The following is a 1,153,433-nucleotide window of genomic DNA, read 5'->3' as shown; positions in this document are numbered from 1 at the left end:
CAATACTACTCCCCTCATCATCCTCCCCGGGGCCCGCTCTACCTGTGGAGAGAAATATCACCCTTGGCTGCTACTACCATCTGCCCCGGAGGATAGAGACAGCAGCGGCGGACCATTCCCTGGCTGCATACCACAGGTGGCGTCACGACAATCACCTCACAACTACCCCCATCATCCTTCCCCAGCAATCTTCTGTATGCTTCGGGGCAACAGAGCCGTGTTAGACCGCCTGTCACAACGACAGTCGACAGCCCACTGATGAGTAGGTTAAACGTACCTGCCCCATTGAGCGCTACACATGCGCTAAAGAGGCTGCAATGCGCAGTACAAACAGGACTGTGTTGGAAGACAAAGGATGTCACTGTGAGGAGAGAGGACCCTGCAATCTCCACTGAGCGCCAGAACACCATCTGAACCTTGTGTCTTCAGCGTTGGAGCCATTCGCGGCTCGTGAATGTCATTTATTTGTGTCTGTCTGTTGGCTCATACACAGCACCATACTGTATATACAGGAGCACACTATAGTCTGTATTATGTCTGTGTATACGATATGTGTATAGTGTGTATGTGTATGTACAGTATAGTGCTGTGTATACCCCTATATTATAAACAGTGGGTACGGGAAGTATTCCGACACCTTTAAATTTCTCACTCTGTTTCATTGCAGCCATTTAGTAAATTCAAAAAAGGTCATTTTTTTCTCATTAATGTACACACTGCACCCCATCTTGATAGAAAAAAAACAGAAATGTAGACATTTTTGCAAATGTATTAAACAAGAATACTTTCCGTACTCACTTTATATGCAGCCAGCAGCCTCTATATTGATGTATATATAGATATATATTATATATAATGTATATGTATGTATATATGCTGCCTCTATATCGTATATACTGTCAGGGCAGGGAGGACTGGTAAGCCCAGGAGGTGGATCCACTGGACCGAGTATCCCACCGGAGGGCAGGGTACACGGCAGCCGGAGCACTGGCGTGGCCGGGACAGGTATAACCAGGTCAGCAGAGTCACAAAGTTCTTCAGGACGGTAAGGAAGACAGGCACAGGTACCAGGGAGCAAAGACAAGAAGTCTACAGGACACGGCACCAGGGGGCCTGAGCACCTAGCACAAAAGACAAAGCTTCTAGACACGTTGATCAGGCAACGCCCCTATGGAAAGGCCAGTCTTATATATCCAGCACAGCCGTATGTCACATCCTGCTTCAGGTGTGCTGGGTCCATAAAACCAGGAGAGTGGGCGCGGCCTGGTCCTATACAGAGGCATGAGGCTAATACTCAGAGTCAGACTCATGAGACCAGGAGCAGGACACAGGAGAGCACGAGCGGCAGCCATGACCGGTGGACACGTGGAGTGGATCAGTGGGTAAGGAGCAGTGCAATGACGGTGAGGCCGGATCGGTGGGTACGGAGCGGTGGTGCGATGCAGGAGCGACTGGATCAGTGGGTACAGAGCGGTGGTGCAATGCAGGTACGACTGGATCAGTGGGTATGGAGCGGTGGTGCGATGCAGGTGCGACTGGATCAGTGGGTACAGAGCGGTGGTGCAATGCAGGTACGACTGGATCAGTGGGTACAGAGCGGTGGTGCAATGCAGGTACGACTGGATCAGTGGGTATGGAGCGGTGGTGCGATGCAGGAACCGGCTCAGTGGGTAAGGAGGGCTGCTGGGACACCGGGAGCGTGACATATACACACAGCCACCAGCCTGCATCCTCAATGTATTAATTATTTTATATATATATATATATACTAGAAGGTGGCCCGATTCTACGCATCGGGTATTCTAGAATTTACGTATTGTGTAGTTCATGTATGATTTTTGTTATATATATATATATATAGAGAGAGATGTTGTTGTCTGTAGTTACCAAGTGTTTGTGTAGGCGCTGTACATGTTCTGGGTGTTGTCTGGGTGTGACGGGGGGTGAGAGCGGTGTTGTATGTGTGTTGCGTGTGTTGCGTTGTTTGTGGAGCGCTGTGTGTCTGTAGCGTTGTGTGTGTGTTGCGCGGTTTGTGTGTGTGTGGTGTGTTTTGGGGGGAGGTATGTTTTGAGCAATGTGTGTGTTGTGCGGTATGTGCGTATATTTGTGTGTGCCGCGGTGTTTGTGTGTGCAGCGTTGTCTGTGTGTGCAGCGTTGTCTGTATGTGTGGGTGTCTGTGTAGGGCAGTTGTTTGTGGTTCCCAGTGTGTGTGTGTGTGTGTGGTGTGTTGTGCAGTGCGCGCGTGTGTGTGTGTGTGTGTGTGTGTGTGTGTGTGTGTGTGCATCAGCCTCTCTTCTCTCAGCCTACCTCTCCCAGCCTCTCTCCTCCCAGCCTCCCTCAGCATCAGCCTCCCTCTCCCAGCCTCCCCAGCATCAGCCTCCGCCAGCATCAGCCTCTCTCCTTCCAGCCTCCTCCAGCATCAGCCTCCCTCTCCCAGCCTTCCAAGGATCAGCCTCTCTCCTCCCAGCCTCCGTCCTCCCAGCCTTCCCCAGCATCAGCTTTCCTCTCCCAGCCTCCCTCAGCATCAGCCTTCCCCAGCATCAGCCTCTCTCCTCCCAGCCTCAGCCTCTCTCCTTCCAGCCTCCCCCAGCATCAGCCTCTCTCCTTCCAGCTTCCCTCAGCATCAGCCTCCCCTTCCCAGCCTTCCCCAGGATCAGCCTCTCTCCTCCCAGCCTCCTTCCTCCCAGCCTCCGTCTCCCAGCCTCCCTCAGCATCAGCCTTCCGCTCCCAGTCTCCCTCAGCATCAGCCTCCCCAAGCATCAGCCTCCACCAGCATCAGCCTCTCTCCTTCCAGCCTCCCCCAGCATCAGCCTCTCTCCTTCCAGCCTCCCTCAGCATCAGCCTCCCGTTCCCAGCCTTCCCCAGGATCAGCCTCTCTCCTCCCAGCCTCCTTCCTCCCAGCCTCCCTCTCCCAGCCTCCCTCAGCATCAGCCTTCCGCTCCCAGTCTCCCCCAGCATCAGCCTCCCCAAGCATCAGCCTCCACCAGCATCAGCCTCTCTCCTTCCAGCCTCCCCCAGCATCAGCCTCTCTCCTTCCAGCCTCCCTCAGCATCAGCCTCCCGTTCCCAGTCTTCCCCAGGATCAGCCTCTCTCCTCCCAGCCTCCTTCCTCCCAGCCTCCCTCAGCATCAGCCTTCCCCTCCCAGTCTCCCCCAGCATCAGCCTCCCCAAGCATCAGCCTCCACCAGCATTAGCCTCTCTCCTTCCAGCCTCCCCCAGCATCAGCCTCCCCATGCATCAGCCTCTCTCCTTCCAGCCTCTCTCCTTCCAGCCTCCCCCAGCATCAGCCTCCCCTTCCCAGCCTTCCCCAGGATCAGCCTCTCTCCTCCCAGCCTCCTTCCTCCCAGCCTCCCTCTCCCAGCCTCCCTCAGCATCAGCCTTCCGCTCCCAGCCTCCCCAAGCATCAGCCTCCACCAGCATCAGCCTCCCTCGTCCCAGCCTCCCCCACCATCAGCCTCTCTCCTCCCAGCCTTCCCCATGATCAGCCTCTCTGCTCCCAGCCTCCTCCAGCACGCCGTGCTCCTCTGCCGACACTCACACACCCGATCGCATCCACTCACACACACCCGATCGCATCCACTCACACACACCCGATCGCATCCACTCACACACACCCGATCGCATCCACTCACACACACCCGATCGCATCCACTCACACACACAGACACTGACGATATCGCACATACGCGCTTATACTCACAACATCCGGGGATATCACATGCTTCTGGCCATGTGATCTTCCGGCAGGTCCTGGAAGATCACAACAGCACAGTATCGAGGCCGAGAAGCAAGCGATATCCCAGGATGTTGTGAGTATGTGGATGCGATGTGATGTGTGTGTGTGTGAGTGTGATCTGATTTGTGTGTGTGTATGTGTGTGCTGTTATGTGTGTGTGCTGTTATGTGTCTGTATTTTCCGGCGCTGCAGGACCTTGATGTGTGGATGCGATGTGATGTGTGTGTGATGTGTGTGTGAGGTGTGTGTGAGAGTGAGTGTGAGCCGCTGTACACTGTTAACTATGATACACATCGGGTAACTAAGGGACCTTAGTTACCCGATGTGTATAATGGTTACCAGCTTTCACGGCCTCCGTGAAGATCCCAGCATCGCAAGGTTATGTCTGGCGCTGCTGGGATCCTGACGGAGCCGGTGTAGAAGCAAGCGATATCCCAGCATGTTGTGATGTGTGAGGTGTGTGTGAGAGTGAGTGTGATCTGATGTGTGTGTGTGTACTCACCTGGGAATCGGGGCTCCGTGTCAGTTGGGCCAGAGCGAGCGTGGATTGCGTGAGGGGGGCGGGGCCTGCAGAGAGCCGGGGCGAGAGGCCAATCCGTGTGGGGGGGCGGGGCCATGGCGAGCCCAGCGGCCAATCAGCTTTGTGTCACCGTAAGGACACAATTTCGGAGCATGACAGACAGACAGATAGACAGACAGACAGACAGAATAAGGCAATTATATATATAGATATATATATACTAGCTGTACTACCCGGCTTCGCTCGGGTTAATAACCGCTGTTAACAAAATACAATGTATTAACAAAAATGTATTCTGCACACAAAACCACAAAACAAAAAGATAGAAATGTAATTATTAAATTGTTGCCTATATTAACCAATCAGAGCTCAGATTAATTAACTGTAGCAAAATAGAAGCTAAGCTGTTATTGGTTGCTATTGGCAGCCTGATAAATCTCCAGGCAACAGAAAGCCCTCCCCCCTGACAGTATATATTAGCTCACACATACACATAATGGACAGGTCATGTGACTGACAGCTGCCGTATTTCCTATGTGGTACATTTGTTGTTCTTGTAGTTTGGCTGCTTATTAATCGGATTTTTATTTTTGAAGGATAATACCAGACTTGTGTGTGTTTTAGGGCGATTATGTGGCGAGGTTGGTGTATGTGTGGTGAGATGTGTGCTGAGGGTGGTATATATGTTAAAGCACGTGGTAGTGTGTGGCGCATTTTGTGTGTGTGTGTGTTACGGGGGGCTGTCTGATAATAAAACCTAAAGGAATGTAAGACAGTCAGGGTCCACCGTGCAAAGACTCTGCTGCAGACTATGGCAGAGGATAAGGGGTATATAAGTGTACCACTGTAAAAAATAATAGCACAAGTGCAGAGTGCAATACCTCTGTTAAACTCACAGAGGAATATAATTAGAAAATAAAGCAATTCCTCCCTTACTTGGAGGGCGTCTGGAATGGTCTCTGTTAAAGATCACAGAGACAAAAGCAGTGAGTGTGAAATGGCACCTACCTAGGTCCGTTCCTCTAGTGGTGCCAGGAGACGGACAGCAGCGTAAGCTGCACAAAGCTCCTACCTGCGTTCGCTCCACTAGTGTGCGAGGACACGAACCACTAGATATGGCACCTGCCTAGGTCCGCTCTTCTACTGGTGCAAAAGAGACGGACAGCAGCGTAAGCCGCACAAAGCTCCTACCTGCGTTCGCTCCACTAGTGTGCGAGGACACGAACCACTAGATATGGCACCTGCCTAGGTCCGCTCTTCTAGTGGTGCAAAAGAGACAGACAACAGCATAAGCCGCACAAAGCTCCTACCTCTGTTCGCTCCCCTAGTGTACGAAGATACGAACAACTGCCAGACGCAGTATAAGGAACGTTACCCTAGCGGCAACGTCCACCTACGAGTAGAATCACAAGGCCCAGCCGGACCATGTGCCTCAGGCACCTGCCTATGTCCGCTCCACTAAAAGGTAAGGATACGGACTGCAGTCGAAGCTATAAGGTATAAGAATGCTACCCTGCCGGTAGCGCTCACCTAACATAGACAGAGAGATGCCTAGAGGGACGTGCACAGGGCGTCTACCCTCATGCATGAACCAAGAGGACTGAGCGCCGGGCGGCGTGCGTCAGGGTCTTATATAGACTCTGTGCCTCATCCAAGATGGAGGACAACAGAGCCAATCTGCTGCCAGAATGACAGCAATGACGTCACACTGGCCTATCACCGAGCAAAGCGTCACAAGCACATGACCAGCGACCAATCGGCATAGAAGGTGTCAGAGACATGTGACCACGTGTCACAAGCACATGACCAGTGGCCAATCAGCTTAGAAGGTGTCAGAGACATGTGACCTCGTGTCAGCGATGATGTCACCCGCACATGTGCAATGGCTCCAAGATAGGACTTAGTCTCCAGCGCTTGCACATGTGCAGTAGCAAGAAATCCGGACATAGTCTCCAGAGCCACAGCAACCATAACAGTACATCCCCCTCAAGGGCCCCCCTCCCGGCGACGCAGGTAATCGGCAACTAAGTCGGGAGCATGGACAGCCTTCTCAGGCTCCCAAGAGCGATGTTCCGGGCCATAGCCCTCCCAATCTATCAAGAAGAACCTGTGCCCTCTAACCATCTTAGAACCAACTATGGCTCGTACCTCATAGCTAGAGTGAGAGGAATCAGAGGCAGGAGAGTGCACTTCACGAGCGTGAGGTAAAATAGCCGGCTTTAGCAGTGAAACATGGAATTTGTCATGGATCCTAAGATGGACGGGTAACTTCAATTGGTAGACTACAGGATTTACCTGTCGAAGAACCTCATAAGGACCCAGGAAGCGAGGAGCAAATTTGACAGAGCTCACTCTAAGTTTCACATGTTTTGCAGAGAGCCACACAAAATCCCCTGGAGAAAAGACAGGAGCCGGGCGGCGAAACCGATCGGACACCGTCTTCATACGGTCCTTAGCTGCTTGGATCGACTCTTGAGTCCGATCCCAAACCTCTATGGCATTAGTTGCCCAGTCGGCCACAAGAGGAGAAGGTGCAGCAGTGGGAAACGGTACCGGTACCCTAGGGTGTTGCCCATTATTGAGTACGAATGGTGTCTGCCCAGTGGCCTCAGCCAGCGAATTGTTAAGGGCAAATTCTGCCCAGGGTAGGAGGGAGGACCAGTTATCGTGGTTCTCAGCAACAAAGTGTCGAAGGTATATAATCATGGATTGATTGGTACACTCAACCAAACCATTGGTCTCCGGATGGTATGCCGAAGAGAGATTCAACTCAATTTGCAGAAGGCTACAAAGATCTCGCCAGAAACGGGAAGCAAATTGCGGGCCTCTATCACAAATGATACGATCTGGCATCCCATGAAGCCTAAAGACATGCTTGAGGAATAGTTTGGCTAGTACCCTGAAAGACGGGATTCTCGATAACGGTACGAGATGAACCATCCGGGAGAAATGGTCCGTAATGACCCACACAAATCTATGTCCCTGTGAACACGGAAGATCACCCACAAAGTCCATGACTACCACCTCCCATGGTCTATCTTGCACTGGTAATCCCGCAAGAGCCCAGCCGGTCTCTGCCGTAATGGACGGTTGCGAGCACACGAGCAGGAACCGACATATCTCTTGACGTGGCTGGCTAAGTGTGGCCACCAATACCACCTCTCCAGTAACTCTCGTGTCCGCCTAATACCAAAATGCCCACCCACCTTTGAGGTGTGGGCCCACGACAGTATATCATTCTGTCGATCAGGTGGCACAAAGGTCTTGCCCGGTGGGATTTGGTCTAACGTCACAGGGGAGAACGTATGAAAAAAACTGGAGGGAAGGATAAGACGAGGTTCGTCAATCTCTTCCTGGGTAGAAACCATAGAGCGAGACAGAGCGTCTGCCTTGTTATTCTTACTCCCAGACAGATTGTTGATGGAGAAGTGAAAGCAGGAGAAAAACAAGGACCAGCGGGCTTGGCAAGGATTCAGACGCTGAGCTGTAAGTACGTCTGATTCTTATGGTCTGTATAGACCTGGAAAGGATGTTTTGCTCCTTCCAGCAAGTGACGCCACTCCTCCAAGGCTAATCTCAGGGCGAGCAGTTCCTTATCCCCAATGGTATAGTTTCTCTCTGCCGGTGAAAAGGTTTTAGCAAAGAAGAAACACGGCCTTTTTCTACCTGCACCGTTCTTTTGATACAAGACCGCACCAGCACCCACTGAAGAGGCATCAACCTCCAAGAGAAAGGGCTTATTCTCATCGGGTCTTTGGAGAACGGGAGCAGTGGAAAAGTGTCTTTTTACTGCCTCAAAAGCCTGGGATGTCTCAGTAGACCAGACTTTTGGATTAGCACCTTTCTTAGTCAAGGCCACCAAAGGGGCCACCAAAGTAGAGAAATGGGGTATGAAATGACGGTAATAATTTATGAATCCTAAGAAGCGTTGCACCGCCTTCAAGGAATGAGGTTCGGACCATTCCAGGACAGCAGAGAGCTTCGCAGGATCCATAGCCAGACCCTCTTGTGAGATAATGTAGCCCAAAAAAGGCAAGGATGACTGCTCGAATACACATTTTTCGAGTTTAGCAAACAAAGAGTGCTCCCTTAAACGGGAAAGGACACGAACGACATCCTGACGATGAGTCTCCAGATCAGGAGAAAAAATCAGGATGTCGTCCAGATACACCACGACGGAGGAGTTGCTAGAGAAGGTCATGACCTTTCTATTCTCTATTCAACGGAACTGTTCTGATTCTATTCTGGTTTTCCACACAGATAAGATGTCCTAAACGTCTTTGATACCCCATTTATGCAATCTTTCCATTACCGTATAGCCACAGGTAACTATCTTCTATCTCTTCTGTTATTTACATATCCTCTTTTAACTACTCCTTACTATCTATACTTATATATCTCTCTAGCAACTCCTCTTGGAACTCAGAACTGTAGATGACAGGTAGTATACTTAATTTACTCCAACACCTTACCCCATACAGCTGAATCACCCTTTATACTTAAATCTCTTTTCCTTACTGTTATGCTGATACCAGTGTTTGTACCCCCCTACTTCCACTCTCCATTTCCTTTGTTCCTTCCCCTTTTCAGTATACTTATCGATTCGCCTTAAGCGGTTATTACTGCTGCATATTGGTTTGTTAACTCTAGACGTGTTCTACTCTTGTATACATTTCTCATATATAAAATGTATCTCTGATATATATGATCTCTTTGTTCACTCTTGTTTGCCAAAAAATTCTCTTTTTGTCACAACTATTGTAAAAAGCTGGAAAAAAGCTGTTTGTTTGAACAATTTATGTAAACATTGTTTTTTTCTTTTTGTTTGTACCCCATTTTACAGCATACTCTGTGAACAAGGCTGGTGGCCGAAACGTCAGAGTATTTTTTTGTCTCTAAGTTCATTTTTCCTTTGCATGGCTTTTTTGAATTCTTAATGATTCTTTAAATAAATCTATATAGCATATATAACTGAGTGTGCAGTGTATCTCTATGGTCTAACATGATAGAGGGAATATTGTGTCTTTTTACAAATCCTGAGGATTCCGTCAGCTCCGGAATCCACAAAAGCCATAATAGGCCATGTATTCTCAGAGAATGAGAGCTGACCTGGGATACTACAATTAGAGGGTGCAGAAGACGTCTCTAGTAACCCCCCTCTAATGGTTACTAGGCCTGGGAGTTTCCCTGATGACTAGAACACTTGCTGGCATAGTGCCCAGCCTGACGACATACGTAACATATAGGAGGACCAGACTTGCGTAGTCTGGAGGATGTATGACCTAACTCCATAGGAGTGGGAGATGTTTCAGATGCTGAGGAAGATGGTAGTGAACTCTCAACAACTGGAATAGCCCGATGCTTAGGGCGTGAGGAAGAGACCTCGAGTCTACGTTCCCTATGGCGTACGTCGATCCTCGTTGCTACTGTGATCAAGTCCTCCAGAGAAGCAGGAACCTCACAAGTAGAAAGGGCATCCTTGACATAGCCTGCCAACCCTCTCCAGAAGATAGGAATCAACACCTTCTCTGGCCAATCTAGTTCTGCCACCAGAGTTCTAAAAACAATGGCATAAAAACTAGTGGATAATGAACCCTGAGATAGATCTAAGAGTCTCAGGGCCGCATCATGGGTAACCTGAGGACCCATGAATACCGCTTTAAGAGCATCAAGAAAGTCTTGATGTCTCAGAGTAACCACATCAGAGCGCTCCCATAAGGGAGTCGCCCATTCTAAGGCTTTGTCCTGAAGTAAGGAGATGATAAAGCCTACTCTGGACCTCTCCGTAGAGAAGCGAGAAGAGTTGACCTCTAGGTGTATATGAAACTGACTAATGAAACCACGACATGATCTGGCATCGCCAGAATATCTGTTTGGCAGAGCAATTCGAGGATCATGTGCAGATGTCACCATAGTCTGAGGTTTATCCTCTATACTCTTGAGCCGCGACTCAAGGACTTGTATGTAATGGTGTAACTGCTGATATTCTGCCATAACTGCCAGACCCTTGGCACAGTCCTAATGTTACGAGGGGCTGTCTGATAATAAAACCTAAAGGAATGTCAGACAGTCAGGGTCCACCGTGCAAAGACTCTGCTGCAGACTATGGCAGAGGATAAGGGGTATATAAGTGTACCACTGTAAAAAATAATAGCACAAGTGCAGAGTGCAATACCTCTGTTAAACTCACAGAGGAATATAATTAGAAAATAAAGCAGTTCCTCCCTTACTTGGAGGGCGTGTGGAATGGTCTCTGTTAAAGATCACAGAGACAAAAGCAGTGAGTGTACCTCTCCTAGGTCCGTTCCTCTAGTGGTGCCAGGAGACGAACAGCAGCGTAAGCTGCACAAAGCTCCTACCTGCGTTCGCTCCACTAGTGTGCGAGGGCACGAACCACTAGATATGGCACCTGCCTAGGTCCGCTCTTCTAGTGGTGCAAATGAGACGGACAGCAGCGTAAGCCGCACAAAGCTCCTACCTGCGTTCGCTCCACTAGTGTGCGAGGACACGAACCACTAGATATGGCACCTGCCTAGGTCCGCTCTTCTAGTGGTGCAAAAGAGACAGACAACAGCATAAGCCGCACAAAGCTCCTACCTCTGTTCGCTCCCCTAGTGTGCGAAGATACGAACAACTGCCAGACGCAGTATAAGGAACGTTACCCTAGCGGCAACGTCCACCTACGAGTAGAATCACAAGGCCCAGCCGGACCATGTGCCTCAGGCACCTGCCTATGTCCGCTCCACTAAAAGGTAAGGATACGGACTGCAGCCGAAGCTATAAGGTATAAGAACGCTACCCTGCTGGTAGCGCTCACCTAACATAGACAGAGAGATGCCTAGAGGGACGTGCACAGGGCGTCTACCCTCATGCATGAACTAAGAGGACTGAGCGCCAGGCGGCGTGCGTCAAGGTCTTATATAGACTCTGTGCCTCATCCAAGATGGAGGACACCAGAGCCAATCCGCTGCCAGAATGACAGCAATGACGTCACGCTGGCCTATCACCGAGCAAAGCGTCACAAGCACATGACCAGTGACCAATCGGCATAGAAGGTGTCAGAGACATGTGACCACGTGTCACAAGCACATGACCAGTGGCCAATCAGCTTAGAAGGTGTCAGAGACATGTGACCTCGTGTCAGCGATGATGTCACCCGCACATGTGCAATGGCCCCAAGATAGGACTTAGTCTCCAGCGCTTGCACATGTGCAGTAGCAAGAAATCCGGACATAGTCTCCAGAGCCACAGCAACCGTAACAGTGTGTTCATATCCCAGAGTGTGGTGAGTATCCCATGTCGGGGCCCCACCTTAGCAACTGTACGGTATATACTCTTTGGTGCCATCACTCTTATTCTTTAAGTGCCCCTTGTTCACATCTGGCAGCTGTCAATTTGCCCCCAACACTTTTCGTTTCACTTGTTCCCCATTATGTAGATAGGGGCAAAATTGATTGGTAAATTGGAACGCGCGGGATTAAAATTTCGCCTCACAACATAGCACCCGGCGCTGCCCGGGATAGTAACTGTCTTTCTGTTTCTCTCTCATTCTCTCTCTCCCCCTCTGTATATATCTCTCTGTCTCTCTCTATCTCTTTGTCTGTCTGTCTCTTTCCCTGTGTCTCTTTCCCTGTCCATCTCTTTCTCCATCTGTTTCAATCTCTTTCTCATTCTGTCTCAATCTCTTTCCCTGTCTGTCACTTTCCCTGTCTGTCACTTTCCATGTCTGTCACTTTCCCTGTCTGTCACTTTCCCTCTCTTTCCCTGTCTATCTCTTTCCCTCTTTTTCCCTGTCTGTCTCTTTCCCTGTCAGTCTGTCTCTTTGTGTCTATCTCTTACCCTGTCTATGTCTGTTTCTTACCCTGGCTGCATTGTGACATGCCAACATTCCATATAAGGGCGTGGCTGCACATTCTTCTGAAGTTCTGGCTGCACTGTGGCTCCCAGCTCCATTCGCTTTAATGGAGGCAGGTTTTTTGGTGAATAACTGTAAAGCACGGGGTTAAAATTTCCCCTCGAAACATAGCCTATGATGCTCTCGAGGGTCCATACGTGTGAGTGTGCAAAATTTTGTGGCTGTAGCTGCGACGGTGCGGATGCCAATCCCGGACATACACACACACACACATACACACACACACATACACACACACATTCAGCTTTATATATTAGAAATATATATATATATATATATATATATATATATATATTATATATATATATATATATATATATAATATATATATATATACGAGGGGCGATCCAAAAGTAATGATAATCAATAATAAACACAATGAATATACAAAAAACAAAATTTTTCTACATAGTCTCCTAACAAGTCTATATATTTAGTCCATCTCTTTTCTAAGCTTAGAATTCCCTTCGAAAAAAATTCTTGATCTTGACCCTCAAAAAAATCCCCAACAGCGGTTATCACGTCGCTATTGTCGTCAAATTTCTTGCCCCGGAGGTGTTCCTTGAGGCGAGGAAAGAGAAAGAAGTTACTGGGGGCTAGATCTGGCGAATAGGGGGGTGTTCCACCAGTTCAAAGCCCGCTTCTTGAATGGTTGCCATGGCAACTGCAGCTTTGTGAGCCAGCGCGTTATCTTGGTGAAACAGCACTCCAGCCCGCTGTTTGCCATGCCTTTTTTCCTTGATAGCCTCCCACAATCTTCTTATTTGTTCATATATATATATACATATATATGCAAAACAAGAATGCCGCAGAGACACCATCACATGTTTCTCAACGCTGGCAGGAAACTAGCCAGGTCTTTCACCGGGAAAGAACAACCACAGGAAGGGCTGTCTCTAGTCAAGGAAAGCGCCTATACCAAAACATGGTATCCATCCACAGACAGCTGTTTCGGGGTATTTGCCCCTCATCAGTGTGGAGTAGGAAACTGGCTAGTGGGAGCAATGCCTAGTAAAAGACTACATAGGTAAGGATGGTTGACCTCGGGGAGATCAACATCCAACACCGTGGAGACACCATCACGTGTTTCTCAATGCAGTGACACTAGAACAAGGCCCCCTGGGAAAATATGCAAAACAAGAATGCCGCGGAGACACCATCACATGTTTCTAAATGCTGGCAGGAAAATAGCCAGGTCTTTCATCGGGAAGGAACAACCACGGGAAGGGCAGTCTCCAGTCAAGGAAACCGCCTATACCAAAACATGGTATCCATCCACAGACAGCTGTTTCAGGATATTTGCCCCTCATCAGTGTGGAGTAGACTGTGTGCAGAATTATTAGGAAAATGAGTATTTTGATCACAGCATAATTTTTATGCATGTTGTCCCACTCCAAGCTGTATAGGCTTGAGAGCCAACTACCAATTAAGTAAATCAGGTGATGTGCATCTCTGTCATGAGGAGGGGTGTGGTCTAATGACCTCAACACCCTATATAAGGTGTGCTTAATTATTAGGCAACTTCCTTTCCCTTTGCAGCAGATGAGGGAGACCTTGGTCAAATTTCGGTTGAACGAGGTTGGGAGGAGATGTCAGAGGAAGGAAGCATGGTTATCACCTTGCTGCCACAAACACAGAAAGGACTTGGTCCGCATGGATGCGCAAGACACATGAACGCCATCTTGCTGTACTACCTACAACATGACCCTCGGATTGTCCGAATTAGAAGTAATGATGACTACTGGGTTGCCGCACTATTAGATCCCCAGTACAAGTCCAAATTTGGCGAAACAAATCCTGCCATAGAAAGGGACGCACGTATGCAGGAGTATCAGCAGAAGCTGTTACTCAATCTTAGCTCGGCTTTTCACCGCGGGCAGAATTATTAGGCAAGTTGTATTTTAGTGGATTTTTTTTATTATTGATCAACAACTATGTTCTCAATCAACCCAAAAGACTCATAAATATCAAAACTTAATATTTTTGGAAATTGGAGTGTTTTTTTTTGCAAACTCATACACAAATTCAACTATGAGCTCTTTACCTGCACAGCTATACTGTACGCAACAGAAGCTGAAAATTAGGCTCTGTAGGTGGAACTTGAAAAACAGTCTCTCTCTGTGCCTTTTTTTAAAAAATGTTGTCCTGTGAGGGTACCCTTCCAATCTTGCCTGTGATGGTGTAATGTGAAAACAGGGTTGTCAGGATGAAATGTAATGTGGGCTGCGTCTTAGGCAGATACCATTTTAGCCAATATCCTAACACCCCGGGGATTGTTTCCCATTTCTCTGTCCATGTTTCCTACTACTGATCCGCTGCACACCTGAGAGTCAGCTGTTTTAGGTTGAAATTCCCCATCGAGCTGTAGCTGTGTAAGGAGTCCATATGGGTCTTTTTAATATTGTTGATCTGTGTGGCAACTGGGCCTATCTTGACAGTGTGGGTGAACCAGGAATACAGACTACATAGGGGAAATTTGTTAAACTTGTTGCTCTGTGGGGGGAGTCTGGCAATCTTGACTGTGTGGGTAGAAATACAGGCTCTGTAAGAGCCCTTTACTATACTGTTGGACTTTGGGGTCGCTGATAAAATTTTTGGTTTCTTCATTTACTTCCTATTTAACCATAATTGCTATGATGACAAAAACACTTTAAGTCATTTACCTATCCACGTTTGTTTGCAGGGCAATTGTCCTGCTCTTAGCCCCTTTATGTTCCTTTTGCAGCCCCCTAGCCCTTACTACAACCATTTTACAGCCCCAAACTTGGGCTCCTCATTGACTTGTATGGGGTTCATAGTTTGACCTCCAAATCTGATATTTTTTTTGTGCTTGCTGGTTCGATGAACCCAAGTATCCATGGGTTCGCTCATCACTAATTGTAATACTTTAGGTTGTATTAGAGTTATACATATGCTGCAGAAAGGATTTTTGAGTTCCATGTAAAAAAAATCCTGTCTGCAACCTCATAAAAGTTTTTTAATAGCATTTTTCTGTGCAGACATTCAAGTAAAATATGAGTTATACTTAGTTTCTGAAGAGGAGAAATAGGTTGCTTATTGATGCATTCAGACAGATATTCGTTAAGTGCAATGCAACAATCTAAAGATTTTTATAGTGTGGTGCATACTGTATAATGCAGAAGATACATTGTTATTTCCAGGTGAATTGCTCAGTCACAAATCATTGTAAGTAAATCCTTTATTGCAGAGGTGTCTTCAGGTCAGCCTATGGAGATCTCATTCATTGAGGATATGCTGCTGCCATCACACAACAGAGCCTTGAATTCATGATTATTTCATAACCATGAACCTCAAAAGCTGCTGTCCTTTCATAGAGTTTAACTCATGTCTTTTATTAATGTTTTACTGTTTGAAATGAGACATTTTAGTTTGACTATTGCTTTTGTTTCTTTATTACTGTTTTTCAAAATGTTTCTGTGGTTTCAGGAGCCCTACGGGCCTCATTCTATCCTACGTGACTGATGTCTCATCAATAACATTAAGCAGCATTATGGACCACATTGGTGTAGACCAGAATCAATACAACCAAGTAAAAAGTCTAATAGGTTGACATAGCCATACCCTAGAGAGCTCACATTACAAGAAATTAGGAATTTGTTTTTTTCTCAGAAGGAATGGGGACGTCAGGACTGCTTAGCTTCTCCATGCTGTGATTGTTTGACTAAGATTTATGGCCTCTTATTTTGTTAGCAGGGTCGTACAAAATAGTAAGAGTGCAAAGAAAGACAGAGAATGTAAATACTTGCTAATTGTTGGAAAACTACAGATTTAGTACTTTCATACAGCAAAAGTATTGGGATGAAATCCTTTTTTCTTGTTCTACAGGTTGTATTCTTAGGAAAAATTATATCTAATGACTGAAGTAAAGGCTGGTGGGAGGTTAGTACTCAACGTACTTCTCAGCAGGCTGTAGGAATATATTGTATGGTGCCTTAAGTCTAAGAACTTCACATCTTATTACATTTTCTATTTATTATCCATACCTTCTTCCACAAGCCATATAGGGGTCAAAGCCAACATATGGAAGACGGTGTTCTGGTCAGATAAGACCAAAGTAGAACTTTTGGACTTCATGCAAAATGCTATGTGGCAGAAAATTAACACTGCACATAACCCTGAAAACGCCATCCCCACTTTCAGATATGTTGGAAGCAGCATCATGCTGTGTGTTGGCTTTTCTTCAGCAGGGACAGGGAAGCTTCAGAGTAGATGGGAAGATGGATGGAGCTACATACAGGGCAATGCTGGAAGAAAACCTGTTAGAGGCTGCAAAAGACTTGACAGTGAAGCATATGTTCACCTTCCAGCAGGAGAACAACCCTAAACATACTGCCAGAGATATAATGGAATAGTTTAGATGGAAGCATATTCATGAGTGTGAATGGCCAGTCAAACTACAGCCCTAAATCTCATTGAGAATCTGTGGCAAGACTTGAAAATTGCGGTTCACAGACACCGCCATTCAATCTCACCGATCTAACGTTACTTTGTAAAGAAGAATGGGAAAAAAAATTAGCCTCTAGATGTGTAAATCTAGTACAGATGTAGCACTCCACGGGACCTGCAGGGCTTACTCGACACTGGGCCAGTGGGTTCGTGGGGTTGCTGTGAATGGCCTGACCTGGCTCCATGGCCCCGTCGGCTACAGACCATGAGAGTCTAAGGGGGATGGGGCTTTGCTTTGCAGTGCCACGCGTGGTGCGCGGCCAGGGATTAGCTGCCGATGCGAGATGTCGCTCTCCTCCAGGGCTGATGTTACCGCAGCTCAGATAGTCCAGCTCCCCACAGGTGGAGTGAGCCCCAGGGAGGATAGTGGCAACAGGGGAAGGGCCGTTGGCGCCGAAGCGCGGGGCAGCGGCGCCGGCAAATCAAAGTCTCACACAGGGGCTGCAGTTCCAGATGTTTTACTCACAGTTCATATGCTGCGCCCTCAGAGTACCTGTCATCACCGTGATGGGCTCCAGCCGATCCCGGTGAATCAGAGGTCACCACTGGTGTTGTGAAGCATGTGAGACCTTCCTCCTTGCGCATTGTAGTGTGGATCCCTGTGGCGTGAAGCTACTTGGGGACCCCAGTGTCCTTGGGTTTAGTTGTCGTCCCATGTGCAGGCAGTGCAAAACTTGTTATGGACCCAACCGTGGCTGTGGCATCTGTTTCTTTATGCTGCTGTGCCCCAGGTTTTCTGTGGTGGGCAATGGGACGTGAAATCCCCCTTCCCTGCAGATTCTGATAGTCCATCGTAGAGTATTTTCTACCATAGGGCTTCAGCACCCTGTGAGGCGTTGGTCCCAAAGGGAGTGTTGGAGCTAACCCTCTGGCTACCGTATGAAATCCTCTGTCTCACAGCTCCACCCGGTAGTCTCCTGCTTCTCTCTCAGTCTGTCGGCCCCTCTGGGGGGAGCTGTTCATGTTCAGCTTCCCCGCAGAGGCCTTGCTCTTCTCTGCCTCAAGCTGTTCTCTCACCTGCGTTCAAAATTTTCTCCGGTAAAACTCATTCTGAAGTGAAACTGTGTGTGCTCGCTCACTTTCCAGGCAGCCCCCACCTTTTTGATGACTCACCAGTGCTGGTGAAATACCCGTTGCTATGGTGCCCACCTGTGTTGTGTAACTGCTGGCTGGCTGGAAGCTACCAAAGTGTACTGTGTAAGTGAAAACCAGTGGTTAGCCTCTTCCTTACCCAGGATGAGCATTGCATCTTAAGTCAGATACAATACTCTGTGGCGACTGAAGCCTCTGGGGTGCCACAGAGACATAGCCTAAAAGATATATAGCAGTAATTGCAGAGAAAGGTATTGATATAAGGGGATGAATACAAATGCATTTCACAATTTTCAGATTTATATTTTTTAAATAGTTAAGAAACCATATATCATTTCCTTTACACTTCACAAATACTTGCTACTTAGTTTTGGTATGTCACAGAACATCTTAATAAAAGACACTTAAGCTTTTGTGTGTAATATGGAAACGTTCTCGGGGTATGAATACTTTTCCAAGGCACTGTATTCCCTTCCCATGTCCTTCTAATTAATGGGGTCCTGTGACAATCCAAAATCATTAACAAAATACTCTGCATTGAGGTGCTCAGCAGGTAGATACAGTGAGCTACTGCATGAGTGCACATACAGAGTTGTAAATAGACACCCTACAAGGTCTTTCTATGAGACTAAGGCCTCTTTCACACGTCCATGCAAAACACACATTTGCACTGTCCATGGAGTAGGTGCGTATGTGTGTGCGTGTGTTCAGTGCGTGTTGTCAGTGTGCTACCTATGTGACAGCATGAACTTCTATACTTACCTGTCCATGGTGCTGCTGTTGCCGGCACTGCTGCTTCCGGCTCCTCGGTGCAGTGAATATGCAATGAGCATAATGATCGGGGGTCAGAAGCAAGTGACAACAGTGCTGGAGACATCAGCGGTGGAGACAGGTGAGTTTAGAAAAGCATTTTATTTCAAAGACACATGTTTTCTCCGGTATGTGTCACACTGATGTCACACGAATTACATCAGTCTGCGGTCCGTGTGACACCCGTGCTACCGAAGAAAAACAGACATGTCTACGTGTGGACCACACGGATACACATATGCTCCACACTGACACACGATCCATGTGAAAACACTCACATATGCGCAGACCCATTGATTTTAAGGCTATGTGCGCACTAGAAAAGTGATTTATCTCAAGAAAATTTCTTGAGAAACTTCTGGGAGTTGAAGATTTCCGCACCTGCTGAAAAATCCGCGGGAAAAATGCATGCGGATTTGCCGCGGATTTACCGCAGGTTGGTCCCTGCGGTTTTGCAATAAATAATATAGATAATCGATAGACAGATAATGGATAGAGTGAAAGATGGATAGATAAATAGATAGATAGATAGATAGATAGATGAGAAAGACCTATATAATGTCCCACCTCCCTGCATTTTCTAAGCTGGCACCCTTTAGTGACTTTCATGTGGCACTAAAGGGTGCTTAGCCATGTATTTAGCCATAAAATAAATAAATAATTAAAAAAAAACCGACGTGAGGTCCCCCCATCTTTTGTAGCCAGCTAGGGTAAAGCAGATGGCTGCAGCCTGCAAACCACAGCTGGCAGCTTCACCTTGGCTGGTAATCCAAAACAGAGGGCACCCCACGCTGTTATTTTACATTAAATAAATAATTTAAAACAAAAAACGTGGGGTCTTCCCCAAATTGAATCACCAGCCAAGGTAAAGCGGACAGCTGTGGTCTGGTATTCTCAGACTAGGGAGGTCCACTGTTATTGGACACTCCCCAGCCTAAAAATAGCAGGCCGCAGCCGCCCCAGAAGTGGCGCATCCATTAGACGTGCCAATCCTGGCGCTTCGCCCCAACTCATCCCGTTGCCCTGGTGCGTTGGCAAACGAGGTAATATATGGGGTTGATGCCAGATGTGTAATGTCACCTGGCATCAAGCCCTGGGGTTGGTGAGGTCAGGCGTCTATCAGATACCCGACATCACAAACCCAGTCAGTAAGAAATAAAAAATAGACAACAAAAAAAGTTTTATTTGAAAAAACACTACCCAAAACATTTCCTCTTTCACCAATTTATTGAAAAGAACAATCAATTCCACGTCCGGCGTAATCCAATAAGGGGGGGGCACGGCGATCCATACCATAGTCGCTGTCCCAGTCAATGAAGAACAGAATGTTCCCCATTGGCTGGGAGAGCAATGCAGTGACCTGAGCTAACATCAATAGCCCAGGTCACTGCAGGGGATGCCGAGCGCTGCCATCAGGAGCATAGATGAGATCATTACCTGCTGTGATCATCTCCTGTACTGCTGACGTCAGCGCTGTCACTGACTTCTATGCCCGCCGTGTTGTCAGAAGTATCGCGAGATCCCGTGACGTCACCGCTAGTGACAGTCTCGGGCCGCCCACGAGACGGGCATAGACAGCAGTGACCGCGGCGACATTAGGAGGCAGGAGATCGTCACAGCAGGTAATGATCTCACCTCCTGACAGCAGCGATCGTCATCCCCACGGCTGCCAGCACTGCAGGGTGTCAATGTCTGCCTGCGCTGGCGCGTGACAAGCTGCTCATGCAGCGGACAGACACTGATACCCTGCAGTGCAGTGTCAGTGTCTGCCTGTGTCAGTGTCTGCCTGCGCTGCAGCGTGACAAGCTGCCGATACTGCGGGCACACACTGACACTGCAGGGTGACAAGCTGCTGACACTGCGGGCAGACACACAGCAGTGCAGGCAGTCACGAGGCTGGAGCGGGACACAGACTGCACGGGCACCTGGAGATCGCACGGAAGTGCTTCTGTGCGACGTCCAGGGAGTGTGACGTCTGTGTTTACTCTGCTCCACTTCCTCTTCCTGGCATAATGACATCGCTTCCTGCAAAACCGCAGGCAGCGATGACCATTACCGCAGGTAAATCGCGGCTATACCGGGGGTATACCGCACATCATTTGCTACCTACGGTATACCCCCGGAATTTCGCGATTACATTTCAGTGAATGGAGTGAAATTCCGGGGGTATTCCGCAGGTACCTGCGGAAAATAATGGACATGCTCATTTTCTCAAGAAAGTTTCTCGAGAAAATTTTCTCAACGAAATTTCTTGAGAAAAAGCCGCAGTGTGCGCACAGCTATTTTTTTTTCTCATAGGATTTGCTGGGAAATGTCTTCACAAAGATTGCAGACATTTCTCAAGAAATTTCCGTAGCAAATCCGCGGGTAAATCCGCGGGTAAAACGGCCTAGTGCGCACAGAGCCTAATGAATCTACATGTGTCTGTGAAAACAAACGTCACACGTACCGGAAACACAAATGTGTGAAGGGAGCCTAAACTCATAGACTTCTATTGTACTGGTCATCTATAACAATTGTACATCCAGTAGAATAAAAACATATTATTTATCCATGAACATTAGAGTTGAGCGCGGTTCGCGGTTCGAGGTTCTCCAGTTCGCGGCTCGAGTGATTTTGGGGGCTGTTCTAGATCGAACTAGAACTCGAGCTTTTTTGCTAAAGCTCGATAGTTCTAGATACGTTCGAGAACGGTTCTAGCAGCAAAAAAAACAGCTAATTCCTAGCTGGCTTTCCGCTGTAATAGTGTAAGTCACTCTGTGACTCACACTATTATGACATTTCAGTGTAATCCCAGACACACACACAGCTAAGTGGACTTTTAGCCAGAGAAGCAACGGCATGTGTGATAGGATGTCCATGTCACATGTCCCTGCATTATAAAACCGGACATTTTCCTCCAGCACGCCATTATCTGCCTTCTGCGTCCTTGGTGTCAGACATCACTGGCGCAGCGCCTAGCTCCGATACTGCTGTGTACGCTCCATACACAGCGCTGGACAGCTTAGGGATAGCACTTTCTATCAGTCCTTTTAAGGGCTCATACCGGCAGGGTCAGAGCCATAGGTGACAGAGTTTAAAACAGAGTTTAACAGCTACACAAGATGACAGCGTCTGTGTAGCTAAGGTCAGGGATTTCCTCGCTGCATTTCCCCTTTAGGAGGGATAGAAAGGCAGGCTTCCTTTCCTCTACCCAGAGACCCACAACCCTGCCACTGTACCCTCCTGACCATTGCACACTTAAACTCATTGTTACTAAGCCATTATACTAGCAAACACTGAGTGAACTTAGTGGCATCCTAAACGTGGCTGTTGGACTTCTGTATCGTCCCACAAGTGCAAAGATATTTGCAGCACCTCTGCCTGCATTGCACACTCAAACTCATTGTTACTAAGCCATTATACTAGCAAACACTGAGTGAACTTAGTGGCATCCTAAACGTGGCTGTTGGACTTCTGTATCGTCCCACAAGTGCAAAGATATTTGCAGCACCTCTGCCTGCATTGCACACTCAAACTCATTGTTACTAAGCCATTATACTAGCAAACACTGAGTGAACTTAGTGGCATCCTAAACGTGGCTGTTGGACTTCTGTATCGTCCCACAAGTGCAAAGATATTTGCAGCACCTCTGCCTGCATTGCACACTCAAACTCATTGTTACTAAGCCATTATACTAGCAAACACTGAGTGAACTAAGTGGCATCCTAAACGTGGCTGTTGGACTTCTGTATCGTCCCACAAATGCAAAGATATTTGCAGCAACTCTGCCTGCATTGCACACTCAAACTCATTGTTACTAAGCCATTATACTAGCAAACACTGAGTGAACTTAGTGGCATCCTAAAAGAGGCTGTTGGACTTCTGTATCGTCCCTCAAGTGCAAAGATATCTGCAGCACCTCTGCCTGCATTGCACACTCAAACTCTATGTTACTAAGCCATTATACTAGCAAACACTGAGTGAACTTAGTGGCATCCTAAACGTGACTATTGGACTTCTGTATCGTCCCACAAGTGCAAAGATATTTGCAGCACCTATGCCTGAATTGCACACTCAAACTCATTGTTACTAAGCCATTATACTAGCAAACACTGAGTGAACTAAGTGGCATCCTAAACGTGGCTGTTGGACTTCTGTATCGTCCCACAAGTGCAAAGATATTTGCAGCACCTCTGCCTGCATTGCACACTCAAACTCATTGTTACTAAGCCATTATACTAGCAAATACTGAGTGAACTTAGTGGCATCCTAAACGTGGCTGTTGGACTTCTGTATCGTCCCACAAGTGCAAAGATATTTGCAGCACCTCTGCCTGCATTGCACACTCAAACTCATTGTTACTAAGCTATTATACTAGCAAACACTGAGTGAACTAAGTGGCATCCTAAACGTGGCTGTTGGACTTCTGTATCGTCCCACAAGTGCAAAGATATTTGCAGCACCTCTGCCTGCATTGCACACTCAAACTCATTGTTACTAAGCCATTATACTAGCAAACACTGAGTGAACTAAGTGGCATCCTAAACGTGGCTGTTGGACTTCTGTATCGTCCCACAAGTGCAAAGATATTTGCAGCACCTCTGCCTGCATTGCACACTCAAACTCACTGTTACTAAGCCATTATAATAGAAAACACTGAGTGAACTTAGTGGCATCCTAAACGTGGCTGTTGGACTTCTGTATCGTCCCACAAGTGCAAAGATATTTGCAGCATCTCTGCCTGCATTGCACACTCAAACTCATTGTTACTAAGCCATTATACTAGCAAACACTGAGTGAACTTAGTGGCATCCTAAACGTGGCTGTTGGACTTCTGTATCGTCCCACAAGTGCAAAGATATTTGCAGCACCTCTGCCTGCATTGCACAATCAAACTCATTGTTACTAAGCCATTATACTAGCTAACACTGAGTGAACTTAGTGGCATCCTAAACGTGGCTGTTGGACATATGTATCGCCCCACAAGTGCAAAGATATTTGCAGCACCTCTGCCTGCATTGCACACTCAAACTCATTGTTACTAAGCCATTATACTAGCAAACACTGAGTGAACTTAGTGGCATCCTAAACGTGGCTGTTGGACTTCTGTATTGTCCCACAAGTGCAAAGGTATTTGCAGCACCTCTGCCTGCATTGCACACTCAAACTCATTGTTACTAAGCCATTATACTAGCAAACACTGAGTGAACTTAGTGGCATCCTAAACGTGGCTGTTGGACTTCTGTATCGTCCCACAAGTGCAAAGATATTTGCAGCACCTCTGCCTGCATTGCACAATCAAACTCATTGTTACTAAGCCATTATACTAGCTAACACTGAGTGAACTTAGTGGCATCCTAAACGTGGCTGTTGGACATATGTATCGCCCCACAAGTGCAAAGATATTTGCAGCACCTCTGCCTGCATTGCACACTCAAACTCATTGTTACTAAGCCATTATACTAGCAAACACTGAGTGAACTTAGTGGCATCCTAAACGTGGCTGTTGGACTTCTGTATTGTCCCACAAGTGCAAAGGTATTTGCAGCACCTCTGCCTGCATTGCACACTCAAACTCATTGTTACTAAGCCATTATACTAGCAAACACTGAGTGAACTTAGTGGCATCCTAAACGTAGCTGTTGGACTTCTGTATCGTCCCACAAGTGCAAAGATATTTGCAGCACCTCTGCCTGCATTGCACACTCAAACTCATTGTTACTAAGCCATTATACTAGCAAACACTGAGTGAACTTAGTGGCATCCTAAACGTGGCTGTTGGACTTCTGTATCGTCCCACAAGTGCAAAGATATTTGCAGCACCTCTGCCTGCATTGCACACTCAAACTCATTGTTACTAAGCCATTATAATAGCAAACACTGAGTGAACTTAGTGGCATCCTAAACATGGCTGTTGGACTTCTGTATCGTCCCACAAGTGCAAAGATATTTGCAGCACCTCTGCCTGCATTGCACACTCAAACTCATTGTTACTAAGCCATTATACTAGCAAACACTGAGTGAACTTAGTGGCATCCTAAACGTGGCTGTTGGACTTCTGTATCGTCCCACAAGTGCAAAGATATTTGCAGCACCTCTGCCTGCATTGCACACTCAAACTCATTGTTACTAAGCCATTATACTAGCAAACACTGAGTGAACTTAGTGGCATCCTAAACGTAGCTGTTGGACTTCTGTATCGTCCCACAAGTGCAAAGATATTTGCAGCACCTCTGCCTGCATTGCACACTCAAACTTATTGTTACTAAGCCATTATACTAGCAAACACTGAGTGAACTAAGTGGTATCCTAAACGTGGCTGTTGGACTTCTGTATCGTCCCACAAGTGCAAAGTTATTTGCAACACCTCTGCCTGCATTGCACACTCAAACTCATTGTTATTAAGCCATTATACTAGCAAACACTGAGTGAACTTAGTGGCATCCTAAACGTGGCTGTTGGACTTCTGTATCGTCCCACAAGTGCAAAGATATTTGCAGCACCTCTGCCTGCATTGCACACTCAAACTCATTGTTACTAAGCCATTATACTAGCAAACACTGAGTGAACTTAGTGGCATCCTAAACGTGGCTGTTGGACTTCTGTATCGTCCCACAAGTGCAAAGATATTTGCAGCACCTCTGCCTGCATTGCACACTCAAACTTATTGTTACTAAGCCATTATACTAGCAAACACTGAGTGAACTAAGTGGCATCCTAAACGTGGCTGTTGGACTTCTGTATCGTCCCACAAGTGCAAAGATATTTGCAGCACCTCTGCCTGCATTGCACACTCAAACTCATTGTTACTAAGCCATTATACTAGCAAACACTGAGTGAACTTAGTGGCATCCTAAACGTGGCTGTTGGACTTCTGTATCGTCCCACAAGTGCAAATATATTTGCAGCACCTCTGCCTGCATTGCACACTCAAACTCATTGTTACTAAGCCATTATACTAGCAAACACTGAGTGAACTTAGTGGCATCCTAAACGTGGCTGTTGGACGTCTGTATCGTCCCACAAGTGCAAAGATATTTGCAGCACCTCTGCCTGCATTGCACACTCAAACTCATTGTTACTAAGCCATTATACTAGCAAAAACTGAGTGAACTTAGTGGCATCCTAAACGTGGCTGTTGGACTTCTGTATCGTCCCACAAGTGCAAAGATATTTGCAGCACCTCTGCCTGCATTGCACACTCAAACTCATTGTTATTAAGCCATTATACTAGCAAACACTGAGTGAACTTAGTGGCATCCTAAATGTAGCTGTTGGACTTCTGTATCGTCCCACAAGTGCAAAGATATTTGCAGCACCTCTGCCTGCATTGCACACTCAAACTCATTGTTACTAAGCCATTATACTAGCAAACACTGAGTGAACTTAGTGGCATCCTAAACGTGGCTGTTGGACTTCTGTATCGTCCCACAAGTGCAAAGATATTTGCAGCACCTCTGCCTGCATTGCACACTCAAACTCATTGTTACTAAGCCATTATACTAGCAAACACTGAGTGAACTTAGTGGCATCCTAAATGTAGCTGTTGGACTTCTGTATCGTCCCACAAGTGCAAAGATATTTGCAGCACCTCTGCCTGCATTGCACACTCAAACTCATTGTTACTAAGCCATTATACTAGCAAACACTGAGTGAACTTAGTGGCATCCTAAACGTGGCTGTTGGACTTCTGTATCGTCCCACAAGTGCAAAGATATTTGCAGCACCTCTGCCTGCATTGCACACTCAAACTCATTGTTACTAAGCCATTATACTAGCAAACACTGAGTGAACTTAGTGGCATCCTAAACGTGGCTGTTGGACTTCTGTATCGTCCAACAAGTGGTAAGATATTTGCAGCACCTCTGCCTGCATTGCACACTCAAACTTATTGTTACTAAGCCCTTATACTAGCAAACACTGAGTGAACTAAGTGGCATCCTAAACGTGGCTGTTGGACTTCTGTATCGTCCCACAAGTGCAAAGATATTTGCAGCACCTCTGCCTGCATTGCACACTCAAACTCATTGTTACTAAGCCATTATACTAGCAAACACTGAGTGAACTTAGTGGCATCCTAAACGTGGCTGTTGGACTTCTGTATCGTCCCACAAGTGCAAAGATATTTGCAGCACCTCTGCCTGCATTGCACACTCAAACTCATTGTTACTAAGCCATTATACTAGAAAACACTGAGTGAACTTAGTGGCATCCTAAACGTGGCTGTTGGACTTCTGTATCGTCCCACAAGTGCAAAGATATTTGCAGCACCTCTGCCTGCATTGCACACTCAAACTCATTGTTACTAAGCCATTATACTAGCAAACACTGAGTGAACTTAGTGGCATCCTAAACGTTGCTGTTGGACTTCTGTATCGTCCCACAAGTGCAAAGATATTTGCAGCACCTCTGCCTGCATTGCACACTCAAACTCATTGTTACTAAGCCATTATACTAGAAAACACTGAGTGAACTTAGTGGCATCCTAAACGTGGCTGTTGGACTTCTGTATCGTCCCACAAGTGCAAATATATTTGCAGCACCTCTGCCTGCATTGCACACTCAAACTCATTGTTACTAAGCCATTATACTAGCAAACACTGAGTGAACTTAGTGGCATCCTAAACGTGGCTGTTGGACGTCTGTATCGTCCCACAAGTGCAAAGATATTTGCAGCACCTCTGCCTGCATTGCACACTCAAACTCATTGTTACTAAGCCATTATACTAGCAAAAACTGAGTGAACTTAGTGGCATCCTAAACGTGGCTGTTGGACTTCTGTATCGTCCCACAAGTGCAAAGATATTTGCAGCACCTCTGCCTGCATTGCACACTCAAACTCATTGTTACTAAGCCATTATACTAGCAAACACTGAGTGAACTTAGTGGCATCCTAAATGTAGCTGTTGGACTTCTGTATCGTCCCACAAGTGCAAAGATATTTGCAGCACCTCTGCCTGCATTGCACACTCAAACTCATTGTTACTAAGCCATTATACTAGCAAACACTGAGTGAAATTAGTGGCATCCTAAACGTGGCAGTTGGACTTCTGTATCGTCCCACAAGTGCAAAGATATTTGCAGCACCTCTGCCTGCATTGCACACTCAAACTCATTGTTACTAAGCCATTATACTAGCAAACACTGAGTGAACTTAGTGGCATCCTAAACGTGGCTGTTGGACTTCTGTATCGTCCCACAAGTGCAAAGATATTTGCAGCACCTCTGCCTGCATTGCACACTCAAACTCATTGTTACTAAGCCATTATACTAGCAAACACTGAGTGAACTTAGTGGCATCCTAAACGTAGCTGTTGGACTTCTTTATCGTCCCACAAGTGCAAAGATATTTGCAGCACCTCTGCCTGCATTGCACACTCAAACTTATTGTTACTAAGCCATTATACTAGCAAACACTGAGTGAACTAAGTGGCATCCTAAACGTGGCTGTTGGACTTCTGTATCGTCCCACAAGTGCAAAGATATTTGCAGCACCTCTGCCTGCATTGCACACTCAAACTCATTGTTACTAAGCCATTATACTAGCAAACACTGAGTGAACTTAGTGGCATCCTAAACGTGGCTGTTGGACTTCTGTATCGTCCCACAAGTGCAAATATATTTGCAGCACCTCTGCCTGCATTGCACACTCAAACTCATTGTTACTAAGCCATTATACTAGCAAAAACTGAGTGAACTTAGTGGCATCCTAAACGTGGCTGTTGGACTTCTGTATCGTCCCACAAGTGCAAAGATATTTGCAGCACCTCTGCCTGCATTGCACACTCAAACTCATTGTTACTAAGCCATTATACTAGCAAACACTGAGTGAACTTAGTGGCATCCTAAATGTAGCTGTTGGACTTCTGTATCGTCCCACAAGTGCAAAGATATTTGCAGCACCTCTGCTTGCATTGCACACTCAAACTCATTGTTACTAAGCCATTATACTAGCAAACACTGAGTGAACTTAGTGGCATCCTAAACGTGGCTGTTGGACTTCTGTATCGTCCCACAAGTGCAAAGATATTTGCAGCACCTCTGCCTGCATTGCACACTCAAACTCATTGTTACTAAGCCATTATACTAGCAAACACTGAGTGAACTTAGTGGCATCCTAAACGTGGCTGTTGGACTTCTGTATCGTCCCACAAGTGCAAAGATATTTGCAGCACCTCTGCCTGCATTGCACACTCAAACTCATTGTTACTAAGCCATTATACTAGAAAACACTGAGTGAACTTAGTGGCATCCTAAACGTGGCTGTTGGACTTCTGTATCGTCCCACAAGTGCAAAGATATTTGCAGCACCTCTGCCTGCATTGCACACTCAAACTCATTGTTACTAAGCCATTATACTAGCAAACACTGAGTGAACTTAGTGGCATCCTAAACGTGGCTGTTGGACTTCTGTATCGTCCCACAAGTGCAAATATATTTGCAGCACCTCTGCCTGCATTGCACACTCAAACTCATTGTTACTAAGCCATTATACTAGCAAACACTGAGTGAACTTAGTGGCATCCTAAACGTGGCTGTTGGACGTCTGTATCGTCCCACAAGTGCAAAGATATTTGCAGCACCTCTGCCTGCATTGCACACTCAAACTCATTGTTACTAAGCCATTATACTAGCAAAAACTGAGTGAACTTAGTGGCATCCTAAACGTGGCTGTTGGACTTCTGTATCGTCCCACAAGTGCAAAGATATTTGCAGCACCTCTGCCTGCATTGCACACTCAAACTCATTGTTACTAAGCCATTATACTAGCAAACACTGAGTGAACTTAGTGGCATCCTAAATGTAGCTGTTGGACTTCTGTATCGTCCCACAAGTGCAAAGATATTTGCAGCACCTCTGCTTGCATTGCACACTCAAACTCATTGTTACTAAGCCATTATACTAGCAAACACTGAGTGAACTTAGTGGCATCCTAAACGTGGCTGTTGGACTTCTGTATCGTCCCACAAGTGCAAAGATATTTGCAGCACCTCTGCCTGTATTGCACACTCAAACTCATTGTTACTAAGCCATTATACTAGCAAACACTGAGTGAACTTAGTGGCATCCTAAACGTGGCTGTTGGACTTCTGTATCGTCCCACAAGTGCAAAGATATTTGCAGCACCTCTGCCTGCATTGCACACTCAAACTCATTGTTACTAAGCCATTATACTAGAAAACACTGAGTGAACTTAGTGGCATCCTAAACGTGGCTGTTGGACTTCTGTATCGTCCCACAAGTGCAAAGATATTTGCAGCACCTCTGCCTGCATTGCACACTCAAACTCATTGTTACTAAGCCATTATACTAGCAAACACTGAGTGAACTTAGTGGCATCCTAAACGTTGCTGTTGGACTTCTGTATCGTCCCACAAGTGCAAAGATATTTGCAGCACCTCTGCCTGCATTGCACACTCAAACTCATTGTTACTAAGCCATTATACTAGCAAACACTGAGTGAACTTAGTGGCATCCTAAACGTGGCTGTTGGACTTCTGTATCGTCCCACAAGTGCAAAGATATTTGCAGCACCTCTGCCTGCATTGCACACTCAAACTCATTGTTACTAAGCCATTATACTAGCAAACACTGAGTGAACTTAGTGGCATCCTAAATGTAGCTGTTGGACTTCTGTATCGTCCCACAAGTGCAAAGATATTTGCAGCACCTCTGCCTGCATTGCACACTCAAACTCATTGTTACTAAGCCATTATACTAGAAAACACTGAGTGAACTTAGTGGCATCCTAAACGTGGCTGTTGGACTTCTGTATCGTCCCACAAGTGCAAAGATATTTGCAGCACCTCTGCCTGCATTGCACACTCAAACTCATTGTTACTAAGCCATTATACTAGCAAACACTGAGTGAACTTAGTGGCATCCTAAACGTGGCTGTTGGACTTCTGTATCGTCCAACAAGTGCTAAGATATTTGCAGCACCTCTGCCTGCATTGCACACTCAAACTTATTGTTACTAAGCCCTTATACTAGCAAACACTGAGTGAACTAAGTGGCATCCTAAACGTGGCTGTTGGACTTCTGTATCGTCCCACAAGTGCAAAGATATTTGCAGCACCTCTGCCTGCATTGCACACTCAAACTCATTGTTACTAAGCCATTATACTAGCAAACACTGAGTGAACTTAGTGGCATCCTAAACGTGGCTGTTGGACTTCTGTATCGTCCCACAAGTGCAAAGATATTTGCAGCACCTCTGCCTGCATTGCACACTCAAACTCATTGTTACTAAGCCATTATACTAGAAAACACTGAGTGAACTTAGTGGCATCCTAAACGTGGCTGTTGGACTTCTGTATCGTCCCACAAGTGCAAAGATATTTGCAGCACCTCTGCCTGCATTGCACACTCAAACTCATTGTTACTAAGCCATTATACTAGCAAACACTGAGTGAACTTAGTGGCATCCTAAACGTTGCTGTTGGACTTCTGTATCGTCCCACAAGTGCAAAGATATTTGCAGCACCTCTGCCTGCATTGCACACTCAAACTCATTGTTACTAAGCCATTATACTAGAAAACACTGAGTGAACTTAGTGGCATCCTAAACGTGGCTGTTGGACTTCTGTATCGTCCCACAAGTGCAAATATATTTGCAGCACCTCTGCCTGCATTGCACACTCAAACTCATTGTTACTAAGCCATTATACTAGCAAACACTGAGTGAACTTAGTGGCATCCTAAACGTGGCTGTTGGACGTCTGTATCGTCCCACAAGTGCAAAGATATTTGCAGCACCTCTGCCTGCATTGCACACTCAAACTCATTGTTACTAAGCCATTATACTAGCAAAAACTGAGTGAACTTAGTGGCATCCTAAACGTGGCTGTTGGACTTCTGTATCGTCCCACAAGTGCAAAGATATTTGCAGCACCTCTGCCTGCATTGCACACTCAAACTCATTGTTACTAAGCCATTATACTAGCAAACACTGAGTGAACTTAGTGGCATCCTAAATGTAGCTGTTGGACTTCTGTATCGTCCCACAAGTGCAAAGATATTTGCAGCACCTCTGCCTGCATTGCACACTCAAACTCATTGTTACTAAGCCATAATACTAGCAAACACTGAGTGAAATTAGTGGCATCCTAGACGTGGCAGTTGGACTTCTGTATCGTCCCACAAGTGCAAAGATATTTGCAGCACCTCTGCCTGCATTGCACACTCAAACTCATTGTTACTAAGCCATTATACTAGCAAACACTGAGTGAACTTAGTGGCATCCTAAACGTGGCTGTTGGACTTCTGTATCGTCCCACAAGTGCAAAGATATTTGCAGCACCTCTGCCTGCATTGCACACTCAAACTCATTGTTACTAAGCCATTATACTAGCAAACACTGAGTGAACTTAGTGGCATCCTAAATGTAGCTGTTGGACTTCTGTATCGTCCCACAAGTGCAAAGATATTTGCAGCACCTCTGCTTGCATTGCACACTCAAACTCATTGTTACTAAGCCATTATACTAGCAAACACTGAGTGAACTTAGTGGCATCCTAAACGTGGCTGTTGGACTTCTGTATCGTCCCACAAGTGCAAAGATATTTGCAGCACCTCTGCCTGCATTGCACACTCAAACTCATTGTTACTAAGCCATTATACTAGCAAACACTGAGTGAACTTAGTGGCATCCTAAACGTGGCTGTTGGACTTCTGTATCGTCCCACAAGTGCAAAGATATTTGCAGCACCTCTGCCTGCATTGCACACTCAAACTCATTGTTACTAAGCCATTATACTAGAAAACACTGAGTGAACTTAGTGGCATCCTAAACGTGGCTGTTGGACTTCTGTATCGTCCCACAAGTGCAAAGATATTTGCAGCACCTCTGCCTGCATTGCACACTCAAACTCATTGTTACTAAGCCATTATACTAGCAAACACTGAGTGAACTTAGTGGCATCCTAAACGTGGCTGTTGGACTTCTGTATCGTCCCACAAGTGCAAATATATTTGCAGCACCTCTGCCTGCATTGCACACTCAAACTCATTGTTACTAAGCCATTATACTAGCAAACACTGAGTGAACTTAGTGGCATCCTAAACGTGGCTGTTGGACGTCTGTATCGTCCCACAAGTGCAAAGATATTTGCAGCACCTCTGCCTGCATTGCACACTCAAACTCATTGTTACTAAGCCATTATACTAGCAAAAACTGAGTGAACTTAGTGGCATCCTAAACGTGGCTGTTGGACTTCTGTATCGTCCCACAAGTGCAAAGATATTTGCAGCACCTCTGCCTGCATTGCACACTCAAACTCATTGTTACTAAGCCATTATACTAGCAAACACTGAGTGAACTTAGTGGCATCCTAAATGTAGCTGTTGGACTTCTGTATCGTCCCACAAGTGCAAAGATATTTGCAGCACCTCTGCTTGCATTGCACACTCAAACTCATTGTTACTAAGCCATTATACTAGCAAACACTGAGTGAACTTAGTGGCATCCTAAACGTGGCTGTTGGACTTCTGTATCGTCCCACAAGTGCAAAGATATTTGCAGCACCTCTGCCTGCATTGCACACTCAAACTCATTGTTACTAAGCCATTATACTAGCAAACACTGAGTGAACTTAGTGGCATCCTAAATGTAGCTGTTGGACTTCTGTATCGTCCCACAAGTGCAAAGATATTTGCAGCACCTCTGCCTGCATTGCACACTCAAACTCATTGTTACTAAGCCATAATACTAGCAAACACTGAGTGAAATTAGTGGCATCCTAAACGTGGCAGTTGGACTTCTGTATCGTCCCACAAGTGCAAAGATATTTGCAGCACCTCTGCCTGCATTGCACACTCAAACTCATTGTTACTAAGCCATTATACTAGCAAACACTGAGTGAACTTAGTGGCATCCTAAACGTGGCTGTTGGACTTCTGTATCGTCCCACAAGTGCAAAGATATTTGCAGCACCTCTGCCTGCATTGCACACTCAAACTCATTGTTACTAAGCCATTATACTAGCAAACACTGAGTGAACTTAGTGGCATCCTAAATGTAGCTGTTGGACTTCTGTATCGTCCCACAAGTGCAAAGATATTTGCAGCACCTCTGCTTGCATTGCACACTCAAACTCATTGTTACTAAGCCATTATACTAGCAAACACTGAGTGAACTTAGTGGCATCCTAAACGTGGCTGTTGGACTTCTGTATCGTCCCACAAGTGCAAAGATATTTGCAGCACCTCTGCCTGCATTGCACACTCAAACTCATTGTTACTAAGCCATTATACTAGCAAACACTGAGTGAACTTAGTGGCATCCTAAACGTGGCTGTTGGACTTCTGTATCGTCCCACAAGTGCAAAGATATTTGCAGCACCTCTGCCTGCATTGCACACTCAAACTCATTGTTACTAAGCCATTATACTAGAAAACACTGAGTGAACTTAGTGGCATCCTAAACGTGGCTGTTGGACTTCTGTATCGTCCCACAAGTGCAAAGATATTTGCAGCACCTCTGCCTGCATTGCACACTCAAACTCATTGTTACTAAGCCATTATACTAGCAAACACTGAGTGAACTTAGTGGCATCCTAAACGTGGCTGTTGGACTTCTGTATCGTCCCACAAGTGCAAATATATTTGCAGCACCTCTGCCTGCATTGCACACTCAAACTCATTGTTACTAAGCCATTATACTAGCAAACACTGAGTGAACTTAGTGGCATCCTAAACGTGGCTGTTGGACGTCTGTATCGTCCCACAAGTGCAAAGATATTTGCAGCACCTCTGCCTGCATTGCACACTCAAACTCATTGTTACTAAGCCATTATACTAGCAAAAACTGAGTGAACTTAGTGGCATCCTAAACGTGGCTGTTGGACTTCTGTATCGTCCCACAAGTGCAAAGATATTTGCAGCACCTCTGCCTGCATTGCACACTCAAACTCATTGTTACTAAGCCATTATACTAGCAAACACTGAGTGAACTTAGTGGCATCCTAAATGTAGCTGTTGGACTTCTGTATCGTCCCACAAGTGCAAAGATATTTGCAGCACCTCTGCTTGCATTGCACACTCAAACTCATTGTTACTAAGCCATTATACTAGCAAACACTGAGTGAACTTAGTGGCATCCTAAACGTGGCTGTTGGACTTCTGTATCGTCCCACAAGTGCAAAGATATTTGCAGCACCTCTGCCTGTATTGCACACTCAAACTCATTGTTACTAAGCCATTATACTAGCAAACACTGAGTGAACTTAGTGGCATCCTAAACGTGGCTGTTGGACTTCTGTATCGTCCCACAAGTGCAAAGATATTTGCAGCACCTCTGCCTGCATTGCACACTCAAACTCATTGTTACTAAGCCATTATACTAGAAAACACTGAGTGAACTTAGTGGCATCCTAAACGTGGCTGTTGGACTTCTGTATCGTCCCACAAGTGCAAAGATATTTGCAGCACCTCTGCCTGCATTGCACACTCAAACTCATTGTTACTAAGCCATTATACTAGCAAACACTGAGTGAACTTAGTGGCATCCTAAACGTTGCTGTTGGACTTCTGTATCGTCCCACAAGTGCAAAGATATTTGCAGCACCTCTGCCTGCATTGCACACTCAAACTCATTGTTACTAAGCCATTATACTAGCAAACACTGAGTGAACTTAGTGGCATCCTAAACGTGGCTGTTGGACTTCTGTATCGTCCCACAAGTGCAAAGATATTTGCAGCACCTCTGCCTGCATTGCACACTCAAACTCATTGTTACTAAGCCATTATACTAGCAAACACTGAGTGAACTTAGTGGCATCCTAAATGTAGCTGTTGGACTTCTGTATCGTCCCACAAGTGCAAAGATATTTGCAGCACCTCTGCCTGCATTGCACACTCAAACTCATTGTTACTAAGCCATTATACTAGAAAACACTGAGTGAACTTAGTGGCATCCTAAACGTGGCTGTTGGACTTCTGTATCGTCCCACAAGTGCAAAGATATTTGCAGCACCTCTGCCTGCATTGCACACTCAAACTCATTGTTACTAAGCCATTATACTAGCAAACACTGAGTGAACTTAGTGGCATCCTAAACGTGGCTGTTGGACTTCTGTATCGTCCAACAAGTGCTAAGATATTTGCAGCACCTCTGCCTGCATTGCACACTCAAACTTATTGTTACTAAGCCCTTATACTAGCAAACACTGAGTGAACTAAGTGGCATCCTAAACGTGGCTGTTGGACTTCTGTATCGTCCCACAAGTGCAAAGATATTTGCAGCACCTCTGCCTGCATTGCACACTCAAACTCATTGTTACTAAGCCATTATACTAGCAAACACTGAGTGAACTTAGTGGCATCCTAAACGTGGCTGTTGGACTTCTGTATCGTCCCACAAGTGCAAAGATATTTGCAGCACCTCTGCCTGCATTGCACACTCAAACTCATTGTTACTAAGCCATTATACTAGAAAACACTGAGTGAACTTAGTGGCATCCTAAACGTGGCTGTTGGACTTCTGTATCGTCCCACAAGTGCAAAGATATTTGCAGCACCTCTGCCTGCATTGCACACTCAAACTCATTGTTACTAAGCCATTATACTAGCAAACACTGAGTGAACTTAGTGGCATCCTAAACGTTGCTGTTGGACTTCTGTATCGTCCCACAAGTGCAAAGATATTTGCAGCACCTCTGCCTGCATTGCACACTCAAACTCATTGTTACTAAGCCATTATACTAGAAAACACTGAGTGAACTTAGTGGCATCCTAAACGTGGCTGTTGGACTTCTGTATCGTCCCACAAGTGCAAATATATTTGCAGCACCTCTGCCTGCATTGCACACTCAAACTCATTGTTACTAAGCCATTATACTAGCAAACACTGAGTGAACTTAGTGGCATCCTAAACGTGGCTGTTGGACGTCTGTATCGTCCCACAAGTGCAAAGATATTTGCAGCACCTCTGCCTGCATTGCACACTCAAACTCATTGTTACTAAGCCATTATACTAGCAAAAACTGAGTGAACTTAGTGGCATCCTAAACGTGGCTGTTGGACTTCTGTATCGTCCCACAAGTGCAAAGATATTTGCAGCACCTCTGCCTGCATTGCACACTCAAACTCATTGTTACTAAGCCATTATACTAGCAAACACTGAGTGAACTTAGTGGCATCCTAAATGTAGCTGTTGGACTTCTGTATCGTCCCACAAGTGCAAAGATATTTGCAGCACCTCTGCCTGCATTGCACACTCAAACTCATTGTTACTAAGCCATAATACTAGCAAACACTGAGTGAAATTAGTGGCATCCTAAACGTGGCAGTTGGACTTCTGTATCGTCCCACAAGTGCAAAGATATTTGCAGCACCTCTGCCTGCATTGCACACTCAAACTCATTGTTACTAAGCCATTATACTAGCAAACACTGAGTGAACTTAGTGGCATCCTAAACGTGGCTGTTGGACTTCTGTATCGTCCCACAAGTGCAAAGATATTTGCAGCACCTCTGCCTGCATTGCACACTCAAACTCATTGTTACTAAGCCATTATACTAGCAAACACTGAGTGAACTTAGTGGCATCCTAAACGTAGCTGTTGGACTTCTTTATCGTCCCACAAGTGCAAAGATATTTGCAGCACCTCTGCCTGCATTGCACACTCAAACTTATTGTTACTAAGCCATTATACTAGCAAACACTGAGTGAACTAAGTGGCATCCTAAACGTGGCTGTTGGACTTCTGTATCGTCCCACAAGTGCAAAGATATTTGCAGCACCTCTGCCTGCATTGCACACTCAAACTCATTGTTACTAAGCCATTATACTAGCAAACACTGAGTGAACTTAGTGGCATCCTAAACGTGGCTGTTGGACTTCTGTATCGTCCCACAAGTGCAAATATATTTGCAGCACCTCTGCCTGCATTGCACACTCAAACTCATTGTTACTAAGCCATTATACTAGCAAACACTGAGTGAACTTAGTGGCATCCTAAACGTGGCTGTTGGACGTCTGTATCGTCCCACAAGTGCAAAGATATTTGCAGCACCTCTGCCTGCATTGCACACTCAAACTCATTGTTACTAAGCCATTATACTAGCAAAAACTGAGTGAACTTAGTGGCATCCTAAACGTGGCTGTTGGACTTCTGTATCGTCCCACAAGTGCAAAGATATTTGCAGCACCTCTGCCTGCATTGCACACTCAAACTCATTGTTACTAAGCCATTATACTAGCAAACACTGAGTGAACTTAGTGGCATCCTAAATGTAGCTGTTGGACTTCTGTATCGTCCCACAAGTGCAAAGATATTTGCAGCACCTCTGCTTGCATTGCACACTCAAACTCATTGTTACTAAGCCATTATACTAGCAAACACTGAGTGAACTTAGTGGCATCCTAAACGTGGCTGTTGGACTTCTGTATCGTCCCACAAGTGCAAAGATATTTGCAGCACCTCTGCCTGCATTGCACACTCAAACTCATTGTTACTAAGCCATTATACTAGCAAACACTGAGTGAACTTAGTGGCATCCTAAACGTGGCTGTTGGACTTCTGTATCGTCCCACAAGTGCAAAGATATTTGCAGCACCTCTGCCTGCATTGCACACTCAAACTCATTGTTACTAAGCCATTATACTAGAAAACACTGAGTGAACTTAGTGGCATCCTAAACGTGGCTGTTGGACTTCTGTATCGTCCCACAAGTGCAAAGATATTTGCAGCACCTCTGCCTGCATTGCACACTCAAACTCATTGTTACTAAGCCATTATACTAGCAAACACTGAGTGAACTTAGTGGCATCCTAAACGTGGCTGTTGGACTTCTGTATCGTCCCACAAGTGCAAATATATTTGCAGCACCTCTGCCTGCATTGCACACTCAAACTCATTGTTACTAAGCCATTATACTAGCAAACACTGAGTGAACTTAGTGGCATCCTAAACGTGGCTGTTGGACGTCTGTATCGTCCCACAAGTGCAAAGATATTTGCAGCACCTCTGCCTGCATTGCACACTCAAACTCATTGTTACTAAGCCATTATACTAGCAAAAACTGAGTGAACTTAGTGGCATCCTAAACGTGGCTGTTGGACTTCTGTATTGTCCCACAAGTGCAAAGATATTTGCAGCACCTCTGCCTGCATTGCACACTCAAACTCATTGTTACTAAGCCATTATACTAGCAAACACTGAGTGAACTTAGTGGCATCCTAAATGTAGCTGTTGGACTTCTGTATCGTCCCACAAGTGCAAAGATATTTGCAGCACCTCTGCTTGCATTGCACACTCAAACTCATTGTTACTAAGCCATTATACTAGCAAACACTGAGTGAACTTAGTGGCATCCTAAACGTGGCTGTTGGACTTCTGTATCGTCCCACAAGTGCAAAGATATTTGCAGCACCTCTGCCTGCATTGCACACTCAAACTCATTGTTACTAAGCCATTATACTAGCAAACACTGAGTGAACTTAGTGGCATCCTAAACGTGGCTGTTGGACTTCTGTATCGTCCCACAAGTGCAAAGATATTTGCAGCACCTCTGCCTGCATTGCACACTCAAACTCATTGTTACTAAGCCATTATACTAGAAAACACTGAGTGAACTTAGTGGCATCCTAAACGTGGCTGTTGGACTTCTGTATCGTCCCACAAGTGCAAAGATATTTGCAGCACCTCTGCCTGCATTGCACACTCAAACTCATTGTTACTAAGCCATTATACTAGCAAACACTGAGTGAACTTAGTGGCATCCTAAACGTTGCTGTTGGACTTCTGTATCGTCCCACAAGTGCAAAGATATTTGCAGCACCTCTGCCTGCATTGCACACTCAAACTCATTGTTACTAAGCCATTATACTAGCAAACACTGAGTGAACTAAGTAGCATCCTAAACGTGGCTGTTGGACTTCTGTATCGTCCCACAAGTGCAAATATATTTGCAGCACCTCTGCCTGCATTGCACACTCAAACTCATTGTTACTAAGCCATTATACTAGCAAACACTGAGTGAACTTAGTGGCATCCTAAACATGGCTGTTGGACTTCTGTATCGTCCCACAAGTGCAAAGATATTTGCAGCACCTCTTCCTGCATTGCACACTCAAACTCATTGTTACTAAGCCATTATACTAGCAAACACTGAGTGAACTTAGTGGCATCCTAAACGTGGCTGTTGGACTTCTGTATCGTCCCACAAGTGCAAAGATATTTGCAGCACCTCTGCCTGCATTGCACACTCAAACTCATTGTTACTAAGCCATTATACTAGCAAACACTGAGTGAACTTAGTGGCATCCTAAATGTGGCTGTTGGACTTCTGTATCGTCCCACAAGTGCAAAGATATTTGCAGCACCTCTGCCTGCATTGCACACTCAAACTCATTGTTACTAAGCCATTATACTCGCAAACACTGAGTGAAATTAGTGGCATCCTAAACGTGGCTGTTGGACTTCTGTATCGTCCCACAAGTGCAAAGATATTTGCAGCACCTCTGCCTGCATTGCACACTCAAACTCATTATTACTAAGCCATTATACTAGCAAACACTGAGTGAAATTAGTGGCATCCTAAACGTGGCTGTTGGACTTCTGTATCGTCCCACAAGTGCAAAGATATTTGCAGCACCTCTGCCTGCATTGCACACTCAAACTCATTGTTACTAAGCCATTATACTAGCAAACACTGAGTGAACTTAGTGGCATCCTAAACGTAGCTGTTGGACTTCTTTATCGTCCCACAAGTGCAAAGATATTTGCAGCACCTCTGCCTGCATTGCACACTCAAACTTATTGTTACTAAGCCATTATACTAGCAAACACTGAGTGAACTAAGTGGCATCCTAAACGTGGCTGTTGGACTTCTGTATCGTCCCACAAGTGCAAAGATATTTGCAGCACCTCTTCCTGCATTGCACACTCAAACTCATTGTTACTAAGCCATTATACTAGCAAACACTGAGTGAACTTAGTGGCATCCTAAACGTGGCTGTTGGACTTCTGTATCGTCCCACAAGTGCAAAGATATTTGCAGCACCTCTGCCTGCATTGCACACTCAAACTCATTGTTACTAAGCCATTATACTAGCAAACACTGAGTGAACTTAGTGGCATCCTAAACGTTGCTGTTGGACTTCTGTATCGTCCCACAAGTGCAAAGATATTTGCAGCACCTCTGCCTGCATTGCACACTCAAACTCATTGTTACTAAGCCATTATACTAGCAAACACTGAGTGAACTTAGTGGCATCCTAAACGTGGCTGTTGGACTTCTGTATCGTCCCACAAGTGCAAAGATATTTGCAGCACCTCTGCCTGCATTGCACACTCAAACTCATTATTACTAAGCCATTATACTAGCAAACACTGAGTGAACTTAGTGGCATCCTAAACGTAGCTGTTGGACTTCTGTATCGTCCCACAAGTGCAAAGATATTTGCAGCACCTCTGCCTGCATTGCACACTCAAACTTATTGTTACTAAGCCATTATACTAGCAAACACTGAGTGAACTAAGTGGCATCCTAAACGTGGCTGTTGGACTTCTGTATCGTCCCACAAGTGCAAAGATATTTGCAGCACCTCTGCCTGCATTGCACACTCAAACTCATTGTTACTAAGCCATTATACTAGCAAACACTGAGTGAACTTAGTGGCATGCTAAACGTGGCTGTTGGACTTCTGTATCGTCCCACAAGTGCAAATATATTTGCAGCACCTCTGCCTGCATTGCACACTCAAACTCATTGTTACTAAGCCATTATACTAGCAAACACTGAGTGAACTTAGTGGCATCCTAAACGTGGCTGTTGGACGTCTGTATCGTCCCACAAGTGCAAAGATATTTGCAGCACCTCTGCCTGCATTGCACACTCAAACTCATTGTTACTAAGCCATTATACTAGCAAAAACTGAGTGAACTTAGTGGCATCCTAAACGTGGCTGTTGGACTTCTGTATCGTCCCACAAGTGCAAAGATATTTGCAGCACCTCTGCCTGCATTGCACACTCAAACTCATTGTTACTAAGCCATTATACTAACAAACACTGAGTGAACTTAGTGGCATCCTAAATGTAGCTGTTGGACTTCTGTATCGTCCCACAAGTGCAAAGATATTTGCAGCACCTCTGCCTGCATTGCACACTCAAACTCATTGTTACTAAGCCATTATACTAGCAAACACTGAGTGAACTTAGTGGCATCCTAAACGTGGCTGTTGGACTTCTGTATCGTCCCACAAGTGCAAAGATATTTGCAGCACCTCTGCCTGCATTGCACACTCAAACTCATTGTTACTAAGCCATTATACTAGCAAACACTGAGTGAACTTAGTGGCATCCTAAATGTAGCTGTTGGACTTCTGTATCGTCCCACAAGTGCAAAGATATTTGCAGCACCTCTGCTTGCATTGCACACTCAAACTCATTGTTACTAAGCCATTATACTAGCAAACACTGAGTGAACTTAGTGGCATCCTAAACGTGGCTGTTGGACTTCTGTATCGTCCCACAAGTGCAAAGATATTTGCAGCACCTCTGCCTGCATTGCACACTCAAACTCATTGTTACTAAGCCATTATACTAGCAAACACTGAGTGAACTTAGTGGCATCCTAAACGTGGCTGTTGGACTTCTGTATCGTCCAACAAGTGCTAAGATATTTGCAGCACCTCTGCCTGCATTGCACACTCAAACTTATTGTTACTAAGCCCTTATACTAGCAAACACTGAGTGAACTAAGTGGCATCCTAAACGTGGCTGTTGGACTTCTGTATCGTCCCACAAGTGCAAAGATATTTGCAGCACCTCTGCCTGCATTGCACACTCAAACTCATTGTTACTAAGCCATTATACTAGCAAACACTGAGTGAACTTAGTGGCATCCTAAACGTGGCTGTTGGACATCTGTATCGTCCCACAAGTGCAAAGATATTTGCAGCACCTCTGCCTGCATTGCACACTCAAACTCATTGTTACTAAGCCATTATACTAGAAAACACTGAGTGAACTTAGTGGCATCCTAAACGTGGCTGTTGGACTTCTGTATCGTCCCACAAGTGCAAAGATATTTGCAGCACCTCTGCCTGCATTGCACACTCAAACTCATTGTTACTAAGCCATTATACTAGCAAACACTGAGTGAACTTAGTGGCATCCTAAACGTTGCTGTTGGACTTCTGTATCGTCCCACAAGTGCAAAGATATTTGCAGCACCTCTGCCTGCATTGCACACTCAAACTCATTGTTACTAAGCCATTATACTAGAAAACACTGAGTGAACTTAGTGGCATCCTAAATGTGGCTGTTGGACTTCTGTATCGTCCCACAAGTGCAAAGATATTTGCAGCACCTCTGCCTGCATTGCACACTCAAACTCATTGTTACTAAGCCATTATACTAGCAAACACTGAGTGAACTAAGTGGCATCCTAAACGTGGCTGTTGGACTTCTGTATCATCCCACAAGTGCAAAGATATTTGCAGCACCTCTGCCTGCATTGCACACTCAAACTCATTGTTACTAAGCCATTATACTAGCAAACACTGAGTGAACTTAGTGGCATCCTAAACGTGGCTGTTGGATTTCTGTATCATCCCACAAATGCAAAGATATTTGCAGCACCTCTGCCTGCATTGCACACTCAAACTCATTGTTACTAAGCCATTATACTAGCAAACACTGAGTGAACTAAGTAGCATCCTAAACGTGGCTGTTGGACTTCTGTATCGTCCCACAAGTGCAAAGATATTTGCAGCACCTCTGCCTACATTGCACACTCAAACTCATTGTTACTAAGCCATTATACTAGCAAACACTGAGTGAACTTAGTGGCATCCTAAACGTGGCTGTTGGACTTCTGTATCGTCCCACAAGTGCAAAGATATTTGCAGCACCTCTGCCTGCATTGCACACTCAAACTCATTGTTACTAAGCCATTATACTAGCAAACACTGAGTGAACTTAGTGGCATCCTAAACATGGCTGTTGGACTTCTGTATCATCCCACAAGTGCAAAGATATTTGCAGCACCTCTGCCTGCATTGCACACTCAAACTCATTGTTACTAAGCCATTATACTAGCAAACACTGAGTGAACTTAGTGGCATCCTAATCGTGGCTGTTGGACTTCTGTATCGTCCCACAAGTGCAAAGATATTTGCAGCACCTCTGCCTGCATTGCACACTCAAACTCATTGTTACTAAGCCATTATACTAGCAAACACTGAGTGAAATTAGTGGCATCCTAAACGTGGCTGTTGGACTTCTGTATCGTCCCACGAGTGCAAAGATATTTGCAGCACCTCTGCCTGCATTGCACACTCAAACTCATTGTTACTAAGCCATTATACTAGCAAACACTGAGTGAACTTAGTGGCATCCTAAACGTGGCTGTTGGATTTCTGTATTGTCCCACAAGTGCAACGATATTTGCAGCACCTCTGCCTGCATTGCACACTCAAACTCATTGTTACTAAGCCATTATACTAGCAAACACTGAGTGAACAAAGTGGCATCCTAAACGTGGCTGTTGGACTTCTGTATCGTCCCACAAGTGCAAAGATATTTGCAGCACCTCTGCCTGCATTGCACACTCAAACTCATTGTTACTAAGCCATTATACTAGCAAATACTGAGTGAACTTAGTGGCATCCTAAACGTGGCTGTTGGACTTCTGTATCGTCCCTCAAGTGCAAAGATATTTGCAGCACCTCTGCCTGCATTGCACACTCAAACTCTATGTTACTAAGCCATTATAGTAGCAAACACTGAGTGAACTTAGTGGCATCCTAAACGTGGCTGTTGGACTTCTGTATCGTCCCACAAGTGCAAAGATATTTGCAGCACCTCTGCCTGCATTGCACACTCAAACTCATTGTTACTAAGCCATTATACTAGCAAACACTGAGTGAACTAAGTGGCATCCTAAACGTGGCTGTTGGACTTCTGTATCGTCCCACAAGTGCAAAGATATTTGCAGCACCTCTGCCTGCATTGCACACTCAAACTCACTGCTACTAAGCCATTATAATAGAAAACACTGAGTGAACTTAGTGGCATCCTAAACGTGGCTGTTGGACTTCTGTATCGTCCCACAAGTGCAAAGATATTTGCAGCACCTCTGCCTGCATTGCACACTCAAACTCATTGTTACTAAGCCATTATACTAGCAAACACTGAGTGAACTTAGTGGCATCCTAAACGTGGCTGTTGGACTTCTGTATCGTCCCACAAGTGCAAAGATATTTGCAGCACCTCTGCCTGCATTGCACACTCAAACTCATTGTTACTAAGCCATTATACTAGCAAACACTGAGTGAACTTAGTGGCATCCTAAACGTGGCTGTTGGACTTCTGTATCGTCCCACAAGTGCAAAGATATTTGCAGCACCTCTGCCTGCATTGCACACTCAAACTCATTGTTACTAAGCCATTATACTAGCAAACACTGAGTGAACTAAGTGGCATCCTAAACGTGGCTGTTGGACTTCTGTATCGTCCCACAAGTGCAAAGATATTTGCAGCACCTCTTCCTGCATTGCACACTCAAACTCATTGTTACTAAGCCATTATACTAGCAAACACTGAGTGAACTTAGTGGCATCCTAAACGTGGCTGTTTGACTTCTGTATCGTCCCACAAGTGCAAAGATATTTGCAGCACCTCTTCCTGCATTGCACACTGAAACTCATTGTTACTAAGCCATTATACTAGCAAACACTGAGTGAACTTAGTGGCATCCTAAACGTGGCTGTTGGATTTCTGTATCATCCCACAAGTGCAAAGATATTTGCAGCACCTCTGCCTGCATTGCACACTCAAACTCATTGTTACTAAGCCATTATACTAGCAAACACTGAGTGAACTAAGTAGCATCCTAAACGTGGCTGTTGGACTTCTGTATCGTCCCACAAGTGCAAAGATATTTGCAGCACCTCTGCCTGCATTGCACACTCAAACTCATTGTTACTAAGCCATTATACTAGCAAACACTGAGTGAACTTAGTGGCATCCTAAACGTGGCTGTTGGACTTCTGTATCGTCCCACAAGTGCAAAGATATTTGCAGCACCTCTGCCTGCATTGCACACTCAAACTCATTGTTACTAAGCCATTATACTAGCAAACACTGAGTGAACTTAGTGGCATCCTAAACGTGGCTGTTGGACTTCTGTATCGTCCCACAAGTGCAAAGATATTTGCAGCACCTCTGCCTGCATTGCACACTCAAACTCATTGTTACTAAGCCATTATACTAGCAAACACTGAGTGAACTTAGTGGCATCCTAAACGTGGCTGTTGGACTTCTGTATCGTCCCACAAGTGCAAAGATATTTGCAGCACCTCTGCCTGCATTGCACACTTAAACTCATTGTTACTAAGCCATTATACTAGCAAACACTGAGTGAACTTAGTGGCATCCTAAACGTGGCTGTTGGACTTCTGTATCGTCCCACAAGTGCAAAGATATTTGCAGCACCTCTGCCTGCATTGCACACTCAAACTCATTGTTACTAAGCCATTATACTAGCAAACACTGAGTGAACTTAGTGGCATCCTAAACGTGGCTGTTGGACTTCTGTATCGTCCCACAAGTGCAAAGATATTTGCAGCACCTCTGCCTGCATTGCACACTCAAACTCATTGTTACTAAGCCATTATACTAGCAAACACTGAGTGAACTTAGTGGCATCCTAAACGTGGCTGTTGGACTTCTGTATCGTCCCACAAGTGCAACGATATTTGCAGCACCTCTGCCTGCATTGCACACTCAAACTCATTGTTACTAAGCCATTATACTAGCAAACACTGAGTGAACTTAGTGGCATCCTAAACGTGGCTGTTGGACTTCTGTATCGTCCCACAAGTGCAAAGATATTTCCAGCACCTCTGCCTGCATTGCACACTCAAACTCATTGTTACTAAGCCATTATACTAGCAAACACTGAGTGAACTAAGTGGCATCATAAACGTGGCTGTTGGACTTCTGTATCGTCCCACAAGTGCAAAGATATTTGCAGCACCTCTGCCTGCATTGCACACTCAAACTCATTGATACTAAGCCATTATACTAGCAAACACTGAGTGAACTAAGTGGCATCCTAAACGTGGCTGTTGGACTTCTGTATCGTCCCACAAATGCAAAGATATTTGCAGCAACTCTGCCTGCATTGCACACTCAAACTCATTGTTACAAAGCCATTATACTAGCAAACACTGAGTGAACCTAGTGGCATCCTAAAAGAGGCTTTTGGACTTCTGTATCGTCCCTCAAGTGCAAAGATATTTGCAGCACCTCTGCCTGCATTGCACACTCAAACTCATTGTTACTAAGCCATTATACTAGCAAACACTGAGTGAACTTAGTGGCATCCTAAAAGAGGCTTTTGGACTTCTGTATCGTCCCTCAAGTGCAAAGATATTTGCAGCACCTCTGCCTGCATTGCACACTCAAACTCATTGTTACTAAGCCATTATACTAGCAAACACTGAGTGAACTTAGTGGCATCCTAAAAGAGGCTTTTGGACTTCTGTATCGTCCCTCAAGTGCAAAGATATTTGCAGCACCTCTGCCTGCATTGCACACTCAAACTCATTGTTACTAAGCCATTATACTAGCAAACACTGAGTGAACTATATAGCATCCTAATCGTGGCTGTTGGACTTCTGTATCGTCCCACAAGTGCAAAGATATTTGCAGCACCTCTGCCTGCATTGCACACTCAAACTCATTGTTACTAAGCCATTATACTAGCAAACACTGAGTGAACTTAGTGGCATCCTAAACGTGGCTGTTGGACTTCTGTATCGTCCCACAAGTGCAAAGATATTTGCAGCACCTCTGCCTGCATTGCACACTAAAACTCATTGTTACTAAGCCATTATACTAGCAAACACTGAGTGAACTTAGTGGCATCCTAAATGTGGCTGTTGGACTTCTGTATCGTCCCACAAGTGCAAAGATATTTGCAGCACCTCTGCCTGCATTGCACACTCAAACTCATTGTTACTAAGCCATTATACTAGCAAACACTGAGTGAACTTAGTGGCATCCTAAACGTTGCTGTTGGACTTCTGTATCGTCCCACAAGTGCAAAGATATTTGCAGCACCTCTGCCTGCATTGCACACTCAAACTCATTGTTACTAAGCCATTATAGTAGCAAACACTGAGTGAACTTAGTGGCATCCTAAACGTGGCTGTTGGACTTCTGTATCGTCCCACAAGTGCAAAGATATTTGCAGCACCTCTGCCTGCATTGCACACTCAAACTAATTGTTACTAAGCCATTATACTAGCAAACACTGAGTGAACTTAGTGGCATCCTAAACGTGGCTGTTGGACTTCTGTATCATCCCACAAGTGCAAAGATATTTGCAGCACCTCTGCCTGCATTGCACACTTAAACTCATTGTTACTAAGCCATTATACTAGCAAACACTGAGTGAACTTAGTGGCATCCTAAACGTGGCTGTTGGACTTCTGTATCGTCCCACAAGTGCAAAGATATTTGCAGCACCTCTGCCTGCATTGCACACTCAAACTCATTGTTACTAAGCCATTATACTAGCAAACATGGCTGTTGGACTTCTGTATCATCCCACAAGTGCAAAGATATTTGCAGCACCTCTGCCTGCATTGCACACTCAAACTCATTGTTACTAAGCCATTATACTAGCAAAGACTGAGTGAACTTAGTAGCATCCTAAACATGGCTGTTGGACTTCTGTATCGTCCCACAAGTGCAAAGATATTTGCAGCACCTCTGCCTGCATTGCACACTCAAACTCATTGTTACTAAGCCATTATACTAGCAAACACTGAGTGAACTAAGTGGCTTCCTAATCGTGCTGTTGGACTTCTGTATTGTCCCACAAGTGCAAAGATGTTTGCAGCACCTCTGCCTGCATTGCACACTCAAACTCATTGTTACTAAGCCATTGTACTAGCAAAGACTGACTGAACTTAGTGGCATCCTAAACGTGGCTGTTGGACTTCTGTATCGTCCCACAAGTGCAAAGATATTTGCAGCACCTCTGCCTGCATTGCACACTCAAACTCATTGTTACTAAGCCATTATACTAGCAAACACTGAGTGAACTATGTGGCATCCTAAAAGTTGCTGTTGGACTTCTGTATTGTCCAAAAGTGCAAAGATATTTGCAGCACCTCTGCCTGCATTGCACACTTAAACTCATTGTTACTAAGCCATTATACTAGCAAACACTGAGTGAACTTAGTGGCATCCTAAACGTGGCTGTTGGACTTCTGTATCATCCCACAAGTGCAAAGATATTTGCAGCACCTCTGCCTGCATTGCACACTCAAACTCATTGTTACTAAGCCATTATACTAGCAAACACTGAGTGAACTAAGTGGCATCCTAAACGTGGCTGTTGGACTTCTGTATCGTCCCACAAGTGCAAAGATATTTGCAGCACCTCTGCCTGCATTGCACACTCAAACTCATTGTTACTAAGCCATTATACTAGCAAACACTGAGTGAACTTAGTGGCATCCTAAACGTGGCTGTTGGACTTCTGTATCGTCCCACAAGTGCAAAGATATTTGCAGCACCTCTGCCTGCATTGCACACTCAAACTCATTGTTACTAAGCCATAATACTAGCAAAGACTGAGTGAACTTAGTGGCATCCTAAACGTGGCTGTTGGACTTCTGTATCGTCCCACAAGTGCAAAGATATTTGCAGCACCTCTGCCTGCATTGCACACTCAAACTCATTGTTACTAAGCCATTATACTAGCAAACACTGAGTGAACTTAGTGGCATCCTAAACGTGGCTGTTGGACTTCTGTATCGTCCCACAAGTGCAAAGATATTTGCAGCACCTCTGCCTGCATTGCACACTCAAACTCATTGTTACTAAGCCATTATACTAGCAAACACTGAGTGAACTTAGTGGCATCCTAAACGTGGCTGTTGGACTTCTCTATCGTCCCACAAGTGCAAAGATATTTGCAGCACCTCTGCCTGCATTGCACACTCAAACTCATTGTTACTAAGCCATTATACTAGCAAATACTGAGTGAACTTAGTGGCATCCTAAACGTGGCTGTTGGACTTCTGTATTGTCCCACAAGTGCAAAGATATTTGCAGCACCTCTGCCTGCATTGCACACTCAAACTCATTGTTACTAAGCCATTATACTAGCAAACACTGAGTAAACTTAGTGGCATCCTAAACGTGGCTGTTGGACTTCTGTATCATCCCACAAGTGCAAAGATATTTGCAGCACCTCTGCCTGCATTGCACACTCAAACTCATTGTTACTAAGCCATTATACTAGCAAACACTGAGTGAACTTAGTGGCATCCTAAACGTGGCTGTTGGACTTCTGCATCGTCCCACAAGTGCAAAGATATTTGTGGCACCTCTGCCTGCATTGCACACTCAAACTCATTGTTACTAAGCCATTATACTAGCAAAGACTGAGTGAACTTAGTGGCATCCTAAACGTGGCTGTTGGACTTCTGTATCGTCCCACAAGTGCAAAGATATTTGCAGCACCTCTGCCTGCATTGCACACTCCAACTCATTGTTACTAAGCTATTATACTAGCAAACACTGAGTGAACTAAGTGGCTTCCTAATCGTGGCTGTTGGACTTCTGTATTGTCCCACAAGTGCAAAGATATTTGCAGCACCTCTGCCTGCATTGCACACTTAAACTCATTGTTACTAAGCCATTATACTAGCAAACACTGAGTGAATTAAGTGGCATCCTAAACGTGGCTGTTGATCTTCTGTATCGTCCCACAAGTGCAAAGATATTTGCAGCACCTCTGCCTGCATTGCACACTCAAAATCATTGTTACTAAGCCATTATTCTAGCAAACACTGAGTGAACTTAGTGGCATCCTAAACGTGGCTGTTGGACTTCTGTATCGTCCCACAAGTGCAAAGATATTTGCAGCACCTCTGCCTGCATTGCACACTCATACTTATTGATACTAAGCCATTATACTAGCAAACACTGAGTGAACTTAGTGGCATCCTAAACGTGGCTGTTGGACTTCTGTATCGTCCCACAAGTGCAAAGATATTTGCAGCACCTCTGCCTTCATTGCACACTCAAACTCATTGTTACTAAGCCATTATACTAGCAAACACTGAGTGAACTTAGTGGCATCCTAATCGTGGCTGTTGGACTTCTGTATTGTCCCACAAGTGCAAAGATATTTGCAGCACCTCTGCCTGCATTGCACACTCAAACTCATTGTTACTAAGCCATTATACTAGCAAAGACTGAGTGAACTTAGTGCCATCCTAAACGTGGCTGTTGGACTTCTGTATCGTCCCACAAGTGCAAAGATATTTGCAGCACCTCTGCCTGCATTGCACACTCAAACTCATTGTTACTAAGCCATTATACTAGCAAACACTGAGTGAACTTAGTGGCATCCTAAACGTGGCTGTTGGACTTCTGTATCGTCCCACAAGTGCAAAGATATTTTCAGCACCTCTGCCTGCATTGCACACTTAAGCTCATTGTTACTAAGCCATTATACTAGCAAACACTGAGTGAACTAAGTGGCATCCTAAATGTGGCTGTTGGACTTCTGTATCGTCCCACAAGTGCAAAGATATTTGCAGCACCTCTGCCTGCATTGCGCACTCAAACTCATTGTTACTAAGCCATTATACTAGCAAACACTGAGTGAACTTAGTGGCATCCTAAACGTGGCTGTTGGACTTCTGTATCGTCCCACAAGTGCAAAGATATTTGCAGGACCTCTGCCTGCATTGCACACTCAAACTCATTGTTACTAAGCCATTATACTAGCAAACACTGAGTGAACTTAGTGGCATCCTAAACGTGGCTGTTGGACTTCTGTATCGTCCCACAAGTGCAAAGATATTTGCAGCACCTCTACCTGCATTGCACACTCAAACTCATTGTTACTAAGCCATTATACTAGCAAACACTGAGTGAACTTAGTGGCATCCTAAACGTGGCTGTTGGACTTCTGTATCGTCCCACAAGTGCAAAGATATTTGCAGCACCTCTGCCTGCATTGCACACTCAAACTCATTGTTACTAAGCCATTATACTAGCAAACACTGAGTGAACTTAGTGGCATCCTAAACGTGGCTGTTGGACTTCTGTATCGTCCCACAAGTGCAAAGATATTTTCAGCACCTCTGCCTGCATAGCACACTCAAACTCATTGTTACTAAGCCATTATACTAGCAAACACTCTGTGAACTAAGTTGCATCCTAAACGTGGCTGTTGGACTTCTGTATCGTCCCACAAGTGCAAAGATATTTGCAGCACCTCTGCCTGCATTGCGCACTCAAACTCATTGTTACTAAGCCATTATACTAGCAAACACTGAGTGAACTTAGTGGTATCCTAAACGTGGCTGTTGGACTTCTGTATCGTCCCACAAGTGCAAAGATATTTGCAGCACCTCTGCCTGCATTGCACACTCAAACTCATTGTTACTTACTAAGACATTATAATACCAAAAATTGAGTAAACTTAGTGGCATACAAGAAGTGGCTGTTGTACTCCATTGGTGCCCCACTGGTGCAAATCTATGTGCAGCACCTCTGCAGGACACCCTCCTGCTCTGTTTTTAATAAGCTATAATGATAGCAAAAAATACTGCCATTTAGTGGCATCATAGAACTGGATGTTGTATTCCATTATTGTCCCACTGGTGACAAGCTATTTCTAGCACCTGTGCAGGACACCCTCCTGCTCTGTATTTAATAAGCTATAATGATAGCAAAAAATACTGCCATTTAGTGGCATCATAGAACTGGCTGTTGTATTTCATTAGTGCCCCACTGGTGCCAAGCTATTTCTAGCACCTGTGCAGGACACCCTCCTGCTCTGTTTTTAATAAGCTATAATGATAGCAAAAATACTGCCATTTAGTGGCATCATAGAACTGGCTGTTGTATTTCATTATTGTCCCACTGGTGCCAAGCTAATTCTAGCACCTGTGCAGGACATCCTCCTGCTCTGTTTTTAATAAGCTATAATGATAGCAAAAAATACTGCCATTTAGTGGCATCATAGAACTGGCTGTTGTATTTCATTATTGTCCCACTGGTGCCAAGCTATTTCTAGCACCTGTACAGGACACCCTCCTGCTCTGTTTTTAATAAGCTATAATGATAGCAAAAAATACTGCCATTTAGTGGCATCATAGAACTGGATGTTGTATTTCATTATTGTCCCACTGGTGCCAAGCTATTTCTAGCACCTCTGCATGACACCCTCATGCACATTTTGCTACGCTAATGTTATAGCAAACTCAGGGAATTCATTGCTGCATTTGATAATTCGGAGGGATAAAAAGTGAGGCTTCCTTTAGCTTTTCCTTCTGTTCATAGACAGCATCTCCAAGTCCACACCCGAAGAGCATTTTCTCCTCTATGTGTAAGTGTGGGGAGGCAGCTAGTGCGCATGCGTGTGTCGATTTTACCCCAGCTGCAGCCTAACTACAGTGTTTCGCCTAGTGAGTATGCTCAGCCTGACTGTGCCATTCCTGAGGCTAAGTCTTCATTTCGGGATACAGCGTATGCTCCCACACTTAGTGTGAAAAGCCTCTTTGCACAAGTACTTGCATTCCGTGCCGGGTTTAAGTCCTGTTTTGTGCCGAGACACCATGCTAAAGCTGATAGTCTTTTTTCAGAGACTCTATTTCATGCAACTGACTATGCTCAGGCACTTACTGCATCAGAAACTAGGTCCGGTAATGAACTCTTTGGCCCTGCCCCTGATGTGGGGGGGCCCATATAGACCACAGGGCATCAGGTGTCCTGACGATGTGGCCAGGCCACTCCCAAATGGCTTGCAGAGGCCCGCCCCTATGACTTGTCACCTCATTATTGATGGTCAGACGATGACTGGTGAGGTGTTTGTGTCGTGGCAGCCATGAGGTCATTATTGAAGTTGCGGTTCCAAATAGGACGCTAGTTATGCCACTCATGACGTGTCACTCTGCTTTTGTCTCCAGGAGGTGCATTGTGGTCCACCCTGGTTTGGGGCGGACCCAGGTTATAAAACGGGCTGGAGCCAACAAGGAGGTGTACAGTCTTCTATTATGCTCCAAAAGAGCACACCTCCATGTGTTGAAGCCATTGCGGCTTTAGGCCAGAGGTAGGCAGGGATAGGGCGTCGATGCAGGCCGCCACCACAGTTGGTAACGCAGAACGGTTAAGACCAGCTCCTGTCCTACAAGTCCTGCTTGTGCAGCCCAGTGGCATTAACACGCCTGCTGCTGCTGATGCGCCTGCTGTCCACAGGTGTGGCCCCAATGCACACGGTCAGCGTACTGAATGGCCAATGTGATGTTAACAGGGAGTTCCTGGGCTGGGTGGGCGTGTGGACCCTGTGACGCTAACATGGCTCCCAGTCTCAAGATCCGAGTGGCGTCTAACTCGGTTCAGGCAACTATTAGTTTCATAGCCACACAGATCTGTATCCTCCACCTAACCTTCCAGTTACCAACCTCTCCTTTTCCATCTGGAAGAACGGTGGACATTGACTGCTGATGGGGATATATACCTTTCTCTTTCTTTTCTTATTAATTTTCGTTATATAGCGGTAACATAGTATATACCACCTTATCCAAATCTGCCAGTCCCACCGCAACAGATGGTGTTTCTTCATCAAATGTTACTTTTGCTTAACCAACAAACCCACGGACAAAAACTTTTTCCCCTTTCCAACACACCTGTTCCCCTTTCCACCATCATTTTTCCTTTTTCAACTCATTTGGTATATGACCAAAAGTGCAACTCTGCAGGGACACCGTACTCAATGCCATCTCAGCACAGCAGCCAGCCCTCGGTCCCTCAGATGTGGACAAGTAAAAGCCCATTTCCTCCTATCCATGACAAAGCGTTGAGATTCACTCTGTGCAGCACTGGTGTTTACTGGAAAAGCAGATCTAAGAATCCGTACCACCTTCTGCAGATACTCCTGTATACGTGCGTCCCTTTCTATGGCAGGAATTATTTCGCCAAATTTTTTCTTGTACCGGAGATCTAACAGTGTGGCAACCCAGTAGTTAGCATTACTTCGAATTCGTACAATCCGAGGGTCATGTTGTAGGTAGTGCAGCAAGAAGGCGCTCATGTGTCTTGTGCATCCAGGAGGACCAAGTCCTTGGTGCGTTGGTGGCAGAGAGGTGAGAATCGTGCCTCCTTCCTCTGCCCTCTCCCCCCAACCTCGCACAACCGAAATGTGAGCAAGCTCTCACTCATCTGCTGAGTCTTCCATGCCCATCGCCAGTTCGTCCTCCATTTCTTCATGGGCTCCTACACCTTCCTCAACAATTTTTGCTGATACTATGTGCCCTTGTTAATCCCTCTCCCCCACCGTCCCTTGACTTCCGCCTTGGTGCCGCTCACCGTCTGGACCTTGTAGATCTTATTATCCCTTCTGCATATGACTCCTCCAGTACTTCCTCCCCTTCCTCTTGGACCAACACCTGACTCCGAATAATGCATACAGTGTGCTCCATCTTGTAGATGACCAGAATTGTCACGCTGAGAATGGCATCGCCAGTGCTAAAGATCTTCGTCGATATTTGTAAACTGTGTAGAAGGGTGCATAGGTCCTTGATCTGACACCACTCCAGCAGCGTGATCTGCACCACCTCTGGATCAAGTTAGCCCAGGATATACGTCATACCGTATTTCAGCAGGGCTCTGCGGTGCTGCCACAGACGCGGAAACATGTGCAGATTCAAATTCCTGCGTGTCGGAACATCGCATTTCAGGCGTTTAACCGCCAGACCCTAAGACTTCAGGAGCGATGAAAGTTGTTGAGCTGCTGGGTGCGAAGGATGAAAGTGAGCACATAGCAGCGTGCCCGCTGCACAAGGCCATGTAGGCCGGGATGGTATTTTAAAAATTGCTGGAGAATCAGATTCAACACGTGAGCCATACGAGGCACGTGTGTCACATTGCCCTGACGAAGGGCCGCAGACAGGTTTGCATCATTGCCGCACACGGCTGTTAAGTCACCAACGTAGTCCACTCAATCAATTTGTACTCCAGTCGCCAGGTGACAACGTGTTCCTTTCGTGCATAGTGCTGATGATGGGAAAGGAGTCGATTCCAGCGGCGCAGGTGGACGCAGGTTATGGTCACCCACTGGGTTGCGTTACCTTGACAGATACAGAACCACAGGCTGAATGTAGGTGGTGGGTATCTCACAGATGAAGTACCATCATTCAGCTACAACCAATGGGAAGACACCACACCCTTTTTTAGGCCCCTCCTGTCTGCAGACCACTGCCAGACAAAGCTATGAACCTCTTGTTACTGTTACCCCCAGTTCAGTTTTATGAGTTTGTGTGCTTGTTACCTGACTACTTTTCCTGCTTGCTGTTTATGTACCTCGTTGGCCGAACCGCATTTCACCTCTGCTTGTTTTCTGATTAAGTCCTGGCCATCCCATTCTGTTCCTCTTCCTCAATTAATGTTTTTGACCCTGCATGACTACTATTCTCTGGAACTGCAACCTTCCACAGGTATTGATCAACTTTGGCCCTGTGTAATTCCAAATCACTGTATAGGGGTTAAAGGGTTTCAGGGTTCTGGGTGTCCAGCTTGGTGAGTGGCTTGCCTCTAGCCTATCCTTTACAGCCCATCTGAGTGTGTCGATCGAGGCAGGCGTTACACCGTGCCCTCTGCAGAAGGCCATGTAGGCCGGGATAGTGTTTTAAAAATTGCTGGACAACCAGGTTCAACACGTGAGCCATACAAGGCACGTGTGTCACATTGCCCTGAAGAAGGGTCGCAGACTGGTTTGCATCATTGTCGCACCCGACGTTCCCTGACTGCTGGTTGAGTGTAGACAACCATTGATGAAACTCGGTCTCACTCTCCAGAGCTAACCGTCCACAATTCCTCAGCGGTGTCTCACATTTCCCCTACATTTCAAAGTAAACATTTGACCGCCTGATGGCCTTGAGCTCTGCTGCCAGCATAGTAAGGAGGTGTGTGGGATTCCTTGGGCGCAGTTACAAGGAAGGGTGGCCTGACCACACAGGGTTTGGGCCGAGGTGAAGGACCCACACGAGGTTAAGGAGGCAGAAGCAGTGGAGGAACTTGTACATACAGAGGAAGGATTGACACACAAGTTGTGGGGATGGCAAGACTTGTACAGCAAACCCTTCTCCATCTCTCACCATAGTTACCCAGTGCCCAGTCAGCAACATGTAACTCTCCTGTCCATCCCTACTGGTCCAAGTATCTGTGGTGAAATGCACCCTGTCACACACAGAGTTTCTCAAGGAATCGGTGAGGTTGTGTGCGACCTGCTGTGGTAGCGCGGGCACGCCTTTCTTGGAGAAGGAGTGATGACTGGCCATCGGCTCTTGGGGCACTGCAATGGGCATAAGGTCTCGAAAATCCTCGGTCTCAAAAGGGTGTAAAGGCAGCCTTTCTGTTGCCAACAAGTTGCAGATGATGAAACTCAACCTCTTAGGCATGTCATGCCCTTCCAAAATCATGTAAAACACAGCGAGGGGACTCCAACCACAGTCTCCCTCATTGCCACTAATTGGGCCACACACACCCCACTTGACTGGCATCAGTTGACCCCCCTTTTGAAAAAGATGCTTTGCATGAAGCACTCTCAAAAATACACGTGCCTTTCACCTCCCCTGGATGAGCCAGGGGAAGAAAAGTCCTCTGAGAGCCATGACTTGTTCATCTTGGTTCTTTCAGAAACACAGCGAGGGGACTCCAACCACAGTCTCCCTCGTTGCCACTAATTGGGCCACACACACCCCACTTGACTGGCATCAGTTGACCCCCCTTTTGAAAAAGATGCTTTGCATGAAGCACTCTCAAAAATACGCGTGTCTTTCCCATCCCCTGGATGACCCAGGGGAAGAAAAGTCCTCTGAGAGCCATGACTTGTTCATCTTGGTTCTTTTAAAAACACAGCGAGGGGACTCCAACCACAGTCTCCCTCATTGCCACTAATTGGGCCACACACACCCCACTTGACTGGCATCAGTTGACCCCCCTTTTGAAAAAGAAAAAGATGCTTTGCATGAAGCACTCTCAAAAATACGCGTGTCTTTCCCGTCCCCTGGATGACCCAGGGGAAGAAAAGTCCTCTGAGAGCCATGACTTGTTCATCTTGGTTCTTTTAGAAACACAGCGAGGGGACTCCAACCACAGTCTTCCTCGTTGCCACTAATTGGGCCACACACACCCCACTTGACTGGCATCACTTGACCCCCCTTTTCAAAATGAAAAAGATGCTTTGCATGAAGCACTCTCAAAAATACGCGTGCCTTTCCCGTCCCCTGGATGACCTAGGGGAAGAAAAGTCCTCTGAGAGCCATGACTTGTTCATCTTGGTTCTTTTACAAACACAGCGAGGGGACTCCAACCACAGTCTCCCTCGTTTCCACTAATTGGGCCACACACACCCCACTTGACTGGCATCACTTGATCCCCCTTTTGAAAATGAAACAGATGCTTTGCATGAAGCACTCTCAAAAATACGCGTGCCTTTCCCGTCCCCTGGATGACCCAGGGGAAGAAAAGTAATCTGAGAGCCATGACTTGTTCATCTTGGTTCTTTTTTCAAAAGCGAGGGGACTCCAACCACAGTTTCCCTCGTTTCCACTAATTTGGCCAAACATACCCCACTTGATTGGCATCAGTTGACCCCCCTTTTGAAAAAGAAAAAGATGCTTTGCATGAAGCACTCTCAAAAATACGCGTGCCTTTCCCGTCCCCTGGATGACCCAGGGGAAGAAAAGTCCTCTGAGAGCCATGACTTGTTCATCTTGGTTCTTTTAGAAACACAGCGAGGGGACTCCAACCACAGTCTTCCTCGTTGCCACTAATTGGGCCACACACACCCCACTTGACTGGCATCACTTGACCCCCCTTTTCAAAATGAAAAAGATGCTTTGCATGAAGCACTCTCAAAAATACGCGTGCCTTTCCCATCCCCTGGATGACCCAGGGGAAGAAAAGTCCTCTGAGAGCCATGACTTGTTCATCTTGGTTCTTTTACAAACACAGCGAGGGGACTCCAACCACAGTCTCCCTCGTTTCCACTAATTGGGCCACACACACCCCACTTGACTGGCATCACTTGATCCCCCTTTTCAAAATGAAACAGATGTTTTGCATGAAGCACTCTCAAAAATACGCGTGTCTTTCCCGTCCCCTGGATGACCCAGGGGAAGAAAAGTCCTCTGAGAGCCATGACTTGTTCATCTTGGTTCTTTTTTCAAAAGCGAGGGGACTCCAACCACAGTTTCCCTCGTTTCCACTAATTTGGCCAAACACACCCCACTTGATTGGCATCAGTTGACCCCCCTTTTGAAAAAGAAAAAGATGCTTTGCATGAAGCACTCTCAAAAATATGAGTGCCTTTCGCCTCCCCTGGCTGACGCAGGGGAAGAAAAGTCCTCTGAGAGCCATGACTTGTTCATCTTGGTTCTTTTTTCAAAAGCGAGGGGACTCCAACCACAGTCTCCCTCGTTTCCACTAATTGGGCCACACACACCCCACTTGACTGGCATCACTTGATCCCCCTTTTCAAAATGAAACAGATGCTTTGCATGAAGCACTCTCAAAAATATGCGTGCCTTTCCTGTCCCCTGGATGACCCAGGGGAAGAAAAGTCCTCTGAGAGCCATGACTTGTTCATCTTGGTTCTTTTAGAAACACAGCGAGGGGACTCCAACCACAGTCTTCCTCGTTGCCACTAATTGGGCCACACACACCCCCCTTGACTGGCATCACTTGACCCCCCTTTTCAAAATGAAAAAGATGCTTTGCATGAAGCACTCTCAAAAATACGCGTGACTTTCCCGTCCCCTGGATGACCCAGGGGAAGAAAAGTCCTCTGAGAGCCATGACTTGTTCATCTTGGTTCTTTTACAAACACAGCGAGGGGACTCCAACCACAGTCTCCCTCGTTTCCACTAATTGGGCCACACACACCCCACTTGACTGGCATCACTTGATCCCCCTTTTCAAAATGAAACAGATGCTTTGCATGAAGCACTCTCAAAAATACGCGTGCCTTTCCCGTCCCCTGGATGACCCAGGGGAAGAAAAGTCCTCTGAGAGCCATGACTTGTTCATCTTGGTTCTTTTTTCAAAAGCGAGGGGACTCCAACCACAGTTTCCCTCGTTTCCACTAATTTGGCCAAACACACCCCACTTGATTGGCATCAGTTGACCCCACTTTTGAAAAAGAAAAAGATGCTTTGCATGAAGCACTCTCAAAAATACGCGTGCCTTTCCCGTCCCCTGGATGACCCAGGGGAAGAAAAGTCCTCTGAGAGCCATGACTTGTTCATCTTGGTTCTTTTAGAAACACAGCGAGGGGACTCCAACCACAGTCTTCCTCGTTGCCACTAATTGGGCCACACACACCCCACTTGACTGGCATCACTTGACCCCCCTTTTCAAAATGAAAAAGATGCTTTGCATGAAGCACTCTCAAAAATACGCGTGCCTTTCCCGTCCCCTGGATGACCCAGGGGAAGAAAAGTCCTCTGAGAGCCATGACTTGTTCATCTTGGTTCTTTTACAAACACAGCGAGGGGACTCCAACCACAGTCTCCCTCATTTCCACTAATTGGGCCACACACACCCCACTTGACTGACATCACTTGATCCCCCTTTTCAAAATGAAACAGATGCTTTGCATGAAGCACTCTCAAAAATACGCGTGCCTTTCCCGTCCCCTGGATGACCCAGGGGAAGAAAAGTCCTCTGAGAGCCATGACTTGTTCATCTTGGTTCTTTTTTCAAAAGCGAGGGGACTCCAACCACAGTTTCCCTCGTTTCCACTAATTTGGCCAAACACACCCCACTTGACTGGCATCACTTGATCCCCCTTTTCAAAATGAAACAGATGCTTTGCATGAAGCACTCTCAAAAATACGCGTGTCTTTCCCGTCCCCTGGATGACCCAGGGGAAGAAAAGTCCTCTGAGAGCCATGACTTGTTCATCTTGGTTCTTTTTTCAAAAGCGAGGGGACTCCAACCACAGTCTCCCTCGTTTCCACTAATTGGGCCATACACACCCCACTTGACTGGCATCACTTGATCCCCCTTTTCAAAATGAAACAGATGCTTTGCATGAAGCACTCTCAAAAATACGCGTGCCTTTCCCGTCCCCTGGCTGACCCAGGGGAAGAAAAGTCCTCTGAGAGCCATGTCCACATTGTCAGTGGACAGACACGTGTGCTTATCTGCCAGCAGACCCCCAGCAGCACTGAAGACAGGTTCCGAGAGAACGCTGGCTGCAGGACACGACAAGATCCCCAAGGCGTACGTGGCAAGCTCAGGCAATTTATCCAGATTAGAAGCCTAAAATGAGCAGGGCTCAAGTTGCACAGTAATGGCATCGATGTTTCCTTGCATATACTCATATATCTGTGTCTCCTCCTCTTTTTCCTTGTCCAGCTCTTTTGTTTTCGCATGAGTATATGTCCTTGTCACTTTCCCATGTGTTTGTGTTGTGTTGTGAGTTGTTTATCACCTTTTGGATACCTTTGAGGGTGTTTTCTAGGTGTTTTTATGTGTTTGTGATTGCCTGCCATTGTTTCCTATGCAGTTCGAGTACGGTTCGTCGAACGTTCGACGAACCGAACTCGAATGGGACCTCCTCGAGCCGAACCGCGACCGGTTCGCTCATCTCTAATGAACATTACAAAAATAAATCTTATTAAAAAAATAACAAAAATGCTATTTTTGTTCATTTAAAATAATAAAAAATGCAAAAATACTAGATAATAATATTAATATTTTTTCTTGTTGAAAAATAATAATAATAATAATAATAATAATAATAATAAAACATTATGAATTGGGTATCTCTGTAAGTGTATTGACCCATACAGAAAAACAAGGCCAGATGTGCAGTTTCTTGTTCACTTCCTGCAAAAAACAAACATTGAATGAAAAGTAATTCACTTGGAGAAAAATAAAGCAAATTTCACTTATAATAAATAGAGAATGTATTAGTAGAATATTTAAAAGTGAATGATAGAATTGTTAAAAAAAACAATGAATGCTTTTTAGTCTATTTCATTCACTCAAAAATCATATGTACACTAAAATAGGACTAACGTAAACTACATCTTGTCATGCAAAAATTGATACCTCATAGCATTGATGTCTGATATGATGACACAAAAAAAAGTAATGTAAACATATCTTTTTGTTACTTCCCATAAAGAGTAAAATGAAACTTAGATATGAAGTTGTATTTATTCCAAAATGATACCACTGACACTGAGTTACTGACGTCACCACGAGTGAGAAAGCCTGTGTTTGGTCCTTCCCAGAAGAGACTAGAGATGAGCCACCCCCCTAGAGTTCAAGTTCGGTTCGGTTCGTCGAACGGAGGCTCCATTCTGGCGAACGTTCGTCGAACGTTCGACGAACCCCCTAGAACCCCATTGAAAACAATGGCAGGCAAACACAACCACATAAAAACACATTATACATGTACACATACAGCAACGGGGGCAGCGGTGACGTCACCGCTTACAGCCCGCAGCCTCTGCTCACTCTCACTGAGTGATTAGACTGCACGGGGAGCAGCAGCGTCTTCCTCCCATGCAGTGCTGTCTGATGTAGCAGAGCTGCATGGGTTGAAGGAGAAAGAAGACCAGGATCGTGGAGGGATGAGAGGGAATAAAAAACATGGAGTCTTTAAGTGTGTCTGTGTATTTATTTCTATTAAAGTATTTTTTCTCTGTGTGGTTTAATTTTTTTAACCCTTTATTGGAGATTCTTAATGGCCGGGTCAAACTTGCCTGACATTAAGAATCTCTGGCTTAATACTAGCTAGTAAAACAAAGCTACTATTAACCCATTATTACCCAGCGGCTTCAGGGCTGCTGGAAGAGTTGGATACAGCGCCAGATGATGGCGCATCTATGAAAGCGCCATTTTCTGGGGCGGCTGCAGACTGCAATTCGCAGCAGAGGGGCCCAGAAAGCTCGGGCCAACCTGTGCTGCAGGATTCCAATCCTCAGCTCCCTAGTTGTACTTGGCTGGACACACAAATGGGGTGAAGCCCATGTCGAAAAATTTTTTAAATATTGCATGAAATTCATGAAATAAAGAAAGGGCTTCCCTATTTTTTTAGTTCCCAGCTGGGTCCAAATAGGCAGCTGGGGGTTGGGGGCAGCCGTACCTGCCTGCAGTACCTGGCTAGCATACAAAAATTTGGCGAAGCCCACGTCATTTTTTTGGTGGGCAAAAAACTCCTGCATACAGTCCTGGATGAAGTATGCTGAGCTTTGTAGTTCTGCAGCTGCTCTCCTGCATACACTAGTGAATGGAGCATGCTGAGCTTTGTAGTTCTGCAGCTGCTTTCTGCTCTCCTGCAGACACTAGTGAATTTAGCATGCTGATCCTTGTAGTTCTGCAGCTGCTGTCTTCTCTCCTCCATACAGACAGACAGCAGACAGCAGCTGCAGAGCTACAAGGCTCAGCATACTCCATCCAGGACTGTATGCAGGAGATTTTTGCCCCCCCAAAAAATTACATTGGCTTTGCCATGTTTTTGTATGCTAGCCAGGTACAGCAGGCAGCTACGGGCTGCCCCCAACACCCAGCTGCCTATTTGTACCCGGCTGGGAACTAAAAATAAAGGGAAGCCCTTTTTTTTTAATTATTTCATGAATTTCATGAAATATTTTTAAAAAAAAATGACGTGGGCTGAGCCCAATTTTTGTGTCCAGCCAGGTACAACTAGGCAGCTGGGGATTGGAATCCGCAGCGCAGGGTGCCCAAGCTTTCTCGGCACCCCTGCTGCGAATTGCAGTCCGCAGCCGCCCCAGAAAATGGCGCTTTCATAGAAGCGCCGTCTTCTGACGCTGTACCCAACTCTTCCAGCTGCCCTGGTGACGAGTGGCTCGCTGGGTAATAATGGGGTTAGGGCTAGCTGTATATTATCAACTGGCCCTAAGCCCGAAATTCATGGTGTCACGCCAATATTAGACATGGCCACCATGAATTTCTAGTACAGATAAAAAAAACACTCAACACACAGAAAAATATTTTTATTAGAAATAAAACACAACACAATTAGTGACTCCATCCTTATTGAAATAAAGAACCCCCCTCTGCAGTAAACCTGGGTCAAGAAAGGGTCCCGCGCCGTCCAATCCAGATCCAATATCATCTGATCGGTTTTCTGGAAGGCAAAGCGATCAGATGATGTGTCAGGTTCAAGGGCCTGAATCACATGACACAGCAGCTGATTGTATAAACGGCTTTTATACAATCAGCTGATGCATCAGAGCAAAAAAAAAAAACTACACACTTCTGTGCAGACTCCTGTCCGACAGCAGCAGCTGATGGTTTAGCCGGCCGGGCGGTAAAAAGCCGACCTCACCGCTCGACTGTTAGTGTCAGCTGATTCCGTCAGGTGACCGCATCAGCTGATCAGAGGGAAGAGGGAAAAGATAGAGGAGAGAGAGAAGATGAGAGAGAGAAGATGAGAAAGAGAAGATGAGAGAGAGAGAAGAGGAGAGAGAAGAGGAGAGAGAGAGAAGAGGAGAGAGAGAAGAGAGAGAAGAAGAGAGAGAAGAAGAGAGAGAGAAAGAAGAGAGAGAGAGAAGAGAGAGAAGAGAGAGAAGAGAGAGAGAAGAGAGAGAGAAGAGAGAGAGAGAAGAGAGAGAGAGAGAAGAGAGAGAGAGAAGAGGAGAGAAGAGAAGAGGAGAGAAGAGGAGAGAAGAGGAGCGAGAAGAGAGAGAGGAGCAAGAAGAGAGAGGAAGAGAGAGAGAAGAGAGAGGAAGAGAGAGGAAGAGAGAGAAGAGAAAGGGAGAAAGAGAAAAAGAGAGAAAAAAAGAGAGAAAGAGAGAGTAAGAAAGAGAGAAAGAGAGAGAAAGAGAAAAAGAGAGAAAGAGAGTAAGAAAGAGAGAAAGAGAGAGAAAGAGAGAAAAAGAGAGAAAGAGAGTGAGAAAGAAAGAGAGAAAGAGAGAAAAAGAGAGAGTAAGTAAGAGAGAAAGAGCGAGAAAGAGAGAAAGATAGAGTAAGAAAGAAAGAGAGAGAGAACAAGAGAGAGACAGAGAGAGCGAGAACAAGAGAGAGAACAAGAGAGAGAGAAAAAGAGAGAGAAAGAGAGGAGAGAGAGAGAGAAGAGAGAGAGGAGAGAGCAATGCAGCCTCAATCCGTGAACTCCGATTTTAGAGGTGTGTCCCGCGGCTCACAGCTGATATCCGGTTCCTTCCCTCAGTGCATAATTAAATTAAATTAAATTATAAATAAATAATAATTATAATTTAAATTCTTTACCGGGGCAGCCGGGACATGAACTCGTGAGCTAATGCTTCTTAGGGAGTAGCTCTACCCATTGAGCCACTGCCTCTAATGAGAAACATAGGAAGATTTGGTTATCTTGACCTCAGCGTAGACTTCACTCTGCAATGCAGACAGTGCAGCTCACTTCAGGTGCTACGTAGAGAGGACACAGAGCGCTCGTGTTCTCTGGGGCTCCCTGTCATCTTCATGTAGCAGAGCTGACAGTGTCGTGTGGATTACTTTAAACCTGGATTGTTCTTTGGGGATTAATAAAGAGGTAAATGAGGTGTTTTTTTGTCTTTTATTCCAAATAAAGGATTTTTCGCTGTGTGTGTTTCTTTACTTTCACTTACAGGTTAATCATGGAAGGTGTCTCGGGGAGACGCTTGTCATGATTAACCCCGTTATTACCTCGATTGCCACCGCACCAGGGCAATTCGGGATGAGCTGATTAGAGTCCCGGGACTGCCGCATCTAATTAATGCGGCATTTCCAGGCGGCTGCCTGCTGATATTGTTAGGGTTGTGGGCTCCCCATAATGTGGCGCTCTCCATCCTGACAATACCAGCCTCCAGCCATGTGGCTTTATCCTGGCTGGTATCAAAATTTGGGGGAACCGCATTTTTTTTTTCTTTAATTATTTATTTATTTATTTTACTGCAAGATATAGACCTGCCCACCAGCGGCTGTGATTGGTTGCAGTGAGACAGCTGTCACTCATCGTGGGGGCGTGTCTGACTGCAACCAATCATGGGTGCCGGTGGGCGGGGAAGGCACGGAATACCTGATTGAATAATGAAGCGGCAGCCATTTTCAAAAGAGAAAAAGCCGCCGGAGATTTGTGACAGCCGTGCAGCGAGGTGCCCGTGATCAGTGAGTAGGAAAGAGAGAGGGATTGTGCTGGGGACGCAGGACGCATGCAGATACGCAACGTGCGCACATACTTACTGTGAAAAGCCACGCTTTTGGTGATCGAACTGTTCTCGAACGATAACTCGAACTGCCAAACTTTAAGCAAATCGTTCGAGTTCGTCGAACGACTCGAACACCCCCCAAAATCACTCAAACATGAAATTGGCAAACCATTCGTCTTGAATATCACTCAACTCTAGAAGTGACCTCTCGAGTCACTCCCGTTCAGCCCCAAACCCAGCGCCAAACCCGTCAGTAACTCACTGACGTCACTGCGAGTGAGACATTCCAGGTCTGGAGGTGACCTGGAGTGACTTAGGAGCCTCGATCTGAGAACAAGACTCCATAGGTTTTAGAGATTTGTATCTCAGGTGACCTCATTGAACTGAGCGACATCACCTCACTTAGTTCAATGAGATCAGCTGAGTACAGGTTACGTGAGAACAAAAGTGGAGAACCGTGGGAACCTCCAGCTGCAAGTGCAAATAACCTAAGTGACATCATCGCTCATCACTGTGGCTCACTCTCTGCCTGAAGTCACAGCAGGCGGTAATGTTCTATGCCCGTGCTCTGTCACTTGTGATGTAGCAGAACTGGAATCTCCATCGGACCTTGTGCCGATTATGTCGGAGATGTTTTTTTTTGAGGTTAATAAAGGGGTGAAAGAGGGTGTTTTTTATCTTATTCTATTTCAAATACAGGATTTTTTTGCTGTTTGTGTTTACTTCTTTTCCCTTACAGATTAGTAATTGGGAGGGGTTTCATAGACACTTCCTATTATTAATCTAGAGCTTAGTGGCCTCTATGAGCAGTTATTAACCCCTTAATGCCCTGATTGCCAACACACCAGGGCAATCGGCATGAGCTGGGTAAAGTTCCAGAATTGTAGCATCTAATTGATGCGATAATTCTGGGCGGCTGCAGGCTGCTATTTTTAGTCTGGGGGCCCAATAAGCTTTGACCTCTCCAGCCTGAGAATATCAGCTCCCAGCTGTCGGCTTTATGATGGTTGAGTATCAGAATTAAGGGGGCTACACACCATTTTTTTAAATTATTTAGTTAAATAATTAAAAAAAAGCCTCATGTGTTATGATCCGGAACCATGGAAGACCACCATAACTCATTGATAAAAGGTGACAAGAGCATTGGCAACTAATCTGGCCGCCATCCCCTTACTAACCATCAACACTAGAAGTAGCCGAGGGGTGAACTAACATCCTGTGCACCGCGAACCCAGCCGGAGAACTAGCTATCCTAAAGGAAGGAAAGGTGAATAACTCTCTGCCTCAGAAAATAGACAAAGAATAGCAAGCCCCCCACATTCAAAGACTGCGGTGATATAGGAAAACACAATACACAGATAGATGATAGGATTAGCAAAAGGTGAGGTCCCCACTGACTAAAATAGGAAAGGAAAGGGGCTGATGGTGGCCAGAGAAAAACCCTGCAAAATTCCAAATTCCTGATAGTACAAAAAGGCCCTCAACTCGCATGATCTGCACTCCGGCCTATACCAGGCGCTCTTGTCATACCAATGAACAGAAAACAAGACTTTTTACAAATTCAAAAAGCCACAAACACATGGACATATAGGAGCTATACTCCAAACAAAACTGCAGGGAGTTTCCCAGCTAAGCAACTGAGAGGGAAAATCCCTGCATGCAAATAAACCAAAAACAACCACAGCAAATGACAAACTCAGATAAGAGTAAAAGAACCAAACAACAAATAAAAAGCAAAGCACTTATCTGGGGTAGATGTGGTGTGGAGCAGAATGAAGCAGGCTGGTGAACAAAGAACAACTGACATTCAGGATAGCCTGCTATCAGACCAGGATTTAAATAAGCAGAGAGTTAGCAATGGAAACGCCCATTGCTCAACACACCTGGTCTTTGTCCAAACCATTCCTGGCCACAAGAGGGAGCCTCCCAGCAGCCAAAGCATAACTGACATTCACAACAGTACTCCCCCTTGAGGAGGGGTCACCGAACCCTCACCAATGCCACCGGGTCGCTCAGGATGAGCATGATGGAAGGCGCGAACCAACCTGTCTGCATGAATGTCAGAAGTCACAACCCAAGAGTTTTCCTCCTGCCCATAACCCTTCCATTTCACAAGGTACTGAAGCTGATCCCCTTGTACCAAACAGGGTCAGGAGGCGCTGCTGCAGGAACTGTTGGCTTCACATGTTTCTTCAACAAGGACTTATGGAAGACATTGTGAATCTTAAATGACACAGGCAGAGTCAAACGGAAAGATACAGGGTTGATAATCTCCGAAATCTTATAAGGTCCAATAAATCTGGGCTTAAATTTAGGAGATGGAACTCTCATAGGAATATTTTTAGAGGACAACCACACCATATCCCCCACTTTAAACCGGGGACCAACAGTTCGACGCCGGTTGGCAAACTGTTGGGCAGTTTCTTGGAACTGAAACAATTTATCCACTACCTGCCCCCAAATCTGCTGCATTCTGTTTACCACCGAATCCACCCCTGGATAGTCAGACGCCTCAAGCTGCCCCGAGAGGAACCTGGGGTAATACCCAAAATTGCAGAAAAAGGGGGACACCAATTTGGTAGAGCTAGCTCTATTGTTAAGGGCAAATTCAGCCAAAGGCAAAAACGAAACCCAGTCATCCTGATCTGCAGAAACAAAACACCGTAAATAGGTCTCCAGGGTCTGGTTAGCCCTTTCAGTCTGACCGTTGGTCTGAGGATGAAACGCCGAGGAGAAAGACAGCTGAACACCCAATTTGGAGCAAAAAATCCTCCAAAACCTGGATACAAACTGCACCCCTCTGTCAGAAACAATGTTTTCGGGAATACCATGCAAACAAACAACATGTTGGAAAAACAAAGGCACCAACTCTGATGAAGACGGCAACTTAGATAGGGGAACCAAGTGGACCATCTTGGAGAATCTATCACAGATCACCCAAATCACAGTCATTTTCTGAGAGACTGGAAGCTCTGAAATAAAATCCATAGAGATGTGCGTCCAAGGTTTCTTAGGGACCGGCAAAGGCAATAAAAGCCCACTAGAACGTGAACAACAGGGCTTGGACCTAGAACAAACTCCACACGACTGCACAAAACGAGGGACATCCCGGGACAGGGAAGGCCACCAAAAAGAGCGTCTCACAAGATCCCGAGTACCAAAAATGCCAGGATGACCTGCCAAAACAAAGCAATGAACCTCAGAGACAACTCGGTCTCTAAATTGGACCGGGACAAACAGTTTCCCTGTAGGACATCTATCAGGTTTATCCCCCTGAAATTCCGCCAGTGCAAACCGCAGATCAGGCGAAATGGCCGAGAAAACTATACCACCATTCAAGATAGTAGACGGCTCGAAAAGCGGAAAGGGCATCGGCCTTAACATTCTTGGTGCCCGGCAAAAAAGAGATCACAAAATTAAACCGGGTAAAAAACAAAGCCCACCTGGCCTGCCGAGGATTCAACCTCTTGGCCGATTCCAGATAGGTAAGATTCTTGTGGTCCGTAAGCACCACAACTTGATGTCTAGCCCCCTCCAACCAATGCCTCCACTCTTCAAATGCCCACTTCATAGCCAATAATTCCCGGTTCCCCACATCATAATTCCGTTCAGAAGGAGCAAACTTCCGAGAGAAAAAGGCACAGGGCTTAAGTTTACCCGAAGTAGCGTCTCGTTGAGACAGAACAGCTCCTGCTCCAATCTCTGAGGCATCGATCTCAACTTGAAATGGGTGAGACACATCAGGTTGCTGCAGGACTGGGGCAGAAGTGAATCGCCTTTTAAGCTCCTGGAAGGCCACAATCGCCTCTGGGGTCCAATGCTCAGCATCAGCTCCCTTCTTTGTCAAATCTGTCAGAGGTTTGACAATGGCAGAAAATTGGCTATAAATTTACGGTAAAAATTAGCAAACCCCAAAAACTGCTGCAGGGATTTTAGAGAAGTCGGTTGCACCCAGTCAAAAATAGCCTGAACCTTAACCCCTTCACGACCTTGGACGGATCTATCCATCAAGGATCGTGTCCCGTTAAGCCCCGCCCCCTGCCGCGGGCAGGCGGCGTGGATTGTCACACAACAGCTGACATGTGTGCCTGCTAGCCGTGGGTGGAATCGCTTCCACCCGCGGCCATTAACCCCTTAAATCTTGCTGCCAAAATCTGGCAGCAAGATTTAAATGCGCGCCGCCATGTTTCTTACTTACCGCCGCCCCCACCGGAAGTCACGTGTGTTATCACGTGACTATCGGTGGTTGCCAAAAAGGAATAACGTTGGGAACACCATTCTAAGTCCAAACTGGGTGCAAAAACCTAAAAAAAATCACTATGGGGAGATAAGGTATGCACACCAGTGACTATGTAAGGGGAATACATGAAATAGCAGAAACTGCTGTGTGAATACTGACTTGAAAAATCCAATAGCTATATGCAAGAGTGAATATGTGAAAAATGGAATCTGCATTACTGCCATGAACATATGAATCAAGAGAAATTTAGCTACTGAATTGATCAATGCAATAGAGCCCCAACACTACGCCAAAGTATTTCTCTACGTTGGGGTCCATAGCTTGTGTGTGTCCTCTCATGCAGTTAAAAAACCTACCGTGTATGGGAAGCTGAGACCCAGGCTATTTATGCGTATGATATGGATTGGCAATAGGTGTGGTTGGGGAGGGTTCACAAACGAAAAAATACTAACAAATAGGAATAACGTTTGGAACACCATTCTAAGTCCAAACTGGGTGCAAAAACCTAAAAAAAACATCACTATGGGGAGATAACGTATGCACACCAGTGACTATGTAAGGGGAATACATGAAATAGCAGAAACTGCTGTGTGAATACTGACTTGAAAAATCCAATAGCTATATGCAAGAGTGAATATGTGAAAAATGGAATCTGCATTACTGTCATGAACATATGAATCAAGAGAAATTTAGCTACTGAATTGATCAATGCAATAGAGCCCCAACACTACGCCAAAGTATTTCTCTACGTTGGGGTCCATAGCTTGTGTGTGTCCTCTCATGCAGTTAAAAAACCTACCGTGTATGGGAAGCTGAGACCCAGGCTATTTATGCGTATGATATGGATTGGCAATAGGTGTGGTTGGGGAGGGTTCACAAACGAAAAAATACTAACAAATAGGAATAACGTTTGGAACACCATTCTAAGTCCAAACTGGGTGCAAAAACCTAAAAAAACATCACTATGGGGAGACAAGGTATGCACACTAGAGTTGAGCGCGGTTCGCGGTTTGAGGTTCTCCAGTTCTAGGCTCGAGTGATTTTGGGGCCTGTTCTAGATCGAACTAGAACTCCAGCTTTTTGCAAAAGCTCGATAGTTCTAGAAACGTTCGAGAACGGTTCTAGCAGCAAAAAAACAGCTAATTCCTAGCTGGCTTTCCGCTGTAATAGTGTAAGTCACTCTGTGAATCACACTATTATGACATTTCAGTGTATAGTGTGCGGGAACAGCGCCTTCAGATCACTGCTGTTTCTATAATGGCGATCGCCATTTTTTTTTTTTTTCCTTGTCTTCCTTCCCTAAGCGCGCGCGTCTTGTGGGGCGGGCCAGCATGTCAGCCAATCCCAGACACACACACAGCTAAGTGGACTTTTAGCCAGAGAAGCAACGGCATGTGTGATAGGATGTCCATGTCACATGTCCCTGCATTATAAAACCGGACATTTTCCTCCAGGACGCCATTATCTCTTCTGCGTCTTTGGTGTCAGACATCACTGTCGCAGCTCCGTCCTTTGTCCTATCGCTGATACAGCTGTATGCGCTCCATACACAGCACTAGACAGCTTAGGGAGAGCACTTTCTATCAGTCCTTTTAAGGGCTCAAACCGGCAGGGTCAGAGCCATAGGTGACAGGTCCTGAAAACAGCGACAGCGTCTGTGTAGCAAAGGTCAGGGATTTCCTCCCTGCATTTCCCTATTAGGAGGGAATAGAAAGGCAGGCTTCCTTTCCTCTACCCAGAGCCCCACAATCCTGGCACTGTACCCTCCTGTCCTCTGCACACTCCAACTCATTATAACTAAGCCATTATACTAGCAAACACTCAGTGTACCTAGTGGCATCCTAAACGTGGCTATTGGACTTTGCTATAGTCCCACTAGTGCAAAGACATTTGCAGCATTAGGTGACCCCTACCCCTGCCAAAATTTATCCTGAAAACACCATTGATATGCTCGGCGCACTGGTCCCTTTCACCTTTCTTCCACCTGTGTAATTTGTGGCTAATATATGTGACTGCACTGACAGTTTTTTAGTAAGTTGACTGAATAAAGATTTGATATTTTAAATAGGGATTTTTCTTTTTGGTTTGGCATAATATTGGAATCCTTTTTCTACTGTTTGTGGTATATTCATTATAACTAAGCCATTATACTAGTAAACACTCAGTGTACCTAGTGGCATCCTAAACGTGGCTATTGGACTTTGCTATAGTCCCACTAGTGCAAAGACATTTGCAGCACCTCTGCCTGCATTGCACACGCCAACTCATTATAACTAAGCCATTATACTAGCAAACACTCAGTGTACCTAGTGGCATCCTAAACGTGGCTATTGGACTTTGCTATAGTCCCACTAGTGCAAAGACATTTGCAGCACCTCTGCCTGCAGTGCACACTCCAACTCATTATAACTAAGCCATTATACTAGCAAACACTCAGTGTACCTAGTGGCATCCTAAACGTGGCTATTGGACTTTGCTATAGTCCCACTAGTGCAAAGACATTTGCAGCACCTCTGCCTGCATTGCACACTCCAACTCATTATAACTAAGCCATTATACTAGCAAACACTCAGTGTACCTAGTGGCATCCTAAACGTGGCTATTGGACTTTGCTATAGTCCCACTAGTGCAAAGACATTTAGAGCACCTCTGCCTGCATTGCACACTCCAACTCATTATAACTAAGCCATTATACTAGCAAACACTCAGTGTACCTAGTGGCATCCTAAACGTGGCTATTGGACTTTGCTATAGTCCCACTAGTGCAAAGACATTTGCAGCACCTCTGCCTGCAGTGCACACTCCAACTCATTATAACTAAGCCATTATACTAGCAATTTTTGCCAGTTTAAGGGCCGTAGTTGCATTGTCAGGGATATTTATTCTTTATTATTCTGCTGTTAATAAAGCTAGACCACCACTGCAATCTACACCACCTCTCAATTTTTACTACCACATTTTCAGTCCACAATCTTGTCGCAATCAACATGAGTGGCAAAATGACAGATGCTGGTGGAAAGGGGAAGAGGTGTGGTGGAAAAGGCAAAAAAGGTTTTGTCCGTGGGGAAGGTGGCAAAGCTCCATTATCATCTGCTGAAGATAGACCATCTACCAGCAAAAGTAAGATGTCTACTACTTACCGTGGACAATCCGATGTGCTCCCTTTTTTACGGACACGAACAACAGGAACAAAAGTAGATGATGGCCAAAAAAGGAAAATGCTTGAATGGGTCTCAAGTGGTCCAACAAGTGCCCTCTCAGACACTTCAAGTACCGCATCCAAAAAACACCAGTCCTCTGAGTTGTCATCCCAATCAAACTTGATTTCTCCCAGCTCTGAAGTCTCCATCAGCCCTGCACAGTATGGTGGAACTGAGATGGCTGAGTCTGCAGAGCTGTTCAGTCACACTATAGCCTGGGAATCAGAGGTCTGCTCCCAAGCTACAGTGACTACATATGTTCATACCTTATCTCCCCATATCGGTGGTTGCCATCATAGCACAGGGTCATGTGATGACGCCTGCTGCTATGATCTTTCACTTTCGTTTTCCCTCGGGCCGAGAGCAGAGGGAAAAACAAAGTGAGTGAATCTGCTGTTTACAGCTGTATTGCTGTGATCAGCAGATAGACAAAATCGATCGGATTGCTGATCGCTATAGCCCCCTAGGGGGACTAGTAAAATAAAAAAAAAAAGTAAAAAATAAAGTTTTAAAAAATAAAAAAAATAAAAAAAACCCTAAAAGTTCAAATCACCCCCCTTTCCCCCCATTGAAAATTAAAGGGTTAAAAAATAAATAAATATACACATATTCCGCGTTCAGAAATGCCCGATCTATCAAAATATAAAATCAATTAATCTGATTGGTAAACGGCGTAGTGGCAAAAAAAATTCAAACGCCAAAATTACGTTTTTTGGTCGCTGCAAGTTTTACGCAAAATGCAATAACAGGCGATCAAAATGTAGCATCTGCGCAAAAATGGTACCATTATAAACGTCAGCTCGAGACGCAAAAAATAAGCCATCACTGAGCTATAGATCCCAAAAAATAAGAATGCTACGTGTTTCGGAAAATGGCGCAAAATGTGCGCCACTTTTATTGGACAAACATGTGAATTTTTTTATCCCCTTAGATACAAGTAAACCTATACATGTTTGGTGTCTACAAACTCGCACCAACCTGAGGCATCACATATATACATCAGTTTTATCATATAGTGAACACGGTGAATAAAACATGCCAAAAACTATTGTGTGATCACACTTTTTTTGCAGTTTTTCCACACTTGGAATTTTTTTGCTGTTTTCCAGTACAATATATGGTAAAACCTATGATTTCATTTAAAAGCACAAGTCGTCCCGCAAAAAACAAGCCCTCATTTGGCAAGATTGACGGAATAATAAAAAAGTTACGGCTCTCGGAAGAAAAGGAGCAAAAAACAAAAACGCAAAAACGGAAAGTGCCCGGGGGCTGAAGGGGTTAACCGGGTCCATTTCGATAGCGGAGGGAGACAAGATGAAGCCCAAAAAGGAAATCCTTTGCACCCCAAAGAGGCACTTTGACCCCTTAACGTACAGTGCTTGATCCTTAAGTATCTGAAAAACAGCCTGTACTTGCCCAACATGAGAGTCCCAATCATCAGAAAAAACTCAAGATGTCATCCAAATACACAATCAAAAATTTACCAATAAAGTCCCGAAAAATATCATTCATGAAGGCCTGGAAGATGGAGGGTGCATTAGTGAGCCCAAAAGTCAATAACTAGGTACTCAAAATGCCCCTCAGAAGTATTAAAAGCAGTCTTCCATTCATCACCCTCCTTAATATGGATGAGATTATACGCAACCTTGAGATCTAGTTTCGTAAACCATTCGGCGCCCTTCACTCTAGAGAAAAGATCAGACATCAGAGGCAAAGGGTACTGATATTTGACCGTAATATTATTAAGAAGACGGTAATCAATACAAAGCCTCAACGACCCACCAATCTGAATGGCCAAGGTCATAGAGGCATCAAGACCAGAAGGGACGGGAAATACTACCATTACATCTTGCACAGTATGAGCAATACCCTTCCGAAAAAGAGCTGCAAGCGCATCATCATTCCATTTGGTAAGAACTGCCCACTTTCGAAATTTCTGACAAAACGTTTCTGCAGAATCCAAACCCTGAATTAAGGACAAGACCTTTTCTGATTGGTCCACAATATTGGGTCCGTCATATAATAAACCCAAGGCCTGAAAAAAGGAGTCCACATCACTGAGAATCGGATCATCAGACTAGAGTTGAGCGCGGTTCGTGGTTCGTGGTTCTCCAGTTCGCGGCTCGAGTGATTTTGGGGGCTGTACTAGATCTAAATAGAACTCGAGCTTTTTTGCAAAAGCTCGATAGTTCTAGATACGTTTGAGAACGGTTCTAGCAGCAAAAAAAACAGCTAATTCCTAGCTGGCTTTCCGCTGTAATAGTGTGAGTCACTCTGTGACTCACACTATTATGACATTTCAGTGTATAGTGTGCGGGAACAGCGCATTCAGATCACTGCTGTATGGATAATGGCGATCGCCATTTTTTTTTTTTCCCTTGTCTTCCTTCCCTAAGCGCGCGCGTGTAGTGGGGAGGGCCAGCATGTTAGCCAATCCCAGACACACACACAGCTAAGTGGACTTTTAGCCAGAGAAGCAACGGCACGTTTGATAGGATGTCCATGTCACATGTCCCTGCATTATAAGGCTATGTGCGCACAGTGCGTTTTTCGCAGCATTTTTGCGCGTTTTTCGGGTGCGTTTTTGGCCTCAAAACTGCAGGACTTTGCTTCCCCAGCAAAGTCTATGAGTTTTCATTTTTGCTGTCCGCACACATCTGTTTTTTTTACCTGCGTTTTTGAGATAAAAAAAAAAAATGGACATGTCAGTTCTTTCCTGCGTTTTTCTGCGTTTTCCCCCCATGCAATGCATTGGAAAAACGCAGAAAAATGCAGAGATCAAAAACGCAGCATAACGCAGCCAAAAACGCACCAAATCGCGGCAAAAACGCATGCGTTTATTGATGCGTTTTTTCGACGCAGGTGCGTTTTTGTGCGTTTTTAGCGGCCAAAAACGCACAAAAACGCAGCGTCAAAAAGACGCAGTGTGCGAACCTAGCCTACAACCGGACATTTTCCTCCAGCACGCCATTATCTGCCTTCTGCGTCCTTGGTGTCAGACATCACTGGCGCAGCTCCTATCGCCGATACAGCTGTATTACGCTCCATACACAGCGCTGGACAGCTTAGGGATAGCACTTTCTATCAGTCCTTTTAAGGGCTCGTAACGGCAGGGTCAGAGCCATAGGTGACAGGTCCTGAAAACAGAGTTTAACAGCTACACAAGATGACAGCGTCTGTGTAGCTAAGGTCAGGGATTTCCTCGCTGTATTTCCCCATTAGGAGGGATAGAAAGGCAGGCTTCCTTTCCTCTACCCAGAGACCCACAACCCTGGCACTGTACCCTCCTGCCCTTTGCACACTCAAACTCATTGTTACTAAGCCATTATACTAGCAAACACTGAGTGAACCTAGTGGCATCCTAAACGTGGCTATTGGACTTCTGCATAGTCCCACTAGTGCAAAGATATTTGCAGCACGTCTGCCTGCATTGCACACTCAAACTCATTGTTACTAAGCCATTATACTAGCAAACACTGAGTGAACCTAGTGGCATCCTAAACGTGGCTATTGGACTTCTGTATAGTCGCACTAGTGCAAAGATATTTGCAGCACGTCTGCCTGCATTGCACACTCAAACTCATTATAACTAAGCCATTATACTAGCAAACACTGAGTGAACCTAGTGGCATCCTAAACGTGGCTATTGGACTTTTGTATAGTCCCACTAGTGCAAAGATATTTGCAGCACGTCTGCCTGCATTGCACACTCCAACTCATTATAACTAAGCCATTATACTAGCAAACACTGAGTGAACCTAGTGGCATCCTAAACGTGGCTATTGGACTTCTGTAAATGCCCACTAGTGCATAGATATTTGCAGCACGTCTGCCTGCATTGCACACTCAAACTCATTGTTACTAAGCCATTATACTAGCAAACACTGAGTGAACCTAGTGGCATCCTAAACGTGGCTGTTGGACTTCTGTATAGTCCCACTAGTGCAAAGATATTTGCAGCACCTCTGCCTGCATTGCACAGTCAAACTCATTGTTACTAAGCCATTATACTAGCAAACACTGAGTGAACCTAGTGGCATCCTAAACATGGCTATTGGACTTCTGTATAGTCCCACTAGTGCAAAGATATTTGCAGCACGTCTGCCTGCATTACACACTCAAACTCATTATAACTAAGCCATTATACTAGCAAACACTGAGTGAACCTGGTGGCATCCTAAACATGGCTATTGGACTTCTGTATAGTCCCACTAGTGCACAGATATTTGCAGCATGTCTGCCTGCATTGCACACTCAAACTCATTATAACTAAGCCATTATACTAGCAAACACTGAGTGAACCTAGTGGCATCCTAAACATGGCTATTGGACTTCTGTATAGTCCCACTAGTGCAAAGATATTTGCAGCACGTCTGCCTGCATTACACACTCAAACTCATTATAACTAAGCCATTATACTAGCAAACACTGAGTGAACCTGGTGGCATCCTAAACATGGCTATTGGACTTCTGTATAGTCCCACTAGTGCACAGATATTTGCAGCACGTCTGCCTGCATTGCACACTCAAACTCATTATAACTAAGCCATTATACTAGCAAACACTGAGTGAACCTAGTGGCATCCTAAACGTGGCTATTGGACTTCTGTATAGTCCCACTAGTGCACGGATATTTGCAGCACGTCTGCCTGCATTGCACACTCAAACTCATTGTTACTAAGCCATTATACTAGCAAACACTGAGTGAACTTAGTGGCATCCTAAACGTGGCTATTGGACTTCTGTATAGTCCCACTAGTGCACAGATATTTGCAGCACGTCTGCCTGCATTGCACACTCAAACTCATTATAACTAAGCCATTATACTAGCAAACACTGAGTGAACCTAGTGGCATCCTAAACGTGGCTATTGGACTTCTGTATAGTCCCACTAGTGCAAAGATATTTGCAGCACGTCTGCCTGCATTGCACACTCAAACTCATTGTTACTAAGCCATTATACTAGCAAACACTGAGTGAACCTAGTGGCATCCTAAACGTGGCTATTGGACTTCTGTATAGTCCCACTAGTGCAAAGATATTTGCAGCACGTCTGCCTGCATTGCACACTAAAACTCATTATAACTAAGCCATTATACTAGCAAACACTGAGTGAACCTAGTGGCATCCTAAACGTGGCTATTGGACTTCTGTATAGTCCCACTAGTGCACAGATATTTGCAGCACGTCTGCCTGCATTGCACACTCAAACTCATTATAACTAAGCCATTATACTAGCAAACACTGAGTGAACCTAGTGGCATCCTAAACGTGGCTATTGGACTTCTGTATAGTCCCACTAGTGCACAGATATTTGCAGCACGTCTGCCTGCATTGCACACTCAAACTCATTGTTACTAAGCCATTATACTAGCAATTTATGCTGCCAGTTTAAGGGCCGTAGTTGCATTGTCAGGGATATTTATTCTTTATTATTCTGCTGTTAATAAAGCTAGACCACCGCTGCAATCTACACCACCTCTCAATTTTTACTACCACATTTTCAGTGCACAATCTTGTCGCAATTAACATGAGTGACAAAATGACAGATGCTGGTGGAAAGGGGAAGAGGCGTTGTGGAAAAGGAAAAAAGGGTTTGTCCGTGGGGAAGGTGGCAAAGCTCCATTATCATCTGCTGAAGATAGACCATCTACCAGCAAAAGTAAGATGTCTACTACTTACCGTGGACAATCCGATGTGCTCCCTTTTTTACGGACACGAACAACAGGAACAAAGGTAGATGATGGCCAAAAAAGGAAAATGCTTGCATGGATCTCAAGTGGTCCAACAAGTGCCCTCTCAGACACTTCAAGTACCGCATCCAAAAAACACCAGTCCTCTGAGTTGTCATCCCAATCAAACTTGCTTTCTCCCAGCTCTGAAGTCTCCATCAGCCCTGCACAGTATGGTGGAACTGAGATGGCTGAGTCTGCAGAGCTGTTCAGTCACACTATAGCCTGGGAATCAGAGGTCTGCTCCCAAGCTACAGTGAGTACAGACCAGGAAATGGTCTGCAGTGATGCCCAGAACCTTTGTGACTCTGATTCAGGCTGTGAGGACAAGGTTTCTGAGCATAATGTTGACTCTTTGTCACAAACTGTAACATCTGTGGTTATAGACAATGAGGAACATACTGATGACGATGAGACGCAGATACCAGATTGGGATGACAACTTAAATATTCGGTCAGGGCAAGAAGAGGCTCGGTCTGAGGGGGAGGGGAGTGCAAACACAACAATTGATGATGAAGTTCTAGATCCCAACTACTGTCAACCCCCAGTCAGGCACTTGAGGAGGTCAACAGAGGCGGTGGAGGAGGATGCAACCGACGACGAAGTTACCTTGCGCCTTCCTGGACAGAGTCGGAGCACTGGTAGCACGTCTACAATTGCATCATCAGCCACCACTCTGCCTCTGAGCACTAGTCGGGGGGGCTCAGCAGGTCGCATTACCTCTAAGCCTTGCCTAGCCTGGTCCTTTTTTGACATAGAAAAAGATCGCCCAAATTATGTGATGTGTAAAATTTGTCGTGATTCTGTTAGTAGAGGTCAAAACCTCAGCAGTTTGACAACTTCTTCCATGAATCGTCACATGAATAAATATCATAGGTCCCGGTGGGAAGCTCACCGTGCTGCAATGCGGCCTAGCGGAGCGAACCATCCACGGCCTGCCCCTTCCAGTGCATCCGCGCGCTCTTCATCTTCTAGGACTGTGGGGACAGCGGTCACACCTGGTTTACCACGCACAATTTCCACCACTGTAACCGCAACAGGCAGTTTGCTTGGTAGGTCGTCAGTTGGTTTGGAAGGGGAAACAAGTGAGTGTGTACAGCTCTCTCAGACATCGATAGCACCAACGTTGGATGAAGGCAACATCATGTCTCCGCCTGCACTTTCCTCACAAACCTGCATTTTTCCAGGGACACCCTACTCAACACCGTCTACACACAGCAGCCAGATCTCTGTCCCTCAGATGTGGTAAAAAAAAAGGCTATTTCCTGTGACCCATGTCAAAGCTAAGAGGTTGACTCTATCCCTCTGTAAGCTCTTGGCTACCGAAATGCTGCCTTTCCGCCTAGTGGACACACAGGATTTTAGAGACCTTATGTCTGTCGCTGTGCCCCAGTACCAGATGCCTAGTCGCCACTACTTCTCTAAGAAAGGTGTGCCCGCGCTACACCAGCATGTCGCACACAACATCACCGCTTCCTTGAGAAACTCTGTGTGTGAACGGGTGCATTTCACCACCGATACTTGGACCAGTAAGCATGGACAGGGACGTTACATGTCGCTGACTGGCCACTGGGTAACTATGGTGATAGATGGTGAAGGGTCTGCTGCACAAGTCTTGCCATCCCCACGACTTGTGTGTCAATCCTCTGTCTGTCCAAGTTCCGCCACTGCTTCTGCCTCCTCCACCTCATCTGGGTCCTCCACCTCCGCCCCAAGCCTGCCTGGTCAGGCCACCAGCGTTCGCACTGCGCAGAAGGAATCACGCACCCCTCATTACTATGCTGGCAGCAGAGCGCAACGTCATCAGGCGGTCTTTAGCTTGACATGTCTTGGGAATAAGAGTCACACAGCTGAGGAGTTGTGGTCAGCTCTGCAGTCCGAGTTTAATAAATGGTTGTCTCCACTCAACCTGCAGCCTGGTAAGGCCGTGTGCGACAATGCTGCAAACCTGGGTGCGGCCCTTCGCCTGGGCAAGGTGACACACGTACCTTGTATGGCTCACGTGTTGAACCTTGTTGTCCAGCAATTTTTAACACACTATCCCAGCCTAGATGGCCTTCTGACCAGGGCACGAAAACTGTCTGCTCACTTCCGCCGTTCAAGCGCCACAGCTGAGCGACTTGCATCGCTCCAGAAGTCTTTCGGCCTGCCGGTTCATCGCCTGAAATGCGATGTGCCGACACGCTGGAATTCGACTCTCCACATGTTACAGCGACTGTGGCAGCACCGCCGAGCCCTGGTGCAATACGTCATGACGTATAGCCTGGGCCAACGAGATGCAGAGGTGGGGCAGATCACCCTGATGGAGTGGTCTCAGATCAAGGACCTATGCACCCTTCTGCACAGTTTCGACATGGCGACGAATATGTTTAGCGCTGACAATGCCATTATCAGCATGACAATTCCAGTCATTTACATGCTGGAGCACACGCTAAACACTATTCGGAGTCAGGGGGTGGGACAACAGGAAGGGGATGAACTACAGGAGGATTCATATGCGCAAGGGACAACAACATCACCAAGGTCCAGACGTTCATCATCACCAATGCAACAGGCATGAGACCATGGGGGACAGAGATCAACAAGGGCGCACAGTAGCAGGCGAAATGTTGAGGAAGGTGCAGGAGAACATGAAGAAATGGAGGACAAACTGTCCATGGACATGGAAGACTCAGCGGATGAGGGAGACCTTGGTCAAATTTCAGTTGAAAGAGGTTGGGGGGAGATGTCAGAGGAAGAAAGAACGGGTAGCACCTCTATGCCACAAACACAGCGTGGACTTGGTCCGCATGGCTGCGCAAGACACATGAGTGCCTTCTTGTTGCACTACCTCTAACATGACCCTCGTATTGTCAAAATTAGAAGTGATGATGACTACTGGATTGCCACACTATTAGATCCCCGGTACAAGTCCAAATTTTGTGACATAATTCCAGCCATAGAAAGGGACGCACGTATGCAGGAGTATCAGCAGAAGCTGTTACTCGATCTTAGCTCGGCTTTTCCACCAAACAATCGTGCAGGTGCAGGGAGTGAATCTCCCAGTTGTAACTTGACGAACATGGGACGGTCTCGTCATCTTCAACAGTCTACCCATACCAGTAGGACTGTATCTGGTGCTGGTAACAGCAATTTTATGGAATTTTTCATAATTTTTTTAGACCCTCCTTTGCAAGGCCACCAGAGACAACAAGTCTGACACATAGTCAACGGCTGGAGAGGATGATACAGGAGAATCTCCAAATGAACATCGATGCCATGACTTTGCAAATGGAGCCTTGCTCATTTTCGGCTTCAAATCTAGAAAAATGACCAGAGCTCTCCAGTTACGCCTTGGAGATTTTGTCGTGTCCAGAGGCCAGCGTTGTCTCTGAACGTGTCTTCAGTGCTGCTGGGTGTGTGCTGACAGATAGGCGCACGCGTCTGTGCAGTGACAATGTGGACAGACTAACGTTCATCAAAATGAACAAGTCATGGATCCACCAGGAATTTACTACCCCTGTGTCATCCTGGGGAGAGTAAATGCTTGTGGATTTGGAATGTGCTTGATGCAAATTTAGCTGTGAAGTGTACAATTAGGGCACAAGTGCTGCCACTGAATGGGTGGGTGTGTGTGGGGCCCAATTTTTGGAAAAAAGGGAGACTCCGCTTGGAGTAACCCTTGCTTACATTGTTTTTAAAAGAAGCCAAGATGAACAGAGCTGGGATCAGGAAAGACTTTGCTACCTACCCCGGTGTCATCCTGGGGACGGTTAAGAATAGCGTATTTTTGAATGTGCTTGATGCAAATCTAGCTCTGAAGTGTACAACTGGGGCACAACTGCTGCCACTGAAGGGGTGGGTGTGTGTGGGGCATAATTTTTGGAAAAAAGGGAGACTCCGCTTGGAGTAACCCTTGCTTACATTGTTTTTAAAAGAAGCCAAGATGAACAAGTCATGGTTCAGCAAAGACTTTGCTACCTACCCTGGTGTCATCCTGGGGACGGTTAAGAATAGCGTATTTTTTAATGTGCTTGATGCAAATCTAGCTGTGAAGTGTACAACTGGGGCACAACTGCTGCCACTGAAGGGGTGGGTGTGTGTGGGGCCCAATTTTTGGAAAAAGGGACACTCCGCTTGGAGTAACCCTTGCTTACATTGTTTTTAAAAGAAGCCAAGATGAACAGAGCTGGTATCAGGAAAGACTTTGCTACCTACCCCGGTGTCATCCTGGGGACGGTTAAGTATGGCGTATTTTTGAATGTGCTTGATGCAAATCTAGCTGTGAAGTGTACAACTAGGGCACAAGTGCTGCCACTGAATGGGTGGGTGTGTGTGGGGCCCAATTTTTGGAAAAAAGGGAGACTCCGCTTGGAGTAACCCTTGCTTACATTGTTTTTAAAAGAAGCCAAGATGAACAAGTCATGGTTCAGCAAAGACTTTGCTACCTACCCCGGTGTCATCCTGGGGACGGTTAAGAATAGCGTATTTTTTAATGTGCTTGATGCAAATCTAGCTGTGAAGTGTACAACTGGGGCACAACTGCTGCCACTGAAGGGGTGGGTGTGTGTGGGGCCCAATTTTTGGAAAAAGGGACACTCCGCTTGGAGTAACCCTTGCTTACATTGTTTTTAAAAGAAGCCAAGATGAACAGAGCTGGTATCAGGAAAGACTTTGCTACCTACCCCGGTGTCATCCTGGGGACGGTTAAGTATGGCGTATTTTTGAATGTGCTTGATGCAAATCTAGCTGTGAAGTGTACAACTAGGGCACAAGTGCTGCCACTGAATGGGTGGGTGTGTGTGGGGCCCAATTTTTGGAAAAAAGGGAGACTCTGCTTGGAGTAACCCTTGCTTACATTGTTTTTAAAAGAAGCCAAGATGAACAAGTCATGGTTCAGCAAAGACTTTGCTACCTACCCCGGTGTTATCCTGGGGACGGTTAAGAATAGCGTATTTTTTAATGTGCTTGATGCAAATCTAGCTGTGAAGTGTACAACTGGGGCACAACTGCTGCCACTGAAGGGGTGGGTGTGTGTGGGGCCCAATTTTTGGAAAAAGGGACACTCCGCTTGGAGTAACCCTTGCTTACATTGTTTTTAAAAGAAGCCAAGATGAACAGAGCTGGTATCAGGAAAGACTTTGCTACCTACCCCGGTGTCATCCTGGGGACGGTTAAGTATGGCGTATTTTTGAATGTGCTTGATGCAAATCTAGCTGTGAAGTGTACAACTGGGGCACAACTGCTGCCACTGAAGGGGTGGGTGTGTGTGGGGCCCAATTTTTGGAAAAAGGGACACTCCGCTTGGAGTAACCCTTGCTTACATTGTTTTTAAAAGAAGCCAAGATGAACAGAGCTGGGATCAGGAAAGACTTTGCTACCTACCCCGGTGTCATCCTGGGGACGGTTAAGTATGGCGTATTTTTGAATGTGCTTGATGCAAATCTAGCTGTGAAGTGTACAACTGGGGCACAAGTGCTGTGTTACGGTTGCTGCGAGCACTGGAGACTATGTCCAGATTTTTTGCTACTGCACATGTGCAATCGCTGGAGACTAAGTCCAGATTTCTTGCTACTGCACATGTGCGAGCGCTGGAGACTAAGTCCAGATTTCTAGCTACTGCACATGTGCGAGCGCCGGAGACTAAGTCCCATCTTGGAGCCATTGCACATGTGCGGGTGACATCATTGCTGACACGAGGTCACATGTCTCTGACACCTTCTATGCCGATTGGTCGCTGGTCATGTGCTTGTGATGCCTTGCTCGGTGATAGGCCAGCATGACGTCACTCCTGTCGTTCTGGCAGCGGATTGGCTCTGGTGTCCTCCATCTTGGATGAGGCACAGAGTCTATATAAGACCCTGACACACGCCGCATGGCGCTCAGTCCTCTTGGTTCATGCATAAGAGTAGACGCTCTGTGCGCGTTCCTCTAGGCATTCCTCTGTCTATGCTAGGTGAGCGCTACCGGCAGGGTAGCGTTCTTATACCTTACAGCTTCGGCTGCTGTCCGTATCCTTACCTCTTAGGGGAGCGGACATAGGCAGGTGCCTGAGGCACATGGCCTGGCTGGGCCTTGTGGTTCGACTCGTAGGTGGACGTTGCCGCTAGGGTAACGTTCCTTATACTGCGTCTGGCAGTTGTTCGTATCCTCGCACACTAGGGGAGCGAACAGAGGTAGGAGCTTTGTGCGGCTTACGCTGCTGTTCGTCTCTTTTGCACCACTAGAAGAGCGGACCTAGGCAGGTGCCATATCTAGTGGTTCGTGACCTCGCACACTAGTGGAGCGAACGCAGGTAGGAGCTTTGTGCGGCTTACGCTGCTGTTCGTCTCTTTTGCACCACTAGAAGAGCGGACCTAGGTAGGTGCCATTTCGCACACATTGCCTTTGTCTCTGTGATTATTAACAGAGATCATTCCACACACCCTCCAAGTAAGGGAGGAATTGCTTTACTTACTTATTATATCCTTCTGTGAGTTAACAGAGGTATTGCACTCTGCCATAGTCTGAAGCAGAGTCTTTGCACGGTGGACCCTGATACTCCTTTAAGTTATTATCAGACAGCCCCCGTAACATGCTGCCACTGAAGGGGTGTCTGTGTGGGCCAATTTTTGGAAAAAAGGGAGACTCCGCTTTGAGTCACCTTGCGGTGTTTTACATGATTTTAGAAGGGCATGCCATGCCTATATCTGTGTCTCGTCCTCTTTTTTCTCGTAACGCTGTTTTGTTTTCACATGAGAATTTGTCCTTGTCACTTTCCCATGTGTTTGTGTTGTGTTGTGAGTTGTTTATCACCTTTTGGACACCTTTGAGTGTGTTTTCTAGGTGTTTCTATGTGTTTGTGATTGCCTGCCATTGTTTCCTATGCAGTTCGAGTTTGGTTCGTCGAACGTTCGATGAACCGAACTCGAACGGGACCTCCGTTCGGCGAACCGACCTCGAGCCGAACCGCGACCGGTTCGCTCATCTCGACATCAGACGCTAAAGAGAAGGCCCAGTCCTGAGGGTCACCACGCAGTAAGGAGATGACAATCTTAACCTGCTGTACGGGATTCCCTGAGGACTTAGGGCGCAGGTCAAGAAATAATTTACAATTATTTTTGAAGCTCAAAAATCTCGACCTATCTCCCGAAAAAAATTCAGGAACGGGAATCTTATGCTCTGCAAGGGGAGTCTGTGCAACATAAGACTCTATACGACGAACCTTAGCATCAAGATGAGCCACACACTCACCCAAGTCATCCATGCTAGAAAAAAGAATCTTCCACGTAACCCAAAGAAGAAGAGGAAAAACACCAAAAAAAAATTTCAGCAGACCTTTTTTTTCTTTTTTTTTGTCTTTCTTAAGAGTACCCTTTAAATTTGTTGGCTGGATGTACTGTTATGATCCAGAACCATGGAAGTCCACCATAACTCATTGGTAAAAGGTGACAAGAGCATTGGCAACTAATCTGGCCGCCATCCCCTTACTAACCATCAGCACTAGAAGTAGCCGAGGGGTGAACTAACTTCCTGTGCACCGCGAACCCAGCCAGAGAACTAGCTATCCTAAAGGAAGGAAAGGTGAATAACTCTCTGCCTCAAAAAATAGACAAAGAATAGCAAGCCCCCCACATTCAAAGACTGCGGTGATATAGGAAAACACAATACACAGATAGATGATAGGATTAGCAAAAGGTGAGGCCCCCACTGACTAAAATAGGAAAGGACAGGAAAGGGGCTGATGGTGGCCAGAGAAAAACCCTGCAAAATTCCAAATTCCTGATAGTACAAAAAGGCCCTCAGATTGCACGATCTGCACTCCGTCCTATACCAGGCGCTCTTGTCATACCAATGAACAGAAAACAAGAATCATTATATATTCCAAAAGCCACAAACACATGGACATATAGGAGCTATACTCCAAACAAAACTGCAGGGAGTTTCCCAGCTAAGCAACTGAGAGGGAAAATCCCTGCATGCAAATAAATCGAAAACAACCACAGCAAATGACAAACTCAGATAAGAGTAAAAGAACCAAACAACAAATAAAGAGCAAAACACTTATCTGGGGTAGATGTGGTGTGGAGAAGAATGAAGCAGGCTGGTGAACAAAGAGCAACTGACATACGGCATAGCCTCCTATCAGACCAGGATTTAAATAAGCAGAGAGTTAGCAATGGAAACGCCCATTGCTCAACACACCTGGTCTTTGTCCAAACCATTTCTGGCCACAAGAGGGAGCTTCCCAGCAGCCAAAGCATAACTGACATTCACAACACTCATGTGGCTACTCTTATTTTGATACATAGCCAAGACAAGCGCATGGCTGGGGGCTGCAGACTGTAGCTGTATGATTTATCTGTGCTGAGTGTCATAATATGGGGGGACCCTAAGACAATTTTTTAATTTATTTATTTATTTTTACACCAATAGAGATGCACACACAGCACCTCTGATAGAAAGCAGTCAGACACGCTGTCTCAGATTGGGGGAATGTCAGATTGCAACCAATCAGAGACACGGGGATTGCAGGTGGGCAGGGAAGCCGTGAATATGTATGAGGTTAATGAGTGGCCCCAGAAGTAGCAAGAGTGGCCTGGAAGCAGTGTACAGCCACGCGAGAGACTCAGTAGGTATAACGCGCCTGATTTCCTTTTTTTATTTTTTTTATTTTTATTTTTTTTTTCAATTTCCTGAGTTGCCGGATTGGGATCGTTACCCAGAGTTCCGTGAGAACCTCGGGCCCAGGGTCGGTACATGGGCACTTTTGAACTCTTACAGTCTGGGACCGCCCATCACTAATCTTGACCTGTATCAGAAGATTACCCTATTCAAGATAGACATTCAGTACCTCCGTTCTGGAACATATGGTAATGGGTGAAAGTTCATTATAGGGTGGAAGAAGACTCTGACCAGAGCAAGATCGCCTGGTGACAAAGTTAATTTATCTAGGGAAGTGTACGGGTGATTGCTTGTTCCAGAGAAGCTTCAAAGAATACCTGGAGACAGACAGGCACTCGTGTAAAAATTATAAACATTGTGCTGTGCATAGCTCCCACAATTATGGCAGGCATATTTTTGGAATCGGAATAGCGAGATGCATGTAAAACACCTTTTGCTTTAATTGTGGGATGGGTGTATCAGCCCATAGTTAATACTTAGTAGCTGGAAGACAATAGACGCATCATGTTTCCTAGCAATGCATAGATCAAATCATAATAGGAAACATGATAGTAATATCCTCTGCGTGGGGCACTCAGAGGTGGAGATATGAAGAAAGCTGCCATTTCATAATTCTTTGTAACCTGAAGTCACATCTAGCCCTTTCATAAGTCGTCAGGGGGAAGGTCTGTGGGTTAATAAAAACTAAAGCGGATATTTTAGAAGTGTTCTTCTCAGGAGAGGTCATGTCCAGTAAACGTGCTGAAAGTACCAAAGAAACCATTGGCTCTACAGCGCCTCCCCTCTGCCAAGCTACCATCAAGGTCTAGCATCTAAGGGAACTGGTAACTGAACCATATGTATATCTGCTTGCACCTATATCTTACTTGCATCTGCATTTCTGACTGTAATCTCTGTAAATTTCTCATGTACATATTGATTTATCTAGGGTGCTCTTAAGGCGATTAAATATAAAATTTAATCTTGGGTTGCTCTGTTATCTCGATCCACAAAATCCCCACATCCATGATCTCGGTTCAATATTTCATGCTACCTGGGCTGGTTTCTGGCCCAATAGAATCCTGTTTAATGGACAAGGCTTATATCTAACGAGAAAAAAACCCAAAGATGAAAATAATACGAACAAATATTCTGCTGTAACCAAAATAAAAGCATAATGCATATAAATAAATATAGGGCACTTAGTAAACACTGTTTGTGAGCAAAATACGGTAAAGCCATCCCACCGTGATAAAGTGTACCCAATTGGGACAGTACCTACACTCTCTAATATTAAAACCTCACCATGTGTCAAGAGACATCGATCTGATTAAGGGCAGAGAGTGGCTCGGTCCCAACTGGACACACAGCCATGGTAAGCACTAGATGAAATGACCAGCTCACTAAGAAGGGGGCCACACACTATTTGTACCAAGTACAAGAGACTACAACAAAAACAATAAAAGTGAGCCGGAGTATGAGTTGGTGTACATGCAGCTTGTTAGCTCATGTTCACACTGGCCATAAGACATAAAAAACCAAAGATGAAAATAATACAAACAAATATTCTGCTGTAACTAAAATAAAAGCATAATGCATATACATAAACATAATGTTCTTGGTAAACACTGTTTTCAATCAAAAAAGCGTAAAGCCATCCCACTGCGATAAGGTGTACCCAACTGGGACAGTACCTACACTCTCTAATATTAAAACCTCACCTTGTGGTAAGAGACATCAGTCTGAATAAGGTTAGAGAGTGGCTGGGTCCCAACAGGACACACAGCCTTGGGAAGCACTAAATGAAATGACCAGATCACTAAGAAGGGGGCCACACCCTATTTGTAATATTAGAGAGTGTAGGTACTGTCCTGATTTGGAACACCTTGTCGTGGTGGGATGACTTTACGCTTTTTTGATCAAAAACAGTGTTTACTAAGTACCCTATGTTTATAAGCATTATGCTTTTATTTTAGTTACAGCAGGGTATTTGTTCATATTATTTTCATCTTTGTTTTTTTATGTCTTGTGGCCAGTGTGAACATGAGCTTACACGTTACATGTACACCAACTCATAGTGTTGATCACTTTTTTTGATTTTTATTTCTAACAAGAAAAAGGTAGCAGTACTATATGGCTGGCAGGGCTCTGTTTCACCGGGGTTAGTGAAAAAGGGTCTGTTTGCTTGTCAGGGTTGTGAGCTAGTGTGGTGCTACGCCGGAGGATGCATGGTTTACCCTCTCTATGCTGCCCTGTGTCCGTGTGGGTAGGGGGTGTTAGCGTCTGACTGCGCCAAGCTTACCTTAGGTACCCCTAGGGGTGGGGAACATCATGAGTTGGCGGAAGTGACGTGTGGCTCCTATGTACTAGAGACGTAAGGGTGGGACTGCGAGGTGTGGTTTCATCACACCCTGCTCCTGATTAATCCTGATCTGATTCCCCCTGCCCCAGTGAGTGTGATGATACCCATAAATAAAGACAGACAAGGGAAAAACAAAACTCTGTCACACAGCGTGCATACACAAAGGTAAAGACAATAACAGATTAATGAGGGAAAAAAGAGCAGGACGATGCTCAATTCTGCCTGTGTTGATCACACCAGAGAAATCATAGGGCAGAGTGTCAGAATCTGTAATCTGAACAGCACCAAATGCCACCATGACAGTCAGGGAACTCTGTGTTAGAGTATCTCTCACTCTAAAAGGAGCTTCTGGACCCTCAGGACCCTAACCAGGCACTCAGCATGGATATCTGAGCGCCAACAACACCACTCCAAAAGTAACGAAAAAAATAGACCAATTAAAAAATAATGACCATCGAGCTTGTCTCAGTGTTAGATACCTAGCCGACTCAAGGTAAAGAAGGCATTTATGGTCGATAATAACTTACATAGGATGTCTAGCGCCCTCCAGTAAGTATCGACATTCCTCAAATGCTAACTTGCTAACCAGTAATTCCCTATTACTAATATCATACCTGCGTTTGGCCGAAGATTATTTCCTAGAAAAGAAAGCCCATGTACATAGCATAACAAGAGATGGACCTCAAGACAAAACAGCTCCCACCCCAACTCCTGACGCACTAACCTCCGCCATAAAATATACATTAGGCTATATCAATACGGGTGCCGATGAGAAGCACTTCTTAAGACAGTTGAAAGCATACAAAGCACCATGAGTCAATTTAGAGAAGTCCATAATCTTCTTAGTCATGTCAGTAAGTGGTCCTGCTATAGGAGAGAAATTTTTAATAAACTTTCAGTAATAATTCGTAAAAGCTAAAAAAATGTTGCAAAGCTTTGAGGTTCTCAGGACAGCCCCATTTCAAAATAGCTTGTAATTTAGTGGGATCTATTCGAAAACTGAAATATTCTACTATTTATTATCCATAATGCAGAATAGTAGATTTACAAAATACTAACAAATTAGTAAAAATTTTAATTTAGATTTTTAGGAGCAAAACAGAAACAAAGCAGTGACATGACAAGAATCTGCATATGCTAAATAGTTTCAAGTCAAATATATGTATGAGATAGCCAAGAAGATTGTCTATAAAACTAAGGTAGTTTCACACTCACAGCTGTAGTGGATGGTGAGATATGGAGCCTGAAAAGGAAAAGTTAAAAATGTTGTTACCCTTTTGCTTGTAAGTGTATGGTTTTCTGTAAAGGCATTTAAGTGGACAGGATTTTAACTATGTATTCATGTATATAGTCATTACTTAACCCATAATCCCGTTAAGGCAGTAGAGTCTTCCGACTTGTTAGGCCACATCAGAATTGTTAGCCAGCTGCCACAGATTTCATGCATCAAGTTTACCCATTATAGAGACTATCTTCTTGCAGTGAAATGTTCTTGTGTAGGGACATCATTGCTGTAGGAGAAAGAAGGGACCATCAGGGGATCATTAAATGTCGGAATGGGAGTAGTGAGATATCGTCATTTTTTTGTAACCCATTTTGTAATTTTCAGAAAAAAAATTACTCACTAGACAACACCTTTAATAATTAAAGACTAGATTCTTCTAAACATTTTGACTTCTATAGACAGAGTTGCGGAGATATTCTCTACTTCGGTATAAGGTCTCAATATTAACCTGCAAGAATTACAACAGAATGTGTGAAGGAGAGATTCTGTTTCAGTTCATCTCTATTCACGGCATACCTTGACAAGTGAGACTGGATATAAAGCATTCCTCTTAATGATCCTGCTTCTGAGCTAGAAGAACTCAATGAAAATCCACAATAAAAATTGACAGTTCTTAGTGCACAGCACTAGAAAGACATTACATTCCCCATCCAACTATAAATAAAACACTAAATTAAATAAATCCTGCACAATTATGGATTACAACATGTTTAGTTTCAACGATCTGGCGCATCAGAGCTTCAGGTTAGGGAATTGTAAACCACTGCTGCAGCAGCAAGTGATAAAAGTTAAAGTGACAGTTTGGATGTAGATATTCCTCCACATATTCCAATCAATTTAAAGCCATCTGTTTTACAATATAAGGAAGATCTACAAAAATACAAAGTAGAATTAAAGAGAGAGAACTACACATACTGTACATATTTGTAACACAAATAGGAATGTGTTAATATAAATCATTGCTCTATTAAATATCTTCAATTTACATTTAATCATTTGGGTATCAAAAGTCTTAAATTCTTGTTGCTGTTTTATCTTTCTTAATATAGGGATGATAAAGTCTCCCTATAAAGTCTTACTCACTTTGACCATTTATTTGTACCTAAAAACTGCCAAATGTCAAAAATAAAGCAGGTGAATTTTAAGGTATACACATCTGGCCTCTAGGTGGAAATCAATAGTAAATTTATTTAAATTGATTTGCAACAAAAAGGGTAACTTACACCAATATCCTGGCACAATATGGATAGTAAATATACACCTCTGTTAACAATCTTGAGGACCAAAACTCTTAAAATTTGTATTTATTCTCACCAAATCCATACAAACTCTACAAATTCTTCAAACCAGAGTTCAAATGCTTATTAAAATAAAATAAAATTAATATCGGGTCAAAATGTTTCAGTAAATATCCTCAATCTGCAATTCTGACCCAGTGGAATTTTGTAAAATATATATGATTTTGTCTTCAAAAGTCATGAAAAGGTATACTGACAGTGAATGACTAAAGAAAAAATTCATATTGCTCACAATAATTATTAGGCATTTGTATAAATTTACACTGCTGATAAAGGGATTTGGAAATATGGAAGACTCCCCCTCAAAATGGGATTCAGATAAATCGCCAAAAGGACCATAGAATACAATGCCAGAAATGGAGTTAAAATGAATTCAATTTGTGTAGGGTTTTTCCTAGAACATTTGTTTAGATGGATACAGAAATAGGGTTTGTCTGTGCCCATCTAAAGAAATGGGCACATTCAGACAAAAGAAAACACAAATGGAATTTGTTTCATTGCAATGTATAGTCCTGTCTCGATTTTATCTGAATCTCTTTTTTAGGGCAATTCAGATGGAACCCTTGGATGCACTGCAGAAACAAAGCGTGAACAGAGCCTAGTAAAACATAAAAAAATGAAATTTTAATATCATAGAGATTGAAAGTGTAATAATGATATAATACACCATGATGAATAATATCCTTTGGCCTTTCAACCATGTACTAGTAATATACTGCCTATGTTTATGTACCTACGAGCATTCCTTTAATTATAAAGTTTTTTTTAGGCTATGTTCACGCTTCCATCGAGACACTCCATTTTTCTGTTCTATTTTGAAGAACAAACAGAATTAAGGTCCAAAATGAATCTGTTGCATAAGTGATGCAAATGCAAGCAGAGGAACCCCATTGATTATTATGAAGAAAGTATTGAATCCCTGCTAAGTGCAGATAAGCAAACCTTTGGAAGTTTGGTTCGCCAGGTACATTCGAACCTTAACCCCTTCAGCCCCCGAGTGTTTTGCGTTTTTCCGTTTTGTTTCTTTTTCCTCTCTTTCTTCCGAGAGCCGTAACGATTTTATTTCAACGTCAATCTTCCTATATATGGGCTCGTTTTTTGCGGGACGAGTTGTAGTTTTAAATTAAACCATAAGTTTTACCATATATTGCATTGTAAAACGGCAAAAAAATTACTAGTGTGGAAAAACTGCAAAAAAAGTGTGATCGCACAATAGTTTTTGGGATATGTTATTCACCATGTTCACTATATGGTAAAACTGCTGTGTCGCTGTGATGCCTGAGGTCGTTCTGAGTTTATAGACACCAACCATGAATAGGTTTATCTAAGGGGTTAAAAAAATTCCCAAATTTGTCCAAAAAAAGGGGCGCACGTTTTGCGCTATTTTCCGAAACCCATAGCATTTGTATTTTTCTGGAACTATGGCTCAATGACAACTTCTTTTTTGCATCTTGAGCTGACATTTTTAACCGTAACATTTTTGCGCAGATGCTACATTTTGATCGCCTGTTATTGCATTTTGAACAAAATTGGCAGTGACCAAAAAACGTAATTTTGGCATTTGGAATTTTTTTAGCCGCTACGCCATTTACCGATCAGATTAATTAATTTTATATTTTGATAGATCGGGCATTTCTGAACGCGGCGATATCAAATATATGTATATTTTTTATTTTTTTAACCCTCTAATTTTCAATAGGGCAAAAGGAGGGTGATTTGAACTTTTAGATTTTTTTTTTTTTTTTTTAATTTTTAAAACTTTTTTTAACTTTTTTTTTATTTTACTAGGTCCCTTAGGGGACTATATGGATCAGCAATCTGATCGCTCTGCCATATCTCCAGATCACAGCTACACAGCTGAGATCTGCAGATATGCTGCTTTACTTTCAATGTCGGCACTATTCCGGCATTGAGAGTAAGTGTCTCATGTTAGCTACAGGATATCATCACATGACCCTGTGCTATCATGGCAACCACAGGAAGTCACGTAATCACGTCACATGACTTCCGATGGGGGCGAGGTAAGTCATAATAATGGCTGTGCGCATATACATCTCGTTGCCAGATTTTGGCAGCGAGATGTAAGGGGTTAATAGTCGTGGGTGGAAGCGATTCCACTCGCGACTAGAAGGCACACATGTCAGCTATTGAAGTCAGCTAATATGTGTGCAGATCGTGGGCAGGCTGCGGGGATTAACCTCACATGATCCATAACGTACCCAGTACGTCATAGGTTGCTAAGGGGTTAAAAAAGTTTAGTTTTTGACCTGACTTGATCCGAACCTCAAAGGAAGTCAGTAATTGGGCATTTTTTTGGTCTACTCACATGGTGACAGCCTTAAACAGAACACTTCCGGGGGAGGATAAGCAGAGTTTTTCAATATTTTTTTGCTTGTTTGTTTGTTCACACGACATCTGATCACGCTGCTTCTACCCTCAGTGTGAGCCAATTAAACCTTGCACGTGGCTTGCGCAGGACTGAGCATCACTCATATCCAAGCACAGCACTGCTCGCTTGAGTGGTTTGCACTCGTAACTCATTCAAACTTTAAAGTTAGTTTTTTGGAAGTTGGTTGCCAAACCCCAACACACATCGAATTTTAGGCTAGCTCATCTCTACTAAGTTATTTTTTAGAATAGAGAAAATGCATCCTGTAAGATTTTTTTTGTGTTTCAAAATAATACAACCGTGGTGGACCCGGAATAATCACTGTGGTCCCTCCACTTCCATTTGCATCAGTTTAAGCAACATAATTTGATACATTAATTCAGTTTGTCTGTTCCATTTTGAGAAATGTTTAAACAGAAATGTAAAAGTAGCCCAAGGTAGTTGTAACAATAGAAAATAGAGGCAGGTCCATTATGCCAAACCTATACCAAGTTGTACCAGAGGAAGACAAAAACTTATGAGGTGGATGCTAATTGCTGTATCTCAGTATTCCTCCTTGACTCCAAACATCGCAATCAGAACAAATCTTTGGATCAATGACCCTTTGAGAAATCAGCACCCTTAACTTGTAATAATATGTATTTCAAGAAAGAAACTTGTTTAATGAATAATCATTATTTGTAATTCAACAATGGAAAATTACTGCAATTGAAACCTGTACATAAAGAAACCCTAGAAAGGTGGTAATGGTAGCAATAATTTCTTAAAAAACATAATGAGTTCAATAAATTAGCCCATCAGCAATTATCTATGTAACCTATTTTAGAAAATGACAACTTTGAGTAATAAACTGAAATTCAGTTCACAAGCAACAATCCCTGGACAGGACCTGTCACAAGAATATGGATTTACATAATGATGAATTGAACTTCGAAGTTTTTCTTTACTGGCTCCCAATGTCCAGCAGTGATTAACGATGCCCTCATTTATTCATTACAATTCTTAAGAGAATGGAGGTCTTTGTGGTTTTTATAACCATCCCTATATTAAAATACTTATACTTTAATAAGTTTGTACAGGATTATCAAAAAGCAAGTAGCTTGTCAAATGCTGAAACATAATTATAATGGCATGTGCCTACAGTGGGCTCCTGAGTAACTCAATGCCCAAATTATTAAAGTTCATTATCAGCAACAGACTGCAATGCATCTTATTCCCAGTATGACAAGTACTATTCCATGGAGTTACAAATAACCTACTGCTGTTTATGAGTGTCAGCAAAAGTAATCTAATGCTTGGTATCATAGTCTGCTTCAGTGCTGCCTCTCACTCATAGACAAAAGGAAATATTTGCAAAATAAAAAGCTTGCAGATATACAGTCATGGCCAAAGTGATGGTAGCCTTGAAAATGTTCCAGAAAATTATTGCAATTACACATTTTGTATACACGTTTATTTGTGTGTATTGGAAGAACACAAATAAAATAGAGAAAAAAGGCAAATTGGACATAATTTTCCCACAAAACCCCCAAATTCGGGCTAGACAAAATTGTTGGCACCTTTCCAAAATCATAGGGTAAACTACTTTGTTTCAAGCATGTGATGCTTGTTCAAACCCACCTATGACAACTAAAAGGTTTGAGCAATATAAAAATCACTCCTGAAACCAGATAAAAAGAGAAGAAGTTGACTCATTCTTTGCATTGTGTGTCTGTGTGTGCCACACTAAGCATGGAGAATAGAAACAGAAAATAAGAACTACCTGAGGACTTGAGACCCAAAGTGGTTGAAAAATATCAACAATCTAAAGGTTACAAATAGTGATGAGCGAGTACTAAAAAGCTCGGGTGCTCGAAGCTCGGGCCGAGCCTCCCAAGATACTCGTGTACTCGGGCCGAGCAACGAGCCCAATGTTATCCTATGGGAGACCCGAGTATTTTTGTGAAATGACCCCCCGGCAGCATGGAGAAACCCTAAAAATGTCACAAAAGTCTCAGAAGAGTGCTCAAATGACATGGCAACAGCATGGGGAAGACCCCTTGAAGCATTTATCACTCAAAAGTCACAGCTGTGAACAATTTTGTCCGCGTTTCACGCCATTTTTACGGACTCACCAGAAAACCTTCCAAAATGACCCCAAAATGATTTTTCATGGCAGAAATGTTAAGGGCACATACCAAATAGTGAGATAGAGCTGGTGTATGTTACTTTTTGAGATTAATACATGAAAGATTTTACGTGAAAACATTGTGTGGCACTCCGATGTCCCTGAGAAGAGACGTACATGAAGGCCTCTTGAGTCTAATGTGCCCATTTTGAGGAAGTGAGTCTTTGTAGTATTTTCCTTTGCCAGGGCAGTCCAAAATTGTGAGGTTCACCAATGCCCCTGCATACAGACGTGCATGAGGGCCTGTAAACCTGAAGTGCCCATTGTAAGGAAGTGGGTCTATTTCAGTATAGCCCTTTGCCAGGGCAGCCAAAAATTGGGAGGCTCCACATTGTCCCTGGATAGAGACGTGCATGATGGCCTGTAAACCTGAAGTGCCCATTGTAAGGAAGTGGGTCTATTTTAGTATAGCCCTTTGCCAGGGCAGCCAAAAATTGGGAGGCTCCACATTGTCCCTGGATAGAGACGTGCATGATGGCCTGTAAACCTGAAGTGCCCATTGTAAGGAAGTGGGTCTATTTTAGTATAGCCCTTTGCCAGGGCAGCCAAAAATTGGGAGGCTCCACATTGTCCCTGGATAGAGACGTGCATGATGGCCTGTAAACCTGAAGTGCCCATTGTAAGGAAGTGGGTCTATTTCAGTATAGCCCTTTGCCAGGGCAGCCAAAAAATTGGGAGGCTCCACATTGTCCCTGGATAGAGACGTGCATGATGGCCTGTAAACCTGAAGTGCCCATTGTAAGGAAGTGGGTCTATTTCAGTATAGCCCTTTGCCAGGGCAGCCAAAAATTGGGAGACTCCACATTGTCCCTGGATAGAGACGTGCATGATGGCCTGTAAACCTGAAGTGCCCATTGTAAGGAAGTGGGTCTATTTCAGTATAGCCCTTTGCCAGGGCAGCCAAAAATTGGGAGGCTCCACATTGTCCCTGGATAGAGACGTGCATGATGGCCTGTAAACCTGAAGTGCCCATTGTAAGGAAGTGGGTCTATTTTAGTATAGCCCTTTGCCAGGGCAGCCAAAAATTGGGAGGCTCCACGTTGTCCCTGGATAGAGACGTGCATGAGGGCCTCAAAACATTAAGTGTCCATTTTAAGGAAGTGGGTGTATTATAGTATAGCCCTTAGGCAGGGCAGCCAAAAATTGAGAGGCTCCACGTTGTCCCTGGGTAGAGACGTGCATGATGGCCTGTAAACCTGAAGTGCCCATTGTAAGGAAGTGGGTCTATTTCAGTATAGCCCTTTGCCAGGGCAGCCAAAAATTGGGAGGCTCCACATTGTCCCTGGATAGAGATGTGCATGATGGCCTGTAAACCTGAAGTGCCCATTGTAAGGAAGTGGGTCTATTTCAGTATAGCCCTTTGCCAGGGCAGCCAAAAATTGGGAGGCTCCACATTGTCCCTGGATAGAGACGTGCATGATGGCCTGTAAACCTGAAGTGCCCATTGTAAGGAAGTGGGTCTATTTCAGTATAGCCCTTTGCCAGGGCAGCCAAAAATTGGGAGGCTCCACATTGTCCCTGGATAGAGACGTGCATGATGGCCTGTAAACCTGAAGTGCCCATTGTAAGGAAGTGGGTCTATTTTAGTATAGCACTTTGCCAGGGCAGCCAAAAATTGGGAGGCTCCACGTTGTCCCTGGATAGAGACGTGCATGAGGGCCTCAAAACATTAAGTGTCCATTTTAAGGAAGTGGGTGTATTATAGTATAGCCCTTAGGCAGGGCAGCCAAAAATTGGGAGGCTCCACGTTGTCCCTGGGTAGAGACATGCATGAGGGCCTCAAAACATTAAGTGTCCATTTTAAGGAAGTGGGTGTATTATAGTATAGCCCTTAGGCAGGGCAGCCAAAAATTGGGAGGCTCCACGTTGTCCCTGGGTAGAGACGTGCATGAGGGCCTCAAAACATTAAGTGTCCATTTTAAGGAAGTGGGTGTATTATAGTATAGCCCTTAGGCAGGGCAGCCAAAAATTGGGAGGCTCCACGTTGTCCCTGGGTAGAGACGTGCATGAGGGCCTCAAAACATTAAGTGTCCATTTTAAGGAAGTGGGTGTATTATAGTATAGCCCTTAGGCAGGGCAGCCAAAAATTGGGAGGCTCCATGTTGTCCCTGGGTAGAGACGTGCATGAGGGCCTCAAAACATTGTTCCCATTGCAAAGGAGCGGGTCTCCTGTCGTTGTAATGTCCATTCTGCAAAGAATGGGCGAAAAAATTTACCACTGGGGGTATACCTGAAACAAAGGCCTAAGTATTGCAATTTGTAACGGTCATCATCATGGTGGCGCATGAGGAGAAGGAGGAGCAGTCCAGCGATTATCCAAAGTCCAGAAGTGTGTACCCATGGGTGAGTGGAGGTACATGGCAAACTTTAAATTCCGCTCTCATTTGCTGGTGGTGTGGTGAAGTCTGGCCCAATCCAACCCTTGTTCATCTTGATCAGAGTCAGCCTGTCAGCATTTTCAGTTGACAGGCGGGTGCGTTTATCTGTAATGATTCCACCTGCGGCACTAAAAACACGCTCTGACAAAACGCTAGCAGCAGGGCAGGCCAGGACTTCCAAGGCGTAGAGAGCCAATTCATGCCACGTGTCCAGCTTGGATACCCAATAATTGTAAGGCACAGAGGAATGTCGGAGTACAGTTGTTCGATCTGCAAGGTACTCCTTCAGCATCTGGGCAAACTTAGGATTTCTTGTGGCACTACCCCGCACCTCAGGGGCTGTGGTACGTGAGGGGCTGAGAAAACTGTCCCACATCTTAAAGACTGTTCCCCTACCTCTGGCGGATTGGACTTGTGCCTCTCTCGGCTGTACGCCTCGGTTGTCCACTGATTCCTGACCTATGCCGCTAGCGTTTTGTGAGGGGAATGCTTTGCCTACTTCCGTGAGTATGGCCTTCCGGAACTGCTGCATTTTGGTTGACCTCTCCTCCACGGGAATAAGAGACAAAAAGTTCTCCTTGTAGCGTGGGTCTAACAGTGTTACCAACCAGTAACGATTGTCGGCCAAGATGTTCTTAACGCGAGGGTCACGAGACAGGCAGCTTACCATAAAGTCAGCCATGTGCGCCAGACTCTTAACAGCCAGGACTTCAGTAGCCTGACCAACAAGATGACTGAACATGCTGTCCTCCTCCTCCTCCTCCTCCTCCTCCTCCTCATCTACCCTGTCCTCTGGCCAGCCACGCTGAACCGAGGATATGACTGGTGTGCATGTCATATCCTCAATTTGGCCGGAGAGTTGCTCCATGTCTTCATCCTCCTCCTCGTCATAGTCCTCCACTGCACGTTGTGATGAGACGAGGCTGGGCTGTGTGTTATCACCCACACCCACTACTGTTTCTTGCTGCAACTCATCGCGCTCCGCCTGCAATGCATCATGTTTGTTTTTCAGCAGAGACCGTTTTAGAAGGCAGAGAAGCGGTATGGTGACGCTAATAATGGCGTCATCACCACTCACCATCTTGGTGGAGTCCTCAAAGTTTTGGAGGATGGTACATAGGTCTGACATCCATCTCCACTCCTCAGGTGTTATGTGTGGAGTTTGACCCATTTCCCGACGGCTTAGGTGATGCAGGTACTCAACAACTGCCCTCTTCTGCTCACATATCCTGACCAACATGTGCAGAGTTGAATTCCAACACGTGGGGACATCACACACCAGTCTGTGAGCCGGAAGATGCAAACGGCGCTGAAAGCCGGCAAGGCCGGCTGAAGCAGTAGGTGACTTTCGAAAATGTGCAGACAGGCGGCGAACTTTTACCAGCAGATCAGACAGCTCTGGGTATGACTTTATAAACCGCTGAACCACGAGGTTGAGCACATGGGCCACGCATGGAACATGTGTCAGCTGGCCTCGCCTCAAAGCCGCCACCAGGTTCCGGCCATTGTCACACACGACCTTTCCTGGCTTTAGGTTCAGAGGTGTGAGCCAGTGATCTGCCTGCTGTTTCAGAGCTGTCCACAGCTCTTCTGCATTGTGGGGTTTGTCACCTATGCAGATTAGCTTCAGCACAGCCTGTTGCCGCTTCGCCGAGGCAGTGCTGCAGTGCTTCCAGCTTGTGACTGGTGTGGAGGGCACAGTGGATGAGGATGCGCAGGAGGAGGAGGAGGCTGAAGAGCATGACATTCCGGAGCTGTAGAGTGTGGGTGAAACACTGACTGAGGTAGGGCCTGCAAACCTTGGTGTGGGAAGGACGTGTTCCGTCCCTCGCTCAGACTGGGTCCCAGCTTCCACAATATTAACCCAGTGTGCCGTCAACGAGATGTAGCGGCCTTGCCCACAAGCACTTGTCCACGTGTCTGTGGTTAGGTGGACCTTGGGTGAAACAGCGTTGTTCAGGGCACGTGTGATGTTTTGTGACACGTGGTTATGCAACGCGGGGACGGCACACCGGGAGAAATAGTGGCGGCTGGGGACCGAGTAATGTGGGACAGCTGCCGCCATCAGGTCACGGAATGCTTCTGTCTCCACCAGCCTAAAAGGCAACATTTCCAGCGCAAGCAGTCGCGAAATGTTAGCATTTAGAACTGTGGCATGTGGGGTGTTGGCAGTGTATTTGCGCCTGCGTTCAAAGGTTTGCTGAATGGATAACTGAACGCTGCGCTGGGACAAGGACGTGCTTGATGATGGTGTTCTTTCTGCGTAGGCAACTGCAGGTGCAGGAGTGGAGGAGGCTTGTTCGCAGGCAGCATGGACAGAGGATTGGCTCGCATGCACAACCAGCGAAGACGTAGCAGTGACATCAGCAAGCACTGCTCCTCGACTCTGTTGTACTTCCCACAAAGTCGGGTGCTTGGCTGACATGTGCCTGATCATGCTGGTGGTGGTCAGGCTGCTAGTTTTGGTACCCCTGCTGATGCTGGCACGGCAGGTGTTGCAAATGGCCTTTTTTGAATCATCTGGATCCAACTTAAAAAACTGCCAGACTCGGGAAGACCTAACATTTGTACAGGCACCTTGTGTCGTCGTGTTGTTCCGGGGAACGGTTGCCTGACTTCTGCCTGGGGCCACCACCCTGCTTCTTACTGCCTGTTGTGATGCTACGCCTCCCTCCCTTACCTTTTTGCAAAAATGTATACACTAAGTACCCTGTTATTTAGCACTTGCAATTTATTTATTTATAGTCAGGGTATTTTTCATGCAATTTTCTCTTTGGTTTTTTTCTAGTCTTAAGGCTGCAATTCACATGCTTAATGTTGCATGTTTACTGAACATTGTTTCAGCTCAGTTTTTTTGTGTTTTTTGTATGTTATCTTGCTTTTTTGCAAGTTGGGGGCGCAGCCCTCCTAATACTGAGACTGAACAACTAATTGCGTCTCACTTCACTGTGTATTTAATCTGGGACACAGCTGACCACTTGCCACCATTCATATTGGAGTTTGACATGACACAAGTCAGGTATTGATAATGTTTTTAACTTCAGTAGGTTAGGGACTGTCTCAGATGGGTACACCTTGACGAGGTGAGACAGCTTTTTACCTTTTTGCAAAAATGTATACACTAAGTACCCTGTTATTTAGCACTTGCAATTTATTTATTTATAGTCAGGGTATTTTTCATGCAATTTTCTCTTTGGTTTTTTTCTAGTCTTAAGGCTGCAATTCACATGCTTAATGTTGCATGTTTACTGAACATTGTTTCAGCTCAGTTTTTTTGTGTTTTTTGTATGTTATCTTGCTTTTTTGCAAGTTGGGGGCGCAGCCCTCCTAATACTGAGACTGAACAACTAATTGCGTCTCACTTCACTGTGTATTTAATCTGGGACACAGCTGACCACTTGCCACCATTCATATTGGAGTTTGACATGACACAAGTCAGGTATTGATAATGTTTTTAACTTCAGTAGGTTAGGGACTGTCTCAGATGGGTACACCTTGACGAGGTGAGACAGCTTTTTACCTTTTTGCAAAAATGTATACACTAAGTACCCTGTTATTTAGCACTTGCAATTTATTTATTTATAGTCAGGGTATTTTTCATGCAATTTTCTCTTTGGTTTTTTTCTAGTCTTAAGGCTGCAATTCACATGCTTAATGTTGCATGTTTACTGAACATTGTTTCAGCTCAGTTTTTTTGTGTTTTTTGTATGTTATCTTGCTTTTTTGCAAGTTGGGGGCGCAGCCCTCCTAATACTGAGACTGAACAACTAATTGCGTCTCACTTCACTGTGTATTTAATCTGGGACACAGCTGACCACTTGCCACCATTCATATTGGAGTTTGACATGACACAAGTCAGGTATTGATAATGTTTTTAACTTCAGTAGGTTAGGGACTGTCTCAGATGGGTACACCTTGACGAGGTGAGACAGCTTTTTACCTTTTTGCAAAAATGTATACACTAAGTACCCTGTTATTTAGCACTTGCAATTTATTTATTTATAGTCAGGGTATTTTTCATGCAATTTTCTCTTTGTTTTTTTTCTAGTCTTAAGGCTGCAATTCACATGCTTAATGTTGCATGTTTACTGAACATTGTTTCAGCTCAGTTTTTTTGTGTTTTTTGTATGTTATCTTGCTTTTTTGCAAGTTGGGGGCGCAGCCCTCCTAATACTGAGACTGAAGAACTAATTGCGTCTCACTTCACTGTGTATTTAATCTAGGACACAGCTGACCACTTGCCACCATTCATATTGGAGTTTGACATGACACAAGTCAGGTATTGATAATGTTTTTAACTTCAGTAGGTTAGGGACTGTCTCAGATGGGTACACCTTGACGAGGTGAGACAGCTTTTTACCTTTTTGCAAAAATGTATACACTAAGTACCCTGTTATTTAGCACTTGCAATTTATTTATTTATAGTCAGGGTATTTTTCATGCAATTTTCTCTTTGGTTTTTTTCTAGTCTTAAGGCTGCAATTCACATGCTTAATGTTGCATGTTTACTGAACATTGTTTCAGCTCAGTTTTTTTGTGTTTTTTGTATGTTATCTTGCTTTTTTGCAAGTTGGGGGCGCAGCCCTCCTAATACTGAGACTGAACAACTAATTGCGTCTCACTTCACTGTGTATTTAATCTGGGACACAGCTGACCACTTGCCACCATTCATATTGGAGTTTGACATGACACAAGTCAGGTATTGATAATGTTTTTAACTTCAGTAGGTTAGGGACTGTCTCAGATGGGTACACCTTGACGAGGTGAGACAGCTTTTTACCTTTTTGCAAAAATGTATACACTAAGTACCCTGTTATTTAGCACTTGCAATTTATTTATTTATAGTCAGGGTATTTTTCATGCAATTTTCTCTTTGGTTTTTTTCTAGTCTTAAGGCTGCAATTCACATGCTTAATGTTGCATGTTTACTGAACATTGTTTCAGCTCAGTTTTTTTGTGTTTTTTGTATGTTATCTTGCTTTTTTGCAAGTTGGGGGCGCAGCCCTCCTAGTACTGAGACTGAACAACTAATTGCGTCTCACTTCACTGTGTATTTAATCTGGGACACAGCTGACCACTTGCCACCATTCATATTGGAGTTTGACATGACACAAGTCAGGTATTGATAATGTTTTTAACTTCAGTAGGTTAGGGACTGTCTCAGATGGGTACACCTTGACGAGGTGAGACAGCTTTTTACCTTTTTGCAAAAATGTATACACTAAGTACCCTGTTATTTAGCACTTGCAATTTATTTATTTATAGTCAGGGTATTTTTCATGCAATTTTCTCTTTGGTTTTTTTCTAGTCTTAAGGCTGCAATTCACATGCTTAATGTTGCATGTTTACTGAACATTGTTTCAGCTCAGTTTTTTTGTGTTTTTTGTATGTTATCTTGCTTTTTTGCAAGTTGGGGGCGCAGCCCTCCTAATACTGAGACTGAACAACTAATTGCGTCTCACTTCACTGTGTATTTAATCTGGGACACAGCTGACCACTTGCCACCATTCATATTGGAGTTTGACATGACACAAGTCAGGTATTGATAATGTTTTTAACTTCAGTAGGTTAGGGACTGTCTCAGATGGGTACACCTTGACGAGGTGAGACAGCTTTTTACCTTTTTGCAAAAATGTATACACTAAGTACCCTGTTATTTAGCACTTGCAATTTATTTATTTATAGTCAGGGTATTTTTCATGCAATTTTCTCTTTGTTTTTTTTCTAGTCTTAAGGCTGCAATTCACATGCTTAATGTTGCATGTTTACTGAACATTGTTTCAGCTCAGTTTTTTTGTGTTTTTTGTATGTTATCTTGCTTTTTTGCAAGTTGGGGGCGCAGCCCTCCTAATACTGAGACTGAACAACTAATTGCGTCTCACTTCACTGTGTATTTAATCTGGGACACAGCTGACCACTTGCCACCATTCATATTGGAGTTTGACATGACACAAGTCAGGTATTGATAATGTTTTTAACTTCAGTAGGTTAGGGACTGTCTCAGATGGGTACACCTTGACGAGGTGAGACAGCTTTTTACCTTTTTGCAAAAATGTATACACTAAGTACCCTGTTATTTAGCACTTGCAATTTATTTATTTATAGTCAGGGTATTTTTCATGCAATTTTCTCTTTGGTTTTTTTCTAGTCTTAAGGCTGCAATTCACATGCTTAATGTTGCATGTTTACTGAACATTGTTTCAGCTCAGTTTTTTTGTGTTTTTTGTATGTTATCTTGCTTTTTTGCAAGTTGGGGGCGCAGCCCTCCTAATACTGAGACTGAACAACTAATTGCGTCTCACTTCACTGTGTATTTAATCTGGGACACAGCTGACCACTTGCCACCATTCATATTGGAGTTTGACATGACACAAGTCAGGTATTGATAATGTTTTTAACTTCAGTAGGTTAGGGACTGTCTCAGATGGGTACACCTTGACGAGGTGAGACAGCTTTTTACCTTTTTGCAAAAATGTATACACTAAGTACCCTGTTATTTAGCACTTGCAATTTATTTATTTATAGTCAGGGTATTTTTCATGCAATTTTCTCTTTGGTTTTTTTCTTGCCTCCCTCCCCCTGTGCACTGCTGTCCTCGCTCTGCATATCCTCCTGCCAGGTTGGGTCAGTTACTGGATCATCCACCACGTCGTCTTCCTCTTCCGCACCCTGCTCCTCCTCCTGACTTCCTGACAATTGTGTCTCATCATCGTCCACCACTTGTTGAGACACGTTGCCAACTTCGTGAGAACGTGGCTGCTCAAATATTTGCCCATCTGTACAGACGATCTCCTCATGATCCACTTCAATATGAGCTGGCGAGAGGCCAGAATGTGTGAATGGAAACGTGAACAGCTCTTCCGAGTGTCCAAGTGTGGGATCATTAATGTCCGAGGAGGACGTGTACTCAGCCTGGTGGTAGGAAGGAGGATCAGGTTCAGAAATGTGCGGTGCAGTATCACGGCTACTGACACTTGACCGTGTGGAAGACAGAGTGTTTGTGGTGGTGCCAATCTGACTGGAAGCATTATCCGCTATCCAACTAACAACCTGTTGACACTGGTCTTGGTTCAAGAGCGGTGTACTGCTGCGGTCCCCAAGAATTTGGGACAGGACGTGCGAGCGACTAGATGTGGCCCTTTGTTGTGGCGAAATTAGAGCTTGCCCACGACCTCGGCCTCTGCCTGCACCACCATCACGTCCACTTCCTTGTTCCTTGCCAATGCCCTTGCGCATTTTGCAATGCTGTGCACTGCTGACGTGTATATTCACTACTTGTGCATTATATCAAAGTTTCTGGAAATTGCACACAAGTGCACCTGTACGCTGCCACCAACAGGCACACACGTGCGGTTTTAAAAACCAAGCACGGACGCAATAAGAACCTAACAAGTTTTTTTGGGGAGCGACAATTACAGACAAGTCAGACACTATCTGGACTGTTTTACACTGTGTACACCAGCCCCAGATATGATGAAGGCTGGTATACGGTCACCACTACCCTGCCTGCCTGCCTGCCTGTATACTGGTACAATAGTCCTGACAAGGACTCTTTTGGTCACTAGCCTGTATTCAGACCTGGCTATACCCTGCCTGTATATAGCAACAATAGTCCTGAGAAGGACTCTGCTACTGTACTCCGACCTGGCTATACCCTGCCTGCCTGTATACAACTAGAATAGTCCTGAGAAGGACTTTTGGTCACACTGTTTGCAGCCCTGCAACTGAAAAAGCTATAAAGGGCCGCAAAGCTTTCCCTGAATCAGCGACACTCTCCCTGCACTGACAGTCTGGATAGCTGTGAGCAGAGCACAGCGCGCCGGCCGATATAAAGGCTCGGTCACGCTGTGCAGGCCGGCCAATCACTGCAATTCCACAACTAACAGGGCTGTGGCATTGCAGTGGTCTGCCAGCCAATCCCTGCATGAGGGCTGGCTCTCAAAAGAGCGCCAACATGCAGAAATGAAGACCACGAGTACAGCACGAGTATCGCGAGATTACTCGGTCCCCGCCGAGCAGCCCGAGTACAGCGATACTCGTGCGAGTACCGAGTAGTTACAAGCATGCTCGCTCATCACTAGTTACAAATCCATTTTCATTTCCAGAGATCTTGATGTTCCTTTTTCCATGGTGGTCAACATAATCAAAAAGTTTACAACCCATGGCACTTTAGCTAATCTCCCTGTACAGTACAGAAAAATGTATGAAAGTTTGACAGCGGTATTTAAATGGTTATCAGCCATGGGCACATTTCCAATCAAACCGTGGCTGTTATAGGCACATGTTGCCTGATCAAATCTGCCGACATGTGCAAGGAAACATGCAGGCTCAGCACGCAGCCTGCATCAAAGGCAGGGAGACAACCTAGGACATACCAGTATTTCCTACGTCAGTAAGGGGTTAAATCAGAAACTAAAGACCGCTTTACACACGGCGATTTATCATGCAATCGCATGTGCAATCGCACCCGCCCCCATCATTTGTGCAACACGGGCAATTTGTTGCCTGTGTCGCACAAAGTCGTTTACCCCCATCACACGTATTTACCTTCCAAACGACCTCGCTGTGGGCGGCGAACGACCTCTTCCTGAAGGGGGAGGGATGTTCGGCGTCACAGCGATGTCACTAAGTGGCCGGCCAATAGAAGCGGAGGGGCAGAGATGAGCGGAATGTAACATCTCGCCCACCTCCTTCCTTCAACATTGCCAGCCGGACGCAGGTAAGCTGCAGTTCATCATTCCCGAGGTGTCACACGGAGCGATGTGTGCTGCCTTGGGAACGACGAACAACCGGCGCGGAGAAGGACGTTCGATTTTTTGAAAATGAGCGACGTGTCAACGAGCAACGATAAGGTGAGTATTTTTGCTCGATCACAGTCGCTCGTAGCTGTCACACCCTACGATATGTCAAACAATGACGAATGTGCGTCACTAATGACGTGACCCCGATGACATATCGTTTGATATATCGTAGCGTGTAACGGGCCCTTAAGGATATATGGAGGTTATTTCAGGTTCAGGATATCAACAATTTTACTATGAAGATGAAGAGATTGTGACATATTGCAAACATTGTAGTGAGTTACAGGTTGTATGGCAGCTAAGGGAAAAAGTAATTATTGAAATCATTTTCCATTGCAAGTGTGAATGAGCGGGCGATTGTGATTTGGATTAAGTGTGTGACTTGTAATTCCGTGACTTTGGATTCAGGGAGCTTATAAACGAGTAATTTGTACTGGTTTTCTGTGTGCATTTATTTGTTTAATTACTTAAAGAGGTTTTCCACTACTTTATCATTGATGACCTATCCTTAGGGTAGGTCACCAATGTCTGATTGGCTGGGATCCAGCACCCCAATCAATCATCTGCTTTTATTGCTGGTGGTGGCAGCAGGCAGCCAGAAATGCTAAGTTCCAGAGCTGCCTTATCAACGGATAGTGGACATGGCCAAATACTGCACATCCACCTATTGATTTGAATGGGAGGTTGATGTGCAGTACTCATCCACAATAACGAATAACGTTTGGAACACCATTCTAAGTCTGAACTGGGTGCAAAAAACCTAAAAAAACATCACTATGGGGAGATAAGGTATGCACACCAGTGACTATGTAAGGGGAATACATGGAATAGCAGAAACTGCTGTGTGAATACTGACTTGAAAAATCCAATAGCTATATGTAAGAGTGAAAATATGAAAAATGGAATCTGCATTACTGCCATGAACATATGAATCAAGAGAAATTTAGCTACTGAATTGATCAATGCAATAGAGCCCCAACACTACGCCAAAGTATTTCTCTACGTTGGGGTCCCTAGCTTGTGTGTGTCCTCTCATGCAGATTCCATTTTTCATATTTTCACTCTTACATAGAGCTATTGGATTTTTCAAGTCAGTATTCACACAGCAGTTTCTGCTATTCCATGTATTCCCCTTACATAGTCACTGGTGTGCATACCTTATCTCCCCATAGTGATGTTTTTTGCACCCAGTTCAGACTTAGAATGGTGTTCCAAACGTTATTCGTTATTGTTGGTAGTTTTTCGTTTGTGAACCCTCCCCACCACACCTATTGCCAATCCATATAATACGCATAAATAGCCTGGGTCTCAGCTTCCCATACACGGTAAGTTTTTTAACTGCATGAGAGGACACATGTAGTTTTTTTCTGAATGTGAACACAGCTCCGCCCCTTTCGGCCATGTTTTTTCCATCTCCTATATAAGAAAGTCCTTAGTTACCCCTCTCCACCCATAGCAGTTTTTAATTGCAATGAGATGACACACAGTTAGGGTCACAGAGCTAGGGACCCCAATATAGAGATATGCCTTGACGAGGCCTTGGGGCTCAGTTACATTGATCAATGCGATTGCTAAATATCTCCTTTTTCCTAATATTCATGGCAGGTATGCAATTCATTATTCACATGTTCAAATTAGCAAGTAGCATTTTTCATTGTATATTCCAATATTTTTCCATATGCTTGAGGCATTATACCATTATCTAAGTTTGATGTGCAGCCTTATTCTTATATATAGTATGTATTTTTGGCTTGCACTCATATATATATATTAGTGCTCACTTCAGTTATCCTATTCAGTTATATGTAGTTTTTTTTCTGAATGTGAACACAGCTCCGCCCCTTTCGGCCATGTTTTTTCCATCTCCTATATAAGAAAGTCCTTAGTTACCCCTCTCCACCCATAGCAGTTTTTAATTGCAATGAGATGACACACAGTTAGGGTCACAGAGCTAGGGACCCCAATATAGAGATATGCCTTGACGAGGCCTTGGGGCTCAGTTACATTGATCAATGCGATTGCTAAATATCTCCTTTTTCCTAATATTCATGGCAGGTATGCAATTCATTATTCACATGTTCAAATTAGCAAGTAGCATTTTTCATTGTATATTCCAATATTTTCCATATGCTTGAGGCATTATACCATTATCTAAGTTTGATGTGCAGCCTTATTCTTATATATAGTATGTATTTTTGGCTTGCACTCATATATATATATTAGTGCTCACTTCAGTTATCCTATTCAGTTATATGTAGTTTTTTTCTGAATGTGAACACAGCTCCGCCCCTTTCGGCCATGTTTTTTCCATCTCCTATATAAGAAAGTCCTTAGTTACCCCTCTCCACCCATAGCAGTTTTTAATTGCAATGAGATGACACACAGTTAGGGTCACAGAGCTAGGGACCCCAATATAGAGATATGCCTTGACGAGGCCTTGGGGCTCAGTTACATTGATCAATGCGATTTCTAAATATCTCCTTTTTCCTAATATTCATGGCAGGTATGCAATTCATTATTCACATGTTCAAATTAGCAAGTAGCATTTTTCATTGTATATTCCAATATTTTTCCATATGCTTGAGGCATTATACCATTATCTAAGTTTGATGTGCAGCCTTATTCTTATATATAGTATGTATTTTTGGCTTGCACTCATATATATATATTAGTGCTCACTTCAGTTATCCTATTCAGTTATATGTAGTTTTTTTCTGTATGTGAACACAGCTCCGCCCCTTTCGGCCATGTTTTTTCCATCTCCTATATAAGAAAGTCCTTAGTTACCCCTCTCCACCCATAGCAGTTTTTAATTGCAATGAGATGACACACAGTTAGGGTCACAGAGCTAGGGACCCCAATATAGAGATATGCCTTGACGAGGCCTTGGGGCTCAGTTACATTGATCAATGCGATTGCTAAATATCTCCTTTTTCCTAATATTCATGGCAGGTATGCAATTCATTATTCACATGTTCAAATTAGCAAGTAGCATTTTTCATTGTATATTCCAATATTTTTCCATATGCTTGAGGCATTATACCATTATCTAAGTTTGATGTGCAGCCTTATTCTTATATATTGCCTGGGATAGTAACTGTCGGCAGCTTAGGATGACATCATCCAGCTGAATGAGGGAAGCCCGGCCAAACATGTGGTGTGCACGCTGTGCTCCACGTGGTTTACCGCTCAGAAGGTATTAGTCATCAAGTGGTCAGAACTGGATAAACAAATTTACAAGTGCTGATACCATCATTGTATTGTAGTGCTCCACTGAGATGACAGTTTAGGATGACATCATCTAGCTTAATGAAGGAAGCCCGGCCAAATACTAGGCGTATGAGATACTGCCCACAATAGGAGGCGGGAATCCCTGAATCTGTAAGGATTCAGGATAGGCCATTTCTAAGGGGGCTGGGATTTTTAATCCCTTTAAAGATACTCAGGAAGCAGGTGCACCACGCTATTAAGTAGTCAGTACCACAGGGAAACGCTGCTATTCCAAGCACTCACTGTTTTCAGACCCTCCCTTATGATGCATTATTGATCTGGGAGGAGATTTTCACCATTACAATCAGCACGTGACGGGGTAATCCAGGACAGCAGCCGGACCCCCACAGGGTAACTTAAAACGACCTAATTATAGGAAGGACATATGGAAGCATGAGGTATGTGCAATTCAGGATGGATGGGTCATGGGATAATGAAATGTGATACATTTCCTAAAAAAATGATATTTGTGGCTGTGGCTAGCGCTTTGACAAGTCTTGACAAGTGGACTTGTCAAAGCACTAGCCACAGCACGAAACGGCTGTCGTCCATCTGCCGTCCCCGCACTCACCCTCCACTCCCCATTTATGTTGTCATCTGTAAATACAGATTAAAAGTTTGAAAACTACCATGTCGAGTTGCCGCTTCATTCTCCTTTTTGGACTACTTTGGATCTGACCATGCTGCCAGCAGAGCATCACCTGGAACGGTTATAGATAAAAGTCCTGGAACAGCTGACCGCTTGATTCCGTGAGTACAGCACCACCACACAGCATAGTGCAGCAGTGCCCAACCCTTCTTATATTGTTTTATCAAACTTGGGGTTATTCAGCTTGGAAAAACAAAGACTTAGAGGCGATCTTATTACAATGTACAAATATATGAGGTGACAGTATGGAGACTTTTTTAATGATTGATAAAATACAAATTAAAAAAAATGGTTATGCTTTAAGTCAAGCTTAAAACTATGACCTCTAAACTGTGAACCCCTTCATGACCAATGATATATATTTACGACATCGGCAGTGTCCCTGTCTTTGATGCGGTCTTACACTCTGAACACGCATTTTTTCCAGAACTTTATTGATGATTTAATCAGCCATGAAGTGCCCCTAACAACTGCTGCTAACCAGTTAAATGCTGCTGTCAATCACTAACAGTGGCATTTAACACGCGCTGACAGGAAGTGCGTCAATTATACTGCCCATCGATGCCCCTCATTCACGTGACAAGGGAGGAGTTTTCATTACAGCCAGGTGTCTGCTGATGACCTTTGTGTCTGTCATTACGATCCTCCTGTGAACGCCTGTGAGCCGGTATTCGTAGGAAATCAGGAAGTTTGCTATATAGAGGCTTGCTGATACATGGCTCTGTACAGCACAGGTGATTGGATAATTGTAGATTCAAGTAAACTAAGAGGACTAGTAAAGTACAGAAATAAAGTTTTAAAAAAGTAATTTAAAATGTAATAAAATATACACAAAAGTTCAAATCGCCCCTCTTTTGCCCCATTAAATATAAAACAATAACAAAAATTTTAATACACATATTTGTTATTGACGTATTCAGAAATATCCAATCTACAAAATATAAAATAAATTTATCTGATCGATCAACGACATAACGAAAAAATAAATCAAAATGCCAGAATTATGGTTTTTTGGTTGCCGAACATTGCAATAAAATGCAATGAAAGGGAATCAAAACATTGTGTTTACCCCAAATGTAAAACATCAGTAAAACATCAGCACAGGGTGCAAAATATATGCCTAAAATGGCGAAAGTAGTACAATTCTTTTTTTTTTTTTTTTTACAAATGTCTGAATTTTGTTTCACGAAATAAATTTAAAAAACTCTACGTTTGGAATCTATGAACTCATACTTACCTGGGAAATCATACTATCAGGTCAGTTTTACAATATAGTGAACATTGTAATGAAACAAAACAAAAAAACAATTGTGGAATTGCACTTTTTTTGCAATTTCCCCGCATTTGTAATTTGTTTCCCTTTTTCCAGCGCACTATGTGGCAGAATGAGTGGTGTCATTCAAAATTACGACTCGTCCTGCAAAAAATAGTTTGTATAGACAGAAAAATAAAAACTATATTGATCTTGGAAGAACGGAGGGAAAAAAAACAAAAAAGAAAAACGGAAAATCGCCCAGGGGTGAAGAGGTTAAATAATGATATTTAATTTGAAATAATTTTACATTAAGGAAACGCAGCGCTGTTTCTGGAGAGATGGCACAAGAGAGGTAAATGATCCTGGAAATGACTGAAGTTTGGTTAGCCAAAACTGTCTGAGAAAGCGGCATTGCCAAAATATATAACAGAGGGATCCTGTACGACAATATTCTCTCCAACACATTTTTAACTGTGATGTAAAAAGCTTAAGTTTGAGTGAAGTAAAATACCATGTGAAGGTGAATTTATAATTAACTAAGGAGCAGCACAAGGAGGTGGAGTATGCCCATTTATGCCCATTTAAATGCTGTAATCCATTTCTCAATGTTGAAAGAAGCTTCCAAATCACTCTCCAAGTTGGGTATGTTACCAGTGTTATCTTTAATATGGGGTTGATACAGGATTTTAGTTGTTCAAATGGAATTATATGGCATACTAGATAGGCTGTTAGTAACTATTTTATTTATGAAGATAGACCAAACTTTTTTGGGAGACAGAAAATTTCTGTTTTGTAATTATTTAAAGGTGTTTCCAGGAGAAACATGATATTAATTTATTAACGTTAGGAGAAGATTTAACCGTGATGATAGTTGGTCTGTGTGATCAAGCCCATCCCTGGACCATGCTGTTAGAAGATGCATGAAGACAGCAGAATGACTTATAAAGTCCCAATTTATAAAGCCAAAAGGGGTGTAAAATGTAGATAGATAGTAGCTGTGGTACAAAGGGAGAGTTCTGGGGTAATGTTGAGGTTTTCTAGCAAGAGAAGGCTATCTTGTTGAACTTTTCTGATATTTTGATTAAACGGTTAAGAAAATTAATTTGCTGTGTCTGTAGAGATCACAAATGTTGACTACAGTAAAGCCCATGTCACATTTAACGACTTACCAGCGATCCCGAAAACGATGCAACCCGATAAGGATTGCTGGTAAGTCGCTGGGAGGTGGCTGGTGAGATGTCACACAGTCAGACCTTACCAACGATGCAGTAATGATGAGCGACCTGTATAACAATGAGCGACCTGTATAGGTCATTGTTAGGTGTCAAACATAGCGATTTGTCCTGCCCAGCAGGACATCACGTTTAAAGAAAATGGTCCGGACCCTTTGGCAACGACTAGCGATCTCACAACAGGGGCCTGATCACTGGTAGGTGTCACACATAATGAGATCGCTAACTGGATCGTTACTGCATCACAGAAACGGTGACGCAGCAATGATCTCGTTAGCGATCTTGTTGTGTGTGACAGGACCTTAAGTGTAAAGTCAGTAATCAAACATACTAATATATGATATATCTTCCCATGTCATCTGAGATTTCAGTGATTAGCTAACATAGTGTCTGCAGACTTGTCATTTTAGATAACACACTTAAGTCTTTTACATTTAATGACTACTAATAATCTATGTGATACACTTTATGTTCTATGTGTGAGACAGGTGCTTCTTTTACCATTAAAGTCTGTGAAACCTTGTTCTGATTCTCTATAGGCTTACATTGTAATAATCCCTTCCAGGTTACGCAAAGACATCACTGAGAAGAATAGCAGAACGATGCTCGATACCAGCGAAGGAGACGGTAGGTGAGTATATTGACACATACATTGAACACTACTTACATATATACACAGATTTAGTACAAAAAATATTCATGGGAGGGCTTCCTTATGGACAGACGTCTGATCAGGTCTAGGAGATGTATTTATTGTTTATAGTTTGTGATGTGAAGTCTGGTAACGTATCAACGTTAAAGGCAATGGTTCATCTGTTATGAACAAGATTGTGGGTGGGAGCTTCTGCTGAAGTTCTTAAATAACCTCTCCCACAACATCAAATTACTTCTAATCCTAGTAGTTTACATGCAGTTGCCATGGTGGGCTTTTTTCCATTATCATAAAACTCTGAAATTGTAAAAAATAGGTCAAAGCCAAAATGAGTCAAAGAAACCCTACAACTATGTTGGCAGAAAAATAACAAAAAGTTATGGTGCTCAAGATATTAAGGTACAATAATAGATTTTCTCCATAAAATGTTTTTTACTATTCAAAAATGTAAAACAACAAACAAAAAACAATAAATATAATGATATCCCTCTATATAATATAATCTATCCCTCTCTTCCCCTCTCTCATACTCACCAATCCACGATCACCGGCGCGGCGCTGCACGGCGTTCACACTGTGGCGGCTTCTCCTCTTTTGAAAAAGCTGGCCGATCATTATTCCATCAAGTATTCACTGCTTTCCCCGCCCACCGGCGCCAATGATTGGCTGCAGTCAGACACGCTCCCACGATGAATGACAGCTGTCTCACTGCAACCAATAACAGCTGCCGGTGGGTGTGTCTATATCATGCAGTAAAATAAATAATTTAAAAAATGACGTGCGGTCCCCCTCAATTTTGATACCAGCTAGGGTAAAGCCATACGGCTGGAGGCTAGTATTGTCAGGATGGGGAGCCCCACGTTATTGGGAGCCCCCCACCCTAAAAATATCAGCCTGCAGCCACCCGGAATTGCCGCATCCATTAGATGCGACAGTCACGGGACTGTATCCGGCTCATCCCGAATTGCCCTGGTGCGGGGGCAATCGAGGTAATAAGGAGTTAATGGCAGCAGCCCATAGCTGCCACTAAGTCCTAGGTTAATCATGGCAGGCGTCTCCCCAAGATACCTTCCATGATTAACCTGTTAGTTAAAGAAAATAAATACATACATCCAAAAAATCCTTTATTTGTAATAAATGACAAAAAACAACAACCTCTTTCACCATTTTATTAAAGTCCCCAAATACCCCTCCAGGTCCAACGTAATCCACAGAGGTCCCACGACGCTTTCAGCTCTGCTACATCGGAAGCTGACAGAGAGTGGACACAGACCACAACCGCTCTCTGTGAGCTCCCCGCAGCAACTGAAGTGAGTCGCACTATCAGCGATGACATCTCTCAGGTTACCTGCGGCCACAGATCTCAGGTGGAGGACTTCTGCTGTGGCCGCGGGTAACCTCCATGACGGCACTGCTGATAGCACCGATCACTTAAGTCACTCAGGGGATTTGCGGTCACCAGTGAGACCTTCACCATTTACCGAAAATCAGGCCATGACACACAGATAGAGCCGCGGGATGACAATGAAGTCGGGTGAAGTTCATCCGACTTCATTCTGATTGTGCGGCTCTGTCTGTGTCTGCTGTCAGAGGCCATGTAGCAGATCTGAATGGCAGATGACATAGCTGCTAAGAATAAAAACGGATCCCATACGGATCACACACGGATTGCACATGGACTACAATCAATTGAAAAATCACAGAAACGCATTGCTGTTGCATTGCACACTGATCAACACTTGAACAGAGCTGATGCTACTTTCTAGCATGAGGCTCGGTCCGATTTTACACGCACAAGTGTGATTCCAGCCTAACAAGCAAGAAGACTATTCTTCTGATAACCTCCGCTTGAGAGCAGTTCACTATTAATACATACAATATTTTTAAAAAATATCAATCATGAAATACATGATTCTAATTATTGAAATATGTCAGTAAAATGTGAAAAAAGACACTATAGTAAAAACACCTTAGGTATTTTCTTGAAGTATATTTCGCAGGAAAAACTCAGCGGGTATACCAGTGTTTTAAAGACACTGTGTGCACAACCTCAATGAGTTGATCCTTCCAGCAGTTTTGGGAGCAGAAACTGCGCACAAACTCTCCAAATGCTGCAAAAACCTTTTTTTGCAGCATTTGGAGAGTATTACTAATCAAAAATTTAGAGATTCCGCTGATTGTTTCCTGCAAATTCTCAGCAAAAAGACTTAGTGCAGATATGACCTTTATTGGCTTTCTACCAAATGAATCTTTTAAGTAGGTTTGCAATAGTGAGTTTGGATTGTGAACTCCATTGGGGACATTGAATGAGAACAAACTGAGGAATATGTTAATGTAAATATATTTTCAATTACAACTCTTGTTTCTGCACACGAAAAACATCATATTTTATTTTTCTGTTTTATAAAGAAATGTTCAAGGAAGTATTGCTATATTTTTTGGAAGGGGAGGAAGTCAAAATGATCGGTAGTAACAGAAGCAACAAAAAATATGCTATGCATTTTACGTATAATTCACAGCTCAGTTACATTGAATAATCTATTTTGGTAGGTTTTAAAAGTGTTCCACATAATGTTTTAACAGTGAGATATTGTACGAGAAACAACCATGAGAAAATTGATATATTTAAGGCTTTGAACTTTACTACATTGTTAATGTTTTATTTTATGTGTTTTTCACTACTGTGCTACTTTAGGTATTACACTTACAAATTGAAAGTGCATCCAAGCAAGAGATCTCTTCATTTATGAGTATTTCAGGTGACGATTTGAGGGCGGATATAGCAAGCATTGTAGTTTCTTTGAAATACAGATCCAAGTCCCCCTTCAGTTTATTAGATTATGGTCATCCGTGTGACATTGATTAACCATAAGATGATATACACAAATACATTACACAAAACACAATATCCCTGTGTGTTTAAACTAATGTAAAACTGATCAGATTATTTATATCTACTTTGTGATTTAAAATATTACACTTTTCTGCTCCTTTCATGGCAAATATTGGCTGCCGCTATCCCTTTGCTTTACTCCAGTGAGCATTACCATGTTTTATCCATACTCATATCCTTTCAGGCTGACTTTGATTATATAATCATGGGATATCCTCTCTGCAGCATGAATTCTTCGGATAATGCACAGTAGTATCTTAGTATTTAAGTGACTGTCAAATCAGTTTCCTTTTCATAGTTCCAATGTGATTTATAAGCCAATGCACACTCCAAAGAGAAGAACACTGCATTATACAAAGCTACAGAAAGTAACCAAGGACAGAGTATGCTGGCAATTTTTGGTGGGAGATATAACACCCCACCATCTTCATTAAGCAGCATTTGAAGATCTACACATGAACAGTGGCCCATTGTCAATAGAGATGAGCAAACATTTGAAGACTCAATTCAGTTTGGATTCGCCAAATGACCCAGTGTTCATCGAACAGTTTGACGAAAATGCCGAACCCCATTGAATTCAATGGGAGGCAAAGCTTATGTGTTGCAGAAGAAAGAAAATAAAGGTTACCAGAGCTCACAGCCACCGGAAGCGGAACACCAGTGGAAAAGAGCCCTAACTCATCTTCTCTAGTAATAAGTCTGCACTCAGCTGATCAGGGCAATAAGCTGCTATTTCTGCTGCGTCTGGCACCAAAATGTGCCTGCCATGATTTGACACTATCTTTCGGTGGGCAGGCCCCACACTCCACCTTCACTGCTGGAGTAACCAAACATGGACTGCTATACACAGAGGATGAGCAGGGAAAGCATTGAATATTCATGAAGTTTACTAAGTAGGACCGGAAGTGAGTCTGACTGCAATGATTTCCCTGGCCAATCACAGCCATGTCAATACATATCATGTCTGTGATGGGAACGATAGTGGATGGATTCTGCAAACCGAACAGTTACCAAACAAAAACAAACATTACAGACTTTTGAGAGAAGTGCCCGGGTGTCAGAGCTTGAGCTGAGCTGGACAAGTCACGAACCGATTCAAAGCAGTCAGCCGGCAGATCAATGGTCCTCACTGTCGCAACACACCACGAGCCTGCAGTATTGCCGACCCTGCACCACCACTGCCGCCCTGGTAAGCCATATGCGGTTTGTAAGACGCACCCCCATTTTTCCCTCACTTTGGGGGCAAAAAAGTGTATCCTACAAATGGGAAAATGTGGTATTTTTTTATTAAAGATTTGTCTGCGAGCTAGATGCAGCCATCAAAAGAGCCACATATGGCTCACAAGCAATACGTTCCCGACTCCTGCTTTAGCATATCAAACTTAAGGCACACGTTTTCATCAAATGCATCTAACTGTATCAAAACAGGAGTGTTGTTCCAAAACACAAAGTGGGAAAATGGAAACCATACCATTAACATTGATAATATATTCATTATTGGTAGCTTCTTTGAAATATATCATTACTACAAAGGTTTTTTGAAGGGATTTTCCTGGATAGCGACAATAAATGTATGGCACTCTAATTAAAATATAGGGTGCTTAAGTAGGGGTCAAACCCTTATGCAGAGGAGAGGTCAAGAATTGGTCCCTCCACTGGGTATTATGAACATAAATCACTCACTCATACAGGTAAAGTGGAATATACAGCAGCACCCAACTGATCCCGATACAGACCAAAATACTGTAGGCATACAACTAAGACCACCACCTTGGACCGGGCTCCCTAAAAGGTTGTCGAGGGGTCACTTGTGGCTCCTGAAGGACCAGAAGAACGCGACCACTGACTCAGACATTCAACTGGTGTTTACTTCAAAGGTAAACTAAGGAAAGGTAAAGGTAAGTCCACAGAGATATAGCCAACAACAAATACCATAGGAACCAATAATATTATGATGGGAAAGAAAAGGCAATAGCGCAGCAGAAAGAGACACTAACCACGAAACCACAGATCAGCAGATCAAATCGCCAAACCAAGCCATGACAGTACCCACCTTTGTTGAGGGGCCAGTGGAACCTCAGAAGCCTCTGCTATCTGATGGGGCCCATCAGGGGATCCTCATGAAGCTCCTCCAACTCAACCCAGGAGTTATTTTCAGGCCCATAACTCTTCTATTTAAGTCGTTCTACCGCATACTCCCGATCCCCTCTAAAATCTACATCAATTAAGTCTTGACTCTTGAGGACTAAATATCCACTCTTTTTTTTTCTTTAAAAGGCAAGAGTGGAAAGAATTATTGATACTCCAGACAATTGGAAGTTGCACCTTAACCATCACAGTATTAAGTATTAAAATGCAAACTTTTTGGATATGATCTTTAAGCGTAGATTCATAATGGATAATCACACAAAATCCCCTACCTTAAAGATAGGAGCCTTCCTACATCTATGGTTAGCACCTTTTTTGGCCTTTTCACCAGCTGCATAAAGACCCTTTTTGACATATTTCAATAACCTAATCATTCAGGAAGAAAATATCTCCTCCTCTTGTACAGAGGAGTGTAATTTGAAAAGTTCCCAAAAACCAAATAAAAACCCCTGCATCAAAAAAGAGAGGTCCCAGTAGTAGTAGACATACGATTATTTAGAGCAAACTCAACAAGAGGCAGAAACTCCACCCAGATTAACCCAAAAATGTCCCAGAAAACACACAACAATAATTATATAAATAAAATCTTTATTGATAGCACCAGAATTCAATTAAAAACAATTACACAAAAGACATGTTAAAACCATAAAAACATATGGCAAAGGAACAGGTCACACTCATGACCCCAATAATTAACTTTAAGCAGTAGGGAGAGAATATATGATTAACATTGCTTAAATCTCCTTACCAAAAAAGCCACATACCGCCATCAGTCCAAAAATTACTGCGAATATTGCTGAACTATTAAGTAAAAAGGCAGGGGCTGTAAAAGGAGAATCCCTAGAGATTACCTGCTGTCATATTTTGAGCCAGAGTGTGATAATGTTCCCCCATCACACACTCCAACACGCGTTTCACTAACGCTTTCTCAGGGAGAAACTACACCCAGTGTTCCTGATTCAAGGAAACAAAACATCTCAAATACTGCTCTATGACTTGATTCATTCTGTTTGCCCACTAGTCTTGGGATAATAACCTGAGCAAAAGGACAGCTTGATACCCAATCTGAAGCAAAACCTACTCTAAAGCTGGTCAGAAAAGTAGCCCCTCTATCAGTGTCGAAACATAAACACGTGCACTAGTGGGATAAACGTGAAGCTGCTACTACTAGTAAGAATTGTCTCCTACAACATAACTAAAACAGAACAAAGGAGTAGGTTAGACAAGTGAGACAGCAACAAAAAATTACCAAGTTGGTCAAATCTGACAGGCAACATCTAAGGCAGTGGGTATGGAACTCCTAAGCAGGATCCACAGAGAAATATAGCCAGCAGAGAAGACCAGTATGAGGAATGTATACATAGCCACACCCAAAAGGTGATAGGACAGACCGAATGAACAAATGCAAACTCCTGCTGGCGAGTCGACAAACCAAAGGGATAAAAGCAAAGGTAATCAGCACTAGGACAGGTATTGACCTTGCTATGGCTCAACAAAGAAGAAAATTGACCATAAAGCACAAGGTCAGTGAATTGAGTCCTGAGGCATGACCTCTGCAACATCCCTGAAAAATCTTATGGATATTGGATTCAGCCACAGCGACTTTGTCAGGGTTGTCTTAGAAGAGGCCAAAAGCTGAGAAAAATGTTTCAACAGAGGACAACATAGGGGAATCCTCAAGCAAAGAAAATGTGCAAGTCTGTGGATTCCCAATAAGCAAACAAATGACAATGCCCACTCACTGGCTCTCAGATTCAGAGGAGCTAGGACGTAGGTAAAAATTAAATTTAAAAGAAAACTATAATGCACACCTGCACTTAGAAAACCAAATTAATAACCTTTGATGTCTGAATAAAACAATAATCTAGTAAACAAACACCAAATGGAGCAGCATGTAGAAGATATAATCCGCGTGAAATTATATCAAAGAGTGAAAAAATAAATAAAGGACATATGCTACAGTGCTCCATGGCACTTATCAAGTGCACTGTTATAGCCAGAAAAGGTACTCTCTGTACCGTAGGGACAGTAGTTAATAAAACAATATAAGTTGGTAAGGGAAACTAGAAAAGGGTTAAAAAGAAGTTAAAAAGGACTTGCCTGAGATAACGTCGGAGCTTGCCACATTGCTGGAGGATTCCCGGCGTGCGTGCTGGTTTAAATCCCAAGGTGCCTGCATTGATAGATGCTCCACTAACGGTGTGCGGTATGGACTCACATCAGCTGCATCTCCGAAATGCGTTGGAACTTTTTTGCCCCTACAGGCCCCCATAGCCAGCTCCCATTGCTGTGACATCACACACTCCCTGCACGCACACTGCCAGGTAGGTAACCAGGGAAGCTTCCGGACGGGGCTCATGGATACCTGTGTCAGTCCATACCGCACACCGTTCCATTTACATCCGCTGCTGGTGCAAATCTTCCGTCGTTTTGCCTGGCATCCGCGCTGTCCTACAGTTGCCACATACATAGTGGAGCATCTATCAACACAGGCACCTTGGGATTTAAACCAGCACGCATGCCGGGAATCCCCCAGCAATGTGGCAAGCTCCGACGTTTTCTCAGGCAAGTCCTTTTTAATTTCTTTTTAACCCTTTTCTAGTCCACCTTAGCAACTTATATTGTCTTATTAACTACTGTCCCTACGGTACAGGGAGTACCTTTTCTGGCTACAACAGTGCACTTGCTAAGTGCCACGGAGAGCTGTAGCATATGTCCTTTAAAAATTAAATTAAATTTAAATGAGTCAGAAAACATAGAAAACTAACTTCTGTAACCATCAAAGGAATCTGCCAACATTACTTGGTTTCAAGCACAATACCTTGTTGGCCTGAGACATTATACCCAACCAAACATGCAAGTTGCTGTTGTCGCTTGATATCTACAACCTCCATGGACATTTTCTGCAGTTGTGTGGCCAAAGCATTAATTGAATCCATGCTGGCATAATGAAAACATAATATGGACTAGCTATAATACTCTGAACATAAATCACTCTCGCATGAGTAATGAAAAAGAGAAGGAGTCACCCACACTCAAAGGGTCCCTGTACTGTCCTAAAGATCATAGCCACATAACTAACAGCATCATCTCGGACCTGGCTCCCTAAAAAGCCATCGTCGAGTGGTGTCTCATGCCCACAGACTGCATACAAGGGGAAAGGAAAGTGTGCATAAACAAATAGGACATAAACTGAAAAAAGTGAGTTAAACTGAAACAAGTTCAAATAAGATAAAAGGATAAGGGGTTGAGAAGGAAAACACACTGACGCACAGCAGACTCAACTAGTGTTTACTTCAGCTTCAAACGTGAACCCATAAGCTGAAGGACTGAAACGCTCAGAAACAAGTCCATAGGCTATGTTCACACACTGCATCTCTTCTTAACTACAAAAATGCAGCGTTTTTGGCTCCAAAAAATGCACCCGCGGCAAATCGCATTAAAAAAAAACACACATTTTTGCCGCATTTTATTGCATTTTTCCCAATGCGTTTTTATAGTCAAATCTGTTGACTGGATGGGCTCAAAAACGCTGAAAAAACACAAATAGAATTGACATGCTGCATCTTGACTGCGTCTTCAAAAACGCAGCCAAGATGCAGACAACAAAAGATGCCAGTGTGGACAGCAAAATAGAAATCTCATACACTTTGCTGAGGGAAGGAAATCCATGTATTTAGGTGAATCTTTGTGACCAAATGCACCAAAGATGCAGTAAAAGATGCACTGTGTGAACATAGTAATATAGAGAGATAGCCAGCAAGGAAGTGCAGTAAGAGGTGAACATATATAAACCCAACCTAGTATGTGATGGGGCACATAATAACAGTAAAATGAGGCACACATGAAGAGGAGCAAACTAAGAAAGGAAAACAAAGACCATAGGAAAAATCAGCATCAGAACAATGAATAAAAGGCAATAGCCCAGCAGGAAGAGGAAACGACCATGAAACCACAGGTAACCAGATCGAATCCCCAACCTGAGCAATGACGGTGAGGAATTAAATGTTTACTATTTTTATGCAATCCAATATAGAGTAGGATAATGTTTCAGTCCCCTTATTTGACCATCATCAGACCCAATTGGAGAGGTAAGGAAGAGACAGACTCATGAGTATGATGAGCAGCACCATGGTAGAAGCGACATCCGTCAGTGTGTGTGTGGCATCAGTGCCAGTATCCTGAGGATAGGCCACTAATATCTGATCGGTACCACCACTAACCAGCTGTTTTCACTCTTCTGGCAGCAGCTTGTATACAGTGAAAATAAATAGTGGCTAGTCTTAGGTACTGCATCTCACTTCTAATTGAAGCAGATAAGAACTGAACTACAGTACCCAGAAATGACCATTACAAATAGAATAGAGCTTTGATGTTCTGTTCTGTTCATTGTTTAAATAAGTCTGACATCGGATCTACAAAGAACTGAGTACCAGGATATGGACCCCCACTGATCTGATAATGTTAACACTAAAAGTCCCAGAGAGGGGTCATTTAACATTTCTACCTTTGGAACCCAGAGACAGGTCGAATGACCTGAAGGATTTTAGCTAACATCCTATAATCACCGTCTTTTGTTCTGTAATTAAGGCCATTACTGTCGCACCACAGCAGGTTGTTGTTTTTCATTGAGTTTAGCCATTTAGTTTCTAGTTAGTAAGGTAAGTTTGGACTAAAGGTACCATCCCACATAACGAGATCGCTAGCGAGATCGCTGCTGAGTAGCGATCCCGTTAGCGACCTTGTTATGTGTGACACTACCAGTGATCAGGCCCATGCTGTGAGATCTCTAGTCGTTGCCGAATGGTCCAGGCCATGTTCTTCAAAGGCGATGTCCTGCTGGGCAGGACACATCACTGTGTTTGACACTGTGTGACAGGGTCACAGTGACTGCTGAGATCGTTATACAGGTCGCTACTGCTGTATCGTTCCTGCATCGTTGGTAAGGTCTGACTGTGTGACATCTCACCAGTGACCTCCCAACGACTTACCAGCGATCCCTATCAGGTCGCATTGTTTTCGGGATCGCTGGTAAGTCGTTGTGTGTGACTGGGCCTTAAGGGTCATTTGACCTTCTTTCGGGACTTCAGGGGGGAGCTCGAAATTTCTGGGATTTCTAGTGTTAACCTACTTTCAGACATGTACAGTACAGATGCAGTTTCTCGGTCATTTATAGGTAAGAAATTAAATAGACATTAACTAGGTCATCAAATGCTGAAAGCCTAAGTTTAGTAGCAAAATTGAATGCTGTTGATAAATTTGTAGTAAGTGTCTCTAGGCACTTTACAAAGGGAAAATACCACTTAAATACAGCCTTCCTTACTGTATAGCACTGGCACACCCTCCTCCAAGACCGATGTTACTGTTTTGTTGCCTGATTGCAATATTTTCCTTCCTATTGTGTTTTTTTTACTGTTTTTCTATTTGCTAGAATTTTATTTTTATTAATGAAATTTATTAACATTACTGAACTTGCTATGATTTTATTGAAGTCCACTTTAACCCTCAACTGGTGAGGTGGGATTTTTGTCACGCAACTGGTGCTGTGAGGCTTCCTTTACCCCAGTGTTTAGAAATCTCTATTTTTTACAGAAAATGCAAAGATCATGTTTGTTTTAATCGGTTTCTTATTGGCGATTGATTACACATGAGTATACCAAATTTTTTACACCCACAAGTATCGGAAAATGTAATACATTGATGATTCATACCAGCATTTTCCAATGAATGCCAGCTGAACAAAATTTCTGGGGTGTGGCAAACCCCACCTCACCCGTTGAGATCTGAGAAATTACCTCTTGTTTATGAAAAATTTGAAGAATAAGAAATTATAAAAGAAAATGCATATTTTCACTCATAAAGCCCATAAGAGGACATGGATGGCTAATTAAGCACTTGTGCTTTCGCCATGTGCATGAAACATTCAACCGGTTAGCAAGAGGTTGTCATTTATTTGGGTGTTAATGAAACCTCATTGCAAGAAATTCACATGGCAGCAAATATCAAGTATTAATATACTGTTTATTGGTGTAATGTCCTGTTCATATGCACCGTACGCTCTACTCCGCCCTTTCATGGGAAACATTGCATTGCATGTGGACAGACCACAAAATAAATCGAGACATTCCAGCATAGTTTGACTATCAAGTAATCACATAATACTGACAGCAACATGCCATAAAAGACAATACAGACAATAACTACTAATAAAATATATAAAAGTGTACAAATTTATATTTCTATTTTCGAATATAAAAATTATTAAAAAAACTAACAGTAGCAAAGTCCTGTAACATATCTACAGCAGTGCTTTCCATTTAAATTACCAGGATTAGAGAATATGCTTTCTCTCCCTTTTAAAACAGAATTTTTAACAGAATAGGATTTTAATCAGTTGTATCCCTGAAATCTAGTGGACTTCAATACACAGTGTCCCTGAGGCTGATCATTTGTGTGCTCAGATTCTTGCACATGAACATGTTCATGAGATGAGTTTTATTAAATTAGTGGCACTTAATCCAGTGTTGTATTGTCAATTCTGAAAGAAGGAATAAGCAGGCGGCAAGCTTTAAAGTGTCTCTGTGGGTGTTTGGTTGGCCATTGCCCAGGCAGTTTTCTCACTCTTTGCCAAAAGCTGTCTGTATGGCTGCTTGAGTACATCCCTTTACTGGTTCTGAAAACCTGTGTGTGAAAAAAAATCTGTTTGAGGGAACTCATGCCAATTAGAGATGTGTTATGACACATGAAAAGATTATAATTATGCCTTGGCTTCCATGCAGAACTGCTCTGACACATCAATGGCACAGGAGAAAAACTGCACTAGAATGGTTTTCGGAGTCACTTAAAGCTTCTCTTTTTATCTTAGATTTCAGATTGTTCCATGACAGTGATCATATTTTCTATCATTTCGCTACAAGAGAATGTTTGACCTGGAACAAGGAGATGCTTATTTACTGCAAAATCAGATTAATGAGATGATGATTTGTTTAGAAAGCGCTACAAAAGATTACTGAGCATCTGCTGCTCAAATAAAAAGAAGGCTCATCGAATGCAGAGAATGAATATACACTAGGCAGGACTAAACACACAGAACTCTTACTTTATACAACTGCATACGTCTATAGCAAACACCAGGTAAAAAGGTAATTAAAGGGAATCTGTCAGGTCCAATATGCACCCAGAACTACGGGCAGTTCTGGGAGCATATTGCTAATCCCTGCCTAAACATCCCTGTATCTAGTAGCATAGATAAAGAGATCTTTAGAAATAGTATTTCTAAAGATCTTTTATCGTATGCTAATGAGTGCGGGAACTAGTCCCAAGGATGTTGCTTCCCTTGCTAGTCGGCCCCTTTAGCATGTTAGCACGACCCTGTGGGCCCCTGTGAGCGTGCTAACATGCTGATGAATGCGCAGCATCACAGGATGATCTCACTCACTTCTCCACTGCCAACGCAATTTTTTTCATAATTTTCTTTTACTTTGCTTTTATTCTTGTGAAGCACCTGAAGAGTTAACAAACTTCCTGACTGCAGTTTTGAATATGGTGAGGGGTGCAATTTTTACAAGGGTGTCTTGTTTGGAGGTTTTCTGACACTTAAGACTTTTAAAAGTCATTTCAATATGGAAGTGGTCACTAAAAAAAAATTTTGTAAATTTTGTTGGAAAAAAGCTTCCTAAAAAAATATGTTTGAAAAATAATGCTGACATAAAGTATATATTTATCTACTGGTATTTATTATTTTTTTTGTGCAGCATAACAATTTGTTTTGATGGCATAAATATTCAAAGTTTCAAAGGAGCAGATTTCCCATCTTTCTCATTCACAAATGTCCTGTTAACATCTTTTAAAAATGTACTGCTTTTGTCTCAGTAATTCATTGGTAAACCTGCCTGACAAGGGGGCCTTTGGGCTCTGAAAACATTCAAATAAAATGTTTCTGGTTAGACAATAAAGGTATCACTCCTAAAATACTTTTGTAATTTTTGGGACATAAGCACTTACATTGATTTTTCTGGCTAACACGGTACCACAATATAGTTATGTATTGTACATTCTCAAATTTTAATAAAAAGCACAAATCATATAGACGTAAATTTACTACTTTTATGAAACACAATGTGTCACAATGAAACAGTCCCAGAATCACTAAGATATGTTGTAGGATTCCAGAGTTATTACTAGAGATGAGCGATGTTCGAGGTTCGCCAATTTCATGTTCGAGTGATTTTGGGGGGTGCTCGAACTCGAACTCGAGCTTTCTGCTAAGATTGATCTTTTTAAGGCTATTAGAAAGATCCATCTGCACAAACATTTCCAAACGGCGCCTAATACAGCTCATACAGCGCCTGCTGGACATGTTCCGTGCAGTATAGCTGATTCTCGGACCGGTCTGATAGGGGCTTTTGATTCTGGGATCCTTCAAGACGCTGAGGTGTTGCTCAGCTTGAATGAGCCAAATGTTTCAACTGATATCGTGGGTTCCAGCAATAGTCCAGGTTTGGAAAGGTTTACTAAGGGGATAAAATCGGATTTTTGTCCCCCTACTGTACCTGGAAATTTGATTGATTTATATCAGGAAGCTGTCTTGAAGGATGTCGAGTCATTGGTGTACGCCAGGCCGATCCAGAATCTAAGTCAAAAAGAACAGGCCGCGATATGTATCATGCAGGGTTGGGAGGACACGGTGTTCCGCCAGGCCGATAAGGGGGGCAACGTTGTCCTCCTTCCTAAACATGATTACATCCAGGAATGCAATAGACAACTAATGGACAGATCTACCTATTGTCCTCTTTCTGCAAATCCTATTCAAGATTTTAAAAAATCTTTGGTGCGGTTGCTGGGCAAATACGTGGGGCTGAGTTTTCTGTCTCGCTCACAGGCTGAAAAACTAATTCCTCCTTTTCCTACAAAGCCCCACTGGTATTGCATACCAAAGATACATAAGAGCAGGGATAATCCACCTGGTCGCCCAATAGTGGCTGGCATCGGCTCTTTAACTGAGCCTTTGTCGCACTATTTGGACTGGCTGTTAAGACCAATTATGAGTCATATCCCCTCTTATGTCAAGGATAGCAGTGATTTTTTAACACTGCTAAAGGGTATGACATGGCAGGAGGGCTTTGCTTTAACCTCGATTGATGTGGAGAGTCTGTATACCCGCATTTCTCAGAATTTGGGTATACAGACTGTTAGGGATTTGGTGGCGCAGACTGGAAAAGATGCGTTGTTTTGCAGTTTCATTGAGGAAGCCCTTGATTTCGTTTTATCTAAAAACGCTTTCATGTTTTTGGACCGTTGGTACTTGCAGTGCAGGGGTACCGCTATGGGTACCCCTGTCTCTTATGCCATGGCCAATATTTTTTTGGGCTCCTTTGAAAGCAAATATGTTTTTTCTGACACCAACCCTTTTTTGAAATATATTCGCCATTTTTTGAGGTATGTGGACGACATATTCATAGTGTGGGCTGGCACTGAGGTCCTTTTTGCTGATTTCGTGTCCTATCTTAACACCTGTAACACCATGAATATGTCCTTTACTTCCTCATATGGTGGCGATACTCTCAATTTTTTAGATATTGAGGTTTCTATCAAGGAGGGCGATATTTGTACAAGGTTGTTCAGAAAGCCGACGGCATCAAACTCCCTTCTTCATTATCAAAGTGCCCACCCCCTCCACATTAAGACGGGTTTGCCCTACAGTCAATTCCTGAGAGTACGTAGAGCAAACAGTTCAGAGGAATCTTTTTTTCAACAATCTCAGGAGTTGAAGATTAGATTACATCAAAGAGGTTACCCAAAAAAACTGATTGATTCGGCCTGTGAGAGAGCTAGATCAGACGGCGCCACGTCTGTCCGTAAAAACCGCACCAGAAAATGTGTTGACAATTTGGGTAGGTTTGTCTTTAATTTTAAATTTGGACCTCTGGAGCATGCCATTAGAACTGCTCTTTGCAGAAATTGGCATATTTTGAAGAATGATCCGGCTTTATCTGACAGGACAATGTCCAACCCTTTGGTATCGTTCAGACGATGCGGCAATTTGCGGGACAAACTTGTGAGGAACAGACTTACCAATTCGACAACTTGGCTAGACAAATGCTGCCCACCAGGGAATTACCGGTGCGGTCAGTGTCGTTTTTGCAGCCAGCATTTAAAAGGTCGCTCCGTACAAGTCGGCCCGCACTTGCACACTGTCCATCAATTCATCTCATGTAAAACTAAGTTTGTGGTCTATGTGGTGCTCTGCCCTTGTGGCAGGTTCTACATAGGCAAGACTATAAGATGCTTATATGTGCGATTCAGGGAACATTATAGTTCAATAACATCAGGGAAAGGTTCTCCCAGATTAATTTCCCATATCCAGGATTGTCATGATGGTGACCCCGACGTTTTGCGTTTTGCCGGCCTCAAAAAGGTCTCCCTCCCTTTGAAGGGGGGCGACCTGCACAAATTGTTGCTACAAGAGGAGGCTAGGTTAATTATTAATTATGGGGCACAGGGCCCGCAAGGTTTAAACGATCGTGTGGATCTATCTGTGTTCCTATGATAGCTCTGCCTGTCTGTCACCCTTTGCTTCATTTTATTCAGGTGTGTTCTTTTACATGTTTGATATCCGTGTTCCTATGACAGTTCTGCCTGTCTATCACCCATTGCTTCATTTTATTCAAGTGTGTTCTTTTACATGTTTAAAATTTGTTGTAAATTCATGCATGGAAATGGATACATGTATTTTATATGCATACACAAATCTCCTATTTGTTTTTATGTGGTCTGGGGCAATCTGTGAGCACTCCTTTAAAAGGGGTGTAGCCGTGGCTCCACATGTGGACCTGTGGAAGCCCAATTTGGGCGAAACAGCTGTCGTCCATTCTTGAGGAGCCAGCTCACAGTGTGTCTCCAGCCCTCCACTCTGCACGTGTTTGAATAAAGAAATCCTTCACAGCGGATTGAGTGCGGTCTCTTTCTACTCTCACGCTTCATCAATGGACTTTGTCTTATGACCAGCACCCCGCTTTTGGATTGTCGGACCCTCCAGGCTCTCCACCCGAGCACAGGCACAGGCGGTACCGCAAGCGATATTGCAGGTAATCTGCGGTGGTGCAGGACTTTGCTTCTCTCCTGCTTTATCTCCCCGAGATACCTTTCATGATTAAACTGAAAGTCATAGTAAAGAAGCACACACCACGAAAAATGCTTTATTTAGAATAAAAGACAAAAAAACGCCCTGGTTCACTCCTTTTATTAATCCCAAAAATACCCCTCCAGGTCCGACGTAATCCACACGACACTGTCATCTCTGCTACAGAACAGGAGTGCTCTGTATGAACTCCACGTAGCAATCAAGTGAAGCGCTCACCTAAGAAGCATAAGGTTGCGAGTTCTAGACCAGGTAAAGATTTTTTTTTTTAATTTTAAATTATATTTATAATATAATTATAATTTAATTATGCACTGAGGGGAGGAGCCAGACATCAGCTGTGAGCTCTCTCTCCTTTCTCTCTCTCTCCTTTCTCTCTCTCCTTTCTCTCTCTCCTTTCTCTCTCTCTACTTTCTTCTCTCTTTTCTCTCTCTCCTTTCTCTCTCTCTCCTTTCTTTCTCTCTTTCTCTCCTTTCGCTCGTTTCCTTCTCTCCTTTCTCTCTCTCTCCTTTCTCTCTCTTTTCCTTCTCTCCCCTTTCTCTCCTTTCTTTCTCTTCTTTCTCTTCTCTCTCTTTCTCTCTCTCTCTTCTTTCTCCCTCTCCTTTCTCTCTCTCTCCTTTCTTTCTCTCTCCTTTCTCTCTCTCTCTCCTTTCTTTCTCTCTCCTTTCTCTCTCTCTCTCTCCTTTCTTTCTCTCTTTCTCTCTCTCTCCTTTCTCTCTCTCTCCTTTCTTTCTCTCCTTTCTTTCTCTACTTTCTCTTCTTTCTCCTCTTTCTCCTCTTTCTCCTCTCTCTTCTTACTCCTCTTTCTCTTCTTTCTCTCTTTCTCTCTTCTTTCTCTCTTTCTCTCTTCTTTCTCTCTCTCTTCCTTCTCTCTTTCTCTTCTTTCTCCTCTTTCGCTTCTTTCTCTCTTTCTCTTTCTCTCTCTTCTTTCTCTATCTCTCTTCTTTATCTCTTTCTCTCTCTTCTTTTTCTCTCTCTTCTTTCTCTCTCTCTCCTTTCTCTCTCTTTTCCTTCTCTCCCCTTTCTCTCCTTTCTTTCTCTTCTTTCTCTTCTCTCTCTTTCTCTCTCTCTCTCTTCTTTCTCCCTCTCCTTTCTCTCTCTCCTTTCTTTCTCTCTCCTTTCTCTCTCTCTCTCCTTTCTTTCTCTCTTTCTCTCTCTCTCCTTTCTCTCTCTCTCTCCTTTCTTTCTCTCCTTTCTTTCTCTACTTTCTCTTCTTTCTCCTCTTTCTCCTCTCTCTTCTTACTCCTCTTTCTCTTCTTTCTCTCTTTCTCTCTTCTTTCTCTCTCTCTTCCTTCTCTCTTTCTCTTCTTTCTCCTCTTTCGCTTCTTTCTCTCTTTCTCTTTCTCTCTCTTCTTTCTCTATCTCTCTTCTTTATCTCTTTCTCTCTCTTCTTTCTCTCTCTCTTCTTTCTCTCTCTCTCTTCTTTCTCTCTCTCTTCTTTCTCTCTCTCTTCCTTCTCTCTCTCTCTCTCTTCCTTCTCTCTCTCTTCCTTCTCTCTCTCTCTCTCTTCATTCTCTCTCTTTCTCAGACCTGGCGATGATCAGCTGATGCGGTCACCTGACGGAATCAGCTGACACTAAGTCGAGCGGTGAGGCCGGCTTTTTACCGCCCGGAAATTATCAGCTGATTCTGTCGGACAGGAGTCTGCACTGAAGTGTGTAGTTTGTTTTGTTTTTTTGTATCATCTATGAGCCGCTTCACGGAATGAGGCTGCATTCTCTCTCTCTCCCTCTCTCTCTCTCTTAGTTTTTTTTTTTTTGCACTAATGCATCAGCTGATTGTATAAAAGCCGTTTATATAATCAGCTGCTGTATCATGTGATTCAGGCCCTTGAACCTGACACATCATCTGATCGCTTTGCCTTCCAGCAAACCGATCAGATATGATATTGGATCCAGATTAGACGGCGCAGGACCCTTGACCCAGGATTACTGCTGAAGGGGTTTTTTTATTTCAATAAAGATGGAGTCACTAATTGTGTTGTGTTGTGCTGTGGCAGCCGGTGAATAACGTAATGGGGAAGCAGACTGGGAACCCGACCGTGTGCCAGAGCATGTCGCCGGTACACGGAGATACACAAACAATCACTACGTACTGGAGAGATGCACTGACAGGTCCTAGCATGACGTCTAAGCCATGCTATTTTGACGTCACGATAGGTCCTATCATTAGTGCTGGTTACCGGGAGGACACAGCGATCATCGGAAGGAGTAGCGGCAGGAGACAGAGTGCAGGACGCCTCGCGGGGACCGGTAAGTGTTATGGCAATGTTTATTAACTGTATGTGTACATTTATAATGTGTTTTTATGTGTTTCTGATTGCCTCACATTGTTTTCAATGGGGTTCGAGAGGTTCTTCCAACGGCTCGCCGAACCGAACTCAAACGTGGCGTCTATTCGACAAACCGAACCGAACCGAACTCGAGCCTCTAGAGGCTCGCTCATCTCTAGCTATTACCACTTAAAGTGACATTGGTCAAAATTAAAAAATGTGGCCTGGTCAGAAAGATGAAAACAGCCTTCAACAAGAAGGGCTTAAGTACCTGCAGACTAATGGAAGAGGATCATGCAATGGCAAGGTCTGGGCAACTTAATGTTCAGCAAGGTTGTGCAGCATAAGAATTCAAAAGCTGGCCTACTGGATAGTCAATGAGAAATCCTGCTACCGGGACTGAGTTTGTGACCCCAAGACAGTAAGTGCCTACATTAAATGAAGAATACACACTGTCCTCCATGGGGCAAGCTGAAGTCATTAAGCAGTAGATGAATGAGTGAATCAATGCATGGGTTGGCATACCATTGGTGCAACCCACAGGGAGCCAAGAAGTAAGATGGACCCTTTGTGAGTAACCACCACAAATATTGTTTTGAGAATAATTTAATCACTCCTTTGTGGTCCTTTGTGGTCATAAGACTAATTACAAACTATCAAGTTTATGTAGTCTCATAGTGAGAGACTGAAAATTTTCTGACCTGCAAGCACTATGATTTACTGACAGGGACTTTTTGGGGTGTTTAGACCAAGGAGACACAAAGTATCACAACCCCATGGTTGGCCATTGCTTTGATTCATTTTATTGTGTCTTTATTCATACTAGTCTCCCTTCTATTATTTCTATTCTCTTTATGGCTACTGGTTTAAGTATAATATGAGGCGTGTTATTTTATGGCTGTACTGGTAGCGGCTCAGAGTTTAGAACTCTATTTTAGTCGTGGTTCAGAGGGTTCAGTTGTGCACCAGCACAAGCCTGTTCTAATTTCAACCCTTGGTAGCTGGGCTGATGTTTTATCTTACAGAAGTTACTTGATTGGACAGTGCAAATCGGCGGGAACAAGTTTGCTGCTGAAGGGGTTTCTAAGGAAAGAAGAAGATCAGTGCCCATCCTCCATCTGCTAATTCTTTCTTATTTTTTGTCATAATGTTTGTTGAAGGGGGATTATGTCACCCAGTTATTCTAGGTGGATCTGGTGATTGTTTCATGGTTTGGTTATTTAAATATTTATTGATTAAAGTTTAATTGATATTTATTTGTTTCAGTTTTTTTATTGGGTAACCTCATCAATAAACATCGTGGCCTATTCAATCCACAATTCTGGTGTCTTTGTCATTTTTATTTTTTGAGGCTCTACTAGGTATTTGGCACTGGGGCTTGTGATACCATGTGCCTCAGTAGGCGTAACAACTAAAAGTTTTCTTCTGGGCTGCATTTGGACTCTGTGTCTACCTGCGATTATTTCGAACCATCCCTCTTTGGCACTTATACAGTATATTCTATGCAGGACCATACTGCAAGGGCTTCACCATAATGCCTTTCAGCTATCATATCACATGGTATAGCACTGGCAAACCGGAGAGTCTATAAGAACTTGTGTAAAAGCCAACGTATTGAAAGAAGCAGCCATTTTAGGGTAATTTTAGGATAATGAGAATTTGTCAGCAAAGTAGTAGCAAGACAGCAGAACAGTTTTTACAGGAAAAAAAATTGAAATCAGTGTATGTCAAACAGTGTGCTTGCTTGTCCCAAGAGACTACACTAAGTTTTTGTATTTCTTATGCAAACGTTTTTGTGAAAGGGGAATACTTGTTTTTTAAAACTGGATCTAAAATTCAGACCTTTAAAGCTGTGTGCGCACGCTGGGTTTTTTTTATGCATTATTTGGTACAGTTTTGGTGCAGCTTGTTGCCCAAATCCGCATGTCTATCCTTATGCAACGTCAATGAGAATTCTGAAGTGCTGTGCTCACATTACTTCTTTTTTCCTTGTAGTTTTGGGTGCAGAAAAATGAAGCAGCATGTCAATTGTTGGTGAATTTTTTTCCTGTGGTTTGTGCCATTGGCTTCACTAAAAAACTGCATGGCCCAAAAAAAGCACCAAAAAGTGTATCAAATACGCATCAAAAAGTTGTGCGTTTTTTGGTCCATTTCTCTAGTGCAGAAAATTTCTGCACCTAATCTGGAGTCTGCGCACATACCCAGAGGAGGAATCCAGGACTTAGAGGGTTTTTTCCTATTACCCTATGAACCTACAGGCAGGAATTCTCATAGACAGCTCCTGCCAGCAATCCTCCTGCTTCCTGTGACATCACATCGACACAGCAGCTTCTCTTCCTCTCTGCTCTCTTGATGGGACGTTTCTGCCAATGGCATGCTGATTAAAGTCAGCTACCTGATGCCTATATGCGAGGAGCTGACTTTTTTGCATATCTAATTTATTAGTTCAATTTTACATTCATACATGCCACACCAATGCAGCTGCTATTAAAAGGGACTGGCTTTGGGGCTCTGCACCTACCAAGTATTTCTTGTTTTGTTATTTTTGGGAAGGGATTTTATTTTGTAGAAAAAAATGGAAAGAAAAAAATACACCTGTTTTATTAGTCCAATTTGACAACCATACAAGCTACATTTATACTAGGGCCCGCTGCCAAATTTTGCTTTATCCTCATCTTCCTGCTTATGTAGCATCTCTTATTATACACGTTTTGACAAGGATTCAATGATTGCGATTGAAAAAAAAATTAAAAAGTTAATTATAGTGTTGTACAAAATGTATAGTAAAATAAAGTGACAATGGAAGGGGTAGTATAAAAGAAAAAAAATACCACTGTTAAGAATGTTGGAGACCATTTTTGGAGACAGACATAGCATGTTGGAATAATAAAATGTGGGATCACTATGCTTCTGTGCTTTAGTATCATATGATCACAATAAAATTGTAACTGGGGATTAACAGATTACAGCTATTAAACAATCACTGGCTCTTCTGTAGCTCTTCTGTTGGCATAATCAACATTTCTTTACTTAATAGTAGAGATGAGAGAAACCTGAAGTTCGGTGTTTAGTACAAACTCAGACTTTTCCAAGAAAACAAAGTTCAGGTTCGGAGTTCGAGTGCTGCAAACCACATGCACGAGCATCGGATTGCTGAGGTACGCTCGCCCAGTGCGAGACGTTTGCAGTGTTTGAATGAATCACACTGGGGGTAGCAACAGCATGATCAGATGTAGTGTGTGCCAAAAAAAAAATGGAAAAAACCTCACCCACCTTCTCTCAGAAGTGTTCTGTTTATGGCTAGCTGCATGTGGGCGGAGACCTAAACTGCCAATCATTGACTTCAAATGAAGTTCAGGTCAAGGCCGGGTCCAAAACCAAACTTTACAAAAGTTCAGCTGGACCAGCAGAACCCAAAACTCCACAGGTCCACCATCAAGGGCCGCCATCAAGGCATTACAACTTTCACTGCTGTGAGACCCTCCAGGGGCATCACATACAAATTAGCCATGCAGTGGCACTAGGGGCAGTGTGGCACAGTGGGGTGCACCATCCCTTGGACCAGCGTGCAGCAGTATGCTGGGGTCATCACGCTGCAACCTCATCACACTGCTCAGGGTAACATATGGAGGGGGACATATATAACAAGAAAGAGCCCAGGAGGGCAACATGTATACCAGGAGGGGATATAAACCAGAAACAGCCCAGGAAGGAGACATATACACCAGAAGAAGCCCAGGAGGGGGACATATATACCAGGAGGAACCAAGGAGTGGGACACACAGTTAGGTGCAGAAATATGTGGACAATGACGCAAATTTTGGCTTTTTACCTATTTACCAAAACATTTTCAATATACAGTTATGTAAGCAATATGTATTTTTAATTGCATACTCTCAGCTTTAATTTGAGGGTATTCACATCCTAATTGGATAAAGGGTTTAGCAATTACAGCTCTTTAACATGTAGCTGCCTCTTTTTAAAAGGATCAAAAGGAATTGGACAAATATCTCAAAAGCTTTTTAATGGTCTGTGTGGGCTATTTCCTCATTAAACCACCATCAAAAACCAGTCAAAAGGTCTGGATCTGATTTCAGATGTGGCATCTGCATTTGGAAGCTGTTGTTGTAAATCCACAACATGCAGTCAAAAGAGTTCTCAATGGAGAAGAAACAGAACATCATTTAGCTGAAAAAAAAAATCCATCAAAGAGATAGCAGAAATGTTAGGGGTGGCGAAATCAATAGTTTGGCATATTGTGGGGGGGGGGGGAAATGAGAACACTGGAGAGAATGGGAACTCAAAAAGGCCTGGATGTCCAATGAAGACAATAGTGGTGAATGGTCACAGAATCCTTTACTCAGAGAAAGAAAACCCCTTCACAATATCCACCCAAGTGAAAAACACTCTCAAGAAAGTAGGTGTTTCAGTATCTAAAGGTCCAGTCACACTAAACAACTTACCAGCGATCCCAACAACGATAGGGATCGCTGGTAAGTTGCTAGGAGGTTGCTGGTGAGATGTCACACTGCCACGCTCCAGCGATCCCACCAGCAACCTGACCTGGCAGGGATCGCTGGAGTGTCGCTACACAAGTTGCTGGTGAGCTCACCAGCAACCAGTGACCAGCCCCCAGCGCCGCGTGGAAGATGCTGCGCTTGGTAACTAAGGTAAATATCGGGTAACCAACCCGATATTTACCTTGGTTACCAGCGCACGCAGCTACACATGCAGGGAGCAGCGCACACCTCTTAGCGCTGGCTCCCTGCTCTCCTAGTTACAGCACACATCGGGTTAATTACCCGATGTGTGCTGCAGCTACATGTGCACAGAGCAGGGAGCAGTGCACACTGCTTAGCGCTGGCTCCCTGCTCTCCTAGTTACAGCACACATCGGGTTAATTACCCGATGTGTGCTGCAGCTACATGTGCACAGAGCAGGGAGCAGCGCACAGCGCTTCCCTGCTCTCCTACCTACAGTACACATCGGGTTAATTAACCCGATGTGTACTGCAGCTACATGTGCACAGAGCAGGAGCCGGCACTGGCAGTGAGAGCGGTGGAGGCTGGTAACGAAGGTAAATATCGGGTAACCAAGGACAGGGCTTCTTGGTTACCCGATGTTTACTGTGGTTACCAGCATCCGCAGAAGCCGGCTCCTGCTGCCTGCACATTTAGTTGTTGCTGTCACACACAGCGATGTGTGCTTCACAGCGGGACAGCAACAACTAAAAAATGGCCCAGGACATTCAGCAACAACCAACGACCTCACAGCAGGGGCCAGGTTGTTGCTGGATGTCACACACAGCAACATCACTAGCAACATCGCTGCTACATCACAAAAGTTGTTCGTTAGCAGCGATGTTGCTAGTAGAGATGAGCGAACCGGTCCCGGTTCGGCTCGAGGCCGGTTCGCCGAACGGGGGTCCCGTTCGAGTTCGGTTCGTCGAACGTTCGACGAACCGAACTCGAACGTATAGGCTATAATGGGAGGCAATCACAAACACATAAAAATGCATTATAAATGTACACAAACAGTTAATAAACATTGCCATAACACTTACCGGTCCTCGCGATCCCTTCTGCACTCTGTCTCCTGCCGCTATTCCATCCGATGATCGCTGAATCCTCCCGGTGACCTGCACTGCCAGCAGAGAAGCAGGACCTATCGTGACGTCAAAATAGCCATGTGACCAGTCACGTGGCTATTATCTCATTGGCTACAGACTGGTCACATGACTATGACACGTCATGTAGGACCTGCGAGTGCATCTCTCCGGTACACGGTGCACATATGTGTATCGCCGTGTACCGGCGACATGCTCTAGCACACGGTCGACTCCCCGTTCCGTTAGGGACCGGCTGACACAGCCGGTCATTAACGGAGATCACCGTTGCCATAGCAACGCAGTTAGCGGTGACGTCACCGCTAACCGCGGCTCCGGGAGCACCGTTGCTATGGTAACGCGTCTGTCAGCGTTACCGCTAGCAGCCAGCAGTGATCACTCACGGAGTGAAGGCTGCACGCTGCTTCCCGATTGTAGTGAGCATTGTAGTTAGGATGGAGGTTCCCCAGCCCCAAGTGATGCCCCTCACTACAATCGTCACTACTACTACACTAGAAAGAAAGAAGACAGAAGAGCAGGATCGTGGAGGGCTGACAGGGGTAATAAAGATGGAGTCTCTAATGTGTCTGTGTATTTATTTCTATTAAAGTATTTTTTCTCTGTGTGGTGTCTTTTTTTAACCCTTTATTGGAGATTCTTAATGGCCGGGTCAAACGTGCCTGACATTAAGAATCTCTGGCTTAATACTGGCTGGTAAAACAAAGCCAGTATTAACTCATGATTACCCAACAAGCCACCCGGCTCCAGGGCTGTTGGAAGAGTTGGATACAGCGCCAGATGATGGCGCTTCTATGAGAGCGCCATTTTCTGGGACGGCTGCGGACTGAAATCCGCAGCAGAGGCGCCCACAAACCTCGGGCTAACCTGTGCTGCGGATTCCAATCCCCAGCTGCCTAGTTGTACCCGGCTGGACACAAAAATAGGGCGAAGCCCACGTCATTTGTTTTTTAATTATTTCATGAAATAAGTGAAATAATTAAAAAAAACGGGCTTCCCTATATTTTTGGTTCCCAGCCGGGTACAAATAGGCAACTGGGGGTTGGAGGCAGCCCGTGGCTGCCAGCTGTACCTGGCTAGCATACAAAAATATGGCGAAGCCCATGTCATTTTTTTGGTGGGCAAAAAACTTCTGCATACAGTCCTGGATGGAGTATGCTGAGCCTTGTAGTTCTGCAGCTGCTGTCTGCTCTTCTCCATACAGACAGACAGCAGCTGCAGAACTACAAGGCTCAGCATACTCCATCCAGGACTGTATGCAGAAGTTTTTTGCCCCCTGAAAAAATTATGTGGCTTCGCCATATTTTTGTATGCTAGCCAGGTACAGCAGGCAGGTACGGCTGCCCCCAACCCCCAGTTGCCTATTTGTACCCGGCTGGGAACCAAAAATAAAGGGAAGCCCTTTTTTTATTATTTCATGAATTTCATGAAATAATTAGAAAACAAATGACGTAGGCTTTGCCCCATTTTTGTGTCCAGCCAGGTACAACTAGGCAGCTGGGATTGGAATCCGCACCACCGGTTGGCCTGAGCTTTCTGGGCCCCACTGCTGCGAATTGCAGTCTGCAGCCACCTCAGAAAATGGCATTTTCATAGAAGCGCCATCTTCTGGCGCTGTATCCAACTCTTCCAGCACCTGCCTGCTATACCTGGCTAGCATACAAAAATATGGCGAAGCTCACGTCCTTTTTTTGTAGCTTTTTGGCAAAAAAAAAAAAATGCTTCCCTGGATTTTCCATTGCCAGTGAAGGTAACACCAAGCAGTGGGGGTTAGCAGCCAGTAGCTGCTTGGATTACCCTTAGCTAGCAATACAAAAAATGCAGTGGGAGCTAACATATATTTTTTTTAATTATTTATTTAAATAACTAAAAATAAAATGGGCTTCCCTGTATTTTGATTGCTGGACATCACAGTGCTGTAAAAATAAATCTTTAAAAAAATGACGTAGCGCTCCGCGGTATTTTTGATTCTCAGCGCAGATAAAGCAGACAGCTATGGGTTGCCACCCCCATCTGCCTGCCGTTACCTTGGTTGGCAATCAAAATACAGGGAAGCCCATTAATTTTTTCTATTTAAAAAATAGTTAAAAAAAAAAAATTACGTTGGGTCCCCCCATTTTTGATAGCCAGCTAGGGTAAAGCAGACGGCTGTAGCCTGAAAACCACAGCTGGCAGCTTTACCGTGGTTGGGGATCCAATGTGGAGGTCCCCTCAGGCTCTTTTTTATAATTATTTTATAAATATTAATAATTACACAATAAAAGTAGGGGACCCCCCAAATTGGATCACCAGCCAAGGTAAAGCGGACAGCTGTGGTCTGGTATTCTCAGGGTGGGAAGGTCCATAGTTATTGGGCCTTCACAGCCTAAAAATAGCAGGCCGCAGGCACCCTAGACGTGGCGCATCCACTAGATGCGCCAATCCTGGCGCTTCACCCCAGCTCATCCCGTGCCCTGGTGCAGTGGCAAACGGGGTAATAAATCGGGTTGATACTAGCTGTAAAGTCACCTGAGATCAAGCCCAGCAGTTTGTGATGTCATGGCGTCTATTAGATACCCAACATCATAAACTGTCAGTACTAACAAAAACAAAAAATCGACAAAAGAAATTTATTTGAAAAAACAGTCCCCAAAACATTTCCTCTTTCACCAATTTATTGTAAGAAAAAAAATAAAGGGGTCCCACGACGACTCTGGACCGTCTAGAATATGGGGGGGAGACACTCAGGGAACGTATCCCCCATTTTCTAGGAGTGCGGACCCTTCATGTGAGGAGTGTGGGTGCAATGAATCTGCACTCACTCTCCCCGGGTCCACAGCAGCAGAGTCCATGTCGTAATGGTTGCTACCAAAGCTGCAATGCCCTGCTCATGAGGTAAGGGCATGCCTAATCAGGAGAACTACTGTAGAGGAAGCTCTGCTCACTGGTATATAGGTGCTCAGAGGTAATAATAGATAAAATTAGTGAGTAACCTCGGCACTCTATATCTCCCAGACTAAGTCAGTAAGTCACAACGGATAGTAATGCAAAATCACTCTTTATTGGTCCGTATTAAGAAAAATTTTTTTTCATAAGCATATATGTTTTTGTCCAAAACAAGTTACAAATGATGTTTCGGCCTGAGCCTTCGTCAGATTGGACTTATCTGCATGTAATCATGAAAAATGACAATAATCAGTATCACATAAGAGTGAGAGAACAATAACATAAACTCGAACAATGTAGAGGTACAATTGGGATGCAGCAAAAAAATTGCAACACAGCAAGAAATGAAACACATGATACAAATGTCATAATACAGTACAAGGACAATATAGTAATGACAAATATGGGGTCAGAGTAGACTTAGACAGCTCTGGTACGAAAGAGATGTCAATCATAAAGTAACATGTGCAGTAGGTGTAGAGCTACACTATGCATGGCAGAGCTAATGGGTAGACCGACCATAGAAAAAGTAGAGAAAAAGTGGAGAATAAGTGGAACATAAGAGGAGAAAAAGTGGAGAAAAAGTGGAGAAAAAAGTGGAGAAAAAGTGGAGAAAAAGTGGAGAAAAAGTGGAGAAAAAGTGGAGATTAAGAGGAGAAAAAGTGGAGAAAAAAGTGGAGAAAAAGTGGAGAAAAAGTGGAGCATAAGTGGAGAAAAAGTGGAGAAAAAGTGGAGAAAAAGTGGAGCATAAGAGGAGAAAAAGTGGAGAAAAAAGTGGAGAAAAAGTGGAGAAAAAGTGGAGCATAAGAGGAGAAAAAGTGGAGAAAAAGTGGAGAAAAAGTGGAGCATAAGAGGAGAAAAAGTGGAGAAAAAGTGGAGAAAAAGTGGAGCATAAGAGGAGAAAAAGTGGAGATTAAGAGGAGAAAAAGTGGAGAAAAAGTGGAGCATAAGAGGAGAAAAAGTGGAGAAAAAGTGGAGAAAAAGTGGAGAAAAAGTGGAGAAAAACTGGAGCATAAGAGGAGAAAAAGTGGAGATTAAGAGGAGAAAAAGTGGAGAATAAGAGGAGAAAAAGTGGAGAATAAGTGGAGAAAAAAATGGAGAAAAAGTGGAGAAAAAGTGGAGAAAAAGTGGAGCATAAGAGGAGAAAAAGTGGAGAAAAAGTGGAGAAAAAGTGGAGAAAAAGTGGAGCATAAGAGGAGAAAAAGTGGAGAAAAAAGTGGAGAAAAAGTGGAGAAAAAGTAGAGCATAAGAGGAGAAAAAGTGGAGAAAAAGTGGAGAAAACGTGGAGCATAAGAGGAGAAAAAGTGGAGAAAAAGTGGAGAAAAAGTGGAGCATAAGAGGAGAAAAAGTGGAGAAAAAGTGGAGAAAAAAGTGGAGAAAAAGTGGAGAAAAAGTGGAGCATAAGAGGAGAAAAAGTGGAGAAAAAAGTGGAGAAAACGTGGAGAAAACGTGGAGAAAAAGTGGAGAAAAAGTGGAGAAAAAGTGGAGAAAAAGTGGAGCATAAGAGGAGAAAAAGTGGAGAAAAAAGTGGAGAAAACGTGGAGAAAAAGTGGAGAAAAAGTGGAGAAAAAGTGGAGCATAAGAGGAGAAAAAGTGGAGATTAAGAGGAGAAAAAGTGGAGAAAAAGTGGAGAAAAAGTGGAGAAAAAGTGGAGAAAAAGTGGAGCATAAGAGGAGAAAAAGTGGAGAAAAAAGTGGAGAAAAAGTGGAGAAAAAGTGGAGAAAAAGTGGAGATTAAGAGGAGAAAAAGTGGAGCATAAGAGGAGAAAAAGTGGAGAAAAAAGTGGAGAAAAAGTGGAGAAAGTGGAGAAAAAAATGGAGAAAAAGTGGAGAAAAAGTGGAGAAAAAGTGGAGAATAAGAGGAGAAAAAGTGGAGAAAAAGTGGAGAAAAAGTGGAGAATAAGAGGAGAAAAAGTGGAGAATAAGTGGAGAAAAAAATGGAGAAAAAGTGGAGAAAAAGTGGAGAGAAAGTGGAGAAAAAAATGGAGAAAAAGTGGAACACCCTTTGGTACCTTTCATGTGGCACTAAGGGGTGCTTAGCTTTGTATTTAGCCAAAAAAATGAAAAAAAAATGACATAGGGTTCTTCCTAGTTTTGTAGCCAGCTAGGGTAAAGCAGACGGCTGCAGCCTGCAGACCACAGCTGGCAACCTCACCTTGGCTGGTAATCCAAAACTGAGGGCACCCCACGCTGTTATTTTAAATTAAATAAATAATTAAAAAAAAAACACGTAGGGGTCCCCCAAAATTGGATCACCAGCCAAGTTAAAGCAGACAGCTGGGGCCTGATATTCTCAGACTAGGGAGGTCCATGGTTATTGGAATCTCCCCAGCCTAAAAATAGCAGGCCGCAGCCGCCCCAGAAGTGGCGCATCCATTAGATGCGCCAATCCTGGTGCTTCGCCCCAGCTCATCCCGCGCCCTGGTGCGGTGGCAAACGGGGTAATATTTGGGGTTAATACCAGATGTGTAATGTCACCTGGCATCAAGCCCTGGGGTTGGTGAGGTCAGGCGTCTATCAGATACCCGACATCACCAACCCAGTCAGTAATAAAAAAAAAATAGACGACAAACACATTTTTATTTGAAAAAACACTCCCCAAAACATTCCCTCTTTAACCAATTTATTAGATTGAAAAACAAATCCAGGTCTGGTGTAATCCAAGGGGTTGCCATGACGATGCACACTGTCCCAGTCAATGAAGAGCAGGATGTTCCCCATTGGCTGGGAGAGCAGTGCAGTGACCTGAGCTAACATCAATGGGTCAGCCCAGGTCACTGCAGGGGGGTGACAAGTGCTGCTGTCAGTGAGGTACATTACCTGCGCTGATCTCCAGCACACTGACAGCCCCTGTCACTGAGGTCAATGACCGGCGCCTTCACATCAAGTATCGCGAGAGGTCCGTGACGTCACCGCCAGTGTCAGTCTCGGGTCGGAAGCGATAGGTGATGTGACAAGCGGCGGCCATGGAGGACAGTGACAGCGCTGAGGTCGGGATGGCGGGACTTCATCACCGCAGGTAAGCCGAGCGAGCGAGCGAGCGGGCGGGCGGGCGGGGGGGGGGGGGGGGTGGATGTGTGTGTGTGTGTGTGTTTGTGTATGTGTATGTATGTGTACATGCCGCGGGCAGGAGGGGGTGGAGCGAGCTGAGCGGGAAAGTGTGGGCTTCCTGCACGTAACTAAGATAAACATCGGGTTACTAACCAAAGCGCTTTGCTTGGATACCCGATGTTTATCTTGGTTACCAGCTTGTGGCAGGCTGCCAGCGATGGCTCCTGCTCACTGTAGCTGTAAAAAGCCCTGCTTTTTGCTGCTAGAACCGTTCTCGAACGTATCTAGAACTATCGAGCTTTTAGCAAAAAGCTCGAGTTCTAGTTCGATCTCGAACAGCTCAAAAATCACTCGAGCCTAGAACTGGAGAACCACGAACCACGAACCGCGCTCAACTCTAGTTGCTAGCGATGTTGCTTAGTGTGACGGGGCCTTAAGTCTACTACAAAGAGAAGTCTTCCAGAGTGTAAACACAGAGGGTTCACCACAAGGTGTAAACCATTAATCAGACTTGAAAATAGAAAGGCCAGTTTAGACTTTGTCAAAAAGCATCTAGAGAAGCTAGCCTGGTTCTGAAAAAGCATTGTATGGACAGATGAAACTAAGATCAACCTGTACCAGAATGATGGAAAGTATGCAGAAGGCTTGGAACAGCTCATGATCTAAAGCTTACCACATCCTCTGTAAAACATGATGGAGGCAGTGTAATGATATTGACATGCATGGCTTCCAATGGCACTAGGTTGTTGGTGTTTATTGATGATGATGTGACTGAAGACAGAAGCAGCCACATATATGCTGAAGTGTATAGGGCTATGCTTTCTGCTCAGATTCAACCAAATGCAGCACGGTTGATTAGATAGTACTTCACAGTGCAGAAGGACAATGACCCAAAATAAAGCAACCCAGAAATTTTTTAAGGCAAAGAAGTGGAATATTCTTAAATGGCCAAATCAATCACCAGATCTCAACCCCATTGAGCATGTATTTCACATACTTAACACAAAACATAATGCAGAAAGACCCGCAAAGAAGCAAAAACTGAAGTCAGCTGTAGTAAAGACCCGGCAAAGCATCACAAAGGAGAAAAAACAGCATTTGGTGACGTCCATGGCTTCCAGACTTCAGCCAGTCATTGCATGCAAAGGATTCTCTATGAAGAATTAAAAATGGACATTTTATTTATGGTAAAGTAAATTTGTCCAGTTACTTTTAAGTCTGAAAGGAGGAGGCTTTTGTAGAAAAATGATAAACATAGAACAGGTTTGAACAAAATTTGGTACGATAATAAATGTAGATGTAACCTACACCCCAAATACTAAAATATTATGAAACATGAGGACCAGGGGTTTAAAGTAGATATAGCTACAAACATAACTTATGAATGATTAATTCAAATCAGACCTTCTTGCAAAAATAGAAAAAAGTTTTATTAAAGACAATTATTTTTACAGCAAGAGGTAAATACAGTAAATAAGATATATTAAATAAAGATCAGCTGAACATAGGGAGTCCCTAGGAAAAACACCGAGGGTACAACATGACAAGTGTGAGCATAACTTCATTAATTATCAAACGTGGGAACATCATTTACTTAACACAATAGGATCAATAAGTCTCAGCACATCAGCCTAGATCCCATGTGTTTGATCCAAGGATCACAATCAAAAGAAGATTATATAACCACACATAGTGCGTAGATGCTATCCCACAGAAATAGAACAGTTAGTATGACACCTAGTTACCTTGTAACCATAAGTCCATTGGTCAATACAATCAGGAGGAGAAACCGCTAAACCACCAAGTGGCCATGCATTAGAACTCACCCATGTCAAGGCAGACGTCCAGTGTAACGTGCACCGACGAGCATGTTTCGTGTATCTTCCTCAGGGGGCCGTGATATCCTCATGTTTCTTAATATTTTGTAGAAAAATGGTTGCAATAGTGAAATGTTTCACAGGATATTTTTGTTCATCCTCTATAATTAAATCTGAAAGTCTATTCTTCAATTGTTTTTCAGTGGTTTCATTTTAACCCCTTCACCCTCGGCGATTTTCAGAATTTCATTTTAGTTTTTTGCTCCCCGTCCTCCTGGAGCCATAACTTTTCTATTTTGCTGTCAATAGGGCAATATTTTTTGAGGGGCAAATTGTACTTTTGAATTAAATCATTATGATTACCATATTGTGTACTGATCAACAGGAACAAATTCCAAGTGCGGTGAAATTGCAAAAAAATAGAAATTGCATGATTATTTTGGGTGTCTTTTATTCACCACATTCACTATATGGTGTCATGCCTCCATATGATGCCTTACGTCGGTACAAGTTCATAGATACCAAGCATATATACTTTTACTGTTATCTAAGTGGTGAAAAAAATTCAGAGGTTTGTCCAAAAAAAGAATAGTGCTTTTGTTCTCATTTTGAAGACCCGTAGCGCTCTCATTTTTTTGGATTTGGGGTTTAGTGATAGCTTATTTTTTCTGTCTTGAGCTGACGTTTTTAATTGTACTATTATTGTGTAGATGTGCCCTTTTGATCGCCCGTTATTACATTTAAAGAAATGCTGCAATGACCAAAAAACGTAATTTTTGCATTTTTCATTTTTTTCTCGAAATGCCATGTACCAATCAGATTAATTGATTGGGTATTTCTGAACATGTCAATACCAAATATGTGTATTTTTTTTTACATTTTTTAACTTTTAACAGTGTGTCAAATGTGGGCATTTTATTTTTTTTATTTCGTTATAGTTTTACATTTTTATTTTTTTTTTCATTTTTTGCTTATTTTACTAGTCCCCCTAGGGGACTTTATCATTGCACAGTCCGATTGCCTTTACAATGCTCATCTCCTGTGAGTACCGGCGCTCTGTCGGCTGGTACAGGAAGTGAGTTACGGCAGCATCAGGAGTTATCAGCTGACCCTGCTCTACCATGACAACAAATTGGTGCCCCGTGACTGTATCACGGGGCTTCTGATGGTGGCTGGGAACAGCATGATTTCCAATGCTGCCCTTTAAATCATGCTGTAAATGTTTAAAGGTGTTAACAGGCGGGGGAAGTCTGATTTACCTGCGCCTGACAGCCCCATGTCTGCTGATGAGATTAGCAGACATGTGGGGGAATATTGCGGGGTCGGCGCCAGAGAGCATGATAACTGGAGGGAGGTGACCAAGGATGTACTAGTACATTCTTGGTCATAAAGGGGTTAAACAAAAAATGGCAGCATGCAGAGGCCAAATATACAAAGATCCAGTCACTGTCCAATATTTCTGGACCTAACTGTATATACCAGAAAGAGCCTAGGAGGGGAACATACACCAGTAAGAGTGCAGGAGGGGAACATATATAGCAAGAATAGCCCAGGAGGTGGACATATATACCAGAAAGAGCACAGAAGAGGGACATATATAACAGGAAGAGCCCCGGAGATGGATATATATACCAAGAAGAGCCCAGGATGGGTACATATATACCAGGAGGGGGACATATATACCAGGAGGGGTCTAGGAGGGGGACATATATACCAATAGAGGCACACATATTCAATGAGGGACACATATACACCAACAGAGGGACATATATACCAGGAGTGGGACATATATAGCAGAGGTGGCCCAGGAGGAGGGGCATATATACCAGGGGACATATATACACCAGGAGGGGGACATAAATACCAGGTGGAGGACATATATACCAGGAAGGAGACCAATAAATTAGGATGGAGATATATATACCAGGAGGGGGACATATATATTTATATATAAACTTGGCTTTTATTGATACAAAACACATAATGCTGACAAAAACAAGAAGGTGAAACATGATTTACAAAAGAATAAGAATGGATGAAATCGGGGGATGGACATAATAATCCTGTACTTATCCCCAATGAAGTATCAGGGCACTGATAATAGAATGCACAATAAGTATATAAACAAGGCAGTGTCCGCATCCGCAGATAAATAATATAATTCCAAAAGACACAATACGTGGTTGTAGAGCCTCACCTTATGATAATGTGGCAGTGAGACAATAGACCATATAGAAAATGTCCTGCAGTTTATTGCATTATATCTTTTGCGTTGTTTGATCTCATTGCCTATATTATATTTACTCCTTAAGTCTTATTAGTCACTTTTTTATACCCTCTATTGACTTACTGTGACATTACTAGCGAGGTCAAGCAGAAAACGTCCATCTCCTTGTACTCCTCAATATATTTGCAGATGAAGATGTTCTTCTATCCGTGGGTGTGATTGCAGCAGCTATATACGCTATGGGCATATAATGATGTTATGACATGCACAACCTGGTAAGGTGAGGGACCCCTCTCACTAACGTCCACTAACGTATACTGTATCACCCTATGCATGCTTGTCCCTCTTTTTTCTCTTTTACCAGGTACAAAAAAAAGTTATATTTATCACAAGTGACAGATCCTCTTTAAGCATATGTCATTAAACTAACAAATTCATACTTGAACTATACTGAACAAATATATAAACACAACACTTTTGTATTTGCCCCCCTTTTTCTTGAGCTGATTCAAAGATCTAAGGCTTTTTCTATCTACACAAAAGGCCTTTTTCTCTTAAATGATCACAAATTTGCCTAAATCTGTGTTAGTGAGCACCTCTCCTTTGCAGAGATAATAATAATAAAGATAATCCCTCCACCACACAGGTGTGACATATCAAGATGCTGATTAGACACCATGATTATTGCACAGGTGTGCCTTAGGCTGGGCACAATAAAAGGCCACTCTAAAATGTACAGCACTATGTCCCAGATGTCGCAAGCTTTGAGGGAGCGTGCAATTGGCATGCTGACTGCAAGAATGTCCTCCAGAGCACCATGAATTTAATGTTCATTTCTCAGCCATAAGCCATCTCCAAAGGTGCTTCAGATAATTTGACACTACATCTAACCAGCATCACGACTGCAGACTACTTGTAACCGCACCAGCCCAAGACCTTCACATCCAGTATCTGCACCTCCAAGAAGCAGCCACCCAGACAGCTGCTGCAATAATTGGTTTGCATAACCAAAGAATTTCTGCAAAAATTGTCAGAACCATCTCAGGGAAGTTTATTTACATGCCCGTCATCCTCATCCAGGTGTCCGCCTGACTGCAGCTCATCAGCATAACTGATTTGATTGGGCAAATGCTCACATTTGATGGCATCTGGCAAATTGGAGGGGTGTTCTCTTCACGGATGAATCCCAGTTTTCACTGTACAGGGCAGATGGCAGACTGGCAAATGTTGCACACACCAGTTAGTGACTGGATTTCTAACTTCCGCAGAAACCATCTGCACAGTCCCTCAAAACGTGTGACATATGTGGCATTTTGTTGTGTGATAAATCTGCCATCCTAAGGCCTTATTGGCATTTTATTGTGGTCAGCCTCAGGCACACCTGTGTAATAATCTTGCTGTCTAATCAGTGAGGTCGAAGGATTACCTCAGCAAAGGAGAAATGCTCACTAGCACAAAATTGTGAGCATTTGAGAGAAAAAGGCCCTTTGTGTACCTAGAAAAAGTTTTAGATCTTTGAGTTCAGCTCGTGAAAATAGGAGCAAAAAAAAGTGTTGTGTTTATATTTTTGTTCAGTATAAATAAAATGAAACGGGTTATTACAATAGACACTTCAGGATATAAAATCAGTATCTGTTTTACAAATAATATTCAGTATTAATAGTGCAGGCTAAATAGTTTTTCCCTTATCTGGCATTGAGCAGGTTAACTGCGTGATGTCACTAATGGAAATAGCATGTCTGATATTCATGCAGTATTTATGGGTACAGCTATGAATGCCAAAGCAGTTCTATCAGTATGATGCTAAGCTTTCATTCCCTTGGCACTGATATGTTTGTATCACTGACTCTGCAGTGTACATCACAATGCATTCATGTTTCACTTTTCAGCTACACAAGACACATTATGACATAGGGGATTATAATTCAGCATGCTTCAGTGGATACAACATTGTTCTTCTTTCACATAGAGTTATTAGTAAAATTAGCTGTAATAATTACATCAAAAGTGACAGAACCAGATGCAGCAGCCGGCTTGGCTAATTTAGTTAGAGATTCAGGCTCACTTACCTAACTTCAGCTAATGCCTTGACTACCATGCTTTACTTACATTGGTAGGTGATATTTAATACTACTCTACACTGGATCAGTTTTTTTGTCATATAATCTGAGAGCAGCATAATGTAGTGGCAGAGACCCTGATTTCAGAGATGTATCACTTACTGGTCTGCTTATTGTAGTGTAGTTTTTACAAAAATTAATGTTTTATCAGCAGAAGGTTATCATTAGAGGACTGGTAAACCTGCTGCCATGTCCACCTTCATATTCATGATCTGTCAATAATCTGTCAATAACCACACCTCCACTACTGATTGGCATCTTTCAGCCTATGCACAGTGTATACTAAAACCTGCCAATAAGTGGTGTGCGTGGGGTTAAACAGTGCTCAGCATTCAGAGAACTGCTAGATCTGCACCAGAAAAACAGTGAGTTTATCAAAACTGCAGCAACCAGCAACACAAAAGATACATCACGGTAATCAGGGTCTCTACCTCAACATCATGCTACTCTCAGATAGCGAAAGCTTGATGATAAATAACCCTTAACTCCTTCACGACCTATGATGTATATGTATGTCACAAGTAGTCTCACTTACTTTATTTTGGGCTCGCACACCGAGCCTGCATTTATCTCTACAAGTGTTGGCTTATCCGATTAGCTGACTTGTGCCTCTGTGAGCCGCGGATGGATCGGAGATCCTCCCACAGCTGTTAACCAGTTAAATCCTGCTGTTGATCTTTTACAGGGGGATCTCACAGCGGAGGAGTGCATTCCCTCTCCCAATGGTAGCCCGATGGGTTGTAATGAGGAACTTCCTGTGAATGCCGTCTACGAGCCAGTGTTCATAGGAAGTCATGATATTTGCTGTACAGAGCAGTACTAATGTCTTGCTTTATACAGCAGAAGCATTCGGATGATCACAGGTTGAAGTCCCCTTAGGGGACCAGTAAATACAATAAAAAGTGAAAAAAAGTTTTAAAAAATATGAAACAAATTAAAGTTTAAATCACGCACTTTTTGCCCCATTGAAGATAAAACTATTAAGAAAATACATATCTTTGGTATAACTGCATCCATAAATGTGTGATGTATCAAAATGTAAAATTAATTAATCCTATTGGTAAACAGTAAAATACAAGAAAGAAATTCAAGACCCCAGAATTATGTTTTTTCGGCCACTGCAACATTGTAATAATATACATTAAGACTTGATCAAATCATCGCATCTACAGCAATGGTATCATTAAACACATCAGCTAAGGGCGTAAAAAATGAGCCATCACACAGCCAAACATGAGGAAAAATGAAAACGTTACAGGTCTCAGAAAATGACAACAAAAGCAAATATTTTTTTTACAAACGTCTGAATTTTATTCACTACTGAAATTGAAAGAAAACTATACGTTTGATATCTACGTACTCATACTCCCCAGAGGAATCATATTGCCAAATCAGTTTTACCATATAGATGTAGAAGGCAAATTTAAAAAAGCAAAAAAAAATCAAAAACACTATGGAATTCCTCCTGGGAAGGAGGCGGTCAGGCGGAGGCGTCCTTATCTTTATCCTATACAAACATTAACCCCTGATGATCCTGATACCATTGGGGGTGCTTCACACACAGCGAGATCGCTACTAAGATCGCTGCTGAGGCACGTTTTTGTGACGCAGCAGTGACCTCATTAGCGATCTCGCTGTGTGTGACACTGAGCAGCGATCTGGCCCCTGCTGCGAGATCGCTGCTCATTACACACAGCCCTGGTTCGTTTTTTTATTGTTGCTCTCCCGCTGATAAACACACATCGCTGTGTGTGACAGCGAGAGAGCAACAATCCTGAATGTGCAGGGAGCAGGAGCTGGCGTCTGACAGCCTGCGGTAAGCTGTAACCAAGGTAAACATCGGGTAACCAAGGTGGTTACCCGATATTTACATTCGTTACCAGCCTCCGCAGCTCTCACGCTGCTGGTGCCGGCTCCTGCTCCCTGCACACACAGCTAAGCGGTGTGCGCTGGTAACTAATGTAAACATCGGGTAACCATACCCGATGTTTACCTTAGTTACCAGTGTCCGCAGCTTCCAGACGCCGGCTCCGTGCAAGCGCAGCGTCGCTTGCACGTCGCTGCTGGCTGGGGGCTGGTCGCTGGTGAGATCTGCCTGTTTGACAGCTCACCAGCGACCATGTAGCAATGCAGCAGCGATACTGACCAGGTCAGATCGCTGGTCGGATCGCTGCTGCATCGCTAAAGTGTGAAGGCACCCTTAGACTAATAGTAAGCATACATGACAATGAATGGTTAAAAGACCATTATTTTGGGACTCTGCATATCACTTTGTCTCTGGATACTTCCTTCACCTCTCAATCTTCTCTTCTGCCATGAAGCGACTGTGTTTGACAAAGGCCCAATAAGGCCGAAACGTCCACTTCTATTTTGTCGCCAATAAAATTTGCACTTTTTTGCAAAGAAAAAGATATTTCTTATTTGTCTTATTCAACAAGAAAAAAAAGAGAGAGCAGTGTTCTTGCTTTGGATTTCTTTAGGATTAGTCATCAATATCTGACTGGCCTAGATCCAACATCCTGCACCCCAGATGATCAGCTGTTCTCGGTGTCGACTGTGACAGCAGGCAGTCGGAAATACTCAGTTCCGGAGTTGCCCTATTAACTGATAGCAGTCGTGGTTGGCTACTGCACATCCGAGTCCCATTCAAATGAATAGGATGCAGATGTGCAGTACTCAGCCTTGGCCGCTATCAGAAGACAGGGCAGCTGTGGAACTGAGCATTTCTAGCTGCCTGCTGCCACCGCTGGCATCGAGAACAACTGATCATGGGGAGGGGATTCTTGTTATCAATCACCAGCTGATCAGTGGTTGTCAGTCAGCAGCCGATCAGACATTGATGACCTATCCTCAAGATAGGCCACCAATGTAAAGGTAACGGACAACCTATTTTATCATTAGGCAAAATATTGGATTGGTCACTAAAAGGTTTACCAAACTGTTGATATTGTTTTTAGTTTTTTTTTCTTGTAAAAAGCTACCATATTCTACCACGCTTTACAAATATTGTAACCATTTATACAATATCTTTCTCTAATAATGCTCACAACTCTAATTTTCCTATCTCAATACACTATGGCAGATTTTGTGGTATGCTAATTAACCTATTAGTATGTTTCTGCAGTGTGGAAGGAAACCAGAAAACCCAGATAAATCCCACATAAACGGGAAGAACATACAAACTTCATGTAGATGTTGCATTTGGTCAAATATGAAACCTCAAGCCTAGTTATGCAAGACAGCAGCACTTTACAGCTGAGCCACAGTCCTGCTAAATGGTATGCGTATACCTACACTAAACTGGAAAACTAGATTAAAACTAGATTGGCCTCCCAGACTGCTAGTTGGTAAATCATGAATTATTCATCAGTTGAGGTTATGCATATTCACTGTATGAAAGGAGGTCTGCTTTTTTTCCATTTCAGCTGGTGTTTGGCATTGAGCTTGGAAATATTTAGGTTTCAATAGTATAAGTTAAAGTTCCTAGGCCCCAAGTCAAAAGCTAAAACAGGTCACTTGTACCAACATGGGCTATAAAGAGTAAGACATTTCTCCTGACCTATAATGGGAATATGCCAACAGATGTTTGCTACCCCATCTAAGAGCAACATGATTTCAAGGCAGATACTTTACATCATGCCAGAATGGGGCAAAATGAGAATTGGTGACATTGGTAACGTTACCGCTCAGAGTCGCTGAGTCATGCAGAGCGCAGCAAATCAGAAAAAAGACTGACTCGAACACCTATATGTGTGAATTAGCTGCTAGCTTAAAAATACCTTACTATAACAAAGATAATAAGCTGCACACTAACCCCTATAAAACATAAACATGAAAAATGGTAAAGCATTACTGCTATAGGGATACTATGAACAATGAAAAATACATTTAGCTATCTGGAAAAAATGAAATACATAAAAATGGCATAGCAAAACTGCTATGAATATTTAAAAATAGTAGAGATGTTTAGCAAATGTATTGATCAATGCAAATGAGCCCAAAAACCAACGACAAGGTAATCTCTTATTTTTTGGAACCTAACCTTAATGCCTCTCTATGGGCTATTATAAATCTGCAAGTATGGGCAGACAGGCTCCTGGCTATATAGGATCATGAACAGAGTCTAGTAAGAGGGCAGGGCTCTGGGTTCTCAGTCAGAAGAAACTGCACGCTACTCAGAAAAAAGACTGACTGGAACACCTATATGTGTGAATTAGGTGCTAGCTTAAAAATACAATACTATAATAAAGATAGTAAGATTCACACTAACCACTATTAAAATATAAACATGAAAAATCGTAAAGCATTACTGCTATAGGGATACTATGAACAAAGAAAAATACATTTAGCTATCTGGAAAAAATGAAATACATGAAAAATGCATTGCAAAACTGCTATGAATAATTGAAAGTAGTAGAGATGTTTAGCAAATGTATTTATCAATGCAAATGAGCCCTTTTATGCACAGCGCAGTGTGACCCATAATGACCTAGTGACCTGGCGACCCTGAACAGCGGTAATATTATTGTTGTCACAGCATGAACCGAAATTGCCTGTAAGCAAAATCTTTGGAGTGTCAGAACGATGCTCCATAGACTTTGTTGGTTGTAATCCCTGGACCACATCAGACCAGCTGGCAATTTTTTATCTTCTAAATAAAGTGGTGAATGTCATACAGTGTTTAGCTCTAAACCTGCGGAGTGCCATGGCGGTACCAGACACTGTTCAGACTACAGACTCTGACACTCCACACTATGCTTTCTCTGGTGCTTCTGAGTTGCACAGGCATATATGGTGGAAAACTACTGTTTGGGCACACGACAGGGCTCAGAAGGGAAGGAGCACCATTTGAATTTTGAAACACAGAATAGGCCGCAATATGTAGCAGACACCATGTTGTGTTTGCAAGGCCCCTGATGTGTCTAAACAGGGAAAACCCTCACAAGTGACTGCGTTGTGGAAATTACACCCCTCATGGAAGTTATCTAGACGTGTGGTAAGTAGGGCTGAGTGAACCCGAACTGTATATTTCGGGGTCTGTACTGAATACCTTGTGTTTGGTGCTGAACACACAGATTTTGACTATACGTCCAGTTCCTGTACGGTTTTGTCACCAAAAGAAAGCTTGTTGATAGGTTCCAGAGCAGCCAAACAGCAAACTTTTAGGCTGTGCGCACTTCTGGAGCCATCGCAGCCATGTGAAATCACTAAAAAAAAAAATGTAGTGAGCTATAAATGGAAGTTGAATAGTAGTAAGAGCAGGATAGTAATATATACCATGTTTCCCGGTGTTTCCCAGAGGATCAAGCTGCATTCAGTCTCTCTTCAGGGTCTGCTCAGGTTAATTAGGGTTCATGAATATTCACGGCTTCCCCTGCCCACAATCTGCGCCGGTGTCTGTGCTTGGTAGAGATGAGGGATGTTCGAGGTTCTAGGTTCGCCAATTTCATGTTCGAGTGATTTTGGGGGGTGTTTGAGTCGTTCGATGAACTCTAACAATTTGGTAAAAGTTCGATAGTTCGAGTTACGTTCGAGAATGGTTCGATCAACAAAAAGTGTAGCTAGTTACTAGCTGGCTTCTCACTGTAATAGTGTGAGTCACTGTGAATCATGATATTATCAAAACGCAGCGTATAGTGTACGGGGGGATGGGGTTTAGATCAGTGCTACTGCTGAGTGCTGAAAGAATGCCGATCGCCATTTTTTTTTTCTAACCGCGTGTACAGTGGGGCGGGCCAGGCTGTCAGCAAATCACAGACACACACACAGCAAAGTGGATTTTTGACAGAAGACAAACAAGGGCATGTGTCATAGGCTGTGCATGTCACATGTCTGTGCTCTATAAGATCCGGCCATTTTCCCAGTCGCCACCATTATCTCTCTGCTGTGGGTGGGTGACAGTCACTCATCAAGCTCCCGCTGCTGCTGCTGCTGTGTGCGCTCTAGACAGACAATGCAATCTACACAGTGCTTTAGGGATTAGGGACTTCTTGTAATTTTAGCCCTTTTCAGGGCTACATTACAGCCGTTCATAGGCATTGTTGCTAGGCAGGTCCGTGCCAACGCTGAGCTTTAGATAACAGCGTCTGGCTACATCAGCTCAGGCAATTCCTTGCTGCATTTTTTTCATTGGCAGGGATAGAAACTGAGGCTTCCTTTGCTGTCCTGCTACCTACAGCACCTCTGCATTCTACACACCTGTCCATTTTTGCTACGCAATTTTTATAGTAAACAGTGCAGACACTTAGTGGCATACTAAAAGTGTCTGGGTTACTAGCTTAGTGTTCCTCTGGTGCCACGCAAGGTACACCAACTCTGCATTCTACACACCTGCCCATTTTTGGTACGCAATTTTTATAGCAAACAGTGCTGACATTTAACTTAGTGGCATACTAAAAGTGTCTGGGATACTAATTAAGTGTTCCTCTGGTGCCATGCAAGGTACACCACACCTGGCCATTTTTGCTAGGAAATTTTTATAGCAAACAGTGCTGCCAGTTTTAGGGCCATAGTTGCATTGTCAGGGATTGTCAGTGTTGGTTCTTCAGCTGTCAATAAAGCTAGACCACCTCTGCATTGTACACCACCTCTCCATTTTTACTACGACATTTTAAGTGTCCAATCTGGTCACAAACAAAATGAGTGGCAAAAGGACAGATGCTGCTGGAAAGGGGAACAGGCGTGTTGGAAAGGGAAACAAAGTTTGTGTCCGTGGGGGAGGTGGTAAAGCTACAGTAACATCTCTTGAAGAAAGGCCATCTTCAAGCAAAAGTAAGATGTCTACTACTTTCCGTGGACAATCTGATGTGCTTTTTTACGGAACAGAACTACTGTAACAAAGGTAGATGATGAACAAAAAAAGAACATGCTTGAATGGATCGCAAGTGCTCCAACAAGAGGCCTCTCCTCCACCTCAACTTCAACATCCAAAAAACAACAGTCCTCTGAGTTGTCAGCCCAATCGCACTTGCTTTCTCCCAGCTCTCAAGTATCCACCCGCCCTGCAGAGTATGGTGTAACAGAGATGGGTGAGTCTGCAGAGCTGTTCAGTCATACTATAGGCTGGAAATCAGGTGTCTGCTCCCAAGCTACAGTGAGTACAGACCAGGAAATGTTCTGCAGTGATGCCCAGAAGCTTTGTGAGTCTGATTCAGGCCCTGATGACAAAGTTTCTGAGCATAATGTAGACCCTCATTCTCAAACTGTAACACCTCTTGGTGGAGACAATGAGGAACATACTGATGATGATGAGACTCAGATACCTGATTGGAATGACAACTTAACTATTCAGTCTGGGCAGGAAGAGGTTAGGTCTGAGGGTGAGGGGGCTACAAATACAACAGTTGATGATGAAGTTCTAGATCCCACTTACTGTCAACCCACAGTCATGCACTCGAGGAGGTCAGCAGAGGCGGTGGAGGAGGATGAGACTGATGACGAGATTAGCTTGTGCCTTCCTGGACAAAAACGGAGTACTGGAAGCACGTCAACAATTGCATCCTCAGCCCCAATTCTGCCTCTGAGCAGAAGTCGGGGTGGCTCTGCAGGTCGCATGGGCTCTAATAGTTGCATTGCATGGTCCTTTTTTGACATCACAAAGGATCACCCAACTCATGTGATCTGTAGGCTTTGTCACCAATCTGTAAGTAGAGGCCAAAAACTCACTAGTTTGACTACTTTGTCTATGAACCATCACATGAATAACAAGCATAAGTCCCAGTGGGAAGCTCACTGTGCTACAATGCGGCCTAGCGGAGCAGGCCAACCACCGTCTGCCCCTCCAACTGCATCCGCACGCTCTTCATCCTCTATGACTGTGGGGACAGCTGTCACACATGTTTTTCTACGCAGACCTTCCACCTCTTTAACCGCAACAGGCAGTTTGCTTGGCAGGTCATCATCAGTTGTTTTGGGAGGGGAAACAGGTGCTGTTGTAGAGCTCTCTCAGACATTGAGAGCACCAACATTGGATGAAGGCAATATCATGTCTCCGCCTGCACTTTCCTCACAGACCAGCAGTTTTCCAGGGACACTCTACTCCACACCATCTCCGTACAGCAGCCAGATCTCGGTCCCTCAGATGTGGACAATTAAAAGGCCATTTCCTCCGAGCCATGACAAAGCAAAGAGGTTGACTTTCACCCTATGCAAGCTGTTGGCTACAGAAATGCTGCCTTTCCACCTGGTGGACACAGAGGATTTTCGAGACCTTATGTCCATCGCAGTGCCCCAGTACCAGATGCCCAGTCGCCACTACTTCTCCAAGAAAGGTGTGCCTTCGCTACACCAGCATGTCGCACACAACATCACTGCTTCCTTGAGAAACCCTGTGTGTGACAGAGTGCATTTCACCACCAATACTTGGACCAGTAAGCACATGTCGCTGACTGGGCACTGGGTAACTATGGTGCGAGATGGAGAGTCTGCTTTACAAATCTTGCCGTCCCCACGACTTGTGCGTCAATCCTCTGTATGTGGAAGTTCCTCCACTGCTTCTGCCTCCTCAACCTCGTCTGGGTCCTCCACCTTCGCCCCAAGCCTGCCTGGTCAAGCCACCCACGTTTTAACTGCGCACAAGTTGAGATTATGAGATTTGAGATTATGCTATGTACTCGCTGGTGGTGTTACATACTATTGTGTTCAGGCCCTGATTTGGACCTTATCCTGTTGGTTAATTTTCATGTATAAGCACTCCATTACTCTACTATCTTAGGGGATATACCTATGTTTCTCTGGTTATTTATTTGGCCATCTGAGATATAATCTAACTATCCTGTTCCCTGCACAGAAATTAAGGGGTAGCCTATCTTCCTCCCTGTGACCGTCTTTTCTCTGTTTCATTTAATTGGATTTTAACTATGTATGTCTAATCACTAACTGCAATCACATGTGATTTCCAGTATTTTGTATTTTCTGTAATAATAAAAACTGTATACTTTTTTTCACAATTGTGGTGCAGTAATTCTTACTCCAAAAAAACCTGAAAAATACCCCCCCCCTCGTTCACAACTTTTTGACTGGGCACTGGGTAACTATGGTGTGAGATGGAGAAAGGTCTGCTTTACAAATCTTGCCGTCCCCACGACTTATGCGTCAATCCTCTGTATGTGGAAGTTCCTCCACAGCTTCTGCCTCCTCAACCTCGTCTGGGTCCTCCACCTCTGACCCAAGCCTGCCTGGTCAAGCCACCCACATTTTAATTGCGCACAAGGAATCCCACACACCTCCTTACTATGCTGGCAGCAGAGCTCAACGGCATCAGGTGGTCTTTACGTTGAAATGTCTGGGAAATAAGAGTCACACAGCTGAGGAGTTGTGGTCAGCTCTGGAGAGCAAGTTTAGTAAATGGTTGTCTCCACTCAACCTGCAGCCAGGGAAGGCCATGTGCGACAATGCTGCAAACCTGGGTGCAGCCCTACGATGGGGCAAGGTACACACGTGCCTTGAATGGCTCACGTGTTGAACCTTGTTGTCCAGCAATTTTTAACCCACTATCCCAGCCTAGATGGGCTTCTGCACAGGGCACGGTCACTCTCTGCTCACTTCTGCCATTCAACCGATGCAGCTGACCGACTTGCATCGTTCCAGAAGTCTTTCGGCCTGCCGGTTCATCGCCTGAAATGCGATGTATCGACACGCTGGAATTCGACTCTCCACATGTTGCAGCGACTGTGGCAGCACCGCAGAGCCCTGGTGCAATACGTTATGACGTATAGCCTGGGCCAACGAAATGCAGAGGTGGAGCATATCACGCTGATGGAGTGGTCTCAGATCAAGGACCTATGTACCCTTCTGCACAGTTTTGACATGGCGACGAATATGTTTAGCACTGACAATGCCATTATCAGCATGACAATTCCAGTCATTTACATGCTGGAGCACTCTAAACACTATTCGGAGTCAGGGGGTGGGACAAGAGGAAGGGGAGGAAGTACAGGAGGATTCATATGCGCAAGGGATACCAACATCTACAAGGTCCAGACGTTCAGCATCACCAAGGCGGCAGGCATGGGACGGTGGAGGGGGGGGATTAACAAGGGCGCATGGTAGCTGCCAAAATGTTGAGGAAGGCGCAGGAGACCAGGAAGAAATGGAGGACGAACTGTCGATGGGCATGGAAGACTCAGCAGATGAGGGAGACCTTGGTCAAATTTCGATTGAACAAGGTTGGGGGGAGATGTCAGAGGAAGGAAGCATGGTTATCACCTTGCCGCCACAAACACAGCAAGGACTTGGTCCGCATGGATGCGCAAGACACATGAGCGCCTTCTTGCTGCACTACCTACAACATGACCCTCGGATTGTCATAATTAGAAGTAATGATGACTACTGGGTTGCCACACTCTGAGATCCCCGGTACAAGTCCAAATTTGGCGAAATAATCCAGCCATAGAAAGGGACACACGTATGCAGGAGTATCAGCAGAAGCTGTTACTCAATGTTAGCTCGGCTTTTCCACAAAACACCAGTGGTGCACGGAGTGAATCTCCCAGTTGTAACTTCCCAAGCATGGGACTGTCTCGTCATTATCAGTCAAACCGTACCAGCAACACCATATCTGGTGCTGGTAACAGCAATTTTATGGAATCGTTTCATAATTTTTTTAGACCATTCAATGCAAGGCCACAAGAGACAAGAAGTCTGACACATAGTCAATGGCTGGAGAGGATGATACAGGAGTATCTCCACATGACTTTGCAACTGAAGCCTTGCTCATTTTAGGCTTCAAATCTTGAAAAATGGCCTGAGCTCGCCACTTACGCCTTGGAGATCTTGCTGTGTCCCGCTGCCAGCGTTGTCTCGGAACGTGTCTTCAGTGCTGCTGGGTGTGTGCTGACAAATAAGCGCACGCGTCTGTCCAGTGACAATGTGGACAGACTAACATTCATCAAGATGAACAAGTCATGGATCCGCAATAACTTTACTACCCCTGTGTCATCCTGGGGAGAGTAAAGGCTGGCGTATTTTTGAATGTGCTTGATGCAAATCAACCTGTCCAGTTTGCAACTGGGACACAAGTGATGCCACTGAAGTGATGTGTGGCCCAATTTTTGGAAAAAAGGGAGACTCTGCTTGGAGACCTCTTGCTGTGTTTTTAACAATGAGCCAAGATGAACAAGTCATGGTTCAGCAAGGACTTTGCTACCCCGGTGTCATCCTGGGGAGAGTAAATGCTTGTGGATTTGGATTGTGCTTCATGAAATCTACCTGTCAAGTTTGCAACTGGGGGACAAGTGATGCCACTTAAGTGGTGTCTGTGACCCAATTTTTGGGAAAAAGGGAGACTCTCGTTGGAGTCCACTTGCTGTGTTTTACATGATTTTAGAAGGGCATGACATGCCTATATCTGTGTCTCCTCCTCTTTTTTACTCATCCAGCTCTTTTGTTTTCACATGAGTATATGTCCTTGTCACTTTCTCATGTGTTTGTGGTGTCTTGGGAGTTGTTTGTCACCTTTTGGACACATTTGAAGGTGTTTTCTATGTGTTTTTATGTGTTTGTGTTTGACTGTCATTGTTTTCAATGGGGCTCGAGTGGTTCGTCGAATGGTTCGTTGAACCGAACCGAACTCGAACACCAGGGGGGTGGCTCATCTCTAGTGTTTGGTTGCAGATTGCTATACACACCCCTCAGCCTGTGTCGTCTGTGATTAGTTGCAGTTGGTTTGCTGTAAAGTAGTGTAAAAAGAAATAAATAATTTTTAAAAGATAAAGTAGACTCCTGTTAAATTTTGATAAAACTACAGTGGCAGGCTGCAGCCACCACCTTTGAGCTTTACTGTGGTTGAATATCATAACAGAGGGGGAAAAGGCGTAAGGTCCACTCCATTTTTGATATCCAGCGACCGTAAAGCAGACAGTTGGGGGCTGGTTTTATCAGAATTGGAGGCACCATGAATATTGGCACTTCAGCCTAAAAATACCAGCCCGCATCTGCCCAGAATTGTTGCATCCATTAGATGAGACAATTCTGAGATTTACCCAGCTCATACCAATTGACCTGGTGCAGTGTCAATCAGGGTAATAAAAGGGGTTAATGACAGCTCACTGCTGCCACTCAGCTCTAGATTAAGTAACGTCTTCAATCCGAAAAGGACAGGCATAATGCGTTCAGCATGGCCGTCAATGGCCATGCTGAACTCATTGTGCCTAAACTTTAGATTAGTAATGGGAGGCATCCATGAGACCCCACCCATTACTAACCCTGAAAGTAAAAAGAAATAAAACACAACTCTGAAAAAATCCTTTATTTGAAATAAAAGACACATACCCTCTTCTACTTTTTTATTAACCCTCACAACACCCTTCAAGATCTGATGTAATCCATATGAAGTCTCATGACGATCCTCAGCTCTGCTACATCCAGAGCTTGGAGAGAGGGGAAACAAGTCCACTCTCCACTGGCTCTGGGAAATACTGACAACAGTAGGGGAGCCCGTGTGTGACCTCTGCTGAACTGAATGATGTCACCAGCCAACGGGGAACATGGTTGTGAGCAGGTAAAATTACACAGTTTATCGGGAAACACGGTGTGTATAACTATCCTGCTCTTACTACGATTTAACTTCCACAACAGCCCCCTAGTGTTTACTATGGCCATTTTACAGCTCAGAACATCTAGTTCCCCCTGACTTGTTTATTGTTTGGGGTTACGTTCGGTATCAACTTTGCTCACCGATTCCGATTTTTTTTTTCTCGTGCTGGTTTGGTGAACCCGAATAGCGACAGGTTCACTTATCACTAGTAGTGAGCACCTTGAGTTCCCAGATGCTTCACAAAATTTTATAACGTTGAACTGTTTAAATAAAAAATCCCATTTTTCCTGCAAAATTTAGCTTTATCCCCAATTTTTTTTATTTTCACAAGGGTAGCAGGAGAAAATGCACTGTACAATTTGTTGTTCAACTATTCCTAAATTCACCAATACTATTTTGTGGATGAAAACTACTGTTACCCCATTTTAGAAACTACACCGATCAAGGAATTTATCTAGATGTTTGGTGAGCATCTTTAACTCACAGGCGCTTCATAGAATTTTATAACGCTGAGCCACAAAAATAAAAAACAACACATTTTCCTCACAAAAATGTTGCTTTAGCTCAAATTTTTTTTTTTATTTTCACAAGTGTAGCAGGAAAAAAATGGGCTGTAAATTGGTTGTGCAATTTCTCCTGAGTATACTGATATACTATATGGCATGGCAAGCTACTGATTGGGTGCATGGCAGAGCTCAGAAGAGGAGTGCTACTCAAGTGCAGGTTTAGCAGGAATAGACTACTACAGGTGCCATGTCGCATTTAAAGAGTTACTTTGGTGCAAAAACAGCAGAAACCCCCCACATGTGGCCTCATTTTGGATAGTACACCCCTTGAGGAATTTGTCTTGGGGTGTAGTGAGCATTTTAAACCCACAAATGATTCACAGAAACATGCAACATTAGACTGCAAAAATGAGAAATTAAAATGTTTCTATTAAAATATTTTAGCCACAAATTTAAAATTTTCAAAAGGGCTATTAGAAGGAAATGGACGACATCATTTGTTACACAATTTCTCTTCAGTTGGCCAATATCCTATGTGTGGTTGGAAACTACTGTTCAGTCATAGTCCAAAGCTGAGAAGGGAAGTATTGCCATTCATATTGAATGGCAGATTTTGCTGGAATGGTCATGTCACATTGGCAGAGCAACTTCAGTGCCAGAAAATTGACTTAATTTTACAAACTGTTCCCCTTAGTAAATACATCTAATGATGCAGTGATGATACTTACACCACAGATGTGTCACAGAATTTAATACCATTCTGTGGTGAAGAACTGATAACTCCATTTTAATCACTGCACTGTTACAACCCAAGATTTTTTTTCCACAAGGAGAAAGGGTTAAAAAAATCCTCATAACTTGTACTACAATTTTTGCTGAACATGCAAGGCTAAGGGCTTGTGCGCATGTTGCGTAATTGCATGCATTTACGCTGCATATTGCACTGCAGTGTAAATGCATGCGTCGTGTGTCCACTGCACAATCTATGTAGATTGTGCATGATACGTGCGCACGTTGCTTTTATGGACGCATCGATTTGGGTGCTAAACTTTTGACCCAAATCCGTGCGTTCATAAAATGAGCATGTCAATTATTCCGTGCGCTATGGATCCAGCTCCCACTCTGTCTATGGTGGGGGCAGCAGCCAGAGCGCATCAAATCAGCTTTTTTCTACAAAAAAACCTGCATCCATTATGCAATGTTTCTGCAGCGATTTGACGCGCACATGTGCTGCAGAATATTCAGCAGTTACATGCGCATGAGCTCTTAGAAGAGAAGGAGCACAATTTCACTTTTGCAGCACAGATTACTTGAAAATACTTTATGAACTCCATTTGTAGACCCCTGATGTGGAACCCTCCCCCCACAAGTGACCCCCTTAGTAGAATTTACACCCCTCTAATAATTCAGTTACAGTTATAATGACTATTATAGAGTAATAATAGTTAATATACCTGTAAATGAATTCTTAGAGGGGTGTAAATTCTGAATGATAGGAAAGACAGGGTCCACAGTGTCTCAACTGCATTATTACGGGGAATCTTTTGTCTGAGATTCTGTCTGAATCACATGTTTCAGAGATTTACCCTGAAATCCTGGTGTAAGTGTACAACGTACAGTAAACCGCCGGATAAATATGAGCGAAGCCTTACTGCCATCTTTGGAAGACAGAATAAACAAATTAACAGCAGGAACAAGAATTTGGTTTATATTTTTTTTTACGCCGTTCCTCATGCAGTTTAAGTGATTACATTACTTTATTCTTCATGTTGATGCAATTACAGTGATACCAGATTTTTTGTTTGATTGCTTTCACACACTATGAAAAGCTTTTTTTTACAGAAAAAAAGTTTTTGCATTGCCATATTTTGAGAGCTATACATTTTTTACATTTCTGTTGAAAGTGGCATAGAGTGAGGTGGAGGGGAAAAAAAGCGCACTCTGGGGTTTTATCTGAGAAAAGATGATTTAAAAAATTGGATATGCTCAGCTTGGCAGGTTGTGTGAGTCACAACCAACAGGAAATGACCAAAATGACGGCTGCAGTAGCCCCACGAATGTAACAGCAACCACTAGGAGAAGAGGAATGGGTATGATTGCCGCAATGTCGTAGTCAGATACATATCAAGGAGTAGGTCAAGAGTGATTTATTTCTACGCGATTCAGAGAGAACTTTTTCCTTACTCAGGAAAATCACATATACAAGGAGGTATACATACCTGGGTATATATAGGGACCAGGTATCTCAAAGCACCACCCCTTCAATTTTAAAATAATAAGGGCACACTGTGAGACAAAACAGTATTAGAGAACACAAAAACGTCACCATTTTATACACAGATGGTTGGTATGATACAAACAATAAATATGTAAAGCATGCAAATGAAAAATTGCATCTGTACAATTTTACTCATATGGAAACTGCTAGAAACAAACAACCCCCCCCAAAAAAAATGTTTAAAATGTATGTTTATGGTCTTGAACCCCATTATGATATGGAGGGGTTTATTTGTGTATCAATATGTTAGACAACTGAGCTACTTGGAAGTGGTATCTCTGTGAGAAAACAAAGAGATCTGCAACTTGCAGTGTGGAAATGAAATTCTAAAATGGGAAGAACAAGTATAGAACAAGAAAGGGGCTATACCTCATGATTTTCTGGATATTTTGGGAGAGATTCTGTATGTAACAGTTGAAGGGTACCCATGATAAAAATTACATACCTCTCCATTCTTTGTAGGTGGGAAATTCTGCAAAATCGGCACTGTATCAAATACCTAGTTTCCCCACTATTAATGTACAAGCTGATGAACTGGAGGAATCCTATACCACATATTTCTGAAATACTAAGGTTAATATGCTCTTAATCCAAGATCATATTTAGCCACAATGTAGCCTCAATGAACTGTCTACAAACCCAACATGGCATGGGAAAATAAATTATTTTGCCTATTTGAGAAGGCACTGCATGCCTACAGCTGGACAAACTGTATGATATATGACAGAGCAATCTTTTTATGCTGCAGTCACCATAACAAAAGGGCAATGATATGGCACAGCTGCCCTATACTTCTAACAGCACGTGGAAACCTATTGACTTTTTATTAGCTTTATGCATTTTATGACCTAGATACAAAGGGGCATGCCCTGTGAAATTTTCTCAAAGAATTCTATTCAACTGTTTTGCTTTTTATATTAGCTAGATATGCTTATATAGAAATTTATTCATGGTGGATCACATTGCATTTACGGTATTTTGTCTCATATTTTTCTGTTCCATTGTATACACTACAACATTCAAAAACATTGAGGGGGATTCATACATTATACATATCATTCACATGTTTAGTATGTGCTCGCTTAATGAAAAGGCCCCCCTTTAGAACGTTTAGTGTGGGGGGACTCATGGGTTCGCGTCACCTGGCACACTATATTTTTGCTTTAATGGTGTTATATTTCTTTAATTTATACATTGATTGTTGCTGGTAGGGTCTGTTCTCCTCTCTCCCCCCCTCTTTTTGTTATGATTTATGGTACTTACCTTCTACCGTGTTTTTCCAAAAATAAGACACTGTCTTATATTTTTTTTGCCCCCAAAAAAGCACTAAGGCTTATTTTTGGAGTAGGTCTTATTCTCGGAGAAACACGGTTGGGGGGTAAGTTTACCCCCCAAAAAAGCAGACCCCCCACTTCCCAGGAGACTCATACTTACCAGATCCGGACGTCTGCGTGGCTCCCAGGTCCTCCCTGTGATCTCCGGTGGGTGCTGCACGCTGTCCTCTCTTTCTGCTGGCTGACACGCTGACACACACACACAGCAGATAACAGAATGCACACACACACATCACATCCAGCGTTTATGGCCGCAGGCAATGATAGGAGGAAGTCACGTGTGTCCGCAGGTCCTGTTGCGGCAGGTCCTTGCGCTCCACTGCACAGCCTCTCAGGATTCTGCCGGCGAGAAGACATTGGTGTCGCTGGATGTGGTGAGTATGTGTGCGATCCGATGTGTGTGTGATTTGATGTTTATGTGTGTGATCTGATTATGTGTGTGATCTGATTGTGTGTGTGATCCGATGTTTGTGTGTGCGAGAGCGGATGTGTGCGGGGGTGCGATCACTGCAGGTCCTGCCACTCAGCATCTTGTGAGTTTGATTGCGGGGTGCCCGCTGTCTATAATGAAGTGTCCTACAATATCTGTAACTTTTTTAGCTGCACGGACAATTCATTATTGATCTGCGACTAGGGCTTATTTTCGGGGGAGGGCTTATAGTTAAGCCTTGCTCTGAAAATCCTGAATCCTTGCTAGGACGTATTTTTGGGGGAGAGCTTATTTTTGGAAAAACATGGTAGGTTCTTTAGCCAGTCAGCTGACTGGGCAGTAATTCCGTAGCCATCTTTGCTATTGGCATTACTGTGATTGGCAGGAGTAGTGAAAAAAAATTACTTGTGGTCCCCCAGCTATTTGTGATAACCAGCGCAAGGAAACTAGACAGCTTTGGGCTGCAGCCCTTAGCTGTGGGCTCTGTCTTGGCTGGTTATCAAAAATAGAAGCTATCCCACAATACTTTTTTAAATTATTTAAATAAATAGTAAAAAAAAAATGATGTGGGCTCGTGTGATATCTAGCGCAGATAAAGCAGACAGCCTGGGACTGGTATTCCCAGTCTGGGAAGGTCCCTGGCTACTAAGCCCTCCTTAGCCTAAAAATAGCAACCCACAGCCGACTCACAATTGGCTGATCCTTTAGATGCACCAATGGTGATGCTTTACCTGGCTCATCCCAATTATTCTGGTGCGGTGGCAATCGAGGTATTTTATGGGGTTGATATCAGCTGAGATTTGTAAAAAAATCACAGCTGACATCAAGCACTGGCTTGGCATTGGAGAGGAGTCTATGAGATCCCCTATTACCAACCCTGTAAGTAAAAAGGAAAAAAGGCAAACACACAAAATTCTTTTATTTTAAATAATAATAAATCACATCTTCTTTCACCAATTTATTAACTCTCAAAACACCCTCAGCTTCGAAGTAATCCATACGACGTCCCACAATAATCTCGCCTCTGCTACATCCAGAAGCTTCAATGATGTAAATAGCAACTGATCACTAATGTCAGTCAGGTCACCGTAGTTCTCAGCCGGGTTCCCACAGTACCAAGGGTGACCACTGGTGAACCCGCTGCTGGATTGCCAGACTGCCGGATTGGTGAACATGGTGGCATAGGAGTCCGACAATCTCACAGTGTGGTCATCGGAGTTCACACTGCCCTCAATGAACTCAGTTGAACCCACTGCTGGATTGCTGCACTGCTGTGCTGCCATGTCTCGCAATCCGACAGTCCGGCAATCCAGCAGCAGGTTCAGCTGACTACGTGATTGCTGGACTGTCGAATTGCAGGACAAGGCGGCACAGCAATACAAGAGTCCGGTAGCTGTGAGTCCTGGAAACCTTAAAGGAGCCATTAAGGTAAAAACTCTAGTAAGAGTTCACAACCTCCAGGTATCCCAGTAGCTGGGAACTCCAGGAACCTTAAAGGATTACTTAAAAGAGCCTTTAAGGGAGACTGTAAAATTCCTATAGTTCCCAGCTGCTGGAACACCTGTAAATGATGAATTCTGGTACAAGAGTTCACAGCCTCCATGTGTCCCATCAACTGTAAACTCTAGTAACCTTAAAAGTCTATATTAAAGGCTCCTTTAAGGTTTCCAAGCCTTGCAACCACTGGACTACTGGACTACGCTGCCACTATGTCACACAGTCTGATAGTCCAGCACTGAGTTCTCATGGTATCATCTGTGAGAGCCACCAGCTGTGACCTCAGGTGAACTCAGAGCTGGACTGTGCTACCGCCATGACACGCAGTCAAACATTCCACAACTGAGTTCACTTGAGGTCACTTCTTGTGGTTTTCATGCTACCCTCTGTGTGAGCCACCAGCAGTTACTTTAGGCAAACTCGTGACACACAGTCCAACAGTTCACCTGAGGTCACAGCTGGCGGCTTACACATAGGGTACCATGAGAACTGCAAGAAGAGACCTCAGGTGAACTCAGTGCCGGACTGGCAGATTGTGTTGCCACTGTGACACACAGTCAGACAGTCTGGCACTGAATTCACCTGAGGTCATGAGATTCGGGACTGTAGTGCTCTGAAGTGCTTTGATGCAGGGAAAAACAGTGTAGCATTGATTCAGGGCATGATTCTCAAGATTGGTGCCATACCATAGGTCACACTCCCATCAATTACTGTATGATATAATAGCATGTCCATATGCCATCACTTATTGAAGCAGAAAAATCTTTTTCATTCTTGAAGCCACAATGTCATGCATTGTAAGAGAAACTATGGAAGTCATTACAGTAAATGAGTATACTGAATAAATACATTAAGGTAATGGCACGCAAAGTGTCACAGCTATATCTCTGTATTGATTTCCATTGACAACAAAACAAATAGCACAAGAACCAATCTATAACTATTATCAGAATATAGTGACTTAAGTGTCCCAGTGGTAAAGCTACAGAAATATAAATGCTGATACATAATAATCATGGGATACGACATTTTCCTACAAATTACATGTAAACATACTGTATATCCTGCAAACATCAGGGAATATCACCATATAGCTTTAAACCTCTTTTGCTCTTCAATAGAGGTAAGCAAATTGATTTTAGGCAAATCAAATGTGCTTACAATTTTGCAACTTGTACTTGCCAAATTCTCCATGGGCAAGTCCAGCAAAAAAAAATGGCAGCCAACACACCACTGGCCACCATCTAGCTGAATGCCAGACAGGTTTAAAAATATAAAATATACTGAGATACTAACCTATCCCAGCACTACACACTGCTCTCTGCTTGGATCTCCGATCCTCTGTAAGATCCCTCTGTTCCTCTTCTACGTGCTTCCTGTCTGCCTCCATTTTCACAAACGTTTTCGGCAGTCACTCGACAACACTGAAGACTGGAGAGAAGAGGAGAGCGCATGGACTTGAGCAGAGAGATATGTGAGGACAGATTTGCTCTTCGATAGTATTCATGTTACTGTTCTAAAAATATTGGGCCCAATTCATCGAGACTTATGCTGTACACGCTAGTCTTAGTGAAAGCGCATGCAACAGTATGATTTGCCTAATTCATTAAGTGGTGCATGTCACTTAAAGAATTAAGTGCATCTTCTAAGTGCTGTGCGCCGTTGCCAGATATTTACCGTATTCAGGGATTGGGGCGCATTTCTGGTAAAATTTACTTCACTTTAACGGTGTAAATGTCATGTATTAGACAGGTGGGCTTAGACATGCCCCACCCAGGCCATGTAGTAAAGTTAGCCTGCACAGAGTGTGAAAACGACAAAAGTCACAACATTTTTTCACAGCTTCCAAGTTGTGCAACAATTTTCTGACTTTTTAAGCTGTTTTACACTAATTCTAGCATAAACACCTTAATGAATTGGCCTCAAAGTGATTTACTTCCATTTTCAGTAAATTACTGCATAGAATTAAGTATTGTAGTTAGAATAGATAAAAAAAATAGTTCTGTAAGCTGAAGGTAAATTAAATTTCAGTGCCACTGAACAGATGTAAAGCTGGCCACACGTAGGCAGCTGTAAGCCAAATGCTTGTTCTTCCAGTCAGCCTTCAAAGTTGCTTATTTTCTTAATCGGAGACTGAAAAAAGCCACTACCAGGCACCGATGGCTCATCTTTAGTGAGGGCAAAGGATGAAGAATCATAAGGCCGCTTTACACGCAACGACATCGCTAACGAGATAATTCATGACGCACATCCGGCTTCGTTAGCAACGTCGTTGCGTGTGACACCTATGAGTGACCGCTAACGATCCAAAAAATAGCAAAAATCGTTGATTGTTGACACTTTGTTCCTTTCCCAAATATCGTTGCTCATTTTGTACGCAGGTTGTTTGTCGTTCCTGAGGCAGCACACATCGCTACGTGTGACACCCTGGGAACAACGAACAACAGAATTCCTGCGTCCTCCGACAATGAGGTGGGAGTGACGTTAATGAGGCTGCTCTCCGCCCCTCTGCTTCTATTGGTGGCCCGCCGTGTGACGTCGCTGTGACGCCGCACAAACCTCCCCCTTAAAAAAGAGTTTGTTCGCCAGCCACAGCGATGTCATTAGGAAGGTATGTGCGTGTGATGCGTACTAGCGATATTGTTCGCCACGGGCAGCGATTTGCCCATGACGCACGCACGACGGGGGCGGGTGTGATCGCTAGCGACATCGCTAGTGATGTCGCAGCGTGTAAAGTGGCCTTTAGAATCAAACTGCCCAAACCTTCTTTTCCAGACCCCATACATATGATTAAGCCGTTCTTTATTATGATGCTGGGATCGAATGGGGTGTCAGTACTTTGTGTGATAGACTTTTTTTAAGCTATCAAAGTAGGTTTTGCTTTTTTTGAGCTGTAATTACTTTCTGTTTCCTGGATGTCTGGCAGTATTTGACAAACTTTCCCATGGAATTCAGCTCAGTTCAGTCCCAAAATATAAATGTTTTATGGTACAGGTATAAGTAACACAGCATATAACACATAATCCACTATTGATGTTAGGGGATGCCCCTATTTCCGGTAGAAAGTCAATGAGTTTAAGTATATTGCAGCCTGCAATATGTCCATCAGATGTATGTTAATTATGAAGTATGTGTCTAGAATTAGGTTTTAGCTGCGATTCTGAAAATTGCAAGAATTTCTTTTACTTTCATTTTTTTAATATAAATAAACAGTTGCTAAATTACAGTATAAGTTTAGATACTACTACGTGTAGATACATAGATAGATAGATAGATAGATAGATAGGAGATAGACAGAACTTTACAAACTGCTTTTCAAAATTATTAACCTGTTTCTAAAAATGTTGTTATTTATTAGGCAAGGTGTAGGTTTATTTTGGAAGTGTTCAATAGAGAATACATTACACTAATTGTCTGCATGTTTATACAATTAGTAGATTAGATTGTATTGGACAGAAGAATGATGAGGTTTGGCAGGGTACAGAGCAAATGTTCCGAAGAAGATGGATAAAGGTCCGCAGATGAAGAGACCAATTAGACATAAGCATACAATTTACAGTGAACAAAAATATAAACACAACACTTTTGTTTTTGCTCCCATTTTTCATGAACTGAACTCAAAGATCTAAGCCTTTTTCTATGTACACACAAGGCCTTTTCTCTCATATATTTTTTCACACATTTCTCTAAATCTGTGCTAGTGAGCACTTCTCCTTTGCCGAGATAATTCATCCACTTCACAGGTGTAGCATAAAAAGATGCTCATTAGACAACATGGTTATTGTACAGGTGTGCCTTTTTGTGCTCACAGGGCGAGTACGGGGTTATTGGGTCCACTGGACCAAAGGTAGCACTCACTGGCCTGGAAGAGTGAACTGGATCAGCCACTGAGTCTTCACTAAAGCCACCAGTGGTGGGGATTCGCATACAAGCCGGTAGGCAGCCAACAGAGGGCAGCCACAGGGGATCAACGGTACCTCAGCAGCTGGCACCCCCTGGATACAGTTTCTGGTTGTGGAAACAGCTGCAGCAGCCGGTGTCGTGGGTTCAGTTGGTTTGGATGGATGCAATAGCAGCAGCCTATGTGGATACTTACAGCAGCGGATATCAGGTAGGTGCACAGCGTGGATACTTGTGGCAGCGGATATCTTGGTAGGTGGCTGATGTAGATACTTGCAGCAGCAATAGACTTATGCACAGAAACACAAACACAAATCAGCAACAACATAAAGCACAATGACAGCAGCAGCACAATGGACCTGAGAAATAGCAACATCTAGAACTTGTTGCCCAGGCACCTCCTTTAAGGGTAAAGTGCCTTAAATACCTGATGCCTCTCAGCTGAGCTGAGATGCAATTCCAGGTCAGGGCCCTTTAATAAAAAGGGCGCGCCCATGCGGGCACCGTATTGGCATTCCTAGGATGCCTATGCAGTGTGTGCAAGCCCTGGGAGACAGTAGCATGGACTGGGGTGGTGGGAGTGTCGGCGTCCCTTCTAGGGGAGGTAGCAGGACAGCGCAGGGATGCTAGTGACATGCCCACGGGGTCCCAAAGGGTTATTCATCACGGGGCTGGTGTCGATTCGGGTTGTCACAGCAGCCAGGTCCGGGTCCATGATCCCGGCGGTGTCAATAAATGGGGATGATGAGATGGGGATTGTAGTTATTCATGATGCCACCTGTGGTGTACGGCCAAGTATTAGCCGCCGCTGCGGGAGGTCTTCTCTGGGGTGGATGATAACGCAGCTCGGATGGTACAGCTCTCCACAGGCAGAGCTCAGGCCCCAGGGAGAATGTTGGGCGTAGTAGTACACTCTATTATAGGAGCGCGGGGCGCGGGAAGGATTGGACGACACAGCGGTTGCAGTTAAAGTTCCCTACTTACTGATATGTCACTGCCTTTGGACTGCTGGTCCCCACTGTTATGGGCTCCAGCCGATCCCGGATAGTTCGGAGGTCAGAACCGGTGGGTTTCCTTCCTCCCTGCGCTGTGATGTGTGAGTCTCTGCTGTTTGAAGCTACGCTGAGACCTGAGTCTTTGGATTAGCTCCGTTCCTGTCCCGTATGGCAGGCAGTGCGAGTCCATTACTGGTGCCACTATTGTGTCACGGCTCCTGGCACTATGTGCTAATGTGGCCCAGGCACTTTGTGTGGGCCAGAAGACCTGGAATCCTCTGCCCGGCGAAATCTGCTGGCAGGACGTGCAGTGCCCACCAGACAAGGGGTCTGCACCCTGTTCTCTGTGCGCCCGGTCCTGAGGGAGCAATGGCTTAGCTCTCTCCTCAGCGACCATGTCTTTTTTGTCTCACTTGTTCCCTGTCCGTCATTGTCTGACTATGGACTCACTGAATGTTTGTGTGTGTGTCGCCTTATTCCCCGTGTGTAGCTTCACCCTCCAGGTTGCTAAGCTAGTGGGTGGGAGGTCCCTTACTTTGGGTTGACTGTCCAAATGACCCTACCCTAGCCCAGTCCCGATGAGAGGGCAACTAACTGTGTGTTTTGGTTGATTGTGGTGGCTTACCAGTGATGACCTCCTCCATATGTGAGATGAATACTGCACCCAGGTTGAGGTGCTGTACCCTATGGCACTTGAAGCCACAGTGGCGCCACACCAGCATGGGCATTACATGCCTTAGGCTGGTCACAATAAAAGGTCATTCTAAAATGTGTAGTTTTACAGGTTTGGAAGGTCTAGGGGGCATCAGAAAACTACTCAGTATCTGGTGTGACCACCATTTGCCTCACACAGTGCAACAGAACTCCTCAGCATACAGTTGATCAGGTTGCTGAATGTGGCCTGTGAAATGTTGGTTCACTCCCCTCCAATGGCTGTGCAAAGTTGTTAGAAATTGCCAGGAACTTGAACACGCTGTCATATACGCCTTTTCAGAGTATCCCAAACATGCTCAATGGGTGACATATCCAGTGAGTATGCTGGCTATGCAAGAACTTGAATGTTTTCATCTTCCAAGAATTGAGTACAGACCCTTGCAACAAAAGACCATGCAATATTATGCTTCAATATGAGGTGATAGTTGAGGATGAATGGCTCATCAATGAGCCTTAAGATCTCAACATGGTATCTCTGTGCATTCAAAATGACATCAATAAAATGCACCTGTGTTTGTTGTCCATAACATACACCTGCCCATACCATAACCTTACCATCACCATGGGACACTTAATTCACAATGTTGACATCAGAAAAACAATTCACTCACATGATGCCTTACATACAGTCTGAAATTTTTGCTGTACAGTGAAAACTGGGATTCATCCATGAAGACACTTTTCCAATGTGCCAGATGCCATCAAATGTGAGCATTTGCCCACTGAAATCGATTACAATGACGAACTGCAGTCAGGTGGAGACCCTGATATGGACAATGAGGGTTGATGCCTTGGGCTGTTGGGGTTTACTTTTATATAACTTTTTACGCCATTTTCCGCGACCCATGGGGTTCTTAATTTTCGAGCCATGGGGCTTAGTGATGGCTTATTTTTTGCGTCTCGAGCTGTCATTTCTAATGGTACTATTTTAGCGCAGATGCTACATTTTGATCACATATTATTGCATTTAGTGCAAAATTTGTGATGACCAAAATACGTAATTTTGGTGTTTGGAATTTTTTGCCGCCACGCCATTTACTGATCAGATTTATTGATTTTATATTTTGATAGATTGGACGTTTCTGAACGCAGTTATACCAAATGTGTGTATATTTTTTAATTTTTTAACCCTTTAATTTTCAATGAGGTGAATGAGGGGGTGACTTGAACTTTTAGGTTTTTTTAGTTTTTAAATTTTGGAAAACTTGTTTTTTACTTTTTTTATTTTACTAGTCCCCCTTTAAAGATCAGCAGTTTGATCGCTCATTCATTTCTCCTGATCAGAGCAGCATCGCTCTGATCAGGAGAAATTCTCCGTTTTTGGTACAGCAGGCTCTCTGTCAGCTGTAACAGGAAGTACGTCATGATAGAGACAGGAGTCATCACATGACCCTGTGCTACCATGACAAATGGTGTACATTTTGCTGAACTGTAGAGTGCCTGGTCAGCAAATAAAACAAAAATAATAATATTCACCTCACCAATCATTTGTCCCATCTTCACTGAAGCACATCATCCGGTTCTCCATACCTCTTCCCCCATCACGTGGTTTTTCTTTAACCCCTTTAGAGTCTTTTCAGGCCACAACTAGACTTTTGACATTGTTGGGCGATGCAGATCATAACATCATAACATTATGACATGCATTGCCCGATAAACAACACAATGTACAATGATGACTGGAGACAGGTTGTGCCAGAATCCTCGTCTGGAGTGAAGAGGCTGAAGAAAATCTATGCAATAGGGAAAAGGGAAAAGATGAAACAATAAGGAGTGGATGGCAGGCTGCAGGGATGCTGCGACAGGTGAGTATTATTTTTAAGAAATTTATATAATTCTCAGAAAATAATTGTGCTGCAAATTTAATTACTCTGTGAAATCTACGTGATTTTCTGAATTTGAATCTAAGTAGATCGGCTCATCTATACTTCAGATAATTCTTATACTAATAAGCTGATCACAAAATGTCCCAAAACTGAGAACTCAATCAATAGGTTGCAATCTTTGAGGAAACCTGACAGTAAAGGGTGCTTTACACGCTGCACCATCGCTAGCAATTGCTAGCGATGTCATGCGCGATAGCACCTGCCCCCGTCGTTGGTGCGATATGTGGTGATCGCTAACGTAGCGAACATTATCGCTACGGTAGCGTCACATGCACATACCTGTTCAGCGACGTCGCTGTGACCGCCGAACAATCCCTCCTGCAAGGGGGAGGTGCGTTCGCCGTCATAGCGACGTCACCACGACGTCACTAAGCGGCCGTCCAATAGAAGCAGAGGGGCTGAGATGAGCGGGACGTAACATCCCGCCCCCCTCCTTCCTTCCGCATTGCCGGTGGACGCAGGTAAGATGTTCCTCGTTCCTGCGGTGTCACACATAGCGATGTGTGGTGCTGCAGGAACGACAAACAACATCATACCTGTGGCAGCAGCAATATTAAGTAAAGGAGCAACGTGTCAACGATCGCCGTTTTTGGATGATTTTGCGATCGTTGATCGTTGCTCCTTGGTGTCACACGCTGCGATGTCGCTACCGGGGCCGGATGTGCATCACTTACGACGTGACCCTGACGATATATCGGTAGCGATGTCGCAGCATGTAAAGCACCCTTAAGTATTAAATTTCCTTGTACAACACCACCACAGGGAAAATTAAGCATTACCGAAAGTCCATTCAACTGAGAGATGTTCTTTCTAACAGTTCTGTGCCACTAAGATCTTGAATAGATAATCTCATCCCTCAATGAAATTAAATTACTTAATAGGGTGTACAAAAATGGTGTTTCTAAACGAAACAAAATCTCCCCATTAAAGAAAATTTTATCCAAAGATCATGATGTGGTGTGCATGCTATACTTATACTTTTCTGAATACCCAATTGGAAAATAATATTCTGGCTATTAGCAAAATAGGAGAGGCACAAAGTGTGACAATTAGTCAAGAAACAACTTATTGCTGTGTTTACCCCCAAAATAAGACAACAGCTTATGGTATTTTCTGCTTTGAAAAATGCGCTAGAACTTATCTTCAGGGGTGTCTTATATTTGCGTGCTGTATTAGTGCCTGATGAGTGATGATTGCCACAATCCTCATTATCTCTCCTGAGCTGACAATGTCAGTTGCACAGAAATACACTCTGTCACTGTCAGATCTGGAATGTCACCAAAGCTTTCGATGCAATCCTCAGGCTGGCAGCACCTGAAATACAGATGACAGAGTGTGGAGAGGAGGCTGAATATTCATTCAAATAATTAGCTATGCGCTTGCTCACTGTGATCATCGGTCGCACTCCTGATCTGAAAGTGAGAGCGTGTATGTCTATGCCGCTGTCACTTTCAGCTCAGGAGAGTCACCGCGGATTGCAATGCAATCCTCGTACAGTGATACAGTACAACAGGCATAGAGTGTGAGTAACAAAGAAGGAGATTGGATCCAGCATGAATTCCATATTAGATAAAAAGTTTCATTTTTCTTTATTGGTTCACTTTAAAACATGAAGACCGTAGATGGAAAATATCAACTCATAGGGTTTCTTTATGTGTTTCAGACTTCAAAATTAAAAACAAACAGAGTCCTTATTCATTCATTGTTGCTGTCCATTGTATGCTGGTCAGGACTAACCAGTGGATTTCGTGCACCCACAGGACCGAGCAGCTTGGGTGACAGGTGAGCTGAATTCTCCTTTTTCTACATAGAGTGTGAGTGCAGAGTTCAGAACGGTGGGCAAGATTCTGGGTGGGGAAGAGGGTGAATATTCACTCAATTAATTAGCCAGGGATTTGAGCAACACAATTAAAGGTATATATCCTGAAATAGGACTACAAACGCTGTATTTTAGGATAGTGTTAGTTTGAGTATGCAACGAGGGTTTATTTTTGGAGTAGGGCTTTTAATTCAAGCCTACTCCAAAAATGTAGAAAAATCTTGCTAGGGTTTATTTTTGGGGAAACATGTAGTGTTTAGAAATGTTCACTATAATCCCAGACATCACTCACACCTAATGAGCAAGAGCGTCCATCTAGCAAATGTAACCAGAGGTTCATAAACTAGAGGTTCAATGGTTAGGTTCCAAAACCATTTTAGTTGGTTTGTTCGTGTCCTTTAAAAATGACCCATAACATCAGATGGACAAATTCTTAAAGATGCTCAAATGAGGAACGAGGAACAATGAGTGGAAATGTTCTCAGAACAGCATTACATAATGTCAGCTTAACTATTTTTGCCACATTCATATTTTAAACCCTCACTTCCAGAAATAATTATATAAAAATAGGAACGTATAGTACAGATTTTTGATAGAAACTTAACTTAAGGCTACTTTACACACTGCGATATCGGTACCGATATTGCCAGCGTGGGTACCCACCCCCATCTGTTGTGCGACACGGGCAAATCGCTGCCCGTGTTGCACAACATCGCCCGGACCTGTCACATGGACTTACCTTCCCAGCGACATCGCTGTGACCGGCGAACCGCCTCCTTTCTAAGTGGGCGGTTTATTCAGCGTCACAGCGACATCACAGCAGCGTCACTGAACCGCCGCCCAATCAAAGCGGAGGGGCGGAGATGAGCGGGACGAACATCCCGCCCACCTCCTTCCTTCCGCATTGTGGCCAGGAGGCAGGTAAAGAGAGCTTCCTCGTTCCTGCGGTGTCACACGGAGCGATGTGTGCTGCCACAGGAACGAGGAACAACTTCGTTACTGCTGCAGTAACGATATTTGAGAATGGACCACCATGTCACCGATGAGCGATTTTGCACGTTTTTGCAACGATGCAAAATCGCTCATAGGTGATCACAACGACTTCGAATTAGCGATGTTGCAGCGTGTAAAGCCCCTTTTAGTCTTCTTCCTTATCTTGGGGTTTTTATACACGCTGTTGTAGTTACTTTAATAATGACTTTAAAGCTAAATGGGAGAATATTGATTGCAGAATAGGCTATTGGCTCATTATAATAAGCAGACATAACTTTTTAAATGAGTTTTCCACTTGCAAATGACTTTGGTTTCTTGGTTTGTATGTGCCATCCATATCTTTTAATCAATACATTGTTTACTCCCTTTAGCTTCCTAGTGTGACTTCAGCCACAAATTTGTATTAGCAGAGTTGTTTATTTTTGTAGCCCTGGGTTATGGCACAATTTTGTCAATTGCAGAATGAGTAGAAATTGCATTAAGAGTAGAGCAATCCAAGTTTAGACGTTAAAGTTGTTTGAACAGTGAATATACCTTTAGGGGCGTTTGTGCTACTCGAAATATATGCAAATAAACAGCTCTTCTGCATGACCTTATTTCTTTCAAGAATGTCATTTACATACCGGCTACTTCAGTGACTTCTTTATACGCTGAGTGGTATGTAGCATTTCGAAGATAAGCTACAGGAATATTTTATACAGATAGTTTCTTAATACTAAGAAGCAACATCTCAGGTTCTAATAAAAGCACACAGCATAATCTCAATTCACACTAGTGTTAGTGGGATCCTTTTGGTTTCGTATTGAAAATCATGAATACAGTGCATCTACGCACAAGCCAAAATCTTCCCAAACAGAAGTTCTCATTATCTAATAAGCTTGCATCTATAAGTGAACCTGTCACCTTTTCTTTGTTATCATGTCTACTTGGGAGCACATTGTATAAAAGTATTGGTCTAAAGTGTATTCTTTGTCATAGAATTTTTAGTTTTCAACTGAATCCTGCAAAGAATGTAATTTGAAATCTATAGTGCTCTATAAGATTAAGGGGTTGTATTAAGGCCACTTTACACGCTACGACATCGCTAAAGCGATCTCGTTGGGGTCACGGATTTTGTGACGCACATCCTGCTGCGTTAGCGAATTCGTTGCGTGTGACACCTTTTGGCGATTTTGAATCGTTGCAAAAACATTCAAAATCGCTAATCTCAATTATCGTTGCTGCTGCAGTAACGATGTAGTTCGTCGTTCCTGCGGCAGCACACATCGCTATGTGTGACACCGCAGGAACGAGGAACCTCTCCTTACCAGCGTCCCACCAGCAATGAGGAAGGAAGGAGGTGGGCGGGATGTTTGTCCGGCTCATCTCCGCCCCTCCGCTTTGATTGGGCAGCCGCTAGTGACGTCGCTGTGACGCTAAACGAACCGCCCCCTTAGAAAGGAGGCGGTTTGCCGGTCACAGCGACATCGCTATGCAGACAAGTATGTGTTCTGGGTCCGCGCGATGTTGTGCGCAACGGGCAGCGATTTGCCCGTGTCGCACAACCGATGGGGGTGGGTACGCACGCTAGCGATATCGGTAACGATATCGCAGCATGTAAAGAGGCCTTTAGAATGGTAAAAATGGCCCATGCTTTTTCTATAAACAGCAGATGGGACTGCACTGCAATACCAGACACAGCCTAAGGACAAAAATGGTAATGATTCAGAAACTGAAATAACTTTCTCTCATTTTTAATCTTTTACAGTTCCACTCAAACATATCTCCATTATCTATAACTTCATATTATGTTAGTATTTATTAATAAAAAGTTATTTTCCAAAAACTTTATCAGAAGTGTATTTTTTCGTAATAATTACTAACACTAACTACACAATGGCAACAATCTGTAGTAGACTGACCTAAGGGATATCTTCTAGGCCAGAGGTCCCCAACCTTTCTGACCTTGAGAGCCACATTCAGCTTTGAAAAAGGGTTTTGAGCCACACTGAGCTCTGAAAGAGGGTTGTGAGCCATACTCAGCTCTGACAGAGGGTCATGAGCCACATACAGCTTCCGCTATGCTCACCATAGTAACACTCAAAGCCCCATTACCGGTATAATAAAAAATCAAAGCACTTCCACAGAAATCCCACCAAGACAATATACCAAGATCCAGGGGTTCCTACTTTATCTCACTTAGAGCTATTGTTCTGTGTGGAGCTACTCACAAATGTTACCATCTGGAGACCTGCTCTTCATAGCTCTTTGCTAGCCCTGGTGGCCGACAGCCATGGGCCTATGATGTGTGGCTCCCGAGGCACAGGTTGGGGACCCCTGGTCTAGGCCATAGGTTCTTAATATGTGGCACATGTACCCCAACAAGTACACACCATTTTATTTAGATGTTCTACCACTGTCCTTATGGTAAGCTTTTAAGAGGCTGACCATAGTGTATGTGCTTTGATATAACTGATTTGACATGGACAATGAGCTTAATATCTTTAGAAGGACAATTAATATGATTATCCTCACTGTTTTTAGTCTGCAGTTTTATTTGCATGAATTTGAAATGTCTTTTACAAGTTTTGGAGAAATCAAAAGAGTAAATCTAGTGCTAATCAGTTCCATCTTCAGCTGATGGACTGACAAACTCCATCCCCTTGGCCAAAGGGATGGGGATCATTGGGCAAGTTTCTGCTGTAGCTAGTTGTCTTACAGCCAGATACAAGCCAGTTAGTAGGTGGCTGATCATCTAATCCATGCAGTATTTTTTTTTTGTGTTATATTACATAGTTACATAGGTTGAAAAAAGACCTAGGTCCATCTAGTTCAACCTTCCTCTATCAATTTTACATTTTGTCCCAAAGTCACTTATAACCTACAATATTGTATGTACTGAGGAAATCATCCAGCCCTTTTTTAAAAGCTGTCATAGTATCTGCAATTACTACTTCTTGTGGTAGTGTATTCCACAGTCTGACTGCCCTAAATGTAAAGAACTCTTTCCTATTTAGCTGCCGGAATCGCTTTTCTTCCACTAGCAGTGTACGCCTCCCGGTCCTCAGTATTGTCTTTGGAAGAAATAAGTCATGTGCCAGTCCTTTATATTGACCACACGTGTATTTATACATATAAATGAGATCTCCTCTGAGACGTCTTTTTTCTAAGCTAAACATATCTAACTTGTTCAACCTCTCATCATATATGGGAGGCCTTCCATCCCTTGTAGTAGTTTAGTTAGTTGCCTTCAAACTGACTCTAACTTCTGAATGTCCTTCTTAAAATGTGGAGCCCAAAACTCGATCCCATATTCCAGACGTGGCCTTACAAGTGATTTATAGAGGGGTAACAAACCTTTGGGATCACGGGATCTAATCTCTTTTTTACACCCTAAAATCTTGTTTGCTTTAGCAGCTGCTGCTTGACATTGAGTGCTGCTGCTCAGCTTATTTGTAATAAGAATACCCAAGTCCTTCTCCTGTTCTGTAGTCCAGAGTTTACTTACATTTAATGTATACGCAGCTTTAGGATTACTCCATCCTGGGTGCATTACTTTACATTTATCAACATTAAATCTCATTTGCCAAGTATCTGCCCATTTTGACAACTTATCCAGATCTTTTTGTAATATTGTACTATCAAGGTCAGTTTTTAATATCCTACATAGTTTGGTGTCATCAGCAAAGACTGACACTTTACTATCTATGCCATCCATAAAGCCATTAATGAAGAGATTAAAAAGAATCGGTCCTAGTTTTCCTTTAGGAAATACTGACTTAAGAGTGATTTATACACTACAACATTGCTAACAATATATCGTCGGGGTCACGTGTTTGTGACGCACATCCGGCGTCGTTAGCGACATCGCAGCATGTGAGAGCTAGGAGCGTCGATCAGTGATCGCAAAAACATCAAAAATCGTTGATCGTTGACACGTCGCTCCTAATCATAATGTCGTTGGTGTTTCATTCCGCAGGTTGTTCGTTGTTCCTGTGGCACCACACATCGCTGTGTGACACCGTAGGAACGACGAACATCATCCTACCTGCATCCACCGGAAAGGAGGAAGGAAGGAGGTAGGCGGCATGTTCCAGCTGCTCATCTCCTCCCCTCCTCTTCTATTGGGCGACCGTTATGTGACGCCGCTGTGACGTCGTTGTGACGCCGAATGCACCTCCCCCTTGAAGGAGGGATTGTTCGGCGGTCACAGCAACATCATTGTACAGGTATGTGCGTGTGACGCTGCCGTAGCGATATTGTTCACTACGGCAGTGATCACGACATGTCTCACGAATGACGGGGGCGGGTGCTATCGCTCGCGACATCGCTAGCAATCGCTAGCGATGTCGCTGCGTGTAAAGCACCCTTTAGACTTCTGTAATTGCTTTATATTTGGAATTTAGAAGTGTATCTCTAAATAGATAAAAGTGACTTTTAACCCATTACATATACAGTAGATTTATGTACTGCAAGCGGACTCAGAAGCTGGGTGCAGACAATACCTGAGTGTAATTGCTTCTTTCACAGTTACCTTTGTGACAGTGGTATCTAAAAGGTGGTAACTTGGCAAGCGTCTATTCTGCAGCGCCAATGAAGTGTGAACATGACTTGCATTTTCGTGGCAGCTGAAGGCCTATTGAGACATCTGAGGCTCCAAGTGTTTGCCGTATTAGTTCAGCTATGAAGTCCAACCAATAAAAAGCAAAATCTAAAAAAAAAATGTAAAGCTAATATTTGGTTTTACTACATGTGTAATAGTCTGAATTAAAAAAAAATATTTAAATATGTATGCAATATACTAACAGGAAAAAAAAATGAACTAGAGAAACACTGTTTTTTTTTGTTGCTTCATCTTCCCCATAAAATTGAATAAAAAAATGGATCAGAAAGTTTTATCGACTTTAAAATTGTCCCAATAAAAGCTATAAATCTTGCAAAAACCAAGCCTTCATACAACTTGACTGATAATTGAAAAAATAAGTGGTACTTAGAATATGGTGACCAAATTTTGGGTGGCAATTTTTTTTTATTAAAAAAAACCCCTAAATAAACAAACTATATAAACATGGAGTCACCATAATTGTTCTGACCCATAGAAGATACAAAGTTATTGTTTATATCACAGTAAGTAAATGATGTAGAACAAAACCCCATAAACAAATTAGATATTTACAGTATATCACAAAAGTGATTACAACCCTTCCATTTTGTAACTAGAAAGAGATGACACTTTGATACAATGTAATGTAGTCAGTGTATAGCTTGTATACCAGTGTGAATTTGGTGTGCCCTCTAGATAACTCAACACACAACTATTAATGTCAAAACAGCTGTCAAAAAAGTGTGTACTCCCCAAAATGAAAATGGCCAAATTGTGCCCCAAGCACTGTCTTAACTCTTTTAGGCATTGTGTTCACTAGAGCTTCACAGATTGCCACTGGAATCCTCTTCCATTCCTCCATGACAACAACACACAGTTGGTGGTTCTTAGAGACCTTGCACTCTTCTACCTTACATTTGATGATGGCCCACATATGCTCAATGGAGTTCATGTCTGGAGACATGCTTGGCCAATCCACCAACTTTACCCTCAGTTTCTTTATCAAGGCAGAACAATTTCTGAAAGGAAGGGACCTTGCTCTGCTTCAGTATGTCACAGCACATGTTGGCATTGGTGGTTCCCTCAATGAACTGTAGCTCCCCACAGCCGGCAGCAATTATGAAGCTCCGAATCATAACACTCCTACCACCATGCTTGACTGTAGGTAATGTTGAATATATTGATAAAATACGATATAAAGAATGATGGGAATGCTATGGCAGCTGTGCAGGAGCTGCAGTGGCTAGGCTGATGCTGCTGTGGCTGGTACGAGGTCTGTGGCGGCTGGTGCTGGGATGGCTGTGTGGTGTCAGCAGCTGCTGTGCGGGGTATCCGGTGGCTGCAGTGGCTCTGTGGAGTCTGTTTGTGGTCTCCAGTGGCTGGTGCTGCTGTGCAGGGTCTCTGGCAGCTTTACTGGTGCTACGGGTCGGGTGGTGAAGACTTCAAATAATGCCACCCAGAGTCGGCTCATGCACAGATGGAGCTCTCGGATCAAGCTCTTATCTGCGCAGGCACCACCTCCAGCCCATTAATCTCCCTCCAGCAGACTTCAGGAAATTGGCGCCCGGAAGTGGCACTTGCGCAGATGAGATCTCAGCTTGCCATTGAGTCTAGAGCTCAATCTGCGCTTTAAAGCCCTCACCGTCAGCAGCCGCCACAACCCGAGCCCATGATAGAAAGAAAGGCGTGCACACTAATAGGTGGATGAGGTGCTAGTGATGGGGAAGGTCCCACACAAGTACATATATAGTTACACTGCACACTCAAATGTCAATAAATGATGATTTTATTCAGAATAAAAAAAGCCAAGCAAAGGAATAGAACTTCTTTGGGGTAAACAAGTAATCTCTGACGTTTCGGCCTATGGCCTTATTCACAGAGTTAACTGTCCCCGATGGTTCATAGTTCCAAAGAAAATAGCTGTGGCTATAGGTTTGGGTGGAACAATTAGACAATAGGGTCCTGTATGCCAATGGCATGTAGTCAGAGCCTATGTGGATGCTGGCACTCCCGTGCCTTAGCTGTGGGTGAAGGCTCAACCCGAGCCCAAGCACAGCTGCCCCATCATGGCAGAACCAGCCTCAGCTGTAGCCCAAGCCCCAGCCTCTGCTGCAGTAGCAGCTGCTGCAGCCCAAGCCCAAGCACAGCTGCCCCAGCATGGCAGCACCAACTTCCACCGCAGCCCGAGCCCCAGTCTCTGCCGCAGCCCCAGTCTCCACCACAGCCCCAGCCTCCACCCCAGCACAGCCTCCTCCACCACCGCTACTACCCTCACCAGTAAGGCTATGTGTCCACGTTGCTTTTTACCTGCTTTTTTGCTGCTTTTTCAACTGCAGCGTTTAATGCCAAAATAGATGTGTTCTGCTTTTCAAGCAAAGTCTATGGGAATTTGGGTTTCTTGTCCGCACTATGCAGTTCAAACTGCAGCCTTTTTCTGGCAGAAATTTGGTCAAAAACTCTGCTTTGCAGTTCAAAACGCAAATGGCAAAAACAATTGACATGTCAATTGTTTTTGCCATTTGGGTTTTGCACTGCAAAGCTGAGTTTTTGTCCAAAGTTCTGCCACAAAAAGGCTGCAGTTTGAACTGCATAGTGCAGACAAGAAACCCAAATTCCCATAGACTTTGCTTGAAAAGCAGAACACATCTATTTTGGCATTAAACGCTGCAGTTGAAAAAGCAGCAAAAAAGCAGGTAAAAAGCAACGTGGACACATAGCCTAAGACACCACCGGATTACAAGACGGACCTCATTTTTTTTCACCTTTTCTTGCTCTGAATTTGGGTTGCGTCTTATAATCCAATGCATGTTATAAAACGGAAAATAGGTATATATCTTTATCGTATGTGCACATTTTGAAATGTAAAAAAAAAAAATTGTAGTTAATTTGAATGTTACAACAGCTCTAAGTATCACATGTTCTCCCAACTACTATAAGTTTACATTATTTCTTCAGTTTATGTCTAATATTAACATGTCTTGCAAATAAAGGATTGTGAAATATCTGCTCTCACACATACGTGACTACAGACCCTGATGTAAAGAGCATCTGCGGATCTTCTTACCTGAACTCAACAGCCTCATAGGAATATATGAGGACCTTCAGTTCAAGACTAGAGACTGTGGCCAGTATGTGTATCTCAAACCAAGAAACACGGATGTGCGACTTTTGATGTCACTGCAAAGGTTTCTTGGCACAACAATTTGCTTCTTTAGGGACACATTATATACTGTCCCAGAATTAGTATAGACTGATTTATTTTCTGAGTATTCATATCCTAACTTCACCATGAGTATAGGGCTCATCAAACAAAATATGACTGAAAAGAAAAATAATATACATTATAAAAAATTCCAAGTGATGAAAACATCCATCTTTTTGGTTTTTGACTGTGAGGCTAGGTCAAGAGCGTATAAAGTATTGGTCTGATTTTCATCCAGAAAAGTTGGACGATTTTTTTTCTAACATGTCATCTGTGTGCAGTCTGTGTGCAATCTGTTTTTTTACTCGGCAGTAATTAATAATTTAAAGGACCATTTAAAGTTTCCTATGCTACAGAATTATAATGTGTCTGTAAAAATCGAATGCTATACCCTGGCTTCGTATGGCATGAGATTTTTTTTTCTCACATCCATCTGATTTTGGATTTAAATTACAGCATGCTGGAATTTTTTATTTGACAGACGGATTTTGTCATTGAAAAAGATCAGTCATCACCACTGTCCCATTGAATAACATTGGTCTGAGTGCTAGTTGATAAAAAATTGGATAGCACTCATCCGATTTATACACTTGTGTGATCGATTCCTGAAAGCTACAAGTTAAAGCATTCTTTTTAAAAAGCCTTGGCAAAACAAGTAACAATAATTATGTCAAAAATTGTATTGTCTATATATGTCGCTGTGGCCTTTCATACTCTGTAGTTGTGCTTATTTATGTTATTTATTTTTTTTAGTTGGGGGTGGGTGGGGGAATAAAAGTTTGTGTTAAACTTCAGAAATATGATGCATAGATTGGGTATACTTGGGACTCTAAGTTACTTTCCAGCCGTGTATTAAATTTATTAATTTGAAATAATTAAAGTGCCATTTTCCAGAGTATGAAGTTCGGGGTTTTGCTGATTCTGCAGTTTTTCTGGAAGGGATTTCTAAGTAGAACTTAATTATATGGATCTAATTTTTACATCATCTTTTTTTTTCAGTCTATGTACAGTAAATCAGTAAATCAGATGTACAGTAGAAAAGAAAATCACAAACTTCTATTTTACATCTGAAAGGATGTTCTCCCCATGACTGCGTGGGTTTCTTCTGGGTACTCCGGTTTCCTCCCACAATCCAAAGAAATACTGTTAGGGTCCTTAGATTCTGAGCCCCAATGGCGACAGCAATGATAATGTATGTAAAGCGCTGCGAAATATGATAGTGCTATAAAAGCAATGCAAAATAAATAAATAAATGATTAAATAAATAAATATGGCACACTTGCCTTTTTACTATTCACCTGGTTGCCACCACACACGCTAGACCCCATCTGAACCAAATAAGTTTATTTCTATCTCATTAGAACACAAGACATGGTTTCTAATCCATGTTCTTAGTCTGCTTGTCTTTGATAAACTGTTAACGGGGCTTCTTGTGCATCATTTTTAGAAGAGGCTATCTTCCGAGATAGCAGCCATGCAGACCAATTTGATGCAGTGTGCGGCATATGGTCTGAACACTGACTGAATGACCCACGCACCCCTTTAATCTTTGCAGCAATGTTGGCAGCATTCATACATCTATTTTGAAAAGACAACTTCTGGATATGACACGGAGCATGCGCACTCAGCTTCATTGGTTGGTCTTGGCAAGGTCTGTGTCTGAATGGAACCTGTTTTGTTAAACCGCTGTATGTTCTAGGCCATCATGCTGCAAATCAGGTTCAGGGTGTTGTCAATCTTCTTATAGCAATGGCTATCTTTATTTGGAGTCACAATTTTTTTTTTCAGATCCCCAGAAAATTCTGTCATGAGGTGCTATTTTGAACTTCCAGTATGATGTTGTGTGCGTGATAACACCAAATAGCACACCTGCTCCCTATTCACACCTAAGACCTTGTAACACTAATGAGTCATATAATACCTGGGAGTAAAAATGGCTAATTGGGCACAATTGGTCATTTTCACTTAGGGGTGTATTCACTTTTGTTACCAGAGGTTTAGACATTAATGGGTGTGTTGAGTTATTTAGAGGACACACCAAATTTACACGGTTATGCAAACTGGGCATTGATTACATTGTATCAAAATGTGACATATCTTCAGTTTTGTCCCATAAAAAGATATAAAAAATTGTTACAAAAATGTGAGAGGTGTACTTACTTTTGTGATATACTGCAATTATTACTTTAACTCTAACTTTTTGAAGTTTTTTATATTATGTGGTAAATAGTGATAGGCGGACTCGCGGACACCTGGAATTGGTGGGTTCAACTAGGTTTTAAAAAAAATAAAAAAAAACGGTTTGGGCCTGGAATTGATCCCGGATATCTGGCCCTAACTCTATAAGGACCCAAACAGGAGCTTAAAAATGGTGGCAGAAGACATAGGGGGATTGGAGCAGGCACGTTATACTTATCGAGTATTCTGTGTGTGTTTAGATTGCTGTAAAAATAAATAAATAAATTTGCATATGGTGCCCCCATATTATGATACCTAGCACAGATAAAGCATACAGCTACAGGCTGAAGCCCCCCGCCGTCTGCTTATCTTGGCTGTGTATTAAAAAAAGAGGTACCGCATGCGGCATTTTCAAAAATTATTATTTCAATAAATAATGTTAAAAAATGGTGCGCATTCCAGCTCCCCCAATTTTGATATCCAGCCATGATAAAGCCCAACAGCTGGGGGCTGGCATTCTCAGGTTGGGGAAACCCATTCTTACTGGGCCCCCCAGCCTAAAAATAGCACCCTGCAGATGACCAGGATTGTCACATCCATTAAATGCAGCAATCCTGGAACTTTACCCAGCTGCCATTGTGCTATAATGAGGGCTGACAATAAGCCCTACATTAAGTAATGGGAGGTGTCTATGAGAACCACCAATTACTAATTTGTAAGTGAAAATAAATAAACACAAACACCAAAAAAATACTTTATTTCAAATAAAATAAAAAAACACCCTCTTTCTTCTCTTTATTAAACCCCAAAACACATCTCCTGATAGAAAACTGAGTTTATTTTGCCAAGAGATGCAGATTTGGTGCTGAAATGCCAGGAGGTGCATATTCCTGTACTTCCTGGCAAAATAAAACTGTATCAAAACACCATGTGCTTTTGATGCCATACTGATGCAATTTTATTTTTTTTTTTTGCCAGGAGGTGTAAATTTGGTGCAGGGATAAGGTGTAAATATTTCAGCAGCAAATCTGCATCTCTTGGCCAAATAATGCACGAAAACAATTTTGACGCTGTTTTGGTGCGTTTTCCTGTCTGGAGGTACAAATTTGGCACTGAAATCTGGTGCAGATATTTCAGCAGCAAATTTGAATTTCCTAGCAGAAAACCAGGAGGTGAACATTAGGTGCAGGAATATGATGTAGAAATTTCAGCACCAAATTTTGATCTCATGGCAAAAAAACACGGTTTCCTTCCAAGAGATTCAGGTATTTGAGCTCAGTAACCTCACCTGAACTGAGGACACTCAGTTCAATGAGGTCCCCTGAGGTCAGGTTACCTGCTGTCACAGGTGGAGGTTCATGTGAGCCTCCAGCTGTGATAGGAAAGAACCTGAGTGACGCTACCGCTCATTACACGGCTCAGTTATTCTCTGCCTGAAGCTCACAGCAAATGGTCACGTTGTGTGCCTGCGCGGTCATTTCAGATGTAACAGAGCTAGAATTGTCATGAGATCTCATGTGGATTATGTCGAACCTGGGGGTTAATAATAAAGGAGTGAAAGATGGTGTGTGTATTTTATTTCAAATAAAGGATTTTTTTGTTTTGTGATTATTTCTTTTTACTTACAGATTAGCAGATGACTCCCATTACTATTCTAGGGCTTAGTGGCAGCTGTGAGCTGTTACTAACCATATACAGTATATATACTGTATATACAGTATATATATATATATATATATGCATATACTGTATATATATATATATATATATATATACTGTATTTATATATATATATATATGTAGATTCACACAGCGCCTCTGAAAGCAGTCTGACACGCTGTCACACAGGGTGGGGGCGCATCTGACTACAACCAGAGATGCCAGGACTGCCAGTGGGCGGGGGAAGTAGTGCATATGTACGAGTTTAATGAGTGACCCCGGGAGTAGTATGAGAGGCCCCAAGAGCAGTGTACAGCCTCATGAGAGACTCGGTAAGTATAATGCTCCTGCATTCCCATTGTTTTCCTTATTTTTTCTAATTACCCAAGCTGCCAAACACAGATCACTATCCTATGTTCCCTGAGAACTCCAGGCCCGGGGTCAGTGCTCGGGTACTTTTGAACTTTTACAGTCTGGGTCCACCCATCACTAATTACAAAAATTAATACTGTAGTTAGAGGAGCATTGCAACTTTAAGCCTCCTCACTACCGGCATGCCGTATTGGTGTGTCAGTCTCCAGAAGGAGAAAAGCTTTCCCCTTAGACCCCCGTCTTAGCCTCTCAATCAGTCAGATCAGATCTCATACTTTGCACTAATGAGGGGCAATCACACCAAAACACTGTCTGCAAATTGGGGTTCTGATCTGGAATAAATCCTAAGTCATATGACAAGGCTCATTTAAGAGTAGTTTTTTACTTTTAGGATTGCTACTTCCAATAGGTGGCACTAGAGTTCGTCTACTTCCTCCCTGAAGAGACAATTTGTGTAATTAAAAACTACAACTCACCTGCAAAAAACAACCTCATATGGCTCATATAAAAAATAAATAACTTATCAATATTGAAAGGCAAGGGAAGAAAACGAAAAATAAAAAGAAAACAAAATTATGTCTCTTTCCCTGAGGGATTAAATAGACTTACTAATTTGCCTTCTGCCAGGATGCAATGCTTGGAGAAAAAAATTGTCAACATGTTGAGACCACATTGTTAAGTCATCATACCCAATCTGCTGGTGACAGCATCCTCATGCGAGAACACGTAAATATGATAATTACTTTATTATCTGCACCTTCTTTATTACCAATTAAAACTACTATCAATATTAACCCAAGCAAACATGTTAATACCCCTGAGGAAGTCACAGTTGTGGATATAAGACGTACTGTACTGTTCCTTATTATCATGCGTATCACTATAGGTCACATGCCTAAATGGGTCCATGGATCTTATTGGTATAATGTTTTGTTTTTTACTTCTAATTCTATTTTAATATTTATGTACATATATTTTCCATACTCTATTTATACATTTCGACTTGTCTCTGTGATCCTTGGCTACCTATTTGTGATTTATTCATTATATTTGGGCTATTTATAGGCTTATTGCCATATTTTTTTATTGACTCAAGTATTATATCTTGATAATTGGGTTATTCAGATGTTTTTATGTGAATATCTAGGTAGTGATATTGCACTTAGTTCCTTTCTTAATTGTTTTTAATGTGTTTTTCAATACTATTTATTTTATTACTTGGCTGTTTTATTTTTGCTAATAGGTGTTATTACTGCCTTTGCACATGCCATTTTGTTTCATTGCGCTTGTATTTTTGGGTTCATGCTATTTACTCTGGTAGTGCCTGGCAAATTTTACATTCTACTAATATAGTATGTGACTAAGGGCCTTCAATTAACGGGTAATTTTCATCTTCTTAGGCTACGTTCCCATGAATCCCGCGATGAGCTTATGGTGAATTTTTGATGTTGCAGAATTTCTGCATTATTTCTGCATCCATTATGTAAATTAGGATACCTGCAATTTTTTTATTGCGATTTTGTGTGCATGTTTTTAACATGCGTTTTTATTACGTTTTTGACGCTGCGTTTTTTTGTCCATTGTGGGTTTAAATAAAGCTGCTAAGTGTTTGAAACTTACTGGTTTTTACCATTGACAAAATTTTATTGACAATCTCAGGTGAAGATTATTAATGTTTTTACGTGTTTGTGCCACTGAAATGCCCTAAAAATGCATCTACATTTTTTAACTGCAGATTTTCCGCATATGATGCAAGTCTAAGGGAAAAATCTTCACAGAAAACTCAGAAAAAATTGACGTACCACGGATTTGAAAAACGCATTCGAGGTGATTTTACACACCATAGAAAAGAAGCACAAGGGGCATGAGATTTCTATTCGATCCACATTGCTTGACCTGTAAGATGCTGCATTTTAATGCAGCGAAAACACGCAGTCAAGAACTCCTCAAAAGCTCATTGTGGGAACATAGCCGTAGATGGGTAGAGTTTGTAAATACTTGTAAAATGATTAAACTTTGCACTATACTTATTATCAAGAATCTTCTTTCTCCAACTACAATTTTTTATATTTTATTATTTACTGTGCCTTCTTAATGGAATGACTATCAAGCAGCGGTGGCTCAATATGTGCAGTGCTTACAAACTCTTTGGTGCTGAAGTTGTAAACACTGCGCTGAGGCTGGCGAAGATCACTGGGGCAAACTGTTAGCTCCTGAACCTTGCCTCGCCCACTGCTTCAAATGGAAAGTGCCTCATACCGCAGAATAAGAGAGTACACATTTCCGGCTAGCACCTCAATGTTTCAGCTGCTCTGAACTGTCAATCAAGCAGGAGTGACTGCCCCCAGAAATAAGGACATCGGATTGTTTGGCAGCCATGCACTCCTGAACAGGCAACGTGGGACAAACCATATTTATAACTGAAGGTATATAAAATAAGTAATAGCACAACTAAGTTTTCACCATTTGCATAATCATGGCTTATATCTACTCTATCTGGCCAAATATCCTAATGGAATTGAAGAAATGATGTATTGGTATTTGCCAGTTTTCTCTTTTATTATTAAAACATGTTTGCATTGAACAGTAAAAATCTTTTAAATTGAAAAGGTTCATTATTTCTTGTAACAGTGACGTTCCCCTGTTTTAGATAAAAGGCAGTACAAGAGAATTTTAGCATGGACACACATACAAACTGAGTAAGAAGAGTACACTTTACTTAATCCGGTTGCAATTTAACAAACACATACAGTATACATGAACGGTATAAAAACTAAGCTGAATACTATTCAGTTTAACCGAGAGTAGTACTTAAAACTCAGTGACATTTCCCAAAAAATGGTCATCAAAAATTCCTCAGCTTTTCTCAGTAAACATTAGTGTTGGACAAATGTAAGTTTAAATTAAAAAAAAAAAAGTCTTTTACTGTTTACACAAGTATTTTCAGTCTTTTAATCACTTTTTGACCCAGGAAGAATCATAACCGGTTGTTCCTTTTTGGCCAACTTCTCCAACTGTTCTTTAAAAAGAAAATTTTCAGCAATCAGTGTCATTGTAAATACTGTCTGCTAGAAATGTGTTTGTAATCCATAGAGTGTCATGTACAATAAGACAACAACAAAAAAAAAAGAACGCATAGAATAAATTCCTTTGGCAAACATGAGACATTTGTTGCAAATATAAAAAAAAGGCGAGGATAATCATAAATAGCTGATGCTGTAACTTAAGGATATGATAATCAGAGCCTTGGAATTCTACATACAGAACGTACATTGATGCATCTCAGAGTTCATATTGTTGACAGAGGTATTAATTAGAAAACAGAAACAGAGGCTTTAATGCAGATAGAAATCTACAATTTTGGCAGAACGCTGAAGACAAGTAAATATCCTTCTCATAGAAGAGTTTGCAGCAGTGTAATGGTGCACTTGCTTGAGCAACATGCGTAAACACCGGAAACACATCAAAGTTTCAAGAAAAAAGTGCTCTGCGCTTTTTTTTTTTTCTATTTTTCATTTTAAATTACTTTCTACATTTTTTTTTCTCGTCTGCAAAAATCCCCTAAGGAAACATGAAACATTATCTCTCTTTTCATTGCTTCTTTTTTTTTCATTGAAAATATGTTCCATTTGAGGTCAAGCATGTGATTCTCAGTTTTACATTGTAAGTGCTTCAACTTTTGACCCAATGTGAGGAACCTGTGATAATTGTAGAGTCACAAGGCCTTTGTGACCACCCAAATGCTAAGAGAAGTATTTGTTGGTTTCCAACCTATATATCTTAATTCCCATGACAAAGCCAAAAAGCGCAAAAAACACTAATACTCATGCCTGTTTCTGGTGAAATAAATATCAAGGGATTGACTTTGGCTGAATCTTATATCAGGAGAGGTTAGGAGAATCATCTGGAACTATTTATTACATACAGGTCCAGCCTTGTAAAATTGGGATGCATTATTAAAATCTTTTACTGGAAGATGACTTGCGACATATGAATTACCTCAAGGGGGATGAACATCTTGAGTTTGGAAAACTATTTGCTAGGGAACAGTTTCTGTTACAATAAGCTACTTTTACTCTGATCACTGAGCACATTTGCAAAGTTTTTGTTGTAGTGAATTAACATTGAAATATCAGTTTCAACAAAACAACTACAATTTCGGGACAGTCTGAAATTTGATAAGGAGGATCAAAGTTGTACACGGGAAAAATACCTTCAATATCTGTAATACGAATGACTACTATTTCTCCTGGACACCCCCCTCACCCACCAAACCCCCCCTACCACCCCAAAAAACAAAACAAAACGCATGCCCAGTTTAGCGTGGGTGTTTGTGTATTTCCACAGTAAGGTGGGAGAAAGCCTCTGTGTAGCCATTTCTACAGAAATCTTTTCTTCCCTAAGAAAATAACGGATAGGTCTAAAATTTAGGGTATGTTCAAATCCGCTGAGGTTTTTCCTGAATTGTCTTCTTTGCATCTCTTCGACTTTTTGCTTCAAAGCCAACTGAAGAATGGTCAGGTCACTTCTTTTAACCCCTTTGTGGCTTTGGAGACTTGGAGCAATTAAAAGAAGCACAAAAATACAGAACAAATGTAAAGCAAATCATTTTTACATTGCAGAGCATAAGCTCAATTATTTGAGAATTTCTTTAGTGGTTTTTCATTTGGGTTATGTAGTGTACCTGCCTGAAATAAATGTTGTGTGCATAAACCCTAAAATTTCCAATCTGTCTTTTTTAAAACATGTCATTTCAAAGAATATATATTAACCTGCAGATATGGGGTTAATCTGTAAATTGCATTCTAAAGCTGCACTGAAAGTCTTTATTTCAACTGACACTGGGAAGAAGTGAGGAGTGGACCCAGCACAATAATCCAGTATATTAAAAATATCCAAAATGTATTAAGTATTTTAAAATCCAACGGATCGTAAACATGAGAACGCACGCATAAGGGCACCTTACGCGTTTCGGACAATAAATAAAAACAAGTCCTTAATCATAGGTCTCATTCTTACTGACAGCCTCTGGCTTTCAATAATTGAGATCACTGCTCATTACATAGTGAGCAGTGGCTGTAACTACACCCCAACACTCACTGACAGTGTACTCTGTACTGATACAGTACAGAGTCAATCAGTGCCAGGCTATGGTTACAGCTGCCTCTGTGTACTGAGATGTGACAGAATACATGCCTAAATCACTCAAAGCCAGAGGCTGCCAGGAGGAAGAAAGTTAATTTCCTCCTTGTAGCTTTCAGTGTAACACTCTGATCCTGCAGGTTAATAGCATTCTTTGACATGACAGACTTCCTTTAAGCTCCTTTTGCTGTCAAAAACTTTGCAATTCCCTAAAATACTGTTATGTGTTGCATCAAAATTAAAATATTCATTTGGGTAGAAACAAGCAAATACAATCTAATTAACCCACTTATCTACTACTGCAGCAAATATAAAATTAATTGTATATTATCCAATAAACTGACTGCTATTTTGACCCCCTTGTGTATGAATAATGTAACTGAATTTGCATGTCCTGGAAAAATATTGATTGTTCTATATGAGAATATACTATGTAGACAAGCAACTATACTGCTATGTAGGATCTCCATCTTAGGAACAGGAAGGGGCAGGACTGAAGTGCCAAAGTACATTTCCTCGTACTATCATAATGTAACTTCTCTGTAATATTACAACTTTTTTCAAGAGCTCCATTTTCTATGGCTTACATTTTAGTAGAATTTTACGCAGTTTAGTCATATGTGCAAAATCGGCAGTTGTAACATTTTGCAAAACTCTATTAATACTTTTCTATTTGGCAACCATGCCATTTAACTGATTAGCCCAATAAGGCCAACCCAAGATATTGATGTTATTTTACTCACTTCAGCACAAGAGGTGGTAGAGTTTTGCCAAGATCATACTTCTCTCAGCACTGAAGAGTTAAAATAAAAATATCATTAAACACCAAAGAAGTGTTTGGGTGTGGAAAGTGCATGACTGCTTTTATACAAATAGTACAAAAGACATAAAGGAAAAAAAAAAGAACAATGTATAGTGCTTTAAGCATGCAACTCGAGGATGATACTATATGTAGCAGGTAGTCCTAAAATGATCATGTTTCGATGTCTGTGTTGCAAATATGTGCATTAAAGCAAAAAAAAAGAACAAAAAGAGCTAGATAGCGGCTTGTTATCCTGTATACAGCTTGCTGTGACTTCAACAGGATACCAGGAGTACACAACCATCAATACAATACTGTCCATCTAATGGGACTCCATATTTACAGGTTTCTCTGCCATGCGTAGTCTCCTCCAAAATATACCTAGGCGACGGCGTGATTTGTAAATTGAAAAGAAAGAAATATTAATTATTTTTCTTTGCAAGCAATAGTCACTGAAATATTAAGACACTACCTTTGGAGATAACCAAGTACTTCATTCCGTAAACCAAAATTAAGAAACAAAAAATAGGAAAGGTATAAGTGACTGTGTGTTTTTAGTTTTGTCAGTTCGGTAGTCCTTTTCAGGGCAGTTTCACCAATTAGTGAAAATAAAAAAGCACCTAGTGTTTTGTAGTTTTCTTTTTCTCTGTTCGATAAAAAAGAATATATATCTAGATTTTTTTATATATATATTTATATATAGATATATAACATACATATACATTTTTATATATGTACGTATATATATAAATATGGAACAGTTCATCTGTGAAATCGGAAGTTTATTTGTCCATTTGGAAGCTATTCCAAAGCAGAAAAAGGAATGTTTTTATGGAGATTAGGGTTTTGACTGTGCCGATTTCGGCTGCGTACAGAGGAGAACATCATGTTACACCCAAAAACTTTGCATTTATGCATTTCCCGCAAATGCACTGTCTTGTAATGAACCCGCAAGGTTCCTTTGTTACTGTACATTTTGTGGCAAATGTTGCACATTATTCCACCATTGCTCATGACAAAGTTGTTGTATAAGGAAGATTCGATCACATCATTGCCTGGTCCCATGAGCGGCGCAGAGGCATTAGCCTTCTGAGAAGACTCCTCACTATCACTGGCACCATCAATGTCATCAAGGAGGATGCCCTCATCACTGCCTACATCAGACTCTCGGGAAGATTGGATACTGCTGCTAGACTGGACACTGGAGGTTGTACTCAAGTCTAAGACCATGTAGTCATCTGCCAGGCACCGCCCATATCCATTGATGTGGGAATCTTCTGTACCAACTGGCGAGGTGGTGTCTTCTCTAACATCCAGGCCCATGGAATGTTGACCGCCATAGATTTTTGCCAAGAACTCATCTCGGAGGTTAGGGTGAGAGGAGTCCAGCCCCATCTCATCCAGTTCTTTGGTCAACAGTTTGCGGTGAAGGTTAATGTTGGCACTGTGTCTGTAATTAAAAAAAAAATGACATTATAAAAATAAGAAAAACACCAATTAGTTTGTCAATGAAGCTAATAAAACACGTTCTATATCATCTATAACAATCTTCCAAAAACTTGTAATTAAATTTTAACTTATTTGGCGGTATTGATGAATTAATAGTCTGAAATGCAAACACATGCAGTAATGAACATATAAACAAACATGCCATGAAGAAAAGCAGCCTGGTGATTCATCAACTTGTGTTTTGCCTAGTTAGATAATCAGTGATAAATTAGTATTATTAAGGGGTCATTTGTCCAATTCTAAAAAAAATGGGTGATAAATATTTTAGTGAGATTTGGCTTACATTTTTTTTCTGATTAATTTTATACCTCAACAATTTGATAAATTTGACAGTATTGTAGCTAAAGTAGCATGCAGTGGCCTCACAGCTACCATGATGTCCTGAATTTATCAATTAGATAATGCTGTATTTACATAAAGTATCACCATCTGCGGTTATACCCTGTTTATACCCTGTTGTTAAGACAGTTCTTGCTATATCTGTATGCATAGTGATGCTCAAATTAGTGGATAGACACACACAGTCTCTTTTCTACATGATCTGCCAAACTTTTTATTTCCTATATTATAATGAACTACAGCCATAATATGCAATAATTAAGCTAAAAGTTGAATAAAATGCCTTCATGTATTAAGCTTTTAAAATATTTCATATAATCTACAGGATGTTGAAGTCAAAGATTTTGAGACATAACAAATGTAAACAGATTTAAAAATAGTTATTTGGTTGTTTCCTAATTTGAGACCCAATCTCATGGTACTTGCAAATCCATTTTCAGCTATTTTTCAACCCAGAAAAGAGCTTCCCCAGCCTTTCTGTATCATTTGCATGTATAAAGGGCTGGCTATTTGGCTCATTTCATTAGCTAAGCCAGCACCCTTCATTGTTGGTTCACAGAGAAAACTGCTGGTGTAGCTACTGAAATGAGACACCCCATCAACTCCTTTTATACATGCCATTGACACAAAGAAGGAAGAAGCTTTCAGTTTTGGATGTGCCAGAACTGTGAGATGAGGATCCATTAAGATCATTTTTAACTTTTATTCCCTGCACATTCTCTATAGACCTCGGTTCCACTTGCATTTTGCACGGATGATTGCAATCTGATAAAACATCAGTTGCACTCACTCTAGTGCGACACCATGGGGGCAGTGTCCATCTGTGATTGATTTTTCATGGCATAGTGGCATACGGAATGAATTGCAGGATGCTGCGTTTGGCAGCGATTCTCAACTCATGCACCCCCATACAAGTCTATGGGAGTTTGTGAAACATTGCACTGCACTCGCATTTCCTTCGACTGCAATGCGATATATGCAGAGACAGGCTGGTGAGGAGATGGGAAGAAAGTGCTCTCCCCTTCTCCACAGCGATGATACGATTGCAAGATCGCATCATAGTCGCATGACCCTCAGCTGACGCTCGCAACAGAGAATCATTAGCATATCGCTTCCGATGCTCTCACATCAAAAGCTAGTGGAACCATACCCTTACAGAGGTTATCACATCGGCATAAGAAACTTTATTGCAAAATATTCTACCTACAAATTCTGAAGTAGTAGTTCCGCCCTAATGTATTTACCAGAAATCAAAACAAGTATTACTTGCACTCAAGGACTCAGCACATTCATCCTTTTCCTGAGTCTTACTTTTAGGAATGCTCAAAAATGTTGTGCAAAACTGCCTTTACTTTAACAAGAAATATAAAAAAAGAACACATATTTTGTCCTCTCCATTTTTTCTGCAATCCATCTTAAGGGCTCGTACACACATTGCGTACTTACATGCATTTATGCAGTGTATTGCACTGCAGCGTAAATGCATGCGTCCTGCGTCCCCAGCACAGTCTATGAAGATTGTGCATGACACATGCGCACGATGCTTTTATGAACGCAATGATTTGGGTGCTAAAATTTTGACCCAAATCCGTGCGTTCATAAAATGAGCATGTCAATTATTTGTGTGCTTTGGATGCAGCTTCCACTCTGTCTATGGTGGGGGCAGCAGCCATAGCGCATGAAATCGGCTTTTTTTAACAAAAATACTGCATTCATTCTGCAGCGATTTGAAGCACACATGTGCTGTCAAATCGCTGCAGAATAATCAGCAGTTACGTGCGCATGAGCCTTAAATGTGTTTTCCAACACTTTAGAAAACTTGGCCAACCAAGGAAGGGTAAAGGGAAGGGGAAAAGATAAAAAAAATAAAAATGGAAACAATGCTTAGTCATGGAGTTGCCTCTTATTTCCATAGTAACTCTCAGTCCTGCAGCAAACAAGCGCAAAAATCATTCATTCAATTACTGGTTCCAATGGTGATATTTGTATGATGGTCCACCAGAGCAATGACAGCGGATGCAGGATGTATGGAATTTTTTTTTATTGTATAACTTTCCATACTTTTAGCGAAATTTTGTAAAGTCATGAAACTCCCCTTTATTATGTCTTTTCATGATCAACTCGATGAATATTTTATTTGCCTTCAATCTCATTGTGGTGTTTTTGAGAGCAGAAGATAAAAAATATATAGTTACAAATTAGATAGTAGGGTTGAAAAAAAACACAAGTCCATCAAGTTCAACTGAGGGATGAATATAGGTACAACTATAGTGAAACAGGAAGGTCCAGCTCAAATGAACAATTTCTTTTTTATTTCTTATTTCAAGTACATGGGACATCAAAACTTCCACAATGAAACAGCAATAATGGCATATGTATCAACGCGTTTCTGGTGTGTTTCCACCCTTAATCATGATCACCATAGTGATGCACCATACTGCATATGGTTTTGAAAAATGAAAGCTATTAATATATTGATATTTTTGCTAATATTATTATTATTTTTCTAATTCTTTGGAAATTAAATAAGGAGTTTTAAAAAAAATAGCTTTGGGAAAGCCAAAACAATAACACTTGCATATGTTCAGATGAACAAGGTCTTTTTTTTCCAAACATAGATTGTGAAAAGGCACAATCTGTAATTCCTTTATTAGGAAAAGAGTATCTCCTTCTTTCTGTTCACTTGCAGTAAAGTACTCGTAAAATAAAAAAATACCAATCTAATTGGAATGTGTAGACATCTTCAATTTCTGTAAGGCCAAACTAAATGCACAAATGTGCTGTAGATCTGTAGAGCTGTGTCCCTCTCCCTCTGTCAGCACTAACAACGAGTCTGTTAATATAATTACATTGACTTTTATTCAATTAAGTGCCATCTCTTGCTTAAAGGGAAGGAGAATAAGAAAAAAAGATGACTTTGTCAATTGATTCAGGTGTAACACAATAATAAAGATGAACTCATGGCAGTGCATTAGCTCTGCACCTCATAACTTTGTAACAAGAGTTCATTCATAGACGTCGATTTCCATTATGCCACCTCAGTTGAAAAAGAATTGATTCTTGCAGTTCTTGTCACTCTTTAATCTATTCCACTTTTGTTTAATAGCACTGTATGTGTAAAAAAAATGACCCGTGAAGCTTCCAACAAACCAGCTTGGCTCTCGCTATCTATCTATACAAGCTGTTTTCACAAAAGTTGGATTGCATTATGGTCATTTTACCCAATCACATGCTAAAATTCACTCAATGGCAAAAAGGATGTGATGTCATGGCGGAAAGTCAAACAAAATGTAAAAAGTTTAATGCATTTTAGAAGCACCGTTCACTCTTATGTGCATAGTTAGCAGATGCTGTGTATTGTCCACTTGCTAAAAGGCTGGTTTAGCCATTTCTCTGCCTGGTGCACAGTGACAACCACTAGTTCAAGAAAAATGTTTGTTTGTTTTCTCTTGACAAGTCTGTTTCTTTTAGCTATACAGGAGCAAGGTCCATTAAGACAGATTTCTGATCCAAGATGTAAGGTTAAAGGTAAAGACTATGCCTAAGGGTACAAATCCACTTGCGTATGACTCGTGTGAGTCTCGTATCGCTATCACCCGGCACGGCGCATACTCACCTGACAGGAGCAGGTTGGCTTCATGTAGTTCTATGCAGCTGAGGCGCTCCGGTCCGGAGAGCGTCACACTGTGCTGGGTGATACCGATGCGAGACTCGCACGAGTCATGCACAAGTGGAACCGTACCCTAAGGCCAATTTCTATACTTGCATGATGGCCTCTAAATCTAGCTTTGAGAGCATTATACAGCCTTATGATGCTGTTTGTTTGGAAGTTTGGACCCGTAGTCATGCAAAATATCCTGATAAACACCTATCCGAAGATGACCTAATTGAATTGTCATGTATTGGGTTGGGCTAAGATTATATAAGACAGTTATAGACAAAAAAATAAGTTTTATTTTACAATAAATCCAGACATTGGACACAACACGACCAAAAATGTGCTTCTTGTTAATTTTATTTTGCAAGGAAACAGTTTCACAAGCGAAACCGCATGACCAAATGTAATGGTTGCACTGGCCCCACACTTAGACAGTCAGGATATAAACTCCAAATGACTCCAAGTAAACTAAATGCCAACATCTCTGCTCCATCCTGCAGAATGTAGAAGTGTCCTGTTATGTACACAAAAGCATGTGACAAATAACCGCCACTCATGCTATAATCACTTAGCACTATTGCCATACTGAAATTAGCAGCGCATTTAATTGATGCTCTCTGAGGGTTTTGGTGGCTCCTTGAAGCTCGATATATTAGCACTTTATTTATCACCTGTGTGAACTGCTCCGAAAGTTATCAGCGCAGTAAGCCATTCTCTAATGCATAGCAACCTCTCGTCCCTACAGTGGTGACAGTGCTGTAATGAGGCAATTTATACTCAGTGAATTCCTAAATCACACAATACTAGAACTGCTGCTCTTAAACAAAGGAAAACACAGCAGATCAGCTCTAATGCAAACCAGGAGAGAAGCCCATTAAAAATCATTCTATCACTGCCAAACTATTTATCCCTACACATTTGATTATGCATTGCCAGTAGGAATGGCAAACAGATATGCATCAATTGTATAAATTAGTGCTAATTACTAATTAATATAATGCCCAATAATTAAAGCCACTTTAAAAAATATATTCTAAAGAATTGTTTACATGTCATGCATATTCATTAATTAAAGAGGTTGTCCAATACTTGGATGACCCCTTCACAAATCGAATGTCTCTCCTTTTTAAAATAATAAAACCTAAACTCACCTTCCTCGGTTCCATTCCAGCTATGTCGGCACTCGCTCTCCCAGAATCACATACTAATGTGACTTCACGCTATCCCTTTGGCAATTCAGCAGTATTTTCACTTTCTCTGCCTACAGACGTATCACATACATCCAGAGAAAAAGACAAAGCATCAGCGCTTACTTCCTCCAGATGTAAACAATTTGTCCAAAGGCAGGGAGAGTGATGATGCCGCTGACTGGCAGCAGGGATCATGTGACGTCACACTGGTACGTGATCCCAGGAAAGCAAGTGCCAACACCACTGGAACAGCGCCGACAATGGAAGTGAGTAAACGTTTTAACATTTTGACGACACCACTGGAACAACGCCACCACTGGAAGTGAGTAAAAGTTTTATTAATTTGCTGACACCATTGGAATAGCACCAGCACTGGAAGTGAGTAAAAGTTTTATTATTTTGCTGACACTATTGGAATAGCACCGACACTGGAAGTGAGTAAAAGTTTTATTATTTTGCTGACACTATTGTAATAGCACCAGCACTAGAAGTGAGTAAAAGTTTTATTATTTTGCTGGCACTATTGGAATAGCACCGGCACTGGAAGTGAGTAAAAGTTTTATTATTTTGCTGACACTATTGGAATAGCACCGGCACTGGAAGTGAGTAAAAGTTTTATTATTTTGCTGACACTATTGGAATAGCACCGGCACTGGAAGTGAGTAAAAGTTTTATTATTTTGCTGACACTATTGGAATAGCACCGGCACTGGAAGTGAGTACAAGTTTTATTATTTTGCTGACACTATTGGAATAGCACCAGCACTGGAAGTGAGTAAAAGTTTTATTATTTTGCTGACACTATTGGAATAGCACCGGCACTGGAAGTGAGTAAAAGTTTTATTATTTTGCTGACACCACTGGAACATCACAGACAATGGAAGTAAGTAAAAGTTTTATTATTTTGAAAATGGGAAACAAACAGATTGAGTTCAAATTGTCAGAGTAGTGGACAATCCCTCTAAGGCTAGCTCAGGATTGGAGTGAGAGTGAACTGTCCACCCAATCTGGAAATGTGATGATCTTCCAACCTCCTAAACAGTGTATAGTCATTAATAAAGACAAGCAACCCAATTCTGTGAAAATCAAATTTATGTTGAATTTTTTAAAAGTAGCAGGTCCAAAACAATAGCGAACAATTTGCGATAGAATAAAAAAAAAACTGTACTGCTATTTTACACATTGCAGAAAATTGCATCAGTCACAAGAGGCTGACACGGCCACATAATGACTTGCAGCTATTATATCAAATAGTACAGCCAATCAGTAGGGATTATCCTAGCCTATAAAAAAGTCAAGGCAGGGATTGTGCAGCCATTTTAAGGTGATTGATGTCGAGAGAGGATGTTGAAGCTCACAGCTCAACAATATAAATAGAGAAAAGTCCTAAAATATTGAACAAAGGCTCCAGATAGTAATATGTGGTACAACCACAGAAGTGATGAAGATGAATATAGTTACCTACAAATGGGATTTAATTTATATGGGTAGAGGGATGGCAGTGATGCCAATAGCAGTGCCAGACTCAGTGTGATTGATCAGTGATATAGTGTAGTTATCTGTCATTTGTCTTATTGCATTACAATTACAAATTACACATTTTTCCCCTCATTCTTAATGCACTATAAAGAACTAGCAAGACTGCACAATATTTTATAAAGTAAAAAAAAATCTGAAGTCAGTGTCCGTAACAGAAAGTGTGCTTGCTTGTCACAGCAAGCCGTAATGAGTTTTTGTATTTCTTGTGCAATCTTTTGTGAACGGGGAATAAATAATTTAAAAACACAAAAGAAGATTCCCAAAGACCCATAAACACATAAAGGATGTGTTTCACAAACAATCTTTTTTGCACATCTATGTTTCTAATTAAATTTTACATCTATATTTGCCACACTAGCACAATGATCTGTGGCAAATGCTGATCGTGTACCTTCGCAGCACCTATTATTACATGCTTTTTAGGAAAGAGGATTTTATTGTATACACAACAGACTCATACTTGGGAATGTTGCCAAAATTTTGCTTTCTGTATCTTTAACTACCTAGTGTTTTTTGGCAAACTGTTTATGGCAAAGGTTGAAAAGATCATCAAAAGTTAATTATGGTGTTCAGAAAATGTATGGTAAGAGAAGAAGTGGCAATGGCAATGGACATGGTGGAGAAAAAAAACAAACAAAATCAAAACACATACTAAGCCACTAACAGCAGTACCAGCATGACTACTGCTGCCGCCAGCTATCCATGCAGAAGTACTACTAAATGCAAGGCACAGTTGGCCTCCTTTAACTCCAGCAAGTTTAATATTCTGGAGGAAGAGGAGTGCGTTATAGAATATATGGCAGATCACTTGTCTCAGTCATATCAAGATTATGTTACCTCAGACATTGACATCAGTTAGTATTCTGAACAGAATAGTATGTCAGATCACAGATGAGTAAGGGGTACTTTGCATGTTGCGACATCACTACTGCGATATCGTCAGGGTCAAATCGAAAGTGACACACATCCGGCGCCGGTAACGACGTCCCAATGTGTAAAGCCTAAGAGAGAAGATGAACGAGCGTGAAACAGTCAAAATTCGGTGATCTGTGTCACGTCATTTATTTTCATAATGTTGGTGCGTCCGCAGGTACGATGTTGTTTGTTGTTCCTGCAGCTCCACACATCGCTGTGTGTGAAGCCGCAGGAGCGACAAACATCTCCTTACCTGCACCTGCCGTCCACCGGCAATGCGGAAGGGAGAAGGTGGGCGGGATGTTTACATCCCTCTCATCTCCGCCCCTCCGCTTTTATTGGCCGGCCGATTAGTGAGGTCGCGGTGACGTCGATGTGACGCCGAACGCACCGCCTCCTTGAAGGAGGGATTCTTCGGCAGTCACAGCGACGTCGCCGACCAGGTATGTGCATGTGAAGCTGCTGTAGCGATAATGTTTGCTACAGCAGCTCGCACTACATATCGCATGTGCCACGGGGGCGGGGGCTATCGCGCTAGGCATCAATAGCATTTGCTAGCGATGTCGCAATGTGCAAAGTACCCCTAAGGCTATGTGTGCATGTTGCGTAATTTCATGCGTTTACGCTGCATATTCAACTGCAATATAAACGCATGTGTTATGCGTCCCCAGCACAATCTATGAAGATTGTGCATAATCCATCCGCACGTTGCGTTTGAGAGCGTAGAGATTTGCATGCTGAAAGTTTGATCCAAATTGCTGCGCTCAAACTAGTAACAGGTCACTTATTTGGTGCACTTTGGATGCTGCTCCCACTCTGTCTATGGGAGAGGCAGCATCCAGAGCGCATGAAATCGGCATCTATTCTGCAGACACACTGCATGCAGTGTTTCTGCAGCACTTTGAAGCGCACATGCACTGCCAAATCGCTGCAGATTTTTCAGCATGGACACTATGCAGGGTGCGCACATAGCCTTAGAGGGATAATTTTTGGACTGCTTATTAATTAAAAAATACATGAAAGGTCTATCAGTGCACTATGTTATTAAATAGGCAGTTGGTTACTTCCGAGTAATCATCCATTTCTATGGTGAGATCTCTTGACATTATTATATTACTAAGGCACTATTTGTGCTAGAGGGCTTGTAAGGGGCTGAATACAGTCCTAACAGAGGTCAGAGTGTTAAATGCATCTTTTAAGAGCAATTGGAGGCTCAGCAGTATTGCAATTCACATCAAATCAACCTGTTCTAACAGAAATTTTTGAAAAATACATCAAACCTGGCAAATTTATATTTCAAAAGATTTTAGCAGGTCTAGTTATTGCACATTTTTTATTTAAAGGGATTGACCCATCTGGCATATCAAAGCATGCCCAGCCATTCTAACTATATCTCTATTTTCATGATGTCCTTGAGCTGAGAATACTAGAGGCATTCACTTGCCATTTCATGAATTGAAAATGTAATTATTACCATTTGTTTTATTGCTCATACTATTTCTAAACTCCCTAACGTGATGCTTTTACTGTAATTTTTTTTTAAAAAGGCAGCAGTTTTAAGATATTTTTGGACATTCTTGCCAAAAAATGCATCACAAATGTGAAAATACCCTAGGGTACTTCACACAAACATTTTTTATTGAAGTTTTTTGAGCATTTTAATAGAGATTTGATATAAATCTGATTGTGCTGCAAACTGTGAAATCAGGGGTGAAAATATCCAGCATAAATTGACATGGCATGGACTTAACATCCTCAACTCACTTTTCCTTTACATTTGGTAAAATCTCATGCACTACTGTGGTGTGTTATGGATTTTAACACACTCAGATTGAAAATCTACACCACAACTGCTACTTGTGACAATACCCTTACTTTGGTCTGCTGCAAAAACATTTTTATTAGTAAATACAAACTAAAATCAATTGATGATTAAAATAATAGAAGAAAAAAAAGATATCATGTTGGTGGAATGCGGTCCGACTGACTAACTAAGCCTCAGTGATAATGTTATATTCAAAACGGAAGAGTCTTTATATTTACCAAAGTATGAAAATACCCAAAAGACACCGTAGTACAAATGTATAAAACATTTTATTTATTATTAATGCATAGGGTATACATAACAATGATTTCAAGAAAAACCGGGGTGAGTAAGTGAAAGAGGGGAAAAACCCCACGTGACCCAGGAAGGAAATCAGATCTCACATAGGACCTGCAAAGATGTTTACAATATACTAATAGGTAGCCTCATGCAAGTGCAAAGAGATGCTAACACAATAAGAACCAAGGTCTACTGTCCAGCTAATCAATGAGGAGCTTACCTAACAAGCAGATCACCAATAAGTCCTGGTGTACACGTGGGGACCGGCGTCCCAACACGTGTTTCGTCTAGTGCTTCGTCGGGGGACAATGATTAAAAGTGCATGGTGTGGGGTTTAAAAAGGAGCCTAATTGTCATAGTCACGCCTCTACACCCATGCGTCCTGGCGTGACTCACCGCTACGGACCGCGCCGTGGCTCAGCATCTGGAGCGAAGAACCGGCGGAAGCAAGACTTCCGGTGACGTCACCAGCACTTCCGGTTCTCCGCCGCAGCGAGCGTTGCCACAGACGCGAACAAAGGGGCGGGTATCACACCAGGACCACGTCAAATGCACCTCCCATCCATAAGATGGTAAGTCCAGCTCCGTCAATCAAGTCAGACACAATGCGGCTTTAGAATATAAGTGTACCATAGACGCTTAAATGTAGTTTAAAACATTAGATGTCCGCTTATGGCAGCTTTATAAATATGGAGGATAGGAAGAAGTTTAGAATGAAAAAGACATTTAGAGGAAAGAGAAGCAGACGTCTGCAAGAATATATAATAGACATGTAGACATAGATATGCACATAATAATATCAGCATAGACACAACTATAAACAATCGATGTCTAATTCCTCCATAAATCCAAAGCCTCTGAAGCTCATTAATAAGACGTGTAGGTCTCCATTCCTTCCAGGCCAAGCTGAATCGGGAAACTGATGACAGAACCAGGGGGGGGGGAGGGGGGGAGGAGAGGTGGAGGGGGAATCAAGAGGGGTGTTTTCTGACAAGAAGAGGGTCCCTTTTAAACTAAACAAAATAGAAAACACACTGTTAAAAGAGTCATACTAGGGTAACCAAAGACATATAGCATGACCATACTGTTGTATACAAGAAACAGCGCAATATCTTTCATTTCTTTATTTAGTCTTCATAGTGGATCAGACCACCATAAAGACCTACCAATCATAGATGGACGTCCTTTGATGACAGCAAGTCTCAGGAGTCTCAGAGATGCATTGGTACACAGCCACTATGTCGTTAAGAGAACCCCCCTCTTTGGATGTGGTCCCCAACGCGTTGGTTGCTACCCATGTGGTAGCTGTCGTGGCTGCCAGAATATTATTCGGGCCACAACCTTTTGCTCTGCGGATGGAAAGAGGGAGTTTTCCATTCGTGAATATATCTCTTGCAGCACATCTGGCGTAATTTATTACGCCACGTGTGGCTGTAACAAGATATATGTCGGGCTGACCTCCCGTGAACTCAGAATCCGCACGAGGGAGCACGTGCGGGATATTTTGGCGGCCAAAGAGGTCACCAACCCCGAATCCCTAAAAACGATACCCAGACACTTCAGGGAGGTTCACAACTGTGACCCTATATCCTTGCAGGTCCGGGGTATCGATAGGGTACATCTTGGAATTCGGGGGGGTGACCTCAAAAAACGTTTGGCACAGGTGGAGTGCCGCTGGATTTTTGTTTTGGGCACTCAGGCACCACATGGGCTCAATGAACGGCTCTCTTTTGCTCCGTTTTTATAACTCTCCAATTCCCATTGTTTTAATTGTTTTAAAAAAATTTTTTGAAACATGTTGTGTCTTTTGTGAATTCAATTCGGAAAAAAACTTTTTCTGAATGGAGTCTAATCCATCTATGATTGGTAGGTCTTTATGGTGGTCTGATCCACTATGAAGACTAAATAAAGAAATGAAAGATATTGCGCTGTTTCTTGTATACAACAGTACCTATGTTCATGCTATATGTCTTTGGTTACCCTAGGATGACTCTTTTAACAGTGTGTTTTCTATTTTGTTTAGTTTAAAAGGGACCCTCTTCTTGTCAGAAAACACCCCTCTTGATTCCCCCTCCACCTCTCCTCCCCCCCCCCAAACCCCACCCACCCCCCTGGTTCTGTCATCAGTTTCCCGATTCAGCTTGGCCTGGAAGGAATGGAGACCTACACGTCTTATTAATGAGCTTCAGAGGCTTTGGATTTATGGAGGAATTAGACATCGATTGTTTATAGTTGTGTCTATGCTGATATTATTATGTGAATATCTATGTCTACATGTCTATTATATATTCTTGCAGACGTCTGCTTCTCTTTCCTCTAAATGTCTTTTTCATTCTAAACTTCTTCCTATCCTCCATATTTATAAAGCTGCCATAAGCGGACATCTAATGTTTTAAACTACATTTAAGTGTCTATGATACACTTATATTCTAAAGCCGCATTGTGTCTGACTTGATTGACGGAGCTGGACTTGCCATCTTATGGATGGGAGGTGCATTTGACGTGGTCCTAATGTGATACCCGCCCCTTTGTTCGCGTCTGTGGCAACGCTCGCTGCGGCGGAGAACTGGAAGTGCTGGTGACGTCACCGGAAGTCTTGCTTCCGCCGGTTCTTCGCTGCAGATGCTGAGCCACGGCGCGGTCCGTAGCGGTGAGTCACGCCAGGACGCATGGGTGTAGAGGCGTGACTATGACAATTAGGCTCCTTTTTAAACCCCACACCATGCACTTTTAATCATTGTCCCCCGACGAAGCACTAGACGAAACACGTGTTGGGACGCCGGTCCCCACGTGTACACCAGGACTTATTGGTGATCTGCTTGTTAGGTAAGCTCCTCATTGATTAGCTGGACAGTAGACCTTGGTTCTTATTGTGTTAGCATCTCTTTGCACTTGCATGAGGCTACCTATTAGTATATTGTAAACATCTTTGCAGGTCCTATGTGAGATCTGATTTCCTTCCTGGGTCACGTGGGGTTCTTCCCCTCTTTCACTTACTCACCCCGGTTTTTCTTGAAATCATTGTTATGTATACCCTATGCATTAATAATAAATAAAATGTTTTATACATTTGTACTACGGTGTCTTTTGGGTATTTTCATACTTTGGTAAATATAAAGACTCTTCCGTTTTGAATATATTATCCATTGAGTTGTTGCCTATAACCTTATCTGTGGCTCCTTATGCTATATATCAGTGATAATGTTTCAGCAATAGGCCCTCAATCTCAAGCCTCTATACTTATCTTCCAGTGACGGCTATCCTAATGAGTACTGCACTTGCATTCTTCTGTGCTCACCTAATGAAGCATTAACCTCTGATTAATCAGGTGGCTTTCATATTAATCCTGCTATTGTCACATACTCAATATCTATCTGTAAAAACAATTTAAAGGCAGACAACATGTCAAACAAGCAATCTGGAAGCCATTATTTTGCTGCGAGGCTTTAATATTATCCCTGCAGTAGAGATATGACTTAAATTTGATTTCTTCCCATTGACTTGCCCATTCAAGTTAAGGGGTCTGTAAAAATATATCTGTGTGTCATCCGAATGCAGGCTGTATTTTACTGTTTGATAGGCAAAGAGGGCTTTACACGCAGCGATATTGCTGGTAATATCGCTACCGAGCGTACCCGCCCCCGTCGTTTGTGCATCACGGGCAAATCGCTGCCCGTGGCACACAATATTGTTAGGAGCCGTTACACAAACTTACCTGCCTAACGACGTCGCTGTGGCCAGCGAATTTCCTCCTTTCTAAGGGGGTGGTACGTGCGGCGTCACAGCGGCATCACTAAGTGGCCGCCCAATAGAAGCGAAAGGGCGGAGATGAGCGACCGTAACATCCCGCCCACCTCCTTCCTTCCTCATTGCCGGCGGCCGCAGGTAAGCTGTACTTCGTCATTTCCAAGGTGTCACACATAGCGATGTGTGCTGCCTTGGGAACGACGAACAACCTGCGTCCTCAACAATTAACGATTTTTTGAAAATGAACGACGTGTCAACAATGGCCGATTTGGTGAGTATTTTCCATCGTTAACAGCCGCTCCTTGGTGTCACACGCAACGACATCGCTAACGATGCCAGATGTGCGTCACGGAATCCATGACCCCGGTGATATATCGTTATATCACCGGGGTCATGGATTCCATGACGCACATCTGGCATCGTTAGCGATGTCGTTGCGTGTAACGTGGCCTTTAGAGACGTTTGGAATTCCTTTGCATGCTAGAACGATAGCTGTCACACTGACTGTAAAAATGTACACACAAACTAAAAATGGATGAAAATTGAATACAGCAACACTGATGAAAAAGGGTCCATTTATTTTTCGCATGTGCAAAACAAAAACAGATGACAGATGTCTGAATAAGGCTTGAATTGATGTCACCAAAGTTTTGACACTCATATATGGGCAAGTTTGTATTACTTCAAGCTAAATTAAGCAAATAATAATAATAATATACTGAACAAACATATAAACACACTTGTTTTTGCCCTTATTTTTCATGAAATTCAAAGGCCTAAGACTTTTTAAATGTACTCAAAAGGCCTTTACTCACTCATATACTTTTCACAAGTTTGCCTATATCTGTGTTAGTGAGCACTTCTCCTTTACTAAGATAATCCATCCACCTCTCAGAGGGGGCATATCATGATGCTGATTAGATAGCATGATTATTACACAGGTGTGCCTTAGGCTGGTCACAATAAAAGACCGCTCAAAAATGTGCAGTTTTAGGCCTCCTTCACACGTCAGTGATTCTGGTACGTATGTTGCTGTTTTTACACGTACCGGAATCATGGACATACGCAAACCCATTAAAATCAATGGGTCTGGGCACACAATAGTTATTTCTCACTGACCGTGTTTCCCTGCGGTGCACACGTGTATCCGTGTATTCCACCTGGAGACAAATCCATTTTTCTATGGCATCAGTGATGTCACACGGACCACACAGTGGTGTGATCTGTGTGACACATACAAGAGAAAACATGTATCTTTGAAATAAAATGATTTTTATACTCACCTGTCTCCAGCGATGCTGTCTCCGCTCACTGCTATCTCCTGTTTCCAGGCCGGCTAATTATGCTCATGCATATTCACTGCACCGCGACCCAGAACAGCAGAGGTGAGACATCAGCGGCCAGATAAAGCAGAGACAGAGATATCAGCACCACAGACAGCAGTGCCAGGGACAGGTGAATATAGGTGTGCCTGATCTCCATGTGCTTTCACGGATAGCACACGAAGAACACACGTGTGTCAAAATCATGCTGGATGTTGTGGTTCTGGGCTGGGGTGATTACACGTGGTCTGCGGTTGTGAGTCCAGTTGACTATACTGCCAAATTCTCTGAAATGTCTTTAGAGACAGCTCATGGTAGAGAAATGAACATTCAATTCATGGACAATTGCTCTGGTGGACATCACTGCAGTCAGCATGCCAATTGCAGGTTCCCTCATAACTTGAGATGTAAGTGGCATTGTGCTATGTGATAAACTACTCATTTTAGAGTGGCCTTTATTTGTGGCCAGCCAAAGGCACACCTGTGCAAAAATCATGCTCTCTAATCACCATCTTGACATTCCTCACTAATAGTCTATCAACCATCATCATCACATTCTTGAATGGACTATGATCCATATATGGTGCATACATTTTGTGCCTCGTGTACCATAAGTAAGTATTACATTTCAATTAAAATAAGAACACAGAGCTCATAAGTACAAAATCCCTAAAAGACTCTACCCTCTTAGATTTTATCATTTGTGTAGGGCACATCATATCATTCATGGCGGATGAAAATATGTATCTATAGTGGATATGTTATGCATGTAGCTAGCTTAATTTTGAACTGGATTTTGACTGACACTAAAGCCTCACAATCACAGTAAAACAGATTTATTAATTTGATGAATCTTATCAATGCTCTGAAAAAAGGCTGTTTGATGATTCTTTGAGCTTCCTACCCATTTGTTTTAAAACTTGGAGATTTTTACTTGACCTTGTTATATTCATCTAACTATTCTATTTTTGTTCATGGCTTTATTTTTTTTATCTTACCTAAGCAAAAATATAAAAGTTTGAACATTCAGTAAATTAATCTTTTTTCCTGTTTATCAACGAGGTCCACATCAAAGTTTATGGATTTCTAATGGAGTCTATATTAGTTTACTAATTATGTTCCACTTGACTTTTACTGTGACTAGGGGTGGTGTAATTTCTCACTATAGTAAAATTCTATGTGTAACAAAACAATCCACCTCTTTTCACAATTCATTGTCACAGATGGCGATTCTTTACTGTACAAACAGTGAAACTAAGGAAATCTCTGCCACACAATGGGTTGACTCTACAAAAATTCAAGTACGGCCCTCATGCTTTTCTTGAAAATATAATATTATAGATAATGGGTAGTGGATTCTGTGCTGTCACGTTGATCCATGGACCTAGTCTGATTGTCGTATGTAGAGTCGGAACTCCCTAATAAAGGCCAATTAGCATCTGCCTCATGGGAGTTTTGTCTCTCGATCATGTTATGTTATAGGTTGAACTCAATGGACTTATGTCTGCTTTCAACATTTCAACTATGGCTCCGATCAATCAAAGCAATTTCATCATAATTATACTACAAATTGCTTTGAAGAGTCTCAAAATAACTGTGCAACTCAGAGTTGGATTTTCATGCCAGCTTCATTTTCACACCAGTTACTCCCAATTCTGCTAAAATGGGCAGAGATTGGGCAGGATGGGGACACCAAAGCTCATTTGACTATTGGTATTCTAGCTGGGTATTCCATATGCCAAAAATGTTACTTCAGTCAGTAACTGGAGTAAGATTTCTGGAGTGGCAAATAAGGCTTGTCAGATACTCCTGATTTATGTAGAAATTTGCGCTTCTTAATGAATCAGAAGCATCTGACTCCACCGTGTTCCCTCATTAAGATGATGAGAATCGGGTCCTATGAATTCAATAGTGGACAAATATTATAGGAATATGTGGAAATGGCTCTATAAAGTATTTAAGATGTAACTAAAAGCATTTTGTGTATGTTATCAAATGATCACATTGAATGGACAGTGCTTAAAATGGGAGTACTTTTATGGCACATCTATTATATGGTAAAGCAAACACTACATGTGACAAAAAGAAAAAAATAATTGATAAAGTTTCAAACAATAAACTTAGTAATCAATCTTATAAGAAATAATATTTACCCAGTTACATTTCTAATTTTCCCATTGCCCCAATTGCTCCTTCATCCTCTGGGTGCAATCCGGATGGTCTGCATTAAAAACAAACAGAAACAAACCACACCCATAACTCTGGAGACATATCCTTAATGTCTTATAAGAACTGACATTGGGGGCAGATTTTGAGGCCTAGTTGTATTGGAAGTGATTGAAGTTTCTATGCAAGAAACAAAAGGAGAGTGTTTTATGATATAGAATAAAATAATTGCTATACCAAAGTCTGGCACCAACTTATGGAGTAGTAGCTTTTGTCCAAATGTACACACTTCAATACAACTAAGCCATAGTTATACTAAGAAAAACATATGGTAAACTTTGTATAGTTATAATTATGTATACCTCATTACATATTAAAATCTGCCCCAATATAAACATTCACATGAATCACTTCATCCAATATGTGTCTATTGAAAGTTACAAAAAGAATCATACATAAATATTAGACTATTTACTGGTATAGTCAATGGCCATGTAAATGAGTACTGTAACATTGCCCATTTCAATTTTTTTTCCTTTCCCTTCTCAGACTGCAGGTCATGCTATATTGAACATTCTAATAGATTACTATGGGCTCAGTTTTTATGTGCAAATGTTACTAAATAAGCTTATGGGGATATATTTGGAGAAAAGGAAAAATGGAAATGTAGAGGTAAAAGCAAATTAGCAAAAACCATTTTCATGTATTCAATTTTACAGAAACCATATGCCATTTAAAACAATATAAAAATAATCAAACTGTTCTTGGTTTAGTAGTAGGTAGTTATGTGCTGTAGCAGCAAGGCTCTTAGTGTGACATTTCACTCAAAAATAGGCTTTAAGGGTTATTCCTAAACAATGAGCATTAGAACCCTAAAGGGCTATTTACATGCTGCGACATCGCTAACGATATATTGTCGGGGTCACGGTGTTTGTCACGCACATCCGGCGTCGTTAGCATCATCACAGCGTGTTGTGACAGGCAAGAGCGACCTTAAACGATCGCAAAAGAGACAAAAATCATTGGTATATGAGAGGTCGTTCATTTACCAAAAATCGTTGTCTCGTACGTAGCGAGGTTGTTCCTCGATCCTGTGGCATCACACATTGCTATGTGTGATACCGCAGGAACGACGATCATCTCCTTACCTCAGTCCACTGGAAATGGGGAAGGAAGGAGGTGGGCGGGATGTTACGTCCCGCTCATCTCCGCCCCTCCTCTGCTATTGGACGGCTGCCGTGTGACGTCGCTGTGATGCCGCACGAACCGCCCCCTTAGAAAGGAGGCGGTTCGCCGGCCAGAGAGACGTCGCAGGGAAGGTAAGTCTGTGTGATGGGTGTAAGCGATGTTGTGCACCACGGGCAGCGATTTGCCCATGTCGCACAACCAAGGGGGGCGGGTACGCTCGCTAGCTATATCGGTACCGATATTGCAGCATGTAAAGTACCCTTTAGATTGGGGCTTTACAGCCCCATCCTCAATGGCGTGAAGATGCACAGGATAGACCTCCAATCCATTCACTGTCAATGGGACTTCCAAAAACAAGCGAGCACTGCACTCAGCAGTCACAAAGACAATGAATAGTGGTGGCTGAGTATGCACATCTCTTCCTATCAGGACAGGGCTGCACAGCCCCATTTTTGTGGTGACAAATCTGCAATTTGGGATAGCTGTGGGTCCTCCAGTGATCAGCTAGTTAATCCCTATCCTGGTTGCAGGGAATAACTTTTTGTTTTAACTTAAATAACCCTTTGAAGTACATATTTAACATGGTGCACAAAATTATATTACCCATTGTGTCACAGAGATATGTCAAAATATATTGCCATACCTAAATGCTAAGTCCTCGATTGGTCTTTAGGAAAAAAAGAGTGTTGACCCTCTCTAAAGTGTCCATCTCCCCACTCTAACCTGACTTCACTAAGGAGAGTTGCTGCCATGCCACTTTTAGACTACTGAGGACGAAGAGACCAGAATTGGTGTCTCATCTCTTTTTGTTAGCTCTCACAATAGGATCACTATATATATATATATATATATATATATATATATATATATATATATATATAAAAAAAACACATCTTGTATAACAGTGTAAATTTGGTGTGCCCTCAAGATAAGTCAACACTCAGTCATTAATCTCTAAACCGATAATAACAAAGGTGAGTACACCTCTAAGTGAAAATGGGCAAAGTATGCCCAATTAGCCATTTTGGCTAACTGGCTACAAGTTCTTATGTGTGAATGGGGAGCAGGTGTGTTAAATTTGGTGTCATCGCTCACACACTCTCTCATACTGGTCACTGGAAGTTCAAAATGGCACCTCATAGTAAAGAATTCTCTGATGATCTGAAAAAAAATTGTTGCTCTTCATAAAGATGGCCTAGGCTATAAGAAGATTGCCAACACTCTGAAACTGAGCAGCAGCACAGTGGCCAAGAAAATACAGTGGTTTTACAAGACAGGTTCTAATCAGGACAAGCCTCACCGCGTTCGACCAAAGAAGTTGAGTGCATATGCTCAGAACCATATCTAGAAGTTGTATTTTCAAAAGGGATGTATTGGTGTTCCCATCATTGCTACATAGATGAAAGGGGTGGGGGGTCATCCTGTCAGTGCTCAGACCATATGCAACACACTGTATACAATTCTTTTGCATGGCGGTCATTCCAGAAGAAAGCCTCTTCTAATAAGAAGTGCACAAGAAAGCACGCAAACAGTTTGATGAAGACAAGCAGACTAAGGACATGGATTACTGGAACCATGCCCTGTGGTCTGATGAGACCAAGATAAACTTATTTGATGTACATGGTGTCAAGCGTGCGTGGAGGCTGTTAGGTGAGGAGTACAAAGGCAAGTGTGTTTTGACTATAGTCAAGCATGGTGTTGGGAGTATCAAGGTTTAGGGCTGTATGAGTGCTGCCGGCTGTGGGGAGCTACAGTTCATTGAGGTAAACATAAATGCCAACATGTACTGTGACATACTGAAGCAGAGCATGATTCCTTCCCTTCAGAAACTGGGCCATATTGCAGTATTCCAACATGATAATGACATCTGCTGCCTTGCTAAATAAACTGAGAGTAAAGCTACCAAGAATGTCTCCAGACCTAAACCCTAGTGAGCATCCTCAAACAGAAGGTAGAGGAGTGCAAGGTCTCTAACATCAACCAGCTACATATTCACTTAAGGGTGTATTCACTTTTGTTGCCAGCAGTTTAGACATTAATAGCTGTGTGAGTGTTGAGTTATTTAGAGGGCACACCAAATTTACACTGTTATACAAGCTGTACTCTGACTACATTACATTGTATCAAAGTGTCATCTCTTTAGTGTTGTCCCATGAAAAGATATAATAAAATATTTACAAAAAAAATCTGGTATTGCACTCGGCCCGATATAAGACAATGCTACAGCTCAGATCTGTGTTTTTCCTCAACCCTCAATGGACTGAGAATAAAATGGCAGCATGCTGCGATTGTCTGCGAGAGCCGTGTCACTCGCACCCATACAAGTCTATGGGTGCGAGAAAACCATCGGACTACACTCAGATGTCATTCATATGCAGTGCGATTTGTGCAGTGCACAATGCAGTGCAGGCTGTCAATGGAGGAGATGGGGGGATTAACCCCTCTCCTCTGCAGCGCAAGATCGGGTCACAGTCGTATGACACTTGGCTCACGCTCGCAGCAGAGCCTGGGCCGAGGGTCATTAGCATATTGCATCCGTTGCTCTCGCATCAAATTCGATACGCAAGTGTGACCTCAGCCTAAAGGTACATTCACACAACCATATTTTCAATTTGAGTGCTGCCTGTAAAAAACTTACCTCACACAGACAGCACTCAGATCAATGTTATTCATTTAGGCACTTTAAATGACATTTTTTTCACATGGCCCTAATGTCCAAGTGAAAAAAAAAATGCAGCATTCACCAGTCTCTTCCATATTTCAGATGGGACTTACCAATTCAAGCCTTTAGATGTACAAAAAATTGGATCACATGTGGATCATCCATATGGCATTTTTACAGAAACATATTGTTAACCCAGGAATATGTAATCTTGTAAATCTTATTAACTGCTTATGTATAAAAATGAATGGTAGATGATACTGTATGGATGAAAATACAGATGAAGAATCACTTATTTTGTTTAATGAAAATCAAACTCCTTTTTTTCATAGTCATGTGAACTTAAAGCGTAACCATCATTTTAATTTTTATTTCAGAAAAATATTTTTTGAAGCCTTCACTCTGGGTGATTTTCCATTTTTCCGGGGGTTTTTTGCTCCCCTTCTTCCGAGATTTGTAACTTTTTTATTTTTTGATCAATCTTCCCATATGAAGGCTTATTTTTTGCAAGACAAGTTGTACTTTTAAGTTAAACCATGAGTTTTACTATATAGTGTACTGGAAAACAGCAAAAACCTCCAAGTTTGGAATAATTGCAAAAAAAGTGTGATAGCACAATTGTTTTTAAGATATTTGATTCCCCGTGTTCACTATATGGTAAAACAGATATGTCAGTGTGATGCCTCAGGTTGGTATGAGTTTGTAGACACCAAACATGTATAGGTTTACTTTTATCTAAGGGGTTAAAAAATTTCACAATTTTGTTCAGAAAAAGTGGTGCACTTTTTGCACCATTTTTCGAAAACCGTAGCGTTTTCATTTTTCAAGGTTTTGGGGCTCAGTGACAGCTTATTTTTGCATCTCAAGCTAATGTTTTTTTACGGTACAATTTTTGCGCAGATGCTACATTTTGATCGCCTGTTATTGCATTTTGCGCAAAATTTGTGGCGACCAAAAATGTAATTTTGGCGTTTGGAAATTTTTGTGGCTACGCAGTTTACCGATCAGGTTAACTGATTTCATAATTTGATAGATTGGGCGTTTTTGAACATGGCGATACCAAATATGTGTATTTTTTCTATTTTTTTTAACCCTTTAATTTTCAATGGGGTGAATGGGGGGTAATTTCAACTTTTAGAATTTTTTTTTTTTAAATTTTTTAAAACTTCTTTTTAACTTTTTTTTTATTTTACTAGTCCCCCTAGTGGCCCATAAGGATCAGCAGCCTGATCGCTTGTGCATTTTTGTAGATCACAGCTACACAGCTAAGATCTGCTGAAATGCTGCTTTCCTCTCACACACGGTGCTCTACCGGCAGCAAGAGGAAGTGACTCATAATAGCTACAGGAGTCATCACATGACCCTGTGCTACCATGGCAACCATCGGCTCCATATGATCACGTCAAATGACTTCCGATGGCGGCTGGTGAGTATGCGCTTACCACGCCGGGCACGTACATTGGGCTGTCACAGTTTGACAGCTCGATGTAAGGGGATAACAGGTGCAGGTGGATCGTGGAACTGCTCATGCCTGGGAAGTATACGTCAGCTGTTCAAATCAGCTGTGTGGGGAATTCTGTCAGCGGCAGCTAGCGGGGATTACCTTGCCACGATCCATGACGTACCCAGTACGTCATGTGTCATGAAGAGGTTAATGTTATTTTCTGTTTCCTAAATGTAGCTTTGTGGGGATTTTACCTATTCATTACAATGGGAATCTTAAAGCACAACTATCGTTTTAATTTTTATTTCATAAATCAATAGTAGACATGAAAATAAACAACTTTGTAATAGATTTTATCAAATTTGCTTCTATTTCTGCTAGAACTGATCAGTCATTATCAAAATTCTCAATTCTGAGGTAAAATTTGTATTCAGTCAGGACTTTCCCATTACTGAGATAGGAGGATTTTTTCGGTGTTTGTGTTTATTTCTTTTCACTTACAGTATTAGTAATGACTCTCATAGACCCTGAGCATTACAAATCTAGGGCTTAGTGGCAGCTCGAGCTGTCATTAACCCCTTGCTACCCCGATTGCCACCCCCCAGGGCGATCAAGATGAGCCGGACAAAGTGCCAAGCTTCTCACATCTAAAGGATGAGACAATCCTGGGTGGCTGCAGGCTGCTATTTTTAGGCTGGAAAACCCCAATAAGCATGGGTCTCTCCAGCCTGAACATACTAGCCCACAGCTGTCGGCTTTATCATGGCTGTGTATCAAAATTGGGGGGGAACACACGCCTTTTTTAAAATTATTTATTTAAATAATTTTTTAAAAAGCTGCATGAAGTCCCTTTTATTTTGATACACAGACAAGATAAGCACATGGCTGCAGCCTGTAGCCATATGCTTTATGCTGGGTATCATAATATGGGGGGACCCTAAGCCAATTTTTTATTTATTTATTTATTTTTGTTTTTACATCAATAAAAATGCACACACAGCACCTCTGATTGAAAACAGTCAGACACGCTGTCATACAGGGTGGGGGCCCACCTTACTGCAACCAAAAACACCGCACTGCCAGTTAGTGGGGGAAGGAGTGCCTATGCATGAGGTTAATGAGCAGCCTCAGAAGTAGTGTTACAGCTAGCAGGGAGACTCAGTAAGTATAACGCGTATGCTCCACTGCCCGTATTCCTCCTACCACCATTTTAAAGTGCCAGATTCTGGTACTAATAGACTTATATGGGGATTGGCATCCGGCTAGATATCAAGGATCAATTCCGGGTTGGAACCCTTCTTTTTTAAACTCAACTCGATTAAAGCCGCTGATCCTGGGAATCTGCGAGTCCGCTCATCACTACTCATAATATGTTTCATTACACAGCACTCAACATTATCTTCTGCTCTAAGCAGCAGGATAACACAATATTTTGTAAAATCATTGGAGAAAGCTAACCTTTATAGGGTGTGGGGGGGGGGGAATATAGATCCACTATGGATGTTCGAAACTCCCTGCATAGCACACTGGTGGTGATATTGACCAGAAAGTTGGCAATTTGAATATCATGTGAGAACATTTGGAATGGTATTCAAATGCTTTTTATTAATTTGTCATTGGTAATATAACAAAATAAAAAAGACAGGTGATTTCTGGTCACAGGTACTGTTAAACACAATAGACCTTTCTGACCTTGAAAGCCACATTCAGCTCTAAGGTAGGGTCGCAAAACACATCCAGCTTTCACCCTTATTACTGGTATTATTATAGCCAAAGCTTTTCCACAGAAATCACACCAAGGCAGTATACCAAGATCTAGGGGTTCCTACCTTACCCCCATCTAAATCTGCTCTTCTGTGTGGAACTACTTACAAAAGTCCCTCTCTGGAGACCTGTTCTTCATAGCTGTTTGTTAGACTTGCGGCTAATGCACAACAATGGCAGACAGTAGCGAGCCACACACCTTAGGCCAGTGAGCCACATGTGGCTCCCAAGCCACGGGTTATGGACCCCTGCTTTAACACCATAAAAGCCAGTGAAATAGTAGAATTAGATGTGTTGAGTTACACCGTTCTGCATTGAAACTATGTAAATGTAAAAAATGCATAGTTCTTATACTAAATTCATAAATTAAAGAGTCTTTAAATTTACCAAGTATGAAAATACCCAAGAGACACCGTGATTAAAATGTATAAACATTTTATTTTTAATAAATGCATACGGTATAACATAAACAATAAACAAGGAAAGAACCAGAGTAGAGAAGTGATGAAGGGGAAGAAACCCCACGTGACCCAGGGAGGGATGTCAGATCTCGCAGAGGATCTGCACCAATGCTTGGATAAGCAAATAAATGCCCACATGCAAGTGCAAGGACTTGCTAGCAAAGAGAAAAACAAAGTCTCGATGCATAGCCTAACAAAGCAAGATAGCTTACCCAGCTGGCAGATCACCAATTTTACCCTGGTATACACGTGGGGACCATTTTAATCACGGTGTCTCTTGGGTATTTTCATATTTGGTAAATTTAAAGACTCTTTAATTTATGAATTTAGCATTTCTTGAGTTGTTGCCTATTATATGTTACCTACGGTTCCTTTATGTTTTATATTATAGTTCTTATACGTTGGACACTTTATTTAACACATGTTTTGGGAATATAATTTTGTGTTGCTTACAAATTTATAAGGATTACAGGTTCTCCACCTGTATTTCTTAGTGCCGCTTTTCTTAAGGATTGCACTGTAATGGTTGCTGATGGAAGAGCATATGATTAAAATGATTAGATCATTCCATCAGCCTCATTTCCCAAGGTGAAGATAGTTTTTAATTGAAGGAGTCTGGTGGACAGGTCTAGTCACTTCTCCATCAGCAGCAATTCTATGGACTGGAAAGCTGTCTAGTTTGTGCAGAAGACTGTACTAACAAGAGGAGGAAGAGAACCTGTAATGCTTCAATATTAGTAAGCACCACAAAATAATATACGGTAATTATTTATGTTCCTGAGGTAAAAAAAACAATTGATGCCACCATATGGTTGGATTACAACGGCATACATTCTGGGAACGCACTAAAAAAAGTGTAACCCATGGCATATGTTTTGGGGGATTTTTTTACTCCTTGTACAGGAAAGTGCATACTTTGGTCTAAGTGTACAAATTCAGTGCGTACCGAGCCTAAGACCGAGGTCCCATGACTGTAGATTCTCTCATTCGAGAGAATCAGACTGGTTAAGTAGATGAGACTCTGATCAAACTCTGATTTAAATGTCAGCTTACTGTGATCCGACACTTTAGAATGAGAGAAATGCAGCACACTGTGACAAAAACATGGCGAACAAAATATCTCCATCTTCTCCATTTTGTCAGTGTGCGGAAATCAGACTGCACTCAGATGTCCTCCGAGTGCAGTCTGATGAGTTCCACCCACCCATAGACTTGAATGTGTGAGTGACATTCAATTTCAGAGTGAAATCACAGAACACTGCAATTTTTTTACTGACAGATTCTGTCAGAGAAAAAGATTGGACATCAGCACTGCCCATCTGAATAACATTGGTCTGAGTGCTAACGGATTAAAAATCGGATAGCACTCTTCCTTTTTTTATGGTAGCGTGAGCAAGCCCTTAGAGTGCCCCCTTGGCAACTGTCTGGCAGTTATGCATTTCCATACCATTAATTTTGCTGCGTAAAAATAATACACAGCTGAACATACTTTCCTATACTGAAGGCAACTGCAAAGAAAAAAACTAAATGCTATGTGGTATTCTTTTTTTTTTTAAATGGTCCTTACCATGGATGGTTGCCCAGGCATCAATCCAGACTTTGGACACAGCTCATCCTTATTGTCACATAATCATCTATCTTCCAAGTGTGATGGCACTTATATTTTATGTAGAATACATACAGTATATCACAAAAGTGAGCACACCCTTCACATTTTTGTAAATATTTTATGACATCTTGATACAATGTAAAGTAGTGTAATGCTTTTTTAAAAGTGTAAATTTGGTGTGTCCTTTAAATAACTCACACACAGCCATTAATGTCTAATTCACAGGCAACAAAAGTGAGTAAAACTCCTAAGTGAAAATGGCCAAATTGTGCCCAACTAGAAATTTTCCTTTCCCAGTGTTTTGTGACTTATTAGTGTTACAAGGTTTCAGGTGTGAATGGGGAGTAGGTTGTTAAATTTGGTGTTATCTTTCACACACTCTCATACAAGGTCAAGGAACGTTCACCTCATGGCAAAGAATTCTCTGAGGATCTGAAGAAAAGAATTGTTGCTCTAAATAAAGATGGTTTAGGCTATAAGAAGATTGTCAACACCCTTAAAAACAACTACTGCATAGTGGCCAAGCACATACAGTGGTTTAACAAGACAGGTTCCACTCAGAATAGGCCTTGCCATGGTCGACTAAAGAAGTTGTGTGCACATGCCCAGGTTGTCATTTCAAATTAGATGTAAGAGTGCTGTCAGCATTGCTGCAGAGGATAAAGGGGGGTGGAGTTCAGCCTGTCAGTCCTCATGTATGGTGACCATACACCATACACTGCATCAAATTGGTTTGCCTGGCTGTCATTCCGAAAGGAAGTCTCTTCTAACAATGATGCACAAGCAGCTCCCTATACAGTTTGCTGAAGAGAAGCAGACTAAACACATGGAGTACTGGAACCATGTCTTGTGGTCTGATGAGACCAAGATAAACTTATTTGGTTCAGATGGTGTCAAGCCTGTGGCAGCAACCAAGTGAAGAGTACAAAGACAAGTGTGTCTTCTCTATAGTCAAGAATAATGGTGGGAGTGTCATGGTTTGGGGCTGCATGAGTGCTGCCGACTGTGGGAAGCTACAGTTCATTTAAATAACCATGAATGTCAACATGTACAATGAAATAGTGAAGCAGAGCATGATCCCCTTCCTTCAGAAACTGGGTCACAAGGCAATATTCCAACATGATAACGGCCTCAAACACACCTCTAAGACAACTACTGCTTTGCTAAAAAAAAAACTAAGGGTAAAGGTGATGGACTGGCCAAGCATATCTCCAAACCTAAATCTTATTGAGCACCTGTGGGGCATCCCCAAATGGAAAGTGGAGAAGCAAAAGGTCTATAACATCCATCACCTTCATGATGACGTCATGGAGGAGTGGACGAGGATTCCAGTTGCAATCTGTGAAAGTCTAGTGAACTCCATGCTCAAGATAGTCAAGGCAGTGATTGATAATAATGCTGGCCAAACAAAATATTTACAATTTGGGCACAATTTGGCCATTTTCACTTAGTGGTGTACTCAGTTTTGTTGCCAGCAGTTTTGACATTAATGGTTGTGTGTTGAAATATTTTGAGGGCACACTAAATTTACACTGTTATACAAGCTATACACTAACTACTTTAAATTGTTACATTGTACAAGAAGCAATCATTGGAACTTGCTGAATTCCTTAATCTCAAGCACATTGATGTTTATATTTATTTCCTTCTTAACAGTATAGTAGGTTTAAAGAACAATAAGACATCTGTAATATGAGCATAGGAGGAGGTGAAGGTGCTTGAAGACAGTTACTTAAATCTCTATCTGCATGAAACAAATCATTCAGTCTGGTCACGGAGGCAGCTCCCTCATCACTCAAATTATACACTTGAAGATAAGCTCCCACCAAGCCCTTTTGGGGTTTGACTAATTTACTGCACAGATACTGCATGTCTGTTGTAATAACAGGTAGGATGCATTGGGGTCGGCCATTTATCTGAATTAGTCTTCTTTGCTCAATTCACAATGAATTATGCTGCCTACTCTGCTACTCTTTTTTCATGAACCTTGTTCATCCCTCTTGGGAACACCTAATGTGGCAGGCAAACAAAATTGACAGCCTGGTCTAGTCAACAAGGGCGTATTCTCGGGAGAAGGCATTTAACTTTGTAGAGGTAGCACAGTATTAATGTGCCCGACCAAGGAATGGTAATTACCATCTTGCGCCCCATGCTGTCATGTGAACAAAACATCCCCAAAATATTAACTCTTGCATTCATTTGTAAATTAATTGTGCCAAGGGAAATCTACTTTGAGATATTGGGAAAGATTACACAAATATATACATTAAGCTCATGGATTTTTTTAATTTAAGGGTTTTTCATTGTACAAGATAATAACAAGCAGCAAGGATTAACTATGCACAAGTTTACCTTTTAACGTACTGCATATATAGCATTTCAAAGTAATTTCTCCAGTTTTTTACTTGGTGGTAACAAACATGTCTAAATTAGACCCAGCTAAGTTTGTTTAATTGACACATGAGAAGGTTACAAATTATGGAAAGTCAGACACTGATAATCAAGGCGCTTACAGTTAAATATAAAATATCAACAGGTAAAGCAGGAGATTAGATTAAGAATTTAAGTCTATGAGTTACTGAAACCTTAGAACAAGCCTTCTGCACATTTTTCTCAGAGGTGGAGTTCTGCAGGTCATCCTCACAGGGTCTTTTACACTAGTGGGTAACAGTGATTTTCTTTTCAGAAATAAATGACTAAAAGGCTATGACCTGACTCTTTTTTTTTTTACAACTGGGCACAACATATTCTACAAACTTTTGGTCTTCACTGCAGCTTCGGTTGGCTGAAGCAGTCATGATCAAGAAGAGGAAACAAGCAGACTGGCAGGAGACCCATGAAGTGATACAGAAGAGTAGGTACTTCAATATATATATAAATATATATATATATATAGTACAGACCAAAAGTTTGGACACACCTTCTCATTCAAAGAGTTTTCTTTATTTTCATGACTCTAAAAATTGTAGATTCACATTGAATGAAAATATGTGGAAAAAAATACTTAAAAAAGTGTGAAACAACTGAAAATATGTCTTATATTCTAGGTTCTTCAAAGTAGCCACCTTTTGCTTTGATTACTGCTTTGCACACTCTTGGCATTATCTTGATGAGCTTCAAGAGGTAGTCACCGGAAATGGTTTTCCAACAGTCTTGAAGGAGTTCCCAGAGATGCTTAGCACTTGTTGGCCCTTTTGCCTTCACTCTGCGGTCGAGCTCACCCCAAACCATCTCGATTGGGATCTGGTCTGGTGACTGTGGAGGCCAGGTCATCTGGCGTAGCACCCCATCACTCTCCTTCTTAGTCAAATAGCCCTTGCACAGCCTGGAGGTGTGTTTGGGGTCATTGTCCTGTTGAAAAATAAATGATGCTCCAACTAAACACAAACTGGATGGAATAGCACACCGCTGCAAGATGCTGTGGTAGCCATGCTGGTTTAGTATGCATTCAATTTTGAATAAATCCCCAACAGTGTCACCAGCAAAGCACCCCCACACTGTCACAACTCCTCCTCCATGCTTCACGGTGGGAACCAGGCATGTAGAGTCCATCTGTTCACCTTTTCTACAAAGACACGGTGGTTGGATCCAAAGATCTCAAATTTGGACTCATCAGACAAAAGCACAGATTTCCACTGGTCTAATGTCCATTCCTTGTGTTCTTTAGCCCAAACAAGTCTCTTCTGCTTGTTGACTGTCCTTAGCAGTGGTTTCCCAGCAGTTATTTTACCATGAAGGCCTGCTGCACAAAGTCTCCTCTTAATAGTTGTTCTAGAGATGAGAAGGTGTGTCCAAACTTTTGGTCTGTACTGTATATATATTTTAAATGCCCTATATTTTTAGACAACCTGACAAAGGAAATTTAAGAGACTCCATGAAAGATCTCATATCTCACATTTGTAAATCTTATTTCATAGTTAGGTTTACTGCAGTAACACATTTTAATTTTTAAGTTTTTAGCAAAAAGAAGCTTTAAGTGGGTGGTCCACCTCCTGGGATATTTTTTTTCTCAAATACACGTGTATGTATATGGGACGAAATTTTATTTTTGTAATTGGGTTTTATGAAAAAAATTCAATATTTACCTTTTACAGGCATTTTGCTTTCCTGCACACTCATCTTTCATGTGTTTAGCGGTCATAAAACAGCTGATAAGAGATCAGAAACAGAAGGATAAAAAAGTTCCAAGCAATTCCATCAGACCATAGAATGGCTTATTCAGCAGCCAAAAAATAGATGCTGCAGGAGAAAGGCATAGCATGCAAAAAAAGGTGCAAAAGTTTTATAAAACCCAAGTGCCAAAATAGGTTTTAGCCCAAATTACATGCATTTCAGGAAAAAAAAAAGATAATTTCCCAAAAAGTCTACCACCCCTTTAACCCCTTCACAACCTATGATATAAGGAAGGGGTCATGGCTGCGAAGGGGTTCCTGACCAATGATGTATGGATACGTCATGGCAGTCACACGGGGTACAGGAGCTGTGCCCAAGCAATTGCTGCAGGGAGCTCAGTTTGCACGACAGCCAAGACCCGGCTGTCACAGGCAGGAATAGTGTGTGTACCGCCTCGGTCTGTTTAACCCTCTAAATGCCATGATCAATATTGATCGCAACATTTAAGAGGCTTGGAGAGGGAGAGAGCTCCATATGCCATTCAATCAGTGCCCCCACAGCGTCCTCGCAAGAGACTGATTGTTGCTATGCAACCTGAGGTCATCATGATGACCTCCAGGTCACTCAGCTATGGCAAGCCTGTTAGACCATGCCAGGAGCTTGGTCTAAAAAGCTTATGTCACTGCATCACAGGACAGGTACAATGCATTGCCATGCTGTAGCATGTATAAGAGTATTGAAACCTAAAGCCTCACAAAGGGACTAAATAAGAAAGTAAAAGAAAGTTTAAAAAAAAAATTGTAAAAGTATTTTTTAAAAAGAGTCACAAAATAAGGAAAAAAATGAAAATAAATTATACCTTTAATTACGTTTATTTATGTAAAAATAAACAAAAAATTAAACATATTTGATATTTCCACATCCGGCACAATCTGATTTATGAAATGGCAACACTAATTAACCCCTTCAGTGAACACTATAAAAAAATTAAAACAGGGGCATAGAACTATGCTTTCTCATAAAACTGCCAAACATAATGTGGAAGAAAATGCTATCAAAAGACAAATGAAAATAAAAATATCACTAGAAACGTCATCTTGGTCTGCAAAAAACAAGCAACCAAACAGTTCCATCAGCAAAATAATAAAAAAAATTATAGCATCAGAATATAGTGATGCAAAAATAAATATTTTTCTATAAGATACTTTTTATTGTGCAAAACTAGCAAAACATAAAAAACAAGATAAATATGGTACAGTTGTAATACTGACTTAAATTATTATGCTGTCTTATTAATTTTACCCCACAGGCAAAACAGCAATGAAATTAAAAAAATCCCTTAAATGCTGGTTTTGTTCATTTTGCCTACTAAAAAAAAATAAATCAAAATTTGAAAATGATCAAATAATGGTGTGTGCCCGAAGATGGTATCAATAAAAACATTAACTGGTCCAGCAAGAACAAGCTGCAAAAATAAATAAAAAGATAAATAAATTAAAAATCGGCATAGGGTCCCTCATATTTTGATACCCAGCACAGTTAAAGCATGTGGCTACAGACTGCAGCCCCAAGCCATGTGCGTATCTTGGCTGTGTATCAAAATAATTAGGACCCCATTCAGCTTTTTTTAATTGTTTTAATTATTTAAGTAAATAATAAAAAAAAACGAAGTGCGGTACCTATTTTGATACCAAGCCATGATAAAGCTGACAGCTGGGGGCTGCTATTCTCAGGCTGAAGAGACCCATGGTTATTGGGCCCCCCAGCCTTAAAATAGCAGCCTGCAGCTGCACAGATTTGTCACATCCATTGGCTATGACAATCCCAGCACTTCACCTGGCTCATCTCATTTGCCCTGGTGTGCTGGCAATCAGGGAAATATAACTCCTTATATTACCCCTAGCCCTTTCTACCACCATTTTAAAACACAATATTTGGGTCCTCATGGACTTACATGGGGATTGGCGTCTGGGCAGATACCTGGGATTAAATCTAGTTCTGAACCGGGATTTTTTAAAAATCTGGTTGGACCCACCGATCCCAAATATCTTCGGGTTCACCATCACTAGTCTGGAGTAACTCCACCTGTCTCATTAGTGAATGGATCCCTTGAGGGGTTCAATCTGAATCACGAGTTTCAGATATTTAGAAACTGATCCAAAATGTTTTGCACCCCAAAATGCCATCAAGCTTCAATTCAACCCACAAAAATCAAGTCTCTACTTTGGTCCATTACTTGTTAACAAAAATATAGGGGTGTCCAAGTTATTTTTAGAACAAGGGTTCTGGAAAAGTGACAAGGCTCGAACCAAAAGATAGCTAGTTAAATCTGTTCTCCTAAATCCAAATGCCTCCCCTTCTTTCTGAGCCCCACAATATGCCTAAACTGCAGTTAACGTCCACGTTTGTCATTACGTAGTGATTCTACTTATTTTATGGGTGTGTGTTTCCAGAAGCACCAGCTGGGCACAATGTATTGGGCATTACAGTAATATCTTTGCAATTTTCACTCTGCAACTTCCATTGCGTGTTTGTTTTTGAAAAATGCCCATAGCAAAGAAATAGTCACTGCACAAATAGATCAACTCCCAGAGCGGCTCTTCTAGTGCAACATGGTGCCTGCAGTAGTTTATTTTTGCCAAATCTATGCTTGAATAGCACTTCTTCCCTTCTGAGCCCAGGTATACATACAAACATTATTTGTCCACCATATATGGGGTATTGTATTCTCAGGAGAAATTGCACAAAAAAATTTTTGGTCCATTTTCTCCTGTTACGTTCCTGATAATGAACTGGGGCTAAATGTGCTTGGGCATACTTGGTGCTCAGTCCAGTGTGAGCTGCATACAATATATGAACACCACGCACTGTGGTTAACAACAGTATGATCGAAAATACTGTGCACCAAAATAAAAAAAGAAAAACCTCAACCACCCACAGAAGTGATCTGTTTATGGTTGGTTGCATGTGGGTGGAGACCTGCGCAATTAGTGACTTCCATTGCGGTTCAGGTCAAGTTTGGGTCACAAATTGAACTTAATTTGAAGTTTGGCTGACACCGACAAACAAAACTTAAATGAGTCCTTTCATCCCTACTCACCACACATCTAAATAAATTCTTTGAGGGATATATTTTCCAAAATAGGGTCACTTGTGGTAGTTTCCACTGTTTAGGCACATCAGAGGCTCTGCAAATGCGACATGGCAAGCTCTATCTATTCCAGACAATTTTGCGCTCTTAAGCCCGCTTTATACGTTGCAATATATCTTACAATCCGTAGTTGGGGTCAAGTTGTAAGTGACGCACATCCGGCATCGTTCGTAACGTATTTGCATGTGACACCTACATGTGATCAAGATTGAATGCAAAAACGTTGATCGCAAACACATCGTATCTTTGTCTAGAATTGAATGTTTTGTTGTAGGATACTAGTCAATTGTAACGTGTGACATCAATCAAAAGATTTTACAAATACAACTTTTTACAGACACGGACATAAAGAACACACACACATCACACTCACACACAGACATAGAATACACGTACAAAACAAACGAACATATAGAAAAAAAAACACCTGTACTCCGCCGTATTTTTACCTTCCAGCCGAGGTAAGCACACAGCGGCGGGCCGGTATTCTCAGGCTGGGGCGGGTGAGGGACAGGGTTAATGACCCGGGACTGTCGCATGCATTATGCGACAGTACCGGGGTGTCCCCGGCTGTTCCAGATGCCGTGATGCAGGGGCTATCTAGGTAATATAAGGAGTTAATGACGGCGCATCGCCGCCACTAAGTCCAGGCTTGATCATGGCAGCGTCAATGTGACAGCTGACATGATCAACCCGTAAGTAAAGTGAATAAACACACACACCGAAAAATCCTTTATTTTAAATAAAAGACACACACCGAAAAATCCTTTATTTGAAATAATAAACAATAACAAAGACCCTCATTCACCAATTTATTATGCCCCAAATACCCATCCATGTCCGACGTAATCCAGGGAGGTCTCTCGTCACTTCCAGCTCTGCTACATGACAGTGACAGGAGCTGCAGAAGACACCGCCGCTCCTGTCACCTCCGCGCAGCAACTGAGGTGAGTAGCGCGATCAGCTGAGCTGTCACTGAGGTTACCCGCGGCCACCGCAGGATCCTCCAACTGTGACAGTGAGTTACCCGAGTGACAGCGATGAAGTCACAGGTGAGTTGCGGTCCCGGGGGGAGGATCCAACTAGCCGCGGGTAACCGGAGTGACGACAGCGCTAGTTGCGCTGCTCACTTCAGTCACTCAGGGGATTATAGGTCCCCGGTGAGACCTTCACGGGTGACCGCTAATCAGGACGCGACACCCAGACAGAGCCGCGGGATGAGGATGAAGTCGGGTGAAGTTCACCTGAGTTCATTCTGATCGTGCGGCTCTGTCTGTGGCTGCTGTCATCTGCCATTCAGCTCTGCTACATGGCGGTCTGTGTCTGCTGTCAGCGGCCATGTAGCAGAGCTGAATGGCAGATGACATAGTAAAAACTGATCCCCTATGCATTACACACGCTTGGCAAGTCATTAAATAAAAAAAAAAAAAAAAAGAGTGCCCAATACATACGTCAGAGAACATATGATGTAAAAGATCGCACACAATATTGATCAATTTAACATAGACTACTAACGCACGTGTGACAGCAAATAAATGACCTACATGCGATCTCATTAGATCCCATATGCGACCTGGGCGTGTCACATCGCAAATGCGATTGTACAACTAATTGCAACGTGTAAAGCAGGCTTTAAAGTCAAATGTTGCTCCTTCCCTTCTAAGCCCTGCCATGCGCCCAAACAGTAGTTTTCCACTAAATATGTGGTATCGGTATACTCAAGAGTAATTGCACAACAAATTGTATGGTATATTTTATTGTTACTCTTGTGAAAATAAGCAATTTGAGGCTAAAGCAGCTTGTTTGTGGGAATAATTTATTTTTCTCATTTCCACTACTCAAGTTATAATATTCTGTGAAGCACATGGTGGCTCAAGCTGCTCACCACAAATCTAGATAATTTCCTATAAGGGTCTAGGTAAAATATTTGCTATTTATAAATATGTAACGCTTCAGATTTTGTGTTAGGCCCCTTTCACACGTCAGTGATTCTGGGACGTTTGTGCTTTTTTTAAAACGTACCAGAATCACTGACATACGCAGACCCATTATAATGAATGGGTCTGCTCACACGTCAGTGATTTTTCACTGCACGTGTCTCCGTGCGGCGTACCCGCGTGTGCGTGATTGCCGCACGGGGACATGTCCATTTTTTTCTGGCATCACTGATGTTCCACGGACCACGCAGTGGTGTGATCCGTGAAACACGTGCCAGAAAAAAACGTGCTTCTAAAATAAAAATCATTTTTACTCACCCGGCGTCCAGCGATGTCCTCTGCAGCCCATGCAGCCTGCTGCTTCTGAGCCGGCTCATTATTGTCGCGCATATTCATTATGCGCGATACAGCCGACCCGGAAGCAGCTGCTGCGGGGGTCACCGCCGGCCGGATGTTGCACCGCGGGAGCGATCAGCACCATGGACAGCGGGAGCGCGAACAGGTGAGTTGTTTTCTAAGTGCAATCACGGGCCACGGAGAACAAAGCCCAGATTGCACTTAGACAACCCACGTGTGCCGTGAATTACGGCACACGCAGGGACATGTGCGTGTTTTACACGCCAGTGAAAAACGTCACTGTTTTTCACTGACGTGTGAAACGGGCCTTAAACTGAGCCTGATGAAGAGACCTGAGTAGTCCTGAAACCTTGCTATTATTACCATCTTTTTATTTAGCCATTAAAAGGTATATACCACTCAGGACTCTCAGTTCTTTTAAACAATTTTTTTGTAGAAGAGTCTACATTCCAAAATGAGGTCAGTTGTTGGGGTTTCCATTGTTTAGGCAGATCAGGCTCTCTTCAAACACAACATTGCATCCACTATCTATTTCAGCCAAAGATGCACTTCAAAAGTCAAATAATTCTGAGCCCTGTCGTCCACCCTAACAGTAGTTTTCCACCAGATATGAGGTATCAGTGTACTCAAGACAAATTGCACAACAAATTGTATGGTTAATTTTTTCTTATTACCCCTTGTGAAAATGCTTGGGACTAAAGTAAGATTTTTGTGGGAAAAGTAAAATTTCCATTTTTTCCTTCCGCATTGCTTTAATTCTTGTGAAGCACCAAAAGGGTTAATAAAATTCTTGAATGTGGTTTTCAGCAGTTTGAAAGGTGCAGTATTTTAAATAATGTCACTTTTGAGTATTTTCTGTCACATAGGCCACTCAAAGTCACTTCAAATGTGACGTGGTCTCTGAAAAACATGTCTTTGTAAATATTGTTGGAAAAATGAGAAATTGCTGATAAACTTTTACCCTTTTAACTCCCTAAAAAAATGATATTTCAAAAATTATGGTGATGTAAATTAATCATGTGGTAAATGTTATTCATTAACTATTTTGTGTAATATGACATTGGTTCAAGGGCATAAGCCTTAAAAGTTTGAAAATTACAATATTTTCAAAAATTTTCACCAAAAAGTCAGATATTTTCACAAATAAAATAAATAGAAATATCTGCCTAAATTTATCATTGTCTTAAAGTAAAATGTTTCACAAAAAAAACCATTATCAGAATCACTGGGATACATTGAAATGTTTAAGAGTCATTACCTCATAAAGTGACACTGGTCAGAAATGTAAAATTTGGCCAGGTAAGTCAGGTGAAAATATATAACAGTCCTCAACCAAAGAGTTTCCATTCTAATAATAAAATATCTTACATAATTTAATACCTGGTCTTCCAGTACTTCCATTGTTTTCCTGTGGTTTCATTTAAAAGGACTGTAAATGTGTGCTGTTATACTAACTTAAATTATAAATTCAGCAACTGTAAGGAAATGATTATCTAAAATGTACCTAACGCTGTCTTTCATGTGATGTCAATTCAATTTTTTTTAGGTCAAATTCTCCAATTAATATGAAAATGTTCCTGTAAGTATTTACAGATATATTCCTTTCTAAAATCAGTAAAAGTTATCTATTACTGAAAAAAAAATACAAAAATAATAATCAATTTTGCAATTTTTTTGTTTTATGTTAAGTATTTTGGCCTTTTTGGACCGGGGTAATGCTGACTATTGACTTAAAAATGTGGGTTCAGAAAGAGAACAAGATAAATCCAGAAGAACTAAAAAAAAATAGCAAGAATACTAAACAACCATCGCCAATTACTAAAGGTTGCCTAACAGATTATAGACCACAAGGCACCATTAAAGGGAATCTGTCACCAGGTCTTTGCTACCTAATCTGAGAGTAAAATAATGTAGGAAAAGAGACCCTGAATTCACCAATGTAGACTGGATGCAGCAGTTGTGACAACATTAGAGTTCTTAAATGTTGCATGTAGCAGAGCTCAAAAAGCTAACTCCACCCACACCACAGCTTTCTATATAATTTGAATAGTGACAGTGATGTGCTTATCAGAGGAGAGGCGTGGTCAGATGGCTTAGCACAATGATAATGTCCTAGTGATAACCTAGGAACCTTCTCTGTAAGTAAAAAACAGCACCAAAGGCCGCTTTACACGCTGCGTTATCGGTACCGATATCGCTAGCGTGCGTACCCGCCCCCATCAATTGTGCGTCATGGGCAAATCACTGCCCGTGGCGCATAAAATCACGCGGACCCATCACACATACTTACCTGCCTAGCGACGTCGCTGTGACCGGCGAACCGCCTCCTTTCTAAGGGGGCAGTTCATTTGGCGTCACAGCGACGTCACTAAGCGGCTGCCCAATCAAAGCGGAGGGGCGGAGATGAGCAGGACGAACATCCCGCCCATCCCCTTCCTTCCTCATTGCTGGCGGGACGCAGGTGAGGTGAGGTTCCTCGTTCTTGCGGTGTCACACATAGCGATGTGTGCTGCCGCAGGAACGACGAACAACATCGTACCTGCAGCAGCAACGATAATTGAGATTAGGGGGGGATGTCACCAATTAGCGATTTTGAACGTTTTTGCGATGATTCCAAATCGCTAATAGGTGTCACACGCAATGACATCCGGATGTGCGTCACAAATTCCGTGACCCCAACGACGTAGCATGTAAAGCGGCCTTAAGACTGATAAGTGACACATCATTGAAATCTGTGTTTCAGTCCCTATGACTTGCAGGTGTCACACTGTACTAAGGGAGACACTGAAGCTACAAGCAGTGAAGCTTCAGAGTGTAGTTAGCAGGCAAACCACAAGAGAGCACTAAAGTAGTCAGTAAACCACATCAGCAGCAAGAAGTCTCAACAATAGTACAGGGATAGTCAAATCATAGTCAGGTGATAGCCGAGGGACAGAAGTCAACGATATAGCAGAAGGGAGAGATGGAGACCAGAGTCAGTAACGTGGATACAGGTCAGATGCCAGTAAATCCAAGTACAAACAAGGGAGGGGGACAAACAGGTCAGGAATGGGATGACAGACAGGGAGGGGTACATAGTAGACAAGAGTGGGTAGTCAGGGACCGGGACGGACGGATGAACGGAGGAGGTTACAGGTCAAAACAAGTTATCTGGGAGCCAGGAAAGATCAGGCAACTCACCAGAGCCAGTAACACACGCTGTAGAGCATAAACTATCACTGGCGCTGAACCAGAGGTGCAGCGCCAGGATATAGTGTCCCAGGAACTGGAGCAAGGCAGGAAGGATTTAATCCCTGTCATGACCAAGCCGGAGCTGTGTGAAATAATCAAACCACAGTGGCCAATACAGGTCTGGATCATGACAGGAGGCTTCAGATTACATAGTAAAAACCTGCTGACAGGTTCCCTTTAAAGAGTTCACAGCCCAAACAGCTGAAAAAATACAGATTGAAAATTGGCAAATTGTCCAAGAACTGTGGCATACTAAGGAGCCTATTCATTAAGGCTCGCATTCTGCACACCAGTCTTAATAAATTAGGCACATATGCTGCCAGAAATCTATTGCTGTCATGGACTGGAGGACATGTATAGAGTAAGTTGTTCCACCAAAGTGGCATGACATTTCATGAATTTGACAGGCAGGCATAGTCACTCCCTGTTCCCTCATGCCCTGGCAATGCTATATGCCCATTGGTTTAGCCAGCTGAGGAAGGTGTGTTAACACTAAATTTCCCAATATTTTTGCTTGACTTAGGGCGGCGTCACACGCTACGATATATCGGGCGATATGTCGTCGGGGTCACGGATTCCATGACGCACATCCGGCATCGTTAGAGATATCGTAGCGTGTGACAGCTACGAACGACTGTGAACGAGCAAAAATACTCACCTTATCATTGCTCGTTGACACGTCATTCATTTTCATAATGTCGTTCCTCCTTCTGCACACCGGTTGTTCGTCGTCAACGAACACAGCTTACCTGCATCCCACCGGCAATGCGGAAGGAAGGAAGTGGGCCGGATGTTACGTCCCGCTCATCTCCGCCCCTCCGCTTCTATTGGGTGGCCACTGTGTGACGTCGCTGTGACGCCGAACGTCCCTCCCCCTTCAGGAAGAGGATGTTCACCGCCCAGTGACGTCGTTCGGGAGGTAAGTACGTGTGCCGGGATAAACGACTTTGTGCGCCATGGGCAACAAATTGCCCGTGACGCACAAACGGCGGGGGCGGGTGCGATCGCACAATATATCGTACCGTGTAACGCCACCCTAACGTATTGCACTTGTCCCTGTTAAGGTATTTTACGTCGAAATTCTGCTGCAAACACCATAATGAATTGGTCCCTAAGTATTCTGTGGCATTTTATAGAAGTCACTGTATTACTAATTGCCACAGAGTCCCATCAAGTGGAAAGGTTTTACAATTTGCTGATATGCTGATAACAATATGAACTAAAATATATTATTTCAGCTCATCGTGTTTTTTAGGAAGCCTTTTTTTTCCTATATCATTAGGACTGTCTATGATCCTTTGAATGAACTAAGCATATGTCTTCACCATAAAAAATTATGTACCTAGTAAAAGTTTAAATGCCACTGTCATTAGAAATTAAAGAGAATTAAACATTTTCCCATGAGGGATGGAGCTAATTGCTCAAGCTTAATTGGCATCAGGTCTCAAACTCAATATCAAATCTGTGATGGATGGTAAGACATGGTAGCAATCGTCTACTAGGGACCTAATAGTGGTCAAGGAGAAGCTGGATGAGAACAACTCTGGTCAAATATAAATGCTGGCGGCCCTTTCATTTTGGGAATTATGATTAATGGCTCTAATAATGCAGATGATTACTGATATGTGCATCTCCTGCAGTTTATCATATTGCACTACCTGCCTACATCCACAATAAACATGCTATCATTTACCTCTTTATTGAAGGCACTGTTCCTCCGAAAGAAACACTTTCTAATTACTTGGTAATGTTTTATGTCTTAAACATTTTGCAGCTCTGGACCTTGCCAACTGCTCAGTGTCTTTCTGTTGATTAATGGCATTGTGTTTAATCAAAATTTAGAACCAAGCTCCAGTGTCTCTCGTGTGCAGACTGCAAACTACCAAAGCACTTAGAGAAAGAAACGTGGCTGCAAACAATTGCAATGGCATATCTGATTCCAAAACCATGGGGTGCCATTAGCCCTTGTTTTGGCTGTAATACAGTGGCTATAATATAATATTAATTATATTTCTAAAGCAATAGTAATACTTATTTTACTTATATTGGCTGCAATAATAATGTATCATTTTAGCCAGTATTATTTACTAGGGATGATCGAATACTTTGATTATTCGGCTTCGCAAATATTTTCTGAATACCTCACCGCTATTCGACTATTTGATGCGCAATGTAAGTCTATGGGAAGCCGAATAGTACCAAATAGTTGTTATTTGGGTTTCCCATAGACTTACATTGCGCATCGAATATTCGCAAATAGTCGAATAGCGGTATTTGGAAAATATTCACGAAGCCATATAATCGAAGTAATCGATCATCCCTATTTACGTTTTGTAACAATATTTTCTTTTGATCATATTTGTATATAAATGAGTGAATACAAAACAATACAAAAAGAAGAAATGTAACCTTCCCATAATTAGTTGCTTCCTTTTAGGTCTACTCCTAGCTTTGGATGAAACTACCCTAACCTACTGTATCCTTGCCCATCCCTTGTTCTGTAGACTGTGAACCCTCACGGGCATGGACCTCTATCCTCCTGTACCTGTCTGTGTCTTGTATTGTTAATGATTATTGTACTTGTTCCTATTATGTACAACCCTTTCACATGTAAAGCGCCATGGATTGATGGAGCTATAATAATAAATAATAATAAACTGTTTTATAAATGTCATATATGAATCCAGTATAATAATTTCTAAAATAACAGTTTAAAAATTTGATACTTTTTAACATGTAAGAACAAGCAAATTTAGAGGTAAACTATTCAGGTACACTAAATCTGAATAATGTGTTTATTCACACTGCATATAAAATATATTTCATGTCTGGGTATTTTACGCTTGATCACTCATTCCATTTAATGTGTTTTCAAAATAGAAAATAAAAATTAAAAATAATTATTTTCCAGGACAAGTACACACATTTTTCTATGTGAATTTTTATAACCTTGTCATGCAAACCTTCACCATTGATGTTAAGTGATTTTTTAATACCATTACTAAACTACTGAAATGGATGCTAATATAGCTTAAAGTGCTAATGTCATTGCAATAAAAAGTCAGTCTGCTAAATCAAATAATGCCATGTAAAAAATAGGGCAAGAGTGTTTGATCCATGGTTCTTTTATGCCATTTTTTATTCTCTGACAGATTTGTGTGGATTTTTGGAGAAATAACCAGCTAGGTAAAACCAATTGAAAACATCATCATTTATAGAAGACATGAATTTATATCAAAATGTTCTAATTTATAGAATTGTAGAAAATGTAGAAAAAAAATGAAGTTGCACATATTATTATTATTATAATATATATAATATATATATATATATATATATATATATATCATATTATTCAAAACAAGGAGTCATAGATCTGTATAATGAAAAATGCATACAAAAGTGAGTACACCCCTCACATTTTTGTAAATATTTTATTATATTTTTTAATGGAACAACACTGAAGATGTGACACTTTCATACAATGTAGTCAGTGTATAGTTTGTATAACAGTGTAAATTTGGTGTGCCCTCTAAATAACTCAACACACAGTCAATAATGCCCAAACCGCTGGCAACAAAAGTGAGGACACCCCTAAATGAAAATAATCACAATGAGCAAAATTAGCCATTTCCCCCCCCTGGTATCATATGACTCAGTGTTACAAGGTCTCAGCTGTGAATGGGGAGCAGGTGTATTAAATTTGCTCTAAACCCTCACACACTCTCATACTGGTTGCTGAAAGTTCAACATAGCACCTCATGGCAAAGAATTCTCTGAGGATCTAAAAAAAGAATTGTTGCTCTGCATAAAGATGGCCTAGGGTATACGAAGATTACCTACTTCCCTGAAAGTGAGCTGCAGCACAGTAGAAAAGACCATACAGCAGTTTAACAAGACAGGTTCCATTCAGAACAGGCCTCATCATAGTCAATCACAGACGTTAGCGCACATGCTCAGTGTCATATCCAGAGGTTTTCTTTCCAAAATAGACATATAACTGCTGTCAACATTGCTGCAGGGGTTACAGTGGTGGGGGGAATCAGTCTATCATGGCTCAAACCATAAGCTGCTTACTGCATCAAATTGGTCAACATTGCTGTCATCACAGAAAGAATCTTCTTCTAAAGATGATGCAAAAAAAAAGCCTGCAAACAGTGTGGTGAAGACCATTTCTTATGGTCTGATGACACCAAGATAAATTTATCTTATCAGATGGTGTTAAGTATGTGAGGCAGCAACCAGATGAGGAGTAACAAGAAAAGTGCATCTTGCCGTCAGTCAAGCATGGTGGTGGGAGTGTCATGGTTTGGGGCTGCATGAGTGCTGCCGGAGCTACAGTTCATTGAGAGAACCATGAATGCCAACATGTACTTTGATATAATTAAGCAGAGCATGATCCCCTCTCTTTGGAAACTGGACAGGGCAGTATTCCAACATTATTACTCCAAACACATCTCCAAGATGACCACTGACTTGCTAAAGAAACTGAGGGTAAAGATGCTATACCTAAACACTACTGAGCATCTGTGGAGAATCCTTAAATGAAGGGTGGAAGCATGCAAGGTCTCTTACATCCATATGATCCATGATGTCGTGATGAAAGAGTAAAAGAGAAATTCCAGTGGCTCCTGTGAAGCTCTAATAAACTTCATACCCAACAGAATTAAGGTAGTGCTTGAAAATAATGGTGGCCACAAACAATATTGACACTTTGAGCAAAATTTGGCCATTTTTAATTTTAGGTGTACTTACTTTTATGCCAATGATTTTGCCATTGATGGCTGTGTATTCAGTTATTTAGAGGGCACACCAAATTTACACTGTTATACAATCTGTACACTCACTACTTTACATTGTTTCAAAGAGTAATCAGTGTTGTCCTATGAAAAGATATAATAAATTATTTACAAAAATATGAGGGTGTAATCACTTTTGTGATATAATGTATAAGCTAACTTACTTTAATAATAAATGAAAGCTACCCATTTAGGTTATGGCAATGCTATCTTTAGTAGACATTCAACTGTAAGGCCACGTGCACATGTTGAGTATTTGGTGAGTTTTTTTACCCCAGTATTTGTAAGACAAAACCAGGAGTGGGTAATAAATACAGAAGTGGTGCCCGTGTTTCTATTATACTTTATCTCTGATTCTTCCACTCCTGGTTTTGGCTTACAAATACTGAGGTAACAAAATGCACCAAATACTCCTAAAGGATCATGAGAAGTTTATCCAACTGATACTGAATGAAAAGTGGTGCCTAGTTAATTTCAGGTGGACAGTGTTGTACGAAATTTAACATCTAAATGCAAAAAATGTATAGAATTGAAAACAAAACTTAATGAGAACATATATACGAACACTGGTTTAAAACATAGCCATAGGATAGTTCAAATCATGTAACATCTACAGAATTAGTACTATACTTCCCTGTAATCTGTTTTAACTTTTTTTTTTTAAGAAATAAACTGCATTGTGATGTAATAATATGAATATTTGGGATTTAAAATTGATTAAATACCAAACAAGTTGATGAAGGTAGGTATTCTAGTGATATGTGTAGGCCTCAGCAATAAGACCACTCAACAATCAGAAACGTATTATCTATCATGTGGACCAGTGATATGTGGTGATATTGATACTTGTATTTTCCTTTGTGCAAAGTGTGGAAAACATGTAAAAAATTATTATTATTATTAGTATTATTATTATTATGATTATTATTATTGTTATTTTATGGTGATTAATATGTATAGTTAAAAAAAGGATTTTTCATATGTTCTATCTTCAGGAGCACAATGTTCATCAGTATCCTGGTTTCCTGCTCACTGGGGGGCACCGGATTAATGACAACTTGGACAGCCAGAATGGCTGTGCCCCTGGCCCAGTTTATATATTCTCTGCTTCTGTAAGAAAAGGCAGCTTGTTCTCTACAGCACTAACTTAGGAAAAACAGCACATAAAGGGATCCTGACAGCTGATACATGCTGCCTGATCCACAAGCAGCATGTATCAGACCGAGGCTGCGCGATTTTAACCTTATAGGTTTAACTCTGCAAATTGCAGCATTTCAAAGAAAAACATACTTAACTAGCCACTGTCAACCTAGACCCATGGGAGAATAGTCTCTCTACCTGCTCACCTGGAGTGACAGGTGTCAATACAGGATAGCGAGTGGGGAAAAGCTGTTGGGGATGCGCCTCTCCAATGATTCATCAAGTCTTTCATGTGGCTTGTTTCCCAGCAGCTACTAAGCTATATATTTTTTTTGCATACAAATCAGAGTGAAGAAGGGGTTAATGCCGCGCATCAGCCAAAATGAAGATGTAGCATGTTGATGTTATAAATGTATTCTTTTATTCCATCGGTCTACGCGTTTCGAGGATATACCTCTTCTTCAGGACCAGTGCATCAACATAGTATGCACTGGTCCTGAAGAAGAGGTATATCCTCGAAACGCGTAGACCGATGGAATAAAAGAATACGTTTATAACATCAACGTGCTACATCTTCATTTTGGCTGATGCGCGGCATCACTCTGATTTGTATGCACATCCACGTGGGGCTGCAGCAGATGCCAGCATCCTATGCTCTATCAGTGGTTGTGGCTAGCACAACCTTTTCAGGTGAGTGTATTTTTTCTGATCTACCTCACTGGTCTCTTGGTATTACACTATCAGCGCTCCTTATTTTTCAGTTTATATATTTTTTTTGAACACTGCAAGGTTTCAGAGTTAATCATATGTGGCTGAAATCACATATCCACAGTCTGATACATGATGCCTGTGGATCGGGAAGCATGTATCAGTCGTCAGTTTCCCTTTAAGATGTATCCAAAAACGTGGCCAGTTTCAAAGCAGTGCTTACAAGTTCTATAGAAAAGAGCTTGCATGTGCTGTGCTGCATGCCTAGCAGGCAAAAACCCTCCGATCTTAAAAGTATTTTTAAGAACAAGTAAATTGTAATGGTGCTTCTTGTACTTTCTAACTATACCAAGTTATAATGGTGAAAGAACCCCTTTAATCTCTATAATGGTCACATACAGATATTAAAAAGCTATACAAAACAAAAAACCCCAAAAAAACAGAAAAGCATAACAATAATTTTTTCAATTGAAGTTTTCATTTTAGTGTGTAAATATATAAAGGACAGGGATCATCTACAAGCCAGGGTTTTACTCCTACTTGCCCTATGCTGAAAAAGAGGGTATAATATGGTAGATATCAGTGTTATGAAATAGCTTAAGTATTGAATATAACGAAAGTTTATTGTCCAAATTCCACAAAAAAAATCACCTGAAAATAAAAAAAGGTCAAAAAGCATTTATATTAATTTAAAAAAGAAAAGCAGTGTTAATAATGAAATATTTCAATATTGTCTTTATACCATCTTTTAACCTTATGAACAACATTAAGAAATATAGTTAGAATAGGGCCTGGAGAAGGGTTTTTTTTTTTTGGTTACAGTGTTTGAAAATGATTGAAGTCTTTGTAAAAATTGTCATCTACTGCACATTTTTGAGTCTATAATCTATTATGGTAGAGAATCTGCAATCAAAAGGATCTGGATTGATGATGTTTCCCATAAAAAAAGCATTTGAGGCCAATGCCAAGATTTGCAATCACATAACAAAATCAGAGGCATATTTACACAAAGTTGAAAAGTTATTCCTGGGGAAGTAGTAAATTTGCGGTTATGGTTAACTCCAAAGGAAGTGGCTAAATTAGTGGTAACAATGAAATTATGTAATGTTTACTAGAATTTCTCAACTTGCATCCCAAAACAATTGCCACTGCCAATGTGATGTTTGAATGAAAAAAGAGTGGAATATATCTAATTAATATAATTCTATAATTTCGTCATAAAGTTATTCTTGCACGCGTATAGAAAAGAAATACCAATTGGCATATTTTTGGAATACACATATTGAGGAATACTTTAAGAAATAATATCCTGCGTGTATGAAATTGTATTTTTGAATATATGACTTGTTATCTAGGATTCAAACAATTTCTGTTAATTGTTTCTATAGGAATATAGAAAAGCTTTTACTTTATGAATAAATTGTGTTTGATAACTAATTAATCAAATGTTTGCAAAGTTATCTGAATCACTTCCAAAGCTAGAGAGGTAGGTAATGTTCTCTTCGCATCTTCACCTGTGCTGTTAATGTTATTCAGTGGCTCATCCAAGCTACCATGATAATTTATTCCAACACACTTGTTGTGTACAGGTAATCTGGCAGCAGATGGGTGTTGTGGATGCCTGTAATGCACCTTTAAGACCCCAGGAGCTATTCATAAGGTGGATGCAAATCCTAGGTGCAATCCGCTTGTCTTCCTTCCCAGTCTAAATTTGTTGTGCTAACAATCTCATGGCAGAAGCTCATTTGGCATTTGTTATGGACTTATAATTACTTAAGTTTCATTCCAAGAGTAACAAAAATCACTTTGCTAGTTGCATTATTTTTTTAGTGTATGCCAATAAAATACAAAAATCTACTTTTTTGCCATAGAATTGCAGACAAAGCTCAAAAAATAGAATATTCAAACTCAGAGAATGCAAATATACTAAATGTGTATTATATATTGAACTTCAATGCCTTATCTATCTATCTATCTTTCTATCTATCTATATGATATATATATATATATATATATATATATATATATCTGTATAATATCTATTCAATATCTATCTATATGATATCTATCTGTATAATATCTATCTATATCTATCTAGCTATATCTATCTATCTATCTATCTATCTAGCTATATGATATCTATCTGTATATCTATCTATACCTATCTAGTTATATCTATCTATCTATCTACTTATCATCTATCTATCTATCTATCGATCTATAACACTTACTCGGCTGATTATCCAATTGAATTATTTCACTACTTTACTTAATTGATGCCCAATATAATAGGTTTTTAAACAAGTGATCCAGGGATTCAGCGTCATTCTGCTCCTCATCTCAGTGACATTACCACGATTGCAACTAGCCTACTCACTCTGTGCAAGAGCCAGAAGTCTCTTTTATAATGTAAGCCTATTGAGCTTTGTTCTCACCCTCCATAGATTCACACTGGAAATGACCCTTCTGGGTCACGCAGAACTCAGTGTGAATAGGAGTCTGAAGAGCAGTGATGTCACTGTAAAGAGAAGGAGATCGGCACTGAATACCATAGTACATTAGTATTTTAATATACTCACACTACACTACATGCACATTTACACTGATTTAATGAAAAAAAAATAAATTAAAATATTAATGGGAGGGGAAAAAAAGGGCAAAAAAGCCGCAAAAACGCATACTTTTTTGTCACGTTTTCTGGCACAAGGTGCGTTTTTCTGCCAGAAGATACAGATTTGTTGGTAACAAATAAACTGCAGCATGCGGACATAGTCTTTATGTTACTAAGTCCAAACTACATATCTTTGAAACACTAAGGGGTACATTACACGCTGCGACATCGCTAGCCGATTGTAGCGATGCCGAGCGCGATAGTCCCCGCCCCCGTCACAGATGCGATCTCTTGTGATAGCTGCCGTAGCGAACATTATCGCTACAGCAGCTTCACACGCACTTACCTGCCCTGCGACGTCGCCCTGGCCGGCGACCCGCCTCCTTCCTAAGGGGGCAGGTCGTGCGGCGTCACAGCGACGTCATACGGCAGGCGGCCAATGGAAGCGGAGGGGCAGAGATGAACAGGACGTAAACATCCCGCCCACCTCCTTCCTTCCTCATTGCGGGCGGGACGCAGGTAAGGAGATGTTCCTCGCTCCAGCGGCTTCATACACAGCGATGTGTGCTGCCGCAGGAACGAGGAACAACATCGTACCTGTCACTGCAGCGAAATTATGGAAATGACCGACACTACACAGATCACCGATTTTCGTTTATCGGTGCTTCTAGGCTTTACATGTTGCGACGTCGTTACCGGCGCCGGATGTGCGTCACTTTCGATTTGACCCCGACGAGATCGCAGTAGCGATGTCGCAACGTGCAAAGTACCCCTTAGTGTGTTTAGATCGCAATACTCGGCCCAAATGACTAGTCTCCTAACTTGAGTTCACGGCTTCATATATGCTTATCGATGAGCTCAGGTAAGGACACAGGTTGGTCAGGCTAATTAATAGCAAACCAAGCACAGTGTGTTAAATAAACTAGTGAATTTGACTTAAGACCAAATACTTTACGTTATATCTTGCTTAATCTTTTTTGCCAATATTTGTAAGTGAAAGAACTGCAATAACTAAAAGGACATGCATGACTCATTCATAGGTAAGTGGCATTGGGTTCTATAGGTGTTGTAATAGTTTCTTATTAACATTATTAAAGACAGATATACTTTATACAAGGGCATCCATAAGAATGTAACAAGATGATAAAATATGGCGATTTGGAGCACCTAGCCTGGTACAGAAGTACTGCTCGCAAGACCTTTGGATGAAGCATTTTCCGGATAACTGTTTTCTGTCAACTATCATCCTCCAAATAGCTAATAGAATAGCCCCGTATAGGGTATTTTTTAAACAAAGAGGAGTTACCTCCAGGTGACCAAAATATACATGGGGATACTCAATTTTATTTTATGTTGAATTGTGTTCTATTGTGCAGTTTTCACTTTATTTGTTGTATTGATGGATGCAAAATGTTTACATACATTTGTATGTTTCATGTTAGCATGTAACCCTGATCTGCGTCTCTAAAATGAAAGCAATAAAATTAATTATCACTAAGACCGTTAGGCTATGTCCGCACGTTGCTTTTTACCTGCTTTTTACCTGCTTTTTTGCTGCTTTTTCAACTGCAGCGTTTAATGCCAAAATGGTTGTGTTCTGCTTTTCAAGCAAAGTCTATGGGAATTTGGGTTTCTTGTCCGCACTATGCAGTTCAAACTGCAGCCTTTTTGTTGCAGAACTTTGGTCAAAAACTCAGCTTTGTAGTGCAAAACCCAAATGGCAAAAACAATTGACACTGCTTAGTGTGGTTTTGATAAAATCACTGTTAATCCGCAGGAGATTATCATTATAGGACGGACTACCTGGCATGCAGCATATTCATGAACTCTGTATAACTGCTAGATCTGCAGCAGAGAAAACATTGATTTTATCAAAATGACAGCAAACTGCTCAGTAAGATATACATAGCTGGTCTCAGTCTCTATATAATGCTGCTCTAAGATGAGGGAGCAAAACTTGGTGACAGTTTCCCTTTAAATGCATGTATTTGGGGTTAAAAATTAATTTTGCAATTAATTTTCATTAAATATTTTTTCCTTGTACATTGAACTTTTATGTTGTTCATAGATGTAAATAAGCAGAAAATGCTTAGAAAAAGACAGATCAGAGTTACAAACTGCCCATCTGATTGTTATAGCTAACGGATTAGGCCCGTTTCACACATCCGGCCTTTCGCCGGATTGCCGGATCCAGCACACTCCAGTACAGTGTAATACAGTACAATGGTATCGCAGCAACCTCAGGCCACATGCTGTCATGTGAACAGAGCATGTGACCGGAGCTTGCCGCGATGCCATTGTACTGTATTACACTGTGCTGGAGTGTGCCGGATCTGGCAATCCGGCGAAATGCTGAATGTGTGAAACGGCCCTTAGCTAACTCATTCAGTTACCATTAGTAGCTAGTTACTAATGGTTACTGAATGCGTTAGCTAACCCATCAGTCAGCCCACTATGCTTCCATCTCACATGTAGCCAGTGTGGAGGTAGGGCAGTACAGCAAAGCTGACAGCTCTGTGAGAAGACAGCTACAAATGTTCTTGTTGTATTTGTAATGACACAAGGTTGAACTCTGCTGAGCTGTGTTAGTTATAATCACACACAGCTCAGCAGCAGAGTTTCCAGCACTTTGAGAGGACTACTGCTGCTGCAAATGTGCTTGTGATAAGACAAACCTCACTTCTGCTGTACTGTGTTAGATATGGTCTCACTTCAGGACTATGTGTGATTATGGGAAAAAAGTGTCAGTTATTACATATCTCACATTAGTAACACCCCCTTTCATAAAAAATAAGATCTGGAGGCAACTTCTCAGGGAGATCTACTTCTGGTCCATAGATCTTAACAGCTAATTTACAGATAAGAAAAATGGATTTTTCTGGAATAAGACATGGGATAATATATAATAAAGTATGATTTTATTTAACTTCCTGTTATCTATCTGCCCATGTACACAGTTTAGGAGGTTTGATACTACTGATATATTCCCTTTTATAACAGCCTATTTTGTTAATTGCAACAGATTCTCTTTAAAGTATGACCCATTCATGATCAAACGCCAAAGAGTGAAAAAGCTTATATTACTTTGTTTAAGGCTATAAGGAGTAGAAGAAAATAACGCTACTGTATATTAGTAGAAATAAGGTAAGATATATAACAATATGTAAAAATAATAAAGTTGTATATAGAAAGCTACAAAATGTTAATTATTTGCATGCTATGGGATTTGGGCAAAAGCAATGGAAAACACTCTGACCAGGTACGTCTACTGTTCAGTGACAGTTGAAGCATACCCCAGAGCTGACTCTACAATATCACCTATTCATCTTGCCATGATGATGTAGTAAATGTTTGCATACAGTAAGTGATATCAATGACACGTTAGGTGAGGTGACAGAATTTTTCTGCTGATGAACTTTCAGTGAGTCCACAGCAATTTAATCTTGTTGCAGTTGAACTTTGCGGAATATTGTGCTCCGTATTTACCACGGATAGGTATGAAATCTGCTGGTAAACTCCACAGCATTTCCCCAACATGTTAAGCATGCCGCAGACTTGAAAATACTTAGCATCCTCAATGTTCCATGCATAATAAGTGGAAATGCTGCTTTGGAGACTGTACCCAAATGTATTGTACTATCACTTATATAGTGATATATAACGGTGGCACAGTGGCTCAGTGGTTAGTACTGCAGTCTTGCAGCGTTTGTGTTTTGGGTTCAAATCCCACCAAGGACAATGTCTGTAAGGAGTTTGTATGTTCTTCCCGTGATTGCGTGGGTTTCCTCCCCCACTCAAAAAAGGGAATTTAAATTAAAATTGTGAACCACATGGGGACAGTGTTGCTAATGTATGTAGAGCGCTATGGAATTAATAGTGCTATATAAATAAATAAATATTATTAATATCACTTGTTGTGCATTTGCGAAGCAGAATTTGTACCACAAACATGGCCTTACACACAATCAGGCCAGTTTCAGACATCCGTGTATAAACAGGTACAAACCACACGCATGGGTATGGTCATGCGTGTGATATCTGCGTTTGCACATGGAGAAAACATGTGTCTTTGAAATACAAAGATTTTCTATATTCACCTGTATCCAGAGATGCTGTCTTCGGTTCTGCTGTCTCCTGCTTCTGACCCCCACTAATTATGCTGAATGAATATTCACTGCACCTTGGACCTGGCAGCAGGAGCATCGCCAGGGACAGCATTGCCAGGGATACCATCGCTGTTGACAGGTGAGTATCCAGCAAGCAGTGTGTGTGTGCAGTGATGTCCAGGAGGTCATCGGAGTTCCCAATGAACTCTGATGACCTCCTGATGACACCCCCGTGACACCCGCGCTACAGCGGGTGTCACGATGGTGACTTCACGGGTTCATCAGAGTTCATAAGGAATTCGGATCACGTCCTGGAGTCACTGCCCACATACTGATTGCTGGATACTCACCTGTCTCCGGCGATGCTGTCCCCAGTGATGCTATGCCCGGCGCTGTCCCCAATGCTGTCCCTGGCACTGTCCCAGTGATGCTGTCCCCAGCGATGCTGTCCCCAGCACTGTCCCAGTGATGCTGTCCTCGGCGATGCTCCTGCTTCCAGGTCTGAGGTGTAGTGAATATTCAATGAGCATAATTAGCTGGGGTCAGAAGCAGATGACAGCAGAGCCGGAGACAGCATCGCTGGATACAGGTGAATATAGAAAAAAAAATTATTTCAAAGACACGTGTTTTCTCCGGTATGTGTCACACTGATGTCACACAGATCACGTCAGTGTATGATCCATGTGACACACGTGATGCCGGAGAAAAAACAGACATGTCTCCGTGTGTACATGTGGGGCCACGCCAGGTTACACGGTCTATGTGAGAACACGGACGTGTGTGTAACTCTAGAGAATAACATGGGTATTTGTGGCATCTGTGTTAAAAATGAATATCACATGTAGCTGAAACACGGATGTCTGAAACCAGCCTCACTGTGAGTAAAGAGGTATTGATGTTGATAGCAGTCTAGCTAATAAAAAGTGGCCAAATCAAGATGGGACTCTCTGACCCATGTATGGGCTATAGCTAGAAATTATAACAAAATGCATATATTCTACAGTTGGAGCCAAGGTCTTTGAGATTTAAACAAATTTTGGTTCTTACAAAGTGTGCAGTTTAAATATTTTTACATCTTTTATACAGATATTTCTATAATTACTGAAGTACAATCATTCACAAATATATAAAGTATATGCAAAGACTCAATATTTACAGTGTTGACCCTTATTTTTCAAGACTTCTGCAATTCGCCCTGTCATGTTGGATATCAGCTTCTGGGCCAAGTCTTGACTGATGACAACCCATTTTTGTCTTATCAGTGCATAGAGTTTATCATAACTTCTGTTTTTATTTGTCCATCTGTTTGTTATGGATTGACCACAAGGTCAAATGGGACTGAGATCTGGAAAGTTTCCTGGCTACAGAGACAACTTTTTAATGTTTTGTTCATCGAGTCACTTAGTTATCACTTTTGCCTTGTGATATTTAAGTAATAACTTCATAATCCTGGAAAAAGCAGTGCTCGTCATCACTGAATTTATCCTAGATCGTTGGGACAAATTGGTTTTGAGGGCTTTGTAGAAACCATTCTTTATTCATCCTGTGACAAAGACAAAATTTTGAGTGAGCCCACTAGCCTAGGATAAAGAGCAACTGTGCACATGAATGGTCTCAAGATACTTTACTGTTGGCAGGACACAAGACTAAGGCGGGCTTTGCATGTTGCGACATCGCAGGCCGATGCTGCGATGTCGCATGCGATAGTGCCCGCCCCCGTCGCAGGTACGATATCGTGTGATAGCTGGCGTAATGAAACCTATCGCTACGCCGGCTTCACACGCACTCACCTGCCCTGCGACCGTCGCTCTGGCCGGCGACCCGCCTCCTTCCTAAGGGGGGGGGTCGTGCGGCGTCACAGCGACGTCACACGGCAGGCGGCCAATAGGAGCGGAGGGGCGGAGATGAGCAGGATGTAAACATCCTGTCCAGCTCCTTCCTTAAGCATATCCTATGGAAGCCGCAGTGACGCCGGTAGGAGATGATCCTCGCTCCTGCGGCTTCACACACAGCGATGTGTGCTGCCGCAGGAGCGAGGAACAACATCGGACCGTCGTGACGCCGATGCTGCAACGATGATACGATTACGACGATTTTGCGTTCGTTAATCGTATCATCAAGGCTTTACACACTACGATATCGCATGCGATGCCGGATGTGCGTCACTTTCAATTTGACCCCATCGACATCGCACCTGCGATGTCGTAGTGTGCAAAGCCGCCCTAATGGTAGCACTCATCTTTTCTTCAACAGATTCTAAATGTCCCAAACAGTCTGAAGGGGTTTCAGCAGAGAAAATAACTATACCCCAGTCTTCTGCTATCATACCCCTCTACTTCCTTGAAAATATTTTGAAGTCCATGGCCTGGCAACTCCGCAGGTCTCAATACCGTTAAAACCTGTGATCAATCCTCAAATAGTGGGAGGAAAAACAAAAACATAGCTATTGTGATAAACTCCAAGCACTGACTAGACCAAAATGGGCTGTCATCAGTCAGGATTTGGCCCAGAGGCTGATATCCAACATGAATAGGTGAATTGTAGAAGTCTTGAAAAACAAAACCCAACAAAATACTGTAATAATTGAGTCTTTGCATAAACTAGATGTATTTGTCAAAAAGTGTAAAATCTTATGAAATGCTTACTAAAAACACTGAAGCAGCAAATATTGTGAAAACTAAAATTTTTGTCAGTCTCAACTTTTAGCAATGAGAGTATGTCAAATGTGTTATATTGGTGTAATATTTTGCTCTGTTTAAGGTGATTAATATAGCAAAAGCAGCAACATTGTCAGTATACAGTGTATGGAGATACTGTTCAGCCTGACTCATTCCCCACCAGTTTCAGTAAGCCATGTCTACATTTACAATAAAGGAGTATTACAGTGGTTCTAATAGGGTGTGGTTTGTTAGTCTGTTTCTTCAAAAATACTGCAAAGAGGAATATGGTGAAATTGTGGTGCTTTTTGTTTCAATCTGTATAATATTGTACTAGATCAGTACAATCTTTTGAAATAAATATTGTCACAAGATATGGTAGATGTGGAGTAGAAATAGGTTGTCCAATTTATCACCATCTTCTTCAAACTGAATTCTGGGTGTCTGTAGCCACCACTTTGATTAAGGAATTTTTATTATATAGGTTGCCCAGTCATATACAAAGTTGTTTTAATGTGTTTAAAATACATATTGGTTAAAGTTACTAATATACAGTGGAACCTTGGTTTATGAGAACAATCCGTTCTGGGTGGTGCTTGTAAACCAAGTTATTGGTCTAGCAAAGCAAAATTTCCCATAGGAAATAATGGAAGCTCAGACAATTCGTTCCACAATTTGTGCAATGTCCCCTATTGTGCCATTCCACACACGCACAAACACACACAAACACACAGATACACACACATTATGCTCACCTTACCCTCCATTCCCTCGCCGGCCTCCTGGTTCTTGTAGTCCGCAGGTACAATATGTGTATTGGATAACCATCGCGACGATGCAGGATGATGTCAGCGTCCACGTCATATGCAGTAGCTGCTTGCCTCTGATTGGCCAGCGCGCTGCTTTTGAGAAGCGCTGACAGCGGAAGTTTCTCCATCATCGCGATGGTTACCCAATACACATACTGTACCTGTGGACTACAAGAACCAGGAGGCCGGCGAGGGAACGGAAGGCAAGGTGAGCATAATATGTGTGTGTGCATGTGTGTGTGCGTGTGTGTTTGTGTGTGTGTGTTTGTGAGTGTGTGTTTGTGCGTGTGTGTGCGTGTTTGTGCAGACTGCAAGAGCGGGTTCAGAGCGCTGTGAAAGTACGGAATCGGAAGTGTGTGCGGTGAGTATTTTCTCGTACAGCAAAGATTGCTTGTAAACTGAATTACAAATTTACAGCAAACTTTGCTCATATAATGAAATACTCGCACACCAAGTTACTCATAAACCGAAGTTCCACTGTAGTTTAATTTTGAAGGCTTCCAGTCTTCCAATGTCCCAATTCCAGCACCAGCCTGTCACAGAGAGGATGCTCTCCCAAGTGATTATCATGAAGGGCTTGACTGTCTCCTAATTAAAGTATATTAGTAAGCTTAATAAATTTGTTTTTGAAACTCATCAAAACAATGTTTCATGTGGGTAAAATCCAGGGCAACAAGAAAAAGCGTGCAGTAAGCGCCTACACTGCCTAATGAAGGTGACAGGAAGACTATAGGCTGTTAATACTGAAAGAGGTGGTTCACTAGTTATTTTTCCAAGTCCCAGCGATATTATGTTGCAAAATAAGGTTTCTCTCAAATACCTTGTGTTGCTAATAGTGCCTGTGAGCGGCGCTATTGTGCTCCATTTATCCCCTTCTCATGACCCCCGGGTTCCGTGACCTCTGATGTCCGGTGATGTCAAATCAATTTCCAGCTGACATGACCGCGGCCGGCCTCAGTCTTCCTGAGTGACTGGACTGTGCATGGCGTTTCACCGCTTGTCAAAGTCCAGCATCCCAGCCCAGCATCTCATTGCTCTCTCCTTCGCTGCAGAGCGCCACAAGCAGGAGTGATGCTGGGCTGTGACGAGTGGTGAAATGCCGCCCACAGCCCAGTCACTCACGGAAGCCTGGGACTGGGCCCGGTGATGTCAGGTCAACTGGAAGTTGACCTGACATCACTGGACAATATCGATGTGCCTTGGAAAAAATAGTGAACCACGTCTTTAAATATGTATTTCGATGTGTAAATTTGCCTGTCTGTAAGATATGCTAAGAAATTAATTAGTACTGAATTGCTCTATTTAGAGCACAAACTAAACATTCAGTTTGAGCAAGAAAACTAAATTCTTCTACATTGATATTTGTAGGATATGCTGAATAGCACTGTGGAGGGAATAAAAAATGTAATACATTTAAATAAGATAAAATCACTAACCTGTCTCTACTCCGGCGTGATGGGAAGGCAGCATTGCAACCAGCTACTGTGCAGACATGCATCTCTTTTAGGTGAACATTCCTGTAGTGCAGCTTTACACTATATGAGCTTTTGAAACTCTTTTTGCACACATAGCAAATTTTAGGGTCTGGGCTTGAGCACAGGTCCCCCTCTGGAGAGAATTTTTGAGGGCTTCCGTAACTCAAGGATGAAGCTAAGCTTTCATGAAGTGCAGCCATGCCAGCACTGCCCCCATTGTATAGTCCATAGTGGCTCATGTAAAACATGTCATATGTAGGGTCTGTAAACTCTTCTTTTACCTTTATGACAGCCTGCTGATGACTATCAATATGGTTTTCATAAGATTTATCATTTTCTGTCCTAAGACTACCATTTTTGTGAATTGGAATGTTATCATCCTCCATTGGTTCATCACAAAACTTTGGCTCAGAACATTCTGATTCATTTTCAAAATCTCTCTCGTGTTCCTGGTCTTCAGACGTCATACTGTTTGCTCTGGTGTCTGAACGCATGATACACCTGCTACTGCTTGTTTTTGAGTAACTGTTTATTGACAATCCTGGGCTCACTTCACCTTGAGAATCATGGCCAATGTCATTTATGGATTGGCCATGATCAATGTTTTCTTCTTCATCATCATCATCATCAAATTCATCAGCAGTATCAATGATTTCTTTCTCAATTTTAACCGGCATACTAGATTTTCTAGGTTTTTTCTTAGGAGCAAGATCTGTATTAGAATCATGTGTTGACATGTTAATCACAGTTGATTGCAGCTCTTGAGGCAGAGGAGGAAGAGGCTGTTCTACCCCTAAAGGTGCTGGCAATATTGGACTAGTAGGTAGTGATGTTGGAGGGCTAACTAGGTCTCCTGAATTTAGTAAACTTCTGTAAAAAGGAGGAACAGGTTGTACAGTTTTTAAAGCTGGAAACACTAGTTGACTGGATAGAGAATTTTGCAAAAGAGGATCCAAAGGTGGTGTCGAAAAACCCATTGGTGGACGCCCGGGGCTGGTTAACGATAAGCTTGATTTTGTACTTGCTATTACAGGTGTAGCAGCTCCAGAAGTTGCACGAATAAGATCTTTATCTCTATTGTTTCTAAGCATTGGCATATGAAGACGAGGATTGGGATTTGCACTATGCCGATTTCTACTTCTAAGAGAACTAAAAACCATGTTACAACCTTCAATAGTACATCTGTGTTTTATCTTAAGATGCACAGCATTGTAATGGATTTTAAGTGTTCCCTTATCATAAAAAGTTTTGCCACAAGCATTGCAAAATACCCTGCCCTTCCGTGATGAAGCTCCCATCCTCCTCATTCGATGAATCTTGAAAGAACTTTTGATATGCTCAGATTTATTTATGTCACTGACAGGGGTAGATGCTTGAGTTGGGGAGGAATTGTTTGGCTCTGTTTTTGGCTCTACATTTGTGATGCTACTCAAGGCGTTTCTATTGGATGTCTGTTCATTCCTATTATAAGGCATAGGGGAGACCTCAGACTCACTGGTCTCTTCACATTCATTCTGATTTGAATTGTTAGATTCATGCAACCTCAGGCCGGGGTGCTCTAACATGAGACCATTAGGAGGTAATCCAAGCATAGGAGCAGACACTGGGTTGATATACTGGAATGGAAGGAGAAATGCAAGGCTATTGGGCATGTTCTCAAAGTGGTGAATGCTAGATGGGTTACTGTTTTCTAATTGTGAGAGTACACTTGGGCTTCTGGTACGATTGTTGCTTTCAATAAAAGTTCTTATATCTGAATCGGCTTTTGAAGATGGCACAGCAACTGCCTGTCCTTCTTTTTCTTGAATAGCCATGAGCTCCACAATGGATTTGGTTTCTCCAAACCGTAGAAACTGCTGTAAAGTGATAATCTCCTCTTCCCGAGACATAATTGCCCAACGATCCAGGACCTTGCCAGCAGTATCCTAAAAGAAAAGTATATGCAATGGTAAAAAACATGATAAGATAGCAACATGTGCAATTTTAAAACTAGACATTTCAGCTCGAAAAGAAGAACCTAAGTAAAAGTTAGAATTTCCACAGTTTATCAAAATCCCCCCCAAAATTCTGACCAAATAGAATTAATAGAGAGAGAAGTAATTTGAAAATTCTGCCTACAGTCCCCAATGACCTAGACACATTCCCAATATCAGCATTTAAACTCAAATACTTTGCAGTGTATTAGTGGCACTATGGTTCAGAGCATAGTATGGTTACTTTGTAGTGATTTGGGTACTGAGTTCAAATCTTCACATTTGCATATAGGGCCCGATTCATCAAAGCTTTTACACCAAAAAACTGTGATGTGACAAAATGTTGTGAGTTTTGGCGTCTCCAAATCAGTTTCTCCCAGGTTCACCAAAAAAGACTTCTCGTCTAATTCATGTCGAGTTTCTGGCATTCACTACACCAGAAATCTCACTCCAGTCCCGACTGAGGTCAGATTTCTGGTGTAGCGCACAGACTACTCATCAGATAGTCCTTATTCTTGAACAGAAGTACAACTTTTCATGAATCAGGAGCATCTTACTCCACCACACCCCCTCATTAAGACTGGAAAGAAAATCACCGTTTTTGATTAATCGGGACTATTGCTTGTATGTTCTCTCTATTTTACCATGGGTCTCTTCTAGCTTCTTCCCACACTCTAAAGATATCTATGGAATGGACACTTGGCTGCCTATGCAGTTGACTCTAGCACGTGTCTCTCGAATTGCAAAAAATATATTTTGAGCCACATTGGAAACAGAGACTGATGGGAATGATGATAATATCTCCAGAATGTTAGTGTATCAAAAACAATGGAAAACATATATTATTTATGAAACACATTTTATTAATTTATTTATTATTAAAAATATTATGAACATTTTCAAGATTTTTTTTTAACTTACTATTTAGTGCATTTTATATTATGTATCCATTTTGTACTCCTGTATTGGCAAAGCAACTTGAGTCCAATCCTGTTTATGCATATTTACCAATATTTTAATTTTCAAGACTTTTAGGCCTTATCCCAGTGATTAACAAGAAAATGAATTGAAATACTCAAAAAACTTATTTTAAGGGCTTATGCAGACGCCCATGTCAAATAAATCAGATCTTCCATCTTCATATATTTCTGTTAGGCCACGCTCGGGTCAGGGGAGCCGTTGCCATTCCATGCATTGTGGTCCGAGATCAGACATCTGTATGAGCCCTTAGGTTTGATATACCCTCTATTCTTTTTCAGATTTTGGGATTGTGGCTCTCAGAATCATGACTGTTCATGACAGAATCATTATGGATCGCAGAATCATGACTATTTCCAAGTATGATTATAGTCAGGAAGAACTGCACACATACCTGGAGAGCTACTGCACTTCTTTGATCTATGGATGATCCTCACTGAGCTTCAGTGAGAGCTACAATTAGATATTTAATATGCCATGTACAGTATATAGTTGTATATACTTGTTCGTAATCCTCGTCATATGTTCTTGGTTAAAATTTACACACAATGTAAATCCCAGATGTAAATATACTGCTATTGATATTCACAGGAATCTAGTCTGATGCCACTGCAATTAATTTATATTGCCAAAACCTGACATGCAAGATTTTGAAACAGGCCTGTGCCAAACAATATCAATGCACTTTCACAAGCAGAAATCCAAAAGGTTACTAAGCAACAACACAGTCTGGATAAGAAATTAAAGACAAATAAAAAATGTAGTATTTTGGAAAGTAAGCCTGTGGTTATTGTAAAAATAAAGCGTGTTTCCAGACAGGAATTCTGCTTTAAACTCTTCCAACATTTTGGTAGTCTTTAAACTATTTTTACAGCTTTTAATAATGCTTCTATGAACATGGAACATAAATACAATGCTTTAATAGATAGTACCCTGCACTTCCAGCATTAGAGCTAAAATTCAATTTGCTACTCATTCGCACAACTACCGATACTTGGATAATTCCATTGGTTATTCCAAAACATAGGCTTATTCACTTTCATGTTGTAGATGCATAGTAGTGTGTTATTTCCTCCAAGATCTCTAAACTAAAAATTTCTAAAATGTTTCATGTATAACAGGGGACATGGATCATCCAATAAGTGGTAATACACCTTCTAGATAAATCCGAAAGTAGAAAACCGCCTTCCAAAGTATGATGTATATAGGTACCAATGTTGGGAAAACAAATAGTACATTTTCAGAATACAGTATGTGTTTGAATGATAGCATGTTCAAATCCCCTATGAGGATATATGCATATATGTATATATATATATATATATATATATATACAGTGCCTACAAGCAGTATTCAACCCCCTGCAGATTTAGCAGGTTTGATAAGATGCAAATAAGTTAGAGCCTGCAAACTTCAAACAAGAGCAGGATTTATTAACAGATGCATAAATCTTACAAACCAACAAGTTATGTTGCTCAGTTAAATTTTAATAAATTTTCAACATAAAAGTGTGGGTCAATTATTATTCAACCCCTAGGTTTAATATTTTGTGGAATAACCCTTGTTTGCAATTACAATAATCGTGTTTTATAAGACCTGATCAGGCCGGCACAGGTCTCTGGAGTTATCTTGGCCCACTCCTCCATGCAGATCTTCTCCAAGTTATCTAGGTTCTTTGGGTGTCTCATGTGGACTTTAATCTTGAGCTCCTTCCACAAGTTTTCAATTTTTCAATTGGGTTAAGGTCAGGAGACTGACTAGGCCACTGCAACACCTTGATTTTTTCCCTCTTGAACCAGGCCTTGGTTTTCTTGGCTGTGTGCTTTGGGTCGTTCTCTTGTTGGAAGATGAAATGACGACCCATCTTAAGATCCTTGATGGAGGAGCGGAGGTTCTTGGCCAAAATCTCCAGGTAGGCCGTGCTATCCATCTTCCCATGGATGCAGACCAGATGGCCAGGCCCCTTGGCTGAGAAACAGCCCCACAGCATGATGCTGCCACCACCATGCTTGACTGTAGGGATGGTATTCTTGGGGTCGTATGCAGTGCCATCCAGTCTCCAAACGTCACGTGTGTGGTTGGCACCAAAGATCTCGATCTTGGTCTCATCAGAGCAGAGAACCTTGAACCAGTCTGTCTCAAAGTCCTCCAAGTGATCATGAGCAAACTGTAGACGAGCCTTGACATGACGCTTTGAAAGTAAAGGTACCTTACAGGCTCGTCTGGAACGGAGACCATTGCGGTGGAGTACGTTACTTATGGTATTGACTGAAACCAATGTCCCCACTGCCATGAGATCTTCCTGGAGCTCCTTCCTTGTTGTCCTTGGGTTAGCCTTGACTCTTCGGACAAGCCTGGCCTCGGCATGGGAGGAAACTTTCAAAGGCTGTCCAGGCCGTGGAAGGCTAACAGTAGTTCCATAAGCCTTCCACTTCCGGATGATGTTCCCAACAGTGGAGACAGGTAGGCCCAACTCCTTGGAAAGGGTTTTTTACCCCTTGCCAGCCTTGTGACCCTCCACGATCTTGTCTCTGATGGCCTTGGAATGCTCCTTTGTCTTTCCCATGTTGACCATGTATGAGTGCTGTTCACAAGTTTGGGGAGGGTCTTAATTAGTCAGAAAAGGCTGGAAAAAGAGATAATTAATCCAAACATGTGAAGCTCATTGTTCTTTGTGCCTGAAATACTTCTTAATACTTTAGGGGAACCAAACAGAATTCTGGTGGTTTGAGGGGTTGAATAATAAATGACCCTCTGAATAAACTTTTCTCAATTTAAAAAAAAAAAAAATAAATAAATAAATAACATTCTTTTTTGCTGCAGTGCATTTCACACTTCCAGGCTGATCTACAGTCCAAATTTCACAGTGCCAAGTTAATTCCGAATGTGTAAACCTGCTAAATCTGCAGGGGGTTGAATACTACTTGTAGGCACTGTATATACGGTGAGGAAAATAAGTATTTGATACACTACATCTACATCTACAAAGAATGGAGAGGTCTGTAAATTTTATTGTAGATACACTTTAACTGTGTCCAACTGTGACAGACAGAATAAAAAAAATCCAGAAAAATCACTTTGTAAGATTTCTAAATAATGAATTGGCATTTTATTGCATGACATAAGTATTTGATACAATAGAAAAACAGAACTTCAGATTTGGAACCCGAAACCTTTGTTCACAATTACAGAGGCCAGACTTTCCTGTAGTTCATGACCAAGTTTGCACACGCTGCAGCAGGGATTCTGGACCACTCCTCTCCATACAGATTGTCTCTCTATTTAAGGTTTAGGGGTTGTTACTGGGCAGCATTGAGTTTTAGCTCCTTCCAAGGATTTTCTATTAGGTTCAGATCTGGAGACTGGCTAGGCCACTCCAGAATATTGAAATGCTTCTTATGGAGCCACTCCTTACTTGCCCTATCTGTGTGTTTTGGGTCATTGTCATGTTGGCAGACCCAGGCATGACCCATCTTCAAGGCTCTTACTGAGGGAAGGAGGTTGTTGGCTAAATTCTCGCAATACATGACCCAATCCATCCTCCCTTCAACACGGTACAGTCGTCCTGTCCCCTTTGCAGAAAAGCATCCCCAAAGTATGATGCTTCAACCCCATGCTTCATAGTTGGTATGGTTTTCTTTAGGTTGTACTCATCCTTCTCCTTCCTCCAAACATGGTGAGTGGAGTTGATAACAAAAAGTTATATTTTGGTCTTATCTGACCACATGACCTTCTCTCATGCCTCTTCTGGATCATCCAAATAAGTGTTTCTCAATTCCAGTTCTCAAGACTCACTAACAGATCATGTTTTTAGGTTTTCCTCAATCAGGTTTTCAGAATTTCCTTAATGTTGCCCAGGTGATGGAATTATTCCCTGTCTAATATTGAGGAAAACCTGAAAACATGATCTGTTGGTGGGTCTTGAGGACCGGAGTTGAGAAACTCTGATCCAGATGGTAATTGGAAAATTTAAAATAACAATAAAATGTAATAATTCTCAGAAATTTGCAGCACAACTATTTGCATTTTAAAAAAAGGTTCTGATTTTTTATCACAAAAATCCAAAAGAAGCATTATAAGTTTGCCCTTGCCAAAATTGTACTGACCTGGAGAAGCATGTTGCCATTTTTACCACAGAAAGCAAAACTCAATAGTGACTTGCCTCTTTTTCCATTTCACACCACTCAGAATTTTTTCCCCATTTTTCAGAACAATATATGGTAAATTAAATGGAATCATTTGACCTCTTTACAACTTTGGATGTACTTATTTGTCCAAGGTCTTATTTGTGCTTTAATGCGGGATTTCACCGAGAGCAATACCACAGAAGAAATGCTACCGCAGGCCTCCTGTATCCGTTGTTTCAGGTGACACATCCTGGATCTGCGGTATTGCTGTAGGTGTGTCAAGAGTAGGACAAGAGAATCGCGTTGACAATTCAACATAATGGGCAGCATTATGAGCACATCCTTTAGTGGGTTACTGTCATTGTTCCATGTCACAAACATGTCAATAACTCGATAATGAATAAAGCTATGTTATAAATGAGCACACCATTGTTTTTATTATGCAATTCTCTATCTGCTTGATGTCTCACAAGACCCCCTTCCCATTGAAAAAATTAATGTTGAATTCAAAATCAAAATGGCGGCTTTGCAGATGGCCAACATGGGCGTCACTCAGCCTCAAATGTTTGTCCCCTTCCATGTTCTAATATGCCACAAACAGTAAGGTGAAATCAGTGAGATAGATCAATACTATTAACAAAACTACAAGAAAATCCTTATGCCAGCAAAGTCAATGAGAATCCTGAAGTGTAGTGCACACGTTGAGTATTTTCTCCATGCAGATTTGATGCAGAAAATAATCTGCAGCGTGACAATTTTTTCAGCGTTCTGCCTGCATTTTCACCCATTGAATTCATGTTAAAAACGCATACAAAAATATGTGTTTTTGTGCTGCATTTTTCCTGCCAAGAGATGTAGAAATGTCTTCAATCAAATACTCAATGCATGCTCATACCCTTATAATAAAACACCACTCCAGCGTTTTTTTTTATTTCAGCGCTGGAGTGGTGTTTTAAATGTCAGTCCCCTGCCCTCTATTTTATACTCACCTGCTGCCACTTTCATGTGTTTCCAGCTGTGCTCCAGTTGGTCTACTGTGATTTGTGACCAGTATTTCATGGAGTGCACAAATCAATACAAGTCTATGACAGCCTCCTTCTGGTTCTCATAGAGTTGTATTAAGTGCCCGTGTTGAAACTTCTGACTTCCGCCTTGTCAGAAATATTGGGTACAAAAAAGATAACATCAGAGGGGAAGAGCATTTGTGTTTAAAGTGGCACTGAAATAAAATAAAATCTGTAGCGGTGCATTAACTATAGTAGATAAAAAGAGCAAAAACGACTTATTCATCATTAATAACAAAAAATGCACTGTCCGGTTCATTAACCCTTTAGCATAATGTGTGTGATCCAGAAGTGACACCTTAATAGTATGTTCCTCTATGAAATCATAGACTACATTACACCGCTAGTTTAATTTAGTTGTATTATTCATGTACGTTTGCAATCAATTAAAATGGAAGTACATTTTGTGGCTCTTCAACCCCACTGTGTTACTAAATCTTAAAAGCATCTGTTAGATGACCTCTAAACTGGACCTATCATCTTGCACAGTAAAGAGAAAAACATTATGGAGACTATACAATGTGCAGGACTCCCCTCCTATGAACTGATGATATGATTGCAGCTGACCTGCAGGCAAGGATAAAATGTGTGAGGATGTGACCCAGACATAAGGACATACTTTGTCCTGACATCTGAGTCACGTCTGTAGCAAGGGATGAGTGGAAGATGATTAGCTTTGAAGATGCAAGCTGTCAGCTTAATATCTTGCACAAGGAGTCAAACATTGAGTTCACTGAAGTACCGAAATGATGTAAAGACATTTTAAAGAAACATTCTACATTTCCTGGATTTAGTAAAAAAAAAAAATCATTGGTATCTGTTTCCTTTTTTCCCCCCAAGAAATACAGAAACGGATCATAGCAGTTTCAAAATGAAAGGTTTTCTTTGTCCTAAAACAACAGAAGGTACAGTTGAGCTCACAACTACCAACACATACTACCTTATGTTGCATTAACACTAGAAGTCCCAGAAATTTCGAGCTCCCCCCTGAAGTCCCGAAAGAGGGTCAAATGACATACAATAAACTGAATAGAACTAACTAAAAACTAAATGGCTAAGCTCAATGGAAAACAACAACCTCCTGTGGTGCGACAGTAATGGCCTTAATTACAGAACAAAAGACGGTGATTATAGGATGTTAGCTAAAATCCTTCAGGTCATTCGACCCGTCTCTGGGTTCCAAAGGTAGAGATGTTAAATGACCCCTCTCTGGGACTTCTAGTGTTAAGCAATAATACTGCACCATAGGCTTCTATGGGGTCCTACTGAATTTTCTAATGCCTCCAATTTACACAGACTTCTCCCTATCAATTGCCGAACGTACAATACTGCTGACCACTGATCCACCCTAGAAAGATTGACAACGTTGCCCTATCGTCCAGTTCAATACTACATTCAAATTCTTTTATATTCATGTATCAGGACCTGGAGTTGTCAAATAATTAAGATCTGAATTATTACGCAGTCATTATTTCATAAGTGCATAAGGTTTAACCCTAATGGCCCCAATACATTTTAGGTTAATGAAAAGACCAAACGCTCCAATTTCAATAGGATCAGCTGACTTACTGTTCCCCGAAAGATAATGTTGTGGGTGAGAAGAGTAAGGCACATTAAACTACTATGCCTGATCCTTTTATTTCCAGGATTTAGACCGCCATCTCACGTATCTGGCAACAGCTTATTCCTCTCCATGGCCATTCACGTATGGCCGAACAAAGTGTGTGTAAGGAGGTAGGATAAAAGTTCACCGTTCACCGTACACGTATGTGACTGACTTCAATCTCACATGTAACCTATATCTATCTTAAGCATGGTGAAGTTGCTTATCCAAACTCATTAGATGGCAATTATCTCCCCTCAGTCCTTCATTCTCATGAATGCTTGGCTCAGCCAAAGGTCCACATTTTCTCTAGGAGAGTGTCTTTGCACGATTTCTGTATGCAGATTTTTTTGCCTCTCACCAAAAGGATTAAAATCTTTATCCTGCCCTCTTCAGCATTATCTGTTGGGGGAGAGTTGGGAGGTGGCCATATGCATTAGAAGGTGGCTGTGCCTATCAAAATTGGCAGGTACGGTCGACTATTATGAAATTTGTAATGAAGGGCTTTCATACTGATAGGAGGCTCAATTATGCTTGAGAAAGCAGAACATACTTTTTAGTTCCATTCATTCTCCACAATAGAGGGAAGCAGTTCATTTTGATGATAGGTAAAAATAGTAATGCTGAATGATCACATTATATCAGTTATCAATGGAGCTTGTAGAATATGAAGATGAACTGTAACGGTAATGTTGTAAGAGAAATGATATCATAAATTGGCGCATTTACTGACATTTGTTTGAGGTAATCTAATTTGCGTACATACAATAGACTGGCATATTATAACAGAGGGTGTGTTATTGTGTATACTGAAAGCCAGCTGCAGTGCTCCATAGTGTATACTGTACCAAGCAGGGATTGTAAAACAGCTTATCAGATACATCACAAATGTTCTGTTTGGGGAAAGGAATCTGACAATTTTGCAATTTGACTCCATGGAATAGTTTAACTGTGAGTAAATCCACTGCAGTGATTTGAAGCTGTGAGGTGAAAGTCTGGGTCGCTGGGAAAGCACTTGAAGCCTCTCCAGCATATCACAGCTGTGTGACTGTATGACATCTACTGTATAGAATTACTCTTCATGGAGTTCATTGCATGGACGCCCAGGTCCACCAGAGTGGGAGCTGTTCTGGTACAGCGAGAGGGTCCCAACCAGGGAAGAAGCCTAAATGGCAGCCACATACCCAAATACAATAGAACATATGGACAAAGGTTGATGCCCTAAGACAAACTCTTTAAATAACGCAGAGTAGATTTGACTAGCATAGCACATCTGGTATAGATTTTGGTCAAGAGCCTCTTAACAAATTAGTATGAAGCAATGTCATTAATAAATTCCTCACCCCACCCCCAACAAAAAAAATGTTCAACTGATCAGCTACTTTTGATATCATTTTCTGTCTCAGGAAATGCATTAGTGATGCTAAGTCGTTATATACAATAGACAAAAGTCAGCTAATCGAGACAATTTCATCGTCCTGCCGACCATCAGATATGCATAGGGGCCTCCTGACTCTTCATCGACAGATGATGTTGGAATATCAACAGTCAATCCTTTTGTCTTCAGGCATGATCAGGCTTACAAGAACATGAGCTTTTGGCTGAGCTCAGCACTCATGTGTGTTGAGTGGGAGAGATAGCTGTCTACCGAACAAACCTTGGTCTGAAATTTTATTCAAGGGTATAGTCAGCAGTATTCAGGTTGACTACTCACAAAAAGTTGAATAAAAATGTCTGCCCCCATGATCATTACTTTTACTTATACTTATCTTCTATTCTGAATTCCAAACACATTATATTAAATTTTGGGGTCTTTTAACAATAAAACCAATAATTTGGTGCCAACAATTAGCTTCCAATACTTCAGCAATCATCAGCATCTGCTATCTTCATACACCTGAAACACATCAAGGATGAACGTTCGTCCATTTTTTCTGAGGATACATTACAAATGTTCAATAAATATTATAACGCTAATATTGCAGTCCTGCCGTGAACAATGTACAGTACTAATAACTATGTCTGTACATATTAATACGCTTCTCGTCCCAGCAGTCCTGACTTTCCGAGCAGCCCACTTCTCCACATTAACAGCAGTCATTTGGAGAGAAACAAACGTGCCATTAGAAGCACTTTTACAAGTGTATATTCATCCACCAATTAGCTTAATGTGGCCGCTTTCTGCATATTTTCAATACAGGCTTGCACAAATCTCATTAATATTTCCCCCTAGCGCTTTGACAGATTACCTTGTCATTATGCATCCTGGAGCCTTTGAAACAATATGGGTAAACTACTGTTTGCGAGGTTAATGACAATTATCCCCTAATTACTGCATAAGTCACTCAGTCCACTTTATCTCATAGGCAGGGTTCTGCTCAGTGTAACTGCCATTGTGTCACTGGAAATGAATTTAGTATGACTACAGTTATATCCACGGCCGTGCCTTGTAAATTATGCTGACAGGAAAATGAACAAATTAACATGTCATCACCTAAAACTCATCTTGATATCAAAGCATCTTCCCATAGTATTGCAGCAGTTCTGATATAGTAGAGAAAAACAAGCTGGGAGGTCAAATAAGGGCAAATATTTACATTAGGAAATACTTTATACTATAAGAAATCTACATTTTCAATGAATAAACATTTTGGTAATCCTCCTATGAAAGTAACTTTTATGGGAGATGAGACCCATACTGATCTCAAACTTGCTGAAAAATGGCTGATCTAAAGCACCTAGGCCCAAGTGCAAAATCTGTAACTGGGCCTTCAACTATATTGTCTCTTTTGTTTACTCTTTCTGGGCCCTCAGGATTTTGGACCCAGGTGAGACTGTAACCTTTGCATTTTATTGTTATTTCCCATGGAATTACAAAAATCGTAAACTCTCTAAATTATAATGCTATTCACTATAATGGTGGCCACCTCTATGCCAAAATTTCAACTTGGATTCCTTTATTATCGGCTTGTTACAAAAGTCTGTTTTTGCACCCAGGATTTCACTGTGTTGAGCGCCTTTGATGGCTGCCGGCAGTGTTTTCTCTGGCTGGTCGAGATCAGTGATTGTTTTGTCTTGCTAGTCTACTAGGCATTGCTCCCACCTAGCCAGAATCCTACTCCACACTGATGAGTGGCAACACCCCGAAACAGCTGTCTATGGATGGATACCTGGCCTTGGAGTTTCCCTTGTCATATCTTTAAACTTGTCAAAGAGTTTGATATTAACTAAAAGGGCCACTTAATATGGTGGTTATGGTGGTCTCCTAAAAAGAGCCACTCCTTGGCTAGGTCCTTCCCGGAGGGATATCTGGCTATTTTCTGTGTCGAGACTCCTAACAGAGGCTCCATGGACCTTTTTTTGATTTGCATACTTCCCAGGGGGCAATTGCACCTAGGATTTCACTGTGTTGAGTGCCTTTGTTGGCTGCCGGCAGTGTTTTCTCTGGCTGGTCTCCCCGAGATCAGTGATTGTTTTGTTTTTGGAAAGGGCATTTCTATCAAAACCCCAAACAATTGGTTAGGTTGGCATGAGGCTGGGACTACAAAGAGATTTTGTCACAAGGTGTTCAGCTCTAAACTCACCAGGTCTCATGGCGACTTCTGACCCTGTTCACACTGCAGAGTCTGACACAAAACCTGGTGCTTTTGAGTTGCTCAATCAGAATCAAATAAATTCCTCGCCCCCTGAACAAAAAAAATGTTCAACTGATCAGCTACTCTTTGATATAATTGTTTGTTGTTCACCAGTTGTGTACATACTAGTGATCATTCTAGCAGGAGCTCATTTCTGCTATCCTGTGGATTGCTGCTAGGGTCACATGTTACTGGAGGCCTATCAAAGTGCCTCAACCCCTTAAAATATGGTGAAGCCTGATCCCCCACCCAGATTATAGCTTAATTTGTGAATACCGGCCCTTGTGCTGTGATGAACCTGTTATGGTGATCTAATGTACGTTATTTGGTGTGTTATGGAATTATTCTCATTTTCATTTATTTCTTCCCTGGTTCTTTATTTCTCCTGAACAAATATTATCTTACCCCTGTGTGTGTGTGCAATGACTTTGAGTTTTGATTTTTCCATGTCAGTCTATTTGGGATAAACAACTCTTGTCACAGCCCTCGCTGGGGGTGGGTGAAAGGGGGTATAGACCAGGGCTATTCAAGAGACTAGGGTTAGGCTTGTCTAGACCACTTCACCATCAGAGGTACCTCTTGGATATGGGACAGTTAGGGCCCCCCTAGCCCTAGAGCCAGTGTGGGAGCCCCTATTCCAAGTTACCTTGTCACATCCCGTGACAGATTTTGGCCGCAAAACAGGTTGCACAGCCAAAGATTGCCTTATGCTACATAGCTGCATAATGCAAGTGAAGTGGTACTTCAATAACAAACAAGACAAACAAGTCACATAATGTCAGACCCAAGTAACAAATACTCAGACATTACTAAGCTGTGATGAAGCAGCCACATATGACAATCTTTTTCCATTGAATCTGTTTCATAGCCAAAGATGCCATGAAGACCCAGCTTAATATAAACTTTGTGGTAATATACACTTCAGGTCTTTAGTGGATAAATTAAACTCAATATTTAATCACATCTTCCCCTTGAAGGACAATTGTCTCGTAAAAACCTTGCTTTACAGTTTGTATCATATCGTACAGCAATAGAAAAAATCTCCCAGCAGGGGTAGACACTTTATTGGGGCAACTCATGCAGTGGTTGGGTCCAAGTCCACCTGCTTTAACCTACTTCCATTGCAGGTGAAATTGTGCATTATGATGAGATATTGGACAACAAAGGGCCCATATACTATTTTATCACATGGGGCCCTCTTCTGTCTGTGTCCACCCGGTGGCTAGCATTCCTTGCTTGCTTGTGTCTACTTACACAGAGCTTGTTCTGGAGATTTCCATTATTGGAGGTGCATTTTTTTAAACCAGGCGCAGTATAGCAATTGGATGTAGGAAAAACTAATTGTCCACTGGAATTATTAGAACTGAGAAAAGCTGTTGGGGTGTGATTGTGTGGCGCCCTGGACTAGCCAGGTCGTCACAGGTACTACAACACGACACCCCCACCCCGAGATAGGCATATCAGTCAGACACAAAATCCTTGTTGCCTACCTCCAGGGGCTGATGTCCCCACCAGGTGGGGTGGAGCCAGGCAGTTGGCCCCACCCACTGAGGAGTTCACAGTCCTGGAGGCGGGAAAAGGAAGTCAGTAACAGGGACAGTTGAGTTGTGAGAGTTGGAGGAGGAAAGTGAAGGAGTAGCGGAGGAGAAAACTGACAGTGTCCAGGTACGTGGCCCGTGCACTTAGAGCATTGTTGGCAGACGGTGGTGGCCGTCTGCAGGAGAGGCAGATCAACGCGGAACCGTAGGACCGGTGACGGGCGGTGGCTCGCCGGTACCGAACCGGGGAGTGAAGAGAAGCCAGCACAAACCGGCAAGGCCTGCGGACTCCGACCAGGCTTGGAGTCGCCATTAATAAGGTCAAATCCGTCAGTGACCGGAACCCCAGGGGTTTCCTAACAGCCAAGACCCGATTGAAGGCAACCGTCCAACCGACAAAAGGAAATACAGCTACCGCCACAGCTAGAGTTCCAAGGGCCAGAGCCTGCGGGCAAAAAGGGCTCCTCCGGCACATACACACGCTGGGGAGCGGGTTACTGGTGGGAATCCATCGGGACCGAACATACACACAGGTGCAGGGAAAGGCAGCCACCACCAACCATCCGGGAGAAGCCACAGCAGCCGGCTGCGGGACCCGTCCATCCAGCCATTTGGTTTACCAGTGACTTTGCGTACCTTTGTGGCTGAGTGAGTACAACCGTGCCTTCCGGCACCACGCTGCGCAGTCCCCGCAGCCCTGCACCTTGCCAGCCCTGCCTTCCCGTCACCTCACCGGGCCCCGGGACCACCAACCCCTACCCACGGAGGGGGAAAACAACATCCCAGCTGCTCCCTACCATCGCTCCCGGGATCCCTGTCAGTAGCAGCGGTGGTGCCCAACCTCACCACAACCCGTGGATGGCGTCACGGACCAAATCCCCAAATCAAACTGCCCCTTTCACTCACGGGCGAGGAGCGTCGCTCGAGTCCCCGGATCCGGCCCACCACTCGAGCCACTGAGCAGCAGCCGCAGCGCCGGACCCGAGCGTTAGCGAGCGCAGCGCCCTGCCGCCCGCGACAATTGTAAACTAGTTTGACAGTTTTCACTAACAATGGGCATAAGTGTGAATACAGCTCTGAACTATAAAAAGGCGTTACCTGCACAGAAGTGAAAATATGTCATGAAAACTGTTAGCAAAATAACACCACTTTTTCTTTAAATTATGATATATTGATATAATGCATAATTTGTAAAATTGTTACCAAAATGTGAAGATACCCTTTATAATATCTTCCATTATTCAATTAGCTCCCAATGGACTATAATGAGGAAATAACTGGAGCAGGAATATATTTATTTGCATTTTATGCTATTTTTGGTGAAGTCTGAATAGAATCTAAGTCACTTCAATATTTTTAGCATCGATTTCAATTCAACCTCTTTCTTCTCACTATGTATATATTCTATTTTTATAGAAAAAAAAATCAAATGAAAAAGGTTTTTAAGCCTCTGATCCCCTCTCCATGTTTCTCTTACATCAGTAAGCGGCAGCAAGGAAAGTTGTCCCCAGAGCCACAGCATGAGCATCTTTGTCTGAAATGGAGATTTTGGTGACACTTTCGATTCACAGGAGACTGCACGCTCTGATGAACCAACAAAGCTCCGAAAAGTGCAACAGCCCTTGATGTCAGCTACATGCGATTTGTGTACTGACTATGCCAGTGGCTCTGAGCCTCCCTGGGAATACATTGAGGTGCGAGACTGTAAGTGCTTTCAGGATATAACAATGTATTCAGTCTGCTACAGAGTTACTGGAACACAACTGTCTCACATGAGAGATTATAAATATGTACATACACTGGTGTGCAGAACCGTTCTGTTGCTACAATAGGAAGAAATTAGCTGCTTTGCAAGGCCTTTAAATATGCTCTGTCAATCAAGACAGGAAAAAAATAATGCTACTTGGCTGAATAAAAATCTAAAGGAGTATGTAGCAATGTAAGACTGTAGGAAAAAAATAATCTATTTACTAATAGAAACAATCAAACTAAATAACTCCATATGTCTAGTCATACATTAAATAACTACGGTTATGATATACTGCTAAGAAGCCCCATATCAAGCAAGGAAACAGCTTTTCCACTCTTCAATATGTAGTTATCACTGACAACTATAAAGCATTTTTCCATTGTTACAGAGTCATAATGAGGTACAATGGCGCCCCCTTGTATGTAAAATATTGTGCCATATGACAAACTCAGCTTTCATCTATATACAGTGGTAATATGTTTCCAGCTTTAGCAGTACAAACTTGGTCTGCCCTTATCTTTACTCAAATTTAGTTAACGACTCCAATTGAACATGAAAAAAAAATTAAAAACTATTGTGACGTTTTAGCAAAATCCTTGCCAGGATGTAATACTCATCACAACCACTAGGTGGTCCCACATAGAAACATATAGCATAGACATAAGGATGTGGCCTGTGATTAATGAGGAACGAGCACTACTATTAGAGTTGAGTGAGTACCTAACTATTTGTACTTGCTATACTCTTGAGTACTGTCTAATACTTGAGTTTGAATTTCGAACAGCGTGTGCAATGCAAGTCAGTGGGGGACAAACTCGCAAAGTAACGAGTAACCCGAATGCCGCACTATTCGCTACTCACACGAATAGTACAGCATTCGGGTTACTTGTTACATTGCGAGTTTTTCCCCACTGACTTGCATTGCACACGCTATTCGGAATGATTACACGAGTATTAGACAGTACTCGTTATGAGTATAGAGAGTACAAATAGCTAGGTACTTGCTCAAGATTAACTACTATGCTTGGGTACTCAATACTTGTAACGAGTAGTCAGACGCTTGGATGGGGTCCACTCGAGTAATGACTATAATGGAAGTCAATGGGGAACTTCCGGAAAAATCCTTGAGTTACCCATTGACTTCAATTATAGTCATTATTCAAGTCACGCCCATCCGAGCATCCAACTACTCTTTGGTAGCATGGTAGTGCTTGCTCATCACTACCTGTGATATGTTGAGTCAAGAGCATAGGTGAAGGAGACCAACTTTGTATGTTTTCCAATGTTCTTTTTAACTAAGTTACTGCCATAATTTTATTGTTATCAGCCAGGTTACATTTATAGTGGAGTTACAGTATAGTCACCACTTAGCCTCTCTACAAGTTTTATTATACCCCTGCTCTCCGACTTCCTCCCATTTCACTGTACAGGGCAAGAAAAAAAGACTGCATACTCACAGTGCTGGTGCTGCTGTGATCACAAGAGTGTATTAAGTTCACAGGACAAACAGATAACATATAATTTCTTATATTGATAAAAAATTCAGACTATTTAGTATTCTCTTTCTTAGCAAGAATAAAATTCTGGAGTTATTCAGTCTCCTTCAATACAGCTGTTTATTGCAATGAATGTAGTGTGTAGCTTCAAATGTATGAAACTAAAAACAAGATGTGTGATTTTCCTTTTAATTCAAGATTAGAATCGTGAACTATCATACCAAAGTGCAAATCCTGACAGATTTTTTCAAGTGAATTACTGGTGCACTAAAATATTAAAAGCACCTGATATCTCTGTTTTCAATGTTTTAAAGGGTATTCCCATCTCCAAGATCCTATCCCCATATGTAGTAGATGTAATAATAATAATATTAGCAAATACCTCCAGTTAGTTATCTATTATTGCTAGTGGTTGTAACCATGGATACCTACAGTATATCACAAAAAGTGAGTATGTAGCGCCCCACGGGGCAGGTGGTTAACCTACTCGTCGCCAGGCCATTTTGGGTCGGGTCAGGCGTTGTCACGGGGTGGCCTTGTTCCATTGCCCTGAGGCGTACAGTAAATGGTGGAGGAAACGGGGAATCGGGGAAAGTTTGTCGTGATGCCACCTGTGGTATGCGGCCAGGGAATAGCCGCCACTGCCGGGTTCCTCTCCGGGGCAGATATTAAGGCAGCCAGGATGGTGTTGCTCCCCACAGGCGGAGTGGGCCCCGGGTGGATGATGAGGGTAGTAATGGCTGTTGGCGCCTAAGCGCTCGGTGGCGGCGCTAGTAAGGACGAGTCAACAAAGTCTCTGCGGGTTCAGAGTGTAGTTTACTCACAACTTCAGCTGCCAGCCCAGTCACACTGGTCACTGCCGTGATGGGCTCAGGTCAATCCCGGATCCGAAGAGGTCAGAACTGGTCCGGTAGTCTGTGGGCCCTTTCTAACTGCACTTTTTAGTGTGGGTCCCTCTGGCTTGAAGCAGTTAGAGTCCCTTCCGTACTAGGTAGAGTACTGTTCCCTATTCCAGTAGTGGGGATCCCCTTGATTCTGATTGTGATATAGGCCCCGGGAGTCCTATATGCCACTTGGCTCTGGAAACATGGGTGGTCGAAGAAGCATGGAACTTCTCCATCCAGGAAAATCTGGTGAGGCAACGTGGAATTACACCACCCTAGGGTGCTGCACTTTGCACATCGGTGGTCCTGTGGCAACTGACATGGTATCCTCCTCAGCGCGACCGTTAAACTCCTATGTCCCACAGGAGCCACTGGGAAAGACGTCTCCTCACTGTCACTCCTGCTGGAGAACTCTCAAAAGTCTTGTAAACTATGTGTGTGACTCCTAACTCCCCCTGGTAGTCGCTCCTTCCCCTACCCAGGTCCTAAGCTAGTGGAATGGGGCCCCGCTTGTGATGGCATCTTGTAAATGCCACACACTGTTGGAAACCCCTTTTATACCCGACCCTAGCCCAGTCCCCAGTGGGAAAGGGGCAAACCATGTGTGTATGTGGTTGTGGATGATGAAACCGGTACCGACCTCCTTTTGAATCTATGATCAGCACCACACCCTAGGTGGGGTGCAGTACCCTGTGACGACCTGAGCCTCAGGGGTGCCACAAGTACACCCCTCACAATTTTGTAAATATTTTATTATATCTTTTTATGGGACAACACTAAAGATATGACACTTTGATACAATGTAAAGTAGTCAGTGTACAGCTTGTATGACATTGGAAACTTTGTGTGCTAAATAAGTTAACACACAGACATTAATGTCAAAACTGCTGGCAACAAGAGTGAGTACACCCCTAAGTGAAAATGGGAAAATTGTGCTCAAAAGTGTCAATATTTTGTGTGGCCACCAGTATTTTCATGCACTGTCTTAACTCTCTTGGGTATGAACTTCACTAGAGCTTCACAGAAGGCACTGTAATCCTCTTCCACTCCTCCATGATGACATAACTGAGCAGGTGGATGTTAGAGACCCTGTGCTCTTACACCTTCCAATAGAGAATGTTCCACAAATGCTCAATAGGGTTTAGGTCTGGAAACATGCTTGGCTAGTCCAGCACCTTTACCCTCAGTTCCTTTTAGCAAGGCAGTGGTCATCTAAGAAGTGTGTTTTCAGTCACTATCTTGTTGGAATACTGCCCTGCGGCCTGAAGAGAGGGGATCATGCTCTGCTTTAGTATGTCACAGTACTTGTTGGCATTCAAGGTCTCTAAATGAACTGTAGCTTCCCACAGACTGCAACACTTATGCATCCCCAAACCATGACACACCCACCACCATGCTTGACTGTAGGCAAGACACACTTGTCTCATTACTCTTTACATGGTTGACACCATCTGAACCAAATACGTTTATTTCAGTCTCAACAGACCACAGGATATTATTCCAGTAATCCATTTGCTCAGTCTGCCTGTCTTCAGCAAAATGTTTATGGCCTTTCTTGTGAAGCATCTTTCGAAGAGGCTTCTTTCTGGGATGCTACCCATGCAAACCAATTTGATGCAGTATGAAGCGTGTGGTCTGACCAGTCACAGGGTGACCTCCCACCCCTTTAACCTCTGCAGCAATGCTGAAAACACTCATATGTCTATTTTGAAAAGACAATCTCTAGATATGAAGCTGAGCACCTGCCTGTTCTGAGTGGAACCAGTCTTGTTAAACTGTTGTATGATCTTGGCAAACGTGCTGCAGCTCAATTTCAGGGTGTTGGCAAGCTTCTTATAGCCTAGGCTATCTTTCTGTAGCACAATAATTCTTTTTTTCAGATCTTAACATAATTCTTTACCATGAGGTGCCATATTGAACTTCCAGTCACCAGTATGAGAGAGTGTGTCAGCGATAAGACCAAATGTAACACACCTGCTCCCCATTCACACATGAGAACTTGTAACACAAATGAGTCACATGACACTGTGGACAATTTGACCATTTTCACTTACGGGTGTATTTACTTTTTTTTTTTCCTGTGGTTTAGACTTTAATATGTGCTAACTTATTTAGAGTGCACACCAAATTTCCACTTATACTTTACATTGTATCAATGTATCCCATGGAAAGATAAAAGAAAATATTTACAAATATGTGAGGGGTATATTTACTTCTGTAAGCTACTGTAATGCCCTGCACATGAGGTACGTGGCATAGCTAATCAGGAGAACTGTACTGTATTTTTAATTTGAGGTATTTCCTATTATTATTATTATTATTATTATTATTATTACTAAACCTCCTACATATTGAGATAGGATTTTGGAGATGGGAATACCCCTTCAATCACTTCCTTATTCTGTCTCCAGAATAAGGATGTGATATCCGAAACGCGTCCTCCTGCTCTATGTTTTGTGTACTTGACATGATGGAATTTTATCTACGATGAAATAAAGAAAAACATTTTTACTTTTAAATTTTGGACCTGTTTGCTGGACTATCCTACAAATGTATCTCCTTATCTGTTTGAAGTTGGCTTTCTCCCTCTAGTCCGTGCACGGTCAAAAATTGCTGGTCTCCAATGAATCACAACAGGTGAGCTGGACTTTTCCTTGTATTTGCCCCTTTAATCACTATAGTACCTATAATATTCATGATAACTATTTTAGCTTTCTTTTTATCTGCAGTAGTTTTTCTAATTTATTTGCATTAGATTAAGTCAAATACAATATAAAAAAAATACAAGCATTACATACAATAGGGAATCTTCCCACAGAGTTTTTTTTACTGGAATTTTTCAGGCTGAAAAATCCTCAATAAAAAATACTGTACTTAGAAAATTAAGATTATTTTTAAATCTTTTGTTTTATTAATTTTTACAGCTTTTGGATATTGGGGTGTTGAGATCTGCTTTGGAGAGATATTTCAAACAAACATTTCATGAATTGAAAAATTGACATAAGAAGTTTTCGCAAGCAGTTTTACAGATGGATTTTGGTGAAAAATCTCATTCAATATTCACATAAAAAAAACCTTCAGATGTCACTTTTTACAGGTATGTAAAAAGTACTAAAGTTTCATAGGTGTTTTTGAGTGGTCAGTGTGTTCACTTTTACCATCAGTGTTTTATCCATGATTTTTTTGCAGGAAAAAGAAACAAATAAATAAATAAATTCCAAAGGTTTTCCTATTCATTGCAATGTTAGAAACTGATAGCACATAGGGGTACTTTGCACACTACGACATCGCAAGCCGATGCTTGCGATGCCGAGCGCGATAGTACCCGCCACCGTCGCAGCAGCGATATCTTGTGATCGCTGCCGTAGCGAACATCATTGCTACGGCAGCTTCACATGCACTCACCTGCCCTGCGACGTCGCTCTGGCTGGTGACCCGCCTCCTTCCTAAGGGGGCGGATCATGCGGCATCACAGCGAGGGGGCGGAGATGAGCGGGACATAAACATCCTGCCCACCTCCGTCCTTCCGCATAGCCGACGTGAGCCGCGGTGACGCAGGTAAGCTGATGTTCCTCGCTCCTGCGGCTTCTCACACAGCGATGTGTGCTGCCGCAGGGGAACGAGGAACAACATCATACCGTCGCTGCCACGCAATTATGAAAATGTCGGACACTACACCGATGATACGATTACGACACTTTTGCGCTCGTTAATCGTATCAAAAACGCTTTACACATTACGATATCGACAGCGACACCGGATGTGCGTCACTTTAGATTTCACCCCACCAACATCGCAGCTGCGATGTCGTAGTGTGCAAAGTACCCCATAGATTGCACAGCGATTCCATCAGTGTGCTGTCCATGATTTTCCAGATTCATGGGTAATTTTGTTCTGTGACTAGGATCAAAAAACAGAGCACACATGCCTTTATGATCATTTTCAAAAAACAGGGACATACGAAAGAAATGTAAGTAAATAACATTGGTAAATACCTATACATGCATATAACATACTGAATTTTCCTTTTGCAGAGATTACATGTTATAGGGAGATTCTTGATGTAATATACGGCACTTTGGTCTGAACACATGCATCTCTCTATTACAGAATGTCCTTTTTATCGTTATCTGGTACACGAGGCCACACAGCAGGGCTCAGTATTGTCAGTATTGATCAGATCCAGTGTCTTTATATATATATATTATAGATGGCCATTTAGCCATTGCACTTTGCAGTCTTCTATATGGGACTGCATTTGGAAAGAAAAAAAACCACACAAGTCATTAAATAAAAGTTGTTTTCAGGGTGTAGAATGTGTTGCTATGGAGCATGGTACTGAAGAGAATACACTAATGGACTCTCTACCTAATGACATTAGAGCTATTATTGACATTATGCCAGGAAGACACAAAACCATTAGCATTACACTACAGCTCACTTCTGCATCTCCCCAGATTTACCATTTGATTCACAATTTTAATTTTATTCCCCTTCATTCGGGGCCGCATTACACAAAATGCATAATTAAAAGCTTCTACGGCTGTGTATACAGCTCAAATTAAAAAGATAGGAAACATTTGCAGATCTAATCCACTGGAAGTTAATAAATCAAAGCCCTTTTTTTTAATTATTTGGTTTCTTCCGTGTCTTTCATGCAGAAGGTTTGGGAGCATTTTACTTGTGGAAATAAAAGAGGATATTTATATAGTATTGTTCAATGCTCCTGGAATGCTCCTTCTTGACCTGAAATAAGGTGAAGAAACATGTTTTTCTCCTGTTACATTATTTTTACCCAGAATAAAATGATATTTGACATTTTAAAATTAGTAGAAAAATGACCCCTAAATATAACTGAGTGCAATTCAGGTTCATTACACTTTTAACCTGTTTAGATGGTGGTTCAAGATGCTCAGGTCATTTCTTGTAGGAGAGGGCCACATTATGAATTTGGCTTTCGAGGAATTAATGGTTAACCTATTATTGTGTCCACATTTAGAAAAAGTAAACATTGTATCAGCTCACCACCAAATCTAAAGGCATATCTGCTCACCAAGGAATGTCCATTATCAACAAATGCAGGTGCAGGGATCTTCATAGATGGTTTCTATGAGTTTCATAAGAAGCGAGTAGACAACGTTTGATCCAGCACCAGCATAATAAAAATTTTAATCTATATATGATCATTAAAATGAATCCATAGGAAAATAAAAATTCAATGGAGGTTAATGGAATGAGTACAGGGCAGGAAACTGACGCATTTTGAACTGGTTCATCATTAGTTATAAGTTAATATCTATGTTCACCCGAAATGCAATGCCTGCCCTGTACTCATTCCATGGACCTTCATTGAATTTTTAATTTCCTATGGATTCATTTTAATGTTCATAAATAAATTGAGATTTTAATTATGCTGGTGCTGGAGTAAACGTTTTCTATTTGCTTCACATTTAGAAAAGTGTATTGTTGTCCATGTAGAATAGTAGATAATAGTGCAGTTGAACATTGGTTAACAGGTCTGTGAACATTACTATCCAAATGTTCATCTTCTACATAGAAGTCTTAGAGCTAATTTGAACTCTAATATGGCACCAACAGGAGACTATTATGCTGTAATGTACACTAAATTGTGTTATGCTCATTCCATCACAAAGATATCCTATAGTGACTGTCATAAGAAACAGCTGTACAATTCAAAGCTGGATAAGCACTCTACTCCAAGGATGAAAACTACTATACCATACCTGTTCAGGATGGTCATTCAACTTATTAATGCATTAAAATCGGTGAAGTTAATGATTGACTAATCACATTACAACATTTATTTTCTCAAGGCAGATTGGAAATGAAAGCCTCCTAAGATTCAATGTTGAACACCAAATTTGTGCTAATTCTACAAAATCTCGAAAAAATATATTTATCTGTTTGAGATTTTATTGTTAATAAATTCTGATAAGTTCTAAGTGAAAATGATTCACCCAATGATCCTGAGAACAGGGCTCAGAAATTCCTCTTCAGAATGGAATGATGCCAATCCATAAGATTCAGCATTTTTAGTAGGGGTTTATAATCAATTTACAGTGTGTTGAACAGTTTTAAGAACCTTTTTCGGTGTTTCCTGGCAGATTAATGAAAAGAGCAGTCACCCTGTAAAATGAATGAGCTAATTAAGAATGGATGATAACGCTCCATTTTAAATTTGGCTCCATACAGCATTTCCTTTGTGACTTTCCCAAGGTATTATAGGAAACTTTATTGAAGAACCTCACTGTGCTCTAGGTGTGACAGTGAGAGGACTCACTTAGGTAGGAGTTCTACCAAAGGTACAGTACTTCTCATTTATTAGTACTTTATGTAATTTACAAATGGGGACCATTTAACAGGGGACACCAGTAGTTGGGAGATTTGAAGAAGTCACTAATCTTACAAAAAATAAATTGTGCACTGCTTCCCAATATGTTGAATATACACTCCATGTGAGAGTAGCACTATTAAACATGCCTCTATATGGCTACATTTACATGCCTTGTAGTCTTCAGTTAGAATGGATCCGTTAGATATCCGTTTGCAAGAAAGTTGTGCAAACACAACATTTTTGTCCGTTGTTAAATAACAGATGTTGGCTGGATCCGTTTTTTAACATGTGGAGTCTATGGACAACGGATTGCTATTTATTGTCCAATAGTAATGGATCTGTTAAGAAAACAATGGATCCTTTACAAATGCAAGTATAGTGGATAGCTAAATAGCAATCCGTTAACGGATCCGTTGTCCATAGATTCCTATGTTAAAAAAACGAATCTGGCAGAAGTCTGTGTCCCAACGGATCTGTTATATGGATGACTACAGGACATATGAATTTAGCCTAAAGGGGGCTTTACACGTAACGACATCGCTAACAAGATGTCGTTGGGGTCATGGAATTTGTGACACACATCCGGCTTTGTTAGCGACGTCGTTGCGTGTGAAACGTACGAACGACCGCTAACGATCAAAAATACTCACCATATTGTTGATCGTTGACACATCGTTCAAATCTCAAATATCGTTGCTGTTGCAGGACGCATGTTGTTCATCGTTCCTGCGGCAGCCCACATCGCTATGTGTGACACCGCAGGAATGAGGAACATCGTACCTGCAGCCGCTGGCATTGAGGAAGGAAGGAGGTGGGCGGGATATTCCGGCCGCTCATCTCCGCCCCTCCGCTTCTGTTGGATTGACACTTAGTGACGCCGCTGTGACGCCGAACGAACCTCCCCCTTAGAAAGGAGGCAGTTCGCTGGCCACAGCGACGTCGGTAGGCAGGTAAGTATGTGTGACGGGTCCTAGCGATGTTGTGCACCACAGGCAGCGATTTGCCCATGACGCACAACCAACGGGGGTGGGTGCTTTTACCAGCCACCTCGCTAGTGATGTCGCTGTGTGTAAAGTGGCCTTTAGGCAACCTAAATGCTTCTTTCTCCACAAAAGCACTTTTGGCATATCTGTTCTAAGATACATAGCACGTCTTTGACCATTCTGTGGAGCAGGACAATGGACTTATTTGTGGGCACTCGCTTGTAAGTTTCTGCTGAAGTCGGACTAGACCAGCATGGAAGCTGTAAGTTTGTTAAGTGGGTTAGCACTATTATAATGGTAGTGTGGATGACTCTCCTACAATAGTACTCTGAGTGGCTTTAAATAACTTCTGGGAAGTAAATAGGCAATATATAAGAATGAAAAAATTACATAAACATAATTAAAAATGACTTGATCAAAAAAAAAGGACATCATAGTCGGAGGAATAGAAGGAACAAGGTGAAGATGAAGACCAACAACCCAATGGCTTCATACTATCAAGATAACGGTGGAAAAGACCTTGGTGGACATGTCTAGGCTTCCATAAGATCAATCTTCATACAGAGAGTTCATCCATCAAGTCACCATGGCTCGAGATCGAGCTGAAGGTCAATAAAAAAAAAAGAATACTATAGAGAGTCGATATCATTATTAAAGGTGAGTGGATCAGGCATAATTCAAAATTGATGTACTTTCATGAGAAACTCGCCTGATGAAAAAGTTATTCCCCATGAATTTAATATCCCTTATTATGCTCTGAAGTCTCTATACACCATAGAACATAAATGTAGGATGTAAAATAAATAAATATTTATACTCGGCAGTCAAGCCCCTCTACTTCATGGTTATGACATGTGATGTCACTTTGCACACGTAAGCACAAAACAATCTTAGGCCTCATCAAAGCTGAAAGGTCCAGCTCACTGAGACAGGGGATATAAGCGCAAAAGGTGATTATGAGAAGATGCAACGAGGACCTTACAGGTGATGAGGAGGACCTGAGGAGCCAGAGAAGTATGCAGTAGGGTGAGTAAAAGGGTTTTTAAGATTTGTTAACCTTTGATGGCCTTTTAGGCATGAATCTCCATGAAAGGTGATTACAAAAAAAAACATTTGGGCGGATGAATATTTTTGTAACATTCAAGTGGAAGTCAATTCCATTTAAATTTATTCTCTCATCTCTAACCATGATGGATGAACTGATGGTAAGAACTGAATATGATAAATGAACTAAAGGCATTAAAAAGGAAGCACAGACCAGGGACCTCCTCTGGAGATTCGTGGCAGGTGGCAACCATCTTCACTCATGATGGAAATTATAGTACATCGATGTCTACTAAAAGTACACTGTCTAGAAGGTAGATAGAAAACACACAGGTTGTGGATATCAGACATAGTCAGCATCTATGTGACAGCTGTCAAATCAGTTCTGAAACCTGGAACAGTTGGGAATACTGTAAAACTATAATCTCACATCCTGAAAATGTTATTGTTACTAAGGTGACATTCTCAAGTAAATGTTAACTAAACACAGGGTGATAATCTGTGTATACCCCTAGCACAAGGGTGTGGATAGTATTTTCGAATGTTTCCATTACTATAAAAATCTAAAGAATTACACAGGTCAACCAAACAGCTACTTTTTACATAACAAAACAGTTACAATGTGGGACTTCTTCTAAAGCTATACTTTGCTTATTAACAGACCAAAAATCTCCCTTTATTTCATTCTCATGCTCTCTCACACACGAGAAGATTGCCATGGGGCCTGCCAGCACCACATTAAAATTTCAGACCCGGCACTCTCAAGATAAGCTTGTATGCTCCTGAGCCAGGAAGCACAAATAGAGTGATGGAGTCACTGAAGCACAGTGCTGGTTTTTAAGTGAAAAGTCATGCACAGGTACAGGGGCCCTCGGGTCTCTGGTGTAGCAGGTACATCTCTGCCTCGCCTATCAGCTCGTTCAAGTGGTATTAAAGATTGCCCTATATGTCTGAGCGGGACCATTTGCTCCTTGCAGGTACAAATGGCCATTTGCTGTACATTACGCAATTACACTCTCGCTTCCTCTGCCCCCGTGCTAACAGCATGTAAAACAAAAAAGTGCCATTTTGTATACACAAAGGCACTTACGCTGGACCCAAGGGCTCTGAATACAAAGCACTCTTAGTGGATTGATGGTGGTGTGGCTGGGACAGAGCAGGAAATGGACAATGCAGTGTTTCTTAGGTTAATGGCATAATGCTTCTGTTTTCCAAACAAAAGTATTGTAAAGCCTCCCTTTCAGTATGAAGTAGCAAGGTAAAACCACGGAGATACTAAAGACTATACAAGAAGGTGTACAATGATGTGCACATATTCCATTTTATTGATATACAAAAAATGCATTTAAATCAATAGTTAGCTATGAAAGATAGATAGGCAATAGACAATAGATAGATAGATAGATAGATGTACTGTAGATAGATAGATAGATAGATAGATGTACTGTAGATAGAATATAGATAGATAGAGGGATAGATAGATAGATGTACTGTAGATAGATAGATAGAGGGATAGATAGATAGAGGGATAGATAGATAGATAGATGTACTGTAGATAGATAGATAGATAGATAGATAATATAAGAATGGATAGCTAGATAGATAGATAGATAATATAAGAATGGATAGATAGATGGATAGATAATAGATAGACAGAAAGATAGATAGATAGATAGATAGATAGATAGATAGATAGATAGGAGATAGATAATAGATTGATAGAGAGAGAGAGATAGATAGATAATAGATAGATAGGTAATAGATAATAGATAGATAGATAAAAGAATGGATAGATAATAGATAGATAGATAAATAGATAGATACCACCTTCAGCTAAAACGTCATGCACTCTGCTCATGGAATGAACTTTTTTTTATCTATTTTTTGCTTTGTATAGAGTGCAACCTCTTTTTCTACTATATCATTATCCATTTTCTAGGGAATTTGAAGGAATGCACGCCATTTTTGAAGACTTAGGCTTATTTCACTTTCTTTAGATTGATAGATAGATAGATAGATAGATAGACATGGTCCAGATGAACCAGGACCCCTAGCACAGCTCTCCCAAACCCAACTGGACAAAATGACCAATCACAGCAGCCTGACAAAAGCCAGAATCATGAAAATGGTAAACGAGGGCCAGGAGAGGTATGTCAGTGACTGGAGGACCGATATCAACACCTCACAGAAACTGACCACATACCAGAGTCTACAGAGAGACTACAGACTGGCCCCATATCTAGAAAAACTCCCAGACTCCAGAGACCGCAGAACCCTGAGCCGATATAGACTCAGTGTCCACAATCTAGCCATCAAATCTGGCCGACACAAGCAGAGCTACAAGCCCACGGAGGACAGACTGTGATAACACTGTGACCTGGAGGCCCTGGAGGATTAAACTAACTTCCTGCTGCACTGCACCAACTACTCAGCAGTGAGGGACATTCACTTCAGGAGACTCTCTGATCTCTTCCCGGATTCCATCTCCATGAAGGAGGAAGAGAAAACATATCCTTCTGGGGGAAGAAGAGAACGCAGTGGAGATAGCAGCACAGTATGTGAGCGAATATCATAGACTTCAAGAAAGAGAACTATGATAAGTCATGGACTTCCATAGCCCCCATCCCAGATGTGACCTCACAATTCTCACCCTGGATGTGCCCCATCATAAGCCATGGACTTCCACAGCCCCCACCCTAGATGTGCTCCCACAGTCCCCACCCTGGAGGTGCCCCATCCATCCTTCCTACAGTCCCCACCCATCATCCCCACAGTCCCAGTCCCTAGTGTACACTTGCTTTAGCAAAACTAATTTGTATTTGGTCCTGCCAATAAAGCTTATTTGATTGATTTGATAGATATCGATACATAGATAGATATATCTATCTATGTATCGATATCTATCAAATCAAACAAGCTTTATTGGCAGGACCAAATTGATAGAGATTGATATATAGATAGATAATAGATAGATAGATAATAGATAGATAATTGATACATAGATAAGAGATATATAAGTAGATGGATAGATATTACATACCTATTATCCTTTTAAACATGATCTGCCTTTGTAATCTTTAAGTGAATTAACCTCTATGGTCAAGAAGTGTCTTGCCACCATGAAAGGTAACAGGGAAACAACGATTTTCAAGTTTTAATTTTCACCTGAGCAAAATCAATTGAGTCTATTACATGCATCTGATTGTGTGATTGATTTATTCTATCATCTATCTATCTATCTATCTACCTACAGTGCCTACAAGTAGTATTCAACCCCCTGCAGATTTAGCAGGTTTGATAAGATGCAAATAAGTTAGAGCCTGCAAACTTCAAACAAGAGTAGGATTTATTAACAGATGCATAAATCTTACAAACCAACAAGTTATGTTGCTCAGTTAAATTTTAATACATTTTCAACATAAAAGTGTGGGTCAATTATTATTCAACCCCTAGGTTTAATATTTTGTGGAATAACCCTTGTTTGCAATTACAGCTAATAATCGCCTTTTATAAGACCTGATCAGGCCGGCACAGGTCCCTGGAGTTATCTTGGCCCACTCCTCCATGCAGATCTTCTCCAAGTTATCTAGGTTCTTTGGGTGCCTCATGTGGACTTTAATCTTGAGCTCCTTCCACAAGTTTTCAATTGGGTTAAGGTCAGGAGACTGACTAGGCCACTGCAACACCTTGATTTTTTCCTTCTTGAACCAGGCCTTGGTTTTCTTGGCTGTGTGCTTTGGGTCGTTGTCTTGTTGGAAGATGATATGATGACCCATCTTAAGATCCTTGATGGAGGAGCGGAGGTTCTTGGCCAAAATCTCCAGGTAGGCCGTGCTATCCATCTTCCCATGGATGCGGACCAGATGGCCAGGCCCCTTGGCTGAGAAACAGCCCCACAGCATGATGTTGCCACCACCTTGCTTGACTGTAGGGATGGTATTCTTGGGGTCGTATGCAGTGCCATCCAGTCTCCAAACGTCACGTGTGTGGTTGGCACCAAAGATCTCGATCTTGGTCTCATCAGACCAAAGAACCTTGAACCAGTCTGTCTCAGAGTCCTCCAAGTGATCATGAGCAAACTGTAGATGAGCCTTGACATGACGCTTTGAAAGTAAAGGTACCTTACGGGCTCGTCTGGAACGGAGACCATTGCGGTGGAGTACGTTACTTATGGTATTGACTGAAACCAATGTCCCCACTGCCATGAGATCTTCCTGGAGCTCCTTCCTTGTTGTCCTTGGGTTAGCCTTGACTCTTCAGACAAGCCTGGCCTCGGCACGGGTGGAAACTTTCAAAGGCTGTCCAGGCCGTGGAAGGCTAACAGTAGTTCCATAAGCCTTCCACTTCCGGATGATGCTCCTAACAGTGGAGACAGGTAGGCCCAACTCCTTGGAAAGGGTTTTGTACCCCTTGCGAGCCTTGTGACCCTCCACGATCTTGTCTCTGATGGCCTTGGAATGCTCCTTTGTCTTTCCCATGTTGACCAAGTATGAGTGCTGTTCACAAGTTTGGGGAGGGTCTTAATTAGTCAGAAAAGGCTGGAAAAAGAGTTAATTAATCCAAACATGTGAAGCTCATTGTTCTTTGTGCCTGAAATACTTCTTAATACTTTAGGGGAACCAAACAGAATTCTGGTGGTTTGAGGGGTTGAATAATAAATGACCCTCTGAATAAACTTTTCACAATTTAAAAAAAAAAAATAAAACAAGAAATAACATTCTTTTTGCTGCAGTGCATTTCACACTTCCAGGCTGATCTACAGTCCAAATGTCACAATGCCAAGTTAATTCCGAATGTGTAAACATGCTAAATCTGCAGGGGGTTGAATACTACTTGTAGGCACTGTATCTATCTATATATCTATCTCATCAGATAGAGAGATAGATAAATAGATATCATATAGAGAGCTAGACATGAGATAGATAGATAGATAGATAGATAGATATGAGATAGATAGATAGATATCAGATAGATAGATAGATATGAGATAGATAGATAGATATCAGATAGATAGATAGATATGAGATAGATAGATAGATATAAGATAGATAGATAGATAGATAGATAAACAGATAGATATGAGATCGATAGATATCAGATATATAGATAGACGTGAGATAGATAGATAGATATAAGATAGATAGATAGATAAATAGATAGATAAATAGATAGATATATCTATCTATCTATCTCATATCTATCTATCTGTCTATCTATCTCATATCTATCTATCTATCTATCTCACGTCTATCTATCTGATATCTATCGATCTCATATCTATCTGTTTATCTATCTATCTATCTATCTATCTCATGTCTATCTCTCTATATGATATCTATCTATTTATCTCTATATCTGATATCTATCTATCTATCTATCTGTTTTTCTGTCTGCTTCTACCCATTTTTACCCAATTCATAGGTGCGTGCAGCTACATTTGTAACTGACCCTGCAGCTCTCGGGTCTGAGGCCTGGATAGATTTTGGTATCTGCGAGATGTGGGAGAGGTCTGTGGTCAAAATAAAAAAAAAATTAGGTCTGGTCTGGGGTTCAGAATAAATCTAGGGATCTGATGATTTTGTCTCAATGCGTATCTACTCGGTATGTGTCCTACTGTCTCTATTTGTTTAGGGGTCTGCTGACTTAATTAATTTTAGAGGGCATTCTGGGTTTTGGATTGATTTTTGGGCTTGGTCTTTGGTCTGGCTTTTTCAGGTCTGGCATCTGCATTAACGTTTAGGGTCTGGTCTGGGGTGTGGATTTAAGAAGAGGTCTTCAATACTAGAATATGGGAGGGTGAAATTTGATATGCCCTGGCTACTTTGCCTAGTGATTGCTGTAGCAAACATGTGTGCTATGGCGGAGAGATCATAACTGCAGCCTGTAAACAATCACTGGTCCCTCCACCCGATGGGCAGCTTGTAATTTTAAACAAGAGCAAGGTTTTAAAAATGGCAAACTAAAACCCCCTTTAATGTTTGCATTATCTTGCAGGCCGATACATGCTTGTAGTGTGCGATGCAAAGTATTGCAGTACTAGCTCATTTACTTCTCCCCATTTTACAGTTCAGATATAGATGTAATGTACATAAAATGCAACATTATAATGTCTGTTAGTTTTCCGAAATCAGATAATTGTATAACGTGTAGCGTAAAAAATTCCCAGCACTGTGCAGACACTGATATCACAAGGAATGCTGGGTGATCTCAGTACTGAATCCCACAGATCTGTTAATAAATCTCTGCATTATAATTCCGGCTGTAATTCAGAATCAGTACAATGTAATTAATAAATTGTATTTACAAAAGTTAAATATAGAAATTAATTTTATTTCTAAATGAAAACTGTTGGAGATTTGCTCTAATTAATTCATCTGTTCTTCTACAGAGAACAGATACCAGAATTTAGTAGCACCGTGGATTATACCTGTATTGGGAATAGTTCCATGAAGCATTGCAGCACGACTTCTCGTACGTTTGTATAGCACGACTTAACGTATGGTATATTCGGTTACCAAGCACTGAAAATGCTGGCGCCAACTTGTTGCTCCTATTCAATATTCCTCCGGAGCCTTCTGATCATGCTGTGCTGGTACTTTGACTCTGGCCTTGAGTTAAACATGGAAAAAGTCTCTGCTGTCTTTCGCCTCGGAGCGTAGAGAAGGCAAAGCAGCTTGTACACAGATGTGACAGAATGTTTTTACTCTAACTAAAAAGCTCCCTGCTTTTGACACGCTGGAAAATGTACAGCCTGAGAGTGCTCGAGGCAAAGATGCCACCCTAGCCTTACATCTGCCTTCTTTCATTTGTCTACAACTGTGCTTATAGATACAACAGGCCTCCAGATGTCATCGCAAGCAGTGTTCATATGCTGACTTCAGTCAGACGCTATTGTTCCCCGCCAGTGTGACAGAGTTGTTAGCGGTAAAATATTTAAAGCCTGTGTTTCCCAACACAACTCAGGTTGTCACAAAGCATCTCATTTTTTCTCTGTATTAATTACCATATGCTTCAGTGATATAATGTGAATGATGCAGGAGTCTCTACATCTATTGAGACAGACTTTTGAATCTTTAATCACCTTTTATACACTTAGGCTTACCTGGAGTAAAGCTCACTTCGTATCGTCAGTAATAATTCCATTTAGCTCATATAAGACAGTAGCTCTATTAATTTAAAAGGCAAAAATGTTGTTAATGGGTAAATTACATGACTCATACAAATCCCCCAAAATGGTCCCTGTAGTAAGTAACTTCTCCCAGAGAAATACTGATATACGGTGTGATGCCTACTGCTAGGACTTATACAGAAATAAACACCAAAGAGAATCCTTGTCATACATTGTATGCTCTTGTCCTATACTAGGGACAAAACTGTGTATCTGTTTCACCTGCAGGGCTCCAAAACATTAAAAAAAACATATTGTGCCGCTTATTCCCTTAATCTGATTTTTTTCTTTGATCCTATTTTGGCTCATATTAAAACTAAAAACTGAAACATTTTTAAATAAATCTTTTCTATGTGTCTCAAGAACGCAGCTATTGCCCGTTCCTGGGTCTTACTATTTTGTGCCTGACTGTAGGACAACTGGCTGCACCAGGGCAAAAGATAATTAGGCACTGCCTCTGAGGGGCTTCAGCTATCCACTAGAGAAACATACAATTGATCTGCAGGAAATTTAGCCCTTTGTTCTCTGCAAAAGTTGTTAAAGAATGTTTCCAGACAATACCAAAAAAGCTTCAAACTAACAGTGAGGACAAGAGGTCTATAGGTCTTGTTCAGTTTAAGCAATCATTTTTGGTTTAGTGCGCTTTTAAAATCAAGGTAATCTCCTGATTGTTTCAAATTAATGCTAGAGATAAATTGAACCACAATTTGAGCAAATTAAGTGAATTTTTAAAGGGCCTGAAGGCTCGATTGAATCCGAAAAACATCTGTTAACACCATCACTTGCCCACAATGATGAACATGAAAAAAACACAGGTGAACACATACTAAACAGACTTTAAAAAGGTGCAGATTAAAAGAGAAATAATGCATATATAAAAAACAGGGGAAAAAATAGGCAAAAAGGTGCAAATGAAAATATGAACTAGGTCCACTTGTCCCTATGCATCAAGAAAGGCAATTTTTTTGCCGCTTTTGATGAGGGGCATGGTGGAGTTAGACAGATGCTCCTGATTCATGATGAGATACATGTTTCTCCATGAATTAAGAGTGGTAACGAGTGCAATGTGCCTATGTACACCATGCCAGAAATCTTATACAACTCCCTGACTGGAGTAAGATTTCTGGAGTAAAAAACATCACAGTTTACCATGAATCAGGTGAGCCATGGCATCACACCCCCACAGTATCGCCATCATACCCTAGCTCCACTCAGCTCCTCTCATTTTGGCGTTAAAATGCCAAAAGTGGGAACATTTTTGTGCAACTATGAGTTGTGCCAAAATTTTGTTACTTGTTAAAGCTTTTATATCAGAATTCAGGCAAAATTGCTTTGATGAATTGGGACCCTTAATTTACATTTTGCAAAATGAATTGCCATATATTTCTGTAGAAATTAGCTGCAATACCAGATACAACCTATGTTCAAGAGTGGTGTGATTTCCTGGAAAAGGAAAAGTAGACTATTTTTGACTGGCGGACACAGACAGATGACGGCCCTTGTGCAAGAAGTGTGGTTAGTGTTAGTTAGTTAGTTAGTTAGTGGTTGTGGTTAGTGTTCCTATTTTTATGGCAGTGTTTCTTTTACCGCAGGAGTGATTTTATGACAGACAATATAAAAGTCGTATTTTTTTTAAGGCATTTTGTAAAACGTGCATTTTGTTTGCACTAAACATTGCAAAAATGGTAAAGGGCAAAAAAAATATAATGAATCTTGTGCGCCATTTTCACTAATTTGGCGCAAAAAATATCACTTAACATCACAAGTCAAAAAAAGGAAGTGAATTAAAACAAACATAGAAGATGAATCGGGCTCATACAGTTCAATTATATGCCGGATTAGAGAGCACATCTGTGACTAATGGAAAAGGCATTTCTCTGTAATCTTAATTGTCCAAAAACAACTAAATAACATCGTTTTTAAGTGTAAATCGGGCTCCATAATCCTAAGCTATGACAAAGCTTCAAGAAACATGGAAAGCACTGAATCAACTGGCACTCAATCATCTACTAGCGTAACACCTAACATCTGTCTGCAAACTCTATGCAATCCCCATGTCTAAACAGAACTCTTACACTCCCCCCTCCCAGATACAAATAGATGGCATTAAAAGGACTGTCTGTAATCCTAGGCCACTGAGTGTAATCTAAGGAACTGTCTGAGGAAGCTTAGAAGCCTTCAACTATATCAGACAAGTAACTGTACAAAAAAAGTGCATGCATAAGTCAAATTAGATTAACTTATTCAAAAAGCAATTCCCTTATATTCATGTTATATTAGAGTAGCAATGTGACAATGGATAATTGTTGCAGTTTGTTTCCAATCCTTGTCAATTCATCCACATAAAAAAATTAGCACAATCCTGCACAATTATGTAAAAAAAAAAAAACCTATAGGAGACTGATGGCTGACAGATGGCACCCATCGAGCATATACAGTACATTACTCACAAAAAGTTAAGGATATTTGTCTTTCAGGTAAAATGTATGGATAACATAAAAAGTTCTCTCTACAGTAATATTTTATCATGAAAGTAGGGTAGTTAAGTAGAAGCATGCAATGGTGAAGTCCTCAAACAATTTATTGGAAAAAAGTGAACAACACTGGTGGGTATAATCCCCCCAAAAATATTGATTTCTAAATAAGTTGTCATATGGCCTTGAACATCAATTACAGCTTGATAACGATATCTCATGTTTTTCACAAGTTGAGGTATTGTCTGCTGATACATGGCATGCCACTCTTCTTGAAGGGCAGCCCTCAGGTCATTGAGGTTCTAGAGCACAGAGTTATAAGCCTCTACATTGTGACTCAGCTGGTCCCATAGGTTTTCTATGAGATTCAGGTCTGAAGAAAATGCAGTTAAGGTACCCAAGTCTCCAGCATTTATTCCCTAATGATGGAACCTGAATGAGCTGGAGCATCGTCGTCCATGAAAATGATTAGGCATGTATTGGATAAATTATGTTATTCAAGTATTAGGAGCTTGTCACTGAATCATTCACAAAGTGTAGGGCAGTTTCTTATTGACTAGACGCACTTGGCAACACTGTAAGATGCCACCACCAAAGGCACGTCTGGTGACAGCAGTGGCTGATGCATATCACTCTACTTGACATCTCCAACATTGGCGGTGGCCATCATTTCTGCTCAGCGTGAATCGATTTTAATCAGTGTATAGCACTGAAGCCCACTGGATCCTCGTCCAGTAAGATGATGACTCCTGTGATTGGTGGTGTGGTCAGGTACCCTTGCAGGTCATCTAGCATGCAGACCACACTGGCGTAAACAGTTTCAAATGGTCTGATATAACACTTGAGTGCCTCTCATCTCCCTTAAATGTGCCTGGACATCCAAAGGACACCCACTTCTATGCCTTTTTGTGACTCTTCTTCTAGTCTTTTTGTATCTTTTTTGTAACCTGCTGATGACACTCTGTGACACTCTAAGCTCCGTCTAAGAAAATCCTGCTTGAAGCCTTGAAATGGCAAGCTTCTGTAGATCAATTGTTAGGTGTTGTTTTGGTCTCATGATGTCAAAACGTGAACAGTATGATGAGCAGGACTGTTTAAATATCAATTCTAATTGATCCCTGAAATTTATTGGGCAATTCATGGATCAAACACCTGTTGTGAAATTTGCCATTAAGTTTCTTGTTAGAGAACAGCAAGTTTTGCAGAAAGTACTGAAACATTGAACAGTTGGACATGTGCATTCAGAAGTTTAGAGAAGGTCACATTACGTTCACCTGAAAAGGTTAGAGTGCATTTTAGGATCATCCTAAAATTTCACCCGAAAGACAAATATCCCTAACTTTTTATGACTAGTGTTTTTATTTCATATTTCTTTACTAACCTGCCGCATACATCATGGGATTAGTCAGACTTAGAACCAAAGACAAATTTGTACATCAGCAGAATACAAACTCCACTTTTCAATAGTCCGTATTCTTCCCATGCTAACCTAGGCTAAGGCATTTTCTATCAATTCAGCTGTCCGCTTTTTATTTTGCACAAAAAAAGTTATTTGTAAAATAATGAATCATGTTAAATGCAATTAGTGTATAATTTAGCTTTATATTTTAACATGTGAAATGTCCTCCCTATAATAGCTTGACCACTTTTTTTGAAAAGCTAAACTGTAGCCTCTATAATCGTATCTACTGTATATAAGAGTACTTCATATAAGAATGGCTTGTTAAAAAGTTTGCATTCTAACTTCAAACAGTCAAAATCTTTTTCTACAGCCTTCCAGGATTATACGAGAAAATCCTTAAATGACGTGAACTGAAATCTCAACCTACATAATCCATTGTAAATCTAACAATGCATGTATATGTACATATTGTACAGTTCGCGTTTTTCCAGTTGAAGCTTTGCTTCCCACATTGTCAAGGACAAAGCCATACTTTGACAATGTTGTCTATGACTTATGTTTCCTAAGAATAAGTGCTAAATGCTTCAAAAGTTACAATTTTACAATCAGAGATTAAATAATTCTAACATATCAAGGAAGTTAAAGAGGGCTTCCTCTACGATAAAAGTTCATCTTTGGTGCCGTTTCTTGTACTCCTTACTGGTCTCTTGGCATCAACAAATGTTTTTTTTGTTTTGTTTGTTTTTTTTAAATAGCTAAATAACAACTAATAATTAATGCTTACCCTGACTCTGAGTCCCATGATCATTACCGTAAAGGCTAAATCTTCTATTTCTCCTTACCAGCCCAATCATGTGGAAGAGCAGTTTCTACAGTTTCTATGGAACAGCACTGGAGTTGCCCTGAAAGAAACAGTTGACAGCTCTCCTGGAAGGAAAACCATTTTACTTTTCAAAAGAAGCATTGAAGTTCAGCTGATTCCAGTAGCCATTGGTTCCACAGATGGAACAAAAAAAAATACATAATATGGAAATTGCCACATATAAGTAATGGGTATTGTCATAATGTCAAATAAGGTTTTAGGTGTTTCCTCGGCTTTCAGAACTTTAGATGATAATTGGGAACGAGTATTCATTAGAATTCTTGTTTGCTGATTAATGGCTTAGGGTACGGTTCCACTTGCGCACAGCTTCTTATGTGAGAGCATCAGAAGCAATATGATAATGACCCTCTGCTGCGAGCGTCAGCCGAGGGTCATGCGACTGTGATGCAATCTTGCGATCAGGTCACAGCTGCAGAGAAGAGGAGGGGAATCACTTTCTCCCTCTCATTCGTGACCTGTCTCTGCATACATTGCATTGCATTCGATGACATGCGAGTGCAAGGCAATGTTTCACACTCTTCCATAAACTTGTACGGAGGTGCATGAACCGAGACTTGCTGCCAAACACAGTATGCTGTGATTAATTCATATGGCACGAGAAATCAATCGCCGATGGACACTACCCCATAGTTTTGCACTGCTGTGAGTACAATATGATGTTTTATCGGATTTCACGCATCCATGCAAAACGCAAGTGAAACCAAGGCCTTACTTAAACATACTGGCAATTACCTGACGAACGAGCAAAACGTTTGTCGGACAGGTGTTTGGAGCATTCATGCCAGCATTAAAATCATTGTTATCAGCAGCACATCATCCCATGTAAACCATAGATGTGCTGCCGATAATTATGATATTCTATGAGCACAGATTAAATGTATTAACTCTGAGCACAGAATTCCAGATAGCTTGTTCATTAAACAACATGTATATAATGTATCATCCATTGTTTAATACCCACGGATGCCTCGTCTATATGGGAATTTGATTCTCTTCTTCAATCATTCAATTCTCTGCAAGAGGAATGATACAACATCCAGAAAGCAGCGTATCCTGATCGTGGGCACGGATGCTGCTTTCTACTGCACAGGACATAGCATCTCCACAACAGGTTTTACACTGCGTCCAGAACGCAGTGTCTCCTGCTCGTGGGCACCAATGCTGGGTTCTCATGCACAGGACACTAGCATCTCCACAACAGGTTTTATGCTGCATCCAGAACGCAGCACCTCCTGATCATGGGAACTGAAGCTGGGTTCTCCCGCACAGGGCACTAGCGTCTCGTCAAGAGGTTTTACACTGCATCCAGAATGCAGCGTCTCCTGATCTTCGGCACTGACACTGGGTTCTCCCGCACAGGACACTAGCGTCTCCTCCAGAGGTTTTACACTGCATCCAGAATGCAGCTTCTCCTGATCTTGGGCACTAATGCTGGGTTCTCCCACACAGGAAACTAGCGTCTCCTCCAGAGGTTTTACACTGCATCCAGAATGCAGCATCTCCTGATCGTGGGCATCAACAATGGGTTCTCCCACACAGGACACTAGCGTCTCCACAAGAGAAATCAGGTTGCATCAAAACAGCAGTGTTTCCTGTTCGTGGGCACGTACCCCAAGGGGTAATGCTGAACTGATAAGCAGTAATGGATTACTAATCTATACAGGGAGGAACAATGAAAAAAATAATGAACAGAATTCAGCTGAACTCGCAATATGAACCAGTTAGTAAACCATGTACTATATAGATCATTGAACCGATCTGTGAGTAAAAGGCGAAAATATGTCTTTCATTTCAATGAAAATCTGTTTAATGTTTCTGAAACCATATATATTAAAGTCACCTAAAATGATTTCCATTCAAGACATATATTCATGATACATGTGAAGATATTTACAACAGATTTCGAGAATTGGCAACATTTCATTTTCTATAAACATCTTTACAACTCAGCTCTAATCATAACAACCTTGGAAGAGCTGATGCATTCTTTCTGCGGTCAGGAAAAAGCTGTTGTGCTAGCAGTAAACGTCACATTGATCCATTTAACAGTTGGAAGAGACTCAATATATGGGCAATGCACCCCAATTTCATTTTATTAGTCATTTGTGTGGCAGCAAACACACAGTTAGCAGCCAATCAAATACAAAGGCCTAAAAAGTATAAAAAGAAGAATAGCAGCAACTTCACATATGTCCCTCAGATCTGCCTCTTGAACTCGCCGAGGTCCAGCTAAATAAACCGTTTTTGTTTAGCTTATAAATCACAATGATGTAGCTAGTGTTGCTATTTCTTAAAAGGGTGAGTTACAGAACCAAAAAAACACAGTAGTAATGGAGTATGAAAACAAACTGTCATCACCACCCATGCTTAGATTTATGATTGCTTTGTGCACATCTATATCACAACATTTTACCAAGTTTATTTTTTTCACCAAGAGGTTATATACTGTAGAACAGAAAAAAAGTCTACTTTGGTCTAGAAACAGCGCCAATAGTGTACACAGCTGGGTATCACAGCTTAACCACATTTACGCAACTCCAAAACTCAATGGGCCCGATTTATTATCGTACTTGCCATTTCTCTCTATTTTTTTGTCATTTTTTGCCTGTTTTTCATTCGTGCCCTATTCTTTATTTAAGCTGCGCCTTTGTGTTCATCTGCTTTTTTTAATATCTGTCATCCTGAGCTCATGTTTTGCAGAGGTCTTTGGTAAATTTAGCGACTTTTTAACCAACCCTTTACACTCAAAGACCCAAAAGAATAATAACAAAAAATAAGGAAGCCCATATCATCATTATTTTGGCTTTTTTAACACTTCTTTTTTTTGGTGTTGAAGTTTTTTGCACCAAAATTTTCAAATTAACACACATGGTTCATGAATTTTGACCAAAACAAAAATGATCTTTTTTTGCATTTAACAGTGACTTTTTAGAGCGAAACGTTTTCTATTAGCTTAAAAAGTTGCAAAAATTTGAAAAAATATTTCAGATTTAAATCATGTGGAAAAACTAAATCAGGTCCACAATTGAGAATAGCAAAAAAATCAGGTGGACAGATATAAAGTATAAGAATATACTTTAAAAAAAATAAAATATTAAAAGCATAAGGCACAGGAAATAAAATGTAAAAACTAGATAAAAAATAAAATAATGATTAGGTCCCAAAGAGCATTCGGCCACATGCACACATTGAGTATTTGGTGAGTTTTTATCTCAGTGTAAGCCAAAACTAGGGGTGGGTAATAAATACCCCTAAAGTGATACTTTTCCTCTGTTTCACTCCTGGTTTTCTCTTACAAGAATTGAGGTACAAAAACATCACCAAATACTCAATGTGTGCACGAGGTCTTGGGAAAATTTGGTTACTTGCAGGGATTTTTTACTTAATGATTTATGAGTGCTTTTTTACATGTTTCTTTATCGTGTTTTTGATGCTTCGGTTATTTTGTCTTGTTGATAAGTCATGTTTTAAATAAAGCTGCTTTGTTTTTGATACTTTCAGGTATTTGGCTATGACAGGCCTATATTGACACAGTCATGCATGGATTACATGCAGTATTATTTTTGCACAAAGGTCATAAAACACATGTGCCAATTTGAAGAATTTGGTGCAAGTATGTCAACACCACAGGACAAAAGATGTGGCTTAAAAAAAATGAAAATGACTAATCTGGCTCTAAGTTTTAACTATGATGAGCTTGCAGAATGCATTTATATAAAGGATATTTATTGGTAAAAAAAAACAAAAACAAAACAAAAAAAAATAAATTATATATATATATATATATATATATATATATATACAGTATATATGTGTGTGTGTATATATATATATATATATATATATATATATATATATATCTTGTCAACGTAATCTATGCCCAAAAAAGGCAGTAGATTTGCTTTGGAAGAAGAAAACTGATGGAGCTTTTCATCATAATGTTTATAGACTCCAACAAGCCATCCGCTCTGAGATAGGAGGCTGACTCTTCATGGTTACCTCACCCACAATGTCCAAAGTACATCTTCTTCAAATATCTAGGCTTAAATTCTCTATTTTTCACTAAATATTTTCACCATATTCTGCCATAGCCTGAGAAAGGGGGCATGCACCCTGATACATAGCTTTGGATGTGTTGGATTTGTGACATCAATCCAACTTGGTATCTACCATGATGGCTCTGTACGTGAAAAGTCCATGAATTACGAAAAGACTGATGTCAGATTTCACCATATGAAGAAATAATGGGGAACTTGACATGTAGATCCTGTACGTGAACGATTGTGTGTGGATTTACTGCAGCGGTTTAAGCACAACGACTACAACAGGTATAATACACATAAGACCAGGCACACCACTGTACCTCTGGACTATGTCATTTGGGAGAGTCTAGAGGAGATTCAGTTGGCCAAATGTGCAGTACAATATATCTCTATAAACTGATCATAAGTGCAATATAATATAGCGCTGTGGTGCATGGACTTGCTATATTAATTTTCCTATGGCCTATGTTATATTCGTTCCCTTATTGACAGATGTGCAATTAGTATATGGATGTCAGTTTGTTAAGATATCCAGGTCTGCTACAATAACTTTTATATTTGACATATGAAGAAGACCAAGTGAGTTTCTTAATTTGCCCTCACAAAGCTATATAGGTTTTTGGATTTACTACCTAAAATTTTAATCATATGAATTTATGGACTCTTAAGTGCCATCTATTTTTTGCTCCAAAGTACATCATGTTATCATCCAGTTGCTTTTATACCTTAAGGCCATGTGCCTACAGGAGTTCATACCTGCGGAATTTTTTGCAGGTATTTCTGCAGGTTCACGCAACAGTTCCCCGGAATTCGCAGCTATCCACTGCTGCGGATTTCATGCGGAATTGTTGCAGAAAACCTGTGGAAAACATGCTGAATTCGAGCGTTATTAATGTGGATTCCCCCCCCGTAGCTCCATAGTAGAAAGGCAGGAAATACTCAGGACAAGTCGCAGGAATAATTGACACGCAGTTCTTTGCGGTTGCGAGAAATCCGCAGCATTTTTCACAGGTGCAAAATCCGTAGCATTGAAACAGCAGTCCCCAAATCACATAGGATAACATTGGGAGTGTCTGTACTTGCGCAAACCTGCGGATTTATCTGGAAAATCTAGAAAATCCACAGGTTTTCCCGCAGCAAAATCCGCAGGTATTTTCTCCTGTGGGCACAGGGCCTAAAAGGGAATCCTGAGAAAGTTCCATAATTTGGAAAGAATGGGTCAAGCTGAGCTGAAACTACCTTCTTTACGCCTCATCGCAGCCCGAAAGCTTCATATACAGTATTTATAATTTTATTCTATTTGTTTTAACATATAGAAAGACACCAACTGTGCAGTATACTGAAAATGGGATTAGAATTTAACTTTTTTAAATAAAATATTTAAAATACTCTAAATACATAAAAAAAAATAATTCAAAAACTTTGTAGACCCTAAGAAAATGTACAGGTATCCTTAATTCACCTATATGTTTCCTTGCCTCATTAACCCATTAGCTGACTTATGAAACTAGCACAGATAGTGTAGATGTAAATCAAGATTCTCCTATTGCAGTCATACTTCTCTACTGTCTCCAGGAATAATTGAATCTTTCCTGAAGCTAATCCAGCTACAAATAAATCATTCCCACAAGCACTCAGCATTTCCCCACAGACTTTGACAAGCTTCCTTCTCAGCGCATTTTCACTCTCTTACTGTAAAAGCTAACACGCTTTAGGGGCGCTTATTATATTTCCTGATGCAAATGAGAAGCTACATTAACTGCTGCTCGGTTTGTACTATTTAGCGGTAGATAGCGTTACCAATGTCATATCAGACTTTCAGCTATTATTTTCCGGCAAGATCTTCTGAGGTTGGGTGAAGCTGGAATGGGACAAATCAGCATAACTTTTTCATGGTTAAAATGGTAAAATATTGAAAAATATTTTTAAACATTTAAAAAACCTATTTTTTTTAATTTAAAATACTAAGAATTTAAAACAGATCAAACTGTAACTAACAAGTGGCAAAGCGTAGAATTAAATGAAAAGGTTTGTCTGTTTGTAAACAACTAAAATATGGTGCTCAAACCATGAGCGTAACCCCTGTAGCTACACCGGGGTCCAAGTGTGACAGAGCCACCCCCACCTCCAAAGCAGCCCACAAAGGAATACATTATGAAGAACTATTGCACTGTAAAGGGCCCACAAACTGTTCTTGCCCTCTTTTGTCTTTCCCTGTCCAGGCTCCAAAACCTTTTGACAAATAGTTGAATTTTCAGCTGGCTGTTAGCTGACTATGGGGTAAAGGTTGAATTACATGGCAGCCATTTAAAGGAGTGGTTCCTGATGTAATAAATGGACCTATGATGTCCGGCAGAGTGACATCCACTGCTTATTTCATGTATCTGAAGTGGGGTAGTTACATCAGCAGGAAACACACAATCTGAGTCTAGGTTGGTTGTCTGGATGGATCAACTCTCAAAGGTGTTACAGTAATACTGAATATTATCATTGCATTGTATTTACACATTAAGATAGCAGGCTGCTATTTTTAGGATAGGAGGTCCAAAAAGCATGGGTCTCTCCAGCCTAAGAATACCAGCCACCAGCTGTCGGGCTTTATCAAAAATGGGGGGACCACACACTATTTTTATAAATTATTTATTTAAATAATTAAATAAAAAGCCGCATGCAGTTCCTCTTATTTTGATACACAGACAAGATAAACGCACAGCTGGGGCCGCAGCCTCTAGCCATATGCTTTATCTGTGCTGGGTGGGTATCATATTATAGGAAACCCTACACCAAGTGTTTATTTTTACAGCACAATACTGACTCACAGACAGCGTCAGTGATTGTTTGCAGTCAGACGCTGTAACACAGGCTAGGTGGCGCATCTGACTGCAACCAATCACAGACACCAGGATGGCCGGTGGGTGAGAAAAGCAGTGCATATGGATGAGCAATACTGAGCATCCCCAGAAGAATAATGAGAGGCCGCGGGAGAAGTTACAGCCGCACCAGACAATCGGTAAGTATGAAGCGCTTACTTCATTCTTATTTTTTTATTTTTCCTTTATTTTTTTTATTTCCCTGAGAATTCCTAATCTGGGCCTGGCACTGGGGTACATTTGAAATTGCGCAAATCCGGACTTTTACAGTCCAGGTCCGCCCATCGCTAATTGTTAACCTTTTGTTCATCAGTGTATGTTAGAAGAGCAGCATGGCAGACAGAGATGAGAAAAAAGGAGCGTTAGGGGTCGGAGAGGTATCGCTTTTTGGTTTTATGCAGCTCCATGTGTCTATTATTAAGAGAATGTACAGTAGTGGACAACCCCTTTAATAATTTTATTTTATTGCTCAAATCTAGTCATTTTTCTGTTATGTTTATCAGGAGATTTGTTGTTTGCCTCATAATGTTTTTTTTTTACCTTTTTCTGGATGAACACAGGTCTAAAGGCTGAGCAGAATCAAAACCCCAAACTGGAAATGCAGCTATAATGAATGACAGATGATGCCAGTCTCTAAGACCCTTTCAACTGATTTACTATTATAAGCTATTTTTGCAGGAAATCTTCTGTAACATTTTATAATTGGCCTTTGAGGTGGCACTAAAATACTGTAGACACAAAGAGAAAAGGTATTAACATATAAAAGTCAACCATAGCATGAATATAATGAATGTCTGCACAATTCTGGTTAAAATTATTCTAATAAATTAACCCTACTGCGATTGGATTACACCTGTGATAATGTCTTAGACATAAGGGGAAGAAAATCTTAAACAGAGCAATATTCTTTGGCCAAATCCTTCTAGTATGTTTGGTATCTGAAAGCCAATGTACTGAATCAATCATAGTATGTATAGTATGCATAGTATGTCGTGTATACAGCAGTTTGATGAAGTAGAGGATTATCCTCTCACTACAATAAAGATGTACAGCGGCTCTATATAAATGACTGCAGTCTGGGCTGAGATCAATAGAGGCTGCTATAGGATAAGCATGCAGCACCATGCAGGTGTCGATCAAGCCAATATTATAGCTTCTGATGATAGACAAAACTTTCCCCATGCAGCTGTAATGAGCAGTCAAGTGTCTCCCTTGATCTCAGTTAGTATAAAAGACACAGAAGAAATGATTAGCCATAGATTGGCTAAGACGCAACTTCAGTTAAGGGACTAACAGATATAGTAAGTGAAGAATTAGAAGATACATTTATATTATAAGGAACATAACATAAACACGGAATAACCTTCACATCTGTACCTAAGCATTTATAACCTGGATATAATAATTATATGTCCCTTGAAAAAGTATTCATACCCCCTGAACTTTTCCACATTTTTTCACATTACACCCACAAACGTAAATTTATTTTATTGGAATTTTATGTGATATACCAACACAAAGTAGCAAGTATTTGTGTTGTGTAAAAGGAAATGATCCATGGTGTTCTAATTACTTTCTAAATATAAATCTGAAAATTGGTAAATCTGATATTAGACTGGAATAGATGAGTCTCATCTGAAGACAGCAGTGCTTGGTGTCATTTCTTCCACACAGACATTTGCTCCTTTTGAAAGATGAATAACACTGTCTGTGTGAGGACAGTTTTTTCCACAGTTTACTTAGGACTGAAAATACGACAGTGTGAACGTAGCCATATCTGTATTTTAGGCTCTTCTCTGGTTAAAAACGTGTATCCTAATTAGAAGACCCCTCATTGTATCGCCATATGCCCATATAGTGTAATTCCAATAGTGTGAAAATTCATTTTTCGGCAGCTCCACACTTAGAAGAAAGCCTGACAAGGCTTTATTCCCAGTTGCTTCTCCCCCTTTTATGAGCTGAATCCCCCAGAGCTGCAATCAGCATGCATGCAAATAACTGGCCGGCTAGCGCTCACTGTACCGAAATCAATATGATATTTGTTTATTGAAGTACATGGAAGCAGGTGTATCACAGAACGGATCTCTGCCAGGGATTTAACTGGTATGTTTAAGCAGAACTTCATGAAGACTAACCTTTTCTTATCAAGTCACAAATTCCAGCATACGTTTTGATAAAAATGTATGAGGGACTTAAAAGCCAGAGAGAGTAGTAACTCAGGGCTGGCTCATTGGGTATCACTTTATGAGCAATTCACTGCGAGCATCATTCTCTAAGCTGAAAGTGGGACATTAAATCTTTATTGTAATCCGCTTAAGCGGAATGGTATTAATAGCTTAATATTATTGTGTGTGACTGATAAAAAATAGCATTTTAAATAAGCACTAAATCTCACCCAAGTATAGTATATGTATCAGAACAGAGGAAAAACCCATGAAGTACTGTGCAGAAATGATAGCTCCTCTTTAGAAATGCTAAACAGAGTGTGACTAATCTATATATTAGCCGAACTTCTGGATTATGGTATTTATGAGGAATCGCTAAGCACAGACCAGCCTCCCATCAAGGTAATGATCACTTCATTCTGTATTCTGGGACCTTATCAATAACTGGTAGATGTCACTTATGTTTTAAAATATTACCATTAAAAATCTAATTTTATATTTTATAGCATGTTTCCTACTATTATTGCCAAAGAATAGATATTTTACCTTCCTTGTAAAGATATGTTCAAACATGACGTTTTTGCAGCGTTTTTGTTCCTGACCAAAACCTGATCTTGTGATAAGATGTCTCCTGGAAGTCATCTGCAGTTTTGGTGCGGTTTTTGTGGCGTTTTTTGTGGCGTTTTTTTCTGTGATGTCAAGACCAGCAGGGGTTCAAAAGTATCCAAGTGCTGGGCGGGGCTGGGATTGACCTGGATCTGGCACTCGGGTTGAAAATTAAAAAAAGTAGAAAGAAAAAATAAAGTAAAGCAAGCGCGCTATACTTATCAGTCTCCAGTAGATGCTAGAGTGTATGGGCTCCATCCAGGTATGACATCATTAAACAGGCCCCTATCACATGGGGCAGGGGGGCGAAGCATGGTTGTAGTGGAAGAGTGGAAGGGAGAAAATATCGCCAAGCTCACTAACCAAGCAGTTCACGCCCACTAACCCAGCTAGTCACGCTCATTAACCTGGAAGGAGCCCATACATTGTAGTCTCAACTGTACCTGCTCCCGGGCCCCTCCTACTTCCGGTGCCGCTCATTAGCCTCATGCATATTCACTGCTTCCCCCCCACTGGAGTCTGTGGGTCTAGCATACAGTAAAAAATGAATAAATTAAAGAGATGACATAGGGTCCCCCCATATTACGATAGCCAGCACAGATAAAGCCTAGGGCTATAGACTGCAGCCCCCAGCTGTGTGCTTATCTTAGCTGTGTATCAAAATAAGAGGGACCTCATGCTGTTTATTAATTATTTAAATAAATAATTTAAAAAAACAGCGTGCGGTCCCTTCCAATTTTGATACCCAGCCAAGATAAGCACACAGCTTTGGGCTGGTATTCTCAGGCTGGAGAGACCCAGCCTAAAAATATCAGCCTCCAGCCGCACAGGATTGTCACATTCATTAGATACGACAATCCAAGCACTTTGCCTGGCTCTTCCCGAATTGCCCTGGTATGGTGGCAATCGGGGTAATATCAGGAGTTAATCACAGCTCATAGCTGCGACTAAGCCCTAGATTGGTGATGGAAGACGTCTATGAGACACCCCCATCACCAATCTGTAATAAGTGAAAAGAAATAAACACAAACACTGAAAAAATCCTGTATTTGAAATAAAATACAAAAAGCCCCCTCTTTCACCACTTTATTAACCACATAATCACCCCTGCAGGTCCAATGTAATCCACACGAGATCCCACGGCGATTCAGCTCTGCTACATCTGAAGATCACAGCGAACGCCATAGAACAGGACTACCCGCTGTGAGCTCCAGAGAATGAATGAGCCACGTGATCATCGATCACTTCACTCAGGTGATTTCCGGTCACAGTTGGCGATACTTGTGACCGTAAATAGCCTGAATGAGGTCACCACTGAATGCGGGGCTCATTCATTCTCTCTACACTAGACCCACAGACCAGGTCTGTGACTGGCTGCAGTCAGATGCTGGGGGTGCGTCTGACTGCAACCAATCACAGATGAATGTAGTGAATATGTAATTAGCGGGGAAGTGGAGAAGCAGCGGGAGCAAACAGCCGCATCGGTGATTTGGTAAACATAGCGCTCCTGCTCCAATCCCCATATCCCCACCACCATTTTTAAGTGCCGGCTGGATACCATAGATCAATTCCGGGCCTAACCGGGTTTTTTATTAACCTGGTTAGACCCCCCCGATCCATCTGATCTGCGAGTCCATCTTTCACTAGGCTGAAAAACTGTGGCAAAAGCGCTGAAAAGAATTGACATGTTCATTCCTTTCATAACGCAGTAAAACTAGAAGTATTTCCCAAAACCGTCAGGAAAAAATCCTGACGTGTTTGTGTGTGTGTGCATGAGATTTCAGAAATTGCTGGGACTGTAAAAAGGAGCGTTTAATTAACATGGATTTGCATAAAAAAAAGACAAATCTGTATCTAAAAAAGGCTGCAAAACTGCTGCAAAAATGCTCAATGTGAACATTCCTAATTTGTGTTATTATACGAGTATAATAGATACAGTACAGTATATATCCTGCAGCACTGTGCACAGAATGTAACACTGTTGTCCTTAATTAATCTATCCTACTGCATTGCATTGCAGTAAATGTTAGAAAATGTATGCAATTTACCCGTGATTTTACAAATTTCATGAAAAAAAAAGATAAGATCACAACATGTGAATATAAACTTCGAAACAAGCACACAAAGACCAATTTCATAGAATGCCAAGATAGATCTATTAGAGCTAATGAGGCTCTAGATACTATACTAAGCATTTTATGAGTCCAGCTCTAGATTGAGAGATATAACTTAGGATAACAACAATGTGTAAAAAAGCAGCAGTAAGTATATAATAAGTAACACATGTAATAACATAGGGACATTTATTTTTATCATAAAAACGTCAAAGCCATCCCACTGTGACAAGGTGAAGCCGATCAGGATGATCCCAAACTCTAGTGACTCACTTCACTATATTCCATCCAGAATTCAGAAAAGACTTTTCCCTCTCCTCTCCCTCTCCAATCCTTTCATCTCTGTGACCATCTCAGCTCTCCTCTCTCTCTTCTCCTTGACCGTTTCAGCTTTCCTTTCCCTTTCCTTTCCCTCTCCCTGACTATCTCAGTTCTCCTCTCCCTCTCCTCTCTTCTCACACCCCTTCTCTTCCTGACCGTCTCAGCTCTTACATAGTTACATAGTTACATAGTTACTTAGGTTGAAAAAAGACCTAGGTCCATCTAGTTCAACCTTCCTCCACCAGTTCTACATTTGGTCACTAAGTCATTTATAACCAACAATGTTTTGTGTACTCTCCTCTTCCTCTCCTCTCCTTTCCCTGACTGTCTCAGCTCTCCTCTCAATCTCCTCTCACTAAGCTCTCCTCTCCCTGAGCATCTCAGCTCCCCTCTCCTCTTATTCTCCTTCGCTTCTCCCTGCCCATCTCCGCTTTCCTCTCCCTCTCCTCTCCCGTTCCTCTCACTTTCATCTCCTCTCCGTGACCATCTCAGCTCTGCTATATCTCAGTGTGACGGTTAGATATAGTAGAGTAGAGGCAGTAGAGGCAGTAGAGTAGAGGCAGTCAGAAATACTGAATCAGTCTTTGCTCTGCATAACACAGGAGACGTGACGTCAGTAACTCAGTGATGTCACCACTCATGAGAAATTCAGGGCTGCCACTGACCGGAAGTGAGCTATGTAGCCTCATTTTGAGAGCGTTCTCAAAAGGCAACTCCATAGGAATTGATGGGCATCGTGGGACATTACTCCATTGGATTACGTTGGCACTTCAAGGATTTCTTTTTATTCAATAAATTGGTGAACGAGAGCGTATAAGAGAGTGTTTATTCAAATATTTTTTTGCTGTGTTTTTTAACTCTATGCTTGACAGGTTAGTAATGGGGGTGTCTGATGGATGCCTCTCCAGTACTAACCCCTTGATGCCAGCTGTCAGTAACAACTGACATCAACCCCAAAAGTATTACCCTAATTGCTCCTACACTAGCGCAATTGGAAAGAACCATACAAAGTGCCATAATTGGTGTATCTAATTGAAGCATCTCTTCTGGGGTGGCTGTGGGCTGCTATTTTTAGGCTGGGAGGGGCCAACTAAATATGGACCCTCCCAGCCTGATATTACCAGCCCTCAGATTTCAGCTTAACTTTGGCTGGTTATCAAAAATATGAAGAGCCTCCTCTATTTTGTATAAACAGCCTAGGTAAAGCTGACAGCTGAGGGTTACAGCCCGCAGCTGCTGCTTTAACTGCGCTGGTTATCAAAAATAGGCGGGAGGCCACGACATCTTTTTATTAATTTATTCACTATCCACATTTGTTTGCAGGGCAATTGACACTATTTGCTTCCTTTTGAAGCCCCCTAGCACTTACTGTGACCATTTTTGCAGCACAGAAGTTCGGATCTTCATTGACTTATATGGGGTTTGGTGTCCGGGGTCAAGTTTGGGTCCCAAATCAAACTTTTTTTTTTTTAAAGTCCAGCCAAACTCGGCCCGCTCATCACTACACAGCAGCAGTAGGAGGAAGGACATGGAGGAGCTGGCAATAAGCCTAAAAGAGCAAAAGTTGAGTTTGCACTTTCAAAAAACCATATACTGCCATTCTGACACGGAGTTATAGAGTGAGTACATCAGCTTCACCAGATCTAAGAGATCTATCTAATATTGCATTCAGTTTGTATTGTGAAATGCAGAGTCGCTCTACGTCAGAAATATTTGAAATGTATTTGTTTTGATTAATATGTATGGACTTTTCAATGTTTAAAGTAGCTTATATAGTACTTTAACAGTAAATAGTTACTAAGCAGTTTTACTTTGAATAGTTCAGTGAGTGATTGAGAAACGTACCAGAGCTACCACTGCTATCTATCAGCTTATATGAATTGTATAAACATATTACAGACACTGCAATCCCTAGTCTGATTATGGAGTGAACTACGAGGAAGTTCCTTCCCTAGATCTACTGCATTTTTTTTCTACTTCGTTACATACCCCTAGTGACATTATATTAAGGAACTAATAGTTAGCAACATGCTGAAAAAGTGCCCAGCAAGTGGAAATAAAAAGAAAATCTACAAATCCGAAATGTTGAGTAAATATGCCGACAGCACAAATTAGCACAATGCTGTTTATGCAATTGTAACTTACTGAAAAGAATAAGCATTTTTACAGGAACCTGATCTTAATGCCTCTTTCCTACCACACCGGGCCAGCAACCTCCTTTGCAAAGCACCATGTCTAAATTCAACATGTTTCCCTACTTATCTCAGTGCCACATGGACCACGTTGTTGAAATTTTCCCTCTAATCTTTTGTTTATTGCGAAAGTAAATTATCCAAACACAGCGTGTTCCAATAAGCAGCGCTGATGGCTATGCTATGAGTGAGAGCCTTGTACCAGCAGTAGAGCTGGCAGCCTATCAAGGAGAAACACATCACGCAGAACCAGGGTTGCTCTCACTTTTGTGCAAATGACTGAAAGCTGTAACCCCTTTTTTACTGCAAATCCACTCGTACCAATGTGTGGTTTTAAGAATACTTAGGATTTATTGTACTTGTCCTAGTCTTTGGATAGAAAGTGACCTCTACAGCTTTACAAGACTATATTTAACAGATACTTCATACATTTCAGCTCTTACCTTAAACAACTTTCGCTCAAGACTTTGTGCATTACTCAGACTTTCTATTCTTGTGTATAGCCGCATGGATCTGTACCTTTATTAAGTATACAGTTTTTCTTTTATACTATAATCTGTCTCCTAAATTATATAAGAAACTAATCAATAACAATAGGAATTACAATGAATCTTGCTTTCTGCAAAAGTAACTCTTTTCTACGTTGGCAGACTAAAGTTCTTAAAGGGGTTATTCAGGAATATAAAATTGCTTTTTTATGGGAAAAAAAGTGGAGAACCCTATTTAACAGATTGACTTATCAGAGTCAATATCTAACAAAATTGGGTAACGTTTCTAGCACTTCTGGAAGACAGTAGACCATGGCAAGCCAGATAGTACTATATGGTGTCCATTCTGATGGTTGAAATTCAAGGGTGGCTCAAGACAAGACGAAACAAATACAGTTTAACTCTCCATGATGGCCGATAGAGGGTAATTCTGAGTAGTTGGACCCCTCTAAGATGTCTATATACCAGCCATATATAAGGCTGCAATTATGACGTCACATCGACAAATCACATTCACCACTGCAGCCAATCACTGAGCTTAATGGAGATGACACGAAAAACCAAGCTCAATGATTGGCTGCAGTGGTGATCTACACTATTGACATTATGTCACTACTGCAGTCAAAAAAACTGACCTTTGAACAGCGACAGAGCACTGAACCGGGGGAGGGTAAATACCTTCCATGGATGTTATGTTATTGATATAAAAGTGTTTGGTATCAACTTTTCTTCAAGTGAACAACCCCTTTAAGGTTACTTGATTTCAAAACGGTTACTGAAAAATACCTGTATGTATGGGTGGATGGCAAACTCAACTTTACTGACCAATGTCAGACAGCAGATACTAAGGCAAATAAAATAATAGGATGCAATAACTAGGCATAGATGCCCATGACGAGAACATAGTTTTACCACTACACAAGTCACTAGTGTGGCCACACTTAGTATACTATGTCAAATTTTGGTCTCCAGTGTATAAGAAGGACATAGAGGAACTAGAGTGGGTATAGAGAAGAGCAAATGAGGTTAAGGGAATGGGTGGATGGCAATACCAAGACAGGGGTATTCTGTTTGCAAAAGCAAAGGCTTAAGGCCCCGTCACACTAAGCAACATCGCTAGCAACATCGCTGCTAACGAACAACTTTTGTGACGTAGCAGCGATGTTGCTAGTGATGTCGCTGTGTGTGACATCCAGCAACAACCTGGCCCCTGCTGTGAGGTCGTTGGTTGTTGCTGAATGTCCTGGGCCATTTTTTAGTTGTTGCTGTCCCGCTGTGAAGCGCACATCGCTGTGTGTGACAGCGAGACAGCAACAACTAAATGTGCAGGCAGCAGGAGCCGGCTTCTGCGGACACTGGTAACCACGGTAAACATCGGGTAACCAAGAAGCACTGTCCTTGGTTACCCGATATTTACCTTTGTTACCAGCCTCCGCCGCTCTCACTGTCAGTGCCGGCTCCTGCTCTGTGCACACGTAGCTGCAGGACACATCGGGTTAATTAACCCGATGTGTGCTGTAGCTAGGAGAGCAGGGAGCCAGCGCTAAGCATTGTGCTCTGCTCCCAGCTTTGTGCAGCTGCACCCTGTACTCTAAACCCTATATATGTACCTGTGTCGCCCTGGGCAAGCCAGGGGACACAGGTCAAACACCACCACACCCCACACTCCAGGTAGGCACATCACAGCTAACCACAAATCCTTGTTGCCTTCCTCCAGGAGTCTGATGATGCACACCAGGGGGTGGGCCAGGCGGTTGGCTCCGCCCACCAAGGAGCTCACAGCTCTGGAGGCAGGAAGTAACCAGACAGATTAGCCCAGGCAGGGCAAGAGTAAAGAGGAGAGTTCAGTGTATGAGTTGAGAAAGTGAAAGTGAAAGTAGGAAAGTGGAAAAGGAGGAAAAGCAAATGAAGTGACAGAGGAGAAAGAAGCCTGAAGGGTCCAGCTTTGTGAGGGCCAGAACAGCAAGGTCAGCAACGGCGGTGACTGTCTGGAGGGGGACCGTTTGGAAGTTCCTGGAAGGACCCCGTTGGCTGTGTGCCCGGTGGTCTGGAGCAGTGTTCCGAAGGACAGTCAGCACCAGGGCAGGGGCCTCTCGGACCCCGGCAAGGCTAGGAGTCGCCAGATTTGCCAAATCCGTCAGTGACGGGGACGCAGATCCCCCAACAACCAAGTCCCGATTGAAGGCAACAGCCCAACCCGTATTGGAGAGACACCGCCACCGCCACGGCACCAGTTTCTCAGGGCCAGCGCCTGCGGGCAAAGTGTAGAGCTCCTCCGGCCCAGATTGCAGTCGGGGAACGGGTAACCGGAGGGAATCCACCGCTACCATCAGTCAACACAGGTGCAAGGAAGAGAGACATCACCGTCACCTACCGGGAGTGCAGGTGCAGCCGTCTGTGGGACCGTCCTACCAGCCGTTGGTTTACCGTACAAACTGTGTCCGTGTGTCAGGCTGAGTGAGTACCACAGTGCCGCAAGGCACAGCGCTGCCCCCGCGTCCCTGCGCCCTCCAGGCCCTACACTTTACATCTCATCACCGGGCCCCGGGATCACCAACCCCTACCCACGGAGGGGCAACACAACACCTGGCTGCTCCGCATGACCATCCCCGGGACCCCCACACTGAGCAGCGGTGGTGCAATCACCACAACCGTGGGTGGCGTCACGAACTATAACAATCCCCACACCCAACAAACCCCCCTTTCACTCACGGGCGAGGAGTGTCGCTCGAGAAACCCCGGGATCCAGCCCACAGCTCGAGCCACCAGGAGCAGCTGCCGGACCCGAGCAGAAGGGGTGAGCGCGGTGTGCTGACACCCTCCTCCCCGCCCGCGACATACCCTGTGCAGCTGCACCCGGTGCGCGCTGCTCCCTGCTCTGTGCACATTTAGCTGCAGCACACATCGGGTAATTAACCCGATGTGTGCTGTAACTAGGAGAGCAGGGAGCCAGCGCTCAGTGTGCGCTGCTCCCTGCTCTCTGCACGTGTAGCTGCGTGCGCTGGTAACCAAGGTAAATATCGGATTGGTTACCCGATATTTACCTTAGTTACCAAGCGCAGCATCTTCCACGTGGCGCTGGGGGCTGGTCACTGGTTGCTGGTGAGCTCACCAGCAACTCGTGTAGCGACGCTCCAGCAATCCCTGCCAGGTCAGGTTGCTGGTGGGATCGCTGGAGCGTCGCTGTGTGACATCTCACCAGCAACCTCCTAGCAACTTACCAGCGATCCCTATCATTGTTGGGATCGCTGGTAAGTTGTTTAGTGTGACTGGACCTTTAGGGATGACCTCATTACAATGTACAAATATATGAGGAGACAGTACAGAAATCTCTCTAATGATCTTTTTACACCTAGGACTGTGATGGAGACAAGGGGGGCATCCTCTAATTCTAGAGGAAAGAAAGTTCAAACACAATCACAGACTGTGATTTTTTACTGCAAGAGCAGTGAGACTATTGAACTGATTGCCACATAATGTTGTAATGGTTGATTTACTACAAAAGTTTAAGGAAAGCCTGGAAGCCTTTCTTGATAAATAAAATATTACAGGTTATGGAAACTAGATTTTGTGATTGGGCGTTGACCAGTCTGATTGTCGTATGTGGAATTTATCCCCTAATATAGGCCAATTGGTATCTGCCCCATGGGTTTTTGGGATCACATTAGGTTATTCTGCAGGTTGAACTCGATTGACTTGAGTGCTATCTCCACTTCGTAGAGATATTACTAAATTCACTACAGCACACATTCCTAAGCTGGGAAAGAGCAATTGTGATATAAAAAGATATTACTAGCTGGGCAGTTCCCTAAGATAATTATGGAAAGAGACATCAAATCTGTTAATAAATAAAATATACTGCTGAATATTGATTATCAATCCAATATTACTTGGAAAACCAAGAAATAATATAACAATTAGAATAAATATTATTAGAATAAATATTATTTATTTTAAGTGTTAGGGTACGTGTCCATGATCAGGACTCACTGCGTCCTGACCTGCGGGTCCACGAGTCTCCTCTGCAGGGGAATGCAGGAGACCGCAGCTGCCTGTGCCCACAATCAGGGTTCAGTGTGCTGTGGTCTCTCGCTTGTGTTCTCCCTACGGAGGACGCATGTGACTGCAGCAAACAATTGACATGCTGCGGTCTGGAAAGATGCACTGCAGGTCAGTGTTTGCTGCAGAAATAAGCACAGTGGGCACGGGATTTCTAGAAATCCCATCCACTGTGCTTGTACTGTACAACGCTGTGTTTTGGACGCAGCTGAAGCATGCTGCGTCCAAAATGCTGCAAACACTGATCGTGGGCACATACCTTTATAGCATTTCTTGGTTTGCCAAGTAATATTGGATTGGTTATCGTAAGCAATAACACTATTTAATTGTTGTGAGATTTGGGACTGTGAATTTTGATAATATTTAAAAGCATAATTCACCTATCGAAGTCCCCCCTCCAGTATTATGGCTAGATGTGACAATCTTATCCTTGCATTGTCTAAGTACCTGATAGAGCTGTAAATCAATGCCAGAGGTATCCACCTCTCCAGTGTGACTGAGCAGCATTAGCCATTACAAATTACAGAGCTTCTCGAACATTTCATGGCACCTATTTATTGGGAAGTCAGAGGTCAATGTTTATAGTTAACTGTTGGACAGAAATTGGAAAACTGACCTCTCAGAATGGAGCTCCTGAAAGGGATGTCACCGAATTGATGAGAAGTGACACCCCTGTTTATGACTAATAACAGGAAGGGACAGGGTAAAAGATGGATGACCAGCACTGTAATTAGCAAGCCTCCACATTTCACAGTCAAAAGAGAATTCTCTTTCCAGTCAATTGGACAAATAAATCAGAACCCTGTGCAATGTTGCAAAACATCCATGTAATTCAATCAAGTCACTTCAGTCATTTTAGCAAGACACAGATATTTACATAGCTCTTTCACCTGCGGGGGTATTCCATAGAGGAGCAGCAGCTGAAAACATAAAGCTGGTGATATGGTTTAGAAGAAGCTAATCCAGGTAATGCCATTGTAATGTTATATTATCCTCCACTCAGATTAAGGTGTCATTTTATTTAACTCTATAATGCCAAAATGAAGGACTGATACTAAATATTGGTTGGGACTTATCAAGTCGTTTATTGCAATCCAGTCTGAGGAACATTTATCAAGTGCAACGGAAAAGTCGAGAAGCTGCCAATGACAATCATATTGCGGTCTCTAAACTAAATCTATACTGAGCAATTAAAAGGTTGTCTGAGATAGTATACAAATATAATAAAAGAAGGAAATGCTAAAATCACTTTTTGTCATGTGCTTTGGTGCACGTTACTTCTATAGCCAATCATTGACCTCAGGCATCTTGTGCCATACATGCATTATTGCTGAAGGTGATAATTGGCCGTGGCAGTCAATTTTTTTTGCACTTTACCACATACCTTGCTTTTAGAAATTTTTTAAGATCTTTCAGACTTCTGCATTAAATTTATAGTCATCTTATTTACTGTGCTTGTTTAAATAGTGGGTCAAAATGCACTTAAAGGAATTTGTCATCAGGTTTTTGCCATGTAATCTGAGCACAGTATGATGTAGAAACAGACACTCTGAGTCCAGCAAAGTATTACATTCTGGGCTGCTTGCTATAGAATTGATAAAAACCCACTGTTGTATTGCGCAGGAGACTATCACTAGTGGACTAATAAAGCTGCTGCCATGTAGTCCTCCATATTCATATGAAGTCTGTGTAAGCACACCCCCACTACTGATTGCCAGCTTTATGCCAGTGCACAGTAATCTGCCAATCAGATGTGTGGGTGGGGTTATAGAGAGCTTAGCATTGAGAGAAGTTGTAGATCTACAGCAGATAAAACAGATATTGTATCAAAACTACAGCAACCAGACCAGATTGTGATACATTGCTGGAATCTGGTTCCCTACCTCTACATCATGCTTCTCTCAGATGAGGCAGCAAAAACCTGGTGACAGATTCCCTTTAACGTCAGCTGCAGTTGATCATGTCCCAACCATGCAGATGTATGATTGGCTGCTATTCTTTTTGTCACATATCCTACCAGTTTAATGAGACCCAATTGATGTAGGAATGTGGCAATTTCAATGCTTACAACTGATCTGCAATGAAAAGTGATGCAATTGGGTTTTGTGTAAACATTTTTTGCCCAGGGTGGTATAACAAATATATAAACTTTTAGAATCTACAAATCAACTCCTAAAAAGTACAATAAATCAATAAACTAAAACTAGAGTCCTCAGAAGACAACCACGCAATCTCATGCAGAACATACACACTCCAATCAGAGGTTGTCCTAGGTGGGATTGGACCCCAGGACCCCAGAGCTGTACAGGAACTGTTGCCGCCATGCTACTTTTGTTAAAATTAAAAAATAGACATACCTTATTTCTTTTTGTTTTCTTTCGGATGCTTATAATAAAATTCAATGTTACACAGTAACTTGGTTGGCTTATTTCAGTTAGAATGTTACTGTCATTAAAGGGATTGTGAGGACGGAATTAAAAGTTAGCATATTTTCATATTTTGGGAGATAAGACATAGAATTTTTCTTCTAATGGGAAGAAAATTCTAAGTAGATCTAAAAGTCAAGTAGTTGTTCCACCTTATTACATTTTAGGAATTATTAGCCTAATCAATAGATTTTTCAAGAATAACTGGCACTGATGCTAATTATGGTAATTACATTTTGTAACAGAAAGCAAACATCTGGACACCTGCTTTCTGTAACTGGAAATTCGGAATGACAAGTGTGTGGTTGTTACACTTCTCCTTTTATTAGCATAATTATCTTCTCTTTTATTTCCTACTGCTGTCTCTACATGACTGAAGAAGTCAGAGGGAAAAACAGCTGAGGCAAAGAGTTTAAAGATGTTAATAAGAGGGTCATTAATTAGATGTCGCACGTACATTAATATATGGAAGCTTCACCCTGTCATATCCCTTGTATAATGTATGAATTTATATGTTTATTTACATAGCCCCAGACGAGTATGCAGCTGTTTTACTGAGATCTAAGGATACGGATCGCACAAGTAAGGTTGCATAAAGCTCATTCAGCGATATTTAAAGCCATGCAATAGACCTGCTTTTGCTTAATGCAAAAAGTAAACTAACTATCGTATTTTTCGGACTATAAGACGCACCGGACCATAAGACACACCCTGGTTTTAGAGCAGGAAAATAGGAAAATAAAATTTTAAGTAAAAAATGTGGTCATGACACACTGTTATGGGGCGAGGATCTGCTGCTGACACTGTATGGGGGTAATGTCCCCAAATTCTCTACTAAGGTACCCCATCCTGGTATATACCCCCATCCTGCTATATACTGCCATCCTGCTATATGGCCCCATGCTGCTATATACCCTCATCCTGGAATATGCCCTCATCCTGTCATATATCCCCATCCTGCTATATACTGCCATCCTGCTATATGGCCCCATGCTGCTATATACCCTCATCCTGGAATATGCCCTCATCCTGTCATATACCCCCATCCTGCTATATACTGCCATCCTGCCATCCTGCTATATGGCCCCATGCTGCTATATACCTTCATCCTGGAATATGCCCTCATCCTGTCATATACCCCCCCATCCTGCTATATACTGCTATCCTGCTATATGGCCTCATCCTGCAATATACCCTCATCCTGGAATATGCCCTCATCCTGTCATATACCCCCATCCTGCTATATACTGCTATCCTGCTATATGGCCCCCATCCTGCTATATGGCATGTATCCTGTATCACACAAAAAACGTTTATACTCACCTTTCCTCACTCCACGCAGCATCGCTCCTCCCCCTGTCTGTGGCGGCAGCAGCAGCGCCGCTGGAGTGTGGAGCTGTCCCCGTTCCCCTGCAGCTTCGTGATCTCCTCCAGTCTGCCGGTCAGCTGACCTGCGTGACTAGCGGCGCACACAGCGATGACGTCATCGCTGTGCTCACCGCTCTCTACACAGATCAGCTGACTGGCAGACTGGAGGAGATCGCGATGCTGCACGGAAGTGGCCGGTGAGTGTACCGTACTTATTCACTGCCCCCCGCGCTGATAATGATGCGCAGGGGGCAGTGAATACAGCCGCACATGATCACTCCAAGCTGTAGTTGCCAGGGGTGATCACAGCCGGCTTTTAATTATGCGCGCACCCCCCGCCCATCATCCCGCCCACCTATCAGCGCCGGCTTCAGCGCTGAGGGATGATGGGTGGGAGGATGGGCGTGCATATGAAATGAGCGGGCCATCATGGTCACGGCAGGCGTTGCTACAGTTTGCTCATGCCATGGATGACCCGCTCCACCGCAGAACCCTCATTCCCGGCCGCAGCCCTATATTCAGACCATAAGACGCACCCCCAACTTTCCTCCAACATTTGGGGGGAAAAAAGTGCATCTTATGGTCCGAAAAATACGGTATTTACATTACTCATTATTTACATCTGTCCCTATCCAATCATTTCCCTATTTCAGATACACATTATTTCATAGGAAATTAATTAACCCATCATATGAGAAATCTTAGCCCCTTTTAATGTTCTGTCTTATTTAACAAGTAAGGAAAATTTGTGCAGGGACCCCCTCCTCTTACCCTATGATATTGTAGTGGGTGGGCCTACCCCCTACTAGTTTAACATAGTTACCCGGCATTGTGATTATTAAAAGTGGTGAATTTTATGTTTTTATGTGATGTGTTAGGGCACCCCCTAGTGGCCGGGTGGGACGGCTGTTGCCACCGGGGAGGAGGAGTCGGCCGGATATCTAGGCTAGGTCTGAATGTGTGTGTGGGGAGAGAGATCCGGGTCAGCGGAGTGCGAGCATCTGCAGCGGCAAGTGCGATAGTGTGAGCGGAACATCAAGGGACACCAGAGGGGAGGAGGTGGACGTAACCTCAGAGCCTATTCTGCCGGTGTGGGTCCGGTGTATGCTTGGCTGAATAGTGGGTGCCCGAAGGAAGTAGAGTACGGAGGGCATATCCCCACCCGAGGTGACGTTTGGTCAGAGTGTCCCCAGCTCCACTAATATTGCCGTGATCCGCTGACCGGAGTGGTTTTTACCGGAGTGTCTGTCGAGCTGAGAGATCCGGGACAGCAGTGTGTGCACTTGGGCAGAGTGTGAGCGAAACAGCACGGGACACCGGAGATAAGGAGGTGGACGCAACCTCAGAGCCTATTCTGCCGGTGTGGGTCCGGTGTATGCTTGGCTGAATAGTGGGCGCCCGAAGGAAGTAGAGTACGGAGGGCATATCCCCACCCGAGGTGGCGTTTGGTCAGGGTGTCCCCAGCTCCACTGAAAGTCTACAACTGCCTGTTTCTTTGCTGTCTGCTGTTCGGACTATTGGACTGTGCTAAATAAATGTTCTCTTTTATTGCATTCAACTCCTGCCTGAAGTCTTTTTGTGTAATGGAGAACGAAGACACTGACACACATTGTTTTAACTCTAAAGAAGTGATGAAGCCAGGGATGTGCCTGCACCATAGTGCTGCCTCGACTACACAGCCAGAGGCCTCCCTGGCTGGTCATTTCATGTGGCGTAGTCGGCAGGATCCGAGTCCCTTGCCGGAGAACCAGGAGTCTGAAGACCAAGTAGTGCCTGAAGCACGGAATTCGGATTATGAAAGAAGATTCCCAGTCCCATGGTGGGAGGAAGAAGTGCCCAAGGCGTTGGACCGGGCACAAGATGGCGGCAAGATGGCCGTCGTCTGTGAAGAAACAGAAAGCGCGCGGAAAATTGGCGCCAAAAGAAGAGCCTGGGGCTGGCCGGCGCCGAAGAAAAAGGACAGAGTACTCCGCCCAAAGAGGGGAGGCGCCAGCTCCAGGGCATTGAAGACTAAGAAAAGGAAAAAGAAGTACCTCGGCGGAGGAGTCGAGATGATGCGTGAGGCTGGGGGTGGAGTCTGTTCAAGAGCGGGAAACGAAGACCCGCCTCCACTTCCTCCAGTCTCAGCGTCGACACCACCGCCATTACCAGTGATTCCGTTGAGAACCGAGATGGAGAACTTTGGGCAACCTGCGGAGTTGGCGACGACTATGGCCCTCATCAGCCTTGGCCGAGGCCGACCCCGGTTCGCCCCTGCTAACGAGGCCGCGATAGCGGATCTCCCCATTGGGCCGGGAGGCTCTACAAGACCGGACAAGGTCTCTTGGAAGACCTCATGGGACGCTCAAACCGGGAGCACCATTACGGAAGTGAAGGCGACCTATGCCACCCCGCCCATGCCAAGCCGTCCGGGGGTTGCTGTTTTCCCTTGGGACACCCCGCAGCTTAACGCCGCCGCCACACCGTTTGTCCCGGTGCCGGAGTCGGCCGAGGAGTTAGCCGGGCGTCTAGAGGAGGACCACCTGGGCTTCTTCTGGGACCCAGTCATCGCCCCGCCGGAGAGGGCGCGTCCCAGTGTTCCGCCCCCGAAGCCTGATCCCGTCCGGGAACGGCTCCTGGCTGAGACCATAGTCCGGGAAATGCTGTCCGGTCCCGGTGGAGAGGATCTGGCCCAGCAGTTCGTGACCGGGGTGGTTGTTAAATTCAACCAGCAGGAGGGGTATGGATTCATCCGTGAAGTAGAGACCGGGGATGACTACTTCTACAACCGAGTTCACCTGGATGTAGAAGGACTCCCCAAGCGACTCCATACCCTGTGGCCGGGCGAGAAAGTCAGCTTCTTGCCGGACAAAGGTAGCCGCGGTCTGTTTGCGGTGTGTGTTTCCCGCATGCCCACCACCCGGGAAGCGGAGCAGTGGCAGGAGGAGATTGCGTGGGAGGAGCAGCAAGAGCGACGACAGAGCCGTACCAGACCGGCCGCGCCTCCTCAACCCCGGCGCGTACCGACGGCTGCCCCGGAAGCAGAGGCAGAGCCAGCCCTCGATCCGGAGAGACTTCCAACCGTGGTGGCGGTGACGCAAAATGTCAACAACAGACCAGTTTTCATGCTGGACGCGTCGCCCGCCGCACCACCACCGTCTCGGGCAGAGACGCCATCACCACCAAGAGGTGCTGCAGCAGCTGTGCCGGAGGAGCCGTGCTACGCTCCGGTGTCTTTCAGGCGGATCCGCCGCCAGCCAGGACAATCTCTGGGGGCCTATATCCAGGCTCAAGCGGAAGAATGGAAGAGAGCCTGGCCCCCAGAGTAAGCTGTTCGCTCCAGCACCTGTGAAGACCGGAATTGTTGTAAACCGGCAGAAAGTTGCTTTTGTTGAAAAGTTTTACGGGCCTGTTGCCCTTCAGCTAAGACCGGGAGCGCTATTGAAGCCTCCGGGCACCTCCAGCAAAGACCGGGAGCGCTATTGAAGCCTCCGGGCGCACATCTAAGACCGGGAGCGCTGTTGAGCCTCCGGGCGCTATCCAGAGACCGGGAGCGCTGTTGCGCCATAAAGCGTCCCTAAAGACCGGGAGCGCCGCTGAACTGGTGCCGCTGTTGAGGACTGACCCAGAAGGTTTTTATGTGTTAATATGTTTAAAGTTTAGAGCCTTGCCGGGAGGCTCGGATTTTAAGAGGGGAGGCATGTAGTGGGTGGGCCTACCCCCTACTAGTTTAACATAGTTACCCGGCATTGTGATTATTAAAAGTGGTGAATTTTATGTTTTTATGTGATGTGTTAGGGCACCCCCTAGTGGCCGGGTGGGACGGCTGTTGCCACCGGGGAGGAGGAGTCGGCCGGATATCTAGGCTAGGTCTGAATGTGTGTGTGGGGAGAGAGATCCGGGTCAGCGGAGTGCGAGCATCTGCAGCGGCAAGTGCGATAGTGTGAGCGGAACATCAAGGGACACCAGAGGGGAGGAGGTGGACGTAACCTCAGAGCCTATTCTGCCGGTGTGGGTCCGGTGTATGCTTGGCTGAATAGTGGGTGCCCGAAGGAAGTAGAGTACGGAGGGCATATCCCCACCCGAGGTGACGTTTGGTCAGAGTGTCCCCAGCTCCACTAATATTGCCGTGATCCGCTGACCGGAGTGGTTTTTACCGGAGTGTCTGTCGAGCTGAGAGATCCGGGACAGCAGTGTGTGCACTTGGGCAGAGTGTGAGCGAAACAGCACGGGACACCGGAGATAAGGAGGTGGACGCAACCTCAGAGCCTATTCTGCCGGTGTGGGTCCGGTGTATGCTTGGCTGAATAGTGGGCGCCCGAAGGAAGTAGAGTACGGAGGGCATATCCCCACCCGAGGTGGCGTTTGGTCAGGGTGTCCCCAGCTCCACTGAAAGTCTACAACTGCCTGTTTCTTTGCTGTCTGCTGTTCGGACTATTGGACTGTGCTAAATAAATGTTCTCTTTTATTGCATTCAACTCCTGCCTGAAGTCTTTTTGTGTAATGGAGAACGAAGACACTGACACACATTGTTTTAACTCTAAAGAAGTGATGAAGCCAGGGATGTGCCTGCACCATAGTGCTGCCTCGACTACACAGCCAGAGGCCTCCCTGGCTGGTCATTTCAATATTAGTAATCAAGAGTGCGGAGAACCAACCCACAGATTGTGGGAAAGAAGCGGAAGCGGGGTAAAAGAAAGAGCAAGGAGTCACAGAGTATGAGGGTATCACACAGCACAAGAGGGGGAACCGCTTTAGTCCTTGTTTCTGGACCATCTTTTATTCTCGTCAGTCCCTTTAATTCACACCATATATCTAATATTTCAGTTGTAAACCAATGAGCTCCACCATTTAAACCCATTATGCAAAACCAGGTTAGAAAAAAAAACGACTAATAGGACAGTAACATGACTTTTCACAATAGCCTGCTGAAATTGAACCTGAACTAATCCGCTATGTAGAAAGAAAACATTCAATTCCTGGTTCCATTTGCTGCCCTTAATAATATTTTGGTAGCAGGATATCCTCTGCCTCTATCATCTGGGTTTTCCCTTGTTACATAAAGCCTATCTCAGGGACAAGTGCTTCATTATAGCCACAGTTAATTGCTAAAATTGGTTTTGCTCTTCTCTACTGAGCAGCAGAAGAGTGATGAAAGATGTCAACTGGTTTCACTTAAGTACTGCCTTTTACCTCTCCTAAATACTGCCAAAGGCATGTTCCAATCTGGTACGTATAAATGGAGCAGTGCATAAAATAGCTGCAATAGCAAGTACAGCTGGTACAATTAAGGACAAAGCAGAAAAACTTTGAAAAGTTCAGCAACATTCCAGTGATATAGAAAAATAGAGCTCAGGTAGATGGATAGATAGATAGATAGATAGATAGACAGACAGACAGACAGACAGATAAATGGATAGATAGATAATAAATAGAGAGATAATAAGTAGATCGATAGATGAGTTAGATGATAGTTAGAGATAGATAGATAGATAGATAGATAGATAGATGTGTGATAGATGGATAGATACATAGTTACATAGATATGAGATAGAAAGATACATGATAGATAGATAGAGGTGATAGATAATAATAAGATTGTTACGGGGGGCTGTCTGATAATAACCTAAAAGGAGTATCAGACAGTCAGGGTCCACCGTGCAAAGACTTTGCTGCAGACTATGGCAGAGTGCAATACCTCTGTTAACTCACAGAAGGATATAATAAGTAAGTAAAGCAATTCCTCCCTTACTTGGAGGGTGTGTAGAATGATCTCTGTTAATAATCACAGAGACAAAGGCAATGTGTGCGAAATGGCACCTACCTAGGTCTGCTCTTCTAGTGGTGCAAAAGAGACGAACAGCAGCGTAAGCCGCACAAAGCTCCTACCTGCGTTCGCTCCACTAGTGTGCGAGGATACGAACCACTAGATATGGCACCTACCTAGGTCCGCTCTTCTAGTGGTGCAAAAGAGACGAACAGCAGCGTAAGCCGCACAAAGCTCCTACCTCTGTTCGCTCCCCTAGTGTGCGAGGATACGAACAACTGCCAGACGCAGTATAAGGAACGTTACCCTAGCGGCAACGTCCACCTACGAGTCGAATCACAAGGCCCAGCCAGACCATGTGCCTCAGGCACCTGCCTATGTCCGCTCCCCTAAGAGGTAAGGATACGGACAGCAGCCGAAGCTGTAAGGTATAAGAACGCTACCCTGCCGGTAGCGCTCACCTAGCATAGACAAAGGAATGCCTAGAGGAACGCGCACAGAGCGTCTACTCTTATGCATGAACCAAGAGGACTGAGCACCATGCGGCGTGTGTCAGGGTCTTATATAGACTCTGTGCCTCATCCAAGATGGAGGACACCAGAGCCAATCCGCTGCCAGAACGACAGGAGTGACGTCATGCTGGCCTATCACCGAGCAAGGCGTCACAAGCACATGACCAGCAACCAATCGGCATAGAAGGTGTCAGAGACATGTGACCTCGTGTCAGCGATGATGTCACCCGCACATGTGCAATGGCTCCAAGATAGGACTTAGTCTCCGGCGCTCGCACATGTGCAGTAGCAAGAAATCTGGACTTAGTCTCCAGCGCTCGCACATGTGCAGTAGCAAGAAATCTGGACTTAGTCTCTAGCGCTCGCACATGTGCAGTAGCAAGAAATCTGGACATAGTCTCCAGTGCTCGCAGCAACCGTAACAGTACCTCCCCCTCAAGGGCCCCCCTCCCGGCGACGCAGGTAATCGGCAACTAAGTCGGGAGCATGGACAGCCTCCTCAGGCTCCCAAGAGCGATGTTCCGGGCCGTAGCCCTCCCAATCTATCAAGAAGAACCTGCGCCCTCTAACCATCTTAGAACCAACTATGGCTCGTACCTCATAGCTAGAGCGAGAGGAATCAGAGGCAGGAGAGTGCACTTCACGAGCGTGAGGTAAAATAGCCGGCTTTAGCAGTGAGACATGGAATTTGTCATGAATCCTAAGATGGACAGGTAACTTCAATTGGTAGACTACAGGATTTACCTGTCGAAGAACCTCATAAGGACCCAGGAAGCGAGGAGCAAATTTGACAGAGCTCACTCTAAGTCTCACGTGTTTTGCAGAGAGCCACACAAAGTCCCCTGGAGAAAAGACAGGAGCCGGGCGACGAAACCGATCGGACACCGTCTTCATACGGTCCTTAGCTGCTTGGATCGACTCTTGAGTCCGATCCCAAACCTCTCTGGCATTAGTTGCCCAGTCGGCCACAAGAGGAGGAGGTGCCGCAGCGGGAAACGGTACCGGTACCCTAGGGTGTTGCCCATTATTGAGTACGAACGGTGTCTGCCCAGTGGCCTCAGCCAGCGAATTGTTAAGGGCAAATTCTGCCCAGGGTAGGAGGGAGGACCAGTTATCGTGGTTCTCAGCAACAAAGTGTCGAAGGTATATAATCATAGATTGATTGGTACGCTCAACCAAACCATTGGTCTCCGGATGGTATGACGAAGAGAGATTCAACTCAATTTGCAGAAGGCTACAAAGATCTCGCCAGAAACGGGAAGCAAATTGCGGACCTCTATCACAAATGATACGATCTGGCATCCCGTGAAGCCTAAAGACATGCTTGAGGAATAGTTTGGCTAGTACCCTGGAAGATGGGATTCTTGATAACGGTACGAGATGAACCATCCGGGAGAAATGGTCCGTAATGACCCACACAAATCTATGTCCCTGAGAACATGGAAGATCACCCACAAAGTCCATGCCTACCACCTCCCATGGTCTATCTGGCACTGGTAAAGGATGCAAGAGCCCAGCCGGTCTCTGCCGTAATGGACGGTTGCGAGCACACGAGTAGCAGGAACCGACATATCTCTTGACGTGGCTGGCTAAGTGTGGCCACCAATACCACCTCTCCAGTAACTCTCGTGTCCGCCTAATACCAAAATGCCCACCCACCTTTGAGGTGTGGGCCCATGACAGTATATCATTCTGTCGATCAGGCGGAACAAAGGTCTTGCCCGGTGGGATTTGGTCTAACGTCACAGGGGAGAGCGTATGAAAAACCCTGGAGGGAAGGATAAGACGAGGTTCGTCAATCTCTTCCTGGGTAGAAAGCATAGAGCGAGACAGGGCGTCTGCCTTGTTATTCTTACTCCCAGACAGATAGTTGATGGAGAAGTGAAAGCGGGAGAAAAACAAGGACCAGCGGGCTTGGCGAGGGTTCAGACGCTGAGCGGTTTGTAAGTACGTCAGATTCTTATGGTCTGTATAGACCTGGAAAGGATGTTTCGCTCCTTCCAGCAAGTGACGCCACTCCTCCAAGGCTAATCTCAAGGCGAGCAGTTCCCTATCCCCAATGGTATAGTTTCTCTCTGCCGGTGAAAAGGTTTTAGCAAAGAAGAAACACGGCCTTTTTCTACCTGCACCGTTCTTTTGATACAAGACCGCACCAGCACCCACTGAAGAGGCATCAACCTCTAAGAGGAAGGGCTTACTCTCATCGGGTCTTTGAAGAACGGGAGCAGTTGAAAAGTGTCTTTTTACTGCCTCGAAAGCCTGAGATGTCTCAGTAGACCAGGCTTTGGGATTAGCACCTTTCTTAGTCAAGGCCACCAAAGGGGCCACCAGAGTAGAAAAATGGGGTATGAACTGCCTGTAATAATTTATGAATCCTAAAAAGCGTTGCACTGCCTTCAAGGAATGAGGTTCGGACCATTGCAGGACAGCAGAGAGCTTCGCAGGATCCATAGCCAGGCCCTCTTGTGAGATAATGTAACCCAAAAAAGGCAATGAGGACTGCTCGAATACACATTTCTCGAGTTTAGCAAACAATGAGTGCTCCCTTAAACGGGAAAGGACACGAACGACATCCTGACGATGAGTCTCCAGATCAGGAGAAAAAATCAGGATGTCGTCCAGATACACCACTACTGAGGATAACAGTAAATCCCTGAACACATCGTTTACGAAGTCCTGAAATACTGCGGGTGCATTACATAACCCAAAAGGCATGACGAGGTATTCATAGTGACCGTCTCGGGTGTTAAAAGCGGTCTTCCATTCGTCACCCTTTCGAATTCGTACCAAGTTATACGCACCCCGCAGATCCAACTTCGTAAAAACTTGAGCTCCTCTCAGTCTGTCAAAGAGCTCCGAAATTAAAGGTAATGGGTATTTGTTCTTTATTGTGATTGCGTTGAGACCCCTGTAATCTATGCAGGGACGCAAATCACCCTGTTTCTTCCGAACAAAGAAAAATCCAGCTCCCGCGGGAGAGACAGACTTACGAATGAACCCCTTCTCTAAACTCTCTCTTATATAGGTCGACATGGCCTCCGACTCAGGTATCGACAGGGGGTAAACTCTGCCTTTAGGTGGAACCGAACCTGGGATAAGGTCTATGGCACAGTCATACGGCCTATGGGGTGGAAGAACCTCAGCACCCTGTTTGGAGAACACGTCAGCGAAATCCAAATAGGGTGTAGGTATGGGAGAGAGATCAGTTGATGCAACCGCAACGACCTTAGGTGGTAAGGGAAGACATCGGGACTGACATTTCGAACCCCAACTAATAATGCTGTCAGACTCCCAGTCAATGTGAGGAGCATGAGTCCGAAGCCATGGAAGACCCAGAAGGACGTCGTCTATACCCTCAGGCAAAACAAGAAAAGAAATCTCCTCTATGTGACCCTGAGACAGGGAAAGGCGCAAGGGAACTGTCCTCAATGTAATGGAGTCAGACAACATAGTTCCATTAACAACACGGACAGGAATAGGCGCCTCTAACATGATAGAGGGAATATTGTGTCCCTTTACAAATCCTGAGGACACGAAAATCCCGTCAGCTCCGGAATCCACAAAAGCCATAATAGGCCATGTATTCTCAGATAACGAGAGCTGACCTGGGATACAACACTTAGAGGGTGCAGAAGACGTCTCTAGTAACCCCCCTCTAATGGTTACTAGGCCAGGGAGTTTCCCTGACGACTAGGACACTTGTTGGCATAGTGCCCAGCCTGACGACATACGTAACATATAGGAGGACCAGACTTGCGTAGTCTGGAGGACGTATGACCTAACTCCATAGGAGTGGGAGATGTTTCAGATGCTGAGGAACATGGTAGTGGACCCTCAACAACTGGAATAGCCCGATGCTTAGGGCGTGAGGAAGAGACCTCGAGTCTACGTTCCTTATGGCGTACATCGATCCTCGTTGCTACTGTGATCAAGTCCTCCAGAGAAGCAAGGACCTCACGAGTAGCAAGAGCATCCTTGACATAGCCTGCCAACCCTCTCCAGAAGATAGGAATCAACACCTTCTCTGGCCAATCTAGTTCTGCCACCATAGTTCTAAAAGCAATGGCATAAGAACTAGTGGATAACGAACCATGAGATAGATCTAACAGTGTCAGGGCCGCATCATGGGTAACCTGCGGCCCATGAATACCGCCTTAAGAGCATCAAGAAAGTCTTGATGTCTCAGAGTAACCACATCAGAGCGCTCCCATAGGGGAGTCGCCCATTCTAAGGCTTTGTCCTGAAGTAAGGAGATGATAAAGCCTACTCTGGACCTCTCCGTAGAGAAGCGAGAAGAGTTGACCTCTAGGTGTATCTGACACTGACTAATGAAATCACGACATGATCTGGCATCGCCAGAATATCTGTTTGGCAGAGCAAGTCGAGGATCATGTGCAGCTGTCACCATGGTCTGAGGTTTATCCTCTATACTCTTGAGCCGTGACTCAAGTACTTGTATGTAACGGTGTAACTGCTGATATTCTGCCATAACTGCCAGACCCTTGGCTCAGTCCTAATGTTACGGGGGGCTGTCTGATAATAACCTAAAAGGAGTATCAGACAGTCAGGGTCCACCGTGCAAAGACTTTGCTGCAGACTATGGCAGAGTGCAATACCTCTGTTAACTCACAGAAGGATATAATAAGTAAGTAAAGCAATTCCTCCCTTACTTGGAGGGTGTGTAGAATGATCTCTGTTAATAATCACAGAGACAAAGGCAATGTGTGCGAAATGGCACCTACCTAGGTCCGCTCTTCTAGTGGTGCAAAAGAGACGAACAGCAGCGTAAGCCGCACAAAGCTCCTACCTGCGTTCGCTCCACTAGTGTGCGAGGATACGAACCACTAGATATGGCACCTACCTAGGTCCGCTCTTCTAGTGGTGCAAAAGAGACGAACAGCAGCGTAAGCCGCACAAAGCTCCTACCTCTGTTCGCTCCCCTAGTGTGCGAGGATACGAACAACTGCCAGACGCAGTATAAGGAACGTTACCCTAGCGGCAACGTCCACCTACGAGTCGAATCACAAGGCCCAGCCAGACCATGTGCCTCAGGCACCTGCCTATGTCCGCTCCCCTAAGAGGTAAGGATACGGACAGCAGCCGAAGCTGTAAGGTATAAGAACGCTACCCTGCCGGTAGCGCTCACCTAGCATAGACAAAGGAATGCCTAGAGGAACGCGCACAGAGCGTCTACTCTTATGCATGAACCAAGAGGACTGAGCACCATGCGGCGTGTGTCAGGGTCTTATATAGACTCTGTGCCTCATCCAAGATGGAGGACACCAGAGCCAATCCGCTGCCAGAACGACAGGAGTGACGTCATGCTGGCCTATCACCGAGCAAGGCGTCACAAGCACATGACCAGCGACCAATCGGCATAGAAGGTGTCAGAGACATGTGACCTCGTGTCAGCGATGATGTCACCCGCACATGTGCAATGGCTCCAAGATAGGACTTAGTCTCCGGCGCTCGCACATGTGCAGTAGCAAGAAATCTGGACTTAGTCTCCAGCGCTCGCACATGTGCAGTAGCAAGAAATCTGGACTTAGTCTCCAGCGCTCGCACATGTGCAGTAGCAAGAAATCTGGACATAGTCTCCAGTGCTCGCAGCAACCGTAACAAAGATAGATATATATGAGATAGATAGATACATAGATAGATAATATCTAGATAGATATGTGATAGGCAGGTATATGATAGGATAGATGGATAGATAATAGATAGGTAATAATAAGTAGATAGATATGTATGAGATAGATGATAGATATATAGGAGATAGAAAGATAGAAAAATAGATAGATATACTGTGTGCAGAATTATTAAGCAAATGAGTATTATGATCACATGATACTTTTTATACATGTTATCCTACTCCATGCTGTATAAGCTTGAGAGCCAACTACCAATTAAGTAAATCTGGTGATGTGCATCTCTGTAATGAGGAGGGGTGTGGTGTAATGACATCAACACCCTATATATAAGGTGTGCTTAATTATTAAGCAACTTCCTTTCATTTGGCAAAATGGGTCAAAAGAGAGATTTGACAGGCTCCGAAAAGTCCAAAATTGTGAGATGTCTTGCAGAAGGATGCAGCAGTCTTGAAATTGCCAAACGTTTGAAGCGTGATCACCAAACAATCAAGAGTTTCATGGCAAATAGCCAACAGGGTCGGAAGAAGCATGTTGGACAAAAAAGGCACAAAATAACTGCCCATGAATTGAGGAAAATCAAACGTGAAGCTGCCAAGATGCTATTTGCCACCAGTTTGGCCATATTTCAGAGCTGCAACGTTACTGGAGTATCAAAAAGCCAGACTAGACCTACTGCAGGTTTTTGGAAGACAACTTCTTCAAGCAGTGGTACAGGAAGAAGTTGGTATCGTTCAAAAAGATTTTCATGCAGGACAATGCTCCATCACATGCATCCAACTACTCCACAGCGTGGCTGGCCAGTAAAGGTCTAAAAGATGAAAAAAGAAATGACATGGCCCCCTTGTTTACCTGATCTGAACCCCTTAGAGAACCCGTGGTCCCTCATGAAATGTAAGATCTACAAGGAGGGGAAACAGTACACCTCTCAGAACAGTTTCTGGGAGGCTGTGGTGCCTGCTGCATGCAATGTTGATCGTAAACTGATCAAGCAACTGGCAGAATCTATGGATGCTAGGCTGTTGAGTGTCGTCATAAAGAAAGGTGGCTATATTGGTCACTATTTTTTGGGGGGTTTTGTTTTGCATGTCAGAAATGTTTATTTCTAAATTGTGTGCAGTTATATTGGTTTACCTGGTGAAAATAAACAAGTGAGATTGAAATATATTTGGTTTTTATTAAGTTGCCTAATAATTCTGCACAGTAATAGTTATCTGCACAAACATTTATCCTCCTAAAGCCTGCTTTACACGTTGCAATTAGTTGTACAATCGCATTTGCGATGTGACACGCCCAGGTTGCATACGGGATCTTATGAGATTGCACGTAGGTCGTTCATTTGCTGTCACACGAGCGTTAGTAGTCTATGTTAAATTGATCAATTTTATGTGCGATCCTTTAGATCATGTGTTCTGTGACGTATGCATTGGGCACCTTTTTTTTTTTATTTATTGACTTGCCAAGCGTGTGTAATGTGTAGAGATGCGTTTTTACTATGTCATCTGCCATTCAGCTCTGCTACATGGCCGCTGACAACAGACACAGACAGCCATGTAGCAGCGGTGAATGGTAGTTAACAGCAGACACAGACAGAGCCGCACTGTCAGAATGAACTCGGGTGAACCTCACCCGACTTCATTGTCATGCTGCGGCTCTGTCTGTGTCGCGCCCTGATTAGCGGTCACCTGTGAAGGATTCACCGGTGACCGCTAAACTCCTGAGTAACTGAATTGAGCAGCCCTCTCTCATATACTCACCGATCCCCGATCCCCGGCGCTGCACGGCATTCACACTGCTCCGGCGGCTTTTACTGTTTTGAAAAAGCCGGCCGCTCATTAAACAATCTCGTATTCCCTGCTTTCCCCGCCCACCGGCGCCTATGATTGGTTACAGTGAGACACGCCCCCACGCTGAGTGACAGGTGTCTCACTGCACCCAATCACAGCAGCCGGTGGGTGTGTCTATACTGTGTAGTGAAATAAATAATTAAATAATTAAAAAAACGGCGTGCGGTCCCCCCCAATTTTAAAACCAGCCAGATAAAGCCATACGGCTGAAGGCTGGTATTCTCAGGATGGGGAGCTCCACGTTATGGGGAGCCCCCCAGCCTAACAACATCAGCCAACAGCCGCCCAGAATTGCCGCATACATTAGATGCGACAGTTCTGGGACTGTACCTGGCTCTTCCCGATTTGCCCTGGTGCGTTGGCAAATCGGGGTAATAAGGAGTTATTGGCAGCCCATAGCTGCCACTAAATCCTAGATTAATCATGTCAGGCGTCTATGAGACACCTTCCATGATTAATCTGTACATTACAGTAAATAAACACACACCCGAAAAAATCCTTTATTAGAAATAAAAAACACAAACATATACCCTGGTTAACCACTTTAATCAGCCCCAAAAAGCCCTCCATGTCCGGCGGAATCCAGGATGGTCCAGCGTCGCTTCCAGCGCTGCTGCATGGAGGTGCCCGGAGCTGCAGAATACACAGCCGCTCCGGTCACCTCCACACAGCAACTGAACACAGCCGCGCGATCAGCTGAGCTGTCACTGAGGTTACCCGCTGTCACTGGATCCAGCGGTGGATGCAGCGGTGGCCGCGGGTAACCTCAGTGACAGCTCAGCTGATCGCGCTACTCACTGCCGCTCCTCTCACCTCCACGCAGCAACTGAGGTGAGTAGCGTGATCAGCTGAGCTGTCACTGAGGTTACCCGCGGCCACCGCTGCATCCACCGCTGGATCCAGTGACAGCGGGTAACCTCAGTGACAGCTCAGCTGATCGCGCGGCTGTCTTCAGTTGCTGTGTGAAGCTGACTGGAGCGGCTGTGTATTCTGCAGCTCCTGTCACCTCCATGCAGCAGCGCTGGAAGCGACGCTGGAGCATCCTGGATTCCGCCGGACATGGAGGGCTTTTTGGGGCTGATTAAAGTGGTGAACCAGGGTATATGTTTGTGTTTTTTATTTCTAATAAATGATTTTTTCAGCTGTGTGTGTTTATTTACTGTAATTTACAGATTAATCATGGAGGGTGTCTCATAGACGCCTGACATGATTAATCTAGGACTTATTGGCAGCTATGGGCTGCCAATAACTCCTTATTACCCCGATTTGCCAACGCACCAGGGCAAATCGGGAAGAGCCGGGTACAGTCCCAGAACTGTCGCATCTAATGTATGCGGCAATTCTGGGCGGCTGTTGGCTGATATTGTTAGGCTGGGGGGCTCCCCATAACGTGGAGCTCCCCATCCTGAGAATACCAGCCTTCAGCCGTATGGCTTTATCTGGCTGGTTTTAAAATTGGGGGGGACCGCACGCCGTTTTTTTAAATTATTTAATTATTTATTTCACTACACAGTATAGACACGCCCACCGGCTGCTGTGATTGGGTGTGACTCACACCTGTCACTCAGCGTGGGGGCGTGTCTCACTGTAACCAATCATAGGCGCCGGTGGGCGGGGTAAGCAGGGAATACGAGATTGTTTAATGGGCGGCCGGCTTTTTCAAAACAGTAAAAGCCGCCGGAGCAGTGTGAATGCCGTGCAGCGCCGGGGATCGGGGATCGGTGAGTATATGAGAGAGGGGGATAGACTGACATGGACAGAGAGAGAGGGACAGAGATAGTGACCGACTGACAGAGATTAGTGAATGACAGACATTGTGAGGCGCTTCAGAACGCAGCTTTTCAGCTGCGCTCTGAAGCGGACCTTTTTTAAGCTGCGGTGCACAGCGCACACCTGCGCACATAGCATCAGACACCAAAATCGTATGAGGGATGTCACACGTTACAATTGACTAGGTTCGTGCAACAAAACGCTCAATTCTAGACAAAGATACGATGTGTTTGCGATCAACGGTTTTGCGTTCAATCCTGATCGCACGTAGATGTCACACGCAGATACCTCACAAACGATGCCGGATGTGCGTCACTTACAACATGACCCAAACGACGGATTGTGAGATATATTGAAGCGTGTGTAGCGGGCTTAAGATAGCCAAATCTAAAAAAAAACCACTCCAACTTCCAAAAATATTAAGCTTTGATTTGAGTCTTTTGGGTTGATTGAGAACATAGTTTGATTAATAATAAAAAAAAATCCTCTAAAATACAACTTGCCTAATAATTCTGCACACAGTGTAGATACATGATAGATAAATATTAGATAGGTAATATTAAGTAGATAGATATATTTAAGATAGATAAATAGATAGATATATAGATATGAGATATATAATAGATAGATAGATAATATCGTGATAGACAGGTATATGATAGAATAGATATATAATAGATAGATAGATAGATAATATGATACACAGGTGATAGACAGGTATATGATAAGATAGATATAGATAGATAGATAGATAGATAGATAGATAATATCGTGATAGACAGGTATATGATAGGATAGATATAGATAGATAGTTAGATAGATAGATAGGTAGACAGACAGATAGATAGATAGATACACAGATACATAGTTACATTAAAATCCAAAGATTTGCTAATCTACAAAAGGAGATTGCTTAATTAGGAACAAGAAAGAAAGAAAGAAAGAAAGAAAGAAAGAAATACATCTACACACCTAGATATTTTCACATGACGTTGATGGATAAATGAATATATAAGTGTACATGCAGCTTGATGCACTTTGTCCCACAGCCTTACAGGCTCTGTTACTAAAAATTGCAGTTATAGATCAAAATGTAAGATGCCGGATCAATACTCTGTGAGGCCGGTACTTGCGTTACTCTCCGGCTGGCCTTACTGCAGGGGCGAGCACATTAGAAATGGTGACTAATTACACGCCACTTGAAAAGCACAGCAGCATTTTGTTTGTCAATAAATCACATTTTCACCCAACAAGCCGGTAAAGATAATATCTCCATGCTTGGGTGATAACATTCTCCCAGCCCTGTTATCTATTGAAAGAATTTCATGTCAACAAGACCTGAGAACAAGTGCTAATGTTTCCAGTCAAGTCATGTCTTGGGGGAATTCTATGTCGTTAGCAAGGAATCCGATAGCAAGTAGAATATTTTTTTTTTTTTGGCCGGTTCTGTAGTATGGGGCTGTCAGCAGTGTCAAATGAAGCTGCTCAGGAACTGAATGGCCTGTGACTAGAAAGCTGCACATCTTTGCACTTTGTGAGAGTGGATCAATGACAGCTTATGCTGGGCTCTCAGATACTCCCTCCCAACTCTGCTAATGAAAGCTGTACTGAAACACATAAGACTACAAGGCCTCTGGGCAGCCTGAAGCCCAGCATTAGGAGAGCTTGCGCTAAGCTTGTCTGGAGTATTCAAGCAGCTCCTTTCATTTCTAGTGACACTTTTAGGAGAGGTCATAGAAGATCAATAGCCCTAGGCCTCATACACACTAAAGGCCTAAGTATGGTACATTATTATTTTCTTGGTAGTACTAGTTTGATGTCTAATCTACAACTAAACAGGGTCATGTGATTATGGATAAATCATATTGGGAATAATCATATGAAACTTACGTAAAATCGCTTAGTGTAGAGGCTCACAGTATCTAAATACAAAGCTTTACTACTCACGTGAGCAATTCTTACAAAACAATACATACATTGAAGTAATTTCAATAAAAGTAGACTTGTGTCAGTGAGAAATTACCATAATTAGTTACATAATTAAGTACAAAAAGAAGTTCTTTCAGATTATCCTCCAGATCATTGGTGTCTGAAATCATAGCTCCTTCCAATTGCATTGATCATAGGAAAAAATGTCGTCAGTTAGGCTCCAGTTCACAATTGTGGCTTTTTTTGCAGTAATATATAAATAAAAATATTTTAAAAATGAATAGAAAACTGATATTGGTTTGTATCATGTGTTGTTTTTTATTATTTTTGACCTTTGTGACCTCCATCTAAACTGATAGGATACAATAGTAGATATGTCAATATTGCAAAACACATTAAGGTAAACCACATTAAGAGATTTGCACCACCTTGATCCAGCAGCCATGTCGGTAATCTATAATAATCTGACCAGAGTCCACAGAACTCCCACTACCTGCAGCATCTCCGTTCCTCCTCTGATTACAGGCCCTTGTGACATCATCCGTGCATTGCTCCGCAATGTTATGCAGTCAAGGGGCCTAACAATCTAAAGACGCACTAGGGATGCCACTGGTGATGGGAGTCTGGCAAATCCTTTTCCTCAGCTATATAATCCACCTTTGAAGGGGTATCCACTACTCAGACAACCCCTTCTAAAACCGTATGACTATTCCCAGTAAATTAATAACAAGTATATTCACCGTTCCAGCGGTATCAGCGCTGGCACTCCTGGGGATTGGGTGACATTATATCAAGCGATCACTGTGGCCAATCAGCACAGGCTTTAATCCCAATCTTTGGACAAATTAGACATGTAGAGGAAGTGAGAGCTGCAGCGGCTCTCTCACTTCCTCAAATGTCTAATTAGTCCAAAGGAGGGTACAGTAAAGTGGCCACTCATTGGCCATAGGGATCATATGACATATCAATATAGAGTCAGTGTGGACACCGTAGGAATGGTGCTAACACTGGAGGTGACTATAGGAGTTATTACTTGAGAAGCAGTTGTGGGAGTAGTGGACAACCCTTTTATGCTGATTTTGATACAAAAAAACCAAACAAACGTTGATTTAACTAGTGGATGTGTAGCGCCCAGAGAAGAGGGTACTCGGTCCCGGGCGGTAACAAATGGGAATGTCACTCTGGTGGTCATTGCCCGGTCCCATGCTCTGGGCCCCTTTTGACCCACCTGCGGGTTGCGGTTAATTATGGAGAACCGCCGCTGCTCAATGTGGGTACTCCCAGGGGTGGTGGTAGTGGCAGCTGTTATGGTAGGCGCTCCGCAGGTAGGGGTGTGCCTGCGAGATGTAGAGGGGCAATAATGGAGAGAGACCACACCAGGTTGTCTTTAATAGTCTCTACTCACTTGGACCCAGGGGTTGCTGGTTCAGGTCCCAGGAGAACCAGTGCCAATGTAATGACCCAGGTTGCTCTGTCTCTGCCACTCTCTGTAGATTGAGTCCCCGTAGCGTGGAGCGTTTGGGGACCCCGACTGTCCCTTTTGGGGTACAGTCTCCTTCTCCGTACGGCGGGCAGTGCGGACTCTGTGGAGAGGGAAGTGTCCAAACCCCGATCCTAGTTTACTGCTGATGCCCCCGGATTATTTGGTTCGGTGAAGTCCGTGAAGGTGTCCTCACTAGGCAGGTATTTGCCAAACAGTCTAAAACTTGCGCTTGACCTGAGGCCCTGTGCCCCGTGCATTCTATGGTCCCAGCGGTATCTTGGTACGCGTCCTGACGACCTCTCTCCTGTGCCCCCGGGGTTACCGTTACACGGACCCAGCTCAGGCACGTCTGCACACCTCTTCTGTGTGCTCCCGACTCTCGACTACTCTCTGACTGACCCCTCCCACCAGGATGGCTATACCCAGGGACTCGTTCCCATGGCAACCATCCCCTTACGTGGTTAACCCTCTATGCCCAGTGTGGAGATGAGAACTACGATTTAGATTGTGTTTTGGTGGAAAAGGCACTGGTACTCCAGGTCCCAGCGGGTAGGTCCTGCATTCCCAAGAGGATGCAATTCCCTGTAGTGCCCTGAGGGTCTCAGGGGCACTACAGATGCTGCAGCAACCAGACATTTTCGCAGCAGCAGAAATGCAGTATTACCTGCTGGACATTATTCTAAATGGACAGCTGGAGTCTGCCAAAATTTGCAGAGCAACTTTACGTTCTGGCTGCTTCTGAGATGTGTACATATCTTTTTGACAAATATATACCATGATTAAGTATATGAAGAATGGTGCAAATACCCTCATGTTGGGCTCTTATATCACATTTTACTAATAAAATATAAAATTTCATTAACTAATTTGGAGAAACTCACAAGACAATTCCTTGATGTCACAGGCCTGTGCATTATTTATTCAGTACAAAAAGTAAAACAAAAATAGATATCAGATAAATGATAAGGAAAAATATGACTTCCAATGAGACAAAAAAATGTATTTGTTCATTACAGTCCACAACCAGCTGACTTTGGATTTTTGCTGGAACCATATAACCTCCTTTAGGCTGTCTGTTTATTGTCACTCTCCAGTGATTGATCCCTTTATAGATCTGCATCTCTGGGAGGACTCTGAGGTGTCTGGAAAGCACTGACTCTAATCATAAACACCACAGCTGGCAAAGATGTGACCAAAAAAAAAAATCACCTTGATCCAATGCACACATACTCTTTGATGTGTCTGCAGCAAACGTCTTGGCCAAAGAAAAAGGTGCAGCTTTCTCACAACAAAGAAAAAAATCAGTTCAGTCTGACAATTCCAAATCAAAACCATATGGCTGAACAAAAAAGAATAAAAAATAAAAATATAGAAATACCTAGTGTAACATTTTGAAGGAACATCGTAACACAAAGTAAGTTTATAATAAAAGAAATAATTATCTAATATGACATTCATATATATTTATATATACATCAATACAATTAAAACCACATGACTAATATCATTTAAATCCCCATCATGTCACAAAAATAGCGCTGGTCTAGACTTCACAAGAGCTGGCACCACGATATTAGCAGGAAATTCTTGTATCTCGGTGCCATATTAGGCCTCCGTCACACATCCGGGCCTCCGGTCCGTGTTTGCCATTTTTTGCACGAACCGGAGACACGTGCTCGTCAGTATTTTTGCACAGAGCGTGTGTACGTTTTGTGCATACGTGTGTCCGTTTTGAAAAAGCGCTAACATGTCCGTGTTGCTCCGTGATCACGTACTCATGGACCCATTACATCCTGTGGGTCCGTGTTGACACGTACGTGATATGGATGATGTCCGTGTGCTATCCGTGCGGTCCATGTCCGTGTGGCTCAAATCAAGTTCGTTACAAATTGAAATACTTGCAGGTGGCCAAGGTACCCTACAAAATCCAACATGAAAAAAACTAAGGCCTCCGTGGATAATGGTATGGTTGTAGTATATATCCAAACATATTGGATATCCAAGTAAAAAGACCAAAAGGTTAATTTATTTTGGATAATTATAAGAATGTGCTAATCAAATCCACCTATGTGTCATTATTCCCAACAAATAATCAGTAACTTAATTTGATGATGTGAAAAACGGACAAGATACGGAAAGCATACGGAACACACACTGACGTATTACACTCACAGAAAAACGCACACATGTACACACGTAAAACACACGTAATACACACGAACACTACACGGAAAGGAAAAACGGACTCCAAAAACGGAACACAGACTCCAAAAACAGACATCATCACACGTACATTTTTTTCACGTAAGTGTGGCAGAGGCCTTATTGATAGATGCACCCAGTCATCTATAAGGCCTCATTCACACATCAGTATTTTTCTGCCAAAACTAGCAGTGTCTCCAAAACACAGAACAAGCTGGCAATCACTCATCGAACAAGCAAAATACTTGTTTGCACGGAAATTATTTTTTAAGCTTGCTTAAAAATCATTGTTCTCGGCAGCACATCATCCTGTGTAAACAGGACTTATGCTGCCGAGAAGATGACGTCCTAGGTGTATAGAATGAAAATATTAACTAGCATTCTGTACAAATGGAAGCGCAGTTGGCCTGTATAAATGCGTTATTAAACGACTGCCAATTCGCCACATGTAAGTTTAATGGTCATGACCCGGCTGTCTATATACAGTCTAAGGGGCCCTTTGCACACTACGACATCGCAGGTGCGATGTCGGTTTGGTCAAATCGAAAGTGACGCACTTCCGGCGTTGCTCTCGACATCGTAGTGTGTAAATCGTTTTAACTACGATTACCGAGCGCAAAAGTGTCGGTATCGTATGATCGGTGTAGTGTCGGTCATTTTCATTATTTTGGCTGCAGCAACGGTACGATGTAGTTCCTCGTTCCTGCGGCAGCACACATCGCTGTGTGTGAAGTCGCAGGAGCGAGGAACATCTCCTTACCTGCATCCCGTCTGCAATGCGGAAGGAAAGAGTTGGCCGGGATGTTTACGTCCCGCTCATCTCCGCCCCTCCGCTTCTATTGGCCATCTGCCGTGTGACGTCGCTGTGACGCCACACGACCCGCCCCCTTAGGATGGAGGCGGGTCGCCGGCCAGAGCGACGTCGCAGGGCAGGTAAGTCCATGTGAAGCTGCCGTAGCGATAATATTCGCTACGGCAGCTATCACAAGATATCGCAGCTGCAACGGGGGTGGGGACTATCGCGCTCGGCATCGCAGCATCGGCTTGCAATGTCGTAGTGTGCAAAGGGCCCCTAAGTGTCATTTTACATGAACAGATTTTCTCACTTGTCGTTACTTTTTTCTCCGGAAGACATGTTTACAGGCACTAATGGTCAAGATAAGATTCTCAAATATTTCAGATTACTTCATGGTTATGGAAGGATACATGGCATTTAACTGTAACTATAAGGAGCCTCTGTTATCTTTAGTGATGGAACATAGTTTTCAATACCGCACTGTACACACACAGTGGATTAGGAGACTGTTTCTGGAGAAGTAAATGCTTGAATTGATATGTGGAGTAAGATTTGTGGCTAGGCACATGGAGGCACACGCCACTGTTAAGATGATAATTCATTAAATATGCCTGTTAATGAATCAGGAGCGTCTGACTCCAGCACGTCCCCTCATCAAGGCTGGCGTGAAGATTGCCAGTCTTGATGATTCAGGCAGTAGATCTATTATGCAAAGAGGATAACACATTTTTCTGTATATTGCTGTGTACATAGTTTTATATGAATGATAAATATAATCTTAAATTCCTTCTAGCCTTTTTCTTAGCAAGAACTTAGTTTTGCCTCTATAATACTAAACCTTATAATCCCTCCACCGAGTATAGGAATGTAACCCGTGGAGAGAAAAAGTGACCAAAAGAGACAAAAAGTAAAATATAAAATTATTTTATTAAATTAATGAGTTTTAAAAAACATGTAACAACAACACAATAGTAAAGAAAGGCAGGGAGATTCCCAGATTGTAGCAGTGGAAAACAAATCCGAAGTGACAGTGCATATACAGAACCTTTACATATTACCATTCAACATGCATATGTAGTGAAAGTGCAGAACGTGCTGTGCAAATATGCAAAAAATACAAAAAATGCATATTGATGGTTGAGGTATGAAAAAATAGTGAGCTACACCAAAATATAATACATAGTAAAATGCCCACAAGATGAGTATGTGAATAAAGGGAGTGGAATAGCCAAAAACATCACAAAAGAAAATGTCTGCTGGTAATGGCAGGCAAATCACGGGATGAATGTACCTCAATATGTAGGTCTGTAAGGTCCAAGTGGTCAGTGTGCCCGCTGCCGACCCCGACACGTGTTTCGTGACTTCCTCAGGGGGTGCTGGGTCCTGAGGAAGTCACGAAACACGTGTCGGGGTCGGCAGCAGGCACACCAACCACTTGGACCTTACAGACCTACATATTGAGGTACATCCATCCTGTGATTTGCCTGCCATTACCAGCAGACATTTCCTTTTGTGATTTTTTTGGCTATTCCACTCCCTTTATTCACATACTTATCTTGTGGGCATGTTACTATGTATTATATTTTGGTGTAGCTTACTATTTTTTCATACCTCAACCATCAATATGCATTTTTTGTATTTTTTGCACATTTGCACAGCACGTTCTGCACTTTCACTGCATGTTGTATGGTAATATGTAAAGGTTCTGTATATGCACTGTCACTTCGGATTTGTTTTCCACTGCTACAATCTGGGAATCTCCCTGCCTTTCATTACTATTGTGTTGTTGTTACATGTTTTTTAAAACTCATTAATTTATATTTTACTTTTTGTCTCTTTTGGTCACTTTTTCTCTCCATGGGTTACATTCCTATACTCGGTGGAGGGATTACAAGGTTTGGTATATATGATAGTGACTTAATGCGGAGTTTTTGATCACACTCTCTATAATACTGTCTACAATTTTGGTCTGTGGTGTATAAGAAGGACATAGCTGAACTAGTGTAGAACGGCTAGGGGAGACAGTGGAAGTCGTGTGTGCAGGGGATACTAGCTCGCAGTGCAGCCTCTCGGTAACCCCTTGCCTCCCAGTCGCTGCTCCACTGCAGGGATGCTTTTCCCACAGTCTATTCTTTCTGTGAGTCAATAAAGCAGACACCGGTATATTTTCTTCAAGCAGCTGAACTTTACTGATCTTCATTACAGGGACTTTTTCCACTCGCATAACACGGGCACCGCTTCTGGTCCCAATGGGATTCCCTCCAGACTTCACTCCAACAATTAATTTATTGGCTGACCACTTTCCTGGCACCTGAGATCTATCGGACACTACTAGGCCCCTCATTTTCCCGTCTGACGTCACGCTGCATGAACCAATTCAAATAGTCCTTAAGCCTATCCATTCCACCCTCAGGAATTAGCTTGCACTTTGGAAGGTCTCAGTGTGACAGCACTCCTCCATTTGTGCTTCTGGCTAGGACCTACCCTTCTCCTTTGAGGGCCCACTGACCTTCAGTCTTGCAGGGGATTTTGTTGGGTTTTCTATCCAGGAAAGAACGGACACTACCCAGACTGACTGGACACAACAACTCTTCTGGGGACGCAGTTACAACAGTCCTCTTAAGAGCAGGACCCTGTGTGTCTGGAATCAAAGGGTTGACCCTTAGGATCGTTAATCAAAGAATATATGTAGGCTTGTTATTGCTTTTTACTACTGGGGACTCTCCTGCCCTCCTTCTCCATCCTGTCCTATTTATACCCTAACCTTCTCCTTTCACTTAACCCTTGTGCTGCCTAACTAGGTGCTAGGGCAGCCATCACTAAATCACATTGTATCCTGGAGGCCATTTACAACATACACATTACAATTTATTACATCCGATAAACCTTTCTGTGTGCCGGCTACTTCTGCAGGGGGGTGGTGTAGCCTTGACCCCCTAAACTAGATTGGGTGCAGAGAAGAGCAACCAAGATTATGGGAATGGATAGACTGCAATACCAAGATATGTTATTAAACTTGGGGTTATTCTGTTTAGAAAAACAAAGTCTTAGGGGTGATCTTATTACAATGTTCTAAAATATGAGGTGACAGTACAGAGCTCTGTCTAATCATCTTTTTACATCTAGACCTGCAATAGGAACAAGGGGGCCTCCTCTATGTCCAGAGCAGTGTTTTGCAACCCCAGTAGTCAAGGCCCACCAATAGATTATGTTTTCAGGATTTTCACAGTATTGCACATGTTATAGGTTTTCAGGATTTCCTATATATTTCACAGGGAATAATTCCATCACCTGTGCAATACTAAGGAAATCCAGAAAACCTGATCTGCTGGTGGGCCGTGAGGACTGGAGTTGAGAAACACTGGTCTAGAGGAAAGGAGGTTTAATAATAATCACAGATGCAGATGATTTTTTACTGTAAGAACAGTGAGGCTATGGAACTCTCTGCCACATGATGTTGTAATGGGTGATTCACTACTAAAATTCTAGAAGGGTGTGGATGTCTTTCTTGCTCCCTAATATGCCGTTTACTGTCTGAACTATTGGGGTTTTGCCTTCTACTGGATCATGGTAGGTTATAAACTGAACTCTATAGACTTGTGTCTACTTTCCCCTTTAAAAACTATGAAACTATGGGAGCTATAAATGGGCTGGCTTAGGAACATCCTAAGCTGGTAGACAACATATAAGCTAGTAATGCAAGGAAAGAGAATATCTATGAGAAAAGTAAAAATAAATACATCCGTGTTGAGAAATGGTGGCAGTATAAAAAAGTTTGCAAAATAATTGCAAAGAATTGTGGGTATAGTTCAACTGCCAATATTTGCAAGAAGTGCTCATTTAACCTTTATTATCAAAGTACAAAGGAAAGCAGCCTGATATGTTCAGACAGTGCCGACAGAGTTATAGCTGGATTTATATGATTTGATATGTATACAGCACACCGGCTTGGATTTCACGTTCAAAGCATTGCTCCCTCGAACAAAACATGCTCAGGCACAGACATATGTTAGATATCTCATTTGGGAAAAAAAGGTACAACATATATTTTGAATTAATGTGGAACAATGCTCATCTCGCTCTGTTTCCTTCTTCCTCTCCTGATGTCTGGAAGCCACAAGGGAAGAGAAAATACTTAATTTGTATCTGAAGGACAGTACCTTTTGGAAGATCACTCCAGTCCAATAACGTACTTAACGCACTCTTTTGCCAGAGGCCTACATAAATCAGGCAAGGAAGGAGAGTCAGACTCAAAGTGACTGGTAATGCCTAGTGAATTCCTCAGTGCGGCTCAGTATGATTTGGTGCGCATTGCACGCAGATGTCAGGTATTTTAATAAAGAGCTTCATTGTACAAGGGTCCATTCCTGCTCCGTAGGCCCTTTTCAGAGAGGGTGGGAAGGAAAAAGGAGGGGGAGAGGACTGCTCCAGCTGGGTCTGGAAACTTTGTCTGAGTCAGGAAAACCGCAGCTCATAAGCAAAGAGGAAGCATAATGTTCTACAAGGACAAAACATTAGCAAAAATGTCACTCAGGCCTAGTTCCACATGTTGGCTGCTCTAGGCCTCTTCCTTCTAGCATGCCCGAGTGATATAAATTCCATCTGCTCGGCAGCCAAGTGACAGAGGAGAAATACCGGCATCTGGTCTCTATTGCTGTCGGCTTTTTTTTTCTTCTTCTTCTTTTCTGTGTTCCATGTCAGTCCTTAGCTAGAAACATATGAGGAGATGAAGGTGCTGGCAAGCAAGTAAAAAAGCTACACTGGCACAAACAAGGCTTTCTGCTGCTTTTCACACTTCACTATGGATTTTTACAGGGAGAGAGGCGGTGAGGAACTGATAAACTGGAGTCTTGGAGCCAAAGACCTGGAGGTCATTTTTGGCTTTAAACTTTTTCATCTGCAGACAGTGCAGTAAAGACATTTATCTATATTAAGACGTATGACACATTCTGACTGATCAACAAACTAGGTGACAGCTATGAATTGATTAACTGATAATGTAATATGTAGGCCAAACCTAAACTGTAGATTTTCTCCACTTTATGGATTTAGGCCTAAACTTCATCTTGAAAATTTTCTGCCAAAAACAACACCCTATAAGATTCAATTTCTCCTTAACCTCATTCTCTACACTCCATTCCCTATTTCATGCATGTCCACTCAATATACCTCCCATACAGAGCACCTCATTTCATAATTGCTGCTAAATGGAACCACCTAACCCTTGAATTTTTATCTGTAACCATAACAATTAGAGGGGTTGACCCCTTCCATTGAATGTTTGTCCCTGGTCGCAGTTTGGTCCAAACCTTGTTGTACTCGCCTTTACCGCGTCTACAGGTAAGTCTCCACCCTGCTTCCAGTATCTTGGTATTGGCTGCATTTAAAGCGCAAAAAACAATCAGTGAGCTTGGCGGGTCTGAGTGGGGTGCTCTGTCTACGCTGGCAGAGCCGCATAGCACAATGATTGGCTGCCATGCTAGTGACATGATGCCAGTGCTGCAGCTAATGCGAAACACTGAGCGCAGTTACAGAGACTCGAGGAGGTGAGTGTATGTACACCACACTTTCTTTATTCCAATGTGTGCCTGGGGACAAGTAGACAAAGTCAGCCGAACCAACTGTTTTTGAATGTACGTGACAAATATTTTATGTGTTTAAGGTCTCTGAATTGTCTCCTACCAGAATCCGTCAAAAGAAGCAAAAGTTACGTTGAATTTTAACCCCAAATCTTTTTTTCTTAGTGAGATAATCTTCAGTCAGAGGCGTCTGATAGTGATTACCTCCTCTACCTTTTTTGAAAACACATGTATGATCAATTGAGCAGAGAATGCTTGTGTATGGGTGAGTCAGGACGTAAAGTGTCAGTTTTTGATCACATTTAGGTTACTGGACTAACGAAAGACAGTAAGAGATAACCTGGAGGAGCAGGAAGCCATGTTCTATCTGATACGAAAGGAAGATTTTATTTTATGACTGAGCTTGGGCTCTAAATATAAGGATTATATTCAATTTATCCTTAGAACAATTTACAACACTAAAGGGCACTTTACACGCTGCGATATCGCTATCGATATCGCTAGCGAGCATAACCGTCCCCGTCGGATGTGCGTCACGGGCAAATCGCTGCCCGTGACACACAACATCGCTTACACCCGTCACATGGACTTACCTTCACTGCAACGTCGCTGTGGCCGGCGAACCACCTCATTTCTAAGGGGGAGGTTTGTGCAGCGTCACAGCGACGTCACACAGCAGCCGTCCAATAGAAGCGGAGGGGCGGAGATGAGCGGGCGGAATATCCCGCCCACCTCCTTCCGTCCTCATTGCCGGAGTACGCAGGTAAGGAGATGTTCGTCGTTCCTGCGGTGTCACACATAGCGATGTGTGATGCCGCAGGAACGATGAACAACCAGCAGCATGCACCACCAAAGATATTATGAAAAGGAGCGACGTGTCAACGATCAACGATTTTTCACGTTTTTGCAATTATTGATCGTCGCTCCTAGCTGTCACACGCTGCAATGTCGCTAACGACGCCGGATGTGCGTCACAAACACCGTGACCCCGACGATATATCATTAGCGATGTCGCAGCGTGTAAAGCACCCTTAAGAAAATCTCATCAAGAAACATTTAGCTGCAGTGAAGTGCAATTATGTGTTATACAAACTTGTATGTTCCTCACCCAATGGCCTCAAAGACTTCTCCCAAGTATGCCCCTTCCTCTGGGATTTCTGTGCCCCAACATGTCCACTTATCCAACACATCTGGAACTTTTAGGCTGAACTTGAAAACCCATTTCTTTAAGAAAGCTTACAACGTGCAATGACCTCACTGCCATTTCACCACCACCTGAACTACTTCAACTCCCCAACCTACTGACTCCATCCCTATTATAATGCAGATCAAGTTTCCCCAGCCAGTGGTTTGGGAGCCACATGTGGCTCATGGGCCCGTGATGTGTGGTTTTCAGCTGTCTTCCAGCTTGGCGAATATGAGCACGTCTAGCAAACTGCTATGAAAAGGAAGTCTCCAGATAGTGATTTTTGTGAGAAGAGCAACTCTGAATGGGAGTATGAACCCCTGGATATTGGTATACCGCCTTGGTGTGATTTAGGTGAAAAAAGTTTGGCTGTCATTGTACTGCTAATGTGGTCTCTGGGAATCACTACTGTGAGGGGGTGATAGTGGGATGTGGTTCGTGACCCTCTCTCAGAGCTGAATGTGGCTCTCATGGTCAGACTGTATGGGTATGTGCACACTTTGAGCATTTTCTCACATTGAGTAATTTCTGCACCATTTCTGCATTTTTTGTCAGGAAAAATGCAGAGCAAAACCACGAGTTTTTACATGGTTTTTGATGCATTTTGCCCTGTTTTTTCTGTTGAAACGTTGAAAGAATTGACATTCTACAGATTATTTTCTGCACCAAATTTTCAAGAAGAATACATTTTCAAAAAGAAAATACTCAACGTGTGCACTACACTTCAGGATTGTCATTGACTTTTCTGTCATCAAGATTTGCTTGCAGTTTTGTGACAAATCTGCACTCAAAAGTGCATCAAAAAACGCAATAAAAATGCACTGTATGCACACAGCTTGAGATCGCAAGGGCAAGACCCTTTCTCCTCCATACCAGTCTGTCATGGTAGTCTGTTCATTGTAATTTATATTTGTATTTTGCATGTAACCCCTTCTCATGTCCGGCACCATGGAATCAATGGTGCTGTAAAATAAATTTTAATAATAATACAATATTACTGGGGGTCACAAAATATGAAATAGTATTAAGGATTTCACATTTTGTTGCTTTATAAAGGCAGACATTTGCTAAAACATTCAGGTGATTACTTTTTAATAGCCGTGTCTGAAGTTTTTGTCAGCCAGGCCTCTTTGTCAAGACTTCTGAGCAGTTGGGTGACAGCAACCTTCTCCAAACATACAGAAAGACACTGAAAGAAAACAAGGTCTGTCATCTTTCCTGGATGTCTTGGAAAAAAAAAAATGAAATTATTTCTCCAGTTAATGTCGTGAGTGAATTGCTTCGGTTATATGCTTGAACTATACTAGTTGGCCTGTGCACCAGTCGGCTGTGAATGACATGCGATGGGCCAAATCACTTGGGAGCACGGACTGTGAGTTATTAATGGTGACAGGTATACTACCTGGGAGACAGGTTGTGAGGGGAGGGGGAGATTATTTATAAGCGAATGGTTAACAGCTGTAGATACTGCTAAGCATTACATGGATGCCACAAACTGTACAGATCAGAGCGCAAGTTATTCAAGCACGAACGACCTGCCTGTCACTGGAACGAGCCATGCGCTTGCAAATTGAAGTCAAGAGGGAGAGGGAATGAGGGGACTCTGAAACAATGCTCTTCTCTCAGGCGGCACTGTCATCACAAAGTGAGGGACGGTGATGTGAAAGAGATAGCCCTGTCATGAAATATGCTTCTCAAATTGCATGAGCATCAATGATGAAGTTAAGAGATTTGTTCGATTTCCTTCAGCTTCCCCCTCGCACCCTACACTCACTCTCCCCTCCTTGTCCTCCAGGCCTTTTAGCAGAACAGATGTAAAATGTGTCCAGCACAGATGCCAAGACACTGGGAAGAAAACACATTTTATATGGAATAAAATTTGTTATTTTATCTTGAAAGTTAAGCTCTCAGTGATTTGAGTGTTGTTACTGATGTGAGTGTTGCTCCTACTACAGTTACACGGACCACATTGAGAAAAATATCACAACTAGGCACTAAGGTGTATACATGAAAATCATGAAACGTTACATCTGTTCATGTATGAAGGAAGTCTAAGGACACCATCTTTAAAATATCAATTTTTACGGCACGGTGGCTCTGTGGTTAACACTGCAGTCTTGCAGCGCTGGGGTCCTGGGTTTGAATCCCACCAAGGTCAACATCTGCAAGGAGTTTGTATGTTCTCCCCGTGTTTGCATGGGTTTCCTCCCACACTCCAAAGACATGCAGACAGGGAATTTAGATTGTGAACCCCAATGGGGACAGTGTTCCTGGTATGTAAAGTGCTTCGGAATATGTTAGCACTATATGAAAATAAAAAGATTTATAGAAAAAAGATTTATAATGGGTTTCTTAATCTCTGGGGAATATTCAGCAAGTCTTGCAGCTTGTCGACTCATAGTGGGGTGTAACACACTCACTGTTAAGATTCATCTCCACTTACCAGTTCCAGCGGTAATCACATCATTGCAAGTATGCGCATCACATATGTTTGGACATGCTAAATAGAGTCTCAGCTGCGTCTTTTAATATTCCGTTGAGAAGATCTCAATGTTCTCTCTATTTTAAGGAGAGAAGCGGTTGAGATTGTAGTCAACAAGTGACTGCAAGTATTCAAAACACATACTTGCAGTCACGTGATGACAGCTGGAGTCTGCAAAATCCTAATAGTGTGTACATTACATTCTCCTTGGATTTAGTAGGTGTAGGTCTGGTCAAAAATGTAATCAGGGTTGGACAACTCACTTGAACAATAATTTTGTGATGGTCAGTTTCCAATTAGTGTTTAATAACGAGGCCGTACATTACTTTATCCATTCCACTCACTTCACTCCAGTAGCAGTAAATCTGAGCAACCACCTTGAAGTCTGTTACTTGGTTAACGGTGTGGGACGGTGTATTCATGGCCAGGGAATGTATCAGTTTTCACATTGACAGAGAGTCACCAACTGTATATTATAGGCAGTAATTAAAAAGTTTTTCAAAGGGTAAAAAGCTGAAATAAGAAACCAGACCACACAGATTCTGGCTCACCACAAAGCTGCTATAATCTAATACATCAGTTTACAATACAGTTATTAGTTATACAAAAAAGTATAAGTACTTTCTCCAAATATATCATTTGGTATAATAAACACATAGAGGTACTATGGACAATGCTAGCATTATGTAGGCAACAGGAAATAAATAACAGCTATTTGACAGCATACATTTTCAATCTCTTCGGCCATTACAATTATTAAACTAATTATTAATTATTAAGACAAACCGGCTGTATCCCTGCACAGATGTGATGGCATATATGAGTGCATTGATATAAACCTGCAATGAAGTGCTGTGAATTTTATAAAAGAAGATGGAATAAGGAATATAGATATTTTAAAGGAATCACAGGCGTTACTTTTTTTATTTACGGCAAATGTCTACTCATAGGAGCTAGCTAGTTGGCTGTGGATTCAAAGACATGCAACGGGCAGTGATCGTGGATCGGACTTGAGTAGATGAGCTCACAGTTCCAGGAATTATTAGCCTAATTTGAAGAATGTATGGTCACTTAGAAGACCACTAAAAAACTCTTACATTTGACTAATAGCTGCACCTTTAAATGCAACTTTAAGGGATATTTAAATTTTACACATTTACGACATGCCTATGCAGGTTGCATCTCTGAGACACCTTTTTTCCAGAATATGAGTCCACAGACATCCATCATAGCTGGTAAGGCAGACATATACTTCTATATTAATAGAAAGCCATAAATGACCAAGGCATGTTGAAAGCCAACATACCCGGTGTTCCTTCCAACATCTGGTGTGAGATGATTAAGGGGCACTTTGCACACTACGACATCGCAAGCTGATGCTGCGATGCCGTGCGCGATAGTCCCCGCCCCCGTCGCAGCTGCGATATCATGGTAATAGCTGCCGTAGCGAACATTATCGCTACGGCAGCTTCACATGCACTCACCTGCCCTGCGACGTCGCTCTGGCCGGCGAACTGCCTCCTTATTAAGGGGGCGTGTCGTGCGGCGTCATAGCGACGTCACACGGCAGGCGGCCAATAGAAGTGGAGGGGCGGAGATGAGCGGGACGTAAACATCCCGCCCACCTCCTTCCTTCCGCATAGCCAGCGTGAGACGCAGTGATGCAGGTAGGAGATGTTCCTCGCTCCTGCGGCTTCACACACAGCGATGTGTGCTGCCGCAGGAACGAGGAACAACATCGTAAGATCGGTATTTCCCAATTCATGGAAATGCCGAACCCTACACCGATTATACAATAACGACACTTTTGCGCTCGTTAATCGTATCAAAAAGGATTTACACACTACGATATCGACTGCGACGCCAGATGTGCGTCACTTTCGATTTGACCCCACCGACATCGCACCTGCGATGACGCAGTGTGCAAAGTGCCCCTAAGTCAGTTGAAGATGCAGGTTTGGTTGACTTTTATCTAATTGGTATGGCCAGCTTAAGACATCCAGATCTTATTAAGGACATTTGTCTACGCACGGTCAACCTACGTGATGGAAATATCTAAGGGTGCATTGCTAAAGAACTTTTGCCTTTTGAATACAAGCAAACGGCCTAGACATAGAATTTTGTAAAACGTCTTTAAACTATAACGTGCTGATTGCCTTTCAGACTTGCAGAGATGTGGCTTCACAGAGCCGTCAGAGGGATGTGTAACAGCACAGTAAACAAAAGCCACAGGATAATTATAAAGCATATGGTGCATAACCACCCGTCTGTTTATTTTATGAAAGTTAACATTATTTACAGTGTATTTGTGGTTAAAATTAATAAATATGTGTTGTCCAAAAAAAGAGTCCTTTTCTTTCTGTTTTGAACTATTTACACAAAGCCTTCCAACCCGCATCTGCAGCACGGCTCTCTCTGTAAAGTTCTATGATTGTTTTTGCATGTTCTTAACGATGTCTGAAAAAGATGTAATCCAAAAACAGAATGCTGCCAGAAACATCAACTGGAATGGTACAGTGTGAAAATAAGCAGTTTTCTCCCGTGCCAAGCTCGTAACAATAAGAATAATGTAAGAATAATGATAAGATGCACCTTTATTCATCAAATATTTTTTAAATTCTTATCAGTACAGTATACTTGGATAGGAAGCTTTTTTTTTGTAAAACAGTCTCTTCCAGTTATTTTTTTTAAATATGACTTGATCTTGTTATTAATATTTTTAAAAATGCTAATAATAATTTGTTAGATTATAGGGTAGATATTACATTTGCTCCCACAAAGATTGACCAAAAATAACTGTATTGTTTGATATAAAAGGTACATCTGATGTTACATCAGAAGTTCAAAATTACACATGGCAGCAGGTTTGAGTGTATAACAGAGAGATATGCATGTATACACGGTATTGATATACTCTTCCCACATTTTTTTTACTGCTGGAGTGATGCTCTAAATTTTAGTTCTATGCCCAAGATGTTATGCTCATCCTCCAGCATCTTTACTTTTTTTCAGCATCACTCCAGTCCCCCTGCACCATCTTGTGACTGTAACTTTTGACTACTGAAGATAGAAGTTACCTCACAAGCGCTCAGTGCAACTCTATGAGCGCCAGAACGAGGCTCTCATAGACTTACATTGAAGAGTGACTACTGGATCACTCCATGAAACACTAGAGCAGCCGACAGGTCATAAACTGCTGAAGACTGACCAGAACGATGCGGATAACAGATGAACACGCTGGAGGTGGAGTATGAAACTAAGGGTAGGAGAATTTGATTTAGCAGTAAAGTAAAAGAATATGGTGGAGTGGTGCTTTAAAGGGGTTGTCCAGGTTTGGCACAAAAGTCTGCAGTCACTCTGTGGGACTGCAGACTTGTGCATCCTCACAGCATGCACAATATAAGGATTCTCCAGTGCCAGAAGCAGGAGGTCATGTGACTGCAAGTATGCAATATGCACACTTCTGGTCAATTTCCAAACTGAGGGGTACGGCCTTGCTTAATACTAGTGAATTGAGCGAGGCCATGAAGTATGCATATCATATACTTGTAACCACAGGACTACAATCTCTTACCTCTGGCATCAGAGAATCCTGACAGTGTGCACTGCACTTTGAGACAATTGAGAATTTACTCTTTGATTACAGACTTTCATGTGAAACCTGGACAACTCCTTACAAGCCCTCCCATGATTTTTTTTTCATTAAACATTTATATGTGTGTGTAGTGTAGAGTGTGTTAATATACTCAACCTACCGATACCCTTCTCCAGTATCCAGTGCCTTTCTGCTCTGCTTCTCAGTGATGTGACTGCTCTGCAGACTATTCAAGTCACATTGCTCTCTGAGTGATTCGGAAGTGTCTTTTACAATGTAAGCCTATGGAGTGTCAGAGCGAGGCTATCCTAGTGACCGACCTCCAAGCTCATGGGTAAAGCATAAAGTGAGCTGGACAGTCTGAAGAACAGTGACATCATCCAGAAGAGTAGCAGAACCATGCAGGATACTAGAGAAGGTGGTGGTAAGTGAGTATATTAACACCCTCACTACATTACATAAACATATACACATGTTTAGTGGGAAAAAACTTACTATGAGTATTTCTTTAATGTTACTTTCCAACACAGATACATTTTTTTTTACATAAGTAAAGATGCATTTACACTGCACGATTATTGGAAATGTGTGCTTAATCCCGTTGGGCAGTTCAAACAGGCTGTGGATCATCTGATGAATGAGCAGAACACTTATTCATCAGGTAAAATGATACTTTAGTTTGCATAAAGCATCACCATTCTCAGCAGCACGTCATCCTGTATAAGCAGGACGTGTGCTACCGAGAACAATGGCTACTATGCGCACAGAACGACGTACCAGGCCATGTGCACACGTTGAGTATTTGGTGAGTTTTTTACCTCAGTATGTGTAAGCCAAAACCAGGAGAGGAACAATCAGAGGAAAAGTATAATAGAAACACGAGCATCACTTCTGTATTTACTACCCACTCCTGGTTTTGGCTTACAAATATTGGGTTAAAAACTCACCAAAGACTCAATGTGTGCACGTGGCCTAACTGATCATTCTATTCTCATAGAAATTGTGGTCTGCCAGTCTAATCAGGTTATCAAATGACCTCTTTTCAAACAAAAAGCTGACCTACAACTGTTTAGTGTTACAGTCAGGTGGTAGAAACCCACTCTAATGCATCTATATAAATGGAGCCCTTCATTTAATCTCGTCTGTTACCTTTTCCAAATGCTAGGGCAACTTTCTCTGTGTTCAAACTGTTCGTTGTAGTGACCCTTCGACCACAGTGTAAAGTCTGAACTATGCCTTCACCTGCTACTCCTCCATTCCCATCAACATCAGCTATGAAAACAGCACAAAAGCCATCAGCCCTGGTCCATCACACGACAGTGGCGGTGCGGGGAAGGCATAGTTTAGACTGTGCTTTCCCTGTTATTGTACTTAGAAATGGCAGCAGAGTGGATTAAAAGAAAGGGACCAGGTAAAGTGTCCGTACGTTAATAATGTAGAGGCAAAAACTGAAACAGTACTTGAGTGTGACTTCATTGTTTTGCATAACTGTCCATCATTATTCTATCGGATATAACTGTATTGATAGCTTCATTAACTTTTCTCTGCATTCACTTATTTTTTACTTTGTCTTCCCTGTGGGGTGTATTCCTTGGTACAAGGGTTTGTGACTACCTATCTACTTGATTATTTTTGTTTCAATTGCTTTTATTTTTGACTACCTTTTGATATCTTCAGCTCCTTATATTATATACCGCACTGTAGTTCATGTAGCGCCTGTATATTTTGTATGCAGTTTTTGTCCTCATTTTATATACTTGCTTCAATAATGGGGGTGCTACATACAAGTGTGTATATTTATTCACATTTTATTTATGATATGCATTGATAACTGTTATTGCACTTAAAGGGAACCTGTCAGGTGTAATATGGACAGAGAACCACGAGCAGTTCTGGGTGTATATTGTTAATCCCTGTATACACTAGCATAGATAAAGGGATCTTTAGAAAAAGTATTTCTAAAGAGCTTTAATCTTATGCTAATGAGTGCAGGGACTAGTCCCAAGGGCATTGTACTCCTCGACTAGTCCACCCTCTTAGCATGTTAGCACGCCCACAGGGGTGTACTAACAAGCTAATCAATGCAGCGTCACCAGCGGTGCCATGCGTATCTGTGTTCAAGGTGAACGCTGAGCTGAACTTCCGGTCATGCGCAGTATGAAGTCGGGTGTACGCATTCCGGCTTCAGTGAGGTCTACTGCGCATGACTGGTAGTGCTGGGCATTCAGAAGCGCGGTCACAGAGAACACAGGTACGCGTAGCACCGCTGGTGATGCTGAATTGAAAAGCATCTAAGAACGCCCCTGTGGTTGTGATAACTTGCTAAGAGGGTGGTCTAGTCGGGGGATTTAACGCCATTGGGACTAGTCCCCGCGTTCATTAGCACGAGAGAAAAGATCTTTACAAATACTTTTTCTAAAGATCCCTTTATCTATGCTAGTGTATACAGGGACGGTTAGGCAGGGATTAGCAATATACTCCCAGAACTGCTCATGGTTCTGGGTGCATATTCCACATGACAGATTCACTTTAAGTGATTTTACTATCTATGTTGCTCCATTGTATACTTCATACACCCTTTTTTTGCAATATAATTGGTGCCATCTAAGGCCTGATATTGTCATTGCAGTCATAATTAAAACAATAATATAATTATAATAAGCTCTGCGAATAGAAGCTACAGTTAAAAAAGTAGAAATAAGCAAAAAAATATATAAAAAAACTGAGCAAAAACAAAAATATAATGAACATATATTTAGAAAATATCTAAGAGTTTATATTGGTTGAATACATATGTAAAAGTTGGCGCATTGGAACAGTTAATTGCATTTTTATTCTTTTTTGTCCCATAAGTTAAACCTTTACCATCTGTAAAGAGCAATGGCATTAAAACATCAATGCAGTTATGAATAAAAAAACAAGAGTATATAAACACAAAAGATTAATGCAGAATAATAACACTGTAATAGGGCGTTAAAATGAAGCATCTTTTCTCATCCTCTTTCTTTTGTAATATGGCCAAAAGGTCTACCTTGGCAAGGTGCCTGCTTTTATTTCCTGATCATTGGCATGACTAAAGGTCCATGTAGGCTTAGAGCCCACTTTGATTTTCTAATATCTTTTTAGCCAGTCCAAGACTCAATATATTGAGACTATTTTTCCAATAAAATGTTTCTCAGCTGAGAAATGGAAGACCATTTATATTGGACATTCTTTGCATGAATTCCGAAAAGCATTTTCAGATGTTGGCTGTATAAGTGAATTCTGCGTGAAAGGTTGGCAGTGGTTTTCTGTCTGTAAACTCAGCAGTGTGAAATAGCAACAATCGGAGTCTCAATGGGACAACTCTAGCTGCAATACCAGTTTTTGACTTACCATAAAAGGATAAGGCAAAACATCCCAGTCTCTGAGAATTAAAGGGGATGTCTGTTTTATTTTGTCTTTTCAAATATATTATTTGATTTAAATAGAAGCTAAAAGAAATTTAGGACTAACCTCTTTTAGCTAAAGAAATTGACTAAAAAATGTCTCTTTCTCTGTAGGACTTAGCATGTCTGCATTAAATGGACAGTCCCTTCATTTTAAAAAGACTTATGTAGTGCTTCATATCTCCTGCAGTGCCACCATAGAGTAGAATAATTAACAGGGTTACCAGCATATGACAACTGAGGCTTAGGGGTACTTTGCAAGCTGTGACATCACTAGCCGATTGTCCCCACCCCCATCACAGATGCGATATCTTGTGATAGCTGCCGTAGCGAACATTATCGCTACGGCAGCTTCACACGCACTTACCTGCCCTGCGACGTCGCTCTGGCTGGCGACCCGCCTCCTTCCTAAGGGGGTGGGTCGTGCGGCATCACAGCGACGTCACACGGCAGGCGGCCAATAAAAGCCGAGGGGCGGAGATGAGCGGGACGTAAACATCCCGCCCACCTCCTTCCTTCCTCATTGCAGGCGGGACGCAGGTAAGAAGATGTTCCTTGCTCCTGCGGCTTCATACACAGCGATGTGTGCTGCCACAGAAACGAGGAACAACATCGTACTTGTAGCTGCAGCGAAATTATGGAAATGACCGACACTACACAGATCACCGATTTTCGACGCCTTTGCAATCATTTATCGGAGCTTCTAGGCTTTACATGTTGCGACGTCATTACCGGCGCCGGATGTGCATCACTTTCGATTTGACCATGATGATATCGCAGTAACGATGTCGCAACGTGCAAAGTACCCCTTAGCTTTAGAATTAGCTGTAATTAATTTATAGGGAGACAATCCTTCCATCAAAGTGGATTGGCAAAAGTGGACACAGGTTGACCAAGCTCGAAAATTAACAAACACAGATGAATATGTTGTACTTATATTATTGAACGCTAATTTTTAATTTCATACACATGTTTTGCTGATATTTCTAATATTAGGGCCAACTAAAATGTACATGTGTATATGTATGGTATGTTTCTAGAGAACATTCAAAGATACTCACTATACTGATAAAGCGAGTTGTCAGATAATATCGATTCAGTATTACTTTGTGATAGGTATGTGTATGTGTATATTTATAGAAATGATACTTTATGTTACTTGATAAAATATAATGTATTCACTGTAATAAACAAAAGAATAATATATGAAAAAGTCAATAAACTTTTAATTATTTGTATTGAACTTTGTCTCATTTTGCTTTAGAGGCTCTCACCTGAAGTATATATCCACGAACATAGTCCCGTAGCGTCCATCCTAGGCCATGCAGGATGTGTAAAACTTCTTCTTGTTTAAGCACACTGAAGAGACGGTCCAGCAGAATCTTGAGCCGCACAGGCACGGCCTGTGTACCATACAGCATCAGGCTGCTAATGTCGAACACTACGTTGGATTGTACGATCTCCACTTGTGTTGGGTGGTACAGATGCTGAGTGCTAAGCTTGTCCAAAGCTATATCAATGGGGAAAAAGTAAAAGAAAAAACAAATATGTGCATTAAAAGATCAGCCAATAATGGTGATGACTTGAGCGTGGATTTTACAAGCAACAATGACTAAGTCACTCTCAGTCTTCTTTTAACTCAATTAGGAATGTTCAGGCTGGAGGAATGGCAGTGTCAATAGCAAGAGGGATTTTATGTGAAAGCCAGCAGAGCTTAGAGAATATGCCTCTTAAGGATAATGTATTGCCTAGTAAAGAACTGTATGTGTACACAATAAGGGACTATGGAAATCTTGCAGCTTTATTTCTAGAGCATGAAGTCATGCAAAAACAAAAACACAAAGTTTATCCACGCGTACTTTTTCTGTACTCCTACAGATGGATATACATGTTGGTTGACACATACATAAAAAAACACATCTTGTATACTAATTATGAGGAGTATCAAGATAATACCACAGATTTTTGTTAATCAATTAAGAAATTACATAAAATGTATACATAGCATTTTATAGATAGTCATGGAGCCCAGTAAATGTCAAATGTACATTGTATGATCCAGTGATGTAGGTTAATGATTATTCAATGTGAGATAGCCTTGACACTATTCCACCATATCTTAGCAATATGCAATTACAGTGGGTGCCAAGAACGAATACTTAATACAGTTGCATTATCATAATATGATCCATTCAAGGTGTCGTTCAGACATCCATTTCTTGTATTCAAGAAAAAATGGCCGCTTTTTCATCAGTGTTACTGGACCCGATTCTCATACATTTTTAGTCTGTCTGTTTTTACCATATGTGTGGCATCTGATTTTCTCTTATGCAAAAAAAATTTCAAAGATTGTACTCCCCATTAAGCAGAAAAAACAGAAAGCATTTGTATGACACATGGATAACAAGGGTTTTTTTCATGGACCCATTGAATTTATGGGTGATTTTGATCTTGAAATCAAGTCAAAATTGGACACATTTGCATTTTTTTGTTTGTTTTTTTGTGACCTAACAGTCCATGGAAAACCAAGACATGTGAACATGTCTATATCCGTAGACTATAATCTCTGTTAAAGCAGAGATAAAACACATACATACAGGCTCGGACTGGCTTGTAAAGGGGTGAATCCCCCTGTAAGCCACTGCAAATGAGTGATAATGAGGAGTGCTAAAACATTTGATTCACAATTTACAGATAAGAGTGAGTTTTTATAAAAAGAGGTTTTTACAAACATTGCCGAGAAATTCTGTCATTCTGCCTGCTAAGGTCTCTGATGTCTGTGACCAGCGCAGGCAGATTCAGGCATCGACCCACAGACTTGTAGTTCATAGGCAGGCTAGCAAGAGTTAATCTCTGCTAGGCTGCTTATTAGTCTCCTTTGATCACAAGCTATGGGGGAGCCAGTCATATTCGCTCTCCTCCTATACATGCTAATTGATCACTTTATTTAATGCCAGTTATAGCTTCTCTATACTGGTCTGGAGAGGTGTTGTGATCCAGACTTACTGATGGTTGTTCTACTTTGTTGCTGTGAGCGGTTGTGGTGTTAACCCTTGTTGTCCTTTTGCTTTTCTTGTAAGTCTCTTAGAGATTGTTCTTGTCAGTTTGCAGTGTGTTAGTTTTATTATTTTTTTCCTCTCTGTTTTTATCTGTGTTACCATCACACTCCTGGCTCTTCCTTCCCTGAGAGGGGAACAGACTAGTTCTGGTCAGGAGAATAGTAAGGCACAGGACTCCAGCATCTTCACCATCATAGGTAATCTGGAGGTTAGGGATTGCCTAGGGTCCCCTAGTGTGATGGACAGAATAGGAGTCTCCTGTCCCTCGCTATCCTACAGTCAAATTTTGATACCATTTAATAATTTTTTCCAAAAACTATGCAGGTTAAGAGATTATAAAAGCATTAGTAGATGTGTGTAATAAGGTCAAGTTATATTTACATGTAGTTAAACAATCGGTCCCTAGATTCAATGTTACCAGTGGGGCCCAGCCACCCCAATCCAACACTGCATACATAAAACACAGATGTGTAAAGGAGCTATTTAAGAATAGTTACCCTAACTTACATATCTTGAAATCATCCCATTGTTTCATGACAATAGACTGTTGGTTGTACTCTACAAGTAATGCACCTCAAAAGAAAGTTTCATGATAGGGATGCATATTGCTTCCTAAATAAAATCTGTCACCAGGTTTTTGCTACCTAATCTATGAGCAGCATAATGTAGGGGCAGAAATCCTGATTCTAGCAATGTGTCTTTTAAAGTTCCCCTTGGTGATTTAATTGGCAGGAGATTTTTACTGTAGGACAATATAACCTGCTGGCGTTTTGTCCTCCACATTTATCAGTTCCTAAATATTTACCCCCACCACTGCCCACGCGCAGAGCACACTGAAAGCTGCCAATCAGTGATGTAAGCAGTGTTATACAGAGCTCATCATTCAGAATACTAGAAGATCTGCAGCAGAGGAAAGGGATTTTGGCAAAACTGTAGCAACAAGTCCAGTAACTGATACAACATCAGAATCAGGGTTTTCCTCTAAGATGGAGTAGCAAACAAATGGTGACTGGGTTAATGCAAACCTATCAGGAAAACAAAGTAGGATAAGTGAATATATAAAAGCAAGATCTAAACCAATCAGTGTTGAAGCACAGGCACAGTTCGGCAGCACTCTCTCCATATTGGCATTATAACACACACCACTGTGAATTAGGAGGTCTTCTATGGGTTTATTTACTTAACCAGTAATACCACAATCTTTATATCTGCCGAGCCATAAACTAGAGATGATTACAAGCTGTGTTACCGGTTAAAGTGAATGTTTATCTGATAAGCACTCCAGCTGTGAGCATCACTTTTACCAGCCAAAACTACACCAGTGCCCTGAGTTTGAATGTGTGCAGTCACTGAGCAAGGAGCAATTACATGTCGAGCGAGGGGGACTTAATGAATCTTAAAACCACATACTTTGCAGAGTAAAGAAGCTGACATTTTGGAGGAAATGGACTGAAAAGGGTCCTTGTGTTACACAAGAATGACATACACAGCTGCGGCAAATTCTAAATTTAAAGTGCTTATTTCGTAGTTTTTCAACTGGTGAGTTTGTAAGGTTTGTTTTGGTTGAACGTCAAGAACATATTGGCTTTCTAGTCAGACTGTGAACCAGAGGTTTTTCAATGGTATTTATGTACATACGGCTGCTTCTGGTTATTCTCTATGGAGACATAGTGTATTTAAAAGATGTTGGAAGGAAGGGCTAAGTCACCTCCTAAGGCTAGGTTGATGCTTATGTTTTGATTACACACACACATGCACACATACATACATACTTACATACATACATACACATATACATAATGCTACTTTTTTGTTCCAAAATGGAATTGGTTCACAGTGAAAAAAGTCAAAATGACACAGCCATATGGCCATCTATCATAAACCTACAGAAATCAAAGCATACCTGTCATTTCAGGTGACTTATCAGAATAGGCTGTGTGTGTACATGAGGAATAACACTAAGGTTCAGATTTATCAAGCTGGCATGAACAATGCTGGTCTTCATGATGGTGCATGTTGGAGTAAAAGGTTCCTGATTCATTAAGAGAAGTGTAGCGCCCCTGAGACCGTCAGGGTACTACAAGGTTCTGCATTCCAACAAGGATGCAGGGCCTACCCCTTAGGGACCCAGAACCCCAGTGCCGGTACCAACAAAAACCCAGGTAATCCCAGTTTTCCCCGACAATCCCACACACAATGGTACACAGGTAGGGTAGGACCAATGGATGGCCGCCTAGAGGTGGAGCCAATCCAGTCCACTAGTTGACCAGGTGGGAGGGGCAAACTGTGGACAGAGAGAACACAGGAAGTCAGTAGTCAGAGCAGCAGTGACTGTGGAGAGTAGAAGGAACAGTGGTGACTGTAGGAGTGTGAAGGTGGAAGCAAAGTGACAGACTGACTCAGGTTAACGGTGACTTAGTGCCCAGGAGAAGTGGTTGCCGGTGGAGTACTCCCGGAACTACGCACAGAAAGGGTACAGGACCCTAGGACAGGAAGAGCTTCAAACCGACCTGTTAACACCTGCACACCAAAGGGGACCAGCAAGGACCTTGTTGACCCTAAAGAATCCGAAGGCTCAGTAGCAAAGGGTGAACCAGAGACAGGACCAGAGACTCCAACCTCACAGGGTTCACAGTACTGTCAGGCGGACAGAAGTGGACAAACCAAAGAATGGGGACCCTCAATTGTTCTATACCATGGGGACCCACATACCAGAGACAGGTGCAGGGGAAGAAGGTACCAGAGAACCAGACTGGCACTAGGACAAAGGGGACCTGGAGGCGAAATCAGCCGGCCTCGTGCAACCGTTAACATCTGCAGAAAGTGAGTAAACCAGTTGCACTGACACCTGTGTGTACCACCTTCTTCCGACACGAACTGCACCATACACCCTCTGGGGCAAAACCCTACTTGTGGAGGGTCTACCATTTTAGCTGCCAATATTATCAGCCCCAGTAGAGACATTCTGCAGCGGCGGCTCCCTATACTTAGCCGCAACACCGCAAGTGGCGTCAAGTGGCGTGAACATTATTTTATTCTCCCCTGTAAATATCACCATTACAAAAAGGGCCCAGGGCACAGAACAAGGTAACAGCCACCACCGTGACATTCCCAATAGAGACTCTGCCCGGATCCGAGTACTCAATGTCTCTGGGTGCTACAGAAGCATTAAGAGGTATCACAGCTCCTATTTTTAGTTTTGCTTCAGTTCTTTTATATTGTACATTTGAGGTTGTGGCCACCTCCTTAGGCTAAGGACCTTATCTACTTCACTTTCCCCCATTAGTCACATGTCCTGCTCTGCACTCATCTATTTTGAGCCCTGGATGACACATAATGAGGTTAGAAATTAATGTTAGGGATCATCTTGTTGTTTTGGTGGGATGTCTTTTACGTTTTTTTCATTAAAAAAGGTCAACTACGTACCTTATATATTTTTTTACAAGTGTTACTAATTATTTACTTACTGCAGTGTTTCTACACTGTTTTTAGTCTAGGTTATGTGTTTCTGTTAATGGCCAAAGCACCTCCACCCACACACTATAATTCAAACAGGAGTGTTAGCCCTTGTTTTTAGTTTTTTCTTACTCTCTTGCCCTCAATACATTGGTGGTGTGGGCACTCCTTTGGGCTGTGCACATAATCTATTCAACATTCCTTGAATAGTGTTAAACACAGGTAAAGGTTTTAAACACAATGGCAGGGTAGTACGATGGTTGAGTAGTTAGCACTATTGCTTTGCAACTTTGGGGTTTTGTGTTATGCTCCTCCTGAGTTTGTTGGGGTTTCATCTGGATACTCCGATTTCCTACCACATTCCAAAAACAAAGAGATCGGGAAATTAGATTGTACGACCCCTTGGAGACAGTGATGGTAAAGTGCTGCAGAATATGCTGGCCCTATTTAAGCAATGTATAATAAATTAAATAATGGCCATAATACAAATGTGCACCCATACATTACACTTACTACATAATAACAGATGTGCCAGCCATTGTGTTTTTATTTATATAAGCCACTCTATGTACAGTATACCCTATAATTCTTTGTTGCCTTCAAACCTTGTAGACTAAGGTTTTGAGGCTAGTCCAAGATTTGATGGCCCACTATTATAAATAATAGCATGCTCCGAGGACAATCGAATAATAATGATGGAGAATAATAAAAAGAAGTATCCATTAGTCTACCATCTTCCCCTACATTGTACAAGCTAAAGGATATTTTTAGGACCATGTAAACTTCATCTAGGAAGTTAACTCGTTTCTGTCCAACATCTAAGTTTTCACATGTAACAGTATTTAGTTATGTTTGTTACAGACAAACTATTGTAAAGGCCTCTTTTAAATTTTGCCTCATTTAAAGCGATATTGTTTACATGACCAGTCTACAGCCGGCACCGCCTATGGCAAGCTTAAGCGTGACAGAAATGTCTTCTGAAAAACACTCTGTAAGTGTTTGAAATACATTTTTTACGTGTTTATTTTCTCTCAGACCGTCCAACTACAAAATTCTAAGGTTTCTAAGGACTTTGGAGTTAGGCTTGGGTTTTCGGGGCTGCCAATTTTTGTGGGAAAATAAACAGGTTAATTTTTGTAAAAGTTATGCTTTTCATAGATTGAGAAGAAGCATATAAAACCAGTTAGAGAAAAAGAAAAATGGATTGAGAAAAAGAAATTGAATTTAAATGACTGGCTTTATATGAACTCGTGTTCAGCTGAGCCGAGAACAGCAGGACTAAGTAAGGTTTGGTTAGAGGAGATGACAAGTGTTTCATTAGGGGCTCTTGTGATCTTGCTGCCTCGAGCATCGTGCAGAACTGAGGGGATTGTAGTTAACACAGTCTTGCATTACAAGACATCTTCAAATCAAGCAAAAGTGTGTTGAACAGATGGTACAGAACACAGACATGTCACAGGTCTTGAGATCAGGTAAAATGGAAGTGGAATACATTCTGAAAAGCACTGTGGGGCTTTGGAGAGAGGAATTTAATGAAAACATCCATGCCTGCTCTGAGGACAAGATAACGCTAACAGGCTTTCCATAAAGAGCCAAGGCCAGTTTTAGAGGGCCATTTGCTCTGGGCCTTAGCTTAATTCAGGGATGTCAAATGTAAGACACCAACAGTTAAAGAGAAGTGACTTTATGAAATTCAGTAAAAGACCCATTAGATTTAGGGTTACTCCTGCAAAATAAAAAATATTAATAGTAGTAATTTGCAAAAAGAAATCTGTCAGCATGATTTCAGGCTTCAAACATAAAGATAAAAATTGTAATATTATGGTGTAAAATCAACAAGTGGGACAGAAATGTGAAGTTGAACGAAATTTATTGCTTATTTTAAACTTTTTTTAAAAAATAAATAACTGAAAAGTGGGGCGTTCAATATTATTCGTCCCCTTTACTTTCAGTGCGGCAAACTCACTCCAGAAGTTCATTGAGGATCTTTGAATGATCCAATGTTATCCTAAATGACTGATGATGATAAATATAATCCACCTGTGTGTAATCTAATCTCCGTATAAATGCACCTGCTCTGTGATAGTCTCAGTGTTCTGTTTAAGGCTATGTGCGCACTAGAAATGAGAAGTTTCTCAAGAAAATTTCTTGAGAAACTTCTGGGAGTGAAAGATTTCCGGACCTCCGGAAAAAATCCGCACCAAATCCGCATGCGGATTTGACGCGGATTTGCCGCGGAATTGCCGCGATTTTCCCGCGGGTGGTTCCCTGCGGATTTTTGCAGGCTGTACTGCAGAAATCCGCAGGGTACCTGCGGAAATAATGGACATGTTCATTTTCTCAAGAAAGTTTCTCGAGAAATTCTTCTCGCGGAAATTTCTTGAGAAAAATCCGCACAAGTGCGCACAGCTTTTTTTTTTTTTCATAGAAATTGCTGGGAAATGTCTGCACAAAGATTGCAGACATTTCTCAAGAAATTTCCGCGGCAAATCCGCGGGTAAATCCGCGGGTAAAAAGCTCTAGTGCGCACATAGCCTAAAGCACAGATAGCATCATGAACTGTGCAAGCGATCATATTGAAATGGAATGAGTATCATACCACTGCAAATCTACCAAGATCCGGCCATCCCTCAAAACTTTCATCTCAAACAAGGAGAAGACTGACCAGAGATGCAGCCAAGGCCCATGATCACTCTGGATGAACTGCAGAGATCTACAGCTGAGGTGGGAGAGTCTATCCATAGAACAACAATCAGTCGTACACTGCACAAATCTGGCATTTATGGAAGAGTGGCAAAGAGAAAGAGATTTCTCAAAGATATCCATAAAAAGTGTTGTTTAAAGTTTGCCACAAGCCACCTGGGAGACACACCAAACATGTGGAAGAAGGTTCTCTGGTCAAATTAAACCAAAATTGAACTATTTGGGCACAATGCCAAACGATATGTTTGGCGTAAAAGCAACACAGCACATCACCCTCATCACAGCTCATCACACACCAACCCCACTGTCAAACATGGTGGTGGCAGCATCATGGTTTGGGCCTGCTTTTCTTCAGCAGGGACAGGGAAGATGGTTAAAATTGATGGGAAGATGGATGGAGCCAAATACAGGACCATTCTTGAAGAAAACCTATTGGAGTCTGCAAAAGACCTGAGACTGGGACGGAGATTTGTCTTCCAACAAGACAATGATCCCAAACATAAAGCAAAATATACAATGGAATGGTTCACAAATAAATGTATCAAGGTGTTAGAATGGCCAAGTCAAAGTCCAGACCTGAATCCAATCGAGAATCTGTGGAAAGAGCTGAAAACTGCTGTTCACAAATGCTCTCCATCCAACCTCACTCAGATTGAGCTATTTGCAAAGGAAGAATGGGCAAGAATTTCAGTCTCTCGATGTGCAAAACTGATAGACACATACCCCAAGTGACCTGCAGCTGTAATCGCAGCAAAAGGTGGCACTACAAAGTATTAACTTAAAAGGGCCAAATAATATTGCACGCCCAACTTTTCTGTTATTTTTTAAAAAGTTTAAAATAAGCAATACATTTCGTTCAACGTCACAATTGTGTCCCACTTGTTGATTCTTCACCATAATATTAAAATTTTTATCTTTATGTTTGAAGCCTAAAATGTAGGAAAAGGTTGAAAAATTCAAGGGAGCTGAATACTTTCACAAGGCACTGTATGACCTGAGGCAAGGAGGCATTAGTTAAGCAGGTGGAGGAGGCCTTGAGTGGAGTAATAGAGATGCTGTGACTGAGATTGTCAAGAAACTTCTTTTTATTTAGTGGGTTAGTAATGGGGGTATCTGACAGACACCTCTCCATTACTAACACCAGGGCTTGATGCCAGCTGACATTACACAGCTGACACTAACCCCAACTACCAATACCCCAATTGCCACCACACCAGGTCAGTCAGGAAGAGCCAAGGCAAAGCGCCACAATTGGCGCATCTAATATGATGCTCAGCTTTAGCTTGCTGCTACTGTTAGGCTGGGAAGGGCCCAAAAACCATGGCACTCCCCAACCTGATAATATCAGCTCATAACTGTCTGCCTTACCTTTGCTGATTAACAAAAAAAGGATAGTCCCCACATTGTTTTGTTTTTTATTTTTTTAAAAAAAGGAATTTATTTATTTACTAGGCTAAACAAGTCTAAACATCCTTTAGTGCCACATGAAAGACACTAAAGGGTGCAAGAAGTGTATATTATGTAGGGGCTTATGACATTCTATAACTGCAGGATATCTATCTCTCTACTCTATATAATATATTTATATAATCTATCAAGCTACAGTGGGAAAATAAGTATTTGATACACTGATTTTGCAAGTTTTCCCACCTACAAAAGAATGGAGAGTTCTGTAATTTTTATTGTTGGTACGGTATATTTCAACTGTAACAGACAAAATAAAAAAATATACAGAATATAATTTTGTATGAATTTTAAATAATTAATTTGTATTTTATTGCATGAAATAATTATTTGATCACCTACGAAGCAGAAAGAATTCTGGATCTCACAGACCTGTTATTTTTTCTTTTAAGAAGCTCTCGTACTCTGCACTCATTACCTCTGTTACTTGCACCTGATTAAACTCGTTAGCTGTATAAAAGATACCTGTCCACAAACTCAATCAATCCCACTCCAACCTCTCCACAATGGTCAAGACCAAAGAGCTGTGTAAGGTCACCGAGGACAAAATTGTAGACCTGCACAAGTCTGTGATGGGCTACTTGACAATAGGCAAGCAGCTTGATGGGAAGACAACAACTGTTGGTGCAATTAATAGAAAATGGAAGAAACACAAGATGACTGTCAATCGTACTCGGTCTGGGGCCACATGTAAGATCTCTCCTCGTGGGGTAAGGATAATTCTGGGAAAGGTCAGGAATCAGCCCAGAACTACACAGGAGGAGCTGATCAGTGACCTGAAAAGAGCTGAGACTACAGTATCAAAGATTACTGTTAGTAACACACTATGCCATCATGGATGTAAATCCTGCAGGTTACGCAAGGTCCCCCTGCTCACACCAGCACATGTTTAAGCCCGTTTAAAGGGCGCCACTGACCATCTGGATGATCCTTAGGACACACGGGAGAAGTTCATGTTGTCAGATAAGACCAAAATAAAACTTTTTGGAATAAACTTCACTTGCCATGTTTGGAGGAAGAAGAAGGATTAGTACAATTCCAAGAACACTGACTCAGTTGTGAAGCATAGAGGTGGAAACATCATACTTTGGGGTTGCTTTTCTACAAAGGTGACAGGATGGCTGCACCGTATTGAAGGGAGGATAGATGGGGTCATGTATTGCGAGCGTTTGACCAACAACCTCCTTCACTCCATAAGAGCATGGAAGATGGGTTGTGGCTGGGTCTTCCAAAATGACAATGACTCGAAACACACATCTAAGTCAACTAAGGAGTGGCTTAGTAAGAAGCATTTCAATGTCCTAAAGTGGCCTTGCCAGTCTCCAGACTTGAACCCAATAGAAATTCTTTGGAGGAAGCTGAAATTCAATGTTGCCAAGGGACAGCCCTGAAAGCTGAAAGTATGTATGGAGGAGTTGGCCAAAATCTCTGCAGCAGTGTGTGCAAAGTTGGTCATGAACTACAGGACACTTCTGATTACATAAGACCTAGGTGTTTGGGGTTAATAAATTGGTGAAAGAGGATTTTTTTGTATTTTATTTCAAATAAAAGATTTTTTTGAGTGTTTGTATTTATTTCTTTTCACTTACAGTATTAGTAATTGGGGGTCTCATAGACGCCTTCCATTTCTAATCTAGGGCTTAGTTGCAGATGTAAGCTGTCATTAATCCCTTATATTACCCTGATTGCCACCGCAGCAGGGCAATAGGGATGAGCCAGGTAAAGTAATGGGATTGTCACATCTAGTCAATGCAACAATTCTGGGTGACTGCAGGCTGCTATTTTTAGGCTGGGGGCGGCCCAATAACCATGGGCCTCCCCAGCCTGAGAATACCAGCCCCCGACTGTCAGCTTTATCATGGCTGGGTATCAAAATTGGGGGCATCCCATGCTAGTTCATAAAATTATTTATTTAAATAATTTTTAAAAAAGCCATATAAGGTCCCTCTTATTTTGATATACAGTCAAGATAAGCACATGGCTGGGGGCTGCAGCCTGTATACGTCTGCTTTATCTGCATTGGTTATCACAATATAGAGGTACCTTACTAAAATTTATTTATTTATTTGTTTTTAAACTAGAGGGAAGCAGACAGTGTGTGTGATTCCAAACAATCACAGACATTGTCGCACAGGATGGGGGCGCAATATGACTACAACCATCCACAGGCAGGGACTGATGGTGGGTGGGGAAGTAGTGAATTTATATGAGGGTTAATGAGCAGATCTGGAAGTAGTGTTTCAGCCGCATGAGAGACCACTGCTTTGGAGATCAGGAGAAGGTGGAGAGAAGTGATGGAGCGCTCTCTGTCCATGAATAGACCATTCTTCCTTAAGCATTTCTAGTAGCCAAACAATTATTTTTGACATTTTGGAAACTAGGAACACTGACTGGTAGTTGTATTATTCTGCATTTACATAATTCAGATCACCATTTGGTTAAAATCCTGCTCCGATAAAAATTGCACAAGACAAAATGAACCAGAATCCAGAAGCAAAGGAGGCAGACAGGAAAAAAGAAAGGAGTACTCCGAAGAAGTGAGTGGCATATCATTAAGTTGAATGGATATGTGCACTTATTTTACAAGGTTTTGATAAAATACCCATTTTAAAACACTAGTCTATGGCTCCTGGGCAGCATTATGGAGATACATTGAAATACCAAACACATTACACAGACAGGGATTGTGCTGTCATTGAAAATAAAGCACACCTATTTTTAAAATCTTATGTAGATATTATAGAATCTAAGGCTATGTGCCCACGGGACTCTGTACCCGTGGATTTTGCTGTGGAAAACCTGCGAATTTATCTTGATTTTCCAGATAAATCCGCAGGTTTTAGCAAGTACAGACACTCCCCATGTTATCATATGGGACATGGAGTGTGTCTGTGTCCATGCTGCGGTATGTGCAGCTACGGAATAAGCTGCGGATGTCCTACAACCGCACATAACTGCATGTCATTTATTCCTGTGGAATTACCTGCAGAAATCTCGGATCTCCACTATGGAAATAGAGGCCAGGACTTCCGCAGGTAAGTCGCATGAATGAAACCTGCAGAAATATCCGTGGGTACATAGTGCTGTGGGCACATAGCCTAAGAGTAAGGGCTCTTTTCCACTTGCGTACCGAGTCCGATGCGAGAGCATCGGAAGCGATATCCTAATGACCCTCTGCTCCGGGTGTCAGACAAGGGTCATGCGACTGTGATGTGATCTTGCGATCGTGCAATCACATCACAGGAGCGGAGAAGATGGAGGGAACACTTTCTCGTCATCTACTTCGCTGTCTGTCTCTCCGTGCACCGCACTGCAGTCACGTAACATGCGAGTGCAGTGCAATGTTTCACATGCTCCCATAGGCTTGCATGGGGGGTGCGTGAGCTGAGACTTGCTGCCAAACGCAGCATGCTGCGATTGCACCGAGAGCATGATTTCTGTCGAGAAATAACAGGAAAGAGGAAACTGCCTCATTAACACTGATGCGAGTGCAATCCGATTTTTTATCGGATCACGCTCGCACAGAGAAGTTGCATGTGGAAAAGAGCCCTACGACAGGAGTCACACTAGAGAGTGACTCATGTGTAACTCGCGAGAGTCTTGCTTCGCATCACCCAGCATGGCCTGCAGCTCTCCAGACAGAAGCGGGTCAGTGGCATACAAAATACATGGAGCTGACCCACTCACTAATATGAGTGAAATCTGCAGCAAAAACAATGAAAGAATTGATATGCTGCAGATTTAAATGTTCAGCAAAGCTGCAAGGAGAAAATAAGCAGCATTTGCATAAGGCTTCAGGATTCTCATTCACTTACTGGCATCAGGAAATTGTGACAAATCTGTCCAGAAATAAATGTGACAAATCTGCAATGTGTGCACAGTCCCTTAATTAGGCATTCATGCTTAGAGATGAGTGGACTCACAGATAACCGTGACTGGCGGGTCCCGGTTATCTTTTTTTAAAATCCGGTTCCGATCCAAAATACGATCCCCATATAAGTCTATGGGGATCAGAAACCGGAGATTAAAAATGTTGGTACAAGGGATAGTAGGATAGGAGTGCGTGCAATGTACTTACCGAGGCTCTGTCATAGCGACACTGCTTCCAGGTCACGCATTCAGTTTCGGAGCAGCTAATTAACTTTCATTAAATATGCACTACTTTCCCTGCCCACCAGTGCCTGTAATTAGTTGCATTCAGACGTGCCCCCACAGTGAGTGACAGTGTGTCAGCTGACTGCTTCCAATCACTATGCTCGTCTATATTGTAGGCTAGGGTCACACTGGCGTATGCAATATGCTAATGACCCCCGGCTCAGGTTCTGCTGTGAGTGTGAGCTGAGTGTCATGTGACTGTGATCCAATCCTGCGATCGGATCACAGCTGCTGAGGCGACGGAGGGATTAATCCCTCTATCTCCTCCATTGTCAGCCAGTGCGTAATGGATGTCATCCGAGTGCAGTCCAATGTTTCTCTCGCACCCATAGACTTGTATGGATGCGAGTGATAGGAGATTCGCAGATAACTGCAGTATGCTGCAATTTTATTCCTCAATCCGATTAGGGCTGAAGAAAAACTCACATATGCGAGTTGCAGTATTGCCTTACATGAGGCTAAGTGCAATGCGAGATTTCTTCGCATTGCACTTGTGCGAGTCATAAGTCAGTGTGACTCTACATGTACAGTAAAAATTAAATAAATTAAAAAATTGGCGTTGGATCCCTCCATATTATGATACCCAGCACAGATAAAGCCCACGGCTACAGGCTGCAGCCCCCAACCCTGAGCTTATCTTGGCTGTTTATCAAAATAAGAGAAACCGTATGCAGCTTTTTTTTTTTTAACCAGCGTGCGGTCTCCGCTAATTTTGATACCCAGCTAAGATAAAGCCCATCAGCTGGCGGCCGGTATTCTCAGACTGTGGAGGGCCATGGTTATTGGCCAACCTCCAGCCAAAAAATAACAGCCTGCAGTCACCCAGGATTGTTCCAGCCATTAGATGTAACAAGCTCGATGCTTTACCCGGCTCTTCCCGATTGGCCTGGTGCAGTGGCAATTGGGGTAATAAGAAGTTAATGGCAGCCAACAGCAGCCACTATGTCCTAGATTAGTAATGGCAGGCATCTATGAGACACCCTTATCACCAATCTGTAAGTAAAAGTAAATTAACACAGACACCAAAAAAATCATCTGGGGACAGCTGGAAACGTCCAGCTGTGACCATAAATCACTTGAGTGACATCATCACTCATTGCGGCTGTCATTGTCTGTCTGCACTCACAGTGGGCAGTCATGCTCTATGACCAAATACTGTGACTGAGATGTAGCATAGCTGAATCGCTGTGGGATGTCCTGTGGATTACGACGGACCTGCGGGGGTGTTTAGGGGGTTAATAAAGTGGTGAGAGGGTTTTTTTGTATTTTATTCCAATTGAAAGAATTTTCTCAGTGTTTGTGTTTATTTCTTTTTACTTATAGGATTCGTGATGGGAGGGTCTCATAGACCCCTACTCATCATTAATTTTGGGCTTGATGACAGTTGTGCGCTGTTATTAACCCCTCATTACCCTCGTTGCCACTAATGGGTGCAACAATCTCGGGCGTTTGCAGGTTGCTATTTTTAGGCTGGTGGGCGGCCTAATAACCATAGGCCTCCCCAGTCTGAGAATACCAGCCCCCAGCTGTCGGGCTTTATCGTGGCTGGGTATCAAAATTGGGGGGAAACTGCATGCCTGTTTTTTTAATTATTTATTTAATAATTTAAAAAAACAAAAACAAAACGCATGTGGATTATCTTATTTTGATACACAGCCGAGATAAGCACAGGGCTGAGGGCTGCAGCCTGTAGCTGTAGGCTTTATCTGTGCTGGGTATCATAATATGGGGGGACCCTACATCAATTGGCAATTGTTTTATTTAGACGCAGGAGGCAGAGGGGGAAAGCGCGGTCATGCGATTATGGGCGGTTACTTGGTAATAAAAATCAAAGCGCCGCCCATAATCTAAAGCCTGCGCACACGTCACCAGTGGTGACACTGGGCACAGTGCTCATCCACGAGAGATAGGCACTGGGCATGCGTGGGGACCTCTGGAGCACTGGGCGGCGTCCACAGCTATGGAAATGAGCGATGGGGGACGGCCTAAAGCGGCAGGAGGCAGAATAACGGACACTAGACAGCCCGCCCCCGTGTACCATTTACAGTATTTGAATACAAAAAGTTACCACTTTATAAAGTCTTTATTTTGGTCAGAAAGGGGGCACAAGAACAACAGGAACATTGCTAGAATGCAGCCCAGGAGCTGCAGAGGGGGAATCTTTTATGTTTAGTGCAAAATTTCTGCTGACAGGTTCCCTTTAATTTCATACCACGATATTGACCGTAGACAGCACCTGTGTCTGGTTGCAGTCAGACGCTGTCACACAGGCTGGGCCGCACCTGACTGCAATCAATCACAGATGCCAGGGCGTACGATGGGCGGGGCAAGCAGTGCATATGGATGAGCAATGATTAGCGGACCAGGAAGTGAAGGAGAGGCCACAGGAGCAGTATAGAGCTGCACAGGAGCAGAGTACAGCAGCGATGGACCCTTGGTGAGTATGAAGCACTCGCTTCATTCTTACTTCCTTTATTTTTCCTTAATTTTTATTTTTTTAATTTCTCGATTGCCAAATTTGGATCAAACACCTGGAATCCCGGGCTCAGGCCCGGCACCCTGGCACCTTTGAAACCGTGCGGATCCAGACTTTTTCAGTCCGGGTCCACCCATCACTATTCATGATATATCGTCCCAACAAAATATATTTTTGTCATTGCCATGGCTATACTAAATTTAAGAATAGAAGGATAGATATTCCTACTCTACCATGGCTGCCAGTGACAGATATTATATTCAAAAAGTTACGTGCTGGAGAAAATGACCGATACAGAAAGGGTAGCATTAACTCTTATATATACAATTTATGACTTGAAAATTAAAGAAAACTACTTTTAATTTGTCCAAAATATTTTCTAAGGTCCTGTGAAAAAAAATCTTCTAAAATTCATTCAAATTAAATGTAATTAAAATAAAGCGGAAAAAGGTCTCAATGACATCTTTCATTATTATTTTGGAGCTCTGTGATCTGTTTCCAAGCAGTACATTTTAGACGGCTACTCTGTTTATGTAGCCGACAGCAGAACCGCAGTTTGTTCATAGACATGGCTGTCTCATTTTTTTTTTCAGACAAAACTTTGAACCCTATCCAGCTTTGACACACTGCCTCTTCAGTTAATAACGATCGTGTTTCCCCCTTGTCTACTGTCTACTTTTCTTTGAGGCAACTGCGCACTCAGCACCTCAAGATAATAACGCAAAGCTGCAACATAAAAGTGACAGCATTAATATAATTGTCTGTCTTTCTCGCCTTCACCCTAATCTCTCTTTTTTTTTTTTTACTTTTTCGTTTTGACAGACTATGTGACACCTGTTCCTGTCTCCTCTGATCCTACCACAGCCTTTTTGTGCTGACATGGTTCTTGTCAGAAACGGAATCTGCCGGAGACCAAGGCAGTATATAGATGATGGTGTGCTTGATAGGCTTCCCTTGCAGCGATCATGCATGCGGAGTGTGAAGGGTTAATCTCACCAGCCTGGGGAATCCTTTTTCTTCTGAAGAAAAGCTCCTTCTGTACACATTAGGGATTTCACACAACCTCAATAGTCTCACAGGCGCTTGACTAATTAGTTTGTAGATTATTCAAAGCTGCTAAATGTTCAACATTAGACTTAGTTTTAGAAAGATGGGTCACAGATCTGGGGATGTGGTGAAATGGGAAACAAATTGATATTAAACATGGCTCACGTGTAAATGTAAAAATAGGCAAGCATTGTCTTCCATTCATTCTATCTAGAGAGATCTCATTCTAGATCTTCATGCCTAGTCCAGGTGATGTCCAGCCCAATGACAAGTCATATTATGGTGGGTCTAAGAAAATACACAAGCCCCGATTCATCAACACTGACCTTTTTGTACACCAGTCTCGATGAACAGTGTGCTGGAGTAAGATCGACTAAGTTCACATGAGGTTATAAAAAAAAGTCTGATTTTCATTAAAAAAAACAGACGTATTTTCATGCATGTGGCATTTGGTATTTTTATACTATTAGTAAATAAAATTTACAGGACCGAAAATTGTTTTCTCTGTTAATAACAGGAATGTACCATAAAAATCAGATGCAATAGGGATGATCCGTATGGGCCCCGATTTTTTTCTTTTTACACACGCATAGACTTAAATGGGCTAGTTTCATCCAAAATATGGACGAGAATAGTGCATACTGCAATTTCTTTTTCTTCTGTGAACACGCAATGTCATCTTAACAGCCCTATTGAATAACATTGGTCAAGTCCACATTTTCCACGGACAGTGCTTGGACCAATACTACAGTCATTTGAATGTAGCCTGTAAGGTATATGCCTGCTAATGAAATCAGCTGCCGTGTGCTACCGTAAGAAACGTACTATACTCAGTGACTCAAGCATATTACCGTCTTAATTTATTCCTTGCTTTAGGCAAAAAATGATGATGTAATTGTGTGACGCCCTGGTAAAACCAGGTAGTCACACAATAGGCCGTCGCACAACACCTTCCCTCACCTAGGTCACATACAGCCGACCTGAAATCCCAGTCACCCCCCTCAGGGCAGGACGGGCACACCAGTGGGCGGGACCAGGCGTTCTGGGAAAGCCCACCTAGGGGTCTAGACAGCCCGGGGCGGGAAAACAAACAGATGAAGTTGTAGTTCAAGTTGAGAGGAGTGTAGCTCCAGCAGAGGAGAAGTTCAAGTTGAACGGTGCCAGGGTCGGAGCCCTGGTACCTTGGCCAGGTGGCAGACGGTGGTCTCCATCAGCAGGAGACGGAAAGACGGCTCGGCAGATCCGAGGAGGACCGGAGCAGGGTTGGAGCCCACCGGTACCGACACCAGAGACCCGACCGGAAACCGTGCATAGAGGGGGTACTCGGACCCTGAAGCCAGGACCGGAACCAACGGCCTAGCTAATCAACCAATTGAGGGCAGGATTACAGGTCCTGTCCCAACCAAAGTCCCAAAAGCAGACAACCACCCACAGAGAGGGATAGGGCAACCGCCAGGGCCCATAGATCCCACGGGTCAGCGTCAGCGGGCACGGCTCCTCAGGCACACAGAAAGCCGGGAGCGGACTCCCGTGTTCCATACCGGGAAGTGCAAACACACAACCACAACCAGTGCAGAGGAAGAGACGGCGACCATCAGCCTAGGTGGGGGACCAGAGTACAACCGGCCGCGGCGGCCGGCCAACAGCACCTTGGATAACCAAAAGACTCGTGTGATTCATTTACTTGTGAGTAACCAAACATCCCCTGGATCGTCCGGGTGCGCAGGCCCTTGCCATCGCGATACTATGCACAGAGACACTGGGCCCCAGGGCAACCATCCCTAGCCACGGAGGGGTTAACATCCGGCTGCCATTACATCTCCCCCGGGTATCCCACAACAGCAGCGATGGTGTCCCACTTCACCACACACCGTGGGTGGCGTCACAAACTGAATATGGTCAAGGCCATACAACTACATGCCCCCCTTTTCATTCGGCGTGTCCGCGTGACCCCCAGGTCCAGAGGATCAGGAGGGCAGCACAATTGCGATATTGGTTAATCTCACTTTTTAAAAATCTATTGTAGTTGGTCGGAACTGGTGTAAAACCGCTAAAATGGAACAATTTTTGTGTATTGGTGACTTGCATACAAATTGGCACCATTTCAAGACATTTTATGTAGAAACTGCTGGATTAATTTCTTAAGATACAGAAGCCATGCACATATTAATATTAGCTATTGCTGGCATAGGAAGAACTTGGAACTTACAGCATGCGGTATATGATTTACCAAAGAAATTTTAGGAAATGACAATAACTGGGTATATTGTGAAGATTAATGAGTGAATATTTATTCAAAAAAATTGCACTTTTTTTTATAAAGTGTCTATGAAAGTAATCAGTACTAAAAGGGTATTCCCATCTCCAAAATCCTATCCCAATATGTAGTAGATGTAAAAAGAATATATTAGCAAATATCTCAAATTAGAAATGTAGTATAGTTCGCCTGATTCACATTGTCACTTACCTCACGTTCAGGGCATTGCAGAAGCTTAGGTATCCATGGTTACGACCACGCATATAGTCACAGTTAAGGCTCGGTTCCACTTCGGTTTTGCACGGACGAGTGCAATCCAATAAATCATAGCTCTGCACTCACACCAGTGCAAAACTATTTGGCAGTGTCCATTTCAGATTGATTTCACATGCCATATTGGCCTGAGAAATGAATTCCAGCATGTTGTGTTTGGCAGTGATTCTTGGCTCACACATCCCTATACAAGTGTATGGGAACATGTAAAACATCGCACTGCACTCGCATGTCATCCGACTGCAGTGCGATGTACGCAGAGACAGGCAGAGGAGATGGGGAGAAAGTTCTCCTTCCCTCTTTTACACAACCGTGATGCGATCGCAAGATCGCATCACAGTCGCATGACCTTCGGCTGACGCTCAAAGCAGAGGGTCACTAGCATATCACTTCTGATGGTCTTGCATCAGAAGCTATGTGCAAGTGGAGCCGTACCCTTAAGGCCGCTTTACACGCTATGACATCGCTCAAGCAATCTCGTTGGGGTCACGGAATTTGTGACGCACATCTGGCCGCTTTAGCGATGTCGTTGCGTGTGACACCTATGAGCGATTTTGCATCATCGCAAAAATGTGCAAAATCGCTAATCGGTGACATGCCCCCCTATTCCCAATTATTGTTGCTGCTGCGTGTACGATGTAGTTCATCGTTCCTGCGGCAGCACACATCGCTATGTGTGACACCATAGGAACGAGGAACCTCACCTTACCTGCGTCCACCGGCAATGCGGAAGGAATGAGGTGGGCGGGATGTTACGTCCCGCTCATCTCCGGCCCTCTGCTTCTATTGGGCGCCTGCTTAGTGACGTCGCTGTGACGCCGAACGAACCGCCCCCTTAGAAAGGAGGCGGTTTGCCGGTCACAGCGACGTCGCTAGGCAGGTAAGTAGTGTGACGGGTCTGAGCGATGTTGTGCGCCACGGGCAGCGATTTGCCCGTGTTGCACAACCGATGGGGGCGGGTAAGAACGCTAGCGATATCGGTAACGATATTGCAGTGTGTAAAGCGGCCTTTAGGGCTTGTTTGCACGTACATGCTGAAATGGATGCAGTGTTTCAGCAGAATAAATCCCGATTTTATGCGCTATGGATGCTGCCTCTCCCATAGACAGAGTGGGAGCTGCATCCAAAGCGCACGAAAGACGTGACATGCTGCATTTTTGAACGCACGGATTTGGGTCCAAATTTTAGCATCCAAATCGCTGCGTTCAAAAAAGCACCATGCGCAAGGATTATGCACAAGCTACATAGATTGTGCTGGGGACGCAGGACACAGTGCTAAACGCAGCGTAAATGCATGAAATTACGTAAAGTGCACACATGCCCTTAGTTAGTTAGTTGCTAGTGGTCATAACCTAAGGTTCTGCAATGCCCTTAATATGACATAAGAAACATAGTGAATCAGGAGAACTATACTACAATTATAATTGGAGGTATTTGTGAATATTACTGTTATCACATCTACTACATATTGGGATAGGATCTTGGAGATGGGAATAACCCTTTAAGCTTTGGTCAAAACTTGTAACACACCATGCTGAGGATGGTTTTTCATGAAATGACAGTAAACATCAGGCTGTATAAACTACCTGTATAAATATTCTCATTCCCCTTAATTCTTAGCGAAGGTATTTATCATAAATCTTCCCTTAGCAAAGTGACCAGGTGTGGTTATACTAATGTGGGTGAATTTCAGACTATAGAATTCTTGCAGAGACGAGATAATAAGACCACGTTGAGTATTTGGTGAGTTTTTTACCTCAGTGTAAGCCAAAAGTAGGAGTGGGTGAAAAATACAGAAGTGGTACTCATGTTTCTATTATACTTTTCCTCTGATTGTTCCTCTCCTGGTTTTGTCTTACAAATACTGAGGTAAAAAAACCTCACCAAATACTGAATGTTTACACATAGCCAATACAAATCAGTCTGCTCTCCGACTGCACTACACAGACTGGCCACAGGTCTCCTGACTGCACCATGAAAGCTTCATATATATCTATGGGACTGTGATGCTCAGGTTCGGGAAGCCAGTCCATGCAGTCCAAAATCAGACAGATTTGTACAGATATCTGTATGAATGCTAAGGCTGTGTGCCCATGATGAGTTTTTAATACAAAAAACATGACATCTTACAGCAAAGTAGATGGTATTCAGGGTATGTGCGCACTAGACGTTTTTTTCACGCTGCGTTTTTATGTGCGTTTTTGTCTAAAAAACGCACCCGCGGCTAAAAAACGCGGCAAAAACGCATGCGTTTTTGCCGCGATTTGGTGCGTTTTTTGCTGCGTTTTTACTCACTGCGTTTTTAATCAGTGCACAATGCCATTAAAGATATTGTTGATGAAAAAAAAAAAAAAAAGGTCTGATGTCATTTCCTTCTTCAAAATGTTCATTGTATGCAGGAGAGCAGACAGCTGCAGAACTAGTGTATGCAGGAGAGCAGACAGCAGCTGCAGAACTACAAGTCTCAGCATCCTCCATTTACTAGTGTATGCAGGAGAGCAGACAGCAGCTGCAGAACTACAAGTCTCAGCATCCTCCATTCACTAGTGTATGCAGGAGAGCAGACAGCAGCTGCAGAACTACAAGTCTCAGCATCCTCCATTCACTAGTGTATGCAGGAGAGCAGACAGCAGCTGCAGAACTACAAGTCTCAGCATCCTCCATTCACTAGTGTATGCAGGAGAGCAGACAGCAGCTGCAGAACTACAAGTCTCAGCATCCTCCATTCACTAGTGTATGCAGGAGAGCAGACAGCAGCTGCAGAACTACAAGTCTCAGCATCCTCCATTCACTAGTGTATGCAGGAGAGCAGACAGCAGCTGCAGAACTACAAGGCTCAGCATCCTCCATTCACTAGTGTATGCAGGAGAGCAGACAGCAGCTGCAGAACCACAAGTCTCAGCATCCTCCATCCAGGACTGTATGCAGTTTTTTGCCCAAAAAGAAAAAAAAAATGACATGGGCTTCGCCATATTTTTGTATGCTAGCCGGGTACAGAAGGCAGGTACGGGCTGCCCCCAACCCCCAGCTGCCTATTTGTACCCGGCTGGGAACCAAAAATATAGAGAAGCCCTTTTTTTTAATTATTTCATGAAATAATTAAAAAAAAAAATGACGTGGGCTTCGCCATATTTTTGTATGCTAGCCGGGTACAGCAGGCAGGTACGGGCTGCCCCCAACCCCCAGCTGCCTATTTGTACCCGGCTGGGAACCAAAAATATAGAGAAGCCCTTTTTTTTAATTATTTCATGAAATAATTAAAAAAAAATGACGTGGGCTTCGCCATATTTTTGTATGCTAGCCGAGTACAGCAGGCAGGTACGGGCTGCCCCCAACCCCCAGCTGCCTATTTGTACCCGGCTGGGAACCAAAAATATAGAGAAGCCCTTTTTTTTAATTATTTCATGAAATAATTAAAAAAAAAAAATGACGTGGGCTTCGCCTAATTTTTGAGTCCAGCCGGGTACAACTAGGCAGCTGGGGATTGGAATCCACAGTGCAGGGTGCCCATGCTTTCTGGGCACCCCCACTGCGAATTGCAGTCCGCAGCCACCCCAGAAAATGGCGCTTTCATAGAAGCGCCATCTTCTGGCGCTGTATCCAACTCTTCTAGCTGCCCTGATGCCGGGTGGCTAGCTAGGTAATAATGGAGTTAGGGCTAGCTGTATATTATCAGCTAGCCCTAAGCCCGAAATTCATGGTGTCACGCCAATATTAGACATGGCCACCATGAATTTCTAGTAATGATAAAAAAAAAACACAACACACAGAAAAATATTTTTATTAGAAATAAAACACAACACAATTAGTGACTCCATCTTTATTGATATAAACCCCCCTCCGCAGTAATCCTGGGTCAGGGTCCCACGCCGTCCAATCAGGATCCAATATCATCTGATCGGTTTGCTGGAAGGCAAAGCGATCAGATGATGTGTCAGGATCAAGTGCCTGAATCACATCACACATCAGCTGATTGTATAAAAGCCGATTATACAATCAGCTGATGCATCAGTAGAAAAAAAAAAAAAATACTCACTTATGTGCTGTGGTGATTACCGGCAGCTCCTGGAGCGATCGATTGGACAGGAGTATGATCCTGTCCCATCGCTGCAGGAGCGGCCGGTAATCAGCTGATGAAGTCCCCTGACAGCAGGATCAGCTGATAGCCGGCCGAAAAAGCCGGCGAGACTACAATCAGCTGATGCGTCAGGTGACTGCATCAGGTGATCAGCGCCAGGTCCTGCAAGCAAGGTCCTGCCCCGGGGAGACTGCACACAGCCAGAGCGGCGGTACCGGGAGGAGATGGGAGCGGGCATGGCACCGGGACCCTGCGGACAGGTGAGTATATATGACATTTTTTTTTTTCTACTGTTCACTTTGGTTTTCGCCGCTGCCTCCACCTCCCGCCCAGACATGGCGCCGCACGGAGCTGACATGCACAGGACGGGAGGTGGAAGCAGCGGTGACGGTACCGGGAGGATTCACGCTTCTGTGTTTACCAACAGAAGGAATCCTCTTCCTGTACACGTCACTGTAGTGCCCACCCCTTGCGTTTATAGCTGCGTTTTTAGTCATAGAAACGCGGCTATATGCGTTTTTCATTGCGTTTTTAACATCTCATTGAATTCAATGAGTGAAAAACGCAGTGGAAAACGCAGAAATAATTGACATGCTGCGTTTTTGTGGTCACCACAAAAACGCAGCTAAAAAAAAATGCTGTGTGAGGACAGCACTTCTGAAAACCCATTGACATTGCTGGGGAAGTAATGTCACTGCGTTTTCAGCACAAAAACGCGGTAAAAAACGCCGCTAAAAACGCGGCAAAAACGCCTAGTGCGCACAAGGCCTCATAGAAATCTCATGCCCATTGTGCTTTTTTTAAGCTGTGTAAACTTAAAAGTGGTGCAGGTCTGATATCCACAACAAGTCACTTTCTCTCTACTCTGAGATTTATATGCAAATTTTTCCCACAGACCTTAATAAGATAAAGAAGGTAAAAAGTGCATGTAATCTGCACATGCCTGTATCAATATAGTTTTGACAAAGTCAAACACTAGGTATTATTAAAGCAGTTTTATTTAAAGAAGGACATAAAAAACGGATAAAAACCGTAGCATGAAAAACATAATACAAAAAGTTAAAAAAAAGTGCTCAAAAGCACAATGAAAAAATGCAAATAACCTAATTTACAAAATAGGTACAGAATCAGTGCAGAAATTCTACAGCATCGAAAGGTCATCGTGGGAACGCAGCCATAAACTATATTTACTCATTCACAATTTGATCAGGATTTGGGTGTAAATTGTGTGGCCTGAATACTCAGCATATCCAAAGATATTATACATCTGATGCAAATAAATGTGTTGTTAAAGTGTATGGGCAATCTTATTAATACCCAATCCTTTATTTCTACAAAAGCTAAACTGCTACCAAAGGTGTATGAAAGAGAGCTGAACAAATCTATCCCATGAAGAGTATTTGGTGAGTTTTTGATGTTGCAGATTTTCTGTAGCATTTCTGCACCTATTAGGCCATGGGCACGCATTGAGTATTTGGTGAGTTTTTTACCACAGTACTTGTAAGTTAAAGGAGTGGGAGAAATACAGAAGTGATGCACATGTTTCTATTATACTTTTCCCCTGATTGTTCCTCTCTTGGTTTTGTCTTACAAATACTGAGGTAAAATAGTGATCAAATACTGAGGTAAAATACCAACCAAATACTGAGGTAAAATACTGGCCAAATACTGAGGTAAAATACCGACCAAATACCGAGGTAAAATACCAAAACAAATACTGAGGGAAAATACTGGTCAAATACTGAGGTAAAATACTGACCAAATTCTGAGGTAAAATACTGGCCAAATACCAAAGTAAAATACAGACGAAATACTAAGGTAAAATACCAAACAAATTCTGAGGAAAAATACCAAACAAATATTGAGGTAAAATACTGACTAAATTCTGAAGTAAAATATTGGCCAAATACTAAGGTAAAATACTGATCAAATAATGAGGCAAAATACCAACCAAATGCTGAGGTAAAATATCGGCCAAATACTGAGGTAAAATACTGGCAAAATACTGAGGTAAAATACCGGCCAAATAATGAGGTAAAATACCGACCAAATACTGAGGTAAAATACCGGCCAAATAATGTGGTAAAATACCGGCCAAATACTGAGGTAAAATACCGACCAAATACTGAGGTAAAATACCAAAACAAATACTGAGGGAAAATACTGGTCAAATACTGAGGTAAAATACTGACCAAATTCTGAGGTAAAATACCGGCCAAATAATGAAGTAAAATACCGACCAAATACTGAGGTAAAATACCGGCCAAATACTGAGGTAAAATAGCGGCCAAATACTCTTTTTTTAGGCTAGAGTCACACTTGCATATGACTCGCATGAGCACAATGCAAGAAAATCTCACATGGCACGCGGGTAATGTAAGACAATGCTGCAGCTCAGATCCGCGAGGTTTTTCCTCAGCCCTAATCGGACTGAAGATAAAATTGAAGCATCAAAAACATGATAACAACACATAAAAATGCACACAAAAATGCAATGAAAAAATGCAAATAACCTAATTTATATTATAGGTGCAGAAATTCTGCAACATCAAAATCTCACCTAAAACTTTTCGTGAGAACGTAGCCTAAATTCATGTTTATTAATGCTTCTCAAACAGTGGCTAAGTTGCTACATGTAGTTCTCAAGCCCCTTCTACGTTGCTCCTCAAGAAACCACAGATATCATAGTGTAAAAACTATAAAACTCGGTAACACCATATGATTTGATCAAGATTTGACTTTCTTTGTCGCTCCATTGGGAGACCCAGACAATTGGGTGTATAGCTACTGCCTCCGGAGGCCACACAAAGTATTACACTTAAAAGTGTAAACCCCTCCCCTCTGCTATACACCCTCCCGTGCATCACGGGCTCCTCAGTTTTTATGCTTTGTGCGAAGGAGGCTGACATCCACGCATAGCTCCACATCTTAGTCAGCAGCAGCTGCTGACTATGTCGGATGGAAGAAAAGAGGGCCCATAACAGGGCCCCCAGCATGCTCCCTTCTCACCCCACTCTGGTCGGCGGTGTTGTTAAGGTTGAGGTACCCATTGCGGGTACATAGGCAGGAGCCACATGCTGTTTTCCTTCCCCATCCCTTTAGGGCTCTGGGTGAAGTGGGATCCTAATCGGTCTCCAGGCACTGGGACCGTGCTCCCTCCGCAGCCCCTGGGGGAATCTGCTGGACAGGAACCGGGTATCGTCAGGGACAAGGCCCTGCTACTGTGAGGTACTCTGTGTCCCCGTGGGGACCGCGCATGGAGCGCTTGTGCCATACACACTGCAGCACTGCTGGGTGTGTTAGTGCGCCGGGGACTACCGCGCCGGCCGTGCTTATTTGCCGGCCGCGCTTATAACTTTAGTCCCCGGCTTTTGCGGCCTAGTTTCGCTTATTCCCGCCCACAGGCCTGCCAGTCAGGGGAAGGGCGGGACGCTGCACAGGACGGCAGCACTGAGGGCTGGAGCATACTCTGTATCCTCCTCCCCCCTCACTCAGCACAGTGGGGCACTAGATTCCCGCACTTTCTAGGGCACGCCCACGGCCCCCTCCTCCCCACAGAACGCCGGCAGCCATTCCTGTCAGCACTTCTGACGCTGGAGAGGAGAGACAACATTAGGGAGGCCCGGGCACGGATTCTGGTGATCACACAACCGCTGTGAGCGGTCGGTAAGCAGCACCTGAGGTGCTGGCCCCACTGAGTGCCGATGTGTATATATATATATATATATGCTTGTTTGTATGGTCGCACTGTTGATTTTTGGCTACTCCTGGAGAAGCCTTACAGTCCAGCCCCGGGCACTGTTCAATCATTATACCGCCCCCGGACCTGCCAGTCAGGGGGAAGGGCGGGACAGTCGGGCTGACGCCAACAGTGAGGGCCGGAGCACACTTCGCTGTCCTCCGCCCCCCTCACTAATCACGCTACGGAACTGACCCCCTCAGGGTACTCAGTGTCCCCTTGGGGACGGTGCAGAGAGCAGCTTCGCCTCAGACTTGGCGACTACCGCGCCGACCGCGCCTGCTTGCCGGCCGCGGTCTGTAACTTTAGCTCCCGGCTTTTGCGGCCTAGCGCCTTAAACTCCCGCCCCTGGCCCTATCTGGCAGCAAAAAATTCCAACATTTGTATATGCTACCAATGGGTATGTACAAATGCATCTCAATAAATTAGAATATCATCAAAAAGTTAATTTATTTCAGTAATTCAATACAAAAAGGGAAACACATCTATTATATAAAGACATTACACACAGAGCTTTCTATTTCAGGTGATTATTTCTGCTAATGTTGATGATTATGGCTTACAGCTAATGAAAACCCAAAAGTCATTATCTCAGAAAATTAGAATATTAGAGAAGACCAACTGAACAAATGATTTTAAACTCAGAAACATTGGCCTACTGAAAAGAATGTACAGTAAATACACTCAATACTTGGTCGGGGCTACTTTTGCATGAATTACTGCATCAATGCGGCGTGGCATGAAGGCGATCAGCCTGTTGCACTGCTGAGGTGTTATGGAAGCCCAGGTTGCTTTCAGCTCGTCTGCATTGTTGGGTCTGATGTTTCTCATCTTCCTCTTGACAATACCCCATTGATTCTCTATGCGGTTTAGGTCAGACGAGTTTGCTGGCCAGTCAAGCACAGTGATACTGTGGTTATTAAACCAGGTATTGTTTTTTTAAGCAGTGTGGACAGGTCCCATGTCCTGCTGGAAAATGAAATTTCCATCTTTAAAAAGCTTGTCAGCAGAGGAAAGCATGTAGTGCTCTAAAATTTCCTGGTAGATGGCTGCACTGACTTTGGTCTTGATAAAACACAGTGGACCTACACCAGCAGATGACATAGCTCCCCAAACCATCACTGTTTGTGCAAACTTCACACTAGTCCTCATGCAGCTTGGATTGTGGCCTCTAAACTCTTCCTCCAGATTCTGAGACCTTGATTTCCAAATGAAATGCAAAATTTACTTTAATCTGTAAACAACACCTTGGACCATTGAGCAACAGTTCAGACCTTTTTCTCCTTGGCCCAGGTAAGACTCTTCTCTATTGGTAATGAGTGGCTTGACACAAGCAATATGACTGTTGTAGCCCATATCCTGAATACATCTGTGTGTGGTGGCTTTTGAAGCAATGACTCCAGCAGCAGTCCACTACTTGTGAATCTTCCCAAAATGTTGAATGGCCTTTTCTTAACAATCCTATCAAGGCTGCAGTTATCCCAGTTGCTTGTGCACCTTTTACTACCACACTTTTTCCTTCCACTCAACCTTTCATTAATATGCTTGGATACAGCACTCTATTAACAGCCAGCTTCTATAGCAATGGCCTTTTGTGACTTACCCTCCTCGTGGACTGTGTCAATGACTGCCTTCTGGACATCTGTCAAGTCAGCAGTCTTCCCCATGATTGTGTAGCCTACTGAACCAGACTAAGGGACCATTTTAAATGCTTAGGAAGCCTTTGCAGTTGTTTTGTGGTAATTATTTCAATTTTCTGAGATAATGAATTTTGGGTTTTCATTGGCTGCATGCCATAATCATCAACATTAACAGAAATAAACACTTGAAATAGATCACTGTTTGTAATGACTCTATATAATATATCTGTTTCCCTTTTTGTACTGAATTACTGAAATAAATTAACATTTTGATGATAGTCTAATTTATTGAGATGCACCTGTATTCTACCTGGGGAATTCACATATGCGAAACACAGAGGTATGGAAGTGGTCTTGCACTTTATTTTCTTAATAGTAGCTCATCCCTACAAGAAATGTTTAATAGGCTTAGGCCCTACAAAAGGTTAGGGACAAACATGAATGTTTCTGCATAATTTAATTACTACTTTGGTTGTCAATGGAATTTCTTGAATAGTCATGTCTGTTTATTTATTTCTCTCTATGACAGCTCTTAACAAGATATGAGGATGTCAAATAACCTTAACTACACGTGAACACCTTTAATCCAATAAGTCAAGTGCATTTTCCATTTAAAAAAAAAAGAATGTCTTCTTTTATAAAGTAACTTTTCATCGATATGGTTTAAATGAAATTAATTAATGACAGGGCTAGGAAACAATGTAATTATTGCAGCAGGGACTTGTTATTTGTATTCAGAGAGTCATTTCAAACCGATCCCGCTGAATGAAAGAGGTGCGGAATAGTAATCTGATTCGACTGAATGCTTTTTAACATTCAGTTGCTATTGTGTTGTGATTTAATAAGCTGACTGTTTTTTTAAACTTCTTTTTAAAAGTATTTAATAAAAAACAAACGGAGGTCAGAGTCTCAAAGCAGGCATATCGTGGGTCCTTAGACACTCATTTAGAAGCCTATCAGTACTGCATGGCAGATGAAATGTTCCCTCGACCTGTCTCGCTGAGCCATCAAATGTAAGAATCTGACAGGTATCAGGATGCTGCTAGCAAGCTATGTGCAGCAAGTCATTAGGAAAAAAGCATTGTTTAGAAAATCTACATATGGGATGTGTGCATCCCATGTCTCTGTGAGTGACTATCAGAATTTTTAAGACCTTTACATACTTCAGGCGTTCTAATTAGAAAGTGGTTACAGATGCATTTCCTAGACCTGCTTGACTGTAGTGGTAATGTAATAATTTTACAATATTTCTTTTATCTATCTATCTATCTATCTATCTATCTATTTGTAAAAAATTGACAAAATGACACCATTTGCGTCCATTAAAGTCCAATAACCCATGTCTAATATTATGGGGTCAATGTGACACTATGCAGATTGCTTGAAAAGTTGGAAACACACATTGTTCCACACAATTATGACATCATATCCTTATGTATTTTCTTCTGAAGGTTCAACAGACATATTGACATGCTATATTCAGTTTTACTCCTTTTGGTTTATAGCTAAACAACTATAAAGAACTGTAGGGTCACAATGATACTGTTACTATGATATGATACTATGGTCACTATGGTACTGTTTGTGTATAATAAGGATTTTTTTTCTTCTGAATAGTCATTAGATCTTGCATTTCATACCGTGTATTTTGCATAAAGGGTTCATTTGACTCTATATACCTGTATTAAAAGTCTCACATTATTCCGGGTAGGGCTATATTTTATATATTATATTTTATATTGGTTCTCGTCCACCTAACCCTACTGGATCCACAGTGATCTATTCACTATTAACCTATTAAACTATTAACTATTCAATTTTAACCCTTTTTTAGGTGGTCTACACACAGGACCACTTGATTACCAGCGGCTCCATCAGCACTGTAGGGCCAGTGTTCAATGTACTCTCCCAATTTTTTCCCTATTTTAGGAGACAAATATGACCTATTATTGTACCTTTTGGGCTTATTGTTGTACCTACGGCTGACAGAAAGCTCCAAAGAATCAACTTCCTGTTTTTGGGCAATGGATGGGACTGGAAAACCGATATCGCAGGAATGAGCCAAAAACAATTTCTTGCTCTATTTACATTTTGACGATGCCACAACAAGGAAATATAGAAGGGCTTCAGAAAAGCTAGCTCTGATTTGCCAAGTCTATGAAAAATTTGTGCTTGCAATGCAAGTGTATCTATATGCCAGGCACCGAATGTACGGTGGATGAATCTGTCCTAGGGTATAGAGGAAGATGCAGTTTCAAGCAGTACATACCCAACGACGCCAGCAAATATATAGTGAAGAGGTGTATGTATTAGTTCACAGTTCATCACATTATTCAGTGAATTCCAAAGTATACATTGTAATACATCACAGTTAGAGTTAAGCGAGTACCTAACTAATGGAATACTGTTTAATACTCGCATCTTCATTCCGAATAGCATGTGCAATGCAAGTCAACGGGGAAAAACTCACAAAGTAACGAGTAACCCGAATGCCGTTCTATTTGTGTGAGTAGCGAAAAGTGCGGAATTCGGGTTACTCGTTACATTGTGAGTATTCCCGATTGACTTGCATTTCACATGCTATTCAGAACGAATACGCGAGTATTATACAGTACTTGTTATGAGTATAGCAAATACGAAAAGTTAGGTACTCGCTCAAATCTAATCACAGTATATATCAGTTCTTTGCGTTTATTAAAGCATCCTGACATTAAAAAAAGTTCAAAGGACCACTGAAGGGGTGTATTTCATTATGTAAATAGGTCATGAGCAAAATACATGTATAGAAATACAAAATTTGGTGGTAGGGTCATGTTGACCCCATGGTACCACTATTGTGTTTTTTTCATGGTACCAGACAAGTGTTATTGTTTTCATGTGCACATTGCGCTTATACCAAAAGGTGTGCCAATTCATTTTGGGGGTTTTACATTAATTCTTTGTACTTTGTACATGCGTGTTTTCCCCCTTTTCTTTTAGGCTGGGCTCTTGATTATTTGGAATTTCACAGGCAGGTGTAAGACTCTTAGGCCTGGATCCTGCGCTGTCCCCATCTATTTTGAGGCCCGTTGGCATGTTGCGAGGTGAACTACTAGATATAGGATTATCCTAATTCAGTACACCTTGTCACGATGTAATGGCTTTTACACTTTTATTTTCAGGGAATGTCTTATTAAGATTATGTCTTAATCAATATTTATTCAAACATAATCATGTTATCACATTCTAGAACATTATCATAACTCTCCAAATCTTGAATTCTATCATGAATTTCTTGAGATCCAATTTCCTTTTTCCATGTATAACAACAATCTACACTATCCAGTATTCAAGAGTAAAAAAAATGTCCAGATAGCTACCGGTATACATGTAAAAAAAAGGTAAAAAAAAGAAATATTCACAAATAATGTATAACTTCCATGAATACATTTTTTGTTGCATGTATCAAATATCACAACTCCTCTTGCTTTTAACCTTTTGTGATATTTTACACAAGTAATAAAAATATCCTTCTATAATTTATGCATGGCTATACATCATTTGTGAATAGGTCTTTTTTTAATGAGGAACTGGCCACTGACCTAAAGGTCCAGTCACACTAAGCAACTTACCAGCGATCCCAACAACGATAGGGATCGCTGGTAAGTTGCTAGGAGGTTGCTGGTGAGCTGTCACACTGCGACGCTCCAGCGATCCCACCAGCAACCTGACCTGGCAGGGATCGCTGGAGCGTGGCTACACGAGTTGCTGGTGAGCTCACCAGCAACCAGTGTCCAGCCACACGTGCAGAGAGCAGGGAGCAGCGCACACTGAGCGCTGGCTCCTTGCTCTCCTAGTTACAGCACACATCGAGTTAATTACCTGATGTGTGCTGCAGCTAATGTGCACAGAGCAGGGAGCAGCGCACACTGCTTAGCGCTGGCTCCTTGCTCTCCTAGCTACAGCACACATCGGGTTAATTAACCCGATGTGTCCTGCAGCTACATGTTTACAGAGCAGGAGCCGACACTGACAGTGAGAGCGGCTGAGGCTGGTATCAAAGGTAAATATCGGGTAACCAAGGACAGGGCTTCTTGGTTACCCGATGTTTACATTGGTTACCAGTCTCTGCAGAAGCCGGCTCCTGCTGCCTGCACATTTAGTTGTTGCTGTCTCGCTGTCACACACAGCGATCTGTGCTTCACAGCAGGACAGCAACAACTAAAAAATGGCCCAGGACATTCAGCAACAACCAGCGACCTCACAGCAGGGGCCAGGTTGTTGCTGGATGTCACACACAGCAACATCGCTAGCAACGTCACAAAAGTTGTTCGTTAGCAGCGATGTTGCTAGCGATGTTGCTTAGTGTGACGGGGCCTTAAGAGTGTCATACAGTGTCTTCAGCACACAGATTGCAACAGAGATACAGAGAGACTGGGTGAGTCACAAAAAGGCATATGTGTGAACGTCCTTTGGCCACTTCCCATACTGATGACCGATACATTGTGAACAACGTCCTTTGAAACGGATAATGAATGCCACAAAATTACAAGCACATTTAAGGGAGGTGTTGCTAGACGACAGACCTGTGGGTCTCACTGCTGTTCACTGATGAAAGTTGATTAACGTGAAGCAGAGATGCTGGCTGCTAACGATGTTGGAGATGTGAAGGAGAACGCTGTGCATCAGCCACTGTTGTCAACAGACGAGCATTTGGTGGGGCTGGTGTGGCCCGGTGTGTCAATACAGAACTGCCCTACACTTTGTGAATGGTACAGTAGCAAGCGCTAAAATGCTCAAGTTGCTATTAACTCGAATCAAGAAGGTCAGACTCTCAGATGGGCTCAACTTGAGAAACGAGTATAATGGAAGTCAATAGGAAACTCGAGCATTATTCTGGCAGACCCTACCAGAAGATCTGGAGGGGCAGTAAAGTCACTGAAATGGATGGAAACAGTGCTCACATGGAATAGTAACAGCATAGGGAAGATACCTGGACACATCTCTGACTTCCAGGTCACTGCTGAGAACAATGTTGTCAGAGTATTATGCCACTTTTACAGAGTGACAATAAAACATACAAAACTGAAGATTAAATGAATTTTACAAGAAAAAATGTTAGGAAACATTATTTCCAGTGCAATAACATGCATGTAAGGCAAATTAAAAAAGTGAAGAATAAAAAAACCTGCCTCCTACACCCCTTAGGCTATGTTTACACGTAGCATTTTTAATGCATTTTTGCACCTTCTCATTGCTTTAATTGTTGTAAAAAATCAGCAAAAATGTTAAAAGAATTAATATGCTGCTTCTTTAAAAAATGCAGCCGTTTTCCATTTCAGTCTGGAAAAAAAACAGTTGTGTGCATTAGATTTATGAAATCTCCTAGCTTTTGATGTACTGTAAAAATCAGCTTTTAATTAGCATAAAACTCATGAAAAAATGCTGAAAAGAACCACAACAATAATGCAACATGTGAACATAGCCTTGCTAGCCAAATTTTATTGTATGTATTTAAAGGAGGGATTACAATTCACCCTGGAAGACACGTAGAGGAGGGCCCCAGAATACATTTTTGGACAATTTTAAAATTAATGGGACTCCTACAGTGGTAAAGCCTATGCACTAAGTGCAAGGCTTAGCAAAAATTTAAAGGAGGGATTGCAATACACAATGGAAGACACTTATGCGGGCATCACACGAGACGATATATCGTGCGATATGTCGGCGGGGTCACGTCGTAAGTGACGCACATCCGGCATCATTTGATATATCGTAGCATGTGACAGCTACGAGCGACGGTGAATGAGCAAAAATACTCACCTTATTGTTGCTCATTGACACGTCGCTCATTTTCAAAAAGTCGTTTCCTCTTCTCTGCGCCAATTGTTCATCATACCCGGGGTAGCACACATAACTCCGTGTGACACCCCGGGAACAATGAACACAGCTTACTTGCGGCCGCTGGAAATGTGGAAGGAAGGAGGTGGGCGGGATGTTTACGCCCCGCTCATTTCCGCCCCTCCGCTTCAATTGGCCGGCCACTGTGTGACGTCGCTGTGACGCCGAACGTCCCACCCCCTTCAGGAAGTGGATGTTCGCCGCCCACAGCGACGTCGCTCAGCAGGTAAGTGCGTGTGACGGAGGTTCAACGACTTTGTGCGCCACGGGCAACTAATTGCACAAACGACGAGGGCGGGTACGATCGCTCGTGCGATCGCACGATAGATTGTATCGTGTGACGCCCACATTAGAGGAGTGGTTCAGAATACATTTTTGGACAATTTTAAAAAGGGTGGGACTCCTAAAGTGGTAAAGCTTATGCACTAAGGCTAAGTGTTTAGTGTTTGGGCCTTTGGGTGTGTGTGGCTGCGTATTTCCACCTGCATTCAAAGGCCTGGGGTAGGAACAGCTGCATACTATGCTAAAAAAAAAGAACCAAAGATGGTTGCTGATGGTCCTTGCAAATGTGAAATAACAGGCGAGGATGGGAGCCATCTGCGCCTGCGTCCTGGAGAGGGGATTTGCAAAAATGTAGCACAGGAAAAGAAGCAGTGGTGTCACCTGCAGATAATTATTGTAAACCCAGGGGTTCGGCCCACCTAGTCTAGTGCTTTAATGACATGTGTCTGAGCATACTGGTTGTGGTCAGGCTGGTAGTGGTCAGGCTCCTGCTGATCTTAGTACAGTAAATGTTGCAAATGACTATTGTTTTTATAATCTGCTCTTTCTTTAAAAAAGTGCCAGACCATGGAACACCTTTGGCCTGAAAACTTGCCAAGTGTGTGTTATGGGCAATAGTATAAGGCATACTCCCTCTGGGCATCCCAGTGCCTCTTCTTGCCTGTTTCAGTGCTGTGGATCCCTTTTCCTTGGTACTACTGTCCTCGCTCTGCATGCCAACTTCCCAGGTTGGGTCAGTGATTTAATCAACCACAATCTCTCTCCCATCTCCGCCTCTGGTCATCTTCCTGACTTGTTGACTTAACAACATGACTTGATGGCAACTGTCTAATCATCATCCACCTCTTGAGACAGTAATTGTCATTCCCCATCATCAGGCCCAGACTGACCATAGGGCAATTCTGGCAAATGCCAGATGGGCTGGTCCCTGTAGTGGGCCGGTGCCTGTATTGGACCGCTATATCTGCAGTCACCGCCGCGCTCGTCAGCAGTGTGTGCATGCCGGACACACTAGCTGCAGCAGGACCAGGATGCAGTGCGCTGCACTGTGCCGGCTCCGCTGTGTGATAGTGTGTCCGGCATGCACACACTGCTGAGGAGCACGGCGGTGGCGGTGCCGGTGACTGTAGCTTCCTCTTCCTATTCAAATGTATTTGCGTCTTTCAGACGTAAATACATTTGAACAGTGAGCCGGGACTGGGGCCTGGCCCCGACGTGCAGCAATGTGATGAGATCAGCACCTTGCTGACGTCATCACAGTGCTGCGGGAGACACACAGGATACATCAGTGGTAAGCGCTCCATGGAAGAGCCAAAGAGACATGTTTAATTAATGAAGATGAGTTTGAAAGGGCTGAGGACACTTAATGGGGAACATTTTTGAAGGAACACAGCTTTGTGACAAGCAGAGGGGGAGTACTGTATGCCGAGGGAGGGGGAGGCAGGAGTGTGCATTGATGGGGTAGTGTAATTTGTGTGTGTAGGGAGTGATGGGAGTGCATTGTATTATGTCTGGGGAGGGGGTAATGGAGGGTGAATTGTATTGTGTGTGTGGGGAGGGATAATGGGGGATGCATTGTATTGTGTGTGTGGGGAGGGGTAATGGAGGTGCATTGTATTTGTGTGTGTAGGGGGTGATGGGGGGTGCATTGTTTTGTGTGTGTGTGTTTGTGAGGGGAGGGGGTAAGGGAGGGGGCATTGTATTGTGTGTGTGTGTGTGTGTGTGTGTGAGTAGAGCAGTAAGGGGGGTGCATTGTATTGTGTGTGTGTGTGTGTGTGAGGGAGGGGTAATGGGGGTGTATTCTATTGTGTATGTGTGTGTGTGTGTGTGTAGGGGTAATGGGGGTGCATTGTATTGTGTGTGTGTGTGTGTGTGTGGGGGGGAGGGGTAATGGAGGGTGCTTGGTATTGTGTGTGTGTGTGTGGGGGGGGGGTAATGGGGGTGCATTGTATTGTGTGTGTGTGTGTGGGGGGGGAGAGGGGTAATGGAGGGTGCATTGTATTATGTGTGTATGTGGGGGGGTAATGGAAGTGCATTGTATTGTGTGTGTGGGGTGGGGGAGGGGTAATGGAGGGTGCATTGTATTGCATGTGTGGGGGGATTACAAAAGAGCAGTTTGGGGGAATATATAAATAATAATAATAATAATAATAATAATAATAAAGGGGCAATATGGGGGGATATTATGGAGAGATGCAGTGTGGGGGTATATTATAAAGAGAACAGTGTGGAGAAGCTGTGTATGGGGACATTATGGAAAGAGGCAGCGTGGAGCCATATTAAGGAGAGAGGCAGTTTAGGAGGTATTTTGGATAAGGGCAGTGTGGGGAGATATGTTATAAAGGAAGCACAGCAATGATTTATTCAGGGGCACAGCATGGGAGATATTTATATTTATGGGGCAGTATAATGATACATTTATTTTTAAAGGTGCTATGTGGGTAAGTGCTGCTGAAGAATAAAGAGGGAGGGCTTCAGAGACGAGCGGCGGGCACGAAACTTTATCATGGCGTCTGTACTGCGTGGAGACAAAAAGGGATGGGATCAACTCAGAAGATGTCACCTATAAAGGTACCTGGATGTAGATGATTATTTGTGATCTTGCCTGCGTCTTATCAGTATTGTGGTTCCTGTATGGTCCGGAGTCTGATAACAACAATCCCAGCATCTCCGTACCATTGTTCAGGACAAGCTGGGAGTTGTAGATTCCGGCATCTTCCGAGCCTTCCCATTGATCTGCATTGTAAAATACAGAACGTTTTCCGAGTGGAAAACACCAGAAGAATGGAGCGGTCACTTCTTTTAATCACTTGGTGGTTTTAGAAACCTGAAGTGGGTAACAGATGCTCAAAATCCTGAACCTGTGCACAGCAAGGAGATGCAGATGGTCATTCCAGTATTTTTCATAGTAGTTTCCTTGGTGGGATCTATCCCCAAAAAATGTCATTGCACATTCCCTAAGTGGTATGTGTCCAAAATTATCACCAGTGAAAACGACAGCTTCCCTGATCACCTATCTGTAGAATAGGTCATCAATATTATTAGTTCAGGGGATCTGATTTTGCATCCCTGCCCATCAGCTATATGACCGCAGCATTATGTGGAGAGCAGCATCCTCTTCATTATCTGCGAGACCCAGCTCTGTAGGAAAATAGCGGCTTCACCAAGTCCTGGAGCTAAGAGCAATAAATAGGACTGAGCTGTAATACTGGACGCAGCTGTGACTACATGTTATATGGTCGTGTTACACAATCTACAAGTGCACAAAGATATTACACATTCAACACGCGAAAAGTGGGCCTGTGAACCACCAAATGCCAGGGCTGAATTTTAGTCCCAGTCCGGCCCTACCCATCATCATCTCCTTCTGACCGTGGCTGCTCAAATATTTGACTTCATTGCACACAATCTCCTCATCTCCCTCTTGAAATATGCAAGGCAAGAGGTCAGAATCAATACATGTAAAGGCCCCGTCACACTAAGCAACATCGCTAGCAACATCGCTGCTAACGAACAACTTTTGTGACGTTGCTAGCGATGTTGCTGTGTGTGACATCCAGCAACAACCTGGCCCCTGCTGTGAGGTCGTTGGTTGTTGCTGAATGTCCTGGGCCATTTTTTAGTTGTTGCTCTCCCGCTGTGAAGCACAGATCGCTGTGTGTGACAGCGAGACAGCAACAACTGAATGTGCAGGCAGCAGGAGCCGGCTTCTGCGGAGGCTGGTAACCACAGTAAACATCGGGTAACCAAGAAGCCCTGTCCTTGGTTACCCGATATTTACCTTTGTTACCAGCCTCCGCCGCTCTCACTGTCAGTGCCGGCTCCTGCTCTGTGCACATGTAGCTGCAGGACACATCGGGTTAATTAACCCGATGTGTGCTGTAGCTAAGAGAGCAGGGAGCCAGCGCTAAGCGGTGTGCGCTGCTCCCTGCTCTGTGCACATGTAGCTGCAGCACACATCGGGTAATTAACCCGATGTGTGCTGTAACTAGGAGAGCAGGGAGCCAGCGCTCAGTGTGCGCTGCTCCCTGCTCTCTGCACGTGTAGCTCCGTGCGCTGGTAACCAAGGTAAATATCGGGTTGGTTACCCGATATTTACCTTAGTTACCAAGCGCAGCATCTTCCACGCGGCGCTGGGGGCTGGTCACTGGTTGCTGGTGAGCTCACCAGCAACTCGTGTAGCGACGCTCCAGCGATCCCTGCCAGGTCAGGTTGCTGGTGGGATCGCTGGAGCGTCGCAGTGTGACATCTCACCAGCAACCTCCTAGCAACTTACCAGCGATCCCTATCGTTGTTGGGATCGCTGGTAAGTTGCTTAGTGTGACTGGACCTTTACTGTAAAGACCTCTTCAGTCTCCCAGTGTGGGATCACTTGTCTCCTGGGACTCACCATGGTGGAAGATAAGAGGAACATGGTGAGGATTATGTGGTTCAGACTCTTGCCTAGTGAGACTGGACCATGTGGAAGACATGGTAGTGCTCGGAAAAAGACTGGAAGCATTATCTGACATGCAACCCACCACCTGTTCGCACTGTTCTGGCTTCAACAGTGGTGTCTTGCACTTCCCTGCAAAGTGGGACAAGAAGCTAGGTCTAGATGATGAGTGTGTTTGTTGTACTCCTCTGCATACACCACCATCAGCGGGACGTCCAATTCTTAGTCCCTTAACTCATACCTTGCGCAGTTTAAATTAGGTATGCAGCTAATAGCAGTATTATTAGGGACTAGAAAAGAATAGATATAGGCCTGAAAAGAACTTTTGGTTATACGTTGCAGCAGCAAGGACTGTAAGGGCTCATGCGCACGTAACTGCATAATATTCTGCAGCGATTTGACAGCACATGTGCGCTTCAAATCGCTGCAGAAACACTGCATAATGGATGCAGTATTTTTGTTAAAAAAAGCCGATTTCATGCGCTATGGCTGCTGCCCCCACCATAGACAGAGTGGGAGCTGAATCAAAAACGCACAATAATTGACATGCTGCTTTTATGAACGCACAGACTTGAGTCAAAATTTTAGCACCCAAATCGCTGCGTTCAAAAAAGCAACGTGCGCACGACTCATGCACAATCTACATAGATTGTGCAGGGGATGCAGGATGCATGCATTTCTGCTGCAGTGCAATACGCAGCATAATTGCATGTAAGTACGCAACGTGCGCACGAGCCCTAAGGCAATAACCGCTGCCTAGATGCTTCTAATGCTAAACTAGCCCTTTTCCAGCATCTCTGCCTACACTAAATGCAGGTTAGTTGCGGTCACAGCTGGAGTCCGCGAACTGTGACCGCAGGTAACATGACCTTAGAGGACCTTAGGTGACCTCATTAAACTCAATGAACTCACCTGTATCTCCTGGCAGAAAAACGCTTTTTTTGCCAAGAGATGCAGATTTGGTGCTAAAATTGTTACACCATACTGCTGCACCCATTCTACACCTCCTGTCAAAAAATTGCATCACTACCGTATCATACCGCATGCGGTTTTGATGCATCTTTTTGCCAGGAGATGTAGATATCTATAGATGTAAAGATATGTAGCAGAGCTGGAATTGTCATGGGACCTCTTGTAGGGATTACATCAGACCTAAAGAGATGTTTTGGGGTTAATAAAGTGGTGAAAATAGTGTTTCTTTGTATTTTATTTCAAATAAAGGATATTTTTGGTATTTGTGTTTATTTACTTTCACTTACAGATTAGTAATGGGGGGGTCTCATAGACCCTCCTCATTACTACTCTACGGTGTTAGTGATAGCTGTTGTCTGTCATTAACCCCTTATTACCCTGAATGCCACCGCTCCACCACCAATCGGGAAGAGCCGGGTAAAGTTTCAGGACTGTCGCATCTAATGGATGGGACAATTCAGGGTGGCTGCAGGCTGCTATTTTTAGGCTGGGGGCAGCTCAATAAGTATGGGTCTCCCTAGCCTGAGAATACCAGACCCCAGATATCGGGCTTTATCTTGGCTGGATATCAAAATTAGAGTGGTCCACATGCTGTTCCTTTAATTATTTATTTATTTTATTTTTTTTTTTTATAGTCGCATGTGGTTACTTTTTGATGCACAGAAAGATAAACGCACAACTGGGGGCTGCAGCTTTAGCCGTGTGCTTTATCTGTGCTGAGTATCATAATATGGGGGGACTGCAACCAATAACAGACACCAGAACGGCCGGTGGGCTGAGAATGCAGGGCATATCCAATTAACATAATGAGCTGCCCTGGAAGTGAATGGGTGGCGGCGGGAGCAGTGTACAGCTGTGATGGAGCCTTGGTAAGTATGAAGCGCTTGCTTTATTCTTATTTTCTTTATTTTTCCTTTATTTATTTTTTTTATTCCCCAAGTTGCTGGATCCAGATCAACACCTTGAATCCCAGGCCTGGCACATGGGTGAGTTTGAAACCGCACGGATCTGGACTTTTACAGTCCAGGTACACCCGTCACTAATCATCACTGATGTATTGGTGAGCAGAGACTGACACAGTACCCTAAAAACAGCGACATGTGACAGGTGGGAGACTGGTACAGACATAGTTAGCATTGTAAGCTTTTGAAAAAAAAAATGCTTAAAGCTAGCCTTAAAAATCAAACCTTTTAGGCTATATGCGCACGGTGCACTTTTCACTGCGTTTTTGCGCATTTTTTGGGTGCGTTTGTGGTCTTAAAACTGCATGACTTTCTTCCCCAGCAAAGTCTATGAGTTTTCATTTTTGCTGTCCGCACAGTGCAGTTTTGTTTTAGGTGCGTTTTTGTGGTGACCACAAAGATGCAACATGTCAATTATTTCTGCGTTTTTGCCAGCGTTTTTCACCCATGCAATGCATTGGAAAAAACGCAGCAACCAAAATGCGGCAAAAAAAGAGGTAAAACGCGCAAAAAACGCGTGCGTGGCCAAAAAGGCACAAAAACGCTGCACCTTTTTGGTCACAAAAAAAGGCAACGTGCGCACATAGCCTTATATAGCTTAACACAAATATACAGTGTATATATATCTTTCTTTGCGCTCACATGGCAATGCAGACCATATTTTTGTATTTTTAGAGGTCAATAGTTTTAAAGTGAAGACTTTTCCAAATGCAAGTCATCACAGCACTGGATCATGACACATGGAATAATCTTAGGGATATCTGTACTGTTTTCTGCAAAACCAATGTTAAATGCCATCTCATTGACTAATATCTATCTGACTCGGGTTACCTTCCTACCATTATCATGACCTTGAGAGTGTGATATTTTTATGGCAATTACTGCAAATAATGGATCAATGTTTTCAAAAGAGGCAGAACACTTCCCTTGTGTAATGAGATTCCCATTGGCACGTATTCGATGCGACTAGTGGTGAGGAGGTCATTTTTTTATATGGAAAGGGAGGATTGTACAGTCTCAATTTTAAGATAGATAGACTGACAGACAGAAGATATCTGATGATGATAGACAGATTAGATAGATAGATAGATAGATAGATAGATAGATAGATAGAGAGATGGATGGATGGATGGATGGATGGATAGATAGATAGATAGATAGATAGATAGATAAATAGATAGATGGATAGATAGCTTGATGGTAAGGACAGTAATATCTACTTTACATTTGTCTACAAGTCGAAATTGAATACTACATTTCTTACCATGTGCCACCCAGCCATGTTTACATTGGTCACAGGTTCTCAGATTAATCTTCCCGGGCTGGAAACATTCACATGTGCAATTTACAAGTGTACATCGGATGGCCTAAAGAGAAAAAAAAGAGGAAAGGAAAAGAGGTTCATCGATCGAGTTGTCCATTTCACTATTTATGCTCTTACAATATGCATGAGTTGTTGTGGCTTATGGAAAACACATTGCAACCACAGTGTTTCGAGGGACACAAAAGATGGAAAAAGTTCATTTCCGATGCAACTCTACTGTACTTTATGGCTTAAAAGAAACAGACACTTAGCTTCTAGTGTCTGTGATACCATTAGATGTGATAAACAGAAGGAAAAGGTCACCTAAGAATATCCCAGGAAACCATCCACTGATCATAGATGGCAGTACCAGTGCAGTACTTAGTCTCTCAGAGAATCCTACAGCACTAAGCCATATTTCATTTGTCAAAATCAAGTGCAATTATCTCTCATAGATTTCAGTGATTCCACTTACATGAAATCAAGTTGTCCAAGAATATTTCTTTAAAAGCAAATGGGCTAAATTATAGTGTATTTGACTAGGGGATCATCTAATAATGATACAGATAATATGGCTATTGCCTGCATCAATATTTCATAGACAGGCAATGCCCATATTGGCTGAATTTTAGACAGTCATTATATAAGCTATTTGTATGCCGGCTGTATGAGGTACACATATTTGCACAGAGCTGTATAGACTCCATGCATTTCCATATAGTGTCTCCGAGTGACATCATACTCTTCTTTAACAATATTGCTCCACAATATAAAATCAGACAAGACATGACAAGGTAACTGTCCATCCTTAGCCATTGCATGAGAACATATGGAGCTATATTAGAGTGCAAAAGACTTCTTTACGCACCATGCTTTGCCTGCAATGGTAAAGCATTGTCTCTGTGTAAGGCGTCCGACACACATCCGTGCCGCCGGTACGTGTTTTTGCACGTACCGGCGGCACGGAGACACGTTCAGCAACGTGTGTCCGTGTGCGTTTGTACGTGTGTGCGTTTTTCTACACGCTGACATGTCCACGTTTTCTCCGGCAGCACGAGTGTCACACGGCTCGCACCCGTACCACATGGATGTAGTGTGGATGCGGTCCCGTGTGACACGCGCCGGAGAAAATACACGTGTCAGTGAAAAAAAAACCATTTACTCACCTTCTCCAGCCCTCCTGTCTCTGCCGCTGCTGCCACTTGCTGCCGACCGCCGCTCATTATGCTCATTTAATATTCACTTCACTGCAGCCGGCAGCAGCAGCAGCGGGGAGACGGCAGGGCTGGAGACCGAAGATCAGCACCACGGACAGCGACGCCAGGGACAGGTGAGTATGCCAATTACCGGTTCTACGTGTGCTATCGCGGATAGCACACTTAGAACACACATGGACCGCACGTACCTGAGACACGTACTTACCACACGCAACACGCAGGGTAAATACGTGTCTCGCGGCACGTGCGTGTTTTTAACGGAAGTGTGTTTCAGGCCTCAGGAAAGGTTGTTTTTATTCTTGCAATAGAGGGAAAACTTATGCAAGTGCAATATTAGGCTAGAATTACATCCATTTTGTGACTTTTTTTTTTTGCAGTTATGCTACATTTTCAAAAGGAGCTTTTGGCGAGTTTTTGATGTTGCAAAATTTAAGCACCTATTATGTAAATTAGATTACTTGCACTTTTTCGTGCGTTTTTTTACGTGTTTTGTCGCATTTTTGATCTACTGTTGTAATGTCATATATTACATGAGGCTGCTTTATTTGTGCTACTTCCTAGTATTTTGCTTTGACTAAACTTTATTAATATAGTTATCTGCAGATTATATCCATTTTTGATGCATTTCCATAGCGGAAATGCACTAAAAAAAATGTGCCTTTTTTACCTGCATTTTTCTGCATCTAATTCAAGTCTGTGAGGAAAATCTGCACAAAAAACTCAGCATATCCGCAAGAGAAATTGACATACTGCGGATGTGAAATGCACTGTAGGTCAGTTTAAGGTCCATTCAAGCATAAGTATTTTTCCATTAGTGTTTGTATGATAAATCCAGGAGTAGAACTTACAGAGAAAAATTATAATTGAAAGATTGACCCCTGTTCTGTGTTTTGGAGACACTGCTGGTTTTGGCATAGAAATACTGATGGAATATTGATCAAAAATACTGAAGTGTGAATGCGGCCTTACGCTGAGTAAGGTTAGAGTCACACTTGCATATGACTCGCACGAGTGCAATATGAGAAAATCTTGTATTGCACTCGGCCCCATGTAAGACAGATCTGCGAGTTCTTCCTCAACTCTAAATGGACTGAGGAAAAAATCGCAGCATGCTATGATTGTTTGCAAGAGCCATGTCTGCGAGAGCCATTGCAGTCTGTGCTATTTAGGTGGTGTTTTGAGGATATAGTTTTTTCTGTAATTTTTTTTTTTAATAGGCTTAGGCTCTAAGGTCCATGAAATGCATATATACATACAGTGGGTACGGAAAGTATTCAGACCTATTTAAATTTTTCAGTCTGTTACATTGCAGCCATTTGGTAAATTCAAAATAGTTTATTTTTTTTCTCATGAATGTGCACTCTGCACCGCATCTTGACAGAAAAAAACAGAAAAGTAGAAAAAACTGAAATATCACATGGTCATAAGTATTTAGACCATTTGCTCCGTATTGAGTAGAAGCACCCTTTTGCGCTAGTACAACCATTACTCTTCTTGGGAATGATGCAACAAGTTTTTTACACCTGGATTTGGGGATCCTTTGCCATTCTTCCTTGCAGATCTTCTCCAGTTCCGTCAGATTGGATGGTGAACGTTGGTGGACAGCCATTTTCAGGTCTTTCCAGAGATGCTCAATTGGGTTTAGGTCAGGGCTCTTGCTGCGCCAGTCAAGAATGGTCACATAGGTGTTCTGAAGTCAATCCTTTGTTATTTTAGCTGTGTGCTTAGGGTTATTGTCTTGTTGGAAGGTGAACCTTCGGCCAAGTCTGAGGTCCAGAGCACTCTCAAAGAGGTTTTCTTCCTGGATATCTCTGTACTCGGCCGCATTCATCATTCCTTCAATTGCAACCAGTCGCCCTGCCCCTGCAGCTGAAAAACACCCCCGTAGCATGATGCTGCCACCACCATGTTTCACGGTTTTCACTTTCTCCCATCTCCCTACTGCATCTCTGGGGCTCAGCCACAGTGATCTTGGGGTTCTTCTTTATGTCTCTCACCAATTTTGTTCTCCCACGATTGCTCAGTTTGGCTGGACGGCCAGGTCTAGGAAGAGTTCTGTTGGTCCCAAACTTCTTCTATTTAAGGAATATGGAGGCCATTGTGCTCCTAGGAACCTTGAGTACTGCAGAAATTCTTTTGTAACCTTGGCCAGATCTGTGCCTTGCCATAATTCTGTCTCTGAGCTGCTTGGGTTTCTTTGACCTCATGATTCTCATTTGGTTTGACTTGCACTGTAAGCTGGGAGGTCTTAGACTAGTTTCACATATTCGGCTTTTCGACGGTTTGCCGGATTCGGCGCACGCCTGTACAGTGTATACAGTACAATGGCAGCGCGACAAGTGCCGGTCACATGCTGTCATGTGACCGGAGCATGTGACCCAGAAGTTGCGGCGCTGCCATTGTACTGTATACACTGTACTGGCGTGTGCCGAATCTGGCAAACCGTCGAAAAGCCGGAAGTGTGAAACCGGCCTTATATAGACAGGTGTGTGCTTTCCAAATCAAGTCCTATCATTTTAATTAAACACAGCTGGACTCCAATGAAGGAGCAGAACCATCTCAAACAGGATCACAAGGAAATAGACAGCATGGGACTTAAATATGAGTGTCTGACAATGGGTCTGAATACTTATGACCATGTGATATTTCAGTTTTTCTTGTTTAAAACATTTGCAAAAATTTCTACACTTCTGGGGTTTTTTTCTATCAAGATGGGGTGCAGAGTGTACAATAATGAGAAAAAAACTGAACTGCTTTGAATTTACCAAATGGCTGCAATGAAACAAAAAGTGAAAAATGTAAAGGGGTCTGAAAACTTTCTGTACACACTGTACACATACACGTACTATATATATATGTACATATATAAATATATGTATATTAATATATATGTAGACTTTTGCGTTTCCGGTTGTCTTCCAATTCTAGTATGTGGTTTATTTCACTATCAGCGTGGCAATAATTTTTCTTATAGGTAGAAAAAAATCGGATGTTCACCTATCCATTAAACATTAAAAAAAAGAGCACATAGGTGAAACTCTGATGGCATCTGGGTTTTTTCTCGGACCCATTGACTTGCATTGGTGAGTCTGATATGTACACAGTCCTAGTGTGAACAGCATCACATACTGTAATGCGTAAGGGTTCTATCTTTGAAAAACATGGACAGAACACATATATGAACATGATGCTTAATGAATTAATCACTGGCTATAGACTTTGCATGAGGCTGAGGCCACACGGGGTTATGTGCGAGTCCTCGCATGACACTCAACTCATGCTCACAGCACAGCGGGAGCCAAGAGTCATGTGAGGGTCATGCAACTGTGGTCCAATCGTGTAATCAGACCACAGCTGCAGAGGGAAGGGCCGGCACTGAGGAGGGGCGGGCTGTCACTGAGGAGGGTTGGGCCGGCACTGAGGAGGAGAGGGAGGAATTTATCTCACTCTCTCCTCCATTGCCGGCTATTGCGATTCTCGCACTGCACTTAACTACACCAGTGTAACGCAAGTGCAGTGCGATGTTTCTCTCGCCCCATAGACTTGAATGGGTGCGAGTGAAACAAGATCGCATTACAGTCGCAGCATGCTGTGACTGTTTTCTCGTTCCGATTAGTGATGAGAAAATAATCACTCATGGGAGCAGGCACATAGAGTAATATTGGTCCGAGTGGAATGCGATTTTTTTATCGCATTCCACTTGCACTGTTTTTCTCGCCGTTTGTCCTAGGCTTATAGCTGCCATAGTGTAGATAGAAAGAAACATGGAATGCTGGATATCCTTGTTTGTTTGCTGTCTTCATCAGCAGCACACTGATCTAACATAGCTGCACTAAATGAATCTCATTCTAGCCCTGGTTTATATATCCTGCGCAGTGCTACTGTTTAATAGCAGTCACTAGCATGGAATAAATGACAGCGTCATGCACAGACTTCCAGCAGCCCCCCTCCATCATGTAAACTGTTCGATCGTTCATTTTCCAAGCTATATAAGTATGTATTCCTGATTAACGGAAATAGTAATATGAAATATATTACCACCGACATCTGCTGATGAAGCAGGAATAATATATGTGTCTGTAGGTTAACAGTGAGGAAGAAAGGAGATCTTGCTGAAAGGTCCAGTTTCATGTTCAATAGTTTATTGACTTGATGATATATCATGTCTGCACTTGTCAGTAATGGTGTCTTTCTTTAATATGTTCACTAATTAATGAACTCTGTAATTAATTGTGCTGCTGCTGCACCATGGAACATTACAAAGCGACAGCCTGATTCTGCTTATTAACCCTGTGTTAGGTCACTCAGCGCCAGCATTTTGCTCCACTTTTTTTTTTTTTGCCAATTTAAAAAGAAAATAATTTACTGACTATTTTTCATCCTAATATTTCCTTGTGCTCCAGCCTCAGACTTGTCAGTTACCAGTGGGGTTATTTAATGTCACACACCTAATGGTTATATTAAATACCTAATGATTATATTTATATTTACACTTCAGTTTTGTGGATACAGTTTCTGTAATTGTTTCATTCAGAAAACCAACCGCATGTATGAACATACCGTAAGATGTGTTATCACATAAGGTTTTTGGCCTATGTTTTTCAAGTTGAAAATTCCTCATAGGAAAACAATAAAAAATAAATAAATAAAAAGTTGGTGCTAATTTTGACACATTTTTTGTTTATCGAGTTTTGCCACAACTCATCCTGGTGCTGTGGCAAACGGGGTAATATATGGGGTTGATGTCAGCTGTGTAATGTCACCTGGCATCAAGCCCTGTGGTTAGTGATGTCACGTGTCTATCAGATACCCGACATTACCAACCCAGTCAGTAATAAAAAATAAATAGACAACAAAAAATGTTTTATTTGAAAAAACACTCCCCAAAACATTCCCTCTTTCACCAATTTATTGAAAAGAACAATCAAATCCGGGTCCAGCGTAATCCAATAAGGGGGTCTCACACCGATCAATACCATAGTCACTGTCCCAGTCAATGAAGAACACAATGTTCCCATTGGCTGGGAGAGTAGTGCAGTGATTTGAGCTAACATAATGAGGTCAGCCCAGGTCACTGGAGGTTGGATGAGATCATTACCTGCTGTGACGATCTCCTGCACTCCTGAAGTCAGCGTTGTCATTGACTTCTATGCTCGCCGCGTTCACAGCAAAGAATCACGGGAGCCCGTGATGTCACCGCTAGTGACAGTCTCGGGCCGCCTGTGAGACGTGATGTGAGATTGCGGCGGGCATAGAAGGCAGTGACAGCGCTGACGTCAGTAGTGCAGGAGATTGTTGCAGCAGGTAATGATCTTATCTAACCTCCTGACAGCAGCGCTTGTCATCTCCGCGGCTATAGGTATAAATACCTATTTCTCTCTGTATATTGTCCTGATGAAGGGGACGGATATGTCCCTGAAACGCGTAGACCTGTGGAAATAAAAGGGATTTAATTTCACTCTCAGTAATCCTGTGGTTTTGGCGCGGTATTCAACCTGCTTTCTTCTACTTTGGTGTTATATGGCACAGTCAGACAGCCGTATAACTCGGACAATGATCATATTGCAGTGCTGGACTAGCTCGTGGCTCTCCTGACCTGAGCGTGATAGCTTTATAGAAATACTTGATGCTGACACGTTCCTGTCAGGAGAGCCACGAGTCGGTCCGGGCGCTGCAATGTGATGCAGCCATAGGGAACAGTCAAAAGGCTGTGTAACTTGGACGAGGATCACACCGCAGTGGCCGGACTGACCGGTGGTTCTCCTGATCCAAGCATGATAGCTACGTAAAGCTGTCATGTTCGGGTCAGGGGAGCCGCGGCCAGTCCGTGCATTACAATGAGATCCTCATCCAAGTTATGCGACGTCTGACTGCGCCCGTAGGCTGTATCTAGTACTTGGCTCAGCTGCATTCAATATGAAAGTGTATGAATTGCAATACCAGTCATGTCTTCACTAATATAAAACAACATCATTCACTTTTTAATACTATTGCTGTTATTTTCACTGGTTATAATCTCCTTAATTAGAACAATATTCTGGCAGATCAATTAGACTACAGACGTGCACTGAAATATCTTGCATATACCAAAATGGTTTGCATTATAACGTACGATTGAATATTGATTCTGTAATGCCCTACAGTCTGCATAATATATGCATAGCAAAATAGCAAAGCTACACATATTATGAATTATTTACCTCATAAATACATCAGCTCCATACATATTCATTTGTTGGGGCTGAAGGTCCTGTACAGAGCACAGAATAACATACTACGTGATGATATCCTGAGTCACAAAGGTCTGACGTCACCAATGTCAGTGTGACTGTGGATAGCAAAATGACATCTGCTGGATATGTGTTGCTTTACCACTACCAAATCCCAATATATTGTATTAGCAGCACAATTCCAGAATGCCATGGAGAAATGTAAGTATATTAGCAGCTTTTCAAATTGTATTAGTGAAGATGAATCCAGATATGAAAGACAGTGGTAATACAACAGGGTATTTCTAAGTATCTCGTTTGCTCAAGTGCACACATTTTTTGTATACTATTTTACTGTCACTTAAAGATTTGTATTTTATATCTTGTTTCTACTCTCAATTACATTGCACTGTATATTACACATTCAGTTTCTCAGAAATTATTAATAATAATAATAATAATAATAATAATAATAATAATAAAAAAACGATAATAATATTACTAAAAGCAACACAAATCATCTTAAAAAGAACAAAGCTAAATGGGAAAAAAGACAGCAAGTGGTCACCTTATTTAATAGCACCACTATGAGATGGAAATTGTAGATACAAAAAACATTGTTGATGGTAGATTGCCTTTCCTACATCCTTCCATATCCATTTTATAGTGACTTGTTTATTATGTCACTTCATCTAATTTATCGAATAAAACAATTTTGCTTGCAATATTTTTTGAGTTAGATCCATCTATGCAAGCCTATGGGTCAGTGGGTAAGGCCCCTTTCACACTGCGTTTTGCCTTACTTTTAGTGGTCCCGTCGGGGCATCCGTCCGAACTGCCCCTCCCCCACACGCAAACGTGTTTTGGATGCATGTGCCGACAGGGCCATTGACTGTAATGGAGCAGACTATGTTAGTGTGTGCTCTGTTTTGCACTATTTCCGGGCACATACATTTTCTGCAGGCGGACACAAAAACATAGTTGACGTAGTCGAGAAGTTTAAAGCCGGATTTGGTTACAAAAAGATTTCCAAAACTTTAAACATCCCAAGGAGCACTGTGCAAGCGATCATATTGAAATGGAAGGAGTATTATGCCACTGCAAATCTACCAAGACCCGGCTGTCCATCCAAATTTTCATCTCAAACAAGTAGAAGACTGATCAGAGACGAAGCCAAGAGGCCCATGATTACTCTGGATGAACTGCAGAGATGTACAGCTGAGGAGGGAGAGTCAGTCCATAGGACAACAATCAGTCGTACACTGCACAAATCTGGCCTTTATGGAAGAGTGGCAAGGAGAAAGCCATTTCTCAAAGATATCCATAAAAAGTGTCGTTTAAAGTTTGCCACAAGCCACCTGGGAGACACACCAAACATGTGGAAGAAGGTTCTCTGGTCAAATGAAACCAAAATCGAACTATTTGTGCGCAATGCCAAACGATATGTTTGGCGTAAAAGCAACACAGCTCATCAACTTGAACAGACCATCCCCACTGTCAAACATGGTGGTGGCAGCATCATGGTTTAGGCCTCCTTTTCTTCAGCAGGGACAGGGAAGATGGTTAAAATTGATGGGAAGATGGATGGAGCCAAATACAGGACCATTCTTGAAGAAAACCTGTTGGAGTCTGCAAAAGACCTGAGACTGAGACGAAGATTTGTCTTCCAACAAGACAATGATCCTAAACATAAAGCAGAATCTACAATGGAATGGTTCACAAATAAACGTATCCAGGTTTTAGAATGGCCAAGTCAAAGTCCAGACCTAGATCCAATTGAGAATCTGTGGAAAGAGCTGAAAACTGCTGTTCACAAACGCTCTCCATCCAACCTCACTCAGCTCGAGCTATTTGCAAAGGAAGAATAGGCAAGAATTTCAGTCTCTCGATGTGCAAAACTGATACACACATACCCCAAGCGACTTGCAGCTGTAATCGCAGAAAAAGGTGGCACTACAAAGTGTTAACTTAAAGGGGCCGAATAATATTGCATGCCCCACTTTTTAGTTATTTATATTTTTTAAAAAGTTTAAAATAAACAATACATTTCGTTCACCTTCACAATTGTGTCCACTTGTTGTTGATTTTTCACCATAAAATTAAAATTTTTATCTTCATGTTTGATGCTAGAAATGAAGGAAAAAGTTGAAAAATTCAAGGGGGCCGAATACTTTCGCAAGGCACTGTACTATGGAGGAGACACAGGAGACACAGGAGGACCCCACTGCTGAGAAAGAGACATAAAAAAAAATCTGACTGCAACTTAATTAACTGCAAATTAAAATGATTTCATATGTCCCTTTACACACACACATAGTCCGAAAATTAAATTATTAAAAAATTATAATTTAATGCAATTTTTGCAATAAATAGTATATTACCGCTATAATTTTAGTCTATACAGTGGAACCTTGCTTAACCCCTTAACAACCCATGACGTACTAGATACGTCATGGATCGTGTGCCGGTAAGCCCCGCCCCCTGCCGCCGGCAGGCGGCGGCGATCGGCGAACATATCAGCTGTTATCAACAGCTGATATGTGTGCCTGCTAGCCGCGGGTGGAATCGCTTCCACCCGCGGCCATTAACCCCTTACATTTCGCTGCCAAAGTCTTGGCAGCGATATGTATATGGGCGCCGCCATGACAGTGACTTACCCCGCCCCCACCGGAAGTCACGTGACATGATCACGTGACTTTCGGCGGTTGCCATTGTAGCACAGGGTCATGTGATGACGCCTGTAGCTAACATGAGTCACTTCCTCTCAATGCCGGAATACAGCCGGCATTGAAAGTGAAGCAGCAAATCTGCAGTTCTCAGCTCTGTAGCTGAGATCTGCAGATAGTGCAAAGCGATCGGATTGCTGATCGCAATAGCCCCCTAGGGGGACTAGTAAAATTAAAAAAAAAAGTAAAAAAAAAAGTTTTAAAAAATTAAAAAAAAATAAAAAAACCTAAAAGTTCAAATCACCCCCTTTCACCCCATTGAAAATTAAAGGGTTAAAAAAATAAAAAATACACACATATTTGGTATCGCCACGTTCAGAAATGCCCGATCTATCAAAATATAAAATCAATGAATCTGATCAGTAAACGGCGTAGCGGCAAAAAAATTCCAAACGCCAAAATTACGTTTTTTGGTCGCCGCAAATTTTGCGCAAAATGCAATAACAGGCGATCAAAACGTAGCATCTACGCAAAAATGGTACCGTTAAGAACGTCAGGTCGATATGCAAAAAAAATGCCATCACTGAGCCTCAGATCCTGAAAAATGAGAACGCTACGGGTTTTGGAAAATGGCGCAAAACGTGTGCCACGTTTTTTGGACAAGCTTGTGAATTTTTTTTAACCCCTTAGATACAAGTAAACCTATACATGTTTGGTGTCTACAAACTCGCACCGACCTGAGGCATCATACCCACACATCAGTTTTACCATATAGTGAACACGGTGAATAAAATATCCCAAAAACTATTGTACAATCCCACTTTTTTTGCAATTTTTCCGCACTTGGAATTTTTTTGCCGTTTTCCAGTACACTATATGGTAAAACTTATGGTTTCATTTAAAAGTACAACTCGTCCCGCAAAAAACAAGCCCTCATATGGCAAGATTGATGGAAAAATAAAAAAGTTACGCCTCTCGGAAGAAGGGGAGCAAAAAAACAAAAACGCAAAAACGGAAAGTGCCCGGGGGCTGAAGGGGTTAACGAGAACAATCCGTTCTGGGACTGTGCTTGTTAACCAAGTTACTCGTTCAGCAGAGCAAGATTTCCCATAGGAAATTATTGCAATACTGACAATTCGTCCCACAACTAGTTAAATGTCCCATCCTGGTCCCCTATTCTATCATTCCACACACGTAAAAACACACACACACACACACATACAAACACACACAAACACGTACAAACACACACAAACACGCACAAACACAAAAGCATGCACATAAACGCACATATTATGCTCACCTTACCTTCTGTTCCATCGCTGGTCTCCTGGGACTTGCTGTTCTCCGGTGCGGGCCGTGTATCGGGTTACCATAACGACGAGGGAGGAACTTCCTGCCACAGCGCTGATGTCAAAGGCAGAGCCGCTTGCCTCTGATTGGCTAGCGCACTGCCTTTCTTTTGCGGCGACAGGAACCAGGAAGTTCCTGCTTCGTCGCTATGGATACAAATGCCTGGAGTGGAGCGGAGCAGCGCGGCGCACTACAGGACCCAGGAGACTGGCGATGAAACGGAAGGTACACATATTATATGCTCACCTTACCTTCCGTTCCACCGCCGCCCTCATGGTACTTGTAGTTCGCTGTGATGTACCAGGGAACAACAAGATCCATGAGACCGGCGGTGGAACGGAAGGTGAGGTGAGCATAATACTGTATGTGTGTGCGTGCGGGTGTGTGTTTGTGCGTGCATGTATGTGTTTGGGTGGACTGCAAGTGCGGGTCAGAGCGCGGTGGATGAACGAAACCGGAAGTGTGTGAGGTGAGGATTTTGCTCGCACAGCAAAGCTTTCTCGTAAAGCGGGTTACAAATTTACAGAAAGCTTTGCTTGTTAAGCGAAATTCTCGTAAAGTGGGTTACTCGTTAAGCGAGGTTCCACTGTATTTCTGTTTTCTTTATTATTTTTCAAAATCTGTTCCTTTTTTTTCTCTTTTTTCATTGTGTTTGACAGATTAAACTTTATTTAGCAGTATCTTGATGTTCAAAACGCATCTGTCAAAACGCAGGTGAAAAGGCATGTAAAAAGCGCTGTAAACGCATCAAAAAAGCGGTAAATACGCATGCGTTTTCAGTGCTAAAGTTCTGAAAAAGGCAACTTAGGTCAAATCAGTTAAGCCAAAATCGTGCGTTTAGAACTGCAAGTAGGTGAACGCAAAGTGCGGTCTTAGCCTAAATCCTATTGAACACCTGTAGAGAGATCTTAAAATTGTTGTTGGAAGAAGACCAAAAGTTTGGACACACTTTTTTTTTTTTTTTCTTTATTTTCATGACTCTAAAAATTGTAGATTCACATTGAAGGCATCAAAACTATGAATTAAAACATGTGGAATGAAATACTTAAAACAGTGTGAAACAACTGAAAATATGTCTCATATTCTAGGTTCTTCAGAGTAGCCACCTTTTGCTTTGATTACTGCTTTGCACACTCTTGGCATTCTCTTGATGAGCTTCAAGAGGTAGTCGCCGGAAATGGTTTTCCAATAGTCTAGAAGGAGTTCCCAGAGATACCTAGCACTTATTGGCCCTTTTGCCTTCACTCTGCAGTCCAGCTCACCCCAAACCATCTCGATTGGGTTCAGGTCTGGTGACTGTGGAGGCCAGGTCATCTGGCGTAGCATCCCATCACTCTCCTTCTTAGTCAAATAGCCCTTACACAGCCTGAAGGTGTGTTTGGGGTCATTGTCCTGTTGAAAAATAAATTATGGTCCAACTAAACGCAAACCAGATGGATTAGCACACCGCTGCAAGATGCTGTGATAGGCATGCTGGTTCTGTATGCCTTCAATTTTTAATAAATCCCCAACAGTGTCAGCATCAAAGCACCCCCACACTATCACACCTCCTCCTCCATGCTTCACGGTGGGAACCAGGCATGTAGAGTCCATCCATTCACTTTTTCTACAAAGACATGGTAGTTGGATCCAAAGATCTCAAATTTGAACTCATCAGACCAAAGCACAGATTTCCACTGGTATAATGTCCATTCCTTGTTTTCTTTAGCCAAAACAAGTCTCTTCTGCTTGTTGCCTGTCCTTAGCAGTGGTTTCCTAGCAGCTATTTTATCATGAAGGCCTGCTGCACAAAGTCTCCTCTTAACAGTTGTTCTAGAGATGAGGTGTGTGCAAACTTTTGGTCTGTACTGTATATATACCAGGATGAGAAACATATACACCAGGATGATCCCAGGGAGAGGGACAAATAAAAAAGGATGGATGCCATATTTACCAGGATGGGCCCAGGGTGGGGAACATATATGTTACAATGGGCCACATATATAAAAGAAAGGGGCCTAGGATGTAGACGTATTTACTAGGATGGGCCTAGGATGGAGACATATATACCAGGATGGGGGACACATATACCAGAAAAGACTAAATATATCCTAGGATGGGCACAAAATGGGGGACATATATTCAAGGATTGGGAACATACATACCAGGATGGGGAACTTAAATTCCAGAATGGAGGATATATATACTGGAATGGGTCTAGGATGGGAGACATATAACAGGATTGGCATAGGATGGAGGAGATATATACTGTCACGCTCCCCGGGTCCCCTGTCCAGCTCCCCGGCTCCCCTGCCACGCTCCCCGGCTTCCCTGGCTCGCTCCCCGGCTCCTCTGTCCGGCGTCCCCCGCTCCACAGCCTCCAGGCCTCCTCACCTAGGATCCCCAGGCGTCCCGGTCCCCGCTCCCAGCGTCCGCTGTCAGCTTCGCTCCAGCCCGGCTCCCCTGCCTCCTGTTCGCCGCTCCCTGCCCTGGCATCTGGCACCCGGGCCTCGCGCATGCGCATTAGGGCGCGCGCGCGGTCATTGACCCTTTCTTAAAGGGCCAGCGTCCACAGACAGGATATTGAACACACAGGTACAGGGTATAAAGGGGTTTAATGTCCAAGTGGGCGGGGCCTGTTCTTCGTGTTTCCTAAGCTAGTAGTCAGGTCTCCTTGTCTCTGTGATATACTCACCTCTCTCTCTTCTAGAGCCGGTCCTGCCTCACCATCCGGTCCTGCCGATTCCCGAACCCCGAACGCTGGCTATCTGCCATCCCGTCAGTCCGTTCCATCTTTGATCCCTGTGGTGATCCATCCTCTCGCTCCATCAGTTCCGGACTCTGCCTGACAACATCTTGGCCTCCGAACCTGAGCTCCGTCACCCGGACTACCATCAGTGACTCCGTGGTCCCAGGGACTTCTACATTCCACTATTTTGCACGGACTATCCTGCTACCTGTAGTGCTCTGGCTACCGGACTCCTTGCCTTCAGGAAGGTGTTCGGCCCAGTGGATCCACCTCCTGGGTCTGCCCGTCCACCTGGCCCTAACATATACCAGGATGGGAGACATATGTACTAGCATGGGGAATATATATACCAGGATGAACCTGGGTTGAGAAACATATATACCAGGATTGGTTGATGGAACCTGGATAGGGGATATTACTACATAGTGGGGGAAGAGTTGCAACTCATATGTCCTGATAGGATTTAGTATGCTACAAGGGCCCACGCATCTCACTAAGATGCAGAGGGCCCAAGTCGTTCAAACTCTAGTAACGCTACAAAGTATTTAGAAGGATTTTATACAATGATATTATAGCCCTTGGATTACATTTTTTATTGTGTGTCTGTGTTCAGAATTTGCATAAGGGCTTTGGATTCTATGGCTATATCTTTGTCCTTGTCTGTTTTCTGAGGAATGTGTATTATCTAGGTTTCTGCTTGGAATGAAGGACAGCAGTTACCCTGTGACTCTGAAGGACAATTTACCACACAATCCACAGGCTGTTAAAGGGATTCTCCAATGAATACCTCTTAGATGTGCTCTGACTTTCTAATTTGATATTCAAAGGGCTTAAATGTCTGTCCCTGAGTGCTAATCTGAGTGAAAATGTCAACATGGATAGTCCGTGTTGTGTTGCCCACAGACATTGTGCAATAAGTTAGTAAAAAATCAGTAATGGTAGGTGATTTTAACAATCCCACCCTATCGTTAAAGGGAACCTGTCACCAGATTTGGTGACTATAAGCTGCAGCCATCACCAGTCAGCTCTTATATACAGCATTCGAAAATACTGTATATAAGAGCCCAGGCCGCTCTGTATAACGTAAAAATCACTTTTACAATACTCAGATAAGGGGCGGTCTGGTCCGAAGGGCATCGCTGCTGACTGGTCCGGTGCCTCCTCTCTGCGGCAATCGCCGTCCTCCTTCTTCTGAGGCCCGTGTGCATGACATATCCTTGTTATGCACACTAGCCAGTATTGAGGTCCTGTGGAAGTGCACTTTGATCTACCCTGCTCAAGGCAGATCAAAGTATTGTAGTGCGCATGTGCAGATAGTCTTTAACCTTTCCTCGTGCCTGTGCACTACAGTACTTTGATCTGCCCTCAGCAGGGCAGATCAAAGTGCGCCTGCGCAGGACTGGAGTGTCGGTCTGTGTGGATGACATGGACGCGTCAAACAAAATGAGCTGGGTAGAAGGAGGATAGAGATCGCAGCAGAGAGGAAGTGCCAGACCGGAGAAAGTGCCAGACCGGAGAGAGGAGGCGCCGGACTGGAGAGCCGCAACACCCATTTTACCAGACCGCCTTCACTAGATGAGTATTATAAAAGTGTTTTTTATGTTATACAGCGTGGCCTCGGCTCTTATATACATTATTCTGGCATGATGGATCAAAGAAGTCAGCGGTAGTTGAGTAAATAAACCCTAGTAATCAACAAGTGTGATTACTCCATTCAACATTAGGATGCTTGGGAGTACTTGAGTTGAAAGATGCTCGAGGTTCCAATTGACTTCCATTATAACCGGTATTTAAGTTGAGCCCGAGAACCTGAATACTCGATTGAGTAACAAGCAGTGGCGAGCATGCTCGCTTATAACTAATAAACACATACACATGACATTACATACACATATACAGATTTATTAAAAAATCTTTATGTGACTGCATCTTTAAAAATGAATGTTGCTGTACAAATCTGCATTTTGACAAATTTTATCAGATTTGCCATGAAGATGAGCTGCAGGATGCTATATTTGTCCCACTAACAAACAATCTTAATGATCAATGGGGATTATCCACATTTGGTGCCTGTTGTGACTCCCCAAGTTTGTTCTTAAGCAATGAAAAAGATGTGAACATTATAATGGCTATTAAATTTAAAAAAAAAGTAATGTTCTTCTAAAAAAATATATAATTTCAAGAATGCTGTTGAGCTTCTCTGCTGCTCTATACCACTGTGATTAAAAATCTGCTGTGTGAACAATAACTGCTCAAATATTATGATAAGGAAAGAACAGAAATGAGATTGAAATTTTAGCACCAAGAGATACAAGACTTGGAAGAGACTGAATAGTTATAACGGGTCCCTAAATTGGAACAGAAATATATTCTTCATTATGTTCTCTAAGGAATGACTCTTTTACACATAGATTTATCCTATAATCCTCTCCCTGATGGGCAGAATGCCGTGCTTTAAACACAAACACTAGGGCAATGGAAAAAACATTAACACGTTTACAGTGAGCAAAAACTCCCAGTTGTACAGTGAAATTTTAATATATTTCAACTTATCTCTTTTGCTAATAGGTAGAGAACAAACCCTGCAGGAATTCGTTCTGGAAATGGGTAATTACAGATGACTTTTTTTTTCTTTTATACATATATGCTTTTTTTTTCTTTACACAATACATATGTAAAAACAGAAAAGAGCAATTTCTGCTTCTTTTTCTCTGTCCTTTTGATGTTGGTGCAATATAAACGTTAAAGAAAAACATAATGAAAAGCCTACAATAAGACGTCCTTTTATGCAAAAGCATCTCTCAGCTATGTGCAAGAAGCTCAGCTTTATCAGCAAGCTCTTCTATTCTAAAGCCCTGAATTTGCCCAGCTCCAACACAAAACACAAGTTATGATAAGAAGCCATACTAATATATTTTCATGGTTCTTTCTTTCTCTAATGCAATATAGTACATAATCACAGATTTTTGTTTAAGCCTAGCTAAGTGATGAATATGCTTATTAGTATCAGGCATAGGAAGAAACTACCGCAACACAAAAAATAAAAAGATTTCTCTGATAAGGCCGCATTCAGACATCCATATTGCATGTATGTGTTATATTTGTCTTTTTCACAGATACAAAACGCATCCATTATAATTTATGCTGCTATTCACATTTGTATTTTTTTACGAAATGGATGTCTGTGCAAAACACACAGAGCATGTCTGTTTTCCTTCTGTATCACTGTATCATCATACCCACTGGCCACTTTCCCCTGTATTGAAGAGCTATCTTGAGAAACCAGATTTCCCATAGGTGTCTATCAGGGAATTTGGTTTGGTGTCCAGTTTGGTTATTTATTATTTTTGAAGTTTTCCTATTATATGTTTTTTTTTTAAAAAAAAGAGCATTTACAAACTATCTATAGAAACAGGACATGCTTGCAACATACAGTCTTTGTTCACACGTTCAATATTTGATTAGGATGTGCTCCTACCCCAAACTACTCATTAAATGTGCTAACAATATGCATATAAGTGGGTTTTTGGGTTTTTTGTAACCCCCATTCACGTGTACCAGACATAAAATCTGGATTATTGCCTAAATCTTAGATAATTTGCTAGAAAAAGTAGCATGCTACTTCTTCTAGTAGTTTCCACATAGAAAAGCCAACAGATGAGTCCCACATGGATATTAGGGTATTTAAATTTGTGTAATTACTGTACGGATCCAAAGAGGATCAAACTGGTTATATATGACAAAAATCTATTCTCTAGTAAATACTTGTCATAAAGTGTGAACATACCCTTAGGGTGGGATTCAGACGGGGACAGTTTTTTTGCACTTTGATAATAATGGGATATCCAAAAATCTATGTGTTTACCAGCCATAAAAACACCATTTAGATGAACTGCTCACAGTGGATGGACTATGCCATCAGTTATCCATTCTGTTGAATAACCATTAGTAATGAGCAAGCACAACCATGCTTGGGTGCTCAGTACTCGAAACAAGCAGGTTAGATGCCTGGATGGGATCAACTTGAGTACCAAACAGAATGGAAGTCAATGGGAAACTCAAGCATTTATCTGGAAGATCTGCTAGAGTTTCCCATTGACTTCCATTATAATCAGTACACAAGCTGATCCCATCTGAGAGGCCGAGCTGTTTGTTTCAAGTACCGAGCACCCAAGCATAGTGGTGTTTGCTCATCACTGATATGTCAATGTAGATTTAAAGCACAAAATGACTGATGTCACCAAGCACAAGTGTTCAGTGCACCCTGGCATGGTCAATCAGTTAAGGGCACCTTTCCTTTTTATTTTTTACATCTTCGTCCTTCATTGCTAGCTCTGGCTTTACAATATCCAGCATACAGTGGAGATAGATGGAAAACAAGCATGAGTAGGTGCACTCATCTGTTTGGCCACGACAAGGCATGTGCTTGGTTTGAACAGTCATTTTGTGCTGATAAACTCCCTTTAAACCTTTAATAAACTCAAAATAATACAATGTAAACAAGCAGTTAAACAAGAGGATACCAGGCGGTACTCTAAACTCATATCCTGTGTTAGATACTGCTCTTTAACCTTTGAGGTCGGCCTTTATTTGTGCCTTTTGCTCAGCATGTTGGTTTAATTAATATCCGCCACTTGAAGCCGTATCAAAGCTCTCGGCAGGACTCTGCTCGTTGTCGCTAACTGGAGACTTATCATTTACTAAACAGGTTGTGAAATATCCAGCAGAAAGAAGCTGTCAGGCTGACACTTCTATCTCACTTTACTTATTTTTAAACCCACACTTGTAATTATGGTATCCTGCTATTCATTCACCAAATGCTTGCAAGGAAAACACGTGTTGTTAACAGACTGAACTTTAGCAAGCTGTTAGCACACTCCACACACTTGCAGAGACATGATGAGAGCTGGTGTTTAATTATGAGGGAGCGCCAACTCATAGGGCTGACGTATTACAATTAAAGGGAACTGCGCAAAAATAATACAAATCTTGTGTTGGCTATTGCAGACTTGTCCACTATATTCCTGGAATCCATCTGACAACAATCATTTTTTCCAATATGGACAACAAAAGGGACCTCAAATGCCCTAACTGTAAGGTTACGTTGGAGCATACCTATCATAATCTACTGTAATAGCAAACATTGGGGAGGACTAAATCCCTGTCCATACGAAAACTCAGCGTACCGGCCAGATATATTGACATGTTGTGAATTTTTAAGCTTTTTTTTAAAAAAAGCACAGTAGTTAAATAACTTTTACCCCAACCAGGAGTGGGTAAAAAATACAGAAGTGGTACTCATATTTCTTTTATACTTTTCCTGAGGTAAAAAAAACCTCACCAAATACTCAATATGTGTACGTGGCCCAAATCTCATCTACTTTGCAAGAGCTGTAAGGCTACATTCACACATTGAGTATTTGGTGAGGTTTTTACCTCAGCATCTGTAAAACAAAATGAGATGTGGAAAAATCAGAGGAAATGTATATCAAAAACACAGGCACCGTCTTCTGTATTTTATACCCACTCCTAGTTTTAGTTTACAAAGTCTGAGGTATAAAACTCACCAAATACTCAAGATGTGGACCACGTGCACACAATCAGTACTTGGTGATTTTTTTACCTGAGTATTTGTAAGCCAAAACCAGGAGTGGGTATAAAATACAGAAGTGATGCTCGGGTTTCTATTATACTTTTCCCCTGATTGTTCCACTCCTGGTTTTCCCTTACAAATACTGAGGTAAAAACCTCACCAAATACTCAACGTGTGCACGTGGCTGAAATCTCATCTACTTTGCTGTAACTGTAAAGGCCACATTCACAATTTAACTGTTTAGTGAGGTTTTTACCTCAGTATTTGTAATACAAAACCAGGAATGGAACAATAAGAGGAAAACTTTAATAGAAACGTACACCACTTCTGGTATTACCCACTCCTGGTTTTGGCTTACAAATACTGAGGTAAAAAACTCATCAAATACTCAACGTGTGCACGTGGCCCAAATCTCATCGACTTTGCTGGAACTGTAAAGGCTCGTGCTCACGTAACTGCTGAATATTCTGCAGCGATTTGACAGCACATGTGCGCGTCAAATCGCTGCAGAAACACTGCATAATGGATGCAGTTTTTTTGTACAAAAAAAGCCGCTTTCATGCTCTATGGCTGCTACCCCCACCATAGACAGAGTGGGAGCTGCATCCATAGCGCACAAATTAATTGACATGCTCATTTTATGAACGCACGGATTTGGGTCAAAATTTTAGCACCCAAATCGCTGCGTTCATAAAAGCATCGTGCGCACGTGTCATGCACAATCTTCATAGATTGTGCAGGGGACGCAGGACACATGCATTTACACTGCAGTGCTATACGCAGCGTAAATGCATGCAATTACGCAACGTGCGCACGAGCCCTAAGACCATGTGCACACATTGAGAATGCCCTTAACATGTGCAGAGGGCCTAACATTCTGCGTTCTTGACACAGAGAAAATACATAGCATCAAAAACACAGCAGAAATACAGTCTCATGGTGACTTTTAGTGCACTTTTTTACCTTCACTTTCCTGAAGGGCACTCCCTTTTATAATTTGGCGTGCCTTAGAAGATCCTCACTATGAACCCTGCATTTGGATTTGTCTTAGAAGACAACTGTTTGCAATGAAGAACACAAATCTAGAGTTGTATTATGGTTATATATCAAATGAACGGGCAATGTCTGAGTATATAGTAATTACAGAATATGAGAGCTAGAGAATATGGAAATATTAGGTCACTGAATATTCAATATATTCTATGAAGCATATCTACTATACAACATAAGGAAGATCTTTGATACCACAACGCTTCCTCTAAAAACTACAATGCATCAAAAACAACAAATTAAGATAAGAATGAATGCTTCCCTTACTTGACTCCAGTCTTGACTGGTGACTGTAAGGTGAAAAGAGATGCTGATTCATACTTAATTCCACATTCCCTTCCTGCAGAGGACTAAACAGTCAATGAAGCTATTTTGAATAATCAAAGACCAGATTCACTTGTATTTACTATTTTACTCGCAGACTGCATAATTTAGCTTTGGATACAGATAAAATGTTGTTCTTGGCTTCCCACCACTCTGTGACCGGTTTACTAACTCTTCTCTAGTTTTCTTCAGTTCTATTTAATACAGCAATACTGGGAATGGCTGGCTACTCGCACAGTGTAAGAACAAGGGAGGCCATTACTTCACTCATTTCATTGAGGGAAAACTCCCTTTATTGTTCACTTACTGTATATTGTAACCTTTACATAGTTATGGTAACAGTATGGTTTCTACATTGTGCCAACCCACAGCTGACATATTTTTCCCACAGAAACCCAAAGACTGAGAAAAAGGAGAATAGAGAATTACTCAGATAAGCTTTGGCTTTTTTATTCTAGTTTAAAAAATTGTAATTAAATTTTCTATAAAAAAAAATTGTCTAATTTATGTAGCATCTGGATCCAATTTTATTTCCTGGTTGGCAACAATTTGTAATATTGGTGTATGGTTATAATATAGATAAGTTGGAAAATATATAAAGTACGTTACATTTTGAAAAACAAAATGTTAGATATGCCACAGCCACATTATTTATACAGATTGTTATAGTGCCATCATATTCTACAGCGCTTTACAGACATTATCACCACTGTCCCCACTGGGCCTCACAAATTAAATTCTCTATCTCCTTGTCTTCGGAGTGTGGGAGAAAACCAGAGTACCAGCAGGAGACTAATGCAAATACAAGACTAATAATAATTGTGGGACGAAACCAGATTAACCGCAGGAGACCAATGCAAAAATAGAACCAAAAATGTCCACCTTGATTTACAGACATTATCATCTCTTTCCCCAATGGGGCTCACAAACTAAACTTCAGTATGTCTTTGGAGTGTGGGAGTGTACCAAAAGGAGACCAATGCAAATACAGAAAGAACCAATAATTTCCACCTTCCTTTACATCATCACTGTCCCCATTGGGGCTTACATGCAAAATTCCCTATCACTATGTCTTTGGAGTATGAGAGGAAACCTGGGTAGCAAGAGGAGACCAATGCAAATACAGGATTAACCAATAATTTCCACCTTGCTTTACAGACATCATCACAGACCCATTGGGGCTCACAATCAACATTCCCTGTCAGTAGGTCTTTAGAGTTTGAGAGGAAATCAGAGTACCTGAAGGAAACCCACATAAACACAAACTCCTTACAGATGCTAAATACTGAGCCACCACGCTACTGAAAGTCTAGAACTACTTTTACTACAGATGCTAAAGGGGTAAAGGATGCAATTTTTTTAATGTTATAGGTTTTAGTGAGTTTATTTTGATAAAGAATAGCCACGATTGATTCACATACATCTATGTTGATTGTGAGAATTTTGCATATGTCAAATAATTGTACAATTTTAGGATATGGAACTCTGATGACAAAAAGTAGCCTCTGCTAAATACATATGAGGACAGATTTTAAGGTGCCTTTACCAAGTGTTAAGGGTGCTTTACACGCTGCGACATCGCTAACGATATATCGTCGGGGTCACGGTGTTTGTGACGCATATCCAGCGTCGTTAGCGACATCGCAGCATGTAACACCTCTGAGCGACCTAAAACAATTGCAAAAGAGGTAAAAATCGTTGGTATTGGAGAGGTCGCTCCAACACCAAAAATCATTGACAGGTGAGTAGCGAGGTTGTTTGTCATTCCTGCGGCAGCACACATCGGTACGTGTGACACTGCAGGAACAAGGAAGCTCACCGTAGCTGCATCCCGCCGGCAATGAGGAAGGAAGGAGGTGGGCGGGATGTTACGTCCCGCTCATCTCCACCCCTCCTTTGCTATTGGGCGGCCACTTAGTGACGTCGCTATGATGCCGAATGAACCGCCCCCTTAGAAAGGAGGCGGTTTGCCGGTCACAGCGATGTCGCTAGGCAGGTAAGTATGTGTGACGGGTGTTAGTGATGTTGTGTGACACGGGCAGCGATTTGCCCGTGTCACACAACCAACGGGGGCGGGTACGCTCGCTAGCGATATCGGTACCGATATCGCAGCGTGTAAAGTACCCTTTAGACTGGAATTCCAAGGGCTCTCCAATAACATTGAGTCTGGGTGTCCACTGTTCACGTATATCTAAATATTATATTACCCTTATTTACTAAGTTGTCACTGCTTCTATATAATTAAATGGGCAGTTTGTTAAATCATTGATGAGATGTTTTCTTGGTCTGTACATAGAGAATCAAGTGTATTATTATTATTATTATTATTATAATTTATTATAGTGCCATTTATTTCATGGCGCTTTACATGTGAAAAGGGGTATAAATAATAAAAAACAAGGACACTAATCATAAACAATACAAGTCATAGATTGGTACAGGATGAAAGAAGACAATACCCGCGAGGGCTCAGTCTACAGGATACAGTAGGTGATGGTAGAGCTGGTTGTACAGTGGTATAGAGTACGGAGGGTAATGCCGGTGTCACACGGGATAATCTATCGTGCGATCGCACGAGCGATCGTACCCGCCCCCGTCATTTGTGCGTTATGGGTAATTAGTTGCCCGTGGCGCACAAAATCGTGAACCCCCGTCACACGTACTTACCTCCCGGACGACCTCGCTGTGGGCGGCGAACATCCTCTTCCTGAAGGGGGAGGGACGTTCGGCGTCACAGTGACGTCACACTGCGGCCGGCCAATAGAAGTGGAGGAGCGGAGATGAGCGGGACGTAACATCCCGCCCACCTCCTTCCTTCCGCATTGCCGGCGGGATGCAGGTAAGCTGTGTTCGTCGTTCCCGTGGTGTCACATGGAGCGACGTGTGCTGCCACGGGACCGATGAACAACCGGAGCACAGAAGGAGGACCGACTTTTGAAAATGAACGACGTGTCAACGAGCAATGATAAGGTGAGTATTTTTGCTCGTTCACAGTTGTTCCTTGGTGTCACACGGTCTGATATGTCTTACGATGCCGGATGTGCGTCACTAACGACGTGACCCCGACGACATATCACCCGATATATCGTAATGTGTGACGCCGGCATTACTGTGGGCTGTAGGCTTGTCAGAAGATGTAGGTTTTCAGGTTCATTTTGAAACTAAAGTGTATGGTTTGAAGATTAAGTGTATGGTGAAAACTACTGGCCATACAGGGGGTGGGGACAAGCTCCTTCACAGGGGCCTACTGGGGATCACCCCTCCACTGCTTTTACACACTGTGAGGCTGTTAAACTAGGACCGATCAACTATAATCAAATCATTCTGTGCTCATTTACTAGATTGTCTATGCAATGACTGGGACAGATCAATCGCTAATATTATAATTCTGTCCCTACACAGTATCATGTTGTTGGCAGCACATTCCGTCTTCACATGGGTGATGCGTTTCCAATAAGAATGATTAATTTGACAGCAAAAACAATCAGATCAATCAACAAAATGAGAGGTCTGCTCATTCATCGGGTGATCACTGGTATGACGAGTATTACACACGCGAGAAGGGTTCCTACAAACACTCATTTGCCCATAATCTACTCATGTAATGCACCGGAGCTGAAGATTTGGATCAAGCTTTGGGACAGACTTCCCTGATCTCACAAGAAGGACCCGATTTCATCAATTTTCTGGGCATAGCCACCATATTTTCATATGTACAGATCAGGCAGCAGCAATGTTTGTCTTCTGAGGACGTTTGTGGGTGAATGTTCGCTATATATGGCCACAGTGGAGGGAGATCTCTGAAATCTGTTGTCTATCAGGCAGTTACACCTTTTTTACATCGATTTCGTGTATGTATAGAATGCCTATAATGTCTTGCCAGACTATTGTATAGATGAATTTTTGTGCCAAAGATTTTAGAATAGGCATGAGTTCATCTCATCCCAAACTGAACTCTCCTGTCAGATGCTGCACTGCTAAACATCAAATTAATCTCGCACTTCTCTAGAGACCTCTGTGGCTGTTATTGTACCAGCGTACGCCTGACACAATTTTCTACTTCTGCTAAAAACATTTTCCATAACTTATTACTCTTGATTAAACTGAGAGGTAACCACCTTGGATATAATCATGTTATTTATAAAATTGCCTCAGTCTGTTAAGCAGGCAGCAACAATTACCATTATGTTATTGGAAACAGAAAACACCTTTTTGACAAGACGTTTGATCAGCCTATAAAAGCTCATAGAGCTTGTCTGGACTCTCACTGTGAAACTCTGGTTAATGATGATATTAGCAAACTACATAACTGGCAATTCCTAATATAATATTTTTGGAATCGTTCCTTTTATGTGAAATGTAACCTAATAATAACATCCAGGACTGCAGTGAACTCATATTCCTTCTCAGTGCTCTGCAGATACCATCTGTAGAATATTATATATGTACAGATGTAGCAGAGCTGTTATTGTAGCAGCACAACTCATCATTATATCACACATCTGTTATCTATGAATAAGAGTTAGCATCCCCACAAGAATGTACTTTGGCATAAATTGGAGTCTTGTATAAATAAATTTGATCCATTGACTGTACTGTCATAAATCGACTCCTCGGAATAGGATATCAATGTTTGATCGATTGGGATCTGACCTCTGGAACTTCTACAAAGCTCAAAAGAACTGTATTGCACCTTCAACGTTTATCCAGACACAGTGGCTCATCCATATGTGTCGTCAATGGAAGGGGGCACTCGGTCCCGGGCGGCTGCAAATGGGAATGTCACTGTGGTGGCCGTTGCCCGGTCCCGTGCCCTGAGGCTTCTCTTGTAAAAGGGGAATTATTTTAAGTAGAGATGAAAGTTAGTGTACGTGACGCCACCTGCGGGTTGCGGTTAAGGGTGAAGAACCGCCGCCGCTGAATGTTGGTACTTCCAGGGCTGGTGGTGGTTGCAGCAATGATGTTGGACCCTCTGCAGGTAGAGCCTGGGAGTTGTGAAGGGCAATAACAGAGACCACACAAGGTTGTAATGAACAGTCTCTATTTACTCCGACCCGTGGATGACTGGTTCAAGTCCCATGGAGTATCAGTGCCAATGTAGTGACCCATGTTGCTCTGTCCCCGGCACTCTCTGTTGGTTGGGTACCCGTAGCATAGAACGTTTGGGGGCCCGACTGTCCCTTTTGGGGTATCAGTCTCCTTCTACGTACGGCGAGCAGTGTGGACAGTGTGGGGAGGTAAGTGTCCGAACCCCGATCCTAGTTTACTGCCGATGCCCCAGGATTATTTCGTTCGGTGAAGTTCCTGAAGGTGTCTACACCGTGCAGGTGATTATCAAACCATGTAGAACTGGCGCCTGATCTAGGGCCCTGTGCCCCGTGAGTGCTCTGGTCCCAGCGGTACTTCCCCGTACCCGCGCTGGCGACCTCTTTCCTGTGCCCCCGGGTCACCATTGCATGGACCCAGCTCAAGCACGTCTGCACACCTCTCTGTGTGCTACGGTTCTCTGTCCCCTCCCACCAGGCTGGCTAATCCCTGGACTCGTTCCTAACTCTAGGTGACCATCCCCTTACTTGATTAACCCTTTAGTCCCGGTGTGGAGTGAAGAACTAGGATTTTGGTTGTGCTTTGGTGGTATCGGCACTGGTACTCCAGGTCCCAGGGGGTAGGTCCTGCATCTTCAAGAGAATGCGGTTCCTTGTAGTGCCCTGAGTGACTCAAGGGCACTACACATACATGTGACTGGGCCAGGTATTGCAGCTAAGTCTCATTCACTGAACACAGCCTAAGAACAGGAACATTGTTCTCAGAGAATAATTAAAGCATGGCTTTTCTTGATCAGACAGTACGGGGCAGCCTCTATTCATTTCTATGATGTAAGGAGTAATCATATACATTTACTTAAAGGGAATCTGTCAGCAGGGTTTTGCGAGCAGCATGATGTAGGCAAAGGGATCCTGAATTCAATGATACATCACTTATCACTTAGAGTACTGGGTGCAGCCATTCTGACACAATCAGAATTTTTAGATTTAGTTATGCAGCTGAGCCCAGGGAGCTGTCCCCACCCACAGCCGTCTCTTTATAGAGATTGTACATTCACTGTGAGGTGTCAATCAGAGGAGGAGCATGTCGGACTGCCATGCATGTAAGATTGTAGTCAGAGCAATGATAAGTCCTGCTTCTGTACTAGGACATAAACAACAGATCGGACTTTAACAAGACAGGCATCCCTGAATTCTCTGTGTTAATCCTTGCAGCAGTCTGTCTTCAGCTTAGGCCTCCGACACACATCCGTTAAAACCACACATGTGTAATACGGGCCGTTTTTCAGGTCCGTGATCCGTTTTTTTTGTCCATTTTTATGGTCCGTTTGGCCTTTGTATGACCGGCGTATGCTAGCCGTGTGTGCGTGTGTAATGCCCGTGTGTGCGTGTGATTTGTAACTGACGTGTGAATGATTTTTTCCATGTGAAATGTTCCGTGTTTAATGTAAAATGTCATGTTTGATTACCCGCTGACAGCAGACAGAGTTGTGCGCTGAGAATGAACTCGGGTGAACTTCACCCGACTTCATCCTCATACCATGGCTCTGTCTGGGTGTCGCGTACTGATTAGCGGTCACCCGTGAAGGACTCACCGGTGACTGCTAATCTCCTGAGTGACTGATTTGAGCAGCGCGATTACCGCTGTCGTCACTCAGGTTACCCACAGCTAGCTTCATCCTCCCCCCGTGACCACAACTCACCTGTGACTTCATCGCTGTCACTTGGGCGACTTGCTGTCACAGTTGGAGGATCCAGCGGTGGCTGCGAGTGACCTCAGTGACAGCTCAGCTGATCGCGATACTCACCTCAGTTGCTGCGTGGAGCTGACAGGAGCGGCGGGGTTCTTCTGCAGCTCCTGTCACCTTCATGTAGCAGAGCTGGAAGCGACGTGGGACCTCCGTGGATTACGCCGGACATGGATGGGTATTTGGGGCATAATAAATTGGTGAACGAAGTTTTTTTTTAGTGTTTATTATTTCAAATAAAGGATTTTTCGTTGTGTGTGTTTATTTACTGAAACTTACAGATTAATCATGGATGGTATCTTGGGGAGACGCCTGCCATGATTAATCTAGGACTTATTGGAAGCTATGTGCTGCCAATAACTCCTTATTAACCCGATTGCCAACGCACCAGGGCAATTCGGGAAGAGCCAGGTAGAGTCCCAGAACTGTCGCATCTAATGGATGCGGCATTTATGGCGGCTGCTGGCTGATATTGTTAGGCTCGGGGGCTCCCCATAACGTGGAGCTCCCCATCCTGAGAATACCAGTCTTCAGCCGTGTGAGTTTACCCTGGCTGGTAACAAAATGGGGGGGAACCGCACGTCGTTTTTTTTAATTATTTATTTATTTATTTTACTGCACAGTAAAGACCCGCCCACCGGCAGCTGTGATTGGTTACAGTGAGATAGCTGTCACTCAGCGTGGGGGCGTGTCTCACTGCAACCAATCATAGGCGCTGGTGGGCGGGGAAAGCAGGGAATACAAGATTGATTAATGAGCGGCCGGCTTTTTCAAAATAGTAAAAGCCGCCGGAGCAGTGTGAACGCCGTGGAGCGCCGCGCCGGTGATCGGGGATCGGTAAGTATGAGAGAGGCGGAGACTGACCAACAGACAGAGAGAGGGACAGACAAGACAGAGAGAGACCGACCGACGGACTGAGGGAGATTGACCGACATAGACAGAAAAAGAAAGAATAGCCGACATCGCTACAAAAAAGCACAAAACGTACATGGAGCATACAGAGGTGCATCCGTGTCACGTACTTGTACGCACCAAACCATTGACTTTCATGGTGTCCGTGAGTGCGTGTTCCGTGCAGGAAACGAACATGCTGCGGGTACAAAGCGGAAACACATACGGATCACGGACACACGGACATGATGAAAAACGCAAGTTTGACCACAAACATAGATTAACATTGGGGCACGTTTGTCCGGGTCTCCAGTATATACGGAAACGGACAAAACACGCACGTTTTTAATGGATGTGTGTCGGAGGCCTTACATAGCAAAAACCTGCTTACAGATTTCCTTTAGAGGAATCTGTCACCAGGTTTTTTCTATTTAATATTAGAGCATCATCATGTAGGGGCAGGGACCCTGACTCCAGCAATTTGTCATTTACTGTTCTTCTTGCTTAAGTTTTGATAAAAATCAATATGTTATCAGAAGGAGATTACCACTAGGTGACTAGTAAACTTGCTACAATGCAATACAACAACCTATGACTGGCAGCTTGCTGCCTATGCAAAGTGTACACAGAAAGCTGCCAATCAGAGGTGTGGGCGGGGCTATAGAGAGCTGAGAATTGAGAGAATGGATAGAGCAGCTTGGAAAGTGACATGTTCCTGGAATCAGGGTCTCTGCCCCTACGTCATGCTACTTTCAGATGGGGAAGTAAAAATCTTGTAACAAATTACTCTTCAAAGAGTAATATACAGGTATTAGAGTAACAAATTAAAGTTAAAAAACTGCAATTCTTGGGAAAACCCATCCTTTGTAACAGCCTTGTGAGTCAGACCAGCCAAATTCTTAATGAAACACTTGGATGTTCTGTGGGATTTTACTACATCTGGAATCCTTGTGTCCCCTCAGCATTAATCAGGATATTCTTAATGTAATACACAACATTCAGAGGTTAACACTGGTTTATAGGAGTGGCAAATGGCTGATTTACTTTTTATAGCCTGAATGCTTTTGCAATCTGCCATACACATTGTACAGTATATAGTTATTGAAGAAAAAAATAAGCATTTCTATCACTATACAAAGTAAAACACTGAATTTTAAGATATGAAGATGAAATTAAAGTATATATTCATCTATAACAAAGTATTTACAAAAATATTTATTAACTTTTGGGAATTACAGACTTTTTTTACCTAGTCCCTATATTTCCACTGACTAATTGGAAAAAGTAACATAAATATAAATAAGTGTTGTTATTTTTTTAATTTTTAGTTGCAAAAACCGTGCAGTCAAGGCCTGACTATCTACAGTCGCATCATCATTAAAGGGGATGTCCCACAAACAAAGATCATTTTAATAAATAGATCTTGGAATAATAAGAATTGGATGTGATCAAAAATTTTTTCCTGTGCTGAGATAATCTTATATATGTGCCCCTGCTGTGTACTGTGTAATGGCCGTGTCTGATCATACCACATCTCCTGCTGTGTACTGTGTAATGGATGTGTTTAACTGTACAGGGACATGGTCTGACCATACCACATCTCATGTGTTGAGATAATATTATATATGTGCCCCTGCTATGTACTGTGTAATGGCCGTGTCTGACCGTACAGGGACATGGTCTCATCATACCACATCTCATGTGCTGAGATAATCTTACATACTGTATGTGCCCCTGCTATGTACTGTGTAATGGATGTGTTTAACTGTACAGGGACATGGTCTGACCATACCACATCTCATGTGTTGAGATAATATTATATATGTGCCCCTGCTATGTACTGTGTAATGGCCGTGTCTGACCGCACAGGGACACGGTCTGATCATACCACATCTCATGTGCTGAGATAATCTTATATATGTGTCCCTGTTATGTACTGTGTAATGGCCGTGTCTGACCGTACAGATCATACCACAGCTCCTGGGCAGGGGAGGAAGTAAAAAATATAAAGAAATTACAGCATGGGATCACAAATAATTATTTCTTTGAGATTGAACATTTTTTAAAAACTAGCAGAAAAATGATTTATGCCTTGCGAAAGTATTCAGCTCCCTTGAATTTTTCAACCTTTCCCCACATTTCAAGCTTGAAACATAAAGATAAAAAATGTAATGTTATGGTGAAGAATCAACAACAAGTGGGACACAATTGTGAAGTTGAACGAAATGTATTGCTTATTTTAAACTTTTTATAAAAATAAATAACAGAAAAGTGGGGCGTGCAATATTATTCGTCCCCTTTAAATTAATACTTTGTAGCGCCACCTTTTGCTGCGATTACAGCTGCAAGTCGCTTGGGGTATGTCTCTATCACTTCCTTTGCAAATAGCTCGAGCTGAGTTAGGTTGGATGGAGAGTGTTTGTGAACAGCAGTTTTAAGCTCTTTCCACAGATTCTCGATTAGATTCAGGTCTGGACTTTGACTTGGCCATTCTAACACCTGGATATGTTTATTTGTGAACCATTCCATTGTAGATTTTGCTTTATGTTTGTGATCACTGTCTTGTTGGAAGACAAATTTCCATCCCAAACGCAGGTCTTTTGCAGACTCCAACAGGTTTTCTTCAAGAATGGTCCTGTATTTGGCTCCATCTATCTTCCCATCAATTTTAACCATCTTCCCTGTCACTGCTGAAGAAAAGCAGGTCCAAACCATGATGCTGCTACCACCATGTTTGACAGTGGGGATGGTGTGTTCAGGTTGATGAGCTGTGTTGCTTTAACGCCAAACATATCATTTGGCATTGTGCCCAAATAGTTCGATTTTGGTTTCATCTGACCAGAGCACCTTCTTCCACATGTTTAGTGTGTCTCCTAGGTGGCTTTTGGCAAACTTTAAACAACACTTTTTATGGATATCTTTGAGAAATGGCTTTCTCCTTGCCACTCTTCCATAAAGGCCAGATTTGTGCAGTGTATGACTTAGGCGGGCTTTGCACACTGCGACATCGCAGGTGCGATGTCGGTGGGGTCAAATTGGAAATGACGCACATCCGGCATCGCAGGCGATATCGCAGTGTGTAAAGCCTAGATGATACGATTAACGAGCGCAAAAGCGTCGTAATCGTATCATCGGTGCAGCGTCGGCGTAATCCATAATTACGCCGACGCGACGGTCCGATGTTGCTCCTCGCTCCTGCGGCAGCACGCATCGCTGTGTGTGAAGCCGCAGGAGCGAGGAACATCTCCTACCGGCGTCACCGCGGCTTCCGTAGGATATGCGGAAGGAAGGAGGTGGGCAGGATGTTTACATCCTGCTCATCTCCGCCCCTCCGCTCCGATTGGCTGCCTGCCGTGTGACGTCACAGTGACGCCGCACGACCCGCCCCCTTAACAAGGAGGCGGGTCGCCGGCCACAGGGACGTCGCACGGCAGGTGAGTGTGTGTGTGAAGCTGGCGTAGCGATAATTTTCGCTACGCCAGCTATCACCACATATCGCCGCTGCGACGGGGGCGGGGACTATCGCGTGCGACATCGCAGCATCGGCTTGCGATGTCCCAACGTGCAAAGTGCCCCTTACTGTTGTCCTATGGACAGACTCTCCCACCTCAGCTGTAGATCTCTGCAGTTCATCCAGAGTGATCATGGGCCTCTTGGCTGCATCTCTGATCAGTCTTCTCCTTGTTTGAGATAAAATTCTTGAGGGGCGGCAGGGTCTTGCTAGATTTGCAGTGGTATGATACTCCTTCCATTTCAATATGATCACTTGCATGGCCGGCTTTAAACATCTCCACAACAGTATCACGGACCTGACGGTTGTATTCCTTGGTCTTCATGATGCTATCTGCACTTTTTACAGAGCACTGAGCCTATCACAGAGCAGGTGCATTTATACGGAGACTATATTACACACAGGTGGCTTATGTTTATCATCATCATCAGTCATTTCAGACAACATTGGATCATTCAGAGATCCTCAATGAACTTCTGGAGTGAGTTTGCTGCACTGAAAGTAAAGGGGACGAATAATATTGCATGACCCACTTTTCAGTCATTTATTTTTTTAAAAAGTTTAAAATAAGCAATAAATTTCATTCAATTTCACAATTGTGTCCAACTTGTTGTTTATTCTTCACCATAACATAACATTAAAATTTTTATTTTTATGTTTGAAGCCTGAAATGTGGGAAAAGGTTGAAAAATTCAAGGGACCCGAATACTTTCGCAAGGCACTGTACCTTACAAAAGAAATTAGCTATGATCCCGTGCTGTGCTATCTGTATACTCTCTTTTACATCTCCCCTGTCCAGGAGATATGGTATTATCAGACCATGTCCCTGTACAGTCAGACACGGCCATAGCAGGGACACATGTATAATATTATCTCAGGACAGAGACATTTGTTTATCACCTGCAATAGTGGAACTTATTATTATTTCAAGATCTATTGATTAAAATCAACATTAGAATTAATTTTGATGGTGGGGAAAACCCCTCTAACAGCAGTGACCCAATTCCATTTACAGCAATGCATGCCCATAAAATGATAATGATGATTGACAGATGATGTGGTATGCTTTAGTGTTCATGAGTATTATGTAGCAATAGTCCGAGTTGTTATTTTCTAGGTACATACTCCAGATAAGTTAACCACTTCATGTCCAAAAGATCAAAATACCTATTGGCACATTGGTTTGCAGAACAGCATTTCAGTAGAGATAAGTTATGCTTAAGTGAAATGTTTTCTGGAGTGTTGTTATATAGACTTAAGCAAAAAGATTCAAGCTGTCCTGGATTGGCATACAGTACGATCCTCTGTAGTGACCGGGTTAGGGTATTTACGACATCCATGGGGTGGCATCCTGGCCGCTTTTTGTACATATTAGGGCCTGGAATGTAGGACATTGTGTGAGGTTTAGTAAACACAAGAGGCACTGCGGTTGGTGACCAAGGATACTGGGCGCAAAAGTGAACACTGACATGATTTGGCTGCCACTGAAGCACGGACTGGTTATCAAGCCAGGGTAGTGCTAGTCTTTTTTTGCAACTCTATTGTACTACAAACCAATATAATGTAATAAGTTTCATATTATGAGCCTTCCTTTCCCTTTTCCATACTGATAGCTTCCCATCATTTTGGTAGCTGTTATTCTTGCTGTTTTCTGTGCCTAGAATCTTGACATCAAACCTGCTGTAAACTCTCAGAAGGAACTCCAGTTTCCCCGGTCAATTCTGCATCAATAACAAGAAGGCTGAAATGCAAATTCAACACTTGGAACAAGCACTTTATTCCCTAACATGTCTTGAAATAATGAGGAAAGAAGTTACACTGAACCATGAAATGACTGGTAAACTTTCCACTTCCTTTTGAGTCTATAAAAATTAAGAAGCTACAATATTTGATTCCATAAATGCAATATTTTTTCAAAACCCCTTGGATTAAAGCTGAAAGTCTTCACTTCAATCACATCTTGATGACCTTGTTTGGTATCCAATTTGTACAAAGATTTAATTTCGAGAAGCGAGTCACTTTCCGAATAATTGCTGTTCATAGTGTGGACAAAATAGTTGGTATACAGTTGAATTAATCATATTGTATCAGATTTTATGGGTGCACATATAAACTGGAAAATGACAACTGTGGATAGAAACAACTACCTAAACAAGTTGAGCGACATGGTAATGCCACAACTCAGAACTAGGCTAACATTGTTGATCTTTTTCAAAAAGATAGGTCACCACCACATTATGCGTTTGCGGTAACAGACTACCTTGACAACATATTCCTACAGCACTAGATTGGACGTTGTGGCAGTATTGAATGTCTGTCCCATTCAATTGACTTAACACCAATGGACTTCTTTTTTGGGGTTATTATAAAGAATACAGTGTTAAAAAGGAGACACTAAACAATGGACAAATTAAAAGAGTTAATCTTCAAAGAATTTATGGTCATTGATGCAGAGGGGAATCTCTGTTGTACTATGTGTCAGGCCTCTGCCACACTCACGTGAAATTCACGCACGTGCCGAGAGACACGTATTTTCCCTGCGTGTTGCGTGCAGGTAAGTACGTGTCTCTGGTACGTGCGTGACACGTGTGTTCTACGTGTGCTATCCGCGATAGCACACGTAGAACCGGTAATTATTATACTCACCTGGTCCTTCCTGCTGCCCGCGCTGCTGTCCGTGGTGCTGATCCTCGGGCTCCAGCCCTCCCGTCTCCCCGCTGCTGCTGCTGCCAGGCAGTGAAGTGAATATTCTATGAGATTAATGAGCGGCGGTCGGCAGCAAGAGGCAGCAGCGGCAGAGACAGGAGGGCTGGAGAAGGTCAGTTAATGTTTTGTTTTTTTTTCAATGACATGTGTGTTTTCTCCGGCGCGTGTCACATGGGACCGCATCCACACTACACCCGTGTGGTGCGGGTGCGGGCCGTGTGACACCCGTGCTGCCGGTGAAAAAACGGACATGTCAGCGCTTTCAAAAACGCACACACGTACAAACGCACACGGACACACGTTCCGTGTGGTTTTACGTGTGTGTGCCTGCTACAATAGGGTAGCATTGGTTAAAGTGTCTCCGTGCCGCCGGTACGTGTAAAAAATGACAAACACGTGCCGGAGGCACGGATGTGTGGCGCAGGCCTCACAGTGTACTGGACTGCATCTAGTAATGTTGCGGTTCCAGTGAGAGACATTTCGAGCACTTATAAGAGTAAACAAATGTAAATGTAATAATGTAATAAAATGCAAATATACTTTATTTGTTATATGTTTACCCATATAATCTGTTGTGTTGAATTTAATTAAGACTTTCTAATTTAGGTAAGTGCCACCTCGTTCCTTTCTTATAGACTGTCTGATTTTAATTCATTCAGTTGTGTATCTTCTTTTGGGCAGTCTTGTATATACTATATATACAGATACAGAGAATAAAAAAAATAAATGTTTTATATATATATATAGATATATATATATATATATATATATATATATATATATATATATAGATATATATATCTATATATATATATATATATACATATAGATATAAATATAGATATATACATATATAAAACATTTATTTTCTATTTTCTGTATCTGTATATATAGTATATACAAGACTGCCTTGCCTTATTTACACATATATGTAAATCTACCTTGTATACAACGCAGAATATATCAGAATATATATATATATATACATATATTTTTTTTAATATATATATATATATATATATATATATATATATATATATATATATATATATATATATATATATATATATATTCTGATATATTCTGCGTTGTATACAAGGTAGATTTACATATATGTGTAAATAAGCCTGGGCATGTTATTTGCGCATAACCCCGCCCCAGAGGGGTTTACACTAAACAAAACAGTAGCATTACAGTGGAATTATGGCGCACAGATGGTTTCAAAAGTAAGCAGAGATTGTTCAATAGAAATTTACATGGTGGAGGTGCTGTACATATCGGTCCATCAATTGTAAAGTGCTGCGGAATATGTTGGCGCTATATAAATAAAAATATTATTATTAGTACAGTTATTTATACTCTCTATCTACACTCCTTATTATATATGTGATCATAACCTTAGAGGATAGCTTTTTATACACTTATCCAATGTAATATTTTGCCAATACTTTAACTTATAGCTTCTGTGTAAAGCTTTTAGACTGATAATAACTGAAAATGATTGGGAACAATAGACAATTACTGTAAGACACTGTGCGGTACAGACACTAGACAGAGGTTTTGAGAGTATATGTAATTAATGTGCGCTTATTAAACAGATATTAAGACGGTGGTGTCAAGGGAAGTATTTTCCGAATTAGGCGACACTTTCTTCAATGCCTCCATGTCTCCTGTCACCAGTCTTAGCCAACCTCACAGAATGAATTCCTAATGATCTAATACGCCCATGACTCGGCCAGCAGATTAGCACATGATTCGCTCAAGTAAAAGGATTACTGCTGCCTGGGCTTGAAGATATTAACACTTTTTGTCATGTGGAACGTTCATGAAAAAAAAATGAAAGAGATCTTTGCAGAAAATGTTTAAGGAAAAAGCCGTTGGAATGGAGGTGATCAGGCGCTGTTCTCTGCTTCAGTGCACATTTTAGCACATACACTTAGATTTTCCTATCCAGAGTGTAAAACAGTGTTTATGATATTTTACTGACGTTGGTAAAAAGCTGCAAACCAACCTGTGTTTTACACAAGTAAAGTCACGGTCATCAGAGCCAGGAAGGAAAAGGTGCTTTCTCAAGAAAAAGTACTGTATATAGATTACCCGTACCATGGAAAACACTAAGTAATTACATTAAATTGATTTTGGGGTTCACAATCTAGTTGTCAGTTGATGCATTTTAATAATATATAAATGTCAATGCAAGGTCACATTAGTTTTAAAAATTAACTAAACTTTTTTTTTATTATCTTCCAGGTATTGCTACTGTATGAATTGTAGTAATGTATTATATTACTTTATTTGTCTTCCTTCTCTCCCAAATGCTATTTCAATGCCCAGCTTATACTCCTTTAGAAGTTCCTTTCATCTGCTGCTCCACAAAGATCTGTACACCATATTCAAAAGGTCTGTGTAGATGACTTTCACTTGTCTGAGTCTACTCAAACAAGGGAATTCCTGTACTCTAAGGCCATGTGCGCACGTTGCGTTCTTTTCATGCATTTCAGCAGCGTTTTGAGCCACAGCGTTTTAATGCAAAATTGCATGTGTTTTGATTTCCAGGCAAAGTCTATGGAAAATAGGGCTTTCTTGTGCGCACGATGCTTTTAAAAACGCAGCGTTTTTGGTGTAAAAAATGTGTCAAAATCTCTGCGTTTGAAGAAGCAGCATGTCAATTGTTTTTGCCATTTGGCAGCATTTTGCTAACATTGAAGTCAATGAGAATTATCAAAACGCATCCTAAAAGAAATTTCTAGTGTTTTACATGCTTTTTTTGAAGCTAAACGCATGCTTTTTTGTCAAAATCAAAGCATGCGTTTTTGGCATTATAGTGAGGTCAAGAGGTTTCCATTTGCCCTCACATCCATTCCGACTTTAAAAAATGAGTCAAACATTACTTTTACTTTATTTTGAACAGAATTATTAAATCTCATTAATCAATTTCGGTAAATTATCATTATAGTGTTTGATTTAAAGGTTTGGGGTTTTTTTTATTTTTTTTATATTTTTTCCTACTGTTTGAATGTTCAAACTTTATTTAGTAGTGTCTTTGTATTGAAAACGCATCTCAATTTAAGCACTGAAAATGCATGTCAAATGCGGTCAAAACGCTATAAAAACGCTATAAAAACGCTTGCGTATTTCCTGCGTTTATGTAGTCAAAACCAAATTTGACAATGACAAATTCTGCCAGAGGATGCATTCATTTCTGCAAGTAACTGAACGCAACGTGCGCACATAGCCTAAATGTTTGGGTATGGTGTACTCCAAGCAGCAGGTAAATTGCCAAGCAGCAGTTGAAAGAAGTTTCTAAAGGAGCATAAACTAGACATTGAAACAGCACTGCAGCATAATGTGTGATAGAGAAGCAGGCAAAATCAGGTAATAAATTGTATTAGAAAAACCCATAAGTTTGAAATGACTGGAAGAAAATGAATGTCAATGTTATTGGAGAGCCCTTGGAATTCCAGTCTAAAGGGTACTTTACACGCTGCGATATCGGTACCGATATCGCTAGCGTGGGTACCCGCCCCCATCTGTTGTGCGACAAGGGCAAATCGCTGCCCGTGCCGCACAACATCGCCCAGACCCGTCACACGTACTTACCTGCCCGGCGACGTCACTGTGACCGGCGAACCGCCTCCTTTCTAAGGGGGCGGTTCGTTCAGCGTCACAGCGACGTCACAGCTGTGTCACTGAACTGCCGCCCAAGAGAAGTGGAGGGGTGGAGATGAGCGGGACGTAACATCCCGCCCACCTCCTTCCTTCCGCATAGCGGCCGGGAGGCAGGTAAGGGGAGCTTCCTCGTTCCTGTGGTGTCACACGGAGTGATGTGTGCTGCCGCAGGAATGAGGAACAACTTCGTTACTGCTGCAGTAACGATATTTGAGAATGGACCCCCATGTCACCGATGAGCGATTTTGCACGTTTTTGTGACGATCCAAAATTGCTCATAGGTGTCACACGCAACGCCATCGCTAATGCGGCCGGATGTGCGTCACCAATTACGTGACCCCAACGACTTCGCATTAGCGATGTCTTAGCGTTTAAAGCCCCCTTTACTATTAGAGACACATAAGTTTTCTACAGGAATTGTCCTAAATATGGTGGCAATCAAGGTTTGTCTGGTCTAGCAGAGTATTAAGGACGTCTTTGCTGGGCCAACACTGTGACATAACAATGAGCCCCAAAGGTCAATCAGGAAAAATACTATTGGATCTGTCTTTGGAACATCACTTTCCACCAGGATCTATTTTTTATGGAAATATTCTCAAACATCCTATTAGGCGTGATTCAAATGTTTTTCGGGTTTTTTTGTTCTGTTCGTGGAAAGATCATTGTGTTAGGTCAGTATGTCAGCTTTTAGCATAATTATTCATGAATTTTTCACATATGCAGAAAAAAAAAAACCTGATGGTTTTCTTATCAACTAGTCAGTGAAAAATGTATAGCACTAGTATGCTATTCTGATCCATGACTCAGATCACGATAGTACATGTCTATCCGAAAAAAAACGGACATGTGAACAGCACCTTATGCTAAGATGGGTTCATGTTCTGTCCACGGAAAACACAGACAGTGCACGTATGTGGAACATGGACGTCTAAATGAGAGCTAGCACCTCAATAGTGATCATGCCGTACCTACTTGGTATAACAATAGAATTAAAATATTACAATATGTGCAGATTTTATAAAAACAGATGGTGGGACTTCAGAAACATTGGCCAATTTTATAGATAATATTAGTTTATGGTGCTCTGCAGATTGTCATACATTACACCTTATATATATTACATATGATAAAACTCTGCATTGGAAATAGATATACGATTTCTAAAGCTTCCCCAAAAATGCAAGAACTGATACATGCCAAAAAGCTAATAGAAATTTCATTGTGGCTTTCTGCAGAAATAATGAAGACCACACCTGTAGAAAATGATTTATAAAATCCTTACAATACCGGCTATTGAATAACTCTGTAAACCATACCAGGCTAACAATGTGTATATCCATACGTATTTATACAGGTTTCACTGTTATACCTCTGTGACCTATTAAAAACCTTGAACAGTATGGCAACTTAAACATCTTACTTCTTTATCCAAGAAGTTTTGATTCCTCCGGGGTTTACGGATGTGGAAGCACACAGTGCTTACACACAATGAAATCATTTGGGCTGCATAAAGCTGGTCACCGTACAGAGCTCATTAGAAGGTTTCCTCCTTAAATACCATTGTGTTATCTAACATTATATGTTCTGTACATACAAAGTAGTAAATGCAGGCATGATAAATATTAAAAAGGGTAAAATATATTTATTTATCAGGGAGTATGCATGAACTAATACTTCGAGCTCAGGCACGTAGAGGTACAGCAGGGCCGCATAGCACTGTATCACAGAACCGGCTGCCTCTTTACAGTCTCCTGCATTTGGATCTCCTGCATTTGGATCAACAGTACTGTGAATTTTAAAGGGAACCTGACACCCAATGCATGCTGCCCGGTCCAATGGGTAGCATGGATCAGACAGAGGCAGTAGGATTTCAGCCATACATGTTTATTCTGAAATGCTGTGGAGTTTCTGAGAAATAAATAATTTAAAGAGCACCGAGGACCGAGCCACACAGTAGACAAGTCAGATAGGTGGGTTCTCTGCGGTTTCTCCCAGCCTGTTCCCCTTCTATGATAGATTTCTCCCTTTAAACGCATGCAGAGGAAGACCTGTTACTCCAGGTCAGTGGGTCAGAAAAAGCCGCTAGGGATCATAATGTCAGACTAGTCTCCCATACGGCGTACTCCCGACAGCTTTTAAACTGCTTTTCTCTGAAATTCCACAATATTTCAAAATTAGTCATATATGGTTAAAATAATACTGCCAGTGTCTGATACATGCTGCCCAAGAATCAGGCATTATGTATTAAAGGGAACCTGTCACCTAGAATATGCGTTCTGACCTATCAGCAGATGCATGTGTGCCTTAATTACACCTCCCTACCCATCCCTGTTGTGTAAAATTGTATAATATGAAAGTAATAAAAAACATTTTATTACCTTCATATTTCGTATGTAAATAGCAGGGAATGTGGTCACAGGGGCGGCGCCTTGCCCTATGGATGTCTGCATATTTCCGTGGTATCACGCCCCTGTGGGCGTGATACCATGGAGCTACGTCCCCGTCGCTCATTCTATCCTGCGAGCATTGCAGCAGGCTTCTTTTCCGGGTGTTCAATCGCCGGTTTCAGACGCGCACTGCGCATGCGCAGTGCGCGTCTGAAACTTACAAGGAGAACCCGGAAGAGAAGCCTGCCGCAATGCTCGCAGGATAGAATGAGCGACGGGGACGTAGCTCCATGGTATCACGCCCACAGGGGCGTGATACCACGGAAATATGCAGACGTCCATAGGGCAAGGCGCCGCCCCCGTGACCACATTCCCTGCTATTTACATACGAAATATGAAGGTAATAAAACGTTTTTTATTACTTTCATATTATACAATTTTACAGCACAGGGATGGGTAGGGAGGTGTAATTAGGGCACACATGCGTCTGCTGATAGGTCAGAACGCATATTCTAGGTGACAGGTTCCCTTTAACTGTCATGTTCCTTTTAAAAGGAAATACTTATATTCTTCATGCCTTTGCTGACATATTAGATATGTATTTCAACATGACAATATATATATATATATATATATATATATATATATATCACAATAGTGAGTACACAAGTATTATAGCTTTTCTTGGAGCAACACTGAATATATGACACATTGATAAAATTTAAAGTAGTCAGTGCACAGCTTTTATAACAGTGTAAATTTGGTGTGTCATTTAAATAAGTCAACCCACAGTGATTAATGTCAAAACCACTGGCAACAAGCTTGTCCACTCCTTCATGATGGTGGCGGCAGGGAACAGCATCATCCCCGCCAAAGCATGTTCGAATGCACTGTCAGAGTTTGGGGTTAACAGGTGCGGGTGGAGCTCCGATCAACCCATGCCTGATAGCTGCACATATTTGCTGATTAGATCACCAGACATGTGCAGGGAATAATGCAAGCTTGCCGCTCGAGCCTGCATTAAAGGGCCATACTTGACCAACGATGTATATATACATCGTTGGTCATGAAGTCGTTAACCTCTCCAGCAATGCTGGCAACACTCATATATCTATTTTGAAAAAACATGCATTGGATATGACGCTGAACATGTGCACTTCTTTGGCCAACCATGGCGAGATATGTCCTGAGTGGAACCTGTCCTTGTTAAACCACTGAATGGTCTTTGCCACCGTGTTGCAGCTCATTTTCACAGTGTTGCCAATCTTCTTATAGGTTAGGCCGTCTTTATGTAGAGCAACAATTTTTTCCTTCAGATCCTCAGAGACTTCTTCGCCAAGAGTTTCCATCTTGAACGTCCAGTGACCCGTCTTAGACAGTGTGTGTCATAACAGCAAATTTAATACACCAGCTCCCCATTCACACCTAAGACCTTGTAACACTAATACGTCACATTACTGAGCAGGGAAAATGGCTAATTGGGCACAACTTGACCATTTTCACTTAGGGGTGTACTCACTTTTGTTGCCAGTGGTTTAGACATTAATAGCTGTGTGAGTGATGAGTTATTTAGAGGGCACACCAAATTTACACTGTTTTACAAGCTGTACACTGACTACTTTACATTGTACTAAGTGTTAGATCTTCAGTGTTGTCCCATGACAAGATATAATAAAATCCTTACAAAAATATGAGAGGTGTACTCACTTTTGTGATAAACTGTGTGTGTGAGTATATGTATATATATATATATATATATATATATATATAGACACACAATATCTTTGCATATGGCCATACATTCTTGCAACCATTGATCTAATGATCTAATGCAGCCTAAAATTTTACCCAGCAGGTGGTCTTGTACAATACATGAATGTTGTGTCAATATAACAATGAAATATTACAAGTTGTGTATGCTCTGTTGTAGAGCACTGAATTGGATGTTTTTAATGTCTATATAAGATTTTATAGCACAGCTAGAGACTATTATAGCCCAAATAGCCTACAAATGGTAGGGCTATGGATATGTACCTCTATATTGGACGTTAGTTCTCCCATTAGATGAGTATCCGTATCAGATATAGAATAATGTGTACCATACAGCCTTTTGTCAGAAATCCTTCCTTTACATTATTTACAATATTGCTACTCTTTAACATTAAAATAAAAAAAAAATCCAGACAATTTTAAGTTGTGATCCAAATACAGGATACATGCCAGGATCATAGGAATCATTTTGAAGGTCAAGACTACTTGTTCCTAAGACACTTACTCAATTTTACCATTAAAAAATAAATTTAACTTGTTCTTATTGCATAAATAATCCAGCTGAACCGAGCATGCGTGTGTACATGGCGGTGGTAGAGATCGCTTTCAGCCAAATGAGCACTCGTATGACTGTTATCTAAAGTATATGAGAATCTCAGCATTGAAAGTACTAGATCTTTATCTCCATCATAGCTAATAGTGACCTGGTGGCCCACACTGCAGCCTGAAGCATTGCCAAGAGCAGTGATGCACTACTTGTAGCCCTTGAGGTGTTGCAAAATTACGACTCCCAGCATGGATAGCCAAGGGTTGGTGGCCTCTGCTCTATTGGATCATTAGAGTGAAGGATGAGAAAGAATTGTAATTAGGCCTAAGACACACAGCAAAAAAATCGGAGCGAGTTTAATGCGATAAAACATCGCATTCCACTCAGACCAATATTAGCCTATGTGGCAGCACCCATGAGCGATTATTTTCTCAGCCCTAATCAGACTGAGAAAACAATCGCAGCATGCTGCAAGTGCAATGCGATCCTCTTACTCTCGTACCCATTCAAGTCTATGGGGCGAGAGAAACATCGCACTGCACTCGCAGTGCACTGGTGTACCGCTAGTGCAGGGCAAGAATGGCAATAGCCAGCAACGGAGGAGGGAGGAAGCTAAATCCCTCCCTTTCCTCCTCAGTGCCGACCCTCTCCTCCTCAGCGCTGGCCCGCCCCTCCTCAGGGCCGGCCCACCGCCCGCAGCTGTGGTCCGATCGCATGATTGGACCTCAGTTGCAGTGACACTCACATGACACTCGGCTCCCTCTGTGCTGCCAGCGTGAGCCGAGTGTCATGCGAAGATCACAGTAGTCCCTGTGTGGCCCGGCCTTACTCTTCAAACTTCTTAATATTTTTATAGATAGAAAGAAGTCAGTAATCTTCTTTAGGTAAACAGTACATAAATATAGACAAATAGTGATTATTTCCAAAATTGACTGATACGGTTTAGGTTATTTTAACCCAACTTTTCTTACCTTACGTAATTATATCACTATCTAAAAGTGGAGAAAATACAAAGCATTCTTGTCAATATGCGTAAATTTGTACATATTTCCCATGTACATTAAACAGGTAGCTTGACATTCTACACTCAGGTCAAAGGGTTTTTTTTTTCTTTCTGTAACCACAAAAAACCTTTAAGCATTACACAGGGTGGTCCAAGCTGAAATTTAAGTCGTGACATGGTTTGTTTGCCTGGATTATTCCAAACCTGTTTTACTTTAGCTGATTTCCCCCTTCTATTTCATAAAGCAGTCTAACAGAGCTCAATGTGAAGGTATTCGGAGACGTTTAGGACTTTTTTCAAGGTCAGCAGGCACTTCCTCCACAAAATCCCTTACATCCTCTCTTAGCCTAGTTTAATGATAACGCTTCTTGTGTATACTACGATATAACTTTTAACAAGTGAAGTGCGCTCTAGCAGAGATGTGCACACTCTCAAAAGAGAGCACTGAGGATATCTTCTTTATGTAGGCATTTTAGAGAACAATTAACTTATGCTATCAGGATAACAGAGTGGATTCTCTTGCTGCAAAATTGTAATGTGGAAATGATAAAAGTAAAAAAACGATCAGAAATGACCTTTTTTTGTCTTACTATATTATTTACCTTATTTTATTGTTATTTTATTTTCCTTTATATTTTTGCTGCCATTACAGCCACATACACATTGGGTTGTAAAATTGCCTTGAAAACTGATAACTGTTAGGCGGGCTTTGCACGTTGCGACATCGCAAGCCGATGCTGCGATGTCGCACGCGATAGTCCCCGCCCCCGTCGCAGGTACGATATCTTGTGATAGCTGGCGTAGCGAAAATTATCGCTACGCCAGCTTCACATGCACTCACCTGCCCTGCGATCGTCGCTCTGGCCAGCGACCCGCCTCCTTCCTAAGGGGGCGGGTCGTGCGGCGTCATAGCGACGTCACACGGCAGGCGGCCAATAGCAACGGAGGGGCGGAGATGAGCAGGATGTAAACATCCCGCCCACCTCCTTCCTTACGTAGAGCCGCCAGCGGCAGGTAAGGTGAAGTTCCTCGCTCCTGCGGCGTTACACACAGCGATGTGTGCTGCCGCAGGAACGAGGAACAGCATCGTACCATCGCTGCAGCAAAATTATGGAAAAGTCGGAGCTTGCAACGATGATACGATAACGACGCTTTTGCGCTCGTTTATCGTATCATCTAGGAATTACACACTATGACATCGCAAGTGATGCCGGATGTGCGTCACTTTCGATTTGACCCCACCGACATCGCACCTGGTGTGCAAAGCCGCCCTTACTCTTTGTACTGCCCAGGTCAGGGATGGACATACCAAGCGGTAAGAGGCCCCAAGCTTCTATGACAGAGACATAAACAAGTGCATTATGATAAACTACTGGACTGCAAATGGCCCTTATACTATACTTGCACAGGGGCCCTTTTTTCGCTGCCGCTGGTCTAGGTGGACCCAACAGCATTATCATTTGACTAGTCAAGCAGAGATTATGTGATCATAGAGACTATTAGCAGCATATACACAGCATTCATATGAGCACTGTTTACAGTGACAAAGAAAAGGCAGAAACAGTAATATACCATCTACCTTCTGAATGCCTGGCTGTCTCTAACACCCATGAACCCAACCCACAGCTACACAACCTTGCATACCTCATCTTCCTCTAGTAAGAAAGTCTTTTTAAAAAATGGAAAAATGGCCCAATAATGACCATCTTAAAATTAATAATTATGTGAAAAATAAGTAGGTAATTATCAAAATATAGAATGATGCTCACTTAGGGGTACTTCTCACATAGTGAGATCGCTGCTGAGTCACAGGTTTTGTGACATACCAGTGACCTCATCAGCGATCTCGCTGTGTGTGACACTAAGGCCGGCTTCACACTTGTGATTAACTCGCACGAGTGCAATGAGAGAAAATCTTGCATTACACTCGGACCAATGTTAATCAATGAGGCAGCTCCGATCTGCTATTTTTTTCTCAGTCCAAATCAGACTGAGAAAAAAATCGCAGCATGCTGCGTTTTGGTGAGTTTCTCACACGAGTCTCTTCAATGCAAGTCTATGGGTGCGTGCAAAAAAACGGATGTCACACGGATGGCACATACATCATCCTAGTGACATCCGTTTTTCTCAATACATTTCACGCATGTAGCAGAGAACAATGTAAATGCTTTTGTACATAACATTACATGAGTAGCAGCTGCTGAGGGCAAAAACTGATTGAACACTAACAGCACACTAACAGCACACTGATGAAAAGTGAACTAAAATCGTCCGACTTTCTAGCATGAGAATTGGACCGATTTTACATGCACAAGTGTGATTCCAGCCTAAGCAGCAACCTGGCCCCTGCTGTGAAATCGCTGATCGTTACACACTGTTCTGGTTCATTTTTTGCTCGTTGGTCTCCCACTGTGCAGCACACATCGGCGTGTTTGACAGCGGGAGACCAATGAGCACCCACTCTGTGTAAGCAGCGTACACTAGTAACCAGGGTAAATATCGGGTAACTAAGCAAAGCGCTTTGCTTGGTTACCCGATATTTACCCTGGTTACCAGCATACAGCATTTACAGGCTGCAAGCGCTGGCTCCCTGCACACGTAGACAGGATAAATATTGGGTAACTAAGCAAAGCGCTTTGCTTAGTAACCCAATGTGTACCCTAGCTACGTATACAGGGAGCCAGCTCTGGCAGCCTGTAAGCGGTAAGTGGTGTACGCTGGTAACCAGGGTAAATATCGGGTAACCAAGCAAAGCGTTTTGCTTAGTTACCTGATATTTACCCTGGATACCAAGCGCAGCATCGTTACACAAGTCGCTGGTGGCTGGTGGCTGGTCACTGGTGAGATCTGCCTGATTGACAGCTCACTAGCGACACTGTAGCGACGTAACAGTGATCCTGACCAGGTCGTATCGTGGTCAGAATCGCTGGTACGTTGTTTAGTGAGACGGTACCCTTACTGTATAAACTATAATCTGTTATTTATTTAGCCCGGGACTTTATGGATAATTTACAGTTCCTTGCGAAAGTATTCACCCCCTCAGCTTTTTATCTATTTTGTTACATTTCAACCTGTTTAAATATTTTTTTAAATCCAATTTGTGTGTGATGTATCAGCACTAAATTGTTTAAGTTGGGGAAGTGAAGTGAGAAATATATAGGCAAAAGTTAAATTTATGGGATAAAATAAAAAAATTGTCATTTTGCTATGAAACACCTAAAAATTGATGGTGCAAGCAATTACCTTCATAAGTCACAAGCTTAGTGAAAGGAAGCCCACCTCTGTGCAATCTAAGTGTCCTAGAGTGCCAGTATATACACACCTTTTCTGAAAGGCAACAGAGGCTATAACACCATTAAGCAAGAGGTACTACTAACTAAAAAACACCATAAAGACTAAGAAAATCTCCAAACAACATTGTGAAGACCAAGGAGATCTCTAAACAACACTGAAGACCAAGGAGATCTTCAAACAAGTCAGAGACAAAGTTGTTGAGTCAGGTTTGGGTTCTAAAAAATATCCCAATCTCTGATGATCTCCGGAGCACCATCAAATCTATTATCATCAAATGGAAAGAACATGGTACCACAACAAACCTGCCAAGAGAGGGCCACCCAACAAAACTCCCAGCCTGGGCAAGGAGTGCATTAATCAGAAAGGCAGCACAGAGACATAAGGTAACCCTGAAGGAGCTGCAGAGTTCACAAGCAGAGAATGGAGTATCTATCCATATGACCACTATAAGCCAGACACTCCATAGAGCTGGCCATTATGGAAGCGTGGGCAGAAAAAAAGCCTTTTCTTACCACCAATCATTAGAAAGCTGTTTTTGACTTTGAAAAAAGACATGTGGGAGATTCCTTAAATGTAGGAGGAAGGTGCTGTGGTAAGATGAGACCAAAATTAAACTTTTTGGTCACCAAGGTAAACGCTATCTCAAAACAACACAGCTCATCATTCCAAGAACACCATCCCCAGAGTGAAAAATAGTAGTGGGAGTATCGTGCTGTGGGGATGTTTTTCGGCACCAGGGACAGGGAAAATGGTCCGAGTCAAAGGGAAGATGGATGGTGCAAAATACAAGGATATTTTTCAGCAAAACCTGTTTCAGACTGTCAGTGATTTGACATGGCGATGGAGGTTCATCTCCCAACAAGACAAGATGCAAAGCATAATGCTAAAATAACACTCCAGCGGTTTTAGGGGGAAATGTGTAGATGTATTAGAGTGTTCTAGTACAGCCCAGACCTTAATCTAATTGAGAATATGTGGTCAGACTTGAAGATTGCTGATCACTAGAGGAAATCATCTTACTTGAACGAGTTGGAGCAGTTTTGCCTTGAGTAATGGGCAAAAATCCCAGTGGAAAGATGTGGAAAGCTCATAGAGACTTTACCCAAAGTGACTTGCAGTTGTAATTGCTGTAAAAGGAGGGCTCTACAAAGTAGTGACTTTAGGGGGGTGAATAGTTATGCACACTAAAGTTCTCATTTCTTTTGTCCTATTTGTTGTTTGCTTCATACTAAAAAAAAACCAAATGTTCACAGTTGTAGTCTTTACATGAACTGATGCAAACCCCCAACAATAAACCCAGTAAAATTCCAAGTTGTGAGGTAGCTAAACACAAAAAATGCATGGGGAGTGAATAATTTTGTAAGGCACTGTAGATCATGTATAAGGCCATCTTTTGGTCATTTGAGGGTGGGGAAGACCCATAAATTCATACTAATAAAAATGTAATAGCTCCACGTGTTTTGTAATTGGTGGATTATAGTAATTAGTTATTAGTTACCTCTGCTTATTCTTTTTTTCTGAATAGTATTTGTAACAATGGTCTTATTTATATCGTGTATTTGTTAAAGTGCTCTGCATGTATCCTGCTGCAAGAACTAACAAATGTTTCAGGGTTATAAATAAAATTAGTAGAAAAGTTGTTTCTGCAGCAAAATACTTATGTGCACAGACACAAATTCTTGTTTTTACTGAGAAAAAAAAACTATTTGTAGAGTTTTCAGACACTTTGTTTCCTAGTGAGAATGAAAACGGATGGTTGTTGTTTTCTATAAAAGCACACTGTGCAAGTCAGAGCAGATCAGGGGGACCCGGGAGAATACCAGTTAGAGGTTACGGGTCTATCTTTGTTGTATTGGAGATTCCACAACAAATCATGAGGTGATGGTAGAGTTACTGCTTCCAGTATACTGAATCACACCAGCCGAGAAACAGAATACTAGCTAAATACCGAGTACAGCAAGCAGCACACATACACACAAACTATCCAGAAGACAGGTTTTGTAGAAAGAACTTTCCTTCATTTTCTTCAAGTGAGAAATGGTAACATGCATTTACAGAGAAAGAAAGATAGACGGATAGATAGATAATGGATAGATAGATAGATAGATAATGGATAGATAGATAGATAATGGATAGATAGATAGATAGATAGATAATGGATAGATAGAGGGATAGATAGATAGATAGATAGATAGATAGACATATAGATAGAGGGATAGATAGATAGATAGATAGATAATGGATAGATAGATAGAGAGATAATGGATAGATAGATAGATAATGGATAGATATATAGATAGATAGATAATGGATAGATAGATAGATAGATAATGGATAGATAGAGAGATAATGGATAGATAGATAATGGATAGATATATAGATAGATAGATAATGGATAGATAGATAGATAATGGATAGATAGATAGAGAGATAATGGATAGATAGATAGATAATGGATAGATATATAGATAGATAGATAATGGATAGATAGATAGATAATGGATAGATAGATAGAGAGATAATGGATAGATAGATAGATAATGGATAGATATATAGATAGATAGATAATGGATAGATAGATAGATAATGGATAGATAGAGGGATAGATAGACATATAGATAGAGGGATAGATAGATAGATAGACATATAGATAGAGGGATAGATAGATAGATAGATAGATAGAGGGATAGATAGATAGACAGATAGATAGAGGGATAGATAGATAGATAGATAGATAGATTATGGATAGATAGAGGGATAGATAGATTACAAAGCCTCATCAAGACCCACGTCCACGACAAAAAACAGGGGAAAATATTTGCATGTTTTGTGGACTTCAAGAAGGCCTTTGACTCAGTGTGGCACCCAGGCCTGTTCCTTAAACTCCTGGAGAGTGGAATAGGTGGCAAAACCTACGACGTGATCAAGAGCTTATACTCTGAGAACCGATGCAGCGTGAAGGTTAATGGAAAGAGGACGCCCTTCTTCCGGCAGTGCCGCGGGGTAAGACAGGGCTGCAGCCTGAGCCCAACTCTATTCAATATCTACATAAATGGACTGGCCTCAGCCTTGGAATCCTCCCCCGCCCCAGGTCTCAGCTTGCATGACCGAGAGGTGAAGATCCTGCTGTACGCAGATGACCTCCTGCTGCTTTCCCCATCCGAGAAAGGCCTCAAAGATAGTCTGGCGGCTGTGCTAGAAACATTCAGCACCACATGGGCTTTGCCCATCAACCAAAAGAAGACCAAAGTCATGGTGTTTCAGAAGAGGAAGTATAACGAAACCTCTACTCCCTCCCTCACACTAAATGGCACCACGCTGGAGAAGGCCAGCAGCTATACCTACCTCGGTCTGGAGCTAAGCCAAACTGGGAGCCTTAAGCAAGCAGCAGAGACCCTGAAAGGAAAAGCGTGCAGAACCTTCTACGCCATCAGAAGACAACTGTACCCCCTCAAACCACCTGTGAGAGTCTGGCTCAAGATATTCGACAGCGTCATCACCCCTATACTGCTGTATGGCAGCGAGGTATGGGGCCCAGTGACCTATCCAGACCAAACAAAGTGGGATTCCAGTCCAACTGAAGTCTTCCATCTGGAGTTCTGCAAATATCTCCTCCAAGTCCATCGCAGCACCTCAAACATAGCCTGTCGGGCAGAGCTGGGCCGATTCCCTTTATGGCTCAGTATACACAAACGGGCACTATCACACCAGACACACATACAGAACAGCAACCCCAGCTCCTACCATCATAAAGCCCTGCTGAGCCAGAGCCCAGAGCAAGCCAGGAACCCCGGCAGCCAGTACAGCCAAAGTCAGCAACACACCCTGACAAAAACCCAAATAAAAGAGATCTCAGAGAGCTGCAAGATGCAATACATAGAGGTCTGGAAGAGTGAATTGGAGAACTCCCAAAAACTCACCATCTACCGGTCACTGCGGAGGGACTACACTCTGGCCCCATATCTGCAAAGGTTACGCCACCCCAAAGACAGGCAGACACTTAGCCTGTACAGACTGAGTGCCCACAGCCTAGAGGTGGAAACAGGGCGGCACCGACAGACATACAAGCCGCGGGAGAACAGACTGTGCCAGTACTGCCAGCAGGGGGCTCTGGAGGACGAGGCGCATTTCCTGCTGCACTGTGACAAATACTCAGCAGTGAGGGCCTCCCACTTCCAGAAACTTACCGCTCATACCCCGGACTTTCCATCCATGGACGAGGAGAGGAAACTCCGCATCCTACTGGGGGAAGAGGAATCAATGGTGGAGATCGCCGCCCAATATGTCTCCACTTGTCATAAGATGAGGGGTACTAAAGACCTCCAAATGGGCCATCACTCCCTAAATTTTGGCCCCAACACCCCATCCCCACAACCCTAACCCACTCCCCTTTCACACTTCTTTTTTTGCTTTGGCAAAGCTAATAGTTTTTTGGTCCTGCCAATAAAGCCTATTTGATTTGATTTGATTTGATATAGATAAACAGATAGATAGATAGATAGATTATGGATAGATAGATAGATAGATAGAGGGATAGATAGATAGACAGATAGATAGATGGATAGATAGATAGATAGATAGATAGATAGATAGATAGATAGATGGATCGATAGATATGAGATAGTGGAATAGATAAAAATAATGTAGATAAATAATAGAGACATAGATATGAGATAGAGATAGATAGATCGTTAGATGGATGATAGATAGATTCCATAGATAGATAGATAGATAGATAGAAAGATAGATAGATAGACAGATAGATAGATAGGAGATAGACTAATAGATGGATAGATAGATAGATAGATAGATAGAAAGATAGATAGATAGATAGATAATGGATAGATATAAAGCTAGATAGATAGATAGATAGATAGATAGATATAAAGCTAGGTAGAGGGATGGATGGATAGATAGATAGATAACAGATAGATAGATAGATAGATAGATATAAAGCTAGGTAGAGGGATGGATGGATAGATAGATAGATAACAGATAGATAGATAGATAGATAGATAATGGATAGAGGATAGATAAACAGATAGATGAATATATAGATATGAAATAGATAGAAATAGATAGATAATAGAGGGATAGATAGATAGATAATAGATAAAACAGATGGATAGAAACAAAGAATGTAGATAGATTATAGAGAGTGACATAGATAGAGATATGAGCTAGATAAATAAATAGATAGATTTGAGATAGATACATGATAGATAGATAGATAGATAGAGGGATAGATAGATAGATAGATAGATAGGAGATAGACTAATAGATAGATAGATATGAGATAAATATACAGGTAGAGAGATAGAGAGGTAGATAGATAATAGATAGATAGATAAAACATATGGATAGATATGAGATAGATAAATATATAGACGGATGGAACAAATGGCTGGATAGATAGAAAGAATGTAGATAGATTTTATATATATATCTATATATATAATTGCCTTATTCTGTCTGTCTGTCTGTCTGTCTGTCTGTCTGTCATGCTCCAAAATTGTGTCCTTACGGTGACACAAAGCTGATTGGCCGCTGGGCTCGCCATGGCCCCGCCCCCCCACACGGATTGGCCTCTCGCCCCGGCTCTCTGCAGGCCCCGCCCCCCTCACGCAATGCACGCTCGCTCTTGCCCAACTGACACGTAGCTCCGACTCCCAGGTGAGTACACACACACACATCAGATCACACTCACTCTCACACACACCTCACACATCACATCCACACACTCACAACATCCTGGGATATCGCTTGCTTCTACACTGGCTCCGTCACGATCCCAGCAGCGCCAGACATAACCTTGCGATGCTGGGATCTTCACGGAGCCCGTGAACGCTGCTAACCATTATACACATCGGGTAACTAAGGTCCCTTAGTTACCCGATGTGTATCATAGTTAACAGTGTACACCGGCTCACACTCACTCTCACACACACCTCACACATACATCACATCGCATCCACACACTCACAGCATCCGGCGATATCGCTTGCTTCTCGGCCTCGATACTGTGCTGTTGTGACCTTCCAGGACCTGTCGGAGGATCACATGGCCAGAAGCATGTGGTATCTCCGGATGTTGTGAGTATGAGCGCGTATGTGCAATATCGTCAATGTGTGTGTGCGTGAGTGTATGCGATCGGGTGTGTGTGGGTGTGTGTGAGTGTATGCGATCGGGTGTGTGAGTGTCGGCAGAGGAGCATGGCGTGCTGGAGGAGGATGGGAGGAGAGAGGCTGATCCTAGGGAAGGCTGGGATGGAGAGGCTGATGCTGGGATGAGAGAGGCTGATGCTGGGGACAGAGAGGCTGATGCTGGGGACAGAGAGGCTGATGCTGGGGACAGAGAGGCTGATGCTGGGGACAGAGAGGCTGATGCTGGGGACAGAGAGGCTGATGCTGGGATGAGAGAGGCTGATGCTGGGGACAGAGAGGCTGATGCTGGGGACAGAGAGGCTGATGCTGGGGACAGAGAGACTGATGCTGGGGACAGAGAGGCTGATGCTGGGATGAGAGAGGCTGATGCTGGGGACAGAGAGGCTGATGCTGGGGACAGAGAGGCTGATGCTGGGGACAGAGAGGCTGATGCTGGGATGAGAGAGGCTGATGCTGGGGACAGAGAGGCTGATGCTGGGGACAGAGAGGCTGATGCTGGGGACAGAGAGGCTGATGCTGCGGGGAGAGAGGCTGATGCTGGGAGGAGAGAGGCTGATGCTGCGGGCAGAGAGGCTGATGCTGCGGGTAGAGAGGCTGATGCTGGCGCAGCATGGCGGATGGAGCACGTTTGGGAGTGCGCAGCATGGCGGATGGAGCACGTTTGGGAGTGCGCAGCATGGCGGATGGAGCACGTTTGGGAGTGCGCAGCATGGCGGATGGAGCACGTTTGGATGGAGCACGTTTGGGAGTGCGCAGCATGGCGGATGGAGCACGTTTAGGAGTGCGCAGCATGGCGGATGGAGCATGTTTGGGAGTGCGCAGCATGGGGGATGCAGCACGATGGGGAGTGCGGAGTTTGGCGGATGGAGCACGTTTGGGAGTGCGCAGCATGGCGGATGGACCACGTTTGGGAGTGCGCAGCATGGCAGATGGAGCACGTTTGGGAGTGCGCAGCATGGGAGATGGAGCACGATGGGGGGTGCGCAGCATAGGGGATAGAGCACGATGGGGAGTGCGCTGCATGGGGGATGGAGCACGATGGGGAGTGCGGAGTATGGCGGATGGAGCACGTTTGGGAGTGCGCAGCATGGTGGATGGAGCACGTTTGGGAGTGTGCAGCATGGCGGATGGAGCACGTTTGGGAGTGCGCAGCATGGGAGATGGAGCACGATGGGGAGTGCGCAGCGTGGCGGATGGAGCACGTTTGGGAGTGCGCAGCATGGGGGATGGAGCACGATGGGGAGTGCGCAGCATGGCGGATGGAGCACGTTTGGGAGTGCGCAGCATGGCGGATGGAGCACGTTTGGGAGTGCGCAGCATGGCGGATGGAGCACGTTTGGGAGTGCGCAGGATGGGAAATGTAGCACGATGGGGGGTGCGCAGCATAGGGGATGGAGCACGATGGGGAGTGCACACCTCCCCCCAACACACACACACGCGCGCGCACTGCACAACACACCACACACACACACACTGGGAACCACAAACAACTGCCCCACACAGACACCCACACACAGACAACGCTGCACACACACATATACGCACATACCGCACAACACACACATTGCACAAAACATACCTCCCCCCAAAACACACCACACACACACAAACCGCGCAACACACACACACAACGCTACAGACACACAGCGCTCCACAAACAACGCAACACACAAACAACACCGCTCTCACCCCCCGCCACACCCAGACAACACCCAGAACATGTACAGCGCCCTACACAAACACTTGGTAACTACACACAACAACATCTATATATATATATATATATATATATATATAACAAAAATCATACATGAACTACACAATACGTAAATTCTAGAATACCCGATGCGTAGAATCGGGCCACCTTCTAGTATATATATATATATATATATAGAGAGAGAGAGAGAGAGAGAGAGAGAGAGATAATATTGACGGTCCTACTTTATAACATGTATAACTCGCAGACAGGGTTAATCCATAAGTGTCTGGGTCCTTGTTAGAGCCCAGATACACAAGCTGTCACAGTGAATCAAAGGCCATTTGCATTCTAGGCCGTCATTAGCAAGATTACACCAGAAATTAAATTTGAACAAGACTCTCTGCTCCTTGCAGTCGGTCTAATTATAAATACATATTGCAGCGCTGCCTCGGAGTAGAATTAATGTCGGCTCTCGGTCCACAGACTAGATGCCCATTGGGAGCTGAAATATGTTTAGTCCTTGCATAGCTGTGGTAATTCAATCACTGCGCTCCCCTCCTTTTCATGATGACAAAAGGGAATGTCCCAAGGGGATGAGGCCACCTGCACTGATTAACTCCTCCGTCCACACCCACACAATATGAAAATGAGCTGCTGATCATTAGTTTTAATTTTTTTCTAACAAACCTCAGCTTCTTCCATGCCTTATTACCGCTCCCAGGCATCTCTCTAGAGGGGAGAAAAAGGACGGGGGAGTAGGAATTCTGATAAGAAGGAGAGGCCAAAATAGAGAAAACAGATAAATAGCCCTTGGGTGGAAAAGTTCATAGAAAACGTTAGTACTGGTCATGAAAGCACATGTGTATAGTTTAAAGCACCATTCCAACGTTTTGTTTTTTTTCAGTGGTGGAGTGGTGCTTTAAATCTAAGCCCGCTGCCGCCTATCTTATACTCACCTTCTGGCGGCTTCACCTTTTACCAACACTCCTCCATCCCTGCGGTGCCATCTTGTGAAAGTTATTTCTGACAGTCCAGAAGTCAGAAGTTATGTCACAAGCTCTCAATGCATCTCTATGAGAGCCAGAACAAGGCTCCCGTAAAGAGATTTATTGTTGTGTCACCTTTGGTGTGCTCCTTGAAACACTGGAGTAGCTGGCAGGTCACAAATCATTGAGACTGACCAGAGTGGCAGTGGTAGGAGGTGAAGCTGCCGGAAAGTGAGTACCAGACAGGGGGCAGAGGACTGAGATTTAAAGTACCACTCCAGCGGTGCAATAAAAAAAACACTGGAGTGCTGCTTTAACATGCAAGATGAAGTTGCATAACTTAGGATGTAACTTTGCTACACAAAATCAATAACTGAGATCTATTTGTGGCAGAAAGCATTCACATGCATGGGTTTCCCCACAAGCAAAGTTAATTTTAAAGTTGATTTTAATCAATAGATGTTGAATTAATAATGATTTCCACAATTGGATATGTTTAAAAAAAATCTTCCTGTGCTGAGATAATCTTATTTAGCCCCTGCTATGTTCTGTGTAATGGCCGTGTCTGACTGTACAGGAACATGATCTGATCACACCACATCTCCTGGGCTGGAAAGGGTGCAAAAGAGTATACAGATAGCATAGCACAGGATCACAGCTGATTCTTTTTATGAAGTAAAACATTTCCCTGCCTGTTTTATAAAAGTGTTTTACTTTAAAGAAAGAATTCTTTCTGATCCCATGCAGTAATGTCTTTAGACTTTATTGTTTCCTCCCCTGTCCAGGAGCTGTGGTATGATCTGTACAGTCAGACACGGCCATTACACAGTACATAGCAGGGGCACATTTATAAGATTATCTCAGCACAGGAACATTTTTTTTTTAAACATATCCAATTTTAGAACTTATTATTCCAAGATCTTTGGATTAAAATGAACTTTGTTAGTGGGACAACCCCTTTAAAGACTCTTATTCCAATTTATTTCAAAATCTTTGGAGAGAATACCCCATCTCAACCTTCTCTGAAATATTATGTTTGTGATGTACTTTCTTCATTTATGTACAATTCTGGGTAAAGTTTTCATAGCGAAACCACAAACTAAACATGATGGTCACCTCCTGCCTGAAGTGCATGCACAAAACAGAGTGCAGGCCCATAGACATTCTATTGAAGGTGATGTCTGGTCTTCGGGTACAAGTCTGCAATCACTCTATAGGACTGTAGAATTGTGAAACCATACAGTGTGCAGTGCGTGCATCGTGCCGACTCCAGGTGAGGGCAGTCATGTGAACACAAGAATTCAACTTGTATATATCCATCCAGAGTCCAACTAGATGTGTAGGGCCTTGCTAATTTCACTTGTATTGAGCAAGGCCTCATGTCTTGTCAGCATGTGACCGCATGTATGCAAATCGCATACTTACAGTCATACGCCAGCCAGTGCCTGGTGCCGATAGTGAAAAATCTGCTAACTGTAAAGCAGGCGGAATTCGGGACGCACATACGGCCTTGTTAGCGACGTCGTTGCGTGTGAAACGCAGGACCAACCGGTTAACGATCAAAATTACTTAGCAAATTGTTGATCATTGTCCAGTCGTTCCTATTCCGATTATCGTTGCTGCTGTAGGTACGATATCATTCGTCATTCCTGCGGCAGCACACATCGCTATGTGTGACACCAAAGGAAAGAGGAACAACCTCGTACCTGTGGCCGCCGGCAATGAGGAAGGAAGGAGTTGGGAGGGATGTTCGGCCCGCTCATCTCCGCCCCTCCGCTTCTATTTGGCGGCCGCTTTGTGACATCGCTGTGACGCCAAACGAACCGCCCACTTAGAAAGGAGGCGGTTCGCCGGCCACAGTGATATCACTAGGCAGATAAGTATAGTGTGACTATTCCTAGCGATGTTGTGCACCACGGGCAGCGATTTGCCCGTGACGCACAACCGGCGGGGGCGGGTGCTTTCACCAGCGACATCGCTAGCGATGTCGCTGTGTGTAAAGCCCGCTTAAGGATTCACAGGTCTGCACATACATGGAGAGACTGCAAATTTGTACCCCAAGGCCAGAAAACCTCTTTAAGCCTGTAGTAGTAATAATAATAATAATTATTATTTTTTTTAAAATTTGTATAGTGCCAACAAATTCCGCAGCACTTTACAATTCAGAGGGGACATTTGCAGACAATAACAGACATTACAAAGTGCCAGAATTCGACAGATACCAAGAGGAGTCAGTTCCCTGCTCACAAGATTACAGTCTGTAGCCGGCTTTGTATGTGCAGTCAGGTAGGCAGCACACTTTTGACCAATCGCCCAGTCAAAAATGACCAGTTTTTGCTCCAAGTAAAATATATCTTTGTACCGTGTTAGCCAGTAGAGATAAAAAAATTGTTTAAAAGAACAGAGAGTCCTCAGTGGTTGATACCTTTTAATGGCTAACTGAAAAGATGGTAATAATTGCAAGCTTTCGAGACTACTCAGGTCTCTTCATCAGGCATGGTATAACACAAAATCTGAAGAGTCACGTATTTATACACAACAGGACTTAGAATAGTGCAGTAAAAAAAAAAAAAAAAAAAAAAAAAGAACAAGTTATATGAAACAGAACTATCTCTATGGCAGGGGGACAAGCTGTTCTAGCCATAAATACTGCTGCAGTTCAGTGTGAAAGTTTTATTGTCCTTTGATAAGGGTCTGGTCCAGGGCTGTGACACGCTCGGATGGTCAGAGGAGCACATCTTTTAACTGATGTAAAAAGACATGAATCCATGAGACACATTCATTCCTTCTCTGAATGTGTCAAAGGTCATCATAAGTTTGTACTCCCATAGTCTCCTGTCTCTCTGGGACTTGAAGTTTCCTTTCAATACCAGCAATTTCATGTCCATGATGCTGTGGTCTGGGTTACAAAAATGTTTGGCCACAGGTAGATCCATCCTTTTTTCTCTAATTGTGTGGCGGTGAGAATTCATCCTTGTCCTGAGCTGTTGTCCTGTCTCCCCTACATACAGACCCCCAGTTGGACATTTGGTACATATAATTAAGTACACCACATTGGTTGTGGTGCAGCTGAACGTACCTGGGATCTTGTAGTCCTGATGTGATCTGGGAATCTTTATCTTGTCCGTTGTCAATATTAATGGACAGGTCTTGCATTTTTTCTGGTTGCAGGGAAATGTTCCTGTTGGTGTTGGAGAGGACAGGGAGCTTCTGACAATGATGCTTCTTAGATTTGGGGGCTGTCTAAAACACAGAAGTGGGGGGTCTGGAAAAATAGATTTTAACCGGGTATCTTTTTGCAGTAATGGTTGTAGTTTCCGTGCAGCTCCTCTAAACACCTCCAGATGTGGATTGTAGGTGACTACAAGAGGGACCCGGTTGTTCTCTTCTTTGGTTTTATAATGTAGAAGATAGTTTCTTGATATTCTGGTGGCTCTTATAATCTGGTTTTCAATTGTTCTTGGGTGGTAGCCTTGATTCAAAAAGGTTTTTCTGAGGCCCTCAAGGTGATTGTCTCTATCTGTACTGTTGGAACATATCCGATTGTACCTGATAGCCTGGCTGTATACAATAGAGTTTTTTATGTGTTTTGGATGAAAACTGTCCCATTTCAGGTATGTTGGACGGTCAATTGGCTTCTTGTACAGGGATGTCTGTATTTCATTGTTCCGTAGTTTAATGATGGTGTCCAAGAAGTTGATTTCCGTGCAGGAGTAGTTGAGTGTTAGGTTGATGGTGGGATGAAACTGATTAAATTGTTCATGGAAGGTCTTCAGCTGCTCCTCAGACTCTGTCCAGATGATTATGTAGAATTGGGTTTGTAATCCAGAGTCCTTTGGGGATCAGATTCTCCTTTTTGCATTTGGATAAGAAAAATATGTCGCTGTCCAGTTCCAGTTAATCATCTGGACAGAGTCTGAGGAGCAGCTGAAGACCTTCCATGAACAATTTAATCAGTTTCATCCCACCATCAACCTAACACTCAACTACTCCTGCACGGAAATCAACTTCTTGGACACCATCATTAAACTACGGAACAATGAAATACAGACATCCCTGTACAAGAAGCCAATTGACCGTCCAACATACCTGAAATGGGACAGTTTTCATCCAAAACACATAAAAAACTCTATTGTATACAGCCAGGCTATCAGGTACAATCGGATATGTTCCAACAGTACAGATAGAGACAATCACCTTGAGGGCCTCAGAAAAACCTTTTTGAATCAAGGCTACCACCCAAGAACAATTGAAAACCAGATTATAAGAGCCACCAGAATATCAAGAAACTATCTTCTACATTATAAAACCAAAGAAGAGAACAACCGGGTCCCTCTTGTAGTCACCTACAATCCACATCTGGAGGTGTTTAGAGGAGCTGCACGGAAACTACAACCATTACTGCAAAAAGATACCCGGTTAAAATCTATTTTTCCAGACCCCCCACTTCTGTGTTTTAGACAGCCCCCAAATCTAAGAAGCATCATTGTCAGAAGCTCCCTGTCCTCTCCAACACCAACAGGAACATTTCCCTGCAACCAGAAAAAATGCAAGACCTGTCCATTAATATTGACAACGGACAAGATAAAGATTCCCAGATCACATCAGGACTACAAGATCCCAGGTACGTTCAGCTGCACCACAACCAATGTGGTGTACTTAATTATATGTACCAAATGTCCAACTGGGGGTCTGTATGTAGGGGAGACAGGACAACAGCTCAGGACAAGGATGAATTCTCACCGCCACACAATTAGAGAAAAAAGGATGGATCTACCTGTGGCCAAACATTTTTGTAACCCAGACCACAGCATCATGGACATGAAATTGCTGGTATTGAAAGGAAACTTCAAGTCCCAGAGAGACAGGAGACTATGGGAGTACAAACTTATGATGACCTTTGACACATTCAGAGAAGGAATGAATGTGTCTCATGGATTCATGTCTTTTTACATCAGTTAAAAGATGTGCTCCTCTGACCATCCGAGCGTGTCACAGCCCTGGACCAGACCCTTATCAAAGGACAATAAAACTTTCACACTGAACTGCAGCAGTATTTATGGCTAGAACAGCTTGTCCCCCTGCCATAGAGATAGTTCTGTTTCATATAACTTGTTCTTTTTTTTTTTTTTTTTTTTTTTTTACTGCACTATTCTAAGTCCTGTTGTGTATAAATACGTGACTCTTCAGATTTTGTGTTATACCATGCCTGATGAAGAGACCTGAGTAGTCTCGAAAGCTTGCAATTATTACCATCTTTTCAGTTAGCCATTAAAAGGTATCAACCACTGAGGACTCTCTGTTCTTTTAATCAGTTTTTGCTCTTATTTTACACCTTATACTCCCCTAAGTATTATGTTTATTATTTTCTATTTTGTTTATTCTGCCTTTTTGGCTCCAGAGATGGACCTTTTTATTTAATGCTAATCTTAAAGTCTTTACCAAGGGGGCATGGCTGGTAGAATTCTCAGGGGCAGTGTTCTCAGACTGCTCTGCATTACTACCTTGCTAATGACCATAAAAAACTACTATTGAATAAAAATGAAAAAGACCCATATCTCTGGAACCATATGGCAAATTTTAGAAAAAAAAAAAAAGTGAATACTCTGAAGAGCACTGGTAATAAAAAATAAGAGAAAAACTTAACCATTCTTGACAGATCCTCTTAAAGGCCTGCAAAATATAAGAAATTCTAAAGTTTAGCTACACTTCATGTTTCATTAAAAAATGTAATCACAAGTGGTTTATCATTTTGATTCAATTTAAAAATGACCAATAAACTAATAGATTTCAGAGACAGAAACACAAGGGTTGATAGAATCAAAGAGCCTTACTAAGTGGTAAACTAAAACGCAAATGGGCTGGGTGGGCTAATAGCATACCATTCTATGTAGACAAACCTGATTATTAGCCTTCCTTCTGCATAAGTTTCCAAGTGATCGTCTCTATGATACCCCCCATTAGAGTAACTGGCAACATTGGGTTTTCTTGGTGGACATCCCCTTTAAATGAGTGTATTGTGAACACTTTTCAGAACTTTACTATAACAAGTAGACATAGAGCTACTTTTTCAAATGCTGTCAATATACTGTATATATACTGTATATATACATATATTTTTTACTAAGAGTAGAATTTTTACGGTACTAAGCAGTACTGTTGTGACTGCCTTTAGCTTATAACTACAGTAGTATACCAGAAAATTCTCCACCAAGTACAAGCTATAGCCGTGACAAACACTTATAAACATATTATCTTGAAATATATACCTACTTTCAGATGTGAGACTATTGCACAACTCCTATATCTGCCATGTTCTGGCTAAGATATTTACATTTGTATATGCAACCAATGCACCCAAGGTCTGTAAATGGTTAAGCCATGTGTACAATACAGTAAATTCCTACTAAAACATTCTCAGATCCACCATGTGTCACAACCTAAATGCATGAGATAAGTGTGTCATCAATCTCAATCACACCGGCTGCACACCACAGAAAGCTGAAGTTTCAGAACTTAAGAGAAGCAGGAAGGTGGTAGCATTCCACTTTGCTCTAGCAGAAATGTTAAATTACTGAAAATTAAGCATCTGGTTTTGATTAATTTTAGGATTAAATTACCAATGTACCGTGTATGCTCAGTAGCTACACCTATGCTATGCGCTGAAAAGAAAACAGAACACCCATATGAGCGACACCATCTTACTGAAACAACTGAAAAATGTAAGACAGTTTTCTCAAATATTCTAGATTATTAAAAACTAGAGATGTTCGGCTAGCTTTGCCCAACCCCAGTCCACAGTCCATGTCAGTGCTCTCTTGCTATAGACAAGCGTTGCTCCAATTTTCCTCAGCTTCCTGGTTCCACCGGACAATGTGTGATTTGCTGGGGTGGCATGATGTCTTCAGTGCGGCGTGTGGCGCATAGGTTATATTGAGACTGGAATCTCGGTAAGGTACGGAAATTCACACAGCTCCTGTATGCTAGAGACTACTGACCTGGACCATGTTGGTACAAAACTATCCAGTCATCTCTATTAAATACTTCTATAACAAGCTGATAACATAAACTTTCCTACTATCACTCGGAGTCCCATGACTTTATGTTCTAAAATTTCAATTTGTCTTGTAGTTAATTTCAGGAGATCAATATTTCAGGGCCATTTGATGTCATATTTAGAAATGTTACTGTATATGTTTCTGGTGCCCACATTTTAAGAGACTCAATTTACAGTAAGTACAACTCCATGCAAAAACCATTAATCGACTCCACATTTCTCCTTTATTAATAGGGTTGTCTGGCCTTAGGCTACAAAGTTACAGTCACTCTTTGAGACTGCAAACATATGAATCCCCACCGTTCCCAGCACTGGAGAATCCTCACAGCTAACAGTGTGCACGATGTGAGGATTCACAAGTCTGCAGTCAAATAGAGTGTCTGAAGATTTGTAGCCTAAAGGCCCCTTTACACGCTACGATTTATCTGACGATATGTCGTCGAGGTCACGATTTTCGTGACGCACGTCCGTCATCGTTAGCGACATCATTGCGTGTGACACCTACGAGCGACTCCCAACGATCTTAAAACTAGCGAAAATCGTTGATCGTTGATACGTCGTTCCTTTTCAAAATATTGTTCGTCGTTTGGAATGCAGCAGACATATTGCTATGTTTGACACCCTGCCAATGACAAACAACATCGTTAGTGCGTCCACCATCAGTGACGCAGGCGTGTCTTTACAAGCAATGCTCCACGCCTCCTCCACTCTGATTGGTGGTACGAACTGCGTTCTGTTTTGGCAGGCATGGTTGATAAGGCGGACACAATTATATGCCTCTGTCGTTGCTGGAATCTTTGGGAGGAATGCTGTGTGACGGTGTCCACAGGACCACCTTGGTCAAACAATATATCGCTGAACGATGTTGTGTCGTTTGTGAGATAGTTATGTGTGACCGCTACAAAATGATCTATGAGCAATCTCGGCAAATCGTTGCAACGATCTGGGCGTGTCACATCGTTAACGAGATCGCTAGCAATGTCGCTGCGTGTCAAGCCCTTTTAAGGCCAGACAACCCCTTTAAATATCCACTGATTTGTAGTTTTTACAGAGCACAGACGTAATTATAACGGTAGACTTAAGTTCTTAAATAGGATGTCTGGTCTAAACTGACAACTTTGCAGTCACTCTATGTGACTGCAGACTTATGAATCCTACCAGTGCACACACTGTATGCTGCCAGGATTCATCGGTTTCTGACCAGTGGTCACGTGACCATTGTGCAACATGCATTTGAACCCGATTTGTAGGCGCGGACTTGCCCAATACAAGTATATGGAGTGGGTGTGTCTGACTAGTAGGCGTAGCCATCTAGTGGGTGCAGCCTCGCTCAATACATTTGTATTAAGTGAGCAAGCGCTCACTAGTCAGGTTCTGGCCAGAAAATCCTTGCACTGCGTATGCTGCAAGAATTCATAAGTCTGCAGTCACTCTATATATCATTTTAGACTGGACAACCCATTTAAGTATATAAAAAAGGTTGCTATGTTTTGCCTAGATTCAACACATACGACCCGACTTGCATGGAATAGGTTTGGTAGCTTTAATAAACAACTTGAGCCACAATACAGACATAACTAAACATGTTATAAATTAGCGGATAAAAGCTCTTTATGCTGAACATTGTGTGTTAATGAAAACTTGACATGTTAACGGCGCAGCTATTGTTTTTGGACACTTCGCAGATGTTATTCTCAAGCTCTGAGCTTATAACCAATGAGACCTTATTGAAGCATAGGAAATGTTTCAAGCTTTCTGGCTGTACTTGTCTTTGCTCAACAATATTCTGAAAGATATAATACACATATATATATATATATATATATCAGTCCATACAGTAGCTAAACTGGTTAACTGGCCCCCAGTGATACTACATTGTGGGTTTAGTGGCTTTGAAGGGAACCTGTCAGGTGAAAATGGTATCTGATCTGGAGGGAGGATGTTATAGAGCAGGAGGAGCTTATCGGATTGATATACATTTAGGGTCTGTGCGCCCTGGAAAATTTGCTTTTTTTGGGAAAAGTCCGCACCCTCTGGCAGAATTCCGCACCAGCGGCAAAAATCGCGGTAAAAACTCACCCGGAATACGCATCCGGTTTTACTGCGGTTTGCTGTGGTTTTTCCGCGTGTTGGTCCCTGCGTTTTTTTACCATTAGCTATGGCAAAAATGCAGGTACCTGTGGAAAAGAAGTGACATGCTACTTCTTTTTTGCTGCAGAAATTCTGCAGCAAAACCTATAGGAAAAAGACGCAGTGTGTGTACAGCATTTTGGATTTCCCATAGATTTTGCTGGGGAGGTTGCAGAAAGGTTATAAACAAAAACCGCACCTTTTCTGCAGCAAAAACCGCAGCAAATCCGCGACCAAAAAATGCAGTGTGTGCACAGGGCCTTATGTGGGAAAAAGTTCAGTAAAACTTTCATTTTATTCCTTGAACTCCCCTGGTGTCTGTATGTATGAGTTCTTGGGCGGTCCCAGTCAGTGATTGTCAGTCTTTCCTGTATGCCTTTACATGCAGTACTATCAATCACTAGTAGGACGGCCCACTGGACTCATGCATACAAACACTAGGGATTGAAATCGATAGATTACAAGTTATACTGAATCTTTACCAACAATCCTATATATTATCCAACTCAGCTTCTCCTTCTCTATACCATGCTATCCACAGATCGGACTGCAAGTACAACGTGACGGGTTCCCTTTAAGATGTGATTTCTACAATAACAAAAAAATAATGGTGATAATGGGTAAATAAAATGGTTCTATATTAGGAAAAAATAAATCAATATGCAGAACACATATTGCAAAGCATTATAGTCATAACAGGAAGGCATCTTGGTGATAGCACTTGTATGTGTAGGCTACTACAAGTCTAGCATTCAGAATAGATAGGAATGAAGATCTCGACCATCTAGGTACCGGAATCTTAATTTAAGAGAGAGGAGGTTTGCAAATTCCCTTGCGCCCTCAGCCTTGTTGCCAGTCAATGCACTTAGAAAAAAAAAAAAGAGAAAATGACAAGCACATGAGAAGCCGCTTTGCTCTTTATCATGCTGACAAAGGTCAGCAGTACAAGCTAGATGCGAGAAGGTAAAAATTCAGTGCCACAGGTCATTCTAATAGATACAGGAGGGACTTGTTGCGACAGGATTAAGAGTAGTTCCGTCGCTATAAAACTTTTAATGAATACGCTCGCAGTATGGACACAGGCAACCCAAGTGTATTATGAGTACCTGATTGTTTACCAAATTACAGGCCTGTGGTAGCTGTCAGTTACGCAGAGTACATTTCATGCATGTTTTAGGATGCCTCTTCTTAGTTTTTTTTTTTGCAGATCCCACTGAGTATTCGGAAGGCATCATAAATATGTCAACATCTAATTTTTTTAAATTTTTGCTTAATGCATTGTAAACTGACCATATACTTTAAATGGGTATATATAAAAAAATGCTACAATGTATGAATCCTTTAAAATATATAAGTATTAACAGTTTATTTTTATCAATTAACAAAATATAAAGTGAATACCCAAAAGACAAATCTGAATCAAATCAATATTTGGTGTGACGACCCTTTGCTAAACCAGCATCAAAGCATTGATTTTTCTAGGTAAACGTCTACACAGTTTTGGATGAAACTCGGCATTGAGGTTGTTCCAAATATCATGGAGATCTTCTGTGGATGTAAGCTTGCGCAAACCGTTCTGTATCTTCATGTAATCCCAGACAGAGTCAATGATGTTGAGCTCAGGACTTTGTGAAGACCATTTTCTCACCACCAGAACTCCTTGTTCTATTTTGTACTGAAGACAGTTTTTAATGACATTACTTGTATGTTTGGAGTTGTTGTCCTGTTGTAGAATAAATTTAGAGCCAATTGGACTCCTCCCTTGTGGCATTGCATGATGGAGAGATATCTGAATATTCTTGTCAGTATTGATGACATCAAGAAATAGGCATCATTAAGGACAGTAGAATCAGTGGTCAGCAAAGGAAACCTAGTGCAGTAGAAGAGTGTTTGAAGTGATGGTGTGTCCCCAACAGAATCATGATTTCAACATAATTGTGGGGAATTACATGAAGAGACAGAATGATTTTGCACAAGTTTACATCCCAAGAAGATCTTTAGTTGGTTCTCCAAGATGTTTGGAACAACCTATCTGCCAAGGTCCTTCAAAACCCGCAAGTATGCAAGTATACTTACAATAATTGAAGGCAATAATTGTTTTGAAGGCAAAGGCTGGTCACTGCAAATATTGATTCAATTATATTTTTCTTTTGTTCATTCACCTTCAGCTTTGTCAATTGCTAAAAATAAATTAAGACTTATATTATTGAAAGCATTCTTGTTTTGCAACTTGTTTTCCACACCTGCATCTATCTAAAATGTTTGTCCTGCGTGTGCTGCACTGTATAAGTATACAGTGTATATATATATATATATATATATATATATATGTGTGTGTGTGTGTGTGTGTGTGTGTGTGTGTTACAAGTAGTTAATGTACTTGTGATATACTATCCATAATCCCCTATGTATAAAGACAACCCATTAAGCTAAGGATACACGGATGCATTATGCTAATGACCCCAGTTCCCGCTATGCTGCGAGTATAAGCCAAGTGTCAATATACTGTGAAGGGATCCTGCGATCGAAGCACAGCTGCAGAGGAGAGGGAGGGATTGATCTCCCTATCTCCTCCATTATCAGCTGATGCATATGTCACACTACATTCTGGTGTAATGCAAGAGCAGTGAGATGTTTCTCTTACACCCATAGACCTGTATGGGTGCAAGTGTAAACAAATCAGATTCCCCCCCGCAGCATGCTGCGATTGTTTTCTCGGTCTGATTAGAGCTGAGAAAAAAATCACACATCGGAGCGAACCCATAAAGTAACATTGGTCCGAGTGGAATGCCATTATTTATCGCATTCCATTTGCTCCATTTTACTCGTCATGTGTCCTTAGCCTTAGACTTACTAAATATATCCAGTGCTCTGATCCAAGTAGCTACCGTAGATGTATCAGCACCACAGCTGCTTGTTAGCTGCAATGTCTGTGCAGTTGACATAAGATGCTGTTGAGTCCTATGGAGAGAGAAGTACCTGGATCATATTAGACCCAGGCCTGGCCTCCATGGGGACCGTGGTTGCCAACCGTCCAGAAACTCCTGAACAGTAGGTTAAAATAATACACATTTTACCGTTTTTATTTTTTTTAAAAAAGTCATAGTTTTGAAGCAGGAGAAGCTTGTACCGAACATTATGACTGTACCGTAATTATTGTCACTTTGCAGATCATAAAAAATGGAGCTAATGTCCTCATATCAGAATTATGGGCTGTAGACATATATAGCTTAAAAGCCTAATACATCATTACTGTTTTTCTGTGACCCTAAAAAATGCTGGCTGTCTGTGATTTTTGGAAAAGTTGTTCAGAAAAAAATAAAAAATGTACTTGGCATCCCTGACTATGGACTTATTCAATATCATGACAAAAGAGGGAGAGATCTCTTACTACAAAGGTTCCAGATTTTATAATATGAAGGTTTGTGTCAAATATGGAAATTACATGTCAAGTCATTAGAAAATTTAGCTTGTACTTTAACGAACAAAAATAAGCTATTTGTTTCTTGCGTTCACATGTACTCTTACTTTTTTTCTTTTTACAGTGTTCAGCGTAAGCTAATAAGTGTTTGAGGCCAAAATTTAACAAGTCACATATTTCCATTGTCCCTTCACCCCCTTGCTTATGCTTTTTACCACATCCTAACAAAAACATGACCAGAACTGGTGAAAAACATACGGCCCCATCTAATGAATCACATACTTTCCCGCAAGTATCGTAAGTACTACCAGCTGTGACAGCCCTGCTTTGGCAAGGGAACCCATGCAGACTAAGGCAGACGCATCTGAAACCAGCTGTGTTAGAAAGCCACAAGATACTTAAAGGGGCAGCCCACAACAGCATTGTTTCATATCCCCAAAGAACTTCATTGCAAAAGAATGATTCACTGAACTTTGCTAGTGTCAAGGCTGTCTCATACACTGGACACCTATTGTCTCATATAGTTGTTACTCTCATGACACATACTAGAGTTCAGTGAATGTCCTTCATCATAGGTGTCATGTAAATAATACATCTTTTAACTGGAAAATGTCACAAAAAAAAGTAATTTTCTGTAATTTTCTATTAAACACTCCAATATGTGAAATAGTTCGGGAAGTCTACATGAACAAAGGAAATTGTTTTCAATGACCAAATGGTTGTTATTTGATTTATTAAGAAAATGTTTTGCTTTCTAAAGTAGCTACTGGATCCAACTCGAATATCAGAACAAATTGAGTTCAGAAGTAAGCAGTCAGGCCAAAATGTAGACTGTGATGATGTGGTAGCTGGATTGCACACATCAATAGGGTTCTCTCTCTCCTATAGAGTGTAAGCTCTTATGGTCAGCTGGGTCCTTTCTCTCCTGTTTTGATGGTCAGCAAGGTCCTCTCTCTTTTCTAAGAGTATAACTTCTTATGATCAGCATGGACATCTCTCTTGCTCTCCTGTAGAGTGTAAGCTCTTATGATCAATAGGGTCCTTTCTCTCCTATAGCGTGTAAGCTCTTTTGGTCAAGCGGGGTCATCTCTCTCCTATAGAGTGTAACTTCTTATGGTCAGCAGGGTCCTCTCTTTCTCTCCTAGACAGTGTAACTTCTTTTGGTCAGCAGAGTCCTGTCTCTCCTGTAGATTGTTAGCTCTTATTGATCAGTGGGGTCCTCTCTCTCCTGTAGAGTGTAAGCTCTTATGGTCAGTGAGGTTCTCGCTCTCTTTAATGTAAATTATAACATTTTATGGTCAGTAGGGTCCTCTCTCTCTCCTGTAAAGGTTAAGCTCTTATGATCAGACAGGTCCTCTCTCTCCTGTAGAGTGTAAGCTCTTATGGTCAGTGGGATTCTCTCTCTTTTTCCTATAGAGTGTAAGCTGTTATGATCAGTAGGGTCCTCTATCTTCTATAGACTGTAGCTGCAATCAGCAAGGACCTGTCTCTATCTCCTGTAGAGTGTAAGCTGTTATCATCAATAGGGTCCTGTCTCTCCTATAGAGTGTAAGCCCTTATGGTAAGCGGGGTCCTTTCTTTCCTATTCTTATGGTCAGCAAGGTCCTCTCTCTCTTTCCTATAGAGTGTAACTTTTTATGGTTAGCATAGACATCTCTCTTGCTCTCCTGTAGAGTGTAAGCACTTATGATCAATAGGGTCCTTTATTCCCTACAGCATGTAAGCTCTTATGGTCAAGCGGGGTCATCTCTCTCATATAGAGTGTAACTTCTTATGGTCAGCAGGGTTCTCTGTCTCTCTCCTAAAGAGTGCAACTTCTTTTGGTCAGCAGAGTCCTGTCTCTCCTGTAGATTGTTAGCTCTTATTGATCAGTGGGGTCCTCTATCTCCTGTAGAGTGTAAGCTCTTATGGTCAGTGAGGGTCTTCCTCTCTTTAATATAAAGTATAACATCTCATGGTCAGTAGGGTCCTCTCTCTCTCCTGTAAAGGTTAAGCTCTTATGATTAGTTGGATACTCTCTCTCCTGTAGAGTGTAAGCGCTTATGATCAGACAGGTCCTTTCTCTCCTCTAGAGTGTAAGCTCTTATGGTCAGTGGGATTCTCTCTCTTTTTCCTATAGCGTGTAACTTTTCATGGTCAGCAGAGTCCTCTCTCTCTCCTGTAGAGTGTAAGCTCTTATAGTCAGTAGGGTCCTCTCTTTCTCTCTTGCATGTAAGGTTTAAGCTCTTATGGTCAGCAGTGTCCTCTGACTCTGTCTCTTCTCCCCTACATGTATTTTCCAAGTAATTACAAAATTTTCAGTACTGATTCGACTCTAATTTATTGGGAAATAATTTCCGAAGTCAGTGAATTCGAATTTACAAAGATCCGCTCATCTGTATAGGATACTTATCTTCTCTGACAATCATCTTTCGAGGACCCCTATACACATTATACAGTGAGATGAACCAGTCAATATCGGTTCAGCCAATGTCAGTCTAATGAGTATAGGAGATTTTAGTTTCCAACTGCTTGATCTTATTGTTCTCGTGGAGATAAAGCCTCTCCAGAAGAGTGTAGGAGAGGCTTACTAATCTCTTTTTTTCTGACTATGGATGCCCCCTCAACTTGCTGTATATAAAGGGTACAGGAGTGAATTTTTGGACAAACGTTTCACTGAGCTGTCTAATGTGCATGGAATGGTCATAAAAGATAGCTATCTAATTTGTATCTGTATGGCTAAGCTTAAACTTTTACATCACAGTATTCATAATACTCTATAAAACTAGATATGTTTGTATGAGATACATTATGTCTGGCTGACTACAAACATTTCAAAATTATGGTACATCCACTATCTATATTTGTCCAGTAGATTTTTAGAGCTAGACAACCATCTTTAAAATACATATTGCCCCTGTCTACTATATTAATGGCCAAAACTAGACCTTTATACTGTTCAATGAATCACTTACACTGAAGCTGTCTGCGTTGGGGAAACATTTGAGAACCTATAAAGAATATAGTCACATTTACTGTCATATCCAAATGCGTTCATATAATTTATTACAGTTCTGCTCCTACCTGGCAATACATACAAATACACAATCCACACACCCATCACTCTGAAGCCCACTACCCCCTGACAGAGCAGAATAAATCTGCACCAACGTGCACAATCACTTTACATTTCTCGCCTGGTCAGATATTACTTTGCTGTGATTATCATGCCATCAGTCATTGGCAAAAGATCCCTAGACCCTAAATCCATGAATAATAATCCCCGTCCATCTTTTGTCTGCAGCAAGGTTTATTATAATAAACTACATGTATAGCTATGAGCATACCATTATTGGCACACTATGACTAAGGACTGGACACCAAAAAGCAGAACGAGAAAAGATACGACATCCAGGTGTTTTAGCTTTTTTTATAGAGAAGAATATCATTGGCTTAACTGAGGCCTAAATCAGATCACAGATGTAGAGCTTAAAGGTATGTACATACATGCCAAGGGATAAGCCCTTATGTACTTACTGTACACAGTATGTATATATATATATATATATATATATATATATATATATATATATATACATATATATATATATATAAAAATATATATATTATATATATATATATATATATATATAGTAGATTAAAAAAAAATGAAGAAAAATAGCAAAATTAAGTATACTGCTTGAAATACTGTGTTTCCCCAAAACACTAAATGTGTTGCTTTAATATGGTTCTACATTTTTTAATTTGAGGCCGCATGGCACAATCTAAATATTAAATATAGTGTAGGACCCCTCTATTGAGATTTGCTGTGACGTGGCAGGGGTGGCTCAAAAGGTTGATCAATTTTTGCTAAAAATCTCATTTTTGTATTGTAGCACAGTTGGAATTTTTTGTGAATTTACACTTTTAATTTTTGGCACGCCATTTTTCAAGCAGTGCTGGCTCCCCCCTTTTGATTACCCCAAAACTATGACAGGGTCTTATATTAATCTTTGCTCCGAAAGATGCTCTAGGGCTTATTTTCAGGGGATATCATATATTTTCCCATGTTTGGCGTCTGGTGAATAAGATTTTTTTTTTTTGGCGGGGGTCTGCTTTCTTTTGGGTGTGTCTGCTTTCTTTTGGGGGTGTCTGTTTTCTTTGTTGAAGAGTCCTGCTGTTTTATTTAATTTTTTTAGCTGCTTGGACACTTCCTTGTAGATGCGTAACTAGAGCTCCTTTTTGGGGTAAGGCTTACCGTATATTTTAAGCATACTCAAAAAAAGCCCCCAAAATCCTACAAGGGCTTACCTCTGCAGGTTTCGGCTGCAGAAAAATGCTGTAAAAACTCTGTATATGACCAAAGCCTTACAGAAGCATAGTTTCTTTAGAACAGTGTGCCTAGTTTGTTGATTCTCCTATTCATTCCATGGTACATACAGTATCATTTACGGTACACAATGTAGACTGACCACCATTGCACTCTAGGTTCAGTCTATCATAGAGAATGCGTAAATATAATACAAAAAAAGACAAAAATAATATAAAGCAAATTTAAAAAAAATAATAAATGTAGCTCTTCAAGATGTTACATTGTCACTCCTGATAAGTTAATGCAGCCACAATCAACAATCTTATCAACACTATACTGAAGGCCACGTCTCACTAAGCGACATCGCTAGTGACATCGCTGCTGAGTCACAGTTTTTGTGACGCAACAGTGACCTTGCTAGCGATGTCGATGTGTGTGACATCCAGTAATGACCTGGCCCCTGCTATGAGGTCGCCTGTCATTGCTGAATGTCCTGGACCATTTTTTGGTCCTTGCTCTCCCGCTGTGAAGCACATATCGCTGTGTTTGACAGCGAGAGAGCAATGATCTGAATGTGCAGGGAGCAGGGAGCCGGCTTCTGTGGATGCTGGTAACCAAGGTACCCATAGGGTAACCAAGCAAAGCGCTTTGCTTGGTTACCCGATATTTACCTTGGTTACCAGCGTCCGTAGCTTCTAGAAGCCGGCTCCCTGCTCCCTGCACACGTAGCCAAGGTACACATCGGGTAACTATAAGCAAAGCACTTTGTTAAGTAATCCGATATGTACTCTGGTAGCGTCGTTACACGGGTCGCTGGTGGCTGATCTCTGATCGCTGTGGAGATCTGCCTGATTGACAGCTCACCAGCGACCATATAGTGACGCTCCAGTGATCCCTGCCAGGTCAGATTGCTGATAGGATCGCTGGAGCGTCGCTAAGTGTGACGGTACCTTAAGGAGAAGTGTTGTGTGAGGCAAATGGTGGGAACATCAGATGCTCACTGGTTTCCTCCTCCTCTTACACCCTGGACTCCCCCAATATTGTAAAACTGCACATTTTAGAGTGGCCTTTTATTGTGGCCAGCCTAAGGCACAGCTGAGCAATAAATGTGCTGTCTAAGCAGCATCTTGATATACCACACCTGTGAGGTGGATGGATTATCTCAGCAAAGGAGAAATGGCCACCAGATTTAGACACATTTGTGAACAATATTTGAGAGAAAAATGGAAAAAGGCCTTTTGTGCAGATAGAAAAAGTCTTAGATCTTTGAGATCAGCTCATGAAAAATGGGAGCAAAAACAGAAGGGTTGTGTTTATATTTTTGTTTAGCATATCCACAAATAAATGGTTCACGGCATTGAGTAATAGCACAGTAGTTATCTAATAAGCTAAACTAAGCCACCAGGGCTTCCATACATAATCCCATGGCACGCTGATGGATTCATTGCATGACTGATCCATACACCTAACAATGGACCGAAATGAAGTCCATCAAACTTGTGTCATTTTGACAGCAAGAATATTGATGCATGCTGCGTTTTTCTTACTTTGAACAAAGGCTTTGTTGAGTAATATGAACACTTTCAACAAAGGCTTTGTTGTGTAATATGAACAAAGTATTAAAGGGGTTGTCCAAGTGAAGTAAAAAACTGCATACAGGCAACAATACTGCCTCTCTGGTACATTATCTATGCTGGCTGCAGATGTCACAGCCCATTACCATTACCACAGTATGCAATCATTGGTCTCAGTGGTATACGTCAAGGTGCAGCATAAGCAAGTGATTGGTTGCAGCGGTCATGCTCTGTATACTGGCTGAGACATCTGAAACCCACGCGAACAGTATACCAGCACGGAGGATTGGGAATGCAGGGCCAGAATATATAGGGGGGAAATATATTTAATTATTCTAGCAGTATTTTACATAAAGGGCTTAAAAGTGTTGTCTGGCACTGCTGACTGATGCATTGCTAGTTAGCACTGCTGATGACTTTATGAACCTTTACACCTCCTAAGATGTGTGCATGATGGGCAGATATTGTACATGAGCCTGTTCATTAAAATCAGACGTGTGCGCATTACCTACATCATCAGACATGAGCAGTGTGACAAGTGTTACGATGAGTGGGATTGTAGCATCATTGGCACCCTCACTTCCGATGCAGAAGTGAGCAGCGCTGGACAGCAGCGGAAAACCCCTTTAACGTGTACTATCACTTTCATTTTTCCTTTTCTCCAACTTGCTACACATTCTGTCCTGGTTATGCAATAAAATGGAAGCAGGGCCCAACAAGGTGGGTTTGCTGTTCAGGACTTTATGGATATGTGCACACAACATTTTTTGGGGGTGGATCCCCTCCATAACCGGCAGGAGAAAGTACTTAATAAATGTTATAATAATGAACATAGGCAGTTCAATGTAAAATCGACTTACTGCTTAAGTTCAGTCTTTTGAGTTCTTTTAACCACTTCACGTTTGTAAACCTAGAAAGCTGTTCAACTATTTCATACATACAGGTAAAATAGAGACAGCGCCAGAAAAGCCAGTGCAAAAGACGACTGGAAATATGCCAAAAGAGACAATTTAGGAAAAACTTTGTAGTCATTTTCCTGAAGCGTCTTCTGCTGGTGTCTAAAAAATGTTGTGTCCTCATATCCTAAGAAAGCCTTCTGACCAAGAAACAGGTATAATAAATGGTTAATTAGACAGTTAAACAACTGCATTTTATAATTGTGTCCTGGCTAGCAATTTTTTATTGTTTCTATTATTCTATAAGGAGCAGGAGTATACGAAAATGTAAAACAAAACACTAATTTGATGAAATCATGAGTGTCACACTTTTGCAATTTAGAAGTCTGCAAAAGGCAAAAGTCTCTGCAGACATCAGGCATGCAGAGTTAATTCATTCAAAATGCTTAGGATAACACAAATCAGGCAGTGTTAATGTTGCTTTTCCTGGCTATTTGTTCAGCATGGGGCTACCGTGAATCATAGGAGGTAGTAAAAAATGTGTATGCCACTGATTCGAGCAAAGTAAATCAAGACTACTTAAATCATCTAAACTGCTGATGATATCACATTATTCTCTGCATATAGTAATTCAGGCATCAGCTATGTATTTACATTAAGAGATGTATTTAACAGTCATGTACAGTAATTATCATAAATGAAATGGAAATAACAAACCAACTATTATAAATATGTTTCTTACCCAATATATTCAAATAGCATCTTCATAGAGGAAAAGAACTAGAACTCTAGTGCCACCTATTGGCACTTAATCCTAAAAGTCAATATCGATGCTTGCCTCATGACTTAGGATAAAAAGCCAAACTGCATACTCCATTTGCAGACGTGCATTTCAGGGTGTTTGCCTTTCATCAGTGCAAAGCAGGAAGTCTGATTTGGCTTGTTGAGAGTCCTCTGACAGAGGATTTAAGGGGGAAAATTTCTTCTCTGGAAGAATGCCAAGCCAACATATGGAGACTTGTAGGCCATGCAATGCTCAAATATATTATCACTGGATACTTTTTATATATTCTTAAACTGTTTGTTAAGATATATGTTACTCTATTATGTGCATAGATGTAATATAATTAAAAGTATTGGGAAACAAGAAAAGTATAACTCTTTTAATCTGCCTCCTGATGGTCTAGAAACAAATAAGATCCAGGAGCTGAATTATGAAGATCTAGATGGATCTCTATCTTTCTAAAAAGTGGAATTGATCATTTTTAAATGAGTCCGGTACCTATAGATATTATTATTCTTGTCCTAAGAATGCTAGCTAAGCAAAGTGTTATGGAGCCATGAATAAATATTGTAGGTTATGTCGATGCAATGCCGAATACCTTAATAGAAATAAAAAAAGCTAAGAAAGTGCTAAACATTTTGGTAAACAAACTCCGCCTTCTGACTACTTACTCTGCCCTCATTTTCCAAATGCCCTGCGAGTCCCAATCACATACCTATTAATATTCTGTGAGTTCTAGAGTATCCCTGCTGTACCTTCTGGCCTTTCTGCTGCCATAATGCCATGTCATGCGAGTCCAAGTGCCAACCCTATCCTGACAGCTCTGTGAGAGTCTAATTAAACCTGTCAGCTCCCAGGTTTTGAAAGAAACAAAGCAGAAGAGACAACAGAGTAATTCTTCAAGAAAGCACATAACTTTCCAGTCACAATAAACAACCCACCAAATTTTACAAGATCAAAACAGATCATGTGGACTGTAGAAAATATCCCAAAAATGAACTTTTGACTCATTAGTTTACATTAAGCCACAGAGCAGCCTGTATTATTTTTATAAATATATATATATATATATATATATATATATATATATATATATATATATGTATATATATTCACTGGTGTATATGGATTTCTGTGACTTGCATTCAAATAAAAGTCAGTAGTAAGTTGAGCATATTTCCCAAAATTCAATTCACTTAATTTAGAAAGAGGGGGAGGGGAGTGTGGTGACGAAAGGAGTTTTCCATTGAATAAATTTGGATTTGGATTTGATGGGAAGGGGTTAAAAAAAGGAATGAACGCAAAGGCTGGGGCCCCACGGGGACTACTGCGATCCTCTAATGACACTCGGCTCACCCTGGCAGCACAGTGGGAGCCGAGTTTCATTGCGGCTGTCATACAATTGGACCACAATCGGACCACAGCTGCGGGGGGGTGTTGGCACTGAGGAAGAGGGCCGGCATTGAGGAGGGGTGAGCCGACGCTGAGGAGGAGAGGGAGGGATTTATCTCTCTCTCTCCTCCATTGGCAGCTATTGCCATTCTCGCCCTACACTCGTAGTACACTGGTGTAATGAGAGTGCAGTGCGATTTTTCTCTCACCCCATTAACTTGAATGGGTGCGAGAGAAACAAGGATCACATTACACTCACAGCATGCTGCGATTGTTTTCTCAGTCTGATTAGGGCTGAGAAAATAGTCACTCATGAGTGCTGACACATAGAGTAATATTGGTCCGAGTAAAATGCGATGTTTTATCGCATTGCACTCGCTCTGATTTTCTCCCCGTGTGGCTTAGGCCTAATACTCACCTCTCCTAGGCCATTCCTATACCTGTCTAACAACCACCACTCCTCTTCCTTCTTCCTATCTGCTCCTCATTCCTCTTCTTGTCTTTATTGCACCTCTATGGTTTTTTAACTCCTTCCTAGTTCTCAGAATCCAGCAAAAAGGATACCAGCAGGCCACGTTTTTGCTAGATTCGTACAAATCGAATCCCCAAAATTTGGGATTTAATAGAAATTCTTTCTTTTCACTTTTTTTTCTAAAAATATAATTTTTAAACTTTATCTACAGTACTATTCAAGACCATAAATTACTTTTTATGATCCTCTGCTTCAGATGAACTGAGATCTGTTACATCAGAACAAACTTAGTTTCAATAAAATGAATTGTAAGGTCTGTGGGACAAATGTCACCCTCCCTATAATTCTATTCACTTTTCTGAAACTCCCTCTTGAATCTTTTTTTTGTTTTGTTTTGTTTTCAACAGTTATCTTCTGAAATAACCCTGTTTGTATTTTGTGACGCAAATCCAGAGAAAAAAATATGAATCTGTATAAATCAGGTTTTGATAATGTTCTTGGCAGCACCGGCTGGCATTGAAGGTGATAAGCAGCATGGTGTCATAGCAGATCAGCCCTATTATCACACTGCGTGCACAACCTAAAACAAAATAAATCCCCCCCACCCCTATCTATTTCTTCTCCTGGCTTCCAGGCCACAAACTATCTCAGTAAGCAAGTCAACCGCTGCAAAGTTAGAGAGGGACATTTATCATTCAGCTTCAGCCTGCTCATCGCTGCCTGGACTTATCATAACGTTCCATTAGCTAGGATAAACAGAGGCTGGCCTCTCATCGCTCTGCTTGTACAAGTTCTTGGTTGGAGAGCATTGATTAGGCTTGAAGTATTGCCTGAGTATTACCTGGCCTCTAATGCCCATACTGAAGAACCGCAAATTATTGTGTAGCAGGAAGGAAATCAAGCCGTGGATAATTGTGGGGATTCAGATGAGAATAAACATGTAGAGCAAAGCAGCCAACAACACGGCAGACAGAAGGCATTTAGGCCGTTCATAATCCCTTCAGTATGTTGAACACTTTAAAAGCTGGTAAAAGACTCACTAAAATGCCAGCACTTGTCATTCAAGTATTATACCAAGGAGCCAGTATATTATAACAAATCATTTAATGTGATAATATCATTTAATTAATGTATTTTATGTACATTGATAAATTATAGACACTTTCTCCAGAGTGCACATTGCGCTGTCCACTATAATCTGCCTCTCTTTTTGGACACAGTGACTATTAGAGAAAGACCCGGGACGGGTCGAAACATCAACCGTCTTAGATACCAGTAGTTTATGTTCCCATACTCATCACCATGCTGTTTTGCTCTATGCACAAATAAAATTTGAGCATAATAAAAAATTCCCAAAATCTTCATGTGAGGGTGGCTGATTTTCTTCTGACTAGTTCTTCTGATGCCACCCAATTAAAGGGGTTGTCCACTACTAGGACAACCCCTTCTGATTCCACTTCTTCCCCAGTTAGAATAAAAAGATTCTGTACTCACCTTGCATTCTGGCACCATTCCAGCGCTGTTTGTAAAAGTGTTGTACGGAGCTCACGTGACATTGTAATGCCACGAGAGCCCCGTATCCAATCACCGCAGGCTTCTCTCTCCCCATCTTCAGAGCAAATGAGCAATCAACAGAAAGTGACTGGCATCCGCAGCGTCACTTCCTGTTGATTAACTTATTTGATCTGAAGGTGTAGTGAGAGCAGCCAGTGGTGATTTGATGTGGGGCTACCATGATGTTACAGTGTCAGCCCTGAACCATGGTGACCAACAGCGCTGGAAAGGTGCCAGAATGGGAGATGTGTACAGGGTCTTTTAACTGGGGGAAATAAGTGAAATCAGAAGGGGTTCTCCTAGTAGTGGACATCCCCTTTAAACTAACACCTCCCCGTTACACTGAGTGTGAATCAAAACTCCATCTACTATGTATCTTTTATGACAGAAGGAGGTTTGCTCAGCTATTAAAATAGTCAGTCAGACCCCTTTCCACACAACTCTAGGCATGTGTCTGCATAGGAAAACACAAACACATATGAAAACACATTCTTTGTCAGAAACAAAGCGCAAGAGAACTACTGAGGCCTAGGGCTTGAAGCTGAAGATCAGGGCATCTTTCAGACCTGGAGTATTTTAGTAACAACCCTCTTAACACTTTCCCAACATAGCAATTTATCATATTTCGACTTTCATTTTTTGCTCCCATTCTACCAAGAGCCATAGCTTTAATATTTTTCGATATAGCCATATCAAAGCTTGTTTTTTTTCAGGATGAGTTGCACTTTTGAATCATCTATTTTATCATCTGATGTACTATAAAACAGGAAAAAAATTCAAAGTGCTGTGCAAAAAAGTGCAATAACCTTTATGACATGGTAAAAATTACGTTAGCGTGATTCTCCAAATCAGTACTATTACCGCAATCTCAAACGTAATTTTACATTTATTAAGTGGTGAACAAAATATGTGGAAATTTTGTAAAGAAAAACATTTGCTTGTGATGCTATATTCTGAGGCCCATAATGTTTTAATTTTTTCACTGATGGAGCTGTGTGAGGGAGCATTTTTTTGCACCTTGACCACAGTATTGTTGTATTATGAAAAAATCATAATCGCTTATGACTGCCAGTCATGACTTGCACAGTGACCTTTAGCGGGCCCCTGCACGTCATGGCAATCCAATGGTGCCCTGCAGTCAAGTCTGTTGGGGGTTGATATATAGACAATTGTATATGCAGCTGTAAGAGATTGACAGCAGTTATTTAAATGGTTAACAGCAGCTCCACTTGCTGATGGCTGAAATGTAATGTACCATTACGTCATATGTCGGGAAGGGGCTAAACATTATGTGACATCCATTGAAGGCATGACCCTGTAATCTAAGAAAAAGACTGATGGCACATCCTACCTTTCTAATGTGAATAGGTGCAAACTGAACATGAAACATAGCAACAAAAAGGAGACTCTGTAGTGCTAAGATATATGGAACAATGAATATGGGAATATAGACATGCATTACTGCACTGGCATGCTGGAATAGTGTGTCTCCGCAAGGACAATAGCTTCCCCTTTAGACCACATGTTAGCCTCTCATACAGTCAGATCAGATCTCATACTTTGCACTGACAAGGGACAACCATCCCAAAGCACCGGCTCTGCAAATTGAGATTCTGATCTGGCATAAATCCTAAAGGCCCCGTCACACGCAGAGATAAATCTTTGGCAGATCTGTGGTTGCAGTGAAATCATGGACATATTGTTCCATTTGTACACAGCCACAAACCTGGAACTGATTGTCCACAATTTCACTGCAACCACAGATCTGCCGCATATTTATTTCTGTGTGTGACAGGGCTTAAGTCATATGACAAGACTTGTTAAAGGGTCACTTTTGAATTTTAGGATTTCTACCTCCAATAGGTGCCACTAGAGTTCATCTACTGTACTTCCTCACTGAAAAAAATATTTGCATTACTGCTATGAAAAACATGTAAAAAATGAGATACTTAGCAAACAAAAATGGCTAGTTTTATGTGAGCCCAACAGCCAATGGTAAGGCAAAATTTGTAAGTGGCTTTTGTTGTGGCTAACAGAAGGGGCCAGGGGACTCGTCTCTCCCTCAACATGCATATGAGTTGTCTACTGAGGCAGCTCTTTCCTGGTTCAGCTGCACTACTTTTCTACTGGAGAAAAGCCGATTTATTTCTAATAAATAAGTTCCATGTTTTTATTTTTAGAATTTCATTCCTTATTAACTTAAAATCAAGACGGCCGGCTGTTTAACATAACTGTCATCCAGTGACAACTAGTCTGATATTATGCCAGGAATTACTTGAAATCCCATTGGCATCACAGATTCAACAACTTTAATTTAGCATATAAGACTGCTTTGCCAAAGTGACACCAATGTAAATAAATAATGACTATTCGGTTTGTCATCATTAAACCTGCTTAATCATGACTTGGGTACATGTCTGAAGAGGTAGCTAAGCTTAAAGGGGTTGTCTAGGCTTATCATACTTATGACCTATCCTCAGCTTATCAATAAAAGATTAGCAAGGTCCAACAGTCGGAACCGCCAAAGATCAGCTGTTTAGGCTCTGGCAGATGTTACAAATGAACAAAGCAGGAATAACACAGCTCCATATACCGTGCAATGGTCTTGCCAAATACTGCAGTTCAGTTCCTATTAAAAGCCCTAGGAATGGCCACTGTAAAGTGAACAGAGTCATGCTGTTTAAGCTCTGGTCACTGCTTTTATCCAGCCACCTTTAGTGCTGAAAATAACTGATTGGTAAGGGTGCCAGCTGTCAGAACCACACTGATTTGAAAATGACTTATTCTGAGATAGTCCAATATGTTGTGAAACTGAAATGACAAAGAAGGGGAGCGCAAATAGTATCTTATCCGGTGGTACCAGAAAGAATTTAAAGGATGCACTAACCTGATGCGGCTGTGTTAAAGACACAACCACTATAACCACGTGTTGTAGAAGGCTGCTGCAGAACCCAGGAAGATGGCGTTGGAGGAGATGGAAGAAAAGGGTAATTCAGCGTTGCCAGAAGAAGATCACTGAAGATCAATGGGGATTAAGACATCGGATTTTATTGTTCTACGCGTTTCGGAGCTGTAAAACCCCTTGCTCAGGAACAAAAATCAATAAAGTACATTACCTATCTCCTCCAACGTTATTCTGATAGGTCATCAATATGGTAAACATAGATAATCCCTTTAAGGTAAGAGAATTATCTTAGAGGTGGGTGAAAATATGTATGTTGCCTATAACAAGCAAGGAAACATGAGCTATCAGTCAACTTCCATAGCAAGTCTTTTTTTTGTCCATATACTTTCCCTTACTTGCTTTGATGTCCATATACCCTATTAGGGCTTGTGAACAAAGATTGCCTTTAAGAGAAGACCTTTTTAATTTTATTGTGTTAGATTACAATAAATGACATTCTTTTCTTCTAGAACTAGCCTTAACCTTTTGAAATTGATAGCGTCACCTTGGTATAATAAAGCAGAGACCACCTAATATTCTAATAGTGTCAACTAACCCTAGCCAAATACAGTAAATGTTCATTCCAGATGGGTAAAATCAACAAAAAAAATTACAAATCCTATATTTAAAACTCCAGAACTTCTCTGTTTGGCTCCGAAATGCAATTTTTCTTTTCTTTAGTGAGTCCAGGCTCATAGATTGTTGGCATTTAATGCACCCTGTAAGGATTGAGTTAAAGCTCTCATATGTTGCTGAGACACAGAAGGCAAAAGCTAACTTTGTGGTCAGATTGCAATGTTCGGCGCTCAGACTTTTTCTCACTTTCATTCCATGTTGTAGCCGTTTCTTTTGATCATTCCATTTCTTGGCAAGCCTTGGGTCCTGGGTTACAGTACAAGCATAACAAATGTGCTGGAGACACCCTTTTAATAAGGCTATTTTATTAAGGGCACTTTGTATATGGAGGATATTTTACTGTTTGGCAAATTGCGATAGCATGTGCATTAAAAGAGGTAGCACCAAGCAAGTTTAGGTTATTATTACACGTGTTAAAGAGGGAGAATTGCGGAAATTATTTTGTAAAAGAAAGTATTATATTGAACCAAAGTCAAATCAGTGTAATTTGTATGGAATGGATAGGAAAGTAGAAATAAAATACACACCTTGTTAGGCTGTGGGCTTTATGCAAAAATGTAATAATAAAATAAATCAATAATTTTCACATGTTGTCTATATAACAGTATTATATGCCCATAATATCTGTTGGCGCATATATGTCATTTCATATGTAAATGCATTACGCTTACAGATGCCATACAATTTTTACTTTTGATATATTTCGCTAAAAAATGTTTGAAAAATTATCCGCAGAACATAAAAGGAGTTTAAAAGAAACACTTTTGGAAGACTTTGGTCATTGTGTAATATATATGTAGAACATTTTGTGACATATTGAAGTATACAAAATAGTTGGATATGTACGACAGTAAATAGTTGCCAGTGCAGTGTCATGTGCTACATACACCGTGAGACATTCTTAGAAATATGTCACACAACTGAGACATTTTCTTAAAAACTGACTCCTCGAAGACATGATTTATACATGATCTCACCGACTGTGTTTTCATATCTTCTAACTGTAACATCTGGATGTATGGTGTCTCTTTACGACGAGATCAATAGTCATCTACATGAAGGTCACAAAAGTGGACCTTCAGGGAAGAAAATCATGTTAATACATTATTAACTACGTCTCCTCGCAGGCACGGGTCCTTACGAATTGACACTTTTCTAATAATCAAATCCTAGCTAGTGTCACATCATGTCGCTTTCTAAAAAGTAAAAGCAGATTATGTGATGGACCTTTTCTTTGATATACTTTATACTTTAAAACATGAACATCAGAAAGTCAGACGTGTAAATCAATCCCTAGCATAGAGTTAATGTTATACAATAGGACCGGACGGCTATTTTGTTGCATTGACAAATCAAAGATCTGCGATGCTTGTATTATATTGGCCATTTTGCTGATATTTTTGAGAATTATCAAACTGCATAGAACTGACAGGGTATATAGTTAATTGATTTGGGTCTAATCGGCTGAAATGTGCAAGACATCCTCTCAAGTCGAACCATGGAATGATCATGTTCACTCAGACAGATATACCCGCCTCTCACTGTTGCCCAGATGACCGAAACTTGTTGGAAAAAAAAAATCCTTGAAGTTTATAGGGAGACCTAACTACAAAGGCCAATTATAATCTTTCTTTCTAGTTGTGTTGGACATGACTTCAGATTAATGCACACAAGTGGAAATAATGAAAAGAAGCTAATTCTGTTTATGAACTGAGCCCAGAGGCTAAACCAATATAGTTAGGGGGGCTGTGATGGGCTGCCATCTCCCTAGGAAGTAGTGGGATAAATAATTTATGCATCAAAGGCCTGAGCTTGTGGCAACTTTTCCTCGATTTTAACCCCATGTTATACTGTGTTCTCCGCATCACTGCAGTGTAAAAGGTCAGTTACATAGATGGAGAGATTTCATCAAAGGGAGACTTGGAAAAGAAATCAAATCCACCTTTCTATTTTACAGATCTACTGTCTTGTCTCACTGTGTACTTTGTGAACAGACTGTTCTGTGCCGACAGATCTGTCAGGGAAGACAACGTATCCTACAATCAATAGGGTCAGCAAGTTCATGGCGTGATGTACTAAGATGTATACTTTTCAACCATGTACGGGCTTTGTTCCAATGTCACGCTTAGCATCATGAAAAAAATGACATTCTTCAGATTGGGGACACTGCTTTGTATCTACCTGGGAGAATTCCAGTTCTGTAAGTTGGCAAAGACAGTTATATCATCATGGACCATAGTGAGATAGATTTTCTATCAAAGTTAAGGTGTGATGATTGGTTGTATTTAGACATGAGTGAATACCGAAATATTCGTAATCTCTATACTCGTAATGAGTACGTCGTAATACTCACATATTTGTTCCGAATAGCGAGTACAATGCAAGTCAATGGGAAATGCGAACAAAAAGGTCTGAGGGTATGGGAAAGTGATGAAACTGAATGGGGAGAACCTGGAGAATATGCCTGCATGTATTTATAACTCACATATGGGTCTCTCTCTCTCTCCACTCCGGTGATCAGTAAGTATGAAGCGCGGCCAGCCAGTCACAGTAATGCCACAACCAAGATGACAGCGGCATTACTGTGATTGGTTAAGAAGCCCAGCATGTTTAGTGGCTGCAAATCAGGCGTCAAACCTGCTGGGTGAGACATCCAAAAATAACGAGGCGAATACACAAAAACTCGCAATGTAACAAGTAAACCAAATACCATACTATCCGTGCGAGTAGCGAATAGTAACGAGTACACTTGCTCATCACTAGTATACTATCTCCAGGCTATCACAGCTTATACAATTTCACTTACAAAAAAGAATGTGGGATATTAAAGAGTTTGTCTCATGAAGATAATAGTCTATTAAGACATATGGACACTGTTGAGGAGTGTAATTGAATGGCTCTCATGCTGGCAAGCTGTCCATGAATTACATGGACGATCATTTATCAATGGCTGTGGCTTCATCCAGCAAATTCTGCTAGTCGATCCTAGTGGCAACTCCAAACTAAGGGCATTTGTATACAGGCTTCATCTAGTTGTTCACTAGCCAAATTAAAAAAAAGTTACCATGAAGAAATGTATGATTTAAATTAGATTAAATGAAATTTGTTAGTAAATAAAAATACTAATACTCAAGACATCTAATAAACATTTAATATTTCACACTTCAGGTTATTGTTCTGCCCCACTTGTCAAATTGGCAATCGACAATACTCTATACAGACTCAACTAGCACCAAGTTCTAGATGTCAACAGAATTTAGTGAATGGGTTTGAAAAGAACAACTAGAAATACCTCTCAAGAACCACCTAGGATGCTGTTAAATCTACAAATCAATGTCTGACACTTTAAAGGGAATCTGCAGAATTTCACTCACCAAACTATTTATATGCACATGTAGGTCTTTCAAAGACAATTCCAGTAATAGCTTTATATAGCAAGTCCACTCTTTTGTTACTGAAAAATGGGCGTTTGACTTGATATGCAAATGAGGCTGAATATTTGTAGATCTGAAAATCTGAAATTTCTGTCCTTACAGCTCTATTCCTCATTCAGCATCGCCTCCGCCTGCTTCACTAACAGCATCTATGCTATATGGTTAATGTTTTGTTTTGGACACCCCTTCAATGTTTGGAGTCTGTTCACTGCTAGTATATATTCACTGTTGGTATATAATTATGTGAACAGCTGTACAAGTTCAGTTAGAAAGAGCAATTTTATTTATATATTTATTTATTTAATAATATGGTTTTTTTTTCTTTTTGGGCAGGTGAAAAGATAACATTTACATTTTTGCCTCTTTTTAAAGGCTAGAATCCAACCAGCTCAAAGAACACTCACTCCTTTTTAGTGGTACTTACAAGATAAATGCTTTCATTCTGTAAAATAACTAATTTGAAAAGTTGCTGTAAGTACTGATGCCCTTTTTCAAGAACAGACTTTGCCATCCTATATTATGTAGCAATATGTTGGTAAACATGATGCTTCAGAAAGCATAAAACACTGCAGAAGATTCGGTTTCAAGCGATTTGTGACCTGCCAGCAGCTCCAATGTTTTAATGGAGGTCACAACTCAATATAAGTCTATGAGAGCCTTGTTCTGGCTTTTATAGACTTATATTAAGCACTTGTGACTTGATCTCAGCCTTCTGGCCAGTCAGAGGATACGAGCACACGGGAGTGGACTGATGCCAAAAAAGGTGAAGATGCTGAAAAAAAAAACCCTGGAGTGGTGCTTTAACCCCTTCAGCCCCCGGGCACTTTCCATTTTTGCGTTTTTGTTTTTTGCTCCTTTTCTTCCGAGAGCCGTAACTTTTTTATTATTCCGTCAATCTTGCCATATGAGGGCTTGTTTTTTGCGGGACGAGTTGTACTTTTAAATGAAAACATAGGTTTTACCATATATTGTACTGAAAAACAGCAAAAAAATTCCAAGTGTGGAAAAACTGCAAAAAAAGTGTCATCGCACAATAGTTTTTGGGATGTTTTATTCACCGTGTTCATTATATGATCAAACTGATGTATCTATGTGATGCCTCAGGTCGGTGCGAGTTTGTAGACACCAAACATGTATAGGTTTACTTGTATCTAAGGGGTTAAAAAAAATTCACAAGTTTGTCCAATAAAAGTGGCGCACGTTTTGCGCCATTTTCCGAAACACGTAGCATTCTTATTTTTTGGGATCTATGGCTCAGTGATGGCTTATTTTTTGCGTCTCGAGCTGACGTTTATAATGGTACCATTTTTGCGCAGATGCTTCGTTTTGATCGCCTGTTATTGCATTTTGCGTAAAACTTGCGGCGACCAAAAAACGTAATTTTGGCGTTTGGAATATTTTTGCCACTACGCCATTTACCAATCAGATTAATTGATTTTATATTTTGATAGATCGGGCATTTCTGAACGCGGCGATACCAAATATGTGTATATTTATTTATTTTTTAACCCTTTAATTTTCAATGGGGGGAAAGGGGGGTGATTTGAACTTTTAGGTTTTTGGGTTTTTTTAATTTTTTTAAACTTTTTTTTTACTTTTTTTTTTTATTTTACTAGTCCCCCTAGGGGGCTATAGCAATCAGCAATCCGATCGCTGATCGCTATCTGCTGATCACAGCAATACAGCTGTAATCAGCAGATTCAGTCACTTTGGTTTTCCCTCTGCTCTCGGCCGAGGGAAAACGAAAGTGAAACATCGTAGCAGCAGGCATCATCACATGACCCTGTGCTACGATGGCAACCACCGATAGTCACGTGATAACACACGTGACTTCCGGTGGGGGCTTCGGTAAGTAACAAACATGGCCGCGCGCATTTAAATCTTGCTGCCAGACTTTGGCAGCAGGATTTAAGGGGTTAATGGCCGCGGGTGGAAGCGATTCCACCCGCGGCTAGCAGGCACACATGTCAGCTGTTGAAAACAGCTGATATGTGTGCCGATCCACGCCGCCTGATCGCGGCAGGGGGCGGGGCTTAACGGGACACGATCCTGGACGGATAGATCCGTCCAAGGTCGTGAAGGGGTTAAAGAAAAAAAATGAAATGATGTATTAGAAAAAATTATTTCAACTTTTGCTGCCCAAAATTGTGTAAGTTTAAACTCATCTATGGCAGTATATCTAACAATCTCAAGTTGCATTTTGCTAAAATACTACCAAATCACCTAAGTGAAATAATTGTCAGATAGATTCATGGCAATTGAAAGAGGTGGTCCACTACAAAGCAAAGTGGCCACATAGATGTAAAGCTGAGACATTTTCTAGATACCTTTTGTTGTCCATTCTGCCTGTGAGAGGTGCTATTGCTGTCCGCTCATCCCCCATTATGTGACCAGGGCTGCAGTGACCTTTGATGTCCGGTGATGTCATGTCAACTTCCAGAATTGGAAGTTGACCTGGCATCACTGAGGCGGGACCCAGTCTCCATGAGTGACTGGACTATGGGCGGAGTTTCATCACACATCACAGCCCATCATCTTGCGCGTTCTCTCCTTCACTGCAGAGCGCCGCAAGCACCAGAAATGTAAATACATGATAGAGAGTAAAAGCTGTGTCTAGTCAAAGACAGTCAGCTTCTAAGGTCTAAATAATACACTTTTGCATCCAGCTGGGGCTTAGATGATACAAAATATATGAATATATGAATACAGTGCCTACAAGTAGTATTCAACCCCCTGCAGACTTAGCAGGTTTGATAAGATGCAAATAAGTTAGAGCCTGCAAACTTCAAACATGAGCAGGAATTATTAACAGATGCATAAATCTTACAAACCAACAAGTTATGTTGCTCAGTTTAATTTTAATAAATTTTCAACATAAAAGTGTGGGTCAATTTTTATTCAACCCCTAGGTTTAATATTTTGTGGAATAACCCTTGTTTGCAATTACAGCTAATAATCGTCTTTTATAAGACCTGATCAGGCCGGCACAGGTCTCTGTAGTTATCTTGGCCCACTCCTCCATGCAGATCTTCTCCAAGTTATCTAGGTTCTTTGGGTGTCTCATGTGGACTTTAATCTTGAGCTCCTTCCACAAGTTTTCAATTGGGTTAAGGTCAGGAGACTGACTAGGCCACTGCAACACCTTGATTTTTTCCCTCTTGAACCAGGCCTTGGTTTTCTTGGCTGTGTGCTTTGGGTCGTTGTCTTGTTGGAAGATGAAATGACGACCCATCTTAAGATCCTTGATGGAGGAGTGGAGGTTCTTGGCCAAAATCTCCAGGTAGGCCGTGCTATCCATCTTCCCATGGATGCAGACCAGATGGCCAGGCCCCTTGGCTGAGAAACAGCCCCACAGCATGATGCTGCCACCACCATGCTTGACTGTAGGGATGGTATTCTTGGGGTCATATGCAGTGCCATACAGTCTCCAAACGTCACGTGTGTGGTTGGCAACAAAGATCTCGATCTTGGTCTCATCAGACCAGAGAACCTTGAACCAGTCTGTCTCAGAGTCCTCCAAGTGATCATGAGCAAACTGTAGACGAGCCTTGACATGACGCTTTGAAAGTAAAGGTACCTTACGGGCTCGTCTGGAACGGAGACCATTGCGGTGGAGTACGTTACTTATGGTATTGACTGAAACCAATGTCCCCACTGCCATGAGATCTTCCCGGAGCTCCTTCCTTGTTGTCCTTGGGTTAGCCTTGACTCTTCGGACAAGCCTGGCCTCGGCACGGGTGGAAACTTTCAAAGGCTGTCCAGGCTGTGGAAGGCTAACAGTAGTTCCATAAGCCTTCCACTTCCGGATGATGCTCCCAACAGTGGAGACAGGTAGGCCCAACTCCTTGGAAAGGGTTTTAGACCCCTTGCCAGCCTTGTGACCCTCCACGATCTTGTCTCTGATGGCCTTGGAATGCTCCTTTGTCTTTCCCATGTTGACCAAGTATGAGTGCTGTTCACAAGTTTGGGGAGGGTCTTAATTAGTCAGAAAAGGCTGGAAAAAGAGATAATTAATCCAAACATGTGAAGCTCATTGTTCTTTGTGCCTGAAATACTTCTTAATACTTTAGGGGAACCAAACAGAATTCTGGTGGTTTGAGGGGTTGAATAATAAATGACCCTCTGAATAAACTTTTCACAATTTTTTTTTAAAAAAAAGAAATAACATTCTTTTTTGCTGCATTGCATTTCACACTTCCAGGCTGATCTACAGTCCAAATGTCACAATGCCAAGTTAATTCCGAATGTGTAAACCTGCTAAATCTGCAGGGGGTTGAATACTACTTGTAGGCACTGTATATGGTATTGCAATAAAGATATATCAATGGATCCAGAAAAAATATTTTTTTTTCAGATTAGGACTAAATTGTGGCAAGGAGTAAATATTTCAGATACCAACTGCATGCAAAGAGACATAATACGTGAGAGCCGGCTTAATATATTTTAAAAAAAAAACCACGAAATGGAATGGATGAAAATGTAGAGCAATCAAGACTTTTTGGAAAAGTTTTCCTCTGTACATATTCTTCATAAAGTTATGATAGATTAAATATCATTAAAATGAAAAGACAGGCTGCCTTTGTTGGCCTGACCTATGTTTTCCAGCATCAGTTTTGCTAATATTGTTAACAAACTAATCTGGATAGCAAACATCTTATATGTGTTACCGTGAACTGCCCGGCAGGGAAGCAGCGTGCTTGTCTCATCTGAATTGCAATGTGAAATTAGCATTCCTCGAGAGTCTTTACCTATGATAAAGTACTGAATAATATTAAATATGTTTCTCTCGCTCCTGGGAGAGCACGATGGCTGCTCTGGCAGTTCGGAGATTCTCTTCTACTTGCACATGAGACGGACATTGGCATGTCTTGCTTGGATGTCTCCTACGGGGGTTCATCTGGTAGGCAGTGCGGGGAATAGATGTCTGAGCCTCTGTGAGGCCGGACTGCTGGAGCTTGACAGTTTCTGTCTCCGTACAATGAGAAAGAATCAATACTTGTGGACTGCGGCAGTGCCCTTGGTGTAGAACAACAAACATGCAGTGCCTGACACGTTTCTAGGTTCTCGGTGGCAGGGGCGCTTGTCTGATCTGTATCTAGGAGCAGCTAGGCTGGCTGTTCTTTGCATTTCTTGTCTTTTCTATCCCCTTCGCTCATCCCTGTGATGTGTCTAATACTTTACTCAGGTAGAGTGAGGCATGTACTGTTGCTTGCAGCAAAATGTCACTCAATAAATCACACCTACCAGAGCTGTGTTCACATACTGAGCCATGGCTTCTATGGGAAGGATCAGAGGGACAAAGTGCAGACTAGATGCTGATAATTATAACCAAACTGCTAGATTCAGGCGATGATCGCGCTGCTGAACAGGCTCAGAGGCAGTCAGAGTAACAGAGAGCAAGAAAATTATGGCTTCTTTCTTCTCTTTTATAGTTCATAAGCACAAATACACCATCCTAACTTCTGTAATATTATATTATATGCTCAATAGAGCTGCAGATCTCCATTGTCACAGCATTACATGTGCCCCGGACATCAGTATATTCTTGATACAAAAGCTAAAAGCATAACAGAAGAAAGTATATATAAGAATAGAGCATATAAGTTATTTACTACTACTACTACTTTCTTACATCTTAGAAGTATGCAAAGAATTTGATCAAGGTTATGATTTTTTATCTTTCATCTTTAAAGGGGTTGTCCATTACTAGGTCAACCCCTTCTCATTCCCCCTACTTTCATTTCTTGTTGATCACCTATACATATGAAGGTAGGGAGACAGAAACTGGCAGTGATTGGACGTGACATCACTACCTCATGAGAGCACCGGGAACTCGAGTGTTGACAGTGCTGGTACCATGCTGGCAGCAGAAGTAAGTAGAGGCTTTTTTATTTTAATGGGGCCAAATATGGAGAATGAGAAGGTGTTGTCCAAGTAGTGGACAATCCCTCTAAGGTGTTACATTGAAAGCAATAGTTAAACTTCCTTTTTTGTTTTTAGATCACTGGTATTTACTGAAACGGATAGTAGGAAATGGTGTAGCTATCATTTTAAAAGATAAAAGAAGATATTTGTAGATTGGATAACCTTACCAAGCAAATGTCATGTGGGGTCAGTGTCGGCTTGAGGTACTTGGGGCCTACCAGTAAAATTGCCCCCCCCACTCACTCACACCCATCACAGGTAAGTGTAGGACACATCCTGAACACAAGCTGCTAAAGAACCACCCACTCACACATAGGTCATAAGAACATTCTCAGAATGAAGTTCGTGGAAAATTACATCATTTGATTATGTCGGAACTTCCAGGATTTATTTTTAATTAATAAGTTGGCGAAAGAGGGAATGTGGGGGAGTGTTTATTTCCCAATTGGAGTACCTCAGAACTTCAAGGATTTTTTTCATTATTAAATTGGTGAACAACATAGTGTGGGGATTGTTTATTCAAATGAACTATTTTATTACTGTATCTGGGGTTTTTTTTTAACTCAACACTTACTGGGTTAGTAATGGGTGTGTCTGATAGACACCTCTCCATTACTAACCCCTGGGCTTGATGCTAGCTGGTACTACATAGCTGACATCAACCCCAAAAGTGTTACTTCGATTGTCACTGCACCATGGCAGTCAGGAAGAGCCTGGCAAGATGCCAGAATTGGCACATCTAATGGATGCACCACTTCTGGGGCGACTGTAGGCTGCTATTTTTAGGCTGGGAAGGGCCAAATAACCAAGGGTTTTCTTAGCCTGATAATACCAGCCCCCAGCTGTCTGCTTTAACTTGGCTGGTTATCAAAATAGGGGAGAACCCACACTGCTTTTTATAATATTTATTTAAATAATTTCAAAAACTAGCATGGGATGCCCTCTATTTTTGATAATTAACCATGGTAAAGCTGGGTTGCAGCCCACAGTTGTCTACTTTGCCTGTGCTGGTTAAACATATATATTTTTTTTTCTTTTATTGTTCTCAGAAGCATACATGCATCTTCCACATGCAATAAAGCTTGTTGGTTGGCAGGGCTGCAGACTTTCAACAAACTTTATTAGCATATGAACAGTAACCGAACTCTGAACTCGGACACAGACCCGAACACCCGATGTCCGGTACGAACCCTGAACTTTGCAGTTCAGGTTTGCTCATCCCTACAGATAACTTTATTACTTTACAAACTGAAAAAGAAGCACTTTTAAGGTAGATTATGTTGCATACATAAAACATAAATATGTTTAAAAGATTAGGGGGGTGGCCAAGAAGCCTAAAGATCTAATATTGATGACCTATTCAATGTCATATTAAACTTATTTAAAGGGACTGTCCAGCCACCAATTACACTTTTTCCAAATAAATATATTGTATATACAACATAAAGTATTATCATCATACTGAAAAATATCAAAGCAGTCCTCTGCCAGTCCCATGATTAAACCTTTCCAGTTCCTTGTTGTATTTTTTCAGCTCCAGTGCGGTCATGTTGATACTACATGTGGCTGATACAGCTAATTACTGGATGTAATTTTGAGATTGTGACACCCACCACTGCAGCCAGTGATTGGCTGCAGATGTCACGTGCCATATTGACTCATTAATACTGGAGAGGAAGAACACCAGCAGGGTACTAAGGGAAGCATTGGTAACGTAGAGGTGAAGAATTGTCACTACTATTAATAAATGTGTGTTAGTAAATGTAGTGTCTATTCATAAAATTACAATTCTGAAACATATTTTCTTATAACTGTGTGCTGTGCCTTTCCTCTATCATTCCTCCTGGAAATTGATGACTGGGTGTTATTCTTTTGCTCAAGGGGTGTTTTTTACACAGTCTGGCATTGACAGTATAGTTTTTACAGTTTTAGACTATACATCTTCAACAGGTAATATACAGTTGTCATTTTATTCATACATTTTCTAGGCGGAATGACAAGAAATAACATACTACACAAGATGCTCCAGAAAAGTTGTATTCTGAGCATACAAAAATCGACATGTCGGGCAGCCAAAACATCCTTTTTAAATTTAGCGAAATGAACAAGGGTCAACATTCTCCATTAAACGAATGATAAAAGCGGAGGATGATGCCCTTTTTGGACACAGTCAACACCTCATACATTCAGTATATGCTATTAACAGGTAATTGGCAATAGTAATCTATTGGGTCAAGTTTTACGTTATACTAAAAAAGACCATAGTTTTGTTCATCCATTAGCCACAGCCAACACATTGTGTCTGTATTTATACAGAAAGGGACTCTGTCAGTAGGTTTTTGCTACCTCATCTGAGACCAATAAAAGAGACCCAAAAGGTAGAGATAAATTTGTGTAATATAACTCATCTGTAAGAAAAAGCAAGATTTCACACCAGCGAAACGTGCGTCGAGTCAGTGGCTTTGTTAGCATGCCTGTGGCCTCTCCTTGCTCGTGGTAAGCTTGTGGCAATGTTTTTTTTTTAGATCCATACAATTGGTGGATTTGCATGCACTTTATTCAGTATAGCTGCCTCTTACCACTTACTCTTTACTTGTTACTTATTTAGACTAATTATTATGTATCAGCCACAGGTACGAGTACTTGTCACTTTATTCTTGCACCAGCAGCTTGTAATGTTTTCCTGTTAATATTTAAAATAATAATAAAAATTGTTATATTGCACAACCTTATGGTTCTCCTTTCTTGTATATCAAATCAGTGGATTGTGCTTTCCTTGGGGTTTATATTGAGTGTAAATTTTACTTTTGTCATTCTGGGTTAATTACACCATGACCAACATGGGACAATAAGATGGACAAATGGGTCTTTTCTTTTTACTAATCTGAGAGCAGTATGATGTAGGCAAAGAGACTCTGAGTCCAATGATGTATCACTTAGATTACTGGGTGTAGCAGTTCTGACACAATCAGAATTTTTAGATTTAGTTATGTTGCTATGCTGGGAGAGCTGTCCTGTCCACACCAGGCTCTCAATAGAGATTTTACATTGACAGGGAGGTGTCAATCAGAGGAAGGGGTGTGACACTGTAGTCCTACAATAATAATGGTGCTGCTGCTTAAACAAACATAGCAAATAAACAACAGTTCAGACAGTCTTGATAAGACAGGCATCACTGAATTCTTTTAACCCTTGCAGCATACTGTCTTCAGCTTACATAGTAAAAACCTGCTGACAGATTCCCTTTAAGCTTAGATTGGGAATGTTAGCTATTATGGTTATCACTCCAAGATCTTTCGACAGAAAAGAAATTTGTATCTATTTTCTTGGATATCTAATACTATTGTCAGTAATGTTGAGTCACTTCAGGCAGTAACGCTGTCTCATCAACTTATTATCAGTGGTTTGTTATCATGGCTTATTTGTATATAACTGACCCTGAGATTTTTTTTTTTTTAAAGTCTGTACTCATAACTCTTCTATTACTTCAGATATGTAAATCTGTAATAATCATCGTTAAATTATGTTGGTGTAATTATTCCAACAGTTTGGAATCACAGAATTTAGGCAGAACGTCTTTGTTTTGTCTGACAGCGTCATTTCATAGAAACATCTCTTGCATAAAAGCCTTCAGCATGTATCATGTGACTTTATTTGCTTTGGAAATCATTTTGCACTAGGTCTGTTGTTTTCACTAAATTATTTTCCAGAACGTGTGCCATTAGCCAAGTTGGCTTGAAATTAAGAATAGGACAGCTTTTGTCTGCCTGAAATACTTTTCATTCTTCACTGTTGTCCCCAACACTTGTGCAGTTTACGACCAATCAGGCAAAATTAAATCAGGAACTGATTAAATTCAGCGTAAAATGAATGAAAGAGCAAAGTAATCTTAAATGCTGCAATTATAAATCATGGAGTGATGAGAAAAAAAAAGTACAAGAACTGGAAATTAGCTGATCGAGGGAGCATTGGGCCAATGACTTAGACATTTCATGGAACTAGGAATGGAATTATCATGGAATTAGGAGGTAGTCTATGTAGGAGCAATTGCTTGCCTCATAAAACCAGCCAATTATTGTAACAGGGCTAGGAATCTAATATGCCACCAAATTCATGAGACACTATGGTATTATAGAATTGCAACAGGGTGATAGCCCAAAAGGGGAGGAGAATGAAGCATAAAATATTATTTTATAATAACAGATTCTGCTTGTAAGCAGAATTTAACATTATAATTCCCCCTTGGGGCTCACCACAGCAGCAATAAGGGGCAAGCAATTGCTCCTACGTAGACTACCTCCTAATTCCCATATAACCGCTTGATCTATCCCAAATGATGTGATTTTTGTATCAAATAATACTATGTGATTTTAATTAATAAAATGTATTTTTCTAAACGTAATTGTTGCCTTATCTCCTTTTTCCTCTGGTTGTACATACTATTTGTCAAGGGCATCAAGGGTAGACTCTTACTTGTGCTATTCAATCCAGAACTTTGTTTCACAATTTGATGTAAGCATTAAGTTGTGAAACCTCTCTCTGCTTCATATAATGAAGCACTCCTATTAAGTTTTTTATTCATTACATCTGTGTATATGTGACTGTAATGCAGAGTGAGTGCAATAATATACCTACCGACACGCTCTCCACTGTCCACTGCCGTTCTTGTCCTCTTCTCAGTGATGTAACCATACTTCAGACAACCCGGCTATGTGCTCTATGTGTAAGCTACAAGTCTCTTTTACATTGAAAGTCTATGGAGCCTCATTCTAAGGCTCCATAGACTTACATTGTAAAAGTCACTTCTGGGTCATGCAAAACTCTACAAGACTTGGAGAGTCCACAGAATTGTGATATCACTGAAAAGAGGAGCAGACCGGCGTTGGATCCTGGAGAGAGCGGCGGTAGGTAAGTATATTAATACACTCACACTACATTACATGCACACATACACACATTAAATGAATAAAAAACTTAGTGGAACTGCTTCATTTAAACGGCAATCGGAGAATTGAAGCAACATTTTCCCAGTTCTCATAGTTCCTATTCACTTCTATAGTTTATCCCTATGGATGCATCTCTGAAGTCATGCAGCTTAAGCATGAAAAAGGAGAAAGATTGTAAAATAATCTATATATATTTTATATTGTTCTTCTGTACTATACATTGTACATTGATATGTCTGAATAGCATCAATAAGCAACTCTCCAAATAGTAAAGTAGCTCAAGCAATTGACCGCTAAACCAAATAGCAGCAACTATGTTCACAACAGCCTATGAAGCTCTTGAAAGCGTGAAAGCAGAGTCTTTAATGCTGAGGCTTTACATTTATGCAATTCGTTATACACAAGGCAAGACCCTTGAGGACAAGTATACAGTGACCTGATATCTTAACAAGAGAAGGTTTGTTTTGTGCAGGCAAGTGGAATAAAGTAGGAGCGAGCGTTCGTCATCTGGAGTGACCCACTGGAAGGGAAGTCTCTAGCTGCGGAATGTTGAGAGCTCTCCTTGGAGAGACAATTATCACAGCAGGGCAAGACTAAACACATGCATATTTATGGTCTACACACATACTTGTTGTCTAGTATACTGTTCCAAGGCATTCGCTGTTAGTTTTTAAATGTGTCTTTTGTAATATTGTTATGGAAATTCCACCTGCTGCAATCAGAAAATGATCCAAAAATAGAATATGATGCTCCCTATACAGAAAGGCTTCACTTACTATTGTTGACAGGCTCTAATGCTTTCATACACTGTGTATATATATTTATTTTATATATATATATATATATACTGTATATAAATTTACTAAACAGAAATTTCACTAAATGTATATAAACTATTGTAGTATTGATGTGTTGGTATCGAAATAATAATAAAATTATGAAATTATTTGTTGTTATTTGTATAGTGTTCCCATAAAGAATGGTGTGTACAATGTACAGTATATGTATTTGAGGGCTCTCTTACAAGAGCGTGTAACACGGGCAAGTGCAATTTGATGCACTCGGCACAGTGTTATACTATGGGGTAGTGCAGATCAGCGATTTTTTTTCTCATGATAATTCAGCAAGAAAAGTAAATTATAACATGCTGCGGGTGCATCCAATAATCAGAAAACACGCAACTATACAAGTATATGGGTGCATGAAATTCATCGGACTGCACTCGGATGTGATCTGTGTGCAGTCTGATTTCCGAACACAGAGACAGACAATGGAGAAGATGGAGAAATTAAGTTTTTCATTTTTTCCTTAGCTTTGCTCCAATTTTCGCCTGCAAGAGAATCGAATCACAGTGACATTACACCCACTGCAATCTATGATCAGAATTTGAGTGGAGTGTTATTTGCTTAATTGATCCCAATCTCTCGCATGAGAGAATATACACCCATGTGACCCCAGCCTTCAGGCGATAGGGAGATATCCTTACACCTGTGTAACTAGAGAAAACTCTTTAGTCAGAGGCTAGAAGATTCAGTCTTTTTTTTTGCACTGTGATGTATTTGTGTATGAATATAGCAAGACAGTTTTCTACTTAATCCATTGTGTTTTGAGTGAAAATGTGTCAGTTGGTGGCCCCTAAGTATGGTATATTTTTTTGCACTAGTGGTAATAGTGGTAAACTAGTCTTTCACTGTGTGTGCCAATATAAACATTTTTTTTTGCAGATTAAATCTATACAAGGGTTCATATAGTGAAAACAAATCTTACAAGTCTATGCCAATGCAACTGATTGAAGCACTTTGCAAGGACAGCAAAATGATATTCAGACTTTGTGTCTGTGGTCATGGATTGCAGGTCACAGCAGTGTCCAGGTCACAAGTGAAATAAGAAGCCCAAGCAGCAATCCCACACAACTGATTACTGGTGTATGCATGCAGCACATAGTCACTTAATAGCAGCTCTAATCTCACCATAGGATTGAAAAAAAACCTTCTGTCCTCCAAGAAATTAAGCAATAATGAGAATCATGTAATTCACTGCCAAGAATGCCGGTGCTCAAAATCTAAATTGGTAATAGGAATTCTTCTCTAGTGGAGTTTACTTTTTTCCCCTCTATGACACAGCCCAATCAGAAAAAGCCAGTGTCATAGAGGGCAAAAAGAAGGAAAAAAAAAGTGCCCACTGAGGAGGTTAACAACAGGCTTGTAATTGCTGTCAAGTTCCCTTTACATGACCTGTCCACTTTGGTAAACAATTGCATTTCCACTGATAAACAAAATCTGAAACAATTTTTCCTTTTAAGGCTATGTGTCCACGTTGCTTTTTACCTGCTTTTTACCTGCTTTTTCAACTGCAGCGTTTAATGCCAAAATGGATGTGTTCTGCTTTTCAAGTAAAGTCTATGGGAATTTGAGTTTCTAAACCCCACTATGCTGTTCAAACTGCTGCCCTTTTGTGGCAGAAATTTGGGCAAAAACTCTGCTTTTCAAAGAAGCAACATGTCAATTGTTTTTGCCATTTGGGTTTTGCACTGCAAAGCTGAGTTTTTGCCCAAATTTCTGCCACAAAAAGGCAGCATTTTGAACAGCATAGTGTGAACAAGAAACCCAAATTCCCATAGACTATACTTGAAAAGCAGAACACATCCATTTTGGCATTAAACGCTGCAGTTGAAAAAGCAGCAAAAAAGCAGGTAAAAAGCAGGTAAAAAGCAACGTGGACACATAGCCTAAAGGGGGCTTTACACGCTGCGACATCGCTAATGCGGAGTCGTTGGGGTCACGGAATTGGTGACGCACATCCGGCCGCATTAGCGATGTTGCTGCGTGTGACACCGATGAGCTTTTTTGCATCATTGCAAAAACGTGCAAAATCGCTCATCGGTGACATGGGGGTCCATTCTCGATTATCGTTACTGCAGCAGTAACGATGTAGTTCGTCGCTCCTGCGGCAGCACACATCGCTATGTGTGACGCCGCAGGAACGAGGAACCTCTCCTTACCTGCCTCCCGGCCGCTATGAGGTAGGTAGGAGGTGGGCGGGATGTTACGTCCCGCTCATCTCCGCCCCTCCGCTGCTATTGGGCGGCCGCTGAGTGACGTCGCTGTGACGCCGCACGGACCGCCCCCTTAGAAAGGAGGCGGTTCGCCGGTCACAGCGACGTCGCCGGGCAGGTAAGTATGTGTGACGGGTCTGCGCGATGTTGTGCGGCACGGGCAGTGATTTGCCCGTGTCGCACAACAGATGGGGGCGGGTACCCACACTAGCGATATCGGGACCGATATCGCAGCGTGTAAAGTAGCCTTTACTCTTCATTGTATTGTTCCTTTTTAAATCCTGCTACTAGTGTACTTATAATTTGGCAGCTTAGAGTTTCCTGTTGGGGATGTGTTTTTACCCATTTTGATACTGCTTATTAGTGCTGACACTTTATGAACATCCTTTTTTGAAAAGGGTAATAGTTATTTACTTAGATGTTAGGGTAGCTAATTGGTTCTTTTTAATGCTTTAAACTTTCTTTACTAAATGATTGTGCTTGTGTTAAAAAAAACAAGAACATAAAATGAGATGTTACTCACCTCCTCTGGTCCAGTGCTACATCTCCACCATTGCTCCAGTGGTTTAAAGGCTCCAGTGGTGGCATCACATTAACAACGTTTAGCCAATCACTGAGCTCAGCATCTTGGCAGAGTCACTGAGCCCAGTGATTGGCAGCAGCACTGTTTGCTGAAGTCACTAATCACCGGAGAATTGGAGGAGGCACAGCGCTGGGCCTTGGGTGGGTGAGTTATAACTGATTTTACTGTTTTTAACACCAGCATGACAATTTAGTAAAGAAAATCAAAAAGTGAAAACCCTTTTAAAGGGTTGTCTTTTCTTATCAAATAGATAGGCTTCTAAAAACAAGTACATTACATCTTATTCAGTTATCGCCACTCTCAAGAATTAAGTGATTTTTATTTCCATTGAATTCTATGGTAACATTGCCAATGTTACCAGGAGCCCTAAAGTTGGTTTCTTAAGCTGGTGTCACACTAAGCGACAGCGACAACGACGTCGCTGTTACGTCACCATTTTTGGTGACGTAACAGCGACCTTGTAAGTCGCTGTTATGATCGCTGCTTAGCTGTCAAACACAGCAGAAGCAGCGATCATAACGTCGCTGTGCTACATGTGCAGAGAGCAGGGAGCCGCGCTTAGCGCTGGCTCCTTGCTCTCCTAGGTACAGTACACAACGGGTTAATTAACCCGATGTGTGCTGCAGCTACATGTCACAGTGCAGAGAGCAGGGAGCCGCGCGCACTGCTTAGCGCTGGCTCCTTGCTCTCCTTGCTACAGTATACATCGGGTTAATTACCCGATGCATACTGCAGCCACATGTCACAGTGCAGGAGCCGGAACTGGCAGCAAGAGCGGAGGCTGGTAACCAGCGTAAACATCGGGTAACCAGGGAAAGGTCTTCCCTTGGTTACCCGATGTTTACGCTGGTTACAGCTTACCGCAGCTGCCAGTGCCGGCTCCTGATCGCTTCATTTAGTCGCTCTCTCGCTGTCACACACAGCGATGTGTGTGTCACAGTGGGAGAGTGACGACCAAAAAATGAAGCTGGACATTCAGCAACGACCGGCGACCTCACAGCAGGGGCCAGGTCGTTGCTGGATGTCACACACAGCGACAGCGACGGGACGTCGCTGCAACGTCACAGAAAATGGTGACGTAGCAGCGACGTCGTTGTCGTCGTCGTTATGTGTGACACCAGCTTTAGGCAAAAATTGTGTGTGCTAGATTCATAGTCCATGCGTTCCTTAGATGCTGCAGATTCAACGCTGCTTCTACAAGCAACGAAACAGAGCATACAGCCATGCGGTGGTCCCAAACTGTCAGTCTTTAGGAAGCCGGAACGTAGTAGCATGATATGCTCATGAAAATGAAAGGATAATTTGTCTGGTACCATAGGGTCAATGTGACCCCATGTAGATTGGTACCAATAGTGATTTTTTATCTTAGTGCAAGACAAGGGTTAAGTAAAGTATTCTCATTTGCTATTTGTACAATGAGACAAAATAAAACAAATTATTATAATAAAACTTTCTATGTGATCCTAAAAACCTTCTTATCCATGCACTCCTCAACATTAAATTGCAACAGCAAAATGAAAAGTTAAGGAATTATAGAAATCCCAGGATCAAAAAACATGCTAATGATATGCAAATGATGGAAAAATTAAACTATAATTTACAAAATATCTCGATTTATTTAGTATCAAGTATGAACGCCACAAGAAAAATACACACAGTGGTTCAGTGGTTAGCAGTGCAGCCCTGCAGCGCTGCTGTCCTAAGTTCAAGTTCACCCACCATCTGCCAGGAGTTTGTATATTCTCCCCATGTTTGAGTGGGTTTTCCCCAGGCTTCTCCAGTTTCCTCTCACACTCCTAAGGCTATGTGCCCATGCTGCGTAATTTGCCGTGATGTTTTTGCGGAAACATTTCTCAAAAATCCGCAGTACAGCGAGTCCCCAGCCATTTCTATGGCATTTGGGGAGTGCTGTGCCCATGCTGCGTTTTTTCCCGCAGCAAAAATAATGCAGATTTCCCTGCGGAAAAATCTGCACCATGTCAATCATTCCTGCGGATTTTTCCGCACGATCCCATACTTACCTGCCTTGATAGAAGACACCGGAGTCACTTCCTCCGGTGCAGAGGAGCGCGGTGGTGCCAGGAGTGAGAAGCAGGAGGTGGGCGGGGCCTGCACGAGCTCCGGTCATGTGACAGCCGGAGCTAGTTCAGGCCCGCCCACCTTCTCCGGCAATGTGCAGATAGACAGGGACGGAAAGTGAAGTGCTGCGTGATGGAGGAAAGTATGAACGCCCCGATCACTCAGCACTTGTTCTGCATTGAGGATGCAGTGCTGAAGCCATGGTACTGTATCCTCAATGTAGAATGACTGCAGCATATCCGTAGGACATTCCGCAATACATCCGCAGCATGAAAACAGACAAAGTTGTGCTGCGGTTTTCTGGGAGCTCCTGCGGAATGTCCGGCGGATATATCCGCAGGACACTTTCCCCGAGGGCACATAGCCTAAAGCATAACGTTAGGAAATTTATATTGTGACTCCAAACAGGGACAGGGATAATGATATCTGTAAAGCACTGTGAAGTATGATGGTGTTATACAAGCAAGTGAAATAAATACACACACTTCTTTGCTGCTATCAATGAGATTACTAATGGTTGTCTGAGGAGCATTCTGCCATATTGAATGTACTTGAGAAAGCAAGTCTTCAAGATCCGCTAGCAGATCTCTTCTTATTTGCTGACCAAGGACATCCCAGATGTTATTATTATTATTATTATTATTTATTGTTGTAGATGTGCTCAATGGGAGACAAGTCTATAGATGCAGTATGTCATGGTAGCACGTTTATGCCACGCAGGCTGCTCACAAGCAATATATAGCCTCGTAATGGCCTCTTCATGGCGTTGCCCACATGATCTCCAGACCAACCTGTAGTTATTGTTTCATCCAAGAAAAGGATAGACCTCCAGTCTCCATTGCCATCTTGCTATGCACCCTGATAGCCTTTGAGAGCAGTGGTGTAAGGTCAATGGAACTACTGATGCTAGACATCTGTCTCATAGCCATGTGATATTCAATTACACTTGCAGCACAGAATTGATCACTCTGAGCCATTCTTTGAATCTGATGAGGCTATGTGATAACATCGTTGCTACTCCTGGGATTATAGTGTGGAATAGCATATGGTAGCTAGACCACTCTAGTCTTCATTGCAGGTACACTCAAAGCTCGGCATTACATTGACTTGGTCATCAAACCAGTGATACGGTCATTCACCTAAAATATCCCAGGAGAGATTTTTCAACGTAACACTAGGCTGCATGTCCCTCATCCAACTGTAAGCATCCTGCTTGTTCTAAACATGCTACCATGGCCTGTGCAAGGTCTCGGACCTGTCTTCCATTTAGCACATTTTGGAATGTAATTGGTCAACAATAGCAAATTGAACTGCCAGCAGTGGATCTTGATGAGTAGTATGCACAAATGCATTTAGCATGGTAGAATGTGTCTCAGACAACCATTAATAATAGCAACTAAGGCATGTATGTTTGTTTCTCATACTCAATACTAAATAAATTGAAATATGTTATACAATTTGTTTCCATTTTGCATAATTTGCATATCATTAACATGCCAATTAATCCTCTAAATTTTAAGACTCCATGACTTTTCATTTTTAGTGTTATAGCTTCAATGTTGAAAAATGCATATCTAAAGAATCATAAAAAAATGTAGCTATGTAGTTGTATTATAACTGTCTGAAAGACAACAATATAGTCTAACAAAAATGTTAAAAAAAAACTTATAATTTTATAATTATAATTATAATATTTGGAGAAAGTTTTTTATGCATATACAGTATAAACAAAGTTACAGGAAATTACCAGAAAATGGTAAAATTAATCCACAGGACAAGAACAAATTGTTAAGATTTCAAAAATCTAAATGTTGCTTTATTAGAACAAAACACACACAACCCTTGCCTTGGAGGTTGAACATGTAGTATAACACGGCCTAACAATACTGCAATTACAAAAAATGCAATGCATAGATTGCAATGTTACAGGCTGGATGATAATCCTTGCCAGATAGTGTAGCTGTTAAAACAAACAGTGAGCTACAGAGAATGAAAGAAGCTGGATTGGAACCTCACCCAGCCAGTGTCATAACAAAGTCTGGTATTTGGGGATGGTTCTGGTTGAAGATAGCCACACTTACAATGTTTTTCAGAACCACTATATGTTCAAAACAGCTGTAAACAAGATCCTATACCACAAGAGTACCTATCATGCAAAAAATTGGATGTTTGATGTGTCCCTCTAAAGTTGCATTTCAATAAAATAATACCATCAATAAACTATGAAAGCCTATAGCTATTAATAAACTATAAAAGCCACAAGCTAAAAATAAAATAAATAAATAAATCACAGGGTTGCTTGAATTACCAGTCGACAAATGAAAGATGTGTCAAAAAACAAAGGAACTGTATATTACCCCTTCCGAGCTTCATTCTGATGAGGCATGTATGTGGTATGAATTCATAATGCGCCCATCCTATAGATCCATGGTGTACTCCTACAACTTTAGATTTTACATGTTGCCACACAGAGGTTTTTTTGCATCAGTTGATTTTCTTAAGGTGCCTGATAGAGATATGAAACCAAGATACCATACTGGCATGTTCTGCATAGCAGGTGCAGAGAGCTTAAGTTGTCCACTACTTTTACACTGATGGCCTAGCCTTAGGATAGGTAATAAATGTCTAATCGGCCAGGGTCTGACAGCCTGCACCACTGCCAATTAGCTGTTCTCGGTCCCAGCAGCAGGCTGTGTCCGGAAATGCTCAGTTCCGGAGCTGCACCATCTTCTGATGGCGGCACTGCACAATCCTCTCCTATTGATTTGAATAGGAGGCGGATGTACAGTGCCCGACTGCAGCTGCTATCAGAAGACAGGGCAGCTCTGGAACGGAGCATTTTCTGCTGCAAGAATAGCTGATTGGCGGGGGATGCGGGGTGTCAGATCCCTCCGATTGGAAATTGATGACCTATCCTTGGGATAGGCCATCAATGTAAATGTAGTGGACAACCTCTTTAAATATGGTGACCACGACTTTATTATTTATGAAATATCCTTGGGATAAATCATTAATATCTGATCGGTGTGGATCAACACTAGACATTCCCGTCGATCATCTGTTATTGGCGCCAGAGGCTGCTGGAACTTCTCAGATGTTGCCTGAACATAGCAGCTCTTTCAAACTAGAGTCATTGTGGCCAGGTATAACAGAATCCACCCCTATTCATGTGAATAAGTAGTGGATTTGAAGTATCTAGCCACATCCACTGTAAAAATAATGGAGCTGCTGCTTTCCAGCAAAATCCGAGAGTTTTCGGCCATCAGCAGCATAGTAAAAGTTGAAGGTCTCAAATGTCACATCACCACCAATCAGACATTTTTGGTCTAACCAAAGGATAGCACATCAATAAAAAAAGTTAGGGCCAAAACCTCTAACTTGCTTATGATACAATAAGTTATGGGTGAGTTGTACCAATCCTCAGCATATCACTGGAGCAAGGTGACAGCAGTCACATTTTGTTAATATTACCAAACAGAGCTAAATGTGACCACTAGGGCTGGCCGGACCCAGACTGTTATAGTCCACTTTGTCAAAGATGCCTTATTGCCGGACCCGGGCCCGGGATTCCGGGTGTATGATCCAGATTCGGCACTGGGGAAATTAAAGGAAAAATAAAGTAAATAAAGCAAAAAAGAATTAAGCGTTTTACACTAACGGAGACTTGTCATGGCATTGTCATGGTGACAAATTGCTTCCGGGTCGCACATTCACTTCCTGTACTGCGCATTCGGCTCATCGCATACACACAGCCTTCCATGCTTTCCCCACCCACCGGCCATCCTGTCGTCTGTGATTGGTTGCAGTCAGACGCGCCCCCAGCCTGTGACAGTGTCTGCTTGCAGTCATCGCTCATCGTGGCTCAGTCATTGTCTACACTCACAGCCGGTGGTTGTGTTCTATGGCCGCTTGCTGTGATATGAAGCAGAGCTGGAAGTGTCATGGGATCTCGGGTGGATTACGCCGGACATGGAGGGCTGTGTTTGGGGTTAATAAAGTGGTGAAAGAGGGTGTGTTTTTGTATTTCATTCCAAATAAAGGATTTTTTTCTCTTTGTACTTATTTACCTTCATTTACAGGTTATGATTCAGGTATCTCATAGATGCCTGTGCCATCACTAACCTAGGGTTTAGTAGCAGTTATGTGCTGTTATTTACCCCTCATTAGCCCGTTTGCCACCGCACCAGGGCAATTCGGGAAGGGCCGGTAAAGCACCAGGATTGTCACATCTAATGGATTCGGCAATATCGGGCGGCTGCGGGCTGAGAATACCCAGGCTGAGAATTTATTTTGCCTGGGTATCAAAATTGGGGGGGGGCGCACGTCATTTTTTTTTTAAATTATTTATTTAAATAATAACAAAAAAAGCCACATGCATTTCTCTTAGGCCACACTTGCGAGGGACTCGCGTGAGTATCGCATCGCATCACCCGGAACAGCCGCACACTTTTCTGACAGGAGCAGGTCGGCAGCATGTGTTTCTATGTACCGGCATGCTCCTGTAAGGAGAGCGTGCAGCTTCCAGGTGATGTGATGCAAGTCCCTCACATGTGTGACTCTGGGCTTATTTTGATACACAGCCCAGATAAAGCCCGACAGCTGGGGGCTGCAGCTGCGGGTTTTATCTGTGCTGGTATCAGAATATGGGGGACCCTGCGCTGATTGTTTTATTTATTAATTTATTTTTATACCACCATACTGACCCGCAGACGCTTGCACTGCTTTCCCCACTCACCGGCCGTCCTGGCGCCTGTGATTGGCTGTAGTCAGTTGACATGCTGGCACTCAGGGTGGAGGCGTGTCTAACTGCAACCAATTACATGCGCCGATGGGCTGGCAAAGCAGTAAATAGTCAATTGTCGGCTCTGGAAGGGAAAGCATGATCCAGAAGGAGTGTGGCGCCATGATATAGCCTCAGTGAGTACACGGCGTGCGCTCCTACCCCCCTATCCCTTCCACCAACGTTTTTAATCTACGGATTCTGATCCCCATAGACTTATATGGCTACTGGATTCCAGAGAAAATCAGTTGTTTTTTTTAATTTAACATGGACCCGCCGGTCACATTTTTTTGCAAGTCCGACCAGCTCTAGTGACCACCTTATATGTAGCATTTTTTGAATCCACAAAGCTGCAGTTTCTTTTCATGCACTCTTTTCTTGATTTCAACATCTACTGTATGCCTACGATCCTATTTTCTGCACATCATGAACAGGGTCTCAACACACGACATTGAACACTGCAGGACTAGTCAAGGAAAAAGAGCAGTGGCAACTACCTGAAGCATAATGCTAAAATACTAGTTATATGCATCCCAAAAGAACAAGTATCTGTTAATTTGAACTGTTCTTTATCTCTGTCTTTGCCTACAATATTTTCAACTCATTATAGAAGAGCACAGAGAAGCACTGTCCATGAGGAAAGTAATCTGAGCTTAGACAGTGCCTTTACCCTACTACAAAGGGCAAGCTATAATCAGATATACAGTGAATACCGTCCTACACTTTACAAACATTATTTGGGAACGGTGAAGACACCTTTTTTTAACCTTTGTAAAAAAAAATGATAGCAATTCTCGTTCTTCAGTACATAAATTTTGACATAATGAGAAACAAAAGATTTGGAATATCTTGACAAAAAAAGCTCCGCGTGTAAACCTGAATGCGTAACACTTTTTATTAAAGGACTTGTGTCCTGCATTGTTAACCATTTCCATTCTGCAGTTATTGTTTCTATTCAGCTTTAGAGTAAATGATGACTAACAGCGAAGATGTGTCCCATATACTGTACACAGAGAACGAGAGATCCTGCTCCGCAAAATTCTCTATCGCACAAAATCAGCAGCAGGTCACATAAGCAACAAAGCAGTGTAGATGTGATTCCATCTCTAAAGGCCCCGTCACACACAGAGATAAATCTTTGGCAGATCTGTGGTTGCAGTGAAATCATGGACATATTGTTCAATTTGTACACAGTCACAAACCTGGCACTGATTGTCCACAATTTCACTGCAACCACAGATCTACCAAAGATTTATCTCTGTGTGTGACAGGGCCTTAAGAGGAGGTACAACACTCAGTAGAAACTTGAGCAGCATCAGTGTATGTATGTCTGTACTAGTCTCCTTTTTTTAAGAGGACTAATCACTTTCTTAAAAAAAAATAAGGAAAATAGCTTGAAAAATTTCTCTGCACACCCCCTGATTTTGCTGCTCTTTTCCGTTTTTTTCTGTTTTGCACTGCATCACTACATTGCAGGGATATTAACATTTGTTTCTTCTCTAACCCACTGTGAGAAATTTCTGCTTGCAGACCAACTGTGTCTTTCTGTAGTGTCTTCTTCGGGGGTGTGCGCTTTTAACTCTCAATCGCAGCACAGCAGTATCTAAGACTACTAGAATACTAAATAAGCTGCCAAGCTGAGATTGGCTGCGTCTAGAAGGAAGGGCAAAAGCACACACCTTCAGAGGCAACTCTAAAGAAGTGCTCAGTTTGTCTTCAAGCAGAAAGCTCACATATTGTACTCCGAAAGCAATAAATGTGAATATCTTTGAAACGGTGGGACACATCACAAAATGGTAAAGGACAGCATAATCACAGAAATTCAGGGATTTTTCTCATGGTGTTCATAGTTCACTTTTTTGCACAAGTAATAGGTCCTCTTTAAGCTTCTTAATCCACCACTGCTATTCTCCTAACCTCTTCCTTTCTATGGGAAGCAGTATGTAATCTGATCTCTTGTGTATAGTCATCCATGTACAGATTTTATCAGCAAATTCAAAGATTATGATTAGAACAGATGGTTGGTGATGGGGGGAGCTTTGTTACTTTAACTCCTAATCTGGCCATATATGGTACAATACTCCACCCAATATTTTGACTGATGTTATAATTGGATGTCCTGTAAAGTGATGGGCGGATCCGGACTGTGTCTTGCTGGTTCAAAAGAACCCAAGGACCGACCCCAGGCCTGGAGTCCGGATCGGGCCTCTTGGGTAATAAAAAAAATTAAAGAAAAAAGAAAGAAAATAAGAATAAATCAAGCGCTTCATACTTACCAGTCTCTGTGCAACTGTAAACCTCTTCCTGGGCCTCGCATTATGTTTTTGCATATGCACTGCTTCCCCCGCCCACTAGCAGTCCCTGCATTTCTGATTGGTTGCAGTAAGACAGCGTGTATGACACCATGTCTGATTGCTTTCAATCACTCCCGCTGTCTGAGTCTAGATTGGTGTAAAATTAAATAAATAAATAAATTGGCATAGGGTCCCCCATATTATGATACCCAGCCATGATAAAGCATACGGCTACAGGCTGCAGCCCCAAGCCATGCACATTATCTTGGCTGTGTGTCAAAATAAGAACAAACGCATGCAGCTTTTTTAAAAAATGATTTAAATAAATAATTTAAAAACCAAGCCTGCAGTCCCCCCAAATTTTGATACCCAGTCATGATAAAGCCGACAGCTCTGAGCTGGTATTCTCAGGCTGGGGAAGCCCATGGTTATTGAGACCTCACCATTACTAATTTGTAAGTGAAAAGAAATAAACACAAACACCAAAAAAATCTTTTACTTGAAATAAAATATATAAACCCCACCCTATTTCAACACACTTTATAGACCACCAAAACACAGTGGTCGGACGTAATCCAGACGAGGTCCCACACAATTCCAGCTCTGCTGCATCTGAAGTGACAGTGGGCAGGCAAAGAATTTGACCACCTGCTATAAGCAGTAAGGTCACTCAGTTCAATGAGGTCAACTGAGGTAAGGTTACCTGCAATCACAGGTAGAGGACAGTGGGAACCTTAGACTGTGACCTCAAATAACCTGAATGACATCATTGCTCATTGCTGCAGCTCATTCGTTGCCTAAAGCTCCCAGCATATTATATGCCTGTGCTCTGTCATTTCAGATGTAGCAGAGCTGGAATCGTTGTGGGGCCTCATGTGAATTACATCAAACCTGGGTGTTTTGGGGGTTTATTAATTGGTGAAAGAGGGTGTTTTTTTGTATTTCATTTCAAATAAAGGATGTTTTTGATGTGTTTATTTCTTTTTACTTACAGACTAGCAATGGGGGTGAACTCATAGACTCCTCTCACTACTAATCTAGGGCTTAGTGGTATCTGTGAGCTGTCAAAAAAACCCTATCACCCCGATTGCCACGACACCAGGGATACACCAGGCAAAGTTGCAGGATTGTCGCATCTAATAGATGCAACAATTCTGAGTGGCTGCAGGCTGCTATTTTCAGGCTGGGGGGCCCAATAATCATGGGTTTTCCCAGCTTGAGAACACCAGCTCACATGTGTAAGCTTTATAATGGCTGGATATCAAAATTGGTTAGACAGTACGCTATTTTTTCAATAATTTAATTAAATATTTTTTTTTAATAACACAGCCAAGATAAGCACATGGCTGGGGGCTGCAGCCTGTAGTTGTATGCTTTATTTGTGCTGGGTATCATAATATCAGGGGACCCTACACCAATTTATTTATTTATTTCTTTTTACACCAAAATAGATGCAGACACAGCCCCTCTGATTGAAAGCAGTGAGACACGCTATCACACAAGGTGGGGGCACATCCGACTGCAACCAATCAGAGACACGGGGAATGCTGGTGGGTGGGGGAAGCAGTGGATATGCGTGAAGATAATGAGCAGCCCCAGAAGTAGAGGGGGCCACCCTGGAAGCTGTGTATAGGTGCACAGAGCCCGTTAAGTATAAAACGCTTGCTCTAAGCCCCCGATCCCTTCTACCACCATTTTAAAGCGCCTGATGCAGGTCTTCATAGACATATATGGGGACCAGCGCCCAGCCAGATATCTGGGATCAATACTGGGCCCAAAACGGGGATTTTTTTAAACCTGGTTAGACCCGCCGATCTCGGGTATCGGCGGGTCTGCCCATCACTAGATCTGTACTTACATGCATACACAAAATAGCAAAAAAAAAAAATACAATCGGAAATCATAATTTCAATTGACACTCAACTCTGTCATATTTGAAAAGTCATGCCTGTTACATCTTTTTTCTTGAGGAACTACACAAAGGAAAAGGGAGATGTATAAAGAAGTGTGTGCTCCTTCTAATAAACATAATAGCTTTTCCTTACACAAACATAACTTACAAACATTCTATAGTTCACCATTGAAGTATTGTATTAGCCATTTCAGTTCCATGGCTAGCATCCAATTTGCTGAAAATCTATAGCAGACATACAATGGAACAGGTTATATAAAGACTAAACCGATAGGCAGATGTAAGTGATTTCTATCATGTATTAAAGGACACACCAAACATCTAATGACATCCAGGCTCAGTTGGCAAAGAAAAAAAGAAAAGGAACATTAAATGTTATCTATGTTAAGAACATTCAGTGAGTGTTTAGTAAATAATATACTAAACTTGGTCCAGAGGTCAAAGGATACACATTACGTAAGTGTCAATGGTTTAAATGTGTACCATACAACAATAATTTTACACATGGACAAAAAAAATCAGGTTCCTGTTACTCCATCATCATGATACAGGTAAAATATATCTTTGTACCGTGTTACCAAGTAGAGATGAAAAATTGTTTAAAAGAACTGAAGTCCTCAGTGGTTGATACCTTTTAATGGCTAACTGAAAAGATGGATCATCATGGACAGTTGGGACTAGGACAATAGTACGTGGGTCACTCCTCTCCGACTGATAAAAAGGAGGAAACAAGCAAGTAATATGCCTTCAAGGAAGCATCAGTAGAAGAATGCCTCACCTAAAAGTTTGCTAGTTTTTCGCAGAAGACATATCAGAATCTAAAAACCTAATGACTCCATATTCCATAAGTTGACTTGCTACTTGCTACATGTAGTAACCTGTGGATTTACATAGAAAAAACACTAAGGGATATGTAATATAATAACTCCAGACATTATAACTAGAGATGGTCAAATACTAACTATTCGGGTTCAGATTATTCGTAACGAATCCCAAAGTACTATTGTAGTATTTGTCACGAATAATAAACCTAATGCAAGTCAATGGGGAACCCGAGCAGTTTTATTGCCGTGACGAATACTGGCATAGTACTCGGTATTTGGTACGCACTATCCGAACACAAATAGTTACTATTGGCTCATCACTAATTATAACCCTTAATCGTGTGGAATATAACACTGAAGTGTTCAAATTTACTAATATAGTACTTTTAATTGTAATGCAAGCTTTACTACACTAAACACTTTCCAAATTCATTCTGTGCTGAACACCTACTATTTATAAGGATATTTCTTGATATTACTAATCCATTGTAATCCCTATGAAGAAGAAATCCTCAGTGTATCAATTTAGTTATAAGTAGTCTTTCAATAAAAGGGACAAATTCAAATATAACCTATTAAAAAAATGAGTTCTGTCAATCTGAAATTCTTCAATCATTCAAAAAGGATTATGTTATTTGGTTCCATAGTAAACTATGGATAATTATTACAAAAAATATCTCTACTATTGAATTTCAGCTGTAAGTGGCAATAGATATTTGAAGTTAGCTGTTACTGGTCACATGACTATAAACCTCTTCCTAGGCACATCTTCTTATACAACTCTGCCTTCTTTTGTCTACGTTTCTTTTGTCTAGGCGAACAATATTAAAACTTGAAAGAAAAAGTATGTGAGTTATGTAAGTGGAGTGACTAAAGTGTTGAATTATTTTTATATTGAAAGTGCAGTCTACAAGATTGGTAAGAATCTAATTAGTCTTACGTTGATATGAGCAGATCGGCAAAGTATCGAATTTGAGTCGAACTTCCTAAAATTCACAAGTCCCTGCAAATTCAAACACTCTCTGGTTTGTAGTAGATGACAGTTGTTGCTTTTGGAATTCTATGGAGCGAGGAGGATGAAGGAGGATCTAGAGGCAGAGTGATATTCTGCTGCAAGTTCTCCTGAATCAACACTTACAGTTCTCCACAGAGCATTAATTGCCATCCTTAACCTCTAGAATGATAAAATCTGGATTCATGAAGACACATTTTCCCATTAATGAGATAGTATATGACAGTTGGTGCTTTTGAAATTCTATGGAGCGAGGAGGATGAAGGAGGAGCTATAGGCAGACTGATATTCTGCTGCAAGTTCTCCTGAATCAACACTTGCAGTTCTCCACAGAAGCCCCAATTGCCATCTTCCACCTCTATAATGATAAAATCTGGATTAATCGAAGACACATTTGACCATAAATTGAGACTTTGGAGAATGAATAATCAATCTAGAGGGATAAAAAATCATTTTTTTTTATAAGTAAAATATATTATATAGTTTCTTATTTTCAATAAGTACCATTGATTTAGGGAGAAAAAAAAAAGTAAACACTTACGATATTAAGCTTAAAACCGTGTGTTAGGTGACTGATTCCAATTGAAACCAATCAGGTTATTGTTTCATTCTTTTCGAGTACAGAGTATACTGTAAAAGCTGACATGTGACTGGCAGTTATAGGCAACAAGGTCATTTTTTGGGGGACAAAAAAATTCTTATTTCTCCGCAAGGACCCTTGCTGAGAAATATACTGTATATTGGTGGCATTGCATACTTTTTGAGTAAAAATATTGGACAAAAAAATTCTTGTGCAGGCCGTCATCACTGTATTGTGTTACCCTTTTTAACAGTTCCGTAATGACAGATATATGATAGGAATATTCCAACACAAATAATGCATATCTCATAAAATCAACTCCTTTTTTCTGGTTCATTTCAAACCGGTGTCCGACGCGGCAGCCATATTCCCAGCAAAGCAAGCTCAGGTGTCGGATGAGATGTATATTTTTAGAACAAGAAATCAGCCCCATTAACAATGTCTTTCTCTTTATTGGAAAAGTGCTGGGTGCTTTTATTTGTTAACAATCACATCACACTTTTGAGACCACTCTGGAAGTTCTATAAACTGGATGCTACAAAGGTCCCTTTCTATACTACACAAGCAAACATTGTGCCACCCCGTAGCTGCAGGCGAAGAGGAAATAACATATTTAGAATGTTTTTCCATTTACTTTCTTGTTTGACTTTCTTGCTCATGTTAAACTGCAGTATGTATCATTCTATAACATTTCACGAACAGTTTCCAACGTGAAAAAAACTCATTCATCCTCCCATGATAAAAATGTATCAACCACGAATAACTTTAAAGAGGTGTCCTTTTTATGATAATGTCACTTACAAAAATGAGAAACCTAAACTGTAAATGTCTAAGGCTTATATGTAGATTACAACTTACTTTATTCTAAAAATATATATATAATTTATTCACTGTATCCTTTAATATATTTTATACTTTTTTATTTAAAAAAAAAACTGTTTAAAAATTGTTTAATAATAACATTTTAATATCATTCATTTTTTGTCATGATATTCTACTGTGTTGCATTATTCACTTTTTGGAATAAAAATAAAAAGAAAAAAGTCTCAATATTACAAAAAAAAAAAAAAGAAAAAGCCTAAATATTACAAGAATGATGATTAACTAAAAATGGCCATAGTTAGAAGACCAAGTGAGCGCGTACCTCTACTGTTCTGACCGGCTGATGGACTATACTCATGCAAACCTTTCCTCTGCTGCAGAGAACATATCTCTTTTGAAGTGTACAGATTTGTGGGCTGCACACAATGTCCATATGTTCCCTAATCCCTAAAATATCACATATTTCCACTCCCAAAATGCACCAGAACAAAGGTTTCAATTAACTTTTTAAACAGCAAAGAAGTGTCCAAGCAACTCAAGAAAAAAAAAAAATAAAGAATTCCCACAAGACGCTGGTGCTGTGATTTCATTGTTGCCAGGATTGGAAAAAAATACTAATAATGCAAATATTTTATGAGCATCATATAAATTGACTTCTTTACTGCACTAGTAAATCTAATTTTCTCTAACAATAAACATGTGGGCCTATTCAAAGGAAATAAGGTCCTGCTGCTAGCATGTTATGTTGGTAAGGAACTCGGGAAATGACCGTCGCTCCGCTCGAATCAAAAGTCTCGGGCAGAATAATAGGAATACAATTCACACATGCAGTTTTTTATGCCTCTTTTTCAGCAAAGCACATTAATGAATAAATAAGATAATAATATTAGAAGTCTTACCCTTGTATCTGCTTCTGGCTTTGTCTAAGAAAAGAATTGCGTAACTTTAACCCCCTAAAAATTATTCTCGTCCAACCCCAAGGTACAATTATTTACATGAAATGCCACCCTAGGTAATAATAATCTCCACTAAATAATCATTTTTTTTAAATTGTTTTATAAAAACAATTGACATGGAAATAAAGACAATATATTTAACTTATTATCTTCCAGTTTTCCTATGTGACCCATTATCACTGTTCGAATGCCACCAGGACATTTTTAATAAAAGAGAGCAGTCATATCAACTACATGCAAGCACACTACATGTTATCGGCAGCACATCCCCCTGCTTACATGGTGTAAAGTGATGCTGATAACAATGGGTTCATGCTCATATAGACTAACTAGTCACCCAACAAATGTCAACGTAGGTAGGTAAATGGGAGTGAACATTTTTAGGAATTCTTGGTCTATCTACGGTAAATGCTTTTTAAAAAAGAATGTGTTATCAAAATTGACCTATTATTTAAATCAGATTTTTACGTTAAATGTATTTTTAAAACATTTTTAGCAATGTTTTTTTTCATATTATAATATGCATTAAAAATAAAAATGGTAAGCTTGCAATTGTCACACTAGCCACTGTGGCTATTTTAGACTCTACCGTCCTTTTGTTTGAGGAAATGCACAAGTACATTAGCAGCAATAGCCTGACTCATACGCTATATTTTGAGTTGAAGAATCTAACGAGCATGTACAAAGGTGATTGTATCAGCTGCATATTGAGGTGTTATTTGTCATTATAATCCTGCCTCTGATGATAACGAACCTGCTGAAAACACGAACTGAAAGAACACAAAGTAATCAAAAACAGCTTTAGTAGCCAGTGTGAAAGCTCCAACAGTTCTACATCTGCTTTTTAAAACAGATCATGGTAAAAGAAAAAAGTGACAAAAATACAAGTAACAAAAAAACCATTAGGCCTGTTTCACACGTCAGTGATTCAGGTACGTTTGTGCTTTTTTTTCTACGTACCAAAATCACTGACATACGCAGACCCATTATAATGAATGGGTCTGCTCACAGATCAGTGATTTTTCACTGACCTTGTCTCCGTGCGGCGTACCCACGTGTCCGTGATTGCCGCACGGAGACATGTCCATTTTTTTCTGGCATCACTGATGTCCCACGGACCACGCAGTGGTGTAATCCGTGAAACACGTGCCAGAAAAAAAAGTGCATATAAAAATCATTTTTACTCACCCGGCTCCAGCGACGCTCTCTGCAGCCCGTGCTCCCTGCTGCTTCTGAGCCGGCTCATTACTGTCATGCATATTCATGAATGCACAACAAAGCCGACCCGGAAGCAGCTGCAGCGGAGGTCAGCGCCGGCCGGATGCTGCACCGCGGGAGCGTTCAGCACCACGGAGAGCGGGAGCGCGCACAGGTGAGTTAATCTCTATGTGTAATCACGGACCACGGAGAACAGAGCCCAGATTGCACATAGACAACCCACGTGTGCCGTGAATCACGGCACACGGAGGGACATAGGCGTGTTTTCACGTCAGTGAAGAACGTCTGTGTTTTTCACTGACGTGTGAAACGGGCCTTAGGTAGTTTTCCGCTGACACATTCCCTTTGATTCAATCAAAAGAAAAAATATTTTAAAAACTATATTCGTAATGCATAACTTCTTTCCAAATACTAATTTAAAAGGTGGCTGACTTATGACAATCCCAACTCTTCATAGGGAGTTTTGGTTCATTTCCAATGTTTTGACTATTCATTTGCATTTTCCAATTAACCGAATTCATATGTGGATTTAGCCTATCAATAGATAAATGCTACTTAAGGCCCTGTGCGCACGCTGCGGATTTACCGCGGATTTTGCGGATTTGCCGCAGATTTGCTGCAGAAAATGTGTCTAACATTGCTGCAGTCATTCCCCAGCAAATCCTATGGGTTTTAAAAAATGCTGTTCGCACACTGCGTTTTTTTATACCCGCGGATTTACCGGCAGATTTTTCGCTGCGGAATTAGGCTATATGCGCACGTTGCGTCCAGTACCTTGCAGAAATGAACGCATCCTCTGGCAGAATTTGTCATTGTCAAATTTGGTTTTGACCACATAAATGCAGGAAATACGCATGCGTTTTTCTTGCGTATTTGCCGAGTTTTGACCGCATTTGACATGCATTTTCAGTGCTTAAAATGGGATGTGTTATCAATACAAAGACACTACTAAATACATTTTGAACATTCAAACAGTAGGAAAAAAGTGGGAAAAAAAATGAATGCTTTAAATCATACACTATAATGACAATTTTCCGACAATGATTATTGAGATTTAATATTTATGTTAAAAATAAATTTAAATTATTGTTTGACTCTTTTTTTTAAGTCGGGCTGGATGTGAGGGCAAATGGAAACCTCTTGCCCTCACTTTAATGGCGAAAACGCATACTTTGATTTTGACAAAAAAAGCATGCGTTTTGTATAAAAAATGCATTGAAAACGCTAGAAATTTCTTTTCGGATGCGTTTTGATAATTCTCATTGACTTCAATGTTACCAAAACGCTGCCAAAATGCTCAAAACAATTGACATGTTGCTTCTTCAAACGCAGAAATTTTGACAAACTTTTGTAAAAAAAAAAACTCAGTGTTTTCGGACGCATAGTGCGCACACCATATTCCTATTTCCCATAGACTTTGCTTGGAAATCAAAACGCATGCATTTTTGCATTAAAACGCTGCAGTTCAAAACACTCCGGAAACGCATGAATAATTGCAACGTGCACACATAGCCTTAATTTGCATGTCACTTCTTTTCCGCAGGTACCTGCGGTTTTTGCCATAGATAATGGTAAAAAACAGCAAGGATCAACCCGCGGCAAAACCGCAGCAAAAACGCGGGTGCGGTTTTACCGCGGTTTTTAATGCAGGTGCGGGATTCTTTCAGAGGGTCTGTTTTTTTCTTAAGAAGATGGCACTTTCTAGTGTGCACATAGCCTAAGAATGGCAATTCTAATAATGATCAGACTACCAGAAAAATGTTATATTTATTCTGTATAGTACCATGGAATATTTCAGCCCAGCAGCGTGACATTCGATTACTAGAATTCTGTCCTCCACCACAAACAAATACACATGCCCTCCTGAATAACAAAGTCTCCAGCCTACAGCATAATCCAGTTGTCCTAGCTGTGAGCGGTTGTTAAAATACAGACACAATTACAGCAATCGGTGATTCCTCCTAAAGCCTTTCTCTCTTCTCAGTGGCTTAGCTGTTCCCTCCTTTGGGACAATGGCTTCTCCACTGCTGGTGGCTACACTGATATTCTGCTGATATAATATATCATTTTAATTACATAGAGGTGTAAGGACAATCTCTGCACCAAATACATCTCTGTGAAGACATTACAACGATGACAATATATTGTTTTCAATTTTAAATTTAATATATTACATTTAAATGTCTTAAATTGAAGATACAATATATTAAACAATGGTCAGGAAAATATAAAACAAAATAATGGGTGATTTTCAGAAATTCGATTAGGTTTCTGACCCATAAATATTAAAATGTCATATCAATTTTGTAGACGACTGTTTTAAAGTGTAAAATACTAAATACAGTGGGACCTTAGATTCCGAGCATAATTGGTTTCGGGAGTGAGCTCTTAAACCAAGTTACTCTTATATCAATGCGAAATTTCCCATAGAAAAAAATTGAAACACAAACAATTCGTTCCACAACTCAAAAATATTTACTGTATTTATACAAACTTATTACAGTAATACAATATAATGTATTCATATAAAATTATTACAGTACACTAATACAAAATACTGTACAGTAAAATCATATAAAACAAATTAAACCACTTTAGCTTACAATAGAATTGTTGGTGTGCAAGAGGTACAAAACAAGCAATGTGCTGTACTGGTTAGCAGAAAGAAAGTACAATACTATATCCACAAATGCAAATTGATAGACCTGCTATATAGTATATACTGTACTGTACAATGGTATACTGTATACAGTACATATGTACAGAAAGTTACCTCCAGAGCGGGTCAGAGCGCGGTGAAAGGACAGAACCAGAAGTGTGCATGGTGAATATTTTCTCTTATTGCAAATCATTGCTCTTAAACCAAGTTACAAATTTGTAAAAAGCTTTGCTTGTCTTGCAAAACGCTCTCAAACCAAGTTACTCTTAAACCAAGGTTCCACTGTATTTAAAGAAAGAGAGGTAAAGGAAAAAAAAGCTGGCCATGAAAATGAGAAAGCTGGGCGTGCATGTTTCCTTTTTAGCAGGAAGAGGGGAGTACGTTGCTAATAGACCCTACAGTAAACTCTTATCTCCTCAAAATCAAAAGAAATAACTGAAATTCAATTGACTGATCCTTATCTGCCCCGACATCTGCCATTGGATAGATTCGGAGGTCCTGATACACATTAGATGGTCGTCTGGTCCCACTGAATTTGGCTTGGCTGGCCAATATACTTGTAATAAGTACGGCCATCTTTAGTTTCAACGTTGACTTTCACTTATTTCTTCTAGATGTATTTGTGTCAATCTACTATTTGTATATGTTGTCTTTGTTCTTTATATTATGTGTATTTTTTATATCATGGTAATGATATCAAAATCAGTAATATAAATGCAGTAAACTCTTCATAATATTTTATAACAACAATGAGCAGCCTTCTCTGCATGAAGAACTCTGGAAAAGCCTAACTTGTTTAGATCACCATGTTTCCAGTTGTACGCTAGCGCTTTTTTTTTTTTTCTTTTAATACTCCAGGCTGGCTGCTAGACACATGTGTGTGCAGAAAATGGAATCTGAACTTAGTTTAACAGCCTCATTTATTCCTGATGGTTTAAATTATTTCATCACAATTAATGACACCCCCTCAGCTTCCTGTGCAGTGCTGCCAGATGTTCGGAGACCACAAAGCCACTGTCTTTTTTGACGGCTTGTGACAAGTTGTCCTCTGAAGGACATTCCCGAGGTGAGCAGGGCCGGATGACACCTTGTGTATAGCCCCCACTTTGCCTCCTCTGGTTTCCATGGCGAGGAAGCAGGAAGGCAAAAGAAAGTATAGAGGACATTACAAAAAAGGCAAAATGTGTCAAATTAAGAAAAAAGCCCATAATAATTACGGTATATCAAAAAAAGTTGGATAAGTGCAAAACGTTCTTAAAATAGCAGTTTCATAGAATAAAATAGCAGTTTATATATATATACACAGTATATTACAAAAGTGAGTACACCCCTCTCATTTTTTTAAAACATTTTATTGTATCGTTTTACGATCTCACACTTTCATACAATGTAAAGTAATCAGTGTACAGCTTGTATAACAGTGTAAATTTGGTGTGCCCTCTAAATACCTCAACACATGGCCGTTACTGTCTAAAATGATGACAACAAAAGTGAGTACACCTCTACGTGAAAATGGTGAAATTGCGCCTAATTAGCCATTTGCCCTCCCTATGTCATGTGGCTCATTACTGTTATGAGGTCTCAGGTGTGAATGGGGAGCAGGTGTGGTAAATTTGGTATTATCGCTCACACACAATCACATACTGGTTACTATAAGTTCAACATGGCACCTCATGGCAAAATATTCTCTGAGCATCTGGAAGCAAAAATTTTTGCTCTACATAAAGTTGGCCTAGGCTATAAGAAGATTGCCAACATCCTGAAGCTGATGCTGCGGCACTGTGGTCAAGATCATACAGTGGTTTTACAAGACAGATTCCACTCAGAACAGGCTTCACCATGGTCGATCAAAGAAGTTGAGTGCATTTGATTTGCAGCAAATCCAGAAGTTGTCCTTTCAAAATAGAGGTGTGAGTGCTGCCTGCATTGCTGTAGCAGTTAAAGGAGTGAAAGGTCAGCCTGATAGTGCTCACACTATATACATCACACACTGCAGGAATTTAGTATGCATGGCTGTCATCCCGAAAAGAAGCCCCTTTTAAAGATAATGCACAAGGAAGCCTGCAAACTGTGTGCTGAAGACAAGCATACAAAGGATTTGGATTGCTGAAACCATGTTCTGTGGTCTGATGAGACCAAAATAAACTTATTTGGTTCAGATGGTATCAAGTGTGTGTAGCGGCTATTAGGTGAGAAGTACAAAGACAAGTGTGTATTGTCTACAGTCAAGCATGGTGGTGATAGTGTCTTAGTTTGGGGCTGCATGAGTGCTGACGGCTCTGGGGAGCTGCAGTTTATTCCGGGAACCCATGAATGCCAACAAGTACTGTGACATACTGTAGCAGAGCATGATTCCCTCACATCAGAAGCTAGGCTGCAGGGGAGTAGTCCAACATTAAAACAACCCCAAACCTGAGGACCACTGTCTTGCTAAAGAAACTGAGGGTAAAGATACTGGACTGCCAGACATGTCTTCAGACCTAAACCCTTTTGAGCATCTGTGGGACATCCTCAAACAGAAGATGGAGAAGCACAAGGTCTCTAACATCTACCAGTTCATCATGAAGACATGGAAGAGGATACCAGCGGCTCCTGTAAAGCTATAGAGAACTCAATGCTCAAGGTTAAGTCAGTGGTTGAAAATAGTGGTGGCCACACAAAATATTGACACTTTGGGTACATTTTGTCCATTTTTAATCAGAGGAGTACTCACTTTTCTTGCCAGCGGTGTTGACATTAATGGCTGTGTGATCAGTTATTTAGAGGATACACCAAATTTACACTGTTATACAAGTTGGACACTGACTACTTCACATTGTATCAAAGTGTCATATCTTCAGTGTTCCAGCAAATATATAAAATATTTACAAAAATGTGAGGTGTACTCACTTCTGTGATATACTGTATATACACTGATGAGCAAAAGAGTAACACTGTTTTGACTCTCAGATTCCATCTCACCATCCTCTGTCCACCCTCCATATGCTAAGTAGCTGCAAGTCCATTTTTTTTATGAGATAGCCAAGCTAATTGTCTATAAAATGATGGTAGTCTCATCTTCAAAGCTGTAGTGGAGGGTGAAATATGGGGTCTGAAAGTCAAAAGTTCAAAACATTGTTACCCTTTTGCTCAACACTATATATATCTAGGCTCAGCTGCCTCCGGATTGGATGTGGGTGTTGCTGAGGGAAGTGGTGAGGGCAGGCCCTTTAGTTACCCGACTGTGGCCTTAGCAACGTGACACAGACTGTTTTTGGTCATGGACAACTCTACGTTGCATTTTCAAGGGTTAAAATGAGATCCAACGTCAAGGTTCAAGTTTTTGATACCCCTTTACAAGGAACGTTGCTTATAGATAGTCAAAAGGTATTCACAAGAAATGTGGTGTACAAAAATATTTTAGGTTGATATTGTTAACTAATATATTATAGTGTCGATGTACTTCTTCCGTCGAATGATTTATTTAAATACAGTTACATATTCATGTATTACTTGATCTGCTTAATAATTTCGTTCATTTGTATTAAGTTTTATGAACAATGACATTTAATGATAATGGATATACAGTATTTTACCCTGTATATTCATTCCATTATTCTTAAATCTTCATAAATACACTACATACATTCTAGAATACCTGATGCGCTAGAATCGGGCCACCATCTAGTAGTTTATAATTGTTAACGTACAAACAATATTCTCTACCACTGCTTGTGAGACATATGATCAATGCATACTGCTGCCACCCCCCAAATACTTTCTTCTTGTCTCCTTAAATAAAAAACTAAGTTCTACAATGAAAACACATAATTATCACTAAATGTTAGCCAGATCTTTAGAGATTCATGCACTGAAGAGATGCTCCACTCACCAGACCGCTGCAGCCAATCACAGGCTTTAGCAGTCTGGATATGCACTTGGCGCAGTCATTATGTTCAAAGCCAGCATCGACTAATGGAGTTGCGACAGGATGTCAGTATTTTTCTGTTTGTTATGCTATGACAATCCATGCCTAAAGAAAAATTCATGCAAGACAACCCCTTTAAGTATGTGTGCAGCATTGTGGAATAGATTGGAGCTAATCTTCCTAACATCGAAGTTGCCAAAAATCAGAAACCAACAAAATCTGATTTATAAATAAGATCAAATAGAACATCAGTATAACAACCTCAGGCCCCCTTCACACGTCCGTGATACACGTGCGTGTTTGGTCCGTTTCCGTATATACCGGAGACACGGCCAAACGTGCACCAATGTTAATCTATGATTGTGGTCACACGTGCGTTATTTCATTATGTCCGTGTGTGCGTGCCCGTGATGCGTATGTGTTTGCGTTTTGCACGGATGCATGTCCGTTATCTGCACGGAGCACGCACACGTGGACACAATGAAAGTCTATGGGTATGTGCACACACGTTAGTAAACACGTATGCATCTACCTATAGTCCGTGTCCGTTTGGTGTTTTTATTTCTAGTGATGTTGGCTATTCTTTCTATTTCTGTGTATGTCGGTCAATCTCCCTGAGTCCGTCGGTCGGTCTCTCTGTCGGTCTCTCTGTCTGTCTGTCCCTCTCTCACAGTCTGTCGGTCATTTTCCCCTCCTCTCTCATACTTACCGTTCCCCGATCACCGGCCCGGCTCTGCACGGGCTGATTAAAGTGGTGAACCAGGGTATATGTGTGTTTTTTATTTCTAATAAAGGATTTTTTCTGGTGTGTGTGTTTATTTACTGTAATTTACAGATTAATCATGGAGGGTATCTCGGTGAGACGCCTGACATGATTAATCTAGGATTTAGTGGCAGCTATGGGCTGCCATTAACTCCTTATTACCCCGATTTGCCAACGCACCAGGGCAAATCGGGAAGAGCCGGGTACAGCCCCAGAACTGTCGCATATAATGTATGCGGCAATTCTGGGCGGCTGCTGACTGATATTGTTAGGGTGTGGGGCTCCCCATAACGTGGAGCTCCCCATCCTGAGAATACCAGCCTTCAGCCCTATGGCTTTATCTGGCTGGTATTAAAATTGGGGGGGACCGCACGCCGTTTTTTTTTAATTATTTATTTATTTATTTTACTGCACAGTATAGACACGCCCACCGGCTGCTGTGATTGGGTGCAGTGAGGCACCTGTCACTCAGTGTGGGGGCGTGTCTCACTGTAACCAATCATAGGCGCCGGTGGGCGGGGAAAGCAGGGAATAGGAGATTGTTTAATGAGCGGCCGGCTTTTTCAAAATAGTAAAAGCCGCCGCAGCAGTGTGAATGCCGTGCAGCGCCGCGGATCGAGGAACGGTGAGTATGAGAGAGGGGGGGAAACTTCAGTCACTCGGGGGATTAGCGGTCACTGGTGAATCCTTCACAGGTGACCGCTAATCAGTATTCGACACAGACAGAGCCGCGGTATGAGGATGAAGTCGGGTGAAGTTCACCTGAGTTCATTCTCATCGCGCAACTCTGTCTGCTGTCAGCCGACATTTATAAACGACATTGTGCATCACACACACGGACATTCCACACGGACATTCCACATACACGTTAATTCCACACGCACAGACGGACGTTCTACACACAAACACGGCTAGCATACGCAATTCACACAGGTGCCACACGGACCATAAAAACGGACACAAAAACGGGACACGGACCCGAAAAACGGCCCGTAACACACGTGCGTGTTTTTCACGGACGTGTGAAGGGGGCCTCAAGCTGTAAGATAACCTAAGAAAGGAGCAACAGAAAATTGAAATAATATTCAAGAAAATTAGCCAGACTCAAATTAGCTACAGATCAAAATTCAATTTTGGCTAAATGGTGACGTTGCATATGGTTGCATACAAATCATATGACGAAAAATACCCCAATGTTGCGTAACACATGCTTGTAGCCGTGCCCTAATCTTCTGAGTAAGCTGTTTTTGCCAAATCCAATGCATGACAAAAAATTATATAGACAAATAATCGATAATAGATAGATTAAAAATAAACTAAAAAATTCAGTAGCATGCACTAAATTAACAGAAGTCTGCAAATCATCCAAACCTATCCAAATACACCCTAGTGTACAATTATATTTTACAGCGTGCAAATTGTAAAAGCTTAGCTAAGATTCTGTTAAAAATTATTAACTGGCTTCCAAGCTGCTTGAACGTAAAAACAACAAAAAATGTTTTTAGATGTTTACATAAGACATGCGTGCTTCATATATAAAGATGGATTAGCAGATGGATAGAAAAATGTGTCCCCATTACAATAAATAAGACTATATAATCAGTTTGTACTGAGCATTCTACATGCGATCAAAGACTTTAGAGAAGGTTGAGCTCCTTTGTAAACAGCAAGTGTCAATGTACAAAATTATATGTGGACAATGGGGGAGAGCTGCAATACCAAACACAGCCAATAGGCAAAGGTGGCAGTGTTCCAGGAAAGAAGCAGACATGTGTTCCTAACCCTTGACAGCCCCTTAAGAGGGTTTCCCCCTATGAAAGTTAATTTTAAAGTTCATTTTAATGAATAGATCTTGGAGTAATAATAAGTTCCACAATTGGATATATTTAACTAAAATATTCATGTCCTGAGATAATCCTATAAATGTGCTCCTGCTATGTGCTGTGTAATGGCTGTGTCTGACCATACAGGGACATGGTCTGATGATACCACATCACGAGGGGAGGGGAGGAAGTAAAAGAGAGCATACATATATTACAGCCTTAAGGGGGTGTTACATGCAGCGATATCGCTAGCGATATCGCTGGTGAAAGCACCTGCTCCCGTCGTTTGTGCGACACGAGCAAATCGCTGTCCGTAGAGCACAAAATCGTTAGGAGCCGTCACATGGGACTTACCTGTCTAGCAATGTCGCTGTTGCCAGCAAACAGCTTCCTTTCTAAGGGGGCGGTTTGTGAGGTGTCACAGCAACGTCACTAAGCGGCCGTCCAATAGAAGCGGAAGGGCGGAGATGAGTTGGACGTAACATCCCACCCACCTCCTTCCTTCCACATTGCCGGCGGCCGCAGGTAAGCTACAGTTCGCCGTTCCCGGGGTGTCACACATAGCGATGTGTATAAAAGATAAAGTCTGGCTCAGACTGTCATAGACTAGGTGCTCTGGGTAAATAGTAGTACAAAATATAAGTAAATCCCACGCACTCAAATGATGAAAAGAGGGCAAATGTATACAAAGTGTTTTTTTATTATTTGACAGACTGCAAAAATGTGAACCCTAAACAGAAGGAACACCAGACGTTTCGGTTTTGACACCTTTTTCAAGGCTGTTGCCTGTAAGGTCAAAAAAACAGAGTGAATATCTACATGTGGAAAAATTATATACAACACATATATGCATATATACAATGTTACAGAATGATCTGACACATACTCAATGGCAAAGATGCTAGGAATCACGGGTCACCTGGACAACCGTCACAGAAAAACAAGATGAGGGTGTCACATATTGCAGCAAATGTCATCTAGTGTACAAAGAATATCCAGATTAGACATGTAAGTACCAATGATTACATCGGGGTCATATTATGGAGTACAACATCATGTAACAGAAGACAAACTGCCTGTGAGCTGCACAAGGTACACATAGCGATGTGTGCTGCCTCAGGAACGATGAACAACCTGCATCCTGCAACAGCAACGATTTTTTAAAAAGGAACGACGTGTCAACGATGGACGATAAGGTGAGTATTTTCCATCGTTAACGGTCGTCCCGTGCTGTCACATGCAGCGACGTCGTTAACGATGCTGTGTGTGCGTCAGGGAATCCGTGACCACGACGATATATCGTTAGATACGTTGCTGCGTGTAATGCCGGCTTAAGATCACAGCTGATTCTTTTTGTGAGGTAAAGCATTTAACTGCCTGTTTGTAAAACATGTTTTACCTCAAAGAAAGACTAATTTGAGATCCCGTGCTGCAATGTCTTTATATGTCACTTCCTCCCCAGCCCAGGCATTGTGGCATGATCAGACCATGTACCTGTACAGTCAGACACAGCCATTACACAGTACATAGCAGGGACACATATATAAGATTATCTCAACAAAGGAGATGTGGTATGATCAGATCATGTCCTTCTACGGTCTTACACGGACATTACACAGTACATAGCAGGGACACATGTATAAGATTATCTCAGTACGGGAGATGTGGTATAATTAGACCATGTCCCTGTACGGTCAGACACGGCCATTACACAGTACACAGCAGGGGCACATATATAAGATTATCTCAGCACAGGAGATGTGGTATGATCAGACCATGTCACTGTATGGTCAGACATAGCCATTACATAGTACATAGCAGGGAGACATATATAAGATTATCTCAGCAAAGGAGATGTGGTATAATTAGACCATGTCCCTGTACGGTCAGACACGGCCATTACACAGTGCATAGCAGGGGCACATATATAAGATTATCTCAGCACAGGAGATGTGGTGTGATCAGACCATGTCCCTGTACGGTCAGACACGGCCATTACACAGTACACAGCAGGGGCACATATATAAGATTATCTCAGCACAAGAATATTTTTTTTTATAAACACATCCAATTGTGGAACTTATTATTATTCCAAGATCTATTGATTAAAAGCAACTTTGTTCGTTGAACAAACCCTTTAATTAATAGGGCACTGAAAAATGGTCATCCAGCGATGAGGACAAGCATAGCCCATTAAAATATAAACACAATGTATCTGCAAGAGCAGAAAATGATTCTAACATCTGTATGTATGATTATAACCAGACCAGGTTTTCATATATGTGATCAGTAAAAAAGGGTCTCTTTTGTTCTTTTATGGGTTTTTATTAAATATCTGAAATTAACTAGGACTTCTAACAGTGGAAAATCATTTCTTCTCATGAGTTAAGAATTTTTTTCCCTATTGTCCATGGGATTCTTTCAGGTATTGTAGCTAATAGGGAGAATTTGGTTTATGAGACTGCAGAGGATTGTTTGCAATAGAAAAATAGTAACAACTGTCCGTCATTTGTAAAAACTAAGACCTAAAATTAGCCTTTCTCAAACATGAGAAACATTAAGTGAAATACATGGGAATCCTTCAGAGAGTTATTGTATATGATTTAGGTAGATATAGGTGCCATACACTCATACCTATTCTTCATGTTTCATTAGTATATATATTAGATAAATAAGGTTACATCTTATCTTATGACTTTCAATGTAGACAAATATCACATATCCATTATTATTAGTGATGAGTGAATACCAACCATTAATTTGGGGATTTTTTTTTTATAACAAATCCCATTCAGTATTCATCAGGCATAACGACCCTAATGCAAGTCAATGGGCAACCCTAGCATTTTTTCTGAGAAATCTTCATGAGAAATGCTTGGGTTCCCCATTGACTTGCATTAGGTTCGTTGTTCGTGACGAATATCGGAATAGTACTTTGGGATTTGTTATGAAAAAATCCTAACCCAAATAGTTACAATTCGCCCATCGATAGTTATTATTAGATTTCCAAACTTTAGGGGTATGTGCACATTACATCTTCAAGATGCTAGCATGCCCGCTAACATTTTCTGAGGCACAGAAAAAAGACAGCTGTCATTTTCCTGAATTGGCTTTGGAAATCCTGAAGCAGTTATAAGAAGTAACAAAAGACAAAACTTGTGCACAGCAAGAATGTTTTTACATAGCTGTCCATCATTCTTATTTTTTTGCGGTTTGGCAGTGCTTTTTAGGGGAGCTCCAGGCAGAATCCACCTGAAAAACACATAGTGTACACACACCCTAAAGAATTTTTGCCATAAATTGTTATGCTGGGAAGAAATATCTTGGTAAACCAGCCCCTTTCAGTATAATTATATGTACTTCGCTCACCAGGAGTTATCCATGAAGTGCCGAAGTGGTGGAATGTCATTCAGTTCTGGTTGCAATAACACCCATTCAGCCATGATTGATAACCCTATAGGTTTGTTCTGTCATCACAACTCTGCAAAGTTAAACATTGATCAAGACAGACTAAAGGGGGCTTTACACGCAATGACATCGCTAACGAGATGTCGTTGGGGATCACGGAATTCGTGACACACATCCGGCCTCGCTAGCGTTGTCATTGCGTGTGAAACATGCTAACGATCAAAATTACTCACCTAATCGTTGATCGTTGACACATCTAATCCCAAATATCGTTGCTGTTGCAGGATGCAGGTTGTTCCTGCGGCAGCACACATCGCTATGTGTGACACCGCAGGAATGAGGAACAACATTGTACCTGCTGTCGCCGGCAATGAGGAAGGAAGGAGGTGGGCGGGATGTTCCGGCCGCTCATCTCCGCCCCTCCGCTTCTATTGGGCGGCCGTTTAGTGACGCTGCTGTGAAGCCAAACGAACCTCCCCCTTGAAGGAGAGATTGTTCGGCGGCCACAGCAATGTCATTGCATGTGACGCTGCCGTAGCATTATTGTTCGATATGACAGCGATCACCGCGTGTCACGCCTCCGACGTGGGCGGGTGCTATCGCTAGCAACATCGCTAGCGATGTCGCAGCGTGTAAAGCCCGCTTAAGGCCATGTTCCCACGGGAGAAAGTTACTGCGGAATTTGCTGCGGAAAACCCGCAAATTTTCTAGATTTTCCAGATAAATCTGTGGGTTTACGCAAGTACAGACACTCCCCATGTTATAGGATTTGGGGAGGCTGTGGAAAATGCTGTGGATTTCCCGCAGCCGCACGTAACTGCATGTCTATTCTTCATGCGGAATTATCTGTGGAATTCCTGCCTTTCCACTATGAAGATACAGGGCGGGAAATCCACAGGAATTCCGCACGAAATCCGCACTGTTTTCCCAGGTTTCCCGCAACAATTCCGCAGAAATACCACAGCAATGGATAGCTAGGGATTCCGGGAAGTTGCTGCATGAACCTGCGGAAATACCTGCAGAAAAGTCCGCAGGTACGATCTCTCGTGGGCACATGGCCTAACTGTGACTACGACCAGGACTGAAGAACTCTATATCACATGGCCACGTCCAGAGGACTCTGTTCTGTTATAACTTCTTCATATATTATTATATCACTGAAGTGAAGGATTCTGACTACTTTAAGTTTGGGTATCATAACAACATACTGATGGTTTAATCTTCTACAATGCAGTGACAACTTACCTTTAAGGAATGTAGACCAGTTATCCTGTATAAGGGTTTTCTGGTTTTGGAAATGCCCTGTCCCTCAAGTACAGATTATTTAAAAAACAAACAATCTGTTCTTTACCGTAGTCACCAGGTCCAGCCCTGAGTCTCCTCCACTGCTCCCGCCATCTTATTGTTGGCAATGCTGATGTCACAGTAACATCCCTGCAGACAATCAGTGAGCTCAGAAGAGCCTCTGAGCCCAGTTACTGATTGCAACACTGTCAACATGACGTCAGCATTGCAGACACTAACAAAATCCGAGAGCAGCGGCTGTGATTAAGAAACCAAAAATCACTTAAACTACACTTGGTGATATTACTTGAATGGAATGACTAAATACTGTACCATATTTTCTATTAATTATACAAATGCAAACTCCAAAATACCTACCAGCGATGTGGCCCACACACATGAGGTTTCATAAGAACTGTTGTTACTCTAATGCTATAGCCTACAGCCAACCAAATAAAAAAACCCTGCATAATATTAAAGGAAAACTAACAGAAAAAATGGACAAGTTGTTCACATCAACCAATCTGAGGTCAGCTTTTATTATTTAACCATTTCAAACCCAGGTATTTATCATCATTCCTGAACACACACGTTTTTGTTTTTTTGGTACGTCTTTTAAAGAACTATATCACTTTAATTTCATTCAAATATTCAACTATTTTTTCAATTTTTTTTGTCATAACGGGGGCCTGATATTTATGTTTTTTATACTCTTTTTTTTTGCTGATATTGGTGGGAAAATAAAGGAAATATGTGCATGTTTTTCCTTTTTTTATTTTTTAAAATACATTTTGAAATTTGTTCCCGCTTCCATTGCAATTGATTATTTTTATATATTGGAGCATTTTTTTTTGTAGGGGTTGGGCTAGTAACAGCAATTTGCATTAGCAACAGCGTTTTTATTACTTGATTTATTTTGTTCCGGCTTTTTACTGATTTATTTATTTTTTTGTTTATTTCACACATTGTTCTACAAGGTCATAAAAGATGTCTCGGAGGCTTTTTGTCTTTCTTATCCTAGTTTCCTCTGTAACTGGATATTAGTCCAAGTTAAAGAAGAAATTCAGTCTCTTGGCTGCATAGCAAAGCTGGCTAAGGGCAAGCACGCACTTTGCATTTTCACCTGCATTTCCACTGCTTTTTTGGTCCATTTTGAGAAGCACCTTTTTTCTGCCTAAATGCATCTGTTTTGATTTTCCAGCAAAGTCAATGGAAACTGTTGATTTTCAGACCGCCCTTTGCGTTTTAAAACGCTGCGTTTAGTTTGCATATTTTGTGGCAAAAACCATGCGTTCACAGAAGGAGCATGTCAATTGTTTTTGCCATTTTAGGTCAGTTTTGCTAACATTGAAGTCAATGAGAAATGGCAAAAACCAAGATTCCTTCAAATTCCTGTGTTTTGCCTGCTTTTTCAGTGCAGAAAACATGCGTTTTGGACTTCCAAAACGCATGCTTTTGGGACATCAAAATAATGATTTCATATGTTCCTTTACACAACCACATAATCCGACAATTTAATTTAAGAAAAATATGCATTTATTGCTATTTTAGTGATAAAATGTATATTACCGCTATAATTTTATGAAATATATATATTTTCATTATTTTTTCCATTAATATAGATTTGTCCCGTTTTTTTATCTTTTTTTCATTATGTTTGACTGCTTAAACTTTATTTAGCAGTGTATTGATGTTCAAAACGCATCTGTCAAAACGCAGATGAAAAAGCTTGTAAACGCATCTAAAACACGGTAAATACGCACGCGTTTTCAGCAATAAAGTTCTAAAAAAGGCAACTTTGGTCAAATCAATTTAGCCCAAAACGTGCGTTTAGAACTGCAAGTAGGAGAACGCAAAAAGTGCGTGCTTGCCCTTAATCTCCTACAACCCAACAGCTCCTGCTCTTTTCCTAAATGCAGCAATCACATGTTCACTGGGACCGGAGAAGGAATAGCTGTCAGTGCTTCCTAAACTGTATATAGTATTTGATTAGCTCTATATAAACAAAATAAATAGTTAATATATACACTGTATACAAATAAATACAGAAACTGAGAAGACAGAGTTCATAGCAAACAGTCTCTGCCTTTTCTTTTGGGAGTCCGGTTATACTTGACGTTCTACTCCATGCTCCTGTAGCTGCATAATCTAGTGTACCTGCTCTACTATGCAATGACATTTTAAAATATCACGGCAGAGTACAAAGAGGACTGCTCGGACTTGTATGGTCTATGTATATAGTAATTCACAGCACACTCTTATTCCAAATGCAGTCGGAAATTAGACATGTATATAGTGAGTTTTTTTATTGTAAATAATGTATTTGTCAGTTTAATAATTTGTATATATGGTATTTGTTTGTGAACAAGAGCCTGGTAGGGTCGAAACGTTGTTTCCGTCTCTTATATCACTATCACCCATATTCATCTCTAATTTACGTCTGCAATTGGAATAAAACTTACTGCATTTTGGAATAAGAGTGTGCAGTGAAAAACTATATACTGTATTTTTCGGATTATAAGACGCACTTTTCCTCCCAAAACTTTGAAAATGAAGTGTGCGTCTTAAAATCTGAATGTAGCTTACCAGGGGGTTATGCAGAGGGGTCAAAGGAGGCAGGGAGATGCTCCGAGCAGTGCACTGTGCTGACGGTGCTGCTGGTCTTTGCGACGCTGTTCTGGATCGGGCTGCGCTGCTCTGTGTGGAGCCGCTCCGTTCTGCTCTGTGCACGGCTGCTCTATCCTGCTCGGCTGCTCTGTACATGGCTGCTCTGTCCTGCTCAGCTGCTCTGTGCATGGCTGCTCTGTTCTGCTCGGCGCTCAGCTGCTCCATCACCAGTCCTGCACAGAGCAGAGAGGCGGCTCCGGCCCCGCACAGAGCAGAGCGACAACGGCCCCGCACAGAGCAGAGTGGCGTCGCCGGCCCTGCACAAAGCAGAGCGACACCAGCTCCGCACAGAGCAGAGAGGCGTCGCCGGGCCGGCACAGAGTAGAGCGACACCGCCCCTGCACAGAGTAGAGCGACACCGGCCCCGCACAGAGCAGAGCGACACCAGACCCGCACAGAGCAGAGCGGCGTCGCCGGCCCGCATAGAGCAGAGTGACACCGGCCACGCACAGAGCAGAGCGCCGTCTCCGACCCTGAACAGAGCAGCACCCGTGTCGCCGACCCCGCAGCCCCGCACAGAACAGCACCCGCAGTGAGTATCTGGGCCCCCCTCTATACTACTTGCAGTACTCCAGTACCGCCCCTGACTCCTGTGACCCCTGCTCCTCTGCAGGACCCCTCCCTGCCTGGTAAGACACCACCAGATTATAAACAGACCCCACATTTTTTTTTTTACCTTTTTTTTCCCCTCCAAATTTGGGGTGCGTCTTATAATCCGATGCGTCTTATAAAACAAAAAATACGGTACTTATTTTGGGATATACACCCTGTTCATCAGCACCTTCATATTGTGTGCACGCCAATGGTCTTGCTTTTAGTATAGTCTATGGCCGGTCCATAAGTAGTGAAACTGCTCAGGAAAAATGAATGCTGTAGTGTGATTGGTTGCTATGGGCAACAATATCAGTTTTTATTGTTTGTTTTTCAGAGTTTTAACACATGGGGCCCACTGTTTACAAAGGGTTAAAAAACGTTAGAGACCTGGTAATGTAATCTTGATCTAAAGCCAAAAACTCTCTTATACCACACGACACACAGAAGATGTGGAGAACCAAAATAAACAGCCCGTATTCTTCTAACCACTGAACCGAGTCAGAAGGGCCTCATTCTGCTGATTTGGAACTGCAGCCAGGAATTAACTAGAAAAAATAATGTGAGAGAGAGAGTGAGAGAAGGAAAGGAGAGCAGAATAAACTTTAAACTCTCATGTAGGGAAAGTGTTGCCTGTGTGTCCCTGGCAGATGTGAAAAGGAGATGAAATGGGCGAGGGAGAATCGAATATCCCCTCGCTGCAGTTTCGCTGAAGGGAAAGGGAGAGAGGTCTGAAAAGATCTCAACATCTGGCAATCATTTGTCAAGAGCTGGGAAGAGAAGCGGCAGGAAACTTTCTGGCTTGTGAGGAAGATGAAAAGACAAAAACCATGTGTCACACACACCAGTGCTGCTCCGGTACAATGACTGTTACACCCACAACTCCACACCCCTCTCTCTGCTCTCTCTTTAACCTATCTTCATAAACTTCAACATACACTCCACAGTCACACGCAAGCACATTGGGTCACATTTGTAGCAGCTGTACCACCTACACTATATTGCGATACTGTTAAAAAGGCTAATAAACTCTTTGGCTTCATCAAAAAGTTGCCATTTTTTGGCAAACAAAGTATTACTATAAATCATAGAATGAATACAAAGGACAAAAACATATGGGGAGACCGAAACGTAATTGCACTCGAGTTAGATGCACCAAGTACATTGAGATGTTTGGCTGTACTTCCGCCAGAAAATAAAAACTGCGCATCCGCGTGGCATGTCCAGCGATGAACGCCACAGGAAAAATCAACAGTTTGAAGAGAATTCAAAATTTCACTAGTAAGGCTATGTTCACACCGGGCTTTTTTGGTAAGTTTTTGCTGCGTTTGTTAGCTGCGGATTTGCCTTGGTTTTATGCAAATCCATGATAATAAAAAGCTGCTTTTTACAGTCCCAGCAAAGTCTGAGATTTCTAAAATCTCACTCACACACACACACACACACACACACACACACAAACACCTGCAGATTTTTTCCTGACTGTGTTGTCAAATACCTGCGTTTTTGCTGCAGATGTCAAGGAATGAGCATGTCAATTCTTTACAGCGTTTTTGCAACGTTTTTTTCATTGATACAACTCATTTTGTAGAAAAACACACCAAAACACATCAAAAACGCAGTTGATTCAAATGAGATTTCCTGCCACAAGATCATGTTTTGGTCACTAAAAAAAATTACCAAAAAAGCCCTGTGTGAACATAGCCTAAAGGTGGTGTCACACACAGCGACGGCGTCAATGACGTCGCTGCTAAGTCACCATTTTCTGTGACGTAGCAGCGATGTCCCATCGCTGTCGCTGTGTGTGACATCCAGCAACAACCTGGCCCCTGCTGTGAGGTCGCCGCTCGTTGCTGAATGTCCTGCTTCATTTTTTGGACGTTGCTCAGGTAAATAAGCAAAGGTTTGCTTATTAACCCGATGTGTACTCTGGTTAGGAGTTCAGGGAGCCAGCGCTAAGCGGTGCACGCTGGTAACCAAGGTAAATATTGGGTAACCAGCGAAGCATTTTGCTTGGTTACCCGATATTTACCTTAGTTACCAAGCGCAGCATCGCTTCCATGCGTCGCTCCTGGCTGGGGGCTGGTCACTGGTCGCTGGGGAGATCTGCCTGTTTGACAGCTCACCAGCGACCATGTAACGACGCAGCAGCGATCCTGATAAGGTCAGGTCGTCCGTAATGATCGCTGCTGCGTCGCTACGTGTGACCCTAGCTTAAGTGTATTTTGCCATTCAGTGCAGAATTCAAAGACAAGAATAAACAAAAAGTGTGAAGGCTTCATTAAGATGTTCTCCCATCCCAAGTGTTCAAGCTCCAACTAATTTGAATAATGCACTAATCTTAATCTTGTCTACGTTCGTCACTTACTGCACCTAATTAAGGACTGCATTCCCATCATATGCCCATTCTGACCAGCACACTACAAGCTTCATGTTGTCAGTTTATTTACAAAATAATACAGAAAAGTTTACAAAAAGGTTCTATGCTATGTTCCCCTAAGTTTGACACGTCTAAAAATTGCTTGCCAAGAGGTGTCTAACATACTGTTCAGTGCCTATTGTTAAGTGCAATCCATCCCTACAAGCAGAGCAGCCGATAGGATTGCAGGAACTGGGTGTGAGGCGCTCAATTTTTGCTTTCCTGTCTGTAAAACTTACTACAAACATAACTGATAGGTAGACTGAAAAGATATTGAACATTGGCAGGCAGAAGGCATGGTGAGATGGGAGATTCCAGCACCTAAAATTCAGGAAAAATGCAAATGTAGATCACTCAAAAACTGTAAATGGTAACAGAGCATGAGATTCAGGACATATTAGACTGGTATGTGCACCAAAAGCAGTTGTCACTTGAGATGGAGCATAAGGGCAGCAAGACAAGGTTAGACTCTGGTTTTGGGTAAAATGAAAGATTTGCTTTAAAGAATTAAAATTGTGGCAAATATATAATAAATTTACCGTATTTATCTATATTTAATGATTATTTAATGATACTGCTGTCACCCTCTGTATTTTTCAACATTTTTATACCGTAAAATAACGATGATTTATTTAAGAGAATCAACAATAGGGTAAACTGGTAACAAGTAAAATGTGTAAAGGTAAGGCTTCTTGTAAACATGCCCCTAAATGTGACATCACGGTAGCTGGGATGCTATTATATTCTGCAGCCTATGAATAGAAAGAAGAAGACAAAGTGGCCATGAACAGAATGCTACTAGTCTATGGAGACCTCCATCCAGTAAGCAGCATCTGTGCTTCAGAGCAAGGTCGTTTCTCTGCTGTTCCAAGAAGACAGGGAGGGGAGTAAAAAGGGAAGAGTTTTCCATCCAACTTAGCAGAAACAAGGTCTGGGAGTGACACAGTCTTTAACAGTCTTTAACACTTAGTTATAGGCCACAAATGTAACGGTTCCTTCCATTCTCTTAACGCCATTCCATTTTAAATGCCTTTTTTGGCAAAGTACCCATTAGTGTGTGTGGCCTTTTCCTGCAGCTTCTGGTCTCTTAAAATTATAGGTCCTTCTTCTTCCTGCCATAAGCGACGGTATAACTATTGCAGGGAGGAGGGAATGTGGAAACCTGTACAAAGCATAAAGTGAACTTCTAACCTAGAACAATGTTCAATAGCATAATGGCTGCCAGCACCCTGCACAGATAAAAATATAACTGTACTTACATATGTACTAAAGCACAACCATAGATTTCAATATCATCCTTTTTTTTTTACTTTTTGTGCATTGCTCCTCCAACCCTTCATTCCCCTTCACATGTCTTTTGTTCAATAACAGGTGCTGGGCTATGAAATGCTCTGTATTTTTAGAGAGTTCAAGAATTATATATAATCCTCAACATTAAATTGCAACACCAAAAGGGAAAAGTATTGGAAATTACAGGAACATTGGACATGTTGATGATATGCAAATGAGGAAAAAATGGAAACAAAATTTTCAAAACATCTCAATTTATTCAGTATCAAGTATGAGCACCACAAGTAGAAATATATGCACTTGTCCACCATGGCTGCTATCAGTGATGTTATTAATAGAGATGAGCAGACCTGTAGAAGGTACAGCCATCCTTCAGATAAAGTTCAGTTTGGGACCCGGACATGACCTGAACTTAATCATGGAGCCTGAACCCCATTGAAATCACTGATTGGGCAGTTCGGCTCTCTGCCCACATACAGTCAGCCATAAGTAGAGCATTTCTAGGGATGGAGGCCAGGGGTTGTTTTTTTTTGGACACACTACATCCAAAAATATTTTTACCCCCAGTGAGAACCATTCAGGGACTTCAAGTGGCTCTCACTGGGCCGAGTACCGTGTGCACCTTAGCACCCTGATGCTCGATCAAGTGGTTAACATACTTACAGCACCCAAACTCCGAACTCAGACACTGCAATTTTTAAGAGTCCATGTTTGGTATGAACACCAAACTCTAGAGTTCAGCTTTGCTCATCTCTAGTTATTAATTATCATCAACTATCATTGCGACCAAGATGAAAGCGGGACTAATTGCTAAGGAGGCTAAACCTCCAATTCAGCTTCTATTGGTCTATTCCAGCTTCTGCTTTCCAGCTGGAGACCACATGAGCAATCTGATGAAGAGGACTGAATAAGGAAACTCTCAGGATTATGGTGTGCGTAGGCATAATGTATAGTAGCTGGACTTATATAGTCTTCATTTCAGGTACAGCATTACAGTGACTTGGTTGTGGAATTGGTACAGCCATTTTTCCAAAATGTCCCAAGGGCAATTTTTCAACATGAGAATACAAAGCCACATGTAGCTTGTCCCTTTGTGAGAACCCTAAATGTGCTACCATGACCTGCAGTGTGTCCAGACTTGTCTCCTATACAGCATATCTGCAAGGTCATAGGTCGTGAATTGCAAAAGAAGCTCTCAACAGCAGATCTTGAGCATCTGCATGCCCAAGAGCATTCAGCATGGCAGAACATTTCTCAGACAACCACTAATAACTTAATTGATAACATGACAAGGCATGTAAGTGGTGCTCATACTCAATGCTAAAACAATCAAGTTTTGAAAAAAAAATCATTTTGTTTATAATTTTCATATTATTTACCTGACTTAATTGTCTTGATATTGTAATTTCAAAATGAAGGAGTGTATAAACCACATGGTCATTGTCCTCGCTGTACATTCTAATAGTATTAAAATACAGTGTCTTGAAAGCGTACATTGGAGACAATGTACTGTTTTCATGGAACTGACCTGTGGTGTGAATTTTAAGGCTATATTCCCACATATAATCTCAAATATGCATAGCTCACAGTAGAGATGGCAGAGTGGTATCTGCAGCAGCATTCACAACTGGGCATATCACTGTGAAAAACGGACTCAGGATCAAGCATTTCCCTTATTGAATTGGATAGTGTGAACATCTACCTACATTAGGGCTCATTTAAACCATTGCATCATCTATCCAGGTGCTGTTCATAATTGCCGTAATCAACACAGAGATCAAAACCAGTATGCCAGGGCATATGGCCAATTTTCCACATGAACCGACGGTCTACATGGAAAAAAAATGCAATATGTACTGTACTGTTCTGATTCATTTCACATACAATGAACAAGTGAACAATGCATACAATGAGGAGTGGACATGCCATGACTGCAACCTGTGCAGCTTCAAAGTTGCCAAAAGGTAAAGGGGGTAACGTCTACCTTCAAAGCAGGTGGAATTTTGCATTATGATGAGCTATTGGACTGCAAAGGGCCCACACTGTTCTTGCAAAGGGGTCCTGTTTTTCAACATGACAATCTGAACCGGGTTTTAAGCATATTTGTATGCAAATGTTTGCAGCTAAATTTATGTTCCATGTGGTTGTAATCTTACATTTGCCCCCATGATCCCTAAAAGCTGGTTTCAGTGATTCTGGTTGGGTTTAGGAGAATGTCTAAAGCGGGCAAATCGCTGCCCGTGGCACACGACATTGCTTACACCCGTCACACATACTTATCTGCCTAGCGACGTCGCTGTGGCCGGCGAACCGCCTTCTTTCTAAGGGGGCGGTTCGTTCGGTGTCACAGCAGCATGACTAAGCGGCCACCCAATAGAAGCGGAGGGGTGGAGATGAGCGGGCCGAACATCCCGCCCACCTCCTTCCTTCCTTATTGCGGGCGGCCGCAGGTACGGTGATGTTCCTCGTTCCTGCGGTGTCACACATAGCGATGTGTGCTGCCGCAGGAATGACCTGTGTCCTGCAACAGCAACGATAATCAGGATAGGAACGACTGGTCAACGATCAATGATTTGGTAAGTAATTTTGATCGTTAATGGTCGTTCCTGCGTTTCACACGCAATGACGTCGCTAACGAGGCCGGATGTGCGTCACGAATTCCGTGACCCCCAACGACATCTTGTAAAGCTCCCTTAAATACACTTGTCCATGCAATCTGGACTTTTATAATGACCAGGGTGCATTCTTTACTAAAGATGCGCCACTTTCATCCAACATCAGCGGTTACATCCAAGTACCTTAAACCACATGGGTGTAAGTGGCACAAAGATGTTACCATGACTGTCAGTCCTCCTGTTAATTTAATTGCTAATATGTTTTTTACTGATCATTTTACAGTGGAAATGATGTATAAATAAAAATGTCTGTATTGATTTCATTAATCCTGCATGAATGATCATCAGTTGGATATGCTTCATCCAGAAATACAGAGAAAAGAGAAAGTGTCTGTGATGAGCAATACACTGGTGATCACTTCCTATGGTGATAACTGTCACTCAGGAGCTTTGATAACCCTTTGTTTTATTGTGAGCAAAAATGTAATAAACAGGAAACTTCTGTTACATTAGGTAAAAAAGGAAAGTCCTCTGTATACAGACAGCATGAGTAAGCAGCAGAACAGCAGCTAAAGGTCAGCTCGGAGCCACTTCTTTGCAAAAGTTCTCAGGCATTTGTTTGAAAGCCACCATTACATGTTTTTAGGTCCTACGAACCAGCAGCACAGAGACACCCTTGTAAAACTCTCCGACTGCCCAAATTAAAGTGAAGTCTTTCATGTGTCACATTTACTCTAAGTAGATTTAATTTAACATTCACCACAGAAGTGTAATGATGAAAAGATAATTAATTACAATGAAATCTATCCAAAAGATGACCATCCCCTTATCCAGACCAAAATCTTCTCCAAGAAGCCTTAATTTTGTTCTTAAGGCCGGGGCCACATGGGGCACTACTGCAATCCTCGCATGACACTCGGCTTGCGCTGGCAGCACAGCGGGAGCCGAGTCTCATGCGAGTGTCACTGCGACTGAGGTCCGATCATGCGATCAGACCTCAGCTGCGGGGGAAAGGCCAGCACTGAGGAGGGGCAGGCCAGTGCTGAGGAGGGGCGGGCGGGCCAACACTGCGGAGGGGAGGGAGGGATTTCTCTCCCTCTCTCCTCCGTTGCCAGCTATTGCCATTCTCGACCTGCACTCACTGTACACCGATGTAATGCGAGTGCAGTGCGATCTTTCTCTCGGCCAATAGACTTGAATGGGTGCAAGAGAAAGAGTTTCGCATTACAATCGCAGCATGCTGCGATTGTTTTCTCGATCCGATTAGGGCTGAGAGAATAATTGCTCATGGATGCTGGGACATAGGTTAATACTGGTCCGAGTGGAATGTGATGTTTTATCGGACTCCACTCAGTCCGATTTTCATGCCGTGTGGCTTAGGCCTCAATGTATGTCTTCTGTGATATCATGCTGCTACGTCCTTACCCATCTTGCTACTCTGTGTACATTTACAGCACAGTGTCGCACATGCTTTAGGACATATTCTGCAGCTGCATACCCCTCATTCCCTTCCTCTCTGTATATATGATTTATTGTATTACTGTATATAGATTTTGGTTACTGTAGGATTTGACCATTAATTAGGACCTGCAGGAAAAGGGAAACTAGAAGCTAATGAATTATGCCTTGAAGTCATTTTTAGTTTTGTGTATATTTTACCCTTCTTTTTTACCTCTATATATTTTCCCTTTATAAAAACTTTATTTGGCATTCAGTTCCTATCAGTCAAATGATTTCCAAAAGTCATAAAATGAACACTTTCTAACAGATCTTAGCTGACCGGTTGAGGTGCCAGGAGTCCGACCACCACCAAGTTCATTTTGGTGACCCTTGGATATAATCACGCTTCTCAAATCTGCCTGTGTAGCGTAGGCGCCTAACTTAGTCACTCAAACTGTACAACTGCTTTAGCTACTACTTATTCTGAGCTGTGTGCACTCTAATCCATCCTTAGAAACACTAACGCTCAAAGACTTCAGTGGCGTTTATTGTTCCGAACATTTCCTTTAAAAGTCATTTTTTCTTGACTCTTCTCAATAGCTTCCACTCCTTCTATCTTGAAAGCACGGCCCCCACCCCATCTTCTCCTCTACTCACCCCTGCATACTCAGACATACACTCAAAGGTTTGATGTCACACACTGTCACATTCCAGCAGCCCAAGTAAGACGCAGTGGACTTAGAGAAAAAAATCTCCAAAAGAATATAGTTACTTTGTCATGGACATGGTTAAGTCACGACCTTATACAGTATATTAAACCTGGATGTATCACTTTTTCTATAAACGTTGCCTGCTACTCATGCTTGCTCACAAATGCTGCATTGAACTGATTGAGCAAGAAGATGTAAAGGAGAAGAAAAGTCATAATATACAGATGTATAAGTGAATTTGGCTATTAACTGTTTGGTGCACCCTGGTAACTCATCAAGCTTTGGTAAGTAACCAAAATCCTGAAGGAAAAAAACTTTATATTCATGGTCGAATAACAAAAGTCAACTCTACATATGCACAATGACTCAGTGAAACATACAACTTTTTACTTACAGAGTAATACCCAAATTTCATGCAAAGCCTATACCACCTACCCACTCCACCATAAAGCAGCCTTTGGTCTATTCATTAATCAAGAAAGGCCGGATGCCAGGGTAAGCAAACTAGGCAATTACCCACAGCCCCAGCAAATTAACTAAGAAATTTTTTTAATACTTGTACGCAGCAGATGAAAAGGGTGATCAGCAGCTGGTGCTGATTTGGGGTTCTACGGGGTTTAAAGGTCAAAATGTCTCCAATCTTCTACTAACTTTAAAGTAACTGTAGATAACTCTCCCTTTTTGTGAGAGATTATTAAAACCCATGACTAGGTTGGTACGATGTAGATATACAATTAGCTGCATCATTTCACTGAACAATGTAAGAGATAATATAGGAACTACATACTGTAATGCAAATAAATGACATACAAATATACAATGCTTAAACAATTGTAATTTACCTCTATTACCTGTCACCTCAATAAACGCTATTTACCTCCAGATATAGGGTTACTCTCAGTGGCGTAACTAGTGTTTGATGGGCCTTGTGGACCTGGGGCGCCCTCCCCAAGCATACACCAAACACAGGATAATTACACTGATACTCGGGGTACAGGATAATGACGCTGACACTTGTGGTATGAGATAATTACGCTGACACTCAGGGTACAGGATAGTGTCGCTGACACTTTTGCTCCTTCGCTCAGCACTCAGGTTTCCCATGATCTTAAATATCTCTTTCTATCAGCACCAAGCTTTCCTGTGTTCTGATATCTATCTCGTCCTCAGCTAATACCTTCCCCATGCTCTGCCATACATCTTTCCCTTAGCACACAGCTTTCCCATGGTTTGATATAAATATTTCCTTCAGCACTCAGTTTTCCCATGATATCAGAGCATGAGAAAGCTGAGTGCTGAAGGAAAGATGTATTACAGACCATGGGAAAGCTGGGTGCTGAAGGAAAGATGTATTACAGAGCATGGGAAAGCTGGGTCCTGAGGGAAAGAGCCTCTTTCCCTCAGCGCAAAACTTTCCCATCCCATGCTTTTATCTTTGTCCCCGTCATATAGAGCTCTTCAAATACTATAATGGCCCCCACATAGCCTTCCATATAGTATAATGGGTTCCACATAACCCTTCATTTAATACAATGCACCCCCATAGTACTCCATGTATAAAATAGCCCTCAAATTATTATAATGCAGCTCCCATAGTCCTGAATGTATTATAATTTACCCCATAGTCCTCCATATATTATACTGCACCCCCATAGTCCTCCATGTATTATATTGCACCCCATAGTCCTCCATATATTATCCTGCACCCCATAGTCCTCAATATATTATACTGCACCCCCATAGTCCTCCATGTATTATATTGTACCTCATAGTCCGCCATGTATTATAATTCACCCCATAATCCTCCATATATTATACTGCGCCCATAGTCCTCCATATATTATAATGCAGCCCCCATAGTTCTGCATGTTTTATAATGCCCCCCATAGTCTTCCATGTATAAGATAGTCCAATTATTATAATGCACCTCTCATAGTCCTGAATGTATTATAATTCACTCCATAGTCTTCCATATATTATACTGCACCCTATATTCCTCCATATATTATACTATACCCATATTCCTCCATATATTATACTTCACCCCATAGTCCTCCATATATTATACTGCACCCCATAGTCCTCCATATATTATAATGCATCCCATAGTCCGCCATGTATTATAATGCACCCCCATAGTCCATGTATAATGTGTCCTTCATTTTGTATCATGCAGCCCACATACTGTTCAATGCACACTCATTGGCCTCCATATAGCATAATGCAGCCCCATAGTCCTGCATGTATTATAATGCATCCCCATGGTCCTCCATATATTATAATGCACCCCCATAGTCCTCCATGTTTTATAATGCAGCACCATAGTCCTTCATATTATATTATCCAGCCCCCATACCAATTAATGCGCCCCGATAGTCCTCCATGTATTATAATGCGCCCCCATAGTCCATATATAAGGCGTCCTTCATATTGTATTATGCAGTCCCCATACCGTTTAATGCACCCCAATAGACCTTTGGCCACCGTGTACTCACTGATTAAAAAAATAAGCAAGTTCTTACCTCCCCTCGATCCCCTGCTGCTCCAGTCAGAGTGTCCTCTCATGCTGCATGTCTCAGCACAGCAGTCGCACAGTAGTGACGTCAAAGCGCTTTACTGCACTGAGACGTCAAGTGCAGGCACAGGGGGAGAATGATGAAGGATGGAGCAGAGCGCTCCGCTCAATCCTTCATCATTACTTTGTGCTATGACGCCGGGTGAGGGCCCCCTGGCCCACTGACTCACAGGCCTCCCTGAGTCACGGGCCCCATAGCTGCCACGTTGTCTGCCCCTAAACATCGCAGTTCCTCTCTCACAGAGAGAAGCCGCCTGCTTCTCTGCAGGCCGGGCGCCGGGCCCCAAACTCTGCAGGACTCAGTCACAGTGGCAATCTCTGCAACTGCAGTCATTACGTCCCTGGTTACTCTGCAGGTAAACAACATATAGCTCCTACAGGGAGAAAGTGAAGGTATTGTGTCATCAGGGGGCTGTTACACTCACCCCTCAATTGAGCGCATTTTAATCAGTTCCCAGCACTTTGACAACTGCTCTGTAGCGTGTGTGTGCGCAGTGTGTGCAAAGCAGGCTGTCATCCAATGTGCCGGGGAGTGATTATAGCACGCTAACAATATAGTGAATGGTGACTGTAATTGTTCCCTGCACCACTCCGATGACTGGAAGCAAGTGGCAGGGAGAATAAAAATTAATTTACTCCCGTAGCCACACTTTCAGTTAACTGGTTATGCAAGGTTTAAACACTATCAGCCTGCAGATTACCCTATGTCTGCAGGTAAAAAGCGTTTCTCAAGGTGACAGGTTACTTTCAAGGGTTCCTTCATGTCAGTTATTTTCATGTATGAGAAAAACTGACCAAGTTTAATCAGTGACTTTGATGAGCGTTTCATCAGAGTTTTATCAGCATTTGGTCAGAATTTTATCAGTGTTTCTAATACGTCAAAAAAAGTTTCTCCCCTTTCTTCTAGCTACCAGTCTGTAAAAATCGGACCGCACTCGGATGCCTGATTTATCTATGGACCCTTAAGCAGGCTTTACACGCTACAACATATCTATCGATGTGTCGGCGGGGTCACGTCGTAAGTGACGCACATCCGGCATCATTAGTGGTGTTGTAGCGTGTGACAGGTACGTGCGATTACGACTGAACGTAAAAATGTTCATCGCATACACATCGTTCATTTGCTAAAAATTGCATGTCGGGTTGTTCAAAGTTCCTGAGGCAGCACACATCGCAGTGTATGACACCCCGGGAACAATGAACAGATCTTACCTGCATCCCGCAGCTCCCGCCGGTAATGCGGAAGGAAGGAGGTGGGCGGGATGTTTACATCCCGCTTAGCTCCGCCCCTCCGCTTCTATTGGCCGGCTGTCGTGTGATGTCGCTGTGACGCCGAACGTCCCTCCCACTCCAGGAAGTAGATGTTCGCCGCCCACATCGAGGTCGTATGGAAGGGTAAGTACGTGTGACGGCAATTAATCGTTTATGCGACACGGTCAACAAATTGAACGTGCTGCACATACGATGGGGGCGGGTACGATCGCATACGATATCGTATGCTTAATTGTAAGGTGTAAAGCAGGCTTTGGACTTGCATTGCCGATTTTCATCAATATCTGACATAGCTCCGCAATTATGCACAGAACGTCCGGTCCGTCAAAAATTACAGACATGAGGGCATGACACTCGTATACAAAAAAATGACGTGTGAATGAGCCATAAAAGGGGAAAATTACAAAGATTATTTTTTTCAACATTTACAATTGTTTTCCGTTTATAACATTTCATTTTCCTAAAGAACCTGAAAAGCCAAAACACAAAACAACTAAGAAAAAACGGGATAGAAAATTAAAAGATTGGACGACAATCTCAAGTATTGTTTTTCTTTTTTTTTCAAGAACAAGAGAGCTAGTGCTGAGTGAGTAGTTAACTATTTGTATGCTGTTAGCCAGTACTGTCCGCTACTCACATATTCGTTACGAGTAGCAGGCGCAATGTAAGTCAATGGGAAATACTCGCTAAGTAGCGAGTAACCCGAAAGCCGTACTTTTCGTGCGAGTATCGAACAGTAAGGATTTTGGGTTACTTGCTATTAGCGAGTATTTCCCATTGACTTACATTGTGCCCGCTACTTGCAACGAATATGCGAGTAGCGGACAGTACTCGCTAACAGCATAGCGAGTACGAATAGTCAACTACTTACTCAACACTAGAGCACAAGCCTTCAAGTCACCCAGCATGTGCCCGTCTACATCTGTATCAATTCCTTGCACCGCTGCTCGGCCATGTATCCACCCAGAAATGCCTGCACATAAGTTTTACTTCATCCCATTACTGCTTATGGGTCATTTCTGAAGCTTTCTTGCCTCCTAGGTGTAAATAGCCCTGCAATGTTACAGATGCCCAGTCCACACAACTGTCCTCTTTGTAGCCTCAGCAGAATATGTCACTCTGAAGCAAAAATCTGTTCTGCTGCTGACGTCTGGGATTTGTACGCACAATCTATTGATAATAAAAGCTTTATCACTGGGATAATATTAGTGTGATAAAAGTAAAAAGAAAGGGAATCTTCAAAACTGCAAAATATGAAGAAATTGTGCCTTTAAAGTGTCCCCTTAAGAGACTCTAAGGTTCAGAGCACAGCTATAAATCTCTGAGGAATCAAAGCAGTGTGAGAAAATGCTATTTACTCCTTGTTTTTGTGTAAATTCAGCAGAAACAAGCGGTTACTGTCTTATTATTGAACCTAGCCGCATCCTTAAAGCTGCAGCATCATTTGACAAAGTGAAAGCACATTTTAATTATTTCTAGGATTTCACGGTGTCATTTCTTATAACCCCACCACAATACTATTGGCATTCTGCAAAACACCTGCTAGATGTGTGGGTAGGAGATCCTGTTAGATTGGAGCAAAGTGGCTCCATTGGAAAATCACCGATGACTAATCAATTGTTGGGATTTCCTTTCCATACAGCCAATCATCAGTATTAAAATGCCATAGCTCCTGTGCATCCAGGAAAGCGAATGGTCCATATAGCGCAATCGCTGCGCAATCGCAGGTCAGACCTATTGATGGCCTATTGCTAAGCATGAGCCATCAACATATGTGCCGTAATTACCATTCCACAGGTTAAGCCAGAAATGTTTAATGGATGAGAGTCTGAGGCCCTTACTTATCACAGCTGTGGCTGTCTCTGTCCATTTCTATGAGAGCTTAAAAATAACCAATCAAGTGTGCTTTGTATTACCCGTCTGTAAGTGGTGTAGGGCTTTAAACCATAACCGTTGTTTTAAAGGGGTTGTCCACTAATGGGACAACCCCTTCTCATGCCCCCGTAAAAAAAAATAAGCCTATACTCACCTCCGGTGCAGCCGCGGCTCCTGAGATGTCTAAAGCCGCATTCTCGGAGACCATGTGACATTGTTATGACACACAGGCCCTGAAACCAATCAGCGCTGGCTTCCTTCACACCGCCTTCAAACGTTTGAGCAGGAAGTCAGTGCAGCGCTCACATCCTGCTCAAATATCTGACGGTGGGGAGACAGACAGCAGGCGCTGATTGGTCACTGGCTCGCGTGTCATAACAATGTCACGTGAGCCCTGAGAATGTAGCTTTAGACATCTCTGGAATCGAATAGAATCTCATCAGCACCAACTGCCATCTCCTATCTCAGTAATGAGAAAGTCCTCACTGAATACAGATTTTACCTCAGAATTAAGAAGTTTGATAATGACTGATCAACTCTGGCAGAGAAAGAAGCAGAATTGTCTTATCAAATATATTACAATGTTGTGTATTTTCCTGTATACTAGTGAGTTATGAAATAAAAATTAAAACAACAGTTATGCTTTAAGTAAAGACTATTAAGCTCACGGATATCTACATGCTGAATATAGAAAAAATCCCAAAAATGAACTTTTGACACACTAGTTTATATTATAAACCACAGAGGAACCTGTCTAGATAAATAAATATATAAATATATATATATATATATATATATATATATATATAAAGATATATATCTATATATATCTATTTATCTATATATCTATATATAAATATATCTATCTATATCTATCTATCTAGAATATATCTATATATATATATATATATATATATATATATATACAGATATGTATATATATATATATATATATATGTCTATCTATCTATCTATCTATCTAACTATCTATCTATATATATATATATATATATATATATATATATATATATATATATATATATATATAGTTAATTGCTCTATCACTAGAGATTCCAGTTATACAAGTGATCTTTGGATGTTAAACTATATTGGCTCAATTATATCCCCCTTCTCTGTGCCCAATCCACCAGTTAAAAAGATAAAACCTGGTTTGTCCTTTGAAAATCAGTGATGATGCTAATGAATGTCTCCGGATTGTGCTCTGCTAGAACTTGCCATAAATCACCATTTTGCAGCCTGAGCTGATAGCTCATTCAGTTTACAGCTTCCATAAACCCTGTCAATATAACTGTGGGGAAAAGCAAACCGTCATAAACAGGGCACTAATCAGACTGTTATATTCATCCGACAAAGCCATCTTCTTTTTATAGTTATAAATAAATTAGTCATCATTTTACTGACAGCGTTCTACTTAATTCTATGAAGAACCACTGCCAACCCCTGTAAGTAGAGAGAATGCTATCATGTCATCCTTAAGCTTCCCCTATCATAATAATGAACACATGTTATATATTAAGAATTTCATAAACTAAAAAATATACTAATTTTAAGAGATCTGTTACTTATAGAAGCATTCTCTTCTTTACTATAGGATCATAGGACCATCCCTTGGCAAAGAAAAAAGCCCAATAATAATGCTCCATTAAAAAGGATGTCAGTCACTAGGGATGAGCAAACCCGAACGCTAAAGTTTGGGGTTCATACAGGACACCGCATGTCCAGATCTCGGATTCAAACACAGACTTTAAAAAAAGTCTGTCTGGAGTTTGGTGTTTGGGTACTGTTCATATGCTAATAAAGTTTGTTGAAATCCTGCAGCACAGCCAATCAACAAGCTTTATTGCATGCGGAAGTTGCCTATACACAGCTGTGAATAAAGAAAAAAATAACATGGGGTTCTGCCTATTTTTGAGAACAGTTGAGGGTAAAAGAAAGAACTGCGGGCTACAGCCCCCAGTTGTTAACTTTACCTTGGCTGGTTATCAAAAATAAAGGAGATCCCACACTTTCTTTTTTAATTATTTAAAAAAATAATTTAAGAAAACAGCATAACCTCTGCCCTAATTTTTGATAACCAGCCAAGGTAAAGCAGACAGCTGGGGGCTGGTATTATCAGGGTGGGATGGCCAATGGTTATTTGGCCCTTTCCAGCCTAAAAATAGTAGCCCGCAGCCACCCTATAATAGTGCATCCATTAGATGCGCCAATTCTGGAACTTTACCCGGCTCTATATGATTGTCCTGGTGCAGTGGCAATCAGAGTAATATAACAGTGACATCACTATTCATGAGAAACTTCAGATTGACCAGCAGTGACCTATGAGTTCTGAGAACGTTTTCAGAACAACACTCTATAGAAATCGGTGGATGTTGTGGAAAATTGCTCCATTGGATTATGTCGGAATAAATTGGTCAACAAAAGAGTGTGAGAGAGTGTTTACTCCCCAATTGGATTATATCGGGACATTGAGGATTTTTTTTATTAATAAATTGGTGAACAATGGCATGTGGGGGAGTGTTTATTCAAATAAACTTTTTTTCCCTGTGTCTGTGGTTTTTTTAACTCTATGCTTTCCGGGTTAGTAATGGGGGTGGCTGATAGATGCCTACCCATTATTAATCCCTGTTCTTGATGCCATCTGTCAATTCACAGCTAACATCGACCCGAAAATATTACCCTGATTGCCACCGCACCAGAGCAATTGGGAAGATGAGGGCAAATTGCCAGAATAAGCATGTCTAATAGATGCGCCATTTCTGGGGTGGCTGTAGGCTGCTATTTTCAGGCTGGGAGAGGACAAATAACCATGGCCTTTCCTATCTGATAATACCAGCCATTGCTGTTTGCTTTACCTTGGCTAGTTGTCAAAACTAGTATGGAGCTCAAGTTATTTGTTAAAATTATTGGTTTAAATAATCTTTTTAAAAAAAAGGCTTGGCATACCTTCGATTTTTGATGACCAGCCAAGGTAAAACTGACAACTGGTTGTTTCAGCCCCCAGCTGTCTGCTTTACCTGCACTGGTTATCAAAAATAGGCGGGACCACATGTTTTCTCCTTAATTTAATCCCTATTCACATTTGTTTGCAGGACAACTGCCCCCGTTTTGCTTCCTTTTTTAACCCGATAGCCATTACTATAACCATTTTAAAGCCATTTTACACCACTCAAGTTCGGGCCTCCATTGACTTATAAGGGGTTTGATATCCAGTTGATAAAGTTCGGCTCCTGAACTGAACTTTCTTAAAGTCTGTCTGAACCCGACAAATCTGAACATACACGGGTCCATTTATCACTAGATGTCACCTGATGTAACATTAATTTGGACGTTATTAATTAGATCTATAAGAGCTTATTCACACATTCTGTTTTTGGCAGGTTTTTTCTATATGGCTTTGCAGTGGGAAAAAGCAGCATTTTACGGTACCAGCAAGTGAATACGATTTATGAAATCTCAAGCACACGCTGCTTAATTTTTCCTTGCAGATTTGAACCTTAACAATGTTTTTTTATTTCTGCAGAATGTCAATTTATTTTTTCATCAACCTTGTTTCATTTTTCACCCATTTAAACATATTGGAAAAAATGCAATTAAAAACACAACAAAGATGCTCGTAAAAACACAGCAAGAAAGGTGGTAAAATGAGCAAACTTTACACAGCATTTTTTCTGCCATCACTGTGACTTTTTGCAGGAATTATTAAACGTGTCCTCCTCATACCCATATACCTGACGTGTACTTACTTTGAAAATGCATGTCAGAATGGCTGTATAATCCCCTTTTAAGTTTTCCCTCCTAATATTAATACATCCAGATAGAAATGAATACATAAAATGTAAACATTTATTTCACAAAAGAAAACTTTTACAAAGGATTACACAGCCATTCTGTCTGACTTTCATAAGTACACTGGCCTCATCAGGTCTAAGATATCAATTTAGACATATGTAGTTTGTACTATAAAATCTGGTGATAGATTTCCTTTAAGGAAGAAGAGCACTAGAATACTATGCATGCATACTTAGTCATTACAAAGACAGGGCAATTCAGACATAAATTAGGTGATTGTTATTTATACAATTTGCTTATGATTACGGAGCAACTGACTTACATATTTTGATTGAGCTTCATATCTTCTGTTGAAAGATATTCCCTAATGTCAATTAACTCTGCTATTATTCTAAGTCATCATTAAAATTCTTCAAACATATCCCATATATTATGTTCCACATTCATTTTTAGAATAAAGGTGTTTGTTGTAGATAGTTATATGGTTGTTGACTTTTGAGACTGTAGTTGTCGTAAAAAAAAAAGACAGTATCACTTACTCATCTAACAAAAGATGAACTGCTGTCTGCATTACTCATTACTGTTTTATTAACTATAACGTGGTAAAATGTATATTGTGGACATAGTAGTATTGTTTTCCTGTTTATCCAAATAGCCACATATAGTGGTGGTATAGTCAATAACTTGGAAAGGTAATGTAAGTGCAAGGCACAGGAACCGCAAACATTATACTAATGTACAAGGGAAATAACCGCAGTGACACAGAACTGTTGTAATGTGAGTTTCCCCAGTTGGAGAACACAAACCTCTGCAAGGGGGAGAGGAAAAAGAAAAAGACAGAGGGAGAGACAGAGAGAGAAAGAGAGAGGGGGGAAGGAAGAAGAGAGAGTGAAAAGAGGGAAAAAAGAAAGAGAGAAAGAAAGAAAGAAAGAAAGAAAGAAAGAAGGAAAATCAGAGAGGAGGAGAGAAAGGAGGAAGAGAGAGTGAGAAAAGGAAAGAGAAAGAAAGAAAGAAAGAAAGAAAGAAAGAAAGAAAGAAAGAAAGAAAGAAAGAAAAAAAGAAAGAAAGAAAAAAAGAAAGAAAGAAAAAAGAAAGAAAGAAGGAAAATCAGAGAGGAGGAGAGAAAGGAGGAAGAGAGAGTGAGAAAAGGAAAGAGAAAGAAAGAAAGAAAGAAAGAAAGAAAGAAAGAAAAGAAAGAAAAAAGAAAGAAGGAAAATCAGAGAGGAGGAGAGAAAGGAGGAAGAGAGAGTGAGAAAAGGAAAGAGAAAGAAAGAAAGAAAGAAAGAGAGAAAGAAAGAAAGAAAAAAAGAAAGAAAGAAGGAAAATCAGAGAAGAGGAGAGAAAGGAGGAAGAGAGAGTGAGAAAAGGAAAGAGAGAAAGAAAGAAAGAAAGAAAGAAGGAAAATCAGAGAGGAGGAGAGAAAGGAGGAAGAGAGAGTGAGAAAAGGAAAGAGAAAGAAAGAAAGAAAGGAAAGAAAGAAAGAAAGAAAGAAAGAAAGAAAGAAAGAAAGAAAAAAAGAAAAAAAGAAAGAAAGAAAAAAAGAAAGAAAGAAAAAAAGAAAGAAAGAAAAAAAGAAAAAGAAAAAAGAAAGAAAGAAGGAAAATCAGAGAGGAGGAGAGAAAGGAGGAAGAGAGAGTGAGAAAAGGAAAGAAAGAAAGAAAGAAAGAAAAGAAAGAAAAAAGAAAGAAGGAAAATCAGAGAGGAGGAGAGAAAGGAGGAAGAGAGAGTGAGAAAAGGAAAGAGAAAGAAAGAAAGAAAGAAAGAAAGAAAGAGAGAAAGAAAGAAAGAAAAAAAGAAAGAAGGAAAATCAGAGAAGAGGAGAGAAAGGAGGAAGAGAGAGTGAGAAAAGGAAAGCGAGAAAGAAAGAAAGAAAGAAAGAAAAAAGAAAGAAAGAAGGAAAACCAGAGAGGAGGAGAGAAAGGAGGAAGAGAGAGTGAGAAAAGGAAAGAGAGAAAGAAAGAAAGAAAGAAAGAAAGAAAGAAAGAAAGAAAAAAAAGAAAGAAAGAAAAAATGAAAGAAAATGAGGGTGAATGAATGAAAGTAACGAGGGAAAAAAAGAGAGGGACAGACAAAGACAAATAAAAAAGAGGGGAAAAAAAGAAATAAAAATAAAGAAAGTGAAAGAGGAAGCGAGATTAGAAGGAAGAAATAAAAAGAAAAGGAAGGAGAAAGAAAGAAAAAAGTAAAAGTAAAAAAGAAAGAAAAAGTGAAAGAAAGAAAGATAGAAAGAAAGAAAGAAAGAAAGAAAGAAAGAGAATGAGTTAGGGGGAGAGAACGGAGGAAAAGAGAGTAATAGAAGGGAGGAAAGAAAGAAAGAAAGAACAAAAGAAAGAAAGAGAAAGAAAGAAAGAAAGAAAGAAAGGAAGAAAGGAAGAAAGAAAGAAGGAAAATCAGAGAGGAGGAGAGAAAGGAGGAAGAGAGAGTGAGAAAAGGAAAGAGAAAGAAAGAAAGGAAAGAAAGAAAGAAAGAAAGAAAGAAAGAAAGAAAGAAAGGAAGAAAGAAAGAAAGAAGGAAAATCAGAGAGGAGGAGAGAAAGGAGGAAGAGAGAGTGAGAAAAGGAAAGAGAAAGAAAGAAAGGAAAGAAAGAAAGAAAGAAAGAAAGAAAGAAAGAAGGAAAATCAGAGAGGAGGAGAGAAAGGAGGAAGAGAGAGTGAGAAAAGGAAAGAGAAAGAAAGAGAGAAAGAAAGAAAGAAAGAAAGAAAGAAAGAAAAGAAAGAAAAAAGAAAGAAGGAAAATCAGAGAGGAGAGAAGGAGGAAGAGAGAGTGAGAAAAGGAAAGAGAAAGAAAGAAAGAAAGAAAGAAAGAAAGAGAGAAAGAAAGAAAGAATGAAAGAAAGAAAGAAAGAAAGAAAGAAAGAGAAGAGAAAGAAAGAAGGAAAATCAGAGAGGAGGAGAGAAAGGAGGAAGAGAGAGTGAGAAAAGGAAAGAGAAAGAAAGGAAAGAAAGAAAGAAAGAAAAAAGAAAGAAAGAAGGAAAATCAGAGAGGAGGAGAGAAAGGAGGAAGAGAGAGTGAAAAAAGGAAAGAGAAAGAAAGAGAGAAAGAAAGAAAGAAAGAAAGAAAGAAAGAAAGAAAGAAAGAAAGAAAGAAAGAAAAGAAAGAAAAAAGAAAGAAGGAAAATCAGAGAGGAGAGAAAGGAGGAAGAGAGAGTGAGAAAAGGAAAGAGAGAAAGAAAGAAAGAAAGAAAGAAAAAAGAAAGAAGGAAAACCAGAGAGGAGGAGAGAAAGGAGGAAGAGAGAGTGAGAAAAGGAAAGAGAGAAAGAAAGAAATAAAAAAAAGAAAGAAAAAATGAAAGAAAATGAGGGTGAATGAATGAAAGTAATGAGGGAAAAAAAGAGAGGGACAGACAAAGACAAATAAAAAAGAGGGGAAAAAAAGAAATAAAAATAAAGAAAGTGAAAGAGGAAGCGAGATTAGAAGGAAGAAATAAAAAGAAAAGGAAGGAGAAAGAAAGAAAAAAGTAAAAGTAAGAAAGAAAGAAAAAGTGAAAGAAAGATAGAAAGAATGAAAGAAAGAAAAAGTAAAAGAATGAAAGAAAGAAAAATTAAAATAAAGAAAGAAGAAAAAGTAAAAGAAAGAAAGATAGATAGAAAGAAAGAAAAAAAAAGTAAAAGTAAGAAAGAAAGAAAGAAAAAGTAAAAGAAAGAAAGAAGTTTAGAAAGAAAGAAAACGTAAAAGAAAGAAAGAAAAGGAAGGATAAAAAGAACACAAAAGAAATAATAAGGAAAGGAAACAGAGAGACATACAAGCAATAAAGATGAGAAGCTGTGATTGCTCTCTTGAAGAGTTGTGTGCAGTGTGAATGTAATGGGAATCATGTATGTGCAGTGTGTCCATGGCTGCTGAGATGCTGTTCTCTCCTTGTAAGTCCTATGAAGGTGTATACAGGTATCCTGCACAGGATGCTCACCATTCCTTCCACCCAACATGTCAGTCGTCTCTTTCGCCATGTGCAGCACATATCTGTTACCCATTATCTACCCTTTTGGGTTTTTTTGTCCCAAGATTTTTTATAAATGGCCATTGAAATAATTGAAGCAAGACTAACGTTCCTATAACTGTCTTGTAGGGCAGCCTCTCCTTTGATAAACTACTTCAGACAATTATGGAATGACACATATTGCCGTTCCCTTCTGTGTTCTCATGCTGTGCTCCTCTGGTCTAGGCTGGCAGGGCAGCAGAGGTGTCCCCAGTTCCCCAATCATATCGCCGTTCCCTTCTGTGTTCTCATGCTGTGCTGCTCTGGTCTAGGCTGGCAGGGCAGCAGAGGTGTCCCCAATCATATTGCAGTACCCTTCTGTGTTCTCATGCTGTGCTGCTCTGGTCTAGGCTGGCAGGGCAGCAGAGGTGTCCCTAATCATATTGCAGTACCCTTCTGTGTTCTCATGCTGTGCTCCTCTGGTCTAGGCTGGCAGGGCAGCAGAGGTGTCCCCAATCATATTGCAGTACCCTTCTGTGTTCTCATGCTATGCTCCTCTGGTCTAGGCTGGCAGGGCAGCAGAGGTGTCCCCAATCATATCGCCGTTCCCTTCTGTGTTCTCATGCTGTGCTGCTCTGGTCTAGGCTGGCAGGGCAGCAGAGGTGTCCCCAATCATATCGCCGTTCCCTTCTGTGTTCTCATGCTGTGCTGCTCTGGTCTAGGCTGGCAGGGCAGCAGAGGTGTCCCCAATCATATCGCCGTTCCCTTCTGTGTTCTCATGCTGTGCTCCTCTGGTCTAGGCTGGCAGGGCAGCAGAGGTGTCCTTAATCATATCGCCGTTCCCTTAGGTGTTCTCATGCTGTGCTCCTCTAGTCTAGGCTGGCAGGGCAGCAGAGGTGTCCCCAATCATATCGCCATTCCCTTCTCTGTTCTCATGCTGTGCTCCTCTAGTCTAGGCTGGCAGGGCAGCAGAGGTGTCCCCAATAATATCGCCGTTCCCTTAGGTGTTCTCATGCTGTGCTCCTCTGGTCTAGGCTGGCAGGGCAGCAGAGGTGTCCCCAATAATATCGCCGTTCCCTTAGGTGTTCTCATGCTGTGCTCCTCTAGTCTAGGCTGGCAGGGCAGCAGAGGTGTCCCCAATCATATCGCCGTTCCCTTCTGTGTTCTCATGCTGTGCTCCTCTGGTCTAGGCTGGCAGGGCAGCAGAGGTGTCCCCAATCATATCGCCGTTCCCTTCTGTGTTCTCATGCTGTGCTCCTCTGGTCTAGGCTGGCAGGGCAGCAGAGGTGTCCCCAATTATATCGCCATTCCCTTCTCTGTTCTCATGCTGTGCTCCTCTGGTCTAGGCTGGCAGGGCAGCAGAGGTGTCCTTAATCATATCGCCGTTCCCTTAGGTGTTCTCATGCTGTGCTCCTCTAGTCTAGGCTGGCAGGGCAGCAGAGGTGTCCCCAATCATATCGCCGTTCCCTTAGGTGTTCTCATGCTGTGCTCCTCTAGTCTAGGCTGGCAGGGCAGCAGAGGTGTCCCCAATGATATCGCCGTTCCCTTCTGTGTTCTCATGTTGTGCTCCTCTGGTCTAGGCTGGCAGGGCAGCGGAGGTGTCCCCAATTCCCCAATCATATAGCCGTTCCCTTCAGTGTTCTCATGCTGTGCTCCTCTGGTCTAGGCTGGCAGGGCAGCGGAGGTGTCCCCAATTCCCCAATCATATAGCCGTTCCCTTCAGTGTTCTCATGCTGTGCTCCTCTGGTCTAGACTGACAGGGCAGCAGAGGTGTCCCCAATTCCCCAATCATTTTGCCATTCCCTTCTGTGTTCTCATGCTGTGCTCCTCTGGTCTAGGCTGGCAGGGCAGCAGAGGTGTCCCCAATCATATCGCAGTTCCCTTAGGTGTTCTCATGCTGTGCTCCTCTGGTCTAGGCTGGCAGGGCAGCAGAGGTGTCCCCAATCATATCGCCGTTCCCTTCTGTGTTCTCATGCTGTGCTCCTCTGGTCTAGGCTGGCAGGGCAGCAGAGGTGTCAACAATTATATCGCCATTCCCTTCTCTGTTCTCATGCTGTGCTCCTCTGGTCTAGGCTGGCAGGGCAGCAGAGGTGTCCTTAATCATATCGCCGTTCCCTTAGGTGTTCTCATGCTGTGCTCCTCTAGTCTAGGCTGGCAGGGCAGCAGAGGTGTCCCCAATCATATCGCCGTTCCCTTAGGTGTTCTCATGCTGTGCTCCTCTAGTCTAGGCTGGCAGGGCAGCAGAGGTGTCCCCAATGATATCGCCGTTCCCTTCTGTGTTTTCATGCTGTGCTCCTCTGGTCTAGGCTGGCAGGGCAGCGGAGGTGTCCCCAATTCCCCAATCATATAGCCGTTCCCTTCAGTGTTCTCATGCTGTGCTCCTCTGGTCTAGGCTGGCAGGGCAGCGGAGGTGTCCCCAATTCCCCAATCATATAGCCGTTCCCTTCAGTGTTCTCATGCTGTGCTCCTCTGGTCTAGACTGACAGGGCAGCAGAGGTGTCCCCAATTCCCCAATCATTTTGCCATTCCCTTCTGTGTTCTCATGCTGTGCTCCTCTGGTCTAGGCTGGCAGGGCAGCAGAGGTGTCCCCAATCATATTGCAGTTCCCTTAGGTGTTCTCATGCTGTGCTCCTCTGGTCTAGGCTGGCAGGGCAGCAGAGGTGTCCCCAATTCCCCAATCATATTGCAGTACCCTTCTGTGTTCTCATGCTGTTCTCCTCTGGTAAAGGCTGGCAGGGCAGCAGAGGTGTCCCCAATCATATTGCAGTACCCTTCTGTGTTCTCATGCTGTTCTCCTCTGGTCTAGGCTGGCAGGGCAGCAGAGGTGTCCCCAATTCCCCAATCATATCGCTGTTCCCTTCTGTGTTCTCATGCTGTGCTCCTCTGGTCTAGGCTGACAGGGCAGCAGAGGTGTCCCCAATCATATTGCCGTTCCCTTCTGTGTTCTCATGCTGTGCTCCTCTAGTCTAGACTGGCAGGGCAGCAGAGGTGTCCCAAATCATATCGCCGTTCCCTTAGGTGTTCTCATGCTGTGCTCCTCTGGTCTAGGCTGGCAGGGCAGCAGAAGTGTCCCCAATGATATCGCCGTTCCCTTCTGTGTTCTCATGCTGTGCTCCTCTGGTCTAGGCTGGCAGGGCAGCAGAGGTGTCCCCAATCATATTGCAGTACCCTTCTGTGTTCTCATGCTGTGCTCCTCTGGTCTAGGCTGGCAGGGCAGCAGAGGTGTCCCCAATTCCCCAATCATATCGCCGTTCCCTTCTGTGTTCTCATGCTGTGCTCCTCTAGTCTAGGCTGGCAGGGCAGCAGAGGTGTCCCCAATGATATTGCAGTACACTTCTGCGTTCTCATGCTGTGCTCCTCTGGTCTAGGCTGGCAGGGCAGCAGAGGTGTCCCCAATCATATTGCAGTACCCTTCTGTGTTCTCATGCTGTGCTCCTCTGGTCTAGGCTGGCAGGGCAGCAGAGGTGTCCCCAATTCCCCAATCATATCGCCGTTCCCTTCTGTGTTCTCATGCTGTGCTCCTCTAGTCTAGGCTGGCAGGGCAGCAGAGGTGTCCCCAATGATATTGCAGTACACTTCTGCGTTCTCATGCTGTGCTCCTCTGGTCTAGGCTGGCAGGGCAGCAGAGGTGTCCCCAATCATATTGCAGTACCCTTCTGTGTTCTCATGCTGTGCTCCTCTGGTCTAGGCTGGCAGGGCAGCAGAGGTGTCCCCAATTCCCCAATCATATCGCCGTTCCCTTCTGTGTTCTCATGCTGTGCTCCTCTAGTCTAGGCTGGCAGGGCAGCAGAGGTGTCCCCAATGATATTGCAGTACACTTCTGCGTTCTCATGCTGTGCTCCTCTGGTCTAGGCTGGCAGGGCAGCAGAGGTGTCCCCAATCATATTGCAGTACCCTTCTGTGTTCTCATGCTGTGCTCCTCTGGTCTAGGCTGGCAGGGCAGCAGAGGTGTCCCCAATTCCCCAATCATATCGCCGCTCCCTTCTGTGTTCTCATGCTGTGCTCCTCTAGTCTAGGCTGGCAGAGCAGCAGAGGTGTCCCCAATGATATTGCAGTACACTTCTGCGTTCTCATGCTGTGCTCCTCTGGTCTAGGCTGGCAGGGCAGCAGAGGTGTCCTCAATCATATTGCAGTGCCCTTCTGTGTTCTCATGCTGTGCTCCTCTGGTCTAGGCTGGCAGGGCAGCAGAGGTGTCCTCAATCATATTGCAGTGCCCTTCTGTGTTCTCATGCTGTGCTCCTCTGGTCTAGGCTGGCAGGGCAGCAGAGGTGTCCCCAATCATATTGCAGTACCCTTCTGTGTTCTCATGCTGTGCTCCTCTGGTCTAGGCTGGTGGGGCAGCAGAGGTGTCCTCAATCATATTGCAGTGCCCTTCTGTGTTATCATGCTGTGCTCCTCTGGTCTAGGCTGGCAGGGCAGCAGAGGTGTCCTCAATCATATTGCAGTGCCCTTCTGCGTTCTCATGCTGTGCTCCTCTGGTCTAGGCTGGCAGGGCAGCAGAGGTGTCCCCAATCATATTGCAGTACCCTTCTGTGTTCTCATGCTGTGCTCCTCTGGTCTAGGCTGGCAGGGCAGCAGAGGTGTCCTCAATCATATTGCAGTGCCCTTCTGCGTTCTCATGCTGTGCTCCTCTGGTCTAGGCTGGCAGGGCAGCAGAGGTGTCCCCAATCATATTGCAGTACCCTTCTGTGTTCTCATGCTGTGCTCATCTGGTCTAGGCTGGTGGGGCAGCAGAGGTGTCCTCAATCATATTGCAGTGCCCTTCTGTGTTATCATGCTGTGCTCCTCTGGTCTAGGCTGGCAGGGCAGCAGAGGTGTCCTCAATCATATTGCAGTGCCCTTCTGCGTTCTCATGCTGTGCTCCTCTGGTCTAGGCTGGCAGGGCAGCAGAGGTGTCCCCAATCATATTGCAGTACCCTTCTGTGTTCTCATGCTGTGCTCCTCTGGTCTAGGCTGGCAGGGCAGCAGAGGTGTCCTCAATCATATTGCAGTACCCTTCTGTGTTCTCATGCTGTGCTCCTCTGGTCTAGGCTGGCAGGGCAGCAGAGGTGTCCCCAATCATATTGCAGTACCCTTCTGTGTTCTCATGCTGTGCTCCTCTGGTCTAGGCTGGCAGGGCAGCAGAGGTGTCCCCAATCATATTGCAGTACCCTTCTGTGTTCTCATGCTGTGCTCCTCTGGTCTAGGCTGGCAGGGCAGCAGAGGTGTCCCCAATTCCCCATGTGTTGATGAGCTGACCCCCAATGCTTCCTTGCTATATTCGGGAAGTGCTATTTAAGCTCTTCCATCACACATAATACAATTCTGATATTTAGATTTTTGCATAGATCCAGACATAGTCAGTATTGCCTCTAATGTGACGTTAACCCTAGCACAAAGACAATGCAGTCCTCTCACAGCACGAGTCATCACTTGGAGACATGCTGCCCATCTGTTACTGTAAAAGTTACAGACCGGGCAGAGAGGGGTTAACCAGAGGTCGCCATAACACATCACATTTACTAGCTTTCATCCAGTTACACAACGAAGACTTAACACCTTGTGTGCCAGGGCTCTGCCCAGGGTACCACACCATTTTCATTAGTGCGCTCGTAAAAAAAAAAATCTTCAAAGCTGTGAGGAGGACATCTGGAGACGGTGATTAACCCTTCATGCCGCAGTAAGGTGGTTAGGAAGCTGGAAAGAGCGCAGCCGGTGCCTTCCCCTCATGCCCCCCCTCCCTCCCTCCCTCCCTCCCAGGATATTAGTGGGGGCATACAGTACCATGAGCTGCTCTGGCCTCAGTCAGTGGAGCAGTGCGTGCACTCCTGCCGCCGTGCAATAGTGACTGTATAGGGACACCTCAGGCATTACAGGGCTCGGCTCTCTCCGCGGTGGCGCGCTCCTCTGCCCGTGTCTCCCAACCTCTCGTGCGTGTGTCCTGTCATATTTTCTTCAGCTGTTAACAGTCAAAGTTTAAGGGAATGCGAAAAAAAAACCGAAAAGAAAAAAAATGCTTGTAAGTGACTGTCACAGCGGATCAGACTCACGTTGGATGGTCATTTTTTCCAAGGGAAGTGTTCCTCTCATAGTTCCTGAGTGTCTCAGTCATGTCTCCCTCCCTCCTGGCTGCCCTAAACCCTCCCTTCCCTCAGTGTGTTCCCCCTCCTCCATCATGTGCATATAGAGCCCCTGATACACACTCCTCACCTCCTCCTCCCTCATGGCCAGGATGTACTGGTGGCCAGAGAGGCTCCATGTGACCTGGACTCCTAGCACATGAGCATAGCCCCAGATACAGCACATAGTGCCCCTGCCATGCTGAGCTGGAGCCTATGGAAAACATGGCTTTACAGGGAAAGCCACCTATGTTTCTCCACAAGCATGTGTGCTCCTTGGCTCACCCCTGACCTGGGCTAGCATTGTGACAGGCTTGTGACCGCCTGTGTCACTCCATGGCTTGGGCAGTCCTCAGGGCAGGCGCAGAGAAAGAAGAATCGGTCATTTTCTACTCAGCTGATGGGAAATCCTAACCCTCCATAAGACCTTCCTACAGATGCTTTACTAGCTGAACTAACACCCTCCTGGCACACAACACCTCCTTTGTTAGCTCCGATCCCTCGCTTTTCTGCAGGAAAAGTTGTTTGCTTTGGGTGAATAATCATTCCGAAGGGTTAATAGTAGGGGTTCTGGGCTGCTCCTTATGTGCTTTGGGTGAATGATCATTCCGAAGGGTTAATAGTAAAGGTTCTGGGCTGCTCCTTATGTGCTTTGGGTGAATAATCATTCCGAAGGGTTAATAGTAAAGGTTCTGGACTGCTCCTTATGTGCTTTGAGTGAATAATCATTCCGAAGGGTTAATAGTAAAGGTTCTGGGCTGCTCCTTATGTGCTTTGGGCGAATGATCATTCCGAAGGGTTAATAGTAAAGGTTCTGGGCTGCTCCTTATGTGCTTTGGGTGAATAATCATTCCGAAGGGTTAATAGTAAAGGTTCTGGACTGCTCCTTATGTGCTTTGAGTGAATAATCATTCCGAAGGGTTAATAGTAAAGGTTCTGGGCTGCTCCTTATGTGCTTTGGGTGAATAATCATTCCGAAGGGTTAATAGTAAAGGTTCTGGGCTGCTCCTTATGTGCTTTGGGTGAATAATCATTCCGAAGGGTTAATAGTAAAGGTTCTGGGCTGCTCCTTATGTGTTTTGGGTGAATAATCATTCCGAAGGGTTAATAGTAAAGGTTCTGGGCTGCTCCTTATGTGTTTTAGGTGAATAATCATTCCGAAGGGTTAATAGTAAAGGTTCTGGGCTGCTCCTTATGTGCTTTGGGTGAATAATCATTCCGAAGGGTTAATAGTAAAGGTTCTGGGCTGCTCCTTATGTGCTTTGGGTGAATAATCATTCCGAAGGGTTAATAGTAAAGGTTCTGGGCTGCTCCTTATGTGTTTTGGGTGAATAATCATTCCGAAGGGTTAATAGTAAAGGTTCTGGGCTGCTCCTTATGTGTTTTAGGTGAATAATCATTCCGAAGGGTTAATAGTAAAGGTTCTGGGCTGCTCCTTATGTGTTTTAGGTGAATAATCATTCCGAATGGTTAATAGTAAAGGTTCTGGGCTGCTCCTTATGTGTTTTAGGTGAATAATCATTCCGAAGGGTTAATAGTAAAGGTTCTGGGCTGCTCCTTATGTGTTTTGGGGGAATAATCATTCCGAAGGGTTAATAGTAGGGGTTCTGGGCTGCTACTTATGTGTTTTAGGTGAATAATCATTCCGAAGGGTTAATAGTAAAGGTTCTGGGCTGCTCCTTATGTGTGAACAGTGTTACATAGCAGTTTAATAAACGATTAAAAGGCATTTCCCATAAAAGAAATGAAGCACATGTGTATATAAGACATCGAGCTACTTTTCCTCATTTTACTAGCTAAGAAAACTGGATGATGCCTAATTTGTTTCTAAAATCCTGAATGGAAAACCTGTTCAATGAAGCAATCATGTATCCATCTATTTATTTTACGCCATCATATTCCACAGCACTGTACAGACATCATCACTGTCCCCATTGGGACTCACACTCTAAATTCCGTATCAGAATGTTTTTGGAGTGTGGGAGGGAATAGGAGAACCCGGACAAGACCAATGCAAATACAGGAAGAACGAATAACTTCAACCTTGTTTCACAGACATCATCACTGTCCCCATTGAGGCTCACAATCTGAATTACCTTTCAGTATGTCTTTGGAGTGTGGGAGGAAACTGGAGGAGACCAATGCAAGTACAAGAAGAATCAATAACTTCCACCTTGCTTCACAGACATAATCAATGTCCCCATTGGGGCTCACAATCTAAACTCTGTACTGTAGAATGTCCCCATTGGGGCTCACAATCTAAATTCCCTTTCAGTACATCTTTGGAGTGTTTGAGGAAACTGGAAGAGACCAATGCAAGTACAGGAAGAACCAATAACCTCCACCTTGCTTCACAGACATAATCAATGTCCCCATTGGGGCTCACATATTAAACTCCCTATCAGTATGGCTTTGGAGTGTGGGAGGAAACCAGAGTACTTGGAGGAAACCCACACAGACAGAGGGAGAACCAATAACTTTCACCTTGCTTCACAGATATAATCACTATCCCCATTGGGGCTCACAATCTAAACTCTGTACTGTAATGTCTTTGGAGTGTGGGAGGAAATCACCAGAGAACCCGGATGAGACCATTGCAGGTACAGGAAGAACCAATAACTTCCACCTTGCTTCACAGATATAATCACTGTCCCCAGTGGGGCTCACAATCTAAATTCCTTATCTATATGTCTTTAGAGTGTGGGAGGAAATTGGAGTCTCCAGAGGAAACCCACACAAACAGGAGGAGAACATACAGACTCCTTGGAGATGTTGTCCTTGGTGGGATTTGAGTCCAGGACCCCAGCGCTGCAAAATTGCAGTGTTTAAATCATACCTATCTATTTATTTATGTCTTTTACTCACTTATAAAGGCTCCATTAATCTCCACTTCACATACATTATCATCACTGTCCCCATTGGGGCTCACAATCTAAATTCCTTATTAATATGTCTTTGGAGTGTGAGAGGAAAACTACCCAAAAACAGGGAGAACACACAAACATTTTTCTAGTATTACAGTATAAAGGTTCTATTTATGGTGGTTATATTTCTAGAAATATAAAGGCTGTTATGTTGGTTATCATCAGCTTTTACACAAAGAAATAGAACGGAACAGAAATAGATAAAAAAAAAATGTAATAATATCCAGTCATGTAATAATGGGTACTAAAAAAGAAAAAATTCAGCTCACCCGTATATGTATTCGCTCAGTTCAGATGGGATGCAGGCAGTCCACCAGACAGGCAGGTCCGTGAGGCAAATAGAAGGAGTAAGACGGGACTCTGCACTAGTTCCAGGGTAGAAAAATATATATCCAACGAAAAAATATATAAAATATAGAAACTTTACTCAAAAAGTTAAAAATCCAAAGAAAATATCATCGATTCCATGACGATATCATGGCTTGACGCGTTTCGGACAGTTGGAATGCAAGAAAAGTCCTTAATCATAAGCCTTAAGCTTGCAAATCTAGAATCGCCAGAAGAGTGAAAATCAGCTAGATAATTGGAATCAAGATCTTTTCATTCAATTTCCTAATAGTTACATAGTCTGGTGCCACAAAAATCCAGGTAAAGCTCAACTACCTTCAACTTTCATAGTAAAACTAAAAGGGAACCTGTCAGGTCCAATATGCACCCACAACCATGAGCAGTTCTGGATAAATATTGCTAATCCCTGCCTAACCGTCCCTGTATACACTAGCATAGATAAAGGGATCTTTAGAAATAGTAATTCTAAAGATCTTTTACCGTATGCTAATGAGCGCAGGGACTAGTCCCCTGGGCGTTAATTCCCCTGGCTAGTCGGCTCCATTAGCATGTTAGTACATCCCTGTGGGCGTGCTAACATTCTAATGAAGTCACAGCGTCAGAGGATGATCTCCTCCCCACTACCATAGCATCCGACACTGGATTTCGGCTCAGTGCGCATGACCCCACAGTTTGGGGTCGGGTGTACGCGTGCTGGCTTTAAACTGAAGTAGTACGCATGACCCAAACTCCGGAGTCATGCACACTGAGCCGAAATCCAGCATCGGGCCAGATGTCGGATGCACAAAGGGGCGTACTAACATGCTAATAGAGCCGACTAGCCAAGGGAACTGTAGCTCAGGGGACTAGTCCCCACGATCATTAGCACAAGATAAATGATCTTTAGAAATACTTTTTCTAAAGATCTCTTTATCTATGCTATTGAATACAGGGACAGTTAGGCAGGGATTAACAATATGCACCTAGAACTGCTTGAGGTTCTGGCTGCATATTGCACCTGACAGATTCCCTTTAATGGTTTCATGTAAAGCTACTGTCTACCAATCAGAATGTCACATTCCGTACAATTTTTCCCCGTGACTTAGTGATCCAAATACAATCTAAAAGTAAAGGTTCTACATCAAATCCAAATCGCTTACTTAACGGAGTCTCCTGACTTAAGATATTGATAAGAAATCTGTAGTGTGTCTACAAAGTCATGGTCATAAAGGAGATACCCAATGCCATCCAAACACCATATGTGCCTAAATGTTGGGAAGCTACATGTAGGCGTCATTAGCAAGTAGCCTTAAAAGCATTTCATATTTTGCCTCGCACTTCTCAACTTTCTGTCTGTCCCCTTCAGGCTTGTACAATCAGCTGCTTTCTGATCTGAAATGGTTGCTGCCTTAGCCTACAGTTCCAAAAAGCTATAATATAAAGCAAGAAGAGACTAGTGAAAGCTCATATTCACTCCTGTTATTGGAATGCCAACCTTTATCAGTAAGGGCAAAGCAATAATACCGCAGGGCAGTGGCGAGGATATCAATTTCTCCACTATTGCTTAGGAAGACCAACAGCTGTACACACAAAATTGCTTACAAGTATCCATATCTTGTTCAATGCTTCCATTGTAGATATATGTTGGGGGTATTGCCCTATATTTATCTTTGATGGTAGCCTTGGGTCCAACATAAATGAGGTCACCTTCTGCTGGCTGTTGGGCTCACAAAAAAACTGGCCAATTTTGTGTGCTATCTACATTTTTTACATGTTTTTCATAGCAGTAATGCATGTCTAAATTCCCATATTCATTGTTCCACATATCTTAGCACTACAGAGTGCAACTGTCTCCTTTTTGTTACTTTGTTTCTTATTAGTTTGCACCTGTTCACATTAGAAAGATAGGATGTGCCATCAGTCTTTTTCTTAGATTACAATGAATGAAGCACTTCTATTATGATATATAAAGGGGTTATAATAGAATAATCCCATTAAAAATATGTGATTGACATATCTCAGCTCCTCCTCCCACAATGGCTGATACAAGTCACAGAGTTTTCCCACAACACTCTCCCATAGAAGTCAATGTTGCGATTGCATTCGGCAGGTGATGAGCAGTGCCCAGTGTTCTCCACATATACCGCTTAGAGTTTTCACCAAGTTCTATCTTTGTCTCATCAGACCAGAGAATCTTGTTTCTCATAGTCTGGGAGTCCTTCATGTGATTTTTTGCAAACTCTATGTGTGGGCTTTTATATGTCTTGCACTGAGGAGAGGCTTCCGTCAGGCCACTCTGCCATAAAGGCCCGACGGGTGGAGGGCTTCAGTAATAGTTGACTTTGTGGAACTTTCTCTCATCTCCCTACTGCATCTCTGGAGCTCAGCCACAGTGATCTTGTGGTTCTTCTTTACCTCTCTCACCAAGGCTTTTCTCCCACGATTGCTCAGTTTGGCTGGATGGCCAGGTCTAGGAAGAGTTCTGGTGGCCCCAAACGTCTTTCATTTAAGGATTATGGAGGCCACTGTGCTCTTAGGAACCTTGAGTACTCCAGAAATTCTTTTGTAACCTTGGCCAGATCTCTGCCTTGCCACAATTCTGTCTCTGAGCTCCTTGGGCAGTTACTTTGACCTCATGATTCTCATTTGGTCTGACATGCACTGTGAGCTGTGAGGTCTTATATAGACAGGTGTGTGCCTTCCAAATCAAGCCCTATCAGTTTAATTAAACACAGCTGGACTCCAATAAGGAGTAGAACCATCTCAAGGAGGATCACAAGGAAATGGACAGCATGTGACTTAAATAGGCGTGTCTGAGCAAAGGGTCTGAATACTTGTGACCGTGTGATATTTCAGTTTTTCTTGTTTAATAAATTTGCAAAATTTCTACATTTGTTTTTTCTGTCTTGATGGGGTGCAGAGTGTACATTAATAAGAAAAAAATGAACTTTTTTGAATTTACCAAATGGCTGCAATGAGAGAGTGAAAAATTGAAAGGGGTCTGAATACTTTCCATACCCACTGTATGTTGGAAGATCTTTCAATTGTCAATGAATATACCAGGTCTGTTCAATAACATTCTAAGCAAAACAAGTCGGTTAATTCTCTTAATTAGGGTAGAATGACTTGATGCCAAACACCTCCAGCACCAATTATCTTGAGGAAAAACAATAAAATTGTACAGGAAAAAAAATTGAACCCAAGGTAACTAGGCTTCTATTTATTTTTTAATAATTTTATCCAGCATTAAAAGTTTTGAAACTTTGCCAATTAATTTATAAGGGGTTTTGTTTTCAATCTAATAAAAAATTGACATCCAGAACCCTATTTTTCCCCAGTTTGCTTGCCTTCAGCTGCATTGATATTACAACGTACTCATTTGGAGTACAGATGATGGCAGTGATAGGAACAGGAACGCCTCTGAGTGTCCTGCACATCAGAACATTTTCCTACAGCATAAAATGCTAAAATTGATGGCACTTCCTAACAGACAAATGTGAACAGGTGCAAAATGAAAATGAAAATGAAATATAGTGTAACAAATATACAACTGTAGTCTGAGACACTGAGCTATGCAAACATTGAATACAGGAATTTGGACATGCATTACTGCTAAGGAAATAAATTTAAAAATTGAGACACAGCTCATAAAAAGGCCAGTTTTATGTGAACCCAGCAGCCAGCATCAAGACGTATGGCAGTGCCATCAGTTTTCTAATTTTAACTTATAAGGTCATGCCTTCTGACTTCCCATCAGCCTAAAGCGATTATTAATTTTCTATTAACAGGTTTAGTTACTCTCATGGTAAGAGGTCATTGCCTTGCGCAAACAATAAAAAGGATACAAAAGTTTAGGAAAGGCAGTGAATGTTTCTAGAGGTACACTTGGCAGCATAGTTCATATGCTCAAAGTTATAGGACCACTGGCTACATTACCAGAATGTGAAAAAAAAGAGGATGCCGTCACCAGATTCCTAAGGAGGCACGCAGTCAAAAACCCTGAAGAGACTGCAAGAGACCTGCAGCATCATTTGATGCAAGCAAGTACTGAGGTTTAAAATTGCACAGTAAGGGACGTAAGAAACGTTGATAGTCTTCATGGCTAAACTACAAAAAGTACATATCTACGGTCCCTAAAAACACAAGAAAAGTAGGCTCTAATGCACAAACCAAATAAATAAGCCACAGAAGTATTGAGATAGATCAGCAGTATGAGAAGGAAGAATGAAGCATATGCTAAAAAGAACACCTTGCCTAGAGTGAATCATGCTGGTGGCTCAGTGATGTTCTGATGCTGCTTTGCTTCTTCTATCACTAAAAACCTGCAGTATGGGGAAGGCAAGATGGATTCAATCAAGTATCAGGAAATCCTAGGAGAAAATCTTCTGTTATGAAACTGAATATTGGGCGTCATTGGAACTCCCAAAAAGACTATGATGCCAAAGTCCAACAAAACTTGGATTCAAAAAAAGTCCTGGAAGATTCTGGAGTGGCCATTTCAGTTGTTTGACTTGAACCCTACATAATTTAAAGAAAGTGGTTACAGTGTCTGATGGATGTATTTTCCATCTCAAGGATAAGAAGAATGGTGGTTATCACAATGGAGATAGATCGTGTACTGTTTTGCTACATCACAGGGCCACAATAATTTGGCAGAATGAGGGAGTCCAGGATTCTATGTAGCACAAAAAGGAGTCAATTAGGTGTTTAAGTAGCTATGAGAGAATGCTACTATACTCATTGCAGTTTATGGGAGGAGGGAAATAATGAACAGATTCATCAGCTTACTGGATTCTGTGGGAGCGATAAAATTAGCCCAAATAAAAAGGCTCATATCTCTGGCAAATTTAAAGAAATACATAATACTAATGCTATGTTTACACAGCACATTTTTGCTGCGCTTTTTTTTTGCAGGAAAACCTGATCTTTTGGCAGCAAAAAAAGCTGCGTATTTAGCTGCTTTTTTGCTACTTTGCTGCTGTGTTTTTGATATGTCATTTGTCTACAGTACATGTTTAAATAAAGTTAGTTTCATTCATCAAAAAAGCGGCAAAAAAGCAGCAAAAAAAAAAAAACGCAGCCAAAAAAAGCGGCAAAAACGCAGCTGCTTTTTTTTCAATGGTGAAAAAGCAGCATAAACTATGAAAGAATTGACATGCTGCTTTTTGCAAAAATGCAAGTGTTTTCAATTTCAGTCAGAAAAAAAAGCAGGTGTATGCTGTATGTGCATAAGATTTCTGGATTCTCAGGTTTTGATGGTACTATAAAAAGCAATTTTTATCAGCATGTACCGTATTTTTCGGACCATAAGACGCACTTTTTTTCCCCCAAATGTTGGGGGAAAGTTGGGGGTGTGTCTTATGGTCTGACTATAGGGCTGCGGCCGGGAACGAGGGTTCTGCGGTGGAGCGAGTCATCGGGGGCACGAGCAGGCAGCAGCAGCACCTGCCGTGACCACGTGGGCCCGCTCATTACATATGCACGCCCATCCTCCCGCCCATCTCTCAGCGCAGAAGCCGGGCCCGGCGCTGACAGGTGGGCAGGAGGACGAGCGGGGACGCGCGCATAGTAAAGAGCCGGTCCGCATGATCACCCCTGGCAATTACAGCCTGGAGTGATCATGTGCGGCTGTATTCACTGCCCCCCGCGCGTCATCATCAGCGCGGGGTGCAGTGAATCAGTACACTCACCCGTCCCCGTGTGTGGAGCCGTCCCCCTGCAGCACACGATGTCTTCCTGTCTGTGCCGGTCAGCTGATCTGTGCTGATCAGCTGATCGGCACAGACAGAAAGACATCGCGATGCTGCAGGGAAACGGCTCCACACACACAGGTCAGTGGCGTTTATTTTTTTTCTCTGTGCTGTAGGATACAGGCCAAATACCAGGATGGTATATGAGCACGATGGGGGCATATAGCAGGATGGGAGTATATGAGCAGGATGGATGGGGGGTATACGAACAGGATGGGGGTATATGAACAGGATGGGGGTATATAAACAGGATGGGGGTATATGAAGAGGATGGGAGTATATGAAGAGGATGGGGGTATATGAAGAGGATGGGGGTATATGAAGAGGAAGAAGTATATGAACAGGATGGGGGTATATGAATAGGATGGGGTTATATGAGAATGATGGGGGTATATGAGAACGATGGGGGCATATAGCAGGATGGAAGTATATGAGCAGGATGGATGGGGGGTATATGAACAGGATGGGGGTATATGAACAGGATGGGGGTATATGAACAGGATGGGGGTATATGAACAGGATGGGGTATATGAACAGGATGGGGGTATATGAGCAGGATGGGGGTATATGAGCAGGATGGGAGTATATGAGCAGGATGCGAGTATATGAGCAGGATGCGAGTATATGAGCAGGATGCGAGTATATGAGCAGGATGGGAGTATATGAGCAGGATGGGAGTATATGAGCAGGATGGATGGGGGAGATATCAATAGGATGGATGGGGGGTATATCAATAGGATGGGGGTATATGAACAGGATGAGGGAATATGAGCAGGATGCTGGTATATGAGCAGGATGGGGGTTTATAGCAGGATCATATACAAGGCAGGAGGATCATTACCAGGATGGGGTACCTTAGTAGAGAATTTTGGGACATTACCCCCATGACAGTGTCAGCAACAGATCCTCGCCCCATAACAGTGTGTCATGACCACATTTTTTTGCTTAAAGTTTTATTTTCCTATTTTCCTCCTCTAAAACCAGGGTGCATCTTATAGTCCGAAAAATACGGTATTTGCATAAAACCAATGAAAAAAACATGTAGAAAAATTTGAGTTCATTGACTTCTCCTGAGGTGAGGTCACTGAGTTCAATGAGTTCACCTCAAGTCAGTTCACCTGAGGTCATAGCTGCTGTACCGTGGGAACCCCAGCTGTGACCTCAGGTGAAGTCAATGAACTCAAAGATGAATTACCAGATTAGGCTATGTGCACACATTGAGTATTTGGTTGCAGACAATTCTGCACCAAATCTGCAACTGCTCAGAAAAAAACGCACCAAAACCGCATCAAATACGCATGCGGTTTAGTTGCATTTTTTTACCTGGAGATGGAGATTTGATACAGAAATGCCTGCAACCAAATACTGAACATGTGCACACAGCCTAATCTGGTAATACGGCATTGAGTTCAATGACTTCACCTGAGGTGAGTCGACTGAGTTCTATGAGTTCACCTCATGTCAATTTACCTGAGGTCACAGCTGGGGTAACATGGGAACCACAGCTGTGACCTCAGGTGAACTCACTGACATCACCACTCTCAGAGCTGCAGTTCAATCAGTGTGTCCAGAGGCTGCGGTGATTGGTCATGTTTTCTATTGTGACCGCGCACTGCAACCTCAGGATGTAGCAGAGCTGTGATCGTTGTAGGGCCTTGTGTGGACATGTTTTGGGGGTTTAATAAATTGTAGAAAGAGTGTGGGTTTCTTTGGGTTTTTTTTTAAGCAAAGGATGTTTCTATGTGTTGTGTATTTATTTATTTCTAAATACATTATCAGTAATGAGGGGGTCTCATAGACGTCATTTTTTCCAATTTATTTATTTGTACGCTCCACTTCCTGACCCAGATAGCTAGTGTCAGGGAAGCCAATCACAGAAGCCGGCACAGAGGGTAGGTGGGGGAAGCAAGACTGCAACCAATCACAGACACTTTTACAGAGGGTGGGTGGGAAAGCAGTGAATATTCGTAAGGGTAATGATTGGACCTGGAAGCGTGTGACAACCGTGGGGAAACTCTGCAAGTATAATTCTCCTGCTTTCATTCTTGTAATACTCTGACAACATTATTCCCAGATACGAACTATGAATCAGAAATGCATCAAGGCACCTCCCCATGCTGTCCCCATTCAGTTTCAGCACTTTTCCATCCAATGTAGCATTTTCACAGCCCTCTCAGACCTCCCTGCAAGATCCTGGAAAAATATTTGAGTTTCCCATTGACTTCCGGGAAGTTCATTATTTGAGACAAATACACGAACAGTACAAACTATTCGGCACAAATAATTTGAACCCTAATATTTTACTATTCACTCATCACTAATAAAACATTTACAAAAATGTATGTGTATGTATATATATATATATATATATATATATATATATATATACACACATATATATATATATATATATATATATATATATATATATATATATATATACATATTCATATTATAATTTTAGTTTGCATGGAGAAAACTAAATTGGTTTTGTTCTGTGTTCTGCAATTTGTGGATAACATTCCCTGAAATCCTGAAATATCATACAGAAATGTAAATGATGTCATTCTCAGTCTCATTATTACCTGTACTACATGAAGGGGGTAAAAGACAAATAATGTATGATGCTAAAAAGCTAGCCTAAGCAAGATGTGGAGCTGTGTGTGTGGCCAAGGCAGCAGGAAGTAAAACTAGTGAGGAAAAAAAGACAGTTCTCTATAACACAGCCCTGGAACAGGCAGCTGGCCTGACATGCTAATTCAGCGCTTTAACAAATCAATGCCACTCGAAGAAAAAAAAAGTACAATGCGAGCCCTCACTGGGGTGGATGTCAAGGGACCGAGAAAATGCATCTTCAAGTATTTCACATTAGGAGCAAATAATGTGTTAATTTATAACTCCTCGCCCTATACACTCAGAGTATCCATCTGTGTCAGCTGTCGGACTCCTTAAATTTATCAACAAATAAATAAATGAGGGAAGGACGGCGGGTGGGGATTCCCGGGGTAAGGGCAACTAATGGATAATGAGGCGGATGCACTATTTTAGTTAATATTACCTGCGTTGGAATGGACTGTTGTGCCATTTTCGCTTTTATTCATAATTAAGTTTTAGTTTTACCAATTCAGTCAGCAGCTCCTGAAAATCAAGACTTGCTGAGGTGGTGTGGCTGATTGCATCGGGAACCATCCGTCAAAGGTGACAGAGAAAAGGTTGAATCAGCAAGAGCTGCTGTCACTGAAATTTACATTGGGTGCCTTAACAAAGTCCCAGTGAAAACATACAAGACCTGAATTGGCATTAACCCTCGCTATGTTCAGTTTGACCAAAGACATTGAAGATATTTGTAATTTCCCTTGAGTCTTTCCGCTGTGTGACCAGGCTAGCTTATTGGAATCTCACTTGATAGAAGCTTTAGCCGAGATATCAGATGTCCCCCGATATGTACAAAGGAACAAGGTAACAAATTACTGCAGAAAGCTGAGGCCTGAACTACTTGGAAAAAAATCCTACAAAGTTGTATCTATCTATCTATCTATCTATCTATCTTATCTATTTATCTTCCTACACTTCTCCAAAAGAAAGGCAGCACACCAAATCCAAAAATCAAGTGTAAAGGCCGCTTTACACGCTGCGATCTCGCTAGCGAGATCGCTAGCGTGCGTACCCGCCCCTATCGGTTGTGCGTCACGGGCAAATCGCTGCCCGTGGTGCACAACATCGCTCGGACCCGTCACACTACTTACCTGCCTAGCGATGTCGCTGTGATCGGCGAACCGCCTCCTTTCTAAGGGGGCGGTTTGTTTGCCGTCACAGCGACGTCACTAAGCGGCCGCCCAATAGAAGCAGAGGGGCGGAGATGAGCGGGACGTAACATCCCGCCCACCTCCTTCCTTCCTCATTGCCGGCGGGTGCAGGTACGGTGAGGTTCCTCGTTCCTGTGGTGTCACACATAGTGATGTGTGCTGCCACAGGAACGGCAAACAACATCGTACCTGCAGCAGCAACGATATTTGGGAACTGGACAGCGTGTCAACGATCAACGATAAGGTGAGTATTTATGCTCGTTAGCGGTCGTTCGTACGTGTCACACGCAACGACGTCGCTAACGAGGCCTGATGTGCATCACGAATTCCGTGACCCCAACGATAGCGAATTAGCGTGTAAAGCAGCCTTTAGGGACTTTATTCAGCCCATGATGTGACATTTTTGCTTAATACATCAAAGTCTTTCTTAATGTTAGAAAAGATGTTAGAAAATAATAAAGATTTAGCCTTGTTAACCTAACACTAATGTAGAATATCATTGCGCAGAAAGTTAACTTTTAAAGGGATACTATAATTAGATTCATGCTTCCTGAATCACCGGCAGGATGAATCAAAGCCTGGCTATGCAAATGATAAGGAGAGACCTGTCAATTAATTAGAGTGGTGTGAAGAGAAGCTTGCAACTAACGATATTTTCTATGCAACCTCACAGTGTTTCAGATATACAACTGATGGTCCCAACCCCATTTATAAGGCAAGAAATCCCACTTATTAAGCCTGACAGGGTACACCTGTGAAGTGAAAACCATTTCCAGTGACTACCTCTTGAAGCTCATCAAGAGAATGCCAAATGTGCAAAGCAGTAATCAAAGCAAGAGGTGGCTACTTTGAAGAACCTAGAATATAAGACATATTTTCAGTTGTTTCACACTTTTTTATAAAGTATTTCATTCCACATGTGTTAATTCATAGTTTTGATGCCTCCAATGTGAATCTACAATTCATGAAAATAAAGAAAACTCTTTGAATGAGAAGGTGTGTCCAAACTTTTGGTCAGTGTCAAAATTACTGTTATTGTAAACAGTTTAGCAAGTTGAAGATGAAATGATCTCTAAAAGCCATAAAGGTATAGATGACACTTTTCCTACGTATTGTAGGCAAAAAAAGTATTTTAATATTTTACATCTTTAAAATAATACAAAAAGGAAACAGGGCGGATGCAAAAGTTTGGGCACCCTGCATGTTTAGTACCTAGTAGTACCCCCTTTGGCAAGCACCAATGCTTGTTTTTTGTAGCCAGCTAAGAGTATTTTCATTCTTGGCTGAGGGATTTTCATCCATTCTTCCTTGGAACAGTCTTCCAGTTCTGTGAGATTCCTGGGTTGTTTTGTATGCACTGCTCTTCTGAGGTCTAGCCACAGATTTCTAATGATATTCAGATCAGGAAACTACAAGGACCATGGGAAAACCTTCATCTTGCACCCCTTGAGGTAGTCTATTGGGGATTTTGACGTGCGTTTAGGATCATTATTAGAGACGAGCGGACCATTGGAAGTTCGGTTCGGTGGGTCCAGCCGGACTTTAGATAAAGTTCTGCTCTGGACCTGAACTTGATACGAGCCTCACTGGAAATCAGTAATTGGGCAGTTTGGCTCTCTGCCCACATACAGCCAGCCATAAACAGAAGAGCACTTTTGGTGGAAGGAGGGTGGATTTTTTTATTTTTTTTTCTATACAGTACATCCAATAACGCTGACCGAGCACAGTGATGCTCACACAATTGGTTTGCATTCATAAAGCACCCGAACTCCAAACTCAAACACTGATTTTTTTTGTAAAGTCTATGTTCAGTATGAATACTGAACTTTAAAATTCGGGTGTACTCATCTCTAAGCATTATCCATTTGCAGAAGCCATCTTCTTTTTAACTTAAGGTTTTTTTTTCCAGATGGTGTTATGTTTGCATCAAGAATTTGTTGAAATTTCATTGAATGCATTCTACCTGTGAAATATTCCCTGTGCCATTGGCTGCAACACAACCGAACAAAACATTCTAGATCCACCTGCATGCTTAATGGTTGCCAAGATTCTATTTTACAGAAATTCTGTGCCCTTTTTACTCCACACATACTTTACTTTGATCATTGTGGCCAAAGAGTACTATTTTAACCTCATCAGTCCACAGGACCTGTTTCTTTCTTTCTTTCTTTCTTATCTACTCATGCATATCTACCAATTTTTTTTAAAGGGAACCTGTCAGGTGCAATATGCACCCAAAACCACGAGCAGTTCTGGGTGCATATTGCTAATCCCTTCCTAACTGTCCCTGTATACACTAGCATAGATAAAGAGATATTTAGAAAAAGTATTTCTAAAAATCTTTTATCTTATACTAATGAGCGAAGGGACTAGTCCCCTGGGCGCTAGTTCCCCTGGCTAGCCGGCCCCACTATCATGTTAGTACGCCCCTGTGGGCGTGCTAACATACTAATGAATGCATAGCGTCAGAGGATGATCTCACTCACCTCTCCGGCCGCCATCGCCGCCGAACACTGGATTTTGGCTCAGTGCACATGACCCCGAAGTTCCGTTTATATATATACATATATATATATATATACTGTAGATATATATATAATTTGTTTTATATACATATATATATATATATATATATATATATATATATATATATATATATAAAAGACTGCATGATGTATATAAAGGAAACCTTTAAATGTACAAAGCAAGTAACAGGATCATTGCTTCCATTGAAAGTCTTCATTGGACTTGCTTCCTGCGCTTTCTCTCTCCTTCAGCTGTAAATCGCTGCATCTCTCCTCATCATTATGGCACGGTTAATCCTTTACCCTTCCTCTTCTGGGCTCACCTAATGGGTTAAAAGGCTAGACTACATTTGTGACTTGCCAGTGACATATAATACTCAGGTCCTTCATGCAATCAACTTTTACTTGACATGTATTTGCTCATCACAGGACCCTCATTACCGCTGGGAAAATGAAGAAAAACCTAAATTAACACTTGACATTCAATATGGTCAAGTCCTTAATTGGCTGGGCTTCCTGAGAAAGCAATTTTCTATTCCCCAAACCGTTCGTGTGTCATGTGCAGAGCTGTGCTCTTGGACATAACTGCTGTCCCTAGCTCACTCTAATGAGAGCAGATGAATTAGGGCTACGTGACACGATTTTAGCAGGGCGCTCGCTCTGTCCCTACGTCTCAGCAGCCATATCTTTTATGTGCTCCCACTGCTAGTGACAGCTGTGTGGCAGAGGGCTGATAAGAGGAAGCACCTAGGCTAGTAAATACTGGGGCCCTTGACAAAAGATTGTAAAATATATAAATATCCCTGTGCATACCATTTGTAGAACATTGTCTATAGGCACAGTATTGTAAGCCTGGAATATCTATATAATGGGTCTTAGTATAATCAATCGCTAGCTGGAAGGACTAAGGGACCCTGGAGTTGGAATTGGTGTCATCGAGCTGTGACGTCAATAAATGGGAAACACTCAGTTGATCAGATAGGTGGATGTCAAAAGATGTTAGTGTAGCAAAAACAGCCCAATTTACAGTGTTCAGCAGAGTTGAAGAACTTGGTTCACTCATGTGATTGCCTAATTAAAGGATTGCAACAATTCAGGATAACAACGATGTTCCTTTTAAATATATTATAATTTATTTTACTCTCTTTTATAGCACCATAATTTGGGCTCACAATCAAAATTCTCTATCAGTATATCTTTGGAGTGTGGGAAGAACCTGGATTACCCGGAGGAAGCCCACGCAAACACGGGTAGAACATACAAACTCCTTGTAGATGTCCTTGGTGGGATTTGGCTCCAGGTCCCCAGCACTGCAAACTACCCTGCTTCCTTTTAATATATTAATTACCCAATGAATGTTCCATCAGATACTGCTATACAATCTTTTAAAGGGGATGTCCACAACTCTCAGATATCCTAGGAAACCAATTATCAAAGCAGAGGTTCCAAAAATGAAGCTTTCTACAAAAGTCACCTGTATTTCGGTGCCTAATGGGCAAGGACTGGGAGATATAAAAAAATGAAAACCTTGCAAAATCATTATTAAAATTGCTCTGGTTACACCTACATTTTTTATATATATATATATTTATTTATATATATATATGGTATATATATATATATATATATATACTGTATATTACTTTAATAGCAATAGACTAACAATAAAAAAATTGAATGAAGAAATTTCATTTCGTCCCTACATTAAAAAAAGTTGTTGGAAAAAAAAAATACAAGAAACAATACAGTTAAAAGACATTTAGGAAAGGTTAAATATCCTGATTATCCTGTCAGCCTCTGTGTTGTGTGTTTGTTACCACCGCCCCCTCTACTTGCTGCCTCACACTTTAGCCCTTACCCTTTCTATTGGGACTAAGTGCATAGAAATTACAGTATTATTATTTTTTAAGCCTGCTTTACACCTTACAATTAGGTATGCGATCTCGTATGCGATGTGACACGCCCAGGTCGCATATGCGATCTAATGAGATTGCACATAGGTCGTTCATTTGCTGTCACACGAGCGTTAGTAGTCTATGTTAAATTGATCAATTTTGTGTGCGATCCTTTAGATCATGTGTTCTGTGACGTATGCATTGAGCACCTTTTTTTTTTTTATTTATTGTCTTGACAAGCGTGTGTAATGTGTAGGGATGCGTTTTTACTATGTCATCTGCCGTTCAGCTCTGCTACATGGCCGCTGACAGCAGACACAGACAGCCATGTAGCAGAGCTGAATGGCAGATGACAGCAGACACAGACAGAGCCGCACTGTCAGAATGAACTCGGGTGAACTTCACCCGACTTCATTGTCATGCTGCGGCTCTGTCTGTGTCGCGCCCTGATTAGCGGTCACCCGTGAAGACTCACCAATGACCGCTAATCTCCTGAGTAACTGAAGTTAGCAGCCCTCTCTCATATACTCACCGATCCCCGATCCCCGGCGCTGCACGGCGTTCACACTGCTCTGGCGGCTTTTACTGTTTTGAAAAAGCCGGCCGCCCATTAAACAATCTCGTATTCCCTGCTTACCCCGCCCACCGGCGCCTATGATTGGTTACAGTGAGACACGCCCCCCACGCTGAGTGACAGGTGTCACACTGCACCCAATCACAGCAGCCGGTGGGCGTGTCTATACTGTGTAGTGAATTAAATAACTAAATAATTAAAAAAAACGGCGTGCGGTCCCCCCCAATTTTAAAACCAGCCAGATAAAGCCATACGGCTGAAGGCTGGTATTCTCAGGATGGGGAGCTCCACGTTATGGGGAGCCCCCCACCCTAACAATATCAGCCAACAGCCGCCCAGAATTGCCGCATACATTATATGCGACAGTTCTGGGACTGTACCCGGCTCTTCCCGATTTGCCCTGGTGCGTTGGCAAATCGGGGTAATAAGGAGTTATTGGCAGCCCATAGCTGCCAATAACTCCTAGATTAATCATGTCAGGCGTCTATGAGACACCCTCCATGATTAATCTGTAAATTACAGTAAATAAACACACACACCAGAAAAAATCCTTTATTAGAAATAAAAAACACAAACACATTCCCTCATTACCAATTTATTACCCACAACAAAGCCCTCCTTGTCCGGCGTAATCCAGGATGATCCAGCGTCGCATCCAGCGCTGCTGCATGGAGGTGACCGGAGCTGCAGCAGACACAGCCGCTCCTGTCACCTGCACGCAGCTAATGAAGACAGCCGGCGATCAGCTGAGCTGTCACTGAGTTTACCCGCGGCCACCGCTGCATCCACGGACATTGGACGTTTGGTAGTACGAAACTAGTGAATTGTAACGTGTGACATCCCTCATACGATTTCGGTGTCTGATGCTATGTGCGCAGGTGTGCACTCTGCACCGCAGCTTAAAAAAGGTCTGCTTCAGAGCGCAGCTGAAAAGCTGCATTCTGAAGCGCCTCACAATGTCTGTCATTCACTAATCTCTGTCAGTCCGTCACTATCTCTGTCCCTCTCTCTCTCTCCATGTCAGTCTATCCCCCTCTCTCATATACTCACCGATCCCCGATCCCCGGCGCTGCACGGCGTTCACACTGCTCCACGACGGTGGCTGCAGCGGTGGCCGCGGGTAAACTCAGTGACAGCTCAGCTGATCGCCGGCTGTCTTCATTAGCTGCGTGCAGGTGACAGGAGCGGCTGTGTCTGCTGCAGCTCCGGTCACCTCCATGCAGCAGCGCTGGATGCGACGCTGGATCATCCTGGATTACGCCGGACAAGGAGGGCTTTGTTGTGGGTAATAAATTGGTAATGAGGGAATGTGTTTGTGTTTTTTATTTCTAATAAAGGATTTTTTCTGGTGTGTGTGTTTATTTACTGTAATTTACAGATTAATCATGGAGGGTGTCTCATAGACGCCTGACATGATTAATCTAGGAGTTATTGGCAGCTATGGGCTGCCAATAACTCCTTATTACCCCGATTTGCCAACGCACCAGGGCAAATCGGGAAGAGCCGGGTACAGTCCCAGAACTGTCGCATATAATGTATGCGGCAATTCTGGGCGGCTGTTGGCTGATATTGTTAGGGTGGGGGGCTCCCCATAACGTGGAGCTCCCCATCCTGAGAATACCAGCCTTCAGCCGTATGGCTTTATCTGGCTGGTTTTAAAATTGGGGGGGACCGCACGCCGTTTTTTTTAATTATTTAATTATTTATTTCACTACACAGTATAGACACGCCCACCGGCTGCTGTGATTGGGTGCAGTGTGACACCTGTCACTCAGCGTGGGGGGCGTGTCTCACTGTAACCAATCATAGGCGCCGGTGGGCGGGGTAAGCAGGGAATACGAGATTGTTTAATGGGCGGCCGGCTTTTTCAAAACAGTAAAAGCCGCCAGAGCAGTGTGAACGCCGTGCAGCGCCGGGGATCGGGGATCGGTGAGTATATGAGAGAGGGGGATAGACTGACATGGAGAGAGAGAGAGGGACAGAGATAGTGACGGACTGACAGAGATTAGTGAATGACAGACATTGTGAGGCGCTTCAGAATGCAGCTTTTCAGCTGCGCTCTGAAGCAGACCTTTTTTAAGCTGCGGTGCAGAGCGCACACCTGCGCACATAGCATCAGACACCGAAATCGTATGAGGGATGTCACACGTTACAATTCACTAGTTTCGTACTACCAAACGTCCAATGTATGAGGAATAAACGACGTGTACGCGATCACCGTATTTTCGTTCAATATCGATCGCATGTAGGTTTCACACGCAAATACATCACGAACGATGCCGGATGTGCGTCACTTACAACTTGACCCCGACGACGGATTGAAAGATCTATTGAAGTGTGTAAAGCAGGCTTTAGAAGTACTGCTAGTCTGTGGTTACATTTTTGTCTGACTGCCCATATTTTGTATAGTAAAACTGACATTTGGTATAAGTCATGTCTAAAAAGAGTTTGTTCCTTTTTTAGGAGTGTCTGGAGGCTGACATTTTCCCTGTCTGATGCAGGTATATGAATTGTATACTGAGAGACACACCAAATTGCTGAGAATGCTAAAGATTCACAATAAAAGTAATTTTATGTCTTGCTGATTTTTATATCATAACGAAACGTAATAGTTAAGCTAAATGGGCAAATGGTAACAAAGTTAAGATCAGTGACTTAAGGTGAAAAGAGCCCGGCATCTTTACTAGTGGCCTACCTCTCATTAAGTTCATAATTTTCTACTTGGAATGTTGATTTTTTAAAGCGGTTAAGGGGTTGTCCCATGAACAAATTTCATTTTAATCAATAGATCATGGAATAAAAATAAGTTTCACAATTGGATGCATTACAAAAATGTTCCTGTGCTGAGATAATCTTACAGATGTGCTCCTGTTGTGTACTGTGTAATGGATGTGTCTGACTGTACAGGGACATGGTCTGATCATCACATCTCCTGGGCAAGCGAGGTTGCAAAAGAGTATAAAGACATTAGAACATAGGTGCTTGTTTCTGTAAGGTAAAATATCTCCCTGAGTGTTAGTAAATATGTTTTACCTCACAGAAAGCAGTAGATCTATCTATCTATCTATCTTTCCCTCTCATCCCATTTTAATTCATCTGCTTCATATGTGGTATTTCATTGCCACACAAATGCTTCACTATTGGATCATGCCATAGCATGAGCAGGGAAGCTACTGTACATGTCAGTATCATGCCATAGCATGAGCAGGGAAGCTACTGAGCATGTCAGTATCATGCCATAGCATGAGCAGGAAAGCTACTGAGCATGTCAGTATCATGCCATAGCATGAGCAGGGAAGCTACTGAGCATGTCAGTATCATGCCATAGCATGAGCAGGGAAGCTACTGAGCATGTCAGTATCATGCCATAGCATGAGCAGGGAAGCTACTGAGCATGTCAGTATCATGCCATAGCATGAGCAGGGAAGCTACTGAGCATGTCAGTATCATGCCATAGCATGAGCAGGAAAGCTACTGAACATGTCAGTATCATGCCATAGCATGAGCAGGGGAGCTACTGAGCATGTCAGTATCATGCTATAGCATGAGCAGGAAAGCTACTGAGCATGTCAGTATCATGCCATAGCATGAGCAGGGAAGCTACTGAGCATGTCAGTATCATGCTATAGCATGAGCAGGAAAGCTACTGAGCATGTCAGTATCATGCTATAGCATGAGCAGGAAAGCTACTGAGCATGTCAGTATCATGCTATAGCATGAGCAGGAAAGCTACTGAGCATGTCAGTATCATGCCATAGCATGAGCAGGGAAGCTACTGAGCATGTCAGTCCACCACTGAAGGATAACCTACACTCCAGCCATAGGAGAATCAAAATGTTATGTATTTGCAAAACATATAATCTACTAACCTTTGAGCAATACTTTTTATGAGACAACCCTTTAAGATGTGGAGGTATATTTTTTCATGGCCTTTTCAAGGGATCATCCATTAGGTCTATTGCTATATATAACCTTAGTTAATGGAGCCAATAAATGTTCTCGATAATCTATATATAGACTACTATAGACAATCATTTCTTGCATAACATGAACATTTGTGGTGCTAGACATGATATGTTCCCCATTCTATCGCAAGTTTGGCTCTTCTTTTAACTTACTGTTACCTAGTCAGACTCCGCCCTATAGACTATAAGGCAATGAGAAGCAGTATCAAAAGATAATGGCCGGTAGTATTATATTATTCCTCGATATGTTAGATATTGGTCCTATTCTTACAATGACACTTCTATATACTTTATTTAAAAAATGTCTGTGCTCCAGCTATGCAGCATGTCAGCTTTATAGGTATTATTAAAAGCCAGGAAAACTATTATTATCACTTTCAAGCCACAATAGCCCTTAGTCATAGTTAGTCCAATAAAGCTGACATATTATAGATTTGGAGCCTGGGTGAATTGATAAATCTCTGGCTTTTCCAATCTATTTAACCAAGTAACAAGGCTTCAGATTTGGCCATTGTACAAAAGCTGAATCATGTTCTTGTTAATGCTATTCACATATCTGTTTTTTTCAATGTTGCTTCACTTATTCATATTAATGAAATTCTATGCACTTAGCTTACAGCGACTACTGTTATAATGAGTGATATGTGTCAAGGCAAGCTTGGAGCTATAGTTATGGAACCACATGTTAGTGAGCATTATTACACAACCCATGTGAAGTGTGTAGATACTACAAGATACTCAAGAACATCAGACACCATTGATGGGAATTGCTCGTTGCATTGGAAGTTGTCATGACTCACTCATGGCTCTGCCCCTGCAGAGCCACTATTTGTGTTTGTTTTCCTTATGTCGGTATCCTCCGGGTGTTAGGTCATTTGGGAGGAGCCTATTCTGTTCTGCCTCGTTCCGGGAGTCACGCTGGTTTATCTTGGAGTTGTTTCTCTCGGAACACCGCCAGTTATAGTTCCTGATTTGCAGTATGTACTTCCTGGTTCCCCTGAGTTTTTCCCGCTACCAAGTACTCCTTCCCCTGACCACCGTCCGTGCCGTCTTGTCTGACTTCCCTGTCTCTGTACCCGCTCTCCGTTTGTTATCCCCTCTCCGTTCCCTCCTCTATACTTACTGGTTTTCTCAGCTTCTGACCCCAGTTTGTACCCTGACTATGGCTCTGCTTCCCTTTGGCTCTTGACATGACCTCCTTACTTTCCGACCCTCTGCTCTCACCTGACTCTGGCTTCGCTTGTTCCTCTGTACAGATGTGACATCCCGGCACCGACCTTCAGCTTTCCAACCACTGTATTACATTGCTGCACTGTTGCTAGTGACCTCTAGTGGGCTTGCACTAAACTACACTCAGAAGCACTACATCTTCCCTGAGTTCCTGCGCTCCCTAGGAGTAGCATCACAGACGTTTTGAATGTTAGTGGCTCTTTGCTATGGCTCATTGATGGGGGTCAAAAACCAACCTTTATGAGGTTGATATCTCCTGAGAGGACATATATAAATAGAATTTGTTCTTGTGCAAACCTTTGCATTTTTATTAATTTCATATTATATTCATTATGTAAATTAGCTTTCTTCCAGAAACAAAAGAAAGTATCCTGCTGCTGCCACCTATTGGAGGTGGCTACTCTAAAGTCAATGTGCTACAATTTAAAGTGGAACTGCCACCAGATTTCACAATATAAACTGTATATATTAATGAATATATCTTTTGTGCCACATGTGGCTGGTGTATTTACTTTTATCATCCATTTCAGAATACCTATTTTAAAGTATAAACTCAATCTCCACAAATCTAACCTGATCGATGGCTCCTCAGTGTTTCTCCTCCCTGCTGAAATCTCACATTGCTCACCACAAGCTGCAGCTGTCAGTAGGATCAGTTGCTGGGCAGAGGTTAAATATACTTGGACTCATGAGTCCTCTCATTCTATAGCTGGACACCAACTTCTAACGGAACTAATTAATGATGTTTATAGATTGTATAGTGAAATCAGATGTCAGACACTGTTTAAGGAGCCTTGCAACATGATAGACATTCCAATAGGTAGCATTTCCCATATTAATTCTGTCTTTCTGGGAGAGAGATAATTTTCAAAGTTTTACTGAGCAGCATTCCAAATAAAACTTAAGGAGAACTACACGTCCCGCATTAAGGAAATCTCATTTAGTCATCTAAGTCCTGGTTTTTACTCATGAGAGACAAGTACTCCGACAGCTGTCTGTACATGTGTGCCTTGATCAGTTAATGTGTTTGTAATGGTAACTCCCTATGCACCACTCCACAGGCTCCGTGCTTCATTGGAGCAACTTCCCACCATGTTACCAGTGAATCCAGATAACAGAGTATCATTGCTATGATGATTCATTTTCGATAAAAAAAGGAAAGAAACTACATTTCTGGTGCCTTGGAAATACTCTCTTCCCTTGATCAGTTAATATCCATAGCGGCATACTGCAGGCCTTGTTAAAGGGTCAGACAATGACTTAGCTTAAAGACTAACAAGGAATATACTACTTAGAGGGTATATACTACTTAAGGCTTCTGCCACACTCACGTGAAATTCACGCACGTGCCGAGAGACACGTATTTTCCCTGCGTGTTGCGTGCAGGTAAGTACGTGTCTCTGGTACGTGCGTGACACGTGTGTTCTACGTGTGCTATCCGCGATAGCACACGTAGAACCGGTAATTATTATACTCACCTGGTCCTTCCTGATGTCCGCGCTGCTGTCCGTGGTGCTGATCCTCGGTCTCCAGCCCTCCCGTCTCCCCGCTGCTGCTGCTGCCAGGCAGTGAAGTGAATATTCAATGAGAATAATGAGCGGCGGTCGGCAGTAGCGGCAGAGACAGGAGGGCTGGAGAAGGTGAGTTAATGTTTTGTTTTTTTTTCACTGACATGTGTGTTTTCTCCGGCGCGTGTCACACGGGACCACATCCACACTACACCCGTGTGGTACGGGTGCGGGCCGTGTGACACCCGTGCTGCCGGTGAAAAAACGGACATGTCAGCGCTTTGAAAAACGCACAAACGCACACGGACACACGTTCCGTGTGGTTTTACGTGTGTGTGCCTGCTACCATAGGGTAGCATTGCTGTACGTGTCTCCGTGCCGCCGGTACGTGTAAAAAATGACAAACACGTGCCGGAGGCACGGATGTGTGGCGCTAGCCTAAAGGGTATCTATTATTTCTGCCTAGATTAACCAGAGTGGACTTTTTTGAGCCCTGTGAGATAACCCCTGATGAATCACTAAAGTAAGGGGGGAAATGTGTCGAGGATGGGATTTGGCAGAGACTAAATCTGAAGACTCCAATGGATAAGTCCCTCCTGAGGCCATGATTTGGTCTGATTATTCTGTAGCTTGAGTATGTTTAAGAGTCACAATAATATGGTACGGGTCTGATTACTGTGTTTCATTTGACTATGGTTAAAATTTATCACCTGGGACTGTGATTGATTTTAAGCACTTTGGCACTTTGTTTTAGGTTTTTGTGGTTGATGTCATTTAAGTGGCACAGTAGCTCAGTGGTTAGCACTGCAGTCTTGCAGCGCTGGGGTCCTGGGTTCAAATCCACCAAAGACAACATCTGCAAGGAGTTTGTATGTTCTCCCTGTGTTTGTGTGGGTTTCTTCCATGTTCTCTGATTTCCAAAGGCATACTGATAGGGAATTTAGATTGTGAGCTCCAATGGGGACAGTGTTGACAATGTATGTAAAGCATTGTGACACTATGTAAGTGGGTAAGTGAGTAAATATTATTATTATGTAGTTAGCAGGGACATATAAGGGAGAGTCGACGAGGAGAGGCTGGACCCTAAGAATTATGGTGTAAAAACCTCCGCTGATAGGCAGAAAATAGTGTAGGGAGAGCCAGCCCTTATTCCTGTATATACTTTGGTCTGCCTAATTTTAGGCCTACACTATATAGTACCCCTTGCACTATTACACTTAAGGCATCCTCAGTGTGTTTTTATTGTACACAGCACTGTGTCTTTTGTTTCGTTGACTACTATTTGACTGTTTTTAATCTATGCTTAATAAACAGAGTTTTAGAGGTATTTTTTGGTGTTTACTTAGCTACCTCCAAAAGGTGGCATTAGTGAGATACCTTCTGCAAGACAGCTAATTTACATATTGTCTTCCATGGAGCATTGCCAATTTGATAATTTGACAATTTGACTCCAGAATCAGCTATCCCCTTAAGAACAGCGAACCCCAATTTCACCCAAAGCAAACATATTCTAAAAATGACCCCCCAAAGAAGAGAGACATGCAGTGTAACTTTGGATTAAGAGTAACTTGGTTTGAGAGTGTTTTGCAAGACAAGCAAAGCTTTTTACAAATTTGTAAATTGGTTTAAGAACAATGCTTTGCAAGAAAAGCAAATACTGACCATGCACACGTCTGGTTCTGTCCTTTCACCGCGTTCTGCCCCACTCTGGAGATAACTTTCTATACATATGTACTGTATACTGTGCACAGTATACCATTGTACAGTACAGTATATACTATAGAGCATGTCTATCAATTTGCATTTGTGGATATAGTATTGTACTTTCTCTCTGCTAACCAGTGCAGCCCATTGCTTATACTGTACCTCCTGCACACCAGCAATTCTATTCTAAGCTAATGTGCAGTTTAACATGCTTTACATGTTTTTTACTGTACTGTATTTTGTATTAGTGTACTGTAATAATTTTATATGAATATAGTACATTATTTTGTATTACTGTAATAAGTAATAAGTAATAAGTTTGTATAAATACAGTAAATATTTTTGGGCTGTGGAACGAATTGTCTCTGTTTCAATTATTTCCTATGGGAAAATTCGCTTTGATATAAGAGTAACTTGGTTTAAGAGAACACTCCCAGAACCAATTATGCTCGTAATCCAAGGTTCCACTGTATTTTTGGATAAAAGATCTAGCAGGATCTCCGTGTATGTGGAAGACCTGGCTAACAATATAGGAATCTAGTTATGGGATGGCAGAAGTAGTACCTACAGTCACTATCTTCCTGCCCATGTAATGCCGGTACAGTTTTCGACATATTCTTCACTGTGATGTACACAGTCAAATAAAACCGTGGAAAGCAAAGGACAATACGTACTATTATTAAAAGCATCTAAATACCATTTCCCATAATAATGCCCTGTGATACCTTGTTTGCATACCAGATGGCAGCTGACATGGTAATCATAGCACAAGGCATTGTAACATTGCAAGGTAGATCGCAACCCTCGCAAACATCCGTCATCTCCTAATCCAATCACACAGTGCCCGATCTGTGGAGTGAGACCTAACGGCTCTTCTCCATGTAATATAAGATCACATGTGCCTCTTTACATGGACCCATAAAGAACTGTCTATAACAACATGCCTTATAATAACATCCTTTATGTTACTTTGATGCTGTGCTGCTGGTTTTATCATTTCCCAATCCAAATACCAAGTGACACCAGATAAGGTAACAGTGTACTCTACTTTCTAGCAGCGCCCAGCCAATAAAAGAAATAGGAACGGTTTCATGAATGCACTCATTGTCCACTGTCTCTTCATATACAGGCTTCCAAATGACAGTCATATGCCACCAGCTGCAGGAGGCATTTCAGCTATGTCAATGGCTCTAATGTAGCATAGGAGGACGGGAGAGCTTAGAATTAACCCCCTCCCTGCTGTAGTACATGCCACTACTCACTCTTTCAAATATCGCCTTGATCGAAGCGTTTTGTTTTTTTTACACTTTCTTTTTATATTGATTTATATTATTGGATTCGGAGACAACCAGCTGCTCAATAACATTTTCCCTTATATTCTGTATAATAAACATCAATAATTGTTCAGAATATCAATGGATAAAAGAGTAGTGATAAGTACTGCTATAAGATAAGAGCCAACTTTGTTATACAGGCTCATTGGAGATGAATGATCTATTCCTTTCATCTACATACATTGTATATAATGTGTACTGACATACATGAGTGCAGCATTTCACTAATTACAGTAAAGCTACTTACATGGGCATAAAACACAGTAAGGGTCTGTGCGCACTGGGAAAATGTGTTTCCTATGTAAAATATGCAGCCACTGGCAGAATTCCGGACCTGCGACAAAAAATTGCACCAAAAACACACCCGAAATCCGCAGGTGCGGTTTAGCGCGGATTTGCCGCGTTTTTTCCGCAGGTTGCTCCCTGCGGTTTTTAAACATTATTTAATGGGAAAACCGCAGGTAACTGCGGAAAAGAAGTGACATGCTGCTTCTTTTTGCTGCAGAAATTCTGCAGCACAACCTGTAGGGAAAAAAAACGCAGTGTGTGCACAGCATTTTGGATTTCTCATAGATTTTGCTGGGGAAGGACTGCAGAAAGTTTATGAACAAAAACTGCACCTTTTCTTTAGCAAAAACCGCGACAAATCCACAGCAAAAAACGCAGTGTGTGCACAGGGCCTAAGGGGTACTTTACACGCTGCAACATCGCTAACGATTTATCGTCGGGGTCACGGTGTTTGTGACGCACATCCGGCGTCGTTAGCGACATCGCAGCATGCGACTTGTACGAGCGACCTACAACGATTGCAAAAGAGGTAAAAATCGTTGGTGTTGGAGAGGTCATCCAAACACCAAATATTGTTGTCTGGTGAGTAGCGATGTTGTTCCTCTTTCCTGCGGCATCACGCATCGCTATGTGTGACACCGCAGGAGCGACGAACATCTCCTTACCTCCGTCCACCGGCAATGAGGAAGGAAGGAGGTGGGCGGCATGTTCCAGCCGCTCATCTCCGCCCCTCCTCTGCTATTGGATGGCTGCCGTGTGACGTCGCTGTGACGCCGCACAAACCGCACCCTTAGAAAGGAGGCAGTTCACCGGCAACAGCGACGTCGCTAGGCAGGTAAGTGCATGTGACGGGGGTAAGCGAGGTTGTGTGACACGGGCAGCGATTTTCCCGTGACGCACAACCGACGGGGGTGGGTACGCTCACTAGCGATATCGGTACCGATATCGCAGCGTGTAAAGTACCCCTAAGACTGAAAGAAGCACTCTTACTAATCTTTTTATACATTAAATCTGTGTATATATGCATGTAATGTAGAGTAAGTGTAATAACATACACACGTACCGCCACTCCAACTAAGTTTTTAATTCATTAAATGTGTGTATGAACATGTAAAACATACTTCCATGCTCACGCATAGATCATATAGTTAGCCAGCTAATCGCAATTGTGGTGATGTCACTGAGAAGAGGAACAGAACAGCGCTGGACACCGGCACTGGACAGTCACACTACAGTAAATGTACATATACACACATTTAATGAATAAAAAAAACTTAGTTGGATTGCTTCTTTAAATATCCTTGGAAAATATGTTGATTTTTTTTCAAAGGAACCTGACACAAGGTGAAAAGTGGCTAGCTTTTGCTCTTATTTCATTCCTGTTGCTCCCCTGAATATTCCATTTCTTTTTGTTTGTTTTTTAAATACTCCATACAGTTCCAGCAAAATGGACCTTAATATTTATTAGTAATTTTATGGTTTTAACCAAAGGGGAGTGGCTCACAGTGTTCTCTGGGGCGAGTCTTTAGGCTACTGTGCATTATCACCCTATGAGCCACACTCTATTGGTAAAGATCCTAAAAATTAGGAATAAATAAAAGGAACCATCTCTCTGGAACATGTGTCTCATTTCCAAAAACACTCAAAATCTCAATATTCGGAGGAGCATTGGGGATAACAGAGCAAACGGTGGCCACTTTTGACCTGGTGATAGTATTTTAGGTGGCTTCTAGTCGTGCACTTCTCTCATTTCAAAAGTGGTTCGAAAATTCCACTTAGAGCTTATAAAATAATTAGACGATTGTCCTGGAAAATGGCACATAACCATCCACGGCACTCTAAGGGGTACTTTGCACACTACGACATCGCAGGTGCGATGTCGGTGGGGTCAAATCGAAAGTGACGCACATCAGGCGTCGCTGTCGACATAGGAGTATGTGAATCCTTTTTACTACGATTAACGAGCACAAAAGCGTCGAAATCGTATGATCAGTGTAGCGTCGGTCATTTCCATAATTTCGGAAGGACCGATGTTACGATGTTGTTCCTCGTTCCTGTGGCAGCACACATCGCTGTGTGTGAAGCCGCAGGAGCGAAGAACATCGCCTTACCTGCGTCTCGGCTGCAATGAGGAAGGAAGGAGGTGGGCGGGATGTTTACGTCCCGCTCATCTCCACCCCCCTGCTTCTATTGGCCGCCTGCCGTGTGACGTCGCTGTGACACTGCACGACCCGCCCCCTTAGGAAGGAGGCAGGTCGCCGGCCAGAGTGACGTTGCAGGGCAGGTGAGTGCATGTGAAGCTACCGTAGCGATAATTTTCGCTACGGCAGCTATCACAAGATATCGCAGCTGCGGCGGGGGCAGGGACTATCACGCTCGGCATCGCTACCATCAGCTTGCGATGTCGTAGTGTGCAAAGTACCCCTAAGTGATTCCAAGGAAAAGTCACTAGTTTTACTACGGAGAACATAAAGCTTAACGTAAAACATTTTCCACCATTTTACAGTTCCCACATGGATATAATCTTTATCACAAGCTAGGAAAGTGTGCAAACACATAGAGGCTTTCCTGCACTGCTCCCGAATCACTGTTTTAACCTATTAATTAGAATAATACGCAGTCACTCAAGTCTTCTAACATGCCCTGCATAGTCATGTCTTCTACATTCAGCAAAGTCTACCTTCACAACTGAATATCTATCATTGACTCTTAAAAAAAAATGGAGGAAGTAACATAATATAGTATTAGTCTACTATTTTATACCTTTACCTTGTATCTATGCATCACCATGGTAACAAAATAATAACAAATCTATGTACAGTAGTTTGATTTTGTCGTTATATAGCTCCTCACATATAATGCACAATGTAATAATATGTAAAGGAAGAGAGTATGATGGCCAGAGCAGACTATGTAATGTAAGGCAATACCGGATGGACCGCTATGCAAAGTTTATATGTAGGTAAGGTTTTATTTCCCTGTAAGCAAAAGCTAAATTCCCAATAATCTTCCAGTCTAAACAGGTGGGTGATCATCTAATGAACGAGCAAAATGTTCAACATCGGCTAAAATGATCTTTTGTGCTGCATAAAATATCTTCATTCTCAGCAGCACATCATCTCGGAGCTGTGCTGCTGAGAACAATGGTGGCCTATCTATTTCAGATCATTCCATGCACATCTGAAGCACGGTCTGCCTGTGTAAACAGGCTATTAACACGTTGTAGATCGGCGGTCATTTCGTGCCTTGGCTTGATTCATACAAATGAGCCTTAGGGTACGGTTCCACTTGCGTTTTGCACGGACGAGTGCAATCCGACAAAACATTGGACTGCACTCGCACCAGTGCAAAACTATTGGGCAGTGTCCTTCTGCGATTGTTTTTTCATGCCATATTGGCTTGAGAAATGAATTGCAGCATGTTGCGTTTGGCAGTGATTCTCGTCTCACACACCCCCATACAAGTCTATGGGAGCATGTGAAACATCGCACTGCACTTGCATGTGATCTGACTGCAGTGCGATATACGCAGAGACAGACAGAGGAGGAGACGGAAGACAGAGTTCCCTCCCTCTTCTCCGAGGCTGTGATGCCATCACAAGATCGCATCACAGTCGTATGACCCTCGGCTGACGCTCGCAGTAGAGGGTTATTAGCATTTTGCTTCCAATGCTCTTGCATCAGAAGCTATGTACAAGTGGAACCGTGCCCTTAAGGCTTTAATATTCCTAGGCTATTGTAGCAACAGCCCCCTCCCCCGTCTCCTTCAGCATATCCCCCCATGAGTTATAAACATTTGGGTGGGAAAAATCGGTATGTTTCACGCTTCGCATTATATACATATACCTATGCATTAGGTACCACAGATCACTTTCCCATGTAATTCTACTGCTGTTGTGCACATATTGCAGATGTTAACATAGAGACATTAGCACAAAATTACTATGACTCGGGGTTATTCACAGTAAAGACTCTCTGAGGGTGCTGTAGATACATTTTGATATTTTTGGATATACAATTTAACAAAATTCTATCAGAAAGGCTAATTTAGAGCTAATTTTAGTATATAAACTGCATACTTTACAAAACAAGACCTAGTGAAGCAGGTGTAATTACTTTACAAATCCATGTCACAAAGGCTATATAATCCTGATAAAAATAATTATAATTCTCTAAGCTGGTCTCTTAAAATGCTCAATTTAATATCACAAGCTAAAACGTAAAAAAAAAATATACACCCATCCTGATGCTTATTTTTCAAAGTAAGTACACCAGTATCTCCAGGGCAAATTCTAAAAGCTGTCAACAGAGCAGTAATAACTATTTTAAATTCTACTGGTCAAAAATAGCTACGGACAATAGTGTTCTTTTATTATATTCTATGGGGTGGTAACATAATATATATTAATTCTATTTTTTTAAAGTCATTAAAGACATTTTTCCCTTTTAACTGTCACATAAATAGGTTGAGTGTGTTGTAAAGGAAGCAGAAGAAATTCCCTATAACATGTCTGGCATCTGGAGTAGCCTTCAACACATTTCCAAGCACATGATTTGTGATACTTTAAAGGTGCAAAAGCAGCACAGATGCACTGCAGATCATTAAGGAGCAAGCATCTACTGTATTGCTGCTGTCTATAGCCCTGCGCCTAGCCGGTCCCAAGTTTGTACACCTACCATATGTAAGTTGCAGGGCTTCTAGTCCCCATGATATATGAATATTTCACTTTTAAGCAATAACACCGGTTAGGAAGTGGTTAATCAATAGAGGAAAGCAATAGAATGGTAGCAATCACAATAAGCATGCTAAAAAACAAATGGAACAGTTAACATTGTGGCCACAAGATATATAGCGTGATGTCGGAAGACTGTTCATAGCTCATTAACACGACAAGACTGCTAAGGCTTGGGAGTGTATGGAGGTGTCAGATGTGGAAGCACCGGGAAATATCAGCATGGGAAGGAACCAGTACTGCCAGCTAGCGCTCATTCATTAGAGCAGGTGGCACTGGCTTCCACACCAGTGCAGGCTGCCTGCTTGTGACAGTGTGCTGGGTGATATATCCCCTAGTTGTAGGATTTCGAGCCGCTCCCATATGTGGCAGACAAAAAAGAGCATGTGAGCAACTCAAGGGGATAACAGCTAAAAAGAGCAAAGTGATCTGACACTGTATATAAGCAATGTGTCGAGGAAATACAACATCATTTATACTTCTCATGTTACAGTCATTGGTGTTCTTACTGATGCAGTATACTGATTTACATCAATTATTCTTCATTCCATGAAGAAACATTATGTCTTCTGTAATAAGTGAGCATGCAACTCAAGCTGTAGGGCAGGTAGCTGATGGGGCAGAGTATGGGGCTGCTAAAAGTGTTCCTGTAGTCTGTAGACCCTGGGTGTGAGAGATCTGTAACTATCTATCTATGTATCTACAGTATATTCTATCTATATATCCATCTATCTATCTATCTATCTATCTATCCATCCATCTATCTACATTCTATATCTCTATCTCATATCTATCTGTCTACCTATCATTTTATCTATTATCTATCTGTCTATCTCATATTTATCTATCTATCTATATCTATCTATCTATCGATCAATATGTCTGCCTATCTGTTTGTGTATCTGTCTATCAAAGAACTCTGACTAGCATCTCCTAACACAATGAAGCAATGTGTGAAATGTGTATCTCTGTCTATCTACAGTCTATCTAAATTTGATCTATCCACATTGCATCTCTCTATCCCTCTATCTTCTATCAATCTATTTATATTCTATCTATCTATCCCTCTATCTATCTATCTATCTATCTATCTATCTATCTATCCCTCTATCTATGGAATGTAAGCACACAAGGGCAGAGTCCTCTTCCCTCTGTACCAGTCTGTCTATTGTAACTTATACATGTACTTTGTATGTAACCCCTACTCATGTACAGCACCATAGAATCAATAGTGCTATATAAATAAATAATAATAATAATAATATCTATCTATGTATCTACATTCTATCTATCCATCCATCTATCCAAAGTTTATCTATCTATATATTTATCTATCCATATATCTATCTATCTATCTATGTATCTACATTTTATCCATCCATCCATCCATCCATCCATCTATCCCTCTATCTATCCCTCTATCTATCCATCCATCTATCCGTCTATCTATCCATTATCTATCTATCTATCCATCTATCTATCATCTATCTCTCTATCTATCCAACTATCTATCCATTTATCTATCTATCTCTCTATCTATCCAACTATCTAGCCAACTTTCTATCTATTATCTATCTATCTATCCAACTATCTATCCAACTATCTATCTATCTATCCAACTATCTATCTATGTATCTGCCAAAAGTCATGGATTATTAAAAGGCTTCTTCCCTTTTGTCACTTGGCATTGGAGTGCTGCCATTATTTGAGCTACATCATGTAATATCTTGTTCGGTAGTCTGGGACCTGCACCCCCACTACTATAGCGCTGATCCAGTTTTCTGTTAACCTATCCATCTATTCCCCTATTTTATTCATTCTTTATTATTACCTGTACCTGTCCATAGTGAATAGATGTTATATTCTGCAGCATACTTGCTTTTAAATCCCTTAAATCACTTTGGAGTCTTTTGAATACTGACCATTAAACATTGTTTGTTTCTTTTTTATTATTATTCATTAGGAAAAAAAATATCTACTTGCAGCATTAAAAGTAACTATGCTTCAGAAAGAGCAGAATCGTGTCTTGTAGTGTGGAATAAAATGTAGCAAGACACAGGACAGGCTAACGTGAAGCGATTGCGGCGATTGCTTGGGTTGTAATTGACGCCAGGATTATATCATGTCGGACAAGCTGTTCTCCTATAATCAGCCCCATGGTGTCACAGTGACCTGGCAAACTGAGAAAAGCTTTTGCTGGCGCTTGGGGCTTGGCAATTCTTTCTTTGCTATAGTCCACAAAAGTTCAACCCCTAAACTACTAAGAGATTCCCCTGCCGGCATGTTATCAGTCATACAGGGTTCTCCTTGGCACGCACGCAAATAGCTAGACTAAGACGATAAAAGAAATTCTCTGCTGGGCAAATGTGCGACAATCATGATTAGCTCTGGACGCCCCCTTTTATTTGCTTCAAAATATTCTTATGTAGCAGATATGAGTTTGTCATTTCACGGGTCTGAGCTGATACTTCTTTTTGACAACACAGAGAGGTAAAAAATGAAGTAGGCAGTCTCATGTAAAACACACAATGATATCACAATGGGTTCTGCAAAATAAGGTAAGAATATCAGCTCAAACTCATTTCTGCTGGATCCAGCTCCAATCATTAGCATACAATATGCATTTGACTTGACATTGTATGTTGAAATAACATAGTGAATTAAAGTCTATGGAACCCGCTAATTTCATATGGACTAGCTGGCCATCTGATGTGTATGGGGGAATCCTAACTCTTACCGACAGATGATGCCAGGGAGATAGGATCAAGTGGTTTGAATACAACCATTAAATTCAAAATTGACTCTTTCAATAGAATAAATCGAGATACAGAATATATATTTAGCCCAAAATATGCAAACCTTGGTCCTGTGGGGTTGTACAGAGTTCTGTATAGGGGGATCTCATGAATTGAACTAAGGTTGAGGACTAAACTATACAAGCAAACTCATTTGGATATGAATCTGATATGGTGCTGCTTTTAGGAATTCCCCATTTTTATTAATATCCTATACATTACTTCAACATTACTGAAAGTGACAATGGTAAAGATTGGGCAAGAAATCGGTAAGGTGAACTGTTCTCCTGGGAACCTATTTTACATTAGAAAATGTTAAGCCATACAATTATTCTGTAAGTTTGACCTTCTTCCATTTTTACTTTTTAACCACCAGGTCCTATATCCACTCTACTTCTTAAGAAACCCTGACGTAATATAGTTCCTAGGAAATGCACTAATTTCATAAACACGGATAACCTTATACAGACACATCAGATTACTTAAACTTCCTGTCAAAAACCTAGAAAGTCATAAAAAGCCAAAAAGCAAACAAACAGCACGTGCAAACTGGGTTAATTGAGTGGTGGAGATAGTTTGTTTAGTTTGAAAGGAAGCTGAAGTAATATAATGCCTTTATGACAAGTTCTTGTAAAACCTACAAAGGATCATGGTGTTGAACTTAACTTCTTCTGTTCGGAGACATAGGCAAAATGTACTATACATGCAGATTCTAATGTTTATACCCTCTGCAAAAAAGTATTCAAAAGGTTCATGGGTGTAAAAGAAATTCCATGCAGGCATCTTTCCACCCAAGAATCATATTTGAGAAAGACGTGGCATGCAAGTGGTTAAGTGAAATGATTCAAAAGCAGAATGTGCTGATCCTTTTAATCTAATTTCCATACATTTATACAACATAGGTTTTATTAGATATATTAATACTGAGTTGGAGTCCCAGAGGCATTTTCATTTCACACCAGAACATATTCTATAGTTTACTAAGAAATCACTTTGTTTCGATCTACGCCAGAAAATACATTAAGACATAGCGTTGCATGGCCATGCTAGAGCACCTATTTAAGAAATGAAGTCACAGCCATCCTAACTTGCTATATTTATATGTAAGGATCATCAGTTATGCTGCTCCTTTTTCATTTTAATCTAGTATTTTACACTGGCATAAGGTCATATTGGCACTAATATTATTTGGCACAAAATCGTCATTGAACTGTTCTCCACTCCTGATTTATCTCACTCTCTTTAAGTATGAATTACACAGTAAATCTGTTGGCACTAAATACTACTGTATTACATGGTCATAATGGCTGTCAATTGCTCATAGGATATTCTTGCTAAGATCTCAAGCTTAATTCCTTATATGTTGACTCAAGTTTCGGAAGGTATATTCAAACAAGTGGCTTGGGATCATATGCAGTGAATGGAGGACTTGTTATGAGTTGGGATATGTTTTTAGCATATGATGCGGGAGAAAGGTGCAGATATCATAAGTCATATAATCTAGGAATACACTATATATCTCAGTGCAACAAGTAGGCCTTTCCTTTGGCTCAGAAATGCTATAAAAATCCATTATTCACTATATGAAGCAACAGGTAGAGAACACGATGACTAGAAATTCTAAGCCAAGAGATGCAATGAAAGAGTAATTATAATGAAATTAATGAAAACCAATCTTGTACGTAATAATTCGAATACCGTGACATACACATTATTCTACGTCAATTACCAAAAGTCCCACTCCTGACGCCTCTCTTTTTAATAGTCAATCTGAAGACAAATGTTGATTGAAAGTGCATTCGGCCATAGGTACATATTCTACTACACTCACAAGAAACATCTTAATCTTACTTCTTTGGATATTGCTGCCCAGGTACAAAGCTACATGACTTTCCTAAAGATGGGCAACCATGTGTTGTAAGACTATTAAGCAGCAAGATGCTGGATCATTAATGTTCTATAGATAGTAAACAATAGACTACTCAACCAGATGTCCATAGCCTTCTCTGTTATGAGTGGCTACCACCAGTTTCTAATCCCCCCAACAAAACAATTTAAGTAAGGATATCTGGTAACTCTATAACAACTAATTAAGAGGATACATTATATCTTCTTGAATGGATACATTATATCTTATGGACTTCTAATAAAAAGGGAACAAGCACATCACTATGTTGTCCAACTAAGCGACATACTACAGTAACATTGTACCTGTATTATCATATGATGAAAGGGATAGATAAGAAGACACATTAGGATAACACATAAAAGGATGAGGAAAGGAAAGTAATAGAACAAAAGAAATGGATGGAGAAATGAAGAAAATCTGAATGACTATTCACAATAGCAAATCAGGCTGATCTAATGAGAAACATGATTATGTATTGCCGGTAGGCTCCTCCTCAGTCTTTAGCCATACAAACTACTATCCATTACTAAAGCTATCCTATTCTGGACAGAAAGGCAAAGATAATGTTTCCATAGATCTGGCATACTTACACTACATCATTGTAATAACCAGATAAATTAGCTGCTACATAGGGTGACCGTGGGGAAGAAAATTCTGGTAAGACATGAAAGGCACTTATCAAGTAGTGTGTTCCAGAATTCATTCCGTAATACGCATTCAGTAGCCAGGGGTAAATGCATATATTTAATCATGAGAACTTGTCGTCACACTACGAAAAAAGTATTAATAATACTTGGCTTCCCAAAAAACTATGTGCAAAACAAATAGGATAGGGACTGGTTAGAGCATTGGAATCTGTGTACAGTGCTATGGAATATGTTGCAGCTCTATACTAAATGAATGAAGCATGCGTACTGTCACATACAGTAATGCACCCTACTTAGCTTATGATAGATTATAAAGGTCTAATAAACATAAGACATGAAAGTCAAGTGAACAAAAACACATATTGTAACGTTAACCCTATGATGATGCCAGACTCTACAGACATAGACTCAAAGATGATCAAGCTTTACATCATGGGGTTGAGGTGCTAGAATAAAAGCTGATATACAAAATGCCAGTCTAGCAAAGTTAAAGAGAAATTAAATATCTAAAGGTGAATTAAGAATGTAATCTATTCTATAGCCGCAAATTTGCATATGACTCTTAGCAGCTTGCTAACTATACATCAGATCATTGTCCCGTGTTAATGTCAGCGTGGACAACCTGAGATGCTACAACCGGTGGCAGCACAATAATTTAACGACATTGGAAAAATGAACGTAATATTTCAAACATGCCACTATAAGATGTAATCTTTCCATAGAAATACAGTGGGGATAGAGAAAGCATACACATATACTTCCAATATTTCCAAAGGTGTTTGGTATTAACCGGTGGATGCTGTAACACCCATCGTAATGGACCTCTTATTTTGACCTAATTTTTACCTTATGTGTAACTGAAAACACCAACATTAACGGTTATGGTGCTGTATCTGCAGATAAAGTCATGGTGATCTAGGCTCGGTTATCTAATATATATATATATATATATATATATATATATATACATATATATTTATATATACATACAGTATATATATATATATATATACAAAAAATAAACATGGCAAATTCTCCAAAATTTGACATTAAAAATAGAACAATAGTTTGATTTGAGATCATCATTGTGGAAATAGACTGCAAAAAAATATTAGGTGTGTCGAAAGAAGATACATAAAATGCAGAAATAATGATTTAGGGTCTGTTAGTTATATGAAGAGTTAAATATTAAAAGAAGTGAATTTATATTTTTATGAAAAATTAGACCATTGAGTTTGACGGCACAGAAGATAGTCAGGTTAATCTTCAAGTCCAGTGAGTAAAAGTTAACAGAGACATAATTACATGTATTCTGTGACTGAAACAAGGTGAATTAGTATACAAATAAAAATAAGTGAAAAGCATGTCTTGGAAGGATATCAGTGTCGTCCTGATACGTAGACTTACCGCATGGCGTATAACCTATGTTTTTTTCCTAATACAAGGTAATTCACGTCTTGGCTTAGTAACGAAATGAGGTGTGATTTATAATCTTATCAGTCTGATGTTATATAAAAATATATAGTTGTTTTTGCTTTTCTTGTGGCAAATATGTGGTTGCTGTCTTTATTCTAATGCATTGCTGCACGTATTTAATGTATACTGGGTAAAGGGAGGTTTCCTCAGTTTTAACCTTCTCTTGCCTGAATGCACCTGTATCACTGAACAGAAGTTCTCCAGCTATGGACCGACTTACTCAATAAGCACACGGCATATGTCAAAAGTAGGCCACAGCACGCGGTAGAGTCGGTTGCAATTAAACGCAGCAACTAAAGGGTTACTGCAATATGTCATTGTTAATTACGTCAAGTGAAATTTATAGGCTTACCAGTGTAGGTTACATTCCTGAAATGCATTACACTAATGTAACCATTATGTTCTTCAATTTCAGATATATATATATATATATATATATATATATATATATATATATATCTGCATATACATATGTATATACATATGTTCATACATCTATACACATAAACATACACATTTTTTCTTTCTAGTTTTAGCTAGCTATCTGTCCATGCATCGGTGTATCTATCTATCTATTCATCCATCCATTATCTATCTATCTATCCGTCCATCTATGTATCCATCTATCTATTCATCTATCCATGATCTATGTATCTATCTATCTATCTATCTGTCTATCTATCTTTTTACCTATGACATATCCATCTGTCTATCTGTTATCTATCTATCCATCTTTGAATCTATCCATTATCTATCTTTCTGTCTATGACATGTCTGTCTGTCTATGTATCTATCTATCCATCTATCCCTCTATCTATCTATCTATCTATCCATGTACCTATCTATCTATCTATCTATCTATCGGTGTCACACCAATATTATACCTATTTTCTATGTTATGTCTTACCTATCAATTTATCCATGCTCACTATTTTTATATCCTTGTCTTTGTAGTATTTTTATGTGAAATCTTTGTCTTTTATAGGACAAATTAGTGACACAGTAAAATACAATAAGCCTTAAGATTGCTCCAAATCTATAAAAGAAATAATACATATAAACCCCTGTTACACATGTTCTAGCTGCTACCCATCCTTATCACGTCTACTATCTGACAACTAATAAAAAACAATTGATCACTTGGTAAAATGAAATGCATTCTTTTAGTGAACCTGATGTTTGAAGTTTTGTAAATTACTCAAAAAAGACATTTTAAAAAAGAATAAAATGCACTTAAAGATAGAAAGAAAAAATTATTTGTTTCCAAAGTATAAAGAAATATGTTGTAATAATTTAAGTGTGCTTTTTTAACAGCTCATCTCTGACAGAACAGGTCCAGTCGCCCCTTCTGCTATTTGCCCCTACATATTTGTGCCAGATGAAGGCAGGAGAGGTTGGGGTGACCAGTCATAAGTCAGGGATGGACATGCAGGCAGTTTCTGGTCATTCTCTACTTGTCATCGATCAAAGTGACCCCAAACAACCGCCTTGAAACACAGTTCACAAAATGCCCTTTTAGGTTATCAGTTATTTTGGTGCTGAAAAATGTGTCTGCATTGAACAAGACGAGTTCCAATACTTTAAAGATTTTTGTTTGTGGACTTGTCCATGGAAAAGAGAAGACCGAGAGGCCTAAACAATTCTGTTAAATTTTTGACTTCATGTTGGAAAAATAAACACAATAAACTTCTACGTTAGGAAAAGACTATAACTCTTAGTCGCTTCGTGTGGGTTTTATGTATACTACTAACAAGGTTACATCAAAGAGTATTGAAAGCTAAACTGATGGTAATTTTGTGGCTCTTGCACAATTTTACTTTAAAAAAAGTCTTACTTTAATGTACAAATTTTTTACATTACTACGTCAGAAAGTTTATAACTAAATTCGACTCAATTTGAAGGGTAAATAATTATTTCCAACCGATGCTGCATCACACGGGCACCTGAAGTAAAACTGCTATTTTTTTTTGTTATTGCCAGATGGAAGCTTTGAATTATGTACGATATTTATTTCCTTGACAATGAATCAAGCTAATCTGTAAATTCCTTTGCAGCCAATTCATTTGCTATAGCTGACATGTGAATTCTGGAGGATACACCTGATGGAATGCAGATAAGTAAGGTTCATACGTTAAGGTTCTGCTTTCTTCCAACAGGTTGACAAGACAAACGAAATTGTACAGTTATATTTTGTAGGGGAAAAAAAATTACAAGTTTTAAACTTTAGAAATACAAATCAAATTCTTGCTTTGTTTCTGCTTTGTTTCTAAATTCATTTTAAAAGAACTAAATCTGTCTCTAATTGTAAAAGTTTTTTTCTCTAATGTTACACTAATGAAAAAAAAAAATTACTTATACACGTGTCTAACGTTAGTTCACGTAATCTACGTTCCCTGCCAAAATACAAGTAGCAAACTATTAAACCCATAATAAAAGTTGTCCCAATTCTCTCAGCTTTTTAATCTCCAAGACCGGAACAAATTTAGGATGACTTCTCATCTTCTCATCTCACCACAATGCTTTTTTTTTTTTTTAGCTTTCTTTCTCTAGTGAGTTTTGTTTAGCTTTGCTGATCTTGCTATTTTTTTTATGTTTTGTTTTTGGTTTATTTTTTTGTATTAATTAATTGCCACCAGGAAATCGTACATATTGGAGAATGACTCGATAGTCATTCATTGTGTATTGATCAAGTATATGGATTCAATTAATTAACTGTATTTTAGACACACCATCTCTGCTAAGAAGACCCTTTTATAACCCTATAAAACTCAAAACAGACATTACATGCCTTCATCGCATGTCTGGAAATGTTTTTCACCTTGTTTATATATTGATAAATTGTTTATAGAGAAGATGGTCCATGCAACATACATGTAGTACCTATGATTTCTAAAAGCAAACTCAAATAAACCCAAAACTAAAAATACAAGGATGATACCTAGATATCTGATTCTTTTAATGTATATCTATAATTCTGTAATGGAATGTGAACAGATTTAGGTAAAGTGGGTTTGTTTAGCATCACTATTCATTACCTCTAAGTTTTCTGGACATATTTAAGAATTGTTCTCTCTGTCCAGGTTCACGTTCGTTTGAGATTCATATCAGCTTACTGTATTATCAGTAGTAATCAGGGTCCCTCTACAGGAGATACCAAATATGCCTTGTTAAAATATATTCATTATCCAGCTATTAAGTCTTTACAACCTACATTGTCTAAGAGGTTAATGCACTTTGCCCTCCGTCAATTTATTTACTCTTCTATTACATTAAAAAAATAAAAGATATCTGATATGTTATGATTTTACATTATGCGGAATAACCATTGATATTTGTACAAGACTTGATAACTCCTAAAGTTTTTAGGTGCTAGTAAGAGGTTTATTCGTAAAAAATTATATTGATGTTGGTTTGTTCCTATTAAGAATATAACCAAATTCTCATCTGTATAATTTGATTCAGTTTTGGAAGTTCTAAAGTTAACTTTTTATATTTGAGTTAGGTTAGGATTAGAAGATGCAGCCGGCAGCCTGCGTACCACCATGTGCATGGTACAGAGACACCGGCTTGTGTGATTAATTATCAGTTGTTACTGGCCTCGCAATAACATTTCAGCTTTCCCGTCAATAGCAGCATACCAAGATGCCTTTAAGGCGGCCCCCAGTGCAGGAAAGACTCTGGGGAGGACGCCAAGACACGGCCTTGCTGGGCGAGTGAGAGAAACAGGGGAAGAAAAAGTGATTATGTATATGTGTTGAAGAATGTAGCAGACTTTGCGTGAAAACGGGTTAAAAAAAAAGCAAACGGGACCAGTAGGATGAACAGAAGACATGAGGAAAGAAAGAAATGATGGAAAAACAAACTGAAAAAGAAAAACTAAGAGCAGCTTAACTGCCTGAGCTATCAACCATCCGCTCTGAGCCCTGAGCACTTTAAACAACACAGCAGTTCAGCTCATCTGAGTACTGGGGGAAGCTGTGCTCAACCACATGAAGTCAATTAAGATCCTAGGAGAGGGGCCCCTCAAATTTCTATCACTGTGAAATCAGTGAAAGGAAAAAGGAAAGAGTGGATGTGGTTTTAATTCCACTTTTGATTACTTTCGCAGAAAGGATGCTACGGGCTAATTGTTTTGCATTGCATAGAAATTTCATTTGTTTTTTTTCCGCTTCCCCCTCTTCTCTACAAGTATATAAAGACACAAGTAGTAAGTAACTGTTTTTTCAGGTAGCACTTCATTCATAAGTAAGCTCTGTGTTTTCCCCCAAAATAAATATACGAAAACGAGAGGCACATGTTAAGCACAGAATCACCATCGTCCCATAGCATGTCGGAAGTGAAAAGTAAAATAAATTGCTTATTATTAATGAAAATGATAAAGAGATCATAAGAACATGAGCATCTTTAACTCTAACATTTCAATTTGAAAGCAAGTAAGCAAAAAAGGAAGCACTCACCTGTTGGGACATTCTGAAGAGTAGATTGGCATCACAGTTCTGCCATGCCCCCATGTACCCAGGCTCGCTTGCCGGTGTCCTCGTTCCGAACTGCATGGAGTTGTCAGGGCAAGAGTCTCTGAATGCCCGGTCTCTTGCCCTCCTGTCTCGCTGTCTGTCTCTCTGTACGTCTCTTTCTCTCACATCCACTTCTGCTTCTTCTGACTGAAAAGTGAAGGTGAATTTTTGAGCCTCTTGGCATTCAGTAGCACAAGTGTGGAGTAGTTACAGAGCTGCATGTAGGCTGCATTTCATTTAGGGAAAGAGTAAAAAAGGGTAGGAGAGGATGAGGAAGGGGGTGGGTGGGAGGTGAAGTAGCAAGGAGGGATGTGCTGCTGATGGTGGGGGGGTGAGAGATGCAAAGCTTATTTTGCACCTTCCTCACAGATACCCCTATCATTTATGCATGGATTGTGACTCCCCAAGGCTTCTCTTTGCTCAGTCTAACAGCTGCTTGTCAGGTGTGCATGTAGCACTAAAAGAGAAAAAAATTGCCTGAGACCAATGAACAGCTTTAAGGATGTCACTGGCTAGAGGAGCAGAGAGTCAACTGCACTGTTCCACTGTCAGGCACTAAATGACATCCTGCACTAACCTCTCTCAGCCTACAAATTCCCATATACACATAGACACGCGCACACAGTCACTGATCACAGGCAGTTGGGAGGGAAAGTGTTCTGGCCCTTTCTTACAGCCTTTCTTCTTCTATCTCCTGCTTTTCTTCAATAATCTGTCAAGTTAAGAATGCCACATTTGACACTTGTCAGTACCACACTACTCTTTGTACTTCACTGTTTCTTTTATTATTTCTTTCGCCCCCACCCGCTGTAAAAAAATAAAAATTAAAATGAGGAAAAATCCAACAACTTGCCAATAAACAATGAGAAAATATTCCACTGATTTGCCGAGCGCCAAGTTGTCAATACAAACCATTTATACGCAGACTAAATAATAAACAATAAAACAAAGACCAGATTTTTTTTATCTTTTCTTTTTTTATGTTCAGGGTGTAATGTATTCAATTAAATTTCACACATTCAAGAGCGTAAAAGACTTAAACACCTAAAAACTGATACAGATATAAAAGATATAAATACACCTAAAGATATAGATATAAAATACAAAATGATAAGCCATGTCAAAATAATATTTAACAATAAAGAATTGTAAAACATTGATAGTGCCAGCAATGAAAAGGTTAAACCCTGACCTCACTGATACCTTTGGCCTGTCAATGCCCCAGACATCACAGTGTTAAACAACAGCCATGGAGAAGTAGGGGCATCTCCTCTAAAAAGTTCCTTCCAAAAGAGAATCAGAGTAGATTTGTCTCCTAATAAAACACACAGACAGGCGGTAGGACAAATGGACAGAAATGCAGCACTTTCCCCACATCTTGGACATAACAATAAAGCTAGCATCTACAGTCTGTAAAACAAACAAAGACAGCAGCAAAGAGCTTGTGTGACTGCTCAGTGTCATTAGTGCACAATGAGGAGAGATGAGAAGAGCTACACTGTGTTGACACAAATGTGCCTCCCTCTCCCCATCCCACAGCTCCTGAAAGCTTTTCTGTTAAACTTTCCTCTAGTTCACCACCATTAGGCGCACACGTACATACACACACGCAATGAGAAGAGTTGGCACAAGTAGTATACGAAGCACACACTACGGCAAAAATGCAAAAAGTATGTATCAAAATAAAGATAAAGTAATACAAACATGCCGCGTTGAGACATATATATACATATATATATATATATATATATATATATATGTGTGTGTGTATATATCTATATATATATATATATATACATAGATAGATATATATATATATATAGTCGGTTAATAGGGAAGAGGAAGAAACCTGTAAGTCAATTGTGCCAACAGTGGCTGTGCTTTCACAGCCAGATATTAGCCATTTAAACTCCCTCTAAAATTTGCTAGCCTCTTGATTTCTGAAGTGGCACTCAATGCTTCAGTCAAGCTGCCTGCTCAGCTCCTGACCTTCCCACTAATGGCTGTTATTTGAGGGAGGCTTAAGGACACTGTCAATAGCAGGCTTCCTCCTATCTCCTCTCCTCTGCATCACTCCCCCTCCTTCTCTCTGTCCCTGTCTCTTTTTCCATCTATCTCCTACACCTCCCCTCACTATTCGCCACTCCTCGCCTTTACCGTGCCGTATCATGCAGTACTACTCTATGAATGAATAGAAGTATACACGCGCACAATATGCAGGCAGACACGCACATGTGTATATATATTATATACATTTAGATGGTATACACGCGCACAAATATACTGCAGTCGGAGCACCTGCTGCAGTAATAGACTGTTTTATTAAAACTGTTATTCTGCAAGACTTGAGATTCCCTGAGGACTGGGCCATGTCAAAGCCGATATAATTAACTAGAGGCTCAGCAACGGATCAATTACCAGACAAGCAAGTGATAGTGAAATCAATGAAAGATCATCAGGCACATTATCAGTGTTGCAACTCATTAGGGTAAAACTGAGAAGTGTGCTCAAAGCAAGCCCAGGCAAGGTGGCATTACAAAACAAAGGGCTAATTTGGAGACCCTGCTGTGAACAATCTGTAACCGAATTAGCCTCTCTCCCCACACCTACACAGCCGCCGAAACTGCGTCCTACTGTAACTAAATGTGACAGACTGAGAGGAGCAGTTTATTAAGACACCAACTTCAAGTTTATTTAGTTCATAAACTCCCTCTCAGAAAATCAATATGGTCTGTGCAAGCGTTATTAGTCAGGCTGGCTTAATACAGCCAAATGTGATTTCCTGAGGCAGGGGTCATTGGTCGGAAAGGGCCTGGACCTTGAGACATCTTTGTAGAACCCAAAGTACGTTACAGTTTTGCTTAATTCAGAAAAGGATGAACCTTCCTTCTGCCCCAATATGACAGTGTCAGAGATCTGAACACCCACGTGCCCATCATCATTACCTATCTTCTATGTACTTCATTCCAAAAAATTAAGTATACAGGCGAGATCAATGAGAATAGATCATTATACATTGTATGGCCTGACAGGGTGTCTTCCAGGGTGACATGTTTGCTTAACAAGGACTACACTAATACAGTAGACTATAGATGAAGTGATAAATGAAAGAATTACCAAAGGTAGTGCTATATACAATATTATATTAATTATATTTTATAAAAATATATAGGGACACACTTTATTCCCTCAGTTTCTTACTAGTCCAATTTGGGTACCCGATGATGCTGAATACAAAACATCATGGAGCAGGAAAAAACTGTTTATACTTTTCACACAAGATGTTATTTAGTTTTTATTATTTTTTCCATAGACACAAATCTTCAAACACTTTTGGGACCATATCTGCTGACGTGGTCTGTTGGAATGTGACAATGAATAATATATCAAGTGTGCAGTTTCATAATGATTGTAGTAAAAAGTCAGATCAACAAATCACGTCAAATGGGGAGTCTTAATAAAAGGTAGTGGTAAAGTGGGCTTAATCCCATACTATAAAAAACAAGCTGATAGGTTAGAGGGATTCTCTAGGAAAAGAAACAAAGAGAGACAGAAAGAATGAAAGAAAGAAAGAAAAAGAGAAAGAAAGAAAGAAAGAAAGAAAGAAAGAAAGAAAGAAAGAAAGAAAGAAAAAAAGAAAGAAAGATAAAGACAAAGAGAAAAAATAGGAGGCGGTTCGCCGGTCACAGCGACGTCGCCGGACAGGTAAGTATGTGTGACGGCTGTGGGCGATGTTGTGCGGCACGGGCAGCGATATGCCCGTGTCGCGCAACAGATGGGGGCGGGTACCCACACTAGCGATATCGGGACCGATATCGCAGTGTGTAAAGTAGCCTTAAGGCACACTTGTGCAACAATCGTGCTGTCTAATCAGTATCTTGATATGCCACACTTGTGAGGTGGATGGATTATCTCCGCAATGGACAACTCACTAACAGATTTAGAAAAATTTGTGAACAATATTTGAGATAAAAAGACCTTTTGTGTAGATAGAAAAAGATCAGCTCATGAAAAATGGGAACAAAAACAAAAATGTTGTGTTTATATTTTTGTTCAGTATAATTTTGTCTCATGAGGTAATCAGTATAGTACATTAAAATGGCGAACAGAAATGTATTCATTATGACATTTTTTTTATATATATACTCCTGAGACCCCCATTAAAGTAGATTTCTCTATTCAAAAAATCATGATGCAAAGTTGAAGAGGGGATATGATAAAATAATAAAAGACACACTGCTTACCTGGTAAATCTCCTGCTACTTAAATACTCCCTGCCATTCATACTTTACTTGGCTGTGCATAGACATGCTATCTGCAATCACTGACTTCAGTAGCAGACATAGACAAAGACAGGACAGGGCCCCTTTACAAGAACAATATATGGAGCCCATTCCAGTCCAATCACCATAATCCACAATTTCACCTGCTTTGAATGTAGAATTGGGCCCCCTTAAGGCCAAGGACTTACAGGCATTTAGCATCCAATGCGAGAGCTAACGACCCTTGGTGTCAAACTTCCACTAAGGGGTGCAGGGACTTAGTGAAGATTGAATTCCAAAGTGCAGTAATACAAAAGCCCACCAGAGGTCGCTAGGATAAGAGTAAGAGTAGTCAGACAAGCTAAAGTCAAACTGGGATGTCACGTCAATACAGGGGAGTGAGCAAGCTGTAATCAAATGGAAGCAAGAGGGTCAGAAGCTGAGAAGTCACGTAAAGACCCAAGGAGGTGAAGAGCCAAAGTCAATGGACATTACGGAGGTCAGAGGCCGGGAGAGCACATAAGTACAAAGGTGGGGGTGGAGGCAGAGACACAGGACGGGACCACGGTGAGGTTGACAAGGCAGACAGACAGTACGGGGGGAAAGGAGGTCAGGGAGAGGGAAACTGGGTGGTGGGACAGATCAGAGGAAGCTCACAGGAACCAGTGCACAGAGCAGGAGCTATTACTGGCAGTGTCCCAGAAGAATCCAAACCATAATAAAGCAGCCAGAATCCCAGAAAGAGGCACGACCGAACAGACCCCTCCCCCCTGACTTAACTCCATCAGAGCCAAGTAGTAGTAATGACACTTGGCTTCTGCACTGCTGCAAGTGTAAGCCAAGTGTCATGCCACTGTTCTGCGATCTTGCGATCGGAGCACAACTGCAGGGGGGAGGGGACTAATCTCCCTATCTCCTCCATTATCAGCTGATGCATATATGGCACTGCACTCCAGTGGAATGTGAGTGCAGTGCAATGTTTTTCTCGCACCCATAGACTTGTATGGGTGCGAGTGAAAACTAATTGGATAGTACCAGCAGCATGCTGTGATTGTTTTCTTGGTCCGATTAGGGCTGATAAAAAAATCACTCATGGGAGCGACCCCGGAAGTAACATTGTTCTGAGTGGAATATGATTTTTTTATCGTATTCCACTTGCTCCGTTTTACTGACTGTGTGTATCCTTGGCCTAACCCTTGGACTCCTGTGAAACTGAAGAGGTTACTCCACTGGTATGTCTACCAATGCTCAGCAAAGCACATCTCAAAGCCAAAGATTGTTTAGAGCACTAATGATTGTAGATGACACATCATCTCTCCAGACAAGTAAACTGGGAATGGTGATGAGCATTGGAGTGTTAACAGTAAGACATACAGGCATTCAAAAGTAATGTTTTTCATCTTTTATTATTTTATCACTTTAATCTCCTCTGCCCATTCCTATAAAATCTTAGGGTCCCGTCACACTTTAGCCATGCTCCAGCGATCCCACCAGCGATGTGACCTGGTCTGGATCGCTGGTGCATCGATACATGGTCACTGGTGAGCTGTCAATCAGGCAGATCTCACCAGCGACCAGTGACCAGCCCCCAGCCACCAGCGACGCGTGGAAGCGATGCTGCGCTTGGTAACTAAGGTAAATATCGGGTAACCAAGCAAAGCACTTCGCTTGGTTACCCGATATTTACCTTGGTTACCAGCGCACACCGCTTAGTGCTGGCTCCCTACACTCCTAGCCAGAGTATACATCGGGTTAATATGCAAACCGATTTGCTTATTTACCCGATGTGTACTCCAGCTACGTGTGCAGGGAGCAGGGAGCAAGGAGCTGGCACTGGCAGCCTGAGAGCGGCGGATGCTAGTAACCAAGGTAAATATTGGGTAACCAAGCAAAGCGCTTCGCTTGGTTACCCAAAATTTACCTTGGTTACAGCTTACCACAGGCTGCCAGAAGCCGGCTCCCTGCACATTCAGATCGTTGCTCTCTCGCTGTCAAACACAGCGATGTGTGCTTCACAGCGGGAGAGCAACGTCCAAAAAATGAACCAGAGCAGTGTGTAACGAGCAGCGATTTCACAGCAGGGGCCAGATCGCTGCTCAGTGTCACACACAGCGAGATCACTAATGAGGCTTACTGGTGCGTCACAAAAACCGTGACTCAGCAGCGATCTCGCTATGTGAGAAGTACCCCTTACTTTGGTCAATTACAGAGACTAATGTGAATAGTGAAAATCTTTGTACTTCACTACAGAATATGTTGGTGTTATATGCAGTGGCAAATACATAAAAATATTAGTAGTTCTTTATAAGAAATAAGTGAGACGTGTCCATTAGAATTGAGCAAAAAGATTTGCAAATCACTGGTCTGGTGTCAATGTCGTTACTCTGCGGCAGCTGGACCAGAGCAGTGCCAACTCCTTCGGCTAGCACTTGAATGACAATATCTTGTTTGTCTCTTGTAATTACTAGGCACCTGAGACATCATGACATCATGGTTAAGTTTCCTACAGCGTCATGATGTAGTAGAAGACTAACAATCACAGAGGCATCAAGAATAATGGCATTCCAAAACCAACGTGGACACCAGAATCCTAGTAACCTTTTTGCTCAAGTTTATGGATCACCTATATAAAGTATCTCCTTAATCAAAATGGAAAATGGTTATACCACTGGTTACTTTGATTACCCTGCGATTGGATATTCATGCGATTGGTTAAAGGTTACTGGTGACATTTCACCCAAAATATACTTTAAGTATTGAAGGACTATCTTGAGCAAACTGACATACATAAGCCAGCGGGGTTCCTCTCTGACACCAGAAACAAAATAAAATGAATGCACCAATATTTACACTCAAAAAAACTAAGACAATATGAGATCTGAAAATTTTCATGCGACTACATGGACCTACAAAATCATAAGAAAAATAAGGTTTTAGGGTCATTTTGAAGTGTTTTGTGCCAGCACCTGGTATGCAATTAACACATTAGGATAAACATAATTCATTCAGCTCTATTTTGCTTTCTTCATAAATAAAACTTAATATACAATCAAAAAATGAACTAAGGTTACTAGCTTATTGCTATAACAGGCCATTAATTCTAGTCCAAAAGGACAATCCCATTCTAAGGATCCATACGAATGTGACATCCCTGTAATATCTGCTCTGTTCATCATTCCCCCGTCTACACTTTGTTATCTGCCACTAGAGAAAAAACAAACATAATATTCATTGCATTTTTGACATATTTATTGCTCTGCTTTTTATAATACTGCTTTTGTGAGCGAATATGCCAGATGTATCAAATGGATATTAAATCACGAGGCAAGTATTAGAATAAAATATAAGCTGAGAAAAGCTCGTGTCTGGTAGCCGATCATGATCACATTGTTCCTAAAACTTTACAGATGCCAAAAAACTTCTTCAGCAATAATACGTAATATAAACAAGTTAGCATCAGAAATGTAAACAAGGAAGGCAATAATTTATCCAACTTTTACCATCCAAAAACGTCTGTCAACCAATTAATCTATACTTTCTTTGTATTGTTCAACTTGGATCATCTCTAATTTCTACATGGCATTACTGTTTATAATATTTATACATTTGGGTGTCTCATAAAGAGCATTTCTGACTAACAGTTAAAGGGTTATTTTCAAGTTGTGTCTTGAGCAGCACACAACTTTCCAGTCTCCTTTCCTTCTTGTTGCTGGGGTGAAGGCGAATCCTCCTTGAGTAACAGTTCTGGTTTAGTAGCTTAATCCTACTGCCCAGTTTATTCTACTGTGACACATTAGCGGCTGTCAGTGATTGTTCTGATGTCTACACTGCTATCACTATATTTGAACAAGAGCAACCAGCAGTGAAAAAAACTGTTTTGGAAACTGCTGATGGTGGGGATGGTGTGGGTCGGGGGACTGTTACTTTGCAAATAAGATAGGCTAGAAGCTAGCAGTGAAGGGTAGGTGAGCCGCTAACTGCTGTGGCTAGTAACTGAGGAGTTAACTCCTCAGTCTGTAATATAGTTGCTGCACACTTTTGGCCAGGATCCAAGTATATAGATGCAGCAGTTAAAAAAAAACCAATTGCAAACTTCTTATTTTCAAGTCTAGCTAAATACATCAATTTCATAACACAAGATTGCCTCTTTATTATAAAAATAAACTTAGTTGGATTTTAGATATCCATATACTCCAACACAGATGAGCAAAAAGGTAACAATATTTTGAACTGTTGACTTTCAGGCTCCATATCTCACCATCTACTATAGGTTCAGACATGAGACAATCTTCATATTATAGACAATGATCTTGGCTATCTCATACATACATTTGATTTGCAAATATTTAGCAAATTATTACTTATGCAGATTCTTGTCATGTCATTGCATTGTTACTGTTTAGCTCCTAGTGGTGAAAAAAAACCCTTTCTTTCTCTGTAGTACAAATTACAACTTATTCTTACATTAACTAATAGCTCAGTGTGTTATTCAGTTGATTAACAAGCAAAAAGTCACTGGCTCGAATCAAGGATCAACCATGAAGAAGATTTCCTAAGAAAAAGGATCAGCATCATCCAGCTAATCACTAGTGGTCTCTGGGCCAAGAAAATTGCCAAACTGCTTCATGTGAGTAGCATGACAGTTATATGAAATGAATTCTGTCCATCCATTCAAAAGTCAAGAGGCAAAAATATCGGAGTCAAGAAATCAGCTCAGCGAAAGGTCTATCAGTTCTGGTGTAATAAACATGGCAGTGGAGGTGATTCATATGCTTCATAATAGTGAGTAAAGACGTACATATAAGCACAGTGTGACGCACGTTACATAAATCTGGAATGGTAGTATAAAATAGGTGAAGAAGCCTCAACTTCTATATCGTCATAAAGAGTTAAGTTTACAAAAAAGTACAAAAGTGGATAGCAGAAGATTGGAAAAGAGCGATTTGGAGTGATGAGACAAAAGTCAATAGACTAGGCTCTGATGGGTGCAAATGGGTCTGGAAGAAACAAGGGAAAAAAAGGCTAATAGATCGAGAGATTGGAGGAATTGTCAAATTCGGTGGAGGAAACCTAATAATATGGGATAGATTCACAGTCAAAGGCATTGGATACTTGACTAAGATTGATGGGGGTCTCAAGGCTGAGCTATGTGCGAGTATCCTGCAAGATGAGTTACTTAGTACACTCAGGTGCTATGGATATAAAAAGGATGGCATAATCTTCCAGCAGGAAAATGACCTGAAGCACATGTCAAGATTGGTAAAGAAATGGTTCAATGACAATGAAGTAGAGGTGTGGCATTGGCCCCTACAGTCCCAAGACTGCTACCCAACCGAACAGTTGTGAAAAAGTGAAGTTAAAGAAAAAACTGTATATATACTCAAGTGAGTCAGCCATGGGATTTGATTTTGATCGAGACATGCATGAATCTGATCAAGAGCATACTCAGAAAGACTCAGTCTAAAGGTGGGTTTACAAAATACTAACAAAAAAATAAAATGTAAATTTAGATTTTTAGAAGCAAAACAGTAACAATGCAGTGACATGACAAGAATCTGTACAACTAATAATATACTAAATAATTGCAAGTCAAATTTATGTATGAGATTGCCAAGATGATTGCCTATAAAATTAAGGTAATCTCATGTCGAAGCTGATATATGGAGCCTGAAAGTCAAAAGTTCAAGGGTTTTTTTTTTCCCTTTGCTCGTCAGTGTATGTGGTACAGTTCATTTTACTCTTCATTTGGGCCTTACAATTCTACTTGTCGAAGAGGTGTCTCTAAGTAGACAAAGAGGTAAGGTTTCTAAAAAAGGCCATCAAGCTGGTAAAGGGAGATTTGAAGCTAATTTAGATGAGCCAATAGCATGTCCATTTGGCGATTATCAGTTTGTGTAAGCAATAGTGGATTATTGGAGTGGATTGGAGTAAAATATTCATGCCAACATTAAAATCAGTGCTTTCAGCTAAACATCGATGTGTGCAACCAGTAGATGTACTGTTGATAATGATGATAATCAATATGCACCGAAAGATCATATTAAAGCAAACCTGTAGAATGTCGATAGATAGTCGTATCATGACTGCTGTTAGGTCATATAAATGGCCCATTATAGGTCATTCAATGCTCTCTGTGAAATAAAATATGGAAAGTGCCTCTACACAGAGGAAGAGAACAGGGCCTCCTGTGCCACCTATAAGGAGTATGAAGTCTAAATGCCACCTTACACGCAACGACATCGCTACGAGATGTCGTTGGGGTCACGGAATTTGTGACGTACATCCGGCCTCGTTGCGTGTGAAACGCAGGAACGACCGTTAACGATCAAAAATACTCACCATATCGTTGATCGTTGACACGTTGTTCGAATCTCAAATATCGTTGCTGCTACAGGTACGATGTTATTTGTCGCTCCTGCGGCAGCACACATCGCTACGTGTGACACCGCAGGAACAAGGAACATCACCGTACCTGCGACCGCCGGCAATGCGGAAGGAAGGAGGTGGGTGGGATGTTACGGCCGCTCATCTCCGCCCCTCCGCTTCAATTGGGCGGCCGCTTAGTGACGCTGCTGTGACGCCACACGGACCACCCCCTTAGAAAGAAGACGGTTCGCCGGCAACAGCGACGTCGCTAGGCAGATAAGTACGTGTGACCGTTCCTAGCGATATTGTGTGTCACGGGCAGCAATTTGCTCATGACGCACAACCGACGGGGGCGGGTGCTTTCACCAGCGACATCGCTAGCGATGACGCTGTGTGTAAAGTGGCCTTAACTCGATAATGTCAATGTAGACTTAAAGGATCACTTCCTCCAAGTGGCACTAGGATCCCAGTTATTTTCCTCTGTGAAGAGGCGATTTACACTCATGGACTTTAACCCTTAACACTGACTGGACAGTGAAAGACACTATTTTTTCCATCAACTGGAGATTTTTTATCAGAAGAACAGAACTGCCTAAGACAGAGTTATAAAAATGAATGCTCAGAATTATTATATTATTAAGGTGTCACAAAATCAGGGAGGTCCTTTTAAAAATTGAAGGAGAGAGAAGAAAGGGGAACATTAAAGAATGATGAAGCCAAGTGGGACTGCCAGGGGTCTTGACCTGAATTTTAGATAAACCAAAAACTTCTTAATTTGATGTTCCTAAACTCCTTTCAATATTCTCTATTCCAGTTTTTAGTTTGCTCTGAAGGAATTCAGAGGACATATGGGGACTTTCAATGCAATGTGAACAAAGCCTAACGCTTATGCTATTAGAGCGTAGGCGTGGGTCAGGAGATGTGTTCCTGATGACTTTCTTGGCACTAATGCATACAATTACCAAATTCTTTACTTAGGTTTCTACAAAAACAAGATTTTCCATGCCCAATCTTCCTATACCTTAAAAATTGAAGAAACTATTAAATCGGTTTCCTTTTGTTAGAATGCTTGTTAACAAGTCTATTATTTGGTGCGCTGGAACATTGCCACTACTTATTCTGCTTTAGCATAAATCTGAATTAGGTGGGAGAAATTTGCAATTCTGCATGAGAGCTAACAAGGCGGTAGTGTTAATTCTAGCAAGAAATGGAGTTGTGTTTTTTTTCCTCCCTTAAGTTACTCACTTTAAAGCTGATGATCTAAAGGTGCTACCGGGCGTTACATCATTTTTCCATTTATTGCTATTTTGCTGTGTCCTTGCCAACATCTTCTCTGTATCTTACAAATGTTTATCCACATCTTCCTTTATGTTTTATGCATGAAGCCAGGAAATGACATTTGTATGTGCTCTAGGGACCGTACTGGGTAATGGACGAGCGAGTGTCTTGATGGCATGATACACTGAGTGACATGACATTGCTGACTATCTCATATTCAAATAATACAGAACACTTTTTTCAAAATCTTCACAGCTAGTGGATTCCCAAATGTAAACATGTTTGTAGTTCATGGTGTCTGATCCTGACTCAAACTCACAAACAAAACACGATACTACAGATCGAGCGCAGCTTAAAGCAGAGAACACAGTGACACACAGCTAAGGTTTATGTGGGCAGTTGTATCAAAAAATCTACCAAAATTTCATGATCATCATTTTTAAAAGTGTTTTCCACAACTTGTTTTTATAGGGGTTGACAATATTTTAAAGGTAGATATATTCACTTTATTAATCAATAAATAAAAATACCTCCGATCCGAAGTCCCAGCTAGCAGCATATAGTATAAAATATTTGGGTGACTATTATCCATACTCTTAGACTTGGCATTTGTGATTTAATTATATAGTTACAGGACGTTTTGTCAAGTAAGCAATGTTTTAATAAAAAATTAATTCACTATTTTTCGCAATTATGAGATCAATATATTTACATCCATATATAATATCCAAACATTTATTATGAAACGTGACTGTTAATTTACTGTATATTAGTGAAAGGGTTAGTTAGTTAAAGGGAACCTGTCAGGTGCAATATGCACCCAGAACCATGAGCAGTTCTGGGTGCATATTACTAATCCTTGCCTAACCGTCCCTGTATACACTAGCATAGATAAAGAGATCTTTAGAAAAAGTATTTCTAAAAATCTTTTATTTTATGCTAATGAGCACGGGGACTAGTCCCTTGGGCATTATATCCCCCGACTAGTCCGTCCTCTTAGCATGTTAGCATGCCCACCGGGGTATACTAACATGCTATTCTATTCAGCATCACCAGCGGTGACGCGCGTACCTTTGTTCGCTGTGACCGCGCTTCTGAATGGCAGGCACTTCCGGTCATGCACAGTAGGGTTTCAGTCACTTTAGCACAGCACATCATTTATGCAAAGTCAGTGCAAACTGGAAAGTTAGGCTGCCAGTTAAATAGGGTTTGTCAAATAATTAAGGAAATTAGCACCAGGTGCCAGATTAACACCAATAACTTAAAGGTATCTGAAAGTGTTCTCTAATTTTGATCAGGGTTCTTTTTCATGTACCTCATGTACATTTTTATGTACTTTTGAAAAAAAAATTTAATTTATGAAATAAGCTTAAAATGCTGCTAGTTTACTCATGTTAGGATATAATCACATAGAACTACACAACGACCTTAACATTTAGAAAATTGTGTGATGTTCTCTAATTTTGATCTCCAGTGTATGTCCCTCATCCTGGTGTATATGTTCTATATCCTAGTATATACAGTATGTCCCACATCCTGGTATAGATGTGGCCCATTCTGGTATATATGTTGCTCCTCCTGGGCCCATCGTAGTATATAAGTCCCCCATCCTGGTATATCTGTCTCCCATCTTGGTATATATGTTCCCCATCCTGGTATATTGGTTCCTCATCCTGGGACCATGCTGGTATATATGTCTCTCATCCTGGTATATATGTTCCCCATCTAGGTATATATAATGCCCATCCTGGTATATATGATCCCCAAACTTGGCATATCCTGGTATATATGTTCCACATACTGGTATGTAAGTTCCCCATTCTGGGCACATCCTGGTATATACATTGGGGGAAAAAAGTATTTAGTCAGCCACCAACTGTGCAAGTTCTCCCTCTTAAAAAGATGAGAGAGGCCTGTAATTGACATCATAGGTAGACCACAACTATGAGAGACAAAATGAGAAAACAAATCCAAAAAATCACCTTCACTGATTTGGCAAGATTTTTTTAGCAAATGATGGTGGAAAATAAGTATTTAGTCAATAACAAAAGTACATCTCAATATTTTGTTATATATCCTTTGTTGGCCATGACAGAGGTGAAATGTTTTCTGTTATTCTTCACAAGGTTGGCACACACTGTTGGTGGAATGTTATCCCACTGCTCCATGCAGATCTCCTCTAGAGCAGTGATGTTTTGGGCCTGTCGCTGGGCAACACTGACTTTCAACAACCTCCAAAGGTTTTCTATGGGGTTTAGATCTGGAGACTGTCTAGGCCACTCCATGATTTTCATATGCTTCTTACGAAGCCATTCCTTCATTGACCTAGTGGTGTGCTTGGGATCATTATAATGCTGAAAGGCCCAGCCACGTTTCATCTTCAGTGCCCTTGCTGATGGGAAGAAGGTTTGCATTCCAAATCTCACAATACATGCCCCCATTCATTCAAGTCGTCCTGGTCCCTTTGCAGAGAAACAGCCCCAAAGCATGATGTTTCCACCCCCATGCTTCACAGTACTTCCTCCAAACACGACGAGTTGTGTTTTTATGAAACAGTTCCTCTTTAATTTCATTAGACCATATAACTTTATCCCAATACTCTTCTGAAAAATACAGATGCTCTCTAGCAAACTTCAGATGGGCCTGGACATGTACTGGCTTAAGCAGGGGAACACATCTTGCACTGCAGTATCTGAGTCCCTGGCGGCGTAGTGTATTAATGATGGTAGCATTTGTTACGGTGCTCTCTGCATTATGCAGGTCATTCACTAGGTCCCCTGTGTGGTTCTGAGATTTTTGCTCACCATTCTTGTGATCATTTTGACCCCACTGGGTGAGATCTTGCGTGGAGCCCCAAATCGAGGGAGATTATCAGTAGTCTTGTATGTCTTCCATTTTCTTATTATTGCTCCCACAGTTGATTTCATCACACCAAGCTGCTTGCCTCTTGTAGAGTCAGTCTTCCCAGACTGGTGCAGGGCTTAAATTTCATTTCTGGTGTCCTTCGACAGCTCTTTGGTCTACACCATAGTGGAGTTCGGAGTGTGACTGTTTGAGGTTGTGGACAGGTGTCTTTTATACTGATAAGTTCAAACAGGTTGCCATCACTACAGGTAATGAGTGGAGAAAGAAGAGCCTCTTAAAGAAGAAGTTACAGGTCTGTGAGAGTCAGATTTCTTGCATGTTTTTAGGTGACTAAATACCTACTTTCCACCACAATTTGCAAAAAAAATCTTGCCAAATCAGACAAGGTGATTTTCTGGATTTGTTTTCTCATTTTGTCTCTCATAGTTGTGGTCTACCTATGATGGTCAATTACAGGCCTCTCTCATCTTTTAAAGTGGGAGAACTAGCACAATTGGTGGCTGACTAAATACTTTTTTCCCCACTGTATGTCCCGCATTCTGGTATATATGTTTTCCATCCTGGTATATATGTCCCTCATTCTGGTACAGTTAGGTCCAGAAATATTTGGACAGTGACACAATTTTCGCGAGTTGGGCTCTGCATGCCACCACATTGGATTTGAAATGAAATCTCTACAACAGAATTCAAGTGCAGATTGTAAAGTTTAATTTGAAGGTTTGAACAAAAATATCTGATAGAAATTGTAGGAATTGTACACATTTCTTTACAAACACTCCACATTTTAGGAGGTCAAAAGTAATTGGACAAATAAACCAAACCCAAACAAAATATTTGTATTTTCAATATTTTGTTGCGAATCCTTTGGAGGCAATCACTGCCTTAAGTCTGGAACCCATGGACATCACCAAACGCTGGGTTTCCTCCTTCTTAATGCTTTGCCAGGCCTTTACAGCCGCAGCCTTCAGGTCTTGCTTGTTTGTGGGTCTTTCCGTCTTAAGTCTGGATTTGAGCAAGTGAAATGCATGCTCAATTGGGTTAAGATCTGGTGATTGACTTGGCCATTGCAGAATGTTCCACTTTTTTGCACTCATGAACTCCTGGGTAGCTTTGGCTGTATGCTTGGGGTCACTGTCCATCTGTACTATGAAGCGCCGTCCAATCAACTTTGCGGCATTTGGCTGAATCTGGGCTGAAAGTATATCCCGGTACACTTCAGAATTCATCCGGCTACTCTTGTCTGCTTTTATGTCATCAATAAACACAAGTGACCCAGTGACATTGAAAGCCATGCATGCCCATGCCATCACGTTGCCTCCACCATGTTTTACAGAGGATGTGGTGTGCCTTGGATCATGTGCTGTGCCCTTTCTTCTCCAAACTTTTTTCTTCCCATCATTCTGGTACAGGTTGATCTTTGTCTCATCTGTCCATAGAATACTTTTCCAGAACTGAGCTGGCTTCATGAGGTGTTTTTCAGCAAATTTAACTCTGGCCTGTCTATTTTTGGAATTGATGAATGGTTTGCATCTAGATGTGAACCCTTTGTATTTACTTTCATGGAGTCTTCTCTTTACTGTTGACTTAGATACAGATACACCTACTTCACTGAGAGTGTTCTGGACTTCAGTTGATGTTGTGAATGGGTTCTTCTTCACCAAAGAAAGTAGTCGGCGATCATCCACCACTGTTGTCATCCGTGGACGCCCAGGCCTTTTTGAGTTCCCAAGCTCACCAGTCAATTCCTTTTTTCTCAGAATGTACCCGACTGTTGATTTTGCTACTCTAAGCATGTCTGCTATCTCTCTGATGGATTTTTTCTTTTTTTTCAGCCTCAGGATGTTCTGCTTCCCCTCAATTGAGAGTTCCTTAGACCGCATGTTGTCTGGTCACAGCAACAGCTTCCAAATGCAAAACCACACACCTGTAATCAACCCCAGACCTTTTAACTACTTCATTGATTACAGGTTAACGAGGGAGACGCCTTCAGAGTTAATTGCAGCCCTTAGAGTCCCTTGTCCAATTACTTTTGGTCCCTTGAAAAAGAGGAGGCTATGCATAATAGAGCTATGATTCCTAAACCCTTTCTCCGATTTGGATGTGAGAACTCTCATATTGCAGCTGGGAGTGTGCACTTTCAGCCCATATTATATATATAATTGTATTTCTGAACATGTTTTTGTAAACAGCTAAAATAACAAAACTTGTGTCACTGTCCAAATATTTCTGGACCTAACTGTATATGTATACCTCATCCTGGTATATATGTCCTCCATCATGGGTCCATCCTGGTATATATATCCCCTAACAAGGGCCTATCCTGGTACATACACTTGTTATGTCGCTTTTTTAACAGAGAAAAAAAAATGATTCTACTCACTTTTCCTCCACTCCCCAGGCATGCAGCATCCTCTTCTGATGCCATTAAACTGACTTTAGCATGTAAGCAATGGGCAGCGGATGCCGTCACTGGCATGTCTTCCCAGTCACACACCAACGTCAGCTACCGTATAATCCAAAATAAATATTCATTTCTCAGTATGCCCATAATCACGCCCATCTAAAAGGCGCCAGGTGTCACGGTCTTCTCCCTATTTTTGGAGACTAGTGGCAGCTTGAGAACTGGAGCCCCTTATTTCTATCTGGGACTCTACATTTAAATGCCCTTTTGTTTACTTTGGCACTTATGTAGTTAAATGTCTGTTTTTCTGCCAGCAGCTATGCTACAGTTTAAGGTCAGTTGCAGCTGATCTGTAGACACATCCCGTTGTGCTTAATTTGCTAGGTGTCCCAGCAAGCTTGTACAAAGCCATTTGTATACTAGCCCCCGTTGGTGAAGGAGCTGCTAAGGATTCATCCTGAAGTTGAATCTTCTCCATTCTCTGCTAAGGATTCATCCTGAAGTTTGATCTTCCCCATTTTTGGTTGTATTCCCCTGTTTGTTGCATCTACCCTCTTGTTGTATTAGTGCAGTGGTGGGCCTAGTGTGCCTCACTGCCCCACTCCTCAGTTAGGACTACAGTAGAGATTTTTAGGGCTTCAGGTATTCCTGCTCGGCGACAGGTGCAGAACCTGTATAGGCTCTGGTGAGGAGTGCAGGGTACAGTGCCAGGTCAAGACAGGAGGTGTCAATCTACCCTCTCACTAGTCCATGGGCCAACCATTGTTATTGTGTCCCCGTTGTTTTTCTCTTGTCTGTGGTGTTTTTTAGGTATGTTGTTTGTTGTGCGTCAGACCTCGGTTGGTCTGAATGTGCTAGCCACACTCGTTGTGTGACACCAGGGTCAGTGATAGTAAAATTCTGCACAGTCATTTACTATCACTGACCTCGGTGTTGAGAGGTGGTCGGGATTATAGCAGTGAATATTCATGTTTTTTAATAGAGGACAGATGTGATCACCCCATTCCTGCTAACGCCAGCTTCCTGCAGCGGTGACCCTGCTCCTACCTCCTGTAACCCCATTCCACCACTACCACCCCACAGTGAGCCAGGTGCTTTTTGGACTGTTAAATGCACCCCCACTTTCCTCTTAAATTTTTTTGGGGAAAAATGTGTGTCTTATAGTCTGAAAAATGCGGCAACTTTGTGGTACTGAAAACAAATATGAGTCTTAAATTTGCTAATTGACTCCAATTTTAAAGATCTAGAAGAGGTTGTACTTATAACACCTTTGTGCAGGCTTATACATAAATTGTGTCTTTATTTTTTATTATAATTTTTGCATTGTTAGTAGCTAGTCTAATACATCATCTATTTAGTCTATTGAGCCTTCAGTATTCTATCATCTAAAGGCCCTGTTACACGCAACAACATCGCTAACGAGATGTCGTTGGGGTCACGGAATTCGTGACGCACAGCCGGCCTCGTTATTGACGTCGTTGCCTGTGACACGTATGAACGACCGCTAACGATGCAAAATACTTACCAAATCGTTGATTGTTGACACGTCATCCATTTCCAAAATATCGTTGCTGCTTTTGGACACAGATTGTTCGTCGTTCCTGAGGCAGCACACATCGCTACGTATGACACCTCAGGAATGAACAACACCGTACCTGCGTCCTCCGGCAATGAGGTGGGTGTGACTTTATGCGGCTGCTTTCCACCCCTCCGCTTCGATTGGACGCCTGCCGTGTGACGTCGCTGTGACACCGCACGAACCGCTCCCTTAGAAAAGAGGCTGTTCGCCGCCCACAGAGACGTCGCTAGGAAGGTAAGTATGTGTGACGGGTGCTTGCGATATTGTGCGCCACGAGCAGCGATTTGCCCATGACGCACACACGACGGGGGTGGGTGCTTTCAAGAGCGACATCGCTGTAACCCTAATTACAGTTGCATCACCTACTTTTAGAAATTCTCTCTGGGTAGGATATACAGTTTTAGAATTTCTTAGCTTAATTTCTGAGCATATTGCCTTGTTTTTATATATTTTTGCAGATATGCCTCATTCTTGCATTAACAAAGCAGATAGTTTTTGTTACACATTTGGAGAATTCACTTTCATTTCACAAAGGCGAAAGTTGACTACCATAATAAAGAAAACCTACAACCAGTGTTTTGGCTGTAGAATTGGAGATCAGGACAGGAGTTGGGCACCACGCATATGCTGCAATAGATGTGCATCACATCTTACCCAGTGGTTGCATGGAAAGAGGTAATCCATTCCTTTTGCAGTCCCAAATATCTGGAGAGAGGCAACCGATCACACTACCAAATGCTATTTCTGCATGGTGCCCCCCCATTAGGAATGGAGTTTCAAGGAAGAAGTGTACTTAACCCCTTAACGACTGCAGGCCTTAACGGTGTGTCCTAAGTGGTCATAGTGTTATTACCTGCGGTTGCTGCGGGCAGCTGCTGGTGATCCGCACACGTCGACATGTGTGCCTCACAGACACGGGTGGATCCACAATCCACTCGCACCTCTTAACCCCTTAAATAGCTCTGTCAAAATGTGACATCGCAATTTAAATTCCTGCAGCAGGAAATCATTTACCCGGCTCCATCAGCAGCGCTGTGATGTGATCACTGTGAGAGCCGTTGGTTGCCTTGGTAGCACAGGGTCATGTGATGACTCCTGTAGCTATCATGATTCACTTCCTGTTTCACCCAGCTGAGATCTGCTAGTAACAAGAGGTGAGTATTTTTGGTGATCACAGCTGTGTACCTTTGATCAAAAGAAATGCACAAGCGATCAGACTGCTGATCCTTATAGTCCCCTAGAGCAACTAGTAAAATAAAAAAAGTAAAAAAAAGTTTTAAAAAATTAAAAAACCCTAGAAGTTCAAATCACCCCCCATTCGCCCTAGTGAAAATGAAAGTGAAAGGGTTAAAAAAATACACAAATTTGGGATCACCACGTTCAGAAATGCCTGATCTATCAAAATATAAAATTAATTAATTAATCAGATCTGTAAATGACATAGCAGGAAAAAAATTCCAAACGCCAAAATTACGTTTTATGGTCGCCACAAATTTTTTCGCAAAATGCAATAACAGGAGATAAGAAACATAGCATCTGCGCAAAAATGGTACCATTAAAAACATCAGACACAAAAAATAAGCTGTCACTGTTCCATAGATCCCAAAAAATTAGAACACTACGGGTTTTGGAAAGTAGCCCAAAAAGTGCTCTCTTTTTTTGGACAAGCTTCTGAATTTTTTTTAAAAAACCTATACATGTTTGGTATCTATGAACTAGTACCTGAGGAATCATACTGACACATCAGTTTTGCCATATAGTGAACACGATGAATAAAATATGCCAAAAACAGTCAATCACCTTTTTTTGCAATTTTTCCACACTTGGAATTTGTTTGCAGTTTTCCAGTACACTATATGGCAAAATGTATGGTTTCATTTAAAAATACAACTCATCCCTCAAAAACAAAGGCTCTCTGATGAAGGGGAGCAAGAAAAATAAACGGAAAATCGGCCGGAGGTGAAGGGGTTAAAAGTGTTTGCCCTCTTACTTGGTATCCACGGTGGATACACAAATTACTGCTGCTTGTTGGTGAGAGCCTGGAGATGGGGAGACGTCCTGGTGAGGCAGTGGTGGCAATGGAGATAATGGTGTCACTATCTCCATTGCCAGGCTCTCACCAGCAGTGGCACGATTTCCCCGAAATGGTATTCCATGATCCCTGGTTGAACCTTCTGAACTGCAAAAAGGTGACACCTCTGAAATTATTTTGCTTGGCGGTTCGCCTGTGACTCGTGTCTCTTCTTTCTTTCCAAGCAAAACCTCGAGAAAAGCTTGTAAAGCTGAAACGTCGGATTTGCTATACCTTATGTGCACTTTTTGCAGTTTGTCATTGGTTGCAGACTGCTTTAGGCTATGTGCCCATGTGTGTTCTATTACGCAGCGTGTAAGTCACTGCATGTGTGTCTCAGAACGCAGCCGAAAAGCTGCATTCTGAGACGCATTGTAACTGCAGAATTCCTGCAGAATTCATGCGTTCTGGATGCTTGCTCTGCCATGGGAAAAGCATCCAGAATGCACATTTTTGACAGTGCGGTCCCACTCGGCTCTGCTGCATCTCCATAGACTTGCAACAGAGACGAATGAGACCGGACTGTCAAAAAGAGCATGGCTAGCTGCGAGAGAGAGACGCGTGATCAGAATGAACTCGGATGAACTTCACCCGACTTCGTTGTGATCGCGCGGCTCTGTGCTTGTGCCGCGGCTTTTTAGCGATCACAGGTGAAGGACTCACCGGTGACCGCAAATGAATATCCCGCCCACCTCCTTCCTTCCTCATTGCTGGTGGACGCAGGTAAGGAGATGTTCGTCGTTCCTGCGGTGTCACACATAGCGATGTGTGATGCCGCAGGAACGACGAACAACCAGCGGCATGCACCACCAAAGATATTATGAAAAAGAGCGACGTGTCAACGATCAACGATTTTTGATGTTTTTGCGATCGTTGATCATCGCTCCTAAGTGTCACACGCTGCGATGTCGCAAACGACGCTGGATGTGCGTCACTAACGACGTGACCCCGACGATATATCGTTAGCGATATCGCAGCGTGAAAAGCACCCTTTAGTGGCAGCTATGGGCTGCCATTAACTCCTTATTACCCAGAATGCGACCGCACCAGGGCAGTTTTGGATGAGCCGGGTAAAGTCCCGGGACTGTCGCATCGAATCGATGCGGCAATTCCGGGCGGCTGCTGGATGATATTTTTCGGCTGGGGGCTCCCCATAACGTGGGGCTCCCCATCCTGAGAATACCAGCCTTCAGCCGTGTGGCTTTATCTTGGTTGGTATCAAAATTGGGGAGGACCGCACGACGTTTTTTTAAATTTATTTATTTATTTTACTGCACTACATAGACCCGCCCACCAGCGACTGTGATTGGTTGCAGTGAGAAAGCTGTCACTCAGCATGGGGGCGCGTCTGACTGCAACCAATCATAGGTGCCGTTGGGCGGGGGAAGCAGGGAATACGAGAATGAATAATGAGCTGGAGAAGCTGCCACAGTATGATAGCCGTGCAGCGCCACGCCGGTGTTCTGTCAGTCATCGGTGAGTATGAGAGAGGGTGGAGCGGGATAGACCGACAGAGCGAGAGAGAGAGACCAACCGACAGGGAGACAGAGATACCGACAGACAGACAGAGAGAGGCCGACATTGAAGTGACATATTGCTTTTTAGAATGCAGCGTTTTGGCAGCATGCAAATCGCTGCGTTCTAAAACACAACGTGGCAATGGATTATGCACAATCTTCATAGATTGTAATGGGGACGCAGGACGCATGCAGATCTGCCAAAGATTTATCTCTGTGTGTGACAGGGCCTTTAGATGCAAAAATTCTGGGTTTTACCCAGCTCATCCCAATTGCCCTTGTGCAGTGGCAATTAGGGGAGTACAGGGTTAATTACAGCTCACAGCTGCCACTAAGCCACAGATTAGTAATGAGAGACGTTTATGAGACCCCCTTCCATTACTAATCATTAATGAAAAGAAATAAAAACAAATACCGAAAAAATCCTTTATTTGAAATAAAATACACACACCTTCTTTCACCCCTTTATTAACCCCCAAAACACCCTTGAAGAGCCAACGTAATCCATATGAAGTCCCATGAGGACCCTCAGCTCTGCTACATTCGAAACGTGGAGAGAGTGAAAACATGTCCGCTCTCATCAGGCTCAAGAAATTGCTAACAGCAGCGGGGGAGCCTGGCTGTGAGCAGTGACATCACTCAGTTCACCAGAGGTCACAGCTTCCCATGGTCTGACCTCTGTTGACCTCACTGCTGGACTGTTGGAGTGTGAAACACGGCTGTAAAACCGACAATCCGACAGTCTGGCAGCAGCTTCAAAATGAAAGTGAAAGTGCTGCCGGCCAACAATCTGGCATCACTTTCACTTTGAAGCCGCTGCCGAACTGTCAGATTGTGGGTCATGGCCGTGTCCCGCAGTCCGGCAATCCGACAGCACTTTCACTTTGAAGCTGCTGCCAAACTGTTAGATTGCAGGTCATCTCCTTGCAGAAAACGTTTTTTTGACAGGAGATGCAGATTTGGGGTTGAAATTTATACACCACATTTGTGCACCAAATCTGCATCTCATGGCAAAAGAACGCATCAAAACCACATCATGTTTAGATGCATTTTTTTGCCAGAAGATGCGGATTTGGTGCAGCAATTTGATGTTTAAATTTCAGCTCCAAATCTGCATCTCTTGGCAAAAAAAAACACAGAAAAAGGGGTTTGACACCATTTAGGTGCAGTTGTCTGCCAGGAAATGCAAATTTGGTGCAGAAATCTGGTGCAGGCATTTCAGCACCAAATTTGTATTTCCTGCCAGAAAACTGCACCAAAATGGCACCAAAAACTGTTTTTATGCTGATTTTTTGCAGAGATGCAGATTTGATTTTGGAAATTTTGTAAAAAAATTTGTGAACCAAATCTCCTGGCAATAAATTGCATCAATAACACATGAATACTGCATTGCGTTTGATATGTTTTTTTCCCCAGAAGATGCAGATTTGGTGCAGGAATTTAGTATATAAATTTCAGCATCAAATCTGTATCTGTTCGCTAAAAATAAATGCAGTTTTCTGCCAGGAGATGAAGGTATGATTGAACTCAGTTGACCTGAGGCGAGGTCAATGAGGTCACCTGAGATGAGTTTACCTGCGGTCACAGGTGGGGAACCGTGGGAACCTCTAGCTGTGACCGCACATAATCTCAGTGAAATCACCGCTCACAGCTGTGGGTCAGTCTGTCTCTGCTTGCAGCCGCAAGTTCTGTGCCCACACGTTGCGAGTTCAGGATGTAGGAGAGCCAGGATCGTCGTGGGACATCTTGTGGATAAAATGGGACCTGTCTTTTCGTGGGGTTAAGAAATTGGAGAAAAAGGGTGTTTTTTTTGTATTTTATTTAAAATACATTACTTTTTTCTATAATTTGTGTTTATTTTAACTTGTGGTATTAGTAATGGGGGTCTTATAGACCCCTACACATTACTAATCTAAGGCTTATTGGCAGCTGTAAGCTGTCATTAACCCCTTATATTACCCTGATTGCCACCACAGCAGGGCAATAGGATGGGCCTCGTAAAGTGCCGGGATTGTCCCCTATAATGGATGCAACAATTCTGGGTAGCTGCAGGCTGCTAGTTTTAAGCTACAAGGGCCCAAAAACCATGGGTCTCCCCAGCCTGAGAATACTAGCTCCCAGCTGTCGGCTTTATTTTAGCTGAGTATCAAAACTGGAGGGGAACAAATGCTGTTTTTTTTAATTATTCATTTAAATAATTAAAAAAGCTGCATGGGGTCCCTCGTATTTTGACACACAGACAAAATAAGCATGTGGCTGGGGACTGCAGCCTGTAGCCATCTACTTTATCTGCACTGGGTATCTTTATACGAGGGTAGCTGCGACATTTTATTTATTTAATTTCTTTTTTTCGTTATACTCGGGCAAACAGACAGCCTCTGTGAAGGCATCCAATTAGAAGTGACAGCAGTCTGACTGCAGCCAATCACAGAGGCTGTCACGGACGGTGGACGGGGAAGCACTGAATATGTATGAGGGATAATGAGCGGACCCGAAAGCAATGTTACAATCACACTGCTGAGACTTGAAAGTATTTCCAACTTTAACCATTTTGCTTCCTATTTTTTCAGTGATTTCCCTGGCCAATCACATGGCTGGGATGGCTCCGGCAGTGCCCACAGCCTAAAAGTTTGCTGATTGGCTGTTCTGTATCCTTTCAACAAACTTTATTCAGGTGAAAAACCTGAACAGAAAAGTCTGTGTTCGGTGTTCTGCATCTGTTCAGTAAAGACAGCAAACTATACAGTTCAGGTTCATTCATCACTAATCATTTTCATTTTATCTATGACCAGATTTAGGGTTCGTAGTGATGAAGACAAATGTTTTTAGAATATTACAATTTCATTGTTATTCGATGGCATAAATTTAGATGTGTTAGATGCAAGTATATGCAGAAAAATGATATCCTATAAAAAATATTTATATGATTTTAGCAAACCATTAGAAGTGTGTTCACCTTCCAGTTTACATATAAGCGAGCCGTGACTAGATATATAAGCAGTCATAAGTAAGAACCTTTTGAAAAGCGTGAGAGGTTCTCACAATATAATGACTGCCATAAACACCTACACCATCAGCAGCATACAAATATTTGGTGATGACGAATAGAGATTTAAAGGGAGCAGTTCAATTTAGTAGAGAAAAGTAGATCATTTTTACAAACCCGAACATTCAATCACCTTCCTAAAACAAATATGTTAAGGAAAACAGGTTTGTTTTTCTTTCCAGTAAAGACGCTTAAACAAGCTGCCACTGGGAATGTATTCACCATGTGCTAAAAGCCCTCCTGATAGCATGTAGGTCATTGGTTCTAAGTCTAGTGACTTGTCAAGACAAACGTTTCCTTGTTACTGAAAAATTCTGTACTTTTCTTGGTTTCTATTAATGTTCAGGGCACCAGGAACAGAACTTCTTGTTTGGAAACGTGCTACATAAAATGGAACGTTCCGGCTGACAATCAGCTGAAGTCATCTGCCTTTCCTACTACTTGAGGTTAGTACCTGTTCTTGGAAGTTTTTCCTATGCAATACTCTAAAGTCTGCTTTACACGTTTCAACATGTCGTACGTTCGCAAACGCCCCCATCGTTTGTGCAGCACGGGCAATTTGTTGCCCGTGTCGCACAATGTTGTAACACCCCGTCACACGTACTTACCTTCCAAACGACCTCGCTGTGGGTGGCGAACATCCACTTCCTGAAGGGGGAGGGACGTTCGGTGTCACAGCGGTGTCACACAGCGGCTGGCCAATAGAAGCAGAGGGGCGGAGATGAGCGGGACGTAACATCCCGCCCACCTCCTTCCTTCAGCATTGCCGGCGGGACACAGGTAAGCTGCAGTTCATCGTTCGCGGGACGTCACACAGAGCGATGTGTGCTGCCTCGGGAACATTGAACAACCGGACATTCGATTTTTAGGGGTACTTTGCACGCTGCAACAATGCTAGCTGATTGTAGCGATGCCGAGCGCGATAGTCCCCGCCCCCATCGCAGATGCGATGTCTTGTGATAGCTGCCGTAGCGAACGTTATCGCTATGGCAGTTTCATGCGCACTTACCTGCCCTGCGACGTCGCTCTGGCCGACGACTCACCTCCTTCCTAAGGGGGCGGATTGAGCAGTGTCACAGAGACGTCACACGGCAGGCGGCCAATAGAAGCGGAGGGGTGGAGATGAGCGGGACGTAAACATCCCACCCACCTCCTTCCTTCCTCATTGCAGGCGGGACGCAGATAAGGAGATGTTCCTCACTCCTGCGGCTTCATACACAGCGATGTGTGCTCCTGCAGGAACGAGGAACAACATCGTACCTGTTGCTGCAGCGAAATTATGGAAATGACCGACACTACACAGATCACCGATTTTCGATGCTTTTCCGATCGTTTATTGGTGCTTCTAGGCTTTACACGTTGCGACGTCGTTACCGGCGCCGGATGTGCGTCACTTTCGATTTGACCCCGACGAGATCGCAGTAGCGATGTCGCAATGTGCAAAGTACCCCTTAGAAAATGAGCAACGTGTCAACGATGAATGAGAAGGTGAGTATTTCTGCTCGTTCATAGCTGTCACATGCTACAATATCACTAACGATGCCGGATGTGCATTACTTATGACGTGACCCCGACGACATCTCGTTAGATATATCGTAGCGTGTAAAGCCTGCTTAAGTGTGATCAACAATCTCATGGCTTACCCTAAAGGAATGCTGCTATGGTAAAAAGAACGACGATGCAGGTTCATGTAAGGTGATTCTAATGCTGAGCAAAGAAATCAATGAGATACCTTACTTTACCAAGAATAGAAACATCTTCCTACAATATTTACTTTCTTAAATTTGGAGCAACAGTAGAAATAAATATGTGTAAACCAACCCGCTATTAAACACCCAAGTAATTAGCATTAACACCTTCAGGAAAGGGTATTTTTGTGTTTATGAAATTTCAATTTTTCTCCCCTTCTTCCAAGCTCCAAAAGTTACTTTTTTATTCTTCGATTGACATAGTCATATGATGGCAGGATGAGCTGCAGTTTTGCGTGACACCATTCAATTTACCATACAATGTACTGATCATGGAAAATGGCGCAAAAAGTGCGCTATTTTTTTGACAAACGTCTGAATTTTTTTTAACCCCTTGGATAAAAGTAAACTTCTACATGTTTTGTATCTGCAAACTTGTACCGACCTGAGGCATCACACCAACACAACAGTTTTACCATATAGTGAACACTGTGAATAAACTATCCCAAAAACAATCATGCAATCACACTTTTTTTGCAATTTATTTGCACTTGGAATTTATTTGCCGTTTTTCAGTACACTATATGGTAAAACTTATGGTTTCATTTAAAAGTAGAACTTGGCCTGCAAAAAAAAAGCCCTCATATGGCAAGATTGACAGAAAAATAAAAAAGTTATGGCTTTTATGGGGAGAGAAAAAAAGGAAAAATAGAAAATTGTCAGCGGTTGAAGGGGTTAAAGCAAAACAGAGTGACATATAATTGTAACATGAATTGTAAAGGAGGTCTTACTGTACTATCATGTAAAGTGAAAACAATGGCAGTGATGTCTTCTCTTGATCTACATATATTAATGAATGCTTTAGGTAAAGTTTTCATTATGTGAGATAAAATATTGTAAAATATCAAATAGCAACCCCTCGCACACTCTTTATGCCTTCTTGTGCATGCTTAATAGGAAAGCACCATTAACACTTTTGGAAGCACCTGCCGTATCTCAGCTCAGTGGAGTACCAGCATCACAGATGGCTTCTATAGGCTGCCAGATAGCATGCCTATGGACTGGAAGGCAGTTGCGTGAAGAAGAGGTTCTGTTACCTTTTGTGAACACAGCATCAAAGCGTCCCAGATCATCCAGCAAGGAATCGCATTATCACATAATATACACCAGTCACTGCTGAGGAACTCAACCATACACTCGGTGTAGTATATTTCTCCCAGAGATTTACCTACTCTCTTTATCATGGAACATCTGTTATACTGCATGTAACCCCAACAGATGTCCCTGCTGTCGACACAGATCAAATGCAGAAAAGCCTGTTACTGTGTGATTCTATCAGATACAAGATATTACAGGAAAAGAATTAGTAATCACAAGTAACAATACCATAAAAATGCCTTTTGTGAATTTGTTTTACTTTCCCTAATAAAGCCATTATTTTTTTTATAATTCTCTAGTAATATTTATAAAGAATAATTCTTTTAGTAAAAGTGATATATGTAAAATCTTTAAAAATAAATAGAAATAAAAGGCATGATGTGACTAGTGTATAGTTTCTCAATTGTTGAAAAGACAAAGTCACAAGAGCCCCAATGTTATAGTTATGAGGGTTTATTATGCATTTTGCTACAGTACATGGTATCTTTCATTAACTCAAAGTGAGTTAACTACTCTGGAAAATGTGAATGTACAAGGTGATACCTCATGGTGATTCTTAGGAAATGTATAGCCTAAGAATAATTATTAGTGATAGGCGAACCCATAGATATCCAAAATTGGTGTAGGGTCCCCATATTTTGATACATAACATGAATTAAGCATACAGCTCAGGTTGCAGCCCCCAGCCATGTGCTTATCTTGGCCATGTATTAAAATAAGAGGAACCCCATGTGGCTTTTTTTTAAATTATTTATATAAATCATTTTAAAAAAATGATGTGTGGTCCCTCCCAGTTTTGATACCCAGCCATGATAAAGCCAACTACTGGGGACTAGTATTCTAAGGCTGGGGGGGCCATGTTTATTGCCCTCCCCGGCCTAAAAATAGCAGCTTGCAGCCTCACAGAATTGTCGCATCCATTAGATGTGACAATTCCTGCACTTTACCCGGCTCATCCTGATTGCCCTGGTGCAGTGGCAATTGGGCTATAAGGGTTTAATGACAGCTCACAGCTGCCATTAAGCTAGACTAGTAATGGGAGATGTCTATGAGACCCCCTATTACTAATCTGTAAGTGAAAAGAAATAAACACAAACACTGAAAAATCCTTTCTTTGAAATAAAATACTAAAAAACACCCTCTTTCACCCCTTTATTAACCACAAACTCTCAGTTCTGACGTAATCCATGATGATTCTGGCCCTGCTACAAAGATACTGAAGTTACAGCACATGGGCACAGAACATTTTCACACACTGTTCCTTCAGGCAGAGACTGACTGAGCCACAGCAATGAGCAGTGATGTCACTCAGTTTATTTGTGATCACAGCTGAAGGTTCCCACGGTACTCCACTTGTGACCATTGGTAAACTGACCTCATTGAACTCAGTGACCTCACCTTAGGTGAGGTCATTGAGTTCACAGCACTGCATCTCATGGCAAAAAACTACACGGTTTATTGCCAATAGATGTAGATTTGGTGTTGAAATGTATAAACCATATTCCTGCACCAAACCTGCATCTCCTAGCAAAAAAAATGCATCAAAAGAGCATCATAAAGCATGCAGTTTTGATGGGATGTTTTGCCAGGAAATGCAGATTTGATGCAGTAATTTGGTATATAAATTTCAACACCAAATCTGCATCTCTTGAGAAAAAAAATGCACAAAAACTGTTTTGACACCATTTTGGAGCAAGTTTTCTGCCACGAGATACACATTTGGTGCATAAATCTGACGCAGATATTTCAGCCCTAAATTTACCCTAAATTTCCATCTCCTGGCAGAAAACCGGACCAAAACAGTGTAAAAACCGTTTTTGTGTATATTTTTTGCCAAGAGATGCAGATTTGATGCTGAAATTTATACAGCATATTCCTGCACTAAATCTGCATCTCCTGGCAAAAAAAAAAAAATCACATCACTATCACATCTAAAACGCATCGTAATTTGATGTGGATTTTTTGCCAGAAGATGCAGATTTGATGCAAGAATATGGTGTTTCAATTTCAGCACCAAATCTGCATCTCTTGGCAACAAAATACAGTTTTCTGCCTGGAGATGCAGGTTTGTGAACTCAGTGACCTCACCTGAGTTTAATGAGATCAGCTGAGGTCAGTTTATCTGTGATCATAGGTGGTGTACCATGGGAATCTCCAGCCGTGACCACAAATTACAAACCCTTATTTCCCCGATTGCCACCACATCAGGGCAATCGGGATGAAGTGGCGGAATTGTCACATCTAATGGATGCAACAATTCTGGGCAGCTGCAGACTTAGGCTGGGGGGGCCAATAACCATTGGCCTCACCAGCCTGAGAATTCCAGCCTCCAGCTGTTGGCTTTATCATGGCTGGGTATGAAAATTGGTGGGGACCACATGTCGTTTTTTAAAAATTATTTATTTAAATAATTTAAAAAAAGCCACATAGGGTGCCTCTTATTTTGATACACAGCCAAGATAAGCACATGGCTTGGGGCTGCAGCCTGTAGCTATATGCTTTATTTGTGCTTGCTATCATAATATGGGGAATCCTACACCAATTTTTTTATTTACTTTTACACCATTATATGGACATACACAATTTGTGCAATCGCAAGCAGTCAGACACGCTGTCACACAGGGTGGGAGCGGGGTCTGACTGCAACTGTTCACAGACTACAAGACTGCCAGTGGGCAGAGGAAGCAGTGCATATGCATGAGGCTAATGAGCAGCCCCAGAAGTAGCATTACAGCCATGCAGAAACTGGTAAGTATAACGTAGTTGCTTTATTTTTATTTTCTTTCTTTTTTTTTTTTAATTACCTTGGGGGCCAGAACCGGATAGTTACTCGGAGTTCCTTGAGAACTCCAGGCCCGAGATCAGTGCATGGGTATTAGGTTGCCTGCACAGATCCGGACTTTTACAGTCTGGATTCGCCCATCACTATTAGTGATAAGCAAATCTTTTGAAATTCCAATTTGTTAGCTTAGCCAAATTTTATTAAAAATTATATTTGTAAATCATGAGTCCTCTAATAACCCTGAAAAGGTGTGTGAAACAGACTTAGGTCTTCTAGGTTTGCATCCAATCACTTTCAAGCTCTGTAAAGCACCACTCCAGAGTGGTAATAACTAATGCTTGTTTCTTACCTGTAGTAAAATGCTTACCAGCCACCATCCTCTGCTGTTGTTGGCACTGCTCCAGTCATCTTTTGTTGTTTGTCACATGCCAGATTGCTCCAGTGCTTGCTGGACGAGCCAGATGTCATTTCTCCATATAAGTCTATGAGAGCCAAAACGAGGCTCTCATACACCTAAATTGAGAGCTTATGATCTTGAGTCAGAAGTTACGGTCACACAATAGCAGAGCGGGAAGAGTGGCACCAGAAATAGCTGATAAGTTTATTACATTAGTGATACCATTCCAGCAGTGAAATAAAAAAAAAAATTGGAGTAGTTCTTTTACACAAACACAATCTTATTTTTGTCAAAGTGACCTCAACATTCTGTATATGGCAATGGTTAAACACATGGCATCTGTTTTTTGCTGCTGTGCTGTCAAACACTATGAATAGAATTTGTATATTGTCTTATGGCTCTCTCTCCTTATCTCTATTACTAAGCTGTGAATTGTGATGTTCTCTCACTTTCTAGATTTACCTACAATATGGTTGCTACATTCCCTGCTTCTGCTTTTATAAAATCTGTAATAGTCCCTCCTGATTGGCTGAACCTTATGATGTGATGTGACAGCTGCAAGGCATTATATTGAAGCCTGCTCAGCCATGCCATGTGAAGTCATGTCAACCTTTTGTGGCTCATGCAATCTTCTACAGTGTGTAACATTTCTACTGACAATTTTGGTGATTTCAACAAAATTTAATTGCAAATTGTTTGAGTTTATAAATACGAAGAGTGCAATCTGATCAAAAAATCAGATTGCACTCTCACCAATGTCAGGAATGTTAGAGTGATGATGTTCCTGATGTCACCGCTCATCACAGTTGCCAGTGACTGCTGCTCTAAGTCTATGGAGACTCATTCTGAGGCTCGAATTGCCCTTGATCTATGTACTCGAGGAACATCATGGGAACCGTTGGACTACGTCGGACCTTTAATCTTTGCTTTAGAATAAATGGATGAATGAGGGACAGTCTCTTACTTTTATTTATCTTTTTTTGTCTTTCAGGTTTCAATTTGTGGACTACGTTGGATCTGCATGGGTTTTTGTATTTATTAAGTTGGTGAACCAGGTTGGGGGTGATTTTTCAAATCAACTATTTTGGTGTGTGTTTCTTTCTTTTTTAATACTGGGTTAGTAATGGGGGTGTTTGATAGACGCCTTTCCATTACTAACTGGATGCCAGCTGATACTATACAGCTAACAACGACCCAAACTACCATTACCCCAATTTACGACACACCAGGGCAATCCTGAGGAGCCGAGATGAAGTGCTAGATTTGGCACATGTAATGTGATGCGCTACTTCTGGGAAAGCTGGGGGCTGGTATTTGTATGCTGGGAAGGGCCTAATAATCATCAACCTTTCCAGCCTTATAATATCAGCTTAGAGCTGTTTGCTTTACATTGCTGGTTATCAAAAATGGGGGGAACCAAAAATCTTTTTATTCTTTTATATATTGATTTATTTGGTTAATAGCTGTAAAATCTATCTATCTATCTATCTATCTATCTATTTTTCTATCCATCTACCTATCTATTTTTGCACATTTTTAACATATAAAAACATTCATGTCAGTGTTGTGCATTTTTTTGGTACATGTCACACAGATTTTTGAATATAACACACATGTACACACGGATGGTCACACAGATGGAATAAATAGAACGTGCCACATGTGTGTTTTTTGTGCCGACATGTGCAGGGGCCTAACTAAGAATCCACAAAATTTACTCTGATTAGGAGCTCACAGTTTATTTATCTGTCTTCTTCTGAGCCAATTTTTTGAACAAAAAGTTGCTAATCTTTCATTTCATCTTTCATCAATCATAAATCAGTTGAGAGAAGTTCAGTAAAAGATGGATTAAACAGTTCTAAACTCTGTCAGAACCAGCTGAGGATTTTTTAATTTTTATTTTAAGGAAATGGTGACAAATGCTTAATATAACCCAATATCAAAAATATTTTTAGCACAAAATAAATACATTTAAGCAAAAAATATGGCCCTAAAGGCTGCTTTACACGGTATGACCGATTGTTACATAGTTACATAGTTACATAGTTACTAAGGTTGAAAAAAGACCTAGGTCCATCTAGTTCAACCTTCCTCCACCAGTTCTACATTTGGTCACTAAGTCATTTATAACCAACAATGTTGTGTGTACTGAGGAAATCATCCAGCCCTTTTTTGAAAGCTGTTATAGTATCTGCCATTACTACCTCTTGTGGTAGGGTATTCCACAGTCTGACTGCTCTAACTGTAAAGAACCCTTTCCTATTTAGCTGCCGGAATCGCTTTTCTTCCACTCGCAGTGAGTGCCCCCTGGTCCTTAGTATTGTCTTTGGAAGAAATAAGTCATGTGCCAGTCCTTTATATTGACCACACATGTATTTATACATATAAATGAGATCTCCTCTGAGACGTCTTTTTTCTAAGCTAAACATATCTAACTTTTTCAACCTTTCATCATATCGGAGGCTTTCCATTCCTTGTAATAATCTAGTTGCCTGCCTTTGAACTGACTCTAACTTCTGAATGTCCTTTTTAAAATGTGGAGTCCAAAACTGGATCCCATATTCCAGATGTGGCCTTACAAGTGATTTATAGAGGGGTAATAATACGTTGGGATCGCGGGATCTAATCTCTCTTTTTATACACCCTAGAATCTTGTTTGCTTTTGCAGCTGCTGCTTGACATTGAGTGCTGCTGCTCAGCTTATTTGTAATGAGAATACCCAAGTCCTTCTCCTTTTCTGTAGTCCCGAGTTTACTTCCATTTAATGTATACGCAGTTATAGGATTACTCCGTCCTAGGTGCATTACTTTACATTTATCAACATTAAATCTCATTTGCCAAGTATCTGCCCATTCTGACATCTTATCCAGATCTTTTTGTAATATTGTACTATCAAGGTCAGTTTTTAATATCCTACATAGTTTGGTGTCATCAGCAAAGACTGACACTTTACTATCAATCCCATCCACAAGGTCATTAATAAAGAGATTAAAAAGAATTGGTCCTAGCACAGATCCCTGCAGCATCCCACTGTTGACTATGGCCCATTTAGAGAATGTTCCATTTATGACTACTCTTTGTTTCCTATCTTTTAGCCAATTCATTACCCAGTTGCATATAGTTTCCCCCAGTCCTTGCTTCTGGAGCTTTAGTATAAGCCTATTATGTGGTACAGTATCAAATGCCTTTGCAAAGTCCAAATAAATCACATCAGCTGCATTACCAATATCCAGGTTTGCACTTACCCCCTCATAGAACCCCAACAGGTTGGTTAGACACGACTTATCTTTCATGAATCCATGCTGTCTGTCAGTTATTATATTATTTTCTGCAACATATTTTTGCATGTCATCCCTTAAAATGCCCTCAAAAACTTTGCATACTACTGATGTCAGGCTTACTGGACGGTAGTTGCCTGGATCTACCCTCTTACCTTTCTTAAATATCGGTACCGCATCAGCAATCCTCCAATCCTGAGGCACCAGCCCTGTTACAAGCGAGTCTAAAAAGATGAGATACAGCGGTCTGTCAATTACGGAGCTCAATTCCCTCAATATTCGTGGATGAATGCCATCTGGCCCTGGGGATTTGTCAATGTTTAATTTACTCAGACGTAGGCGTACTTCTTCTTGTGTTAAATTAATTATATCGGGTGGTGAACTTTGATTTTTCACTTGTTGAATGATGCCTGGTACAGTCAGTTCCTTGGTGAACACAGATGAGAAATGCCTATTTAATATCTCAGTCTTTTGTTTGTCCTCTATAACTAACTTGTTATTATATTTTAAGGGGCCAATTCTATCCTTTGTTTTCCTTTTGGCATTAATGTATTTATAAAAGATTTTGGGATTTATTTTAATGTCATTTGCGATTTTTGTTTCAGTAGCTAGTTTTGCTTGTTTGATTTCTTTTTTGCATTGCCTATTGATATCTTTATACTCCTGCAATGCTATTTCTGTATTCTCAGCCTTCAAGATTTTAAACGCCCTTTGTTTTTGTTTTATTATACTTTGTACAGTTTTATTTATCCATAGTGGTTTCTTTTTATTCCGGGACGTTTTATTACCAGAGGGTATAGGTTTTTTACAGGACTCTAGCAATATATCCTTAAACTTTCCCCATTTATGTTCAGTATCCCCAGTTACCATGACTTTGTCCCAATCTACACATTTAAGCTCTTCCCTTAATTTGTTGAAATCAGCTTTCCTAAAATTCCAGGTTTTAGCATTTCCCCTTTGAAATGTTCTATTGAATATTACGTTGAAGCTTACCATATTATGATCGCTGGTGCCCAAGTGCTCCCGGACCTGTAGATCTGAAATTGTATCCGGTCTATTTGACAGGACCAAATCTAGCAAATTATCTCCCCTCGTCGGTTCATCTACCATCTGAGAGAGGAAATGGTCTTGAATGGTAGATAAGAATTTACAGCTTTTAGCACAACCAGAAGATTCTATGTCCCACTGTATGTCTGGATAGTTGAAATCCCCCATAATAAGAACCCGATTATTATTATTAGCTGCCTTTTCAATTTGTTCCAGCATTTCACCCTCTATTTGTTCAAGTATGTTAGGAGGCTTATAGCAAACTCCAATTAGCATTTTTCCATTATTCTCCTCCCAATGTACATTTACCCATACTGACTCTACATTGTTGCAGTTCCCCCCAATGTCATCATTCAACACAGGTTTTAGGTTAGATTTGATAAATATACACACCCCACCACCTTTTTTGTCTTTCCTGTCCCTCCTAAATGTACTATAACCCTGTATGTTTGTCACCCAGTCATGGCTTTCATCCAGCCAGGTTTCCGTAATGCCCACCACATCATAATCCATGGTTGACATAAGTGTCTCCAATTCATTCATTTTGTTTGCAAGACTTCTTGCATTTGCCAGTAGGCATTTAATCCTATTAACACCTTTATTACTCCTAGCCTCCCTACTTTCCTTGCATGTCCCATCCCCCCCTAATCCTTCATTGACCCCTACCATCTCACTGTCTCTATCTGCTCTATCTATCCCCTTTTTTGCTCCACTACCCTCCCTCCCCCCAGATCCTAGTTTAAAAGCTCCTCCATCCATCTGACCATTTTCTCCCCCAGCACAGCTGCACATTCCCCATTGAGGTGCAGTCTGTCCCTACCGTAGAGCCTGTAGCCGACTGAGAAGTCAGCCCAGTTCTCCATGAACCCGAACCCTTCCTTCCTGCACCAATTTCTAAGCCACGTGTTTATCTCCCTAAGCTCCCGCTGTCTTTCTAGTGACGCTCGTGGCACCGGTAGTATTTCTGAAAACACCACCTTGGAGGTCCTGGACTTCAGCTTCTCTCCTAGTTCCCTGTAATCATTTTTAAGGACCTTCCACCTGCCTCTAACTTTGTCATTAGTACCAATGTGCACCATGACCGCTGGGTTTTCCCCAGCCCCACCCAGCAATCTGTCTATCCGATCCACAATATGCCGAACCCGAGCACCCGGCAGACAACACACTGTTCGGCATTCACGGTCTCGGCGAAAGATGACCCCGTCTGTCCGCCTAATTATAGAGTCCACTACCACTAACATCTGTCTGGGCTTTGCTGCACTCCTATTTCCCTCCTTCCTACAGCAGTTGTTTTCCTGGTTGCTAGGAGCAATGTCCTGCTGTAGTGACCCTAGTCCTGGCCCTTCATTCCTGATATCAGCCAAACAGGCATATTTACTAGGTTGTGCCAGGTCAGGACTAGGCTCCCTGACACTTTTTCCCCTACCTCTTCTTCTAACTGTTACCCAACTACCTACCTCTGGGTCCTGATCTTCTCCACCTCCACCCTTGTTTCGGTTGCTGCGAGCACTGGAGACTATGTCCAGATTTCTTGCTACTGCACATGTGCGAGCACTGGAGACTAAGTCCAGATTTCTTGCTACTGCACATGTGCGAGCGCCAGAGACTAAGTCCTATCTTGGAGCCATTGCACATGTGCGGGTGACATCATCGCTGACACGAGGTCACATGTCTCTGACACCTTCTATGCCGATTGGTCGCTGGTCATGTGCTTGTGATGCCTTGCTCAGTGATAGGCCAGCATGACGTCACTCCTGTCGTTCTGGCAGCGGATTGGCTCTGGTGTCCTCTATCTTGGATGAGGCACAGAGTCTATATAAGACCCTGACACACGCCGCATGGCGCTCAGTCTTCTTGGTTCATGCATAAGAGTAGACGCTCTGTGCACGTTCCTCTAGGCATTCCTCTGTCTATGCTAGGTGAGCGCTACCGGCAGGGTAGCGTTCTTATACCTTACAGCTTCGGCTGCTGTCCGTATCCTTACCTCTTAGAGGAGTGGACATAGGCAGGTGCCTGAGGCACATGGTCTAGCTGGGCCTTGTGGTTCGACTCGTAGTTGGACGTTGCCGCTAGGGTAACGTTCCTTATACTGCGTCTGGCAGTTGTTCGTATCCTCGCACACTAGGGGAGCGAACAGAGGTAGGAGCTTTGTGCGGCTTACGCTGCTGTTCGTCTCTTTTGCACCACTAGAAGAGCGGACCTAGGCAGGTGCCATATCTAGTGGTTCGTGTCCTCGCACACTAGTGGAGCAAACGCAGGTAGGAGCTTTGTGCGGCTTACGCTGCTGTTCGTCTCTTTTGCACCACTAGAAGAGCGGACCTAGGTAGGTGCCATTTCGCACACATTGCCTTTGTCTCTGTGATTATTAACAGAGATCATTCCACACACCCTCCAAGTAAGGGAGGAATTGCTTTACTTACTTATTATATCCTTCTGTGAGTTAACAGAGGTATTGCACTCTGCCATAGTCTGCAGCAGAGTCTTTGCACGGTGGACCCTGACTGTCTGATACTCATTTAGGTTATTATCAGACAGCCCCCCGTAACATTAGGACTGAGCCAAGGGTCTGGAAGTTATGGCAGAATATCAGCAGTTACACCGTTACATACAAGTACTTGAGTCACGGCTCAAGAGTATAGAGGATAAACCTCAGACCATGGTGACATCTGCACATGATCCTCGACTTGCTCTGCCAAACAGATATTCTGGCGATGCCAGATCATGTCGTGGTTTCATTAGTCAGTGTCAGATACACCTAGAGGTCAACTCTTCTCGCTTCTCTACAGAGAGGTCCAGAGTAGGCTTTATCATCTCCTTACTTCAGGACAAAGCCTTAGAATGGGCGACTCCCCTATGGGAGCGCTCTGATGTGGTTACTCTGAGACATCAAGACTTTCTTGATGCTCTTAAGGCGGTATTCATGGGTCCACAGGTTACCCATGATGCGGCTCTGAGACTGTTAGATCTATCTCAGGGTTCGGTATCCACTAGTTCTTATGCCATTGCTTTTAGAACTCTGGTGGCAGAACTAGATTGGCCTGAGAAGGTGTTGATTCCTATCTTCTGGAGAGGGTTGGCAGGCTATGTCAAGGATGCTCTTGCTACTCGTGAGGTCCCTGCTTCTCTGGAGGGCTTGATAACAGTAGCAACGAGGATCGATGTACGCCATAAGGAACGTAGGCTCGAGGTCTCTTCCTCACGCCCTAAGCATCGGGCTATTCCAGTTGTTGAGGGTCCACTACCATCTTCCTCAGCATCTGAAACATCTCCCACTCCTATGGAGTTAGGTCATACGTCTTCCAGATTACGCAAGTCTGGTCCTCCTATATGTTACGTATGTCGTCAGGCTGGGCACTATGCCAACAAGTGTCCTAGTCGTCAGGGAAACTCCCTGGTCTAGTAACCATTAGAGGGGGGTTACTAGAGACTTCTTCTGCACCCTCTAAGTGTTGTATCCCAGGTCAGCTCTCGTTATCTGAGAATACATGGCCTATTATGGCTTTTGTGGATTCCGGAGCTGACGGGACTTTTGTGTCCTCAGGATTTGTAAAGGGACACAATATTCCCTCTATCATGTTAGAGGCGCCTATTCCTGTCCGTGTTGTTAATGGAACTATGTTGTCTGACTCCATTACATTGAGGACAGTTCCCTTGCGCCTTTCCCTGTCTCAGGGTCACATAGAGGAGATTTCTTTTCTTGTTTTGCCTGAGGGTATAGACGACGTCCTTCTGGGTCTCCCATGGCTTCGGACTCATGCTCCTCACATTGACTGGGAGTCTGACAGCATTATTAGTTGGGGTTCGAAATGTCAGTCCCGATGTCTTCCCTTACCACCTAAGGTCATTGCGGTTGCATCTACTGATCTCTCTCCCATACCTACACCCTATCTGGATTTCGCTGACGTGTTCTCCAAACAGGGTGCTGAGGTTCTTCCACCCCATAGGCCATATGACTGCGCCATAGACCTTATCCCAGGTTCAGTTCCACCTAAGGGCAGGGTTTACCCCCTGTCAATACCTGAGTCAGAGGCCATGTCGACCTATATAAGAGAGAGTTTAGAGAAGGGGTTCATTCGTACGTCTGTCTCTCCCGCAGGAGCTGGGTTTTTCTTTGTTCAGAAGAAAGAGGGTGATTTGCGTCCCTGCATAGATTACAGGGGTCTCAACGCAATCACAATAAAGAACAAATACCCATTACCTTTAATTTCGGAGCTCTTTGACAGACTGAGAGGAGCTCAAGTTTTTACGAAGTTGGATCTGCGGGGTGCGTATAACTTGGTACGAATTCGAAAGGGTGACGAATGGAAGACCGCTTTTAACACCCGAGACGGTCACTATGAATACCTCGTCATGCCTTTTGGGTTATGTAATGCACCCGCAGTATTTCAGGACTTTGTAAACGATGTGTTCAGGGATTTACTGTTATCCTCAGTAGTGGTGTATCTGGACGACATCCTGATTTTTTCTGATCTGGAGACTCATCGTCAGGATGTCGTTCGTGTCCTTTCCCGTTTAAGGGAGCACTCATTGTTTGCTAAACTCGAGAAATGTGTATTCGAGCAGTCCTCATTGCCTTTTTTGGGTTACATTATCTCACAAGAGGGCCTGGCTATGGATCCTGCGAAGCTGTCTGCTGTCCTGCAATGGTCCGAACCTCATTCCTTGAAGGCGGTGCAACGCTTCTTAGGATTCATAAATTATTACAGGCAGTTCATACCCCATTTTTCTACTTTGGTGGCCCCTTTGGTGGCCTTGACTAAGAAAGGTGCTAATCCCAAAGCCTGGTCTACTGAGACATCTCAGGCTGTTGAGGCAGTAAAAAGACACTTTTCAACTGCTCCCGTTCTTCAAAGACCCGATGAGAGTAAACCCTTCCTCTTAGAGGTTGATGCCTCTTCAGTGGGTGCTGGTGCGGTCTTGTATCAAAAGAACGGTGCAGGTAGAAAAAGGCCGTGTTTCTTCTTTGCGAAAACCTTTTCACCGGCAGAGAGAAACTATACCATTGGGGATAGGGAACTGCTCGCCTTGAGATTAGCCTTGGAGGAGTGGCGTCACTAGCTGGAAGGAGCGAAACATCCTTTCCAGGTCTATACAGACCATAAGAATCTGACGTACTTACAAACCGCTCAGCGTCTGAATCCTCGCCAAGCCCGCTGGTCCTTGTTTTTCTCCCGCTTTCACTTCTCCATCAACTATCTGTCTGGGAGTAAGAATAACAAGGCAGACGCCCTGTCTCGCTCTATGCTTTCTACCCAGGAAGAGATTGACGAACCTCGTCTTATCCTTCCCTCCAGGGTTTTTCATACGCTCTCCCCTGTGACGTTAGACCAAATCCCACCGGGCAAGACCTTTGTTCCGCCTGATCGACAGAATGATATACTGTCATGGGCCCACACCTCAAAGGTGGGTGGGCATTTTGGTATTAGGCGGACACGAGAGTTACTGGAGAGGTGGTATTGGTGGCCACACTTAGCCAGCCACGTCAAGAGATATGTCGGTTCCTGCTACTCGTGTGCTCGCAACCGTCCATTACGGCAGAGACCGGCTGGGCTCTTGCATCCTTTACCAGTGCCAGATAGACCATGGGAGGTGGTAGGCATGGACTTTGTGGGTGATCTTCCATGTTCACAGGGACATAGATTTGTGTGGGTCATTACGGACCATTTCTCCCGGATGGTTCATCTTGTACCGTTATCGAGAATCCCATCTTCCAGGGTACTAGCCAAACTATTCCTCAAGCATGTCTTTAGGCTTCACGGGATGCCAGATCGTATCATTTGTGATAGAGGCCCTCAATTTACTTCCCGTTTCTGGCGAGATCTTTGTAGCCTTCTGCAAATTGAGTTGAATCTCTCTTCGGCGTACCATCCGGAGACCAATGGTTTGGTTGAGCGTACCAATCAATCTATGATTATATACCTTCGACACTTTGTTGCTGAGAACCACGATAACTGGTCCTCCCTCCTACCCTGGGCAGAATTTGCCCTTAACAATTCGCTGGCTGAGGCCACTGGGCAGACACCTTTCGTACTCAATAATGGGCAACACCCTAGGGTACCGGTACCGTTTCCCGCTGCTGCACCTCCTCCTCTTGTGGCCGACTGGGCAACTAATGCCAGAGAGGTTTGGGATCGGACTCAAGAGTCGATCCAAGCAGCTAAGGACCGTATGAAGACGGTGTCCGATCGGTTTCGTCGCCCGGCTCCTGTCTTTTCTCCAGGGGACTTTGTGTGGCTCTCTGCAAAACACGTGAGACTTAGAGTGAGCTCTGTCAAATTTGCTCCTCGCTTCCTGGGTCCTTATGAGGTTCTTCGACAGGTAAATCCTGTAGTCTACCAATTGAAGTTACCCGTCCATCTTAGGATTCATGACAAATTCCATGTCTCACTGCTAAAGCCGGCTATTTTACCTCACGCTCGTGAAGTGCACTCTCCTGCCTCTGATTCCTCTCGCTCTAGCTATGAGGTCCGAGCCATAGTTGGTTCTAAGATGGTTAGAGGGCGCAGGTTCTTCTTGATAGATTGGGAGGGTTACGGCCCGGAACATCGCTCTTGGGAGCCTGAGGAGGCTGTCCATGCTCCCGACTTAGTTGCCGATTATCTGCGTCGCCGGGAGGGGGGTCCTTGAGGGGGAGGTACTGTTATGGTTGCTGCGAGCACTGGAGACTATGTCCAGATTTCTTGCTACTGCACATGTGCGAGCACTGGAGACTAAGTCCAGATTTCTTGCTACTGCACATGTGCGAGCACTGGAGACTAAGTCCAGATTGCTTGCTACTGCACATGTGCGAGCGCCAGAGACTAAGTCCTATCTTGGAGCCATTGCACATGTGCGGGTGACATCATCGCTGACACGAGGTCACATGTCTCTGACACCTTCTATGCCGATTGGTCGCTGGTCATGTGCTTGTGATGCCTTGCTCAGTGATAGGCCAGCATGAGGTCACTCCTGTCGTTCTGGCAGCGGATTGGCTCTGGTGTCCTCCATCTTGGATGAGGCGCAGAGTCTATATAAGACCCTGACACACGCCGCATAGCGCTCAGTCCTCTTGGTTCATGCATAAGAGTAGACGCTCTGTGCGCGTTCCTCTAGGCATTCCTCTGTCTATGCTAGGTGAGCGCTACCGGCAGGGTAGCGTTCTTATACCTTACAGCTTCGGCTGCTGTCCGTATCGTTACCTCTTAGGGGAGTCGACATAGGCAGGTGCCTGAGGCACATGGTCTGGCTGGGCCTTGTGGTTCGACTTGTAGGTGGACGTTACCGCTAGGGTAACGTTCCTTATACTGCGTCTGGCAGTTGTTCGTATCCTCGCACACTAGGGGAGCGAACAGAGGTAGGAGCTTTGTGCGGCTTACGCTGCTGTTCGTCTCTTTTGCACCACTAGAAGAGCGGACCTAGGCAGGTGCCATATCTAGTGGTTCGTGTCCTCGCACACTAGTGGAGCGAACGCAGGTAGGAGCTTTGTGCGGCTTACGCTGCTGTTCGTCTCTTTTGCACCACTAGAAGAGCGGACCTAGGTAGGTGCCATTTCGCACACATTGCCTTTGTCTCTGTGATTATTAACAGAGATCATTCCACACACCCTCCAAGTAAGGGAGGAATTGCTTTACTTACTTATTATATCCTTCTGTGAGTTAACAGAGGTATTGCACTCTGCCATAGTCTGCAGCAGAGTCTTTGCATGGTGGACCCTGACTGTCTGATACTCATTTAGGTTATTATCAGACAGCCCCCCGTAACAACCCTCCTCCATATCACTGGCCCCAGCCAGAGAAAGCTCAGTTAGCTCTAAACTCCTCTCCTGGTTTGCAATGCCCCTGAGTGTTGCAAGCTGCTTATTTAGATCAGTTACCTTGACTTCCAAACACGCAACATGCTTGCATCGAGTGCAGACATATTCACCCTCGAACGGCTGCTCAAGGCATGCATACATCTGACAAGATACAATGCAATTTCACAATCGATCGTACCCGCCCCGTCCTTTTTGCGTCACGGGCAAATCGCTGCCCGTGCCACACAAAGTCGGTAACCCCCGTCACACGTACTTACCTCCCGTCCGACCTCGCTGTGGGCGGCGAACGTCCACTTCCTGGAGTGGGAGGGACGTTCGGCATCACAGTGACGTCACACGGCCGCCGGCCAATAGAAGCGGAGGGGCGGAGATGAGCGGGATGTAAACATCCCGCCCACCTCCTTTCTTCCACATAGCCGGCGAGAGCCGCGGGTCGCAGGTAAGCGATGTTAATCGTTCCCGGGGTGTCACAAGGAGCGGCGTGTGCTACCCCGGGAACGATGAACAATTAAATTAAACGATATTATGAAACCTAGCGACCAGTACACGACTCACGATTTGTGAGCGATACTGCGTCGCTAGGAGGTGTCACACAGGCTGGCATCGCAAGCGATGCCGGATGTGCATCACAAAAACCGTGACCCCGATGATCTATTGCACGATAGATCTTCTGGTGTAAAGCAGCCTTAACACTAGAACTACTGAGGTAGTCATTTTGACTACTTTGCACTATGTATTTCTACATAGGTGTCACGAGTCCAGTAGTTCTAGTGTTAAAGGGGGTTTTACACGCTTCGACATCGCTAGCGATTGCTAGCGATGTTGCATGCGATTGCACCCGCCCCCGTCGTTCTAACAATATGTGGTGATCGCTGCCGTAGCAAACATTATCGCTACGGCAGCGTCACACGCACATACCTGTGCAGCGATGTCACTGTGACCGCCGAACAATCCCTCCCTCAAGGGGGAGGTGCGTTTGGCGTCACAGCAACGTCACTGCGGCGTCACTAAGCGGCTGGCCAATAGAAGCGGAGGGGCGAGGTGAACGGGACGTAACATGCCGCTCACCTCCTTCCTTCCACATTGCCGGTGGAGGCAGGTAAGGAGATGTTCGTCGTTCCTGCAGCATCACACACATCGATGTGTGCTACCGCAGGACCGACGAACAACATCGTACCAGCAGCAGCGATATTAAGGAAATGAACGACGTGTCAACGAGCAACGATTTTTCACGTTTTTGTGCTAGTTGATCGTCGCTCATTTGTGTTACACGCTGCGATGTCGGTAACAGCGCCGGATGTACATCCCTACCGACGTGACCCTGACGATATATCGTTACTGATATCGCAGTGTGTAAAGTCCCCTTAAAGGTGTCCATGTTCTTTAAAAATTATTATTTTTTTTTTTTTTTACAAAACACATTGAAAAATATAGCATTGTGGCCAAAGCCTCTTTGCAACGTCTGTGAATAAATGCAACATTAGATTCAGAGTCATAAGGAATGTGACTCATTTAATAACATTCTCTGCCACGTCTCTTTAAAGAAACTTGCTTTTGTTCTTAGCCTACACTGGTCACAACCATCTGCAACCAATTGGGTGCTTGCTACATGGGAAAAAGATAATGATGCAATGCTTTAATACTTCTCCCCATAACTTATGTACATCTAATCTGCCAGGAAACTGCTTTTATGAATTTTCCTTCAAGCCATTCGACAATCTATTCACTATTGAATGATAGTATATTAACAATTAGAAAACATCTTGTTATTTTATTTCCCTGCTGAAGGGTTACTTCTTTTGAATAATTGCCTTGTACTAATACTTCAGATTATTAGAAACAGTGCAGTGAACTGAACATAATAAAAGTGTTTTACATAACTCTTAAAATAAAGTATAAAAAATGTGATTGCAAAATAATTTAAATATTCTGCATTTAGTACATCAGCATTAACGAAGAAATCTCATCAGAATTAGTATTACTTTTTATACTGAACAATTGCCATCTACTCTGTTACCCATCACCACTTTGGTCCACTGATGGACACAAACAGAAAAGGGCCCCTGTGCAAGAACAACATATGGGCCTTTTGCAGCCCAAGAGTTCATCGAAACGCACAATCCCTCCAGTTTTAGAGGTAGAAATAGGTCCCTTAACATCTTTGACCCCTGTGCGGCCGAACAGGCTGCACCAATGATATGTCCGCTCCTGCTTTGGTCCCACATAATCATTCTAAAGCACACAGCATTTACAGTATGGGGAATGATGCTTTCCTGATATACGTTTATGAGACTCAGAACAAGGCTCCAAAAATTTACTTTCAGAAAGATGGCCCGGAGATAAGCGCTATGCGCAGGCGCAACCTCTGACACCGTGTTACTGAATGGAAAAATTTGCATAGAGCCAGAAAAAGGGAGGAACAGGTGGGGGGGATCCAGGTGCATAACGCACTCTGCTATTATCTGCTGCGGTGAAACTGTCACTCAAAAAGCTGACGAATTTTTAAACTTCACTTTCTTAAATTGAAAGCCTAAACATCCGAGCTGACCATTAAAGGTATGTAGATAATCTGCCTGATAGCGCCAGTATAGCACTGGCTTTAGGTTATATATGAAAATCCTGATGATTGGTGCACTTTAAGTACTTGATAGATTTTTTAACAACTTTAACCCTTTCACGACCGGCCGATTTTTCGCTTTCCGTTTTTTTTTTTCGCCATTCTTTTTCTGAGAGACGTAACTTTTTTATTTTTCAGTCAATATGGTCATGTGAGGGCTCATTTTTTGCGGAACGAGCTGTACTTTTAAATGAAACCATCAGTTTTACCATATTGTGTACTAGAAAATGGCAAAAAAATTCCAAATGCTGACAAATTGCAAAAAAAGTGCGATAGCACTATGGTTTTTGAGATATTTTATTCACTGTGTTCACTATATGGTAAAACTGATGTGTGGGTGTGATGCCTCAGGTCAGTGCGAGTTCGTAGACACCAAACATGTATAGGTTTACTTTTATATAAGGGGTTAAAAAAAAATCGGAAGTTTGTCCGAAAAAAGTGGCGCACGTTTTACGCCATATTCCGTGACCCGTAGCGTTCTCATTTTTCGGGATCTTAGGCTCAATGACGGCTTATTTTTTGCGTCTCGAGCTGACGTTTTTAACGGTACCATTTTTGCGCAGATGCTACGTTTTGATCGCCTCTTATTGCATTTTGCGCAAAAGTTGTGGCGACAAAAAAACGTCGTTTTGGCGTTTGGAATTTTTTTGCCGCTACGCCGTTTACTGATCAGATTAATTGATTTTATATTTTGATAGATCGGGCGTTTCTGAACGCGGCGATACCAAATGTGTGTATATTTTTTATTTTTTTAACCCTTTAATTTTCAATGGGGCGAATGGGGGGTGATTTGAACTTTTAGGTTTTTTTGTTTTTTTTTAATTTTTTAAAACTTATTTTTTTACTTTTTTTTTTTATTTTACTAGTCCCCCTAGGGGGCTATTGCGATCAGCATTCCGATCGCTCTGCAGTATCTGCTGATCACAGCTGGAAGGCTGTAAACAGCAGATACGCTGTCTTTCTCTTTTGCTGTGCCCCGGGCACAGCGAAAGTGAAACCAATTCATGTGTAGTACAGGAGTCATCACATGACCCTGTACTACCATGACAACTATCGGGAGTCACGTGATCGCGTCACGTGACTTCCGGTTTCGGCGGTAAGTAAAACTTTACCGCGATTGCGCTTATAATGGCGCTGTCATGTATTGACAGCGCCATTATAAGGGGTTAATCGGCACGAGCAGATAACGATTCTGCTCGTGCCTAGCAGGCACACATCTCAGCTGTGAAAATCAGCTGAGATGTGTGCCGATCGCGGCATGCTGCCGCCGGAGGACCGCGGGCAGTAAGATTATGTCATTTAGGACGTAATTTTACGGCCCGCGGTCGTTAAGGGGTTAAGGAGCTGTTCATGTTTTTCGTCTGTTTCAAAATTGCCCCATGGTACTCTGGAAATAACAAAAACACATACCTGTGAGACACCTGATTTGCTTAGGCACTTTTTTAACTGATAATAAACCTTTGTTACATGGTAAACTGTGACCTGACATAACAGCTAGGAAAACTAGAGACTTTTTCCACAATTTGGATTTCTGCTTTCCAAAGATACATCCATTGTAAATGCTTAACATACTCATGCACAATGTTGTAATAGTACATCATGTGAAACGCCCTTAACAAGTGCACAGAACAATATCATCCATCTGGTTTTGAACCCTTGAGTCTGTGCTCCGTGATCAGCTTTTTTGCCTGCTGGACCACAGCAGACACAGTTTCTTCAGGTGTTTAGTTTCTTTTACCCTTGTTTTAGTGCTATTTTGGTAAAAAGTGTATTTATTTACTCAATTGTCTGGCCAATCACCTTTCGGGTGCGGCTTTAAATTCTTTTCACCCTAATTCTTGCTGGTGATATTCTCATCTTGAAGTCCAGCCATACTGCTGTTTGTTTCTGCCAGTCAGAGGAAGACCAGCTAGAATACCTTTCTCTGCTGTTTATGTTCTTTATTCTGCATCTACCTTCTGTTTTGTTGTTAGAAAGTGTGCGGCATATTCTCTAAGCAGTAAGTGGGCTGCATAGTGGCTCAGTTGTTAGCACTGCAGTCTTGTGGTCCTGAGTTCAAATCCCACCAAGGACAACATCTGCAAGGAGTTTGTATGTTCTCCCCTTGTTTGCATAGATTTCCTCTGGGTTCTCCAATTTCCTCCCACACTCCAAAGACTTAAGGTCGATTTACATGCAACGACATCGCTAACGAGATGTCGTTGGGGTCACGGAATTCATGACGCACATCCGGCCTCGTTAGCGACGTTGTTGCGTGTGAAACACATGAACGACCGTTAACGATCAAAATTACTTATCTAATCGTTGATCGTTGATGTTCGTCGCTCCTGCGGCAGCACACATCGATACGCGTGACACCGCAGGAACGAGGGACATCACCTTCCACGCAGGCGCCCGCAATGAGGAAGGAAGGAGGTGGGCGGGATGTTCGGCCCACTCATCTCCGCCCCTCCGCTTCTATTGGGCGGCCGCTTAGTGACGCCGCTGTGACGCCGAACGAACCGCCCCCTTAGAAAGGAGGTGGTTCGCCGGCCACAGCGACGTCGCTAAGCAGGTAAGTATGTGTGATGGGCGTAAGCGATGTTATATGCCACGGGCAGCGATTTGCCCGTGACGCACAACCGACGGGGGCGGGTATGTTCACCAGGGACTTCGTTAGCGATGTTGCTGTGTGTAAAGTGGGCTTTAGTGATAGGGAATTTAGATTGTGAGACCCAATGGGGACAGTGTTGCTGACGTATGTAAATTAGAATATGTTTGCGCTATATGAAAGTAAAGACTATTTTTATATACCTTTTCTTGTATTATGTATTCCGTTGCTTTTCTTACTCTGGGATCACTTTCTACTTTAGCACACCTTATCTTCTGCAGATAATTTGCACTTTGCATTGCCCTCCAGTTACTTAGGAGAAATGTGAAGTGCATGATGGCCAATCAGGTAGCATAGGCCCAAGTTACCATAGTGTAGTCTGTGGTGAAGGCTATTCCAACTGCAGCACGACCTAGCAGGGACTGCAGGATTGGGATCTCTAGTCTGTACAGCAACCGGCAGGATCAGTTGCAGTTTTTAGTGTTTCACCTATAATCTTTGTGAGCTGCTACAAAACCATAACAGTCAGCAAATACTATTTATGATAAAAATACTAAATAATAAATATAAAATTGCTAGCAAAAAGTACAGTATACAGTCTAAAATTGGTGTTTTAAAAAGATATTAAATTAATGAAGATTTTCTTGTGATTACAAAACTGCTAGTTTTCATGATTTTTGCCACACCAAATATGCATGTGCCTTTAATATTTCATGACTTTTTTAATACAAATTGTTTTAGCAAGTAAATTTTGTCTATTTACCGTTTTCACGTCAGTGATTTCTTTACATTAACTGAACCAAATTCTATTAGTTTTTTTTTACTATAATGCAGTATAGTTCTTATTGACTGCAATGCATTTTTTCATGTACTGAAAAAAATGATAGACACACATTAGGACACCCCTAGTCTACATTACTAGACAGCTTTAGGGCGTTTCTTATGCCCCAGGGTAATAATATAAAACCATCAACTCAGGTTGATGCTAGGGCTAAAGTAAAGAACAAAGGATACCATTTCCCTTTGTTTTTCCCTATAGGTACTCAGTTTAAATGAAAAATAATAAAAAAAAATCTGTGAAAAGTCCTGTTTAAGTTGTGTGATAAAAAGAAAAGATAGCCTGTCTACAGCAATCTCTTCAGATAACCGCTCTCAAACAGACATGGCAATGTATGGATCGTCTGAACACAATTTTATTTCTTGGCTCTCTGGAAGTCAAGAGGTTGAAGTGCTGGGATGACTTAATGGAAATCTACATATTAGAGCAATCTGATTTTTATTGCATAAAAATAAAAACTGATTATATAACATTACGTCATAACTAGTCTTCAGATTTGGTATATTCAGTTTAAGTATTTCCTCAAAAGGAATGAATCAACAGAAAATAATCTTTTTTAACATCATGCTAAGAAGTCATTTTTGCCATACAATGAATACCGTAAAAACAAAACCCCAAAATAATTGCTGAGCATAAGAATTACACTCTATAGGACAGAAATAACCCCATGATCATTGGAGCTTACCCTCTAATAAACAGAAAGAGAAAATCCCGACTGATCATAAAAGCTTATACTCTACAGGAGAGAGAGGAACCTTCTGACCATAAGATACAGAGCGAGAACTCTGCTGGTCATAACAGTACTTATACTCTATAGTAAAAAGAGATACAGAGAGAGGAAATATAGATACAGTAAGAGGACTAATCATAAAGGCTTACATTCTACAAGAGACACAGAAAGAAATACCTAATGATCACAAGAGCCTACACCCTACAGAAAAGAGAGAGAGAGAACACCGCTGATCATAACAGCTTACACACCACAGGAAAGAGAGACAGTGAGAGAGCAAGGACCCTGATGATCATCAGAGCATACACATTCTACAGGAGAGAGAGAGATAGACAGGACCCCACTGAATATAAGAACTTACACTCTATAGAAGAAAAAGAACCCCACTGATCATAAAAGCTTACACTCTACAGGAGAGAGAAAGTGAACCCTGCTGATCATAAGAGCTTACATTCTACAGGAGAGAGAGATAGAGAGGGCCCCACTGATCACAAGAACTTACACTCTATAGGAGAGAGAGAACCCCACTGATCATAAAAGCTTACACTCTACAGGAAAGAGAAAGTGAACCCTGCTGATCATAAGAGCTTACATTTTTCAGGAGAGAGAGATAGAGAGGACCCCACTGATCATAAGAACTTACACTCTATAGGAGAGCGAGAACCCCACTGATCATAAAAGCTTACACTCTACAGGAGAGAGAAAGTGAACCTTGCTGATTATAAGAGCGTATACTCTGCAGAAGAGAGAGAAAGGATACTGCTGATCATAAAAGTTTACACTCTAAGGAGTGAGAGGATCCTGCTGATTAGAAGAGCTTGTACTCTACAGAAGAGAGAGAGGGGACCCTGCTGATCATAAGAATTTATACTCTACAGGAGAGAGAGAGAGAGAGAGAGAGAGAGAGAGAGGACCCTGCTGATCATAAGAATTTATACTCTACATGAGAGAGAGAGGGTTCTGTTGATCATAAAACTGCATATAGTCTAGAGGAAAGAGAGATACAGAAAAAGGACTAATCATAAGAAAAATGCCTATTGATTATAAGATCTTACACCCTTTAGAAGAGAGACAGAATCCCACTTATCAAAAGTGCTTACACTGTACAAAAGAGAGCGACAGAGAGGAAGACAAACCCACTGGTCATAAGCGCTTACACTTTACAGGATAGTGAGGAAGGACCCCACTAACAATAAGATCTTATATCCTACAGAAGAGAGAGAGAGAGAGAGAGGACCCCACTGACAATAAGAACTTACACTTTACAGAAGAGATAGACTTACCCAGTGACTCAGGAGATGGACCATCACTGTACAAGTTAAATACATTTAATGTTCCAGCTACGGGGGGCATTATAGTGAAGCCTGTATGGCAATGCAAAACAATGTTTGCCTGCTCTCTGATGCTTCAGCAGTGTAGAAGTTTGCATTTTTTTTTACAAGCCACAACTTGAATTTCAAAGGATTTGAATTCTCGCAAACCACAAATTTCAGGAATTACAGCTCGAATTTGCTTATCTGCGGATCAGTCAAGTCATGGCCTATACTCCGAATGGGTATTCAATAAAAAATTGTAAATCAAACTTTTAAATGGTAAAAAACCCCTATAAAACCAAAAATGAAAACAGCAACTGGACCTTCGGAAAAAAATTAAGTTAGTGTATGACATTACTATTTTTTTTCCAGAACCACTTGGGATGTGACTGATGTTACAGCTCTGCCCCTTACCTGATGTAAGTCCATACACATCCCATGAACAGTAGTGGAATAGAAAGTAAGGAAACATTTTTAATAATCTAATAAACTCCTTTAACTTATCAAGGAAGAAGCGTATGATAATTTTCTTTACATCTACAGCTGGCACAATGCTCCATGTACTGCAGAAAGCTTTCAGTCTTCTATAACTTTGCAATGTCATCGACACATTGGGCTCGGAACTTGGAAATTCCCCCTGCAATACAATGTGATAAGTCTGGCCACACCGAATCTGTTTGTAACTATACAAAGCAAAACTGTGTCTTGGAAGAAATTGCAAAGAAGGCAGAGAAGATGAAATTAATTCACTTTTTCCGCCCATTTATCTCTTTGGCTATATATTCCCTAAACTGTAATAGTCATTATCATTCAAGTGAATGGCTATTATTAAGCTACAATGGCTGTAACATTTAATATACGATGACTAGATGGTTATAATATTTAATATACCTCAAAGGCTCCAAAGTACCCAATCCACTGAGCCGCATCTAAAGCTCCTGACATTTGTGGAAATCACAATGCCTTTTATAGGAGCGGACTGAAGCTTTGTCAAGGTTAAAAAACCGTCACAGTTATTAAAATAAAGCAAATGACATCACAGCTGATCCGTCAGCCGGCAGAAACGACCAGCAATGTATTACTGCTAGCAAAAGATCCATCATTGATTTCATCACTAGAGCGCAGCTTGCCGGCTGGAGAAGTGACTGCGCGGCCTGTTATGTTTACTGAAGCAATCATAAAGTATATGTATGAAGAAGAACAGCCATCCTATTCTTAGAGGGGGTAAAGAACACAGGATGAAACAATGAAGGGAATGATAACACGTGGGACACTGATATATTGAATGAATATCAGTTTTTCTCCTAAACGTTCCTTTGTAATGCTGGTAAAAATGTGTGAAGTGTTATGCAGACGTGACTACCGCTGGATTCACAAAACCGTTTTTAACACGGACATTACACAGATCTATAGAGTTTTTTATATCTATATAAGCATAAATTGTTTTTAAAATGGACCCATATGTCCATTCTATGAGACTCAGAGCATGACCTATTCTAATCATTTTGCCTGATTGGCCATTAAAGTCCCTGGGGATCCATTAAAAATGATGAAAACCTGGAGACATCTTTTCTTCTACAGTTTTATTTCCATTTTTCATCTACTTTTAAGGGGGATCCATCAGAAGGTTTTGTTATTTAATTGGATAGCAGCAGGATGTATGGGTTGAGAGTCTGATTCCAGTGAAATGTCACTTAATTGGCAATGTTTTATTATTTTTATAAAATCAATATTTTACTAGTAGGAGATTATCGCTACAGAAGAAGGTACCACACCTCCTTATCAACTACGCCCATCACTGAAAAACAACTCTGTCAATGTTATAAGAGAAAACAAAAAAATACTTATCAGTCACTCCACCACCATCTGCAATTCCTGATATGGAGAAGGGGATACAGGGATCAGAGTCCAGCTGGTCACCAGAAGAAGCAATTCAAAAACATCTGTGACGCCCCAGGGGCTGTGGGGTACTCGGTGCCAGGCGTGTGGTGCGCAGTGGGGAACAGTCGTGGTTGTGACCGATGCCCGGTTCAATGACCCTGGGGGGGTCGGCCCTCAGAAAAAAGGGGTTAAAAATAAAAAGGGAGTAAATTAAAAATAATTCTCGACTACGCCACTTGCGGTGTGCGGCCAGGTTATTGGGGCCGCCGCTGCAGGGTTCTGCTGGGGCTGATGAAGTGATGCAGCTTAGGTGTTTTGGGTCCTAAGCAAGCGGGGACAGGCCCCAGGAGTGAATGATGGGGATTGTAATGGGGAACCTTCTGTGTAAGTGTACGGAGGCGGTAAGGAAACAGTCCATACCAGAACTGCAGTTTTAACTTGCTTTGTCTTTACTTGGTTTCAGTGCTTGGACCCGCTGGTGCTGGTTCCAGGTGTTCCCTTTCCTCTTGTTCTCCGTGCCATCTGTGACGTGGGTTGGGTTTCCTCCATGCACACTTGTTGTTAGTGGGCTCCCGTGGCGTAGAGCTGCTTGGGAGTCCCTTCTCTTCAGTCTTTGTCCTATTGCAGGCAGCCTGGACTATTTAAGGGGGTTCAGTCCCTGGTCCCCTCTTCGATGCTGATGCTTCAGACTCTTTGGGTTGGTGAGGGAACCTGGAAATCCCATCACCTGGCAAAATTAACAGTTGACCATAAAGTGTCCCGCTGTCCTAGGGTCTGCAACCCGCCTTGTGCTGAGTCCTGTGAGCCTTGGTTCCAGACTTCCACAGGCGTCCCACGGTTCCTGGAGTCTTAAGGTGGTGTCAGACATAGCGACGACGACAACGACGTCGCTGCTAAGTCACCATTTTCTGTGACGTAGCAGTGACGTCCCGTCGCTGTCGCTGTGTGTGACATCTAGCAACGACCTGGCCCCTTGCTGTGAGGTTGCCGGTCATTGCTGAATGTCCTGCTTCATTTTTTGGACGTTGCTCTCCCGCTGTGAAACACACATCGCTGTGTGTGACAGCGAGAGAGCGACGAACTGAAGCGAGCAGAGAGCAGGGAGCCGGCGTCTGGCAGCCTGCGGTAAGCTGTAACCACGGTAAACATCAGGTAACCAAGAAGCCCTTTCCTTGGTTACCCCATATTTACCTTAGTTACTAGTGTCCGCCGCTCTCACGCTGCCAGTGCTGGCTCCCTGCTCCCTGCACACGTAGCTGGAGTACACATCGGGTAATTAACCTAATGTGTACTCTGGCTAGGAGTGCAGGGAGCCAGCGCTAAGCGGTGTGCTCTCACGCTGCCAGTGCCGGCTCCCTGCTCCCTGCACTCGTAGCTGGAGTACACATCGGGTAATTAACCCGATGTGTACTCTGGCTAGGAGTGCAGGGAACAGGGAGCCGGCACTGGCAGCGTGAGAGCGGCGGATGCTAGTAACTAAGGTAAATATCGGATAACCAAGAGAAGTGCTTTCCTTGGTTACCTGATATTTACCTTAGTTACGCTTCCACGCGTCTCTGCTAGTTGGGGGCTGGTCACTGGTCGCTAGTGAGATCTGCCTGTTTGACAGCTCACCAGCGACCATGTAACGATGCAGCAGCGATCCTGATGAGGTCAGATCGCTGGTCGTGATCGCTGCTGCGTCGCTATGTGTGACACCACCGTTACACTTCCACAGGTAACCCACGGTTCCTGGAGTCCTGGTTCCATACTCCACAGTCCCTCACTCCTATTACAGCACTCCGTTGTTACTTCAGATCTTTCTGTACTTTCACTCTCAACTGCTTCTCTCTCTCCTCACAACTCCTCTACTCCTTCCTTCACACTCATCCCTCTCTGTCTCTCTGTTGACTTTTGTCTGCTCTTCCCTCCAACTCCTCACTGGCCCCTCCCCATCGCTGGGTCTCTCCTTACAGATTGGGTGGCGACTATCCAATCAATACCCATCCCTTTTACCTGTTGCTAGGCAGTCTCCTAGTCTGGTGTTGGGGTTGTGTATGTGGCCTGAAGGTGCTGGTGTGTTGACTGGCACAGATATTCCAGGGATTGAGCTTCCACGGGTTACATTTTGTGGCATCTGGTACCACAGGGGTGCTACACATCCAAGAAATAGCCAGCAATCCCAAACGATAAAAAATTCCCAAACTTTATTTCACAATTTAAAATTCCATGGTTAGGACTCCATTAAAAGGGAAACAGATGACGCGTTTCAGATCCAACAGATCCTTACTCATATCTGAAGTATTGTAACCACACACATAACTTATATACACCCCCAACACAAAAGTTAATGGAGTCCTAACTATGGAATTTTAAATTGTGAAATAACATTTTGGAATTTTTTATTGTTTGGGATTGCTGGATTTTTCTCAGATTTTTTTTTTTTATGTCTGTCAATGTACAGTGTACACAGAAAGCTGCCAATTAGTAGTATGGGCGGCTTATACAGGACTCACTCAGCATCCAGGATACTGCTATGTCTACAGCTGAGAAAACAATGATTGAATCAAAATGACAGCAAGCAGCCCAGCAAGTGACATATCCCTGTAATCAGGATCTCTGCCCCCACATCATACTGCTATCAGATTATATAGCAAAAATTGGCTGACAGATTCTATTTGACTGATCCATTGGTAAGAGTGAATGGATAAAAAAAATGTTAAGACACTTCACCTCAGTCAGTTTTTAAAAGCGGATAAGAAAATAACAGATACAACATTCATGAAACATTAAGGCAAAAAAAATATCATAGGAAGAAAAACAGTCCATTTTTTACAGAGGTAAAAAAAGAAATGGATGTGTGAATGATGACTACGAGAGGCTGCTGATAAGTCTTTGGCTTTATGATTTTTTTTGTTTCTATGTTAACGAATGTTACATCACATGAAAGCCTTCTGTGTCTAATATATGTTTTCAAAATTTTGTCTTTATTGCTTAAGGCAACAGTGTTCTACGCACACGGAAAAACAAAATGGCGGAGTCTAATGCATTATTGACAGCAGAGCAGAGGAGTGATAAAATTCTTGTTTCTGCAAGGAAAATCCAAGAAGGACATTCATAGTGATATGTTGCAGACATTGGGAGATCAATGCCCTTCATATTCCACAGTTAAGAACTGGAATGCCAAATTTAACCCCTTCAGCCCCCGGGCACTTTCCGTTTTTGCGTTTTTGTTTTTTGCTCCCCTTCTTCCAAGAGCCGTAACTTTTTTATTTTTCCATCAATCTTGCCATATAAGGGCTTGTTTTTTGCGGGACGAGTTGTACTTTTAAATGAAACCATAAGTTTTACCATATAGTGTACTGGAAAACGGCAAAAAAAATTCCAAGTGCGGAAAAATTGCAAAAAAAGTGTGATCGTACAATAGTTTTTGGGATATTTTATTCACTGTGTTCACTATATGGTAAAACTGATGTATCTATGTGATGCCTGAGGTCAGTGCGAGTTTGTAGACACCAAACATGTATAGGTTTACTTGTATCTAAGGGGTTAAAAAAAAATTCACAAGCTTGTCCAAAAAAAGTGGCGCACGTTTTGCGCCATTTTCCAAAACCCGTAGCATTCTCATTTTTCGGGATCTGAGACTCAGTGGCAGCTTATTTTTTGCATCTCGACCTGATGTTTTTAACAGTACCGTTTTTGCGCAGATGCTACATTTTGATCGCCTGTTATTGCATTTTGCGCAAAATTTGCGGTGACCAAAAAAACGTAATTTTGGCGTTTGGAATTTTTTTCCCGCTACGCCATTTACTGATCAGATTAATTGATTTTAGATTTTGATAGACCGGGCATTTCTGAACGCGGCGATACCAAATATGTGTATATTTTTTATTTTTTTAACCCTTTAATTTTCAATGGGGTGAAAGGGGGGCGATTTGAACTTTTAGGTTTTTTTATTTTTTTTTATTTTTTAAAACTTTATTTTTTCTTTTTTTTTTTTTTTACTAGTCCCCCTAGGGGGCTATAGCGATCAGCAATCCGATCGCTCTTAGTTATCTGCTGATCACAGCTATACAGCTGTAAACAGCAGATACAGTCACTTCCTGTTTCACCCTGCTCCGAGCCGGGTGAAAACGAAAGTGAAACTTCGTAGCTGCAGGCGTCATCACAAGACCCTGTGCTACGATGGCAACCACCGAAAGTCACGTGATCATGTCACGTGACTTCCGGTGGGGGCGGGGTAAGTAACTGTCATGGAGGCGCCCATATACATATCGCTGCCAGATTTTGGCAGTGAAATGTAAGGGGTTAATGGCCGCGGGTGGAAGCGATTTCACCCGCGACTAGCAGGCACACATGTCAGCTGTTGAAAACAGCTGATATGTGCGCGGATTGCCGCTGCCCACGGCAGGGGGCAGGGATTAACGGCACACGATCCATGACGTACCCAGTACGTCATGGGTCGTTAAGGGGTTAAAACGGGCCACTTCAGCACCAAAGATGAGGAATGTTCTCGATGACCGAGAGTGGTTGTTGTTCCAGAGATCATTGCTGTGCACAACCTCATACTAGAGAATCGACTAATTTCAGCTAAAGCAATAGCAGACATCATGGGGATTTCCCGTGAATGTGTTTGTGTCATTATCCATGAACATTTGGACATGAGGAAGCTATCTGCAAAGCGGGTCACCAAATGTTTGACAACAGACCAGATAAGCATACAAGTGAAAATTTCCCGGACCATTTGTCTACATTTCCGGACTGATAAAACTTCTTGGATCCACTGGTCACTATGTGTGAGACCTGGATTTATTTGTATGACCCTGAAAACAAAGACAAGTGAAAACAGTGGAGGCACAGTGGTTCTCCTTGTCCAAAGATGTTCAAGGTGCAAAAATCCGCCATTAAGCTGATATCATCTGTGTTCTGGGATAATGAGGGCGTGCTACTAGTGGACTACCTTCAAAAGAGTTCCACTATCAATACAAAGTATTACATTAAACTTTTGGACCAATTGAAGGCAGCTCTAAAGGCCAAAAGGTGCGGCAAGCTGTCCAAAGGAATCTTGTTCCTGCAAGACAACACTTCCACTCACACTGTACAAGTGAGCACGGCAAAAGTAGCAGAGCTGGGCTTCCAGCTGGTTGATCACCCACCTTATTCCCCAGATCTAGGTCCCTCCGACTATCATCTGTTTCCAAACCTGAAGAAACACCTCAAGGGTACCACATTTCACACCATTTCTGATGCCATGCCTGCTACGGATGCCAACATCCTTTTTGCTAGGCTTACAGAACTTGGAATACTGACATAAGAAGTGTGTTGACATCAATGGAGAGTATGTGGAATAAATGTAAAGTTTCATCATCCTATATCGTTTCTTTATGGGTAAAGCCAAAAACATAGCAGCCCCTCGTATATGCCAAGCAAGTGGCCATGCTGAGCTCTAGTGAAATTGGATCATGGACCAAAATATAAGGATTATCCGTTAGAAAGAACAATTGTAGACCAAATAAAGTCAAGTAGTTCAGGTTTACTAAATATATCTGAAAATACTGTGTCTCCTTTTACTTTCAGAGCCCACTCAGTGTCACTTAACACAGTCTTAAGGTGGTGTCACACACAGCGACGACGACAACGACGTCGCTACTACGTCACCATCTTCTGTGACGTTGCAGCGACGTCCCGTCGCTGTCGCTGTGTGTGACATCCAGCAACGAGCTGGCCCCTGCTGTGAGGTCGTTGCTCGTTGCTGAATGTCCTGCTTCATTTTTTCGTCGTCGCTCTCCCGCTGTGACGCACACATCGCTGTGTGTGACAGCAAGAGAGCGACGAAATGAAGCGAGCAGGAGCCGGCGTCTGGCAGCTGCGGAAAGCTGTAACCAAGGTAAACATGGGGTAACCAAGGGAAGACCTTTCCCTGGTTACCCGGTATTTACCTTCGTTACCAGCCTCCGCCGCTCTTGCTGCTAGTGCCGGCTCCTACTCTGTGCACATGTAGCTGCAGTACACATCGGGTTAATTAACCCGATGTGTACTGTAGCTAGGAGAGCAGGGAGCCAGCGCTAAGCAGTGTGCGCGGCTCCCTGCTCTCTGCACTGTGACATGTAGCTGCAGTACACATCGGGTTAATTAACCCGATGTGTACTGTAGCTAGGAGAGCAAGGAGCCAGCGCTAAGCAGTGTGCGCGGCTCCCTGCTCTCTGCACTGTGACATGCAGCTGCAGTACACATCGAGTTAATTAACCCGATGTGTACTGTAGCTAGGAGAGCAAGGAGCCAGCGCTAAGCAATGTGCGCGGCTCCCTGCTCTCTGCACATGTACCAACGTTATGATCGCTGCTGCGTCGCTGTGTTTGACAGCTAAGGAGCGATCATAACAGCGACTTACAAGGTCGCTGTTACGTCACACAAAATGGTGACGTAACAGCGACGTCGTTGTCGCTGTCATTTAGTGTGACCCCAGCTTTAAACCTTGTGTCCACCTTCTCCCAACTCTACAGGCATCTGTTTCTCACAGGTAGGTATGGAGGGATTTTCAGGCTAATGATAGCCTCTTTCACTTGCAGTGACACCTCTTTGGGTCACATATTGAGAGCTCTCATGAACATCCAACAAAGGCAAATTAAACGTTGGAATTGACTTCCTTATCCCCTTAATTTGAATAATGAGGTAATAGGCTATGGAACATAGCCTTTCCATGGCCACTGGACCGTGAAACATTTAATTGTTCAATTACTTTTGAGCCTGTGACAATAGAAAGACTATTCAGAAAATAACTGTGATTCCTGGACACTATATACAATATTTTGTAAAAACTCTTGAATTAAAATTTAAAAAACCACACTTCAATTACATCTCCATGACTTTACTTGCAATCCATTGTACCAATTTACACAGACTAAACTATGAAAATTCTGTCTAAACATTTTTTGGACCCAAATATATATATATATATATATATATATATATATATATATATATATATATACATATATGGAAGTATTTAATTCTTTCCTTACACTTTGTCTTGGCTTTATAAATTTTGCTAATGAATCTTCTCCGAATCCCTTCACATCTTGTCACTGCTGAGGGAGGTGACTGCTCAGGCATTTGCACTTAATTAAATTACAGTCATATCACAATATGATGGATAGGAAAAAAAAAGGTTTGGAGGTGGAATCAGATCAAAGGAATGGAGAGTTGTGATTTTTATATTAGGTGTGCTGGATGAGAACAAGTCCCTGTCTTCTCACATTCCATTATGAAATTCGCTGAGGTACTCGTTAATATCCTGCCATCCAATTAGTGCACTTGTAAGCAACCCACTCTTCAATCCCCACAGCAATTAAATAAGTCACAGTGCTTCTAAAATAATTATCTGATCATTGTTGGTGACATAGCTTGACTTCACCAGTTAATATATTCATTTAGGCTTTTTGGTGAGAAAAATTCTGTCACTGTCTCATTGAGATGTATATCTAAATTAGAAACAACATTATTAAAAATCCAAACATCCTATTAGAAGGGAAAAAGAGACACAAGACATAGATAAGTGTTATCTAGTGATGGCTGAAATTGTCACAGATGCATTGAGGAACCTTTTCCTTAATCAAGCGGATTGTCCTTTCCCACCCTTTAAAATAACCTCATACTGTAAACATACTGATTCTTTAAAATCTTATGATCCAGATAACACGAACAAGCAAGATAACAAAATATATTGAAATATCAATGGAATTTTCGATTTGCTGGGGAATCTATCCATCCAGTGGAATATTAAGAGGGCGTGCAGGGGTTAAATTGGTAAATAAGACCCTGTGATGAGAGGTCTGTGGTCTCAGAGTCCGCTGTAAGTGCCAGGTACGTATTATGCTAATTGCATTTATTAACACTAGACGGAGCTATCTCACTTACACAAATTAGTTCTTTATTTTATAGTGCATATATTGATCCTGTGCAGAAAGAAGTCACCCTATGTAATGACGTGCGGCGACAGGAGAAAGCACCCATATATCTTTTATTGTGAACTATATCCAGCATTATTAAAGCTTTATTTTGCATTATTGCTATTGTGTTTTTTTATGTTTACCTTTGTTTACCTGTAATATACTCCTAAAAAATACCAGACTTAAAGCGGTGGTCCAGGAGTCACATATGGATCCCCTTTCCATAGAGCTAAACTGCAGTATTCAGCAGAGGCCACTGAACAATGTATAGCGCTCCTCATATATCTTGTATAGGGAAATGTTAGAAGTTTACGTCTCATGAAATCTGGAAAGATAGACTTCCAAGGATTTTTAAAACTATTGAAAACAAAAATAATTTTTGGTAGCTTATTGCCAGAAATGGCTGTAGCATGTCACAGGGATAGCTTAGCAGGCCTATGTTAATTTGAATAGAATTTTGTGGATCATGCAAATTCAAACATTTTGAGATTCAATTCTTATTTTACCAAAAACGTGACCAGCACCATTTCCACACTGAACCATCAGAGAGCAGCCAAACATTCTGCATTAGCAAAATAATATATGTAGTTTCAGCTCACCTCTGAAGTGACTATAGCCGATTTAGATGATCAGTGCACGGACAGTCAATGGGCCGGTTCCCAGAAGCTTGGACAGAAAAGAAAGGGTTTGGTCCAGCACCTTGAAACTAATTATTCCAGTCCCAGAATTTTCTAGAGTTTTAATAAAAGTTTATATCATTTATTAGTGTATATAAAAATTACAAAATTTAAAAACAATGTTTTTAAATTTTGGAATTTTTATATACACTAATAAATGATATAAGTTTTTATTAAGACTCTAGAAAATTCTGGGACTGGAATAATTAGTTTCAAGGTGCTGGACCAAAACCTTTCCTTTCTGTCCAAACATTCTGCATTGCCGTGTAACCACCCCATAATGACCTGCAGAGGTGACATCTTATAGATGACACCTTGTACAGTTATCAGTACCTGGGCCATCACAGATCTGTGGTTCCCAGTGGAAGACAGTTTGCATGAGTGGTTTCCCAACTCCAGAGTAACTGGGTAATTCTCTTTTTCCTGTAGAGTGTAAGCTCTTATGGTTAGCAGGGCCCTCTCTCTCTGTCTCCTGCAGACTGTAAGTTCTTATTTTTAAAGTTTCAATAATTTTTATTGTACTTTAAATGTAAACATATATTACATAATGAATTGCATTTATAAATTTGTTTAAATACATTACGAATAAGTATACATACATTTACCATTTAGTATTTTTATGGGGTAAGAAAGGAGAGGTTGGTGAGGGTAGATTAGGGAAGAAGAACTTATGTTCTTATGCTTAGTGCGGTCCTTTTTTTTTTCTCTCTCCTTTAAATGTTCTTATGGTCATTTGGGTCTTCGCTCTCTTCTTTAGAGTGTTAACGTTTATGCCTAGTGGGGTCCTCTCTTTCTCCTATAGAGTTTAATCTCTAAGGCCCCCTTCACACGCACGTGCCTCCGGTACATGTTTGGCAGTTTTCTCACGTACAGGAGACACGTACACACATGGACCTATGTATTCCTAATGTTTTGGACACACGTAAGTATTTTCGAACGGAACGTGTGTCCATTCCATACTTACGTGTGTCACGGGTGTCACACGGAACGCAAACGTGTCACACGTAACACACACGGACCACACGCATCGGAGAAAAGACATGCATCTGCGAGAAAAAAAACAAAACAATTCTCAACTTCTCCTGCCCTCCTGTCTCTGCTGCTGCTGTCACTTGCTGCCAACCGCCGCTCAATATGCTAATTGAATATTCACTTCACTGCGGCCGGAAGCAGCAGCAGCAGGGAGTCAGCAGGACCGAAGACCGAAGTTCAGCACCACAAACAGTGACACCAGAGACAGGTGAGTAGAAAGCTTCCGTTCTCCATGTGTTATCACGGATAACACACGGAGAAAACACGTAGGCCATAAACACGGGTCACGGAGGGCAAAACGCACCTCTGACACGTCCATGAAAAACGTGCGTGTTTTTTCACGGATGTGTGAAGGGGGCCTTAAAGTCAGTGGGATACTCATTCTCTCCTGTCATTGAACTTAATGCTGGATTACTGGATTAGGCTTTGTGCGCACATTCAGTATTGGATTGCAGACATTTCTGCATCAAATCTGCATCTCCTGGCAAAAAACACACCGATACCGCATGCGTTTTTATGCAATTTTGGTGGGATTTTTTTTTGCCAGGAGCTGCATATTTGGTGCAGAAATGTCTGCAAACTAATAATCAATGCGTGTACATCGCCTAATCCAGTAATCCGCCATTGAGTTCAATGACTTCACCAGAGGTGAAGTCACTGAGTTCAATAAATTCCCCTCAAATCAGTTCACCTGAGGTCACATCTGGGGTACCATGGAAACCCCAGCTTTGACCTCAGGGGAAGTCAATGAACTCAATGCCGGATTAGGCTATGTGCACACATTTAGCAGTTCGTTGCAGACATTTCTGCATGAAATATGCATCTCATGGCAAAAAACTGCACCGATACTACATGCATTTTGATGCAGTTTTGGTGTAGTTATTTTTCCTGGAGCTGCAGATTTGTTGCAGAAATGTCTGCAACCATATACTCAATGTGCGAACATTTCCTAATCCGGTAATCCCGCATTGAGTTCAATGACTTCACCTGACGTGAGGTCACTGTGTTCAAGAAGTTCACCTCAGGTCAGTTCACCTTAGGTCACACAGTTGGAGTAGGGTACTGTGGGAATTGCCAGCTGTGACATCAAGTGAACTCACTGACATCATTGCTCACAGCTGTGGCTCAGTGTGTACTTGATGTCGCAGTGCTAGGTCATATTTTCTTAAGTGACCGTGCAATGTGACCTCAGATGTAGTAGAGCTGGGATCATCATGCGATGTCGGGTCTATGGATTACATTGGACCTGCTGGGGTGTTTTGGAAATTAATAAATTTGAGGCAGAGGGTGTTTTGAAATAAAGGCTTTTTCTCTGTGTTTTGTAATTCTTTCTTTTGACTTACAGGGTTAGTAATGTGGGGTCTCAGAGACCCCTTGCCATTACTGACCTCAGGCATGCTGTGCTTTTTTTTTTGATAATTCACAGGTATCATTAACCCCTTACATTACCCTGATTGCCACCGCACCAGGGTTATCGGGATGAACCAGATATAGTGCAGGAATTTGGGCATCTAAAGGATGCAACAATTTTGAGGCAGCTGCAGGCTGCTATTTTTAATCTGTGGAGTGGCCAATAATCATGGGTCTCCCCAACCTCAGAATACCAGAGCCCAGTTGTCTGCTTTATCTTGGCTGGGTATCAAAATTGGGGGGACTGCACACCCTTTTTTAAATTATTTCTTTAAATTAAAAAAATGCATGGGGTCCCTCGTATTTTGATACACAGCCAAGAGGAAGCACACAGCTGGAGCCTGCAGCTTTATTAGTGCTGAATATCAAAATATGGGGGACCCTACGACATTCTTTCCAATTATTTTTTTTTTTTCAACTCTATTCTGGGGATCCCGACAGATAGTGTGAGGGCAACCAATTCTGAACAAAGCATTTCATATTCATGAACTTTAATAATCGGACCAGGAAGCAATGTGACAGCTGCGGGAAACTGTAAATTTAATTCTCCTGCCTTAATGGCGGTACGTCATTTTTTTTTCACTGCGCCTCCCAATCACAGTAATGCCAGTAGGAAAGATGGCTACAACATTACTGTGATTGGAAGGCAATCCCAGCATGTTTAGAGGCTAAAAATCAGGCGCCAAACATGCGGGGTAGGGGACTCGAAACTCCCATGGAGAGGACTGAAATACTCGACAAGTAACGAATATTATGAGCACCTTAATATTCGTGCAAGTAATGAATAGTGCCAAATATATATGCCGATCACTAATTAAACATTTTAATATTTGAATACATTAACAGTCCAATTTAATAACATGCACCCCACTACAACACTGCATTCTATTGCCGCTTGTACTTTTCCAGGCGTGAACCCACATAACACTACATAGCAATGTAGCATTTTAGCGTCAAGGTCAATTTTGATCAGAGCAAAATAATTTAAACCACCAGTCTAAATAAACAAAAAAATATACCGTACAGACCAAAAGTTTGGACACACCTTCTCAATTAAAGAGTTTTCTTTATTTTTAGGAGTCTGAAAATTGTAGATTCACATTGAAGGCATCAAAACTTTGAATTAAAACATGTGGAATGAAATACTTAAAAAAGTGTGAAACAGCTGAAAATATGTCTTATATTCTAGGTTCTTCAAAGTAGCCACCTTTTGCTTTGATTACTGCTTTGCACACTCTTGGCATTCTCTTGATGAGCTTCAAGAGGTAGTCACCGGAAATGATCTTCCAACAGTCTTGAAGGAGTTCCCAGAGATGCTTAGCACTTTTTGGCCCTTTTGCCTTTACTCTGCAGTCCAGCTCACCCCAAACCATCTCTATTGGGTTCAGGTCTGGTGACTGTGGAGGCCAGGTCATCTGGCGTAGCACCCCATCACTCTCCTTCTTAGTCAAATAGCCCTTGCACAGCTTGTAGGTGTGTTTGGGGTCATTGTCCTGTTGAAAAATAAATGATGGTTCAACTAAACGTAAACTGGATGGAATAGCATGCCGCTGCAAGATGCTGTGGTAGCCATGCTGGTTCAGTATGCCTTCAATTTTGAATAAATCCCCAACAGCGTCACCAGTAAAGCACCCCCACACCATCACATCTCCTCCTCCATGCTTCACGGTGGGAACCAGCCATGTAGAGTCCATCCGTTCACCTTTTCTACAAAGACACGGTGGTTGGATCCAAAGATCTCAAATTTGAACTCATCAGACCAAAGCACAGATTTCCCCTGGTCTAATGTCCATTCCTTGTGTTCTTTAGCCCAAACAAGTCTCTTCTGCTTGTTGCCTGTCCTTAGCAGTGGTTTCCTAGCAGCTATTTTACCATGAAGGCCTGCTGCACAAAGTCTCCTCTTAACAGTTGTTCTAGAGATGAGAAGGTGTGTCCAAACTTTTGGTCTGTACTGTATATATATATAAATAAAATATGAAAAAAGGAATAAGGGTAAAGGGTAAAAGCACAAACGTACCAGAATCACTGACGTCTGAAACAAGCCTAACAAACATATGCACCACAACAATACTCGTGGCTGGTGCCACATCTTTTCTGTTCTTTTTCTATCCACGAACAAAAAATCATTCTAGATTATGTTTTGGTGGAATAATAGTCCTTAAAGAAAATAAACATATAAAATAAAGCATTACGCATATTCATGTTCTCAAAAATATGGTGAGATATGGGATTTCGCTTGAAATCATTTTAAATCTTGATAGCAAAGGGATACAGTGTTTAATAGTCAGACATGAAAAAGAAGTTCTTTGTGTTCTGTTACCTGCTAATGAGTGGTCACAATGATTCATATGCAACAATCGCCCAGCTAACTTAAAAGGGTCATTTTAATCAACCAGCCCTACAGCAATATTTTCTAGAATTCTGGCACAAGAACCACCATTAAAGGGTTGCTGCCTAAGTGATATTTGTCCCAGAGCTCTTAAATACCTACTTCAATACCATTGGCCAAAATGAGATTGATCTTTGAGCTTTGTGGTCTCATGTTGTCAACAGTGCATTACAAAAGCCGACACTAAATACTTTATATAGAAGGCCTCTTTGCACTGTACTAAAAGAATATTTCATACATAGTTTTTAGATAGCCACATATACATCAGCTTGTTAAATAATTGATAAAATGCCTGGAATAGCCAAACGTGCAACGTAAAAGTCATTGAAGTAAATTTCGGCTTACTACAGAGGATTCTTTCATCCCTATAAAAATGATGTTTTAGTTAAAAAAGACACCATACCACTTAGTGACACTCATTTTAAGATACAATTTTATATATTTGCTTTTTTTTTATTATTATGAATGAGGCTCATGCACTTTATTATAATAAACATCTTTTCATAAAAAAATTGAACGGCAATTTGTTGCTTCATAAAGTTGTCACAACTAAACCAACTAGCTTGTGTTTGCGCTAGCTTGTTGACGCCAGTTTTGGAGAAAATAAAACTTTATATAATTTTTTTTAAACCTAATGACCATTGGAATGAAAAATAAAAGACTAATATTATTAATAAGAATATAGGGCACATTTCTGAATGTATAAGGCTCACCTGAATGTGAGCAAAATTTTAGTCGTGTCTAGTATTTCCCATACTTTATCGGGACCATGAGCATTGTTCATGAATATTCCATATATCGCACTGGAACCCCAGTAATAATAAATCTCTAATTTTGCTTTCAAACATATTTGTACTACTTGATTCCAATGTATTTATTCATAAGGTTATGTAATGTTGAAAATTGTTGATGATAACAATGATCATAAAATGAAAGACTTCCTTTGATGCAAATTATCTAATCAACATTCTAATTTATGCTACAAAGTGACCGTTCAAACCAAGCACCTAGGGGGATAGGTGCATTAACCTGTTTGCTTACATTATGAATGCTCCAAGCAACACTTTAACCATTTGAATATTTGGCAAATGCAGCAAAAAGTTTGTATCCTGAAGGTACGATTTTTATTAGGGCTGTGTCCTCTACAATGTGTGGTTCTTGGTTTGAAAAGTCATTTTGTGCTGACAGATTCTATTTAGGCCTCCTTCCCACATCTATGTCTCCGGTATGTGTGACGTCCATTTTCACATGTACCGAAGACACGGACACACATAGACCCATTCAAATCACTGGGTTTGTGCACACGTCTATGATTTGATATGGACAGTGTGTCCATGTGGAGCGCATGCGTGTCTGTGTGCTCCGCACAGCAACATGTCCATTTTCTGCAAGCAGAACTGATGTTATACGGACCGCACACTGACGTGTGAAACCAGTATGATACTTACCTGTCTCTGGCGCTGCTGTCTCTGCCTCTGCTGTTACTTTTGGGTCCATCTCATTATGCTCATTGCATATTCACTGCACTGACTGCGGACCCGGAAGTTACATAAGCATCGGAGACAGCAGCTCCGGGGATGAGTAAGTGTACCAGCTCATGCTGTCCGTGTGCTATCTGGATGACACACAGATAGCACAGGGATGGCACATGTAGAACACACATGGACATACGCACACACATACGCATCTACACCATGGACTGTGTAAAACGTTCGTCTTTTGCATGGATGTGTGAAGGAGGCCATAAGAACAGAATGTATAAAAAGTGTAGCAGCTAGAGAGCTGCTATTTGGTGCACTGACCTGTAACTGCAATGGCATTTATCAACCCTGCAAGGCATATTGCGATATTAACCCCTTCCTGACAAGGAGATTTTCTGCTTTTGCTCTTTTACTTCTCCTTTCTTCCAAGAGCCAGAACTTTCTTATTTGTACATTCATAAAGACATACTGTATGAGAATTTGTTTTTCTCCAGGATTACTTGTAAGTTTTAAAGACACCATTCATTTTACCTGTCAATATACTGTATTGGGAAATGGAAAGAATATTTTAAAAGTGGTGAAATGGCGCAAAAAAACACAATTCTGTAAAAGTTTTTTGTTTTGCTTTTACAGCATTCATTGTGTGTAAAAAAAATTACCTAGCAATATGATATTCCAGTTCTCTACAATGATGGTGATATCAAATTTGTATTGTTTTTGTTTATTTAATTGTTGGGGGAAAAAAATGCGGAAATTCCTGCAAAATATTTGCTAGTGTTACCATTTTCTAAGACCCATAACGTTTTCATTTTTTGGGTGCTAGAGCTGTGTGAGTACCTTTTTCTGCTTTGTGAGATGACATTTTTATTGATATCATTTTGGGGTAAATATGACATTTTCATAGCTTTATAATGCATTCTATTGCTATGCTTTAATTACTAAAAAATTCAATTCATTAGGGATTATTTTTTCGTTTACTTGTCAGGATAACTAGTTTTATATTAGCATAGATCACACTATGGAGGCAGCAACATTTTTTTATTCTTTATTTTTAATGGCGAAAAGGGTGGTAATACAATTTTTTATTTCATTTTACCTTTTTTATATATTTTTTAGAACCTGTGATCATCTGATCACTTATACTATATACTGCAATACCTTTGTATTCCAGAATATAGATAAAAAAAAATCACAGTCTCCTATGAACACCAACCATAGGCTGGTCTTCATAGGGCCACCATAATGTCAGGTGCAGGAGTCCTCAGTAGACACTTGTCTGACATGGTAACCATCAACAACACATGATTATTTCAATGAGGGGAGCAATGGCCACATTGGCCGCAGAGATCAGAGATTGTCAGCGGCATTTAAGGCATTAACAGCTGTGAGCGGAGTTCATCTCCACCAGCTGCTGTTAGAAGCAGATGAGTCTGCCAGCAATGATGCTACTTCAGCTCCCAATCAAGAGACCGGACATTGGATGTACCAATTTAGTAAATGTCAAAGAGTTGTTCTGGCCATCATTTACTTTAAAGCGCACCAATCACCAGGATTTTGCTATATAAACTAAAGCCAGTGCTATACTGGCTCTATCAGGCTGAATCTATACATATCATTAGTTGTGAGATCGGATGTTTGGTTTTGAAACACAGGCAAGTATTGTTGCAGAACTGTACAGTTTTTTGATTGGCAGTAGCTGCCGAATAGCTTATATATGGGTGGAGTTTTGCTATCTATTCCTGCCCCTGTCTGTCTCCTTGGCCTCTGTAGATGCTAGACTGTATGGGCTGCAATCCTAACATGCCCCTATCACATGACAGAAAGGAAGCATACCTGGAAAGAGCCCATACAGTCTAACATCTACAGAGGCCAAGCAGCAGACAGGAGGAGGAATAGATAGCAAAACCCCACCCACATATCAGCTATTCAGCAGCTGCTGCCAATCAAAAAGAAGTACATTTTTGTTACTTGCTTGTATTTCAAAACCTATACATCCAATCTGACAACTAAAGGTATATATAGAATCAGTATGATAGCACCAGTATAGCACTGGCTGTAGTTTATATAGGAAAATCCTGGTGATTGGTGCGCTTTAAGTGTTATTCAGACGTAAGTAATTTTTCTGGTAAGCAAAAAAATGGTCCAAGTTTCATCAGTCTTTTTTATATGATTTTCAGCAGTGTTTACACAGCGTACAAGTTTTTGTCATCAGTATATCCTTAATGATTTTGTCGTATGAAAAAATAAATAAATTACAAAGGCTCTCCTATGCACAAGAAATGTTAAAAACTGGGATTACACACAGATGACAATGTGATTTTTCATGGATTCCTAAACTTGAATGAATTGAATAAAAATAAATGTCTCTGTTTTTTTGTGGAAATACATGCCTAAAAAACCCAACTACATGTGAACAGCTGCATAGATTATATCGCGTACAAATCACTATTACAACACATGGGTGATTCACAGATGTTTGGAATATATATTATATTCATCCGAATGCAACATCTGTACGATGTCTAGTTTCAGATCGCTTTCTTGATTGTCCCTTTACCTAATAGAAAAAAGCTATACTTTGTCCATTTACACTCTATATTGATCTCTTTGGAGGTCTCTATCAGTCAAGATGTGACTCTGAGTACTGGGAGCTGAAGGTCTAGGAAAACTAATACATTCAGACTATCTAGAATAATTAATGACAATCCAGTCTATCAATGCTTAACCAATTGCTCTAAGGGACCCAGCAAGCCTCATCCTCATGAATATGGGTTAAGCTTGCAAAATGGTATTCTCCAACGTGTGCTGTTAATCCACTAAACATTTTACATTGTGAGAATTCATTATTTCAGCAAAACCTTTGTGTTTTTTTACATCAAATTCTTATTACATGAATTGTATTTATATATGTTTATGAATATACTACAAAGGTTGCTAAAAAATATTTTTCTAAGGGGTCACCCTGGAGCCAAACAGGTATGTACTATTAGAAATCCCCAGTCTCACACATTTGTGTGAATGGGCCTAGAAGCATGAGAATATTTAGAAACTCTTTGCTAGGGGCAACACATTGATCCACTGACCACACTGGGAAACACAATGCAGCTTCCATTGATTTTTATGCTAATATATTAAATTCCCTAACCAGAAGGATTTTACATGTAAAAAAATAAAGCATTAGAACCTGTGTCTCTATTCTGCAGCAGAAAAATTCTCCTTGCCAAAGAGATGATCAGAGACAAAAGGGATTGTTCAACTTTATATCAATCATCCTTGAGTGTTAAATTCCTGAATAATCTAGCAGAAGTGCCAGTTTATGACTTATGTATCGGAAATAATAGCAATGAAAAAATAAAATAATAAATGTTTAATTGTCTACAGGAACCGAATAATATCTAGAAAAATGTATACGCTCATATACAGTCATATGAAAAAGTTTGGGCACCCCTATTAATGTTAACCTTTTTTCTTTATAACAATTTCGGTTTTTGCAACAGTTATTTCAGTTTCATATATCTAATAACTGATGGACTGAGTAATATTTCTGGATTGAAATGAGGTTTATTGTACTAACAGAAAATTTGCAATCCGCATTTAAACAAAATTTAACCGGTGCAAAAGTGACATTAATATTTTGTAGATCCTCCTTTTGCAAAAATCACAGCCTCTAGTCGCTTCCTGTAGCTTTTAATGAGTTCCTGGATCCTGGATGAAGGTATATTTGACCATTCCTGTTTACAAAACAATTCCAGTTCAGTTAAGTTTGATGGTCGCCGAGCATGGACAGCACGCTTCAAATCATCCCACAGATGTTCAATGATATTCAGGTCTGGGGACTGGGATGGCCATTCCAGAACATTGTAATTGTTCCTCTGCATGAATGCCTAAGTAGATTTGGAGCGGTGTTTTGGATCATTGCCTTGCTGAAATATCCATCCTGAGTCTTGCACATTATTGTCAAGAATCTGCTGATACTGAGTTGAATCAAAGCGACCCTCAACTTTAACAAGATTCCCGATGCCGGCATTGGCCACACAGCCCCAAAGCATGATGGAACCTCCACCAAATTTTACTGTGGGTAGTAAGTGCTTTCCTTGGAATGCCGTATTTTTTTGCCTCCATGCATAATGCCTTTTTGTATGACCAAACAACTCAATCTTTGTTTCATCAGTCCACAGGACCTTCTTCCAAAATGTAACTGGCTTGTCCAAATGTGCTTTTGCATACCTCAGGCGACTCTGTTTGTGGCGTGCTTGCAGAAACGGCTTCTTTCACATCACTCTCCCATACAGCTTCTCCTTGTGCAAAGTGCGCTGTGTTGTTGACCGATGCACATTGACACCATCTGCAGCAAGATGATGCTGCAGGTCTTTGGAGGTGGTCTGTGGATTGTCCTTGACTGTTCTCACCATTCTTCTCTGCCTTTCTGATATTTTTCTTGGACTTCCACTTGTGGGCTTAACAAGAACTGAACCTGTGTTCTTCCATTTCCTTACTATGTTCCTCACAGTGGAAACTGACAGTTTAAATCTCTGAGACAACTTTTTGTATCCTTCCCCTGAACAACTATGTTGAATAATCTTTGTTTTCAGATCATTTGAGAGTTGTTTTGAGGAGCCCATGATGTCACTCTTCATAGGAGGTTCAAATAGGAGAACAACTTGCAAGTGGCCACCTTAAATACTTTTTCTCATGATTGGATACACCTGCCTATGAAGTTCAAAACTCAATGAGGTTACAAAACCAATTTAGTGTTTTAGTAAGTCAGTAAAAAGTAGTTAGGAGTGTTCAAATCAAGAAATTGATAAGGGTGCCCATACTTTTGCACCGGTTAAATTTTGTTTAAATGTGGATTGCACATTTTCTGTTAGTACAATAAACCTCATTTCAATCCAGAAATATTACTCAGTCCATCAGTTATTAGATATATGAAACTGAAATAGCTGTTTCAAAAACCCAAATTGTTATAAAGAAAAAAGGTTAGCATTAATTAATAGGGGTGCCCAAACTTTTTCATATGACTGTAGTTAGGTGAGGAGGCTGATTCTGCACAGAGGGCCACCGGGGAATTCACCTGCGCCCCTGTGGGCCAGTCCAAGCATGCTTCCAACATTTACATCTTAGGCATTCTAATGCTAATTATTGGTTTAAATTTGACTTTACAGTTGTGACGCAAGAAGTTTTTAAAAATGGCCATATACATTAGATGAATGTCAGGCTCACATGGCATCTATTGCACATAGTGTGTCCCAACTCCCTTAAACAACAGATTTTGGGGGGCCGAGGGTGTAATTTTTAGGGGAAAAGTGGGGTGAGAAGCATAGCTGTTGGCTAAAGAAGTCAATAGCTGCCTAATATATATATAACTTCTTTAAAGGGAATCTTTCATCAGGTTTTTGCCAATCAGGGTCTCCGTCTATACATTATGCTGCTCTCAGATGGGGAAACAATCACCTGGTAACAGATTCTTTTCAAGTCTCTATAAGTAGTTGGTATATTTTTTAATGCAATGGAAAAGAAATCTGGCACTCCTATGAATTTAAGTGATATTTATTTAATTGATATGGCCCAATATGGTGCATAATAATGTGATGTTTTCTGTCTACACAACCTTTATCAAACAAGCACCAAGAATCTTAAAACTAGTTTAAAGGCAACTTTTCTCCTGAAAGAGATTGTATTTCTCATTACATCACTGATCTTATTTTAAACTGTTATGCATGTTACCCACGCAGATGGTAAGTGACGCCCCACTGACTGCGGTCATCACTAAGCTCTTCCCATCCTTGGTTTGTCTCTCTGAGCTGTGTCCTATAGCTTTGACAGCTTTGCTGCATCCTCCTGCTGCTGATGAGCTTCACCTGGCTATAGGGAGGCGTGGCCAGGTTCTTCCGAAATCTAACCCTGCAGTGTCCTGAAGAGATAAGGTTCCTTGGCCAATCCTATGCCAGTTGGGTCTATTTCAACCAGCTCCTCTCACCACTCCTTGCCCAGACATTTGTTTCCAGTTGCTTTTCTCTGGATGCTCTAGCTGTAGGTTTGTTCTGTCTCTCCAGGTATCGACTTGGCTTGCATTTCTATTCTGTCTGACCTCTCCGCTTCTGACCTTAGTTTTGTAATCTGATCCTCTGCCGCCTGTCAAAATCTTGGACCATCTGACCATGCTTCTGTCTCATCCTACCTTACCTCATTTCTGCACCGCTGACCCTCAGCTGCTGCAGTCCTGGGGATTGTCCTGGAGTGGTACTTGGTGTCTCCTGGTAGCTCAGCCTATATTCACCATCAGAGGCTCTAGTGAAGACACTTAGTCATGCATCTCTAAGGTAAGCCAGGCCTATGGCACAATGTGTCAACACCCATCAGACGTCACATAGACTAGAGGTCTCAAGCCTCTTGGTGCTTTTTTGGTAAAGGTTGTAACAACCGAAACATCGTTGGACCATGTGAATTAAAATTTCTCTAAAATATATATATTGGAGTGCCTGACGTTCTATTCATTGGATGACTATGGAGTTGGCTCATGTCCGACCAGCTGGAAGCCTAGGAGAGCCATCTTTCCATATCTACAGTGCCTACAAGTAGTATTCAACCCCCTGCAGATTTAGCAGGTTTACACATTCGGAATTAACTTGGCATTGTGACATTTGGACAGTAGATCAGCCTGGAAGTGTGAAATGCACTGCAGCAAAAAAGAATATTATTTCTTTTTTTTTTTTTTTTTTAAATTGTGAAAAGTTTATTCAGAGTGTCATTTATTATTCAACCCCTCAATCCACCAGAATTCTGTTTGGTTCCCCTAAAGTATTAAGAAGTATTTCAGGCACAAAGAACAATGAGCTTCACATGTTTGGATTAATTATCTCTTTTTCCAGCCTTTTCTGACTAATTAAGACCCTCCCCAAACTTGTGAACAGCACTCATACTTGGTCAACATGGGAAAGACAAAAGGAGCATTCCAAGGCCATCAGAGACAAGATCGTGGAGGGTCACAAGGCTGGCAAGGGGTACAAAACCCTTTCCAAGGAGTTGGGCCTACCTGTCTCCACTGTTGGGAGCATCATCCGGAAGTGGAAGGCTTATGGAACTACTGTTAGCCTTCCACGGCCTGGACAGCCTTTGAAAGTTTCCACCCGTGCCGAGGCCAGGCTTGTCCGAAGAGTCAAGGCTAACCCAAGGACAACAAGGAAGGAGCTCCGGGAAGATCTCATGGCAGTGGGGACATTGGTTTCAGTCAATACCATAAGTAACGTACTCCACCGCAATGGTCTCCGTTCCAGACGAGCCCGTAAGGTACCTTTACTTTCAAAGCGACATGTCAAGGCTCGTCTACAGTTTGCTCATGATCACTTGGAGGACTCTGAGACAGACTGGTTCAAGGTTCTCTGGTCTGATGAGACCAAGATCGAGATCTTTGGTGCCAACCACACACGTGACGTTTGGAGACTGGATGGCACTGCATACGACCCCAAGAATACCATCCCTACAGTCAGGCATGGTGGTGGCAGCATCATGCTGTGGGGCTGTTTCTCAGCCAAGGGGCCTGGCCATCTGGTTCGCATCCATGGAAAGATGGATAGCACGGCCTACCTGGAGATTTTGGGCAAGAATCTCCGCTCCTCCATCAAGGATCTTAAGATGGGTCGTCATTTCATCTTCCAACAAGACAACAACCCAAAGCACACAGCCAAGAAAACCAAGGCCTGGTTCAAGAGGGAAAAAAATCAAGGTGTTGCAGTGGCCTAGTCAGTCTCCTGACCTTAACCCAATTGAAAACTTGTGGAAGGAGCTCAAGATTAAAGTCCACATGAGACACCCAAAGAACCTAGATAACTTGGAGAAGATCTGCATGGAGGAGTGGGCCAAGATAACTCCAGAGACCTGTGCCGGCCTGATCAGGTCTTATAAAAGACGATTATTAGCTGTAATTGCAAACAATGGTTATTCCACAAAATATTAAACCTAGGGGTTGAATAATAATTGACCCACACTTTTATGTTGAAAATTTATTAAAATTTAACTGAGCAACATAACTTGTTGGTTTGTAAGATTTATGCATCTGTTAATAAATCCTGCTCTTGTTTGAAGTTTGCAGGCTCTAACTTATTTGCATCTTATCAAACCTGCTAAATCTGCAGGGGGTTGAATACTACTTGTAGGCACTGTATACTGGTATATTTTTTAAGCATTTTTCTCCTTAGAAAGTACTACATATACAGCAGTTTATATAGGATCTGATATGATTCAGATAATGTTTTTAGTTTTAGTAAGCAATAATCAGTGTCCATGATGTCTAAGCTGAAAGAATTTTTATCACTTTCACTTAAACGGTAACAAAACTGTAACAAATCTACAAGTATATTAACTTGTAAGACGTATTACCCTATAAATTAGCAGTAAATGCAACAGTGTACATCATGCAAATTGGTATATTTTGGATCCTAAAGGGAACCTGTCAGGTCCAATATTCACCCAGAACCACGAGCAGTTCTGGGCGCATATTGCTAATCCCTGCCTAACCATCCCTGCATCTAGTAGCATAGATAAAGGGATCTTTAGAAAAAGTATTTCTAAAGATCTTTTTTTGTATGCTAATGAGCGAGGGGACTAGTCCCCTGGGCATTAGTTCCCCTGGCTAGTCGGCCCCATTAGCATTTATATGCCTCTGTGAGCGTGCTAACATGCTAATGAATGTGCAGTGTCAGAGGATAATCTCACTCACTTCTCCGCTCCCATCGCCGCCCGACACTGGATTTCATCTCAGTGCGCATGACCCCGGACTTCTGGTCATGCACACTACTTCAGTTTGAATCCGGGACGTGTACACCTGGCTTCATAGTGCCCATGACTGAAACTCTGGGGTCATGCGCACTGAGCTGAAATCCAGCGTCGGGCTGTGATGGCAGCGGAGAGGTGAGTGAGCTTATCCTCTGACGCTGCACATTCGTTAGCATATTACCACATCCACAGGAGCATACTAACATGCTAATGGGGCCGACTAGCAAGGGAACTAACGCCCAGGGGACTAGTCCCCACGCTTATTTTCATACAATAAAAGATTTTTAGAAATACTTTTTCTAAAGATCTCTTTATCTATGCTAGTGTATACAGGGACGGGTAGACAGGGATTAGCAATATTTATCCAGAACTGCTTGTGATTCTGGGTGCATATTGGACCTGACAGGTTCCCTTTAATGTATAGGACAGATCAAAAAGACTTTGTCAATGTTATTAAATGTTCTTCATACTATTATGTTCCTTTATGGACATATTTGTACACATCTTTCACATTCTTCCATGCTGTATGGGAGCATTATTCTCTCCATAGAATTAACATAGCTCATGACTCGGTAGAACATAGTCCATGTTTCTTGAATACACTATGTAAAGCAACAATTCTTGCATGATTATGGAATTGGATGATGTGTCAAAAATCTCCAGTCCAAACAATTAACAGCCTAGACTGCACAACGAGTACCACTTTGAGCCGCTTTGAATGTGAAAGTGGTTTCTAAAGCACAAATCCACAGCAGTAAATCCAAGTAACCTAATGAATAGTTCCAGTCATACAGGTGTCGTAACAAGAGAACTCCACAGGATTATGGTTTATGTCACACTAACCTTGAAAAATTATAGTTTAGAAGGGGGAAAAATCATAAATTCCTATCATTTTTTTTTCTGGATGAATTGCTTAGGCTAACAAGGTTTCAATGTCAGACTTTCATGTTCTTCACATGATCCCCTTTCCAGAAAGATCAAAAAGTGCCTCTTTTTTTCCAATACGAAAGCGCAGTTTTCCAAGTCACTTTATTACTGCTGCTACTCCAACTAACAACAGCTCCCAGACCACTGGAGGTGTGGACTGTTGTACAGGGAGCGGTGTGGGTGACTTTATGGTTTCCCATGCAGCCACATTAATCTCTGCCAGCTGCAATTCCACAGCTGTAGGTACGGCAGATCCTCAGCACCCACCACGTCTGCACCAATGCACGTTGTTTTTCTAAAACCGCAATGCCCTGCCTTTACAGCCTGTGTTCATGACAAGCAAGGCATTTGTACTTTTTACCAGTCACTTGGGTGGGAGGAAGCTCGCAGGGAAGGTGCTTTCAGTGCAAAAGTTCAGCCTTGAAGAATAAGCTAAATGTTTTCCTACACACAGAGATTAACTTAAGGCTGGGGAAAATGAACTGATTTGACAAATGGGTCTTTGGGGTCATAAAAAAAACTTACAAAAAAAAGTGAAAACTAAGCGAGAATACGTATTTATTTTAGAATCTGCAAAAGAATTATATTTGTGAAAAGCAATGGTGTTTTAGGAGGTGCTTAATAGCAGAGGTGCTAGTCTTAAAGGTGAGGGAATCCTGCCAGGGATTATTACCTTAAACATACATATTTTATCTTTCTGCCAAACCAAATGTTAGACTTCAGTGTCTGGATTCTTTGGACAAGGTTTCTATAGCATGTTATATCGCCTAGGAAGATTTTCACTGTATTCAGCATTGTTGATATGTAATAAAAGGTGGAATAAAATGTAAACCTTCAAAATCAAGGTTGCATTTCTATATTCAAAAAATATAATATCATAGCTGTAAACCAAAGTGTTTTATATACAGTGGGGAAAATAATAATATATTTGATACACTGTCGATTTTGCAAGTTTCCCACCTACAACAAATTGAGAGGTCTGTAATTTTTATCGTCGGTACACTTCAACTGTGACAGACAGAATACAAAACAAATCCAGAAAATCACATTGTATGATTTTTAACAAATTAATTTCCATATTAATGCTTGAAATAAGCTTTTGATACCATAGAAAAACAGAACTTAATATTTGGTACAGAAAACTTTGTTTGCAATTAGGTCACATGTTTCCTATAGTTCTTGACCAAGTTTGCACACACTGCAGCAGGGATTTTGGCACACTCCTCCATATAGATCTTCTCTGTAACTGTCAGGTTTCGGGGCTGTCACTGGGTAACATTTAGTTTCAGTTCCTTGCAAAGATTTTCTATTGGGTTCAGGTCTTGAGACTGGCTCAACCACTCCAGGACCTTGAGATGCTTCTTACGGAGCCACTCCTTAGTTGTCCTGGCTGTGTGTTTTGGGTCATTCTCCTGCTGGAAGACCCAGCCATGATCCATCTTCAATACTCTTACTGAGGAAAGGAGATTGTTGGCCAAAATCCTGCAATACATAACCCCATCCATTCTCCCATCAATATGGTGCAGTCGTTCTGTCACTTTTGCAGAAGAGAACCCCAAAGTATGATAATCCTACCTCCATGCTTCACGGTTGGGACGGCTTTCATGTGATTGTACTCATACTTCTCCCTCCAATCACAGTGAGTGGAGTTAATACAAAAAAGTTCTATTTTAGTCTCATCTGATCACATGACCTTCTACCATGCCGCCTCTGGATCCTACAGATGGTCATTGCTGAGCTTCAAATGGGCCTGGAAATGTGCTGGCATGACCATATGGACCTTAGGTATCATGCAGGATTTTAATCCATGATAGCGTAGTGTATTACGAACAGTAGTCTTTGAGACTGTGGTCTCAGCTCTCTTCAGGTCATTGACCGACCAAGTCCTCCCATCTAGTTCTGGGCTAATTCCTGACCTTTCTCATAATCATCATTACCCCACAAGGTGAAATCTTGCATGGAGCCCCAGACCGAGTAAGATTGATAGTCATCTTGTGTTTCTTCTATTTTTTAATAATTATGCCAACAGTTGTTGCCTTCTCACCAAACTGCTTGCCTATTGTCGTGTAGCTGATCCCAGCTTGTGAATGGTCTACAATTGTGTCCCTGGTATTCTTAGATAGCTCTTTCATCTTTTCCATAGTGGAGAGGTTGGTTTGTGATTGATTGAGTGTGTGGACAGTTGTTTTTTATACAGGTAACGAGTTCAAACAGATGTAATTAATACAGGTAATGAGTACAGAGTAGGAGGGCTTCTTAAAAAAAAAATAGGTCTATCAGAGGCAGAATTCTTGCTGATTGATAGGTGATCAAAAACTTATTTCATGCAATAAAATTCAAATTAATTATTTATAAATCATACAATGTGATTTTTCTGCATTTTTTGGGGGGGATTCTGTCTGTTACTGTTCAAGTGTACTTATGATACAAATTACTGACCTTTCCATTCTTTGTAGGTGCAAAATCTTGCAAAATTGTCAGTGTTTCAAATATTAATTTCACCCAATGTATATCTTTAAAACTTGGCATAAAGCACATTTGTCTGTTGTCAGAAGTAGAATAAAACATTATTTGTCCTTAGGACACTTTTGCATAACATATGGCTGGTGAAGCATTTCTGTTTATAAGGTACACATACATAACTTAGTAACCCTTGAGGTTATAGTGGACAGGGGCTTGGTCTTTCTAGATAAGGCCATGGTCTTTGTTTCCATTTAGTGAGAGTTCCTGCTGGCCTGATTGAAAGATGGTAAATTTTGCCCCAATTTCTGTAAATAGATTCAACTTTATTCCTCTCTTGAGGATAGAGTACTTACCAATGGCAGCCTGTCAACCAGCTTCAAATTACATTGGGGAGCCCAGTAAGTTATTCTTTAGTGACATTGTTTCCTCTTAACCTCCTTGAAGTGTTTGGTGAGTTCTCCATCTTTCTATTGATTTATAATAACTTAATGGTAATAAACCGATATTGAGATGAAAAAAGCTTCTGTAACAGGTCTTTTCTAGCCAGTATCAATACCTACATAATTTTGATACAGCCATCTAATTTCTTTCTTTTCTAGAATTACATTTACCTTGCACAATTTAGATTTGTGGAGGTCTAACTAAGCTGCTTGTTGCTACTCATATCTCTCGGCTCATCGGCATGGCCTTGCTCCCTTCCACTGCCTGTCAACTTATCCTGTGGTCCATGACCTGTTTAACAAGTTTCTAGGCTAACTTCAGTGACATCATCACCCAATGCCTTTTACGGCAGACTCTGACCTCTAACACCAATGTGTATCTGAGTATTAGGTAATCCTTTGTTCAGTTGCTTTGTGCTTTGGAGTTTGTCTCACCTATTTTCTCAGCTGAAATTAAGCAAACTCATGTGTGTAAAATCTGCATTTACTTCCTGGCTCAGACATGCAACTAACCCTTTATCTGTTGTAAGCATACCAAACTCTTCTCTGGTCTTTTTAACACTACAAATGCTGCTGCAAACCCTGAACTGACTATACCTTTTCAGTTCCTTTGTGTGTTATTCCTGGCTTCCTGACTTCTGGTATTTACTGCTGTCCTGTTCCTTGCTGTTCCATGTGCTGTCCTGCTTGACTGTTTAGCCTTCGGACCACCCCTTTAACAGTGTTCTCTATAATGATAGAGAACTGCAAAAATGTAAGTGTCCCCATAAATATATATATTTCATAGGGTATAGGTATTCTGGTGTGCACATAATATTGGTAGAAGCAGTATAAATTATCATCCATACATAATTAGTTTTACTACTTCTATACTGCACATAACCTATAAACATCGGGGCAGTCCACACTTTACTCTGCACTGACATTTGAGCTGTCAGACACAGCCGGACTCCCCACAGAAAAGATAAATATGGTTTATTACCATTTTTACCTACTTTATCTCTGTTTAGACAGGACTAAACCAGCCCTTGTGTGAACAGATTAGGCAACACTGAAAGTGATTCTTCCTCCTGACCAAGTGATCATGTCATCACCAAGTGCCAGGCGGCAACATTAGCTGCTGTGTTCCAAGTGACCCAGTCAGTTCTGATATGCAGCTATAAGTGTTAATTTCTCCTGTAACTGGGGCTAATATACCAGTAAGGGAAATCAGCAATTAAAAGAAAGTATTATTATGTTAAAATGCCATGCCAACAGGCCAAGTGGACCCAGTGTGTGAACTGAAAGAAAAAATAAAAAAATATATAAAAATGAGAAATAAACCTAAGGGAAAAAAAATAGAGAAACAGACAGTCCAAATCACTCTGTCGCTCAGCCCCCATAGATAAAAACTATTTCTGAGATACAAAAATAACTGCTACAGAAAGGGACGCACAGTGTAAAATGTCTGTTTTAACTGTCCTTTGTGGTGGTTGTAAAAAAAAAAAATTGAAAAATAGATAAGTATTACCTATTTTTCTTGACATTTTCCCACTGTTATCAGCAAAAAAAGGAATATAAAAATGACAAAAAAGGAAAGAAGAGGCAAAAATTGTTTAAATATTTTTTAACACTGTTAAAATTGCATGTATGATAAAACCCAAAAATGTGCCTGATCAAAAATGGTGAAAAATAGCCAGGTCCTGAACTAGTTAAATGTACATAGCAAGATATGGAAGATTAAAGTCTCCATGGTAAAGGAATTCTGAATAGTTGGCAAGCATTGTAAGCTAAGTAAAGAAACAAAAGCTCATACCATAGAATGTAGATCTGCACATTAATGTATATCATAGAGAAACTGTGACTATCACGCTATAATTTGCTGGTGTTTGCATTTTTTGTTTGTTATTTCAATGTACAATAAAAGTTTCTGTATATTGTATATTATAAAAAATAAAAGTGAATATAGAAAATAATGTATATATCTTTCCTAAGATGTGCATGTCATGTTTCCGTGACTGTAGGTATTAGCTTGTGGAAGTTACAGCCCAGTCTAAAAATATTTTTACAGTACTTATATTTTACTATTCTTTTAATTTTGTGTTGTTTGCTTTTCAAAGAGGCAACACAAATTTATAAGGTGACAGTTGACTGTGTACTTTGAGACAACGCTGTCATTAGACAGTATTTTCTTCTGTTTGCGATTATGCAACTTGCCAGAGCTTATACGTTCTCCTGGCATTAATGAAAACATTACATGATCCCATTCTATGGTCTATGCAAAACAGCTTCAAATATGTAATTAAAGGTTATGTTGATTCTGGTGAAACATGCTTTACTAATGCACACACAATAGATACCATCTGCGAGGGCTAAGGACGGAAGAGCCTTCTGCTTAAAAAAACCTTGTGATGTCCCTTGTGCCAATCCAATGGTCCACTCAGGAATCTCATTACAAAGAGAAAGAAAGATCAGTGCATCCGGATCGGAGAACGGGCAAAACAATTGGCTTTGTTGTTCGAAAACATTATCACGGCTCCCTTTATCACCAGATCAAGCAGTCACTCGACAAACAAATTACTAAAAACTGATGCCGAATTTACAGAGTATGTAAACATTGCTGCAAACTTCAACGCCTCCTGCCACAAACAAAAGCTGCAAAATGCTGATCATTGAACGAGTTTCAAAGCTCTTGACAATGAGAGTATTTGTATTTTGGCCGTCAGCCATGCCAGTGAATTTTGCCAAATTGCTTGCTTAAAAAATAACCCAGCGAAAAGCAGTGTTTCTTCTCGTTCTAAAACCTGCCAATTTGGACACGGGCATTTGAGTGCTCTGAGTCTCTGTAATGGGTGTATTCAGGGTCTTAAATAGCTATGTGAGAGAGCATTATCTCTGCAAATAATGTACCGGCTTAAGAGTTTCTCTGAAATTTAACTGAAAATGTTCTTTGGACAATTGCAATCTTCAGAAATAATTTTCACAACAATAGACGAGGGTAACTTACTAACCTTCTTGTTAAAAATGAAAAAAATAAAAATTGTGGAAACCAAAACATAATGGCGTATATTAACTGCTGTATACATACTGTACACAATTGACTTATTTTCTTTATCAACAGGTGAATGGGGAGTATACATTAGGTAGGCAGAATAGCTTTTTTATACTATCTTACCCATGTAAATAAAAATGAAAGCTGATGAATCCTATTAAATATAATGGGCATTTTATGCCTCCATTTGATCCTTAGAAAAATATCACAATATGTTTTGACATGCAATGCACAATGAAAATGACCCAAACTAGATAACCCATTATTTATTTGACATAATATAGTATTACTTTTCCTGTAAATGGGCGTTCTTGTATAGTGACTCTCTCCTTTTCATCCAATTTATAGAAGAGACCTTAGACCCTCTTCCATTGGGTCAATAATAGGGTATATGGACAGCAGTTGCTTTCATGAGATGGCCTGCTATAAAGTATGAAATAAGGTACTGAAAAAATTGCAACCCCTCACTTTCTAAAAGTCTTCAGTTAAGAATAGAAAATCTCTATGAGAAAAGCCTCTAGGGAACCATAGCTAAAACTGTTTCCTTTTATTAGGCTTTCAAGGCAAATTTGAACCCAGAGCATAGTTTAACCAAAATTTTATACAGCAGAACATTCACCATGGGAGACAAAGACACATAGCTCAAAATTATATTACACACACTAATATTCAAAAATGTAGTTGGAACAGTATTTATGGGGTTGTCCAGGACTTTAACATTAATGACATATCCTTAGGATAGGTATTCGATGTCTAATCAATGGGAATGCAACACAGCAGTTCCCAGGTCCTCCATAAGCTGGAATGAGCATATAGTCTATAATAAAGTAAATAATTAAATAGTGATAGTACATATAAATAACATGGGTTACTTGGCTAACATTGATCAAAAATAGTAAAAGCCATCCCACCACGACAAGGTGTACACAGTCGGGATGGTCCTGCTCTACATTAAAACCTTAGCTTACATCAACGTGAATAAGGACAGAGAAGCACAATTCTCTGACTATAGCACCTGTCCATGGTAAGCTATATACACTACTTAGAAAAAGTTAGGGATATTTAGCTTTCGAGTAAAGTTTCTGTAAAGTTCACACTACAGTGATATTTTCTCAGGAAATTAGGGCATTTAAGTAGAAGCATGTAATGGTGATTTCCTCATATCAAACAATTTATTGAAACAAAAGCCAACAACAGTGGTGGGTTTACGCCCAAAAAAATATCAATATCTCAATAACTTGTCATGTGGTCTTGAACATCAATTACAGCTTAACAATAATGTCTCACACTGTTCACAAGTGCAGTTATTGTCTGCTGTGGCATGGCATCCCACTCTTCTTGAAGGACGGCTATCAGGTCATTGAGGTTCTAGGGTACAGAGTTACAAGCCTCTACACGACGACTCCCAGATCCCACAAATTTTCTATGGGATTCATGTTTGGAGAAAGTGTAGGCCACTCTAACTAGGGTACGCTAGTCTCCAGCAGCTGTTCCCTAATGAGGCAACCTCAATGAGCTCGAATATTTTCAACCATTTAGATGAAATTAGGCCTGTGTTGTTCATTGCGAGGCACAATGACTGGATTAATGATGTTATTCAAATAGTAGGGGCTTGTCACTGTACCATTCACAAAGTGTAGGGCATTTCTATATTGACTTGACACCAATGACCACATTGTAATACCACCACTCCCTAAGTGCAGAGCAGCCACAGGTTCCATACACCTGGCCTCCTAGTCAGTGACATCAGCGGAAACTTCAGCCGACTCTAATGCACATAGATTCCTTCCAGGGGTGCCTCCAGGAAGTTAAGTCCTTCCAAGCACCCAGAGACCACTTCAACAGCCCAGCACTATCCCTCCTGGCTGCTGTCTCTCAGTGACCTCTCACACACAGCTTTTTCAGACTCCACACAGTCTACCTTCCCTCAACTGTGTTCCATCCAGAGGCTCCTACCTCTCAGAGATTAGCAATCTCTCTCAGTCTCAGACGTTGCTTCTCCTGCAGTGTTGCACCACACACTGCTCACAGACTCCACACCGTCAGCCATGTGCCAAACAACAGACGTCATTAAAAAACCATGTGGCCTGTCAGAGACATGTCAAACACACCCATGGGCGGGGTATGTAGGTGGCCAGACAAAATGAACGATAATACAAACAAGTGGCACTACAAGTACCACAACGGACCTTCAGGCTTCCACCACTTGTGTAGTATGTACCGGCCATTACTAATGTAGCCGGTCACCATCTCCCAATATGCAGAACACTCACATAGTGTTATATCATGTGTCTTTAAATACACAGAGAAATGGGATTTTAGGTGGCTACCTAGAAGGTATTTTTATAGAAAGGGAATTTTCTACACATATAGTGTGAACGTATATAAATTTTATGTAGTCATTCATTACCTCTATTGTGATTTTTGTCTAATTAAAAACAGATGATTTTTAAATAAATTGTTCTAATGTTAGAATATAAATGTAATCTTCATAGCAAGAGTATAGAAACCATGCATTGTATGAAAACATTTACTCTGGGAAACATTTTACATAATTAAATAAAATATTAATGCAAAATGGCAATAATAGGCTCATAAATTGTTTTATGGAAACAATAAAAGTATATGTTAATGGAATACAGGCTTTTACTTGGCTGTAGAAAAGTCTTGTCACATGTTCAATTGGTTTTCCATTTCTAAAATTCTCATCCACCAGTCGCAGTAAAGAACTGAATCGGAAATGCTGAACTATATGTGGCCGAAAGCTTAAAGTGGTGTTTTTTTAGGACACATGCCCCATTTCCTTATTATGATATACAGATATCATAGACGTATGGCTCCTTGTATTGCAAGAGTAGATCCAGCTGTCAATTAGTGGATGATCATTCATTTGAATGGTCGTCATAAAAATACTACTTTTCCTATGTAAGGAGAATATAAGGCCAGACACCTAGATCACCTAGGGATAGTGCAGCTAGATATGCAGCCATAAGATATTCATAGCTGACCACTTTTTTGCAGAACAAAGGTTATTTTTCATTGGTATCAAACACACTGTCTGAAACACTTTCCTTAACTTTTGGTGGCAGTGGCATTATTTAAATAAAATGTCATTCAGGTATTGTTGTTTTTTGGGAGAGGCATGATTAAATAAATATGCAATTTTGCCACTGTATTTTTTTCTTATGATGTGCTGGATAAATAAAATGTTACACATGACGACATTTTGTAAAGGGGAAAAAGGGTGTAGTGTGCTTAAAACATGTTGAAAAATATTATGCTGGAAATTAATTTGATTTGTTTTTACTTTATCACATGAATAATCTGATGTATTGTACCTGTTTCACAAGTGTGTCCCATCTGCAGGCTACATCTTGTATTGGAGTGGATTTACTTTCAGTTGATGATGAAAGGGTTAAGAGCTACTGATGGGCGGACACGCAGATACCTAGCATTGGCGGGTCCAACTGGGTTTAAAAAAACACCCTAGTTCCGGTCCAGAATTGATCGCAGATATCTGCCCAGACACTAGTCCCCACATAAGTCCATGGGGGCCAGAAATCGGCGCATTAAAATGGTGGTAGAAGGGATAGAGGGATTAGATCAAGGCTTACCAGTCTCCCGTGCAGCTGTAACGCTATCCTTCATACATGTTCACTGCTTCCCTCGCCCACCAGCAGTCCCGGCATCTGAGATTGGCTGCAGTCAGACCGTGCCCACACTATGTGTGACAGCATGTCTGCCTACTTGTAATCGCTCACTGTCTGTGTATATATATTGGTATAAAAATAAATAAATAAATTAGCATGGGGTCACCCCATATTATGATACCCAACACAGATAAAGTATACAGCTACACCATCCGTGTGCTTATCTTTGCTGTGTATCAAAATAAGAGGGACCCTATGCAGCTTTTTTTAATTATTAAAATAAATAATTTTTAAAGCGGCATGCGTTCCCTCTTAAATTTGATACCCAGTCATGATAAAGCCAACAGCTGGGGCTGGTATTTTCAGGCTGAAAAGATCCATGGTTATTGGCCATCCAGCCTAAAAATAGCAACCTGCAGCCTCCCAGAATTGTCGCTTCCATTAGATGCAACAATCTCAGAACTTAACCCAGCTTATCCCAATTGCCCTGGTATGATGGCATTCAGGGTAATAAGGGGTTAATCACAGTCACAGCTTCCACTAAACCCTAGGTTAGTAATGTGTCATTAACCAGCACTTAAAATCTATAATGTATTCCATTGCTCAAGAAATATGTTGCATCCTCTGAACTGTTACCATTTCTACCACCTCCAATGATTTTGATGGTAACTTAGATTTTAGGTGGCTAGTTTTGCTGATTCCTGTTTTGTTCACCGCTCTCTCAGATACTTGGAACACTGGAAGCGTTACGGTCTGGAAGAAAGTATGTGGGTACCAGCATCAGAAGTTAATGCCAGTAGGTTGGTCCATTCCTTCTCTGCATCTCATCTGGACAAACCTAACCCTGAGGGTCCAGAGGCCTCTCGTAGAAAGGGGGTACTGTCATGAGTGTGTTGGAGTGGATTTACTTTCAGTTGATGATCAAAGGGTTAAGGACTCTTTCTATTTTGCCTGAGATTACTCGTAGCCTTAGCACAGCTGTAGCATCTAGTTATCACACCGTTCTGCTATATTTACCCACACCTGGCTTTACTTCATGCCGGTGATAGAATTTTCTATAATGACTACTTTGAAGGAGCCTGTCTCTGGAGAAGCTGCTGTGTGATTTTAGTTGCAGCTGAGAAGTTTCCTGTTGGAGAAACTAGAATTGTTATTTGTTGTGACTACCCCATCTATTTGTCTTACTTTCCTCTTTTGTCTTTTTGTAGTGTATTACTTACTAGTCAGGATAAGTTCAAGGTCAGGAAGTGCCTAGGCACATGACAGCGCACGGGGGAAAGGACTAAAGGACTCATGTAGGGATGTTAAGGAATGCAGACATCAGTCACAGGTGAGTGTAAGGTGGGGATCCCTCTCTCTATAGCCAGGACTTTCCTTAACGTCTCCTCTGGTTTTCCCTCTGTGTTGCACCGCACACCAAGCATTCCCTCACCCCGCATAAAACTGACAAGCAGCCTATCGGCAGGGAAGTGAATAGCATGTTTACAGGGGTTGCAGTTAAATACGGGTCTTGGAAGTCAAGGGACCCAAAAGATCCCTTTTGCCAATATGAGAAGATTAAGATTAGGGCTGAGCGGATCTGAACTGTAAAAGTCTGGATCCACGCAGCTGCGGGCTGAGAATACCAGCCCCCAGCTGGCTTTATCTTGGCTGGGGATGAAAATTAGGGAGGACCGCACGTCGTTTTTTTAATTTTATTTTTTTAAATTGAAAAAGAAAAAAAAAGCCGCATCATCGGCACAGCCACGCACACTTCTGACAGGAACGTGCATGTGTTTCTCAAACACATGCACATTCACAATACTGACCCGCAGACACTTGCACTGCTTTCCCCGCCCACCGGCCGTCCTACCACCTGTGATTTGTTGTAGTCAGCTGACATGCTGCACTCAGGGTGTGGGCACGTCTAACTGCAACCAATTACACACTCCGGTGGGCAGGCAAAACAATGAAAATTGAATTTTTGGCTCCAGAAGGGAAAAGCGTGACCCGGAAGGCGTTTGCTGCCATGACACAAGGCCGCTTTACACACTACGATCTCGCTAGCGAGATCGCTAGCATGCGTACCCAGCCCCATCGTTTGTGCGTCACAGGCAAATCGCTGCCCGTGGCGTACAAAATCGCGCGGACCCATCACACTACTCACCTGCCTAGTGATGTCGCTGTGACCGGCGAACCGCCTCCTTTCTAAGGGGGCAATTCGTTTGACGTCACCGCGACGTCACTAAGTGGCCAGCCAATAGAAGCGGAGGGGCGGAGATGAGCGGGACGTAACAACCCGCCCACCTCCTTCCTTCCTCATTGCCGGCGGCCACAGGTACGATGATGTTCCTCATTCCTGCGGTGTCACACATAGCGATGTGTGCTGCCGCAGGAACGATGAACAGCATCATACCTGCAGCAGCAACGATAATTGGGAATGGACCCCCATGTCACCGATGAGCGATTTTGAATGTTTTGACGATGATTCCAAATCGCTCATAGGTGTCACATGCAACGACATCGCTAACGTGGCCGGATGTGCGTCACAAATTCCGTGACCCCAATGACATTGCTTTAGCGATGTCGTAGCATGTATAGCGGCCTACAGCCTCGAGTGAGTACATCGCACGCGCTCCTACCCATCTATCCCCTCCACAAACGTTTTTAATCTCCGGATTCTGGTCCCCATAGACTTATATGGGCACCGGAATCTGGAGCGGATCTGGATTTTTTTTCAATCTGGCAGTGATCCGCCAGTCCCGGATTTTGGCGGGTTCGATCAATTCTAATTAAGACTCATAAAAATGGCTTGAAGTATTTCAGGGGGAGGACACTAGAGCTTGAAACCAGCAGCTTATAATGCAGAGGTGTTTACATGGTGGTACTTTGTTAGTGAAACGTGGGTGCAGTTTACAACAGATGGGCATGCCTTATCTACTTTTCTGTAGGTGCCAAAATCAGTTGCACTTCTAAAGGGGGCTTTACACGCTACGACATCGCTAATGCGAACTCGTTGGGGTCACGGAATTGGTGACGCACATCCGGCCACATTAGCGATGCCGTTGCGTGTGACACCGATGAGCGATTTTGCATCGTTGCAAAAACGTGTAAAATCGCTCATCGGTGACATGAGGGTCCATTCTCAAAAATCGTTACTGCAGCAGTAACGAGGTTGTTCCTCGTTCCTGCGGCAGCACACATCGCTCCGTGTGACACCGCAGGAAAGAGGAAGCTCTCCTTACCTGCCTCCTGGCCACTATGCGGAAGGAAGGAGGTGGGCGGGATGTTCGTCCCGCTCAGCTCCGCCCCTCCGCTGCTATTGGGCGGCCGCTAAGTGACGTCGCTGTGACGCCGCACGGACCGCCCCCCTTAGAAAAGAGGCGGTTCGCCGGTCACAGCGACGTCGCCGGGCAGGTAAGTATGTGTGACGGGTCTGGGCGTTGTTGTGCGGCACGGGCAGCGATTTGCCCGTGTCGCGCAACAGATGGGGGCGGGTACCCACACTAGCGATATCGGGACCGATATCGTAGTGTGTAAAGCCCGCTTAAGTAGATGTGCATTTACACTGCACGATTATAGTGAAAGAGTGTGCCTAAGAATGCTCAGTTTACGATAACCATGCAGTCTAAGCACACAACCAACATACTGTACACTGAATGATCTATTACACATCATTTAACGAGCATCTACAATGTGGTCTGCCTGTCTAAACAGGCTATTAAATAGCTGCAGATCGGCAAACAAATAACTGATCGGTGGTCATTAAGTGCGGCTGGTTAGCTTGTTTAATTAAACTGTTCATATGATGCCATATAGGACAAATATTAAGTTCATAAGAGACTATATTGCTATATATCAACAATGATGATCTGTTTAACCTCTTCACGAATGGCCAATTTTTCACTTTCCGTTTTTTGTGTTCGCCATTCTTCTTCCGAGAGACGTAACTTTTTTATTTTTCAGTCAATATGGTCATGTGAGGGCTCATTTTTTGTGGAACTAGCTGTATATTTAAATGAAACCATAAGTTTTGGCATATAGTGTATTGGAAAACGGCAACAAAAATCCAAATGCCGAAAAATTGCACAAAAGTTCGATAGCACTATAGTTTTTGAGATATTTTATTCACTGTGTTCACTATATGGTAAAACTGATATGTGGGTGTGATGCCTCAGGTCAGTGCGAGTTCGTAGACACCAAACATGTATAGGTTTACTTTTATCTAAGAGGTTAAAAAAAATCAGAAGTTTGTCTGAAAAAAGTGGCACATGTTTTACGCCATATTCCGTGACCCCATAGCATTCTATTTTTTTGGGATCTATGGCTCACTGTTTATTTTTTGCATTTCAGGCTGCCGTTTTTAACTGTACCATGCTACGTTTTGATCGCCTGTTATTGCATTTTGCGCAAAATTTGTGGCGACCAAAAAATGTAATTTTGGCATTTGAAATTTTTTTGCTGCTACGCCGTTTACTGATCAGATTAATTGATTTTATATTTTGATAGATCGAGCATTTCTGAATGCGGCAATAACAAATGTGTGTATATTTTTTATTTTTTTAATCCTTTCATTTTCAGGGACAAAAGGGGGGTGATTTGAACTTTTAGGTTGTTTTTTTTAATTTTTTTAAAAAAAAAATTAAATTTTTTTTTATTTTACTAGTCCCCCTATACGAGTCATCACATGACCCTGTACTACCATGACAACCACCGGAAGTCATATGATCACATCACGCGACTTCCGGTATCAGCCGGTGAGTAAATGTTTACTCCCGACGCCGTTATAATGGCGCTGTCACATATTGACCAGGGCCCGGCCATTGAAACACTGCAAAAACTGATTCCACACCAAAAGATCATCCTTGATCGCCTTCGTGATTCGCACAAAATGTGCCGGCGACCTCACACCTGCCGTCGCCGTTGCCAAACGCCTCGCAAAAACTCACCCCATCGGCATAATCCTGCAAGCGAAATTCAATTTCCCAAGCAAGGACTGCACTGCTTTAAGCCGCACCTTCTTTGCCGCTTTCACCCCTGCCACCGCGGCCCTCAAATCACGAACCTTCTCCTCCGGCAACCTACATTCCATGGCAATGGAATCGATCTCAATCCCCAAAAAACGCATCACCGGCGCCGGGCCTTCCGTCTTATCTGGAGCCAAGGGAATTCTGAAGCTGCCCGCGACTTTCTGCAACGCAAATAACAACCCCCCACAAACTATTGAACCCGACGGCCCAACACAAAGAAAATCGTCCAAATAGTGAATAATGGACGTAAGCCCAGAAACATCCAGAACCACCCACTCTACAAATGAACTAAATGCCTCAAAATATGAACACGAAATTGAACAACCCATTGGCAAACAGCGATCAACATAACTGCCATCCCACCAGCAACCTAACAAATGCTGACTATCTGGATGAACCCGTAACAACCGAAATGCCGCTTCCACATCCGCCTTCGCCATTAACGCACCCCGACCCGCTGCCCTGACCAGGTCCAACGCCTTGTCGAACGACACATAATATACCGCCGATAACTCCGGTGCAATGCCATCATTCACCGATAACCCCTCCGGGTAAGACAAATGATGAATAAGCCGAAATTTGTTCAGCTCTTTCTTCGGCACAACCCCCAACGGTGAAACCACCAACTTCGAACACGGCGGGGCTTCATAAGGACAGCCCATTCTGCCCCAAACCACCTCCTTTCTCAGCTTCTAATCCACCACGTCCGCATGATCCCGAGCAGAACGTAAATTATGGTATGGCGGGGGCGATGAACAAACAGCCGACGGGATACGGAAACCGTCAGAAAAACCAAACCATAACAACGCCGCTGCCTCGCCGTCCGGATACCTATTTAAAAAGGGGGCCATCGCTTCTACCTTCACCGCCGTCATCCCTTTTTCCAACCCTGTCACCCGCCTTTCCTTTCCCTTTTTTAAAACACTTGGACAGGCTATGTCCTCCCCCACAACCTGAGCATTCATGCTTAAAGCGGCATGCCGCTCCAAACCTGCACTGCCCTTCATTATATTGCCAACAGAAACCTTTTTTCTGACTTGCCGGGGACCCGGCAAAGGGTCGAAAGGGCTGAGTCGGTGCCGATATCAGTCGAATCCATAAGGAAATATCCTTATGGTCCCATCACATATCCGGCCACAACGCCTTCCGCTGCCGGGATTGCTCGTCGTAACACAGCCACGCCAGCCCGCCATAAACCCGATAAGCCTCCCCTATCGCATCCATGTAACCGAACAAGGCCGAACAATGCACCGGCTCCTTTTCCCCGACCATGCTCGCCAAAATTGCAAGCGCCTGCAACCAGTTTGCAAAAGTCCGAGGAATAAGCCTATAACGGCGCTTTTCCTCCTCGTCCTTCTCCTTTTTGGAGTCGCTCGGCTTAACCCTATCCAGATTAAATTTCTCCAGGGGAAGAAGAGAAAAAATCTCCACATATTCCCCTTTCCACATTTTTTCCCGCACCTCCTTCTTTAAATGAGCCCCCAGCGGGCCCTCAAAACAAACATAAACTTCGCTTCTAGCCCTATCATCTAGGCGCACCACCTCATCCTCCTTCTCCTTTTCTTTTTCCTTTGCCCCCTCCGCCGCACTCACCCCTTCACCCCCCCTTCCGCCGCGCCCACTCCGTCCCCCCCTCCCACCGACGACGCCCCCCGACCTGTCGTCCCCACCCACGCCGCCGCCGGCGCCTGCGCCCCCCCCGCAGCCTTGGCAACCGCTGTCAACTCCTGCAACAGCCCCACCAACTGGCTCCACACTGCTGATCCGCCAGGCGCTGCCGTGTCCACAGCCGCCCCTCCCCCGAAACCCCCCACCAGCGCCGCCCCTGCCGACTCCGTGGCCGTCTCACCCAACCACGGCTCGGCGTCCCCCGAGACCGCCGCCTCGCTGTCCTCCGTCTGCCGTCCATCCGACTCATCTGATAGCACGACCTCCTAGTCCTCGCCGCTGACCTCTTCTTCCATCCGACATCCGGGGGGCACCGCCGCGGCACCCCCCCACCACGGCCACCGTCCCCACTCCGTCTCTTGCCCCAGGGCGACAGCCCAGGAGACCGTCCTGTCCCCCGCGCCGGGACCTCAGGCCTCGACCTCTTGCACCCGCGCCCGCCCCCTCGCCAACTGCCAGGGGACTCTGGACGCGGATGGACAGATGCCCGGCTCTGGATCCCAGCTGTCGACGCCTCTTGCCCTCCTGGGCCGCTACAGGCCTCCTGCCGCCGGGTCCTCCCGCTCCCATGGGAGACCGCCACATTCGGAGGCTGCACAGCAGTCCTGAGTGACCGGGCGGTCGCCGCAGGGCTCACGCCGTCACTCCTGCTCACTGCTGCGCCAGGGTCAGGCACCACAGACCTCCCCCTGGCGCTGGACCTACCGCCGCCTGCAGCCCCTCGGTCCCCCCGCCGATTGCAGGGGGAACTGCTGGCCTCCTTCCCTCGCCGAGCGCGCCTGGAGCCACTGCTGTCACCGTAAATCCAGCCCAGAGGCCGGGACCGGAAGTAGGCCCCGCGTTGGCCACTCCCACCTCCCGACCACCGCGGCTGGAACGCAGATTCCTCCCGCTGCTGTTGGGAGCAGCAGCCAAACTCCGCTGCTGCTCGGCCCGCTGCGGAGGTTCCCTGGAGGGGCTCTGGCATCTCCTCCTCGCCCCCCCCCGCACCCGGGGAATACCTGCGGGGGGGCCGCGACTGGCGCCCACCGCGGCTGGGGGAGCGAGGGGCAAGCGCCGACGGGTTAACCCCGGCAGCCCTGATGTGGGTCTGCACTGCCAGGGGACCGTGCACTGCAACTGCTGCTTGGATCAGGTGCCGGAGTTCCTGCAGATCCGCCATGGTGGTCCTCGTGCTGCTGATCTCTTGGCTTTCGGAAGAAGAAGAGGATGTAATCCCCTCCTCTCCCAGACTAACCCTTACCCTACTCCTCCTCTTCCTCCCAAGCTAAAACCACCCCTTAGTGCCATATTAGACCTGCCTACCGAACTGTCCCTATTAACCCCATCACTCCCTAACTCCCCCTTGGTCATGTCGCCCCTCCTCCCCAAGGGGGGATCCATGGCTTTCTTACAGTGCTATGGACAGCTTACAAAGAAACAGTACTTTCAACTAACTCTGCATAAATCATTAGTACAAATGATTATGAGAAATTTTGTAATATAACAACAGAGAATTCTGCTTCTTTTTCCAGCTATGAGCCTCTTCTTTCCCTCCCTTCTGTCTTTGGAACTCATTTTTATTCATTTAGCTTTACCACAAGACTAGACATTACTCCTCTTACACAATCTTGTATGCATGTCTGTGACATGACAGGCTTGGGGGCCTATTGGAATTGCCAATGAACCCTATGGGCACATATTTCTTTGTAAATCTATAATGCATAGAAGTAATACAGCAGCTACTACCCCCAGAAAGATCTATTGGATTATATGGTTAGCAATGTCATTTAGTGGTTGCACATGGCTATATTACTGTGTTCTGGCCATGATTTTTGGAGAGGAGCCCACTGTATATACTGTATATACCTGAATCTCCCAACCATGAACCTGAGTGCAAGCAAAATAGACATTGCCCAAATTCTAATCATTTAGTGAAGCATAGAACCACTTATTAATCTAACGATCCCCCAGGATACACTGATATGGCACCCATTGATTTTTACCAACCACCAAATTAACTATCAATTGTTCAGTTGCATGAATGTCACTTTTATAATCTGCCACCATAATGTGCCAAAATTAAAACTTAGTGCTCACAATATTGTGTGTAGAATTATTTTTCTACCTTTAAATACTTTATAATAGTAAGTTACTTTTCAATGAAGTAATCATAGACTAACTAATAAGACATGCCAAAAGAAGAGAAGATGAGCGACGGAATTCTGGACAATCATAATTCCAATCTGTTGTTCATAATTAGACAATGATCATTATTAACACGACTGTTATTTAAGATATATTTCCTATACTTTCTAAAACTTAGCAAATTTTTAGATGACAAAGGCGGCTGTCATGACAAGTTGGACTCTGATCTCTTTGTGTTTTTGGATGGATCGACTATCCGGAGGCCTGAGCAAGTGCATGCAAAACATCAAAAGTTACAAGCTTATCACCCACGCTGTTTGAGAGAAAAGGGAATGATGTGTTTCATTTCAAGGATGACATGACATGGCGATTTACCTGGGGACCTAAGCACAAGAGATTTAAAGGAAGTCTCCAAGTCTAACAGTAGCTGAATAATAATGCTTAACCCTTTGGTGACCTTTAATAAAATAACAGTTCTGATGCATTTTAAAACACAGTGCTACTAGGAATTGTAGTTTGCATGCCCTTTGTTTATTATAATTGAATATCAAAATTTAAAGCCTGATTCGTTAAAGCAATTTTCCCCAGAGTTCTGTCATAAAATGCTTTGAAAGTTGTTCAAGGCCTCTTTCACACGTCAGTGAAAAGCACACACGATTTTCACTGACGTGTTAAAGGTACGAATATTTCCAGGGGCGTAACTATCACGGTCGCAGGGGTAACCACTGTGACCGGGCCTGGCAGGTTAGGAGCCCGCAGCCACCCTGCAGATCAGAAGCCAGCTCCTTTCTGTGAGAGAGGAGCTGCGCTGTTCTGTCGCAGACCACGCGACCGTGATATGACACTCCTGTGCGACTAGTGTGCTGAGAGCACAGAGCACAGGACGGGAGGACGCTGACCGGAGCAGTGAGGAAATGAGGAGAGAGGTGAGGATGGACCAGTGGTGGAAGGAAAAGAGAGGTGAGTACTTGTGTTTTTTTTTTTTTGTTTTTTTTTTGTAAATCAGTGAGTACACGGAGGCCTGGTGGGCTGCATGATACATGGAGACCTGGGGACCTGGCTTCATGATACATGGATGCGCCACTTCTGGGGTGGCTGCGGCCTGCTATTTTTAGGCTGGGGAGAGTCCAATAACCATGGACCTCCCTAGTCTGAGAATATCAGACCCCAGCTGTCTGCTTTACCTTGGCTGGTGATCCAATTTTGGGGGGACCCCTACGTGGTTTTTTTTTTAAATTATTTATTTAATTTAAAACAACAGCGTGGGTTGCCCTCAGTTTTGGATTACCAGACAAGGTGAGGCTGCCAGCTGTCGTCTGCAGGCTGCAGCCATCTGCTTTACCCTAGCTGGCTACAAAAATAGGGGGAACCCTACGTCATTTTTTTTTTTCATTTTTTTGGCTAAATACAAAGCTAAGCACCACTTAGTGCCACATGAAAGGCACCAAAGGGTGCAAAATTACAAAATGCAGGAGAGTGGGACATTATGTGTCTTTCTGCCATTATAATGACAGAAAAGACTGATATGAAGTGTACAAGCACAGGAAAATCACCAGAGCGCTCTACGCTGTGAAAAGCAGTAGAAAATGGCACTGGAGTGAACATGTGACCGCCTCATGTTGGTTGAAGCTAAGGATCCTGGGTAAATTTATGTATTTTCCCTCCTTCAGTTTTTTTGGAGTACACAGAAAAAACGGAAGGCACACGGATGACAAACAGATGACATACGGACTGTCTACGGAACGGAAACGGATGCCATACGGATGCACCCGTGAAAAAAAATGGACTGTTTTTTGCAGACCACAAAAATGGATTGGTCGTGTGAATGTAGCCTTATTCTGATCTGCCGTTTAGAAACAGCAGGCAGAAATAAGTGAATAACGGCCCCCAGCGTCAGAAAATCTCCGGGGTTTCAGGGCTAGCTGAGACCCTGGAGATCATGATTCAGGACGGTTTTTCCGGTCCCCGCTCACGTGATCACAGGTATACACCGTATACCGATGATCACGTTACAGTAAATGACAGCGCCGGTAAAAAATTATTTATCTCCCATCTGGCATGAACAAACATGATAAATCTCCTCTCCGGTCCCCCGGTGTCGCCAAAGTGCCCCCCCTGATGCCCTCCCAGAAATCCAAGATGGCCGCGCGCACAGCAGCGCGCCGGCCACATTCACCCTACTCCTCTGATTTCTGTCACATGTGCCATGACACATGCGACAGAAAACTCCTCCCCAGGCCCTGCCAGGTCACCCCCTATAACCCCACCGGTGTTCCCCGGTGTCCCACGGTAACTGTGCAGCGTTGATCCCCCCACGGCCCTCTCCTTCACAATAGACACTGCCGCATGCACAGAGTGGCTGTCAGCTCAGCTTCCTGTGTTCAGACACAGTGAGTGGTGGTTATGCATCTGTAAGCTAAATGGGCGGCATGGTCGCTCAGGGGTTAGCACTGCAGTCTTGCAGCACTGAGGTCCTGGGTTCAATTCTCACCAAGGGCACCATCTGCAAGGAGTTTGTGTGGGTTTCCTCCGGGTACTCTGGTTTCCTCCCACACTCCAAAGACATACAGCGCTATGGAATTAATAACGCTATATAAAGGAATAAATTATTATTATTACTGCAATGCCCTGCTCATGAGGTAAGGAACATAATTGATCACGAGAGCTATATACTACATTTCCAAATGGAGGGATTTGCTTTTATAGTTTCCCTGCTGAACAACTACCAAACATGAGAGTCCGTTATACGCCACAAGAAAACACATCTAAATAGCGAGCTCTGTTGTTAAGTATTCATTCAGCTGGATAACTGGACTTAAAGGGGTATTCCATCTCCAAGATCCTATCCCCAATATATAGTAGGTGGAATAGAAATAATATCAGCAAATACCAATATTTGGAAATGTAGAATAGTTCTCCTGATTAGGCATGCCCTTACCTCATGAGCAGGGCATTGCAGCTTTGGTAGCAACCATTACGACATGGACTCTGCTGCTGTGGACCCGGGGAGAGTGAGTGCAGATTCATTGCACCCACACTCCTCACATGAAGGGTCTGCACTCCTAGAAAATGGGGGATACGTTCCCTGAGTGTCTCCCCCCCATATTCGAGACGGTCCAGAGTCGTCGTGGGACCCCTTTATTTTTTTCTTACAATAAATTGGTGAAAGAGGAAATGTTTTGGGGACTGTTTTTTCAAATAAATTTCTTTTGTCGATTTTTTTTTGTTAGTACTGACAGTTTATGATGTTGGGTATCTAATAGACGCCATGACATCACAAACTGCTGGGCTTGATCTCAGGTGACTTTACAGCTAGTATCAACCCGATTTATTACCCCGTTTGCCACTGCACCAGGGCACGGGATGAGCTGGGGTGAAGCGCCAGGATTGGCGCATCTAGTGGATGCGCCACGTCTGGGGTGCCTGCGGCCTGCTATTTTTAGGCTGTGAAGGCCCAATAACTATGGACCTTCCCACCCTGAGAATACCAGACCACAGCTGTCCGCTTTACCTTGGCTGGTGATCCAATTTGGGGGGGACCCTACTTTTTTTGTGTAATTATTAATATTTATAAAATAATTATAAAAAAAGAGCCTGGGGGGACCTCCACATTGGATCCCCAACCAGGGTAAAGCTGCCAGCTGTGGTTTTCAGGCTACAGCCGTCTGCTTTACCCTAGCTGGCTATCAAAAATGGGGGGACCCAACGTCATTTTTTTTTTAACTATTTTTTAAATAGAAAAAATTAATGGGCTTCCCTGTATTTTGATTGCCAACCAAGGTAACGGCAGGCAGATGGGGGTGGCAACCCATAGCTGTCTGCTTTATCTGCGCTGAGAATCAAAAATACCGCGGAGCGCTACGTCATTTTTTTTAAAGATTTATTTTTACAGCACTGTGATGTCCAGCAATCAAAATACAGGGAAGCCCATTTTGTTTTTAGTTATTTAAATAAATAATTAAAAAAAATATATATGGGCTCCCGCTACATTTTTTGTATTGCTAGCTAAGGGTAATCCAAGCAGCTACTGGCTGCTAACCCCCACTGCTTGGTGTTACCTTCACTGGCAATGGAAGATCCAGGGAAGCATTTTTTATTTTTTTTGCCAAAAAACTACAAAAAAAGGACGTGAGCTTCGCCATATTTTTGTATGCTAGCCAGGTATAGCAGGCAGGTGCTGGAAGAGTTGGATACAGCGCCAGAAGATGGCGCTTCTATGAAAGTGACATTTTCTGAGGCGGCTGCAGACTGCAATTCGCAGCAGTGGGGACCAGAAAGCTCAGGCCAACCTGTGCTGCGGATTCCAATCCCCAGCTGCCTAGTTGTACCTGGCTGGACACAAAAATGGGGCGAAGCCTACGTCATTTGTTTTCTAATTATTTCATGAAATAATAAAAAAAGGGCTTCCCTTTATTTTTGGTTCCCAGCTGGGTACAAATAGGCAACTGGGGGTTGGGGGCAGCCGTACCTACCTGCTGTACCTGGCTAGCATACAAAAATATGGCGAAGCCCACATAATTTTTTCAGGGGGCAAAAAACTTCTGCATACAGTCCTGGATGGAAATTGGTTAAGGGATTTCACCAGCACAAAACTCCAGGCATTTTGTTCTTTAAAATAAAACTTCCTTTATTTTCTTATCATTAAAAAGTCCATGCTATGGTGGTCAAGCCCATGTCAGAGAGGACGCGTTTCGAACATCCAGTTCTTATTCAGTCTCTCTGAAGACTGAATAAGAACTGGATGTTCGAAACGCGTCCTCTCTGACATGGGCTTGACCACCATAGCATGGACTTTTTAATGATAAGAAAATAAAGGAAGTTTTATTTTAAAGAACAAAATGCCTGGAGTTTTGTGCTGATGAAATCCCTTAACCAATTTCAATGCACATGGACTGGCTCTCCAAACCTCTTCTCCGTGCACAGCCCAGGATTACTGGCTTCCATCACACAGGTGAGCTGGGCAAAAAACCTCTTTCTACCTTCACTTAGTCCTGGATGGAGTATGCTGAACCTTGTAGTTCTGCAGCTGCTGTCTGTCTGTATGGAGAAGAGCAGACAGCAGCTGCAGAACTACAAGGCTCAGCATACTCCATCCAGGACTGTATGCAGAAGTTTTTTCCCACCAAAAAAATGACGTGGGCTTCGCCATATTTTTGTATGCTAGCCAGGTACAGCAGGCAGCCACGGGCTGCCTCCAACCCCCAGTTGCCTATTTGTACCCGGCTGGGAACCAAAAATATAGGGAAGCCCGTTTTTTTTAATTATTTCACTTATTTCATGAAATAATTAAAAAATAAATGACGTGGGCTTCGCCCCATTTTTGTGTCCAGCCAGGTACAACTAGGCAGCTTGGGATTGGAATCCACAGCACAGGTTAGCCCGAGGTTTCTGGGCGCCTCTGCTGCGAATTGCAGTCCGCAGCCGCCCCAGAAAATGGCGCTCTCATAGAAGCGCCATCATCTGGCGCTGTATCCAACTCTTCCAACAGCCCTGGAGCCGGGTGGCTTGTTGGGTAATCATCAGTTAATACTGGCTTTGTTTTACTAGCCAGTATTAAGCCAGCGATTCTTAATGTCAGGCACGTTTGACCCGGCCATTAAGAATCTCCAATAAAGGGTTAAAAAAACACCACACAGAGAAAAAATACTTTAATAGAAATAAATACACAGACACATTAGAGACTCCATCTTTATTACCCCCTGTCAGCCCTCCACGATTCATGGTCTTCTGTCTTTCTCGTTCAACAAATGCAGCTCTGCTCCATCACTGCTGCATGGGGGAAGACGCTGCTTCCCGTGCAGCCTTCACTCCGTGAGAGATCAGGGCTGCTGGCGGTGACAGACACGTTACCATAGCAACAGGGCTCCGATCATGTGATTCCCGGAGCCGCGGTTAGCGGTGACGTCACCGCTAATTGCGTTGCTATGGCAACGGTGATCTCCGTTAATGACCGGCTGTGTCAGCCGGTCCCTAATGGAACGGGGAGTCGACCGTGTGCTAGAGCATGTCGCCGGTACACGGCGATACACAAATGTGCACCATGTACCGGAGAGTGCAATGACAGGTCCTACATGACGCGTCATAGTCATGTGACCAGTCTGTGGCCAATGAGATAATAGCCACGTGACTGGTCACATGGCTATTTTGACGTCACGATAGGTCCTGCATCACTGCTGGCAGTGCTGGTCACCGGGAGGATTCAGCGATCATCGGATGGAATAGCGGCAGGAGACAGAGTGCAGGAGGGATCGTGGGGACCGGTAAGTGTTATGGCAATGTTTATTAACTGTATGTGTACATTTATAATGCATTTTTATGTGTTTATGATTGCCTCCCATTATATCCTATTGGTTCGAGTTTGGTTCGTCGAACGTTCGCCGAACTGAACTCGAACGAGACCTCCGTTCGACAAACCGAACTCGAGCCGAACCACAGCCAGTTCGCTCATCTCTAGTTAAGAAATAATCTCATTTTTTTTCACTAAAATGTTGTTTTAGCCCCAAGTTTTTCATTTTTACAAGAGCTAATAAGAAAAAAATGTAACACATGTTTTGTTGTGAAATTTTTCCTTAGTGTGCTAATACCTTCAATTTAATAGGGAACTACTTTTGAGGTAAAGTATAAAGCAGAGAAGAGTGTTCCAGTGTTTGCTGGAATGATTTGCGGGTGCCATGTCACATTGGCAAAGCCGCTGGGGTGCCAGAACAGCAGAAATCCCCCACAGATGAACTCTTTTTACAAATTAAATTAATTTATCTAGAGGTGCAGTGAGCATATTGACACCACAGATATTTTAAAAATGTTATAGTCTTGGGCAATGAAGAAAAAATAATTACGGTACATTTTTTACTAATAAAATGTTTCTTTACTCCCTTATGTACAAAAGCAATAGATATAATGGGCGCCATAATGTGTTAAACAATTTCGCCTGAATGTGGAAATATTCCACATGTGACTGTATAGTACTTTTTGACCACACGGCAGGGATCGGGAGGGAATGTGTGACATTTGAATATTGGAGCACAGATTGTCCTAGAGTAGCTTGCAGTCTTCATTTTCTGAACCCCTAAGTTCCAGAAAAACAGAAACCCGAGTGACCATACAGGTAGTCCTCGACTTACGACGTTGATCCGTTCTTACGCGGCGGCGTAAACCAAATTTCGACGTAAGTCGGACCATACGTTCATACAGTACTGTACCATAATAACATTACAGTACAGCAAAGACTTAGCCTATCCCTACACCTATTCTAACCTTTTCTTTGATGCACTGGTATCAGATGAGTCTGGCTTACGTTTGGGAGCAATAATGAAGGGTGTTATGGCGTGCAGAAGACTCGTTTTCCTCTGTACAGCACTGGACTTCTGCTGCTGCACGTAGTTGCACGTAGAGCATCGTATACAGTGTCGGAACCAAGAAACAATGTAACTCGAGACCGTCGTAACCCGAGGACTACCTGTATTTTGAAAATTACACTTCTCTGGGATTTAATTTAAGAGTCCAAAGACGATCTTGTCTCTGGAAAACACCCATGGAGTCAAATGCAGTGAAAATTGCAAAATTAAAAATTTCAAATAAACCCCTGTAATACATTGTAGTGCCTGGACATTGTGTCCAGTTTGTGCTTCTGGAGACACACTCCCTGTAAATTAAGCAGGCTTCCTTCACTACAATAAGGCCAAACATCGTATACAGTGTCGGAACCACGAAACAATGTAACTCGAGACCGTCGTAACCCGAGGACTACCTGTATTTTGAAAATTACACTTCTCTGGGATTTAATTTAAGAGTCCAAAGACGATCTTGTCTCTGGAAAACACCCATGGAGTCAAATGCAGTGAAAATTGCAAAATTAAAAATTTCAAATAAACCCCTGTAATACATTGTAGTGCCTGGACATTGTGTCCAGTTTGTGCTTCTGGAGACACACTCCCTGTAAATTAAGCAGGCTTCCTTCACTACAATAAGGCCAAACATTTGGACAATAACTGTAGTTTAGGTACACTGTGAGGCTCAGAAGGGAGGGGCATTCAAATTTAGGAGAGTAGATTTTGTTGCATTTTTTTTTGGGGGGGTGGAGCCATAGCACTTCTCTAGAGCCTTTTTGCTACCAGTAACGTGTAATAAATCACAGACCTGAGTTGGGACTTTTTTAATGTTGGTTGAGTTGAATGCTATTGGTAGCAACTTGTGGTACGAAACATTTTGGATGATGTCACATATATCCTGTGCAATATGCTTATACTAGGTTTTCCATCCACATCTCTGAAATAGGTGATTCAGGTGAAATACTCAATGGATCCATTCACTATTGACTTAGCCAAGTTACTCTGGACTATGTGTGGCCTCTGTTCATTGGTGTCCAACTTTTCTAAGATCCATCTTTTCAAAGATGAACAAAACTGTTTTTAACCACACTTTTGTGTACGTCTAAAATGACGCCTAAAAAGAAGGAGACCACTGGAACACAGGCCAGATGGGTGTTCAAAGTGATTCCATCTGTCTTATTACAGTGAATTTACCTTTGGTAATTTTGTTTGACACGTTTTTCAGAAATTTACACATAATCCCCAATGTAAGCACTCAGCGTAGAGCACAGGATAAGGGTGGTGTCAAACACAGCAACGACGACAACGACGTCGCTGCTACATCACCATTTTCTGTGACGTTGCAGCGATCTCCTGTCGCTGTCGCTGTGTTTGACATCCAGCAACGACCTGGCCCCTGCTGTGAGGTCGCCGGTCGTTGCTGAATGTCCAGCTTCATTTTTTGGTCGTCGCTCTCCCGCTGTGACGCACACATCGCTATGTGTGACAGCGAGAGAGCAACGAAATGAAGCGAGCAGGGAGCAGGAGCCAGCATCTGGCAGCTGCGGTAAGCTGTAACTAGGGTAAACATCGGGTAACCAAGGGAGGACCTTTCCCTGGTTACCCAATATTTACCTTCGTTACCAGCGTCCGCCACTCTCGCTGCCAGTGCCGGCTCCTGCTCTCTGCACATGTAGCTGCAGTACACATCGGGTAATTAACCCGATGTATACTGTAGCTAGGAGTGCAGGGAGCCAGCATTAAGCAGTGTGCGCGACTCCCTGCTCTCTGCACATGTAGCACAGCGACGCGTGTCGTTATGATTGCTGCTGCGTCTGCTGTGTTTGACAGCTAAGCAGCGATCATAACAGTGACTTACAAGGTCGCTGTTGCGTCACGGAAAATGGTGACGTAACAGCGACATCATTGTCGCTGTCGCTATGTGTGAACCCAGCTAAAATGTGAGCTGAGCCTCACTGCAATCATTGGGAGGCAGAATAAACAAATAAATAGCAGTTGAAGAATTGGCTTTACTTATTTATTACTCCGTATACCATGCGGTATAAGTGATTAGGTGGCTTTGTTCCTCAGGTCAGTACAATAAGAGCAATATCAGATTTAAATAGCTATTTTTTAGTTTTGGCTACTATCACACTAAATAACGCTTTTTTTTTTATAAAATAAAGGTTTTGTGCATCATCAAATTTTTAAGGCTATAGTTTTTTCTTTTTCAGCCGACAGCGTTATCTGTGGGCTTGTTTCTTGTGGGATGAGTTGGAATTACATTGGTACTATTTTGGGACACTTCAGAAATTGTTTTTTTTTTGTTGTTGTATTTACTTCAATCACTGTCAAAAAAGTGATGACAGCTTAATTTTTCAGGATTTTTATATATATATATCTATATATATATATAGATATATATATACATATATATATATATATATCTATATATATATATATATAGATATATATACATTTTTTTATTTTTTTATGTGTTTCCACTTTTACAAAATAAAAACTATGTTATTAAACAAAATTGTTTTGGCATTGCTGCATTCTGAAAGCTTTAAGGGGTTTTTTCCCCTTCTGTAGCTCTATGGTGGATTCTTTTTGTAGGACAAGATGTTATTTTCAGTAATACCACTTTTATGTACATATGGCTTTTTGATTGCATTTTATTCCACTTTTTTGTAAGCTGTATGATGAAAAAACATAGTTTTTGCTTTTTGTTACGCTGTTTACTGAAGGAGTAATTAGTGTGACTGTTTTATAGATTGGGTTGTTCCGACTATGTGTACTTTTTTTTACATAAATATACATATTTATTGGGATAACACATTCTCATTTTTTTATTCTTTATTTTTTCAAAATATATTTACAGTTGTTTTTATGTTCTTCTTTCCACTTTTTACTTAATCTCTATATGGGACATTAACTTGTATTAGCCTGATTGCTATTATAATGTATTGCAATGCAACAGCATTGCAATAAATTATACCTGTCAGTGCTGCACTGTTAGAATGCTTATCAGACCATGGTCTGGCATGGTCTAACAGGCTTGCCATAGCTGGCTGGCCTGGAGGTCGTAAATTGACCTCAAATTGCCATGGCAATGATTGGAGCCCTGTGATCATGACGCAGGAGTCCCTATAGCATGGGAGAGGGAAAGCTCTCCCTCTCACAGTCTCATAAATGCTGCAATCGGTATTGATCTTGGCATTTAGGGGGTTAAATAGCCAGAGCTGGTGCGGGCATCATCCCTGGCTGTGAGAGCTGGAGCTAGGCTATAAGTTATCCAGAGATTCCAGGGGCACAGCTCCTGTGATCACCACAACATACATGTATGTCATTTTGCAGGAACCACTTCCTGACCATGATGTCAACTTATGTCAAATGTTGTGAAGGGGTTAAATATGATTTTTCTGTCATAAAAGTGAACCTGTCACTCAAATTATCCCATCAGAACAGGCATCATGCATCAGAGCCTGGCTTCACAATTGCAGCCAAGATATAATGTTCTCTGAAACTCTCCAGCATATCAAAGAAAATATATAATTTGAAGAGCCGGCCATGGACTATAGACAGAAACAAGACAAGTTCAGTACTGAATCTGGCTGACTTTTCCCAGGGCCACTGCCGATAATTGACAGGTCTCACTAGGTGAACAACATGAAAGAGATCTGGTAATCAACTGAAGTGGCCCAAGGACTAGTCAAAGGGGTGGCACCAGGCTAGGCACGTATCTCTCTATAGTCCCTAATCCGCTCTTATAACAATAATTTCTCTAAAATGCTGACGTGTTTCACAGAGAAGTATACCTGGCTTTAATCTTGCAGCCAGGCTCTGATTTTTGCTTTACGTGGTTTGGGCAGCGTGAATTGATGGATAGGTTCCTTTATGTCTAATCATTGCTGATAAGTTTAAGCCTAATTCATATTTTTTTTCAGTATGCCTGCAAAAGATATTTCCTTCATAAAAAATGTACCCAACTTAAATAGTCCTAGGACAGACAACATTGAGGCACGAGCACTAAAAGGCACTTTTTATAATGTTCAGCTTTAGCTATAAAACTAGCAATCGGCACTAAAAATATGACTCAAAGCTGGATGCCAATGAAAAAGAGAAAGTTAACCTTGCTTTTAACCCACCCACGCAAAAGTAATTTTGTATAAAACGTTCATTTCTTGGCTCAGACCCATCCTAGGGTGTGTAATACACACAGAATGCCAGTAATTACTTCCATACAATGCAAATGTTTACAAAAAAAGAGTTTGCATGCTTTTGTGATTCTGTACGGCTCCTACTGAACATAATAGCTTAGCCAGCCTAGCACACAGCACCACTGCTGGCTGCTATACAATAGACAGTGAAACCCAAACTATGCAATGTCATTAAGTTCAGGGGTTTACACGCCAATTAATTCATTACAAATACATACAGACAAGAGGTGATCAAACTTTTTGAAATTCAAATTCACCAGATTCAGAGAATTTTTCCAAATTATCACAGATAGTTTTATTGTGCTAAATGATGAGGGCAAGGCTATGATCCCAAGATGAGATTTTGGTAAGGTTTTATTTTTACATCAAAAATGCATATAATCTCATCTGCACTTAAGTATATCAATAAAGTTTTGTTAAAGCCAAATATCAGGAAGTATTAAAAACAAAGCATCTTTATTAAAGGCACGACATACCACCAAAAGACAAAAACAGCAGCATCAAATATGCGTTACAAACATAAGGTAAAAAAAAGTGCACATTAGAACACCATGAAAAAATGCAAGTGACCTAATTAAAATGCATTAAGATGCAGAAATAGTGTAGAAATTCTGCAAGACCAATAAATCACCAAAAACAAAACATTGTGGGAACGTAGCCTAAGGCTATGTGTGCTCTAGAAGTGCCTTTTTCTTAAGAAAAAAAATGGACCCTCTGAAAGAAACCAGCACCTGCGGTAAAAAACGCACCAAAACCGCAACGAAATCAGCACGCGTTTTAGTGTGTTTTTGGTGCGGATTTGGTATGGATTTACCGCGGATTTTTACCATTATCTATGGCCAAAACCGCAGGTACCTATGGAAAAGAAGTGACATGCTCATTAATTCCGCAGCGGAAAATCCGCGGGTAAATCCGCAGGTATAGAAAAACACAGTGTGCGCACATCAATTTTTAAAACCCATAGGATTTGCTGGGGAATGACTGCAGCAATGTTAGACACATTTTTGTGCAGCAATTCCGTGGCAAAATCCGCGGTAAATCTGCAGCGTGCGCACAGGGCCTAAAAGCATGAGTTTTCCTGGTACTGTATGCTGCTTGTTTTAGGTTATATTCATACGCTACAGTTTGGCAGCATTTTTTTCTGCAGGCAAAACCTGCTCTCTTTCCAGTAGAGAAGCTGCTTACATAAAACAGGTTTTGCTAAATTTTTGCTGCATTTCTTGCTGCATTATGTTGGTGTGGATTATATGAGAAAAATACTCAAAGAGTTGACATGCGGCTGATTTAAAAAACACAGCAGCTTTCCAATTCAGTCAGGAAAAAAAATCAGCCATGTGGAGGAGATTACCAAATTCTCATAGTTTTCGTTGGTAGTGTAAAATGTTATTAACTTACATTTTTAATACGCTGCTTGTGAACATAGTCTTAATTAGGGATGAGCGAGTATACTCGTTAGGCTAGAGTCACACTCGCGAGAGACTCGCGCGAGTCTCGCATTGCAACACCCGGCACGGCCGCACTCTCTAACAGGAGCGGGTTGGCTGCATGTATTTCTATGCAGCTGAGACGCTCCTGTCCAGAGAGCAGCGGGCCACGCCGGGTGATGCAATGCGAGACTCTCGCGAGTCTCTTGCAAGTGTGGCTCCAGCCTAACTCCGTGAGTATCCTTGTGATTACTTGTTAGGAGTAGCAAGTAGGGATGGGCGATCCTGAACTATAAAGATAGATAGAGCACATTGTTAAAAACATTTTGATCATAATTACAGGTCCTGCAACGCTTCCTGCGGACTTTGCCTCCCAGCGCTTCTCCTTCCACGTCCGTACGATCATTGCTGTGCCCCCTGGTAACCAGCACTGACTATTAAAGGACCTTCAATAACGCCATAGCCATGTGACCCAGTCATGTGTGAATACTGTATTATCTCATTGGTTACAGACTGGTCACATGACTATGACATCACTGTGCTAGTGTCGCATCGGCATCAGCTAGTACGGCCACAAACTCTCCTGACAGGAGCGGTCAGCGCTCGTGTCCAGAGAGTGTCAGTCCGTTCGGGGTGATGCCCATGCGAGACTGCACAAGACACGCGTAAGTGAAACTCCGGCCTCAGTGTCAGCCTGCATCTCCCTCTGTATAGCTGCTGCTGTACAGAGTGATGTAGCAGAGTTGACATTGCTCATTGCTCTCTGCTTCTCACACTGTATAGACTGTCTGTAGAGAGTGATGAAGCAGATGTGACATTGCTGTACCTGTGGACTACGGATTTTTTATAATAAAGATGGAGTCTCGAAATGTTTTTTTTGTTTTATTTCTAATAAAAGATTTTTTTCTCTGTATTGTGTTTTTCTTTTACTGTTTACTAAAAATTCATGGTGGCCATGTCTAATTTGGCGTGACACCATGAATTTTGGGCTTGGTACCATCTGAGAATACAAAGCTGGTATTAACTCCTTTATTACCCAGCATGCCACTGCCATCAGGACCACTGGTCGAGCCGGGTAAAGCGCCTGGAAATGGCGCTAAGAAACAATGCGCCATTTCCAGGGGCGGCTGCGGGCTGCAGAGAATCCCAGCCCCCAGCTTCCTGGCTTTACCTGACTGGTGATCAAATTACGGCGGGAGCCCATGCATTTTTTTTTCTTAATTATTTTTTTTAAATAAAAAAAAATAATGGACTTCCCTGTATTTTGATTGCCAGGCAGATGGGGTGAGGGTGACAGTCTTTAGCCGTCACCTTTATCTGCGCTGAGAATCAAAAATACCATGGAGCGCTACGTCATCTTTTAAATTATTTTTTTTTATACAACTATTTATTGATTGTGTGTATATATATATATATATATATATATATATATATATATATATATATACACATACACACAGCTCTACCCAAAATTAAGAGACCACTGCAATATTTTCAGTTTTTCTGATTTTTCTCTTTATAGGTATATTTTTTAGTAAAATGTAAATTGCTCTTTTATTCTATAAACTAGTATTTTCAGAAATAAATACAACATTTAGGGCTTGGAAATTTGGAGACGTTGTCAGTAGTTGTCAGTAGTCAGTAGTCAAAAATATACCTATAAAGAGAAACATTTGAAGAACTGAAAATTTTGCAGTGGTCTCTTAATTTTTGCCAGAGCCATGAATATATATATATATATATATATATATATTCATGGCTCTGGCAAAAATTAAGAGACCACTGCAAAATTTTTAGTTCTTCAAATTTTATGTATATATATATACACTGTATATACACACACACACACACACACACACACACACAATATATAATTGTAGAACAATAAATAAATAATTTTAAAAAAATGACATAGCGCTCCACGGTATTTTTGATTCTCAGTGCACATAAAGCGGATCGCTACATGCTGCCATCCACATCTGCCTAGCTTTACCTTGGCTGGCAATCAACATACAGGGAAGCCCATTTTTATTTTTTTTAGTTATTTAAGAACAATAATAAAAAAAAAAAATGCATGGGCTACCGCTGCATTTTCTATTGCTAAGGGTAATCCAAGCAGCTACTGACTGCTAACCCACACTGCTTGGTGTTACCTTCACGGGCAATGGAAAATCCAGGGAAGCCCTTTTTTTTTTCTTTAAGTTTTTTTTTGCCAAAAAGCTACAAAAAAAAATCATGTGGGCTTTGCCATATTTTTGTATGCTAGCCAGGTACAGCAGGCAGGTATGGGCTGCCCCCAACCTCCAGCTGCCTATTTGTACACGGCTGGGAACCAAAAATATAGGGAAGTCCTTTTTTTGATTGTTTTATGAAATAATAAAAAAAACAACAACGTGGGCTTCACCCAATTTTTGTGTCCAGCCATGTACAACTAGGCAGCTGGGGACTGGAATCCGCAGCGCAGGGTGGCCCAAGCTTTCTGGGCCCCCCGTTGCGAATTGCAGTCCGCAGCAGCCCCAGAAAATGGTGCTTGCATAGAAGCGCCATCTTCTGGTGCTCTATCCAACTCATTGTAGCGACCCTGGTGCCGGGTGGCATGCTGGGTATATAAGGGGTTATTACCAGCTTTGTTTTACCAGCTGGTATAAAGCCTGAGATTTTTAATGTCCCTTCAAGTTTGACCCGACCATTAAGAATCTCCAATAAAGGGTTAAAAAAAGACACCACACAGAGAAGAAATACTTTATTAGAAATAAATACACAAGACACACTTAGGGACTCCATATTTATTACTCCCTCTCACCCCTCCACGATCCTGGTCTTCAACCAATCTAGCTCTGCTATATCACAAAGTATGGGGGAGGAAGAACGCTGCTGCTCCCCGTGCTGTGTAATAACTCAATGAGTGAGCACAGGCAGGGTTGGTAAGCGGTGACATCACTGCTGCCACCGTTGTCATAGTAACCTAACGGTTACTATAGCAATGGTGGTCTCCAATCACCTAATCCCTGGTGTCGCTGTTCAAGGGGTGTGGCAACTAATCCCTGCATGTGGGCTGGCTCTGTAAAGAAAGAAAGAAAAAGAAGTGTGAGTGACAGGCTATGTCCACATCGGGGTGGACATATCATTGGGGTCCAGGAGGTTAGGGGGCCCATTTCTCCCTCCAAAGCAGGGCAATTTCACATTTTTATTAGTTCTTGAGCTGCAAAGGGCCCATATATTGTTCTTGCACAGGGGTCCTTTTCTGTCTCGGTCTGCCAGTGGTGCACATGCAATGCTTTTGCTACATTTTTTCTGGAGTCAAAACCTGCCTTATTGGCAGTAAAAACACTATGTTCAAAATGCCTGTTTTTCAGCGCTTTCACTGCATTTTTACAGCATTTTATGCAGAGTACCTTGGGTGCGGATTAAATGTGTTTTGGCTACAATACATGTTAAAAAGAGTTAGTTTTATTGCTGTTGTGTTTTTTTGCAGTTTTTTCACCTTCTCGATGCTTGAAAAAACATTGCAAAAATGCCGAAAGAATTGATGTGCAAAAAAAAAACCAGGCATGTGCATGAGATTTGTAAATCTTATAGCTTTTGTTGGTACAGTAAACAGAAGTTTTTTATTTGCTTTAAAAGACACTGAAAAAAATGCTGAAAAAACAGCCTTAGGGCTTGTGCGCACGTTTGCATAATTGCATCCATTTATGCTGCGTATTGCAATGCAGCGTAAATGCATGCATCCTGCGTCCCCAGCACAATCTATGAAGATTGTGCATGATACGTGCACACGATGCTTTTATGGACGCAGCGATTTGGGTGCTAAAATTTTGACCCAAATCCGTGCGTTCATAAAATGAGCATGTCAATTAATTTGTGCGCTCCCACTCTGTCTATGGTGGGGGCAGCAGCCAGAGTGCATGAAATTGGCTTTTTTCTACAAAAAAACTGCATCCATTATGCAGTGTTTCTGCAGCGATTTGAAGCGCACATGTGCTGTCAAATCGCTGCAGAATATTCAGCAGTTACGTGCGCATGAGCCCTTAGGGTATGTGCGCCCGTTGCTTTTTACCTGCTTTTTACCTGCTTTTTTGCTGCTTTTTCTTCTGCGCTGTTTAATAGAGTTGAGCGCGGTTCGTGGTTCGTGGTTCTCCAGTTCGCGGCTCGAGTGATTTTGGGGCATGTTCTAGATCGAACTAGAACTCGAGCTTTTTGCAAAAGCTCGGTAGTTCTAGAAACGTTCGAGAACGGTTCTAGCAGCCAAAAAACAGCTAAATCATAGCTTGGTTTCTGCTGTAATAGTGTAAGTCACTCTGTGAATCAAACTATTATCACATTTCAGTGTATAGTGTGCGTGAACAGCGCCTTCAGATCACTGCTGTTTCTATAATGGCGATCGCCATTTTTTTTTTTTTTTTTTCTTGTCTTCCTTCCCTAAGCGCGCGCGTCTTGTGGGGCGGGCCAGCATGTCAGCCAATCCCAGACACACACACAGCTAAGTGGACTTTGAGCCAGAGAAGCAACGGCATGTGTGATAGGATCTGCATGTCACATGTCCCTGCATTATAAAACCGGACATTTTCTTCACGGACGCCATTATCTGCCTTCTGCGTCTTTGGTGTCAGACATCACTGTCGCAGCTCCGTCTTCCTGAGTCCTATAGCCGATACAGCTGTATGCGCTGCATACACAGCGTTAGACAGCTTAGGGAGAGCACTTTATAGCAGTCCTTTTAAGGGCTCCAACCGGCAGGGTCAGAGAGCCATAGGTGACAGGTCCTGCAAACAGCAACAGCGTCTGTGTAGCCCAGGTCAGGGATTTCCTACCTGCATTTCACCATTAGGAGGGAATAGAAAGGCAGGCTTCCATTCCTCTACCCAGAGCCCCACAATCCTGCCACTGTACCCTCTTGTCCTCTGCACACTCCAACTGATAACTAAGCCATTATACTAGCAAACACTCAGTGTACCTAGTGGCATCCTATACGTGGCTATTGGACTTTGCTATAGTCCCACTAGTGCAAAGACATTTGCAGAGCGCGTCTGCCTGCATTGCACACTACAACTCATTCTAACCAAGCCATTATACTAGCAAACACTCAGTGTACCTAGTGGCATCCTATACGTGGCTATTGGACTTTGCTATAGTCCCACTAGTGCAAAGACATTTGCAGAGCGCGTCTGCCTGCATTGCACACTACAACTCATTCTAACCAAGCCATTATACTAGCAAACACTCAGTGTACCTAGTGGCATCCTATACGTGGCTATTGGACTTTGCTATAGTCCCACTAGTGCAAAGACATTTGCAGAGCGCGTCTGCCTGCATTGCACACTCCAACTCATTAAAACCAAGCCATTATACTAGCAAACACTCAGTGTACCTAGTGGCATCCTATACGTGGCTATTGGACTTTGCTATAGTCCCACTAGTGCAAAGACATTTGCATAGCGCGTCTGCCGGCATTGCACACTCAAACTCATTTTAACTAAGCCATTATACTAGCAAACACTCAGTGTACCTAGTGGCATCCTATACGTGGCTATTGGACTTTGCTATAGTCCCACTAGTGCAAAGACATTAGCAGAGCACATCTGCCTGCATTGCACACTACAACTCATTCTAACCAAGCCATTATACTAGCAAACACTCAGTGTACCTAGTGGCATCCTATACGTGGCTATTGGACTTTGCTATAGTCCCACTAGTGCAAAGACATTTGCATAGCGCGTCTGCCTGCATTGCACACTCAAACTCATTTTAACTAAGCCATTATACTAGCAAACACTCAGTGTACCTAGTGGCATCCTATACGTGGCTATTGGACTTTGCTATAGTCCCACTAGTGCAAAGACATTAGCAGAGCACATCTGCCTGCATTGCACACTACAACTCATTCTAACCAAGCCATTATACTAGCAAACACTCAGTGTACCTAGTGGCATCCTATACGTGGCTATTGGACTTTGCTATAGTCCCACTAGTGCAAAGACATTTGCAGAGCGCGTCTGCCTGCATTGCACACTCCAACTCATTAAAACCAAGCCATTATACTAGCAAACACTCAGTGTACCTAGTGGCATCCTATACGTGGCTATTGGACTTTGCTATAGTCCCACTAGTGCAAAGACATTTGCATAGCGCGTCTGCCTGCATTGCACACTCAAACTCATTTTAACTAAGCCATTATACTAGCAAACACTCAGTGTACCTAGTGGCATCCTATACGTGGCTATTGGACTTTGCTATAGTCCCACTAGTGCAAAGATATTAGCAGAGCACATCTGCCTGCATTGCACACTCCAACTTTTTTAAACTAAGCAATTTTACTAGCAAACACTCAGTGTACCTAGTGGCATCCTAAACGTGGCTATTGGACTTTGCTATAGTCCCACTAGTGCAAAGACATTTGCAGAGCACGTCTGCCTGCATTGCACACTACAACTCATTGTTACTAAGCCATTATACTAGCAAACACTCAGTGTACCTAGTTGTATCCTAAACGTGGCTATTGTACTTTTGTCTATTCACAGTATTGGAACGATATTTGCAGCACGTCTGCCTGCATTGCACACTCTAACTTTTTTAAACTCAGCCATTTATAGTAGCAAACACTCAGTGTACCTAGTTGTATCCTAAACGTGGCTATTGTACTTTTGTCAATTCACAGTATTGGAACGTTATTTGCAGCACGTCTGCCTGCATTGCACACTCAAACTTTTTTAAACTCAGCCATTTATAGTAGCAAACACTCAGTGTACCTAGTTGTATCCTAAACGTGGCTATTGTACTTTTGTCTATTCACAGTATTGGAACGATATTTGCAGCACGTCTGCCTGCATTGCACACTCTAACTTTTTTAAACTCAGCCATTATACTAGCAAACACTCAGTGTACCTAGTGGCATCCTATACGTGGCTATTGGACTTTGCTATAGTCCCACTAGTGCAAAGACATTAGCAGAGCGCATCTGCCTGCATTGCACACTACAACTCATTCTAACCAAGCCATTATACTAGCAAACACTCAGTGTACCTAGTGGCATCCTATACGTGGCTATTGGACTTTGCTATAGTCCCACTAGTGCAAAGACATTTGCAGAGCGCGTCTGCCTGCATTGCACACTCCAACTCATTAAAACCAAGCCATTATACTAGCAAACACTCAGTGTACCTAGTGGCATCCTATACGTGGCTATTGGACTTTGCTATAGTCCCACTAGTGCAAAGACATTTGCATAGCGCGTCTGCCTGCATTGCACACTCAAACTCATTTTAACTAAGCCATTATACTAGCAAACACTCAGTGTACCTAGTGGCATCCTATACGTGGCTATTGGACTTTGCTATAGTCCCACTAGTGCAAAGATATTAGCAGAGCACATCTGCCTGCATTGCACACTCCAACTTTTTTAAACTAAGCAATTTTACTAGCAAACACTCAGTGTACCTAGTGGCATCCTAAACGTGGCTATTGGACTTTGCTATAGTCCCACTAGTGCAAAGACATTTGCAGAGCACGTCTGCCTGCATTGCACACTACAACTCATTGTTACTAAGCCATTATACTAGCAAACACTCAGTGTACCTAGTTGTATCCTAAACGTGGCTATTGTACTTTTGTCTATTCACAGTATTGGAACGATATTTGCAGCACGTCTGCCTGCATTGCACACTCTAACTTTTTTAAACTCAGCCATTTATAGTAGCAAACACTCAGTGTACCTAGTTGTATCCTAAACGTGGCTATTGTACTTTTGTCAATTCACAGTATTGGAACGTTATTTGCAGCACGTCTGCCTGCATTGCACACTCAAACTTTTTTAAACTCAGCCATTTATAGTAGCAAACACTCAGTGTACCTAGTTGTATCCTAAACGTGGCTATTGTACTTTTGTCTATTCACAGTATTGGAACGATATTTGCAGCACGTCTGCCTGCATTGCACACTCTAACTTTTTTAAACTCAGCCATTATACTAGCAAACACTCAGTGTACCTAGTGGCATCCTATACGTGGCTATTGGACTTTGCTATAGTCCCACTAGTGCAAAGACATTAGCAGAGCACATCTGCCTGCATTGCACACTACAACTCATTCTAACCAAGCCATTATACTAGCAAACACTCAGTGTACCTAGTGGCATCCTATACGTGGCTATTGGACTTTGCTATAGTCCCACTAGTGCAAAGACATTTGCAGAGCGCGTCTGCCTGCATTGCACACTCCAACTCATTAAAACCAAGCCATTATACTAGCAAACACTCAGTGTACCTAGTGGCATCCTATACGTGGCTATTGGACTTTGCTATAGTCCCACTAGTGCAAAGACATTTGCATAGCGCGTCTGCCTGCATTGCACACTCAAACTCATTTTAACTAAGCCATTATACTAGCAAACACTCAGTGTACCTAGTGGCATCCTATACGTGGCTATTGGACTTTGCTATAGTCCCACTAGTGCAAAGATATTAGCAGAGCACATCTGCCTGCATTGCACACTCCAACTTTTTTAAACTAAGCAATTTTACTAGCAAACACTCAGTGTACCTAGTGGCATCCTAAACGTGGCTATTGGACTTTGCTATAGTCCCACTAGTGCAAAGACATTTGCAGAGCACGTCTGCCTGCATTGCACACTACAACTCATTGTTACTAAGCCATTATACTAGCAAACACTCAGTGTACCTAGTTGTATCCTAAACGTGGCTATTGTACTTTTGTCTATTCACAGTATTGGAACGATATTTGCAGCACGTCTGCCTGCATTGCACACTCTAACTTTTTTAAACTCAGCCATTTATAGTAGCAAACACTCAGTGTACCTAGTTGTATCCTAAACGTGGCTATTGTACTTTTGTCTATTCACAGTATTGGAACGATATTTGCAGCACGTCTGCCTGCATTGCACACTCTAACTTTTTTAAACTCAGCCATTATACTAGCAAACACTCAGTGTACCTAGTTGTATCCTAAACGTGGCTATTGTACTTTTGTCAATTCACAGTATTGGAACGTTATTTGCAGCACGTCTGCCTGCATTGCACACTCAAACTTTTTTAAACTCAGCCATTTATAGTAGCAAACACTCAGTGTACCTAGTTGTATCCTAAACGTGGCTATTGTACTTTTGTCTATTCACAGTATTGGAACGTTATTTGCAGCACGTCTGCCTGCATTGCACACTCTAACTTTTTTAAACTCAGCCATTATACTAGCAAACACTCAGTGTACCTAGTTGTATCCTAAACGTGGCTATTTTACTTTTGTCTATTCACAGTATTGGAACGATATTTGCAGCACGTCTGCCTGCATTGCACACTCTAACTTTTTTAAACTCAGCCATTATACTAGCAAACACTCACTGTACCTAGTTGTATCCTAAACGTGGCTATTGTACTTTTGTCAATTCACAGTATTGGAACGTTATTTGCAGCACGTCTGCCTGCATTGCACACTCAAACTTTTTTAAACTCAGCCATTATACTAGCAAACACTCACTGTACCTAGTTGTATCCTAAACGTGGCTATTGTACTTTTGTCAATTCACAGTATTGGAACGTTATTTGCAGCACGTCTGCCTGCATTGCACACTCAAACTTTTTTAAACTCAGCCATTATACTAGCAAACACTCACTGTACCTAGTTGTATCCTAAACGTGGCTATTGTACTTTTGTCAATTCACAGTATTGGAACGTTATTTGCAGCACGTCTGCCTGCATTGCACACTCAAACTTTTTTAAACTCAGCCATTATACTAGCAAACACTCACTGTACCTAGTTGTATCCTAAACGTGGCTATTGTACTTTTGTCAATTCACAGTATTGGAACGTTATTTGCAGCACGTCTGCCTGCATTGCACACTCAAACTTTTTTAAACTCAGCCATTATACTAGCAAACACTCACTGTACCTAGTTGTATCCTAAACGTGGCTATTGTACTTTTGTCAATTCACAGTATTGGAACGTTATTTGCAGCACGTCTGCCTGCATTGCACACTCAAACTTTTTTAAACTCAGCCATTTATAGTAGCAAACACTCAGTGTACCTAGTTGTATCCTAAACGTGGCTATTGTACTTTTGTCTATTCACAGTATTGGAACGTTATTTGCAGCACGTCTGCCTGCATTGCACACTCAAACTTTTTTAAACTCAGCCATTATACTAGCAAACACTCACTGTACCTAGTTGTATCCTAAACGTGGCTATTGTACTTTTGTCAATTCACAGTATTGGAACGATATTTGCAGGACATCTGCCTGCATTGCACACTCAAACTTTTTTAAACTCAGCCATTATACTAGCAAACACTCACTGTACCTAGTTGTATCCTAAACGTGGCTATTGTACTTTTGTCTATTCACACTACTGCAAATCTATGTGCAGCACCTCTGCATGACAACCTCGTGCTCTGTTTTTAATAAGCTATAATGATAGCACAAAATACTGCCATTTTGTGGCATCATAGAACTGGCTGTTGTATTCCATTAGTGCCCCACTGGTGACAAGCTATTTCTAGCACCTCTACATCACACCCTCATGCACATTTAGCTACGCTAATGTTATAGCAAACTCATGGAATTCATTGCTGCATTTCATAATTCGGAGGGATAGAAAGTCAGGCTTCCTTTAGCTTTTCCTTCTGTTCATAGACAGCATCTCCAAGACAAATTTCCCCTCCACGTCTAAGTGTGGAGAGGCAGCTAGTGCGCATGCGTGTGCCGATGTACCCCAGCTGCAGCATAATTACAGTGTTTCGCCTAGTGAGTATGCTCAGCCTGACTGTGCCATTCCTGACGCTAAGTCTTCATTTCGGGATACAGCGCATGCTCCCACACTAAGTGTGAAAAGCCTCTTTGCACAGGTGCTTGCATTCTGTGCCGGGTCTAAGTCCTGTTTTGTGCCTAGACACCATGCTAAAGCTGATAGTCTTTTTTCAGAGACTGTATTTCATGCTACTGAGCATGCTCAGGCACTTCCTGCATCAGAGACTAGGTCCGGTAATGAACTCTTTGGCCCTGGCCCTGATGTGGGGGTCCCATATAGACCACAGGGCATCAGGTGTCCTCCCAAATGGCTTGCAGAGGCCCACACCTATGACTTGTCACCGCATTATTGATGGTCAGACGATGACTGGTGAGGTGTTTGGGTCATGGCAGCCATGAGGTCATCATTGAAGTTGCGTTTCCAAATAGGACGCTAGTTATGCCACTCATGACGTGTCACTCTGCTTTTGTCTCCAGGAGGTGCATTGTGGTTCACCCTGGTTTGGGGCGGACCCAGGTTATAAAAGGGGCTGGAGCCAACAAGGAGGTGCGCAGTCTTCTATTATGCTCCGAAAGAGCACACCTCCATGTGTTGAACCCATTGCGGCTTTAGGCCAGAGGTAGGCAGGGATAGGGTGGTGGATGCAGGCCACCACCACAGTTGGTAACGCAGAATGGTTAAGACCAGCTCCTGTCCTAACAGTCCTGCTTGTGCAGCCCAGTGGCATTAACAGGCCTGCTGCTGCTGATGCGCCTGCTGTCCACAGGTGTGGCCCCTACGCACACGGTCAGCGTACTCAATGGCCCCTGTGTTGTTAACAGGGAGTTCCTGGGCTGGGTGGGCATGTGGACCCTGTGACGCTAACAGGGCTCACAGTCTCCAGATCCGAATGGCGTCTAACTCGGTTCAGGCTACTATTAGTTTCATAGCCACACAGCTCTGTATCCTCCACCAAACCTTCAAGTTGCCAACCTCTCCTTTTCCAACTGGGAGCACGGTGGACACTGACTGCTGAAGGTGATATATACCTTTCTCTTTCTTTTCTTATTAATTTTTGTTATATAGCGGTCACAGATTATATACCACTTTATCCAAATCTGCCAGTCCCACTGTAACAGATGTTGTTTCTTCAGCAAATGTTACAGTTGTTTAACCACCAAATCCACGGACCAAAATTTTTTTCCCCTTTCCAACACACCTGTTCCCCTTTCCAACAGCATCTGTCCTTTTTCAACTCATTTTGGGATATGACCAAAAGTGCAACTGTGCAGGGACACCGTACTCAACGCCATCTCAGCACAGCAGCCATCCCTCGGTCCCTCCGATGTGGACAAGTAAAAGACCATTTCCTCCTATCCATGACAAAGTGTTGAGATTCACTCTGTGCAGCACTGGTGTTTAGTGGAAAAGTAGATCTAAGATTGCGTACCACATTCTGCAGATACTCCTGTATACGTGCGTCTATTTCTATGGCAGGAATTAGTTCGCCAAATTTTGTCTTGTACCGGGGATCTAACAGTGTGGCAACCCAGTATTCAGGATTACTTCAAATTCATACAATCCGAGGGTCATGTAGGTAGTGCAGCAAGAAGGCGCTCATGTGTCTTGTGCATCCAGGAGGACCAAGTCCTTGGTGTGTTGGTGGCAGAGAGGTGAGAATCGTGCATCCTTCCTCTGCCCTCTACCCACAACCTCGCACAACCGAAATGTGAGCAAGCTCTCACTCATCTGCTGAGTCTTCCATGCCCATCGCCAGTTCGTCCTCCATTTCTTCATGGGCTCCTGCACTTTCATCAACACTTTTTGCTGATACTATGCGCCCTTGTTAATCCCTCTCCCTCACCATGACTGCCGCATAGGTGCCGCTGACCATCTGGACCTCGTAGATCTTGTTATCCCTTCCGCATATGACTCCTCCTGTACTTCCTCCCCTTCCTCTTGTCCCAACACCTGACTCCGAATAATAATTACAGTGTGCTCCATCATGTAGATGACCAGAATTGTCACGCTGAGAATGACATTGCCAGTGCTAAACATCTTCGTCGACATTTCAAAACTGTGTAGCAGGGTGCATAGGTCCTTGATCTGACACCACTCCAGCAGCGTGATCTGCACCACCTCTGGATCAACTTATCCCAGGCTATATGTCTTACCGTATTTCAGCAGGGCTCTGCGGTGCTGCCACACACGCTGCAACATGTGCAGATTCCAATTCCTGCGTGTCGGAACATCGCATTTCCGGCGTTTAACTGCCAGACCCTAAGACTTCCGGAGTGATGAAAGTTGTTGAGCTGCTGTGTGCGCACGATGGAAGTGAGCACATAGCGAGCGTGCCCGCTGCACAAGGCCATGTAGGCCGTGATGGTGTTTTAAAAATTGCTGGAGAATTCGGATCAACACGTGAGCCATAAAAGGCACGTGTGTCACATTGCCCTGAGGATGGCCCGCAGCCAGGTTTGCATCATTGCCGCACACGGCTGTTAAGTCACCAACGGAGTCCGCTCCGTCAATTTGTACTCCGGTCGCCAGGTGACAACGTGTTCCTTTCATGAATAGTGCTGATGATGGGAGAGTAGTCGATGCCAGCGGCGCAGGTGGACGCAGGTTATGCTCACCCACTGGGCTGCATTACCTTGACAGATGCAGAATCTCTGGCTGAATGTAGCTGGTGGGTATCTCACAGATGAAATACCATCATTCAGCTACAACCAATGGGAAGACACCACACCCTTTTTTATGCCCATCCTGTCTGCAGACCACTGCCAGACATAGCTATGAACCTCTGGTTAATTTTACCCCCAGTTCAGTTTTATGATTTTGTGTGCTTGTTACCTGACTACTTTTCCTGCTTGCTGTTTATGTACCTTGTTGGCCGATACGCATTTCACCTCTGCTTGTTTTCTGATTAAGTCCTGGCCGTCCCATTCTGTTCCTGTTCCTCAATTAATGTTTTGACCCTGCCTGACTACTATTCTCTGTAATAGCGGTGTGACTCACATTTCCCATACATTTCAAAGTAAAACTTTGACCGCCTGATGGCATTGAGCTCTGCTGCCAGCATAGTAAGGAGGTGTGTGGTAGTCCTTGTGCGCAGTTGCAAGGAAGGGTGGCCTGACCACACAGGGTTTGCGCAAAGGTAGAGGACCCACACGAGGTTGAAGAGGCAGAAGCAGTGTATTAACTTCTACATACAGAACAAGGATTGAAACAACTCGTGGGGACGGCAAGACTTGTACAGCAGACCCTTCTCCATCTCTCACCATAGTTTGCCAGTGCCCAGTCAGTGACATGTAATGACCCTGTCTATGCTTACTGGTCCAAGTATCTGTGTTGAAATGCACCCTGTCGCACACAGATTTTCTCAAGGAAGTGGTGATGTTGTGTGCGACATGCCGGTGTAGCGCGGGCATGCTTTTCTTGGAGAAGCAGTGGTGATTGGGCATCTGGTACTGGGGCACAGCGACAGACATAAGGTCTGTAAAATCCTGTGTGTCCACTACGCGTAAAGGCAGCATTTCGGTAGCCAACAGCTTACAGAGGGATAGAGTCAACCACTTAGCTTTGTCATGGGTCGCAGTAAGTGGCCTTTTATTTGACCACATCTGAGGGACAGAGATCTGGCTGCTGTCTGTAGACGGTGTTGAGTAGGGTGTCCCTGGAAAAATGCAGGTTTGTGAGAAAAGTGCAGGCGGAGACATGATGTTGGCTTCATCTTGCCTTCAGATCTGTTCATCTTGTATCATTTTTAAAAAACACAGCAAGCAAGGGTTACTCCAAGCGGAGTCTCCCTTTTTTTCCAAAAATTGGGCCCCACACAGACACCTTATCAGTGGCAGCACTTGTGCCCTAGTTGCAAACAGGATGTTTTGATTTGCATCAAGCACATTCCAAATCCACAAGCATTTACTCTCCCCAGGATGACACAGGGGTAGTAAATTCCTTCTGGATCCATGACTTGTTCATTTTGATGAACGTCAGTCTGTCCACATTGTCACTGGACAGACGCGTGCGCTTATCTGTCAGCACACACCCAGCAGCACTGAAGACACGTTCAGAGACAACGCTGGCAGCTGGACACGACAAAATCTTCGAGGCGTAACTGGAGAGCTCTTGACATTTTTCTAGATTTGAAGCACAAAAGGAGCAAGGCTCCATTTGCAAAGTCATTGCATCGATGTTCATTTGGAGATACTCCTGTATCATCCTCTCCATCCGTTGACTATGTGTCAGACTTGTTGTCTCTGGTGGCCTTGCAAAGGAGGGTCTAAAAAAATTATGAAAAGATTCCATAAAATTGCTGTTACCAGCACCAGATACGGTCCTACTGGTACGGGTAGACTGTTGAAGATGACGAGGCCGTCCCATGTTTGTCAAGTTACAACTGGGAGAATCACTCCCTTCACCTGCACGGTTGTTTGGTGGAAAAGCCGAGCTAAGATCGAGTAACAGCTTCTGCTGATACTCCTGCATACGTGCGTCCCTTTCTATGGGTGGAATTATGTCACAAAATTTGGACTTGTCCCGGGGATCTAATAGTGTGGCAAGCCAGTAGTCATCATCACTTCTAATTTTGACAATACGAGGGTCATGTTGGAGGTAGTGCAACAAGAAGGCACTCATGTGTCTTGCGCAGCCATGCGCACCAAGTCCACGCTGTGTTTGTGGCATAGAGGTGCTAACCGTTCTTTCTTCCTCTGTCATCTCCCCCCAACCTCTTTCAACTGAAATTTGACCAAGGTCCCCCTCATCTGCTGAGTCTTCCATGTCCATGGACAGTTCGTCCTCCATATCTTCATGTCCTCCTGCACCTTCCTCAACATCTCACCTGCTACCATGCGCCCTTGTTGATCCCTGTCCCCCATGGTCCCATGCCTGCCGCGTTGGTGATGATGAACGTCTGGACCTTGGTGATGTTGTTGTGTCTTGCGCATATGAATCCTCCTGTAGTTCCTCCCCTTCCTGTTGTCCCACCCCCTGACTACGAATAGTGTTTAGCGTGTGCTCCAGCATGTAAATGACTGTAATCGTCATGCTGATAATGGCATTGTCAGCGCTAAACATATTCGTCGCCATGTCGAAACTGTGCAGAAGGGTGCATAGGTCCTTGATCTGAGATCACTCCATCAGGGTGATCTGCCCCACTTCTGCATCTCGTTGGCCCAGGCTATACATCATGACGTATTGCACCAGGGCTCGCCGGTGCTGCCACAGTCGCTGTAACATGTGGAGAGTTGAATTCCAGCGTGTCGCCACATCGCATTTCAGGCGATGAACCGGCAGGCCGAAAGACTTCTGGAGCGATGCAAGTCGCTCAGGTGCGGCGGTTGAACGGCGGAAGTGAGCACTGCAGACAGTTTCCGTGCCCTGGTCAGAAGGCCATCTAGGCCGGGATAGTGTGTTAAAAATTGCTGGACAACAAGGTTAAACACGTGAGCCATACAAGGCACGTGTGTCACCTTGCCCAGGCGAAGGGCCGCACCCAGGTTTGCAGCATTGTCGCACACGGCCTTACCAGGCTGCAGGTTGAGTGGAGACAACCATTTATCAAAATCAGTCTCCAGAGCTGCCCACAACTCAGTCGCTGTGTGACTCCTATTTCAACGACATGTCAAGCTAAAGACCGCCTGATGCCGTTGCGCTCTGCTACCAGCATAGTAATGAGGGGTGCGTGATTCCTTCTGCGCAGTGAGAACGCTGGTGGCCTGACCAGGCAGGCTTGGGGCGGAGGTGGAGGACCCAGATGAGGTGGAGGATGCAGAAGCAGTGGAGGAACTTGGACAGACAGAGGATTGACACACAAGTCGTGGGGACGGCAAGACTTGTGCAGCAGACCCTTCACCATCTATCACCATAGTTACCCAGTGGCCAGTCAGCGACATGTAACGTCCCTGTCCATGCTTACTGGTCCAAGTATCGGTGGTGAAATGCACCCGTTCACACACAGAGTTTCTCAAGGAAGCGGTGATGTTGTGTGCGACATGCTGGTGTAGCGCGGGCACACCTTTCTTAGAGAAGTAGTGGCGACTAGGCATCTGGTACTGGGGCACAGCGACAGACATAAGGTCTCTAAAATCCTGTGTGTCCAGTAGGCGGAAAGGCAGCATTTCTGTAGTCAACAGCTTACAGAGGGATAGAGTCAACCTCTTCGCTTTGTCATGGGTCGCAGGAAGTGGCCTTTTATTTGACCACATCTGAGGGACAGAGATCTGGCTGCTGTGTGTAGACGGTGTTGAGTCGGGTGTCCCTGGAAAAATGCAGCTTTGTGAGGAAAGTGCAGGCGGAGACATGATGTTGCCTTCATCCAAAGTTGGTGCTATCGATGTCTGAGAGAGCTGTACACACTCACTTGTTTCCCCTTCCAAACCAACTGACGACCTACCAAGCAAACTGCCTGTTGCGGTTACAGTGGTGGAAGTTGTGGGTGGAAAAACAGGTGTGACAGCTGTCCCCACAGTCCTAGAAGATGACGAGCGCGCGGATGCACTGGAAGGGGCAGGCGGTGGATGGTTCGCTCCGCTAGGCCGCATTGCAGCACGGTGAGCTTCCCATCGGGCCATATGATATTTATTCATGTGACGATTCATGGAAGAAGTTGTCAAACTGCTGAGGTTTTGACCTCTACTAAGAGAACCATGACAAATTTTACAGATCACATAATTTGGGCGATCTTTTTCTATGTCAAAAAAGGACCTGGCTAGGCAAGGCTTAGAGGCCATGCGACCTGTTGATCCACCCCGAATAATGCTCAGAGGCAGAGTGGTGGCTGAGGATGCAGTTGTAGACGTGCTACCAGTGCTCCGACTGTGTCCAGGAAGGCGCCAGGTTACTTCGACGTCGGTTGCATCCTCCTCCACCGCCTCTGTTGACCTCCTCGAGTGTCTGACTGTGGGTTGACAGTAGGTGTGATCTAGAACTTAATCATCAATTGTTGTGTTTGCACTCCCCTACCCCTCAGACCGAGTTTCTTCTTGCCCTGACCGAATATTTAAGTTGTCATCCCAATCGGGTATCTGCGTCTCATCTTCATCAGTATGTTCCTCATTGCCTATAACCACAGTTGTTGGAAAGGCAGCATTTTGGTAGCCAACAGTTTGCATATGATGAAAGTCAACCTCCAAGCCATTTCATGCCCTTCTAAAAGCATGTAAAACACAGCGAGGGGACTCCAACCACAGTCTCCCTCGTTGCCACTAACTGGGCCACACACACCCCACTTGACTGGCATCGGTTGAGCCCCCTTTTGAAAAAGAAAAAGATGCTTTGCATGAAGCACTCTCAAAAATACGCGTGCCTTTCCCGTCCCCTGGCTGACCCAGGGGAAGAAAAGTCCTCTGAGAGCCATGACTTGTTCATCTTGGTTCTTTTAGAGACACAGCGAGGGGACTCCAACCACAGTCTCCCTCGTTGCCACTAACTGGGCCACACACACCCCACTTGACTGGCATCGGTTGAGCCCCCCTTTTGACAAAGAAAAAGATGCTTTGCATGAAGCACTCTCAAAAATACGCGTGCCTTTCGCCTCCCCTGGCTGACCCAGGGGAAGAAAAGTCCTCTGAGAGCCAGGTCCACATTGTCAGTGGACAGACACGTGTGCTTATCTGCCAGCAGACCCCCAGCAGCACTGAAGACAGGTTCCGAGAGAACGCTGGCTGCAGGACACGACAAGATCCTCAAGGCGTACGTGGCGAGATCAGGCAATTTATCCAGATTGGAAGCCTAAAATGAGCAGGGCTCAAGTTGCACAATAATGGAATCGATGTTTCTTTGCATATACTCATATATCTGTGTGTCTCCCTCTTTTTCCTTGTCCAGCTGTTTTGTTTTCACATGAGTATATGTCCTTGTCACTTTCCCATGTGTTTGTGTTATGTTGTGAGTTGTTTGTCACCTTTTGGACACCTTTCAGGGTGTTTTCTAGGTGTTTTACTGTGTTTGTGATTGCCTGCCATTGTTTCCTATGGGCTCGAGTTCGGTTCGTCGAACGTTCGACGAGCCGAACTCGAGCCAGACCCCCCGTTCGGCGAACCGCCTCGAGCCGAACCGGGACCGGTTCGCTCATCTCTACTGTTTAATGCCAAAATGGATGTGTTCTTCTATTCAAGCAAAGTCTATGGGAATTTGGTTTTCTTGTTCACACTATGTTGTTCAAAATGCTGCCTTTTTGTGGCAGAACTTTGGTCAAAAACTCAGCTTTGCAGTTCAAAACCCAAATGGCAAAAACAATTGACATGTTGCTTCTTTGAAAAGCTGAGTTTTTGGCCAAAGTTCTGCCACAAAAAGGCAGCATTTTGAACAACATAGTGTGAACAAGAAACCCAAATTCCCATAGACTTTGCTTGAATAGAAGAACACATCCATTTTGGCATTAAACAGCGCAGAAGAAAAAGCAGCAAAAAAGCAGGTAAAAAGCAGGTAAAAAGCAACGTGCGCACATACCCTTAGGCTGTGTGCGCACGTACATGCTGAAATTTCTGCAGTGATTTGTCAGCTCATAGTTTCATAGTTTTTTTAAGGTTGAAGGGAGACTCTAAGTCCATCTAGTTCAACCCGTAGCCTAACATGTTGATCCAGAGGAAGGCAAAAAAAACCCCAATGTGTCAAATAAGCTCCAATGAGGAAAAAAATTCCTTCCTGACTCCACATACGGCAATCAGACTAGTTCCCTGGATCAACACCCTGTCATAAAATCTAATTTTCATAACTGGTAATATTATATTTTTCAATTAATGCGATCAGGCTCTGCTTAAATTTTACTTGTGAATCCCTCAATACAACATCATACGGCAGAGAGCTCCATAGTCTCACTGCTCGTACAGTAAAGAGTCCTCATCTGTGATTATGATTAAACATTCTTTCCTCAAGACGTAGCGGATGCCCCCGTGTTCCAGTCGCAGGCCTAGGTGTAAAGAGATCTTTGGAAAGGTCTCTGTACTGTCCCCTCATATATTTATACATTGTGATTAGATCCCCCTAAGCCTTTGTTTTTCCTAACTAACTAACCCCAAGTTTAATAACCTGTCTTGGTATTGCAGCCCACCCATTCCTCTAATAATCTTGGTCGCTCTTCTATCTACCTGTAAGATTATGCTATTTATAACCTTCTATACTTTTGCTAACAAGAAATGCATCCATTCCTCTCTTAAATTCATTCAGTGAGTTGGCCATCACCACTTCCTCAGGAAGAGAGTTCCAGAGCCTCACTGCACTTACCGTGAAGAACCCACTTCTATGCTGATGTAGGAATTTTCTTTCCTCCAATCGAAAAGAATGCCCCCTTGTTCTTGTCATAGTCCTTGGTACAAACAGATCATGGGAGAGATCTCTATATGGCCCTCTGATATATTTGTACATATTTATTAGGTCTCCCCTAAGTCTTCTCTTTTCTAGAGTAAATAGACCTAATTTTGATAACCTTTCCGTGTATTGTAATGCACCCATTCCATTTATTATTTTAGTAGCCCGCCTCTGAACCCTTTCAAGTTCAGTAATGTCTTTCTTCAGCACCGGCGCCCAAAATTGCACACAATACTCCAAGTGTGGTCTGACTAGTGATTTGTACAGAGGGAGAATGATGTTTTCATCTCGTGCCCCCAGACCTCTTCTAATGCATCCCATCACCCTATTTGCTTTGGTGGCTGCTGCCTGACACTGGGCACTCCAATTTAGATTCTTATTCACTAAGATGCCTAAGTCTTTTTCCATGTCTGATTTCCCCAGCAGTTTCCCATTTAGTAAGTAATCGTAGCATCTGTTTCTCCTTCCCATGTGCATAACCTTACACTTATCTGTGTTAAACCTCATTTGCCATTTTTCAGCCCAATTCTCCAATTTACTCAAGTCCATCTGTAGTTGCAAACTGTCCTCCTTTGTGTTAACTACCTTACATAGTTTTGTATCATCTGCAAATACTGATATTTTACTCTGTAAACCATCCACCAGATCATTAATAAATATATTAAATAGTAGGGGGCCCAATACAGACCCCTGTGGCACCCCACTAGTAACCCTGGCCCAATCTGAGTATGCACCATTAATAACCACTCTTTGTTTTCTACCACTAAGCCAGCTACCTACCCATCTACACACATTTTCCCCGAGCCCAAGCTTTCTCATTTTACTTAGCAGTCTTTTATGTGGGACAGTGTCAAATGCTTTACCGAAGTCGAGATAAATGACATCCAATGATTCTCCTCGGTCCATGTGAGAGCTTACATCCTCATAGAAGCTGATCAGGTTAGTTTGACAGGAGCGATCCTTCATAAATCCATGTTGATATGGAGTTAAACAGTTATTAACATTGAGACATTCCATAATAGTATCCCTTAAAAACCCTTCAAACATTTTACCCACAACAGATGTTAAGCTTACCGGCCTATAGTTTCCAGGTTCCCTTTTGCACCCTTTTTTGAATATTGGTACCACATTTGCTAGCCGCCAATCCAGTGGAACAGACCCAGTTTCTATAGAGTCTTTAAATAAAAGGAATAGAGGCCTGTCTATCACATTACTTAACTCCCTTAATACCCGAGGGTGAATGCCATCAGGGCCTGGTGCTCATGTGCGCTTCAAATTGCTGCAGAAACACTGCGTAATAGATGCAGTGTGTCTGCAGAATAGATGCAGATTTCATGCGCTATGGATGCTGCCTCTCCCATAGACAGAGTGGGATTTGCATCCAAAGCGCACGAAAGAAGTGACATGCTGCATTTTTGAACGCACGGATTTGGATCAAAATTTCAGCATGCAGATCGCTGCGTTAAAAAAAGCATCGTGCAAAAGGATTATGCATAATCTTCATAGAGTGTGCTGGGGACGCAGGATGCATGCATTTACGCTGCAGTGCTAAACACAACATAAATGCATGCAATATGCACACATGCACACATGCACTTTCAGTTACTTTGATTCATTCTTGTAGCCTTAGGCTATGTTCGCACGTTGCGTTTTTTTCCGCGTTTCTGCAGCGTTTTTGGCAGCAGCGTTTTTGCGCTAAAACGCATGCGTTTTTGATTGCCAGCAAAGTCTATGGGAAAAGCAGAAATCCTGTCTGCACTTTGTAATTGTTTAATTTGCATATTTGTGGTCAAAAACCATGCTGAAAAAGAAGCAGCATGTCAGTTGTTTTTGCCATTTCTGCAGCATTTCCTTAACATTGGAGTCAATGAGAAATGGCAAAACGCAACCAAAATCACAATTCCTGCGTTTTTCATGCTTTTTACCTGCTTTTCCACTGCGTTTTTGGCTCCAAAAATGCATGCTTTTCTGGACAAAAATTAATGGGTTCTAATGTTCCTTTACACACACACAATAACCGAAAATTTAAATGTTAAAAAAATTGAAACTTCACCTATTTTTCTGATAAAATGTGCATAACCACTATTTTTTCATTAAAATTGATAATTTCCCAAATAGTTTTATTAAAAGTAAATTTTATACTTTTTTTCTCTTTTTTCATTCTTTTTGACTAATTCAACTTTATTTCTCAGTGTCTTGATCTCAAAAACGCATCTGCAGAAACGCAGGTGAAAACGCAGGTAAAAAGCGCTAAAAACGCACTAAAAACACGGTAAAAACGCATGCGTTTTTAGCGCTAAAAAATTGTCAAAAGCCATTTGGTCAAAAACCAAGGGAAGGAAAACGTGCAGAATAAACTGCAGGTACTCCGACGCAACGTCCGCACATAGCCTAAGGCCACATGCACACGTTGAGTACTTGTTTTGTTTTTTACCTCAGTATTTGTAAGGGAAAACAGGAGTGGGAAAGTCAGAGAAAAAGTATAATAGAAACACGACCACCAATTCTGTATCTATTATCCATGTTTACTGAGGTAAATATTCACCAAATACTCAATGTGTGCACATGTTTTTAGTCTACATTCTGACAATGAGGTTTTGGTGAGTTTTTGTTTTAGCGTATTTCTGCTGGGTCAAAAATGCAGTGTCTTACAGTTCCAGCAAAGTGATTGGTATTTATAGAAATCTCGTACCCATTGTACTTCTTTTTTACTCCTCCTAAATTGACCTGTGGTGCACGTTTCAAATTCAAAAGCATGTCAATTTCTTTTGTGGAAACACATCAAAAATACATGTAATCCACACCTAAATATATCAATAAAGTTTTGTCAAAGCCAAATAACAGGAAAAATCAAAACAAAGAAGCTTTATTTAACCCCTTCATGACCCTGGACGTACCGGTACGTCCTAAATCATGAAAAGGTGACCACCACCGGCTCCTGTGGTGAGCCGGTAGCAATCCCTGCACATGTCTGCAGATTTGAACAGCAGGCATGTGTGGCTGTCATGTGTGAGTGGATCTTCTATCCACCCGCACCTGTTAACCCCTTAAATCACTGTTAAAATGTGCAGCTCTGATCAACAGAAATGAATGAGTGATCAGACTGCTGATTCGTATACTCCCCTAGGGAGAGTAGTAAAATAAATAAAAAATGTAAACAAAAGTTTTAAAAAATTAAAAAAAAAATAAAAGTTTGGTAAATGATGTAGCGGCAAAAAAAAATCCAAATGCCAAAATTATGCTTTTTGGTTGTTGCAAATTTTGCACAAAAAGCAATACCAGGCGATCAAAATGTAGCATCTGCGCAAAAATGGTACCATTAAAAATGTCAGCTTGAGATGTAAAAAACAAGCCATCTTTGAACCCCATATCCTGAAAAATGAGAATACTACGGGTCATGGAAAATGGAGCAAAAAGTGTGCCACTTTTTTTGGACAAGCTTCTGATTTCTTTTTTTAACCACCAAAAGTAAACCTATACATGTTTGGTATCTACGAACTTATACTGACCTGAAGCATCACACTGACACATCAATTTTACAGTATAGTGAACACAGTGAATAAAATACCTCCAAAATAATCATGCAATCACACTTTTTTTGCAATTTGTCCACATTTGGAATTTTGTTTGCCATTTTCCATTACACTATATGGTAAAACTAATGGTTTCATTTAAAAGTAAAACTCATCCCGCAAAATACAAGCCCTCTTATGGCAAGATTGATGGAAAAATAAAAAAGTTTTGGCTCTCGGATGAAGGGGAGCAAAAAACAAAAATGAAAAACGGAAAATCACCCAGGGGTGAAGGGGTTAAAAGCATGACATATCAAAAAGAGGCAAAACAAATGCGGCATCAAAAATGCAATAACAACGCATGTTAAAAAAATGTACACAGAAATGCAATGAAAAAACCTACATAACCTAATTTAAATAATAGGTGCAGTGATGGTTCAGAAATTTTTTAACATCAAAAACTCACCAAAATGAAAAAAAAAATGATGTCATATTTTTCTCCTCTAAAACCCAGGTGCGTCTTATAGTCATGAAAAATACTGTAGGTAAAGGTATATAATGTGTGATATTGTATGTATATGTCTCCTCTGAATTGTAAAATGCTGCGGTATATATTGGTACTATAGAAATAAAAATAGTTATTATTTGTTTGAAATGTTAATCACTATTTTGAAGTAGCACCCACTAATGACATGTCCATGCTTTAAATGGAAATTAGAATTGAGCGAGTATCGGAATATTTGTAATCGCGATACTCGTAACGAGTACTTTGTAATAAGGCCCTGTCACACATAGAGATAAATCTGCGGCAAATCTGTGGTTGCAGTGAAATTGTGGACAATCAGTGCCAGATTTGTGGCTGTGTACAAATGGAACAATATGTCCATGATTTCACTGCAACCACAGATCTGCCAAAGATGTATCTCTGTGTGTCACAGGGCCTTTACTCACATATTCGTTCTGAATAGTGAATACAATACAAGTCAATGGAAAATGTGAGTCACATTTCCCATTGACTTGAATTGTACTCGCTTTTCGGAACGAATATACAAGTATTACAAAGTACTCGTTATGAGTATCGCAAATACAAATATTTCGATACTCGCTCAACTCTAATGGAAATCCATATAAACATTCATTGTTGGTTGCAGCAAGGAAAAATGTATAAAAAGACATTAGCTTCGGTGATATCAGCTGACCACCCGCAGTTGTAGAGGTCACAATAGGGATCTTTTGTAAAAAAAAATAAAAAAACAGAAAAAAAAAACAAAAGTCATCTTCATGAACAATTTTTAACTAAACAACTAAGTTGTGATTTGTTTTAAATATGTGGAAATACAAATATGCTTTTATATACAAGGTTATTTGAACTTTTCTGCATACCTCATCTATCCATCTTGTTTTTTCTATGGGGCACATGGAGCCGAATATGAAGTGGATGGAAGATCAATAATATGTATTTGAATATGTATTTTTGGTTTGGAGGAAAAAAAACAATAATTGTTCATTGAAATATTTAACAAGCTTCACACTCCTGGGTTAAGAATCTTAAATTATGTATAAAAATGTTAGAAGGGTAAATGTTAGGTTGTTTCCTGGGAAAGTAAATTAAATGAAGATAAAAAAGCACCTTAAAAAAAAACACAAAAAAACATGTTTAACTTGCTAAAATCTACATCAATGTGGGATATTAACATAACGCCTGAGGCTAATCTGTTTTTTTGAATGTACAGCAAACAAAATCAGTAAAGAATTGTTAATAAATTCCCATTTTGATTACCAAGCAAACTAACATATATTTATTTAATATGTTATAAACTTGTTGGTCAAAAAAATTATAACATTATTAAACATATAAACATTACCAGTCTTCTAGGAAGAAATTTTAATTTTTCTTATGCTAAAATGCATTAAATTGCGTTCTGCAGTAATATATAAAGAGATTCTTTAAATAAAATACAATTGTTTTAAAAAGACATCATTCTTCTTATTCCACAACCAGTTAAATATAATTGCAGCTGCAACTGAATTTACAAACATTCAAAAAACAAACTGATATCTCTTCAAAAACAGTATGCTTCCCCGCAGAAACAACTTTAGGGAAGCTTCTTTTTTGGGAAGTTTATGGATGGGAATTGCATTTCCTGAAGCGTTTAAGGCCATGTGGGCACTAGAAACTGACTTTTTCTCAAGGAAAATCCGGACCCTCTTAAAGAATCCTGCACCTGCGGTAAAAAAAAGCACCAAAACCGCAACAAAATCCGCATGTGGTTTTACCACGGTTTGGTGCGGTTTTTACACAGGTTGGTCCCTGCAGATTTTTACCATTATCTATGGAAATCTGCGGAAAAGAAGTGACATGCTCATTAATTAATTCCGCAGCGGAAAATCCGCGGGTAAATCCGCAGGTATAAAAAAAACGCACTGTGCGCACAGCATTTTTTTATACTCGTAGATTTTGCTGGGAAATGACTGCAGAAGTGTTAGACACATTTTCTGCAGCAAATCCGCGGTAAATCCACAGCATGCACACATAGCCTTAGGCCATGTGCGCATGTTGCGTTTCCGCAGTGTTTTGAACTGCAGCGTTTTAATGCAAAAATGCATGCATTTTGTTTTCCAAGCAAAGTCTATGGGAAATAGGAATATTTTCTGCGCACTATGCTCCAAAAACGCTGCTTTTTTGTGACAAAAATTTGTCAAAATCTCTGCGTTTGAAGAAGAGGCATATCAATTGTTTTAGCCATTTTGGCAGCGTTTTGGTAAAATTGAAGTCAATGAGAATTATCAAAATGCATCCTAAAAGAAATTTCTAGCGTTTTACATACTTTTTTGATGCTGAATGCATGCTTTTTTGTCAAAATCAAAGTATGCGTTTTTGGCATTATAATGAGGTCAAGAGGTTTCCTTTTGCCCTCAAATCCATTCTGACTCAAAAAAAGTCAAACATTAATTTTACTTTATTTTGAACATAATTATTAAATCTCAATATTCATTTTCGGAAAATTATCATTATAGTGTATGATTTAATGGGGGTTTTTTTTCACTTTTTTCCTACTCTTTGAATGTTCAAACTTTAGTAGTGTCTTTGTACTGAAAACGCATCCCATTTTAAGCACTGAAAATGCATGTAAAATGCGGTCAAAACGCGGCAAAAACACTAGAAAAACGCATGCATATTTCCTGCGTTTATGTGGTCAAAACCAAATTTGACAATGACAAATTCTGCCAGAGGATGCGTTCATTTCTGCAAGTAACTGAACGCAACGTGCGCACATAGCCGTAGTAGAAGTTTTTGAAGAATTTTGGAGAAGTTTTTTGTTTGTACTGTCTTTGCCAATTTTTGATGGGACAGTGTCTACTTTGGACTTCATTCAATCAGGAGCCACTGTAAGGCTTTGTTCATACTGCGTCTTTTTCCTGAGGTCAAAATTGTCCATTTTTTAAGTAGAAAATTATTTAAAAAAAACTCTCCTTTTCTCTCTTTTATCTTTTTAAGCACTTTTGGTTATTTCCTGGGAAATTTTTCAGCTTTTCTTTTTTTTAAGCATTTTTTTTTCTCTATAATTTCCAGTTGTCTTTTTAAATCTATTAAGTAATGAAAAAAACACTGGTACTTTTGCAGTGAAAACACTTACAAAATGTGCAAAAAAATGCGCATACTTTTTTTGGACATTTTTTTAAGCATACTCTTTGAGTCCTATTATTAGTGGAATACTCCTAATCTTTTTTATCAGAAACCTAAAGATTGTATATGTTACTACTTTTATACACTTGCATATTTTGAAAGTCTTAAGCATTTAAATGAAGCTCAAAAGCTGGACCCTATGAATGTAAGTAATTTTTACCCCCTTAATAACCAAGTACGTACTGTTACATCCTCAGTCGCCTCCCTTCGGTTACCGTGGGCTCCAAGGGTGAGCCCATAGAATTTCCTGCATGTATCTGCTGATATGATCAGCAGACATGCATGGCTAACAGGTGCAGGTGGACCGAAGAGCCACCCGTGACTGTTAACCCCTTAGCTTGCAGTGTCAAATACTGACTGCGATTTAAAGGGCAGTGGCAGGGATTGCGCCATTTCCCAGTGCCTTGGTGTTCTCCTGGTAGCGTGGGGTCAGCTGAAAAACCCCTGACACTACCATGACTCACTTCCTGTAAGAGCAGACAGAGTGCTGGCACTCACAGGAACACTGCATTTCTGCTGACCAGAGCAATTCTGCTCTGATCAGCAGCAATGCAAAGGCGATTGGACTGTGCAGTGATAAAGGCTCTTAAGGGGACAAGCAAAATAAATAAAAAATGTAAAAAAGGTTTAAAAAACATGAAGAAATAAAAAACCCTAAAGTTCAAATCACCCTTTACCCCCATTGAAAAAAAAAAACAGTTAAAAAAAATTAAAAAATACACATATTTGGTATCACCGCATTCAGAAATGCCCGATCTATCAAAATATAAAATCAATTAATCTGATTGGTATACAGCGTGGTGAGAAAAAAATTGCAATGGCAAAAATTCCATTTTTTGGTCGCCGCAACATTTTTTTTAAAATACAGGCGATCAAAACAGCATAACAGCACATCTACACAAAAATTGTATATATAAAAACATCAGCTAACGACAAAAAAATAGGTTATCACTGAGCTCCAGATCCTGAAGAATGAGAATCCTACGGGTCTTGGAGAATGACGACAAAAGCGCTATTCTTTTTTTGATCAAATTCTGAATTTTTTTCACCACTTAAAAGTAAAAGTATACATATCTGGTATTTTAAAACTCATACCAACATGAGGCATCATACTAACACATCAGTTTTATCATACAGTGAACATGATGAATAAAAGACCCCCAAAACAATCGTGCAATTGCAGTTTTTTGCAATTTCACCACACTTGGAAGTTTTTCAAATATTAAAGTACATGATATGGGAAAATTAATGATTTCATTGAAAAGTACAACTTGTCCCACAAAAAATAAGCCCTCATATAGCAATATTGAAAGAAAAAAAAAAAAAAAAGTTATGGCTCTTGGAAGAAGGGGAGGCAATACGAAAATTAAAATCGGAAAATCGCTTGGGGTGAAGGGGTTAAATGAAAATGAATATGATAATTATTTTGAGAGGGTTTTTTGCAGTATTTTACATGCAATAATTGGAAAAACAATAAAAAAGTGTAAACATACCATAAGGAAAGGTGTTAATTTTTAGAGTGGGATCTGATAGAGGAATAATCTTCAAAATCCTCCTCAACAGCCCAAAACTGCTCAAAAACGTGTTCCATCTGTGAGTTTTAAGAAGTTTTTGGAGGAGATCATCTCAAAAATTCTCCTCAAAACTAGTTTAGGGCTCGTGCGCACGTTGTGTAAATTCATGCATTTACGCTGCGTTAAGCACTGCAGCATAAATGCATGCGTCCTGCGTCCCCAGCACAATTTATGTAGATTGTGCATGATACGTGATGCCAAAATGTTGACCCAAATCCGACAATACAAAAAAGCAGCATGTCAATTTATTTGTGTGCTTTGGATGCAGCTTCCGCTCTGTCTATGGAAGAGGCAGCATTCCGAGCGCATGAAATCAGCATTTATTCTGCTGAAACACTGCATCCATTGCGCAGTGTTTCTGCAGCGATTTGAAGCGCACATGTGCTGTCAATCGCTGCAGACATTTCAGCAGGTACCTGCGAACAAGGCCATAAAACATCTTGGACAGCTCTTTCAATTGTGGGAAAACCACTTTACTATTTCTCTCTGAAGAGGTTTTAAAAAAACACCTAATGGAATAAAAGGAGGGTAAGGTCACTTTCTTGAAACAGTTCTTGAAGGAAGTCTCTCCAAACTATGAAATAAAAAACTGGAAAAACAGCAACAAATTCTTCCAAAACTCCTCAAACCAAATGGAAAAAAAAATCTGACAAAAATTTCACAGCAACTTTGCATATAGACCTGCTATCAATTAGATTTTATATATTGCAAAGAGAATCTATGGTGAAAATCCATATGGCTATGTGCACACAGAGGGCTCAATTCATCAACACTGGTATTTTTCATGCCAGTCCAGTCTTGATGAGGGGGCAGGGTGAAGTGCGAGGCTCCTGATTCGTTATGAGGGAGTGAAGAGGCGAAAAGTGGCATGGTGCTGGAGTAAGATTTGCGGTATAGAGAACTGAACAAGTGAGGGTCACCACACCTCATTATGCCTCCTCTTGTCCTACATAAGCTCATCCTCTTTTATTAGAGCTGGACGGAAATTTTCTGAGGTCAAAACAAAAATGCTGCCACTTTTCAAAGCTTTTCATGCTAGAATTCTGGCAAGAAATGCTTTTATGAATCAGGCCCAGTCTTCTACCTGAGTTTTCAGAGCAGAAACTGAGCAGAAACTCAAAGTTTGGAGGATGAGCGCTCCATCAATGGAAATCTTCATGCGGAAACTGGATAAACATATAGCTGAGATGATTTAGGAAAGCCTGCACTCGCACTTCAGGCCACGACTGCAAAACACAGTAAAGATGACATTGTGGTAACCACAACAGATTTTTATTAGGTGGTGATGTTGGTACACAGATGTCATGGAGCAATGAACAGAAGTTTCCTTTTTTGGCCACCTTCTTACATTCCTTTATGCTGGAAATTTACACCAAATATACACCAAGAGTTAACTTAGTAAGGAGCTATTCTCTCTCTTAGTACCGTAAGTCACAGCAGGAAGTAACAGCCTGGATCACTTGGCCATCATTCCGGAACAAATGTTCATTTCTCAGTCTGTAGTGCTTGATTTCCAAACTTCAGTGTTTGAACGTATAGTCTGATCTTCTGGAAACGATGTTCAGGCTTTAGGCTATGTGCGCACAGTGCATTTTTCGCGCCGTTTTTGCGCGTGTTTCGGGTGCGTTTTTGCTCAGAAAACTGCATGACTTTGCTTCCCCAGCAAAGTGTATGAGTTTTCTTTTTTGCTGTCTGCACACAGCGGTTTTTTTTAGCTGTGTTTTTGTGGTGCTCCTTTGGTGATGCTATCCGGTCTTCGGGATTCTCTGACAATGTTATTCAGTCTTCAAGTTCCTCTGGTGATGGTATTCGGTTTTGGAGTTCCTCTGGGGTTGGGATTCAGTCTTTGGGTTCCTCTGCTGATGGTATGCAGGCTTTGATTTTCTGTGGGCACAGCACACTTCAAACAAATTTCACTGCAGGTGACACGGGCCTGATCTGCTGTGCACATGTCTGATCCCTTGGTAATGATGGCTCCAAATCCACTTTCTCACTGCCAGTCCAACCGGATCCGTCACAAATGCATTTAAGTTCCAATCATTTTCAATGGACTCGCGGTAAGATGCAGTCACATGCGGTTGCGTGTGTCATACACAACCGCATGTGACCGCATCTTACCGTGAGTCCATTGAAAATGAATGGAACTGAAACGCATTTGTGATGGAACCAGTTTTGCGGCAAAACACAGCTGATGTCGAGCGCTGTCTAACACAGAGGCTAGGAATTCAACATGCAGTAAAGCGGGCTTTACACGCAACGACATCGCTACCGAGATGTTGTTGGGGTCACAGAATTCGTGACGCACATCCAGCCTCGTTAGCGACGTCGTTGCATGTGAAACGCAGGAATGACCATTAACGATCAAAATTACTTACCTAATCGTTGATTGTTGACATGTCATTCCTTTCCCGAATATCGTTGTTGTTGCAGGACGCAGGTTGTTCGTCGTTCCTGCGGCAGCACACATCGCTACGTGTGACACCGCAGGAACGAGGAACATCACCGTACCTGCGGCCGCCCGCAATAAGGAAGGAAGGAGGTGGGTAGGATGTTCGGCCCGCTCATCTCCGCCCCTCCGCTTCTATTGGGAATCCGCTTAGTGACGCCGCTGTGTTAGAAAGGAGGTGGTTCGCTGGCCACCGCGACGTTGCTAGGCAGGTAAGTATGTGTGACGGGTCCTAGCGATGTTGTGCGCCATGGGCAGTGAATTGTCTGTGACACACAACCGACGGGGGCAGGTGCTTTCACCAGCGACATCGCTAGCGATGTCGCTGTGCGTACTGCCCGCTTTAGGACTCAGTGGGGACTTCAACTGCTTTTTATTAGGTGGGAACAGGGAGATAGAAGAGGGTTGAGTAAACAATATATAAAGAAGAAACACAAAGTAAGAGAAATTAAACAACAGTTGGCACTTTTGACAGTTACACTCGACTGATCAAGAATGTGCTAACAATGTGGTTTATTTCAAGTAAAATCTTAGCAATAACCCAACCCAGGACCTTTCGACAGGGGAACACCAAAGTCGCAATATGCAATAAACAAAAAAACATAACCTTTCACAGACCCACTTATGTTAATGGTTCACTAGATGTGGCACAAATGTGCCGCAGTTGCGTGGCAATGCACTACACAAACAATGAATTCTATTAATAAGCTATTCTCTCTCGGTACCATATGCAACAGCCCAGATTTCTTGGATGCTGCTCCTGCACAAATGACCATTTCTAAGGGCGGCTTTGCACACTATGGTATTGCAGGTGCGATGTCGGTGGGGTGAAATCGAAAGTGACGCACATCCGGCGTCACTTGCGATGTTGTAGAGTGTAAAACCTTTTTGATACGATGAACGAGTGCAAAAGCGTCGTTATCGTATCATCAGTGTATTCTCTGACATTTCTATAATGCCGGTGCAGAGACAGGTACGATGTAGTTCCTCGTTCCTGCAGCAGCACACATCGCTGTGTGTAAAGCCGCAGAAGCGAGGAACATCTCCTACCTGCCTCCCGGCTGCAATGAGAAGGAAGGAGGTGGGCGGGATGTTTACGTCCCACTCATCTCCGCCCCTCCGCTTCTATTGGCCGCCTGCCGTGTGACGTCGCTGTGACGCCGCACGACCCACCCCCTTAGGAAGCCAGAGCCAGAGCGACGGTCGCAGGGCAGGTGAGTGCATGTGAAGCTGGCGTGGCGATAATGTTCGCTACGCCAGCTATCACAAGATATTGCACCTGCGACAGGGGCGGGGACTATCGTACTCGACATCGCAGCATCGGTTTGCGATGTCGTAATGTGCAAAGCCCGCCTAAGTCTTTGGTTCTCAATGTCCAATTTTCAGTGCTTGACCATGTAGATTGACACTCTTCTACTGACAGTGTTTGATCTCTGGGTTCCTCTGGCGATAATATTTAGTGTTCGGGTTTCTCTAGTAATGATATTTGATCTTCGGGTTCCTCTAGCAATGATATTCAGTCTTCGGGATCCTCTGTTGATGATATGCAGTATTTGTGTTCCTCTGGGGATAGTATACAGTTTTTGGGTTTCTCTGACAATGGTATGCAGGCTTCGGGTTACTCTGGGCTCAGTGTTTTCCAGATGATTCTCTTGCAGATGAGATGTGCTTACTCTGCTGTGCACACGTCCGTTCCCCTGATGTTTTTGATTTCAACTCTGTCATTCTGCTGCTGGCTCAGCCTTTTATGTTTGGTATCTGTGCCACAGTGGTCACCATACTCATGGTCTCCATCTAACTCTTCCTAAGGCTGGAAACACACTTATGTGTGTAAAATCGGTCCGAGTAGCAGGAAAAAAACTCGGCCGACTTTAGTTCACGTTAAGATCAGTGTGCTATGCAACTGCTATGCGATCTTGTGAATTTTATCATGATAACAGTGCATGTGTAATGCGTGTTTGATGCGTATGGGATGCATTTTTCCAAATAAACATTTAAATAAATTTAATCATTTAGACATGTGTAACGCTCATGTAAATGATCTAGCCCCCACGTGGCTCAATGGAACAGTAGCTAATTTTGATCTCCCAGCTAAACTGCATGCTGCTAAACATTGTTCCATTATCCTTTATTGTAAAATTAAATTTATCATGTCTTTACATTTGACATTAAATACAACAGAGAATGCATGTGAACATTGCGGAGCGTGTGTCTTCCTTTATTTTACACGCTTCCATAGAGAATCATTGCAGAGACTCGCGCGAGTAACTCTCCAATTCGCAGCATCCTGCGATTTTTTTCTCAGTCCGATTTTGGAGTGAGAAAAAAATCGCAGATGAGAGCTGAATCATTGAATAACATGTGTCCGAGTGCAATACGAGATTTTCTTGCATTCCACTACTGCGAGACAATCGCAAGTGAGAAGCCGGCCTTAAAGGAAATACAATCCTGACAGATTGGTTTCTGGTGATCCTGGTCCTCCACCAGATAGTGAAGTTGGTGTACAAATACTGTAGTGCACTAGACTTTCATATCTTCTTCTGGCCACCCTCTTACAGCTGTACCAAAAAGGTTACCTGACTCGGCCTTCCCCTCAAACTCTCCCCTCACATACTCCTTGCTGATCAATTCCTGATGGTCCTGGTCCTCTGGCAGATCGTGATGTTGGTATGCAGATGTCGTAAAGCAATGAACAGAAGTATCCTCCTCTGGCCACCCTCTTATATGTGAATGGGTTCTGTCTAAATCTCCCTAAAAACAGGATTCAGACTAGATTTAAATGGACCCACACTACTGTATTGCATTTTTTTGCACTTGAGTGTCAGATTGGATGGCACCGTAGACTAGAATCATATGACATTTTTCTGCCAGTCTGAATAAATGGACACATTGAGAAAAAATTCACAGAGTTCATTTGAACTCCATTTGTGTCATTGAAGTTTTTAACCCCATAGGGGTCCGTTTTTAGGAGTCAAACAGAACTCCTGAAAAATAAAGCTGATACTCAGTGTGAAAAGGACCTTGGCTATTGAAATGAGCCTAACATCCCTGCAATATCATCACCATACTGAGAAGACAGGTAGTTTTATTCTGTGTCAGAGCCAAGCATAGAGTGAGTGTCTAAGAACTAGAACCAGAACGGACATCAGGACATTGGTCGACCTTTCATTATCACATTTTATTACTAAGTTGTATGTATTTAATTTTCAAACACGTCTAGATATTTTTTCAGCTTAAGTACCCCTTTAAAGATTTCCCAAAGCATCCAAGTTATTATTTTTTATATGAAATTATTGAAAAATCATGTAGGATCTATAAGAAAAAATGTATAAGTTAATCTTGACATTCATTGTTATGTTTATGTGTTATAATAAATATACAAAAGGCACACTGTAGCAATATTTTTGTAAAAGAAGGAGGTAATTTTGAGATCTGTATGATATATTAAAATTAATTACCATATTTACTTTCTATAAATGTAATTAAGACATATTGTTTTAACTTTATTGAATGTTCCAGATATTTGCGTGCACATATTTTTCCTAACAAGAAGAAAAATGTTTGCACCATGAACTATAATGAACTTCACATGAATAACACAGTTGTGCTATATTGTAACATGTTGCCATAAGCAGCAGTTTCCTTTAATATAACCAAAGACTGCAGCCTAAATCCAATTTATATTTTCCCCCGAGAATATATTTTACACTCCCTCATTTTTTTTTTCATGAAGTTCCAGCCTGTATAGGCCTAACGTGCTGTGAAAGTATTAAAAAGTTGTAAAAACAAATTAACTTTAATCATGGGTTTTAGAGGGGACTCCGATGGGACCAAAGCGGGAAATTAAGTTTTTTTCAAAAGCATAAAAGGTGTTTGCTCAATGGGGAATACAGCAGGGAAACAAAGACCTGGAAGCATAGTGGAGAGCAAACCTCGTCATGCTCCTAAACAATTGTGTTATCCTCCATCAACTAGATCCTATTTTTAAGATATTGTCCATACATTCTATAGTAACTATTAAAGAATTCAGAGGTTTAATTATTTCTACACTGTAGTAAAAGAGTAAGACTTCATACAAACACACAGGAACATGATCTCATTTTACATATAAGTATAAAGCAAATTTCACATAACTGAGTGTATCTTCTTTGTGTTGCCATAGAGTATATGTTAAAGAGATATGGTATATGTTATTGACAGTTTGTTAAACTGGATAGAAGCAACACAGAGATGTTTTTAACATACTTATACAGTCCTGCTCATTATTATTGGCACCCATGAAGTTTACGTACAAAATGTGGTATATCTGCTGAAAAAAATGAATGAAGTGAAACAGTTTTTTGTATAGAGCACTTATGTTAAATACAAAAGCGCAAATGACAAGCAATTTTAAACAAAAAACAACTGGAGGGAAAACTAGAAAACCCTAAAGCTTACTGTACACTCGTATTGGCACCTTTACATTAAATAAGTATGGAAACACATTTGACTCCCATACGGTAAATCACAAATGAGAATCACGTGCGATAAATTGTCGGTGCCATGTGTCATGAATTAGCTAATGAATGATGACTTCAGTGATTTAAAAAGCCACATGGTTGTAGGCCCTGTTCCTTTATCACAATGGTGAAGACAAAGGAGCTGTCTGAGGACATCAGAACTGCTATTATTAGCAAACATAAGACTTCCAAAGGGTATAAGACCATCTCCAAAGACCTTGTTATCCCAGTTTCAATAGTGCACTATGTTATTCAAAAGTTTGCCAAGCATGGAACCGTCAAGAACCTCCATGAACATGGGTGAAAGAGGAACATTGACAAAAGATGTCTTTGAAGGTTGGTGCGAATGGTGGAAAAAACACCACATGAAACATCCAAAGACCTGTAGGCCAATCTGGAACAGTCTGTGGTCATGGTTTCAATAAGTACCATACGCCGCACACTAAACCCAGCAGAGCTTTATGGGCAAAGGCCAAGGAAGACACCATTGCTGAAGAAAAGACATAAAAAGGAACAACTGATCTTTGCCAAAGAGTACCCTTTACAAACCACAATCCTTCTGGGAAAATGTTCATTAGACATGGTGGATTATTCATAATGCTGTGGGGTTGATTTGCTGTGTCTGGTACTGGAGGACATGCCCATATCACAGGAATCATGAAATCAGAGAAGTATCAAAAGATTTTAGAGCGAAATATCCTATTCAGTGTAAGAAAATTTGGATTCCATCGACGATCATGAGAATCATGAGAATCATGGGAAAACCCGCGGATTTTCTAGATTTTCCAGATAAATCCACAGGTTTACGCAAGTACATACACTCCCCATTTTATTCTATGGGATTTGGGAAGTGCTGTATCAATGCTGCGAATTTCCCGCAGCCGCACGTCACTGCATGTCCATTAGTCATGCGGAATTCCCGCTCCTCCACTATGGAGATACAGGGCGGGAAATCCGCAGAAATTCCGCACGAAATCCGCTCTGTTTCTGCATTGCTGTATTCTAAGAGCATTAACTTTTTTATTTTTTATTGATGGAGCTATATGGCGGCTTGATTTTTGTGGGACAAGCTGATGTTTTTAGCGTTACCATTTTGATTTATATATGACTTTATCACATTTTATTCCACTTTTTTGTCAGTTGTATGATGAAAACACAGTTTTTGCTACTTTTTTTATCGTTTTTACTGTGTTCACTGAAGGGGTTAATTAGTGTGACAGTCTTATAGATCGGGTTGTTTCAGATGTGGTGATACCAAATAAGTTTTTGAGATTTTCTTTTTTACACAAAAATAACTATTTATTGAAATAATTTTTTGTTTTTATTTTCTGAATTTTTTATTTTTACTTTTTTTTTAAAAAAAAACTTTTTTACTATTTCATTTTGTACCTTTATAGGACATTATATTACTCTGATCCTAGCTGCAATGTTCTGCACTGCTCGATCACTGCAGAAGACTGAGTGATCATGCTGCAGGCATGATCATTCAGGCTTTTCGCACTCAGGTGACCCAGAGGTCATCATGATGACTTCGGGTAACCATGACAGTGATCCGATCGGAGGGGAGAGGGAGCACAATCCCTTTCCCAATCCCGTAAGTGCCACACACTATATCAATCACAATATTTAGGGAGTTAAACAGCCTCGGGTGGTGTGGGGACTGTCCCTGGCTGTGAGGGCTGGAACTCGGCTGTTAGGTAAGCCGAGTACCCGTGTCAATCATGGGGGCACAGCACCTTGTGCTCCCGCGATTGCCAGGACATACTGCATCATCCTCAGTCGGTAAATACCCGACAAATAGAATGTAGCATTACATCCTTGATTGGGAAGGGGTTAAAGCTGTTATTGCTTCCTTTTGCCTTTTTGAGTGTAGATTTGGTCACAAAACCTGAAGGGAAACCTAATGCCAAAAAAATCTCAATGAGAATCCTGAAGTGTCATGCACATGTTGCTTATACTGTACGTAACTTGCAGATTTGGTTCAGAAAATAATCTGCAGCATGTCAATTCTTCAGTGTTTTTGCATTGTTTTTTCACCCGTTGAATTCAATGAACTAAGTCAGAAATGCTATAAAAATGCAGGTCTAAAAATTATTGTGTTTTCCTGCATTTTTGTAGCAGTTATGCATGCATTTTTAAATAGCAGTGAATGTTATACAGTTAGATATTAAAAACCTATATGGCCTAAGTGTTATTATGAGTGTCAAATGCCCCCTAGTCTTCCCTGGAGCACATTAATATAGTAAACTAGCTGTACTACCCGGCTTCGCCCTGGTTAATAACTGTTGGTAACAAAATTTATTCTGCACACAAAAACCACAAAACAAATAGAAATGTAATTATGAAAAGGTCTGTCTCTTTCCAGGTCTGTCTCTTTCCAGGTCTGTCTCTTTCCAGGTCTGTCTCTTTCCCCGTCTGTCTCTTTCCCCGTCTGTCTCTTTCCCCGTCTGCCAGTCTCTGTCTCTTTTTTTGTCTGTCTCTATCTCTCTGTTTCTTTCCCCATCTGTCTCTTTCTAGGTCTGTCTCTTTCCCAGGTCTGCCTCTTTCCCCGTCTGTCTCCCTGTCTCTTTGTCTGTGTCTTTTCCTGTCTGTCTCTTTCCCTGTCTGCCTGTCTGTCTGTCTCTTTCCTTGTCTGTCTCTATTTTTCTGTCTCTTTCCCCGTCTGTCTCTATCAAGGTCTGTGTATTTCCCCATCCATCTTTGTCTGTCTCTCTGGTTGTCTCCTCCTTCCCTGTCTGCCTGTCTCTGTCCCTGTCTGCATGTCTGTCTGTCTCTTTCCCCATCTGTCTCTTTCCAGGTCTGTCTCTTTCCAGGTCTGTCTCTGTCTGTCTCTTTCCCCGTCTGTCTGTCTTTTTCCCCATCTGTCTCTGTCTGTCTCTTTCACCGTTTGACTCTGTATGTCTCTTTCCCTGTCTGTCTCTATCTCTTTGTCTCTTTCCACGTCTGTCTCTGTCTGTCTCTCTCTCTGTCTGTCTCTCTCTGTTTCTCTCTATCCATCTCCCCACCAACATATTATTACCTCACATATAAGATTCTTATACTATGAATGTCTTTTGTTCCTATATCGACCACTCACAGCTCCTAATAATAACCTGTAGTTCCAGGCTCCATTTACTTTAATGAAGGCATGTTTTTTGGAGAGTAACTGTAACTGGGGTTAAATTTTCCTGTCAAAACATAGTCTACGACGTTACCTGGGTCACATGAGGTGTTTGTGCAAAATTTTGTGAATTTTGTAAATGCAACGATGCGGATACACTTTTCGTTTAACTTTTTCCCCATTATGTAGGTAGGGGCAAAATTGATTGGTAAATTGGAACGTGCGGGGTTAAAATTTTGCCTCACAACATAGCCTATGACGCTCTCGGGGTCCAGACGTGTGGGTGTGCAAAATTTTGTGGCTGTAGCTGCGACAGTGCAGATGCCAATCCCGGACATACATACACACACACATACATACATACACACATTCAGCTTTATATATTAGATATTTTTCTGCATTGTTTACAGGTGTATTAAATATGTTATAATGGTTATGTGTGGTTGTTATTATTTGATTTTGTACCTTGGATTGCTCATTTGTTCCACTGTCATAGTTCTCCCATTCTGAGACTCCTGTACTTTCACACAATAGATCCATTATTGACACACACCCTGTTAAGGGCTCATGCGCACGTTGTGTAATTGCATGCATTTACGCTGCGTATTACACTGCAGCGTAAATGCATGTGTCCTGCGTCCCCTGCACAATCCATGAAGATTGTGCATGATACGTGCGCACGATGCTTTCATGAACGCAGCGATTTGGGTGCTAAAATTTTGACCAAAATCTGTGCGTTCATAAACTGAGCATGTCAATTATTCTGTTCACTATGGATGCAGCTCCCACTTAGTCTATGGGAGAGACAGCATCCATAGTGCATGAAATTGGCTTTTTTCTACAAAAAAAACTGCATCCATTATGCAGTGTTTCTGCAGCGATTTGAAGCAGACGTGCTGTCAAATTGCTGCAGAATATTCAGCAGTTACATGCACATGAGCCCTAACTTTGTTCTGTCTTTTCATATACATGTTTACCTACTTATCCTATGCATCACACTACCATCCATTATATTCTATGTGTGTATATCTTTCCATCTTATATTTACAAGCAATATGGTGGTTTGATTAAGGCCGGGTACACATATCCGGCTTTTTGCCGGTTTGATGGATGCGGCGCACGCCAGTACAGTGTATACAGCACACTGGCAGCGCAACAAGCGCCAGTCACATGCTGTCATGTGACCGGAGCATGTGACCCGGAAGTTGAGGGGCTGCCACTGTACTGTATCATACTGTACTGGCATGCGCCGCATCCGTCAAACCAGCAAAAAAACAGATATGTGTACCCGGCCTTGGACAACATTTCTATATTTTGCCCTGGGTCTGTTTTTTGTTTTTTCCTATACTTTCACGAATTTTCTCTTCTGAAATGGTTTTAATATGTATATCCCTTTGAATTGATGTACCAGTAAAGGATTTTTACATTAATCATTGGAGAAGAGAGTCTCTTTTTTTTCTTTTGATTCTATAGAGATAGATAATAGATAGAAATAAACATAATGTAGATAGACATACAGACAAAGCAAAAAACATATTATAAAATTGCACACTGTGGAGCTTATTGGACAGCTTTTTATTCTTGAATCAATAAATAAATAAATAAATGATGTGGGGTCCTGCCACTTTTTGTAACCAGCAAAGGTAAAGTAGACCTTTTTTCCTTCCACATTACTTTAGTTACTATGAAGCACCTGAAGGGTTAATAAAGAATAAACTTCTTGGATGTGGTTTTGAGCAGTTTGAGCAGTGTAATTTATAGAATGATGTCACTTTTGGGTATTTTTGGTCACATAGTCCTCTAAAAGTCACTTCAAATGTGATGTGATCCTTTAAAAAAAAAAAAAAGGTTTTGTAAATATGGTTGGAAAAATGAGAAATTGCTGATAAAATTTGAGCCCTTCTAACTTCCTGACAAAAAAAAAATGTTTCAAAAATGATGCTGATGTAAAGTAGACATGTGGGAAATGTTATTTCTTATCTATTTTGTGACATGACGCTCTGGTTTAAGCCCATCACTTCCGGGCGATTTTCCGTTTTTCCGTTGTTTTTTTTTCTCCCCTTCTGAGAATATTTTTATTTTTCCGTCAATCTTGCCATATAAGGGCTTGTTTTTGTGGGACGAGTTGTACTTTTAAATGAAATAACTTTTCCATGTAGTGTACTGGAAAATAGCAAAATAATTTAAAGTGCCGAAAAACTGCAAAAATGTGCGTTTGCACAATAGTTTTTGGGATATTTTTTTCACCATGTTCCCTATATGATTAAACCGATGTGTAGGTGTGATATTTCAGGTCGGTACGAGTTCGTAGACACCAAACATGTATAGGTTTACTTTTAACTAAAGGGTTAAAAAGAATTCACAAGTTTGTCACAAAAAAGTGGTGCACTTTTTGTGCCATTTTCTGAAACCCATAGCATTATCATTTTTCAGGATCTATGGCTCAGTGACAGCTTATTTGTTTGCATCTCGAGCTGATGATTTTAACGGTACCATTTTTGCGCACATGCTACGTTTTAATCGCCTGTTATTACATTTTGCGCAAAATTTGTGGTGACCAAAAATGTAATTTTGCCGTTTGAAATTATTTTTGCTGCAACGTTGTTTACCGATCAGATTAATTGATTTTATATTTTGATAGATCGGGCGTTTCTGAACATGGCAATACCAAATATGTGTACTTTAATTTTCAATGAGCGAATGGGGGGGATTTAAACTTTTAGGTTGTTTTAGTTTTTAAATTTTTTAAAACTTTTTTTTATCTTTTTTTTTTTATTTTACTTGGTCCCCTACGGGGCTATAAGGATCAGCAGTCTGATTGCTCTTACATTTCTCCAGATCACAGCTACACAGCTGTGCTCTATATAAAAGCTGCTTTACTCTCACACATGGTGCTCTGCCGGCAATGAGAGAAAGTGACTCGTGATAGCTTCAGGAGTCATCCCATGACACTGTGCTACTATGGAAACCATTGGAAGTCACGTGATCACGTTACGTGACTTTTGATGGTGCCGGGTTAGTTAATGCTTACTGCAGCGCACTGTTACATCTCGCTGTCAGATTTTGACAGCGAGATGTAAGGGGTTAATAGGCGCAGGTGGAATGTGATTCCACTCGCGCTTAGCAGGCACACATGTCAGCTGTTGAAATCAGCTGACATGTGCGCGGATCGCCTCGGACTACCCACGGCAGCCTGCGGGGATTATAGTGACATGATCCATGACGTACCCAGTACGTTATGTGTCTTGAAGAGGTTAAAGGCATAAAAATTAAAAGTTTGAAATTTTCAAAATGTTAATAAAAATTTCTGATATTTTCACAATCAACGCAAAATATATCAGCCTAAATTTACTGCAAGCATGAAGTACAATATGTCCCAAAAAAAATATTGTCCGAATCTGTTGAAGCATTTCTGAGTTATTACCCCATAAAATGACACTGGTCAGAAATGAAAAAATAAATGGCCTGGTCAGGAAGGTGAAAACATGCTCAGAGGTGAAGGGGAAATAATGGCAGTAGATTTTTAGTTTCAGAATTGTTTGCAACAAATCTGCCATGTGAATGAGACTCAAAGAATTTATCTAAACTTATTAAAACGATACCGGATCAAGCTGGGGCAGGAGAAATGCTATTTTTACAATAAAGGGATTGTAATATAATGGAAGCGAATTACCTTGGTATTAACCACCCAACCATATCATGTTAGGTGATTAGACAGCAACTCCAACCTGAGCAAGTTTAAAGGATAAGGAGGCCTACGCTAACAGCCTGTGTTCACTCACAAAATCTAAATCAAAGGAACACATGCCCTTGAGCTCCTAGGGAGGTTTTCATGGCAGTAAAATAGTTTTGAGGGAAGGTTTAGTAAGCCTCATTAAAATGCCTCTAGTTCACTTTCAGCAGACACACTTTTGGCAGACCGTGAATCTGCAAATGTTTCCTTCTTAAACAACCATGCACATGACTTGGGTTTCATTGCTCTGTAGTGGTGAACGGGTGAATGTTGCTTTAAATTGTTTGGACTATAAAGTCTACTTTGTATTAAATACACTGATGACAAAATGCATTCCTCATTTTTTTATTGTCCCCATGAATAGTCATTAAGTTTATGTCCTGTTATAAGCAAATTGAAATTTTAGAGTAGATTTTCCAAGTTCAAGTTTACTAGCGAATTAGACATTTTACATTTAGGGGAATGGATTTTTTTCAAAATGTGCTTTTTCTATAAGAAATGGGGTATGTACACGTAGAATTTGTATGTTCTACCTATGTGTATGGAGGCTTCTTTCATGGACATTCAATTTCCTCAGCACAAAAAATGCCCTCATCCACTGGTACAGTTGAAACTAGCAGTTTACATACACTATAAAGACACATACAGTATACATGTTTTTCACACAATTTGACATGAAATCTGAATAAACCTTTCCCATTTTAGGCCAATTAGGAACCAAAATTATTTATATTTGCCAAATGCCAGAATAATGAGAGAAAGAATGTTTGAGGCCTTTGTATTACTTTCTGCAAAGTCAAAGTTTACATACATTTCATTAGTATTTGGTACAATTGCCCTTAAATTGTATGACTTGGTTCAAAAGTTTTGGATCTCCTTCCACATACTTCTCACAATAGTTAGTAGGAATTTGGGCCCATTCCTCCTGACACACCTGAGCCATGTTGGTAGGTCGCCTTGCTCGCACCTGCCTTTTAAGCTTTGCCCATAAATTTTCAAAAGGATTGAGATAAGGGCTTTGTGATGGCCACTCCAAAGCATTGATTTTGTTATCCTTAAGCCAGTTTGTAACCAGTTTGGCAGTATGCTTTGGGTCATTGTCCATTTGATAGACCCATTGACACTCAAGCTTTAACACTAGAACTACTGAGGTAGTTATTTTGACTACTTTGCACCATGTATTTCTATATAGGTGTCACAAGTCCAGTAGTTCTAGTGTTAAGTTCCTTGCTGATGTCTTGAGATGTTGCTTCAGTATTGCCACATAATCTTCTTTCGTCATTATGCCATCCATTTTATGAAGTGCACCAGTCCTTCCTACAGCAAAACAACAACCCAACATGATGCTGCCACCTCGTGTTACACAGTTGGGATGGTCTTCTTAGGCTTCAAAGCGTCTCCCTTTTTCTTCCAAACATAACAATGGTAATAATGGCCAAACAGTTCAATTTTACTTTTGGCAAACCACAGGACATGTCTCCAAAAATTTGCAAACTATAATCTGTCTTTTTTTATGCCTCTTTTGGAGTAATGGCTTCTTCCTAGCAGAGTGGTCTTTTAGCCCATGTTGATTCAGTACTTGTTTCACTGTGGATAATGATGACACAATCTTACCAGCTTCCATCAGCATCTTCATAAGGTCTTTTGCTTTTGTTCTTGAGTTGATATGCACATGTCTGACCAAAGTCTCTGGTACATAGAACCTTCCTGAGCAGTGTGATGGCTGGATATTCCCATTTTGTTTGTACTTGCATATGATTGTTTGTACAGAGGCACCTTCAGGTATTTGGAGTTTGCACCCAAGGATGAACCAGACTTGTGCAAGTCCACAATTTTCTTCCTGAGATCTTGGCTGATTTCTTTTGACTTTCCAATGATGCTGCACAAAGAAGAAGGGTGTTTCAAGTGTGAATTAAAATACATCCACGGGTGTGTCTCCAATTAACTCGGATTTTGCCAATAAACATATCAGAAGCTTCCAAAGACATGACTTCTTCATATGTTTAAAGGCAAAGTACTCTTAGTATATGTAAACTTTTGACATGGCAGAAAGTAAGAAAAATGCCTTAAGACATTCTTTCTCTCTTATTATTCTGGCATTTGGCAAATATAAATAATTTTCGTAATCCTAATTGACCTAAAACAGAAAAGGTTTATTTTCATTTCACGTCAGATAGTGAGAATAACATGCAGTTGTGTCTTTTGAGATAGTGTATGTAAACTTCTGGTTTCAACTGTACATAATATGTAAAAGCTTACAGTTATGTTGAGTTGTAAGGATACACCCATATTCTTCCACTAGGTATCACTCTACATCCAGATACATCAATTACATAGTCATTTAGAATGTATTTTTGACAGTTTTAGCATATATGAATCCAGTAAAAAAATGTGGTAAGCTCTATCAGCCACTTTACAAAACATCTTTTAATTATTTTTTTTTTTAACTTTAAGCACAAAGTTAAGAGGAATACAAAATGAAACCTCCCAATCAGACAAAAGGGTATCGTGCAAATGTGCCTGAAATTCCTAATTAGGAACGCTTTCACTATTATAGGCCCAGAATTAACATTACTATTGAAAAACTATGAATGGTACCTGTGACGACATGGACTCTGTCAGTGCCTAGCATGGGTTAAATTTCTTAAAATTCAGCCAGACATGAAGATAATTTGTTTATAGATGGGGGATAAACCCCTCATTGTTTCAATAAGACTCTAAGGAGTATAGTGTTACAGTTCTTGTTGACTCTTGTAATTGCCTTGGCCAGTGAAGGTCAGATACCCAGACAAATCAATTATGCGAACCTCCTATTATATTGCGATGTAACTTAGCTATCTCTCCTTTGTGTCTACCAGAGATTGTTACTACTAGGGATATTTTGTATACGGCTTGAAACCTAGCCAATAAGAGCCTAGTCTTATCCCCCAATCGTGAAGATCCTATTATCTAGATGGAAAGCACAGATGTATAAGAAGGAGGACTGTTCATTGCCCGGGTAAACTCTTGCTACATACTACCAATCTAGGACCTGCGGATCCAATTGGCAAGCCATAACCGAACCTGGATTATAATACTACATGGAATTCAGCATTGAATGCAAGGATTTGGCTGAGCTATCAAAGACTACCTAAACAAGGAATCCAGCTTGGGACAATCTAGTCACCTGACTACAGGTTTTGCGGTCCTCAGCCAGCTTCCTAAGTCTGGAGTTATTCCATTCTCGGTGCGTGCCCGCCGAAAGCAGGATTCTGCTGGTTTGGAGGCACTGACATTCTAATCCCTGATGAGCCAGCGGAAGGGTGAGAAACTGTTGCTGGTTACATTCTGATGTTTTTGCTGGTTATGTGCCATATGCCGTTAATTGTTTGGGGATCCAATAAAGTCTTAATATTGTGATTCCCTCATCCTGTGTTGTCTGAGTAGTGTTCCGCCCATGGTTAAGGAAGTCGGGCGTTCAGTTGGGATGAGCCCTGGGCCATGCTCTCTTTTTAAAGGCGGCCAGATCAGCGGACGAGAGCACCCACTGATCCCTGGGTCTCCACAATACCGATATGGAGCACTATGGTTGTAATAATAATGGGGCAATAAGAAGGCCCTGTTGTGGCACAATAGGCAGCAAAATTAACAGGAAAAGTGACTGCTGTGGGGCTAGATATTTTTGTGAGCTCATTCCCCCCATCAATATAAAAATAGTTACATTTTTTCTTCATGACCGGGTTTGGCCATATAACTGGGATGAGGATCCCATTGCAGTGCACACACTGGCTGCGGCTACCCTGACCCAAGCATGGCAGCTTCATGTATTCCTACACAGCTCTCATGCTCAGGCCAGGAGAGTCGCTGGCCAGTCCAGGCATTTTGATGAGCTCATCAACCATGCTTTACAGCCGACGGACTCTGGCCTATATATAATTTGTACATGTACATACTTTTTTCTAATTTTTCCCCTTTCTTTTTTTGCTTCTTTTCACACAAATGCTTTTATTTTAACCGAACACATATTTTTTTTTGCTTTTAATGCTTTTAATGAACATTAATGAACATTATTGTATTTAACAGTCCTAGTGTCTGCACGAACCCATGTTTTCTAGTGCCCTTTTTTGAAAATGTTTGTTACTTGAAGGGAACCTGTCACCAGGTTTTTATGAGCTACGGCCACCTCCCTTGAGCCCTTATGTACAGCATATCAGAATGCTGAGGGCAGAGCAAAGTACTGTAATGCGCAGGTGTGAGGTCAAAGACTACTCACTGATGCGCACTACAGTACTTTGGTCTGCCCTCAGCCAGGCAGATCAAAGTGCGCATGTACCGGAGAACAATGGAGGCCTCTGTGTGGATGACGTAGGATGTGTCATGTACATGGGACTGGGCAGGAGAACGGCGATCACACAAGACAGAGGAGGTGCAGGACCAAGAGCAGTGAGACCCATTGGATTGGAGCACCCCCTAGGTGAATATAGTAAAGGTGTTTTTTACATTCTACAGAGCAGCCTGGGTTCTTATATACAGTATTCTGGAATGGTGTATATAATGACTCACTGGTGGTGGTCGCAGCTCATAAGGGAAAATCCTGGTGACAGGTTCCCTTTAAACTTGTACAAAATTGTAAAACTTTTATTGTGGCTACGATCCTGAGGAAAAAGTTGGATACTTTCAAATAAACTCCTGATCTTTTGAAATTGCATGATTTCGTCTGTTTGACAGCAGAACAAGAAAACCACTATTTGTTCCTTTCTCTTACATGCAAAGAGAGCTTTCAAACAAGCGGGGAGAAGTCAGGGCAAGCTGCATAGTCCATTCTTCTCCCCATTCTTGACTTGTTTTCTCTAAAACACCATTGAGTTTTAGAGTAAAATAATAGTGTTCTGTAATTACAAAGTTTTTACTTTTTCTTGTCAGCATTTTCAGGCAGAGTGAAAAAGCCAACAGGTTCCCATTCCGCAGTTGGCACTTTTGTTGGAAATATATATTTGTATCCATGTGAAGACTCCTGAAAAATAAGCCCCTTTCCTCTGAAATACAGTATCTATTATATGATTAAAATTTACCAACAATTAAGTTATAGATTTGTCTACCATCTCTCTGCAACACATATATCTGAAAAAGCAAGATCAACTGCTCTCTTCTCTGGGTCATAGATGGGGGACCTAATATAACTTCTATGTGCTCTAATAGACCATGTGAAATTGGATTGTCCCAATGGATCAACCCATTTAGGAAATGTGCACATGCTGAGTATTTGGTTGCAGAAATTTTCTGACCATTAGGGTACGGTTCCACTTGTGTTTTGCGGATGAGTGCAATCCGATAAAACATTGTATTGCTCTCACGCTAGTGCAAAACTATGGGGTAGTGTTCATCTGTGATTGATCTCTCATGCCATATCGGCCTGAGAAATGAATCGCAGCATGCTGCGTTTGACAGAGAGCCTTGGCTCACACACTCCCATACAATTCTTTGGGAGCATGTGAAACACCACACTGCACTCGCATGTCATCCGAGTCATCACATACATCACATACACAGAGTCATCACATGTCATCACATACACAGAGTCAGGCCGGGGATGAGATAGGGAGAACGTGCTCCCTTCCTCTTCTCTGCAGCTGTGACCTCATTCCAAGATCGTATCACAGTCTCATGACCCTCGGTTGATGCTCGCAGCAGAGGGTCATTAGCATATCACTTCCAGTGGTCTCACATTGGAAGTTATGCACAAGTGGAACCATACGCTTTGGCAGAAAAATGCACCAAAAATTAGGTACTTTTTTTTGGTGCATTTTGATGCATTTTAGTTGCAGATTTTTTGCAATGCATTTTTAATAAGTCAATGGGTAGAAAGGCTGAAAAACACAGGGAAAAATGCACCAAGAAATGACATGCTGCAGTTTTTTTCTGCAACCAAATCTGGTAGGAAAAAATAGTTTCCTTGTAGTTGCTCAGAAATGAACAAGCTATTTTAAGACAATCTGTTTCATTTATATTCAATACTAGCTGTAGGCACCCGGCGTTGCCTGGGATAGTAACTGTTTCTCTGTCTTTCTCCCAGTCGCTATCTGTCTGTCTCTCTATCTCTCTGTCTGTCTCAGTCTGTCTATCTCTCTCTGTCTGTCTCTTGGCCTGTCAGTCTGTCTGTTTCTTTCCCTGTCTTCTTCTGTCTGTCTCTTTCCCTGTCTGTCTCTGTATCTCTTTGTCTGTCTCTGTATCTCTTTGTCTGTCTCTCTCTATCTGTCTGTCTGTCTCTCTGTCTCTCTATTTGTCTCTGTCTCTCTCTCTGTCTATCTCTTTCCCTGTCTGTCTCTCTGTCTGTCTCATTCCCTGTCTGTCTCTGTATCTCTTTGTCTGTCTCTGTCTGCAAATATTTCAAAAGACTGACCTGCACATCCTACAAGTGTGTATAGGTGCCAGCTGAAAAAACCTAGCAAATACAAAATGGATACAGCCGCACACTAAATGCCATCAATGTATAAGGGAACTCTGGTACTGCATTACTGCTATATGAAGAAATGATATTTTTAGTTTAGGAATTGGCCAATGCATGTAAGCCCGGAAACCAAACGGCAAGGTAAATCTCAATATTCCGGGTCCCTAACTAAAATGCCACTATCTAGGTTAAAAACATCCATGCCTGGGCAGCTAGACTAAAAATCTAACTTGAAATGCCACTATCTGGACTAACCTCCATGTCTGGGCAGCTAGGACTCCTGGTATAAGGATTGTGAACACAGCCTGGTTTATAGGGCGGAGTGCTCAGTCAGAAAAAAACTCACTGCAAATACTGAGCACTCCGCCCTATAAACCAGGCTGTGTTCACAATCCTTATACCAGGAGTCCTAGCTGCCCAGACATGGAGGTTAGTCCAGATAGTGGTATTTCAAGTTAGATTTTTAGTCTAGCTGCCCAGGCATGGATGTTTTTAACCTAGATAGTGGCATTTTAGTTAGGGACCCGGAATATTGAGATTTACCTTGCCGTTTGGTTTCCGGACTTACATGCATTGGCCAATTAATAAACTAAAAATCTCATTTTTTCATATATCAGTAATGCAGTACCAGAGTTCCCTTATACATTGATGGCATTTAGTGTGCGGCTGTATCCATTTTGTATTTGCTAAGTTTTTTCAGCTGGCACCTATACATACTTGTAGGATGTGCAGGTCAGTCTTTTGAAATATTTGCAGTGAGTTTTTTTCTGACTGAGCACTCCACCCTACAAACCAGGCTGTGTTCACAATCCTTATACCAGGAGTCCTAGCTGCCCAGACATGGAGGTTAGTCCAGATAGTGGCATTTCATGTTAGATTTTTAGTCTAGCTGCCCAGGCATGGATGTTTTTAACCTAGATAGTGGTATTTTAGTTAGGGATCCGGAATATTGAGATTTACCTTGCCGTTTGGTTTCCGGGCTTACATGCATTGGCCAATTCATAAACTAAAAATCTCATTTTTTCATATAGCAGTAATGCAGTACCAGAGTTCCCTTATACATTGATGGCATTTAGTGTGCGGCTGTATCCATTTTGTCTCTCTCTATCTGTCTGTCTTTCTGTTTCTGTCTGTCTCTCTCTGTCTCTGTCTGTCTCTCTGTTTCTGTCTGTCGCTTTCCCTGTCTGTCTGTGTGTCTGTCTCTATCAGTGTCTATCTCAGTATAAGTCCCTCTGTCTATCTCTCTATCTCTCTGTCTGTGTGTCTGTCTACGTGTCTGTCTGTGTGTCTGTCTCTTTCCATGTCTGTCTATTTCTCTCTGCTTGTCTATCTGTCTCTCTCTGTCTTTTTCCCTGTCCGCCTGTGTCTCTTTCCCTGTCTGTCTCTTTCCCTGTATGTCTTTCCCTGTCTGTCTGCTTGTCTCTGTCTCTTTCCCTGTCTGCCTCTGTCTGTCTCTTTCTCTCTCTGTCTATCTGCCTTTTTTCTCTGTCTGTCTCTTTTCCTGTCTATCTCTGTCTGTCTGTTTTTGTCTGTCTCTGCCTCTTTCCCTGTCTGCCTCTGTCAGTCTCTTTCTCTGTCTGTCTTGCTTTTTTTTTCCTCTCTGTCTGTTAGTCTCTGTCTCTGTCTCCCTTTCTGCCTCTGTCTGTCTGTCTTTTTCCCTGTCTCTCTGTCTGTCTCTCAGTCTGTCTCTGTCTGTGTCTGTTTCCCCACTGACATCTTATTACTTCACACATCAGTTTCTTATACTAACAATTTTCTTTGTTCCTATAGCAACCAATCACAGCTCTTAATAATAGAGGCAGGGTTTTTAGAGAGTAACTGTAAAGCGTGGGGTTACATCTTCACATCAAAACATACACTGTGTGCAGAATTATTAGGCAAATGAGTATTTTGATCACATGATCATTTTTATACATGTTGTCCTACTCCAAGCTGTATTGGCTTGAGAGCCAACTACCAATTAAGTAAATCAGGTGATGTGCATCTCTGTAATGAGGAGGGGTGTGGTGTAATGACATCAACACTCTATATAATGTGTGCTTAATTATTAGGCAACTTATTTTCCTTTGGCAAAATGTGTCAGAAGAGTTCAAACTTGTGAGATGTCTTGCAGAGGGATGCAGCAGTTTTGAAATTGCCAAATTTTTGAAGCGTGATCACCGAACAATCAAGCGTTTTATGGCACATAGCCAACATGGTCGCAAGAAGCGTGTTGGGTAAAAAAGGCACAACATAACTGCCCATGAATTGAGGAAAAACAAGCATGAAGCTGCCAAGATGCCATTTGCCACCAGTTTGGCCATATTTCAGAGCTGCAACATTACTGGAGTATCAAAAAGTACAAGGTGTGCCATAGTCAGGGACATGGCCAAGGTAAGGAAGGCTGAAAAACGACCACCTTTGAACAAGAAACATAAGATAAAACATCAAGACTGGGCCAAAAAATATCTTAAGACTGATTTTTCAAAGGTTTTATGGACTGATGAAATGAATGACTCCTGATGGGCCAGATGGATGGGCCAGAGGCTGGATCAGTAAAGGGCAGAGAGCTCCACTCCGACTCAGACACCAGCAAGGTGGAGGTGGGGTATTGGTATGGGCTGGTATTATCAACGATGAACTTGTGGGACCTTTTCGGGTTGAGGATGGAGTGAAGCTCAACTCCCAGACCTACTGCCAGTTTCTGGAAGACAACTTCTTCAAACAGTGGTACAGGAAGAAGTCAGTATTGTTCAAGAAAAACATGATTTTCATGCAGGACAATGCTCCATCACATGCATCCAACTACTCCACAGTGTGACTGGCCAGTAAAGGTCTAAAAGATGAAAAAATAATGACATGGCCCCTTTGTTCACTTGATCTGAACCCCATAGAAAGCCTGTGGTCCCTCATAAAATGTGAGATCTACAGGAAGGGAAAACAGTACACCTCTTGGAACAGTGTCTGGGAGGCTATGGTGACTGCTGCATGCAATGTTGCTCGTAAACAGATCAAGCAACTGACAGAATCTATGGAAGGTAGGCTGTTGAGTGTCATCATAAGGAAAGGTGGCTATATTGGTCACTAATTTTTTGGGGTTTTGTTTTTACATGTCAGAAATGTTTATTTCTAAATATTGTGCAGTTATATTGGTTTACCTGGATAAAATAAACAAGTGAGATGGTTATATATTTGGTTTTTTTTAAGTTGCCTAATAATTCTGCACAGTAATAGTTACCTGCACAAACAGATATCCTCCTAAGATAGCCAAATCTAAAAAAAAAACCACTGCAACTTCCAAAAATATTAAGTTTTGATATTTCTGAGTCTTTTGGGTTGGTTAAGAACATAGTTGTTGATTAATAATAAAAAAAACCTCTAAAATACAACTTGCCTAATAATTCTGCACACGTTGTAGTCAATGACGTTCCCTGAGTCACATGAGGCGTCTGTACAAAATTTTGTGATTGTAAATGCGACAGTGCGGATTCCTTTAGTGGACATACACACATACACTCAGCTTTATATATTAGACAATATCAGCTTGTAATCTGCTGATGGATTTGTAAAGGCCCTGCATGTTATTATCTGAAATATTCCATTTAGTTCATTACAGGGCAATCCAGTACATGTAATTAACCTTATTATATTATTGCCCCTTGTAACATCTGCTTTTGGGATCAAAACTCCTGATTATCAAGAAGCACAACGTGAAGCTTCGCAAAAATTCAGACTTTGCTTCTACCTTCAATACGAATTCTAGAAGATTTTGTAAATGTCATGATACGGAGCATGCAGTATTTAATGAAAGGTTTCAAGAGCTGATTTCCCTTCAGGTTACTTACTATATCTTTCCTGTCTCGTAGCCAGCACATACAAGTCACAATTGGGAATTGTGCTATACATAAGGAAAATCTGATAATCGTCTGCAAGGAATCACAGCTCAAAGCCTGGTCCTGCAGGGTTAGCAGGATTATTAGATTTTGTGTCACATGGGTTTCTTATTTTTATTTTTAATATGCCATTTTCCCAACTTCCTTAAAATTGTTTTTTTTCCTTTATTGAATTTTTATACATCTCACATTTTTTTTACTCTATTTTCACTACAATAGTTAACAAAATTTGTCACCTACCCCTCAAAGATTCAATAATACTTTGCTATATTTACTTTGTACTGAAAGTCATTTGAGAACAGACGTTGGAATGTGCTTTGTATTTTTGTATATTTATAGAGCAAAGGTACATGCAGGGATGTGAAACCCCGAGAGCAAGATGGTGAAGTAACAACATTTAAAGCATCCTGTAGAAGAATATGGGCACAATTTAATTAAGGAATGTGGCTTGAACAGCTATGAAGCTAGAGAGCTGCCATAATACTGGCATGAAGTATATGAAGGACAGTAATAAATTATGGCCAAATATTACTTCCATTGAGTTACATAGTACTGCTATACAAAACAAAAGTAATACCACCGTTATTAGCATTCATAGTCAAAATCTATGCATATTATTTTATTGTAATGGTTTTCAGCTCGATCTCGATGGATGAACACTCTGTAGGATGATCAATATTATTTAAGCTTAGGTAGGTCCATCAGGGTCTTCTCCACTGTTATCCAGATTACATCAAGACATCTGGTTGCTGGTCTTCCTCTTCACCTTGTTTCTCTTTTTTTCTGACCACTATGTCCTTCTCCAGTGATTGCTCTCTTCGTATAATATGTCCAAAGTAGGCAAGTGGTAGCTTAGTGATCTTTGCTTTGAGGCACATGTCCGGTTTGATTTGTTCCCAAAATTGATTTGTTGCCATTCATAGTATTGATAATATCCTTCTCCAGCATCAGCATTGATTATTCTTCTGTCTTCTTTCTTTCTTTCTTTATTTCTTTATCCTCACATAAATTTAAAAGGTGCATTTGGTATACCTGTCCTAACCTTCTGATCACTGGGGGTCCCACTACTGGGACCCCAATGATCCTGAGTATTGGAGCACTAAAGAGCCTTGTGTCAATGAAGTGGTGGTCAATCACCACAATCACTGCTTCTCCATCAATTGTTATGGGAGTGCTGAATATCAGCTGAGCATTATGCTCAGTTATGTCCGATGAAGAATTATCGTATTTTTTGATTTATAAGATGCACCTCAAATTTGAAGGAGGAAAATAGGAAAAAATATTTTTTTACTGTAAAAATGAGGGTCCGTCTTATAATCCTAGTGCCTCTTATATTAGCTCACTGGGGGGAACGGCGGCCATGGAGTGGCTTAGGAAGGCAACAGGAACCAGGGTAGGCGATGCTTCAGGCTCGGAGGAGGGGGTGTCATTGCTCAGGAGGGTCGACGTTGCTGTGGGCTCAAAGGAGGAGCTATTGTGGCTCAAGAGTGTCAGTGTGCAGAGTATCGGAGATACTGCGGGCTTGTGGAATGTCACGGCGGCGGGCGCCATTGATCTGCCGGTGGGTTCAGAGGAGGGGGTGTCACAGCTCAAGAGGGTCAGCGTGCAGGAGCAGAGGGTCGGCGATACTGCAAGCTCATGGAGTGCCGTGTCATCAAGCACCATTGTTCTGCCAGAAGACTGCAGGCTCCATTGAATCGCCAGAAATTGGCGCGATGGACTTCAAGAAAATGGCTGCGGAGGCGCCGCATGTGCAGATTGGCCTCCGGTGCAATTTTCTTGAAGTCCTTCGCGTCAACTGATGGTGATTCAAACCAGTCCACAGATCAATGACGCCCGCCACCTCGACACCCCACGAGCCTGCAGTATCGCTGACCCTCCGCTGCAACACACTGACCCTCTTGAGCCGCGACACCCTCTTCTCCAAGCCCGCCAGCAGATCAATGGTACCCAAAGCCGTGACAGCTCTCAAACCTGCAGCAATACTGCAAACTCCGCTGCAATATTGCTGACCCTCCGTTGCTGCACACTGACCCTCCTGAGCTGCTCCACTGCAGTGACATTACCTCTGAGCCCTCCGTATTGTCGACCCTTCACCACCACTACCACCCTGGTAAGCCAGTTTTGGGGGGAAAAAGTGCATTTTACAAACTGGAAAACTACAGTAATGGAATGGCAGTGCAGTGTTCATAATTGACCGCTGCTCCATTCACACTAGGCACTCTAATGGACCAGTCTCAGTATCAGAGAGGAGCGAAGCAGTGAACCCCAGTGATTGGGAGGCAATCCCTTATTCATTGCATAGGCGATAACTTCCAAACTTTGGAATACCCCTTTAGTAAAATCTGTGTAAACACACTATTGACTACTCAAGACAGTCAAATGTGCTTGAGAGGATGATAAAAAAACTGTGTACACTGTATGTGTCATCTTAATAGATACTATGTAGGCTTTATATAGAAAATCTTCAAGCAATGAGCAACAAAAAAACAATTAAGCCACCTTTACAAAAGGTAATTATTTGTACAATATAAAAGTTCAACGCAATTATTAAGCAGAGTAATGAGGCCAAGCAACGACATGTGAGCAGCACATCCCCTCATATAAACAAGATATGGGCTGCTTACAATTATGGGTTACCAAAAAAGGGATTTTGTATGATTGACCACACAAACAATCATTCTTACTTTACCCTCACAATATAAAACAAGAGATGATCGACTTGTTATACTACCAATCGTCAGTCAACCGCAATTTATCTATTCATGTAAAAAAGGGAATCTGATTCATTTGGGCCCATAAGAGGCATAGAATTCAGAAAATGACTTTGCTTGATTTCAGACTGAGGGGGTGGGGGGGCTGGGGGTCCCTGATATAACTAAATACTACTGGGCAACCCATCTGCGTCACATCCCTGCATGATCCAGTTATTGTGCCTTCTCTAGATGGATGGAAATAGAGAAGTTATGGTTAGCATCAATACATCCCAACTCTTACCACTGGGGCACCTCATCTAGCAAACCTGACCCACATACTCTAGGCCCCATAACTTTCACCAAGAGGATCTGGGACTGCTGTGTTAAAAAGTTTCCACTTAGCTCTGTACGCTCCCCTCTGACCTCATTTCTTTTCATCCAGGATGCCGGATGGTATGCAGGGCACCATGACCAAAGTGTAGTTTGACAAAAAGCTTTTTTGCTATGTTGACATAGTGGACTCGCACTCCAAAGTTCTTCTCCCCTTCGCTACCATATCCACTAGATTTAATCTCCCTGACAACTCTCAATAACGGTACCTACAAGTTAGACACCTGATGCACTCCCTTTTTTCTTCCTTAGAAGTCTCTACCCCTACACTTTTTGAAAGATTATGTAGAGCTGGGATTTCTACTAAGGGCCTTATCTCAGATATACTGTATATCGTATTCTAGTTACTCTCTATGCAGACGAACAGCCAAATCATGCATATATGGGTAAATGGGAGGATTTCTTGGGTGAGACCATTCCCTTATGTGTGTTGAGACGGATCTGGGATAGTGCCTCAAAAATATCCACATGTGTCTACATGGAAAATCAGTACAAGCTACTCATGTACTGGTATCACACCCCATCGTTATTACACAAACTAAATCCGGCTATACCTTATAACTGTTGGAGATGTGGGGTTACAGGTGGGGATGTCCCACATATATTCTGGGTATGTCCTAACATCCATTGCTTATGGAGGTTGATACAATCCCTTATTTATAAAGTAACTGATCTTCAGATACCCCTGGATCCTAAGTTCTATCTATTAAACCTTTCAGTTGGGTAGAAAAGTGAAACGGTTACTGCTACAGATAACCACAGAGGCCAGGTGTTTAATTGCACATTGCTGGAGGCTGGCTCATCCACCCTCACTCAACGATCTCCATTCTCGGATCCAAGAAGTAAGAGAGTGGAGTATCTATCAGCTATGTCAAATGACATGGTAGATCACTTTGAGAGTATTTGGTCCCTTTGGGATGTTTAGAGAATAGAGGGTCTGTATGGTCTCCTATATACTGACCTGTACTTTATGTACCCCTTTGCCCCTTGTTTTCTTATCTCGTATTGTAATGTGTGTCTTGTTATAGTCCTTGTCTTTCTTATATTAATGGATAATATGAAGTGTACCCTGATATATGGCTTTTTGCTATAGCCCACATGCTTGTGGAGCATATTCATGTTATTTTTCTTTGTATGCTTTGGAAAAATGTAATAAAATTTCAGTTATAAAAAAAAAGGGGGAATCTGACCACTGATATATGCTGCCCAAACCATAGGCAGCATGTGTCAGCCACTGGTTTATCATCCAGTCAGGTATGTTTGACTCAGAAACCATGGGGACCTGGCTTTCCGATTAGTCTTTAGTGTGGCTCGGTCATCAGACGACTATGAAAAAGGTTTTCTCTGAAACGTGCAGAGTTCCTAAAGGCCGCTTTACACGCTGCGATATCACTATAAATATCGCTAGCGTGCGTACTCGCCCCCGACGGTTGTGCGTCACGGGCAAATCGCTGCCCGTTGCGCACAACATCGCTCGGACCCGTCACACTTCTTACCTGTCTAGCGATGTCACTGTGACCGGCGAACCGCCTCCTTTCTAAGGGAGTAGTTCGTTCGGCGTCACAGCGATGTCACTAAGCGGCCGCCCAATCGAAGCAGAGGGGCGGAGATGAGCGGGACGAACATCCCGCCCACCTCCTTCCTCCCTTATTGCGGCCGGCCGCAAGTAGGGGGGGTTTCTCATTCCTGCGGTGTCACATGTAGTGATGTGTGCTGCCTCAGGAATGACGAACAACCTGCGGACCACTGTGTCAATGAGCAACGATAAGGTGAGTATTTTTGCTCGTTAGCGGTCGTTCGTACGTTTCACATGCAACAACGTTGCTAACGAGGCCGGATGTGCGTCACGAGTTCCGTGACCTCAACGACATCGCTTTAGCGATGTCGCTGCGTGTAAAGTGGCCTTAAGTCAAACATAGAGTTCCTGCCTGGGTTTATACAGCTTGTGGCTGATACGTGCTGCCTATGGATTGGGCAGAATGCATCAGCCGTTAGGTCCTCTTTAAAGTCCATGTTTCCTTTTTCCAGTGCAGGTCAGATAAAAGCTTCATCAGCGTGTCATTCAGAGAACTCGGACGATTTCTGTCTTACTTGTCATCTGTGTGCAATCATATGTAATTCGTATGCAATCCATTTTTTACAGCAGCAGTTCATAATTTACAAGACAATATTCAGTTTCCTGTGTTAAAGAATTGCAATGTGTCCATAAAAATCAGATGCTTTATGTATGGAATTTATTTATTTTTGCACATTAATAAAATGCCGATTCTCATGCGATTTAGGAAAGAAATTAGTGCTTGCTGGGATTTTTTCCACTTGCACCATCAATTGTCTGCACTGCCCTGTTGAACAACATTGAACAACATAGGTCTGAGTGTGGTCTATTTTTTTTGTAGACAGCTTTCTGACTGAACATACGTTTATTGAAACGAGCACTTACCATGACAATGTTTTAACTTTCAAGGCTTGCTATGTATTGACTTATGGTGGCATGAAACAGAAGGAAATTAAAGAAAAATAATAAACAATAATAATAAAAAAATAGGACTTTAAGCCCACTTATTTAATTGTTAACTTAAAGGAATTGTCTAGTACTGCAGAACAGCTCCTGTTCAAAAGTATATATACTGTGCTGCAGTATCTGGTGGGGAGGCCAGGTGTCGACCCTTTCTAATTTCATACTGGTGAACTACTGTGGCTAGGTTATCAATAAGAAATGACCAGACAAAAGTATCAATGGGTACACAGTAAAAATGTCATTTTTGCCTATAGCAAACCATTAGAATTAAGTTTAAAAGGGAACCTAACACCGGGCAGTATGTAACAGACAATGGCTGCATAATTTGAGCCATATATGTTGTAGCATTTCAAAGAAAAACATACTTTAGAAGCTGCTGGGAACAGAGCCATATGGGAGAATAGTTGGACAGCTAGGTCCGTTGCGGCTTTTCCCTGCTTGCTCCCCTTGAGTGACCCCTTTCTTTCCATGTGTGCATGTATAGGAAGAGACCTGTCAGTCATTGGTAGTGGGGGGGAGAAGTCGCCGCTGACCCGCTTCGCTGACTGGCTCTCGGTCTGGATGTGCTCCCTACACACACAGCGGATCCTCGCAGGTCTCCCTGTGCTACTAACAGGGGAGGTCCTATACCCTGTGGTGTGCTGTTATCACCACCGATCGTGTTTGTTCTTTTTGTGTCTCTCTTAAGTTGTGCCGTTCGGCTGCCTGTGTCTCTGTGGCTTTGTCATCTGCCCGGAGGACCTCGGGAGACGATTGAGCTATTATTAGTTTTACTCCAATTGCCCCCCCGCGTAACACTTGTACTAATGTGAGGCATCATATGGACACATCAGTTTTACCACATAGTGAACATGGTAAATAAAAGACCCCCAAAACAATCATGCAGTTGCTAGTTTTTTGCAATTTCACTGCACTTGGAATTTTTTTCCAATTTTACAGTAGATTATATGGTAAAACTAATGGTTTTAATGAAAAGTACATCTTGTCCCGCAAAAAATAAGCCCTCATATGGCAATATTTAAGGAAAAATAAAAAAGTTATGGCTCTCGGAAGAAGGGGAGGAAAAAATGAAAATGAAAAATCGCAGGGGTGAAGGGGTTAAATTATGATTGTCTCTTAAATTATGCAGTGTCTCAGCGTCAAACATACTGTACATGGCTGAAGCTATACAGTCAGTGTTGGATATATGCTCCCTATGTATCCAAGTTCCATTTAATAGATTAGCATATTACTATGTAAATAAAGTACATTTACTCATCATTATGTTTTTTTCCATAGATTTGCTTAGTTTTTTGCCTATTGAACTTATTTACTGATTACAGTGGCACAATTCATTGGGCTAAGAACCTAGTATGCCAAAAATGTTTGAACTGCAAGTTTTACTTTTCTTAATTTTGCACGTCCAGTTTAATTACTCCATGAAATTGTCTTTCTTTAAAATTGTGGTAATTTTTATAAAGGGTCATTTGACATCAGCCATGTGACTGTAGTGTGTATGTGCTCGAGGGGACGCAAAACTCTTCTCAAGGCAAATTGTTGTCAAACAAGCATATATGTATATGTTCACTGCAGTACTGAGATTTCAGCACTAAGTGTTAAAATCCAGATTACTACTGGTTAGCACTGTGTCTATGTGCTTTTGGATCTTAAAACACATCTGTGAAAGGGTTTGTCATTTACCCTAGAACGCATACCTGGGGCCTCGCAGGCCTGCTAGGTCATTTGTTTTCTGTAGTAGATTGAATTGCTTGTGCGTTCTAGGGTTAATATAGTATAGAATATTTCTTTATGCCATAATAGGGCATAGAAATGTTCAGAACCTCTGCTGCCTGACCATGGACCTTCTCTTTTAACTGCTCTATTGCCTAGCCCAGTCATGGCTTAACTTTGGGACTCAATCTAGTGACCTCTTGTTGGACCACATCCTGTTTTGCCTCTATCCTATTGCTGATAGTTCTCTTGTCTTTCCTTTTGCTTTGCCTTCTTCTTTATTTCTATTCAAATGTTTTTACTTTTTCATTTTGTTTGCCCTATCACATCTTGGGAGGAGCTATTTATACTTTTCATGCACGTGCCTTCATTGCTGGCTATATTCTAAGATAGATGGATGTTTGTAGTTCCATCTCTTCAGTTCAGGACATTCTTGTTGAATTATCTTTACTGCTTTTAACTGTGGTTTATTTGTGAGTTTCCTCTCCCAGCATTCTTACCATCCAGTGGCATTTTGGATTTAGGAAGTTTCGATGTATTCCGTAAGTCTTTTGGGTTTCTTCCATTTTCATCCATTTACCAGATTGACTGTTTGAATATATTCTTAGCCCTGTGTCTCACCCTCTGCTTGTGTGTACTTCCTTTATGGTTATTGTTGTTTTCTGTTACACTTTGTGTATAGTTGAGGGTGCAGTTGAATAATTAGGGTTAGCTGACATTCAGTGGGGATGCCATTGCGTAATCCTAGGATGCCAACCTCCACAGTCAGGCAGAGACAAATGAGGGTAAGATTTAGGGCTTCTTCTAGTCTGAATAGGTACATGTGGATTGCAGAGTTGGGACAAATGAGGGTAAGATTTGGGCTTCTCCTAGCCAGAGTAGCAACCTGTGGATTGCAGGGTTCACACCTCTCCTGGTCATTACAGCCCCTCTTTCTCTATACGTACTGTTTGGCTATGACCAAAAACTGTCATCTGACTACTCTTTTGCCTTACCCCTTTGCCTTTACGTATTCACCTGGTATTTGACCCTAGAATCCTTGACTCCCCCGTCTCATGGCATGCCATGAGAAGTGACTCGGGGTCACAGAAATGTTATAGAATTTCTGTTAAAACAAATTTGACAATGTATCCACATCTGAAAAATCTGTACAAAATGGTTCAAATTATGCTGCATTTTAATCTTTGAAAAAAACTGCAATACTCTGCTGCATAATTTAACAACTATTTATGTAATCTCTGTAGCGATAGATTAACAGTACAGATCTGCTTTGCAGCGTGTGAATGAGGCTTCATAAAATCTCATCCACTGTGCAACAAATGTACTAAAGGGTACTTTACACACTGTGATATCGGTACCGACATCGATTGCGAGTGTACCCGCCCCCGTTGATTGTGCACCACGGGCAAATCGCTGCCCGTGGTGCACAACATCGCTAACACCCATCACACAGATTTACCTTCCCTGCGACTTTGCTCTGGCCGGCGATCCACCTCCTTTTTAAGGGGGCGGTTCGTGCGGCATCACAGCGATGTCACACAGCAGCCGTTCAATAGCAGAGGAGGGGCGAAGATGACCGGCCGAAACATGCCGCCCACCTCCTTCCTTCCTCATTGCCGGTGGACGCAGGTATGGAGATGTTCGTCGTTCCTGCGGTGTCACACATAGCAATGTGTGACGCCGAAGGAACGACGAACAACATCGTACCTGCAGCAGCAACTATATTAAGGAAATGAACGACGTGTCAATGAGCAATGATTTTTCCCATTTTTGCGCTCGTTGATCGTCACTCATTGGTGTCACATGCTGCGTTGTCGCTAACGGCGGCGGATGTGCGTCACTAACGACGTGATCCCGACGATATATCGTTAGCAATGTTGCAGCGTGTAAAGCACCCTTAAGAGACAGATTTTCAGATAAAAATACATAAATAGTCCATGTAAACATACTCATACTTGTCTTCTTTGCTCATCTAGAATCAGGTCTATAAAGATTATTTTTTTTGCATGTGTTTTATTGCCCCAGCATACAATGATGATGATTGTAAATGGTTTTAATGTGCCTAGCGAGCATCTAAATCAATCTGTTATTTAAAGGTAAATTCAATATCATATGCAATATTATTAAGCTTAGGTTAGTTTTACAACAGTGAATTGGTGTATAATACTGCACAGCTAAAGGAAGAGCCCGGACTGCTGACCCGAAGGGGCTTAAGGGAGGGCTACATGACTAGGAGGGATGCCAGGCCATAGGGTTAATAAGGGGTTAATGGAGAAAGTCAGTTTGGGCGCGAAATTTGGGGGTGGTGCTAAGGGGCAGTTAGGATCAGGGGTCAGTGTGATTGGTCAGGGGGTGGTGGCTATAGGGGGTCGTATATAGGGCAGGTCAGAGGGGGGTGGGCCATTCCTACCTGGACGTGACTGGAATCGTTGTGGCTGGATCCCGAAGATGGAGGACTTCATGGCACAGATGAAGAGGATGGCGGAGCAGCGTGGACAGCGTTGGATGGACGAGCAGCTCCAGCGATGGTCCGGCGTCGGCGAGGAAGATGGGACCCCCCTGCCTCCGAAGCGGCAGCGAAGAACTCGGCCCCCAGAGCGCCTCAGCCCGGAGATGACGCCGAGGAGCCGGCGGCGGAGACGGAGCCCGAGTGGATGTGCGGCGGTGGATCCGGGAGCCGGGACGTCGCGAGGCCCCGGCCGGAAGTCGGGCCGCGGGCGCCAAGGCAACGGGGCGGTGAGCGACACGGCCGGCCTCCCCTCCTCTTCCGGGTCGCGGCGCACGGCAGTGACGCGCGCGTCGCGGCCGCGTGACCCGGCGCGGTCACCTGACCCGGCGCGGTCACCTGACCCGGCGCGGTCACCTGACCCGGCGCGGTCACGGGGCCCGCTGCGCTCGCGTGACCCGGCGTCCCCCTGTGCTCCGGCGGCCTCACCTGACCGAGCGCGCTCACCTGACCCGCCGCGGTCACGTGGGGCGGCGCGGTCACGTGGGGCGGCGCGGTCACGTGGGGCGGCGCGATCACGTGGGGCAGCGCGGTCACGTGGGGCGGCAATGTCACCTGACCGGGCGCTGTCACCTGACCGTGCGCGGTCATGTGACCCCGCGTACTCACCCGTCCCGCTGCGTCCTCGCGATCCGGCAGGCTCGCCTGACCCGGTGCGGTCACCTGACCCGCCGCGGTCACGTGGGCCGGCGCGGTCGCGTGGGTCGGCGGGGTCGCGTGGGTCGGCGGGGTCGTATGAGCCAGCGGGGTCATGGGGGCCAGCTGGGTTGCGTGGGCCAGCGGGATCGCGGGGCGCAGATGAGGCCACAGTGGCGGCGGCGGCAAGGTCTAGGAGCAGAGCGGGGCCCATGCAGGAGCATGGGGTCCCAGTGGCGGCGGGGGAGTCCGTACGGAGACGGCCCGGATCAGCGGGGCCCGGCCTGGGATCGCAGCGGAGGGACAACGATGGGACGGCGTCGGGATCAGCTGGAGCACGCGGGGATGCCGGACGGCATGCCCCAGGCGGCGTTTATGTGGCGGAGCCAGCGTCTGGATCGTCGCGGAGGATGGATGGTGCTGCGGGCGGACGGGGCCTAAGGTCGAGTCTGCCGGACGGCGGGCTCCCTGGGCCTGGGTCCAGTGAGGACGAGGAGGACGTCGCGGAGGACGGCAACGGGGACCAGATCGTGGAGGTCGGCGAGGCGGCTGGAGTGCGACGCGGAGAACATGTGACGGCTGTTTCGGGATCTTCTCGGAGTCAGCCGGGTAAGACCACGGTTTCTTCTATTTCTCGTGCACCTGGTTTGGCTATGGATGGTGTGTCTGGTGATACGGTTGGCGTGCAGGGCGTGAATGTGGTTGGTGGTACGGGTGGTTTACTTGGTGGCCCGAGTGGCGGGCGGGTCGTGAATGTGGTGACGGGTGACGGCAGTGTCGCGTCCGAGTTGTTGAGGTTGGTTAGGGGTTTGTTTGCCCCTGTGGGGGGCCCTAGCTTGGTGTGGCAGGGAGCGACGGGGCAGAAGGTTGCGACTCCTGCGGTTGGAGGGGTTGCTGGTGGCAATGCGGTTGGTGAGCCGGTGGTGGCGGCTCCCGCGGCCCCAGCTGCGGCTCCCGCTGCCGCAGCTGCGGCTCCCGCTGCCGCAGCTGCGGCTCCCGCTGCCGCAGCTGCGGCTGCAGTGGACATTGTTTGATTGGATGACAAGGCGAGAGGGGAAGTGTATGTTTGCTTTGATGGCCCGTTGGGGGCGCATCTGAAGCAGGAGACCAGGGAAAAAATATGGAAGGATGAATATGTTGAAATATTCTCATTGCTTCCGTTGGAAAAGTTTAATCTGGATCGGGTTAAACCGGATGAGAGCAAAAAGGACGAGGAAGAACGGCGGCGTTATCGCCTTATTCCCCGCACTTTTCAGAACTGGTTGCAGGCCTTTGTGATACTGGCCGGTGTGGTGGGGGAAAAGGCTCCGGATAACTGTACAGCGCTTTTCTGTTATCTGGATTCTATCTGTGAGGCGTATAGGACCTATGGGGGGACTGCTTGGCTAAGATATGACGAGCAGTTTCGCCAGAGGAAGGCGGTCAGACCCAGTTTACGGTGGGACCACAAAGAAATTAGTCTATGGATGCGGCTGATGGCTGCGCCGAAGTCGGCATCACAGTCCTTTCCAGGGGGCACCGGCGGGGGATCGTTTGGCACCTCGTCGGGGCCCAAAAAGGGCGTTTGCTGGCAGTTTAATGAGAAGGAATGCCGGTTTGGGTCTTCCTGCCGATTCAAGCACGAGTGTTCGGGCTGTGGTGGCGCCCACAGTCACCTTAAGTGCTTCCGGAAGGGAAAAGGAAAGGCCGCGGAGTCTTCGTCAAAAAGGGAGGACCCCGGTGAGGGTAGATCGGATGGCGCCGTTTCTAAGGAGATACCCGGACCGGGGATCGGCGGAATTGTTGAGTGACGGTTTTAGTTTTGGTTTCAAGATACCGTCAGTGGTTAAGACGGGAGAGATTCGTTTAAAAAATTTGCAGTCGACGCGCCTACATGGTGAGGTTGTGGCGGATAAGTTACGGAAGGAGGTGGAGCTAGGACGGATGGCGGGGCCTTTTGATGCCCCTCCATTGCCGGACTTGGTTGTGTCCCCGTTGGGGTTGGTCCCAAAAAAGGAACCTAACAAGTTCCGGCTCATCCACCATTTGTCCTATCCTACTGGCCGGTCGGTGAACGATGGTATTGATCCTGAGCTGGTTTCGGTTTCGTATGTCCGTTTTGATAAGGCTGTGGAATGGTTAAGGAAGTTGGGCTGTGGTTCGCTGTTGGCGAAAACGGATATAGAAGCGGCCTTCCGCCTGTTGCCGGTGCACCCGGACAGTTTTCACCTGTTGGGGTGTTGGTGGGAGGACAAGTTTTATGTAGATTGTTGTTTGCCTATGGGCTGTTCAATTTCATGTTCTTATTTTGAGAAGTTTAGTTGTTTCTTGGAATGGGTAATTAAGGAGGAGGCGGGTCTAGATTCAGTGTTGCATTACTTGGACGACTTCTTGTGCATGGGGCCTGCGGGATCCTCGCAGTGTTCCCTTTTGCTTCGGACAGTGGAGCAGGTTGCTCGCCGGTTTGGCGTTCCGTTGGCGCCGGAGAAGACGGAGGGTCCGGTTACGGTTTTGAAATTCCTGGGTATCGAGCTGGATACGGTTGCCATGGAGTGCCGCTTGCCGGAGGACAAGCTGGTGGATTTGAGGCGTTGTGTTCAAGGGGCCATTGAGGCCAAGAAGATTTGTTTACGGGACTTGCAGTCCCTGTTGGGGAAGTTGAATTTTGCGTGTAGAATATTGCCGATGGGGAGAGTTTTTTCCCGTCGCTTGGCTCAAGCCACCACCGGTGTGTTGCACCCTTTGCATTTTGTGCGTTTGAAGGTGGAGCATAAGGCGGACCTGAGAGTGTGGTCCCGTTTTTTGCAGCTGTACAATGGACGGTCATTGTGGCTTCGTGAGGTGGTGTCAAATGAGGAGTTGGTGCTGTATACGGACGCGGCGGGATCCAGTGGATTTGGCGCATATTTTGGGGGGAGATGGTGTGTCGGCAGGTGGCCTGATTCGTGGCGGGTTTGCGGTCTGACTAGGAATTTGGCCCTGTTGGAACTTTTCCCTATTGTCGTGGCCTTAGAGGTTTGGGGACAGGATTTGAAAGACAGGAAGGTGCGTTTCATGTGTGACAACCTGGGGGTGGTTCAGTGTGTTAACAAGTTGACAGCTGATTCCCCCCCGGTAGTGGACCTCTTGCGTCACTTGGTGCTGAAATGTCTGGAGTTGAACTTGTGGGTCTGCGCTGTACATGTGCCGGGGGTGCTGAATTCTGTGGCTGATGCTTTATCTCGCTTCCAGTGGGACCGCTTTCGAATGCTGGCGCCGGACGCGGAGCAGCAGGAGACCGTATGGCCCGTCTGGTTGTGGGACCTGGTTTGCAGCCGGCCTGGGAATTGATCCGACATTCGGTGGCACCCAGTACGTGGCGCAGCTATAATTCAGCGTGGGACCGTTGGCTCGAGTTGGTTGATGAGGTGGGAGGTCATGTATCTGAAGGTGACAGAGTTTATTTAGTTTTGTTTATGTTGGGCAGGGCTAAGGAAGAAGGCCTTTCGTGGTCGGCCGTGGCGGGCAGGTTAGCGGGCATTTCCTTCTTTTTCAAGTTATTGGGCTGGAAGGACGTTACGAAGGATTTCTGGGTGCGCCAGGTGATGAAGGGTTACCGGAGGGCGGGGGCGCGCCGAGACCTTCGGCGCCCGGTATCTTTTGAGCTGCTGGGCAAGCTGTTGTCGGTGTTGCCTCGGGTGTGCTGTTCGGAGTATGAATGCCAGTTGTTCGGGACCGCTTTTGTTTTGGCCTTCTTTGGGGCGTTTAGAATTAGTGAACTGGTGAGCAGAAACACGAGGAGTCACGGAGGTTTGTTGCTGGAGGACGTGGAATGCGGTATGGATGTGGTGCGGTGTTGCTTGAGACGGTCAAAGACGGACCAGCTGGGTAGAGGTCGGATGGTGGAACTATGGGGTGTACCTGGTTTAGCGGAGTGCCCTGTCAGATGGCTGTCGGCGTTTTTAGAGGTGAGGGGAGCTCGCCCGGGGTCCCTTTTGTCCCACCAGGACGGGTCAGCCTTGTCGAGTTACCAATTTGTCTGCATCTTTCGGAGGTGCCTGCAGTGTTGCGGTCTCAACGAGGCTGAGTTCGCGTCGCATTCCTTTCGGATTGGGGCTGCGACTCAGGCGGCTCGTTGGGGTCTGGGCGCGCAGGCTCTCCGTAAGATTGGACGATGGGACTCGGCCAGGTTTCGATCTTACGTCCGGCCGAACTTGTTGTGAGCTATGGGTGGGGAGGGGGGGGGGGGTCGGGGGCTGTATTGGTTTGGTAATCATTACCCATTTTCTTCCTTGTGCCCCCCCCCCCCTCCCCCTCTCCCCTGTTGTGTTGTCACCTTTTGTTTTGTAGGTTTCCCATTGTTGGTGTGGGTGCTCGGCCACTCATACGTGTATTGGGGGGCGTTCCGTGCGGGAATACGACCGGACGGCCGCCAGTTGGGGGTTCCCAGAGAAAAGGCTACTGTGCGATGGATCGGGGTCAGGGGCATGCTGTGGAGTGAGGTGTTGCCTACCTGGCGCCACCATTCGCAGCTGGACAGAGCACCGGACGTGGTAGTACTACACGCGGGTGGGAATGACCTGGGTCTCCGGGCTTCCAGGGACCTGATACAAGACATAAAATGTGACTGCCTGCGGCTCCTGTCTTCCCACCCGGGTCTAGTAATTGTCTGGTCGGATATGGTTGCGCGGCTGACATGGCGGCACGCCAGGTCGGTGGAGGCAGTAAACAGGGCGCGAAGTAAAGTGAATCGGGAGATTGGGCGGTTCATTTCCCGGGTTGGGGGTGTCTCTGTTCGGCACCCGGAGTTGGAAGCGGCGTCCGCCGACTTGTTGCGCCGGGACGGGGTCCATTTAAATTCGGTGGGAAATGATATTTGGGCCTTAGGGCTGATGGAGGGGCTTGAGAAGGCTTTGTTGGTGTGGGAGGACTCGCGCGCACAAGGGGTCATGCGAGCTCGCGGTGGCGGAAAGGAGGGGGGTGTCTGAAGGTGGGGGTTTGCACAGAGGAGAGGACGGAACCCAGTGCCGGAGCGGGTTACCTCTAGCGGTGCAATTGTTTGGTAAACGGGTCCTTGCTGGGTTGAGTCTCAGCGGGACGTAGTGGGGGCAACATCTGGCTTGGGCTCTCGAGTCGGTGTGTTGCGGCTGAGGGTCAGGAGACAGGCTGATGTTGCAAAGAACATTTTGGTTAACCTTCAGGTACCCCCCCCTTCCTTTTCGGGTTCTTCAATGAAGAGTTGTATTGTTACATGGCTGATGTTTATGTTATGAATAAATGGGGCTGCTGTGGCCTTTATATTCCAACGTCACACAGTGTTTGTGTTTATTTTAGATAAGAACCCTAGGGGGTAGGGGGTTGTTGGGGAAGGTCACAGGCCTTCAGTCAGACATTCCGGAGTCAAGGAAGAGCCCGGACTGCTGACCCGAAGGGGCTTAAGGGAGGGCTACATGACTAGGAGGGATGCCAGGCCATAGGGTTAATAAGGGGTTAATGGAGAAAGTCAGTTTGGGCGCGAAATTTGGGGGTGGTGCTAAGGGGCAGTTAGGATCAGGGGTCAGTGTGATTGGTCAGGGGGTGGTGGCTATAGGGGGTCGTATATAGGGCAGGTCAGAGGGGGGTGGGCCATTCCTACCTGGACGTGACTGGAATCGTTCCCGCCCGCCCGCCCTAATTGTGGATTCGACATCGATGAAGAAAAGAAGGAAGATCGTATTTGTCGCAGCGGCGGAAAGGAGGGGGGTGTCTGAAGGTGGGGGTTTGCACAGAGGAGAGGACGGAACCCAGTGCCGGAGCGGGTTACCTCTAGCGGTGCAATTGTTTGGTAAACGGGTCCTTGCTGGGTTGAGTCTCAGCGGGACGTAGTGGGGGCAACATCTGGCTTGGGCTCTCGAGTCGGTGTGTTGCGGCTGAGGGTCAGGAGACAGGCTGATGTTGCAAAGAACATTTTGGTTAACCTTCAGGTACCCCCCCCTTCCTTTTCGGGTTCTTCAATGAAGAGTTGTATTGTTACATGGCTGATGTTTATGTTATGAATAAATGGGGCTGCTGTGGCCTTTATATTCCAACGTCACACAGTGTTTGTGTTTATTTTAGATAAGAACCCTAGGGGGTAGGGGGTTGTTGGGGAAGGTCACAGGCCTTCAGTCAGACATTCCGGAGTCAAGTCCACAAAGACTGCAAGGGCTGGCACATTTTTTTCTGCCACCAGATCACTGTAAGGATAGCCTCACTAGGTTTCCTTTTACAATCAGAGCATTAACGAAACTCTTGCTTAGAAAAGTGGCAGATTTTCAGCTCCCCCGTTAAAGGCTATCGTTTACATGTGTCCATTGCCCATTGTCTCCACATATTTTCACAGTTACCAGACGCCAGCACATGGCATTGTATGAAATAACTGTATAATCTATAAAGACCAATCCAATTTTTATCTGCAAAAAATAAAACTGCAAACACAAGCACAAGGGAAATCTTATACGGACAACATAAGAGAAGTGTCAAGCAATAATATAGAGAATAGGGGGAAGACAAAAGCTACTTTCATTACTGTGATGTTATGTGCCTGAGTGTCTTTTTTTAATGAACCCGTCTCAATAAGACTCAAGGTGCACAGAGGCTATTTAGAGAGTCTATAGTGTGTCCATAGTGAGCCCTGTGAATATCTTCCCACCATTAGACATGCTGCATTGACCATTTCCGTCCTGATTGCTGCTTTCTTTAGTGTCCGGGGACACCGTCCAGACAGACGGATGGATCAGGCAGGGCAGCTCATGAAATGTTTACACTGTACACATAAGGCTCATACTCCAGAAACACAATACAGCCCTGTGCCAGATCACAAGCAGCAAAAGGTTGGATGTGGCAGTGTCATCTGGAGTCTTATGATTTCCAAAAATCAATGAGGGGATTTAGGTTCAACTTTTGCTAGCTCTGCCAGTATGCCATTCTCTGACAAAAGCCTTTTTCTCTCCAAGCACATATGCTGGGAACGCTGTGCGCACGAGGAATAAGGCAAATGATTCCTGTGACAAGGCTTCCTTTGGTCATTCGAGCACTCCTGATTATAATGTTGGAAGCAGTGGCAGAACAACTATAAGCTGTTTATGTGATTATGAAAAAGATACGTGACAAGCGCAGAGTCCTACAAAGCTGCTAATAACTGCTAATTTATCATAAGATTTAATCCTAATTTGATATAAAAATGATAGTTCTCAGCCTTTCTTCATTTGTTCTTAAAAATTACTTTTTAGAAATTGTCATGTGCATGTACCGGTAATAACTGACGTCCAATTAGTTGGGGTTTTCCAAATACATACAAACATATTAAGATGTGTTCATATGTTGAATATAATTTAACTTATTTATATACTTTAATTATGAAATCTGTACTAATGGGTCAAACACCACTTGCTGTCCCAGCATTTCGACTTTAGCATTGGGTTCAACACACGCAGAGAGTATTATCTTAGCCAATTCTCATTTTCCCTATTCCAGAACTACTCTTTCTGTCCCAGCATTTCCACTTCAGCGTTGGGTTCAGCACCCTCAGGGCGTATTATATTGCCCAATTCTCATTTTCCCTATTCCAGAACTACTCTTTCAGCATTTCCACTTCAGCGTTGGGTTCAACACACTCAGAGAGTATTATCTTGCTCAATCCCTACTTTTCCTATTCTAGAACTAACATATTTTTCAGTTTTTAAGATGCCCCAAATTATAAAATGTACTTCAAATTTAGAGAAAAAAAAAGGTAAAAAAAGAGGGGTCAGTCTTATAATCTGGTGGTGTCTTACCAGGAGGGAAAGGGGTTGGCAGCGGTGGTGGAGCGGGGTCACAGAAGGCAGGGGCAGTAGTGGAGAAGGGCGATGCTGTGGGCAGTGCGGTGGGTGTCTCAGATCCTCGCTGCGGATGCTGTGAGGCAGGCAACATCTTGAAACCTTTGGCGGTGTGGGTGTAAATGGTGCCAGGAGTAGGCGTATGTGCAGATTGAGTTATTGGCTCAATGACAAGTTGAGATCTTATCTGCACACACGCCACCTCCTCACACACACACTGGGGGATCAATGAGCCAGAGGAGGAGCATGTGCAGATGAGATCTTGAGGCGAAAGCTCCATCTGCGCACGCGCTGACTCCGGATGCCATCATTTGAAGCCCACATTTTCAGGATGGCCCTTGCCTCACTGACCGCAGCGAGCACCAGCACAGCGGCCTGCAGCATTGCCCCTGCAGTACGCAGCACAGTGCCCACAGCACAGCACCACGCAGCCTGCAGCACTGCACCGCAAGCATTGCCCCTGCTTCCTGCGACCCCTCTCCATTACCCCACAGTAAGCTACATTCGGATTATAAGACGCACCCCTCATTTTCCAAAATTGTGGGAGGAAAAGTGTGTCTTATAATCCGAAAAATGTGGAACTCTTGCTCTCCCAGCACTTTGACATTGGGTTCAACACACTTAAGCATTATTCCCCCACTCTATGTGTTGTTGACATAATTTTTGGGTCTGTTGTCAGATTTATTTCATTAGCTAAGTCAGCTCCTTCTCTGTCATTACAATAGGAAAGGCATGATGAAAGTAATACCTAAAGTATGGTGTACACTCAAATTAAACATCAAGGTACAAGAAAAGAAAACATGAAAGTACAATAGTGGTACACAATAATAACCAGATATGAAAAATATTTACAAAAAGTCCTTTATTACAAACATAGAGAAAGGTTACATGTTCAGCTAGCAACGCTGAAAAGCAAAACATGCAAAATCATATCTAAACCATATTGGTTTGAGCATCCCCTCTAAACAAATTAAAAGACGCTATATAACAGAATATTAAGAGTAGAGGCTAACCACTTATTAGTATTATCAGTTGCATAGAGAGCTATACAGATGCTACAATAAGATGGGTCATAAACAATAAAAAACAGGCAATGCTAGAACCCATATATACATTCAGTCATAATGTGATCAGTATAGAGCATATTTCATAATTAAAGTAAACTTTTTCGACTTGAAAAAGGTTCATGTAACTTTTTATATCCTGGGAAATTGTTGCGTAGCAAAACACATCACAACCAGGAAAAACCAGGGCAAAAAGAGCAGGGTGTATGCGTTCAGAAAGTGCTATCAGCACCAAAGTTATGGCAGCTGGTTTCTCATACCGAACTTTAAATTTCTTTTTAACTGGGCAAGGAATGAAAGAAAACTGGATATCTGTTCAGAAAAATTAAGATGTTGTGATTTTGTTCCTTTGTCATCAGTCATTTTTGGTATTTTCTGCATACTTTTTATTTGAGTGAATGGTAAAACTAGAACAAGTGGATTGCATGAAAACTGCACTGCAATAAGAAGTTGTCAATATCAGACAGTTTGTTTCTTTAAAAATGTGAACATATTGGTGGAATAATGTTACTATGTACGGCTTCTCCGTTCCTTCTTTCATTCCTTTTATTAAAACAGTAACACTCCTGCTTTTTTATCCTGATTCCTGCCACATAGATAGACAAATAGATAGATATTTTTAACTGAAAATTAATTGTTTCCTTTTATTTAATTGGGTCATGTGATCTAATGGTGACCTTTTGAGAATTATATGCTGTTAGGTTGGGATTACCATAACATTCACCAGAACTTTCTGTGTAATGAAATTGCATGGACTTTATCACTGAAGTTCTCCATGGGGAAGTGAGGGGTTGCTGGGAGCAAAAACTCCTATCACAGTTACTGATGATGAGTAGACAGAGCCTGTCATGTAAATATAATTTAAAAGATCACATGTCAGTTCCCTCACTGTATACTTATATGTAGAACATAGCTTATTTAGGAGAAAATAGAGTGGAGGGTAATAACACTGATCCCACAGCGGGCAGAGATGGTACTGGCTGTAACTGTCATGTAAAGCTGTACTGCTGAATCATGGAATTTATAGTACAGTAAAGATGCAGAAAATGCAAGATCAAGAGAATGAGTATTGATTTTGAAGAGAATGGAGGAGAAACCTGGATGTAAGTGCACATTGTATAAAAGAAGTACAGAGTGTGATGGACAATCACGTTGTTACGACTGTACGCCAGAAGTGTCCTCCCTCTCGGGTCAGAGTCAGGGTGCCTCCTGTCTCGCCATTGCCTGAGACCCATTCTACGGGTGCTGGTCCACCTCGGTGCAGTTCGCAGCCATTGGCCCAATCCTCCGCTGTGTTACTGGTGGCTGTTCAGCAGCCAAAATCTAAGCGCAGAAAGCGAGCGAGCACGCATGTGCAGGCCGAGCCTTTTTTTAAGTCAGACTATTTGGCCAATGCACATGCGCATAACATGACATCCTTGGATTGGCCATCGGACATTAGCAGTCCCGATGACGTGGCTTTGCTGGATTGGTCGTTAGATGTCACAGCTGCCCCAATGACGTGGCCTCTTTGGATTGGCCATTGGACGTCAGCTACGCTGATTGGTGGACAGGAGCTGACTGGGCGGTGCTTAGGTTATACAGGGACAGCACCGATGCTGGATGGCGCTCAGTCTTTATTTGTCCTGTGAGAGGTTGTTAGGCTGGTCGCTTGAATATTGTGTCGCTTGCCAGATATTACCGGTGTCAGCGCTAGTTAAGCGTACTGAACACCGCTACTAGGCAGGTCGATTAAATATTGCATTACTTATGTGGTTACTACTGTTGACAGCGCTGGTTAAGCGTGCAGTTCACCAGAACTTTATTGTTTTAGCAGGTGCACCTGCATGCTGATTAAAGGTGTCTCTGGTTCATCTTTATATCTGAGTTTATATAGGCACTTCAGTTTCAACCGTGGTGTGGTTGCCTCATCCCCACGTCTCTTCTTGGTAGTGTCTGTGTGAATTATCACTGACCGTTTGCGCCTTATTAATTTGATCCTTTTTATACTGAAGTCTGTAGTTTTCCATCCAGCTCTCTGGGCTTTAGGCAGCTATATTCCATCCATAGCACGGTGGACTCCAGGTTGCGCTTAAGATTGTATGAATCATCCTCCCTCTAAGCCGCCAACCCCGTAACACTGGTGTTTTGGTGAGGGTTGCAGGAATAGAAAACATGCACTGGACTTTTTTTTTAACGTTTCCCATTATATTTTGTTTTCTATGGTTTTCTAACAAAATGAATGTTAGCATTTTAACTTATAACTTAATTGATAATAGTTAAGTGACGAATTCAGTTCTGCTATATCTGTAGGTTTCCGTTAATCTGGCCAACAATTTCTGTAAATTTGCACTTACTTTGCTTTCATCTATTGGTTGTCCTTCTATTATACTATATATATATATATATATATATATATATATATATAGTATAATAGAATATAGATATATATAGTATAATAGAATAGGATATTTATACTATAAATATATATATGTATACAGTATAGACCAAAAGTTTGGACACACTTTCTCATTCAAATAGTTTTCTTTATTTTCAGGACTCTGAAAATTGTAGATTCACATTAAAGGCATCAAAACTATGAATTAACACATGTGGAATGAAATATTTAAAAAAGTGTGAAACAACTGAAAATATGTCTTATATTCTAGGTTCTTCAAAGTAGCCACCTTTTGCTTTCATTACTACTTTGCACACTCTTGGCATTCTATTGATGAGCTTCAAGAGGTAGTCACCGGAAATGGTTTTCTAACAGTCTTGAAGGAGTTCCCAGAGGTGCTTAGCACTTTTTTGCCCTTTTGCCTTCACTCTGTGGTCCAGCTTACCTCAAACCATCTCGATTGGGTTCAGGTCTGGTGACTGTGGAGGCCAGGTCATCTGGCGTAGCACCCCATCACTCTCCTTCTTAGTCAAATAGCCATTACACAGCCTGGAGGTGTGTTTGGGGTCATTGTCCCGTTGAAAAAGAAATGATGGTCCAACTAAACGCAAACCAGATGGAATAGCACGCCGCTGCAAGATGCTGTGGTAGGCATGCTGGTTCGGTATGCCTTCAATTTTGAATAAATCCCCAATAGTGTCACCAGCAAAGCCACCCCCACACCATCACACCTCCACCTCCATGCTTCACGGTGCGAACCAGACATGTAGAGTCCATCCGTTCACCTTTTCTACAAAGACACGGTGGTTGGATCCAAAGGTCTCAAATTTTGACTCATCAGACCAAAGCACAGATTTCCACTGGCCTAATGTCCATTCCTTGTGTTCTTTAGTCCAAACAAGTCTATGCTGCTTGTTGCCTGTCCTTAGCAGTGGTTTCCTAGCAGCTATTTTACCATGAAGGCCTGCTGCACAAAGTCTCCCCTTAACAGGTGTTCTAGAGATGAGAAGGTGTGTCCAAACCTTTGGTCTGTACTGTGTATTATATATATATATATATATATATATATATATATATATATATATATATATATATATATATATATAATATATTTACACACACACTTATCTATGGATTTGTTTCATATTTTCTCAGCAACTAAATTCCATTCATAAATTGCCAAAAATATAATTGCATGAAATGAATTGCATATTTTTTATGAATTCCGTTCACTGTTGCACTGCGGTGAAATCTGCATCAACATCTTCAGCAGAATCTCTTGCCATCATTTGTTTAGCCCTCAATAAATGTCCTATGTACCAAACTAAATACTACAGCATAAACTAAAGCAAAGTATGCAAAATGTAATAATATAATCTAAAGTAAGAAAAAAATGATCACGACCTCTAGTACACCGTAAAACGTTCTCATGGCAGTCAGAAAATGACTCGATGCCGACCAAGTGGCAGTGAAATAACTACCTAGTCACCATTTTGTGATAGTGTTACTTAGGATTTTGATACTGACAGAAACATACAGCTGTAAAACAGTTTCTTGGCAGCCATAGAACTGAGAAATGTGGTATAAAGATAAACGCATGCAATTAAAATCAATTTGCGACAGTCCATTTTCCCATATAACACAGTGACACAGTAACATAAAGATTAATGGTGGCAACCATATGAAACGAAGCTTAATCAATATACCACCGGTGACAACTATATACTAGGAGCCTGCATTGTTGAAAGCAGCTGGCTACATGGTGCTTGCAGAAGGAGGAACATTGAGAAGGGACAATTTATTTAGCACACTCTTATGCCATATTTTTTTTGCATTCTTTGGTTCTACTAAATGAAAATCAGATGTTTCCCACAACTCACATCTCCGGCATAGTGTAAATAAAATGTTGTGTGTATGGTTCTCCATAAAACCTAACCATAAATTAACATACACATTTAATCCAAACACAAAACATATCCCTCGAAACCTCATCATTTCCCACTAAGTAGTCAAACAAGCAAACCAATCAAAGCGCCTGCGGCACAACTTCTGCAATAACTGCTTACTGTTACCAGAGACTTGTGCATTTCTGAAAAATAAATAAACCGGAGAAGGCGGGCAGTGATTGTTATATTTTATTGCTGGTGGTGTTTAATCCCTCTCAGCAAGAAACACTGGAATGCTATGCTATAGTGAAAGTGCTCAGCTTTCTTGTGAAATATGGTTTAGAATATAAGGCATGATTAAAAGCTTTTTAATCGCAGTCCTAAAAACAAAGCTATGAATAGAAGAACCACAAATATCCTGGAATTCTCCATTTACTAACTGAACACAGAAATAAAGCCTAACTGTAAATGCTGGTGTCTCCATTTCACAAACAGCTCTTCACCAAATTCAATTCAACGCATCTATTTCACTTATAGACAATAGTGCAAATCTAAGAACTTAATAGTGTACACTGAGTAGTAGTTAATAAATTCCAGTATAGAAAATTTTCTAGATACATTTATTCAATACAAACATGGAAGAAAGTTTCCTTAACATCAAAATAATTTCACTTTTTTTCCTCCTTTTCTTTTTTTGGGAGGGACCAGGGCTGCCACTAGGAATTTCAGGGCCCCATACTGGCAAACGTTTGGGGCCCCCTTGAGTCTCTGCGAAGCTGCTCCACCCCAGCTCCGCCTACAGTCTCACCGCCACTCTTGGAAAAGCGTATATATATCTATATATATATATATATATATATATATACACATATATATATATATATATATATATATATATATTTATTTATATATACAGTATATTATATATACACACATACAGTCATGGCCAAAAGTGTTTGCACCCTTGCAGTTGTTCCAGAAAATCAAGTATTTCCCTCAGAAAATTAATATACCCCTTACACTGGCACAATCCATAATAGACCCTTTACACAACCTATGTTCATAGTATCTCACACAAACTGCCCCATGTATAATATCCCCTCCACACACTGCTCCTCTGTCTACTATTCCCCCACACACACTGCTCCTCTGTATAATACCCACACACACACTTCCCCTTTGTATAATATCCCCACACACACTGCCCTTTTGTATAATATCCCCCCACACACTGCCCTTCTGTATAATATCCCCCCACAAACACATTGCCCCTGTGTATAATATATTATGTGTGTGTGTGTGTGTGTATATATATATATATATGCTGCCCCTCTGTATACTATCCCTCCACAGAAGTTGCCACTCTATATATATATCGTCCCACCGAAACTGCTTTAATGTATATCGCCCACACCCACTACAACCCTGTATATTATCCTCCCCCACCCCAAACACACACACACACACACACACACACAATGCCCTTCTGTATAATTTTCTCCTGGTATATATGTCCTCCTCCTAGTATATATGTCCCCATCCTGGTATACATGTTCCACTACTGGGCTCATCCTGGTATATATGTTCCTATTCTGGTTTATTTGTACCCTTCCTAGCATATATAACCTCTTCGTGCTATATATGTCCTCATCCTGGGCCTCTTCTGGCATGTATATCCCTCTTCTGGGCACATTCTGATATACATGTCCGCATCCTGGTTTCTGTCCCCTTCCTGGTATATATGTCCCCCTCCTAGTATATATGTCCCATCCTGGGCCCATTCAGATATATATATCCCCCTCCTGGGTACATTCTGGTATATATCCTTCTCGTGGTATTTGTCTCCTTCCTGGTATATACGGTATGTCCTTCTCTTGATCTAACATCTTTTCTGGTTTAGGAACAGACAAGTGGAATTGATGTGCAATATGGAAGACGCCTGTGCTGCTGATTGTAGCAATTATGGAAAAGATCGGTTTTACGCATAAAATTCTACTGATCTATTCCAGAAAAGACAAATGCTATTTCCCAATGTAGAGCCCTTACAAATTCAGTAAATATGCCCCAAACATCCAAATACGTTTTTACACACAAACATATCTAATCACATGTATCTTTGCACCACCAATAAATGACAAATCTTCTCCTATCCTTTGCAATACTTCAGGGGTTGTCCATTACTCTGACAACCCCTTCACAATACCTATGTACCTATGTTTCCCTACTGTAAACTAATAACACCTATACTCATCTCCGCTGCAGCTCCGGCAGTGTTGGTATTGGCTATCCCAGGGATCATATGACACTGTAATGTCATATGATCCCTGAAGCCAATCAGAACTGACCTTTACCTCCTTCAGTTGTCTTGATTTGTCCGCAGATGGGGAGACTGGAGCCAGCGCTGATTGGACAGTGTAACATAATGCATTGCAATCCTTGAGAGAGCCCTCAGCCCCACAGGGTAAAATAGTCATACCCAGCAACCCACAGGGTAACATCCCCAGTCCCTCCTTCACAGAACACAATGCTCGATGGATGCTGTTTGCATCTTACCATCCATTCCAGAGACAGGAGCTGCCAGCAGGAGAATCACTGAGAGGCAGCACAGCAAGGAAGAAGTGGAGCCAGCACTGAGTCCCGCACAGTCCTGCTGCAGCAACAGATGGCAGGGGAATCTGCGTTCTGTGCTCCATCCGGGCAGGCTGCTTTAAAGGTACAGCGATACCCAGCGGCCGCTAATGTGGCACCCTGGCAAGAAAGAGTTAAACCTCCCTGGTACCACCTGATCCCACACTGGTACAGTGAAGCAGCTGCACCTCCCCCCTCCCCCAGTGTAACTAAAGGAGCAGGAGGGGAGAAGTTGAGTCAGTCGGTGGAAGGAGGGAGAGGAGTGCAGACAGGGTTGTGGCCCCCTGTGCTGCAGGGGAAGTCAAGCAAAGAAAAGCAGAAGTCTTGGAGCTGAAGTGGAGAGTAGGCTCACGGGAACCTGTAGTGGACCGGGACAGGGTAGTGGCCCGCCGGTAATGTGCATGGGACCCCGGACTTGTGCGAAGAGAGGACTTCCCCCGTCCGTTACCCAGAGAAGGTGACTCTTAGCTGAAGTGCAGGAGAGAGAGAGGGCCCTGCTTCTTGTACCGGGTGTGGGATACGAACACCCCCATACCAAAGGCCTACGGACACCGGGAATTTCTGGTTAAGTACTGGACTCTGTGTTTCCTGACTATACACATGAAAGCAGCCTCATCCAACACCAGGACAACCGAACTGTGAGTTTCCTGCTCCCTGCAATCCCTGCCACCACCACAACTCCCCCTGGGCCCCGGGGCATCCATCCCTACCCACAGAGGGTTAACAACATCCAGCTGCCAGCCCAACACCCCCCGGGAGTCCCCTCAACGGCAGCGGTGGTACCCTATTTACCACATACCGCGGGTGGCGTCACGTACGAATTTCCAAAATCCCATACACCATAACCCCCTTTTCAATTGAAGTGACCGCGAGACCCCTGGGTCCGGAGACCCTCGAGCCACCCACAGAAGAACCGGATCCGAGCAGCTCAGCTGCTGAGAGCGGCGCGGTACACTAATGTAGCAGTTTGCAGGGTGGCCCTCAACAGCTGTTGGAGGAGCAGCTCAGCAGGCCCCCTGGGTCAGCCTCACCACCCCCGCCCCCTTGGAGCACATACCGGCTTTCCCCATGAGCTGCCGTGTCCTCGCCACCTCTGCACTCTGTGTTGCCTATGAAGTCATAGAATGATGACCTCATCACATTGAGCTGCAGGATGATGCACCTCCTCCCTTCCCTGCTCTACTGACCCTCCTGCCTCCAGCACACATGGCTAATTTGCATGCGATGCCTGTGAAGTGGCGTTGCTACAACTTTAGCGATGTATTGTAGCTGAAGCGACATCGACAGGCCCCTCTACTATGGCTGTGACTGGGGCCCGCTGAAGAGGAGGGGGGCCCGGCCAAGGCCTGGGGCCTAAAGTAATTACCCCAGGCCTGGCTGGGCCCCCCCTCATCACGTGGCCCCCTACACCAGTCACAGTAGTAATGCCCTGATGGCGGCCCTGGTGGGGACGGTACATTTTCCATTTTGGAAAGAAACACATGAACCAGTAAGTAATTGTCAGAGATAAGTGGAACTTTTGAAATTCAAATCCATCAGCTTCGACAATTGTTTATCAAAATTTGCTTTCCCGAAAAGAGACAAATAAAACTATAAGGTTTCATTGAAGTATATCTAACCCCTTTCAAGCTTTTTAAAGAAAAACACAGCCTTCTCAGTATTAAAGAGACCTCAACATATACAGTGGGTACGTAAGGTATTCAAACCCCTTAACATTTTTCACTCTTTGTTTCATTGCAGTCATTTGGTAAATTCAGAGATTGTCAGCAGCATTTACCTGGTTAACAGATGTGAGTGGATCTCAGAGGCACTAGATGGCTGATTAAATCAGCTGTCAAGTTGCGGGAAAGATGCGGTCTCAGAGTGTGAGCCCGCATCAAAGGTAGGCCACAGCCAATGACGTACATGTATGTCATTGATCATGAAGGGGTTAAAGAAACATTCTGGGCCATATCTGTGCACACTGCTGTCTGCAGGCCACATCTGGCCCTTTGGCTGTGGCTGCCTTGTAAGGGGGTAGTCGGACCCACGAGCAGTAAAAGAGAATTCCCCCCTGAAGACGCCACAGGTGTGGTGGTGAATGTGTGTTAAATGTATAACAGTAATGATAAAATGTTATCTGCTGTGTTAGGTGATAAACGGTTTTCCCCACTAGGTGCCAGTACAGAGTAGGTGGTTCCCCTGGTAACAGTGGCAGGGAAGGAGGAGTAGTGTAGCCTAGTTGGGGGATGGGCTCTGATTGCAGGGCCGGAGCTCAGTCTGAGGTGACGGGGCAGAGTGTGGTAGTGGTTGCTTTGGCAGAGAAGTGGAGGTCAGCAGGAACGCCTGTAGAAGGGACCTTCGGGAGAAGGTAACGCCCATAGCGAGAAAACAGAATAAACCTTTGAGGAAAGGTGGAAAAGTCGGGACTTGTCCGGAGCCGGTAGTGTGTACTGGAGCCGCCCCATAGTCTGAAAAACCCCTGAGATAGGGCTTGACTAAACCCGGGTTGGAGTGCAGCTATCAGGGGGATAACACGTGGCACCTGCAGGTGAAGGAAAGTGTCCGGAGGAAAAAGGGGAACCGTCTGTAAAAAGAACCTGTAACGTAGAATTGTCATACTGAAGTAAACCTGCTGCTGAAAAGTGAGTGCAAACAAAGAATGGAAGCCTTTTACAATAAATTGTTGTTTGGTTTATCAGCTGCCTGCAACCACCTCTTTTATGTAAGTGAAAAAGGAGCCGGAGAGCTAAAAGAGAGAGATGCTGCTGAAAGCCAATATGCTGACATGAATGTGTCCCTGCCATCCACACTCTGCCCCAACAACACTCCCGCTTTACTAGTGACAGTCGGGCCGGGGGTCAGCCTGACGCCCTTGGGGCAGGAGACCACAACTACACCCCCTGAGGTGCCCGCTGCCCCCGTTACAAACTGGTGTAGTCGGCAGGATAGGGCTCACATGCGAGAGACCCCGACCAGAGACTGTGAAAACGACCAAGTAGTGCCTGAAGTTCTGTACGGACCGCAAAATGGCGGCAAGATGGCGGCCGTCTTTATGGACTTGTTGAGGGCGCGAAAATTTGGCGCCGAATGCAAAATGCGGGGCTGGCCTGGGCGGAGGAAGAAGCCCAGAGTGAGAGAAGTGCACCGCCCAAAGAGGGGAGGTACCGGTCCCAGGAAGATTCATGACGCCCATTGTGAGCTGCAGAGGTCCGGAGACGTGGGCGGCGCTGCAAGAAGCAGAAGGCGTCGCCAGCACAGCATGTACCTGGTGAGTGAATCCGGGGGCGGAGTATGGGCCGAAACGAAGGAAGAAGATTCGCCTCCGCCTTCCCCAGCAGTAGCGCCAGAAGCGGCCGCCGAACCTGCGGTAAGAAGCCGGTCAAGGGAAGCACCGGCATTTCTGGCGATACAACAAAGTATGGTGTCGCACTCGGTGGTTGTCGTCGGCAGCCCACCACTGTCCCTTCCAGCTACCCCCTCACCCCCGCAGGAGGCTGAAGGGCCTGAACCAGAGAAGGAAGTACCGGAGCCACAGCCGTGTTATGAGCCGGTCCATAGGCTACCCTGTTTACCTGGACAATCCCTCTCCGATTATGTGAGGGCCCAGCGGGCCGAGTGGCTGCGCGTGTACCAGCTGGCTTGAGGAGCTAATTGTCTGGAAAAGAGGCCTGTTTGTTGTTGAAAGCCAGCACCGTTAGAAACCGGTGATGGTTTATGGTTGAAGCAACGTTGAAGGAACTGAACCCGGGAGTGGAATAATGCAGAACTATGCATAGACTTCTCCTGCGACTGTTTAAGCAAGAACTTTTTGTGGATGCGGCTCATCTAAGACCGGGAGCGCTTGAGGAGAGCCTCCAGGCAGAAGACCAGCCAAGACCGGGAGCTCCCCTGGAGGGACTCCGAGCACCGGACTTGTGTGCTAATCCTTTGTTTTTACTTATAGTAGTTTTAAAAGGAATAAGGATTAGGGTATGTGTACTTGTGCATGTTTCCTGTGATGTTTTGTCTTGCAGGTACGGAACCTCGCCAGGAGGATGAGGTTAAAGAGGGGAGGAATGTAAGGGGGTAGTCAGACCCCCGAGCAGTAAAAGAGAATTCCCCCCTGAAGACGCCTAATGGTGTAGTGGTGAATGTGTGTTAAATGTATAACAGTAATGATAAAAAGTGAAAAAGGAGCTGGAGAGCTGAAAGAGAGAGATGCTGCTGAAAGCCAATATGCTGATGTCCCTGCCATCCACACTCTGCCCCAACAACACTCCCACTTTACTAGTGACAGTCAGGCCGGGGGTCAGCCTGACGCTCTTGGGGCAGGAGACCACGACTACACCCCCTGAGGTGCCCCCTGAACCCGTTACAGCCTGACCCGCTGACAGGCACAGTCCAAGGGATGAAAAGAATCCACAATTCTGATTGTTGTCCTGCATATTAGAGTTCCTGTCCCTGTATGATGCGCAGATGGGGTACAGCTTGGCAGCCCGCCAAATCTAATAGTATGGGTGTCGCCTAATAGGCTGCGGCTTTGTGACTGTGCATCTGCAAGTGTGAACAGCTCTCTATACAATCCATCAGTGTGCAGTTTTATCATCTAGCAATCGTCCCCTCCATGTTTGGAAGTGTGTGTGTGATTTCCTCCTCCTGCACCTGTGATGCCTCCACCTAGTGGGAGCTTAGCTGTATCTTGCTGGAATAGTAGTTTTTTGCCTAGGTAATGTACAGCTGCAGTTCCATGTTTGCTGTAAGTAATGATATTTATTCCTCTTTTTTGCTGTTTTATATTTGTCAGAATCATAATTTCGATTGTAGTTCCACCCCCTGATGGTGCAATCTTCTCATTGGTGGGTGTGGGGACTCCTTGTTTGCAGAGCTACTCAAACTGTTTGTGGGAGCGTTCAGGAGGAGGAAAGCCACAGCAAATACCATACAATCTTCCACATAATTGGCAATATTGGAATAAATAATATCTAGGAGGCAGCATTGTGTGCTGTGATCATTTCACAAGTAGTTCCCTGATAAAAGCTCCTACTGCAGCCTTCATGGAGGGTGAACAGCTAATTAGTAGCAGCTGCATCTCCTTGGATCTTCTCCTCTCAGTTCAGGTTGAAAGGAGATGAGACTCTTGGGCTAAGAATCCCTAGTAAATACTGGCTCCCACAGTAACGTTCCCTCTTGCCTCCACCACATACAGCCTGCAGATGTAATATTCAATGTGCCCCCTAGGTCCTCCACTGGTAATGTCTGCTCCCCAAACTACAGTTATACTGCCCCACCATGTACTCTGGTGCCTTTTCACCTTTGCTTGTGTGTTATTTTGTTGTTGTATGTCCTATGCAGAAGAGGTAAGGGTTATGCCCCTCACACTGCTCCCTCTGTGAACTGTGGCTTCTCCCATTCACTCCATAGAATGCCTTGTTGCTTCTCAAACAAAGCATCACCAGTAATAAAAAAATGCACACAGGAAGTTAGAATAGAGAGGCAACATTATTCAGTTAAAAAAAAAAATTGTATGAAATTCATATTTGGTTTCGAACCCTCTCTTAAAGTTCAGCAGATTTGTTCGACCCTCCACAGCAGTCCCAGTTCTTCTTGTGGCCCCTTGGGAAAATTAACTGTCTACCCCTGTTCTAGAACAAACAAGTATAAGGTGTTATATGCCTAGTGCAAAGCCTGTAAAATGTAAAGCATAATGTAAGAATCCCCTTTTTTAAGTTCTCTGTATTTCTGTTATGTAAATAACTTATTCTCAGAGGAAGAGGACAAGGTCTCTAGTACTATATATTGGAAGTAGCAATCCTATAAGTCACTATTGACCTTTAGAGGGCCTTAGGATACAGTTTCACTTGCGTTTTGCATCACTTTGTATCACTTGCGATACAACATCGGATTGCTCTCACTCTAGTGCAACACTATTGGGCAGTTTCCATCTGTGATTGATTTTTCATGCCCTAGCGGCATGTGGAATGAATCGGAGCATGTTGCATATGGCAGCGATTCTCAGCTCACACACCCCCATACAAGTCTATGGGAGTGTGTGAAACATAGCACTGCACTCGCATGTCATTCGACTGCAGTGTGATGTACACAGACAGGCCGGGGATGAGATGGGGAGAAAGTATTCCCTCCCTCTTCTCCGTAGCTGTGATATGATCGCAAGATCGTATCACAGTCGTATGACCCCCGGCTGACATCCGCAGCAGAGGATCATTAGCATATCACTTGCCATGCTCTCGCATCGGAAGATATGCGCAAGTGGAACCGTACTCTTAGAATGTAAATCAAAATTAGAAACTTCTCCAAAGGGAAAACACTTCAATTTACATACAGCTGTTTCTGGGTTAGTGTCCTTGTCACTGCCGCTTTCGTCATCCTATGTAGTCCAGCCTATGGTTGGGATTCATAAGAAACATGAAATTTCACTACATAATGAAATAGAGATCACTAGTTCAAATTCCATAGAATAAAAAAAAAGTGAACCACATAATCCCAAAACGTAAAGTATGTAAAAAAAAAACCCCGAAAAATAGTCAGCTCACTATAATATAGAAGAAACATTGCAGGGGATACTGTGGTGCTGTCAGATCACGTTCATGGAGAAAGGAAGATGAATATCCAGCAAGATGTTCTTCTTAAACACATTATGTTTATTACATATATATTTTAAAAGTCGTAGCAAAAAAATAAAGGCATAAAAATTAAGAGAAAAAATAAATGTCACCCATACACTGAGGTAAATACAAACAAATGTGTTTCATATAGTCCTTATTCATTGTATAAAGTGTACTCAAGAAGAACGCCTTGCTGGATATTCATCTACCTTTCTCCATGTAAAAAAAGTTAAAAATTCAATATTGCCATTTTTTGGTCATTACAATTAACCTAGAAATGCAAAAAAAACAGGACAAAAAAGTTCTGATTTGTTTAAAGGAATAAACTACGGTATATAAGTTCGGCATCACCACAATTTTGCTAACCTGAATCAAGTTTCTCTTTAAATGAATGCTGTAAAAACAAAACCTAAAAACATTATGACTTTTTTTCACTATTTCGCCCTACTTGAAATGTTTTAGTGCATTATTTGATAAAGTGAATAATGGAATTAATGGTGCTCTATAAATAATAATAATAATAATAATAATAATAATAATAATTATTGAAAACTACAATTTGTCCTGCAAAAATCAAACCCTCACATGGGGTGTGTGGACACAAAACTAAATAAGAAGCAGGGTTTAGGCGTTTCGGGGATATACCTGAATTATTAGGTTATGAAAAAGGGGTATATTCCCGAAACGCGTAAACTGGGACATGTATTATTGGTTCGAATGATGTTTCTCTCCTTTGTCTGATTTTCCAATGGAACAATAAAGGATCATTTTTACTGATATCATTGACGGATGTGCTGGATTTTTTTGGTCTGATTTTTTGGATCTTTGGGCTGTGATCCGTGCACTCCAAGGACCAGGTGAGCTGGATTTCTGTTATTTTTAATTTAACCCATGACTTAACTTGTCCTAATAATAATTTTCCTAATATAATTCTATTATCTGCCCTGCTCCTGTAAGCCTGTGCCTGTGTGGTTGCTTTGTTACTCTGCTGTGATGCAGGAAGGCTACTTCCGATCTGCGGACCGGAATCGGACAATCTGAAAACCGCACGTCATTAGTGGAGGCGGAGCTAGCTCTCAGTCAGTGACAGCTGTCTGAGCACACATGCTCAGATCAGACCTCACTACCCTCTATGCCTCCATCATTCCAATGTTTTGACGTAACCTCCCCTTCAACTGACAAGCACTGCAATGTGCTGTTTGTTATTAGAAAGTATATCACAATGCTTGTGAGCAGAAGGCATGGCACTTCAAAGCTTCAGCAAAGAAGTCTGCACCACGCATGACCAAGCGCAGATCAGGCTTCACACTCATCTCCCTCGATCGTACCGAAGCTCTGAAGTGCTGACAAGCCCTGTGATACGCTTTCTTATGATCAGCACATCGCAGGGTTTGTCGGCACATCAAATCACCGGCTGGAAAGGAGAGTGAGGTCTGATCTGAGCATGCGCGCTCCAACTGCTGAGAGGTAGCCCCGCCCCCACCAATGACGTGCACTGTTCAGATTGTCCGATTCCGGTCCCCAGATCAGAAGTAGTAATAACTGCATCACAGCAGAGGAATAAAACAGATACACACACATATTCTTACAGGAGTCGGGCAGGATATAGAAGTATGTTCGGAAAATGATTATTAGGAAGAGCTAGGTCATGTGAGGAGGAATTAAATTAGTAGTAGAAAACTTGCTTAATATTGAAAGGGCTTGTCCATAATGTTACATAATTACCAATAGGAAAGCACTAAAAGATACATGCACACTTCTTAATTCATGCTCTTAAAGGCGACTAAAATTCAGTACTCGAGTGCTAAACTGAGTGATAAAAAAAATACTGGCTACATATGGTTTCAGGTAGCAGGAAGCCAGTGGCTTATTTTCAGTACAGTTTACAAAATAAAATTCATGGCAGGATTGGGGACTTAACAGGTTACAAAGACCTTCTGTGCTTACTTAATGCAAGCGTTCCTCTTTGGAATTTGATCCCAAAGGATTCTAGGGCAAAATTGCTTCTGTGACTGTTATTTCTAACTCATTCCTTCCCAGGTCAAAGCTGTGTGTCGCCACTGAAATGTTTTGTAGTGATCATCAGGCATAGCGTGAAATAGCTTACTGTTCATTTATTAACTTAGGATCAGCATTTAGGTATTTACATAAATGTATATATATTTTATATATATATATATATATATATATATATATGAAAAAATATATATGTAGACACATATGTGTGTGTGTGTATACAAGTATATATATATATATATATATATGTATATATATATATATACTTTATACTGTATCCATATATTTATATGTATGCACGTACAACTATATGCTGCATGTACCGATGTGTGTGTGTATATATATATATATATATATATATATAGGTACTAGAAGGTGGCATGATTCTAACGTATCGGGTAATCTAGAATTTATTGTGTAGTTAATGTATGATTTTTGTTATATATATAGATGTTGTTGTGTGTAGTTACCAAGTGTTTGTGTAGGGCGCTGTACATGTTCTGGGTGTTGTCTGGGTGTGGCGGGGGGTGAGAGCGGTGTTGTTTGTGTGTTGCGTTGTGTGTGTTGCGTTGTTTTGGAGCGCTGTGTGTCTGCAGCGTTCTGTGTGTGTGGTGCTGTGTGTGTTGCGCGGTTATAATAGGAGGAGTAGTCCTGGGGAGAGAGGAGTATAACAGGAGGAGTAGTCCTGGAGGGTGAGGAGTATAATAGGAGGAGTAGTCCTGGAGGGTGAGGAGTATAATAGGAGGAGTAGTCCTGGGGGGAGAGGAGTATAATAGGAGGAGTAGTCCTGGGGGGAGAGGAGTATAATAGGAGGAGTAGTCCTGGGGGGTGAGGAGTATAATAGGAGGGGTAGTCCTGGGGAGAGAGGAGTATAATAGGAGGAGTAGTCCTGGGGAGAGAGGAGTATAATAGGAGGAGTAGTCCTGGGGGGGGAGTATAATAGGAGGAGTAGTCCTGGGGAGAGAGGAGTATAATAGGAGGAGTAGTCCTGGGGGGAGGGGAGTATAATAGGAGGAGTAGTCCTGGGGGGAGGGGAGTATAATAGGAGGAGTAGTCCCGGAGGGAGAGGAGGATAATAGGAGGAGTAGTCCTGGGGGGAGAGGAGTATAATAGAAGGAGTTGTCCTGGGGGGGAGAGGAGTATAATCGGAGGAGTAGTCCTGGGGGGAGAGGAGTATAATCGGAGGAGTAGTCCTGGGGGAACAGGAGTATAATAGGAGGAGTAGTCTTGGGGTGAGAGGAGGATAATAGGAGGAGTAGTCCTGAGGGGAGGGGAGTATATAAGTAGGTGTAGTCCTGGTGGGAGAGGAGTATAATAGGAGGAGTAGTCCTGGGGGGAGTGGAGTATAATAAAAGGAGTAGTCCTGGGGGGGGGAGGGGAGTATAATAGGAGGAGTAGTCCTGGGGGGGGAGTATAATAGGAGGAGTAGTCCTGGGGAGTGAGTAGGATAATAGGAGGAGTAGTCCTGGGGGGGAAGGGAGTATAATAGGAGGAGTAGTCCTGGGGGTTAGAGGAGTATAATAGGAGGAGTAGTCCTGGGGGGAGAGGAGTATAATAGGAGGAGTAGTCCTGGAGGTGAGGAGTATAATAGGAAGAGTAGTCCTGGGGAGAGAGGAGGATAATAGTAGGAATAGTCCTGGAGGTGAGGAGTATAATAGGAAGAGTAGTCCTGGGGAGAGAGGAGGATAATAGGAGGAGTAGTCCTGGAGGTGAGGAGTATAATAGGAGGAGTAGTCTTGGGGTGAAAGGAGGATAATAGGAGGAGTAGTCCTGGGGGGAGAGGAGGATAATAGGAGGAGTAGTCCTGGGGGAGAGGAGTATAATAGAAGGAGTAGTCCTGGGGGGAGAGGAGTATAATAGGAGGAGTAGTCCTGGTGGGAGAGGAGTATAATAGGAGGAGTATTCCTGGGGGAAGGGGAGTATAATAGAAGGAGTAGTCCTGGGGGGAGAGGAGTATAATAGGAGGAGTAGTCCTGGGGGGAGAGGAGTAAATAGGAGGAGTAGTCCTGGGGGGTGAGGAGTATAATAGGAGGAGTAGTCCTGGGGAGAGAGGAGTATAATAGGAGGGGTAGTCCTGGGGGGGGGAGTATAATAGGAGGAGTAGTCCTGGGGAGAGAGGAGTATAATAGGAGTAGTAGTCCTGGGGGGAGGGGAGTATAATAGGAGGAGTAGTCCTGGGGGGAGGGGAGTATAATAGGAGGAGTAGTCCTGGGGGGAGAGGAGGATAATAGGAGGAGTAGTCCTGGGGGAGAGGAGTATAATAGAAGGAGTTGTCCTGGGGGGGAGAGGAGTATAATCGGAGGAGTAGTCCTGGGGGGAGAGGAGTATAATCGGAGGAGTAGTCCTGGGGGAACAGGAGTATAATAGGAGGAGTAGTCTTGGGGTGAGAGGAGGATAATAGGAGGAGTAGTCCTGAGGGGAGGGGAGTATAATAGGAGGAGTAGTCCTGGGGGGGGAGAGGAGTATAATAGGAGGAGTAGTCCTGGGGGGAGGGGAGTATAATAGGAGGAGTAGTCCTGGGGAGTGAGTAGGATAATAGGAGGAGTAGTCCTGGGGGGAAGGGAGTATAATAGGAGGAGTAGGGGTTAGAGGAGTATAATAGGAGGAGTAGTCCTGGGGGGAGAGGAGTATAATAGGAGGAGTAGTCCTGGAGGTGAGAAGTATAATAGGAAGAGTAGTCCTGGGGAGAGAGGAGGATAATAGTAGGAATAGTCCTGGAGGTGAGGAGTATAATAGGAAGAGTAGTCCTGGGGAGAGAGGAGGATAATAGTAGGAATAGTCCTGGAGGTGAGGAATATATTAGGAGGAGTAGTCCTGGGGGGAGAGGAGGATAATAGGAGGAGTAGTCCTGGGGGAGAGGAGTATAATAGAAGGAGTAGTCCTGGGGGGAGAGGAGTATAATAGGAGGAGTAGTCCTGGTGGGAGAGGAGTATAATAGGAGGAGTATTCCTGGGGGAAGGGGAGTATAATAGAAGGAGTAGTCCTGGGGGGAGAGGAGTATAATAGGAGGAGTAGTCCTGGGGGGAGAGGAGTAAATAGGAGGAGTAGTCCTGGGGGGTGAGGAGTATAATAGGAGGAGTAGTCCTGGGGAGAGAGGAGTATAATAGGATGAGTAGTCCTGGGGAGAGAGGAGTATAATAGGAGGGGTAGTCCTGGGGGGGGGAGTATAATAGGAGGAGTAGTCCTGGGGAGAGAGGAGTATAATAGGAGTAGTAGTCCTGGGGGGAGGGGAGTATAATAGGAGGAGTAGTCCTGGGGGGAGGGGAGTATAATAGGAGGAGTAGTCCTGGGGGGAGAGGAGGATAATAGGAGGAGTAGTCCTGGGGGAGAGGAGTATAATAGAAGGAGTTGTCCTGGGGGGGAGAGGAGTATAATCGGAGGAGTAGTCCTGGGGGGAGAGGAGTATAATCGGAGGAGTAGTCCTGGGGGAACAGGAGTATAATAGGAGGAGTAGTCTTGGGGTGAGAGGAGGATAATAGGAGGAGTAGTCCTGAGGGGAGGGGAGTATAATAGGAGGAGTAGTCCTGGGGGGGGAGAGGAGTATAATAGGAGGAGTAGTCCTGGGGGGAGGGGAGTATAATAGGAGGAGTAGTCCTGGGGAGTGAGTAGGATAATAGGAGGAGTAGTCCTGGGGGGAAGGGAGTATAATAGGAGGAGTAGGGGTTAGAGGAGTATAATAGGAGGAGTAGTCCTGGGGGGAGAGGAGTATAATAGGAGGAGTAGTCCTGGAGGTGAGGAGTATAATAGGAAGAGTAGTCCTGGGGAGAGAGGAGGATAATAGTAGGAATAGTCCTGGAGGTGAGGAGTATAATAGGAAGAGTAGTCCTGGGGAGAGAGGAGGATAATAGGAGGAGTAGTCTTGAGGTGAAAGGAGGATAATAGGAGGAGTAGACCTGGGGGGAGAGGAGGATAATAGGAGGAGTAGTCCTGGGGGGAGAGGAGTATAATAGAAGGAGTAGTCCTGGGGGAGAGGAGTATAATAAAAGGAGTAGTCCTGGGGGAGAGCAGTATAATAGGAGGAGTAGTCCTGGGGGGAGGTGTCTAATAGGTGGAGTAGTCCTGGGGGGAGAGGAGTATAATAGGAGTAGTAGTCCTGGTGGGAGAGGAGTATAATAGGAGGAGTATTCCTGGGGGGAGGGGAGTATAATAGGAGGAGTAGTCCTGGGGGGAGAGGAGTATAATAGGAGGAGTATTCCTGGGGGAAGGGGAGTATAATAGAAGGAGTAGTCCTGGTGGGAGAGGAGTATAATAGGAGGAGTAGTCCTGGGGGGAGAGGAGTATAATAGGAGGAGTAGTCCTGGGGAGAGAGGAGTATAATAGGAGTAGTAGTCCTGGGGGGAGGGGAGTATAATAGGAGGAGTAGTCCTGGGGGGAGAGGAGGATAATAGGAGGAGTAGTCCTGGGGGAGAGGAGTATAATAGAAGGAGTTGTCCTGGGGGGGAGAGGAGTATAATCGGAGGAGTAGTCCTGGGGGGAGAGGAGTATAATCGGAGGAGTAGTCCTGGGGGAACAGGAGTATAATAGGAGGAGTAGTCTTGGGGTGAGAGGAGGATAATAGGAGGAGTAGTCCTGAGGGGAGGGGAGTATAATAGGAGGAGTAGTCCTGGGGGGGGAGAGGAGTATAATAGGAGGAGTAGTCCTGGGGGGAGGGGAGTATAATAGGAGGAGTAGTCCTGGGGAGTGAGTAGGATAATAGGAGGAGTAGTCCTGGGGGGGAAGGGAGTATAATAGGAGGAGTAGGGGTTAGAGGAGTATAATAGGAGGAGTAGTCCTGGGGGGAGAGGAGTATAATAGGAGGAGTAGTCCTGGAGGTGAGGAGTATAATAGGAAGAGTAGTCCTGGGGAGAGAGGAGGATAATAGTAGGAATAGTCCTGGAGGTGAGGAGTATAATAGGAAGAGTAGTCCTGGGGAGAGAGGAGGATAATAGGAGGAGTAGTCTTGAGGTGAAAGGAGGATAATAGGAGGAGTAGACCTGGGGGGAGAGGAGGATAATAGGAGGAGTAGTCCTGGGGGGAGAGGAGTATAATAGAAGGAGTAGTCCTGGGGGAGAGGAGTATAATAAAAGGAGTAGTCCTGGGGGGAGAGCAGTATAATAGGAGGAGTAGTCCTGGGGGGAGGTGTCTAATAGGTGGAGTAGTCCTGGGGGGAGAGGAGTATAATAGGAGTAGTAGTCCTGGTGGGAGAGGAGTATAATAGGAGGAGTATTCCTGGGGGGAGGGGAGTATAATAGGAGGAGTAGTCCTGGGGGGAGAGGAGTATAATAGGAGGAGTATTCCTGGGGGAAGGGGAGTATAATAGAAGGAGTAGTCCTGGTGGGAGAGGAGTATAATAGGAGGAGTAGTCCTGGGGGGAGAGGAGTATAATAGGAGGAGTAGTCCTGGGGAGAGAGGAGTATAATAGGAGTAGTAGTCCTGGGGGGAGGGGAGTATAATAGGAGGAGTAGTCCTGGGGGGAGAGGAGGATAATAGGAGGAGTAGTCCTGGGGGAGAGGAGTATAATAGAAGGAGTTGTCCTGGGGGGGAGAGGAGTATAATCGGAGGAGTAGTCCTGGGGGGAGAGGAGTATAATCGGAGGAGTAGTCCTGGGGGAACAGGAGTATAATAGGAGGAGTAGTCTTGGGGTGAGAGGAGGATAATAGGAGGAGTAGTCCTGAGGGGAGGGGAGTATAATAGGAGGAGTAGTCCTGGGGGGGGAGAGGAGTATAATAGGAGGAGTAGTCCTGGGGGGAGGGGAGTATAATAGGAGGAGTAGTCCTGGGGAGTGAGTAGGATAATAGGAGGAGTAGTCCTGGGGGGGAAGGGAGTATAATAGGAGGAGTAGGGGTTAGAGGAGTATAATAGGAGGAGTAGTCCTGGGGGGAGAGGAGTATAATAGGAGGAGTAGTCCTGGAGGTGAGGAGTATAATAGGAAGAGTAGTCCTGGGGAGAGAGGAGGATAATAGTAGGAATAGTCCTGGAGGTGAGGAGTATAATAGGAAGAGTAGTCCTGGGGAGAGAGGAGGATAATAGGAGGAGTAGTCTTGAGGTGAAAGGAGGATAGTAGGAGGAGTAGACCTGGGGGGAGAGGAGGATAATAGGAGGAGTAGTCCTGGGGGGAGAGGAGTATAATAGAAGGAGTAGTCCTGGGGGGAGAGCAGTATAATAGGAGGAGTAGTCCTGGTGGGAGAGGAGTATAATAGGAGGAGTATTCCTGGGGGGAGGGGAGTATAATAGGAGGAGTAGTCCTGGGGGGAGAGGAGTACAATAGGAGGAGTAGTCCTGGGGTAAGGGGAGTATAATAAGAGGAGTAGTCCTCGGGAGAGAGGAGGATAATAGGAGGAGTAGTCCTGGGGAGAATGGAGTATAATAGTAGGAGTAGTCCTGGAGGGAGAGGAGTATAATAGGAGGAGTAGTCCTGGGGGGAGAGGAGTACAATAGGAGGAGTAGTCCTGGGGTAAGGGGAGTATAATAAGAGGAGTAGTCCTCGGGAGAGAGGAGGATAATAGGAGGAGTAGTCCTGGGGAGAATGGAGTATAATAGTAGGAGTAGTCCTGGGGGGAGAGGAGTATAATCGGAGGAGTAGTCCTGGGGAGAGAGGAGGATAATAGGAGGAGTAGTCCTGGGGGGAGGATAATAGGAGGAGTAGTCCTGGTGGGAGAGGAGTATAATAGGAGGAGGAGTCTTGGGGAGAGAGGAGGATAATAGGAGGAGTAGTCCTGGGGGGGAGAGGAGGATATTAGGAGGAGTAGTCCTGGGGGGAGAGGAGTATAATAGGAGGAGTAGTCCTGGGGAGAGAGGAGGATAATAGGAGGAGTAGTCCTGGGGGGAGAGGAGGATAATAAGAGGAGTAGTGGTGGGGAGAGAGGAGGATAATAGGAGGAGTAGTCCTGGGGGGAGAGGAGTATAATAGGAGGAGTAGTCCTGGGGAGAGAGGAGTATAATAGGAGGAGTAGTCATGGGGGGAGAGGAGGATAAAAGGAGGAGTAGTCCTGGGGGGAGAGGAGTATAATAGGAGGAGTAGTCCTGGGGAGAGAGGAGGATAATAGGAGGAGTAGTCCTGAAGGTGAGGAATATATTAGGAGGAATAGTCCTTGGGGGAGAGGAGGATAATAGGAGGAGTAGTCTTGGGGGAGAAGAGTATAACAGAAGGAGTAGTCCTGGGGGGAGAGGAGTATAATAAGAGGAGTAGTCCTGGGGGGAGAGGAGTATAATAGGAGGAGTACTCCTGGGGGAGAGGAGTATAATAGGAGGAGTAGTCCTGGGGTGAGAGGAGGATAATAGGAGGAGTAGTCCTGGGGGGAGAGGAGTCTAATAGGTGGAGTAGTCCTGGGGGGAGAGGAGTATAATAGAAGGAGTAGTCCTGGGGTGAGAGGAGGATAATAGGAGGAGTAGTCCTGGGGGAGAGGAAGATAATAGTAGGAGTAGTCCTGGGGGAAGAGTCTAATAGGAGTAGTAGTCCTGGGGGGAGGAGTCTAATAGGAGGAGTAGTCCTGGGGGGAGGAGTATAATAGGTGGAGTAGTCCTGGGGGGAGGTGTATAGGTGCCCAATGTGTGCAGGGGGCATGGCCGAGCGGGCGCAGTGTGCGAGGGGTGTGGCCGAGCGGGCGCAGTGTGTAGGGGGCGTGGCCGAGCGGCGCAGTGTGCGTGGGGAGTGGCCGAGAGGGCACAGTATGCGGGGGGAGTGGCCGAGCGGGGGCAGTGTGTGGAGGGCGTGGCCAAGCGAGTGCAGTGTGCGGGGGGCGTGGCCGAGCGGGCACAGTGTGCGCGGGGTGTGGCCGAGCGGGCACAGTGTGTGGGGGCGTGGCTGATCGGCTAATGCGTGCGGGGAGCGTGGCTGGGCCCAGCGTGGCTGGGCCAAGCTGAGCTGAACGGCCAATGCGACGGTTGTCACTGTAATTATGTCATTTTGGAGCCAGACAGACAGAATAAGGCAATTATATATAAATGTATATATATTATACTTATGTAGACACAGACATGTGTGTATGTATATATATATATATATATATATATTTATATATATACTAGAAGGTGGCCCGATTCTACGCATCGGGTATTCTAGAATTTACGTATTGTGTAGTTCATGTATGATTTTTGTTATATATATATATATATATATATATATAGATGTTGTTGTCTGTAGTTACGAAGTGTTTGTGTAGGCGCTGTACATGTTCTGGGTGTTGTCTGGGTGTGACGGGGGGTGATAGCGGTGTTGTATGTGTGTTGCGTGTGTTGCGTTGTTTGTGGAGCGCTGTGTGTCTGTAGCGTTGTCTGTGTGTTGCGCGGTTTGTGTGTGTGTGGTGTGTTTTGGGGGGAGGTATGTTTTGAGCAATGTGTGTGTTGTGCGGTATGTGCGTATATTTGTGTGTGCCGCGGTGTTTGTGTGTTGGGTGTTGTGTGTGTGCAGCGTTGTCTGTGTGTGTGGGTGTTTGTGTAGGGCAGTTGTTTGTGGTTCCCAGTGTGTGTGTGTGTGTGTGGTGTGTTGTGCAGTGCGCGCGCGTGTGTGTGTGTGTGTGTGTGTGCATCAGCCTCTCTTCTCTCAGCCTACCTCTCCCAGCCTCCCTCCTCCCAGCCTCCCTCAGCATCAGCCTCCCTCTCCCAGCCTCCCTAGCATCAGCCTCCGCCAGCATCAGCCTCTCTCCTTCCAGCCTCCTTCAGCATCAGCCTCCCTCTCTCAGCCTTCCCCAGGATCAGCCTCTCTCCTCCCAGCCTCCGTCCTCCCAGCCTTCCCCAGCATCAGCTTTCCCCTCCCAGCCTCCCTCAGCATCAGCCTTCCCCAGCATCAGCCTCTCTCCTCCCAGCCTCAGCCTCTCTCCTTCCAGCCTCCCCCAGCATCAGCCTCTCTCCTTCCAGCTTCCCTCAGCATCAGCCTCCCCTTCCCAGCCTTCCCCAGGATCAGCCTCTCTCCTCCCAGCCTCCTTCCTCCCAGCCTCCCTCAGCATCAGCCTTCTGCTCCCAGTCTCCCCCAGCATCAGCCTCCCCATGCATCAGCCTCCACCAGCATCAGCCTCTCTCCTTCCAGCCTCCCCCAGCATCAGCCTCCCCTTCCCAGCCTTCCCCAGGATCAGCCTCTCTCCTCCCAGCCTCCTTCCTCCCAGCCTCCCTCTCCCAGCCTCCCTCAGCATCAGCCTTCCGCTCCCAGTCTCCCCCAGCATCAGCCTCCCCAAGCATCAGCCTCCACCAGCATCAGCCTCTCTCCTTCCAGCCTCCTCCAGCATCAGCCTCCCTCTCACAGCCTTCCCCAGGATCAGCCTCTCTCCTCCCAGCCTCCGTCCTCCCAACCTTCCCCAGCATCAGCTTTCCTTTCCCAGCCTCCCTCAGCATCAGCCTTCCCCAGCATCAGCCTCTTTCCTCCCAGCCTCAGCCTCTCTCCTTCCAGCTTCCCTCAGCATCAGCCTCCCCTTCCCAGCCTTCCCCAGGATCAGCCTCTCTCCTCCCAGCCTCCTTCCTCCCAGCCTCCCTCAGCATCAGCCTTCCCCTCCCAGTCTCCCCCAGCATCAGCCTCCCCAAGCATCAGCCTCCACCAGCATTAGCCTCTCTCCTTCCAGCCTCCCCCAGCATCAGCCTCCCCATGCATCAGCCTCTCTCCTTCCAGCCTCTCTCCTTCCAGCCTCCCCCAGCATCAGCCTCCCCTTCCCAGCCTTCCCCAGGATCAGCCTCTCTCCTCCCAGCCTCCTTCCTCCCAGCCTCCCTCTCCCAGCCTCCCTCAGCATCAGCCTTCCGCTCCCAGCCTCCCCAAGCATCAGCCTCCACCAGCATCAGCCTCCCTCGTCCCAGCCTCCCCCTCCCAGCCTCCCCCACCATCAGCCTCTCTCCTCCCAGCCTTCCCCATGATCAGCCTCTCTGCTCCCAGCCTCCTCCAGCACGCCGTGCTCCTCTGCCGACACTCACACACCCGATCGCATCCACTCACACACACCCGATCGCATCCACTCACACACACCCGATCGCATCCACTCACACACACCCGATCGCATCCACTCACACACACCCGATCGCATCCACTCACACACACAGACACTGACGATATCGCACATACGCGCTTATACTCACAACATCCGGGGATATCACATGCTTCTGGCCATGTGATCTTCCGGCAGGTTCTGGAAGATCACAACAGCACAGTATCGAGGCCGAGAAGCAAGCGATATCCCAGGATGTTGTGAGTATGTGGATGCGATGTGATGTGTGTGTGTGAGTGTGATCTGATTTGTGTGTGTGTGTGTGTGTGTGTGCTGTTATGTGTGTGTGCTGTTATGTGTCTGTATGTTCCGCAGCTGCAGGACCTTGATGTGTGGATGCGATGTGATGTATGTGTGAGGTGTGTGTGAGAGTGAGTGTGAGCCGGTGTACACTGGTAACTATGATACACATCGGGTAACTAAGGGACCTTAGTTACCCGATGTGTATAATGGTTACCAGCTTTCACGGCCTCCGTGAAGATCCCAGCATCGCAAGGTTATGTCTGGCGCTGCTGGGATCCTGACGGAGCCGGTGTAGAAGCAAGCGATATCCCAGCATGTTGTGATGTGTGGATGTGATGTGTGAGGTGTGTGTGAGAGTGAGTGTGATCTGATGTGTGTGTACTCACCTGGGAATCGGAGCCCCGTGTCAGTTGGGCCACAGCGAGCGTGCATTGCGTGAGGGGGCGGGGCCTGCAGAGAGCCGGGGCGAGAGGCCAATCCGTGTGGGGGGGCGGGGCCATGGCGAGCCCAGCGGCCAATCAGCTTTGTGTCACCGTAAGGACACAATTTCGGAGCATGACAGACAGACAGATAGACAGACAGACAGACAGACAGACAGACAGAATAAGGCAATTATATATATAGATACATACATACTGTATATATACATATATATATATATATATATATATATATATATATATATATAGTATATATATACAGTTTATATATATACTTTGCATACAGTGTATAGGTGTGTATGCATATATCTATTTAAATATATGAAAATTGGGAAGAACATTGTCTTAAGGACTTAATCTGCTATTTCAGTATGTTCTGCTTCCAAATATGTTTCATAAGGCATTGGCGCCTTTAAATGGAATCATGGAAATGTTCTCGCTTATGACAGGCTAAAGCATAAAACCTAAAAATGTATCTCCGAAAGACCTGGAATTCCAGTCCCCGCAGCCCTGAGCTTTCAGTGCCCTGTGTGACCCCACACTAGTACAGCCAATATCAACATCTGGCAATACCTGGCAGTCATGGAAATGCATTCTTAAAGGTTAACGCCCCTCCCCACCCTGTCTTCATTATCATCATGTGCTTTAAATATGTTTCTACTACAGGATTTTTTTTTTTTACACCACATTCGGTGAATTGTGGGATCGGAGCAAACATACGTTAAATATGCAGCTGTGTTACATTTACAGATATGTAAGAAAAATATACAGGTTTTTTTTTCCCAGTAATGCTAAACATTCTTCCTCCTTTTGTATTTATCTTTATGATTTTTTTCTTCACAGATAAAATGTTTTTGCACGTGTGTCTGTTTCTACTTTTACGGGGAAATTTTTTCACGCTTTTAAAAAGCACTACATTTAGAGGTGACGCTCAAAAAGGGTAGTGATTATATTAAATTACAACGAGAAGTTGTTATCAATTAATAAAATATTTGTTTTTCAATTTGGTACATATGTCATTAAATTATTTTCAATCAAGTACTTGTGTAAAAGTTGCCATACGAAGAAGAAAGAAGGTAATTGCAGAATTTTGCTGGTAATTACATACCGTAGTTACACAGCTAATACCTCGAATGATGGATTCCTTAGGTTGTCTACTTTTGACAATGGACAATGATGGACATGCACAATAATAAGTCACAAATATGGGACAAATTGTAAGTAATGGTATTACAAATGTAAACTAAAGGAACTTACTAATTAACATTCATTTTCAAAATCAAAACTTTTCCTGTCCGAGGGAAGATTTTCTGTTTGATCCTTCCCCCCCTACATAAGTAGAGCCATATGTTCCCACAAACGTACGAGGAATTAATGTATCTATTTGGCTGTCTTGAATATATATATATATATATATATATATATATATATATATATATATATATACTAGCTGTACTATCCGGCTTCGTCGGCGTTAATAACTGCTGTTAACAAAATAGAATGTATTAACAAAAATGTATTCTGTACACAAAAACCACAAAACAGATAGAAATGTAATTATAATGTCTGTCTCCCCCTCTGTATATATCTCTCTATCTCTCTATCTCTTTGTCTGTCTCTTTTCCTGTCTGTCTCTGACTGTCTATGTCTCTTTCTCCATCTGTCTCAATCTCTTTCCCTGTCTGTCTAACTATCTCTTTCACTGTCTGTCTATCTATCTCTGTCACTTTCCCTGTCTGTCTCTTTCCCTGTCAGTCTCTTTCCCTCTCTTTCCCTGTCTGCCTATTTCCCTCTGTCTCTTTCCCTGTGTCTGTCTCTTTGTCTGTCTCTTTACCTGTCTGTCTTTTTCCCTCTCTTTCCCTGTCTGTCTTTTTCCCTCTCTTTCCCTGTCTGTCTCTTTCCCTTTTTCCCTCTGTCTCTTTCCCTGTGTCCGTCTCTTTGTCTTTTTCTTTACCTGTCTTTGTCTGTCTCTTACCCTGTCTGTTTCTTGCCCTCTCTTTCCCTGTCTCTGTTTCCCTGTGTCTGTTTCTGTCTCTTTGTCTCTGTCTGTCTCTTTACCTGTCTGTCTCTTAACCTGTCTCTCTCTTTCCCTCTCTTTCCCTGTCTGTCTCTTTCTCTGTCAGTCTGTCACTTTGTCTGTGTCTGTCTCTTTGTGTCTGTCTCTTACCCTGTCTATGTCTGTTTCTTACCCAGTCTGTGTCTGCTTCTTTCCCTGTCTGTGCCTGTCTCTTTCCCTGGCTGCATTGTGACATGCCAACATTCCATTTAAGGGCATGGCTGCGCATTCTTCTGAAGTTCTGGCTGCACTGTGGCTCCCAGCTCCATTCATTTTAATGGAGGCAGGTTTTTTGGTGAATAACTGTAAAGCGCGGGGTTAAACTTTCCCCTCAAAACATAGCCTATGAAGCTCTCGGGGTCCAGAAGTGTGAGTTTGCAAAATTTTGTGGCTGTAGCTGCGACGGTGCAGATGCCAATCCCGGACATACACACACACACACACACACACACACACATACATACACACATTCAGCTTTATATATTTTATATATATATATATATATATATATTTATATATATATATATATATATATATATATATATAATTTTATGAACACTGCTACTTACCACCGTTAAAGTGTTTTTTTTCTGGTGGCATTTATGGCATTTACATTTACTAATTGTGTCCCCGTCCAGGATGTATACTTAGTTCCCAGGATGTCGAGATCCGATCACTTTTTTTTTCAGGCCTGAAATATCTTTCCTAAAGGTTGTTTTGCAAAAACATTCTGGATTTTAAAAGAAAGGATCTCATTCATTCCTCGGCACTAAATATCCAGTTCATACACAGAGGTGTAATATGGACACGTGCATGAGCTTTAATCTAAACTGTAGGAAATTACAGAAAGAGACAGGCATCTAGAATATCTGTAGAGTAATAGATTAAAACCCGTTTGGATGTCACAAAATAAATGGCATCAATGTTTTTGTAATAGAGCAATGATTAACTGCTCAGTTAAAAATGCTTTAAAATCATTTTTGCATATTTTAGCTTGCAAATGTCTGCCAGCTATTAGTCGGCTGTTTGTTTTCCTAATTGTAAACATCACAAATCACTTTATTACAAATGTTGCCATTTTTATAGCTGCATTGCTGGAGTATGACACTTAATTGGATACATTTTGTTTTACAGCTAGACATATTTCATGTTCCTAGTTTGCAAACAAATGAGCGGTGCATTCACTGCAAAAATAAAATTAAATGTCTGCCTGGTATAATAGCCAAGGACAAAAAACACTTTCATGGTATGATTCTTCTTAGATGGCAGCCTATGGCATATGTAACCCTCACCATCATATGTGACTATTTCTTTATATGACTTCCTACTGCCCCTATTTGCTATTGATTAAATGTAATTCTAGACACAGAGTGTATACTGTAATATCTATTACCACTCGATGACACTGCAATTGCAGATTACACAATGAGATTTAAAGGGAACTTGTCACCAGATTTGGGGCCTATAAGCTGCGGCCACCACCAGTGGGCTGTTATATACAGCATTTTGTGTAGAACATAAAAAACACTTTATAATAAATAGTCAATGAAGAGCAGATGGGTCAGATGGGAGTCTCCGTTCTCCAGGTATCGGCTCCTCCTCTTTCGGCCATCTTTGTCCTCCTTCTTCTGAAGCTAGTGTGGATGACGCGTCCGATGTCATCCACAAAAGCCGGCATTGAGGTTCCGCGCGTGCGCACTACAATACTTTGATCTGTCCTGCTCAGAGCATATCAAAGTGCACGTGCACAGGACCCCTGTGTCAGCTTGTGTTGCTTTTTACATTCTACACAGCGGCCTGGGCTCTTATATACAGCATGTTAGATTGCTGTATATAAGAGCCCAGTGGTGGTGGCCGCAGTTTATAGGCCCCAAATCTGGTGACAGATTCCCTTAATAAGGAACTGAAAGCGGGAAGTTAAGTTTATGGCTGAAGCCACATGTCAAGCCATGGCAGACCAGTTAGTAGAGCCCTGATGGTAGGTTCAAGTGATTTAATTTAAAGTCTTTGGAAAGTTGAGGAATCTGTTGTGGTCTGTAAAAAAAAAAAACAGTAGGCCCAGGCCTATCAATACAGAAGTGGGAAACCTTTTTTTCTGCCAGGAGCCTTTGGGATATTTATATTACCTTTCAGTGGGACTACAAAATTATCAGTTTGAAAATTTATCCTGCAGTCAAGCAATTAATTAACTCACCCCTATAGTGAAGGCTGGAACTGCTTCTCTTTTCGGAGACATGTGATGTTAGGTGGTATTGATATTGCTACTCACAACTACTTTTCGAGAATTTTGTCAGCGCAAGCTGAGTTTTGAAAAGAATGGCTCACAGCAGTAATTTCTGAACACAGATGTAGAGTACACTACTTGTCTGCTCATGTAACATATTTAGAACTTAAGCAGTGGGAGATCTGCAGTATAGATCACATAGGAGAGATCAAGACTGCTGTACATACATCACATTGTAGACACCGGGACTGTTCTATATACATCACACAGGAGACGCTGAGGCTGGAGCATATACTGTACATCACACAGGAGACGCTGAAACTGGATATTATGAATCACATAGCATACACTGGGGCTGGGGCATGTACATCACAGTGGATGCTGGGGCACAGACATCACAGGAGGGGCTGTGGGCACATACGTAAGAGAAGGGGCTGGGACACACATGACAGGAGAGTCTGGGGGCACATACATCAAAGGAGAGGCTGGGGGCACATAAATCACAGGAAGGATTGGGGGCACATATATTGCAGATGGGACTAGGGCACATACATTGCAGGAGATGCTGGCACACATACATCACAAAAGAGACTGGGGCACATACATTGCAGAAGGGTCTGGGGCACATGCATCGCAGGAGGTTCTGGGGCACATACATTGAAGTAGACGCTGTGGCATATACACCACAGGAGGGGCTGGGGGTGGAGCATATGCATCACTCAGGAAACACTGGGACTGTAGAATATACATCATATAGGATACATTGGGGCATATACATTACAGGAGATGCTGGGGGCACATACATTACAGGAGGGGCCGTGGCACATACATCACCAGAGAGGCTGGGGCATATACATCAACCGAGGGGCTGGGCATATACCATGCAGTAAACTCTGGAGCATACACATCATAGGAGGGGCTGCCACAACTGTAGTAGAGTGCAGAACTCACTGACTCTGCCCACAAAGTATGTCCTGATGCTAGCAGTGCACTGGGCCAGCATCAGGAAGCAATCTTCATTGCACATGTATGTAGCATTTAGTAGTGTCAGGAGAATTTAAAGGGCATTGTGGTCCCAGGAATCTGCCCACTGGCCAGAGTGAAGTACATTGAGTGCTGTATACGGTCCACAGGCAGGAGGTTCCCCACCCCTGCATTGATAGGCATAACCGAGTGAGAGCTGCATTACAGTCTACTTTACTGCATGTCTTGTGACAATGATTTCAAGGGTCAAAATGGTGCCATGAAACAAGGCCAAACTGTTAGTTGAGTGAGAAGTATCTAATTGAGTGCATGGACTGTGTGAGGCTTTAGCCCTATGAAGAACCAATAGCTTAAGAGGGTTGATCCTACTGACAGATTCCCTTTTAAGTGCTGTAATCACCATGCATGTTAAACCTAAAGGCCACGTCACACTAAGCAACATCGCTAGCAACATCACTGCTAAGGAACAACTTTTGTGATGTAGCAGCGATGCTGCTGTGTGTGACATCCAGCAACAACCTGGCCCCTGCTGTGAGGTCGCTGGTTGTTGCTGAATGTCCTGGGCCATTTTTTAGTTGTTGCTCTCCCGCAGTGAAGCACACATCGCTGTGTGTGACAGCGACAGAGCAACAACTTCCACGCGGCGCTGCTGGCTGGGGGCTGGTCACTGGTTGCTGGTGAGATCTGCCTGTGTGACAGCTCACCAGCAACCCGTGTAGCGACACTCCAGCGATCCCTGCCAGGTCAGGTTGCTGGTGGGATCGCTGGAGCGTCGCTTAGTGTGACATCTCACCAGCGACCTCCTAGCAACTTACCAGCGATCCCTATCAGGTTGTATCGTTGTTGGGATCGCTGGTAAGCTGTTTAGTGTGACTGGGCCTTAAGAGTAAACATCTGCCATTGTCTTATCTCCACAGAGAACAAGAAGCAAGTGTTTTAATTTAAGCTTTCCTTTTCTGCACAACATACACTGACAAAAAAATGGGGCATAATATTTTCAACTTTTGATTTTGAGGCTCCACGTTTCATCGTCCACTACTGCTTTGAGCATGAAACTACCTTCATTTTATAGACAATCATCTTGGCTACCTCATACATAAATTTGACTTACAACTATTTAGCATATGATTAATTATGGAGATTCTTATTATGTCACTGCATTGTTACTGTTTTCCTCCTAAAAATTTAAATTTTTATTTTTATTATTCTCTTAGTATTTTGTAAATCCACCTTTGGCTTTCAACACTGAATTCTTCTGGGCATGCCTTTGATCAGATTCAAGCATGTCTCAACTGAAATCTGATCCTAAGTCTCTTCGACACGTTCCCAATGTTGGTGCATACTGGTCAACTCACTTGGGTATGTATACAGCTTTTTCTTCAACTCTACCCATAAGTGTTCAATTGGATTGAGGTCTTCGGACTATGGGGGCCAATCCAGCACCTCTACTTCATTGTCATTGAACCATTTATTTACCAATCTTGATGTATGCTTCAGATCTTTATCAATCTTTTCATACCCATAATATTTGAGTGCAGGGCCGGCGTCACCACTCGGCATACCCGGGCAAATGCCGGGGCCCTAGACAGCCGGGGGGGCCCATTCGCGAGTTCTGGGAACCACAGTCCTCTGCAGGAAACTGCAGGTGCTGTCCCTTTAAGGCACGCTGTCCACAGCGTTCCCTGTAAACTCCTTTTCTGAACTTCATCTGTGGGCGGAGCTATCACACAGCGTCCTGCTCCAGTCACTGTCCCACAGATGAAGACAAGGAACAGTGGCAGCCAGCGACCCCCAGCACAACGCTGCCCTCCAGCGCTGTGTGGGCCCCCTCTCCACAGTGATTTGAGTGGTATGTTCTACAACCCTCCCTGCCCCCCGATTTATGGGCCCCAGTGAGCTGCAAGGGCTTTTTTCCCCCTGAGATGTATGTCCTGGCCCCCAACTATGTGCTGTCCCCCAGAGCCGCGTGTGTGGGGCCCCCCAGAGCCGAGTGTGTGGGGCCCCCAGAGCCGCGTTTGCACATGTCTCAGATCATGTCCCATCATAATCTAAAACCCCTTGCATTAAAAGGAGATAACTACAACAGTAAGTGTGTGTCTGGGTGAAGCAGAGCCGAGTGTGTGTCTGGGTGAAGCAGAGCCGAGTGTGTGTCTGGGTGAAGCAGAGCCGAGTGTGTGTCTGGGTGAAGCAGAGCTGAGTGTGTGTCTGGGTGGAGCAGAGCCGAGTGTGTGTCTGGGTGAAGCAGAGCCGAGTGTGTGTCTGGGTGAAGCAGAGCCGAGTGTGTGTCTGGGTGAAGCAGAGCCGAGTGTGTGTCTGGGTGGAGCAGAGCCGAGTGTGTGTGTCTGGGTGAAGCAGAGCCGAGTGTGTGTGTCTGGGTGAAGCAGAGCCGAGTGTGTGTCTGGGTGAAGCAGAGCCGAGTGTGTGTCTGGGTGAAGCAGAGCCGAGTGTGTGTCTGGGTGGAGCAGAGCCGAGTGTGTGTCTGGGTGAAGCAGAGCCGAGTGTGTGTCTGGGTGAAGCAGAGCCGAGTGTGTGTCTGGGTGAAGCAGAGCCGAGTGTGTGTCTGGGTGAAGCAGAGCCGAGTGTGTGTCTGGGTGAAGCAGAGCCGAGTGTGTGTCTGGGTGAAGCAGAGCCGAGTGTGTGTCTGGGTGGAGCAGAGCCGAGTGTGTGTGTCTGGGTGAAGCAGAGCCGAGTGTGTGTGTCTGGGTGAAGCAGAGCCGAGTGTGTGTCTGGGTGAAGCAGAGCCGAGTGTGTGTCCGGGTGAAGCAGAGCCGAGTGTGTGTCCGGGTGAAGCAGAGCCGAGTGTGTGTCCGGGTGAAGCAGAGCCGAGTGTGTGTCCGGGTGAAGCAGAGCCGAGTGTGTGTCCGGGTGAAGCAGAGCCGAGTGTGTGTCCGGGTGAAGCAGAGCCGAGTGTGTGTCTGGGTGAAGCAGAGCCGAGTGTGTGTCTGGGTGAAGCAGAGCCGAGTGTGTGTCTGGGTGAAGCAGAGCCGAGTGTGTGTCCGGGTGAAGCAGAGCCGAGTGTGTGTCCGGGTGAAGCAGAGCCGAGTGTGTGTCTGGGTGAAGCAGAGCCGAGTGTGTGTCTGGGTGAAGCAGAGCCGAGTGTGTGTCCGGGTGAAGCAGAGCCGAGTGTGTGTCTGCAGCAGAGCTGTGTGTATATATACTCTTTGGGCAGCAGAGTGTGTATTTACTCTGGGCAGCAGAGCTTTATGACTATGTGCCGTTTGGGCAGCGTAGCAGAGATGTGTGCAGCAAAGCTGTGTGTATATAGTCTTCGGTCAGCAGTGATGTGTATATATGCAGCAGAGCTGTGTGTGTGTTTGTGTCTGTACATATGCAGCAGAGGTGTGCAAAAGTGCTATCAAGGGGTGTGTGTAGCAGAGCTGTGTGAGTGTGTATGTATGGATTAGAGCTGTGCGTGCGGCCCCCCCCCATAGCCATGTGTGCAGCCCCCCAGAGCCGTATGTGCAACCCACCCCAGTAATGTGTATACCCCCAGAGCTGTTTGCTACTCCAGTAACATCTATGCCCCCCAGTAATGTCTATACCCCCTGCCCCTCCTGTGATGTATATACAGCAGTGTCAGTGTGCTCTGTGCACAGCCATGTCTGTTACGACCATCATGCAGCACAGCCACATGTCTAGGAGGAGCTGGATGGAGACAAGCGGGTATGTGTCTGTATACAATGATGTGTATCTATGTATGTCAGTGTGTATGACTATAGATTTGTCTGTTTATAAGTATTTTTGTGAGTTTGTCTTCAAATATGTATATGTTACGCGTATGTCTGTATGTGTGTGTGCGTGTCTGCGTGTGGATGGGGCCCAGTGAGACTCTTCCGCCCGGGGCCCACAAAAACCTGGAGCCGGCCCTGTTTGAGTGTACGAAGTAACTCGTCTTGTAGGATACTCACATATAGCTCAGCATTGAGCCCACCATTGATGATGATAAAGTAGCCAATGGCTTTGGTTGTCAAACATCCCCACATCAGCAGATTAAACCAAACCACCAAACTTGACTGTTCCTTCAATTTCTCAATCCATTAGCCTACTTTTCCCTTGTTTCTTCCAGACCCATTTGCACCCATCAGAGCCTAGTGTATTGACTTTCATCTCATCACTCCAAATCACCTGTTTCCAATCTTCTACTGTCCACTTTTTGTACTTCTTTGAAAATTCGAGCAAGTGGTCTTAACAATATTGAAGTCAAGACTTCTTCACTTTTTTTCAGGCCACAATTTCAGACTTGTATAACGTGCTTCGCATTGTGCTTTCATGGACGTCTGTGATATCAGTATTATGAAGAATACGAGCCACCTCCACTACCGTGTGTGTTGTGCCAGAACATATAGACCATGTGATGAGTCAACCTGTTGACTCTGATATTTTGCCTGAATGTCCACCTCCTGGTGTTTGAATGGACAAAGTTAATTTCCTATTCTTCGAATTGTCATGGCACTCACATGATGCAGTTCCGCAATTTTCTTGGCCGAGAGATCGCTATCGATGAGCTGGAAGATGCTGTTTTTCCATTTTTGAGAAATCTTCATGGCTGCTCCTCGATTGGAACCAGTGACCTTTCATTTCGGAATCAATCTAACAAAACACTGAGCTATTAGGGAATGTGGGAATAGGTTCTAATTTGTATTATACAGGAAGAAAAAATGTTTTCAAACACAAGAAGCAAAATAGTAACAATGCAGTAATATGATAAGAATCTGCATAACTAATCAAATGCCACAAAGTTGCAAGTCAAATTTATCTATGAGATAGCCAAGATGATTGTCTATAATATGAAGGGAGTCTCATATGAGAAGCTGTGTAGCGGATGGTGAGATATGGTGCCAGAAAGTAAAAAGTTCAAAACATTGTTACCCTTTTTATTGTCACTTTATGAGGGTGGGGGCAGGTTAGTAGGCTCCCATACACATTGGGATCAGCTAAATTTAATTAAATAACTATAGAGGTTTTAACATGTCATGCTCACAGCAATGAAATGTACATGTACCCTGATCCTGAATGGTAGCAGACAGTATGATGAAGTCTATATTATAAGCACAAGGCATTTACCCACTAAATTCAAGTTTAGTGATATTCCATCCTTTTTTTATGTATCTTAGGGCAGAGTAACACTTGCGTATCTCTTCTAATGCAAGAGCATCGGATGTGATATGCTAATGACCCCTTGGCTCAGGCTCTGCTGCGAGCGTGGTCCGAGTGTCTTGTGACTGTGACCCGATCCTGAGATCAGATCACAGCTGAAGAGGAGAGGGAGGGATTGATCCCCCCATCTCCTCTATTGTCAGTCTGTGCATATATATCGCACTGCACTTGGATGACATCCGAGTGCAGTCCAATGTTTCTCTTGCACCCATAGGCTTCTATGGTTGCGAGTGACACGGCTCTCACAGACAATCACAGCGTGCTGCGATTTTTTTCCTCAGTCCGTTTAGGGCTGAGTAAAATTTTGCAGATCTGAGCTGCAACATTGTCTTACATGGGGCCGAGTGCAATACAACATTTTCTCTCATTGCACTCGTGCGAGTCATATGAAAGTGTGACTCCAGGCTTACATAGATTTGCAGAACCCTGGTGCAGTGGCCATGTCAGCGGTACTGTGAATCATCTCCCACCTGCCAAAATCGCTAGGTGCCTATTCTGATTTGTAGTGCCAACCCAACACCAAGGTTGCTGCATGACACATGCATGACATCGCATGAAGCATGCTACTCTAATGATGGAGGATGCTGGCAGGTAAGAGGAAGTTTGCGGAGCTCCTATCCGGGTGCAAATTGATTAATTCATCTATAATTTTCATCTAGTTTTGTATCTTCTTGCTTTAGATTTAACCCCTACTATATATGCACAGCTTACTAACTAAAGCTAAACATGGGCACATCTACTGTCAATTATGCTGACATCAGGATGTTTCATCCTTTTGGCTCTTCCGCAGAACAGTACCAGTTGGAAAAAAAAAACATTTCATCCCCACATAAGTGAAATCCTTTAGTGAATTGTGAAAAGCAGAAAGGTAAGAAAAACACAATAAGGCTCTGAAACGACAAAAAATACATTGCTCTTATTTCTCAACCATACTTCCTTAAGAAATAAAAAAAAAGCTTGGACCCTGGAGCTGTTAGAGTGCAAATATATTAGCTACGACTTCAGCAAGTGCCTGTCATGTTGAATAGCATGTGAAAGAGAGATAGTAATTATTGCCGAGAACCCATTAGAGGGCTCCTTAGTAAAACAAGCTGCCGGAGCAAACTAATGGACTAACAGGCCACGGACAACGCTCTCCCTGTTCCATTTAGCTGCATGTCACTCCTATCAAGGCATCTGACACTTGCAAGGCAGGCTTGCTGTCTACAATTAGTATGGTCTGTGCATCCCTGCACTTATTTCTGCTGGGACTCGGCTCAGAGCTGTGTGCCTATACTGAACCTAAAACTAAAACAAGATTTATAACAAAACCTGTACAACAAAAAGGCACAGCTACAGTAGTCATCCTTCAAGACCTCTTTGTCCTGGACATCAAGACTAGAGACATTTTTTTATGTCCTAGCAGTCACCACTAGCCCGTGAGTTGACTGTTCTTCATGTACACCCACAATATATATATATATATATATATATATATATATATATATATATATATATATATCAAAGGAATATTAGATATAGAAATATTTTTAGAAACAAAATGTTCACATTTTTAGGGAATATGTCATAAAAAAAATGGAAGTATATTTTGATATCTAGTAAAATGACTGATGTGATGTAGGGATGAACAAAAGTGGCATATAGAAGCCATATTATATAAAACCCCAATAACAGGATACCAAAAATTAAGTAAGCAGAGATAAAATAATATATTGATGCATTTTTGGTCCTGAAGAAGGCACTTTGAGATTTTGCACTCATTAGCTGTGTAATAACGATCATCTTGAGGATATACTGTAGAGCAGCTACCTGTTCTGCTCTGGGTTTTTAAAGGACTAGAGATGGTAAATTATGCCACAGGATGAACTTGATGGACATGTCATTTTTCAACCTCATCTACTCTGTAAGTATATAACCCTAACAGTAATGGATACAGTTCCCAACTGACTAGCAACACTTTTTAGCATAATGCACAAGTGAGATCTGTACGTGATGCACAGATAATAAACCTGTCTGGGAGGCATACACTCATTGGTTTGGTCCCACTGCCAGGAGCGCACGTTGCAGCTTGTTAGAGAAAAGATGATAATGGGAGGAAAAAATACAACAACATCCTAGAAATCAGTCATTCTTTTATGCTGCAAGCTCTTTTTGATTTTGCTAAAGGCACAGAAAATCACAGCACAGAAAAAAGACACTAGAAAAATAATAAAATAGTAGGTTTGGGAATGTTATTTTAGAGCAGTCACAGTCTCAGCATTTTTTTTTATTTTAAATTACTAAGTGATTGAGTTAGAAATGGTTAGAAAAGGTAGTGGCTACAAAAGAGCTTCTTTCATTTGGTGTTGGTGCTGTGTAGTGGGCATTGTTGCCTTGGTGCTGTTCCCGTATGGTGGTTTGGCCTAGAGTCATGGTGGGGCACTGAGTTGCTCCCCCTGTTGGTGCTCTGTCGCTGTGGTGGTTGATGCATGGCACCGCACATCTTAGGTCAGGGACTCACTGAGGTTCACCATGACCTGGCAGTGGGCTTCATACAGCCTGATCAGAATGTTAAACTAAAGGCTGCTTTACACCAGACAATCTATCGTGCGATAGATCGTCGGGGTCACGTCGGGGACACCTCCTAGCGACGCAGTATCGCTCACAAATCGTGAGTCGTGTACCGGTTGCTAGTTTCCATAATATCGTTTAATTTAGTTGTTCATCGTTTCCGTGGTAGCACAGGCCGCTCCGTGTGACACCCTGGGAACGATGAACGGCAGCTCACCTGCGTCACGCGGCCGCCGGCGGCTATGTGAAGGATAGAGGTGGGCGGGATGTTTACGTCCCGCTCATCTCCGCCCCTCCGCTTCCATTGGCCGGTGGCCGTGTGACGTCGCTGTGACGCCGAACTTCCCTCCCACTCCAGGAAGTGGACGTTCGCCGCCCACAGCGTCGTCGCACGAGAGCTGAGTACGTGTGACGGGGGGTTACCGACTTTGTGTGACACGGGCAGCGATTTGCCCGTGACACAAAAAGGACGGGGGTGGCTACGATCGATTGTGAAATTGCACAATCGGTCGTACCGTGTAAAGCAGCCTTAAGAAGCCCATGTTCAGCTTTGGATATTTTTGCTTAGCCATAAAACACTGGAGATCAAAATTAGTGAACAATGTATGATCACTCTCTTTTTTTCAAAAATAATGTAATCTACATTGGTGAACATTTGAAGGTTTTTTTCTAAGGAGTACACTATGCCACTAGAACAATGTTTTACAAGAGATCCAAAGTGAATCAACATAAAATCTTTATTTTGCCAAAAACATGATGATCATAAATAGAGAACAACAGTGACTGTACCCCAGAGAAAGATTGTCAGTACATTTTCTGAAGGTAACAACAGTCACCAATCAGTAGGAAGTGTACAGACCTTTGATTTAAATGACTTCAGTCCATCTCTGGCCACAAGACATCATTAGTCTCTCACACTGCTCTGGTGTGATTTTGGTCCACTCTTTTTCCAGTCTCTTCCATAGTGCTTTGACTGTTGTGGGTTTCTTGGCCATAGGTTTGTCATCAAGGATTTTCCAGAGGTTTTGTATTGTGTTTAGATCAGGACTCTGGGCTGGCCATTTCACTGTTTCAGTGTTTTCTGTTTCAAGGAACTGCTTTCCCTGTTTTGCTGTGTGACGGGGGCATTGTCCTGCATGAAAATTGCTGGCTGATTGAGTGATGAATGCAAGTAAGGACCCACGTGTTGTTGAAATAGATTCTGATACACACTTACATTCACTCTGCCAAGTAGCTGTATGAGAAGTCTAACGCCTACTGCAGAAAACATTCCCAATCCATGACACTTCCTCCACCACCTTTCACTGCCTTCTTAACACACTTTGGGTTCAGTCTTTCCCAAAATTGTCGACGAACATAATGTTTCCCATCAGACCCAAATAAATGAAACTTGCTTTCATCACTAAAATGAACTGTGGACCACTTCTCCTCTGTCCACACAACATGCTTCTCACCGAAGGTGAGTCTAGCCATTTGAATCTTTCTGCTAATGAGAGGTTTGTGGCTAATATACACCAATAATATTGGGGCAGTCAAAAAATTCAAGTTTACGTGAAGAACACAAATCACTATTAAAAATCTCTTTATTTATTCAATTATTAAAATTGCCCAGGTGAATCACCCACACACACTAGTAGTGAAGGGAAGTACCATATAACTAGGAGGGATCGTCCAAAAAAACAATATTTTCTGATATCTTTTATATATATATATGTTATATTTTTTTTCTCAGAAAATATGTTTATTGTTCTAAATATTTGACAGTAGAGGTCAGAAAAAAATGGAGAAAAGTCTCCTTAATGACAATATAGGTCAAAAAAATTGGAGAGATAATATACTCAATAAATTACAACAATGACCCTAGTATATACCTATAACTGACCCCTACCTGCCAACAGAGGGTATGACACCCATTACGCCACTAATGAAAATACATTGTTTTTTTTTAAAAAAATACACAATAATGATAAATCATGGTCTTCCGGCTCTGATTCCACTAGTGCCAAATCAATTCACCCAATTAGACAGTGCAAGGAATTTGACCAAATGTATATAATAATAGTCAACCAAAACGATTAAGCTTTTTGGGGATACAGATCATAACCTTAAATACTAGCCGTGACCTACCTAATTGATACAGTAACAACAATCATTACTCACATATCACATACTGGTATAATGCCAGTTCAGCATCCTTGCCCCAATAGACAGTCATAGATGCCATTATAAAAATAAATCACTTCCCTTGAGTAGGTGCAATCTGCACAGCCTCGATGCGTTTCCCCGCCCTTTTTTTTCGGATCATCAGGAGACCTGGGAGAAAAGGGAATGACAACTAATTCTGATGCTCAGATGTCTTACCATAGAAGACATCTGAGCATCAGATTTGGTTGTCAATGTGCTGAACTGGCATTGTACCAGTATGTGATATGCGCCTAATGAGTTCTGACTGTCAAATATTTAGAACAATAAATGTATTTTCTGTGAAAAAACATATAAAATATATATAAAAAATATCAGAAAATATTGTTTTGTGGACGATCCCTCCTAGTTATATGGTACTTCCCTTCACTACTAGTGTGTGTGGGTGATTCACCTGGGCAATTTTAATAATTGAATTAATAAAGAGATTTTTAATAGGGATTTGTGTTCTTCACGTAAACTTGAATAATGAGAGGTTTGGTCACTGCAGAGTTAGCCTTTCAGTCCAAATGTTCTTAAACGTCATGACACTGTATGATGAGACAGATCCTTACCCTGTTCATTGCTTAACTGGCAAGCAATTCCAGCTGCAGTGTTGAAACGATTGCCCATAGAGATTCTGTGCATTATCCTGTCCTCTTTTGCAAGGGCAACCAGCCCTCTTGGGGGACTTGAAAGACTTTGTGATGTTGTAAAGATGCAATATTCTCAAAATCGCAGACTTGGAACAACCAACTGCTCCAGTTTTGTTTGATAGGGTCGCCCCTTTGGACTTCATCTGGACAACCTGCTGCTGGAGAGTTTCAGTCACTTTGGAACGGTACACCATTTTTGCTAACTCAGTGCAAACTGGAAATTTAGGTTGCCAGTTACATGGGGTTTGTCAGATAATTAAAGGAAATTATCACCAGGTGCCAGATTAACAACAATAACTTGCAAGTATCTGAAAGTGTTCTCTAACTTTGATCCGTGTTTTCTTTTTCATTTATCTCATTTACATTTTTATTAATTATTATTAATTATTGATTTTGAAAAACTTCAATTTATGAAATAAGCTTAAAATACTGGTAGTTTACTAATGTTAGGATATAATCACAAAGGACTACACAATGACCTTAACATTTAGGAAATTGTGTGTCGTTCTCTAATTTTGATCTCCAGTGTAGATCAATGAATAAGTTTTGGATGTGTGGTAGATGCCTTCTTCTACAGCTATTGATCAATAATTCTTAAACCTTTTCGGACTTCTGCCGTAATTGTATTGGTAGTGTCATCTGTGTTTTACGTCCAGCACCTACCTCTAACAGAAGTGACTGGAGCTCTGATTACTGCTTATTAGCTCATGAAATATCAGTGATTGACAGCAGCATTTAATTGGTGTAATTAGAATGGTATGTTTATGAATTGCCTTGGCAGTTGGTGACCTCCTGAAGGCTCCAATAGCTGCTATCCATTTTTCCAATAAAGTCCAGCCTGAGCCATTTTTCAACACACCTCCCAAGAAAAATAAAATAAAAAGTGATCCAAATGTAGTATGCACCATGAAATGGTCTCACAGTGGGAAAATAATAAAGGTACAGGTCTCAGAAAATTGCACAAACCAAAATCAATTGCCAATGGAAAGGTATTAAAAGTCTGTTTTTTTATGTTTATCCTTTAAATTATACCTTGTTCCTCCATAAATGCCTGCTACATAAGGCTGTGTGCACGCACTGCGTTTTTTTAGTGCACTTTTGTCACAAAACTTCATGCAATTCCTATATAAATCTGCAGAATGCCAATTCTTTCAGCATTTTTGCAGCGTTTTTTCGCCTCAGAATGCATAGAAAACACATGCCAAAAACATGACAAAAGCGTGTAAATTGCAGCAAAAATGAGTGCTTTTTTTCTGTCAAGAGAGGCAGGTTTGGTGCAGAATTTTATACAAACAAATAGTATGTGCACATAATCTAAGGGCGGCGTTACACGCACCGATTTATCGTGCGATCGCATGAGCGATCGCACCCGCCCCCGTTGTTTGTGCGTCACGGTCAATTCATTGTCCGTGTCGCACAAAGTCGTTAAACCCCCGTCACCCGTACTTACCTCCCTAATGACGTCGCTGTGGGCGGCGAACATCCTCTTCCTGAAGGGGGAGGGACATTCGGCATCACAGCGACGGCACACAGTGGCCGCCCAATAGAAGTGGAGGGGCGGAGATGAGCGGGACGTAACATCTCGCCCACCTTCTTCCTTCCTTATTGCCGGCGGGACGCAGGTAAGCTGTGTTCGTCATTCCCGGGGTGTCACACGGAGCGATGTGTGCTGCCTCGGGAACGACGAACAACTGGCGCGCAGAAGGAGGAACGACTTTATGAAAATGAACGATGTGTCAACGAGCAACGATAAGGTGAGTATTTTTGCACGTTCACAGTCGTTTGTAGCTGTCACACGCTACGATATCTCTAATGATGCCGGATGTGCGTCACGGAATCCGTGACCCCGACGACATATCGCTCGATATATCGTAGCGTGTGACGCTGCCCTAAGGCTCATCAATTCCTGCTACATACTGATACTCACGCGAGATGTTTGCATTCGTAAAGCACCCAAACTTTATTTTCTTGGAAAAGTCTGAGCACCGAACTTCAGGTTTGCTCATCTCTAATTTCTAATCCCATGGAATATGCCATCCTTCTTTTACTGTTGGCAGGAACATTTGCTGGATTCTCCATGGTACTGAAAGGGAATGGCGTCAGTGTTGCTTTAGTGCTGTAGCCCCTTAAATATTTCCACTGCACCGCACGGCATTGCTAACGACCTCACAATGTTTAGTAAACCTCCAACAAACCTTCCCACTACTGCACTACACGTTCTGCCACCATAATATAGCCATTATTTATTTTAATCTGTATTCTGTATATGAGTGATATAGAACAAGGGTGATGTATTTATTTATTTCTATTGATTATATGGTGCAAACATATTCCACATCATTGTATAAACATTACAATTTCTCACTGTCCCTAAAATATAAATTCCTTATGAATACAGTGGCTCAGTGGTTAGCACTAGAGTCTTGCAGCGCTGCGGTGCTGGGTTAAAATTCCACCAAGGTCAACATCTGCAAGGAGTTTGTATGTTCTCCCCGTGTTTGCATGGGTTTCCTCCAGGTTCTCTGGTTTCCTCCCAAAGACACACTGATAGGTCATTAAGATTGCTAGCACCAATATCTGTACAGTGCTGTGGAATATGATGGTGCTATATAAGTGAGCATAATAAATACATAAATAAATAAAATGTCTTTGAAGTGTGGTAGGAAACTGGAATAGCAGAAAGTCACCTAAACACAGGAAGGAGATAAAACAAATGCAGTTGTGTCATTTACTGAACACTGAGCTATCATGATATAATTGACACCAAAATCATATTGGTGAAGAACAATGTTCAAAAATTGGTGGCTGTAATTGGTAAGTGAAGCTCATAACCTTCAAATGATTCAGTTATGCAGACTTGCTACCATTCATTTAAACTTGCAATGGAATTCCTATAATGCATTAATATTAGGGCAGGGGTGGAGAACCTGCAAAGGGCCATTTGGAAATTTCTACGAACCTCCAGGGGCCACACAAAATTATCAATGTGTAAATGACCCTGCTATATTTAGTCAAACAATTAATTAACTCACCCCCTACTGTGGTGGTTGGAGTTGCTTCTGTTTGGTGCGGCTGTGATGTTAGGTGATATTGATCATCTTGCTTCTCACAACTGATTTTCCAGGTTTGTCTAGTGCACAGTCAACTCTTTGTGATAATAAGATTGGTCAACCATATACACCACATAACAGACGCTGGGACAACTGTATATAAATTACAATAGACACTGGAGGCACATATATCACTGTATCACTGGTGGGGCTGGGAGCATATACATCACATAGGAGACGCTGGGACTGCTGTATATACATCACAGGAGACACTAGGAGCATAGACATCACACAAGGGGCTGGGGACATGTATATACCCCCAGCCCCTCCTGTGATGTATATGCCCTAGCCGTTCCTGTGATATATATGCTCCCAGCCCTTCCTGTGATATATGCCCCCATACCTTCCTATGCTATATATGCCACCAGCCCCTCCTGTGATGTATATACCCCAGCCTCTCCTGTGATGTATATGCCTCAGCCTCTCCTGTGATGTATATGCCCCAGCCTCTCCTGTGATGTCTATGCTCCCTGCATCTCCAATGTGATGTATATGTCCCAGCATCTCCAATGTGATGTATATGCTCCATCCACCTCATGTGATGTATATGCCACTAGCATCTCTAATGTGATATATATATGCCCCAGCCCCTCCAGTGATGTGTATGCCCTAGTCCCCCATGTGATGTATATGCCCCCAGCATCTCCTGTAATGTATATATCACAGAAAGGGCTGGGGCATACATATTACAGGAATTGCTGGGACATATACATGATGGGTGGATGGGGAATATACATCACAGGAGTGGCTGGGGCACAGACATCACACGAGGGGCTGGGGACATGTATATACCCCCAGCCCCTTCTGTGATGTATATGACCCAGCCCTTCCTGTGATATATATATATATATATATATATATATGCCCCCAGGTCTTCCTGTGCTATATATGCCCCTATACCTTCCTATTATATATGAACCCAGACCTTCCTGTGATGTATATGCCCCAGCCTCTCCTGTGATGTATATGCCCTAGCATTACCAATGGGATGTATATGCCCCCAGTATCTCCAATGTGATGAATATGCTCCATCCCCATCCCGTCATGTGATGTATTTGCTCATAGCATCTCCAATGGGATATATATGCTCCAGCCCCTCCAGTGATGTGTATGCCCCCATTCCAACATGTGATGTGTAGGCACCCAGCATCTCCTGTAATGTATATATCACAGGAGGGGCTGGATCATACACATCACAGGAGATGCTGAGGCATATACATGACAGGAGGGGCAGGGGCATATACATCAAAGGAGGGTCTGGGGCACAGACATTACTGGGAGGCATAAACATGGCTGTGGGGCACAGACAGCACTGGGGGTACAGACAGCAGCACTGGGGAGCAGCAAACATCACTTGGGGCCATGAACAGCACTGGGGGAGCACAGGCATCACTAGGAGGCACGGACAGCACTGGGGGGCACAAACATCACTAGGGGGCACAGATATCACTGGGGGCATGGACAGCACTTGCAGAGCACAGACATCACTAGGGGGTATGGACATCACTGGGGTACACAAAACTGGGGGTGGTATACAGCATTGGAGGGTCACAACACAGGGGGAAGCACAACACTGGGGGTCATATACAGCATTTGGGGGCACACAGCATTGGGGGAACAAACATCACTGAGGGTTACACACAGCACATGGGGGTGGTACACAGTACTGGGGACACACACAGCACTAGGGGTCGTACAGCACTGGGGAGGCACACAGCTCTAGGGGGGGGCACACAGCACTAGGGGGCTGGCACACAGCGCTAGGGGGTGGCACATAGCACTGTGGGGCACACAGTACTAGAAGGGAACACAGCACTAGAGGGGGCACAGTACTTGTGGAGCACAGTCATCACTAAGGGGGACGGACATCACTGGAGGGCACTCAGAATTGAGGTTACACAGCACTGGGGGGAACACAACACTGGTGATACTCAGCATAGAGGTGACTCACAGCACTGAAGGTTGCACACAGCACTGAGGGTTGCACACGGCACCAGGAAGGGGGCACACAGCACCAGAAGGGGGCACACAGCACTAAGGAGGCATACAGCACTAGGGGGTAGTGGCACAGCACCTGCGGAACACAGACATCACTAGGGGAGTACAGACATCACAGGGGGTCCACAGCATTGAGGGTTACACAGCACTGGGGGAACACAACACTGGGGGTGATACACAGCATGGGGGCACACAGAATAGAGGAGCACACAGTATTGGGGGGACACAGCAATGAAGGCTGCACACAGCAGTGGCGGGTGGTACATAGCACTGGGGGGCAGACAGCACTAAGGAAGCACAAAGCACTAGGGGGCACACAGCACTAGGGAGTGGGGGCATAGCACTAGGGAGTGGAGGGACAGCACTATGGGGTGGGTACAGCATATGCAGTACACAGACATCACTAGGAGGGCATGGACAACAATGGGGGGGTAGACAGCACTGGGGATGGTACACAGCATTGGAGAGGAACACAACACTGGGGGTGATACACAGCATTGGGGGGCACACAACACTAGAGGGGGCACACAGCACCAGGGGCACACAGCACTAGAATGGCACGCAGCACTGGGGGAGGGGGCACACAGCACTGGGGGATGGGGCACACAGCACTGGGGGAGGGGGCACACAGCACTGGGGGATGGGGCACAAAGCACTAGGGGGTCCTCAAGGCACTAGAGGGTGTACACAACACTGGAGAGCAGGCACGCATTGCTGGAAGCGGTGAAGCTGCTGCTCTTCTGTGAGATGAAAGCACAGAGCACTAACCCCTCCCACAAACTAAGTCCTGAGCCCGCTAGCACTGGCCAGCGTGAGGACCTATTGGTACATGCTCTCAGCACATGTGGGGATTTAAAAAGCGGCTGGCAAAACCACAGCGGTGGCCCGAGCACTGCCACCCCCGAGAATCTGTATTAGGGGATTCCTTTTATATTTCATTTAATTACAGATACACCACGAATTTAATTGTGATTGCTAAAAGTTTTTGTGCACTAATTGCGCATTAATTACAAAAATGTAATATAAAGTAAAATAATAAGAGAATCATGAAGTCAGAGTGTGCGTATGGAAGCCGGTGTGTTCCATTTCTGTGACAGGGTTTGAAATTCAGAAACTGATCAAGTAAAAGTTAAAACTGGCATTTTATAAGGAATGTATGGTTTTCATGTGATAGCAAATGGTTGGTTACTCTCTGGAACACAAGGTGTTAACTCAAAAATGTGTATTTTTGGAAGACAACTTTCCTTTAAATGATGAGACACTGCTGGTTACGGTAATGGGGAATTTGCAATGAAGGCAAGGACAAGCAATTATATTCTGGCTGGGCCCCACTGGACAAAAAGTGATTTACTTGAAAGCTGTCTTTGCACTGGGTAAATGCTCCTGTTATAGGCTGCTCAGTCTGTGACAGCTTTCCAGATGTCAATCAAATTATCATCTATTTACAGTTGATTTGGTTGTGTCATTTGCAATATTCCCTCCGTTTCTGATGAAATTGGAAGGGTGGATTTCGCTGCAGTTTGCCCTGGCACTCCAGTGGGCAGACTGCTCTTTGCAAATGTCATGTGTCCGCTTATCAGCAGTCCAAAGGGAGTGCTCCTCCATCCGGCTGACTGAACCGCTACCAGATGTAAATCTCTCAACCGTCAGGGGAGGAGTATGGCAAATTTTAATGTACTGCAAGATACTCAGTTTACATCAGTGCTCAAGGTGCGACTTTACCCAGGCTAACAATTTTTGTATAGCAATGAGTGCTTATTAAACACTGAAAGAAGGAAAGGCTAGTTAAATGTTCTTTTAAATGGTCCTACCATTTACAAAAAAAAATCTGATTATATTTTTTTTCTAATTTTATGCTCTACTACCAAAAAATATAGCGCTTTTTCATTTCCCTCTGCATTACAATGAAATTTCAATTATTCCATCATTCCTGCCTTGTCCTTGATGTCCCAATTGAGTGTGACGAAATGTGTTAAACTACAGTGCTGCAGAACGTTGCTCAATATGCAACAGTTTGTCCTCATGTGCTGTAGTAGCTTCTCCCCACTTTAGTGGGAATCTGTCACCAGGTTTTTGCTATTTCATCAAAAGAAGCTTAATTTAGGAAAAGAAACTCTGATCCCAACAATGTATCACTTAGTTTACTATGTGCAGCAGTTGTGACACAGTGAGAGTTCTTAGATGTAGCATGTAGCAGAGCTCAGAAAGCTAACCCCGCCCACACCACAGCTCTCTGTGCACATTGTCTATTGTCAGTGAGCTGCTTATTACAGGAGAGAGCGTGGATGAACAAGGCCTCAAGCTCTGCTGTAGCTGCTGTAGTCAGAGCAGTGATAAGATGCATGTGATAAAGCCTTTACTGTAAGTAAACAGCACCAAATAGCATAAGGCTATGTGCGCACACTGGGTTTTTTGACATTGCGTTTTTGTAGCAAAAAAACGCACAAAAACGCACCCGCGGCAAAAACGCATCATAAAAACGCATGCGTTTTTGCTGCGTTTCAGTGCGGTTTTGGTTGCGCTTTGCTGCGTTTTTTTATCTCTGCGTTTTGTTGCATTTTTCCAATGCAATGCATGGGTGGAAAATGCAGTAAAACGCAGAAAAGAATTGACGTGACCATTTTTTTTTTTAGCTCAAAAACGCAGCAAAAAAAAAAGTTGTGTGCGGACAGCAAAAATGAAAACTCATAGGCTTTGCTGGAGAAGCAAAGTCATGCAGTTTTGAGCCCAAAAACGCACCCGAAAAGCGCACTGTGCGCACAAGTGACAAATTGCTCAGTGTTTTAACCTCTATCTCATGCTGTCTTCAGATTACATAGCAAAAACCTGCTGACAGATTTCCTTCAAGCGCTGTCCGAATGACTTTGACAAGTGACCACACCATCAATCACATTCTTTAGAGTTTGATTACAGCTTTTGACTGTGGTGGGTTGAGCTATGAATATGCTGAGCGACAATATTTTGCATCCTTATGTATGCACACTTGACTGGGACATAAAGGATGTAGTAAAACACATGGAACATAATATATAATGTAGACTGCCTCCAGCTGTAAATACCCCATACCAAACCCAATGACCTTTAATCCTTACCAAAAATAACTTAATAATCATAATAACTCACACCACAGACTGATGTTGGGTAGGCAAATGGCCACAGCTTTATTAATTAACCGATATTTCCAAAACCTTTTATAACGCAATATTGGGCCCTGACCTCCACCAACCACACTTTCCTTCCCCATGCCTGGTCACTGCACAAGGCAGTGAGCATGTGACTCTTTCAGGGCCCAAACAACCCGCCAGCTGTGACTGCGACATACCTCGGAGACCGAGTATGGACCAAAATACCAACCAACAGGGAGAGGGAGGGTGGGTGTTGCTTCAAGATCCAGGGGGTAAGAGGGAGGGAACCTGTACCCCACTAACTTTTATAACCCCATCTTTCCCCTCCCTCGACACTCCGATCCAATCCCAGTGCATGTGTACATCCACCATATTGATAAACATGTTCATTTGCAATAGTTTCAGCATATTAACCCTTCGTAGTCCCTGGCCCCTTTGCTAACTGCTATGGGACCTTTTAATGGTGGGGGTTTGGGTGCTTTGGGAGAACCTGACAGATTCCCTTCCAAATTCTATGACTCATGATATGCTTTTGGCCTTACTAAAATGATACGAAAAATAGATACTAAAACATTATTTTTTTAAAGAAAAGGGTACTATTATTATTTATACTATAAATCCTGTAAAAACAATTTGCCATTTTTGCATGTGTTTAGAAAAAAAATAATGCAATGCTGTGTGCAATAGTGGCTTTAGAGCACAAAAATGTCACCTCCTTAAGAAAACCCCTAGCTCAGGAAACAAGGTATAAAATAATAGTTATAGTCTACTATAAGGAAACCTACGTCTAAAGGTTTGAAAAAAAAAAAAGGAAGAGATTTAAAAAATAAAATACATATGAACAATCTTGGCCATAACTTTGGCAAGCTAGAGCCTTAAGCAACCACTAATTGCAAAGAGGGACCAAGTTCCGACTCATTCTCGCTGACTGCTTTTCCTAACAGTTCCAGAAAATGGCTTTGTTAATCCCTCTGGGATATTTGCATGTGGTTTGGAAGTGGTATATATACTGTGTGGTGCACAACAATGAAGGATCAATACTATAGCAGATTCTGACCTTAAAAAGTACATTACTAAATAATATATGTACTCATCCAGGCTTGGCAACATTTACAAATGCCACCTATTCTATATTAAAAGAACATTTTCATTCAGAACTAATTTAACCCCTTCACAACAAGTAGACCTTAAAATAAAGAAAAAGCAGTCCATATTTATCTGCAAGTTACTAATTAGAAAATTGTTATCAATACAGTTTGGCAAATAATATGAAATCCGAATTCGCCAGCTTTGCTAAACTTTTCTAAAAAAAATGTAATTTGCGGCCAATTCATTGTGCTCCAATTTCCCTGAAAATTTCTTGGAATATAGCTAACGCCAATTGAGCTCTTTAACACAAACACAGCTCTAGTGATGTACATTATTGATTTTTGTTCCTGAAGAAGGGGTTGTACAGCTCCGAAACACGTAGAACAATAAAATCTGATGTCATAATTCTCATTGATCTTCAGTGATCTTCTTCTGGCAGCGCGGATTAGCCCTTTCCTTCAATTTCCTCCAACAGCTCTAGTGATAGCATACATGCGCAGATTGATAGTCTATTTCTCACAATGTCATCAGGACCTTACCACACATTCGCTGCCCCCAGGAATAATGGTGCTTGCACAAGATCTTGGGGGAAAAGAAGGTCACAGAGAAGAATGACCTGTCAGTCACTGACAGGAGGCTAGCAGAGGAAAAAGAAAGAGGGGATAGAGGCCGGAGAACTGTAAGTGCAGGCCAAGCCTGCTGCACTTGAGAGCTTATTTGTGTATACATTGTTGAGGCATTTGTAGAAAATAGAGAAATGCACTCATAACCTGTTGTTTGATGTGACCTCACAGAAAGAAGTCCAATGGGGTTAGGTCAGGTGAGCGTGGAGGCCACGCCACGCAGCCACCATACCCAATGACTTGTAGGAAAGTCTCTATGAGGTATCGCTTCACGTCCGCAGCCTTGTGAGTTTTTTTCTGTATGCAAGGTGTCGATTTGTGTTGAATTGATGATGCCCTACAACTTTGTAATTCACTTTTTTTGTCTAGTTTGTTCCGTTTTTGAGATAAAAATGCTAACTCCATTGTTTTCCACCAGGTGGCGCTATAGGTGGTTTCATTGCATAGCGCATGGCTACTTTACTATACCTAGTCAGCACTTCTATGCCTATAGCTGCCGCCGTTCTCAAGTTAATAGTGGTGGACAGGATATGGGTGGACACACTGTAAACAGTATTCAAGAATGTTGTGAATAAGTTCCCAGACTACTCTGTAAAACGTAAAAAAGACCTTTATTATACTCACTTGCTGGCAGTAGGATCCAACGGGTGTCGCTGGTCTTGGTCCGGTGCCTCCTCTATCTTTATCAGTCACCGTCCTCTTTCACAGATCCATGTAGATGATGCATCCTACACAGAGGCCTCCATTTCACTCCTGCACAAGTGCACTTTGAACTGCCCTGGTGAGGACCAGCCGCTAACAATTGCATGTGGAGTGGAGCTATGGCTAGGATTGTTAACCTGGGAAATCCCGACGGTCAAAGTATGACACCAGGATTTAACATGCGTCAACATAGTGTGCACTTTTTTAAGCTTCGGCACACCTGTGACATGATGGCGGGTTGCCGATGGATTTTTTTCACACCAGGGGGTCTGTTGAGATGCTTCACTTGTCACAGCAGCTCTTTGAAACCTGCCTGTGGCCAGGCTTCAAAGGACACTGTGAATTTTATTATATGCAGCGATTCGATTGCATAGCTGTATATAACACAATTAATAAGACAATCACAGCTTCAAGTACCCTAAGGAGTGTATGAAAAACAGTGAAAAGTAAAAAACAAATGTTTTTATAAATAAAAAAAGGGAAAAATCATAAAATCTTTTTCCTCATTAAAAATAAAGCAAATAAAAAAGTATATACAAATGTGTTATCACCGAAAAGTCTGATCTAACAAAATATAAAAATTAACATGATTGGTAAACAGTGTAAACAAAAAAATGCAGGAATTCCAAAATTAACTATTTTTTGTTGTAATGCCACAAAAAAATGTGTAATAAGCGAGAAAATTGTCATATCTATCCCAAAGTGATAGCAATACAAATGCTGTCTCGCTCCGCAAAAAAATAGGCCATCACACAACTCCATCAACCGAAATATGAAAATGTTACAGGTCTTGGAAAATGGCGACACAACTCCCAAATTCCAATTTATTTATTTTTTTGAAAAATCTGATTTTTTTTCACCACTGAAGTAGTAAAAAAAAAAACCTGGATATGTTTGGTATCGTTGCAATCGTCCAGAGGAGAATCATATTGCCAGGTCATTTTTACCACAAAATGTACACAATGAAAACAACTCTCAAAAAAACATTTGTCAGAATTCTGGCATTTACTTTTTCGAAATGTATCTACATTTGGAATTTTTTCCCCTATGTGGTAAAATGAATGGTGTGATTCAAAAGTACATCTCATGCAAGCAACAAAACAAGCCCTCAGGTGTCTATGTGGATGGAAAAATAAAAAAGTTATGGCCTTGGAAAGAAGGGGAGGAAAAAACGAAAACACAAAAATGAAAATTGGCTGCCTCACAAAGGGATTAAAGCGCACCAATGACCAGGATTTTCCTATATAAACTAAAGCCAGTGCTATACTTGCACTATCAGGCTATCCTGCCTGTCCGTCCTCCCCCTGTTATTTATGCTAATTATATTATAGAATCATTTTACTTTGTGACTAGAAGGACCTGTGCTGATGTCATACCCATGTGACAAGAATGGGCGGGGCCTCAGCCAACAGTGCTGATACCAGTAAGCAACATTTTCTGTTGGCTGAGGTCCCGCCTCTTCTGATCACATGGGTTTGACATCAGCACAGGTTATTCTAGTCACAATGTAAAATGATTATATAATAGTATTAGCATAAATAACAGGGGGAGGGGATAACTATGAATATCCACCCCAGCTATCAGCTCATCAGCAGCTGTTGTCACTCAATAAGCTGCTGATTTTACAAACTTTACTTGCTTTTGTTTCAAAACCTATAGATCCGAGCTGACAACTAAAGGTATTTATAGAATCAGCATGACAGTGCCAGTATAGCACTAGCTTTAGGTTATGTACGAAAATCCTGGTGATTGGTGCGCTTTAATACAACCCTAAAATAGTTTTGAATAATCTACACATAGCATTAGATTTACCCATCTACTAAATATGATAGTTTATATAGCAAGATACCAACTCACACTACCAAAAGACAAACTTAAATAGCAAGATGTGTGGACATTGTGCAACCGCACACTAAACATAAAATATAACTTTTAATGGTGCTCATTTAAAACGAGTAAACCTCATAAAAACGTGAGTATAAAATGAGAATACCCAAAGCAGTGGTCACCAAGCTCAAATGGACCCTGGTTTGGGTACAGCGCACAAAATACTATCTAGGCTGGGTCACTATTATGTCACCTCAGTACTATATTAGAGGTCACATGTAGAGGGAAGCGCCCTCCACTCTGTACCTCCAATATTATCTAATGTGTAGATAATTGGTGTAAACAACCGCCATTAAACATATACCATTTCTTTAAATAATATAGTTATAATAGTTGGATCGATCTCACCAAAGACTTGCGGGCTTCAAAATTCTCATGGATAGGATATTCACTGATAAACCTTCTTCATGTTTATCTTTCAAAAAATGTTAGCAGCAGGCCTCCGGTCACTCCCTACGCGTTTCATCCCCACATAGAAATCATCAGGGGAGTCCGTGCTCATGGAAATCTGCCAGCTTAAGTAGCCATCCTTATCATCATCATCATTGTGGCCGTCTTCACAAGAATAAAATGCCTATTTCGGACACTCTGTATCAGTAGCCTCTCTCAATTCACATGCGCCGCGGCATGAAACGGGATGGGGATGAAACGCGTTGGGAGTGAACGAAGGTCAGCTGCTAACATTTTTTGAAAGATAAACATGAAGTAGGTTTATCAGTAAATATCCTATCCATGAGAATTTTGAAGCCCGCAAGTCCTTGGTGAGACCGTTCCAACTATTATAACCATATTATTTAAAGAAATGGTATATGTTTAATGGCGGTCGTTTACACCAGTTATCTACACATTAGCTAATATTGGAGGTACAGAGTGGAGGGCGCTTCCCCCTATAATGTGACCTCTAATATAGTACTGAGGTGACATAATAGTGACCCAGTCTAGATAGTGTTTTGTGCACTGTACCCAAACCAGGGTCCATTTGAGCTTGGTGATCACTGCTTTGGGTATTCTCATTTTATACTCACGTTTTTATGAGGTTTACTCGTTTTAAATGAGCACCATTAAAAGTTATATTTTATGTTTAGTGTGCGGTTGCACAATGTCCACACATCTTGCTATTTAAATAAATATAATAGTTATTTATTATGCATTGCTTTTATAGCACCATCATATTCCAATGCGCTTTACAGACATGATCATCACTGTCCCCATGGGGGCTCACAATCAATATTCCCTATCCGTATGTTTTTGGAGTGTGGCAGGAAATTGAGGCACCCGGAGGAAAACCCACCCAAACATGGGGAGAACATACAAACTCCTTACAGATGTTGTCCTTGGTGGGATTTGAGTCCAGGACTCCAGGGCTGCAAGAAAACAATGCTAACCACTGAGCTTCTGTCTTGCTCAGGACTTCACTCAAACAAAAATTGGCACCACAGATACAGAAGCTGTGTGACTTTTATTATATACATATCCTACCATATCAAAGACTTGTAATGATTTACTTAATAAGTCCCACACAAAAAATTACGCTTCCTACAGTGTCCCGGATTATGTAGCTGGCTGCCTAGTCAGTCAGCATCAAAGAAGTAATGAGGATTTTGATGGTTTCCGCCCCCTTTGAACATGAGCATGTATGACATATTGAGAAAGTCAAAGTATTTGGAAACTGTTGCAATTAATGGAAAACATAACCTTCTGGTCAAACACAATGAATTCCTTAAGCAAGCAGCGTTAGACCTGGCAGCTGTATAGAACATTCCCTTAACTTTGTGAGTGCTGGAATTCCTTATGCATGCATTATAAATCAGATTGCGCAGCTCTGCAGAGACTCAGGGACCCTTACATTTTGCCCTATCAGGCGCCTCTTACCCACCATTCATCTGCGAAACACGCGACTGGTCAAAACAGTTGTCATGGATCCACTTTTTCATTTATCACAACATCTTTGTGCAATGTTACTGTCATCCGTACAATAAATAAACATTTCCAAGACAGATTTTCTTCCTTACAGACATTTACATCACTGTTTACGTGTCATTATGTTGAATTAAGTTGTCCTTTTAAAAAGGGAGAATGAGGGCTCATTAAGAAGTCAATGAAGCTTCTCATATGGAAAAAATCGGTTTCATCAGTGTTTCTGATCAGAGTGTCATCAGAGTTTGGTCAGAGTGTCCTTTTCTATCATCAGAATTTTGTTGGTTTCATCAGTTTTTCTTACATGAAAAAAAAGTCTCATATCAACTAGCCCATGATAAAAGGACAGCACATGGATGGCATCCGAATGCTGTCAACATTTTTCACTGACCCGTAGAAAGGCTTTGGCGAGTTTGATCCAAGACACGGATCGATATGGGACAAGTCTCTGTGATTTTCTGAGGACCGCTTAGTCTGCAAAACTACATGGTCTATAATGTTTCCCCCTACTAAGGGGGAGTCAAACTGTGCAGTTTCTCAGGGGCCCCACTCTCTGGGGGACCCCAGCAGTTGTATTTCGAGGTTAAGATTGTTTTTGGACCATTGATGACTTCACAGTCATGTGAGACATGATGTAATCAAAGGTCTCTTACTGGCAGGAGTCTAAAAGCACTGAAAAGGAGATGGGCTGGTATGCAGGAGTGGCATTAGGGAGAAGGGAATGCAAACTGGGCAATTTCACAGGGCTGCCATCCTCCTAGGGATCCCGGTGTTTATGTCCTGTTGATAAGACTCTTTCAGAACCTTTGTGACATCAAGTATGGTGGCTATAGGTTGTCTCCAAAAGGTCTCTTAATTGCAGGAATCTAAGGCTGAAGAGAAGGCAGGCTAGTATATATCGATGGATAGATACATAGATACATGATAGATAAGTAGATAGAAGATAGATAGATACATGATAGATACATGATAGATAGATAGATAGATAGATAGATAGATGTGTTACACACAGGGTTTGGAGAGTTATGTTGATGTTCCAGAATATAATATGACTCTGAGCATGGGTGCTGTGAGGCACCAGGTCACCTGCCCTGCTGGCGCTTTGTCGCTGCAGCGGTGGTTAGTGCACAGTGCCACACTATAAGGCTTAGAATAGGGACCCACTCAAGAGGTTCACCGTCACGTGTCAGTTGACCTAATACAGTCTGATCAGAATGGTAACAAAGAACGTCATGTTCTATTTAATTTTTTGCATAACGGCTTTAGATCATTGGATTTTTGGGGATGTGCGATCCATGTCTTTTTCTAGTGTGTTATAATATGACTCTATTTGAATAAATGTTGATTTTTTTTTGTTCAAGAAAAAATGTAGACTGTTATTCATGGAAAAAATAAGACATCCCCTTAATATCAGCCCTATCCCGTCTTTCAAAAAAAAAAAAAAAAAAAATAATAATAATAATAATATAAGACCCTGTCTTATTTGTGGGAAACAAGGTAGGTATGAATTCTATCAAGAAAAAACATCAATAGGACTTATACGAGCAAAACCGATGTCTGAAAGAGCCCTTAAACTAAAATATACAAATTCTGCCAGTTCCAAAGGACACAATAATGACAACATTCCCTACTCATCGTGATATTGACTTATATAATTACTTGCCACTACAAACCTCCCATTTTTTAATTTGCCATTCTTATTGATTGTTACACTTCTATTACCAATGAGAAACAGATCACATTTCTTCTAAGAATTCACTAGTAGCATGTCAATTGAACTAAACATGTGAACACCTTTTCATTTAGATAAGCAGTGAATAGGAACTGTGTGGGTCTTTGAGTTCAATGTCAAGCATGATGAAGGGCAAAGAGCATATGACTACAAGAAACCATTTTCAGCAGACATGTGATATGTAATATAGGTCAGAAGTGGTATCAATTTGCCTAAGGTATAAAAGAAGAATGACATTCCAAGAGCTAAAGGATCTAGCAATAACAAAAACAGACAAATATTTTTAAATATAATTGTATCTACTTGAATATATTTGTGATAGTATAAGACATGTATTGCTTATAGCAGCATAAACCTTGGCATTTGTCAAAATATGGCTATATGTAAATAGTATGGGGAATATCAGAGGGTTGTTCATTCATTATATTATTTATGATTGATTGCTCTCAGTGAGAGAAACAAAATTATAATTTTATAGTTGTGATACCTTTTAATGGCTAACTACAATAAAATAGGATGTTACAAAGCAAGTTTTCGAGACATCTCAGGTCCCTTCATCAGGCATGCTATGACAAAATATCTGAAAAAACACAAATATATATACAAACAGAGCAGAGGCATGGCAGAGGCACTGAGATCAAGAATGAGATATCACCGCCACGCAATTACAGACATAAAAACCCATTTACCTGTGGCCAAACATTTCTGTGCTTCAGGACACAACATAAACCATATGAAAGTTGTCATATTAAAAGGCAACTACAGATCACAGAATCATCGAAGGGTCTGGGAATACAAATTTATTACAATGTTTGACTCTGTCAACACAGGACTCAACCTATCAGGAGATTTATGACCCACTACAAAATCTGAGGGGTCTGCTCCAGAGACTGAAAGACCAGACCTCTGATCTTAGGGGTGCTTCACACATAGCGAGATCGCTACCGAAATCGCTGCTACGGCACGGTTTTGGTGACGCAACAGTGACCTCATTAGCGATCTCGCTGTGTGTGACACTGAGCAGCGATCTGGCCCCTGCTGCGAGATCGCTGCTCGTTACACACAGCCCTGGTTCGTTTTCTTCAAAGCCGCTCTCCCGCTGTGACACACAGATCGCTGTGTGTGACAGCGAGAGAGCGACGAAATGAAGCGAGCAGGGAGCAGGAGCCGGCATCTGGCAGCTGCGGTAAGCTGTAACCAGGGTAAACATCGGGTAACCAAGGTGGTTACCCGATATTTACCTTAGTTACCAGCCTCCGCAGCTCTCACGCTGCCTGTGCTGCCGGCTCCGGCTCTCTGCACATGTAGCTGCAGTACACATCGGGTTAATTAACCCGATGTGTACTGTAGCTGGGAGAGCAAGGAGCCAGCGCTAAGCAAGGTGCGCAGCTCCCTGCTCTCTGCACATGTAGCTGCAGTACACATCGGGTTAATTAACCCGATGTGTACTGTAGCTAGTAGAGCAAGGAGCCAGCGCTAAGCAGTGTGCGCGGCTCCCTGCTCTCGCGGTTATGATCGCTGCTTCGTTTGACAGCTAAGCAGCGATCATAACAGCGACTTACAAGGTCGCTGTTACGTCACAGAAAATGGTGACGTAACAGCGACCTCGTTGTCGCTGTCGCTTATTGTGAACCAGCCCTTACATGGATATTGGGACAATAAAACGATCACACCACTAATCAAAGCTAATTAAGGATTCCCTCTCTAAGCTCAGTGTTTGTTTATTTAAATGTCCTTTTCTTATACCATGCCTCTGCTCTGTTTGTATATATTTGTGTTTCTTCAGATATTTTGTCATACCATGCCTGATGAAGGGACCTGAGATGTCTCGAAAGCTTGCTTTGTAATATCATTTATTCATGAAGACCAACATGATACTGTTGTGGAGAAGATTACAGCAGGATTTGGTTGCAAGCCCCGGCCGTCCCTCAAAAATTTCATGTCAAACAAGGACAAGACTGATCAGAGATGCAGCCAAGAGGCCCATAATCATTCTGGATGAACTGCAGAGATCTACAGCTGAGGTGGGAGAGTCTGTCCATCGGACAACAATCAGTCGTACACTGCACAAATGTGGCCTTTATGGAAGAGTGGTAAGAAGAAAACCATTTCTTAAAGATATCCATAAAAAGTGTCATTTAAAGTTTGCCACCTGGGAGACACAACAAACATGTGGAAGAAGGTGCTCTGGTCAGATGAAACCAAAATCAAACTTTTTGGGCTCAATGCCAAACAATATGTTTGGTGTAGAAGCAACACAGCTCATCACCCTGAACACACTATCCCCACTGTCAAACATAGTGGTGGCAGCATGATGGTTTGGGCCTGCTTTGCTGCAGCAGGGAAGATAGTTAAAATTGATGGGAAGATGGATGGAGCCAAATACAGGACCATTCTTGATGAAAACCTATTGGAGTCTGCAAAAGACCTGAAACTGGGATGGAGATTTGTCTTCCAACAAGACAATGATCCTAAACATAAAGCAAAATCTACCATGGAATGGTTCACAAATAAACGTATCCAGGTGTTAGAATGGCCAAGTCAAAGTCCAGACCTGAATCCAATCGAGAATCTGTGGAAAGAGCTGAAAACTGCTGTTCACAGATGCTCTCCATCCAACCTCACTCAGCTCAAGCTATTTGCTAAGGAAGAATGGGCAGGAATTTCAGTCTCTCGATGTGCAAAACTGATAGACACATACCCCAAGTGACTTTGAGCTGTAATCACAGCAAAAGGTGGCGCTACAAAGTATTAACTTAAAGGGTCACACACCAATTTTCATTTTTTTCAAAAATTTAAAATAAGCAATAAATATCGTACAGCTTCACAATTGTGTCCCACTTGTTGATTCTTCACCATAAAATGTAACATTTTTATCTTTGTCTGTCTGTCTATCTGTCTTGCTCCAAAATGACTTCATTACAGTGACAACCGTCGCCACACCACACGCGCTAAAGAGCCTGCGACCAAGGGCTCAGCTAACTGAACAGCCTGAACTATGATCCGACAGGACAACGCCCGACACTTTTCCCCACACCAACACGGAGCCCCAACTCCCCGGTGAGTGCTGCACCCCCGGGAGCCCACACCGGCAACCTAGCCGACACATACCCACTGCTCGCCTCCGCCCCCAGCACACATTACCCCACTTGGCTCCACCCCCCGCACTCCTCCCTCCGCATGTATACACTGAACACACACACACGAATAGTCACCTGTCCCCAGCCATACAGTCTCCAGCACCGACATCCTCAGTGCCATGGCCCCACTCGGCTCCACCCCCTGCACTCCGCCCTCCACATGTATACACTGAACACACACACACACCTACCTGGATAGTCACCTGTCCCCAGCCATGCAGTCCCCGAACTGATGTCCTCAGCTCGGCTACACCACCTCCGCACTACGCCCCCCCCACACATTACCCCACAGGATGGTGGCACATGTCAGGATGGTGGCTGCACCACAATGGGGGCACATACCAGCATTGGGCCACATCACAGCATCAGCATATTTTTACTTAACTTTACACTGTTTATGGCCTGTTTTCATTACAAGCCATGGACATCATTAAACAATAAACTCATCTATTAAAACTGTTCCTTCTATTGTTTGTCATTTTAGGGATTTAGGGCTAGGGATGGGCTGCATCTTAATGGGGAAGGTGCAGCTCTGCTGGGGCAGAAAATGGCTAGAAGGTTGGAGGAGTGTTTAAACTAGGAATGGGGGGCGAGGGTATTCACTTTATAGAAGGGGAATGTAGTGCAGATAGTGACCAGGGCACAAGTAATGAAATTGGGGGTGGTACGGGGGGAAGGGTTAGGACAGTTAATACAGTAAGCAGGAATACAGGTACAGAGTCATACGTAACGTGCATGTACACTAATGCCCGAAGCCTCACAAATAAGGTGGAGGAATTAGAATTAATATTGTTGGAAGAAAATTATGATATAGTGGGGATATCAGAGACATGGCTGGATGAGAGCTATGACTGGGCTGTTAATTTACAGGGTTATAGCCTATTCAGGAATGACCGTACAAATAAGCGAGGGGGAGGTGTGTGTCTATATGTAAAATCATCCTTAAAACCCATCCTGCGTGACAACATATGTGAGGGTACTGAGAATGTAGAGTCCCTATGGGTGGAGATAAGGGGGGGGAGAATGAATAATAAAATACTGATAGGGGTGTGTTATAAGACGCCGAATATTATGGAAGAGGTAGAGAATCTCCTCATAAAGCAAATTGATAAAGCAGCGAGTCTCGGAGAGGTAATTATTATGGGGGACTTTAACTATCCTGATATAAATTGGGGAACAGAAACTTGCAGTTCCAGCAAAGGAAATAGATTTTTGATAACAATGAAAGATAATTACCTTTCACAAATGGTACAGGACCCCACAAGAGGGGGAGCACTACTAGACCTTGTACTAACCAATAGGCCAGACCGCATATCAAATATACAAGTTGGGGGTTACTTGGGGAATAGTGATCACAAAATAATAAGTTTTCATGTATTCTTTAGTAAGATGTCTAGTAGAGGGGCTACAAGGACACTAAACTTCAGGAAAGCAAATTTTAAACGGTTGAGAGATGATCTTAGTGCAATAAACTGGGATGATGTACTAAGTAATAAAAGTACACAAAGCAAATGGGAGACTTTTATGAGCATCCTGAATAGGGCTTGTGCAGAAAATATACCCTATGGGAACAAACATGCTAGAAATAGGAGGAAACCCCTATGGCTAAATAGAGCTGTAAGGGAAGCAATAAAAGAAAAACAGAAAGCCTTAAAAGAATTAAAGAGGGTAGGTAGTGATGAGGCATTATATAATTATAGAAAATTAAATAAAATATGTAAAAAGCAAATTAAGTTAGCTAAGTTTGAGACAGAGAGACTCATTGCGAGAGAAAGTAAAAATAATCCTAAAATATTCTTTAACTACATAAACAGTAAAAAACTGAAAAGCGATAGTGTTGGCCCCCTTAAAAATAGTCTTGGTGAAATGGTGGAAGGGGATGAGGGTAAAGCCAACCTGCTGAATGACTTTTTTTCTACGGTTTTTATACAAGAAAATGCCATGGCAGATGACATGACCAGTGATACTATAAATTCACACTTGAATATTACCTGCTTAACCCAGCAGGAAGTACGCCGCCGCCTCGAAATCACTAAGGTTGACAAATCTCCGGGCCCGGATGGCATACACCCCAGAGTACTACAGGAATTGAGTTCTGTGATAGATAGACCATTATTTTTAATCTTCTCAGATTCCTTAATAACAGGGTCGGTACCGCAGGACTGGCGCATAGCAAATGTGGTGCCAATATTCAAAAAGGGGACAAAAACTGAGCCGGGAAATTATAGGCCGGTAAGTTTAACCTCTACGGTTGGTAAAATCCTTGAGGGTTTCTTGAGAGATGCTATATTGGAGTATCTCAAGAAAAATAACCTTATGACAGAGTATCAACATGGGTTTATGAGGGATCGATCCTGTCAAACTAATTTGATCAGCTTCTATGAAGAGGTAAGTTCAAGTCTGGACCAGGGAAATGCAGTGGATGTTGTGTATATGGACTTTTCAAAAGCTTTTGATACGGTGCCACACAAAAGGTTGGTACATAAAATGAGAATAATGGGGATAGGGGAAAATATGTGTAACTGGGTTAAAAACTGGCTAAGTGATAGGAAACAAAGGGTGGTTATTAATGGTACGTACTCGGACTGGGTCTCAGTTCATAGTGGGGTACCACAGGGGTCAGTATTGGGCCCACTTCTTTTCAACATATTTATAAATGACCTTGTTGGGGGCATGCGGAGTAGAATTTCAATATTTGCAGATGATACTAAACTCTGCAGGGTAATCAATACAGAGGAGGATAATTTTATATTACAGGGAGATTTATGTAAATTGGAGGATTGGGCTGAGAAGTGGCAATTGAAGTTTAATGTAGATAAATGTAAGGTCATGCACTTGGGTAGAGGAAATAACATTTATGATTATGTACTTAATCGTAGAACACTGGGTAAAACAGACACAGAAAAAGACTTGGGTGTATTGGTGGATGGTAAACTTCACTTTAGTGGACAGTGTCAGGCAGCTGCTGCCAGGGCTAATAAAATAATGGGATGTATTAAAAGAGGTATAAGTGTTCATGAAAAAAATATAGTTCTACCTCTGTACAAGTCACTAGTGCGACCACACTTAGAATACTGTGTACAATTCTGGTCACCGATATATAAGAAGGACATAGCTGAACTGGAGAGGGTGCAGAGAAGAGCCACCAAGATTATTAGAGGAATGGGTGGGCTGCAATACCAAGACAGGTTATTAAACTTGGGGTTATTTAGTTTGGAAAAACGAAGGCTTAGGGGGGATCTAATCACAATGTATAAATATATGAGGGGACAGTACAAAGACCTTTCCAAAGATCTTTTTACACCAAGGCCTGCGACTGGAACACGGGGGCATCCACTACGTCTTGAGGAAAGAAGGTTTAATCATAATCACAGACGAGGATTCTTTACTGTACGAGCAGTGAGACTATGGAACTCTCTGCCACATGATGTTGTAATGAGTGATTCACTACTAACATTTAAGCAGAGCCTGGACGCCTTTCTTGAAAAATGTAATATTACCAGTTATGTATATTAGATTTTATGACAGGGTATTGATCCAGGGAACTAGTCTGATTGCCGGATGTAGAGTCAGGAAGGAAATTTTTTCCCCATTGGAACTTGTTTGCCACATTGGGGTTTTTTTTGCCTTCCTCTGGATCAACATGTTAGGCTACAGGTTGAACTAGATGGACTTAGAGTCTCCCTTCAACCTTAAAAACTATGATACTATGATACTATGATTTTAAAACCAATAAACAATTAAATCAGAATACTAAATTAAACCTAACCCATCCAGTTCATTCATTACCTCATTATTCAATCTGCTAACCTACATACACATTCTAGACTACCCGATACGTTAGAATCGGGCCACCTTCTAATATATATATATATATATATATATATATATATTGATATTTATATTTATATATACATATATATTATATATATTCTATTTGCATACTTCCCAGGGGGCGTTGCTCTAGAATCACTGCGTTGAGAAACACGTGATGGTGTCTCCGCTAGAGATGAGCGAACCGGTCGTGGTTCGGCTCCAGTTCGGTTCGTCGAACGGAGGTCTCGTTCGAGTTCGGTTCGTCGAACGTTCGACGAACCGAACTCGAACCGCATAGGAAACAATGGCAGGCATTCACAAACACATAAAAACACCTAGAAAACACCCTCAAAGGTGTCCAAAAGGTGACAAACAACTCACAACACAACACAAACACATGGGAAAGTGACAAGGACATATACTCATGCGAAAACAAAAGAGCTGGACAAGGAAAAAGAGGAGGACACACAGATATATGAGTATATGCAAGTAAACGTCGATGCCATTATTGTGCAACTTGAGCCCTGCTCATTTTAGGCTTCCAATCTGGATAAATTGCCTGAGCTTGCCACGTACGCCTTGGGGATCTTGTCGTGTCCTGCAGCCAGCGTTCTCTCGGAACCTGTCTTCAGTGCTGCTGGGGGTCTCTGCTGGCAGATAAGCACACGTGTCTGTCCACTGACAATGTGGACATGGCTCTCAGAGGACTTTTCTTCCCCTGGGTCAGCCAGGGGAGGCGAAAGGCAGGCGTATTTTTGAGAGTGCTTCATGCAAAGCATCTGTTTCATTTTGAAAAGGGGGATCAACTGATGCCAGTCAAGTGGGGTGTGTGTGGCCCAATTAGTGGAAACGAGGGAGACTGTGGTTGGAGTCCCCTCGCTTTTGAAAAAAGAACCAAGATGAACAAGTCATGTCTCTCAGAGGACTTTTCTTCCCCTGGGTCATCCAGGGGAGGCGAAAGGCACGCGTATTTTTGAGAGTGCTTCATGCAAAGCATCTGTTTCATTTTGAAAAGGGGGATCAAGTGATGCCAGTCAAGTGGGGTGTGTGTGGCCCAATTAGTGGAAACGAGGGAGACTGTGGTTGGAGTCCCCTCGCTTTTGAAAAAAGAACCAAGATGAACAAGTCATGGCTCTCAGAGGACTTTTCTTCCCCTGGGTCATCCAGGGGAGGCGAAAGGCACGCGTATTTTTGAGAGTGCTTCATGCAAAGCATCTGTTTCATTTTGAAAAGGGGGATCAAGTGATGCCAGTCAAGTGGGGTGTGTGTGGCCCAATTAGTGGAAACGAGGGAGACTGTGGTTGGAGTCTCCTCGCTTTTGAAAAAAGAACCAAGATGAACAAGTCATGGCTCTCAGAGGACTTTTCTTCCCCTGGGTCATCCAGGGGAGGCGAAAGGCACGCGTATTTTTGAGAGTGCTTCATGCAAAGCATCTGTTTCATTTTGAAAAGGGGGATCAACTGATGCCAGTCAAGTGGGGTGTGTGTGGCCCAATTAGTGGAAACGAGGGAGACTGTGGTTGGAGTCCCCTCGCTGTGTTTTACATGATTTTCGAAGGGCATGACATGCCTAAGAGGTTGAGTTTCATCATCCGCAACTTGTTGGCAACAGAAAGGCTGCCTTTACACCCTTTTGAGACCGAGGATTTTCGAGACCCTATGCCCATTGCAGTGCCCCAAGAGCCAATGGCCAGTCGTCACTCCTTCTCCAAGAAAGGCATGCCCGCGCTACCACAGCAGGTCGCACACAACCTCACCGATTCCTTGAGAAACTCTGTGTGTGACAGGGTGCAATTCACCACAGATACTTGGACCAGTAAGCATGGACAGAGGAGTTACATGTTGCTGACTGGGCACTGGGTAACCATGGTGAGAGATGGAGAAGGGTTTGCTGTACAAGTCTTGCCGTCCCCACGACTTGTGTGTCAATCCTTCCTCTGTATGTACAAGTTCCTCCACTGCTTCTGCCTCCTCAACCTCGTGTGGGTCGTCCACCTCGGCCCAAACCCTGTGTGGTCAGGCCACCCTTCCTTGTAACTGTGCCCAAGGAATCCCACACACCTCCTTACTATGCTGGCAGCAGAGCTCAAGGCCATCAGGCAGTCAAATGTTTACTTTGAAATGTAGGGGAAATGTAAGACACCGCTGAGGAATTGTGGACGGTTAGCTCTGGAGAGTGAGACTGAGTTTCATCAATGGTTGTCTACACTCAACCAGCAGTCAGGGAAGGTCGGGTGCGACAATGATGCAAACCAGTCTGCGACCCTTCTTCAGGGCAATGTGACACACGTGCCTTGTATGGCTCACGTGTTGAACCTGGTTGTCCAGCAATTTTTAAAACACTATCCCGGCCTACATGGTCTTCTGCAGAGGGCACGGTGTAACGCCTGCCTGGATCGACACACTCAGATGGGCTGTAAAGGATAGGCTAGAGGCAAGCCACTCACCAAGCTGGACACCCAGAACCCTGAAACCCTTTAACCCCTATACAGTGATTTGGAATTACACAGGGCCCAAGTTGATCAATACCTGTGGAAGGCTGCAGTTCCAGAGAATAGTAGTCATGCAGGGTCAAAAACATTAATTGAGGAAGAGGAACAGAATGGGATGGCCAGGACTTAATCAGAAAACAAGCAGAGGTGAAATGCGGATCGGCCAACGAGGTACATAAACAGCAAGCAGGAAAAGTAGTCAGGTAACAAGCACACAAACTCATAAAACTGAACTGGGGGTAACAGTAACAAGAGGTTCATAGCTTTGTCTGGCAGTGGTCTGCAGACAGGAGGGGCCTAAAAAAGGGTGTGGTGTCTTCCCATTGGTTGTAGCTGAATGATGGTACTCCATCTGTGAGATACCCACCACCTACATTCAGCCTGTGGTTCTGTATCTGTCAAGGTAACGCAACCCAGTGGGTGATCATAACCTGTGTCCACCTGCGCCGCAGGCATCGACTCCTTTCCCATCATCAGCACTATGCACGAAAGGAACACGTTGTCACCTGGCGACCGGAGTACAAATTGATTGAGTGGACTACGTTGGTGACTTAGCCGTGTGCGGCAATGATGCAAACCTGTCTGCGGACCTTCGTCAGGGCAATGTGACACACGTGCCTTGTATGGCTCACGTGTTGAATCTGATTCTCCAGCAATTTTTAAAATACCATCCCTGCCTACATGGCCTTGTGCAGCGGGCACGCTGCTATGTGCTCACTTTCATCCTTCGCACCCAGCAGCTCAACAACTTTCATCGCTCCGGAAGTCTTAGGGTCTGGCGGTTAAACGCCGGAAATGCGATGTTCTGAAACGCAGGAATTGGAATCTGCACATGTTGCAGCGTGTGTGGCAGCACCGCAGAGCCCTGCTGAAATACGTTATGACGTATAACCTGGGCTAACTTGATCCAGAGGTGGTGCAGATCACGCTGCTGGAGTGGTGTCAGATCAAGGACCTATGCACCCTTCTTCACAGTTTACAAATGTCGACGAAGATGTTTAGCACTGGCGATGCCATTCTCAGCGTGACAATTCTGGTCATCTACAAGATGGAGCACACTGTAAGCATTATTCGGAGTCAGGTGTTGGTCCAAGAGGAAGGTGAGGAAGTACAGGAAGAGTCATATGCAGAAGGGATAATAAGATCTACAAGGTCCATACAGTGAGCGGCACCTAGGCGGCAGTTATGGTCGGGGATAGGGATTAACAAGGGCGCATAGTATCAGCAAAAATTGTTGAGGAAGGTGCAGGAGCCCATGAAGAAATGGAGGACGAACTTACGATGGGCATGGAAGACTCAGCAGATGAGTGAGAGCTTGCTCACATTTCGGTTGTGCGAGGTTGGGGGGAGAGGGCAGAGGAAGGAGGCACGATTCTCACCTCTCTGCCACCAACACACCAAGGACTTGGTCCTCCTGGATGCACAAGACACATGAGCGCCTTCTTGGTGCACTACCTACAACATGACCCTTGGATTGTATGAATTCGAAGTAATGCTAACTACTGCGTTGCCACACTGTTAGATCCCCGGTACAAGTCCAAATTTTGTGACATAATTCCAGCCATAGAAAGGGACGCACGTATGCAGGAGTATCAGCAGAAGCTGTTACTCGATCTTAGCTCGGCTTTTCCACCAAACAACCGTGCACCAGTGCTACACAGAGTGAATCTCAACGCTTTCTCATGGATAGGAGGAAATGGTCTTTTACTTGTCCACATCTGAGGGACCGAGGGCTGGCTGCTGTGCTGAGATGGCATTGAGTACGGTGTCCCAGCAGAGTTGCGCTTTTGGTCATATACCAAATGAGTTGAAAAAGGACAAATGCTGGTGGAAAGGGGAACAGGTGTGTTGGAAAGGGGAAAAAAGTTTTTGTCCGTGGGTTTGTTGGTTAAGCAAAAGTAACATTTGATGAAGAAACACCATCTGTTACGGTGGGACTGGCAGATTTGGATAAGGTGGTATATACTCTGTTACCGCTATATAACGAAAATTAATAAGAAAAGAAAGAGAAAGGTATATATCCCCATCAGCAGTCAATGTCCACCGTGCTCCCAGATGGAAAAGGAGAGGTTGGCAACTGGAAGGTTAGGTGGACGATACAGATCTGTGTGGCTATGAAACTAATAGTTGCCTGAACCGAGTTAGACGCCACTCGGATCTAGAGACTGGGAGCCCTGTTAGCGTCACAGGGTCCACACGCCCACCCAGCCCAGGAACTCCCTGTTAACATCACAGGGGCCATTCAGTACGCTGACCGTGTGCATTGGGGCCACACCTGTGGACAGCAGGCGCATCAGCAGCAGCAGGCCTGTTAATGCCACTGGGCTGCACAAGCAGGACTTGTAGGACAGGAGCTGGTCTTAACCATTCTGCGTTACCAACTGTGGTGGCGGCCTGCATCTACGCCCTATCCCTGCCTACCTCTGGCCTAAAGCCGCAATGGGTTCAACACATGGAGGTGTGCTCTTTCAGAGCATAATAGAAGACTGCGCACCTCCTTGTTGGCTCCAGCCCGTTTTATAACCTCGGTTTGCCCCAAACCAGGGTGGTCCACAATGCACATCCTGGAGACAAAAGCAGAGTGACACGTCATGAGTGGCATAACTAGCGTCCTATTTGGAACCGCAACTTCAATAATGACCTCATGGCTGCCACGACACAAACACCTCACCAGTCATCGTCTGACCATCAATAATGATGTGACAAGTCATAGGGGCGGGCCTCTGCAAGCCATTTGGGAGTGGCCTGGCCACATCGTCAGGACACCTGATGCCCTGTGGTCTATATGGGCCCCCCCACATGAGGGGCAGGGCCAAAGAGTTCATTACCGGACCTAGTCTCTGATGCAGTAAGTGCCTGAGCATAGTCAGTTGCATGAAATAGAGTCTCTGAAAAAAGACTATCAGCTTTAGCATGGTGTCTAGGCACAAAACAGGACTTAGACCCGGCACAGAATGCAAGTACCTGTGCAAAGAGGCTTTTCGAACTAAGTGTGGGAGCATGCGCTGTATCCCGAAATGAAGACTTAGCCTCAGGAATGGCACAGTCAGGCTGAGCATACTCACTAGGGGAAACACTGTAGTTAGGCTGCAGCTGGGGTAAATCGGCACACACATGCGCACTAGCTGCCTCTCCACACTTACACATGGAGGAGAAATTGCTCTTCGGGTGTGGACTTGGAGATGCTGTCTATGAACAGAAGGAAAAGCTAAAGGAAGCCTCACTTTCTATCCCTCCGAATTATCAAATGCTGCAAAGAATTCCCTGAGTTTGCTATAACATTAGCGTAGCAAAATGTGCATGAGGGTTTCATGCATAGGTGCTAGAAATAGCTTGGCACCAGTGGGGCACTAATGAAATAGAACAGCCAGTTCTATGATGCCACTAAATGGCAGTATTTTTTGCTATCATTATAGCTTATTAAAAACAGAGCAGGAGGGTGTCCTGCAGAGGTGCTAGAAATAGCTTGGCACCAGTGGGGCACTAATGGAATACAACAGCCAGTTCTATGATGCCACTAAATGGCAGCATTTTTTGCTATCATTATAGCTTATTAAAAACAGAGCAGGAGGGTGTCCTGCACAGGTGCTAGAAATAGCTTGGCACCAGTGGGACAATAATGAAATACAACAGCCAGTTCTATGATGCCACTAAATGGCAGTATTTTTTGCTATCATTATAGCTTATTAAAAACAGAGCAGGAGGGTGTCCTGCACAGGTGCTAGAAATAGCTTGGCACCAGTGGGACAATAATGGAGTACAACAGCCACGTTTACGATGCCACTAAGTTCACTCAGTGTTTGCTAGTATAATGGCTTAGTAACAATGAGTTTGAGTGTGCAATTTAGGCAGAGGTGCTGCAAATATCTTTGCTCTAGTGGGACAATACAGAAGTCCAACAGCCACGTTTAGGATGCCACTAATTCACTCAGTGTTTGCTAGTATAATGGCTTAGTAACAATGAGTTTGAGTGTGCATTGCAGGCAGACGTGCTGCAAATATCTTTGCACTAGTGGGACACTACAGAAGTCCAACAGCCACGTTTAGGATGCCACTAAGTTCACTCAGTGTTTGCTAGTATAATGGCTTAGTAACAATGAGTTTGAGTGTGCAAAGGGCAGGAGGGTACAGTGGCAGGGTTGTGGGTCTCTGGGTAGAGGAAAGGAAGCCTGCCTTTCTATCCCTCCTAATGGGGAAATGCAGCGAGGAAATCCCTGACTTTAGCTACACAGACGCTGTCATCTTGTGTAGCTGTTAAACTCTGTTTTCACGGACCTGTCACCTATGGCTCTGACCCTGCCGGTATTAGCCCTTAAAAGGACTGATAGAAAGTGCTATCCCTATGCTGTACAGCGCTGTGTATAGAGCGTACACAGCAGTATCGAAGCTAGGCGCTGCGCCAGCGCTGACTGACACCAAGGACGCAGAAGGCAGATAATGGCGTGCTGGAGGAAAATGTCCGTTTTTATAATGCAGGGACATGTGACATGGACCTCCTATCACACATGCCGTTGCTTCTCTGGCTAAAAGTCCACTTAGCTGTGTGTGTGTCTGGGATTGGCTGACATGCTGGCCCTCCCCACTACACGCGTGTGCTTAGGGAAGGAAGACAAGGAAAAAAAAAAAAAAAATGGCGATCGCCATTATCCATACAGCAGTGATCTGAATGCGCTGTTCCCGCACACTATACACTAAAATTTCATAATAGTGTGAGTCACAGAGTGACTTACACTATTACAGCGGAAAGCCAGCTAGTAATTAGCTGGTCTTTTTGCTGCTAGAACCGTTCTCGAACGTATCTAGAACTATCGAGCTTTAGCAAAAAGCTCGAGTTCTAGTTCTATCTAGAACAGCCCCCAAAATCACTCGAGCCGCGAACTGGAGAACCTCGAACCGCGACCCGCGCTCAACTCTAGTTTCCGCAGTGGATATGTTGATCTCCCTAAGGTCAACAATGCTTGCTTAAGTAGTCTTTTACTAGGCATTGCCCCCACTAGCCAGATTCCTACTCCACACTGATGAGGGGCAAATACCCCGAAACGGCTGTCTGTGGATGGATACCATGTTTGGTATAGGTGGTCTCCTTGACTGGAGACTGCCCTTCCCGTGGTTGTTCCTTCCCGGTGAAAGACCTGGCTAGTTTCCTGGCAGCGTTGAGAAACACGTGATGGTGTATCCGCGGCTTTCTTATTTGTATACATATATATATATAAAGCATCACTTTCATAATTATTGTATAATTTATGTTGCCTGCTTTGACTACGACAGCATACATTATTTCCAGTGTTTTAAGCTAAACAATCGGCCCCTGTCCAAAATCTATACATAAATACCCACATGCATCATACAGTCATTCACATGCCTAATATCTATTAGTCAGCTGTTTCTTTTGTGAGTAGGGTAAAAACATAAAAAGTATAGTTAGGCTAGTTGCGTCATTTGTCAACCCTAGAAATTTTCTTAAGGATATTACTAACTATTAGCCTTAATAGGAAGAAAAGCTTTGTCACATACAATATTTCATAGTATAATCAGAAACGGCACATATGACTTCCATATACTGGAGAAAACTATTACCATACTTACAGATTTTCCTGATTTTAGTTTCGGGTCCATTTGCCAGGCTCCAGGCCAGTAGGAAGGTGTAATGTCATCACTCATTGTACTGGATGGCCATTGTACATCCCAGGATGAAGTTGCAGCAGGTAAGCTATGAGTTTCATGTAAAGCTGGAGGGTCTTCACTGCTGACCTTAGTACGATTCATCATTGGGGGACAGTCCCCGTTGCAATCCTGTTGAAAACATATAACACATAGTGTTATATTATCTAGCTGAAACTTGTTTAAAGGGGGTTCTCTGGGCATATAACTTTGATGTGAGATCCTTAGGATTAGATCTTCAACATTGGATCAATGGAAGCAGAACACCAGACACCCCCACAAATCAACTTTTATTAGTTCCAGCCACTTTGCAGCCATGTTCTGTAAATCACCTGTTATACCCTGTAGTAACTGCTATACGTTAAACAGTTCTGTACACTCCTACGTCCGCTAATATTAGGGGGTGCCAGCTGTCGGACTCCCCGAATCTGATATTGATGATGTATGTGAAGGATAAATCTTCAATATTATACAACGGGACAACCCCTTTAAGGATGAATACACAAAACTTGGGATTAAACTCAAAATGATTAACAAATATTAGAGTATTTTCATATGCATTAGATTTGATGCAGAAATGTAACCTTCATTTAGAAATGCAGAAAAAATCTGCTATGTGTAAATATAAAAAAATAATGAAATCGAACATATAAGTTGCACTATGCAATCAGAAGCACATCAAAATGTATTGACTATGCACATATACAGTATGTTTATTAAAACAAGTACTAATCTAAATCTATACTTTATAATTTGTTTTTATTTGCTTTTAAAACTAAAAGGTACTTTTAAACGGCATGCTGCAACATCGCTAGCCGACTGTAGCGATGTCGAGCGCGATAGTCCCCGCCCCCGTCGCAGATGCGATCTCTTGTGACGTAAACATCCCGCCCACCTTCTAACTTCCTCATTGCAGGCGGGATGCAGGTAAGGAGATGTTTCTCGCTCCTGCGGCTTCATACACAGCGATGTGTGCTGCCGCAGGAACGAGGAACAACATCGTACCTGTCGCTGTCGCGAAATTATGGAAATGACTGACACTACACAGATCACTGATTTTCAACGCTTTTGCGATCGTTTATCGGTGCTTCTAGGCTTTACACTTTGCGACGTCGTTACCGGCGCCGGATGTGCATCACTTTCGATTTGACCCCGACGAGATCGCAGTAGCGATGTCGCAACGTGCAAAGCACTCCTAAGAATACTAAAGCCAACAATTAGAAAAGCATTCCATTCTCCATCATATGTCGTACTGAAAAAAAAAATCAACACAAATATTAATTGACCTTAGACGCCTAAAATTTAGACATTATTACTTGTATCTAAGGGGTTAAAAAAAATCACAAATTTGTCCAATAAAAGTGGCGCACGTTTTGCGCCATTTTCCGAAACCTGTAGCGTTCTCATTTTTCTGGATCTATGGCTCAGTGATGGCTTATTTTTAGCGTCTCGAGCTGACGTTTCTAATGGTACAATCTTTGCGCAGATGCTACATTTTGATCACCTGTTATTGCATTCTGCGCAAAATTTGCGGCAACCAAAAAATGTAATTTTGGCGTTTGGATTTTTTTTGCCGCTACGCCGTTTCTTGATCAGATTAATTGATTTTATATTTTGATAGATCGGGCATTTCTGAACGCGGCAATACCAAATATGTGTATATTTTTTATTTTTTTAACCCTAATGGGGCGAAAGGGTGGTGATTTGAACTTTTAGGTTTTTTTGTTTTTTTTTTCTTTTTGAAAACTTTTTTTTTAATTATTTTTTTATTTTACTAGTCCCCCTAGGGGGCTATAGTGATCAGCAATCTGATCGCTCTGCCCTATCTGTAGATCTCAGCTACAGAGCTGAGAACTGCAGATACGCTGCTTTACTCTACGTGCTGGCATTATGCCGGCACTGAGAGGAAGTGACTCATGTTAGCTAGAGGCATCATCACATGACCCTGTGCTACCATGGCAACCACCGAAAGTCACGTGATCACACACGTGACTTCCGGTGGGGTCGGCGGTAAGTAAAAGCAATGGCCGCGCGCATATACATCTCGCTGCCAGACTTTGGCAGCGAGACGTAAGGGGTTAAATGTTCCGGGTGGAATGCGATTCCACTCGGAACATGCAGGCACACATGTCAGCTGTTGAAAACAGCTGATATGTGTGCGGATTGCCGCGACCTGCCCACGGCAGGGGGCGGGGACTAACCTCACACGCTCTGTGACGGATAGATCCGTCAAGGGTCGTGAAGGGGTTAATATTGATTCCCAGGGGGCAATGCACCTAGGATTTCACTGTGTTAAGCGCCTTTGCAGGCTGCCGGCAGTGTTTTCTCTGGCTCGTCTCCCTGAGATCAGTGACTTTTTTGTCTTGTTGGTCTACTAGGCATTGCTCCCACCTGGCCAGAATCCTACTCCACACTGATGAGGGGCAATACCCCGAAACAGCTGTCTGTGGATGGATACCTGGCCTTGGTATTTCCCTTGTCATATCTTTAAACTCGTCAAGAGCTGGATATTGACTAAAAGGGCCACTTAATATGTTGGTTATGGTGGTCTCCTAAAAAGAGCCACTCCTTGGCTAGGTCCTTCCCGGAGGGCTATCTGGCCATTTTTCGTATCAAGACTCCTAACAGAGGGTCCATGGACCTTTTTGATTTTTTAATATTGATTTTAGGCACACCACTCTTTGATATTATTTTACATTACAGGTAATCTTTCATGTTTAAATCAGAGTTTTATGTTAAATGTATTTTTTTTAAGATTTTTGGCAATGTTTGTTTCTATATCCTAAGCTTTACTAAAAATAAAAATAAGAAATCTTACAATATTCACAATGGTCAATGTGGATTTTTTTTAGACTAATGGCGGCGTTACACGCGCCGATATATCGTGCGATCGCAAGAGCAATCGCACCCGCCCCCATCGTTTGTACGTCACGGGCAATTTGTTGCCCATGTCGCACAAAGTCGTTTACCCCCGCCACACGTACTTACCTCCCGAATGACCTCACTGTGGGTGGCGAACATCCTCTTCCTGAAGGGGGAGGAACGTTCGGCGTCACAGCGACGTCACACAGCGGCCGCCCAATAGAAGCGGAGGGGCGGATATAAGCGGGATGTAACGTCCCGCCCACCTCCTTCCTTCCACATTGCTGACGACCACAGGTAAGCTGCAGTTCGTCGTTCCCGAGGTGTTACACGGAGCAGTGTGTGCTGCCACGGGAACGAAGAACAACCGGCGAGCAGAAGGAGGAACGATTTTTTGAAAATGAGTGACGTGTCAACGAGCAACGATAAGGTGAGTTTTTTTGCTCATTAACAGTCGCTCGTAGCTGTCACACGCTACGATATGTCAAACTATGTCGGCTGTGCGTCACGGAATCCGTGACCCCGACGACATATCACCCGATATATCGTAGCGTGTGACGCCGCCCTTAATCTCACTTTGGTTTTAGGAAATTCACATTCACATTAGTAGCAATGAACAGGCTTTGACCATATGGGATTGAATTATCAAGGCTTCCACGCCAGAATTCTGGCATAAAAAACTCTGAAAAATCACAACATTTACTCCAAATCAAAATGAACTGTTGTGTTTCCTATACCAGAAATCTTACAGCAGTACCCGACTGGAGTGAGATTTCTGTAATAGCGCATGGAGGTTCACACCACTCGTCTGATGCTCCAGATTCATGAATAAGTGTGCAGCTCTTCATGAATCAGAGGAGTCTGACTCCAACATGCCCCCTCATCATGACCACAATGAATAACACTGGACTTGATGAATCAGGCCTTTTATTTTGTATTCAACGATATAAAGAGCCAAAGGTTATTGTGAAGCAAGGGGGTGTAGGGTCAGCTGTGATATCACCTACAGTGATTGTTGAATGCTATTTATTTATATAGATATGCTAAATACGTTTCCTGAAAAGACAGGAAGTACAAGTCTAGAAATGTCCCAGTGGCCAGTGCTTAAAAAAGTTTATCAATGTAAACACTCAGTGACTAGATTATTATTTTTTTGTTTTGATAAATATTGTGATATGATAAGAAATGTAAAGCCTGCTTTACATGTTACGATCCAGCATACGATATCGTTTGCGATCGTAACCGCCCCCATCGTATGTGCGGCACGTTCAATTTGTAGAACGTGTCGCACACACGAGTAACCCCCGTCACATGTACTTACCCGTCCATACGACATCGATGTGGGCGGCGAACGTCCACTTCCTGGAGTGGGAGGGACGTTCAGCGTCACATCTACGTCACGTGGCAGCCGGCCAATAGAAGTGGAGGGGCGGAGATGAGCGGGACGTAAACTTCCCGCCCACCTACTTCCTTCCGCATTGCCGGCAGGAGCCAAAGGACGCAGGTAAGATCTGTTCATCGTTCATGGGGTGTCACACACTGCGATGTGTGCTGCCTCGGGTACGATGAACAACGTGACGTTCAATTTTTAGGAATTGAACGACGTGCGTGCGATGAACGTTTTACCGTTCAATCGCAATCGCACGTAACTGTCACACGCTACAATGTACCTTACGGTGCCGGATGTGCGTCACTTACGACGCGACCCCGCCGACACATCGTAAGATATATTGTAGCGTGTAAAGTGGCCTTTAGAAGAAAATATATATGTAACACTAAAACTTGATTTAAATAATGGAGGTCATTTTGTCATTACATATTTATCATGCACAGAGTAGAAGATGTCCGTATGTAACGTATGACACACACGTTCAGACCAACAGGCTTCTGACATACTACAAAAACACCACAGGCAAAAAGGGGGGAAAACAAGAACACGATACAATGGAGGTCTCTGCCGCTACTGAGAGTGGGCACCTCCTGAACTCACCTAAAGCTGACTCCTGAGCTCCCTAGAGCCCCTATACAGGTTGTTTTAACCTGTTGACAAGCAGGATACTTGGGTGCCTCAGCTGGCCCTAAACTCACCCTACCTAGTGAGTAGGTTGACGAGTATACTAGACTCACCACTACACAAATAAACATGGAGAGAAATGAAAGACAAATGGGGGGATAAACAGAAGGATACAAACACCAAACTTCACATCAGCAGACTCTAAAGTAACAGACTGATGCACAGGAAAATCCCTCAGCAGCTCCTTCCACCAGGCTGGCCAAAGTAGAATGAATTCTAGCAGCAGCCAGGACTGCTGGGAAAGCTCCAGTATTTAAACCTAAATGGGAATGGGTTCAGAGCAGCTACAGCTGACCTGCACTGCTATGAGCTGCTGGCAACAAAACTGAAATTAACTCATGAGACCCCAAAGGAAAGGAAACTTAATTTTAAATGAGGAGTCTAGATGGAGATGGAAGGCTCCAGTCCTAAGGCTGTCACTAGTCTCAAAACAGCAGGGAGACAACCGTGACCATATTCCCTTGAAGAGGATTCAGTCACAAGACTTTTGCTATCCCATCTTAGAGCAGCAAGATATAGGGGACGGAGGGGGTGCCCTGGTTCCACTGACGTGTCATATACTGGGCAGCTTACTGTAGTTTTGATAAGATCACTTTTATTTGCTGCAGGTCTATCAGTTCTCTGAATGCTGGGCTCTGTATAACTCTGATTGGCAGCTTTCTGTCCATATACCGTGTACGTAAAAAGCTGCCAATCAGTGATTGGAGTGGGGTTAAATAGTGCTCATATATATGGAAGACTACCCGGCAGCAGGTTTACTAGTCCTCTAATGATAACCTCCTGCTGATAAAACAGTGATTTTATAAATACTACACTAAGCATCACAGTAAGTGACATCTCTAGAATTCGGATTTTTGTCACTACATTATACTACTCTCAGATTAAGTAGCAAAAACTTGATGACAGATTTCCTTTAATATTGGTTTTAATCATTCATATACTGTATATAATTAACTTAGATTTAACAGAAAAACGTTCTGGCGTAAGTAAATATCCAGTTCATTAAACTCTTCATCGTTTCACATACTAAGACAAGTCTCGGTCACAATGACACTTGGAAAATACTCAACATTTGAAGTTTATATAAAGGAGAAGAACAATTATCTAGTATTTTTCAAAGTTTTTTCATTTTCTCAAGTTAATTCAATATAAGATGTTTGGCAAATTCATGCTATAAGATTACATTCAGAAATTATGTGATTGAAAATCCATTTAGCTTTTTTCATATTATGGTCTAATATTGCATGCAAGACAGCAGGAAAGACTTTAGGCTAACTCATAGACTAGAGCTGCATCTCCACTGTTTCTTGTTTACCCTATTATGTGTATAAACACTTTTATTCAGCACAAAATATTTGAGTCTATTTTTGGGACAATATTTCACCTTACAATTCTGCATATTTTCAACAAGAATGAAATGTACTTATTGGGGCTCTTAGAGTAGAGACTAAGTACCCATTCTTCCTGCAGGACCTCATGTTTTATATATATATATATATATATATATATATATATATATATATATATATATATATATATATATATATATATATATAAGGAATCACTACTATTAATGAATGCAGATTTATTAGACATGCTTTATTTTAACTTATTGGTAATTGAAAGTAAAATATTCTATCAATTTTAAAATATTTCTTATCAAGAAAAACATTTTTAACACTAGAAGTCCCAGGAATTTCGAGCTCCATAGGGTTTCAATGGTAGAAATGTCAAATGACCCCTCTCTGGGACTTCTAGTGTTAAAAGGAACTTGTCAGATCCAATATTCACACAGAACCACGAGCAGTTCTGGGTGCATATTAATAATCCCTGCCTAACCATCCCTGTATCTAGTATCATAAATAATCAGATCTTAAGAAAAAGTATTTCTAAAGATTGTATAACATATGCTAATAAGGCCAGTGAATAGTCGCGAGGGTGTTAGTTCCCATGGCTAGTTGGCCCACATAGCATGCTAGCACGCCCCTCTTGGATTACTAACATGCTAATGAATGCGCAGCGACACCGCACATACCTCACTCTTAATGGTAAATGGTAAATGGTGGAAGATAGATGCACACTGCACATAATCCGGAGTCCCCGGGACTTCCAATCATTGACAGTGATGTCAGGTATAAGCTTCCTGGCTTCATTGAGGTATAGTGCACATGACCAGAAGTGCTGGGGACTCCGGATCATGCGCACATCAACTGAGGCTTCCTGACTGACTGGGCTGTGGGGGGAGTTTCACCGCTCATCACAACCCAGCATTACTTCTGCTTGCAGCGCTCTGCAGCGAAGAAGAGAGCACGAAAGATGCTGAGCTGTGACGAGCCGTGAAACACCGCCCACAGCCCATTCACTCAGGAAGACTGCCACATGCCTCAGTTGACGTGACACCACTGGACATCAAAGGTCACAGAGCCCAGAGATTATTTGAAGGGCGTGAGCAGACCGCAATAGAGCCATTCACAGGCACTATTGGGAACACAAGGTATTTGCGAGAAAACCTTGTTTCTCAACATTATATCGATGTGGCCAGTAATGAAAACGGGTGGACCACTTCTTTAATATATATTAATATCAGATATTATACAGGTAACAGATATCAATTGCAACACCATTTGGGACAAGATGTAATGGAGCAACATACAGTTAGGTCCAGAAATATTTGGACAGTGACACAATTTTCGCGAGTTGGGCTCTGCATGCCACCACATTAGATTTGAAATGAAACCGCTACAACAGAATTCAAGTGCAGATTGTAACGTTTAATTTGAAGGTTTGAACAAAAATATCTGATAGAAATTGTAGGAATTGTACACATTTCTTTACAAACACTCCACATTTTAGGAGGTCAAAAGTAATTGGACAAATAAACCAAACCCAAACAAAATATTTTTATTTTCAATATTTTGTTGCGAATCCTTTGGAGGCAATCACTGCCATAAGTCTGGAACCCATGGACATCACCAAACGCTGGGTTTCCTCCTTCTTAATGCTTTGCCAGGCCTTTACAGCTGCAGCCTTCAGGTCTTGCTTGTTTGTGGGTCTTTCCGTCTTAAGTCTGGATTTGAGCAAGTGAAATGCATGCTCAATTGGGTTAAGATCTGGTGATTGACTTGGCCATTGCAGAATGTTCCACTTTTTTGCACTCATGAACTCCTGGGTAGCTTTGGCTGTATGCTTGGGGTCATTGTCCATCTGTACTATGAAGCGCCGTCCGATCAACTTTGCGGCATTTGGCTGAATCTGGGCTGAAAGTATATCCCGGTACACTTCAGAATTCATCCGGCTACTCTTGTCTGCTGTTATGTCATCAATAAACACAAGTGACCCAGTGCCATTGAAAGCCATGCATGCCCATGCCATCACGTTGCCTCCACCATGTTTTACAGAGGATGCGGTGTGCCTTGGATCATGTGCCGTTCCCTTTCTTCTCCAAACTTTTTTCTTCCCATCATTCTGGTACAGGTTGATCTTTGTCTCATCTGTCCATAGAATACTTTTCCAGAACTGAGCTGGCTTCATGAGGTGTTTTTCAGCAAATTTAACTCTGGCCTGTCTATTTTTGGAATTGATGAATGGTTTGCATCTAGATGTGAACCCTTTGTATTTACTTTCATGGAGTCTTCTCTTTACTGTTGACTTAGAGACAGATACACCTACTTCACTGAGAGTGTTCTGGACTTCAGTTGATGTTGTGAACAGGTTCTTCTTCACCAAAGAAAGTATGCGGCGATCATCCACCACTGTTGTCATCCGTGGACGCCCAGGCCTTTTTGAGTTCCCAAGCTCACCAGTCAATTCCTTTTTTCTCAGAATGTACCCGACTGTTGATTTTGCTACTCCAAGCATGTCTGCTATCTCTCTGATGGATTTTTTCTTTTTTTTTCAGCCTCAGGATGTTCTGCTTCACCTCAATTGAGAGTTCCTTAGACCGCATGTTGTCTGGTCACAGCAACAGCTTCCAAATGCAAAACCACACACCTGTAATCAACCCCAGACCTTTTAACTACTTCATTGATTACAGGTTAACGAGGGAGATGCCTTCAGAGTTAATTTCAGCCCTTAGAGTCCCTTGTCCAATTACTTTTGGTCCCTTGAAAAAGAGGAGGCTATGCATTACAGAGCTATGATTCCTAAACCCTTTCTCCGATTTGGATGTGAAAACTCTCATATTGCAGCTGGGAGTGTGCACTTTCAGCCCATATTATATATATAATTGTATTTCTGAACATGTTTTTGTAAACAGCTAAAATAACAAAACTTGTGTCACTGTCCAAATATTTCTGGACCTAACTGTATAACCCCTTCACCCCCTGGCGATTTTCCATTTTTCCATTTTGTTTTTTGCTTCCCCTCTTCAGAGGCTTTTTTATTTTTCCATCAATTTTTCCATACAGTATGAGGGATTGTTTTTTGTGGGATCAGTTGTACTTATAAATTAAACCATTAGTTTTACCACATAGTGTACTGAAAAATGGCAAAAAATTCCAAGTGTGGAAAAAAATGCAAAAAAAGTGCGATAGCATGATTGTTTTGGGGATATTTTATTTACCGTGTTCACTATATGGTAAAACTGATCTTTCGGTGTGATGCCTCAGATAGTTATGAGTGCGTAGACACTACACATATATAGGTTTACTTTTATCTAAGGGGGTAAAAAAAATTCAGAAGCTTGTCCAAAAAAAGTGGCACACTTTTTGCGCCATTTTCCGTGACCCATTGCGTTATTATTTTTCAGGATATGAGGCTCCGTGAAGGCTTATTTATTTGCGTCTCAACCTGACATTTTTAATGATATAATTTTTGCACAGATGCTAAGTTTTGATCACCTGTTATTGCATTTTGCACAGAATTTGCAATGACCAAAAAACGTAATTTTGACCTTTGGAATTTTTTTGCCGCTACGCCGTTTACCAATCATATTAATTGATTTTATATTTTGATATATCAGTCATTTCTGAATGCGATAATACCAAATGTGTGTATATTTTTCCTTTTCTTCACTCTTTAATTTTTAAGGGGCAAATGAAGGGAGATTTGAACTTTTAGTTTTTTTTAAATTTTTTAAACCTTTTTTTTACTTTTTTTATTTTTTATTTATTTTACTATTCCCCCTATTTATTTATTTATTTTACTATTCCCCCTAGGGGACTATAAGGATCAGCAGTCTTATCAATTTTTCATTTCTCCTGATCTGACCTGCACAGCTCAGATCAGCTGAAATGCTACTCTCCTGTTACAGCCAGCTCTTTGCCGGCTATAACAGGAAGTGAGTTATGATAGCGACAGGAGTCATCACATGACCCTGTGCTACCATAGCAATCATCAGATCTCCGATATCCCATCAAGGGCCATACATAGCGGTTGGTAAGTGCGCGTTACCCAAGGTGGGAATTTAAATTGCGCTGTCACATGATGACAGCGTGATTTAAAGGGTTAACAAGCACGGGAAGATTGCTGATCCACCTGAGCCTACGATAGATAGCACTGGATAGACAACGGCCCGACAGAGCGCTAGGAATGATGAAATCTTCAGTGTTTTAAAGACAAACCTTTATTGTCCTCTACAGCCACAACGCTTTTCAATAGACAATCTATTTTCAACAGGTGGAAATGAGGCACACATGTCTGTTGTACAAATCTGCAGGCATGTGCAGGAATCACCACTGGCTCACTACAGCAGCTGGTGTTGATCACCCCTTCATGATTTAGGACGTACCGTTACATCCTCGGTCGTGAAGGGTTTTAATTTAAATCATTTCCATTAGTGGTTATACATCATGGCATTACAATAACTAGCTTATAAAACCCTAGGAATACTGAACAGATTGATCAAGTCAAATACAGACATAATGGACAAACCATGGAAGTGTCACGCTGGGTACGAGGAAGTACCAAGCAAACGGCAAAAGGGAAGGGAAACCCTGTGTCTAGGGAAAGGGGAGATGGTAACCCCTGACCAAAAATACTGCTGGGCCCTGGGTTCCTTCACCACCCTAGATAGGTTCCGCACGTATGCACCGAGCTGGATACGTGACTCTAGGCTGACTCTGATCTGGGCCCTAGGTAGGGAATGGATGAGAGGAGCTTTTTGTCAACCTCACTAGGCACTAAAGGACACAAAGGAATATAAAAACAAGGGAAAACAACAAACAACTTTTCTCTGGACGACTCGGTAAGAAGTTCAGTAAAGAGCAGCAATGATCCTACTGATGAGTGCAAGCCGTGCTTGTATCCAGAGCTTGTGAAGGAACTGAATATCACCAGCACAAGTCCAGGGAAAATGAGAGTATTTAAACCCAAGGGGAAATACAGATGATTAGCAGCTGAGGGAAAGAGGGGCTCCACTGGCTCCTAAAGGGAAAAAAAAGAAAACCTAGCAGAGGAAATACCTAGTACACTGAATACTGACAGCATAAATAATAGAAAGTCAGGGAGCATTTTGCGCAGCCAAACTCTGTGACCTTCTATTGCTGGACACAAAAGGACTGTCTGTCACCTGTGACACACCCGTGACGGAAAGGTTCTCTTTTCTCAGATTTTATAACATTTATTCAAGGCTTTTCATTCCATGTATACTCCTTCCTCTAGTTTTACCACTACTTGCATTGTCTCAACAAACTCCCTAAATTTCGGAGGTAATACATCAAGCCAGTGGGTGGCAATAATTTTCCTAATATGGTATGATGTCCTTTTAAGTGCCAAACTTTCATTAACGTCATCCGTCACTTCCTCTACAAAACCTAAAACACATGGTTGCTTAGGGATGTTGATATGAAATACATTATTTATGTAGTTTATAGTCTGATTCCAGAAATTTCCCAGCTCTCTATATTCCCATAACATATTTATAATATTTGCAGAACCTTCCCCACACCATGGGCACATATCAGTGAATCTCACCCCCATTTTATAAAGAGAATTAGGAGTTCTATAAACCCGATGTATAATATATACCTGAGATAACCCTTTATGCTTCACTACTAGATAATTGAGGTATACATGAGACTATTGTATCTCATTGATTCTGCTGTCATCTCACAATACCGTTCCAACTTTTCCTTCAATTTCAATGGATGCTTAGATATAACTTGTGTGAGAAGTATTCCATAAAACCGCAAAATTCAACCAGCTATCTCGCCAAGACTTAGCAGCAATGAGAAGTTTAAATGGCTCTAGATTGTGAGCTTTGTGATACCATTTTGCTTAGGCTAAGCATACCGCAGCTGAAGATATTGATAAAAATATTTATGTAGGAGCAGGAACTTGTTGCGTAACTGTTGAAGACCTTTAAAGCTCCCGTTATCTTGTAGTCGGGCTATATACAGAACTCTCGCTTTTATCCATGGACTAAAACCTCAATTTAAACATCTCCGGAAACTTAGGGTTTTGCTAGATGGGAGTGACCGAGGAGTGTGTGTGTGTGGGAGGGGGGGGGGGAATGACTGTCTATCTCTAATATCTGTTTGTTTCTTTCTCCTACGTTTTTATCATTAAAATTACTGTTGGGAGTTTGTTTTCACATGTACCCTGATATCCCAGTTCCAAGAACGTAATGACTGAGACACCACCATATGTGCCTGAAGAGCCGATAATATGGACCCCTGCAATAGTTTAATGTGTTACAGTTGGGTGGCCAAAAAATATATCCAGGGGGTGGAGCAGCAAGTACCCCCTTCTCTCCTCCTTATTCCTTTGTAGTGTATCATATCTGATTCAAAGAACCTCTTTTTTCCATATCCACTCCCGACCTTTAGCCTTAAACTTCTAAAAGTGCTTTATTGGTAATCACAATAGTGAGTTATGCATAATATTGAGAAGCTGAGGCATCAAAACCATCTTGACCAAGTTTGTATGCCCCATAACCGATAATGGAAGTTTTCACCAAGTATTAATTTGTTGTTGAAACTTAGCATACAAAAGAGTCAAGTTCAACACCACTAATCATTTAACATCAAATTCTACCCTTTCTAAACTATCTTGAATGTAGTAGTCAGGCGCATATTTCTGTCCAGCTGCTAAACTTATTTCTCCACTCTGTGCCAGTCATTGCACGGGTTGCCCACCTACTACAGAGTTTAATATAAACTTATTGCTCTCACCCACAAAGGTCTCTATAGCCTTTGACGCAGAACATCTTATCTATCACCTCTGTCTACTATCCTACCCATGCTCTCTATTCTGCTAAAAGTAACATCCGCCATAATCTGAACCTCCCACTCATGTTTAGTAAACTTTACTCTTGCAGTTCGTGTTCTCTGGAATGCACTACAGCAGACAATCTGGCTATTTTCCAGTGTATACAGTTTAAAGTGTTTTTTAAAAACGCATCTCTGTAGGCAAACCTATGCCACCCTCTCATTTGTCCTTTCTATCATCTGTTCCCAAATCTTCCACTCACTCACTAGCTCTTTGTGACTGAATATATTCAGATACTGGATGATGACCGGTTCATTCTGCTTTAAAAGACTATTCCTATTTATTTTAATAATGGCTGAACCATACAATACAGCATAAGCGCTTTTCATCTTTTATGTCATCCCTACTTCAGTCTGAGCAGGGTGCTCACTTCTCTTGTTTAAATTGTTGAGTTAGATGTTGCTTTGTAATGTCTGATATTGTTTGTACATGTACCCTCAGATATGGAAAGTGCTGCAGTATATGTTGTCACTATCTAAATAGTTGCCAATCAGTGCAGAGTTACTTCCCTCAGTGCTACATGTAGCTCCTAAACCACTAGTTGAGGAAAATGACTTTACTACTTAAGAGTTAAAAAGAAAAGCTCACAAGACGATGACTAGTCTGACAAATAGTAGTTTGTATTTAAAATTGGGTTCAAGCCTAATAAATCATTTTAGCTATTGTACTGGCTAAGTTAAGCAGAACACATTTATAAAGCTTAACAATAGCAATACACTAATGCTAACTGTTATTTTACTAGATGCTGATTTTAATTAACTGTTTTGCTAAATGTTGTCCTTCGTATGCTCGCGTAGATTAAGAACAGATTAATTTCCCCCCACACAAATGACACAGCAGTACAATAGCAACTGCAATATTATCTGATCACTATATATATAGCACCTGTCACATCTCCAGCTATAGAAAAGGAACAAAAGTCTTACTGAGTCACTATTATTATTTTTTAATATTATGAAAAGTAATTATGATTAATAACACATACAGCTAACTATAAATATGTCAGGCTACCACTAGGGGGCGTAGGGACTCAGGTAGGAAAAGAACTCCTGAGTTTGGTTAAGCAGAATCCCACTAGAGGTCGCTAACAAGAGCAGGGATAGTCAATCAGTCAGGGTCTATGCTGGGATTTCACATCTGTTCCGAGGAGAAGACAATCCAAAGTCAAAGAACAGAGCCGAGGTCGGATACCGGGAGACCAAGTAAGCACAGGGGAGAACGAGGGGAACACGGAACACGACAGGAGACCGGAGAACAGAGAGGTATGGAGGAAAGGTAGGAGAGACGGAAGTACGGACGGGCAGGAAGAACTGAGATCAGGACAGGCCGGGGAAACAGAAGTCAGGTCAGGTCGGGGGGACTGAGGTCAGGCCAGGTCGGGCAAGAGGGGCGTAAGTCAGGTCGGGGAAGGGGAACGGAGGTCAGGACAAACAGCACCGGGTAGCAGGACAAGAAACAGAGAACTTCTCACAGGAACGGAGCACTTAGCAGAGCCAGATATATCACGGGCGGCATCCCGAAGGCAACAGCACCAAAAGCACCAAGATATGGCAGCGTGAACCCCAGAATGAGGCCAGAATGATCAGGCCCCTCCCAAGAGACCTAAACCCAAGAGGCAGGATACATGCACCGTCTCAGGAATGGCAGAGCCCTGCATGAATCATGACAAATATACTTAACATTGAGATCTTTACCAGCATTTTTACTTGTTCACAAATATGACATAATATAACATTAATTTAATAGTTAATAGTTGAACATTTTAGCTTTATGGAATATATCTTGAAGGACTTGTCTACTAATTGAACAACCCTTTCTTAAATGCTCCAGTCCCTAGGTAAAATAGGAAAAGCTTAAACTCACCTCTCGCATTAATAACTCATGTGAACGCTGCAGCTAATCAGTGATTGCTCACAGGCTTCTGCCCATCAATATTCCATCAGAGTCGATGTCTGCTCTGACAAAATATTAATGTTCTTTCTATAGACTTTGCAAAAGACTTCTTGTAATCATCCACCATTTGGAATTCACTTTCTCAGAATATCAAAGCCTTCAGATGTAACCTGAAAACCCATCTCTTCATGAAAGCCTACAACCTGCAATACTGTGCTAATCCCTATAACCAAAACCTTAGAATGTAAGACCGCAAGGGTAGGGTCCACCAACCATCTAGTTCTTTTTTGTACTTGTATTTTAGAGATGTATTATATGTATGTAATTCTTCTTCATATGTACTGTACCCTGGAATGACTGGTACTTAAAAACAAATAGTAATACGAATAATTCTAAGGCCATGTGCGCACTGGGAAATGGAATTTTCTTGAGAAAATTCCGCATGCTCTCAAAGATTACCGCACCCGCGGTAAAAAACCGCGGGAAACCGCATCCGAAAACCGCATGCGGTTTGCCGCGGTTTGCTGCGGTTTTATCGCGGTATTATTCGCGGTATTGCCGCGGTTTTGCCGCGTGCGGGTTGGGATGTGCTTTATTGCATTCAATGCAATAAAGCACATTGGGAAAAAAAAAAAAAAGTCATTTAATTCTGAGATATTAGATAGATAGAAGAATAGATAGATAGATAGATAGACAGACAGATAGAGGGATAGATAGATAGAGGGATAGATAGATAGATGACAGATCGCTGCATTTCCCATGGTCGGCAGTGAGTTCACATTACCGGCCGTGGGAAATGACCGGTAATTACCTCTGCTGTCTGCTGCATTCATTCAGCGCTGTGTCTGTGACACATCGCGGCTGGATGTCAGCAGCGCAGGACCCTGTGGATTATGCCGGAGCTGTGTGGATTACGCCGGAGCTTTGGTGCGGGAGGGGTTAATAAAAGGGTTAACGAGGCTTGTTGGTTTTATTTAAAATAAAGGATTTTTCGGTGTCTGTGTTTTTTCCACTTTACTTACGGGTTGATCATGTCAGCTGTCACATAGACACTGCCATGATCAAGCCTGTGGTTAATGGCGGTGGTCCCCCACCATTAACCCCTTATTACCCTGACCGCCACTGCTACACGGCGGCAGGAAGAGCCGAGGACACTCCCGGTGCTGACGCATAATGCATGCGACAGTCCCGGGGCCGCTGCGGCTGATATTCTCGGCTGCCGGAGGGGGAGTGAGGCGGGGGACATTAACCCTGCCCCTCTCCCTCCCCAGCCTGAGAATACCAGGCCGCCGCTGTGTGCTTACCTCGGCTGGAAGGTAAATATACAGCGGAGCCCACGTTCTTTGTTTTCTATATTTCCGTTTTCTTTCTATGTGTGTTCTATATGTCTGTGTTCTATGTGTCTGTGTCTGTGTTCTGTGTCTGTGATCTGTGTGTGTGTTTACTCTGCATGGCTTCCTCTTCCTGTAATGACATCACTTCCCTGCAAACCGCAGACAAGCGATGCACATTACCGGAGGTAAACCGCGAAATACCGCAGGGAATAACGCAGGAAAACGCAGTGAACCGCACAGAATTTGCTGCCTGCGTTATTCCCTGCGGGATTTCATGATTAACATTGGAGTCAATGGAGTGAAATCCCGCAGCGATGTGCGGAAAAGAAGTGACATGCACTTGTTTTTGCTGCGGGATTCCCGCAGCAAAACATGCAGCTGTCAAATTCCGCCCAGTGCGCACAGGATTTTTTTTCTCCATAGAATTTGCTGGTGATTCACTGCAGAGATGTTATGAACATTTTCTGCAGCGAAACATGCAGCAAATCCGCGGAAAATCCGCGGCAAAATCCGGTAAGTGCGCACATAGCCTAATAGTAAAAGCAACAGTCGTCCAATGACAACTGATTAGCTGCAGTGCTCTCATGACATAACAATGTTACTTAAGAGCACTTGAACGGCACTGGTGAAAAAGGTGAGCATAAACATTTATTTTACTCAAGGGATGTGAGCATTTAAGAATTAGTTGTCCAAGCAGTGGACAACATCTTAAAAAATTAGAGTAAATTATCAAAAGCATAATTTTTTCAATATCAATAGGGGTACCATTATATAGCTCCTCAATGTTGGGAGAAAATGACAGAATCACCTTGGAATTTACATTGTAAAATCAAATACCAGCCCAAACCTATAATTCTGCAGTCAAAAGCAAAATCTTACAGATACAGTGCCTTGCGAAAGTATTAGGCCCCCTTGAATTTTTCAACCTTTTCCCACATTTCAGGCTTCAAATATAAAAATAAAAAATGTAATGTTATGGTGAAGAATCAACAACAAGTGGGACACAATTGTGAAGTTGAACGAAATTTATTGCTTATTTTAAACTTTTTAAAAAAATAAATAACTGAAAAGTGGGGCGTGCAATATTATTCGTCCCCTTTACTTTCAGTGCAGCAAACTCACTCCAGAAGTTCATTGAGTATCTCTGAATGATCCAATGTTGTGCTAAATGACTGATGATGATAAATATAATCCACCTGTGTGTAATCAAGTTTCCGTATAAATGCACCTGCTCTGTGATAGTCTCAGTGTTCTGTTTAAAGACCAAGGAACACAACAGGCAAGTCCGTGATACTGTTGTGGAGAAGTTTAAGACCAGATTTGGTTACAAAAAGATTTCCAAAACTTTAAACATCCCAAGAAGCACTGTGCAAGCGATGATATTGAAATGGAATTAGTATCATACCACTGCAAATCTACCAAGACCCAGCCTTCCATCCAAAATTTATCTCACACAAGGAGGAGACTGATCAGAGATACAGCCAAGAGGCCCATGATCACTCTGGATGAACTGCAAAGATCTACAGCTGATGTGGGAGAGTCTGTCCATAGGACAACAATCAGTCATGCACTGCACAAATCTGGCCTTTATGGAATAGTGGCAAATTGAAAGCTATTTCCCAAAGATATCCATAAAAAGTGTTGTTTAAAGTTTGCCACAAGCCACCTGGGAGACACACCAAACATGTGGAAGGAGGTGCTCTGGTCAGATGAAACCAAAATCGAACTATTTGGGCACAATGCGAAACGATATGATTGGCGTAAAAGCAACACAGCTCATCACCCTGAACACACCATCCCCACTGTCAAACATGGTGGCGGCAGCATCATGCTTTGGGCCTGCTTTTCTTCAGCAGGGACAGGGAAGATAGTTTAAATTAATGGGTAGATCGATGGAGCCAAATACAGGAACATTCTTGAAGAAAACCTGTTGGAGTCTGCAAAAGACAATGATCCCAACAAGACAAGACAATGATCCCAAACATAAAGCAAAATCTACACTGGAATGGTTCACAAATAAACGTATCCAGGTGTTAGAATGGTCAAGTCAAAGTCCAGACCTGAATCCAATCGAGAATCTGTGGAAAGAGCGGAAAACTGCTGTTCAAAAAAAGCTCTCCATCCAACCTCACTCAAGCTCAAGCTATTTTCAAAGGAAGAATGGGCAAGAATTTCAGTTTCTCGATGTGCAGAACTGATAAAGACATACCTCAAGCGACTTGCAGCTGTAATCGCAGCAAAAGGGGCACTACAAAGTATTAACTTAACCTCTTCCCGACCGCTGACGGTATATAAACGTCGGCGCTTGCTGGGCTTTGTGCAGCGCCAACGTTTATGAACGATCGTGACCGTATGGTACCTGTAAGCGCCGGGATTCCGGTACAGGACGCTAGCTGCGACCCCTGACCTCACCAGGATCTGATTGGTTCAGGTCCTGGTGACGTCAGCGCCGCGCTTACCAATGAAAACGATCGCTGGGAAAGTTTGTTGTAGTTACAAACTTGCCTGGGCGATCTGCCGGTATAAAACACTGCTTCACCTCAGATCCTCCTTGTGTGACTGATCTGAGGAGAAACAGTGTGACAAGTGCTGCTGGCAGGAGCTCTGTCAGTCAACGATTTTTCACACAGTAAAAAAACCCACATATTACATCTATAGAAATCAATTCCCCCTTTTCCCAGTTAGGCAGCATATAGGGTTAGATAGGGTAGATGTTCAGTATAGTATAGCATAGAATACAGTATAGTGTAGTATAGTATAGAATAGAATACAGTATAGTATAGAATACAGTATAGTGTAGTATAGTATAGAATAGAATACAGTATAGTATAGAATACAGTATAGTGTAGTATAGTATAGAATAGAATACAGTATAGTATAGAATACAGTATAGTGTAGTATATAATACAGTATATAATACAGTATAGTATAGAATACAGTATAGATTACAGTATAGTATAGAATACAGTATAGTATAGAATACAGTATAGTGTAGTATAGAATACAGTATATAATACAGTATAGTATAGAATACATTATAGAATACAGTATAGTATAGTAAGAATACAGTATAGTATAGAATATAGTATAGTGTAGTATATAATACAGTATAGAATACAGTATAGTATAGTATAGAATACAGTATAGTGTAGTATAGAATAAAGTATAGTTTAGTATAATATAAGTTGATTAGATAAGTTAGATTATTAATAATTAAAATAATTTAGTAATATATAAAGATTAAAAAATTGATCAAAAATAAATTTTTATCAATCAGTCAGTCAGTAGCGTCAATCAGTTAGTAGCGTACTGTTGAGTACATTATATATATAAAAATCTAAAAAGTAATAAAATGGCTCGTCGGTTTTATACTGCAGAACAGGTGTATGCCCTTTTATGCTCTGACAGTGAGGAAAGTGTTCAGTCAGGTAGTGATGAGGATTTTGAGGGCTTTAGTGGCAGCGCCAGTGATGGCTCAGAAATGAGCAGTCAGTCTGGTCCATCCTCAAAAACGACCAGAACCAGTACAAGAGAGGCAAATAGCGCTACTGGAGAAACGGCTCCAAATCAGGGAACGATGGCCAGTACAAGCGAGGTCCCTAGTACCAGTGAATTGGCGGATGCCAATGTACAAAATGCTTTGCCTTTTGATGTAGCATTTCCCAGATGGGAAGCTCCAGATTCACCTACCCCTTTCATCCCTGATTTTACTGCTAACCCTGGTATAAATGTGGAGGTGGAAGGTTTTGGGCGAGTTAATTTTTTTAATTTGTTTGTGACAGATAGGTTGCTAGAGCATATTGTCCTGCAAACAAACTTATACGCTTCCCAATTTATCACCAAGAATCCTCAATCCTATTATGCCAGATCAAATTCATGGAGGCCAACAAATTGTGCTGAAATGAGAACATTTTTAGGGCTTACATTTGCCATGGGACTTGTTAAAAAACCAAGTATTCGGTCTTACTGGTCCAACAGCCCTGTTTATGCCACCCCAATGTTTCCTGCCGTTATTCCTAGGAGTCGCTATGAAATTCTGATGAGATTTTGGCATTTTAATGACAATAGTCAATGTCTGCCTAGAAATGCCCCAGAACATGACCGACTATATAAACTCAGACCCATCATCGAAGAGTTCACAGAAACCTTCTTACGGCTCTACACCCCAACACAAAACATTTCCATCGATGAGTCCCTTGTAAAATTCAAAGGAAGACTGCACCTCAAACAATTTATTGCATCTAAGAGGGCAAGGTTTGGAATAAAGCTATATAAAATGTGCGAGAGCTCAACTGGATACACATCAGCTTTTCGCATTTATGAGGGGAAAGACAGCCAGCTAAACCCACAAGTATGCCCTACTTATTTGGGGACATCTGGAAAAATTGTTTGGGAACTGATTAGTCCATTTTTACAAAAAGGCTATAATCTATATGTGGACAATTACTACTCCAGCATACCACTATTTAAAAGCCTGGTTGAATGCAACATAGGGACTTGTGGGACCATTCGTAAAAACCGTCAGGGGTTTCCGCAATCTTTGGTGAACGAAAAGTTCCAAAAGGGGCAGTCAGGAGCTGTTCGCAGTGGAAAGCTGCTTGCCCTCAAGTATAGGGATAAAAAAGATATTTATATCCTCAGCTCAATCCACACAGATGCCACAACGGCTGTTGAAGAATTAAGGTCCACTACTCCAAAGCTAAAGCCAGTGTCAATCATTGAATACAGCAAATACATGGGGGGTGTGGACCTTGCAGACCAGGTTCTACAGCCATACCAGGTATCAAGAAAATCCTACACCTGGTACAAAAAGTTAGTCATTCACTTGTTTCAGGTTGCCACATACAATTCTTTTGTGTTATATAAAAAAGCAGGACATTCAGAAACTTTCATTGATTATCAAGAAAAGGTAATCGAAAATTTACTTTTTGCAAATTTTGGCCCCACTTATCCATTAGAATCTGAAAATGTCAAAAGACTGACTGAGCGACATTTTATAGCACTCATTCCACCATCAGCAACCAAAAGGAATCCCCAGAGAAGATGTAGTGTATGTACCAAGAGAGGAGTGAGACATGATACCCGCTATTATTGCCCACAATGCCCTTCATTACCAGCCTTATGCCTCACTGAATGCTTTAAAATCTTCCACACAGAAGCACGTTTTTAAATAGTATAAAAGTATCCCCTTTTATCATTCAAATACATGGAAATAGTAAATTATACACGGTACAATATATTGAGCACTACTATGGCATATTTGCAAATTTTGCACTAAAAACATCCACTGCGTGCTTGTTTCTGGAAATAATTGATGGAGTGAAACTTGTCATTAAACCTAAAAATGAATTTCCAGTGGGGTGTAATTTCCACAAAGGGGTCACTTCAGGGGGGATTCTGCTGTTATTGCAATTAGCAGCTCTGCAAATGGAGTCCTCAAACTAGTCTAGGAATACACATGCTCCAAAAGTCAAATGGCGCTCCTTGCCTTCCGAGCCCTGCCATGCATCCATAGAGTAGTTTTCCAGCACATATAGGGTATCAACGCATTCAGGAGAAATTGTACAACAAACTATATGGTTCAATTTTTCCTTTTACCCTTGTAAAAATTAAAGATTTGTGGCTAAAGTTACATTTTTATGGGAAAATTTCATTTTTTAATTTTCACGGTTTAGTGTTATTACATTCTGTGAAGCACCTGTAGATTTAAAGTGCTCATTATACATCAATATACATTCCTTAAGGGGTCTAGTTTACAAAATGGGGTGACATGTGGGGGAGCTCTACTGTTTAGGCACATCAGGGGGACTCCAAATGAGACATGGCGTCCGCAATCCATTCCAGACAGTTTTGCATTCCAAAAACCAAATGACGCTCCTTGCCTTCTGAGCCCTGCCATGCATCCATAGAGTAGTTTTCCAGCACATATAGGGTATCAACGCATTCAGGAGAAATTGTACAACAAACTATATGGTTCAATTTTTCCTTTTACCCTTGTAAAAATTAAAGATTTGTGGCTAAAGTTACATTTTTATGGGAAAATTTCATTTTTTAATTTTCACGGTTTAGTGTTATTACATTCTGTGAAGCACCTGTAGGTTTAAAGTGCTCATTATACATCAATATACATTCCTTAAGGGGTCTAGTTTACAAAATGGGGTGACATGTGGGAGAGCTCCACTGTTTAGGCACATCAGGGGGACTCCAAATGAGACATGGCGTCCGCAATCCATTCCAGACAGTTTTGCATTCCAAAAACCAAATGACGCTCCTTGCCTTCTGAGCCCTGCCATGCATCCATAGAGTAGTTTTCCAGCACATATAGGGTATCAACGCATTCAGGAGAAATTGTACAACAATCTATATGGTTCCATTTTTCTTTTTACCCTTGTAAAAATTAAAGATTTGTGGCTAAAGTTACATTTTTGTGGGAAAAAGTAAAATTTTCATTTTTCCCTTCCATATTGCTTTAGTTCCTGTTAAGAACTGGAAGGGTTAATAAACTTCTTGGATATGATTTTGACCAGTGTGAGGGGTGTAGTTTTCAGAATGGTGTCACTTTTGGGTATTTTCTGTCACTTAGGCCCCTCAAAGTCACTAAAAATAGGGTATGGTCCCTAAAAAAATTATTTGGGAAATTTTGTTGGAAAAATGAGAAATTGCTGATGAACTTTGACCCCTTATAACTTCCTAACAAAAAAAGTTATGTTTCCAAAATTGCGCGGATGTAAAGTAGGCATGTGGGAAATGTTTTTTATTAACTATTTTGTGGGACATAACCCTCTGGATTAAGGGCATAAAAATAAAAAAATTGAAAATTGCAAAATTTTCTAACTTTTTACCAAATTTTCGATATTGTCACAAAAAAACACAAAATATATCGTCTTAATTTTTCCACTATCTTGAAGTACAATATGTCATAAAAAAACAATCTCAGAATTGCCGGGATCCATTGAAGCGTTTTAGAGTTATAACCTGTCAAAGTGACACTGGTCAGAAATAAAAAAATTGGTCCGGTCACGAAGGCAAAAACAAGCTCTGGTGCGAAAAGGTTAAAGGGGAGAAATAACATTGCATGCTCCAATTTTCAGTTATTTATTTTTATAAAAGTTTAAAATAAGCAATAAATTTTGTTCAACTTCACAATTGTATCCCACTTGTTGTTGATTCTTCACCACAACATTAATTTTTTTTTCTTTATGTTTGAAGCCTGAAACGTGGAAAAAGGTTGAAAAATTCAAGGGAGCCGAATACTTTCACAAGGGACTGTATTAATGAGCTGTTGGACTGTGCCAATTGAAAGAAAATATGGTCCATTACTTGAGAGATGTCAATTGAAACAATATATAGAATTTTAACACTCCTTTAAAGGGTTATTACAACAGTAACATAGTATAGCGGATAACTTGGTAATCTTACGGGTCTGACGTCTGGGACTAATAGAAATCCAGATATTGAGACTCTTATATCCCGAGAATGGGATACAGTACAGACGAAAAGTTTGGACACACCTTCTCATCTCCAGAACAACTGTTAAGAGCAGACTTTGTGCAGCAGGCATTCATGGTAAAATAGCTGCTAGGAAACCACTGCTAAGGACAGGCAACAAGCAGAAGAGACTTGTTTGGGTTAAAGAACACAAGGAATGGACATTAGACCAGTGGAAATCTGTGCTTTGGTCTGATGAGTCTAAATTTGAGATCTTTCGATCCAGCCACCGTGTTTTCATAGAAAAGGTGAACGATATGGACTCTAGATGGCTGGTTCCCACCGTGAAGCATGGAGGAGGAGGTGTGATGGTGTTGGGGTGCTTTGCTAGTGACACTGTTGGGGATTTATTAAAAATTGAAGGCATACAGAACCAGCATGCCTACCACAGCATCTTGCAGTGGCATGCTATTCCATCCGTTTTGTGTTTAGTTGGACCATCATTTATTTATCAATGACCCCAAACACCCCTCCAGGCTGTGTAAGGGCTATTTGATTAAGAAAGAGAGTGATGGGGTGCTACGCCAGATGACCTGGCCTCCACAGTCACCAGACCTGAACCCAATCAAGATACCTATATTATATATCACTATTGCTATTAACTTGCAAATCAAAACTTATTACCACTAATTGTGCAAAAACTATAAATTGAAACTCTTTAAATGTATCTAAAAATAGTATTTTACACTGACAAAATAAAATGTATCGAAACTGTATGTCATGCACAGAGTAGGGGATGTCCGTATGTACCGTGAGATGTATGCATTCAGACCAAGGGATGTCTGATGAACTACAAAAACACCATAAACAAAGGGGGGACACCGGGGACACTTTAACATCGGTGGGCCTTATGGCTATGGAGAGGGGTGAGGGGACACCTCCTGAACTCACCTCAAGCTGTTACCTGAGCTCCATATATGGGGTGTTTCAACCTGTTGTCGAGCCGGACACCTAATCCCTCTCTAGACTAGCAAACACCTTGGCTAGGGAAATGGCTGGTGGGAGACACTAGTCTCACCGCTACACTAATAAACACAGAGGGAAAGGAAAGACATATGTGAAGCCCCACAGGTGTTGTGTCGGTGCATTACCTTCAGGGACTCCACTCGGCTGGATCTTGTCACAGGTAGGGAATCTTCTATTTGTCGTGACGCCACTCTCAGAATTGCGGTCAGTGGGGACCGCCACTGCAGGTTGAGGGACGCCTGGGGCTGATGGTGAGTGCAGTTAGTTGGAATAGCCTCCTGAGAGTGAGGCAAGCCCCAGGGCCCTGTGTAGGTGCGTAGTACCACAAGGCGCAGAATAACTCCACACAAGCAGAATGTCTTTCAGGGGTTTTACTCACAGTTGATGGCAGGGTGAGTAACCCGGGCGTAGCTGGGATGAACCAGGCGGGAACCAGGTATCCTTCAGGCTGACTTCTGATGGTGACTACCAACTCGCCTTCCTTAGCCCTTGGTGGTTTGGGGTAACCCCGACTTTTAGTCCCTATGGGGGTCACCCAGGGAAGTTGCTGAAGCCTCACTCCCCTTCGTTTGCCGTTTGCTTGTTGCCTGGGCCAGATCACTCCAGCTGCTTGCCTCCTGTGAACTATGGGCCCTAACTGTGGCTACGTGGCTGCGGCTTTTAGGTGTTGTGGTGTGGGCTTTGAGGGCCCCACTCCGGCAGGTTTAGCAAGGAAAGATGGATCTATCCCCGCTCCGGGATCTGCCGCCCGTTTGGGCCTGGTTCTCCCTAGCAGTCTCCTTACTTCCCACTCTGTGCTCTCTCTCTAGCTGGAGATGGGTTTCGGGTAGCCCTCCTAGGTGACCGTTCTCCCCCGTCGGTAGCCACTGCGCGGACGCTGTCAGACTACAGCAGCCCACGGGATCTGCTCCTCACTCGAGCTCCCTGGACTCTGCACTGAACCGGCTCACATCTGGGACCTTCACTGCTGCTCCTGTCAGAGCTTCACTTTCCTGCTCCTCACTCCTCCACACTCTGCTGCAGACTCCTTTACTCCTCCCTCTCTTTTCCCTTTTGTGCCTGCCTACGCCACCTAGCAACCAGACTCTCTTACCACACCCCTTGAGAGGAGATGGAGGCTTTTGGCCCCCTCCACTATTCCAGTGGAGGTGAAGGCTTTTCCCCCTCCTGGGATCCCCAGGGGTCCTCTCATAGGTACATGTGTGAGACCTGATCACTATGCGCCTGTGTAGTCACACCTCGGTCAGCCTTCTGGATTACCTGTATTGTACTGTCCCCAGCATGGGTGCAGTACTCAGTGGTGCCTGACCAGGTCAGGGGCGCCACATTCCCCCTTAGTTATCACCAGCACGTCCTCGGGCTGCAAGACAACATTTTAAGATGCATAAAACAGTAAAAACATTATAAAACTTTTAAAAGCACCAGGTACCATACATCACCACCCTCCACCCACAAGTCCGTTAACCCACCCAAAACCCTCTCACGTTGGCCGCGCCTTCAGCCACTTCTGGCAGGATGTAGAGGCGGCTTTCATGGGCTGGTGGTTTTCGGGGTATACCTGGCCTGGTGGATCCGCGCCTTCAGCCTCTTCTGGCAGGATGTAGAGGCGGCCTCCACAGTTGGTGCTGACCAGGTACCCTCTTTGTGGTGGAGAGCCAGGCCCCATAAACAGGCATGCTCTCTGGTTGCAGGTGAGCCAAGGCCCTATATACGGACGTGCTCCCTGGTTGCAGACGAGCCAAGCCCCTAAACAGGCTGACTCTGGTGGTGGTGGTGCCCTCTGGTGTAACTATTTACACTGCGAGAGTTTGTGGCTATAGCCAGTTCATAGCCTTAAGGTTCATTTCTCACATCAGTTTATGTGGGCACATACTTGAACTTGTAAAACGTTGCAAAACAAACTTTTCAAACTGGTAACTTGCTTTACTTTACATGAACTTTATGCAGACTCCTCTTCACCAGGGCTTGGGCCTGTAGGGCTGCGGCACCTGTTGCTTCCTTGACCTTTTTCTTCATCTGTAGTAGTCTCGTCAGTAGGTCCTTTGTCTTTTCTTTCTTTATCGCTGTCTTTCCTTTCTTCTTCTTTAGGACATGGTGCTACATCTAGCGCATACCAGCCTCTTTCTCCTTGGTGCATGGTAAATTGCACTGTGTCTCCCATTCTTAGATTTCTTCCAGGATGTCCTCTGGGCAAATGAGCTCTCACGTCTCTTCTATTGACGAAGATACCTTCCTTTATACCAGGTGCAACGATGAATCCATATCCTGACTTCAGGCTAAAGTCTTCCACAATTCCTCTACAAAGGGGTCCTCTGACCTGTGCTTTGGCTCTTCTCAGGAACCGTTTTTCTTCTAGGTCTCTGGCCGTGACTTCTCTCTGCTCTGGGGATGGCGGTGCAGGGAAAGACTGGGTTCTGCTACGGCGCCGTGTCTTGCGGACTGGATTCTGCGAGGTACAGCTTACAAGCTCCCAGGTGAGGCTTTTAGGCAAATCTTCTTCCGCAGACGGTGTCAGGTCTTCTTCATCCCAGCGGGAATATGGCAACATCTCTGGCTCTGGGCATGGATCCACTGCTGGTATCTCCTGAGTCAGCTCCTCAGCTTCCTGGCCTCCCCTCCCCCTTAGTTCTTCTGAGCACTCCTTTGGTGGTAGTGCTGGGGATGGACTTTCTTCAGCAGGCCCAGGCGGGGGACTCTTTGGCGTAGTTGCTGCAGGAGTTGTCGGAATCCTCTTGGGGGTGTGCGGAGGGAGCATGTATTGATCCACCATCTCCTGTGGGAACTTGGCCTCCATGTCAGCCTTCAGCTGCCAGTATGCAGGGTCCTCCCCCAGCGTGGGCTTCCTAGCAGGGACCTCCTTGGACTGGGGAGCAGTGTCTGCTCTGGCCTTGCAGGCCGGGGAAAATGGTGATGCAATCTTGTCTCGGCGGGCCGCGCCTGACATGGCGGCGGCCTGGTCTTGGCGGGCCGCGCCTGGCATGGCGGCGGCCTGGTCTTGGCGGGCCGCGCCTGGCGGCGGCCTGGATGGGCGTTTCTGGCGCAGCTTGGATCGGCGTCGCAGCTGCGATGGGGTCTTTGCAGGCTGGGCTGGGCGTCGCTGCCTCGATCGGAGCTTGGCGGGCCGCACCTGACGGGGCTGCGGCCTGGTTCAGCACCTCACTTGCGGCGCGGACGAGCGTTGCTGCCGCGGTGGGGTCTCGGCGGGCCGGGCCTAACAAGGCGGCGGCCTGGGTCAGCGTCACACCTGCGGCGTGGATGAGGGTCGCGGTGGCTGCCGGTTCTTTGCGGGCCGGACTGGGCGTTGCTGCAGGGACCGGGTCTTGGTGGGCCGAGCAGGGCATCGCTGCGGCAGCCTGGGCTTGGCGGGCCACACCTGGCGTGGCTGCGGCCTGGCTCAGCGTCGCCGCGCCGGGCGCCTCCTCAGGGACTGCAGGCGTGGCAGTAGGGGTCGGGGCACTTGCGCTGGCAGGGGCATCACTGGACTCACCCATCGGTGGCAGCATCGGGGTCTGAGTCGTCACCGCCCGGTCTGGCACTCGGCGCGCGGCTCTCTCTTCATAGGCCTGAACCGCCGCGGTCATTCCCAGGAACTCCGTCCGTCCCTCTCTGATCAGCCTTCCGACCCTGGCCTCCAGTTGATCGCAGAACTCGGCGAGCTCCCGGCACCACCAGGCAGCGGAGCCTGGCTCTGGGTCTCTGCACTCAGACGCCATTTTCTCTAATAGCAAGCTGCTGGCTTCTTTTCCGTTCCGCCGTCTCTGGACGCTTCCGCTCTCTTCACAGGCGAGGTCAGAACTCTGCAGGGGATCTCTGGGTAGCCACACCTCTTCGTGGGCGGTAACTTCTTCCAGCGCGGGCTGCTGTTGTTTTTCAGCGCGCTTTTCATGGTGGCAATATGGCGGCGCTTCCAATTTTCCAAGCGGACCGCCCAGGCACATGGTCACCTGTCTGAACAGGTCTAGTCCTTATCCTGTTCGTGACGCCAGATGTGAAGCCCCACAGGTGTTGTGTCGGTGCATTACCTTCAGGGACTCCACTCGGCTGGATCTTGTCACAGGTAGGGAATCTTCTATTTGTCGTGACGCCACTCTCAGAATTGCGGTCAGTGGGGACCGCCACTGCAGGTTGAGGGACACCTGGGGCTGATGGTGAGTGCAGTTAGTTGGAATAGCCTCCTGAGAGTGAGGCAAGCCCCAGGGCCCTGTGTAGGTGCGTAGTACCACAAGGCGCAGAATAACTCCACACAAGCAGAATGTCTTTCAGGGGTTTTACTCACAGTTGATGGCAGGGTGAGTAACCCGGGCGTAGCTGGGATGAACCAGGCGGGAACCAGGTATCCTTCAGGCTGACTTCTGATGGTGACTACCAACTCGCCTTCCTTAGCCCTTGGTGGTTTGGGGTAACCCCGACTTTTAGTCCCTATGGGGGTCACCCAGGGAAGTTGCTGAAGCCTCACTCCCCTTCGTTTGCCGTTTGCTTGTTGCTTGGGCCAGATCACTCCTGCTTCTTGCCTCCTGTGAACTATGGGCCCTAACTGTGGCTACGTGGCTGCGGCTTTTAGGTGTTGTGGTGTGGGCTTTGAGGGCCCCACACCGGCAGGTTTAGCAAGGAAAGATGGATCTATCCCCGCTCCGGGATCTGCCGCCCGTTTGGGCCTGGTTCTCCCTAGCAGTCTCCTTACTTCCCACTCTGTGCTCTCTCTCTAGCTGGAGATGGGTTTCGGGTAGCCCTCCTAGGTGACCGTTCTCCCCCGTCGGTAGCCACTGCGCGGACGCTGTCAGACTACAGCAGCCCACGGGATCTGCTCCTCACTCGAGCTCCCTGGACTCTGCACTGAACCGGCTCACATCTGGGACCTTCACTGCTGCTCCTGTCAGAGCTTCACTTTCCTGCTCCTCACTCCTCCACACTCTGCTGCAGACTCCTTTACTCCTCCCTCTCTTTTCCCTTTTGTGCCTGCCTACGCCACCTAGCAACCAGACTCTCTTACCACACCCCTTGAGAGGAGATGGAGGCTTTTGGCCCCCTCCACTATTCCAGTGAAGGTGAAGGCTTTTCCCCCTCCTGGGATCCCCAGGGGTCCTCTCATAGGTACATGTGTGAGACCTGATCACTATGCGCCTGTGTAGTCACACCTCGGTCAGCCTTCTGGATTACCTGTATTGTACTGTCCCCAGCATGGGTGCAGTACTCAGTGGTGCCTGACCAGGTCAGGGGCGCCACACATACAGGGGGATAAACAGAAGGATACACACCAAACTTCACTGCAGCAGACAGATTCCATTGTAGCAGATAGTGGGCACAGGACAATACCTCAGCAGCTGCTGCCACCAGGATGGCGAGAGTCGAATGAATTCTAACAACAGCAAGGACTGCTGAGAAAACATCACTATTTAAACCTAAATGGGCGTGGGATCAGAGCAGCTACAGCTGACCTGCACTGCTATGAGTTGCTGGCAACAAAAATTGAAATTAACTCATGAGATGCCAAAGGAAAGAAATCTTTGTTTAAATGGGGAGTCTAGATGGAGATGGGAGGCTCCAGTCCTAAGGCTGTCACTAGTGTCAGAACAGCAGGGAGACAACTGTGTCACTGTTACACTGAAAAAGTACCCATAACAATCAGATTTATTTGAAAATAATTGCCTCAAAAATTACTTTTGGTTGCTCCACGTCCCCCTTTCTCCAGTTTTAATACATTTCTTCCATTGCCTATTTTAACAATGTATGAATAGGCATTTTTCTAAGTATTCTTACTATTATTATTATTATTATTGTTTATTTATAGAGCACCATTGATTCCATGGTGCTGTACATGAGGGGGTTACATACAGAATACATGTACACGTTACAATAGACAGACTAGCACAGGGGGAAGAGGGCCCTGCCCTTGCGGGCTTACATCCTAAAGGATTTTGGGGAGGAGACAGTAGGTGGGGTGTAGGTGGGGCGGCAGCTCCGCACGGTGGTGGGGCGGCAGCTCCGCACGGTGGTGGGGCGGCAGCTCCGCACGGTGGTGGGGCGGCAGCTCCGCACGGTGGTGGGGCGGCAGCTCCGCACGGTGGTGGGGCGGCAGCTCCGCACGGTGGTGGGGCGGCAGCTCCGCACGGGGGTGGGGCGCTATGGATTTGAGAAATTAGTAGTATGATATGCAACACAACAGCCACTATGAGTATTTGTACTTTGCAATAACGGAGACTGACATAAATATAAACCTATATAACCTAAAGCCAGTGATATACTGGCACTATCATGCTGAATCTATACATACCTTTAGTGGTCAGCTGCGATGGTTAGGTTTTAAAATACAAGCAAGTAAATTTTGTAAAATCAGCAGCTTTTTGAATGACAGTAGCTGCAGCAGCTGATAGCTGGAGTGAGCATTCATAGTTATCCCCTCCCCCTGTTACTTATGCTAATTCTATTATACGGTCGTTTTACTTTGTGACTAAAAGGACCTGTGCTGATGTCATACCCATGTGACCAGAAGCGGCAGGTCCTCAGCCAACAGAAAAATATTGCTTCCTGGTATCAGCTGTGTTGGCTGAGGCCCTGCCGCTTCTGGTCACATGGGTATGACATCAGCACAGGTCCTTTTAGTCACAAAGTAAAACGACTGTATAATAGAATTAGCATAAGTAACAGGGGGAGGGGATAACTATGAATACCCACCCCAGCTATCAGCCAATGCAGCTGCTGTCACTCAACAAGCTGCTAATTCTACAAACATTACTTTCTTGGGTTTCAAAACCTAAACATTCGAGCTGACAACTAAAGGTATGTATAGAATCAGCCTAATCGTGCCAGTATAGCACTGGCTTTAGATTATATAAGAAAATCCTGGTGATTGGTGCGCTTTAAAAGGAATCTGCCAACAGGTTTTGCCATATAATAGCAGTATAGGGCAAGAAAGCCTGATTCCACAGATGTATCATTTACTGGGTTGCTTGGTGTAGTTTTGACAGAATCCTTATTTTGTCTGATGGAGATGTAGCAGAGATAAGAGTTAAACAGTATATATAGCCGCTCACACCCCTGACTGATAGCTGCCTGTGCACACTGTGCATTGTGAGCAAGCTGACAATCAGTGGTAGGGTAGAGTTACACAGATTAGCCTGACTGCTTGTCACCAGAGCTGTAGTCCACAATCATTTTGCTGCATTTTTTCAACATTTTTGCAATTTCTCTTTTCTTTCTATGGGTGAAAAAAAGCATTGCAAAAATACTGAAAGAATTGACATACTGCAGATTTAAAGAAATGATGCACATCTAAAATTTAGTTAGGAAAAACAGAACAAGCATCTACATGAGATTTCTGAAATCTCAAAGCTTTTGTTCGAACTGTAAAAAGCTGTTTTCTATTTTCCTAAAATAAATGCTGCATGTGAATATACCCTAGGAATACAAGCATTTGGTGATTTTTTTTACCTCTGTATTTGAAAGTCAAAATCAGGAGTGGGTGAAAAATGGGGGAGTAGTGCTCGTGTTTCTATTCTACTTTCCTCTGACTGTTCCAATCCTGGTTTTCCCTTACAAAGTCGCAGGTAAAAAACTCACCAAATACTCAGCATGTGCACATGGCCTAAGAGCATTGGTCAAATATCGATAAATTTATGATGAAATTGTAACCAGCATGGAAAAAGATATAACAGCTGGTCCACGGCTGACTTCCAAAATTCAGAGTGGTATGCGTCTATATACTTGATATATTATTTTATTATTACTGCGCTCTTACAGGTACATTTTCATATAACGTAAAAGTCTCCAGCGTGGGGATATTAAATGTCAAATACAGAAGTGGTTAAACGATGTTCTCTGATTACTGTAATCAGCCTCTTCTGATTTTATTAGGACACTGTTACTAGTTGCACAACAAATTTACATTCTCGTCATGTAAACCATGTACATCCTAAATGTTCTGTCTTTTATGACATATTAAAACTGACAACAAGTGCCATCAGTGCAGGGAATAGGCTGCCAGTGATACTGCATTTAATTTTGTTTCTGGCAAGCGACTGTATAACGCTGTGTTCAGCTATGTCTATAAAATGCACTTAATATTGAGAAGGCTGAATAATCTAATGATGTCATGATACAGTGTTTATTGAAATTCATGAACTGAATGCTCTGGGAAGGAGCGAGTAGAGAGATGTAAGCTAAGCTTTTCAATAGTCTTTAGTCTATCAACAATGCAAAATAATGGATGATAAGGAATATGAGGAGTCGAAAATTTCATCAGCTGTCAGCCAATCTGACATGAGAAGATCCATCATCTCAAAATATAATTGGTCAAATACATGGGGCTCTACGTCTTAAAAGAAATAAAAACGGTCTTTGAGGAAAAAAAAGTGTACTGGTCAGGTACTTTTTTCTTTTGCTACCCATAATGTAACTGTAAATACCTTAAGATATTTGCCATCTGAAAGTATGCTATCTAGTGATGAGTCAGCACTACCGTACTCGGGTACTCGGTACTCGTAACCAGCAGTTGGACGCTCAGACGGGCTTGACTTGAATGCATGAGTATAATGGAAATGGAGAACTTCAGGAAAAATGCTCAAGTTCCCTATTGACTTTCATTATACTCAGTACACGAGTCGCGCCCAACTGAGCATCCGACTGCTCGTTACGAGTGCCAAGCAACCGAGTATTGTAATGCTGGCTCACCAGTAATGCTATCCTCCCTATAGTAGGGTAAAGGCCGCTTTCCACGCTACGACATCGCTAAAGCGATGTCGTTGGGGTCACGGATTTTGTGACGCACATCCGACCACGTTAGCGATGTCGTTGCGTGTGACACCTATTAGCAATTTTGAAGCGTTGCAAAAACGTTCAAAATCACTAATCAGTGACATGCCCCCCTAATCTCAATTATCTTTGCTACTGCAGTTACGATGTTGTTCGTCGTTCCTGCGGCAGCACACATCGCTACGTGTGACACCGCAGTAACGAGGAACCTCACCTTACCTGCGTCCCGCAAACAATGAGGAAGGAAGGAGATGGGCGGGATTTTCGTCCCGCTCATCTCCGCCCCTCCACTTTGATTGGGCAGCCGCTTAGTGACATCGCTGTGACGCCAAACAAACCGCCCCCTTAGAAAGAAGGCGGTACGCCGGTCACAGGCAGGTAAGTAGTGTGACGGGTGCGCGCAATTTTGTGGGGGGTACGATGGAGGGGTACGCACGTTAGCGATCTCGCTAGAGAGATCGCAGCGTGTAAAGTGGCCTTACGTGGTGTATTATGTTATTTTTTTCTTTTTTTTTTGCATTACTTTTATTTAAACCTGTCAGTATTAGGCCAGAGTTATACTTGCGAATGACTCACGTGTAATACACATGAGTCTCGCATCGCATCACCTAGCACGGTCTGCTGCTCTTGGAACAGGAGCGTCTCAGTTACATAGAAATACATGCAGCCGACCCACTCCTGTCTGAAGAGTGTGTGATCGTGCCAGATGATGCTGGATGATCCAATGTGCTACTCGTGCGTATTACACGTCAGTCACTCGCAAGTGTCACTCCGGGCTTTAGGTCAGAGTTCCAGTTGCATATGACATGTGCGAGTCTCGCATCGCATCACCCGGCACGGCTTGACGCTCTCCGGACATGAGTGTCTCAGCTGCATAGAAATACATGCAGCCGACCCGCGCCTGTTCGGAGAGTGTGTTGCTGTTCCAGGTGATGCAATGCAAGACTCACGGGAGTCATACACAACTGGAACTCTGGCCTCAAAGAAAATCTTTTAAGGGGACATGGCACTAATCCAATACTGCTGCCCTTTCTTTCTCAGGATGTCACCATTTATTGGCAGGGAAGCAATGTTCAGAGGAAAGCAGCAAACAGGTTGCAGCATCAAACCAGTACTGTGGCCTTCTTCAGTTTAAGGAGGGTCTCAAAAGACGAACCCTTGAATGATATTGTAAAACAATATGCCATAAGGTGTAAGTGACCGGTGATGTGCATTTTTTGTAAGATTCTTAAGTGTATGTTCCATCAATACAATCACTCAGGAGAAGCTGACCATTACTTATACCAGCTAATCACATCACAGGTTTAAATTCCTCTTCTGTAGGTATGAAAAGAAGTAATCCATGTTTTTTATGTTGTTTTCTTTAAGAAGCCCCTCACTGCATCCTATATCTTTGAAATATTTCTGTAAATTAATCTATATTGTAATACCCTGTGTGAGGCAAATCCTGGGATATGAAGAGGAATTATGACTGGAAGTCATAATCGCTCTCATCACTCCATGGCAGTGCCCCCTCCCTTCTTGTTCTCAGATGTCCAGCATCTGTGAAGGTGACACATCCCATGGCCATCTCCTGTGATATGGAGATTGGGTGATGTGGGAACAATGGACACAGGATGACTCCCTGCCGTGACCCTGTAGTAGGGGCTGCTATCTAATTAGCAAGGCTATGGAAGTATCCAGACAGAACGACTCCAGTAAAAAATGGTTCATATCTCGCAAGCCATATTTCCGATAAATATGGCAACCATAAAAATGGTGTCTCCGCATGCGGACGATGCTGGCACACCCTTTTTATGGGAGCAGGACCTGGGGAAATACCCCAGGCGTGATATCAGCCAATGGGGAACTAGTAGACAAGTCATGAGTCCTCTCGTTCCGTAGCTAAATTCATAGCTGTCACAATGAGAGCGTTGGCGTCCGCCTACGACGCTCCCAGGCAAAGTTATGGCCCATATTCCATGTTGGGATATTGTCCATAACTCAAGCCAGGGGTGGAGCAGTGCTCCCTCTGAGGTCACGAAGGTAGGAGGGGACCTGGATTTGCCCAGGTTGATAACCCTACTTCGGCCATTTTCCAGGGTTCTTTCGCTGGGGGTCACGTGTAGGAAACATCTGTGGGAAGGATCCTAGAAACCTGGCCTACAGCGCCCCCCTGTGGCCAGACGCACAAGGTAACTGCTGGAACTGTGTATGCCTGTTTGTAACCCATGCTTTGCTTGTAACTGTACTCTGACATAACTGTATATTCTGTAGATTCCCTATTGTATATATTGTAGTTCTAGTGTGCTTTAGGCTGATTAAATTATATAATTAATCTTGGGCTGTTCTGTTATCTCGATCTTGAATCCCACGTCTGTGTGTTCGGCTAATAGTTACCGTAAATCGGTTGGTGGCAGCGAGTTTGTGCCAAGGATTATTGTGGGGAGGCCAGTGAGATTCGGGGAGGTTTTATATATTCCGCCCGCGGAGGTCGGGGGGAATATATACCCTACTCTCACCGGGGACCCTTCAATAATCGGCATAAGTGGTATAGCGGCCTCCTTGCTTATCGTCGGGCAATTCCATAATTGGCCTGACTATAAGAGGGGCGCTAGAGAGCGCATCACGTGCTCTGTCTGACGGTCGGGAGGTATAAAGGAGGGGCGACCCCCCACTTGTTACACCCCGATTGTGACGTACTGGTAGCCAGCGCGGGGGATTTCTGAGTGACCCCCCCGGTGGTTCGTGACATATTGGTGGCATAGCGGTGGGATCGAGATAATAGTGTGTGTGAGTGTGAGACCCATACTCCCAGACACTAAAGACTGCCTGCAGCAGCTGTGGCTGCTGGGGTCTTCAGACTAGCTCAACACTAGAGTGTCAGAGTGCAGATACTGTAAGGTGTGTGGAGGCATCAGGTGTCAGTTCTGTGTCAGTGACCAAAAGTCTGCAAGAATGGCTGATGGCACCAGGAGCAGAGCTAGGCAACTGGCCAATGCTAAAGCAGGAGCCGAAGAGAGGGAGGACGGTGCTGTGGACAGTAATGAGGAGGTTGCCCACGAGTCCTCCAGGAGCTCGACGCCAGAAAACAGCTCTGCAGAGGACATCGCACAACCTGGCACTGCTGGACAAAATGAGGAGGAGCTCGCCCAAGGGTCCTCAACGAGCCAGATGCCAGCCCTCCGCTCTGCAATGGACAGTGAATCACCAGGCTCCGCAGCGGGCCGCAGATCACCACGTGCCATTCCACCGAGCCTGGGAGGCTCGGATAGCCTTCTTCAAATGGCTATGGCCCTTCTCCAGGCTGGAGACCAGGAGGGCTACAAGGAACTCCTGGCAGAGCGCAGGGCAGAGCGGCAGGCGGCGCGTGACGCTGAGGCTGCGGAGCGGCAAGCAGCGCGTGAGGCTGCGGAGCGGCAAGCAGCACGTGAAGAGCGACGGCAACAGGCAGACCGTGACCACCAGCTGCAGCTAGCTCAGCTCCGGCCCTCATCAGCCACATGTGACCTTCAAAACACCAAACTTCCAAAGGTCCGTGTTGAGGACTTCCCAGTGCTGGAGAAGGATGGAGACTTGGACTCTTTCCTGACTGCTTTTGAACGGACTTGCTTGCAGCACCATCTGGACAAGGATCAGTGGGCCAAATACCTGACCCCCCGTCTAAGGGGTAAGGCCCTGGATATCCTTGGGGACTTGCCTGCTGAGGCAGATCAGGGCTACGACACCATCAAGCGGGCCCTGATCCAACAGTACAACCTCACTCCAGAGTCCTACCGCAAGAAGTTCCGGACCCTGCAAAAGGGACCAAAGGACTCCTGGGCTGACCACCGGCGGGCACTTGCCCGAGCTGCCGACCACTGGACCCAAGGCCTGCAGCTTTCCACCGGACCGGAGATCCTGGACTTGTTCATCACGGAGCAACTCTTGTGGAACTGCCCTGAGGATCTCCGCCAGTTCATCCGAGACCAGAAGCCAAAGGGGTCCACGGCTACAGCTGCCCTGGCCGATGACTACACCAACAATCGGGCTCCTGAGGCCAGGAGAGCAGCCACCAGCAGCACCTGGAGAGGGGGTAAGATGAACTCTGCGACTGCCCCACCTGCCCCTAGACTGCAGGGGGTGTCCCCCTCAACTCCCCTCTCCAGGCCCGTGGCAGAACCAAGACGGTGCCACCAGTGCAACCTACCTGGACACTTCAAGGCCATGTGCCCTCAGCGTCCCAAGGCCCCGGCTCCGTCCCCGTCCCAAGGGCCGCCCAAGGTGTATTGTGTGGGTGGGGGTGGTGGTAGGTCCCTGGACAGCTTCCAACCTGTCACCGTCGGCCGGTCTGTGACCATGGGACTGCGAGACAGCGCCTCGGAGGTGACTCTGGTGCGGCCTGAGATGGTGTCCCCCCAAGACTTGATCCCTGGAAAAACCCTCGCTGTCTCCGGGATTGGAGGCATTGACCCGGCGCTGCCTGTTGCTGACATTTATGTGGACTGGGGCGCAGGGCGAGGGGTGAGGGAGGTGGGGGTAACTGATCGGATCCCCGCAAACGTGCTACTTGGGACAGATTTGGGGCAGATAACCTCCCAGTTTGGGCCCCAACCAAGGGCTGAACCTTCAGCCAGTACTGACATGCCTCCGGACAATGTTAATGTGTTATCTATGAATGATGTAAGGGAGGAGGGAGTGAACTCTGATATTTCTGCTTGCATAGACACCATAGACACACACACAGCTGCAGCTGTGACAGGGGAGGGGGTCAGAGAAAGGTGTGACAATGCCTCTACAAGTAATCAGCCTGTGAGCTGGGATCTGTTGCCCTCTGCAGGGATAAGCAGAGAGCAGGGTGCTGCAGGGGGAGGACCAGTGTGTGGGGTGGGGGCTACCACAGCAAATGTGGGGTCCCCAGAGATTTCACAGCGGGGTTCTGTTGCTGCAGGAGGGGAACAGGCAGGTGAGATTGGGGCCGGTCCAGGAGCGGAAGTGCTCCCAGGTAAGATCTCGGTGCATGGTTCCCCCACAACCGGGGTGTCAGGAAGCCAGGTAGGTCTGCCTGAACCGGCGACTTGGTCAGGAACGGAGGAGGAGCAGGCACGACCCACGGTCGCAGCGGCTGTGGCCGCTGTCACCCGCAGTGGGAGTGCTGGAAGCCAAGGGGCCTCCCAGAGGTCCGATAGCTCTTCCCCTTCTGACCCAGTGGCAGCCGAGTCAGGTGGAGGCCAGGACACAGGTCCCGGGGTACTGACCGAAGATGTGACAGTCTCGTCGATTCTGGCCACATCTAGTCAGGGGTTTCAGGCAGCGTTAGAAGCTGACGACAGCCTGAAAGCTCTTAAGGAGCAGGCGGCACAGCCTCCCTCGGACTCGGACCCGGAGCGAGTGGTCTGGGACCAAGGACGGCTGTACCGGGCCACGGTCCAGCAGGGTTCACCGGAGGCGTGGCCCAGGGACCGACAGTTGGTGGTACCCTATCCGTTCCGGACGGAGTTGTTGCGGATCGCATATGAGATTCCGATGGCCGGACACCTAGGGATCGCTAAGACCAAGGCCAGGTTAAACCAGCATTTCTACTGGCCAAAAATGGGGGCCGATGTGGCTGCCTACTGCCGTTCGTGTGAAACCTGTCAGAGAGTGGGGAAGGCGGGGCCACACCCCAAAGCCCATAGTATCTCTGCCAATCATCGATGAGCCTTTCAGGAGGGTGGCTGTGGATCTGGTCGGCCCGCTGGCCATCCCCGGCAGCTCCGGGAAACGCTTCATACTGACGGTAGTGGACTATGCCACCCGGTACCCAGAAGCAGTGGCCTTGTCGTCCATTCGGGCTGACAAGGTGGCCACCGCATTGCTGGAGATTTTCTCCCGAGTGGGTTTTCCCCAGGAAATGCTCACTGACCGGGGGACCCAATTCATGTCCCAGCTGATGGAGGCCCTCTGTAAGCAAGTCCAGGTGCGACATCTGGTGGCCAGCCCGTACCATCCACAGACTAATGGCCTGTGCGAGCGGTTTAATGGCACCTTAAAGCAGATGCTTAAGATGTTGGTCGACTCCCATGGGCGTGACTGGGAGCGGTATCTCCCACACCTGTTATTTGCTTACCGGGAGGTTCCACAGGCCTCAACAGGATTCTCACCGTTTGAGCTCCTGTACGGGCGACGTGTGCGGGGCCCCCTGGCTCTGGTGAAAGAGGCTTGGGAAGGGGATTTGGCCACCCCTGGAGTGTCGGTTATCGAGTATGTCATGCGCTTCCGGGACAAAATGCAGGCCTTGACGCAACTGGTACGCGACAATATGGCTCAAGCCCAGGCCGATCAGAAGCGTTGGTACGACCAGAACGCTTGTGAGAGGACCTACCAAGTGGGTCAAAAGGTGTGGGTACTGGTCCCCGTACCACAGGACAAGCTTCAGGCAGCCTGGGAAGGCCCATACCTCGTGTACCAGCAGCTCAACCCTGTGACGTACCTGGTCACCCTGGACCCTGCCCGTGGAAGGCGGAAGCCCTTCCATGTGAACATGATGAAGGCACATCATGAGCGGGAGGCATGTGCGCTCCCCGTGTGCAACCTGCCCGAGGAGGGAGAAGCGGAAACCCTCTTGGATATGCTAGCCCAGGTTAGGGCAGGCGGATCCATTGAGGATGTGGAGGTTGGCCACCAGCTCTTGGAGGACCAACGGTCCCAGCTGTGGGCCACCCTACACCCCTTCCGGGGGTTGTTTACCAACCAGCCCGGAAGGACTGACTTGGCTGTCCATCACGTGGACACTGGGGATCATCCCCCGATCCGGCGTTCAGCATATCGGGTCTCCCTGGAGGTGCAGCAACACATGCGCCAGGAGATTGACGAGATGCTGAAGCTGGGGGTGATCCAGGCATCCAACAGCGCTTGGGCCTCGCCTGTAGTCCTCGTCCCTAAGAAGGACAGAACCACTCGGTTCTGCGTGGACTACAGGGGGCTCAATGCTGTCACGGTCGCCGATGCGTACCCAATGCCACGCATCGATGACCTGCTCGATCAGTTGGCCGGGGCTCAGTACCTGACCATCATGGACCTGAGCCGGGGATATTGGCAGATCCCCCTGACTCGCAAGGCCAGGGAACGCTCTGCCTTTATTACCCCATTTGGGCTGTACGAGTCCACGGTGATGCCATTCGGGATGAGGAATGCCCCTGCCACTTTCCAGCGGATGGTCAACACCCTGCTCAAGGGACTTGAAGGGTACGCGGCCGCGTACCTGGATGACATTGCCGTCTTCAGTCCCACCTGGGAGGACCACCTAGAGCATCTAGCACAGGTGCTCAGGCGGATCCACCAGGCAGGTTTGACCATCAAGCCGGGAAAGTGTCAGCTGGCCATGAGCGAGGTCCAGTACCTCGGTCACCGGGTAGGTGGGAGAACACTGAAGCCCGAGCCTGAGAAAGTGGAGGCCATCGCATCCTGGCCCACCCCCAGGACCAAGAAGCAGGTGATGTCCTTCACCCTGTAAGGCCATGTGCACACATTGGTTATTTGGTGAGCTTTTACCTCGGTATTTGTAAGCCAAAACCAGGACTGGAATAGAGGGAAAGTATAATAGAAACACGGGCCCCACTTTTGTATTTATTACCCATTCCTGGTTTTGACTTACAAATACTGAGGTAAAAGACTCACCAAGTAACGTGTACAGGCAGCCTTATTGAAAAATATCTGCATTGTGTAAGGCCATGGTCACACGTTAGGTATTTGGTAATTTTTTTTACCTCAGCATTTGTAAGACAAAACCAGGAGTGGAACAATCAGAGGAAAAGTATAATAGAAACACGGCACCACTTCTCTATTTATTACCCACTCCTGATTTTGGCAAATACTGAGGTAAAAAACCTCACCAAATACTCAATGTGTGCACGTTGCCTAATAATTATCTATCAATCTTGGTATTAGTCAATTATACTGAGAGACATATTACCAAATTATTAAGTGGCCCTTTAAGATACTGTACATTTAGTAAATAGACCTAAAAAATAATAAAAATGGAACAGAATAATTGAATTATAAATAATATTGTTTGCCAAAAAAACTCATTTGAAGCTTTAGATTAATATATACATGAAAATATTCAATTTATTTGAAGTAACGTTTAGATCTATTAGTCAGGAAACCATGCTGCAAAATGAAATGATACAGCAGATTGGGTCCCACACTGGGATAATTGTCAGGTATAAAACAGAACATTTATTCATTATATTTCTATTAATACCACTAAGCAGGAGTGATGATGGAACAGATGTCTGCAAGCAGATGAATACTAAATGTCATGTTGAACCTATCTGTTATGACAAGACTGAGCGGCAGCGGAGTCACCACACCTCTCTTGGGCATGCAGTACCTCGTCCTTGGAAGGCCGGCTTTTGACAATGCTAACTTGTATGCACGCAAGCTCTACAAAGAGTCAGTGACATATTCTGATAAAAGGAACTTTTCATATTTAATGTAGCCAATTAATTTATCATTCCAAACAAGGATTACTGATGCGTATGTGTCATCCTGCAACTCGTGCTAAACACTTCGGGACTAGAAGAATGTCAGTGGCCAGATGTTTCATTACATTTTCTACCCTTCAGTTGTAAAGTGGTCAATGGAAATTGGCTACTAGGGTAAGCACACAGCTAAACATGCACAAACTGTTCAGTATTTAACACCCATTGTTCTAGATTACGGGCTTTATAATGTCTTATATCATTTCACACTTTACTTTTTTTACACTGTAAAAACAATTTGCAAGGGTAAAATGCAATTTTTTTATTATTATTATTTGATTTTCTTTTAGAAATAATCATTCTTTAAAAAAAACTGTCATCAGGTTTTTTGTTATTAAAGGGAACCTGTGAAGTACAATATGCACCCAGACCCGCGAACAGTTCTGGGTGCATATTGCTAATCCCTGTCTAACTGTCCCTGTATCTAGTAGCGTACATAAAGAGATATTTAAAAAAGTATTTCTAAAGATACTTTATGATATGCTAATGAGCACAGGGACTTGTTGCAAGGGCGTTAGTTGCTGCACTCATTCCGCCCTCTTAGCACATTAGCACCCCCACAGTGGCGTGTTAACACGCTATTTAATGCCCATTTCCTATCGTCATCAGTGGTACCTGTGTCCATTGTCACCACTTCAGAACTCCGGCTTAGGGTCAGTGCACATGATCAGAATGCCCCGCACTTCCGGTCATGCGCATTTTGAAGCCGAGTGAACGCGTCCTGGCTTCAGAAAGGCTTCTGCTCACGTGCACTGACCCTATGCCCAGCGTTCTGAGGACGTGCAACAAACACAGGTACACGCATCATCGCTGATGACACTGGACAATGGGCATTGAACAGCATGTGGGTGTGCTAACATGCTAAGAGAGCGGAATGAGTCCAGGAACGAACACCCTTGTGACCAGTACCTGCGCTCATTAGCATATCATAAAGGATCTTTAGAAATACTTTTTCAAAAGATTTCTTTATGTATGGTACTAGATACAGGGAATGTTAGGCAGGGATTAGAAATATGCATCCAGAACTGCTCATGGTTCTGGGTGCAGATTGCACCTGACAGGTTCACTTTAAACTACTTCCAGCATGTCATGTGCCTTCGAATTAGGATCCTAACAAACAGTATGGTGTACCCCTGCAGCCTGACAAACCTCTAAAAATGATTTTTATACACTTCTCCCCCTGTTCGGCAATCAGCACCGAGCATGGGTGGGAGTGGACCAACCTTGGTGCCTATTGTATTTGCTAATCTAACTGCTCTAGCTTTCATTGAATCCACCAATATAAAGCAGAAAGGTTGAATTATTAGGTCCATACCCACCCATTGGACTGCTTGGCACTGATTGTCATACAGGGAATGTAAAAGGATACATTTTAATAGCATGCCTGAATGCAGGGGATGGATCGTTACTATTCTAAATAGGTGATGTGGAATATTCTGTAAGCAGTTTAATAATGGGAAACTTAATGGCTGACCCTTAAAGGTAACCCTTTTTTCATGCACCTTGTCTGGTTCCAGGGCCATATCCCAGTGGCTATCTGTAGCTCACTCTTGCAATTGAGTCTGGTTACCAGACAATAGGACGCGTCATTTCCTCCTGTCCTATTTTGGCTCTCACTGTGGTCCTGCTACTTCATAATGTCTCTCTTCTGATGGTAGGACACATTGTTGGTGAATCCCAAGGCCGCCCTCACCAAAAAGTAACGTGAGGTATGATGTACAATATAAGTGGGACATCTTTCCACTGTGCATTGACTGTTTATTAGGTTTTCTAATGTTCTTTTGCTCCACTTGGTTTATTTTGCTACTGTACTGTGGTCCTGATTAGAGTTGAGCGCGGTTCGTGGTTCGTGGTTCTCCAGTTCGCGGCTCGAGTGATTTTGGGGGGTGTTCTAGATAGAACTAGAACTCGAGCTTTTTTGCTAAAGCTCGATAGTTCTAGATACGTTCGAGAACGGTTCTAGCAGCAAAAAGCAGGGCTTTTTACAGCTACAGTGTGCATGAGCCATCGCTGGCAGCCTGCCAGAAGCTGGTAACCAAGATAAACATCGGGTATCCAAGCAAAGCGCTTTGGTTAGTAACCCGATGTTTATCCTAGTTACGTGCAGGAAGCCCACACTTCCCCGCTCAGCTCGCTCCGCCCCCTCCTGCACGTGGCATGTACACACACACACACACACACGTTCGTCATCCTGGCACTCTGCATACATGGTCCCGCTCGGCTTACCTGCGGTGATGAAGTCCCGACCTCAGCGCTGTCACTGTCGTCCATGGCCGCCGCTTGTCACATCACCTTCTCTCGCTTCCGACCCGAGACTGACTAGCGGTGACGTCACGGGCCTCTCACGATACTTGGCTGTGAAGGCGGCGGTCATTGAACTCAGTGACAGGGGCTGTCAGCAGTGCAGGAGATCAGCGCAGGTAATGTACCTCGCTGACAGCAGCACTTGTCATGCCCTGCAGTGACCTGGGCTGACCCATTGATGTTAGCTCAGGTCACTGCACTGCTCTCCCAGCCAATGGGGAACATCCTGCTCTTCATTGACTGGGACAGTGTGGATCGTCATGGCAACCCCTTGGATTACACCAGACCTGGATTTGTTTTTCTTTTTAATAAATTGGTTAAAGAGGGAATGTATTGGGGAGTATTTTTTCAAATAAAAATGTGTTTGTCGTCTATTTTTTTTTATTACTGACTGGGTTGGTGATGTCGGGTATCTGATAGACGCCTGACCTCACCAACCCCAGGGCTTGAAGCCAGGTGACATTACACATCTGGTATTAACCCCATATATTACCCCGTTTGCCACCGCACCAGGGCGCGGGATGAGCTGGGGCGAAGCACCAGGATTGGCACATCTAATGGATGCGCCACTTCTGGGGCGGCTGCAGCCTGCTATTTTTAGGCTGGGGAGAGTCAAATAACCATGGACCTCCCTAGTCTGAGAATATCAGACCCCAGCTGTCTGCTTTACCTTGGCTGGTGATCCAATTTTGGGGGGACCCATACGTGTTTTTTTTTTTAAATTATTTATTTAATTTAAAATAACAGCGTGGGGTGCCCTCAGTTTTGGATTACCAGCCAAGGTGAGGTTGCCAGCTGTGGTCTGCAGGCTGCAGCCGTCTGCTTTACCCTAGCTGGCTACAAAAATATGGGGAACCCTACGTCATTTTTTTTTTCATTTTTTGGCTAAATACAAAGCTAAGCACCCCTTAGTGCCACATGAAAGGCACCAAAGGGTGCAAAATTACAAAATGCAGGAGAGTGGGACATTATGTGTCTTTCTGCCGTTATAATGACAGATAAGACTGATATGAAGTGCACAAGCACAAGAAAATCACCAGAGCGCTCTACGCTGTGAAAAGCAGTAGAAAATGGCACTGGAGTGAACATGTGACCGCCTCATGTAGGATGAAGCTATGAATCCTGGGTAAATTTATGCATTTACCCTCCTTCAGTTTTTTTGCAGTACACAAAAAAAACAGAAGGCACACGGATGACAAACAGATGACATACAGACCGTCTACGGAACGGAAACGGATGCCACACGGATGCACCCGTGAAAAAAAACGGACTGTTTTTTGCAGACCGCAAAAATGGATCGGTCGTGTTAATGTAGCCTTATTCTGATCTGCTGTTTATAAACAGCAGGCAGAAATAAGTGAATAACGCCCCCCAGCGTCAGAAAATCTCCGCAGTTTCAGGGCTAGCTGAGACCCTGAAGATCATGATTCAGGACGGTTTTTCCGGTCCCCGCTCACGTGATCACAGGTATACACCGTACACCGATGATCACGTTACAGTAAATGACAGCGCCGGTAAAAAATTATTTATCTCCCATCTGGCATGAACAAACATGATAAATCTCCTCCCCGGTCCCCTCCGGTCCCCCGGTGTCGCCAAAGTGCCCCCCCTGATGCCCTCCCAGAAATCTAAGATGGCCGCGCGCACAGCAGCGCGCCGGCCGCATTCACCCTACTTCTCTGATTTCTGTCGCATGTGCCATGACACATGCGACAGAAAACTCCTCCCCAGGCCCTGCCAGGTCACCCCCTATAACCCCACTGGTGTTCCCCGGTGTCCCACGGTACCTGTGCAGCGTTAATCCCCCCACGGCCCTCTCCTTCACAATAGACGCTGCCGCATGCACAGAGCGGCTGTCAGCTCAGCTTCCTGTGTTCAGACCCAGTGAGTGGTGGTTATGCATCTGTAAGCTAAATGGGCGGCACGGTGGCTCAGTGGTTAGCACTGCAGTCTTGCAGCGCTGAGGTCCTAGGTTCAATTTTCACCAAGGACACCATCTGCAAGGAGTTTGTATGTTCTGCGTGGGTTTCCTCTGGGTACTCCGGTTTCCTCCCACACTCCAAAGACATACAGCGCTATGGAATTAATACCACTATATAAATGAATAAATTATTATTATTACTGTATTGCCCTGCTCATGAGGTAAGGAACATAACTGATCAGGAGAGCTATATACTACATTTCCAAATGGAGGGATTTGCTTCTATAGTTTCCCTGCTGAACGACTACCAAACATGAAAGTCCGTTATACGCCACAAGAAAACACATCTAAATAGCGAGCTCTGTTGTTAAGTATTCATTCAGCTGGATAACTGGACTTAAAGGGGTATTCCATCTCCAAGATCCTATCCCCAATATATAGTAGGTGGAATAGCAATAATATCGGCAAATACCAATATTTGGAAATGTAGAATAGTTCTCCTGATTAGGCATGCCCTTACCTCATGAGCAGGGCATTGCAGCTTTGGTAGCAACCATTACGACATGGACTCTGCTGCTGTGGACCCGGGGAGAGTGAGTGCAGATTCATTGCACCCACAATCCTCACATGAAGGGTCTGCACTCCTAGAAAATGGGGGATACGTTCCCTGAGTGTCTCCCCCCATATTCTAGACAGTCCAGAGTCGTCGTGGGACCCCTTTATTTTTTTTCTTACAATAAATTGGTGAAAGAGGGAATGTTTTGGGGACTGTTTTTTCAAATAAATTTCTTTTGTCGATTTTTTTTGTTAGTACTGACAGTTTATGATGTTGGGTATCTAATAGACGCCATGACATCACAAACTGCTGGGCTTGATCTCAGGTGACTTTACAGCTAGTATCAACCCAATTTATTACCCCGTTTGCCACTGCAACAGGGCACGGGATGAGCTGGGGTGAAGCGCCAGGATTGGCGCATCTAGTGGATGCGCCACGTCTGGGGTGCCTGTGGCCTGCTATTTTTAGGCTGTGAAGGCCCAATGACTATGGACCTTCCCACCCTGAGAATACCAGACCACAGCTGTCCGCTTTACCTTGGCTGGTGATCCAGTTCGGGGGGGACCCTACTTTTATTGTGTAATTATTAATATTTATAAAATAATTATAAAAAAAGAGCCTGGGGGGACCTCCACATTGGATCCCCAACCACGGTAAAGCTGCCAGCTGTGGTTTTCAGGCTACAGCCGTCTGCTTTACCCTAGCTGGCTATCAAAAATGGGGGGACCCAACGTCATTTTTTTTTTTAACTATTTTTTAAATAGAAAAAATTAATGGGCTTCCCTGTATTTTGATTGCCAACCAAGCTAACGGCAGGCAGATGGGGGTGGCAACCCATAGCTGTCTGCTTTATCTGCGCTGAGAATCAAAAATACCGTGGAGAGCTACGTCATTTTTTTTAAAGATTTATTTTTACAGCACTGTGATGTCCAGCAATCAAAATACAGGGAAGCCCATTTTGTTTTTAGTCATTTAAATAAATAATTAAAAAAAATATATATGGGCTCCCGCTGCATTTTTTGTATTGCTAGCTAAGGGTAATCCAAGCAGCTACTGGCTGCTAACCTCCACTGCTTGGTGTTACCTTCACTGGCAATGGAAAATCCAGGGAAGCATTTTTTATTTTTTTTTGCCAAAAAACTACAAAAAAAGAATGTGAGCTTCGCCATATTTTTGTATGCTAGCCAGGTATAGCAGGCAGGTGCTGGAAGAGTTGGATACAGCGCCAGAAGATGGCACTTCTATGAAAGTGCCATTTTCTGAGGTGGCTGCAGACTGCAATTCGCAGCAGTGGGGCCCAGAAAGCTCAGGCCAACCTGTGCTGCAGATTCCAATCCCCAGCTGCCTAGTTGTACCTGGCTGGACACAAAAATGGGGCGAAGCCTACGTCATTTGTTTTCTAATTATTTCATGAAATTCATGAAATAATAAAAAAAGGGCTTCCCTTTATTTTTGGTTCCCAGCCGGGTACAAATAGGCAACTGGGAGTTGGGGGCAGCCATAACTGCCTGCTGTACCTGGCTAGCATACAAAAATATGGCGAAGCCCACATAATTTTTTCAGGGGGCAAAAAACTTCTGCATACAGTCCTGGATGGAGTATGCTGAGCCTTGTAGTTCTGCAGCTGCTGTCTGTCTGGAGAAGAGCAGACAGCAGCTGCAGAACTACAAGGCTCAGCATACTCCATCCAGGACTGTATGCAGAAGTTTTTTGCCCACCAAAAAAATGACGTGGGCTTCGCCATATTTTTGTATGCTAGCCAGGTACAGCAGGCAGCCACGGGCTGCCTCCAACCCCCAGTTGCCTATTTGTACCCGGCTGGGAACCAAAAATATAGGGAAGCCCGTTTTTTTTAATTATTTCACTTATTTCATGAAATAATTAAAAAACAAATGACGTGGGCTTCGCCCCATTTTTGTGTCCAGCCGGGTACAACTAGCCAGCTGGGGATTGGAATCCGCAGCACAGGTTAGCCGAGGTTTCTGGGCGCCTCTGCTGCGAATTGCAGTCCTAGGCCGCCCCAGAAAATGGCGCTTTCATAGAAGCGCCATCATCTGGCGCTGTATCCAACTCTTCCAACAGCCCTGAAGCCGGGGGGCTTGTTGGGTAATAATGAGTTAATACTAGCTTTGTTTTACTAGCTAGTATTAAGCCAGAGATTCTTAATGTCAGGCACGTTTGACCCGGCCATTAAGAATCTCCAATAAAGGGTTAAAAAAAGACACCACACAGAGAAAAAATACTTTAATAGAAATAAATACACAGACACATTAGAGACTCCATCTTTATTACCCCCTGTCAGCCCTCCACGATCCATGGTCTTCTGTCTTTCTCGTTCAACAAATGCAGCTCTGCTCCATCACTGCTGCATGGGGGAAGATGTTGCTTAACGTGCAGCAGCGTGCAGCCTTCACTCCGTGAGTGATCAGTGCTGCTGGCTATCAGCGGTAACAGCGGTAACGCTGACAGACGCGTTACCATAGTAACGGTGCTCCCGGAGCCGCGGTTAGCGGTGTCGTCACCGCTAACTGCGTTGCTATGGCAACGGTGATCTCCGTTAATGACCGGCTGTGTCAGCCGGTCCCTAACGGAACGGGGAGTCGACCGTGTGCTAGAACAAATGTGCACCATGTACCGGAGAGATGCACTCGCAGGTCCTACATGACGCGTCATAGTCATGTGACCAGTCTGTAGCCAATGAGATAATAGTCACGTGACTGGTCACATGGCTATTTTGACGTCACGATAGGTCCTGCATCTCTGCTGGCAGTGCCGGTCACTGGGAGGATTCAGCGATCATCGGATGGAATAGCGGCAGGAGACAGAGTGCAGGAGGGATCGCGGGGACCGGTAAGTGTTATGGCAATGTTTATTAACTGTTTGTGTACATTTATCATGCATTTTTATGTGTTTGTGATTGCCTTCCATTATATCCTATAGGTTCGAGTTTGGTCTGTCGAACGTTCGACGAACCGAACTCGAACGAGACCTCCGTTTGGCGAACCGAACTCGAGCCGAACCACGGCTAGTTCGCTCATCTCTAGTCCTGATCCTGATCTTGGTCTTGTCCCTCTTTGTGGTTTTTTTTTAGCTTTTGGACTGATACCTGTTATCCTCTCACCTATTATTAATCCTCACTGCTCTCCTACATGACCCTTGGTACCCTTGCTGACTATGTCACTGCTACCAATCTGTGACTACTAAGTAGTAAATCACAACACATTTCAATCTTGTTTACTGTACTTGAGTTAAGTACATTTATCAACAATGTGTATATAAGTTTATAGGCAACAATATATCAAGGTCAAGCAACAATAAAAAAATGTCCAAATAGTTTCAGTAACAAGAGTAATGATGTTTTGGGAACCCAGTTAGTTTTTCAAAAAGGAAAACTTAGCAGTAAACAAACACTAACATGTTTTTGTTTTACTTTAAGCTTATTTTTTATTATCTCTTGTACGTTTCTTGAGAGGTTTTTTAATGTTCTTGGCTGACAGCATATATTTAAGCCTTCCCACTAAACATCAATAGAAAGTGAGCGGCCATCCATAGCTCTGAGTTCTTCTTGATGTTCAATTCATCCAAAGGCAGGGAGAGTAAAGATTGGGTGCAGGGCTTGACCTCGTGAGAACGAGTGACAACACTGCTGGAATATACCCAGCACCAGAGGTAAATCTAAATGTTTTCATTTTAACTGGTGTAAACAGTCAAATTGAAAGAGGTTGTCCAAATAGTGGACAACCCCTTTGACTTCTTTTAAATAGTATAGAATGTTTCCAGAGGAGAAAATGGCTGAAGAATGGTAAATTCACTTCTTATAATTGTTTTTTTGGATATGTAATGCGGTTAAAAGATACTCAAAAAAGTGAATGTATGCACAGCTACCGTAGTCGTTTGTACACAGAAATTAATATATTCATTCTTTTGAGCATTATAGTTTGTGCTTTTTCTGGCAGGTTTCGGAGCAGATCAGCTTCAAGATGTTGTATACACTTACCCTAAGATTCCATAATATCCAAAATATAGATTCCCAGAGCACTGTGATATCTAGATCTTTGCCTATAAATGTAAGACTCATGCTTTAGATTTTCTAGGGAATTGTCATTTGTAGATTTCAGTGAGTATCTAACTATTCATACTTACTATACTCTAATACTTACATATTTGTATCGAATAGTGTGTGCAATGCAAGTTAATGGGGAATAATTGCAATGTAATGAGTAACCCAAATTTCGCACTATTCATTACTTGCACGAATAGTACGGCAAATGGGTTACTCATTACTTTGCAAGTTTTCCCAAGTGACTTGCATTGCAAAAGCTTTTTGGAACAAATATGTGAGTATTAGACGGTACTCGTTATGAGTATAGTGAGTACGAATAGTTAGGTACTCGCTCAACTCTACTTAGTTGTCTTGATACTTTTCAACTAAAGTTGTGCAAGTATTTAACTATTCATACACGATATACTCATAACGAGTACGGTCTAATACCCGCGTATTTGTTCCGAATAGCATGTGCAATTCAAGTCAATGAATAAAAACTCACAAAGTAATGAGTAACCTGAATGCCGTACTATTCGTTTGAGTAGCGAATAGTGTGGAATTCGGGTTACTTGTTACATTGCGAGTATTCCTCATTGACTTGCATTGCACATGCTATTCGGAACAAATATGCGAGTATTAGACCACACTCATTATGAGTATAGCAAGTTCAAATATTTAGGTACTCGCTCAACTCTATTTGCAACTGTTTGTCCTGCTAACTACAACCTCATAATTTAATAATAAGGCTAATTAAGCAGGCAATACCAATTTTGCATTTTGTTTTCCAATAATTTAAAAAGCAATTTTCATTGTAATAAAAGGTAATGCTTGAGGGTTTTTTTTGCTATTTTTTTATTCCGTAAAACATTTATTTTACTTTATTTTTTAGCCCGACAAATGGAACTGAAAAAGAGAACCTTTAATCACTTATAGAAAACTGTCACTACTTACAGTCATTGCCGAAAGTGTTGGCATCCTTGAAGTTGTTCAAGAAAATGAAATATTTCTCTCAGAAAAATATTGCTATTACACATGTTTTGTGATGTTTTGTGATACACATGTTTATTTCCTTTGTGTGCATTGGAACGATGCAAAAAATAACTTAGATAGAAAAAGGCAAATTAGACATAATTTCACACAAGACGCCAAAAATGGGCTAAATAAAACTGTTGGGACTTATACAAATTTGTAGATAAACAAGCTTGTTTCAAGCATGTGATGCTCGTTCAAACTCTCCTGTTGCAAGTAACAGGTGTGAACAATATGAAAATCACACCTGAAATCAGATAAAAAGGGGAGAAGTTGACTCAATCTTTGCATTGGGTGTTTGTTTGTACCACACTAAGCATGAAGAACAGAAAGAGAAGAGAACTGTCTGAGGAATTGAGAACTAAAATTGTTGAAAAATATCAACAATCTCAAGGTTACAAGTCCATCTCCAGAGACCTTGAGGTTCCTTTGTCCTTACCGCACAACATAATCAAGAAGTTTACAATGCATGGCACGGTACCTAATCTCCCTGGACGAGGACAACAGAGAAAAAATTGATGAAAGGTTGCAACGCAGGATAGTCTGGATGGTGGCTAAGCAGCTTTAGGCTATGTGCACACGTTGCTTTTTTTTCAGCGCGGAAAAAAACGCACCCTCTGGCAGAGGGGAGAATTGTAAACAATGCTTTTTGAGAAAAAGGCATCGAAAACGCATGCGTTTTTCATGCGTTTTTCATGCGTTTTTCATGCGGTTTTCATGCGTTTTTCATGCGTTTTTTTAAGTGCGTTTTTTAAGACTTGTCAGTGTTAATAAAGTTGGTTGAACACAGACCTTTGGAAAAAAAAACCTGTGATGTCATTTCCTTCTCCACATTCTGTTTGGATAAATGGGAGGGCTTGGAATGGAAGGAGCACCATTTGAATTTTGGAAAAGTTGAAATAAACTTCGCGCACCATGTCACATTAGCAGAGCCCCTTGGGTACCTATACGTCAGAAAACCCCCACAAGTGACCCCATTTTGGAATCTGCACCCCTCAAGGATTTTATTCAGGAGTATATTAAGCATTTTGAATCCACAGCTACTTCACCCAAAATGTTGCTGTAGCAACAATATTCTCACTTTTAGGCCCGTTTCACACGTCAGTGAAAAACACTGACGTTTTTCACTGGCGTGTAAAACACGCACATGTCCCTCCGTGTGCCGTGAATCACGGCACACGTGGGTTGTCTAAGTGCAATCCGGGCTCCGTTCTCCGTGGCCCGTGATTGCACTTAGAGATTAACTCACCTGTGCCCGCTCCCGCTCTCCATGGTGCTGATCGCTCCCGCGGTGCAGCATCCGGCCGGCGGTGACCCCCGCAGCAGCTGCTTCCGGGTCGGCTGTGTCGCACATCATGAATATGCGCGACAATAATGAGCCGGCTCAGAAGCAGCAGGGAGAACGGGCTGCAGAGGACATCGCTGGATGCCGGGTGAGTTAAAATGATTTTTATTTTAAAAGCACGTTTTTTTCTGGCACGTGTTTCACGGACCACACCACTGCGTGGTCCGTGGAACATCAGTGATGCCAGAAAAAAATGGACATGTCTCCGTGCGGCAATCACGCACACGCGGGTACGCCGCACGGAGACACGTGCAGTGAAAAATCACTGACGTGTGAGCAGACCCATTCATTATAATGGGTCTGCATATGTCAGTGATTCTGGTACGTTTAAAAAAAAGCACAAACGTACCAGAATCACTGACGTGTGAAAGGGGCCTAAGGCTATGTGGCCATGATCCAGCGACACGGCGTCTAGTACACAGTGTCAGCCTTCCTGCAGAGATGTGAGTGTTGTCCACGGGAGAACGCAGCTTGCCATGCCCACGATTTGGGTTCAGGATGCTGTGGACTTTAGCTCTATGCTACCTGCAGAGAACACTCTCGTCTCCGCAGCATAAATTGACATGCTGAGGCTCGGGTAGCTGCGCCACCGGTCAGTGTATGCTGCGGAGAAAAGAAGCACAGTGGGCATGGGATCTCCAAAAATCCTTCCACTGTGCTTCTACTGCACAACGCAGCGTTATGGACGCAGGGAAAACACTCAGCGCCCATAACGCTGCAAACCCTGATTGTGGGCACACAACCTAAAAAGCGTCAATGGATGAATGGATGTCAAATATATATAACGTCCCACCCCCGCCTGCATATTCTAAGCTGGCACCTTTAGTACCTTTCATGTGGCACTAAAGGGTGCCTAGCTTAGTATTTATCCAATAAAAAAAAAAAAAAACAATGAAAAAAATGGCGTGGGGTCCCCCCTATTTTTGATAGCCAGTCAGGGTAAAGCAGACAGCTGTAGCCTGCAAACCACAGCTGGCAGCTTCATCTTGGCTGGTGATCAATTTGGAGGGCTCCCCAGGCTTTTTTTTTTTATTTATAAATAAAGAATTAAAAAAAAAATAACGTGGGGTCCCCCCAAATTAGATCACCAGCCAAGGTGAAGCTGACAGCTGGGGTCTTGTATTCTCAGGGTGGGAAGAGCCATGGTTATTGGACTCTTCCCAGTCTAAAAATAGCAGGCCGCAGCCGCCCCAGAAGTGGCGCATCCATTAGATGTGCCAATCCTGGCGCTTCGCCCCAACTCATCCCGCGCCCTGGTGCGTTGGCAAACGGGGTAATAAATGGGGTTGATACCAGATGTGTAATGTCACCTGGCATCAACCCCAGCAATTAGTGATGTCACGGCGTCTATTAGATACCAGACATAACTAATTGACAGTAAACAAAAGCAAAAAAAAATGACAAAAAATTTTTTATTAGAAAAAAAACTCCCCAAATCATTCCCTTGTTCTCCAATTTAATCAAAAAATTTGAAAAAAATGGGTCCGCAGAAATCCATTTGGACGTCCCACGTCGCCTCTGGACCTTCTAGAATATGGGGGCACGTTCAGGGAACATATCCCCCATTTTCTAGGAGGGCAGACCCTCCATTTGAGGAGAGTGGGTGCCAAAAATCTGCACCCACTCTCCCCGGGTCACAGCTGCAGAGTGCGAGCAGCCAGCACAGCTCTCTGAACACAGTGCTGGCTGTTAGCTGCTCTGCACATGTGACCGGCCGGCGTCTACTGTGAAGGAGGAGGGGGCCGCGGGGGATCAGCGCTGCGACCGGACAGGTAAGGGGGAATACCGGGGGAATAGGGGGTGACCGGGCAGGGCCTGGGGGGCATTTTTCTGTCGCATGTGTTATTGCACATGCGACAGAAATCATAGGAGCAGGGCGGCCGGTGCGCTACTGTGCGCGCGGCCATGTTGGATTTTCGGGAGGGGGGTCGGGGGTCGGGGCGGGCACTTTGGAGACACCGGGGGCTTTCCTGGACTTTGCCCCCGGTGTCTCCAAAGTGGAAACCTCTTGACCTCACTTCCAGGTAAATGTCTGCGTTCTGGCATGCCGACAAAGCCCGCAGACCGCAACAAAAAAGCAGCTCACTGCGGTGTAGCTGCGTTCTGACCCCACATCATTGATTTAATGGGGGAGACAACGCAGCCACACCGCACAAAAGAAGTGACATGCTGCTTTTCTTTCCGCACCGATTTTTGGCATCCAAAACGCTGCGTTTAGAAACGCAGCGTGTGCACTGATTTTTCGGTTTTCTCATACACTTTGCTGGGAAAGCTGAAAGCATGCAATTTGCCACTGAAACGCTGCGGTTCTAAACGCAGCGTTTCCGCGGTAAAAAACGCAACGTGTGCACACAGCCTTAATCAAGTTGCAGTGTCAGTGCAAACTATCTCTTGACATTTAAATGAAATGAAAGTCCCAGAAGGACTCCACTGCTGACACACAAACATAAAAAACTAGACTGCAGTCAAAATGTATGTAAGCCAAAATCCTTCTGGGAAAGCGTTTCGTGGACAGTTTAGACCAAGATCAAGCTTTTTTGGTAAAGCACATCATTTTACTTTTTACAATAAAAATGGAATGAGGCCTACAAGAAAAACAACAGTACCTACAGGCAAATATTCTGGAGGTTCAAAGATGTTTTGGAGTTGTTTTACGGCTTCTGGCATTGGGTGCCTTGACTGTGTGCAAGGCATCATGAAACCTGAACATTATCAAAGGATTTTGGGGCTCAATGTATTGCCCAGTTTCATAAAGTTGGGTTTGCGTCCTAAGACATGGTTCTTCAAGCAGGATAATGACCCCAAACATACTTCAAGAAGCATCCAGAAATGGATGGAAACAAAGTGCTGTAGAGTTCTGAATTGGCCAGAAATGAGTCCAGATCTAAATCCCCTTGAACAATGTGGAGAAATCATAAAACTGCTGTTGAGAGAAGGCACCTTCAAATATGAGAGACCTGGTGCAGTTTGAAAAAGAAGAGTGGTCCAAAATTCATGCTTGATTGCAGTTATTTATTCCAAAGGGTGTGCAACAAAATATTAAATTGAGGGTGCAAATAATTTTGTCTGGTCTATTTTTGGAGTTTTGTGTAAAATTATGTCAATTTTTCCTCTCCTCTCCATTTTTTTGTGTTGTTCCAATGCACATAAAGGAAATAAACAAGTTTAAGAAAATCGTATAATTGCAATCATTTTCTGGGAGAAATAATTCATTTTCTGGAACAATTTTCAGGGTGCCAACACTTTTGGCCATGACTGTATATAGGCTTTGGTTGGTAAGGCCAGGAGATGATATCATGCATGGTTGTCTATTTAAGGTCATTGTACTGCCCTGCAATAGTTGTTTGTTGAGGTTCATACCTTTCCTTCCTACTGTTCTTGCAAGTTTACATCTTTCACTGCCTATGTCTTAGGCCTGAAACACACTTCCGTTAAAAACAAGCACGTGCCGCGAGACACATATTTACCCTGCGTGTTGCGTGTGGTAAGTACGTGTCTCGGGTACGTGCGGTCTACGTGTGTTCTACGTGTGCTATCCGCGATAACACACGTAGAACCGGTAATTTGCATACTCACGTGGTCCACGCTGCTATCCGTGGTGCTGATCTTCGGTCTCCAGCCCTGCCGTCTCCCCGCTGCTGCCGGCCGCAGTTAAATGAGCATAATGAGCGGCGGTCAGCAGCAAGTGGCAGCAGCGGCAGAGACAGGAGGGCTGGAGAAGGTGAGTAAATGTTTTTTTTTTCCACTGACACGTGTGTTTTCTCCGGCGCGTGTCACATGGGACCACTTCCACACTACATCCGTGTGGTACGGGTGCGGGCTGTGTGACACCCGTGCTGCCAGAGAAAACTTGGACATGTCAGCGTGTAGAAAAACGCACACACGTACAAAGGCACATGGACACACGTTCCATGCGGTTTTACGTGTGTGTGCCTGCTACCATAGGGTAGCATTGGTGCACGTGTATCCGTGCCGCCGGGACGTGCAAAAACGTACCAAACAGGTACCGGTGGCACGGATGTGTGTTGGAGGCCTAATAAAGACCCCATCCTTGCTATTGACTATACTCCTACATTGTTTTTTGCATTGTCTCCCTCATACCTGTTTTGTAGCTTAGTCACATAGCAGTGCTGCTATCACCAATTTATGACTATTTTGAGGACAGCGACATGATGATATTTTGCGCAAGCTAAATGGTGAATATCAGGAAATCCCGTAAAAAAGACTTCTCATTTGTTCAAAGAAAAAAAAAATACATTTCTTGTAAAATGATCTGAGTTTCTCTGATTCTGACGCTTTTTTTTTTTTTTTCGCTAAATCATCTCTGCAATGGAGCTTGGCAGTGCAAAACAGAAAAGAGCTGTGGAATGAAGGGAGCTCAGGGATTTTTAAAAGGCATTTGACTCAATTTTTAGAGTAAGTGAAAGGTCCTTTGTAAACTGTACACCCCAGTCTAAAGCGGGCTTTGCACGCTACGATTTCGCTACAGCAATCTCGTTGGGGTCACGGATTTTGTGACGCACATCCGGCCGCTGTAGCGATGTCGTAGCGTGTGACTCCAAGGAGCGATTTTGGATCGTTGCAAAAACGTCCAAAATCGCTCCTCGTTGACATGGGGTCCGCTGCCAGTTATCGCTGCTGTCGAAGGGGCGAAGTTGTTCCTCGTTCCTGCGGAAGTGCACATCGCTACATGTGACGCCGCAGGAACGAGGATCATCTCCTTACCTGCCTCCGGCCACAATGCGAAAGGGAGGAGGTGGACGGGATGTTACGTCCCGCTCATCTCCACCTCTCCGCTTTCATTGGGCGGCCGCTTAGTGACGTTGCTGTGACGCCGAACGGACCGCCCCCTTAGAAAGGAGGCGGTACGCCGGTCACAGCGACGTCGCTATGCAGGTAAGTATGTGTGACGGGGGTGCCGGATTTTGTGCGCGACAGGCAGCGATATGCCCGTTTCGCACAAACGATGGGGGTGGGTTGCATGCTAGCGATATCGGGCCGGATATCGCAGCATGTAAAGCCACCCTTAGCCAAGTGACACTGACAACAACTTAGAGAATCCAGATCTCTCTTAGGCTAAGTTAAAACTTCCGTTGTTTTGCATCAGTCACAATCCGTCGCCTTGAGGTATTACGGTATTCTGCAAAATATTTTTGTGTGCGGCGGATCGTTTTTTACTGTGAGCATGCGCACAGTAAATAACCATGATCGACTGTAAATTCAGTTCCAATTCCATTGGCTGGAACGATCAGCTGATCGGCCGGCTACTGTGAACGATCAGCTGATCGCCCGGCGGCCGGCTAGTGTGAACGATCAGCTGATCAACTGATCATTTTTTTTGCAGCATCAGTCACATCAGTTGTGACACTATCTGTAACGCATCCGTTGCATCAGTCACACAACTGATTGCAACTGATGCAAAACAACGGAAGTGTGAGCCTTATGCGACCGTGATACTATTATTAGGGCAACCTTGAGAACTAAGCCTTGCTCAAAAATTCCTAATAAAAGAGCACTTCCTATTAATTCTTTTTCAGGGTTGGCAAATATGGAACATTGTTTCCAAACCTTCTGATCACTGCCTTTGGAGGCTGTTTAATCACATTCAATATAGCATCAATATGGCATTTGGAATTTGCCTCGTCACAAGTTACTTTGAGTATTTCTAACTTGGGACATTTGAAACTTTAATTTTTAATGAATTGTAAAGATAAGTTAACCGCCCAATTCTGATTTTCTATAAAAGATAGTACAGATCTGTTTATACAGGACATTTCTAACCTCTACCTCGCTGCTTGCTGCCATACTGTATGACTTATCTATCCCGCATACCTATATATTAGTTTGGATCAAGGAAAAAAGTCTGGCAACAAGAATGTATGTTACAGTTTGGAAGTTTGGATATATGCAGGTTTGGATCTCCATAACTTATCATTTTTAGGTCTGTATCCACATATGTTATCAATTTGTACAGGATCAACAGAGTTAGCTATTGTCAAACAGGATCAATTATTCTCTAATTTAGTTACTAGATAAGAACACTTCAGTACGAATTCCCATAACATCCCGAACAGTTTTAGTGGAACGCCCAGGATTTACATAGAGAGAGCTGAGAACAGATAAATGACATTTATTGTCCAAATTTTTATTATTTCCTTGCGAACAACCATAATCTTCTGGGGTGCTGACTAATATGGCACAAGACAGGGAAGAATGACTTGTCAGGCCCCATCATTATGTGCTGACACAATGCAAGAATAGGGGAGTTCTCTGACTATATCATAGAAGTGTAGTTGATGAAGGGGTGTGAAATTAGGATTTTGCTATAAGTATAGTTAATTTATATATGCAAAAAATCCAAATAACGTTTTCAGTCTGCAAGCAATCCAACCCCTTTAACTTGGTTTGTATTACCTTTAAAAAAACGGAGTTAAATCAGTAGTCTTGTAAGTGGTGAGTGGTTGTTTCATCAGTGTTTTGCACCTGTGCTGCCCCCATATTTATCATGGAGGCCTGCAGAACATTGCTAATCTGACCTGGTGTTGGTAATGGCTGTTTCTATTTCTGTGATATTTTTTCAATTTATGTCCTTTTCTGTGAGCTGTTAAAGACATCAGTATTCCAAAAATAATGTGACTTATTTAATTGATGGGCACAACCTTTTATTTTGACAAAGAAGGGTAAAAAAAACCCTTAAAGTGTTACCTGTACATTTTGGTCACCCATTGGAATAGTGTTATTACATGGGAACTGCAGTGGAAAACACCAAAAATGATAATATATTTCTAAATACCGGAATGTATTGCAGTAATCGGGATGCTCTCTGCATTGTTTAAATTGAATGGAATTCAGAAGCCACAGGACATTTGCATTCAATTTTATCATATAAAATCTGTCATGTCTTTTCTGTTAGACTACATGCAAGACTTTAAAGGAGTATTCTCAAGTTTGAAAGTTAACCCCTATTCGTTATTCGTTGGAAGTGTGTTAACTTCCCAAACACTGTAGTTCTGGCTACTGGGGCCCTCAATTATCCCAAAACCAGATGTGAATGGAGCAGTTGTTGACTATGTGCATTGCTGCTCCATTCTTTCTGCCGAAGACCAGCCATACACAGCACTCAACTATCTCCAGCTAGTTCCATGAAGAATGAATAACAGGGCCCCCACTGGTGCTTAACCTAAGAAAACACATTATATCACAACCCCGTATGGCTTATATCCTGGCTATTGGACTTTTTTTATATTTAATGATGCATGTTCTCCCACCTCCATCATTTTTTTCTTTTTTCTTCTTTGTATTTTAGTATATTTTGTGTAAATTTTAACTTGTAGAGATTGGCATGCTGTTATAGTATTCAAGCAGATTTTAGGACCTCTTCCAATTGGTGGTTCTGATGTGGTCAGCGGTTCTCTACCATGAAGATTTTCTATTTTTATCCCTTGGTAGTGGGACAGATGTTTTTGACAGTTCTTGGATTGATCTGGTGTGAAAATGTTAGAAAGAAATTAATCCTTAAAGAGGTTGTCCTACATACAAGGAACACTTTAATCAATAGATCTTAGAATAATAAGATTTACAATTGGATGTGTTAAAAAAAATGTTCCTGTGCTGAGATAATCTTATATATGTGCCCCTGCTATGTACTGTGTAATGGTCGTGTCTGACCATACAGGAACATGGTCTGATCATACCATATCTCCTGTGCTGAGATAATCTTATATATGTCCCTTCTATGTACTGTGTAATGGTCGTGTCTGACCATACAGGAACATGGTCTGATAATTAGAGTTGAGCGCGGTTCGCGGTTCGAGGTTCTCCAGTTCGCGGTTCGAGTGATTTTGGGGGCTGTTCTAGATCGAACTAGAACTCGAGCTTTTTGCTAAAGCTTGATAGTTCTAGTTACGTTCGAGAACGGTTCTAGTAGCAAAAAGCCAAGCTAATTACTAGCTGGCTTTCTGCTGTAATACTGTAAGTCACTCTGTGACTCACACTATTATGAAATTTCAGCGTATAGTCTGCGGGAACAGCGCGTTCAGGTCACTGCTGCTGGGATAATGGCGATCGCCATTTTTTTTTTTTTCTGTTCTTCCTTCCCCCCCTAAGCGCGCGTGTAGTGGGGCGGGCCAGCATGTCAGCCAATCTCAGACACACACACAGCTAAGTGGACCTTTAGCCAGAGAAGCAACGGCATGTGTGATAGGATGTCCATGTCACATGTCCCTGCATTATAAATATGGGATCTGCCCGTCGGGATGCCATTATCTGCCTTCTGCGTCTGGGTGTCAGTCACCGCAGGTGCAGCTCCTGTCTCCGATACTGCTGTGTACGCTCTACACACAGCGCTATACAGAATAGGGATAGAAGTTTCTTTCAGCCCTTGTAAGGGCTAATTACAGCAGGCTCAGAGCCATAGGTGACAGTCAGGTCCATGGAAAGAGGTTTTAACAGCTACATATAAGAGCGTCTGTGTAGCTAAGGTCAGGGAGTTCCTTGCTGCATTTCACCATTAGGAAGGATAGAAAGTGAGGCTTCCTTTCCTCTACACTGACCCACAACCCGGCCACTGTACCCTCCTGCCCTTTGCACACTCAAGCTCATTGTTACTAAGCCATTATACTAGCAAACACTGAGGAAACTTAGTGGCATCCTAAAAGTGGCTGTTGGACTTCCATTAGTGTCCCACTAGTGCAAATCTATTTCCAGCACCTCTGCATTGCACACTCAAGCTCATTGTTACAAAGCCATTATAATACCAAACACTAAGGAAACTTAGTGGCATCCTAAAAGTGGCTGTTGGACTTCACTAGTGTTCCACTGGTGCAAATCTATTTGCAGCACCTCTGCATTGCACACTCAAGCTCATTGTTACTAAGCCGTTATACTAGCAAACACTGAGGAAACTTAGTGGCATCCTAAAAGTGGCTGTTGGACTTCCATTGGTGTCCCACTAGTGCAAATCTATTTGCAGCACCTCTGCATTGCATACTCAAGCTCATTGTTACTAAGCCACTATAATAGCAAACACTGAGGAAACTTAGTGGCATCCTAAAAGTGGCTGTTGGACTTCCATTAGTGTCCCACTAGTGCAAATCTATTTGCAGCACCTCTGCATTGCACACTCAAGCTCATTGTTACTAAGCCATTATAATAGCAAACACTGAGGAAATTTAGTGGCATCCTAAAAGTGGCTGTTGGACTTCCATTAGTGTCCTACTAGTGCAAATCTATTTGCAGTACCTCTGCATTGCACACTCAAGCTCATTGTTACTAAGCCATTATACTAGCAAACACTGAGGAAACTTAGTGGCATCCTAAAAGTGGCTGTTGGACTTCCATTGGTGTCCCACTAGTGCAAATCTATTTGCAGCACCTCTGCATTGCATACTCAAGCTCATTGTTACTAAGCCACTATAATAGCAAACACTGAGGAAACTTAGTGGCATCCTAAAAGTGGCTGTTGGACTTCCATTAGTGTCCCACTAGTGCAAATCTATTTGCAGCACCTCTGCATTGCACACTCAAGCTCATTGTTACTAAGCCATTATAATAGCAAACACTGAGGAAACTTAGTGGCATCCTAAAAGTGGCTGTTGGACTTCCATTAGTGTCCTACTAGTGCAAATCTATTTGCAGTACCTCTGCATTGCACACTCAAGCTCATTGTTACTAAGCCATTATAATAGCAAACACTGAGGGAACTTAGTGGCATCCTAAAAGTGGCTGTTGGACTTCATTAGTGTGCATTGCACACTCAAACTCATTTTTACTAAGCTATTATACTAGCAAACTGTGCTGCCATTTTAAGGGCCATAGTTTCATTGTCCGGGATAGTTATTGTTGTTTATTCTGCTGTCAATAAAGGTAGACCACCGCTGCAATCTACACCACCTCTCAATTTTTACTACCACATTTTAAGTGGACATTCTTGTCGCTAGCAAAATGAGTGGCAAAATGACAGGTGCTGGTGGAAAAGGGAACAGGCGTGTTGGAAAAGGAAAAAATGTTTGTGTCCGTGGGGAAGGTGGCAAAGCTCCATTGACATCTGCTGAAGATAGGCCATCTTCCAGCAAAAGTAAGATGTCTACTACTTTCCCTGGACAATCGGATGTGCTCCCTTTTTTACGAACACGAACAACTGGAACAAAGGTATATGTTGCCCAAAAAAAGAAAATGCTTGAATGGATCTCAAGTGGTCCAACAAGTGCCCTCTCCTGCACCTCAACTACCGCATCCAAAAAACACCAGTCCTCTGAGCTGTCATCCCAATCACACTTGTTTTCTCCTAGCTCTCAAGTCTCCATCCGCCCTGCACAGTTTGGTGGAACAGAGATGGCTGAGTCTGCAGAGCTGTTCAGTCACACTATAGCCTGGGAATCAGAGGTCTGCTCCCAAGCTACAGTAAGTACAGACCAGGAAATGGTCTGCAGTGATGCCCAGAACCTTTGTGACTCAGATTCAGGCCGTGATGACCAAGTTCATGAGCATAATGTTGACCCTTATTCACAAACTGAAACACCTGTTGTAATAGACAATGAGGAACATACTGATGATGATGAGACGCAGATACCAGATTGGGATGACAACTTAAATATTCGTTCAGGGCAGGAAGAGGCTCGGTCTGAGGGGGAGGCGAGTGCAAACACAACGCTTGATGAGGAAGTTCTAGATCCCACCTACTGTCAACCCACAGTCAGGCACTCGAGGAGGTCAACAGAGGCGATGGAGGAGGATGCTACTGACAACGAAATTTCCTTGCGCCTTCCTGGACAGAGCAGGAGTACTGGTAGCACGTCTACAACTGCATCTTCAGCCACCACTCTGCCTCGGAGCACTAGTCGGGGTGGCTCAGCAGGTCGCATGCCCTCTAAGCCTTGCGTAGCCTGGTCCTTTTTTGACATAGCAAAAGATCGCCCAAATCATGTGATATGTAAAAAAATTTGTCATGATTCTGTTAGTAGAGGGCAAAACCTCAGCAGTTTGACAACTTCTTCCATGAATCGTCACATGAATAAATATCATATGTCCCAGTGGGAAGCTCACAATGCTGCAATGCGGCCTAGCGGAGCGGACCATCCACCGCCTGCCCCTTCCAGTGCATCCGCGCGCTCTTCATCTTCTAGGACTGTGGGGACAGCTGTCACACCTGATTTTCCATGCACAACTTCCACCACTGTAACCGAAACAGGCAGTTTGCTTGGTAGGTCGTCAGTTGGTTTGGAAGGGGAACCAAGTGCGTGTGTACAGCTCTCTCAGACATTGATAGCACCAACGTTGGATGAAGGCAACATCATGTCTACGCCTGCACTTTCCTCACAAACCTGCATTTTTCCAGGGACACCCTACTCACCACCGTCTACACACAGCAGCCAAATCTCTGTCCCTCAGATGTGGACAAATAAAAGGCCATTTCCTGCGACCCATGACAAAGCTAAGAGGTTGACTTTATCCCTCTGTAAGCTCTCGGCTACCGAAATGCTGCCTTTTCGCCTGGTGGGCACACAGGATTTTAGAGACCTTATGTCTGTCGCTGTGCCCCAGTACCAGATGCCCAGTCGCCACTACTTCTCTAACAAAGGTGTGCCTGCGCTACACCAGCATATCGCACACAACATCCCCACTTCCTTGAGAAACTCTGTGTGTGAACGGGTGCATTTCACCACAGATACTTGGACCAGTAAGCATGGACTGGGACGTTACATGTCGCTGACTGGGCACTGGGTAACTATGGTGACAGATGGTGAAGGGTCTGCTGCACAAGTCTTGCCGTCCCCATGACTTGTGTGTCAATCCTCTGTCTGTCCAAGTTCCTCCACTGCTTCTGCCTCCTCAACCTCGTCTGGGTCCTCCACCTCTGCCCCAAGCCTGCCTGGTCAGGCCACCAGCGTTGTAACTGCGCAGAAGGAATCACGCACCCCTAATTACTATGCTGGCAGCAGAGCGCAACGGCATCAGGCGGTCTTTGTCTTGAAATGTCTTGGAACTAAGTGTCAGTTGTGGGCAGCTCTGGAGACTGAGTTTGGTAAATGGTTGTCTTCACTCCACCTGCAGCCTGGTAAGGCCGTGTGCTACAATGCTGCAAACCTGGGTGCGGCCCTTCGCCTGGGCAAGGTGACACACGTGCCTTGTATGGCTCACGTGTTGAACCTTGTTGTCCAGCAATTTTTAACACACTATCCCGGCCTAGATGGCCTTCTGAACAGGGGATGAAAACTGTCTGCTCACTTCCGCCGTTCAACCGCCGCAGCTGAGCGACTTGCATCGCTCCAGAAGTCTTTCGGCCTGCCGGTTCATCGCCTGAAATGCGATGTGCCAAAAGCTGGAATTCGACTCTCCACATGTTACAGCGACTGTGGCAGCACCGCCAAGCCCTGGTGCAATACGTCATGACGTATAGCCTGGGCCAACGAGATGCAGAGGTGGGGAAGATCACCCTGATGGAGTGTTCTCAGATCAAGGACCTATGCACCCTTCTGCACAATTTCGACATGGCGACGAATATGTTTAGCGCTCACAATGCCATTATCAGCATGACAATTCCAGTCATTTACATGCTGGAGCACACGCTAAACACTATTCGGACTCAGGGGGTGGGACAACAGGAAGGGGAGGAACTACAGGAGGATTCATATGCGCAAGAGACAACAACATCACCAAGGTCCAGACGTTCATCATCACCAAGACGGCAGGCATGGGACCATGGGAGACAGGGATCAACAAGGGCGCATGGTAGCAGGCGAAATGTTGAGGAAGGTGCAGGAGAACATGAAGAAATGGAGGACGAACTGTCCATGGACATGGAAGACTCAGCGGATGAGGGAGACCTTGGTCAAATTTCAGTTGAAAGATGTTGGGGGGAGATGTCAGAGGAAGAAAGAATGGTTAGCACCTCTATGCCACAAACACAGCGTGGACTTGGTCCGCATGGCTGCGCCAGACACATGAGCGCCTTCTTGCTGCACTACCTCCAACATGACCCTCGTATTGTCAAAATTAGAAGTGATGATAAGTACTGGCTTGCCACACTATTAGATCCCCGGTACAAGTCCAAATTTTGTGACATAATTCCAGCCATAGAAAGGGACGCACGTATGCAGGAGTATCAGCAAAAGCTGTTACTCGATCTTAACTCGGCTTTTCCACAAAACACCAGTGGTGCACGGAGTGAATCTCCCAGTTGTAACTCGACAAACATGGGACGGTCTCGTCATCTTCAACAGTCTAACCGTCTCAGCAGCACCGTATCTGGTGCTGGTAACAGCAATTTTATTGAATCTTTTCATAATTTTTTTTAGACCATCCTTTGCAAGGCCACCAGAGACAACAAGTCTGACACATAGTCAACGGCTGGAGAGGATAATACAGGAGTATCTCCACTGAACATCGATGCCATGACTTTGCAACTGGAGCCTTGCTCATTTTGGGCTTCAAATCTTGAAAAATGGCCAGAGCTCTCCACTTACGCCTTGGAGATCTTGTCATGTCCAGCTGCCAGTGTTGTCTCTGAACGTGTCTTCAGTGCTGCTGGGTGTGTGCTGAGAGATAAACGCACGCGTCTGTCCAGTGACAATGTGGACAGACTAACGTTCATCAAAATGAACAAGTCATGGATCTACAAGGAATTTACTACCCCTGTGTCATCCTGGGGAGAGTAAATGCTTGTGTATTTTGAATGTGCTTGATGCAAATCTACCTGTGAAGTGTACAACTGGGGCACAAGTGCTGCCACTGAAGGGGTGGGTGTCTGTGTGGCCCAATTTTTGGAAAAAAGGGAGACTCTGCTTGGAGTAACCCTTGCTTACAGTGTTTCTAAAAATGATCCAAGATGAACAGATCTGGGATCAGGAAAAACTTTGCTACCTACCCCAGTGTCATCCTGGGGACGGTTAAGGATGGCGTATTTTTGAATGTGCTTGATGCAAATCTACCTGTGAAGTGTACAACTGGGGCACAAATGCTGCCACTGAAGGGGTGGTTGTCTGTGTGGCCCAATTTTTGGAAAAAAGGGAGACTCCGCTTGGAGTAACCCTTGCTTGCAGTGTTTTTAAAAAGGAGCCAAGATGAACAGAGCTGGGATCAGGAAAGACTTTGCTACCTACCCCGGAGTCATCCTGGGGACGGTTAAGGATGGCGTATTTTTGAATGTGCTTGATGCAAATCTACCTGTCCAGTTTGCAACTGGGGCACTACTGAAGTGGTGTCTGTGGGGCCCAATTTTTGGAAAAAAGAGAGACTCTGCTTGGAGTCCCCTTGCAGTGTTATAAATGATTTTAGAAGGGCATGCCATGCCATGCCTATATCTGTGTCTCGTCTTCTTTTTCCTCGTAACGCTGTTTTGTTTTCGCATGAGAATTTGTTCTTGTCACTTTCCCATGTGTTTGTGTTGTGAGTTGTTTGTCACCTTTTGGACACCTTTGAGGGTGTTTTCTAGGTGTTTTTATGTGTTTGTGATTGCCTCCCATTGTTTCCTATGCTGTTCGAGTGGTTCGCCGAACCGGTTCGCCGAACCGAACTCGAACGAGACCTCTGTTCGGCGAACCGAACTCGGGCCGAACCACGACCGGTTCGCTCATCTCTACTGATAATATCATGTCTCCTGGGCCGGGAAGGAAGCAAAGGAAATTATATACACAGAACCACATGGAATCACAGCTGATTTTTTGTGTGAGGTAAAACACTTCAAAAGTCTGTTTTCAAACAATGTGTTACCTAACAGAAAGCAGCAGCTGTGATTCCATGCTATAATGCCTGCAAACTCTTTTACTTCCTCCCCATTTCAGGAGATGTGGTATGATCAGACCTTGTCACTGTACGGTCAGACATGGCCATTACACAGTACATAGCAGGGACATATATGCAAGATTCTCTCAGCACAGGAACATTTTTTTTTAACCCATTCAATTGTGAAACTTATAATTATTCCAAGTTCTATTGATTTACATGAACTTTGCTTGTAGGGAAATACCTGCTGCAGAGGGGACTCCGTACTATTCTCAAATTAAGAAGATCAGTGCCTGTCTTCCCTAATGTCTTCCCATTTTTTATTTTTGTTATTATGTTGTTATTGGGATGATGATTTATTGCCCAGCTAAGCTGTGTTTTTCAGACGCGCGTATATTTGAGCAGTGTGGCCAGCGACTGAACTGCGGCAACAAGCTCCTCAGCCTCTGCACCAGCACAGTGGCCATCATCACACTACCGCCAGGGCCGCAGGGAAGAGGACGTTCAGGGCTGCAGTTAAGAGGTAAGCGCTCAGGAGGAGCCAAAGAAAAAAAATTCTCACCTCTCCTTCTCCGTTCCCGCAGTGTCTCTACTTGCTTCTTGCAAACCGCAAGACACATAGAACTATGGGGTTTATGAACCTGTGGACTGTAAAGTAAGGACACCGCAGGAACGGAGGACAGGTGAGAATAACTTTTGTGTGTTTGTGTGTGTGTGTGTGTAAACAACAGCATAATAGGGGATAGGAAGGGGACTGGAATGAGGACATTGCTAAAGTATGGGGGTCCTGTTGTTACGTTGCACAAGGAAAGGGGGCCCGTTGCTACACTGCACAAGGATGGGGCCCGTTGCTACACTGCACAAGGAGGGGGGGACCTGTTGCTACACTGCACAAGGATGGGGGGCCCGATGCTACACTGCACAAGGATAGGGGGCCCATTGCTACACTGCACAAGGATGGGGGAGCCGTTGCTGCACTGCACAAGGATTGGGGGCCCCTTGCTGCACTGCACAAGGATGGAGGGTTCATTGCTACACGGCACAAGGATGGGGGTCCCGTTTCTCATTGGCACAAGGATGAAGGGCCCGTTGCTGCATGGCACAAGGATGGGGGGGGCGGTTGCTACATAGCACAAGGATGGGGGCATTACATTTTATTGGGGTTTATTTTTATTTTTTAAATTTACCAGTAGCTGCTGCATTTCCCACCCGAGGCTTATACTCGAGCCAATAAGTTTTCATTTTTTTTTCGTTAAATTAGGGGCCTCGGCTTATACTCGGGTTGGCTTATATTCGAGTATATACGGTAACTTTAGATGAGGGGGCCTTGGTTGGGGAGGAGCGGTATTAATTTAAAATTGACAATATGGGGCAGTGGGGGACTTTGTGGGGAAATGATCATTATTAGGCAATTAGGAAGGGAATTGTGAAAAGCAGCATAGTATAATGAGGGGGGAATTTATGCAGAGAGATATTGAAAGGGCAAGTTTTGGGTGTACATTATGGAAAGGGGCACTTTGTGGCCCCATTTTGGAGAGGAGCAGTGTGGGGGAATATTTTGGGCAGGAAGCAATTAACAACCCCTTCTGATTCCACTTGTTCCCCCAGAAGTTATTAAATAAAAAGGGCCAGGATGAGGGACATACATTATTGCTTTATGGTGGCAAGTGGAGATAATTACTGTAGGGGCAAATTAGGGGACATTATTACTGCTGTAATATAAGTTAATTTTGAGGATACTGTCTTCCATGGAGGAACAAAAGTCTGCTGTAGTGTAGAAATTGGGGAAAAGTGTGGAATGTGCCCTGGGAGTGATCAGCTATACGTGACTGTGTGTTATTTTCTGCAGAGTCACGTCATGGCAGCAAATAGTGATGGCGGTCAGCGCCGGATGAAGAGAAAAAGCGAAGATGAATAAGCTCAGCTAGATACGTCAAAGGTAAATCAGTGTAATATATGTGTACACACACACACACTATATATACAGTGCTCCTGTGTATAATGTCACTGGTGATCACTATATAACCTGTACACTGACAATATATACAGAGCTCCTGTGTATAATGGCATTGATGGTAATATTAGTGTTATTAGTATTGTGGCTTTTATTCATGATCGTTTATTGTAGTATTCGTGACTATGTAGTAGGAATATGTAGTCTTTTTATGGTTTGGTGGTATTTGTTTCTTGTATGTAGTATTATTTGGTCATTATGTAGTCTGGTCATAGTGTCATGGTATTTGTCCCTTGTATGTGCCAATATTTGGTTATTATGTGGCCTAATTATGGTGTGGTGGTATTACTCTCTTGTATGCAGTTGTGTTTGATCACTATGTGTTGGTAATATGTTATTTGGTCACGGTGTGGCGGTATTTCTCTCTTGTATGGTTGTATTCGGTCACTATGTGGTGGTAATATGTTTGGTCACAGGTGGCAGTATTTCTCTCTCGTGGTTGTATTCTGTTACTATGTGGTGGTGATATGTTGTCTGGTCATGGTGTGATGGTATTTTTCTCTTGTATGTGGCTGTATTTAGTCACTGTGTGATGGTAATATTTGTCTAATCACAGTGTAGCAATATTTCTCTCTTGTATGTGTTTGTATTCATTCACTGTGTGGTGGTAATATATTGTCTGGTCATGGTGTGGCAATATTTCTCTCTTGTATGTGGTTGTATTCAGTCACTGTGTGGTGGTAATATGTTGTCTGGTCACTATGTGGTGGTATTTCTCCCTTGTATGTGGTATTATCGGTCTTGGTATAGTGAATTGTGTTGTGTACAGAGGTCACTTTTTCTCTCTGATATCAATATAGGGAAAATTCTTTATTCTAATAGTTTAAATATTTGAATGTTTAACCCCTCCCTGTCCTGTGACTATTGCGCTGCAGAAAATATGCATTTCCAGAGGTTCTCCAGTGAAAACAAGTAATCAGCTTTACTAAGGCCACGTGGATACATTGAGAATTTGGTGAGTTTTTTATCTCAGTATTTGAAGCCAAAACCAGGAGCGGTAAAATCAGAGGAAAAGTATAATAGAAACACGGGCACCACTGCTGCATTTTTCACCCACTCCTGATTTTGGCTACAAATACTGAAGTAACATACTGACCAAATACTGAAAGTGTGAACATGGCCTAAGCATGTAATAACTTATTCATTTATGGGGGTCTGATTACTGGGACCTGCACTGATCGGCAAAATGTGCAACTTTTATCCCCATTACACACTGGAGCTCATGTCCGAATCTACCACTGACCCACTCATTCCCTCAATGGCTGCGAGCGCTGTACTTGTTTTTATCTGACCGCTACAAAGAGGATGAATGGAGCTGTGGTCACACATTCCACCTGCCGCTGCTTTATATAATGGGGATATAAGTTCCCTGTCAGGGATAAAAGTTCCTCATTCTTCCGATCGGTGCAGTTTCCACTTGTCTGGTACCACCAATCAATAAATTATCACCAACCTAACCTGTGGATCGGTGATAACTTGTCACCAAAGACCCTCTACTGCAAACGACTGTAATTGTACATCAGTTATGGTGCACAGAAGGTGTGCAGGAGCTGCCTGTTTTTTACAGTCAGTGCTCCATTATAACGGGGATAGCGGCTAATAAGTATTTGCATATAGCTGTAGGGTGGGCCCCTAGAGTCAATTCCCCTGGTTGGCCCCAGACACCCCAGTCCGACCCTGTTTGTCAGTCTCCGCAAGGAGAAGAGTTTTCCCCTTAGACTCCACTAAAGCTTCTCATACAGCAAGATCAGATCTCATACTTTGCACTGATGAGGAGCAATCACCCCGAAACACCGTGTTTGCAAATTGAGGTGAGGTTCTGATCTGGCATAAATCCTAAGTCTCATTAAAGGGCCACTTTTGACTTTTAGGGTTGCTACTTCCAATAGGTGGCACTACAGTTCGGCTCCATCCTCCCTGAAGACACAATTTGAATATTTCCCATAAGAGCATTGCAGCTATCAGACTTCTTACTGGCAGCCAGAACTGGTTTGTCAGTCTCCAAGAGGAGAAAGGTTTTCCCCTTAGGCTGCTTTCACACATCCGGTTTGAACCGTGCGGCTCAATCCGGCTGTGAAACCTATGCAACGGATGTGGTGAAAACACTGCATCCTTTGCATAAGTTTTTTACATGCGGCCCATCCGGTTTTTGCCGCTTGTGGCATGCTACTGAGCATGCGCAGTGACAAAAACCGCATGCGGCGGCCGGATGCGTTTTTTGCCGCATCGCGTCGCATCCGGCATCCATAAGGATGCATTGGGAAAAGCGCCGCATTGGCCGGATGCGGCGTGATGCAGTTTTTTTTGCCGCACAAAAAAACGTGCCAGGCAACGTTCCATCCGGCCACCGCATCGGCTAAATCTGCCGCATGCGGCAAAAAACGGACGGAACGCAAGGCCATGCGGCACAATGCGGCACTAATTAAAGTCTATGCAGGAAAAACGCAACCGGCAGCAAAAAAAAACGGTTGCGTTTTTCCTGCAAAGTGCCGGATTGTGCTGCATAGCAAAAACCAGAGGTGTGAAAGCAGCCTTAGACCCCACTATAGCTTCTCATGCAGCCAGATAAGATGTCATATTTTGCACTAACGAGGGGCAATCACCCCGAAACACCGTGTCTGCAAATTCAGGTTCTGATCTGACATAAATCCAAGGTCATATGAAAAGGCTCGTCAAAGGGACACTTTTGACTTTTAGGATTGCTACTTCCAATAAGTGGCGCTAGCGTTCGTCTCCTTCCTCACTGGAGAGACAATTTGGATTGAATATTTAAATTATGTGACTAAAGTTTGAGTTATATTTTTGTTTTATCTACTCTTAGATTACCTTATTAATTAGCATTGCATCTTATTGCATTCCTATTCTGGCGTTTGTATTCCTTATTTAATGTGTTATTCCAGTGTTTATTCATCAGCAGGTCTCGTGTTACCATGGAGAAGCAGTGCGCATGTTCAACCACCGCTCTATTAACGTGGGGCTCCTCAAAGCCCCGGCTCTTGAGATTGGTGATGGTCTCAGTAGTCAAACCCCCTGTATTTACAGATAGGAAATAAATTCCAAACTTGAGAATATTACATTATTCTGCAAATATTGAATATACGTACATTAATGTAAAGCAATACACCTGAATTCTAAATATATCTATATTAGGGATGGCAATATTACCATGAGTGATAAAGTACCCTACAGCTAACTGCAATGATACAGGCGAGCTACAGTTGCTGGACAGATTTCTGTCTGCCTTTTTAATGGGTTGTAAATTTAGGAAATGATTTCAAAGGTTTCCATGTTCTGTATGATATTAACCTAGCTCTCTATATTAATGTTTATTAGTGGCAATATTCTCACACCACAGGAGGGGTGGGTGCTGGTTGTGCAGCGCTATCATTTGCACCTCATTACTCCGAGGCTGAGGCTTTCAGAAAGCTGATATCCTCCTTACATTTTTACAGATGCTTCTAGTTTACCAGTTCATGACTGCTGTACGAAGAAGGACTTCCTGCCACTAAACTGTTTGCTGGCAAGGGAGCTGAATTTCAAAAGCCCAGCAGAAAGTATACCTTTGTGGCATACGTTTGCCTTCTTTCTGAGGGCTGAAAAAATGAAAATACACACACCTTAAACTAACAGTCTGTGTACTGAAGTTTGACTAGTGTGGCCAAGACTAAATGACATAGTAACTTTTCATAGCAAACATGAAGTATGAACCTAGATTATGCAAATGTTCCAAATCCTCATAAAAAATGATGATGAAAAAGTGCTATACACAAATATTCTCACACTATTTATCTGCATTTGGCTATAAATGGTTCCATGATGAGAAAGTGAATGGCAATAGCACAGTTTTTTATATAAAAAAAAATGTAAATATTCTAAGCTCTGAGAAGGCTATCATCCCACTTACCATAAATACATGAATAAGATAAAGAGAAAGAAAGGTGATACATCTTCTGCAGTGGCTTTAACGTCTAAAAAAGCACTGTCCACTTATAGGAGTTATCTAGTGTCGCGGGCGGGGAGGAGGGTGTCAGCACACTACGCTCACCCCTTCTGCTCGGGTCCGGCGGCTGCTGCTCAGTGGTGGCTCGAGCGGTGTGCCGGATCCCGGGGGTTCTCGAGCGGCGCTCCTCGCCCGTGAGTGAAAGGGGATTGGGTTTTGGGATATTGTCTATTGTCCGTGACGCCACCCACGGTTGTGGTGATTTGTAGCACCACCGCTGCTCAATACGGGGATCCCGGGGTTGGTGATGTGGAGCAGCTAGGTGTTGTGTTGCCCCTCCGTGGGTAGGGGTTGGTGATCCCGGGGCCCGGTGATGGCTTGGGAGGTGCAGGGCCTGGTGGGCGCAGGGACGCGGGGGCAGCGCTGTGCCTTGCGGCACTGTGGTACTCACTCAGCCTGAGACGTTGACACAGTTTTTACGGTAAACCAAACGGCTGGTAAGACGGTCCCACGGACTGCTGCACTTGCTCTCCCAGTAGGTGACGGTGATGTCCCTCTTCCTAGCACCTTTGTGTACTTGTTGGTTGCGATGGGTCCCCACCGGTAACCCGCTCCCCGGCTTCAAGCTGGACCGGAGGAGCTCTACTCTTTGCCAGCAGGCGCTGGCCCTGAGAAACTGGTGCCTTGGCGGTGGTGGCGTCTCTCTTACACTGGCTGGGCTGTTGCCTTCAATCGGGACTTGGTGGTTGGGGGATCTACGTCCCCTTCACTGACGGATTTGGCAAATTCTGGCGACTCCTAGCCTTGCCGGGGTCCGAGAGGCCCCTGCCCTGGTGCTGACTGTCCTTCGGAACACTGCTCCAGACCGCCGGGCACACAGCCTCCGGGGTCCTTCCAGGAACTTCCAAACGGTCCCCCTCCAGACAGTCACCGCCGTTGCTGACCTTGCTGACCTGTCCTGCACACAGCTGGACTACTTCAGGCTTTTGCACACTCCTTCTGTTCTGTCACCACTCTTGCTTTCCTCCTTTACTACTTTTCTCCTTCACTTTCACTTAGCTGTTTACTCCTTTCTAGCCCTCAGCTAGACTTTCACTCTTGCCCTGCCTGGGCTCAACTCCACACTCTATCTGCCTGGTTTTCCCCGCCTCCAGAGCTGTGAACTCCTCGGTAGGCGGAGCCAACCACCTGGCCCACCCCCTGGTGTGAATCATCAGCCTCTGGAGGAAGGCAACAAGGGTTTTTGGTTAGCTTTGGTGTTCCTAACTGGGATGTGGGGTGTGGTGGTGTGCGACCTCTGTCCCCTGGCTTGCCCAGGGCGACACATCTAGCACTTTAACATTAATGATCTATGTTTAGAATAAAGCCTGCTTTACACGCTGCAATGTATCTTACAATGTGTCGGCGGGGTCACGTCGTAAGTGACGCACATCCGGCATCGTAAGGTACATTGCAGTGTGTGACAGGTACGTGCGATTGCGATTGAACGTTAAAACGTTCATCGCATACACATCGTACCTTTCTCTAGCACGTCAGATTGTTCATCGTACCTGGGGTAGAGCACATCGCAGTGTGTGACACCCCGGGAACGATGAACAGATATTACCTACGTCCTGCGGTTCCCGGCCCACAATGCGGAAGGAAGGAGGTGGGCGGGATGTTTACGTCCCGCTCATCTCCGCCCCTCCGCTTCTAATGGCCGGCTGCCGCGTGACGTCGATGTGATGCCGAACGTCCCTCCCACTCCAGGAAGTGGACGTTCGCCGCCCACATCGAGTTCATATGGAAGGTAAAATTGAACGTGCCACACATACGATGGGGGCGTTGCAAATCGCATACAATATCGTATGCGAAATTGCAACGTGTAAAGCAGGCTTAAGTCATCAGTGTCTTGTACACCCAGCACACCTGCCAATCAGCTATTCCAAATGTCGGTGGCAGCCGAAACTACTCAGCTGTGGAGCTGCAGAGCACAGCTCTGTCAACAAAATAGTGGCCACGGCCATTTACTGCACATCCACTACCTATTTATTTTAACAGGGGACAAATATGCAATGCATTACACAGCCATGGCCACTATATAGTTGACAGAGCTGTGCTGTGAGTAATTCGGAATGCCACTGGTACCGTTAATAGCTATTCAGCGGGAGTTCCAGTTGTCACACCCCAACCTTTCAGAAATTGATTACTTATCCTATGGATAGGCCATCAATGTTAAAGTCCTGGAGTCCTGGTCAAACACTATAATATTCAGTTCACATTTGGCCTGCACTGTGTCATTGTTTGCATCCAGCAATTAACAAAATCGCTGGATGTGAGCTGATCCCATTTGTTTTCAATCACTCTGCGAAGTATAGGTGCAGGTATCGATCTGATAACCTAATCATAAGGTTTTATGTAATGTTGAGATCTGACCCCCAGCCTGTAGCTGGGGCTAAAGATAAAAATCTCTCATGGCACATCTGCCATTAGTTCTTCTGATCATTGAATCCAGTTCTTGAAAATGGTCGTAGAAGGGATAGGCGGATTAGAGAAAACACGCTATACTTACCGAGGCTCTGGCATGACTGTAAGGCTATGTGCCCACAGGAGTTTGTACCTGTGGATATATCCGCAGGTACGGCCGCAGGTTTCCCGCAGCTGCTCGCCGGAATCCAGCGTCCGGAGTACAGCGAAATATCTGCAGAAAACCTGCGGACATTCATGCGGATTACCTGCGGAAGTCCTGGCCCTATCTCCATAGTGGAGGGCCAGGATTTCCGCAGGTAATTCCGCAGAAAGAATTGACATGCAATTATGTGCGGCTGCGGGACATCCACAGCATGTTCCGTAGCCGCACGTATCCACAGCATGGACACATGTCCCATAGGATAACATGGGGAGTGTTTGTACATGCTGAAACCTGCGGATTTATCTGTAAAATCCAGAAAATCTGCAGATTTTCTGCAGATAAATCTGCAGGTTTAATCTCCCGTGGGCACATAGCCTAACTGCTGTCAGGCCACTCACTCTTCTTCCAGGGCCACTATTTTACCTTCATACATATTCACTGCTTCCCCTGCCCACCAGCAGTTCTGACATCTGTGATTGGTTGCAGTCAGATGCGCCCCCAGCCTGTGTGACAGCGTTTGACTGCTTGCGATCAGAGCGGGTTACTATCGTGGTACTAAAATAAATGAATATTTTCATGTTTGGTCCCCCATATTTTGATACCCATGACAGATAAAGCTTATGGCTAAGGGCTGCAGCCCCCATCTGTGCGCTTAGTTTGGCTGTGTATCAAAATAAGAGGAACCGCCTGCGGCTTTTTTTGTGTGACTTTTTTTGAGTGTCTGACTTCTTTCAATCAGAAGAACAGTCTGCATCTATATTGATGTAAAAATAAATAAATTAATTTAAAAAATAGTTGAGGGTCCTCCCATATTATGATACCCAGCCATGATAAAGCATACGGCTACAGGCTGCAGCCCCCAGCCATGATAAAGCTCACAGCTGGGAGCAGTGTACAGCCACGCGAGATACTCAGTAAGTATGAAGCGCTTTCTTTATTATTATTTTATTTTTTTATTCTTTCTTAGTTTTTTTTATTACCCGGGTGGCCAGACCTGGATTGTTACCCAGAGTTCCCTGAGAACTGAGGGTCCAAGGTTGGTCCATGTCCGCCCATCACTACACATGACCGAATCAATATACTTAGGGTTAAGTGTACATGATGAGGACTCACTGCATCTTGGACTCAGCAGGTACTGACCTGCGAGGCCGCGAGACTCCTCCTCCGCAGAACGCAGGAGACCGCAGCTGCTCATGCCCATGATCAGGGTTCGGTGCGCTGCAGTCTTCAATTGACATGTTGCGTCTCGGTAAGTTGCACCACAGGTCAGTGTTTGCTGCGAGAAAAACAAGCACAATGGGCACGGGATTTCTAGAAATCCCATCCACTATGCCTGTACTGTACAATGCAGCATTTTGAATGCAGCTGAAGAATACTGCATCCAAAACGTTGTGAACTCTGATCGGGTGCATGTACCCTTATAGTTTTGTCAAAGTCAAATACCAGGAAGTATCAAAAAGAAAGCAGCAAATTAAATTAAAAAAGCATGTAAAAAAAACTGTCAAAAACACAATAAAAAATCCACAGTAATCTAATAGATGCAGAAATGCTACGCTGTATTCCCATAATGAGTTTTTTGTGAGTCTTTGACGCTGCGACTACGTTTGATGAGCTTCTGGTGAGTGTTTGAAGCTATGTATTTTCACTGTGTCCAAAACGCAGCATCTTACAATTACAGCAACATGGATTTATACAATGTAATGCCCACTGTGCTTTTTTTAACCCACAGTACACTGACCTGCAGTGCTTTTTCAAATCCGCAACATGTCAATTCCTAATGCGGGTGCACTGAGTCTTATGTGCGAGTTTTCCCCATAGACTTGCATTACATGAAGAAAATCTGCAGGTAAAAGATGCATATGCTTTTTTAACCCATTATCACTGTGGAGACAAACTAAAAATGTATGTAATCCACATAGGATTGTATCAATATCGTTTTGTCAAAGCCAAATACCATGAACTATAAAAAACAAATCAGTTTTATTTAAAACATTACATAGCAAAAAGAAACAAAAACTGCAGTATCAAAACAAAATAAAAAAGCATGGAAAAAGGCAGAGTAACCTAATTTACCTAATAGATGCAGGAATGCTACAAAAAAAAAATCACCAAAGACTTATTGTGGGAACTATGAAACAAAGACCATACTTGGATCAGAAGGCCTGGTCCGACTGCTGGATATACTGATCTGAATGAGGCATATATGAAGCAGTAAACTCACGTCGGGAGACCCAGCTCTGACTCCTAGGTTGCTGCTAGGAACATGTTGTCATAAAATTACACCACTTTACGGAGTGATAGTAAAACGTACAAAACCAAAGATAAAATGGATTTTACAGGAAAAAATGTTTGGAAAGATTATTTCTTGTATAATGACTTGTTAATAAGACAAATGAAAAAAGAGGGAAAAAAAAGATGCCTCCTACATCCTTAACGCGGCGTTACACGCAACGATTTATCGTGTGATCGCATGAGCGATCGCACCTGCCCCTGTTGTTTGTGCGTTAAGGGCAATTCGCTCGTGGCGCACAAAGTCATTAAACCCCCGTCACACGTACTTACCTCCCTAACGACGTCGCTGTGGGCGGTGCACATCCTCTTCTTGAAGGGGGAGGGACGTTCAGCGTCATAGTGACGTCACACAGCGGCCGCGCAGTAGAAACAGAGGGGCAGAGATGAGCGGGACGTAACATCCTGCCCACCTCCTTCCTTCCTCATTGCCGGCGGGACGCAGGTAAGATGTTGTTCGTCGTTCCCTGAGTTTCACACGAAGCAATGTGTGCTGCCACGGGAATGACGAACAACCAGCGCGCAGAGGGAGGTATGATATTATGGAAATGAACGACGTGTCAACGAGCAACGATAAGGTGAGTATTTTTGCTCGTTAACAGTCGTTCGGAGGTGTCACACGATACGACATCTCTAACGATGCCAGATGTGTGTCACGAATTCCGTGACCCCGACGACATATTGCATGATATATCGTACCGTGTAATGCCACTTTTAGGCTATGTTCACATGTAGCGTTTTTTCAAAAATGCAGCAGTTTTCCATTTCAGTCAAGAAAAAAAAAACAATTTCTTGTATTAGATGTATGAAATCTCATAGCTTTTGCTGGTACTGTAAAAATCAGCTTTTAATTTGCATGAAACTCATTAAAAATGATGCAAAAAAAGTAACAAAAATGCAAAGTATGAACAAAACCTTAATAGCCGGGTTACCAGATGACAGCAGCAGGACATACAGTGAAACCAAATGCTTCTTTTTTTCTGGTGTATTCTCATGCACCCATCCCACCCAAATAAAGGGTATATGGTTCATGGTTATTTCTTTTTCTTGTCCTTCTCCTCTTTCACCCCATCAACAGGGTCATCATGTGGCCCTCACTCATAAATTTTACAGAGCCACTAGACTTCTCTCACTTATAACTAATGATGGGCGAACATGTAGATATCCGGGATTAGCGGTCCTAACCGGACTTAAACAAAATCGGATTCAACCTGGAAATGATTGCAGAAATCTGTCCAGATGCCGGTCCCCATATGTCTGTGGGGACCAGAATCCGGCATTTTAAAAGGGTGGTAAAAAGGTAAGAGGATTAGAGAAAGCGCATTATACTTACCTGTCTCCTGCATGACTGTAATACTATGTCAGAGGCCGATTATTAAACCTCATACAAATCTACTATTATCGGAAAGTCCCGACATCTCTGATTGGTTGCAGTCAGACATGCCCCCCCTAATGACAGTGTGTCTGACTGATTTCAATCATAGACACTGTGTGAATCTCTGTAGTATAGAAATAAATAAATAAATAAAATTGGGGTAGGGACCCCCCATATTATGATACTCAACACAGATAAAGCATAAGGCTACAGGCTGAAGTCACCAGCAACTACCGGTACCTCCCAAATTTAGATACTCAGCCATGATAAAGCTGACAGCTGTGGGCTGGTATTCTCAGGCTGGGGAGACCCATGATTATTGCCCCCTCCTCACCGCGCCTAAAAACAGTAGCCTGCAGCCACCCAGGATTGTCGCATGAATTAGATGCAATAATCCCAGAACTGTATCCAGATCATCACGATTACCCTGGTGGTCAGGTTACCTGCAGTCACAGGTAGAGGACCGTGGGAACCTCTAGCTGTGACCGCAAATAAACTGAGTGACATCACGACTCTGTTCTGTGCCAGTGCAATATTACCTCAGTAATATAGCAGAGCTGGAATCGCTGTGGGATCTCTCGTGGATTACGTCAGAACTGGGTGTTTTGGGGGATAATAAAAGGGAGAAAGAGGGTTTTTTTGTATTTCATTTCAAATAAAGATTTTTAAGATGTTTGTGTTTATTTTTTCCCTTACAGATTAGTAATGGGGGTCTCATAGACCCTTCCCATTAATGACCTAGGTCTAAGTGGCAGCTGTGAGCTGTCATTAACTCCTTGCTACGCCGATTGCTACAACACCAGGGCAATCAGGGTGAGCAGGGTAAAGTTCCAGGATTGTCACATCTAATGGATGCAACAATCCTGGGTGCCTGCAGGCTACTATTTTTAGGATGGGGGGCACAATAACCATTGGTTTCCCCAGCGAGAGAATACCTGCAGACAGTTGTCGGCCTTATCATAGCGGAGTATCAAAATTGGGCGGACCATATGCTTTTTTTTCATTATTTAAATAATTTTTAAAAAGCCGCATGCAGTTCCTCTTATTTTGCTATACAGCCAAGTTAAGCACATGGGGAGAGGGTAGTCCCCTCGCTCATTAGCATAAGATAAAAGATATTTAGAAATACTGTTTCTAAAGAACTCTTTATCTATGCCAGTGTATACAGGGATGGTTAGGCAGGGATTAGCCATATGCACCTACAACTGCTCGTGGTTATGGGTGCATATTGGACCTAACAGGTTCCCTTTAACTGCAATTTCTTAATTACATTTGAAACAGAGGAAAGGGCAATTTGAAAATGCTTTGCTATCTTCCTATATTCTTCCCCTGCTTTGGGGTCCTACACTGTTTTTATTTTCAGAGTGCTAGGCAGCTGCTTATAATAATGCATGGCTGATGTTTTCTGGCACAATGTTAGAGGAGGCTGAGATTTTATATAGCTGTGAAATTTGCATCATCTGGCCTTTTCTAAAAATGATAGTGAACAAGCCATAACCCTAATAGGCTAATTAAGTTCTGAAACCGTGATCAAAGTTGTCTGTGCACACAAATCTCCAAGAGTGTCCAAACGTTTGCATTAGCCCATTTTTCTTTTTTGGAATTTTTGAAATGTAAAACTAATATTTTTCTCTTTGCTTAAAATTCAAAGTCAATGTGTTGTCTTTAACTTTATGCCTTTTACGGATCATTTCACCGCCAACTTGCTTAACTGTTTACAATAACAGCAATTTTGACCAGGGCTTTTTATATTTCTATATACAATAATTTGTAATGAATGTTGTAGTATATATTGATTTACAGCCAGACTCTTTAATTTGGAGTTACAGAGAGTTAATGGTAAGGGGACAGAACTCCTGTGCTACAAAAGAATGCTTCCAATCTTCCTCGACCCACTCAACCCTAATCCCCTGCAGCTGGAGCTAACCACCAGCGTGCAGCTAATACATTTTATAGAAGCTAGTCACTGGTCACATATCTAGAGGGGACCAGTTCATTCTCCCTTCACAAGAAACCATCAAGTCTTTACAATATCTTTTTTATAAAATCTAAGCATGTCTGTCTCTTAAACGAACCAAATAAATTCTAGAAAAAGACTTAAAATGCTTTACGTCTCAGATATAAACCACACTAGATTAAAAAAATAAACATGAGCGTCCATCAGCTGACTTACTGCTGCCATTTTGAAACAGTGTTTATTTGGACAAAACACATGGACATCTGCACAACAGTATCTGGTACTTGATGGTGTTAAGATGGCTTTGTCTATCCGCTGTCATAATAAATAAGGCAGAAGCATAGAAAAGAAATGTCTATAATATTCTTCATGGCGTAGAAAGCATCTTGGAGAGAGCTCTAAAGTTCTGAGCGCTAATTCAGACTAAGCAAACAAGTGCATATTTTGATGTTTTTCTTTCCAGCTTGTTTTATTTCAAATTCACCGAGCTAAAAAGGTTTGATTATCAAAAAATAAATACACAAAAAGAAAAGTGTGTTCCAACTGGCAGAAAGCATTCGGCCTGAAACTGCAGTTCAAGCTTGTCACAGATTTATTTAATTTTTCAGTGTCGATGTAAAATGAATGTGGGAGAAATGCTCTAATTTCATTGTTTGTGATGTAGGGAATAAAACGACTATCTGGCTTTGAGAGTAACAAACGAATACTAAAGACTACAATATAACATAAAGGCCTTGTTCACACAACACAGTTGTATAGGTTTAAAAAAAGAAATAACATACTGGGATTGTAGCCAAAAAGTGGAATTCAAGGTTATGTTTACATATACCGTTTATTTTACTTTCTGGAGACTATGGTTATACAGCACCATGGCCAGATGTTGTCTCCGTTAATGGAAAGTCCTGTGTACATGCTTTGGATAGAAAAATGCATGGTCTTCATTGCAGTTTGTGTATAGCATAGCTACGAAGGACAGGGTTAATTCCAGCTCTAGAGGTCTTGATTAAGAGTGCACCTGCACTGTTTTGCTAAACAACCAGGAAATGGGTTCAGTTATAACGGCTGGTAAGTCAGTCAGTCTGCTGGATATAGCAGAGGAGAGTGTGTAAGCTCATGAGTTAGTAAAACAAGGCACTCCCATAAGGTCAATTTCAATGTTGAAATTGACCTTATGGGAGTGCCTTGTTTTACTAATTGAAGCATACGGCCTTGGAAACTAAAGTGCACCCTTACTACAACAAGTATCCTTAAAGAAGGAAGTGCCATTAATCTCTTCTGAAGCTCAGAAGTGACCAGCCAAGATGTGAGCTGTAGCCGGAAGAGAGGCATGTCAGGGTCTCACTCTGAATGGAGTGACTGGAGAGCCAACTGAGGAGCTAAGTAGTATTTGGTCCTAGAAAGAAAATGGACCATTTATTCATGGATAGTCCACGAAAGTGAGAGAGCTGGAAAAATGTCATACTGACCTGAGTGAGCAGTGAGCACAAGTGGACGTATACCTGTGGAGTATTAACCTGCTGTATGTACTTTATTGTCCACCTGTATTTACCTTTGTGTTGGTGCATGGCTGTTTTGTGTTATAGTCCTTCCGAGGTTTATGAAGCTACTAAACCTTGTCTTGTTGGATAAAAATGTTGCCGGTGTGACTGCTGTCCAATATCTAATGCCTACGTGAGTGAACCTCTACAATTCTATAAACAAGCCCTGTTTGCTGTCTAACCCTGGCGACATAATTAGGCTTTCCTTCATCCTAGCAAAAATTCAAGTTCGTAACACTACCATATCATTTAAGGTGAACCTGTCAGGTGCAATATGCACCCACAATCACCAGCAGTTCTGGGTGGATATTGCTAATCCCTGCCTAACCATTCCTGTATACACTAGCATAGATAAAGATATCTTTAGAAAAAGTATTTCTAAAAATCTCTTATTTTATGTTAATGAGCGCAGGGACTAGTCCTAAGGACGTTATATCCCCTTACTGGTCTGCCCTCTAAACATTTTAGTACACCCACAGGGGCATGCTAACATGCAATTCAATGCAGTGTCAACAGCAGTGACGTGCTTACCTGTGTTTGTTGTGACTGCGCTTCTGAATGCCCAGCACTTCGGGTCATGCGCACTATGAAGCTGGGTGTACGCGTCCCAGCTTCAGTGAGGTCTAGTTTGCATGACTGGAAGTGCCCGGCATTCAGAATCGCTGTCACAGTGAACACAGGTATGCGTGGCACCGCTCTTGACACTGCATTGAATAGCATATAGCACACCCCTGTGGGCGTACTAACATGCTTAGAGGGGGAATAGCCGGGGGATATCACACCCTTGGGAGTAGTCCCCTCGCTCATTAGCATACGATATAAGATCTTTAGAAATACTTTTCTAAAGATCTCTTTATCTATGCTAGTGTATTCCAGGGTGATTAGTCAGGGATTTGCAATATGCACCCAAAACTGCTCGTGGTTCTGGGTGCATATTGCACCTGTCAGGTTCCCTTTAATGATGGATATTTAAGCATAATGGAGTAAATCAAGTTGTGTAGAGAGGGCTCAGGAGCTGAGCAAGCTCAATTTAGAGCAATTGTTGGCAGTGTTACATGGTCGACATCTGCCTTTAATTGCAATCGAGACTAACTGTGATTACTGGTATTAGCTTCTATACTGCACCTGTAAATCACTGTTAGCGGTACGTAAGCACTGTGATTTGGCCTAGCTTTTTTTTGAGTGACAGTTTCCTTCCCCCAACCCTAACTAAGTTGTGGGGTGCCGATAGATTGCCCTGGTAGCCGGGAGCCTACTGAAAGTCCCTGTTTCTGGAAGATTGTGATTTTTACTATATAATAAATGAAAAAGTTAAAAGTTCAAATCACCCTCCTTTTCCCAAGTTAATAATAACGTAATGTAAAAATTTTACATATATGGTATTCCCATGTCAGTAAAAGTCAGGTTTATCAAAATATAAAACTGTCTAATCCTTATTAGTGATGAGCGAGTACTAAAAAGCTCGGGTGCTCGAAGCTCGGGCCGAGCCTCCCAAGATACTCGTGTACTCGGGCCGAGCAACGAGCCCAATGTTATCCTATGGGAGACCCGAGTATTTTTGTGAAATGACCCCCCGGCAGCATGGAGAAACCCTAAAAATGGCACAAAAGTCTCAGAAGAGTGCTCAAATGACATGGCAACAGCATGGGGAAGACCCCTTGAAGCATTTATCACTCAAAAGTCACAGCTGTGAACAATTTTGTCCGCGTTTTACGCCATTTTTACGGACTCACCAGAAAACCTTCCAAAATGACCCCAAAATGATTTTTCATGGCGGAAATGTTAAGGGCACATACCCAATAGTGAGATAGAGCTGGTGTATGTTACTTTTTGAGATTAATACATGAAAGATTTTACGTGAAAACATTGTGTGGCACTCCGATGTCCCTGAGAAGAGACGTACATGAAGGCCTCTTGAGTCTAATGTGCCCATTTTGAGGAAGTGAGTCTTTGTAGTATTTTCCTTTGCCAGGGCAGCCAAAAATTGGGAGGCTCCACGTTGTCCCTGGATAGAGACGTGCATGAGGGCCTGTAAACCTGAAGTGCCCATTGTAAGGAAGTGGGTGTATTATATTATAGCCCTTAGGAAGGGCAGCCAAAAATTGGGAGGCTCCACGTTGTCCCTGGATAGAGACGTGCATGAGGGCCTGTAAACCTGAAGTGCCCATTGTAAGGAAGTGGGTGTATTATAGTATAGCCCTTAGGCAGGGCAGCCAAAAATTGGGAGGCTCCACGTTGTCCCTGGATAGAGACGTGCATGAGGGCCTGTAAACCTGAAGTGCCCATTGTAAGGAAGTGGGTCTATTGTAGTATAGCCCTTAGGCAGGGCAGCCAAAAATTGGGAGGCTCCACGTTGTCCCTGGATAGAGACGTGCATGAGGGCCTGTAAACCTGAAGTGCCCATTGTAAGGAAGTGGGTCTATTGTAGTATAGCCCTTAGGCAGGGCAGCCAAAAATTGGGAGGCTCCACGTTGTCCCTGGATAGAGACGTGCATGAGGGCCTGTAAACCTGAAGTGCCCATTGTAAGGAAGTGGGTCTATTGTAGTATAGCCCTTAGGCAGGGCAGCCAAAAATTGGGAGGCTCCACGTTGTCCCTGGATAGAGACGTGCATGAGGGCCTGTAAACCTGAAGTGCCCATTGTAAGGAAGTGGGTCTATTGTAGTATAGCCCTTAGGCAGGGCAGCCAAAAATTGGGAGGCTCCACGTTGTCCCTTGATAGAGACCTGTTAGGTTCTTAGTGCCTCCGTGCTTGCATTTAAAAACCGCACGTGTGTGCCTGTTGGTGGCAGCTTTCCGCTGCATTTGTGTGAGTTTTGCAAAAACTTGGATATAACGCACAAGTCTAGTGAATACACATCAGCACAGCATTGCAAAATGCGCAAGGGCGTTGTCAACGAACAAGGAAGTGGACGTGATGGTGGTGCAGGCAGAGACCGAGGTTGTGTGCAAGCTCTAATTTCGCCACAACAAAGGGCCACATCTAGTCGCTCGCACGTCCTGTCCCAAATTCTTGGGGACCGCAGCAGTACACCGCTCTTGAACCAAGACCAGTGTCAACAGGTTGTTAGTTGGATAGCGGATAATGCTTCCAGTCAGATTGGCACCACCACAAACACTCTGTCTTCCACACGGTCAAGTGTCAGTAGCCGTGATACTGCACCGCACATTTCAGAACCTGATCCTCCTTCCTACCACCAGGCCGAGTACACGTCCACGGACATTACTGATCCCACACTTGGACACTCGGAAGAGCTGTTCGTTCACGTTTCCATTCACAAATTCTGGCCTCTCGCCAGCTCCTGTTGAAGTGGGCCATGACGAGATTGTATGTACAGATGCCCAAATATTTGAGCAGCCACGTTCTCACGAAGTTGGCAACGTGTCTCAACAAGGGGTGGACGATGATGAGACACAATTGTCAGGAAGTCAGGAGGAGGAGCAGGGTGCGGAAGAGGAAGACGACGTGGTGGATGATCCAGTAACTGACCCAACCTGGCAGGAAGATATGCAGAGCGAGGACAGCAGTGCACAGGGGGAGGGATGCGTAGCATCACAACAGGCAGTAAGAAGCAGAGTGGTGGCCCCAGGCAGACGTCAGGCAACTGTTCCCCGGAACAACACGACACAAGGTGCCTGTACAAATGTTAGGTCTTCCCGAGTCTGGCTGTAATACTATTGTATGTATTGAGGATTTCGATTGCGTTAGGGCAATGACAACCAGAGACGAGTTCTTGGTGCAAGACATTTATAATATGCAACCAGCAAATATGTACATAAACGGAACAAAAACACAGTAGAACATAAATACAGGAAATACCTTCCAGGGACTGAGCGAAAGGGAATTCCCGGGACCGCGCACCGGACTCCCCCAGGGAGACCACCAAGAGCGAACCCCTATACAGGGACTGTCTGGCAATCACCCCAGAAGCCCTAAATGCGCAGCAGCCGGGACTCAAAAGGGCAATAGGTAAGTTGAAAAATGTCCGTACGTGATGTGAGTCCAGAGTGGTATTAAACGGAAGGAACCGGGCAGAAGTGCCGACCAAAGACGGCAAACGGAGTCCAGGCACAGCTAGATGATACCAGATGAAGTCCAGAGTCGGTGTCGGTTGTTTTCCAAGAGGATCCGAATAACAATCAGGAACCAAAAGCAGCAGGGCAGGAGCACACAGGAAGCAGTATACTCAGGCACTGGACTAAGCTTTAGGGGCGGCTTTTAAACAGATGGACAGGAAGTAGGGCAACAGAACAGAAAACTCCATGTTAACAAAGGGCAAGCTCTTTCAAAAGAAAACTGGAAAACCCGGAACTCTGACACTGGCAGTTTTTTAAGTTGGCTCCAGATGATTCTAAAAAGGCCATTTGCAACACCTGCCATGCCAGCATCAGCAGGGGTACCAAAACTAGCAGCCTGACCACCACCAGCATGATCAGGCACATGTCAGCCAAGCACCCGACTTTGTGGGAAGTACAACAGAGTCGAGGAGCAGTGCTTGCTGATGTCACTGCTACGTCTTCGCTGGTTGTGCATGCGAGCCAATCCCCTGTCCATGCTGCCTGCGAACAAGCCTCCTCCACTCCTGCACCTGCAGTTGCCTACGCAGAAAGAACACCATCATCAAGCACGTCCTTGTCCCAGCGCAACGTTCAGTTATCCATTCAGCAAACCTTTGAACGCAGGCGCAAATACACTGCCAACACCCCACATGCCACAGTTCTAAATGCTAACATTTCGCGACTGCTTGCGCTGGAAATGTTGCCTTTTAGGCTGGTTGAGACAGAAGCATTCCGAGACCTGATGGTGGCAGCTGTCCCACGTTACTCGGTCCACAGCCGCCACTATTTCTCCCGGTGTGCCGTCCCCGCATTGCATAACTAACCACGTGTCACAAAACATCACACGTGCCCTGAACAACGCTGTTTCAGCCAAAGTCCACCTAACCACAGACACGTGGACAAGTGCATGTGGGCAAGGCCGCTACATCTCGTTGACGTCACACTGGGTTAATATTGTGCAAGCTGGGACCCAGTCTGAGCGAGGGACGGAACACGTCCTTCACACACCAAGTTTTGCAGGCCCTACCTCAGTCAGGGTTTCACACACACTCTACAGCTCCGGAATGTCATGCTCCTCAGCCTCCTCCTCCTCCTGCGCATCCTGATCCACTTTACCCTCCACACCAGTCCCAAGCTGGAAGTGTCGCGGGCGGAGGAGGGGACGGTGCGCTCTCCCACTGCTCGGGTCCGGCTGACGCAGCTCTACGGCTGCTGCTGCTCGTTGGCTCGAGCGATGGCCGGATCCCGGGGACTCGAGCGGCGCTACTCGCCCGTGAGTGAAAAGGGGTGGTTTGGGTTTTGGGGATATTGTCCGTGACGCCACCCACGGTTGTGGTGATTGTGTGGACACCACCGCTGCTCTGGACGGGGATCCCGGGAGCCTGTGACAGGGAGCAGCTTTGTTGTTATTTCTCCCCTCCGTGGGTAGAGGGGTTGGTTGTCCCGGAGCCTGGTGATGGGGTAGAGATGGATGACAGGCGGGTTGCGGGGCCTGATGAAGTGCAGGGTCGCAGGGGCAGCGCTGTGCCGCACGGCACGGAGGTACTCACTCAGCCCAATGATGATGACACAGTTCACGGTAAAACAAGTGGCTGGATGGACGGGTCACTCGGACGGCTGCGGTTGTTCCTCCCTGCAGGTTAGTGATGACTGTCTCTCCCTGCACCTAAGTTAAGTGTTGGTAGTGATGGTTTCCCAACGGTAACCCGCTCCCTGACCTGGATATGGGCCGGAGGAGCCCCTTTTGCCCACAGGCGATGGCACTGGGAGACGGTTGCCCTTGGCGGTGGCTGTGTCTCCCCTTCACGGTTGTACGGTTGCCTTCTATCTGGACTTGGCTGTTTGGAAACCCTGAGGTCCCCTTCACTAACAGATTTGGCAAATTCACGGCGACACCAAGCCTTGCCGGGATCCGAAAGTCCTCTGCCAATGGTGCTGGCTTCTCTTTGTATACCGGTCCGGTACGGCCGGGTCACCACCCGTCCACGGTCCTTACGGCAGACTCCAATCGGCCTCCACTGCAGACGGTCACCACATCCTGCCAACCTTGCTGTCCTGTCCAGGCCACACACCCGGACCAACTTCAGGCTCTTTGCTGTCACTTTTCTCCTCTCTACTACTTTCCTCCTTCCACTTCCTTAGCTTAACTCTCACTGCCTGTGTTTTCCCTCCTCCTCGGTGGGTGGAGACCAACCGCCTGGCTCCACACCCTGGTGTGGACAACAGCCCCTGGGGAAGGCAACAAGGATTTTGTGTTTTGACTATGATATGCCTGCAGGGAGTGTGGGGTGTTTAAGTGTTGTGCTCTGTGGCCCCTGGCTTGTCCAGGGCGACACAGAAGCACTGCAGCACTGCCTCGGCGAAGCGGCAACAGGCAGTGCTGAAGCTAATCTGCATAGGTGACAAACCCCACAATGCAGAAGAGGTGTGGACAGCTCTGAAACAGCAGGCAGATCACTGGCTCACAACTCTGAACCTAAAGCCAGGAAAGGTCGTGTGTGACAATGGCCGGAACCTGGTGGCGGCTTTGAGGCGAGGCCAGCTGACACATGTTCCATGCGTGGCCCATGTGCTCAACCTCGTGGTTCAGCGGTTTCTAAAGTCATACTCAGAGCTGTCTGATCTGCTGGTAAAAGTTCGCCGCCTGTCTGCACATTTTCGAAAGTCACCTACTGCTTCAGCCGGCCTTGCCGGCTTAAGACGCCGTTTGCATCTTCCGGCACACAGACTGGTGTGTGATGTCCCCACGCGTTGGAATTCAACTCTGCACAAGTTGGTCAGGATATGTGAGCAGAAGAGGGCAGTTGTTGAGTACCTGCATCACCTAAGCCGTCGGGAAATGGGTCAAACTCCACACATAACACCTGAGGAGTGGAGATAGATGTCCGACCTATGCACCATCCGCCAAAACTTTGAGGACTCCACCAAGATGGTGAGCGGCGATGACGACATTATTAGCGTCACCATACCGCTTCTCTGCCTTCTAAAATGGTCTCTGCTCAAAAAACAACCATGATGCATTGCAGGCGGAGCGCGATGAGTTTGAGCAAGAAACAGTAGTGGGTGTGGGTGATGATAACACACAGCCCAGCCTCGTCTCATCACAACGTGCAGTGGAGGACTATGACGAGGAGGAGGATGAAGACATGGAGCAACTCTCTGGCCAAATTGAGGATATGACATGCAGTCATATCCTCGGTTCAGCGTGGCTGGCCAGAGGACAGGGTAGATGATGAGGAGGAGGAGGAGGAGGACAGCATGTTCAGTCATCGTGTTGGTCAGGATACTGAAGTGATGGCAGTTAAGAGTCTGGCACACATGGCTGACTTTATGGTAAGCTGCCTGTCTCGTGACCCTCGCGTTAAGAACATCTTGGCCGACAATCATTACTGGTTGGTAACACTGTTAGACCCACGCTAAAAGGAGAACTTTATGTCTCTTATTCCCGAGGCGGAGAGGTCAGGCAAAATGCAGCAGTTCCAGAAGGCCATAGTCACGGAAGTAGGCAAAGCATTCCCCTCACAAAACGCTAGCGGCATAGGTCATGAATCAGTGGACAACCGAGGCGTACAGCCGAGAGAGGCACAAGTCCAATCCGCCAGAGGTAGGGGAACAGTCTTTAAGATGTGGGACAGTTTTCTCAGCCCCTCACGTACCACAGCCCCTGAGGTGCGGGGTAGTGCCACAAGAAATCCTAAGTTTGCCCAGATGCTGAAGGAGTACCTTGCAGATCGAACAACTGTACTCCGACATTCCTCTGTGCCTTACAATTATTGGGTATCCAAGCTGGACACGTGGCATGAATTGGCTCTCTACGCCTTGGAAGTCCTGGCCTGCCCTGCTGCTAGCGTTTTGTCAGAGCGTGTTTTTAGTGCCGCAGGTGGAATCATTACAGATAAACGCACCCGCCTGTCAACTGAAAATGCTGACAGGCTGACTCTGATCAAGATGAACAAGGGTTGGATTGGGCCAGACTTCACCACACCACCAGCAAATGAGAGCGGAATTTAAAGTTTGCCATGTACCTCCACTCACCCATGGGTACACACTTCTGGACTTTGGATAATCGCTGGACTGCTCCTCCTTCTCCTCATGCGCCACCATGATGATGACCGTTACAAATTGCAATACTTAGGCCTTTGTTTCAGGTATACGCCCAGTGGTAAATTTTTTCGCCCATTCTTTGCAGAATGGACATTACAACGACAGGAGACCCGCTCCTTTGCAATGGGAACAATGTTTTGAGGCCCTCATGCACGTCTCTACCCAGGGACAACGTGGAGCCTCCCAATTTTTGGCTGCCCTGCCTAAGGGCTATACTACAATAGACCCACTTCCTTCCAATGGGCACTTCAGGTTTACAGGCCCTCATGCACGTCTCTATCCAGGGACAACGTGGAGCCTCCCAATTTTTGGCTGCCCTGCCTAAGGGCTATACTACAATAGACCCACTTACTTACAATGGGCACTTCATGTTTACAGGCCATCATGCACGTCTCTATCCAGGGACAATATGGAGCCTGACGCTGCCACCGACTGCCACACACATGCTGTTTTTAAATGCAAGCACGGACGCAATAAGAACCTAACTGGTTTTTCGGAGCGACAATTACTGAGAAGTCTGACACTATCAGACACTGCTGACTGACGTGTATTATACACTAGACTTGTGCGTTATATAATAGTTTGTGCAAAACGCGCACCTGTACCCTGCCACCGACTGCCACACACGTGCTGTTTTTAAATGCAAGCACGGACACAATAAGAACCTAACTGGTTTTTAGGAGCGACAATTACTGAGAAGTCTGACACTATCAGACACTGCTGACTGACGTGTATTATACACTAGACTTGTGCGTTATATAATAGTTTGTGCAAAACGCGCACCTGTACCCTGCCACCGACTGCCACACACGTGCTGTTTTTAAATGCAAGCACGGACGCAATAAGAACCTAACTGGTTTTTAGGAGCGACAATTACTGAGAAGTCTGACACTATCAGACACTGCTGACTGACGTGTATTATACACTAGACTTGTGCGTTATATAATAGTTTGTGCAAAACGCGCACCTGTACCCTGCCACCGACTGCCACACACGTGCTGTTTTTAAATGCAAGCACGGACACAATAAGAACCTAACTGGTTTTTAGGAGCGACAATTACTGAGAAGTCTGACACTATCAGACACTGCTGACTGACGTGTTTTATACACTAGACTTGTGCGTTATATAATAGTTTGTGCAAAACGCGCACCTGTACCCTGCCACCGACTGCCACACACGTGCTGTTTTTAAATGCAAGCACGGACGCAATAAGAACCTAACTGGTTTTTAGGAGCGACAATTACTGAGAAGTCTGACACTATCAGACACTGCTGACTGACGTGTATTATACACTAGACTTGTGCGTTATATAATAGTTTGTGCAAAACGCGCACCTGTACCCTGCCACCGACTGCCACACACGTGCTGTTTTTAAATGCAAGCACGGACGCAATAAGAACCTAACTGGTTTTTAGGAGCGACAATTACTGAGAAGTCTGACACTATCTGGACTTTTTTACACTGTGTACACCAGCCCCAGATATGATGAAGGCTGGTATACGGTCACCACTACCCTGCCTGCCTGCCTGTATACTGCTACAATAGTCCTGACAAGGACTCTTCTGGTCACTAGCCTGTATTCCGACCTGGCTATACCCTGCCTGTATATAGCAACAATAGTCCTGAGAAGGACTCTGCTACTGTACTCCGACCTGGCTATACCCTGCCTGCCTGTATACAACTAGAATAGTCCTGAGAAGGACTTCTGGTCACACTGTTTGCAGCCCTGCTCCGGAACTAACTATAAAGGGCCGCAAAGCTTTCCCTGAATCAGCGACACTCTCCCTGCACTGACTGTCTGGATAGTTGTGAGCAGAGCACAGCGCGCCGGCCGATATAAAGGCTCGGTCACGCTGTGCAGGCCGGCCAATCACTGCAATTCCACAACTAACAGGGCTGTGGCATTGCAGTGGTCTGCCAGCCAATCCCTGCATGAGGGCTGGCTCTCAAAAGAGCGCCAACATGCAGAAATGAAGACCACGAGTACAGCACGAGTATCGCGAGATTACTCGGTCCCCGCCGAGCAGCCCGAGTACAGCGATACTCGTGCGAGTACCGAGTAGTGACAAGCATGCTCGCTCATCACTAATCCTTATGTTATAGAGAGCACGTCATGTGTAAAAACACTATTAATCTGCAGGTATGCATTAGAACCAGCTGTCCAGTCAGTGCAGAGAGCGTGATTACAGCCACCGCTACCCATACATAGAGCGGTGACTGAGCTCGTATCACACCCTCCCCGTGACTGAAACCCAAACACTGCCAGGAGGATTCAAGTTCTTATCCTCCCGACAGCGGTATTGAGAGTGCAGGCACCAGGCAGGATTGAAATGTCTTTAACCTGCAGATTAAGCCCATATCTGCAGGTTAATAGCATTCTCTCCTGTGAAAGCTTCCCTTTAAATTAAAAAAAAAAATACTAAAATGACTGTTTTTATGTTAACACAATGTCTTAGGAAATTATTACACTATCCAATTTTTTTTAATATAGTTTCTAAGCCACTAAAATATTAAAACAAAAACGAAACATGTTTGATAACATGAAAACTGTTCTGAAAATCATATTTCCATGTAATTTTTAATGACTTAAAACACCGTTAAACATCTATATCAACAGAATTTTTTTTTAAAAAAATGTTTTTTTAAAAAATAGAAGGAAAAAATGAAAACACAAAAACAAAATTTGCTGTGTCTTTAACCCCTTCACCCCCAGGAAAATGTCCGTTTGTCATTTTCTTTTTTTCCGCCCTTTCTTCTGAGAGCCATAACTTATTTAGTTTTCCTTCAATATTGCCATATAAGGGCTTATTTTTTGTGGGACGAGTTGTACTTTTGAATAACAGTATTTCTTTTACCAAATGTGGAAAATTGTGAAAAAAGTTAAATTTCACAATATGTTTTCTTTAATTCACCATGTTCACTATATGGTAAAACTGATGTGTCCGTATGATGCCTCAGGTCGGTACGAGTTTGTAGATATCAAACATGTATAGTTTTACTTTTATGTAAGTGGTGAAAAAAATTCAGAAGTTTGTCCAAAAAAGAATTGTCACCATTTTCCGAGACCCGTAGCGTTCTCATTTTTCTGAGGCTCACTGATGGCTTATTTTTGGTGTCCTGAGCTGAAGTTTTTAATGATACAATTTTTTGGGTAGATGCACTCTTTTGATCATTTGTTATTGCATTTGAATGCAATGTTGCGGCAACCAAAAAACTTAATTTTGGCGTTTGGAATTGTCTCGCTTTGCCATGTACCGATCAGATTAATTGATTTTATATATTGATAGATTGGGCATTTATGAGCATGGCGATATCAAATATGTGTATTTTTTATTTTTTGAACTGTTTTATTTTTAATGGGGCAAAAGGGGGGGGTGAACTTTTAGGTTTTTTTATTTTTTCATATTTTTAAAAACTTTTTTTACATTTTTTATTGATTTTACTAGTCTCCCTAAGGGACTTTATGAATGAATACTCCGATCTCTAGTCCTGATCATAGTGATCCTGCAGCAGGAGGATGGCGTGTTCCATAAGATGGCGCCAAAGACAGTGTATGTGCATTTGCTGACTCAGACCATCACTGTAGTGAAAGGTTTCTGAAATACTTCTACATGATACTAATCATGCACCAGACATAAATTTAATGCCGGCAACAGGGAAAGAAAGGCCAAGCAAGCATACAGGGGCGGAATAATAGAGCAACCCCAGACCCACATAGTCCCGCCCTGATGCATACGCCATTCAAACAGTCAGTGCATTTCTGGAACTTTGACTACACATATTTCTGGAATCAAGCATCAAATCTATCAACTAAACGTATGACTGGATTCCGCATGCTAGCACCAGTATGGCAATGGTTTTACTTTATATATGAAAATTCTGATGGTTGGTTCCCTTTAAGAACTGATCAATTCATGAAAAATAGGCTTCTAAATGTTTCTTGAAAATCTGAAAAATGTATGCTAAACTTAGTAATTATCTAATGTCATCAAAAATTATATTATCATATAAAAAATGATGTCAACATAAATTATACATATGCTAATTAGTAACTATTATGTGTGGCATAAGGATCTCTTTTAAGTGCAACAATATTAAAGAGGTTTTCCACTAGTATTTTTTTTTTTTAGCCCATAAGCTTTCAACAATTAAAAGTAAAGAGTGGTTAACTCACCTTCCTCTACTCAGCAATAGCTCTATGTTGCTGTTCATGGTGATTGTTTATATACTGCAACATTGACCACTCCAACCAAACAGCTTATGCTGCTTTTCCTAAATTTTCTAAAGCTCTAATCTTTTTTTTTTTTTTAAACATTTATATATATTTAAATTTACTATTAAAGTAAGATACAATGTGTTATGTAAAACAAATCTCAAAATTACCTTAATAAGTAAAAGTATTCCAGAGTTTTTACAATGTAAACTAACACATGCAAGATTTGAAAAATGAGTCCTAAGGTCTTAAGTAGGCAACATCATTAAGGGGTTAAAATCATTGCAACTTTCTACCAGAGAACAAAGTGTTGTGAATGCCATAATTGTTCAAATTCAGGGAAGTCACAAGAATGAGATCATATAAAGGATACCAAAAGACAACAAGAACGGAAAATTATTATTATTTATTATTATAGCGCCATTTATTCCATGGTGTTTTACAAGTGAAAGGGGTATACATAATAGGAACAAGTACAATAATCAAACAATACAAGGCGCAGACAGGTACAGGAGGAAAGAGGTCCCTGCCCGCGAGGGCTCACAGTCTATAGGGGATGGGTGAGGGTACAGTAGGTGAAGGTGAGGGTGAAGTTGGTTGTGCGGCGCTATGGTGGACTCGGAAGAGGTGGGTCTTCAGGTTACTTTTGAAGCTTGTCAAGGTAGGCGAGAGTCTGATATGTTGTGGCAGAGAGTTCCAGAGTATCAGGGATGCATGGAAGAAATCTTGGTAAAATGAAGGCTTTTATGCCGTGCAATGCTTACCATAGAAATTAAATAGGAAAATAGCCTTTTCACAGAGGAAAAGAGCAGTGACTCTAGTGCCACTGGTTAAAATCAGTAATCGGGTTGCCAGGTCGTTCATCCATCCCCCACCACTGATTGTATAATGTAAATAGGCATAAATTAGCCAAATAAAACTGGTAATCAGTGGTGTGGGTGGGATTATACACGACTCACCATTCAGAGACCTGCTAGATCTGCAACAGATAAAATAGTTTTAAATCAAGATACCAGCACCCTCCTCAAATAATTGATATATACAGTAGCTGGAATAAGGGTCTCTGACCCTACATCATGTTGCTCTCAGATTGGGTAGCAAAATCTAGTGACAAATTTCCTTTAAAGAGCTTTGCTTTTACTCATCTCTCCTGACCCCAGCTCTGGGCCTAGCTCTCTTCTCCTATGGCCATCTCATTTTGCTGTAGTTCACCCTACCTTTTCAGGTAACCAGGCGAACTATTCACCCTAGGCTTTTTAAGGCTGGTTTAGGAACAGGTCACATGCCTTGTTATAAAGAAGCAGTATTCACAGTTGCCTAAAGTTTGTCAGTAATTTTTGCTTTTGCTTGTCTTGGCTCAGTTCCTGCTACTCCTGACTTCCATGGTACAACCTGCGTTATTTCCAAACTCAGTGCAGCTTGATAGGTGCTATCCACACCTAATTCTTAGCACACACGTTACCAACTTTTCGCAACTGTTCCCACTCCTGTCCACAGCTGGCCTCTGCAATGAAGATAAAGTATTTCTTCACGCAAGTCTCCATAGGCACTGAGTTCATAATAATATGATTACACTACTGTTCTATATTTCTATATAATATAATATACTAGCTAGATTACCCGGTGTTGCCCGGGGTAGTAACTAACTGTTCTTAGCTATAATAAAATAGAATGGGATGACAAAAAAATATTTTGCACATACTGTAAGTCACAAAGTAAACATACAGAAATGTTATTATTAAAAATCAAAAAGTAAGCTAATAGCAGCTTTTCCCATTATATGTTCAACACCACAGATACGCAACACAAATTAACTAAATACAGTGCCTTGCATAAGTATTCGGCACCCTTGAATTTTTCAACCTTTTCCCACATTTCAGGCTTCAAACATAAAGATAAAAATTTTAATGTTATGGTGAAGAATCAACAAGTGGGACACAATTGTAAAGTTGAACAAAATTTATTGCTTATATTAAACTTTTTTAAAAAATAAAAAACTGAAAAGTGGGGCATGCAATATTATTCGTCGCCTTTACTTTCAGTGCAGCAACTCACTCCAGAAGTTTATTGAGGATCTCTGAATGATCCAATGTTGTCCTAAATGACTGATGATAATATATATAAGCCACCTGTGTGTAATCAAGTCTCCGAATAAATTCACCTGCTCTGTGGTAGTCTCAGTGTTCTGTTTAAAGCACAGAGAGCATCATGAAGCCCAAGGAACACAACAGGCAGGTCCGTGATACTGTTGTGGAGAAGTTTAATGCCGGATTTGGTTACTAAAAAATTTACACAACTTTAAACATCCCAAGAAGCACTGTGCAAGTGATTATATTGAAATGGAAGGGGTATCATACCACTGCAAATCTACAAAGACCCGACCGTCCTCAAAAATGTCATCTTAAACAAGAAGAAGACTGATCAGAGATGCAGACAAGAGACCAATGATCACTCTGTATGAACTGCAGAGATCTACAGCTGAGGTGGGAGAGTCTGTTCATAGGACAACAATCAGTTGTACACTGCACAAATCTGGCCTTTATGAAAGAGTGGAAGTAGAAAGCCATTTCTCAAAGATATCCATAAAAAGTGTTGTTTAAAGTTTGCCACAAGCCTCCTAGGAGACACACCAAACATGTGGAAGAAGGTGTTCTGGTCAGATGAAACGAAAATCAAACTTTTTGGGCACAATCCCAAACAATATGTTTGGCGTAAAAGAGACACAGCTCATCACCCTGAACATACCATCCCCACTGTCAAACATGGTAGTGGCAGCATCATGGTTTTGGCCTGATTTTCTTCCACAGGGACAGGGAAGATGGTTAAAATTGATGGGAAGATGGATGGAGCCAAATACAGAACCATTCTTGAAGAAAACCTGTTGGAGTCTACAAAAGACCTGAGACTGGGATGAAGATTTGTCTTCCAACAAGACAATGATCCCAAACATATAGCAAAATCTACAATGGAATGGTTCACAAATAAATGTATCCAGGTGTTAGAATGGCCAAGTCAAAGTCCAGACCTGAATCCAATCGAGAATCTGTGGAAAGAGCTGAAAACTGCTGTTCACAAACGCTCTCCATCCAACCTCACTCAGCTCCAGCTATTTGCAAAGGAAGAATGGGCAAGAATTTCAGTCTCTCGATATGCAAAACTGATAGAGACATACCCCAAGTGACTTGCAGCTGTAATCGCAGAAAAAGGTGGCGCTACAAAGTATTAACTTAAAGCGGCCGAATAATATTGCACACCCAAATTTTCAGTTTATTATTTTTTTTACAAAAGTTTAAAATAAGCAATAAATTTCATTCAACTTCACAATTGTGTCCCACTTGTTGTTGATTCTTCACCATAACATTCAAATTTTTATCTTTATGTTTGATGTTTGAAGCCTGAAATGTGGGAAAAGGTTGAAAAATTCAAAGGGGCCGAATACTTTCACAAGGCACTGTAATTACCCAAGTAATGTGAAGTGTTTTATCTGCAACTCCTTATTTGAGAGCCTTTTCATAAAAAACATTTTTCGTTTTTCCTTCCAGTGCAAAGGCGAAGGCATTTTTGGTAGCTCCAACTCTTGAACAGGCCTTGTAAAGTTGACCATGAGAAAAGCATGGAGATTGCAAATCGATTTCTGTTACTGTTACAGAGTGTCTCTGAGCCTTGTATATGGACATTACAGATGCTAGTCAAACTGGAAACTGGAGGTGTTTAAAATCAAACGGCAAATCAGATGGAAAGAGTGGAATTGTTGGAATGAAAGTGTCCTCTCCTTTGGCACATCCTGTCAAAAAGATTGCTTCAATTACATGTGGAAATAGGTTCTATTCTGAATCAAGAGTCTTGTTCCATTACACAGCTTTGGTGGATCTAAATTTCTCAACAATAGAATATGTGCTCCAGGTTTTAGAAAGAGGTTTTGTGGAGGAAGTCCTTGTGGTTCCAAGAAATTGAGGAACTCAGTTTGATAGAATAATGCTGAAGCAGGGTCTGTCCCTGTTTCCACTGACTTGTAGGTCCTGCACACTCATGGAAGGAGACTTAGAATTTGCAGATTGATCTTGTTGACGCTGTAATTTTTTTGAGCTAGAATAGCCCTTTCACACAGCCAGCCAATATTTCTGAAGTTGCAGTGAATGTTTTGAAAAACCTTGTCTTTTAGCTCCTCAATAGATGTCACAATGTAGCAAAAGTTGCTTGGAAACATGATCTGACCAGTGGTTGAGTTTACTGGTGCCTTACCATCTCCAATAGTCAGATGATGGCTAGAGAACAATCCAGCAGAAATGTCGGCTGTCATGTGGACCCTCATGTTTGTGTTCAGCAACATTTTCTTTAGATGTCTCCAAAGGTATAATGCTTTGAGGCAGGCGTTGAGTTCATCTGCAAGTGTTGATCTTGGAATAATGATAGTGTTTCATGAAAGTCACCTGCCAAAATAACAACTAAAACTCCCATGATAGAATAGTTTCCACACAACTCTTGCAGCAGTCTGCCCACTGCTTCCAGAGCACTCTTATGTGACATGGTGTAGTCATCCCAAATGATGGCACTGCACTTTTGAAGCAGTTTGGTTTGTCCTGATCCCTAAACAATGTTACACTCTGGGCTGTCACTGTGAGACAGGTTAAGTAGTAGCTTGAATGTCGAATGTGCTGTCCTACCAAAAGTTAAACGTGTAGCTACAATTCAAGAAGATGCCATTGCAAGTGCCATCTTTTGTTATTGCCAAATCCAGGCTGTCAAAGCAGCCAAGACAATATATATTACCTCACATATCCAAACAGTAGGGGTTTTTTTGGACAAATAACTTCAAAGCGTGGAATGAAAATTTCCCCTCAAACATACTGTAGTCTATGACGTTCCCTGAGTCAAATGAGGTGTCTGTGCAAAATTTTGTGATTGTAAATGTGAATTCCTTTAGCGTACATACATGCATACATACAAACACATACACTCAGCTTTATTTATTAGATAGAATCAATTGTCTCTAAATTATTACTATAGCAGTTTAATAAACACTATAACATGGGAAATGGGCATACTTTATGCCCTATATACAATTCATTATTTCATAGAAGATCATCCACTTTGTAGTAATTATGCTAAGGTATGTGAGTTTATTAAGTGGAAGAATTACAGTGGTATTCACAAGTTTGGGCACACCTGGTCAAAATTACTGTTATTGAGAACTGTTAAACAAGTTTAAGAGTAAAAGATGTCTAAAAGGCATAAAGTTAAAGTTGACATATTTCCTTTGTTGAAAAGAGGATGGCATCTACAAATGGATACTGATCCTAAACATATGTCAAAATCTGTAATAGACTAACTCAAAAGACGCAAGCTGAAGGTTTTAAAATGGTTCTCACAGTCCCCTGATCTGAACATCATTGAAAATCTGTGGCTAGACCTCAAAACAGCAGTGCATGCAAGACAACCCAGGAATCTCACAGTACTGGAATACTTTTCCAAGGAGGAATGGATGAAAATCCCTTAAACAACATTCAAATGACTGTTGGCTGGCTACCAAAAGTGTTTGCAAGCTGTGATACTTGTCAAAGAGGATGCTAATAGTTAGTACATATACAGGGTGCATTGCATTGCACTCGTATTACACTGGAAACTGAAAACTGAAACATCTTATTGCACTCTCATCAGCAGATAATGGAGGAGATAGGGAGATTAATCCCCCCCCTCTGCTCCGCAGTGCCCGCCCTGTCCTCTGCGGCTGTGCTGTGATCGCATCACAGTGGCTTGACAGTCGCATGACACTCAGCTTACACTCCAAAAGAGCGGGAGCCGAGTGTCATACGATTCACTCGCATTAATGACCGTGTAACCCCAGCTTTAAAGCGTATCTTTTTTATTTCATAAACTAAAAGTACACATAATAAGAAACTGTGTAATACACTGTGTGCAGAATTATTAGGCAAATGAGTATTTTGATCACATGATAATTTTTATACATGTTGTCTTACTCCAAGCTGTATAGGCTTGAGAGCCAACTACCAAATAAGTAAATCAGGTGATATGCATCTCTGTAATGAGGAGGGGTGTGGTGTAATTACATCAACACCCTGTATAATGTGTGCTTAATTATTAGGCAACTTCCTTTCCTTTGGCAAAATGGGTCAGAAGAGAGATTTGACGGGGCTCTGAAAACTCCAAAATTGTGAGATGTCTTGCAGAGGGATGCATCAGTCTTGAAATTGCCTAACTTTTGAAGTGTGATCACTGAACAATCAAGCGTTTCATGGCAAATAGCCAACAGGGTCGCAAGAAGCGTGTTGGGCGGTAAAAAAGGCGCAAAAAAACTGCCCATGAATTGAGGAAAATCAAGCGTGAAGCTGCCAAGATGCCATTTGCCACCAGTTTGGCCATATTTCAGAGCTGCAACGTTACTGGAGTATCAAAAAGCACTCGGTGTGGCATACTCAGGGACATGGTCAAGGTAAGGAAGGCTGAAAAATGACCACCTTTGAACAAGAAACATAAGATAAAACGTCAAGACTGGGCCAAGAAATATCTTAAGACTGATTTTTCAAAGGTTTTATGGACTGATGAAATGAGAGTGACTCTTGATGGGACAGATGGATGGGCCAGAGGCTGGATCATTAAAGGGCAGAGAGCTCCACTCTGACTCACATGCCAGCAAGGTGGAGGTTGGGTACTGGTATGGGCTGGTATCATCAAAGATGATCTTGTGGGACCTTTGCGGGTTGAGGATGGAGTGAAGCTCGACTCCCAGACCTACTGCCAGTTTCTGGAAGACAACTTCTTCAAGCAGTGGTACAGGAAGAAGTCGGTATCGTTCAAAGAAAACATGATTTTCATACAAGACAATGCTCCATCACATGCATCCAACGCCTACACAGTGTGGCTGGCCAGTAAAGGTCTAAAAGATGAAAAAAATAACGTCATGGCCCCCTTGTTCACCTAATCTAAACTCCATAGAGAAACTGTGGTTCCTCATAAAATGTAAGATCTACAGGGAGGTAAAACAGTACACGTGGGAGGCTGTGGTGGGCACTGCATGCAATGTTGATCGTAAACAGATCAAGCAACTGACAGAATCTATGGATGGTAGGTAGTGATGAGCGAGTACTAAAAAGCTCGGGTGCTCGAGGCTCGGGCCGAGCATCCCAAGATACTCGTGTACTCGGCCCGAGCACCGAGCCCAACGTTATCCTATGGGAGACCCGAGTATTTTTCTGAAATGACCCCCGGCAGCATGTAGAAACCCTAAAAATGTCACAAAAGTCTCAGAAGAGTGCTCAAATGACATGGCAACAGCATGGGGAAGACCCCTTGAAGCATTTATCACTCAAAAGTCACAGCTGTGAACAATTTTGTCCGAGTTTTACGCCATTTTTACGGACTCACCAGAAAACCTTCCAAAATGACACCAAAATGAATTTTCATGGCGGAAATGTTAAGGGCACATACCCAATAGTGAGATAGAGCTGGTGTATGTTACTTTTTGAGATTAATACATGAAAGATTTTACGTAAAACATTGTGTGGCACTCCGATGTCCAAAACGCACGTTTTGAGCTTTTTACTAGCGATGTCGGTCATTTTTTATTTCATTCTATCTCCCGTCGGTCGGTCTCGTTCTGTCTGTCTCTCTCTGTCTTGTCTGTCCCCCTCTCACAGTCTGTCGGTCAGTCTCCCCCCTCTCTCTTACTTACTGTTCCCCGATCACTGCCGCGGCGCTGCACAGCTGTTCACTAAACTCCGGCGGCTTTTCCTCTTTTGAAAAAGCCGGCCGCTCATTAAACAATCTCGTATTCCCTGCTTTCCTGCTTTTCGGCGCCTATGATTGGTTGCAGTGAGACACGCCCCCACGCTGAGTGACAGGTGTCTCACTGCACCCAATCACAGCAGCCGGTGGGTGTGTGTATACTGTGCAGTGAAATAAATAATTAAATAATTAACAAAAACGGCGTGCGGTCCCCCCAATTTTAATACCAGCCAGATAAAGCCATACGGCTGAAGGCTGGTATTCTCAGGATGGGGAGCTCCACGTTATGGGGAGCTCCCCAGCCTAACAATATCAGTCAGCAGCCGCCCAGAATTGCCGCATACATTATATGCGACAGTTCTGGGACTGTACCCGGCTCTTCCCGATTTACCCTAGTGCATTGGCAAATCGGGGTAATAAGGAGTTAATGGCAGCCCATAGCTGCCACTAAATCCTAGATTAATCATGTCAGGCGTCTCCCCGAGATTCCTTCCATGATTAATCTGTAAATTACAGTTAAAAAACACACACACCCGAAAAATCCTTTATTAGAAATAAAAAACACTAACAAAGTCCCTCATCACCAATTTATTAACCCCGACAAAGCCTCCATGTCCGGCGTACTCCACAGTCCTCCAGCGTCGCATCCAGCTGTGCTGTATGAAGGTGACAGGAGCTGCAGAATATACCGTCGCTCCTGTCAGCTTCACACAGCAACTGAAGACAGCCGCGCGATCAGCTGGGCTGTCACTGAGGTTACCTGGATCCAGCGGTGGATGCAGCGGTGGCCGCGGGTAACCTCAGTGACAGCTCAGCTGATCGCGCTACTCACCGCCGCTCCGGTCAGCTCCATGCAGCAACTGAGGTGAGTATAGCGATCAGCTGAGCTGTCACTGAGGTTAATCGCGGCCACCGCTGGATCCAGCGGTGGCCGTGAGTTACCTGACTGACAGCAGCTGATCGCGCTACTCACCTCAGTTGCTGTGTGAAGCTGACCGGAGCGGCGGTGTATTCTGCTGCTCCTGTCACCTCCATGCAGCAGAGCTGGACGCGACGCTGGAGGTCCGTGGATTACGCCGGACATGGAGGGCTTTGTCAGGGTTAATAAATTGATGATGAGGGACTTTGTTATTGTTTTTTATTTCTAATAAAGGATTTTTCGGGTGTGTGTGTTTTTTAACTGTAATTTACAGATTAATCATGGAAGGAATCTCGGGGAGACGCCTGACATGATTAATCTAGGATTTAGTGGCAGCTATGGGCTGCCATTAACTCCTTATTACCCCGATTTGCCAACACACTAGGGTAAATCGGGAAGAGCCGGGTACAGTCCCAGAACTGTCGCATATAATGTATGCGGCAATTCTGGGCGGCTGCTGACTGATATTGTTAGGCTGGGGGGCTCCCCATAACGTGGAGCTCCCCATCCTGAGAATACCAGCCTTCAGCCGTATGGCTTTATCTGGCTGGTATTAAAATTGGGGGGACCGCAGGCCGTTTTTTTTAATTATTTATTTATTTATTTTACTGCACAGTATATACACGCCCACCGGCTGCTGTGATTGGGTACAGTGAGACACCTGTCACTCTGCGTTGGGGCGTGTCTCACTGCAATCAATCATAGGCGCCTGTGGGCGGGGAAAACAGGGAATATGAGATGGCTGTGTGCAGAGCCCAGCACGCCCGCCGGTATAAAGGCTCGGTCACGCTGTGCCGGCCGGCCAATCACTGCAATTCCACAACTAACAGGGCTGTGGCATTGCAGTGGTCTGCCAGCCAATCCCTGCATGAGGGCTGGCTCTCAAAAGAGCGCCAACATGCAGGGATGAAGACCACGAGTACAGCACAAGTATCGCGAAATTACTCTGTACCCGCCGAGTAGCCCGAGTACAGTGATACTCGTGCGAGTACCGAGTAGTAACAAGCATACTCGCTCATCACTAATGGTAGGCTGTTGAGTGCCATCATAAAGAAAGGTGGCTATATTGGTCACTAATTTGTGGGGGTTTTGTTTTTGCATGTCAGAAATGTTTATTTCTAAGTTTTGTGCAGTTATATTGGTTTACCTGGTGAAACTAAACAAGTCAGATGGAAATATATTTGGTTTTTATTAAGTTGCCTAATAATTCTGCACAGTAATAGTTACCTGCACAAACAGATATCCTCCTAAAATAGCCAAATCTAAAAAAACCCACTCCAACGTCCAAAAATATTAAGCTTTGATATTGAGTTTTTTGTGTTGATTGAGAACATAGTTGTTTATCAATAATAAAAAAAATCCTCTAAAATAGAACTTGCCTAATAATTCTGCACACAGTGTATATGTTATCAGACAAATCTGCTTATATCTCTGCCAGAATTGATGAGTCATTATCAAAATTATCATTTTTCAGGTAAAATCTCTGCTGGAAAGTCTTATTTTGGACCCATTCTTTTCTTTTCTCCTGTCACCCATGTGTCAAATGAACTGCTTATCTCCTTTCCAATTTCTACTGTAGGCCTAAATGAAAATAAGGTGTTAAATAATTTGGTTCTCTTCAGCCTCTTCCTATATCACCAAATCTCTAGGCTGAAATTTGTTTAGACCTTGTTACAGATCTTGGTGAGGAAGAAAGATTAACTTCTATTTGGGTCATATTACCGATCTTCCTAGATGTCGCATTTAGTTCTGTTCGCAACATTTCCATCTGCTCCACAGCTGGCCCATGTTCTTCAGATAGATTTTCTGGATCTGCAGTCTCTCAGCTGTATAATATTTGATTGTGGTGTAAAATTTGTTGCAAGGTCTTAGAGGGCACTCTGCAAGAATCGAAAAATTTCCTTAGACTTCGTCTCTGCTAATAACATTAATTTACAAACTGACACCATCATTCAATGGAGCAATACTAATGCAAAAAGATAATTGGTCAGATTTGCATCCTTAAGCCAAATTTCTCCATAAAGTTTCAAAGTCTTCTGGAAAATCTCCTTTTTCACAGTATATGGTCCAGAGCCTAAACAGTCTTTCCCAATTGCATCAAAAACTTCCTGCTTTTAACATTCAGGATGCTCATGACATCTAGACCGAGGAGTAATTCAATTTCCATGTAGCAGCAACCAAAGTGAAGAACATAAACGTTATTTATAGTGATTAAGTTTGGTTTCCACCAAAAACATCCATGTAACCCCTTAACACCAAGCCTGTTTTCCCTTTCCTGACTGGGCCATTTTTTTCAATTCTGACCAGTGCCACTTTATGAGGTAATAACTCTGGAATGCCTCAATATATTCTAATGATTCTGAAATTGCTTTTTTATAACATATTGTACTTGTATTGTGGTAAAGTCTGGTTGATATGATTTGCATTTATTTATCAAAATATCAAAAATGTGTCAAAAAATGAGAAATGCTTGCAATTTTCATACATTTTTTTTCATTATTATCTTTTATGCCTTAAAACCAGATGTGTACTTTACAGCAGAACAATTTTTTAAACATATATCTTTTTTACCAAACTATTATGTTTAGGAATCGCATCACATATAAAGTGATGTTGACGAACATATGTGACAGAAAATACTGAAAGTGACACCATTTTAAAACTACACACTTCAAAGTGCTCAAAACCACATTCAATAAGTTTATTAACCATTTTACATTCTTCACAGGAATTAAAATATTATTTTATCCTCAAATTTTGCATTTTCACAAGGGTAATAGGAGAAAATATAAATACAATTTGTTGTGCAATTTCTTCTGAGTATGACAATACCCCATATGCAGTGGGAAACTACTGTACAGTGCAAAATTGGCTGAAATAGATAGCAGATGCCATGTCACATTTACAGCAACCCTGAGGTGTCTAAACAGTGTAAACCCCCCACAAGTGACCCAATTTAGGAAACTACACCCCTTTTATCTATTTATCTAGTGGTACAGTTAGCACCTTGAACTTGTAAGTGCTTCGCAGAATTTTATAAGGTTGAATGATGAAAATAAAAAGTCTAATATTTCTCACCAAAATCTTACTTTATCGCCAACTTTTTCATTTTTACAAGGGTAAAGTAAAAATTGAACAATACAATTTGTTGAGAAATTTCTGCTGAGTATGCTGATACCCCATATGTTGTGGAAAACTACTGTTTAGGCACACAGGAGGGCTCTGAAAGGAAGGAGCATCATTTTGGCTTAAATAGATTGCGGAAGCCATGACATACCATAACAGCGGAAGCTCCTCAAAAGTGTCCCTTTTTTGGAAACTACACCCCTCAAGTAATTTAGCACCTGATCTCACAGATGTTTCATAGAATTTTATAAACGTTGAGTTCTGAAAATGAAAATATATTTTTTTCCCCCACACGTTTCTTTGCCCAAAATTTCCACAATGGTAACAGGAGAAAATGGGACCATAGAACATGTTGAGCAATTTATCCTGAGTATGCCAATACCCCATATGCGGTGGAAAAACTACTTTTGTGACAAGCAAGAAAGGGAAGGTGCACCATATTGGACTGCAAATTTTAATGGTAAGGTTTGGGGTGCCATGTCACATTGGCAGAGCCCCTGAGGTGCCAGAAAAGCACAATTATTGTCTAAAGTGGCCCCACATTACAAACTACCCCCTTCAATGAATTCATCTAGGGCTGCAGTGAACCCCAGGTTTGTCATTGAATTCTATAACATTGGGTGGAGAAGAAAGAATAATTACATTTTTACCACTAAAATGTTTTAGCCAGAACTTTTTGATTTTTATAAGGGTTAATAGTGAAAATTGACCACACACTTTGTTGTGCAATTTTTCCTAAGATGTAATTGGGATCTATTTTTCTGGCATAATGCATAGCTCAGATGAGAATGAGCACCTTATTGGAATGGAGATTTTGCTTTTATCATCTGAAAGTGCCATGACAAATTGGCAGAGCTCCTAAAGTGCCAGAATAGCAGTGACCTAATTTTACAAAATACACTTTTAAATGACTGTATCTAGGGGTGCAGCGATTATATTAATACCACAGGTGTGTGATGGAATTGCATACCATTGGGCGGTAAAGAAAAAATATTTACTTTATTACAACCCAGATTTTTTTTAAGCCACAGATTTTCCATTTTCACACACACACAGATTTTCATTTTCAGAAAATCGTAAAAATAACACCAAACTTTGTAACAAAATTTCTGCCGAATGTGGAATAACCCCACATGTGGCTGTACAGTATTGCTTAGCTACATAGCGTGACACGCGACGGAAGGAGCGCTATTTGACTCTTGAAGAACAGATCTTCCTACAATAGTTAGCAGACTTCTTATACAAAGTCCCTAAGTGCCAGAATCCAAGAATCCCCGCAAGTGACCCCATTTTGGAAATTACACCACTCTGGAAATTTATCTACAGGTATAGTTACGATTTTGACTCCGTGGGTATTTCCTTGAATCAATCAGCAATGGAAGTTGCTGAGTGAAAACTGCAAATCTGCTTTTGAGGTGCAGAATACTTTTTGTAGTGTCCATATGTTGTGCCCAGCTCATGCTTCATGGATGCTAAATGTAGTTTAGGCACACTGAGGGGTTCAGAAAGGAGGGGGCATTTGGATTTGGGAATGCAGATTTTGCTGAATTTCTTTTGGGGGATGAGCCATTGCACTTTCCAGAGCCTTTATGTTGCCAGAAATGTGAAAAACCCCTATGTTTCCACTGACACAATGAACCTCAGTGAGGATTTCTTTGGGTTTTTTTTGCAGATTGAATTGAAGCTTTTATCGGGAACATTTTATGCAATACTGTGAAGAAACAGTGCAATAGGGTCTCACCCAATATAAGAAAAGGGGAAAGAGAGATCAGGCCATTTACCTTGTATGGCTGTGTGACACACAACCAGTATAGAAGCAAAAAAACAGCTGTCGCAAGATCCACAAGACCTAAGGCTGGAGGTAACTTATAACAGCTGGAAGAAGCGTGGAATGGTCTCTGCTGCTGTAGATGAAGTGAAGGTCCAGTCAATGAAGTGGATGAAATGGTGCTTTATTTACGTGTTTCAGAGTGAAACCCCACTTCTTCATCATCCATGTTTTGAACTTTTGACTTTCAGGATCCATATCTCCCCATCCATTATAGCTTCAAATATGAGACTACCTTCATATTATAGACAATCTTGGCTATCTCATACATAAATTTGACTAGAAACTATTTAGCATATGATTAGTTATGCAGATTCTTCTCATGTCACTACATTGTTATTGTTTTGCTCCTAAAAATCAAAATGTTAAACAATTGATATCAATTAATCTTTGATGTCCTATTTGCAAATCACACATCTGTGAATCCCAACTAAAAAGTTGAAAAATTAAGTAATTCTTGTGGAATCACTCAATGCTACTGCTTGGCCTAAGCAAATTTATACCCCAGAGTATAATCTAGCCTAAGCCACTTTAACCCCAGGTATAGTCTGAACTGTATATACTCTGGCCTGTTACACTGGGAGATTCTGGCTGATGTGCACTTCTCTCATCTAGCTAGTATTGATACGATGCTAAATTTTACAGATAAGTACATATGCACATCCTAGTTTCAAACATAAATACAATGGGGTTTTTTTCAATGGTAGCATGCAGCCACATTCTTCTCTATGGGCCTTGCTATTGTACCAAACATGTCTGAATTTAGCCCTATTTATGACCAATTTCGCCTACTGCAGTAAATAGGTTAGTGGGAAGAAAATGGACAGTGCAAAGATGCTGTCTATGTTGCATACATTTGCTGTTCCTTTTTTACTATTTTATTTCTAATAATGAAGAAAATTGACTGCAGAAGGCAGAAGAACCACTCTTATTTGAAATCTAATATTTTACAATGAGGGAGATGTGTGAACTATTTGGCTGCTGAGTTTTCTCAGCTTAGAGTATACTGTCACAACTATAACAGTACAATGATAAATGATCATGAGTGAAATGAATTTAGGTCTCATTACATAACCTTTCATTGTCTCTAAGCCCCCTCCTGAGGGCAGGTATTCCAAGCTGCCTTGGTGACCAGCTTCAACAGTATCCACACAAATGGTATTTATACAAGTTTGAGGGGGAGAAGAAAATATATAAATTGACCAAAAGTCAATAAATAATTTTTGTGACCTTAGCTGAGTTGTCAAACTAGGCAAAGTAATAGGAGAAAGAGACTAAATAAATACTAGCTACTATTTCTCCTTTGCACTGAATAGAATACAATTGTCACATGTCAAGTGCCATGGAATTGATGGCGCTATAATAATAAATAATAATCATAATAATTGTATCAGTGGAACCACTATCACCGATTCTTGTTTTTTTTTTTACATTTAAACGATTAACTCCTCTACCAAATCTGGCTGGCATGAATAAAAGTCATTGTGATAAGTCTGTCTTGCACTACCAGTGTCCATTGCAAAATGGATTCAGCACTGTGCCATTTTCTTTTCTGTTATCAACAGAAAACTCACATAGATGTGTACAGAACTACCGTATTTTACAGATTATAAGGCACACTTTTCCTCCCAAAAATTTGGGAGGAAAATGAGTGGTGCGTTTTAAAATCCGAATATAGCTTACTGGGGGAGCTATACGTACGGCGACCAAATGCATTCGGACAGTCGGGTGCCTGTGCCTTGGATGAAAGCTCCATCTGCGCATGCGCCACTCCGGGCACCAGCATTTGAACCGAGACCGCGGACAGACTGGGACACTCACTGCACTGGCCTGCTCCACCATTCACCCGCCGCCGCTACTGACCTGTCGTGGCTGCTGCCATTGACCGCCGCTGCCACCACAGACCTGCCATGGCTGACACCACTGACCTGCCACTGCTGCTACCACTGACCGCCGCTGCCACCACGGACCTGCTGCAGCTGGCGCCACTGACCCGCCACTGCTGCCGCCACTGACCGCTGTAGCCACCATGGATCCTCTGTGGCTGCCAGCACAACCTCTGCCTCCTGTGACCCCGCTGCACCGTCATTGCTGCCCCCCCCGGTAAGAGAACACCGGATTATAAGATGGACCCCATTTTTATTTTTTTTACCTTTTTTATCTCTAAATTTGGGGTGCGTCTTCTAAAACGAAAAATACAGTAGTTTACATTACGTTTGGCAGTGCATTCTTGACACTGCCTCATGATTTTATTTGAATCCTCAAAAAAAGGGGGATTCAGATGTGCAGCTGATGGAGCCATTAAGGTTTTTTTTAAAATCAGAACATTTTTATTAAATTAGATTGTTTGAAAAGAAAAAAAACAATAAAACAAATCCATCCCATCTCTAACCCACCCCAACCCAACCCCTCCCATACTAAAATGCAAGAAAAAGTCCTGCTGCTCGTAGCTCCATATGAGTCCAATGAGATGGCCAGATGTCCTTCATTTTGTAAAGGAGAAATTCCACAGTTTCGGGAAATCTCCTTCTTCTTAACAGTGAATGTCTGCTGTAATCTCAAATTGAAGGTCACTGAGAGCTGGCGGAGAAATTCAGAGCACATAAGTCTGCTGGTATAAATTCCTTTCTCAGTAAGGTGCACATGTGTGATGTGTTTTATTATCACAAGCCTTTTTCTAGAGCCATAGTGGGTTAATATTTTAGTAAAATTCCTAAGTATGCCATTAGTTATATTAAAAGCATATGCAGAAAGCCTGTGATATTTATCCATTTTTGGGACTTCCTCTCCAGTCCCTCCTGTTTTCCAATTTCATAACTTGCAAGGTCCCTGTCATATAACTCACAGTCATAAATTTGGACTTGCGCAGATACAGCAGTGGCAGACTTCAGTGTACACCTGCTTACAGTCTCTATCTTCTTACTCATATAGAAAAAAAGGTTAGTTATTGAAAAATATATTTTGTATTCTCACAGTAGAAAAGAACTTAGAAAAATATATTGTATTCTCACAATTTATTATATTGAGATAACCTTCCAATCAACTTTTACCCTTCCCACCCACTGCTCAACATTTACATAGTATTGGGAAAAAAGAGAAGACCGTGCATATTTTCTTCATATGTATAAAAAGGTGCATTATATCCCAAATCAATCCATGAACAGTACACACTCCTAAATACTGTAGCATAGCCAACATTTTAAAAATGAGTCCTCTATTATAATCTAGCTATCAAACCCCCATCTCCAACTCTCTTGACTGTTTCAATCACATTTTAAGCCTAGGATATATTGTCTAAGGCACTTAGAAGTAACCACTAATATTCTTGGCCTTGTCAATGTTAGAAGGGCTAAACCCGGGGAGTCTAACCATAAGGCTCATAGTTTTTCAAATTTAAGTGAGGTTCCTCTCTTTGGAAACAAACCTCTCAGGGTGAAGTTGACAATTAATTTTGGGAAAATATTCTTGTATAGTAGGAGGATCTTCATGCTTCCAATAAAAAATCAATTAGCTTTCTGACCTAATAAAGCAAATGTAGAATGGATAGTTGATGAGTCTCCTCAACAGGTAGGCCTCAAACATACCCCAATAGGGAAACAATGATGTCTGATGGGAGAGTACCTCCAAATACATTAGAAATAAGATCCAACCTTGTCATCGAGAATTGGTTGAGTTTAGCGCAATTCCATGTTATATGACATTAGGAGCTTTACACTTATAACACAACAATTCTGGCTTATATCCCATTTTATGTAGCCACAAGGGGTATTATACACTCTGGGATTCAAGTAATATTGGGAAAGCCGCTGTGCTTTGCTTATTGATATCTCGGGGACTATTTGAAGGATATCATCCCATATATTATCACTAATTAGAACTACATGTTTTTCCTATTTGATTTTAAGGGTAAAGCCCCTATGTCTAAGGACCTGCTGAATCAGACACTTGTAATAAAGGGAAATGATACCTCTCGTCGAGCCCTCTCTGACTATATTAGAATGCAGCCCCTTTACCTGAAATAAATGGGGTTTGTCTGTTCTGCAGTGTAAAAACATGTCTCCAATTTTCAGCTCATCCTAAAATTCTTTGAAAGCTCTAAACTGTACATCCTGAATCTGTTGTGAAATCTTTTATTTTTCCAATGTCTAAAGCCTACTACTTTATCAAATTCTGTGTAATTGGAATTATTCCAAATGAGCGAGTAGCATGAGTATCCCATTATTTTCATTGTCGCTTTGGCCTTAGTCGGGCTTTGCACGTTGCGACATCGCAAGCCGATGCTGCGATGTCGCACGCGATAGTCCCCGCCCCCGTCGCAGGTACAATATCTTGTGAAAGCTGGCGTAGCGAAAATTATCGCTACTCCGGCTTCACATGCACTCACCTGCCCTGTGACCGTCGCTTTGGCCGGCGACCCGCCTCCTTATTAAGGGGGCGGGTCGTGCGGCGTCACTGCGATGTCACACGGCAGGCGGTCAATAGGAGCGGAGGGGCGGAGATGAGCAGGATGTAAACATCCCGCCCACCTCCTTCCTTCCGCATAACCTACGGAAGCCGCGGTGATGCCGGTAGATGTTCCTCGCTCCTGCGACTTCACACACAGCGATGTGTGCTGCCGCAGGAGCGAGGAACAACATCGGACCATCGTGTCAGCGTAATTATGGATTACGCCGACGCTGCACCGATGATACGATTACGACGCTTTTGCGCTCGTTAATCGTATCATCTTGGCTTTACACACTGCGATGTCACATGCGATGCCGGATGTGCGTCACTTTCAATTTGACGTCACCGACATCGCACCTGCAATGTCGTAGTGTGCAAAGCCCGCCTTAGACCACATTTCATGAATTCCTTCAATGGTCACACATGAGGGATTATAATTCTAAAAACTACCCTCCTTCAGGGCTTTTGCCAAGTTTCTTACCCTCAAAACATGCCATACTATTCTAGCAGAGGAGGACGGAAGCTCCAGGCTACTCCATTGCCTCAGGTGCTGCAATTGTGAGGCAAGGAAATACATCAGCTGGTCTGGTGCACCCAAGTCTCTATCCTCATGGGCCTCTGAAGAGTCTCAATTCGCATTCTTCAAGTGTTTTTTCTCCAAATCAGGTCCCTATAAATACAATCTTATATAAAAAAAATGTAGAAGGCGCAATATTGGTGCAATATGCTATAAATAGTGCATGTTAATTCAATTAGCCTGATAGATAGAGGTAATTTACACCACCCCTTTGTTTCAGTCAGAAATTTAGATTGGAGGGGTTAATTTTAAGAGATTTGTATTCATAATCCGAAATGCTTTCAGTCTTTATTAAGTATTTAAATGACTGAAACACTTCAAGTTGTCCTGCACTTACCGTCTGATATAGGGGTTTATTTCCCTCTGTCATAACTAAGTGCCGACTTAGCTCAATTAACAGAGAGGTCCAACAGATAACCATATTTGTTAATAATGTTCATAGCTGCAGCCAATGATACCAGCCAATGCAGGAAAAGGATATCTGCATACAATGCAATTTTTTTCTTATGTTCCCCATGTGAGAAACCCTGAATTTCTGAAGAAAGATGGATCTCCACAGCCAACGGTTCTATGGCATTGCGAGTAAAATCACAATATCATTCTAAAGACAGTGATATTCGCAATTTCTAACAGCTGCTAGCGATAGTAATATCATTCGATTCTCGCAAAACCAGATGTTTCAACTTGCTTAAAAATAATCGCTTGTCGACATAAAATTTCAGATTGTAATATGTCGCTACAAGGTGTAATACATACTTTTATGAACGACTACTGACTTTTCACCGTTCGCAACAGTGATCTTTCGAGTGAACATTTGCTTGTGTAATAATGAGCATGATAACGAAGCAATAAATATTCGCTCATCACTTGCTATCGTTACAAATGTTTCCTGTATAACAGAGCCTTTCAAGGGAAGTTGGAGATTTAGAATTAACCTGCAAATACGAACAGTTGTTAACAAGTTTGGCATAAAGCCAGCCTGATCTTGATGAGTGATGAACATTATCACTTCATTGAGTCTATTAATGAAAAATGTTGCTAGGATCTTAAACCAATAACTTTTTATTTAATTTTCAGAAGATACAGTAAATGCTTTAAGTAACATTTGACAAAGTGTAGAAAACAAATAAACAAATAATACAATCATAACATAATGTCTCAGGGTGTGACGATAAAACCATAGTTTTAACCATCCGACACGCGATGCGCTCATTGAGGACTCAAGCCAAATTTGCCAACTACTCCAAAACGATTGGAGGTTATTATTTTTATGAACCCAGCCATCTAGAATCTTAATGTCAACTGTAAGCAATAACATAGAGTGATAGGATTCCAAGAGTAGCGGATCCTCCTCTTCTTTTGGGATCACTACAATCATGACTTCATTCATTGGCGGTGAAAATCTGCCCTCTTGTAATGTATTATTAAAAACCTCTAAAAATTTGGGAAGAAGAGCTCACTATATTATTTGTAGTGTTCCATTGAGAGTCCATCCTCTCTTGGGGATTTGTTATTTGATAAGAAACCCATGGCTTCCTGCAACTACTCCATTGAAAGAGAGTCATCTAAATACTGGGAGTCTATTTGTGACAATCTGGGGAGAGAGAGAGTGGAAAGAAAACCATCTAGTTCATCACTCACAAGTCACATCTTAGAGGTGTATAAAGCAGCATAAAACTCTTAGAACACTCTGAATATATACGGGGGGGGGGGGGGGGGGGGGGGGGCGGCAATGTCAATATATCTCCAGATAAGCTTTTTACGGCACTACCATATAATGGTCTCGCTCATAGCTAGCATATGGACCTCCCTTCCCCTCTCCTAATAATAAAATAATAAAACTGCCTCAAAAAGAAACATTTATTATTTGAAGTTGTAATTAAATCTTGTTTTAATTGACTCTGAGAGTGCTGTAGTCTCTGATTAGAGAAATCTGAGGGGCTTTATATGTATTGGATCTCCCCTTGCCAGTATCTTCTATATCATTAACCCTTTCATCAAAGGCTGTAGTTCTCTCTGAGATGCTGTACAGGTCTCTTCTGACAGCTATGTCTTCTTTAATATCTCCCACCTGCAGCATCAACGATGAGAGAGAGCTACTATAACTCTCAATAGCACGCATTACTGTATGTCATTAAGTTTAGGCTCTGCAGCCATTTAGATAAATTCTCATCAGAGTCTCCCAGGGTCTTCTGTGCCTCCTCATCTGGCCCACACTCATGTTGGTGCAGATTATTCAGGGGGGAGAACAGATTCAAATCTGGTGGTCTATCTCTCATTGACTCCTACGCACTCTTTCCCCCTCCTCTGGCAAACTTTTCAAGGTTGGCCACAATCTCCCTCTGTTGCTCACCCACTTGGCTTGTTTTTGCTATCATGCCTGGGTCTGTGCCATTTTTTCCTCGTGGTCCTGACCTCTAGTCGTCTTTCCCCATTTTCATGCTGGACTTTGTACCATTGAGGAACCCGCTGGTAGTATTAGGAGTTGATCGGGTAAATGTACCCCGCTAACTCTTTCTCCAACCAGGCAAGGATAAAGGCTATTCCATGATCAAATAAGAATCACCTCAATGAGCTTTTCAGACACACGACCGTTCACATTGTGTACCGGCCCCGCCCTCCACCCAGTCTCAATCTTAGGCCGGCTTCATACTTGCGATTAACTCGCACGAGTGCAATGTGAGATAATCTCGCATTGCACTTGGACCAATGTCAATGAATGAGGCAGCTCCCATCTGCTATTTTTTTCTCAGTCCAAATCGGACTGAGAAAAATATCGCAGCATGCTGCGATTTGGTGAGTTTCTCGCACGAGTCTCTTCAATGCAACTCTATGGGTGAGTGGAAAAAAACGGATGTCACACAGACGGTACACACACCATCCTAGTGACATGCATTTTTCTAAATACATTTATCGCATGTTGCAGAAATCACTGGAAATGAGTGACGTCTGTCGATGTTGGTCAATTTCCATCTCTGTCAGTCGGTCTGTCTCCCTGTCGTCGGTCTCTATCTCTCTCTGTCAGTCTCTCCCCCCTCTCACCCCCCCTCTCATACTTACGGATATCCAATCACCAGCGCGGCGCTGCACGGCTGTCACACTGCTCCTGCTTTTCCTCTTTTGAAAAAGCCGGCCGCTCATTATTCCATCTCGTATTCCCTGCTTCCCCCGCCCACCGGCGCCTATGATTGGTTAGAGTCAGACACGCCCCACGTTGAGTGACAGCTGTCTCACTGCAACCAATCACAGCCGCCGGTGGGCGGGTCTATATCGTGCAGTAATTTAAATAAATAAATAATTTAAAAAAATGGCGTGCGGTTCCCCCCAATTTTCATACCAGCCAGGGTAAAGCCATACGGCTGAAGGCTGGTATTGTCAGGATGAAGAGCGCCATGTTATGGGGAACCCCCCCACCCTAAAAATATCAGCCAGCAGCCACCCGGAATTGCCGCATCCATTAAATGCGACAGTCTTGGAACTGTACCCGGCTCATCCCGAATTGCCCTGCTCGGTGGCAATCGGGGTAATAAGGAGTTAATGGAAGCGGCCCATAGCTGCCATTAAGTCCTAGGTTAATCATGGCAGGCGTCTTCCATGATTAACCTGTAAGTTAAAGAAAATAAAGACATACACCCAAAAATCCTTTATTTGAATTAAATGACAAAAAAAACCACCCTCTTTCACCACTTTATTCAAGTCCCCAAATACCCCTCCAGGTCTGACATAATCCACAGAGGTCCCACGATGCTTTCAGCTCTGCCACATCAAAAGCTGACAGAGAGCGACCACAGACCATGACCGCTCTCTGTGAGCTCCCCGCAGCGACTGAAGTGAGTCACGCTATCAGCGATGACGTCACTCAGGTTACCCGCGGCCACAGATCTCATCTGGAGGACTTCAGCTGTGGCCACGGGTAACCTCAGTGATGGCACCGCTGATAGCGGAGATCACTTCAGTCACTCAGGGGATTTGCGGTCACTAGTGAGACCTTTACCGGTGACCGAAAATCATGCCACGACACACAGACAGAGCCACAGGATGACAATGAAGTCGGGTGAAGTTCATCTGACTTCATTCTGATCGTGCGGGTCTGTCTGCATCTGCTGTCAGCGGCCATTCAGCTCTGCTACATGGCTCTGTCTGTGTCTGCTGTCAGCGGCCATGTAGCAGAGCTGAATAGCAGATGACATAGCTGCTGAGAATAAAAACGGATCACATACGCATCAAACACGGATTGCACATGGACTACAATCAATTGAAAAATCCCAGGATGGCATTGCAGTTGCATTGCACACTGATCAAGACTTGAACAGAGCTCATGCTACTTTGTAGCATGAGACTCAGTCCGATTTTACACTCACAAGTGTGATTCCAGCCTTAATTCCAAGCTCTCATCCTGCATTCTATTCCTCTATACTTTGCTCAAGCCACCATGTTTAATGAGATGAACAGACCTCCAGTCTAACATTTTGGACTCTATTTGAACTCCTTTCCTCAGAATAGATTGGGTTTAGATCAGACAAGCCCCTGAAACGAACATCACTGATGATGTTCCATGAGAAAGAAGTAGGGGCAGTGAAATCAGAAGAACATGAGGGGGCATGGACAACAGGATCAGCCTAGCAAGTGGACGGCAGTGATGGCACTCTGAGACTCACACATGCATGCTGGCAATTTCCAATGGCTTGTCATGGGAAGTAAAACAAATAAAAGACGAAACTGGAAGTTGGGTTAGCAGAGAAACAATGGAAGTTTAATTTTAAATGTGTCAATTAGAAAATTGGTTGTTTTTTAAAGACAAAGAATTAGAGATACTATTTTAGGTGTCAGACATCCCGTTTAAAATTTCAAGTATTCTCAGAGATTGGAAAAGATAGATGACATTAATAAGAACAGTAATCTAATAAACTATAAGTTCCAGTTTGATACTCAGCAGAACCTAATATATTCATATTCTGTTAACAAGGACAGAAAATAATAATAATAATAATAATAATAATAATAATAATAATATGGTAGGTGAATAAATCAGAACATCATGAGCAGAAACAACTTGTGAATGCTCTACCATGGACAAGATAATTATGAGGAATATCAGGGATCCTGTAATTTGAGCACAGGGTATAGTTTATTATTAAAATACATACAATGCATTTCTGCTCATGGTGAGCCCTCAATGACTATACCTGGCAAAGGCTTGATCACTGTGAACCAAAATGCATGAAAATATTTTAGTAAAATAGATGTTCTTCTTCAATAACTGGAACCCTAAAATTCCTCTACTGCATTGAGCATCACTGGGAGTGACTGATGATCAATTTAGATGATCCTCTTTATCGGATAATGGTGGCTTTATAGGCGTTGTACCAAACTAATGCACAACATTTCAAGGTGGGAGGACAACCTTATTACTTGGTAGTTTATTAACGTTTTAACCTGTCTACTTATACTTTCATACTTGAATAGTACTATCTATTTTTCTTATATTACTGCTGTGCTCTCTGTCATGGGTCCAATTGTTCATACCATGTACAGGTTAAGTCTGCCATAAACAACATCAAATACTCTACCAATGGATTTACAGGCCAATAGATAGTGATATAGGTATTTTATACCAATGCTTTACCAATGTCTCAATTACTATGCAATGGTTAGATAATTAGAAGTTACTTCATATCAATTAAATTCAAATGTTCATATGTTCTAATCTAGAGCATATCAAAGTTTGATCAACGTGTTCCATTGATAGATGATACTTTTTCCGCTAAGCAGTAAAGTTATTTGTAGCATAATAAGTATTTATGAACATTTGCCAAAGGATACATCTCACATACATTGTATACCATTGTCACCAGGTCTGAACACTAACTATTTACAAAAATGTATAAAAATAAATCCTATTTTTATTCCAATTATCCATTTTATTTGAGATACATTTGTTTTTCTATCATATATCTTTTTTTTTTACAAACCAACAAATTAACAGCAAAATATTCAGAAGATGATGAGGATGTTAAGATGATGAGAAAGTGATCTACAGTGATGTATTTCTCATTTTATGTTCTGCAATTTTGAACTACAGTGTGAATATTAACAGATACACTATGTAGAAAAAGATACAGAGCAATCATGTCGTACGCATGAATATAGGTGTATGTGTATACATTAGATGCACATATACAATATATTAGCTTATAAATGAAAAAGGATAAAAGTGTCATAATTGAATTTATACTGCAATCAGAACACTTTATACCCATCCCTTATTGAAGTCCTCTTCCCTGTTTGTACCTCTTTCCCAACTGAGATCCAAGTTAGATTTTGTCATGCAACTTGAAAACCACTGGAGGGAATAGGATCGCCATAACAACTGATGGAATGATCTTGTGGAATGTGTCTAGTGGCACTAGAATAACCTGAATATGCGCTCCAGATGTGTCCGCTGTCACGGCATACGTAAACATGTCTGATGGACAATGTATGACTGGATGGCCTCATGTGCGACTCCTGAGAATTGGGATAGTGAAGACGAGAAGGACTGGGGGGAGTAGGGATGGGAGGGTGGATGAGGGTCTGGAAGAAAGTTAAAATAAGAGGATGGGAAGAAGTCAGGAATGTCACGGGCTGTGCATGAGTCACCCTGTGGACCTGTGCAGCCTGGCAGACTAAAGAGTGAGCCAGAGGTGATAACTGGGCTTGATTGTTACTTGTGTGTCCCTCCTACACGTGGCCTCTCAGGGACTTCTGCAAGCCTCTGTGAATTTTCATCTGCCACAGCCCTGAGAGCTCCAGGGAGCTTACAGAAATACAGTATGAACATTTACAGTTAGGAAACAGAAAAAAAGAGGCATCCGATGTGACGTACTGCTGATAGCACACATGTAACAAAATAATATTACACTTAACCTGTGATCATCGGAATGGGTTTGCTTAAAGGGTTTGTTTATTAGCAAGCAATACTAACCTGGGGCTTGTCTGACATAATAAGGAAAATAAAATGTAATTAATACAAAATGAATGTCTTGAGAAAAGTACAAAAACAGAGCCTGATTTACCTACAGGCATGTGTCATCAGGAGGCTTTCGCACAACGATGCTTGTAGAAGGCAGAATTTGCATATGCATATATTGAATATTATATAGTCCTTTGTAAACTAGGGACATTTCTGTGTTATTTAGGTACTAAGGCCGCTGTTGGGGAAGGATGCAGTGTATGATAGATGGTGTGAGAAACTCACCGCAAATTTTGTGCTATAATAACAAGACAATATCAAATGTCTTAAGATGTGGCTGTACAAATCCACCCAATTCTGATAGATCCACTGTCTGCAATGTCTTCAGACAGTTAGGATTTTAATGTTTGAGGCTTTGTAACAACTGGATAAATAAAACAGTTCCTTTAAAGGAGTATTCTAATCCTGAACCCTTAGCTATCTGCTTGATCTGCCATAAATATACAGCAGAGCATCTATTTCAAGAATGAAGAAATGTGGAGAAGTGGATATGTAGGGCTGCGGACATCACAGAGAGAGATGTCAGAAAATACTTGAGATAGAGGGGTAGATAATGTAGTTTTATATCTCAACGCGTTTCGAAGTATACTCATTTCTTCATCAGGAGTTCCATAAGAATGGCACTGTCACACAGTGCTATCAGTGGAGAAGTGGTTAGAATGCCCATACAAATTATCTGGTATTCCAACCACCTCTCCACTGAGAACAGCACAAGTCAGAGCTCCATTCCTTTTGGTGGGATCTGTATGTACTATACATTTATGGCATATACCATTGAGTGGAGATCGAGCCTGAAAGTACCAGCAACTGAACTTCTGGGGCAGGCGAGCGCCAATAAGCTCCCTGCTCCAACGTGCTGTAGCGTCCAATGCTGCTGACATACCTGTAGTGCGATGAGCTCATCTCACCATGCTGCATTGCAGCATGGCGCTATGGAGCAGGACGGACATGGGAGCCAGGGGGAGGACAGACACCGGAGTAGGTAAGTTCTCCTAGAGCTGAAGATTCAGAGGGAAGACTGATACTATAGATATGGGATAAGGAGGAGGCTAATGCTATAGACTGGGGATTATGGGGGAAGGGAAAGCCTAATACTATAGACTGGGGACTAAAGGGGGAGGAAGAGCCTAATACTGTAGTCTGGGGATCAGGGGGAAGGAGGCTAATGCTATAAAGTGTAGATTGGGGGGAGGCTAATACTATAGACTGGGGATCGGGGGAAGCTAATGTTATAGACTGGGGATTGGAGGTGAGGCTAATGTTATAGGCTGGGGATTAGGGGGACGCTAATTCTATAGACTGCTATATTAGGTTATTATTGTAGTCTGGGGGCTAGGGGGACTATTTTTTTTTTTAATCCAATCAATTTTTATTGTAGGAAGTTACATTACAAAAAAAGGAGAAATTCAGGTATCATTGGCAATAATACACAAAGAAAACAACGCTGTAACATGTGGTAGTGTCACCTTTGATTATGATTCACATTTCCTGTCACACCACCACCAATCATGTCTGATGCAAGTTGCAACTTTTTTAGGTTAATCAATACCCAATACGTATAGAATCAACCTACCAATTTACTCTTTAATCCTCAAAATGAGGGATCCAAACAACCAGAACCAGAGAGTAAGAAAGGAAGATAAGAAAAGGGAGGGGAGAGAGAGGTGGGGGAGAGGGGGAGAACCATGGATGGTTGCAAGGAGGCAACCAGGGAGGGGGAGGGGGGAGGGAGGGAATTGGATGGCGTTTTGGGGTAGCCCGAGCAGTAACAACAACAGAGATTTAAACACCTTGACTATTGACATGTGGTATGGGTGAACTCCCTGCGTAACACACACTTTGAGCCTATTTGACCCGTTTTTAATTATCAACAGTTTGCCCTGGAAACAGATGCCTGACAGGGGATGCATATACAGAGTTTAACCACGTGTCCCAAATCTGAAGTATTTTGTTTTTGGCGCGGATGGAGTGAGCCAGACAGAACTCGTATTGGCATTGGAGATTAATTCGGTTATATAGTTCAACTAATGTAGGCGTCTTTGGGGATTTCCAGTGCAGACTTATGCAATATCTGGCAGCTACTAGAATGTGAACTAATAAACCCCTGGATTCCCAAGAGAACTCCTCTATACCCACGTTTAGCACTGCCAGAGCCGGATTCGGATTAATACGATTGCCTGTCAGCTCACCCATCAGGCCAAACACCTCCAACCAGAATGAGAAAACCTTGGGACACGCCCACCAGCAGTGACCAAGAGTACCCCTTTGGAGGCAGCCCTTCCAACAATGTGGCGAATAATTTGGGAGGAACTGTGCTAAGTTGGCTGGGGACCGATACCATCGCAGGTGTACTTTTTTCAGTTGCTCCAGATGATTTATACACTTGGAATATTTTTGGATATTTGCTGATGCCGAGTGCCAGTTTGAAGGTGAGGTAGAGACACTCAACTCCACGTCCCATTTATTCATATAAGGAGATTTTTGCTCTTCGGGGGGGTTATTGAGCCATTTGTATGTCGAGGAGATACCTTTGGATTTAATTATCTTTTTAAATACCAAAGCTTTTGTTGTAGGTAACAGAGGCTTTAACTTTGGAGGAAATTTAGAGGCCAGAAAATGACTAATTTGGATGTGTTGATAGAAACAGCCCTTTAAAGAGGGGTGTTCCCGTACTATTTCATTAAAGGGGTTAACACCCAAATCAGAGTATAGATCCGCCAGCACTGTAATGCCCGATCCCTCCCACCTGGCCAGATTCAAAAAGGGGATTTGAGATTCCAACGACTTGAGGGAAATCTCTGAAAGAGGAATCTGAATCTTATGAATCAAGTCATTTCGCCAGACCTCCAGGGAGGCTGACATGGTGGGAACACACGGGGAGAACCGTGAACGGCTCAAATATTCTGCTTCCATCATTCTTCTGACCGAGCCCTGGCGGGACAGGAAATTTTCAATCTGAGCCCATCTATGTGAATTACCTGGACGCCACCATTCCTTTAGTGATTAGATTAGTAAGGCTTTATAATATGCCGTTATGTTTGGGGTGCCCAATCCCCCTAAGTCATATGGGGGGTATAACACTTTACCTGCGACCCTAGCCCTTTTATTACCCCAGACAAATTTGTTAGTCAACGATTGAAGTTTCATCAGGGTTTTGTGAGAAATTTTGATGGGAAGGCATCTGAGCACATACAATATTTTGGGTAAGAAAACCATTTTAAAGGACTGTATCCTGGCCATCCAGGACAATGATATTTTTTCATATCTTCCCAATTCCTTTTCTAAATTTTGGATCAGAGGTTCCAAATTTTCTTTAATTAACATCTGCGATGGTGTCAGCTTAATACCCAAATAAGGTATCCCCCTGTCGCACCATTTGAATTGAAAGGCCCCCTCCAGCGCACTGCTGGCCTCCGCCGGTACATTAAACGGCAGTATCAAAGACTTTGCCGCATTAAGCTTATAATACGACACTTTAGAAAAGTTTGATAATGTGTTCACCACTGCTGGAATCGACACTGCAAGGTTAGAACAGGAAATTATCACATCGTCTGCGTATAAACCAAGTTTATGTTCAAATTCCCCAACTCTTATACCAGAAATGGCTATGTTTTTTCGTATAGCTTCCGCCAGAGGTTCTACCACTAAAGCAAAAATAGCGGGAGACAATGGACACCCCTGGCGGGTGCCATTACTTATTTGAAATTTAGATGACAGAAACCCCGATGCCAACACTGACGCATTTGGGTAAGAGTAGAGGGCTAGAATGGATGACTTGATGTTCCCCAAGAACCCGAATTTTGTTAGAACTCTCTCCAGGTATCCCCAGTGCACCCTGTCAAAGGCTTTTTCAGCATCAAGAGACAGGAATGCACTGGGTTCACCCGATATCTCCACCAGTCCAATCAAGTCAAGCATCCGTCTGGTGCCATCCTTAGATTGCCTCCCTGTCACAAACCCAACTTGATCTGGAGCCACTAAGGTCGGGATCACTTTGTGAAGTCTATCTGCCACTAGTTTGGCATAAATTTTAACATCACAATTTAGGAGTGAGATGGGCCTAAAATTACCCGGGGTGTCTGCAGGTTTCCCTGGCTTTGGTAGCGTGATAATTATCGCTTCTAAGTTGTCTGGAGAAATTGACCCTTTATTTTGCCAAAAATTGAAGGTTTTTGACATAAAGGGGGACAGAGTGGATGTAAATTGTTTGTAATATTCGTATGGCAGCCCATCGGGGCCCGGGGCAGAGTTAGACTTAGTCATTTTGATGGCACCTAGGATTTCATGTGTAGTAAAGGGAAGATTAAGTTCCTCTAATTGCTCATCTGAGACCCGGGGAAGATCCAGGGTGTCTAGGAAACCCTGTATATCCACTTGAGTCGGCTGTGACGTATTGGAATCATATTTTAGATTATACAGGGCCTCATAGTATTTCGCAAATGCTTCTGCTATTTCAATGGGATGTCTAGTGATTGTTCCGTTCGGGTCCCTCAGGAATTCTATTTTAGATTGGATCTCACGTTTTTTTGTCCTTCTTGCCAATAAGGACCCCGCTCTATCCCCCATAGCATAAAATGTCGATCTATTTTTTTTAAGATTATGTTCGTATTTTTGCAGGAGTAGGGATCTTAGTTGGAATCTATGGGTTACAATTTCTTTAGTCAAGTTAGGGGATGCTTTGGCTTTATTCAGGGATTCAAGGTGATGAATACGGGTTAATATATATTTAATATCTGCGTCTTTTTTCCATTTTTGGATGGAGGCTATTTTTATGAGCTGCCCTCTGACTACGGCTTTATGAGCGGGGCTAGGGGGACTATTACTAAAGACTAAAGCGGGCTTTACATGCTGCGATCTCGCTAGCGAGATCGCAAGTGATCGTACTCGCCCCTGTCGGTTGTGCGACACGGGCATATCGCTGCCCGTGTCGCACAACCTCGCTTACCCCTGTCACACATACTTACCTGCCCTGCGATGTCGCTCTTGCCGGCGACCCGACTCCTCCCTAAGGGGGCGGGTCGTGTGGCGTCACATCGACGTCACACGGCAGGCGGCCAATAGAAGCGGAGGGGTGGAGATGAGCGGGACGTAAACATCCCGCCCACCTCCTTCCTTCCGCATTGCCAATGGAGGCAGGTAAGGAGATGTTCGTCGCTCCTGCGGTGTCACACACAGCGATGTGTACTGCTGCAGGAACGAGGAACAACATCGCTAATGAGAAGAAAACAATTTTTTGCTTCAGGACGACCTCTCCGCGGCAAACGATTTTGGCCGCTTTTGCGATCGTTTTAGGTCGCACATAAGTGTTACACGCTGCGATCTCATTAATGATGCCGGATGTACGTCACAAACACCGTGACCCCGACGAGAATTCATTAACGATATTGTAGCATGTAAAGACCGCTTAAGGGTTGGGAGGCCTATTGTAGTCTGGGGTTAGAGGGCTTATTACTGAAAGTAGGGGTTAGGGTCGCTGCTACTATAGAATGGTTTTTAGAGTGGCTATTAGAATAGGCTAGGGGTTATGGGGAGCCCTATTATTACAGCTTATTACAATAGATAGCGGTTCATGGGGCTTATTACTGTAGTCTTGGGGTTTGAGGGCTATTACTGTAAATGGGGGTTAGGGTGACTATTACTGTAGACTGAGGTTTAAGGGGATTATTACTGTAGATGTGGGTTAGGTGGCTATTATTGTAGACTGGTGTTTAGGGGGGCTATTACTGTGGATTGGGGTTTAGGGGGCTAATACTGTAGACAGGGTTTAGGGGGGTTATTATTGTACAAGGGGGTTAGGAGGGACTATTACTGTAGACGAGGGTTAGGGGGCTATTACTGTAGACTGGGGCAGTATAGAGAGGGGATAGCATGGGTGGGTTCAATATGGCGTGGAGCAATGTAGGCAACTGAATATGAAGAGTGGTGCATTTCATGGGGAGCTCATTATGGAGAAAGGTCAATATCGGGAGCTCATTATGGAGAAAGGGCAGTATGGGGGATTCAGTAAAGAGAGGGGCAGTGTTAGACCACTATATGTAGAGGGGCAGCTTGGAGGGCTCAGTATGGAGTCGCGACAGCACAAAATTTGGACATTATGAAGATGGGGCAGCATGATGGGAGGACAGTGTGGAGATTATAGTTCATAATTCAGGAAGTAGTAGTTGGTATAATTTATAAGGAAGTACAAGGTGGCATTTTAGTTTATTAGTGGGCAGTATGACGGTCATAATACACAAAGGCAGACAGTGTGGCAGTCATATTATATAAGGGGACAATGTGGTGGGAATATTTTACAGGAGAGGATAGTGTGTAGGCCATGCACAGTAAATGGGACAGTGTGGAGTAATATTTTTTTGCAACGAGCACAGTGAAGATCAATTATTTTTTTCAGGGTCACAGCATAGGGCTTATTTAAGGCACAGCATTGGTGGTTACTTTTATTCAGGAAAATTTTAATGAAAATTTAATTTTAACAGCACTATAATGAGCTGTGCTGCAGAACACTGGAAAAGAGTAAAGTCTGCAGAGATGAACTGTAGATGTGAAGTCATTATAAAGTCAGGCACATAAGAAAACAGCGATCGATGAGTGTATTATCACTAGAGATGAGTGATGCTGCCAAGGATCAGGTCGGTTAAGGATCGCAATTTAATCGACGATCCTAGTCAAACCCATTAAATTCAATGGGAGGCAAAAGTGATGTGTTGTAAAAAAGTGTAGGGGGCTGTAAAAGAAAGAAAATTAAAAATGGTTAAATCAGTACATTCTTACCATGTCTCCCCACAGCTGCAGTGCTACTTCCGGGTCTGACAATTATCACTAATGCATATTTACTGCTTTCTCCGTCCACTGGCGTCTCTGATTGGCTACTGTTGGACAATGCCCCAATCATCTGAGACAGTGTCTGTGATTGGTTGAAGTCACACACGCTTTTTACTGGTGATAAATAAATAAAACTATTGGTGTAGGGTCCCCCTTGTATTCATACCAGCACACATAAAGCCACGGTTGCAGACTGCAGCCCCCAGCCATGTGCTTATCTTGGCTGTGTATCAAAATAAAAACTGTATGCGGCTTTTTCTTTTTATTTTCCATTATTTAAATAAATAAATAAATAAATGAATAAATAATGTTAAAAAACAGAGTGTGGTTCCCCCCAGGTTTGATACTCAGCCAAGATAAAGCCCCCAGCCTAAAAATAGCAGCCTCCAGGCCCCCAGAATTGTCACATCCATTAGATGCAACAAGCCTGGCGCTTTACTCAGCTCTTCCAGATTCTCCTAATGTGAAGACAATGAGGGTAATAAGAGGATAATAACAGTCCATAGCTGCCACTAAGCCCTAGATTAGTAATTGGAGGCATCTATGAAACCCCCATTACTAATCTGTAAGTCAAAGTAAATAAACACAAACACCAAAAAATTCTTTATTTAAAATAAAAAACAAAAAAACACCCAGTTTCACCAATTTATTAACCCCCAAACACCCCTGCAGGTCCTACGTAATCCACACTACAAGGTTCCACAATGATTCCAGGTCTGCTACATTACTGAAGACAGAGCGCTATCATGGAACATAACTGCCCGCTCTGAGGTTCAAGCCGAGACTCAGCCGCAGCGATAGCGGTGATGTCACTGTGGTTATTTGAGGTAACATCTGGAAGTTCCCACGGTCCTCCACCTGTGATCTCAGGTAACCTGACCTCAGGTGACCTCAATGACCTCTCACTGAGCTTGCAGACCTGCATCTCCTAGCCGACAAGTGAATTTTTATTTGCCAAGAGATGCAGATTTGGTGCTAAAATTTTTACACCATATTCCTGCATCCGATCTACACCTCCTGGCAAAAAAACCCTGCAGCATTACTGCATGCAATATGATGCGTTAGTGATGTGATTTTTTTTGTCAGAAGGTGTAAAGGGAGCTCCCAGTACAGTCTGTAAGATTTTATTTTGCTATTTGCAACCAATAAATTCAAGTTTTAATTTATCTACTTCTCCCTGATGCTGGACTTCTGCTTCTTTTGATTCTACCCACCGCCCGGGCCAGGGCGTTCCTGTGCATCGTTGCAGGATCCTGGAGTGAAGAGGGGTGAGCCGAGAATACCACATTTTTCTTATTATTGCTTTGTGGTGCACTAAGGCAAAGGCCACGCTAAGGGTGCACCAAAGCCCCCTCATTTGCATATTAAAAAGTTGATTTTTCAGCAAATATTAAAGGGGTTGTCTTGTCCAGAATGACAAGTCTGCACACTATGTGTGACTGCAAACTTGTGAATTTTCCCAGCGTACTCACTGTGCGCTGTGAGGATTTACTGGTGTTTGCACCAGGAATGGTGGTCAAGTATACAATATACATGCTTCCGGTCAGAACTCGTCTAGTGGGTGCGACCTTGCTCAATACAAGTATTTCAACTTTTGCTAAGCATCAGAGATGCCAACTTAATTTTTTTTTTTAATAACTTCATCATAGATCACTTTTTTTTACAGACACACTGTTAATAGATAAAGAATATACACTAAATTGACACTTTATATGAGACACCTATATAGTAGCACACCAAGCTCCTTTGGCTTTCAAAAGCGCAGCAATTCATTATAGCACAGAATCCATTAGGTGTTCAAATCATTCTGCAGCAATATTGGCCCATGAGAGACCCCAGAGCATAATAAGGGACATTAAATTTGTGAACAACTTTGATTGTTGCCTGATCTGCTCATCTCTAGCATTCATTCTTTATTTATAGGTTAGTAATGTAAGCAATATTACTCTATTGATCAGAATACTAATCTTAACTGAGGATAATGAAAATCACAATAATTTGTACAAGGACAAAAACAACAGAAGCATCCATTGTTTTCACGGACGCTAAAAAAAGGTCCATATTTTAAAAACTGTGCAGTAAGTTATGAGTGGTTCACTCTGGCTATGATTACAAAGTGAAGAAATAAGAACAGTTACCTGGGCAGTAGCACTGATATCAAAGGCTATATGATACAAGGAGAATGTGCTGACGAATTATGTATTATGATGAAAACAGAAAACATGGTAAGGAATATTTTTCCCAAAGATATTAACCAGCTTGGTTGGTTGGCCGCATGTTTGTTACAACATAACTTTATAGCAAAAACATCAAAAAAATACTATACAAGAAAATGTCTATAAAAATCATTGACCAAGTTGCATCTGAAATTGCATGTTGCTCCAATCTTACACCTTGGCAAACGACTACATTTTGTCTCATTGGACTTAAATTCTGGTATGGTCCAAGAATTTGTTCCAGGAACCACAGTATATAATTGTAATACAGCTGTACTGAGTATTATTTAATGCTATGCTACAAACTGGCACGTAATTATGACTATATAGGCCACACAGCCTTTAAACCCTATATCTGCAACACTTAGGAATTTAGTTTTTAAAGCATATTGGGAAAGCAAAACTACCATACTGTAGCAATGTTACTCTTTTCTTAAAAATAATCATTAATTTCACATTTAATTAGAGCTAATTATACTTAGAAATGTGCTTAATCGCATGTCATTAAGGATGATTGTCATCTTAGCAAGTAAATTATGCAACAAAACTGCCTAAACTATCATTAATATAGGAGGAACTTATTAATATCTACTCCTAGGAGATGGTTAGATGATTATAAGGATAACTAGACATTTATTCGGGGCACTGTATAAATTGAGTTTATGCACCTGGGTAAAGCAGCTTTGTAGAAGCACATTTGAGAAGAATGTCTACAAGATACAATTCGAGACAACTAGTTTATTTTTTTCTGTGTTATATTATTATTACTGTTTAGCTTTTGGTAAAAATACTGTAGATACAATCATTAAAGGTGGAGTGACCCAGCCTACCAAGCAATTGTTTAGTTGTTGTCCGTGAGACCCAGAAATGCTTGAATCGCAATACTCGGTATGACTGCTGAGTCTCCTCACCTACAGTTACATTTTTGTATCTGTAATACAGCAGTAGCAGCATTAAAATTCCTGTAAATCTACGGTATGTAGCTAAACATTGTAGAACAATATGGTATTCTAAGTTCAGTTCAATAAAAACATATGGAATTCAGTTGTTAGGCCTAAGCCACACGGCATGAAAATCGGACCGTGTGGAATGCGATAAAACATCGATAAATCCCTCCCTCTCCTCCTCCGTGCCAACCCGCCCCCTGCAGCTGAGGTCCGATCGCATGATCGGACCTCAGTTGCAGTGACACTCGCATGACACTCGGTTCCGGCTGTGCTGCCAGCGTGATCCGAGTGTCATGCGAGGATTGCTTTAGTCCCCGTGTGGCCCCGGCCTCAGGGCCATGATACAACAATATGAAATATGTGTAAAGGGTTTGCCTGAGATTATTATTAGTTTAGTTAGACCTCTGCTTCAATAAAAAAAAATCGGGAATGTAATCTGCATACATTATAATATAAAACTCTTGGTCCTGGTGAGGCTGTTAGACTCACTTTGAAAATAATCCACAAAATTCATATCAGAATGGTTGGGTAGTTCTTTTTAAAAGTTTTTCTCCCTGATATCGTAGTTCAATGTTCTCTTTTACATGTCTCTCTAAAGTACATACATACAGCATAACTTTATTATTTTTTGTGATCATGTGTAGAGTGCCGCTGGTTGGTAGTCATGGGGTAGGTGTTGATTTCTGATGATGATTTGTGGGTGCATAATAAAGGGGTGTAAAATCTTTAGTTGTCTGCAGCAAAATTTTAGTCCAATATACTTTACTATATGCATACAGTAAGCACACCGATCAAAGATCTTAAGTGTAAAGCCTGCTTTACATGGAACGACCAATCGTGCGATTTCACGATCGATCGTACCCGCCCCCGTTGTTTGTGCGTCAAGGGCAATTGATTGCCCGTGGCGCACAAACTCATTAACCCCCCCATCACACACACTTACCTCCCGGGCGACGTCGCTGAGGGCTGCGAACCTCCACTTCCTGAAGTGGGAGGGATGTTCGGCGTCACAGCGACGTCACGCGGCAGCTAGCCAATAGAAGCGGAGGGGCGGAGATGAGCGGGATGTAACATCCCGCCCACCTCCTTCCTTTCGCACAGCCGGCGGGATGCAGGTAAGCGATGGTCATCGTTCCCGTGGTGTCATACGGAGCGACGTGTGCTGCTACGGGAACGATGAACACCCGGCGCCATGTTTCATAAACGATTTTATGAAACCTAGCGACAAGTACACGAGTCACGATTTGTGAGCGATACTGCGTCGCTAGGAGGTGTCACACAGGCCGACGTCGCAAGCGACCCTCGATGTGCATCACAAAAACCGTGACCCCGACGATCTATCGCACGATAGATCGTCTCGTGTAAAGCACCCTTAAGAGTAAGGTGCCTTTATAATGCTCTCTTGGGAAAGATTTCGAATCCTTCCAAAAGTTACAATTTTTTATCATATCATAAGTTTTTAAGCAGTTCTAAACATCAGACAAAAGGAAGTAAGAAAATAGGAGAGACATATTTACTAACAATTCTCAACACGGTTCTTAACACTGTACTTTTTCCAATACACTTATAGGAGAAGTAAGATACATGTTTCTTCACTCGGTGGTTTCCAAGCTTAATTAACAAGGAAAAGATCCAGACAGTCTTTAAGTGTCTCTAAATGTCTCTGAATGCAAATATGGGTGCAAGCATCATCTTGTCCTGTATTTTTGGTATCTTCATAAAATCATATCAATAGCAATGCCATGGCACATTACAGTCCTGGCTTCATGTGTGGACTTTCGTTGTGTGAACTGTACACCCATGTAGGCCACATGATGCCGTTAGTTTCGGCTGGACAGGACTAGTTCACGACTCATACAGACAAGGTGACCATCAACTCAGTGCAAAAAACAGGACATTACTTAACAGTTTCTCTTCATCCATACATGAGAGAGCAGGCACATAGCTTTCAGCACATTTTAGTTGTACAAAGTATCTTCAAGCACACTTAAAATCCTTCTGGATTGTCTCCATGCTTACTTGTCCTGTGAGTCCTAGTACAATCCTACCTAGTGCTACAGTCCAATTTGTGATAGTTAGTTTCACTTTCTGTGACTTCACATTTATTCTCCTCGTAGAGGAGGAGTCAGGTGGTTTGCCAGTTGGGCCAGAGTAGAGCCTTTAGATCCCAAACACTTAGGGAGACTCTGCCCAATAAAGTCAACTTAGTTCATGCACCAATATCCATCTGCACGTTACCTTTAGGCTGAACATAACCTGGGGCCCTGACTCTTGAGCTAGCTTCTCTGGGTTCTTCCACCTGGGGGCTACCCTGTAGGAAGGTCAGTCTCTAGACTAGATGTAGTCTAGCTCTCTGTGTCTCAGTCACCACTTCAGGATCATCCTGCTCTCATCTGCTTTCTCCTGCCACAGGTCAACCACTGCTTGGGGACTTGATGACCTTAAGACTATATGTCTGCGCATGTCACATATTCACTCACTTTCCAGAAGGAAGGTGTCTCTTTCCCTATGAGTTGACCATTGTGGCTTTGTCCCAAAACCTAACTATCTCATGCCCTATGGTCCAACATCCATACATATTCTTACTGTCCATTACAATTCACATATTACTTTATTTATCAAGATGCAGGGCACAATTCACATAACAATATAACAACACAATTGGTGTTTTCAGGGAACGGAATACGACAGAAACCAGTCCATCATCTTACACATGTACTATTATAGCCAGTAATATTAGAGGATCATTATTTGGCTAAAGATTTCTAGTACACAGGGTTGGACTGGCCCACTGGGCCACCGGGGAATCCCCCAGTATGTCCCAGGCCCTCAGTGGGCCCCGTACCTTACATTGTGTGGGGCAGCTGTACTAGACCACGGGGCCATCTGTTTCTCAGGATCGGAGTTTATTGGTGGGCAGACTGGGCAGTTGAACCACGGCCTCATGCTCTAAGGGGCCCCCAGCCTTTCAATCACAAACTCCAATGATAGTACAAGTTCAGTTCTATCACTGAAGTTTTCGCAGTTGCAGAATGACTTTTGGTGACATCACAGTCATGTGACTCACCAAAGGTCCTTAGCGCTGCACTGTGGGAGTCCAGCCCTACACATATGAGGTGCGCAGGATCTGGAGACCGCACCTCTATTCAAATGTATGCGACAAGCATACATTTGAACAGTGAGGCAACAGGACTGAGTCAAAGGAAGGCACCTCAGCCCCGCACTGCCATACCATCATCACCGGGGCCACAGCTGTAGAGAAAAAGAGGATACCTGTAAACGCTCAAGCAGAAGCTGAAGAGGTCATGTACAATAATTTTAGATGAGGTGGGCCATGGTGGGGGAGGATAAGTATTACTTTACAAGGAAAATTATGGGGTGGATGGAGACTTTATGGAACAAACTAGGACATTATGGGGGCAATGAGGGACTTAATGGAGCAGTGGGGACATTATGAAGCAAATTGGGTCATTATGGGGCAATGAGGGACATTATGGGGCAAATTGGCACACTATGGGTCAATGAGGGAGATTTTGGTGCAATGGGAACAATATGGACCAAATTGATTCGGAGATTATGGGGCAATGGGGAACATTATGAGGAAATTAGAAAGGGAATTGTTAAAGGTGGCATAGTATAATGATGAGCGGGGGGTCTTTATGCAGAGATGTAGTATGGAGGAGATATTATAGAAAGGGCAAGTTTTGGGGGGACATTTATGGAAAGAGGGGCTAATTTGGAGAGGAACAGTGTGTGGGGGAAATATTTTCTACAAGAAGCAATTAACAACTCCCTTCTGATTCCACTTGTTTCCCCAGACATTATATTAAATAGAGGGGGCCAGGGTCAAGGACATAATTACTATATGGGGCCAGAATGAGGGACGTACATTATTGGTTTATGGTGGCACGTGGGGCATAATTACTGTAGGGGCAAATTAAGAGACATTATTACTGATGAAATATAAGTTAATTTTGAGGATACTGTCTTCCATAGGGAGAACAAAAGTCTGATGTAGTGTAGAAATTGATGAAAAAGTGGGCAATGTGCTTTGGAAGTGATCAGTTATAGGTGACTGTGTGTTATTTTCTGCAGAGTCTCATCATGGCAGGAAGAAGTGATGGCGGTCAGCCCCAGATGAAGAGGAAAAGCAAACATGAATAACTTCAACTAGAGACCTCACTGGTAAGTCATTGTATTATATGTATACACATAGTATACACTATATACAGAGCTTCTGTGTATAATGTCACTGGTGATCACAGGAGAGAGGGAGGACCCCCCACTGACCATAAGAGCTTAAGGCCCCTTTACACACTGAGACTTTCAGCGATCCCACCAGCGATCCCAACCTGATAGGGATCGCTGGTAAGTTGCTAGGAGGTAGCTGGTGAAAGGTCACACAGTCAGACGCTCCAGCGATCCCACCAGCAACCTGACCTGGCAGGGATCGCTGGAGCATCGCTACACGGGTTGCTGGTGAGCTGTCACCAGCAACCAGTGACCAGCCCCCAGCCAGCAGCGACGCACTGAAGCGATGCTGCGCTTGGTAACTAAGGTAAATATCGGGTAACCAACCCGATATTTACCTTGGTTACCAGCGCACGCAGCTACACAGTGCAGAGAGCAGGGAGCAGCGCACACTGCTTAGCGCTGGCTCCCTGCTCTCCTAGCTACAGTACACATCGGGTTAATTACCCGATGTGTGCTGCAGCTACATGTGCACAGAGCAGGAGCCGCGCACACTGCTTAGCGCTGCTCCCTGCTCTCCTAGCTACAGTACACATGGGGTTAATTACCCGATGTGTGGTGTAGCTACACGTGCAGAGAGCAGGGAGCAGCGCACACTGCTTAGCGCTGGCTCCCTGCTCTCCTAGTTACAGCACACATGGGGTTAATTACCCGATGTGTACTCTGCTACACGTGCAAGGAGCAGGAGCCGGCACTGACAGTGAGAGCGGCGGAGGCTGGTAACGAAGGTAAATATTGGATAACCAACGACAGGGCTTCTTGGTTACCCGATGTTTACCGTGGTTACCAGTGTCCGCAGAACCCGGCTCCTGCTGCCTGCACATTTAAGTCTCCTTTACACACTGAGACTTTCTAGTGATCATGCTGCACAGCGGGAAACAAAGGACCAAAGAATGGTCCTGAACGATTTGTAGCGATCAGCAACTTCACAGCAGGGGCCAGGTCACTGATGTGTTTCACACACTGCAATGTCGCTGGGGAGGTCGCTATTACGTCACAAAACCGGTGACATTACAGCGATGTCGTTTGCGATGTTGCAGTGTGTAAAGCCACCTTTAGAGCTAACACTGTAAAGGAGAGACGGCGGACCCCCCTGACCATAAGAGCTTACACTCTACAGAAGAGAGAAAGAGGCCACGCTGAACATAAGAGCTTACAGTCTACATGATAGAGGGGACTCCACTGCTCATAAGAACTTACACTCTACAGGAGAGAGAGAGGACCCTGCTGATCATAAGAGCTTACACTCTACATGAGAGATTGGACCCCGCTGATCATAAGAACTTACTGATGAGAAAGAGAAAGGAGCTCCCTGACCATAAGAACTTATACTCTACTGGATGGAAATACTTTGCCAGTAACTCTGGACATGGACAATAACTCCATACAGCCATACAAACAAAAAACTGCCCCACTGGAAACCGCAGATCTGTGATAGCCCCAGGTAATAACCACCACTGTACAAGGTATGATTATAAGCTAGCTGCAGGGCATTATAGAAGACACAAGGCAACGTAAAATGCTGATAATCAGCTCTCTGATGCTTCAGCAGTGTGGGGAATGGTGCCAAGCAAGGTTAGTTTTTTTGTGAACCTTAAACCGAATCTCTAAATGTTTGAATTTGCATGAAACAGTGCATAACATAACTTTAATTACTTAAAGCGTAACCATTGTTTCAATTTTTATTTCATAAATCAATAGTACATATGAAAATAAGCCACTTTGTATTATGTCTTATCACATAATTTTATTTTTCTTTCTCTGCCAGAATTGATCAGTCATTATGAAAATTCTCAATACTCAGGTAAAATCTGTATTCAGTGAAGACTTTCCCATTACTGAGATAGGAGATGAGAGCTGTTACTGATGAGAGTCTATGTAGATAATAATAATAATAATAATAATAATAATAATAATATTCATTCATTTAGATAGCGCTATTAATTCCACAATGCTTTACATACATTGGTGTTACGGGGGGCTGTCTGATAACCTAAAGGAATATCAGACAGTCAGGGTCCACCGTGCAAAGACTCTGCTGCAGACTATGGCAGAGTGCAATACCTCTGTTAACTCACAGAAGGATATAATAAGTAAGTAAAGCAATTCCTCCCTTACTTGGAGGGTGTGTGGAATGATCTCTGTTAATAATCACAGAGACAAAGGCAATGTGTGCGAAATGGCACCTACCTAGGTCCGCTCTTCTAGTGGTGCAAAAGAGACGAACAGAAGTGTAAGCCGCACAAAGCTCCTACCTGCGTTCGCTCCACTAGTGTGCGAGGACACGAACCACTAGATATGGCACCTGCCTAGGTCCGCTCTTCTAGTGGTGCAAAAGAGACGAACAGCAGCGTAAGCCGCACAAAGCTCCTACCTCTGTTCGCTCCCCTAGTGTGCGAGGATACGAACAACTGCCAGACGCAGTATAAGGAACGTTACCCTAGCGGCAACGTCCACCTACGAGTCGAACCACAAGGCCCAGCCAGACCATGTGCCTCAGGCACCTGCCTATGTCCGCTCCCCTAAGAGGTAAGGATACGGACAGCAGCCAAAGCTGTAAGGTATAAGAACGCTACCCTGCCGGTAGCGCTCACCTAGCATAGACAGAGGAATGCCTAGAGGAACGCGCACAGAGCGTCTACTCTTATGCATGAACCAAGAGGACTGAGCGCCATGCGGCGTGTGTCAGGGTCTTATATAGACTCTGTGCCTCATCCAAGATGGAGGACACCAGAGCCAATCCGCTGCCAGAACGACAGGAGTGACGTCATGCTGGCCTATCACCGAGCAAGGCATCACAAGCACATGACCAGCGACCAATCGGCATAGAAGGTGTCAGAGACATGTGACCTCGTGTCAGCGATGATGTCACCCGCACATGTGCAATGGCTCCAAGATAGGACTTAGTCTCCGGCGCTCGCACATGTGCAGTAGCAAGAAATCTGGACTTAGTCTCCAGCGCTCGCACATGTGCAGTAGCAAGAAATCTGGACTTAGTCTCCAGCGCTCGCACATGTGCAGTAGTAAGAAATCTGGACTTAGTCTCCAGTGCTCGCAGCAACCGTAACAGTACCTCCCCCTCAAGGGCCCCCCTCCCGGCGACGCAGGTAATCGGCAACTAAGTCGGGAGCATGGACAGCCTCCTCAGGCTCCCATGAGCGATGTTCCGGGCCGTAACCCTCCCAATCTATCAAGAAGAACCTGCGCCCTCTAACCATCTTAGAACCAACTATGGCTCGTACCTCATAGCTAGAGTGAGAGGAATCAGAGGCAGGAGAGTGCACTGCACGAGCGTGAGGTAAAATAGCCGGCTTTAGCAGTGAGACATGGAATTTGTCATGAATCTTAAGATGGACGGGTAACTTCAATTGGTAGACTACAGGATTTACCTGTCGAAGAACCTCATAAGGACCCAGGAAGCGAGGAGCAAATTTGACAGAGCTCACTCTAAGTCTCACGTGTTTTGCAGAGAGCCACACAAAGTCCCCTGGAGAAAAGACAGGAGCCGGGCGACGAAACCGATCGGACACCGTCTTCATACGGTCCTTAGCTGCTTGGATCGACTCTTGAGTCCGATCCCAAACCTCTCTGGCATTAGTTGCCCAGTCGGCCACAAGAGGAGGAGGTGCAGCAACGGGAAACGGTACCGGTACCCTAGGGTGTTGCCCATTATTGAGTACGAACGGTGTCTGCCCAGTGGCCTCAGCCAGCGAATTGTTAAGGGCAAATTCTGCCCAGGGTAGGAGGGAGGACCAGTTATCGTGGTTCTCAGCAACAAAGTGTCGAAGGTATATAATCATAGATTGATTGGTACGCTCAACCAAACCATTGGTCTCCGGATGGTATGCCGAAGAGAGATTCAACTCAATTTGCAGAAGGCTACAAAGATCTCGCCAGAAACGGGAAGTAAATTGCGGGCCTCTATCACAAATGATACGATCTGGCATCCCGTGAAGCCTAAAGACATGCTTGAGGAATAGTTTGGCTAGTACCCTGGAAGATGGGATTCTCGATAACGGTACGAGATGAACCATCCGGGAGAAATGGTCCGTAATGACCCACACAAATCTATGTCCCTGTGAACATGGAAGATCACCCACAAAGTCCATGCCTACCACCTCCCATGGTCTATCTGGCACTGGTAAAGGATGCAAGAGTCCAGCCGGTCTCTGCCGTAATGGACGGTTGCGAGCACACGAGTAGCAGGAACCGACATATCTCTTGACGTGGCTGGCTAAGTGTGGCCACCAATACCACCTCTCCAGTAACTCTCGTGTCCGCCTAATACCAAAATGCCCACCCACCTTTGAGGTGTGGGCCCATGACAGTATATCATTCTGTCGATCAGGCGGAACAAAGGTCTTGCCCGGTGGGATTTGGTCTAACGTCACAGGGGAGAGCGTATGAAAAACCCTGGAGGGAAGGATAAGACGAGGTTCGTCAATCTCCTCCTGGGTAGAAAGCATAGAGCGAGACAGGGCGTCTGCCTTGTTATTCTTACTCCCAGACAGATAGTTGATGGAGAAGTGAAAGCGGGAGAAAAACAAGGACCAGCGGGCTTGGCGAGGATTCAGACGCTGAGCGGTTTGTAAGTACGTCAGATTCTTATGGTCTGTATAGACCTGGAAAGGATGTTTCGCTCCTTCCAGCAAGTGACGCCACTCCTCCAAGGCTAATCTCAAGGCGAGCAGTTCCCTATCACCAATGGTATAGTTTCTCTCTGCTGGTGAAAAGGTTTTCGCAAAGAAGAAACACGGCCTTTTTCTACCTGCACCGTTCTTTTGATACAAGACCGCACCAGCACCCACTGAAGAGGCATCAACCTCTAAGAGGAAGGGCTTACTCTCATCGGGTCTTTGAAGAACGGGAGCAGTTGAAAAGTGTCTTTTTACTGCCTCAAAAGCCTGAGATGTCTCAGTAGACCAGGCTTTGGGATTAGCACCTTTCTTAGTCAAGGCCACCAAAGGGGCCACCAAAGTAGAAAAATGGGGTATGAACTGCCTGTAATAATTTATGAATCCTAAGAAGCGCTGCACCGCCTTCAAGGAATGAGGTTCGGACCATTGCAGGACAGCAGAGAGCTTCGCAGGATCCATAGCCAGGCCCTCTTGTGAGATAATGTAACCCAAAAAAGGCAATGAGGACTGCTCGAATACACATTTCTCGAGTTTAGCAAACAATGAGTGCTCCCTTAAACGGGAAAGGACACGAACGACATCCTGACGATGAGTCTCCAGATCAGGAGAAAAAATCAGGATGTCGTCCAGATACACCACTACTGAGGATAACAGTAAATCCCTGAACACATCGTTTACAAAGTCCTGAAATACTGCGGGTGCATTACATAACCCAAAAGGCATGACGAGGTATTCATAGTGACCGTCTCGGGTGTTAAAAGCGGTCTTCCATTCGTCACCCTTTCGAATTCGTACCAAGTTATACGCACCCCGCAGATCCAACTTTGTAAAAACTTGAGCTCCTCTCAATCTGTCAAAGAGCTCCGAAATTAAAGGTAATGGGTATTTGTTCTTTATTGTGATTGCGTTGAGACCCCTGTAATCTATGCAGGGACGCAAATCACCCTCTTTCTTCCGAACAAAGAAAAACCCAGCTCCCGCGGGAGAGACAGACTTACGAATGAACCCCTTCTCTAAACTCTCTCTTATATAGGTCGACATGGCCTCCGACTCAGGTATCGACAGGGGGTAAACCCTGCCTTTAGGTGGAACCGAACCTGGGATAAGGTCTATGGCACAGTCATACGGCCTATGGGGTGGAAGAACCTCAGCACCCTGTTTGGAGAACACGTCAGCGAAATCCAGATAGGGTGTAGGTATGGGAGAGAGATCAGTAGATGCAACCGCAATGACCTTAGGTGGTAAGGGAAGACATCGGGACTGACATTTCGAACCCCAACTAATAATGCTGTCAGACTCCCAGTCAATGTGAGGAGCATGAGTCCGAAGCCATGGGAGACCCAGAAGGATGTCGTCTATACCCTCAGGCAAAACAAGAAAAGAAATCTCCTCTATGTGACCCTGAGACAGGGAAAGGCGCAAGGGAACTGTCCTCAATGTAATGGAGTCAGACAACATAGTTCCATTAACAACACGGACAGGAATAGGCGCCTCTAACATGATAGAGGGAATATTGTGTCCCTTTACAAATCCTGAGGACACAAAAGTCCCGTCAGCTCCGGAATCCACAAAAGCCATAATAGGCCATGTATTCTCAGATAACGAGAGCTGACCTGGGATACAACACTTAGAGGGTGCAGAAGACGTCTCTAGTAACCCCCCTCTAATGGTTACTAGGCCAGGGAGTTTCCCTGACGACTAGGACACTTGTTGGCATAGTGCCCAGCCTGACGACATACGTAACATATAGGAGGACCAGACTTGCGTAGTCTGGAAGACGTATGACCTAACTCCATAGGAGTGGGAGATGTTTCAGATGCTGAGGAAGATGGTAGTGGACCCTCAACAACTGGAATAGCCCGATGCTTAGGGCGTGAGGAAGAGACCTCGAGTCTACGTTCCTTATGGCGTACATCGATCCTCGTTGCTACTGTGATCAAGTCCTCCAGAGAAGCAGGGACCTCACGAGTAGCAAGAGCATCCTTGACATAGCCTGCCAACCCTCTCCAGAAGAGAGGAATCAACACCTTCTCTGGCCAATCAAGTTCTGCCACCAGAGTTCTAAAAGCAATGGCATAAGAACTAGTGGATAACGAACCCTGAGATAGATCTAACAGTCTCAGGGCCGCATCATGGGTAACCTGCGGACCCATGAATACCGCCTTAAGAGCATCAAGAAAGTCTTGATGTCTCAGAGTAACCACATCAGAGCGCTCCCATAGGGGAGTCGCCCATTCTAAGGCTTTGTCCTGAAGTAAGGAGATGATAAAGCCTACTCTGGACCTCTCCGTAGAGAAGCGAGAAGAGTTGACCTCTAGGTGTATCTGACACTGACTAATGAAACCACGACATGATCTGGCATCGCCAGAATATCTGTTTGGCAGAGCAAGTCGAGGATCATGTGCAGATGTCACCATGGTCTGAGGTTTATCCTCTATACTCTTGAGCCGTGACTCAAGTACTTGTATGTAACGGTGTAACTGCTGATATTCTGCCATAACTGCCAGACCCTTGGCTCAGTCCTAATGTTACGGGGGGCTGTCTGATAACCTAAAGGAGTATCAGACAGTCAGGGTCCACCGTGCAAAGACTCTGCTGCAGACTATGGCAGAGTGCAATACCTCTGTTAACTCACAGAAGGATATAATAAGTAAGTAAAGCAATTCCTCCCTTACTTGGAGGGTGTGTGGAATGATCTCTGTTAATAATCACAGAGACAAAGGCAATGTGTGCGAAATGGCACCTACCTAGGTCCGCTCTTCTAGTGGTGCAAAAGAGACGAACAGCAGCGTAAGCCGCACAAAGCTCCTACCTGCGTTCGCTCCACTAGTGTGCGAGGACACGAACCACTAGATATGGCACCTGCCTAGGTCCGCTCTTCTAGTGGTGCAAAAGAGACGAACAGCAGCGTAAGCCGCACAAAGCTCCTACCTCTGTTCGCTCCCCTAGTGTGCGAGGATACGAACAACTGCCAGACGCAGTATAAGGAACGTTACCCTAGCGGCAACGTCCACCTACGAGTCGAACCACAAGGCCCAGCCAGACCATGTGCCTCAGGCACCTGCCTATGTCCGCTCCCCTAAGAGGTAAGGATACGGACAGCAGCCGAAGCTGTAAGGTATAAGAACGCTACCCTGCCGGTAGCGCTCACCTAGCATAGACAGAGGAATGCCTAGAGGAACGCGCACAGAGCGTCTACTCTTATGCATGAACCAAGAGGACTGAGCGCCATGCGGCGTGTGTCAGGGTCTTATATAGACTCTGTGCCTCATCCAAGATGGAGGACACCAGAGCCAATCCGCTGCCAGAACGACAGGAGTGACGTCATGCTGGCCTATCACCGAGCAAGGCATCACAAGCACATGACCAGCGACCAATCGGCATAGAAGGTGTCAGAGACATGTGACCTCGTGTCAGCGATGATGTCACCCGCACATGTGCAATGGCTCCAAGATAGGACTTAGTCTCCGGCGCTCGCACATGTGCAGTAGCAAGAAATCTGGACTTAGTCTCCAGCGCTCGCACATGTGCAGTAGCAAGAAATCTGGACTTAGTCTTCAGCGCTCGCACATGTGCAGTAGTAAGAAATCTGGACTTAGTCTCCAGTGCTCGCAGCAACCGTAACAATTGGCAACATTGTCCCCATTGGGGCTCACAATCTAAGTTCCCTATTAGTATGGGTTTTTTTTTGGCTATGCGTGCATGCTGCAGTTTTGTTTCTTTAACGAAAAACACACCTTTGGCCTAAAAACGCATAAATGCATGTGTTTTTGCCGCATTTCAGTGCATTTTAGGTGCATTTTTTGTGTGTTTTTCTGTACGTTTCTGCCTATGCGTTTTTTCACTATATTCAATGGAAAAACGCAGGTCAAAAACGCAGAATAGAAGTGACATGCTGCTTCTTGTTTTCTGCAACCAAAAATGAAAAAAAATAGCAACGTGCGCACAACATTTCTGAATTCTCAGACTTTGCTGGGGAAGGAAATGTATGCTGTCTACGGCAAAAAAACTGCACCCAAATCTGCACCGAAAACTTATCAGAAACTGTACTGTACTCTAGCTCCTCCCTCTGCCTCTAGCCCCCCACTCTAGCTTTTCCCTCTGCCTCTAGCTCTCCCTCTGCCTCTAGCTCCTCCCTCTGCCTCTAGCCCCCCACTCTAGCTTCTCCCTCTGCCTCTAGCTCTCCCTCTGCCTCTAGCTCCTCCCTCTGCCTCTAGCCCCCTGCCCTAGCTTCTCCCTCTGCCTCTAGCTCCTGCCTCTGCCTCTAGCCCCCCGCTCTAGCTTGTCCCTCTGCCTCTAGCTCTCCCTCTGCCTCTAGCTCCTCCCTCTGCCTCTAGCCCCCTGCCCTAGCTTCTCCCTCTGCCTCTAGCTCTCCCTCTGCCTCTAGCTCCTGCCTCTGCCTCTAGCCCGCCGCTCTAGCTTCTCCATCTGCCTGTAGCTCTCCCTCTGCCTCTAGCTCCTCCCTCTGCCTCTAGCCCCCTGCCCTAGCTTCTCCCTCTGCCTCTAGCTCCTGCCTCTGCCTCTAGCCCGCCGCTCTAGCTTCTCCATCTGCCTCTAGCTCTCCCTCTGCCTCTAGCTCCTCCCTCTGCCTCTAGCCCCCTGCCCTAGCTTCTCCCTCTGCCTCTAGCTCTCCCTCTGCCTCTAGCTCCTGCCTCTGCCTCTAGCCCCCTGCTCTAGCTTCTCCCTCTGCCTCTAGCTCTCCCTCTGCCTCTAGCTCCTCCCTCTGCCTCTAGTTCCCCGCTCTAGCTTCTCCCTCTGCCTCTAGCTCTCCCTCTGCCTCTAGCTCCTCCCTCTGCCTCTAGTTCCCCGCTCTAGCTTCTCCCTTGGCCTCTAGCTTCTCACCCTTTTAGCTACATAGAATCCTGTGGGACTCGAACATTTTTTTAAACCTTCCTGAAAAATGCTCACGTTCCCGATTAACTTCCATTATACTCGGGTACTTGATTCGCGCCCATCTGAGCATTGAACTGCTCTTTACAAGTATAGAACACCCGAGCATGGTAGTGCTCACTCATCACTAACAATCACTGATTCATTCTTGCAGAATACAAAGCACATTTGTCTGATAACATATATTACAAAGTTGCTTACTTTCATGTGTACTATTGATATATGAAATAAAAATTAAAATGTCGGTTACACTTTAAATATGAAAAACAGCAACGGTAGCTGAATCTGCTGTTTAGTTTGCACAGTTGCTGTCGTTTAAAGGTGTAATTTACTTTGGGAAAGTTTAGGTATTTCACAAGCAGGAAATATTTAGTGAGAAAACCTCTTCATACAGCAGCCTGTGGCATTTACAAAAACCACTGCAACTATATCTCAACGACTTGCTGCTCTTCAAAGCCCACTCCAAGGAAAAGCTACGGCCCTGATTAGGAGAGCACATACATTATAGTGCTCAGTCGCCGCTCAGAAGCTACATGGGACTTCATACTGGTAAATAAACACCCAACTGGTGACAAGTGCTTATACTCTGTCACATTATAAATATGACTGCTGCATATCCCATAGAGAGGAAGAAAGGCCTTGTGAATTAGTGGGCCATGCCTTGCTCCTGTTTATCTAAGCTTACCCAACCGCTTTCCCAGTCTGTGCGTTGACAGCAATGTGAAAAGCAGAGCTCAAGTTAATGCTGGGGAATAGGTGTTCGGAGGAAATGTCTTTTTTAAAATAAATTGGGTTAAATCATTCTTTTTGTTTTATAATAAAACAAGGGAAAAGAGTTGCACCCAATGCCACCCTCACCCTTTTATCATCTGCCAAGCTATCACGTATTAGTATGTTCACCAGATTGCGGCTACACAGGAGGGCTATTAGTGTAATATCTCAGGTTAAGAAACAGGTATTGTAATAAAAGAAAGTATTTATACTTCATCATTGCTGTAATTTGCCTCTTCTTATTGACATTAGTATTTGCGCCTTATTATCTATACTTTCAGCAACAGTTTTAAGTTCTGTTTAGTTTTTGTTGTTTTTTTTAAATTTGCACCTTAGGCCTTGTACGCATGCTGCGATTTTGCAGCATTTTTGGGTGCAGTTTGTTGCCCAAAACTGCATGCATTGCCTTCCCCAGCAAAGTCTATGAGAATTCAGAAAGGCTGTGCACACGTTGCTTCTTTTTTGCCTGCAGTTTTTGTTGAAGAAAAAAGCAGCATGTCAATTCTTTTTGCATTTTGTCCCTGGCAGATCAATCCCCTGCTGACTCGAGGTATCTTGCCAGATGCTAGTGCCCATATAAAGTCTATGCGGACCAGAATCCGGTGCAAAGGGGTAGGAGCAAGCACTTCATATTCACCAATCACCAGTGCGGCTGTTACACTGCTCCCGCAGTTGCTCATTCTTCTTTCCGAGACGCTCATTAGACTCATACATATTCACTGCTTCTCCCACTCACTGGTGGCTGTGATTGGTTGCAGTCAGACACACACCCATGCTGAATGACAGCTGCCTCACTGCAACCCATCACAAATGCCAGTGGGCAGGTCTATATGGTACAGTAAACTAAATAAATAAATAATTTTAAAAAAACGTTGTGCGGTCACCTCAATGTTGATACTCAGCCAAGATAAAGTCCCACAGTTGGGCCCTGGTAATCTCAGATTGGGGAGGCCTATGGTTATTAGGCTGCCCCCCAACATAAAAATATCAGTCTGCAGCCACCTGGAATTGTTGCATCTATTAGATGCGACAGGCCCATTACTTTACCCGGATCGTCCCGATTACCCTTATGCGGTGGCAAATGGGATACTAAAGAGTTAATAGCAGCCCATAGCTGCCACTAAGTCCTAGATTAGTGATGGAAGGTGTTTATGAGACACCCCCTCATCACTAATCTGTAAGTGAAAGTAAATAAATACAAACACCCCAAAAAAACCTGTATTTGAAATAAAAGACAAAAAAGCACCTTCTTTCACTACTTTTTCTAACCCCAGGTTCGACGTAATTCACACGAGGTCCTATGAGGCTTCCAGCACTGCTACATCTGACAATCACAGCGAGAGGCCATAGAGCATAACTGCCTGTTGTGAGGTACAGGCCGCAGCTGAAGTGAGCTGTGCGATCAGTGGTGACGTCACTCAGGTGATTTCCAGTCACAAGTGGAGGACTCCACCTGTGACCGTAAATCACCTGAGTGACGTCACCGCTGATTGCGCAGCTCACTTCAGTTGCAGTAACCTGATTTGCGATCACAGGTGGAGGACTCCAGCTGGTGGGTTAATAAAGTGGTGAAAGAGGGTGCTTTTTCGCCTTTTATTTCAAATAAAGGATTATTTGGGTGTTTGTGTGTATATATTTTCACTTACAGATTAGTCATGAGGGGGTGTCTCATAGATGCCTGCCATGACTAATCTAGGAGTTAGTGGTAGCTATGGGCTGCTACTAACTCCTTATTACTATGATTGCCACCACACCAAGGCAGCGGGAAGAGCTGGGTCCATGTCAGAATTGGCGTATCTAATGGATGCACCACTTCTGGTGCGGCTGCAGGCTGCTATTGTTAGACTGGGAAGGGTCAAATAACCATGGCTCTTGTCACCCTAATAATATCAGCTCCAGGTTGTCTGCTGCACCTTGGCTGGTTTTAGAAAGATGGGTGGGACCCCATGTCATTTTTTGTTTTAAATAAATCAAATAATTAAAAAAAAAAAAAAAAAAAAAAAGCGTGGGATCCCCTCAATTTTTTATAACCACACAAGATACAGCAGACAGCTGAGGGTCGCAACCTGCAGCTGCTACTGTTCCTGTGCTGGATATGAAAAATGGGGGGGACACGTCATTTTTTTACCAAAAAATAATAAACAAAAAGAGCTAGTCAAGCTAGCTATCTTTCCATCTATTGAGCAATTCTGTTATTTCTTTCTATCTATTCTATCTGTTCTTTCTATCTAGTCTATGTTTTACCTATTCTTTCTATTTTTCTATCTATTCTAGCTATCTATCAATTATCCTATTCTATTTTGTTTCTCCTTTAAAAAGAATTAACAAAAACGCGGCAAAAATTGCGGCAAAACACATGCATTTTTTTATGCATTTTGCTGTGGTGGCTTTTTTTTTTTAGGCCAAAAATGTGCATCTTTGTGGTCACCGCAAAGCTGCAGCATGTATACATAGCCATAGCCTTTCTGCATTTCTGACCTGTGCTTCTGCATTAAATATGGTGAAAATAAGTGAATAGTGAAAAAACGTATGGGCAAAAACATTCTCATTGTTGGACCAAAAATGCACTGAAAATGCACCGAAACATGGCAAAAATGCATACATTTTTTATGTGTTTTTCTGCCAGAGGGTGCATTTTTTTATGAAAAAACAAAGCTGCAGCGTGTGCACATAGCCTTATTCTCTACATGTTTAGCAACAGTTTTTAAGTTATCTTTTATATTTAAGTATTTTTTTGTTTTTGTTGTTGTTTTGTTTGCATTTGTGTCTTATTCTCTACACGTTCAGCAACAGTTATCAAGTTCTCTTTCATATTTAAGCCTTTGTTTTGTTTTTGTTTTTATTTGTTTGTTTTTGTGTTTGGGTCTTATTCTCTATACGTTCAGCAACAGTTTTTAGGTTGTATTTCCGATTTAAGTAATTTTTGTTTTTTCTTCCTCAACAACTTTGCTTATCCAGATGTTTTAAGCAGATTCATAAAATAAATTTCACATTTTTTTTGCAATCTCCCTTCAGTCCCTGCCTACAGTAAAGTTTCTGGCGACGTTTTCAATTTGGCGTGTTTTAAAACAAGTGTGCGACTTTTTAAGGGGTTTGCAACTTTTAGTGCTGAAAGCACAAAGATAAAAATATAAAACATAAGAAAGGTGATCATCGGTGTCAAACAGTAAAACATTTCTATGTACAAGAAAAAACAAAACAAATGTCATAGTCAAGTTTATCGTTCAGTCATTTAGAGCAATTCACTAATTACCTACCTAAAATACATATTGTCAGTGGTTCAGTTTAGTACTATAGATAAGGTTAGAATAATAGCAGCCCAACAAGTCACACATTTTAGGCCGAGTTCAGATGCTGTGGGTTTCCACTGCGGATTCCAGTATAAAACTCATCCATATCTAGCAGCAAAATTCTATTTCCTAAACAACCATACTTTATAATGTGCAGAATACTAGTTTTTCTGTAGAAGTCCTATGGATTTCATTTTTACGATATGTAGGTGAAAAATCTCCAATGAAACCATCTCACAAGCACATGCAGATTTTTTTTATTAAATTCATGTAAATTTTCTTCCACCACATCCTGAGAAGAGGGAGCCTTAACCTACAATATTGATTCGGAGAAAGGCAACTGAATTCTATGATGTTGTTTCCTATTGTATTACTTTAGGGGGCAAAAGTTCCTCTTCAACTCCAGAAAGAATAAATCCTTTAAGTAAAACTTTGCTCAAAATATCTTTAAAGAAATTAATTAATTTCCATGAATCAATTATTAAATCTGTGGTGATCTCACTACTTTTATAGTAAAGAATCCCAATCTATGATGATGGTTAAGCCTTCCTTTAGATCTAGTGAATATAAGTAGCTTCGCAAGCAGGAGGAATTAGGGTAACAGTTATGGGCTAATAAAATTCCCTGTTGGTGCTCATCATGTGCTATGAACAAAATTCAAGTAAAATTTACAAAAAAATAGTAGATCCCACTTGTAAGGATGGCAGTTTGAGTAAAAGCACTATATATACATAAACCATTTGGAAGTTTGAGGGTAAATATAAGTATATTAGAAAAAACTTTATTTTTCTTCAGGATTTGTTTACAAAATATCTACACAACACTTTGGTGCCAGCCACATGTGACCATGTGGCTCACTTATTTCTTACGGAATGGACCTTTGGTGCGGATTTTTAAATTTGCAGATTGTCTATCCAACACAAGATTGAAGTATTTTATTTGTTAGCCATGTATAATCATCATCCTACACAGTGCATAGCACGACCTATCCGGGGATGTACTATTTCAGTGTTACAGGTAGTTTAAAGGGAACCTGTCAGGTGTAATATGCAGCCAGAACCACGAGCAGTTCTGGGTGCATATTGCTAATCCCTGCCTAACCGTCCCTGTATACACTAGCATAGATAAAGAGATCTTTAGAAAAAGTATTTTTGAAGATCTTTTATCTTATGCTAATGAACGTGGGGACTAGTCCCAAGCGCATTATATGCCCTGACTAGCCACCCTCTTAGTATGTACGTACGCCCACAGGGATGTACTAACATGCTATTCAATTCAGCATCAGCGGTGCCGCGCGTTCCTGTGTTCGCTGTGACCTCGCTTCTGAATGCCGGGCACGTCCGGTCATGCGTAGTATGCGCAGCCGGGTGTACGCTTCCCGGCTTCAGAGAGGTCTACTGTGTATGACTGGAAGTGCCGGCATTCAGAAGTGAGGTCACAGCAAACACAGGTACGTGCGTCACCGCTGGTGACACTGCCTTGAATAGCATGTTAGTACACCCCTGTGGGCATACCAACATGCTAAGAGGGCAGACTATTCAGAGGATATAATGCCCTTGGGACTAGTCCCTGCGCTCATTAGCATAAGATAAAAGATCTTTAGAATTACTTTTTCTAAAGATCTCTTTATCTATGCTAGTGTACACAGGGACGGGTAGGCAGGGATTAGTAATATGCACCCAGAACTGCTCGTGTTTCTGGGTGCATATTGCACCTGACAGGTTCCCTTTAAATGTTGGTTACACCGTCTTAAGACACTTAAGACTTATCACACTGGCTCATGTGTTATGGTAAATCTGGTGCAAATAAATCTGTCTAGTATAAGTTTACACTGCCTATATATTGGCTTATTTTTAGACCACTTTTATAACCAAAGTACTGGAGCGCACGTTTAGTAAATTTAGTAAATTTAGACATACCCTCAGCCACACCTGCTTTGCTGCACACTTTCTAAAAGTGTCTAGCAAGGTGAAATAAGTGATTGAAACCCATAATAAAAGTGACTTGTATGCTAGAATTGTAGCTCATTTTAAGACAGAATTCTGGTGCAATGAATTATACATTGAACAAAAATATAAACAAAACACTTTTATTTTTGCTCACATTTTTCAAAAGGGCACTTTACATGCTGCGATATCGGTACCGATATTGCTAGTGAGCGTACCCGCTCCTGTCGGTTGTGCGCTACGGGCAAATCGCTGCCCGTGGTGCACAACATCTCTTACACCCGTCACACGGACTTACCTTCCCTGCAACGTCGCTCTGGCCGGCGATCCGCCTCTTTTCTAAGGGGGCGGTTCGTGCGACGTCACATTGATGTCACACGGCAGCCGTCCAATAGCAGAGGAGGGGCGGAGATGAGCGGCCGGAACATGTCGCCCACCTACTTCCTTCCTCATTGCCGGTGGATGCAGGTAAGGAGATGTTCGTCGTTCCTGCAGTGTCACACATAGCAATGTGTGATGCCGCAGGAACGACGAACAACCAGCGGCATGCACCACCAACGATATTATAAAAAGGAGCGACGTGTTGATCGTCGCTCATTGGTGTCACACGCTGCGATGTCGTTAACGACGCCGGATGTGCGTCACTAACGACGTGACCCCGACGATATATTGTTAGAGATGTCGCAGCGTGTAAAGCACCCTTAAGACTTTTTCAATGTACATAAAAAACTTTTTCTCTCAAATATTGTTCACAAAGTTGTCTTTAAATCTTTGCATGTGAGCAATTCTCCATTGCTGAGATAATCCATCCACCTCACAGATGTGACATATCAAGATGCTGATTAGACAGCAAGATTATTAAACAGGTGGGCCTTAGGCTGGCCACAATAAAAGGCCATTAAAAAATGTGCAGTTTTATCCAGAACAATATCACAGATGTCACAAGTTTTGATGGAGCATACAGTTGGAATACTGGCTTCTAGAAAGTCCACCAGGGTGGTTGCACTTGAATTGAATGTTCATGTCTCTACCATAAGCTGTCTCCAAAAGTGTCTTAGAGAATTTAGCAATATATCCAACCGGCCTCACAATTAAAGACCATGTGCAACCACATCAGCCCAGGACCTTTACATCCAGCATCTTCACCTCCAAGATTGTCTGAGACCAGCCACCGGACAGCTGCTGCAACAATTGGTTTGCATAACCAAAGAATTTCTGACCAAATGGTCAGAAACCGTCTCAGGGAAGCTCATCTTCATGCTCATCGTCCTCATCGGGATCTCCACCTGACTGCAGTTCACTGTCGTAACCAGTTGAAGTGGGCAAATACATTCGATGGCATCTGGCATGTTGGAGAGGTGGGATGAATCCCAGTTTTCACTATATACAGTAGTGCCGATGGCAGACTGCGTATATGGCATTGTGTCGGCAAACAGTTTGCTGATGTCTAGTTTGCACAGAGATAGCGTGACAAGATCCTGAGGTCCATTGTTTTGCCATTCATCCAGGACTATCACCTCATGTTGCTGCATGATAATGAATGGCCCCATGTTGCAAGGATCTGTACCCAATTCCTGGAAGCTGAAACATCCCAGTTCCTATATGGCCAGCATACTCACCAGACATGTTACCCAATGAGTATGTTTCAGATGCTCTCGATCGGCTTATACAACTGCATGTTCAAGTTCTTACCAACATCCAGCAACTTTGCACAGCCATTGAAGAGGAGTGGACCAACATTCCACAGGCCAAAATCAACAACCTGATCACCTCTATGGGAAGGAGATGTCAAATGGTGGTCACAACAGACAATGACTGGTTTTATGCTCTCCCCCGGACTCAACCAATACTGTTAAACTGCCCATTTTAGAGTGGCCTTCAATTGTGGCCAGCCTAAGACACACCTATGCAATGGTCATTTCAGGAAAGGAGAAGCGCTCATTAACACAGATTTAGACAAATTTGTGAACAATATTTCAGAGAAAAAAATGTTTTCTGTACATAGAAAAAGTATTAGATGTTAGAGTTTAGCTCAGGAAAAATGGGAGCAAAAATAAAAGTGTTGCATTTATATTTTTGCTAACTGTGGGTAGTGTTGCCTATGATTTTGTCCCTTTTACGATCTGATAAGGTATTCAATTTCACATTTCCATTCTTTTTATACCCATGCGTATACAGTTGATATCAACTGGAACTAAAGCTTGGCCATCCCAAAATAATGTATAAGCAATCACATTTCTATCCCTAGCTCTATCAAGTTGCAGGCTATAGTGAATATTTTCTAAGTTCAAACCTTACACAAAGCGACAGTTTTCCATACTTTTCCTGTTTCTCCATATAATTACCCCGTCAATTACTCAGTCAGACATCCTGGTGAAAGTAGCTTGCTTACAGCGACATTTGTTCACAGTGATTTATTTAGTCACTAAAGATGAGATTAAGGTGGAAAATAACATTGCTTTCAGTGTAGCTCCTACTTACATAAATAACATGGAACCATGAAACTTCTTTAAAGAGCCTTTTATAAATCAAAGGGACAGAGTATAAATATATTTCCCTGTAAAACTTTCAGTACATTGTCCCGTATGCAAATAATTTAGACTCAGAATTAGGGGTATTAGTCACTAACTTCAAAGTAAAATCTAATTGTATATTCATTTTGCACATTCCCATTCATTATAATGAATGGGACTGTGCAAAATTGCATAACTGTGCATTAAGGCTATGTGCCCATGTGGCTTTTTTTGCGTTTCTTTATGCGTTTTTCCTTGCTTTTTTAATAAATAAAGGCAAGGAAAAAACATCACTGCAAAGTCATAAGCGGGCTTTACACGCTACGATATCGTTAATTAATTATCATCGGGGTCACGTTGTTTGTGACGCACATCTGGCTTCATTAACGAGATTGCAGCGTGTAACACTTATGAGCGATCTTAAACGATCGCAAAAGAGGGCAAAATCGTTTGCCATGGAGAGGTTATTCTGAAACAAAAAATCGTTTTCAGGATGTTCGCGATGTTGTTCCTCCTTCCTGTGGCACCACGCATCGCTGTGTGTGACACCGCAGGAGCGACGAACCTGTCCTTACCTGCCTCCACTGGCAATGAGGAAGGAAGGAGGTGGCGGGATGTTTACGTCCCGCTCATCTCCACCCCTCCGCTTCTATTGGCCGCCTGCCGTGTGACGTCCCTGTGACGCCGCACAACCCGCCCCCTTAGGAAGGAGGTGGTTCGCCGGCCAGAGCAACGTCGCAGGGCAGGTAAGTGCGTGTGACGGGGGTAAGCGAGATTACCCGTGTTGCACAACTGATGGGGGCGGGTACGATCACTTGCAATCTCGCTAGCGAGATCGCAGCGTGTAAAGCCCGCTTAAGACAATCGTGACTTGATGTGCACACGCTGCTTCTTTTTCCTTGCATATTTTGTTGCTGGAAAAAAGCAGTATGTCAGTTGTTTCTGTTTTATTTTCTGCGTTTCTATTATCCCCTGCAATGCTTCATCACTACAGGGGATTATACTGCAGCACTTCACCTCACACACTATGCATACATCACGGTGTGTGAGGCTCTCTGTAGCTCAGTAACCCGGGGTCATCATGGTGATGACCCAGGGTTACTATGGCAGCGATCAGGTCCCTGTGGTCACATTACAGTGACTCGATCGCCAGGGAGTGTAAGAGATTCCTCTACCTACCTCCTGAATGCTGCGATCACACTGATCACAACATTTGGGGGGTTAAACTGCTGGGAGCGATGCAGGCACAATTCTGGGCAGCAAGAGCCAGGTCCCGGCTGTAACATCAGCCAGAGACCCGGCGGCGATCACGGGGGTACAGCGCCTAAACCTCCATAATTGACATGACTAAAAAAAGCACCAAAAAAGCAGGAAAAAATGCAAGTGAAAAAATATGCAAACGCAATAAAAAATGTGTTTTTTTTCAGCTGCTTTTTTCCTGCCAAAACATGCTTTTTTGTGTGCAGAAAAGAAGCACATAAAAAAGTAATGTGGGTACATAGCCTTATACACTGTAGGTTTCTCATTTACCAAATATCCGTGGCAATCAGCTGCACACGTGTATTCTTTAGGGCTTGTTCACATTGTGCATTTATTGGGCATTGTTGCATATGTTATTTTAAAATCTTTATTGAATCAACAGTGTAAAGGAAATATTTATTCTTTTTTTTTCTATTTTGGATCACTTGCAATTTTGGCCTTTAAAAAAACCCTTTAATGTTTACTGCTTATGATTGGACCCATACACAATCCAGTAAAGAACACTTTAGTAAGCAACTTCCGTACATATAATCATAGCAAATATCTCATCATAGGCATATAAAAAATACTACTTACTGTGTTTAAATCTCCCTATAAATTCATTAGACTACATATCACATTGCTGCTGAGCTATGTTTGCCTTGTTATGTTGTGTTTGCATTATTTTTGCATTTTATTTTCACAGAACTGCAATTAAATCAGCTGTTATCTAAACACAGCAAATCCCGGAAAATAAATAGTTACATGACATTGCCAGCTCTGCTACATCATTACTTTTTAAAAGAAAATATTGACACATACCAGAGACGCTAATGTGAAGATGCATAAGGGAGCATTACATTGCCACATTTTAATTATATTCCTCTGAGCTATAAAAAGTAACATCTAGAATAATATACAGACGGGTAAGACAATGATCACACATTTCTGCACATGCTGATACATATATAGTATGTCATTGTTTGCTGCTCCCTTTAATTCAAGCATGGGGACAAGCCAAGATATGTAGCGATGACTAGATCTCCTAAACCCTGTATTGCCGCGGGGGACAAAATGTTCAGAGATGCAAATAAAGGGTGCTACATTCTCCAACTAAGTACCGGTATTCTTATTCTAGGCAATTATCTGCAGTATTATCATTTTTACTGTATATTAAATGCTTTAACTATTAAAAGTAACTTAAGGAGCTCATAGCATCTGTATGTATCTATTTTGTATCTATTTAATACTTTCATACATTTTGTCTTTAGGGTGGAAACAGTGTTGTTACTAAAGTCCTATGGACCTGGCCCTCTGCACCACCAGCATGTTGCTCAGATGTGTGGGCACAGTAGATTTAATAGAGCCCAAAAACTAATACAAATACAATATATAAATCTGACAGCAAACCAAAGCAAGAATATCATTTTTAATACTAAATAATAGTCATTTAGGTACCGAATAACACATATCACTATACTGTTACTGAGGAAAGTCCACTATACCAAGAACAAAAATACTACATACAAGGGCAAAAAAATGTCAGCACACCATGACCATGTATTAACTTCGCATAAAGCCTGAATATTATCACCATCTTCTTAAGGCCCCGTCACACACAGAGATAAATGTTTGGCAGATCTGTGGTTGCAGTGAAATCATGGACATATTGTTCCATTTGTACACAGCCACAAACCTGGCACTGATTGTCCATAATTTCACTGCAACCACAGATCTGCCACAGATCTGCCACAGATCTGCCACAGATCTGCCACAGATCTGCCACAGATCTGCCACAGATTTATCTTTGTGTGTGACGGGGCCTTTAGTTAACAAAATATGCTTTGCCACGACTAATATACCAATAGACAAATACTGTCACCACATATTACCACCATATATGCAAGATGACACTTCTAATGAAGAGGACTTCATCTCTGGCACAATATTTTGGGTGTAGTCATCTTAAAGTAAATATCAACTTTTCTTACATGACTTAGGATAAGAAGCAAAACCGAAAACTCAATTGGCAAACACGTGTTTCGGGTTGTTGCCTCTCCTCAATGCCAAGCAAGCAGGAGATCTGAGTTGACTTGTTGAGAGGCCTCTGACTGTGGGTCTAAGGAGAAATGTTTCTCCCTATGGAGAGTGCCAAGCTAGTGTGAGCATAGATGTCCATGTGTAAGATTTTACAAACAAGTCCTGGCTTGGAAAAGTCAAAGTGATCTTTGCCAAATGGAGAAAAGAGACTAATAGGCCATGCAATGCTTCTCTGTGAACTTAACTATGCATGGTCTGTAAGTGTTTTTTCATGTGGCAAGGCTTGTTAAAGGGTTCATGTTGACTTTTAGGTTTACTACAGAGGCTATTTGTATACTTACATTTCCCAGAGCAGCACTGTATGGCTTATAAGACTCTTTCCTTCATTTGGCAAACACCACTTTGACGTATTCCAGCCAGGACTTGTCTGTGTAAAATGTAACACATGGACATCTACGTCTGATCACATCAAAAATACCCTTCTGCCATTTCCTTCCAATTCTACAATAACAGAACCTCCTATTAGTCCCACAATAACAATATTCCCAAAGAATAAAATAAAGTGCAGAACTAATGTTCCCCTATGTATAATGTACAACTATTATCCCCTCATGAAAGTGCACTGTCCCTTTTTGTGATAGTAGTAATATTCTTCTTTGTGGCCTACATAACTTTATAATGTCCCCATACGGGGTCCTCATACATTAATATTGCGCCCCTTATGTGGCTCATATATATTAAGAATGGCCCCTTATATGGCCACCCTGTATCCTAATAATGTCCTACTTACTCTTTTGCTCCCATACCTTAATAACATCCTCCTGTGTAGCCAAACAATCCCCTCACATTACTATTAAATGAAAATCACTCACCTGTCTCAGCTCCCACTCCAAGCCTCTTGGTCTTCATCCTTCTTCTATGTGCCAGAAGCCAGCAGCTGCATAGCACATTGGCATACAGATATCAGGCGATGCTATGACATCACTACATTGCGCCACCTGCTATCATTATGCAGCGACAGGCCTCTGGTAGTTCTGCGGCTGTAGAATAGGTAAAAAACAAGGAGTTGGTAGCATTCTGCTCCTCAGTAGATTTCAACTGGAGGTGCCCTCCATGGGCCCAGACAATGTATTCCCCGGTTGCAAAGGGTTAGATATGCTCACCAAAGAACCAGATGATCCTTTGGTGGAATTAGATTCTGACACAGATACCAACCCCAAATGTCCAGCAAAAGACAACAGCTTTTGTATGCAATCATTTACTTACATTTTATTTCTTATGGTTAAGGCTATATTCCCACATCAGTTTTTTTGGCATCAGGCACAATCCGGCGTGTGCCTGATGCAACGGATCCATCGCAGATTGTGTAAAAACGGATGTGACGGATCCAGCAAAAACGGATCCGATTTTTTTTTTTTCATGCCGAGAGAGAGAGAGAGCCCATCATCACTGCACACACCGGCACTATCGCCCCCATCATCACTGCACACACCGCCACTACCGCACCCATCATCACCACACACACCCAGGCACAACCTGAGTGAAGTCTCCGGTGACAGCGCAGCTCACTTCAGTTGCTGCGTGGAGCTGACACAGAGCGGTCGTGTTCTACGGCGTTCCCTATCAGCTACATGTAGCAGAGCTGAAAGCGTCGTGGGACCTCTGTGGATTACACCGGACCTGGAGGAATGTTTGGGGATTAATAAAGTGGTAAATGAGGGGGTTTTTGTCTTTTATTCCACATAAAGGATTTTTCGTTGTGTGTGTTTATTTACTTACACTTACAGGTTAATCATGGAAGGTATCTCGGGGAGGCACCTGCCATGATTAACCTAGGACTTGAGTGGCAACTATAAGCTGCCATTTAACTCCTTATTACCTTGATTGCCACTGCACCAGGGCAATTCGGGATGAGCCGGGTAGAGTCCCGGGACTGTCGCATCTAATGGATGCAGCAATTCCGGGCGGCTGCTGGCTGATATTTTTATGGTGGTGGGCTCCCCATAATGTGGAGCTCCCCATCCTGAGAGTACCAGCCATCAGCTGTGTGGCTTTACCTTGGCTATATCAAAATTGGTGGGGGACCGCATGCCGTTTTTTTTAATTATTTATTTATTTTACTGCACTTTATATACCCATCCACCGGCAGCTGTGATTGGTTGCAGTTAGACAGCTGTCACTCAGCATGGGGGCGTGTCTGACTGCAACCAATCATAGGCGCCGGTGGGTGGGGGAAGCAGGGAATACGTGATGGAATAATGAGTGGCTGGCATTTTAAAAAGAGGAGAAGCCGCCAGAGCAGTGTGACAGCTGTTCAGCGCCGCGCCCGTGATCGGTGACTATAAAGGAGGGAGGGAGAGACTGACCGACAGAGAGAGAGTCCAAGGGACCGACCGACAGAGAGAGAGAGACTATTTACACACCGTCTGGGCATGCCCAGAAACAAAAAACGAAACCGGCGCCGGCTTCCGGCATATGACGGATGACGCCGGCGTCCATAGGCTCCCATTATCCATACACCGCTGGATCCGGCGCAATCTGTTTTTTTTTGCCGGACACAAAAACGTGCACCTCAACGTTCCATCCGGCCGCCGGACAAGCAAATTTTGCAAGATCCGGCGAAAGCCGGATGGAATGCAAGGCCATCCAGCACAATCCGGCGCTAATAGAAGTCTATGGGGAAAACAACGCATCCGGCGTCAACAGACGCCGGATGCGTTTTTTCATGTTTCTGCCGGATTGATGTGTGTACGCAGCCTAACTGTGATGGACAGTCGCCCTTTTTCTAGCACAAAATGACTGATAGCAGGGAATAATAGATTGATTCTAACTAGACAGTAAATGTCGCTATAATAGGCTATAATAGACTTTAGGCCTCTTACTATCTAGCATGTGGAGTGGCAAAGTTATTTTATCACAGGAGAAGATTAGCTCTCCATGAACTAGTGGATTAGGAAGAGGTTTAACAGCAAGTACAAGCTATCTGTTTCAAATAAACACTGACATAACACCTCAGCATCTGCTTTGTGGTCGATGGGACGCTGCACAACTTGTAATTTTACTAAACACTAGCAGCCGGCCCCAGCCAAGTAAAACAGTGTGTATTGTGCAACATATTACTGGGTGCTGTGAATGAGGCTGCTACTTCTTCCCTTCCCGATAAAGTAACATTTTCTGATCATGTGTTTGCAGTTGGTTGTCATAGTCAGAAACAACACAACACTGATTAATGTATGTTAATATGCTGTATATAGAGTGGCATGTTGGGTATACATGATTGATCACATGGCTTGTATCCATTGGCAATGATTATGTTTGGATATATCAGATACCTACAAAGTGTAAAATACAAACAAAAACTGCCTACTTAAAAGGAATCTATCATTAGGATCAACCCTCCTAAGCCGTCTATATAGGCATATAGGTCATAGAAAGCTGAATAAAATAATAGCTTAAATCTCTGATCTGATATCTTGTTCCAAAGAAATCCACATTTTACTTATATGTAAATGAACTGTTTAGATCTGTGGACCAGACATAGATCTCACTAAGAATCAGCCTCCACAGCGTATTATAAATAAAAAAGGCCATTACTGGTGTGAGACATGTAATGACTGAAAGTCTGCTCTCCTGATCTACATGTCTCACACTGGAAATGCCCCCTTTCATTTATAATAAGAAGTAGAGGCAGATTCTCACGGTGATCTATTTCCGGACCACAGATCCTAACAGCTCATTTACATAAAAAAACATAAGGATTTCCCAAGGAAAAAGACATTGGATTGCAGATATCATGTTATTCAGCTTCCTATGACCTACATGTCCATGTAGACGGCTTAGGAGGGTTCATCCTACTAACAGATTTTCTTAGGCACTATAGGTGTAATTACAGCAGTAGCAGCCGTAGCAGTTTGTGCTCCACCTTGATGGCGAACAGAAACATTGTTCCTTTTTATAAGAAAGAAAAACACCGTTGTTCATTCTTGGTGGCTTCTAAAAATACTTTGGTTGCTGCCTTTGTAAAAGTGACTATGCTGCTTTAAATTTCAACATTTTAGTTTACTGTTTACTTTGCTATGAGGCATTATGGCTTCTAGTTATGCTGTCATCAAACATTGTGCCGGCCTGCATAGTTAACGTAGCGTCTTTTTTTGTAAATCATATATGTGTCAGATGTTACATTTTTCCTAAGAAAAGTGATTAACCTGCTCTATTATCTGTAGGTACAGTGCCTTGCGAAAGTATTCGGCCCCATTGAATTTTTCAACCTTTTCCCACATTTCAGGGTTCAAACATAAAGATAAAAATTTTAATGTTATGGTGAAGAATCAACAAGTGGGACACAATTGTGAAGTTGATTGAAATTTATTGCTTATTTTAAACTTTTTTAAAAAATAAATAACTGAAAATTGGGGTGTGCAATATTATTCGGCCCCTTTACTTTCAGTGCAGCAAACTCACTCCAGAAGTTCATTGGGGATCTCTGTATGATCCAATATTGTCCTAAATGACTGATGATGATAAATATAAGCCACCTGTGTGTAATCTAGTCTCCGTATAAATGCACATGCTCTGTGATAGTCTCAGTGTTCTCTTTAAAGCGCAGATAGCATCATGAACACCAAGGAACACAACCGGCATGTCCGTGATACTGTTGTGGAGAAGTTTAAAGACGGATTTGGTTACAAAAAGATTTCCACAACTTTAAACATCCGATGGAGCACTGTGCAAGCGATCATATTGAAATAGAAGGAGGATCATACCACTGAAAATCTACCAAGATCCAGCCGTCCATCCAAAATTTAATCTCAAACAAAAAGACTAATCAGAGATGCAGCCAAGAGGCTCATGATCACTCTGGATTAACTGCAGAGATCTACAGCTGAGGTGGGAGAGTCTGTCGATAGGACAACAATCAGTCGTACACTGAACAAATCTGGCCTTTATGGAAAGAAGAAAGCCATTTCTCAAAGATATCCATAAAAAGTGTTGTTTAAAGTTTGCCACAAGCCACCTGGGAGACACACCAAACATATGGAAGAAGGTGCTCTGGTCAGATTAAATCGAAATCGAACTTTTTGGGCCCAATGCCAAATGATATATTTGGCGTAAAAGCAACACAGCTCATCACCCTTAACACCCCATCCCCACTGTCAAACATGGTGGTGGCAGCATCATGGTTTGGACCTGCTTTTCTTCAGCAGAGAAAGGGAAGATGGTTAAAATTGATGGGAAGATGGATGGAGCCAAATACAGGACCATTCTTGAAGAAAATCTGTTGGAGTCTGAAAAAGACCTGAGATTGGGACAGAGATTTGTCTTCCAACAAAACAATGATCCCAAACATAAAGCAAAATCTACAATGGAATGGTTCACAAATAAATGTATCCAGGTGTTAGAATGGCCAAGTCAAAGTCCAGACCTGAATCCAATCGAGAATCTGTGGAAAAAGCTGAAAACTGCTGTTCACAAACGCTCTCCATCCAACCTCACTCAGCTCGAGCTATTTGCAAAGGAAGAATGGGCAAGAATTCCAGTCTCTCGATGTGCAAAACTGATAGAGACATACCCCAAGGGACTTGCAGCTGTAATCGCAGCAAAAGGTGGCGCTACAAAGTATTAATTTAAAGGGGACGAATAATATTGCACACCCCAATTTTCTGTTATTTATTTTTTATAAAAGTTTAAAATAAGCAATAAATTTCGTTCATCTTCACAATTGTGTCCCACTTGTTGATTCTTCACCATGACATTAACATTTTTATCTTTATGTTTGAAGCCTGGAATGTGGGAAAAGATTGAAAAATTCATTAGGGCCAAATACTTTCGCCTGGCATTGTAAATTCAAGCAAAAATGGAAACTATGTTACATCCATTACCTGGATATAGAATTTTATTTTACCTTGCATAAACAGCTACATTTTTAAAAATAAAATTCTATATCCAGGTAACGGATATAGTTTCATTTTTTGAACACAGTTTCCATTTTTTGCTGGAATCCACCTACATTTGTTCTGTGATACCTCCACTTTTCTCTAAATTCAATCTTTTTCAATTCTTTTTTAGTTGACTTCAAAACTGTTATTTACCATATTCTTATGCAGAAAAAGGCCTGACCAGATGTCCCCTGCAGAATACAGTTTTTAGGTTAAACCCCAGATAATATCCTCCTTCCCTGGAGGATATTGAAACACATAAGAGACACAACTGAAAGAGAAAACTTAAAACTTAATAGTCCCAGAAGATGCATAAAACATTAAAAAGTAGATAATAACTAGTAATTTTATGTTTTCATAGTAATATTATCACCAATGTATTGATTAAAGTCAGTAAAGCTAGGTAGAAAGAATGAAAAATTACCCTCCTTTCTGCAGTGCTCTAGGAGCTGCACTAGGTACTTGCCTAAGGGGCACTTTGCACACTGCGACATCGCAGGTGCGATGTCGGTGGGGTCAAATTGAAAATGACGCACTTCCGGCATCGCATGCGACATCGCAGTGTGTAAAGGCTGGATGATACGATTAACGAGCGCAAAAGCGTCGTAATCGTATCATCGGTGCAGCGTCGGCGTAATTCATAATTACGCTGACGCAATGGTCCGATGTTGTTCCTCGCTCCTGCGGCAGCACACATCGCTGTGTGTGAAGTCGCAGGAGCGAGGAACGTCTCCTACCGGCCTCACTGCGGCTTCCGTAGGATATGCGGAAGGAAGGAGGTGGGCAGGATGTTTACATCCTGCTCATCTCCGCCCCTCCGCTCTGATTGGCCGCCTGCCGTGTGACGTCGCAGTGACGCCGCACGACCCGCCCCCTTAACAAGGAGGCGGGTCGCCGGCCACAGGGACGTCGCACGGCAGGTGAGTGTGTGTGTGAAGCTGGCGTAGCGATAACTTTCGCTACGCCAGCTATCACCACATATCGCTGCTGCGACGGGGGTGGGCACTATCGCACTCGGCATCGCAGCATCGGCCTGCGATGTCATAGTGTGCAAAGCCCGCCTAAGTTCTTTCACTTATTTGGCCACAATCTAGGGCCATGATTTACTAAATTTCCCTGACCGTGTTCTGCAATATAATATACCTGAAATCAAAAAGAGAAACCGAGAATATTATGCCTAAAAACAATTCTTTATTGCATATATTACAATACATATAAAACATTGTAAATATCAAAAATATATAAAAATTTATAACAATTACAATTGTTATAAAAAACACATATGTATACACATGTGTGTTTGTATGACACCAAAATAGGTCACATCGAAAAATCCATTCACAAGCTACAATTTACTTCTATAGAGGATAATAGAAAACAACATAGTGCTGCCGCATATAAAGTGCATGTACCTAGTAGGTTATATATAATTCAGTGCAAATGTAGCTGAGTACAATAAAGCAAGGTATAAAGTGCATATAAGGTAGCCACTGATTATAATGAACACTCACTGATAGATGTAGAGTATCACGCCTCCTGAAGAAGAATGATCAGTTTGAAACGTACGTAGAGGCGTCAGGCTCTCCACTTACACAATTACGCTGACGCAATGGTCCGATGTTGTTCCTCGCTCCTGCGGCAGCACACATCGCTGTGTGTGAAGTCGCAGGAGCGAGGAACGTCTCCTACCGGCCTCACTGCGGCTTCCGTAGGATATGCGGAAGGAAGGAGGTGGGCAGGATGTTTACATCCTGCTCATCTCCGCCCCTCCGCTCTGATTGGCCGCCTGCCGTGTGACGTCGCAGTGACGCCGCACGACCCGCCCCCTTAACAAGGAGGCGGGTCGCCGGCCACAGGGACGTCGCACGGCAGGTGAGTGTGTGTGTGAAGCTGGCGTAGCGATAACTTTCGCTACGCCAGCTATCACCACATATCGCTGCTGTGACGGGGGCGGGCACTATCGCACTCGGCATCGCAGCATCGGCCTGCGATGTCGTAGGGTGCAAAGCCCGCCTAAGTTCTTTCACTTATTTGGCCACAATCTAGGGCCATGATTTACTAAATTTCCCTGACCGTGTTCTGCAATATAATATACCTGAAATCAAAAAGAGAAACCGAGAATATTATGCCTAAAAACAATTCTTTATTGCATATATTACAATACATATAAAACATTGTAAATATCAAAAATATATAAAAATTTATAACAATTACAATTGTTATAAAAAACACATATGTATACACATGTGTGTTTGTATGACACCAAAATAGGTCACATCGAAAAATCCATTCACAAGCTACAATTTACTTCTATAGAGGATAATAGAAAACAACATAGTGCTGCCGCATATAAAGTGCATGTACCTAGTAGGTTATATATAATTCAGTGCAAATGTAGCTGAGTACAATAAAGTAAGGTATAAAGTGCATATAAGGTAGCCACTGATTATAATGAACACTCACTGATAGATGTAGAGTATCACGCCTCCTGAAGAAGAATGATCAGTTTGAAACGTACGTAGAGGCGTCAGGCTCTCCACTTACACTCTACATCTAGCAGTGAGTGTTCATTATAATCAATGGCCACGTTATGTGCACTTTATACCTTGCTTTGTTGTACTCAGCTACATTTGCACTGAATTATAGAAAACCTACTAGGTACATGCACTTTATATGTGGTAGCACTATGTTATGTTTTCTATTATCCTCTATAGAAGTAAATTGTAGCTTGTGAATAGGTTTTCCATGTGACCTATTTTGGTGTTTGGATATTGCCTGCCATACAAACACACGTGTATACATATGTATTTTTTATAACAATTGTAAAATTGTTCTCTCTCCATACTAATAGTCAGCAACAAACCTGTTGCGCTTAAGTTGTGGATTTTTTACTACTTTTTTTGTAAAGCAAAAAGTTTTGATATATTTTTGATATTTATGATGTTTTGTATGTATTTTAATATATGTAAAAAAGCAACAATAAGAGGATAATGTCCTCCAAAAATCAAGTATTACTCACAGCAAGTTGGGCTGCAGTGTGAACATCGCCCTGGCCAAAAACTGATGCTCTAGCAGGATACAGCTAAACCCCCACTAAGTGAAGGCATCACAGGTGCAGGAGAAGCAGATCACACACACACCTTCATGGAATGGAGGGGAGGTGACTGCTAGATGATAAAACTGCACACAAGTGACTTGCATAGAGCGCTGTTCACATGCAGATGACACAGTCACAAACCCGCAGCCTATTAGGTAACGCCCTTCTATTAGATCAGGCGGGCTGCCAAGCCGTACTCCACTGTATATCATGCACGGACAGACACTCTACAATGCAAGGCCCAACAGAAAGGGGCCTGGCTGTATCCTGTACAAACAAAAAAATATGAGGTTTTTGTTGGTATTTATGGCCATAAAACGTAAGCCTACACCCTCGTCAAGGGACCTCATGTCTGTAGGTCCCTACACTAAATATAAAAAAGCAACAATAAGAGGATAATGTCCTCCAAAAATCAAGTATTACTCACAGCAAGTTGGGCTGCAGTGTGAACATCGCCCTGGCCAAAAACTGATGCTCTAGCAGGATACAGCTAAACCCCCACTAAGTGAAGGCATCACAGGTGCAGGAGAAGCAGATCACACACACACCTTCATGGAATGGAGGGGAGGTGACTGCTAGATGATAAAACTGCACACAAGTGACTTGCATAGAGCGCTGTTCACATGCAGATGACACAGTCACAAACCCGCAGCCTATTAGGTAACGCCCTTCTATTAGATCAGGCGGGCTGCCAAGCCGTACTCCACTGTATATCATGCACGGACAGACACTCTACAATGCAAGGCCCAACAGAAAGGGGCCTGGCTGTATCCTGTACAAACAAAAAAATATGAGGTTTTTGTTGGTATTTATGGCCATAAAACGTAAGCCTACACCCTCGTCAAGGGACCTCATGTCTGTAGGTCCCTACACTAAATATAAAAAAGCAACAATAAGAGGATAATGTCCTCCAAAAATCAAGTATTACTCACAGCAAGTTGGGCTGCAGTGTGAACATCGCCCTGGCCAAAAACTGATGCTCTAGCAGGATACAGCTAAACCCCCACTAAGTGAAGGCATCACAGGTGCAGGAGAAGCAGATCACACACACACCTTCATGGAATGGAGGGGAGGTGACTGCTAGATGATAAAACTGCACACAAGTGACTTGCATAGAGCGCTGTTCACATGCAGATGACACAGTCACAAACCCGCAGCCTATTAGGTAACGCCCTTCTATTAGATCAGGCGGGCTGCCAAGCCGTACTCCACTGTATATCATGCACGGACAGACACGGTTTAGCTGTATCCTGCTAGAGCATCAGTTTTTGGCCAGGGCGATGTTCACACTGCAGCCCAACTTGCTGTGAGTAATACTTGATTTTTGGAGGACATTATCCTCTTATTGTTGCTTTTTTATATTTAGTGTAGGGACCTACAGACATGAGGTCCCTTGACGAGGGTGTAGGCTTACGTTTTATGGCCATAAATACCAACAAAAACCTCATATTTTTTTGTTTGTACAGGATACAGCCAGGCCCCTTTCTGTTGGGCCTTGCATTGTAGAGTGTCTGTCCGTGCATGATATACAGTGGAGTACGGCTTGGCAGCCCGCCTGATCTAATAGAAGGGCGTTACCTAATAGGCTGCGGGTTTGTGACTGTGTCATCTGCATGTGAACAGCGCTCTATGCAAGTCACTTGTGTGCAGTTTTATCATCTAGCAGTCACCTCCCCTCCATTCCATGAAGGTGTGTGTGTGATCTGCTTCTCCTGCACCTGTGATGCCTTCACTTAGTGGGGGTTTAGCTGTATCCTGCTAGAGCATCAGTTTTTGGCCAGGGCGATGTTCACACTGCAGCCCAACTTGCTGTGAGTAATACTTGATTTTTGGAGGACATTATCCTCTTATTGTTGCTTTTTTATATTTAGTGTAGGGACCTACAGACATGAGGTCCCTTGACGAGGGTGTAGGCTTACGTTTTATGGCCATAAATACCAACAAAAACCTCATATTTTTTTGTTTGTACAGGATACAGCCAGGCCCCTTTCTGTTGGGCCTTGCATTGTAGAGTGTCTGTCCGTGCATGATATACAGTGGAGTACGGCTTGGCAGCCCGCCTGATCTAATAGAAGGGCGTTACCTAATAGGCTGCGGGTTTGTGACTGTGTCATCTGCATGTGAACAGCGCTCTATGCAAGTCACTTGTGTGCAGTTTTATCATCTAGCAGTCACCTCCCCTCCATTCCATGAAGGTGTGTGTGTGATCTGCTTCTCCTGCACCTGTGATGCCTTCACTTAGTGGGGGTTTAGCTGTATCCTGCTAGAGCATCAGTTTTTGGCCAGGGCGATGTTCACACTGCAGCCCAACTTGCTGTGAGTAATATTTTAATATATGCAATAAAGAATTATTTTTAGGCCTAATAAAATCTGTTTCTCTTTTTGATTTCATGTCCTTATGAGTTGTTTGCCTTGCACTTCTTACTATATTAGTGGGCTGTCCTTGAAGTTTAATGTAATATACCCGCAGTTCTTCATGGTGATATTACTTGAGATGAGTATTTAATACATTATATTTTTCTGTTGATGCTTCACTGAAATCATATTATATTAGGTTGACCTGCAAAATACTTCTCTTTTTGGTTGTGAAACTTGAAGACCATAGCATGTATATGACTACAGCTATGTCCCCTTACTGACAGCCAGACTGGTTTGTCGCATCTCCATAAGGAGAATAGTCTTGCCCGTGGTCCCCACATAGATTCTCATAAGCCAGATCAGATACCCACACTTTGCACTGACAAGGGGCAATCACCCCGAAACACCATGTCTGCAAATTGGGATTCTGATCTTGCAATAAATCCTAAGTCTTATGAAAAGGCTTGTTTAAAAAGCCACTTATGACTTTTAGGATTGCTACTTCCAATAGGTGGCGCTATTGTTTGTCTCCTTCCTCTATGGAGGGACAATTTGAATACAGCTAGTCATAAATTGTAAAGTGGTGCGGAATATGCTAGCACTATAGATATAAAAAAATATTATTCTTAAAACTTTTTAGTCTAAAGGTGGGCATTTTATATAGTAAATACAGCAATATAAAAGGACCTATAACATTCCTGAATAGTGGAAATCATAAGTAAAGTGAGTATATTGTCAAGAAGATATATATTTTCTAATGGTCACTGATACAAAGCATTGCCAATTATTTCCTTTATTCCTTCCTAATATTAGCTTTATTTTGTTAATATAAATATTATCTTGAATTTTATGTACAGCTATCTCTAATATAGCATTAGGATAACATATACAAAGCAGGCTCTGTTTTCAGGTCAACGTAGGTAGGGATATAAGTCAGGATAGCCAAAGTTTAGTTTCAGTAGGGTCAATAAAATATATTCTTCCACTAATGTGTCAAAATACAAAAAAGGCATACAAAAGATCAGAAGAGTGACAGATGAACTCAGAAGGCTATTCACAGGATAGTCAGACTAGAGGACAGAACATATAGTCAATTCTATGATGATCTACGAGTGGATTGGTAAATTGTAGGAAGTCAAGAGGAAGCGGTAAAATGAGAGCTAAGAAACGTCAGATTGAAATAGCCTACATTAGAAAGTTCATTTTGCCATCGTAGAAAGACCTGCTGTCTAAAACTGTCTACAATATGTATGCAGAAGGTGTTTAATACAGAACATTACAGTAAGCTGTCTAATTGGATTATACTATTAATATTAGATTTTTCAAAACTCCATGACAGGTAGACTTTAATTAGCAAACCTTAAAATCAGCGGATTGCTAATTATAATACATTCACTCATTCACGATATTCTGAAAAACTGCCCAGGAAGCCAACTGAGGTGAGCCTTACTGGCAATGTGCGTAAAAGAAATTATTTGAGTATTTTTCTTCCCTTTTTTTTTAAAACTATGCCTCAAACAGCGTGTCCCAAAGTAAAGATTTAACGTGTCCCAAAGTAATAATAAAGTCACACATTTTGTATTATTACACGCAGCTGCATTGCCATAAAAATATAACTGTTTTTCTAGAAACTGCAATTCTAAATGTTTGTATTTAACCCTTACCGTCATCAAAGTACTCAACCAATATAACTAGGAAATTGTAGAATTTCACGGTGAAAATGTTACATTTACAAAAGAGAAAAACTGTAATTTTTAGTATCTGATACAAATATTTATCAACTGTCTCCATCCATTCATAAGCAAATGTCTAATGAGCTACAGTATATGACTGGAGACCCCACAGGGTCTCCTGATTCGTAAAAAGGAAAATAATTATTACATTGAGTCCTATTCTCTTAATTAGCATCAAGTCATGTTATCATTCCATATAATGTGTATTAACTTAAGCTAATGATGAATTATGATTTTACAACCCTGCACAGTTATTCACTTTAACTGTGTTCCATTATAAGACTTGGCAATATAAAGCAGATCCCCTGTTTGTCAAAAACACATCTCGTACCCCTGAGAAGTGATATGGGACATGGCATTTTTCACGAGGCACCCTATTAAGGATATGGCAATTCAGGGGAGTACACCATGCATAATAATACGAAAAACATACAATAAAATCTGCACATGCTAAAACATGTGCATTTACACATTAAGCATGTATGTATATATATATATAAATATATATATATATATATATAAATATATACCGTATATATATATATATATATATATATATATATATATATATTTTTATATATATATATATATATATATATATGGATATATATATATATATATATATATATATATATATATATATATATATATATATCCATATATATATATAAATACAGTATATAGTACAGACATGCACACAAGCATAAGTAAGATATGCACATACATAGAACACATACATATTCAGACACAGTGACACTTTTCTGATGCATTTGGTCAGATGACCAGATGATGTTTTGTTCATTCGTTGATAGTTAGAACAGCCACACCTTTATATTATTACATGCATTTCACTAATTGAGTCTTTTTGCAAAATGACTGTAATTTTTTTAAGTATGATTTTTCCAAACATGTATCTACGAGCTTTATTTGTGTTAACTTTTATTTGGATTTTATTATGGGTTTTTATTACATTTATTGATCACCATAAATAATCTATTTACTAATTGTATGGGTTGTATGATTACAGAGATGCCAAATATTTCCATGTTGTTTACTGGTTTGTAATGTTTATTTGTAAAAAAAGTGTATTAGGTAATTGTTTTCATTATTTCTATTAATTTTATAAGAAAAAAACTTTACTTTTATTTTACCACTAATATATAGGTACATTGAAATCCACTGGCATATAGCGTTATAGCTCTATGTACCAGCACAATATGACTGTAAGGGTATGTGCGCACGTTGCTTTTTACCTGCTTTTTTGCTGCTTTTTCTTCTGCGCTGTTTAATGCCAAAATGGATGTGTTCTTCTATTCAAGCAAAGTCTATGGGAATTTGGGTTTCTTGTTCACACTATGTTGTTCAAAATGCTGCCTTTTTGTGGCAGAACTTTGGTCAAAAACTCAGCTTTTCAAAGAAGCAACATGTCAATTGTTTTTGCCATTTGGGTTTTGCACTGCAAAGCTGAGTTTTTGACCAAAGTTCTGCCACAAAAAGGCAGCATTTTGAACAACATAGTGTGAACAAGAAACCCAAATTCCCATAGTCTTTGCTTGAATAGAAGAACACATCCATTTTGGCATTAAACAGCGCAGAAGAAAAAGCAGCAAAAAAGCAGGTAAAAAGCAGGTAAAAAGCAACGTGCGCACATACCCTAAAGAGGAAGAATACCATTTAGCTCTTTAGTCAGAAAAAAAATCTTCCTATATTTTGCAGTGCAGGTTCTGAATTTGAATCCCAGGATTGACTTAGTTTCAAGAAAAGGGGATGCTTTTTTGTTTTGTTTTTTTGCTCCCTTTCTTCTGAGAGCCGTAACTTTTTTATTTTTCTCATCAATCTTGCCATATAAGGGCTTATTTTTTGCAGGACAAGATGTTCATTTAAATGAAACCATGTTTTAGCATGTAGTGTACTGGTAACTGCAAAAAAATTCCAAGTGTGGAAAAATTGCAAAAAAAGTGCAATTGTATGATTGTTTTTGGGATATTTTATTCATCGTGTTCACTATTTGGTAATACTGATGTGTCGGTATGATTCCTCAGGTTGGATTCGAGTTTGTAGATACCAAACATAAATAGGTTTACTTTTACCTAGGGGGTTAAAAAAAAATCAGAAGTTTATCCAAGAAAAGTGGCACCTAGCGTTCTCATTTTTCGGGATCTATGGCTCAGTGATGGCTTATTTTTTGTGTCTCAAGCTGATGTTTTAATGGTACCATTTTTGCGCAGATGGCACATTTTGATCACCTGTTATTGCATTTTGCACAAAATTTGTGGCGGCTAAACAGTGTAATTTTGGCATTTGGATTTTATTTTTGCTGCTACGCCATATAACGATCAGATTCATTGATTGTATATTTTGATAGAGTGGGCAATTCTGAACACAGCGATCCAAATGTGTGTATATTTTTTATTTTTTTAATCCTTTAATTTTCAATGGGGCGAATGGGGGGGTTATTTGAACTGTTAGGCTATGTGCGCACTTACCAGCTTTTGCCGCGGATTTTTTGCGGTTTTGCTGCATGTTTCGCTGCAGAAAATGTTCATAACATCTCTGCAGTGAATCACCAGTAAAACCTATGGGCAAAAAAAATCCTGTGCGCACTAGGCGGAATTTGACAGCTGCATGTTTTGCTGCGGGATTCCCGCAGCAAAAACAATTATATGTCAATTCTTTTCCGCACGTCGCTGCAGGATTTCACTCCATTGACTCCAATGTTAATCGTGAAATCCCGCAGGGAATAGCGCAAGCAGCAAATTCTGTGCGGTTCACTGCGTTTTCCTGCGTTATTCCCTGCGATATTTCGCGGTTTACCTCCGGTAATGTACATCGCTTGCCTGCGGTTTTGCAGGGAAGTGATGTCATTACAGGAAGAGGAAGCGGAGCAGAGAGTAAACACACACAGATCACACACACACAGACATCACAGACATAGAACACATAGACACAGACACATAGAACACACATAGAAAGAAAACGGAAATATAGAAAACAAAGCACGTGGGCTCCGCTGCATATTTACTGTCCAGCCAAGATAAGCACACAGTGGCACCCCGGTATTCTCAGGCTGGGGAGGGAGAGGGGCAGGGTTAATGTCCCCCGCCTCACTCCCACCTCCCGCAGCCGAGAATATCAGCCGCAGCTGCCCCAGGACTGTCGCATGCATTATACGGCAGTACCGGCGTGTCCCCGGCTCTTCCTGCCGCCGTGTAGCAGTGGCAGTCAGGGTAATACAAGGGGTTAATGGTGGTGGATCGTCGCCATTAACTCCAGGCTTGATCATGGCAGCGTCTATGAGACAGCTGACATGATCAACCCGTAAGTAAAGTGAATAAAACACACACACAGAAAAATCCTTTATTTTAAATAAAACAAACAAGCCTCGTTCACCATTTTATTAACCCCTCCCGAAACAAAGCTCCGACGTAATCCACAGGTCCTGCGCTGCTTACATCCAGCCGCAACTGACACACAGCGCTGAATTACCTCTGATGTCTCGCAGCGAGACAGCAGAGGTAATTACCGGTCATTTCCCACGGCCGGTAATGTGAACTCACTGCCGACCGTGGGAAATGCAGCGATCTGTCCTCTATCTATCTGTCTGTCTGTCTGTCTGTCTATCTATCTATCTATCTATCTATCTATCCCTCTATCCCTCTATCTATTCTTCTGTCTCTTTATCTATCTACTATCTCACAATGAAATGACTTTTTTTTTGCATTGAATGCAATAAAGCACATCCCAACCCGCACGCAGCAAAACCACGGCAATACCGCGAACAATACCACGGTAAAACCGCAGCAAACCGCGGCAAACCACATGCGGTTTTCGGGTGCGGTTTGCCGCGTTTTTTTTACCGCAGGTGCGGTAATCTTTGAATACCTGCGGAATTTTCTTGAGAAAATTCCATTTTCCAGTGCGCACATAGCCTTAGGGTTTTTTATATTTTTTAAAAAAATTTAAACTTTTTTAACTTTTTTTTATTTTACTAGTCCACCTAGGTTACTATAAGGATCAGCAGTGTGATTGCTTGTGCATTTCTGTTGATCACAGCTACACAACTGAGATAACCAGAAATACTCAACTCTTGTCACTGGCAGCACTCGGCCTGGTGAAACAGGAAGTGAGTCATGATAGCTACAGGAGTCATCACAAGACTCTGTGATACCATGGCAACCATTGGCTCACAGTGATCACATCACAGCGCCACCGATGGAGCCAGGTAAGTGAAGATTTACCGCGACAGGGATTTAAATTGCGATGTCACATTTTGACATTGTGGTTTAAGGGGTTAACTGGAGTGAGTGGATTGCAGATCCACCTGTGCCTGTGAAGCACACATGTCAGCTGTTCAAATCAGCTGACATGTGCGCGGATCACCGGCAGCTGCCCTCAGCAGCTGCAGGTGATTACACTGTAACCACTTAGGACTTACCATTATGGCCCACAGTTTATGGGCTTAAAGTGTGACTGGTGTTTTTATTTTTATTTCATAAATTAATAGCACTCATGAAAATAAGCAACTTTATAAAATATATATTTATCAGAGAAATTTGCTTCCTTCTCCTCCTGGACTGATTTACCATTCTCAAAATTCTCAATTTGTTAATAAAATCTGTATTCATCATTAAAGCGCTGTGGAATTAATAGCACAATATAAGTGAGTAAATGAAATAAAAATAAATAAATATTTTTATATGACTGAGATGGGAGATGGCAGTTGTTTTTTTATAAGAATTTGTGTACAAAGGAGGGGAGAGGGTGGGAAAACAACATTTGAATCTAGCTCCTCCCACTACCTCTAGCTCCTTCCTCTGCCTCTAGCTCCTCCTTTTGCCTCCAGCTCCTCCTTCCTCCTTGCTCCTCCATTCTACAATAGAATCTTGTCAGCCTCAACTACCATCTCCTATCTCAGCAATATTAAGATCTGTTTCACTGAAGACAGATTTTACCCAGGAATTGAGAATTTTAACAATGAAACATGAGTCCAGGTGGAGAACGAAGCAGATTTGTCTGATAAAATATATTACAAAGTTGCTTATTTTCAAGTGTATTATTGATTTATTAAATAAAAATAAAACAATGGTTGCATTTTAACTATACACGGGGAGTTTGTATGTTCCGTGTTTGCGTGGGTTTCCTATGGGTACTCCGGTTTCCTTCCACACTCCAAAACATACTGATAGGGAACCTAGATTGGGAGCCCCAATGGGGACAGTGTTACCATTGTATGTAAAGCGCTGTGGAATTAACAGCGCTATATAAATTAAGAAATATTATTATTATATTATTATTATTAGAACATGAAAGCCTAGGTAGACACGTGTCCATGAGGAAAAAGTGGAATAATCACAGTGGTGTCTGAACAACCTGCAGTGCCATTAGGTCCCCCTTTACCATGGACCCCTGTGCAACTACACTGTCTGCACATACAGTATGTGGTATGTCCACCCCTGTTGCAATTTATGATGCATTTTACTTTTGAAACTGTATTTCTAGCTGTACATGTAATATACATTTGTAATATATACTTGTCATGATTAGAGTTGAGCGCGGTTCCTGGTTCGTGGTTCTCCAGTTCGCGGCTCGAGTGATTTTGGGGGCTGTTCTAGATCGAACTAGAACTCGAGCATTTTTGCAAAAGCTCGATAGTTCTAGAAACGTTCGAGAACGGTTCTAGCAGCAAAAAAAAACAGCTAATTCCTAGCTGGCTTTCCGCTGTAATAGTGTAAGTCACTCTGTGACTCACACTATTATGAAATTTCAGTGTATAGTGTGCGGGAACAGCGCGTTCAGATCACTGCTGTATGGATAATGGCGATCGCCATTTTTTATTTTTTTCCTTGTCTTCCTTCCCTAAGCGCGCGCATGTAGTGGGGAGGGCCAGCATGTCAGCCAATCCCAGACACACACACAGCTAAGTGGACTTTTAGCCAGAGAAGCAACGGCATGTGTGATAGGATGTCCATGTCACATGTCCCTGCATTATAAAACCGGACATTTTCCTCCAGGACGCCATTATCTCTTCTGCGTCTTTGGTGTCAGACATCACTGGCGCAGCTCCTATCGCTGATACAGCTGTATACGCTCCATACACAGCGCTGGACAGCTTAGGGATAGCACTTTCTATCAGTCCTTTTAAGGGCTCGTACCGGCAGGGTCAGAGCCATAGGTGACAGGTCCTGAAAACAGAGTTTAACAGCTACACAAGATGACAGCGTCTGTGTAGCTAAGGTCAGGGATTTCCTCGCTGCATTTCCCCATTAGGAGGGATAGAAAGGCAGGCTTCCTTTCCTCTACCCAGAGACCCACAACCCTGCCACTGTACCCTCCTGCCCTTTGCACACTCAAACTCATTGTTACTAAGCCATTATACTAGCAAACACTGAGTGAACTTAGTGGCATCCTAAACGTGGCTATTGGACTTCTGTATTGTCCCACTAGTGCACAGATATTTGCAGCACGTCTGCCTGCATTGCACACTCAAACTCATTATAACTAAGCCATTATACTAGCAAACACTGAGTGTACCTAGTGGCATCCTAAACGTGGCTATTGGACTTCTGTATAGTCCCAGTAGTGCACAGATATTTGCAGCACGTCTGCCTGTATTGCACACTCAAACTGATTGTTACTAAGCCATTATACTAGCAAACACTGAGGAAACTTAGTGGCATCCTAAAAGTGGCTGTTGGAATTCTGTATTGTCCCACTAGTGCAAAGATATTTGCAGCACGTCTGCCTGCATTGCACACTCAAACTCATTGTTACTAAGCCATTATGCTAGCAAACACTACTGAGTGAACCTAGTGGCATCCTAAACGTGGCTATTGGACTTCTGTATAGTCCCACTAGTGCAAAGATATTTGCAGCACGTCAGCCTGCATTGCACACTCAAACTCATTGTTACTTACTAAGACATTATAAAACCAAAAATTGAGTAAACTTAGTGGCATAAAAGAAGTGGCTGTTGTACTCCATTAGTGCCCCACTGGTGCAAATCTATGTGCAGCACCTGTGCAGGACCCCCTCCTGTTCTGTTTTTAATAAGCTATAATGATAGCAAAAAATACTGCCATTTAGTGGCATCATAGAACTGGCTGTTGTATTTCATTATTGTCCCACTGGTGCCAAGCTATTTCTAGCACCTGTGCAGGACACCCTCATGCACATTTTGCTACGCTAATGTTATAGCAAACTCAGGGAATTCATTGCTGCATTTGATAATTCGGAGGGATAGAAAGTGAGGCTTCCTTTAGCTTTTCCTTCTGTTCATAGACAGCATCTCCAAGTCCACACCCGAAGAGCAATTTCTCCTCCACGTGTAAGTGTGGAGAGGCAGCTAGTGCGCATGCGTGTGCCGATTTACCCCAGCTGCAGCCTAACTACAGTGTTTCGCCTAGTGAGTATGCTCAGCCTGACTGTGCCATTCCTGATGCTAAGTCTTCATTTCGGGATACAGCGCATGCTCCCACACTAAGTGTGAAAAGCCTCTTTGCACAGGTACTTGAATTCCGTGCCGGGTCTAAGTCCTGTTTTGTGCCGAGACACCATGCTAATGCTGATAATCTTTTTTCAGAGACTCTATTTCATGCAACTGACCATGCTCAGGCACTTACTACATCAGAAACTAGGTCCGGTAATGAACTCTTTGGCCCTGCCCCTGATGTGGGGGGCCCATATAGACCACAGGGCATCAGGTGTCCTGACGATGTGGCCAGGCCACTCCCAAATGGCTTGCAGAGGCCCGCCCCTATGACTTGTCACCTCATTATTGATGGTCAGACGATGACTGGTGAGGTGTTTGTGTCGTGGCAGCCATGAGGTCATTATTGAAGTTGCGGTTCCAAATAGGACGCTAGTTATGCCACTCATGACGTGTCACTCTGCTTTTGTCTCCAGAAGGTGCATTGTGGTCCACCCTGGTTTGGGGCGGACCCAGGTTATAAAACGGGCTGGAGCCAACAAGGAGGTGCGCAGTCTTCTATTATGCTCCGAAAGAGCACACCTCCATGTGTTGAACCCATTGCGGCTTTAGGCCAGAGGTAGGCAGGGATGGGGCGACGATGCAGGCTGCCACCACAGTTGGTAACGCAGAACGGTTAAGACCAGCTCCTGTCCTACAAGTCCTGCTTGTGCAGCCCAGTGGCATTAACAGGCCTGCTGCTGCTGATGCGCCTGCTGTCCACAGGTGTGGCCCCAATGCACAATGTCAGCGTACTGAATGGCCCCTGTGATGTTAACAGGGAGTTCCTGGGCTGGGTGGGCGTGTGGACCCTGTGACGCTAACAGGGCTCCCAGTCTCAAGATCTGAGTGGCGTCTAACTCGGTTCAGGCAACTATTAGTTTCATAGCCACACAGATCTGTATCCTCCACCTAACCTTCCATTTGCCAACCTCTCCTTTTCCATCTGGGAGCACGGTGGACATTGACTGCTGATGGGGATATATACCTTTCTCTTTCTTTTCTTATTAATTTTCGTTATATACCGGTAACATAGTATATACCACCTTATCCAAATCTGCCAGTCCCACCGTAACAGATGGTGTTTCTTCATCAAATGTTACTTTTGCTTAACCACCAAACCCACGGACAAAAACTTTTTTCCCCTTTCCAACACACCTGTTCCCCTTTCCCCCAGCATTTGTCCTTTTTCAACTCATTTGGTATATGACCAAAAGTGCAACTCTGCAGGGATACCGTAATCAATGCCATCTCAGCACAGCAGCCAGCCCTCAGTCCCTCAGATGTGGACAAGTAAAAGACCATTTCCTCCTATCCATGACAAAGCGTTGAGATTCACTCTGTGCAGCACTGGTGTTTACTGGAAAAGCAGATCTAAGAATCCGTACCACCTTCTGCAGATACTCCTGTATACGTGCCTCCCTTTCTATGGCTGGAATAATTTCGCCAAATTTTGTCTTGTACCGGGGATCTAACAGTGTGGCAACCCAGTAGTTAGCATTACTTCGAATTCGTACAATCCGAGGGTCATGTTGTAGGTAGTGCAGCAAGAAGTCGCTCATGTGTCTTGTGCATCCAGGAGGACCAAGTCCTTGGTTTGTTGGTGGCACAGAGGTGAGAATCGTGCCTCCTTCCTCTGCCCTCTCCCCCCAACCTCGCACAACCGAAATGTGAGCAAGCACTCACTCATCTGCTGAGTCTTCCATGCCCATCGCAAGTTCGTCCTCCATTTCTTCATGGGCTCCTGCACCTTCCTCAACAATTTTTGCTGATACTATGCGCCCTTGTTAATCCCTATCCCCCACCATGACTGCCGCCTAGGTGCCGCTCAACGTATGGACCTTGTACATCTTATTATCCCTTCTGCATATGACTCCTCCTGTACTTCCTCCCCTTCCTCTTGGACCAACACCTGACTCCGAATAATGCTTACAGGGTGCTCCATCTTATAGATGACCAGAATTGTCACGCTGAGAATGGCATCGCTAGTGCTAAACATCTTCGTCGACATTTGTAAACTGTGTAGAAGGGTGCATAGGTCCTTGATCTGACACCACTCCAGCAGCGTGATCTGCACCACCTCTGGATCAAATTAGCCCAGGGTATACATGATACCGTATTTCAGCAGGGCTCTGCGGTGCTGCCACAGACGCTGCAACATGTGCAGATTCCAATTCCTGCGTGTCGGAACATCGCATTTCCGGCGTTTAACCGCCAGACCCTAAGACTTCAGGAGCGATGAAAGTTGTTGAGCTGCTGGGTGCGAAGGATGAAAGTGAGCACATAGCAGCGTGCCCGCTGCACAAGGCCATGTAGGCCGGGATGGTATTTTAAAAATTGCTGGAGAATCAGATTCAACACGTGAGCCATACAAGGCACGTGTGTCATTTTGCCCTGCCGAAGGGCCGCAGACAGGTTTGCATCATTGCCGCACACGGCTGTTAAGTCACCAACCTAGTCCACTCAATCAATTTGTACTCCGGTCGCCAGGTGACAACGTGTTCCTTTCGTGCATAGTGCTGATGATAGGAAAGGAGTCGATGCCAGCGGCGCAGGTGGACGCAGGTTATGGTCACCCACTGGGTTGCGTTACCTTGACAGATACAGAACCACAGGCTGAATGTAGGTGGTGGGCATCTCACAGATGAAGTACCATCATTCAGCTACAACCAATGGGAAGACACCACACCCTTTTTTAGGCCCCTCCTGTCTGCAGACCACTGCCAGACAAAGCTATGAACCTTTTGTTACGGTTACCCCCAGTTCAGTTTTATGAGTTTGTGTGCTTGTTACCTGACTACTTTTCCTGCTTGCTGTTTATGTACCTCGTTGGCCGATCCGCATTTCACCTCTGCTTGTTTTCTGATTAAGTCCTGGCCATCCCATTCTGTTCCTCTTCCTCAATTAATGTTTTTGACCCTGCATGACTACTATTCTCTGGAACTGCAGCCTTCCACAGGTATTGATCAACTTGGGCCCTGTGTAATTCCAAATCACTGTATAGGGGTTAAAGGGTTTCAGGGTTCTGGGTGTCCAGCTTGATGAGTGGCTTGCCTCTAGCCTATCCTTTACAGCCCATCTGAGTGTGTCGATCCAGGCAGGCATTACACCGTGCCCTGGTCAGAAGGCCATGTAGGCCGGGATAGTGTTTTAAAAATTGCTGGACAACCAGGTTCAACACGTGAGCCATGCAAGGCACGTGTGCCACATTGCCCTGAAGAAAGGTCGCAGACTGGTTTGCATCATTGTCGCACCCGACCTTCCCTGGCTGCTGGTTGAGTGGAGACAACCATTGATGAAACTCGGTCTCACTCTCCAGAGCTAACCGTCCACAATTCCTCAGTGGTGTCTCACATTTCCCCTACATTTCAAAGTAAACATTTGACCGCCTGATGGCCTTGAGCTCTGCTGCCAGCATAGTAAGGAGGTGTGTGGGATTCCTTGGGCGCAGTTACAAGGAAGGGTGGACTGTCCACACAGGGTTTGGGCCGAGGTGGAGGACCCACACGAGGTTGAGGAGGCAGAAGCAGTGGAGGAACTTGTACATACAGAGGAAGGATTGACACACAAGTCGTGGGGACGGCAAGACTTGTACAGCAAACCCTTCTCCATCTCTCACCATAGTTACCCAGTGCCCAGTCAGCAACATGTAACTCCCCTGTCCATGCTTACTGGTCCAAGTATCTGTGGTGAAATGCACCGTGTCACACACAGAGTTTCTCAAGGAATCAGTGAGGTTGTGTGCGACCTACTGTGGTAGCGCCTGCACGCCTTTCTTGGAGAAGGAGTGACAACTGGCCATCGGCTCTTGGGGCACTGCAATGGGCATAAGGTCTCGAAAATCCTCGGTCTCAAAAGGGTGTAAAGGCAGATGATGAAACTCAACCTCTTAGGCATGTCATGCCCTTCGAAAATCATGTAAAACACAGCGAGGGGACTCCAACCACAGTCTCCCTCGTTTCCACTAATTGGGCCACACACACCCCACTTGACTGGCATCACTTGATCCCCCTTTTCAAAATGAAACAGATGCTTTGCATGAAGCACTCTCAAAAATACGTGTGCCTTTCCCATCCCCTGGATGACCCAGGGGAAGAAAAGTCCTCTGAGAGCCATGACTTGTTTATCTTGGTTCTTTTAGAAACACAGCGAGGGGACTCCAACCACAGTCTCCCTCGTTGCCACTAATTGGGCCACACACACCCCACTTGACTGGCATCAGTTGACCCCCCTTTTGAAAAAGAAAAAGATGCTTTGCATGAAGCACTCTCAAAAATACGCGTGCCTTTCCCATCCCCTGGCTGACCCAGGGGAAGAAAAGTCCTCTGAGAGCCATGACTTGTTCATCTTGGTTCTTTTAGAAACACAGCGAGGGGACTCCAACCATAGTCTCCCTCGTTGCCACTAATTGGGCCACACACACCCCACTTGACTGGCATCAGTTGACCCCCTTTTGAAAAAGAAAAAGATGCTTTCCATGAAGCATTCTCAAAAATACACGTGCCTTTCCCATCCCCTGGATGACCCAGGGGAAGAAAAGTCCTCTGAGATCCATGACTTGTTCATCTTGGTTCTTTTAGAAACACAGCGAGGGGACTCCAACCACAGTCTCCCTCGTTGCCACTAATTGGGCCACACACACCCCACTTGACTGGCATCAGTTGACCCCCCTTTTGAAAAAGAAAAAGATGCTTTGCATGAAGCACTCTCAAAAATACGCGTGCCTTTCCCGTCCCTTGGCTGACCCAGGGGAAGAAAAGTCCTCTGAGAGCCATGTCCACATTGTCAGTGGACAGACACGTTTGCTTATCTGCCAGCAGACCCCCAGCAGCACTGAAGACAGGTTCCGAGAGAATGCTGGCTGCAGGATACGACATACGTGGCAATCTCAGGCAATTTATCCAGATTGGAAGCCTAAAATGAACAGGGCTCAAGTTGCACAGTAATGGCATCGATGTTTCCTTGCATATACTCATATATCTGTGTGTCCTCCTCTTTTTCCTTGTCCTGCTCTTTTGTTTTCGCATGACTATATGTCCTTGTCACTTTCCCATGTGTTTGTGTTGTGTTGTGAGTTGTTTGTCAACTTTTGTACACCTTTGAGGGTGTTTTCTAGGTGTTTTTATGTGTTTGTGAATGCCTGCCATTGTTTCCTATGCAGTTCGAGTTCGGTTCGTCGAACGTTCGACGAACCGAACTCGAACGGGAGCTCCGTTCGGCGAACCGACCTCGAGCCGAACCGCGACCGGTTCGCTCATCTCTAGTCATGATATTCACCCCCAGATAATAGGGACTGTGTGAGGTGTTTTGGTTTTCTTTTACTGTCGAGCCTGTATGTCTTTGTATGCTTTTTGATGTTTTGAAACATGTGTATCCGATTAATCTTGTTTGTCAAACAATAAGGTTTAATATTTGTTTATCGATTTGGATAATAAGTGATTTGAAACTCTTTTATAGCTATATTTTATTCACAATTCAACATAAAACACAAATCAGAAGGTGAAAGGTAGATAGTTTTGCATTTCATTTGCAAAAATTAACTTGTCTAGAAACTGATAGCAGCAATACATGTAAAAAAAAAATGGGACAGGGCCATGTTTACCATTGTGTAATAGCCCCCTTTTCTTTTTACAGTCGTCTGCAAACATCTGAGAAGAGATTAAACAAAATTACTGTAGTCTTGGGAGAGGACTGTCCTACTCTTTTCAGATGTAGGATTTTAGCTGCTCAAAGGTCCAGGGACTTTTCTGGATTTTTCATTTCATAATGCATCAAATGTTTTCTATTGGTGATAGATCTGGACTGCAGGCAGCTAATTCATCCCCCAAACACTTAGGGTACTTTCACACTTGCGTTCAGCGCAATCCGTCACTATGGAGAATAGCGCAGTCCGTTAACGCACTGCGCTATTCTCCATAGACTTGTATGGACAACGTACCGTAACGCAAGTGTCAGCGTTTCATCCGCTGGACGACGCAGTGTCGTTATTTTGATGCTGCGCCGGGGCGGAAGGAACGCTGCATATAACGTGTTTTTGAGCAGTGCAATCCGTAGGATTTCACTGCGCATGCGCATTCTCTTTTTTTTTAAATCACAAACTTTATTTTGTCTCTTGGTGGCCGAACGTTCAGCTGAGTGCCCGCCCGCCGGCATGTGAGAGCGGTCAGCTGAGCGATCGGCCACCGGCATGTAAGAGCGCTCAGCTGAGCGCCCGCCCGCCGGCATGTGAGAGCGCTCAGCTAAGCGCCTGGCAGCCGGCTATTGAGAGCGATCAGCTGATCATTCACAGTAGTCTGCTGCCGGTAAAACTGTACGATCCATAGCATCCGTTGTGCCACTATATGCAACGCATCCGTTGCATCCGTCACACAACGCAATGCTACGGAAGCCGTCCAACGCAAGTGTGAAAGTAGCCTTATTCTGCAATATAGTCTTGCTGAAATATGCCAGGCCTTCCCTTAGTGAGACATTGTCTATATGGAAGCAAGTGTTGTTGTAAAACCTCCATATTATGATCAACATTGATAGTGTCTTTCAAAATGTGTAAGTTGCCCATGCCATAAGCATTATTCAACACTATATCATCATCAGAGAATCAGGCTTTTGGACTGTGTGCTGATAATAAGCTGGACGGTCTTTGTCTTCTTGAGTCAGCAGGACAGGGCATCTATGGTTTTCCCTATTTCAAATTTTCATTCATCTGACGCAAAAAATAAGCATCCGATGCTGACCTTGTACACATAAATTTCTGCAAAATCTCCCAATATTGTGATGATATATACTGTAGATGGTGGGAAATTCAAAGTTTTTACAATTTTACATTGATGCATATTTTTCTGAAATGATCCAACAGTTTTGAGACAAAGTCATTCACAGATTGGTGAACCTCTGACCATCTTTGCTTCTGAAAGACTCTGCCTCTCTAACATGCTTTTTTTATGCACAATCATGTGCCTTAGTTGACCCTCCAGCTGTTTTACATTAGTACGACTTATTTTCCATCATCTTATGAATCTTGCCAAAACAATGTTTAAATTAGTTATTTTTTTTTAAATTAAATTAAACATGTCTTTCAACTTCTATTATGTGTTATATGTTCTGTTGTGAATAAAATATGGCTATAAGAGATTTCCAAATAATTGCATTCTTGTTTTCTTTACAATTTACACTTCTATGGGTCATATGCTATATTACATTTTGAGTATAGAACGTATTAAATACTGAACTATTTAACGTGTTTCCTAACACGTGTGTTAACAATAATCCACTTTAACAATCCATATCCTTTTAGTATAATTAACTAATATTCCTACATATTTTACTAGTTTTCTTTGTGTAAAGGCAGACATATTGTGGACAGATGAGGATAAATCAAAGTGCATCAAGTATGTGTAGAAAAGCTAAGATGACCCATAATAGTACTGTGATCTTTTCAATATGAAAGAGATCATCACATATCCGCAATACAAGAGCACTGGATGCCCTGACACTGCAGCTAGTACTTTCAAATACTTCTTAAAATGAGGTCATCATAAAGGAAACATATGTCATTTTATATCTGCACAATGTAACATGAAGAACAACTCATAGTGTCATACAGACATGACCGAAAGTGTTGGCACCCTTGAAATTGTTCCAGAAAATGAAGAATTTTTCCCAGAAAATTATTTCAGTTACACATTTTGCCATACACATGTTTATTTCCTTTGTGTGTATTGGAACAAGACAAAACAAAACACAGAAAAAGGCGAATTGTACATAATTTCACAAAAAATTCCAAAAATGGGCTAAAGAAAATTATTGGCCACCTCAACTTAATATTTGGTTCCACACCCTTTAAAATAAATAACTGCAATCGCTTCCTATAAACATCAACAAGTTCATTGGAATGTTCGACCACTTTTCTTTTGCAAACTGTTCCAGGTCTCTCATATTTGAAGGGTGCATTCTCTCAACAGCAATTTTAAGATTTCTCCACAAGTGTTCACTGAGATTTCTGTTTACTTCATAACTCTCCAGTGCTTTGTTTCCATCCAGTGCTTCTTGAAGTATGTTTGGGGTCATTGTCATGCTGGATGCAAGCCCAGCTTTCTGACACTGGGCACTACATTTTGACCCAAATCCTTCAGATTTCAAATCCTTCAAAGTCTTCAGATTCCATGATGCCTTGTACAAAGTCATGGCATCCAGTGCCAGGGACAGCAAAACAATTACAAAACATCTTTGAACCTCCACCATATTTGACTGAAGGTACTGTGTTCTTTTCTTTGTAGGCTTCATTCTGTTTTTGAAAAACAATAGAATGATGTGTTTATCAAAAAGCTCTATCTTCGTCTCATCTGTCCACAAGACGCTTTCCCAGAAGGATTTTGGCAAACTGTAGTCTAGCTTTTTTATGTCTCTGTGTTAGCAGTAGGGTCCTGGTTCTCCTACCATAGTATTTAATTTCATTCAAATGTCGATGGATAGTTCACACTAACGGAATAGCCTGGAACAGCTCATTTACATAAAGTGATAGAAGATTATTTATTCACAAGGCATCTGATATGAGGCATACAGGTATGACATTTTTCAGCATTCGATAACCTGTATGCCTACATTAATAGGTTAGCTAGGTCAAATATTGTAACAGATTCCCTTAAGGGAACCTATGATCGGCATTTAAAAAAAAAAAAGAAATATCACGATATCTTGGAATGGGGGAGTTTAGAGCTGTAGGTGCACTTTAGATGCTCCACTGACTACAAAAGAACAGTTGGTATTATAATTAGGGATGAGTGAACCCAAACACTAAAGGTTGGGGTTCGTACTAGACACCGAGTGTCCGTGCCTCAAACTCGAACAGGGACTTTTAAAAAAAAGTCTGTATCCAAGTTCTGAGTTTGGGTACTGTTTGTATGCTAATAAATTTTGTTGAAAGACTGCAGTGCAGCCAATCAACTAGCTTTATTGCGTACAGAAGTTGCCTGTAGGCTGCTGTGAACAATAAAGAGGAAAAAATGGTCTGGGCTCCCACTTATGTTTCATAACCAGTGCAGTTAAAGCAGACACCCGTGGTCTGCATCCCTCAGCTGTCTGCTTTACCTTGGCTTTTTATCAAATATATAGGGGGTCCCTCTCCATTTTTCTTTAAATTATTTAAATAAATTATTTTAACAATGGAGTGGGGTTCCCTTATTTTTGATAACCAGCTAAGGTAAAGCAGACAGCTGGGAGCTGGTATCATCAGGCTGGGAAGGTCCATGGTTATTTGACCCTTCCCAGCCTAAAAATAGCAGCCCGCAGCTGCTTAAAAAGTAGTGCATTCCGTTAGAGTCTCCAATTCTGGAGCTTTGCCTGGTTCTTCCCAATTGCCCTGCTGGGGTGGCAATCAGGGTTATACATTTGAAGTTGATGTCAGCTGTGAATTTATAGCTGGCATCAAACCTAGGGGTTAGTAATGGATATGCATTACTAACTTGGTAAGTGTAGAGTTAAAAAAATCACACTCGAAAAAATAGTTTAGTAGAATAAACACTCCCCCACACTCCCTCATTCACCAATTTTTTGAGTAAAAAAAAAATCTTCAAAGTTCTGACATATTCTATTTGATGAATAAACTCCCCCAGACTCTCTTGTTCACTGATTTATTAATTCAAAAGAAATTATGGAAGTTTCAATGTAATCCAATGGAGTAATAATCCACAACACCCATCGATTCCTATGAAGCTTTGTTCTGAAGACATTCTAAAGGCTGCTTTACACGAGTCGATCCATCGTGCGATTTTTTTTGCAAAGTCTTTTTTTTTTTTTTTTGTTTGTATCGCTGATAGGTAGTTGTCCATGTGTCACACGTTGAGTGTTGTCAAACGACCACAAAACGCTCATCGATATATTGATTGGCCATGGCGGACGTCCAAAAGGCTTCAAACATGTTTTCCTTTGGTCAATCTGTCTTTTGTATGGGCGTAATTAGGCAAACTATACAGCCCTCCGTGACGTTGTCTGGATTGTTGCACGCCCTGCTCAACTGCTCAATCCAGTTCTGCTAATGTGGTTGATTGGTTACATCCCATATATATAGTTTCTCTTCTGCGTCTGTCTTTGTTGCCTCGTGTGTCCTTAGCATCAATCTTGTTTGTTGTTTGTGGTCTGGTTAATGTCGATTTTGATCCAAAAAGGAAAGATTGGCATATAACAACTTACCACAAAAAAGGGATAACAAGGAGTGAGGGCGGAAAATCCAGCGAACAAACTAACGTAAGAAAAATTAGGAGTAATGCACTATAAAACACTGTGCATGACGCCAAGGCTGATTGTTCACACATCATGACTACAGCTCCGTATTTTATAACAGTAATAACCAATCAAAACGCATCTGTTACAACCAATCCGATTAGATTAGGCGTGATTATTTAAAACCACAAATACGCCCTGAACGTTTAATGATGTCACAAACAACTACGAGGATGGCCGATTACACGGTGTCACACTTTGCAATGTGTCGTTCATTAAGACTAAACTGACCGATTTTATGGAATTAAACGATGAGTACACGATGGCCGAATTTCTAACGATTAGGCATCGGTTGGACTCGCAAGGAGCTGTCACATGAGGAGATGTCGTTACGAATGACGGAAGTGCGTCACAAAATCCGTGACCCCAACGATGCATCGCACAATATATCGACTCATGTAAAGCAGCCTTTAGAGTGAGGCTTCATAGGTCACTGCCATTCAGCGGCAGACTCAGAATTTCTTACATTCGTGAGAAATTCCGTACCTACTGCTGACTGGGAGTGACATATGGAGCCTTGTTATGAGTGTTCTCAGAACGATGCTCCATAAGCCACTGCCATCCATAAGCCACTGCCGGTCAGCGGAAGCCTAAAATTTTGCGAGAAATTATGGGTTTGCCGCTTACCAGCAGTGACCTATGGAGCCTCGTTCTGAGAACAAAGCTCCATAGGAATCAATGGAAGTACTCAATTGGATTACATCAGGACTTCTAGGATTTATTTTCAATTAATTAATTGGTGAATGAGGGAGTGTGGGGAGTCTTTATTCACTACTTGGATAATGTCAGAACTTCAAGGATTTTTTTATTCAATAAATTGGTGAACTAGGGAGTGTGGGGAAGTGTTTATTCAAAAAAACTATTTTTCTATTTTTCCAAGTGTGTGTTTTTTTTATCTCTATACTTACTGGGTTAGTAATGGGGGTGTCTCATAGACGCCAATCCATTACTAACTGTAATGCCCAGACCAGTATCTTTGTGCTTTCCTGCCCCCTTTCTGTCAGTTCTCTCTCCTGTCTGGCCGTCCTGCAGTACTCGCCCCATCCTCAGATCATGCTGCCTCCTGGGAATGCCCATAGGGTGCACCCGGCCACACCCATTTCTTAAAGGGAAGCATGTTCTGACCCGAAAGTACCTCTCAGGTTGGCTGGAAGGTTTCAGGTAGTTAAGGCACCTTCCCCTTAAGGGAGGTGCCTTGGCAACAAGTTAGTTGCATTGCTAGTTTTTATGTCCTTATCGTTTGTCAGGTTTCCGGGATTTCCAGTTCTCTTTTGAAAGAGCTTGCCCTCGGTTAACATGGAGTTTACTGTTCTGTTGCCCTACTTCCTGTCCAGCTGCTTAAAAGGCCGCCTCTGAGCCTAATCCAGTGCCTGAGTATACTGCTTGCTGTGTGCTCCTGCTTTGCTGCTCCTATTTCCTGATTGCCATTTGGATCCTCCTGAAAGACTACCGACACCGACTCTGGACTTTACCCGGTTTCATCAAGCTGTGCCCGGACTCCGTCTGCCCGGTTCCTTCCGGTTCGTAACCACTCTGGACTATCTTCCCGTACGGACACTTCTGGACTTTACCTCTTGCCCCTTGTGTCCCGGCTGCTGCGCATTTAGGCCTTCCGGGGTGATTGCCAGACAGTCCCTGTATAGGGGTTCGCTCTTGGTGGTCTCCCTGGGGGAGTCCGGTGCGTGGCCCCGGGAATTCCCTCCGCTCCGATCCGGGAAGGTATTTAGTGTGTTATTGTTCTACTGTGTTTGTTCCGTTTGTGTACTTATCGTGGTTACACATTATAAACATCTCTGTACCAAGAACTCGTCTCTGGTTGTCATTGCCCTAACGCTATCGAAATCCTCAGAACATACAATAGTATTACATTATACTCAGGCCATAAAAGGATTTCGCTGGGGCAATGACTGAGACACGAGTAGATCAGCTCTTTTCCATGATTAACTCCTTGCAGCAGGAGATGGAGGCGGTACAAACTAAACTTAGAGATGTGGAGGCACAGCTGGGCCATGATCACCAGGTACTGGGTCCGGCTATTCAGGATCTGCAAGTCAGAGTGGAGGCTCAGGAAGCCGTCCCCACTACGTCCGTATCAGCTGCCGGTATGCCTAGGTTACCCCCATTTCGTTTCAATGGTGATTGTAGTCAGTTTCGTGGTTTTGTCAACCAGTGTATCCTATTTTTTGATGTACATGCTGATTATTACCGTTCTGACCGGTCAAAAGTGTTATGTATAATCATGTTATTAACCTCACGAGCACTGGCTTGGGCTAATCCTATGATAGAGAATCGGGATCTCCGTTTAAATCACCTGGATGACTTTCTGACCGCCATGGCGCAAATGTTTGATGATCCGAATCGCCGTGCTACCGCTGAATCGGCTCTCCTTTCCTTACGTCAGGGAAAGCGGTCTGTCGTTGAATACGCCACTGAGTTCAGGAGGTTAGTGGTAGACACCGACTGGGGAAACAATGCATTATTGTCAGTTTTCAGAAAAGGTTTGTCCGGTACCATCAAGGACGAGTTAGCTCGTTCCGAATCCCCAGGGGATTTTGAACTGTTTCTCCAACACTGTGTGCGTATCGATACCCGCTTGACGGAACGTAGACAGGAAAAATGGGCAGCTGTAAACCGGGTAACCAACTTTGCGTTTCCTTCCAGAGAACCCGCTCTCAGGACGCCACGGGAGGCCGAGGACGTTCCTATGCAAGTGGACTCTCTACAAAAGCGAGAGACCAACGAACGTCGTGAACACCGGCTCCGTGAGCGTTTGTGTTTCTATTGCGGTCAATCGGACCATTTCTTGATCGACTGCCCGAGACGTCCAAATCGCCCAAATAAGGTATTGGCAGCCATGGCAGAGTGTGACAACACGGACGCCGAGTCCGATATCTCTGAGGCAAGTGGACACCTGGATGCGGTATTTCCCTTGACTGTAATGTCAACATCATCTAAGGACTCAGAAGGGAAATTCACCCATTGCTCGCTTCCCATTCAGATCCGGTGGGAGGGACAGTTAATACCTACATCTGCAATGATAGACTCTGGGGCAGGGGGTAATTTCATGGACTCTTCTTTTGCCAGAAAACACGGTATCCGGACTCAGCAAAGATCCTCACCGGTTACCATGGAGACGGTAGACCGATCTCCGTTAGTTTCTGGACCAGTTGATCGGGAAACAGTACCCCTAGAATGCGTGATGAAGCCAGGTCAGCAGGAGACCCTTGTGTTCATGTTAATTTCTTCTCCCCATTTTCCGATTATTTTAGGAATTCCGTGGCTACGGTCTACAAATCCAGTCATCGATTGGGAGACGAAGGAAATATCCTTTCCACCGCAGAGTGGTCCGACCATTAGTCCAACTGTACCGCTTCCAGTAACACCGAATGCGGAGGGCACTGTACAGGTACCTGTTTTACCCCCGGTTTATCATGACTTCGCTGATATATGCGACAAAAGAAAAGCAGATCGGCTTCCCCCGCATAGACCGTATGATTGCCCCATAGACTTACTCCCAGGGGCGGAGATCCCGTTTGGTCATGTCTACCCGTTGGCGGCACCTGAGCTAGAAGCACTAAAAGAGTACATTGATGAAAGCCTAGCCAAGGGATTCATTCGCCCGTCTACCTCACCAGCAGGGGCACCCATCTTTTTCGTGAAAAAGAAAGAGGGGCCTCTGAGACCCTGTATTGACTACCGGGAACTGAATAAAATAACCATCCGGAACCGGTATCCGTTACCGTTGATTCCTGAGCTGTTGGAGAGAGTCCAACAGGCAAAGATATTCACTAAATTGGACCTCCGTGGGGCATATAATCTACTTCGCATACGTCCCGGAGATGAGTGGAAGACCGCGTTCCGATGTCGGTATGGACATTATGAGTACCTAGTGATGCCTTTTGGACTTTGTAACGCTCCCGCGGCTTTCCAACATCTAGTTAACGATATTTTCAGGGATATAATGGACCAATTCATGGTGATTTATCTGGATGATATTCTGATCTTTTCTGATTCCCTACAGGAACACCAGGAGCACGTCAAGACAGTACTTACCCGTCTGAGGGATAACCACCTGTACATTAAACTGGAGAAATGCGAATTCCATTGCTCACAAATACAATTCTTAGGTTATGTCATCTCTCCTCAGGGACTGAACATGGAGTCTGGCAAGATCCAAGCCATTCTAGACTGGCCGGAACCGGGAAACATCAAAGAGGTACAACGCTTTGTCGGTTTTGCCAACTTTTACCGACGCTTTATCCGTAACTTTTCAGAGATCGTCTGTCCCATCACTCTGTTAACCAAGAAAGGACAGAAGTTTGTGTGGTCCGCCCAGGCCCAGGAAGCTTTCCATCGTCTCAAGGTTTGTTTTACCTCAGCGCCAATATTAGTACATCCGAATCCCGCACTTCCCTTTATTGTGGAAGTCGACGCTTCCGACTATGCATTAGGGGCAATCCTTTCTCAAAGGACTGGGGACAAGAGTCTCTTGCATCCGTGTGCTTTCTTTTCTCGCCGGTTGTCTCCTGCAGAAAGGAACTATGACATTGCGGACAAGGAATTGTTGGCGATTATTTCAGCTTTTAAGGAATGGAGACACCACTTACAGGGAGCTGCGCAGCAAGTGATAGTACTCACAGATCATCGTAACCTGGAATTTCTTAAGTCTGCCAGGTGCCTGTCTCCACGGCAAGCCCGTTGGAGCCTATTCCTTAACCAGTTCAATTTTATCGTTACCTACCATCCAGGTTCACGTAATGGGAAAGCCGATGCCTTGTCCCGAATCCACGCCGTGGACTCCGTGCCTGGAACCCCGTCTCAGACCGTGTTATCGGATGCCAATTTCGTTGGAGTAATCCAGGACCAGGACTTGTGGAAGGACATCAAGCTGGCCTATGATGGTGACGTATTTCTTGCTGCCCCCCCGAATGATGTAACTCTTGTTCTTCGGAATGGTGTGTGGTTGAGAGAGCGACGCATTTATGTCCCGGAGGCCGTAAGACTTCGGGTTCTCAAGTTGGTCCATGACTCCGTGTTGGCTGGTCATAGGGGGGTACAGAAGACGCAGGAATTTCTGAGCCGTTTTTTCTGGTGGCCTACCTGTTTAAAGGATGTAAAAGACTATGTCCACTCATGTGTGGTTTGTGCCCGGTGCAAGGTCCCTCGTGTGGCTCCTACGGGACTCCTCCAACCGTTACCCGTTCCATCTCGCCCTTGGGGATCCATCTCAATGGATTTTATTGTGGAGTTGCCAGTCTCAGGCGGTCACAATACCATTTTAGTGGTGGTGGATCGGTTGACAAAAGCTGCTCACTTTATTCCGTGTACCGGTCTCCCCTCAGCCGCAGAGACAGTGGATTTGGTTATCCAGAACGTATTCCGTTTGCATGGGGTACCAGATGAGATCATCTCTGACCGGGGCGTGCAGTTCACGTCTAAGTTCTGGAAAGGGTTTTGTTCGGCACTCCAGATTGATGTCTGTTTGTCTTCTGCATACCATCCTCAGACAAATGGGCAAACCGAACGGACTAATCAAACCCTGGAACAGTACCTTCGATGTTATGTCAGCCATCTGCAGGACGATTGGTTGAAGATGCTTCCGTTGGCGGAGTTCTCGTATAACAACACTCAGAGCAGCTCCACTAAGGTAACGCCCTTTTTCGCTAACTTGGGTTACCATCCGAATGTTTTGCCTAGGTCATCGGTTGCGGTTTCGGTGCCAGCGGTGGAGGACAGATTGACAGAGCTACGACAAAATCTGGAGGTTCTAAAGGACACTGTGGCTACGGCTCAGGAGCGTTACAAGAGGTCGGCAGACACTCACCGGAAACCGGCACCCATGTATAAGGTAGGGGACTCAGTATGGTTGTCCACCAAAAACCTGAGATTGGGTGTTCCTTCGCAGAAGCTGGGACAGAAATTCATCGGTCCGTTTAAGATCACCGGGATCGTGAGCCCTGTGGCCTGTCGGCTACGGTTACCGCACCATCTAAAGGTACACCCGGTCTTTCATGTTTCTCTCCTCAAACCCGTTTCTCCTAATACGTTTCCTGGTCGTGTCATGCCTCCTCCTCCGCCTGTGATGGTTGACGGCGAGGAGCAGTTCGTGGTTGAGGACATTATTGACTCCCGGCTCCATCGTCGTAGGCTTCAGTATCTGGTACGTTGGCAAGGGTACGCTCCCGAGGACGATTCTTGGGAACCGGTGGGTAACATTCGGGCACCGCGGAAGATTGCTCAGTTTCATCGGCGGTACCCGGACAAGCCAGTCCCTGATCCGTCCTGAGGCCGTTTCTGGGGGGGGAGTAATGTCAGGTTTCCGGGATTTACAGTTCTCTTTTGAAAGAGCTTGCCCTCGGTTAACATGGAGTTTACTGTTCTGTTGCCCTACTTCCTGTCCAGCTGCTTAAAAGGCCGCCTCTTAGCCTAATCCAGTGCCTGAGTATACTGCTTGCTGTGTGCTCCTGCTTTGCTGCTCCTATTTCCTGATTGCCATTTGGATCCTCCTGAAAGACTACCGACACCGACTCTGGACTTTACCCGGTTTCATCAAGCTGTGTCCGGACTCCGTCTGCCCGGTTCCTTCCGGTTCGTAACCACTCTGGACTATCTTCCCGTACGGACACTTCTGGACTTTACCTCTTGCCCCTTGTGTCCCGGCTGCTGCGCATTTAGGCCTTCCGGGGTGATTGCCAGACAGTCCCTGTATAGGGGTTCGCTCTTGGTGGTCTCCCTGGGGGAGTCCGGTGCGTGGCCCCGGGAATTCCCTCCGCTCCGATCCGGGAAGGTATTTAGTGTGTTATTGTTCTACTGTGTTTGTTTTGTTTGTGTACTTATCGTGGTTACACATTATAAACATCTCTGTACCAAGAACTCGTCTCTGGTTGTCATTGCCCTAACGCTATCGAAATCCTCAGAACATACAATAGTATTACATCGTTGCTCCTGTTATTGTGCTACATTCAGCTGCTCACTCGTGTCTATGTTTCAGTGCTATCCTAAGCTGCTGTTGCTACGATCATCCATGCCAGCCGGCTACCACGATACTCACTATTGCAAGTATCCATGCTGGCTTCTAGTGCTGTATCCATCCATACCAGACGGATCCATGACTCTACCTGCTGCTGTCGCTTCAATCAGAGACTGTACTGTGTGGCTCCAGCTGCCAGGGTACCACAGATCCCCAGGGGCTATCCTCTGCCGACTGCTTACCAGCATGTGTACCTGCCAGGTAAAGCGCCAGAATAGTCACATCTAATGGAGACAGGAGATGGTTGCAGCCCACAGTTGTCTGATTTGCCTGAGCTGGTTATCAAAATATGCAGGACCCCATGTCATTTTTTTTATTTATTCCCCATCCACATTTGTTTGCAGGACAATTACCCTATTATGCAGCCCCTTAGCCCTTCCTATGGCCATTTTACAGCCATTTTACAGCACCGAAGTTTGGGTCTGCATTGATTTATATCGGGTTAAAGGTCAAGTTTGGGTAAAATGTGGGTCCTGACCCGGACCTTTAACTAAAGTCTAGCTAAACCCAGCAAATCTGAATTTCCATGGGTCCGTTCATTCCTAATTATAACATAATCTCAATTATTTAAAGCCAGAGCATTAATGTGTGTCCTAAATCTCACATTACCTATTATATTAAATAAACTTTTGAAATAAATCATAAAGCAGCAATCTATGAAAGAGAGAGATTTCCTTAATGCAAAAGTCCATCTTTATAGTGATAATATGCTTACTGATCAATAATGTTGACGTACGCCTAGTAGCTGCTGTATTCATATGCGATGCTGGTCTATACTGTACAGAGAGTGACAGGGCGACATGTGGTTTTCTAAGACAAAGTTCTATTTGTTGCCTGCGAATTTTGCTTGTGAGGGTAACAGAGTGTTCTGGAGCAGTGTAACCACTGGAACTGTCTGCTGACGCAGAAAGAACAGCTGACACTCACTGATTTCGGAGTGAGTCCTTATCATCCATGGCTTTTGGCAGGCTTAAATAATGCATTCTGTTTTAGAGTTAATCACATTTGACGGTGACCTCTCAATGGATGACCTCCGAGAGCTAAAAATATAATCTATGTATGTATTGAAGAGATTGTTTATAAATTAAACTCCAATAAATGTTACAAATTAAAAAAGAAAGGTGTAGAATTCTAATATCATAGATTTATAATAGGATGATGGTGTAAAAAGTATTATCTAAAATCAAGATATTACATCCTACATGTGTGGTTTGGAGGTGTAAGAAATACTATATTGCACTTTGAAGCAAAGGGAAAAAAGAAAAGTTAAGGTACTAGGGTTATTTCTCTTTATAGAAAATGCAACAGTCCTCATAAAATTTTCTATTTACCTAGTAATAGCAATAGTTTGCAAAATTTTAATTTTTTTTTATACCTGGTCTTGTTTATTTCCATTATTTCAATATTTTGATGAATTTTATGTAATACTAATTTCATTATGCTTTGGTGTTGTGTTCTAATTAAACATAGCATCCAGGGTTGGAGATAATCTACATTGCAATAGGCGCAAAACCACTTAATGTATCTGCCTGTTCATATAAAGTTGTCCTTAAAAAAGGTACTTTAATTCATATGGACATAAACTGAAAAAGTTCACTAACAGCGTGCAAGGAGTAGAAAATAGTGATAGCTGAAATTAATCATGATATTGTACACCCTTTGCAGAATTATTAGGCAAATGAGTATTTTGATCACATGATACTTTTTATACATGTTATCCTACTCCAAGCTGTATAGGCTTGAGAGCCAACTACCAATTAAGTAAATCAGGTGATGTGCATCGCTGTAATGAGGAGGGGTGTGGTGTAATGATATCAACACCCTATATAAGGTGTGCTTAATTATTAGGCAACTTCCTTTCCTTTGTCAAAAAGGGTCAGGAGAGATTTGACGGGCTCTGAAAAGTCCAAAATTGCGAGATGTCATGCAGAGATGCAGCAGTCTTGAAATTGCCAAACTTTTGAAGCGTGATCACTGAACAATAAAGCGTTTCATGGCAAGAAGCGTGTTGAGCAAAAAAGGCGCAAATAACTGCCCATGAATTGAGGAAAATCAAGTGTGAAGCTGCCAAGATGCCATTTGCCACCAGTTTGGCCATATTTCAGAGCTGTAATGTTACTGGAGTATCAAAAAGCACAAGGTGTGCCATTCTCAGGGACATGGCCATGGTAAGGAAAGCTGAAAAAAGACCACCCTTTGAACAAGAAACATAGGAAAACATGTCAAGACTGGGCCAAGAAATATTTTAAGACTGATTTTTCAAAGGTTTTATGGACTGATGAAATGGGAGTACATAAGGATAAGGCTGCACATCAAAGTTAGATAATAGTATAATGCTATAAGCATACTGAAAAACATTGAAGCATACAATGAAAAATGCCACTTGCTAACTTGAAAAATAATGACATGGCCCCGTTGTTCACCTGATCTGAACCCCATAGAGAACCTGTAGTCCCTCATAAAATGTAAGATCTACGGGGAGAGAAAACAGTACACCTCTCGGAACAGTGTCTGGGAGGCTGTGGTGGCTGCTGCACGCAATGTTGATCGTAAACAGATCAAGCAACTGACAGAATCTATGGATGCTAGGCTGTTGAGGGTCATCATAAAGAAAGGTGGCTATATTGGTCATTAATTTTTGGGTGTTTTGTTTTTGCATGTCAGAAATATTTATTTCTCAATTTTCTGCAGTTATATTGGTTTACCTGGTGAAAATAAACAAGTGAGATGGGAATATATTTGGTTTTTATTAAGTTGCCTAATAATTCTGCACAGTAATTGTTATCTGCAAAAACAGATATCTTCCTAAGATAGCCAAATCTAAGAAAAACCCCACTCCAATTTCCAAAAATATTAAACTTTGATATTTATGAGTCTTTTGGGTTGATTGAGAACATAGTTGTTGATCAATAATAAAAAAAATCCGCCAAAATACAACTTGCCTAATAATTCTGCACACAGTGTATTCGTTTCCACATACAAGGTCAACTACCATATGATGGGCATAGAGATAACTTTCTATCAACATTAATATCAACATGGAATTAATTGATCAGGAGAGGTCCTCCAAATCCATTATCTAATATAAGCATACATGATGTAAAAAGTAGCCTGCAAAAGGAAATTATTCAGTTGTACTTGCAACACATAAATTGTCACTAGAGACCCCATCTTTCACTATCAGGCCCTTAAAATGAAACTTTTTTATATCATGTTATGCATTGATGAATGGGTGAGCTATGATGTGAATTGTGCCTAGAGACATATACACAGAGTATTCACATCCAATGTTGCTTAAAAATCGTACCCTCATATAAACACCCCTATATAATATTGCACAACCATACACACGGAATTACAATTCAGATTGATGCAGACTAGTGTCACCATGAGGCGTCATCTGGGGATGGGACACAAGCCTGACTGCAATCAGTCCACCCAATCCATAAAGTCTTTATAATATATTTGACAGGAAGGCTTCTTTACAGATATTTTATAATCTAACACAAAGGAAAAGTTAATGGGTCTTCTTAAACTAGACTATTTAAAAAAAAAAAAAAAAAGATTTGATTCATGGCATTTATAGGTTTCTCAGATGTTCAGTACGTATGGCTCCCAATCTAGCAATGTTTTACACTGTTGCCCATTCAGTTAAAAGAGCAGAAAATTGTACTCCATTTCTGTTCTGAAGGAGCTGAAAAATATTTATATGGCCACAGTGGTGATGTGTCACTAGCAACTTGCTGACATCATTGGTCGAGAACATGACTGGGTGCTGCGGTTTTAGGGGTGGTCCTATAGAGCAACTGCATAGCATATCAACAATATAACCACAAAGTTGTCTCCATTTCTATGGGAGCTCCAAACATTGGTGAATAATGGTGCCTTAAACTCTAAATAGTAGTAAAACCCACAACTATTGGATGTTTATGGCAAATCCTGACAATATGCTATATGTAGAGCTGGTGAAATAAGTATTGAAAACTTCACCAATTTTCGAAGTAAATATATTTCTAAAGCTACTATTGACATGAATGCCTCACCAGATGTTGGGTAATAATAACCTATCCAATCCACACATGAAAAAAAAATCAATCCACAGAGAGCCATAAATTAAGTTATGTGCAATAATGAGACATGATACAGGGGAAAAGTATTGAACATGCTTACAGAAATTTATTTAACACTTCGTACAAAAGCCTTTGTTGGTGATGATTGCTTCAAGACACCTCTCTTATGGAGAAACTAGTCACTTGCATTGCTCAGATGTGATTTTGGCTTATTCTTTCACACAAACACTCTTTAAATCCTGAAGGTTCTGTGGCTCCTTCTATGAACTTTGAGCTTTAGTTCCTTCCCTAAATTGGATTTTGATCAGGTGATTGGCTGGGTCATTCAAGCAGTATTATTTTTTTCTCTGAAATCAATTGAGAGTCTCATTGGCTGTGTGTTTGGGATCATTGTCTTGCTGAAATGTGCCCCCTCATTTCATCTTCATCATCCTGGTAGATGGCAGCACATTTTGTATCAAGAATGTCTTGGTACTGTACATTTGTCCATTCATCCTTCTATCCATTATATAAAGTTTGCTAGTGCCATATGCTAAAAAAACAGCCCCACACCATAATGTTCCCACATCCAAATCTAATGTGGCATGGTCTTTTAGTGGTGACATGCAATGTCTTTTAGCCTCCAAAATGGTGTGTATTATGGCATACAAAGATATCAATTATGGTTTAATCTGACCAGACTATATTCTCTCTGTATTTCATAGGACTGTCTAAATGTTGTGGAGTAAACTTTAAACGCATTTGGACATGCTTTTTATTCAGCAATGGCATCTTGCATGGATGGTGAGTGTGCATATAGGCCATGAGGGTTGAGTACATTACTTATTGTTTTCTTTAAAACAATTTTATCTTCTGGTTACAGGTCTTTCTGTAGCTTTCCATGGATGGTTCTTGGTCTTGGAGATCTCTCCTGATAATTCTTTTCACTCCTCTGTCTGATATCTTGCGAATACCACCTGACCATGACTGATTTATGGTGACATTATGTTATTTCCACCTCCAGAGTATGGCCCCAACAATGCTCACTGGAATTTTCAGTAGTTTAGAATTTTTTTTGGAACATCAGAATGTTTTGCAATAAAAAGTTGTGAAGGTCTTGAGACAGCTCACTGCTTTTACCCATCATGAGATGTTTCTTGTGTGGCATCTTCATAATGAGATACCTTTTTATAGGCCATCAGTTGAATCAGCTGATAATATTTTTCATTAAGTGGTAGGATTTCTTTCTAATTTCTGATATACTGTATTTCAACTAGTGTCACTACTTTCCAAGGCTTTTTGCACTTCTCTTTCATCATGTGTTCAATGCCTTTTCCCTCATTATTAAACATAAGTTAATTTATGGACATCTATGATTTGATTTCTTTACTTGTGTTGATTGGATGGGTTGTTATTGAGATATGGTGAGAAAATAATGTCAATAGCATCTTTAGAAATATATTTACTTAGAAAATTGGTGACATGTTCAATACTTATTTCACTTGCTGTATGTCCAGGATTTGACAGAAAACACATCATTATAAGAATGTCAGGGCACCAGAAAACATCTATCACATGAGTGGTGATGGATTGGAAAGGTAAGCACAGATTGTTTTGGTTAATTTGTGGCCTATATTTAGTTGATCTAAAACTTTGTATAGGGCTGGAAGACGTCTTCAAAATCTAAACTTATGTCCAAAATGGACCATTTTCTCTCCCTTTAACCCCTAGTTAGCTGTGTATGAGCATTATTATCCAATAAAAATCAATTCTGAGTTTACATACAATATGTTCAAAGATTGACTTATTTTCCATAAGGAAAATAAAGAAAAGCAGCAAACAGAAATAATCACTTTTTAATTCCCTCAATTAATCTTCAAGGAAAGAAGTTTGTAATGAAATTCAGTGAAATGTAGAGTGTGAAATTCAGCACTAAATAAATCTAACCTGGATAAAGCATAGTATGAAGAATGTACAACTAGAACTAGGAATGAAACTACCAGGTGTGAGGTGACATGATTCCATAAATACACGTGTGCGGAACAGAAATCAGCAACAGTATGTGACAAATAAAGACAGATTGTTCTTACAGGACCACTCTTTTTTTTATAAAACACTTATTTTATTACTGTTGTCATTTCTAAGCCATTTTATAATGCCTACATTGGATCTTAGGCTTGGTTCACACCTTGTCTGGTAACAAATCCTTTCAATATATGCTTCAAACAAATGAACAAATACTGTCAGGAAATTCTCCAAACATGGGAATCTTTGTCATTCATTTCACAGTTATATTTTTTTAAACATATGCTTGACATAAAAAGTTTACACTATTTTGAGTTATATTTGTTCAAACATATATTTCTTTAAATGCATGCTTAACCCCTTAATGACTTGTGAATTGCTATGTATGTCATTAGCAGGAGCAGGCTGGATCGGGGGGCATAGGGGCTTATGCACCTTGGCCACTCTTTCAAAAGCTGTTGAAGGCCAACCTGCAACCTGCTACATTAGTGGCCACTGGGTAGCACTGTACCTTTAAAGCAGCCTTGCCACATGACAATGTAGCAGCCTGGAAAACACAGCAGAGTCAGTGTGCCTTGTCTGCCTAACTCACATCACACAGAGCCCCTGGGATTATCATCCATTTGTTCCTGTAGTTCAACATCTGTGTGGTGCTCAGTGCTGGCTCTGCCTCCTTCCCCATTTTGCTGTGCTGCCTGTCTGAGCATCCCTCATACTGACAGCTCCTGGCTCCTGCAGGTGATGTTACCCTGAGGTGCTGCATGGTATGTTTCCCTGAGGGCTGCAGGTGATGTTACACTGGGGACTGGAGGTGATGTTACTTTGGGGGCTGTAGGTGATGTTACCATGGGGACTGCCAAATGATGTTAACTGGGGTCTGCAGGTGATGTTACTCTGAGGGCTGCAGGTGATGTTATCCTGTGGGGCTGCAGGTGATGTTACTCTGGGGGTTGCATGGGATACTACCCTGGGGGCTAAAAGTGATGTTACCCTTGGGGGCTACAGATTAATATTACCCTCAGGGTGTGCTTCCCTTTATACCCTGTCTGAGAGGGAGGGGTGTTACATTGTGTACTGATCATGAAGTAATATTATAATGTATGTGTGTTGCAGTGTATACTTTGAAGGCCATAGATATCAATTCAACACTGAATACTCGGAGCAGCTGTGAACTTTGATGAGATGGGTGTTACAATGTATACTGTGAAGAAGAGTTTGTTGGATTGTTTAACTTTATAACTATGGATGAAAGCATACTGAGGTTAAATGGGTTGTCTGGTACAAGTCTGCATCATTCTATGTGACTGCAGATTTGCAAATCTTCACAACTCACTGTGGGTATGCTGTCAGGATTCTCCAATGCAGACAGCAGTGACTTCAAGTATGTCATTTGCATACAAATGGTTACGTGCCTACCAGACATGTATGGCCTCGCTCAATGCAAGTGTATTGAGCAAAGTCTGATACATTTAATCAGAATTTGGCCAGATGTACACAAATTGCATACTTGTGATCCCATGACTGCCGCTTCCGGCGCTGGCACCAAAAAATCCTGACAGCACGTTCACTGCAAGGATTTCCAAGTCTCAAGCTTGGATAACCCCTTTAATTTAAGAGAGAGACCCTGTCAGCTGATTTATACTGACAAAACCATGGCTCGGGACAGCACTGAACTTCTTACGTCTCTCCCTATTGTCTCTGGCTGGATCATCTAACTACAGTATATTAAGAGGAAAAATATATCTAGCTGCAATCAAGCAGCCAGTATCTGATTCATGCTGCCTATAGTTTGGCCATAAATCAGCTGACAGGTTCCCTTTAAAGTTTTTGTTCCAAGTTTTTGCTACACCCATCCACAGACTATAGGGTAATTTCCAGATGCGACCCCCAGGGATCCCAAGAACTAACACTGCAGAGGTTGAGAATGTGTATCTTTGCTCCATTCATTCTAAATGACCAAGTAAATGAATATTTACCGCACCAAGCATTGTGCAGCGGTGATATTGTATGGGAACATTTGTGGGTATATTTGCTAGGGCTGCTTATTAGACCCAGTCTGATCCTGAACTGTATACACATGTATATGTCCATCTGTGTGTATATATAAGGCATTCCTTCTGATGTCCATGTTGCATGTTCTGTGTTTGTTTTTCATGAATACAAGACATACCCATTATCTATGGAGCTGTTTACATGTCCATGTTTTTTCATGGACCGTGTGTCCATGCAAAAGTCACTGAAACATGCATTTTTTCCCAGCAGCATAGATTAAAATTACCACCATAAGTCTATGGGTCCGTGACAAACAAGAACAGCACATAGATGGCATCAGTGTGCCATCCATGTGCTATCCTTGTTGAAAGGGTTAGTCCACTCCTCAGACAACCACTTCTCAATCACTATGTTTCCATCTAGTAAAATCAGAACACCTATACTCACCTCCGGTGCCGACGCCATTCCAACGGTGTCAGCACTGGCTCCCCAGGGCTTTTCATGACATTGTCAAGTGATCCCTGTGGAAAATCAGCACTGGCTTCACTATCCCATCACTTGGATATATCCAGACGTCTAGAGTAAGAGAATGCTAACGCTGTTTGGCCTGAGGAATCGGGTGACAAAACAATGTCATGCGATCCCTGCAAGATCCAGTGTTGCCACCACTGGAACAGCAACAGGGGTGAGTATAAGTATAATTAATTTACTGGGTGGAAACATAGGTGTTTGAACAATCCCTTTAAGGCTATGTGCGCACTAGAAAAGTGATTTTTCTCAAGAAAATTTCTTGAGAAACTTCTGGGAGTTGAAGATTACCGAATTTACTGCGGTGAAAAAAACGCAGTAATTTACTGCGGTAAAAAAACTCACCAAAACCGCGGGAAAAACGCATGCATTTTTGCCACATTTTTGCCGCGTTTTTGCGGCGGTTTTTCCGCAGGTTGGTCCCTGCGGTTTTATATGCTGTAACTGCAATAAATAATATAGATAATAGATAGGTAATCGATAGATAGATAGATAGATAAACAGATAATGGATAGAGGGAAAGATGGATAGATGAATAGATAGATAGATAGATAATAGATGAGAAAGACCTATATAATGTCCCACCTCCCTGCATAATCTAAGCTGGCACCCTTTAGTGACTTTCATGTATTGTATTTAGACAAAAAATAAATAAATAATTAAAAAAAAACAATGTGAGGTCCCCCTATCTTTTGTAGCCAGCTAGGGTAAAGCAGATGGCTGCAGCCTGCAGACTACAGCTGGCAGCTTTACCTTGGCTGGTAATCGAAAACAGAGGGCACCCCACGCTGTTATTTTACATTAAATAAATAATTTAAAACAAAAAACGTGGGGTTCACCCCAAATTGGATCACCAGCCAAGGTAAAGCAGACAGCTGTGGTCTGGTATTCTCAGACTAGGGTTGTCCACTGTTATTGGACACTCCCCAGCCTAAAAATAGCAGGCCACAGCCGCCCCAGAAGTGGCGTATCCATTAGACGTGCAAATCCTGATGCTTCGCCCCAACTCATCCCGTTGCCCTGGTGCGGTGGCAAACGGGGTAATATATTCGGTTGATTCCAGATGTGTAATGTCACCTGGCATCAGGCCCTGGGGTTAGTGATGTCAAGAGTCTATCAGATACCTAACATCACAAACCCAGTCAGTAATAAAAAAAAATAGACAACAAAAAAAAGTTTTATTTGAAAAAACACTCCCCAACACATTCCCTCTTTCACCAATTTATTGAAAAGAACAATCAATTCAAGGTCCGGCGTAATCCAATAAGGGGGTTCCATGACGATCCATACCATAGTCACTGTCCCAGTCAATGAAGAACAGAATGTTACCCATTGGCTGGGAGAGCAGTGCAGTGAATTGAGCTAACATCAATAGGTCAGCCCAGGTCACTGCAGGGGATGACGAGCGCTGCTGTCAGGAGGTTAGATGAGATCATTACCTGCTGTGACGATCTCCTGCACTCCTGACGTCAGTGCTGTTACTGCCTTCTATGCCCGCCGCGTTCTCAGCAGTATCGCAAGAGCCCGGGATATCACCGCTAGTCACAGTCTCGGGCCGCCCGCAAGACGAGCATAGAAGGCAGTGACAGCGCTGACATCAGGAGTGCAGGAGATCATCACAGCAGGTAATGATCTCATCTAACCTGACAGCAGCGCTCGTCATCCCCGCGGCTGCCAGCATTGCAGTGTGAGAAGCAGGCAGCCGCGGAGCTGGAGCGGGACACAGACTGCATGGCCACCCACCGGAGGTCACACGGAAGTGCTTCCGTGCGGCGTCCAGGGAGTGTAATGTGTGTGTTTACTCTCTGCTCCACTTCCTCTTCCTGTCATAATGACATCACTTCCCTGCAAAACGCAAGCAGTGATGAACATTGCCGCAGGTAAACCACGGCTATACCGGGGGTATACCGCACATCATTTGCTACCTGCGGTATTCCCGCGGTATTTCGCGATTACATTACAGTGAATGGAGTGAAATACCGCAGGTACCTGCGGAAAAGAAGTGACATGCAAATTTTCTCAAGAAATTTTCTCAAGAAATTCTGCAGAAAGAATTTTCTTGAGAAAAAAACGCAGTGTGCAAATTTTTTTTCCCATACGTTTTGCTGGGAAATGTCTGCAGAAAGATTACAAACATTTCTCAAGAAATTTCTGAAGCAAAACTGCGGATAAAACCGCAGGTAAAAACGCAGTGTGCGCACAGGGCCTAATATGGCAAAGTATAGGAGAAGCTTTGCCATTCATTTATCCATCCATTAAAAACACTGTTGACACACTGCTGATAAAAATGAACACAGACTGTACACTAATGACACATTGATCCAAAATATCGATGACACCTGTACCATTTTTGCATACGTAAATAATAATGATATATAATTTGCAGTGCCAATGGTTTGGCGTGAGCAGAAAAATTACCAGTCACCATTCGCTGGATATTCAAAGAGAAACAAGTCACAAATTGTATATCCTGACTGTGAGTCTGCTCTAAAGCCGGCGTTACACGCTATGATTTATCTGACAATATGTCGGCGGGGTCACGGTTTCCGTGAGGCACATCCGGCATCGTTAGCGACGTCGTTGCATGTGACACCTACGTGCGACTCCGAACGATCGCAAATAGGTTGAAAATCGCTGATTGCCAACACGTCATTCATTTTCAAAATATTGTTCGTCGTTTGGATCACAGCAGACATATTGCTACATTTGACACCCTGCAAACAACAAACAACATCCACACCACCACCTTGGTCAAACAATATATCGCTGAACGATTTTGCATCGCTTGTGCAATTGTTACGTATGACCACTAATAAACGACCTATGTGCGATCTCTGCAAATTGTAACTACGATCTGGGTGTGTCACATCACTAATGAGATTGTCAATAAATCGTAGCATGTAAAGCAGCCCTTAAACCAGTACCACATGATGTAGACAATCCAGTGCCTGTCTGTACCGCAGCAGGAACAGCAATTGAAACTAGCGGTTCTGATGAAGAACATGTTGATTGACATTATGTATTTCCTGACCCAGAACAATCGGAGGGTCAGCTGCCCCCACTTGCTGCACCAATTATGTTTAGAGGATCTGCTAAGAGATCTGTCAATATCTAAAGAAAAGTCAGAACTGCTAGCTTCTAGACTTCTGGAATGGAATTTGCTATGAGGCACCACAACTTCACACTTTTATTATCGACACACCAAGTTAGCTGCAAACTTTGCACTGGAAATCAATGTCTGTTTCTGTACTAATATATATGATTTTATGATGCAGTTAGATGGTACACATGTTTCCAATGAGAGGAGGCTATTCAGAGACTCCAGCAAAACACATTTGAAAGCTGTCTTGTTGAACAATGGTAACAAAAAACATCTATTCTATTGCCTCATGTGGTCAGAATCAAAAAGACCCATGCTTCTATTTAGTTAACTTTTAAAATTATCAAATACCCAGAAAATAAATGGAAAATTTGTGCTGACCTAAAAGTGGTAGCAATGGTGCTTGGCGTACAGTTAGGATACATGAAGCTTATGTCTTTCTTGTGCTTATGGAACAAAACAGCACACAGTTGGTTGGTACAAAGTACAACACAAATCACTAGTTGATCCACTTCAAGTCTATCTTCCACCACTTCATACTAAATTTGGTTTAATAAGAAAATGTGTAGTTGTAAATCATCGTGATGAAAATGCTTTCCAGTACACTAACAAGTGAAGCTAAAATAAAGGCCAAAAACGAATTAACACATTATGACACACTCAGAACAATACTCAACCCACTGAAATTTGCAGCTTTGGGATTCATTTGTTCTAGTAATGCAGAACTCCCAGAAGAACAGAAGAGCTGAAACCTATGCTGAACTAGTAGACAACATGCTTAAAGTATATGAACAACTTGCCTGTCGATTGTCATTGAAATCGCTGCCCGTAACGCACAACATCGCTAGGACCCGTCACACATACTTACCTGCCTAGCGACGTCGCTGTGGCCGGCGAACCGCCTCCTTTCTAGTCACGAGTCTCTTAAGCGGGCTTTACAGGCTGCAATCTCGCTAGTGAGATCGCAAGCGATCGTACCCGCCCCCGTCGGTTGTGCGACACGGGCATATCGCTGCCCGTATCACAGAACCTCACTTACCCCCGTCTCACACACTTACCTGCCCTGCAACATCGCTCTGGCCGGCGACCCACCTCCTTCCTAAGGGGGTGGTTCGTTCGGCGTCACAGCAGCATCACTAAGCGGCCGCCCAATAGAAGCGGAGGGGCGGAGATGAGCCGGCCGAACATCCCGCCCACCTGCTTCCTTCCTTATTGCGGTCGGCCGCAGGTACGGTGATGTTCCTCATTCGTGCGGTGTCACATATAGCGATGTGTGCTGTCGCAGGAACGACCAACAACCTGCGTCCTGCAACAGCAACGATAATCGGGATTAGAACGACCGGTCATTGATCAACGATTAGGTGAGTAATTTTGATTGTTAACGGTTCGTTCGTGCGTTTCATATGCAACGACGTCGCTAAAGATGGCCGGATGTGCGTCACGAATTCCGTGACCCCAACGACATCTTGTTAGCGATGTCGTTGCGTGTAAAGCCCGCTTTACTCAAGTAAGGCTTTTAAACTGGAATACAAGACTTTTTAAAATTTTGTTATTACATTGCATTTTCTTATACTGTTTACTATGAAAACTTTGATATAGATCAGGTAAATGTTGGCATAAAACTCATTCTGTAAAAAATGATTCAATGCTTTCTAAGTGCTCCATTCATTTGGGCAAACTTCTGCATAACAAAATGTCCTGACTTGTTACAACAATTCTGACTTCGGATTTCAGATATACACAATAGATTTAGTGTAGGACACATGTTTTTTGCCAAGTAGCAGACGAAAAACTATTTTTGTTGCGCTGTAGCAAACAATATATGAGGAGGAAAGAACATGCCCCCACAATAGTTTAGAGCAGGTTCTCAATGTGAAAAATGTAATGACAGACAGTCTGCTGTCTTTATTTAACTGCAGAGATGTGTGATTTCAAATTGTCTGAAACAGAGCAGAGATAAGCGGGATTGCATTTACTTTTCATCTTGCAGTTATTGTTGGGAGAAGAGGATAAATCAGGGCTCACAGCACTGTGAGAGTATAGCTGATGCTGTAGAAGTGTTTGCATGATACAAAGCTCAGCTCTACTGTACTTCCTCTACTTCACACTGACTGCCATATAATGAAATTTAAAAGGTGTATAAGGTGTACATAATCATACTCATCTCTGCCCTACTCCTGCATTTTGTAATCACACACAGCTTTATAGTGAGAACCCTGAGACGACTGTCTTTCTATACATGTCTCACACCGAGAAACCCGCTCTAAGATATTGTGGGAGCTTGTTAGTTTTCTCCAATATGTTGCTTCCTGTTTCTGACTGTTCTGCTTCATGCAGGTAAAAAGTGATTATTCTCTGATAATTCCCCCTTGAACTCCAAAGAAACCTTGCAGCTTCCCCAGAACCTCAAAACCCCCACCATGTATTTATTGCTATATCAATATCCTTACTGACAAACCCATTTATATTGTCTGATTACTGCATATGCCAAAACTGTTTTAACTGTGATGACAATATGCTCATTAAGAAGGTAATGTTTTCCAAAGCCTAGTCATCCCACTAATCACTTTTATCACAACCCTGTGGGCAAGAAGTAACATGATGTGTAAGGGTATGTGCCCACGATCAGGACTCACTGCGTTCATAAAGCAGTCAGTCCTGACCTGCGGGGCCACGAGTCTCCTCCGCAGGAGAATGCAGGAGACCGCAGCTGCTCATGCCCATGATCAGTGATCCATGCGTTGTGGTCTCCTGCTTGTGTTCTTCCTATGGAGGACGCATGCGATTCCGCAGCAAACAATTGACATGCTGCAGTCTGAAAAGCCGCACCGCAGGTCAGTGTTTGCTGTGGAAAAAAGAAGCACAGTGAACACGGGATTTCTTCTAGAAATCTCATCCACTGTGCCTGTACTGTACAACGCACCGGTTTGTATGCAGCTGAGGTAGGCTGCGTCCAAACCGCTGCAAATACTGATCGTGCGCACGCACCCTAAGAGTAGAATTACTGTTGTATTTTGCAAATCTCTGCCCTCCTGACAATGAGCAGTAAGCCGGGTGTGTGCACCCCAGCTTCAAAAGTGTACTGTGCAGTGCCAGGGAGGGAACAGTAATGCAGGACACAGCCAGTCATTACTACTGGATATTTGCAAATCTCATGGCTAGCTGTGTTATCACTACCTCCCTAGGCATGCTCAGTGTGCCAATGAAGTTGGGGTGCATATACCCAGCTAACTGGGCATTTTCAGGAAAGTAGAGATTTGTAAAGAGCTGGTGGTGAAGCTCCTGCATATCATGTTACTCATGCCCACAGGGAAATGATAATATTAGTAGTGGGATGACTAGTTTGGGGAAAACAATGCCATGAATATTATATTCACCCCAAATTAGCATCTCACCATTATAAAATTGTTTACTTTTGGCAAATGAAGAAATCAATCAGACAATAAAAAGGGCCTGTTAGGAAGGCTAGAATAATGGCAATGAATACATGGGGGTGGTTTAGTGGATCTTAGGAATATGTCAGGTTTTCTTTAACCTAAGCTTAACACGTTAATATCTCTCCAATGGAGAGAAATTGAAAAATAAAAAAAAATAACTTTACTCAGCTCTGCAGCTACTTTTCTATGATGTGGCCAGTTTAAGAAGGTAAAGATTACAAGTCTTATATATATATAAAAATGGGTATTATATTTCAGTATTAAAATGAATCTGTCACAGGGTTTTTGGTAAATAATATGAGAGTATCTGCCACGCTATGGGCATGGTGAGCTTGTTCAGACTGACCGAAGACTGACGCACAATAAATAAACAACTAAAACAACACCACAAACTGGGGTGAACACCGGGAATTCAATACAATGGAAGTCCCTGCCGCTAGGGAGAGGGGGGAGAGGGCACCTCCTGAATTCACATCAAGCTGACTCCTCATCTCCCTAGCGTCCCTATACAGGTTCTTTCAAGTTGTCGGCAAGCAGTATACCTGGGACCCTCAGAGGGCCCTAAACTCACCCTGCCTAGTGAGTAGGCCGACGAGTTCACTAGACTCACCACTACAATACGGAAACACAAGGGAAGGAAAACAGACAGAGGAGATACCAAGACACAAAAGGATAAAGGTCGGCTTCTTAGAATGCTCCAACTCAGCTCCTTCCACCACAAGGGCTAGTATACAAATGAGTTTGTATCTTCAGCAGGGATTGCTGAGTAACACCTCTATTTAAACCTGAAGGGCGTGAGTACAAAGCTACTGCAGCTGAAGCACTCAGCTAGAGACGGCTGGAGAATCTGCCAGAAGTAAAGCTGGCATTAACCGTTTAGGTACCAAGGAAAATTAAACCTTGTTTAAGTGAGGATAACCAGATGGAGATGAAAGGCTGCAATCCGGAAGCTGTCACTAGTCTCCAAAAACAGGGAGATGACCATGAAAGTATTATAATGTGGGGGCAGAGACCATGATTCCAGCGATGTTTCAGTTATTAGGCTGCTTGTTGCAGTATTGAAAACAAATCACTGTTTTATTAGCAGGATATTATCACTAGAGGACTAGTGAATAAGGCATGTTGTTCTCCATATTCTTGAACTCTAGATAACCTTGCCCCCACAACCGCATCTATTCAAAATGTACTTAAGAAGAAGTCAACCAGTGGTGTGGATGACTTATATAAAGCTCAGCATTCATAGGACTGCTAGATGAAAACAGTTTTTAATCAAAACACAAAGGAGCCCAGTAAGTGACATATCACTGAAATCAGGGTCTTTGCCCTCACATAATGTTCCTCTCAGATGGGATAGCAAAAACCTGGTGACAGATTCCCTTTACAACCTAACTTTGAGTGACACGGAGGCTCAGTGGTTAGCACTGCAGTCTTACAGAGCTGGGGTCCTGGGTTCAAATCCCACCAAAGACAACATCTGGAAGGAGTTTGTATCTTCTCCCTGTGTTTGTGTGGGTTGCCTCCCACACTCCAAAGACATATAGATGGGGTTTTAAATTGTGAGCCCCAATTTGGACAGTGTTGCTGATGTATTCTAAAGCGTTGTGGAATATGTTGGCACTATATAAAGATGATTATTAATAGTGAATCCCAAAATTAATTTCTTTTTGCAGACTCTTTATAATACTTAACTGCTTCAGTAGACTTTCCATCCTAAACATTGACCATTATTTTGTTAGGATGATTGGTGACAACTTTGGGACAGGAACAAAAACCAACTCTACGGTGTATCGATCGATCTCAGCCATGCAATCCATCATATCTCTGATATGGGACAAAGAGGAATATTAGGATTACCTGTAGTGACACCTGCAATTATTAGATTTTGTCCTTTATTACACCCTACTAAAAATTATATGGTAAATGAAGACGGATGACAGTTGGATGGCTGCGCTGCTGAATAAAGGTACTTGCTCAAAGTACAAGGATGAGATGAAAGTAGTTTTATTTATGCATTTCAGGCCTGGACAGTCCCTTTTCAACACCAATAACATCAGGTGAGCGCACACCCCAATCCCTAACCTGTATCCCTACAGTATCACCCTATGTGCACGTTGTCTATTCTTACAGTTTTCTCAAGAAATTATTTGATGACATAAACCATAACAAAAACTGATGGTGCCTACATACGGTAATCGTAGACAATAGAATAGAGGCAGCACTTAGTAATGTTATTTTACGTAAAATACATATAAAGATAAAGCAGATCATGAAAAGAAGTTTCCTGAGATTTGTATTTGTCCAAACATTTTACTTTTACACAATATAAAATTCAATAGTTGACTACTTGACAATTCTGTCTCCAGAATCAACACTGTAAAATGTATTTGTATTAGGCTGACTTCAGCGAGACTAAAAATCTGAAGGGAAGTTTACTGAAAACTGTTCCTCTTTTAACTGTGACATATTTCTTCTTCCCTTTTGTATACTCAATATTTAATGCCACCTACCTTTCCCTGCCAGCATAGAATCTAGAGAAGTGACTACATCCCAGAGTTACTGACATTAAAACTACATTTTCCAGAACTGCTGACGTGCCCGCCATTTTAATCAATAAATATGCAGTTTCAGGAGACATGTATCATGTCGGATGGTAACAGCAAGCAAAATGTAACGTGTTTTTCTTCTACATAAAAGATATCTTATTCTTTTAGTGCTCTAACTTTGACTATATATATTAAGCCTACAGGAGGATGAAAGCGATATTTGATGTATATGCATTCTTCCAGTTTTTATCTCCTAATGATTGCAAAGACACTAAATTTAGCAGAGTTGTTACAAAAAGGTGTAAAACCATCCTTGGTTATGTTACACAGAGACTATTGATCTTCTCTTTATATATAGATAGAAAAAAGAATAAGTACTCACCGATTTTCGCTGTGTGGAAGTGTGGACATTTATTCATATTAAGGAGTTACATGCTGTGGCAAGCGGGGAGTGGGTGAGACAGAACAGTACGTTAGACGACGGCCGTTTTACACTCTGTGGTACTACACTACCACAGAGTGCGAAACAGCCGTTGTCTAACGTGCTGTTCTGTCTCACCCACTCCCCGCTTGCCACAGCATGTAACTCCTTAATATGAATAAATGTCCACACTTCCACACAGAAAAAATCGGTGAGCGCTTATTCTTTTTTCTATCTATATATACAGTGGAATTTTTGTTGGCTTTTTGAATGAGCACCACGTAGCTGTGTTGGTCATTTCAGTCTAAGTCTTTCTGGGCAACCTACATAGGTTGCAACAGCAAAACGCTAAATGTGAATCCCGATTAACAGCATTATCCAGAGTAGTGCCCTGTGCATTTCCTTCTCAATCCTATCCATTGATCTTCTGTTTGTTTGTCTACGAGATAGGCACTAGACAGTGTCATGAAAGTAGAGCTAAAGCCATATGATAGGTATACAGTACCTTGAAAAAGTAGTCATACTCTGTGAACGTTTCCTCATTTTTTGATCTTGCACCCACAAATGTAAATGCATTTAATTAGGATTTAATGTGATATACTAAAACAAAGTAACAAGTATTTTTGAAGTGTAAAGAAAATGATACATGATATTCAAAACATTATAAAAATATAAATCTTAAAAATGTGATGTGCAATTATTTTCAGCTTCTTGTAGTCTGATCTAAATAATACTTGAAAAACTAACGTGCTAACTGGATGAGTGGGAAAAGTGAGTGAATGGGTAGACCTAAATTTAGGTATACAAATATGGAGACACTGCAGGGGATTAGTAAAATGTATACTGATTTATTGTGTAATAAGTTAAGATAAAACACAAGGTTTAAAATTATAGAGAAAAACAAAACACCTCTGCATGGAGGTATTGTGGAGAGGGTCCTGGTGAGGAACTTAGGGACAGAAGGGGAGGCTTGGGACCTGTTAGGAATACAAAATGACAGGAATGAATGTAGGTCAACTGATAATAAGAATATGGAGGATCTGGGTTAAATACTAATTACCTGGTGGTTTTGAACACATTGAGGATGAAAATGTAGAATTTGTGAAAATGACAAATTCTACATTTTCATCCTCAATGAGTCAGTCATGCCCCTCACCCTTATGTTACCTCTGCCTCTGCTGTTTCTTCCAGGTCCGCTCATTATGCTCATTGAATATTCATTGCACTTACCGCGGACACGGAAGTAACAGCAGCGAGTGAGACAGCAGTGATGGGGACAGATAAGTATACCAGCTCATGCTGTCTGTGTGCTATCCAGATGTCACACAGATAGCACAGAGACATCACATGGAACACACACACAAGCACACACATATGCACCTACACCACGGACCCTGAAACAAGTGTCTGTTTTACGCGAACGTGTGAAAGTAGCCTTAGAGGAGTTGTTTCAAGAGCCATATGTGAATGGTACAGCAGTCCGCATAATAAACTACAACTCCATTTACAATGTGCTCTTCAAAGCTATGTTTCTCAGGATTGTATTCAAATTGTCTCTCCAGTAAAGGAGACAAACTCTAGCACAGCGCCACCTATTGGAAGTAGCGATCCTAAAAGTCACAAGTGGATTTTCGACAATCCTTTGCAATATGACTCAGGATATATAAGCCAGATCAGAATCCCAATTTGCAGACACGGTGTTTCGGGGTGCTTGCCCCTCGTCAGTGCAAAGTATGGGGGTGTCTGATCTGGCTCATGAGAAAGCTATGTGGGGACCACGGGGGAACACTATTCTCCTTAAGGAGACTTTGCAAGCCAGTCTGGCTGCCAGGTAAGGGGACTTATAGCTGCAATGCCCCTAAAATTCCACGGGGGAACACTATTCTCCTTAAGGAGACTTTGCAAGCCAGTCTGGCTGCCAGGTAAGGGGACTTATAGCTGCAATGCCCCTCTGGGAAATATTCAAATTGTCTCTCCAGTAAAGGAGACAAACTCTAGCACAGCGCCACCTATTGGAAGTAGCGATCCTAAAAGTCACAAGTGGATTTTCGACAATCCTTTGCAATATGACTCAGGATATATAAGCCAGATCAGAATCCCAATTTGCAGACACGGTGTTTCGGGGTGCTTGCCCCTCGTCAGTGCAAAGTATGGGGGTGTCTGATCTGGCTCATGAGAAAGCTATGTGGGGACCACGGGGGAACACTATTCTCCTTAAGGAGACTTTGCAAGCCAGTCTGGCTGCCAGGTAAGGGGACTTATAGCTGCAATGCCCCTAAAATTCCACAGGGGAACACTATTCTCCTTAAGGAGACTTTGCAAGCCAGTCTGGCTGCCAGGTAAGGGGACTTATAGCTGCAATGCCCCTCTGGGAAATATTCAAATTGTCTCTCCAGTAAAGGAGACAAACTCTAGCACAGCGCCACCTATTGGAAGTAGCGATCCTAAAAGTCACAAGTGGATTTTCGACAATCCTTTGCAATATGACTCAGGATATATAAGCCAGATCAGAATCCCAATTTGCAGACACGGTGTTTCGGGGTGCTTGCCCCTCGTCAGTGCAAAGTATGGGGGTGTCTGATCTGGCTCATGAGAAAGCTATGTGGGGACCACGGGGGAACACTATTCTCCTTAAGGAGACTTTGCAAGCCAGTCTGGCTGCCAGGTAAGGGGACTTATAGCTGCAATGCCCCTAAAATTCCACGGGGGAACACTATTCTCCTTAAGGAGACTTTGCAAGCCAGTCTGGCTGCCAGGTAAGGGGACTTATAGCTGCAATGCCCCTCTGGGAAATATTCAAATTGTCTCTCCAGTAAAGGAGACAAACTCTAGCACAGCGCCACCTATTGGAAGTAGCGATCCTAAAAGTCACAAGTGGATTTTCGACAATCCTTTGCAATATGACTCAGGATATATAAGCCAGATCAGAATCCCAATTTGCAGACACGGTGTTTCGGGGTGCTTGCCCCTCGTCAGTGCAAAGTATGGGGGTGTCTGATCTGGCTCATGAGAAAGCTATGTGGGGACCACGGGGGAACACTATTCTCCTTAAGGAGACTTTGCAAGCCAGTCTGGCTGCCAGGTAAGGGGACTTATAGCTGCAATGCCCCTAAAATTCCACGGGGGAACACTATTCTCCTTAAGGAGACTTTGCAAGCCAGTCTGGCTGCCAGGTAAGGGGACTTATAGCTGCAATGCCCCTCTGGGAAATATTCAAATTGTCTCTCCAGTAAAGGAGACAAACTCTAGCACAGCGCCACCTATTGGAAGTAGCGATCCTAAAAGTCACAAGTGGATTTTCGACAATCCTTTGCAATATGACTCAGGATATATAAGCCAGATCAGAATCCCAATTTGCAGACACGGTGTTTCGGGGTGCTTGCCCCTCGTCAGTGCAAAGTATGGGGGTGTCTGATCTGGCTCATGAGAAAGCTATGTGGGGACCACGGGGGAACACTATTCTCCTTAAGGAGACTTTGCAAGCCAGTCTGGCTGCCAGGTAAGGGGACTTATAGCTGCAATGCCCCTAAAATTCCACGGGGGAACACTATTCTCCTTAAGGAGACTTTGCAAGCCAGTCTGGCTGCCAGGTAAGGGGACTTATAGCTGCAATGCCCCTCTGGGAAATATTCAAATTGTCTCTCCAGTAAAGGAGACAAACTCTAGCACAGCGCCACCTATTGGAAGTAGCGATCCTAAAAGTCACAAGTGGATTTTCGACAATCCTTTGCAATATGACTCAGGATATATAAGCCAGATCAGAATCCCAATTTGCAGACACGGTGTTTCGGGGTGCTTGCCCCTCGTCAGTGCAAAGTATGGGGGTGTCTGATCTGGCTCATGAGAAAGCTATGTGGGGACCACGGGGGAACACTATTCTCCTTAAGGAGACTTTGCAAGCCAGTCTGGCTGCCAGGTAAGGGGACTTATAGCTGCAATGCCCCTAAAATTCCACGGGGGAACACTATTCTCCTTAAGGAGACTTTGCAAGCCAGTCTGGCTGCCAGGTAAGGGGACTTATAGCTGCAATGCCCCTCTGGGAAATATTCAAATTGTCTCTCCAGTAAAGGAGACAAACTCTAGCACAGCGCCACCTATTGGAAGTAGCGATCCTAAAAGTCACAAGTGGATTTTCGACAATCCTTTGCAATATGACTCAGGATATATAAGCCAGATCAGAATCCCAATTTGCAGACACGGTGTTTCGGGGTGCTTGCCCCTCGTCAGTGCAAAGTATGGGGGTGTCTGATCTGGCTCATGAGAAAGCTATGTGGGGACCACGGGGGAACACTATTCTCCTTAAGGAGACTTTGCAAGCCAGTCTGGCTGCCAGGTAAGGGGACTTATAGCTGCAATGCCCCTAAAATTCCACGGGGGAACACTATTCTCCTTAAGGAGACTTTGCAAGCCAGTCTGGCTGCCAGGTAAGGGGACTTATAGCTGCAATGCCCCTCTGGGAAATATTCAAATTGTCTCTCCAGTAAAGGAGACAAACTCTAGCACAGCGCCACCTATTGGAAGTAGCGATCCTAAAAGTCACAAGTGGATTTTCGACAATCCTTTGCAATATGACTCAGGATATATAAGCCAGATCAGAATCCCAATTTGCAGACACGGTGTTTCGGGGTGCTTGCCCCTCGTCAGTGCAAAGTATGGGGGTGTCTGATCTGGCTCATGAGAAAGCTATGTGGGGACCACGGGGGAACACTATTCTCCTTAAGGAGACTTTGCAAGCCAGTCTGGCTGCCAGGTAAGGGGACTTATAGCTGCAATGCCCCTAAAATTCCACGGGGGAACACTATTCTCCTTAAGGAGACTTTGCAAGCCAGTCTGGCTGCCAGGTAAGGGGACTTATAGCTGCAATGCCCCTCTGGGAAATATTCAAATTGTCTCTCCAGTAAAGGAGACAAACTCTAGCACAGCGCCACCTATTGGAAGTAGCGATCCTAAAAGTCACAAGTGGATTTTCGACAATCCTTTGCAATATGACTCAGGATATATAAGCCAGATCAGAATCCCAATTTGCAGACACGGTGTTTCGGGGTGCTTGCCCCTCGTCAGTGCAAAGTATGGGGGTGTCTGATCTGGCTCATGAGAAAGCTATGTGGGGACCACGGGGGAACACTATTCTCCTTAAGGAGACTTTGCAAGCCAGTCTGGCTGCCAGGTAAGGGGACTTATAGCTGCAATGCCCCTAAAATTCCACGGGGGAACACTATTCTCCTTAAGGAGACTTTGCAAGCCAGTCTGGCTGCCAGGTAAGGGGACTTATAGCTGCAATGCCCCTCTGGGAAATATTCAAATTGTCTCTCCAGTAAAGGAGACAAACTCTAGCACAGCGCCACCTATTGGAAGTAGCGATCCTAAAAGTCACAAGTGGATTTTCGACAATCCTTTGCAATATGACTCAGGATATATAAGCCAGATCAGAATCCCAATTTGCAGACACGGTGTTTCGGGGTGCTTGCCCCTCGTCAGTGCAAAGTATGGGGGTGTCTGATCTGGCTCATGAGAAAGCTATGTGGGGACCACGGGGGAACACTATTCTCCTTAAGGAGACTTTGCAAGCCAGTCTGGCTGCCAGGTAAGGGGACTTATAGCTGCAATGCCCCTAAAATTCCACGGGGGAACACTATTCTCCTTAAGGAGACTTTGCAAGCCAGTCTGGCTGCCAGGTAAGGGGACTTATAGCTGCAATGCCCCTCTGGGAAATATTCAAATTGTCTCTCCAGTAAAGGAGACAAACTCTAGCACAGCGCCACCTATTGGAAGTAGCGATCCTAAAAGTCACAAGTGGATTTTCGACAATCCTTTGCAATATGACTCAGGATATATAAGCCAGATCAGAATCCCAATTTGCAGACACGGTGTTTCGGGGTGCTTGCCCCTCGTCAGTGCAAAGTATGGGGGTGTCTGATCTGGCTCATGAGAAAGCTATGTGGGGACCACGGGGGAACACTATTCTCCTTAAGGAGACTTTGCAAGCCAGTCTGGCTGCCAGGTAAGGGGACTTATAGCTGCAATGCCCCTAAAATTCCACGGGGGAACACTATTCTCCTTAAGGAGACTTTGCAAGCCAGTCTGGCTGCCAGGTAAGGGGACTTATAGCTGCAATGCCCCTCTGGGAAATATTCAAATTGTCTCTCCAGTAAAGGAGACAAACTCTAGCACAGCGCCACCTATTGGAAGTAGCGATCCTAAAAGTCACAAGTGGATTTTCGACAATCCTTTGCAATATGACTCAGGATATATAAGCCAGATCAGAATCCCAATTTGCAGACACGGTGTTTCGGGGTGCTTGCCCCTCGTCAGTGCAAAGTATGGGGGTGTCTGATCTGGCTCATGAGAAAGCTATGTGGGGACCACGGGGGAACACTATTCTCCTTAAGGAGACTTTGCAAGCCAGTCTGGCTGCCAGGTAAGGGGACTTATAGCTGCAATGCCCCTAAAATTCCACGGGGGAACACTATTCTCCTTAAGGAGACTTTGCAAGCCAGTCTGGCTGCCAGGTAAGGGGACTTATAGCTGCAATGCCCCTCTGGGAAATATTCAAATTGTCTCTCCAGTAAAGGAGACAAACTCTAGCACAGCGCCACCTATTGGAAGTAGCGATCCTAAAAGTCACAAGTGGATTTTCGACAATCCTTTGCAATATGACTCAGGATATATAAGCCAGATCAGAATCCCAATTTGCAGACACGGTGTTTCGGGGTGCTTGCCCCTCGTCAGTGCAAAGTATGGGGGTGTCTGATCTGGCTCATGAGAAAGCTATGTGGGGACCACGGGGGAACACTATTCTCCTTAAGGAGACTTTGCAAGCCAGTCTGGCTGCCAGGTAAGGGGACTTATAGCTGCAATGCCCCTAAAATTCCACGGGGGAACACTATTCTCCTTAAGGAGACTTTGCAAGCCAGTCTGGCTGCCAGGTAAGGGGACTTATAGCTGCAATGCCCCTCTGGGAAATATTCAAATTGTCTCTCCAGTAAAGGAGACAAACTCTAGCACAGCGCCACCTATTGGAAGTAGCGATCCTAAAAGTCACAAGTGGATTTTCGACAATCCTTTGCAATATGACTCAGGATATATAAGCCAGATCAGAATCCCAATTTGCAGACACGGTGTTTCGGGGTGCTTGCCCCTCGTCAGTGCAAAGTATGGGGGTGTCTGATCTGGCTCATGAGAAAGCTATGTGGGGACCACGGGGGAACACTATTCTCCTTAAGGAGACTTTGCAAGCCAGTCTGGCTGCCAGGTAAGGGGACTTATAGCTGCAATGCCCCTAAAATTCCACGGGGGAACACTATTCTCCTTAAGGAGACTTTGCAAGCCAGTCTGGCTGCCAGGTAAGGGGACTTATAGCTGCAATGCCCCTCTGGGAAATATTCAAATTGTCTCTCCAGTAAAGGAGACAAACTCTAGCACAGCGCCACCTATTGGAAGTAGCGATCCTAAAAGTCACAAGTGGATTTTCGACAATCCTTTGCAATATGACTCAGGATATATAAGCCAGATCAGAATCCCAATTTGCAGACACGGTGTTTCGGGGTGCTTGCCCCTCGTCAGTGCAAAGTATGGGGGTGTCTGTCTCAGGATTGTAGGAATTCCAGAGGTCAGATCACCAAAGAATGGAAAGTCATTTCCTATCCAGAAGATAAGGGATCCTTCTAAACGTGGAATAACTTATTTAAACAGGTTTTCAAGATTTATTTTATTACCTTATAGGACTGTAGAAAATAATAAATCAATAATCACAAAATCCAATGCAGCCTATCCAACAACAGAAGAGGAGACGTGGTACAGTACAGTCATATAGAGCATAATACAGATACTGAGAATTGCACCCAGTATACAGGACATAAAAAGTGGTACTGTGTACTGTATATATGCAGAATAATACAGAAACTGACAATTAAACCCAATAAATAGGACAGGAGAAGTAGTACTATGCAGTGTGTATATACAAAATGATACAGATACTGAAATTTACACCAAATATATAGAACAGGAGAAGTTTTACTGTGCAGTGTATACAGTGTATATATACGGAATAATACATACAGATACTGAGTATTACACCCAGTATACAGGACAGGAGAAGTGGTACTGTGCTGTATATATATATATATATATATATATATATATATATATATATATATAAAAATATATATAGAGATATACAGTGCCTACAAGTAGTGTTCAACCCCCTGCAGATTTAGCTGGTTTACACATTCGGAATTAACTTGGCATTGTGACATTTGGACTGTAGATCAACCTGGAAGTGTGAAATGCACTGCAGCAAAAAAGAATGTTATTTCTTTTTTTTTTTTTTTTTAAATTGTGAAAAGTTTATTCAGAGTGTCATTTATTATTCAACCCCTCAAACCACCAGAATTCTGTTTGGTTCCCCTAAAGTATTAAGAAGTATTTTAGGCACAAAGAACAATGAGCTTCACATGTATGGATTAATTATCTCTTTTTCCAGCCTGTTCTGACTAATTAAGACCCTCCCCAAACTTGTGAACAGCACTCATACTTGGTCAACATGGAAAAGACAAAGGAGCATTCCAAGGCCATCAGAGACAAGATCGTGGAGGGTCACAAGGCTGGCAAGGGGTGCAAAACCCTTTCCAAGGAGTTGGGCCTACCTGTCTCCATTGTTGGGAGCATCATCCGGAAGTGGAAGGCTTATGGAACTACTGTTAGCCTTCCACGGCCTGGACAGCCTTTGAAAGTTTCCACCCGTGCCGAGGCCAGGCTTGTCCGAAGAGTCAAGGCTAACCCAAGGACAACAAGGAAGGAGCTCCGGGAAGATCTCATGGCAGTGGGGACATTGGTTTCAGTCAATACCATAAGTAACGTACTCCACCGCAATGGTCTCCGTTCCAGACGAGCCAGTAAGGTACCTTTACTTTCAAAGTGTCATGTCAAGGTTCGTCTACAGTTTGCTCATGATCACTTGGAGGACTCTGAGACAGACTGGTTCAAGGTTCTCTGGTCTGATGAGACCAAGATCGAGATCTTTGGTGCCAACCACACACGTGACGTTTGGAGACTGGATGGCACTGCATACGATCCCAAGAATACCATCCCTACAGTCAAGCATGGTGGTGGCAGCATCATGCTGTGGGGCTGTTTCTCAGCCAAGGGGCCTGGCCATCTGGTCCGCATCCATGGGAAGATGGATAGCACGGCCTACCTGGAGATTTTGGCCAAGAACCTCCGCTCCTCCATCAAGGATCTTAAGATGGGTCGTCATTTCATCTTCCAACAAGACAACGACCCAAAGCACACAGCCAAGAAAACCAAGGCCTGGTTCAAGAGGGAAAAAATCAAGGTGTTGCAGTGGCCTAGTCAGTCTCCTGACCTTAACCCAATTGAAAACTTGTGGAAGGAGCTCAAGATTAAAGTCCACATGAGACACCCAAAGAACCTAGATAACTGGGAGAAGATCTGCATGGAGGAGTGGGCCAAGATAACTCCAGAGACCTGTGCCGGCCTGATCAGGTCTTATAAAAGACGATTATTAGCTGTAATTGCAAACAGGGGTTATTCCACAAAATATTAAACCTAGGGGTTGAATAATAATTGACCCACACTTTTAGGTTGAAAATTTATTAAAATTTAACTGAACAACATAACTTGTTGGTTTGTAAGATTTATGCATCTGTTAATAAATCCTGCTCTTGTTTGAAGTTTGCAGGCTCTAAAGGCCCCGTCACACTAAGCAACATCGCTAGCAACATCGCTGCTAACGAACAACTTTTGTGACGTTGCTAGCGATGTTGCTGTGTGTGACATCCAGCAACAACCTGGCCCCTGCTGTGAGGTTGTTGGTTGTTGCTGAATGTCCTGGACCATTTTTTAGTTGTTGCTGTCCCGCTGTGAAGCACAGATCGCTGTGTGTGACAGCGAGACAGCAACAACTAAATGTGCAGGCAGCAGGAGCCGGCTTCTGCGGAGGCTGGTAACCAATGTAAACATCGGGTAACCAAGAAGCCCTGTCCTTGGTTACCCGATATTTACCTTTGTTACCAGCCTCCGCAGCTCTCACTGTCAGTGCCGGCTCCTGCTCTGTGCACATTTGGCTGCAGGACACATCGGGTTAATTAACCCGATGTGTGTTGTAACTAGGAGAGCAAGGAGCCAGCGCTCAGTGTGCGCTGCTCCCTGCTCTGTGCACATTTAGCTGCAGCACACATCGGGTAATTAACCCGATGTGTGCTGTACTAGGAGAGCAGGGAGCCAGCGCTCAGTGTGCGCTGCTCCCTGCTCTCTGCACGTGTAGCTGCGTGAGCTGGTAACCAAGGTAAATATTGGGTTGGTTACCCGATATTTACCTTAGTTACCAAGCGCAGCATCTTCCACGCGGCGCTGGGGGCTGGTCACTGGTTGCTGGTGAGCTCACCAGCAACTTGTGTAGCCACGCTCCAGCGATCCCTGCCAGGTCAGGTTGCTGGTGGGATCGCTGGAGCGTCGCAGTGTGACATCTCACCAGCAACCTCCTAGCAACTTACCAGTGATCCCTATCGTTGTTGGGATCGCTGGTAAGTTGTTTAGTGTGACTGGACCTTAACTTATTTGCATCTTATCAAACCTGCTAAATCTGCAGGGGGTTGAATACTACTTGTAGGCACTGTATATATATATATATATATATATATATATATATATATATATTTATATATACCGAATAATACAGATACTGAGACTTACAACAAGTATACAGGACACGAGAAGTGGTACTGTGAAGTGTATATATACAGAATAATGTAGACACTGAGAATTACTCCCAGTAGATAGGACAGGAGAAGAAGTACTGTGAATTCGGATGACTTCCTAATGACACCCCCGCGACACTCTCGCTATCGCGAGTGTTACTACAGTGACTTCAAGGGTTCATCAGAGTTCATTGGGAACTCCGATGAACCCATGATGTTACTGTCATGATACCCGCGGTAGCGTTGGTGTTGCTGGGGTATCGTCAGGAGGTCAGCCAAATTAATTGGATACTCCGATAACCTCCTGCAAACACATCAGCACCAAACTTGCACCTCCTGGCAGAAAACTGCACTGAAACGGTATCAAAAGCATTTTTTTTTTTTTGCATTTTTTTGGGCCAAGAGATGTAAATTTGGTGATTAAATTTTTACACCATATTCATGCACCCAAGCTACACCTCCTGGAAAACAAATGCATGAATACCACATGAGGTATGATGCAATTTGTTTTGCTAGGAGGTGTATAATGGGCGCTGGAATATGGTGTAAAAATTTCAGCACCAAATCTGCATCTCTTGGTAAAAAAAATGCAGTTTTCTGCCAGTAGATGCATGTCTGTGACCTCACCTGATCTGAGTTCTCTGAGTTTAATGACGTTACCTGAGGTTAGGCTACCTGAAATCACAGGTGGAGGATCATGGGAACCTCCAGCTGTGACTGCAAATAATCTGAGTGCCAGTGAGCCAGGAAGCAGTGAATATGGATTAGCAATAATGAGCAGCCCCGGAATAAGAGTGAATGGCCTGTAAGCAGTTACAGCCGCACCGGCGACTCGGTAAGTATAGCAAGCTTGCTCTAATCCCCCTATCTCTTCTACCACCATTTTTAACCTCTTCACCCATGGGCATTTTTGCACTTTTCCATTTTATTTTCCTCCCTTTATTCCGAGAGCCGTAACTTTTTTATTTTTCCCTAAAGTGTGGAAAACTGCAAAAAACATGAGCTCGCACAAAAGTTTTTGGGATATTTTATTCACCATGTTCACTATATGGTAAAACTGATGTGTCGCTGTGATGCCTGAGGTCGGTGCGAGTTTGTAGACACCAATAATGTATAGGTTTACTTGTATCTAAGAGGTTAAAAAAAAAAATTACAATTTTATCCAAAAAAGTGCCGCACGTTTTGCGCTATTTTCCGAACCCGTAGCGTTCTCATTTTTCTGGATTTATGGCTCAGTGATAGTTTATTTTTTTGCTTCTTGAGCTGAATTTTTAACGGTACTATTTTTGCGCAAATGCTACATTTGATCGCCTGTTATTGCATTTTGCGCAAAATTTGCTGCAACCAAAAAAACGTAATTTTGACGTTTGGAATTTTTTTACCACTATGCCGTTTACCAATCAGATTAATTGTTTTTATATTTTGATAGATTGGGCATTTCTGAACGCGGCGATACCAAATATGTGTATATATTTTTTTTTTAACCCTTTAATTTTCAATGGGGCGAATAAGGGGGGTGATTTGAACTTTTAGGCTTTTTGATTTTTTTACATTTTTTTAAAACTTTTTTCTTTACTTTTTTTTATTTTTTATTTTACTAGGTCCCTTAGAGGACTATAATGATCAGCAAGCTGATCGCTCTTCCATTTCTCCAGATCACAGCTACACAGCTGAGATCTGCAGATATGGTGCTTTACTCTCGCTGCCGGCGCTTTGCCGGCATTGAAAGAAAGTGACTCATGATAGTTACAGGTGTCATCACATGACCCTGTGCTACCATGGCAACCACCGGAAATCACGTGATAACGACATGTGACTTCCGATGGCAGCGGGTAAGTCATCATTATGGCTACGCACATATACATCGTTAATAGTCGCAGGTGGAACGCGATTGCCCTTGAGACTAGCAGGCACACGTCAGCTGTTGAAATCAGCTGATATGTCTGCGGATCGCCGCGGACTGCCCACGGCAGCCCACGGGGATCAACCTCACACGATCCATGGCATACCCAGAACGTTATGAGTCGTAAAGGGGTTAAGCTCTGGATTTCGGTCCCCATAGTCTTATATGGGGATCGGTAACCGACCAGATATTCGGGATCAATTATGGTCTGGAGCCAATTTTTTTTTAAAGTTCGGTTAGTTCCACCGATCCTGGATATCTGTGAGTTCACCCATCACTAATTGTTATGTTTCATTTGGTTTACTTCCTTTTTTACAAGGTTCATCTTACCTTGTGTTGGTTATTTGCATTTCAGTCTTCATGGACGTAATATACATACAGTTGAAACCCAAAGTTTACATACAATATCTAAAAAGACACATTTGTATGTTTTTTTTCACTACAACTATGACATGAAATCAGAATGAAGCTTTCCCGTTTTAGGTTAATTAAGATTACCTAAATTATTTATATTTGCCAAATGCTAGAATAATGAGAGAGAGAGTGTTTTAAGACATTGTTATTACTTTCTGCAAAGTCAAAAGTAGTTTACATGCACTAACAATACTATGCATTTAAACAATATGGGACGATGATATCATGTCACAACATCTGAGTTAATTAGAGACACAACTGTAGATGTATTTTAACGTACACCTGAAACACAATGCTTCTTTGTGTAGCATCATGGGGAAGTCAGAAGAAATCACCCAAGATCTCAGGAAGAGAATTGGGGACTCGCACAAGTCTGGTTCATCCTTGGGTGCAATTTACAGATACCTGAAGGTGCCTCTGTACAAACAATTATACTCAAGTACAAACAAGATGGGAATGTCCAGCCCTTATACTGCTCAGGAAGGAGATGGGTTCTGTGTACCAGAGATGAACATGCTTTGCTCACTCGTGCATATCAACCAAAAACAAAAGCAAAAGACCTTGTGAAGATGCTGGTGGAAGCTGGTAAGATTGTGTCATTATCCACAGTGAAACGAGTAATGTATCAACATGGGATGAATGACCACTCTGCCATAAAGAAGCCATTACTCCAAAAGAAACCTAAAAAGACAGATTAATGTTTGCAAACGTGCACAGAAAGAAAGACTTTAATTTTTGGAGACATGTCCTGTCACTCCTGTGGTCTGACAAAACTAAAATTGAACTGTTTGGCCATAATGTCCACCGTTATGTTTAGAGGAAAAAGGAAGAAGCTTTGAAGCCTAAGAACACCATCCCAAATGTGTAACACGTGGTGGCAGCAGCATGTTGTGGGGTTGTTTCGCTGCAGGAGGGACTGGTGCACATCACAAAATAGATGGTATTATGAGGAAATAAGATTATGTGGCAATACTGAAGCAACATCTCAAGACATCAGCCAGGAACCTAAAGTTTGGGTGGAAATGGGTCAGACAGTGAGAAAAACATGCATATGTGTCATTTTAGATAGTGTATGTAGACTTTTGGTTTCAAATATATGTTACATTAAGACATATTTTTAGGTATTTATCTTCCCACTCAGATGTAGCAGAGTCAAGATGGTCAGTTGTAGTACAGCAGAGATGCTACATTGTCTCTGCTCTGATACATCTGACCGTCTCCGATTTATTACAACTGACCATTCCAGCTCTGCTACATCTGAGTGATACCGTCAGATGTAGCAGAGAAAAGGCAAATGTAGTGCCTCTGACCATCTCAGCTTTGCTACATGTGGTAACTACATGGAGGCATTATGCTGGGTCTATACAATGCAATCTTGTTACCATACTGTATGGTGGTATTATGCTGGGTCTATACAATGCAATATAATGTGGTAACTAGATGGCAGAATTACAGTATGATGGCTCTATACAATGCCATTTAATGTGGTTAATATATGGCAATATTATGCTGGGTCTATGTAATGCAATCTCATTTCTATGTGGCGGTATTATGCTGATTCTACACAATCCAATCTTATTACTATATGGCGGTATTAAGAGAAGTGTACTAACCTTATTGTAGTTCACAGATTGAGAGTTTCATAGTGGAAGACGAAGGGTCTCCCAACAGCAAAAAGTAATTTAGCAGAGGAAAGTTACAGTCTTATAGGAGGTCAGGGAATTTCAGGAAAACAGTAAGCGGATGTTGTGATAGGTCACAGATGGCGGGTTAAACTGTGGATGATACAGGGCACATGATTTCAGGATATTAATGTTGTGATATTGTGGTAGGTCACAAGCTGGAAAGTGCAGGTTCCACCCTCAGCACAGAATATTTCAGGGGTATGATAATCCTTTGGCTGGTCACAGACTGAATATTACACAGTGGAAGGAGAATTGTCTTACAGCAGCACAGAATATTTTGGGAACTACATTTTGAGACATTGTAGTAGGTCACAAGCTGCAAAGTTTAGGTTTCACCAGTAGGAAGGTATTTCAGGAATGGCTTGTCACAGACTAAGAGTTACATAATGGAAGGAGATTTGTCTTGCAGCAGCACAGAGTATTTCAGGATAGGAATGTTGAGATATTGTAGTAGGTCAAAAGCTGTAAAGTGGAGGTCACACCCGCAGCACAGAGTATTTCAGGGGTATGATAATCTTGTGGCTTGTCAAAGACTGAGAGTTACACACTGGAAGGATACTTGTCTTTCAGCAGCACAGAATATTTCAGAATAGGAAGGTTAAGATATTGTAGTAGGTCACAAAGTATAAAGTGCAGGTCCCCCCTGCAGCACAGAGTATTTCAGGAGTATGATAATCTTGTGACTGTTTACAGAGTGAGAGTTACAGAGTAGAAGGAGAATTGTCTTTCAGCAGCACAGAGTATTTCAGGATAGGAATGTTAAGATATTGTAGTAGGTCACAAAGTATAAAGTGCAGGTTCCCCGTGCAGCATAGTACTTTAGGGGCATGATAATCTTATGGCTGTTTACAGACTGAGAGTTACAGAGTAGAAGGAGAATTGTCTTTTGGCAGCACAGAGTATTTCAGGATAGAAATGTTGAGATATTGTAGTGGGTCACAAGCTGGAAAGTGAAAGTTCCACTTGCAGCACAAACTATTTCAGGGATATTACCATCTTGTGGCTTATCACAGACTGAGAGATAAACTATGGAATAATTGCCTTACAGCAGCACAGGAAGTGCATGTTCTACCAGCAGCACAGAGTATTTCAGGGGGTTATGGTCTCTTTCTTTCCTCTCTCTCTCTCTCTCCTCTCTCTCTTCTCCCTCTCTCTTCTCCCTCTCTCCACAGTGATATCCACTGGCTCCTACTCGCTACTCAGACCTCCCGGCAGACCAAAGAGGGCCTGCCGGAAAAATGCTTGAGTATCCCATTGACTTCCATTATGTTCGTTTCTTGAGACAAGCATTACACTGTTTGCAGGATTGTTAGGCAAGTTGTATTTTAGAGGATTTTTTCATTATTGATCAACAACTATGTTCTCAATCAACCCAAAAGACTCATGAATATCAAAGGTTAATATTTTTGGAAGTTGGAGTGGTTTTATTTTTAGATCTGGCTAACTTAAACCCGCTTTACACGCTGCAATGTATCTTACGATGTGTCGGCGGGGTCACGTCGTAAGTGACGCACATCCGGCATCGTAAGGTACATTGTAGTGTGTGACAGGTACGTGCGATTGCGATTGAACGTTAAAACGTTCATCGCATACACATGGTACCTTTCTCTAGAATTGCACGTTAGATTGTTCATCGTACCCGGGGTAGGACACATCGCAGTGTGTGACACCCCGGGAACGATGAACAGATCTTACCTACGTCCTGAGGCTCCCTGCCCACAATGCGGAAGGAAGGAGGTGGGCGGGATGTTTACGTCCCGCTCAGCTCCGCCCCTCCGCTTCTATTGGCCGGCTGCCGCGTGACGTCGCTGTGACGCCGAACGTCCCTCCCACTCCAGGAAGTGGACGTTCGCCGCCCACATCGAGGTCGTATGGAAGGTAAGTACGTGTGACGGGGGTTAATAGTTTGTGTGGCACGTTCAACAAATTGAACGTGCCACACATACGATGGGGGCGTTGCAAATTGCATACGATATCGTATGCGAAATTGCAACGTGTAAAGCAGGCTTTAGGAGGATATATGTTTGTGCAGTTAACTATTACTGTGCAGAATTATTAGGAAACTTAATAAAAACCAAATATATTCCCATCTCACTTGTTTATTTTCACCAGGTAAACCAATATAACTGTACAAAATTTAGAAATAATCATTTCAGACATGCAAAAACATAACCCAAAAAAATTAGTGACCAATATAGCCACCTTTTCTTTATGATGACACTCAACAGCCTACCATCCACAGCTGTTGTCAGTTGCTTGATCTGTTTATGATCAACATTGTGTGCAGCAGCCACCACAGCCTCCCAGACACTGTTCCGAGAGGCGTACTGTTTTCCCTCCCTGTAGATCTTACATTTTATGAGGGACCACAGGTTCTCTATGGGGTTCAGATCAGGTGACCAAAGGGGGCCATGTCATTATTTTTTCATCTTTTAGAGCTTTACTGGCCAGCCACGCTGTGGAGTAGTTTGATGCATGTGTTGGAGCATTGTCCTGCATTAAAATCATGTTTTTCTTGAACGATACCGACTTCTTCCTGTACCACTGCTTGAAGAAGTTGTCTTCCAGAAATTGGCAGTAGGTCTGGGAGTTGAGCTTCACTCCATCCTCAAGCCAAAAAGGTCCCAAAAGTTCATCTTTGATGATACCAGCCCATACCAGTACCCCACCTCCACCTTGCTGGCGTCAGGGTCGGAGTGAAGCTCTCTGCCCTTTACTGATCCAGCCTTTGGCCCATCTATCTGGCCCATGAAGATTCACTCTCATTTCATCAGTCCATAAAACCTTTGAAAAATCAGTCTTAAGATATTTCTTGGCCCAGTCTTGACAATTTATCTTATGTTTCTTGTTCAAAGGTGTTTTTTTTTCAGCCACCCTTACCTTGGCCATGTCCCTGAGTATGGCACACCTTGTGCTTTTTGTTACTCCAGTAATGTTGCAGTTCTGAAATATGGTCAATCTGGTGCCAAATAGCATCTTGGCAGCTTCATGCTTGATTTTCCTCAATTCATGGGCAGTTATTTTGCGCCTTTTTTGCCCAACACGCTTCTTGCGACCCTGTTGGCTATTTGCCATGAAACGCTTGATTGTTCAGTGATCACGCTTCAAAAGTTTGGCAATTTCAAGACTGCTGCATCCCTCTGCAAGACATCTCACAATTTTGGACTTTCAGAGCCCGTCAAATCTTTCTTCTGACCCATTTTTCTAAAGGAAAGGAAGTTGACTAATAATTAAGCACACCTTATATAGGGGCTTGGAGTAGGACAACATGTATAAAAATAATCATGTGATCAAAATACTCATTTGCCTAATAATTCTGCACACAGTGTAGAAGACTCAAAGTCTGTGAAGAATATTTCTAAACGTATGTTTAGAAGCAACCGATGAGCAAAATAGTAACAATGTTTTGAACATCCATATTTCAACAACCACGACTTCAAACGTGAGACTACGATCATTTTATAGACAATCATCTTGGCTATCTTATACATATATTTGACTTGCAACTATTTAGCATATGGTTAGTTATGAAGAGCCTTGTCATGTCGATGTGTACCGCCCTGAGAGGGGCCCGGCCGCTTCTTCCTCTTGCTCGGGCCGAGCCGCTCGAGGTCCGGGCTCGGGTTGTCGGTGGCACGAGCGCCTCCGGACCGGGGGCCACGTCGCTCTGTTAGAGGGGAGAGGTAGCGGGGTGGTGGTGTTGGTGTGGGATGAGGCGCACAGCCGGGGAGGGCCGCGCTGTCGTCGTACAGGTCGTGACGCCACCAGCGGGTAGTGGTGACGGGATGCACCAACGCTGCTTCTGGAGTGAAGGAGGGCTCGTCCGGGATCGGTGTTGCGGCCGCAGCTCGGATGTCAGCCCTTCTGTGGGTAGGGGCGGTGTGTCCCGGGGCCCCGGCTCGGGGGACTGAAGCGCTGATGTTGTTGTCGGGGTGCAGGGTGCCGTGCCACGGTGTAGTGTCGTGCCCGGATGGCACTGGTTTACTCACGATTAATTCACACTCAGAGTCACTGGTAAACCAAAGTTTAGATGTGGTCGGTTCCCGCGGCTGGCTGCTGATGTCTCCTGTGGGGTTGAAGGTGGCCCCTTTCCCGTGCACCTCTGGTAGTTGTGTTTTGGCTCCCCTGCCTGGGCAGTGGTAGCCCGCTCCCCGGCGTTGAGCTGCCGGAGGAGCCCTCGGTTGCCTGCAGGCGCTGGCCCGTCAGGTGTTTGGCCCTTGGCGGTGGCGCTCACCCGGTCTCGGTGGGCTTTTGCCTTCTTTTTTTTAGGAGTTTGGGTGTGCATGAACCCGTGAGGTCCAGCCAGCAACCAGTCAATTTGACTATACTCAGTGGCTTCTAAGCTAGGACAGGGTCTGAGTACTCGGTTTCTGGTGCTTCTGTACACGATTGACTCCCCGGTGCAGGACCAGCGGGCTCCAACCCAGGCCCGGTCCGTACGGTTCCACCGGTTGCTGTACCGGTACTCCTGCAGACGGCCACCACCGTCTGCCTGCCTGACGTTTCCAAGGGGGCCCAGGCTCCTACCCGGGTCCCTGACAGCTGCTCCACTACCACTCACTGTCAACTCCAAAACTTAACTGTTTGAACTTCCTGCCCCAGGACAAGTAGTCTCCTCGGTGGGCGTGTCTTTCCGCCTGACTCCACCCACCTGGTGTGCTCTACTGGCCCTGAGGGAGGCATCAGGTCTCCCTCTCGGGTGACGTGTGTGTGACCTCACAGGGGATGGGGGTGTGTGTTTATGTGGTAGGTGTAATTACCTGTGACCCCTGGGGTCCAGGACGTCCCAACTGCATTGTTACTGTTTTACTCCTGGTGGTGGAAGAATATTTTTCTTCTTGTGTATCACAAATTATAACCTGTTCTCACATTCCCTAATAGCTCAATGTGTTATTAGGTTGATTCCCAAGTGAAAGATGACAGCATTGTCATGTCACTGCATTGTTACCGTTTTGCTCCTAAAAACCCAAATTTTTATTTTTAGAAAGATGCAATAGATGACATGCGGCACTTCTAATATATCCAGCCATGATAAGGTCGGTCTTGATAGATTAATAAAAAAATTTGTAGAGCCAGCTTAACCTGGTCAGACGTTTGGTGTTGTGGTTTGGAATCCAGGAGGTTCAGCACGGATGGGGTGGAAGCACACTGAGCAGACAGGTGAACAGGGGATTGGATCCAGATAGTCACTCCACAGAAGGCGCATTGTGCGCTGAAACGCATTGTTTGATACTGACCGCTATACATGTAACTGCTTGCTGACAATATGTATTGTGGCTAATTTTCAAAGCAACTATATTAAAAGTTATATTTTATTGAAACTGAAAGAAGTCATCTTGCCTGAATAATCTGGAGTGCCTAGCTGGATCCAATCCCTTGTTCACTTGTCTTGATAGATTATTTTAATAAAAAATACATATGTGTGTATATAATGAAACAACATGTTTCAGCTCTACTCATAGAGTCTTCTTCAGGTTTAAAAACATATAAAAAAAATTAATAATATGCCCCTTAGTGGATGTTGTGGATATATATTAGTGAGGAAATCAGTATGTATGGACTCCTGGTGGATATATATTACTGAGGACATCATAATATATGGGCTCCTGGTAGGTATATATTAGTGAATCCATAAGAATGTATGTGTGCCGCCCCCGTGCCAGCAGCCGGCGCCGCTCGGACCGGGGCCTACGGTACGGCTAGAGGGGTTCCCCGGAGGGGTTCCTCAGGGGTCTCGCGGTCACTCTGAGTAAAAGGGGGGCATATTTGTACGGGGATGATTGTAGAATGTCTGTGATGCCACCCACGGTGTGTGGTGAAGTGGGACACCACCGCCGCTGCTGTGGGATACCCGGGGGAGATGTAATGGCAGCCGGATGTTAACCCCTCCGTGGGTAGGGATGGTTGCCCCAGGGTCCAGTGTCTCTGTGCAGGGTATGGGGACGGCAGGGGCCCGTACGCCCAGATGTACCAGGGGATAGTTGGTTACTCACTATTAAATGAATCCCACGAGTCTTTTGGTAAACCAAGGTGCTGGTGGCCGGCCGCCGCGGCCAGTTGTCCTCCTGTCCCCCCAGCCGGGCTGGTGGTCACTGTCCTTTCCTCTGCACTGTTTTTGTGTATTGTGGGCTGCCTGGTTTGGAACTCAGGAGTCCGCTCCCGGCTTGGTGTGTGCCTAAGGAGCCGTGCCCGCAGACGCTGACCCGTGGGATCTATGGACTCTGGCGGTTGCCCTATCCCTATCTGTGGGTGGTTGTCTTCTTTCAGGACTTTGGTTGGGACAGGACCTATAATCCTGCCCTCAATCGGTTAATTAGCTAGGCTACTGGTTTCGGTCCTGGCTTCAGGGTCTGAGTACCCCCTCTGTGCACGGTTTCCGGTCAGGGTCTCCGGTGTCGGTACCGGTGGGCTCCAACCCTTCTACGGTCCTCCCCTGATCTGCCGAGCCATCTTCCCATCTCCTGCTGACAGAGACCACCGTCTGCCACCTAGCCAAGGTACCAGGGCTCCGACCCTGGCACCGCTCAACTTGAACTTCCTCTGCTGGAGCTACACCTAGCTCCAGCCCACACTCCTCTCTACTTGAACTACAAACTTATTCTGCTTGTTTTCCTGCTGTCTAAACCCCTAGGTGGGCGTTCCCTAACTGCCTGGTCCCGCCCACTGGTGTGCCTGTCTTGCCCTAAGGGGGGGTGACTAGGGTTTCAGGTCGGCTGTGTGTTACCTAGGTGAGGGAAGGTGTTGTGTGGGGGCCTATTTGTGACTACCTGGTTTTGCCAGGGCATCACATATGGGCTCCAGATGGTATATATTAGTGAGCACATCAGAATGTATGGGTTCCTTTTAGGTATATATGTGTCTGCATGTATGTGCTCTTTGTATGTATCTGTCTGAAAGGGGCTCTTCGTTTACATACAGTATTTGTTTATGTGTATGTGCTCTGTGTATACATATGTGTGTGTAACATACAGTGTTTGTGTCACCAACTGTGTGTATGTAACATCTATTTATAAATCTCATGCGCACAGATAATAGTTCACAGGTATAAACATGTCAGCAATCATCCTACAAACAAACAAAATGCTGCTCATTCATCAGGTGTTTGGATTATTTATGGCGAAACAAAAATCATTATTATCAGCAGCACATCACCGGTGCAACCAGCAGATGTGATGTTGATAACATGATACTACAGTATATGGGGATAGCATACCTCCCAACCGTCCCGGATACAGCGGGACTATCATGATTTGCATTGTTTGTCCCGTTGCCTCGGGCGGGAGGTCCGTATCCCGTGGCTCCGCCCACCCACTCTCTCCCCGCCTCCCTGCTTTTCCCTCCTACCATCCTAACACGTGACGTGAGCATAACAGAGCGGAGCGTGCTACCCGAAACTAGTCTCTGTCTGCTCTGTGGTCTGTGCTGCTACTAAGGTATGAAAACTGAATCTCCCCAGCGCTGATTCCCCTCCCCCCCCCGCCCCCGGCTAGAGCGTGAGATCCTCTAGCTGTTTGTCTGACTCCCGTGTGTCCTTATCTATCATGTGTGCCTGCCCTGCAGCATTGAGAATCAAACAGTGTTTGCTTCTCAATGCTGCAGGCACACCACGGTAGATCAGGACATTGGGGAGAGCACACAGTGTACTTACCAATTGTGTCCTCTCCTGCAGGTGCACAGCACTGGCCGGTAATATGCAAAGATAGAAGCATTGCAAATGCTTCTATCCGCTACCGACCACATGATCCCCTGCCTGGCAGAGCTGCTTTCACACATCAGTTTTTTCCAATCAGGCACAATCTGGTTTGTGCCTGATGCAACGGATCCATCTCAGATTGTGAAAAAACTGATGCGACGGATCCGTTTTTTTTTTTTGTTTGTTTTTTTATGCTGAGAGAGAGAGACCCCACACACAGGCACTACCTCGCACGCATCATCACCGCACATGCCGGCACTACTGCACGCATCAGCACCGCACACGCAGGCACTACCCAGCACGCATCATCACCGCACACCCCTGCACTACCCAGCACGTATCATCACCGCACACACCAGCATTACCCAGCACGCATCATCACCGCACACGCAGGCACTACCCAGCACGCAACATCACCGCACATGCAGGCACTACCCAGCACGCATCATCACCGCACACCCCTGCACTACCGCATGCATCATCACCGCACACGCAGGCACTACCCTGCATGCATCTTCACCGCACACAACCCGGCATTACCTCAGTGACGTCACTGCTGACAGCGCGACTCCCTTCAGTTGCTGCGTGGAGCTGATAGAGAGAGGCGGTGTTCTACTGCCGTTCCTGTCAGCTTCATGTAGTAGAGCTGAGAGCGTCGCGGGACCTCTGTGGATTACGTCGGACCTGGAGGGGTATTTGGGGATGTTAATAAAATGGTGAAAGAGGGTGTTTTTTTGTCTTTTATTCCAAATAAAGGATTTTTTTGGGTGTATGTGTTTATTTACTTTCACTTACAGGTTAATCATTGGGTGTGTCTCATAGACGCCTGCCATGATTAACCCCTTATTACCCCGATTGCACCAGGGCAATTCGGGAAGAGCCGGGTAGAGTCCTGGGACTGTCGCATCTAATGTATGCGGCAATTCCGGGCGGCTGCTGGCTGATATTTTTAGGCTGGGGGGCTCCCCATAACGTAGAGCTCCCCATCCTGAGAATACCAGCCTTCAGTCATGTGGCTTTATCTTGGCTGGTATCAAAGTTGGGGGGGGACCGCACGCCGTTTTTCTTTTAGTTATTTATTTATTTTACTGTGCAATATAGACCCTCCCACCGGCGGCTGTGATTGGTTGCAGTGAGACAGCTGTCACTCAGCGTGGGGGTGTGTCTGACTGCAACTAATCATAGGCGCCGGTGTGAATACGAGATTGAATAATGGGCGGCCGGCATTTTCAAATCAGGAGAAGCCGCCGGAGCAGTGTGACAGCCGTGCAGCCCCGCGCCGGTGATCGGTGAGTGGGTGAAAGTGAGTGAATGAGTCAGTGAGTCAGTCAGTGAGTGAGAGAGTTTGAGAGAGAGTGAGTGATTGATTGATTTTCTGACAAGCAATGAATTTATATCACTTCTGGGCATGCTCAGATGTAAAAATCGGATACGGTACATGCTTCCGGCGTTTGAAGCATGACACCGTATCCGGCTCGCATAGACTTTCATTATACACCATGCTGCACAGCGCCGCACCCGGCGCTATGCATTTTTTTGACTCTGGCAAAAAACATTCCTCTCTGCGTCCTGTGCGGCCGCCAGAGTGACGATTTTTGCCGCATCCGGCAAAAACCGGATCAAACGTAAGTACATGCGGCACAATCCGGCGCTAATAAAAGTATATGAGGAAAAACCGCACCCGGTGGCAAAAAAAACCCAGATGCGTTTTTTTACCCGCAAAGCGCCGGATTGTGGGATTGTGCCGCACAGCAAAAACCTGATGTGTGAACATACCCTTAGCTGCACACCATGTTCAGCTCTCCTCCTAGGTCCTAGCTGCCTACACACCCTGTTCAGCCCTCCTCCTGGGTCCTAGCTGCCTGCACACCCTGTTCAGCTCTCCTCCTGGGTCCTAGCTGCCTGCACACCCAGTTCAGCTCTCCTCCTGGGTCTTAGCTGCCGGCACACCCTGTTCAGCTCTCCTCCTGGGTCCTAGCTGCCTGCACACCATGTTCAGCACTCCTCTTGGGTCCTAGCTGCTTGCACACTCTGTTCAGCTCTCCTCCTGGGTCCTAGCTGCCTGCACACCCTGTTCAGCTCTCCTCCTGGGTCCTAGCTGCCTGCACACCCTGTTCAGCTCTTCTCCTGGGTCCTAGCTGCCTGCACACCCTATTCAGCTCTTCTCCTGGGTCCTAGCTGCCTGCACACCCTGTTCAGCTCTTCTCCTGGGTCCTAGCTGCCTGCACACCCTGTTTAGCTCCCCTCCTGAGTCCTAGCTGCCTGCACACCCTGTTCAGCTCTCCTCCTGGGTCCTAGCTGCCTGCACACCCTGTTCAGCTCTCCTCCTGGGTCCTAGCTGCCTGCACACCCTGTTCAGCTCTCCTCCTGGGTCCTAGCTGCCTGAACACCCTGTTCAGCTCTCCTCCTGGGTCCTAGCTGCCTGCACACCCTGTTCAGCTCTCCTCCTGGGTCCTAGCTGCCTGCACACCCTGTTCAGCTCTACTCCTGGGTCCTAGCTGCCTGCACACCCTGTTCAGCTCTTCTCCTGGGTCCTAGCTGCCTGCACACCCTATTCAGCTCTTCTCCTGGGTCCTAGCTGCCTGCACACCCTGTTCAGCTCTTCTCCTGGGTCCTAGCTGCCTGCACACCCTGTTTAGCTCCCCTCCTGAGTCCTAGCTGCCTGCACACCCTGTTCAGCTCTCCTCCTGGGTCCTAGCTGCCTGCACACCCTGTTCAGCTCTCCTCCTGGGTCCTAGCTGCTTGCACACCCTGTTCAGCTCTACTCCTGGGTCCTAGCTGCCTGAACACCCTGTTCAGCTCTCCTCCTGGGTCCTAGCTGCCTGCACACCATGTTTAGCTCCCCTCCTGAGTCCTAGCTGCCTGCACACCCTGTTCAGCTCTCCTCCTGGGTCCTAGCTGCCTGCACACCCTGTTCAGCTCTCCTCCTGGGTCCTAGCTGCCTGCACACCCTGTTCAGCTCTACTCCTGGGTCCTAGCTGCCTGCACACCCTGTTTAGCTCCCCTCCTGAGTCCTAGCTGCCTGCACACCCTGTTCAGCTCTCCTCCTGGGTCCTAGCTGCCTGCACACCCTGTTCAGCTCTACTCCTGGGTCCTAGCTGCCTGAACACCCTGTTCAGCTCTCCTCCTGGGTCCTAGCTGCCTGCACACCCTGTTCAGCTCTCCTCCTGGGTCCTAGCCGCCTGCACACCCTGTAGTTAACTCCCTGCCTGTTCTGCACATTGCTGATCTGTGGCGGCTCAGAGCGATCACGGACAACTTCTGCAGTTTCAGTTTGCTGAATGGGTGTAGATGGGGAGTGGATATGGGTGTGACCATTTGTAAAATGGGTGTGGTTAGGGGGCGTGGCTTAAAAATTGCCGCACAATTTGTCCCTCTTTCCCTTCTTTAAAAGTTGGGAGGTATGGGATAGATTAATCTACTAGTGATCATTCTGTGCCCATCATTCTTCCTCATCCTGTGTAAAGAGGCTGGGAAACAAGCGCTGAACGACTTCAATGTTGTCAATCGCACTTGTTTAACGGTCTGTACTCAGTGGCTGAAAATGCAACCTAGATGTTTGAGTGTGATGGTGCAATATGTTGGCATTTAGGCCCTCACTTTAAACTTTTGCCGATGGCCCCTCTTTGTCTAAAACCGGACCTGCCCACAAGTATATGCACAAACCAATCTGCTCTTCTGTGTAAGGTTAGTCATAAAAGTCACCATCTGAAGTCCTTATCTTCATAACTGTTTGCTAGACCAGGTACTAATGCACCAAGCTAGCAAACAGCCGCAAGCAAACATCATGGTCCGGTGAGCCACATGTGGCAACCATGCCACAGATTGGTGACTTTTGTAATACCAGGTGTCAGTACATAAGAGCAATGTATTATGATGAGTCTCTGACATCGGAAGAAATGTAGTCTGCAGTAAAATGAACCGTGATGGAAAAAAGGAAAAGAAATTGCAGACAACTCAAATATGGCCCATATAACTAAAACAAGCATTGTAGTGTGTTTGTTTCTTAATTGTGTTGAATAATGTCTAATTTCTATTGTTATTTTCATTTAACAAACTTGTAAACATTGTATGCTCATATTTCATAGGTATTTTGCATTATTTGGGGTATTTTTCTCTAATTGAGTAAATACACAAGGCATACAGAAAAGCCTCTGTATTGTTCTCCAATATTGGCCTTTGCTGCTATATATTACTATCTAGGAAATCCAGTTGCTAGAGTGCTTCTTTAAATAAAGGCCCCTTTATACATTGAGACTTTCTAGCAATCCCACCAGCGATCCCGACCTGGCCAGGATCGCTGGAAAGTCTCTAAACAGTCGCTGGTGAGCTGTCAAACAGGTAGATCTGGCCATCGACACAGCAGCAATAGGGACCTGCAGAACGACCTCGCTGGTCATTGGGGACATGTCACACCGCAGCTATTTGACGACCAACACCTATGTTAGGGGCGTGGTGTTTGCCGCTGAAGCCACCTAGGTGTCCTTTTTACACGCCCCCTCAGCTCCGATTGGTGATTGCTAGTGCGTTCTTATTGCCGACCCCGAGCTTTGAAAGATTGGCAAAAGTCGCGCTTGTATATCCTTTGTTCCTGAGCTTCTGAGCTTTGTTCCTGAACTTTATAGTATTGCAGACTGGAGAACTGTCTAATGATCTGCAAACCAGCACGCTCAGGAACAAGGTAGCTTTGAAACAAAGGACAGAAGCGCTAAAGTTGCCTTCTTTTCAGTGAAAGCTGCCCAATCAGAACGCAACAGCAACCACCAATCGGAGGTAAGGGGGCGGGAAAAGGAACGCTATAGCACATCTACGGGCTGGGTTCTAAGTCGCTAACGATGTCGTTGTAATGGTGCAAACACACCGATGCATGCTGTGCAGCGAGAAACAAAGGACCAAAAATTGATCCTGAACGACTTGTAGCGATCAGCGACCTCACTGCGTGGGCCAGGTTGTTGATGCGTGTCACACACTGCAATGTCGCTGGGGAGGTCACTATTATGTCACAAAACCGGTGACGTTACAGCGATATCACTAGCCATGTTGCAGTGTGTAAAGGGGCCTTAAGACCTGCCACTTTTTCTGTAATTAGAATAATCTACATCTCTGTTGATTTCTACGAAGAAAAAACAAACAAACAGCAGTGTCCTACAGCTCTGATATGGAAAATCCAAGGACAGTTGAAGAAGATAACTTTCTGCACACAACAGTCTTGCTCTAAAATTTTAATTTGTTGATTTTAAAGCAGTCTGTTTACTGACGCCCTGACAGCTTGGTTTTGTCAACCATTTGTTTATCCATATTTGGTTGATTACTTGTCATCCACATAGAAAACATTGTTTACTCTTTAGCATTTTAAAGGACAACTCCAATCATGACACGTCCTTTAAAGGCGGTATGTTAGGATAAAGACCTATTGAAACATGTAGTCCATATTTTATGACACTATGAAATATTTTAATAGAAGTGCATTGTTATAAAACGACCTATTGTTATACATATTAAAAACATACTGTACCTAATTATTTTTTAGGTTTTTATCAAAGTAAAAATTAAAGGGAACCTGATGCCACACATTTCATGTATAAACCAAAACTGTTACCTTTAGCAGCACCTGGGCTGCATTTCATAAAGGTGAATATTATCCCCTTAAGCCCATTTCCCACATCCGGCGTTTCCGATCCGGCGGATCCGGCATGTATGCAGTAAAGTACATTCATTTACAGTGGAAGCGCGACGGCATGCAGTTGTGTGCTTCATTTGTCCACATGGTGTCACGCTTCCTCTGTAAATGAATGTGTGCCGACCCTGCAGCGGTTGAACCCCTCGGATCCAGGGTCTGCTGTGGCTTGAGGGTCTCCAGACCCGGGGGGCTCCTGGCCACTTCAAATGCAAAGGGGGTATTTATAGGGGATGTAAAAGTTCATGGCGCCACCCGTGGTTCACGGTAAGGGGTGTACCGCCGCTGCCAATGGGAGTAACTAGGGAAGATGGAGTGGGGGCAGCCAGATGACATTCCCTCCACGGGTAGGAGAGGCCCCGGGACTCTGGATGATGCTGGAGCAGGGGAGCGCAGGGCTGGTGGGGAGTAGGGGAGGACCACGCACTCACTCAGGCAGTGTTGGTGATGATGCGAAAGCAAAGCAGACTCTGACAACAAGGTAAACCAAGTCTCTGGGTGCCGCTGCCCTCTTGGGGGAGCTTGTCCGGGTATCCGTCCCGTCTGGTACTGCCGGGTGATCCGGAGCCTGCCTCTGTGCACAAATTAGAAGTGTTCTGGTGGCCCGTTGGCCTAAAGCTGTCCGGGAACCGCTCCCTACTTGTTTGTAATGGAGCCGTGCTTTCAAGGGCTCACGCTTGGGATTACTGTGGGTTGCATGGGTTGAAAATCCCTATCCCCCTCGTTGCGCTAGTGCCCTTAATCTCTGAGCTTCTTGGGGACAATCCATAAAGTCACTATCCTCGGCAGGTTAATTACCGGGTTGCCTGAAGCTACTCCCCGACCTAGGATCCTGTACCCCGCCATGCTTTCGGTCCCCGACCGGTTATTAGACTCAGATGCCTCCTGTCCTCCAAGACCAGGTCTAGGCACCCAGCCTCAATACCCTGCAACCGGGTCTCCGACTCCTCTGGGCCCAGACCACCGTCTGTGACCCAACCTGCCACAAAAACAGAGAGCCACTTCTCGAGGGCTACAACTTCACTCCTCCTTCTCTCCCACCAGTCTACCTGACCCCTAGGTGGGCGGCCCTATTCCAGCTAAGCAGCCCACTGGTGTGCCTGACAGGGTGTGGTGTGAGGTGTGGTTAGGATTTTGGATGGCGGCAGTAACATAGGTTGGGAACCCAGAACCATGAGGCATGAGGGGTTGAATACTGCACCAAAGAATAGGAAGTCACAAATGTACTGTACTGCATGCGTGCTGGAGCCGGCATCCGGCGATATGCCGGATGTGTGAAATGGGCCTCATGCTCCCTGTATACCCCCCAAATACCTTTTGAAAATCTCTCACGCTGTATGTAAATCTTTCAGTCCATTCCAATGGGCTCCTGTGTCTCCTCTTCACACTGATCGCCATTCTCTAATTATGATTGATGCACTTGACGCCTCCTGCGTCATCCACGTAGCCAAGAGATATCTTGCACTTGCACTTTTATCTGCCCTACTGTGGGCAGAGGCCTAATACATAAGTGCGCATGTCCAAAACAGAGAAGTCTCTGCGCAGGCGTGAGATTTATGATTTTCACGCATCTGCACTTATGTATTAGGCTCTCCCCACAGTAGGGAAGAGCAAAGTGTGCTTGCGTGAGACGACAATGGCTCCGCACAGGCACACCATTTCACCCAGCTATGTGGATGACCCCAGAGGTGTCATCCACGGCAATCATAAGAAGAGGACGGCCATTAGTGATTTTCAAAAGGTATTTGGGGGTATACAGGGAGAGTGAGGGGACAATATGCACCCTTATGTAATGCAGCACATGCGCTCCTGAAGGTGATAGTTTTGATTTATTCATGAAAAATCTGGTAACAGGTTCCCTTTAACAGGTTCCCTTTAAATGGAATCTTTCCATTTTCATACACTGAATTAGGTCACTTTACAGATGTTGTCTCATTATCATCACTAGAGATGAGCGAACCGGTCGTGGTTCGGCTCGAGTTCGGTTCGTCGAACGGAGGTCCCGTTCGAGTTCAGTTCGTCGAACGTTCGACGAACCGAACTCGAACCGCATAGGAAACAATGGCAGGCATTCACAAACACATAAAAACACCTAGAAAACACCCTCAAAGGTGTCCAAAAGGTGACAAACAACTCACAACACAACACAAACACATGGGAAAGTGACAAGGACATATACTCATGCGAAACCAAAAGAGCTGGACAAGGAAAAAGAGGAGGACACACAGATATATGAGTTATTGCAAGGAAACGTCGATGCCATTATTGTGCAACTTGAGCCCTGCTCATTTTAGGCTTCCAATCTGGATAAATTGCCTAAGCTTGCCACGTACGCCTTGGGGATCTTGTCGTGTCCTGCAGCCAGCGTTCTCTCGGAACCTGTCTTCAGAGCTGCTGTGGGTCTCCTGGCAGATAAGCACACGTGTCTGTCCACTGACAATGTGGACATGGCTCTCAGAGGACTTTTCTTCCCCTGGGTCAGCCAGGGGAGGCGAAAGGCACACGTATTTTTGAGAGTGCTTCATGCAAAGCATCTGTTTTATTTTGAAAAGGGGGATCAAGTGATGCCAGTCAAGTGGGGTGTGTGTGGCCCAATTAGTGGAAACGAGGGAGACTGTGGTTGGAGTCCCCTCGCTTTTGAAAAAAGAAGCAAGATGAACAAGTCATGGCTCTCAGAGGACTTTTCTTCCCCTGGCTTATCCAGGGGAGGTGAAAGGTACACGTATTTTTGAGAGTGCTTCATGCAAAGCATCTGTTTCATTTTGAAAAGGGGGATCAAGTGATGCCAGTCAAGTGGGGTGTGTGTGGCCCAATTAGTGGAAACGAGGGAGACTGTGGTTGGAGTCCCCTCGCTTTTGAAAAAAGAACCAAGATGAACAAGTCATGGCTCTCAGAGGACTTTTTTTCCCCTGGGTCATCCAGGGGAGGCGAAAGGCACGCGTATTTTTGAGAGTGCTTCATGCAAAGCATCTGTTTCATTTTGAAAAGGGGGATCAAGTGATGCCAGTCAAGTGGGGTGTGTGTGGCCCAATTAGTGGAAACGAGGGAGACTGTGGTTGGAGTCCCCTCGCTTTTGAAAAGAGAACCAAGATGAACAAGTCATGGCTCTCAGAGGACTTTTCTTCCCCTGGCTCATCCAGGGGAGGTGAAAGGCACGCGTATTTTTGAGAGTGCTTCATGCAAAGCATCTGTTTCATTTTTAAAAGGGGGATCAAGTGATGCCAGTCAAGTGGGGTGTGTGTGGCCCAATTAGTGGAAACGAGGGAGACTGTGGTTGGAGTCCCCTCGCTTTTGAAAAAAGGATGAACAAGTCATGGCTCTCAGAGGACTTTTCTTCCCCTGGGTCAGCCAGGGGAGGCGAAAGGCACGCGTATTTTTGAGAGTGCTTCATGCAAAGCATCTGTTTCATTTTGAAAAGGGGGATCAAGTGATGCCAGTCAAGTGGGGTGAGTGTGGCCCAATTAGTGGAAACAAGGGAGACTGCGGTTGGAGTCCCCTCGCTTTTGAAAAAAGAACCAAGATGAACAAGTCATGGCTCTCAGAGGACTTTTCTTCCCCTGTCTCATCCAGGGGAGGTGAAAGGCACGCGTATTTTTGAGAGTGCTTCATGCAAAGCATCTGTTTCATTTTGAAAAGGGGGATCAAGTGATGCCAGTCAAGTGGGGTGTGTGTGGCCCAATTAGTGGAAACGAGGGAGACTGTGGTTGGAGTCCCCTCGCTTTTGAAAAAAGAAGCAAGATGAACAAGTCATGGCTCTCAGAGGACTTTTCGTCCCCTGGCTCATCCAGGGGAGGTGAAAGGCACGCGTATTTTTGAGAATGCTTCATGCAAAGCATCTGTTTCATTTTGAAAAGGGGGATCAAGTGATGCCAGTCAAGTGGGGTGTGTGTGGCCCAATTAGTGGAAATGAGGGAGACTGTGGTTGGAGTCCCCTCGCTTTTGAAAAAAGAACCAAGATGAACAAGTCATGGCTCTCAGAGGACTTTTCTTCCCCTGGGTCATCCAGGGGAGGCGAAAGGCACGCGTATTTTTGAGAGAGCTTCATGCAAAGCATCTGTTTCATTTTGAAAAGGGGGATCAAGTGATGCCAGTCAAGTGGGGTGTGTGTGGCCTAGTGGAAACGAGGGAGACTGTGGTTGGAGTCCCCTCGCTTTTGAAAAAAGAACCAAGATGAACAAGTCATGGCTCTCAGAGGACTTTTCTTCCCCTGGGTCATCTAAGGGAGACGAAAGGCACGCGGATTTTTGAGAGTGCTTCATGCAAAGCATCTGTTTCATTTTGAAAAGGGGGATCAAGTGATGCCAGTCAAGTGGGGTGTGTGTGGCCCAATTAGTGGAAACGAGGGAGACTGTGGTTGGAGTCCCCTCGCTTTTGAAAAAAGAACCAAGATGAACAAGTCATGGCTCTCAGAGGACTTTTCTTCCCCTGGCTCATCCAGGGGAGGCGAAAGGCATGCGTATTTTTGAGAGTGCTTCATGCAAAGCATCTGTTTCATTTTGAAAAGGGGGATCAAGTGATGCCAGTCAAGTGGGGTGTGTGTGGCCCAATTAGTGGAAATGAGGGAGACTGTGGTTGGAGTCCCCTCGCTTTTGAAAAAAGAACCAAGATGAACAAGTCATGGCTCTCAGAGGACTTTTCTTCCCCTGGGTCATCCAGGGGAGGCGAAAGGCACGCGTATTTTTGAGAGAGCTTCAGGCAAAGCATCTGTTTCATTTTGAAAAGGGGGATCAAGTGATGCCAGTCAAGTGGGGTGTGTGTGGCCTAGTGGAAGCAAGGAAGACTGTGGTTGGAGTCCCCTCGCTTTTGAAAAAAGAACCAAGATGAACAAGTCATGGCTCTCAGAGGACTTTTCTTCCCCTGGGTCATCCAGGGGAGACGAAAGGCACGCGGATGTTTGAGAGTGCTTCATGCAAAGCATCTGTTTCATTTTGAAAAGGGGGATCAAGTGATGCCAGTCAAGTGGGGTGTGTGTGGCCCAATTAGTGGAAACAAGGGAGACTGTGGTTGGAGTCCCCTCGCTTTTGAAAAAAGAACCAAGATGAACAAGTCATGGCTCTCAGAGGACTTTTCTTCCCCTGGCTCATCCAGGGGAGGCGAAAGGCACGCGTATTTCTGAGAGTGCTTTATGCAAAGCATCTGTTTCATTTTGAAAAGGGGGATGAAGTGATGCCAGTCAAGTGGGGTGTGTGTGGCCCAATTAGTGGAAACGAGGGAGACTGTGGTTGGAGTCCCCTCGCTTTTGAAAAAAGAACCAAGATGAACAAGTCATGGCTCGCAGAGGACTTTTCTTCCCCTGGCTCATCCAGGGGAGGCGAAAGGCATGCGTATTTTTGAGAGTGCTTCATGCAAAGCATCTGTTTCATTTTGAAAAGGGGGATCAAGTGATGCCAGTCAAGTGGGGTGTGTGTGGTCCAATTAGTGGAAACGAGGGAGACTGTGGTTGGAGTCCCCTCGCTGTGTTTTACATGATTTTCGAAGGGCATGATATGCCTAAGAGGTTGAGTTTCATCATCTGCAACTTGTTGGAAACAGAAAGGCTGCCTTTACACCCTTTTGAGACCGAGGATTTTCGAGACCTTATGCCCATTGCAGTGCCCCAAGAGCCGATGGCCAGTCGTCACTCCTTCTCCAAGAAAGGCGTGCCCGCGCTACCACAGCAGGTCGCACACAACCTCACCGATTCCTTGAGAAACTCTGTGTGTGACAGGGTGCATTTCACCACAGATACTTGGACCAGTAAGCATGGACAGGGGAGTTACATGTTGCTGACTGGCCACTGGGTAACTATGGTGAGAGATGGAGAAGGGTTTGCTGTACAAGTCTTGCCGTCCCCACGACTTGTGTGTCAATCCTTCCTCTGTATGTACAAGTTCCTCCACTGCTTTTGCCTCCTTAACCTCGTGTGGGTCCTCCACCTCGGCCCAAACCCTGTGTGGTCAGGCCACCCTTCCTTCTAACTGCGCCCAAGGAATCCCACACACCTCCTTACTATGCTGGCAGCAGAGCTCAAGGCCATCAGGCGGTCAAATGTTTACTTTGAAATGTAGGGGAAATGTGAGACACCGCTGAGGAATTGTGGACGGTTAGCTCTGGAGAGTGAGACCGAGTTTCATCAATGGTTGTCTACACTCAACCAGCAGTCAGGGAAGGTCGGGTACGACAATGATGCAAACCAGTCTGCAACCCTTCTTCAGGGCAATGTGACACATGTGCCTTGTATGGCTCACGTGTTGAACCTGGTTGTCCAGCAATTTTTAAAACACTATCCCGGCCTACATGGCCTTCTGCAGAGGGCACGGTGTAACGCCTGCCTGGATCGACACACTCAGATGGGCTGTAAAGGATAGGCTAGAGGCAAGCCACTCACCAAGCTGGACACCCAGAACCCTGAAACCCTTTAACCCCTATACAGTGATTTGGAATTACACAGGGCCCAAGTTGATCAATACCTGTGGAAGGCTGCAGTTCCAGAGAATAGTAGTCATTCAGGGTCAAAAACATTAATTGAGGAAGAGGAACAGAATGGGATGGCCAGGACTTAATCAGAAAACAAGCAGAGGTGAAATGCGGATCGGCCAACGAGGTACATAAACAGCAAGCAGGAAAAGTAGTCAGGTAACAAGCACACAAACTCATAAAACTGAACTGGGGGTAACAGTAACAAGAGGTTCATAGCTTTGTCTGGCAGTGGTCTGCAGACAGGAGGGGCCTAAAAAAGGGTGTGGTGTCTTCCCATTGGTTGTAGCTGAATGATGGTACTTCATCTGTGAGATACCCACCACCTACATTCAGCCTGTGGTTCTGTATCTGTCAAGGTAACGCAACCCAGTGGGTGACCATAACCTGCGTCCACCTGCGCCGCAGGCATCGACTCCTTTCCCATCATCAGCACTATGCACGAAAGGAACACGTTGTCACCTGGCGACTGGAGTACAAATTGATTGAGTGGACTACGTTGGTGACTTAACAGCCGTGTGCGGCAATGATGCAAACCTGTCTGCGGCCCTTCGTCAGGGCAATGTGACACACGTGCCTTGTATGGCTCACGTGTTGAATCTGATTCTCCAGCAATTTTTAAAATACCATCCCGGCCTACATGGCCTTGTGCAGCGGGCACGCTGCTATGTGCTCACTTTCATCCTTCGCACCCAGCAGCTCAACAACTTTCATCGCTCCGGACGTCTTAGGGTCTGGCGGTTAAATGCCGGAAATGCGATGTTCCGACACGCAGGAATTGGAATCTGCACATGTTGCAGCGTGTGTGGCAGCACCGCAGAGCCCTACTGAAATATGGTATGACGTATACCCTGGGCTAACTTGATCCAGAGGTGGTGCAGATCACGCTGCTGGAGTGGTGTCAGATCAAGGACCTATGCACCCTTCTACACAGTTTACAAATGTCGACGAAGATGTTTAGCACTGGCGATGCCATTTTCAGCGTGACAATTCTGGTCATCTACAAGATGGAGCACACTGTAAGCATTATTCGGAGTCAGGTGTTGGTCCAAGAGGAAGGTGAGGAAGTACAGGAGGAGTCATATGCAGAAGGGATAATAAGATCTACAAGGTCCATACGGTGAGCGGCACCTAGGCGGCAGTTATGGTGGGGGATAGGGATTAACAAGGGCGCATAGTATCAGCAAAAATTGTTGAGGAAGGTGCAGGAGCCCATGAAGAAATGGAGGACGAACTTGCGATGGGCATGGAAGACTCAGCAGATGAGTAAGAGCTTGCTCAGATTTCGGTTGTGCGAGGTTGGGGGGAGAGGGCAGAGGAAGGAGGCACGATTCTCACCTCTCTGCCACCAACACACCAAGGACTTGGTCCTCCTGGATGCACAAGACACATGAGCGCCTTCTTGCTGAACTACCTACAACATGACCCTCGGATTGTACGAATTCGAAGTACTGATAACTACTGGGTTGCCACACTGTTAGATCCCCGGTACAAGACAAAATTTGGCGAAATAATTCCTGCCATAGAAAGGGACGCACGTATACAGGAGTATCTGCAGAAGGTGGTACGGATTCTTAGATCTGCTTTTCCAGCAAACACCAGTGCTGCACAGAGTGAATCTCAACGCTTTCTCATGGATAGGAGGAAATGGTCTTTTACTTGTCCACATCTGAGGGACCGAGGGCTGGCTGCTGTGCTGAGATGGCATTGAGTACGGTGTCCCTGCAGAGTTGCACTTTTGGTCATATACCAAATGAGTTGAAAAAGGACAAATGCTGGTGGAAAGGGGAACAGGTGTGTTGGAAAGGGGAAAAAAGTTTTTGTCCGTGGGTTTGTTGGTTAAGCAAAAGTAACATTTGATGAAGAAACACCATCTGTTACGGTGGGACTGGCAGATTTGGATAAGGTGGTATATACTATGTTACCGCTATATAACGAAAATTAATAAGAAAAGAAAGAGAAAGGTATATATCCCCATCAGCAGTCAATGTCCACCGTGCTCCCAGATGGAAAAGGAGAGGTTGGCAACTGGAAGGTTAGGTGGAGGAGACAGATCTGTGTGGCTATGAAACTAATAGTTGCCTGAACCGAGTTAGACGCCACTCAGATCTTGAGACTGGGAGCCCTGTTAGCGTCACAGGGTCCACACGCCCACCCAGCCCAGGAACTCCCTGTTAACATCACAGGGGCCATTGAGTACGCTGACCGTGTGCATTGGGGCCACACCTGTGGACAGCAGGCGCTTCAGCAGCAGCAGGCCTGTTAATGCCACTGGGCTGCACAAGCAGGACTTGTAGGACAGGAGCTGGTCTTAACCGTTCTGCGTTACCAACTGTGGTGGCGGCCTGCATCGACGCCCTATCCCTGCCTACTTCTGGCCTAAAGCCGCAATGGGTTCAACACATGGAGGTGTGCTCTTTCGGAGCATAATAGAAGACTGCGCACCTCCTTGTTGGCTGCAACCCGTTTTATAACCTGGGTCCGCCCCAAACCAGGGTGGACCACAATGCACCTCCTGGAGACAAAAGCAGAGTGACACGTCATGAGTGGCATAACTAGCGTCCTATTTGGAACCGCAACTTCAATAATGACCTCATGGCTGCCACGACACAAACACCTCACCAGTCATCGTCTGACCATCAATAATGAGGTGACAAGTCATAGGGGCGGGCCTCTGCAAGCCATTTGGGAGTGGCCTGGCCACATCGTCAGGACACCTGATGCCCTGTGGTCTATATGGGCCCCCCCACATCAGGGGCAGGGCCAAAGAGTTCATTACCGGACCTAGTCTCTGATGCAGTAAGTGCCTGAGCATGGTCAGTTGCATGAAATAGAGTCTCTGAAAAAAGACTATCAGCTTTAGCATGGTGTTTAGGCACAAAACAGGACTTAGACCTGGCACGGAATGCAAGTACCTGTGCAAAGAGGCTTTTCGCACTAAGTGTGGGAGCATGCGCTGTATCCCGAAATGAAGACTTAGCCTCAGGAATGGCACAGTCAGGCTGAGCATACTCACTAGGCGAAACACTGTAGTTAGGCTGAGGCTGGGGTAAATCCACACACGCATGCGCACTAGCTGCCTCTCCACACTTACACATGGAGGAGAAATTGCTCTTCGGGTGTGGACTTGGAGATGCTGTCTATGAACAGAAGGAAAAGATAAAGGAAGCCTCACTTTCTATCCCTCCGAATGATCAAATGCAGCAAGGAATTTCCTGAGTTTGCTATAACATTAGCGTAGCAAAATGTGCAGGAGGGTGTCATGCAGAGGTGCTAGAAATAGCTTGGCACCAGTGGGGTACTAATGAAATACAACAGCCAGTTCTATGATGCCACTAAATGGCAGTATTTTTTGCTATCATTATAGCTTATTAAAAACAGAGCAGGAGGGTGTCCTGCACAGGTGCTAGAAATAGCTTGGCACCAGTGGTACAATAATGAAATACAACAGCCAGTTCTATGATGCCACTAAATGGCAGTATTTTTTGCTATCATTATAGCTTATTAAAAACAGAGCAGGAGGGTGTCCTGCACAGGTGCTAGAAATAGCTTGCCACCAGTGGGACAATAATGAAATACAACAGCCAGTTCTATGATGCCACTAAATGGCAGTATTTTTTGCTATCATTATAGCTTATTAAAAGCAGAGCAGGAGGGTGTCATGCAGAGGTGCTAGAAATAGCTTGGCACCAGTGGTACAATAATGAAGTACAACAGCCACTTTTAGGATGCCACTAAGTTTACTCAGTGTTTGGTATTATAATGGCTTAGTAAGAATGAGTTTGAGTGTGCAATGCAGGCAGACGTGCTGCAAATATCTCTGCACTAGTGGGACAATACAGAAGTCCAACAGCCACGTTTAGGATGCCACTAAGTTCACTCAGTGTTTGCTAGTATAATGGCTTAGTAACAATGAGTTTGAGTGTGCAATGCAGGCAGACGTCCTGCAATATCTTTGCACTAGTGGGACAACACAGAAGTCCAACAGCCACGTTTAGGATGCCACTAAGTTCACTCAGTGTTTGCTAGTATAATGGCTTAGTAACATTGAGTTTGAGTGTGCAATGCAGGCAGACGTGCTGCAAATATCTTTGCACTAGTGGGACAATACAGAAGTCCAACAGCCACGTTTAGGATGCCACTAAGTTCACTCAGTGTTTGCTAGTATAATGGCTTAGTAACAATGAGTTTGAGTGTGCAATGCAGGCAGACGTGCTGCAAATATCTTTGCTCTAGTGGGACAATACAGAAGTCCAACAGCCACGTTTAGGATGCCACTAAGTTCACTCAGTGTTTGCTAGTATAATGGCTTAGTAACAATGAGTTTGAGTGTGCAATGCAGGCAGACGTGCTGCAAATATCTTTGCACTAGTGAGACAATACAGAAGTCCAACAGCCATGTTTAGGATGCCACTAAGTTCACTCAGTGTTTGCTAGTATAATGGCTTAGTAACAATGAGTTTGATTGTGCAATGCAGGCAGACGTGCTGCAAATATCTTTGCACTAGTGGGACAATACAGAAGTCCAACAGCCACGTTTAGGATGCCACTAAGTTCACTCAGTGTTTGCTAGTATAATGGCTTAGTAACAATGAGTTTGAGTGTGCAATTCAGGCAGACGTGCTGCAAATATCTTTGCTCTAGTGGGACAATACAGAAGTCCAACAGCCACGTTTTGGATGCCACTAAGTTCGCTCAGTGTTTGCTAGTATAAAGGCTTAGTAACAGTGAGTTTGAGTGTGCAATGCAGGCAGACGTGCTGCAAATATCTTTGCTCTAGTGGGACAATACAGAAGTCCAACAGCCATGTTTAGGATACCAATAAGTTCACTCAGTGTTTGCTAGTATAATGGCTTATTAACAATGAGTTTGAGTGTGCAATGCAGGCAGACGTGCTGCAAATATCTTTGCACTAGTGGGACAATACAGAAGTCCAACAGCCACGTTTAGGATACCACTAAGTTCACTCAGTGTTTGCTAGTATAATGGCTTAGTAACAATGAGTTTGAGTGTGCAATGCAGGCAGACGTGCTGCAAATATCTTTGCTCTAGTGGGACAATACAGAAGTCCAACAGCCACGTTTAGGATACCACTAAGTTCACTCAGTGTTTGCTAGTATAATGGCTTAGTAACAATGAGTTTGAGTGTGCAATGCAGGCAGACGTGCTGCAAATATCTTTGCTCTAGTGGGACAATACAGAAGTCCAACAGCCACATTTAGGATGCCACTAAGTTCACTCAGTGTTTGCTAGTATAATGGCTTAGTAACAATGAGTTTGAGTGTGCAATGCAGGCAGACGTGCTGCAAATATCTTTGCACTAGTGGGACAATACAGAAGTCCAACAGCCACGTTTAGGATGCCACTAAGTTCACTCAGTGTTTGCTAGTATAATGGCTTAGTAACAATGAGTTTGAGTGTGCAATGCAGGCAGACGTGCTGCAAATATCTTTGCTCTAGTGGGACAATACAGAAGTCCAACAGCCACGTTTAGGATGCCACTAAGTTCACTCAGTGTTTGCTAGTATAATGGCTTAGTGACAATGAGTTTGAGTGTGCAATGCAGGCAGACGTGCTGCAAATATCTTTGCTCTAGTGGGACAATACAGAATTCCAACAGCCAAGCTTAGGATGCCACTAAGTTCACTCAGTGTTTGCTAGTATAATGGCTTAGTAACAGTGAGTTTGAGTGTGCAATGCAGGTAGATGTGCTGCAAATATCTTTGCTCTAGTGGGACAATACAGAAGTCCAACAGCCACGTTTAGGATGCCACTAAGTTCACTCAGTGTTTGCTAGTATAATGGCTTAGTAACAATGAGTTTGAGTGTGCAATGCAGGCAGACGTGCTGCAAATATCTTTGCTCTAGTGGGACAATACAGAATTCCAACAGCCAAGCTTAGGATGCCACTAAGTTCACTCAGTGTTTGCTAGTATAATGGCTTAGTAACAGTGAGTTTGAGTGTGCAATGCAGGTAGATGTGCTGCAAATATCTTTGCTCTAGTGGGACAATACAGAAGTCCAACAGCCACGTTTAGGATACCACTAAGTTTACTCAGTGTTTGCTAGTATAATGGCTTAGTAACAATGAGTTTGAGTGTGCAATGCAGGCAGACGTGCTGCAAATATCTTTGCTCTAGTGGGACAATACAGAAGTCCAACAGCCACGTTTAGGATACCACTAAGTTCACTCAGTGTTTGCTAGTATAATGGCTTAGTAACAATGAGTTTGAGTGTACAATGCAGGCAGACGTGCTGCAAATATCTTTGCTCTAGTGGGACAATACAGAAGTCCAACAGCCACGTTTAGGATGCCACTAAGTTCACTCAGTGTTTGCTAGTATAATGGCTTAGTAACAATGAGTTTGATTGTGCAATGCAGGCAGACGTGCTGCAAATATCTTTGCACTAGTGGGACAATACAGAAGTCCAACAGCCACGTTTAGGATGCCACTAAGTTCACTCAGTGTTTGCTAGTATAATGGCTTAGTAACAATGAGTTTGAGTGTGCAATTCAGGCAGACGTGCTGCAAATATCTTTGCTCTAGTGGGACAATACAGAAGTCCAACAGCCACGTTTTGGATGCCACTAAGTTCGCTCAGTGTTTGCTAGTATAAAGGCTTAGTAACAGTGAGTTTGAGTGTGCAATGCAGGCAGACGTGCTGCAAATATCTTTGCTCTAGTGGGACAATACAGAAGTCCAACAGCCACGTTTAGGATACCACTAAGTTCGCTCAGTGTTTGCTAGTATAAAGGCTTATTAACAATGAGTTTGAGTGTGCAATGCAGGCAGACGTGCTGCAAATATCTTTGCTCTAGTGGGACAATACAGAAGTCCAACAGCCACGTTTAGGATACCACCAAGTTCACTCAGTGTTTGCTAGTATAATGGCTTAGTAACAATGAGTTTGAGTGTGCAATGCAGGCAGACGTGCTGCAAAAATCTTTGCTCTAGTGGGACAATACAGAAGTCCAACAGCCACGTTTAGGATGCCACTAAGTTCATTCAGTGTTTGCTAGTATAATGGCTTAGTAACAATGAGTTTGAGTGTGCAATGCAGGCAGACGTGCTGCAAATAACTTTGCACTAGTTGGACAATACAGAAGTCCAACAGCCACGTTTAGGATGCCACTAAGTTCACTCAGTGTTTGCTAGTATAATGGCTTAGTAACAATGAGTTTGAGTGTGCAATGCAGGCAGACGTGCTGCAAATATCTTTGCTCTAGGGGGACAATACAGAAGTCCAACAGCCACGTTTAGGATGCCACTAAGTTTGCTCAGTGTTTGCTAGTTTAATGGCTTAGTAACAATGAGTTTGAGTGTGCAATGCAGGCAGACATGCTGCAAATATCTTTGCTCTAGTGGGACAATACAGAAATCCAACAGCCACGTTTAGGATGCCACTAAGTTCACTCAGTGTTTGCAAGTATAATGGCTTAGTAACAATGAGTTTGAGTGTGCAATGCAGGCAGACGTGCTGCAAATATCTTTGCACTAGTGGGACAATACAGAAGTCCAACAGCCACGTTTAGGATGCCACTAAGTTCACTCAGTGTTTGCTAGTATAATGGCTTAGTATCAATGAGTTTGAGTGTGCAATGCAGGCAGACGTGCTGAAAATATCTTTGCACTAGTGGGACAATACAGAAGTCCAACAGCAATGTTTAGGATGCCACTAAGTTCACTCAGTGTTTGCTAGTATAATGGCTTAGTAACAATGAGTTTGAGTGTGCAATGCAGGCAAACGTGCTGCAAATATCTTTGCTCTAGTGGGAAAATACAGAAGTCCAACAGCCACGTTTAGGATGCCACTAAGTTCACTCAGTGCTTGCTAGTATAATGGCTTAGTAACAATGAGTTTGATTGTGCAATGCAGGCAGACATGCTGCAAATATCTTTGCACTAGTGGGACAATACAGAAGTCCAACAGCCACGTTTAGGATGCCACTAAGTTCACTCAGTGTTTGCTAGTATAATGGCTTAGTAACAATGAGTTTGAGTGTGCAATGCAGGCAGACGTGCTGCAAATATCTTTGCTCTAGTGGGACAATACAGAAGTCCAACAGTCACGTTTAGGATGCCACTAAGTTCACTCAGTGTTTGCTAGTATAATGGCTTAGTAACAATGAGTTTGAGTGTGCAATGCAGGCAGAGGTGCTGCAAATATCTTTGCACTAGTGGGATAATACAGAAGTCCAACAGCCACGTTTAGGATGCCACTAAGTTCACTCAGTGTTTGCTAGTATAGTGGCTTAGTAAAAATGAGTTTGAGTGTGCAATGCAGGCAGAGGTGCTGCAAATATCTTTGCACTAGTGGGATAATACAGAAGTCCAACAGCCACGTTTAGGATGCCACTAAGTTCACTCAGTGTTTGCTAGTATAATGGCTTCGTAACAATGAGTTTGAGTGTGCAATGCAGGCAGACGTGCTGCAAATATCTTTGCACTAGTGGGACAATACAGAAGCCCAACAGCCACGTTTAGGATGCCACTAAGTTCACTCAGTGTTTGCTAGTATAATGGCTTAGTAACAATGAGTTTGAGTGTGCAAGGGGCAGGAGGGTACAGTGCCAGGGTTGTGGGTCTCTGGGTAGAGGAAAGGAAGCCTGCCTTTCTATCCCTCCTAATGGGGAAATGCAGCGAGGAAATCCCTGACCTTAGCTACACAGACGCTGTCATCTTGTGTAGCTGTTAAACTCTGTTTTCACGGACCTGTCACCTATGGCTCTGACCCTGCCGGTATGAGCCCTTAAAAGGACTGATAGAAAGTGCTATCCCTAAGCTGTAGATGGTACACACACGTAAAATCACACGGAATGTGTGTCCGTGTGATAAGTACGTGTGTGCGCTTTTCTGCAAGGACAACATGTCCGTTTTTGGCCGGCAGCACGCAGGCACGGACCCGCTAAAGTATATGCGTCCGTGTCTGCACGGACCGCACACGGAGTATGTCCGTGTTCAGCACGTTTCGCGCGTGTGCGTTTTTACACTAGCGATCTTATTTTTATTTTTTTTTAAATAAAATTCAGTATACTTACCTTTTTTTCTGCTGTTCTCAGTCATACTTACATTGGCGCTTGGTTTTTTTCTTCCCCCGCCTCATACCGCCCCCGATCACCAGCGCGGCGAGGAACAGCTGTGCAGAGAATACGCGGCAACAATTACTTTGAATATGCCGGCTGCTCATTAATCAATCTCGTACTCCCTGCTTTCCCCACCCACAGACGCCTGTGATTGGTTGCAGTCAGACACGCCCCTCACGCTGAATGACAGCTGTCTCACAGCACCCAATCACAGCAGCCGGTGGGCGTGTCTATACTGTGCAGTAAAATAAATAAATAAATAATTTAAAAAAACGGCGTGCGGTCTCCCCCAATTTTAATACCAGCCAGATAAAGCCATACGGCTGAAGGCTGGTATTCTCAGGATGGGGAGCCCCACGTTATGGGGAGCCCCCCAACCTAACAATATCAGTCAGCAGCCGCCCAGAATTGCCGCATACATTCTATGCGACAGTTCTGGGACTGTACCCGGCTCTTCCCGATTTGCCCTGGTGCATTGGCATTTGGGGTAATAAGGAGTTTTTGGCAGCCCATAGCTGCCAATAAGTTTTAGATTAATCATGTCAGGCGTCTCCCTGAGATACCTTCCATGATTAATCTGTAAATTACAGTAAATAAACACACACACCCGAACAATCCTTTATTAGAAAAAAATACACTAACAAATTGCCTTGTTCACCAATTTTATAAGCCCGAAAAAGCCCTCCATGTCCGGCGTAATCCAGGATGGTCCAGCGTCGCATCCAGCTCTGCTGCATGAAGGTGACCAGAGCTGCAGAAGACACCGCAGCTCCTGTCAGCTCCACGCAGCTAATGAAGGGAATAGCGCGATCAGCTGTATTCAGCGTTGGCCGCGAGTAACCTCAGTGACAGCTCAGCTGATCGCGCTATTCCCTTTATTAGCTGCGTGGAGCTGACAGGAGCGGCGGTGTTTTCTGCAGCTCCAGTCACCTTCATGCAGCAGAGCTGGAAGCGACGCTGGACCATCCTGGATTACGCCGGACATGGAAGGCTTTTTCAGGCTTATAAAATTGGTGAACAAGGAAATTTGTTAGTGTTTTTTTTATCTAATAAAGGATTGTTCGGGTGTGTGTGTTTATTTACTGTAATTTACAGATTAATCATGGAGGTATCTCAGGGAGACGCCTGACATGATTAATCTAGGACTTATTGGCAGCTATGGGCTGCCAAAAACTCCTTATTACCCCAAATGCCAATGCACCAGGGGAAATCGGGAAGAGCCGGGTACAGCCCCAGAACTGTCACATATAATGTATGCGGCAATTCTGGGCGGCTGCTGACTGATAATGTTAGGCTGGGGGGCTCCCCATAACGTGGGGCTCCCCATCCTGAGAATACCAGCCTTCAGTCATATGGCTTTATCTGGCTGGTATTAAAATTGGGGGGGACCGCACGCAGTTTTTTTTAATTATTTATTTATTTACAGTATTTTACTGCACAGTATAGACACGCCCACTGGCTGCTGTGATTGGGTGCAGTGAGACAGCTGTCACTCAGCGTGGGGGGCGTGTCTGACTGCAACCAATCATAGGCGCCGGTGGGCGGGGAAAGCAGGGAATACGAGATTGATTAATGAGCGGCCGGCATATTCAAAGTAATTGTTGCCACGTATTCTCTGCACAGCTGTTCCTCGCCGCGCTGGTGATCGGGGAGCGGTAAGTATGAGAGAGGGCTGCTCACTTCAGTCACTCAGGGGATTAGCGGTTACTGGTGAATCCTTCACAGGTGACCGCTAATCAGTACGCGGAACACAGACAGAGCCGCGGCATGACAATGAAGTCGGGTGAAGTTCACCCGAGTTCATTCCCATCGCGCAACTCTGTCTGCTGTCAGCCGACATGTATCAACGACATTGTGCAACACACAAACGAACATTCCACACGGACATTCCACGTACACATACACGGGCATTTTACACACAAACACGGACATTTTACACGTACACACGGCTCGCATACGCCATCACACGGATGCCATACGTACCGGAGAAACGCCCCAAAAAAACGGAACACGGACCCGAAAAACGGACCGTGTCACTCGGCCGTTTTTTATGCGGAAGTGTGTTTTAGGCCTTAAGCAGTCGTAACTTTTGAATAGAAATGCTGAAAATCCCTAAGAGATTGCGGGCCCTGAAAAATTGCCCTATGTTCCCTACCTTTCACCTAATACCGGATCTGCATTCCAGTCTGTCTCTTCTTCAGTTCTTCTAGACCCCTGCAGTTAAAGGACCTTTTGTGACATCATGGTCACATGACCATGATGTCACCAAAGGTCCTTGAACTGTTTTAACGTCGGAATGGTAATGCTGGTGACTTCTAATCGAGTTGAGGCCCTAGCAAATTCACCAGTTTCCCCCTAATGCCAGTTTTCACTGTACCTAGGGCTTATTTTTGGAGTAGGGCTTATATTTTATGCATACTCCAAAAATCCTGGAAAATAATGCTAGGGCTTATTTTCAGGGTAGATCTTATTTTCAGGGAAACAATATAGCTGCTTTTTCAAGGGACCAAAAATAATTGGACAATTATCTCAAAAGCTGTTTAATGGCTACATGGGCTATTCCCTCATTATTCCATGATAAATTAAGCTTTTAACAGGTCTGGATGCGACTAAAGATGTTGCATTTGCATTTGGATGTTGTTCTTGTGAACACACAATATATGGTCAAAGGACCTTTAAATGGAAGAGAAACAGACCATCATAGCAGAAACAATAGGAATGGCAAAATCAACATTTTGGTACACTGTTTTTTTGTTGTTTGGGGAGGGTTATGAGTGCACGGATGAGCTTGGGAACTGAAAAAGGCCTGAATGTCCACAAAAGACAATAGTGGTGGATAATCATAGAATTATTTTCATGGTGAAGAAAGACATCTTCACAAAATCCACCAAAGGGAAGAACACTCTGCAGTGTGGTAGGTGTTTCAGAATCTAAGTCTGTCAGGAAAAAAAGACTTCAAGAGAGAAAACAAAAGAGTTTATCACTGTTTCATCTGTATAAAGAATGCTTTTCCAGAACTGGGCTGGCTTCTTTAGATGTTTTTTTTTTAAAGTCTAATCTGGGCATTCTATTGTTAAAAAGAACAAACCGTCAGAATTTTCGTATATAAAGTAAAGCCAATGCTATACTGGCATTAGGATTCTAAATGTAAGCATGCCTTTTGTTCATAGATTGGATGTTGTATTTGAGAAATATGTGCAAGTAAAGTTCCAGCAATGCACTGCTATTTGATTGACAGATGCAACAGGGGTGGGAATGTAAGGGGTGGGCAGACCCCTTACAAGGAGGTGCAGTTTCCCCCTGAAGATGCCCCACTCTCGGGGTAGATAAAGTGTTTAATAATGTTGCTATTAATAAAAATGTTGTTTTATTGTGTAGTGAGTTCCCCCATAGAGCCCAGGTGGGACGGCTGTCCCCATAGAAACAGGGCAGGAGAAAGGAGGAGCCGGCAGCAGAAGGGGGAGGGAGAGAAAGTGTTGGAGAGAAAAAAAGTTAGAGTCAGAGGCAGTTGGGTCCGGGACGGGAGAGAAGAAGCAGAAGGGGCAGAGTGTGGGAGCTGGGTGGACAGAGAAGCGAAGTAAAGGAAAGAGAACGTGTCCTCAAAGGTGAAGCAGGAATTGTGTGGGTCAAGACTGTGATAGCCGGAGTGGGAGCCTAGGTGAAGTGGAGTAGCCGGGCACATCCCCACTAGAGGAGACGTCCAGAAAAGGTTTTCCCCCAGCAGAAGTTGTGAAACCATCTGATTATTGCCTCTGTTATGAAGATGCGTACAATAAACATGCCTTCTGGTTCAACCGATCTACGTCTGCAAAGTCTTTGTACATCTGACGGCGTTATCTGCACCACCACACTCTGCCCCACCAAGCAATCTCCTGTCCCAAAAGTGACGGCGGAGCCGGGGGTAAGCCTGATAGAAAAAGGGGCCACGACTACAAACCCCGAGGCACCCCCGGCACCCCGTTACATGTGGCGTAGTCGGCAGGATCCGGATTATTGGCGAAGGGTCCCGATTCCATGGTGGGAAGAACAAGTGGTGCCTAAGGCGTTGGACCAGGCACAAGATGGCGGTAAGATGGCCGCCGTCTTCACGAGCACAGCGAGCGCGCGAAGAATTGGCGCCAAAAGAAAAACCCTGAGCTGGCCGGCGAAGAAAAAGAAGTGCGGAGTGCGCCGCTTAAAGAGGGGAGGTGCTGGCCCCAGGATGATGCTGATGAAGACATGTGAAGTGGGCGGCGTTACAGGAAAAAAGAAGAGCCGCCTCGGCTGGGTTGAATCAATGTGCGAGACTGGGGGTGGAGTGTATCCAAGAGCGGGAAAAGAAGGCCCGCCTCCACTTTCCCCAGCATCTCCACTGTCCCCGGCGCCATTACAGGAAGGGCTGCAAGAAACGCCAACTCAGAGACTGACTCCAAGTGAGATGGAGACCCAGACAACACAGAGAGCTGCAGTGGGTGCACTGGTAGCAGCCAGCCTGGGAAGAGGACGCCTGCGGCAAAGTGTAGCCGAGGAGGCGTTTACCATAAAGTTGCCGGCTGTGCCAGGAGGTCCGGAGCGACCTGCAAAAATAACGTGGGTCACTTCCTGGGATGCAGCGACCAGTGAAACCTCTACTGAAGTCCGGGCTACTTACAAGACACAGCTGCAGCCGGGAAGCGAAGTCCTGGGAGCACCACTCCAGTGTCCGGAGGTGTTCACGCCAGTCGAGGTGGGACCTCCAACCCACACAGCAGTTCCGGCCCCGGAAGAGCAACATGCCCGGGAGCTAGAAGAAGATGAGTTGGGATTCTTTTGGGAGCCGGTGAAGCCGACGCCCCTGACTCAGCGAAAGTCCCCACCGCCTGAACCCGATCCGGTGCAGGAAAGGTTACTGGCCGAGACCGTGGCCCGCGAGATGATGGCCGGTCCCCTTAGCGACGAGTTTGATCGGCAGTGCACCGTTGGCACCGTGGTCAAATTCAATCAGGTGGAGGGCTATGGATTCATTGAGGACGAAGAGACCGGTGACCATTTTTTCTACAACCGGGTTAACCTGGACACTGAGGGCTTACCATAACGCCTTCATACGCTGTACCCGGGAGAAAAAGTGAAGTTCCGGAGAGAAGTGGGATGCCGGGGCCTATTTGCCGTAGGAGTGACCCGGATGCCCACTGCACAAGAGGCCGCCCAGTGGCAGCAAGAGATCAAATGGGAAGAGTGTCAGTACCGGAGACGTACACAACAGAGACCGGTGCTAGCTGAGATTTCCCGGCCGAGAAACACGCTGGCGGTGTCGCCAGAAGTCATGACAGGACTGAGTGCTGACCCAGAAAAGGGGACACCGGCGGTGTTGGCAATTCACCAGAGTCTGGTCACACACCCGGTGATCGTCGTGGGTAGTCCCCAGCCGTCCCGTTCAGCGACCCCGTCACCCCCGTCGGGGGTTGAAGAGGCAAAACCGGAGACAGAGGCATTAGAACCACCAGTCAACTACGAACCGTTCCGGAGGCTGCGCCGCTTGTCAGGTCAGTCCCTTTCCGATTATGTGAGGGCTCAGCGGGCCGAATGGCAGCGCGCTTACCATCCCGTGTGACCCGTAATGACCGGAGGAAATGGACATGTTCGTGTTGAGTACCGGCATTGTTGAAAGAGCCGGAAAAGTTGGACAGTTTGCAACCATGTTTAAGCTACCGAGCCCGGAAGGAGCCTGATGCCGGACTGAGCAAGGAGCTCCCTCTGTGTTGTTAACGGAGACTTTACTGTTTGTGCTCCTACCAGTAAAGACCGGGAGTGCCTGCTGAAGGCCTCCGGGCACATTGCCTACAAAGACCGGGAGCTCCCAGGAGGGACTCCAGGCACACTGCCTACAAAGACCGGGAGCTCCCAGGAGGGACTCCGGGCGCAGAACTTGGACGCTCAGTGGTTGTCTCTGTTCAAGAAAGTTTTAAAGTTTTATCAAAGTTTGCCTTGCTGCTAAATTGTGTTTTACAGGTGCGAGCATTGCCGGGAGGCTAAGGCAAAAAGAGGGGAGGAATGTAAGGGGTGGGCAGACCCCTTACAAGGAGGTGCAGTTTCCCCCTGAAGATCCCCCACTCTGGGGGGTAGATAAAGTGTTTAATAATGTTGTTATTAATAAAAATGTTGTTTTATTGTGTAGTGAGTTCCCCCATAGAGCCCAGGTGGGACGGCTGTCCCCATAGAAACAGGGCAGGAGAAAGGAGGAGCCGGCAGCAGAAGGGGGAGGGAGAGAAAGTGTTGGAGAGAAAAAAAGTTAGAGTCAGAGGCAGTTGGGTCCGGGACGGGAGAGAAGAAGCAGAAGGGGCAGAGTGTGGGAGCTGGGTGGACAGAGAAGCGAAGGAAAGGAAAGAGAACGTGCCCTCAAAGGTGAAGCAGGAATTGTGTGGGTCAAGACTGTGATAGCCGGAGTGGGAGCCTAGGTGAAGTGGAGTAGCCGGGCACATCCCCACTAGAGGAGACGTCCAGAAAAGGTTTTCCCCCAGCAGAAGTTGTGAAACCATCTGATTATTGCCTCTGTTATGAAGATGCGTACAATAAACATGCCTTCTGGTTCAACCGATCTACGTCTGCAAAGTCTTTGTACATCTGACGGCGTTATCTGCACCACCACACTCTGCCCCACCAAGCAATCTCCTGTCCCAAAAGTGACGGCGGAGCCGGGGGTAAGCCTGATAGAAAAAGGGGCCACGACTACAAACCCCGAGGCACCCCCGGCACCCCGTTACAGGAATATGTAGGTTGAGTCTTGCTACCTATTCCAGCCCCTTTCTGCCTTCCTGGCTATCCTCTCCCTGTCATCATCATGGATGTTAATTCTGGCACATGCAGATAGACAGGGGTGAGAATAGATAGCAAGACCCTCCTCCTTGCTTGTGTCAGATTCACACATGTGGCACAAGCAGGAGGAGATGCCACCAGGTTTTGTATGCAGTCATCTGTTTGTTTACTGACACTGTCCTTTGTACTATTGCATTCTCAATGAACTGCACACTATTTCTATCTGGTGTCTCAGTGTCACTGAAATCAGATCCTATTTTGTTTCTCCTTTAAAAAACGCACGGGCAAAAACGTGCCTATCATTGGACCAAAAAATGCACCAAAAACGCACTGAAACGCAGCAAAAATGCATGCAATTTTTATGCATTTTTCTGCCAGAGGCCGAAAACACACATCCGTTAAAACCACGTCCGTGTAAAACGGGCCGTTTTCGGGTCCGTTTTCCGTTTTTTTAGTCCGTTTTTATGGTATGTGTGGCCTGCGTATGTATCCCGTATGCTAGCCGCATGTGCGTGTGAAATGTCCGTGTGTGCGTGTGAAACTTAACTGACATGTGTTTGTGTTGTCCGTGTGGAATGTCCGTGTATGATGCAAAATGTTGTTTACTACATGTCGGCAGACAGCAGACAGAGTAGTGCGATGAGAATGAACTCGGGTGAACTTCACCCGACTTCACTGTCATGCCGCGGCTCTGTCGGTGTGCCGTGTCCTGATTAGCGGTCACCTGTGAAGGATTCACCGGTGACCGCTAATCCCCCGAGTGACTGAAGTGTCCCCCCTCTCTCATACTCACCAATCCCCGATCACCGGCGCTGCACGACGGTCACACTGCTCCGGCGGCTTTTTCTAATTTGAAAAAGCTGGCCGCTCATTAAACAATCTCGTATTCCCTGCTTTCCCCGCCCACCGGACGCGGGTAACCTCAGTGACAGGTCAGCTGATCGCGCTACTCACCTCAGTTGCTGCGTGGAGCTGACCGGAGCGGCGGTGAGTAGCGCAATCAGCTGAGCTGTCACTGAGGTTACCCGCGGCCACCGCTGCATCCACCGCTGGATCCAGGTAACCTCAGTGACAGCACAGCTGATCACGTGGCTCTCTTCATTTGCTGCGTGGAGGTGACAGGAGCGGCAGTTTATTCTGCTGCTCCAGTCACCTTCATGCAGCAGAGCTGGAAGCGACGCTGGACCATCTTGGAGTACGCCGGACATGGAGGGCTTTTTGGGGCTGATTAAATTGGTGAACCAGGGAATGTGTTTGTGTTTGTTATTTCTAATAAAGGATTTTTCAGTTGTGTGTGTTTATTTACTGTAATTTACAGATCAATCATGGAAGGTATCTCGGGGATACGCCTGACATGATTAATCTAGGATTTAGTGGCAGCTATGGGCTGCCAATAACTCCTTATTACCCCGATTTGCCAATGCACCAGGGCAAATCAGGAAGAGCCGGGTACTGTCCCAGAACAGTCGCATCTAATGTATGCGGCCATTCTGGGCGGCTGCTGACTGATATTGTTAGGCTGGGGGGCTCCCCATAACGTGGAGCTCCCCATCCTGAGAATACCAGCCTTCAGCCGTATGGCTTTATCTGGCTGGTATTAAATTTGGGGGGAACCGCACGCCGGTGTTTTTAATTATTTATTTATTTATTTCTATACTCCATAGTTACACGCCCACCGACTGCTGTGATTGGGTGCATAAAGACACCTGTCGCTCAGCGTGGGGGCGTGTCTCACTGCAACCAATCATAGGCGCCGGTGGGCGGGGAAAGCAGGGAATACGAGATTGATTAATGAGCGGCCGGCTTTTTCAAAACAGGAAAAGCCGCCGGAGTTTAGAGAACAGCCATGCAGCGCTGCGCCGGAGATCGGGGAACGGTAAGTATGAGAGAGGGGGGAACTGACCGATAGACAGCGAGAGTGACAGATAAGACAGAGAGACCGACCGACAGACATAGAGAGAGACCGACCGACCGACGGACTGAGGGAGAGAACGAAACAGAAAAAGAAAAAAGACCGACATCACATGAGAAAAGCACAAAACATACAGGGAGCAAACAGAGATACGTCCGTGTCACTCGGAAGTGCGCACAGACCCATTGACTTTCATTGGGTCCGTGCCGCGTGTTGCGTGCTGAAAACGGACATGCTTCCGTGCAAAACGGAGACACAAACGTAGCACGCACATGGACCCACGGACCTTAATGAAAAACGCACATGTGTCCTCAAACATTAAATAACCTTGGTGCACGTTTGGCCGTGTCTCCGGTATATACGGAAACGGACCAAACACGCACGTGTTTCACGGATGTGTGTTTCAGGCCAGAGGGTGCGTTTTTCTGCCAGAGGGTGCATTTTTTGCTGTAGAAACAAAACTGCAGCGTGCGCACATAGCCTTACCTTTGTGTGTTCATATCGGAATGGAAAATGTGATTATCAATTCCAACTGGCACAGGTTTACAGCACGTTACAATGTATCAAAGCTCGTTAATAATTCCCTCGTTTGTGATGTGCATGATCAGGGCAGGGTTTGAGAAGATGAGTATTTTTGTCACTGATAGCAAGCATTTATTTTACAAAACCTAACAATGATAGAAAGCGAAATGAGAAAGTTCCCTTGCTGTATCCGATACAGTGAGGGAACTTTATTTACGTAAAATAGGATCCATGTGCAATTTGTCCCATACGACGTTCATTAGAACTATGGTCAGAAAGGCACATGTTGTGATTTAGCCAACGCAGCTCTTACACTGAGAGCAAATCTTCTAAGTCTGTTGTGTAGCCCAAGCTTAAGTAAGTTTTGCTTTTATCGCATAGTTATGCTGTGTTTTGCAGACTATGACTACAGCTGTTGTGCATTACTTTTATTCACTAGGACAATATTCTGCTCTACTGTAGAAACCTTTCAGTGAAGAAATGTTAAAAGCAAATAAACATACCTTATTTCATCAAGTAAATGCTTAAGAAGGCAAACAAGGAGTTATACTGGTGAGTGCTTTCCTTTTATTGCAAGTCCTCTACAACTTGTTAAGCTGCGCCGATGCTTTATGGTCATAATAAAGGGAACATTTAGGCAGTAATGCTAGCAGTGCATTGTAGATAAAAAACACAATGGTGAAATGACAAGATAGCCAATAATGGTTTTGGGACAGCTGTATAAATGATGAATGCTACATATATTTGGTGCGATGATTTTTAAAGAAGAAAATGCTTTTGGTTTTATCTTTGTAGCTTTACTTTCAAATGGCTCAGCTGAGGGTAGGCCTCATATTTTCTCACTTTTATATGACCTTAAAGGAGAGTTGCACTTCTTAGTTTCTTATGATCTTGAATCAGAAACTCATGTGCTTTGTAATAAACAGCAAAACTATTTCACCGTTGCATACAATAAGGTTTATAGGCAGTATACAGTGAGTAACATTTTAATATTATATAATGTTACATTTCGTAGTATGGTATACTGAATGCATATAGGCTGATTACTCAAATACTGTACATGCTATGTATATAGGTTTATTGCAATAGGAAAGGTAAATTATATGCTAGTAGACACCTTGGGTGACATTTACTTATCAGTAAAATAAAGGATGAGTAATGTAAAAAGCTAACATATCTAATTCTATTGTTTTATTATTAAATCCCAAATTATAGAATAACTCCATGTGCTGAACTATATACAAGTATACATACATTTGGGTATGTATCCCACTTACCAGTATAATTACAGCCTATGTTATAGCTGTTGCAGATTTCAGCTTTCAGACATCAACATTTTAGGAGAAGGAACAGTTTCACTTAGAACATACATGAATATGGAGGTAAAAAATGGAAGACTGACACAAACAAACCAAAGCGGTCACATAGTATGGTATTAAAGAACTCAGCACCATCTGCTGTCTGCTCAACATAGGCCTTCCTCAACATAAGCCTGTTGCTGGTGTACACTCCAACAATTGTTATTCTAAGCAGAAGTATCAAAGTATCCAGATTTTTACCATAGGTTACTTTTCTATGTTGTATATACTGTATATATATATATATATATATATATATATATATATATATAGACATATATATATTTCAGACATCAATATTTTAGAACAATGGACAGTTTTACTTAGAACATAAATGAATATGGAGGTAAAAAAGGAAGACTGATACAAACAAGTCAAAGCGGTCACATACAATGGTATTAAACAACTCAGCACCATCTGCTGTCTGCTCAACAAAGACCTTCCTTAACATAAGCCTGTTGCTGTTGTACACTCCAACAATTGTTATTCTAAGCAGAAGTATCAAAGTATCCAGATTTTTTCCATAGGGTACTTCTACAATGTGTGACGTGCTATGTTGTATATATATATATATATATATATATATATATATATATATATATATACTGTATATATTTGTTATTTTTTTCATAAATCAATAGTTCATAGAAATCTATCAAATTCTATATCTTAGAGCAGAGTCCAGAAGTAGGACGCTGACAATAGTTTTGTTATATAATGTACCAATTTAAAAAAAATATCTTTGGTTTTGGATCATACAAGGTGTGAAAAGGGGTTTAATAATAATTTGTACCAGAGCTCGGAGCAGCTAATGCTACCTTCAGTTTATAAAATTCTGATAAGCATTATTTTTTATGTACTTGATTCAGAAAATTTTGGGCTTACTAAAATTTAAAGTTGCTAATGTCTAAAACTGTAAAATCCTACATAAATAGTTCTACATTTCTTTTACCTAAAGGTAACATCAAAATGAGGACACTGTGTGTTGTAGAATATAAGAAGACTTAAGTTTAAGGAATTAGCTAAGTGTATTTCAGTATGTAAGTCTCTAAGCAACAAGGAGAAACAATATCAACCCTATTTACGGAGCTTTATAATGTAACCAGAATCAAAGATTGATACTTACAAGCGCCCACAGACAAGAGTGTTTCTTTGAAAGTCCTAAATTCAATTATAGCCGAATTTGACATAGGTTCCAATGTCTAACAAGTACAGCCTGTTACTAGCTAGGTACATAATAACTACTATTGTACAGTGGGGAAAAGGGGAAATCCGGTAAGTTATTTAGGTGAATTTTGTGACTTCCCCACTAGTCAGTTTATTTTTAATAAAATGAAGTAAGCCCATTTACTTTCTCCATTTAGAAGCAGTGCATTAAAGCTTCACCTCAGATGGTGCCAGACACCGTTCAATTTTTCATACTTCGCTTTGGTTATACTATTATGCTATCATTTCTTTGGCATATTGAAAGGTTCACATTTCACTTTTCTGACACACAGCAATATATATAGAGTTGTTATTTCAGGAGAAATTTATGTTGGCTATACGGGTTGGAAATAATACAGATGTGTAGATTCACCCAGAGAAAATGTGAAATGGTGATCAGCTTGGAATACTTGCTAAACTAATGTTACTGTCCAACTAAAAACTTGGAGTCTGCAATGATTGATACCTCAATGGAATTGAAAAGATGAGGACGATAACAAGCTTTTGAGACTACTTATGGCCACTGAACACAAAAGGTATTTTACTGGGTTTTTTTTAAGTCTTCATTGTGAGGTCAAATTGAACCTGACAATGTGACTTTCCAGCTCAGTATGATTATGGTAACACCAGAGTTGTATAGTATCTTTATTATTTTCATGCCTTTAAAAATTTTGGACTTTCTAAACAAAAAATCGCTTGGTGTTATAATTTTCCGAGACCCATACCATTTTTATTTTTCCATATATCGAGTCTTGTTTTTTTGCATGTAGATCTATAGTTTTTAATGGTACAATTTGGGGGTACACATAACATTTAGATTGCTATTTATTGCATTATTTGATGGCGGTGCAGTGATGACTACAAAACAGTAATTTCGATGTTTCATATTTTTTTCCTAACAGCTTAAAATTTTTTATATTTTTATGGATTGGACTTTTACATATTCGACAATGCGAAATATGCTTATTGTTTAACTTTTTTGTTTTCTATGTAGGGAAAACGGGGGTGATTAGCTTTTATTTTTTATTTTCTTGTAATATTTTTTAAAACTTTTGTTTTACTACATTTTTCTTTATTTTTTAATCCCCAAAGGGAATTTGAACCTGCATTTGTTTGATCATTTGCTCACCTTCTTCAAAAGTACAGTATATAGCATATATTCCCAGTCAACTAATAATGAGGACTTATTTGATGTAACTGTTTCCAAAATATATTCCCAATGTAAATTATAAAAGGCTAAGTTTAGTATGATCTGCACATTTTACGTAAAGAAGACTGAGAATCCTTAAAGAGAATCTATCACCAGATTTCACATTACTGTTTGTATACATTATTAAATAGCTCTTTTAGTCATGATGAAACTAGTAGTGTACCTTGAAAATCAATGTAAGAATGGCTAAAAAAAATCTTTTTTAAAGTTTGTCTGATATTAAAATGAGTTTTTCATGAGTCCAATTCCAACTGGACCTATAAAATCTTCATACAAGGACAACATCTGCAAGAAGTTTGTATGTTCTCCCCATGTTTGTGTGGGCTTTCTCCAAGTACTCCGGTTTCCTCCCACACTCCAAAGACATACTGATAAGGAACTTAGATTGTGAGCCCCAATGGGGACAGTGATGATCACAGCTGTAAAGCGCTGTGGAATTAATAGCACTATATGTGTGAGTAAAATAAATAAATATTTCTATCAGGATTATTCAGCCATTTTAAAATGGATTTTCCAAATAAATGTTCCATCCTCATCTGGTCTAAAATATCTATTTATTATTCTATGTATTGTATATTTTAAAATCTGTTACAGATCTGCATTAAATACAAAATGAAATTTTTAACATCATGTCTAATGGATTAATCAAGGGCTTTAAAAAATTTCACTTCCTCCTGACGTAGATAGAACTTTATCTTTCTACTGTTATAACTACTATTTTGGAGAAAATGGACCTGTCATCATCATGTGGTGATACTTGAGGTGTCACATGATTCTCACATACACTGCACACATCAGTCTCAGATTTCTATGTATCATATATAGTGGATTGTAAAATGTACACACATTTCAGGGAAACACAGAGAAATCATGCTGAAAAAGTAGAGTAGAATATTGCGTTTGACACAGTGGCTTAACTAACAAGTCACTGAAAGTGGACTAACATCCTAATATATCTGCAGTGAAAATGCAGCAATATATTATGTATAGCTTGTTCCTTATGTACAATGCATATACTCTATACTAGAGATGGGCAGATTGATTTTAGGTACTTCAATCCATTGGCTAGGTCAGTAGTCTTCAGCCAGTAGGCTAGAGGCTCATAATCTCTTGTTCTCCAGGATCACTTGACTTTGCATTTGATTAGCAGGACTGGCATGATGTCATCTGTGCATCACTGTGCAATGATGATGTCACACCAGAACTTGCTAGTCAAAAACCATTTCAGGAATCCCGGATGGTAGGAGTTTTAGAAGCCTCCCATCGAACTGTCAGAGATTACTAATCAAACTGATGGATGGAAGTCCTGGAAATTAATTCACCCATCTCTAATGTATACCAATCTGTTCAAAACGTTCTACCACATGTACCCTAGTTTTAATTTGAGCATCATTTTTTAAAATGTCATGGGCCCTCTGTTATTTTGTTAAAGGGCAATTAGTATTATTATAACTTTTACATATTACCATAAAAGTATGATGGATGCAGGACCCAAAGCAGAGGCCCATATTCATCTTGAGGACAGGAAACCGTCATGTGTTTCTGTCCGGGGGAGAGGTGGTCATGCATATATAGCTGCTTGTTTCGGACATTCTTTTAGACATTGAAACAAAAAAGGAAGGATGCAGCAACCACCAAATAAAATTTAAAACATAATTTTTAATTAAAAAATCTTAAAAACAATGCAAAAAATCATGATGGTCATGATTAAGGGCAAGTGATTTGTCTGAAACGCGTAGACGTATATGTGGTCTACTTATGTTGTAACATGCATTTTTTTCCATTGTTTTTTTCGTTAAGAGTCATGTTTTAATTTGTATTTGGCGGTTGCTGGATCCTTCCTTTTTTTTTTCATTGGCTACACCTGGTTACCGGTCTATAATTTCCGGGCACCGCAACTTCTCATTATGTATGGTGAAGTGTTCACTTGCTTTCCTTGTATTCTTTTAGACATGCATATTATTTCTACTGGTGTTATTTTACCTTTACATCAATGTATCTTTTTTTTTTTACATTTTTTTTTTATCTTCTAGTCACAGTGCAACCCAAGCCTTATTAAATTTGAACTGTAGGGGAAACGTTATATAATAAAATATTAAAAGCAACTTTAATACCTTTTTTCTGACGTGACGTATTGTATATGTACATCAGACGTCAGGTAACTGCAAGAATAAGTGCCACTAACTGTAGCAATTTATGACAACAGCTTTGTATAACAGCCAGAGACCCACCAAAGGCCCACATACATGCCATCTTTGTATGCTTTTCATAAATCACTGAATTTACAGTAAACTACCATATTTCTGTATTACACAGTTTATTGTAAATGCAAAACAGGTTCCAAAATTGCTGTTTTTCTGTCACCTTTTCTCTTGTAACAATTAAAATAATGAATAAACACCCCATGATAGTACCAAAAAAACTAAAGCAAGCCGACAAAAAAAAAATTCCTGCATACTTACATTGGCAGAACATTAAATATAGGTCACAGAATATGTCAACACAAACCACTTTTATTTGTAACGTTTCTCATTTTTTTAAACTAATGAATCATTAAAAAAAAACAAATCTTGTATTGCCATAATCATACTGACTTGCAGAATACGGTTAAATCTTTTACTGTGATATCCATGACAAGTCAACCAAATGACACAAATATATTGTTTTCCTTTTTTCCACCAAGTATAATATATAGTAAACTTCTACTCATTTTTTGAAAATCCAAGACTTCATTATAATAAATAATAATAATAATAATAATTTTACTTATATAGCGCCAATGTATTCCGCAGCACTTTAGAAACCTCATACAGCTCTTGGAAGATGGGGATAAAAGAATGTAAGCTAAAATAAAAAATAAAAATAGTGACCACTACTGGATGGGGTTAAACATCCCTACTTTGTTATCAATTAATCTGTAATTTATTTGTGTTACCTTTCTTCTTGCTGACCTTGAATATTTTTTTTTCTTTAAAGACCAATCTCTTTTTCAGTATCATTTTTATTTTGTAAATTCATATAGTTGCCATCAAAATATATAAGTGAACATTAGAAAGCCAAACTGCCCCTGTGAATAGGGCTATATCTTAATATATCAAGATATACCATTGGATACCTTTTTTTAGAAGAAATAAGCTTAAAATATGTTATGCATAAATGTGGAATGGTCAGTTTTCAATTTTTTTTTTTTTTAATTTTTATTCTATTTCCTAAAATTCTGATATCAATATACAAGTAAAATATATCTTTGTACCGTGTTAGCCAGTAGAGATAAAACAATTGTTTAAAAGAACTAAGAGTCCTCAGTGGTTGATACCTTTTAATGGCTAACCGAAAAGATGGTAATAATTGCAAGCTTTCGAGACTACTCAGGTTTCTTCATCAGGCATGGTATAACACAAAATCTGAAGAGTCACATATTTATACACAACAGGACTTAGAATAGTGCAGTAAAAAAAAAAAACAAGTTATATAAAACAGAACTATCTCTATGGCAGGGGGCAAACTGTTGTGGCCATACATTTTGCTGCAGTTCAGTGTGAAAGTTTTATTGTCCTCTGATTAGGGTCTGGTCCAGGGCTGTGACACGCTCGGATGGTCAGAGGAGCACATCTTTTAACTGATGTAAAAAGACATGAATCCATGAGACACATTCATTCCTGCTCTGAATGTGTCAAAGGTCATCATAAGTTTGTACTCCCAAAGTCTCCTATCTCTCGGGGACTTGAAGTCTCCTTTCAATACCAGCAATTTCATGTCCATGATGCTGTGGTCTGAGTTACAAAAATGTTTGGCTACAGGTAGATCCATCCTTTTTTCTCTAATTGTGTGGCGGTGAGAATTCACCCTTGTCCTGAGCTGTTGTCCGGTCTCCCCTACATACAGATCCCCAGTTGGACATTTGGTACATATAATTAAGTACACCACATTGGTTGTGGTGCAGCTGAAGGTACCTGGGATCTTGTAGTCCTGATGTGATCTGGGAATCTTTATCTTGTCCGTTGTCAATATTAATGGACAGGTCTTACATTTTTTCTGGTTGCAGGGAAATGTTCCTGTTGGTGTTGGAGAGGACAGATATCAATATAGAGAGGACAACCCCTGTTCACTCTTCTGTAAGCTCATAAGGGCCTTCGCTCCTCTTGTTTGAATTATGTTCCTCCGTAATGTTTGTTATTGTTTGTACAGGTTCCCTCTGAGATAAAATGCTACAAAATATATTGGCCCTATAGAAAAAAAAGGCTTTTTAATTATTATTGTACTATGTGAAGAAAGGAAAATTGGCTGCATTGGTTCTCAAATGTAATGTAAGCTATTATCAGTAGGTCAAAGCCAGACTAAAACCATTTGTTTGGTTTTGCCTTCTTCAATGAGGGCCTCATCTAAAATGTCCAGCAGGTGTACAAAAAAATAAGGTCATATACAGGAGAAAATTGAACAAGAGATCAAGGCTTTTAGAGTCATCATTATATCATTGATTAATGTAGACCATACACATCACTGGGTGGTATTTTAGTTTGATGATCATATAATCCTGCTTAGCGGGGCATTTTTTAGCATTATCCGCTTGCACGGTGAAATAAAGTATGTTTCTTGAAGTTTCATTTCATTTTTTTTAAAAAAGTGATATTGAGAGCAGGTTTCAATTTATTATTCAGAAGCCGTACTCTTCCTCGCAGTTCTTAAAACTCTTGAGGACCTGTGAGTGATAAACAAAAAGCCTTGTATTGGGCTCTTGGAAATACGACAGCAGAATTATTTGCTGTCTCTGCATCTGGTTGAAAGAATTTGTACAATTCATTCAGAATTTGTATCGCAAAAACATTCTCCCGTTGCCAGACTGTCCTTGACTCTGCAAAAGCAATCTGTTTTCGTAATGAACAGCAACTAAATTGCCATCGTACATAGATTTAACCCCTTTGCCAAATGCAGGAGAGGTTATCTTCAACTGCAAATAAGCAATAAAATGAGCAGATGACATGCATATTATATATTCAAATATAAGGAAAAAATACTTCACAATACAGGACAAATGTCATTTTCATGCTGTAGTTTTGCAAATAAGTAATCCAAGTTCATGCACAGTATTTGTTTTAAGAGAATGGGACAAGGCTGTAACACCAAGCACAGTTGTTACAAGAAGTATGGCATAAGCAGGACAAATCACTGTAAATCCTGATATAAAAAAAATGAAGGGCCTACAGTGCTTATGTATGTGCCATGACAAGAGATGAGCAAACCTGTAAAGTTTGGGGTTTGTACCGAACATGGCCTTTAACAAAAATCAGTGTCCGAGTTCAGAGTTCGGGTGCTGTTCATATGCTAACCACATTGAGCATGTTGGTACTCGGGTATGCTCAGTGCTTGGCCCAGTGGGAGCTGCCTGCATTGTTTGAATGGCTTTCACAGTGTTATCGGATGTGGTGTGCACAAATAAAAAAATGCCCTCCCCCAGAAGTGCTCTGTCTATGGCTGGCTGTATGTAGACGGAGAGCTGAACTGCCCAATCAGTAACTTCCAATGGGGTTTGAGCTCCAGGATCAAGTTCAGTTCAATATATGATGAAAGACAGCGTCCCTGGGGTAATCTTCAGAAGAATCTTTATTCCATCCAGACAGCAACATTTCACCCTACAATTGGACTTTATCAAGCATGTCTGAAAAGCTCCCACACCAAGGTGTAAATACACCAAACTCATAACAAATCGCCAATCAGGGGATTCCTCACCCCCACAACTCTTATCCAATCACAGTAGTGCTTCACAGAAAAAATACATAAACAATCCATATTACAAGATCATATCAGAGATTACAACAGTAAAGGCTGCTTTACACCAGGCAATCTATCGTGCGATAGATCGTCGGGGTCACGGTTTTTGTGACGCACATCCGGCATCGCTGGCGATGCCGGCCTGTGTGACACCTCCTAGCGACGCAGTATCGCTCACAAATCGTGAGTCGGGTACTGCTCGTTAGGTTCCATAATATCGGTTACTTTAGTTGACCATCGTTTCCGTGGTAGCACACGTCGCTCCGTGTGACACCACGGGAACGATGAGCAGCTCACCTGCCTCCCGCGGCCGCCGCCGTCTCTATGTGGAAGGAAGGAGGTGGGCGGGATGTTTACATCCTGCTCATCTCCGCCCCTCCGCTTCTATTGGCCGGCGGCCGTGTGACGTCGCTGTGACGCCGAATGTCCCTCCCACTCCAGGAAGTGGACGTTCGCCACCCACAGCGAGGTCGCACGAGAGGTAAGTATGTGTGACGGGGGTTACTACCTTTGTGCGACACGGGCAGCGATTTGCCCGTGACGCAAAAAGGACGGGGGCGGGTACGATCGATTGTGAAATCGCACAATCGGTCGTACCGTGTAAAGCAGGCTTTAAACCACAATTCATGAAAAGTGACTGCATACAGAATCCCGTGTACAATTGGACACAAGATACCATGTATAGAAAATGTTCCATGAGAAAAGTCGCGGCGAAGTTCAGTTCAAGTCCAGGTCCCAAGGTGAACTTTATCTAAGACCTCTGTCACATGTTCGTGCCTCCGGTACGTGTTTGCCAGTTTTTTCACATGCACGTACACACATGGACCTATGATTTCACAATAGTTTGGACACACGTAAGTATTTTGGAACGGAATGTGTGTCCGTTCCGTACTTACGTGTGTCCGTGTGTTCCTCACGCCGACATGTCCACGTTTTCTGTGGCAGCACGGGTGTCACATGGCCCGCACCCGTACCACACGGATGTAGTGTGGATGCAGTCCCGTGTGACACGCGCCGGAGAAACACGTGTCATTATTTTAAAATAAAAAAAAAACACATACTCACCTCCACCAGCCCTGCAGAATTTTCCGCTCCAAACAGTTGCTGCCGGCCGCCGCTCATTTGAGCGTGTAAAGGAGGTGGGCATGCTGTCACGGGCTCTAATCTCCACCCCTCCGCTCGGCCGGAAGCAGCATCAGTGGGGAGTGGGCGGGGCTGGAGCCGAAGATCAGAACCCTGGACAGCAGCGAGGACCATGTGAGTATGCAAATTACCGGTTCTCCATGTGTTATCGCGGATAGCACACGGAGAACACACGTGGACCGCACGTACCGGAGACACGTACTTACCACGTACTTACCACACGCAACATGCAGGGAAAATACGTGTCTCGCGGCACGTGCATAATTTCCACGTGAGTGTGGCAGAGGCCTAAAGTTGAGCTGAACCTGGTGAACCTGAACTTCCACGGGTCTGCTCATCTCTAGCTGTGACTTCTCGAAACACTTGAATAGACCCAAATATAATATTGATAGCCTATCTAGAATAGGTAGTCGGTGAGCCCATGCTGTACAGTGTCTCCTAGTTTTCTTTCAAACTCAAAGTCAAAGTCAAAGTCTTTATGACCATAAATTCATAAAGAATCTGTCAGAACAAAAAATTAGTGGTAAGTTCTGTTGCATACCATGTTATTGAGGTATTGCTCCTTAGAAGCGTTGTTTCTAGGAGAGAAGACGGCATCTCATGGAATATCCACATGTCACCATACAAAATGCCTATGAAATCATAATGGTTAGCTTTATTAAGTGGGTGAGGACTAAGCATAAATCTTTGGGTTGTTTTCTTCAGTCAAGTTGTTAAAAATATTATTCCGCCATATCCTAGTTATATTCCCAAAATTCTGAGCAATTCTGTTTTTTTGATATTAAGAAGTGGTTGTCACCCAGCAATTAGCACTTATAATGATATGTCTGTGTAGTAATGCAACAATATTATAGCAAATCAATCATAAATAACTTTCAAAAACAGGTAGACAATCCCGGATCAGTTCTACGATTTTATATCAGTAGTAAATATCTCAGTGCAGCTGAGACCATGGAATGGACTCACCACATTGTCTTTTTATTTTATTTCCCTTTCTTGTATTTTTGTGCAGTAAAATAATAAATAAATGATAAAACATTGAATCAATGGATATGACATTGTGTTTGAACAGATGAGGTTACTGTTTGCACGTAACAGACTGGCTCTGTGGCGCAAATATATTTGGTGTTTTAGTTGGATGACGCAAAGAAGTTTTTACATTTTACAAAATATAAATGTTGCAAACTGTAGATCTGTATTGAAATACTATGTGAATGGGCACATTAGCATTGCAGCCACATGCCCATTCAGTGCAGTCATGCTAACACTGTAGTGTTGAAAACAATACCCCTGCAGTCAATAATGGTCTGCAGCAGTCAATAATGGTCTGCAGCAGTCAATAATGGTCTGCAGCAGTCAATAATGGTCTGCAGCAGTCAATAATGGTCTGCAGCAGTCAATAATGGTCTGCAGCAGTCATATGTCTGTATGGCTAAAACAGGATGTACACAGAGAGTCTCTACTGCTTACATTGGAGAGCAATTTAGTGTCAAGGATGGGGGTGGACATACCATTGGTGCAACCTGTGGAAGTGCACAGGGCCCCCCGTCCACATCCCAAGGAGCAAGTCACTTTTATCACAGAAATATTATTGGGCCTCAAATGAGCCATATACTGTTCTTACACAGGGTGGCTCTTTTGTCTTTGCCCACCCCTGCTTTTGGACCAACTCCAGAGTACTGGTGGAAGAAGAAAGTGCTGAAATAAAACATTCCTTTATTCATATTGCAATTAAAATAGTACCTGAATGTATGCATTAACAGATCTATGCTTCTTGTCTGTACAGCTTTCTGATGCTTTGCAGGGTCAAAACTGCTGATAGTTGTGTTTAAAGCAGTAGCTCATTGTTAGGCCATGTGCACACATTGAGTATTTGGTGAGGTTTTTTTATCTCAGTATTTGTAAGGGAAAACCAGGAGTGGAACAATTAGAGGAAAAGTATAATGGAAAAACAGGCACCACTTCTGTATTTATTAGGGCATGTGCGCATGTTGCTTAATTTCATGCATTTACTCTGTGTTGAGCACTGCAGCATAAATGCATGCGTCCTGTGTCCCCTGCACAATCTATGAAGATTGTGCATGAGACGTGCACACGTTGCTTTTTTGAACGCAGCGACTTAGATGCTAAAATTTTGGCCCAAATCCGTGCGTTCAAATGTCAATTCTTTCATGCGCTTTGGATTCAGCTCCCACTCTATCTATGGCCTCTTTCGCACGTCCGTGAAAATCACGCACGTTTTTCATGGACGTGTCAAAGGTGCGTTTTGCCCTCCGTGAGCCATGTTTATGGCACACGTGTGTTCTACGTGTGTTATCCGTGATAACACACGGAGAACGGGAACTTTCTGCTCACCTGTCCCTGGCGTTGCTGTCCGTGGTGTTGATCTACGGTCTCCGGTCCTGTCGACTCCCCGCTGCTGCAACTTCCGGCCGCAGTGAAGTGAATATTCAATGAGCATAATGAGCGGCGGTCGGAAGCAAGTGACAGCAGAGGCAGAGACAGCAGGGCTGGAGAAGGTGAGTAAAGTTTTGTTATTTTTTTCGCAGACACGTGTGTTTTCTCCGGTGCGTGTCACATGGAACACCTCCGTGTGGTCTGTATGCGGGCCATGTGACACCCGTGATGCCGGAGAAAAACGGACATGTCTACGTGTGGAGCACATGCGCACATGTATGCTCCACACGTACACACGGTCCATGGCAGAACATGCACGTGAGCGCAGACCCAATGATTTTAATGGGTCTACGTGTGCCCGTGTCTCCGGTACGCGAGGAAATGGACCAAACACGTACCGGAGACACGGACGTGTGAAAGACGCCTATGGGAGAGACAGCATACATAGCGCATGAAATCGGCATTTATTCTGCTGAAACACTGCATCTATTACGCAGTGTTTCTGGAGCGATTTGAATCGCACATGTGCTGTCAAATCGCTGCAGAAATTTCAGCATGAACGTGCGAACAAGCCCTTACACACTCCTAGTTTTCCCTTACAAATACTGAGGGGAAAAACTTACCAAATACTCAAGTTGTGTACTAGGCCTAAAGCCTGCTTTACACGTTGCAATTTCGCATACGATTTCGTATGCAATTTGCAACGCCCCCATCGTATGTGTGGCACGTTCAATTTGTTGAACGTGCCGCACATACGAGTAACCCCCGTCACACGTACTTACCCGTCCATACGACCTCGCTGTGGGCGGCGAACGTCCACTTCCTGGAGTGGGAGGGACGTTCGGCGTCACAGCAACATCACACGGCAGCCAGCCAATAGAAGCGGAGGGGCGGAGCTAAGCGGGACGTAAACATCCCACCCACCTCCTTCCTTCCGCATTGTGGGCCGGGAGCCGCAGGACGCTGGTAAGATCTGTTCATTGTTCCCGGGGTGTCACACATGCAATGTGTGCTACCCCGGGTACGATGAACAATCTAACGTGCAATTCTAGAGACAGGTACGATGTGTTTTAACGTTCAATCGCAATCACACGTACCTGTCATAGACTGCAATGTACTTACAATGCCGGATGTGCGTCACTTACGACGTGACCCCGCCAACACATTGTAAGATACATTGCAGCGTGTAAAGCGGGCTTTACAGTTCCAGCAAAGTAAATAAGATTTTGACAACGTGCACACGTTGAGTATTTGGTGAGTTTTTTACCTCAGTATTTGTAGCCAAAACCAGGAGTGGAACAATCAGAGGAAAAGTAGAAACATGGGCACCACTTCTGTATTTATACCCACTCCTGGTTTTGGCTTCCTAATACTCAGGTCAAAAACTCACCAAATACCCAACAGGTGCACGTGGCCTTATTAAAAAATATCTGCTGTATGTAAGGCCACGTCAACACGCTGAGTACTTGGCGAGTTTTTACCTCAGTATTTCTGAGAGAAAACCAGGAGAGGAACAATCAGAGGAAAAGTATAATAGAAACATGTACACCACTTCTGTATTTATTACCAACTCCTGATTTTGTCTTACAAATACTGAGGAAAAAAACTCACCAAGCAACGTGCGCATGTGGTCTTATTGAAAAATATCTGTAGCATGTAAGGCCACGTGCACACATTGAGCATTTGGGCAGTTTTTTACCTCAGTATTTATAAGGGAAAATCAGGAGTAGAACAATCAGAGGAAAAGTATAATAGAATCATGGGCACCACTTCTGTATTTTTCAACCAGTCCTTGCTTTTGGTTTACACTGAGGTAAAAAAAACTCACTAAATATTCAACGTGTGTACGTGGCCTTAGGGTTTTAAGTTTTTAAGCACCATTCTTGTCTGTGGGCTTAGTTTTATATATTGATATGTATAAGCCTATGTGTACCTCTAAAAAAACAGACACAACCACTATTTTAAGAACATACTTTCAATGTGTCCATAAAAGTGATACATTTGATAAGGTGCAGGAACAAAGAAAAAGAAGTATAATAATAACAACATAGTATGAAAATTTGTACAAAAACCTTAGTGACATAATTAGATTTTAGACGATGCAGGTGATGGGGTTTTTGCTTTATTAATAATTTCTACATTTATTACTTCATTCCTCCATGGTTACCTTCATACAGTTACCAAATAGTGTATGTTATCTGTAACCCAGTACAAGATACAGCACGCAGCTGGCACTTAACACGTCACCTCATCTCCACAAAAGCTTCATTGTTGACAAAACAGTGAACGTAGAAGAGCGCACACCTCAGTCGCACCGCATAAAATGTACGGTTAACCCTTATTCTAATACTCCGAACATAGCGCCGAATACGTACAATTTCTAGGTCCTTTGTGCCTTACTTTACATCAGATGCCAAGTCGCTTTGGTCATTGTCTCACGAGGACTAATGTGAAAAAGGGAAAAGATCAATTCTGGAGGAAAGATCAAATAAGAAAACTGCAGGGACAGCACCGGGTCAGGGAGCAGGGAACTCCGCAGACCTGCTCTTCTTTAACAAGTCTCTCTAGGGATGTTACATTGTACCTGTCCATAGGCTTATTGAGCTGCCTAAGCCTCCTGTGTTTTATTCCTCCAGGCCCAAGTGAATCACATTCTGCTGCTGACAAGTTCGAGAGGGACTAAGGAAGCAACATGAAAGAATTTTTTCTTTCTTGTTTTAAGCAAACATTTTTTTTCCTCTTTTTTTGAAAAGAGGACACAGTATTGACACGTGACATGGCAAGATGAAATGAGAAGTCCGGGATGGACTTGGAGCAGAAGCAGATAAAAGTAATCAAATGACACTCCTGGAATGCAAATTGGCATTCTTCACTACAGCAATTGCACAACCATGAAACATCTCTGACAGCAGGCAGGATTAGGACAGAATGTTATGTAAAGCACAGAGGAAAGAATCTAGCGCGGAGGAGCAGGCTTTCAAAGTTACTTCCACCCACTTTATACTATGATTTCTACAACTAGCACCTATGAATTGATCATTTAATGGCGCTTTCATAACATACAAATACATTATTTATTTCACTAAAGGTGGCTGGAGGGTTATTATTATTATTTATTATTATAGCGCCATTTATTCCATGGAGCGTTAAATGTGAAAAGGGGTATACAGAACAAAAACAAGTACAATAATCATGAACGATACAAAACACAGACTGGTACAGGAGGATAAAGGACCCTGCCTGTTGTGAGGGCTCACCGTCTACAAGGGATGGGTGAGGATACAGTAGGCGAGGATTCTAGTTCTATTAATACATCACAAATGCACGGCAGACGAAAATGGGTGGTAGGTAGCCCATTTTATAATATCTTTTATATAGATACTTATATCTACTATCGAGGTCAGACAAATTATTTTAAAAACTTAACATTTCAAACCCAGATGTTATTTCTTGTATTTGATGAAACCAAAGACAAATCTGGTGAAGAATTTTAAATGGAAATAAAGACCGATTTATTGATGTTTTTTTCTATTGCTTGTGAGTACAATTTTTTTTTTTTTATTTATGTCCAAATTTTCATTAGAAATAAAAAAAAAATCAATTTAAAATGATAATACAACGTGAAATGTATTTGCAGTGTTGGAGACGTAGAAGGCACACATGTACATTACACTGTTCCCTGTTCGCTTAACTAATCTGTGGCTTTAGTGGACGTCGCTGCCACCCTGGCTAATGTTTCCTACTTAAATTAAACATCCATCTCTGATATAACATTCCTCAACTAAATAAAGGCTGGGCCCTGGCATAACAAACTTGCTGAGCTATGTAAACTGTGAAAAACACTAGCAACGGCTTCTAATGGAACGTGTGACACAGTTTGTCTTCCTAGGGACGAGGATACATGGGGAATCTATAGCCAGGACAGGGAGGTGGAGGGGATTGTGGAGTCTGTTTCCCTTTGTTCTTCAAGTTCACGTAATATAGGTATACTGTGTCAAAAAAATATCACCACTAGTCCAGATTTGGGACTCGTTAGTGCCCATTTCTACATAGGAAGTGGATGAAAGTCTAAATATACAGCCTTAGTATAAAACTTAATGAAAAATAAAATATTCCCAGAATTTAATATTACCGTATACCATATGTTCCATAGAGTCCGGTAAAGTATGTTGGTGCTATATATATATAAAACCTAATACAAAAAATTACTCATTGTAGAAAGCAGCTCATAGACTGTATATTACCATTGTTAGAAGGTAATAACTGTATACTATATATATACGCAGGGAAAGATTTTTAACGCCTTGCGCATTTTCACGTTTTGCTGTCACCTTATCCGGCAGCATGTTGGATAATTTTATGGCATCTATTGTCCATCAAGTTTACAGCAGCTTAGCTCTGGGGTTAAACGAAATCCATTATAAATGTGAATCTACTTTCAAATCCACTTTTAGTTCTATCTGCATTGCTCTGTACAGGCAGCACATAGTCCTTTCTCTCTCTAGGTTTTGTTGTTAGCATTTTTGACAGACCTATCTCCCACACTTCATCCAGGCCCTTTGATCACTGGAACAAGACATGTCACATTAAGAAAAGCAGAGAGGCGCACAGACACACACAAAAAAAAAATCTAAGCCACTATATCTGGCCTTTGCCACTTAGAAGAAGAGTGAGAGGAACCCATCCTCCATCCCAGCCTCCTGCTTCATTCTACAAGAAGACTGGTAAGGGTCTTTATAGTGGGTCAATTGTGTAAACAAGGCACCAAAATCTGACTAAGTGCTGTCAGTGATAACCACAAGGCCAGAACTGACTGCAAAACTGTAAACAGGCAGTAAGATTATTCCAGACTAATTCTTTAGGTCATGAAATGTATCACCCTTGCTGAAGAATGAGTCCCTGCAATTAAAAGTTATCGCCATGATTCTATTACATCAAATCAAGAATTTTGTAGAAATACAGAATATCAATTTATTCATGATTGATATTCTGTGGATTGTAGTAAAACATGTATGCATGGAATTATTGGTTGAATATCTAAATACTAAAAAATATATTATTTATCCAGGGAAAAATCTACTATATGGGAGACTCTGGTTATCACACATGATCTGCACTGACAGGACACTTTGTAAACTGTGCTGCCACTTGCCGGCTTGTTTATGAAACTTTAGAAGCCAAAATGTGCACCAAAGTATACATTGTAGCCTTTGAGAAAAAGAACAGTCTATGCATTCGTAATTCTATTCATATTACATCTATCTATCTATCCCTCTATCTATCTATCCCTCTATCTATCTATCCCTCTATCTATCTATCTATCTATCCCTCTATCTATCTATCCCTCTATCTATCTATCCCTCTATCTATCTATCCCTCTATCTATCTATCTATCCCTCTATCTATCTATCTATCTATCCCTCTATCTATCTATCTATCTATCTATCTATCCATCTATCTATCTATCTATCCCTCTATCTATCTATCTATCTATCTATCTCTATCTATCTATCCATCTATCTATCTATCCATCTATCTATCTATCTATCCCTCTATCTATCTATCCATCTATCTATCTATCCCTCTATCTATCTATCCATCTATCTATCCATCTATCTATCTATCTATCTATCCATCCCTCTATCTATCCCTCTATCTATCTGTCTATCTATCTATCTATCTATCCCTCTATCTATCTATCCCTCTATCTATCTATCCCTCTATCTATCTATCTATCTATCTATCTATCCATCTATCTATCTATCTATCTATCCCTCGATCTATCTATCTCTCTCTATCTATCCCTCTATCTATCAATCTATCTATCCCTCTATCCATCTATCTATCCATCTATCTATCCCTCTATCCCTCTATCCATCTATCTATCTATCTATCTATCTATCTATCTATCCCTCTATCTATCTATCTATCTATCCCTCTATCTATCTATCCATCTAGCTATCTATCTATCCCTCTATCTATCTATCTATCTATCCCTCTATCTATCTACTTTCCATCTGACTTTTCTATTACTATCTTTCTTTAAATCTTTTCTAAACTATATATCCATCCTCTCTATTTAGAACTTTCTATTGAGACACCCTATTATCTTATTTGTCAAAATCTATCTTCTGTTCCACTACATATTTACATAAATAAAGAGCATATACATGTATAAATAAAAAGGAACATACGCCCCACACAAGCTTGTGGCTGCGTAACAGTGATACACACCTTCCATACTAATACACATAGAATACTTGGTAGAACTCTATGCAGAGGACTTGGGGATAAGTAGACAAGTTAGTAATGCATTGCCTAGGTATCATGATGAGGCAGTAGCTTACCATGACTGCATGCTCCTGTGACTTTCTCTGAACTTCTGTGTGACTTCTTCCCAGTAGCTGTGGCAGAAACAGTTTGTCAGTGTCTGCCCCAACTTTTCTCCTGTCAATAAACTCTCAGATCCTCTCTTGCTTTCCAGGCAAACTTGTCACTTCAGGTACATTGTGTGGTCAGTCACTATTACATGGGATAGGCAGGCAGGCAAGGGTTACCTCTACCCAAAAGAAAGTGGAAGAAAAGCTGAAGACATCCAACTGCAGAGGGAGAGGGGAGTATGTAAGAGATGGGCGGAAAGCAAAGCAATTCCCTCTGCCTGTGGATTTACTCTACCTAGTGTGCCTTAAAAAGGATCTGCAGCACATCACTCTGGCCACTTTCCTGCAGTGGAGGAAGAGTTTATGTTGTGCACTCTTACACTGTATTATTGGGACTTAGTATAAGTAGGAATAGGAAAGTTGCCTCCTTAGTTATGAATTTTGGGGGAGGGGTGCTGCTGACACAAGGGGACAAAAGTGGGATATTGAGATTTTCAGTCTGTCTCCATGCTGATCACTCATACAGACAAACCGACCCTTTGCTGAGTCTGTATCGTCCTTATCAGCATAGCAAGTCCAGACACTGCTCCATACACAAGGGAGGGAGGGAGAGAAGTTCAAGAAAATTGACAGTACAAAGAAAGAAATATTGGTTGCCTCCAAACTTGGCTACACAACTTTTGGCTCTGCCGCCTGTGGCTTCTCCTCAGCTCCTGTGTCTATATGTGTGAATGTGGGTTTTCAGGAATTTTTTTTCAGCTTTCTGTTTTTCCTTTTCCTCAGCCGTCACGGTGTAAGTTTGCATGGTAAAGAGTCACATCTGTGTGTGACACTGAGCCAACAAAGCCAACCCTGCCCTAGAGACACAAGAAAACACACAAGAGTTATCCATAACAATCATATGTAGCATGTACATGTATTAGCAATATACACACGCCCTAGGCTGACACTGCAGCAAGAAAGAAACAATTATAGCTAATGATAACAATGATGAAATAATAGACATACTTCATATGACAACACATTTACATATAATCAAATATACAGAAATATTGATCTCGATAATATAAATTATTCTGTTCGTACACATTTGTATTAACATTAAGCCTAGAGAAGATGAAGCTTTGAACAAAAAATAAAAAGTAGGTACCACTGCACTCTGGTATGTTTTAAATACTGTGTGCTTCAGAGAAACTAGTTTGAGAAGCCGGTTGGAGACCTTAGGTAGAGACACGACTAGTCTGACATCCATGGCCTGCTTCTTTACGCCTTTCTACATTTGATTGGCAGGTCTCTCCCATATGTGAACATATGGAAAGATCTGTTAATCAATTAGAGCTAAGTAGCGGGAAAGCCAGCTTTTACAGCTATGTTTTCTCTGAAAAAAAAAACAGATTGATTTCTGTACTGTCCTGCTGAATATGTTGGTGCTATATAAACAGTTGAAATAAGTAATATTCAATAGACAACCCAAAAGTCATTTTCTCGGAAAATTAGAATAGTTACCACAAAACACCTGCAAAGGCTTCCTAAGCATTTAAAATGGTCCCTTAGTCTGGTTCAGTAGGCTACACAATCATGGGGAAGACTGCTGACTTAACAGATGTCCAGATGTCAGTCATTGACACACTCCACAAAGAGGGTAAGCCAAAAAAGGTCATTGCTAAAGAAGCTGGCTGTTCACAGAGTGCTGTATCCAAACATAATAATGGAAGGAAAAAGTGTGGTAGTAAAAGGTGTACAAGCAACCAAGATAACTGCAGCCTTGATAGGATTGTTAAGAAAATGCCATTCAAAAATTTGGGGGAGATTCACAAGGAGTGGACTGCTGCTGGAGTCAGTGCTTCAAGAGCCACCACACACAGATGCATCCAGGACATGGGCTACAACTGTTGCATTCCTTGTGTCAAGCCACTCATCATGACCAATAGATAGACCATGCCAGAAGCGTCTTACCTGGACCAAGGAGAAAAAGAACTGGACTGTTGCTCAGTGGTCCAAGGTGTTATTTTCAGATGAAAGTCAATTTTGCATTTCATTTGGAAATCAAGGTCCCAGAATCTGGAGGAAGAGTGGAGAGGCCACAATCCAAGCTGCTTGAGGTCTAGTGTGAAGTTTCCACAATCAGTGATGGTTTTGGGAGCCATGTCATCTGCTGGTGTAGGTCCACTGTTTTTTATCAAGACCAAAGTCAGCACAGCCGTCTACCAGGAAATTGAAGGGCACTTCATGCTTCCCTCTGCTGATAAGCTTTTTGGAGATGGAAATTTAATTTTCCAGCACGACTTGGCACCTGTCCACACTGCCAAAAGCAACATAATAATAATAATCTTTATTTCTATAGCGCCAACATATTTCGCAGCGCTTTACAATTCAGGAGGCTCATATACATAAACATATACAAACAAGTAACAATTATAGAAGATACAATATTTAAAGGGAAAAATGGCAACCCTGCTCATGAGAGCTTACAATCTACAATGAGATGGGGGGAGGGGCAAGGTACAAGTGCTTATTTACAATGACAATCCAGCCATCTCATGGGGGATAGATAATGGCTTCCTGGACCAGTTGACCAGAGCCTTGAGATGCATTTGGGTGCCATGGAGTTTGACGTGGGGTTATGTTCTGAGAAGTTGTAGAGGGATTAGGTGAAATTAGTTTGGCTAGGGAGTGTGATAGGCCACCCTAAAAAGATGCGTTTTTAGGGAGCTTCTGAAGCTGAGTAAGGTGTGATTTGTCCTAACTTCTTGGCGTAGAGCGTTCCGGAGGTTTGGTGCAGCTCGGAAGAAGTCTTGGATTTGGGAGTGGGAGGTTCGAATTAGTATGGATGTTAGTTGAAAGTCATTTGCAGAGCATAGAGAACGGGTGGGATGATAGACAGAGAGAAGGGTGGAGATGTAGGGGGGTGCTGCACTGTGGAGAGCTTTGTGGGTGAGAACAAGCAGTTTGAATTGGATCCTGTGATATATGGGCAGCCAGTGCAATGACTGACAGAGAGCAGAGGCATCCGAGTAGCGGTTAGCCAGATAGGTGACCCTGGCTGCTGCATTAAGGATGGACTGTAGAGGGGAGAGTCTAGTTAGGGGGAGACCAATTAATAGAGAGTTACAGTAGTCAAGGCGATAGTAGATCAGGGCCACGGTGAGGGTTTTTGTCATTTCCATTGTGAGAAAGGGGCGGATTCTAGAGATGTTCTTGAGGTGCAAGCGGCAGGTGCGGGCAAGAGATTGTATGTGGGAGGTGAAGGAGAGATCGGTGTCAAGTATAACACCCAGACAGCGGGCCTGCAGCCTAGGACTTATCGTTGTGCCACACACAGAGAGGGAGATGTCAGGTTTAGGAAGGTTGGGAGATGGAGGGAAAAGCAGAAGTTCAGTTTTGGAAAGGTTAAGTTTCAGATAGAGAGCAGACATGATGTTGCAAACTGCAGTCAGGCAGTCACTTGTGTTCTGTAGTACAGCGGGGGTGCACTCAGGGGATGAGGTGTATAGCTGTGTGTCATCAGCATAAAGATGGTACTGGAAGCCAAATCTGCTGATGGTCATTCCAATTGGGGCAGTGTACAGGGAGAAAAGAAGAGGGCCAAGGACTGAACCTTGAGGGACCCCAACAGTGAGAGGAAGAGGAGAAGATATGGAGCCAGCAAATGATACGCTGAATGAGCGGCCAGAAAGATAGGAAGAGAACAAGGATAGAACAGTGTCCTTTAGGCCGATAGAATGGAGCATAGAGAGAAGGAGATGGTGGTCAACAGTGTCGAAGGCAGCAGAAAGGTCAAGAAGAATAAGCAGAGAGTGGTCACCGTTACGTTTTGCTGTCAATAGGTCATTGGTCCCTTTGACAAGGGCAGTTTCTGTTGAGTGTAAAGGGCGGAAGCGAGACTGTAAACGATCTAGAAGAGAGTGAGTGGAAAGGTAGTGGGTGAGACGAGAGTAGACCAGGCGCTCCAAGAGTTTAGAGATGAAGGGGAGATTGGAGACTGGTCTGTAGTTGCTTGTGCAGGACGGATCAAGGGAAGGTTTTTTTTAATAATGGAGTAATGATAAAGTGTTTGAGGGAGGAAGGGAAGATACCAGAAGAGAGAGATTGAAGATTTTAGTTAGGTGAGTGGTGACAACCGGAGAGAGTGTCTGGAGTAGGTGTGAGGGAAAGGGATCAGTAGGGCAAGTGGTAGGATGAGAAGAAGAGAGGAGCCTGGAGACTTCCTCTTCTGTGACTGGGTCAAATGTGGAAAGTGAGATGGATGGGATATGGGGAGGGATGGGATTCACAAAGCTTGATGGCTGGGAGCTGATCTCTTGGCGGATGTTTTCTATTTTCTCTGTGAAATACGAGGCCAGGTCATCAGCATGAAGGTCTGTGATAGGGGTCTGTGCTTTGGGACTGAGGAGGGAGTGAAAGGTGTCAAAGAGATTTTTTGGATTGTTGGCTA

The 1,153,433-nt window shown here is 42.9% G+C and overlaps 1 protein-coding gene across 4 annotated transcripts; it reads right to left on the bottom strand.

Annotated features, from left to right (window-relative positions):
* Nucleotides 1-196,625: 196,625 nt before the first annotated feature.
* On the bottom strand, nt 196,626-1,149,248 carry BNC2 (basonuclin zinc finger protein 2). Of its 4 annotated transcripts, XM_075316521.1 has the most exons (8): nt 1,148,966-1,149,248; nt 863,346-863,552; nt 608,478-608,681; nt 401,340-401,442; nt 358,472-358,707; nt 256,947-258,910; nt 216,751-216,818; nt 199,638-199,725 (listed from the first exon to the last, which is right to left on the bottom strand). In XM_075316521.1, the coding sequence occupies exons 1-7, from the start codon at nt 1,148,966-1,148,968 to the stop codon at nt 216,755-216,757; spliced, it is 2,781 nt and encodes a 926-aa protein (XP_075172636.1). In that variant the 5' UTR covers nt 1,148,969-1,149,248; the 3' UTR covers nt 199,638-199,725; nt 216,751-216,754. The 4 variants fall into 4 exon arrangements, with proteins under 4 accessions (XP_075172621.1, XP_075172643.1, XP_075172628.1 ...); XM_075316506.1 differs by lacking the exon at nt 216,751-216,818 and having other exon boundaries at nt 196,626-199,725; XM_075316528.1 differs by lacking the exons at nt 216,751-216,818; nt 863,346-863,552; nt 1,148,966-1,149,248 and adding an exon at nt 610,384-610,439 and having other exon boundaries at nt 196,626-199,725.
* Nucleotides 1,149,249-1,153,433: the final 4,185 nt, after the last annotated feature.

Source organism: Anomaloglossus baeobatrachus, chromosome 1 (genome assembly GCF_048569485.1).
Source record: "Anomaloglossus baeobatrachus isolate aAnoBae1 chromosome 1, aAnoBae1.hap1, whole genome shotgun sequence".
Taxonomy (NCBI): Eukaryota; Metazoa; Chordata; class Amphibia; order Anura; family Aromobatidae; genus Anomaloglossus; species Anomaloglossus baeobatrachus.
The sequence above is the reverse complement of the archived record's forward strand: the minus strand, read 5'-3'. Positions and strand labels throughout refer to the sequence as shown.

What these genes read in the sequence shown, in the direction of transcription:
- BNC2 (XM_075316506.1), bottom strand. An exon ending in AACTAAAATCAGGAAAATCT is followed by an intron (nt 608,682 to 863,345) that starts GTAAGTATGGTA and finishes TTCACTTTTCAG; the next exon opens with TCAGAAGAAGCAGAAGTGGA. An exon ending in TCACGCCGGAGTAGAGACAG is followed by an intron (nt 199,726 to 256,946) that starts GTTAGTGATTTT and finishes TTTTAATTACAG; the next exon opens with ACACAGTGCCAACATTAACC.